This window comes from Mustela erminea, chromosome 1, assembly GCF_009829155.1.
Source record: "Mustela erminea isolate mMusErm1 chromosome 1, mMusErm1.Pri, whole genome shotgun sequence".
In the NCBI taxonomy this organism is placed as follows: domain Eukaryota; kingdom Metazoa; phylum Chordata; class Mammalia; order Carnivora; family Mustelidae; genus Mustela; species Mustela erminea.
The window spans coordinates 122,850,773-123,898,729 of NC_045614.1; the positions used below are offsets into that span (position 1 = coordinate 122,850,773).

The 1,047,957-nt window shown below is 35.8% G+C and overlaps 1 protein-coding gene and 3 long non-coding RNA genes across 16 annotated transcripts; 2 read left to right on the top strand and 2 right to left on the bottom strand.

Annotated features, from left to right (window-relative positions):
• Nucleotides 1-56,436: 56,436 nt before the first annotated feature.
• NLGN1 (neuroligin 1) lies at nucleotides 56,437-886,559 on the bottom strand. 11 transcript variants are annotated; one of them, XM_032340946.1, is made up of 8 exons: nucleotides 886,321-886,559; nucleotides 706,228-707,040; nucleotides 705,725-705,784; nucleotides 508,939-508,998; nucleotides 501,922-502,074; nucleotides 65,332-65,544; nucleotides 61,117-61,906; nucleotides 56,437-60,284 (listed from the first exon to the last, which is right to left on the bottom strand). In XM_032340946.1, the coding sequence occupies exons 2-8, from the start codon at nucleotides 706,718-706,720 to the stop codon at nucleotides 59,462-59,464; spliced, it is 2,592 nt and encodes an 863-aa protein (XP_032196837.1). In that variant the 5' UTR covers nucleotides 706,721-707,040; nucleotides 886,321-886,559; the 3' UTR covers nucleotides 56,437-59,461. The 11 variants fall into 11 exon arrangements, with proteins under 11 accessions (XP_032196837.1, XP_032196832.1, XP_032196816.1 ...); XM_032340941.1 differs by having other exon boundaries at nucleotides 886,308-886,559; XM_032340925.1 differs by having other exon boundaries at nucleotides 885,852-886,559.
• LOC116589096 lies at nucleotides 640,908-656,299 on the top strand. Its single transcript, XR_004285197.1, has 3 exons — nucleotides 640,908-640,917; nucleotides 649,110-649,115; nucleotides 656,166-656,299. It is a non-coding gene; the product is annotated as an uncharacterized LOC116589096 (long non-coding RNA).
• Nucleotides 886,527-903,084, top strand: LOC116589085. 3 transcript variants are annotated; one of them, XR_004285186.1, is made up of 5 exons: nucleotides 886,954-887,052; nucleotides 887,162-887,288; nucleotides 888,249-888,338; nucleotides 895,871-896,093; nucleotides 902,465-903,084. It is a non-coding gene; the product is annotated as an uncharacterized LOC116589085 (long non-coding RNA). The 3 variants fall into 3 exon arrangements; XR_004285192.1 differs by lacking the exon at nucleotides 888,249-888,338 and having other exon boundaries at nucleotides 886,527-887,052; nucleotides 887,162-887,560; XR_004285187.1 differs by lacking the exon at nucleotides 888,249-888,338 and having other exon boundaries at nucleotides 886,956-887,052.
• Nucleotides 903,085-920,601: 17,517 nt separating this feature from the next.
• Nucleotides 920,602-933,688, bottom strand: LOC116589092. Its single transcript, XR_004285196.1, has 4 exons — nucleotides 933,597-933,688; nucleotides 933,036-933,116; nucleotides 922,364-922,460; nucleotides 920,602-920,748 (listed from the first exon to the last, which is right to left on the bottom strand). It is a non-coding gene; the product is annotated as an uncharacterized LOC116589092 (long non-coding RNA).
• Between the last annotated feature and the right edge of the window lie 114,269 nt (nucleotides 933,689-1,047,957).

Here is a 1,047,957-nt window from a genome sequence, read left to right on the forward strand (position 1 = left end):
TGTAGGTATTTGTGATTCAAATCCATACAGAATAAGGGAGTAGGGGATGAGGGAAACCCTGGGGAAGCATATTTTAAGGGGAGGTTGGAAGAAGATCTAAGAAAGGAGCCTGTGCTGGGTTAAACAGTGTCCCCTTGAAATTCATGTTTTCACCTAGAACTTGTGAATATGATATAATCAAGATAAGAGGAGAGTATACCGGGTTAAAATAGACCCTAATTTGAGTACTACTGGTGTCTGTTTAAAAAGATGGAACAAACACAGACACACACAAAACATGTGACAACAGAAGCAGAGGTTGGAGTGGAGCATCCACAAACCAAAGAACGCCAAGGATTGCCAGCAACCACTGGAAGCTAGAGAGAGGCAAGGAAACATTTTCTCTTAGAGCCTGCAGAGGAAGCACCACCCTGCTGACACCTTGATTTCAGACTTCTAACCTCTAGAACTGTAAGGGGATAAATTTCTTTTGTTTTAAGCCACCTATTTTGTGGTACTTTGTGAAGGTGGCCTTAGGAAACTAATAAGGATAAGATGAAGAAGAGAGGGGATCAATAGGAAAGTCTCTTCAAGAAAAAGAGTGTTATTATTATGATCAAATGCTGAAAAGTGGTCAAATAAAATAGAGACTGAGATAGCCAGAAGGGACAAGCAGGAATTTAGTGCAAACCTTGGGCCGAGCCCTTTCAGATGAGTGCTGGGAGTGCAATCCAGATGGCACTGGACAGAGGAAAGAAGAGGAAATCAAGAGGTGGTGACACGGAGTAGATTCAAGAAGTTTCTCTAAGAAGGAGATAAGAATAACAAGACAACGGAGGCACATGGATTCATGGTGTTCAGATAACTCTTTTCAAAGATAAAGACTGCATTTCTGTGGTGACTAATTGCTGCGTGTCCCTGCAAATGCTCTCAGTACCCTTCTCTGTTTGTTCTTTCAGGAAGTCAATGCGTATGAACTGCATCAATAGGCTCTCTTGGCCTCTACTTCTGATTAGGTGTGCACAATGGGTGGCACCAGCAGAAGATGAAAGGTTGTCCAAAAGTGGGGTCAAGATCTTTATTGTTCCACTCTCCTCTCTGTTGGGGTCATGGGTTAGCAGGACGAAGTTCTCCATAGCTTTAGTCTGGTGGTACACTTCTACAGCAATCGTTCTCTTCCTGCCTTCTGGTAACTGTTCCCTCTTCTTTCTTCTTCAGGCCTATGGGTGGAAAATAGAAAGCATCACATTCTTTTAATGGTTTCCTTTTACCCTTCACATTTTCTCATATGTAACCCTCAGTTAAATGTTTTTCAGTTACCCCATTAGAATGTATCACCTATTGGGAAGAAGCCCATGAAGAAAGCATTCTTCAATCCATGAAGTTCTTCAATCCATGAAGGTCTTCAGTCCATGAAGAAGGATTGAGACCATGATTAGTAGAGGGGGAGAAATACTAAGAAGTTGATAAACATGATTTTGGAGTCTCTTTCTGCTTACAATTGATCCTTCACACAGGCACCAGAATGATTCCTTTAATAACGTGAGTCAGATCATATAGATTCTCTGCTCCAAGCTCTCTGAGAATGTTCCATGTTACTGGGAAATGAATCTACAGCTTCTCTCATGGCATCCAGGCCAATATCACACAGTCCTCAGTTAATTCCCTGATCTCATTTTCTTCAACTCTCCCTCTCTCTCTCTAAGCTGGCTTCCCTGCTCTTCCTGGAGCAAGACAAGCATACATACTCCGCATAACCTTTGCATTTAATCTTCCCCCTGTCTAGAATGCTTCCTCACAGATACCAAAGTGGATTACCTCCTCACTTGATTCAAGCCACTGTCTGATGTCACCTATCAGAGACAACTCTCTATCACCTATCAGGTGATGGCTTTATCTAAAATAGTGATATCTATCTATCTATCTATCTACCTATCTATCTCCAGACATCCCAGAGTCCAGATGATGATTTACATTGTCAAAAAAATCCCCAGACTCTCTTATCCCCAAAATGAATCTCATCTGGTTTTTATCCAAAATGGAAAGTTCAGGAAATGTAAGCTGTTGTAGCCATGAAAATGCCTCACTTAGGTCTCTAACTAGGGAAGAATATAATTCATGTATGACCCCCCACTGCTGCACTCTCAGATACATAACATTTATGACAGTGCCAGATTCTGGGGGCTGCTCCAGGCCCTTGACTGGGTGTGGCAGGAATACGAAGGCAGGCTCAACGGACAACTTTTGCTTGAGGACTCCCCATTGACATTATCATTAATGTGTTTAGAAATGCACCATAACATAAGCTTCTTCTACTTGACCTTCATTCTTTCCCTGTCTTTTTTACAGGAGTCAGACTTATATTGCAATCTCTCAGCTCTTCCAAGTTCCTCTAGCCTCCTCCTCACTTCCTCTCAGAGACACTCCCTCTTGTAAATATTTTCCACATTTACTTTCATCCTGTTGTCTGCTTCTTGAAGAACCTGGACAAACACACAAAGGAATCTTTTCCCCAAGGCCCATGACGTTGTCTCTTGCTCAGGTCTTTGCTTTTCTAGAAAATATTTTGATGACAAATCCTAAGGTGTTCAGAAATTCACTATCCAAATTAATGAGTTCCAAAGAGGAATTTCCTCCCATATTTTCAGTTAGTGCCATTATTTTATTTTCTGACCTTTCCTCACACTCCTCAAATTTCCCTCTTTCCCTTTCTAGTTCTCCCCACTGACAGAGAAAGCAAACAACTCCACCGTAGTATTAAACCATGGACTGGGTTTTGCGTGACTCATTTGAGGGAAAAACAACAAATCACCAACAGATGATGGTGAACTATGTACATAGAACCAAAGCTCCTTATTTAAAGTGTGTGTGTATCTGTGTGTGTGTGTGTGTGTGTTTGTGTGTGTGTGTGTGTGTATGTTTGTTGGCATTCTAGAAGGCAGCAATAAAGCACAGATTAATGTGCTTGAAGGGTTAGGTTCTTGGCTCTACTCCATGCTCTGCTGACAAACAGCATATGACCCCTGACAATTCCTAGTTCAGTTTTTCTTCCTTTCTCCTACATTCTGGGTTTCTTTCTCTTGTCCTCCTCAGGGGTCTCACTTTGAAATCCTTCCCTCCCTCTCACATACTGCATCTGCTGTCTCTCAAAGCGTCCTTCGCTAAATCGTATAAGCTTGCTTAATTGTCTCCCATCCTAACAAACAAACAGATAAGCAAAACTCAAAAGAACATGCCTACTCTACCCACCTCACAGGAACGTTATGGGTGGGCATAAGTTGGCTTTGCTATCAGCTCTGTGAAAGCAGGATTATGTCTACTTTAATCTGTGTTGCAGCCCCTGACCCTTGCCTCCTACCTCGATCATGACGGCAAAAAAAAAAACAACAAACAAATAAACAATTATTGAACAAATGAGTGAAATACATGTGCTTTTTGAAAAATAACACTTGTGCTTTGAAAGTGGTGTTCAATAAAAATATAAAGGCGTATATGATAATTAACTTTTATCTTCTTTTTGAGCAAACTTTTACTGAACTATAAAACATGTGCAGAAAAGCACACACATCATAGCAAAGTTCAATGGCTTTTCAAAATGTATTCATACTTGTATAGCCAGGACTCAGATCAAGGAAAAGAGTACTATTGGCACCCAATACTTCAAAGTTCCCCTTATTGTTCTTTTTCTTAAAAAAAAAAAAGAAAGAAAAGATTTAATTTATTTATTTGAAAGAGAGAGAAAGAGTGAGAGTGGGAGCACAAGCAGGGGAGGAGCAAGGGCAGAGGCAGGCCCCCTCCTGAGCAGGGAGCCTGATGTGGGGCCCTATCCCAGGACACTGAGATCATGATCTGTGTGGAAGTCAAGAGTCAGACACTTAACTAACCGAGACACCGTTCTTTTTTAATTACTGTAGACCTTCACACACCAACCTGTCCTGCGTCCGGCTTCACTAACTCAACACTGTTTTGGAATTTCATCCATATTGTTTTCTGTGATTAACTCAGTCTCATGGCTTTGTAATACTCCGTTATAGGAATATACTCAAATCTATGTACCAGTTCTACTGTTGATAGATATTAGGGTTTTATCTCCAGTTTTTCACTACTGTGACTAGTGCTTCTCTGAACATTTTTGAACATGTTGTATGGTAGATTATATCCAGGTTTTTTAAGGCTACGTAATAAAATGCCTTAGGTGCACCTGGGTGACTCAGTCGGCTAAGCATCTGTCTTAACTCAGGTCATGATCTCAGGGTCCTGGGGTTGAGCCCGCCATTGGACTCCCTGATCAGCAGGGAGCCTGCTTCTCCCTCTGCCTCTCACCCCGCTTGTGTTCTCTCTCACTCTCTCTCTCTCAAATACATAAATAAAATGTTAATAAAATAGAATAAAATGCCTCCTGTAAACACTCCTAAAATCCTAAAACATTTCATAAGGAATAGCAACTCACTCAATTCCACTCAAATAAGAAAGGTTTTATTGAAAAGTACACAAATTCCACAGAATTCAAAAAATGGGAAACTATCAAAAGCAGCCATAAGAATTCATAAAGCACAGCACTTGGGTTTAAATAATTTGACATATTTTAATAGATCCAGAAGCATTATCTTACATAAAATATACATATAATGAAGTAGAAGGGCTTTCACAAAAATGTGTCGGTTAAATACATATATAGTGCATATAATATGTGCCACATAAATTTTATCTCCATGTACCTACATTATTAAAAGTTCTATTGGACACACAATTCCTCACAGGTGATGAATTTGTGCTATAATCTTTACTCTGATTTCCACAGAGATATCCTACCTACACCATTGGGTAAGTAATTACTGTTTTCTCTAGGTGCTTACTTAGGTGACCTCGTGCTTTGTTATTCAACCTTCACTGAAATGTGTCATGAAGTGCAAGAGAGAACAGGACTATTATATTATTAGATAAGCATACCTGTCCCCTGGTTAGTTCAAAAGGACATTGTAAGAATTAATGAGATTATATCATTGAAGTACCTTTAAATACTGGAAAAATTCAAACTATGTAAATGGTTATGACTTTAAAATGATCACCAAAGGTATATTTCGGGAGTGTGATTGTATTCCATTCAAAAATTATTAAGTCAATAAATTAGCTTTATAATGTCATTTTTACTAAATTCAAAGGGTAGAGTCTTGAATTAATTTAACTTTTGTGAAAGAGACCTTTTCTATAAGGCAGGATTCTTTTAGTTGCAACTCTGAAAACCCAGCCCAGAGGAGCTTAACTATTAAAGGGAATTGATTGGCTCAAGTAATTGAAAAGGCTGGGGGCGGTAGACCTTCAGGCATGGCTAGGTGGAGAGTTTCAAAGGAGAGAATATACTGAAATGACCACTCTCTCTTAGTTCTGCTTTCTCAGAGGTTATTATCATTGTTGAGCAGATTCTCCTCTGTTAAGAGCAAATTTGGTCAATAGAGGCTTCAGAGGTTTCTCAACCTACGTACAAACTCCGGGGAATAAAGACAGCTTTCCCAACAATTTTATGAAAATCCCCAGACAATATTGGCCCACGACGGCAATGAATTTCCCACTGTGGTCCATGAAATGCAGCCTCAGTTAGCTAGGATACACAGGTGTATCCTAGAATCAGAGGTTTCAAAATTGTCTGATCCGGACCAGAGGAGGAAGAGGGGGATGGGCTGCCCGCCCAAAGGAGGAACTGGTGCTACCATAGGAGGACAAGGCTAAAGGCAAAACCAGCAAAGGACCAAGTATCCTTTATGCCAGTGTATAACGTATAAATCAGAAAGTCCAAAAAAGAGAAATGTTTCCGCTAAACCCAGTTTTGTTTTTAACATTTCTTGAAGATTGATGAAACATTCAACAGTTTTCATCTAAATGTTTCGCCATTGTAAATTACCTCCTGGGTTTAGCAAAATCTTATTGACTGGGTGTTGCAGAGATTCACTGCTACGTTTCTCCTCAGCAAGAGCACAACTGTACAGATGTTAGTCAGGATATCTGGGACCCATAAGTGAACATTCAGTGACTACGTAAAGCAAACCAGATGATCCTGTCATGTTTGCAGACATACTAGCTAGGGACTCTGCGAGGTTTGAGAGAGCAAGTGACAGGTTAAAACTCCAGAAGAGTTAAACTAGAAGATGAATTAACTTGATTTTATTTGTAGAATAGACTCTCTACAAATAAATAATTAAAAAGGAATTTAGAGCCTCAAGGGGGAAAATTAAAGGTCTTATAGAATGGTAGAAATATGTAACAAGGGCAAAGAAAGTCAAATTACAACAGATGTACTTGTTGGTGGGTCATTTGAATTTTGCTGGCGGGGCAACCCCAGCAGGAGGGGTATTTTCACATTGTTTAGCAGAGGCCACAGCAGGGGTAAGGAGTTCTAATCACTTTATTAGACTCACAAAGTCATTAAAGGAGGCATGGGCATGTGGGAACTATTTATGGAAATAGTCAATGAAATGCTCGTATGACCACAAGAAATAATGGAAAGTAGATGTTGCTTATGGACACATTAAGAGAAAAAAATTGATTTATTTTGGCTGAATAGACGAACTCATGAGCTTCTCTTTGGTGAGGAAAAGAATTGTTCTGAGAATGAGGCATGGTGCTGGCAGCTTTAGTGCCCAATCTTGGACCATCAACTCCAATTAAGCTCTTATGCCTCTTTGGTAAGAGCGATTAAAATATTAATTTACCTTACAATATTGGTTATAATATGTAAACTTTTCAGAGTCCTTAAAAATCACTTCTGATGGGGAAAATTTTAAAATTTGGGGGATTCTGCTCTTCCTACAAGGATTTCTTAATAAAAAAAAAAATTTTTTTTAACCTAGACACAGCAGATTTTGGTGATTCTATAACCTAACTCCAGTATGTAATATCTGCTGGTTTATAACCCCAATCTCACTCATATGCATGGTCCAGGGAAGTAAAAGTGTGCATAAGAGTGGCTGTGTTCAGATCACACCTATTGTCACCAGCAAGGCCCCAAGACCTGACCTTTACTGCTCACCTGCTTATACCCATGACCTTAGTCCCACATTTTCTTTAAACTTTTCTTTCCAATTTATCTCTTAACAAGAGACCCTACAGGCATAACATATTATGATGGAACTGAAACTATCCTTCAAGCAGTAATAACTGCCCAGAGGAGAGCTCTGGTGACCCGGACTACCCAGGCCAGTTTGAGCTAAACCCCCAACTCCCATCTCTAAACACATGGGCCTGGAATGACTTCTGGAATAACTGACAATGACCTTTATCTCATTAAAATACTAAAAATCTCTGCCCCGGGAGGAGCACAAGCCTCACTTACATAACATGCAATGTATGTATAGCATGTTTCCTTAAGGCGCATGCTTCACCTTGTACCTATTTCTTAATACAAGTCTGCAGGGCTGGCAGATTGGGCAGCCCTGGCCAAGATTAAGCCTCCAGACCTTTGTCAAGAAGGAGGAGGAGCTGCTTAAGCAACTAGAAGACCCAAAGTTGGAGCTGTCCCAGCTGCGCACCACCAAAGCAGCAGGTGGTGTGGCTTCCAAGCTCTCCAAGACTGAACTTGTTTGCCAATCCATCACCTGTGTTCTTGCCATCATCAACCAGACTCAGAAAGTGCACTGCAGGAAACTCTTCAAGGGTAAGAAGTTTAAGCCAAGAAGATCTGTGGTCCAAGAAGACACATGCCATGTGCTGCTGGCTAAATAAGCACAAGGAAAACTTGAAGACCAAGAAACAACAGCAGAAGGAGGGGCTATACTCGCCATTGAAGTACAAGGTCAAGGCCTGAGAACTGGCATCAGGAAAATACAAACAAACTGAAGGGGGAAAAAAAAAAAAAAGACTTCCTATCTCAACATTCATCCTAATCCTAAGTAAAAAAGGACCCATTCACCCTTCCCTGGGGAGTCACAGCTTTGAAAGTTACCCCACTACCCATCCTATTTGCTGCAAATACAGTTAAAACTAGCAACAACTCAGCTGGTGTGGTTTCTCTCTGTGACTCATCAAGGAGTGAGCTCACGTTGGTTGGGTTATACTCTATCACCACAGGCCAGAGTCACTTTTTGGGCTAAGTGAGTATATATATGTATTAAAATGTTAAAGTAATATTTTAATTCTATTGCTGTGAAACAGATCACGGTAAGGCAGCAACTTAAAATAATACCCATTTGTTAGACCACAGTTTTGTAGGTCAGAAATTCAAGGAGAAATGGCTGAATCCTCCACTCAGGATCTTGGAAGCTGAAACCAAATTCTTGGCCTGCTTTATTTTCATTTGGGGGTTGTGAGAGAAAATTTGTTTCCATGTTCACTGAGGTTGTTAACTAAATTCGGTGCCCTGTGTTATTAAGACAAAAGTCCTGTTTCTTTGTGGGCTGTCATCTGGGGGCTTCTGTTTACTCCTATCCTGAAGACTGCCAGCATACCTTGCCACATGGCCTATGGTTTGTTTGCAAACCCAGCAATGGGGAATCTTGTTGAATCTCTGACTTCTGGAAGAGCCCAGTCCCTTTTAAGAAGTCACCAGATTTCACCTAGGATAAACCTTCTTTCTTAAAATCAACTGTCCCATATAATAGAACCTTAATAATAGGAGTAAAATTCATCATATTCACAGTTCCAGGGCTTATGCAGGCTATATGTAGTGGATATGTTGGAAGGGATTATCTTAAAATTATGCCTAGCACAGGTAGGACAGTATCTCTTTTTCATCTAAATGTAGATGGTTAAGTCTACAATGGTCTACATTTCAAGCAAAGAAATCCTCACTCAGTGTCCAACCTGTTTCTACATATCTATCACTGTCCTCCCTTCCCAACAACTGTGAAAATTGCCTGTGACTATGGCACAACATGAGGCAGTGGTTTCCAAACTTAAGGGTGATGAGTCTTCTGGGAAAAATATTAAATTTGTAGCTTGCTGGCTACCATTCCTAAGAAATTCAGGCTCAATAGCTCTCAGAGAGTTCAGGAAAACACAGTGTTTTTTTTTTTTAATTTTTTTAAGGAAAATGCAGTGATTCTTATGTATGCAATAAGAACACAGTTCAAGAAATACTATGGATTCAAATCTGTGTAGTGATCCTTATAGTCTGGTATGGCCCCTATGCTGCTCATGGGCTGCTATACACAGCATTTTTTAAACTTGCAAACTGTAAGATTTCTGAAAATATTTGAGAACTAAATTTGAAGTCCACTTTATCTAGTTCTTGCAAATGGCAGATTATTTTAATGTAAAGCAACTTTGGATGTGAAACAAAGCAGTGAAAAAACTCCACAAACCATCAAATATCATTAGAGAAATTGCTTTAAAAAAAGAGTTTTAATGTTTGAGTGTCATCATTAAAAATGTCATTTTTTAAAATCTGTGCTACAATTTTGTTAGGTTTATAGTACACATTCTTCATTGAGATGAAGCATCATGAATATTGACTGCATTTTGCTTTCATTCATACATAATGACGATCATGGAGCAAAACATGAGAAAACACAGTAGACTATGCACTCATGCTGAAATAGACATTGTATTTTTGGGATCATCAGTTAAAGTCTAAATACAGAGTTAGAGTCTTGATTTATGAAGAGAAACGAGAAATGAAAAATGAAAAATAGCACCATCATAAGCAACACAGTCCAAAAACTGCTTTTCTTAGACAATTTTTTTAGAATTACTCTGAACATAGGATTGTTTCATTTTTTTTCTTAATTACAGAGACTTCAGTTTATTCATATTTTACTTTCACAGGTCTTTCATCCCATCATTAAATTAAACCCTGTTTGTCTCTGGAAAGTATTAAACACTTCAAAGAAGAAATTTGTGCATTTCAACTAACATTTGCAATCAGGCATGCAGTAAATTTCCTTCATGATTTTGCCACTCTTTGAAAAACAATGTAGTAGATACAAATTCAAATACTCTCTTTAGGAATTGTAATCTATATAAAATGCTCACCTTGTCTTACCTGCTGAAATGCAAATAAATCTTTTCAATTACCATTAACAGCAATGATTGTGGTAATAAATGAACATGGATAACCAGCATCACTTTTATTTACCCATTCACACAAACCAGTACAAGAAAAATTTATCACATTTTTATGCCTGCTAATTCCACTATTAGATAAAAATCTTGGCTGTTTAAAACCAGAGTTCCATTTGACATGTAAATATTTTTTGATTTTATTACTGAATTTATTAATTTCAAAATATATGTGATGATAATATTTGAAGATTACCAAAGCAAGTGAATTCTAGAATATATTAATTCAGCTAGTCTGGTTGAAAATGTAGCATATATATCAATGTGTTTATTTATTTATTTATTTTGGTACTGTCTTTTCATATAACTTTTTTCCAGGAAAATAATTTCCTTTCTCTCGTTCCTTCTTTCCTTTTCCTTCTTTCTTTCCTTTCCCTCCCTTCCTTCCTGCCTTTCTTCCTTCCTACTTGTCCTCCCTCCTTCCCTTCGTCTTTCCCTTCCTTACTCCCTCACCCCTCTTTCTTTCATCATTATTATTTTAATTACATGTTCTAAAGCGATTCCTCAACGGATTGAAAGGCAGATTGTTTCCCTAAAGTTCAGATCTTCCTTCAATATCTCCCTTGACACATGACCTTTCTTTTTTATTTCCTCCCTTCCTTTCCTTCTTTGTTTAAATTCCTGGGGTCTTGAATTTCACTAAGGTATTGTAAGATAAAGAAGGTACTTTATAAAATTTCCATAATTTTCATTACCTTTCTCATCACCTTTTTCACCTGAAGACCTGAAATATGAACTTCCTCCTATTCTATTGAGTAAAATCTAAGCTCTCATACGTAAACAACCTCTGGTTTTTTTTCTCTGTAACCCAAAGTATATTTATATAGCATTCTCTGCTTGCCTGACAGAAGGAATGTATTAATGCAATACTGTATTAATGCTAATCCCTTTGACTCTGGTCCAGATTCCAAATGATAATGTCTTTTTTGAGAACTATTCTATCACCACCTGCTTTTGGATCTTCAGTCTAACCACTAACTTCTCTTTAGATCTGTAGGAGAGGAAAAAATAATTCTCCCTCTACTTTTCTAGGGTTCTTGGCTGAGATACATCGTAAGAAGAACAGATTAACAATAGAAAGAAAATTAATTACATATGTAACAAAGGAAAGCCCCACAAGTATATGAGACTCAGAAGGCAGGTAGACAATTGGGGCTTATACACCATTCTGAGCTAAAGAAAGGCATGGGGGTTTGGGTCTTGAAGTGGTGTCGGTAGGGGGGCAGGGTAGGGAGGGCAGGGTATGGGGAAGTAATTTTTGGGTAAGTGAGAAGAGGAAATGTTTGGTAAACAAAGGTTGCTCTGCCATGCAGATAAGTCTTTCAGTCCAAAACAAAGAAACAAAAAAAGTGATCTTTGATAATAACTCCCTTCCTTCTACAGGCCCTATTTCTAATGTAAATTTCCTCTACAAAAGGGAAGTTTTACTATTTTCAGAGCTTCTCTTGTGCAAGCAGTTTCTCAAAATAGTTAGTTCCAGATAATCCTTATGCCAAAGAGGCATATTTTGGGTTGGCACAATCTGCTACCCTTCAGTTTATAATCACACTCAAACATCTCTTAATTCTCCTACGAAGAACCAAGATTACCTCAACCTGCTGACTATTCATCCTGCTACCAAGTTTTCTGAAAATGGTAATCCATATGAACTTGCCCCATTTCTAATCTTGAACTAACAATCTCTTGTATTCTGGCTTTTTTGCCTTAAACTCATGCTTTCCTTCTGAAACATTTCTCTTTTTGATCTTTTTCTATTTGACCTCTACTCATTTTGAGACTAATGACTCCATCCATTTAGAAACTCTTTTATGTAGATCAGTATCATTTTGATGATATTCTGGCATTTTTCTTTTCCTATTATTTTATATCCATCTCTATTCTAACTTAGTTGTCTTTGTTTACTTTTACAGTGTATATTTATAAATGTCAGTGTTACAGTTTCTGTTTTTGGATGTTGTCTCTTATTCTTTTCTCTTTCTCTTGGTAATTTCATATATGATGATAACTTGAAAATTCCTTCCTCATCAGAATTTCCTTGGCCTAATTTCTCTCTTGAATATCAAAATCACCTTTTCAGTTGTTTTGTTGACTATTGCACAAGGATGTCCTGTCTGAATCAAAATTCCAACTTGTCCAGGATTGCCAACATCATTGTACCAGTCACTTTTTCAGAATGTTCTTGGCACTGGGAAGAATTCAACATACACTGATTAAGTTACCCCTTCTCAATCAATGGCCTTTCTATTTTATTTGTTACTTCGGTTAAAGGCCATTTTCTTGTAATTCTTCCTTTTCTCGACCATCAATACAAAGAGGGTTCTGTCAATTCAATCTTTGCAACATCTCTTGCTGTCATAGTCTTCTTTCCTATTGTTTTTGTCTTCAATTGCTCTTTTGTGAGTTACAAGGAGGAAGGGAAGTTATATTACTTTGCTCACAATTTTAGCCTAGGCATCAAGAAGAATACTTGGTATATGGTCCGTGCTCAATAAACACCTGTTGAATTTAATTGAGTCAAGGATTCTTTTTTTGTTGTTGTATGTTTGTTTGTTTTGTTTTGTTTTGTCTTTTGCATGGATAATTATAATAGACTTGGACACTCTGCATCCAGTCATTTCTCTAATCCACCCTTTACATCACTAGTAATCCAAAACTACTACTCCTCTGTCTTAGTATAAAAATTCTCACTTCTCTGAAATATATGCCCCAATATATTCTGCCTCAGAGCTATCATTGACCAAATTCCTGTTCAACATCCGTCCGAGCTTTGGGTGCACAAAATACATTTTTCTTTTCCATTTCAAATTCTTCCATTACTGTGAATACTTTAATATCTATGTGCATGATCCTTCTACATCAAAGATCACAATTTCTAGTTCACTGTATCAACTTTCCAGAAATTCTTTAGTATCTTTCAATTTGTTGAAAGTATGCAGTCCAAGCCTTTGTTGAGGTATTTCTGTATCTTTTAGCTTGTTAAATGTATTTTAAAAGTTTTCACCTAATATCAGAAAATAGCTTTGATAGCTTAAATGAGCTTTTGTAATACTTTGGTTCCATGAAAATAAATTGAATACCCACAAGACTGTGTCTCTGTCTTTCTGATGTGGAAAAGAGTGTGATGAGATCAAGAAGCTCATTTTTAATCAAATTACAAATTACTATCTTAGTATATTGAGAAGATAATATTCCATAAGTGATATTGCCAGACATTGTAGAGGACTCTGTTCTTATGAATAGCTCTCCTGGGAAAAATAAACCATTTTCTGTGTCCGTTGCCAACCCATTTACATTATACTTTGATTAAATTAGTAAGACTTTATTTCTCATTTTACTCTTTGCATTATACCTAAATATAATATTATTGTAAAATATTGTATTTTGATTTTCTTTATGACTATGATACATATTGGTCTTCCTAAATGCTCTATATCTGTTTGAAGTGGATATATATAAAATGGGCACCATGATTTAGAGTCATGTTTGTGTTTATCTCTATTTCATTTCATTCTCATGGAATAGGATTCCTTTGACAATAAGCAGAGTATGTTCCTTGAACTCTCCATATTTCAACTATAATTTGCATGATTTTTGGTATCCCACAAGTTATAAAACAACCCAGAAATAATTTTCTTTTCACATTGAGTTATTTTCACTCATTATAATTGAATAGTTTAAGGTATCACTTTGCTATTACTTGCATTCTTTTGTAGAAAGTTTGGATTAAAAATGTTATCAGTGGATGCTTTGGAAATGGAGCTCATATAACATTAAAAGCCATTTCTTGTATTGCCACAGATACAACAGTATGCATGTTTTAACTGTGATTTGATAGATTAACTACTAAAGTAAGTTATTTAACAACTCTAGATGAGAAAAAAAATTAACAAATTATAATTAAGAAAGACCACAAAAAGGATAAAAGTTTTAATAAATTGGAAAACTTTAATTAAATGAATAGTTTTCTGGCAAAGTATTAATTGCCAAATTTGAATCCAGAATAATTTAAAAAATATAATTGGTATAATATAAGGAAATAGATAATATTATAAAATAATTATTTCCTGCTTATCACTGGAGTAAGATGGTTTGTTAGCCAATTATTCAAAACTTCAAAAGACATATAATGCTTATACTACATAATATGTTACATAACATAAGGGAGAAAACTATCCAAGTTGATTTTATAAACTAGAAAACCTTGATCATTTTGGGTTTGACAGAAAACAAAGCAAATTCTTGGCCAATGTCATTTAGAAATATATATATATATATATATATATATATATATATATATATATAAAATATTGGCATGTCAAATTCACCTCTACATTAAAAAAAAATAATCTATCATGACCAAGTACAGTTTATTCCGGTAAAGTATGGATGATTCAAGCTTAGGAAATCTATTAATATAATTCATCGCTTCAAACTGTCAAGGAAGAGAAGTCTTATGATCATCCCAATTGAGTCCAAATATGTTATTTGCTGAGAATATCTTTAAGAAAACTCAGAAAGAAAAATGCTTACTTAAAATCATAAACAATATCTACTTTGACCAATAGCTCATGTCACACTTAATGGTGAAGCATTTAAAAGACTGCCTTTAAAAATCATGAACAAGATAAGGATGGCTTCTGGCTGTCATTTCTAAAGAAAATATAGCCAGGATTCCGGAGTCTTCTAATCTCTTCCAATCGGCAGTTGTTTGATATAGTTGATACTGCCTATCTTAGTTTTATATGTGAAATATGACAGCCAAATGGACACCTTTTCTTGTATGCTATGGCTTTAATTATGCTATCGGGGAAGACCTGTGACTCTAAAGGATCAAACTTAGCCTGTTGTAGGGTTTACTTTACCTACTACTGAGAAGGGAGTGAGAAGTCCCATCAGTCTCAATGGCATGAAACTGTTCACCTTAGATAAGGAAGAGAAGAAAGATGTACAGAGGGCAGAGAAATAAAGAGAATTTGAAATGAGTGGCTCCGTGCAACTCATTTCTACTTATTTAACCTCTCATTCGGTATAGTCTTTGTTTGCTGTGCTAAGTATATTAGATGCTTAAGTGATACATTTGTTTCTTGCTCATGCTACATGTTTGATGAGAATTAATGTGGGGTATTGTTTCATGTAGTTACTCAAGAACCTAGGCCAATGGTGGATTCACCATCTTGTATTTATATCATGGTCTCCTCAGAGAAGATAAAGAATGGAGATTGCTCATGGACTTGTCATTGTCTCAGTCTAGTAGTCATTAAAGTCAATTTCAATCACATTTTATTGGGTAGAAAGTCTTATGACCCTTTACCATAGCAAGAGGGATATTGTTGAGCACAAAGTGTTGTCAACCACATAGATAAAAACTAATTCTCTTTGGTGGCCCTCAGACTCTAACCAGTATATGAATGAGATCACTGACTGGGATGGAAAAAGTCAGAAAAATGGAGTGACTGTTAGTTTATTTATTCCTTACTCTAAGTAGCTGTGCTTTCTTAGGTGTTACCAATAAATTAATTTGATGTATAAATAGGAAATATATTCTGTAACTGTTCACTTGACCAGTACTCTCTGCTTATAAACAAACCATATGGGATCCCAACATTATCAGAGCATTGAAGTGATCCTAGACTCAGAAAGTAATAGTAACACTATCAAAATAACAGGTACTATGTATATTAATCTTCTGTAGTCATATAACAAATTGCCACAAAGTTTGTGGCTTAAAGCCACGCTAATTTATTATTTGATTGTTTCCAAAGCTCAGGAATCTTCTTACCTGGGTTGTGTGGTCAAGATCTCACCACAATGAAACTAAGATCTCAGCAAGGGCTACAGCCTCACCTGAGGTTCAAGGTCCTCTTCCAATCTCACTTGCTATTGGAAGGATTTATTTCCATGCATATCTTGTAGGTCCTATTTTCTTGGTAGTTTTCACCTAGGACCACTTTTAGTACCTCAAGCTCCCACTCAGCTGCTTGCTTATCCACAGCCTCCTCTCACAAAATGGCAGTTCACCTAGTTTTTGAAGCTAGGGGGAGTCCTTCTAATTCTAAAGGTGTCACCTGATTATGCCTAACTCACTGAGGGTAATATTCCTTTTGATTATTTTTTTCTTAAATTATAGACAACTGATTAGGGATCTTTTTTTTTTTTTTTAAAGATTTTATTTATTTATTTGACAGACAGAGATCACAAGTAGGCAGAGAGGCAGACAGAGACAAAGAGAGAGGGGAGGAAGCAGGCTCTTTGCTGAGCAGAAAGCCTGATGTGGGGCTCGATCCCAAGACCCTGGGGTCATGACCTGAGCCGAAGGCAGAGGCTTTAACCCACTGAGCCACCCAGGTGCCCCTGATTAGGGATCTTAAACATGGAAGTGATACCCCATCATATTCAATGGTTCTTGCCATAGGCAAAAGGAAGTGATTAGACAGGATGCATAGATAAGAAGAAGGAATTTGGGGGGCATCTTTGAATTCAGCCTAAATACACTCATTACATTTATTGAGTGTGTACTCTGTGTTAGGGATTATATAAGCATTTTTCATGGCTTATTTCATTATTTTATTTCACAAAACCCTATAAAGTAGGTATTATTTTAGAGGTGAAAAACTGAATGCCCGAGAACAGTCTACACAAAGTGTCAGGGGTAGCAGTTGCTGAGTCAGAATTTGAATCTAGGTTTGAAGGACTCAAGGTCTGCTTCCCTTCTGTACTACATTTTGTTTTGTTTTATTGCCATTCACTTAATAGAACAACTGTTGGATGTGCCCAATATGACTGTCCTAGACATTGTTTGCATTGGTGTTGGGTATTTTGTTCTTTATGCAACATTTATGTCCACATAAAATATATCTAAGATATATTTTAGACTCAAGTGTTGCTAGTCCTAGGGCCAGTCTGCTTCCTTAAGAGGGCGTTAGTTATCTCTGATCTGATCTGTGAGTTTTTATTTTAACTTCCTGAAAGCCAGTTGATTTCATCATATCCAGGAAGTCCCTATATATAAAAAACTTGTGGAAGGGGACATGATGAAAGAGCCGAGGACTGGGGAGTCTACTTTTTAAAAATTTCCAATTTGGGGCAATGGTCCCAGGTCCCTCCCCCCTCCAGAGCTTTGTACTATCACTTTGCTATTCCTCAATAAACCTGGCTTTGCTGCCCACCAAAAAATAAAACAGAACAAAAAAAAACAGAACAAAAAAACCTTCTGATTTTTCTGACTCAAGAGAAATGTTACAGAATTGTTCACTGAGAGAGAAGAATGTCTTCTTAAGTAGAGTTGTTGTTTTTAACCCAAGGCTATGGAAATCTTAATTTTAGAATTTATCTCCTTTAGAGATAGATCTTCTAAGTGTTAGGAAGTTTACTTGTGATAGTTTCTGAAGAAATGGCACCAAATGGCCCACACCAGGTGGAATTCTGACCTTGGAGCTTTCCTCGCCCCTGTTTAGTGATATGTGTGCTCCCCTAATTCACTTAATCACTAATTCTCTGATTTCGTATTCAGAATGTTGACCCTTGTGCTGCCTGGGATGCTCAGTCAGATAAGCAGCTGACTCTTGATTTTGGCTCATGTCATGATCTCAGGGACCTGGATGGATCCCCATGTCAGGTTCTGTGCTCAGCAGGGACCCTGCTTCTCATCCTCTCCCTCTGCCCTTAACCCTGCTCCCACTCACTCTCTCTCTCTAAAGTAAATAAATATATCTTAAGGGGAAAAAAAAAAAGAATGATGATTCTCAGATTGAAAGGGAACATAAATTTCAAGTAGGGTACATTCTTTTTTTTAATTAAAAAAAAATTTTTCCCCAACCCTTTATATGTTGTTACATATCCTAAGAAGTATTTTCCTTTGTTTACCCTTTGCTCATTTCCATACCCTCAAATCACTGTTGTAACAAGCCACCTTACCAATGGCAGTAGATACTATCTTTTGCATGTATTGATATTGAAAAGTTGTTCGATAATATCTGGCCTAGAAATTAAGAAATGTATTGGAATCTGTTACTCAACTTTTGAATGGGAAATACTATTATAAAGAGAAATACTGTGTAGATTAATAGCTGTTACAAGTCATTACTTTCATTCTGGGACTGATTGGGTTTTTGAAAGTTTGTGGGTGTGGTGCTAACATATTCTTATGTGATTGACTCTGGAAAACATAAGATTGATAACAGAGTCTTGGAGCTGAAGTCATACAATTTTGGAGATTGTGGAAGAGTATTACAGCTGTAGCTGCTGATTGAGAAGTCCAGACTCTAGCCAGTGACCCTCAGAGTAGGATTCAAAAGAAGAAAGCTAGGAGTGTAGTGGTCATTTACGTACAGTTAGATAATTAATAAATATACATTAGGTGATTTCACTATCTTGAACATCAGATAGGGTTTGAAGCTTTAAATTTCATGGAATGAAGCGCCAGACAATTGTATATTATTTTATCTGGATTGAAATGTTACCACTTTTGGGGGCAAAGATAGAGTAGAGGGGAAAAATATCTCTTTGGAGTCAGACTGCATGTATTCTAATCCCTTCGATTAGTGGATAAATTAACTAGAGGTAGTTACTTAACCTATGTGTTTTCTAATCTATAAAGTGAGAATGGTACTAGCATTTACTAAATAGGGTTATGGGAGGGTCAAATGGATTAATGTCTGTCAAAGTACTTGGCATAGTGCCCAACACATAGTAATTAATTAATGTTAAGTATAAATAAGGTTCCAGTGTAGTTGGATAATAGAACAAATAACATTTTGAGGATTGGTAATAGTCTACGTGTGATTGCTAGACTTAGTATATAAACTAAAGGTCATTTGAAATATTTCACTGACTTCTGAGTACTATCAAACAGCATTTATGAATGATTCTGGGGCTGGAAGGAAAAACTGGAAATAATTCTCATAAAGATGCAGACCATTTTCAGGAATAATCCTTAAGAGACAAAAACAACAGCCAGAGAAGACCATAGACTTACAAAGACATTGGTTTAGCTCAAAGAAGAAAACATGTTTGGGAGTGTGGGTTACAAGATTTAATCTCTAAGGGGAACTTTAGTTCTCAGGAAGGGTAATTTAGATGAGATACAAATAGGAAATGGAAACTTAAATCACATTTTCTTAGGCCAATGGCTTGGGGCTTGATTTTCTGTAAGAGATATATTCATATCACAAGTAAAATTGAATCTACCTTGAATATTTTCTGAAACAAGTTGGGTAGGAAACAGATAAATTTCTCAAATACAGAAACAAATTAAGTGGATTCATTTGATCATTCTCTTGCACCCCTCTTTGGGCCCTCTCTTAAATCTTTCTTACACTGTGTTCTTTGATTTCTTTCACTGGCATTTGTGACATGTGATAGGGTTGACCTGAGAGAACGTGAGAAATGCAAGAGCCTGGGTATGTCCAGAGGAAAGAGTAGTGAGGGTCACACATGCCTGTCTTTGCTCTAAGCCTTGTACATAAAGCATGGAGCTCATACCTGGTCCAGTTGTCTTCATCATACACCTGATGAAGATTCAGATTCAAGCAACAGCTGGAAGTAAAGGGCATGTGTAGCTTTGGGTATACATCTGTACTAACTGTGGAATTAGTTAATGATTTGTAGTTTTAAGTCCTTTGGGTCCTGATATCTTTCTTTCACCTTACAAATACAAATATAAATACTCACAATTACTAGTATTTACATTGTTCTCAAATTTCTCCTGAATCTGTAGAGATAATACAAATTGGCCCCTGAAAATCCATTTTTAATATCTCTCCAGTATAGACATTGGAAGGTAAATACTGATGGCAGGACTAACGTGTATAACTCAGTGCTGTGCAGGCAACAGACCCATGGAGGGCTTCCTTTCATAATGGAAAACAAAAGGTCACAAGAGAAACTCCTGCACTCCTTCCCTTTCAGTCCTTTCCCTGGGAGGAATGCAGGAGAATAGAATGAAGGGAGAACAGTCACCTTGAATGGTCGTGACGTAAAGGCAACAAACCTAAAAAAAGCAGGAAGAATGCACAGCAGCTAGGCAGAACTGCCTTCTTCTCCTCTTCTTTTGATGAACTTTTAGATGAAGTATAACAGATACAGAACTCTGTTATACATCATGGGTGTAGAAACCATGAGTACAGCACACATTTGTGTGACCACTGCTTGAATCAAGAAAGAGAATATTATTAGCACCTCTCATGAAATTTACCTGTCATTAACTCTCTCCCCAAAAGGCAATCACTATTTTGACATTTATCACCATGGAATAGTTTTTCCTGTTTTGAAACTTTACATAAATGGAATCACACAGTATATACTGTTTTTTGAAAAAAAAAATTAAATAGCGATGTGACTTTTCTAGACACACTGGGAATATATTTTAGCAGAAATAAACCTTGGGGTGTCTGGGTGGCTCAGTGGGTTAAGGCCTCTGCCTTCGGCTCAGGTCATGATTCCAGGGTCCTGGAATCAAGCCCCGCATCGGGCTCTCTGCTCAGCAGGGAGCCTGCTTCCCTTCCTCTCTCTCTGCCTGCCTCTCTTTCCTGCTTATGATCTCTGTCTGTCAAATAAATAAATAAAATCTTAAAAAAAAAAGAAAGAAGCCTAAAATAAGATAAATAAAATATATGTTATATGGTGATAATTATCATAGAGAAGAATTGCAGAGAGATAGAGAATGTTGCAGGGTTGAGAGGGCATGGAAAGATTATAATTTCAAATCAAGTAGTCAGGTGAGAAGGAGGCAAAGGCCTGGGGGCAGGCACAGAAACCTAGCTTGGTGTTTGCTAGACTCCTCTGTTAGAAATCACATTTCCATGCACACTTAAAAAAAAAGATTTTATTTGTTTATTTGATAGAGAGCATGAGCGGGGGGGGGGGGGGGGCGAGGTGCCCCTTCATGAACACTTTTATGAACACATGATAGTACTGTGTTTTCTGTAGGTCATGGGAATACACAACAGTTTCCCCTTCTTGCTGAGAGTGTCTTCATCAGTCATTTGGACTTTTAATTTTCAAGACCAAGTGATAGAGTTCCATTTAATTAATACAAGGTGGAAAAAAACAACAACAACCCTAAAAGGTCAAAATTCACAACATGAAAAGGAATAGGGGCATGTAACATTGAGCTCTTTGCTTTCTACCTGTACTTTAAGGTGACCACGTGCTATGGATTGTTGAGTGTTTCTTCCCAGCCATAAATGGAGAGTACACCAATTGGATGATGGATTTCTCTCCCTGGTTCCCAAGATATGCCTACTCCAACCCAGCCCCAACTTCACCTCCAATCCAGATTTATTCAATTCTTCCTTATTTCAAGTTTTCCTTTACAGTGCTGTCAGAGGGTCCTTTCTAAACTCTCAATGTAATGCACTTCTCTCCTGAAACTTGTTCAAATGGAAAACTCATTATGACTTATAAGGCTGTTCAAGGTTAACCTGTGCCTACTTTTCAAGTCTCCTATCTCATGCTTCTCCCACATCCCTGCCATATTTTAGCTAGATGTCTTACCCCTTTGCCTTTCTGCATATTGTTCTATTTTCTTAAATGTCTTCTTCTTAGTCTCCCTCAGCCATGGAGAAGAATGGCTCTGCCATGGTGTTCTGGCAGCCTTGCACATACCTACATAGGTTGTGCTGGCAAAGGCTTGAACCACAGCTTATCTGAAGCTTAGAAGAATGCCTTGTGATCTTTCCAGGATGTGAGAGGGTGGGAGGTTTGTGAGGAGTTTCTATGAGGTCATCTCTCACTCACCTCCCTATTTTCATCACCTTCCACGTACTGATGAGGTATGAGGCTTTCTGTCGTGTCTCCTTCAGACTTCAGCTGCAGACCATAACACCATTTAGCAGCAATCTGGGAGTAGAACCTTGGCAATGGGGTATCCCACAACTCCCATTCCAGCCCACAGCTTCTTTCGTTTTCAGGTCATCCTTTCCGGGTGTGTAGCACAGACTCAGGGAGTTGGCCCTTTCAGCCATTCTTCCTTTTACTGCCAATGCAAGTAATAAGCTCTTTGGATCTAACAGTGACTCATTATATCATCACTGACTGGGTCTCTCGGCTCTCTTGGTGTTTTGAGCTCAACGGATAATTCCTGAGATTCCTTCAAGTCTCAACTCAGTCTTCTCATTCGGAGGACTTTCCTGTCCAACAGACTGCCTTAAATACCCTTCTCTCTCCATTCTTATTATATCCTGTACACACCTAGATTATAAAGGGATTGTAGATATAAATAGGTTATGTCCTAATTGTCCTAACAGGTTTTAGGTTTACAGGAAAATATCCCAGAAGATACAGAGACTTTTTCAGAATACCTCTGCCCCTCTCAATGTTCCTCATTATAAATATCTTCATTAGTTTGGTACACTTGTTACAAGTAATGAATAAAAATCGATACATTATTATTAACTAAAGTCCTTAGTTTACATTAGAATTCATTCTTTGTGTTGTATTTTTATTTTTTTTATTTATTTCTTATTTATTTATTTATTTACTTATTTTGGGGTGTTGTATTTTTTAAGAGCTTTTACAAATGAATAATGTCAAGTGTCCATTCATTAGAGTATCATGCAAAATAGTTTGTCTGCCAGAAAAATCCCATGTTCCAACCACTTATCTCTCTCTTTGAACCCCTGGGACCCACTGATTTTTTTACTGCTTAGTTTTGCCTTTTTAGGATGTTATATATTTGGCATCACACAATATGTAGCCTCTTCAGATTACATTCTTCACTAAGCAATATGCATGTAAGTCTCCTCTGTGTCTTTTATGGTTTGATCCTTTCTTTCTAACTTCATCCTATTGTGGTTGGGGAAGATATTTCGTGTGATATATATCATCCTTTAAAAATCTATTGACTTAATCTGTGGCCTAACATATGGTCTTTCTTGGAAAGAAGAATGTACATGTTCTTGTTGAGAAGAGTGTTCCATATGTGGGCTAGATCTGTTGGTTTCTTGCATTGTTTTATCTTCTGTTTGGTTGTTCTATCCATTATCGAGAGCATGGGATTGAAGTCTCCAACTATTTTTATAGAATTGTCTGTTTCTTCTTTCAGTTCTGCCAGTTTTTGCTTCATAGATTTGATGGTCTGTCATGTTTATGATTGTTTTAACTTCTGGCTGTTCTGAACCTTTTACTTATTAAAATATATAACTTTATTTAATATATAATGTCCTTCTTTGTCTCTCAAAAATCCTTTTGATTTAAAGGCTATTTTGCCTGATATTAGCAGAGCCACCTCTGCTCTCTTTTCCTAACCATTTGCATAGAGTATCTTTTTTCTCCTTTCCATTTTCAATCTATTTGCGTCTTTAGATCTAAAGAGAGTCTCTTGTAGGCAGCATGTAGTTGGATTGTGTGTTTTTATGCATCCTACCAATCTCTGTCTTTTCTATTTAACTCAAAGCAGAAAATATGATTGGAAGTGTTCCCATTCCTTCTGCCACTTTAGTCCTTAGGAAGAGAAGCCGAGATATGAGACAAATACTATATTAAATCTTCCAATTCATGAACATACAGCATCTTCCCCTTTGTTTGCATCTTGCTTAATTGGTTTTGTCTGTGTTCTATCATTTTCAGTGTACGAGTCTTTCGCTTCCTTAGTTAAGCTTCCTCTCTAGTATTTTATTCTCTTTGGCGTTATTGGAAATGGGATTGTTTTCCTAATATCCATTTCAGGTAGTTCATCATTAGTATAATAGAAATGCAATTGATTTTGTATCCTGTAACTTTACTCAATTTATTTTTTAGTTTTTTTTTTTTTTAAAGATTTTATTTATTTATCAGAGAGAGAGAGGGGGAGAGAGCGAGCACAGGCAGACAGAATGGCAGGCAGAGGCAGAGGGAGAGGCAGGCTCCCTGCTGAGCAAGGAGCCCGATGTGGGACTCGATCCCAGGACGCTGGGATCATGACCTGAGCCGAAGGCAGCTGCTTAACCAACTGAGCCACCCAGGCGTCCCTATTTTTTAGTTTTAACATTTCTTTAATAGAATCTTCAGGATTTTCTTTATATAAGATCATGTCATATGCAAACAAAGATAATTTTGTTTCTTCCTTTTCAATTTAGATTATTTTTATTTATTTATTTATTTATCTTGCCTAATGCTCTCGCTAGAGTTTCCAGTACTATGCTGTATAAAAGTGGTAAGAAGGAGTATCCTTGCCTTATTCCTATCTTAGAGGAAAAGATTTTAGTTTTTCTCCATTAAGTAGGGTGTTAACTGTGGGCTTTTTGTGTAATGCCTTTGTTATATTGAGATACTTTCCTTCAATTTCTAATCTTTCGAGAGTTTTTATTATGACTGGATGTTGAATTTTGACACTAATTCATTAATGGATTTGCATATGTTGAACCATCCTTGAATCCCATGGATAAATCCCACTTTGTCATCACGTGTAATTGATTTAACATACTGTTGAAATCAATTTGCTAATATTTTGTTGAGGGTTTTTGCATTTATACTCATCAAGGATATTGGCCAATAGTTTTCTTTTCTTGTAGTGTTCCTATCTGCCTTTGCTATTAGGATAATTCTGGCCTTATAAAATATGACTTTGAAAGTGTTTCCTCCTCTTAATGTTTTGGAAAATTTGACATGGATTGGCATTAATCTTTCTTTGAATGTTTGGAAGAATTAACTAGTGTGGCAATCAGGTCCTAGAATTTTTTTTTCTTGAGATGTTTTGATTACTGATTCAGTCTTCAAACTGTTATAGATCTATTCAGACTTTTTATTTCTTTATGATTCAGTCTTGGTATGTTGTATGTTCTGGGGAATTTATTCATTTCTTCTAGATTATCTAACTTGCTGGTGTATACTTGTTTATAATGGTCTCAGGATCCTTTTTATTTTCGATGCATCAGTTGTAATGTCTTCTCTTTTATTTTTGACTTTGAATCTTTTTTTTTTCCCTTAGTACGTATATTTGTCAATTTTATTTATCTTTTTGAAAAAAATCAACTCAGTTTTATTGATTTATCATATTGTTTCCTATTCTCTATTTCATTTATTTATGCTCTAACCTTTTTTTTTTTTTAAGATTTTATTTATTTATTTGACAGACAGAGATCACAAACAGGAAAGAGAGGCAGGCAGGGAAGGAGAGGAGGAAGCAGGCTCTCTGCGGGCTCGATCCCAGGACCCCAGGATCATGACTTGAGCCGAAAGCAGAGGCTTTAACCCACTGAGCCACCCAGGCGCCCTTATGCTCTAATCTTTATTATCTCCTTCCTTTTGCTAACAGGGTCTTACTTTGTTTTTATTTTTCTAGTTTCTTGAGGTATAAAGTTAGATTCTTTATTTGAGATCTTTCATCTCTTTTTATGCAGGTGCCTACTGCTATAAACTTCTCACTCAATGCCACTTTTGCTGGGTTCCTTAAGTTTTAGTGCATTGTATTTTCATTTTTACTTGTCTCAAGATATTTTCTAATTTCTCTTTTGATTTTTTTTAATTCATTGGTTGTTCAAGAATATGTTGTTTAATTTCCACATATTTGTGATGGGCCTTTAAATGAATGTTTTGGCATGTATATGTCTTTTATGATAATTGTTTTTACTTTGTATGCCTGTGGGACATTAAGCAATTCTTTTCTTCTCTGTACCTTTCTCAATTGTTATCCATATCATATTTCATTCTAATAGTTGCTTACACAATTGTACACAGCATCCTGGATTGTGACTACATTGAAAGTACCATCTTATCTAGACTTTACAGTGCTTAGCTCAGTGTCTGATGGTTTATGGGCAGCAGTAAATGTTTCTTGGATCAGTGAACGAATTAATGGATTTAAATATTTGTGTGTCCGGTATATTTTAATATCCCCCAATCAATAAGAATATGTGCCAGACATAACTGTATGTTTTAAATGTTGAGTTCAAAAATCCATCACAATTTTAAGAAGTGTGAGGTTTTGAAAGGAGAGAGTGACATCCATGTCTTAACCCCAGGAGGCACAACAAGGAATCCCACATTTGAAGACATGAATAACAATTCATTACAAAAGTCAATTTCCTACCATATCCCTAGAGCAACTAACACAGAAATTGTTGGTTTTCAAACTATTTGCTAGTGCTATATTTTATTTTCCTCTTCAAGGACAATATGGATTTTGGTAATTTTAGTGTTCTAGAGAAGCATCACATTTTGAGCACAAGCCTCTGTTCTAATAAAGCAAGTAGATGACCCTTTAATTCTCAGAATGTGATATTGTTGTTTTGTTGTTTCCCTTAGTGAAATAAAAGACTTTAGAAAATTTTTAGAAAAACTTTAGGAGTAGACAGCAGGCAGAGGAAAAAAGAAAAGGAGAAAGCTTGGAAAATTGATATATATCAATCACTTACTCATACCATTCAGCCCATAGCAATCAAAGCATGTTAAATTTGTAAAATCAATGCGTAATATTGTATTTTTATTTGATTCAAACAGATTTCAAAGACATTTGCTTTCATATTAATTTTTAAGTGTTTGCACATTTCATCTAATATTTGTATGCCAAAATCATCTTAAATTTATTTATTCTGGTTTGTTGCCAGAAAAGGCATTTGCTTATACCTGTTTATTCTTTGCCTTATATTTAAGTTTAACATATCTAATTGGGCAAAGCTTTATTCCTACTAATCACAAATAGAGATTCCCAACTATATCCAAGGAATTTAAATATGTTTAACTCTGATGTAATTGACACAGGCCATTTTGATGACAAACCATACTGATAATTCTTTCTTGAACCTGACCAGAATAATAGCATATTTAATAATATAAGAGAAATTCATGGGGAGAAAACAATGGTTTCATATAGTATCAAAATAATGGCTTTTTTTTTTCAGCTCCTTACAAAAATTTTGCCCTAATAGTTGCAAAATCCTTTCACATGAGTTTTTTCCCACACATGTTATTTTGTCTCCAACTCATATTATTATTTTCATCATAAGAGGTTCAGAGAGTCAGAGAAGTTAAGCAACTTCCCAGCATCACTCAGCTCAAGTGTATAGCAGAGGTGTTCGTTGCATTCAGGTCATACCAGGGAGCATTTTACAGAAAACCTATTAGGAACTTATCTGTTGAGTGTGTGTTTTATGAAGCTTCTCATTCAGCCATGAGAAGAAAAGCAAATGCATCCTACTTCCTGGAACAAACTAACCAATCCCTAACAATCAATTAACATATTCTATGCATAAACAAAGTTTATTGTCAGCACTGAAGCAACTGGCACTTCAGTTTCCTTGAAGTCTTTTAAGGCTTGTAACAATAGTATTAAAATGTTTCAATTGATAAAATATGGAGCCTACTTGCAGTAGCATTCTGTGATGGCAGAAAAATCAATTATTTCTTTTAGGACTCCTTGTTAATCACTTTCAAAGGATCAGCTATTTATCACAATATCACTTCTGAAAGGTAGTTTTAAAAAAAATACATTTTAGAGTTCTCATATATGTTAGATTTTGTTCAGAATATAAATAGCTTAAATCCCTATTATCTGGAGCAGTAGTTCCCCAGCATATACCACCAAGGGCCCTTTTCTGTAATTTGTCTCTACTGATGGTTCAGTCAAATATTTTATCTTCCAAGCAAACTGTTTACAACAGTTTACCATGGTCTCATTCTTAGAGAATAGGATTTTTCTCTAAGGACTTTAAAAATATTAAATTTATCTGGGATTTGTGTGGCTACGTTCTCGGTGCCTGGGGTCCAAGAATTCTAGGCTGTATTGTGCCAGGATTCAACTCCTTGGTCAATCCACACCCACAGAGTGGGTAGCACCTCCATAATAAGACTGGGTTGGTAACCATCCACTCCTCTCCTGGGCACACTCCCCACCCTAAAATCCCCACATTTTTCCTATTTTCCTTGGGTGAATTGAATCCAGGCTCCAGACAGGTCTTATTTTTTAGTCCAGAAGTAGCTTTAAATGAAAAAGTGTTGAGAGTTAAAGAATTAAAAAAAAAAAAAAAAAAAAAGTCCTGAGCAAAGAATTGGGGAAAACAGAGACAAGCTGACTCCATGAGAAGGATAGAATGTGGGAAGGTTAGAGTCAGGAGGCTGTGGGAAGCTTGGAGGCAACTTGGAAACAGGGACAGAGTCAGATGCTTAGGAGATGTTGTTAAGGCGGTGAGTAGTAACTAAGTGGTAACTTGTGTCACTAAGCTTAGTCCAGCCCTATGCTAATACAACACATCTCTTTCATTTTAGTAGCCTCCCACTGCAATTACAAATACAGCATTCTTTAGAACACAGTATTTTTCTCTCTCTCTTTCCTACTTTCATCTTTTTAAATTTCTTATTGGTATGATATTGGTGGGATAAGATTTCCCTGATAGTGTCTGGGTTCAAGTTTAAGAATGTTAACTGTTCTTATTCTATCGAACTAATATGGATATTGATTCTTAGAAAAGGTCAAAGCCTAGAATTAAATGAATTATGTGACTTTTCAAATAAGATTTATTTGAAGTTATGATATGATATCCGTCCTACTTTTGGCCTCAAAAAAACATATTTCTAGTTTTGTAGTCATGTATAAGTCACTTATGCTATTTGAGATTTAGTTTATGTTCTATTTTAGCCCAGACTGGGGAGTGATTGGGAAGACTTCTAGAAGTCACATTATCCCATGTTTAGTGATAGAACAACAGCTGGCCTTTGTAATTTGGTTAGAGAACGTATAAAGACAAACTAGAGAAGATGACTAGGAAATATAAGTCCCAATATGAAAAATATAAAGCTGAAAAAAGATTTAGATTCTAATGGTACTCAAACCAAAAGATTTAGTCTCAAATATTAGCTGAAGGTAGGATCCTCTAGATTTCACCAGATGCCAGAAATGTTGCTTCCAGATCATCCTAACTGAAGAAATAAAACAATGTCCAAAAATGTGTATGTATGCATATATACATTAATATAAATATAAAATATATCTTTTTATATATTATTTTTAATGAGGAAATTCCTGTTGGAAATTCTGGTTTGGTTTCTGTTCTAAATTAGAACCATGGTGAGCAAATCAGATGTATAAATTATTGCCCCTTGAGTAGCTGTTTCATTTAAACATTTTTTTAAATTGTAAAATATACTGTATACTAAAAAGGGCATCAAACATAAATATATAGTTTCATGAATTATTGTAAATGCAAACACTTGTGTAGCACCTTTCAGTTCCAGAAAGAGAATGTTGTTAGTGCCCCTAAAGCCCTCTGTGCACTCCTCAATTATAACTGTCTCCCTCTGAGAAGGAACCACTAATCCAGCTTCTATGGTAATCACGTCTTTGTTTTGATTTATAATTTTAACACCACAGGCCACATTGCTAAACAAGAGAATTTAGTTTTGCTTGTTTATGAGGGCAATATATTTTTGGCTAGAAATGATATAGCATATGTGGAAACCCAGCTCATCACCTCTGAGTACTGATCAAGTCAATATGATCCAATGACAGTAGCAAACTGTGTTCCCTCAAACCAGCCTAGCTTTGCCTTTATTAATAGGAAGTTAATTGATATTCAAACAATATTTTCTCTCATTTAGGCTCTTGATTCCTCCTTTTAATCTCTCTGTTCCTTTAAAAATGTCACTGGATAGGGGGCACCTGGGTGGCTCAGTGGGTTAAAACCTCTGCCTTTGGCTCAGGTCGTGATCCCAGGATCCTGGGATAGAGTCCCACATCGGGCTCTCTGCTCAGCGGGGAGCCTGCTTCCTCCTCTCTCTCTGCCTGCCTCTCTGCCTACTTGTGACCTCTCTCTCTGTCAAATAAATTAAAAAAATCTTTAAAAATTTTTTTAAAATGTCACTGGATATAAATGCGAAAACATATTTTCACAATGATGGGGTTTTTTTTTTGTTTGTTTGTTTTGTTTTGTTTTTACATATTGAGCTATTTCTACATTCATGACTGTAGACTGTTCCAACCTGATTTCGATTAAGCTAAATAATTGCCATTTGTCTACACAACAGTGTAATTCACAAAAGCTGCAGATATTGTTTAATTCAATCTTGCTGATGCGTAGAAAGATTGTTGAGCCATTTGAAAGAAAGTTGTGGCTTGGACAGCTCTTAGTACCATTCTGCCATCTCCTGTGTAGACCAGACTATTGATCTCATAAAACTTATGGATGTACTTCAAATTGTTTTACTTGTACAAACCAATCTAAGAAGAGTTTAGTCCTTTAAAAAGCAGCTGCTGGGCATAGAGAGGCTAAGAGTTCAATGCCTTGGAGTATTTGGGGCTAGTAGAAAAAAATGAAGTTATTTTTCTTCAGATCAAAAAAGACTAAAGGGACAAAGACTCCAATACATTAATAAATGAGACATGACCCTTTCCACTGATCCCAGATATTAAAGTTGCTTTTCCAAAGTAAGAGTTTTATTTTTCAAGAGAGACAGGGTCATGTGGGAAAGAATAAGATCAGAAAATGAAAGGTGATGTCACAACAGAGTAGTTATAATTAATAAGTGCTACTGGAAACACTGTAAGAAATGTCAAGAAGGTAAAAAACATAATTTTAAATGACTATTATAACTTAGAATGTTGTTTTCAAAAGAAAAAATAATTTCAAATACAAATTGATGTATACTTAATTGGATCAAGCTCAGTTACAACTAGATTAAATACCAGATAAACACTGAATGATTTCAGGGCACACAGAATTACTCTTTCTTAGTTCATCAGGTGAAAAAGATAAGTCACCCTATGGCCAATGTCTCTTCCTCATTTTGGGAATCATAGGTAACAAGTTTAAAGACCTTGTAGTTTTGGAAATTAAAATATATGTGTAAAAGTAGAATAATGATGGCTCCATATTTCTATCACCCACCTTCAAAATGAGCAACTCAGGATAGTTAATGCCTTACCTGGATACCACGTCCTTTCTTTTGAACTAGGTGTCAGTACTTATCTCCAACTATATGGATGTTTATTGTTATTTTTATAGTTATCTTTGATGTTTTATGATTATAAAATCTTTCCTCTCAAATAATTACTCCATTTTTTCCTCTTGCATAATAGGTCTCAAACCTTAGTACAGGGGAGAATCATTAGGAAAGCATCTAAGGTAGAGATCAAGAATGTGCATTTTAAACACACATACTGAAAGTTTTGAGGCTATTGATCTGTGGAGCCCATTCTAAAAGGCATGACTGTAGAAATTCATACTAGAGTTTCAAAGTATTTCAGTGAAGTTAAAAGGAAAATGTTTCATGTGAAGGCCACTTTTAAGGTTTTTTCCCCCCTCTGTGTTCATTGTAAGTATTTAGAACTCATCAGTGTAACACCATTTGCCATTTCCCTTCATGATGATTCTACATTCGTTCTTAGTTTAAATGATTTTTAAGTTTGATATAAGTAAAACCTAGATGTTATATTCTTACATAAATTGAGGTTTTATTACCTTTTTAAGGAGACGTTTGCTTTAGCAAGGCATTGTTTCTGTTCCTGTCTACATTTGCTATGGTAATTATTATTTAAGTTTATTAATTGCATAGCTGTAGTACTCTTTGGGAGGGAAGAGATAAATTTGGGTTTCTCAGAAAAAAATAAACAACAGCTAAATATAAAAAGGCATTCTTCTCATTGGCTGAGGAAAAGTTAGAAAATTATTCTTATGGTGGAGAAAGGCTTGGGTGCTCTAGTTCCACTTTTGACTCTGTTCAAGAAGAGAGAAGGAGAAAGATGAAAGATCAGTGGGGAGACTTAAAAGTCAAGCTAACTTTTGGCCAAAATTCTTGGAGTAGATTGATCATTGTGAGGAAAAGCTAATGATATCTCCTTTATAAGTTGTAAGGAAGCAGGGGTTCTCACTAGAGAGATGAAAGCTTTTCTTGATCAAGAAAGTCTAAACAGTGCAATTGCAGGGTCATGAGGTAGCTCTATTTTTACTTTCTTAAGGAGTCCCCACACTGTTTTCCAAAGTGGCTGCACCAACTTGCATTCCCACCAACAGTGTAAGAGGGTTCCCCTTTCTCCACATTCTCTCCAACACTTGTTCTTTACTGTCTTGTTAATTTTGGCCATTCTAACTGGTGTAAGGTGGTATCTCAATGTGGTTTTGATTTGAGTCTCCCTGATGACTAATGATGATGAACATTTTTTCATGTGTCTATTAACCATTTGTATAGAGAAGTGTCTGTTCATATTTTCTGCCCATTTTTGATGTGATTATGTTTTGTGTGTGTTGAGTTTGAGGAGTTCTTTATAGATCTTGGATATCAGTCCTTTGTCTGTAGTGTCAAGCAAAGAGAGCCAACTATCAGATGGTTTCACTTCCTTGTGGAGTATAAGGAATAACATGGAGGACATTGGGAGATGGAAGAAGTGAGTTGGGGGAAATGGAGAGGGAGACAAACCATGAGAGACTGTGGACTCTGAGAAACAAACTAAGGGTTTTGGAGGAGAGAGGGATGGGGGTTAGGTGAGCCTAGTCGTGGGTATTATGGAGGGGATGTATTGCATGGAGCACTGGGTGTGGTGCATAAACAATGAATTTTGGGACACTGAAAATAAAATAAAACAAAACAAGATTTAAAAAAAAAAGAAAGAAAGTCTAAACAGATATTGAAATACACTCTCAGCAGGCATAATTTTAAATGATTTGGATCTCTATTGACCACAAATGTAACTCTGACTGACCGAGATGTGTGGTTACCAAACATTCCAAAAGGAAAATGAAAACCGAAGATCAACTTTTTTGCCTGTAAAACACCCTTAAGGATTTGCTCTTGTCTGGGCTGCCCATGCTGGACTCCAAATGAAAAACTTTCACACTGGAGACTTAAATTTTCAACTTACTTTCCTAAATATCCCAACTGCACATCCTACCTATTCTTGTCATCTCTGGTCTCAGACCAGATCCAGATAAGCCCTTGCTTCTTGCTTTCACTAAAGCTGTATTTCAGACTCTTGGGATCATGATTCTGTTGTCCCCCTCCCTTGCCCTGATTGCTGAGTATGTAGAGGAAAGATGAGTCAGGAGGTACCTGGCCCTCTGCCCTATGAAGGAGAGCTCTGAGTTCCTATGCTAGCTCATATGCCATTTCCTCATATCCTTTCCCAGATACAACAGAAATCAGATTTCTTTGTGGAATGTTTTAGTCCTCTAATGGGGTGTTCCAAATTGTGGAAGGAGAAGGACTTTTACTCCTGGTCCTCTAGAGAGAGAACCATTTCTGGTTAACACAGTAGTTTCTCATCTTGTATCATTCAGTGGGGGCTCTGGAGCCTAGGGATAAGCCCATTTATGAACAATGGTATGGATAAGCCTGTGGAGAAATATAAATAGAATTATTAAGATAGAGGTTTCTATCATCTTTAGTCCTTTCTGCTTAAGTGTGGATATGCAGGAAGACCCAAAGAGTGTCTCACACCATGCTGATGTAATTCTTACACAATTGCAGGTACATTTGAGATCCTAGGTCACTGGTTGTACAAATCATCTAGAAGTTATTAGTAGATGTAAAAGGCATATGTGGCACTGAAGATTGAAGGAAAGCAATGGAAAAGGAAGTTATAACCTCTGTGGAAGCTAATATTTTGGGTAAATGAATGAAAGGAGCCATATTCAAATTCCCTGGTGTCAAGGTAGTTGTGCTAGGAATGTGCTAGTAGGCAGGAGGGGAATACAGATCAGGGGATATGCTCCACTAGGCCATCAGTTTAATTTCTAAGTAGGGGATTTGTTAATATAGCCTGTGAGTTCCCTAAACAATGTCAATAAAAGCCAGGGACATCGGAGAAGAATACTCTAATTTTGAAGGATATGTGCCTAAGTATTTGTAGTGTCATAATATGTGCAACTTATATCCAAATAGTTTAGTCAAAAGAGAAGGAAGGATGAAGCAATGTGGTAAAATGTTAACAATTTTTGCCACAATTTTGGTGAATCTCTGTGAAAGGTGCCATTCTTTCAATGTTTCTATGGCTTTGAAAATTCTGAAAATAAAAATTGGAAAGTAAAAGAAATAATACAAATATATTTATAAATATGAAGGTAAATGCTGCATAAAGGAATCAAAAGAGTTAAAGTGATTGTCTCTAGAGAAAATATCTGATAATAGTGGCTGACTGTTATTTTTCTTTATATGACTTTTAGTACTTTTTAGTTTTTAAGCCCTCTGAATATGTTACTTTGACAAAAACTAAACAATAACTTTAAAAGGAAAACAATCAAATAGGCAAACTGGGAGATCAGATTGCTAGATTCTTCATGGAACTGGAAAACCCAATGATAAATTTGCTGGAATAGTTTTATTTACATGTATAAGGGAAAAAAATGCATTACGTCAGTGAAGAATGCAATCAGCCCAGACATATGAGGGAGTAAGTCGGAGATTAAAAAAACAGAAGGAATCTGAGTGCCAGGAGAGGGGACAACATTCTCTATGGCCACTCAATGCAATCTTTCTTAAGAGGTAATACAAGATTATTTATTCATGAAAAATTACATGACTTTGGCTATTTCATAAATTAAATGAAATCAGTAGTTGTATTTCCTGACTTACTGTGTCTTTTTTTTTTTTTTAAAGATTTTATTTAGTTACAAAGATTTTATTTAGTCACATAGAGAGCAGCAGCAGCAGCAGCAGCAGCAGCAGTAGCAGCAGCAGAGGAAGAGGGAGAGGCAGATTCCCTACTGAGCAGGAAGCCCAGTGTGGGTTCCCAAGACCCTGGGATCATAGCCTGAGTTGAAGGCAGACACTAAACCTACTGAGCCACCCGGATATCCCCTGACTTACTATGTCCTAAAGGTTATTGTCTCTTTATACCTTAGTTTCATGGATAGGCTGCAGATATCCTAGAAATCTAATATATTAACTACTGGTTCTTGTTCAAGAGACAAAAGACCATTATGGGTAAAGGAATGCAGCGAGATCCTTCACATTTTATTATTGTAATGGGGAAATTGCTATCTATTCTCATGTTTATATTTGATTTTGTTGTTGTTTGTTCAGGTCCCCTGAGGGAGAGGGAATCCTGATGATACTTCTTTGTGCTCTAAAGATTATATACATTTAAAGGGCTTCATCCTTGATTTCTAAAACAAACAAACAAAAACAAAAATAAAAGCATAGTCTGGTGATAGGTAGAGCAGACACTGGACCTTTAAGTAGCTTGGGCAGTGGGTGGGTGATATGGCTAAATGGTTGAAATGCTCTCTACATCTAAATCAATGGAAATTACTATCCATTTAACACGAAATTAGCATTACATGACCAAGGTTTGGACTATTATGCTGTGGGATGTTTCTGAATCTTGGCACCAGTGAATATGGGCCGCAAGTCCTCTTTCTCTGCTCTGTTATTCTATTCTTGCTCTTGGTTGAGGTACGAGAATTGCATAGCTTTGTTTGTCATTGATGTTGCCTCATATCAAAGCTGGTAAATGTCCTTAGTGGCCATCTCATCCTAGGTTGTCACAAGCTGCAACTTAGGGCTGAGCTGCCGTGGAGGCCATGTGATCCAAATGACTTTGCTTCAAGATGGGGGAGAGATCCTGACCCAAATCAGTCTTTGTGCAAAAGAGAAATAAATCTTTATTATGTTAGGCTACCACTGAGGCTGAGCATTTGATGTATCTTTATTATGGCAGCTAGACATGATTATCCTCATTAAATGCAGTATGATTGGGAGAAAGAACTGGAAGATCTTCAGGTCCACAGTGAACCACTGCAATGGCATTAGGGACTTCAGAGGCACTTGTGGCATGAGGGTTCTGAGTACTAAAGTGAGAGCGTAGATTCCACATCAGTGATTAGATCATGGTTCCTGGCTGACAGAATTAGGAGAGAGCTTTCAGCAGCTGCCACAAGTTAAGCTCTGTAGTAAATCTCAGTTCTTCAGAGAAAAATTAGTCATTTAAGGTTACAGAGAGGCTCATGAAAGATAGTATTCCAAGATGGTCTTGTATGGGGATCCCAGATGTCATCCTGAAGACCCCTGGAGAGAAGGAGTGTAAAATAACTGCCTGATCTCCAGTTCTAGGTGAAAAACAGATTAGGACAGCCATTCAGTGTTTGGTCTCACATCCATTTCCAGCCTTCTTTTGCTCTGCTTTGTATCACAAAGATTTGACCCTGCTGGCTTCCATTTGGTTTGGCCAATGGAGAAAATTGGCAGGAAGTTGGAAGGCAGAGAAGTCAAGTAGCCAGAATTTTATTCCCTTGTACTCTGACTTGGGAGAGATTTATGGTACTGGCCATGCCTCTTTTGGTGGTACTAGCTTACCACTCAGTTTTTCCTCTGTGGTCTCATTTTCTATTGGCATCCCTGGCTCCTGGGTTCAAATAATTCCGTATTTTTTCTTTTTTCTGTTTAAATTCCTGCAACCCAAGGGGTGTTGATAGCTGCTATTGCTATCCTAAAGGTTCTTTTATCACCTCTTTTCATTTTGCATCTCTTCCAACATCTTTGTATCTAATCCCTAGACTTTAAGTATATATATACTTAAGTCCCCTTTGAACTACCAGTTAAAGTCTCTATCTTCTTGACTGACCCTGGCTGACTTGGGATATGACCTTGCTGAGGTTCCAGGAGCCCAGGTTGGATGAAGTAATGCATGAAAATGGACATCTAGACACAGGGGGAAAGATAGAGGGTGTTGCCATGGGTTTGTGGAGAGATATGGAAAAGATTCTTGGCAGAAGAGGTTATTGGGGGAGAAGGGGTCATATGGAGAGCCCACATTTGAGCTGTGAGGGGTGTGCATATTCTGTATCTGCATATTCTGCATCAGCCATGTTTTAGTCTCTCAGTTTTGACTAGGTGTACTTGGGAAATCCTTGGAGTATCTAATTTTTCTGCTACCAGCTCATTGGCAGGGCCCGAATCTGGGTTTCTCTTCTAATGAACTATACTCACTATCCCACCTGGTGTTTAGGGGTAGAAGTAGACCTCAGTAATAGAAAAGTTGTCTTTAGGTTAGTTAAGCTGGTTTTCTTAGATCAATTTTATTTTCCATCCAGATGGTCTGCCTTTTGCAGATGTTACAACCCGGATGCAGAATCTTTCCCACTTGCTAGTAAAGGAATTGGACTATGCCAATGCTTAAAGACCTTGGACTCAGGTTTACAAATGCAATTACTGAAATGAAAAACAGAGACTAAAAAATAATTAAACAATGAAATTGTCATTATTTTCTGAGCAGCAAAGTATTATTTAAAAGTTGAATGTAATTAATACTGTCTGTTGGGGCACCTAGGTGGCTCAGTCGAATAAGCGTCCAATTTTGGATTAAATGCTCAGGTCATGATCTCAGGGTTGTGGGATTGAGCTCCACATCAGGCTCTGTGCTCAGCGTGAAGTCTGCTTGTCCTTCTCTCTTCGCTCCTTCCCCAACTTGCACTAACGTGCTCTCTCTCTCTTTCTTAAATAAATAAATAAAATAAATAAATTTTAAAACAAACTGCCTATTAATATAGTAAAGATTTATTTATCAACTTAATTGTTGATCAAATATGAAAATGCCCTATTGTTGGAACACAACCTGGATCCTTGCCAATGTGACTGGGGTCGTGTCGAATCCTGTGAGAAAACTCCAGGAGATGGAGGGCAAGAGTCTTCCTGGGCCAATGCCCAGATTAAACACGGGGAGGATCTCTGGAGTATTTTAATGTCTTTCTTTAGATAGATCTGATAAGTGTGGAAAATCCTTAACTTGCTCTTGTCATTTAAAGCTAAGAGATATTGTCATTTAAAGCTAAGAGATAATCGTTGTTGTTCACTTGTCTCACTTGATTGCCAGCCTGTAAAACACATCTCACACGTAGCCCACGCCCTGCACATAAATCTATATCCTGTTTGTAACAGGATCTTGTGGAAGGTATAAAAGAAGTGATTGTAAGAAATAAAGACATCTACTGATCATCAGTCAGTAGTCCTCCCAGTCACTTCAGGTCTGATCACCAGGATCGCCACCTCACAAAGGTGACACCCTCTGTTTTACCCATTGTTCTTAATATAGGCTTAACTAATGTTCATTTATTTTTCAAATCATTTAGTTATTGTTCCAGATTATCCTTAAACAGGCACTTAGGAACTATTTTAATTGGTTTCATTATATTTCTACTTAATTCTTCTAATATTATATATTATTTTTTTCTTGAATTAAGTGCATGCATATAGTTGCAAAGAACTAATGATGCCATAATAATATCCTTAAAATTCAGATACAGGTTCTCAGATTTTCTACCCTTAAGTTCACTATTCACACTGAAATATTAGAGAAAAGAAAAGAAAAAGGTGAACATATATGGCATGAACCTAAATTTGTTCTAAGGTTTTGGAGAGAAAGTATAAATAGCTAAGGAGGAACTTTAAAGACCAAACTGAAAAACACTCTATTTCATTGTAGCATGGTTCATTTCATGCGTTTTTAAACTTAACCAGGGTGCTACGTACTCATGATGGCAGAGATGTTCAGGATTGTTTGCACAATTCCACTCGGGCATACTGGGTCAAGCCGAAATGACAAACAATTCAAGTTCTTTTCAATTCTTTCTTCTATCTAGTCGTCTCTAACCTGTCATTTAAGGCCAACTCAAGAAACAGATATTGAGCCGTAAAACATTCCACTCATCTCAACACATACTTCCTGCTAGCTGCACTCCCTCTTCTTTCCTTATTAAGATTTGTACAAATTAAGTTGGACAAAAGGAAATGTGGCATGTGTATAGCCAAGCTAGAAGTGTGTATAATGAAAAAAATTAACTCTCCCATACAGCTACTATGTTCCAGTACAACGAGTCAGAAAACCCTTTAGATAATTGGCTATTTATATGTTCTCATGGAAACTGATCAGAAGAAATAAAAGAAATGGGAAACTTAGATGGGTTGGCATTCCTATAATGTCATAAAAATGTTTGCTGGGAGGACTTTAGGAAATACAATGAAAAGCAATTTCTGAAACGTATGTGCTTTAGATCAGAGCTTCTCAAGTTTATAACATATAAATGAATTACTTGGGGAATCTTGTGAAAATGCAGATTCTCATTCAATAGGTCCCTAGGAGTTCTCCAAGTTTTCCTTCCCTAACAAGCACCCATACGTGCTGATATTGCTGGTCCAAGGACCATTCTTTGAGCAGTAAAGCTTTAGACTATGTTGACCATTTCTGAGTTGCTGAAATGCTGAGATCCCCTAAATAATTACTAATATTTGCATTTTGAAAAAAATGTATTTTCAGCAGTAAACAGGTCCAAAAAATAGTGGTTTTGTCTGGATTAATGATAGTGGAGAGCCAAATAATGAGTCAAAAATGAACTTTTTGGGTGAGTTTGAGTCACAGTGAAAACAGCTTCAGAATCTTTTTTAATTTTTATGAAGACGGGTCTACACTGTTTCTCATGTCTGGAAGTGTTGAATTATTCATTTGAATGCTTCAGAGCAGCTTTCTATAAATCAAATGAAGAGAAATGAATTGGGAATTGTAATGGTGAGAAATTCAGAGCTCCTAACTGGATTGACCTGGGCATGCTCTCAGTTATCTTTCTCTTGTTCTGACCAAATCATTCCCAGTGATTTAACAGCACCTAAATTTAGCCCCAGAGACTCTTTCATTATAGTATGTGATTTTTAAGCTCTGTGATTTTAAAGCCTTGTCTGATGGATATTAGAGTCAATATTGAAATCTAAAAGGGCCGTGTGAGAGACCTTCTAGAGAAGGTTTGCCATGGTTCATCCAAATGTTTTTTCTGCAACAATGTTGGATTAATATGGCGGTATCATAAAAATGGTTAATTGTGATGAAAGTACTTGATCCAACTGGTTTTATAGGAATATCTTATTATTCTATCTAATAATAAAACAAAGTTTTTCCTTTTTCCCTTTAAGAGAATTAGGCATATGTAAGGATAGAAATACTTTGTATGGATGAGTTTAATTTATTTCTGTTGGTTTTCTATTGATAGATGGTTTCTGAATATTAGAGGCTAGAAATTTGACCAAAACCCTTAATACAGTTTTAAAGTGGTAAGAAATAGTGAACACCGCAAATTATATGTAAAGCTTTAAAAGTAGATTAAAATGATTGTCAATATAATACAAATGATTTATGATGATATAAAAAAGTTAGATTTTAATAATGCTTTGCCTCACAAGATTGCTATGAGGACCAAATAAGACATGTCTTCAAAAGTGATCTGTAAAGTATAAATGGTATTTCTGTCTTAAATCTCACTTCCTACCAATCTTTTTTACATAAGTTCTCCAGATTAATCTTCTTAAGGCATCACTTTGATTATATCATTTCCCAGCTCAAATCCCTTCAATGCCCGTCCCAACCTCCTTCTGACAAATTAGGTTTGGTTTCCCTTGGCATTTAAGAAATATTATGCTGCTTTTCTAGGCTTATCTCTAGCTATTTTCCTATTTTTCTTATATCCCCAGGCTGTTTGATTAAATCACATGTCCTGAGTTCCTGGACCACATTTTCCAGTGTCTCCTGAACAGCTCTATCTAGTTATTCCATAGTGACCCTAATATCAAACATACCCAAAACTAAGAATATAAGCTTTCTCTATTTCTTATTGTCTACTAAGTTTCCTAAGCCAGGAAATGGGGGATTTTTATTTTGTTTTGTTTTGTTTTGTTTTTTTACCTATACTTCTCTCTTAAGCCCACCTTTAGTTAGTAATGGGGAATTTTTCCTTTACCTGCCTTTCTTCCTCAAGCCCACCATCAACTGCTACCAACATCCATCCAACATCCATTAATTCTCTGATGTTTTTTAGGCCAAATATCCTGTGGTTCTCTTTTTTTTTTCTTTTATTATTTATTTATGACAGAGAGAGAGACATCACAAGAAGCAGAGGGGCAGGCAGAGGCGGGTGGGGAGTCAGGCTTCCTGCTGAGCAGAGAGCCCAGTGCAGGGCTTAATCCCAGGACCCTGAGATCATACCTGAGCCGAACCCACTGAGCCACCCAGGCGCCCCCCTATGATTCTTTTAATGAACAAATATTTATTAATCCTTTGCCATGTGTTGCCTGTTGTATCAGTTTCATATTATTGCTGTAATATGTTACAACATACCGTCGCTTTAAACAGTACCTTTATTATTTTATACTTCTGGATACTGGAAGTCCAAATAGATCTTACTAGGCTAAAATCAAGATGTAGGCAAAACTACGTTCCTTCTGGAGGCACTGTGTGGGGAGGTGGGGGCTCCATTTTTTCTGGACTTTTCTAGTTTCTAGAGGCCACCTGAATTCCTTGACTTATATCCTTCTTCTACCCTCAAAGCTATCAATTACATTGCTCCAACTTGTCTTTTATTGTCTTATCTTCTCTTCCTAACTCTCTTGCCGCTCTCTTTCCTTTATAAAGACCCTGTGATTACATTTAGGTCCCACCTGGAGAATCCCAGATAGCGTCTTCATTTTGAATTTCTCAACTTAGGCACATCTGTAAAGTCACCTTTGGCACATTAGGTAACATATGTATGGCTTCTGGGGATAGGACATGGCCACCTTTGAGAGAGTCATTATTCTGTCTACCATAGCTATCTTCCTAAGCAGTGTGAACACAAAAGTCAGTATGATGATACAGTCCCTGCCTTCAAGAACATCAAAGACAGAGCAGTTAAATGAGTGGGCAGGTAAAATATACTATAATTGCTGTTATGGAATTATAATAAAAGCTATAGTAAACCCTTGGGGATCAGGGAAGGCCTTGGAAAGGAATGCTATCCAGGACGTGATTAAAATTCTATTTGAGACTCTTGTTACATTTTAGGAGAGAGAATAATGACACTAAATGTTTGGTATTGCATTTTAGGACCCAATAAAATCAATCAATCTGATATACTTTTACAGTGGTGAGCAGAGATAGGCTTCATATAGATATTAGTTATACTCCAAAGTTATAAATATGGGTACTATATAAACATATTATATTCCTATACATACTCTTTATGTATATGTCATATGCCATTCAACAGATAATACAAGCAAAAAGACAAACAAGTATATGCAAGACACTTTTCCATGGGCAAAAAAGAATTGCAAAATCAGGTACAAATTCTGCTTTCTGGAAACTCACACTTTAGAAAGGATCTAAGACATGGACATAAATATTCACAAAAAGTTGAGGCAGAAAGAAATGACTATCATAAGAGAGATATATAGTATTGTGTGTATACAGGGCTGGAAGGAAATAGTTTGAGCTTACAGAAAGCAAGAAAAACTTCACAAATGATCTCTGATTTGAACTGGAGTGTCTAACGATGGGTAGTTGGGCTTTTGCCGTGTTGGTGATGAGAGAAAACATAAAAAGGACACATACTGCACCACGCTCTGTAGAGGAGAAAGAAGTTCCTGTTGGAGATCTTCTGGTTTGAAACATCAGTCGAAGATATGTGAATTCTAATTCAATTTCACTTCTACTGAACAGAATTATTCACGCACCTCTATTGCTTTCACTAGGTCTTCAGAAATTTCTGCTGCAGTCTGGTAGGGAAGATATATAGAAATAAATCACATACTTCCTTGTTAGAATGGGAAAGAGTAAGAAATTTAGAGGGGGGAAAGTATTATTACTGAATATATTCTGGAGAAAACACAGGAAAGTTTGTAGCTTTGGGTAATTATTTCATAATAATTCATTCAGTATATATTAAGAATGACTGCAAAACCCTGTGATAGATGATATAGGGAATTCAAATATTTTAAGACATAGTCCCTATTTTTAATCCATCTATTTTGGGAGAAAAAACCAGATATTGAGATATTATGAAGTAATGTGTGATTCATACTACATAGGTAGAATATAGATCAGATCAATTTTAGTGGTTCTGATTAAGGTAATGCTAATGCAGGAGAAAACACCTAAATCTGACCTGTAGGAATAAGCAGGCTTACAATAGACAAAGGTGTGTACATAGGGCTGGAGGTATGGTAAATTGGTAGGGATGAAATTCAGACCAAAAAACCAGCATGTGCAAAATCATGGAGGTAGAAAAATCAAGACTTTTTCAGGGACTGTACATTGCTATTTTTATCCCCAAACCAGAACTGAGCAGTAAGCACAGAGAACACAACTGCAAATAAGATAGTCCCTGACTTCAAGGAGTTTACAGCCTTAGGAAGGCAACAGAGAATTAGACAATTACAATAAAGTGTGATTTATATTGTGGCAGAGATGAAACAGAATCCAGTTTTTCACCTAGCCTAGAAGTCATAAAGACCAGAGAGTGCTCCCCAGAGGAGGTGCCTTCTAAGCTAAGTCCAGAGGGATGATTTTGAGTTGGCCATGTAAAGAGAGGGAAGATGGAGGAGACTGTGCAGAGAGACAAAAAGCAGAGAGGCCAAGAGTGCAAGGCATTTGAGGAAGAAGAAAGTTTCTTTATGGTGAGAGTCCAGGATTTATGGGAAGAGGATGAAGAAGTCTATTGATGTAAATAGCATCTGGGTCACACAGGATTTTGGAGACTAGGTAAGCAGCTATTTTAACATCCAGATCAGAATGGTTGAGGGTCAAAACTATGAAATGGCAATGAGGATTAATAAGAGAATACATATGTGATAGATAGGTAAGAACTATGTAAAAGAAGAATCCCTACAAACCTGGTTTATTATGGAGGGGTTTTACCACAAGGGGTCTCTATGAATGTATTGTTATAGAGCACTGATGAAAATTTACTCAGGAATAAAGCCAAGGTGAGAAAGACAAGGTGGTGCATCCAAAGAGAAAGGATAAAACAAATGGAAAAATGAAGGTTGCAAATAGAAAAATGAAGGTTGAGGGAGGAACTTAGGAAACTCACAGTTTGCAATATATTCTTTATAATAGAGGCAAGTATAGACAAATGTAGATAGAAGGTAGCCGCAATGAAGACACCTTAGCTGGTAAATGAAACTTCATGAGTCTTTTTATCTAATGTATAGAAGAGTGGTTCTATGATTTGGGCAAGATAGTTAAGGCTGAATCCTCATAAGAAAGAAACAGTCTCATGAATCTCAAATCACCTCTCTACTTTTCTGTTTTGTTGGTCTACATAGCAAAGACAGGATATCATATTTCCTAATAGGTGAGACATACTTCATGTCAAATGTATATAAAAGTACAGTTTGATATTTCTTGGTTTTGGGTGAAAAGGATTTTCTAATTTAAGAGAGGGAAATGAAATGTAGTTTTAATACTGGATTTTTTTTTTTTTAACAATTTTATTTATTTGACAGAGGGTGAGAGAACACAAGCAGGGGAACCAGCAGAGGGAGAAGAAGCAGGCTCCCTGCTGAGACATGGGGCTTGATCCCAGGACCCTGGGATCCTGTCTTGAGTCTAAGGCAGATGCTTAACTGACCGAGCCACTCAGGCACCCTTAACACTGGAAAATTAATTTAACTGTGGAAAATCCAAGGAAAAATTGACAAGATAAACTCTTACTGATGACTACTATCTTGCTGATTTTTTCTTCCCTCTTAAGATTTTTCTATGTAAATAATGATTCCTTCAGCTTTAGCTCTGATTATCAGGCTTTCAATCTTTCTCCATGTTTCCCCATGTAGTTTTTATAGCCCCTGAAATAAATGTATCAGCTTATTATTCAAAGAATTTTTGGTAGCAAGAAGAAAAAGATATAGTTCTCCCTCCTTAATGCATGTGTTCACATCTGCTGGACAGACCAATTCTTTTCTCCTTCCCTTCCCGAAAACATTTTATTGGAAACTATGCACACATTGCTAAGCTTTTTAATATTGTCTCTACATTTGTGTAGACTTTGTGCAGAATGGCAACCTGATGTAGACATAAAATAGATGGATGTTAAGTGTATTTGGACCATCAACTAAAGGATTTCTCTATATACAATCTTGCTCACATGGTACTTAATTAACCTTTTATCACTTTTTAAAACATACACAGCTTTATAGCATCAACTCATTCATCTTTGCTAAAAGCCTTCATGGAAATTTGAACAAAAGTAGTTTCCATTAAATTTTCTTGAGCTTTAATGTGCATCCTTTTACTACTTCCTTTTAGATTCAGGTTCTTCTTCTTCTTTTTTAAATTTTTATTAATAGCTGTTCTTAGGCTCTTTAAGGTTTCGAGTGAAAAAGTATAGAAATAAGCCATGTAGCAAAGTGTGGGCCTTGAGACTCAACCTAAAGGAAAAAAACAATGATGGCCAGAGAATCCGAGATACAATAGATGTCTTGGGCAATGGATGAGGAAATTAGGCAGAGTGAAATTAGATCTTTTTTAATAATGGAGAAAAAGGACTCAGAAGACTGTCTACTCTATCGTTTTACAATAGAGTAGGGAAGAAACCCAAGACCACCAAGAAAATGCTTAAACTATGCCAAGACAACCACTGTTGTCTTTAAGATACTGTACTTGGTAGAAATCCTTGACAGGACTCTGGTGGCATTTAACCACGCATTTGGTTTAGGTCTGTAAGTCTAGGGGAATGTGGAGGTGTACTTCTGCTGTTCTAGCTCTTTCCTTACTCCAGTCTCCACCAAAACACTCACCCATTAGAGTTCTTTTCTTGTTGCTGATTTTCTGATTATGGGACTCAGCCAACTTGCTATTTTAAGCTATTTTTACACTGAGTGGCAGTTAGAAAATAAGGTCATTAGATACGAATATATTTTATAACCCGAAGCCCCATGGAGCACACATGAGCACACTGGGATCATAAACCGGAGGACTTCCCCTTCATTGGGTGGGTGATTTTAAACTTTTTGGCAGTTTCCTATTTGGAAATAAGATGCCACAAACTAAGGGGGCAGGCAGGTTTCAGTCATAGGCTTGTAAGAAGACAGGCAGAGGTAGTGGTTTAGTTAGCATCTTGCTCTTCTACAGTCTTTGTAGACTTCAATGGCTGAAAAGAAAAAGTTCTTATCTTTACAATAAAATACATCCATTTTATTCTGGTCTGAAACGTGTTAAAATCCTGACTTATTTGGGACAAAATAAAACGAACTTTTTTCTTACCTGTTATGACAACATAAATTTAACTATAAACAATGAGGCTGTTGATACAGAAGAAAATATGATTAGATTTAAGACTTTGGAATAGATACCATCTTTCCAAGCAAGACACCAAATCCAGAAAACGCGAAAGAAACACCGATACATTTAAATGATAAAACGCAAGCATTTCTGCCCTGCACAGAATAACAAAAAATCCAAAGGAAAATTGAGCAAAATTATTTGCAACACACATGACAAAAAGTACTGATTTTATTTATCTATACAGAGCTCTTATAATTCCATAAGAGATTAAAAAACAAATAGAAAAAATATACAAAGTAAAGGAAGACATTTAATATAAAAAGAAATACAATGGCTTATAAGCATAAGAAAAGATGCTTTACCTAAATTTAAAAATGCAAATTAATACAATAATGACATTCCATTTATATTAAAATGGAAAGATAAAAAAGTGATAATTACAATTTTGGTCAGAGTATAGGGAAACAGGCACTCAAATACAATATTGGTGGGAGAGTAAATTTGTATAACATCTTTGAAAATAAATCAGGAAATAGTCAAGAAAAAGAGGAAACACCTTTTGTTTCTATCTTTCTATTTGTAAGAATTACTCCTTAAACGTACTTCCATTCATGTGCACAAATACATGTTCAAGGATAACATTCCATTGTTCATAGTAATTTTTGTTTTTCCCCGATTAACAAGGGGAAAAACAAGTGGCTTAGTTTTTTACATCCATCCCAAATTCAGCAAGAGTGGTAACACCCATACGAATCCCATTTTTCTCACGTGATGGAACATGTCAGATACTCTGTCCCTTTCCATTTTGTTCTAGAGCCATGTCCACCTGGTCCCCAGCATCACACTCTGAAGCTGAACTGATTGTTCTCTGGCTGCCTGATCAGACATTCTGGGTGTTCCCCTGAATTCTTCTCTGGGATCCATGCCTCCTTGGACTAATAACATTGCACTCATATTTTATTTAGATATAAAAATTCTAGGTTGATCATAATTTCCCCTAAAATATGTGAAGACCTTTATTCAAGGCATCTATTCTTAGAGCTTTCAGGGCTGGTGTTGAGAACCCTTTTTCTTCCTCTCTGGGAGATGTGGGAACTTTTCTTCTACTGTCCTGACATTTCGTGATGGTAGGCCTTGATAGGTGCTTTTTACATCCATTCTAGTAGGCAGTTGGAAGGTTTCCAATTAACAAACTCATTATCTTTTAAGTCCAAAACATTTTTATGGATTATCTCTTATATTACACTCCTCTTTATTTTATTGTAAAATGTAACACTGGTACAGAAAAACCTTATGAAATAAACGTTTGGTTTTTAAAACATCATCATGAGAGAAATACTCTGGAGAAAAAACACTCAGATTAAGAAATAGAACTTGGCAAATCACCCCAAAGTTTTCCATAGGCACCATCTCAATCACATCTTTCCTCTCCTATAAAAATAATCACCATCTTGTGGGCCTGTTACCCATCTTGCTTTTCTTTATAATTTTATCACCCAAAGGTACTTCCCTAGGCTATATTTTTTTAAAGTTCTTATGAGTTTCTTTAAACCTACAAGTTATTCCACCATATTTTTCTTTTAATTTATTTGTTGAAGAAACCAATACATTTAATTGATAAAATTTCCTGCAGTATGAATTTTGTTGATTTCATCCCCAAGGTGTATTTTAACCTGCTCTTTTGTCTTATGTATTTCCTGATATTTGGACCTACATACTTCATCACATACAGATTCATGTTGGGGTGCAAGTCCTCTTCTGAGGTAGTGTTATATATTTCCATTCAGGAAGGATATAATAACTGATTGTTTTTTATCATGATACCGGCCATTGATGCTCAATAGTTATATCTATTAATTCATTAGGAATAGGGTAAAATTCTAATAAAGTGATTCCTTCTTTTATTAGGTGAAGTAATTCTACAAGGAGTAAATCCCTTTTATCTACTATTTGGCTATTTAGCTATATAGTTCATAGAGGAATAGTAGGATAAATTCTTCAGTGCTTCCTTTTATTTTTCAGTTTTCAAAACAATGAGTTGAATTCCAGTTATCCTCAGTAAATGACAGAAGAATATTCTTTTTAACAATTATTAAGTTATTAATTTTAATTTGATTTCTTTCAGTTACAAGACGTTATCCTTAATGATGCTCAGACTTTCCCTTCTTTAGATAGTGAGATCTGCAAGTTGACTTCTGAGTCTTTTTTATATATCCAAAGAAGTCTTTGACAAGATGTTCCAGGTTCATCTTGTAGAGTTTGTTCCCCATTTCTCTCTCTCTCTCTTTCTCACTCTGTTTGTGTGTGTGTATGTGTGTGTGTGTTTGCACACAGGCATAGGGAATGTGATTTTAAGACCACAGTCTGAGACCTGGAGATGCTCTTTGTTACTGGCTTCACTATTGTTTGCATAATATTTTTTAGTGTTTTATTCTGATACCTCCATTTTAAAATCCAAGCCATGGAGTTTTAACTTAACCTCTTCTATCTTGCATCAGAATATCCTTTCTTCCACATTAAAAATGCCCGTTCCCAAGACAGTGGAAATAACAGAATTAGCATATCATAATATTCCTCATCTTCTGTAATCCTTGTTACACAGGTAACAGTCTCAGAGTAGCAATAACACTATTACCAAAACCAGTATGACTGGAGGGCATTACAGTTTTTGCATATGATTTCCCTATTCTCCTCACATTTTTAAAATAGCTGTGCTGTGTCTACATTGTCAAAGCATATAGCCATTGTATAATGTACTGTCTAGCTTACAACCCTCATTTAGTCATAGTTCTTTGAGCAAATATGTTTTAAATGTCCATCACCAGTCTTTACATCACTGTCACCTTTCTGCTTGTCTGAAGTCACTGTCTGCTAAATTTCTCTGGAAGTGTTCATAGGAACAGTATTACTTAAGCCCTTGAATGTTCATAACAATTTGTAGGGGCCTTTATATTTGTATTCTAAGTAAAGTTAATTTATGGCTGAATGTTAAAAAAATCACTGGCTCATATTCTCTTTTCTTAAGCATTTTGCACATGCTACTCAATTTTCTTCTGGCACAAAGTATTGTTTTCAAAGAGGTCTGATGATAACCTAATTATATAATGAGAGTCTCTGTTATAAGAGACTTGGTTTTTTTACCTGGATGTGAATGCCCAAATGATTTTTTCTTTGATAGTCAATAATCTTCCAAGAATATGTCTTAATGGTAGTCATATTAAATGTTTTCTCAGATACCAAAGGTAGCGTTTTGAAATGTAATTTTAAATCTTTTCTATTACATTAAGAAAGTTTTCTTGAATTGTAGTTTTTATTGTATTCTCTTCGTCCCATTTTGGTTTTCTCCATATATACATATGTTGAGTCTTTTTTGTCTACCGTTTTATTAGTCATGTATTCTTGAATTCTTTTTCTTCTTTCTTTTTTATTTTTTTTTTAAGATTTTATTTATTTATTTGAGAGAGAGACAGTGAGAGAGAGCATGAGAGGCAAGAAGGTCAGAGGGAGAAGCAGACTCCCCATGGAGCTGGGAGCCTGATGCGGTACTCGATCCCAGGACTCCAGGACTGTGACCTGAGCCAAAGGCAGTTGCTTAACCAACTGAGCCACCCAGGCGCCCCTTTCTTTTTTCTTTATTGACATTTTTTCTTACTTATCTTCTATTTCACTTTAGATATTTTTTAAGTCTCTTAAGGCATTCTTTGGTCTTGTGTTCCCTTCAATTTAATCTTTGCTTTTGAAATCATTCTTTCTTTCATTTGTAATTCTTTCTTTAATTTTGTTAAAGCATCTCTTAACTTTTCTAATTCTGATTTATGTTATTATTTATAGGTTGTATTATTTCCTTAGCACCATTTAGTTTATTTAATTTTTATCTTCTAAAAACATTTAAGAACTCCTTAGCTGTTTTTTCTATTTTCTATCCAACTCATGTTAATTTTTCATGGCTTACACATATTATAAATATTTACTTTTAGTATGTAGTTGTCATTTAAAAAAACTTATTATTTAATTTATCGAGATTTTCATTTCAATTCTTATTCTTGTCTTTATGGTTTATTTGATTTTGTGTCTTGTTTAATCAATTATTTCTTATTTCTAGGACATGGCAATATTTTCCTATGTGCTCTTCTAAAACATTTAAAATTTGCTTTTCATGTTTATAGCTGTAATTTATGTAGGATTAATTTTTATGTGTAGTTTGACACAGAGACCATTTTCCCCATGGAGATAACTGAAGAATTTATCCTTTCCTCTTGATTTGTAATGTTTAGTATACACTAAATTTCTCCTTTTTCATTGGTCTGTTTATGAGTTTACTTTTATTCTTCATTTGTTTCTCTTTGAGTTGATACTACGCAGTTTTAACTCTTGAAATATTATAGGTGAAGTAGCTGCTCCTTATTCTTTTGCTTCAAAATGATTTTGGCCATTCTTGACCTTTACCCGCCTAAAGTCTAAACACGAACACACAAACATACTCTGGGGCAATTTTGATTAGGACAAATTTGGATTTATGGATAAGTCTGAGACTTATTTTTATTTATTTCAGTTTTCTCATAAAGCAGACATAAAGTGTGCTTTCATGGAACATGTCCAAATGAGCTTCATAAAGAATATATATATGTAATGACGCCCACATATATATGTAGACAGTACACATTTGCACATCTTATGGAATATTTGTAGAAATAGATATACAAATAAGCAACTGTCAATGTCCCTGGGGAAGGGAACTAAGAAATTGGAATCTGATGTGAGAAGGATGTTTACTTTTCACTGTAAAATATTTTATCGTATTTGGATTTTTTTTTAACCTTGTGCATGTGTTACTTTTTCTTTTAAGTAATCCCATTTGATGACTGCACTTGGTTGGCTGACATCAGTACCTTAATTATGACAGGTTATTGATGTGAGGATTGGGGAAAATATCATAGTGGCAGAACCACATTCTTTTTCCATAATTTCTTTCATTTAATAAGCACCCGTAACTCAGAAGCCTCTAAATAGAAGGCCTAAAGTAAGTATCCCAATTTTCTTACTTAGGATGACTAATACATCATTAACATATTTTAAATGGAAGAAAACAGATTCTTCAAATTTATCTGATAATGCCTCTTGTGCTATGTGTATAGAAAAAATGAAGAATTAATCAATTGCTTGTTAGTAATAAAAGAACAAAAACTTTAGCTTTTATATCATTGGTAGCTCAGAAACTCACATACAATAAAAGGTCCATAATAAGTGTCTCTGAAAGTATTGATAAAATTCTGAAGGTGGTATGTAGTGGTTTATTGTGGGTGGTATGTTTATACCATATGAGTTTACTTTTATGAGAGAAACAAATGAAGAATAAAAGTCAACTCATACGGTATAATTCTGAAGGTGGTATGTAGGATACAGTAAGTGCTCAGTAAATGTCAGCAGTTGATTTTCTCAGTATTATAAATACTATTTCCATGGTCCTTAGACCCAAACTTTGTCCTCAACCTGATTCTGCATAGTATCTTTTATAAATTATCTGGGTGATAATAAAAAAGTATGTCTATCACTTTATTAGATTTCATTACTCTGGGATGGATAGAAAGATTTCATAGGCTGGAAAAATGTAATGATTCTAATGAAGGTGGAATTTAATAGTTTCCAATATCCTGAAGATGAAATAACACTCAAATGATCAAGGGCCAGATGAAGGCATTCGTTTCCTTAACAGCAGTACGTGTAGAAATTTCAAGGAGTTTTAATAGGTCTCAATTTGAATTACTGGTGTGCTATGGCCACCAAAGAAGACAACATTACCAAAGTTATATTAAAAGAATACAGTTTCGGGGCGCCTGGGTGGCTCAGTGGGTTAATGCCTCTGCCTTCGGCTCAGGTCATGATCCCAGGGTCCTGGGATCGAGCCCCGCATCGGGCTCTCTGCTCAGCCAGGAGCCTGCTTCCTCCTCTCTCTGCCTGCCTCTCTGCTTACTTGTGATCTCTCTCTGTCAAATAAATAAAAATAAAAATAAAATCTTAAAAAAAAAAAAGAATACAGTTTCTACAATGAGGAAGTTGTTAGTAGTGCTCTACTAGGTAGGGATCAGTATATACCTGAATCATTTATTATATACAGTCCTAGACATCACACATCTTAAGAAACATAGGCTTGAGAGACTATTTAAAAAAAAAAAAAACAAACCAGTGATCAGAGTGGTAAAGACTGAGCTATTTTGTATTAAAAATGGGAATTTTTCTTTGCGAAGAAAATGACTCAGGGAAGATATGATAGTTATCTTCAAATATTTGAAAAGGCAGGAGATGAAGACTTTGTGACTTTCAAAAGAAAAGATGGAACGACAGGTGGATCTAAGGAAGAAATTCCAGATGATCTCAAAAGTAGCCACCTGTTTGAGAATTCCAGACCAGTGCTGTGCAGTAGTAAGTTTCACAGCCACGGTATTGGGACTGTGGTAGAGGATTAAGGAATCAGTTAAGTGGCTGGATCTGATGAAATTTAAGCTGGATATTTCATGTTTGATTTATTTTGGCATAGTACAGTGAGGCTTCAGATATGGCTATATCTATTACTGGGAAGGTTTGCCCCACACCTGCGTTTTTGGTGGACTTGTCAATAGAATTGAACTAATATTGCTGTGAACTCAGCAAGTACTGTTTTAGGTTTACTATTTTGACACCTATAAAATAAATTTGAAATAAAGTATTGTGTAATGATTTGGCACACCGGATAATACAGAAGGAAATCTGAATAGTTTAAGTGTTTAAACGTATTCCAAGCGTGGCAGTAGTTGTATTTTATTGGCAAGTGTTTAATGTTCCCCCCATTGGCTCATGGTGAACATGACTCATTGAACAAATGAATGACTAATTCTTCTCATTGGACGAGTGATGTATGCTAGCTACTAACCTGCCTGAGGAACAGAGGGAGCTAATTCCTGAAAGCACCACTCATTTAGATCACCTGGACACATTCCCCACAAATTCCGCCTTCTTAGAGAAGAAGGCATAAAGAGCAATGGGAGAGGGCATGCAAAGAGAAGCTGCAGGAGGCAGTAGAAAGTTCTCCTTTGGTGCAGGCGAAGTCAACTCCAAGAATGAGGCTGAATATTTTCAGGGGAGAGAGAGAAATGCTTTAAGGGGATATTCAAGGAAACTTTCCAAATTGGGGCAATAGGAAGTACTTCAAATTATGGCACTTCATTGGAAAATGTTATTTTCATATAAACATGTATAGAATATATTTGGGACTGGTTTCTTTTTTGAACTCAGAAATAACATTCCGTAACCTGTAAGGAAATATAAAAATGTAGTAAAAAAAAAAATGTAATCATGTAAAACAACATCAAACCCTATAAAACATATAAGCCCTTTTGTAGAATGTGAAACTCTGAATATTCTTTTAAACTGTTCATGTGGTACTGATGGCTGTGTGTGGCCACAGAGACCTGCAAAAACAATGACAGTTCTTTTATGTAGCAATTTGGAAATAGTGATCTTTAGGCTCTATTTTGGGAAATTTTATGATGTCTTACTTGTTTAACTGTATTCTTACCTAGGGCTATGTACAGATGAGCAATGCCCATAGTTCATTCGGTCCTCCCTGCTGAGATCAGTATTGATTAAATAGAACAAGACTAGAAATCTATCACTCTAGATTTTATTTTTGTTTGCTTCCAGTGACACAATTAGCGTGAGGCCTGGATCAAGGATTAAATTCATTGTCTCATCCTAAATACTATTAATCTTATTCTCTAAGGACAATGGATTATGGGTTAAAGAGATTTATTTAAATCTCTGCTCTCTTTTTTTTATAAGTTGCCATACATCTCTATGAAAGAACTATTTGGAGGCAAAAAGTCACTGATTTAAAATAGAGAAGTTTTTCTTCCTTTTTTCCTTCCTTCACTTCCTCACTCCTTCCTTTTTTCTCCTTCCTCTTTCCTCTCTTTTATGACAAGCTGTGCAATGAATGTGCCTGAGTTCCTGAAATTTACTCTCCAGATTTTTTTCCCTGCATTCACCAGAGGTGAACAGACCAGAAACTGTCATTGTTTCCATCAAATTGGAACTGTCAGCACATGTATGGGCAATATATAGAAGTTGGAAAGGAACATTTATCTTGGAAATGTTTTTGTGTGTCACACAGAGAAGAAATTATTTCTGAGTTTAAAAATAGTCAACACAACTTGGAAAACATGGTAATATTTATTCATGATAATAAACGTGTTTTAATGAAAGCCACGGATGTCCAAACACAAACTGAATCATGACACCCAATGGCCTTTTTTTTTTTTTTTTACAAAAACCATGACATATGTCCCATTAATTTGCTAAATGATATGAGTGCAGAAAAGATGAATCAAAAACACTAAAATTCTTTTAAACCCTCTAATAATAGACATCAACCCTAGACATGGCATTCAAAAATAGTCCCTTTACTTTAACTTCATCTGCTGAGTTTTTTTGCTAGACCTTTACAGATTTCTTTAAAGCTTTAATTGTTATCATTCCTTTCAACACAAAACTGCTAGCACTTTGGCTTGACCTTCTACAGAAGATTAAACTCTATGACATTAGTACATATGCAGTAAGGTACACAAAGTCATTTGTAAATATGTGAGTCTGAAAGGGCCATCACAGACATCCAATAAACCACATATCAAATATATACCATGTGGTATATATAATGGTTGACTAGAAAAAGTGATATACTTCCTAACTTATGTTTGTCCCTAACAACTTCAGACTCCTTTTAAATTAAACTTACCTATTTAGAAAAAAGTCAAAGTTTGTGAGAGATTTAAGTTGCTAAATACTATTAAATCTGATGCCTAAATAATTATTTGTTCTTTTCAAAAAAATTCACCTTACTCTTTTCTAGGAATAGTTTGGACCCATTTGCTGTCATACAAAAAATCAAGTTAAATGCAAGAAAAGACCTTTCTAAATAAAATTTTTCTTACTGGAAATTTTAACATGGTCATCCTATTGCATCTTTTCAATTGAATTATCAGGATCTGCAGATTTAAAAAAGACAATAAGGTTTATAAATAAAATCCCAGGAAGAAAGGCACTTATACCCTGCACACAGTTATTCTAGTCTGTATACTCTGTAACCTTTATCAAATGGAATGGATTTCTGGCCTGTGTACAAATACATCAAAATGCCAGAATAAATTCAAATCAGAATGCTTTTGAAAGAGAATCAAGTTGGCTACCAAACGCTTCATATCGGTAGGATATTTCTTTAGAGGCTTCGGATGGAAATTTGAAGTGTATGTTATCATATCAAGTGCAGGAGAGGTATAAGGCTGTTGGAGAAATTCCCTCTGTTAATTGACTAAAAAGCCAAAACAATTGTCTTTAAGAGTAAAGCTTGACAAGATAATTAAATGAATGATAACAAAATCTCAGCAGGGAAATGCCCATTAATTGAATTTATTTGGGAGCATGTTTTCACAAGTATAACCAAATTGTCTAATTTTCACTCACATTAAAAACTGATAGTCTATAACAACTAATTATTAGAGATGAAGTAAAAGGCCCATACTTTGAACCAATAACACAGAAGGAAACAAACATCAAAGGATTGCCATGATATTTGACAGCTTCCTAAAAATTCCATTCATCATTTTGCCCTGTGAAAATCTTTCAGTGAAACTCGCCAAAGGAAAAAAATCCCAGTAATTTCTATGTAGTAGTGTTTTTAGAGCTGAAACATGTTTGTCACATTCTTTGTATCTTTTCATGATACTAATATGTGTGTCGGTATGAGTATGTCAATAGGCAAAATAACTTGAGAAGAACATGGTACAGATACAACAATTGAGTTTTGGCATTTCTTTTCTGTAAGAAAATTAGTGCCTTGTTTTCCTCTTTCATATCGCTTATGGTTAGTTATTTTTAAAAATTTGGTTGCCATGCTCATGTTGTTCAGATAAAAAAATTTTAAATTAAAGCATCATTATGGCCAACTTTTAAATTTGAAATGAGGAATGAAATAAATTATACTTTACTCAGACTTTCTTCTTTGAGCTGTGAGCGTGATCTCTCCAAATTCAAATTGGATAGTTTTAATGCTTTAGCAAATGGCTTTCCAATGTCCATAAAGCTAATGATGAGCCTTAAGATACATTTGTAGTATTCAACCAGATTTTGTTCATAGTCAACATACTCAATAGAAATGTAAATCTACGAAATCTGTTACATTCATATTTCTAACCCCATACTCTACATACATACAACACCTGGTAATAATTTTATATAATAGCAAAACAATGAAATAAAGTCCATTTTTGGCTTAATGTTTATATAAATTCTAACCACACTTGGCTATTTCCTCCTGAGGGAGGAAAATCTGAATTGCCAAAAATGCCAAAATATCATTTTAATAGGTAATGCCAAAAATGTCATTTTAATTTTGTGACTTAATTTTTTCTAAAGAAAATTGTTTAAATAAATACATTTTAAAGATATTGGTTAAAATGTAACAATATTCAAAAATATTTTTTGCATTTAAAAATTATGTTTCAGCTTTAAAAACAGTTCTTAATGTTCTGTTTATTGTGGGAAACCATTTTACACTCAGAAAACTAGCTGCTGTAATTATAAAACTAACAACTAACACTCATTCACAATGACTTTATCACAACTTGAGAACAATAATAAAACCTAGAACTGCTTTTTATCTTCCACAAAGTTGATACTACATTAATTTAGAAAAAAGACTAGGACTGTGTTTGTTTTCCTAAATCATTTCCCTAAATTAATATAACGCAGATGTCAGTTGTGGCATATATAGGTAGATTGTTAGATTAATTTAGAGCAACAGGTATGCAGATAGATATAAATATGGCCATCATTAAGATAGAAGAGAATGCTTGATTTTGCCAAGTGAAGTAATGCACATGAAAGATTTCACTCATATCTTATTTGTTGCCATTTCTGTTTCTTTTTATCTTTTGTTTAACTGGTGTAATAAAAGACAGTTTTGTGATTAGCAATATTTCAGATGTTAAGCAATTCTTTTTCTTGGTTTACATTGGCAGTTCACAGTCTAAAAGCATAGCCATATTAAGCAAAAGCTGCATGTAGACCGCTCTGGGTTTTGAAGACTTTTTGCCTCAACAGAGATTTTTACTTGAAGTTATAGAGTACTATCTACATTTAATTGATAGTTAATAACTGGGAATGGGAATTACAAGCAAAGAAATTTCTTGATACAGAAGATTTTCTCTCTTAGTGTCAGCTTAATGTCTTGCTCAGCATTTTTTAGTTCTCTTAGGAGGGTAACTTTTTATCCATTACTTTATGATAGTCTAATCACCCTTATATTATGAACCTAGCAATTCTCGATCCATGAAATATTGCACATTTATTTCCAATAGGCCTTTTCCTTGACGATGAAAATCAGAACCTGTGTTTCTAACTGAGAAGAATTGGCACATTTTATTTCTACAACACTTTCACATAAGAGGTATTTAAAAATACAAAGCTAATATTTTTCATGAGTTCCCGGGCTTATAAATTCACAATGTTAAAGTTTCATCGGTTTCATCTTAGATGAGACTTGCCTTTAAATACACATGTGTTTTCTATAGAAGTTATCTATATGTCTTCAAAAACCCAACTGGTCTAGAAAAATGACTCTCTGAGACAGTCATGTTTCTTTTGTTATTAAAAAAAAAAAAGACAAAACAGCAATAAACATTTTAGCTCTTTAATGAGCAAAGATCATGTCTCTTAGCATTGGACTAATAGTCATTATCCAGATTATCTTTATTTCACGCAATGACCAGTGACATGGCCAAGATGTACAAAGTTGTTTCCATCAAGTAGTATACAATTTTTTTTTTGTATAATAAGCTTTCATTCTTGAAAAAGAGTAACTGAAAAGAAAGGTTTCTGTTACTGCAGTTAGTTTGTCAGAGAAAGTTCTTTGCATTATCTTACAAACTATCAAAATTGCTAGTCATCTGAAAAAATGTAAAAAAAAATCACATAACTTTAGTCTAATAGAAATATAGTACAGGTAAGAGAGAAAGTATTTATCAGGATGTGCTCTTTAAGTCCATCTCAATTTCTTTTAATATAAATGTACATCTGATTACATATACAAACATTTGGAAAGGTCTGTGATATACTGTTACTGGTAAACAACAGGGGATGAAGAGTTTCCTGTGGTCTTAGAGTATTCATTTAAAATCACACATACGTGTAAGACTAAAATCCTCCAGGTGTTGACTCTCCTTCTAGGTTCTGCATCTATGTAGTACTCTACTGAGATTGGGTGAGTAAATTCCAGTGAATGAGCCTCAGTGAGAAAGATAAGCGATATGAGGAGGGATATAACTGTATATTGAATTCTTATTAGTAAACATTTTGTCATGCAACATGAGTAAATCAATTAACTGAGAACTGTAATCAGAGTGGTAATTTGGGGCATCCTCATATCATAGAAGACTGTTGCAAGTAACTCTTTGGACACACTTCACCTTACCAAAAGGAACAAAATACAGAATAACAAAAACCACAGCAAATTATAGATCCTGTAACACATGTCCAATTAGGGTTGTATTTCTATAAATTATTTAGATTGGGATGAAAAGAACATTAAAAACACAGGAACTTCTTTTTTCCTGGGATTCGTATCAGCGAGTATTCACCACTATGCCTATAGTTTCTTCAAATACCTTTAATAACTAATTCTTCCTATTATCAAAACTACTGTGAATTATTTACTTCTAATTACTTTTGCCCCTTAAAATCTTCTTTAGGTTCTGCCAATTGATAGAGGAAGCTTCTATTAAAGACTCCAATGGGATGAGAAGAATTTTAATTACGGCTTAATCAGCAGCACAGCCACCAAGCATATAAATTATCATGCACATCGTGCTAAAAATATCCAGTTTCCTTTATCCCCACAACTTTATACTGACAGCACTTATGTGATAATGTCGTACCTGCCAGTCTTTAAACTTCTTTGTTTTACTGGCAAATTTCAGCATGAGCCTCCGCTAAGGCCATTAACAGCATTGGTGCTTTGTGTACTTATCCAAATATGTAAATATGGTCTACACAATAAAACGCCTCCAAATAAAAACTGGTGAAAATTATCTGACATTCCATTGGTGTGTCCCTTGTGCATATTCATGGTTGTTTTTTATTTTTATGATTTATATTTCAGACATAGTTCTTTCCTGTTTGGTGTTCCACATGCCTAATTCCATTATGTAACATAAATCTTCAAAAAATTAATTCTTGAATGTGAATGAAAAAGTATCATTCAGAACAATTGCTTCAAGCAATTGAAATTCATTTTTAAAGTTGATTTGTGTATATATGTACAATTTATTTTTTTTCAAAACCCCCAAAGTTCTTGATATGTATATTCACATAATATTCCTCCTTATTTAAATAGTAAGAGTCTTGTAGGTTGAAAGCCAAGGAATCTTCAGTAATCTTTTACTGCAATCCATCAAAAAAATAGAGTTTGTTTCTCTTATCTGGCTATACCCTGGTTGTTGAATGTGAATGGGGGTGGGGATGGGGATGGGGCAGAGTATTGTTCTGTCCTCCAGTAAATGTATTGAATGTGTGTAAGGGTTGAATCCCTGGTATAGTGTTGGGAATCATTGTAATGGTGTTGGGTGTCATTAAGGGAACATCATCAGGTGACCTCCTCATAGCTAGTGTGTAATCTGGGGGGCAGGCGGTCCGAAGAACCACCTCATGTGGATGGATGGACTCACATTCATGATCCAAATCAGTGTGCTTCATTTGGAGGGACATGATCTCCTCTTCTTGTGCGTGGGTCAGATCATTGGTAGTAGTGCGCTGAGGGCTGCATCTCCTGTGAACATCATGTCTCCTCTTATCCTTTTTGTAGTACAGGGCTGCAAAGGCAAGGATGTTCAGAAACAGCAGTGATGCTCCAACCGCAATAGTGACGCTCAGCTCTGTGGAGTAGTCCCTTTGATCCACTGAAAATGGACTTGGTTGTTGTTTGGGATCGTCCTGCTTGGCAGTGGGAAATGCTGATGTGACAGGTACAGAATTCTTTCTCGTAGGTCTGAAAGTGATGTCGGTTGATGGCACTTTAGTTGTTGTCGAGGTATACTGAGAAATGTCATTGAGATTATGCAGATGAGGTACCAGCTCCAACCAGAGGTTCACCTTATTGGCTCTGTAATGTTCTTTAACTCTTGGTTTTAATCCAATATGGAGATAAAGTTGATCTTTCTGGGAATATCTGGTCCATGCTACTTCTTCGAAGCGGTTGGGTTTGGTATGGATGAATTTCGTGTCTTGAGGGACTGGTTGATTTGGGTCACTAGGAAAGAAAAAAGCACTGTGAGAACAAATTGTTTTATTCTTTTTCTTAGCCAAAAGAGTAGTAGTTTAACATCGAATTGGAGAGGTACATTAGCAGGTTAGCAAGGCCTTAGACTGTGTTTTAATAACAACGGGGTCAACTTAGAAACGCAGATCCTATTGCAGGCAGCTTAGGTGGATGATAATGTAATAAGAGTAAGCCTCACATTCTCATTCTTTTTGCCCATTTAAAGATGGGCTACGATCTACCCAAAGATATAAAAATTCATATACATATGCATTTGTCTCCTAGGCAAACTAACAAGGACAACATGGGATTGAGGAAAAGACTTGAGTTTTGGAATTGGCTTATGAGGTTTTAAGTCCTAATAGTGCAACATACAAGACATATGAATATCTATTTGAGGCTAGCCTCTTATCACCTCAGTCCCTTATTTGCAAAATTGATTAACAATACCCGACCTGTCCATCTAACAAAAAAGGTAGAAGGATCAGAGGGCAAACAATACTATAAATTGGAAAGCACTATAAAATATTCATCACTACTAAATAATAATAAGTCTTGTGTAATAAAAAACACAAAATAAGTTTAATTATTGAGTAATGCAACAGGTTTCAAGGCTTTCTTAGTAAACTTCTAAAAAATAAGAACTAATAAAGCAATGCTTTCTGAAATAGCACTATATAGAATTTTGAATAAAGAAACCTAATACTTTATTGACATAAATTTATTAAATGAAATCACTTGGACACAAAATGTGTATTATTTTTAAATGCTTACAAGGATATTTTTATTAAATTATAGAAAATTTTATTCCTTAGGTACATACCCAGTTTTGGCAAAATTTGTCCAGTATGTCATTACAACTGCACTCAGCATCACATCATTTTTGGAGAAATTGCAAGGAAATAACTCTGTAGGTCCAATCATGGGGATTCCTAGTACGTAGGGAACCTCATCTCCATGAGCTGCATCAGCCCAAGCTGGAACTTGATCTGTTTGGCAATGATGGTAAAAGGCATAGAAATATGTAGGTGAACCAAAGTTTGAGTGAAGATCTGCTGTAGCTACAGCTGGTGCCACCCACTGATGGTCTGTAAACAAAGCCAATAAGGTCTTCCTTCTGGTTTCAGGGTTATGACGGTCAGCCCAGTCAGTATACATGAATTTAATGGTTTCTCTTAAAACATCTTTGCCTTCAGGATATCCATATAAATTATCAACAAAATTGGAAACAGCAAAGTCAAAATCACTAGCTGATATACCATCATCACTATCTACTATATTTTCAACAAATTTCAACCCTTCCCCTTGGTTAACTCCTAACATTATATCATAGTTGAGAAACTCTCCTTGCTCCATCAATATCTGAGGGTCATCTGGTATTACATCACCATCAATCACAGGTCCAAAGGCTATATGGTATCGTGCTGGTTGAATATCTTGGTCAACAAGTTCTTTGTAAGGCTTCTTCTGTAGGCATTCCACTAACTCTACTGTATCTGAAACATTGCAACCAACTTTTGTGGCCAACATTCTAGCGTATTTTGCAGGTTGGAAACTAACAGCCCAGCTGGAAAGGGCTGTTCCACTTTGAGCTATGGCTCGTTGGAAAAGTCCTATGGGAAAAACAACAAAGAATTTGAGATGACTTTAGAATAATGTTGTGGCAAAACAGTAACATCTGATATTTTAGATGTGTATATAAAAACCCATATACAACTCAAGAAACAGGAAGATAGAGACATTTTTGCTTAAGAGAAGGTACATAAAGTCATCCCCAGGGTATAAGGAGTCTGAGAGGTACACTAAGTCCTGTGCTTTGAGTGGCAACTGCTTTAGGGATCAAGAGGTCTAAATTGTTTGGTGTCTCAGAGAGGCAGTAAGCAAGGAGAGAGGGAGAATGTGTAAATATTAGTGGTAAGAAGTCCCAAATATTTTTTTCAATCCACATGTAAACACTCATGTTCTTATAAAAGTCAACCAGATGGGCTCTCTCCCCCTTAACTCCTCATTAGACTTGATATTGTTTTTTGAGACCATTTCTTCCAACTTGGCTATACACATCTTCCTTCAAAATGGCTCTGTATGTTTGTTTTATTCAGATTTATTTAAAAAAAGGATTATTGGGAGCTTACACAACTACTGGGACTGGGGATTTGCTAATACCCTGGGGATGGCCCTGAAGGCACACAAAACAGAATATCACTTTAGACATACTCTTTCCAGCTCTTCATGTCAGACATAGTATGCTGAATATTCATCTTTCAGAAGATATAACATTTGAAGTGTTTTCACTAGGTTAAAGAAAAAACCATCAGCAGAAAGATTCAGTGGGGGGTGATTTAACTTTTTCCACTGTTGAATGTGCACTGCTATATTTTATCATAAAAGATGAAAAATACATGGTCCACTGCTTTTAACTTAATTGCATTTAAGAATTATAAATCATGGTCCCATATGCAGTTTGATAAGAGCTGCATGACATTCAAATTTACAAATGTACTTTATCTACCCATTAAGGTATTTTCAAATAAAATTCTTGTTTTAAAAACATAATTTACCTATTTTCTTTAAAAAATTATATTTATTATCAATTTCCAAATATAGCTTTGTAGTTCAGTTATTTAAACACATGCTCAATTATTCATATGTGTTAATGAGATAAGAATTCTTTTCACAAAAGTACTAAAGCAGTATCTGAACTAGAAGCAAAGTTTTAGATTTTTCTCCAAATATACATATTTATTCAAAATGTCTATAATATGCTCCTAGATAATTCTAAAAATATTCAAAAAGTCAAACAGTACCAATTTAAATTTGTTTTGGTTTCTGACATCTTTATGAACGTATTTTTAGTTTGCCAGAGCAAAGTATGCTAGAGCGAATGATATAAATACAGACAATTTCTAAAAATTACATAGGCTATGTGTTTGTTAACATTTGCTCAGAGAAATATTTTACTAATTCAAAACTTTTCAACTAAGGTAAACCTGGTGATTATTTCCCATTTCAGGGGCTCAATAATATTAACTAAATATACCCCAAAAATTTTGGGAAAAATTTACATCATATTAAATATAGTCTGAAATGTGCCATCTAGATAGTATTGGAAAAATCATATATTTTTATCATTTGTGAAAATGCTTATTATGTTTATATAATCCATGGTGGACTCCTGGTATAAACAGTCCTAAGCATTGCTGTAGCTCTGGGGTTTTTTAGACTTTAAATCTATGTCTGCACCGGAGACAGAATTAGCCTGATGATTTTAAGATGTCTCCAGGGCATATTCTGGTAGAAAAAAAAAATCAAGCAGCCTTTTGTGGAGGTAGGTTTAAGACTAAGCCAAATGTAAGTCTACTTCTCTGGCCCCACAAGGACAGTTTTCCTTGAAGAGTGTGATGGAATTTTATACTTTCAAATGTTGGCATAGCCACTGGCCACTGTTTACTATATCATCAATTGATGAATAGCAGTGCTAGCCAATGAACTAATTAGCTTATCTCTTTATCAGTTGCTAGTTTTAGATTAGTTGACCGGCTTTGGTGCCCATTTTTGCTCTCTATCTAGAAAAACTTTTAGACTAAATAGGAAGAAATAACGTTTGAGATCAAATGACCCTATGAAGTCTGAACGGATTGTCTAATGTTAACTATATAAAGACTGGCATTAGTACAGTCCTCAGCTAGAACAATCTAATCTCTTCAATGAAAAGAACCTAAACAACAAATTTTGTTATTTCAAAATAAGCCACTTAATTACAGACCAAGATCTCTATACAATTGGAAATGTTCTCATATGTTTCATTTTGTCATCTCAAATCAGAGCTCTACTAACATAAATGAGATGTTATATAAACTATATCTATAAATTAAGTCTATGATAATATATGATCCTCCAAATATATATACTCATTTAATGATAGGCTGTTCTTTGGAAATAACACATCAGTGTATCTTTGATACTGAAAACAAATATTCTATGTCTGATGCTCACATCACAAAACTCAGTCTTACAAATCAAGATGCTTCATGAATTACACTTGACAGCATATACTTCCTTCATATATATAAAATGACAATAAAAAAGCAGAAAACACAAAATGGTCTATGTTAATGTGTATTCTTCATCTTCCTATCTGTTATGTATAATGGAGAGAAAGTATTTGCTTTTACAGATTTTTCCAACATAACACTTCTGTTTTGGTGGATATTTCAAATTAATAATGGGATTAGAATGAGTGACTTAAACTCATGGTAAAATGGAAATCCATAAAAAAACCAACGTGATGAGCCTTGGACAGGCACTTTGGAAAAAGGGTGTCAAGGCCAGAAAATGGAGACAAAAAAAAAATATTTCATGGGTTTATGCAGCTTAGTCCTCCATGCTGCTTTAAAGCCAAGCTTTGGGTGGGTGGGAGGTGGAATAAACATTTTGAAGTTGAAAACAGAAAAAGCACAGATTCAAACCTAATTTTCCTTTTAAGGAAAAGCTCTACTAGTGACCTTGATGCTTTGACAATTTTGGATCATGCATGCAAAATAATCAAACATCCATTCTGTACTTAGATAACAAGTGAAAATCTTGTTTCCAGACAAACCAGCTTATCACTGCTTCCTTATCTTCTTACCAGTAAAGGGTTTTACATCTATTGTCTTGAAAATAGATTATAAACAATCTTTGCATTTAAAAAGAACCTGTCTTTGATTTTTGATTACTGAATAAACAGAGATGACAACTGTGAACATCTTTGATTTTCCCCAAAATTACCCTTTGAGAGGAAAGAAAAGTAACTGTAATGCTAACTGTTCTGAAGTGTGCTTGAAAGGGCATCCTTACCAAGCTCCACGGGAGACAAAGAAAAGAGTTTGACAAAAATTGAAACATGCATAGAAAAGCTGAAGAAACAAAATTTTAAACAGTTATTGAGCTCAACCTAACACTCAGTTTGAACAGAGAGATATATACAGAGCATCACATACTACTGATGGTGGTGGCATGCAGACACCAAAATTGTCAAAATTTGCAACCTGCATAATACCTTTGGTTGAATTGCTCCAACGGTTACCTTCAGAATAATGGGATAAAGTCAGGAGATTGACACATGAACCCCCAGCGCCAGATCCAAAAACAGTGATTCTTAAGGGGTCACCACCAAAGAATCCAATGTTCTCACTAGTCCATCTTAAAGCCTGTATGAGATCAAGGAGTCCATAGTTTCCTTTTGCAGCCTGATCCCCTGTGCTCAAGAAACCTGGAAAATCAAAATGAAAAGACACCTTAGAACACCTTTTTGAGTTGACATGAATCAAATAGACATTCAATTTAAATGCAGTTGAAGCCTGTGTTCATCAAGGTGAGTAGAGTCCAAGTTCTTTAGTTAAAAACTTATTTCCCACCAGAACAAAAGAATATACTTTAGGAAGAAGAGTAGACACTGAAGTCTGAAAAATGACATTTACCTTCCCCAGGTTACCCAGGTAACAGGAGGCAGATAAAGAGAATAAAAACATTCTGAAAAACCTCAGGGGAGACATTCTACCAGCCAAATTACTTAGAGACATTTGGGATAGTACCATGGGGCATATGAGAATGTGTTTTTGCATAAAACACTGCGTCAGTCCACCAGTCACTCATGGTCTAACACGGTTGGAATTTAAGGAATGTGTTGCAAAGTGGCAGGGTGTGAGGGTGAAGAGCAGGGGTATTTTTCTAACATTTGTGCATAAAATTATATGCAACTCTTTGTATGTAGATATATATGTGCATTTTTAATCAAAGATGGCCCATGCTTAAGAAAGAGTCACTGTGTTTGAAATAATTTGGGGCCACATTTTGGAATACCTTAAATGCTAAACAAAGCATATTGGCTTAATTAGAAAACAACATAGAATAATTAAAGATTTTTTTTAATTAGAGATTTTTGAAAGATTTAGACTCATATATCTAGAATGTTTAAAGCTGTGTTTTATAGTAAATCTGAAAATCAGGAGGCATATATGCTGCATAAGAAAAAGCAAGAAAGTAGAAGAAGCATTACAAGGATCTGATCTGACAGAGTGGCAAAGAGAAAAAAGGAGAAAAAATAAAATCCTATAAGAACTGAGTGAATTTCTTATACACAGAAGTTGTTTTAGAAGAGGAGTGGAAGATATTACTTTAATAATACTTTAAATATATTCATTCATTTAACTGACTTAATAGCTTTTATAATGTTCATTATAACTTATAAAACAAATATCTCCTCTCTAATATATTTCCACATTTGGTATAAATGTGAAAGTATAAAGTAATTCATAAAAGATTCCATTTTATTGACTATTCACATATTGTGTGGAAAATATTTAGAGATATACTACATATGAAGTGATTATATTCAGGGATGTAATTTCCAATCCACCAAGTTTATAGAACTCATTTTTTTTAAAGACTTTATTCATTTATTTGACAGTGATCACCAGTAGGCAGAGAGGCAGGCAGAGAGAGAGAGGAGGATGGAGGCTCCCTGCTGAGCAGAGAGCCCGATGCGGGACTCGATCCCAGGACCCTGGGACCACGACCCAAGCTGAAGGCAGAGGCTTTATTTAACCCACTGAGCCACCCAGGCGCCCCAGAACTAATTTTTTTTTTTTGAATTAGAGATATTCTCTTATTGCAGGCCCATTATAGAAACTCAATATAAAAAAAGTAAAAATTATTCTGTTCAATTTGAAATATACCTTTATTTATTGAATATAGTTATTTTATAACTAAACCAAGAAGTCAGTTATATTTATATAACTTAGTTTATATATATATATAGTTTATATATATATATTTAGTTTATATATATATATTTAGTTTATAGATATATAGTTTATAACTTTAGTTATATAACTAAACCAAGAAGTCAGTTATATTATATATTTATAATAGTACCTATTAGCTGAATAAATCAATCTATACCCAAAGTGAATATAGGGGCAAAAAATTCTTTAGAGGGCACCTGGGTGGCTCAGTTGGGTAAGCGACTGCTTTTGGCTCAGGTCATGATCCTGGAGTCCTGAGATCGAATCCTACATTGGGCTCCCTGCTCAGCAGGGAGTCTGTTTCTCCCTCTGACCCTCCCTGCTCTCATGTTCTCTCTGTCTCATTCTCTCTCTCTCTCAAATAAATGAATAAAATCTTAAAAAAAAAAAAAAAGAAACTCTTTAGGGTCATTGTAGGAAGCAATAGATGAAGACAAATCATGAATAATTTTGCAAAAAAAAAAAAGATGATTAGTCATTCTCTTCTGTAAGACCAAAAATTCTATAAACACAAAACCAGAATCTCTAGTCCAGTATGTGTGTGTGCATGTGTGTGTGTGTGTGTGTGTGTATGATACCAGAAATAAATCATCCTTGAGACGGAGGTTAACTTTTAACACAGAGTATCCGAATAAATAAATCTTCCTGGTCATACTCATTGCTTTTAATTTTCTTTATTAATCTACATAACAATTTAAGGAAATCTTTGTGGTATCTTCTTACAAAGAAGCACTTTCAGTAGCAACTAGGTTGGCTTTGTCAGTTAAGCAGCTGATTTTTTATTTTGGCTCAGGTCATGATCTCAGGGTCCTGAGAGCAAGCCCCTTGTCAGGCTTCTCACTGAACGGGGAGTCTCCTTGAGATTCTCTCTCCTCCTCCTCTTCTGACCCTTCCCCTCTCCCTGTTCATGTGCCCATTCTCTTTCAGAGAAAAAAAGAAGCACTTTCACTCAATAGTCATATAAACAAGAGCCTATTAAAATACAAAACAAAAACATGGCAAAGAACTCTTTTAACTTTATTTGTTGTTAAGTGAATTTTGGTATAAGACAGTACCATCGGTTTAAATTCCTGAAGGGATCCATTATAAATGTTTTGATCTATAAACATAGATTGATAACATGAACCTTGAAAACAACATTATGGGAGGATTACCGTATGTTAGACAGAAAGGACTCTCAAAGGATAAAGGAGGTATAAGTGTGTGTGTGTGTGTGTGTGAGAGAGAGAGAGAGAGAGAGAGAGAGAAAGAGAGAGAGTAAATGTGAGAATGAGAGCACACTCCAGTTTATTATCTAGATTTCTATATCGCAAATACATTCAGATGAAATTTGATTTCTGAATATAGCTAATGCTACTCAGTGTAAACTCCAGGATTTGTATTTAATTCCTCTTGAAATAATATTGAATAATTCCAGTAATATTAAATGAATCTCTATATACATACAAAATTGACTTACCAATAAAATAATCATAATTTAATATGTAGCATGTGGAGAACCATGGTCATAAGATGATTATCTCTACATTAACTAAAAATAAAATCCCCTCTATAATTCCAGTTTTAGTGGCATCATTTAAAACACTCTGGTAGGTTGGTCAAATAATTTTGTGTTTATATAACAAACTTGTAAAATCATGTCAATTGCCTGAAAGGCAATGTCTACTTTTTATATAATTTAAAGAAATCTTGTATCATCTTCAAGAATAAAAAATTTTGAACAAAATTAATTCAATTCAAAGTTGCACTGTTAAGACATAGCATAAAAAATAGAGTAAATCATCAAGTAAAAGATTGTGTCCTAAGTAGACTTGGAGTGTCCAAGCTACTCTGTCAAACTTCATTTTTACTTTTCACTCCTGAATTTCCTTCACTATTGATTTTTATTTCATGTGTATGCTGTAGCTTATCTATCTGTACCATCTATCTATCTCTCTAGCTATTACCTATCTATGTGTGTTCCAACTAAAATCAAGTGATCATTCGCATGAGTACAGAGAGCCACTATGGGTTTTCGATTAGAAAAAAAATCATAGGTATTTGCTGTCTTTATTAAGGTCAGCCAACCAATCGAATCTACCTTTTAAGACCCGAGAAAGTAATATTACATGCTTGTATGAATTCTTTGATTTCTGATGTTTTATTCAAACAAAACTTTGTGGTTCAGCCAAGGGTGAAAAATGAATGTTGAGTAAATCACTGCCTCAAAAGACACAGTTTGCTAATTACCCGAGGGATATGCATCGGCAGCATTTGCCATACCTTGCTCCCCAGTGAAGTGTCATTTAAAGTTCTCTTTAAACTTGATGTAGCAGCTGTGTCCTTAACAGTAGAATTATTTCAGACCACTCTAGCTGGAACTTTACATTGGGCTGTCCAACTGCAGTCCAGGCATGGCAGAACCGAATTTTACAAAGATCCTAAAGTGTTGCTTACCATCATGATTAGTTTGAAGATGATTTTTCCCTTAATACCACTTAAGTCATTCCCTATGGTCACGCATTTATCAGCCTCTCCTGGCCTTCAGTTGTAAGCTGCTAGAATGTATGACTAATTGATGTCCTGACACAATGACACATTATTTTTGTAAGACAGAATAATAATGATTACATGAACTTCTCTTTTGGGGGGAGATAGCAACAGAATTTTCCAGAAAATAATATTCAACTGTCTAATTTACTTGACTCACTAGTATAAAACCTTGAAAAAATATTACTCTGGAATTCAAGGTAAACTTTCAAAATTCATAATTACAAGTATGCCAAGAATTATTTCAAGTGGCTCATGTATACACTACAATTCTCACCTGACTGTGTGTTCAAATAGAATTTATTTAATATCATTCTTCCCACCTAAAAATTTGTCCATTAAAAAACATCTCCAGGGCACCTGGGTGGCTCTGCCTTTGGCTCAGGTCATGATCTCAGGGTCCTGGGATCGAGTCCCGCATCAGGCTCTCTGCTCAGCAGGGAGCCTGCTTCCCTTCCTCTCTCTGCCTGCCTCTCTGCCTACTTGTGATCTCTCTCTGTCAAATAAATAAATAAAATCTTTAAAAAAAAAAAAAAACAAAACCCCAAAACATCTCCAAACATTGTTTTTCCTACATGGACTACGAGTTCTACTGATCTGATTAAATTTACTGAGCAGGTTTGGCATCAATGTGATGTTTACCTCATCTGGCGAGTAGGATTACTTTCAGGTGTTAGTGAGAAACCAAGCAACTGAACATGGGTCCACAAGCCCTTGGAATGGAAAAATCAGATCAAGCATACAATAAATGGGCAAGGGGAAAATAAATAAAAACAGATAATCACTGTAACCAGGTACTGGGTTGGGCTGCTAATGTCCACCAAATTCAGATGGGCAGACCTGAAGGAATATAAGAAGCTAAGTTAACTTGTCCCGCAGCAACCCAGCAGCCGATGGGCTGACCCAATTTATATTCAGGTCTCTTACAGAGTAACCACGTAGGCAACATATTTAGAGTGTAAAACAAAAGGAAAGCAAGGTGCTTCTCGGTCGAAAAAAAGATTGAAACATATTAAAGGAGGAAACTGAGACTAGGAAAAATGCAGACTGTTTACATTCGAGATGACATCTAGAATATCAGAAATTGAAGATGTCAGTGACTCTACACTGTAGGTCTGCTTCCTTTTTAGGTGGAGGAGGGAAAATTTGTATGTCTATGCTTATAGTGTTTAATATCTGAAAGTGTTCATATATATGTGTATATGTGTATATATATATAAAATAAAAAATATATATAGCTATATATATTATATATATGTATATATATACATATATATATGTATATATATATATTTTTTTAAAGAGTACCCTTAATGAAGGCAGGCATTAACACGTGTTCATGCTATAAAGAAGTAGAAAAGAAATCTGTGTTTATCAATGCCGTTGCCTGGATACAGATGGATGTGGTTGGTCTTTGAGTCAAACTGATAAGAACTTCAAAACAGAGCCCATATAGTGAGCATCAAAGAGCCAGTCTTGCTGACCTGAGACTTGGAATGATAGTGAGATATTCTTCTAGGGACCGGGGACTATAGATCAGAAAAATAACTCATTACGGATTTTGCATCTCAAACATAAAATAAACAAACAAAAAAAGCCAACATGGGATCAATGTCTCAAATCCTTCCAACTAAAAATCCAATTAAAAATACCATGTGCTAACTCACCCTATCTTCTTAGCTGCCGAATCTTAGCTCTGTTTCTATTTCCTGCTTTCCACTGACTTATTGTAGGTCTTCCTCTTTTCTTCTTAGATTTATGAAATCCTTCTAATTAGTCGCTCAACCTCCAAACTTCCAGCAAACAAGCCTACCTTCTATTCTGTCACCAGAATCACTTTTGAAAGATATTGTGTTATAATGGTGGACACTGTTATATCAAAATAACACCCCTATGTTAACACATATTGGACAGTTTCCCTTAATTTCCCTTTGAGTCAAGATTGTTTAAAATACAATGCTTTAAAATTTCTCAAATTAGACAATCTGGAGTCTGTGTAGGGAAAAGGAACACACATAATATCATTTAATTACTAATCACCTCAAGCTAACTTCCTTGCTAATATGTTCTCTTGAGAGCTATTGTCTAATTCTTCTTAGAAACAACAAAGGATAAAGTCAAAATAATTTCCTTTTTGTATGTATCGTCTGGGGAAAAAACTTGCACCGAAATGGTTGATATCTTAATATCATATAACTTGGCAGTCTTTCCAAAATTTTATATTTTCACATATTTATCTATTGATAATCTACCATCTATCTCTCTATTTATTTATTGTGAGATAATTTGCTTTTTAATGGCTCATTTTTGGGAAAAGTAAACTGAATTACTGGCCAAGTCTCCTGATTGCTGACAGCTGGACACCAGGAAGATAAAGGTGACTGCTAACAGATGCCTGGAAAGAAGACACCTGTAGATGCCTCTCTATTTTTCAATCCCCAAATGTCCCATATTTTTGCCATCTCCAAGGTAAACAGGTGAGACTGATCCTTCTATATCATAGCCAGTGCTGACCTTTGTGATTCCATCCCCCACAGATAGTAATGGAGGAAAAAGGCCCTGGTTTGCTTAGCTCTGAATTGTGTAGACTATTCCAATTTCAAGAATGGCCCAAGATACTCGGGAAAAAATAACACCCAGTCCCAGAACCCACACCATTACCTCTATTCTTCACCCCAACCTGAGGCTGTTAATGTACACAGCCCTTGGTCTACACGCCAAGAAATGCTTATGCAATGTTCCCTGAATTTGGCAATTGTGTACTTCCTGTCTATTTGAATCTGGACAACAGACCTGGTATCAAAACTGATAAAATTCCTGCACTTTTTGAATAACTGCTCTCACAGAGAAATGAAAAAGGAGACCTACTGAGCTACTGAGAGGAAAGAAATCACATTGTTAATTTGTAATTGTTCTGACTATGCAGGAATGTGTCTAATGATTTAAAAGACTAATTTGCTTCAAAGCATGACATTCATGGAGCCACAATGGCTATGCATAAGAAAATCTTCAGCCACTACACAGTTCAGAACTACATAGCTTCAGGAGCAGTAAGGACTATAAAAATATCGCAAATATCTGTCTAATGCATATTTCAGTCTCTCTTACGTGCTCCTGTTTTAATGTGTGTACATGTATTTTGTAATTTATCATTTGTATTTATGATGTGCTCCTTTTCTTTATTTTCTCTGAACTCCACCTGCTTCCAAATCGCCATTCTGGACTTGTTTTCTGAGCGAAGGCAGGCATTAACACGTTACAGTTCTGTTACAACACGGAGAATAACAATTAAACTTTCCGAATGAAAGAGGCCTCTGTCTTTCTTTGATGACAGCAATGAGGTAGGAATTTAAGACCCTCTCAGCAGTTGATATGTTTGGAAAATGCTTTTGGGTAGTAGCAGCCTTAAAGAGAGAAAATAGGGCTATACTGGGTAGGGCCCACCCAAAGGAAGAAAAAGGACACACCGACAAGCAAACTGGCCCACAATATTGGCCCAGATTATTGGCCTAAGGACACAAAGTTTGAGAACAATTTGGGAGTCTCTCAATAGTGTTATGAAAAGAGCACCAAAGTTGGTAGGACAGCTAGGTGTACCAGCAAGTTACTGTGTGAGCACTTCAGGTTCCTAACAGACAATATTAATAGTAGCACCTACCCTACAGAGTTATCATTATTAAAAGATAATGTCTTGGGGCGCCTGGGTGGTTCAGTCAGTTAAGCATCTGCCTTCGGCTCAGGTCATGATCTTAGGGTCCTGGGATTGAGTCCCGCATTGGGCTCTCTGTTCAGCGGGGAGTCTGCTTCTCTCTCTGCTTGCTGCCCTTCCTGTTTGTGCTCTCTCTCTCTCTCTGACAAATAAAAAAAAAAAAAAGATAATGTGTTCGTATACAGGAGGGCTTAACATATGTTAGGTTAAACTGCTTTGGTTTTAATCAACTGAATTCGACATTTTCCTTATCATCACTTATTTTGTGAAAAAAATTCTTCCATCTTTTTTTTTTTTTTTAAAGATTTTATTTATTTATTTGACAGAGAGAGATCACAAGTAGGCAGAGAGGCAGGCAGAGAGAGAGGAGGAAGCAGGCTCCCCGCCGAGCAGAGAGCCCAATGTGGGACTCGATCCCAGGACCTGAGATCATGACCTGAGCCGAAGGCAGCGACTTAACCCACTGAGCCACCCAGGCGCCCTCTTCCATCTTTCTTGAAGAAATATGAATGTCAAAAGAATTTTTAAAAATTTCAATTACAAAGAAGTTAAATGTATGCATATAGACAATAAGGTCAAATTTACCACAGAGGTTTTTATTTTATTTTTATTTATTTTTATTTCATTAAGTGTTTATTACTATTAAATTTTTTTTATTTTTTTAACATTTATTTATTTGAGAGAGAGAGAGAACAGGGGAGGCGGCAGAGAGAGAGAAAGGGAGAGAGTTTTTTTTTTTTTTTAAAGATTTTTATTCATTTATTTGACAGAGAGAGATCACAAGTGGGCAGAGAGGCTGGCAGAGAGAGAGGAAGGGAAGCAGGCTCCCTGCTGAGCAGAGAGCCCGATGCGGGGCTCGATCACAGGATCCCGGGATCATGACCTGAGCTGAAGGCAGAGGCTTAACCCGCCCAGGCGCCCAGAGAGAGTCTTAAGCAGACTCCATGCTGAGCACATTGATCATGGGGCATGGAGCCCCACATGGGACTCATCTCAAGACCCTGAGACCACAACCTGAGCTGAAACCAAAAGATGGATATCTGATTGTGCCACCCAGGAGCCCCTTATTTTTATTTGTTATTATTTTTTATTATTTTGAGAGAGAGAGAGCGAGTTGGGGAAGAGGGACAAAGAGAAAGGGAGAGAGAGAATTTTAAGCAGGCTCCATGTCCAGTGTGGTGCCCAGCGTGGGCCTAGACCTCACAACCGTAAGTCCTGAGCCAAAATCAAGAGCCACCCAGGTGTCCCAATTTTATTTTTTATTTTACTGAAGTATAATTGACATAAGATATGATATTAGTTTCAAGTGTACAATGTAGTGATTCAACTTTCATATACATTATAAAATGATCACTCCAGGAAATCTAGTTATCACTCATCACTATGTAAAGTTAATACAATATTATTATCTATATTCCCCATGCTATACATTACACTCAGGTATAACTTATTTATTCATAACTGCAAGTTTGTACTTGATCCCCTTCACCCATTTTGTCCAGCCCAAACACCTTCTCTCTGGCAACAACCAGTCTGTTCTTTGTCACAGAGGTTTTGAAATTGTTGAGCAGGCTATAGTTTGCAAGACAATTGAAAATATGTATGTTTCCCTCTAAACTTTAATCAGGTAGTGAGGATATCTGTTATGAAATAAACACACTTAGTGAATCCCATTAAGTGTAGAAAGCATATTTGTATTCATTGTACATAGTTCCTTAGAATTCAACTCAAACATTTAATTGGGTTGTATTATAATGAGAATAGTTTCATAAGCCAAAATACTGTGACAATGATTAAACAGAAGACATTGTGTCTTGATTTGCTGATCACTCACTATTTTAGAATAGTTAGCAAAATTGCTTAAACATATTAGTAGTACATTTTTTAGGATGCAAAAAAAAAAAAGCAGAAAAAAAGATGAGTGATATAGGAATAATTTTGACTATTGTAGGCAGCAGTAGACAACTGCACAAAGCTGAGACCTGGGTGGGAAGAAGGGATGTTGGGAAGTTGTGTTCCCAATCCCACACTAGCTGCCCCTGAGAATGACACAGTTAAAAAAAAAAAAAAAGTGGAAGGGTAGGAGATAAAGTCTGGGTAATGAATAAACTTAACAAATTAACTTAAGACAACTAATTTCATATGGATATTGACAAAACAAGATTGTTTTATGTATTTTATTTCAATCATAGTAGGATTTTTTGAGATGATAAATATTATCTTAAGGTATGACTAGAAAAATTTGATAGTCATTAAATGCTACTTTCATTATATTCTTCTCTATTAAAAGCTAACCTGCCAGATTCAGTGATTTTAAAACTTTGTTTTTGAAAACTTTCAAAATTACCAAAACATTTCAAAAATAGTACAAACATTGACCAGGTACTTGCCACTCAGATTTCCCACATACTAACATCTTCCTTTCTTTTCCTTCCTTCCTTCCTTCCTTCCTTCCTTCCTTCCTTCCTTCCTTCCTTCCTTCTACGAGCTTTCACTCCATGCCCCCCATCAAATCTGGAATCACATGTTGAATTTAGTTTCCTATTTAAACTCCTTAATTTTGAACAGTTCATTGGTCTTTGTTTTTCTTGATCTTGATATTTTTCCAAGAATAAAAGTCAGTTATTATGTAGTATGTCTTCCCATTAAGATTTGTCTGATGTTTCTTCATGATTGCATCTCCTCAGATTATGAATTTTTGACAGAAGGACCATAGAAGTGATGTGTTTATCTTAGTTCATCAAAACAACAGGCACATGACCACTTGGTTAAGGTGGTAATTTTCCACATTTCCCCACCATTAAGTTACTATTTTTTCTCTTTGTAGTTAATAAATATAAGGTAGGCAGATTATGTTGATACGATGTAAATATTCTGTTTCCTGTCACATGGTCATCGCTAATTCTGGCATCTGTTTATGATTCTTATCTTAAACAAATATTAATTTTATCATTTATCTTATAATTAGTTCGAATTCACGTTAAGAAAAAGATTTCCCTTCTCCCCAGTTTGTATTCATTCATTTATTCATATCATCATGGACTCAGGATTTTAAATTTTTTTCTAGGGGTTATAATCTTTTCCTTTTATTTATTTTGATGCTTATATTGTCCCTTATTTGGCCAGTGAGATTCTCTCCAAGCTGGCTTTTATGTCATCTTGACATGTCTCCATCATCTTTGAGCACATCCTTACTTCTCCTTGGCACAATAAAAATTGTATTTTTGCAAGAAACTCTTGCGGTCTTAGACTTCCCTTTGGTTAAAATTTTTGAGTAGTCTTTTCATATATAAATTAATTATTTTTTCTTAGTAAATTATAAAATTAAATTTTAAAAGTAATTTAGTAAAAGTAAATTAAGGTTATGACAATTACTAAAATTATGAAAAAACTTAGTAATTACAAAAAACAAATGGAAGGTTATTCTTGAATTTTGGGGTATAGGGATATCTCATTTGTGAAAAAGTGTCATATAATGAGGTTGAAACCACTAACCTGGAACAACACTAAATAATGTCACCAACACCACATATGAAGTATCGACATACCACTGCACAACACAAACACATCTACAAACCAAGCAAAAATGTTCATGATAACAAATCTATGACTCACCCTAGTTAAAAATATTTTAATGCCTCAAAGTATATAGATTATGGGAAGAGCATAGTAGTATGAGTTACGTATAGTGAAAATCTATAATATAAAGTAGCGAAAGTTACAATATAGAGAAAATTACACCTAAACTACTTCTAATAGACCTTTGATAATGACTGATAATCCAAATTTCTCACTCTCAAATTTTAAGTTACAAAGTTTGGTTTTTTTTTTTAAACCAACTTTTCCTAGGAAGTTTCAATTAGTGATTCTTAAAAGTTTGTGAACGCTAGCTACCTAGATTAGAGCCATATGGTATGCCTTTTAGAGCAGCTGCTAAGTATACATAAAGGCACTAGAATTGACCCAAAATATCCCGAGGCAAACCAGTTTCAGAGGCTGATGTGGTAGCACCAGCAGCTCGCCTCAGGTAATCTCATTCACTAATGCCAAGGGGATATGTCATAGGTCTTACTTAGATGTTAACAATAAATCCACCTAATATCGAAAATTGGAATAACTTTTTGGGTTGTATTTAAGCCTAAATAACAAGGGGATATTGGCCCTTGCAATCCATTGGAAGTATTGTCTGGAGACTCAAATCTATTGCTGTGTTAATGTGTGAAAGCTCACCAAGGAGAGTATCACTCATGTAACTTGGCCTTCAGTTGGAGAAATTTTTCAAAAAGCTTTCTTAGACCAGCAATTCCTACAGTAGCTAATATGGATCTTCAGCTAAGCGGGTCAGGGAATGCTATTGAATAGGGAAGGAAATATTGAAACAAGTAGAAGGTCAATTTAGAAGAAGCAGTGATCTGAATCTCCCCCAGGGTGTCCTCACATTAAGCTTGGATTTGTAATTGAAAATAAATCTTTCATGTCTGGGTGACAAGTCTGAGGTCCTGTTCTGGGTACAGTTTTCACTAAGCATTATATTTTCCAGTTTGAAGTCACTGTCCTTTTCAGCTGATTTGACCTGCAATGCCACAGTAGGACGTTGGCTGCCAAGTGATTAGCTATTCAAGAAAAAAGTGAAACTAATCTCTGTATTAATATACATGAGGTGAAATGAGAAAGAATCTGAGACTCGAAGGCACGGAGACTGATGTTACAAGCTGTGCAGTGAGGCATACTCCCCCAGATCCAGTGCAGAATCAAACCCCACAGAGGAAGGGTGACATTTGGCAGAGGTGGTGCAAGAGACAGCTGCCGTGGGTTGAAGTGACAGCTTGATTTTCTAGCACTTTAATGGAAAGACTTAGTCCTTTTTCAGAATAAAAAGAGCATCCTGTCATTATGGCACTTAGTAAAAGGCACACAAGTACAGAATTCAATTTTTTCCTTTACATTGAGGACCGGAGGGGTGCTATATTGAAGAGAAAGCATGTTTTTTGTTTTTTTTTTTGTTTTTTTTAATTTGCTGATCTACAAGCCACTTCTCATCACTTTGTGCTTCCCGAGGAACCTGTATATAGACAATGATCCCCCTTCTTTCTCTTAGGGATTCAAATAATCATGAAGACCATTTAATATCACAAATATGAACCTTCTAATGAAAAGTGGTTCATTAAATCCACATTTGGAGGGTACCTATTCTTTCCAGGCATTCTGCTAGTTATTCAATATATAAGACTAATAAGATATATTCTCTGTTCTTCAGAAAGTTAGTTTTTGTTTGGATGTTTCTAGAACATATTCCTTGGTCTTCCTGCAATCTCATCATGGAAAGAGTGTACGAAAAAGATTCCTTGGACTCTACTTGTTTAAACAGAGTCTTGGAGCGGAATATGCAAGTTCCAAGGTGATTTTGATGCAAGTAAAATTTGAAAACTCTGATCTCTTAAAGGTAAAAAAATGCAGGGAATTTTGACCAAAAATATTAGGACTGGAAGGAACTTCATTGAACTAGTGCAATCACGTATTTTACAGATGAGAACACTGAAGATAAGAGAGAATATAAACTGCCTGGTGGCACACAGCTGGGTAGGACCCCAGTTTTCTGATCACTAAGCCCAATGCTTCTAAAGTAAGAATTGGTTTCAAAGAAATTGGCTCTCGCCAGCACCTGGGTGGCTCCGTTGGTTAAGCAACTGCCTTCGGCTCAGGTCATGATCCCAGAGTCCTGGGATCGAGTCCCACTTCAGGCTTCCCGCTCCATGGGGAGTCTGCTTTTCTCTCTGACCTCCCCTCTCATGCTCTCTCTCACTCTGTCTCTCTCTTTCTCAAAATAAATAAATAAAAATATTTAAAAAATTTGGCTCTTTACTCAAATGATTCATTACATTGTGTGTGTGTGTGTGTGTGTGTGTGTGTGTGTGTGTATTTTTTTTTTTTTTGGTTTGGGTTTCTTTATTCAAACAATTCATTACATTGTCTATATTCTCTCTTGGGTTTTTTTTGTTTTTGTTTTACTAATCAACTCTTTCCATATAATTTTCTGTTTCAGGACTATGACGACAAAGTTTGGTATATGAAACTCTCTACTTTCTTGACCAGTCTTCTCCAGACTACCTTTCATCCACCCTTAGCTATCTAGACAAGCAAGAGTCTTTTTCCATGCAAAAATTAGATCTCCCACAACAAAAAATGATTATGTGAGGCCTACTCTGTACACCTTTATTAATTTCTCCTGTAGTTAAAACTGCTAATTTTTATTTACAAATAATCCTTATACTTCCAAAGCGAAAGGAAAAACTGGACTTTAAAATATAAGGCAATAAAATCTTTACTCCTACTTTTAAGGTTCTAACTACTTTGGGGAGGAAAAAAATCTTCTTTTATAAACTAATTCTATTATTCTCTTTGCTAGGAAATTCTTTTCAGAGCCAAAGTATCTATGTAGCTTAAGCCAGTTTCCTTTCTTCTGTGCTCAAAGAAGATGGAAAACATCTGGCAGGTTCTTCTGGCAGGATATTCAAGGAAAATCTTTACTCTTCAGGCAAAACAATCCAATTCCTTTTTGTCTACATTGTATGGAACTACTCTCCAACTCTTATATAAATGGATAAATTGCATAATGGAGATGGATATTTGTTGATCGGAGCCAAGTTATAGTCGTTTAATTTGTAATTTCTTTGAATAAAGTTAATTATAACAAAAGCAATGTTAATAAATTCTACAGAAAATAATTTGCTCTTTAGGTTTTTCATCTGTTATCCATGCCAAAAGAAATATCATTATGCAGCATGCTACGAATTTTTTTTTTCTTTTAGCTATCTAAGAGGAAACCCTGGCTGGTAGACATCGGACCAGCTTTTATACAAGGTGCCACAGAGTTTCCATAAGCAACTTCGTGGTGAGGAAATCATCATGGCACAAGGGAGGCAGCCTGCAGGGGGCGACTTTTTCTAATTTACACAAAGGTAAAGCGTTATTAGAGTTACGCAAAGGCAGAGTTAGTGGTAGCCGGCCCAAAAAGTCCACAACAAGTTTCTGCCAGATGTTTGGCACTGGATTTGCTTGTCAACAGGCTTAACCTCTTCTCCTAGACGTTGAGACCCACCGTTCTTACAAAGAAAAAACACAAGTAATATACTGTATCCTACAAATTGGTCCAACATTAAATGGCCATAATTTGAAAAATTTTCATTTCTTAGTAATCATTTCTGTGACTATTTTAGAGTCATAAAATTAGCAGCTTTCTATTTTGTACATAGTTTCCTTTTGTTTTTGTTTTTAAACTGGAGTTAGTGGATAGTGCTATCATCTAAGATGAAAAATTCTACAAAAGCATACTTGGTAGGCCGACTCTAAGTTTGGTGATCGAGCAAAGCTTGATTTCCTACTAAGGTGAGCTAGTATAACAAGACAGTACTCAATGGAAAAAAAAAATCCCTTTCTTTATAAAAACAGCATGTCAGATTCTGTCCAGAGAAAGTTGACTCCCAGAAACAAGTAAGGCTCCGAGGGTGGAAGGGATGATGCATATTTGATTATCTATATATCCGAGGTCACAGCTGCTCCTTTCCCTGAGCTGGGCCACAGTTCTTAAATTATTTAAGATCAGAAGTAAGGAATGTTAACTTCTCAAACTCAGCTTGGAGGCCTGGGATGAAATCTGCTCCCCTAACATGCTCTCTTTTTCCCTCTCTTTCTTTCAGCCTCTCTGATTCAGCCAGGGTGGAATTTTTTGTCTTTTCTCTTCCAGAGTCTTCCTCTAGGCTTTCAGTTATGCTTTCTACTTGTGTTTACTTTTTCATTTTAAAGTTTCTCTGCATCAGATTCTCATTCCTTAAGCTATCATTTTTTTTTTGATATTGCCTTCTCTTTATTCCTTAATGAAGCAAAATGGATTTTTCTTCTCAAATCCCTCCATGACTTGTATTTGACCATGCTTTCAGGGTCTTCTTTAAAATCTTTTTCCCTGAATACAAATAAACCCCTTATTTCAAGCCAAACAATAAAAAAATAAAATTAAAATAAAAAACTCTATGTGTACATGTATATAGTCTTTCCAGAATATGGAATAATTGAATGATTTTGGTAATGCCTATTTCATTAATGTAACAATTAATAATAATGGTGATTAGTCCTATGTAATATGACTGGAATTTATTGACAGCCTCACACTACACTAGGCACTTGGTTAAGCACTTGGAGTACCACATTGCATTTAACCCATGTAATAACCCTAAATAGTAGATAAGAGTTTGAGGCCATCTGGTGAGTTAATGACAGAGTAAGGCCTAAAGGCTTTGCTCTGAAAAAAAAAAAAAGTATGCACTTAATATTTTGATAATGAAGTGTGTCTTTATTGTATGATCTTTTTTTTTTTTTTTTTTAAGCAAAATATTCATCTGCTGTAGCAACATAAAAGACAGACCTTTCCTGGGCTTCTAAGCATCTCTTTTCAGGACACTTAACATTTTTCCCCTTAACAGACCATCCAGCGTACATAACTTCCTTCTATTCCTTGATAATATAATCTTCTCCTTTCCATAGGTCACACACTGGAACAAATGTATGATCCATTTGTGACAATGAAACACAGCAGCCTCCTTCTTATAATACAAAGGCACAATCAGAGAAGAGAAAAATAACTAAGCAAAAAAAGGAAAGTGAGAGAAAACGACTCTGGTTTTAAACATAACTCAATAGAAAATTTGTCTTTCATCAAAAGTATTTCCAGGCTAATGACTTGTGGTTCTTCAGTCTTCATTAAGTAGAATAGGACTCACTTTTCATAAAGTAGGTAAGTGGATAAAGTACTCATTCAATTCTGCATTAATTTTAAAGGGAATGTGAACTAGCTCCACTTGATCTGAGCACTCATCTCAAAGAAAGCGGGCTGTCAGAGTTCCTGGGGACAGAACTGTCTAGTTTATTCAAGAAAGGGCCATGTTCCCTGGTCATGAAATTTAAAGAGATGGGCATTGGCTCTTTGCCCTGAGTGCTCTGTTCTTCATAACTTCAGACCATATGGTTCTAAGGGGGAAGGGGCTGGGTGTTCTAATGACATTCAGAACATATAGTTTCGTTCAACGGAAGATTTGCGGAAGCATATGACAGTCACAGTACTAGACACTGAGTTTGGAGAGGCATAGAACAATCAGATTTTAATGAAAATGAAGGCACAAATGCAGTTCTTACTTATTGCTATCCATAATGGAGCAGTGACATAATATAAAAGACGTGGGAAGAGCAGTATTACAATAGGTTTTTTTTTTTAACATCTAGAAAATGGGATTTCGGGTGTGCATTTTCTTATTAAGAGTCTAAGGCTGTAACATGAAGAGGCAGGACATGTGGGCCCATAACACAACTGTTATATTTCCTTTTGGGTTTCTTACAACTCTTATCTGAAACTTTCAGTTGTATGTAGGGGCATTAGAAGTCACATGGACATAGAAGTAGGGGGCAGAGGAGAAAGGGTGGGGAAAATAACAGTGCAGAAATAATATAAAGAACTCTAATATAAACACTGAATATTGAATTATAGAGCCTACTTTTAGTTCTAACCTTCCATACTATGATCTGAGATACCATCTTTATATTAGAATTCTTTATGATATAATACAATAAGTGTCTCTAGTATACTTTCTAACAAATAGCAATTACTTGCTGAATCGGTGACTATACATGTATTTATTGGGAATAATCTTTATAAGTAATTATGTGCATCACTCTTTTCCATATTAGACTATAAACATTTGGAGGGGAGAGGAAAAGAATTCATCTTTGTATCTGTGCCAGTCTATAGCACACAGTAGGTCCTATTTTATAGAATGGCAGAATATATCACTGAATTTGGGTGTCATTTCTCCTAACCCCAAATAGAGTCTTGGCTCTGCGATCCCCCTCACTTCCTAATGATCTAGTTGAGTTCCACTTGCAAATCTGAAGGAGGAACTAGACGTCTGGCGCTGACCCGTTTGGAAGCTAAACTGATTGTGCGGTGAACCACATCATTCGCTAACACAGCCGATATGAATGAATTAGTCATGCCTGGTCTGCTTATTTCTTGTGTACAGCCACGGGCTAAAAATATGTCCTGTGGATGATTTTTTTTTCCCCCCAAGAATCCATAATTTACATACATCACACATCTGCAGGTTTTCAGGCAGCTTTACAGACACTCTCGGCCCTTATTCAGATGAGGTTAGACGTGGGAGCAAAGCGGAGCAGTGGTCATTACTGTGGAGCCTGAACGGGCTGGTCTTTCACAGCCAGGGAGGCATCCCGCGGAGATGGCTGTCCGTGACTTACTGAGATAGCGGTAATGGACCGTTGGCTTAGGCTCTCTATCTCCTCTCGGAGCTGCGCTGCTTGATTGGTGAATGATGAATGCAAGCGGGTCTCGCTGACAGCTGTCTACTGCTGAGGGGCGATAGATAACTGTAAGTAAAGTTAAAGGATGGCAGAGGCTTCTCGGCTGCCCTGATAAAATCATTGAGATGAGAAGTCTGAGTAAGAGGTGGAGTCAGGCGATCACCAGGACAAGAAAGACCCGTCACCAGGCGCTCCATACAGGTTTGGAGAGACAGACTCTTAACAGAGAAATGAAGCTTGGGTTTTTCTCTCAGACACTGAATATACCCTCTGCCAGATAAGGAGAACTCACGTTGAGAAGCTCGCTGAGTGGTGAGCCCCTTGAGGTCAAGGATTATTTTTACAGTTTTCAGGTGCTATGTACTCTTAGCGCTAACCATGGAATAGGCTCTTAATACATGTACACACACTTGAACTGAAATGGCACAGTACTGTCAAGACTAGAGCATTACCCTTCGACACTGATCTCTAATGCCAAAGAAACAATGACAACTCATTACATTTTGTTGACATTATAAAAAGACATATGCAGGGGTGCCTGGGTGACTCAGTCAGTTAACTGTCTGTCTTCGGCTCAAGTCATGACCCCAGAGTGCCCAGGACGGAGCCCAGGCAGAGAGCCTGCATCAGGCTCTTTGCTCAGCGGGGAGTCTGCTTGTCCCTCTGCCCCTCACTCCACTTGTGCTCTCTCTCACTCTCTCTCTCTCTCAAATAAATAAATAAACCAAAAAAGAGGGAGAGAGACATGTGTGATCTTCCCTACTGCATGATTCACAATACATTAGAGAATGCTTAAGAGGGATCAGTGTTGAGATTTGGAAACACTCCAGTTCCAATAGGCTCTTGTGTTGTTGCTTCTTAAGAATTATTTTATTCTATATGTCCATCGGACCCATACCATAACAAGGTTAAGAATCAACAGGCATTTAAGTTGGATTAGTTCAATTTACTAGTCACTCTCTTAAAAAAGTACTCCCTTTGGTTCTTACTGATCCCATCCATCAGTGTCAACATCTTGCTGATTATCATGAACCATTTTTTCCCCACTGCAAGGGACTTAGCCACCCATTCGCTCGTGAGTATATTTCCTCTGAGGGTCCAGAAGAGAATCTGTTAAAAACGAATCTGGGGTCATCTTAGTGAGATTTTTCTAAAGCATGCTCTTGCTCACTTTTCCTACGAAATTTATCTATGTGTAGAAAGCTGGTTTTGCAAAGATCACCAGATGGATTTGAAGATAAGATCATATGTAGAGCAACGAACACACTGAAAGATCAATGACTTCATTTTCATTACACTTAGGCAAAACAAATAAGCAAGGGTGTGGTGGGAATGTTGACATCTCTGCCTTTCTTTTAGATCTGCCTGCTTTCTTCTAGTCTCAACAGGTATCCAGTGCTATCCAGGGCCAGCACTACCATTCTCATTCCTAAAATATTTGTTTTGGGACTATGTAAATAATCCTACGAATGACTACTGAATGTGTAAGAGTCAATTAATGTATAGCCTTAGGGCTTGCAGCATAATGGCACCCAATAAATATACACTCCATTGAACTAAAAATTGGCACAATTTTGTCAAGGTTAGAGAATCAACTTCGACGTTAGTCTCCAAGTAATGTCAGTTAGGTTCTCTATCAGACATTGTATTAAGTGACCCTATCACGTAAAATTTTCATGTAACAGGAGACTCTTGGAGACAATTGAGACCTGGTTATTTGTTTAAGAATGTGAAAAGTAACTGGGTACAGTTTTTAATCAAAAACATAAGTTGATCAATTTGTTCTTATAAAGAACTTACAACACTAATTTTAGAAAAACACCTGGAGGTATAATCCTTGATATCAATATCATTTACTAATAATGGGGAAAACTAGGGGTCAATTTCATCATCACTTGATAATTTCGTAGAGTTAATTTTATCTCTATCTCTTTAGTTACCATTGTGTTTGGAGACCATATTATTGCCTTCATGGTTTTTAATTCCAGGAAAAAAATGAATAAACCAGGAATATTTTTCCAAGTGATACTGGTTAAGATAAAACAGAAGAACATAGTTTTAAATCAGTCACCTATTAATATTCATCAGCTATTGGCAATATGCTCTTCCAGCAGTTTTTAGAATTGGTAGAGTGGAATGCTTAGTATCGAGTTCACTTATGTTGCCCTTCCCCACCATCTAGACAGAAAGCGTAACATGTTTTATATATTAAACAACAGCAGGTGTGTAGGAGAATTAGTTTAAAAAATAATCGAGGTAGTTGCCTTTTGAATAAAAAAAAATCACAGACTGTAAATGCCTCTTTGAAAAAAAAAAAAATGAGTACCATTAATCCACCCTTCCCAAATGGAACGTGGGGAGATGGAGCTACTGCTGGCTGCACATCTGTTACACAGAACAGCTGCATCAGAGGGTACAGATTAAAATAGAAATAGATTGTGTTGATGCTCTTTTGGCTCCAGAACATCCTTATAAAACACCTAGTCACACACAGTCTCCCTCTAATTTTCTAGCAACAATTTAAATAAATACAAGATGTCAGACAATAGTCCCAGTTCAGGGAAAAAAGGGCTTCAATTCCACCCAAGTTAATTGAGGCTAGAATCATTCCTGCAACATCTATGGCAATTTCACATTGGTGCACTTCAATTAAGGAATAATAAGAGTGCAAAGTAATTTATACTCATAGATTAGATGTCGTCGGTGAAAAATTACCGATTAACTCAAAGGCGGCCTCTGGAGTGCTCACCAAGCATTTTAATGGGTGTCTTTCTGTCACCTCTTGTCCTAATGTCTGGTCAGAAACTAGCAACACTCGAAATTTGCCTTTTAAAAGACTCAATATACCAGTTTTACACATCTACGACTTCCCTATTTTAAAATCCCTAAACCACAACTGTTTTGTAGTAATAATGAGTTTTAATCATCTCCTACGTTTTCTATTATTTTGCCTACACTTTTTTGTTTTATTTTAGTTCTTCTGGTTTTACTTAGCATTAAAGGACATTTTCTTCAGCAAAGTAAAAACAAAAAGACATTTTTTGGATAACATTGTTATTCAAATGTTCTATATTGTATTTTCACCTCAATGAACATACATAACTAACTTTCAACAATGAGAAAATGTGGTGTTTGCGGTAAAGAGAAACCAGATTCTTAATTACTGTTTTCCTCACACTACAATTTTAAGTCTTAGTAGATGATGATCATCATGAAGAAAAAATTTTGTGCATAATATGTTAAACTCTCCTCAAATTAAGCAGGAAGATTACCACTTGATTATCTGTTCTCAAATCAGTACTTTCTTAAGTGTCTAGAGACATGGCTAAGAAACAGTAAATTAAAGAAAAGAACTAAAAATACCTTTGTTGAAACCATCCCTTTCTATTCTCCAGTTATTATTTGAAGAAAAACAAACTGAAACATAAAGCAACTCACATTTATTTTATTAGGAAAGAAAATGGTCTACTTAGTAATTTCCTCTTAGAAACAAAAGAGTAAAATTAAACACAACTGAAGCAAGTTGACTTTTTCCCTTTCCCTGTGACGATGGAAGTGTCAAAGAACGTGGACCTAATAAAAAGTCAGAAAATCTGTGTTCTAAGGTGAGCTCTACCACTTACTTGTTGCGTGAGTTTTGGCTGAACATTTTGACTTCTGTGAAACAGGTTTCTCTGAAGAAGGGACAATACCTCAGTAGGTTGTTTTGAGCGTGAAATGTTTAGCATATGCAGACTTTGTCGTAAAGGCAATAGTCATTTTTGGAGGGTATATTTTCAAATAGTACACCAGAATAATTTCTCAGATGTTTCTGAGATATATCTATCTGTTACTCTCTGAACAAGATTCCATGGTTCTTTTTCTAAGAGTAAGGAATCACATATTTTGTAATTAGTGAGCACCTGCGATACCATCAACCTAATAGGACTTTTAGAGAACATATTAGGCAAGTTTAAAAAGAAGTTGGAATAGAAAAAGTGTTACAGAGTTTGACTTTAAAGAGATTTTGAGAAAGAAAAGACCCAGGTAATTTAATATTAGGTGAAAATTTCTGCACTTACAGTCATTAAAATGTGGTTCTGTGTTTGGTTTAGAAGTCTTGCTTTGTGGCAGCAGCTTATTTATACTGCTGACACTTTATTTAAACCTGTCATTGCCATAGTGACTAAGTCTCCAGCCTGCCCACCCATGAGCCTGAAAGCCATGTTAAGTTATTTTGCAAGCCCTGGATCTGGGAAGATAGACACATTTGAAAGGAGAAATTTAAATATGATCTCTGGATTTCTTAAAGCAGAGGGTTACCAAAGTGATAGGCAAAATGCATCCTTTTTTTTTTTTTTTTTGAGAAATTAGGAATGTTTGTGAGTGAATATTTAAATACACCAGTGGCTTGGGCCTGTTTGGATAATTCCATTTAGCTTTGCGAGGTTTGTGATGAAAAATGGTATGTGATTAAACCCCAACATACACTCTCTCATCTTCCCCTGGAATAATATAATAAAGAACACATAGAGAGATAAAAAGCTTGAAATGACAATGAAGTCAAAGCTGGGAGTCATACTATAATAAGCATCTTGGAGGACTTGGAACTGATGGCGAAGTTGATCAAGCTGGATTCTATTTCTTTAGCATCTATAGAACCCATGCAGTGTACCAAGCAATCTAAGCAACTTACAAATGTTGACTCATTCAAACCCGATTAATCCTATCAGGTCAGTATTATTGTGATTAACATCAGCTCACACAACTTGTTCAGTAATAGAGCTTGGATTCGAACCCAGATACTCTGACTCCAAAGTCCTCTCAAAACTCCTCTATTCTGCCGCCGTGAGAAACTAGATGAAGGATTACTTTGGGGAACAGGGATGCTGTGCTGTGTTAGCACCCATATTGGTAAGAATGTGTGCAGACAGGTTAATTGTTTTAATACCTGTCTCCCCTAAAGACACAAGATCCTTGTGGACAAAGGCTATGCTGATTTTGTTCTCTTCTGTATGTTAAATACTAGGAAGGTGTGCAAAGAATTTTTGTCAGTGGTTAAGGGTACACCTGGACGATGGCTAGAAAATTTTTTCCAAGGATTCCTGGCTCAAAAGTCCAAAATCAACACCTTGGTTGGGCATCTTTCTACTGCATGAGGACTGCTTTTTAAAATTTTAATTGTTTATTGTTTTCTTAGTCATAAAAGCAGTAAACAAAAGGAAATCTGAAAACGTAAAAGGAAAACAAAAATAAAAATATAAAATAGAGAAAAATTAAATTAGTTCATACTAGAAAAACAATAACTTAGGTTATAAAATAAGAATCTTAAAAAGATACAGAGAGATATGATCGAATTTCCTAGTCATTAACATGATTAAAGGGGTCCCTGGGTGGCTCAGTCAGTCGAGCTCCTGACTTGGTTTCAACTCGGGTCATGATGTCATGGGTGGTGAGATCGAGCCCTGCATGGGGCTCAGGGCTTAGGGGAGAGTCTGCTTGAGACTCTCTTCCTCTGTTCCTCCTCCCACTTGTGCTCGTGCTCTCTCTATATACAAAATAAATAAATCTTAAAAAAAAAACTTTACAGTTATTAAAATCAAACTTTATTCACCTCTGCTTTTCCAGGAAGGAAATTGGAGGACTAAAAAAATTTCTTTAGTCTTCAAAATGGCACGTAGCTCTCAAAACTAAGTTTTGTTGCTATTAGCAAGTATTAGACTAGGATAGTTCTTGTTATTTTAAGTGGTCACCAAATAAGTCAAGAGGATATTTGAGTTGTCAAGTGGAAGACGTGGCAAAAAACACCTTTCAGAAATTGATGGGAATGTGGAGGTAGAAGAGAAACAGCTGAGGAAAAAGTTAGATCTCAGTTATCTCCCCAGGGTTGCAGAATTCCCTTGACAAGGCATAATCCACCTGGATTCCTGAGTTGGGACCAAACAAAGGTATGAAAAGAGCCATAAAGCCTCATATAAATCCATATGTATATATGAGTATATACATATTTATACTTTGCACTTGAATCCTTAACTTTTGTTTCAAGATGAATGTAGGTGTGATATATATTCTGAGCCTTTAAATATCTGAGAATATAAATTTTGCTGTGAATAATATCCTCAGGTCACAATGTTTTTGCGTGAAACTCTATGGATACTGACTGCTCTGTCATCTTCTGGAATGATGTTCCAGAGAGGGCTGGGGCTAGTGAATTTATTTTTTTCCTTTCTAGGTATACTATTGTGTGTTAGCTTAGTTGTTTTCTTTATGGATTTATTTGGGAGGGGCTGGAAAAATGAGATTATGTATTTTTCATTCTTTGTAACTAAAAATGTTTTAAGATTTACCTAAATGTGGGTATCTTTTTTTTTTTTTTTAAGTCATTGCTTTTAATGAAAGCTCATTCAGTTTGGATACTTGAGGCATTTTTTCAGCTCAAGAAAATTCTTCCATAATGCATTTCATTATGCTTCTATTCCAATTTTTGTAACTTTCTTAAAAAACTCTTATAAGGTTTGTTTTCCATATTTTTATTTTTTTAAAGATTTTTATTTATTTATTTTATTATTTGTTTGTCAGAGAGGGAGAGAGAGAATGATAGAGCACAAGCAGGCAGAGTGGCAGGTAGAGGCAGAGAGAGAAGGAGGTTCCCCACTGAGCAAGGTGCCCAATATGGGTCTTGATTCCAGGACTCTGGGATCATGACCTGAGCCCAAGGCAGCCACTTAACCGACTGAGCCACCCAGGCATCCCCTATATTTTTAATATCTTACGTATTATTTTTCCCTCCTCATTTCAACACTTTTTCCTTTGTTTTTCTATATCCTGAGTAAGGTTTTAAAGTATGACCTCCACATCACTGAACCGACATCAATCATTTTGGATTTAAAATCTGCCATTATTATTTAATTCTCTTGATAGCCTTCCTTATCTCACCACCCATTTTTTAATATCATCCTGCTGTCTTTTATTTCAATCTGTGTTCTCAAAGTTGATTTATACCTCTGTTTCAAAGGTAATGTATTATATATTCTAAGAAAATGTCAAATTTCTAAAATTATACTCTGGTTTCTATATCATTTTCAGAGGTCTGCTTTTCTTTTTGTATGATGATAACTTCTCTTGCTCGATAATGTTTTAAAATAGGAAATTATTTTCTTAATATTTTGATGTTTTCCTTTCTCACCCCCCCAACCTTGAACACGATATTTGGACCCGGAGTTTGTTAAATTATGTGTTTTGACTTTTCAACTGTAATATCCTCTTAGATCTAAGACTGGTTAACTGATTGATGTACACTCCCCTTAACACCTGTTTTTAGTATCTACAATTTTATGAGCTCTCTTTCTGCTACGCTAAAATGCATAGAAAAGTATTAACTATTGCTTTTATAAAAGGGAAAAAATTAAAATGAATCAAGCAAAAAGGAGGAACATTACAATAAAAGGAATTTATTGGAATATATGATAAACTAAAAAGTTATTGGCATCAGGCATGGATGAATCCAAGGGTTTTAACCCCTTGCATCAGGACCCTCTCTTGCATAAGTTCTAGATACAAGGGGCCAAGAAAAGATAAGTACTGTAAAACATACTAAATGCAAAGATGTAAATACTCAGATTTAGGCAGCACAGCATTCTGCCTCTTAGCTATATGAAATAGGTATCCAACTAGCTCCCAGGTATATAGTCAATGATTAGAGCCAAAATATTCTACCCACAGCTATTGAATAGCATTTACACAGTCAGTGCAGATGATATTTCATTTGAGGATAAGTAAAGAAAATTAAAGAGAAATTGAGAGAGAGAGAGAATTATCTGCATGACTGAGAATGAGTTTTTATCTCTAAAATTATTTACTACAGGGATTGAAAACAAAATATAGACAGCATTATTTTGCATTCTCTGTAGGGTACAAAAATATATAGTTTATGAAATTGATTGAAAGTCGTAAGAATAAAATAAAGCCTGCACTGAAAATGGAATCTGTAAGAAGAAAGAAAAACTTAGGAAGCCTCTATAATAGATAATAAAAGGACAAAGATACAAAAACAAGGAAAAAGCAGAAATTAGATATTGAGAAAATGGCTTTGTAACCTTAGCGTTATAGCTATACATTCCAGAAGAAGACACTCAGGCAGTTACAAAGTATGCAATTAGGAGGTACAAATTACCAAAACCAAACCAAACAAACAAACAAACAAATACAGGGATACTTGTACTTGATTTAGAACAAAACAAAACAATGCAACTGTGTTTTCCAATGGTCTAACGTGGAAAGATACCAAATATTTGGACACCTAGTGAACAAATTTATATTCACAAGGATAACTAATACATCGTACTCTCAACTATACAGGTAAAAAAAGCTGTCCATAAAGGAATAAAAGTCTGACTAGAAATTGACTCCTTGAGACACAAAATATTTGGAGACAATAGAAAATGTGCTACAGAGTTTTCAGGGCAGGATATCAAACTTATGACTTAAAATTTATTCTTACATTAAAAACAATGGAATGATAACTTCAGATATGTTTGGGCTCAGCAAATAATGCCCATTTTGCAAATATCATTTAAGGATGCATTTCACCTGACTAGTGAATTAAACTCAGAATTTAAAAATAGGAAAATTGTATCTCTAAAGGACTAGGGTGATGTAAAATTGTTAAGCACAATCAATATTCTAATAATTATAGATTTGGGTAGACAAATGAATAAAACATAACATTACTGAAACAAAAGCAGTATAAGCTATAAATAAAAATTAATGTAAGAGGTCTAAACACTTACCTCAACTGCCTGCAACAATTTCTGCACATAGTAGGTACTTAATAAAAATGGGCTGAATGAATTAATGAACTTATTACTCTTAGAGTTAGAAGCACAGTATGTATATGTATGCATTTACTTTTATAGATTTGAAAACAGTTGTACTCACCACGAGTAAAAGTGAACTCATAGAGTCCATATAATAAAAACAAAGAAAATTAAGATAGCACCCAGAAATTACAACCAAGATAAAACAACAACAACAAAGCAACTAAAGTTAAGATGAGGAAGACCAAGAAGAGTAGCAAAGATAATAAATACAAATGGGAAAAATTATTCTTTTAAAAGATAAAGAGTTTCTGACTGGACAGGAAGCAAAATCAAATAAATACTGATTGCAAGCACACATTTAAAGATGTAAAATTCAATGGATGAACAAGCTTTGCAAAGTGAATGCAAACCAAAAGCAATCACTGAGGGCAGTATTAAGCTTAGACGGACTAAAAGTCAGGAAAGAAAATATTTAACAACTTGATATATTTTTTTTTTCTAAAGAGGGAAATGTTCAGATCAGAATTACAACCTGCAATGAAAATAGTTGTCATGAATCTTTACATGACGAAGAGCATAACATTAAAATATGTAAAACAAGACTCCTAGAAATACAACAATTAAAAAAAATAAGAAGAAACACTGATAGAAGCACAATTATTTTAGAGACATTTATGTGAATCTGGGCATTTGACATATATATGGGCACAGAGTATTTGAATTATAAGACTTGAATTCCCTGTTGTTTAGATTACGGTTGAATTAACATACCCTGTATGGAACCACAATCATCTTATAGAGATTGCAAGTTCTTTTCAAGCACCTCTCTCATATTTACGAAATTGATTATACAACATGCTCAAACTTTTATAGATTTCAAAAAGCAGATTAAAGTATTCATTCAGGCGCCTGGGTGGCTCAGTGGGTTAAGCCTCTGCCTTGGGCTCAGGTCATGATCTCAGCGTCCTGGGATCCAGCCCAGCATCAGTCTCTGCTCAGCAGGGAGCCTGCTTCTCCCTCTCTCTCTGCTTGCCTCTCTGCCTACTTGTGATCTCTCTCTCTCTTTCTCTGTCAAATAAATAAGTAAAATCTTTAAAAAATATATGCTTTCAGTTATTTATTATTACTTATTGAGGGCCAGTACTCGACTCTGGCGAGCCAGCATTCGAAATACATTAGTGCACAACACAGACCACTCCCTGACTTTTTGGATTTTAAGTTTAGGTGGGGGAAAGACATGAATAAACAAACAAGCCAGAAATATATTGTATGTCAGATGGTGGAAAGTGGGTATAGAAATAAATAAAGGGGGCACCTGGGTGGCTCAGGTGTTAAGCGTCTGCCTTCGGCTCTGGTCATGATCCAATCATAAGTTGGATCCTGGGATCAAGGCCCTGCATAGGGCTCCCTGCTCAGCCAGAAGCCTGCTTTTCCCTCTCCCGCTCCCCTTGCTTGTGTTCCCTCTCTCGCTGTGTCTCTCTCTAATAAATAAGTTTTTTAAAAAAGAAAGAAAGCTAAGGGGAACTAGGGATAAAGATTTTGGAAGATTTTACTTTATTTCTTGCTTTTTTTAGGGTCTTTTTTTCAAACTTTTGGGGAATTTGAGCTATTCTTAGATCTGCTCTTTAAGACAATGCTATTCTGTTTAGAATTAAGCCTTTTATAATTTTACACAAGTTATCTGACCATAACATGAAGTTAACAAATCACACTTTTAATATGCCAGTAGCAACCCATAAATCCTATTTGTAGCCATAAAGAACTTAAATCAATAAAATATCAAGCCTATTAAGGAGGATTTTCCATTTTTAATTAAAACAGATTCCCTATTTCATTTTCTCTGGGTCTTTGGAATCTGACCTTATGATGCATTTGACCAGGATATTATAAAAGAATAACTGGGTGACATGTACTTGAAAAGGTTTGTTAAACCACTGAGCTAGACTCATTATCTTGCACAGATATAGAGGAGTACTGGAGTGGGAATGAGTAACTGTATTAAGAAGTATGTGCTCTCCGTTATTCACTTTTCCTCACACCAGAGTCACTGAAGTTAATTATAGCCACTCCCCAAGACTGAGGTCTTAGCTCAGAGGGAAAGTTCAAGGCAAGGGCAGTAGAAGGACTAGGAGCTACATACTTTGCATATTCAAAGAGCAGAAAGGAGGTGACAGTTCTTATTCAATTCCTGTTTTGCTGGGCTAAATGTTCTCCTGAGTAGATTTCTAAATGTATTTGGTGATGATATCCTTAAAACTTCAGAACATATGAAATTTTGGTGACAAGGTTGGGAAAATTAAGGTCAAACGCTCTACAGGTTGGTTTCATTTTATGTTAGTGCTAAAACAAAACAAAACAACAAACAAAAGAACTAGCCATCATTAGAACAGTGAGAACAATAATTTCTTCTTCTTCTTTTTTTTAAACAAAGCCCAAAAGGATAGGATATAAAAACATTCACCAAAGAGAAGAAATGTGAAGAGAAATTATTTTAAAATTTAAGATATAAGATAATTTTGGGAAGAGAAGATTTTTCTTATATATTTTTAAATTGAGGTTATAAACTACACAATTTTATTTTACATTAATTTGGTGCTAAAAGCATAACTGAGTGATTTAGTGTGGAATGACTAAATTTCATATTCTTTTTATTCATATGGAACTTAAAGTAGGTTACTGAAAAGAACTATAGAAATTAAAGTTTAAATGCCCACATAAAGAATTAAAGGAAAAAGAAACTATATGTCAATATGTCATGGGTATAACCAAATGTAAGCTAGAAGTTAGCATACAATATTGAATGTAATAAACACTGACTTTGCATTATTACTAAACAATTAAATGACGAGGGTGGTAATGGTGACCATTTCTCAGAGGTTTGGTATTCATTAAATACCATCTTCAGGGCAGCACTCTCTCTGTAGAAATCCCCCCAATTTGCAAATCATTCCTTTGGCTCCAGAGGAGACTCATCCAAATAGTTCACTATCTTTATGCCATAAAATCAAGAATGTGGGACTTCGTGGTTTTTATAGAGGACTAACCCAGACAGAAAGGCAATGCCGTTTCTCCATGTGGCCACCAGAAAGAACAGCCTTGCAAGATGAGAAAAGAGTCTCAGGTGCGGAGCATGTCAGCATCTGCCAGGCCAGCTGAACTTGAAAGCAGCATCCTAGTTGGGCATTCTGGGGTGAAAGAAAGGCAAGAGAGCCCCAAACATTGGGAATCAGGAGTCCAGAGGCACCTGGATTGGGGAGAGTGCTACCGCGCAGAAAAACTGGGAGCTGCCAAAGGCCAGTCCACCTGTTTTTCTGTTCCTTCAACACCGGTCCCGTCGGTGGCCTGTAATCTTCAACACTGAGGAACGCTGGTTTGGAAAACCATGGAAAAGTCTGTTGTCCAGACTGCTTAAGCTCCCTCATTCCTACCATCAGCCCTTGCCGCTTGTCATGAGCTGTTTCTCCATATCTTAGACTCTTAGGACCCTAATTTTCTCTACCTCGCCTTACAAATCATTCCTCAGCAAGTGGATCTCCATATATAGAAATTAAATGGCAAACAGTTTCTTTGGAGTGACTCTGACAAATATCAATCAAAAATGAAACTCCATCTGACTAAATATATGTCTTTGAGCACCTATTCCTAGGCACTCTGGGAATACAGAGGCAAAGGAGATCCAGTCTTTGCAGGTCAGTAAAGAGCATAGACATGTAATAAAATACAGTATGAAAAGTTTAACAATAGAAAAATCTAGAAAGAAGAGAAGTGCACAAAACAAACAAACAAACAAACAAAAAAACAAAAAAAAAAAACCCCACCACACACACACACACAAAAGCAAAAAACCTAGGAAGACTTCCTGGAGGAAATGACATAGCTAGCTCTTATTTTTAAAAATTTTTTTGATTTTTTTATTTGAGAGAGAGTGTGTGAAAGAAAGAGCACAAGCAAGGAGAGAGACAGAGGGGGAGGGAGAAGCAGGCTCCCAGTGCTCAATCCCAGGACCCTGGGATCATGAACTAAACTGAAGACAGATACTTAACTGACTGAGCCACCCAGATGCCCCAAGATAGCTAGCTCTTGTGAGGTAATAATATTAAAAGCTGGCATTTATTGAGCAGTTTCTATGTTGTTGGTGGAAGCCAGATTATGAAGGATCATATATGCCATGCTGAAAGCTGATCTTCTAATCTTACATCAAAGTTCAAGGAGGGCTTTCACACACAAGGGAAATAGGAGGTTGCATGAATCTTCTATCAATTTGACAGCAACATGGAAAGTATATCAGGGAAGTATAAGCCTAGAGGGAGAAAATTCTATTTAAAGATTATTGGATTATTCTTAGTGAGAAGTGATGTCAACTAAACCTAAATCCCTAAGAATAAGAAGGGAAAATACTAGATGGTTCTTTGCACATAACAAGAGTTGAGTCTGTTACCCTTTGACGTTTATTTGTGTGATATCGGGAATTACACCTTCACCAAATCTGCACGTTTTTGAGAGTGAAAGGGGACATTATTAACAATTATATCTAGAGAGGTGGTGTAAATAAACCAAGAGTATTCCAAGTAACCTCTCTTTTTTTTTTTTTTTTTTAACATTTTATTTATTTACTTGACAGAGGTCACAAGTAGGCAGAGAGGCAGGCAGAGAGAGAGAGGTGGAAGCAGGTTCCCCGCTGAGCAGGGAGCCTGATGCGGGGCTCGATCCCAGGACCCTGGGGATCATGACCCGAGCTGAAGGCAGAGGCTTTAACCCACTGAGCCACCCAGGAGCCCCTCCAGGTAACCTTTTAAATTTAGTTTTAAGAAACTGGTGGTAGCCCCACAGAGAAGTCATTTGTAGGTAGAAAGGAGAAACATCTCAGAATGTCCAAAGTGTCAACTTTTAAGAACTGCCCTGCTGAATCCTAACTCAACCTAGTTTTTGGAAAACAGAGGGCAGATACACAAAATTGTCCAGCCATAACTATCAGACATAAAACTACCCGGCATAGAGAGGCTTCCAGACTTACTGTGACAACTGACTTTCCACTGACGTGATTTCTCAATGTCCTGCACCTTCCTGTGGCTCTAGTTTGCTCCCACTTTGGACATTTCCTGATCCTCTCAGTTCCTAGAGGGACAGAGCTAAAGGGCCAGGACAGTCCATCCACCTAGCTGTGCTGTGATCGGGCTGGCAGAAGGGTTCACAAGCTCTCTTTAGAGCTTGAGCCGTGTAGACTTTAGCAATGGGTCAGATGTGCTTTTGGGTGTTACTGCCGGACAGCACATTGAAACGAAAGCAGAGAGACAAATGTGTTTTCCTTGGAATTCATTAGAAAAGTTCCTGCCGTGTGGATTAGGGCTCAAATTAATTTTCATAAACCAACCATAGGCCAATACTTAAAGTGTTTTGCTATGTTTTATATCCTTTTTAAATTTCTGTGGTTTTAAAAGGCATTTAGTGACTAATAGCTGTGCATGCCATTGTTGAAGAATTAGAAAAAAAGAAAAGGTAGAAAAATGAAAATAATTATCACCCATAATTACTTCACCTGAATATCTACTGTTAAACAAGAGAATTCCTTATATTTATGTATACAATGTGTACAACCTTCATGTGGCTTTTTCGCTTAAAATTGCATCAGAAATAATTCCTTATACCACCAAAGTCACTTCAAACAATAACATATAATAACAGGATAACATTTTGTTTTGTAAATACCCTATAATTTATTAATAATTTCTCTATATTGGGACATTTAGATGGTTGCCAATATTTCACTAAAACAACTATTACCGAGGTGAATGCTGCTGTGCATACGTCATTTTTTTCTCTATTCTGATCATCTTTAGGTTTTTAGTAGTAATGCAAGTACTGGGAGAACTCTACTCATATTTTAAGATAGATATATATACTGTGCAATCTCTTTCAAGAAAGTTTATATCACTCACACATGAATACTATTGAATGTTGGATCCCTATCATTATATTACCCTTAGCACTAGGTATTATAAGTTTTGTAATCATCTCTGATAATTTCATGGGGAAAATGGCAAGCTCATTTTCTTTAATTTGTATTTCTTTGATTTTTTTTTTAATGAGGCTGCAAATTTCCTCATGTTCACGAATACATTTAAGCTTCGTTGATTGAAATTTTCCCAGGAAGACACTTATCTCAATTCTCAGTCATCTTTTGAAGTTGAACATAGTGTTTTTTTCAATTTTATATTTACTTTCTAATGATAGGGTCTCATAAGGCACCTAAGAAGGTGCTGTGCACACAGTAGGTGTCTAGTACGTATAAGGGTGAGAGCCTTATTTGCATTTCATTATATTGCCATGAATGAATATGTAAGGGTTTCATTTGTAGGAAATTCCTCTAGAAAAATGTATCTTAAGATAATAGTGAAATGGGAAAAAATGTCTTCATGAGAAGGAATTTAAGAAGTTTTCTGAACTTCCTTTAATTTATCAATTTGGGATGAGTGTGTTTCTTGTGAAATTAGTATCACACAAGCATTGGAGGCTCTCGTGTATTCTGTTCAGACAGGTGTATATAGGCAAAACTCCAAATGCAGGCCAAGGAACGGTAATGGTAACAGGTTTATGTAAGCCACACCTAAGAAATCCTTTTAAAAGTGATATCGCATAATCACAATTAACAATACAATGGAAATTATTCTATTCTTTTGATTTCTTCTAATTGAACACTGCCTTAAATTAATTCACCAAAATTCCAACAATATTTTATACAGATTTAGCAAATCCTACAAATATGTATATCTGCTTGGGTTTTTTTCTTTTTAGAGCATTCATTAGCAGAAAACTTTTACTTAAGAAAAAGACAAAAGACCTGAAAGAAATATAGAATGTGGGACACCTGGGTGGCTCAGTCGTTAAGTGGCTGCCTCTGGCTCAGGTCAAGATCCCAGAGTCCTGCATTGGGCTCCCTGCTCAGCAAGAAGCCTGCTTCTCCCTCTCCCACATCCCCTGCTTATGTTCCCTCTCTCGCTGAGTCTCTCCATCCAAAAAAAAAACAAAACTTAAGAAAAAAAGAAATATAGTAAGCTTCAAATCAAGCCAGGAAAATAAACATACCATTTGAATTTTATTAATTTTGGCATTACATGATCTGATTTTGTTGCATTTGTAAACAGAGCTTGAAGAAAGGGCAAGGGAATAGGGTGGTGTGTATTATGAGCCAGGCTTGATGGATACCTCAGTCTCATTTTTAGATGAGGAAGCTGAGACTCAAATGTTAGAAAACTTGCACAAGATCTCACAGTTAATAAATGGCAGACTCACAATTAAAACCTACTTCTGCCTGGCACTGAAGCCCATGTTCTTTCTAGTTCACTTTTTGTCTCTTGTTACAGTCTTAGATTTAGTAGCTCATTTAATTTTCTTAATACTTCTATATGATGGGAACTGCAATGACCTATTTTACTGTGGGGAAATTAAAACACAGAGAGGTAAAGCATTTGTTCAAGGTCACACAGCTAGTAAGCAGCAGAGCTAGGAAACAAATTCAGGCGGTCTGAGACTAGAGTATGCACACTGAATCCTAACACTGCCCTACCACTTGCCATGCTAGGGGGATAGATGGAATCAATGAACTTCAGTGGAAACAGGACATTACAGCCTAATTTCTACTATGTGACACCATTCAGGAAATGATCAATGTCTGCTTTACAATCGATATAATGTAGTAGTCTATTTACATGATGAATATTTGTACTATTTCTTGGTCACCACAGAAACCTGATAGACTAGAAACACCATGTTATTATCTCGTCAATAGTTTTATACAAAAATGCTTATCTGGGGGCAGGCCATACTCAATAGAAGAGCTGTGAAAAGAAAGGGCATGTTTCATGCTACAGTTTGAAATGAAATTTTTTTCACCTAATGTAGATAAAGAACAAATGGACTTTTATTTGCAGGAGCATATTATCACTGGAATTAAAATGCAACTATATAGTTACCCTATGCTGAATAGCATCTATGCCACACTTATTTTCTAAAAGACATTTTAGAAATGTCTCCTTTCCCCTTATATCCACAGTGAAGAAAAAATATTAGTGTCTCTAGTTCTGTTTCCTTGGCCCCTATCACATAGTAGTATCCTGCAAACGCATGCCTTTGGGGATTAAGGTAAATGATTTATGCTAATAAAACCATGATTAGACTCATAATTGAGCCAAATTCTGTTATGTGGAACTGCATGCCATTTGATTTGCAAAAGTTGTTCCATCTGACTTTACAGGAAGATACACTGATGATCTATCATTTTAATTTCTTTCATGATCACTCACTGGAAAAAAAGTAGCAAATGACGAGGTTGTTTATTTGTTAGAGCAGTGCTCCTCCAAAATCAAATGAACAAAGGTAATCTTAATTTCATGAATCAATTATCTTAATAAATACCTACATAATTAACTGAGGAATTCTCTTTGGAAAAGCCAATTGAGAAATGATTTCAATGTAAGCAAGTAGAAAGAGACAAAACACAATAGTTCTAAGCTAATAATAGACTATTCCCCACCATCATATATGGTATAGAAACTTTCCTAAGTATACGTACAAATATACATCAAATATCACTTAAGCATTTATAACGTGCAAATTATGTCATGTTTGATTCTGTTATTTTGGGGTCATACAATGGCCAAATTTACAGGCAACCAGCCAAATTAAAATTTTAATACACTTGATATATCTGAATAAGACTAATACGTATTAGATTATGATGACATTAATTTCTTCCTCCATTTCTGTACTTGGAATATAATTCTACTTGAATTAATTTAATAATGCTATTTAATACATATTTTTGGAAGATTTTTGAAATCTGGGTCCCAATACAGACACATTTTCCATCAGACAGCTATTAATCTTTAAGACATTTTCTTTGTCTTTTTAGGTCACAGTTTTCTCATCTGTGAAATAAATAGGTTGAACTAGATGAATTCTGTTCATCTAGAACAGAAGAATACTCAATGAATGTGACTGCACTGATAAATTATGAAATGATTAAAAGTAAAAATAAAACAATTGTATTAAGTGGTAAGACTACTGTGTGCTTGGAAAAATCAAGAAGAGATTAAGGAATAGAAGAGAATTGTGTTTGAATGCCTGTTGTAACTGATGAGCTTTGTCACCTTCTATTAATTTTTTGAGCTTTTGATTCCTCATCTGTAAAATGGAGATGGTAGTAAAAAATTTAATTTCTTCCCCCCAGGAAGTAGGAAAAGTGAGTATTCCCTCAGGTGGCTGTGTTTTAGTCTTACAATTTCATAAGAATTTGGTTAATATAATGAATCCATAGTTTTTAAAATTACCTAAGTGTTCAGTTAGCTACTTGTACAGGTAATAAACATTGATTTTTATATTTCATGTAAAGTCTATGTGAACCTGGCAGGTAGTACAAGGATTGCTCATTCCCATTTATAAATTCAAGTAAAGCCTTTGAAATTAATCCTCATTACTTTTAATGACTTGCCTTTTTAAACCTTACTAAACCAGGCATAGGATTATTTTTAATATTCAAAATCATTAAAAATCAAGGATCCTAACTCTACTTGCTTTCATTTCTTGTATACCAATAATAAATGATCAGGTCTTTAAGATATAACTTCATTAAACCACATGTGTTCCTTTGCAGCCGGGACAAATGGAAAAAGTCATCACCTCTTGAAGTGAATAATTCCCTGAACTGCCAATTTAGATAGAATGGCCGTAATCAGGCAGCCCAAGACATAGGTGAAATATTCACAAAGTATATTTCAGCAAGTCACGTCTTCATTTTAGTGTTTTAAATTTTAGTGGATGGTATATAGCCCTTTTTGATTGAGTAACAGACATTGCACCTAGTTGTTATGTCATAAAATACTTAAAAAGTAGAGGAAGTAACAGTAAAATTCAGTTTATCATGACTCTAGTAAGAGTTAATTTCAATAAAACTAGCCTAAAAAGTGTCTTATACGTAGATTGTCTTTAATAGCGCCCCAATGTTACAGCAATATGGAAATCTCCCACAAACTATAATTAAAATTACCACTTCAGTGTCATTAATTGAACCGGGTGGGGGGGGGCGGGGAAAAAAGAAAAAAACAAAAAAACAAAAAACAAACAAAAAACCGCTAGAGAACATCCCTCTTAAATCATGACCTGTTTAGTTCTTCATACTGAGTTCTTGCATTGTATGAGAGATGAATGGTCACAGATAACACCTAGATAACCTGGGGGGAGCAGCTAATGGTTCATCTCTTCCCTCTATGATGCAGTATGTGCCTTTAATTAGAAACCATATACTTTCTTGGCACCCACAGTTATTTCGAGCTGTACTTATAAAGAACTTCCATGTTTTCTTCATAGCTGAGACAATTCCAGCCATCTGTCTCTTAATCATCTTTTTGAACATATTTTAATGATCCAGGGAATAATTAAGTCTTGGCGGCCATTAGCGAGTTTTAATTTTGTTTCATATAGAAAACATGACATTCAGTATAAAGGAGAAAACTATGTAGAAATTTGTGATCATGTCTGTACAAATTTAATAAAAAAAGATCCTTCTGCTCTTTTGCTATATTCACATTGCTATTTCTGTTCTAGAAATCTTTTCCTTCACTTGTTTAATATGCTTTGCTACCCTAGAGTTTAATTGTAATGATACAAAACAAAAACAACCCCAACTCCTCCAAAAAGTGAAGACACTTCATAGTACTAATTACAAACCTTGTTTTTCCTCCATCCCTATATTTCTGATTTACAAAAATAATCGAATGGCACAGGGATAAACATATAGTACAAGGTATGCTGTATCACTTTGGTTATCCGTGTTATAAGTTGGATTGGGCCAGATGCTGGTTGTTGAATTTTCTCCTCCCTTTGCCTACCACACAAAATGAATGTCCATTAATCCTGAGGGTATGGATCCCTGAAAAGGTTTACTGGGATCTGAAAATCCTTAAAATTCCAGACATATTTTTTTGTCTGTAGAAAAAGATCGTATATTTTTTTTGAAGATTTTATTTATTTATTTGAGAGAGAGAGACACAGCGAGAGAGGGAACAGAAACAGGGGGAGTGAGAGAAGGAGAAGCAGATTTCCCGCTGAGCATTGAGTCTGATGTGGGGCTTGATCCCAGGACCTTGGGATCATGACCTGAGCTGAAGGCAGACATTTAACCACTGAGTCACCTGGGTGCCCCAAAAGATCATATTTTTCATTAAAATTTCAAACAAGATCCCAAACTCTCGTTTTGGGATTATTTAAGAATATTATTTTATAATTAACATCTCAGGTTGCACAGATAGCTCTTCCTAACCCAGGTATGGAATTAATGAGATAAATAGGAAAGTTGTCTCTTTATGTGCTGGGAGAGAAGAAAAGGGCAGGAAGGAGAGTGGAGAGACTGTATTGAACCCAAAATAAAAACATGGGCTATTACTCAGAAGGCTTGAATTTTCCTTTTGATTTAATCCATGAGAAGCTCTTCAAATTTATACTTATCAATTGTTCCATCTTGATGTCAGATTCCTTGCCTCTAAACAGAGTGAGTTGGGTTACATTAGTAATGTTCAGAGCATGTTCTTGATGCCCTAAGGGGACTGGAGAAGTCTGGAGAAGTATTTCAGTGACCCTCCTAAGATGAAAGACTAGTGGAAAAAAAGCTCAGTGAGGTTCACGCACTTCCTAAAGGGAAAGATGGAGGTGGTAGATGCCAAGTGAGTATACAGATTTACATCTTCAAGGTAGCGCCTGCAAGTTGCGTTAAGTGGTTCCTTTGGATGCTCACATCATTCTTTTTTGGAGATGTTGAAAGTGCTCAAACTTCTAGAAGAACATTTTATATATGGTATAGGAATTAATATTTACAATTCTGTTTCCTCCACTGAATTGTCAGTAACTCAACAGAGGCCTTATCTCTTGCCCATCTCTGGAACCTAGGAAGTAGTTGTTATATGGAAGGAGAAAGATAAACAGAAGGTAAAGGAAAATAATGGGTGCAGCAGTATGGGAGATGGATTAAATGTTCAGGAAACAAATAAGAGGCAAGCAGAATGTCAGGACTGTCATGCACTGATTATCTACGCAGTGGGATGGAGAGATGGGATTAAACTTGAGAGATAGTCAAGAGATAGAATGCTTGTGATTTCATGGCCAGCTTGGCAGGAAAGATGGGGGAGGAGGCTCCAAACTAACTTTCAAATTTCTTGTATTTAGTTCTCATTAACCAGGAGAGAAAATACAGAAGGAGGAGCAATTTGGGAGGTAATGATTTGTTACATTATGGTCATGTTTCTGGGGGCACCAAGTCATGTGGCCCTTTAGTGTCTTTGGGTACTCTTTGTGATTTAAGATGCCAAATTTGTTTATGTTTGGGGGCGGTGGTCAACAAAGTTTGAAAAACATTTCTTAAAGAAGTACGCATGAGACACTCGGTTGTCAACAAAGTACTTGTTCTCAACTTAGGACACATATTTAGAAGTCAGCAAAAGACATCTGGCTGTTCACAATAATTTGAGAGTTGCCAGTGGGCGGGTTAGTTGAAGGCAGATGAGTGGGTGAGATTAAGTAAAGGAAAGAGAGAAGGAAGAAACCCTGGAGCATACCAACAGTAAGGGAAAGACAGAGGAAAAGGAGACAGGAAAAGAAACTAGAAAAGTGTCCTGCAAGCTAAGAGAGAAGACCGAGCTTGTTAGGAAGCTAATCGTGTGTGATACTTGGGATTTATGCCATGAAAATGACATGGATTTGAACAGAGTTCCCTGTAGGAACTTAGGATGAAGTACCAAAACGACACGGGCCAGACTAACAATAAATAGAAAAAGCAGAATAGGCACACTAACTTGGCACAAAGGGAGAGGAAGATAGATAAAGCACATATTTGGTTAGGACGGCAAGCGTAGGAGGTGATGTGGGAGGTGGTGCGAGGGATAAGAACAATGTGAGGTTGTCAGCTCTCCTCTGATCAATGTGAGAACCCTGTTAGCAGAAGGGAAAGTATTTTCAGTGATTTACTGAAAAGACATATAAAGCCCCTGAAGGAGTTCTGATCAGCTACTCTCTTCTCTGGTGGCACAAAACAGGCAAGAATCTAGACAAGTAAATCAGTTGAAATGTGAGAATTGATTTTGAAAATGTGAAAAAATTAGCGGCACACTTCAAAAAGTAAAGTACAACCTTAGAATAGAAAAAGTATAAGGAAAAAAAAAAGATGTGTTTTCAAATAAACACTTCCATTTATACCAATTCAATAACTCCATATGGTAAAATAGATACAAACAGCAGCTAGGATGGTCTAATCAACACCTGGGAAGAAATGGATGAAGGAAATGAGCCAGTGGTGTGCGAAGGGAGATTACATTTACATGTGTCTTGTGAACCTGAAAAATGGAAGAGAATTGCAAACTCGGAGAAAAGAAAACTTTGCTTGCCCAAACAGGAATCTTATTTGGCCAGATATATGACTGAGCTGAATCTAATGAGTTCTTGTGCCGATGCAAAATGGACCCCAAACCCAACCTAGGAACCTTTTTTTCTAAAAATGATTAAGTGAGAGAGAACCACGTTGATCGTGAAATAGTAAATTATTTGCTTTGCAAGCCACGTATTACCTCTGTTCACTGTATGAAATAATGTGTGCATTGATTTGGGCTGGGAAGAATGCCCTGATTTATAAGTTTTCTAAACTTTAAATTAGATTAACTTTTGTCTACTGAATCTTTGCATAGAGCAAAAGAATGAACTCTTAGTCCTAGAAGTCTTTAGTTGAAGTAGTCACAAAATAAAGTATGAGAAAGAATTATACAAATCTGCTTCTATTATAGCTATCTAAGAGGTTTCAAATAAAAAATAATGCTTGCTGCATAAGTTAACAAACCCTAAAATCAAGAAGACTGTGTCTGTGTATAATATGTATATGCAATAACCCATTAATGAAAGACTTAGGATTTAAATTTTTGGAATACTCATGTCTAGTCATCTCAAAATATTGAAAGATTGAGGGCTATAAATTTAATTCTCCTACCGAAGGGGGCCGAATAGAATCTCCTTAAAATGTATTTCCCCTTGGACCTCAGAATATGAGTTTACTTAGAAATATGATCTTTGCAGGTATAATTAGTTAAGTAAGATAAGGTCATACTGGATTTGGGTGGGCCTGAAATCCAATGATTAGTGTCTTTATAAAAGAGAGGGACATTCAGACAGGAGCATGCAGGGAAGAAGCTATGTGACTGAGGGAGCCAGAGATTGGCATGATGTAGCTGTAAGCTAAGGAACATGAAAGATTGCTGGGAGCCACCAAAAGAGGCAAAGAAGGTTCTTCTCTAGAACCTTAGGAGAGTGCATGGTCTTGCCAACAACTTGACTTTGGATTTCTAGCCTCCAGAACTTAGAGTAAATTTCTGTATTTTAAGACCACCCAGTTTGTGGTAATTTATTATGGGGGCCCAAGGAGAGTAAAATACCCACTATTTTAGAAAATGAAATGTTTAGGTATGTTCACATAAGTACTGCTTTCTCAGAAAGCTTTAATAAACTTCAAGAATTATTCAAGACACCAAGAAGTTAAGTGACTTGCCCAAGGTCATTTCGTACATGCATCTTTGTTGTCATTGGAACCCAAGACCACCAGTTCTTGGAAGTCTTCGCAATAGTCAGAGTCTCTTGCTGCCTCTGACTTTACAAGGATAATTCTATAGAAAAATGGCTCTTGTAAATTCTGCTGTCACTCAGTAGGAGCTGGCAAAGTGCTCACGCTGATGGCTTTCGTGATTAGAATGCAGGGCAAACAGCCCCACACTCTGGCTTATAAAACAAGCTAAAGTGTCGCCTGCTTCCTCACCTCATCATTTCTAAGAATGGTACTTATCTTTCAAGCCACAAAACAGTGCTGATGCCAAGGCTATAAAAAGTATTATATGGTTCTGCCTGCCATCTTTTCAAGGTGGGCTGGCAAAGCAGAGGACCACAGACAGAAAAATGGAGTAATAAAGTTTAAATAGTAGGCAATAATATTAATCTGCTGTGCTGCAGTGCCGATTAAGAGATTGAACCAACTCCCTGCAGTTCTAATTGGATTTTCCTGTGTTTTCTACAACCCTTAGGGCTCTACTCTGATAAATCCTATTTTTGTTTGCCATTTATTCCCCGTGAATGACTCTATATAATGGACTTATCTGTAAAAACACACAAATGCCTGTATTGCCATAGACTATTCTGTGATTTTCTTTGTAGACTGTTGGCATGTGACTTTCCAAAGAGCACGTAATTAATACACTGAGTCGCTGGGTTAATTGTTGTCTAGATATTTCATATGAATAATAGGATAGAAGGCTACAGCTCAGATACTGAGAAAGCAGAGTCATGTATATCATGATGTTCTAGAAAACTGTATTATGTCGATACTAGGAAAATAGATCCATACTTCATTGTGGATAATATCTGAGGTAATCAAATGTAAAGTGAAAGAGGAATAAAACTTTATGCATACACATGTCAGGGATATTTCTCAAATCCGCAATATCATTTTTACATGGTCGATTCACTATTATTTTTTTAAAGATTTTATTTATTTGTCAGAGAGAGAGAGAGAGTGCACAAGCAGAAGCAGCAGCTGGCAGAGGGGGAAGCAGGCTCCCCTGCCCTATGTCGAATTCGATCCCAGGACCTCGGGGTCATGATCTGAGCTGAAGGCAAGACGTTAACCGACTGAGTCACCCAGGTGTCCTGATTCACTATTATTTTGAAATAATGCTATCTATGCCTGAATTTGTCTTCAAGTGTGTGTATATGTAGCCAAAGAATTACTTGTGTCAGAATATCCTTATCACTGCTCAGTTGTGATTCCAATAAGAAACATTTAGCTCCAGTTATAGAACATTAATTATGTATGCCTAGGTCTAGATCAGAGGAGAGTGTGTGAAGCAGGGTCTCAGTATGGGCGTCTCTTCAGGAGATCTCCATACTGACTTACATCCAAAATTCTCATTGAGTAGGTCTGCTCAGTTTGCCTGATTTTATCATACGGCATGCTTTTAAGTTTTGGTTTATTCGGATACCCTGAAACCACATACTTCTGGGGAGGTGTTCCCCAGAATCTCCACACAAATTCTCAAACTCAGTAAGTTACCCAAATTTTCTGCTTCAGGCTCCATGGACAACATCTCTGCTCTCCAGCTTGTGGTGTTTTGCCCACCAGACTCTGTGGACACCTTAGTCCCGAATGTCAGTTACTGTGGCTTCATCTCTCTGCCTGTTCTCTTCCTGCTACAGTGCCCATTCTGTCTTCTAACGTCTTCTTTACACTACCTTCCAGATGACTCCTACTTGTCTAATCCGTGGCAGCTGACATTCTGACATAATGCTGTTATCTGGGAAAACTGCACTGCAGTCATCAGTCCTGCTTATTTTCTGATGGTGTGTCTTGCTTTTATACTGTTTCCCCGAACTAAACTCCCCCGACCCTCCCGGTTTTCACTTCCAGGTCTGACCCGTGATTTCTAACTCTCCATAACAACAAATACTTACTAAAGCAGGTATCATTGTGCCAAGGCACTGGACTGCTTGGGATTTGAAAGTGAACAGACAGTGTCCCTATTTTCAAGGAGACAATGGCCTGTTGAGAAGAGATCTGTTTTGTCATACTCCTACTAAGCGGTAGGAGGTTTACCCTTAAATCTCACAGCTGTGGGTTCTGTAGGCTTGGCAGACTTGTTGGTCTTCTGGGATGTTTTCTAAAATGTCAAAGATCTGCACTGCATTCTAGATTTTTAAAATCAGAATCTTCACAAGTGAGGTCAAGGAATCTGTTTAAGCAAACACTACCTATGACTATGTGATTATGTAGCAGATCATCTGAGGAACCTGCCTTGAGACTTATTTTCATAGCAACTCTATGGAGTAGGTTACATAATCCCCATTTTACAGATGAAGATACAGGAGAAGAGTGTAAAGTTATGTAGCTTTCCCAACCGAAGAGTGATAGAGGCATGAACCAAACCCAATCTAGATGGCTTAAAAACCACTGTCACTCCACTCTACTTATTCACAGAGACTCTTACCTGCGATTCCCCTTCCAGAGTGGCCTCCCAGACAATCTGTATAATAATAGTTGTAGCTGGTACTATTGACAGCTGTGATGGTTAATTTTAGATGTCAACTTGACTGGGCCATGGGATGCCCAGACATCCGGCCAAACACTATTTTGGAAGTGTCTGGGAAGGTATTTCTGGATGAGATTAATTTGAATCATACACTGAGTATAGCAGATTGCCCTCCCCAGTGTGGGTTGGGCTTCATCCAATCAACTAAAGACCTGACTAGGATAAAAAAGCCAAGCAAGAAGGCTTGACTGTTGAGCTGGGAAGTTGGTCTCTCCTGGTCTTTTGTATTGGATTGAAACATTGATCCTTTTTGGGTCTTGAACCTGCTGGCTTTTGGATGGTAACTACATGTCAGCTTTTCTGGGCCTCCAACTTGCAGTTTGCAGATTTCGGGGTTTCTCAGCCTCCGTACCTACATGAGCCTATATATATATATATATATATATATATATATATATATATAGGCTCATGTCGTTATGTATGTATATATACATACATGCATATACATACATATACATGTACTCTCTCCTAATATTTTTGTTTCTCTGGGGGACCCTCACTAATATAATAGCATTTTCCAGCATTTTAGAAAATAGAGAACCATTTTTTGAATATCTTGACAAGTTGCCTGAAATAAACTTGGACATTTCATACTTATTTTAAAGAGTATGAACTGAGTATGAACAAATATGGCAGAAAATGATCTAGGTCAGAATGAGTCACCAGCTGAACATAAACCAGGATTGTTCTGTCAGAACTAGAGCATCATCCCAGTCTTGACAAATGGCAATAACAGCCCAGAGGCAATCCTTGCACTTTAGGGAACTGATGAAATGCTTTCAAACAATAGAAAATGGGCTACTGTCAGCCAGATCCCTGAACAGAGTGGGAAACTTGGAGAATGCCAAGACCAAGAAACCACAATCACGATGAAGCCCAAGAGGGAAAAAAAAGCTCGAGAAATGAAGGTTACTTATCTGATACAGACTCAATGTACAATGCCTCACTTAATGCTGTTCTGAGACACAGCTCTTCAGAGTGGTCTTATTTTAAAGGGTCATGTTAGCCCCCAACCAGAAGTGTTCCAAAGATGAGCATGTCCTGTTTTGAAGGAGGTCCACAGCATGGACCTTGGCTATGATACTATCACAGAGTAAGGTTCTCAAGGACATAAGTGCTGTTTATTAAAAAAGCTACTCCCTTTTCTTTGTGGCAAGGCAAAGAAATGGAGGAAAGATTTTGGTTAAACTAAGAAAAATTTAGAAGACTGAGTGAAGTAAGGCAACATTGTACTTAAACCATTTCTGATAATCTCCTTCCTATTTCTTAATCTCCCTCGAGGAAAGATGATGCAGCAATACTGCAAAAACCTATACTGGGAGCGTTTTTATTATCTGTCTTAAATCCTCCCTAATGCAATTTTACCTTATTACCCTTGGGAAGGTAAGGGGTGGCCAATGAATGGCATTAGTCATAGTTTTTTTTTTTGGTAAGCTATATTCCCCTGGTGGCAGATTCTATTACCATGAATATTCTCATTTTAACCTTGCTTGATTATTTAAAGGGAACTTAAGTGGTATGGATTCAACTCGTCTAAAGCATTAATTTTTCCCAGGAAAAAATGGTGTAAGCCATAAAAGAGCTGTGAGAGGGCCAAAGACAATTTTCTGAGGAAATTATTCATTGACTTAATTTACTTTAAATTGCAAAACTCTGCTTCTAAAGTTCATTTATCTTCTGGCCCAGGCAAACTTATGAAGTAGGTAAAGTTTGTCTTCCTCAGCCCTCCTCACTCCTTTAGCTGGCATATCTTTTGGTACGCCCCCTCCTTTGATGCCTCACATATTTATATATGTGGATTCTGGACTTCTGTCACTACACCTCCTCTGGGACCGGCATCCTTTGCGCTGCTGTTCTACCCTCTCACTGTCTACCTTCACTTCATAAAAACTTATCTGTGCTGTTTATAATTTTTTAAGGGTTCTTCCTTCCTGCTACATGAGGTCTAACTAACCTGATAAACAACTTAATACGTTAGTGGAAATTGTTATGGTTTGAATTACGTCCCTCCAAAAGATATGTTGAAATCCTAACCCCCATTGTTTTAGCATGTGACCCTATTTGGAAGTAGGGTCTTTGCAGGTGTTACTAGTTAACATAAGGTCATCCTGGATTAGCACGGGCCCTAAATTCAATATGACTGAAATCCTCCTAAGAAGCAGGCACAGGAAATGAAAACACCATGAGATGTCAGAGGCAGAGCATGGAGGTATGTCGCCACAAGCTAAGGAATGCCCAAGGCTACCAGAGGCTGGAAGAGACATGGAAGTATCCTCATCTAGAGGCCTTGGAAAGAACGTGACCTTGCCAACACCTTGTGTTCAAACTTCTAACCTTTAGAACGGTGAGAGGGTGAATTTTTGTTGTTTTAAACAGCAGAGTTTATGGCAGCCCTAGGACACTAATACAGAGTCTAGCTTGTTCAAATGCTATTTCTGAGTAACTCACATATGTCTGTTATAATAAGGCCTTCAACAGACAATGACATAGCAGAAGCAGTGCTACTAACGACCTGACAGGTCAGTGGCAGAGGTATTTTGAGATGGAAAGGGAAGTGTGGCATCCACCAGTTACACGTGACAAATTCTGATTTCTGACCCAGCATCACGACCTAACATTTCAACCATCCTGTGTGACTTCAGTTCCTAAATGTTGCAGATGCGGAGAGGGACACGGCAAGGGAGGTAGTTCTCATTGGTAGAGAGTCTAAAGTATCGGCTACCTCAGTACATCTTTGCCCTCCTCCCTCAGAGGCTCCTCAGACAGTTTCAGGAAGGGGCACTTACATCTACGCTGCTGTTCTAGGGCAACATAACTGGAAGGTGAAAGAACAGAGACTTTTTTCTTCCCCTCAATTCCCCAGCACCTTGCGTAATGCATAGTACAAAGTATGTGTTCAAAACTACTTGAAAGAGTGGAGAAGGGAGTTGGGGGAAATTGGAAGGGGAGGTGAACCATGAGAGACTATGGACTCTGAAAAACAATCTGAGGGTTTTGAAGGGACGGGGGGGTGGGAGATTGGGGTACCAGGTGGTGGGTATTATAGAGGGCACGGATTGCATGGAGCACGGGGTGTGGTGCAAAAATAATGAATACTGTTATGCTGGAAAAAAAAATAAAATAAAATAAAAAATAAAAAAAAAAAAAACAAAAACTACTTGAAAGAATGAATGAAATAATCTGCCCAGAAAGCCTGAACTTGCTTATCCTCACGACAGGGGGTCACCATTTTTTGTGTTTTCATGGGTGCTCTTCTGAGGGACCCCATGACCCTTTGTTTATCTTTCTCACTGGTTTCATGAAGCTTTCTTAAAGATTTCATTTATTTATTTGACAGAGAGAGATCACAAGTGGGCAGACAGGGAGGCAGAGAGAGAGGGAGAAGCAGGCTCCCTGCTGAGCATAGAGTCCGATGCGGGGCTGGATCCCAGGACCCTGAGATCATGACCTGAGCTGAAGGCAGAGGCTTAACCCACTGTGCCACCCAGGTGCCCCATCATGAAGCTTTTTTTAAAAGAAAATCTTAGAACCAGATTTGCTGGTGACAGCATGCGTAGAAGGAGGTATTAGGGAGGCGGTGGGAGAAGTCGGGATTCTGGTCTCAGCTCAGCTACTAACCAGACCCAAAGCTGGACAGGACACAATTTAACAGGAATTATTAAAGAACACAGTAATGCAATTGAACGTGGATTGGAAATCCAGTAAAATTGGATTTCTAATCTCTGTACTGCCAAAAACTCACCCCGTGGGGTTGTCATGAATCTCCTCTGGGACACATTTTTCTCCACGGAATATTAAGGAGATTAGACTATTTAAGAGGAAGCAAGCATAAAGCCATTTGGTTCTGTGGGGTGAGGGGGTTTGGAAGAGTGAAAGGAACGGAGGGAGGAAGGTCGTCACGCTGGGAGGCTGCAGTAGAAAAGATGAAAACACCATTTTATTTGGAGCCAGTGGTGACTGTAGAAATAGTTTTCTTTTACTGTCCCCAAGTATATTCATTGGCAACACACTGCCCTTCTGTCAGATTTCCATGGTTTTGTGTGACCTACATTGGCTGTGATGTTTTACGGACTGCTTCATTGGAATTAGCTGCTTTTTTTTTCACATGCCTCCAAATGCCATTATGAATCACCGAAGCTCAAGACCATCTATCACAGTTACAAGGCATATAAAAGATGACAATCATCAGTCAAATATCTTCTCTCCGCCTGAAACAAAATTTTCTCAGTACAAAATAAATACTTTCCCTCCTGCTGGATTAGCTAAGATTTATACTCCTTATATGCAAATGACCCTCAAAGTTTCAGATGAAGGAAAGCATTCAGTCTTGGCTCAATCCTAGGCAGAAGATATGCTTTTACAAAATAGGTATCTGCTTTGAGGCTTATCCACAGCTTCTGGAAGTGTCACCTTTTTCTTAGTGGGCTAGCACGTGGCACTCTGTGCACTTAAATATTTCTCCAAAAAGTTCTTTGCTGATGTCTTGAGCATACCATGAGCCTACATTAGATAATAGCTAAATCCAACCCTAATTTTGTTTCTTAGACCAATAAAGATATGTTACATAAATAGGAAAATAGGAATTGCAATATATTATAAAATTAATCAATTTGGGGACTGGAAGACACCCAAATTATTTTCACTGTTAAGTCAGTTGATGATTTTAGGTTCAAAGTTTAGATGAGAGCTACTAATAAATAATCCTTGGACCTGAAATTCAGAAGTCTTGACTTTGATTTGAGCTCTGTCAATGCCATCAGATTCTAATAGTTTAAATAATTAAGCATGACAGAAACAGCTCGTTGCCACTGAATATTCATTTTTCTCTTTTCCTGATTTTGTTCTCAGCATCAATGCATTCAACCAAAAAACTACATTTTCCAGGTACGTTTTGGACAATAACATCGAAGTGTAAGAGTTTGGTGCATTTTCTAAGAAGTTGCCATCTTGAACAAGTGGATCACTTCAAGGAGCCCAGGTTAGGATTACAGAATCGTGGGTCCCTAGTAAACATAGATCCACTCTACTTATCAATCTGTGAATATTTTTACTTGAGAAACAAACAATCACCTATCTTATAAACCACTATTATTTTGCATTTTCTAGACCATATAGAGTTAAAACTAATTCTAACTATATACTGTGTTATTGCTATACTTAAAACAAAAGCAGAAAGCTTTCTAAAAACTCAGTAACTGAAAGTTTTAGAATTTGTCATCCTGGAATTTGCCATCTTGGATTAGCAAAAGAGGCACCTAGGTTTATCTCAGATGATAACACTATAATGTGTGGCCATAAATATGTTAAGTAGTTATTAATACTTTTAACAGGGACCACTGTGGTTGCATGGCAAAGAAATCTAAGAATTCACTAAAAGCAGTCTGTTTTTATAAGATAATTTCACAGCAACTTATGAAGCATTTCAGAATAACTAATGCAAACCCAAGTTAATAATCGCATAATTCAGAAATTCAATATATGGCAAATATAATGATTCTTAGGAAACAATAAAGATCACGGGAATGTTTAAATTCTGGGGACAGAGCAGGCATTGCAAAATTTCATTTCTGGTAAATTGGATTCTGATTTGTTTCTGTAAAAACAAATCGCAAATATTCTAAAAGATATAAAACTACAGCTAACAAGCTAGAGTAACATTAAAAAAAAAAACCCTCCAAAGTAAGTCAAAATCTTCTAAGTAACATTATCATAAATGATTTAGTGTTAAAGGGTTAAGATGTTTTACATATATTAACTTTCTAATCCTTAAAAGAAAAAGTCCTTTAAGATAAATAATTGTAAGTTAGCTTTGGTAAAATAGCACCACAAAGCCGATGCTTCATCCTTAAATTTAAATCTAAGGGAGAAAAATAATTAGTCTAATTATCTATCTACCTACCTACCTACCTACCTACCTAAGAGACACAGACACCATGAATCATCACCAGCAAATGCAATAGTTTTCAAAAGTAAATCGTAACTTTGAAATTATGCATAACTTTTAATTCAATAGTCCCTTTAGAATTTTTTTTTAAAATGTTAAAAAAGATGATCCAACAATTAGAAGTAAAACAGAATGAGTGTAATTCTTTTCAGTGTCTTTGTTTCAACATGCACACCTGAGGATTAAAAAATTATCTAGGAGAATGCACCTAGAAGTTCAATGACAGAGTTGATACTGCAAAATGACATCTTAGCATTTAAATTTATGAAATTTAAGAAATAGAGGACTGTTGCCATCACAGGCAAGGATGAAGAAAGGATTTAACAAATCATCAAAATAAAAGTAGCAGCAACTCAGTTAAAAACCTAGAATTACCACCTGCCCATCACTAGGCTAAGACACACATTGTTCCCTGTTGGAAATATACTAATTACCATCACAAATGCAGAAAAAGAAGGAAGGGTCAGTATTCTCAGTATTCAGCTCTTTTAGGTCTGATGCTGGTTTCCTCTGGGCCTTTGCAGATTGAATTGAGGTTCTAGGCATTGTGGTTGTTTTCTTGGCTCTCATCATGGATAAATTATCATTGTTTTTTTCCCCCTATAATGGCATTATCTTGCAGTAATGGTACACCTTTGAAGGCAACATATGGATAGGCTGTCAGATTTATAAATGCAAGCTACTTAAGGCTGGCTGTATGCCAGCAATATTAGAGAAGGTTAGGGGACTTTCCATGAGAGTCTAGACTATCTGATCCCAGACTTATCTCTCTGAAGTAATGCTGACTAGATATAAATCAGGTGTTTGAAATGGGGGTCATGTTAGCTATACTAATGGTGAACCATCTACCTTGACATACCATTTGTTTCCTCTTCTTGCATGAATAAACTCACTGGTAAGCTGTGGCAGCAAATCAGATGCCTCCCCCAACCCCCATTTCTGCTCTTTGCTTCCCAGGTTTAGTACCAATTTTGTTAAGAGAAATAAAGCTTAACCTGACTGCATTCAGCTGTGTCTCCCCATCTTCCACAGACTACTCTCCTTCTGAAATGAGAATACAAAGTCAGGCTGTTGCTTTCCTTTGGGTGGTCACGCAGGAAGCACAGAATTGGAAATGAATGATATTTTCATGATCTGGAAATAATGGGGAGTGGATGCCCTTTTTATATCATTCATTCATGTCCCCAAAAGGCATTCTTAAGAAGTCTCTGCTAAAATAAATTGATTTGCCTTTTGCTAAAGCTTTGTTTTATAGTGTGTCAAGGGGTTTGAAAAATATAGGCAGTATTCAAGAAAGAAAGGCAAACACATGCAGTGTTTGCATTATTTACCAATTAGAATTTGGCAAGCAGCTCTAGTTTGCATATATTTGAATTAAGAAAAAATCATTTGTACATCTCTAACAAGAATATTAATTCAACTCTCACTGAAGGCCTAGAATGTGCAAATTTCTATGCTTGGCACAATGAGAGGTTCCGAGAGGAGAATGATCATGGTTTGGTGAGGCAGCAAGACACACAGAGAATTATTAATAGTTATGAAAAGTTACAGGCAAATGTCTTTGGGAATGGTTATTCTTGAATGTCTTACTCAAAAGAATACAATGAGAAAAGGATCTTGGAACGGAAAATAGCCTTATAGTGGAAATTTCTCATAGCCTCTGGCATCCACGAATAGGAACCATATACATTTGGATTATAATAAAATCCGTTTAGTTCACACACTTAGGCTGGCAGGAGAGTATGAATCCATTTCTTTATAATAGAAAAATATGATCATGTTATGTATAATTGAGCTGAGAATAGAACTGCATTCTGTCTGGATCTTTGTGTATTTTCCAGGAAGGTATGTATTGAGTGCTTACTACCTGTCAGGCCCTGAGCCTACAGCTGAAGAACCTGTTGTAGTATCACGTTATGTGGGGCTTGGGTAGAGCCCTTACACCAGGAGATGTAACAGTGGGGTGCTCTGGCCAAGTACTTTATTCATTGTTAGCACCTTTTGTTCCCAGAGCTTGCCATCTTCATTGCACAACAGTGTGGAGTCCTCATGAACCCCCAGACCTCTCAAGGCTAAACTAACCTACTAGGCCAGGTATTTATTTTTTACTGTTCTTTCTGCTCTTTTCAGACCCCACCAAACCCTCAAAACATAAATACCATTCAGTTTTAAAATCTCACTCTGGAAGAAGGAAAAGAGAAAAAGCATTTTTAATATCCTTTTACTTTTCTCACAAAAGTAAACTGGCAGCCCTTGGGGCTGGGCAGGGTTGTCTTAGCCCTGGTTGAGTCTTTGATGCGTATGTGTTTCCATTGGGGAAAGAGAGGATAAGACAAGTGTGCAGGAGATCATACTTCACACTCCCAACCAGAAATAGGCTCTCTTGGATAAACTAGGAGGCTTATGTCAGTGCCAATTGGGGATCTTTCCTTTCCTTTCCTTTTTTTTCTTTTCTTTTCTTTTCTTTCTTTCTTTTTTTTTTTTTTTTTTTTTTTCTTTTTCTTTTCCCCCAGACCCTGAGTTAAGTCTCTCTGGGTAAATACAGGTACATCTCTGCCTTCTGAAGCTTGTCATAGTCACGAGGATAGGAACATATGGTGCTGCCTGGGTTCTAAATCTCCTTTTCCATTCCACACAGGTCTTCAGATTGCCAGTTATGATGGAGAAGTCCACCAAGGAATTCACAGAAGATCTTTACTTGCATTATTTACTAGGAGATGCAAAGAAAGCCCGAGAAACTCCATGAAGTTACTCCTACAGAGCACTGACAGGTTTCCAGAGCAGTCTGAAATGTGAGCAGTGAAGGGGATGAGTCTACACACAGGGTACTTCTTCCTTATCTGGGGATGGGGACCCAGTGGACAGCAGTGATGGGATCTCTTGAGCAAATCAAAGGTTTGGGGGGAAACCCATGAGTCACAAGAAGTGGTGTGATGGGAAAGAGGGGGTCTCTCCAGAAAGATGGAAAGTTGTTCTGGCTAAAAAATAATTTGTGATTTTGCTAAGGACTGACCCCACTTCTGTGGTGCCTGATAATGCCTCCTTGACCTACACCTGCCTTCTTGATCTCAGTGGCTGAAAGCTTGATGTGATCTTTGAGCCACCATCTGATTTCTCTTCTCTTGTCATAGACAGAGAAGTGATTACATGAAGAAATGAACATGATACCTCTTTAAGGCCTTAGGAAGTCCCTACTCAGTGGATGATCCAGGACTATTTTTTTGATTAGAAATCAAATCATGTGTTCTCATTTTTTGGTTTGAAACAAACATGGTCATCATACCTGGAGGGTTTTAGTAGACTCATATGGACTTTAACAATTGAGATGTTTGCTCTGTTGCTCCATTTGTTTTGACCAAAGGAACCTTATGTCCAAATGACATAAGGAACCATTAAATATTTTAATCCATTTTGATTAAAATATTTGATAAAAATAATCATGACTGAAGTTTCTTGGACACTAGGTGTCGGGCACTGCACTGAGACATTTGCATGGAGTTACCTCAGGAATCCTCACAAGAACCTTCTAAGGTTGAACTTAAAAGTTCTGGGACACAGCCTTTAAAACTGTAGAATCTTTCTCTAGAATATACTGTGGAAACATTAAAATTAAAAGAGCACACATTTTCTAATCAGAATTTAAGTGCTACTCTATTTCTTAAAAATATACACAACTTACAGTCACTTATCTCAGTATTTTTTAAAATGCAAAATCACAGAAATTAGAGAGAAGGACATATCTTCTAATTTATATCTTTTGGTTGATTTAGTTATCATTTTGCTATTGTAAAACTTAACTTCCAATTGACTTTGTTAACACAATTTTAAAAGAAATGCAAAAGAACTGCCCATACACGGATACCATATAACTGGAGACTAAAAGTCCTGAAGAATTGAAAACTTTAAAAATGACTGCCATGATAAGCATTGAAATATTATTTTCAGTAACAAAAATCCAGCTACTTTGACTTTTTAATGTTAAGTGAAGTTAAAATTTTCATTTGGTATTAAATCTGGAGAGTTGTAATTTGAAAGAAGTGCTGAAGTAATAGTGAGCAATGGAATTTAAACATCTTCCCTGTCTTTTGTGAAAATTGAAATGCTATAATATTTAGCTTTAACCTCAGGCTAATTGTATTCTGAAAAGGGAATATGACAGAATCAATGTTAAATCTTCAAGTGCTTTGTTTTGAATATCTTAGTTTTCTAAAGAGGGAAATTCAGTGGATTCCTAAGGGTAAAATTACCACAATTATATTTTCATGTCACTTGAGATATTTGTTGAACATGTAAAAATGGCTTTTATTTGGAGTCATATTGAAATTAGTAAAAGTGCCACAATAGTTTGCTTACTACTTGCGTTAAGCACAGTTACATAAGTTCCAGTTCCAGAGTCTTTGCGGCCACACGATCACGTGATTAGTTTTCCGCGTTCCATTTCTGCCAACTCATTGCTGGCTATCACATTTAAATCCTTCCTTAATAAGCCGCAGCAGGCTAAAATATGATATCTGGAGGTGGGTAATCCAGAAGGATTTACAGGTGGCGTCTTAAAAAAAAAACCTGTTTGAAGTTTAGTTAATATGCATTTTTATGTCTTTCCTGCCTACGGATTCAAAAGTTGGAAAGTTGTGGTAGATGACATACTAAGCTGTCTTAGAGATAAAGGAGGGCCCACATTAACAACCAAAGTCTTCATCTCTCAAGCTTTTCTGGGTATTAGTCACGGAAACACCACGGTCTTCTATAATTTACCAGGCACGATACAAATCCGGCTAATCAGATTACATTTCTGCTTCTTCGTGAGCTTATGCTGTCTCAGAACTTTCACCCTAAACTTCGTAATTTAGGGGGAAAAAAAGAAGAAGAAAAAACCCGTATGCTTAGTAGAGCAAATACCCGCAGAATCTGACACACTCCACTGAGACCACAAGGAATTCAGTTACCATTGATGTTAATGTTTCTCTTATGAACTAAGCCAGTGATTGATCAGCTGGAACATTCAATAAAGAGTTCTTTACATCAGCAGAAACACAATTGATCTATGCTTCTGCATAATCAAATTTTAAGTCAAAAAATTTTTTTTTTGCTATGCAAGGATATGTCTCCTTTTGGAAACACATCAAGTGTATTGTGGAATGTGAAAATACACTGATTCATTGTCCTTGAAGAGCAACAAAACTACTCTGGCATTAGAGGTTATTAAAGATTGGAGTAAAGATATGCTAGTTTTATAAACTTTTTCTAAAAAGCAGAACAAAACCCCCACTGCTGTGAAAAAATTAGAGTTTTAGAGAAATAACTCATATTTAATTAATAATTACTATCTGATTTAATTTTACTTATGTAGCTACCTGTCTGTTGTCTCTTATATTTAATAGATATAAAAATGTTCCTTTATAAAAATGAGTTCCTTTCCCCAAAAATGTTAATATTAATGCTTTGAGAAAAACATCTGTATAATCACTATTATTTTAAAATGTGTCTAATATAGAAGTTCTATATTATCTGAATCAAATTATAATATCTATTTAGGAAATCTATTTTGTGTCTGTGTTGCTATGGAATTTTTTAAATAAACAATGATTGGATTACTTCTCTAATAATAATAGAATAGCTACAACTCTATCATTTCATTGTGGAAATTCTGTAGAAATAGAGTTTTAAAAATCTGCCTCTTTTAAGATCCTGCTTCATTAACTACAAATGATAGTCTATATGGCATTTTATATTTATAATGCTGGAGAAGAGCTGATGGCAGGGAACTCTGGTCTTTCATCCATTTCCTTCATACATCTGGGTACCCTGGATGTATCAGATCTACATCTGCCTTCTGCAGCTGAAGCAGCATGGTTGATGATGGAGTAGCAGTGCCCTGGGCAAGAGAAGAAAGTCCTGATACAAAACACTACAGGAGAGCGTGTTTACGATGGCTTCCTTTTTTCCCAAGATCCATCAGCCTCCAGCTGTCCAAGAACAAATGTGCAACCAACTAATCTGTAGAAGTGAATGCCTACGCACCACCCCCTCCCCCTTTCTGCCCACTCCAGGACCTTCCAACGAGAATTCTAGACATCTCTTAGTGAAAGAAATCCTTAGTAACAACTGTAGTAGTAACCTTTACCAGACTGCACAGGGGCAGAAAACTGCTCCTCTTGCCAAGGTCACAGCAGCATGAGGAAGCTTCTACAAGTCAGGGATCTGAGATGATGGGTAGACATGGCCAAGACCTCCAATATCATAGGAAAAGAGATCTGAAGTGTAGGCTTCAGTAAGAAAGCTCTTCATACAGACATATCTGTTCAGTGACACGTTCAAATCTGTCCCCCCAAACCCCCATAAAACTTGTAAAGGAAGTGCTTTCCCTTTTATAAGAAATAAAATACAGAACTTCTAACAGAAGCTAAGGGCAATTTACTTGACTGAAATGTTTCAGCACTCACTGAGGGCTACGAATCCTGCCCTCGGCCACTCATGTGCAACTCATTGACTCCTGTGAGTGCTGACCTCTATTATTACTGCTGCAGATATTTATTCTTGAATAACAGATTTTTGGATGAGTCATACCCAGGTTCTCTTCTACTTCTTCCCCGCAGTAACACCAGAATTCTTCATTTGCATCTCTGTTGCCATGGAAAAATGAACATTCTGAAAAGCAGGCAGGATTATGAGTTTAAGGCAAACTCTAATAGTAGGGGACAGAGAGAATGTAGGTTGAAAACACACCACAGCTAATATTACAGAAAAATGCCAACTTCAGTAATGAGAAAAAGAAAATAGAATTCTGTTGAATCTCTGATAAAATAATCTTTTAGATAAAATACTTGGTTACAGAACTCTTTGTCAGGTTTTGTTTGTTTTTTAGTAGAAAAACATCCTCGTACTTAGGAACAAAGTAAGCATCCTATTTTCACCACCTGGTGCACGGGGCAGGCGGACTCAAAAGCCACCATGCACCGAACGGCAGGTAATTGGATTCCATCTACACTGTGAACCCGCTAGATCATTAGCCATCTTTTCATTTGGAAATAGAAATGGCTATTTAAGAGGAGCAGTAAACAAAAACGAAATACCAAACTCACTGTGTTTACTTTATTGGACAAGAGGGTTTATATTTAGGCCCAGGTCGTCTTGTCTCAAATTCTTCAGGTACTATGGGTATTGTGTACAGAAGACATGTTTCAATGGGAAGAGACTTTTTTAAGAAAGCAGAGAGACATCAAGAGATAGGACATGTCAAGATAGAAGAAAGGACTGGATTGGTAGTATTGAGAAGAGAAAGGAAGAAATACAGAGAGAGAACCAGGAAGTAAAAGAAGCATGAGAGAGAGGGAGACAGAATGATCAAAGAATTAGACGTAGGGAGAGAAAAATGATTAAAAAGAAATTTTGGGGGGAAAAAAGTGAGCCTGATGGGTATTAAGGAGGGCTCGTTCTGCATGGAGCACTGGGTGTGATACATAAACAATGAATCTTGGAACACTGAAAAAACAAAGTTTAAGTTAAAAAAGAAAAAGAGAATACAAAGAGAAAATTCCTGCCTTAAATAAGAAACTTCCCCCAAAAGGTCTGCGAACATTTGGTGAAGTGGGAGCCATGGAGAGAAGCAGGTGCAGTGGCAAGTTACCATCATCCTAGACTCAATATCTTGTCCATCTGAATGACGCTTCTATCCCTGACGCCCTCACACCCACAGCACAAATTTTAGTTGGAAGCAGTTGGCAATCCTAGTGGGAGACTTTCCTGAATGAGAAACCTCGTTCAATGTTGTCCTCTCCTTTTACATGTAAGCTCTTGAGAAGCACTTGAGGATTTTCTGACATCTTGATCCTTACTTCTGCTTAGACCACATCCAATCAAACGTGTGGTTCCTGCATCGCCCAGCCTGTAATTTTCAACCCACCTACCCTTGGGTGAGCAGGCTTGTTGGTGACCTGCCATCGCAGAGGGGAGGTGATGTGAAGAGAAGGCGGAACCGACAGCAGGAGACGTGCATCAATCTCAGCGGTGCCACTAACAAAAGGAGACTTTAGGAGAGGCAAGAACAAACTGGAGCCGATTTCTACCCCCGGAAAATACACACGTGTAGATTCTGAGGATGTTATTTCTCCAGGGTGAGAAGAAAGGGTTATCAGTGCTTTGTACCCCATGTGATCGGAATATGCCTGCCTGATGGCTAAGGAGAGTGAGTGGTGTGAGAAGGGCTAAGTGGTCTGTTTAGGATCGAGTAAGCTAAAGTTGCTCAATTTGACAGCTGAGAGGGAGGCTAGAGTGAGATTTTAGTCCCAGATAAAAGCCCATGTAAAAGGAAAGGGCTGTTAATATTACTATCCTGTGACCTGTATTAGTTGAAATTAATCTTTCCTCAACATTTATAGGGTTTTCTCTGAAATCTATCCCATTGAAGCATTTAGCCCTTTCTACTATGTACACCAGTTGTTGATGTTCACACCCCATCTTGTCTGCTAGACTGTAAGGACTTTCAAGGCAGAATCTGTCTGCTTAATCTGAATGCCTTCCACAGCACCTAGATAGAATTTGGTGCTGCACATTAAGCATTCAGCTTATGTTTGGTGTATAAATCATAGAAGCAGTGAAGGAGTTCTGTTTCTGGGACAGGATATATAAAGACTTCAGCTTTGAGTTTATCTCTTATTGCTAATTTTGAGGAAATTGAGTTGAGAACACAGTGTTCAAGCCTCAGAAGTTGAATGACCAGTGTTTCAGTAATTATTAATATTGACTATGAATTGCTATTATGTGCTAGGATCTTTAAAGCAGTTACCTTTTCTCCTTGAATTAATATTCCAAGCTAACTATTATTCTCTCCATTTTGCAGATGAGGAAACAGGGAAGTAAGTAATTTGCCCAAGGTGGCACAATGAGTAAAGGGCAGAGACAGAGGAGAGGGCCTGAATTAAAATTCAGAGCAGCTAGTTCATTAATATTGGACTCAAGGTCCCGCCTGCTGGTCAGAAGAGTAATTACAAAAGTTCCTTTGTTAAATCTGGACTTGCAGGAGGGCTCTCCATGCCTAGATGACTACAAGAAGCCACTAGCAAGGACAAAAATGCCAGACTAATTTGGCTATAACTGTGAGCTTGGGCTGATATTAAACTCCTATGGCATTTGCTCCCTTCTTTGCAAATAATACTACTCTGTAAATAACACTACTTCCTTCATGGCTTATGAGTATATTTTTGTGTTAAGCTAAAATGAGATCCTTGAAAAACTCCTAGAACAGTGTGTAGGCACACGGTAGATAGCTCCGTGAATGCCATCTGAATCTGAATTTTTGCAGGAGAAGCAAAACGGTGGGATTTGTGGGACGACAATGATAATGTGGAAATCTTTCCTCAATGTTTATAGCACTTTCTCCAAAATCTGTCTTATTGAAGCATTTACCACTTTCCACTCTGTGTATCAATTATTGTTGTTCACACCTCAATATGCATGTATGGTTCAGAGCACATATTCAGCACTCCTTCATCTCCAGCCCTAACTGCAAGTCAAAACTCACCTAATGTCATACTCATTCATTGACACAGGTATCTGCCCATCAAGAGGACACTCCGAGAAGAGCTCTTCTACATTTTGAGCTCTATCACAACAATCCTATCCTGACCAGACTTTCTTCTCTTTGTGAGTTAGTCCTGATCAACCAGAATTAGAAAATACTGTTTTTAAGAAAAGATCACCTTGACCACACATCCACCTTCACTGTTCATACTATGACAGCTACTACTACTGAGAGTAGCTTACACTGTGAACACTTAGAGTAAGTCACACATTGTCTTAAGCCCTTTCTGTCTTATTTCATTTAATCCTCAAGCAAACCTATGAGATATGTGCAATTCTTATCATCATTTTACAGATGAGGAACCAAAGGTTTATATTCCTTTTCACAGCATTACATACTCTCAGTGTAGCAAGGTTAAATTGACTCCCACAAAGCTGTTCCATAAAATCAGCATAACAGTATGCAATCCGGCATATGATCACATCGGAAGAAATTCCATGCACATTACCTTTGTCATTAAATAAACCCCAGGGGAAGGAAGTGTGGGCACAAGACAACTATGATTCAGGGTATGTCGCTTAATTACAATAAAGATAAAAATAATTAATGGATATATATAGTCAGTCTCACTATTAATAAAAAGTGCAATTAAAAAGATCTCATATTTTTAAAATTCTCAAATGTGAAAATTTAGATTATAATTTTCAGTGTTGGTAATAGTGTTATGAAATGAGCATTCTCGTATTCTGCCAGGAGTAAAAATTATTGGTAGAGGAAAAATATATCAAGAGCTTTGCACATTTTCATATTCTTTGACTCAATGATTCCCCATCTAGAGATTTATCTCAAGGAAGTTAACCATACAAAATATTGATATGTAAAGATATGTATCATAATATATTTAATAAGAACACAGAGTTATGGGTAGCAACTAAGAACACAGGCTCAAAAGAGCATCTGGGTTCAAATCCCAATCTACAGTCCTGCGCTCTTTGACCTTTGGGATGTTTATCTCCCTAAGCTTTAGTTTCTACTTCTATAAAATGGGACTGTATGTAAAGCCCTCCACAGAATGTCTGACACACAATATGTACTTAACAAATATTTGCCATTTTATTTTTATTTCTCTATTATCATTATTACCTTTTAACCTAAATGCATAGCAATGTGGTACGGTTGTATCATAGATAATCATCTATTTAATGAAATCATGTTTTCCAAAATTAATGATGTATAGAAGTGATAACAATCAACTAAGTGACAAAAGTATAGCACAAAACTGTATAGTTCATAGATATATGTGTGCATGTATATCGATATGTAGGAAAAAAAAAAGAAAAAGAAAACACCAGAATGTTAATACTAGATAGTTCTAGAGACCATAGGGGACTTTTTGAGTATTTTCCAAATTTTCTACAAAAAATTCCCAAATTTTCTACAGTGGATATGTGTTACTTTTATAATCAGAAAAAAAAATTGGGCTAAATATGATTTTTAAAAGATTTATTTATTTATTTTACAGAGAGAGAGAGCATGCATGTGAGTGGGGGGAGGGGCAAGTGGAGAGAGAGAAACAGAATCCCAAGTAGAAACAGAATCTGCCCCCATGACCCTGAGATCATGACCTGAGCTAAAACAAGGGTCAGACACTTAACTGACACAACCACCAGGCACCATGGACTAAATATGATTTTAAAGCAGTTTTCCCAACAGATTGTTTTAAACCACACCCTCCCCAACAACAACACACATACACACACACACACACACACACACACACACACACACTAAGATGATGGCAATTGTTTTGAAGTTTGTAATTATGGATGTGTGTGGAATTTTGACTGCACATATCTATTCCATTTCCTAACAGCAAGCTCATTGTGTTTAGGAAAGGCATATTGTCCTCACTGAACACACTCTAGCAGGATTGTGTTCCAGTCTCCTTCTTCCCTGAGCCAAGGAAGAGTCATGTTATCGAAGCCAGATTAATTGGGTCCTCCTTTATTAGAATTTAAATCCAGACCTTGAGTAGAGCTGCAAATGGATTGAAAATATTTGGAATTCATTCATCCTGGTATGATTCCCTTGACCACTCTGTTCCTGATGTAAACTGAGCATGTAATCCTGCTTTCCTTCTTCACCAAGATTACATGATCCTGCTGGTTTCCAAGCTTGGTCCTCTAGCCTTCCTGTGATTCCATGGCTTCCCACTATTGTTTCAATACATTTCCTTCTGCTTAGGGGTAGCCCGAGTTGTCTTCTGGTGCTTGCAACCAGAGCTCACTTCACTTGTATTTAATCTACAGTCTTGAAGAATGGCTAAATTAAAAACTCATTAACTTATTAGTTAATTAGCACTAAGAAGTTAGTTTCAAGACATACAAAGAATTTTGGCTTGTCATTAGAACACAACAGACATGTTATGTTGTTGAAATTTATCCTTGCCTTTTCAATTCTATTCATTAAAACTGGGTACCTTGGGGTGCCTGGGTGGCTCAGTGGGTTAAAGCCTCTGTCTTCAGCTCAGGTCATGATCCCAGGGTCCTGGGATCGAGCCCTGCATCAGGGTCTCTGCTCAGCATGGAGCCTACTTCCTTCTCTCTCTGCCTGACTCTCTGCCTACTTGTAATACCCGTCTGTGAAATAAATAAATAAATAAAATCTTTAAAATAAAACCTGGGTACCTAAAACTTTCCCACCTTCTGTGGGCGTGGACCACCCAATATTTCAGATGAAAGTCGCGGCTAAATAGGAGAGTGATTTTTTTTTTTCCTGCCATTCATGCATCCTTAGTAGCAAGAAATGTTACAAAAAACTGTTCTAAATAGACAGAACTAAATATTCATTAAAACCACAGCCTCTGGGACTTGACCACCTGGGATTAATTTCTACTTCTCCACTTGCAATCTGGATGACCTTGAGAAAGCCACTTAACCTTCAGTTTTCTTCATCCGTGAAATTGCAGTAACAGTTCCTACTTATAGGGTTGCTGTAAAGACCAACAAAGTCAACATATTTAATGTACTTAGGGTAGAAGCTGGCATATGCAAAGTTTATGGACAAAGGGGCATAGAACTTTTTAAAGCAGGAACTTAGAAATAGCAAAGGCCTACGTATGTGGAAATGCCTGTCAGTCTGGGGAATAGGGAGCAGTTCCATGGGTAAGGGGAAGAGACTAGCAGGAAATGAATGAAGGAAAGCAGGTTATAACACATCTTTGTCATTGGCAAATAAAAAACCCAAGAATGTATTAATTGAGTTCTTTGTGGGAAGTCCGTTGGGGAACATAGAAGACTATATAGCTTTCCCCAAGAGCTTATTGGCCAGTGACAAAGACAAGACAAGAACACACAGGAACTAAGCAACAATATCATGCCAGGAGCTACTTTGTCTGCATTATGCATGTGTATTTCTGGGAGTCTAGTTCAGTGCTAAGCTCAGAGCAGACACTTAAAGAATGGACACAGAATACAATACAAAAATATATTTGCTTCATTAACTTGTTGAGAACAACATTTCTGAGCTGTAACAATAGCACAGTATCACTGATTTCTATAAGAATTTAATCTTCTCTTAATTGTATCTTCCATAGGATATCAAAGCAACTAGTTGAAAAGGCAATGTTACCTGAATTATTAGTCAACAAGTGGGCAAAATACCTCATGTACTTGATTGAATTCATTTTTCAGAAACCAAATTTAGTATAAACAGTTTTTCTCTTTAAGATTTTGAATTTTTTAAGATAACATTCTCTAATCTGTTTCAAATATCCTATTATAGCACATGTTTTTTTTTTTTCCAAATAAAGTGTTGTTTTTTTTTTTTTTCACCCTCTGACACTGTCAAAAACAAAACATATATGTCTGTTCTGGGTATCCTGCGATACGGTCAATGCACAACAGTGTTTTTGGGGTTTGGGCTCAACAGACTAAATGAAGTATCAGTATTATTGGCTTTGAATAAGCCACAGTCATTTTTGTTAGTTCTAATAAACTTCTGTCAAAGAGCATAGACAAGAAATTCTAATGGACTTGACTTGCAGAATTGAGTATGAAACCCATTTAAAGTAAACTTTATAGATAAGCAAAATGCTCCAGCTCAGATTATTATATTTGATGACAGACCTTTGAAAATGGAAAAAAAAATCTGAAAGTATATGTTCAAGCCCTAGAGCCTGGGATATAGCCTTTAAGTAATCTTCATGATTCTACTTCCTGATGCTTTGTTGCAATTATAATTTTGCTAAGCAGACAATACTTGTCAGCACTCTTTCTTCATAGCTTGAACAAGGTGGCCTGTTCCAACAAGTATATGAACACTATCAAACGACAAGTGATTTGTAGTTTCATTTTTGGCAAGAGACACACTTTTCACATAATGACAGGTCATCGAGTTGCAAGCCAGCCTCACTCTTTGATCTCTGTCGAGAGCAAAACTGGAGAACAAAAATAGCTTTGCTCATTTGTCTTTTGCTTATTAGCTGTATGATTTGACTAAGAGCTTAAAAGGAAGCATTGCTATAGCACTCCACTGTGTACTCATAAACAGCCACACACTTTACTTTGATTACTTCATTTCACGTGTATAACAGAGCAGTGGTTGTGGCGCAAAATGCTACTTTTTAACAGTAGGTGGAATTTTGATAGAGCAACTATATGTCAGGGATATACTATATAGGTCTTCTTCTTCGCATAGGAAAACCTTACAATAAACTTATGGAGACCAGAAGATGGATTTCTAATGAAGACTAGATCCATGGTTGGGCCAAACAAGCCTGGCAACTCTGGATTCCTTTCGCAATGTAGGCCATATTTCCTATATGCCAAGGCTTCTGTTAAGTGGAAGAACAAATGTACATATTGGGTACATGCAAGAAAATAAAAGATGCATATTTGTTACTTAAACTTAAATATAAAATATGCAAATATAATGATATATAAATAATGTATATTTTATGAGTAATATATTAATTAGTATAGAGTTGTAAATGTATGTGTTCACACATATGCATATATGTTTATATAGATATTAACAGAAAAGGGAGAGAATACAATAAAATCGCAGATATCAGAAATTCCTGCCCCATTCAAACCTATAATATCTGCCTTTGGAAAGATAGATTTCTGGAAAATTAGTTGCTTTGCCTACATGAAGTGTCAAACATGACACTTCCTGATGACTGTGTGTAAACAGAGCCTGTCTGGACACAAGGGAAGGGATTCTGATGCGTGTGGATGACAATGAAGTGATGAGTTCCTCGGATGGGAAATTACTTAAGTAATAGATACATACAGCTAACTAATAGATGTGTACACATGTGCAAATACAGCTAACTAATAAGTGTGTACACATGTGCAAATGGGGACTCATGTGTAACCAAAAGGAAATTTCTTAAGTGTGTATATATGCTTACATGAATATCTTCATGGTTGGAATAAAATGGTCTTAGTGAACATAATCTATATCAAACATGCCTGATGTTTTTATAATTAAAATATGTTATTGTTAATTTTAAGCTAATTTCATAGATATATCATAAAAAACAAATGCATTTCTCTGAGTACCTTAAAAAGTTACATGTTTTCATTTTTTTCTAAAACTAAATATTAACCATTTGATGACCTTTACGAATGCTGTGAGTTTCACAATAGGGTGAGGGGCAGCTAATCAGCAGGTTCATTTTCTTTGCTTTTTAAATTGTGCAAAATTTTGGTAGGTGCTATTTCTGCACTGGAAATTTTATTTCTTTTAAAAAGTATGGAGAAAAATATTGCATTTGAAATCATAAACAAAAGGGTCTAAACTCTTACTCGCCATGCTACTTAAATACAACTCAACACAGTAGGAAATGTGCCTTCAAAATCATATAATAAGTCACTGTTAAAAACTGAGTTATAGCACAGTGCTCAAGTGTTGTACCTTTCTACTCTTAACTCTCAAGTGGCATCATGTTCTCATTTATTGAATGCCCCTGATATTCAAGTCACCTAGCTGTAAATTGGCTTCCCTCCCAGCCTAATAACTTGGAGACGTTTTTGTAAAACAATTGTAATATTAAAATTCAGACAAGTGACCCAAAAATGGCCCTAGAGGGCAGGCCTGCAATTTCCTGATTTGCACTTTCCTTATTCCCTCATTTGTTAAGTTTTGCGACATCAATTTTTATACTGTTGCTATTTTATCCTGCCAAATGGTTGTTGAATTTTAATGAACTGTCTCCCTTTGACAAATGAGTTATTGTTTGATATATTACATTAGGGATATAGAGAATAAACTACTTATGGATACTAGATATTTGGATAAAATACATTTACATAATACTAGACTATTAGTGTAATGAGTTCTATTAGTTGTAAAAAAAAAGACAATACACAGCAGATTTTGAAACATGCTGAAGAATGATGGACATATACATAATTTAAATCCCAGTACCTCAAATGAAATGGAAGTATTTTCACATAATATAACTTAATTTTCCCCCCTTTCTTATGATGTAGAGAAAATTTTTCTTTCATGAAATAGATTTGAAGGATGGGGAAACTTCTTCTGATTATTGGCAATTACTCAAATAGGGTGGTAATTGAATTCACTATTAATGAAATGAAATAGATGTTGAAGAGTAATTTAAAAGGTTGAAAACACTACAGCTATGTTCTCTTTCCCCTTTAATGCTTCCATCCCACTAGGGAAGAGTAGTATTTTTTTTCTCTGATGTTAGGGTGTAGGACTTGGATTAAAAATTTTGGGACACTGAAAAAAAAGAAAATTAAAGAAAAAAAGATTCAAGATAAAAACAAAGTACTCTTTGCTCTGTGTTTTCCATTCAGACTTGATTTCAAAATAATTTACCCAGACACTGTTATAGTAAAGGAAAACGTTTCAAGCAAACTCCCACATATTCAGAAGCTAAATGGTCCAAAGTTTCAAATACCCACACTTTAAAAATACTATTATATGCTAATTATGTGCATGATGAGGAGGCACTTCAACATTCTGAAGTACCTTTCTAATCATTGGAGGAAGAGGAAATTATATTTGGTATGACTTTAATGTTAAGTATATGTACGTTATTTTATTCTAGCTATAGTAAAAACTCACATAATCTAAATATAATAATTTTCTCCTAACCAGAATATTTAATTACCATTAGTATAAGGTGGTGATGAAGAACCCAGCTGATCCTTTGAAGTGAACTTGAGTTCATTCTCCATTCTATCACTGACTAGCTTTGTAAACATGGGAGACCAGCCCAGATTCTACAAGCCTCAGTTTTCTCATCTGGAAAATAGGATAGCCAAACCTACAACTTCCTATTTTTGTTTTGAGGATACGGAATATAATGGAGATCCAATACATAGGACATAGGATGAGTTTATAAACACTATTGTTCTTGTTGTTATTTAGGACTGGGGAGTCAGTCCAGTGGTATGATTAAGCATATGGAATTTGGGGGCAGACAGACTGTGCTCCAATCCTGTGCTCAAATCCTTGCTATTTCCTCACTGCATGAACTTTGACACTTTTAAGATTTCTAATTCTGAGTTTCACCCACTGTAGTGGGGAGCTTGCATAGTTCCTATTTCATAGAATTGTTGCGATGATTAAGATGACACATGAAAAGTACTTATTGTATTGGCTGAAACATAGCACCTGCTCAATGAATTGTAGCTCATATTTTTGGCGTTCTTATTATTACCGTTTTTACTATTATCGGCTACGATTTTATACCTTTTCCTTTCTCCAAACATTCTGGGTGAACAGATATTTATTTATTACAAATTCAAATATACCGTAATTCATAAATACACAAAATACAAAAGTAAAAGCCAGAAAAGTTATCCAGAAGAACTTTAGAAAATCATTAAGTATACAAATGTGATGATGTTACCACAGAATGTTCCTTTCATTATTAAAATCATTTAGCAGTTGTTAGTGTTGGCTTCAAAACTGTATTCTCTTTGATAAATGTCATTTAAGTGTACACATTATAGAACTCAGGTAGCTATTGAAAAAACATTTTACACAATATACTCATTCAATACTATGTCAACTGACTCATTCATTCAATAAATATGGAATGATCACCTACCATGCAGTCAGAGCTGTGCTTAGGACGGTAACCCAAGCACAGCCCCAGGCATGTAACAACCAACTGTCCCAGCAAACCTGCAATTATTACTTCTCCCAATGAAAAAACACTGGTGGAAGTTAGAGATAGGGAGTAATTCTCCTAGGAGCCCATCAGGTCAAGTGGGACTCAGAATAGTTGATGTCATTCCTGACTTCGAAGAAACTCATCAGTTAGAGGCTCCATCCTAAAGTCTACAGCACTGCTTGGCCAATATACACCAGACTCTCATTGATCAGAAATGATAAATTGGATGTGCTCATTGACATGCTAGGGCTGGAGAAGAAGCATCAGACAAAATGCCTGCATTTGTCCTGATTTGTCTTTGATGACATTTTTCCTTGCATACTGTTAACTACCTACCATAAGAAAATAAGAGACTCCACACCACTCTCTTAAGGTCAGGAAATAGTAAAAGAAAATAGTGGAAGAGCCAAAGTGGTTGAAATTACGTGTAAAACTAAAGCAATGGGACTGTATAGAACAACAGAGAGCAGACAGAGGGGAAAAAAGCAATTGTGATTTTGTTTCAGGAAAAAAATTTTTGAAGTAACATTTATAGATTTCTCAAGTTCAAGACATAAATAAAATCTTTAAATGTATGTATCAAGTAGATGTTGCAGAATGTTTTATTGATCATAGTCACTTAGGGTCTTTGCAATAATGCTCTTTTCTTTCTAAACATCAACTCTGCTAGTTTTATTGAAATAGTTTATTTTCCGTTTCATAATTCATTTGATGATACACATTTATTGAGTGTTTACTATGTTCTAGACTTTATATTAGGAACTGGAGATACAGTAGAGATTTGAAATCCCTATTCTCCATGAGGTCACAGTCCACTGTGGGAAGACCTAGACACAATGAAGAAAGTACAGTATAAGGGGATAAATGCAGTATAAAGCATAAACATAGAAATAATATAGAGCATCAGAATTTCAGCAGATTTTTTAGTTTTTGTTCTAGACCACCATTACCAATATTTTCTCTCTCTCTCTCTCTCTCTCTCTCTCTTTGTTTTTCGCTCCTTTCCTTCCTTCATTCCTAAGCTCCACACTCTGCATGGAGCCTGACAAGGGGCTTGAACTCATGACCCTGAGATCAAGACCTGAGTCAAGATCAAGAGTCAGACGCTTAACTGAGTCATCCACACACTTCTACCTACCAATATTTTCTTAAATGTAAACTCGGTTCATGTCACATTACTTTTTACCCTTTTTTCCTTTCAGTAACTATTTTTATTTTTATTTTTTAAGTTTTTTAAAAAAGATTTTATTTATTTATTTGACAGACAGAGATCACAAGTAGGCAGAGAGGCAGGCAGAGAGAGAGGGGGCAGGAAGCAGGCTACCTGCTGAGCAGAGAGCCTGATGTGGGGCTTGATCCCAGGACCCTGGGATCATGACCTGAGCTGAAGGCAGAGGCTTTAACCCACTGAGCCACCCAGGCACCCCTCAGTAACTATTTTTAAATGCCCTTAAAATTTGTAATTTTTCTTGCTGTCTAACATTTATTTATATTCACTGCTTTGTCAAAAACACAATGGGATCTGCTCAGTTTTGATTATTCTTTTATTTAATAAAACTTTATTGGACATGGGCACTTGGGTGTCCCAGTTGTTTAAGCATCTGCCTTCAGCTCAGGTCATGATCCCGGGGTCTTGGGATGGAGTCCTACATTGGGCTCCCTGCTCAGCAGGGAGTCTGCTTCTCTCTCTGCCCTCACCCAGCTCAATCTCTCTCTCTCACTTGCTCTTTCAAATAAAAACGTAAAATTAAAAAAAAAAATTATTTGAACACATACCACAGTTGAATATGCTGAGGCATATAGATAATAATACTTGGTAATTCTTTCCCCCAAGAAGCTGGAACTGCACTGTCTGTTATGTAGTAGCCACTAACTGCATATGGTGAGTGAAATTCTGATTTAAATCTACTGAAATTCCATAAAACAAAAAATTCAGCTCCTTTGAAATGTTGGCCACATTGCAAGTGCTCAGTAGCCAGTGTGGCTAGAGGCTCCTGTGTTGGACATCGCAGATGTATTTTCATCATCACAGAGAGTTTTATTGGACAGTGTGGGTTTAGAATATGTGTGCAGGGAGTAGTAGTGAAGTGGTTCATACAAGATATAATTATGGCCTATGAAGACAATTGTTAATAGATGGACAGAGTATGATGGAAGTTTGAGGATCTGGAAAGGCTTCCCAGAGGCCATAACATTTGGGTCTCAAGGGATGGAACCGAATGAGTTCAAAGAGGCTTGACACAGCACATTGGCACACCACATGTTAAGAGAGTTGTACAGCAGGACCTGTGTATAGAGTTGGTGGGTTGTACATGGCACAGCTCAGGGGTCCCACTGGTATCTTCGTTGTACTTCAGGTGCCGTGCTGTGGACCACTCTCATTCCTGCTTCTGGATCTGTGATGATGCCTTTTCCTGAATCTGGAGAACTTTACAGCTCCTGATATCTCTTCACTCTCAACTTCATGCTTGGTTCGTCCTGACATTGTTTTAATCTTTCCACCCCCAATCCATAAGACCATGTCTGAACTGTAGAACTTCACAACACTGAATCCCAAAAGCAATTTCTTTCTGACCCACATGAGAGAGATTATATACCGGTTTCCACAGTTCCTCAGTGTTCCCACTTCTGACTACCCTTGACTGCCCAAGAAGGTAGACAGAGCCCGTGTCATGTCCTCTGTTTCTTCTCTCTTCCTCAGGGCATATAGGTAGAAGATCTGATTGGTTTATATAGTAACTAATTATAAAACATTTTTATTCAACTTCAGTACATACAGAATTTACAACCTGGTAGGTGTGCTAAGATAGTGAGGATAAAAAGAGATAAAAGTCAAAGATGATATTAGAAAGTTCTATAATAATTTAGAGGGGGGATTAAATTACATTCACTTAATTGCTATAGAAGAATGATGTGAAGTAATTCTGAGGTTAATCCTTATGTAATGTGACACTATTCTTTATAATATGACCAACCAATCATCCATTGATGTTTCCTATGCATATTTATTTTGGTTTTAGTGGTTTTTGTTTGGGGTGAGATACAATGAATTTTTAAAAATTTTTTATTTATTTTTAATTTTTAAAAGATTTTATTTATTTATTGGAGAGAGAGAGAGAGCATGAGCAGAGAGAGGGAGAATCAGACTCCCCTCTGAGCAAGGAGCCTGATGTGGGGCTCCATCCCAGGACCCTGGGATCATGACTTGAGCCAAAGGCAGACTCTTAACTGACTGAGCCACCCAAGCATGCCATGAATATTTTAAATCATTTTATTCATTGCCAATTTCCTTTTATTTACATAATGATGCAACATTTCTGAGTAACATTAATTCTTTTTTTTTTTTTAAGATTTTATTCACTTGACAGAGAGAGATCACAAGTGGGCAGAGAGGCAGGCAGAGAGAGGGAGAGGAGGAAGCAGGCTCCCCGAGGAGCTGAGAGCCCAAACTCGATCCCAGGACTCGATCCCTGGGATCATGACCTCAGCTGAAGGCAGAGGCCCAACCCACTGAGCCACCCAGGCGTCCCAGCAATAATTCTTATCATACAATTTATTCAGGGTAAGTGACAGGTAATCTTTTAAACTTTCCACTTACTTTTCCACTTATTACTTTGCCTAGCGTTTTCTGACTTTCATATTTTTAGACTGAGCATTGGTCTAGAAATATGTTAAGATATCCTTCCTTTTTACAAATATGCCATTTATGTGGCTTTCTGATGAGTTGTTATGGGGCATGATTTATTTTCATTCAGGATCATCTTTGAATTGCTCCCTGACATTCAAGGTTGAGCTTTGCCTTCAACTAAAAAATAAGAGCTCACATACGTTGCCCATACGCACAGACACGCCATCTGTAAGTGGGAGGAACACGCCTGCTCTCACCATGAGGCCTTTCATTTCAGTTCAGTCCAATATTGAAGACACAATTCACAGGACCAGGCAAATAACGAAGTAACTTGAAAAGAAGTAACACTCTTCTGTGTTTTCTGCTGATTTCTGGTGATGGGCTAACGTTTGTTAAGATTTTTTAGGGCAGCGTAAATTATGAATGTGTGTGTGCTCAGAGGAGCGGTGACTTAATATGTGCGTTATAAATGTTTCTCCGTCCTTGTTGCAGTGTTTCTTAGCATTTTTCTCCTCTATTCTCCCTTTCTACTGCCATTTCGCCCAACCTTTTCTTCCTCAGTAAGGAACTCATTCATTTTTTAAGCAATAGTTATTGAAACACCTTCTGTATTTTGAACATAACCTGATAGGAGGAAGATCTAAAGAAAGATGAGATTCAGATCCTTCCAAATACAGGTTCATATGTAAGTGGTGGCATCAGTGGAAATAAACAGGTGTCACGTGCTCTGGGACTAAAACAAATACTGAAATGCCAAACTCTGCCAGGCCTTGTCAAGGCAGGCCTCAGGAAGAGGGAATGTACCTTGAAGGATGCGTACCCTTGGCCTACTAGACAATGGGGACAGAGCTTACCAGGCAAAGGCAGCAGCCTGTGAAAAGCAGAGGTGGGAAACCCCCACGGGAGTGCGGGTTATGTGTGCTAGCAGGGGCTGCAGGGAGGTGACAGACCTGGGCAGGGCCCGTGTGTCAAGGGCCTTCAAGTTTGGCGTGTGTAGAGCAGGTGATGGAGGGACACATATGCACTTTCTGCCCAGGAATAGCCGAGTCAGATTCGTATTTTAGAAAGATCCTTCTGATTGTCCTTTACAGGATGGGCATTAAGGGGGTTAGGAAGGGGAGCAGAAGTGTGATTGTGGCAGGAAGTTTCTGGGGAGGAGATGAGGAAGTGAGTCAAGCCTTATAGGATGAGGAAGTGGATGTCCGTCTTCTCAGCTTACATTTTCCCCTCAACATGGGCAGATTTTCAATGATCTCCTGCTGCCGCCCTGAAGCCTACCCGCCCTACAAATCCTCACTATGAAGCCACTCTAGGCACTTCATGAGTTTTAATGTCTTTGTATTCAAAAGATGGTTCATGGGCCGGCAGCACCTGCATCACTTAGGAACTTGTTAGAAATGCAAAATCTCAAGCTTCTGAATCGATATTTTAGTGAGATTCTTAGGGGATTTGTATGCGTGATGCATGTGAGAAGCAAGTTCTCTGGCCCACACTGTAATTTTTTGGTGGGGGGGTAGAGTGGTAGTTTCTAAGCTCTGAGTCTTTTGATTCCCCTAAAGCACATAATTGCGCATCTTATAGGTGGGCAGCAGGTACTTCCTCTATGATTTATTTTCAAAATAAAAGTGTTACTCTAAATGATTCAACCATTTCAATTTAATAGACATTTATTGCAACTGGGAGACCAGTTAAGAGATTATTGCAATATTGTCTAGGTGACAAATGAAGTCCTGCATTAAGGCAATGATAGTAGAGATAAAAAAGAAGTGGCAATGGAAAAGAAATATTTAGGAAGAAAGATTGGTAGTTTTGATAATTACGGATATAAAAAGTGAAGGTGAGAGAAGTATAGGGTAAGTGGGTGGGGTGAGGACATCACCTGCTGATTTTACTGACTGAAGATTGGATGTGATTCTAATTTTATTCAGACATTTTTTCCTATGGTTTTCTATTTTTGTCCTCAGTCAACAAATATTTACTGAGCTGGTGCCTTCTAATAGGGCAGGCTCTGTTCCACATGTCATAGGTAAAAAGGCTCATCTGATCGTGGAAGAGTAGAAAACCAAACTGGGACCTGGAAGGGAATGAAGGAAGTGCTGGGATAAAGGGAAGAACATTGGGAAACATGGCCTTGAGGAGTATTAACCTCAATTTGGGATGGATGCTTTCAGAAGATGCTTCTCAGAAGAAGGGACTCCCACAATCACCCCTCAAACCTAACAAGTAGCCAGGTATAGATGCGTATATTTAGTGGATAAAAAGAGAGGGAGGGATGGACTTTCACACACAAAGGAAACCACGGAGGGAAGGCTGGGGAGAGAGAGAGAGCCTGGCGGGTTTATTCAGTAAATTTATGTTGTTTCATGGGGTAGCAGTGTGTAGTGCCAAGTTTGCTATATTGGAAAATATAGGTAAATAATGTTATAAAGCGTCACTGATCTGGTTATTGCAGATCAAAGTACACAGTAATTTCTTGCAAACCAAGTCTCTCACAAGGAAAACACAGCAACTTAGTGTTATCCTTGTTCCTTGTATGCAATGCAGTAAATCAAATTTACATGTTTACTCTGCACTCCAATCACTTGTTAGAATCCCGCTGATCTTTCAAAATCCATTTAAATATCTCTTCTTGTTTTGTTTTGTTTTTTAAAGAAGCTAACCTATATTCTTGCTCCCTCTTCTATAGTTCCAAAGTTTTTCACCCTCATTATACACAAACTGTGCTTTTCCTATCTTAAAATCTGAGGATTCTACCTGCTTCTGATCTGAGGATTCTACCTGCTTCTGAAGTAAAGAATATTATCTTATGCATCTTTATAAATATCTCAGTTATTGACATCATGCTTGGTAGAGAGGAGGAACCCAAAGGATGGATTTATTATCTCAAATTAACTGGATTTTTAATTACTAGCCTACGTAGGTAACTAGGGATAAAGGTGAGAGTTACCATCCTGTTAAGAATAAAATCAAAAGTGAGCCTTTTCCCCAAATTTGCTTCAGATGTATAAACATTAGTGACTTAATACTGAGCTTTGATGGGGAGAAGAGGAAGATTAACAACCTTTGACCTCTTGTGAAAACCATTTGTACCCTGTAAAATATTTCCATTTCTGCTTTTGCTATAATTGCATGACATTTCTCTATAAACAGCTCAAAAATAAATGTGCACATGTTAATTTTCTTTGTTAGCTAGATGCGATCATTCAGCTAGGTCCGTTTCACATTAAAATTGGACAACACATTGCAGCCTACAGGAAAGAAAGACGGAATGATAAAGCTACATACTCTCTCTCTGTCCCCGGCACTCTTTTTTGTGAGGGAAAGGTTGGTTGGCAGCAATACCCATGTCTTCACTGTTTTACTCTCCTTTCCCTAATGAGTGCTAATAGGTGCTCTCATTTTTGTATTGTTTAATTTTTCCTTAATCTCTATCTCTTCTGTGACTCTTTCACCTCCGTACTAAATCGAAAGAAGGGGCTGCGTTCTTTTCCTATAGAAATGGCAGCAGGGAGCATAAATAGTGTTTGACAGCTCTTTTATTTTATTAAAGAAAAATCAATGGTCTCACTGAATCAGCTTGGGATTATATTGCTATAATTCTGTCACTGTTTTGGAAGGAACGTCCCTCCCAGTCCAGGGGACCGCAAATGATTAACTAGGAGCACAGATCAAAAGCCGTCATTCTGTAGGTTCTATGGAAGGTCACAAGTTAAAACAACGTATTAGAGAGTGGCTTTGTGGACATTGCTCCTTAGAAATGGATTTCCAAATTAAAACTCTGTTCTTAAACTATTGAAAGTCTGTGAGAAAACAGAGATCACCTTTGGACAGCAGTTTTAGGGTAATAACCTCCAGAAATATTCAATTTCTCTAAAGTTCAAATATACTCATTTGTCTAAAGCAGTGTATACCACTGTGGTTTGGCAAAAGAATACGAATTGTCCCCCTGCCTCTCCAGGGTGGACATGGTAGTCTTTAAAAATAAATGAAATAAAAGCTGTAAGATAAAAATATATCTATACCATGCTAAACTTTCATCCTACCAACATCTAACATATAATATTAAGGTAGCATCATCTCAGTCAGAGACACTAAAAATATCCACTTGATATTTGACCCTGGCTATGTATGCATCAGAAACTGAACTCTGATGTTTTTCATTCATCTACTGCAACATTACAATATATTTCTTTCCTACTGCACCTATCATTTCTCACATACACACATTCAATTTTACCTATTTTTTTCCTACAAATTCTCACTTTTCTAAATATTCTTGCAGGTACACATAGACCTTGGAATCTCATTTTGTCCACATAATTAAAAAAACCCCACCAAGGTAACCCTCTACTAACCAAGAACTCAATTTAATCCTATCAAGGCTTTAACTAATGTTTAAAATGCATGTGGTGAGGCCAACAATTTGTTTAAAAATAAATATGGTGTTCCTTTTGTCATAATCTTGGCCCAGCAATTGGATATTTGAGGATTCTAACGGGAACCTGTGGTTTATCACTCTGATTATCACAACCTCCACTGGCATTAATAACCTACTGACTTAAAAAATAATCTGAAAAACAATGATGCGGTAGTTAAGATGAGTTTGAATTACATATTCTTTATATTCTTCCCAGATATATCACAGAATGATTTTATAACCTTGGGAAAGTCACTGAACCTCTCTATACTTCTATTTTCATCTCTTTAAAATAAAGATAATAACTTCACCTTATTACCTAGTTCAGTGATGAAGGTGTGAAGACTAATAACCATAAAAAGCACATCAGGCTTTCTGCAAGCCAGACTCAGTATAAATATAAAGTATTTATGAAAGAGAGCACACAAAGAGCTTGTAAATGCAAAGATAAAGTTTTTATAAAGTGTCTTGGAAAAAGAAAATGCAGAGAGCGAATAAATCCTATCTCGATATTCATTTTTTGAGGTCCTCCCATATCCAGCATGTCCCCGGCATTGTTAGTCAAAATGAAAGACCAGAGGGAATTTTTATGTCCTCGCGTTTAGCATTCAGCTATGGCTTCCCATTGCTCGGCAGTGAAATACTCATCTTCTACTTTAAGCACCAGATTTACTGCTCCTAATGGGAGATTTGCATTTGTTCTAAGATTACAAATAACAATTATGCCAAAGCAATTACTCTTAACCTCAATTTGTAGCTCTTGCTTGCAGCAGGGCACTTTCATCTGTTCCATTTATTTTCATTCTCATTTTGGCCTGGAGGTATTTCTAAATAAATCAATCACAGGAGATGTTGGAACAGGTCTATTGAATAACACCTAGGCTGACTACACACACTGTGTGGAGAATGGAGAAAATTATAACTATAATTCAAGCATACTTCAGGGGTCAGTTATCTGAATAAATCAAGGGGAAAAAAGCTTTTGCCCTAGATTAGCTAGATAGTTTGCTCTCCTTTCCACTTATTCCTGGGAGTACAGAGACAGCCTTTTATGTGGCAAATATAAAAACAGGTAACGCACTCCTGTTTAGAAATAATTCATAAAGAAGTCACAGGGTCTGAGTGAGTTTCCTTTATCAACAACTGTAATTGGTAGAAATCTCTGATTATAACTATAATAGTTGTTCATCTGGATCGTGAACTCCCTACCATGTCCGCTCGCCCCCCATTTTACAGATGAGAACACTAAGGCAAAGCGAGATTAAATTCATAAAGCTAGTGAGTGGTGGAATGAGCAGTCCATCCTGGGCTCGGCTCTGGAGCCTGTGCTCTCGCAGCCTCACTCTTCTCTGCTCCCGTGGTGAGCCAGGTGCATCGCGGAGCAATACCGCTGTGTGGGCTTTGCGCACGTCACGGTTAAAGACCGATTCCAACAGGAAGGATAAATCGGAAGTTTACTAATTGTGACTTTGCTTTTATGTCTATTCTCAAGACTACTTCTGTTTCTTGAGAATATAGCACAATGAAAGGTCATGAGTAAATGATTATACTTTGACTGTAGGCAAGTATAATTGAATTTAAAAACCTTACATTTTTGTTACATATTGAGACTTGATGATCAAGGAACAACCTTTTCTTAGTATCCAAATGATTATTCCTCCTAAAAATGAAAAGAACCCTGTTCCATAAACTTCAGTAATGTTCTCCCTTGATGAAGACACTGACTTTAATCAGTTATTTCCTCCTATTTATCATATATGTTATATACATAAAACCAATAATGGAGGTTGTAAACAAAAGAATCAAACAGAATTAATCATCAATTACATGGTCATAACTTCTAATCGGAATACTAATTCGTTTTAAGTTTTTCAGTAAATATTAAAATTTTGCACTCTGCTTAATGATTTCCTAAAGTAGCTTTTTAAACAAAGAACTATAAAATATAGAGTTAACATAGGAAACTTGGGAGAAAGGAAATGTGAAAAAGAAGGCAAAAAATCACAATAATATCCTCAGTTGGAGGAAAATAATCGGTTGGTATATTTCCTTCTAAAATTTATTTTAATAAGGAATTGTTTGTTATAGAAGCAAAGTGTTCACACAGTCAAAAATTCTGGAATAGTTTCCAAATTTTTAGTGTCTTACATAAATAGGGACACAGTTAAATTATAACAGCATATTTTCTAAATTAACTCTATGTTCTAAATAGCATCATTTTAAGTTAAAGATTTATAGCTTGGCAGATTATAAGGCATCTCTTAGTCGAGGCTTTGACTAGATAATGATTTGATGTGTTCCATAAAATTTAGCACCTCAAAATTAGTAGCATTCCTGGATTAATTCTCAGAGTTATCAAAACTAAGGCAACTTTCAGCTAACGCAAGTCACATATTACCAGGTACTCTCTTTTCTGCCTGAACGTAATATGTCTAAATTATGACCAAATTATATTAACTGTAGTATGTGAGTGACTGTATGTTTGCACGTACACACTCATATTTAGAAATAATATGTTTTTGATCTTTAGCTCTACTTAAAATGATATTACTGGCCTCCGTTCTCTTTGGACAGCAATCTGTATCACAAAGTCATTCACTGTTTCTTCACTGTCCTATGCTTGAAAACACGGAACGATTTATAATCCTTCTCAAGAAAAAAAAAAAAAAAAAGTTCAGAGTACTAAGCTGTAATGGTTCTCTCCTTCCCAAGGAGGCAGACTACTCAGTAGAACAAACGAAACTTATATCTGATACCCGCAGAAAAGCTACTCATGGTAAATGCAAATTTTTGTTGTTCTACACATTATGGGAGGAACTTTTAAAATGCCACTGGTGACTTATTTCATTTATATCTACACAAGCTAGAGGTAACAAAAGACAATAAACTTTTAAACATTTCTTGAAGATTTTTATTGTAAAAATCCTGAATGTTTGTATAGGTAACAGAATTTGGGAGAATCTTAGGTGATTCTCCCTGTCTATATTTAATTGATAGAAATACTATAAATACTATATGCAGGCTAACTGAACATAAAAAAAAAGAAATATATTTAATAAGGATCCACTGCATACTCTGAAGTAAAAAGAATATTTTATGCTAAAAAATATACAACTGTATGTTACCATTTCCCAACATGACTTGTAAACTACATAGTAAAATACATGATTCAACAAACCTAATATCAGAGCTGGAAATCTGACAGGGCAACAACTCGCGGATATGTGGTAAGTACTAAAATCCTCCTGATATTGTTTGCTTTGAACTGCCAGTGGATGTGGATTTAATATGGAAAACATTTGCTTAGTGGATGAAAGGGAAGAACAACTCTAATATTTTCACCATGGGTGGGAGAAGAGAAATAATCCCAAATGATGTCAGCAGCAATCACACGGGGCGGGGGCGTGGCGGAGTTGAAGGCTCTGTGATCTCTCTAGCACGCAGCCACAGGGCTGGTGTGGCTGTTTACCAGGATTACCCCGGGCAAATATTTACCCCTCTTCGAGTCTTGTTTTCCTCACCCTGAAAATGATGAACCATATCTGTGGAACTGCACAAATCTTTTAAAATAATTAAATATTGGGACACTTTATAAATACTAAAGCCTTCCGCACATGTGAGGTGGAGGGGTTGATGATACAGGGTTCTGGGAGTGAAAATTTAATAACTTTCCAAGCAAAGTCCATGCCATTAAAGTAGGGGGTGGATATTTTAAAGATCAGGAGAACATCGTAGGGGATAGTCAGGATGATAGAGAAGGCTTTGGGAAAAACTCTTGGGATCCAAAGATCCAAAGATCTGAGTTTAAATCCTATCTAAAGATTACATTGGAACTTGGGGCTTAGCAAGTGAATTGGGAAAAAGGTTATCATATGAACCAGGATGATGAGTTTGGCAGAAAAATTAAAACTTGAGGGAAGACTAAAAAGACTGAGTGACAGGTGAAACATGAGCTTTTCAAGGTCAAATCTCAGAACCAAAGGTGGGCCAATCAGTGACAAGTAGAGAGGCCGGGAATGTTAAATAAGTTAACTGATGTAACTAAATGTTTCGCAATCTGAGAGTGAAGTAATTCCTAAAAATTCAGAGTCCCCAAGTATGATATGATTTGTGGTGCCAGTATTATGAGAGCTCCATGAAAATGCTTATGAACTCATTTTACACAATTTTATTAGTGGCCTCACAAGGAAATTAAAGACTTTAATATTTAATTTTTCAACATAAAAGATCTCTCTAAGACACTGAATGAGTTATTAGAAAAGGACGGAAATAAGTTTAAAATCTCATATTCTAGATCAGGGTTCTCTTTACCCATAGTGTAGGGTGCCCCTATTTGTTTTTGAAAAGCAAATCCTACCATTGAAAAATAAGACTTGGGGGGCATATTCAGGATAATAGATAGAGCAGGTTTTATCCTCAAATTCATTTCTTTCATGATGCTTTTTAATTCAGTAGCAAAAAAGAACAGTGGAGGCAAAATTAAAATACACATTAAGTCTTTCAAAGCCCATGTTTTCCGCACAACTTTCTAATCGTTACCAAAAGTGACACCTGATTTTAAATTGTTTTTCAGAGTTGTGTAAGATATTCATTTAATTTATTTGCAAATATATTTGACTTATTACTCTCAGAAACATGGTGTTGCTATACATTTCAAATTGAACTTCTTTTTTTTTTAAAAGAGAGAAGTACACTTAGAGGTTTAATCATGTATTTGTCTATTTTTTTAACAAACTTATTAAAACCCTAGTAAATGTCGAATACTGAGTAAATGGATAACAGGGTTCATGACTGGTCTTCCATTTCACATTTTTCATGTATGTAAATATGTAAACAAATATGTAAACAGATACATATATGTTCAGAGATAATTCTGTCATCTGGTAAGGGTACAAAACGTACCACGTAATTAATTAAACATTTGAGTTAATAGAGCAATAAGACTACATTACTGAAGAACAGAAGAACAAAAATACACACATTTTAAAACTTACACTGGTACTATTTAAATCTTTTCTTTAATTCAGCTGATCTATCCAAAGTCCCCTTAGGACGTTGCCAAACACTGCGGTCACCGTTACGCACATTAACTGATATCATACTTTTAAAAATGAAAAGAAAATTCTATCTTGTGAACCAAGAAAATTTGGTGCCTGCTCTCTCATGTATGTAATTCAATATACAGCTGAAAGGTATAGTGAGTTTTCCTACTCATCCATACCCTTTCAAACCTTTTTTCCTTTCATTAGGACTAAAACAATCTATGAAAGAGGTCTGTCTGAAGTACTTTCTTTCCTGTCAGCCCTTGGGCTGGTGATGTAATACAGTAATCCATCATGGAGCCGGGGAGCCCTGCTGATGGATTACAGCACTGGATCTTCCATGTGCCACTGTGCTCTGTAATACACCATTACTGGGCCACAAAAGCAGAGTAGCTTCGGAAGAACTAAAATTTCCAAATAAAGCTCTCTCTCTATATATATACTTTCTCCATCTTATTTTCTTTAATCTTGTCTATTTATTTCACAGAGAGCACACAAGCAGGTGGAGTAGTAGGCGGAGGGAGAGGGAGAAGCAGGCTCCCCACTGAGCAGGGAGCCTGCCACGGGCCTCAATCCCAGGACCCTGAGATCGTGACCTGAGCCGAAGACAGTCACTTAACCAACTGAGCCACCCAGGAGCCCCACTGTCTCCGTTTAAACAGATGGTATCAAAGGTTGGAGGAGATGAGAAATGTTGATGGCCTAATTGAATAAATTTTAACGTGTCATAGAAGAAAAAACAAAACGTTTTCTAAGTTTGGATCCAAATGGAAATTTACTTTGCCCGTTTTAAAGAAATAGCACAAATTTGATTAAGAGATTAGGTTTAAAAAGTCATTGGTAGTGAATGATGGTTTCGTAAAAGGAGAAAAAAAGGAAAAAAATAACTTTCTAACCTGCAGAAGGGTCACGCTTTTCTTCCCAGTCCTACCTAGAAAATATTTTAGTCCACCGGCTAGAGATGCCCTGTAGTTACTAATAACCTTAATATGGATAGCAGTTATTAATGAGAATTCTCTTCGTAAAGTTTAATCTCATCTGCTCCCCACTTCAAGATGAAGTTTCATGGCTGGTAACACATGGCTGGTAACACATGGCTAGCAAACGGTGAATAAAAGATGTTAATCTAAGTCTCTGAACTTTAAATCCAGTTTGGCAGAGTACAAAGACATAGATCTCTAAATATCTACCTCTTAGTATCAATAAAAACTGAATTCCTATGCTTAATCCTGTGACAGAGAGAAAACACAGACTTAAAGTATCTTTTTTCTTTCCCTTCCCTCATCTTGATTTAATTATATGCCTCTTCCTTGAATTATAGGCTGTGATAATATCCTAGATGTGAAGTCATACGGAGCTTGCATATTCATAAGATGGCTGAATAGCCAGAAGGATGCTTTAAATTTGTCCTATTTCTTAGTGCAAATCCATAGTCAGTATCCATACCCATTCTCTCACTGAGGGCAATCTAATTATTTCTTTAGAAAAGGGTAAACTAAAATTTATAAGAGCAAATCAAAAATCCTGAATAAATTCAAGAAATCAATTGTACAATACAGAATTGGATATAATTCAGTTGATAGAGTTGACCTTCAAAAGCGGAACAAAAAATAATGGTTTTATCAGTCACTTTTTCTTTTTTGAAGCTACAATAATTTTATAATCCCACTGACCAGGGAAGAGATATAATTAGTAATATTTTTTAGCTTGGGTAAAAATGTGGTCTTGTCAACCTTCTTCCTCTGGTAGTAAACTCAGTATCTTTACCCTGGACCTCCCTTGTTCCTGACCCTTTCGGGAGGTTCGATAACTGAGACTAAAGGGGTCATCCTGTCAATCACTTTCTTAATGAATGAAAAACTATGAGGCAACTGCTTTAGGGGAATGGCAATGGTTTTTAAGTCCCATCAAACCTAATCCATACCTGGATAACTTGGTGTGTCTCTGGATGTTTCCTTTTGACAAACTAAAGAACGATGTTAGAATCTGGACACCATATCATGTTAGTAAGACACAGAAAAACTGACTAAAGTAGAGTCACCGAAAGGGGGACAAAAAGAACCTAAGAAGAACATGAGCATTCTTGTTTCTATTTGTGGGTGAGGGGTACAATGTAGTCTATATTGCTCAAAAAGTCAGAGCCAGTACCCAGGGTACAAGATCCTGGGGAACCAAGTTGTCCCTCAATTTAGACACTAAAGAGGGAGGTTTGTCTGCTTTTTCATATGACTTCTGAGGGGGCCAACTGATAAATGATGGGAGTTTCCTGTATTGGATGGAGATTTGTACCAGCCATCCCAGGCCCTTCTTCCAGCACCAGAATTCTTGATTTTGTGGGAGCAGATGGAAACTGAGGCTCACAATGATGAAAATCTTGAATCACACTGAAACAACTTTTTACACAAGCACATACAAGCACACATATTTATTGAACACATAGTAGGTACTCAACAAATGTTTTTTCTTTGTTGATTCCTCCAGAAGTTTCAATGTAGATACTATCTAAGTGTATGTGAAGTCCACATAAAATATTCCTTTCCTTCCTGAGTAAATACTGTACTTTCTGACATGTGAAACTCTGACATAACTCTGAGTTATGGTTTTCAGGTGAATTGTTTTGGTTGTCATTGCATTTCTAAGCTATGATCCCTTGCCTGAAAATTATTCATATAGTTTTCCATCTCAGATTTAGAGTTGATTTCACAATGTTTTACTCAACTGAGTAGAAAAAGGGAAAGATAAAGAAAACACAAATCTACATTATCAGGTTGTTTAAAAATGGGTCACTATTTTCTTCATGAAAATGGAAGTGGCTACATATATAATATATAATAGACAAATACATTATATATATGCATGTATCAAAAGTGTCACAATTGATGTTTAGTTAACTCCTTAAGGACACAATAGTTTTCAGTGTTGTCACATTGGTTCCAGAATGGAATTTTTAGGTTAAGTAAATAGAATAATAAATAGTCTAAATAGAATACAATAAATACAATAAATAGAATATTTTCCTAACAACTGATTAAAAACCAGAGATATTAAAGTTAAAATGTAACATGACAATAAGATTCCACAGAGAACTTTATATACTTTACAAAGTACATTCTCATTTAATGGATAGATTATAAGAGAAATAGATTACAGTCAGCTGGAGTATTAGGGTAGGAAGGGAATGAGGTAAAATGCCTTGTTTCCAAGCAGTGTTTACAGGAGGTAACCTGGAAATGTAGTATAGAAAGACTAAGTGGGGGAGACATGATATGGTGAGGCCCGGCCCAGGCAGGTAGTGGTAATGACAGGAACAAATGCAAGTACAAAAAGCAGAAATAATTAGATGCATTTGGCTAGGGGTAGGAGTAGGAATGAGGTGGCAGGGGACTGGAAGGGAAAGTTGATTATCACTCTAAGAAACTGAATCTATGTAGCTAAGAATATGATATAATCATGGAGAGTAGTAGGAGAATAACAGAAGGAAAGATGGTTTTGAAGATTTTTTCTGATATAAAAATAAAATAGTAGCTCTTATACAATGCTTACCACCAAACATTGTTCTAAAGTGCTTTACACCAATTAACACATTTAATCTCCACAAAAACCTAACATGGTAGATACCCACATTGCCATGACGTCAATGAAGTTAGAAATGCAAAGATTGTTGTTCTAGAACTTTACATTGGCTGAAGAAAATAAGCCATTTTTAGTTCTTCAAGATACCGTTGTTAAGATGCAGAGTATATTATACTAGTACGATCGAAAGTGATTTAGCATTGAAGTATTTGAAGGGTCAAGCCAGCAATTTAGGAAGGCGGTAGAAATAAATATTTAGAGGGAAAGCCAAGAGTTTTCTCAAAGTTTTATGCTTTGCAGCCATCTCCTCCAAAATACTTCACAAAAGAATAAGAATGAATATGAAGAAATGAGATGTCAGCAACTGAAAAAAAAATGCTCTTGTGGAAAGAAATATGCAAAATAAAGATCTTTTTTAACCCCTGATTTTATTGTAAATAAGACATTCAGTAGTGTAGGATGCCAAATAATTTTAATAGCAGAAGGAGCCTTTAGATAACTGATTACTGTGTTTAAGTGAAAAGAATTTCTTTTCTTTTTTTGAGGGAAGGAAGGAGGGAAAATCTGGAGTATATAGGAGAAAGGGAAATCAGGACGTATGGGTCTACAACTTTCTCACAAGTGGCTCAGGAAAAAATTAAGAGAGAAAAAATGCAAATGTGGTAAAATATTAACATTTGAAAAATCTCGGTGAAGTTTTTTGTGTAATTCTTATAACTCCTCTGTGAATTTGAAATTATTTTAAAATACAAGTTAAAAAAGAAAAAAAATGTAATGGTTACTGTTTGCAGAGCTGTGTGTGTGTGTGTGTGTCTATTTGAAGATTCTAGAGCTGGGTGAAAGGAAGAGATCCATGCTAAAAATAAGGGAACAAAATGAAGATGTGTTTTGCATGAAAAAGAAAATCCCATAAGAAATTGATTTCATCTGGCCCATTCCAAGTACTTATGAAATGATATTGCTATGGTTGTAATGCTGCATCTAAGAATAAAATCAATCCCCCATGGAGGCTGTCAAGGCATCTTGTTAAGTGCCTACTGAAGGTTAAGCATATGAATAGTAGTGGCTAGTGGATAATTGCGGAAAAGCTCATTGGAATTTCAAAGGATGGGCAGAACAGGTTGATAACTGACTCGATGACTATCCTACAAATAAACTGTGGAATCAGACCAGCAGCCTAACTTAATTAACACATCAACCCCACAGCCTAGGGAACTCATCTCTTGCTGCCTCCGAATTTTTTCTCTTCTGTGTGATCTCTTTGTAAATTTTCTTGTCTCTCCACCTCTTTTAGAAAATCTCATTCCTTCCTGGGCTTGCTTTTTCTTTTCACTAGATCCTGCTTGTCTCTCTCTTATGCATTCCTGTCTTTATGATCAGAACAAACAGAACAGAAACTGAGTTGTTGCATTTGGTGACGACAACATGAGCCATACTATTTTATATTTAGAGCTGAAGTTTTAAAATGTTTCTTGTAATTAAACTGCCCCTAAATTGCTATTGCCTTGGATTTGGCCCTTTATTGATTTGTTGTTGTTGTTGCTCTTGTTGCTTTTTAGTTGGTTGGTGGTTTAGTGACACTTAGTTTTTAAAAAAAAGGATCAAAAATTAAAAGCAGTACGTAGGGATAGATACCAAGAGTAAAAATCTCTCAAATATCTTATTTCACTTTGCTTCAGAGCACCATGAGTTCAGAGAACTGTGGATAAAGAGTAAGTCTTACTTCTGTGGAGCAAGATCTTAGAAAGGGAGACTAAAAAAAGATGAGGACACCCAGTATTTGTGAACATCTGTTACGATGGCCTGGATTAACACAGAGGTGATGGGAAAGGGCTGGAAAGTGAAGGAGGTTGCTTTACGTGGCGTTCAGGAGCACAGATGTGAGCCTGATGTCTGTACTAAGGAATCCTTGATAGTTTGCTTAATGGCTTTTTCATACTACAGTCATGTGTCCTGTCCTGGCTCTCCTCGTCCCCATTCCGCCTCCCCAGCCCCTCACCTTGCAAAATACATACCCACCCACATAAGAAAATACTGTTCTATGTAAGTGCTCCTTAAACAATGATGTGCATACAAATCATCTGGGGGATTTTGCAAAATGGGCAAATTCCGACTCAGTAGATCTGCGACAGAGTCGGAGATTTTGCATTCGTAATAAGCATCTAAGAGTGTCTAGGGCTACCAGTGGGTAGACCACAATTTGAGTAGAAAGGCTGTATATCACAATGACTTTCTGGTGATTTTGTAGTTTATGCTGTCTCTAATGTTTATATGATTATAAATGTTACCTCCTCCCCCCTCCTCAAATGTATAAACTATTTGGGATTTGGTTTCTACTTACATTTTATCACCACATAATATACATTGTGAAAACAAATAAGGGAAACTTCATTAAAAATAGAGTTGGGAAGCCCTGAAGGGAGAGCCTCTCACATGCCATCACTCAGACCCGAATAGGGATACTTTACATACCCTAGAAGGAGGAAGAAAGAATTTCTCCTTTAACAGTCCAGTCAATGAGAAACTGCCACACTTAGCCAATGAGCGGCCATTACCACCTTGAATTCTTTGAAACAACCCCTCCCAGATTCCTCCTTTCCTCCGTAAAAGCAAGCCCCTCTCTCCTGACTTGCCTATAGTTCACACTACTTTACTTGTAACGAATTGCAATTCTCTCCTATTGGCAAATAAACTCAGTTTGCTGACAAATAGCTCGGTCTTTTTTCTTTTTTTTCTTTTTTTTTTTTTTTTAAGGTCAATAACCTAGAGTTCCAGATGCATAGTAAGCATTCAATGAACACATGTTCAAATAAGTTCCACTTTAAATTGTATCACTTTACACAATCTTTGAATAAAAATTTTCTTCTTTGCACAAGAGAAACTCCTGCATGAAATTTTGTTGGGTCATACCTTCAAGTAAGAGCGGAATAATCCTTGTTATTATTTGAGGAGAAAAAAACGCACTTAACCAAGTCAGTAAAGACAAAACACAGCGCTGTTCTTTGTCTAATCTTAATACCATTCAGACATAGCATTTTATTCATCACAGATATTCTCTCCCGCTTATAATCCTCCAGAAGCCCCACAATAGATGGTCTGGGGCCCTGGAAAATGTGCATTGTACTTAGGGCAATGGCAAAGAAGCTATTTTAATGAGCGTTATTATAATCTTAGATTGTTGATTAAGGCTAAAGAGCTGTGAGGAAAAATTATGTAGACGTGAATAAGACTGTTGTAAGGGGAAGACAAGGAAAAAAAAAACCAATGTGATCTAAAAAGATATCTAGTAACATTTATGACATTTTTTCAAAAACATTTATTTCTTCCCTGCTCCCATTCTGTATTTAATCTCCTTTCAGAACTCCGTGTTTGCTTCCTCCCTGTGCTTGAACAAATGGCTGGAGAAATCATGACTCTGGCAATCTGTTTCCATGAAGTGGAGGGATTTGGGCTGGAAGTAAAAGTTCTCAGGATCACTTAGAGGTAAGAGACATTTACATTATCTAGTCCAAATACAGAAGTAGAAATATATATAAATGTGCAAGTAATATGTGTGCGCACACACACACACACACGTATATCTATCTATAAATAGATGCATGTCGTGCAATTTTTAAAAAGCTTGCTCTACTTTCACAATGACTATTTAACATTTATTGAGTATCACCCATTTGTCTCTTTTTATTTACTTTTTTTTTTTTTGCAGGGGAGGAGGGGTTTTATCGACTGTGGGGGAATTCAAAGCATATATTTTTAAAAGTATGTCTGAGGGGCGCCTGGGTGGCTCAGTGGGTTAAAGCCTCTGCCTTCAGCTCAGGTCCCAGGGTCCTGGGATGAGCCCTTGCATGGCTCGCTGCTCAGCAGGGAGCCTGCTTCCCCCTCTCTCTCTGCCTGCCTCTCTCCCTACTTGTGATCTCTCTGCCAAATAAATAAATAAAATCTTTTTAAAAAAGTATATCTGAATTATCTAAATCTTAATGATAGGAGAGAAATTTTTTTAAGAACTTTCATCAATCATATTTAATAATATTACTTGTAATGTTTTTTAATAAGCAAAAGCATACATATTATATAAATATGTACTACACTATTTTTCTAAATATGCTAATGCACAACAATGTGAAAGAGAAAAGAAAAAGTGTTTTAAAGTTACCAGTTACGCTCCTCATTGTGTTTATGTTATCAACTAAATAAACATCTTGTTAAGAAGCATCCTTGAATATAAATGACCTAAAAATCATCTTCACAGCACTTTGGTCATACTGGCTTTGGAGTAAAACATCCATTTTCTCTCCAGTGCATCTCCAGGTCTACCTCTCACCGAGTGTTTTTTAAGTTCCTGTGTTAATGTAATGTGTAATTAAAATACAGGGCATTTCCCTTTCATTGAATGAACATAGAGTTTAATTTTTTTTAAATCATATGTTTAAAATGAATGTTTGAACATAATAATGGGATATTTCTATTTCCTCTTTCAAGTGGTATTCTAGCGTAGGAATAGAGTAGTAATACATAGCTTGTAGTTCACTTGGTCAGCTAGCTTTGCAATTATTTTATTTTTGATGGTTTTGTTTTTAAATTTTGGCATTAATTATTTGTGTATTTTGTAGGAAACTTAGACTTTGTTAATATTATCGATATCACACTTTTTCAAATTTGCTTATTGCAAACAGTATTTACTTCTTAAATATAAGGTTTCCTTAAGTGAGATATACCCTCTCTTGTTTTACATTTAGCCTGTCCTAATTAACATCATTATTAAGACAATTACCTTTGATACATAGGTATCAAAACTATGTAATCCCTAACATAACTTTATAGGAAAACCTCACTCTGTCGACAGAGGAGTAGTTATAAAAAGTCATTGAATGAAAGGAGTTTCTAATTTTTAGTATATGTGCTGCTGAAGTAAGCAATGAAAGGGGTTTCTGAATATTCCCTTCAAAATAGATCATCTTATTTTATTCAGAAAACTAGGAGCATTAAAAGAACAAAACAACAGAATAGGTCTAAAAGAAAACCCAGGGTGCTCTGGACTAGACTGCATCATTTCTTCAAATTCAGTGTGATGGTATTTGGAGATAGCACCTTTGGGAGATTATTAAGTTGAGGTCATCAGGATAGGACCCTCATAATAGGATTAATGTTTTTTAAGGAGAGACACCAGACAGCTCTTTTCTTCCTCTCTCCCTCCCTCCCTTTCCCTCTGCCTTCCCCATTCCCCACTCCAGCGGCTTGCGGCTTGCAGATAGATGAGAGGGTGGCCAGCTGCAAGCCAGTGAGAGAACCTCATCAGATAACTAAATTGGCTGTGAACTTGTTCTTGGACTTCCCTGCCTCCAGAACTGTAAGAAATAAATGTCTATTGTTTAGCCCACCCAGTCTGTGATTATTTGGTTATGGCAGTCTGAGCTGACTAAGATATCAGGCCCCAGGGATGAACATATTTCTGGGAGCCCAAAGACCCTGATTGAAATATCTCCTAGACAGATTTCCTGGAGAAATGAACTGTTCTGGGAATAGTTGTTAAAAAGGTTTACCATGGCATTAAGGCAGCTGACTGGCTTAAAAGAAATTCTTAAAGTCATGGCCAGCAAACAATGAGTTTCAGCTGCCATAATGACATATAGACCCTAGCACAGGAAAAAAAAAGAAATGCAGAACATGATGTTTATTATTAAAGAAAAATAGCTTTTTTCACCAAAGTGAAAAAACTGCTCTTTACGCCTTGACTAGTTAAAGCTGGTAAATTTTCTTCTTCTAGCCAGTGCACCATGCTACTTAAAATAATCAACATGTGCCTGAAATTTGGCCCCCTGCCAGTTTACTTTATCATGGAAAGGTGTTTCAAAGTATTGTAGCTAGATTATAAATGAAGATAGAAACACTTGTAAGGGAAAAAAAAATTAAAGGTATAATTTCCTGTACGGCTTATAAAAGGGATTTCTCTAAGATCTACCTTGCTCTCTGGAAACCCTGCAAGGTTTCTTTTACATTACCAAAAAAAAAAAAAAAAAATTGAACACATACACACTCCAGTTCTTGCCATCCTTATTTCTTTATTCGTTTTGATACTTCCTTATATTCACTGTATGCTCTTGCTTATTTTCATTGCAATTTGTGATATGTACAACTTCTATAATATAAAGCAACTCTAGCTAGGGAGACATTGCTTTTGTCTGAAAATGAGAACTAAATGGAAAAAAAAATCCATTATACCCTTAGTAGCTATGTTATTTGACATATCATTGAAACCTGAAAAACATACCAGTAAGATTTTCCTATATTGTTTAATGAAAAGTTTGCAAGCATATTTTCACTATATATTGTTCACAAATGCTTCATTGTCCCCTGACAAATGGTCTGTAGCAAATCTCTAAAATCTTTTTTGCAGTACTACAGCTTAAAAGATTCATACCATCAAACACTGCACCTCAAAGGCTAATGTCTACTCTCCAAATTTCAAATACCATAGCCTAATAAAAATTTAAAGAGTCCGAGCTCCTCTCTAGGGAGCAGCTGTCAGGCTTCTCTTGAAAGAAAGAAACATAAACAGCCTCCACCTAGAGTACCAATGTCTTGTCTTTGAGAAAAGACATAGTAAGGGCAAGTTTTTTTAATAAAAAAAAATCGAAATTATGCTGTTTGATGTTAAAATGACAGACTTTTGATCTCTCAATAGCTGAGGAGCAAAAATGTTCCTAATATATCGGATGTATTTAGGAAGGGAAAATGAAAAAAAATTATATATATATGTTATATATATATAACATATATATGCACACACACACAAACACTTACACACAAACATATACAATACACACAAACAGATACACGCAAATATATTCTATTTTGGGGACATTACAGTTTCTTTTTAACTGCTTTCATCGTCCGCTTTCTGCGCAAAGTTTGATTTATTGTGTTCATAGCTGTATTTCATTAAGTCATGGGTGCCCTGGAGACAAAACAAAGTTCATTTTAGTTCAGCAAGCATTTCCCATTTTTCTCTCCTCTCAACATATTTCATCAATTATCCTTCATTTACACTTTCTGCTTCAGTAAAATTCCTTGTAGTAATATTCCTTCATAAAAGCTTGATCTGAAAAACCCTGTGTAGAAAGGATCAAACCACTTACTTTATGTCATCTATAGAACAATTTATTTGAGGATAGAAAGCCCTAGATTGGACTGGAAAGACTGCCACTTGCTTCCACAGAAATGCAATCTCATTTTTCCTTTATAGCATATTAAAGTTTGTTCTTTTTTTTACTAGCGTCCTAATAAAGAAATTTATTTAAAATCAGTTCAATATTGAAGATCTTTATAAAATGAAGTGCAAACTATCTCTTTGGTAAACCATTATTTGTCCGAGATGCCTTCTGCTGACTCCTGCTTTGAGAAGAAAAAAATGCCCATCTTAAAAAAAAGGTACTTCTAGACTTCTTCTTGATTGTCTAATAACCTAATACAATTTGGTGAAAAGGGGTTACCTTCGAAATTTTCCATGGGCCATTAACCACCTAGGGATATGAATCACAGTTACATGTTATATTACACTGTGGTTCATACTTTCGTAAATGTCAAAGACAATAGAAAACACCTATAGAAAAAAGCCATAGGCAGCCATTTTGAATTGCCTGGCATTTGGAAAAATAATGACTGCTTTAAGGGGGGAAAATTCACTCAAATCATCCACAGTTATAAATTTAGTAGTTAAATCATATTCATTCATTTTTTTTTTGTTCAAATTATTTTGATAATTTGATTATATCCAGACATTTCAAGCCATTATAATCCAGTACTGTTTTTTAAAAAGCTTTAAAGAGGGCCCTGGGTGGCTAAGTCAGTTAAGCATCTGCCTTTGGCTCAGGTCATGATCCCACAGTCCTGGGATCCAGCCTGGCATCTGGCTTCTTGCTCAGCGGGAGGTCTGCTTCTCCTTCTCTCTTTCCCTCTGCTGTGCTCCTTGCTCGTGCTCTCTCTCACTCTCTCTCTTTCTCTCAAATAAATAAATAAATGAAATCTTTTTTTAAAAAAAATTAAGAAATTTAAAAATGACTTTTGGTAACTGAAATTTGGTAACTGAAATGCAACAATAAAAAATATAAGGCAATGTTTAAGTAAAATTTTAAAATCCCAGAGGTTCAAAATGCAGCTGATTTAAAAAAATATATAGTACAACATACTATGGCTTTATGCTGTGATGATATGCCAACTTTAACTTATTTTAAATTTAATAGAAGCATAAGCATTTCTAAGACTTTTTTAAATCATAAAAAGTTAAGTACAAATATGTGTGTAATGATTGAATTGTAGAGTTGACATTAAAGATCAAGAAAAGAGGTAAGACCTCTAGCCAAATCGTATGCCATTTTCAGTACGATTTGCTGACTGGTACTACCTATATCTATACCCATGGGTATTTTAAGTGTGTGTGGGAAAGTGAATATCACCATGTTTACTTTCCCATTTCTTTTTCAAACCTGAGGGAAATAGCAGTTAAAATTGTCCTTGAAGTGTAACCTTGCTTACATTAAGTATACTCATCACATTGACCCTTGTTCTACAAAATGCACCTGTCACAAGTGTCAAAATTATACATTGTGGTAAGTTCAATGAAGTGCTGAGGAAGACTAATAAGTTAGAGACATATTAAGGTAAACCTTTCCAAGGAAGTGCCATTCAAATGAAGACTTGAAGATGGGGAGGTCAGCTAACAGAAGAGGGCAGTTGCCCATGTAGAGGACTGAAGCTCGTGTTTTAAGGAGCACAGTGAGAGAGGGAGATGAGAAACATGAGGTAAAGCTGGAAATGTAGGCGAGGGCTAGATCATACAGCGCTTAGCAGAGGCTGAAACAGAATTTATGTTTTATTCTGAATGCTCTTGCAGTCTTCAAGGCAAAAGAATAAAATAATTTGATAAACTTTAAGAGGTGATCATACAGGCTTATTCATGGATAATGGAGGGTGCGGGCATGTGATACACAGCAGAAGTAAATGGTTTAGGATATTCACTTATATTCATTATCTGGATTTCTTAGTTGAATGTGAAATAAAAAACAGCTTTCCTGTAATATAGTAGAACTCCCTGGATGCAAGGAATACTATGTGCAGGCCTAAATGGTATATCCTTTAAAGCTAATATAGTTGATAAGAAAAGTACCATTCATCTTTAAATTATTTTGCTTCATTGAAATTGAGAACATCCATTTTCTCCTTCTGGTGAAGAATCCTAAATATGTTATGATTCTGACGGTATGTTTATACATATACATATACATATACATATACATATACATATACAGACAGGCAGGTAGACGTGTACATTTTATATATAAATTTTGCTATGTGAATAGTATATGGTACAGTTGGGACCAATATAGATGAAATGTTTACTTCTGCTTTCTTTAAACACTTCAGAGTTTTAGTTAATAATATTTATTTCCTACCATTTTATTTTGCAATTAAAAAAAACACAAAAATCATATTCTGGTTGGCTGCTTTTGCATGTGATTTGTGATTAAAGCCTGTTCACAATGTTTTGACATGAGAACTGACATACAGAGGAGCTCGGGGACTTGTATTTTCTCCCTTGTAGCCATTTTCATTTCTATTCATATTATGAGGTCCAAAAATTGCTAATAAGCATTCATGAGATATTCTTCCTTAGCTAACTTTTAACTTGGAAATGGATTTTTGTCCGTTTGTAATGTGGGAATCAGTTAAAAAGCTGAAGAGGAACTCCTGACAGTTCAAATACTTTAGGAATATCTGGATCTCACTTAACACACAAATGGTTCAGGCAACATATTTGGTCTAAATCAGTCAATCAGCTCTTAATGCCAAAACCTTTTTAGAACTAGGTTTCACAAAGGAAATCCATCAACATAACAATGATGTGAATAAATCTGTAGCATGCTGTGCTTGTTTTCTGAAGGCCATGTAAAGGTTTACAAAGAACAAATATGCTAGAGATTCATGGAAATGTAATCTGTCTGTGATAAGTTCTTATGAGAAATTTATTTGGGAACATAAATATGTTCTAACTTGGAGGCCTGAGAACAATTCAACTTCCCAGAGAAACGTAAACAAACACATCCTCTGACAGAGATGTCAGAGGAATTTTTTAAAGTGCAGTGCACGTGACTATCTTGTTTAATAAGATTTCAACCTGCAAAGGTTGTCAGGAGGTAATAAAGGTTGAAAGTACAATTTTAAATTAGTAACAAGTATGGATTGATCGATCAACCAACAGATAGTAATCTTTCTATTTAATAACCTCCGTGTTTAATGAACACCTTTTCCCAAGTTATGATACAAAACAGCTTTTGAAAACCTTGACTAAATGAGAGTGAGGAATTAACGTCTTTTCTATAACTCAGTGTTTCAAAATGAAGATTGTTTTCATTGTTTTCTATGTGTAAAGGCCATCGCTTGTCAGTTTATGACACTGCAGCTCTGTTAGACATACACACTAAGATAAGAAAGAAAGAAAGAAAGAAAGAAAGAAAGAAAGAAAGAAAGAAAGAAAGAGGGAATGATGTGAGCTACAGAGATGTTTCCAGACTTGGTGAAAATATGTCTATGAACCAAGGAATTCGCGGGCAGAGAATAATTGCAATGGGGAAAATGCTACCAGAGGCATAACTTGCCAGAATAAGTCCTGCTAGTTTCAGAGGACTATGTTAAGAGGCATAACTGATGTGATAAGACGGTAGCATACAACAGAATTAATTTTTGTTCAGAATTTCTTTAGCAAGAACTTAATCACTGATTATTTAATCATTTCTTATGCCATTGCATTCCCTGATGTTAGAACTTTCTAATCTCTTTCCATCTCTAAGGTTTCAACTCCAAACAGAACTAGTGATCTGTCCTCTCTTCCTGGATATGCCTCCTCAATCTCCATAGATCCTGGCCATATCCTTTAACTAGAACTTCAGCAGCAATTATATAAGGGACCTTAGGGGTCACATAGTTTCGCATTATTCTCTGTTGTGTGACTTTCCTAGTTCTGGCTTACCTGCAGCCCACGCTCCCAACGTAACCCTGGGAACACAGGGTTGGCTTAGAACAGTGGTTCTTAACCAGGAGCAATTTTATCCTATAGGAGACAATTGATAAGATCTAGAAATATTTTCAGTTGTCACAACGGAGAGGAGCAGAAGTCACGAATGTCATTAAACATCCTGAAATGTGCAAAAACAGCCCCCCACAACAAATAATTAAGTTGGCAAAAGGTGTCAATAATACTGAGACTGAGAAGAAACTCTGCTCTAGGGGCATTCGTTTTGCAATCAATTTTGCCAAAATACATGACTCTCAGTATGAAGAAAAGGGGAGGAGAATTTATTTTTGTAGGTGTTAGTAGATAGCTATGCTTAAAATATTAACAATACATGGCCTGATTTCTGTATTTTAGAGGAATAACTAAGTTTCTATTAATGGATTGTCCAGTCTACATATAACCCAAGTTACTAGCTGTGTTCCTTCTTTTACATTGTTAATTACATTATGGCCATTTTCTTCCTCTTCAGTTATAGAGTATAAGAAGATAGGGGAAAATGCTTCTAAGTTTTCCTGGAACAAGTAAAGATTGTTCATCAATGAGGATTGAAAGCTAACCAGGTATTGCATAGCCATGTCTTGAATTCATTTACAAGAAAAGACAAGGTTATAAGTCACATTTGACAGTATGCAACATCTGTGTAATTCAGCATGGTTTCCTTTTCCTGCCTAGCTGTTCAAAAGCTCTTAAATAAATTTATTACCCATCTGCAGCGATCTGCTTATCCAGGTTCCTTGTAGTACCCAATTTTGTTTTCTTTAGTCTCTATTTCGTTTACCACTATCACATATTGTTCTAGTTGTGACTTGTAAGTCAACTTCAAGTATTTTTTGAGACCTATGGGTTGAAATTTTTGAATTTTATTCAGTTTATCAAATATTTGTTCAGGGCCTGTATCATTTTAAGAAAGCAATAAAAGGTTCGGAGGTCATAAAAAATAAGAACCTAAATGCCCTCACATTGAAGGATGTTTACAATTTGATGAGCAAATGAAGAGAAGCATGCTAATAACTATTAAACAAAGCCGAAAAGCTAGAGAGGAAGATAGGGACAGACTAAACATTCAAAACAGAGGAGTCACTCCTCTTTGGGAAGGAGGATGAGTGAGGCTTCAGGGTAGAGTCAGCTACTGAAATGCAGACTCTTCACAGGTCGAGATGTCAGGGGAAGAAGATATTTCAAAGGAATAGGTTGAGAGAACATGAAGATTTAAGAGAAAAAATGGTTATGTTTGGGTGACAATAACTGTTTGTGGCAGACACTACTGGTGGATTACTCAGTGATTTTGGCGGGAGCATGACTGTGATCCTGCTCTGACCAATGGAATCTTGGGGGACTCCCGGGGTGGGTTTAAGGTTACTCTAAAAGTTTACCTCGTTGTTAAATATAAAAGTGTAAGAGCTAGATGAGGAGGTCATGACTGCCGGATGAAGTCATACTTTTAGAGCTTTCTTGTTCCCTAGGTCCTTGGAAATAAAAGGATTCAAATTGATAATATGATCAGATGGGATCCAGTCGTTAGTACATTTAGAAGAAAAGTAGGGAATCTTGTCAGAAAGACATTGTGTACTATTGTAACAGGTTTTGAATGGTATACTTTGGTGACTTGTACTTCATTTGGTAGATCTGTACAGGGTCTATAATAACAGAGTAATATAACTGTGGAAATGTGTAATGCAAGTAATAAATGCTTTACTGCTGTATTGTCTACCTCATACTAGGGTCAGGCACATAGTAGGTGCTGATTAAACGTTTGATGAATCAACAAAGGGATGAAACCACACAAATAGTTACTATAGAGTCTGCAGTGGTTCTCCATAGCTTATTATCTTTCACTCCTATTTAATAATCTTACTTGAATTATAACATGTAAAATTTCTTAGAATACAGGTATACTTGTAAATGGCGTCTGTATCAGACAGATCTATATACTTCAGTGGGAGGACACTACTGAACACTAGTAACATCCGTCATGCTGTTGGGTATTAATTCTGTTACTGAAAATGGATTCAAAGAAATATAGGTAAGAGAGTGGGAAGGAAAGGAAAGAAATGTAAATGCAGCTATAAGCTTGTGGCAATTTGGCATGGATTTCTAAATTAGCAAGGTGAAAATAGATTTATTTATTTATGCACCTGGAGAAGTACCTACCATTTGGGAATAATTACTTATACCCTACCGCTTAAACAGGTAACGTATGGCTTTTGTAAGAATGTATTATCCAGGACACATTATGTCACTTTTGAATGTAATCTAAACTAGTGATACTGAACGGGAAAGCAACATATTTATAAGTGACACGTTTTTTCTAAGTTCTTCTTCTTCTTCTTTTTTTTAATCAAAAAAAAGGATGTAACATCTACAAGTGGGGAAACACCAATACTCCTTAATCAAATTGTAGAATAGCTGATGTTTGTCACTGACAAAAATTAAAAATTCATTGTTCAGTTTAGAAGCTGGAAACCCTGTTATATCACATTCTTCACTGAATGACACACATTCTCTTGTAGAAGTGTTCTGCTAAAAGCACACCAGAATGTTGGCAATTGGGGCATGCAAATTTGTTCTGCAACTAAGAACAAGAGGAGGATTTAGAAGCTATTTTAATTTATGTGGTGGTACATTTATGTTTAAAGTACAATAATATTCATGTCATTATCATGTATTATTCATATGCAGTGTTTGAAGTAGAGGTCTTTCCAAATATATTAAGAAACTCTTATTCACAATAATTTAATTAATGCCCACACCTCCCTTCCTCTGGTTTCAGCAAGTGTGAATCTTTAGGCTGAATTATATCACAAGCTATAAACTGGCACCTCATGGGCCAGATCAAGCCAGCAATATGTTTTGCTCATGCAGCGTTTAATTTTTTAAAAAATTATTTGTCAGAATCTAAAAATAGAAAGCTATTCCACAAAATTCAGATTTTCAGCTCCTTTTGTAACAATTTGCTCGCGCTAGCTCAGGGGGCCTCTGGGTAGGGCCCTTGTCGTCTGATTTCATGACTTGTCTTCTCTTGGCCAACAGAGGGCGTCTCCAGACGCCAGGAACGTATATGGCTGCTACTCCTGATAGCCTCACACACAGCTCAGTTCATTTGGATTGTCTATGGCTTTAGCTGTAGTTTGGCATGAATAAAAAATACTGATGACAACCAGAATACTGCTTCTGTAGCTGGGGGTGAATGGTAATGCTGATCTCAACTATGGAGCTGGGAGTTCATTGGTTAGGGATATGCATAAGCTATCTTGAAGAAACAAGGTTTCAGTTCTGTTTAAAAAGGTGTTTCTCACCCTTATTAAAAGGCAGTTTCTATGACACGAATTTTCTGTTCTCATAAACCGGTTTTATATAAACCCTCCTAGGGAAAAGGGTGGTACTATACATTACAGATTACTTTGTTAAAGATCCAGATTGTAATTCAGATTCGCATCAGCTCTTTTACATAAAATTTTATTTGAATCATCCTTAAACATCCAAAAGTATTTGCTTTTGATTTAAAATTAAAATTACTAACGCTTTTGCTGATGTCTAACATTTATTGAGTAATTACTATTGGTTATAAAATTGTGCTGATTGCTTTACATGCATTATTTCACTTAATCTCACAAAAGCACATGAAGTATGTGCTATTATTATCCCAATTTTATAAGTAGAAATTAAATAACTTCCCTAAGGTCTCAAAGTAGTGAAATCAAATCTTGAGGCCAGTTTTGTTTGATTTCAGAGTCATGTTCTTAACTGCTGCAGCAGCGTGAGAGAAAGACAGAAAAAATAAAGGAAGAGAAAAGGGGGAAGAAAGGACAAGGCAGAGGACAGTAGAATAGAATAGGTTAATAGAATTGGTTATATCTAGGTCATGCATATATTAATAGTAAATTTTGATTCTGAAACTTCCTATGCACTTACAAGTTTTGTGCATGTGTGACTGTGTGTGTACAGATGTGTGTGGACACTCTAGGAGTGATATCTTTTTCCTTACTGTGAAATCTGATCAAAAAAGTTCAAAGCCACTGCACTATTGCCTACTGTCTTCTCCTATTAAAGCTTATAATAATATTTAATGAAATTATATTCTTATTTCAGGTAGGTGTGGAGTTTAGATTTAAACATCTTTTTAGACACATTAAGTTCTTTTAGCATTACGAGGCAAGAACTTACTAAAATGTATTATAACTTTCCAAACTAAGAATAATGATCATACCTTAGACTTTTAGGGCACTAACTAGTCTTACAAAAAGGAGAATGTTACTGGAATAGAATCATTATGTTACAGAATGCAAGTAGCAATGTCGAGAGATTTAGGACTGACGGCTCAAAAAAAGTGCAGTATAGGTTTTGTCAGTGCCTTTTTGTTTAACCATGTTGTTCTGCTGTTTTATTTTCAACACCTTATTTCTTCTGTGGCTCCAAGGTATGCTCATTAATCAGGTGACATTGCTTTATTTGGCTCTGGAGATGTTATTAATCAGTAATTAATTTCTGTTGTGAAAAATTTGTTAACAAATCCTGAACTCAGGACGCCTGGGGGGCTCGGTTGGTTGAGCATCTACCTTTGGCTCTGGTCATGATCCCAGGGTCCTGAGATTGAGTCCCACGTCAGGCTCCCTGTGTAGGGGGAGTCTGCTTCTCTCTCTGCCTGCTTCTCCCTCTGCTTGTTCTCTCTCTTTGAAAAATAAATAAATAAAACCTCTGAGGAAAAAAAAAATCCTGAACTCACTTCTGATAGAGAAAAATAAACACCTTGGAGCCTGAGATAACTGACCAGAGTTTCATACGTAAGTTGTTTCTTTGGGATTGTGCCAAGGGGTGTGCTGTGCAGAAACACTTCAGACCTCAGTCATCTCTATTAGCACCTCACAGTTAACCCTGAATAAAGGAAAGTAAGTTTTAATCTAGTATCAGTCTCTTCCACTGGCTGCCTCATGGCCAGGCTACACAATCATGGAGTCCATTTGGAGCAGAGAGATTATGAGAGGGGACATCTTGAGGGAGATCAATTGCATCATATGTTGGAGGAATAATTATTGTAAAGTTATGGCCAAACACCAATCAGAGTGCCTCTGCTTTCTGTGGTTTTCTTCCCTTTGGTTTCATAACTTGAACCTATTTCATAAAACACAAACTTCTCAGCAGGTAATGGTGGCTACAGATTTCTCCCCTGCTCTGTGTAGTCTGTAGCAGCTTGTAAATTACACATGTATGCAATATTTTATTATTTGATAAATTATGAATTACCCTATATCAATATATTACATAAATATGTGTTATACATTATATACTATATTGTTATACATTAATAGATCATCAGTATATATTATTGATTAAAATAAATGTATATATATTTGAAGTTTACCAACAATTTGGTGTAGGGTATAAAATCATGTGCTCCTCACCCTGATCACTACTTCAAATGCCCTATAGGACCCCCTCTGATCTGGCCCTTTGCTAACTGTTAGTCCTCTTGCTGCGTTTTGGCTTCTTGGCCCTTCGTTTGCTTCTTAGAACAACAAGTTCACCCAACATTAGGGTCTTCGCTTGTATTCTCTTTGTGTGGAATATTCTGCATCCAGAGAATGCCATTTCCAGCGTGCCTACATACCACTACTTGAAAGAATAGAAAATGTATCTAGGAAATTTGAATACTAACATACCCTGTGGCTCAGAAATCCACATCTAGCCACATTATCCATAAAGAAACACATATGTATCAGATTAAAAGTATCATTAAAAAATGATCAGTGCTATGTTTGCTGTAATAGCGAACAAACAGAAAACAAACAACCCGGAAACAATCCAAATGCCAATAAAGAGCAGAATGGATAAATACTCTGTAATGAACTCACACACTGAAATTTAACACATAGCACTGAAAATAAATGAATATGCACTGACATGGGTGAATATCAGAACTAATGTAGACTCAAAAAAGCCAGCTACAATTAAAAAAAATAGCTCTGGTTTCATTTTTATAATATTTTACTTTTTTTCATTTTTAAAATATTTTAAATACAGAAAATAAAACAATATATTTTCAGGTACATATGTATGTGGTAAAATCATTAGGGAAACTAAACAAATGACAAGTATGAATTTCAAACGGTGCCAAATTCTGGAGGAAAGAGTAAGGGAGAAGTTGAGATCAGAAGGGTACGTAGAGGTTTCAAATGTTTTATTTCTGAAGCCAGATTTTAAGAACCCGTGTGTTTTAGTTTTACATATGTGGTATATACATGTAATAAATAATTTAAGAGTATTAAATAATGACATTTTATGAGTTTAATATTTTAAGTTAAAACAATAGGACATCAGTGCTTTTATAGTCATCTTGTTTTATTTTCTTTTTTAAAAATTTTTTTTTTTTTTAAGATTTCATTTATTTATTTGAGAGAGAGAAGAAGCAGGTGGGAGAGGCAGAGGGAGAGGGAGAAGCAGACTCCCCACTAAGCAGGGAGTCCGATGCAGGGTTCCATCCCAGGACCCTGGGAACATGACCTGAGCTGAAGGCAGACGTTCAACTGACTGAGCCATGCAGGCACCCCTGTTTTATTTTCTTATAACTTATCACTATCTGAAATTACTATACTCAGTTATTGATGACCTGCTTCTTGTCTCTCTCTCTCCCTTTCCCTAGCCCACTGCGGCCTTCACAAAAGCTGGCAGTTGGTCTCTTTGGTTCAGTGTTCAAGGGAGGAGAGTGCCTCATACTTGGTAGGCACTATATATACTTGTTTGTTATTTCCAGCAGATATGTTTTACAAATAAACTAAATGCAGAGTAGTGGTGGGGGGGTCATTTTTAGGTATAGATGTATCATGCTCTTCAAGGTCTTACATTTTCATTGGATTTGTTCCACATCATGTATCTTTAGTGAATCAAACCATTTTCTCTTATCAAACTGACTTTCCTATACACGTACCCATTGCTCTTCCTTGTACAGCTGCCCTTCGACATGTGTGACTTTATTTTCTTCCCCAGATACATTTGAATTTTGGCCTTTAACGGATCCTAATGTGACAAGATGAAAGATTAGGAAGTGCTTCAGCAACCCTCCTTTCATCTATCCCATCACTGGGTAGGAAAATTACTTGTAAATTTCCTAGAGAACGTAATACTGTTCCTGTTAACTGCCTGAAAAATAACTTACTTGTATTAAAGGAATGTCTTTTTTTGGTTAATTTCTTAATGAAAAACAGTGTAGAAACTATTACTTAAATGGCATGGAAAAGCCTGAAGTACTTAATTACCAAAGAAAGACGGAAAAAAATGTTAAGCGAAGTGTAACAACAATTACAAAATGAGGTACGAAGCCATTAAACAACATTTAACGTATGTATCTTAAAATTGTGCCTTTACTCAAATGGTACTATTTGGTGGTTTAATTATTTTAGAAATAATAAATGATAATACTTTAATGTAGAAATTAAAAAGAAATTCTTAACATCGTTCTCAAGAATTGAGTCATTAGCTAATACAATTTTTTTTTCCCAATCACCAAGTTACAAAAAAATCACCAAACTTCTGGTTATACAATTTATGAGCACTTATGGAAAAAAATGTATTTATTTTTAATTGGTGTGGTATCTTCCTCCTTAGGTCTTTCCTCAAAATTTAATCTCTGTAAAAAAGAAAAAAAAAAAACAGATTTTTTCTCTGTTTTTCTTCTTAAAAAAGAATAATCTACATAATAGAAAACAGAAGGAGATACTACTGGCCAAAAGCAATCATTAATTTTATCGTTCCAAAGAGGAAAAACATGACCTACAGTAATGAAATGTAATGGATAAGTCCAGGTTGCTAGACTATATTGCTTCAGCTTGAATACTATTTCCACCCATGCACAACTTATATAACCTTCAGAAAGTTACTTTCTCTTTGCCTTGTTTCCTTATCCATAAAATGGGCACAATAATAATAGCTCCTGTCTTAAAGGATTTTGATGGTTGAATGAAATAACACATATAAAATATTTGCAACACCTCCAGCATATAATATACATTTTACTACCACCTATGTAAAATATGAAACTTTAGGGACGCCTGGGTGGCTCAGTTGGTTAAGCAGCTGCCTTCGGCTCAGGTCATGATCCCAGCGTCCTGGGATCGAGTCCCACATCGGGCTCCTTGCTCCGCAGGGAGCCTGCTTCTCCCTCTGCCTCTGCCTGCCATTCTGTCTGCCTGTGCTTGCTCTCTCCCCTCTCTCCCTCTGATAAATAAATAAAATCTTAAAAAAAAATATATGAAACTTTAAGTGTAAAGATTAATTTATTTAATGCTTAAGTTCTGTGTGAAAGAAATGATGGGTACCTTACAAAATATTTATTAAAGCTAACTCTAGTCAATGAGCAGTCTAAAACAAACTTGGAAAATATGTTAGAAACAGTCAATTTAGCACACAAATTCATCTTGCAAAAAACCACAGATCACTTTGATGTGTAAAGTCTTATAATAAATCTTGCTTGTCCAAAATCAAGTCTCTTTAAAGTTGGATAAAATAAAATAATATATGACAAATCACCTTATAGATATAGTTAATATTTCTGCAGAAGAAAAATATCTGGTCAATAGAAGGAGAAGACAAGCCATAGACTAGGAGAAAATATTTACAGAAGACATATCTGATAAAGGACTGTTAACCAAAGTATAAAAAGGAACACTTAAAACCCAACAATTAGAAAAGAAACACCACAATTAAAAAAAAGGGACAAAAGTCCTGAGCAGCTACCTCATTAAAGAAGATCTGTAGATGACAAGAGAGCATATGAAAAGATCAGGAATTTGTGATTTACAACAATAATGAGATATATTACACACTAATTAAAATATAAAATAGACAAAATCTAAAACACTGACAACACCCCATGTTCGAAATAGTGTGGATCAACATCACTCACTGCTGGATGATGCAAGGTGGTAAGCCACTTTGGAGCTCAGTTTGACAGTTCCTTACAAAACTAAAGCACTCTTCTCATAAATTCATTAATTATGCTCCTTGATATTTACCAAAATCAACTGAAAACTTATGTCCACAAAAATACTTGCACACAGGTATTTATAGCAGCATTATTCATAATTGCTGAAACTTGGAAGCAACCAAGATGTCCTTCAGAGGTGAATGGATAAATAAACTGGGATAGATCCAGATGATGGAATATTATACAACACTAAAAATAAATGAGCTTTCAAGCCATGAAAATACATGGAAGGAATGTAAATGCATATTACTAAATAAAGAAGCCAATCTGAAAAAGCTATAAATCTTTATGATTCTGAAGGGGAGTAGAATAGCCACCCCAAATACGCCACTTCAGCATATTAATTATTTTAAGCAAAAGTTATTTGGGAAACAACTGGTGTAAGAAGGGCACTCCTTTGTCTTCTCGGAAGTAGAAATAAATCTCCCACGTGAAGGTGTCCTTCATATACCAGGAGAGTAGCAGGCATCCTTATTGCCAGAGATCGGGAATTCAAGGCCTAGAAGGCTGAAGACACAAACATTGTCACCTCCTCACTAATGTACCACTGTAAGCCCAAATTTCATTGTCTTGTCAATTCTTCACAAAAGTATTGTTTCTTTGTGTAAAAGATATAAAAGCTGCCTACACTGGTCACTTCTTGGAGCCTTGTTTCTTTGAGGTTCCCATATGTATGAAATTTATTTTTCTTCTACTGTTAATTGATATTATGTCAATTTAATTATTACCAGCCTAAGAATCTAGAAGGGAAAAAAAGAAAAGCTATCCACCCCTATAATTCCAACCATGTGACTGTCTGAAAAAAACAAAATTATGGACACAGTAAAAACAGTGGTTGCCAGGGATTAGGGAGGCAGAGCACAGTGTAGTTTGGGGGCAATTAAATTATTGTGTAGGATGCTACAGGGGTAGACACATGTCATCATATAGTTGACCAAACCCGTAGAATGCATGACACCAAGAGTGACCTTTCATGTAGACTATGGACTTAGGGAAGTAATGTATATTCTTCAGTTGTAGCAAGTGCACCCCTCTGGTGCAGGATGTTGATACTGGGGGGAGGTGCACGTGAGTGGAGACAGGGGTTAATGGGAAACTTCTGTACTTTCTGTTGAATTTTGTTATGAACCCCAAACCATTCTAAAACATGAAATCTACTAATTAAAAAAAAAAGCATCTCACATGTACATATTGACTAAGTAATGTATGGTAATGTTAGAGGAATACAGAGTCTAGTTGGTCTTACAAGAATTTGAAACTAGACATTAAAAGTGCATTTGGCCTACATATTCTTTAGCATGGCTGTAAAACAACTAGAGATTCAAATTCAAATAAATGAACAAAAATGTTTCACATTTATTGCCTGGAATTAATTGGTCAGCTAGATTATTTATTTATTTATTTATTTATTTTACCTTTAGCACCAAACAGCCTAACATAAGGAAATAAACATTGATAATTGAAGCAATATACTCTTTATCTTATAAAAACATTTAGAATACATACAGAATAAAATATGTCTTTTTTTTTAAGATTTTATTTATTTATTTATTTGACAGAGAGAGAGAGAGAGATCACAAGTAGGCAGAGAGGCAGGCAGAGAGAGAGGATGAAGCAGATTCCCTGCTAAGCAGAGAGCCCAATGTGGGATATGATACCATTCATTTTAAATTACAACTTAGAGTTAAACCTTGAGAAGATAAAATCTTTTCTAGTAACTTGAATCTAATGAACAAGAGGCCCTAAATCGTTTGGACACCATAATGTACAAATGAAGCCCATTATTATCTAGAAAGATAATTCTAGAAACCAAGAGCTGGTATTGCCCCTTTCTGCCCAAGAAGACTAGAGGGAATAATTTAATTTTCAGTATTTAAGTTTCCTCACATGTAAAACAGCTGAAATAATTCAGAAGTATGTATATTTTTTACCCAGAGAAATGTCAAAATTAACATGTCTATACCCATTCATTATGCATCTTTACAGTGTTCTGGTAGCCCAGGGCATTAACTGACACGTAGTATTTTTGGTGGAGCATAATAATAGTCCTTCCATGTAAGAGTTTCTCAAGTTGTTTCATATTCATGACCTCACTTGAGATTTCCCATGATCCAGCAAGGTTGACAAAATAGATAGTATTCCTATAGAATAGATGAAACTGAGGTTCAGAGTTGATACTGCTTTCCCAAGTTCATATGGTTCTAAATGAGACAGAGTCGAGGTTATGACCTAGACTCCTAAACCAATCCTCTGAACTACAAAATGATGTTTTCATTCTTAATGTTAAAGTGTAATGTTTAAGCAGCCTTGGGAAACTGTGTCGTTCATATTTATTTATAATTATTTTTGCTTTGCTTGCTGGTGTTTATCATTTTCTTTTAGATTACATAAAAGCATATTCCAAGAGATAGTATTCAAAGAAATATAATTTATAGCAGTGTTTTCCAAACTGTGTTCAATGGAACACATGTGTTCTGTGAAACAAAGTTAATAAGCATTCTAGAAAAATAAGATTCTATAGTTAAATTAGTTTGGGAAATCTAGCACATTAGCACTCTTTGAATAATGTACTAAGCCCTGCTGTAAAGCAACCTATTTAATTTTGTTACATATCCTTTGTATACTTATAGTATAACCTAAGTTGATATCATCATTAGCTCCTTTTCTCATGGAATAAATTAATGTATAATCTACTTTGAACAGTTTCTGAAATACTGCTTTAATAAAAATGGAATGAAAAATAAATTACTATAGTTTTTTCTTTAACTTTACTTTTTCTAGTTAAAGCCTTGACTCTTCTCTAGTGTTAATGATAAAATTTTCATCATTTTAAGCACTCAGAAGGCAGGGACTATATGTTACACATCCTCTTACCTCTTACTAATAAGAGCTAGACACAAATAATAATGAGAGCTAGACACTGTTGGAACAAAGTGATAAGCTTTACATAAATACAATGACCAGACACTCATTGAGTTGCTATGAATAAAATGTTATTACATAAAGAGTAAAAATAAACTTATAACCAATTCGTAGTAGTTTTCCTAGTATTGAGTAAATAAATGAAAAAAAAAAGATTAGAGCTTTAACCTTGAGATCGTTCTCCTCTTTTCAGATGAGACTACAAATGCATCCTATTCTGACAGGGAACAAAAGAATAGCCAACAATCACATTTCTCCGGTGAATTCCCAGGTTGAACAGGAGAAAACTGTTCCACTGTTACAAGATAAACTAGCATTACGTGTATGTACACACACACACACACTCACCTTTTAAGTAGGATAAATTCAAAGGATACATGTAGGTCTGGGGGCAGTACACTGGTTGAAGAGTACTTTCATGGTAGAAAGCAAGGGGATCTTCAAACACTGAATATAATGTTCTTCACATCAACACAGAAAATTACGACTAACCTCTAACCTTCATGAGGCAGAGACTGGATTTCCTTTACCACGGAGTACCTGGAACTTGACTGAGAGCTAGCACAGGTAGATATTTGTGGACTGAATCAATGAGTGTACAATTGATCCTGCCCTTTCCAGTATAATTTAATCGTTTTTTCATTAGACCAGAGAGCGATTAGTATCTTCAGGTGAAAACTCGTACAGTTTTCTTCTCACAGTTTGTTTGCACTGAATAAGTTTGCAAGTAGATACCCTCTCACCCAAAGTCAAAAAGCAGTGCCTTAATACACAATCTAATCCAATTTAATCCTCAGGCATTCAGTTGCCCAGTAAAATAATTGCAGGGATAGATCACTGTAAGCTATGCTAGTGGTTAAGTCTGAGCCAGGGTCAAAATGGCCATTTGGTGCTATTGCAATTACAAATGATTGGCCTTATTTGGTAGTTTCTGTCTCTAGAGATAGTTAAGTATCCTAAAGAGCTCAGCCTAACACAGGACCCCAACTCCCTGCCCTGAAGTCTCATGCGGACCTGTCTGGACCAGACATATTTTCAAACCGAAGAGAGCTAGTTTATTCATAGTAAACTAAGTTGTTTCCCCTGAACCTAATGAAAAATGTCAAGGAAACAATATTATTCCTCTGCCTTTAGTAGAACCTCTCCTCAGCTTCCTCTTAATCAGATGGTCTGTATGAGGTATGCTTTTTCTAAAACAATACATTTGGGTAATTTTCACTGTCAGAACAATGTTGCTCTGTCCACCCCAAAAGAGTGCAAAATTCTCCTTGGATTTTATCTGGCTTTGTGACCTCACAATTTGAAGACCAAATCTGATGATACCAGGACATAGAACTAGAAGGTATTATGCTGAGCGAAATAAGTCAGTCAGAGAAAGACAATTATCATATGATCTCCCTGATATGAGGAAGTTGAGTGGCAACGTGGGGGGCGTGGGGGGTAGGAAAGGAATAAATGAAACAAGATGGGATCAGGAGGGAGACAAACCATAAGAGACTCTTAATCTCACAAAACAAATTGAGGGTTGCGGGGGCGGGGTAGGGAGAGGGTGGTTGGGTTATGGACATTAGGGAAAGTTTGTGCTATGGTGAGTGCTGGGAAGTGTGTAAACCTGGCGATTCACAGATCTGTACCCCTGGGGCTAATAATACATTAGATGTTAATTAAAAAAAAACAAAAAAAAACAGGTTCATGAAGACAGGCTTTAGTATTCATTTCACTTGGTACCTTCCTACACTATCTAAAATGTAGAGGTAACAAATGCCAATAATAAATATAACATAACATAGCATAACATAACATAACATAACATAACATAACATAACATAACATAACATAACATGCATGACTACGAGCCTTTGTTTTCAACTCTGAAAATTAATGTGAACATCTCGCCAATACATCAGAAATGCTTTTGTAGCTTACAGACATCTGCTATATCCCACGGGTTGCAAAATATTCAGTAACTGAAGACTATCCCAGTCTTGTACTTTTTGGAATTCTTTCAAGATTGAGCAAAGGTCAAAGCCATCTCTCTATGTGTGTGTATAGCTTTAAACCTATTGGAACAGAAACTAAGCTGTGCTTGGTGAGAAAACAGAAGGGTAGAATTTTAAAATTTAAAAACAATGGTCTGTAAATGATAGTCTTTTTTCACTTTATTGAATTTTAATTTTCAATGATATACTAACAGTAGTTTATTTCTTTATTTCACCAGCTTTGATCTAGGTCTGAATCTTAGAAATGACTTTTTCAGAAGCTACTGTTTTAAAATAATCAGGAATGATTTAGTCAAGGTAGTTCATGTTCTGTAGTTCTTTTGCTGGCTACTGAACAATAGATAAAGGTTAATTTTTATTCTAAATGAAGCTATCCTAGCCACTGACCACAGTGATGATTCCAGCATTGGCTCTCGTATTTACTGGTATCCTACAGGCTGTATTTTGAGTCCCGTTCTGTTCCAGAGAAGATCTGGAAGTGACAGAATATGCTTTTAAAGTCAACACTGTTAGAACTTTAAACCCATGTACCTAGAACTAGAGTGAATAATGAAATATGACTGGGTTATTAATAGACATCATTAAAACCCTCTGAGGGGAAAAATATTTGCTTTAAACCAAATATTGTCTAGGCAACTACCACCGTTCTCCAACTCATTTAACACTGTTTACCTTGAAACACCTTACACGCCTTCCTGTCATCTGCTTATCATTAGGATGTAACAGAAAACAATCCTACTGCAAGTTCTAGTTAACTGCTCACCATTTTATTTGTCAAAAAAAAAAATAGAAGTTTTACCTCATTCGTCCAGTATTTTCAGACATTTATTTAATAAATGATTTAAAATAAAGATTCTGAGAAATAAAATCTGTATGAAATTGCCTCAAAAATGGTTAACTTAGGAAATGAAATGTCTGATTAAGATGCATTAGAAATCTTAAGAAACAATAATGTTACATGTGGGATGATCAGAATGATAGCTATTATAATAAAGACATTAGGGAAATGGTTTTAATAATCTCAGAACTTTGGCAGAACGTTAAATTGTCTTTTTCTGTATCAGAAGTAGCTGCAATTGCTTCTAAAAAGAAAGAATAGATAGCAGGCTCTTACAGGGAAGGTGCCAAGCACTCCAGGGAAACTGCAGAAGGGCACAGCCCTGGATCTGTCTTGGCTACCCTTTGGAGAATTTGCTTGATATGTGGGAAGGCAGGATCAGACAGACCCTGGCTTTTGCCTTCATCTGGGCACCCAGCTGTATCAGGACTGGTCAGGTAGCATTTCACTGTGTATGATAAATTGATCCAGTGCTCGCTCCCTTGTTGGCCTGAGTGTTTCCTCAGAATTGCTAGGGTCCACACGACAGCGCATGAAGTCATTTACTTAGAAGCTGCAGGCTCCTTTGGGGCCATGTAGAAATATCAGGATGATCAGGCTTCTCTTACTACTTCACACGCCTCAGCCTCTTTATGTAATGTATGTTGGGCACTCACCATAGGGCTGGTCTCTCAGCCTCCTAGTACAAGGACAAGAAGGGGACGGTGCCTCCCATTCAGGTTCACAAAGGAATATAGACTTTTTATCCTCAAAGCCTTAAAATGCAGATATAATTTAAATTATAAAGATGCCCTAAATGATTTGTTTAATCTTTTAGTTAAGCAAATTGCTTTATGCATGTGAAAGGATTGAACTGATAACCAGACACAGGGGTCATGCAGCCTTCCCATGTTTTTTAGCTTTACTCTTAGATCTTGTAAAAGTGATACTGGTTTTGGGGCACTGGATGGTTTAGTCAGTTACGCGTCTGACTTTGGCTTAGGTCATGATCTGAGGGGCCTGGAATTGAACCCCGCTTGGGGTTCCCTACCCAGCAGTGGGGAGTAAGGGCGGGTCTACTCTAACCTCTCCCCCTCTGACCCTCTCCCTGCTCATGTGCTCTCTCAAATAAATAAATAAAATCTTAAAAAAAAAGCATTATTGGTTTTTACCTCACCAATTCCTCATGTTCTATTCACTCCTTAATATTTTGCAGACCGGCTTTTTTCTAAAATGGTCTTTTTGATTCTCTTCTTAGTCTATTGACTGCTTAGTCTGTTACTCTCCAATTTCTGTCTTTTAACGACAACCATTCCTTCTTGGTCTCATGATTACAATAAAATATAATTTGTCCTCTTTCTTCAAGATCAGAACTGAAGAGGAGGAAGGCCTTGCTTAAGAATTTATTGTCTAAGACTTAAGACTAAGACTATTAGTACTGGCTTCAAAGCTTTGTCCAGGTATAGGAAGAAACAAGAGAGTCACCTTGGTCTGTTTCCAGTTCTTAAAAAGTTTCAAATAAAAGGTGTGCGCGCGCGCGTGTGTGTGTGTGTGTGTGTACACACGCGTGCGCGCACTCTCCTGGGGGCTGGGGGTATGGTGAGGCAGAGATTTAAAATATCACTGTTTTGTGTGATAATGAGATAGATTCACTCCACTGTAAGAAAGATGGCCTTGCTAATTAAAAAGGCAGGCAGGGAAAGATTTTCTCTCTTGGGATTTGACAATCTGCCTCCAAAAAGTTACTGTTTATCTTTGGGAAGTATGTGAATTCGATCTCACAGTCAGAACGGTAATTAAGAATGTGTTCAGCTCACACTGGTGGGAAAAGTTTCAGGGGGACTAGACTAGGAGAGCTTGCTCACCAAAGACTATTTTGCCCAACTGGGAGTACCAAGGCCTCTTCCCCCATCCTCCATCTCTTTGATACCTGTAATTTTGTGATTTATGAGAAATACATATTTTGTCATTCAGATGGCCAAAATATACTTCTCATATGTATTTGGTCTTTGTCCAGGCCTCCTGGCTCACAGCTCCTAAAACATGTGGGAACTTCCTATGATAAGAACAATAAAGGTTTCTTCTTTCTTTATTTTTAATTCATTCATTCACTTAATAAAGTTGTCTTCTATTGTGCTAATGATGTGAGTTTTGTAAATCTCTTACATAGCCTTAGAATAGGAGGCTGGTTGCTGGAAGAACCATACGTGATTAAAGGGTTAGAACTTTCAGTCCCATACCCTGACCTTTGATGAGGGGAAGAAGGGTTAGAGTCTGAGTAACCAAAGGCCAATGAGTTAATCAATCATGCCTATGTAATGAAGCCTCCACAAATACCTGAAAGGGCTGGGTTTGGAGAGCTTCCTTGGTGGGCATGTGGATCAACAGGGGGATGGCTGTGCTTAGAGAGGGAATGGAAGCTCTGTGCCCTTATGATGACATACCTTGTCCTTGCATCCTTTCCATCTGGCTTTCCCTGAGTTATATCCTTTCATAATACACTGGTGATCTAGTACATAAATGTTTCTCTGAGTTCTGTCAGCTCCTCTAGCAATAATCAAACCTGAGGAGGATTCCTGAGAACCTCCAATTTACAGCCAGTCTGTCAGAGGCATAGGAAACAGCCTGGGGTTGCCACTGGTGTCTGAAGTGGAGAGTGAGGAGGGAAGTCTTGTAGGACCCAACCCTTAACCTGTGGAATCTGATGCCTGCTGGTGTTGCGTATAGGAGAACATTCTCCTCCACTTTTGGGCCCAGGATCCCTAGAAGAACACTCTCCCTTCCCCATGTCTCCCATCAAAAGTCAAAATTGTGCTTGATTCAAAGAGCAAAAGCTCTCTAAAAATTGACTGGCAGGTGACCCAGGCATTAATTCACACTGAACTTCTCAGATTTGGGGACTTTTACTGTTGGGAAAAAGGGGGTGGGTCCTAAAGGAGAGATTAAATGGGTGGAGTTTCCTGAAAGGTCATTGGAAATTTAGATGTTAAAGGTTAGAAAGACATTTTCCCAGAAAGGCTCGACTTGAAGTTCCTAAGGAAATAGGATAGAACCTGGAATTTTTCATGACCTGGGAAGATTTTAACTTCTTGGCCACATATGACTATGACCCCTTCCTGCATATATTAATGTTACTGTTGGAGTAGGCAATTACTTGGCTTTAACAGAATGTCAGGAGTCCAGCAAGGGAAGAGTCATGGCGAGCTATTGGGAAAGTTAGAGACCTGTCCTGGCAGCACTCCAAAAGCAAAGTCACCAGAAGCCTGATCAAACCAGACAGGCCCAAGACAGAGAAAGCCAGAGACCTTGACCAAGTAAAGAAGACAAGGCATGAAACCCTGCTTTCAAAGAAATTCCCTCCACGAGTAATAAGTCTTCTCCCTTCTAGTTAACAACTATCAGTAAAAGATTGAGACCCAGACCCTGGGCACATAGCTCTCCATTAAGCTCACTCACTCTTACTCCTTGAGAGCATATTCTCACTTTAATAAACCTTTCTACTCGTACCACTCTACTCTTGTGTCTGGTCTGTTCTTGAATTTTTTCTTGCGAGGGGACCAAGGGGATGGGAGGGATGGAGGCCTCTGGCCCACGGGTCTCCGCTGTCCACCTGAATTCTAACAAATATATAAAATCCTTGTTTCCATATGAAAATCGAGGAGTGGGATTGAACTGATATGAATAGAACAAGAACTGAATTAATTCACCATCAGGGGAGCAGAGTCTGAGTGGACCAGGAGAATCTGTGGCACCCAGAAATTTACAACAACCTTGGGGAGGCCATGCACTTTCCACAAATTAGGAGGTAAAGATTGAGCCTAATGTATCTGTGGCCAAAGGACAGAGTGATCCTAGCAGATTTTTGAATCCCACGCTTAGTAAACATTCCCCAATGACTCTCTCAACCTCCATGACCTAAATTTAAGCAATCTCATCCACACCCTTGCCAGAGCGCACTGAGTCTTCTCCTGGGACATATGCAGTCATTGGTAGATTGAATTTCCCAGTTGAGATCACTTAAAATAATCTCATTACCAGATAAAGAACAGGATCATTTTGCTGACACCTGAGGCAGTGACTAAGTCTACTCTGAACACTGTTAAGCCCACTGTGACTAGTAGAGTGCCTTGATCTCTGGGAAGTGCTTAGTAAATGTTTATTGATGATTAATCCAAAAGGTTCCAGAAGCTTTACAGGAGGTTATAAACAGACAGAAAAAAATCCATAAATCCCTCGAGACAGGGCCAGCCTTACAAGAGTATTCAAACTGTTTTCTCTGAAGCAGTTTTAGAAGAAAAGAACCATGAAAGGAAAATTCTACATATTCTAACTTCATGATATGGGTTTGCGAATGCATTCAGAATGCCAAGTATTCATATAAAGGGCTTATCTTTTGTTTTGTTTTGTTTTGTTTTAACCTTCCCTCATCTCCCATTTTGTTTTGAAATTTTTCGAACAGGAAGTTGAAATAATAGTAAAATGATTGCTCACATGTTTACCATGTAAATTCACCGATTATTAATATTTTGCTGTGTTTGCTTGCTCTCCCTCTTGTTCCTTCTCTCTCATTTTGAGAGGAACACGTCTTCCCCACAACTAAATCAGTATTCATCTCCTAAGAATAAGCATATTTTCCTTTGTAGTCATGTCATGATCACACTTAAAAATTTAGCCATTTGGGGCGCCTGGGTGGCTCAGTGGATTGGACCGCTGCCTTCGGCTCAGGTCATGATCTCTGGCTCCTGGGATCAAGCCCAGCATCGGGCTCTCTGCTCAGCAAGGAGCCTGCTTCCCTCTCTCTCTCTCTGCCTGCCTCTCTGCCTACTTGTGATCTCTCTCTCTGTGTCAAGTAAATAAATAAAATTAAAAAAAAAAATTTAGCCATTCTGCAATGTCATTCAATGTTCAATTCACATTCAAATATCTTCGATTGTCCCAAAAATGTCTATGATAGCTATTTTTCTTCAAACCAAGATCCAATAAATCTTCCCATTTTGCATTTGTTTGTTGTCTAGAGCAACCTCCCACTTTTCCCCCCTCCTTATAATGACTTTTTGAAGAGACCAGGGCAATTGCTTTATAGAATGGCCTACAATCTGCATTTCTCGTATTGTTTCTTCCTGATGTTAAGTAACCTGTTACTCTGTCCTCTGTATTACCCGTGAAGTGAAAGTTTTATCCAAAGGCTTGGTTAGATTTAAATGAAAGAGTCTTGACAAGAATACTCTATAGGCAGTACTTTGTACCTTTGTACTTCCCATTACTTCAGAAGGTACATAATACCAGCTCCTCCCACTGTTAATGAAGTTAAGTTTGATCTCCTGGTGAAGGTGGTCTCCACCAGATTTTTCCACAGTAAAGGTTAAGTAATCTGTAGGGTAATATTTTGAAACCTTACAATTATTCTTTAACCACCATAACTTTCATTTAATGGTTTCAGCATCCATTGGTACTCCATTAGTGAGGGGATTACTCAGCACTTTTTACTATTACCATAAACACAGTTAAGTGATATCCTAGAGGAAGTACAAAAGGAAGCCAAACCATTAATAGAAATGTTTTAGTCTTGAACTCATTTGAGAGCCTCCAGATCAGCATAAAAATAAATAGATAGCAGATGGGATGTGTTGAGCACTTAGCAGAACATATTTGTTTCTATGCAAAAGATACTTGAAAATTAGTTCAAAGATTTAAGTAAGTTTGAAGAGGATAACTTTCATAGTTTGTCACATACACTATGGCCGTCTTCATCCATTGTTAGTTACTTATTTTAAAAGAATCTGAAACAGTTTGACAATAAGCATATTAGAATCACCTAACAAACAAGAAACAAAGGTATGAACAGGAAATACCTTTGAAGTCTGAGTAGTGAGATGGTAAAAGTAACTTAATAAGAAAGACCAAATGATATCTTCAAAAATGGAAAGAATTTCTTAGTTTCTCTAGCGCAGATCATTTCAACACTGAATCAAGAAACTGAATGAATACAAAGGACTTGGAAGATGCTTAAATCATTAAGAAGCACAACTCATCTGCAAACCTGAGTTTGTGAGTGAGAGTCACCTAAGTGGCTTCATCAGCCTGACTTTACAAGCTTATTTTCCAGTATTATGATTTGAGACAAAAATATGAAGTTTTCCTTTATTATTTTTTACTGAGTATATATATTGATTATATCATTAGCAAAACATGCAAAATTATAAAAAAGAATAATAAAGATATCCTTTAATTACGCCTTCCAGATATATTCCTTTCCAATTATTTTAGTGTACATCATTCAAGACTTTTTCTATTCATACATATTTTAAGAAATATACAATAATGTTGTTTCACTGTTTTTGTAATCTGCTTTTTCATCTAATATATATTATGGACATCTTTCTGTGTCAATAATACAGTTTCATACTATTATTGTAATGGTGGAAATTATTACATTGTACAGATGTACTATAGTTTACTAAATAATAATTTGTTGAAAGTAACAGGGCATTACCAGTTTTCATTGTTGTGAACAATGTAACAGTGATCATTCCAGTATTTCAATTTTTATAAACTGTCATATGATTTTTCTCATATAGAAGTTCTAGAAGTAGAATTGCTAAATCAGACAATACACACTTAAGAACAACTACTTACAATTCATTTTAATTTATGTATTGCTACATATTTAGCTCTCTGCTTAATTTGTTTTGTCCAAACCTGATTATTTAATTTTATTTTGGCTAAATGTAGTTTTTAGAATATTTTCTTATCATAAATTGCTTTTTAGTTTCTATGATTATACCAGAAAGCTAGATGTGATTCACCATCAATTGTCTAGTTATTTTGTAAATATCTTTAGCCTACTAATCTAAGACAAGTGGAGTTCTATAGATCTCCAGGCTGCCAGGTGGTTTATTGCAATGATAGCAAATCGTTTTTACAAGGATTAATTGGCAAGCAGACACAAACATTTTATCTAGTAAGTTCAAGGGAGCCCCTTCTCTATGTCCCGAGAAACTTTAGAAAAAACTGTGAATAAAAAAATCCTTTTTTTTTTTTTTTTTTTTTTTTAACATTCTAGGCTTCTGTAGCAAAGGAAGGACCAGCCAATTTTTGGGCTGGGTCAGGCAATAAAATACACCATATGAAATGGGAATGACATATGCTACATGGAAGTTCAGATCGGAAACACATTTTTGAAAGTTATTGAGCTGCTGGGCTATTTGTATTCTAATACTTGTTTAGGAAAGGGCAGTGATGTCCTTATCGTCTTTCTAGGCAACAGTGAACTTTAAATACCTGTCATTTCACTGTACAGATTTCTAACATCCTTCATCCTGACTGGTAAACTTTCTAGTGTAGTTTCATCAGTAATAGTTGAAGTGTTTACCTGGGGATATGGATTCCTGATTAAGGCTTTTCAGAGGCTAGGAACAGTTTACATTTTATTTAAACAGTCACACATATACATATATTACACGACTTAACCAGAGTTTTGTGTTTTTTTTTTTTTTAAGGTTCTATGCATTTATTTATTTATTTTTAAAGATTTATTTATTTATTTATTTATATTATGTTCAGCTAGCCAGCATATAGTACATCATTAGTTTTTGATGTAGTGTTCAACAATTCATTAGCTGTGTATAACACCCAGTGCTCATCACAACACTTGCCCTCCTTAAGCAGAGTTTTAAAAAGCAAATTATCTTCAGGAAGCCTAACAGGTGCTATTATTTATTATTACTTCTATTAATGTTATCATTATTATTGCCATTTTGCAGATGAGAGAATTGAAGCTCAGAGTTTAAGTAATTTGGTTCAAATTATACAACTAATATGGAAAAAATGTTATGTCTGTGTAAACCAAAACAGCTCTGGGCTTTCATCATCCACAATAAAGGGGTAAACACTGGGTTATGTAGCTTTCATGGCCAATAGAAGAAACTTCAGAACAAACAGGAAAATGTGTGAAAACACAGAAATCATTTTGGACAATGTAATAGACAATACACTTGTTTTTAATAGTTTGAACAATGCAGAGATGTTCCCATGTCTGATTATTTCCTATATTAGCCTTGGAGAAAGGCCAGGGTATCCTGATACCTACAGGAGGAATTAAAATGAATGATGACGCTAAAAAGCTTCTTGGTGACCTGGCTTCATATAGAGATTGAGTTTGACGAATGATTAATACCTTCATTATACTATTTTTTCCTTCTTAGGAATAAGAACCACATGAAGATCTTTCTCAATATATGCCTGCCTCCCCATGACAATTTTTAAAATATTATTTCAGAAAGCGTTTGGCAGGAACTGAATGCCAGACATTACAAAAGCACAATTACTAGCAAGTAGTTTCAGAATAGGTATTCTCTGCTAATGACTGAGGGGATATTCCGTACACTCTAAACTTTCAGTATAAAAATCAAATGGTTGAACTCAGTTTTATTGTCTTTTCTCATTTCTCTGCTCCTTATATCCCATTTGCCTGTCTCCATGAATGACCACAACTCCACTAACATGCCGTCCTGTCCCTTTACCTTTGTTCTTGTTGGCTGCTCCATCTGGCATACTTTTGCCATGTTGCGTGCTACCCACCATCTCCCAGCTTTTTCTTTTATCTTTGTGTTTCATGCATACCACAGTACCTGACGTATCACAGGTTCTCCAGACTGTGGAATGAATAAAGGCATGAATGCATATATTCATTTTTCTTTATTATATTTGATGTGCTCCTTTTTTGGATTCCCCAGGCTTTATACTGCCAGAAAAGGAACAGATTTTCATTTGGACACTGGAAAAAGCTGTAGGGGCATGTGGTGGGTCTGCAACACAGAGATTTGACCTCAGAAAAGTGTCGTTTGCCCTTTCCCCTGATGTTCTATCTCCTTCCTGGGGTGCACTGCAGCTGCATTCTGCAAACTAGTAATGGACTAGTCCAGCAGACACTGATGGTTACCAGACAAGTAAGGATTTGATGATCAACATAGTAAGATCAGCAATAAATCTAGAGACATTATTTACTTGAAAATTACATGACTTTTTTTTTTTTCATTTTGAAAAATTTTTAATTTAAATTCAATTTAGTTTCAGGGGTAGAATTTACTGATTTGTCAGTTGCACATAGCCACTCTGGAAAAGACTATGAAAATTACACATGATTTCTGAGTGGCAAACGTGTTGGAGCAGACATTGAAAAATTATACGTAGGACAATTTAACTTATATTTAATTACCTTATTTTATGAAGCACATTGGCTACTTTATTTTTTCATGCTTCTAAACAATTTAAATACAAATATTTCTTTACATACATAGTGGTATAGACTGACATAGTTGCCAGTCCTAGGCTTAAAGGCAAAGTTACACTATTTTATTGGCTAGGGTCCCCCATCTAGCCAGGGATACAATTCATGTCTAGCCAGCATAAATTATAAAAATGTCAAAGTCCTCAAAGATCCTAAAGGACCATCTTAATCCAAGTGTCCTGTGCACCTTGATTGCTAAATTTACCTTTTTGAATCTAGGAAAATCCTCATTTCCTAAGAATAGATGCATTTTCAGCTCCACTTAACACTTTTTATTAGTTAGATACAGTGGAATTAGTGAATGTGTGCATTTGTGTGTGCATGTGTTTGTGTGTTGTGTACCTGGTAGGGGGAATAGGAGAAACAGGTGGTGTGTTGAGACACATTTATTCATCCATTCCATATCAACTGTCTGGGATTCCTACCTCTTTAAACCAAATAATTGATTGTTTGGGCCCCACTACTTCAAGTCTTGAAGGTACAGGATAGATAATTTCCCCAGCCTAAGACATCCACGACCGCTTGAAGGCTTAATAAGGAGTGGAAAGTCATTCACTTTTACATGATTTTTGTCTGCTTGTATTAGGTCTCTCATCTCCAGATTTGACAGCAGGCGACCTATACATACTTGGACACCTTTGAATTGAAGATTGTTACCTATAATGTCTAGGTAATGGCCTCAAACAGATGCAGCATTCTTTTGCTCTTCACAGGACAAGGACACACTCTGAAAATAAATTTGTCTCTAATTTCCTTTGTTTCCTGTTTCTATTTTGATTTCCTGAGCCTGCTGTATTTGGCAGGCAGACACATCTTCCAGATGAGGCCGAAAGGAAGGCAACAATCAGGACATGCTTTATGATGTTCTTTTCAGGTTGGTGGATGCAGCACCATATCTAACAAACCCAGCCTTCCTGAATGTCCAGGCAGGTGGCTCCTTTGTGAAGCCCACTGAAATAGCTCATCCCGAAATGGACAAGTTACAAGCTACCAACTGAGCAGGTAAAAGCTCTGCACTTTGAGTTCTCTGAGGTCAGTCAGTTTGACTAAATGTACAAAGACGAGAACTACACGGACTTTGGGGCTGCTTTTAAAATGGGTCAATAAATAATCACCATTCAATCAGAACAGCAGTGGAAAGACTGGGTGTATTCAACAGCAGTAAAATGGAGTTGAAAGCTACTTTCTCACCATTTAACTGAGCTGTTGTAAGGATCAAGTGCGAATCCAAATAAAAACGTTTCAGAAAATGTTAAATGCAATTCCTCCCTATCCTACACATTATCTTTTCTCTTATTATTTTAGTATTATTTAGTATTATTTTAGCATTGCAGCTGGAGGGAAGCTAGAAGTAATATTTGAGTTATTGCCCTTTCTAAAATTATTAGAAATGAATGCCCTCTTAAAAAAAAATATAGAATGGGTAGCAAATTACTGACTCTCAGGTCAAGCTTGTGGATATATTTGGCCAGAAAAGACTTCATTTTAATGGAGTCATCACCAAAATTAAACATTAAGAATGCTTCCAACAAAAATGTTGGATTTCTCTTCTTTATTGAGAAATTGGGAGATTTGGAAGCATTGGTGTCTCTTTTAACATTAATTCAGTCACTCTTTCAACAATATTTATTGAGGTTCTACTATGTGCCAGGCACATTTCTAGGCATTCAGAAAAATTAGAGAACAAAATCTGGTTAAAAATCAGCTAAAAATATCAGCGGCTACTTCTGTATATAAGTACATTATTTTATCTGTTTTATCACAGCACCTGCCCCTGCCCACGTTCTGAATACCAGGCCTCCGTGTTCATCCATGTTAACTTCCTGATCCCTGTAAACATTTGTTTTTGTGATGCTTGCAATACACGCAGCTTACACAAACACACCTATTCTCTAGAAAGAGATATTTGATGGACCAAATTTATTCATTCCAAATAATAGTATGTGAAGGGTTAATTTAGGAAGAAAATTGCCGTTATTAAACTCAACTTGAGCCTCTATGGAGCAGCTGCTACCCTCTCTGAGAGTGTAGTTTTGGACTTGAGCCTTGAAAGAAGTGGGATTTCCACAAGAGAATGTGTGTGTATGTTGGGCGGGGTGAGGTGGGCTATAGGTTAAGTGACACGTCTGGAGAAGGTGGCAGAACTGGACTGTTCAAAAGTGTTGATGAGACCAGCTTGGCAGAAGCATGGGATGAAGAAAGGAGTAGCACTATTTCATCACACTACACACAGTCAGAAGGTGCTACTGTCCCTCTGTGCACAGAATTAGCTATTACAGGTCAACAAATACTCCAGAAAATAACAGAAGGATAACATAGAATCAAGTGGTTTTAAAATATTATGTTCTTGTAATGCCTAAATAATAGAAAATGAGCACACATTTGGATTATGTGGTTGTTACTATACTTGTACAGCTTTAAAAAGAGGGAAACAGACGATTGAGAAGTTTTTAAATGTCTTCAGTATTTAGTCCCACATAAATTCCCACATGCTTGGTTGGGCATGACCGAACCATTTAAATAAGATTTCTCACACAGTACTCCAACATATTAAGCTTGATGAGTCATCATGATGAAAATATTTATTAAGCCCTGGCTTCAGTCTAGGAAATATTTTTAGCTTGTTCATGTGTCAAGCATAACCTCTGAAGTCATATAATTCCCATGACATTTTTGGAAAGGATGGTAAGATACACTGTATTGTATATGCCCAGAAACTATATATAACAATATTACAAATAGAGTTTAGAGCAGCAGTGAAGGAGTTAGAATGCCATGCTAGCACATGACATTTTGTAGTTCAGAAAAGAAAACTTCTAATGTCTTCAGAGGCCAAGAAATCTCCTCTTCATCAACATCCAATTTATTTACTTTATTTTAGGAAGTACTGTGTAAATACCATGTGCCTGGTGCTAGATTAAGTACAATGGAAATGGCAGCTTAGAGAAATCACAGAACTTGTCCTTGAGGAGCTCGTGATTTTCAGGGGCCTTGTTTTCCAATGTGGCATTTGCACAGGGTTCACGGAAAGCAGAGTATCTCATTTACTATTCTCTCCTCGGTCCCGGGGGAAGGCAAGTTCTCCTTACCAGGAATTGATGGACTCCTAAATGATATTAGCAATTATGATGGGTACAATTAACTGATGAAGAATTTATTATCACTTAACAATATCTCAAGAATCAAATCTGATATTTATTTAATCTTGTTCTACACAGCACACTGGGCAGAAAGGGATACAAAGAAATCGTAAAAATCACATCCGTTCAACCCTTGGCTCATCTGTACCTGTCACTCCACAAGACACTTCATGGACATTATAATTTTTAAACTCTGACCCAGGTCTGTCAGGTTGCAAAGTCTATTTTCTTTCCCCCCTACACTATGCTCTGGTGCTCGCCCTTAGCAAGCTCATAAATCTAGTGGGAGAGGCAAGGCTACTGCGTACACATAAAGCAATAAAAAAATGAACAGACCCTCGTTCTGTGCCCTTGATTTTAATGCCCAAACAAACAAACAGCAACAGAAACAACAGAACTGGTTCAGTAAAGGGTTTGAGTGACAAAGAAGGAATACAGGGCTCCATCCCTCCATCACAGACCTGAGTTCGAACCTTAGATTTTCACCACCACTTCTTAATGCGTGCCCTTGGACACTGGGTCTGTTTCCTCAACCACCCCAGGGCAACACCACCGCGGCACCCTGAGAATTACAGTTAGATGTAAAGCACTTTTGCATGGTGTCTGCCCCAAAACAAAACCCCTGTGTTATTCATTTCAAAGGGCACTTTTTTTCCCCTGCCTCAGATTATTGGACCGCAGTAGTTGTGGTCAAGGTAACGGGTGACAACTCTCTTGAAACAACCTCATTCCTTCCAGCCTGACATTCCAGTCTTGACGTTTTTCTTCTATCTCTTTGGATACTCTGATTTTTTTCATGGCTCAGTGCTAGGCCTTTGTTTGTTTCATTTATCATGGTATACTTTCTTTCTGTTCAGTCTCATGTACAACCAACCGGGAACATAGGCATATATATTCCAACAACTCCGTAGGAGACATTTCAGACTTTGACCTCTCTTTTGAGTCTCAAACTCGATTATGCAACTGCCTGTTTAAAACCTTCAATGGACCTTCCACTTGACCAGCATCCCAATGGGAATATGCCCACACCTTGAACTCTCTACGTCACACTGACTCCCTGACTCAACCCTCTCTTCCTCTGCTTTCCTTTTGTTAGTAAATGGCACCACAAACCTCCTACTTGTTCAAGCCAGACAGCCAGGTGCCATCTTTTGAAGTCCTCATTTCCTTGTCCCCATATCAAATCGACTGTCAAGTTTCTCACAATATGCTTTAAATATACTTTAAATCAAAACTTCGACTTTTTATCCTCCCTCACTGCACTCCTGTGCAAGCCAACTTTGCCTCCAGACTGAACTATAGAATTTTATATACTTTTTCTTTTTTGATCCAAGTCATCCTACACATAGTCATTAAAAAGTTCTTTTAAAACCGAAAATCTACTCATATCGTACCTCTACTTTAAACCCTTTAATGGACTTCCATTGCTTTAAAAATAAAGACAAAAATCTTCATCCTTGCCTACAATGTAATCTGCCACTTAAATATGTCTCCAGCTTAATCTCATACCATTTATTCTCTGTCACCTTCAATAATCTTCAGCTAGACCATCGTTGAGAAATCCACATTTCTTCAAAAGCCCCAAGTCCCTCCCTGGGTCAGGCTTTCTGTACCTACTGCCCCTTCTATATCTTTACCTGGTAAATTCCTAGTCAAAATGCAAATTTCAGTTTAAACTTTCTCAGAGAAAACTCCAGGAACCTCTAGATTAAGCTTGGTCTTTTTTTTTTTTTTTTTTTTTTTAATACGCTTTCACAGAACTCTATGTTTCTACTTCTTAGCACTTAGCATATTTATAATATATTCATAATATAGCATGTACTATATATGTATAATATATAATTAATATATTTGTTTCTTTTCCATTTTCCCCTGAAGATTGCTCCATAGAACAGAAACTATGGTGGTTTTACTCACCAGTGCCCATGTATCTCCACCACCAATACCGTGCCTTATACAAAATAGATGGTTAATAAATATTTGCTGATGGATTTTTTTTTTTTAATGTTCAACAGATGGTAGCAAACAAAAGAAAACAGCCACTTGACTACAGTCTCAGCACTAACTACTCACAGGCAGAAATCTTTGACCACCACACTGACTTTATGGGCTCTCAGCTCTCTATCTCCTATAATTCACTAGCAACAAATCTCACTGTTCTGCCTACTCAGGTGACCATTACTTTTTTTCTGACTTTTGTTACTGGTTTTCATTTCCAACCCATCTGCAAACAGTTCTTCTCTCTTTACTTGGGAATTCCCAGTTGTGAATCCTGATGAGTTGGTATGGTATATAAGAAATACATTTGGTCTTTGTCCGAGGGTTTATGGGACAGAGCTCTCAACATCTTGGGAATTTTCTGAGTGACAGGAGTGTCTTTTGTTATTTAGAAGGAGTTCCTTCAGAGCACATCTGAGTTTATGTTAATGAAATGACTTAGGATAGGGCTGATCACCAGAAAGACCAGGTGTTTGGAAGGTAGAATTCTCAGCCCACCCACCAATCTCTGGGAAGGAATTTGGGGCAGAAAAAGTTGGAGATGAAACTTGATAAAAGTACTGAACCATGGGATTTAATGATCTTCTGGGCTACGGAAGTGCTGAGAATGAGGCACTCAGGTTTCCTTAAACCTTGCCTTGTGTATCTCTTCCAGCTAGCTGTTCTGGAGCTGTGTTCTTTTATAATAAATCACTAAATGTTTCCCTGGGTTCTGTAAGCCATTCTAGCAAACTAACAGACCTGGGGAGGGGAGGGTGGGAATCTTGATTTCTAGCTGGTTGGTCAGAAGTATTGATAGGTGAGAAACTAGACTGGTGATTGGCACCTGCACTGGGAGCAGTCTTGTGGGACCTATCCCCTAACCAGTAGGATCTGGTGCTCTCTCCAGTAGAAGGTATAAGAATTGAGTTAAATTGGTAGGACATCCAGTTGTTGTCAGTTAAGAATTTGAGAACTGCTTGGTATGGGAAAATCCCTACAAATCTGTTATCAGAAATATTGAGAAAAGAGGAGAAAAATAGTTTTCCTTTACAGTTGGATTCAACACTAAAGAGCCTCATTTTAGGAGAACTTACCTTGAATTAAGGTAAATTGTCTATCGTTCCATTTGCCCACTGCTTACATGCGTAACTGGTAGCATTTAATATTCTCATCCTAGCTGTTTCCAAATTGTGCTAAAATATGAGTGGTTATTTGAATATAGTTGACCTTTAAACAAAATGAGGGTTGGGGTACCAAAAGTCCACATATAACTTTTAACTCTCCCCAAAACTTAATTTTTTTTTTTTTTTTTTAAGATTCCATCTATTTATTTGAGAGAGAGAGGGTGAGCGAGAGAGAGAGCACAAGCCAGGGTGAGGGGAGGGTAGAGAGAAAGAATCAGACTCCCCACTTTTGAGCAGGGAACCTGATGTAGGGCCCGATCCCAGGATCCCAAGATCATGACCTGAGCAGAAGGCAGACACTTAACCAACTGAGCCACCAGACACCCTTCCAAACTTAATTTCTAATAGCCTATTGTTAACCAGAAGCCTTACTGAAAACATAAACAGTCGGTTAACATATTTTGTATGTTATCTGTGTTATATATTGTATTCTTACAATAACGTAAGCTAGAGAAAAGAAAATATTATTAAGAAAATCAAAAGGAAAACAAAATATATTTACAGCACTTTATGTTTCTAAAAAAAAAAAAAAAAAAAAAAAAATCCCTGTATAATTTGGCCAGTGCAGTTCAAACTTTTATTGTTCAAGAGTCAACCATGTATGCTCACTATCTTAAAAAGCTTCCTCTTTATCTCTTTTAAAGGATGGGATATGTATTTATATGTGTGTTTATTTATCTATCTATTTTATTGTCTTTAAATAACATGGTGCTGAAACAAATTTTCTTTATACATCTCTGACTATGAAAGCTACCAGGGCACACAGGCATGACAGATCCAGCAATTTTTAAAAGATAAAGAGAGAAATCTCTCTCCTGTTATTTAAAAAACCATAAAATAGGCAAGGCCAGGAATGATTTTTCCATGTGAAGGAAAAGCCACAGCAAGGGATCTTTGCTTTCAGAGATCTAGTTTAGGTTTTGGTTGAAAAACAATGTCATTCTTATAACTGAAGGGCAAATTTGCCACATGATAATCACGGGATGTCGTAAATTGCATTCTTCCCTTCTCCCTGAAGAGGTTATTAAAGAACAAGAATTATTTTGAAAATGTCATCAGAGAGGTAGAAAAAAATAATCTTCCCCTCTAGGTAGAAGATAATAAAAGACTAAGGGATCCTGGAGGATTTTCAGCTAACAGAGGGTACAAGCCTTCTTTCAGTTAAAGCAAGAAAGAATGCAGCAAGGTTACATTTCCTTTGTGTGACCCTGCTATTCTTACGTTAGGGTTATTAAGCCTTCATGCTCAAGTTCTTATAGACATGCAAAAAGCCAGTTTTCAAAATGGGTTAAAACTTTAAGTAAACAATTTTGGTCTAAAGGAGGTTACCTCTTACAAGAGGAAAAATAATTAGTTGCAGGTGGCATTAAATAACTTAAAATGTTTCTACAGAGATTGAAAATGGGCACTATCACTGGGCTTGGGAAATACGTTTACTCACTTTACCTTTCATCTCTTTCCTTAATTGCATAGGCCATTTCAAGGCAGCATGATCAAGAGCCATTCCAGAGGTGAAGTGATTTCAAAGAGGCTTAAGAGAAGTCTTCACTTATAAAAGATGGGAAAATCCTATGTAAAACAGGTAAAAGAATAGATGGAGGAGAGTGTGGGTATCAATGAGAAGCCAGAAAGCCTGCTTGATTTAAAGAAGAAAATAACAAGTGCAAGAATAGTGATTTTGGTTTCTCATTGCATGCACGTGTAGGCTCAGCTCTACAAAGTAAAGAAATTAGAAACATATGTTCAGGTAGTATAATCTAGTTTATGATTTTGTCCCCATAAAATCCTATGTATCCTAAATGATAAGTGCTTTAATAGATGGGCGTATCGTTCTCATTGTGTAAGATCCTGGAGGTGTAGGAGTTGTTTATATTTGATGAAAAATTCAGTGGTGAGAACTGGAGATTGAGCATCTAGAAATGGATTTATTCAGAACTAAATTTCATTTCCCTAGCTATGGAACAAAGCTTTTTCTCTTTTTTTTCCTCCTCCTTCTTCTTTTACTGTGCTGAAAGTCTAACTTAGAACTAATTTCTAGGGCTTCTTGAAGCTCAAGCCCTAATCGCTGTTTGCATGAATTTCATATACGTGCCAGCTTGTCGGGAATACAAATGTGGATCAATGTGGCAGTGTTGCCCTGTGCTCTCCACACAGCATTTTCACACAAAGCACAGGTCACCCTATTGGGTGGAAATGTGTCTGGTCAGTGATCTCAAAATAAAATGCTACTGTAGACAATAGCACTCTCAGGCACACTCACTCCACTTAGGACCTGTGGACAGAGTGGAGGCCAAGTAGAGTGGAAAAGGTCGAGTGGCTCTCAGACAGAACTCACTGCTTTTGTTCTTTCAAATGCTGTCACTAGTCTCTGCTCCAAAACAGCAGAAATAATGAGCAGAGGCGCTTGGCCTGAACCCTCGATGTTTTACCAACTGTAGGGCACATGCAAGGCTACCCAGTTGACTCTGAAGGTATCATTCAAATTGAACTTGAATATCTGTGGCTCTGAGGTACTTCCTAGTGCAGAAGTTATGAATTTGAAAGCTTCAGACTATTTAGATTAGTGAAGTGAATAGCTAACACAACAAGGCCAGTTGCTAGGCAGATGCAGATATACTGAAGGTCAAATAATGACTGCTGGGCCCTATTTTACCCAAAGCAGGCACCATAGTGGTATTAAGTGAAGTCTGGATTCACAGGTCTGAATTCAGTAAGTCTGAGTTCTAGTCTTTGTTCTAGCATTTTTTAAATTGTGATGCCTTGGTCAAGAAACTTGGTATTTTGAGGCTTAAAACTCTACCTTCTGGGGGTTTAAATTTCCTCTATCAATTCACCCAGCACTCTGTGGGGGTGATAGGGATGAAGAGATTTTCCTAAAACTGACACATGACAATGTCATATCCTGCTTTCAAATCTCCAATTATTGGGGTACCGGGGTGGCTCAGTAGGTAAATCTTCTGACTCTTGGTTTCTGTCATGGTATCATGAGATCTGACCCATGCTGGGCTCTGTGCTTAGCAAGCAGCTGGCTTGAAGATTCTCTCCCCTCCTCTCTCTCTTTCTCTCATTCAAATAAATGCATCTTTTAAAAAAATAAATGTCCAATTATTATTCAATGCCACAAGGTAAAGCTTAAATTCTTAAAGAAGGTAAAGTGGATCACTGGGAAATATTATTTAGAGAGTCAAATTTTTAAGTGATTCATTGAGATGATCAGATAGGTAGAACTAATAATGATAAGAGAGCATTTTGGAACACTTGCCGTGTGCTTGATGTCCTGTTGCTTCATATCATCATTTCATTTAATCCTCACAATTTTTTTCAGGTTCATCTCTGTTTATTCTTCAAAATGAAACTAAAAATCACCACTCAAAATATTTGAGAAGAGTGCTCAGCTCCATCACAGTTAAAAGATTTATGTAATTGGCAGCCAGAGCATAATGGACCAGTCATCAGAAATGAATCCTTCTGGCATGGCTCAGACAGGACCAGGTGGCCTGAGACTGCCCTCTCTTACCCTGTCAGTCCCATTACGGTTCTCTGTATGCTGCCACCCAGGGGTAGCGGCAGCCAGCCCAAGTCTGCAGAAGTGTACAGCATCCACAGATTACAAAACACCTTAGTTCCCCACAGTGCTTCTGATTTGACCATCCAGCACCTCCGTCCCCCATACCTCTAATGATATTCCTAGCTCTATTATTTTGTGTCATTTGGAATCTAGTTTCTCAATGTTTGTTATTTTTTTTTAAGATTTTATTTATTTATTTGACAGACAGAGATCACAATTAGGCAGAGAAGCAGGCAGAAAGAGGAGGAAGCAGGCTCCCTGCTGAGCAGAGTGCCTGATGCTGGGCTCTATCCCAGGACCCTGAGATCATGACACCAGCCGAAGACAGAGGCTTAACCCACTGAGCCACCCAGGCAGCCCGATGTTTGTTATTTTTAATGTTAATGGACATTTTGTGAAGCATCACGACCAGTGGTTTTCAAACTGTAACTACAATATTTCAAGAGATAGAGCTATTATTTAAAAAAAAAAAAAGGGTTAGCGTTCATATTAAGAAAAGCTGGATTAAACAGAGATAAATAAGTTTCTTTACGACAGGAACTTCCTGACTCTTAATATAAGTCGGTGCTTCATGAACGTCCAAGGAGAATGGGGGTAGTACTGCGTTATATGACAAAGGATTCTTTTTGGTTGTGCACTTACTGAGATATGTTAGTACTCCACAGAGCACAGTTGGGGAAATTCTAATCCAGATAAATAAACCCTAGAATGATGAGTTCTTGGCAAACTCCCAGAGCACTTTCAAAGTCAAAAAGAGCTTACTAGCCCATAAGGGTTGGCTTCTAAGTAAGTCATATAGTAATCTTATAGTCAGTCTAGGAGGAAATGCTTGTTCTGGAGCAGTTTTAGAGCCCCTAGCAAGAACATGTGGCATAGAAAAAGGACGCTAATGCAAGTCCACAGAATAATCAGGTACATGACAAGGCTTTCGAGAGCCACATGAAATTAGAATATTGTCTAATTTAATGGGTTTGCACAACATTTTAAGACAAAGAGGATTTAAAAATAAATTATAGTAAATCCAAACTATGTAGTACTATGAAGTGGTTAAATAGAGTGAAGAAGACTTATGTGTACTCCAGGGGAGATTGGCTATGGTATATTATCAAGTGAGAAAGAAACAGACTGAAGAAAGCACATTTTATAATGAGCTTTAATGTTATCAAACATGTGCATTTAGAAATACATAGAAATGGGTCTGGAAAGACACATACAAAACTACTCAAAGGTGTCTGCCGAAAAGGTGAACTATGGGATGATAAGTTGTGGGTGAAGGAAGATGTTCAGTTTTACTCTAATTATCTTAGAATTATTTGAGGTTTCCATGACAGCCATGCATTACTTTTGTACTAATTTTAATTGAATCATACACATTCTAAGCATGAGGAACACAACATATTCCAGATATTTTCTTTTCCCATGTCCTCTGCCTTAGCTAGAGATGGAATATCAATTATTATGGTCTTTTAAAAGATTATAGAGAATATTAAGAATGCATAGGGTTATTTACTATAGATTCTGGAAAGCATCAGGCGTTGCTCACATCCAACTATGTAACCTTTACAAACCAGAGGTGTGAGTGGGAAAATCCACGGCATTGTTTTTGGTATGGAACACCAAGCCCCCATCCAGTACCTTACTTTGCATTCCACACATGCGTAACTTCTTTCCAGATCCTTCCAAATGTTTAGATTTCTTTTTTTTTTTTTCTTCTTTTAGATCACATAGGCAGGCAAATGCTAGAAACATCCTTGTTTCTGCTCCCCAGCCCTCCCCCACGTACTTGAACATCTAAGAATCCTTCAAGAATAACTTCAGAATTTTACTCTTTTGCAAAATGTTTCCTGACTTAGCTCCTTCTCCACTACAAGTGAATAAATGATGCTTATAAAAACTTACACCTTAGAACTTATTACATTGCACTGAAATTACTGTATAACTTTAGCTCTAATCATATACACTTTAAATTACATCTTTATTTATTTTTCAATTCCCAGAGCCTGCATACAGCAGGGTTCATAGTGAGTGTCCAATTAACTGTTCGGAAAGTGGATGGCTTTGGTCGTGAAGCTAGGATGCTACGTGAAAGGTACTCTACTAAGCTCTCTGAGGGCTCCGAAGCTGAAAAAGGGATGGATGCTCCCTCTAGGAAAATTAATGAAATGCATACAAATAAGTATGATATGAAGCAGAAAGCAATTAGGGTCAGAGAGGAATTAAGAGAAAATTAAGAGAAAATGTTGTTCTCTCCCCCTGAAAAAAAAATTGCCGAACGGTGGTTAATGGTCATGGCTCAAACAATTTATGAATTTTAAAAATTAAACTAAATTAAAAGAAGGCAAGTAGCAGTTTTAAAACTAGGTGAAAATCAACAAAAAGCAAATAAGTATTAATGGCATGACCTTAATTATCAGAGAAAGAAAAATGAAAGAGAAAAGAAAAAAGGAAAACATTCCTTGTGAAACAAATGTATTCATTCTCTGCATATAGGATTTCTTTGTTCTCTTTGAAACCAGATTAGAATCAGTTCCTAAAAGAAACATTGAACTTGAGTATGTGTTGAGATTATATGTTAAATAAAGGGCATTTGTAATGTCTAATAAAATAAAATAATCTATGGAAATGAAGGTAATAGAGTTTTCTTCTAATCCTTGATTAGATCAATCACATCTTTTGTAGGGGTTTCAGAGCTTCCAAGCTGGTGGGTAGCGGCACAGTAGTATGTTGCAAAGAGATTGTAGGTGTATTAGATCTTGACCTCCTGCAACTCTCACGGCCATTTCTCATCAGACAGAAGCAGGCTGGCTCATTTGTCCTTGGGATTTTCCTTGTGTGCCACAATACAAAAAACTTGAGAAACATTGATCTACTGTCATTTGAAATCTTCATTTTTTCACACGAACCAGCTTTTTGATAAATGCCTATTAGAGATGGTAATGTAATTGAGGGAAATGACAGTACAACAAAATGGGATATAAAGTTTAAAACTTAATGATCATTAAAAATTCAAAATTATCTATGTCCTTAAAGAAGTGACTTAGCTTCTTTTATCCTTAGTTTGTTTGTCCATAAAATGTAGAAGACAGTATCTTCCAAGCCTGTTTTCATACAATTTTCACAAATATCAAATAAAATAGTGGATGTGAAAGTGCTTTGAGAATTGTGTATTATTAAATTATAAGGCTGTCAATGCCAGCTTACAGTTTTCCCCTCTATGGAATAGAAATCACTTTACATACATCACTTTGTTAATTCTTTGAAGAAATGAGAAAACATTTTAAGTGAAAGTCATTCATGACTAAAATGAAATTCAACTGGATTATGGTTCATATGCCTTCTATTTCAATTGCCATTATCTAAGAGTATTTGAATTCTACACTTGTACCAAGTTAATACTGAAATCCAAAATCAACATTTAGCTTCCTGGTATGTAAGTCTATAGTTCCCAAATTCTATTTTTGCTCATGTCGTCCCAAAATATTACAAGTCTCAATTCATAGAGCACTATATAGAATTAGTTTCCATAAATGTAAGTAAGATGATAGTAATGTTGATGTTTTGATGATGATGGTGGTAATGATGGTGGAAATGATGGTGATGATAAAAATCTCTTTTGTCTAAACATTTTGTACAAAGCCCTTATATTATCTAGTACAGCATTTATAAAAGTAAGTATACAAGTTCCATAGAGGCTATTAAGTTTGGAAATTGAGGGGTTAATAACTTTCCTTTTATACTGGACTTCTTAGAGGTTTAATATTCCCCAGAGGTTTTCATTGTAAAATTTCAGAAGGTGGATGGCATATACAGAATTCTCTATGGGAATATTTCATTCCCTCACCCCAAAACATCAAGTGGAATAAGTATTTAGTGGAATATATTGTATGATGCTCTCGTCTAATGAATAGACACATAACATCTTAGTGCTAGAGATGACCATAGTCTCATGTCATTTAGTTCCACCTCTTCATTGAGAAGAAGGGGCTTTGAAGATCAGAGAACTTAAATGACATCTTCCGGGCTACATAGCAAATTGGTGGTAGAGGAGAAATTACAGTCTCAATTTGTAAATCTAGAGCTGTGTCTTTCATTACATCATTGAGGACGTAAGAATAGCCCCAGGCTTCCTTTATCTCTTCCCAGGCTTCAAGTTAATCCTGCCAACCTTTCCCTCATCACCCAGTCCTAGACTCTTAAGCCTTGCATTTCTTGGATCAGGGATTCAAAAGTTATCTCCATGACCTCCAGGCTCTTTGGCTTCAAGGACTTCTCCATGAATCATTTATCTTTATTTGGATTCTGTAATATGGTTTTATATATCTGTTGAACAGATGAGGAAAACAATATCCAGAAGGTAAGATTTGCTCAAGGTCAGGCAGCAGTGAGGGACAGAAAGAGCCAGGGTTGGAGTCTAATAAACAATGTCTGATAACTAAACCTATTTTCCTATGTACTTAATTTTTTACAAAATCATGGCTATCATTTATTAAGCTTAAATGTCAATCTTTGGGCTTAACTAAGTACTCTAGTTATCTCATTTAATCTTTTCATTGGCAAATGAGTACACTCTGGCCATTAAATCACTTTCCACAGGACCAGAACTAGCAAGCAGCCTTAAAGGATTCAAATCTGACTTCAAATACTACTCTACTCCAAACTCCACTGACTTTGATTTTTAATTTGTAGATAAGAAGAACCCCAGTCATAGGAGAGAGTCCACAGTCTTGGGACCACTTTAAGTATCAGTGTAGTTACTGATCCTTTGTTAACCAGGCAGCATGGATGTTCTCAAACCCAAGTTCTGGTCCAAATTCTGCTTTTTATTTTTGGCTTTATAATCTTGAATGAATCACTCTGAACCTCAGTTTCCTTGCCTTGAGAAGATGAACAATGATGCTTACTTGTTTGTTTGAAAGAGGGAGAGAGAGAGAGCACAAGTGGGGAGAGTCTGCTCTCAAGCAGACTCCAGACTGAGAGCTGAGCCTGATGTGGTGCTGGATCTCACCACCCCGAGATTATGACCCAAGCCAAAAGCAAGAGTCAGATGCTTAACCAACTGAGCCATCCAGGTGCACCCAGATGCTTACTCTTTTGTAAGACATTTCTGAGACTAAGGAACCTGGAGAGCCAGAGATGATAGAGGGCTCATGAGACACCAAGGGATGAGAGAGGAGACTTAAAGCTTTGCAAGGAACCTTCCAGCTGGGGTAAAGATGGGCCTTAGAGAGAGAAATGCATTTTCAGGACTCCTCTGTTGAGGTGGACAAAGACAACAGCCCGTTAGAGATTACATGCAAGCACATGGAAACTACAGAGCACAATAAAAATGTGACAAACATAACTAGAAGCTAGGTGAGCAAAATCATGTTTCCCAAATTTGTAATTTAAGAGGAGACAGATTTTGAAAGCAGGGAGTCATGGGTTTTTATTTGGTTTTGTTTTTGACAGATTAATTATTTGTGTGACTTGGTCTAGTTGAAACTGAAAGCCTCATTGAGTGAGGAATCAGATAAACTGGTATGAAGCATCCACTTTACAATATTCAGGGCACTCCTGGGAGTTTTGGAATTGTTTATATGCCATTTTAAAATGGAAGATTATGCAAAATGAGAGAAGAGATCATTTTTACAACTTCAGTCATATTACTAGGGGCTTTATGTTGATATTTGTAGATTGGTATTTTAATGAGTTACATAAAGTCTCCCCTTTAATGTTTATGACATATGGTTGTTACTGCAAGCTGTGTTTCTAGGAACGTAGATGCCTAAATACTTCCCAGTACCCTTAAAGCCATGTGGGTAAAAACAGCCAGGAAACACAGCAGTTTGGATCACATGGCATAAAAACCAAAGCCTGTGCATGCACAACACTGAAAAATTAAAACAAGTGCCTCCGTCTAAACAAATATGATGCAGAAATACATTTCTGTTACATAAGAGTAGTTCCGTTTAACATATGTTGACTATTTCTAGCTAATATTTGTACCACTTAATCTAAAAATAGAGAAGGAGGGGGAGATAAAGCTGGAGAAGAAAGCTTCTGGCAAAATGAAAAATTATCTCTATTAGAGTGGCACCTACTACTGCTGGGTTATAGTTAAGTTCTGTCTGAGCTGATGCTATAAATCCTGACTTCCAGTGATTTATAGTATGACTGTAAAAGGGGCTGATATAGACCCTTCAAATTTTCAGCCTTTAAGATTTAAGCCGATTCATCCATGTTCAGCTACTGATATATAAACTCAATAGTGTACTTATCAAAATATCAGAAATTGGGGCACCTGGGTGGCTCAGTGGGTTAAAGCCTCTGCCTTCAGCTCAGGTCATGATCCCAGGGTGCTGGGATTGGGCCCAGAATTGGGCTTTCTGCTCGAAAGGAGCCTGCTTCTGCCCCCCACCCCCCGCCTCTCTCTCTGCCGACTTGTGATATCTCTGTCAAATAAATAAATTAAATCTTTAAAAAAAATTCAGAAATATTTTAGGGATTATTATATGTTATGTATCTATTAAATATTAAGCACATAAGATGTGTACAGGTCAGCTTATTAAATCTATATAACAGGTCTATTGCATAACTGTCATTTGCATTCACATTTTAAATAATTAAATGGAGGGCCAGAGTAGTTGAGTGATTATTCCAAGGTTGCACAGCTAATAAATGCTAAAGTGAGGATAGAAATCTAACTTCTGCTCTAAAAACTAAAAGCTAGGTTGATTCTTAGATGCAATTGTTTAACTATGTAGAAGTTAAGCTCTTATTACCAGATCTGAAACAACACAGAGCATCCTTATGACAGTAATTGTTACAAAGCCCTTGAGACAAAAAGGAATTTAAATTATTTTAGATAATTTAGGTAAGGGATACAAGAATGAAAAGAAAGTTGTACTACCACAAAGTTTTAAATCACTTCTTATTGATACTTTCCCCTAATAAATACTGGCGTAGAATATATTTGAATTGAATAGTAAAGAATATGTCTCATGAAACTTTGTCTCTTTTTGAAAATAAAGCCTATCCTTCTTCTTCTTCTTCTTCTTCTTCTTTTTTTTTTTGCATTGCTTTTATTTTATCATCTTTTTTTCAGAAACATTTGAAGCTCAAAATCACTGTACGGTATTGATTCTTTGAAGATCAATGTTTTGAAAGTATATGAAACTCATATCCTAATCTACTGGCATGTGAAAATGTGTCTTTTGGAGCTTATATCCTGTTGATAAGCAAATACTCTTAGGAATGATGCATCCCAGTGAGGACAAAATGTCAAAGCACTCACTCGTGGTATAGAATATAAAAAGTAAACACCAAAATTGTAAGAGCGTTGGGATTATCTCTTTTTTGACTATTCTCACCTTCCTTTCTTTACTAATGCTTCTCTCCAATGATAACATTAATATTCCTTGAAAGGAATGCAGAAGATATTCTGTGCATGTCAGCATATTTGTTTATGCACATATTCTATAAAAATCAGAGGAGGAGACAAACCATGAGGCTGGACTCTGAGAAACAAACTGAGGATTTTGGAGGGGTGTGGGTGTGCTGGGGGTGAGATTGGTGGTGGGTATTAAGGAGGGCACGTATTGCATGGAGCACCGGGTGTGGTGCACAAGCATTGAATTTTGGAACACTGAAAAAAAAATAAAATTAAATTTTAAAAAATCATACTTATATCCATGCTTATGTTTGGCCATAAAAGTTTGTGATTTGTATCAAGTTGTTTTGAGGATCAATTAAAGGAGAAAAAGGCCAACCCATTAATTCATTTGTTCACTGACTATTTATGGAGTGCTTACTATATGCTAGCCACTGTGCCATATTCAAGATGCACCAGGAACAGGCCCCAAATAAAGGAGAAATCATATTTGTATTAAAGTCTAACATACCTTAAAAATGTGATATTATTGGCTTATAAATAAGGACTTCTAAATCAATTTACTTTTGTCTTCTACTATTTGAATTCATCATTTTAATAGAGAAGCAGGAGTAATGAGTGACATTTTAGAATGACTTTTCAATACAACCGAAGATATAAAGTACATTTTGCATCCAACCTGGACTGTTAATCTGTGTCGTGGATCTATTGAACGGTGAGCAGAACAGGGCAGTATTGGCAAATATCACTGAAATGGCACTGGGTCAAAAAAAGAGAAATAGGAATTGCAGTGATCAGTTCAGAAAAAATATAATAATAATGCGGACTTCTCCCTCATTTATTTTAACGATTCATGCAAGAAGTTCAAACTCTGTTTTGCGAATTAATTCTCATATTCATAACAGTCTTCTGAAGTATAAGGAAGTTTTTTTTTAACTTATAGATATGGTAATAGAGTAAAAGAAAGTGTAAATTGATATCAATCTATTTCAATATCCAGGTGACTTTATTTTTCAATTGGATAGCTTGTTTCTGTGAATTTCCTACATATGAGCTACCTATACATCAAAAGATTTAGTTCTTATACCTCATATAGAAATCTTTCCGAGCCATTAGAGGTTTCCCTAATTCCTGATCTGGTATCAATGGCTTATACATTAATTTGTCAGTTGTTCCGATATTACTTTGTGACATTTCGTGGGTCATTTTATTAAACTGTTGTTTGTCTTACGTATCAACTTCTCACATGTGTAAAAATCATCTTGCTAGGTGGGTCCTTCTCTTAGAACAGGAGTTGAAAATTGGTGATTCTAGAACTGGGTTCACTGGTAAATCAAACAGTACATGTATTCAGTGTGATCTAATATATTTTTAATTAGGTTTACTATGCACAGAATTTGATCCTTGTTTCATGACATAGTTTCCTTATAAGTTCATGTGTGGCACTCACTTATTTAGTTCTCATTTAATTGGTTGTTTCTAATAATGTAATACACTCAGGAACCCTCCCCTTAAATCATAAGACAGGACCTTAATAATAACCTGTATCCAATAATTCATTTCTTTCCTTCCTCCACCAAATACAATTACCATTCTGTATCCCCTGTGTTCATCATTCCATTGCTTTCCTTTTTCTAGAGTTTTATTGCATATGCATATATTTATGAAAGGTAGATTTTATAACTATTAACTTTACAGAAAGGTAAAAAGGTTAAATGAAATATTTGGGGATTCTATTTTTCTTTTCTTTTCTTTTTTTTTTTTTTAAAGATTTTATTTATTTATTTGACAGAGAGACAGATCCCAAGTGGGCAGAGGCAGGCAGAGAGAGAGGGAGAAGCAGGCTTCCCGCTGAGCAGAGAGGCTGACTGGGGGCTCAATCCCAAGTCCCTGAGACCATGGCCTGAGCTGAAAGCAGAGGCTTAACCCACTGAGCCACCCAGGCGCCCCAGGGGATTCTATTTTTCATTTAATATATTGCTAAGTTAATTTGCATTTTGCATATGCCTTTAATTCATTGGTTTTGGTCACAGTGGGTTTAAAAACACAGGAAATAACCACCACCACTTAAAGACTGAGAGAAATCTAAAGTTCTCTTAAAAATCCAAAGTTCTCTTAAGCAGTTGTAAGATCTGGAGATATTTGGTCCGTATCTGTACATGTGATAGATCAGAGATAAGAGGCAGCTACTGTTTTCCCTTGGGACTGTGCTTTTGAGACCACAGCATTGGCTACATCCCACCACGTGTCGATTTCACTACCTTACCTGGCATTCTATGGAATATAAGTTGGTATGTCCTTTCTTAGACTGGCTGACTAGAAATCAACAAAAGAAATACCTACTAGTTAAGAAAACCAGAGAGTCTCAACTCTTTAAAATGACTTTTTCTTTAAAAATTTTTTTAAAAATAATCTGCTGTGGTTGATCCATGAGGACAAAGTTACTGCTGCTTTGTGCCAGGTGGTGCCCAAGGGTGTATAAGAAAGACTGACGACAAATACTTCCCAGCACTTGCCTTGGGTGTTTTTGAATGTGACCTTTAAAAAGCAGCAGTAACTATTTACCAAAAGCCAGAAAAGGATTGTTCTCTGGAATAATGTATTTCTTGTTTAGTGCTATAAATTTGTTTAACCTATCTACATTTTACCCTGGGTCTCCCTGGGTTAAAAGAAAATGCTCTAAGGCTCTATGTTTATATAGTCAAAATATATTGCAAAATTGAGGCATTTATCCAGATAATTTAAGCAGAGAGTCATGATATCAGGAAAATAATTCTTTGGTCAAAATGACGTTTTAGCCATCCACATTAAGCAAGCATTTTTTTTTTTATCCCTTACAACTCTTCATTTGTTGATACGCTGGATGTTTTTCTTTCCTATTTAAAATTATGTGTTTTATAATTTTTATTTTTTTAAAGATTTTATTTATTTTTTTGGTAGAGAGAGAGACAGCACAGTAGGCGGAGCAGCAGACAGAGGTGTAGGCAGAGGGAGAGGAGAAGCAGGCTCCCCACAGAGCAGAGAGCCCATGGTGGGCCTTGATCCCAGGTTCAGGACCTGGGCCAAAGGCAGTTGCTTAACAGGCGGAGCCACCCAAATGCACCTAAAATTATGTGTTTTTAAAAGTTTTTAAAACTTTTTTTTTTTTTTTTTTTTTTTTTTTTTTTAGCTTAGTCAGTTGAGCATCTGTCTTCGGCTCAGGTCATGATCCCAGGGTCCTGGGATCGAGTCCCACATCAGGCTCCCTGGTCAGCAGGGAGCCTGCTTCTCTCTCTGCCTGCTCTGCCTGCTGCTCTCCCTGCTTGTGCTCTCTGTCTCTATGACAAACAAACAAATAAATAAATAAATAAAAGTTTTTACTTAAATTCCAGTTAGGTAACATATTAATGTTATACTAGTTTCAGGTGTACAATTTGGTAATTCAGCACTTCCACACAACACCCGGTGCTCATCACAGCAAGTGCCCTCCTTAAACCCCATCACCCATTTTACCCATCCCCCACCCACCTCCCCTCTGTTAACCATCAGTTTGTTCTTTATTGTTGAGTCTCTTTCTAGGTTTCCCTCTCTCTCTTTTTCTCTCCCTATGCTAGTTTTATTTCTTAAATTCCACTTATGAGTAAATCATATGGTATCTGCCTTTCTCTCACTGACTTACTTTGCTTAGCATAACACTCTCTAGTTCTATCCAGTTCATTGCAAATGACAAGATTTCATTCTTTTTTTACTGCTGAGTAGTATTCCATGGTATATGTGCCTATACATATATATCCACAAATATGTATATTTACGTGTGTATATATACACAATGGAATATATATATGTGTATATATATATATACACACACACACACACACACACACATACACACCATATCTTCTCTAATCATTCATCAGTATTCATGTATGGTTTTGTATATATACACCACGAAATACATATATGGGTATACACACATGGTATCTTCTTTATCCATTCATCAGTTGATGGGACAGTTGGGCTGTTCCCATAGTTTGGCTATCAAAGATAATGCTACTATAAACATTGGGGTGAATATATCCCTCTGAATTAGTGTTTTTATATTCTTTGGCTAAATACCTAGTAATGCAATTGATGGATCATAGGATAGTTCTATTTTTAACTTTTTAAGGAAGATCCTTATGCTGGAAATTTCTTGAGTATTCACTGCATGCTAGGCATCATCCTAATAGCTAACTCTGTTTTGATAACATTCATTCAGTTTTACAAAGTACTTAAACCAAAAGGAAAAACACCTGAGAAGCTGATTAGTGAAGAACAAAACCATTTGTTTTCCAGCAGTTTCAGGTTTTTATGCTTTTTTCCTAGATTTTGGACTGAACAACAAAAGTAATATCTAACCTTATCTGAGAAAATAGAAGGAAATAAACATCCCTTTCGAAGGTAGAAAGAAATAAAATCAAGATACAGTAAAAATGCAAGCGACCAAACTGAATGTGGTGATTAGTTCATGTGGGAGGTAGAGATGTGGAAAAGAAAGTACAAATCTACAGGGAAATGTAGCGCGGTACTCGATGGAATAGAGAATTAAATAACTACAAATCTGGGAAATGTTCGCTAAGGAGAAGCCACCCAAGTGAACATCTGTAGTTTCAGGCTTTAGCAAGTCTGGGGAAGTATGTACAGGCAGAATGTTCTAAAAATGACAAATCAAGTACATACCGCTCTGAAAACCAAAAAATGTGGAACACTCCACAGAACTCAATGAAGGCAGTGTTTTAGGTTTTTATAGTTCTTTAGAATGTTTTTAATTCACAAAAAGGTCTTTGGATTTTCTCCCTGTTCAATCGACCAAGCAAGAAGTGGTTTAGGAACTCATGACAGCATCTGATTTTACTTCAGACATAAACGTTACTGTATCAGCAGACATGAATCCACATTTAAATTTCAAAGGATTTGTTCCTAGAGAGAAACACCAAATGTAACCTGGGGAATGGATCTTTAGATGCTTAAAATATCTTCACATCTTTGCTTATCATAAATATTCTAATAAGGTACAACCCATTAATGGCTAATACTTTTTTCCACCCTGGATAAAAATTCAAAGAAACCAACATAAAGAAGGATAAAAGAGTATTTTTAATATGTTAGTTTCCTTATGGAGCCTTAAGGTCAGCAGGGAGAAAAATACCATCAAAGGAAAGAAGAGATAACTTTTTTTTTGACAGTACGGGACAAATAATATGTTTATGAATGCTAGGTGACTTAATAAAATGTGCATGGTCAAAAAAGAGGATGGAGTCCTTCTGAATTAGGAACAGAGAATAAAAATTGAGAAGCAACTTCAAAAAGCTATAATGGACATTTGGCAGCACACGACAGTGACTTTTTAAGGCTAGTCAAATCCAAACTAGAAAGTGATGCACAAGAAATATGCACAGTCAACAAGAGGCTGCAAAAAGATGTGGGAGAAAATACTTTTGAAAGGTTAAATAAGGGAGTTTAGTATTTTATTTTATTATTTTTTAAAAAGATTTTAAAAAAGAGAAAGGGCGGGGAGCAGGCTCCCTGCTGAGCAAAGAGCCTGATGCGGAGTTCGATCCCAGGACTCTGTGACCTGAGCCGAAAGCAGAGGCTTAACGCTCTGAGCCACCCAGGTACCCCCGGGAGTTTATTGTTTTAAAAAAATTCCTCCAGAAGGGTAAATCAGCCCCAAAGTAACATAGTAATAGTTAAGATAATTAGAAGATACTTATTTTAAGATTACATAATGCTTTTATTCATTTTTTGTTTCTCCTTTTCCAAATCAACCAGTTATTTCTAAAAGCTTAGTAAAAGAAAACAAAAATCATGTGTACACACGCGCATGAGCACACACACACATACACATATCTGGATGAATCTCAAGGGATTTAGTCTGAGTGTAAAATGTCAATCCCAGATCTCAGTTACTATATGATCTCCTTTATATAATGTTTCTTGAAATGACAAAATTATAGACTAAGAACAAATTAGTGGTTGCCAAGGGGTAGGGAGAAAGGAGCAGGTAGAGCCAGAGGGAAGTGGGTGTGACTAGAAAGGAGCAACATGAGAGGTCCTTGTGGTGATGGAATTGTTCCTTATCTTGACCGGATCAATAGCAATATCCTGGTTGTGATATTTTACTGTAGTTTCACAATATGTTATCACGGCAGGAACCTGGGTAAAGGCAACAAGGGATCCCTCTGTATTATTTCTCACAACAGTATGTATATCTACAATTATCTCAAGTAAAATGTTTAATTAAAAATATGTCATCACAAAAATCACATGGCTATTAATTTCTTTAAGTGAAATGCAGTAAAATAATTTTTGAAGATTCAAACATCAGTTCAAATTGTTCTTCCATGACTCTAGTTCCAAGACTTTGGCTAAATGATTTAAACTTTTTGAACTTCGTTTTACTCATTTATAAAAGAAGACTAATGATTCTTATCAAGGGTTGAATAAGATATTTGTGTATGTGTGTGCGTGCATGAGTGCATGTGTTGCAAATATATTGGTTTTTGTAAAAATTATTTTATTTGAGCATAGTTGACAACACACAATGTTTCAATTATATAATATAATGATGCAACTTCTCTACACATTACCTTATGCTCATCACAAATCTGTCACCATACAGCCCTATTACAATATCACTGGCTATATTCCCAATGCCATGACTTTCATTCCAGTGACTTATTCATTTCATAACCGGAAGCCTGTATCTCTCACTACCCTTCATCCATTTTGTCCACACCTGACCCCCTTCCCTCTGGCAACTATTAGTTTGTTCTCTGTACTAATAGGCCTATACTGCTTTTTGATTGTTTATTCATTTGTTTTGTTTTTTAGATCCCATCTGTGAGTGAAATAATACGGTATTTGTCTTTCCCACTGCAGTATTATTTGTAATAGTCAAGATACAGAAACAACCTATGTGTCCATCAACAGATGAATGAGATATCTTATGGGAGGGTCTCATTGGGTCAGGTACAATACAGATTCCCAATCAGTGGTACTTAGTACATTAATTTCAGGAATTCAAGCATCCTAGGTGAAGACTAATCCTCTACCTTCTTGAGCAGATTACCAATATGACCCAGCCATATTCCGTGGCCAAGAGATATTGTATCCATTCATACAATGCTCCAAAATCAACATCACAAGTGATAAACATTTCCATGGGTCCCTGGTGTCCTCTGTACTATGATTTTTTATTGGAAAAGTGGCAGGAACTCACTAGGTAAAAGTAAAAAAGGTGGGAATAACAGAAGTCAGAGAAAGTTATATAAACCCAAGGGAAAACAAAACAAAACAATCTCCTCACTATATTGATGGCACTTGCCCAGAATGAAAATGATCTGATGTCACTTATTTAAGCGAACAGCAAAACCCTTTGATCCAGACGATCAAGCTAGAAGCTCAGTTTGAATTCCTCTCCCTTTGGCACCTTCCACATAGAGTCAAAACTTGAGTCTTACGAATTAGACTTTCTAAACTACTTTTTGGTCTCTCCTTTTCTTTAGCTCTACCCTACTTTCCAAAATACAAGTATATGTTATTTTTTTACCCATATTTATGTCATAGCCTCCTCACCAAAATCTGTGAATCTGCATTCTTTTCCTTTCTTGCTGCTGGTTATAATCTGAGAATATGTATTATGCTAGTCATTATTTCCCACTCTTGCACAAGTCATAATTTAAAAGTTCAGATCAAGTCATGTAATTTCCTGATCAGAAGAAATCTTTGGTAAATTCACTTGGCTCCAGAATAATTTCTGAACTCCTCATCATGGTGCTTTGTACCCTGTATGATCTGAACCTAATTTCATGCCACCCATCTAAACACAATCTGTGATCCCGCCAAAAGAAACTATCACCTAACTCTGCTGACTCGCACATCTTCACAAACATGAATATGTCTGTACTTCTTTATTACTTACAAAAATCCTACTAACATGCAAGATTATACTCCTCCTCCCTGAAGCCCCTTTTAATCTGAGTTAGAACAACAAAACCCTCAACTTTTTATGTGCCATTACAGCTCATCAAATATATATTATTTCTTTTATTCCTATTTGGGTTTTGCCTAATTTTCATATGTCTAACTTGCATTATATGTTACATTATGTATTGAATTTTTAAAAATAAATATAGAAAATACCGAAAGACATGACCTATGCCTAGTAAGATTATCTTTGAATTTCCAGTATGTTCCATGGCATTAGATAATGTAGAACCTTTTGTTTTAAATGTTCAACAGATTTTTTTGAGTAAATGAGTGAATGGACTGCACACATCTGTGTCCTTCTACAAATACACCCCAGTGCAATATATCTAATAAGTGCTCAGTAAAATCTGAGTAAAATAGCTTTGAGTAAAATATTATTATAATATTTCTAAAGTTCACATAGTAAATTCAATTGAAGTATTGGTATAATACTTTTGAAGTTCAAAAAGCCAAGCCATAGAACATGGATAGAAGGAAAATAACCAAGCGACTGCAGAAGAAATAAGGAAATCAAGGCTAAAAAAAGATGATTTCTAATGCTTAAGAAGAAATGAGAAGCCATTGTGAAAGACTGAAATGGAGAATGGTAGTAAATATATAAGTGTAAACAAAAGATAAAGCGGAATATCATTACTCTAGGAGATGGAAGAAACAGCAGGCATTTTTATGTTTCTGCCTTTACTCAAAAGATAAACTAGGAAATGTTACCAATAACCTACAGGTAGGAAAAGCAAAATAATAAATATCAGTGTGGTGTACATAGAATTAGTTATCATGGAGATACGAAAAAAGAAAAAAGAAAGAAGTTATGTTCTGGTCATTTCCCCCTCAAAATCTTAGAATGTGTGTATAGAATTTAACAGGTAAATGTACAGCTATGCCATATGGGACAAATCAAATTCCAGAACATTGGAAGTAAGAGATTTAAGTGTGATTCTAATAGGTAATAGTATTTTTTATGTTATGTACAGCAGTTCAACACACCACTAATATACTGCAAAATAACAAAAGGCCTATTTTTCCAAGGCTTATTTTCTTATAAAATGCAGGTGGGTTATATTATTTTACTATATTATAATACCATATTTGATAATGGCCCATTCAACAGAACATTTAACTGCCAATTCCCATCATGTGTTTAAAATAAAATCTGCTCCAGTTCCGGATACTCAGATGAGAAGATTCTCTGGCTATTGTGATGGTCTTTCCCAACAGTAGATTTTTAATTTGAGGAAAAGGTGATATTTGGATAAACAGGAATGAGTCTTTATCTATAAAATTAACGACTTTGAAATGTTTTTGAAAGGATTTTTAAAATGTTTATGGCAATTATTACTCTTTAGAATATTCTCTCTCTCTAGTCCAAAAATTTTGAGGAAACTGCTTTTTATCTCTAACCAGTTTTATGCTTAATCAAAACCTTTCTTAAAACGTTTCAACAAATGTGACACACTAGGAACTTCTATGTAGAAAAATGAAATGTTACTCACTATGACTAACTTCTAATGCAAATAAACCACATGTCAAAACAGTGTTGAAGTTATAAGTACAACTGCAAGCTGCGAAAAAGATTTACAGTTCTTCCCAGTCCCCCATTTATTTTATAGCTGCCATATGAGATTTTATTTCTGGATGAAAGCTGCATTGATAAAGAGGTTTAATTGTCTGTCAGGGTGCCTTATGGTGAAGTTGCTTCATTTACTTCAAGCCCGAATCTCATTACCAGTCCAATTCTCCAGGCTCCTCTTCATCTTAAGGTGGTGCTTAATTAGTGCAGCCGTGGCGATGAAGGCAAATACTGCGAATCTAATAGACTATTGATTTTCCATCCTTAAATAGATCAGGCACCATTCAATCATGATATTAGCTGTCCATTAGCTGGAATTCCCTACACTGATGGGCTGTCAACATCATCAAGGCCATCAAATCAACCAATCAACAACCAGGTAGCTCAGGCAAGTGGGGACCTCTTTGAAAGCCATGCCAAAAAGGCTCATCTTTATTTTTTTCTTCAGAGGAGTTTCTATTCCTATCCTCATTTTTCTTATTTAGCATTTGAATAAGGCTTTCATTTCCTAACAACTATACAACTTGGAAAGAGGTGTTTGCTTTTGAGAGGTTGATTGTGTTATCTGCCGACAAGCCATAATTTTACTCAAAACTAATTCTACCCCTTTTCCACATCTGTAATATTTTGAAAATAATCTGACACTATAAACAGTTCAAACTTGTCAAAGCAAATAGATCCTTCTAATTTTAGCAAAAAGATCTTTATTAATTTCTACTGTAGTTTTAAGAGATGATTATCATATTAAAAAGCAAAGGGGGGAAATGAATATTTCACTGCCCCCACCACACACATACATGAACATTCAACAATTAAACCAAGAGGAAAAAGAGCCTGACTGGGATTTTTTTATTTGCATATCAACACAGGAGAAATCATACTTAGCAACACCTCTGTTATCCAAAAGAATGGTAACCACAAAGGCCTTCAGAGGGTAGAAACTCTGACCTTTTGCCTTCAAATTTAGAAACTCTTTGTTGTTGTTGTTGTTTTTAAAGTTATAGTACATCTTATTTACTAAGATAGTCATTGTATAATGAAAATGTTGGTGGCCATACCCTCTGTCTGAAATACCATTTCTTCTCACACCTTTCCACATGTTAAAGTTTTATTCAAGTGCCATTTTCTCTGTGACTACTCCCTAATCGCATCAGTAGACATAGTGCAATTTCTTCATACTCACATTATCTTTTATTTATTCGGGCACTTCTGATATATACTACGGCTTAATGTGAAAGCACTTTTCTTCAGGGAAGGTAATATGCCTTCATTCATTCATTCATTCATTCATTCATTCAGTGAGTCAGTCATTCTTTCAGTCATTCATCCATTTGATAACATTTATTTTGAATCTGTAACATGGCAGCTACTGCAGTAGGCCTCAAAGAAAAATAGATAAAAGACATACATAAGTCTGTCTTGAAGAAGTTAACATTCCTGTGAAAGAGGTAACATAAGTTACAACATAGTGCTATTATTAAGTGAAAAAAAAAAAAAAAAAAAGCTGATGCTCACTGAAAGCCTACAATATTCCAGGCACTAAGCAATGTACTTTGTATACATAACTATATTTAAAATCACAAATTACTCTAAGTAATCTATCATTGTTTCAATTTTATGGATAAGGAAATTAAGGCCAAAGAGAGCTAAGTAAGTACCTTATCCATAAAATTGATAAGGAAATTAAGGCCAAAGAGAACTAAGTAAGTACCTATGTTCATATTACATAGTTGATAGAAGGTGAGGGTGGCTTCAAAACGGTCATGCTCTTGGCCTCTTACTAGCTGCACAAGGGGATCTGTAGAATTGTGATGACCTTGTAACATACTACCCAGATCAGAACAATGTACTGTCTTGTGAGGTAAAGGGGTTGTTACCCAAATGGAATGCCGAGAAAACAAACATAGCTAAAAGTCCCTAGTAAAACAGGAAAAATGGTGGTCCCACAAAGAAGGGGCACCTTTCTTACCCTTTAGAGGGATTTTAGAACACCTTTGGCAGGACATGACTTCTAAACTGAAATTGGGAGATTTTAGAGAAAGAATACAAAGTGACTTTTTTATATGAACCCAACTTGTGTAAAGGCCTGGTGGCTTGAAAGAGGATGGCCCACTGGGGGAAACAATCTTGGAATTCAACATGGCTGAGAGCCAGAATGTGAGATTCAAGATATTGGATTATAAATCAAGTAGGTGTGGCCAGATCCTAAGGAGCTTTGTATGCTACCCTTAAGAGTTGTGACTTCAATCAAAAGCTTTGGGAGGCAGAGCCACTGCAGGACTCTCAATGAGAGACAAGATTAGCTATGCACTTTTAGAAGGTGATTCTAGCAGTGAGACAAAGCTTAATAAAAGTATGTTAAATTAAATTCATGAAAACAATTATACATCATGGTGGACATAATATAATAACTGCAATGAGAATAAACTCTTTTTAAATAAGAATTTGTTGATTCATGCAAAATGTGAAGCCACGTTGAAAGATTCCTAAATTGCATTCCTGTGGCACGGTAAGACAGAGACAATCATAAGTCTCATTGTGGATTTCTATTTCAGGAAAACCCCTGGAAAACCAAGGAAGTTTTTTTTCCCATTTTTTGCTCACAAAGGAAGACAAACCCCCACTCAGTGCAAACCCTGAATAAATTAAATTGTACTTTCTAGCCATAGAAATGTCTAAGAGTCAACATGGGTCATAGCAAAGGTTTAAGGCATATCTTTAAAGATGATGCATCTACCTTGACAGTTGCCCTGAGATGTTCCTGACTCAGCAAGAATGTCAGAACTGCATCCCATCCTGTAAGTGAATATTGAGGAACACTGCATCTTTTGGAACAAAAATTCATTGCCTGAGATAATTAGCTCTACAGATATTTTCAGAGCTTACTGGTTTTTGAGCTACAAGAGCTGCCTAACAATACATTTTTCTTTTCATAATAGAGCCTATTTCATACCATCACATTCTTTTGAACCTCTTACTTCAGAGATCAATTAATTAAGCTTTCTTTCTTAAGTTTTTAACATATAGTACTAAATGGTTAAAATGATGCTACCTATAATGCAAGTCAGAATAATCAATGATATTTATCATTGAATAAGCTTTAATCATTTTCTTTTTTTTAAAAAAATTATTTCCTTATTTGACAGAGAGAGGGAGGTAAGGAGGGGAAGGGCAGATGGAGAGGGAGAGAGGAAACCCAAGCAGGCACTGCTCTGAGTGTGAAGCCAGATGAGGGGCTCAATCTCATGACCTGAGCTGAAACCAAGAGTTGGATGCTTTAACCGACTGTGCCACCCAGGTACCCCAAGCTTTAATCATTTTCTGTAGCTGTTTACCCAGAAACAGAACTGCATTCTCTCTTGTACCCCAGACTCCAGAGAGAACCTTCAATAAGAACTAATGTTACCACATATTTAAATGGAATCTGATGTTACATCCAATCAATGAATTCAGTGAAATTGCAAAATATAAAGGTAACATTCAAAAATCAGTAGCTCTTCTGTATACTAACAACAAATTATCCAAAAAAGAAAAAAAATGAAATTATCCCATTTACAACAACATTGAAACCAATAAAGTACCATGGAATAAATTTAACCAAGGAAGTGAAAGATCTTTATATTAAAAAAATGTAAGACATGAATGAAAGAAATTGAAGAATTCACAGATAGGAAAATATTCAATGTTCATGGATTGGAAGAATTAAAATTGTTAATATGCCCATACTACCCAAAGCCATCTATAGATTCAATACAATTCCTATTAGGATTCCAAAGGCATTTTTTTTTTTTTACAGAAGTAGAAAAACAATACTAAAACTTTTATGGAACCACAAAAGACCACAAATAAATAAAGCAATCCCGAAGTCAAAGAAAACTTGGAGGTGAGGTGGGGGAGAAGGCATCATATTTTCTGATATCGAGCTATTTTATAAACCCAGAGTAATCAAAACAGTATAGAATTGGCATAAAAACAGACACACAAACCAATGGAACAGAATTGAGAGCCCCAAAATAAACCTCAGTCAACTAATTGTCAACTAATAGTAAACTAATATTTGGCGTGGGAGCCAAGAACACTCAATGAAGAAAAGACAGACAGAGGTGCCTTGGTTAAGTGTCCAACTCTTGGTTTCAGCTCAGGTCATGACCTCATGGGTAGCGGGATCAAGCCCCGTGTCAGGTTCTGTGCTCAGCTGGGAGACTGCTCAAAGATTCTCTCCCTCTGTCCCTCCCCCCATTCACATACGCACTCTCGCTCTATCTAAAATAGATAAATAAATCTTTAAAAAAGAAGAAGCAGATGGTCTCTTCAATAAATGGTGTTGGAAAAATTGGATAGCCACATGTAAAGAATGAAAGTAAAGCCCCATCTTATATACCACTCCCAGAAATTAACTTGAAATGGATTAGACTTAAAAGTAAAATTGAAAACCATAAAACCCCAGAAGAAAACAAAGGGAAAATGCTCCTTTTGTCTTGGAAATGATTTTTTCTTTGGTTATGACACCTAGAACATAAGCAATGGAATAAAAAATAAGTGGGGCTACCTCAAACTAAAAAGTTTCTGCAGAACAACAGAAATCAGCAGCAGAATAAAAAGGCAACCTATGGAATAGGAGAAAATATTTGCAAACCATATATCTGATAAGCGATTAATAACCAAATAACCAATAAACTCAATAGCAATAAATAAATAAATACCCCACTTGAAAATGGGCAAAGAAACTATTCAGGTGTCAAGATATTCAAATAGCCAACAGGTACATGAAAAAGTGCTCAACATCACTAATTACTAAGTGATTATGTAAATGCAAATCAAAACTACAAGGAGACATCACCTCAAGCCTGTTAGGATGGCTATTTAAAAAAGACAAGAAATAACAAACATTGGTGACAATGTGGAGAAAAGGGCTTACTTGTGCCCTGTTGGTGGGATTGTAAAGTGGTAGTCACTAAGGAAAACATTATGGAAGTTCCTCAAAAGTTTAAAAGTAGAATTACCATAGGTTCCAACAATTGCACTTCTATATATGTACATACGTATGCATATATAGGAAACAAAATTGCTATATTAAAGAGATATATGCCCATATTCAATGCAGCATTATTTAAAATCAGCAAGACAGGCAAACAGCCTAAATGTCTATTGACAGATGAACGGATAAATAAGAAGTGGGATATATACACAATGGACTATTACTCAGCCATAAAAAGGGAAGGAAATTCTGCCATTTGTAACAACCTGGGTGGACCTTGAAGGCATTATGTTACATGAAAGTCAGACAGAGAAAGACAAATACTGTGTGACCTAATTTATAGGAATGTAGAACCTAAAAAGAGAGAGAAGAGAGAGACCAGATTTGTGATTACCAGAGGTGGGAAGGTAAGGAGGCATCGGGTGAACGTGGTCAAAAGGTACACACTTCTGATAAATAAGTGCTGGGGATAAAAATTACAACATGATGACTATAGCTCGCACTGCTATAGGACAGATTTGAAAGCTCTTAAGAGAATAAATCCTTGAAGTTCTCATCGCAAAGAAAACAACTTTTTTTTTGGTATCTAAATGAGATGATGGATGTTACCTAAACTTACTGTGTAATCACTTTTCAGAATACACGTAAGTCAAGTTATTGTGTGTGCACCTTAAATTTATACAGTGCTTATTTTCAGTTATTTTTCAAATAAACTGAAAGAAAAAATCTAAATGAAAGACTGACTGACCGAATGAATGAAATCTGAGCCCATGGAAACTATAAGCATTATTTTTCAGGTGAAATCAGGGCACTTAAAAAAGTTTACTAACAAATAAAAATGACCGCCCTCTCCCTCACATATATTGAAACCTGGAGATCATAAGCAAACTGAAACACTGCAAATTAGCATACGCTCTAGCATGGCCTGTATCACGATCTGTTGTCTACCGAAAAATGGTATTTGCAATTTAAAAAATCTTGTAGGTATAAGTTATTTCAAACTGCATACATACGGATTATCATATTCTCATCTCCTGGCATATTTACGAGATTGGAGCCAGATGATTTTCATCACCTACATATAGATAAAGAAAGCTGTTCCAGCCGGCAGACCTGGGATAAAATGTCTGCTTCGGTAACTCCTACTCTTTTCCCGTGGACATCACTTTTTGATTTATACGGTTGTTTTTAAGGACTGCTTTTGGTTTTAATAGAAATGTCCGGTTTTAATAAAGTAATTTATCTTTAATATGACTAACTATCAGAATTTCACGGCAGGGAACCTGGCTTAGTTGATATCTTCATTTTGTGGCATTTTCCTTCATTTAATGAGATCCTGTTTAAGTCAACAAAGCTAAAGTTTCTGATATATGCATAACTAGGCTCCTCTTAATGAATTTTCTAATGACTTATGTATTTTGGGGATTACTCTCTTTTTGGGTCTTTGTTGTAACACTCATCTGCTTTATATTCAGCTCTTTAAACTGGATGTGATTCTACCTATTAATAGTTGAGTATGCCATAATCTGGCTACTCAGAGTATGACTGATTTACGGACCAGTAAGTAGCCTTTGTGGGGTTTGGTTAGAAATGCAGAGACTCAGGCTTCACACTGGAATGACTAAATTGGAATCTAAATTTTAATAAGGTGCCCAGGTGATCTGGATGCACATGAAAGTCTGAGAAATACTATTCTGTACTCCCTTTAAATAGTGTATCACTGCTGAATAGGTCTACAGAGGGCAGAGACCCCCAGAAATCCAGCACTTCTACATCTCTTCTTATTGCTTACCATACTTGAAAAAGCATTTGAGGTAGCAGGTTTCCTGACTTTGATAAAAATGTTCCCCACTGCGTCTCCTTTAACCCTCACCAAATAATCTGCTAGGTGGCTACTGAGGCGAATGGACACAGACAGATATATATTACATAAAGATAATTTTTATCAGGCACAGAACTACTTGAATTTTCTCATGTTATCATAAATACAGATTTTGCAGATTTGCAAAAACTGTGAATTACAAGAGATGCGAAATATAGATAATCAAACATACTAAGCACATAGCCATAAATGAAGGAAAAATGTTTGGGGAGGTTAATGAAACTCTCAACGGAAACAGGCCCAATCCTTGATAATCTCATTAAGAGCTTTACTGTAAGTAGCAACAAATTAGCCACATTATGAAGGGGATTTGTATTTAAATTTCCTTTTTATATTTCCTGTGACTGTGTTTGCTTTGGTCCCACATTTATGGGGAACTGGTTTGATTTTATCAGATGAAGGTTAATACCACCTCAGTCATATGCTGCAGAGAAAGGACTTGGAGGAGAGACAGATTAAAAAGAGCTAATCCAGACACATGCTTAGAGCTACTTTCATTAAACGGTGGGCAGTTACCGGTAACCGCACCACTCCCCCACTGCCTATGAATCACCACCTTATTAGGGGGAAGTGATGTGGAGTGGTAATGAGCGGGTGTCCTTGCGGCTAATCAGAGCTGCGCCACCCCTCTGACCACTTCCATCGCACTGGATCTCTTCAAGAAACTCCCAGCTCTTTCAGGGATTCTTTGTAATTGCTTTCTTTGTAAACTCAGAGCAAAGATCTTCTCCATTATATACTATGTTTTTATTCACAGCTGGGTACACTGATTCCAAAATATGACATAATTGTGCCCTATACACGTATCAGTTGAAATAATTTGGGATTTAAGGATTGACTATTCAAAAGGTTGGGTGAGTGACTGGCAGAATTATCTGTTTTTAACAGAGACTTGATAGAAATGACTCACGTACTTTACATTAATATATAAAAACAATTCTTTGCAGATCCAAATCCAAACAATTTTAAAAGCTCCCTTTTGGGCAATGAATATTCCATCTGACAATCTATACTGTTCAAACCAATTAAACAACTGCCAAGTCTTCACATTGGTGTTTGGTGTGTAGACCATCCAAAGTTATTCACATCCATTCACTGATTTTTTGCCCTGAGGAATAAATATGAATGATTTCTAAAAGTGATTTGAGTTCTAAGCAGAGCTATACTTGAAATTCTGAATAGTTACAAAAATGAAATGATTAAGCCTTTGAAATTCCTTGCCATGAACGGAAATTTCCCATCTGCTTATTAAGAAAACATTCAGAAAATTGGATAATTATAATCATTTATATGTAGCTAGCATCTTTCTACAGCGGTGCTCATAGACCCACTGTCTCATTAACCCTCAAATCATTCCCCCCGGGGCAGAAATAAAATCCCTTCAAATCTGTGGTGGCAAAAGTCATTGGTTCAAAAAATCACACAGACACACACACACAATTTGTTCACTTCCTTAATTCACTCCAGGATATCCAGAAAGATGTTATTTGCATTTTAAGGTACCGCCTATGTAAGTCTCAGAGTTTCTAAATACCACTGTCACTGAGGTTTCCACAAATGCAATTTCACTTTTAAAAAATTCTAACAAATATTCTCAATTAAGAAGAATGATCTTGAGAGTGCCCACCAAAATAATATATTTCAATAAGTGCTCTCAAAAAACAATCACTCCTAACAAAAACCTAAATAACATAAAAAGGACTAGCTGGTTTTCCATTGTTATAAGTTATGTTATTCAAAAAAGGTACAAAATATTCCTAGAAACCCTATCTCAGTCAAGGATTCATTCTTTATGATTTAGGTATTTATTTGGAAGTTTCCACATTGATAATTTATCCACTTTCAAACTGACCTCCTATCTATTTTTGTAAAGTAGAGATACAGTCATCATCTTTTGTAATTGTCTTCCAAAGCCCTAATATTCCAGTTAGGATTACTCCTAAGTAAGTCTTAACGGGTAATTTTTAAATGCATGTGTTCTCTCTATGAATGAAAGAGACCCAGTTATGAAGCTATTCGTTGGTATTAACACCTATCTATTAATCATTATGCATTAGTCTATCAGATGAGCTGTCATCAGGAAATCTGGATTGTAAAAGAAAAAAAGTGAATCTGAATAAGTGAGTGTGATTGTAGGAGGTAGCCATGATAGGAGAACTGGCTTTCTTAGGAATGGTTCTTAGGCACAGACTGGGGGAACTGTGCCATCTGTTTACCTGCTCTCCCATCAGTATCTGAGAGGAGAGTGTAATTTCAAGCAGATGCATCCAAGACCGGTGCCACCCTGTTGCAAAAAATTTTATTGATGGGCTTATTTATCAAGACTGCTACTTGTGGGCACAGTTTGAGTTTATACAATTATAAAACTAATGTTTCTATATTAATAAAAAATTGAGAGCCTCCAATGAACCAGGGATTGTGCTAAATGTTCAGGCTATAGTGACAATATGACAATGGTCTCTCTCTTCAAGTATTTGTTGTTCCCTGGAGATCCCCCAAACCCACTCCTTTCATTCTATCTCTTTGGGAGTGGAGGTGATGAGAATGAATTCTGACCTCCCTCTAGAGTGTGTGTGGTCAAGCTTTGCCATTCAGACCTTTAAATATTAATAGAAGTTTACCTGGGTAAAATTTCCAAAGAAGCCTACATTGGGTATTTACAGATTAATAGAGCTAGATACATTAAGCAACTTGAGAAAAACAGCATTTCCTAGTTGTATGATTTGGTCTTCTTTGGTCTTCCAAGTTGAAACTATCCTAATCTAAGGTCTGTGAATGCACCGAACTCTGACATAACACATGTGATATTCTTTGTGATCCTTATGATGACAAGATGTATGCCTCCAGTGTTTTGAGTGATGGAAGTCTGATGCCAGATGCAGAGAACCACTTGATCTTCAACGCCCATGCCCTCCGAAGAAGATTTATGAGAATGAAGTCACTATGTGCCTCATTTTCTTCAAAACACTTGCCAGATTTCCCTCAGAACCTTCCTGAATTCAATAATGCTTGTGAAAATATTTATTTACTCCCTGATTTGCTGCTGCAAAAATAAGGTAAGCAATAGGCAGATAATTAATGTTCCATTAAATAGTATTTCCTAGATTATATTAAGTATGTTTTAGGAAGTTTTACAATATTAAAGTATATGTTATATTATTTGTCCTTGATTAAATCAGCCCATGTTGCATAGAAGACCATTCAAGGGCCACCATGGGAGATGGGGGCAAAGACCAAGTGTATGGGGCTCCCAAATCTTTCCCATAATAGTTTTAATCCCAGTAGTAGCAGCAGTTCCATTTTTATCTATTTTATATATTCAGGATCCATTAAAAATGTCATATGAAAACTACTGCTAAAAATGTTTGAAAACTCACTCCTTGTATGTGGTGTTTATGGTACTGTCTGTAAAATATTACATATATGTAATATATAATATATATACACATATGGGTCTTGCACAGAGTGACTCTCCTATCCTGTGCATACAGTCTGATTTAGCATACATCACTGCAACTGCTAGTGACTTTCCAAGAAGGTAATCTATAAGATGTGTGAGGACTGCCCTTAATTTGATTTTCATTGGCTACCTGTTTGTTACCAAAATTAGATTTTTCTTCTTAAACTTAATCTAGCTCCATACCCACGTAATTTATTTCCCACATAGCAGCACCTTTATAACTTTTACTTTTAAAACTTCCTCTCCAGGTTCAAGATCTATTTGTCCATTTTTCAGACCCTGTCAAGTAAGTGACCCTTATACATTATCTTACATCTGTCCTGATGACTGTGAAAAAACAACATTACAAGGGGATTGAAGCAGGAAAGGCTTGTCTAGTCATAAATACACAAATGCCCCAAAGGGGTCCAGAACATTTAATACAATGCTGTGCCCCCGATTAACTCTCTTTGCCCTTACCCCAGGGCAGAGAGAAATAGTTGGGTTCTAGGCATCAATCTTTGATTAGACTCAGCCCTCTGACTCTTTCCACTCTGATTACTTTTCAGAAGGAGGGACTATTGCTAACCAAGTCCCAAAGCCACTGAGATTTTGTTATAGTCTTTGTGACAGGGTTCACCTTACCATGTTTCCCTTTATTAGCTGAAAATACACACTTTTTTTTTTTTTGCATGGATCCAAGGAATGTTGAACAGAAAAACAATTCATTTTCCCTATAAACACACAGAGAAAATATTTATAGATGTTTAATAGCATATAACAAGGGAATCCTAAAGAATAAATAATAGATACTATTCTTTATACCCTCAGGGCAGATTGCCTGAAAGAAAGGGAAGAATGAGGCTCTATAGCTTTTGTAATGATAATGTTTGAATGATTACCAAATTATAGCTAAATAATGAGACAAAGAATTTAAAGATCTTTTATATTTTTTTAAAGTAAATTTTCCAATGTGTCATAATTATTAGAAATTATAACTTGGCTTTGCAAAGAAATGTGGAAACTACTGAATCTTAGGATCAGTAAGTGAGCTCTCAGCAGGAATTGGCCATGTGTATGTTGCCGTATTAGGAACCATGATAACTAAGAGAACACCTGCCCTTAAGGTTTTTATAATTTAATAGGAGACATTAGCATGTAAATAAGAATGGAGGAACAGGAGACTTGGATATATGCCAGAAGTGAATGCAGATTTTCAGGTCAGAGACAAATAAACATGAATGAATGAATCTGAGAGATGAATGAATGAATGAATGAATGAATCTGAGATTTTCAGATGGAAAAATTTATTTGGATGTATAGAGTGAAGAAGATGAAGGACCTAAATATGATCCCCAAATTTACTCTTATTAGACTAGGGGGTGGACGGAGTCATTACAAGAGTCAGGCAGGACATGAGAATAAGCTGCTTTGGTGGAAAGAAAGAATGAGCTGAGGAGCTTACGTCTTGTTGACCTGAAAGGTTAACAAAAGTTCCACAAGGAGATGTTCCGTCAGCCATTAAAACCATCCAATCCAATCATCTGAGATGGTGTCTCTGGACAAATGGAATTTTCACAAAGACACTTAAAATTACTTTTTTCCTGCCCTTCATTAATGTATTCATTTAATCAATAGGTATTTATTGGGTGTCTTCTAGGAACCAGGAGCTCTTTTATGTACATGGAGAGTAACAAGAGACATGGTAACCTTTTCTCATGGAGTTTACAATCAACTGGAGAAGGCAAACAACAAATAAGTAGATAAACAGGTAGATACAAAATGAGATCAAATGAGATGTTAAAGAGAAAAGGGTAAAATAGGGGCATGTGTTTTTGATTTGGTAGTCAGAGACATCCTTTCTGATGAGGTGACATCTATTCTGAGACCCAAAAGATAAGAAGGGGCATTTGTTTTTGATTTGGTAGTCAGAGACATCCTTTCTGATGAGGTGACATCTATTTTGAGACCCAAAAGATAAGAGATTACTTTAGGCATAAAGAATACACACACACACACACACACACACACACAAAAAACCTGAGGCCTACAAGAGCTTGTCAATTGTAGGAATGCAAAGACAATGTGGTGTGAGATGAAACCGGTAGGTCTGTTAAGTTTGCAATAACAGAGATCTCTAAATGGACATGAAAGTATGTAACAAATAAGAGACCAGTTCTGTCCAGTGACTAGAAAGAGGAGGGAAGTTTACTAAGAACAAAGGACTCCTTTGAAAATATAAACATTTTTCAGATTTGCATTTAACAGACATTACTCCTCCTCCCATTTTGAAGCATCTCAGTTAAATGAAGCAGAGCAGGAGTCCATTGAAGAAAATGCAGGAGTAATCCTTCATCAGATAAACAGATCTGTGCTATGAGACGGGGGGATGGCATCCACATGAACTCTGTTGTGGTTAAGAATAAGGAAGCTATGTATTTGGAGATACTACCCAAAGGGAGTGCATATTTTTAAGATCTGCCATTTTAAATGTGAACACAAAGTTTTGTTTGCTATTTATAACACAAAATAAAATTGGCAATAGTAATCTTTAGAGTGATATTGATGACCATACACAGCACAATTTCACAATTTACAAAGAGCTCTCTACACATCCATTTTTTCTTAAAATAATCTAGGGAGGTAGCTGTTACTATAACTATTATTATTTTTTTAACCAAAAAGGAAACTGGTGCTTAGAGAGAAGAAAATTGCTTGGGACATTACACTTGCAGATGAAAATAGCCCAGATGTTACCAAAACTCCACCTTTATTTCATGGGGCAATAATGCTTCACAATGAAAGTTTCATGTAGAATTTCTCACAGGAGTTATTGTGGATTAATAGGAAATGTAACCTTCAAATGTGAACACAACGAAAACAAAACCCAACGGATGTCTGTTAAATCTTAATGGCAATGGTATAATAGTAACCCTCAATTCTTGTATGGGAAAATGAAGGCAAATTGACAAGGAAGGACTTGAGACACAAGCCACACACACTTCTATCAAGCTGCAAGATGGCAACTTTGCCTGGTAGCTATAGAGCCCTAGAAGAAATAAGGAGTCCTTAAAATACAAATGCTTATACATATTAGATGGAAAACATTTACTTATGAAATATGTACTATTTATATAAAGTATAAAGTTTATATATACTTGTATATGGAGTATATGTAAATATACAATATATATTATAGTAACATTATATAAATATATATCATATAGATGGAACATTTTAAATTATTTTTCTACATTATGCTATTTTGGGGATGTAATTAATAATTTGCTTTTTAGACAATCAAATGGTACCTCAATGATATATAAAATATCTAAAATGTTTTAAAAATATATAAAATCCTCCTGTTACCCCTATTTCAGTATGGGTTGCTATTTCTTTGAATCTAGCCTATACTATACAGAACACTAGGATATAGATTTTACTTCCTCGGATAATGTTTATATTTAGACATTTGTATAATAAATATAAATTCTTCAAGTTAATTTCAGGAGAAAGCACAATTTCCTTCCTTAAGTTCCAAGACCATGATACTAAATTTAATTATATTATTGTCTTTAGAGATATGAGAACACAGAGAATAAAGATCATTAGCAAGAAAAAGAAATATATTTATGAAATACTTGAGAATGGGTATATATCAGGGGTGAAAAGAAGCAAAGAAGCTCGATCTTTGTAATAGTGGATATTAACTAAATTATTCTGACATTGGCTATAAGGATCATCTAAGTATTACCTGCAAACCAACTAGCAGAAAAAAATTATATTTGAAGTGTTATGTAGTTATAAGTTCAAATTTGAAAACGAGGCAATCACAATCAAACACACACCTTAAATAAATGTTTCCCATGGCTTCATTGATATCAAATTGGCTAACGTGCAGCATTAACTTATTCCTAGGCATTAGCATTAGTGATGAATTTGTGTGTAACTATTAATCAGTCTGCTTTAGAGACAAACTACTGTTTTAATTTGTTTTCCTAACTACATCGAGATTGGTCTTTATTTTCTCTATCCAATATCTCACATACAGCTGGGATATTCACAGCTGCTAAGTTGGAAACTGTACCTCTAAAACACCCTCATCTTCTAACAGGCTATATGGGATCTCACTTATTAAAAAAAGCACTATTCTGAAAACATGTATCTTTATTGCTTGCACTTTTTAGTCATAACTGGATTTTGGCATCTGGTTAAATTTATTTCAGATAGATATTTCAATTCTCCCTTTTCCTTCTCTTTTGCAAAATTATGTGTGCTGAAAATAAGGCTCCGTGTTGGCACAATCCCTTTCTGGTTAATGCAAATAAATAGAAGACTGTATTCCTTTAGATCCCTGAGGTGCCAGGCAAGGTTAAAGCTTCATTCTCATAAGAAAAGTAAGCTTTTTAAAGCCGTCCCAGAGTTTGATTTATTTTTACACTCACTCTTGTTAGGTATGGTCCCTGGGACTGGCTGGCTCCTGGGAATAACAATGAGCTATGGGGCTGCTCCCTTCTAGAATCCTGGTACAGATCTCCTTCATCTTGATAATGACTTAGAGAATTTAAAGACTTGATGGATTAAAAATCGGGGGAAGGAAGATAGATGACAGATTTGAAGTTAGAATCCATGGGCCACATTTGAACTCGCAATTGTCCATAACTTTTGAATAACCATAAAGCTGAATGTTCATGTTCTCTTTAGGGACACCACCACTGGACTAACTATTATCTTCATGAGATGACCAGAATTGCATTGCATTAAAGTGCTTATGTGGCAACAGACCAGACTCCAGGGACCCACTTTCCTCTCTGAAGTGAAAAAGAGAGAGAGAGAGAGAGAAGAGAGAGAGAAAAAAAGGTGATAAATAATGTCACTTTCTGATTTTCTTAAAAACTGTGAAACAGAGATCCACTTCTTGATATCAGTTTCATTTAGTTTCTCTAAATTATCAAATTGTAACTTATTTTGATAACAGTTCTTGATGGGAGGTAAACCCAGCTCTTAAAGTACCTATGGAAAAAAGAAATTTATTGAGGTGCTGACATTCTCACATAAGCTCCCACAAAATTTTCTCTTACAATTGCTAAAAAAACAACAAATCGTGTCTGTCATACCATGGTGCCGGTCCTCTATTTTTTGTGAATTTATTTTCTCTCTCTTCCCTTCCATATTTGTGTATCTTCCTCTGCTGACCCTCTTGCCTCTGGTTTATCTCAGGCGTCTTTCTCCAGACCAGAGTTTCCTTCTTTCATTTGCTAGTCCACTATTCTTACAAGCTCAAAGGAGTCACCTGTTTTTGAGCTCTTCTCAGAACAACTCTACTTTACATCACATATTCACGTGGCTACGGGGTACCTGAAGACTGCTTTGCACAAAACATATTAATTTTATTTCTTGTTTTTATTTATATCAATCCACTTTTATTTGTAATTATAATTTAGATAAATTTGTTGGTCTTTTTATATGAGAGATTTATAAGCTCAGAGGTAAGGAATTGTTTTTCAAATAATGTGTTTCTTTAGTACTGTGTTGTTAGATTCAATTAATTTGGGGGACTTGGCCATATTTGAGGAAGCTGATAATGGGAGTGATATTATCAAAGTCTGGAATCCAGAAAGAGGCAGAGGAGTCGCTGGTTAGTAATTAATGTATTATACATATCTTTTTAAATATATTCATAAACCTAACTGGAATTAGATAAGCTTTATAAGGTTTTATAATATCCTAAATGCAAAAGAACCTCTCTCCAACCCCCCCCAAACCCACAAATGTTTTCCTTTTAGAAGCCCAAAGTTTAACACTTTCACAAATATGTTTCCCAATTCCCACGGAAAGAAAAAATAAATGATTCATCGAGCTATGTTAAAGAATGATATTTCTGGATTAAAAATGATAGTAACCACAGCATGAGCTCTTTGTCAGTCTTAAAGAAGAAAACATGGTGAAAGATCAAAGAATAGTTTTACATCTAGCATGGTCCTTGGCTAGATATTATACAATGCTAGCTAAAGAAGGTTATTTCTGCAATACGCAAAGTTTGAAGGCAAGCCTATTGTTAATGTGAGGTGTTCTTTTTTTTTTTAAGATTTTATTTATTTAATCGACAGAGAGAGATCACAAGTAGGCAGAGAGAGAGAAGAGGAAGCAGGCTCCCCACCAAGGAGAGAGCCCAATGCGGGGCTCGATCCCAGAACCCTGGGATCATGACCGGAGCCGAAGGCAGAGGCTTTAACCCTCTGAGCCACCCAGGCGCCCCCATGTGAGGTGTTCTTTAAGTAATTGGAAAGTATTTCCTATCATCAGGTGTAATTAAACATAAATCACCTAAATACATTTTAAAAACTCATAGTAAATATATTCTGTAACTGTTAAATAAATATCAAAACCACAGGAAGCACTGGTGACCAAAACAGAAAGCTATAAAAACCCATAGCTGTTTTAAAAGGTTTAACTAGATACGACCACAACTGAAGCCCCTGAATCATCCATTTGCCTGATTGATTAGGGATCACCACAAATTTCGTCTTGGCTTCACAACCCCAGGTTAATTTCCTTCAGGCACCAGGTCAACCAAGATCAATCATTAGCTCTGTGCAGGTCAGAGCTGCCTGGAAAAGAGAAATTCTATCTCACCACCTCAGCACTCTCCTTCCTCAGGGTACAACAGCTCATTGTCTAGCAATGTTCCAGCATTATTTACAATTGTGAAAATCAGGAGGGAAAAGCAAGTCTTTTTGAAAGCTAAACATTATTCCTCTAACTTTAGAGTGAGTAAGAATCACCTGGATGGGACAGCCGAGGGCCTGAAATTGGCATTTCTAACTAGCTTCCTGATGATGTCTATGCTGCCAGTCTGAGGACCTCACGATGTAGAAAGGAGCCAAAGATCTCTGAGGTTTCTGGAAGATTGCTAAGAAAATCTGAAAAAAAAAAAAAAATCTGCTCTCTTAAATCTCCCCGTGGGTCATGTACAAATATTGCCAGCCTCTTAGGGCTTTTGTCCTTATGTGGCCCTATATTCAAACTGAATTCTACTGGTTTGGTGATAGAGAATTCCTTTTAGTTTGGTTCTCAAGTGATCGACTCTCTGATTCTGTATGAACTGATCCAAGTGTTCTCTCCCCTGAAATATTTTTGTGAGTCTTTCTAAAGCTATACAGAATTCCTTTCTTAAGTTTTTTTCTGTTTTATATTTAAAATTCCAACACAAAATAATTTTCATTAAGTATACAGAACGTTTTGTTGGTTCTGACACAGAAACCCAATTACTACACATAGGAACGCATGCTCTTCTAACAGGCAGCCTGACTTCTCCTCACTTGTACATCTAGTGTATCTCACATGCATAGATTTGTTTTTCTTTATTCCTCTCTTAAGAGATTAATGCATTGAGTAGAAATCTGTTATGAGGCAAATGATGGATGATTTTTAATGGAAAGCATATCTTTATCTACTGAACTGCTTTTCAGCTGATAAAGAGTTAATATAACAGGTTAAATAAAAGTCATGGTGAATCTAGATATAGTGAATGCACCACTACAAGAACCTGGGTCTACTACATATAATCTCGAAAGAAAAAAAAGGTCTGTTCATACAGTCTGTAAGGCAAATATTATGTAGCATATTTTGCTTTCTGAATGCATTTGTGAATTTGCCATAGAAATTCTGGATGCCTATCAGTGAGAGAATTACTTCTTGAGCTTAATTGGATTAAATGGCTCTGTTGCACACTCCATGTGAATGCTCCAGAGCTTTCTTGAATGATTTATTGGTGGCCTCACCCTTTATAGTAAGAATAAAAGTGCTGCTAAAAAATCTTTTAGATTAATATGTATTAATTTTTTTTTTATTTTTTTAAAGTAGAGGTTCTTTTTACCCCAAGGGCTCATAAACACAAAGGGTAAGAAATATTTTCAGGTACCTGGGAAACACTGTGTGCTTATAAAACTGTACGGTTTTTTGAACTAATGAAAGTCTGAGTGCCAATTTTTTTAAGCTCTCTCTTATTTTTTGTTTATATTTTATTTGTTTATTTGAGAGAAAATGAGCTAGAGAAGGAGAGAGCACATGCTGGGGCAGACAGAGAGGGAGGGAGAAACAGACCCACCACTGCACTGGGAGCCCACTGCAGGGGTTCCAGGACCATGAGATCATGACTTGAGCCGAAAGCAGGTGCTTAATCACCTAAGCCACTCAGGCACCCCAGTTCTCTCTTATTTTTAAACAAGGGTTCTGTTTCTATGGATTCTAGATGACATGTCCTCCAAACTGAGGTAGAGGCCAAATTGCATGATATTCTGATCAAGTTCAAGTTGAAAGAAGTAAAGCAGTAATGAAAGGCAGGCTAGAAGAACCACATACTGAGAACAGCTAGATAAGTTTCCAGGAAAAATATTTTAAGCAAATGGTCCCCAAAACAGGTTATGTGTTTATTTACGGGACAAACTTCTACATCTTCCATTATTCTCTGAAGTGAATGAATGTTGATCATGCTCCAGTCCCTGGAACGATATGCATTTAAATTAAAAATCTACAAAGTACAGTATACACTGAGGTGGGATCTATTGACTGTGTCAGTAATAGCCATGTTTTCATTTTTCCTTTTGTAATAGAAGTCATCGTATGTGTTCAGGATGGATTCTCGGTCTTTATTAATCTCAGCAGGGAGAGCATTTGGGATTTTAAAAGCTATTGATTTTTTAAAAAAGAGATTGTAGTCCTATTCTGTGTTATCCATAACTTCTATTTCAGATCTGTCATAAAATGGGTACCCAGTGCAGAGGGTCTGGTGTTTGGTGGTGCATTTTAGACACCCTCTTTAATAGGTCTTGAAAAATTTGGATACTAGTTTAATTTCAGGACATTAAAAAATCTTGCTTTGATTAATGATGTTCCCCATTCCCTCCCTAGTTCCTTCTTTTGACAATTTGATAAACAAGGTCCTGGATTGTGATAATAAAGTTTGCAAAATGGGCATTTGTAATGTGCCTTTCATTTGCATATTTTCTCTCAAGGCCTCTAAGTAATCTATTTTCCCTTTTAGTCACCTTTTTACTTTCACTTGCCTCTGAATCTTACTGCCTTCTCTCCTGAAGTATCTGAACCTTTGTTGGCCCCTGGAATGAACTGCTTATTCTTCTTCAAATGAAACATTAACTTATGTTATTAATGTCAATATGAAATGAATCTTGAACAAAATGGGTGTCTTTTTCCGTTACTCTATGATATTACTTTATTTTACATCGTGACATTATAGGGAAAAACACAAAATGTAATGAATGCTAAATATATATCACGCAGTAAAACCTATTAAAACTTTGCTTGCATTCGGTAATGATTTAAAAGTCTCTGCCCTGAGCAGCAAATGGTACCAGACTGCAGGAATATAAAAGCAAAGATGACAATAAAAAATCCTTCCTGAGATGGAAAATCCATTTGCCTTCTCTCCCTGTTACATGGCCTGAGATTAAGAGAATTCCACACATCACCACAATTCTCAATTCACAACTATTCAAATGAGAAAAGCATGGGCAATGGATTCACAATCAATTATGAAGAGAATCATAAGAACATGGGCAAATAGGAATGTGCTAACATTAATTTTGCAGCGACTATAGGTATAGCTGTGGCATAGAACTTCACATTATATTTAAAGGTCAGAATATATTGTCATTAAAAATCCCAGAGAATGAAAAGCTCTAAAGCTCATATTTGGGTCTGGGTTTTGAGAATGGGAGAGTCAGGCATATTTGGTAGGTAAATCATTAAAAACTTGGCAACAGCATACTTTTCTTTTTTTCTTTCATGCTATCTCTGTGGCTCAAGATAATAAAGGCATTTTATGCCCTTAGCAATTTATGTATGCATTGGCAGTTTTGTAATTTTATATTGAACTACCAGAGAAAGGTGATCAGCTTATTTTTTGCTATGCTATATATAAAACAAAATGGCCATAGGAGATGGGTGCTTCTAACAAAGTCCTACCTGATTGTTAAAAACAAACACAAAAACAATGGTTTGTCTATGAAAAGATAAGAGTATCCTTCAGAAAAAATTTTACATGACATCGTGAGATTAATTACATTTTGGTTGCTAAAAGATATCCTGAATCTTATCTCTCAGGATGTGTAACTAGAAAAAAAAAATTACAAAGTATGAACTTAATTTCATAGAGATTCTGCCAAAATATTTTGATTTATAATAAGAAAAACTGGATTCCTATATTATAAGTTATCTCAGGTTATATTTTTCAAATACTTATTTCAAATAAGGTAAGACTTGAATTTTGAAAGGCTTTGAGACTTTTTTGGGAGCAGAGAGGGAAAAAATCCATGAATTGTATCACAAAGGTACAGAGGGTATTAATTTTCTGTTTTTAATTGGTAAGGAAAAAGTAAAGCTTTCACTATTTGCAAATGACATGATGCTATATACAGAAAAAGACTCCATCAGAAAACTGGTAGAATTGATAAACAAATTCAGTAAAGTTGCAGGATACAAAATCAATTTACAGAAATCTGTTGCATTTCTACACACCAATAATGAAGCAGCAGAAAGAGAAATTAAGAAAACAATCCCATTTACAATTGCACCAAAAATAATAAGATACTGAAGAATAAACCTAACCAAAGAGGTAACAGACCTATACTCTGAAGACTATAATGCTTATGAAAGAAACTAAAGATGACATGAAGAAATTTGCCCATAGATTGGAATGACAAATATTGTTAAAATGTCTATACTACCCAAAGCAATCTATACATTTAATGCAATCCCTTAAAATACCAACAACATTTTTCACAAAACTAGAACAAGCAATCCTGAAATTTGTGTGGAACCACAAAAGACCCCGGAGAGCCAAAACAACCTTGAAAAAGAAGTACAAAGCTGGAGGCATCACAATTTCAGACTTCAAGCTGTACTATAAAAATATAGTAATCAAAACAGTATGGTATTGGCACAAAAACAGACACATAGGTAAATGGAACAGATAGAAAATTCAGAAATAAATCTGCAATTGTATGGTCAATTAATCTTCAACAAAGCGGGAAAGAACATCTCATGAGAAAAAGACAGTCTCTCCAACAAATGGTCTTGGGAAAACTGGATGGCAACATACAAAAGAAAATGAACCACTTTCTTACACTATAAATAAAATAAATTCAAAATAGATTAAAGACCTAAATGTGAGGCCTAAAGCCACCAAAAATCCGAGAAAAGAGCACGGGTAGTAACTTCTCTGACATCAGCCATAGCAGCTTTTTTTTTTTTTTTTTTTTCCCCTAGCTAGGTCCCCTGAGACAAGAGAAACAAAAGCAAAAATAAAATCTTGGGGCTATATTAGAATAAAAATCTTCTGCATAGGAAGAAAAGAAAGAAGGAAGCAATAGACAAACTAAAGGGAAAACTAAGAAATGGGAGAAAATATTTACAAATGACATATCCAAAAAAGAGTTAGTATCCAAAATATATAAAAAACTTAGAAAACTCAACACCCTAAAACAAAATAATGCAATTAAAAAAAAAATGGGGGAAGACACAGACAGACATTTCTCCAAAGAAGGCATCCAGATAGCCAACTGATGAAAGAATGCTCATCATCACTAATCATCAGAGAAATGCAAATCAAAACTATAATGAGATATCACCTCAATGTGTCAGAATGGCTAAAATTAAAAAAAACAAAAACAAAAAATAATGGGTGTTGATGAGGATGTGGAGAAAGTGGAACCCTCTTGTACTGTTGGTGGGAAAGCTAACTGGTGCAGCCACTCTGGAAAAAAGTATGGAGGTTCCTCAGAAAGTTAAAAGTAGAACTACCCTGCAATCTAGCAATTGCACTACTGGGGATTTACCCAAAGAATACAAAAACACTTAACTCAAAGGAATACATGCACCCCTATATTTACAGAATACAGAAGCAACCCAAGTGCCCATCAATTGATGAATGGATAAAGAAGATGTGGTATATACACACAATGGAATAATATTCAACCACAGAAGAAAGAAAGCAATCTTACCATTTGCAATAACATGGATGGAGATAGAGTATCATATTAAGTGAAATTAATCAGTCAGAGAAAGACAAGCACCATATAATTTCATTCAGATATGAAATTGGAGACACAAAACAAATGCAAAAAGGGGGAAAAAGAGAGAGAGAGAGGCAAGCCAAGAAACAGACTCTTAACTACAGAGAATAAGCTGATGGTTACCAGAAGGGGCGTAGTGGGGGAATGGATGAAAATAGGTGCTGGGGGTTAAAGAGTGCATGTGTCATGATGAGCTCAGGATTATTAAAATAAAAATTTAATTTTTTTCAGTTTTCCTTTCCAATTATTTTAAGTAAGTGTATGGTTTATATAGATGCTCGTATAGAGTTATAAAATTTATATTGTTTTTTATCCTATTATGTTGAAGACTGTCATGAATATTTTTGCATTATATGTCTTTTTTTAAGAGTGCATATTGAAATTATTAATTTCTATCTCAAGATCAGGAGAAAATTAAAAATCACTTGTTTAATAATCACATAGTAATTCAAAACTGTATACATATATATATAAACATATACATATATGTGCTTCATCAAATATTTATGAAAGGAAAAAATGATTGCAGTTGAGGTAGAAGATTGGTGAGATACTTGGTACATTTAATTAGAAAGAAGTAACTCCCACTATATGTATATTTTTGTACTAGTTAATTTTTAAAAATCATGACTAAAAGGATTTTATCCAAAAATGTATTCATTTTGTTAAAAACAGTTGACAATTATTATTGTAATGGAAATTAGAAGAATGTTCTAGTCAAGATTTTTCTTGACTCTGGTAGGACCTCAAATAATGTATGTTAAAAATTACGGAATAAATAAACTCATTGTGAAAAACAGATATAGATATATTTTAAAATCTATTTGTTGTTGACAAACAGGTATATTAGTTATTTCATTTTTCAATAAGTTGTCTAGCAATAGTTCAAAATTAAAATTTTACCAATTAGAAGTTTAATTGAAGGAATAAAAAATGTCTTCTCTCCTCTCTTCCTCAGGCTAACTTTTCTTCCTACTCTGTAATTCTCGGCTATGGAGAACAAAATACAAAGAATCTTTCCTCAAAATTTTAAGAATTAGACACAATGCCCACTCTACGGGTAGAACGTGGGAGGTAACTTGCAAGAAAAGAGCTACATGTGATGAAAATTATCCTGTGTGAGGTACTGAGTACCAGGGAAGAAGGAAGTTTGAACAAGTCCCAGTGAATAAGAGCAAAATCACTGGAAAGGCCTACATGTTGCTCAAGAAATGACTTGGATCAGATTCAATCTATGAGATACAACTTTATGAAAATATATGCATAAATGAGTTATAATAGAAAGAAAATTCAGTGAAGCAATTGAAAGCCTAATAAATGTTATTTTTTCTTAATTTGAATCAGGAAATTTTAATTGCTCTATTCTAAGAATTATATTCTCCCAACATTTTATTTGGAAAAATTTCAAATACACAGAACAGTCAAAAGAATATATAGCATTATATAAGCATTTATATAACAACTACACCTTACATTTCATTTTACTTGCTTTTTCACTTATGAATCTATCTACCCCTTCCTAAGGAGCAAATTTTAAGAAATAATTTTTATATATTTATAATGGTAACTTTCATGAAATTGAATTGCACTTCATGGCCAACATATATGTTAAATATGATAGAGTTGTTTTTTTCTTTCAAAGATTGTTTCTAACTTGGTGATGATACTTTCAAGCCTTCTATAAATGAGAAAACATAGTTTTAGTTTTGACCAAAAAAAAAAAAGATGAGTTATAATTCAGACTTCCCATTAAATTTTTAAAAAACAGATATCTCACAATTTTTAAATATTTGGAGTTAACTTTAGCAAGATTTCAAGACTGAAACTCATCATTCCAGTATTAAAAACATGAATCATGTTTGAATTACAGAAGAATAGACTTTTATGGCATATAAAAGAGTAGAAAAAAGATTATAGGAAGAATTTGGAGCATTAAATGTCAGGAACAGTATTTTCTCAGGGAAGTTATTAACAGGTTGACATTCCTACCCCTTTATTTAGGCCAGACAATCCTTTTCATGATTTTTTAACTTTTGAATACTCATAAACACAACTATAATAACTCCCTTATTTTGGTTATCTGGGTTCTTTTGTATTTTGAATTCTTAGAGAACAAAGAACATGAGAATATAATTTATATGTTCAATCACTGTTGAACTCCCCCTCCCCTCATTTTTCGGTCTGTACCATCTTTCCAGAGAGTGGAAAGAAGCCTTCTAAAATATATATATATATATATAAAGCAAAACAAAATAAAATAAAATAAGTAAAGCCTGGAGAAATAGCCTATAAGAATATATATAAATTTTCATTATAATCCACTCATTAATAAATCTTCTTCAAGAACTACTGTAAGTTAAATTAATTGACTATGGCTGTTACATAAGTGTCTGTACAACCTTAGAAAAACATGAGAAACTCGAAAGGAGAAAACATTAAAAAAAAAAAATAACAACAACCACTGTGGTTTGGAATTTCTGTATTAGTACTCAATTATCTGAAATTGTTAAGGAATCTGCTATTTCATGTAATTATTTCTTCCCACACCCCATCCCACACAGCGTATTAAATTAAAAAAATCTTCTAAAATGTGTGAAAAAAGTTCCTGCTTTATGAAATAGTGAATTCTAATTGCAACTTAATGATAACAAGTCAGCAGAAGTCAGCAGAAGCATCACTTTTTTTGTGTTCACTGTACTGCAAAATACAAAATTACATTTTTCTTTCAGATTCTATTTGTCTCTTTACAGAATAAATGGTTCTTAGGCTTTTTGTTGTTATTTTGTTTTGTTTTGTTTCATAATGCACAGCTGATATCTCTCTGTCCTCACTATGTGGCTATTGGTTGTCTCTCCTCATTCCCATTGGAGAGCCTGTTACTAAGGGCCACCATCTTTTCATTGGCTCCTTATTTGCTCTGCTGGGGACTGTGACCAGAGTATTAGCACTGGGTGAAAATAGGAATAAATCTTCTCAAGACTTGAGAGTTTTTAAAGAATGGATTACATTAGCATCAGTATATGAACTTTCTGACATCTATTTTTTTCAATATTCAATATTCAAAGACATTTCTTTAACTATGTTCCAAATTATTAAGAATTTTAAGGAGGTGACCTCAAAATACAGGGTATAACTGAATAGTATAAATCAAATTCTAAATTTTAATTATGGGATTTCAGAGAACACTGAATGTTAGGTTGTCCTCAAATTGTAACATATTTTTAATTATAAATTTCATAATAATTGCTAACACTGTTGACTATCAACTATGTACTAGGCACTATTTTAATTGCTCTATATGCAGCAGTACATCTGTTATTATAACAGACATAGGAGAGCTAAAACAACTTGCTGAAGAGAAATCACCATTTAAGCTCAATCCGGCTATGTTCATTAAGGAAAGCTATAAATAAATAGAAAAAAATTGTAAAACAAAATGACCAGAAATTCTGCAACATACATTAAAACAAACAAACAAACAAACAAATGAAAACAACTTAGTATTTTGCTATGCTTTCTTATTTTTAAAAAATTTCATAGCACTTTAAAACACAAAGCTAAAATCATACTTGGTGTGTATTATATACCCTTTCAGGGTCACCTGGGTGGCTCAGTATGTTCAGCCTCTGCCTTCAACTCAGGTCATGATCTCAGTGTCCTGGGATGGAGCTCCCCATCGGGCTCTCTGCTTAGCAGGGAGCCTGGTTCCCCCTCTCTCTCTGCCTACTTGTGATCTCTGTCTGTCAAACAAATAAATAAAATCTTTAAAAAAAAAAAGCTTATGTATCCTTTTGTTCAACTTACTACTGTATCATAAACTCTTCCCCAATGTATTTTGTAGTCCTTTTGATCATTATTTTTAATGATGGAGTAATATGCCACCAACTGCTGACAGAGTGGTCTAATTTTAAACCAAAAGTCATAGAAAAATAATTGCTACAGGTAGTGTGAACAGGGCTGAAAATATCTACCATCTTTCCTTAAACTGCCACTTTTTAAAAAAATTTAATGTCTCACTGGCCCAATGATCTGATGTAAATAAGGTCTTAGGTAAAAGAATATATTTCTTAAAAGAATGTTTGGATAGCTGAAAGGGGAGGAATGGGTAATCATATCAAGAAAGTATTGGTAATATATGTATATATCTTATAAAAATGTGTGGTTTGCCTCATTAGAAAATCCCCAACTTGAAATTTTTATTAAAGTATCTTAATATTTTCACTTTAAATAGAGAAAGAGGTACGCAAGTTTAATATGAATAATGAAATCCACTTCTTCAACCCTCATTTTAATGCATATCACTAGTCCAGTAATAACAATAATACTGTAGCCATTGTACATTTTTCTAGATCAGTCTTCCAACCTAAATAGCTCATACTGGAACCCTCAGTTGCTCTCTGGTATGAGCTAAACTGGGAAGTAGAAACATCCCTAAATTTGATAAAATAACTCAAGATAAACACTTGTAATTTAAGTGTCCCTCTTTCCCCAAGTCATAAATAAATATCACGCGTGCCTTTGTCCCTCCAGTGCACACCAACATGGAGCAATGGCGACTTTTTCTCATCCAGTTTATAACTCATGGTTAAGTACGTAGCAGAAAGATGCAGCCCACCTACTGATGAAAATGATCTTCACACTCAGGAGCCCACCCAACACGGCAACCAGATTTCTGGCATTTGATCTCTACAAGAACTATAGACAAGAGTTAATGTATTCTGTCTGTTATGATTGAGCATCTATACATTTGGAATGTAGGCAGTGGTGATACAGTTGTTTGGACAGAGATTATGCCAACAGAGTGGAAAGAATCAGAGGATATATGGACAGCATGCACAGGCTTAAGCCAAATGCACTAACTTTGCAAGCTGGAAGAAAAAACAATGTATTTACATTTACACACACCCACATACATCCATAGTTACACCATGGCATTTTGTTTCACTAAGTAATATAATCTGCATTTTCAGAAATAGGGTGGCCCCGTCAATTAAGCGTCCTACTCTTGGTTTTGCCTCAGTCATGATCTCAGGGTTATGAGGTCAAGTCCTGAGTTGGGCTCTGTACTTAGCGTGGAGTCTGCTTGAGAGTCTCCCTCTGCCTCTACCCCTCCACCCCTCAATAAACATATAAATAAAATCTTTTAAAAAAATCCAGCTAATATTAGAAATAAACATTCCTTAGATTTGTAGGTGGGAAAAGGTTTTACAAGATGCTCCTGGAGTAGTAAGTTGGAAAGAGTGACTGAAATAAAGTTTCTCTTCAAATAACAAAATCAGTATCACTTTTAATGTAGAACAGCAGTAAACAAATTGCCAGCCCTTTTCTTTTTCAGATACTACGATGCAAAAATGGGAAAGTCATTTCCATCCTTAAGATCAGCTTTTAAAAAAAGAACCAGAGTCCTGTTGCATAGATTGGAAGTGGCAATCAGGATTTAAGTTTGGTCTTTCTTCTGACCCCGGAAGGCAAGATCTTTCCATTAGGCTATTACCTTTGTGTTTGTTTGTTTGAAATGTCATATGCATTCTTGTAAAGAGGAACACATGTATATATATATATATATATATTTTTTCTATATAAAATAGAAAAACAAAATTAAGAAAACATAGAACCTCAGAAACCACATAGTCTAAATCTCTGCCCACAACCCTTCCGATCGACAATTGATCCTTATTAATACTGTTGAATTCCTCTCTTTCCTCATTGGGCAAATTGTGCTCATTCGGGACATCACAAAATAGGGTGTCCTCACACTTTTCTCCAGAAGTAATGAATCTAACACATGCTAGTCATCCTTTAGCAACATTACATGCTATGCAATTAGCAAAATGGCCTGTCTTACATATGTTGCTCTCCTTTGAAAATCTCACTAACTAGTAGCTCTTTTTCTAAAAATTCAAGGGAGTCATTATATTAGATTTTTAAAATATTGTATTGAAGAGGTTTTTAGCAATATTTTTCTCTGTACACAGTCTCTATATTGTATATGCAGCATACATATGTGTGTAAATCATATACAGCATGAATGTTTAACTGTTGGGTTTTGTTCCCCTGTTACCTACCCTCAGTACATTAGCTTTAGGAAACAGCCTAATAATTCATTAGAGAGTAACCCCACATCTGTGAGATTTTTCTGGCTTTCATTCTCTCTAGAGACCAAATGTTTGCTCTTTCGAGCTATACAAAATATGCCTTCCTTAAATGAATATTGTTAATAAAGAAACTGAGCAATGAAAATAAATGTCTAAATATACCTTTGTCTTTGTGTTATGTGAATATTTTATGTTTGTGAATATGGTACATGAATATTTTCTTAGCATTCACAACTGTCTATACAATCAATTTTACCTGCTATATTAGCATAACTTTAAAAAGTAAACTGCTTCCCTTAAATAAGTTTCACTTAAAAACCAAGTTAGTCAACTTTTTTTTCTCTCTTTCTCTCTCTCTCTTTTTTTTTTTTTTTTTTATAGATTTCACTGTTCTAGTACTGCACTAGATTCTTGTAAAGTTAGGATATCTAGGTTGATGCATTCCAATCTTTATGGAGCAACACTTTCTAAGTGTATAATGCCTCATTTCCTCCCACAATATATTCTACATAATCTCATCTTAAAAATGGAAAGAGATATTTTGTCTTGAAAAAAAATCTATTTTGGGGCACCTGGGTGGCTCAGTGGGTTAAAGCCTCTGCCTTCGGCTCAGGTCATGATTCCAGGGTCCTGGGATTGAGCCCCCCATCGGGCTCTCTGCTCAGCAGGGAGCCTGCTTCCTCCTCTCTCTCTGCCTGCTTCTCTGCCTACTTGTGATTTCTCTCTGTCAAATAAATAAATAAAATCTTTAAAAGAAAAAAAGAAAAAAATCTATTTTTTTCCCTGTAATTTGTCACTTGATGTGCCCATGACAGTGCTGATTTAGCAGTGAAATAAGCATACAAGATACATAAAGTAAGCTTTCTCCTGGAAATCATTGTAAAATATCATTGTTTGAACAAATTAGCTTTTATAAATAGCTGCAGCAAATTCTCTAGGCTAATTGTTCATAAGCTGGCATACCTCGAGCTGCTTTGGAGAGGAGAAATTTGAATTATTTGGATACCACCGTCCATGGCTTCTAAGGGTTACAACAATCTCATAGCCTCCACAGCTAAGTGGTGGTGCTCTTTTTTTTTTTAAATTTAATTTACTTTTATTTTTTCAGTGTTCCAAGATTCATTGTTTATGCACCATACCCAGTGCTCCATGCGATACGTGCCCTCCTTAATACCCACCACCAGGCTCTTTAAAAGCAACAGGGAATGCAGATAGAATACACTAGTCTTCTCCTGTATCCAAAATGTACAGCCATCTAGGCAGAGGAAGTGTTATTAAACAAGAAATCTTCTTGACTCACATGTTTGATTATTTTGGTTTCAAATATTCTGCGCCCTCTGCCAGCCTTCTCCCTGGAATTTTCTCAGTGGGTAAAGTAAATATCGTATGCTATGAAAGGTCTTTCTCATCAAAATAGAACTTACTGGCTCTTCCTTATTGGATAAGATCAGAAGCTACCTGCTATTAAGAGAGCTGTTAAAGGTTTATTAGCACAAAATTGAGATTTTTTCTTAGAACTATGAAAGGCAAATGGGCAGAACCATGTCCCAAAACGTGCCAAAGGCAGTTACATTATTTTTTGTTTACTTGCTTTGATTACTTAAATATATGAACTATTTTAAATAAGTTATTTCTAATCTTCCCCAAACTCTGCTAGAAAGATACTATATTTGCATTTCACACATCAGAAATAAGAGATCAGAAATTTTAAATTGACTGTAATTATGATTAGACCAGCTAATGAAAGCTAGGTGTGGGACTTGGACCTTGACTGTTGATCTCCTTGACTTGAAGTGTGTTTGTTTCTTCCCTACTACGATGTCTTTATTTTTGAATTTTCAGAAACTTCACCTTGCAAGAATTACATGTGAACAGAAAATAAAAATAAAATCAAAGACTTTCATAGTTCTAATGTGGGACCTCAGCAAGACCCACTGAGATGCTGTTGAATGTAGTGGTAAGTGAAAAGAAACGTTAAGCTTGCTCACTAGTTCAGTGCCAGCCTCCCCTGCACTGACTTTGCAGTTTCAAAAGAGGAAGTTTGGTGATGGCTGCAGCTTATATTATTTGGGGTACTTTCCTTAAAAAAAAAAATGAAAACCCTAATTTAGGTGCAAAATAAATGTCTATTTAGAATAGAAAAATAAGGAGCACCTGTTGGCTCAGTTGGAATAGCATAAGACACTTGATCTCCGTGTCATGAGTTCGAGCCTCACCCTGGTTGTAGAGATTACTTAAATCAACAAACCACCTAAAACACACACACACACACACACACACACTCACACGAAGAAAACACAACAAATATAGAAATCTTAGGGATTTAAGATCTTTGTGATGTTTGCCAGTAATACTTAGAAGCAAATGAGAACTCAACTGTCCTTTTCAACCTAGAATGTCATATGCCTTTCAATAACTCCCAGGATTCACAGGGGCTTGTGCCAATAAGAGGTCCTGAATATTCAGCTTCTTTAGCATCATATTAATTACTTTGAGCATGGATGACTTAAGTGGACTTCAGTTATATTGTAAGTCATTCCATTAATAAACTAGTGGGCTATCCACCTTAAATCCATGGCCACCAACTGTTTTAGAAACACATACACATGCATGCATGTGAGCACAAACAGAAATACACACACAAACACTCTCAAACTTTATGGTCCCAGAGGATGAAGGAACTAACCCTTAACTCCCCCTCGTGGCTTCAAGAACAGCTTCATAGAAGATAGGAAAATTTAAATGGATTTCAAAAGATGTATAAGAGTTTGCTAGGCAAAGAGAACATAGCACACAGTATTTCCAGTTGAGATGAGAGCTTTGGTTGAACACGGTTGAATATATCTGGGTCTTCTCTGACCTATCTTGAATGATGATGATCGGGTATAGATCTAGCTATTGTGAATTTTTCACTGATATTTGAATAGAGTGATGAGAAGAAGGCTAAAGCTTTATATTTGTATGCCCACAAAGCAGCTAAAAGAATAAAAGAAGACTGAGTCTAAAGTTTAAAGATTATATCTTAAACCTGTTAAATATGTTCTAAATAACATTTCCTATATTACTTCTAAAAGCAATATTCATTTGAAAATAAACTATTCTTAAAATTATAAAGCATTTGTTTTAAAATTCTAGTCAAATTTTGGATATAAGATATATGGTAGACAAATAATATAATGTGTAATATGTTATAGGTTATATAAATTATAATTTAATTGAGTTAGCAATTACAAGCTAATTGAATGATACAGTGTGGGCAGAGATATGTAAAATAAAATGCTGTTGCTTAGTTTAATTACTATCTCAGATGCTGTTACACCCATAGTGATTCTTCATACAATAATGTAAAGTGTATATTCTTAGTATAAATAAGCTATTTCTATGCATGATTTGAAACTGATCAAGTTAATTAAAGCAATGAAATTAAGATACTAATAGCTTATTTTCAGTTCCATGGAGGCTTTTATCTAACTGATATCCACAAGAATCAATAACTCACATATAGATTATTTCGATGTCCACTTTACTTTTAGTTTTAGCTCTAATGGTAAAAAGAAAAATAATATCTTGAAGTAAACTGTATTTTTTTCCTAAGATATTCCTAAATGCATAAATGCTTACCAGGCCTAGTAGTAAAAACTCAAGGAAAAGTCATATTAATTTCCAGAAATGTCTACTCGATGTGGTTCCATTCTGCCCTCAACTAGAATGTGTAATTCCTTGACAAGTTATACTGCTAGCATAAGTATCAGAAATAAATTTTGTGACATCTTCAATCATGTCTGGCATTTACTTAAAAGGACCACTTAATCAAAATTGTGTCAAATCTGGGGGCTCTGATTATCATTTAAATTGATTGGCTGTTTATCGATTGATTAAGGAACACAATTAGCCAATATTAAGGGGTTTTAAATCATTGTATTCACGTAATAATTTATCTTGACAGTATGCATCTTTTTTTTTTTAAAGATTTTATTTATTTATTTGACAGAGACAGATCACAAGTAGACAGAGAGGCAGGCAGAGAGAGAGAAGGAGAGGGAAGCAGGCTCCCTGCTGAGCAAAGAGCCCAATGCGGACCTCGATTCCAGGACCCTGAGATCATGACCTGAGCCGAAGGTAGCGGGAGCCACCCAGGTGCCCAGTATGCATCCTTTTTTTTTTTTAATCTTATTTATTTATTTGACAAAGAGAGAGAGAGAGTCACAAGTAGGCAGAGAAGCAGGTGTGTGGGGGGGGAGCAGGTCCCCCGCTGAGCAGAGAGCCCGATGCGGGGCTTGATCCCAGGACCCCAGGATCATGACTTGAGCCAAAGGCAGAGGCTTTAACCCACTGAGCCACCCAGGTGCCCCGACAGTATGCATCCTTAAAACAAGTTATTGATTATATTTTAAATTTCCTAAGATCCTAGGACATGGAAATATATATCTTTAAATATTAATTTATATATATTTTATATATTATACATTTATATAATATTTATTATGTATTTTTAAATATTAATGAAAGTGTGTGCATTATTTTAGACAAGTTAAAAATTAAGTTAGACTACTGTAAAAACACCCTCTAAATGACACTCAAATTTGGGATGAATATTCCCAAATATGGTAGAGTCTATATTTTTCTGTCAAATAGCTTTTATAGCCCATCCAAGATCTATTAGCTTCACTCCAAGAGACATGTTGTTAGCTAAACTTTACTCGAGTTCTATAGCGCTAAAATTAGGAATGTACTTGGTTCCGGTGAAGTAATCTTGGGAAGTGATGGATGAGAAGTTTGTTCAGAATTAAGTGAACAAGATAACTTTATACACTTGCAATAATATTAATTCACTGTATAATCTTAAGATTGATTAAAAGCTCAGGCGTAGATGGTCAAGGGCATGTATCTGTGCAAGGCCATGTCTTAGTCTGCTTAACTCTGGTGCTTTTTTAGGCTGGGCTAAAAGGAATGGTTGCATTTTCCAAAAGTGTGATGTGACCTTACTCACGGAGAATCATCTGCAATTGTTTCCACTAAAATACCTCATTGGGGAAGCCCAGGAGCTTACATCAGTGTTGCTGATTCTCTGCTGTCAACACTGACTCTGCTGACCTTACTTTCTACCGCTTAGAAAAAGTAAACCTTGAGTAATTTGCTAGAAGTTAAAGCATGAAGTTAAATCCATGTCTGACCCTAAATACTGACTTGCATTTTGTTTCATATTTTCAATGTTTTGACAAGCAAATAAGACATACCTCAGAAGATTTCATCTTTTAATTGGTTATAACTATGAGATACAGCTTTAAACTAAATATTTCCTTTTTCATGTCCATGTTTCTACTAAAATAGATACCATTTAATTAGTGTGAAAGTTATAATCATGAACACCTAAACCATAGAATCTTAATCATAAATATTAGTATGCCATCATCTTTGCTAATAGGAAATGGGCAATGATTGTGATTCCTAAGATCTGCTTAATTCTCTTTATTTTTCCAAGTATTTAAGAAAAGTTAGTCCTAAGCAGAAGCATCTGAGAATTGTCATTTACACTCTCAATCCTCCATTTGGAATCAAGCCCTATATTGAGATGCTCTTCTGCACCGGGCTCCAAACTAACTTTTGCCACAAACATTCCCAGAAGAATCCTGTTCCTGACCTTTTCCACTGCTTCCAAATTGACTGAAACTTTTTTTCTGCATATTGCATCCATCTCTGCTTCCTGCTAGTTTATGGAGTAAACCAACCTTTGCTTTTAAATTGGGTGGGAGCCAATAGTTTGACATTGCTTCAATCTAGGTAACATTCACATTTTAAGTCAGGATATTATGAATATTTTAAAAATAGTGGTTCTTATTTTTTCTCAAACTATAAAGAATTGCTTTATTCTTTCAGCCATAGATCTTATGTTTTGAAAGGTTTTGACTAACACTTTTAATATTTGTGGAAGGAAATGATCAGAAGGGGTGCTGTGATGACAAGACATGTGATTCAGATAAGTGTATCAGCTCCACCAGCCACATCCCAGAGGTTTAGGTGATATCACTAAAGTTAATCTGAGCTTCTCATTAGCATGAAATTAGGGTTGCTATACTTTCGACCAAATGTGAAGAAGTAAATTAAGGTTTTCATGAGGATTTCCAAAATATTGAAAATAATCTTTTAGGCTTCACTGCTACCTACACAGACTTCTAGAAGGAAGAGAACTGAAGCAGAGAATAAGTGTCTTAATCCAAAGGAGTGATTTCAAGGTCTAGAATTTTCTACTAGTGGAGGAAAATGACTTTAGGTAAATCTAATCAGCTCTATGCTCAAAATACACACTCTTAAACCTTCATCCTGACTGAATTTAGGTATTCTAAAGTGGCTTCCACATCTAAGAATTCTGAAATTCTATCTTTTAAAAGTTACTGAAGTATTTGCAACATAAACTCTTCATCTCAATGAAATAAAATACTAAAATATGTAAAAATTGCATATAAGCTTTATAATTTATTAGAACATTATTTGGTATGAAAGAATTGTCCTCTATACCCCTAATATAACTTCATTTGCTTTTTTTTTTATTTGAAAACAAAACAAAACAGAGAGTTGCTTTAAAATTTTTGTAGGTCCAGCTCTGACAGCCAATGTTTTTTGAATACATTACATCTAAAATTTTTTATTCATTTGTTATTCTTTTGATTCTCTATTCTCCTGAGAATCTCTCTTGAGATCCCACTATTCTCTTGAGAATTAAACAGTTGAGTTATATATTTTATATTAATATTATACAAATGTAACTGAAAGAATTATTTACGTAATGAAGCCATTTGACTTGGATAAAGTTCCATACAAGGAAGCAAGTTTCATTCAGTCACTTACTTTCTTTTTTTTTTTTTTAAAGATTTTATTTATTTATTTGACAGAGAGAGAAATCACAAGTAGGCGGAGAGTCAGGCAGAGAGAGAGAGAGAGAAGCAGGCTCCCGCTGAGCAAAGAGCCCGATGCGGGGCTCGATCCCAGGACACTGAGATCATGACCTGAGCCAAAGGCAGCGGCTTAATCCACTGAGCCACCCAGGCGCCCCGAGTCACTTACTTTCTTAAGAGAATGTAATGCCCTTTAAATTGGGAGCAGCAATATATCTTAATGTCATCTTCAATTTTAGTCATTTATATTTCAAATACACTGCACCAGAATGAAAATAGAATAATACTAGTGATTTACTCATCTATTCCCAAATTACTCATATACCAGTAGCTTCCTCATAGCTACTCTGGTCATGAACTCATTTTGGACTCCATGGTCAATTCCTTCTGTGGGGCTCCCAAACCAATACTTGACCCTTGACTTTCTGCTAAAGCAAGCACACCAATACCCTTCCCTCACCCACAGTGTCTTCTTTATATGTTCCTGCGGCGGACTGCAAACACTGTGGGAAGCAATTAGACAGCATTCACGCTGGTGTTGCCCAATTTCAGCTCAGACACCACCACTCTAACACAGTCCTCTATTTTGCCACCAGTGACCTTGATGTGCCCACTACGTTCATAGTTTTATTATTATAAGTTGTCAACTTATAACTCCTGCGTCTACATTTTCCAGTCTTGGTTTAGATGTCCTACTGTCATCTATTATATAACCAGCTCAGAATAAACTCTTCGTCATCATGCCAAAGTTAGTTTTCCACTGACTTTCTCTGGTCTCTCTATAACAATACCATCTTTCAGTTTACCCAAGATCAAAACTTTCTTCTCCTTTGCTCTTTTCCCCAAGGACATAAAATCTCTCTTCTGGGAGTCCTCATATCATACTTTCTGGTTAAGTGATTTTAGATAAATCAATGATTCGCTGGCTCTCAAATTTCTTATCTGTAGAATGAAAAGAGCAAGCATCTACCACTCAGTGTAACACTAAACACAATAATATGAAAGTATTTTTTCTTACCCTAGACTTACTTTCCAAAGATGCTATATTTGTCCATTTCTGCAGACAAGCAGCATAATTGTTTTTACTTTCCTGTTAACAACCACACACCTCTTCTACCCTTTTATTCATCCAGACCCCTCCCACATGGAATGCTATCTAATCTCTGCCTATCAAAATCTTTCTTGAAGTCATTTCATTGCCAGCTCCTTTAAAAGGATTTCCTGATTCTTTAACTACATCTAACCTGTATATAAGCTACTTAAAAGCAGAAGAAGATTTCTCTATCTTTGGAAATTCTCAGTATGGTTTCTCCAAGAAAGAATAACTGAATGAACTAAGAATATTTCTTACCTGCTTGCCAGACTTATATTTCCATATGCCCAACTGATACCTTCCTAGAAGGAATAGTCTATTCTTGTCTTAAATTCCATGCAACAAAACTAAATTTTCATCACCTCTGCCTTGATTCTATTTCCCTACATACCTAAATCCTTTAATCTTTGATGAATATTTCTCTGCCTTTCAAGATAAAAAATTCAGCTACCCTTTAAAAAAAATCAAATCAAATGATACAGTAGCAGAAAACTAAAAGTTGCCTTGAATTTCTGTTATTCTCCCATCTGGTCACCAATAGATTAAAAAGTTTTCCTATTTAGATTTCCATTTTATAAAAAAAATTTTCATATCTTAGCCATGTCTTTTACTCTTAATGAGTACAACTTCATAGCAATTTATCAGTTTATATATTTAGCCATTCTTGACATTCTAATAAAAATAGGTTTAAATGAATGTTCTGATATTTAATGTACAAACTTCTATATTAAAATGTCAGGGATTGTGAGGTGTGTGTTATAAATTATCTGGCAAATAATAACCAACTACAAGGCACAGTTACAGTGCTTTGTCCTCAATTTAATAAAAAAAAAATCTGAGGCTAACTATTCTATCTAGGTTCTTTTTAATTCATCTTTTTACAGTCTTTTTTTCTTTGAGAGTTGCAGAAAAAGTCAGACTTCCACATTGCTTCTAACCACCCTCAAAGTCATTACTTTTGCTTATTTGTTCATACTGTAACACCACAGTAATAACTAATATTTGTTTAATGATCAATTACTATATGCCAAACTCTACAGTAAGTAATGCACATTAGCTGTCTTATTTCGATTTCTTACTCACCCTGTAGGGCTATTTTATTGTGTTTTAATTTTACAGATGAGGATATCGAGATTCAGTGATGTTTAAGTCACTCAACCCTGGTCAGTTAAGCAGTGAGTTTTAGACCTAGAACTCAAAACCTGGTTTCAGCCTCCAAATCCCATGTCAATAACCACTCTAATATATAGCTTTTTCAGAAATAACAAGACTGAGGTTCAAACTATTTTCCTGTCACTTACCTGGCACACTAGGATGATTTCCTTATCTTCTCCTGATCTCCATGCAAAAACTGTCTGGACAGTTGCAACATCAGTGAGCTCCCTACATAGTTTCCTCCATGTACTACTACCAACTCAACTGGTTGAATTTCTCTTTCAATCCAACCAATACTTCCAAAGCAAGTATTCTCTTGCTTCAGAAAATGTGTGTTTAGATAGTAAAGGTTTTATTTTCACCATATATGGGAAGAAAATGTACACTACACATGTGAGTGGGTGCCTTAGGGACATCATATCCTCCCTCCAAATTCTTCATGTGCCATATTTATATAAACAGAAGTCTCATTAATTACTTTTTCAAAATGTCTCCCAGGGTGTTCCTTTCCTTCTCATTCCCATTAGCACCACTGGTCCAGTCACTATGATAGCCTTCTAACTTGTCTCCCTCATCTGTCAGAGTTACATTTCCAAGATACTACGTTGATCATATTATACTCAGGCTTACAACCTTCAGGACACACTTTCAGGGATTTAGCCTAGCATTCAAGACAACTAAGTTCTTCCCAAGTATTTAACCTTACTTCCCCATGAGGTTCTGCTACAAATGACATATTACTGATTCTATACTTTTTGCAAAACAATAAGCCCCATTCTTTCTACTTCTCCAAAGCTCATGCAAGTCTCCTGTCTTCCAGTGTGACCTTCTATGAAACTCCACATCCTCCTTGACACCATCCCACAGTTTAGCACAGAATTACATACATATGCATTCATACATACAGCAATAATGCTTTTCTCCCCACCTACTCATTTTTCTCCATAGCTTGTATGTTATAGGTATAAGTAAATGTCTAGTATCACACCATGCTATCTTCACACACCTTAATTTGGAATTTACTTGTTCAACAAAATGTTTTTAGTTTGACATTTCACATTAAAAATTAAAAATATGTTTTTACTCCATCTATTATCTTAGGTCTGTATCATGTTAAAACGTTCAAATGAAGCATTAAAGTAAACTTGTGGCTTGGATCATTTCTATATCAAATATAACTTTTCAGGTACATGAACATTTTCTAAATCCATAAAATTTAAAAAAGAACTAAGAAAGCCTACAAGTAAAATGAGTGTAAGGGGAACATTCCTGATAAGCAAATAATATTTTGCTAATAATTCTAAGTGCAAAATGGACTTAGGTTCAACTCAATCACACACATGGTTTAGAAAGAAGGGTATGCAGAGGTCAGATTATCAAGCACATTGGGCTCATAGTAGCTGCCTGGCACAGACAAAGCTTGCCAGTAGATGTCTGTGTATTTCATACAATGTTTGCATTTCATACAACTTTTTTGCTGTGCTACCTAACTTACCATCAAGATGGGGCCCTAGAGTACTTAGAGCAAGCAGACACTGTATAGTGAACGTAGAGGAGCTCTAAAAGTCATCCTACTAAAAACACTTTTCCTCTCAGCTATTTTCACAGTGCCAGGGATGCCAATTTCCAGTACTTAAAGCAAGAGCCCAGTTAAAATGCAAATGCACATACATTGCTAGCAGGAATGAGACAAGGGGGAAAAAAGTACTCTAAACCTCACCTACTTCCCAGTTCTGCCTCGGGCCAGCCTGCTGAGAGGAAATCCAGTGGAGCTTCAAAGTAAGGAACTAGGTAGGGTGTGCTATTCAGGACTTTTGTGTCCTGATTCTCAAAGATAATTTTTTGTACTTGAACATTCCACATTGACTTTCTTTAATATTTATGTCCTTTTGAGTTTTTCCCCAAATGCCCCAAACTATTTTCTTCAAATAAACAAATGCGATGATCCCATTTCTTAAGGGGTGTCTGAGTGTAGACATTAGGGGCCTCTACACCCTGTAGTAACAGATGGCTTAAACTCAGCAATGGAGCTGGTCTGCACAGATTTATAACAAATTTGAAATTTCTCTAGTAGAACATTGCGTGCTCATCAGTGTAGAGGAGACCTGAGAATAATTATTTTCATAGAAATCTACTTAGATTTGCCTTCGTCAACCCAATTAAATCTACATCTAATTCAGTAATGTTACTAAGTAACACCGACTTTCTACACAGACTTTTAAGTCACATTTTCTAAACAAAACCATTGTAAACCTCTAAAATAACAGAAGAAAATCAATTCCAGATACTGAATTTACAATTATTGATCCACTATTTCTAAATACTCCGTAGAAGCAAAAGTTACTATAGTTCAGATTGCCCTGACAGTCAGTAACAATACACCCTCAAAATACGTTTTAGTTTTACCAAATTCCCATTTGCTTTATGATTAATTTAATGGGGTTTGGGAGGTAGAAAGGTAGATTTATCAAATTTATTTTATTCTCCCAGCAGCAGAAGAAAAAAGATCAAGATTTGCCAACTCTGACTTTAAAGATAGCATCATTATTTACCTATTTTCCTTTGTGACTGTGTTGCTGTTATTGTTGTTTTTTCCCTATATCTGAAGGAGTTACTTAAGGCAACTTTTAGGGAAACAGAGAAATAGTTACAATATTTATTAAGCAAAGAACTCAGAAATACAGGGAATAAAAGGGTTTTAGATTAAATGTGTTAAATATGTTTCTTCGTGTTATTATTTTTATGGCCAAGATCATCACAATCTGAGAAAAACACATTAGTGTCAGTGAGAATATTTGAGAAATTTACTTCCTATCAAATCTCTCTTCTAACACCAGAACAGTCATTTGAACAGATTGCTGGTTCTGATCCTTTGTGTATAGGCCATAATTTCCCACATAAACAAATCATTCAGGTATGAAGTCCTGCCAAAACACACCTTGCTCCTAGCAAGGACCAATTTGAGTTTATCATCTAAAAAAAAAGTATGTCACAGAGACATGATTTTACCTTCAGATCATGTAATACATCTTTGCTGACAAGACTAGTTATTTCACTACATTACAATTATCTATAACCTAAAAACGACCAAAAGTATGAGACGCATATGTGTGTGTGTGTGTATCCATATACACATTTAAAAGCTGTATTTAGATGAAATTGACATCAGAGTCAACAGCAAAAGCTAAATAAGAAACTTTTTAAAAAGTCTGGAATAAATTGGAATAAGCTGACAGGTTACTTAAACATATTTGAAATAAATTGACTGGAGGTCAAATACCCTATCTTGATATACTTTCACTTTTTTTTTTTTTTTTGAACCAGACAATTCTGGCATTAAAAACAAACAAACAAACAAAAACTGTCCATAACTTTTAAGTTACTTTCTTTACTAGGTTATGTGTTCTAATTGAGGGGAACAGAATTAAAAAAAAGAGCAAGCTGCCTTTGCAAATTTCTGTTAGGAAGTTTGTGAATACCTAGTCTAAGAATCACGTGTATAGTAGTGAAGTTAGCATTGTCTGTTGTAACAGTCCTTCGAAGATCTCATTCTGCCTATTTAGTTATTCAAATTTGTCATTATGCTATCTAGTTATTCAAATTTGCTTTAAAAATACACTTTAAAGGCTGCTGGGTGGCTCAGTCATTAAGTGTTTACCTTCAGCTCAGGTCATGGTCCCAGAGTCCTGGGATGGAGGCCCACATGGGGCTCCCTGATCCGTAGTAAGCCTGCTTTTCCCTCTCCCATTCCCCCTTCTTGTGTTCCCTCTCTCTCTCATGTCTGTCAAATAAACAAATTAATTTAAAAAATACTTTTAAAAACCCAATTTTAAACTGTTTTTTTTTTAAATCTAAAATATATCCTAGAAACAATTCTGGATCTTTATATTGGGATATTTCTCATTGTTTTCCATGGTTTCATAGTTCCCCATTGTGTGAATTTGTAACAGCTCATGCATACTGGTTTTCTAGCAGATTACCCTTGCTGTCTCCCTTTGCTAATCTATTTGCAGAATTAAACAAAGTAGGCTCTTGATTTTTAGGTTTTTTTCTGCTTCAATATATAATATGATATATCTTGCTTCTTTTATTTTTTATTATCCTCCTTTTCCTCAATCAAGACAGATAGTGGTTTAGTTAATTTGTAGATGTTTCAAAATGCCAAACTTTCGATGTATTTATTATTTCTACTATTCTCCCTTTTCTACTTAATGAGCCTCGCTCTCTTTATTTTCCCCCAGTTTGAATTGTTGTGTTTCTACTTTTCTGGGCTGAGAAATTAATTTATACCATTCTTTCATCTTTATTGGTACAAATATTTAAGGTTGTGAATTTTTCTCTGTTCACTGCTTTATTTGTATCACATGAGTTTGAATATGTGGAATAATAGTATTTTTTGAAAATTCTGAAATTAAAGTTTATATTTTCCTTTTCCCTCAAGAGTTGTTTAATAGGTAATTCTTATATTTTCAGGTAGAACAAGCTTTTTAAAACTGGTTTCTGGTTTTGTTATGTATTGATAAGAAAATATGGATATTATTAAAACTTTAGGTAGCACACTAAAATTTTCTTTATAATCCAATAAATGGTCAATTTTTATTAATGTTCCAAGAGTACCTGAGAAAGTACATGTTCTGTGAACATGTTGTAAATTTCACTATATCTTTATAATAGTAGATAATCAGGTAGCTGATTATGTTCTTTAATTCTTTTATTTCTATGTCATTTTATCCTTAGAGAAAGAATGCCATATTGAGGTCTTATTTAACTTTGCCATGCCATTTTATTTAGTTATTTTGAATTTTAATTTATTTGAGTATGGTTGACACAATGTTACTTTAGTTTCTGGTGTACAACATAGTGGTTCAGTTTCTCTCTGTTATGTTGTGCTCACCACAGGGTAGCCATCTTCTGTCACCATACAATTCTATGACAATAGCATCGACTCCTCCATATACTGTCCCTTTTATTCCCATGACTTATTTATTCCATAACTGGAAGCCTGTGTTTCCCACTCACCTTCATCCATTTCACCTAATCCCCATCCTGCCTTCCCACCCGTACCACCAGTTTGTTCTCTACTTACAGGTCTGGTACTGCTTTCTGTTGGTTTATTCATTTGTCTTTTTTTTTTTTTTTTTTTTTAAGATTCCATATGAGTGAGATCTTATGGTATTTGTCTTTCTCAGTCTGCTTATTTCACCCGACATAAAACCCTCTAGGTCCATCCATGTTGTTGCAAATATCTGCCTTTCTATTTTAAATCTGCAGGACTGGAAATTAAAATGAAAGAGCTCTGCCCTTCTGAAGGGTTGCATGCCTATATGTTAAGGAATTTCATAGTATGATAAACCTTACCTATCTCTTAACTCATCCGGAGACATCTCCCTGAAATTCATACTCTAATATTAAACTCCCTGGGCATGCCTTTTCAGACCATCTTACTGGTATATATATATTTTTATTTCTGTTCCTTGGATCAACTTTCCTTGCCCAGAAAACCCATTTCCTCTATACCAGTTGCTTCCTCCTCTTCCTTCCTTCACTTCCTTAAGAAGTGAACTAGTCTCCCTGCTCCAAGTTGCCCAAACCATTATACATAGTTTTTCTTAAGCACTTATCATACTGGATTGTAATGTTTTATTTCCTCTATTCTTCTCTCACCTCCTCTACTTAGCAGTAAGCTCTGTGAAGGCAAGAAGCTGGCCTTCTTTACTTTTACACCCGAAGAGTTTCATACAGCAGGTAGAACACAGAAGAGCTTCAATAAATACTTGTATGGTGAATCAATTCATTCTAAAGCCCTGAGTGTTTTCTGAATGCCATACCCTTAACTTTTCACACTTACTCCTCAGTCACCCTGATTTCCTCCATATAACATGTAACTATTCTACTTGATATACATACAAGTATACATTTCTATTATATACATTATCATATTGGATTGCAATTATTTTCCTAGATATCTGCTTCTTTTTTTTTTTTTTTAAGATTTTATTTATTCATTTGACACAGAGAGATCACAAGTAGGCAGAGAGGCAGGCAGAGAGAGAGAGAGGAGGAAGCAGGCTCCCCGCGGAGCAGAGAACCCGATGCGGGACTCGATCCCAGGACCCTGAGATCATGACCTGAGCCGAAGGCAGCGGCTTAACCCACTGAGCCACCCAGGCGCCCTAGATATCTGCTTCTTAACTAGATAAGAGAAAACTTTCTATAGCCTGGTTCATAATAATTGCTAAGAAATTGTTGGATGCATAAGTGAATGAATGAATGAGATAAATACTATTGCCAAGACAAAGATCTTAGATGCTCTTATCAGTATCTAATGTAATGTCATACTTAGGAGAAAACACAATAAATGTAATATTTATTACACATTGTTATCATACTTGAATTGTTGTCCAATTAGTAGCCAGCATGTTTTTAGTATGCTTATTTTAATAGAAAAGGCAGTTTTTAAAGTGATTAAAAATAAAATATTAAACATAATTATGTTTCTGTTATGATAAAGGTAGTGATTTCACTGAAACTTAAATTTGAGGAAAAAATAGAAAAATTATTTTCTTTTCTGAACAATGAGACCTTATGAATGAACGATACAAATGACATACAGACATCATTCTGGTTTCAAAGACCTGTCCTATAACATTCCAGTTCATATGATTACTGTTTTGCTCTCAGGGAATACTTTCAAGCCACTAAATCATACTGCTTTCTTAGTGATATTTAGACAGTTAGAATTTTTAGAAAACAAAAATTTGAATAATGTTGGGATGGTTATATGCAAACAACAATAAGAGGCACTCAAACTCTACTTGACCAAGGAGGTCATTTAACGGTATTGTTAAAGAAATAAAAATCAATTTCTATATAAAATAGAATGCCACCTATTGAAAATAGAACTATATGAAGTTCTTCTATTTTTTTTTAAATTTACTGAATTTTAACATTTATTTTTATTTGCATCTGTAAGGAATTCAGACATATGAAAGGATATGTTAGCTTTATTTTTCAGTACAAAAGCCAGATCTTTATAGATGATATAGCAATTCAAGTGGTAGATCAGTTAAAAATTATTTAATTTAAATTCACTTACATTTAAAGAAGAATCTTTTCTTTCCCTCTTTTTATTTTTTAATGTTCATCCAGGCATTAGAATTTTTTTTTTTTGGTTCTAATTGAAGACATTTTTGAAGTACCTTCCCTGGAAGTAATCTACATCAAGTTATTGCTAGCTTCTCTCACCTTTTTCTTTTTTTTTTTTTAACTGCTATTATTTTATTTTATTTATTTTATTTTTTTTAAGTTTATAGGCTTTAACACTTTATAAACACAAAATAAGCTTTTGGATAAAATTATCAGTAATATCTCATTGTCCCATACTTCCAAACTTCCAAAGCTTTCTTAAAAAGTCAATTTTCTTCTAAAAATTTGTATCACTTAATTTAGATCAATGGATCTGAATCAAGTTGAAACTCCTAATAATAGTGTTAACTTTATAAACTTTATAAACATATCTTACTCTTTATTCTTCTCTAGAAAAAGCTTTTTTATCCCTCCCCCTTCACAAGTACTCCTAAAAGCCCATGTATAAATACAAAGAAACACATTGAATTAGTCTTGTGGAATATCTAGGCTTCCAATTATTTCCAAGTAAAATTCAGAGAGTTGACTTAAGTCAACAGATGGTTTGGGGCTTGTTTAAAGAAGAAATTATCTCACTCCATATGTACGCTTGTGAGATGTGCAATCAACTGCTGCACTTTTGCACATAATTTCTAGAATTCCATTTTAAGAAAATGCATCCAAGGAATATTCAATGGGGAACCAGTAACTTTAGAGTTTCTTCCACTTTTAGCGTAGTCAAGACCTTATTAGCTTACCTTTCTGGTCCTTAACTAAAGAAATTGGCTTGAAGCAGCTGCTATTTTGATGCTATTTTTATCTTAAATCCTTTTAATTAATTCTGTTGATAGCTATTTTAAGCATTTTAATTAACTATACTCACAATTCTGAACCACTGAAGCTAAAAACAATTCTGTATATCCTTTTAAGAATTAAAGTAATCCTTTATGCAACATTCTTCTGAGACAATTATTTCATATGGGTTGACAATGCTTCTTACACTGGCAACCAGGAAGGCTGATATGCTTTATCCTTCTGGTTCGACTTTTCTTTTTGGCTGGCCCGTCTACAGTGCATTTACCAATTCCACTGGCTTTCCTCTGAGTGTAATGACTTTCCTTGTACTCTGTTAAAAATATATCCCCACAAATCAAGAAGAAGCAGATTCAGACTAAGTGGCTGAGAAGATTTACATCCTATTGCTAACCCAGTTATTACTCTGCTGAAAACCCCATAGCATCAATATAATGAATCCCTCAAATTCTGCAGCAAGCACAATTTTTCTTCCCAACCTCATTGGCTCCCAACTTTCTGCTTGACCTTTTACAATCTGTGTGCAACGGAACTTCATTACAACCTTTTAATGATGCACAAATGGCACCCAACACCAAGGTCACAGAAGATCCCAAGTGAAAACTTTTCAAACCCCACTAGAATAGATATTGAGAACTTATTTAAGAAGCAAAATAACCTTATGGAGAAACCCTATCTTAGGATTCAGTATGTCTCCCATGGGCTTATAAGGCAAAATATTGACAATGTGGTTAAGTTGAATACCCTCAACAAACCTTTTTTAGAGGAAAAGAATCTGATTTCTCAAGCTATAAAAGGCTAAGGGATCCTAAATGGCTCCTTTGGTGTCCTATCTCAGTAGTGGAAAGATAACAGCTTTAGAATTCCAACCCAGACAGGTTTCATTATATAACTCACAACATTGATGGAAGCTCAAGAAGCCAACACTTTTATATATTTTTTCTTATCGGCTTGAGCCAGAAAAAAGCACCTCAAAATCCCATTGTAAAGTAAGTCAAGAATGTGAAAAGCACAAAATTACAGCAGAGCTCTTCAAATGATTGATTGAAAGTGGAGGAACCTTGAAGGCCTAGGAGCAAGCAAGTTGAATTCAGGACAGGATGGGATGTGGCAAGAAAGAAGAAGGGAGAATGTGATTCTGATCAGTAATCTCCTTCAAGAAGAATGAATATTTGCCTGAGGAGGAAGAGCATAAAGGGAAAGTCTCAAGAAAAAGCTTAGCTCCTCTTGCTTTAAATCTTATTGCTCAAAGAGAGTGAAGGAGAACACATCATCTGGTTCTCCTTTTTGCAATTTTAAATTACTTGCAGGGTTGGTTCCCATTTTCTCTTTTTCCTATCCTACCTCTTCTTCTTCTTTCTCTATTTTTCACATCAATTCAAAAAGTCCAAGTTATACTACACATGACTGAGGTTGTATGATCTATTAACATAGGAGACAGAGAGGTCTGTTCAGGGTTAATTAGAAAAAGGGAAACATTCCAATTCACCACACACCCTACTACTTTCATCCCCCAATTCAAATTTTTATTATAGAGTATAAATAGAGAACCAGGTGAAGACACAAATGAAAAATAATGGAGTCTCTGAATTGAAGACCTCCAGGCTAACATTGGTGGTACCATGATGACCATCCTCAATGCCTAAAAAATGCCAGGTAATTTCTATGGGTGCCTCTCCTCCAATTTGTACATTAACCAGCAGTTTTACAGAAGGCAAAGATAAGAGTTCAGAAGCCACAAAAACTGGTTCTAACCTCATGAACGCCTTCCATGCTTTGATGCAGTGTGTACACTGAAATAAGAATGTGGGTTATACTGCCATACACAGCCAGGTTCACACCTTCAGCTTAGGCACTCGTTGGCCATGTGAATTCAGCATAATGACTTCTCTGTGTCTCAGTTCCTTCCTGGCAATTTGTAATAGCTTGTAGAGCTAATCCATATAGAGCGTCTTGCACAGAGCTTGCTACTTAATGGATTCTCTTTAAATGGTAATGGTGGTCATCATAAAGCATATGACTTGATTCAAATACTGTAAGAAGTCATGGACATACATTTTCACCAAGAGTCTTAATAAGTAAAAAAAAAAAAAAAAAGTGGCTATCAGCTTAAAGAGCAAGAATGGTTTTCTCCAGAAAAGACCATCTTATTTAAACACACTTTTGGGGGGCACCTGGGTGGCTCAGTGGGTTAAAGCCTCTGCCTTCGGCTCAGGTCATGATCCCAGGGTCCTGGGATCGAGCCCCGCAACGGGCTCTCTGCTCAGCAGGGAGCCTGCTTCCTCCTCTCTCTCTGCCTGTCTCTCTGCCTACTTGTGATCTCTCTCTGTTAAATAAATAAAATCTTTTAAAAAATTAATAAATAAAAAAATAAACACACTTTTTGATAGGGAGTAAAATTGGTTATAGAAACTGATACATTTTCTTTATCCAGTCCAAAAACTTGAAGACTTAAGTTTCCTCCACATTCCCGGCAAAACCTTTCTTTTATGGTAGTTTCCCTCTTTGCCATTTCTTCCCATCGGCACTGAAAATACTTTTATATGGAATTGTAACATACTATCTTTTCCATGCAAAGTTGCCTTTGAAGGCCATGAAAAGTCATGGTTTTATTTCATAGTCTAAGTCAATGCTTAGTGATCCCTTTACTAGATTAACTAGCTAAACTAGCCTGAAAGGAAATACTAGATTGCACCATTTACCCTGTCAGGCTCTATGCATCAGCTTTGGGTCCTAAGCAGTATGATGGCTGGCAGCCTTGGCAGTGAGCACAGATGGAGAATAATTGAGGTACTCACTTAGCACCAGACACATTGTGGCAGCTCAGAAATGTATGAAACAGCAATGGGAAACTGTTCACATTTGCTCTTCATACAGCTGTTGCACATATTTGTAAAGATATTTGTAGATGAGATTATTCACATTTCATCCTCAAGCCTGCACGGCTAAATGTGAAAGACCTGGCATTTGCTTGAAGAGTTCTCTACATCTTGCCCAAGAAAATGCTGACCCTTTGGCAATAAAAGTTATCTACAAAAAAGGGGATATCAACAAATTTATTCTTTATATATTTCTGCATAGAAATTTACTGCTTTAAAATTTTTTTTGAAGATTTTATTTATTTACTTGACACAGAGAGAGAGAGATCATAAGTAGGCAGAGAGGCAGGCAGAGAGGAGGAAGCAGACTCCCAGCGGAACAGAGAGCCAGATGTGGGGCTCGATCCCAGGACCCTGAGATCATGACCTAAACTGAAGTCAGAGGCTTACGTCACCAAGCCACCCAGGTTCCCCTACTGCTTTAAAATCTTAAGAAAATGGTAGTGATTCCTGTATGTCATACATTTTTTTCACAATAACCATACAAAGTACATGCCTACTTCTGAACTATTTTTACATATTCTGGCAGAGGTAGGTCAGGTAAAATTAATCATAAGATATTTATTAAGATGTTTGTTAATATTTAAAATACTTATGCAAGTGGATTTATGACACAAAATCCTTAAGTAGTTTTTGATTCGTTTTTCACCTCTTTACCTATGAATTCTTCAACAAATATGTGAATATCTCTTTCCGGTGTTTCAGGAAATTTGACGGGCCCTGGGAAATGGCAAGAAAGAGGCAGAATGAATCTCTCTATTAGTGCCGTAACATGGCATTCCTAATGCTCTTTTCCAAAATCTGTAAAAGTGAGATTCATCTGCAACGAGATGGGAAGTGTGTCCAATTCATGCACTTTTATCTAATTTAACTAAAACAGGTGCTCTTCAGTATAAGTGCTTTACTTTGCCATAAAATTTCATTACAGAAGGTGTCAAAATAGTGTACAAGTAATGGAGTTAAAGAAGTTAAATTTTCAGAATTCTGAAAAGTCAACTGTGAAAATAAAAACTGCCTCCCTGGCTAATTCCCCATGCACAGACTGCTTATACATGAATAATAATACAAAAGGCTCTGAACTCATTCACTTGAAAAAGGAGGCATAAAAAGTACTGGTAAATATATTCTTACCTGCCTTGTTACCACTTGCCATCTGTATTGTTACTGCATTCTACAGTCACTTCACTGTAAATGTAAAGAAATCATCTTAGCTACAACTCTCTCTTCCCTCGAAAACACAATCAATGCCCAGGGATGATGCCAATCCAAATCTTTTACTCTTCCTTCCACATCTGACTTCACAAAGATTTCTCTTCTACATCTAACAGTATCTCCTTCCTATTGTAAAAGAAGTAGAAAAACTTAGCAAATTCAAGGAAATGGTTGACCTTCCACAAGCAGAGCTGGTTTTGTAATTATACTCCGTAAGTTCGACAACTTCAGTTCCCTTGCCTGAAGATGATTTCTTCTCTCTATGGGAAGGTTACCCGCTTGGACTGAGTTGTAGGAGGGATGTAGATGGAGAGTTGAGGGGAAAAAAAGGGACCCCACCTAGCAAGTCAGATAAGCAGAACCAACTCAGAAAAATCAATGGTTAATAGACGTAGCAGATGGCAGCCAGACTGCCCTCCCTGCCACCGACGTCCACACCAAGACCATGGCAGGATCAATGTTACTTTCAGCCAGAGCTGGCTTCTTCTTGTAACTAGAAGAATTTAAGACTTTATGGAGGGGCATTCTTCAAATCCAGTTGCCAAGTGACTCATTTCTATCCCTTATGGCTTGGTGAAAATTTTCACGTGTATATACAATTATAGTTTTAACTTTCTCCCTGGCCACCCCGAGACCTGGGACTGGATTGCTAGCATGGGGTGCCTAGAGTCCCCCGTGCCATTATTGAAGCTCATCAGCACGTCCAGAGGTGTTAGTTTTTTTTTTTTTTCCTGCTCAGCATTGCAGTATTAACACATGTCTAATTACCAGGAGGTTCCCTCTCACCTACCAAAAACAGTGCCCTGACATTTTATTGTGATAAAAAATACCTAAGTTATGACTTACTTCTCTTCTCCACTAATTACAATCTAAGGGCAATTTAAAACCAATTAAATTCTTAGGCTTTCTTTCCCCAGTCTGCCATTAATAGACCCTAAATTATAAGAATATAAGAAGCTGTGGAACATCAGTCTACAGTCACAATACTTTCAGTAGAATTGTCATGAAATTATGGAAGGATAACGAAATGATTGGATGTAATTAGGCGGTAGGGAAATAGGACCCAACTCAAAATGTCAATCAGCAAGTAATTAATCTTAGGGTAGAAAAATGGTGAAAAAATATATACGTGGCTTAAAAGTCATTTTATAAAAACTGTATTCCCCAGGGGAATGAAAGCATCCAGAGTTGAATTAGAAGCTCTTTATTATTAATTTGGTCAAGTTCATGTTTACCATAATAACTGACAAGACTTCTCAATTTATTAAAACCACTTGAAAGGAGAATGATTTCCTTAAGTCTGAAATATAGCATTTGAGCTTATTTCCAAGTGACATACAGAAATTTAATGTTTTATTAAATGGTTCATTACAGGAAAATAAAAACAGAAATGGCCATTTATCTTTGAGGAGTGACTATACAAATCCCATTATATGTACTGGTCTTAGAGAACGTCTACGGAAAGAGTTTTGAATTCTTCTTTGTGCTGTAAGTAAAACCTTATCCGATGAAAGATTTAAGGTTTACTCATCTTTTAAGAAAATTAAAATAACCCTGAATTCATAGGAAAGAGAACTCGAAGAGAGTATTTGTTTAAATGACTTGTGACTCATAATAATTTTATATTACCTACAATTCAATAAAGAGAAAAAATTATTTCTAGAAGGAAAAGATTAAAAAAGATCTGCGAGTTCAAGTTCAACTTTCTTCCCATCCATACGAACTGCCTTCAGAACCCCCAGAACCTGAGTATGAAAATGAGAGAAAGCAAACCTATTCTGCTCTTGGCAAGAAAATACATTTCAAAGAGAATGAAGCTTGAAAACACAGGCATGAGGAGTCACCCAATGTACTTATCATATCGCTACGATATATCCAAATGTATTTCTGGATAAATGGACTTGATGTCTGGGGATAGACCTGTGTTCAAATTCTCTTATGCAAATTACTTAATTCATTTGAGCTTTAGGTTCCCCATCTTTAAAAAGAAAGTAATCATATTTGCTTCATAGGGATGTGAGGATTAAATCATAGAGGTGACACATATAAAGCCCTGAGCACAATACTTGGTGTGTCATCTGCTCTCAACACACATTAGCACTTACTGAAAAACACAATTTGTACGTAGATTCTATTGAGGCAGATACAACTGACTGTAACCTACTTCTAAAAGTGGCAAACAAAGCAAATGCAATGTCCAGTTTTACTGAATAGATGTACCTGACATTATGAATGTTGTGAATTTATTGGTAAGATTAAGGGGGAGAAAGTCAAGAATGGGGACAATTAATTATTGGTAACTTATATGGAATGCTTACAGTGTGTTCAGTGTTTTACACATGTTAAATCATCTAATTCTCAGCACAAACCTTGAGACAATTTCCATCGTTGCTTGTCTGGCTACTCCACTAGCTGTTTGAGGATGGGGATTATGTTTTAGGAGCAGGACAGAACATAGTATGTGGCATTCAGTTGTTGCTTAAGAGTTGTGAACTGAACACATGAATGAATCTTTCTAAAATGCCCCAAATCTTTAATGTTTTCACACATCCTACAAGTTAAGTCCAAATGTTTCCTTCTCCAGATTTCTCTCTAGCTCTATCTGCCAGAGGCCCACAATTCTAGCTGCACAAGTCACAGTTTCTTGATCAGACCGTAAATTCATAATCAATGCTTCTTTTTCTTCCCTTGCCATTTCTTCAGCCTAAAATATGTTCCTCCTTCTGATGCCTACACCTTCTTCTTCTCTCTAGGGCTAGTTCAGATACTGCTTCTTGAATGAAACTGTCTCTATTTCCTTCAACCAGAATTAACACCTCCCTATTCTGTGTTGCCAGAGCCACTTATATGCCCTTTGGTTCATTTGGTGTTCATATATTCAGTTATTACATATTAAATGTCAATGATGACCACGAGGCATTTTCAGACTCTGGAGAGAAAAACAGGCCTTTAAGATCATACTCGGAAAAGTGAACCTACTTGGTCAAATGCAAGTGATATATGCAGAGGATAAACATAGTAATGGGGCTTTGAATCATAGCCTTGAAAGGCTTTCTGGAAGAGGTAACTTGACATTCTGAGTTTTGACAGGCAAGTCAGGGATTAGTCAGGAGAAGTCAGGCTCATTCCAGGAAGGAGAAACCACAAGTGGAATGGCAGAGGGTGCCACACAGTTTGCAAATTGCAACTAATTTAAAAGAGTGTTGCTTAAAACTGTGATCCACCACCTCACTGGCAGACTGTTTGCAAGAAATAAATTCAGAGATTGGGAGTAAGTGTATAGCAGCAGTTATGGGAAATTGACCCTGTTGTGACATGAACGCATTAGTGGACTCCCTTGCCTTTAATATGGTATAGATCAGTTCTTATATTGTTGAACTAGTGTCGTGAGTCACATACGGCATGAGCAGTGTCCTCGTCACGTGCAGTAGGACCACAGACATCTCCACTTGGATTAGAAATAAAACATACAAAAGCAACAGGTCCTACAACCCAGTTTGAGAAGCACTGACTTAGAACATCTGAGAACATAGGAAGGTGGGATGGCAAGAAACCAAGAGAGAAAAGGGAAGGTCAGATCATCAACAGAACAAGTTTCTTGCAGAACTCATTTAATCTGTCCCTTTGGGGTTATAAACTCTTTGTCAATGACTGATTTTAATTTAGACATCTCTGTATTCCTCACAACTGTCCAGGTTTGTGCTGTCAAATGCTTTTTGAATAGAATTATCTGGGCATGTGTTACTCCACATAGTAAGAGTTTAGTTAGTCTCTGTGCAGCATTTGAGGCTTTCCTGATGCATTAGTGCTATTGTAAAAACACTGGCGTAGGTTTACCTGACCTGTCAATTTTCCATTTCGTTCAGTAACTCTGAGCTCCAAGCTAGGCACTGGGGAGAGGCCATGAAATTGACTGTCTCTACTGTCAAGTCATATTAAAGGACAAAGAGGAACCTGGAGTTCACAATGAAGCCATACTTTGAACAAATTAGGCCCTACAAGTTCTAGGGATCTTTTTAAAACTACTTAATTTTTAGAAAGCTGTTCGGATTTGTATTAAATATGAAAAAGATATTTAAGGAGGTTGGCATAAATATGTTCCCTATATTGGATTTTCAGAATTTGCAATAATACAAAGGAAGGCAAAAATTGTAATCAATTTTAGGCAATGTTGTGAATTTTCTTTTCTAATAACTAGACACCTAAGGAGAAATCAGCAACATGAAACAAAGGAGGAATTAAAAAGTAAAGGTGGGGAAAGAAAGACAAGGGTTAGGGGATAGGAAAAGAGAATACAGATAGATGGCTCTAGGAGGAATAAAGAAGAAAAAGGAAGGGCCAAAGCTAAAATGGAAACAATTCTTAAATGTTAGCACTTGGAGTTTTAGCTTTACCCACTCCCTATTGTTCTGTTTCCATACATGATTCCATCAAAACATGTCTTCAACAGTGTACAAAGGTTTACTTGGAATTGTTTCAAACTAATATTAGTCCAGTAAAGCCAGGTGAAAAAAGTACAATCAATTAAGATGTCAAAACCATATATAAATATGGAGCCCATTTTATTTTATTTTTTAAAGATTTTATTTATTTATTCATGAGAGACAGAGAGAGAGAGAGAGAGAGAGAGAGAGAAAAGGAGAGACAGGCTCCCTACTGAGCAGAGAGCCCAATGTGGGACTTGATCCCAGGATCATGACCCAAGCTAAAGGCAGACACTTAACCATCTGAGCCAACGAGATCCTTTTGGAGCCAGTTTTAAACAGCACATTTATAGTTAATAAAATTGTGTTAAGACCACAAAAAACATAAACTTTCAAAAAATATAATGAAACTCAACCATTCTCTTACACCATACACAAAGATGAATTTGAAATGGATAAAGGATCTAAACCTGAGGCAGGAATCTATCAAAATCCTAGAGAAGAACACATGCAGTAACCTCTTCGACACTGGGCAGAGCAACTTCTTTCAAGACCTGTCCCCAAAGGCAAAGGAAACAAAAGCGAAAATGAACTTTTGGGACTTCATCAAGATCAAAAGTTTCTGCACAGCAAAGGAAACAGTCAACAAAACAAAGAGGCAGCCCACAGAATGGGAGAAGATATTCGCAAATGACACTACAGACAAAAGGCTGATATCCAAGATCTATAAAGAACTCCTCAAACTCAACACACACACAACAGATAAGCATCTTAAAAAATGGGCAGAAGACATGAACAGACACTTCTCCAAAGAAGACATACAAATAGCTAACAGACACATGAAAAAATGTTCATCATCATTAGCCATCAGGAAGATTCAAATCAAAACCACATTGAGATACCACCTTACACCAGTTAGAATGGCCAAAATCAACAGGACAGTAAACAACATGTATTGGAGAGGATGCGCAGAAAGGGGAACTCTCTCACACTCTTGGTGGGAATGCAAGTTGGTGTGGCCACTTTGGAAAACAGTGTAGAGATTCCTTTAGAAATAAAAAATCGAGCTTCACTATCACCCTGCAATTGCACTACTGGTATTTACCACAAAGATACTTATGTAGTGAACAGAAGGGCCATCTGTACCCCAGTGTTCATAGCAGCAATGGCCAAAGTCGCCAAACTGTTGAAAGAACCAAGACGCCCTTTAATGGACGAATGGATAAAGAAGATATGGTTTGTACATACAATGGAGTATTATGCCTCCATCAGAAAGGATGAATACCCAACTTTTGTATCAACATGGACAGGACTGGAGGAGATTATGCTGAGTGAAGTAAGTCAAGCAGAGAGAGTCAATTATCATATGGTTTCACTTACTTGTGGAGCATAAGGAATAACACGGAGGACATTGGGAGATGGAGAAGTGAGTTGGGGGAAATCGGAGGAGGAGACAAACCATGAGAGACTGTGGACTCCCTGGTGGTGGGTATTAAGGAGGGCACATATTGCATGGAGTACTGGGTGTGGTACATAAACAATGAATTCTGGAATACTGAAAAGAAATAAAATTTAAAAACAAAAGAAAAAGAAGAAAATATATAACAATTATCATTTGTCTCTTGCCTCACAGTTTATAAAATACTTCTATTTTCATCATCATATTTGGTTATTAAGGAATTTTACTCCTATATTGTTGATAAACACACTGAAACCCAGAGATATTGAGAAATTGAGCCCTAATTACATGATATTAAATCTTGAAGGCAAGAGACTCATCCAACTTTTTTAATGTCAGTTTCAGGGCACTTTCTTCAACACTCCACCATCCTGCTAAAAGATAATATTACTCTGACAGAATGCAATAAATCTAAAAAGTCCTATACATGTGCTTTGGGAATTGCACGAAGATAGGCATGGAGTATAAATAATCCCATTCCATAATGGGTCTCCCCAGATAAGATAGCAATTAGTTAGCTATAAAACATTACTGCCACATCTATTTTGTCAGAAGCGTTTTTGATACAGTAAGCATTGCTGCTACTTGCATAAAGCATTTAGCAATGTAATGTAATAATATCTACTGATTAAGCCAAATTGGGGATCTTCTTAAAAGTCTGTTGATTGTGAATTTTGTTGTCAGATACACAGTACTAAAAATCTCACAGATCTCTCCCATCAATATCAGTGACACAGATGCTAAAACTCTACACCCTCTAACAGAAGCACCCAATTACCTCACCTTAGTCATATTAAAGACTAATAAGATGAGAGTTTAAATAAATGATACAGTAAAATATTAGCCTCAAGACTCCTCATCACATAAATTTGGTTAGTTCCATTTTATTTTTATTGCCATATTAAAATATACCTGTATATCACCCTATTTAATGCATTGAAATATGTGCTATAAAAATATGGCTATTCACAAAAATGTATTCAACCTAAAAAATGAGCAGGTCCCAGAGAACTATGCTTCATGGCTTTTTAAAGTGTTGATGTTTATTTCTTATAAATTATGCATTCTAAAAAATATCCCTTGCTTAATTAAAAGAAAAACTGATCAATTCTCTTGTTACCTCTTCAACAAAAAATTTCCAGAGAAAATAATATTCTTATTGAGAAAAAGGAAAAGTAGAACATGTAGAACATGCTATCAAAATAACCCAGAATTACCTTCAAGTCCCAGAATTACGTCCAAGTCTTACACATGTATTACAAATTAAATTAGTAATTTAATTACAAACTAACTGAGCAATTTTGTCCCTATGCAACACATGCCTTCCTTTGCCCCAGTTGAAATGATACTTTCGTTTTACATTTCCCACCTGGAACATTCATAAACCGGTTCACAGAAAGAAAAAAAAAAAAAAAGAAAGAAAGAAGAAGAAGAAGAAGGAGAAGCGAGCCCAGTGACATCTCAATATGAGTGTGAGGCTGCAAGTAAAAGAAGAAATTAACATCTTACTGAAGAATCGCTTGGAGTTTGTGAGCCTTGAGCTATGTGTTAAAACAGATTATGCTACATGAAAAAATAATTTCTCCACAGAGAGGAAGAGGGTCCTTATTAACACTGGAAAGGCAGAGGACCCAAGTGTCTAGAGCTATTACTGTCAAGCCCATAAATCTACATCTCTCTTCAGTAGTCCTGCATTGCATCTTTATTCAGACAAACAGAAAATTATATAGAGCCAAAGCATGTGAAGCTCAACAGTCTTGCCAGTGGTGTACTTTCCACTGTGGATGGGTGGGATAAAAATTTTAGTGACACAAAGCCTAATTCCACAGTCTTTCTGAGGCTCTCACTTCCTCTCGAGGAACATCTCCTTTTATTAGTTTGATCCCATTAGTTCTCCCTATAGCCCCAAGTTCTGTAATAAGCCTCTTTCTTCAGTTTTTGTGACATGCTCTGGTTTGTAAGCTTTTCAGTCCCATTCATATCCTCCAATCCCTGAAGCATTCTCCAGGCATCCATGTAAAGTTGATTGCCATACATAAGGGTAAAAAAAAAAGTCAGAGCCATTCCAAATTGATTGTAAGAAATCTGCCTTGCCGCCAGTTAATTCTGCTACTGCAAAAGCCAATTCACACAAAGCAAATGGGAGCTCTCTTTGGTGTATGTGGTGGCTGACCAGTACACAAAGGAGAGAAAGGAACGTCTCATCAGTGAAACCCCAGACTTGGCAACCCCTGAGAGATGATGTGCCAAATCTTCATTTAGTGTCTTTTAAATTGGGGCTATAAGATTGAATCCATTTGGGACTCTTCACAGATCAGCCCTATAACATTGTGAATGGCACATGGAATCAGAAACCAACTTTAGGTGAATCATTGTGACTCCCTGAATCCCACTTACTTTATCTAAGAAAACACCTTTGAAGAGTAGAATCTCTTGTTTCCTAGTACCTGGAACCCCAAGTTTTACATGCCCATGAAATCCTAACTTCCTGTGAAATGCCCCTGTGGCTTCCAGATATTGTACTGACAACATCCTTACAAGCATTGCTGGAGGCATCCCTTGACAATGCCTCACTGATTGTAGAATTCTAGTCAGCCAGAGATCTCGTGTCTCTGGCTGAATCCTCATGATCCACTGAGACAAATAGAAGTAACACTTCTAACCCGTAGAGCAATAAACAGAGCTAGTCCCCATTTTAACACTATAGTTTCCCTCCTCAGATTCAAGAATTTTCTTCGATATTCATGAGTTGCCCTTAAAGATATTATGAGCTGAGAGAAGAAAAAGTTTTAAAGAAACTTTTGGTGAGGAAAACACCAAACACAGGATGCCTGGGTAGCTCAGTTGGTTCAGTTGGTTAAGCCTCTGCCTTCAGCTCAGGTCATGATCCCAGGGTCATGGGGTCAAGTCCCACATTGGGCTCCCTGATCCTTGGGGAGACTTTCTCTCTCTCCCTCTCCCTCTGTGTGTGGTCTCTCTCTCTCCCTCTAGCTCTTACTCTCTCTCAAATAGATAAATAAAATCTTAAAAAAAAAATAAAAAAAAAAAAAAGGAAAAGACCAAACAGCTAGGGTGGTAAGTTTCCTCTAAAAGTGAGGAAAGGCTCTGGAGACCAACTTCATCTTTCGAATCAAAGCAGAGCCTCCTCTCTGCACTAAGCCACATTAGTTGTCAAACTGAGCCATAACTTATTTAATGCAAAATGATGCACTGTTTTCTAATGGCTTATCATAGACTTCCAGGCTATGATAAGTAGTAGGTCAATCTGACACGTAATCATGCTACGAAAAACAAAAAAAAAAAAAAAAAAAAAAAAAAAAAGTTTCAAAATCCAAATTTAACTGAGTGGGAGTTGTTTCTTTTCATGGTCATCAATGTAGGTATGAGCCAAGTGTGATTTTTCTGAGCACTCCAAGAGCCTAACCCCTAATATCAATACCACAATAGCTTATAACAGTGCCCATCCTTTTGAATTCTAGTTGGTGACCTCTAGAGCTCTAGTGATTAGTCTTTAAAATACAATGCTATTCTATAATGCAGCTGAACATAGACGTACCAATCATTTTTGGTACAGAATTCAGAATGTACATCTATATGCAGAATTTTTCTGATTCGTTTTTATAAATGCTACAAACGGCCTCAAAATTTTAAACACCTTTCTCCTTCTTAATACTGAACAGTGATCCTAAAATACTCACTTTTTCTCTTAAAACTATTTAAAGTAACATAGCCCCTTTTCATCATTCTTAACTCCTAAACACATTATCCTCTTATATTTCCCTTTTTCTCAGTATCCTTCTACCACTGTCTTTAGCCGTCCACATTAAGCATCATATTGATTATCTAGCTTCTTTTTCTCTCAATATTCTTAAACAGTTCTCTCGTGTTGGCCTGGTACATCCATCATTCTGTATCCTCTTTTATACATAATGAATAATCGTATTTACATACGGCCCAGTTCCAGCAAATTAAAGCACTTTAGATTACTTTGGGGAAATACGTATAATCGATTCTGACAGCATTTCTGAGACAGGTAGAAGCAAAACACCATAATCCATTTTTCCTAAGTAAGAAAGATGGCACTGGAGATAGGGAATTAGCCTTCGGTCACACTGTCATTTTCCAGTAGTTACAAATTGACATTCAATTGCTGGCCAAGTTTGTTAGTTCTCTCCATCCTCTTCTTCCCATTCCCACGACAACTCTCCTAGTTCGGGCCACCCCCACAGCACCATAACTGGACTTCCTACTAAGACATCCCACTCCAGACTCTCCCTGCTTGAATTCTGTCCTATTTTTTTTTTCAACCTGTTATTAACATATGTGTCTTCTTGAAGAACTTCTCTGATCACACCACTTACTGGTTCATAAACCTTCAATAGCTTTATTGTCCAGCAAATTAAATTGAACTTTTCTTACATCAGCATTTGAGGGTGTCAACCTAAGATTTTCAAATATAGCAATGACTGCTTTATATATATTCTAATACTCTACTTCACAAACACAGTTACTAGTTCTTCCCTGACCTGAAAGCCTCCAACTGTCCTACTTCCAAGTATTTGCCCATGCTTCTTCGGATACTCAGAAACACTTGTCTCCTTGTCTCTGATCTAATCTTGTCACTTTGTTCCTTGGGGATCATCTTCAATATTTTATTTTCATGAATTCCATCCTGGATCTGCTAGCTATATGTAACCTGTCTTTTTCAAAGGTGCAGAAAATTGTACTTGTCTTGGGCATTGATGATAGTCTAACTTACATTCTGTTTTTTAATCACTTTTCATGGAATATAAATTTTTTTCTAGGCATGTAAGATATTTTAAAGCAATAACTACTTGCCTTATATTTTACAAAATCTTCAGTGTTACCTAACATCTATAATTACTTATCTAATAAAAATTCTCTATGTAGGTAACTTGAATTCATTAATTATATTTCATCATACTTAATGTATCTTATCCTCAAGTATTCTTTTTCATTATAATTCATAAAATCATCATTTATCATTGTATCCTCTTTAAATTCTTGAACTCTGTTTTTTCTGTATCACTATTGTTGGCTCCTCTTTCATCTCTTAATTCTGGCATTCCTTGGATTAGTACATCCATCCCATGGATTCTCCCTCAAGGAGAAGTTCTTTTGCTCATAGTTGTACCTCGTGACACAAGACACTCTCCTACAAGGTTATTTGTTTTTGTTTTTCTTTCAGCCCTGATGATATTCTGTTGCCTTGTTTCTAAATGACTCCTTAAATTTTTTGCTGGGATGTCAACTTATATGTGACCAAACTGAGTACCATCTTCCTCCGAGATTCTTTTCCATCATTGACACAAATGACTTCACCTCTCTTTGGCACATGAGGCCAAAATGTCTGCTCTAAATCATCTAATCAATCTGATCTTGTCAGTGTGCACATGGGAAAATTAAAGCTTAGAAAGGACAAAGCACTGGTCCAAAATTACACAATACAACTGATCTACACTTCAAGTTAATATTAAACCAGCAGCTCATCTGAGAGGATGTCTTAAAACAATTCTATGAAATTTGTTGTGTTTATAACAATAATGTGTTGAGGATACAATGTTTTCTTGAAGACAGATAAAAATCATTTCTTTCCTTGCTGAGTTCTGAGAATAGATGGGTTGCTTCCTTTGCAATGTTTTAATTAGACTTTCTGTGACAAACTTGATCAGATCTTCCTATTGCCTTCTAGAATGTTCCAGTTTTTGCCCACATATAGCAAGTGTGTTAATACCTCCAAGCCTCTACTTTGAACCCTAGTGTCCCTTTTGGGTTTTTTTCCTCCCTCCCTCCATCCTTTCCTTCCTTCCTTCCATCCTTCCTCTCACGGGGAGACCAGGGAGGGGCTAAGGGAAAAGGAGAGAGAGAATCTTATGGAGGCTCCATGACCAGCACAGAGCCCCACATGGGGCTCAATTTCACAACACCGAGATCATGACCTGAACCAAAATAGAGTCTGATGCTTGACTGACTGAGCCACCCAGGTACCCCACTCTTTTGGTTTCAAATTACTTTTTCGCACCAAAATTTTCCCTTCACATACATTTCATCAATCATCTTTGTTTTAAGAAATACCTTGCAAATTTTATCTATTTTTGGACTATGTTGAATATTTTGGGTGAATAAAACATAATAAAAATATAAAGTATATAAGTAAAATAGTGATAGAGATTGAACTAGATACAAGGTCTCTAGACTCACAGTAGCACACCATGTCTTTTCTGGATGTTCTTTATATTTTTTGATACATATTGCTGTGTACCTGTGTGTGTGTGTGTGTGTGTGTGTGTGTGTGTGTGTGTATTTAAGATTTATTCATTTTTTATATATCCTCCTATCAGTTTGTAAAATCCCCTAGGACAGAAATTGTCTTAAATTTATTTTTTGCAACTTTCTCAAGCAAATAAAATAGTATGTGCATATGGTAGCAACTCCATAAGTGGATTTGGATGAATCTCGATCTTGCTAAATCCTAACTTATATCTCAATTCTCAGTCACCATCTCACTTACATATGGAATTGTCTGTCTGGCCTTGGCTAAAACTGTAACCCTTTACTTGACAGAACAGATATGTAAACTTAGAGTTTACCATAAAATAAATTTGTTAATGGAATATTGTATTCTCTCTAACATGGGGCAAATGGAAAAATGTGCACTTCTTAAAAATATACAAGGCATCCAGTATTTAAAATTAGACAACATGATAATGTTTAAATGACATTAAGATTCAGAATATTAGCAATATTGATTTATGCTTAATATAGGCTAAATATTGAAAACATCTTAAGTAGAAAAATACAGAGACTCTATGATCCAATGACATCTATTTTTACTCTTTCTTTAATATTTCTTTCAGTGTGAAGGTAAAAATATTTAAAGATTTAGAAATCCTACCTATTTATCATCAATAACTATCTTAATAATTATATTTTAAAATTCAAGCCTGATTTGTTTTTAGCTTTAAAACTTAAAAAAAAAAAATCCTTTAAGTATACTGTCCAAATTTCAGTTACTTACTATTAGATCCTAATATAAAAATTGTTGAATGGATGAAAACCATACTAAATGAAATTAAGGAAGGAAAGCCCAATACCTTGCTTAGCAGTGGAATTCACCCCCTGCTACTTCAAAAACTACAATTAATTCAACAATTTTGTTTGATTTTCACCTCAGTATTATAAAGTAAGCAGCATGAGTGTAGGGATCACCTTATGAAGTAAGGTATGTCGATAATTCCTAAGACACAATATTTAGGAAACAGATACAAAGTTGCATTGAAATTGCTTTCTTTATTCCATGTAAGCACAGAAAAGCATCTTTGTTGCACCTGTTAATACTGGCTCAAACACAAAAACAGGACGTAGATGGAGGCCAAGACCTGTCACACTGGAGCCACTGTTCCTATAAGATGATCAGCAAATCCCACAATTTCTGCAGAACCCCATTTCCCATGCACCAATGCAGAGCTACAGGATGCCTCAGCAAGCAAACAAAGGAAAACAATTAAAAAAAAAAAACTTTTTGCTTCTATTAAAGCCAATAGTACCTGCTCTTACTAGAGACAAAATGTGTTATTCTGCCAATGTTCAATTTTCCATTATTAAAGTACAAAACTCTTGTATTAGCGTCCATTTGAAGAAATACTATTGTCATCTTCTTACATATAAGGCAATTTCAAGTCACTGCTAAATTATATTTAAGAAAATATAGTATAGAGCCTCAATTTTTTACATGCTTTTGCAAAGCAGTAGGTACAGTTCTTACTAATGTGCTTGCAATAAATCCTACACATATTGAAAGAGCACCTTTTTCTTTAGGTCATTGTTGAAACACTGAGAGTATAATGTCCAAATATTCTCAAAACAAATAGATATGCAATTTTACCCTAGTAGTACTCTACATCATTATGTCTTTTTTCAGACTTCCTGAAATGAAGAAAATCTGATCTAAATTCAGAACTCCTGTTAGAGAAATCATTTCAGAGGACTGAAAAGCCTACTTTGTTTCAATTGATAAGAAAAAAAAAGAATTTAAAAAGCTTAGCTTTCCATACTTACTCTCTGCTACATAGTTTTTAATCACATTTGCAAGTAAATTTATTCAACACTGTCAGTAAAATATAGGATAAGACATAAAGAAAGGATAAAAACAGAGGTCTTGAAAGACATTAAAATACCATTTAGAATAATGTTGGTCTGAATTATAGCTTTCTCAAGGTAGTGTGTAGGGTCAAATATGCCTGTTTCCTACGTAGTAGAAACAATGCTGATGCTAAGTCACTTCCCACCAGGCATAATGTCTAATCTTCATTATGGGGCAATAGAACACACTGGTTAGGAGAGCAGTTTAGAGATTCAAACAGACATGCAGTCGAGTTTTTTGGTTTTGTCGTTTATGAGCTGTGTGGCCTTGGAAAATTTTACCACTCTGAGTTTATTTCTTTATTTCTAAGTGGACATCACATAAATATTTACTTAACAGGCGATTTAAAAATTATATGAGTAATATATGCTAAAAAATGACCTTTAATTTTTGGATATATTTATTAGCATTATTTTTCATTAGCCACAATTTTGGGAGAAAAGAACTTAAATGACCTTTCTAGCCAAATGTGAATTTTAACTTTTGTTTCTTTGTTTTCTTGGTTTACTAGATATAAAATCTTGGGTAATTTGTTTAAAAGTCTCTAAAAAGAGAGGCTCCCGGTGGCTGTTGGTTGAGTGACTTCAGCTCAGGTCATGGTCTGGGGGGTCCTGGGAACAAGCCCCATGTCGGGCTCCCTGCTTGGAGGAGAGTCTTCTAGCTCTCCCTCTGTGCCTCCTCCTGCTCACATGTCTCGTTTTCTCTCTCAAATTAAAAACAAATTTTTTTTTTAATGAAGTATCTAAGAAGAACCAAAGATATACAGTAGAAAGAGAAAAGTCTCTTCAGCAAAAGGTAATGGAAAACTAGATACCCACATGGAAAAAAATAAATTTCAACGCCAGCCTCACATATAAAATTAATTTGGATATTATCCCACTGTAAAGTCTAAAATACCAAAGCTTTTAGAGAAAAATACAGGAGACTATATGAATGACTTGGAGCTAGACAAAATTTTCGTAGAGCACAGAAAACAATAACTATAAAAGAAAATGTGATAAAATACATAAAAATTAAAAATTTTTGCTCATCAAAAGATGCCATTAAGAAAATAAATAGGTAAGTAACAGAATGGGAGAAAACGTCTACAAAACACATATCTGATAAAGAACAGGTATCCTGGGGGTGCCTGGATGGCTCAGTGGGTTAAACCTCTGCCTTCGGCTCAGGTCATGATCTCAGGGTCCTGGGATCGAGCCCCACATTGGGCTCTCTGCTGAGCAAGAAGCATGCTTCCCCCTCCCCCTCTGCCTGTCTCTCTGCCTACTTGTGATCTCTCTCTCTCTCTCTGTCAAATACATAAATAAAAAAATCTTTAAAAAAGGAACAGATACCCTGGATATAAGCTATTCTACAATTTAATAATAAAGTCCAATAACTAATTTTTTAGATGAGCAAAATATTCAAACAGACCTTTAATAAGAAAAGATGGAGGAGGAGTACCTGCGTGGCTCAGTGGGTTAAAGTCTCTGCTTTCAGCTTGGGATCTGCAGGGTCTTGGGATCGAGCCCCACATCGGGCTCTCTGATCAACAGGGAGCCTGCTTCCCTTTCTCTCTCTCTCTGCCTGCCTCTCTGTCTACCTGTGATCTCTGTCTGTTAAATAAATAAATAAAATCTTTAAAAAAAAAAAAAGAAAGAAAAGATACAGGAATGGCCAATAAGTATGTGAAAAAGTGCTCAAAATCATTAGTCACCAGGAAATCAAAATTAAAACCACAATGCAATACTACTACATATGCCTACCAGAGAGACTAATATTAAAAAACAAAACAAAACAAAACAAAAAAACTGACCATGCCAATTTTGGTAAGGATGTGTAACAATTTCAGTTCACATATATTGTTTCAGGAACTAGAAATGGTACAGTCACTTTGAAGAAATCTCTCACAGCCATTTCATTCCTAAATATTTACACAAGTAAGATAAGAATATGTATATTTATATAAATATTTTTACAATAATATCCATAGAAGCTTTACTCATGATGGCCTCAAACTGCAAATAGCATGGGTGTCCATTAATAGGAAAATGAACCTGCTGTCTCAGTAGGTAGAGCACAAGACTAAATCTCAGGGTTGTGAGTTTAAACCCCATGTGGACAGGGAGTCTACGTAAAAAAACAAAAATAGAAGAATTAGTAAATAGACTGTGATATAATGGGATAGAATACACTCTACAATAAAAAGGGAAAAATAGTAATAGATATATGAATATTTACTGTAAAAGTCCTTCAACCTTATTGATGTTTGGATATTTTCACAAAAATTATTGAAAAAATGAAAACTTTCTGATGTTCTTTCATCTTCTGGCAAGGGGTGAATTGTATTTACTACCTAAGGAATTTTTCAGAGATAAAATGAGACAATGACATTTTAGACATATATTTTGCAAATATTTCTTCTCACTCTGCGGATGCCTATTCATTTTCTCAATGGTGTCCTTTCATGAGTGGAAGTCTTACATTTTGGTGTAGTTTATCAATTTTTCCTTTTATAATGAATGAATGAAATGGTCCACACAATGTTGATCTTCAACAAGCGCTGGTTCTTTCATCCTTTACTTCACCCGCATTCCCCTTCAGAGTCACAGGGAGCTCCTTTCAGAGGAGTCTAGAATCCACTCAGGTTCTCTAACCTTACTTTCAACTCCTCATCCCCCTGTACTGGTTGGCAGTCACTTGCCAGAGTTTCTTCTGAAGGGTAAACTTGACATCACCTAGTGACACACTTCCTTTTCCCTTACTTCCCTCAGAACACACAGAGCTCATCAGTAGATGCATGTGGACGTGCAGCCAATTTTGGCCCCCAGCCTCTTGTTTCTCAAAAGGGAAAAGGAGTAGACAAAAAGAAAGAGAACAGAAGAATGCAGCAGGTCAACTGAGAATCTCCTGAATGATTGGGAGTCAATGTCAAATGCTATGTCAAGTCAAGGAGAATTAGGACAGAAGAAAATGCCTTTGAATTTTGAGAATTGTGAATAGGGACCTCAGAAAGATCATTTTCAGGAAAATGGTTGGAACATCAGAGGTTTGGCCTTATTTCTATTCTGGGCTTATCAGAAGCTCAAATTCAACAAACTCTGCAGCTACTGCTGCTGCAACATGAAGGTCCTGTCTATTTTACTTTAGTTTCTCACATTCTTAAGCAGAAAATTGTTACCTCTCAATGTTCCTTATCTTCCTAAGCACAGGCAGTCATGAGCCTACAAAGGCCCAGTGAACACAAATGATTCCAGGCATTCGGCACCCTCACTGCCAGGAACCCCAGCTTTGTTTGTTGGTCCTAGAAAGCACTCTATTGCTGTTTTCATTTTTCAGGTGTCTGTATTTTGTCCTTTGCAAGGAGCAAGCTCCAATGGCTTCATCAACTTACTGAGGCTTATCTTTTTTACCTTTTTTGAGGTTAAAAAAATTATCTCAAGGATCTTTAGGTTAAAAACTATGAGGTAACTGGCACTGGAGGCTGGATGTCTCCTTCCTAAATAACCTGATTTAAGGGATCCTCTCTTATTTTCTCATACCCAAGGAATTTCATATTATGTGCAACAACTTTAGCTGAAATTAGAGCTATCCAAGAGAATTATGTTTATACACAATGAGCAATTTTTGATGTTCAAGACTATGATAGTTTGCATGGAGCCTATAAAAGAAAAATGTCACATGTCATTTTCCCTTCTCTCTCTCTCTCTAAAATAAATCTCTAAGAAGAAGAAGGAGAAGGAGAAGAAGAAGAAGAAATATGAGTAGGACTTATGAAAGGTAACCTGGACACTCAGGAAAGAAATTTTAGAGATTAAGGATTAATCTGGACCCAGAACATATTTTTTTCCCCAAAAAACAAGTCTTTAACTCTTTGTAGTAGCTATTCTTAGTTTTTTGGGAGAAAGGGATTTCCTTATATTATCCAATAATGGATTCACTAGGTATCCTTAAGGGAAATAGTCCATAAGATAAGGCACATGCAGGAAAGATCTGATACTTGTAGAAAAAAAATAAAAGAAGTTTGGCGTTAAACTTCATTATTATTTTGCACTACATACATGATGCAAAGACCATCTATAGGATAAGTTGTGGAAGTGGCTTACTGTGGAGAATCTTTTTCTGAAGTATTTCAAGTAGAGTCCATTTTCTATATCCACAAGAAGCACAAAGGGTATAGTTTAATTCCTTACTGCTAGGGTGAATAAGTTGAGAGCCAAGGGGGATATGGAACAGCTTATACCTTAATAAGTTCGCTGAGTACATGGAGTGGAAAAAAAAAAAAAACTGTCCACTAGCAACAGAATAATTAGAAATTGCATAGAAAACAATCCAATAGTGTAGCAAAGTTTCCATGACTTGCTCATAGACGCCAAATGAGATTTACGGAGTTAAGACCTGATGAGAATTACATTGTCTAGATTCACACCAGCTACCACATTCTCTCTTTATTACCTTATTTTAGTTAATATTCTTCAGGAGGCTTCATGCCTCATAACATTCTTTGAATAAGAAACATAATTTTCTGTATTTGTGAATGTATTTTTGCCATAAAACTCATTCAATATATTTTTATCATTACTGGAACTGGAAGGATTAATATCAGGCGTCATCTCTGCCCTTACTTTTTGCATCAATAATTCCCTCCTTTGGTCTATTAAAACCACATTCCTCATAACATCCTTCTTCAATCATGTTTCATCACATTGCCAATTGTACTTTGTTATTGTTGAAATTACTACCCAATTAACATGCTCAAAACCACTCTCAGCCTTCATCTATTGTTATTAATTACTCTCTTCATGTGTTTACCCCAGAGGAAACAAAAGATATAAAAAATGCAAAAAATAGCATTAGTGATATGTTCACCCTTAAAAAAATTTATTGCCCTAGGGGTGCCTGGGTGGCTTAGTGGGTTAAAAAGCCTCTGCCTTCTGCTCAGGTCATGATCTCAGGGTCTTGGCATTGAGCCCCCCATTGGGCTCTCTGCTCAGCAGAGAGCCTGCTTCCCCCTCCTTCTCTCTCTGCCTGCCTCTCTGCCTGCTTGTGATCTCTGTCAAATAAATGAATGAAAATATTAAACAACAACAACAAAAATTTATTGCCCTAAATTGAAACACTAAAATCAAGTTCATCCTTTTTAAAAAAATATTTTCTTTAGCTCTACTGTTTTTTATATTTTTTATTATGTTACATTAGTCACCATACAGTAAATCAATCAAGTTCATCCTTAACTAACATCCTTATCTAATACCTAAATAGTTACACTTCCTATTTCCTCACCATGCTTATTAATACATAATATTCTGTGTGATGGCACTGTCAAAAATACTTGTTCCATGAACTCTATGTTATTGTGCCTTTGGCTCAAAGGAACATTCCATTGCTTTTGCTTTCATCAGCATGGTGACCTCTAACATCAAGAGGTAGTTTTCCCAAACTTAGTCACACTGGTGGAGGTCATCCCACTTGACAGAAAGATGGCACGTTTGTTTCTGAATTGAGCATGCAGAGAAAATATCACTAAGAATACTCAGTTTTGAAACAAACAGATGAAGGAATGCATGCCTATACAATGTGAATTACAGCTCAAAACCTCTTTCCACAAATACTCAGAATCACCAGATAGAATTTGTTTCCTTCTTGCTCCCTAGTTTTTCTCCTAAGAATTCTTAGCTTCCATACTTATAATTTGATTCAAACTTCCTCATGTTTAATCAGCGTTGGGCTTACCTATTAGTCTCTATTAGCACAAAAAGAACATATTGAAAGAGCCAGCTGAAAAGTGAGGGAGTAGGAGTCATACAAAAGGGCGTATTCAGGAGCTTTGCTTTTTGCTTCTTGTCAGTAGTTTAGCCTACATCAAAATCACTTGCAGAACTTGTGAAATCACGATTTCTGGATCCCATCCCCGGGGTTTCTAATTCAGTAGGTCTGATGTGGGTCATGAGAAATGCATTTCTAACAAGTTCCCAGGTGATGCTGAGGCTGCCCAGACCACACCTTGAGGACGTTGATAAGCTCACCTTTCCCAGTGGTTAAGCTGACACCTCCACATTCCATAGGATTACCCCTTCATTATCCATCTCTCTACAGACTTCTTGCTCTCACAGTTTCTCCCAGTGTATCTTCAGATCCTGTTCATCTCTCTACTGGGCTCCCCAGTTTCACACATTCTCAACCTAGGTGAAACAACATCTCCCCTGTGAAGCTTCCTCTATACTACTTTTCTTTGTCAGTCTCTAATAATTTGACCTATCTCCACTCAGGATGCTTAAACATCTATCTTTCCAACTAGACCGAGTTTTTGAAGACAGGAACCTAGACTCCTTCCCTTTGTATTCCCAGAAGATAGCCTTGGACCTAGTTAGAAAGCTAGTACTTATATATATATATATATATAGCTACATGTAATTTCATTGGCTGCCAGGGGAAAGGAACTCCATTTAAGTAAAGTTGCTTCATCCAGCTGGATGTTGTCAGTTAATTTTCAAAATGGTAGAAGGAAAAGAAAGTGAGGAGCTATGTTCACACCCTTCAAAGATGCACAGGGAGGAAATGGGGAAGTCGGGTTGGGGACTTGGTTTTTCTGACTCCAGAAACTACAGGTTTATATTCTGACTCCCCAATATAGTTATTCCAGGATAGGAGAAAGACTAGAACTATGTACTTGTGATCCTCAGTCTGCTGTCTTTCATCTACGCCTTGCTACCCCACTCAGCTAATACTGTTGTTCTTTGAGGTTCATCCAAGGGGTCCAGTCAGTGAGACTCTGAGAAATAGAATTTTTGTCAGATTTTTCCTCTCAGCACTCTAAGTCTCATTTGGCTTCTGTGAGCAACACACTAATCTTCACTCTCCCACTTAATTGTTAGTTTGGGATGGACACTGAACTCCTTTAGGTCTTAGGCCTTGTCTAGTTCTTCTGCAATTAGTAAACACCTAGGGTATCCTCATGATTTGTTACAGAAAGTAATAAAATGTTTCTATAGGAGTCAGAGTTTGGCTTGAAGTAGTTCTGAAATTCACCACAGGGGAAACACTATTGTGTTTCAGATGATATAACACAGAGGTGGTTACAACTCCAAATAGGTAGCACCTCGGCCTGGTTGGACTCTCAGCTCTGTCACTTTGTAGCTGTGTGACTTCCGTATGTTACTACTTCAGCTTCTTGTGCCCTTGTCAATAAAACAGGGAAATAACAGTACCTGATTCATACAGTTGGCACAAACATAAAATGAGTTCATACATGCAAAGTACTTAAAAGAGTACCTGGCATATAATAATCACAATATAAGAATGTGTTAAATAAAACTAATATGTACAAAAATCCCAAGCCAAGAAGAGTAGAGGAGGCCTGCAGCACCAATATCCAGGTTAAACTATTTGCTTATTTGTTTCATTTTGTTTTTGAAGTCTGACCTGGGTATTATTTGCTAAGATTCTACAGTTGATTGAAAGTGTTTTAAAAATAATATTTGTAATACGGAATTAATGTTTTGGTTTCTTACCTAACTTAATGAATTGCTAAGTATACTTAATAAGGAGAAGACACCACCTCTCTCATTATTATAAAAGTATCCAAAACCATGCCATTTCCCACTTCAGACCAAATAATATGCTGTCTGCTTTGTAATGGGAAGTATAAAAGATTGGGGACCCAAAGGGCCAGGTGGCCATGAATGAGGTTAGTAGCCTGAAATACTGAAGTACAGGGCAGTGATAACAGATGTAGACTAGGCAGCATGTGAATTTCTCAGGCAGTTCCACCAGCCTCAGCATCAGCCCTTTCTATTATTAAGTAGAATTGCAGATCACTGGCAACGAGACCCTGGATTCCAGCCAGCCCAGCAACACTGAAGCCACACTCCTCCTGGCTCTGCTCTGCAGGGTGAGATGTTTGTGGATGATAAATGGTAGCAGGACACAAGGCAGGAGCTGCATTAAGTCGAGCAAACTCAAACCTGGCAGGCAGATGAAATGTACTAAGCACATAGTAAACACATCAGGCCACTGGGAAACAGTGGAAATTGCCACCAGAAAGGGTAGCCTATGAAGCAAGATGGTCACATATCATATGTGGCAACAGGCTGGTGTGAAAGGTTTAGCTGATCACTCATCTCCCTAGGTCTCTTGCCTACCTGCAAGCAGGGTGAGCAGTTTTCAATAGGCTCATGTGACAATAATCAATGTAATACGAGACTAACAAACATAATGGTGTGTTGAGTGCCAGTTTGTACTTTTTAAATGCTGATTTTCTGTTTGCTATTTCAATATATTAATAGAAGGAAGCTGATGCAAAGCTATTTTTTGCATTTTTATTAATTCTCATACTCAAACATGGAGCAGATGCTATATACCAATTGGATTTTTATGAGGAATAAATGAGATAATTTAAGTGAAAAAAAATCTGTCAAAATGTTAGACTCATAGCAGGTGCTTTATTTTTTTTTTATTTTATTTTTTTAAAGATTTTATTTATTTGAGAGAGAGACAGTGAGAGAGAGCATGAGCAAGGAGAAGGTCAGAGAGCAAAGCAGACTCCCCATGGAGCTGGGAGCCTGATGCGGGACTCGATCCTGGGACTCCGGGATCATGACCTGAGCCGAAGGCAGTCGTCCAACCCACTGAGCCACCCAGGCGTCCCTAGCAGGTGCTTTATATGTAATATTCCTCTTACTCTTTTATAATCTCCTTTGTTCTGAAATCCCCTGTTTCCTTTTTTTTGTTTTTTTAAAGATTTTATTTATTTATTTGAAAGAGAGAGAAAGTGAGAGAGAGCATGAAAGGGGAAAAGGTCAGAGGGAGAAGCAGACTCCCTGCAGAGCCAGGAGCCCAATGCGGGACTGGATCCTGGGACTCCGAAATCACGACCTGAGCCCAAGGCAGTTGCTTAACCAACCAAGCCACCCAGGCTCCCCTGAAATTGCCTACTTCTGTAATTAACATTGCTACTTCAACATTCTTTTGATTATGGTTAGTGTGGCATGTTTTTCCCCATCCTTTAACTTTTGAATTATCTAAGTCTTTGCATTTAAAGTAGGTTTCTTATAGACACATACATTAGAATCTTGTGTTTTTTTTGTTTGTTTGTTTGTTTGTTTTTTAATCCCCTCTCAGAACCTGTCTTTTAACTGGTCTGCTTAGATCATTAACCACTGAAGTAATTATTGCTTAATGTTGGGTTAGAATCTATCTGCCTTTTCTGTTTGTTACATTTGTTCTTTGTATCTCTCTGCCCACCCCACCCCTCTTTATTTATGCCTCCTCTGGTCTTGAAAAAGCATCTGAGTGCTTGTTTTAGACAAATTAACTCATGATTATGAGCCTTGAGACTGATGTACAGAACCACATTCCCTTATCCTCAATTTCATAATTCAAAAAGCTATAAAAATCAAGTTCTTAAAAACTCATTTTACAGCAAAACTTGACCCAATCTGAACTTATTTGGGGCCAAAACTTGACTCAAACTGACATGGCTATCCCATATAGTGTGAATATTCATGTTCTGCTAGAGAAAAAATACTGTAATCGTTCTTACATTAGTGCAGCCCAATCTCCTTAGTGGTATTTTTTATGTACCATATTTCTTCCAAAAGCCTGAAAACCCCGAAATACTGAAATACTTCTGGGTTCAAAGGGATTGTGGCCCTGTATAAGTATTTATAACCTTTCCCCTTGGACCTTACCTGCTAGCTTTTTGTTCTGCCAATTAGGGTTATAAGTGGAGCTGAAGAGCTCAAAATGAGAAATAGAAGTAACTACACCAGGAAGAGGAAAAACTAAAACAAATCCAAAAGTTGGAGAAGAGGGTGTGAGAGAAAGGTTGGAGATGTTGAGAGAATATAGGAGATGAATTTTGGAGGGAGCAGATCAGGTTTACACTGGATCAGCAGAGCCCAAATGAGCCCAGCTTCCCACATCCTTAACATTCTTGGTAGTTATTCACTTTTCCAGTTTTTGCCAGTCTGATACAAAATGCCTTCTCACTGTTTTAATTTGCACTTTTTCCTAGTTTCTAGTGAATTTACACACCTTTTATTTGCTCATCCTTTGGGCTTCTCTTTCTGTACTTTTCCTTTCTAAATACTTCACCCATTTTTCTCTTGGAGTCATCAAGATTGTTCTTGATTTGAAGGAGTTCCTAGTATATTCAAGATAACAATTCCCTGTATCAATTTTAGATGCTGAATATACCTACTGACAACTTAACCTGCCTATCTTTATTTTAGCTTTGGGTATAACATTCTTCTTCGACCAGAATATCTTAATCTTTTTGCATATGCTTTGTAGTCTTGGTTATGTTTTTTGAGTCATGTATAAGTCACACTTTTGTAACAGTAAATCAAAAGATTATAAACTAGGCCTTTAATAATTCTTAGTATTGGTGTCCTCATTTGGAAAATCTAAGTTTTGGCTACATGCTTGTTAACCAGTGTTTCAAAGTTAAATTTCTAGAAAACTCGGCAGAATTTTATTATTAATCAGACCTGAGAACATAGTTAAATGAAATAGTATGGGTAAAGCATCTCTAATTCCTGGCCCACAGGAGGTATCATACTAAGTAGCTGTTACCATTATTACTATTAGGAGAGGTATTATTGGCCAGAAAGAGCCAAAGAAAGAAAAAACAGTGTGGGCTCATGAAAAATGATGGGCATGATTTAGAGATGGCCATTTAGTTTGTATTTGTTTATCTTATGCAATGAAATGTTGATAAAATGAAATGTGCTTATTTTCTCTTTTAAGATTTCTAAGTGAAAGATGCCACAAAATCCAAATGGCATCACTACAGAGCCAAATAGTTAATGACAGCTAGATTGACAGCATAGAGGTCATCATATATCGTCAATAAGCAGATCAAAGGATTCAGGGAACCATCGGTGTTTTCAACTTGATTCATGGTGACCCTTTGGCGGGCAATCTGACTTTTACCAGCCTTTTCGATGTATGGTAGAAGACTTCAGATTATTCCATGGCTCTGAATGAAAACTTAAAATTTTATTTTATTTTATTTTTGTCAGAAATACCCTGGGGTGGCCGACAGAGGGCCAGATACAAATGACTGTCTTGTGTACAAAAAGAAAATTTTTCTCAGTGGGCTATAGGAAGTGTGACTCTGTGAGTTGTTATATATGCACCATAAACTTCAAGTATCCCCAGTCCTCGCCTCTTTCTCATTCCTGAAAATATAATTAATTCTGCCCAGCAGATAACCTATTTTCCTGAAGAGAGACATGGTACTCCTATAAAGCTCATTACCAGTATTACTCATTTAGCAGGCTAACATTTATTGGCAGGAATCATGGGATCTCTCTCTGTTCCCCCAGATAGCTAACACTCCAATCCTCATACCCCGTAGACAGTTTAAAAATATTTGCTGACTTATCGATGATCTATGCTGGCTACTGTGGCAGTTTAACTACAGTCAAGTTCATGTTATTGTTATGGGGATGCTAGGAACACCGAGGGAGTGATGAACTTCTGGATGGAGTGAACAAAGAAAACCCTTGGTGCCCTGTTTGGCTGTTTGCAGTAAAAACCAGTGTTCTCTTGTCTCTACATCAGTATCCATGTGTACACACCTGCGCCTTATGATGTTACAAGTGTGTTTTAGTTCCTAAGTTTCCACCTGTGATGGGTGGTATACAAGGAGTGTGGGGAGATGCCCCGAACCCCCACACTCCCAAGATGTTATTGACGGTTGGCTCTTCCCATTTTCCAGATCCGTCTGCTCTTCACATAAAATCCGCAGCTGCTGACCACAGGGCCTGTCAGTGTCACCCACCCTGTCTCTTCATCACACAGTCAGCAGGACTTTTTTGCTCAATCAAACTTACCCTGATTCAGATTGTTCCATTGGAGTGGTCTGGCTGCTGCGGCTCCTATTTCCCAGCGATTAACATAGACATTACAGTGCTCCTACCACTTGAAGACTGCAGCAACATAGTCATCCTGGACGGCAGCCACTTCGGGGAGATCTCAGACAGATGGCTGTTTGCAGAGGGCAGAGAATTTAACAGCAGTGCCTCTCCACACTGCGATGATGGATTTCCACCTCAAAGGAAGTAATGGGCATTAATCCCCTTGAGATTTCAGGATACTCATTCTCTGCCTTTCTACCCATATCCCATTCCTCAGCCTTGCAAACAGCAAGCAGATGCCAGCGTTTTAGAGGCCCGAGAGGAGGGCGCTCCTAGGATTACCAAAAAGCGCTGTATATATCCTGGGAGAAGGAGCCTGTCTTCAGGCAGACCCCCCAGCTCTGGCAGATACCAGGTGTGTGATCCTAGAATCATATAACTTGGCTGAACTCCTTGTTTTTTGTTTCTTCATCTGTAAAATGGAGATGATCAATTTAACTCACTAAGTTTTGTGGATGACTGAATGAGACGTTATATGGATTGCACAGGGCAGATTCCTGGCACTCAGTAGATGTTCAGTAAATGTGGGCTGCAGCAGGGAGCCATGCTGGGACAATGGCATGTTGCCTCTTCTACGTCTTTTTTTTTTTTTTTTAATTTCCTTTTCCTCCTTATTTATCAATGACTCCTCTCCCAATAATTTATGGGTGTAATTCTTCCATATCAAATAGAGCTTCCTTTTAGACTTTTTTCCTTTTTAAGTGAAATTATAATATACTACAAACATAAAAAAGCACCTAAATCCTAAATTATAGCTTGATGAACTTTCACAAAGTGAAAAAGCTGTGAAACCAACACCCAAATCTAAAAGAGACCATTAGGAGCACCTCCAGAAGCCCATTTCTGCTCCCTTCCAGGTTCTACAACATTCTTAAAGTGCAATAGCAAGCGGGAAAATACTTAACAAATTCAAAAGATCTTGAGAAACTTTGTACCAGGGACAAGTAATATATTACATGTCAAATGAATGTTTTTCCAGAAGAAAATCTAGAGCCATAATTTCCCAAGCCTGTGTCTACCTCTGCCTTACTACTCATGGTCAGCAGTGTTTCAACAATTGACCTGAGGACTTCCACTCCAAAGAATTCTTTTCTGACTTTTCAGAGTCCATATTCTTGGCTGTTTTCATTTTTTCCCCTTCTTTTCTTCCTTTCTTTCTTCCTTCCTTTTCTTTCTTCTCTTCTTTCTTTCTTTCATTCTTCCTTTTTTTTTAAAAAAATATATTTTATTTATTTATTTGACAGAGAGAGAAAACACAAGCAGGGAAAGCTGCGGGCAGAGGGAGAAGTAGGCTCCCAACTGAGCAGGTAGCCTGATGTGGAACTCGATCCCATGACTCTGGGATCAGGACCTGAGCCAAAGGCAGCCACTTAACTGATTGAGCCACCCAAGAGTCTCTCTTGCATGTTTTTAAAAGATCAATCTCTGGTGCCTGGGTGGCTCAGTTGGTTACGTGTCTGCCTTCTGCTCAGGTTATGATCCCAGGGTCCTGGGATCCAGTCCCGGCATTGCTCAGTGCAGAGACTGCTTCTCCGTTTGCTCCACCCCACACTCATGCTTGTGAGCATGCTCTCTCTCAAAATAAATAAAATCTTTTAAAAATTAAGTAAATAAAAAATAGGACTCTCTCTTCCATCTTTCTACAAGCAATTCCATAAATGGCATCTTAGAAATGGGAAATTAATCCTTCAAGAGGCAATATAACCCACTGCTGGCCAAAAATGTTGGCTTAATGGCATTCATTAGAGATGCATTGTGATGTGACACTGTTAAATAGTTCAGAAAAAAATTAAAGAATCTCTAACAATCAGGATTAATTTTGAAAACAACTCTAAGATTTTTATGTGTTATAATCTTGTTTTGGTGCAACCCTAGTAATTCAGTTCTATCTGCGGTATACTCAGTAAGAGCGACTGAAATATTTAAATTTTAATTATTACTACAAGGCATACATAATTACTAGTCTGTTATCAAGTAAATGTACATCAGAAGATAAGTTTGAATGTTCTAAAATTAGCATATCAATTGTTTGCATGTACATGCAGATTTAAAGAACTTCAAAAATTAGATATTACCTTAATAATCATGCTTACAGTATTGTTTTTTTTCTGTAAAATGCATTTTCTACTTCATGAAGGAAAGATACATAAATTTACAAAAAATTCCCTATTTGACTTAGTGCAAATTATATACTATTCAAATCTGAATTAAGGAGGATTTATTATTTAACTGACCTTAAAAAAAGAGAAATATGAGAACTATGAGTCATTAGAAGGGAAGGCAGAAAAATGGAAGTAATTCCAGACATATTTTAATCAAGGATTTCCAAGACATGATCTCAGAAAAGTATATGAAAATAATGTGTCCAAATCACATAAGCCTTGAATCTCTTTGTTCCTGTATTTATAGCTTTTGAAAAATTGTATGTTCATGTGTCCTTCTCACCTTGCCATTCTGGAATCTTCTAGATTGTTTTACACCATTGTAACAAACATATATTAAATTTCAACTCAGCCCCAGAGCAAAACTCTATGTAAAGCAAAGTGAATAAACAAAGGGAGATGCCTTATTAGGGTTGAGGAGACACATGAGCTGCCCACCTGACTGCCAGGGAGTGCTTGACATTAAAGGAGATCTATTGTTCTAAATGAAAATCAACCAAGCATTCATCAAGAAACCTAGAGAAAATGGAGCATCGGAAATTTGTCAAAGGTGGCAGAGATCTCTACCACCTACGAGCCATCTGCAGGACACCAAGCAATGGAGCCTATAGAAGTAAGAGGAAAGCAGCAGGGGAGCCTCCCCTCAGATTTGTGCCCCCTAATCCAGACTGGGATTCTCACTCCCATATCTGCCTGTAGGCATTGCTCTGAAAGAGAATATTCAAAGACTCATTGCCACAAAGAGCTGGCAATTAACCTTTCCAGAAACTCCTTCACCTGGACACTCTTCTTTGCAAGTGACTGAAACCCAACTCAAACTACCATATGCAAAAAGGGAATAAATTATTTCGGGTAACTAAAATTAAGAGAAGAGTTGGACTCTGAGATCAGGAACCAGATATGTGATGATGACTGATCTTAATCTTTTTCCTAATCTCTCTGTCAGTCTCTCTCATGCCCACTCTCTTTCTCTTCCTCTCCATCTCTCTCTCCCTGCTTTTCTCTGCATACAGATTTATTCTTTCAGATCTGCTTTATCCACAAGGCTAGAACCATCATGGTTGGCGGTTCCCAGGTATGCGTTTTCACCTGAATGCCATGAAGAACTGTCTTTTCTTGGTTTCCATCACATTGCTTCCAAGACTATTATTTTATATTTTGTAGAATAACCAAGTTAAAATTAAAATACATATATATGTATTTATATATATGTATTTTTAGAAGACCAAGAAAGAATTTCTATCGTATTGCTTTCTCCACAAGAGAAAAAACAAAACAAAACTTTCTTCTACCAACATCATCATTTCACTAAACAAAGGGATGTTTTTAATTCAAAAAAAAGGGAGAGTTTTGCAATCTCAAAATAAAGGACGACATTTTAAAATGGAATATATTTAGATTTATGAAAACTTTATTACAGTGCCCTTACTGTGTTTCCATTTGACCCATGAAATGCATAATCACTGACCAGCATCAGTCCTTGTAAATCACTGCTCAGAGACACCAGGAGATAGGAACTACAGCTGCGGTGTACACGTATTGTACCTGCAGTGTGCACGTATTTCTTTCTTCACACAATCTTAAAGTTTCTTGCCCTTACCATGGCCCAGTCTTCTTAACTCATTAGCTACCAGAGAACAGAGCCAAGAGAGGTTCATCAAAAGAAAGAAATCAAGGGAAAAAACAGGGACAATGTTTGGGTAAAGAGATAAACTCAGTGATAAAAATGAGTTATGGGAAAGGAATGAGGCTCGAAGGGGATCAGGATATGATACCCTAACATAGGCCATTTTCACAGTTTAATTTGAACTGAAAGGCAGTTGAGTTCCTGAATTCACTTGTCTGCCTAAAAGTAGAGCTTTCAAAAGAATTAAATTGTCATAAATCCCTTGCCCTGAAAGTCATAGAAATGGCAGGTGCTGAGAGGCCTCTCTGACCTCCTCTTTGTCCCCTGAGGCAGGACAGAACACCCTAATGGGGTCCCTCCCTAAAGGTGCCCTCCTTAGATGCATAGGAAAGGAGCAGCTAATTCCAAAGTTGGAAGAAGTCCAGAGGAATCCGAAGGAACAAGCCCTGCTGTTATCCCCGGTGAAATGTCATTACCTTCTGCCCTCTCACGGTTTTCCATGACTTTCCACTCTTCATCAAATCTGGAATAAAAATGCTCAGGCTAACCATTTCTTCGGGTCTTAATTTCCTCATGAAGGCTCCGGTGTCACGTAAAACTTATATTAAATAAATGTGTATGCTTTTCTCCTGCTAATCTGTCTTTGTCAGTTTAATTTGCAGACCCAGCCTGGGACCATAAGGGGAAAATGTATTCCTCCCGACATGTGCTTCATCTCTTTCTGGAGTATGTACTTTGAATCCTTTCCTGTCTTTGAATCTGTTGCACGATGTAAAAACACAGACCACACCCTTAGATCTTGGCGTTTAGCCCTAATTAAAGGATATAAAATTACTTCTGAATTCCAAATATTCATGTAAGGATACATATGTTAATTTGCTGGTATTGTTTTCTAATTGCATTTTACCCATCCCTCTATATATTCATAAGCATAATGAGGTCTTTAAACTGAGTTTTTCTCCTCTGCTTAAGAGCATAACCCAAACTGCTATACTGAAATAGATTCAGTCATTCAACAACAAGCCAAGCTTTCAAATTAGCATTTGCATTAGTGAATGACTCAGATATAATATAAAATTAATCCTTTACAAATTTATACAGGCTTCCGCAAACTGTTACTGTAATAGATTTCCTATTGAAAGCACATTTAATTACATCTTTTAGGAAGAGCCGTCCAACAAGACCTAGACATCTATGTTTAAAGAATTAGGTAAAATTCTGTTTCTAATGAGAAAAAAAAATTAAAAAGTAAAAATAAAACAATACTAAAATTATTTACATAATTTCCAATCTTTAAAAAGAGCTAGTACAAATTCCCATCAATCACTTGGAGTCATTTTTGGCAGGAAAGAAAATTTGTCCTTCCAAGGCAATGCAGTTTTTGCTCAAACCTCAAGTTAAATTTTTTCTCTTTGACAAAAAAAATCACATCATATCCATTTTACTTCCTCAAGCATTTATTACAGAGAGAATCAATTAACAGTAAAGTTAATTACAAACTATAAAATTGCTAATTGAGACAAATTACACATGATGGCTTTGCAATTTGGATAAATGACAGGTTCAGATGGATGTGTGACCTACAAACTTATGTTATCCAAGATATTTGTCTTTTTAACAAAAATTTCAAAAAGACATGTACATTAAAATACCAGAGGAACAGAAGCTACCATAACACAATATTTTACAGCACAAAATTCAGTAATAGGAATTCTGTAACCTAGATGCTTTATTATTTCAAGTTTTAGGAGCAAGCCATTGAACACTGTTAAACTCTTCATATATAATCTAGTGACACACACATTGAGCGTTGAGTTATAGTGAGAATCAAGGTTTATTGTTTGAATGGTTTCTATCATACTTGCTATTTACCAGTTTTTATTATGTTAGCTGTCAATCATTTGCTCTAGCACACAACTATGTAAACAGTTTAAATAAAATACTGAAAGACACTAAAGCCCTTTGGAGTTTTCTTGTTTTGTTTTCAATATATATATTTTTTAATTTATCTGAGAGAAAGTGTGTGCACATGGTGGGGGGAGGGACAAAAAGAGGGAGACAAGATGGCTCCCCACTGAGTGAAAAGCCCAACCTAGGACTGGATCCCAGGACCCAGAGATCATGACCTGAGCGAAATCAAGAGTGGGACACTCAAATGACTAAACCACCCACACACCCCTGGAGGATTTTTCTTTGTGAAAACTAACTTTTCCCATTCTCCCAGTATGAAGTGATACATATTCATGTTAGAAACCTAACTGAGTAAGAAGAAAAACAACAAAACAATCACCGAAAATGCGACATTCATAGATTGGTATAGTTTGTCGTCATTTTAGAATGGAAGAGATTGGTGCCTTTCACTGTGAAGAGATTGGTGCCTTTCTGTCTACCTAGTATATCTGCACTTTTGGAAGTGTTTACTTGCAAAAGAATAGTATCATACTATAAACATAATTTTTTAAACTAGTTGTATAACATAAAAATATGTTGGTAACACATTTCCTTGCTTAAATTCAAAAAGATTTTTTTTTTTACTACTGCTCATATATAGGTGTTGTTGAATATATGTTTTAATTAAGAATCCATTTTTATGACATGTGGAAATTTTCTATTTTGAAACTATAAACAGCATGATGGCCATCATCCTTTTAGCTAATATTTGCTTATATTTAGGGCTATTTTTCAGTTTTTCTTTCATACATTCCAAAATAAATTCATATGCACTTTTATTGGTTTGGTCCTATCTTTAAAAATTATGGTACTGAGGTTAATATACACATGCACACACACACAGACACACAATCTATATTGTAGAGGATCTCAACTATACTTTGGAATATTTGGCTACTTTAATTAAAGGTAATTCTCAGTTCGGTGCTTCCTAGTCTGAATATGAAGTTGCAGAGGAAAAGAAAAAGGGGGGAAACCAGTCAACATCACTTGACTATTTCATAGACTTAAATGGAGAACCCCGTGTATATCCTCTAAAGGCAATTTTATTTTTGTTTTAAGAATGTTTCTAGATGAAGCTACGGACTCTCACAGCTTGAGACATCATGTAGAACCTTCTAAATGAGTCCATTCTAAAATGACTACAAATTGTACCAATCTCTATGATTCTGCTAAAGAGACAACTCATATGAATGGTTCCCAACCAACCAGAGAACTCTGACAGTCTGTCAAGGAAATGATTTGTTATACACATTCCAGAGATTAAATATGCGTATCTGCATCATGAATCTGATTTTGAATAAAATGCCATGGAACAACCACTGTTTTCTGCTAAAGTCCTCGACAACACTGGAGAATAAACAGCTTTTCAAAAAATAAAATAAATAGCTCTAGACCCAACATTAGCTGAAAAGAGGGTGGAAAACAAGCTAAATAATGTAGTAACACTGGGCCCACAATCTATTCATCTATCCACTGAATTCGTCCTTCAAATAAGAATACCTACAGTTTTCAAGGCCCTTACAATAAAGTAGCAGATGACAAGGTTCAGGACATGGAACTCCCAAATCTGGCAATTGGGCACATTGAATATTTTAAGGTGGAGAAATTTGAGAAATGCCATGTACAGAAGGGATTTTCTGACTTTTCCGTGAAATGGATCATAAAACCCTGACGTGAGAAGTGCCCTCCCTGACCCAAAGAAAAGGAGCATTCTTATCTCCAACACAAGAGAAATATGAACAAATAGGCCTTGCTCTTTTTCTTCAGTTTACTACACTTAGCTTATACCCTTTTCATCTTATCACATTTTCTATGACTCTCCATTCTTCATCAAAACTAGCATGAAAACACTCAGGTCAACAACTTTATTGGGCCTTCATTTCCTTAAGAAGGCTCCCATGTCATGCAGAACTTATATTAAATAAACATATATACTTTTTTGTGTTTTCTTTCTTTTGTTAGAGGGACCTGTGCCAGGAACTTAGAAGGGTGGAATAAAAGGATACTTTTCCTCCCCCCGGTATAGCCTTGGAAGAGTTAGTTAATTGTTGATTAGATTTTGTTTCATACATCGGTCTTCTTCCTCTAATGTTAGCATTCTGTTGTCAAGGGCTTCATCTTCTGTTCCCCAGATCCCATCAAGCCATTTCCCAGTCCCTCATATTAAAATTAGTCATGCGCTAATATTGTCCTAGCTCCACCTCCTTTACCCTTCCCTTCTCTGCTCCTTCCCCAACACAGCTCAATGCCCCTGGCAAAATAAGAATCTAAGTGGTATTCTTCCCCAGCGGCACAGGAAATTCTACTGTTCTTTGTGAGGAGCTCATCTTGGCTGCTATGTGGCTTCAGGTATGTCCTCCTCTTTTGCTGAGCCCTAAAGTGGGGTATTCTTTATAGCTTCCAATGCCCAAACCAGCAACTCAATTATTATACCCACAGAGAATGCTGCCATTTTTTTCTGGCATCTCCTCTTCTGTAGATGCCCATTAATGAGGGTGCTGGTGTCTATGCCAACATAACCAGCTCTAGTCATGTTTGCCACCTCTAGTCTTGTACACTCAATGTCCCATGGTCATTTTCATGAGACAGCTCTTTCTGGGACTTACTCTTTCATTACCGTGCTATGGTGAATAAGACAGGACTCCATAAGGAACTGGTTGTAACAGTCTGAGTTGTGCTTGGACTTGTACCCTGGGACTCTGACCCATATAAGTCTAAACTCTTTTACATTAGAGTAAGTTATAACCCAGAAGTTTCTGTGACTCTCACTCTCCAGGTCCTCTGACAAACCTACATTTCTAAGTTTTCGACAATTTCTCAAACTTAAGATAAATGTAATTTAGGTTCAAACGGGGCATCTGCTGCTTATACAGCTGTTGGTCATTATTCAGAATTCTTGGGGATATATTACTGCAGCTTAATACTCTATTCTAATTCCTGGAAGGTCAGGGATGCTGCTGCTTTAAATAGCATTCCATCTCATGGTCATATCTGCTATTCCTTCAAGGCTGCTTTAGCCTTTCAAACATTATTCTCTCTAGTTTTCCAATATCTTGCCAGCCCTTTGATGATCATTCTTAGTCACCCTTTCTTCTTCCTTCTCCAAAATTTTCTGTTCTCTTTTATTTTCTTTATTCTAACTCTGCATGTGCTTCCTTAGTGTTTTGTGAACAAGTGTCACTTACGTTGTGCTACTTACACACTAAAAACACTAGATGAAGACTCAAAGAACCTAAGTTCCGGTTCTTTTCATCTGTTATCTGGTGTAATGACCTTGGATAAGCTACCTAACCTCTCCTGTCTTCTGTTTTCTCACTTTTACAATGTGAGCTGTTGGAGAGATAAAAACTAGGTCCCTTTAAGATCTATCTATAGTTATATTGAGTTTATGATTAAATATTCAAATACTTTTTTATATAGCATATAATTCTGTAAGAATATAATGTGTTATTTCTAAACTGATGGACATAAAATTAAAATAATGGCTTAACATATTTTCATCTTAACAACTATAGGAATAAAGAGCAAACTTGTATTTATAATAATAAAACTGTCCCACTGAGACACAAAATAAATAAGATTATGCTTTTGTCCCTGTGAGGAGTACTCAAATATGTGAGTTGGTGGAAATTTTCTTCAGCTATCCAGTTTGTTTGCCAGCCCGGTCCCAATTTACCATTTTCACTTTTACCTCTGCTCTGACAGACTTGGAAGTGAACTCCCTTCTACTACCCTTCCCTCAAGAATACTGATCACCATTTATTAAGCCTCTACTCAGGGTTAGGTACTGTGCCAAGGGCTTTACATGGTATCTCACTTGACTGCCATAACAAGCTTAAGAGATAAATTAATACCTTCATTTTATAGATGAGCAAACAGAGGGTCTTGCTCTGGGGCATAACACTTGTGAACTAGGATTCAAAATCCTACCTTGTTTGTCTGGCTCCAAAAGCTCTATCTTTCATGACATTAAGAGATTAAGGAATGGGATACAGCGTGATCTCTTCCTCTGGAAAATAATAATATAATGACTGAAGGTAAAGAGTGAAGTGCAATCATATGGGGATACAGTAATAAGTATTTAATATAAGTATGCACCAAGTTTATCAGGTGAGGGGTAGTGATTATTTCTTCTTAAAGTATTATTATTTAAATAAGGCCTCGAACAATAAGTAGAATGTTGACAGATAGTAAAAAGGGAGAAATGATACAGATGGGTTCAAGGACAAGCAAATGACAGATGCAACTTCAGCTTAAGCAAGATCTGGGGTAATCTGAAAAGGTAGATTGGGATGATAAAAAGTTTAGTATGTTAGTAAGTATGGGGTTTATTATGTGGGAAAAAATAATAAATCATATATTTGCACATTTACATAGAACAATGTGGTTTACCTACTTCTTTCTTTCTTTATTTATTTGGGAGAGAAAGAGTGCACAGAGCCCACAAGTAGGTAGAGGTGCAGAGGGAGAGAGAGAAGGAGGAAGCTGACTCCAGGTTAAATCCAGAGGCTGATGCAGCACTCAATCTCAGGACCCTGAGATCATGACCTGAGCTGAAATCAAGAGTTTAATACTTAACTGACTGAGTCACTCAGGTGCCCCAGGTTTACCTATTCTAAGATATTTCCATGCTATTTTAATTGTTTTTTTTTTTTTTATTTCCTAATGGGCTTGGGTTGCTTTCAACTTTGAGAAGCAGTGTTAACTATCTTGCTAACTTTTCAATATTTTTAGGATCTTTGAAGAAGTTTCATTTCAGTTAAAACATGTAGCTGTATCAAGCATACCTTTAGAAAACACTAAACATTAGTTCAAGATAAGAAGAGAAAAACAGATGCTTTCTCTGGCTTAAATAATGTATTTGAAGCATCACACAGTCTTGAATTCTGTCTTTTAGTGTGGAATTTTAAGTTATATCCAATTACCAACAATATTAAACAACTGCTAGATGACCTTATAGCTAATTACAAGTTCACAACATTGTATTGAATCTAATATTCTTAAAGATAAACTCACTCACTGATATAATTGCTATTGAATTACAAAATACTATTATCTTAGCATTTTTAAAAAATGATTTCAACCAATTTTGAGCATATTGGTCTTAAATTTATCTGTGTTGTTATTTTGAGGGAAAAGAGGTATCTGTACATCATACAGCATTAGAAAATTTCAGATTCTTCCTAATAAAATCCTGACAGTGCAAGGACTGCTGAAGTAAAGCGTTTATTCAAGAACACTCAAAATCCCAACTACCTGCTATCATTGTGCCCCCCCCCCAATACTCTTAATCAAGAATTGGACTCATTCAATATGCACTGCTTTGTGGAAAATCTGGAGGAGTTATTTGAAAGACTTCACCTGTCATGTGCATCACAAATTAAAGCTATTTTCATTTCTGAATTTAGTGTCCTCTCACATCTTTGCAAAAAGCTGCTCTTTATATTTGAAGATGACAATTTTGATGCATTTATTCCCCATGTATAAGTACCAATACAGCACCTGCTTTCCCTTCTCACTATCTGATTCACTTTGACTGATCTTATCTAAACTTTGTGCTCTACTGGACAAGGTACCATTGAAGTCTGAGCCACCCCAAAATATTCCACTTTGGGCTAGGGATTATTTTGAACTGAAAGCAATTGAGGAATAGTAGATACAAAAAAAATAAAAAAAATAGTTTTCTCTCTCCTCCATTTGCCTAAAAATAGGATATACATCACATCTAAAAGCAGATGTCTTTCTTCCATTTTCTACCAAGGACAAAAATCAGCCCCCAGAGAAAACTTTAGAGGAGATCAGCTTGGAGAAGGAGCCAGAGGAATTTACATAATAAACTTTACTAATTAGCCTTTATCTCTGCCCTTTGAAGCAGAAAACTGCTTTTCTTTGTCCTGTCATTTCTTCACAGATTTACCTTTCTTTGTTAAAGTTTCTGTAGAAAGTGGAACTCTAAGCCACCTAAAACAGTTACTCATTTTTCACCTGGTATATCCCCTGTATTCATGTATACTTGTTAATCAACTTGTTTATTTTTCTCTTGTTAATCTGTCTTTTATTACAAGGGTTTCAACTAAGAGCTCAGAAAGGTAAGGGCAAATTGTTTCCTCCTCTACAACATCATATCAAAAATCTTCAAGACTGAAGAACCCTTGGTTAATTGTTAATTGTTATAGCCAAATCTAGCATCTCTACCACATCCCTTGAAACTGGTACCAATAGGGGCGCCTGAGTGGCTCAGTCGTTGAGCGTCTGCCTTGGGCTCCCATCATGATCCCAGGGTTCTGGGATCAAGCCTGGCATCGGGCTCCCTGCTCAATGGGAAGCCTGCTTCTCCCTCTCCCACTCCCCCTGTTTGTGTTCTTTCTCTCGCTGTCTCTCTCTTTCTCTGTCAAATAAATAAATAAAATCTTAAAAAGAAAAAAAAAAAGAAAGTGATATCTGTAATTTCAACCTCATAATAAAAAGATTATTAAACATTACAAAGATCTATAGAAGGGAGTAGACCGTCTGTTGCTCTTATCTTAGGGCTGAGCTGTGACCAAATTTTGATCCCAGTTTCTTTTAAACTAGATGGTGAAGATAGAATTGCAAATCTTTGGGGCGCCTGGGTGGCTCAGTGGGTTAAAGCCTCTGCCTTTGGCTCAGGTCATGATCCCAGGGTCCTGGGGATTAAGCCCCACATCAGGCTCTTTGCTCAATGGGGAGCCTGCTTCCCCCTCTCTCTCTGCTTGCCTCTCTGCCTACTTGTGATCTCTGTCTGTCAAATAAATAACATAAAATCTTAAAAAAAAAAAAAAAAGAATTGCAAATCTTTAAGTAGTTGACTTTGAAGCTAAGAAACTGAGGCAAGGACAGTGGGAAGAACCGGAGAACTCTTTCACTGGAGGAGACATGTAAATGGGATATGGACTGGACAAGAGACACGTGGTAGTATTTGTCAGGAATGTGTGATAAAGGATGTTCTGTTACATTCTGCTAATTGCTCTGACAGAAGCTGGGGGTAAGGGCACGTTTCCTTTGAGTAGGAAAAGTTATTTCCTCTGAAACCCATGAGGTTTCCCAGACATTCATACTGAAAAGAGAGATAGAGAGAGAGAGAAATTAAATTAAAGGATTGAAAATAACCACTAGAGAAATGGGCCTCACTGACAATGGAGTTGGGGTAAATTCTTTCTGTCAACTGGGCAATAGGGTAATGCAGGCTTGGCATTCCCTGAGGCCGGGGTATAGATAAATAGAAAAGTGGTGAGGGGCACCTTGGGTGTACAGGGCTCTACCAAGCACGAGTTCAGCAGCACAAACTAACTGTCATAGTGACCTGAGGAGGGAGAGAGAGGAAGAAAATGGGAGCGAGTTCTCTGAGTTTATACCAGATGGCTCCTTGGGGGCTCCGAGAAGCACTGAATGATGCTGTGAAGAGAAGCTTTTGCCTGATATCTATCAAAATTTGGCATTTAAAGGAAATGCCATCTCACTTTATAGTCATAGTCTGAAAAGGTCTGGAAATGATTAGAACCTACTCTATATCATAAAATTGCAGTTTTTCTTGTGTGACAAAATGTAAGTTCCACAGGAGAAGAGGTCTTTTTAGGTTTGTTCGTTGAAGTGATCTGTGCTTAGAACAGTGTCTGGAGCAATATAGGCTTCAATGAATATTGTTGAATATATGTTATTTTATTTCCCCTTTACAATAACTCTGAAAGGAGGTATTAGAATCCCAATTTTACTCATGAGGACATAAGACCTGGAGAAGTTAACAGAACTGCCAAGGCCCTATGGTTTCAGAGAGAGAGAGAAGAAGTCTAAACTTGAACCTGGGTCTCTTTATTGCACACAGCTACAGCCATTTCACTTCAACCGTTATGGATCCAAGAAACATAAACTAAAGCTTTGACAATAAATGGAAGCTTTAAACTGCAAAGTTAGTTTGCATTTTGTGTTTATAGTTACTGTTCTGAATTGAAACTCTGAACACAGACACTTCTTCTTCTTCTTCTTTTTTTTTTTTCTCTCTTAGGGGTACCAAGGAAATTAAAATAAATGGGCTACATTCACTAATGTGAAATTGAAACCATTTTCCCTCTAGTCAGTTAAAAAATGAAGGCACATTATATAATACAGCAAAATAGGATGGCCAAAGGAGGGGAAAAGCCAACAAACACTAAAGCCAATTTATTACTCCAATAAATGTCAGGGTAGTAATTGTGTGGGACGTGGATTAATACTGAAAAGAATGGATTTGTGTCATTCTTGAAATATAAATATGAATGCTTTTACCACAGAGTTAATAAAAGTATGTTGTCTGCAGTGACTGGTAATTGATGTGAAACAGTTACCTTTACTTTATCCTGTAAATGGCAGAAACAAAGCTTCCACTGAGGGGGCCATTCACACGTAAATTGTATTTAATGGTTTCCTGTTAATGTGTTCTATTTTTATAATGAAAGTCTAGCCAAATTATAGGAGATGCTCTTAACTCCTTTATTGCTATCAAATTGAGCAGTAATTGAATCAGGCAAGAAATCTCTTTTTGACCTTGAAGGCTGAGATTCAGATTTTACCTACTTGTCCCATGATCAAACTTGAGAGAGACATGGTATTAGTTTTTCTAGCCTTTTATATTTTTTTACACTAACCTAATGGCACTAGGTAAAATGCTTCTGAATGGAAAATACAATGAATCATCAACAAATTCATCCATTTGCATTCAGAAGCAAGAAATTTTGCAAAATCTGATAGAAGGATTGTGACTACATGCGTGAAGAAATGTGGGATGGGACAGATTATCTGTATGGGACAGATAATACTATGTGTAGATGTCTTAACAGAATTATTCCTAAAGCATTTAAATGACATTTAATTCAACTGAAGCATTTTATGCCTTTGTATTATGCTCTAAATTTTTTAAAAAATCAAATAATATTTTGAAAAACAATGTCAGTATGTGGGTTGAACATGTTGAAAGGAACTCCCCTTTGTATAACTTTAGTGATATTCAGGAGAACATGATTTACATACAATTGGCAAATTATAAGCTACATTAGACAGATCTATCCTCATTTTAAAAAAGCAAATAGTTAATTCCATTCATACTCATTTGAACTTCAAAGACTGAATTGGCTTTAAGCATCACAGAATTTGTTTTCAAGGTATTATGTTTTGATTACAAAAATTTTTATTTGAAGTCCTGTTTTTTTTAACCATCTTTAAAGCTGCCATTCCATATTTCCTATAATAACCATAAAAAAGTTGATTCAGTGGGGAAGTAGTTCCCCATTAACTTCCATAGAAGTGTTTGAATTCCTCTAAGGTCCCTTGTCATCCCAACATCCTCTAACCCACTAAGGATCTTTATGTAGCATCGCCCAGATCTGAGTCCTGTCCCGGCCACGTGGTCACATCTCTCTGACCTTATGCGAGTTACAAATGCCCTCTGCCAAGGGCACGCCTACTCATCTTCCATGCACAGCTGAGCCGCTGCCCTCTTGAAGAACTCCCAGGCCTCCCTTATGTTGCCTGTTAGACTTAATCACTCCCACGTTCCTCTATTCTTTTATGGAACTCAGTTTACAAATACTACTTTTATTTAACCTATATATTTAGAAATTCCTGATTCTACTCATTACCAACTAGAGAATAAGATTCCTCAAAAAGTAAACTATGTATACTTAGCGGTTAAGAGTTTGGGTTCAGAAGTCAGAGACCATGAGTCATGCTACAATTCCACCCATTTCTGACTGAGCAAGTATGGTAAAGTTATGTAACTTGTAACCTTTCTAAGCTTTTTTTTTTTTTTCCTACTATGAAATTCTAGCAAGTATCTCTCAGGCTTTGTAAAAATTTAAAGAAATCATGCATCTTGTAATGCATGGATCGTGGTGATTGGCACATAATAAATACCAATAGCTGTTAGATATTTTAAAGATTTTGTTTATCTATTTTAGAGAGGGAGACAGTGAGAGGGCGGGAGAGGGCAGAGAGAGAGCGAGCATCCCAGGCATATTCCACACAGAATGAGAAGCCTGACATGGGGCTTATCCCATGACTCTGAGACCATGAGATCTGAGAGCCAAAACCAAGAGTCTGATGCTTACCCAACGGAGCCATGCAACTGCCTCTAATAGATATTCTAATTAATAATTATTTAGTATCTTTCATAGTTAAATGTAGTAACGCAGGGCAGATGCTCAATACTCGTGGATGAATAACTGAGTAAATTAATAAAATTAAGTCAATGAAGAAGAAAAGGCTTTAACTTAAAAAGGGGTTTTCAACTCTTCCTAAGAAACACTATCTGAACATCTAAAACTGTGAAAGGACCCTAAGTTTTATGAAGGAAATTTGTTTCCTTATCTGGTAGGTGATTTTATGGAGACGGTACATCCCTGCTCCCCTTGTCTGATATTAATCTGTATTTCTCCCTGACTCTACAAAGCACCATTTGTACCACGGAGTGAAGATCAGCGTTTTGCACACATTTGGAACATACCCTCCTCCCCTAATGATGAGCATGCCTGCGTAAATAACCCTGGTGCCTGCCTAAAGAGCCAAGAATGAATCACTTTTGCTGTGGGGTTAGGAAAAAAGGATAGATGAGGAGTAAACAGAAGAAAACAGAGGAAGGAAAAATGTTGGGGTACGAAACAATCGGAATTTAGGATTTTTCTCTACTTCTCCTGATTTTCACATTTTTAAAAAGATTTAATCTATTTATTTGAGAGAGAAACACCAGCAGGAGCAGGGCAAGGGAGATGGAGATTTAGGGGCAGAATGAGAGGGAAAAGCAGACTTCCTGCTGAGCAGGGAGCCTGTTGCAGGGCTCAATCCCAGGATCCTGAGATCATGAGATCATGACCTGAGAGGAAGGAAGACACTTAACTGACAGCCATCCATTCCATGTCCCTTCATGTTTTTTAAAAGTAAGCTCTACACCCACAGTGGGGCTTGAATTCATGACCCCAAGACCAAGAGTTGCATGTTCTATTAACTGAACCACCAGGCACCCCTTACTTATTTTTTTTAAAATTAAGTATTTGAAATTATTATTTTATATATAAATATATATCATATTATATACTATAAAAAAAGTATTTAAAATTAAGCTTTACTGATAAAGGGCTTCTCTACAGGGGTAACAAAATTCCCAGACCACTGACATCAGGTTAGGCATATGCTTTGGCCAATGAGATGTGAGCAGTAGGGACATATGGCACATCCAAACAAAAGCTTTAGAATGTATTGTGAGATCCTTTGGCGATCTTTTCCTCCAACCTGACATTTGTCTGGCAAAAATGGAGAGGGTACTGGAACAGAGACACAATGAAACCACAACTTTTATTTTTGCAAGAATAGAGATTTGGGGGGTTATTACTATACCATAACCCAGCAAAAGCTGACTGATATAGAACTCTTCTGGGATTCAGTCTTAGGGAAATTAAATTCTCCTGCAAAACACCCCCAGCAAGTTCTTCTGTACTTGTAAAACACACACACACATGCACACATACACGCACACACACATACATACACACATGCATGCACATATCTCAAGATTAGCCAAGAGTAGTCTAGTCAAGGTCCTCACTATACTTTCTATTCATTCTGAAGAACTCAGTAGTTAACAACTGCTACACACCTATGCAGTATCATTTTGTTTGTATATGTTCATATGTTCACAAATACCTGTGGGTATATTTGTGTACACATTGATTTTTATACACACACACACACACACACACACACACACAGACATGTAACTAACTGTATCTCCAGATATGTATTTTGAGAAGACCTGACTCCTGCTTTCTAGGGCTTACAGTATTAATGGGATTTCACATATGAAACCCTGGGAACATGAGCAAGCAGCTATTTCATTACATCAAGCACTGCCTGGTCCAGAGTTGGTATGGGAACTATAGAGGATGATGCATACAAATACATATTGCTAGACGTGCTTTTTGTCAACAGGGAGACTGCTTCCTAGCTGGGGATATAAATATGTACATGATCAGCTCTAACCTATCCCAAGATATAAAGTAACATGTGCCATCAAGGACTGTGAAACAAAGCACTCTGAGAAGTCAGACTCAGGGCAGATTTGGGAAGTGTTCCACAAAGAAGTAGTTTTTGAGATTACTAATTGATGGGGAGAGAGTCATAGCATTTGAGGATCAGTAAATGATATGATTAAAATCACAGAATGGGAAATCATAACTAGTTTTGGTTAAAGCATGGGCCTTTAGCTTGCTAGGGCTGCCATAACAAATACCACAGACTGAGTGGTTTAAACAATATTTTCTCACAGTTCTAGGGTCTAGAACTCCAAGAAGGTACTAACAGGTTTGGATTCTCCTAAAGCCTCTCTCCTGGTCTTACCCATGGCCACCTTCTGACTTTGTCTTCATCTGATCTTTCTTCTGTGCAAATGTATCCATGGTGTCTCTTTGAGTGCCCTTTTCTTTTTTTTCTTTTTTAAAGGTTTTATTTATTTATTTGTCAGAGAGAGAGGGAGAGAGAGTGAATGAGCACAGGCAGACAGAGTGGCAGGCAGAGGCAGAGGAGAATCAGGCTCCCTGCCAAGCAAGGAGCCCCATGTGGGACTTGATCCCAGGCTGCTGGGATCATAACCTGAGCTTAAGGCAGATGCTTAACCGACTGAGCCACCCAGGCGTTCCGAGTGCCCTTTTCTTATAAGGTCACCAGTTCTATCAGATTAGGGACCCATGCTAATGACTTCATCTTAATTTAATGACCTCTTAGAAAGAGCTAGCTCCAAATACACTCATATTCTCAGATACTGGGAGTTAGGGCTTCAACATATGCATTTTGGGAGGATTATAATTCAGTTCATAACAAGGTGAATAGACCAAAAACAGTAGAGGCTGGTTGGTAACTGGAAGAACTGAAAATCTGTGATCAAGAGAAGGACACATAATTAGAACACATGATTTAGATAGACCATGTCTGTGGGTGAGATATGTAGGACCAGGAGAAATTGGGACAGATGTTTTCAAATATAGGCAGCCAATGACCTGATTAAAGATAATGCCACCGGGGGTAGAAGAAAGGGCATACATATGGGAGGAAATGTGAGACAGAATAAATAATGAAAACAAAACTATAACTGATTTTGCTTTTGTGACCAGATGTCTATATACCAATGGCCACAAAATTTTTAGGATCTTGAAGTGGATAAAAATAGAAGATCTGAAAATAGAAATACAGTCTAGAGAAATAGAAAGAGCTCCTGAAGCAAGCTATGAAGTTAGAGAAGGGAGTTTTTACAATGTCAGTGGGGTCTTTAAAACTGGGTATTGGGCAAACAAGAGCAAGTTCTAAGAAAGGTCATTAGATTTGGTATGTAGGAAAATATTGATAATCTTATGAGTCTAGAAGAGAGCAGGGGTGGGTTATGGAGGAGATGAAGGAGATTGGCAAGGAAGGTTGATTGAACAGCACAGGGGAATATGAAAACAACGTCTTACATATGTTGAAAATATAAATATATTATTTGAAATAATATAATATTGAAAATATCGTAAGTTGAAAATATAATAAGTTAACTTTGTTAACTATTGGGTCACTTAATTTTTACAACACATTACAGGGTAAAAACTACTAGAATCTTCAGTATACATATGGAGAAAATATGACATCTAGGTAAAATATCATATTTAATGTTACATACCTAGTAAATCAAAGAGCTAGATCTGACCCTGGCATCTAATTCCATGATACACGTATTTCACTGTTGTTTTGTTTCTCTCTATTAATTTGCTTGGTGGCAAAAAGAAATTCATTTTGGGTGGCAAGTCAAGCATGAGTAATTTCATATGGGAAACGCTGAGCAAGGCATGTGTTTGTGTGTGTAGAGCTGGGAGTTGTGGACACTGAGATCAGCACAAATGCAGTAGAGAGTTTATGTGAGTGCTCATCAGAAGATATAGAACAGGAGCAAGTTGAAGGAATAGTTAAAGTTTATGAATATTTTGAATTCAAAATATGAGTCATTTCCAAAGTGAAAGCATCATAAATATTAAACCTCATTGGTACATTCATTCAACAAATATTTACTGAAACTCTACTGCATCCTAGGCACTTAAGGCTAGAATCTAAAGATATGATGGGAAGAAAAAATATAGAACTGGTCCCAGAACTTAGGGATTTTCCAGCTAGAAACACTTTTAGGGACCATCAGCAGTGTGATAAAGAATCTTATTAGATATTGGAGGTCATAGATTATAATAAAACTACCTCCATCATTAATGGGACATACAATTCAAGGGAAGTCATTACACCTCTGATATCCCAGTTTGTCCATCAATGAAATAGAGTTCAAACTATAACAGACTTTTATATCTTTGAATAAAAAGTACATTGGAGAGGTGAAGCAATATTAATAAATGAAGATAGCATGCAATACTGTTTAATAATAAGAAATCTTCATTTTATTTTCATTAGTGAAATATTAATTATTGGATTTGACCCAGGTAGGCTTGTTATTTTAAATACATTCAATAATCTTTACAGGCTTTTATCATTTCCTCCAGAAGTAATAAAGCTATAATTTATAAAATAAGAAGTTAATTAAATAAAAAAAATCTTACAGTAAAATGATGTTATGATTGAGACTTAACACGAACATAATTTAAGACATTATTATGACTCCCGCAGTAACCATACTTGCCCACACTTCACCCTCTCTCCATGTAGCCTTTTACTCTGTTTGAACAATAGATGCTCATACTTGGACTGAGTTGCAGTCTGACCAAATATAATAAAGTGTTTCTGCATTTTGAAATCTTGATGAATATTATTCCATTTTAAAGGTAGAGTAGAAATATTGTTTTCCTATTGCTTATAAATTAGCATCTTTGCATTCAGAAAATAACAAACTGAATAGAAGAAGACAGCAAAGATCACACAGAACCTTCTTCCAAGCTCATCTGATTTTAATATAGTTGTTATTTTTAGTAAATCAGAGACAAAGGAGATCTTGACTTTAGTAGAATACCGCCTTAGATTTGAACATTTTGGTCAGTTAATTCAATAAGGCAATAAAAAATGTACAAAATTTATAGATGACACCAAACATGGGAGGATAACTGATATGAGAAATAACAGAATCAAGATTCAAGTTTATCTTCACAAACACTAACAAGCTAATCCCAAGCCCAAGCTACTGGTAATGCGGCGGTTATATTTTTGGAAAATCAACTGTAGAAGCCTGGCTTGGCAGAGAACTTTTTTAGCAAGGATTTCTGGGAAAACATTTTGAGAGTTTTGATTAACTATAGTTCTAAACAAATGGTACTAACAATGTTAATACAGATATAATAATAACAAAGCTAACAGGAATCTTTGGGCCATACAAATTGAACTATAGGTTCCAGATCACAGAAAGTGAACCTGGCTTGTGGATCTGGTTCTTGATTCAATTCTGAGAAATGTATTTTAATTGACGCTGATAATCCAAACCTCATTTTATAGACACAGAGGAAGAAATTGCAGAACTGAATGTGAATTAGTTTAGGTCATTTATAAGATCCATTCCAGCCCTAAAATAGTATGATTCCATGCAAAGTGTAAACTATTACAGAGCTTGTTTATAGCAAACAAATCCCATTAAATACAGTATATGTAAGCATTGATTTTATACAAGTATTTCTAAAATCTGAGTCTCAATAAAATTATTTTCTTGATAAATTCCGCTGTGAAACATTATCACCTCTTATCAGCTTTACAGATAAGAAAGACAGATATGTTTTTTTTTTTTATTCAGCAGTCTTATTTTCCATCCAGCTTCTTTTTAACAAACCCTATTTTTACACTGAAATTTACATAAAGAGATATGTTAGAGTTTAAAAATATTCTTTATGTATTTTTATAAGAAAAAGTACCTATTAGATAAAATAATCTTGTAAAATTGTTTTCAGGCCAAGCTGGAATTGGAATATAAAATAAAGGGTTTTCAAAATCATTTTATTTTAATATACATCTACTCCATAATTCAAAGCAGTGCTTCTCAAATTTTAATGTGCATACAATACACTGCAGATCTGGAGAGAAACCTCAAATTATGCATTTCTGGCAAGTTCCCAGGTAATATTGATGCTTCTGGTCCACAGACCACTCATTGACTAGCAGGGATTTAAAGAACTGTGCTTTTCTAACATTATCAATTATTCTGAAATAATTCCTGCTAAACATATCATATAAAATTAAAGAAGTTATTCTCAAAAAGAGAAAAGAACGTTTGCAATTTTCTGTTCTTTGAAAGTCTTTTGCACTTCTGATACTATTCTTCTAAATAATGTCACTATTTTTCCTTTGAAACATTAAGGCCTTCTTCCCATCTCCTTACCTCAAAGATGAGGCCCTTCCTCTCCACAAGGGCTCACCAACTTGTCTCCATTCAGAGACTGTCATTACAGCCTCACTCCTCCTCAACTCCCTGCTACTTCTTGGGTTTCATGCTATACTCTTCTTCACGGGCCTTTAAGGTTATTATGGACTGAAGGTTTGTGCCCTTCCCAAATCCATATATTGAAGTCTTCCCCCACATATGATGGTATTAGGAAGAGGGATCTTTAGGAGGTGACAAGTGAGATAAGCTAGTACCCTTGTAAGAGCTTGATTCTTCTGCTTGCTCTTCATTATACAAGTTTGCAACTGGAAGAGGGACTTCACCTTGCTGACACCATGATGATCGACCTCCAGCCTCCAAAAGATGTATTTCTGTTATTAATATACCACTTAGCTTTTGGTATTTTGTTATAGCATCCTGAGCTAAGATACAGGTCTTCTATATACTTCTCCAATTTCCTTTTATTGAAGTACTGACATTTTGTGTTTAAAGGGATTATTCAAAAATCTTTATCCTAGGCACCTGGGTAGCTGAGTTGGTTAAAGCCTCTGCCTTCTGCTCAGGTCATGATCCTAGGGTCCTGGGATCGAGCCCCGCATCAGCTCTGCATCAGCTCTCTGCTCAGTGGGGAGCCTGCTTTCTTCTTTCTCTCTGACTGCCTCTCTGCCTACTTGTGATCTCTGTCTGTCAAATAAATAAATAAATAAATAAATAAATAAATAAAGTCTTTAATAAATAAATAAATAAAGTCTTTAAAAAAAATCTTTATCCCAACTCACCTTAAAATCCTATAAAGACAAAGATGTCACAAAACAACTTCTTGCTATGAATAGTCATGCTTCTGACCCAAACAGAGCCATGAGTGAGACAAGTTGGGGCAGTACCATGTCACACACCTCCACTGCTCCTCTATAAGCATTTTTCCAGTAGGTGGTGTAGAATGCTTCACCAGGCAGAAAATTTAATGGGAAATTCTGTGGCCTTTAACACTTGTCTGCTTCTGGGGAACAAAAACTCATGGTTCAATTTCATACCTCCTTCTACCCATTAGTGGTCTCATCTAGGCCAGCAGTTCTCGACTTGCAATGCCATTGGAATCACTTGGGAAGCACTAAAAAATACTGATTCCTGGACCCCAACCTCACTCCCAGAGTCCCATTCCACTGGGAGGGGCCTGAGCATTGTATTTTAAAAGATATGTTTAGGTGCTTTTATGAACTTCACTTATCTCACTTTCATTCCAAACTCCCCCGTTTTTATTTCTAAAGCATCTTTTTTTAACTCATTTTAAAGCATTTCTTCTTCATTAAGGTTTTTTTGACTCCAGCGGTATGGGCATTTGGGATCAGAAAATTCTTTGTTGTGGAGCTATATTGTGGGGGGTCCCCTGAGAAGTAAAAAATAGAAACAATATGTGATCCAGCAATTCTACCCCTCGGTATTTATCTGAAGAAAACAAAAACACTAATTCAAAAAGCTATGGGTACCCCTATGTTCACTGCAGCATTATTTATAATAACCAAGATGTAAAAATAATATGTGTCCATTGATAGATGAATGGATAAATTGTGATATATATATAATGTTATATATAAAATGGAATATTATTTCATTATAAAGAATAAAAAAAAGTAAAATCTTGCCAACATGGTTGGACCTTGAAAGGACTATGCTAAGTAAAATATGTCAGAGAAAGACAAATATCACAATGATCTCTCTTACATGTGTAATTTAACGTACACACACACACACACACACACACACACACACACTCATAGATACAGAGAACAGATTGATAGTTCCCAGAGGTGGAAGTAGAGGTGAGAGAAAAGCAATTTGTTTGTTCGTTTTAGTTTAAATACACTGAATAATAATGTATTAAAAAAGAAAATTAGAAGTGTTCCAAAATCAAGTACAGCATCTACACTCACTAAGGATGCTGGTGGAAATTTGTACAATTTAGGGAAAAAAAAGATAAATCTTTTCAAAACCTGGATTTTTAACTCATGACATAGCCAGTGCAAATCAATCATTCTATCATAACTTTGAAAGGTAAACCTGAAAGTCTTAGCATGGCAGTTTGGATGTGCATTTTTTTTAAGAGTTTATTTATTTGACAGAGGTGAGAGAAGGAGAGAGAGCACAAGCAGGGGGAGCAGCAGAGGGAGAAGGGGAAGCAGCCTCCCTGCTCAGCAGGGAATCCAATGCAGGACTCATTTCCAGGACCCTAAGATCACCACCTGAGCTGAAGGCAGAGGCTTAACCCACTGAGCCACCCAGATGCCCTGGATGCACATTTTAATTTTGCCCCCAATTTGCTCTTCTAACTTTATCTTCCATGAAAGATACTGGATTTGTGTGCTTTACAAACAGCTTTTGCTGGTGAATCATTGATATACTATATAATATATCAGTATACTGAAATCTTGCCTTTAAGACTGACAAAGTGTAATTGAATTATGTGTGTGGCATGGGGAGAGGGAGAGTGTGCATTAGGCTGAAGTACTGCACAGCACACAGTACAGAGGCAGTCCTTGACTGGGCTCCCTGGATCACCAGGCATTTGGAAGAGCCCAAAAGGAGACCAAGGGCCACCCCATTCTCCCCTACCCCCACCCAGGGTAATTTAATCCTGGCCCACTACTGAACACATCTGACACATGTCTAGATTTGCACATGTTGCCACATTGCCCCTCTGAGGTCAGTTACATCTCTTTCCTTCTTCACTTCAAGCATTTAAATTTACTTGTTGTTTAAGTTTCACTAAGTTCATGATCTCTTCTCTATCCACTTCCACCCAGTGAGATCTCTCTCCTTTACATTCCTACCCTCACTGTGCAACTCCCATGTTAGTTGCTTAACATATATTACCTTATACAAAACACATAGACAATTTCTTAACAAATATACTAGAATTTTCTTAACATTGATTTAACCAACTCCATGTACTAAGCAAGCTCTCTGTTACCTTTGTGAAACTTAATTGATTGCTCTCTAACACCTATAGTATCTGAGAGGTGGTAGGGTTTTTTTCTGATTCACCCACTCACTTCTGCTTTCCCAAGTGGAGTTGTCCCCATAGGAAAATTATTTCAGACATTATTTCTGCCAGTTGAAATGTTTAGGAATATAAATAAATTATTTCTCTTAACAATGAGAGTGAATACTAATAGAAAGAATCGTTATTATGAAAACTTACTTAAATGCTTTAAAAAATTCAGGTCAGTTGCTGTGAATTAGGCATGGCAGTATACAATTCAAAATAGGAAAAATTTAAAAGTAACTTTTTTCCTCATATTGGTAATCAAATTTCTTGAAAACTTACTCCTCTTTAAAGAAATGGAAGCTGAGAATTTGCTGTTGGGGTATTTATTAGATGAGAAATAATGAGAGGAATTCCCACCAATGGACCAGGACATAAATTCAAGTTGTTGGTCCTACATCAAAAGAATGTCACATTCATGTGTATTTACATGTTTAGGGATAAAATATTTAAGATATTCACGCAATTCTTTATTACGATCCCCTGCTTTAATAGGTTTTTAAAGATCTAGCCATATTATTAAAGAAAACATCTGTTACTTCTTCACATTAATAACTCTAGAAAGCCATGCAATTACCACATTGTTTAAAGTAAGTTTTGCTTTTCTTTTGGAGATGCCATTGTACTTTGAAATGTTTCACCTTGTGTACTTATTAGTGATATGTTTTCATTCTTCAAGGGTGGATTCAATTCTTTGGAATTAATTAAATGCCAATTGAAGCTACTTTTGTGAATAAAATAGTGATCATGCTGGGTAATATCAGCTTCAGGCAAAAATGAGGTATAACTAGAAAGGAAAATGATCTCTTTGTCTTACAAATTGGCTCAAAAGGCAAATGAAGAGGTAAGCCCCCAAAATGTTACTAGGATTTTAAAATATAAAGTGGTAGTAGGCAAATTAAGGTATCCTTCAGCTATAACTCTTGAGAAGTTTTATATTAATTATTTTAATTAGTGATTTAAAAAATTTTTTCAACTGTTATAGTCTATACGATTTCTATTGTTTGTGTCATCTTACTCTTGGTAATGTTTTCCATGAATACAGGATGTACAGCTGAAATTATATTTCTGGGTTTTTACAACATAGATTCAGGGATATCAAAGGTAAGATCATCTCTTAGAATTTCTCTAATGTTATCTACAACCAAGTATTTCAAATGAGATTCAGTTCTAGAATTTTTAAAACTTTGCCAGGTAGAAGTTGGGAAAAAAAAAATGTCATCCAAAAGTTTCTTTAAAACTCTATGAAATCCCTTTTGGGGCAGATTGTTCTTGTGTTCTGGGAAAACTACCAACTACACTTTCTATTATGAGAATATCAAGCAGCCACCCTCCTCTGAAATAGATATAACTAGTCAGTTGCATCTCTAAGGAGTTCAACTGTTCCATTAAGTAACAAAGGTTATTTTATGGAGCAAGCAGAGTTGCACTGCATCTCTGGAAATAATGACTCCTATAGAGACAGGTTGCTAAGTATGGAGAACACATTCTCTATGTCTGAAGACTTGCTGGCCATTGTAGAAGTAATCATGTTTCTTTTACCTGTGTGAAGAACCAGTGATAGGAATTTAGAGGCTCAAGATCAGCCACAGATTACTTGCAAAAGAGACCTTTCATAGATTTGTGTTATGAGTAATAATACTTTCAGATTCAGGTGATAACATTCAGAGCGCAGTTGGAGGGTGCATATAAATGAATGATGTTCCCTTTATCTTTGTCCAGAGCTCAGAATCAGACCAATATCTCAGGGGTTGCCTGCACTGAGATCAGTAGGGCCACTGGTTTTCTCAAAGGGAACTGTGGTAGGACAGGCAGTGACTCCCTGATGAGAATAAAACAGTGTAGGTCGATTTAATCTTGAACCCATGTCAGAGTTCTGGGGAGTCTGAGGTAATTGGACTATAGGTGGCTAATCCCTGGTGGGCAGGGGAGGGATGAAATTGTCATAATTTGGGCTTTAATAAAAGTGATATTTTTATTTCATACACATACAAGTGAAGCCTGATTCTGAGACAACACTTTACCATTTCTTCTTTTTTTTTTTTTTTTTAAAGATTTTATTTATTCATTTGACACAGAGAGATCACAAGTAGGCAGAGAGGCAGGCAGAGAGAGAGAGAGGAGGAAGCAGGCTCCCCGCGGAGCAGAGAACCCGATGCGGGACTCGATCCCAGGACCCTGAGATCATGACCTGAGCCGAAGGCAGCGGCTTAACCCACTGAGCCACCCAGGCACCCTGCCATTTCTTCTAAATGTAGTTTAGCCACCTGCTAAAGAGAAGTCAGAACATTATTATTTCTTCCACTGAAACACTCAAGGCACACAGAATTTTTTTCTAACAATGTAAGAAGTGCCTTAAACTTAGATAAATAACATGTAAATGGGAAAGCTGCCTCTGAAGTGGGACTATTCCAAATGCAAAGAAACATGACAATTGAAACGTCAGTGGATATATGCTTTGGAGGCAGGCTATCCTGAGTGGAAAGCCTGCCTGCGCCTCTTACTGAAAAGGTAACCCAGGAAAAACTGTATCCTTCTTGTACTTCACTTTCCTCCTTCATAAAAATGAGTACAGCAAGAGCACCTACTAGGATGTTCGGCAGATCCCCTCAACTAATCTCAAGCATAGCTGAGTTCGTTGAGAAATGTGTACTGACCATATTATGTTGCCCACCAGGACATAGTTGTCAAAGTATAGTTTAAATGGGCAAGATCTTGGCTGAATCTTTACATAGTGGGAATAGCACCAAAGGAACCAACTGTGGATCCTGATTTTAGCTCTGGACCTCCTGTGGCTGTAGAGCCTGGCTCCACTACTTTGCGGCACCGGGGTATAAAAGTCTCCTTCTTAAATTAGGTGGTTGAAGTTGATCAAGAGTTTTAAAAACAGGTTTATTTTTTTTTCCTATTTTTTTTTAAGGTCCTTAATTTTCTCCCATCTGCAAAGTCTCTTTTGCCATACAAAATTAACATTCACAGGTTCCATAGACTAGGAAGAAGATAACTTTGGAGACCCATTATTCAAACTACCATGGGAACTAATCACATTACTTGACTTAACTGCATAGGTATGGGTGGACAATGTAGCCCTCACTGGATAGCCACTTGGCAGAAGCACCCTTCACTATTTTTATTTTTATTTTTTATTTTATTTTATTTATTTTTTTTGTGCCATAGTATGGTTATGCTATGAGGTAGCTGTGGCATAATGATTAAGAACACAATCTGGAAACTTAGACAAGTTAAACTCACCATGCCTCAATTTCTTCAGCTATCACTGATACCATAAGGTACTGTTAAAGTCTAGAAACATGGATTAAAAGTCACTATAATAATACATGATTCTGGATGTTCCAACCAGCATAAATATCCTATGACTTTTGAAGCACTTCAAAGATGCAGAATCTTATCAATTAACCGGGATCTCCTATGTCTCCTCTCACTCACCTCTAGGTTGGCTAAGGATAGGCTGCTTCTCCTTTATAATTTTGTACAAAAGTACCCCATAGTCCCATTCTAAGATAATTTAGTTTTGTTATTATTGATATATGACCCATTTCTAAAAATGATTTAATACAGTCTATTATACATTTTTATGGCTAGGACCTGTCCTGTGAAACAGAAATTTCACAGTATAATTACCTTGCATATAAAATATATTCCATCTTATTCCATCCCAGAAAGATGGATATACCCTACTAATTGATTTCACCACTCACTAACATATCACAACCCAATCCAAATAGTGGTGAACCCAAATAGTGGTGAATCCAAAATGGATTTGGAGACTATATTGTATCTTGTTAGGGTATTTTGCCCCCTGAGGAAATTCCTTGAAGAAATTCTTGGGACCCCACTCCAGACTTACTGAATCAGAAATCTTGGTGTGAGCCTGAACAATCTGTATTTTAACAAACACTCCAGGTGATTCTGATGAACTAGAAAGTTTGAAAAGAACCAATTCAAGAATATAACATTTCTTTGCTGTTACATATGCAATAAGGACCTCAAAATAGAAGTAGAAATAATTTAAGACATGGGGAATGGTAAGAAAGTACTGTACAAATTGTAGATACCCAGCCACAACCATTGAATAAAAGCAGGAACTAGAACTTTTCTATTTGACACCATTTGAGATTCTAAATGTTACTTTCAATTTAAAAAAATGACAACAACACACACTAATGCTTAGACAGATACTCTACCCTCTTGGAAATTCAATATATTATTTGTTGGTATTTTGGAACTAATTAAAGTCTATTATGACTAAAAAAAAAACACAAAACAATCTACCATTAATCAGGGTGATTTTGGAAGTCTAATCAATTCACAAACATCTTTTTCTTATTCCTCACTTCATTCATGGTAGAAAGTCCTCTGCAGCCATTTTGTAAAATGGGATGCCATCTAGGCACATTTGATTTGATCATGACGAGCACCTGAACTATTCCAGCTCAGATTCTCCCTTTAAGGAATCTGGGATTGGGATTCATCGAGTTTTATTCATTCTGTCTTTATGCAGCTGGGTTTGAAACCTATGAATTCAGGAGCTAATGAGTAACAGGTTTTCTTCCATGTGCCTTTGAAAGAGAGAAGGCTGGTCTACAGAAAAAAATGGGGAAAGGCACAGAGAGAAGCAGAAGTTCCATCAGACTCTAAGTCACTGGTTGCAATTCCTTCCTTGAGAACAATAGCATTCTGGCCTTTGGGTTTCACGGTTCCTGAACAATCTTCTAATAAAACCTGCTTTCAGCTCTGGTTAGTTTTTCTCATATGCAACCAAACATTGCAAACCATAGTCTGCTTGCTAGATAATTTTTAAGAAACCAGGAATAGGAAAGATAAATTCTTTGTTCCATGAAAATCCACAGAAGCAAACATGTAACGAATGGAAGATAGACATAAATATTAGAAACTTTTGGTTAAAGTCAATATTATTTTTTAAAGTATCTAATAGTATTTGAAAGTTTGGCGTCTAATTCTGTTAGCTTTTATCTCTGTCCTTCTGTTTCCTCATTCACAGGGATAAAGTTTCAGGCATTTCCTCTGGAAAGCTGTTGATGTTGGTCTAGCCTTCTGCTTTATATTATTACAATTATTTGACATTTGTGAAGAGCTCATGGTGTTCCAAAAACTGTTCAGAATTTTAAAAACAAAAATATCCGTCCCCTTTAGGCAAAGCACTTGTCCCTGATTATAACCTAAAGCCAAGAAATTAGATGCTGGTAGAGAGAAATAAAGGATTAATGTTGTCACTTAATTTTGCCTGTGTCTTTGTGAAACAAAATGTTTCACTGCAAAAGAGGCATGAGTCACATGTGAGCTCAAAATTTTGCCATCAGATAGAAGATAGAGACTAAATTATAATGGGTTTTAAAACACAGTTAATGCATTACTAATTAAGCTTTTTTTTTCTCTCAAGGTTAAATATAGAAATTTTCACAAAAAAGAATCTCTCACTAAGTAATATCTACCAATATATCAACTTATGTGTTTCACAAGTTATTTATTTATTTGAGAGAGAGAGCAAGAGAGAGAGAGCGAGCATGTGTGCCAAGGAAGAGGAAGGAAGCGCAGAGGGAGAAGCAGATTCCCCACTGAGCAGGGAGCCAGATGTGGGACTCAATCTCAGGATCTTGAATTCATGACCTGAGCCAAAGGAAGGCAGACAATTTACTGACTGAGCCACTCAGGCGTCCCAAGTGTTTTATAATTTTTTTTAATTAATTTATTTTTTTATTTCCAGCAATGTTTTATAATTTTTTAAGTGAAATATGAAATCACTCATTTTAAAAAATTTATTTTAAAATTTATTTTCTTCTTATTCCATAGAAGTTAAACATGCAAAATCCTTTCTGGTAATCTATCTACATTGATTGAGACAATATATTTACCTAAAATAACAGGAAACAAAAAATGTGTGTGTTTTTTTAAATTGATTTGGGGGCATACACACGTACACACACACACACACACACACACACACACACATTTTACTATGAAATTACTGAATGCGAAAGCTGAGCTACTCTTAGTTGGTCCCTGAACTATATACATCTGTGGATACTCTGCTTAGAAAAGACCAAAGTATTAAAAAAAATACCACCTGGGACCTGCAATTCCATCTACTGACCAAAAGTTACTATGGCATTCTTGGAACACACGAAGACACACATATGCACACACACACACTCACTCACTCTCTCTCGCTTAACATTTGACCTAACTACTATTAGAACTTTTCATTTCATGCTATGATAACTTGTGTCTACTCTATGCAAGGAGCATGAATTTTATGTCCAAATTTGATCTGACATTAGGCTGCAAATACAGTTAGCACAGAATGGACCCTTTAGGGTACACATGTTATATCCTTTACAAACCAAAAGTAGTAACATGAATAACTAAATGAGTGAGTTGCCTTGGCCACATACAAATGAACCCATGGAGCATTGGATTTTTAAGACGGTTTGCATGTTCCACAACAAAGTTTAGACATTTTAATGAAAATGTTGTATCACTAAATATAGGATCCAACCGTGTAGAGACCACATATTGATAGAGTGTTGAACACGTCCCAGGGACATCAAAATAATGAAAATGCCTATAAGGTGTCCCTCTTCTATTTATTTACATATTTTAACCAGAAACAGGAAGAATAATAAATGATAACAAAGAGCCATTTATCCCTAGGGATTGGACAGCCTCTCGTCCTGTTATACTATACAATCATTAATTTTAATTGCTTCCCATTTGTAACCCACACGGATAAAATTAAAATCCATTCCTATAGGTGAGAAAAACAGACTAAGATTGCTGTAAACAGAAATATCTTCCAGGCTATTTTTTTAAACAAATAAGCACAAATATTGTTGAATTATTTGGCATAGGGTCTGAGATAAATATTTGGGTTCATACGATAAACAGAATTGTAGATTACATGTATGCCACTAATATATGCTTGTCTTTCTGCAACTACAAAAATGAAAGAATATATTAAAAACTAACATAACATACTCTGAAAGTATGTTAAAACTACTCATTTACTGTTCAGCATAAAAAAAGTCACCACAATATCTATTTTTGTAAAAATCAATCACCACATTTTAAAAAGTAAGCTATTTCACTTTTGAAAATAATTCTTACATGGAACATGTGTGTTTGATTTTTCTGGCAATTAGACCATAAAGATGTGGCTTATTCTTGAATCACTTAAAAGGAAAAAAAAAAAAAGCCACCAGTGCATTTGTTGAATCAGAAATTTCTTAGTCATGAGGGAGTGCCCATAGCTTAGTACAGAGCAAACCAAAAAAAGCTTTGTCCAATTCCTATCTCTATACCTCTGCCCTGAGGTCCTATGCACTGCTTCAGGCATGAATCATGACTATCCAGCACAATGTTCGTCCATCTGGGCTCTGACCCATTATTGGGTCATAAACCATCTTAATGAGTCACCACCAGATTTTTAAAAAATTAAGTAGGGAAATATAATTTAAAAGACTAGAGTTCATTGCACTAATAAAAGTGAATACAGTTTTGTGAAATTTATATATTTTGTGTGTATCTAAGCATATGCATTATGTATATCTATTTATGAGTAATATATAAACATATAAATATAAATATACATATGTATAAACATATAATATATAAACATACATGAATATACATACATATATAGTGTGTGTGTGTGTGTGTGTCTGTGTTCTGGGAAATGATAAATTTATTTTATAATATAAGTTCTTGGCAAAAACTAAAAAATGTTTGAAAGTCACTATTCAAGTGAGAGCAGCTGCTGGTGCTGGGCAGGAAAAAGGAGATGGGCAGCCCTTAGGACACTGTTTCTCAAAGTCTGGTTCTCAGACCACTTACACCGAGATCAGCTGATCCTAGCCTCCACTCAAAGCCTACTGATCAAATACCTCTGTGTTGAGCCTCTTTGTGCAAAAGTGGTTCTCCAAGTAATTCTTCTGTATCCTGATATTTTGGGTTTATTGTACCAGAGACCCTCTCCACACTGAGCAGAGCTGTCTTCACCCCCTTCAATATATATAAAAGAAGTTTTTTTTTTTTTTATGTCATACTTCCTTCTAGATCTGTGATGTCCAATATAGTAGCCACTAGCCACATATGGCTATTTAAATGTAAATTAATTAAAATTTAATAAAAGAAAGAAATTATTTCCCTAGTGACAATAATCACATATCAAGTGCTCAAGACCCATGTGGCTAGTGGCTCCTTTATTAAACAGTGAAGATACAGAACATTGCTATTATGACAGAAAGTTCAATTGGACAGCCCACTCTAGAGGTTTCCAGTGAATTACAGAATTTGGTACAGTATGTTTTGACATTGATACATTCATACAAATCAAGGATACGGAATCACATACAAATGTAAAATGTACAGAAGCCACAGACAATGTATTTTTATTGATTTTAAAAATTATTTTATTTATTTTTTTTAAAGATTTTATTTATTTATTTGACAGAGAGAGATCACAAGTAGGCAGAGAGGCAGGCAGAGAGAGAGAGAGAGGAGGAAACAGGCTCCCTGCTGAGCAGAGAGCCCGATGCGGGACTCGATCCCAGGACCCTGAGATCATGACCTGAGCCGAAGGCAGCGGCTTAACCCACTGAGCCACCCAGGCACCCTAAAAATTATTTTTTGTTGGATTATACCAATTGTTCAGGTTTTTTAACATTTCAAAAATCAACATTTGGATGAGGGAGGGACAAATAGGTAGGGCATAGAGGATTTTCAGGGCAGTGAAACTACTTTGAATAACACTATAATGGTAGACCTATGTCATTGTCCATTTGTCTAAATCCACAAATTTATAATGCCAAGACTAAAGCCTATTATAAACTATAAACTTTGGATGATAATGATGTGCCAATGTACATTCATCAGTTGTAACAAATGTATCACTCTGGTGGAGTATGCAGATAATGGAGGAAGCTGTATTTGTGGGGAGCTGGGAGATCAAGGAAAAGCTTTGTACTTTCTGTTCAGTTTTGCTGTGAACCCAAAACTGTTCTTAAAAATCAAGTCTATTAAAAAATGAATATATGCTTAGAAAAAATATTTTAATAATAAAATAAAACAGGTTCAAAAAGCATTTCTTATATTCTATTATCATTTACCATTTTTCTTAGGGAAAAATAAAATTAATATATTTTATTAGGATAAAATATTTATGAATATTCATAACTATACACACACATTTCATATCAAACAGCTGTGAGTTGTTTACTAATTTTCCCTTTAAATTATAATGACATTATCTCAAGAAGGCACATACTGCTTGAACTGCTATTATAATCAACTTGCCAATAGAGTAAACAACTTTAGTGATACTAGCTGCATCAAACAGTATTCGAAATAGATTAAGGCCCTCTGAAAAATAAAACTTTAAGGCAATGGAACACTGTAAACAAATTGTTATGCAAGTCGTAAAAATTTGCATGCTTATTTGCAAAACTTTCAAACCAGTTGCAATCTTAAGTATGTTTGTATAACCAAAATGTATTTTTCTGTAAGTTACTGTTGACCTATCCCTTTTTCAATGTGTTCACTCATGATAGGGGAAGCAAAGAAAATAGTGTACAGGTAGAGTCTAAATGAGAGAGAAAGGTCATATAAGCAGCACATGGAGAAACTTGTTGGGTTGCCTCTCACCCTAAAAACTTAGACATAAAGAAGGTCACATTTTCCTAATGTATAAGCATACAGTCACCCAGTGGAGTTTGGTATGGTAGTCATTGTTGTTGGCCTATTTAACACACATTTTTACTTGCTTGTTAAGAGAACCCATCCCCCTCCCTCATCCTGGAAAATATACTCAGCCACGCAGGAAGGATCATGATTATTCCAAACCAGTTATGCCACTCTTATTTTTCTATGCCAGTAATTTGTTTAGAGCTGAGATGGTGATCCAGGTCTGCCCGAAGAGAAATAAAATGTGAGGGAGAGCTTGGATGAGGTGTGGTGCCAGAATGGTTCTGAGACAACACTCCAGGATGAAGCCTGTTCCCCTTCCTTCCCTTCTTGGTTTGTGTGATGTTCCACGAGGGCTAGTAGCTGTGAGGATCAGGGGTGCCAAACCGAAATACTGAGCATGGAAGAAAGGGAAGGTGGGAGAAGGTCATTGATGACATAGTTGAATTGCTTGTTATACTTGCCCTGAGACTACAAATTCTCAGACTTCTTTTTAAATGTCTTTAGAGTTTAAGCTAAAGTGAATGGAATTTTTGGTTACTTTTGGTTAAACATGTTCTAACCATTATAGTGGGTGAGATTAAAGGTATGCAAAGCAGTGTTAAAGTTACAGAAGACTCCTAAATTAGACTATAACTTGATTCAGTGCATCAATATAATTTAAAAAATATGTCAATCATAAAGGAGGCTGCTCAGATATGGAAATATAGAAAAAAAAAAAAACAGAGAAAAAAATAAACCCCAACTGCCTATTCAAGTACCGACCATAGAAGAGAGAATTTTGGCAACAGACTTGAAGTATTATGATCCTGTTGTCAAAGTTATCTTTATAGTGGACAAGAGTTTTTTAAGCTCCCTTAACTGAAGATCATTCCTTAAGAAAACCTGACTCAGATTGATTTGTGTACAGCATGTGACTTCCCATGTAGATTTGCATAACAGTAAGGAACATGTAAGTCGTGCTAATGTTGTTACAGGAGTTGGTGTGACTGTTGGGGTTCTCATTCTAGGTTAGCAACTGCCTTATACCTCAGGCTCTGTGGGTCTAGTTAATGAGTAACAACCTGTAAGAGATGTGACAGATTGAACTACAGCCTAGTGACATCACCACATTAAGTTCACTTCATGAAGATTCTTGCCAATCAGCTGCTGGTCTCTCCTGCCTTATCTTGTCTTCCACATTCTAGGTGAGAAAAATAAAAGTGTATAGGGCAATTGACATGGACCCAGAGAGAACATGATTGAGAGATGGTGAAGTAAGATGATGGGGATAGTGGGTGTAAATGTCAGGAGGCTTATAAGACGCTTATGAGAGAGCAATGATACGGAAAGACAAGAAAAAAAGAGGTCTGTATTTAGTAAGGAGGTTAAAGTAGGGTTGATCAGTTCAACTGAAGACAGTAGTAGATAAATATTATTCAGGATAAACATATTTTCAAAACGGAATTATTGGTATAGGGGATTCAGGAAAGTCGAGCAGGAAACAAAGAAGGTAGAGGAGAAAAGGTTAATTTCTGCCTGGAAACTTGTGGTTCCAGGAAGCATTATTAATAATTATTGGAACAAATATTAGTATTCCTTGGACGTCATGATAGGTAGACTTGTGCTAAGAAAGTAAAGTGTTTCTATCTTGGTTTTTCCTGCTAAAGTCAAAGCAATCTGTGTTTTTACCTTCATTTATCCTAGAATCAGTTGAAAATAGTGGCCATGAGAAGCCCTGGCAAAGACACAGCAGGTTATTATAAAGGATTGATGAAAACACTGTAGAAGAGAGAATAAAAGGCTCTGTACTCTTACCTCATTATAGAGAATGATCTTGCCCCTAACTCAGACAGAGCCTTTATTCCACACAAAGAACAAACATTTAAACTAGGGACTGCCATTTATTATAACTTTTCCAACAGAGAAAAGCCAACTGGACGACTTGAGTCTCAGACCCCTGACTGGAGCTACCAGACTAGCCAGATTATACTTTACTTTATGGACTTGTTCCTGTCTACTCCAATGTTTGTGTCTCCAAATCTCTTACATATTTTGAAATGAAAGAAATGTATTCTTGAGCGTATGAAGCTACATTTCAGAACTGGGCCTATTCAGTAGTTGGGTATCTTTTTATGTAAGTGGTAGAAAAACGTGAGCTCTCCCAAAATGTTACTGCTCCTCTTTATTGTTGTTCCTCTTCCAATTCCATGAGTAGAAACTACCAGCTTTAATAAAATGGAAATACACTTTAAATTATTGGCATTGATAAGAAAAGGCATTTGGAACATTTGACAGTAAAGCCATGACTAATCAGCAATCTCAATTCTCAAAACAAGTGAGAATTAGGAAGTAAGACCTTCCTTTGCCGATAAAACCAAAAAGAATTATTAAATCCTTTACTAAGTCCAGCTGAATCACAGTACGTCATAGTCTCAATACAGCAATACAACTATAAATAACTACAGGGTAGAGCTGGGTCTGCATATCGCTCTTTGCACAATTTTGAGAGGATAAGGCACTGAGTGACTGTTTTATTGGTGAACATAAAGGTAAAGGTGATGATGGTGGTACTGTAGATGAAATTACTCAGTAAGCTGTATTAACAGGTATGGAAAGGAACTATAAACACAGAAACAAAACATAGGAAAAGTCATGCAATTTGTACAGACTTTCAGATTCAAACGTAGATACTTTTTATATTATAATTATTTCCATATTTTTGTCATCTGCTTTATATTGAGATTAGTGCTAAACAGAAATTAAACAAGGAAATTAAATTCTTTTTCCAACTGCAAAAATACAAATGGTGATCTCATTTTCCCAACTAGTAGCATTTTCACAGTTGATTCCCTCAGATTTAGATGTCTTGATTCAATAACAGGGCCAAAGTGAATTTGAAGTAACAGCTGAACTAATTAGTGACAAGAGCAATTTGACTCCTTCCTTTGTCACAAGTGCCATGTTAAAGCTCTGACATCGCTGTGTTAGGCTGAAGAGGTAGGAGTTGCATTAGACCAATCCTCAAAAAATGTTGGCACTGGTAGCAATAATTTCAGGAAGATTCACTTCAATTTTCTGTATTACCTGCTTCTAACATCCACTTTCAAAAATCTAGGCAGTTTTGTCCAAAATGTTGTTTGCTCAACCTTATGGAGTTGTACAAAGTGGGTTTCAAAGTAATTTCATTGCCTTTTATCTTTCCAAATATTTGTCATTTCTTCCCATCTTTGCTTATTTTGACTGAAGCAAAATACACTAGAACAGTAAAGGAAGGCTTTACTGAAATGTCATTAAGGGATCTACTCCAAGACCTGAGCTATACCAGTAATTCTAGGGCACAAGTACTAAAGAAAGTGGTCTGCGGAAGATTGCTCACTGACCTGGACCCTAGGACCACTCAGACATTTGGAGTTCTGGAGAGAAGAATTTATCTGTCATTTGGATAAATGTCTATGTAAGACCAAGAGACCTGATTCTAACATTTAGACCCTGTATTAGTTTGCTAGGGCAACTGAAGTACCACAGACTGAGTAGGCTGTAGAACAGAAATGATGCTTCACATTTTTGGAGGCTGTAAGTCTGAAATCAAGGTGTTGGCAGGGTTGGTTCCTTCTGAGGGACTGTGAGGGCAGGATCTATTCCAGAATTTTCCTGGCTTGTAGATGGCCATCTTACTCCCATATCTCTTCACATCACCTCCCCTCTGTGCATGTTTGCCTTGATGTTCAAATTCTCCTTTTGATAAGAACACCAATTATATTAGATTAGGATTCCTCTTTACTCTATATGACTTCATCTTAACTTACCAACCTAACTTTTAACTAATTACATCTATGATGATCCTATTTCCAAATCAGGTCATATTCTGAGGTACTGGGGTTAGGAATTCAACATTTAATTTGGGATGACACAATTCAACCCATAACGGACTCTAACAGTTTCTTTTCAAAATCACTTCATTCCCAAATGCACAACTTCAGGGCTACCTAAATTTTCTTGAGCACATTCATTCAAGTCATCCGAAATATGGCAATACTGTGTAAATGATAGTCAAGGGAAACTTTTGAAATTCTTTGTTTTTCCAACACACAATTTCTACAGAAAAAAAGACAAAAGTTTCTCTGATAATCCATTATCTGGCACAAGAGTGGGTTTCTGCCACCAGGATAAATGTTCATTTGTCCTGAACCTTTTAATTTTTGCATGGCTTCTGAGACTTAGGAAGGGCCAAGATGAAGTAGGAAGGGCTGCCTACATGTAATCCAAAAGAAGGGGCTGATCTCATCCAGGATGGCTCCAAGCTTTGCAGATGTTGACAAGTGAGTTCAGCATAGAAAGCAGAAAGGTTCAAATTTCCATATTTCTTTCTTACTGCAGATGTGTAGACAGATGAAAATTGCTGAGTTTACAGAGTGGATGGCAAGCATGTTTGAAGTGTGATGCCAGACAATTTGGGACCACATAAGCCAGAAGATAGCTTTGGGATGATCTATTCCAGCATTTCTCAACCTGAATTTTGGAATTTGGGATTCATAGTTGTTGCAGAATAAAAGGAATGTTGTGATCAGATCAGTTTGATGAATGCTAAATAAATGTAAACAGGTTTATTTCCAGAGGGTTTTTTAGTATTTAAAAATGGCAAATGTGTATTGTGTATCTCCAAGAGAGAGCTATAGAGTAGTTGGAATTTCCTACATTTTTGAACTAACAAACTTTTGAAATTTCTTGCTTTATTTTCAGGGAGTCAATAATTAGCTCACTAGCATTAGCATTCTGTAGAATCTAGTATGGGTAACTAATGTGGTCTCATTCCTTTGTTTTACATACGCAGAAACGTAGACTCTGAGATAAAGTCCTAAGGAGAGGAAAAGTCCTAACAATCATTGGTTATTTGGCCAAATAAAGATACATAATAAATGCTCAGAGCCAAGACCCAAAACCAAAGCCTTAACCACCCCCCCCCCCAGTGATTTTCCACAGCCATAGGGCTTCTGCACATAACTGAATACTCTTGGGAGTTTCAGATTTGATAAGCCTCTGAGAAGATTTGCTTGTCCAGAACTGGAGCCATCCCATTGTTTTGTTTCTAATTAAGAAACAAATGCTAGTCCTTAGATATCCTCTAGCCCCATGATGTCAAATCTGAAGATCTGTGACAGTAACCTAGAGAGCTTGTCCAAAAATTCAGTCATTTATTTTACAAGAATTTATTTGAGCACCTTCTGCATACAGAGCAGTGAACAAAGCAGAGAAACATTCCTGTGCTAGTGGACTTTCAATTTTAGCAGAATGGAATTTAATTTAATAATTAAATTTAAATAATAGCTCACAATTTAAAGATAAATTTAAAAATTATTCAGAAATAAGTAAAGAAATAAAATTTGACACTGTTAAATACTTCAATATACACAAAGTATATTGATAAGTAGAAAATCTTGTGAGGGTAGGGGCTTTGGGTAGTCCCTGAACTCTGCTCTATGGAGGTGACAGTCAAACTGACTGAATTGCAACCTGAAGGAGGAAAGGAACCACTCATCAATACAGCAAAATGAGAAACCCAGGCAGAAGAAGAGGCATGCACGGCTTCTAGTGGAGAGAGGCAAGAGTCAGAGACTAAAAGAGGCTGGAGCATAAAGACCAAGGGGTAGGAAGAGAAATAGGCATTGAGATCAGATTCCTGGGATCCAGCAAGGATTTCAACTTGCTACGTGTGAGACAGACTCAAGGATCTGCCTTTCAAACAAAGATCCAGGTGTTTCTGATTCAGGTGATCCATGAAAAGCACTCAACAAAATCTTGTACTAATCCTTTGGACATACACGACTCAAAACCAAAATGCAGAAGCATTTGCTGAGTAGAGAGGGACCATGGCTCTCCACTCATGGCCCATATATCTAGGGCAACTTAGGAAGAAATCAACTGACTTAAGGAAATTTAAAGGAAGGGCACTCTACAGTCAAGCTTGGTATAAAGTAACTTACTAGTTACTGCAGTACATGCCAACTGGCTATGCATCCTGTCATACCCATGTAAGACCAAGGACAGGTGTCCCCCCACTCTGTGAAAGTCCAAATTATGCCACCTCACTTTCCCAAAAGACCTACATGTGTACCTGTTTTAGCTGATAAAAAGATATCCAAAGAGGACTTACACTTATTTTATTATTATTATTTTTTTTGAGTGAGAGTGAGAGAGAGAAAGCATACCTGTGGAATCAGCAGAGGAAGAGGGAGAGAGAATGTCAGGCAGGCTTCAGCCCAGTGTGGAGCCCAACACAGGGCTCCATCTCATGATGCTGAGATCATGACCTGAGCTGAAATCAAGAGTCAGACACTTAATTGACTGAGCCACCCAAGCTCCCCAAAGGGGACCTACACTTATATGGGAAAAAGACAAAAAGTAAAAACAGTGTTTGGCATTTGTGCGGCAGCAAGCCATTACAGAGGAAGTATGCAGCAATAGTGATGCCTCCCAGCTCTTTCCCCAGGTACTACACTTAGCATCAAGCCACCATAGCTTTGAATCATGTTGATGAGCATGTGCTTTATCTCAATTTATTCTGCCTATCCATAAGCAAAATGTGTCTGGAAGTTATCAGAAAAGCCCGGGAGAGGTTTTTTGGAGTTTGGGAATGCTAAAAAAATTTTCCATATAAATTAATGATAATTGCTTCTTTGCTTGATGCCATTTTAGCTTATGAAAGTTTTCATTGGAATGCTCCACTTTCAGATAGCAGGGGAAATCTGTAATGTTATCTGCCCTTCAAATATGAAGGGGAAATAAAAGAAAATTGACAATACTTATGGAAAACATGCTATGATGCTTATCCAAAGATACTAAAGAAAAAAACAAAAACAGAAGAAATCGATTACATATCTATCCTTTTAAAGTAAATTATTCTGTATTTGGTTTCTTTTCTTTTTTTTTTTTCTTCAGAAAGAAGAAGGGTAATAGAAACAAAAATGTTTTTTATAAGGAAAAAAGTAAAACCCCAATAGTCTCTCTATCATTCTAACACTATCCAGTATTTTTAGATGACTGCCCACACATTACTCATCTGTCTAGTGACCAATACCTTTTTTAAGATGGGTGCCTGGGTATGGAATGCCATCCTGTTGCCATGCAACAAAGAAAAGTTTGGTGGTGTCAAGGGAATGTAAAGCATGATCCAAAATTTGCAATATATACTTTAAAGGAAAGTGCAATCAAAACTTAACTTTGAAAAGAGTCTGATATTTATGAGGTACTTAACTGTTATAGGTACATGTCAGCACTGTTGTCACTGAAACTCACAGCAGCACTAGAGATGAAAACTGGATCAACCTTACCAATATGACAGGTAGCAGTTTGACTCAGAAATTGATACAGGGTAGGTCTGGCTGTGATCATCCATCAATTCATTCACTATTATCATTCCTAAACTTTCTTATTCTCTAGAATGATCAATAATCCTTCACCTGATAAAATTAACTGCCCTTACTCTAAATTTACTATCCATGACATTGCCCGGCTCTTTATCTGTGGGCTCTTTCTTAGCTCTATGGACCAAGCACTTAAAGATACATGGTAGAGATAGAATGAGAGAGAGGCTATTGGATTCTGTTTTTTTCTCCTAAAAACATTTTCTTTCTTCTTCTTCTACTTCTTCTTCTTCTTCTTCTTCTTCTTTTTTTTTTTTTTTTTGCATTAGCAAAAACAAACAAACAAAAAACAACCATGGAATAATTATATAATTTTTCAATTTCTTATTTTTTCTTTATTATTTTAGATGAGGCTTCTTAGCACATTTCTCAGCACAATCATCTATTTTCTTTTAATCCTCAGAAATCCGAGTATCTTTTCTTGGCATTTACATTTATATCAAACCAAAGAATGGCATACAGGAATGAATGGTTAGAACATAGCTAATGGTTAGAGAGCTGAGCTCTAGTCCCGGTTATTTTACCTCATATTCATAGGACTATACAACATGTCATTTATGTCTTGGAGTCTTAGTTTTCCCATCCATAAATTGAGGACCCTAATATCTCTTCTCTATCCTTTATATGTTTGAGATAAAAATCAAAACAAAGACATTTTTTAATGTGAATGTGAAGGTATTTCAAAAATCATAAATGTGGTTCAAAATACCAGCTATTAAAATCATTTTACTTACAGCAAGAAAAAAAGCAGCATGGCATTTAGTTGATTTCTGTATTATGACATTCATATGTGTATAACTTTAGTCAAACAACATTTATTAATCAAAAAGAAGATGAATGCTTGTAAAATGCTTAGAGAATCATAAACTGCTATATAAATATGCATGTTATTGCTAGACTGTGATTATATGTAAACATATGCTTGCTACCATAATGAATACAAAGAGGTATTCAGTACAAAGAGCAGATAATATTACATAGGTATGTTAATTCTATATTTAAAAAAGGATAAGCCTAATAATGTTAAAACAGAAAGCACATCAAACCATGATCTTATGTAGCAACATAAGAAACAGAAGACATTATTTAGCCAATGACACTGAACAGCAGATGTAATCCACTGAATGAAATGAGATCCTTGCTTTATTTTTTTAAGTTCTCTCTTTTTTTTTTTAAGATTTTATTTATTTATTTGACAGACAGAGATCACAAGTAGGCAGAAAGGCAGGCAGAGAGAGAGAGAGGAGGAAGGAAGCAGGCTCTCCACTGAGCAGGGAGCCGAAGTGGGGCTCGATCCCAGGACACTGAGACCATGACCTGAGCTGAAGGCAGAGGCTTAACCCACAGAGCCACGCAGATGCTCCAAGATCCTTGCTTTAATATAATATAGAAAGAGTTGGAGTTATATATCAGCAACACCTGTGAGCAATGACCTAAACTCTTTGCATTTGAGCTAAAACAACTTTATGTGGAAATGTATTTGGTCAGCATTCCCATTAAAGATTTTACCATTCCATATTTTCATTCTTGCCATGAAACCATCCAAACACTATCAACTGAAATTCTTGCTGAATCTACAACAAAATGATCAAAGTAAAATAAAATAAAATAAATCAGTAAAATAAAATAAAATAAAATAAAATAAGTTATCCTAACTTGCTTGGTTGATAATCTAAGTATTGAGTAGCCAAACTGTTGAACATAACACTGAAATGTTTTATATTTAATCCTTAACTGATATACTGTAGTCATTATCACCCCCAAACGAGGAAACTCTGAGTGTAGTCGTCAGTAGCACAATTAGAGATTCAGAGCTGGACTTCCAGTTTTATATGATGACAATCCTTAGGGTCTCAGTCCATCATATATTCTGAAATACAGACTTACGTCGAGATGGGATATAACTATTTAATTAAATATTTTATGTAGAGTTGTATATAACAGGCTTAACTGTATTACAATAATTGGGAAAGTGTTGACTGGAGAGAGTATGTGAATAAAATTACAAAGAATTTATTTCTCAAAAAAAAAACTCGGGTGCCTGGGTGGCTCAGTGGGTTAAGCCGCTGCCTTCGGCTCAGGTCATGATCTCAGGGTCCTGGGATCGAGTCCCGCGTCCGGCTCTCTGCTCACCGGGGAGCCTGCTTCCCTCTCTCTCTCTCTGCCTGCCTCTCTGTCTACTTGTGATCTCTCTCTGTCAAATAAATAAATAAAATCTTTAAAAAACAAAACAAAACAAAACCTCAAATAAATTGATAAGAAATAATTTATATTTTTCAAAATATAAATGGAACATTAATAGTACACAAATATTAGAGAAATCGTCACACTAATATGAAATCCCTCCCACCTCTAGCCCAAGCAAATTAAAGAAGAGGTGCCATTTCATATGTAATTAACAAAAAAAATTATACTAGATGTTGGCAAAGATGAGAGGAGTCTGGAACAGTATGGAATTGTATAACCATTTTTTTTGAAAGTGTATCAACATCTGCATGAATGTCTTTATCTTTTGATCTGGTAATCTCACTCATAGGTATATATTCTAGGGAAACAATCCAACAAGAATGAACTATATTCCCAAAGATGTTCATTAAGGTATAATGAGGGAAAAAAATAGAAATAAACTAAATGTCAAACAAAAGGGGAATAGCTGAGTAAATTATAATGCATCAAGCCAGCGGCATTTTGTGCAGTTATTAAAAATGATAAATATGAGGACCATATAGCAACATGGAATACTTTTATGATATAATGGAAAGTGAAATGAGATATAACATTTTATGATTAAATAATAGTAAATAAGAATTAAAGGCAAAAATAACATGAGGGGAACTTAAAAAGAAAAACACATGTTTTAAAATAATGTTATTTTTTTCAATGTAGTCTTTTATACATTATTCCTTATTTAATAGAAAATATTTTAAATTAATTATATGTTAATAATATGTTAATATTTATATGTTAATGCTACAGAATAATTTTTCAAATTCACTTTCCAAGTAATTAAAATTTGGCCAGCACACCTCACTGTATTTGCATTGAGTAGGTGTGTTTGAAAGAGGGGCAACACTACTTCTAAATCTCTATCTTTAAGAATGCCATGCCTCAACCCAGAAAATGGGATAGAAGTAAATTTATGCCACTGCTGCTACCTGATAGCCAAAGATCTTTGGCTTCAGGGGGACAGATATAGTAATTATTAAGGTGTCCAATAGGAAAACTCATTTCAACTCATCGAACACACTATTGAGTATTCTTATATTCAAAAATATTTGGTGTGGTTGAAGTGAGGAAAGAAAGGAATATTCTAGGGGCTTATATGCTGGACTCATCTTGACAGATGCATAAGCAATCAATGAAAGGATATGCCGAAAGAAGTAGAATAGGGACACAAAAAGTACCATGGTTATATAGCAGGACGACATGTCCCTCCAGTAATCGTGGGAAGATTTTCAGTCCCATGCTTATCTTGAAAAATTCTACACCTTTTACGAGGCTTAGCACAAACTATGCTGTAATAGAACATTTTTTAAATATTGGTGCTCGATTACACTAACCACGGTTGTTTGTCTCACTGGAGTCTTCACCTCATTGGCAGTTCTCTTCATTTTACTTATGGTCATTTTATTTGATTCTTGGGAGTATTTGTGAGGCTGGCCACTTCTTTTCCTTGCAAGTTTATTCCTTTGGCTTCAATGACACCATATTCTTCTGATGTTTCTTCTTCTTGACTGTTTCTTTTTGTTCTTATTTGATAGTTCTTCCATCTGCACCTAATCCTTCCATTATGGAGTCCCTCAGTGCTAGGTGTTAGGCAATCTTCCGTTTCTTTATGTCTTTATAGATAATTCCATGCACTTTCATGACTTAGCACTTTCTTTTAATTTTAACTGCCTATTTAACGTCTACCTTGGATGTCTCACATATCTCTCAAACTCAAGATGCCCATAACTAAACTAAAAATCTTCCTCCCAAACCATTTTTCCTATGTATTATTCATCTTAATAATGCCAGTATATGATCAGCTGTACACCTGAAATCTGGGATCCATCTGTAATATTCCTTTATCACTCATCCATTCTCTCTAATCAATTGATAGATTAGATCTCATCTAATCAATCAAGGATAAAGATAAAGTCAATGTCACAGAAGGCAGAAGCAGAGATGTGGTTCTTGGTGGTATTGTCTGATCAGGGCTTGTATAAAGCCAGATCAGTAACAGACATTATAATTATGAGAGAATCAATAAATATCACTTATTATTTGACTTGTGACTTTTTGTCCCTTGCTTAGTTTCTTATAAGCACTGATATTCTTGGTACTTTCTCTTCTTGGCTTCAAGATAACTGTCACTTGGTTTTCCTATTTCTTTTTTCCTTCCTTCCTTCCTTCCTTCCTTCCTTCCTTCCTTCCTTCCTTCCTTTTCTTCTTTCTTTCTTTCTCCCCCCCCCCATGATTCTCCTTTCTAGTCTTCTGGCATGGTCATCCTCCTTCAAGCCACAAGATGCTGACATTCCACTAAGATTGCTCGTTAGCTGTCTCTCCTTTTTCACTTGATATTTTCTCCCTGTGTGATTTCATCCAGGCTCACAGATTCAATTATCATCCAGTTATAACTGATTCATACAATTATATCTCTAGGCAATAACACTTTTGAGTTTCATATTTGTATAACCAACTGCCTACTGTACATTGCCTTCTGGGTATTTCAAAAGACATCTCAAACTCAACATGGCCAAAATTGATATGCATGATTTTCCTTCCCCCACTTTCCCAGAGTCTCAACTTTGTCTATTGTTCCCAATCCCAGTAAATACCACCATTAGATTTCCAGGAGCACAAACCAGATCACTAAAGTCATCTTCGACACCTTCATAGCATGAAAAAAAATTTACTTCTTGCTTTGAAAATTTTGGTGGCTGCTTATTTAATTTAGAATTAAGAAACTCTTTAATATGTTGTATATGATCCTACCATGATCCAATCTCTATCCACTTGTTAAGTCAGATAAATCTCCCTTTCACTCTTTGCACTCTGTTTACTCTACTAAACTGCTCTTTTGTCTATCCTTCGCCCTCCCATCACTGAATCTTTGCACATGTACTACCCTCCCTCCCCAGCATCTCGATTGGAAATCATCCTTCCCTTATTTGTCTAATTACCAACTGGTCAAGCTTCAGATTTAAGCTGAAGTGTTATTTTCTCAGAGAAACCTTCTTTGATGTACTTTGCATGTCATATAGACATGTCGTAGGTTCACATAGTTTGGATATTTTTCTATTTTAGTGTGCATCACAGATGTAAGTGTGTGTGTGTGTGTATCCCCTCCACCCTGCTTGCCTCAAAAATCTATAAAGGAGGGATTCTAACTGTATTTTCTCACTGTTATATCATAGTACCTGGCATAGTGCCTGGCACATGGTAGATATGCAATATAAATTTTTTAAATAAAAGATTGCATGAAGAAACAAATGACTGAATTTCTTTGCTATAGTGCTCAGAATATTGAGTCTAGAATACTGTGTTTGAACGTGGATACAAATCAGTAAAATGAATATATATATATATATATATATATATATATACTTAATAAATTAGCAAGTGGTTTAAAAAATCAAATTATCAGGAGGTTGAAAAGCATTTATTAGGAAAGATGAAAAGAACTGCCAATGTTTACTTGAGAAAATGACAGTTAAGAAACACAAAAGGTCATAGATTCCTTAAGGGCACATGTTGGGAAAGAATCATTGGTTTATAGAATCACACTCTAGCCCAGAAAAACTACTGAAATTAAGAAAATTAGAGAAACTGTCTCATAATAAGGCACACTTATCTATGATAGAGAAGCAATAAAAGAATAACTAGAGTTCATAGCCTTGCAAAGTAGGAAAAATACTGACTGAGAACCAGAAAAGCTGTGTTCTAGTGCTAGCTCTACTATTTTCTTTCAGTTTGAGTGACACAATCACTTAAATATGTTGACCATGACTTCTTCATCAGTATGTCTTCTGTAATAGTTCTGAAATTCTGAATCTGTTGTTCCAGAAGAGTTTTACATGAAATGAGACCATAAACTACTCAAAGGAAGGGACCACGTCTTACTTATTGCTATACTTGCCAGGGTCTGCCATGAGATATTGTGGCTAGTGGACTGTACTGTTAACCCAGTTGAATTGTTTATTTTATAGCATACCCTTACAAATATCTTGAGACAATAAATCCCTTATAAAAATATATGCAAAATTTTACGTGTAGGTTGGATGTGCATTTTTCTGGGAGGAGAAGAGCAAAAGCTTTTATAATATAGTTAAATAAGAGAATAAAAACTCCAAATGTGGAAATAGTGAATGTTTATGTTAGTTCCATATCTCCTGTTGCACTCAATGTATATTACTCAGTTGGGATCATCCTAATGTATCACCATCTACCCCACTTTAATAATATAATAATTTAATAATATAATATATGTAATATATTATATTATAATATTATATACTATATTTAAAATATACCCACTATTAAATAGTCAGTAAGTATTTCTTATGGATTTACCAATAGTGTACCAGGTGTTGGGGATACAGCAGTGATAACCAGATTTAGAAACAACTACGAATATTGTTCTCAGGATAATTAGTTTCTAGTGGAGGGAAACTGAATAAATATGCAAACATAAGAAAAAGCGCTCATAATGACCTGAAAACAAAAGGTCACAAAAAAGAAGAGAAAGGATAATGCATTGACGGGGGTGGGAGGAAGTTGGCTGGGTGGTCAGGAAAGGGCTGAACATTCAGTTTCAGAATAAAAAGTGCACTGGGCTAGAAGTCATAAGATACTGTCTCTAGATAATAGCCTCTATTAGCTGTGAAACCTTGGGTAAGTCAGGTATGCTGTCTGAATCTCCATTTTCTCATCTTTTCAAAGATATCCTGTATTTATTTTTCATACTTCAAAGATCTATTATACTTCTAAGTTTTTGTATTAGGATATTCACCTTCTTTGGAAATCAATACACTTGCCATTCTGCAATCAATATTATCCCATGGTTTACATGGCATTGATCACCTTCTGATCAATAACTCTTATCTTGTCATTTTCTCCCTTCCACAGCTTCTTTTCCCAACCAACTACTCTCTACTGACTGGAAAGGGAGGAGGCAGATAGAAATGGAGGAGCAAAGAGGGAGAGATTTGAAGGAGACCCTGAGTTGAGCCCCATCAATCAAATATCTGTATAAATTCATTCCCCTACTCATCCTGAATCCCCAAATTGATGAAATAAAAACTAGACTATTTTTAGCCCAAGGCATGCAGGAAGAAACAATGGCTGTATCTAAAGAAAGTTAAAGTTATAAACAGATTCATCTTCAGAAGTGGATATACTGTAATGCTGACACCACCTCAGTCCCAGCCCTGGATATGTATAAATCCCATTAGCCAGGGTTCTTTCTTTTTCTAGAGAAGTCTAACCTTAGATCACACTATATTTCAAGCTTATTGAACCTAATTATAAATATTCAGGGCCAAGGGGGCCTGTAAGAAGAGCATTATTAGTTCCCGAATCAAAAACAAGAGGGGGAAACCCTAATATTCATGATTTATGATGCATGGCTTTACTTCTAGTTTCACTCATCTAGGAAATAAGATGAGACTATAAAACCAAACATACATACTTTCAGTTATAAAAAAAATACACACAGGCCAACAAAACAGAAAGTAGGGCCCACCATACGGAGTACAGTGAAACAAAACAGAAAGTAGTAGGGCCCACCATACGGAGTACAGTGAAACAAAACATCCCTATCTTTACCAACACAGACTCTTCAAACTTTTAAGAATGAGGGAGCGATCCTTAGCTTTCTCTGAAGTCCCCACAAAATAATCCCCTTTTTTTCTTCTGCTATTTCTGATGGACATATTAAATCTCTATTTTATTTTTTTAGCAGCTTTGTACATATTTTTTTTACTATATTATGTTAGTCACCATATAGTACATCATTAGTTTTTGATGTACCATTCCATGATTCACTGTTTGTGTATAACATCCAGTGCTCCGTTTCTTTTTAACTTTGCAAGTACTTTATCTGTACCTTTCTTAAAGAATTTTCTACTCCTCTTCACCATGAATCATAGATTTTTTAAAAACACATTTTAGTTCCTCACCAAACTCCAATTTTAAAGGTCAGGATTTGTGACTGTTTTGCTTTTTCTCAGCAGTGTTTTATTTAAAGCCCTGCATATAGTAAATGCTTAGTAATTGTCAGATGAATGAATGAGTCAAAGTTTGAGGACTCATTTAAATAAAAGTACATGTGTTTTATAAAAAATATGAATTCAGTATGAAAAGTCTTCGATGTTTCTTAAGCAAAGTTGAAAGAAAAAATAAACCAATGATCACCCTAGAATACCAAAACTTTTTTTCAGGAATGAAGTAAATCTTTAATCAAATACCCTCCTAAAACTTAACAATTTTATCTTTTCCAGACTTTCTTAATCCTAATCGCACAATAAGACTTTTATTAACTCCAATTGCTCTTTGATCAGACTTTTGATTATTTACCCTGAGGCTACATTGTAGATTCTAGGTTGTTCTGCACAGTTGTAATTACCATATGTTTTCATTAATCTAATTCTGTTAGCTGGCTGTTTACTGAGTGGTCTTAGTGTCAATCAATTATCCTGCTAGCCCAAGCATCAAAACAATTAGAATGGGGTTTAGCTCTCAAGGTGTAGTCATTAGGGTATGTTATTACGCATTTCCAGCCTATTAGAGGGTAACCAGAAAAAGACAAATAGGATATTTTTCAAATGCAGTTTTATCACTGTTACTAAGCACAGAGCTACCAGGCACTCATCTATGTGGCTAACATTAAGATCAAAGGATATGGGTCTTGGGAAACATTATTAAACATTTGAAAAATGAAGCCATGTAGATCTAAGTAAATGGAAAAATAATCAGTGCGAATTGACATTTCCTTTCAAATACACTAGAAACCAGACTTTTCTAGTCAACACAGAAATTGTCCTTCATCAGACCACTACATTTGATGGTCTCCTAGCAATATTTCTTCAAAGAAATACTCTAAGCATTTAAAAAAAAATACTTTACTTCCTCAAAAATTAGTTATCATATAGTATCCAAAACCCTTACAGAGTTTGACTAATTCTATATGCATTGCTCTGCACGCATTATTTCACTCCTCCCACCTTTCCTTTCTCGATTTCTTTCATCAAGTGGTCCCTGAGCACATGTATCATGCTGCTAAGACATTGCACAAAAAGAAAAAGACAACACAGCTCTTGGGCTCAGAGTCTTGTAGCAAGAGACCACAACACAGACTCCTGTGCCACTAAGGGGGGCAAAAGTCACAAAGCACAGTACACCAGACTAATCAGAACTACCAATTCTTACTGAGGTACTTAACTATTCTATTCTGTTTTCCTGTTATAATAGTAATAATTATTGACCTTTGTTGAGCAGTGCCAATATACAAGAGACTGTTCTAAAGACTTAGGTGCATTGAGTCATATAGACCTTCTAAGAATTCTATGAATTGGTAATTAGATATCCTCATTTTACAATGGAGGCACCAAGAGCTTGAATAATTTACAAGAGGTATTCAATTAATAAGAGACAGTTCTGGGATGTAAACATGGAGCTTGTGCTTTTAAGCCACTCTTCCCCAGTGGCTCTCTGACTCTACAATGCACATGAGAATCACCAGCTGGGTTTGTTCAAACGCATTACTATATCGTGAAGACACATACCTGTCCTTAGAGTATCTGATTCAGTAGGTCTCGCTGGGGCTTGAGAATCTGCATTTCTATCAAGTTCCCAAGACGTGCTGATGCTCCTAGTCCATAGATCACACTTTCAGAACCACTGCTCTACCATATTTCAAACCCCTCAGTCTCTTCAAGCCTCCTGCCTGCCCACCAGCCCCACAAACTAGGGAAACTCACTATTCCTAGAGAAAATGAGGCTCAGTAAGTCGAATTTCTCCCATTTCCACTTTTCCATTGCCCTCCTCCAATTCAGTCCTATCATTATCTTCTCTCATTATCTCCTTCTCTTCCACATTTGTGAAAGTTTGCTCTTCGAGGTCTATTTTTCTAAGTGTGGACTCTATCATTCACACTCCCTGAGGACCTTATTTAACCACATGTACCAGTATATCAAATAAACATGACTTATGATAATTAAAACACAACTTTTGGTGTGTATTCTCTTGTCCCTTTACATTTATTCAGTGGATTCTCTCCCTTCCACTTCTATCACTGTAAAAACCCAAACAGTCCCATGACTTTTCTGGTCATGAGTAGGTACTAGGGAGAGCAGATCACTTTAAATAATTAACAGAATATCACTAACTAGTAATCTAGTCCTAAAAATTAATAAAAAATCTGAAGTTTTATCCAGCTAAAGCTTTTCCTACTGCAGGCAAGAAGATCTCCTGCCATCAAGGAAAGGAAGAGGGTAGTCCGTGTTTCTTACTCTCTTGTCTCCCACTAGGAAAGGGAAGGGGCAACATTCTTAGTTGATTAATGCTGTTGTAAGATGCTTTATGCTCTTTAGCCCTGTTATATGTTGGAAGCTGATTTTTCTCTCTGCATGGGGAAATTTGTAGGTTCTTCAAATCTCCTCAGCTAAGCACTTCCTACTTCAACTCTCATGATGTGGCCAATGAGTTGCTCCTATTTTGGCTTCTGATTTTCTGGAAGTCCACTCCCTATAGACCTATCCCATTACCAACCCAGGGAGTTTATTTAAGCCAGAATCAAAATGAGAACATGCTAGTTCTCTGTTATAGCCTATCTCTGGTTCAGAAGTAATCCTTATACATCTTTGGCCCTCAAAAATTCTTAGAAAGTACTTTCTTTCTAGATGAGAAGAGGGAGGTTGTAACTTTCTTGGCATGAGTTGGGTACTAGTCCTCTTTGCGCTATGACTGGCAGACACCCATATCATGACCCCAGGGAAGCCCAAGAAACCTAAATTGACATTTCTACAAAGAAGTCTGGTGCCTCATGTTAGAATTTTACATGTATTGTTTCCTCAATGCTTTGAGGGAATTTTTCCACATAGAATTCTATTACAAAATTATTCATCATTTTCTTGTGTACTTATTCTCCTTAACCAGCTCTTTCTCTGTATGATAACACACTCAAACTAAAACACAATAAAACACATCTTTAACCTCCCCTCTCAGGATCATGCCTCTCTCTCTTTCCTTTTCAGTCAAATTTCTGTACTCTTTCTCCATTTCTTCATGTTTCAATCACTTTCTATCCTACTGAAATTTGGTTTTAGTTCCTCTTCCTCTCTAAAAGTAGACAGTGATTCCTAGTTGCTCTTTTCTATGTATATATTTTTTATATATTTCTATATATTTTGATATATTTTAAAAATATATAAAAGCGGACATGAGCAAGGGGAGCAGCAAGCAGAGGGAGAAGCAGGCTCCCAGCTGAGCTTGGAACCCCATGTGGGATTTATCCCAGGACCCTAGGATCATGACCTGTGCAGAAGGCAGCCGTTTAACTGACTGGGCCACCTAGGCATGCCTTTATGGATATTTTCCAGCCCTTATCAAAGCTAACTTCCTTTGACAATCCACATATAAGCAATTCCCTTCCTTGGAATCTTTCTTTGACTTTTGTGACTCCACATTCCCGTAGTTACCTTTATGATTTCCGCTCTCTTAATTCAAAGACTTCATTTCTTCCCCAATACCATTCCTGAAATATTAGAGCATGTACCCAGGTTGTCACCTTTGACATCTTCTTATCTATATTCTCTTCCTAGGCAATTTCACCATTGACCACACCATTGCCAACAACTCATAAACTGATTTCCACTAGCATTTCACTTGCTATCTCAAATTTAACATGTCTAAAACGCTGAACTCCAAACCCACTCTTCTTCCTATATTTTCAGTCAATTCTCCAGTAGTACAATTCCTCCCTTATCTCTTACATGCAGTCTTTCATCCCACTTTTTAAAAGGAGAAGTCGCAGGTAGGATTAGCAGCAAAAAATACCATGTATTATTCCACAGTAACTACGTATCGGGCAGGTAGTTTGTAGATAAGGGCACTTAGATTCAGAGGTTGAATAATGTGCCCAAATCACAGAACTCTTAGTTGGCAAGGTCAAGATTTGAACCCAGATCTAGATGGATACTCTTAGTCACTACGCTGTGCTGTGCTCCTCTAATAGCTCTGGAATCTACCCCTTCTATAAAACCTCAAGCTTTAATTCATGTCTTATAGCTTCAGATAAAATCCAACATTCTTTCCATTAGAAGCAAAGCCCTTCATTATCTGGCTCTCTCATCCCTTCCTACCTAATCGCTTCCTACCTACATATTAAAACATCTGGACTGCAGCCACACTGAACGCTTGCATTTGGATTCACTTCTCATTAAAATGTCGTTCTTTCTATCTCAAATGCTCATTGCCTAACAGATGACTTTCTTCTGTTCTCACAAAGCACCCTGAACAGCTTCTCTTGTAGAACTTACCACAGAATATTGCATTTAATTTGTCTTGCCCTCCACTAAACACAAATGAGTGCTCTGTTGGTCTTGAGCAAAAAGGACTGTGTTTACCTTATCAAAGGTGCTCAGTAGACCGAAGTATGTTATTTAGAGATTGGAAAAGCCAATCTTAATTGCTCCTACTGTTTTAGGTATGAAAACTCTGTCAGAAATGAAACACAAGATATATTTCTATTCTACTTAATACATTAAAATGACTATGTAGCTCTTGTAAAATATTATAGTGCTTTAATAAAATTGGCCATTAAAGGGTTTGATTTTAACATTAAAAATTTTTAGCACAAATATCTTCATCTGCTTCATGAAGCAGAACTCTAAGATTTCTAATAAATTACTGGGCAATTACTTAGGATAACTCAAGACTCCTTTTTGTAGCAATTTGTATTTTACCCATAGGCATCTTTCTGTACAAAAGTGGTGAGAACATAAATTGAGTTCCCAAATTTTCATAACAACTGTTAGTTCTCTACTGACATATCATGCTTAAAGGATATGATTGCTATAAAATCAACATCGTAGAACACTGGTACTTTGGAGAGTTGTCACTGAATCCAGCCCTGAACTGACTATAGCCTAATCCTAAAACATGTTCACGTAAATCAGGGATTTTTGAGACAGACTGCTCGAGGGACAGGGTAATTCTATTTTTCTATTTGTTGTCCAGATATTAATTTAGAATCTAAACTACCTAAATTTTAGATAATACCAAATATATTTACCAATGGTATTTCATTCTTGGCTTCTAAAAATGAATGATATAAGAACATTTGAAGAAATACTCCCTTCTTCTGCAAAATACATTTGCCAATTACATCACTTACAAACCCCTTGTAAGGCTTCATATGATAAACTCCATATAAAATTTATTAGGAAATAATCTGTTTTCTAGATGAATTGGTATGTATCCTTTCCCAAGTTATTAAAATCATACTGCACAGTATAATATCCTCGTATATATGACTACAAGAAAACCAAAACTCCTTAAAATTTATTTTTGGTTCCATTTGCTTAGTCATATTTTGATGTTAATATCATCCTCAATTTTATTTTCTTTTAGACTCGTAGTAGGATAAAAAAAAAGTAAAATGAAAAGTGTATATCAACAAATTACAATAACAAGAATTTTTTTAAATCTCCTTATATATTTTTGTTTTACCCAGCTAACAGTCTGATAATATCAAAAATTATTTCTAAGTAATTGTAGAGTATTAGATAAAGTGAACACATCAAAGTTCATACTGTAATAATTTTTCAGAAAGCCTAATATTCAATGAAGCATTCATTGAATATCTTCTGGATATAAAGGGATTTTTTTGTGTATAGTTAACACAGTTTATTACAAGCATCAGTAAGTACCGTGTCAAAGAAGTAAAAATTGTCACTGATTCATTTTTCAAAACTACTGAAAATGTCTACAGAACTATAACTGTTTGAGGAATACAGAAAGATACAGAAATAGAAATAGAGGGAGACAAACCATAAGTGACTTTTAATCTCACAAAACAAACTGAGGGTTGCTGGGGGGAGGGGGGTTGGGAGAAGGGGGTGGGATTATGGACATTGGGGAGGGTATGTGCTTTGGTAAGTGCTGTGAAGTGTGTAAACCTGGTGATTCACAGACCTGTACCCCTGGGGATAGAATATTATGCCTCCATCAGAAAGGATGAATACCCAACTTTTGTAGCAACATGGACGGGACTGGAAGAGATTATGCTGAGTGAAATAAGTCAAGCAGAGAGAGTCAATTATCATATGGTTTCACTTATTTGTGGAGCATAACAAATAGCATGGAGGACATGGGGACTTAGAGTGGAGAAGGGAGTTGGGGGAAATTGGAAGGGGAGGTGAACCATGAGAGACTATGGACTCTGAAAAACAATCTGAGGGTTTTGAAGGGACGGGGGGTGGGAGGTTGGGGTACCAGGTGGTGGATATTATAGAGGGCACGGATTGCATGGAGCACGGAGTGTGGTGCAAAAATAATGAATACTGTTATGCTGGAAATAAAAAAAAATAAATAAAATAAAATAAAATAATAATTTAAAAAAAAAAAAAAGAAAAGGTATATATACGTAAAACTGAGCATAAAGTATTCCAGAAAGAATTGGTTAGAAACTTTCCTAATGATTAAAAATTAAAGATCTGACCTTCCAAAAAAAAAAAAAAAAGAAAAGAAATAGAGGTATATCCTACATCTCATTGTTAAAAGAAATTAGACTGAACTATATTTGAAAGGCAAAAGTCCAATAATCAAATAGCTTATGTAACAGGTAAAATGGAGATTCAGAATTCAGTCAGTATTTAAAAGAAGCATTTGTGTAGTGGGAAGTGATGCCCTGGATAGTTCCTAGATAAAATTTCAGATATGGTGGTCATGACAAATGAATCTTGAAATTTACATGTCCTATTCTAACATTATGCAACTCAAAGTATCCAAGGTGTTTCAAAGATTATAGAATATTTAAAATTTAATTTTACACTTTATTTATTTATTCATTTACAGGAAACAAACACAAGTGTGAACCACTCAATGTTTAAGGGATGAGAAAGGGTTGAAACTCCAGCAAGCTTCTTCTCATCACTCTGGAGTTGTATGTTACTGGGGCATGTGTCACCTACCAGCAAAGCTTGCAAGGCCCTGAGCCCTGGCTTCATTAGTGCATGAAACATGAACTTGAACATGATCAAACCAACTGTGCTAGTTTGGGAATACATAAGCTTTGGGCTTAGGCTTTATGTCGAGTTTCTAAAAAAAAAAAAAAGTATTTAGAGAAATGGAAGCAAGGATGAAATAAGATGATATGTATTTACAGGCCTCTGTATTTTCTTCTCAGCTCCTGTGAAAGTAAGGGTTCATGTGGCTGGCAAGTTCACAGACAGGATAAGACAGAGGGAAATGGAATGAAATGTTTTTCGGAAGGACTGAGAATAAGAGTAGACGTTGAAAGCAAGATGTAAGGATTATGAAGAAGATGCTGAAGGAGACAAAAAGTCAGTTAACATTTCAAAGACACTGAACTCTGTACCAATCTGAAAACTTAAACAGAGGTTATTGACAAATCTGGGGTGCCTGAAGAGAGAAAAAAGGCACCCGAGAGGATGCCAAAGCATAGGCTGTGAGAAGAACTTTTTCAGTGGAAATGTTAGCTGTGTTCAGATCAATACAATAAAGACCAATCTGTATTTAAACTATTTCAAAGAGCAAGCATGCCATTACCTATCTCTGTAAAGTCACCTTACTGCAGTGCACGCAAGAGTCCTAGAGCTTCTAGGGCAGTCACTAGAAGGAAGTCACACGGGGTCCCACTGCTGTGCGCCAGCATGGTCTGTTTGCTGCTATCACTGTCCAGCGGTCGGGAGTTATGCCACATCGCTTAAAGGCCTTTGAGAACTTCTTTTGCCTACTGTGCTTACAATTACTCCATTTCAGCTAGGCCATCAGCTGCTTCGCCACCCTGCTGTTATCCATCTTCCACACATGTCCGGCCCCGTGTATCTGAATTTCAGTGAGCTTGACTTCCATGCTGATGTCCCAGGATCCTGCTGTTGTTGACCTTGTCTTGCCATTAGATGGTAAGTATGACTTGTAGGCAAAGTTGATGAAACTATTCCAGGAACTGTACGATTTTTTTTTTTTTTTTAAGATATTAGTCTTCAGTTCATATAGTGGAGAAATTTTGGCATTGCTATCAGTTAGTCCTAGGCTTTTCTCTTTGAGTGAACCTAAATGTTTGGATCCTGTCATTCTGTATATCTTCTATATATATTCTGTATATCTTGCAAAATGCACTCTAGGTCATCAAAGCTACTTTTACTTTGGGGGTTTACCAAGGTTTACATTTACCAAGGTTTACAGCCAAGACTGCCGTAGTGACACTATTTTAAGGGAATATTTCATCTATTTTAATACATCGTTCTTTTCAGTTTTTGTCTTTTAGATAAATCTCTCAGATTAAGCAAGCAAGTATTATAACTCATAAAGGTTGCTCATCACTAACCCTGATGAGACACAGCAGATGGAGTCAGTGTATGGACTGCATATATACTTAGCAACCAACTTTAATTCTTAAATTAGTATCAACAGATTCCCATATTCATTTTTTTTTTGGACCAATACAAAGGCTTAATTACCTTATTTTAAAGGATTTTTAAACATAAAAGCACCAAATGGCATTAAAAATCTTGTTAAAGTCTTCACTGACAAATTAGATATGAGGCCTTAAGAAGGTAGAATAATGAGGGCTGACGGTCAAGATGATCTGAGTAAGGTAAAATGGTGTAGGAATGCAAGTAATGGCCTTTTATTTACCTAATGAGTTTGTGTCACTTTGCTCTTTTGGGAGACCATTAATATAATATACTTTATTGAGAACTTAGTAGCAGACACCATGAAGAAACAGGGGAATAAGACTGTTTTTGACTTCCCAGAGCTTACAGTCTAAGACCTAAGACACAATTAACTTGATGTTCTGTAAGTCCAAAGAACTGTGGGAGATCTTTGGGGTGAATTCTCACTTTAGGCTAGATGATGTAGGGAATCCTTAAAAAAGGAGGTACAATTTAACTGAGCTTGAAAACTAGGTAAAATTTTGGTAGGAGAAAGATTTGTTGAGGAGAGTAGCATAAGCAAAAGTTTGAAAATAAGAAGGCTTAGGATCTTTTAGGAGAAGGAGAGTCATTGGTTATGGAGCCCAGGATCGGTTAAGGTGAAGGCATGGGAAATGACTAGAAAGATGGGGCTGACTGGTTGTTTGTTTGTTTGTTTTGTTTTGTTTTTGGGGAGAGAGAGAGAGAGATCCTGTGTGTGCATACAAGGGCAGCAGGGTGGCAGAAACAGAGGGAAAGAGAGAATCTTAAGCAGACTCTATACCCAGCACAGAGTCCATTGTGGGGCTGGATCTTAAAACCCTGAGGTTATGATCTGAGCTGAAATCAAGAGTCAGATGATTAACCAACTGAGCCACCCTGGCGCCCCAGGGCTGACTTCCTGATGCCAGGCTTAGATGCAGAGACTTCATTTAGCAGTCTGTGGGAAGACACTGAAGGTGTCAGTGTGATTCTTTATAAAGGTTCCCATATTCTTTTATGTAATGTAAAAAACAGGTAAAGCAAATAATTCCCATGAACTCTTACTTTATTATTTATTTATATGTCCTTTGATAACATAACAATATCTGTTTCTGATACTAGCCCCTTTAAAATTGAACTTCTACTTCACAATAGTATTTCAAATCAAAACAAATACACATGTCTTGGCATCTTCAGATTAACCACATGTCATACACTTTTTTGATTTAAAAATAAATTTAAAAAAAACATGCTATCACCTATAAGGTGAATATACTAAAGTGAACTTTGAAATGCGGAGCTTTGGACTTTTTACTTGATCAGATAGTAAGTATGTGAAGGAGGGGTTTTAGGTAATAGGTCACTGGTACTATTGTTACTGAAAGGGACAAAAAAAATAAATTCCAATGGAAATTATATTTATACCAAATATCGGTTGATGCCATCCAAAGTCAAAATCTTTCATTCTCATAAAGAAGATAAGGTAAATACTACCAAATTTACAAAACTGAAGCATTTGCAAGACAAAAAGACCAAGTAAAGGCAGATAATTGTACTGATTTTTCCCTCCCCCAAACATCTACATACACGTATACACATGTTTATTATATACAATATGTATACTGAGGGGTGCCTGGCTGGCTCAGTCAGTCATGATATCAGATCATGCAACTCTGATACCATGGTCTTGAGTTCAAGCCCCATGTTGGAAATAAAGCTTATTTAAAATAAATAAACTTTTAAAATTTAAACATATTAATATTTTAAAACTCTAACTTAAGAAAATTTGAAAAATTTCTCCTAAGTGAAAAACACTCTGTCCTTGGGATGCTAATAGATGTTCCAGAAAACAAACATACTGTGATCAGACAAATGTGGAAAATGTGATTCAACAAAGCTAATAGGGGCTCCTTACTATAACACTGTTTAAGCCTTTAATTCTGCATTACATATTTCCACAATGGGATATGGGAGAGTATACTAAAAATGTCACCATTTAACCACACACTGACTCGTGCAGAGAATACTTATCAATAACTTAAAAAAACACATTTGGAAAACAATAGCTGAAACTATAAACCAAGATGTCAGCTTACCACTCTCCAGGGTTGTTTTGTACAGCTTTTTGTGATTATGTATGTTCTTACTCATGAGAATGCAGATCTCATATCTAAACAGTTACTACAAAGTCCAAAAATTTTCTCTAAATCTGATCTGTGTGACTGTCAATCCCATCCTCTTGAAAATGTTTACTGTAACTCAAACAACTTCTTACTTTTTAAAAACCTTACCATAAAATTCTCCCCCAAATGGTAATTATTTGGATTCAAGGATATATACATGTATAAGACAATCATAAAAAAAAAAACTGCCATATTTTTTACCATGCCTTTTAAAAAATGCATTTAGAAAGAACCATTATTAAAAGTTAAAAGTCAGCAATGTAGCTGATTCATACATCTTTCACAAGTAGGGCAAATTTAGAAAGTAAGAGGAATATATTTCAAGCCTCTACCTCATATCAGGTGAATTCAATACTTAAGATGCTGTCAAAATGTGCTTTGACATTCTACCATCCAAACCTTTCTTTGGACTACCATCCAAACCTAGTCTTTGTTTCCTGGTACAGTGGAGAGAGCATTGAGCTGGAAATCAGAAGTGAATCTTGGTCTTGGCTCTGCCCCAACTAGCTCCTTGGTGCTAGGCAAGTTCCACCCACTCCTTAATGTGCTCCAGTGCAACATGTCCAGGATGCAGGAGGTAACCTGGGGGTCCTCTCACCATTCTATGATTTCAATATGGTAATGAGATGAACTGCAAGACTTAGTGTTGTCAATCACTATTCAGAATACATAAAACAATGCCAACCTAATGCTCAAGTTTGGGCTGCTTCTAGCAAATATTTGTGCAAATTAGGAAAAAAAAAGTCTATTCCTGGGACGGTAAATTGTAAAAGGTGTCCTTTCTGAAAAGACGAAATAGAAAAAGAAGCCACATTTGTTGGGACTATTAACAAAAAAGTATTCTTTCTCCAGCTGACATGACTTGCCAAGCAAGGCTCAAGCTGGATTTCAGCAGCCGGTATCCCATCCACTCAGGGCCCTATACAACCATCTGGGCTGCCCCTCTCAGGATATCCTGTTGACTCATCAAGACCTCATTTTGGTATCATCTCTCTTTTCTCTGTCTTACTTTTCTCTTTCTTTCTCTCTCTCTCCAGATGAATGTGTCTAAATTTCTCTAGTAAAACTCTTCTCCTGAGCTCTAGCTACTGACCTTTTAGTTTGCTTGCTTCTCTGCATACGTGGCCTTCTATAAAGTTTCCATTTGTTTCCTCACCTAGTCACCAACCATTCACTCCCAAATGCACTGGAGCACTGGTTGTCAAGTCTGCCTACCTCTACTCTGCTCACTTTTGAACTGATAGGTAAAACCCAATGGACACCTTTCAAACCTTACCTTCTTAAGCTGGATCCCAAAATTCAACATTATTGGCTATTTTCTATATCATAAAATCCCTCTTCTATTAGTTTTGGTGGTAGCACATTGTCCTAATTCTCATATCATCTCTAATTTTTACTGCTTTTTAAATATTAATGTTCTTCAAATCCTCTTTTGCCTTCTGTTCTTCTCAGTCTGTAAAACTCTTTAAAAATAACTTATCTGTACCCAAAACTTCAACTTCTATTACATAGTGATGATTTCAAAGCTAAAATCCAGACCCCTTTCCTGAACTCCAAATCCATACATTTAATTAATACATTTAACTAATCTCCTTTCTGGAAATCTCAGGTTAAGTATAACATGTGCAAAATGGAATTGGTCATTTTTATTTTCTTCTGCGTTTTCCTTTACCTGTCCACACTAAGGTCTACCTACATTACTATAGCAATTTGTAAACCTACAAAAATTACTTGGAAGATCTTAAAAGTTCTTTAATGAACCCCTTTTCCTAACTACCCCCTACCACTTAACTCCCTGGCTCTCAACCCTGCATTAGTTAAAACTATGTTCTGTTCTCACCTCAGCTGCTTTAACTGTAGAATTGAAATGCTAACTCTCTCACACAGTTGTGGGATGACTCAGATGAGATAATGCATTTAAAAGGCCTAGAACACAGCAGGAGTGCAATAAATGGTAGAATATTATTATTGCTGGAATTATTATTTTTATTACCAGTAGGATTATGAGGCTCCATAAATTGTAACTCGACCATAACTACCACTAACTTTATTTGCTATAGTAATAATAGTTTAGGGTTGAACTTGATCTGATTTACTAAATTAGCATTTTTCAACGGCTACATAGCAGTGAAAGGAAAGATTATAGACTAACTCAACATAAGAGATCCAAGCTTAATTTAGAATGCAGACAGATATGGTATACTGAGCATCAACTTTCAAAATTTTAATTAGAAGTCACCCTTAGGCTATTCTATATCAGAAAGATAACTTTGTAGTTACTGAGTCAAATCCAAGAATGTGTTTGTTAGTTAATGAAACTAACACATGCCTTGGTATTAATAGAAAATTTCCTAGTTGATTGCATAGTAAATTCCTTATCATTTTAGAATTTTAACCTCTGGGACTAAATTACGCACTTGAAATAACAAATGACTATTTGGGAAATATTTGATCCACACACTAGATTGTGTTCAAATTTGTTCAGGTAAAAGCAAACACAAAGCATTCAGGTGGAAAGCTTTGACTAAAATGTGACAGCCCCTGGTAGAGCTTTCACCAAGCATATACTTGGGGTGAGTAAGCTCAGCCTGAAAAGGATGTTTGACTTAACACATTGTATTGTAAAAGAGAAGGCAAAATTCTCTTTTCATTGGGCTTCCAATGTAAGATGGTACCTGATTAAGAAACTTACTGACACCTCCGTACAATGACCCCAGAAGGCGTCCAAAGACAGGGAAAACAAAACTCACCTAACATCCAAACTATGCCTGACACATCAATTGCCTGACTATGGGAGTAACTCCTGTTAACTTTTAATTGAGGTAAATTAAAGATGTATATAGATAGATAGATAGATAGATAGATAGATAGATAATTATGAATATTTAATATTTGATATTATTAAATATTAATAATAATTATTGTTGTTCAGAATAATATGCATATATTTTATAAACCCAGTGTCTTGTGTTTGATTTTCAAAGTTCGATCTCATTTTTTAAAACTCTCTTCCCAGGTAAAACTGCTCCTGAACTCACTACAAATGTTCAAGGCTCTTCAAAACAGCTTGTTGTTTTTCCATCTCCCTGTCACTTTCTACTCAGACCAACAGACAAACTGAGGGTTTTAGAGGGGAGGGGGGTGTGGGGTTGGGTGAGCCTGGCGGTGGGTAATAAGGAGGGCATGTATTGCGTGGAGCACTGGGTGTGGTGCATAAACAATGAATCTTGGAACACTGAAAAGAAATAAAATAAAATGAAAAAAATAAAAAAGAAGAAACAAGAAACAGGAGAGATAGCTTAAGGAAGATTTCCATGGGTGACAGAGCAGCTGGGGGTCACTTCTGGAGCTCAGAATAGCTGAGTAGATAGTAAAGTCAGCTCTTGTTAAGGTTTAAAGTAGAAGTGGTTGATGAAGCTTCTTTAACTTGGGGTTAGCTTGTGAAGTTATTTTCTTTCAAAGGAGAGGAAAGACATCATAAGCCGGAATCCTTGGACTCCTCATTCAGCGTGAAGTCTAACCTTCCCCGGCAGCATACAGGGGGACATCCCCATCTCTGCTGTACTTTGAGTTCTATGTCCTTGTCATAGGGTTTTCTTTAGGTTCACAAAAATTACACCCACCCTACACTTAACATCTATATCTAATGGTTTTCTCTGTCATCTTTAACAGTACACGAAAGTGAGTCATACATGAATATATTCTGACTATTACAAATAATTAATCTACTTAGTAATATTTAAAAAAATAGTTTATATGTACAAACAATATTTTCATAGCACTCCTAAATTGCCCTGAGATGGAAGGGGAATCAAATTATAATATGTTGTGAATGGTAAAGTTGGGACTACATAAGAGGTTCCCCGAAATCCAAGATCAGCTACATATCTTTAGTGTATGGACAGGATACTGATTTTTTGAGGTTCCTCTTTAATTATTTCCATCAGATTATATTTCTATCTTCATACAGAGCCAATACATCTCCAAAAAAAGGGAGGGACAAGAAGTAATGGGGCAGAAGATTGGCTGGAAAAAGTACAGACTGATAGATTGATAGAATATTTCAATCATTCACTGATGGAATTTATATTCTAGTTCATATAGCTAAATAATGTAAACTATATATATGAAACAGTAAAGAATCACAAATGTAGAAATTAGGTTATCAAACTGGTTTACAAAACCACATCCAAAAGCTATTCATAAATCCACATCTAAAGAATGAGCCATAGGAAGAATAAAAATAAAAAGATGGTGGGGTGCCTGGATGGTTCAGTTGGTTAAGGGGGTGCCTTCAGCTCAGATCATGATCCCAGGGTCCCGAGATCGAGCCCCACATTAGGCTCCTTGCTCAGAGGGTGTCTGTTTCTCCCCTGCCTGTCATTCGCCCGGCTTGTGCTGCTCTCTCCCTCTGTTGAATAAAATCTTAAAAATAAAATAAAATAAAATAATGGTTAAGGATAAATCATCCAAATTCAATGTGAAGACAGGGAACACAATAAGGTAAACTCAAGTGGTATTTCAGATACTGATATTGCAACACGTATGAGCTGTAAACATGTATTAAAGATAGACCAGACATGAGTATTTACAAAACCAATAATGTTATATTTACAAAAAATGAAGAAAAATCTTTTATAATTTCAAGGGAAAAATGGACAGAAACATTAGAATAAATGGAAAAAAATAACTTGCTTCACTATTTTAAGTCTAAACAGATAAGGATGCCAAGGATGTGAAAAAAATTAATACTTATATGTAATGTATTTCTCCTTGCATAGTTTATAATTAAAAGATATATCTTATGTCTTTATAATGTCTTAATAATAATTAAAACATCATGCAAATGTATTTAATGATCATGTACAAGTACCAAAAAAAACTCAATAAATCTCCATTAGTAGACAGCTCATAGGTCTTGTTCGTTCTTTCTTTCTCTTTCTTTCTTTCCTTCTTTCTTTCTTTCTTTCTTTCTTTCTTTCTTTCTTTCTTTCTTTCTTTCTTTCTTTTTTTTTTAGAGAGAGTGAGCACAGGCAGACAGAGTGGCAGGCAGAGGGAGAGGGAGAAGCAGGCTTCCTGCCAAGCAAGGAGCCCGATGTGAGACTTGATCCCAGGGCGCTGGGATCATGACCTGAGCTGAAGGCAGCCGCTTAACCAACTGAGCCACTCAGGCGTCCCTAGGTCTTATTCTTTAAAACCCAACACTATAAAAATAAAAATTAGTTACAAAATTGCATCTTTCCCAAAATCCCCTGAAATTAAAACAAACAAACAAAAAAACAACCGAACAAAAACTCCATGAAGTCACTGTTGCAGCCAAAGAGTGATAAAAATTCCGTTTAGATATTAGTAAAAAAATCACAGGTGAGAATACTACATATTAAAATTTGAGGCATGGTCAAAGGTTTAACCAGAAATTAAAAGTTTATCTGCAAATGTTTTATCACTAAGAAAGGAAAACTAAAAATAAATGGACGAATCATTTCAATAAAAGAAATGTGAGAGACAGGTGTTACACTGAATAAGTTAATGAATTGTAAAACCAAAAAAAAAAAAAAATCAGTGGAAATTACTTGACAAAAGTAATAAAATAGACAAATTTCTGTAAATTATGTAATACTGAGAAAAAGAAGGGGAAAAAAAGAGAATAATTTGAAAAAAAAAAAAAAAAGATCCAAAGTCTGAGGAGAAGTTTGAGCCTGTGATACACAAATTCATGTAATTCTAACATACAAATCTCAGTGAAATGATGATTTTCTAGATATAGGTGGCTAGCCAAAATCAACCAAAAACCACCAGCACAATAAGAAAGCCTTGGAATATTAATAATTATGAAAGAAACTAGACGAGTTGGTAAACATGTTGACCAAAATGGTTCAAAAGCAACTTCTTTCAAACTTTCAAGAAACCAATAGTCTTCTGATGTATTAATTATGTAGGAGGATGGAAATTATGGAAGATTCTGAAAATTGTTTATGAATCCAGCATAATTCTGTTATAGAAACATTAAAAAAGAAAAATTTCCAGACTGTTATCACTTTTTTATATTAATGTAAATAGCCTAAATAAAATAACAGCAAACTGAATTTATTGTAAACTGGACCAAGTAGAGTTTATTTCAAGAATGCAAAATTGTTGGGATTGATATCCATGTGATTCCTCTTATCAGTAGATAAAGAAAAAATATATGATCATCTTGATAGATAAAACAAAAGTTAGGTATAAAAAACATGTATCCTGTATCAAGGTAAGCATGCTCAGTCTGGGCTTGTTTGGTGGCTCAAGCTTAGGGAGCTCAGTTTCCTTCTCTTTTGTTACTCTGCCATCCCTAAGTGTTTCCTGCTTCTGATTGGAAAAAAAAACATGGTTCACTACCACACATATATCTAGGACCACAGACGGGAGACCAAAAAAGATGTCTATGTATGTCCCATTAGAGGTAAATTATTATTATTAATTGTCTAGGACTCAATAATAAATGTATTATTGATTGTTATTGATTGTCTAGGAATCTAAATAGTATAGCCTTTGTTCTGGGCTAAAAATCAGGGGTTCTTCAAGAAGACAAGCATGGATATTAGGGAAACAGCAATATCTGTGTCAGATGCCATTTCTTTCACATGTCAGTATTTTTTTTTAATATTTTATTTATTTATTTGACAGAGAGAGATCACAAGTAGGCAGAGAGGCAGGCAGAGAGAGAGGAGGAAGCAGGCTCCCTGCTGAGCAGAGAGCCTGATGTGGGACTCGATCTCAGGACCCTGAGATCACGACCTGAGCCGAAGGCAGCGGCCTAACCCACTGAGCCACCCAGGCACCCCCACATGTCAGTATTTGATTTTAACCCACGAATACAAAAGAACAATATTTCAAAAGTCCCCAAATATACTATACCTATCTAAAATATAATGAACTTTGATATTTATATATGCATTATGATCTGTAGGATTTGAGCGTCTGTTTGGGGGATAAAATTTTCATAATATTGCCTTTTTTGTCTTAATATAGACAGTGATCAATTAGTATTGGTTTAACCTAAACAATTTATCCATGCAAATAAATAACACATTTGTTTCTCTCAGAAAGACATACACTTTTAAAGCTAAGATATTTAAAATTTGTGTTACATAGTATTTAATTCTCATTAAAATAATTTTACCTTTCAAACAGTTATTTTTTGGTAATTTTATTGCATTAATCACAGTTTATAGCTATATCTCTAATATTTTTTGTTATTGATAACCTTTCATACAGATGTCTAAAATCAGCATTTCATGATGCTTACCATATTTTCAACTCATTAAAAAGTATCTCGAGCTCTGTAGGAAATAGTGAATTCTCTGAAGAAAAGAAGGTCTGCCGTATGCTCAAATCAGTGGGGAAAATGAATTTTCCCTTCCCCATAGAAATCTGTAAGCTATTACTATGCAAGAGTTTACTAATGTTGCTTAGGATTCATGAGCAAGAGGATTATATTTAATGTTAGTATCAATAAGAAGTCTCAATATCATGTTTTATTTGGAGTAAAACAAATACAACTGAATACTACACTGTAAGAGCATTTAGTGTGTTAGAAATATTCAGGAATATTCAAATATACAGTCAGGAACACCAAGTAGGAATTAATGTTTCATCAAATACAATTTAATTGAGAATATATAAAATATATTTTTGTAATAAAGGAATAACTACAAGTAATATTTAATTTGTTTTAAATTACAACATTAATAACTTACACCTAGCTTATTACAAAAGGAGGAGGAGGAGGAAGAGGAGGAAGGAGAAAAACGAGATGATGACAACAATGAAGGACTTTTTGGCCAATTTCAGACACTATTATTTTTTTTCCTCAGTTCACAAACTGGCATTATTTTGCTTCCTTTGGTTGTAGAATACTGCTATGGAAAAAAACTGGGTTCTTGATTTGCCACTAATTTGCTGTTTAGCTTTAAATAAGTGTCTTTGCATCTCTGCTTAATCTTGTTTCTAAGAAGAAGGGCTTAGACAAACCACATAATGTAACAAAGCATTTAACCTCTGCCCCATCAAGTGACAGCTCTAATAAATTCTTATTTACCCAAAATGGGCAGTGGGCTGGATTCAATCTACTACATAAATACAGCACACAGTTTGCTGACCATTGTTCTAGATCTTAAGTTGAATGACTGGTTGACAGATGATCATTTTATTATGCTTAATAATTTTCAAGTATTCTTGCATATCAAATATTAGATAATGCATTTAAAAAATAAAAATATATCTTGGGATAACTGATAAAATATGAATAAGATCTGTAGGTTAGATAATAGCATTGTAATAAAGTTAGAAAAGAACTCTGTCTCAATAAATTTGGGTAATTTTATTTTGTCATTAAGATCTCTGTAAGCTCTACAAAAGCATTTTCTATGTAGTTTTATGTTAAAAAGGAAATTAACGTCACTAGTAAAAATATAATATAAATTCTATTTTTTATTAACTGACATTACATTAAATTTACTTTTTATTTTATTTTATTTATTTATTTGACAGACAGAGATCACAAGTAGGCAGAGAGAGAGGAGGAAGCAGGCTCCCTGCTGAGCAGAGAGCCCGATGTGGAACTCCATCCCAGGACCCCGAGATCATGACCTGAGCCGAAGGCAGAGGCTTTAACCCACTGAGCCACCCAGGCGCCCCACATTAAATTCACTTTCAAATATAAGCCATATTTATTCTTGAGCATTCTGAATGGTCTTTAATTACATTAATAGTATTGATATATGTAACAGAAATGTATTCAAAATGAACTATTTGACTAAACATAAATTAAATGATATCAAACATTTCCAAGGTTGTTTTATCATCATTAGATCATATCTTGAGTTATATAACAAATAGGTTTAGAATAATTCCTAATACTTTCATATGTTAGTAATATTCTTCTTCAACTATTTTTACCTGAAAGCTTAAGTCAAACAATTATTCTCCAGTTTCCTGTTTATATTCCATATTCCAACCTATCAGTCAAACTGTGATTATGCCCAGACATGATGTCACACCTATCTATAGCATTATTTGATTGGCAAGGAAGCTGGCTATACATGAAACTGACATCATATCTCTGCATAATAAAGCATTCTTTTGACAGTGTATTTGTCATGGACTCTTTATGTAAAAACCAGTTAGAAACTGTTGTTTTTATAGAATTTTCTCACTGCTATAATAATCTGTATTTTCTAAGGGAAGAAAAAAATGTGGCACTCCTTTTTAGACATATTACATACACTTTGAAGCACACTTGGAAAAGTTTGTTGAATGCCACACACAATTTTCTACCTTTTTTTTTTTTTAAACTCTGGATAGGGCACAATATTAACGCTCTATGACAAAGGTCAACAAACTATGTCTCAGAGGCCATATTCAGCTCATTGACCATTTTTTCTGTGGCCTATGAGTTAAGAATGGTTTTTATATTCTGAACGGTTGGAACAATTCAAAAGAAGAATTTTATTTCATAATGTGACAATTCCGTGAAAATGAAATCTCAGCATCCATGAATAAAGTTTTATTGGAACACGACCATGTTCATTGTTAACGTTTTAGCTATGGCTCCTTTTGTGTTACAATGAAGTATCAAATAACTGCAGCCGAGATCACATGACTCATAAGGCCTACAATATTTACTATCTGGCCCTTTACTGAAAAAGTTTGCAAATCTCTTTATGGTTGGTTGATAGGGAATTTTCATAGATCCTGAAATTACTCAGTATTATTTCCAGATTCAATGAAAAACTGTGATATTTGTAAGCTAGCCCACTATTCCTGTATTTGTGTGTATTTATGTATGTGGCTAGATATGGTAATCTGAATAAAACGATGGAAATATATTTAAAGGGAGATTCCAGAAACAGAAGCCTTGGTTTCAGTTTGTCCTCTGCATCTGAACCTTAGTTTAATACAGCTTAATATAAATGACAAATTATAAATAAGTTCTAGATAATTAGTTATTATTTCTCTTATTGCTTCAGAAATAGACTGTTCCTACTCAAAGAATATAAGTATATATAGAAGGTATATACAAAAGAAGATATGAATCAAGGAGCAAGATTTGGCTTAGTTGGCAGATGTAGCAAAATGCTGATTCTGCTTAACTTGACAGTTTATTGAGGAAGTTAAAAGTGAAATTCTCCTTGTAAAGCAAATTTCCTGTAAATTTTAAATGTAGACTTCTAGTGACAATGGTTATACTCTATGTACCTCAATGATAATAGCAATAATAATATTTTATATTTATCTAAGATTGAAATTTAGGAAGATCTTAGTGGTGATTACTGGTGTAGATAAGTAATAAAGAGTGTTACAGAATGCATTGATGTAGATACAGCACGTACCATCTGTGGGTCAGACTTGATTCTTCTTTCTTTCTTTCTTTTTTCATTATGATCTATGTCTATTTGCCATCCATCTGTATTTTTGAAATATTTTTAAAAATTTAATTCCAGGGCACCTGAGTGGCTCAGTAGGTTAAAGCCTCTGCCTTCAGCTTAGGTCATGATCTCAGGGTCCTAGGATCGAGCCCCACATTGGACTCTCTGCTTGGCAGGGAGCCTGCTTCCTCCTCTCTCTCTGCCTGCCTCTCTGCCTACTTGTAATCTCTGTCAAATAAATAAATAAAATCTTTAAAAAAATTTAATTCCAGTATAGTAGACATACATTGTTATATAAGTTTTGGGTGTAAAATATAGTGATTTGACAATTCCATACATTGCCCAGTGCTCATCACAAGTGCACTCCTAAATTCCAATCACCTATTTGATTTTTGGTTCTTAAGAATAAGAGTTTGTGGAAGATTAGTGAGGAGAGCAAAATTCAGCAATAAGCATATACATTTCTTCTCTTCAATAAATTACAGCAGTATAATGATGATTATATTTTATAATATACAAATGTTTCTGTATACACTATTTGTAGCTATAAAATGTCTTTCTGATACCTCATTTATTGGAAGAAAGCCTACCAAGACCATTTCCTTTACTATTTGACTTTAGGGTTGTCTTTGATGGCCATAACTGGGATGACCACATAATTTTTCTCCAACTGGGATACTTTCAATAGTAAAACAAGGAACCACTAATAACTGCATCAGAAAAACAGATATAAATTGAAACAGACCCAGGCAATCCAAAACTGTCCATCATTAATCAGGATATCAACCTAGTCTCACACCTATTTTGGTAACAATTCTAAAAGTTATCAGAACTTGCTTCAGAGAATGACAGTGTCTTTCCTTTTTCTTTTCTTTTCTTTTCTTTTTTTTTTATGAAAATCTTTCTGCAAAATAGTAAGTGCATTTTTTTGTTCACACAAAATTTATCTTGTGGTAAAATGACTTAAATAATGGTAATAAGATTTGGGTAAATAAGAGAACCTAGTACCATAACCTGATATGTGAACATGAATTGCATTCTTTCACAATTACATGATTAAATACAATTAATTGCCTTCTCATATTTTTCAAAGAAATAATTCTAAGCTACTCTGAATTCTAATAAGTGTCAGAATAGATAATTAATCATTGAAAGATATGGAAGTTAAAAAGAAATTTTAAGATCCTTAAAAATAATTAAAGTATTTGAAATGTATTTAAGATAAAAAAAATGAAGGGTAACAATAAATACTTATGGTTTTTCTGATGTAATAAACATATGTGCTCTCTGTAACCAAGTCCATGTGATTATAAATACAGTCTTTGCCTTCTAATAAGATGATATGGAATATCCATGCCAGCCACTTGCTTTGTAGCTGATCACTGTACCTATTACAGCACAGAATACTGCATCAGACCTCTTTTGGTTCCAAGCAATATAAATCCAGCTCAAACAGGTTTGAACAAAAATAAGGTCATTTATTAACTGATTTAAAGGAAAATCAAGGGTAGCCCCAGATTAAGATCAGGGAGGATTCAAGAATCAAACCATGTCACAAAAATCCTTGCAGTTCTCCTCTTGTGGACAATCTGACTGCCAACAGCTCTAGGTTTACATTTTTCATCTCAGTGACTCAGTGGAAAAAGTCAGACCAAAGTCGGGGTCTTAAGAGGCTCACTGGCTCTGACAGGGACATGTGCCCATCCCTAAACCTATTTTTGTGGGGTGGAATGGCTAAGTCCGGACCACACGCCTATCATGGGGTCTGTAGGAAGGAAGTTGCCTAAAATGTATGGAATGGGAAAGAAGTGCTTTTTCTAATGCACCCCGATGCCCATGCCAAAACAGTGTTATCAGGAAAAGACAGGAAAATCGGGCCAGATACCATATCTGGTGTGATATTAGATGTCCACCACAGTATGCCTTTGTTTACAGACACATGCACGTTCTAATACACTGTGCAGGAATTATCCTGTGGAAGAATTACATAACATGGTTTAACATTAAACTGTGGTGAAATTATGTGAATTAATAAAGACATACACTAAAATGTACAAAATTGCTAGGATATACCATATAGAATATAAAGAATGATACCTGCTCTAAAAAAATGTTACATCTCGGGGCACTTGGTTGGCTCAATCATTTATTTAAACGTCTGAATCTTGATTTGGGCTCAGGTCATGATCTCAGGGTGTGCAATCAAGCCCCCGGGGTTCCAGGCTGGGTGTAGAGGCTGCTTTGGCTCTCTCTCTCTCTCTTCCCCTCTATACTTCCTCCACTCCCCTTCTCTCTCCCTCTCTTTAAAAAAAGGGGGGATGGGATTCTGGGTGGCTCAGTCGCCTTCGGCTAGGGTCATGATCCTAAGATCGTGGGATCCAGCCCTGAGGCTCCCTATTCAGCAGGGAGTCTGCTTCTCCCTCTCCTCCCTGCCCCTTGCTCTCTCTCTAGCTATCTCTGGTTCTGTCTCTCAAATAAATAAATAAATAAATAAATAATCTTTTTAAAAAAATTTACTCCATTAGGAAGAGGAAGAGATAAGATCAGCTAGGTTGTGGCTTCAGTATTATTAATATAACTAATACTGCTAAAAATGCCAAGGAAAAGTCTTAGCTATAGTCTGATTTTAGCAGGCAATATATACATAAATAAGACTAATTTGATTAAATTGAAAAACTACCACAAATTTTCCAAAGAAAAATTTCCCAATATTTATTTTTTCTAGTTAGATAAAAACACAGTTCCTTTTAAAATCTAAATTTATAAATAATAACATGTTTATTTTTTATTATTTAGGACCACTTAAGAATAAGTTTGAACATGAGTATATTTGTTTAAACTCTCCCTTGCATAAAATATATATATTTAATAAAATTAAATTTACAACATACACTTAAGCATTCTAGTTCCAGATAATTTTTTAGCCATGCAAAAATATTTTATAGTTCTCAGTAATTATATTTTTATGTCAGCAAATGTTTACCTAAATATTTATAAATGAAGCCAAACAACTTGGCTACATAAAAGTCTTACCATTCATGGAGACAAATTTTTAAGTATTTACCAATTTGTCCCATTTATTCAATACAGTTTAAAAGTTTAGCATAAATTAATCTGTTAACTATTCTTTGGAGCATTTTACAGACAAGAGAGGAAAACAATAATTTTACTAAATTCCCTTAATTTTCTTAGCTACAAAAGGATATCAAGGCTCAATATCAAGTGGTCATATGGTCCTAACAGTTGTTTTAGCCACAGTAACGACATAACAACTCTTTGTATCTTTCCATTGCTAACACTTAATAAGCACTCCACTGAAGCATTTTCCAGGTCTATAAACAGAAATCGCTCTAGAAGCAGATGGCTAAACATCCATCAAAATCAGAAGACAAAATTTATTAGAAGCCACAAAAGTAATTGATCCAGAAATGCAAGACATAATGATTTCCTCCTGACACCTTCAAGTCTAGTAACACTCTGGCAAATCTACTGTAATAAATTCTTATAAATTCTAGTTTTATATAATTTTCATCTTAGGATTATTGCTATGTCACGCTTCACTTTCAGACATAATATTATACAGATATTCTTTAGTATTTTTTAAGCTGAATGTTTATAGGATGCCTTCATTTTTTAAGACTCGGTTTTACCAACTGAAGACTGTTTCACAATTCATCATATTAAGTCTGAAAGTAGTAAAGACAGGGTTTCAAAAGCACAATTCAGATGCCTCTTTTACCTCAGAGTATATAAATTGACATTTATAGCATTGGCTATTAAGAAGATTTTTCTGAAAACATAAATAAGCGGAGTAGAACTTACAAAATGCCCCAAGTCATATAGAAAGATAAATCTTCCTAATTATGTTTTATGTACAGTTTTACTTTTTCCTACCCTGTAGATTGAGAATTCTTATATTTCTTAAATGTATTATTTGTGCTAGGAAAGAAAAAATGACTAAGGGCTGCATCATATTTAATTAAAGCACCCCCCCTTTTGGCAGACAATTATTAAAATAATTAAGAATACACTCAGAAAAAGTATTTATACCTTGAAGATTTACAACTATAATAAAATATCTAAAGAATATGTTATCCTTATTTAAAGGGAACTGTACGTCTGGTGAGAATGTGCTAGGAGATGTTTTTCCAAATGTCAATTTATACTGATTAGCTAATTGTTTAGCTTTTTTCTTTCTGGGTAAGTACCATTTTTTACATGAGTTGACTAAAATTAAAATAGTAAAGAGAGGTGTCTACACATAGGGCAAATCTTCCCTAGCATATAAAACCATGACTTAAAAATTTTAACAAACTGGGGCACCTGGGTGGCTCAGTGGGTTAAGCCTCTGCCTTCAGCTCAGGTCATGATCTCAGGGTCCTGGGATTGAGCCCCGTATCGGGCTCTCTGCTCAGCAGGGAGCCTGCTTCCTCCTCTCTCTCTCTCTGCCTGCCTCTCTGCCTACTTGTGATCTCTGTCTGTCAAATAAATAAATAAAATCTTAAAAAAAAAAATTAACAAACTGTGTCTTCCATTTTTAAAAAAATGTTTTTTTAAAACACATTAATTGTAATTTTCCCCAAATCCCTTTATTTTAGCAGGAAACTCTCTGGGTTGCCACTCCATTTCAATTTACTATAATCTACTAAAACTTCCAGACACAGGATCACTTTAAAATAAAACTTCAGGAAGAATAAGGATGGAAAACATTTTTTTTTCCCCGCATTCGTAAGAACAGGTACTGGGATTTCAGAACAGTTTAAGACAAATATCACATAAATATTCATGCACCTGTCTGCACCCACCTTTGCTCCTCTCATGTCACAACCACATAGCTGTCCATCACTCTTCCTCCCTATGGAAGATGTTCTCTTCTTCGTCCTCATCCTATTCCCTTCCACTTTTTCAGGGGCCATTCTTGTCTTAAAACTTAGACTCTGTTCATTTACTCACCCATATACTCATGATAAGCAAACTGATTCCTCAAACTCAGATCTTTCTTCTGAGTTGCTGGGAAACACACTACTCCTGGTCTTCTCCACATGTACGTTCTGCAGATACCTCAAAGTCAAATCTTGACACATCGGCAGAACATATGTTGGATAATCTATCACTGTCCATGCAGGAATTATAAAATTAACAACTAACATTTAGTTTCTTATGTGCCTGTGTTACGTGCTTTATCCTCCTTATTTAATTTTCACATCAGCCTCTCAGGTAAATATCCTCATTTTGTAGATGAAATAAGAATCTGAAGAATTCTCTTTTTAAAGATATTACTTATTTTTCAGAGAGAGAGAGAGAGAGAGAGCACAGAAGCAGGCAGTGGGAGAAGCAGGCTCCCCACTGAGCGAGGAGCCTGATGGGGGACTCAATCCCAGGACCCTGGGTTCATGGCCTGAGCTGAAGGCAGCCACTTACCCTACTGAGCCACTCAAGCATCCTAAGAATTTGGAGAATTTAAGCAATATTCCCAGTGCCAACCAACTCTAAGTGGTGGACCCGAGGTTTGAAGATAGGTTTTCCTGAAACAAAATGTGTGCTGAGAGGCAACCTCTATGCTGCCTCCTCATTGTCTCACGGAGCCATGTATGTTGATAACTTTAAAACACAGTCACGCATCTCAACTTGAAGACACACATCAGGCATTGAGAAGCAAATGAACATAGTTAAGCGTTTAAACTTTCAGTTGCTTGATTTCTTACCATACCATACTACAATTGAGTAAACTGGTGAAATCATTGCTTTAACTATTCAGATAGGTTGCCTCCCCCATTCCAGTTCACTAGATATCTGCTTGATTCTTTTCATTTAATCCGTATATTCCAAATGTAGCAGTATGAACATTGAATATCGCACTTAATATATTAACAATAATTATATTACTTACTAATCTATTTTTTTAAGCATCCATTCTTTTCATAAATTTGTCTTATAGTAAGCTGAAATAAATTTTAAATCGCCACTCACATTATTTAACGTCTATATTGGATATTGTAAAGCAATTTTATGTGGGTAATTTGAAGACGTTTTCATAAAATTACTTTTCATTCATAATAGTCCATATGCAGTACACACTGTGAGAAAAGCATAATAATTTAAAAAATGACATCTATGAAGGTTTACTATGAGGGTTTATTATGTACCATGCTTTGCATTAAATGCTTTATATATACCTTCACAATATAGTAAAAGAGTTAACATACATAAAATACTAAGGACAGTGCCTGGCACATAGTAAGAGCTATATGGATGTTTCTAACATCATGACTGTTCTTACTATTATTCTATGTGGGAATATATGAATCTTAACAATATGTGAGATGGTTGCTACTGTTATCCACATTATTTAGATAAGTTAGGGCAATTGTCACAGGTCACACGACTTGGGTGCACCATTACAGAGGACCGGGACACCAGACTTTAGGGATTGCTATTCCAAAGACAGCACTGAGCTGCTACCTAAGTCGAGTTTTCCTATCTAAACGGAAGTGAGCGTTAAACATGTGATATCCATTTAAGCTCACCAATGTAAATTTTAAAAAGGATCCGTATTTCACCTGTCAGAGTGGTAATGATTGAACATAATGTGAGTCTCAGTGAGTAGAAGCCTGTGCACAGGTTGAGTTTTTCATTCCCTGCCTGTGGAAGTGTGAGAATAGTTCATCTCTCTGTAGGGCAATTTGTGATAGATATAAAAGATCCAATATGTATACAGCCATCAGTCCAGTAATTCCATGTCTAGGAATCTGCCCTAAAAGACAAGATCCAGGAGACACACAGAGGTAATTTAAACCTAGCAAAAATTGAGAACTAAGCTAAATATCAGTTAATGGTGGATAGGTTAAGTAAATCATTCCAATGCCACGTGGAAGAGTGTGATAAAAATCATACTGTGAACAATACTTACTGACACGGGAAATGTTCATAACCTATTGTTAAATAAAAATACACGCTACAAAAATATTATATGAAATGCTATCTCTTCTGTGAAGAAAACAATAAATACCTCTATATAGATACACGTAAATACATATACAACCCTACAAGAGCCCTCACATAACTCACAGAAGGAATGCACCAAAGTATTAAATTGGTTATCTGTGTGGGAGATTAACAAGTTATTTTTATTTACTGACTATAATTTTTTGAATCGCTTACCTTTCCTTAAACCAAATGAATATTACTTCTATTATTACACAGAAAAAATGTTATTTTTAAAATCGAATGTTACAAAAGGAGAAACATGGAGCGGGCCTTTTCCTATTATGTGAAAGTGGGTCTGTGTGGAAAAGGCTGGTGACATCTATAAGGAAAGGGACAGATGACACAGACACATAAATATGTACTCAGCATGGGCGTACGGCACCCGGCAAAAATCATATTGTATTTGACTCAAAGTTGCCGTGCCAAGACTCACCCTGACAGCCCAGAGATGCGTCCCTTAAGAAGAACAGTCTACTTTCACAGGGAGACTGCAACTCGTCCTTGTCTTTTCCTTACAAATGCAACATATAGAGTGGAAGACTGACAGCTTGTTAAAAGCTAATTAGGAAGAGAAGGAAAGAAGTAAGCCTTGCGCAACCAAGTGCGTACATTTTTCTCCCTCAATTATGCTGAAGACCAAACCTCTCATAAATGCAAGTGGGAAAAAAGTACATTTATATACTGACTGTATCATGTTAATACGTGTTAAGAGTCAAAATCCTGGATTCGGAAAAACAATGTATGTGTAAAATAAACAACTTTTCACTGGCATTGAAAATATGTGCATATTTCTTACAGGGGAAAATGGCATTCCAGCTCATTAAATTATGTCAAGAATCATAGCTAAAACTCAACACAGACTGTCACCGAGCATCACACAAATAATATGGCATGGGCTGGCAGCTGAATACTACAGACTGTGCAAATAATGACAAGGAAAGCCTTTATTCCCAAACCACTTAGTGCAGATTCTAGCCAGCTCTGTACACTCCAGAGGCACTAACATTATGCACAGGGAAATTAGGTTTACACCCACATCAAAAAACGTATTTGTTAGGATTGAGGTGTAGGAGGAAATGCTGCTAGCTGCACAGATGCAACCAACATCGCCAGAGAGAGATTTCTGATCCCTGTTCCCACCACCCCCTCCAAGAGAGCAGAGATCTGATGGAAAATACCCATCTATTGCAGAATTTCCAAAAGACTGCTGAAATCAAGCAGATGAGGCATAGATCAGAGTCCTTCTATCAGATCACGTTATTGACTTTCAAATCAGGTCAAATGAAGCCCAGATTGGATGAAAGCAATCCAATCAAATTTCCATTTAAATCCAGGTAAAGGGGGCTTAAGGATCAAAATTATTCAGAAAGTGGCCTCTGTCTCATTTTCACTTCACCATCAAAGTTTGTCAAATATAAAGTTACCCAGAGAACTCTCAGACAGAGCAACTAAAAGCTTTGGTTAAACTCTTCTCTTTATTATATACTCACTTATACAAACAATGATTACTGAATAACAACTGTGGACAACAACTATGAATTTGGCATGGTCATCCCTTTTAGGAAGCTAACAATCTAGGAGGATAAACAATAATACAAAACAAATGGCTAAAATACAGTGCCTCAGGGCCCTTGAGTGGCTCAGTCTGTTAAGGGTCTACCTTCTGCTCAGGTCATGATCTCAGGGTCTTGGGATTCAGGCCCATGTTGGGCTCCCTGCTCAGTGGGGAGTCTGCTTCTCTCTCTCCCTCCAACTCTCCTCCCAGGTCACGTTCTGTCTCTCTCAAATAAATAAAGAAAATATTTAAAATAAATAAATACAAATAAGACAAATACAGTGTATCAAGCTGTCAAGCTAGAAAGCACTGGAAAGGAACAATGTACAATCAAATAGCAGGGGGATGATGGAGCAAGGCGACAGACTGCCTTGCAAGGGACTTCCACAACCTTCCAGCTAAATCTGAATTGATAATAAGAAAACTCGGTGGGATTCGATGGGGGCGTCCTCCTTTCTAGCTTGAATTGTACCTCACTCCCACCTTCGCCTTGCCAGCAAACCTCACCCTTGACCGTGAACACCCTGGGTTTGGAGAGGGACAGGTGACTGCTAATCTGTCATCTCAGTCAACTTTGGCAGGACCAGAGAAGGCTGTTCCTCCCAGTTTCTCCGTGCAGTCCAACATCGAGCATTAGGAGATGCTGCAGGGAAGGTTTCCATTGATTTCTCACTGCCTATGTAAACAACACTTCAGATAAAAGTTCAATTTTTGTCCTTTTTTAATATGGTATTTTCCTTCCATATGCTCATTCACAATTCATTTTAATTGGGCTCAATTTGGAATTATCAAAACTAAAATATGAACATGCATGTTCTTACAAGGACTATTTCCTTCTAAGATGGGGATACAGTGTTTCCTTCCTGGGATACCCATTTAATTCTCCTTGCACAGAGACCCACACATTTCTGTAATATTAACTGGACACTTGAAATGAGGTTTTTAAATACAAAATGATAAAATGTTTCAGTTCCTTATTTCATATTTTGCTTTTTCAAATATTGGCTGGCATATTTATATATGTCTGTCAAAGAGTTGCTTATTATCTACGTTTCCTGTCACTTCTCTTGGAAAATATAAGCAAACATACTTATTACTAATAATGTTAGAAAGAGATTGATTTTCCTCTGTTTTACTACTTAGTGAATAATTCTTTAGCAGCTGCAAAACATTAAATGTTAAGTAGAAATACAACATTGATTTCTGAAGTGGTTCTGGAATAACAAAATGTCACAGCTTCACACTTGGAAAGCTTTGTTGGGCTCTTTAAATGCTGTTCTCACTTTTATAGGCAATAATAGTAGGAGATGTGAAAAAAAAAAAAATAAGATGGTAGGGAAGGAAATTTGCCTGTAAAATACAAAAGCACAAACCACACCCCCTAACCTCAAAAGTTGAATTCCTTCAAAAGCTTAAATAATTCATTCATTTTCAATTTCTTAAGAGTTCCCTTACAAAGCAGAAGACACAAAATGGTCTCCTACTCAAGGAGGAGCAGATACTCTAAGTACCTAAGGAAGGAAGAACAGCTCCAGTATAATTGATTGGGATGGCCTTTCACTGAAGGTAACTTCTAGCCTCAGGTATCCTCCTGAGTTGCCTTGTTTTTCTGGTCAGAGCAGAGCCTAAAAAAGAGTCTAATTCTGAAATCCAAAGAAAGAATGCGTCACTCAGCAAGGATCACGTTGTAGTTACAAGAAGTAGAGATATGTATGAGGTCCTTTTAAAAGAGTAATAAGGAAGTGGTTCCAAAGGAAAATAGTTTAGGTATTGTATGTCTCTTATTACTGTCAGGGCTACCTATATGCTAAACTTTCAGTCCAAAAAGAGAATTAAGAGTAGAAAAAAAATTTTAATCAAATTAATATATGAAAATTTAGTTTTACCACTAACTCCCAGATCTGTATCATTCCTGGTTGTCATGAATACAACTATTTTCGTGGAAGATTAATTCAGTCATGCAAGGTAATATTAGAAGCCGTAATAAAGTACGGGGAACAAAGGGAAACAAGCACAACTCTGCTCTCATAGGCATGAGAGTTTCACATCTCTTTTGATCACCTTTGCTCTCAGTGGATAAAAACATTTTCCTCCCTTCAAATTGGAAAAAACAAAATAAAAAAAGCTATGAAACTAAACCTTGAGCTATATAGCTCATGCACACTTTCAGTAATTGTTGGTGCTATTCCAAGATTGGAATATGCTGGAAATACAATAAAATCTGAACCACATGATAATCACCTGAGCTAATCCGAGGTATCTCACGGTCACCTTATAATGGCTACTGGTAGTCGCCCCTGAAAAATACACTTCATATTTACATTTTTTAATTTCCGCCTCAAACCAATACCACGAGAATGAGTTTCTCTTTCTGGTGTTACTTTAATGAGTAAATGAAGCAGATGTGACTGAACTTTACCCATCATAGCTCTTGGCTCTAAGAACAGTAGAACAGTCATTACAAGCTGCTAAAAATGCAGGTGTGTTATACATGCATATACATATGTGTATATATATATACACACACATATATATGTATATTTTATAATTTTATAGGTATAGTTTCCTACCCACCTCCTAATATTCCTGACCATAATGTTTTCCTGGAAAAATGAGCCAAACCTCAAAACACACTTAGTGGATGAAGAAAGAGCAACAAAATTCTCCAAGTGTGGAACAGCAGGCAGATCTCTCTATCAGTGACAGTGTCTGGAACAATAAACCAGTGCCCCATAGCACCTGGGGGTGTTTGTTGTTCCTGCATAGGATGTAGGATGCTTTTATTATGGATAATACAGGTGTATTCATGACAAAGTGTCAATTAGATGGTGACAATGACATCTAATGAAAAATGAAATGGTCAAATTGGGAGAGGCAAAGTCTAAATAATGCATTGAATGCATAGTCAAATTCTGAATAATCCAAAGATTATTGCAGAAGGACACTTAGTTCTAACTCCATCTTGTCTTCTCTTGAAACAAACTAAAGAAAAATTGTTTGAGAGCCAAGGACACACAAGTCCCTCGAGACTTTTTAAATCTATCTACCCAATCTATCTATCTACCTACCCATCTACCTACCTACCTACCTAATCTCTATCCATCCATCTAAAGAAGCCCTCAAAAGTCTTTGGATTTTGTTTATTTGAACATCTAGCATAATAATACATTTTGATGTGCTTAATGTAGTGCATGAAGTGAGAGTCATATCCAGTCAACCTTTTAAGCCAATTGTTTTGTTTTAGGCTTCAAACCATGGGGAGGTGGGGGCCAACAGGATGATCTGAGCCGTCATTCAAAAACATTTAGAGATGGCTGATTCTAATTAAGCATATCAACTCTGATGCTTGACTTCAGTGAGACAAAGGGTGCCATCAATTTGATAAGACGCTGCTAAGCAGGGTTTAAAATTAATTCATAATTTCTTTTATGTTTGTCATGTGTTGTGAAAATGAACTGCCATTCAATTTTTCATAAGCCATGCATAAGCAGAAGATTTAATTTTAGGCAGTGTTCTGGAAGGCCTGGGTAGTTTGGGGAGCGAATTATGATTCCATACTGTGATCTTAGTATAATTGGAACAGCAAGCAAAACTTTTTGGCATGCGTATATTGACATTCGCTCTCAGAGTCTATACACATTTAAACAATTAGAGAACTTCCACTGCTTTCTCCCCGTAATTAAACCCTGAAAGCTCCTCCAAAGACCCTTTATCAAACTATACCAAGTGTAACATTTAAAACTTCAAAAACTTTCTGTAATTATGGAAAATGTGGTAAGAACTGTGAAGTCTCAGAAACAGGGAAAGTAAATGGTGACCACTGATGCCATATAGTCAGTGTTTGTATAATATAAATACTTATATATTATATTTATAATATATTATATTATAATGGTGACCACTGATGCCATATAGTCAGTATTTGTATAATATATTATAAATAAGTATATTATAATATTTATATTATACTATTATAATATACTTATTTATAATTTAAGTATTTATATTATACAAATACTGACTATATGGCATTATATTATAATATAAGTATTTATTTTATATGAATACTGACTATATGGCATCAGTGGTCACCATTTACTTGATATCATTATGAATGTATAATAATAAGCAGCTGGCCAGCTTCAAGAACACCTGGTTGGTTAATAATACTCATAGAGATTCAATAATCTTAAACTATTTATGAGAATTATATGACTATCAAGTGTCATCCTGGGAGAAATTGTGAGGCTACTTTAGGAAATCAGGAAATAACAGGGTATTATTGGAAGTTCTCAAGGAATTTCAAATCAGATATTCTTTCTCCCTAGGTACAACTGTTCTCAGATGGGTCAGGTTTCTTCAACCTTATTGGTAGTTGGAGTGAACACTTCATTTTAAAATTTAATTTGTTCAGATAGGCTTTTCAAAATGGAGCATATCAAATCTACAGTTTTAAACTGCTAACAGTTTTAGGACAAAACTCAGGAAAGATAAACTCATGTTGATTGAGATAATGGGTTCCATTATTTCCTCCAAAGAACTAGGTATAATACATACAATAGACCAGAATCTGTAAAACCATTGGAATGTGAAACTTTTAAAAATGAGTTTTAATTTATTCATAGCTTTGGGGTTTTTTTGGTGTTCCTAGACCAGTGCTCAAAGCACAAGTTTCAATATATTTTAGTTGATTTCACACAACATGCTTTATGTTTAAGACCAAATAATCATTTTTGAATTGAAGATGCACTGAACCACTTTTAAAGCCCTAAGATAAATATCATCCAACTTCTTTTAGATGATAAAAAAAATGACTCGATTGGATGCTTTAGACAGTAGCAAGACAGAAAACAAGAACCGAAATAACCCAGTAATATGGCAAAGGCGACCAAAGGCCTATCTCACGATTATTTGGGTAAAAATTCAAAGCATGAATTGAATTCTCCATTAAAAGAAATTTTCTAAAGTTTTTTTTTTTCATTTTTAATATCATTATAGATAGATAAGAAAAGTGGGTATGAAAGCAAAATGTTAAAAACATTTTTTCTGCCAGCTGGAAACCCTTATGTCTGTTTTGACAATCCTATCACACATATACAGACTGTCACAAAGGGAAAATCTTTCAGTTTCCTCTCAGGAAGATCATTATGAGCCTTTTTTATTGATTGCTTCCTGTGGTATGTATAATCCTCCTTGCGGTTTTGTGCTATCTAGGGAACCTGTTGTGTGTAAACAACCACAGGTGATTAGCGATCAATGAATGATTTTAACCTACAAGAGAAATGCAATAGGACATGGACCTTCATGTTAAGGGCTGTTTAGTTTTCATTCCCTACAGATTTAACTTGATTCTTTTCAGCGGAAGGGAGAAGAACATGGAAAATCAATGTTGCTGGTTGAGACCAACACAGTTGAGCTCTGCTCACCAGAACTGTTAGATAAAACATTTCTAGCTAAAATTTTAAACTTTATTGTGGACAGTAATTTTTGTCCTATGTGCATATTTGGCATTTTGGGGGTTGCTTTAACAAAATATTCTGGTAATAATTCACATATATAAGCCCATTTTAAAACCTATAAAATGCTTCTCTACCTTAAAGAACAGTGAGGTAAGGCACAGAGAAGATCCATGGTCAAAGTCATTTAATTGTCAAGGTTAAATAGATGGTAGTTAGATGAAGAACCCTATGACCATGCTGCAATTTTATAGTTTTTGTGGTCAAAACTGTTTTATAGTTTTTGTGGACATGTTAGAATCTAAAACTTTTGGAACTTAAAGGGATCTTATAGATCACCTACTGCAGGAGTTTCCAATATGATCAACCGCTGGACTTACCTGGACACTTTTCGAATATAAATATTTCTGGTGTTTTCTTCCAGATATATTCAATCAGAGCCTGTGAAGTCCTGGTAACCCAAATTTTTAAAATGCTCCTCAGACAGAGATATTAAGATGAAAAAGCAACACATAAAACAGTATGAACAATAAACCTATCTAAGCAAAAATAAAAAATTAAAAGTGCATACTGTATGTTTTTCTATATGCTACACAAATACATAAATATGGTGCATATTTTGGAACACATACAAAAATTATTTACACTAATCCTTTCTTAGAGTAAGGTTTACAGTCTAGTGAGGAAAGAGATTTATCCTATTTACCTTAAAACCTTTTGGTTTGGCTTGAATTTCCCTTGTGTTCCCTATCACTTAAAAAAGGAAACTTAACTTTTAAAATTTGTTCCTTGAGCCATTGCATTGATGAGCTAGGTTTGGGAAACACTAATTTCACCCCGAAATACCCCTGGCTCAGCTGGGAGGTAAAAGTTGCATGGGATATAGATCACCACCCCTAAGCTCTCTGCTTTTGCACCATATACATCTACCATATATCACTGATGTTGTGAGCTCCTAAGAGGACCCTTCTTAGCAACCTGTCTTTGTAGGAGTTAGTCAGCCTGGATGCAGAATTTAAAAAGGTGAGGGGGGCACCTGGGTGGCTCAGTGGGTTAAGTCTCTGCCTTCGGCTCAGGTCATGATCTCAGGGTCCTGGGATTGAGCCCTTATCGGGCTCTCTGCTCAGCAGGGAGCCTGCTTCCCTTCCTCTCTCTCTGCCTGCCTCTCTGCCTACTTGTGATCTCTGTCTGTCAAAAAAATGAATAAAATCTTAAAAAAAAAAAAAAAGAGAGAGAGAGAGGTAGAAGATTTGCCCAATCTAGAAAGTATTTCTTCTAGTCCTCCCGTCAAGCTACAGCACTGGAGAAACAAAGCTAATGATTAATTATTCATTTCATTCTATTTCTTATAAGCTGGAACAGTGTGCTGATAATTACCTTCATTGTGCTTCCTTGGTGTTCTACATGTAATAGTAGTTTCAGCTGAGATGGCTAAGTTATACCACAGTAGCAAAGAACTCTAAAATCTCAGTGACTTAACACAATAAATAAGTATTTTTTGGTTATTATACATGTCCAATGCAGATCACCAAAAGGACTGCTCATTCTAGTAACTTGGCCCCGGTGGCTGAGATCCTATGAGGAACACATGCTTCAGTGCTCAGTCTGACATGGGAGGGCAGGGACTGTGGTCTCTGGCTCTTACATTTTCTCCTCTAGGGAGACAATTTTGCTTACATTTAATTAGTTAAAACTATTCATGTGGCCACACCTAACCTCATGGGCCTGGGGAGTGTAATTCTACTCTGAACTTAGAACCAGAATTCTTATGAACCTCAACTGTGACTACTCAATTACAATCAGAATCGTATGCTTTTTTTCTTTTTCTTTTTTTTTTTTCCTGTTTGTCATGCTAGAAAGCCAGATCCCTGAGACAAGCATCTTCTTTTAATTATCATTGTATCCCAGTGTTTGACAGTTAATAGGTGCTCAATAAATATTTGATAACTTAATGACAGATTTATGTTTGTTTTCAGTGTTATTTACCTAATACTAACCCTAGAAGGGTTATATATATATACATATATACAGTTTTATTAGAAGGGCTACTTTTAACATCAGAGCAACAGTATTATTGGATCACATCTATAAAAATTATATTTCAAATTTTGAAGTGTTAACAGAGCAGTTAGTAATAACTTGTAAAATGTAAGCACTGACATATATGTTCTTAATTGACTAGAGTAACTGCTTCAAATTATTTAATGAAAGACATTTGCCCCTCTACCCTATCTTGGGCTAAACATACTTTGAAAATACCCCAACACTACAGAAATATAAATAAATACAGACGAAATAAAATCGTTTATCAAGCATATAGTAACTTTTAGTGGTTTATCTCTAGCAATTGCTTATTAAGGGATATGGCATAGATAAGAGAAGTCACAGATTATATGCTTTCTCCTGTATACTAGCCCTATCTTTCTTTGCATTCTAATTCATTAAAAAAAAAAACCCTCATAACTTTGGATGTTTAATCCTCAGTAGTAATAAACCACTTGCAATATAAAAATCTGATCAAGGTATGCCTGCTGTTTGTAATATCATTATTGAGAACTTGTGGATTCTGATAAATCATGTCTCCCCATATAAGCCACTATTGAAGTTCATAAAGTCTACTGATTTTTGTCCTGTGAGCCAGAATCTTTGCCTCATTGTACATATCTCAATATCCCTCACTGGTGGGTGAATGATTTCATAAACTCAGTAGTCAGGAATTCAGTTTATAATTAAAAAACAAAACAAAACAAAAGACACCTGAGTAGCTAATGTAGTCACAGTCCATTAACTGAAGATTATGTATTCATAACTAATAGCTTATGTCCTTACTTAGAGTCAATGTATCCTAAATTTGCTCCTATCTCTAACTATCTCAATGGTCTTGTGCTCATTATATGGTCTGGGAACTGCATTATGGAATCAGAGGAAGCAAATGGAAAAAGAATAAAGAAAGTTATTAGTTCCATAATCTGAATGCTTATCTTACAAGTTAATTCATAAAACTTGCATTATGTTTCTATGCATGTCCCCGGGTTCACATGAGTTTGATTTTACATGATTTTACATGCTACTGCAATTAAGGAAAAAAGAAAACATTTTATTTTCTATTCCATTTTAAACAATGAAATGTATTAATTCAGGACAGATCTAGTAAAACTAGAGTCACTTCAAAATCCTGTAATTTGTTAATATACTCACTAACATATGATGGTGAATGCTGAAGCAAGAGTACCAATGTTTAAATGAAAACCTGAGGCAAGAGTCTTTATTTCCAGGCTGCCATGCTGTAACCATTGTGATACAACAAAACAAGCCTTGTAAAAAAATGACAGACTCAATATACTAACTCATGAAAGCTTATGCAATTGCTGATTTAAGATTCTTTCTTCAATCTTATGAGACCCTTTCAACTGAGAATTTCAATTTAAAATTTGTGAAAATGCTGCAGTGAGCTACAATAACAATGTCCATGGGTTGCCATCTGCCATTATAATTCTGGTCATCCACACACATTCAAAATAGTGTCACCATGCTTAGACGTAATTACCCTTATAATGCCAGAATAAATGAGAGAAATAATTTTTATAGTGTTTATTAACCTGAAATCTCTAAACTCATGGTGTAGGGACCTGAAATAATGCAAATTAAACACACTGTCATAAACATGAAATGCATGGTACTTATCAGGAAGTGTAGGAGGTAGACACCTATATGGCCATGCTTAAGATGAAAAATGGTACCCTTAAGGAGAAAGCAAATGTAGAGACTGAATTTACAAAAGCAGAATAAATGAATGAAACATATAAAAACAATACAAAATCCAGCCACTCACTCCTAGCCTATTTTGTGAGAGCAGTAATACATGATTCTAGATCTAGCTTTTGCTTTAAGATGTCAGAGAGCCCACCCAGCATTTGAGCAGACAAGGAGAAGAGGACTGGAATGCATTTGTTATCTATTACAAAGCTGAAATATTATGTTTTTATCCTCAGAACTCGATTCATTATTACATTTATACTTCACAACAACCTATGAAGTTGGTATAATTACCCCCATTCACTGTATTAATCAGATTAAATATTGTACACAAGGATTTGAATCAAAGTTCATATTCTTTTGATTATAACATATAGCCTGAGGAAAAGCAACTTATTTTCTTTAAAAAAATGAGATTTCCAGAACCTTCCTTTCAACAGAGGCCTCTGTTCAGAAAATTTACTTGCAGGAAAATGTCCTTGTTTTAACTATTTAATCATCTTGATAGCTGAAGTTACCAACTTTACTGATATAATGAATACTCCAGGCCTTGAGGGAGACCTGATAAAAGTAAATGAACAGGGGTTCGCTTTCTGGAGAAAAGGGAAACAGTTGTCTTTCACATTGGTAGTATTTTGAAAACTTAAAAGTCATTGTCTTAGATTAGGGTTTGGCAATTTTTTATGGTGTAAGTCCAAATACTAAACGTTGTTGGCTTTGAGGGCCACAGGGTCTCTTTTCAACTACTCAGTGCTGCCCTTCTAGCATCAGAGCACCCATAAGCAATAATTAAATGAATAAATATTTCTGTGTCCCATTAGAAGTTAGTATATAAACACTGAAACTTGAATTTCATATAATTTTTACATGTCTTAAAATATTCTTTTGCTTTTTTTTCAACCATATAAAAATGTAAAAAGTGTTCTCAGTTTGAGGGCCATACAAAAGAAGGCAACCTCTAGACTTGACCTATAGGGTGGCTTTTCCTGATCCTTATCATGATGTTCCTACTCTTAAAAAAATAAATCTGTAGCAGAGACCACATTGCACACTTTATGTACCTGCTAATGGCAATGAAAATAATAAACATTTGAAAAAGATAAGATAAAAAAGAGGAAACCATTCTTCTACAGGGTTAATAGTAATGTGGAAACCCAAAAATCTTTACGAAGTAAACGACAATTTCGCACAACAGAATCAATGTCTAGGAGAAGTTTTGGCAACTAGTTCAATGTTTTCCCTGAGGTATTACTCTTAAAAATATGCTTAAGAAATTTTAACTTGCTCAGAACAGAATTTGCTAAAGGCTTTACATTGTCTGGGGGGATTGATAAGTCTTTGGGGTCTAAAACTCTGCTTTAGAAAAAAACATAAATAAAAATAAATAAAAATCTGCATTAGTCATAACCTTCCTGCATAGTATAATTCAATATTTTCTTTTAGTCTACAAATTCTAATAATTTTTTGTGTTCTGGTTACTAAACAAACAAACAAAAACAAAAAACAAGAAACCAAAAAAATCCCCATTGCTTTGAAGATTAAAAGCTGGTTTAAAAAGACTTAAACACGTATTACAAATACCCAAAACGAAATCTCAAACAAACTAATTGCTCTATCCAAAATCTAGTTTCTGATTTTAATAAGATTTTTGTTTTTTTTTTTTTGGTCTGAATCAATTTAATGAAAAGTGGGTGTGTGTGTTTCTGTGCATGTGCACACTTACACATGGAAGCACTATGTAAACTCCATACTCTCATAACAAATAGAACCTGCATCTTTGAACTTCAAGGGACTAGAACTTGGCTGACTTTGTGGAAGAGTGGCATTATTGGATTTTTCATTTCTCCTGGGTTCCAATAAAACTAACATCTACTGATCTTTAGGGCAGGTACAAAAATCCATATTTTCATGCTGGACTGCACAAAGGAAAAGTTTTAGATTAGACTTCTACTATTGATTCTTGTCCCACAATTTTAACTAAGAACTGTATCTCTCATTCACTAAGTAGCAGCTAAACCCCATCTCTGATTTCTTGGCTATCTGACTTTAGGCAAGTTTCTTGAGTTTTCTAAGCCTTGGATCATAGAACTGTAAATTAGCTGATATGGGCAAGATCATGAAAGACTTGTGTGTTAGAGAAATGTTCAGATTTGATGCCAAATGATGAGGCATTGGGATTAAAGAGGAAAAGACTCCAGAGCTTTTAAAGGAAGGGACTTTAGCCCAGAGTTTAAGAGCAATGGCTAGTCTGAAAAATTAGCTTTGCTTATGAATAAGGTCTAGGATAGACCACATAACCATTAAGCCTCACTTTTTCATCTATATATTGGAAATAACAGTATATATCTCACAAGGTTGCTATGAGCAATGAAATCCTGAAAATAAAATTTACTTAGGAAAGGGACCAGCAATGAGCCTTTAACTAAGTGTTGACTCTTTTACTGGAAAACTTAAAATAGGCACGCATAATCTCTTATCTCTTTAAAGAGCTATTCCCAAATTTTTAAATCAACCTCATCAGATAATTAGATAGGACCTGTTGGTGGCAAATTACATTTAGTAATTCCACCTGTTTAGCAGTTTAGTTCCTCCACCCTCCCTGAGATTTGATCTTTACCTAAAGGTTAATTTTGTGATCAAGACTGACCCATTAAGAGGTTTTCTGAGGAAAAAAAAAAAAAAATTGAGAATGCTGATTAAAATCAAGAAAATTGTAACTTATTTATAGAGTGTGTTTTTCCAGGATATAAAAGATAAGGGGAAAATCTTAATTACTGGGAATAAAGATAAAGTGTACCATGTGATCTCTGCTACAGAAGAGAGCTAAACAGCCCAATGAGAAGTGAATAGTTGCTCAAAGTAATTCTTACCCCTCATTAAAAAACAAAAAACCTTTTGAGTTTTATCATAATATTAACGCAACTTATAGTTAGCATGTCATCAATAAAAATATTTGCTTATAATTCAAATGCATATCTTTATCATTCACATAGCTATTAACTTTTTCTGGCAACCCCTTCATAAAACCATGAAGTAGAATGAGCAACTTCAGTATTCATTGTTTTATTTCTCTGCCACAGAATATAAAACACCTCAACCTTTTCCTTCATGATTCTCATAAACTGTTAGATGTCATTTGAAACTGTTCTTTATATATAGTTGCTTTACTTGTGTATATGTTTTTTCTCTAAGGATATGATAAGGCCTTGGAAAACGGTCCAGTGTTTTTTGCACCTTCCTTAATATTGAGAGCAGTGTTGTGCATTGTTTAGCTGTTAAACATTTCTCCTTCAGCGTATAAAATATTTGTTTATTCTATTGTTCTTAGCAATACATCCTTACTCGATTACAATATATACTTATAAAAAAGGGCCGGGATCTGACAAATATCTTAAGAGAAAGAAAATCTATCAGAAGCAAACTGAGCCTTTGAGATTTGGTGAAATATCTGAGATTAACATTTATGGATTGCAGTGAGAGTTTGCTTGATGTTATTCAGAACACAGAAATAACCTAGTCACTGCCTAATGGGATTTGTGTCTACATTAAGGGAAAGTAAATAATATATCACAAGAAAGCTCAGTTGATTTATCTGATAGTCATTATCATCTCATCATACGTTTCTGAAAGAGGAAATAGAAAAGGCCAGAAGGAGCAATAACTAATTATATTAAATCTGACTCCTCTTAAAGTGCTTGGTGTTCTCCTAAGCACCAGTAGGTCTGAATCACTTGTAATTTTATGGCAAGTAAAATAAACTGTCTCAAATGCCTGCTTTCTTTATTCATCATCCAAGATAGCTATTTTTCTACCCCTTCTTATCACTTCCTTTCCAATGCCCTCTCTCTAGAATCCCCATCTGTAGCCATCAAACTCCCTTAATGCACAGTTCCTTTTAACTTCTGGCCTTACCCAAAATGTGGGTTATTGTAAAGTGTTCTGCTACCGAGGCTCATTTTTATCTGAATTGCAAGGCACGTCCCTTCTCTCCACAATGCGGCATCCCAACAGTCACTTTTCTGTGCCCCTTTCTCGTGCCATTTACTGAGTTTCTGAAGACTTCACCATCTCATCTGTGGTCCTTTCTAGTCTAAGTTCTATAATTGCCCTGGATGACTCCAATGTCCTTCTGAACATTTAAATATGTTCCTTCTCATGTTTTTGACCATTGGTTTTTATGTGTTCCATTCAATCACTCAGCGACTTCCAAGATACCATTATTTTGTTCATACCTGGTACCTCTCCTACAGGTCCCTGGGCTCCCTGATCTTCCTTGCCACCTGTCCTTCTGAAGATTTTGTTGTTTGGGACTTTCTGTGATTCTCTGAGTGTCCTCCCAATATATTGCACCGTCACCCATCACACCAGCCACCTTGACGCTCAAGTTAATTTTCCTTGCCTTCATGTGGCTTATACCAAAAGAACCTTAACAGATACTCCCACACTTACACATAAGTTAAAGTTACAACACAGCAGCTCCCTGAGGCACCCAGTGCCTGGCATGAGTCACATGTACCTGACTCATCCTGCACATACATCAGTGATTCCCTGGTCCTCAGCCAGTTACCCAGACAGACAGCCTTCAAGAGGGCTAAACTCATTCATTCTCTTTAGCCTGGAAGAAATGTGAGGAAACCATCATTCAAATCACAGTGAATGAAGAAAAAAAACATTTTAGGAATTCCACCCGTTTAGCAGTTTAGCTCCTCCACCCACTACCCCCCACATTCCCAAAGAATCTGTTCGCACACACAAACTTCAGTCACTGTGGCTGATGCTACTGTCTCAACGGTTTCCCTGAACAGTAATATTGCCACTGTTTTATCTTCCTATTCTTCTCCCAGATTTAATTTGTAGAAAAATCTGATCACACTTTTTAAATAATAGGCACTTTCCTTTTCTCTCACAGATCGCCGAGTTGAGGATGAGTTCATTTTCTGACTGGATATAACTCATTGCTCTCCAGTATACTGGAATTAATCAAAATATACCAACATATTTTCCCTATACATACATAGTTAAGTAATAAATAAGAAAAAATGATATAGAAAGAGGATTTATAGCCCAATTTGTTTCTTATGAATCAACTTTAAAAAAAAAAAAACAATATTAAGAACTAACCTATTGCCACAACAACATAAATCAATTTGAAATATTACCACTTTTTGCCTGATAACAATAGGAATAGAAAAACTCATTACAAATAACTGGATAAATATAAGCAAGTAACTTATCTAATATCGACCCTATATACATGCCCACATGCTTACCCAAACACAAATACACTAAAAAACGGAACAAAACAAAAGAAAGCAAAACAAAATCTGCCTTCACGTAACAGAAACCAATTCTTCCATTTGCTCAGGTGAAGAAACCTGGAGTTACTCTGACCCTGTTTTTTGGTTTTCTTTTTTCTTCTTTTCCATTTCCTGTCACATCACTCATCCAAAGTATGAACAGAATATTTTGGCAGAAATTTCAAAGATATCTAGAATCTTAGTACTTCTCACTATTTCAGTGTTACTACCCTTCTTCAATCTAACATCTTTTCCCACTTGAATTATTACAACAATTTCTTAACTGGTTACCTAACTCTTCCACAAAGAAGGCAGACTGATTCCGTTCAAATATATCAGGTCTTGTCTCATGTCCTTTCAAAACTCTCTCTTTCTTCTACTCAGGCACAGTAAAAGGTAAAATTCTTCAGTGACCTAAAAGTCCCAATGACATTTGGCCTCCTATTCTTTGATCCTTTTCTACCTACTCTTTTCCTCATTCACTTCTTTCTAGTCCCTCAGGAGGGAGTGATGTTCCTCACACACCAGGAATATACTTCTGCCGCAGGACCTTTGCATTTGCTGTTTTCTCTGCCTGGAATGCTCTTTCCTAGGTATCCACAAGACTTGCCTACTCACTTACTTCAAATTATGTCCTTAAATATTTCCATATGGAATTCTTCCATGGCCAGTCTATTTTGAAAATACTGTACCCAGCTCCCCTCTTCTACCTCTATCACCCTCCATACTCCCTATCCCACTTCTATGCTCTATTTCTTCCAACCCACTTCCCACCTATAACAAATTTAATCTGCTCTGTAGTTATTATGTTAGCATCTTGACATTCTTTAAATAAAACATTGGTTCTACACAGGTGGGATTATTTTGTTTGTTTTGTTTGTTGTTTTGTCTTGAGTCTCCAGAATGATGCTTGGGATATAATCGGCTCTCATTTTATATTTATTGATCAAGTATTTGGATTCATTTATTAATTCATCTTTTATAGGAGAATAGAGGCAATGAATGTAAAACTGTCAGTATAAATAAGCAATCACAGAGACTGGAACTACATTCCACAAGTATACTGAAATGAATACTAGGAAATTATAACAATGGACAGTTTCATGGTGCTTTATTGTTTATAAAACACCTCTGCAAATACACACTCTCCTTAACAAAAGCATGTAAGTGAGGAGCAGCATTATTTTCATTTTACAGGGAGGAAACAGCATCACAGAGCTCAGTGACTTACTATAGGCCACACAGATTTTAAGAAGCAGGCTACCTTGAGTGTTTGAACAGTGCTATTTCTAGGACACTACATGTCATTACCTCTTCTACAGGAACTCTCCAGACCTTCAAACCATCTCCCCAATTTATATGGTGATAGCATGTTTAAAAAACACTGTTACTTTCTATATGAAGATTGGATAGCAGAGGCACCCAGATGGATACGACGATTGAATTAAATCACCATTTTCCTAATTCATAGTTTGGAGTACAAAAGGCATGGTCTAAACTTTATCCTCCTTTCTTAGATTATCTCATTCTATCCTGCTTCCTTAGCTGAGGTAGAATAGCTATTCACTGACTTGTATTACATTACCTTAAGTACTTAAATTTTATTTTCAATGAAACCCTGTTTAATGAATATTTATGAGTATGTCCCTGCAGTGTTCATTCAATGTGTAGACTTCCTTTCACAGCAGGCTGCAGTTTTACATTTTGCTTTTTATTGCTAAAATGGTAGCCATACAAATCGACGTCAGTTAAGAAATATGAAAATAACAGTTCCTCCTCTAACTGGAACATTTCCACCAGAGTCACCCAGTGCAGCACTGATGGTGCTCCAAAATAATAAATAATAATAATTAGAATAATCAGCCCCAACCTGAAGTAATATGCAATTTACATTTTTGATAGATGACATTGAAGCATGCATCTCCCAGGAGGAGCAGAGTTTCCTAGCGAAAACATTCATCATTTCTAAAAGCATCAAGTGCAGATGCTGGGGTAGATAGTCTCTTCTCACCATGAAAGCACCTACTAGTTCTTTTGCCATCAGGTGTCATCTGGGGGAGTTCTAGGGAGGAATTAATTTGAAAGAGCTTATCAGATAGACATACACTTTGATAAAAAGATTTGTTCCTCCCAGAAGAGGAAATTTTAAGTTGCTCTTTTTTTTTTCGTCTTTTTGTAAATGACAGTGATCATCTATAAAATATTCCATTATAACTGCAGAATCAAAAGTCACATAATTCCCATCCACTCAGCGAAAGGTAACTCTAATTAAAACTCTCAGTGGGTGGTCTGACATCTGATACTGTGTGGGCAAATCTGACAACCTGCCATATACTTTTGAATTCCTTTAAGGTGAACATACAACTTAGCTGGTAATTTGCAAGAAAGAAGGAATATGCAGGAGTGTAAAATAAATGACACCAAACATATGGTGCTCAGATTGTAAACCCCTGATGACAAGAAGATAGCTGATCATCTCGCAACTGTTACAAGTTTTTCTTTTATCTGAAGCCATTGTGAGCCACTGAATTATGCAAGGAGCATTTTGCTCTTCTCAAATCAGAGAAAAGTAAGAACTTCATGGAACTTTTGTGCATGAAACATGGAGTAAGTGGAATGTATCTAATTTGCCAACTTGATATAAGACCTCTGGTTTGGATATATAGAACTTGACTTTCACAAGAAAATCTACAAGTTCTTTAATACAAAATTCTATAGGAATAAGATTTATAATAATAGTTGACCTCTTCTTTTAAAATTGTATTTCTCTCAAAAGTTACTATACATTATATATTGTGAGTACCTCTAAATGCCACTCCACTGATAGTAGAGAGAGAGGAACAACAAAACAAAATAACTATGAAGTTGAAAATTAAGGCAAAAATCTTATTATCTGTGAGATTTAATTCAATTCAAACAACGTTAAATGACTTTTATCTGTTATGCACTATGTGATATAACCCCTGCCCTCGGGTATTATAGATCTGATTACTCTAAGAAGTGTCTGAGGTAGGCAGTATTAAGATTATTTTAACAGATGAGATCATTGAAATTCAAAAAGTTCAAGTGGTTTGTCCATGATCACAGAGTGTGATGTACCACTCAGCAGGGGTTCATAGCATTCTTCACAAGCCAAAATGGGAAGTTCTCAAATGTTTAACTAGCTTACTGAAACAGGCTACCTGGTGACCACAAAGAACAAAGTATCAGAAGGCTCTGTCACAAGTGTGTGATTGATACTAGGCAAATTAATTAACCTCTCTGTCAGTTTCCATGTATGAGAGAAAAAGAACATTATGCAATTCTTAAAGATTTATTTATTTATTTGAGAGAGTGGGGGGAGGGGCAGAGGGAGAGAATCTTTCAAGCAGACTCTCCACTGAGCATGGAGCCCAACATGGGGCTCCATCCCCCGACCCACGAAATCATGACCTGAGCTAAAACCAAGAGTCGAACACCCAACTAACTGAGCCACCCAGGCACCCCTCCAATTATTAAGGTTAACAGTAGGTAACTAAGGATGTCAAATCTGGTTTTATACTGAAGTTGTTTAAAATAACTTCTCCTTGGTCACAATAATAAAAATAAGGAATGGAAATCTATCTATACTTGGTATATTCTGGGAAATCTGTGTGTGACCTGAGATATTGGGGAATTTCAATGACTCAGGAAAGGGTTTATAGTTACTACATATCAGGCACGTGCTGGACATAATAAGGTCTTCGGAGAAGTATGAAACTCTTGGTAGCCCCTCTTCCTATTACTCTAAAAGCATGGTACAGGGACACAAGGGGTAGGGCCCCACAGCCGACGTTTCCTGGCTCAGAATAAAGAAAAGCTTTGCTGTTCTTGGTGGCACACCAGAATGACTACATGTGAACATGCATGCCTCTATGTTTTTTTCATATTTACATGTGAGTCTTTACACGTGTGTATCTATGTGTGTATAGGTATGGACAGAAAGCAGGAGGCCAAGATTCCCTCAATGGTTCCAATTGTCTCCCCCAACTTGAAAAGATGGCCATTCTTGAAAAATGTATAAACGCTCATGGTTCCAAGGGAGATACTTCTAACTCCATTTCCTCTCCTTTTCTTCTTCACTTTTTGCAGCTCAGTAACAGCCAGCAGTAGCACATTGAATAGAGAGAGATGTACAGTAATAACTGACTGTGTCCCCAACACCCCTATGTTTCTGAGCTTGGTTCAGGCTCAGAATTCAAATTTGTTGAGATATTTCAGCTGTGACAGTAGACAATACTAGACTTGAAATACTAAAAATAAGTAAATTTGTTAATTCACAGACTTAATTCCACAGAATGGAAAAGTTACGAGGAATTTTTTAATTATGGGGAGAACAAAATGAGTTGCCAGAGTTTATTAAAAGGGGAAGTGATAAGAAAGACTCCGTTGGCTTTTTCCTTATCCCAACCAAAATCAGTCCAGGGACTAAAATAGTAATACAGCTATAATGACATTTTGAAGGTGGTGCTGGGTTGTCTTAGGGTTTGGTAACACTAGGGTAAGGCTTATACTAAAATCTGGACTGATAATGTATCCTGCACTGCTTCCACCCACCTCCCAAACACACGTTCTTAAAATTTCTAGTATGCATGTGCTCCCTCATCTTATAGAGCATATAGCCATGTATACATATGGAATGTGAAAGAATATATAAGACACAACATAGGATAGGTACCAAAGATAGTACAGGTAATAAAAATTTCTTGTGATCAAAGAAATGAAATTTAATGTGTACAAATCTAGGAAGAGAGCTATTTTAATGTGGATAGAATCTAGATGGGTGGTAGGGAATGATTGTGAATATATAAGACAGGTAGGTTTGTTTGAAGCAGATTGCTCTCAGAATTTAGTGGGAAATAAGATTGGGATCCATCTGCAGGAAACCAACAAAACATACTCAGGTGATCTTTATTCTCTGAAAGGCTACAAATTGTTCTTTTGCTTTTAGCATTAGAAAGGGAAAATGATGAAATAAAGTAGTGTAATCTAGGGAAACTAGCTTTTTTCTTCACTGTATACTTAAGCTACAATTGGTAAAATTAAACTGTCTTTTCCAGAATGCAGAGATAACTCTTTTCTATATAGAGGAGGTATCTTTTATGATACAGTTCTTTGTTTTTTCATCGATAGCATGAAAACAAACAAAAAACCCTACACCATTTAAAGAATGAAATTATACTTTTAGAAAAGTGGTTAGACTTGAAGATTTAGAGATATTTCATTGCACAGTCACTTGAAATTTTTCTTAAATGGAATTAGATTATAGTAAGATCTTAGAGTTTTTAGTATAGCTTGATTTTAATGAAAATGACAGCACTAAAATAAGAATGAATGACAGCTTAAGAAGTTTTGAATGACACTTATAATTTTTGAAAAATTGTGCATCCTAAGTGGAACTGGAGAAGTCAGAACAATGCCATAGATGCTATTTTTAAAAAAGAAATACATTTTTAAAGGTACCATAATGTTCTATTTCTTAATCTGGGCGCTCACTTATTATTATGCAAGCTGTGAATATATATTGTCATCCTTTTATATCTGTGGTATATTTTAAAATAAAGATTTTGAAGATAGAAATATTTCAAATTTCTCTCTTTAGAATATATTTATAAATAGATTCTTGTCAACAGATCCATTTGGGGGTGGAAATCTAACATTATCTCCCCCTAGTGTGCAGATGGGCTTTGCTCTGGAAGCCGGCTCTCCTTATCTTTTGTTCTGCATCCACAAATGGGACTGTAAGTCCTCCAGTTTTCAGCTGCCAGCAAGTGGCATGGTGGTTCTGTGAGGCAGACAGCTAAAGAAAACTTTTGGGTAATAATAGTTGTTACTACTCGATACTTGGTGCAGGTAGATGCCTTCTTAATTATTCTGAATTGGTGAAATAAAAGCAACTGCCTCAGAAATTTCTCTCCTCATTCTCAGATGCATTGAGCTAGTTTGTCAATCATGGAGGTCCACTCTGAGTTTTATAAATGAACTATTTTTTTCTTCAAAATACTGTTAGTCCAAAACTCACATCAAAATACCAACATCCCCCAAAGAACCTCAAAGGCTTACTTTTATTATCCATGTATGGCTTTCTAAAATGTCACTTTTTAATTAAGTACTTAAAATGTATTATATTATTAACATTTACAAAAGGGAATTTTGTAGTACACTAAATAGTGTTGTAATTAATATCCCTGGCTTTCTCCTCCTCCCCCTACCACCCTCCCAAAAAACTTCCAAAGGCCTGGCCCTTTGTGTGTTTCAACGTGTTGTGTGGTTTTATCTCTTTTTTAATTTTTAGGAAGAATACCGAATTGTCAGAGAATTTCCACAAAGCCAAAACAAAAAAATTAAAAATAGTTTTCTGTTGTTGCTGCTATTGTTTTAGAGAAGGACAGGCAGGAGGTAGCAGAGGGAGAGGGAGAGAATCTTAAGCAGGCGTCACATAACACAGAGCCCTACTTGGGGCTTGACAGCACGACCCTGAGACCATGACCTGAACTGAAATCAAGAGTCGGATGCTAACCAACTGAGCCATTCAAGTGCTACAAAAATAGGTTTTTAAAGAACATAAAACTAAATATTTCTAAGGCAATTCTAGATAAGATTCCAGGTAAAATTTTATGAAATACATGGAGTAAATACTTCATTTTCAAAATAATGATGCCATATTTGAACCAGAAGTTTCCTTGGAAGTTTTCAAGTTTTCACCAATCAGTTGTTCTTAAGCATTTTTTGCCCATATACCTTCCCAAAAAATATTTTAAAAAGTATGTGCTCTCATACATTTAACATCTAAAATGTTTTCTCATAAATTTAACATTTGAAAATATATAATTCCCAATACACCATATATATCGGCAGGTGAAAATAATTGTTTTCAACCTTTATTTGTACCCAGTTGATTATAAATGTCACAGCATTAAGAAGCACCACCATACATTACAAAGTAAAATACACCAACAAGCTTTGCTTGACCAGTTAAAATATTGTGCATTGTTCTCTTTTCTCTTTGAACTTTTATTTCCCCTCTCCCACAACACTGTATTTTAATGGAATATTTTTTTTTTATTTGAAAGATCTGTGTTGATCATCCTCTCATAAATTTTTGTTGAAAATATGTATATAAATAAAAACTTAAAAAATTTCTGTGATCATGAGAATCTAAGTGTTAATATTTGACTTCAAGATTTAGCATTATTTTTTAATACATAATTGATCAAAAGAAATAAATGTTTTGATAATTATTAAACATAAATACAAAGATGTGTTAGATATTCATTTTTTTTAAAGATTTTATTTATTTATTTGACAGAGAGAGTCAACAGAAGTAGGGGGAGTGGCAGGCAGAGGCAGGGAGCCCAAGGTGGGGCTACATCCCAGGATCCTGGGATTATGACCTGAGCTGAAGGCAGATGCCCAATGACTGAGCCACCCAAATGCCCCTAGAAATTAATTTCTTAATGAGACAAATGACCTTTCTCAATTAGTTCTTGTGTTCATATCTGAATTTTCAACTGAATTCATATCTATTTTTATTGTTATAATAAGGCAGTATTCAACATCAATTTAATCATTAGTTTTTATTTTTATATATGTCAATCCTGAGAAATCTAATTCACATATATAAGAAAATGAGAATCTAAGGAGTTTTGTTATAAAATACCATTCAGTTCTTTGAACTCCTTCCAATTTATGTGCCAGAAATCACATTGTAATCTATAATAAAAAATTACTCTTAATGGTCTCTCAGCTGACAACTCAATTAACATCACCTTCAAATTTATTGAAAAGAAAGAACTGGAAATTAATTGACTTATAAAAGAGTTTTTTTATTCAGCCATCTTCTTTCTCAATACAATTACTGATATCCTAAATTTTCTCTGTTGTGTGACAAGATTTTTGTTTGTTTGTTTTCATTCCTTTATTGGATGCATACTAAATATTTCAGGAGCTAGAAGAGGGAGATTATATCATGTATCATCAGAAAACTTTAAAAGTATTTCCTCAAGATTGCTTCATCTTGGAAAATGTTTAACCTAACCCTGAGATTTTTAGGGATCGAGAGAAGGATGCCATCCTTTATGAAGTGCAGGTATAAAAGAAGAAAAGGAGCACAGTACAATACTTCTACAGCAAGCATATTCTCAGGCCAATCTCTTTTAGGGTCATATATGACCATTCGGGATTCAGACGGATGTTGATTCCTTTAGAAGTGTTGATTCTGAAGCCTTTGGGAAATCTTGGACGTTCCAAAGGTTTGCCAGATTAGTTTGAAGAATATGGTTACCAACCAGCAAGACCCTCTGTGAAAGAGTCCAATCTCTACCACCTGTCCTCTCGTCTGCCCTCTCTTACGGACCCTAGCAACCATGGCTGTGAATTGAGTTTTTCCACTTCCAGCCTCCTTTTCCTCTTCATTTCTAAGTTTCCTATGGTTTAATTTTTAAAGTATGGTGAAATAAGATTTGAAAATACTGGATTAGAACATCAGTCTTGTCTTTTAGCTTTTTAGGTAAGGGTCTACTGAAAAAAAATATAACAAAATGTATGTGACACCACAATAATGAAGATGATGACAGACAACAATTATGTAATGTTTATTATGTGCCAGTCATTATAGCAAAACCTTTTCAAACATTAACTTATTTAAATCTACTCACTTTGTTAAAGTCTTCTGAGGTATGCACCATTACTCTTTCTATTTTACAGATGAGGGAACTGAGGAATGCAGAGGCTAGGTGACTTGCTTATAGTATGAAATCCCAGGCAGTCTGTCTGCTATGACTATACACCTACCACTATCCCATTATAAAAACATTTATTGGTCTTTGTAATTGATTGCCAGTGAAGATACACAGTATTAGAAAGTAAGGCAAAACGTGGTTGTTTCCAGTAAAGAACTTTTAGCATCTTTTCTTTTTCTAATTACTTTACCCCAAATCTGCCATCCTCCCTCTTCCGAGAAAAAACTCTATAGCTCTTAAAGAGTACAAAATTGATATAAATAAACCAGCTTGTCTGGTGCAACCACTCTGGAAAACAGCATGGAGGTTCCTCAAAATGTTGAAAATAGAACTACCCTATGACCCAGCAATTGCACTACTGGGTATTTACCCTAAAGATATAAACGTAGTGATCCGAAGGGGCACGTGCACCCGAATGTTTATAGCAGCAATGTCCACAATAGCCAAACTATGGAAAGAACCTAGATGTCCATCAACAGATGAATGGATAAAGAAGATGTGGTATATATACATAATGGAATACTATGCAGCCATCAGAAGAAATGAAATCTTGCCATTTGCGACGACATGGATGGAACTAGAGGGTATCATGCTTAGCGAAATAAGTCAAGCAGAGAAAGACAACTATCATATGATCTCCCTGATATGAGGAAGTGGAGATGCAACATGGGGGGTTAAGGGGGTAGGAGAAGAATCAATGAAACAAGATGGGATTGGGAGGGAGACAAACCATAAGTGACTCTTAATCTCACAAAACAAACTGAGGGTTGCTGGAGGTAGGGGGGTTGGGAGAAGGGGGTTGGGGTTATGGACATTGGGGAGGGTATGTGCTATGATGAGTGCTGAGAAGTGTGTTAACCTGGTGATTCACATACCTGTACCCCGGGGGTTAAAAATATATTATATGTTTATAAAAAATAAAAATTAAAAAAAAAATAAACCAGCTTGGAAAAATTCTACCAATTCCCACTTGGGATAACATTTTGAATAGTTCTATGAAAGTATAATAACTTTTATAAAACATAATGTTTAATGTCTTTGTTTCCTAGGATAACTTCTCAGTTTTAGAATGTGAACAAATATGTTTGCATGCATGAAGAGAAAGGGCTCTGTTTTTATTTTGAGCTTTATTTCTTAATAAAGTCAACGTTATACATGAAAATTTGTTGAGAAACAATTAGCCATAGCAACTAAATTGTGAGTTGATTGGTTTTAAAGTGAATGATGTAGTATTTGTAAGATGTTTAATTTTCTTATCAATTTTAATTGGATTGCATTTTCAATTTTAATTATTAATGTGGGTATTATAGTTAGCTTAAAGTTACAAAAAGAAAGCACTGTGCTTCCATATTGTTAAATGTTTGAAGAAATATATGCAGCTCCTTAACATTTATACAGAAATTTTTATTTTGAAGGTATAATTAAATACTTAAAAAAATATAGTGAATATTATTGCTAAATTAATTACAGTAAGAAATCTTCATAAATCACTGTTAGCATTAGCAAAGATTATTTAACATAGCAACATTAGCTTTAATATATCCAAATCCTGGTTTCTTTTAATTATCTTACCACATCAAATAGCTCCGAAAAATCTGTAGAATATGATTTGTAAGATGTTTATTGGTCAGAATTTTTTCTCTTGCCCATTTGCCTCTTTTATTATATTGTTATGGGTTAATATCCATAAACAAGACCAGCCATAATTAAAATAATTATATAAATTCTATGCCACTGTGATAAAACTTATTATATGAAATTAAGTATGAATGAGCCCTTGCTAGATAATACAAGACTTTGTACTTTATTCATGTTTTGTCTAAGTAAATCGTATTTTTACTGAATTAAATCCATAGTTTATCTTAAGAGGAAAACAATGTGAAATCAAAAGGGAAAAGATGTATAAAATAAAAATTTAAAATACACAAAAAATAGGATTGTATACATATGCCTTTTATACAGTAGTTACTAGAATATATATTTACATCATTAAAAACATAAAACAACACTTTATGCTGGTGAAACAAAAGGGTCTCAAACCCAAATGCCTGCACTGGCCATGGAAGTAACTTATGTATGAAGTGCGTCAGGTACGGAGTATGGGGAATGGGACTTTCATGGTCTGTCTGAAAGAACTAGCCATTTCTCAGCTACAAATATTTGTTCGCAAAGCCTCCCGTTAATGGGAGAGAGAAATATGGATGTTTTTTAAAAATGTAAAATTGTTTTTTAATATCAGCCACTGATTCCACTTCTTTTTAAAGGACCATGTTTGCTTACCTCCAAAATGGCGGCTATAAATTTTTTATACCCTATCTGTACATGACATCCCCCCATAGAGAGCTGGCACAAGTGACACAGCAGCAGACATATCTTTTTTTTTTTTTTTTAAGATTTTATTTATTTATTTGCCAGAGAGAGAGAGTGAGAGCGCACAGGCAGGCAGAGTGGCAGCAGAGGCAGAGGGAGAAGCAGGCTCCCCACAGAGCAAGGAGCTTGGTATTAAGGTATTAATCCCTCTCAACATGTTCAGAGAACTAGAACCAGAGACCATCTGACTAAAAACCATGAGACCCATTGAGAACCACCCAGGTGAGCCCAAGTCAATCACAGAACCAAGAGACAGCTCACAAATAAATTGTTGTGTAAACCACGGCACTTTGAATTGGGTTGTTATGCAGGAATCAATAATCAGAACAGGTGCAGTGTTGGGTATGCAAACATTGTATCTGTGCGTCTCAAGTTTGTGACCTTTGATGTACTGTCCTGTAGCCCATTGACCTCCAGGATTGATTGATTATCTAGAAATTTTTATCAAAAGATCATTTATTTGGGTGTCTTAAATTATTTCATTATCTTGATTATATTGTTTAAAAGAAGATTTCTGAAAATAGATTGTATTTTTCTTTTCTTCATATTGAGCTTTTTTATCATTTGAACTTGTGCTAGACAAAAATTAAAATAAAAATATGAATCAAATTATTGAAAAATATTACTTAATATAATTTGCTGGCCACTTGATGTACATTTGATTAGCCCATGTTGCCAATTCAATGTGTTTTTGTTTTTAATCTGAAGACAATGACTTGCATCAAAATCATTGCCTTATTACTTAGTCATTCCAAATCTACCTCTCATAAGCATATGTCTGACAAGCCATCAAATTCTCCCGTGTGCCCAATTCCCCCCTAAAATCTAGTTACTGTATTCTTCCAGGAGACAATTCCTCCAAACCTTTAGGCCATGCACTTTAAATCACTCATTTGAAAATGCCAAGCAAACAAATGATTAAATAATTCTCTTTGAATTTGTTTTAATAAACATACAACTGGAGGCATATTGCCTGAACTATATTTATATTTTTTCTTCTATCATGCTTGACAAATAACCTACGTTTGCTTGATCCTTTCCATTTGAAGTCCAAAGAGAGTTTCTTAATGAGAATTGATCAAAATTATAAAAAACATAAATACTTAGTTCTTTATACAACTTGGTTTATATTCCAAGTCAGAAAGAAAATCCATTTCTACATTTTTCCCTAAAGATTTCTGGCTGTATTCACTTGGATCAATGTGGCTGTTTCCTTAAAACGTTATTCTGTAAGTGATAAATTTAGCAAATAATGAAGGAACACCTCTACCAAGACATTTTAAATAAGAGTAGGAAGTGGGTCGCACCACCCTAGTTACTAAGGCCCTGAACTTGGTCTTGCTGTAGCTGTTGGTATAATGCATTCAGAATGGCACAGGGTAAAATATTCTGCTTAGGATAGAAAATGAGTGTCAAACAAGAATAAGTAATGTCCTTAGGGTTTGTTTCAGTCAATCAAGTGATTCAAAAAATGCTACTACAGTTAGTAATGATCAATAGCACTAATTCATCATGATGTCAATTTCTGATTCTTGTATTGTCAAAGTTTTTATATATAGAAGAAGGAACACCATGGTGAGAATACACACTACTGGTTAAGAGTCTTTAGGTTCTTTTCTCATTTCGACAGTCACTTACTATATGATTTGGGACAAATCATAAAATTCATACATACTTTAACTGCTTCCTTCAACAAGGATAATACAATCCTATTGGAAAAACACTTTGATAATCTCTTAATTGAACTGAAGATTTATAGCTATAAATTCAATTAAATTTGAATTGCTGAACAATAAACTATTTCCTACAATAAAATAAATGAGATTTTTCACAATCAAAACAAAAGAAACTAAGCCTTTAGACTTATGAAAGAAAACCATTTTAAACATTTCCAAATGTATTCCCAGTATCAACTGAACTTGAACACACTAAAGAAATAAATCACTACAAACAAAACATAGATAACTAAAGTCAACTGCATTGTTTTCTACTGTATATACATTAAGCATCAAATTAAAATGAAATCTATTGGCATGAATTCTATATGAATTCCAAGTTGTTTTGGAGGATTTTTCAGGTGGAACTCATTTTAATTCTCAAAACTTGAAAGCATCTAAGTTGAAATGAGTCAACAATAGATCGTGAAATTGAAACACATATGTTGAAACTCAATTCATGTTTATATTATGTTCCTTGAGTTTATAATTCAATATTTGAAACTACAAGCTTATAATTTTAAACATTTTTATACACTTGTCAACCAGTTGTGAAGTGGTAGAACAATGATTTTTCAGACATTCCTCCCTCCTTCCATCTCTCTATTATTCAAAACAAACTAATAATTTAAAATGTTGGGAGGCCTGGAGTACTTAATTCTTCCTTTTCTCTATAATCTTTCCTCCTTCATTTAGTTTGCTTTTAAATGAATTGGTGAACAGTTTAAAACCTACAGCTTGGGCTTGAGATTGACAAATCTTTAAGAAAGTGAGATGAACTAATGATTCACATATTTAAGTTTGGGAGGGAGTTATAACAAATGAGATGGCACATATATATTCTAACAAGTTTGAAGATGAATGACTGAGGCTGAAATCAATGAGCTGTTGGGTATTAACAGCAGAGCTGCTCCTTCAATAAGGAACAGTCTGCACCAGTTACATTGAATAGCCTTTCTACTAACCTGTGCCTTCTGGTTGTCTTGTATCAAAAAGATACATTTAGCCCAAATCTGAAAGGAACATCAAGTTAAGAGTTTTCAACTCTAACTTAAACCAATCGTGTTTCTCATTATCATATGAGTATTCTCAGTGGTGAAGTAGTATTTATATTTCTACTATCTTTCTAATACACTTGCTTTAGGAAGTAATGAATCATTCAATTCGAAGGGTCATTCATTTGGCATTTAAAAAAAAGTATTAATAGACTAGGTTACTACATAGGTAGAGTAGGACATTGGAAACCATTAGAAATAATTCAATATTTTATGTTATTTCCATTTCCCCTTAAAGTACTTGTATTTAACCTCTTTTTTCAGATCACAAGATCAACACTGAAACTGCCAGAGTCTCTTTTTTCAATGTCTCATTCTCTACTCTGGGCAGCTTGCAATCTAGGATCCCTCTACACAACCTTAAAAAATTAATAGCATCTCAGTATATTTGTTTGATTAAATGATGTTACAAAGCTCTTCAGCATCCACATTAACATTTTTAATTCTGACTGACTATCTTCCAAGATTTATGCATATCTTAGTAAAAAGTATCTATTAGCTATTATGAAAGAAAACTAGTCTTTTTAGCAAAACTATTCATATTTAATAGCTGTATATGTAATAGAACAATATTTTCTGTTTGCATGTTTTCCATGTTTAGTTTAGGAAAAGATAAAATCACAGGTGAATTGGAGAAGTGATTAGCCATGTAAAGCAAGATAGGAATCTCTAAAAATTGTATCTATATTTTAGGAATCTCCTTAAACCTTTCTAGTGAGTTACAGGTGGAGCATGATCTAGGTAAGAATGTAAGTTTTAAAAATGGCTAGACTTGTTCTAAATTCCTGATTCTACCATTATTACAGTGACTTTGGACAAATTGCCCTCTAAATCCTGTTTCCTCTTCTATGAAATGGTAAAGCTAACTAACTAAAAAAGTGGATGTGGCTTAAATAACTTAATGAAATTATGTAAATTACCTTGCACAATTCTGTCATAGGGTAAAAATCCAATAAAATTTCTTCTGCTATATCCTTTTTGATTTACACTTAGAAAGGAAAATATGAACCTTAAGTTCATATTTTGAACCTTGAGTCTTTTTCATTTTATGCCCTTAATGACCTTAAGAAATAAATATCTTTCCTTTAAACTTACTGTGGTAGACAAAATTATGGCTCCTCTAAGATATCCACATCCTAATCCCCAGAATCTTGAATACAGCCTTAACTGACAAAGGGGATATTACAGATATTAAATTAAGGATTTTGAGATGGGGAGATTATCCTGGATTACATAGATGGACAAAGTAAAAAAAAAAAAAAAAAAAAAAAATCACGGGTGTCCTTGTCAGGGAAAGGAGGAGGCAGGAAAATGGGTATCAGAAGAGACATGATGAAGCAGGCAATGATCAGAGAGAGGAAATGCAATTTGAAGGTAGAGAACTACTGGTTTTGAAAATTAAAGAAGGGGTCATAAGCCAAGGAATGCAGATAGCCTCTATAACATGGAAAAGGAAAGGAAATACATCCCTGACTAGAGTTTGCAGAAGGAGTACAACCCTGCCAACACCTTGATATTTGCACTGCTGATCCCCAAACTGTAGGATAATAAACTTACATTGTTTAAAGTCTTTAAGTTCGTGGCGATTTGTTACATCAGCAATGGAAAAACTGATATAATCAGTGGAAACTAGAGTAAGTTGGAAGTTATTGCTCTATACATTTTAAAAGTTGTGGCATCTAATATTTTTAGAGATGTATAACAAGCTACAGAGAACTGTGATGTGTCTGTTAAGTAGGTCATTTCATCCTGTAACACATCATGAAGGATTAAATAAGTAGAGTTAAGATCTTATATAAAATACATGTTAGAAGTTACAAATCCCACATTTTGATAGGTAATAATGTATCATTTGTATTAATAAATAATTTTAAAATTTACTGTAATTGACCATTTACAATGTGCCAATAACACAAGCATTTTACATAATCTCATTTAATTCTAGAACCAACCTTAGAGATAGGTATTCATACTGTAGTTTTATAGACAAGGAACTAATTTGTGTTTAATTTGCAGAAGGATGAACAAAAAGAAAGGGAAAGGATCTGAATGATAGTTTGTTGATCTAAAATCCCCTGTTCATCACCAAAGATAACTGAGATAAGAGACCAAAAAAAAAAAAAGAAAGACAAAACAAGAACAAGAGGTTGCTCTGTAAGGATTATAGAGTGTTTCCTTTCTGACTTCAGATAATAATATTTCAACCTGTCCTAGAGATGAGGTTTCTTGAACAAGGTGAAAGCCATCAGGTACAGCACACTTTCTGCCTTACTTTTGGTCTGAACATCTTTTTAATAGGGAGCAACTGACCTAACTATCAGTAGAGAACTCAGGACTGGCATTTTAGGTCAGAGCTTAGAAAAATCTAGAGGTTAGAAAAGATATGTTTATTTTTTAAAAATTTTGCATAAAATTGCTTTTGAATTTTAATTTATGTTCTAGCTCTTGTTATTTCTTAAGAGGTGAAGTACCAATGTCTACATAAGAAATTGAAGTAACATTAAAGTAGTATTAAATTAATATTGATTTTGTGCCTAGTCTTATGCCAATCACCATCATGTATCATATTTTATGTATTTTCATGTTCCCGTTTTTACAAAAGAGATACCTAAGCCTCAAAAAGTTTGTCCATAATTACACAGTTAATTTAATTCCAGGTGGAACAGACTTTAATAGTCATGACAAAATTATTGATCCAGAAAAATATAAAATAATCCAAAAGACTATTTCCTCTTTATAATCTTCCTTCATGATGAAATCCACGAACTTCTTCCTCATACAGTGAGGCAGTACCCGACTCTGCAAGTTAGAACTTTCATCTCTAAATTTGGCCCTAGTTTCTGTCATGTATATTCTCAAATTTCCTTTGGAGTGCACTAAGATTTTTTTTTCTGGAACTATTTTTTAAGCAATGTGTATCTTCTTCCCTTTCTAAGTTATTCTTATGTAATTAAGTGGCGTGCCAAACATCAGCTTATTCTGCCATCGCAGACTGAAGTTGGGAGCAGGGGACAGTACCCAAAATGTCACAAAACAAGTCTGCTTTTCTGCTTTCTGCTTCCTTTGACAATTTGGTCCAATACTGAAACCATCCATTTCATTTGCTCTTATCTTCAAAAAAATTATTCTGATTAAAGCATTTCAGATTTGTTCTTAGCCTTCTCCAGGAGGCAATGAGGCCTCAACCTCATAAGACCAGGATATCCTTTGGGAATAAACTGAAACATTCATTCTATATTATAACCTGATCAAATTCAAGCACATTTATGAAAAGGTAGCTTCTCCATTTTCCATATATTTTGTGTACTCCTCAATAAGATATGTATTTCTTTAGGCTTTCCAATAAGGAAAAATAGTATTACAGGAGCTGTTCTACAGATACTGCTGTATGGAGAGTTACCAGTGATTAACTGGTCATCATATCTAATGGCCTTCATGCAATGCTTTACTTATGTCACAATTATGACAAGTTAACAAAGGAATTTTACATGTGTCCAATTATTTTGTACTAAATACAAAACCGTTGACCCTTGAACAGCACAGGGCTGAAGGGTGCTGACCACTCCTCCCACAGTCAAAAATCCACATGCAGCTTTTGATTCCCTCAGAACTTAACCACTAATAGCCCATTGTTGACTGGAAGCCTTACCTATGCAATATCAACTGTAGCTTAACACCTCTTTTTTATATTATATGTATTTTTTTTAAGATTTTATTTACTTATTTGACAGGCGGAGATCACAGAGAAGCAGGCAGAGACAGAGGAGAAAGCAGGCTCCCTGCTGAGCAGAGAGCCCAATGCGGGGCTCTATCCCAGGAATCTGGGATCATGACCTGAGCTGAAGGCAGAGGCTGTAACCCACTGAGCCACCCAGGCGCCCCTATTATATGTATTATATATTGAATTCTTATAATAGAGAGAGAAAAGAAAATGTTACTAAGGAAATCATAAGGAGAAGAAAATACATTTACAGTACTCTACTGTATTTATGAAAAAAATTATGTATAAGTGGATCCACATGGCTCACACCTTTGTTGTTCAAGGGTCAACTGCAATTAGACTGCATTGTAATTACATGCCTTCTCTATGTACTTCTTCAAACTAGAGCTTATTATTTCTTTGTTCCCAAGGTCTCTTCACTTGCGGTGATCAACAGGTGAATGACTCATTGATGGACAGAATATTTCTAGGATGTCACAGGTGCATTTTACCACCTGGATTTGGAGTTCCATCATACAACAGACATAATATCTTCAATACAATGTTAATATCTTCCAAAGTATGGGATTTATAATCTTTTTAATGAATGCCATATGGAATCCTAACTGTGCTTATTTACTGCTTTATGACGTGCCACAACATGAAAGGACATAGCTGTCAGGTGTCATTACAGTTCTCAATAGTTTGTTCATTAAAGTCAGTCACAGTGAGGTACCTGAAAGGCAATTGGATGCATACCCCTCAATGTCTCATGATCAAAATAAATGATCACAACAGGTGAATCACATTTACTTTTACTATGTGCTACGTGTTAACACAGCATTAGTTTATACAATGTGCTTATCTGATCTTATTCTTAACAGTCTCAGAAAAGTTAAAAACAGGCTCGTAACATCCACATTTTAAACTCTGTTGCCTTTCCCACACAATCTTGATTCAGCTTCAAATGACATTACAATCCAAAAAAGAAGTCAGCAAAAAAATAAGAAAGATGGGAACTGTTTTCCAATATGAGCATTAATCTGGGGAAAATAAATCTACATGGACGTCAGAAGTAAAATAAGACAAAACACAAGCATTATAATTCTTGAAAAAAAATAATAAATAAAAGGTTAGTCAAGGCCAGGATAAAGGAGCACCAGACAACAAGTTGCATGCACTGCAGTTCCCCATTGCTATTTCTGACACATCTATTCCAATTCACACTAGTATCTGCATCGTTTAACAGACAAAATAGGCCTTCTTTACTTTATTACTTTATATAGACTGTATTATCAATGGTGAAAATAATTCTAGAAGTTACCCTGTTAACTGTAAAATAAAGGATCATTAGCAGGAGAATATATACATATTACTTTTTTTTTCTTGAAAGCTCTTGGAAAATGTTGAAAGCTTAATTGGATATCACTCAAGAGCAATGAACTTTCTGTCTGCAGATGTAGACTTCAGTCTACAGATCTGTCAAAAGTAAACAATGTTTTTAATGTAAATTTGTTTAATCTTGATATCCATGTAGACAGCCATACTTGAAAATGAATGAATTAATTATGTCTTCCATAGGCAAAGTTGCTGGTTACTCAGGAGATGTAGGTCATGATATCTGAGGTTTTTTTCCAATAGGAAATCAATTTTCATTGATTTGTTCACATACTCTTACAAAATACCCCTTGAGACCAGAAAAATGCATTTAAAAACTGGCAGGTTGGGGTTAGAAGTACAATCTATAATCAAGGAATGGAGTCAAGTTAGCCAGGTCCCAAGACATTCATGCCTATGATTTGGCCCTGTTAATAAGCTTCCCAAACCAGCTAATCTAAAGGGTCAAATTGAAGGAGTAAATGATTTTAAACGTTACAATTAATGCTATTAATAATTTCATCAATTAAAATGCACAAAGAGGGGTGCCTGGGTGGCTCAGTGAGTTAAGGCATCTGCCTTCAGCTCAGGTCATGATCCCAGAGTCCTGGGATCGAGCCCCGCATCGAGCCCCGCATCGAGCCCCGCATCGAGCTCCGCATCGAGCTCCGCATCGGGCTTTCTGCTCAGCAGGGAGCCTGCTTCCTCCTCTCTCTCTGCCTGCTTCTCTGCCTACGTGTGATCTCTGTCTCTCAAATAAATAAATAAAAAATCTTTTTAAAAAATGCACAAAGATTATATGTCACTCAAAATAAAAATTTCATGCCACATCCAAATACAGGCACATCATCTAATGAACATCATCATAAACAAGATACGGCATTCTTTTTACCTAAAACAAAGTCAAAACAAATAATCTTGAAATAGTTATTGGTGTATAAAACAGTGATCTCTAGAGCTGACCTAGCATACAAGTGCTCAGGACCTGTATCAGGATCGTTACTCCACTCAACCTGGTGAGCTTGCAGTTATCAATTTAGGTTTGCTTCAGTCTCTCCCTGTCTCAATGACTCTACGCCTCCATGCTTTCATTTTCACATTTCAGTAACAACCACACATGCACGCACACTCACACACACACACACACACACACACACACACACAGCTTCCTTACTCTATTAATAATTTCATCAATTACTTTGCCTTGGACCATGAACATGTGCACCTTAATGGATAATACTCTCTCTCTCTATAGGTAGGTAGAGAGAGAGAGAGAGAGATCACTTTCTCTTTCTCTCCCCCATCCTCTCTCTGTATTTTCTTTTCCTTTTCTCTATTCTAGTTGCCTCCATTGTCCTCTGGGGATATATAAAGTTGCCCACAAATTAGGCAGAGCCTATAAGCGTCACTAGCTTCTGTTTTGCAAAAGCCTAAACATTTTGAAGAAGAGACAAAGGGAATGGGAAAAATTGAAGTGAGCAGAGGTTCCTTCGGACTTGAAAGTAACTTGCCCAGGGTTTTGGGGAAGGGGAGAAGTCTGGGGCTAGCCTTGCAATTGGAATTTAGTTATATGTCAGAAAGCAATGAGACAGATCTCAGAGATGAATCTTTGGGTGAACTAGGGAGGTAAAACCACAGCCCAAAGATAGAGTCCATTTATGACCATAAAGAAGTACAAAGCTGCCAAATTTCAAGAGACCCTTTTGGCTTGTCATTGAGAATGCTAGTGGCAGCCATACTTGACTGAGATCTAATACTGGGTTCTTATTTTGATTATATCCCATAAGTCCACTGGAGTGTGGTATGTAGCTGGTCCAGGGAGAGGACCCCAACAATGAATGAGACGGAATTTTCACTAAAACCACCAGGAGAGGGTTTCAGTCTATAGTTTCAATCTTTCAAAATGTATATTCTTCTGTTTTAAAAGAGCAACAACAACAACAAATTAACTGACACTCCTCATGTAAATTAAGAATCACCTCATGATTAAAGCAGAGCAGTCATGATCAGATTCTGTAAAAAAAAAAAAAAAAAAAAAAGCATCAAGCACTTTTCTTTGGCTATTACTGACTTCTTCTGCTTGACATACTTTTTGCATGAAGTGAAATGTGGCCTGTCCTTGCCAGAGTAGATAATAGTACCTGGACTCTGGCCAGTTTAGCTAGAATGTTGAGAGAGGAGAACGTGTCAGCATTCACTGTGAGACTTACCCAGCTGCCTCTGTCAATGCCTCCTTATCTGTCTTCCTCACTCCTTCCTGGGCTGTCAGCACTGAACCTGGCACTCAGTGAACTGCTCTACTGCTACTTAAAAAAAGCTCAGCTAGAAAATCATGTGTCTCTTCATTCCTGTGATCATTAGTTTGAGGCTATAATGAACTTTTTAGTCCTGTGGAAAACACGAGAACATGACCGTACAGCTGTTCTTCCCATATGCCAGGTATCTAAGGTCTAAATCTGAAATTCGAAAGAAAACGCATTCCAAATGCAAACCACACCTTCTCAGCAACCTTGCAAATTGCTCTCACTCTTCCAATCCTCTTCCACTTATTCTGTCTCCTTGGTACATAAACTGGAATTCCTTCACACATGGATTCTTTCTTACAAATTCTTTTCTGTTTCTCACTTGAAGCGGCACTGCTCTGGGGACATAAAGGAAATGTTCAGAAGTGTTAGCAGAAGAACATTTTAGTGTCTCCCATAGCTTGGGTGAATGAGTCTTCCTAAGTAAGGGAGAAAGAGGGACTTAAGGATGCCTCCTAGTTGCTGTAGATTCTGGAAGGGGCTCACCACACAATTCCAACCTCTCCGTTCTTTGCTTTCATTATCTTTTTTAATTGAAAAGATAGTAATGTGCCTTAAAGGAGGTGCTCTATATTAATACAGGAATCACCGATGACCATACAACCTATACTGTTTTCATTTGGCAAATTACCTTCTTCATACATGGACACTTTGTATAATGATAGTGTATTATGCAGCCCATAATTCTACACCCCTGCTATTCGCAATACTATTCTGTTGATAGACCTAATTTAGGAATACAGAATTTACTAGCTCCTATTTCTAACTGGGGCCTATGGATTGTTTCTGAGGTTTTGTTTAATAGATGCTGCCGCACTGAGAAGTAGCACATGCCGAGAGCTCTGATAGATACACCAGGCATAGACCAGACACTTAACACATATGATTTATAAGGCCCCCAATCACTGTTCAGGGTGGATACTCTCAAGTCTGTTTTACAAATGAAGGCACTTGAGTCTCCTCGAGGTAAAATACTTCCCCAAGGGCATTCAGTGAGCCTGTGGCAGAACCAGGATTTGAAATTCATATCTATCTGACTCCAAATCTCATTCTTTCTCCCACAGGTCTAGAACTCTTTATTTAGTGGAATTTCCCCGAGATAAAATCCCAAGAGTGGAACTGTCGAATCAAAGAGTGTGACTATCTCTGTGGGCCTTGTTACTTACCCATCAATGAAAATAACAGTGACAAAGAGATGAGAAAAATTATGTGCACACCTATTGTCTACCTCTCCCAAAGATCTCATGCTCTTTCAGATCAGAGGGAAGCACTGTCAGGCTCTGTTTTTTTATATCTGAGGAAATTATATGCAGGGAAATTTAGTTATTACTTCACGCAGCAGATTTCTTATGATTTTATGAAAAATACTGGAAAAGATGCTGTTCAAAATTTAGCACACTGTAAATAATATATTACCATAGAAGATTTAAAATATTTGTTTGTAACTCTATTGGCATAGATGGAATTCTTAGTAAACAGGGAAACACATATTTAATCTGTGACTAAATAAGGGGCCTTTGTGTAACAAAAATTAGAGGGGTCCCTTTAACCAGAATAAAAATAAATGTCAAGGAGACAAAGGGATGCTTTCATGGTTTGAGATACACTATTATTATTATGCCTTTTCAACAAGTATCAATGCTCTCTCTTCCCTTTCACTGGGAACAGTGGAACCTTTGCTGAACTGACAGTCAGTTAGAGCCAGTCAACAGACACTGCTTTAGGTCACATGGCACCAAGAACTGTTGTTGCCATGGCAACTGCACTATGATAAATTAGCCTGTCGCCACTAAGTATTTGGTTTGCCTACATGCCCTAGAAGGTGCCGTTTTGATATTCTCCTTGACAATTTTGAGCTAATCTCTAACTCAATCTTTTCAGCAGGCTTGCTAACATTTACATATATTGGGGGAGAGAAAAGGGAAATTAATATTTTTCATTCAACAGATACATGTGTCACTATTTCTGAATGATTATCATATTTAAGGAGTATTTTTGCATTCTTACAAAGTTTGATCATTGTTTCAGAAACCCTTCTACGCAAGGTTAATAGGGATTTATTTCACCTCTTAGATATTTATGTATTAGTGTCACTTAATAATTGAGATAAACTACTAGATTTAGCAAAACTAGAGGAAAAAAATGTTAGCTATAAAAGCACTGGAGCTTGTAATAGCTTATATAATTATTTTTCAAAAATTAGCGCATTTTTATTGTTTAGAGGATTACTTCCTTAATAAATTCTGTGTCAATATCATAACAGTTTCTTTTCTTTCAAGAGGTACAGCTGAGTTTAGGAGGTGGCTTTTTTTTCTTTACTTTATTTCTTTACTTAAATTTAATACAATTCATTGATATTGGCATGTGAAATGTAACAAAACATACTGAGATTCCAAAGAAGGTATATGAAAACTTAATAATAATTAACATTTAGCAACTATGTAAAACGCTTTCAGTTTACAAGGTGTTTTACATAAATTTTCTCTTTTCATCTTCAACACTTTCTCACATTGTTATCATGCCCATTTTACACATGATGGAGAACACTTGGAGAAGATAAGAACATTGCCAAAGTTATAATGAAATTAAAACGGCCCAAACTTAAAATCGAGTATCTGACTCCAAATATAGATTCTTTACGCTACATCTTACCAAAATAATTGTGTCTCTTTTTTCTAAGCACGCACCTAAGTAGTTACATAATAGACACATTAGCTGAAAGCATTATATTATTTATAAAAATTCAGTAATTTTAAAAATTTAAATCCTGTGAAATATATATATATATATATATATATACACACATATATGTATAATATATTCATACTTAGGTTGTATGTAAAGCTGCATACCGCATAGAGAACCTAGATAAAAGGATATTAAAGAACACAAGTGATTTAAGGAAAATTCTGCATTATTATTCCCATAATTTTTCCTATATGAGCTAAGAAAAGAACAAAGAAAAAAGAAAATCTCTGTAGAGCAGAGTAGAACAGTAGCAAATTTCAAATGTTAAGCTTGGATTACTGCTTGAATTACTGGAGGTGGGGATGAAGGCTGGGGTTCATACTGTTGCAGGAAAAGACTATATTTCTCCTCAGACGGCCATCAGGGTGTGTGCATTCCCTGGTCTACCCTTTTCCAGGCATGTTTATTCCATGGATAAGCAACACAACCTGTATCATCCAAGGACCTGTTAGAACTGCAGAATCAGGGGCGCCTGGGTGGCTCAGTGGGTTAAGCCGCTGCCTTCGGCTCAGGTCATGATCTCAGGGCCCTGGGATCGAGTCCCGCATTGGGCTCTCTGCTCAGCAGGGAGCCTGCTTCCTCCTTCTCTCTGCCTGCCTCTCTGCCTACTTGTGATCTCTCTCTGTGAAATAAATAAATAAAATATTAAAAAAAAAAAAAAAGAACTGCAGAATCAGACACCACCCCTGCTCTATTGAATCAGAATCTGCATTTTAGCAGGATCCTGGATGATTCATGCACATTCCAATATTTCAGAAGTACTTCATCCACTGGAGCCTTTATCAATAATCAGGAAGGAAAAGAAGAAAAATACAGAACATCAAAACCGGTGGTCTCAAGTGTCTGGATCAAGACTAAGATGGCGTTTGGGCTTAAGGCTAATTCATCTCTCATCCACCCATTGACCTGATAGATGAGACAACAATATCATCCATTAGCAATAATTAGCGTCTTCAAGGGAACTGATTGCTTGATAGTGGAGATGGAACAATTGAGTCTTGATGTGAGATAATAAAGTCTAGGATGTCAGGGACTATACCTGGCACAAAATACAAGTCACACACACACACACACAATCCCTTTTGAATTCAAGTTTGTTGAGGGAAAGTTCCAAAGCATGCAATACCTTGCTTGGGCAAGTCCTATGATAAAGGGCAATCTGCAGTGTAGGCCCCTGGGAGCAATTTATCAATGGAAGTATCTGGAAGGGAACAGAAGACTAATAGCCTGTTAGCCCTGTTAACTAGTCAAGCCCTGGGTTAAATTAAAGTTTGCAAAGCTTTTCTTTGCAGGAGTCAGATGCCAAAGTCTGGGCTTTTTTTTCTTTTTTAAAAAAATATTTTATTTATTTATTTGACAGACAGAGATCGCTAGTAGGCAGAGAGGCAAGCAGAGAGAGAGGAGGGGAAGCAGGCTCCCAGCTGAGCAGAGAGCCCAATGCAGGTCCCAGGACCCTGACATCATGACTCCAGACAAAGGCAGAGGCCTTAACCGACTGAGCCACCCCCAAAGTCTGGGCTTTTACTGTATCTTAAGGAAGACTCTTCTATTCCCCTCCATCAAATCTTTCTTGCCTTGAATCATTCCATAAGGACTTCCTGACTTAGTAACTAGCTAATATAATTAAATGTGTATGCTAGTCATTTCCTGAAAATGAATAATATTAATCCTGGGAGACAATGTCTTAATCCAAATGTGTGCCAGTAATGGAAGAACGATCCATTTTCCTGTCCCACTGGTAGGAAGAGATACTCTGTGATGGTTGAAACAAATGGTGATTCTTAAAGCACTGGGTTTAAGCTACTTGACTCTGGCCACTTGATGTTATTACATTTTAATCTAGATTAATTAATAAAGCTAAAAAAATCTCTTTAGCCTACCAATAGTTTCCATTAAAAATGTTTGTACAGACATTGAAATTATGTTAACAGAATTAAAAATGAAAGAAAAATAATTATTACACAATTTTGCTATTCCTACAAACCAAATCCTTTCTATTTTTCCTCTATTTCCTTCTGGTCATTTATAAGCAATGCCTATTTTTTTTTAATGTAATTTCAGTAATGACATCAATACCAATTGTCCCTGACTTTGCCAGAGCCACTAGAGTCACAGATAATCTGACGCCAGCGGGCTGCATTTGGCCTGGTTCCAGAGCCAGCTCTGCATTAGATGGGCTTCAAACCCAACACGGGCAGGTGGTATTATATTGGTGGGTGGGTGGTGATGGGGACAGAAATTACTATCATCCATTAAATATTTAGGCTGTTTAAATTTTTATGCATAATAAATAACTGTGAACTCTTCTCATGTAGCTTTCCCCTTATTTTGAATTATTTCTGTAGTACAATTTACCATAAGTGAGATTATGAGGTTTGGAAATGCAAACATTTTTTTGAGTCCTTTAAATATTATGAAAATGACTTTCAAAAAGCCTGTTTTGCTCCAGGCCTCAGGGTTGGGAGTGGAGGTCGCATTCGTAAGTCACAAAAACTGCCCGCTGGGGTCTAATGGACAACCCTGAACTGAGAACAAGTATCAGAGTGTGATGTTTTCACTGCAAACCTGTCTGGGTATCAACATTTAATGCCCCCCCCCCCATTTAGTAGATATAAATATCCCCTTATTTCCTTATCTTAATAGCTTTAACATATATTTATCAATATATCCATAGCATGCTCACTGTTTTCTCTTTTTGGCTCTCTAGGAGGTGGAAAGGTGAAAAATAATTGAAGCAACTGTTAAGTTACACCTTCTCTCAGAAACTCTTTTACTGTCACTCTCAACTCTTTATATGGGATAAGAAGAGAAAAAACAACTCAGCTTGAAGACAGAAATGTAGGGACGTGGGAAAGAAGAGTGTTTGTCCCTGGTGCTAAAGAAATCCTCTGTGGAATCTGGATGCCAGAAATACCGTAAATGTTCTCAGCAACTGGAAGGGAAGGGACGGTGCATATTTTAAATGGTGCCTCAAAGTCAGAGGGTATCCCCTGACATTATGTTTCAGTGCGAATAACAAGGACTTGCTGGAAGCAAACAAACAAACAAAAAACCAAAAGAGCAACAACAACAACAAAACCTTTTCCACTCAAATATCCTCTCAGAAAGTGATGGGAGAAATGCTGGTGGTGGCATTTCTTTATAACGAAGCACAGCTCTGGGCTTCTGGGTTTTGAATCTTTCCTGCCTGCTGATCCTGACCAAGTGCGATTATAAGTAGATCATTCATGCCACCAATTACACTTCTTTGGGTTTTAATGATACCTAGGCCCAGACAATGGGAAAGACCTTCAAGTGTCCTAGGGAGGGAAAAAATGCCAAAAGCTATAGGAGAAAATAGTTTACCGTTTGTTTTTTATTTCAGGCTTTCAAAGACTTTTTCAAGCAATTATTAATTAATCAGAGAGAGCCTTCATAAGGTGGACGTTCTTAATATTTCATAAAGAGAAGAGAAAGAAAGGAAAGAAGTATGGTGTGACAGAGGAAGTAGATCCAAAATAGTCCAGAAAACACAGTGGCTCAAGGTTGGGAATGATGGAAAATACAGCTATACTTTATCACAAACCTGTTCACAAAAAGTGATGGGTTGTCTAGACGGATGGCAGTGCAGTAATATTTGGGAACTTTTCAGGACAGTGGTGATATCTCTTTTATATCTCTAGGGACTAACACAAAGTAGGTTCACGATAAATGTTATAAAGCATTGAGTCTTACTAAGTATTAACATCAGACATAAATTAGTTTATCGTCTCCTTAAAAGTAGAAATCAGACTTCAGTAGAGTAAGATACACATAGGTGAATTGGATAGTGGAGTGAGTAGATAGTAAAAATCTTAATAAAATGGAGAGCAGAATGAGCTTGTGCAAAGAGCGTATAGTCTAAGGGCCAGAACAACTTGGATTCAAATTCTGACTGTGCTATGAACCTAGCTGTGTGCTCTTAACCACATGACTCAAACGCTCTATGTTTAAGTGTCCTAATCCAGAACACAGTTGGGAATAACGAGAGGATAAATATTAGTTTTCTTTCCCCTTGAAATTAAAGAGACTCAACTGGTCAGGGTGCCTCTGCCTCCTCAACAGAAAACAACAACAGTGAAATCAATGTCCCTAGCATCCCTTCTCACTTCAAGTGTTCTTTAATTCTACAATCTATTTACATAGTAGAGTTCAGTTTCCTCGGTGTACCTCAGGGATACATTCCTAGTGATACCACTCAAAAATTGATGGAATAAATTTTTATTTTTGTTAGGGCAAGAGTTCTCAGAACCCCGCAAATCCGACCATGTCGGTGACATCATTTTGCTGCAAGGAAAGGCTGTGCACTGGGGCTTCCTTGCAGTCATAGAGGCAAATCTGCTAGAGAAAGTGCTGCTGGATCCATGTCTTTTGTTATTTTTACCAGACATTTCTGTGCTTGCTTGAAATGCCCCAAGTGATATATTTCGTATCACATCCATCTTCACTGGCAGACCTAGTACTATAACTCACAGCCAGCATCCAACAGGCCAATGTATGCCCCTGTGAGGGCCACAGGAGAGGTATGTCTTCCTCTCTACTTAAGATTTAGGATAGTGCTAGGCCAGGGATGGAAAATGTCAGGAACACATGCCATTATTCCCCTCCCTTGCCTGTGGAATACATCCCTGATCGACCAGAGCTCACTCTCACTCACTGAACCAGCGTGAAGCTTTGGAATTCTTTTTAACGTAACTTAACATTGCTCTATACAGGCAGTACACACTGGGGTTGGAAGTTAGCATGGAATCTTTGGCTCTCCTTGCTTTAGAGTAGTTTTAACAATTGGGCTGAAGTTGCAAATTCAAACTGTACAAAATAGGCATGAAAAAATAACCAAGGAATATGCAGTGCTCCTCATCCGTAAATAAAATCACAGAATTTGAAACTTGTAGGAATAGACCTCAGCATATCTGAGACTAAGTCACAGTAGAGATGGTTCACGGAGGAAAGAGAGCTTGGGGAAGTAAAAAGGGAGATTCTGGGATTGTTACCAATCTCTTGCTGCGGGCAGTAGCCAGAACTTGCCTTTATTGCGAGGAGGAGCCAAAGGGGTTCAAAACCCCATGAAGTTGGAAAGCTGAGCTTTCCCAAAGTTCTTACAGGATCGTCATCTCAAGAAAATGGCAGAAGTAGTAGTATCAGGGTCTTTATGGGGCCTAGAAAACCAGGGTAGCTTGGCCTTCTCACTGGGAACACACTGGTGTCTCCGGCTTTGGGCAGTCTGGGTTAGTAAGCTTATCCTTTACCTACCTGTCCACAGCTCAGTCTTGTTCTGCGTCTGTTGGCATATTTCTGTCAAATGTTATCATGATTACTTTGTTAATTATCAAGCAGACCACAAATGCAAATATGTCTTTACATGGTCAGAGCTCATCCAAGGCATTCCCTCCCAGAAGGAGAAGTGATCTAGAAGAAGAAACGACAAGGTTTGCCATCCACGTCTACCTCCAGCTGCCATGTTGAAGAGGAGAAGCTTGGGTGGGCCCACATGTCACGCATTTGTGCTTGCCTACTTGAAAACGAAGTGAAAAAAAAAAAATGCCTTCCACTCATATATAAACAATAGTGCATTTATGAGAAAACAAAGACAGGAAAAAAAAATCAAGATGCTAAATAAAAAAGGTGAACGTTAAACAGAGAGAAGCGGGTAAGAGATTCTTCTAATGTGGTAATAGGAATAGCTTTCCAGGGTAAAACAATGCCTTATGTGTATTAGCCCAAGAATAAGTGTTCATTGGGCTGAAAATGAATAGAAGAAAGGGAGAGATATGAAGAAAAGGAGACAGAAAAAAAATGAGGTGGCAATTTTCACAGCATACCTCTTTTACTTAAAAAGACCATGCAATAACTAATAACGGGTGGCTCCTGAAGGAACCCACAAGAATTTATATGCAGACTAAAAACCTCTGATAGTTTGACTTTCCAAAAAATAAAACTGGCAGCATAAAGTCACGTAAGTTGAATATATTACAAAGTTCTTAAAGTTCAAATTTGCTGTCATATAGAAGACCTTCAGTGTTTCCTGGAAAAGCAAATTTCTACTTCAAAAGTAAACTTTGTAGATACTCGAAAATGAAAAAAAAAAAAAAAAAAGCCTTCTGAGTCTGCGCTGGGGGAAAGAAAAAAGACTACAAGTATTTTAAAGCCAACTTCTAGAGGGCACATCAGGATTTGAAAGGATGTAATAAAAGATCTCCTTACAGCTCCCTGAAATATATGACAGTATTTCAAGGAATTTGGCTGAGACTGACACTGACTCTCATTTGAGACTTTAAAATAGAAGACAAACTGTCCCAGCTTTCAGCAGCCGCTTCATTGTTTCAGAAGGTATATACCCACAGGTACAGGGTCCTTCCTATCTTCTCTTTCAGATCCTTTACCTCGACTACGGCTGCCTTGATGAGGCAGGCTTGGCCTCACCAATAGATAATTCTCACTTTTTAATCACCTCTTCCCAATCTGCGCCTACCATCTGTCCCTTCTAGCAAGGAAATATGAAAATGAAGTAGTAGAGAGCTTTCCTTGTTAAAGAATTTAAAGAAACTTGTTTATATTTTATATAAATATTTATATATATATATTTTTTTAAATAGTCAAAATACAAAGATTAAATCATCTTTATCATGCAGAAGTTTTTTTTAACAGAAGAGCACACATTCCTAAGGTAAAATTCCTTATCTACCCAGTCCACAATTAACCTTGACTCCTCCAGGATGCCTGGGTGGCTCAGTCGGTTAAGAACCTGCCTTCAGCTTGGGTAATGATCCCAGGGTCCTGAGATCGAGTCCCACATCAGGCTCCTTACTCGGGGCGGTGGGGGCGGGGGGCTTGCTTCTCCCTCTGCCTGCCATTACCCCTGCTTGTATGCTCTCCCCCAAAACAAAATCGTGACTCCTCCGATTCCTTCACACCTCTCATTCTATCAGTAGCCAAGCCGATTCTGGTCTGTTCTCTCTCCTAACCATCCTCTTCTCTCCATAGCAATCTGTTTTCCTTACATCAAATCACCAATCTCCCTGATTGTTGCAGATCTGGTATGATAAGGCCATAGTCTTCCTAAAAGCCCATCAGTGGCACCCCCCAACCCCCAGTCCCCAGGATAACTCCCCTTCCTGACCTGGCAACTGTTATCTTCACAAGTCCCTTCTCCACGCTAAACTTGTCTAGACCTTTACGCGGGACGTTTACTCTGCATAGAATGTCCTGATCTACTAAAACGAAGTTACGGGACAAACCCTAGAGTTCCTATAGTATATCTATTATAGCACTAGCCACAGTATTTTATTTGCATTTATCTGTATTACCCTATGAAAGTCCTTCCCTACAGTACGGAGATTTATTTCCCATGCCAGAAGAGTGCCTGGCACACAGCAGACACAAAACACACATTTGTTACACAGCTGCTCCTGAAATCATTTCTAGACTTGATGTTGTGGGTTCACAGAATAATTATAACTGAATACAACTAAGATCAAGTTCTCAACTGACCTACAAACAAGCCAGAAGGCACCATTCCATGCCTACTTGATGCTCACCTCAATGGAAACGAACAAAGCAAACACAAAGAGTAAAGTAACCTATTCTGTTAAAATATCCGATGATCAAATAGGAAAATATAGCTGCCAGAGGCTTCCCAGCTTAAACACTAGGTTGAGTAGCCACTGGTTACTGAAAGGTCATAGATAAGAATAAATATAATCTTAAAATTTTCCACCTTTTGAAAAGCAAGTCCAAATGCAAATAATTCCTAGGAATCAAGCTGACCTGTAAATTTGAAATGTCATATTTTTCTTAGCCTCATACAAACTCTCTAAAAATCACATTTTTCATGCCAAGGACTTTCATAGGGTCAACTACTTATTTCTATGTCAACCCTGAAATCCTCACCCATCCAAGAGAGAGGTGAAGATATGGGCAAGTCGTATGTCCATCCCTATGGGAAGGTTAATCCCACAGACAGAAGCTGAGATCCCTCAACCAACTGTCATGGGTCCCAAACAAGAGGAAGAGGAAAACTATGAGACTTGGAAAAACTTAAAGAAAAAAGTCTCCAAGCTATAAGAAGTTGAAAGTATGGGATATGGCTGAATGGGAAGCACAGAAAGTTTTCTTCAAAAAGCATAAACACTGATTTAGGAAAATCAGATAATCTTCAGTCAAGGGCTATCTGACTAAGGAATCAAATTTCAGATGCCAAGCAAAGTGCAAACTTGCCATAATAAAATCTACACCAGAAGATCTGATCATTAGTTTTTATTCTAGCTTGTCATTAAAATGACTTAAGTATAAAAGTTGTATTTTAGACAAGCAAAATACATCTGAAGTTTCAATATATACTGTGTAATGTTGTGAGACAAATGGCTCTATCTCTGACACAGCAACTGTAGTACGTCCTTCCCATTCGGCTTGGATTTCTTGAAGGACAGTGCAGTGATTCTCAAAGTAAATCAATAAAATTCTATAGCATTTTCAGGCCTCGTCTACAAAAAGAAATTAAGCCCCCTGTGTAAATTCAGATCATTTCCCAATAGAGTTTGCAAAATGAAACGCTCAATTCAAAATGTCTTGAGTGCCATGAAGAGCGCTACCACTCTTTCATACCTCAGTTTTGCAGAATAGAATTCTTTATTATTTTGTAGGGAATCTTAGAAATAAGGATCTCATTTACGTAAATTTTATATACAGAATATGCTCATCTTGAAGAAGCAAAATAAGAAATATTCTTCAGGGGGCAGCTCACCAATAGAATAAACTGTAAAATGAGACTGCAAACAGATTTAAATGTAATTTTACATTATTCAAATCTAATATGCAACAGCAAGAAATGCCACAGAAAGAAAACACATTCTTTTTAAAAATTCGCACAAACAACAACAGAAATATCATACTGGCTTCCAAATATTTTGTTTCCATTTCTATTTTGGCTATTGATTTCAGAAGGGAGTCTCTGTATTAACTGTTCTTCTCCCTTCCCCACCCCACATCACACTGCACGCCACACAGAGTACATATACATCTTAAAGAGAGCCTTCACATGTGAATTCCTAATGCATTCTCAGTCACAGTGTCATGCTAAACCCTGGAGAAGGGTTTCCTGGGAAGCCAGGAGAAGTAAATCTATATTCTAGATTCTGATAGGCCAAATGACATTAACTGACTATTTTTAAAAGATTTTTTAAATTTTATTATTTATTTATTTGACAGACAGAGAGATCACAAGTAGGCAGAGAGGCAGGCAGAGTGAGAGGAAGGGAAGCAGTCTCCTCTCTGAGCAGAGAGCCCATTGCAGGGCTCCATCCATCCCAGGACCCTGAGATCATGACCTGAACTGAAGACAGAGGCTTAACCCACTGAGCCACCCAGGCTCCCCAATTGACTATTTTTAAATCAGATGTCAAAAGTCCTAAGAATTCCTAAGGGGCTTTTCTGGAACTCTGCACCATAGAATTGAAAAGCAGTTGCAAAAGATATGAATTTGGAGTCAGAAGACAGTCTTAAAACAGGGCTTATGTTAGTTATTGCTTTTGTGACCTTCAAATAGTCACTTCATAACTACCTACTTGTCTCTGCCACAATATGGGGGATATATCACATGCTCTTCTAACAGGATAAAATGCTAAGCAAATGATAATTAAACCTGAATTGTTTTACTGATATATTAGGATTACTTTCTTGGTCAAAATGAATGTTGCCCTGTCTCAGTGTCAATTCCATCCCCGATTCTTTGTACTTTGCATATCTGTTTCCCTTGAAACTCTGAAGATCTCAAGACAGTTTGAGATTTGGATAGGTAATCCTAAGTAAATCTTGCCTCTTAAAAATGAGGAGTTAGATTGCCTCTCGTCTTGTTCCCATAGTTATGAAAACCTACACGGAACAGAGATGGAGATAGAATTATTCAAAAGCCATATTTAGTAATATAAGGAAGTAATAAAAAGGGATTCATGGGGAGAAGTTCATGATTTTTCAAAATCCATTTTTGTCTATATTTGGCTAGCCTTAATCTGGAGATAATTAGTTCTCTTCTTCTGGTTGGTTACCTGCGTTTGCATATAAGCAGGACAAATGACATTGGGGTATATTCACATCTACACTGTAGCAGATGCACTCAAAGCTATGGCCAGTCTCTGAGAAGGCCCTGATGATTTAAATCATCTGAGGCTATTGGTATTAAAAAAATGAAGTAATGCCAAAAATTGAATTTATAAAACTTGGGTATGTTTTAAAAGTATATGTTTGACAAATTAATGCTTATACCAAAAATAAAATACAATATAATACAAGGTCTCTTCTTTATTATCTCTGCCTTGAGCATTATTTTTACTGACCTTTTAAAAATACTTCTAAAAAGCTTTGCCCTTTTATCTTCTGTGCTTTGGTGAGGAGGGAACATGAGGAGAAGATCCACCAGCTGCTTAAGAGCCTCTGGCTGGAGACAATTGAGAGGAAATGGAAAATCTGACCACAAGATCTGTTATGACCTCAGTGGACTGCATACACATCATTTTATTTCCTTGTTTATGTTTCATAATTAATTTGCCTAGCTCTTTGATATCCTTAAGAAAATTGTTGATCTTGTTAATTTGACTCAAGTCAAAGGAATGGAAGCAAAGACCAAATAAAAAATAAGTATAATTTAAGTTTGCTTAAGCAAACTTCCGGTAAGGGACATTTGGTAAATATTTTAAGCTTTACTCGCCATATAATCTGTTACAACTACTCGACTTTGCCATTATGGCCTGGAAGCAGTCATAAGGACACATAAAAGAATGGTTAGGGCAATGTTCCAGTAAGACTTTATGGAAAGTCAAATTTCATATAGTTTTCACATGTCACAAAATACTCTTCTTTTGATTTTTTTCATTTAAAAACGTAAAAAGTCATACTTCACTCTGGGGCCCTATAAATCACATGGTAAGCCAGGTTTGGCATAACAGGCATAGTTTGTCAGGCCCTGGTTTCACCTAGCCAGTCTAGTTGGACTAGGAATTGCTCAGTTGTGGTCAAAGTTCACTCATGTTCCCAATTAAAGAGTTTCAGAAAAAAAATATACTTTAGGCTTATTCAAAATGTTTCTGGGAAAACATTAAATTATCCTACCGATTGATACACATCACTATGAAATTTTTTTAACCAATCAGTTTGAAAACCTTCAATGTGCTCATATCAATTGCAAGAATCATAAATGCAGACTCTAGGGGCGCCTGGGTGGCTCAGTGGGTTAAAGCCTCTGCCTTCGGCTCGGGTCACGATCCTGGGGTCCTGGGATAGAGCCTCGCTTCGGGCTCTCTGCTCAGCGGGGAGCCTGCTTTCTTCTCTCTCTCTGCCTGCCTCTCTGCCTACTTGTTGTCTCTGTCTGTCAAATAAATAAATAAAATCTTTTAAAAAAATTAAAAAAAAATAAATGCAGACTCTATTCTGACCTTTGTATCAAGTTCAACAAAATTTTATTACTTGAGACTATCCTTTAGATTACTTAAGCTTATGTACCCCCAAGCCTCTACAGCTTTCTACTTCTGCTAAACTAATCAAAACCCACAGTTTGATGGAGATTGAAATGGAGGCACTGAAGGAAAAGTAGCAGGAATGGAATTGGCTGCTTGGCAATATTATTTTGCTAAAAATTTCAAAGATGCATATGTTTCATCATTCTCTATGCATAATTATTTTAACAGTTACCCTTTTCAAATAATTCTATCATTTTTGGAAACAACTGACTTCTCTGCTGATCAAACTTGATTTTTATTGCTGCAATCACTTTTAATGTTCTCTTAAAGCTCTATTTGAATGACCCACAGGACAATTTCATTTTTCCTTTAGGTTCAGTATGTTCAGTGTCCTTGGGTCTCTCTGATAGTGTATTGATTGTTTGGCTGACAGTATGTTTATTACAGTGACTACTTGCAGTTGGTGCCTTCTGAAAGGACTATGCAACCCTACTACTAAAAAAGGATTCACAGTTCATGGTGACAGTTTTACGGCAGAAATAAGTAAGTCCCTAGTTAACTGCAAAACAAACAAAAGAAGCAACAACACAAACTGAACCAAATAACAAACAACAATGACACACATGACAACAACAACAATAAACACAAGGAACCAGAACAAGTGGCCAGTTCTGACCTAGAGGCTAACTATGTTGTTAGAAGAGCTGTATATACACCAATATCAATGGTATGCTGGTTAATGCTTAAAACCAGCTTTCTGGGGAGAAAAGCTGTAATTTATAGCCTTTGCTGATTTCCATTGTGTGCATACTCCCAACCGTGGCCCATTTTAAGCCACCAATGTGCCATCTCTATATGCAGAACTGAAAAGATATGCATGCTATTGGCTCTTCTTATAAGCCAGTTTGGGCTAGCTTCAGCACAGCACTTTCTGGTACTGTACCAAGAAATCTTAGTACTTTTTCTGCTCATGTCTAAAAGAGAAACTGCAAAGCAAAACTCCTTCCAATGTTGACTTAAGCAAAATGTAAAGTAACAATGTACGGTGAAATATAATGGTACAAAAATACAATAAAAAGAAAATCCTCCAACTGATTAAAATATGGCAAGATATTGGACTTAAAACACATCTTCAAGATAATTTACAAATAAAGGTCTTGACAGTTTACATCTTTAAGTAAGATTTAAAGTTATTACATACAATGAGAGGGAAATTTAGCAGAGAAATGATCATTTATAAATGTGAGCAGAAGCTTATTTTTAAGATATAACCTTTTGTTAGATATTTTTCCTTTCTATGTTCACAGAAACTCAAGTATAATCTCAAAATGCATTTCTTTTATGAATGATTTATCTTCTTTTTTCTCCCAAATATTAACTTTTTATAGCCACCATGGCTTTTATGAATGCAAATCTGATTGATTGTAATGACTCACCTAGTCTAAAGGGGGCAAGAACACCATGCTACTCTATTAATATTGATTTGTGATATGAGTGGTAGATGTTCATGGCAAGGAGAGAAAAAAAAAAATCTATGGCTTCCTTAAAGAACTGAATCCTTAAAACTTATTCGGTTCAGTGAGCAAGGCTTTCCTCTTTTAAGATAGCTATTGTTTATCTTGTCTTCTCTATTAGAGCAGGAATGCTTTACTTGTTTTACATTCAAATGAGAGTATCAGGATGACATTATACCTAACCTAGACATAATGAGATAGAAATGTAAATTGCCACTGAATTTAAGGTGTACTCTCCAAAAGTAAAATCTATCATTAGGATGAGCCATGTCTGGTGGTGACTGAGACTATACTTGGTAGTTAAACAACTTTTCCAATCTTAGATATTCATATTTAGATTCTAACTTCAAGGTTCTACAAAGCTGCAGTGGGAAACATCCAGGGTGTTTGTTTAATGATAGATCCTGTAGGAACTAAAGAAGGCAGGAGTAATGTGGAAAAGTACCCTTCAAGAGGAGATTCCAAATCTCACCACCTCAATTTAATGTGGTGGTTATTTAGGAAGATAATGGGTGCTTGATGATTTTGTTACAAAGGCATCGAGGTGCTATTTAGGTGATGACCTCTACGAGGGTTTCCAGAAAGAAAAGTAATAGAACTGACTCTTGGGGGAACTTACTATGAGACAAAAAAAAAAAAAAATCAAGAAATATGGTAAGGAGTTTAAAAATGTGTGAAAACAGGAAGAGGGGAAAAAATCATGGGGTCAGTGGAATACAGTTTCAAGAGAGAAGAAAGATAATTGCTCCTAGACAAAAGAACACTGATTCTGACAAAGAAGATCTCTAGGGATCCTGGAAACAGCATTTGCTAAAACTTCAGAGTACTTTATGTGAAGATTTGATGGGATGTAGTTAGCTGTAGGTTTGAGAATCAAGGCATTTTGGGAAGACCAACTGACAGAGCAGTTCAAGGAAGAGGGGGGAAAATAAAGTGTGACAAGGAAGGAAGTATTTATTTGAGTGAAATGAGAATTGAGAGTCATGGTCTCCAGATGAGGGAGAAGATGAATTCCCACTAGGTGAGAAAAGGAGTTGGGAATGATGTTAGATTGGAAGGTTGGAATGAGAGATCTGGAGATTTCAGGGCTGAAGAGCACTTCATGAAGAAGAATGCCAATGTCCAGTGGGTAATGGGAACCGTAATCAGAGACTGGAATGGAAAGGAGAATAAAAAACTAGAGACAATGTCAGAGAATTCCTAGTTGAGACACAGGCCTGTATCTTGTAAATCAAACTAACACATGCCAAATAAAGTCCTAAATACTAAGAAAGTAAAATCCCTTCCTAGGACATGAGAAACTCACTCAAGCACTCTCAAGACCTTGCAACAATAGGGATGCAAGTATCTCTCTCATTCTTTCAGATACCTCACAATAAGATATTCAGAGAACTCAACTTACAAGAAATATGCTATTTCCCAGAACCAGGGAGATTTTTATCCTACACATCTCAGAAGGACCAGCCTGACAGCAGTTACTGGGTTCTACATAGAATGGGCAAAAAAATGCCCCCTCCCCCAAAGTGGACCATGTCCAAATCCCAAGAACCTGTGAATATGTCATCGGCGCGGCACAAGGGACTTTGCAGATATAACATCCAGATGGGCCCAATCCAATCATATTCGTTCTTTAAAAGACTGTGGTCAGAGAGATACAAGAGGGGAACATAAGCAGGAGCAATTCAAAATGAATGTTAGGTGCCTCTAGAAGCTAGGGATGTCCCTCAGCTGCTGACCAACTGAGAAACTGGACACCAACCCTACAACTTCAAGAAACTGAACTCTTGTCAACAGCCTGAAAACATAAAGGAAACAGATTTCACCCCAGAGCCAGCAGTAAGGAATGCAATCCTGCTGATACCTAATTTTAGCCCAGTGAGACTTGTGTCAGACTTAAATGTAAGATAATAAATGTATATTATTTTGAGTTAGTAAATTTATGGTAATTTGTATGGCAACAATGGAAAGCTAATATACTAAATAACTCTGAATTGTCTATGAGAGAGTATCTTTAATGAACATTGGAGAAGAATGAGGATCCGCTTATATAATCTTCCAGGGGAATGAATGATTTGGAGACTCCTTCTCCCACACCCCAAACTTGCCAGCTACCAAAGAGTTTTCCATTCCTATAAACCTGAGTCTCTGGAAATGAATGAACTAACTAGCTTGGATGCCTTCGTGTTTCCTCTGGATCAACCACTATTCTCCTCTGGCTCCCAAAGACTTCCACTCAGATTTCTGCTGGATGGTGTGATAGATGTTGGCATCCAGGAGGATCAGACTAGCTATATAATTATTATTACTGTTGTTGTTGAAAGGTTATTATCACAGTAAGCTGTGATAGTGATTGGGAAAGGTAGGAAAGTAGAGGTGGAGGTATTTCATAGGAATTCAGTGTGTAGGAGTTTGAAAGTTTGATAGAATGGCAGGACAGTTTAGGCGTACGTAAGGGTACAACTATAGGCATAAAGAAGTGAAATGACTTTGGTTCCTTCTCATTCATATTTTGCATAAAAGGGGAATCAAGAGTGTGAGTGGCAGGAGGCCAAAGATGGGGTTAGATAAATATCCAGGGTCCATATCATGCAAGACTTGCTATGACATAAAAAGGAGTTTGGGATTTATAAGCACTAGGCAAACTACTATAGAATTTTAAGCAGAGGAAAAAAAATTGCACTTATGCTTCTGATGCAGCATGAAGGACATATAGAGGTAGGTTAAGTAAGAAATAAAGACACAGGTTAGGAGCCCATACAATAATGGTAATGCAAAAAATAATTAGAGCCTGAGGTAACGTGATAGACATAAAGTGAAGATCTGAAAGTGCTTAGAATGTGCAGGATTTCATGACTTTTCCTAAAGGATGGTTGAGGCAGAAGTCAAAGATCATTATTAATCATCATAGTCATCACCATAATTAATTTTTGCTGGGTCTTAACAGATTCCTGTCACTGTGTTAAGCACTTCACTTAGATTATACTATGTGACCTGCACAAAAACACGAAGGAAATGGTGTGATTGTTACATCCGTTTTATCAGTGAAAAAAACCTGAAATTTAAAAATTTTCAAAGTCACACTTGTTAGCATCAGAGCCAAATTTTCAGACTCCAACAACCTACCTTAGAACCCATCTACTGCAAAAGTTGGACACTCTTGGCCACTATGGCATTGCCTCCCAAGGCTTACATCCAAGTTACTAGTTTGGGTGACTGGGTAGATGGGGGTACCACTCATTTAAAAAGTCGAAAAAGAAAGATGAATAGCCAGAGTTTGGAAATATATTCATTGTGGGACTTGCTAGATTTGAAGTGCAGGAGTCATCTAGGTGGAGGGACAAGGGCTTTTAGATTTCTGGATCTGATTTCTCATGCTGGGGCCAAAAATTAACATAACTAGCAGGTATACAAGAAGCAGGAACCCAGGAAAAATACAACTGTACTACAGATTAACCTCAGATATTAAAAAAAAGAAAGCTTCCCCAAATCTCCAAGATAGTACAATATCCACCACCTACCGTGACGGCTGTCAAGGGAACCTACCTAGAGTCAGTTTAATACCTGACCACGGGGTTATGGTCACAAATTTTAGGCACTCTTCACTTCCTCTTCCCCTGTCCTGCTGCGGTCACCTTCCTCTGCTGCCTCCTGTTTTCCTATCCTATAGTTCCTGAACCATAACTGGGATAATAAGCATCCAGCAACTGAAAATCATAGCAAATGTCCCAATTTGAAGTTCTAAAAAGGTTACTTTAAGATTATCTCTTATTTTTTCATTTCTTACGGTCACTTTTTGTTTGTTTGTTTTATCTTTTCCTGTTGTTGAGACTTATATATCAGAAGTTATATACTTTTTTGAAACTTTGTTTTCTCATCTGTAAACTGGTGCAGCTAATGTTTATCCAAAAGTGCTATTCTGAAGGTGAAAAGAAAATGATGCACACCAAATATGCATAGGAAAATCTCGATAATGTTTTGTTCCTCCCACTTTCCGTCTTACCAAACCACATTTAGAAAGGATACAACATATCTGTTAAAAAAAAAAAAAAAGCTGCATCAAATGAAAACAGAGAACAGAGATGAGGGAACTATTGGAGGATATGACGTAGAGACTCATAAAGTAGTATGTTCTCACAGACCCCAACATAAAAAGGAAACTAATATGAAGATACAGAAAAATAAGAGAATTGCAGCATTTTGATGTAAAATATACTTAAAAGTAAAAGTACCTTACTAATAAAGTAAAAATGATTTCTCTCAAATATCCACTTGAAATAAAGCCATTTCATTTACGTGTTTAAGTAGAACAGTGATTCAGGTACCTGTTACTTCCCCCATGAAGCCCTTTCGAAAACATAATTGCTCTGACTTTGGCTGTAGAATATACATTCTGCCATTTAGTGCACATTTCTACATATTCATTCATCAAGTATTTATTACTCACTGCAAGGTGTGAGACAGTGTGCTAGAAGCAATTTTGTCTTTTCTGTATGATGGGCATTATTGTGACTTGATTAGGACAGAGCTGGAGGGTTTATTTAGGGATAGTATAATTAGATTTCATTTGAGCACTAGGTATTAGAAAGGTTCAACCTTTCTAATTTGAGTATGTTGGATTTGAGCAGTCCCCAGGATCCTTCTGTGGGGGCCGTTCACACCCACTGTCCTGCTAAGTTTTGAGATTGTGTTGGGGAGGTTGGAGAATGGCCCTGGACACTGGCCAGAAGTAAATCATCCCCATTGTTCAAGGTTTGTGGATATTTCAGTGAGGCAAAATTGGATTTGGACTTTTTAAAGGCAAAAATAAAGGTCAATCTAAGTATACAGGGGAGGAAGGATGTACTGGGCAAAGGGCAGAGCACATCTGAAAAAGAGAAACTATTTTAGGATTGGGCTTTGATCAAATGAAGTACTCTGAAGGGATTTGAAAACCCTTTGCTCTATAAATATCTTAAATGATTTTCGGATTATTCAGGTAACTTGAAAATCCAACAATAAACCACATCAAGTTAAAGAGAATCTAGGGAGATATTGTTATTAGCCCACAATGCTCCCAGCTGGGGACTGAGAGATCAAGGTATGTATCTGCTCTTCTCCATTATTGAGGCCTGATCAATAGTTGAGAGAATGAGCAGTGTATAATATTACTATTGTGTCGAGAGAGTTCATAGTTCTTTTATGGCTTCCCCTGTCAACCTTTCTGACATTTCTGTGTTGTGTGGAACAAGTGGTCTTGTGTCATTCTATGTCATCACGGAACTAAACATGCCAGGAGAAATAAATGGTTTGGTTGGAAAGCACCTACTTAGCAGTAAACAATAAGCAGAGAACAAGAGATGTCTGCTAATCCCCACTACTCTCCTCTCCAGTCCATACATTATTCCCATCAAGATAAACACTCATTGATGAAGGATTCAATATTTAATTTCCTTCTAGTTTTTCCCCAAGATCATGTAATTGAACTCTCATTAAAGGTGCAACCAATTCTTTTTCAATTTGTAGCTGAAACCTGCCATAGCACACAGATTCTGACCATATTTTAATGAAGCCTTTTATTAGCACAGTGGCTTCTATTGCCATGTGTGAAGGAGCTCTCCGATTTTCCATTAGAGGCCACGCTTTGGATGGGTTTATAACTTGGAAGTAAACCTTTTTGTCAGGTTGAAGTAGGGCAAAAAGGTTTTAGCCTTAAGAGTACTTTGTTATTTCATAATAATAAATCAATTTTCCTTCAAGATCAGAGTGCAATAACAATTTTCTTCCAATGCTATCTCCTTGTATTTCTCTAGGTTTATATAAATGACCACCTTTCACACATTTATATCTTCAAAAAGCATTTGCTGAGGGTCAGGAAAAAGGGTTCAAGAGTATGGCAGGCGAACATTATGTGCATGATGCTAATGCAATATCCATAAAGGCCAGCAGATTTTGCACCGAGAAGAATCTCTGTACCAAAGGTACATGAGCTGCATTTCTGATCTAGGCAAGCTTTTTTGCAAATACATTCCTTTGCTCCCCCAGGAATTAGACAAATGTGTGTGGGTGGTTCTGAACAAACCTCTCACCATTATCTGAAATATAACTGAGAGGGGAGGTCCTAGAAATAATGGTTAGTATTATGGTCCGAACACACGAGAGGGAGTCCCCTGTTAAATGATAATATCATTGCTTCTCTAAGGGAATTTCCTCTCCCAGCCCAGGTTAATACATGTATAATCTTAAGTAGAATGGCCTTCCTCCACTGTACTCTACAGCAAAGTGGGCTAACTGAAAATGGTGACTGGGTCTCCAGAAAATGCTACAGAGCCCCCAATAAACTCATGTGATTTTATCTAACCAAACACACACACACACACACACACAGACACACACACACACAAATGCATACACACGAACAGTAAGCCCTTCATTTCTGGAAAATCTCTACTGATTTCCACAATTTGACACATTCTTTCTTGTGTCTATGAGTTTGAAGAATTAAGTGTTTTTTTTTTTTTTTGCAAGTCATTCAGCATCGTAATTGGTGATGGTGCTTTTCAAAGTATAAATCCATACACCGTATCTCTTTTGAAGGATGTGTATTTTATTGGATGCATCTGAATTAAACAGCTTTCTCAACCAGCACAACTAGTTCTTATTACCGCTGTTGGCAGCCAAACAACTATCATGGTTGTTGCCAGACCTTATGTTTGCTGTGTTCTTTTATTCCTTTTCATGTATCACTGTCTTTCAGTCTCAACCGTCCTAGCTACCTTCTTTAATATAAATTGGACGGGATTTTAAAACATCATTTAACAACAACAAAAAACCTTTTTACTTCTTGACAACCCAGAGAAATGGATTCTTCTAAAAGGAAACAGATTGCTTTAAAAATGACATGTCACAACTAAATGGTCATGCCACCGAACTTTATAATAAAAGGTATTAACCCCTTGGGATTCCTACACTGACCTCTATTTTGTTCTCTTTGTCACAGTCTTCAGCAAGGCAATGGCAGGTAGCTAGCTAGAGGCTATAGTTATGCAGAAAGAAAGGGCAGAGAAGCAAGATGGCTGCAAAGATGGGTAATCCACCTGTCAGCAATTCACAATCCTCCTCCCTCAAAAACCATCCTGTCATGCTGCCTACAGGCAAAGATCCTTCTGCTTATATGCAGCTCTGAAAAGTATGCTTATTACTGCCATGATCTCAAAAAGGCAAATTATTATTATTATTCATTCCCATGGCCTACTTTCACACTGAACAATTATGACTTCAGAGGAGAAATAACAGTTTCATATCAAAATGCTCATACATTTATGGAAATACATAGCTGTCATTCTGCATAAAATTAGAAGCCTTCAATTTTAGTTTCAAAATCATTCTGCATGCAAATAGTGAATACAAACAAAAAATTTCTATAGCTAGTTTGAAATGTAGTATTCTACCCTAACAACGGAAAGTTTCTAGCCAAAACAGTTAATTAACAACTAAATCATAATAAGCCTGTCTTTGTGCATGTCTTGTAAATGGTGAGCTGTCAATAGTCCTCATGCAAATGACAAAAAGGGTAACAAAATAAGGACCTCTGAGCCTTGGTTTTAATTGGAACACTGCAGAGTTGAAATGCTCCAAAAAAATCTTAATGCCTTCTTCAACACTTAAAAGAAAAAAAAAATCATGTGGGTATATAATTTACGGGTGGAAAAAACACACACTTCACAATAAATGTTCTCCAATCTATTATATTGGGTAGAAGTTCTGGGGAATCAAAAATTCATATTAACAAATTATCATAATATAACATACATTCATTATGTATTCAAAAGAGCCACTTACATTGAAATAAGCATAATGTAAAAATAGGTTTAGTACTATTTAGTTTATCTCTGATGTTCAGAAGCACTTCAGTATCTTATTTTGCTTTAGGATATCTATTATTAAATCAATTATTATTGGACTGGAAGGTTTAGATATGCTTATAATAGAGAGTCCTGGGAATAAAATAAGGTATTGTGATTCACGAAAATTTTGTTCCTTGCCTTATGTACGTGGATCATATGCACCAACATGTCCCACTGTCTCTTGCAATTATTATGCTAAATATTTGTATTATTTTAAGAAACGGGATGCAGTTAGAATATCAGTTCAAAATCACTTCAAAAGTTGTGACTGAAATTCATAAATTATTTCCTCGAAAATGACACACATTTCGGTGATGGTGGTGACACTTATATTTAAATGTTGTGTTTGCTGTTTTGAATCATCTGAATAAAATTTTTACAAATACAAATTCATAATTTTAAAAACCAGTTATTAATATAACAATAAAACTTGAAACCATAGCTCTCAGAGCTGGCTATTTTTAGAAAGCAAAAATTTTGTTTCATTAGTATATTTAGAAAATAATTGTGTTTTAAAACTAACCATGGAATATTAGAATTAAAATTATCCTCAATAACAATATTATGTACTGAAAAGAAGATAAAACAGGAGATGAGAGACAGGTTTTCTGTCAGAACTCTGCCTCTAATTACCCGTTGCCCTAAAGCAAGTCAAAAGTTTTCAGTTTTAGTGAGATGGAGAATGGGAATTGGAGGACAGTTTTCAAGAGTTTTTCCAGCTTTAAGTATAAAATATTTATTTGATGTTTTAGATAAAATTTATCAAATATCCTTTATCATAATCACTATGTTAAAAATGTTAAGTTCCTATTTCAACAAGACTTTATCTTTGCATCAAGTGTTTAGCTATAATGGTGCAAGAATTCAAAAGACAAAATTATCTGATAACAGATGTCTGAGATCTGAATTCTGGACTATTTAGGATTCCAGAGCCATTATGATCCAAGAAACAAAACTGGAGGTCTGCCCTCTACCCAACTAAAGTTTCTTAAATGTGATCAAGTCCTGAGAGTAAGAGAGGTATATATCTCCACTCTGAATATCTCCAAGCTTTAAACACACACACACACACACACACACACAACACACACATTATTTAAATATTATAAAGAAATGCACTTTGTCCCAGAAGACATGAAAAAGTTATGCCTTAAAAAAATTAATGGCAATGGTGAATTTTTATTTACATGCTGGAAGCTGAAAATCTCAAGACTACCTCTGATACCAAGGAAATGTAGAAATATTTTGCCTCTGACAAACTATAAAATCTAATAAAAAAAACATACATTTTAAAGCCATTTTTTTAAACTCTCCTATATCTAGTCTATTTTATAGTATGATGGGAATCATAATGTGGTGTGGTTACAAAGCCATGTGATGGTTTGATAGTTATTTTTATTGGTTTCAGTGGTCTACGGTCATGCACATATTACATGTCCCAAGGAGTGAGGCGGCTACTTTTTTCATAGAAATTTCCTGAATTGAAACAACAGGATGGAGGTCCCTGGGTGGCTCAGTCAGTTAAGCATCTGCCTTTGGCTCAGGTCATGATCCCAGGACCCTGGGACTGAGCCCCACACCAGTCTCCCTGCTAGTGGGGTGTCTACTGCTCCTTCTGCCTATTTCTCTGCCTGCTGCTCTGCCTGCTTGTGCTCTTGCTCTCTCTCTGTCAAATAAATAAATAAATAAATAAATAAATAAAATCTTTAAAAAAAAGAAAAGAAAAGAAAAGAAACCACCAGGGTGATATTCATATAACCAAAGTATTTCATCCATTTTTTTGATTTTTACAGTCATCCATATTTTAGATTTTATTGATAAAATGCATTATTAAAATTATTTTTTATTTTACTTTTAAAATATTTTGCCTTATATACAGTTTAAGGGCTCAGTTTATAATTTAAGAATTATAGAAATCCTGAGAACCAGAGATGCTTGCACTTGCCCCCTGCTGAAAACATTTTGTCTTTATAAGAAAAGAAAAACAGTGATTAGCAAAATTGATGAAACAATTAAAAATGTAGAATACACATTAATTTCTAGTATTAAAGATGCACATTTTTTCTTTTTATACCTTAACATTTATTTTTGCATTTAAAAAGTAATATTCAGATAACAGCAACTTTGAGGAGTAGAGGAAGGAGAACAAAAATTACTCATGGTCCTTTCATAATGCATATCATCTTAGAACTTTGAAGCATTTACTTTCATTTTCTTTTCATAAGTTTCCTTCTTTTACACAGCTATCATCAGACCATTTTTATAGTTTTGTATGGTGATGTTTCATATAACAGTATACAATAAACATGTTGCCATGACATTATAGGATTCAAGTGACCATTGGGTGTAACGCCTGCATAAAAGTCTGTGTGGCTCTACCATAATTTACCTAAATATTTTACTATTGATGAGCCTCCAGGTGGTGTAAAATACTTCCATCTCAAATAATATTGAAACAAATATCCCTATAGAGGTGTGTTGTTTTCATATTTTGGATTCTTTCTTATTAATACATTCTTCATCAAGGAAAGAGTAAAAAATAACATTACTATGTAACTTCCAATTGCTTTCTAAAAAAACTTCCAATTATTTTCTAAAAAAATTTTTACCATTCAAAATACAACTGTAGTATTAAAGACTATATCATTGTTTAACGATGGCTAATTTGGGGATTGGAAATAGATCTTTAATGTTGTTTCAATTTACATTTCTTTAAATACAAGAAGGGTTAATTTTTTTTTTATAGATTTATTAATTACATGTTTTGTAATGATCACTTCCTGTCTGTGTCCATTTATCTACTGAGTGCTGATATAGTTTCAGTATTTATGAATACTTTAGCTAACAGATATTTGCATTTTTTTTAATATTTGCTGAAAATGATGTCTCAAATAATTAAAATTTTTTCCTCCCTACAGTTTATTTCTTCCTTGTGTTTTCTGTTTTCTTAGTTTTCATGTTCAGCAGCTCGGAAATATTCAAGTGTTCAACTGAATATTTAGTGAATAAATTATAAATTGTATTTCCTATAGACATTTATCCCTTAACCATTTATTGAATGACCTTCCTTTTTATCAATGATTTATGATGCTATTTATTATATACTTAACATATAGTATATCAAATTCTTATATGTAACAGGATCTATTTCTAGACTAATAACACTATGTTAAGTATTTTAGTTTTAGAATATGTCTTAAAATGTTTCCCTTGCCTTTAATATGATAGTGGCAATAAATGACTTAGTCATTCTTTTTACTTCTCTATCATGTACTATATCTAGCACAAGTACTTTGAGTTTCACTTACGTAAAGTACTTCAAATGAGTTGGACATAATGTATTTATGAAAAAAAATAACAGAATATAGAATATGAGTATTGTTCTAAATTATGTGTGGAGATGATTACAAAAATAATGTTAAATAATTTAATTGGGGACAGGGAAAAATGTTTAACATGGTTTCACAGTGAAACATTAATATTTGCTAGAATACTCAAGGAAGATCCTCAGAATCCATAAACATCATGACAATTTACCTGAATCTTACTTTATTAGGAGATCATTGATTAATCTGATTTTAATTCATATAAGATAAAAATATGTATACAGACATAGATAGAATCTAGGGTCCTATGCATATGCATATGTAGGAGACTTCCTTTTTTATTTTCTATGGGTATGTCTGGGTGTAAAAACTTAAACTGATCCTCAAGTATGGAGGTCCTTATTAAATAACTAAATCAGTACTTCACTGTTAAAATAGTGTATTAGCAGACAGTACAGAAAGTGTCATATTTTTTCTTCCTACATGAAGATCACTATGAACAGATGTAGGGCACACGATATATCTGAAACCATCTATATTCTACTGTGCTTCATTACAAATAGTGCATAAAGATAAAACTTTAAGACTAGGACAGGTGGTTTGAACATGTCCAGAAATATGAAATTAAGCTTTAGGAAACAAAGTCATAAACAGAAGTTGATGTCTTTGAGTTTTCTGCCTCATTTTCAATTTTTTTAAAACTAAAAGTAGTTCTGTCTCCTCCAGAGAATTCTTATCAAGTACAGAATAGAGAGTTCCTAGCAAAGCCAATGTAAATTTATTACTTTTTTTAATGTTGATTTAATTTATGAGAAAGAAAACCCCTTTGGATTATCAAATACATTAATAGGTCTAAAAATGAGCAAGAAAAAAAAGGTATATCTCCTTATAGGATATAGCCACGAAGTAATGAAATTTAAATAAAACCCAAAGAATTTATATGTCCAGTAATGGTCTGCCTACAAAAGAATACTCTGACACTCAAAGCATTTTAATATACACTTGACAGATACTCTCAAGAATCAGTTAACATGGAATTATGTTTTTGATCACGGCCAAACAGATCCTGTTGATGTCCCAAAAATGATAACTATAAATTTGGAGAAATATGCAAAATGATTTGAAAACACTGGGGAACAGCTGTGAAGAGACAGATTCTAGAGGAAGATGTAAATATCTTTGGAAGAATGTAACAGAATCTAGAATCTTCACACTATATTATTCATCATGTCCATGAATAAATCCAAATTACATTAAAAGAAATAAGCAGCATGATCCATACTCAATAAAGAGACAACTAATAAACACAAATCTAAAGTGACCCAGGTGTCAGAATGAGAAGACAAGGATTTTAAACAGCCAACATAACTATGCTCAAGGATATAGGAAAACTATGGTTAGTATTAATGCAACAATATATACATCAGCTGAAAAACAGAAACTTGTAAAAATAAACCCGTAGAACTAGAAAATGCAATATCTGAAATAAAATTTCACTAGAGTCAACAGTAGATTGAAGATACCAGAAGACTCAGTGAATGTGAAGAAAGATCAACAGAAATTATCCAATCTAAAGAATAAACAGAGGATATTTTGAGGAATGAGTTGACCTGGACTCTCCAACATTTCTGATGGGATTGTATATTACTACAACTTCTTTAGGCAATAATGTGACAAGTGGGCAATAAGATGTAAATGCATATTAACTACTGACTCAATAATACCATTTCCAAGAATTTACTCTAGACAGTATAAGGTCCTTGAGGGCAAGAGATGACTTTTTTTGTTGTTGTTCTCTGCTATATCTCTAATACTTAGACATTTTGTGATTTGTAAGTCACTGTTTGTAAGTCACTGTGTGACTTACACAAAGAAGGAAAAATAAAGATCTTTGAATTAATGAATGAGGAAAAGGATGGATATTCATAAATGTATAAATAAAATGATACAAGAACATATATACAAGGATGTTCATAGCAGTACTGTTTTTTACAAAAAATAAAACCAAATCCCTAAAGACAGATATTTCATTGTATGAAATCTGATATGTTCACAGAATTAAGTGTTCTTCATATAAAAACTGAGGCAGATGGGTATTTATAGCTAAGGAAAAATACGCATGATCTACAGTTTAATGAAAAAGCAAGTTGCAAAACAGTGTATGCATGTTATGTATTTATTAGAGTGAGATATTAAAACCTTTTCTTTATAATGTAATAGAACCTATAATAAGTCAAAGACAGTTAGAGTCATTCTTACATGACCACACCTTAATTTTTATTTCAAACTACCTTGCTTATTTGGCCCTAAATGATTTTTAAAGAGAAAATACTTTCTCAAAGGACAAGCATTTGCTAATATTCAGGATATCCAAAAGGAAATGTTACAAATTCTGAATTAAAGTACCAAGATGTTTAAAGCAAAGATAACATCACTATATGTCAGTCACTTATCCTGGAGAGCATGAGACGGTGGTTAAGAATATTCACTTTAGAGTTAAAATCCTGGGTTAAAGTCCTAGCTCCATTATTAACTGACCTTAGGAGGGGGGGGGGGGGAGAATCCTCTCTTTGCCTGGGTTCTCATCTTTAAAATAACAGCTATAAAGTTAATTAATTAACTAATTAATTAATTAAAACAACAGCTATCAAGGTAACATTGAAAACATTATGAGTTAATATATGTAAGGCATTTAAAGCAATGCCTGACACATGTTGCTATTTGAGTGTTAGTCATTATCTTACAATTGCATATGTAAGCTTTGTTATCATAGCTTTTACTTTTTAACTTTTTACCATGCTATAATTTAAGACTTAATAGAAGAGTTGCAAAAATGTACAATTACCATGTATCCTTCACCCAGTTTCCCTTATGTTAACATCTCACATAACCATAGACCACTTAAGAAAAACCGAGAAATTAACCTGGGTGCCTAACATTCACTAAAGTGCAGAATTTATTCAAGTTTCTCCAGTTCTTTTCACTAACATGTTATTCCTATTCAAGGACCCATTCCAGAACTCTGTACTTCATTTACCTGTCATGTCTCCTTAGTCTCCTCCAATCTGTGATACTTCCTCAGTCTTGTCTTTATGACCTTGAAACTTTTGAAGAGTAATGATCAGTTATTTCATATACAATCCCATATTTCATATACAATCCCATAATCTGAGTCTATCTAATGTTTCCTTATTATTAGACTGAATTCTTTTTTTTTTTTTTTTTTTTTTTTTTAAAAGATTTTATTTATTTATTTATTTGACAGAGAGAAATCACAAGTAGACGGAGAGGCAGGCAGAGAGAGACAGAGGGAAGCAGGCTCCCCGCTGAGCAGAGAGCCCGATGCGGGACTCGATCCCAGCACCCTGAGATCATGACCTGAGCCGAAGGCAGCAGCTCAACCCACTGAGCCACCCAGGCGCCCCTAGACTGAATTCTTATATTATTGGAAAAGATATCAGAAAGGTGATGTGCACTTCTCAGTGCATCCCATTGGGGTACATCTCAGTGATGTATATTACCTGTGAATTTAACCTTGATCATTTGGTTAATGTAGTGTCTGCTAGGACTCTTCACTGCAATGTTATTTTTTCCTTTTCTAATTATACATTTGGGGAGGTGGATACTTTGAGACTGCATAAACCTAGCTTTTGTTTCGATTTTTACTCACTCGTTTTGTCATCCATCAGTAGATCTTGAGTAAAGACATTATTACTTTGGTGTTCTAATGGGGATGTTCTATTTCTCTCATTCCTTCTACATTTCTTCACTGGAATTCTTCTTTAGGAACAGCTACCACATCAGTCAGCCCCATTTATATATTGGTCCACTTATGTATTTGTGTCAGTATGGATTCATAGGTATTTACTTTAGTTTGGGAGTATAATGTAAAAATTTATTTATTTGTTCATTTAATTTATGTATTTAATTATGCTATTCATTTTGTTCCTTAACTTAGTCCAACTGTGGCCATTGGGAGCTCTTTTGGATTAGTTACTAAGCCTTTTGGGCACCCCCCCCCCTTTTTTTTAGTACTTTTCTTATTTTCTGGCAACACGAGATGCCCTAGTCTTATCTTATGTTTTCCTGTCCCAGATTTGGACTCGTATTATAGCTCTTATTTTTATTTTTAAAATCTATTTTGAGAAGAGAGACTTGGAAGGGGTAGAGGCAGAGAGAGAGAGAGAGAGAGCATCTCAAGTAGACTCCACAACTACTGTGGAGCCCAGCTCAGGGCTTGATCTCACAACTTCGAGATCATCACCCAAGCCAAAATCAAGAGTAAGATGCTTAACTGACTGAGCCACCCAGGGGCCCAGGAATTGTATAATAGCTTTTAAATCACACTATTTTTAGCAATACTCCATATTTCACAATATAAACCAATGGTATCCCTCTAAAAATCTCTAGTTATTGTTGAATTTAAGTCTCCTTGTTAACTATTTGATGTGTGCAAACTCCTGAACATTATTTTAATTAATTAGGATTAGTTAATGCTTGCTAATTTTTTAAAATAATATGAAACTCCCCAAATATTTTAAACTATGAGATATAAATATTGGTTGAGTTATGAGGAAGAAAGAATATTTTGTAGAAGTGATTTAACCTGTTCTGATGCAATACGCTGTCAAAATTACCCACTTCTACAGTCATCATAACCTACTGTTCAAATATTATACATCTTGTTTCCTCTTAGAACCCCTACCAACTTGACATTTCTTAATATGTTCCTGCCTTCCAGGGGAATCAATTTGATTTTTCAGGTCTTTATCACTGTTACTATACTTAGAATGCGATCATATTCATCAGTCAGTATCTTCGGTTTTAAAATTTTCTGATTTTTTTGGAGAGGCTTTTAAGGCATGTGGTAAGCTTTAAAAAGTCTTAGCTACTATAGCCTGATATGCACAAGACTCTTTGTAACCATTGCCTAAGTTCTTACTGGGTAGTTAGAATTCATTTACAAACATATTGGAGGTTCTACTTGCTAATCGTATGGCAATAAAAGTCTGTCATTAGATTGAAATTGAATTGAGATGCTGAATTCTCATTAGAATTTTATAGAGTCAGAAGTTTTCTTACACTTAGGGACTCTATCCTGTTTAATATCATAAAACCTATTGAAAGCACAACTATTAAAATATAGGCCATTACTAGGAATATATTTGGATTAGAGATCTAAAATTAAAATGTATTCTCATTTTAAAAATAGTGGTGCATTTTTTTGTTTAAAATTGTTTTGAATAAATAAAAGATCTTGCTACATTAATTTTCATTTGCTAGTACAATGTTTGGAATGTTTATTTTTATTATCATATTACCACCTTATATTTGCATTGCATTTCACAACTTATGATAAAAGGCTTTTGCATGTATTATTACATCTGATGCTTAAATCTTTTTAGAACACAAAACAAGTATTTTTATTATGTGCATTTTATAAATGAAAAGACTAAGGTTGAGAGAAATTCAGTGCACAGTTCAGAGTCAGGACTTGAATGTAGATCTTAAGAATTGAGACTCCAGGCACAGATTCTGCCTAACAAGTGAGGTTTGGATGGAAGTAAGAGGGAGCTGAAAGTCACTGTTGCATATACAACAAACAGTTTCTATGGGCTCAAGAATCTCTCTGCTGCCTTAGTCCCTTTGGGTTGCTATAACAAAATAGTGCAGACTGGGAGGCTTATAAAATGATAAATTTTTTGCCACAGTTCTGAGGACTGGAAGTCCAAGCTCAGGATTGCTGCCTGGTTGAGAGAGAGCCCTCTTTTAGGTTGGAGACTTTGTGTTGTTCTCTAACATGATGAAAGGGGCTAGGGAGCCCTGAGGGATCTCTTTTCTATGAACACTAATCCCATTCATGAGAACTCTACCCTCATGATCTAATCACCTTCCAAAGTTCCCGTCTATTAATACCATCACCCTTGGCAGATTAGGCTTCCAATGTGTAATTTTGAGGTGGTGGGGGATGACAACACAAACATTCAGACCAGAGTACTGCCCCACCAAAGCAGTTGCCAAACACAAAGCACATATCCGGGTAGTTGCCAAACACCTTCTGTGTTATCTTTGCAATGGTCATGTCCTGATGTCAAAGTCTGAGAGGGCATGAGGAGGCATGTGAAAAATTTCTTGCTTTGCTCTAGAAGTAACCAAGGAGGCATGGTGTATACCCTCAAAACTACTGTGTCTTGGACAACCAAAAGCCTAATGACTTGCTAAAGTGATTAGACAGGAGTAGTTGTACTTACTGTAGTGCACACACTCCCTAATTCTGAAGCCAGTAATTTAAAAGGGCAACTTTCTTAGGAATCAGGTTTTTTCCATCTAAAATTATATTGCTCCCTCCTTTCCAACATGTTCCAGAAACATACCATTAATCACAAAGGGAAATGACCAAGAGAGATGGGACAAATCTGAAAATTCATTATTCAAAAAGCACATCCTATTAGGCAGTCTCCAATCCTTGCCTTTTTAAGAGTGACATCAGCATCATGACAGCTGAGTCATTCATTCCTCTCTGTCTCTTCCTTTTAAGTTATAGCCCATAGGACATCCATAGCCCTGCAAAGGATCCTCTGCACAGAATCCCAGGACTCTTACATCTGTACATCTGAAAGTGGGTGGATTGGACCTAATGGTGGTAGTGTGACCGGGGAAGTCCAGGAGCAGTGGATACATCCTGAAACCCTGTCAACCTCAGCCACAGCTGGGACTATGACACTTGATGACCCTGGCAGAGCTGGCAGCTCCTACAACATCCTACCTTCTCGCACAATGATGCCAGAGACCCCATGACCCTGGCAGTGCCCCCCACCCCGCCCGCAAACCCTGGTGGTACAAGCAGCAAGAATAGTGCTAACCCCTCTGGCATGGGGGTAGAGTGTGGAAAGTGCAGGCTCCCAAACACAGCCACCAGGCAGCTCGTTAGGAGAAACTAAAATCTTGTGCTATAGTGCCATCTGCTGGAAAATACAAGAAAGGCTTCTAATTGCCAACCTGTTGAAAGGCTAAAACAAGAAAGCAAAAACTTTACCCAAGTAAGAAAGGTGTTTGCTACCTCAAATGCAGGGGCAGAGGCACATCTCATCAAAAGTCATGAAAAATCATGGTGATACAGTATCACAAAAACAAAGTGACAATTCTCCAGCAACTAAACTCAGTCATGGAAGATTGGAATCTAAGCGAGAAAATTCAATATCACTGTCTTGAGGAAATTTGATGAGCTACAAGAAAACTCAGAATGGCATTTCAATGAACTGAGGAATAAAACTAATGAGGAGGAGTTCCTTACCAAAGATATTGAAATTGTAAAAAAGAACCAAACAAAAATTCTGAAACTGAAGAACTCAATAAATGAAATGAATAAATTAGAAAGCACTGGAAACAGAGCAGATCAGATGGAGAAAGAATACTAGGTCTATTAGACAGGAATTTGGAAATGATTCAGGTGGAAGAGGAGAGAGAATTAAGATTTTTTTTTAGAAGTGAAGAAACACTGAGAGAGAGAGCTATCAGACTCCATTAGGAAAGCCAACATAAGAATTTAAAGGGTATACTAGAAGGAGGATGAAAGAAGGAGGGAGGAAGGAAGGGTTATTTAAAGAAATAGTAGTGGAGAACTTCTCAAACCCAGGGAAAGAACTAAATAAACATACAAGTTTCTGAAGCTAGCAGATCATGTTGTTATTGCAATGCAAAAAGACCCTGTCCAAGAAACATTATAATTAAGCTTTCAAAAGTCAATGATAAAAAAAGAATCTTCAAGGTGGCCAGGGTGGGGTGGTGGTGGAAGCAGTAATCTAGAGTGGAATACCCATTAGACTATCAGCAGAGTTCTCAGTAAAAACTACAGGCCAGAAGTTTGGAATGATGTATTCAAAGTATTAAGAGATAAAACTTGCCAATAAAAAATACTTTATGCAGCAAAGTTATCCTTCAGAGAGGAAGGCAAAATGAAGGCTTTACCAGAGAAACAAAAGCTGAGGGAGTTTACCATGAGGCATGAGACATGCTTTATAAGAAGTGCTGAAAGGAGCTCTTGTACCTGAAACAAACAAAAACCAAAACTACTAAAACTTTTGAGGAAAGCATTAAAGAGATAGAATCAGAAAACTGTAACTCTATTTTAGAATAGGGTGCTAAACTTTGTAGTGTAAAGGTTAATGAAAAAAAAGGGTTAAAATAACTACAGCTAATGCAAGTTGGTAACAAGCTCATAACATAAAAAGGGATAACTTATGACAATAACAATATAAATGGGGAGGAGGAAAACAATGGAACCTGTATAGGCAAAGGAAGGTAAGTTGCTATTGGCAGAAAAAGGACTATTTTATCTATGAGACACATTATGCAGATCTCATCATGGTAACCACAAAACAAAAATCTAGAGCAAAGACAGGAAACATAAAAATAAGAAAATTAAGCAAATCCTCACACAAAAAGAAGCACCCCACTTTGTAAAATCTATGATTCCAAAGTCTGCAATTCAAGAAGCAGGACATGCACCCGAGGGAAGAAAATACCATGTCTGAATCCAGGCCAGTAATATTTTTACTTATTTTTTTCATTTGGGTATAGCTGACACACAATGTTTCACACATTAGTTTCAGGTGAACAACATAGTGATTCAACTTCTGTGTACTTTATGCTATATTCATCACAATTGTAGCTACCATCTGTCACCACATAACACTAATACAATGTTATTGACTATATTCCCTATGCTGTGTCTTTCATTCCCATGACTTACTCATTTCACAACTGGAAACCTGTATCTCTGATTCTTATTGCCCATTTTTGCCCATCCTTCCACCCCCTTCCTTCTGGTAATCATCAGTTTGTTCTCTGTTTTTTTTAGGTCTGTTATACCTCTGTATTTATAAATACTGCTTTTTGTTTGCTTGTTTATTCACTTGTTTTGTTTTTTTATATTCTACAACTGAGTGAAATAATATGGTATTTTTCTTTCTCAGTCTGACTTATTTCAGTTAGCACAACATCTAGGTCTATTCATGTTGTTACAAATGGCAAGATCTCGTCTTTTTTTATGTCTGTATTATATTCCTCTGTGTGTGTGTGTGTGTGTGTGTGTGTGTGTGTGTGTACCACAACTTCTCTTATCCATTCATTTACCTAAGAACACTTAGGTTGCTTCCATGTCTTGGTTATTGTAAATCATGCTGCAATAAACATAGCAGTGTACATATCTTTTTAATTAACTGTTTTAGTTTTCTTTCAGTAATTTAGTTTTCTTTCAGTATTAGTTTGCTATTCAGTAATGAAATTACTGGGTCATATAGTAGTTCTATTTTTAACTTTTGAGAAAAACGCCATACAATTTTCCACAGTGGTTGCACCAGTTTACATTCCTGTTAAGTGCATGGGAGTTCCTTTTCGTCCACATTCTTACCAACACTTGTTTTCTTGTCTTTTTTATTTCAGATGTTCTGACAGGTGTGAGGTGATATCTCATCGTGGTTTTGATTAGCATTTCCCTAATGATGAGTGATGCTGAACATATTTCCATTTTGCCCAGCCAGCATACCCCTGCACTGAGCATCTTGGCATACTCTGGCTTCTACTCAGGGGATTATAATTTTAAAAGATTGAACTTTTATAGATGACCGCTCCGTAGTAACTTGAATGAAAGACAACTTCAGAAACATCTGCAAAATTTATGAATATCTTTTACTAAGGAAAAGAAATTCCACAATGAAACAAAATAAGAATTTTAAATTATTTCTTATTCTTATTTCTTGTTCTTCTATGAATAGAGAAAAAAAAATCTAGAATTAAAAATAGCTCCATCTTTTAAATAGTTTATAGGCAAAACTTTAAGTAGTTAGAAGTTAATTTTCATTATATTGATAGAAAAAAATGTTAAAGCATTCTTTAATAAAATCTTTAAAAAAAAAATAAAGCATTCTTTAGATTAAAAGCACAATATATTAAGATTCATAACGCATGCATTCCTACATTTACCAAGTTGTTACTGAGTTCGTTCATGTGTGAGACATTGTTGACCTGGGGTTTGGGGACACTTGGTGGTGGTATGGTGTGGGCAACATCATATTATCTGACTCTAAGAACTGGCTCAGTTCTCCTTTAGCTAACTTTTCCTAGATCCTCTCTGTCTCTCTGAGTAATAAAGAACAAAAGACAAAGCTGCAGCAGGGTGAAGGGAAGTTCCAGACGTTATTCAAATGAAAGCCCTTTGCGCAGAGATACAAACTACAGATACTTAGTGAGATTATAAGCTTTAAAACTCACTTCGAAATTTAACATTTAAAGAAGCCAAATAGAAACAGAACACTAAAACCCTTGAAGCAAGCTTCAGGGCCTCTGTGGGAAGGAAAAACAGTCATTCTGATAGCCCTGAAGCCACTTGGGCTCACCCCAAACACTGAAGATTTTTTCCAGGGAGGCCTCTGTTTAGCCTCAAGGAACTAAGGAGCTTCAAGAGGGCAAGAGCACACCCACCCCCACCCACCCCACAGGGGAGAGACTTTCCTAAAATCAAAGTAACAGAAAAGTAAATTCCCTAAAAACAAAACAAAACAAAACAAAACCCCACAATAACAACTTTGTTTTGTTAAGACAACATTAGGCCAATCCAGGGGGCATTCAGGCATTTTCCCAGAGGCCCTGTCTGCCCAGAGAGATAAAGGGAAGATGGCAGAGGTAGTACAGAAGCCATTTGCAACTCCAGTTCTTTTACTTCCTTTTCGTTCAACTACACTGCCATATAAATCACATTCGCTCAAATCACCAGCGCAGGCCCACACTGGAGACACATTAGAGACCTTCCATTGCCCGCATGCTCAATTTAGAGCATTTTATTTAAACAGCTAGTCAGTCAGTCAGTCAAATCAAATTGTCCTCCTGCCTGTTTAGCGCGTATGAGGGGGATTGCCTTCGCTACCCCACCCCTTCTCAGTGCCTGAGAGGGAGACAAGGGCGGATGCAATCACCCTCTCCTGTCTCATTACCCAGCCGCCCTTGCTGCTGTGAAGCACCCCCCCACCCCGCACCGTGCCCCCTGGTGGCGCATCATCCAACCAGTCTTCATTGATTTCAATTACAGACCACAGGTGGCATGCAGGAACTTGTTTCTCATGAATTCTAGTTAACTGCCACAAGTGTTTGAAAATGAAAGTCCCTATAAATAATAGAAATTTCATATGTCATTCGAATGTCACCAAAGTTTTAAAATATTTATATCCTGAACAGTGTCCTAAAAGTTCCTGGCTGAATCAAGACCATGACTGGGCATTTTACATATTACCTGAAGCAGACAGGCAGGCATGCACCTGTGGCCTCTGGACCATTCTTCTACAAGAGGAAGAGTGACAAAAGCAGTAACATACAGGCTTCACCAGTCAGAAGCTTATCTGAACATGCTATTGAGCCTGTGGTCCCGACATGGCCCTATGATATCATTTTTGGGTTTCAGGTGTCACATATATGTTTAGCTGCTAGTAGGGCTCTACTACGTTTTGGAGAACTGAAAGCAGTGATCTATCTCCAATCTGCTTTTTAATTGAGATTGTGCTATGTCAATTCAAGCAAAATTTACTGAAATCCTCTTATGTGCCAGGTATTTTGCTAAATCCTAGGGAAACAAAGATCAAAAAGATCTTCCTGCCTCTGGTGAATCCTCAGTGTAAAATCTTCACTGAGTAAACACATAATTTCACATTCTTCTTTTTCACTGTGGGCTAATATAAGAAGCATGAAGACTGTTTCTGTCCCTTTTGAAAAATGATATATTTTCAACTATATTCCAGGTTGACCAGTTCTTAAATTCAGAACCAGGTAAATCTCTTATCCTGTATGCTCCTTTTTTTTTTTTTTTTTTAAACAAAGAGCAAAGCCAAAACCATTCCCATGTTGCTAGAACTTTCAGAAATTCTGAGGTAAATTAAGTACGAAATTTTGTTATCTAAAATCAGCTTCTAAATCATTGGTTTTTTAGTTCTTTTTCATTTCTCAAACTGCCTCAGACTAAGCAAGTATTCACTCCTTCAACAAATAGTCACCAACTAGGTGAGATGTTTATATAATTTTTTTTAAAAGCTCAAATTTAAAATAAGATAAAAATTAATGGCAAAGTATAAATATGCAACTTAGTAACAGGTCTGAAGAGACATGTGATAATGTGTATAATAATTTCTACAGTTATTTGATACAAAATAAGGATCTCCACTAAAACCTAGGAGGACTTGCTCTGAACAGACTTTCTGATAATCTAGCATGCTTCACACACTGAAATGTATTTGTACTGGTCAGCATTTCCTCTCCTTCAGTCTCTGGATCTATTGCTGAACATCACAGCTAGCAATGAAGTCAGCCGTGTCTAGAATAAAAGACTTTCTTTCAAATGTGTGCTCAATTTATCTGAATCAGATGCCTCTGGCTGCTGGAATTCTCGATACAGACTGAAATTGTAATTTGTTCTCTGTTGAGCATCTGATGTAAACAGCAACAAAAACACCAGTCAAAAAGACAATGAATTAGAGCCTTGTTTGCAATATGTATGTTATAACTTAGAATAATAATAGAAATTATATATAACATAATACATAGTGCATATATTTGATTTAAAATAGAAAATAAGGTGTCCTCTTAAATGTAGTTCTGGGTATGGATTTAAAGCAAACCTTCATTTTCCCTTATAACAAAAGATTATGGGTTTCTCGTGTCCAGGGAATAAAACCAAACAACATTTCCATAGGCCATTAGTTAGCATACATATGAAATCTTAAAAATGATTATACCACAAAGTTAAGGATAGCTTATCATTTTTATTAAATTTATGGATTTTCTTTAGTAGCATTTTTATATGTAGAACTGGTTTTAAAGGCATATGTTCATTTCTGTATTAAGAAAATAGCTCATTTTCATCACATATGAGCAATTACTAATTGAAAGGAATTACTTTTATTTCTTTCCAAATCTGGTTGCAATTTCAGTAGCAGTGCACAACACTGCCATTTAAATTAGAAGGTTCATATTTAATGCTATTCACCATTTATCTTCACTTAAAAACAACAATAATGGTGTGGCCAAGTGATATCTTAGGCAGCTGGAATTAACTTTTCTGATCTCTTTCTGTGTAGAGTGACAACTTTTGCCTTTTGGTTCAACTGAGGGTGTTTCCAAGGTTTTTCTTCTATTTCTTTGTGTGCACACTCTCTCTCTCACTCCCTCTTCTTCTCTCTCCCTCTCTCTTCATACTTTCCAAACATCTCACACAAATACTGTGGGTTTAAGTCCAGCTAGGAACTAGGCTACCTCAAATATGATCAGTGAACTGCCTGCCTTAGGTCACCTGAGCTGCTTGTTAAAATGCAAAATTTGGGTCCCAACAGAACGACTGCATCAGTTTTTGGGGGTAGGACCCCAGTAAGTTCACATTTTCACCAGCGTTTGATACACCAGGTAAAGTTTGACAGCCACAGTTCTAGACTCTCTTTATGCAAAGCTTCTAAGAAGTCAGACCTGGCCTTATGCATGGTTGAATCTTTCCTTTCACCATAACTGGAATCATTTTACTCTCATTCAAAGATGTGGAAACCACAACTACAAGAGGCACAAGGCCCAAATCCATTGTTCCTCTCTAATAAATAAATTGTAATTGTTGTAACTTTACTCTGTGATTTACTGTACTATAATGACTTGAAAACAACAATCTGAGTAAACTCAATGATGTCATATATACCAGAATCTCTGGTAGCTAAAATAGTGTTTTTTGGGCTCTAAATCACGTTGATATAGATAGAGTCGTTGACCGAACATATATACACGAACAACTAAAATATTACTGACTTCAATATATTCCCTTAACCTCCTGGTTACCCAGCTCCTATTGTTCTCCAGTCACCTTTTCCATTACCCAGACGCACCCACTTCACTTACTTCTCCCTACCCTCAATCATCAGACCAACAGAGTTCTGTTAATGATGAGAAGTTCAGGACCCTCCAACTGTTGCACTTTTGCTAACCGTTTACCAATTATTGCTGTAAAAGAAACCACAGGTATGAATTGGATGGTATTTACAAATGCAATTGGGAAATATTAGAAAGTTATATTTTCAAAATGCACATGAGAAAGAGAAGATATGTACTAAAACTGGACTATTTTTTAAATGATTTATTTATTCACTCTAGAGAAAGAGAGAAAAAGAGAGAGAGAGAGAGAAAGAGCAGACGCATGCAGGGGGAAGGGCAGAGGAAAAGAACCTCCAAGCAGACTCCCTGCCAAGCACAGAGACTGATCTGATCCTGGGCTTGCTTGATCCCAGGACCCATGAGATCATGACCTGAGCCCAAACCAAGAGTCAGACGCTTAACCCACTGAGCCACCCAGATGTCCCAAGATCTGGACTACTGTACATGAGAGGATCAAGGCTTTAGGACAGTAAGTAACTTTTTTGAATGGCAAAGCCACATAAGAACATTCTCTAGGGGTATAGCTGGTATAGTTAAAGCAAGTTGATATAGTTAAAAAAAAATGAAATGGTGGCCCACCGATGTATGTGGAAACACATACATCCACATTTATGTATTCTGAGTAAGTGAATTTGAAACCTCTCAACCTACCATAGGTCCCCAGCACTCTGCCTTTCAGGTGATTTTTCTAGGAGTCAAATGTGTCTACATTATTAAAATTTAAAAAGTAATGTAAGTATCCTACCAATCACCATCACATAATAATGATAAACCACCTTTGTTCACAATGTTCATAATAGGTAGTTGTCTGATAATAGTACCTAATATTTTAATTTACTAACAAACCATGAGATAAGAAAATATACCGACATGGAATGTTTCTTTATTAACTGATATAGTGTTTTTTTTTAAATTCCTGGAGAGTAGACTCATAATATTTATATTTGAAAAATAATTATTCATAAAGTAAATTACCATAAAAATCAATTACCTAGAAATAAAGATAAATAAAAGTTAGAGACATCTTAGAAGTGACACATATTAACAGGGTCAGTAATCTTGTGTGAAGAATTTTAGATTAGCAAATACAGAAAAATGTACTTATTTTCATCTAATATAGCCTGTTTACTAGATGTATCCACTCACGCTATCAGCCATGAATGCTTCTACTTTCTGGTTAAATACAGGGAATACTTTTGTTGCTAGGTTGAAACTAAATTTAGAAGAGACACATGACTGACTGCTATTTAGGAATCTGATAACATCTCCAAAGATTTTGGTCAGGAGAGGGTTACATTTTAAATTTTATTTGACACTTTCCATATCAATCAGTTTTAAGAGAGCTTAACTGATCACAAAAAGACCGTAAAGTGCTGCTCAGATCTTCCTAGTAGTGCAGACAGACTGTACTGTCAGAAGACGCTACTGTGCCTAAACTATCTATAAATATTCAAGAATTACAGCCTGAAATTTAGAATTACAAATGGTGTAATTTTCAGCTCCATTTTTACCTTTCTTTCCCCATAAAGTTTTAAAAATGTTACACATCTTTCTGGGATAAGCTAAACCCTATGGTGTCTAAGTCCCGGAGGATGGCTATCTCTAGATGGGTGCTATGTAATTAACACTGCCACTTTATGAATCTCTACTGCCAACCTAGTAGATATTCTTAAATCAGAAAACATGGCTTTATTGAAAAATGGGTCTCTTCACTGGCTATGTGTTACCACAGGTGCTATATCCTCTGTGAGATTCTTTTTCACCTACAACCAACAAGTCAATTGGGTATTGCTGAGGTTCTAAATTTGATACCGACTAAAACTCGGTTAAGAATATAAAATCAACTCTATGTAAAACAATTGCCAAAAATTCAATTTCTCATATAGTTTTACTCATAAAAGATGATAGTAAACATATGACCAATTCCTCAACAAAACATTATTATGCTCCCTCTCTTTCCCTCTCTCATTACTCATTCAATCATTCATATACTAAACAACATACATTAGCTTATATCAGTTACATAATGTAAAAAATAATCACTATTTATCTAATTACTGTCATTACTGTTTTCAGTTGTGTGCCCAATATCAGAAACTGGGGCACATGGCTGGTTCAGTCAGTGGAGCATGCAACTCTTGATCTCAGGGTCATGAGTTCAAGCCCCATGTTGGGCATGGAGCCTACTTAAAAAAAGAAGGAGGAGGAGGAGGAGGAGGAGGAGGAGAGGAAGAGGAAGAGGAAGAGGAAGAGGAAGAAGAAGAAGAAGAAGAAGAAGAAGAAGAAGAAGAAGAAGAAGAAGAAGAAGAAGTAGAAGAAGGAAATAAAGAAGAAGAAGGAGGAGGAGAAGAAGGGGGAGACGGCATGGGGGAGGGGGAGGAGGAGGAAGGAGGGGAAGAAGAAGAAGAGAAAGAAAGAAAAATGAAAAAGAAAAAAGAAAAAGTAATGAACTGCCTATTTACTTGCAGAACATTCCACAAAGATACACTTGCAATCATCCTCTCAAACTACAAAATTACTCTGAGGAAGGAAAAGATGTCAGGTCTAAGGAAAATAGCAGACATGGTCATAGGTGTCTGGTTCCTTTAGGGGGCTTTCTCACCTCTGTATGCTTAATGCTGTTAGACCAGTCAGCTGAAGAGGATTCCTGTACATCTAACTTCTCAGACCAGACCTGCATGGCTAACAGCATAGGACAGCTTTTACACACTTTTCTCATCAAAGTTGTGAATTGTTTCACCTTCTAAGATTTTAGCATTTGGTTCCTTGTCATATTTCTTCCAGTGTGAAATGTATGATCGACAAAGGCTTCTTCTATGTCATTTCCCGGGATGTAACTACATTTGGGGTTATCCTTCCAAGAAGGATAGTTCAAAGTATCAATGCTCCATGTTTAAGATTCATTACAGTGTTTCTAGAGTCAAACTACCTGGATTTAAACCCCAACTTTTCTACTTTTTCACTTCCCAGGTGGGCTACCCTGATCACATTTCCTCACCTTTCTGTACCCCAGGTTTTATCTGTAAGCTTGCAAATATAACAGTACCTCTCTCATAGGGATGCATCCAGGTATAGTAATAATAATAAATATATAAAGCACTTAAAATGGTTCTTGGCAGGGCACCTGGGTGGCTCAGTTTGTTAAGCATCTGCCTTTGGCTCAGGTCGTGATCCCAGGGTCCTGGGATCGAGTCCTGCATCAGGCTCCCTGGTCAGCAGAGAGTTTACTTCTCCCTCTGCCCCTCCCCCCTGCTTGTGCTCTTGCTTTCTCCACCCTCCACTATTTTAAATAAATAAAATCTTTTTAAAAATAAATTAAAAAACAGGGGTTCACCTGTTTGAAAAAAATGGTTCTGGCACATAATATGTACAATAAATGTTGGCTATTCTGATGTGTGCATAAGAACCAAGCAAGTGGTTAAGGTTGGGGCATTGGGGAGGTGAGGAAGTATCTCTCCTGAGGACCCTGAAACAATAATACATACCTGATCACATAATACGCCTGGATTTTAGGAGCTTGGGGGATTAAAGGGTAGAAGGTCAGTTCAAAATTGAGGAGACGTTTTTAAAAAACTAGACTATATTAAGTGACATCTTTATTTTAAATAAATAATAAAATAAATAAATATAACCTCAATTGTGTTCATTCTTCACTTTTATTCTTCATATTTATCATATTCCTTAAAATAAGTATGAGGAATACTTATTATAAGGAATAAAAGTGAAGAATGAACACAATTGAGGTAATATTTATTTATTTTATTATTTATTTAAAATAAACTTAAAAAGGGATCCTGGGTGTCTCAGATGGGTAAGTGTCTGCCTTTGGCTCAGGTCATGATCTCCAGGTCCTGGGATAGAGCCTCATGTTAGCTCAGCAGGGAGTCTGCTTTCTTCCTCTACCTCTGCCTCTCCCCCTGGTTGTGATGTCTCTCTCTCTCTCTCTCTCTCTCTCTCTCTCAAATGAATAAATAAAATCTTAAAAAATAAAATAAAATAAAGATGTCACTTAATATGGAGTAGCACTTTATTCTGACAAATACCATACTAAACTCACAATCCTACTCTGGAATTAGTACCAGCTAATTATACCATTAAATTGACAGTCCTAATCGGAAATAATTTAAACAAAGTTTCATTAGTTAAACATCATCTATATATGCTTTCTGTTATACTTGCAACAGAAGCTGATAGGAAGATATCAAATGATATCAAGCTATGTAATCTTTTTTCTACCAAAAGACAATTCAGACGGCCTGACTCTCCTTTTTCTCATCTATCTCCTCCTCAAATTCTCGAGTTCCTTTACAAATAACTCATCAGCAGTGCAATTATTTACTTGAATTGCCCCTTTATGGGTTAAAGAGCTGTTATGTGCCACTGTTAAAAACATGGAGATGACTCCGGCCCTCGGCCCTAACTAGAAATATTGAATTACACCTGCATTTCAGTTTTAGTTGTTTACATAAACAAAGCCTAAGTCTACTCAAATTTTTCATGGCATGATTACAAAAATAATGGCAAAATAATTATATATTTAAGATAACAGAAAAAATATTTTATTTTTGCACACTTGCCTATCCAAAACATTCATATTCTCTCACTCTCATTAAAAATAAAATATTTTTTTTTATTATTTTTTTCAAGATGCCAAGTAGTCTGAAAATTCAGAAGTTAAATCATTCCTATAATGATTTCCCCTTCATGTAACAGTTTTGGTAAAACTGCCTTATGATAAATAAAGATTTTGCTTAAGGGAAAGAAATTTGTCATCCATGATGTAAATAGATTAAAGACAATGGAAGATCACATTCTAATTAAAAAAGTGACAGTAAATGATAATCTACTAAGCAAATTGCCAATATTTGCATCTATTAGCTGTCACATCTATGAACTAGGACAAATTTATAATATGTTACTTATACCTCATTTCTAAAATGGAGACAAGAGGTTATTTTTCCTGTCATATTTAATGCTCGTGAAACTAAGGAGTATAATACCGTATTTCATGAACATGATACTAAATTCTTGCATTTAAACAAGCCATTCAGTGGTTTATTATTGGATTGACAACTTTATTTATACCAAAGCGAATTGTTAAATTTTCCCTTTCTAATCATAATTTTTCCATTTGAGACAGATCATTACTCTTCCAATTTTTCTCTCACCACCATCATCCAAATACCAGAAGCAGCTATGTCAGGTTGTACTCTGGGTTTGAAGGGAGAATTATCTGCATGTGTTGAATTAGACTGATCACTTTCCCTTCATTTCCCTTCATTAATGTAAGAAAGATGAAGGCTCAGTGATAGCTGATGGCGTTCTCTTCTGCCCAAAGACTTCCAGACCTCATCTTCTAGATTTTAGTATCAAGGTCACTACCATTCTGTGAAATGCCAGTCCTTCCAGTAATACAACTGATTTGCTTAAAGCTAAGTCAGAACAGGGAAGTCTCTTTAGTATCTTGGATTTTACTTTTGCTTTCAGCTTGAGTCCAAACACTGAAGGGGAAATGGAAACTCATCTGAAGCAATAGCCATCAAATTAGCCCCTGTGCATATTTTTCCCTTTCCTCACTCTGGTCATGACTGAGGCTTATTGTCTATTAAAGATATTCAGAATGACTTCATTGACACAAGTTCTAGCACATTCACAATGAAATTAATTGAGGAAGTAAATGCCATTATAGACTCTTGTACTCAACAGGATTTTATTATAGATAAGGCTTAGAAAAAAGAAGCATTACTCTGCTTATTAGAATTCTGAAACTTAAAAGTAAGCAAAGATTTGCTGTTGCTTTGCTGATATGAAAGATGATAATGAAGAAGCTTTAGGAAATGTATTATCCATTTTGGAGAAATCTGGATTAAATATGAAACACAAAGAAAGACAGGTATATGCCATTGAGAAAAATATAAAGGCACAAATGAGAACGTTTGGTTTTTAATCTTGAGCTGAAACAATCTGGCATTAACTTTTTTAAAAAGCTTTTTAATTTAAAAAATGGAATATGTGTAAAAATAGATAAGTTAAAATCTACAGACAGAAAAATAGTAGAAAAAATAATATTTTTCATCAAACTTCACTCACTTGGCTATCTGATTTTTAATTTTAAATACTAAAAGCTATTAATTCTTATTGGGCTCATACAGACTAACAAAATGAGATTTCATCTATTGCATACCTACCATATGGCACATATTATATTAAGCACTCTGTTTACATTTATTAATTCATTCCAGAAATATTGAAAGGTTTATATTATGGGTTCGGGGACTAACTTGGGCTAGTAGTTATGGGTTTAAGGACTAACTTGGGCAGGGGTTAGAGAAGTAAGCAAGACACAGAGAACTTCTGTACTCACAGACCTGAGAACCTAAACATCAGAGGCACAGAGTAATTAGGTTATGTTGGATATCCTGTTAACAGAGTTATCGAGGATTTCAATTATTTTTACTATTAAAATTCTATTATATAATCAATGCATTGTAGTAGTGAAAAATTTATATAAACAATACTATGGAATACAAAATAAAACTCTACACAAATTGTCACTGTTACTATTTCAATGTATTCCTTTCTGGATATTTTCCATGCATTTATTAATACAAACATATACATCTTTACCATTTTTAAATGCTCAGAATACATAATACATACAATGATATGTATTATGTGTTTATTTTACTTATAAATACATTGTACTTCTCTTTCTTATCAATACACACAGATGTAGATAATTATTTTTCATAAGTGTTTCCTTTATTGAATATAGGATATTAAATAAATTATTGTAAGTCATGTCCATGATTAAATATTTTCAACCACATAGAAAGGTATAAAATTAAAGTTCAGTAACACACACATACACACACACGCACTCCATTCTCTCATCTCCACTATCCTAAAGTTTATATTTTCAATTGTTCTATTGGCAATCATTTTAATTATTATTACTATTTGTTAAATATTATAATTATTGTAGTTGTAGAGTTAAATTATTATAGTTGTATATATACAACCTATACATACATATATGCCAATCACTTGACTTAGCAACTCCTAACAATATCTATTAGCTTATCAGTATGAAAAATAAAAAATTTAGTAGGAGACTAAACACTATCTGTCCTCTCCTCTGCATCTCTCAACTCGAGATCTGTTATTCATTTTATCAATATATATTTTTTTAATCTGTAGGGGTTGCCATAAGGACTTTAAGACTTTTGTACTTCCACTAATTTTTCTTGATTTACCCAAATAACATATCTATTGACTTTATATTATGAAAGACAAGAGGAAATACTTTTCTTTCAAACTCTCATTCATTTTTTTATCATCCAATTTATGTTACTTTATAATTATCTTATATTGTTAAGGTTTAAAGTGTGTATTTTAAATTTTGAGATATAATGTTTTCAGTTAGCCCTTACAATAGACTATTTAACAAAACAAAACTAAAAACAGATCAATGGCATTAATGTATTAATCATATGCTATGATTGAACTATAGAGAAGAAAATATAAATCCACATTATCAAAACTTCGCCCACTCTAATTACTCTTTGGCTGTCCATTTATGTTCATTTTGACTTGTATAGGCAACTAACATGGATTTCTTTGACAGTCTTATAAGCTACCATTCCACAAGCCTGTCCCTTGAATGTGCCCTCCTCCTTAGGAATGTGTACATTTAAGTCATGTCAATGGGTAAGTCCTCCTTAATATTTTAATACAGAGCAGAACAGGCAGGCAGACATTAAGGAAGATCCTTCTTTAAGAACAAGGTTATAATTAATTAAAACTATTTACATTTCATCTCGCTAGAGAGCAGATCTTTTTATAACAGAATAGAAGGTTGAGTGCAAATATCCCTGCCTTTTGGAATTTTTAATAAATCAACCTGACCGCATTGCTGGTAAAGGCAGTTTCTTTGCCCTTTTAAATGCATTTTTACTAATGTACTAATGACACTCACTTTCCCTCCTGCTCTTGTATTTGTATCTATACCTTGATTCATTAATTTTAGAAAATATTTTTGATTTGAGAATGAAGTAATCTTTGTATAACTACAATGGGCCACGAAAGGAAATTTGAACTAATGCAAAATAATTGATAGCCTGCAAACTTCAATTAGAAAAACTAATCAAATAGGAAATTTAAAAGTAATCAACTATTCTCAGAAATTTAGATACTCAAAAAACACATCTAAATAGTGCATAGATCAAAGCAGATATCATAATGAATATTTCTAAATATCTAGAACTTAAAAATGAATATTACCTATAAAAATATTTGGGATACACCTAAAGGTTAATGTTACATAATAAATAAAATATTTAGTAATGGTAAATACCTAATAAGAGAGAGAAAATAAAACTAATAAATAAATGTTCTAATAAAAATTATAAAATACAACAAAATAAACCCCAAACAATAAAAAGAAACAAAAAGTAAACATAAAATATAACTAATGATAAGGATAACAAAGAATCAAAATGGTGAGAATTTACTACACCAAAAGTTGACTCTTTGAAAGATTTATAAAATAAGTAAATTTCTAGCAGAATTGATTAGAAAAATAAAGAATAAGCACAAATTTTTAAAGATTAGCAATAAAAAGGAGTAAAAGTAACTATTAGTATAATTGAGATTTGGAAATATCATGAGAAAACCATGACCAACTCAATCTAAAATTTTGAATGAAATGAAAGTGTATTTGTTCCATATGACATCTTGAGCAAACTTTCAAATATGTAAACTAGGAGACCAGATCTGTACATTATCTGGTTATCTCTCTAAATATACAGATGAAAATAACAAAGACTAGAGAAGAAAATTCAAGTTTTAAAAAAATTAACTTTTTTTTTTTTTTAAGCAAGTACAAGTGGGATGGGGAGGAGCAGCAGCAGGAGAGGGAGGAGCTGAGGGAGAGGGAGAAGCAGACTCCCTACTGAGCAGGACCCAGGATCATAACCTGAGACTAAGGCAGATGCTTAACCAACTGAGCCTCCAGTAACCCTAAGAAATTTCCATTTTTCAGTGGGGATAAAGCTGTTTTAATTAACTGATTTTATTTACTGTGTCAGTGGATTAAAATATATTATCAAGTGTCTCTTTTATTGTTACCTCCCTAGTTCACACCACATGACAGCAGAGTTTCCTAAAGAGTAAAATAAGAGCCTCTCACAATGACTCTTACCTGCAAGGAAGTCTGGAATACATGATTTCTATGTGCAATGAGGTCTGGACCAATGGATATCGTTACAAAGATATTGACTAACAAACAAATCAACACAACCTTGCTAGGTCACAGTTATATATGCTTGGGAGACTAAAAAAATAAAGGAGGGCCCAAAGCAAACTTCTTAGTATACAAACAGGAAGACAGTGACTTTATTAGGGTAGACCTAGATTGTAAACTCTTTGGAGCTTGACATAGTTTTCACAGTGTTAGCTATTAGGAAAATGCCTAGAATTTCTCATTATTTTACAGTCAAATTAGACAAAATATCAAATCCCTTGAACTGAGAAGATTTTCTTTCCTTTTTTTTTATTCTTTCCCTGAAGTATTTCAGACTTCATTGCTGTGCAAAGCAAGGCAAAACAACAACAAAAGAAAATTAAACCACACTGAAATAGAATATCAAATATATGTATTTTTAATAAGAAGAAAAACAGCCTTAACATATACTATGATTTTCTCCAATCCAAAACCGTAGAAGGCTTTACTGTAGACGAAAGCGGTACATTTTCAAACTAAGACATGATCCACGATTTCAATTAACCACTGACATTACCAGTGTGGTTTCTGTGGTTGTGAAGACATGAATAAATGATTCAAAGATCATTTTTAGACCTAGAATAAGTATTTTGCAGGGATGCTCTAGTAATGAAAAACCCAGAGCTACCTGTATGAACTATACATGCAATTTGGTCCTAATGATGAATAAAGAGTCTCATATAAAAATTTCATTTGGGCTCAGTACTTAAAGGTTTGAAACTGGCATTCCAAATGAATGAAATCAAATAATGTATGAGTTAGGAATTATCATGGGAATCATCTATACTGACTCCTTTTGATATTAAAGTTATGTTTTTACAATGGGATAACCAGAGTTAGAAATCATGACCCATTTTAATCAACCACTCTGATAAATAAGAGAGTTCAGAAATTGGAAACCTATTCAAATGGAAGTGCTCCCTGAAATAAATCAAATCATAGCATTTTTACCAAGGCCCTACAAAGGCTTGATTACTAGATTATAATTTTAAAACAGAAGGTAACTGTTTTTCCAGACCTTGAAGAAGGTATCTGAAATTAAACATTCCAGAACAGGAAATGACAAATCATTCTATCCTTCTGTTTTGTCTGGCATATGGATATAGGGAAAATATATGACTCTGGCCAAAGCAGAGAAATCTGACAGAGCTCATTTTTCTTCACTCATGCATCTTTTAAAATCCAGCACAATATTGTCCTCTGGGAATTCAAAATGGAAGAGAAGAGGTTGAAAATCTCTTTCCAGTCTCACTGTGCATGTGGAGATGATAACAAAGAGGTAATTGCAAAATGAGGTCATTGAAATAGCAAGATGTAAAAAAACAAACAAACAAACATTTTTTTCACAGACGTGTTGTTTTTGCATGAAGATAATACTGAGCTTTAAATGGATTGTTTTTCATATTCTTTCTATTATTAGCTCTAGGTCATTGTTGATTCAATTTTTTTAAATGTGCTTGGGATAGGGAATAAAGGGATCTTGAAGTTCTTTGACGGTAAAATAAACAGTTAACATCCTGAAGTTACCTGATATAGACCAATAAAAAGAATCCATTTTGTAGGTCCAGTCTCTAAGTATTTTATCTCTTTTCTCCTTCCAAAGTGGCAATACAATTTCCTATATTTTTGTTATTGTTGTTGTTGTTGTTCTTATGGGTCACTTTTCAAAGCTTGTTAAATATTGTTATTGCCAGTTCCAAAAGAACTTATTTTGTATCTACTCTCTAGGATGGGAAAGTGGGGGAGCTAGAAAATCAGTCAGGGCAATTAGAAAAATTGGACGTTCACTTAGGTTTTGAAAAATAGATGATAAAATCTCAAAGACAGACGTAGAAAGGAGTTCTAGGTTGAGAAGACTTTGTATAAATCATGAAACTAGGGGATGTTCAGACATCAAGTCCTCTCATCTTTTAGGATATTGGTCACAAATAGTGTGGGAGTGCCCAAATCCCAGGCCATCAGCAGTCAGTGGGTTCAAATTTGACCAACAATAAAATTCTTGTCCAAATTATCATGGCTCTCAGTTTCCATTTGCTTGACTTAAGGACCCTCACCCAAGGCCAACTTCAAAGACCTTGGTAGTTATTCTTACATATGTTTCTAGATAGATTTGTTCTAGAAACATTTATGTTTCTAGAAATATAAATGTTTCTAGAACATTTGCCAATAATTCTAACATGAAATCCTCTTGTGCTCAAGAGGGAGTCCTAAATAAGAACATAAGCTGTGTGATGAATCTTGTTACTTCTTCTTCTCCTTCTCTTTCTTCTTCAACTAATGCCCTTGGAAATGCCGTAAGAACCTTTTCTAGACTTCCAACTCCCCCGTGATCCCGGAGCCAAGGCCCTGTCAGGTTCTGTGGAGAAGAATGGTTACTCCACTCCACCCCCTGCAGTCTGTACTTCCCTGTGAACATAGGCCCTGAAGTTCATCTTACACTGAGTCTCACAAAGCCTATCATGAAATTTTATCTGTCTGCCTTTCAGGTGATATTTGGATTTCATGCCATTTGCTTCACACTCTGGTCTTCGATCACTCCCTTGACCTCCACGTAGGAAACAACTCTCATTTTATTCAGACTCTCCTTGGAACAGGCTCCATGCATATGGATTTATGCAAATAAACTCCAGGAAGGATCATCAGCCTCCTAGTTTTTGCAGATCTGGTTCTGAATCCCAGCTTGAACCAAGCTGTCACACCTGTAATATATAATATCACTTCTGCTTTTGCTGGACAATAGTTCCTGGCTACAAAGGGAGTTCTGGCAGGCAAACAGTTACTAAATATCGTTTGTGATCTATATATGGTCAGATAGGTTTTACCTGAGAGAGATCTGCCTTATATTCCCATCTCGACTATATAACTTACATAAAGTTTTTAAACCTTTTGAAAGTGTGATTATGCTCAACTGCAAAATAGGAATAACTCCACCTATACCCCAGGTAGTTTCAAGGATTAAATGAGGTGACCTGGGCAAAGTGCAGGATACAGTACGTAACATGTAGAAAAAGAACTACAAAATGCTACAAATTCCTTATTAGTAATGTTACTATAACCATTGCTGCAACAGCCTGAACATGTTGCAGCAATACTCCCTACAGGCAAAGTCTCTGTAACATTCAGAAAGGAGCTTCTGTTTTCAATCCATACGAAAGCAAGAGGCTATAGGCTTGACAAAGTACCCCAAGAGAAATGCCTCAAGATCACCATACTGGACACAGCTGAGTAACAGACAGAAATAACATCTTGACTTTTTTCTCTTAATGGATATATAAGACCTAGTAAAGAAGATTCAGGGAGAGGAAGGATTCTCATCAGTACCATTCTATTATTTTTAGTAATGTGACAGGGGAACCTAGAGTTAAGTGGTTTCTTAAATGATAGTGATGTGGCACTGTATGGTCCCAATCTACAGCCTGGCCGCTGTTAATGATACAGATTAGAAAAGATCTGGCATATTTATTTATAGAGTTGAATTAAGATGTTGCCTTGCCTCTACTGGAGGTGACTGGCAATACTCAGATTTACTTAGAATTTCATGTTAAAAATAGTTATAGTATTGCTTGACATTCAAATTATACACGTTAAAGTGTATTAAACAGAAGTGTATTAAAGGTGCTAGTGTTGGCAATTCTTTAAACAACCATGGTCATCCTTTACTTTGCTTATGACATGTCTCTTGGTTTGTGACTCTTAGGAAAGATTCCAAAATGTCGCACATCTTGGAAGACTACAAGAATACATTATGTTGCCATAGAGGCATCTAAAATTAATGTTTCAAATATGTAGGGCTTAGTGCATAAAACTCCTTTGCCAAGTACATATTCTCAACTTAAGAAAACCAAGAATATTTTGTTATTAGTTGGCTTCTGCTTTAATTTACCAAAATGAACATGTATAAGACAATAGACTACAGTTATTTGTAAAAATTTAAAATATTTTCATGAGTATTTTAACATATTTTTATTTTATTTGGACCTACACACATGAATGACAATATGTAAACATCCTAGGAAAAGTAACTTGAGCACAGAAAATGTTTTCACATTAGCTGTATTGTAATTTTCCTTCAGAAGGGTTAGCTTTGGTCAGTAACTTGGCATCACATGCAGATAAGACCAAATTTTAAAATGTAAGTTTTTAATATCACCACATCAACCATTAATAATAATGGTTTTAAAAATTCACCCACATTTTGACAAACAGTTTGTTAAACCATCTAAAGTGACAAACTTGTTATTCTTTCCTTCAAATAGTGAAAAATGTGGTATATTGTATCAATACATAACAGGCAAGTAGTGATATACTTTGTTCTACCAAAAACAGTTCTTCATGATTTTGAACAAACTATTTAGTCTCTCTTGTTCTGATTTTCGATCCTGTACTTATGGCGTATATATATTCAAAAATAGCCCGTGGGGGGTTGAGGGTTATTTTGTCTTTGCCATTGTTGTTCTTGTTGACTGTTATAGCCACTGGCTATAACTAAGAAGGTATCTTAATCTTGCTGAACCTCATCTTGGCAAAACTGTAATAATGTCTTTGTCTGTGTCTCCCTCTGTTTTAAGGCTATATTTTGAACCCCGGATCAGGTATCAGTTTCTCCAGATCTTTTCTCCAGTGAATATAATATCACTTTCACTGTTACTCTACCCCTAAACTTCCATATTTTTTATAATCAGTCAATAATTTTGAATTTACTGTGCAAATTCCTCTTTAGCTGTCACTGAGATAATAAAATAATGAATGTAGACATTGATTTAAAAAAAGTTAAGTGAAGTATTCATTATCTTATAGATAAGAGAAGTTAGCTCTGGTTATGATATGAGTGAGTATTACACAGAGAAAGTTAGAACAGATTCATACTCACATAACCCACCCTTCCTTCTTTATAATTTTGTATGTGCTTCATAGGAAATGATCTTCCTGGGAAAAGCCAAAAAATAAAGCTTACAGTTGGCATTCTTGCACTGTTTTGCTTTTTATATATTGAAATGGAGGAGTGGTTATAGGACATTTAATTTAGGTAGCAAATATAATTTGATTACTTTAATTAAAATGAGTTCCTAAGTAGCTATTGTTTTTAAAAGCTATACTGATGTATTTTGCAAAAGAAAATGGGCATTTGAATAATGGGTGTAGAGGTTTATTTTTAACATATTAAATGTACACTTTAAAAGACTTAACAGCACGTGGTGTGATGAGCACTGGGTACTCATGTGATGAATACTGATGAACTACTGAACACTATATATGAAACTAATGATGTACTATATGTTGTTTAATTGAATTTAAACAAAAAAAATTAAAGACCTAACAAAATTCTGAAGTATAAAAGTGATAAAATGAGAATTTAGATATTTGTGGTTTTTTTAAATTTTATTTATTTATTTGACAGAGATCACAAGTAGCAGAGAGACAGGCAGAGAGAGAGGAAGGGAAGCAGGCTCCTGGCCAAGCAGAGAGCCCGATGTAGGGCTCAATACCAGGACTCTGGGATCATGACCTGAGCCAAAGGCAGAGGCTTTAACCCACTGAGCCACCCAGGTGCCCCAAGAATTTAGATATTTGAATGGTAAAGTTTATCTCCTTTATTTTTTCATTTACATTTCTTAAGTATTTGGTCAGGGTGTTTATAATTAACATTTACAAAGAGATAGTGTTTTACATATTGAGTAAAAGTATTTGAAGTGTGATGATATATTACATTATGTAATATATTATTATATTAATCATATATTACTACATATTAGTTATATAAAACAAAATACATCACCTTCAAAAGCACACACATTTTTGGGTGCCTAGGTGGCTCAGTCAGTTAAGCATCAAACTATTGATTTCGGCTCAGGTCATGATCTCAGAGTTTTGAGACTGAGCCCTGCATGGGGCCCCCTGCTCAGCAGGGAGTCTGTTTCTCTCTCTCCCATTCCCTCTCCCTCCGCCCCACGCCCCACTCATGTGCACCTGTGCTCGCTCTCTGTCTCTCTCAAATAAATAAATAAATAAATATTTATAAATATTTTTCAAAAAATACACATTTTGATAACTACTCATAAAATGATTCAGTAATTTTAACTAAAATTAAAACAAAAGATGCCATTTTTATTGCTGACCCTGAGTTCCTATCACACTATAAGATTGATGATTTTGATATTTAAAATCATGATATTTTTAAAGGCACTAAAAATCTGCAGAAACCATGAAGGTTATATAGTCTTTTTTTAAGTAAGCAAGTTTTTAAGATTATATTAGTATGTCAAAAGACATATTAATACAATGTCAAAGACAGTAAAAATGCACTTAATAAATACATACAAGAAGTGTGTCAGTCTAATTCCATCCATTTATGCAATTCAGCTATCATCATGCTACAATGTAAAAACACAATTTCCCTCATCTTGGACTTTTTGGACACTCTATTGTGTATTTGTTATACTTATTTTTATATTGGATCTAATGCCAGATCTATTACTTTAAATACAAAAGTACATCCTCTGAAAAGGCATTTAGCCTAGGAAGGGGAAGTTATTAAGGCTATTATTTAAAAATGTAGTTACCACTGTACAAAAATCAGGTCATACTATATTTCTTAACTTTTCTGATGTGCTGAAACTATTTTATATGAAGTTCATACTTAATTTTTCTCTTTCAGCCCCAGAAACATCAGCAATGGGAGCATAATGAGTATATGAGATAGATAAATATTTCTCCACTCTACAAAATAATTTGCTACCTGCCAACCTTATAAAGGTAGCATTTGTTGCGATCATGTCAATGATGGGACCACCATGCTGACAACCCATACCTAAAATCTGGGAAAAAGTCTAGAGCATTGAGTAATGAGAAGGGTTATATGTGATTACAATAGTGTCTTAAAAATAGAATAGTGTGCAAAGTGAAGAAGACATGGGTATAAATGCGTAGGTCTGTGATCAGTGATCTTATTGAAATAGCAATAATAGAGGCACAAATAAGCTCACTTGAGACTACTGGAAACATCTTTACCTTTATGCTTTATCTGCATCAGTGCGATGAGATTAAAAACATGACCTTTTTCACAGTAAAATGATGTTTTTCTTATTTATGAAAATCCCTTAACAGATCTAGTCAGGTTGTTATTGATAATTCCAAGAATATAAAAGACTTATAGGTTTAAGCAAGAACACTGAGCTCCACTGGAAAACAGAAAATACAGAGAAAGAAAAGGAAATTTCTTATTTGTTTTTACAAAACCAACATATCACTGAATTAAAAACCACCTCACAAATGTATCTTAGAAAGAAATGATGCTATAGGACAATTTTACATGAATAGTGAGGCAAAAGCTGTAAATATATTAATAATAACTAGAATGAAACACGATATTTAATGAAGAGTGTAGGGCCTGCTTCTAGGCAACAAGCTTGAGCAATGGAAGCCTGTGTAAAGTAAAAGAGCTCACAGTCACCACCAGTCTGAATGCGAACAGGTCCATTAGGTGAGGGACCTCAATATATATCGTCAGCCCTAGCTTACCAACTACTTAGAACCAGGCATGGGGACCAGAAAGGGAACAGTCCATCCATGCTTGCATTCCTTACCTTCTTCTCTTAGCTACAGCCTCCCATCACTGCCTCCCAGCAATCTCTCCTTGGCTGTCCTGTCCACTGACCCCTGTAGTGTATTCAGTAAGCTTCTATCTCCTTTGTTCTGCCATGGAAGAATTCTTTCACTGTTAGTGTCACTGGCCTCCACTTGATTGGGTCACCCCACAAAGAGTATCATGACCAACAAAATTCGCCTCAGAAGTACAAAGTTAGTTAAGTATTAGAAATTTTCTATAATTCACCACGAGATGCAGACTCATTAGGAATTTGATGAAGCTTTAGAGTCAGTATCTTTTACTCTGAAGGGACCCTCCCACTGTAGCTGTTCTTTTCCATTCCAAATAACTAGTTACTTTCAGGGCCTTTCAAAGTGTGTAAGTTTTAGACCCTACATAAAACCGGAAATACTCAAACTTACTGTATTAAAGATAAAAAAGGGGGAAAGTGCTAAATGATATCAAATTGTTTCTGACAAAATTTTTAAGTTTATTTTTAATGACTGCACACATAGAAAATGGATGAGTGATTCTTTAACATTTTGACATGAGTAGGTTATTATGCTGAGCAAAAGACTGAGTCTATCTTAATGGTAGAACTCTCAAAGCATTCCTGAAATTAGGCACAACATAAGGGTGATCCCTTTCTTGTTTAAATCCTAAGTAATACCCTCAGATACAAATCTTCAGCACATTCACAGATTTTTATTGAGTATCTTCCAGGTTACTGGTATCACTAATGAAGTGGATAATACTGTTAGTAAACAGACCTAAATCTGGTCTTAAAGTATTTAACAGAAGTAGAGAAACAAAAGGGATAGCATTAGTAATATTTTCAAATTGTCGGTTGTTTACATGGAAAATATAAGTTATTAGAAAAGTCATTAGAAATTATAAGATTATTCTTTAACATGACTGGTTATAAATCACTTTAGAAAAGTAACCATTTGTAACACAATTAAAAAAAAAAACTCAAATATGTCTGTAACCAAAAGCCTGAAAGTCGAGGAATAAATATAACCACAAATTTATATGACCTAGATATATGTGTCTATTGAAATAAACATCAAAGACTTGAAAATAGAAGAGACCTTATTCTTAGAGATGAATGAGTTGACTTTCTAAAAATTATTTATCTTCATTACTTTATGTTCACATTCACTACAGAATTAATGATAATCCTATTTTGAATTTTAGGAGGTTAGATTTGATGAAATGTTCTAAAACTTGTCAGAAAAAATAACATAGAGAGAAAAATGATGAGCTAAAATAATGGATATGTGTAAAGTGGTCTTGACTGATCAGATATTAAGGCATATTATAAAGCTAAACAAAAATACCATAGTATTAAATTTAAATTTAAAATTAAAAGATAAATAAATTTTAAATTTTAAAAGATTTATTAAAAGACTTATTAAAAGATTTAAAAGGCAAATCTTTAAAAGATTTAAAATTTAAAAGATAAAGAGAACAGAAAAGAGAATCTAGAAACTAGAGACCCAAGAAAATACAAAAGGGACTCCAGGGATCTTTAAACTCTTCATTATATTTTTTCCTACATTATTTGAGTTTTCTATAGCAAGTATTACACTTGCATGAAAATGTAATATATGTACTTAAAGCAAATCCATTAATATAGAGAAAACATTAAGCTCAGATAAATATAAATATATTTCATTTCATAAATATAACTATTACTTTTGAACTCAAATACACTTGACGGTTGCAATGAATCACACTCCTGAAAGAACACATCTATTAAGTGGAGATTTTTCATCATCACAGGATCTGAGAACTCTATCCCAGTAGAGGAACACTGAAGTTATCTTGTTTAATTGTCATAATTTTATATATGAAGAAAGAGCTTCAAGTAGTCGAAATGAGTCACCTAAATCCACAGTAGAGGCTAAAGCCAGAACAAAAATGATTTCTCAATCAGTGCTCTTTTCTCTCTATCACAGTTTTGTCCCATGTTCCCACACGGTTGCATAGTGCTTGACTAAGGACAAGCAATTAGCAATGGCTTAAGCAGGATTTTAAGACAGCATGGAACTCATACCTAAATGACACTTCACTAATCCTAAAAAAGAACTTCACATTTTGCATACCACAGATTTGGTATTCATAAGATGGTATGAATTTTCAAACAAACTTCTAGTAATATGTGAATCCCACCTATGTCTGTAGGTTGTTCAAACACATTCAGATCACTGAATCACAGTCACTCTGCAGTCTCTTGCTCTGCCTAATTCATCTGACGCTATTTCAGTTGACTGTCACACAGAGCGTTCTGGTGTCTTGAGAAGACAACCAGGGTTTCTCAAACATTTTATCCCTTAATGTCTATAAACTTCAGCAGAGACTTACAAAAGTGACTCAACAATGGAATTAAAATTAAGTGCATCTCTAGCTGGTACCGCATATAAAGTCATTCAAATAAAATGGTTGTCTATCAAGTTGAAGGAAAAAAATCTTCACTGAATCCCATCACTTCTCTGAATCCCATCCATCCCCCCACACAACAACCTTTCATCATCTATGGAGATTATTGTAAAGTTCCTAAAATATATTTTGAAAAACATCTACAATTCAAAGATAATTGATGATAAGCTGTATTTAAATCATTAGATATATCATATTTCTCTGTAGCATTTTAGGTTATGGACTCTGCAACTAGTTTCTCATCTCATTTGTAACTCTCCACTTCTCCACTGCCCCCATGCACACACTTTATGTCCAGAGAATGGCTTTTCAATTCTTTATGAGTTTTGTTTAAGAAGAAATCTATTGTAGGTAATATTAATTAACTTTAATATCAACAGATACTTTTTAATTTTATAACAACTAGAAAATAAAATAATCAATCTTATTAAAACCCAGGAGGAGGCAAAACAATCCACATTAAGATTACATAAAATATCTATTAAAACAGAAGAAAAACAGCTGAGAAAATCAACACAGTATTTCAGATTAGAAGATGATTGTTTATACTTCAATAAATACAGGCCAGTATTCTAAAAGGTTGATTGGTTATTTCAAATCTTCTCTTTCTTAACAGTTCAGGGGAAAATGGCATTTTGGGGTGTGTGAGTGTGTGTGTGTGTGTGTGTGTGTGTGTGTGTGTGTGTGTGTGTTTAATGTTAAAAGCAATGGCAAAATAAGACATTTTAACATTCACAAAGATGACATTTGCAGTAGGAAAAAAAAACCTTGTAAGATGAATGACTGGAAGATTTCTAAATATTAAAATTCCTTTGAAAACCAGTGTAAAGACCAGTGCAATTGGGAGTCTGGTGAACCGACATGAAGCTCAATTATACTCCCCTCTCTAGGATACAACCTTGAGAGGATGATTTGACCTCTCTAAAGCTCTCTGTCCATCAGAGATTACAACACTTAGACCTCATAGATGTGGATGAGGATTCAAGTTATTAATAGCTAATACTGATTTCACACTTATTGTGTGCCAAGCACTCTTCTAGGATTGTTAGCCTTATCAGTTTATTAAATTATCATAACTCCATTAGGTATAACAATGATCACTATTTTACAGAAAGGAAAGCGAGATTAAGTAACACACTCAAGGTCTCCCAGGTAGTAACTGGAGAATCTATAATCTGAATCTGGGTGAGAATGAGTCAGGACATCATATTCTTCCATTAGCAAGATAGATGGCATAGAGTAAATGTTCGGTACAGGAGAAACTAATATACATGTTTATCCTAACTTCCTTCATTGAACTGTGAGCTCATGGTGGGCAGAAAACTTTTGTTTATTGAATGAATGTCATTTAACTTTTTGACATTGTATTTGCCTAACCTGCTTCAAATCCTCACTAACTGTTCAAATTATACTAGTAAATAGTACTGCATGTACGTTTTTCTCCTTTCATTTCATTGGTTGAATGAAAATTAATCATTTGTAAGGAATTAATTGGTATAGTTACCTTTTTGTCATTTCTAAAAATATGCCCATGCAGCCAAGGATGAATTTTAGAAAAATATAAGAAAAGGTGAAAGTAGGATGAATTTCATAATATAAGAAAGATTTACCTTTTTCTCTACATACTTATAATATGGTTTTATAATGAATATACTTTTGGAAGGTGCCTAAAATAAGATAATAATATAGCTCTTAAACAACTTCTCACTGGAATAAACCACTCTCTTTAAAGATATCCGTAATACAGCTGGTCGCAGTCATTGTGGGAAACATTTATTTGAAGAATTGAGGACTTGATCAAAATGTCTGTTTTCCCTTTGTGTTTAATTTGCATTTGGTAAGTAATATAAAAACCCTACCATCTTTAAGATGTGAGAAAAAGGCATTGAGAGATCTAAGTAATGTATGAACAGTCTTTCTGGCAAAAAAAAAAAAAAAAAAAAAGAGCAAAACAAAGCTATTCATCAGTTGTCATCTCAGAATGCAATCCCAAGATATCTTTAAACAACCTTCTCATTGCAGTATTTTTTTAAAGCAAGAACATATTTAACGGTCTTTTGCAAGTTCATCTTTTCAAACAGTTTTTCTCTAAACATTTAATCAGATAAAGGAAGACATGTAAGAGAGGCACCTTTAATATATTTTTTAAGGCAACTACTGTGGAATTAAGCAACATGGGCAATGTAACATTTTCCTTTCTTGTGTATACATAGAACAGTAGAAAAGAAACAAATAATAACTGAAGGAAGGCTTTAAAAAATGTTAAATTACTGACACTTCAGGGACATATTTACTAGAGTGGTTTCTGATTCATTTAGACATAAGGACTGTGTTTATCCACCATACACATGGCTATTAAGAGAAAAGTTTCCATTTAATTTAGTAACACATAGAGGGCAGCGGAACATATTGGTGTGAGTTCAGTGATGCTAACACTTGGAGCATGGAGTGTCAGACTGGTGTAGAACTGTGAGCACACTTAACTCATTTTACCCTAGAGCAAATGATTTAGTTTTCCCATGTCTCAATTTCCTCTTTGGTGAAGTAAAATATCAGTCTCTCCCCAGTAAGATGCTCTACGGTTCAGAACATTCGTGGAAATGGAAAAGGAAGGCATACAGTGAAGTGAGATTCCCCATCTCTCCAGGTAAGAGTTCTGAATGTAGCATCAAGAGAATCAAGAAACATAAGTTTGGTGCGGCCTTAATGAATATTCCTGGAGTTGGGTCCATTGTATCCTCCTCCCATCTTCCCTGACCCCTGTCACCCCAGGTAATTCCCTATATCTGTGTTTAACTCCCACCCTAAAGTACTTGGGAATGTGTCCCTCAGAAATGTCCCTGAACTACCAGGACCAGTTTACCTTATCTGAGAGCAACGAGCCCTGGGTCATCTATTATCTGCCAAGAGTGAACCCCAGTAGGCCACAGAACCAGACCTAGTGGGAACAGGCTTTTCTGTTCAATAAGACTTTACCTGGCAACACGGGATGGAGCTTTAAGTGGAGAATTTAGAAATTTGGAATTTAGAAAAGATGGCTTTTCTAAAACAGAAACAACTTTTAAAAAGAAACCAGTCATTCCTTTTCATAGTATTCAACCTCTGGCTATCCCTCAGCTTTTGTGTTTCCTCTCACTGCTGCTGATCCATCTTCTTTGCTGTGATTCTTTCTATGGCTATAGCTTTTCCAAAGTTTCTATTTTTGATAAACTTTGTCTCCAGTCTTTCTCCTTCAGCAGTTTCCCTTGCATCTAAGACTTCAGCTATGCTCTCTATGGGTGCCATCCACATGCATATCTTCTGCCAATAGCTCTTTCCTAAATTACAGACCAGTGTGGTCTGTATGGCCCACTGCATATCTCCACCTCACTATCTCATTATAAACTTAAATCAACGGGCATGCTAATGATTGAACAAATTCTCATTTCCCCTAGAACAACCTTATCCTGTCCCACACAGTTGACAAATGACAAGACAACCCTAATTTCATCTATTTCAGGTGCTAAATTCAAAACTTCCCAGGATGCCTTAACGGAAAAATATACTCCCATTCAACACGAATAAAAATAATGATTCCCTTATAATATTAAAACAAGAAATTTTTATGGACTACTATGCAGTTATCACAATTGATAGGTTTTCGATTTGGGAGATACAGATACAACTAATTTGGTAGAGTTTTCAAATATTTCCCAATAACTTTAGAATTGTGTATACACACACACAAAAAAAAAAAGTGGGCAGCAATAATTACAAACCTAGTAGCTTTTATGCTCATAGTGTAAAACTGCATGGTTATGATCCTTAGAGTGGGATGACATCTATGACACTCACAGGAATGCTGGAAGAAATGAGGTGGTACCATTAAGTTGAAGTCAAGTTGTAAGAATATTAAACAACTGGGTGGGTTATATCAAAAAACATTTCATATTTGGTTCCTCCTTCCTCCATCTATTCTTGAGGTATGCTCTAATGTCTCACAAGCGACAAATCCCCCTCCTTTTCATGCTTACATTCTTAGCACACCCTCCTAACTTTCTTTGCAGAAACTGTGTATTCTCTTCATCATCTCCCACCATTACGTACCTAGTTATTATCTACCATTATTTTCTTAATAACAGTCCAGGCATATATTTTTGCTTCAAAAACTGTCACTAGATTTCCAATATCAATTTGTCTGTCAACTTAAGTGTTAAGATACACCCTAAACAGGTTTTAATTTGTAAAACAACATGGTATTTAGGTTGGAATCTCTGCCTTAGATTGTCTCTGGACTCAAATATCCACATCCACCACTTATTAGCAATATGAATATTTCAAGTGACTTATTTTTCTGTGCCTCAGTTGCTTTTCAGTTAAGTAGGGGGGAAATAAGAGCTATTAACTACAGCCATAATAACACATTTCCTGAAGTAATGCACTGGTTTTATCGGCCCATTTACATTTTCTCCTCCCTGATTGTCACTAATGTTTGGATGATTTAAACATTATCCACACAGTCTAAAATATTTGTTAATGAGGGTAGATACCATGTTAAATGTTCTTCCTGGGGGGAAAAAAAAGGAAGAGTAAGCGCACCTTAGTCTTAAAGCTTCTCAAAGGGTCTTCAGGGTCTCATCACGGTGATGACTTGACCCAGATCATCACTGGGTGAAAATTCATTGTTTAACAATATGACAATTTTACATATATGTAAACATTCTAAATTAACTTGAAACTAGGGGGAAAAAAAGTAACAAAATGATAGGGTAATGACCATTGTTTTATATGATTTAATCTTAACAAATTAAGAAAAGGTTGATGGATATTTTTTTTTCTATTTACATTAACCAAAGGTGAAATGACTTATTGGCTTGTATCCTAATCTGTTAAAAAAAAAAAAAAAGTAGTCATCTGATTCAAGAGGTTAAAGAAAGAATAATGTGAGGTTTTAATTTTCTCTTCAAAATGGGATTCTTGATAATACGAAATTAAACTAAAAAAAATGTCTTCCCGAACAAAAAATAACACATACACTCTAAGATCTTGAGCTAGATGAATAAATGCATAAGAAAAAAATACAGTTCAATATCAGTAAGACTTTTCATGGGAAGCATCAGTCAAACCAGACTGCTTGCACATCACATCTTTATTCGCACACTCTCAGGATTCCAAACATAGAGACAATTTCACTCTATGAGTATAGAATCCATTGCCTCAGCAATCATAAGCCCCAATTTTTTTTCTCTCTCTCTAAGCAATTCAGAAGTTCTTGGAAATATTCTGAAACTCTACCAACATCATTAGCCACTTTAAAAAAAAAAATCACAAGTTCCATGGAAAAGCAGCAGTGAATGATTCATTCATTCAACAAATATTTCTTGAAAGGTTGTTGTATGACAGGAATTTAATGCTGGGAATCCAGCACTGAATGAAGCAGACAAATCCCCTGTTCATATTAAACATATATTCTAGCAGAATGACTATAAGCCTAGGGTTGGCAAAAGTTATTTATTGTACTAAACCAAGAACTTAATTGTTCAAGGGCATACAAAATTACTAAGCAAATTTTTACTTGACAAATGTGATAACCTAAATCAGTAACTGAATAAACCACTACATTCAGGGTAAAAGTTAACTTTTAAAATAAAGTATTTCATGAATTTAAAGTTGGTCAAACAAAATTTGATAAATGTAAATTATAGAAAATATGATAAATGTAAATTATTCAAAATTTAGGGGTCATATCTATTTTATAAGACCATACACTTGGCTAAATCTGATGTTAAAACATACAAAAAATAAAATTTTATTCTTACATAGTCTATGACGAAAATAAGTCTTTCAATTTCTTCTGGTGTAACTAGAAAGTTAATCAGGTGGTATGTAATTTCAAATGTTTGCACGAAGCAAAATGTTCAGGTTAAGCAGCACTGAATAAAGGGACAAGCCTTGACTTGGGAATCAAAAAATCTGGTTCTAGATTCAATTTTGCCTTCACTCTCTATAATTTACCTCTGTATCATTATTTCCAATTTTGTTGAATCTAAGTCAAAGCAGTAAATTTTTTTTAGCCAAAACCAACTTAGTGTCCTTTACAGATGAATGGGTAAAGAAAACGGGGCATATACAAGTAATGAAATATTACCTAGCCTTAAAAGAGAAGGAAATTCTTTTGCAACAACATGGATGAGCCTGGAGGACATTATGCCATGTGAATTGTCAATCATAAAAGGACGACTACTATATGATTTCACTTATTTGAGGTACCTTAAACAGTCAGTTATGAAAGCTGAGACTAGAATGTTACTAGGGATGTTACTAGGGATGGGGGGAGAGGAGAATGGTGAATTGTTTTTCAACTGGTATACAGTTTCAGTTATGTAAGATGAATAAGTTCTAGATATTTATGGTACAGTATAGTGCCTACTGCATTTAATAATTTTAGTAAGATGTTAGATCTCATATTAATTGTTCTTACCACAAACAACAGCAACAATAAAAATGGGACACAAAGGAACTTTTGGAGGTAGTGGATATGATTGATTGATAACCTCGATGTGGTGATGATGTTGCGATGATACGCTCAGTTTCTAGTATATCAATTATACCTCAATAAAGCTGCTCAAAGATGTAAAAGTTTCACTTATTTGTGGAGCATAACAAATAGCATGGAGGACATGGGGACTTAGAGTGGAGAAGGGAGTTGGGGGAAATTGGAAGGGGAGGTGAACCATGAGAGACTATGGACCCTGAAAAACAATCTGAGGGTTTTGAAGGGACGGGGGTGGGAGGTTGGGGTACCAGGTGGTGGGTATTATAGAGGGCACGGATTGCATGGAGCACGGGGTGTGGTGCAAAAATAATGAATACTGTTATGCTGGAAATAAAATAAATAAATAAATAAATAAATAAATAAATAAATAAAAATTAAAAAAAAAGATGTAAGTTGATTTAATGACTTTGAAAGTATATAAAAATTTCATGTCAGGAATACCTGTTGTCTCTCCATTCTCTTCCCATCTCCTTCTTCTGCATGGAAACTCACCATAGCCACACACATACATTTTGGTTTCATTATTCTTTTATATTTTTCTGATTTGCTATAGTTAAAGAGAAAAAATGACTTAAATGTATACTAATGTATGCTAGGGAAATGCTCTGCAGTCGAGAGAAGTAATTAGCACTTCAATATATGGATACAAATGTAGAACATCTTATACAGTGGAATTTGAATTTGAATGTTCAGCATGTCACTGAGTTTGTTTTTCTGTGCTGAGCTCAGATAACCAGAGTCTACCTCAGGTGACAGCTATTCCTTTTGCTCAACATATTGTATATTAATGAATATCATTATGGAACAAAGGCTTTTCAGAATCTTCAGATACTTTTATAATAGACATTCTTTTACAATTCATATTGCTACAGAAAGAATGGAGACTTATTTACTGTCCTGAAACAGATTTTCCTTTGTTCTATAATTTCTATGAAGAGTACATTTAAATGTGTATGTACATTTAAAACTTTTAAAAATTAGTAGAACTGTTACTCTAAACTTTATGTATGATTTTACTTAACTTTACATGCATTAAGAACTTAAAAACTTCCTTGTCTTCAGAAAATAAACTAGTTATAGTATGAACTAGCAAGAAGGTAAATTAAACATGAAATGGAATACTCTTAATTTCCTATTCCTTATACTTTCATGTATAGTTTGGGGGAAAAGAAGAAAATTGTTTTCTTAACACACAACTTTTCAATTCTTTGGTCCATTCTGTAAATATGTAAAAAGGATGAGAAGTGCCAAAGGAGATGCTAACATCTATTATGTAAATATATTTTAGATGACTTTCATAATACACATTATGGTGTTTTTCAGATATAAATATCATGTTACCCAGTAGATTGATATAGGGCCTTTAGATCAATCTAGCAAGTAATTACATATTCAGGATCCCCTCCCTCATGTAAGCATTACCATTTTGTTGACAGCCTTAGAAAAAATCCAAATGAGAAATGCTCATTTTAACTTGAAGTTATATGAAATGCTATACTGTTCTAACTTTTGATGCCACAGTCTAAATGTAGAAAAATTATGGTACAGCGATAGTGATAGGAATAGAAAAACTTTTATTTCTTAGTAATGGAGGAGATGGAAATCAAATTTCAAAAGTCTAGAAAGTTCTTTCATAAATCATAATACTATGTTAAGGTATAAAATTAACAAGGTCATTTGAATTTACATGTCCTGGAAGAAATTGCTAACGAAAATTCCACAAAACCATAATTTCTTTCCCAAGTTTCTATTTTTCCATTAGTGAGAACATATTGCTAAGATATTACATATGTTTCTTTAAAATGTAAACTTATGGAGATGCCTGGGTGGCTCAGCTGGTTAAACATCTGCTTTCAGCTCAGCTCATGATCCCAAGGATCCTGAGATCAAGCCCCATGTCAGGCTCTCTGCTCAGTGGGAAGCCTGCTTCTCCCTCTCCCTCTGCCTACTGTTCCCCCTGCTTGTGCTTTCTCTCTCTCTCTTTTGACATATAAATAAATAAAGTCTTTAAAAAAAAGTGAACTTCTCAAATCCTCCTCCTTGCATGTAAAGTCAAGTCTATAAATCACTAGACCATTATTATCATTGGAATAATTAGTACTACTATAGTATTCATTGTAACAATAATACAAATAGCAGTTATAGTAGTATGGCACTGTCCCAAGGGATTATTAACTTCATAGTATGAGTAACAGTTTAAGATTCTAACATGTATTATAATGTTACAAGACTTAAGTCATTAATGAATTGTCAAAATGGTTAAAACTTGATCTAAAGGTGTAATAAAGTTAGGGCTATACTTTAAAACATTCTAATGTCTTTAATATCCCCTATAATCATGATGGTATAGATCTGTGTTATGGGTTTATTGTAATCTTTTAAGATTTATTTATTTTATTGTGAAGTTATATTTTTAACCTGAGTGAGGATACCTGGTTTCAAGTTCCAGCTCTGGCAGATAATAACTATTAGTGGAGATATCCTTGTTAACAACACTGAATCTCAGACATCCCACATGCAAAATAATTAATGCTTACCTTGCCAACTTTACTGAAATGTAGGATCAAATGAGATAAGAACTGTGAAAATAATCCATAATACCAAAGTTATAAATCAATGTTATTCTTATAACTTCCTTAAATCTATTGAGTTCTACTTATTTTTCTGTTCTAAGCTTCTCATATTCAAGATTCAACAAGAGACAGCTTCTTTCACTCCCAGAAAAAAAAAAAAAATTCTTATGATTCATGACTTTAATTCAGTATTTTTTTTTGGGGGGGGTGCCAAAACCTTTAATTCAATATTTAAAAACTTCAAGTTTTGGGGCACCTGGGTGTCTCAGTCTGTTAAGCTTCCACCTCTTGATTTCAGTTGAGGTTGTGATCTCAACCACATTGGTTGCTTGTGCCCTGCCACTTAGCATGGAGTCTCCTTGAGATTCTTTCTCCCTCTCCCTCTGCCCTTCCCCATGCACATGTACATTCTTGCTCTCTCAAAATAAATAAATAAAATCTTTAAAATAAATAAAACGAAATGAAAACTTAAGTTTTATGTATCTGTTGCATCCAAATATTATTTTACTTATTCTTGGGGACAGATGAGGGCATAGATGAAAGAGTATATGTGTGTCTGTGTGCGTGCATGTGTAAAACACTGAATATGTTATTTTCTATTTATATATTGCATACAATAACAGGTATTTTTCAATATATATGTTTACAAAAATGAATAATCCATTGACTTAGATCACTGACAATGAAATGCGTTCCCAAAGAAAATATTTGTAACTTAAACTCTGTTGCAAAATTAACTTACCACTCCAGGAAAATTTTAGCAAGGAAAATTTTCAATTACAAATTAAACAGATCTTCTACTGAGGAGCTATTCTTTTTGTCTATGCACAACCAATACTTATGATTTCTTTTATGATACGATAATGAAACACTAACCACATATGAAAGTACAGGAAAAATTTATAACAATGTTTTTTATGATAGAATATTTATAATGCTCAGAGTCAACTGAAAAATCACTACCAACTTCAAGACAAATTACAGTGGTACAAATAGACAAATATAGTAGGGGAAAACTCTTCTTATTAGTAAGAAATATTTCCTCCTGGGGTATATTAAGGGACATTACTGGTTATCAGAAAATTCAGGTAAGTATTCACTGGAAGAATAGGGCAGCCTACATATTTTGTCTACAGAGCAATGATTGACTTTTGTTCTCGTTTGCTTCTGGTATAATGGAGAACATAGTGATTTTCTCAAGTGAAATCCACAAGATTTCTTCTTTGTTACATCTTCTCATCAGTTTGCAGATACACTTTGCCTTTTTTTCCCCCTTGATAAGTGAGAGGGATTGAATAGGGTTTAGTGTAGTAAAGGAGAGCATGACCTTGGAGTTCATGTAGACCTGGCTTTGATAACCAGCACTGCTTCCTACTTAACTGTGAATATGTGTAAGTTACTTCTCCAATGCTTAATTTCCTCACTTATGTAAATACATGGTCCAAGAATTAAATAAGATAAAATGCTTAAATCTTGTAGCATGGTGTTTGGAAAAGACAAGTTCCTGAGGGGGATAATCATTGTTACAGAATGCAGAATTTTAGGTCATTTGGAAATGTGAAAATACACTAAACAAATAAGCTCTACTTGAACAAATGGAAAACTACATCTGTTTTCTATAAAATAACTCGATATCATGAAAGGTGCTTTTTCTTAAGTAAATGTTTAATAAAATCCCAATAAAAATATAAAAATTTTAAATTGGATTAGATGAGTCAAAAATTCATATAGAAAATATTACATGGAGAAGGTCAGTTTTCTAAAAAATAATAATAATAATAAAGTAATAATGGACAGGGACTAGCTATGCCCAACTTCAAAATATATAATAGAACTACAATCAATAACTTCAGCATGGTGTATGTATACACAGTTAATCTAAAAAACAGAGCAGAAAGTCCAGAATATGAATGTATCTGTGAACATAATACAAGTTTGGAATATTAACAGTTTGCATTTTTAATTAAAGGGAAAAAGATGAAGTAATAAAAAATGACATTGGGTCTACCATTTGAGGAAAACATGATTTTTAGGGGAAAAGTTTGGTCTTTATTTTCCACATTCTAAAGCAAATCCTATTTCCCATATGCCAAAATAAATCCTAGAACAATTATGTTGATTGAAAAATAAACCAAAAAAAATATGAAACTTTCAGGAAATTATTTATAAAAATACTATTTGAAAAATAATCTTAGACTGGTTTATAAAGATGAAATAGGGGTTCCTGGCTGGCTCAACTGGTTGAGCATCAGACTCTAGGTTTTGGCTCAGGTCACGATCTTGGGGTCATAAGATCAATACCCATGCTGGGCTTCACACTCAGTGGGGAGTCATCTTGAGATTTCCTCCCTCTGCCTTCCTCTACTCACTTATGTATGCTCTCTCTCTCTCAAATAAATAAATAAATATTTTTTAAAAAGGCCAAATAATCTTGGTTTTTGAAGTAAGACATAGAACACTGAAAGCACAAAGGAAAATAATGTAAATTTGACTATATAAAAAAATTTTTTAAGTCAAAGATTATGAATCTGGGGTAAAAGGAAGTACTATGTTCAGAACTCCTTTTTTTTTTTCTTTTAAGATTTTATTTATTTATTTGTCAGAGAGAGAGAGAGTACAGGCAGGCAGAGAGGCAGGTAGAGGCAGAGGGAGAAGCAGGCTCTCTGCAGAGCAAGGAGCCCGATGTGGGACTCAATCCCAGGACGCTGAGATCATGACCTGAGCTGAAAGCAGCCACTTAACCGACTGACCCACCCCGGCATCCCCAGAACTCTTTTCTAATCTTTATTTATTTATTTTTACTATACACAAGAATTACTTTTAAAATAAAAACTAATTATAGTAATATACTTTAATGTGGCTCAGAAGTTAACTCTCTTCATACTTGCCTAATTAACAAAATTTAATAACTCAAAAAAGTATTAGTTTCGATGACTAACGGTGGTATTCTGTATCTTGAATAATCTTTCTGTTCTTTAAAAGGAGGTAAGTATTTCACACATGTCTTTTAGTTTTTAATGCTTATAAAAGCTGTTCTAGCAAACTTTAGTCTCAAACTGAGGGATTTCTTTTTGTAGGGGTAAAGATACAAGAACTGGCATGACTAAAGAGTAGCAAATAATAGAAGATAATAATCCTATATTATGTGGTAAAGAACTGAGGAGGAATGATGTAGTGAAATATAGGGGAAAAAATAAATTGAATAGGCAATGTAAGGCAAGTTTTCCAATTTTAGTAGAATGTTGTACATGTGTTGGAAAAAACACGAGAACTTTAGTGATTCAATGGTCAGGAGAAATCACTTTCATTTAAGAATAAAGTAGAACATAGAGCAAGCTCTACTAAGACTAGTGATAATTAAAGATTAGTTGGCCATTCTAAAGTAAATGAGAAAAACAACAAAAAGAAAAGGGAATCTAAATATTTCTGTTCAGATTGTGTATGTCTTACTGTTGAATTACAATAAATGATGTATGGCTGTGGCAGGCAACAAGAACCTGTAGTAAGTCTCCCCAAATTCTAGATCAAGTGTTGTCAATTTAAAGATTTGACAAATTTGTAAATATATTTTTAACTGATATTGCGGGCTAGAGAGCCATGCACTGCATGGCACTATCATGCAAAATGAAAATGCCCTATTGGCAAGAAAAACAACAGTTATGATATTTTGTACGGAGTACAAATATTATACTTTGCTTTATTTGAAAACTTATCAAGACTTTTATTCTATTTTGGAAAATGGCATCACCCAATGATAATGCCACTAATGGTGTCTGAGACACCAGCTCTATCAGCCTGCCTTTCTGGTTGTGTGTTCATAGTAGTTGTACATTCACAGTGGTTGTACATATAGGGGAAGACATACAAATTCTTCACTACATTTTGTAGCATAGTCCTGATGCAAAATTTGCACTTTGGAACACATATTTCTTTAAAAGTTATTTTCCTTTTATGTCTTTTATTTTATAGATAGAAAAGTGGTTGCTATATTTTAAAGTATATGTAAGTAGGTAATACAATAATAAACATGATTTTTTTTCCTAGGACAGTTAAAAGGATGATTGCAAGCTTTGGCTTTTAAAGAGGATATTGGAATGGACCACGTTAGGAACTATAACTCTAGATCAAATCTGAAATGATCTGTCTATACCTATGAAAGAAGGCTCATGGTCAAGTATATCCTTTATTGATGTTACTCTGCATCAGTCTTCTTGAAAGTTCTGAGTTTCAATCCTTATGTAGATGTAAAAGTAAATAAAGATATCAGGAATACAAGGTAAACATGGACTAGTTATTCACATGGTCCTCCTAGAGTATTTGCTATACTTACCAACGTTTATAGCCAATACAGGCATATGACAGTTAATTCATCATTAGTATTATTTCTATATATAATGCAAATAATATACAAATAACACTACTAGGCTGCTTTGTTTCTAGAAAATTACATTTTTTCCTAAATTGTAAAAACCCAAATATCACAACAGAGATTTTTTAAAAAGTTGTGTTCCATTTGTTACATAGATTAGATTTCTTCAATATTTTATAGCTATATGATGTCATCATATTTTAAAAAATAATAAAGCAACCATGTGTTCTAAATAGATGGATAATGCCAATCTATTTTGTTGGAAAGGACATAGAAATGAGATTCATATTATAAGAGCTATATATTTTCAAGAGTCTCATTTCATAAATAACTTGCCTGTTGTGCATTGCAATTGATGCTGTAGGCATATCAAGCACTAACCTATTGTTTATTATAGACCCATTTTGTCATTTTGATGGTACAGATTCAAGTATGGCAATCTTCCTTCCTCTCTCTGCTTCACTAGCTACATGACTTCCCTTGGCTAAAACCATACCAAAACATACACTTGAATGTCATAAGTTATGACAGCCTGGGAGCTGAATGGGAATCCTATTAACTGACCTATGAAATTAGGGAATTATAAATCTTGATGAGTACAGGTTGGGTTGTATGCATAGCTTACCATACTAAAAAGGTATCTTTTTAACATGTTCAGATTAAGTCCAAGTGAACATGATTAAAACACAAGGAAATATATTGATAAATTGATTAAAACTAAAGACTTGATATCAGCTCCAGTAATTCTATAACCTGTTAAAACTCATCTGGAAAATATTATGACCACTCAGCAGGGCATCTTGGGAAGAATTAACTAGTTTTTAAAAACCATTAGATATATGATTTATATTCTAGGCCAAACTTTAAATAAAAAGGGCTGAATATTAACTGTTAGAATAGAATAATAAAGGGAAATCTAATTGAAAAGGATTTGAGAAAACATAACAGTTAAACTCTACCCAGAAACTCAAACCCTGAAAGTCATGATTATTTAGATTATGGAAACCCAATAATTTTCCTAATTTTTCTCCCTCTAGTCCAAACCTCTCAACTCCAGACTTGTATCCCCAATTACCAAGTAGAAACCTCTACTTTGATACCTAAGAGACATTTTAAACTTGATCTCCAAAACTGAGCTCCTGATTTGCCACCACAAAATAAAATTGTTCTTTGCGCCATTTTCTTCTTCTCAGAATATGAGAAGTCCCTCTTGCAGTGGCTAAGGACAAAACCTTGGAACCATCATGACTCTTCTACTCGGCACTTGTCAGCTCTGCTTTAAAAACATGCAGAATCTAGCCATTTCTCACAGCCTCAACACTTAACACTCTGGTCCAAACCACCATGATATTTTGCCTGGATTATTACAGTAGCCTTCCACCAGGCCTCCTTGTTTACACTCTTGTTCCCCTCCGATCTATTCACAACACAGAAGCCAAAGGATAACAGATGAAACGTAATTCAGGTCATGACATTCCTTTGCAAAATCTTCAGTGCCTTCCCAAATTACTCAGAAAAGAAGAAGAAGAAGAAGAAGAAGAAGAAGAAGAAGAAGAAGAAGAAGAAGAAGAAGAAGCAGCCAAATCCTTCTAAAGATGGCTGTACCTCATCTGCCCTCAGCTACTCTCCAGGGCCTATCCCACTCATTTGCAGTCTCAGTCACTATTTCTTGAACACTTGAGTCCCTCTCAGTTCATCTCTCCTCTTCCTAAAATACTCTTCTCCCATGTGTCTATTGGTATAGTCTCTCCATCAGATCTTTATTGAAAGCCTTCTCTAGCTACCCTATTAAAATTCATTACTTTTTTCCCCAAGTTTCCCATCTACCTTCTATGATGTATTTTTCTCCTTACCACTTATCAGTATCTAACATACTCTATATTTTATTTATATTTTATTTTGTTTATTTCTTTTTTCTCCTCACTAGGATATGAGGCACACAGGGAAGAGAATTTTGCCTCTGATTTGCCTCTGTGTCCCCTAGATCTAAAAATAGTATCTATCATGAAAGACTATCCTATGACCTGGGTTGAATGTTAGAGCTTTTACTACTTGGGAAGCACCTGTCTTTGTTACATAGAAGTGAGGGTCTCTGTTTCCAGTCATATACTCTCAGCAGCATCCTCTTTTTTAAAAACCTCATAAGCTTTTAAAGGGCCTCCAAAACTGTTTAAGTCCTGAAAAAATGTGGCAAGATTCACATTGCAGAAAAAAAGCTGCAATGTCAAAATTAATAAACTTTAAATAAGTGTCTACATGATATGACAGCAACTCAAATCATGCCACTGTACATATATATAATGAAGCTCCAATCGTAGAAATGAAATAATTTTAGCAAACTCAAGATTATGAAAATTATAAAATATCCTTTAATTTTCTTTTCTTTAGACAAGTGAAATGTTAATGTGTGAAATGATACAATTTTGTTTCCCTTATATTTTTGTGGGACACAGAAAGATAAGATGGGAGCCTTAAGGTGCTGTTTTTTTGTTGCCCATGCCTTCAAATTCTCAGCACAGTCAGATATATCTTTACTATTCCATTCCTCTCAGTTTCATTCTAATAATAATGTGTGGTATACTGTTCCTTTCACATACTGACCCTCAACTCTTCTGGGCCAGCTGACTCATATTCCATTCTTTAAAATCCTGATCATCCATCTTCTTTCCCAAACAGTTTTTCTAATTGACTCCCTGCCCAACTCTAAGAAAATAGGACCAATTTGCTTATTTGTATCTCCTCTCTAGAATCCTTACTTCCACTTACAGTCCCTATGAGATCAGGGTTTTGCCTCCATCACCACATTCATTCCCTACCATTTTACTCCTGATACATTGTGCTCAGTGTCTCTGGTCAGCCTTCCACAGACTAATTAATTACAATTTAAAAATTTGGTCTTTTCTGGTCTTCCCCCATAGAATGTTGTGTTGCTAGATATTAGAATGGCTGGTTCCTCAGGTCTCAGCATGAATGGCCCTATTTTAGGTCATTCTTTTCTCATTACTTAATGTAAAGTATTTTTTCTAGCTTCATTTCTAAGAAGCATAATCTTATATTTTCCTCACAATACTTAATACTCTCTGGTGTAATTTTTTTTCTGGTGTGTTTATTCCCTATGTACTTCTTCCCATAGTCATTATAAACCATAGAATTTGTCCTGATCCCTATTTTAAGATTCAACATCTAATAGGTGATAAACAAATGCTTGTTGAATAAATGAGAGAATGTATTTATCAATATAATTTATAGGTCTACATATACTTTCAACAAATAAGCAAGCTTCTTTTTTTTTATTTTTAAAGATTTTATTTATTTATTTGGCAGAGGGAGATCACAAGTAGGCAGAGAAGCAGGCAGAGAGAGAGAGGAGGAAGCATGCTCCCAGTGGAGCAGAGAGCCTGATGCGGGGCTTGATCCCAGGACCCTGGGATCATGACCTGAGTCGAAAGCAGAGGCTTAACCTACTGAGCCACCCAGGTGCCCCTAAGCAAGCTTCTTGAATGCAGAAAGCTAAGTACTCCTCTTTATCCCCTGTGTCTACCTAGAATAAGTTAATCATTTAGTAATAGTTTTTCAAAGGAATGAAACATAATTAAAACCTTTACCAGAAGCCCTTATTTTCAAAACACTAAAAACCAGATTTTACAAAATATTCATATGGACCCTCAGAATAAACCTCTGAGAAATCAGACACATGAAGTTCAAATGTTGCTTTAAATGACAAAGGCACTGTGGCAGAAACAGTAATGACCCATAACAGTAATGACCATAACCCAAACTACTGCTTCCCCATATTTACCAGTTCTCTTGTAGTTAGGAGGAACCATACCACTTGTTCTGGCCAATGCCATCATTTACTTTGAGCTGAGGCAATGAAAAGATTGTGTGCAATTCTGTGATCTTCCTCTTCTTTGGGTAATGAGTAGGAAGATCGAGACAGTCTGAGTTACAGAAATGTCACATGGAGGACAGCTGATAAGAGGGTTGTCTGTATCACTAGAAGAATTTTAGTGAGAAAGTAGAAATTTTGTCATATTAAACCACTAATATTTTGAATTTATTATTCCTGCAGCAGAATATAACTTATTCTAAGAGGCAAACATCCCCCTCTTCATAACACACACACACACACAAAATATGTGCTTTTTGTTGTTAAAAAAAATACTACATTTATACTCTAACTTAAATTGCATGCATTTATCAGTTTTGTGCATTAATATGTCTCATGGGTTCAAGTATATGAGAGAACTAGGAGATAAGCAACCATCTTAAGTGAGGTGGGGTAATTTTGCCTCTTTCCATCAGAGCTGTGACTCAAATGCACTATATTTTGCTTTACCACAGACCTATTTAAAAAGCCAAAATCACAGATTAAGATCAGGCTCTCTTAGCTACCTATAAAGAATACATTATAGTTGAAGATTACTAATCTTTCACCTGGAACACCTCAAGCCTTTTAGGATCTGATATAAAAGATCAAAAAGAGGAGTATGGAGATTTCAATTTTACCATTCTTTAAATCTAATCTCGCCGATCTATTTCTCATTAGCAGAAGACAGTATACCAAGCACCATGTAAATAAAAATCACATTGAATAGAGATCATCATCCAACTAATTTGGCTGAGGATTTCCTGAGCTTTGGAGAACAGGGTGTAAACATCAATTACTTTTGACTAATAAAAGGCTTTATATTTGTGGGGGAAAACAGAATAAAAGAGAAAATTTTAAGTATGGAATATATTTTACTGATATTAGCCACTACAAAAATAGCAAGGCTGAACAAATGATATAAAACCCACAATCAAGTTGAAATAGAAAGAAATGGCATATTTTTATGTTTTTTCCTATCACAAAATATGGAAAAAAATCTTTCCTATCAGTCATTATCATCACGGCATTTAAAAATAAATGGTCAGACTTTGAATTTAGTTTTAAAAAATAAATAAAAATTAATCATACTACCAACATTTTAAAGCATTCCATAAAACTGGTTTTGGTTTTTTTGTTTTTGTTTTTTTGGGTTTTTTTTGTTTTTGTTTTTTTTGTTTTGTTAAAAAGCTTTCTCAGTCCCTTTAAGCAGAGTATCATAGTCTGAAATGTAATAAAGCATACTTTGAATTCTTATGAAGTGAATGAAAATGAGGAATATTTTTAAAATAGAGATCTTAATTCCCCCCACTCTTACATTTGTTCTTTAGTTGGCACAGTTTTCTGTGCTCTTCTCTTGGGCACAGTTTGAGGAGGTCTAAGTGGCTATTTGGGCCTACTTTAAGACTGCCAGATTGTTGGATGGAGTTTTTATATATTCACAAAGCTGAAAGAACCCATATAAAGTTTTGAATCTGCTTTAAGAATATCATGGTGTTTGAGGGGGTTCCAAGATTGAGGCATAGAAGATCCTGAACTCACCTCCTCCCACAGACGCACCAAATCTACAGCTACATATGAATCATTTCCCTCTGAAAAAGATCTGAAAACTAGATGAACTACTCTCCATGACAAAGGATTAAAGGACTACTCAGAGAGGGTTATGAGAGACATAGTCTCAGCAAAAAAACCCTATTGTTGCCACTGGGCCCACACAGGGAAGAGTCATACCAATAGAGCTTCTCCAATGGGAACAAAGGGTTGATGCCCCATATTAGGCATCCTAACCCTTGGAATCTGTACTGGAGAGATGAACTTTGAAAAACGTCTGACTTAGAAAACTAGTGGGGTTGATATGCTATGGGCCCAAAGTGCTGTGGGAAACCGATTCCCCTTTTAAAGAGCTCACATATGGCCTGAATCACCTGAGGATCCAGAGCAAAAGCATCAGTGTGAAAAGCCCCTAGACTGTACTTGAAGGATATTCATTTGTTGATTTGGGGGCATCTGCTGGGCAGGCAGGAGACAACTGGGGCTCTCTCCGGAGATGGAGGTACTGACTGTGTGCTCTTTACCTACCCTGCTAGTACAGGCAGGTGCACTCAGACAAAGCACTTCTACTGCCTTGCCAGGATAGGCAGAGGCAAGCAGTCATTGTACTGTCCTGCCTCCTTCCTGAAGCAGGAGAACATGGGCAGTTGCAGTCATCCCCTGCTCCTGGGCTGGGATGGTTGAGCACAGATAGCCATGGCATTCTCTTGCCCCCAAACTGGGTGAGCACATGCACACAGAAAGAGTTAACACTTTGAAATTTGTGGGCCTGTGCAACCAAGACATTTTCCTGTTGCTTTTCTGATGATGGTGAGCATGCCCTCCTCCCAGTGGCCCTGCTAAACTCCACAGACATGCACAAACCACACGCAGGGTGCTCCATGTTCACCTGGCCCTGGTAGCAAAGAGGGTTGACATTCTGAGCTCCAAGGGACTACGACATTTTGAAAAAAGTCTTGGCAGGCCACACACCCAGGATACTGCACAGATAGCCAGAAACATGCTCCTAGTCTTCCTCTGAGAAAGGCTTGGTTACTTATGCTGGAGCTTCAGCCTGACAGACAGGGTTCAGGTTTCCCACACATCGAGATGGAAAGAGGTAGCTGTTTCACCTAATACATAGAAACAAACACAGAGTCAAGAAGAATGAAGAAACAGAGGAACATGTTCCAAATGACAGAATGAGACCAAACCTCAGAAAAAGATCTTTAATGATAAGGTAAGTAATCAGCCTGATAAAGAACTCAAAGTAATGGTCCTAAACATGCTCACCAAACTTGGGAGAAGAATGGATGAGCACAGTGAAAATTTCAGCCAAGAGAATATATATATATATTTCACAGTACCAAACACAAGTCACAGAAATAAAGAATATAATAATTACAATAAAAAATATACTAGAAGGGTTCAACAGCAGACTGGATGAAACAGAAGAACAAATCAGTAAACTGGAAAACAAAACACTGGAATTCACCCAAAGCAGTAAAAAGAAAAAAAAAGAATTAAAAAAACAAAACAAAACAGGGGCGCCTGGATGGCTCAGTGGTTTAAAGCCTCTGCCTTCAGCTCAAGTCATGATCCCAGGGTCCTGGGATGGAGCCCTGCATCAGGCTCTCTGCTCAGCAGGAAGCCTACTTCCCCCTCTCTCTATACCTGCCTCTCTGCCTACTTGTGACCACTCTGTGTCAAATAAATAAATACAATCTTAAAAAACAAACAAAGAAAGAAACAAAAACTAAAGATGATTTAACAAACCAATAGAAAAACATCAAGCAAAAGAACATTCCCATTATAAGGCTCCCAGAAGAGAGACAAAAGGGCAGAAAACTTATTCAAAGAAATAATGGCTGGAAACTTCCCTAATACAGGGAAGAAAACAGACATTCAAGCCCAGAGCATTCTAAATATACTGTACCCAAACAGATTTACACCAAGACACATTATAATTAAAATGTCAAAACTTAAAAATAAAGAGAATCTTAAAAACAAGAGAAAGACAAATTGTTGCGTCCAAGGGAAGTTCCTAAGTGTATTGCCAAATTTTTCAGCAGAAACTTCAGAGGCCAGAATGGAGTGGCACGCCACATTAAAAGTTCTAAAAGGGAACATTTCTACCCAAGAATACTGTACTCTGCAAATTATTCAAATTGAAGAAGAGATAAAGAATTTTTCAGACAAGCCAAAGCTAAAGGAGTTCATCAACACTCAACTGGTCATGTAAAAAATGTTGAAATGGACTTTTTTAAGCTGAAAATAAATGGTACTAATTAACAACAAGAAAACACACAAAAATAAAAAGTCCCTGGAAAAGGTGAATATATGGTAAAGGTGGTGGAGAGGTCACTCATAAATCTAGTATGAAGGATAAAAGACAAAAGAAGTAAAATTTACTAAAACTATAAAATTAATTAAGGGATTACAAATAAAAAGAGGTAAACTATAACACCAAAAATATAAAATATGGGTTGGGGGGAGTAAAAATGTACAATTTTGAAATGTGTTCAAATTTAAGTTGCTTTCCACTTAAAATAGATTGCTATATACATGGGATGTTACATGTGAACCTCAGAGTAACCACAAAGCAAAAATTTATAGTAAATACACAAAAGAAAGTGAGAAAGCAATCTAAACATAGCACTAAAGAAGGACATCATACCACAAAGGAAGAGAAAAAGAGAAGAAAGAAAAAGAGAGTAGCTATAAACTGATAGTAATACGATAATACTAGGGGGCTTTAATATCCCACTTACATCAATGGGTAGATCCTCAAGACAGAAAATCGGTAAGAAAACACTGACCTTAAATGACAAATTAGATTAGATGGACTTAATAGAGACACATACAGAACATTTCACTCAAAAGCAAAATACATATTCTTCTCAAGAGTACTTGGTTCCAGGATAGATTATGTGTTAGGTCACAAAACAAATCTTAATAAATTCAAGAAGACTGACGTCATATCAAGCATCTTTTCTGAGCACAAAAGTATGAAATTAGAAATCAAATGAAAGGAAAAAACTGAAAAACTCACAGATATGAAGAAATTAAATAACACGCTACCCAATAACTATTGGTCACCGAAAAAATCAAAGGGCGAATTTAAATAAGTAAAGATAAATGGAAACAGAAAAAAGACATGTTAAAATCTATGGGATGCATCCAAAAGCAGTTCTAAGAAGGAAGTAACTAGAAATATAGGCCTAACTCAAAGAGCAAGAAAATCTCAATCTAACTTCACACCTAAAGAAACTAGAAAAAGCAGAACAAATGATATTATACATAGAAAACCCTAGAAACTCCACCAAAAAACTATTAAAACTAATAAATGAATTCAGTAAAGTTGCAGGATACAAAATCAATTAATTAATATGAAAACTCTATTGTATTTCTATATGATAACAATGAAATATCAGAAAGAAGGGCTGCCTGGGTGGCTCAGTGGATTAAGCCTCTTCCTTCGCTTGGGTCATGATCTCAGGGTCCTGGGATCGAGTTCTGCATCGGGCTCTCTGCTAGGAGAGAGCCTGCTTCCTCCTCCCTCTCTCTCTCTCTCTCTCTGCTTGCCTCTCTGCCTACTTGTGATCTCTCTCTGTCAAATAAATAAAACCTTTTAAAAAAAAGAAAAAAAAAAGAAATATCAGAAACAGAAATCCAAAAAAACAATTCCATTTATGATTGCATCAAAAGGAATAAAATACCTAGGAATAAATTTAACAAAGAAGGTTAAAAATATGTACACTGAAAAATATACAGATATTGATGAAAGAAAACACAAATAAATGAAAAGATATTTCATGCTCATGGATTAGAAGAATTAATACTGTTAAAGGACCTATTCTATCCAAATCAATCTATAGATTCATTGCAACCTCTATCAAAACTCAAATGGCACCTTTCACAGAAGTAGAATGAATAATTCTAAAACTTGTATGGAACCACAAAAGACAGGGCACATTGAAAGCAATCTTAAGAAACAACAAAATTAGAGGTATCATGTTCCTGGATTTAAAACTATATTACAAAGCTATAATAATCAAAATAGTATGTTTTAGCATAAAAAAACCACATAGATCAATGCAACATAATAGAGAACACAAAAATAAACCCATGCATATATGGTCAAGTAATTTATGCAAGTGGAACCAAAAATATACAATGGGAAAGGGACAATCGTTTAAATAAATGGTGTTATTTCTGTATTGGTGGTGTAACTGTCTCCAAAAAACTGAACAGCTACCTGCAAAAGAATGAAAATGAACCACTATCTTATACATTATGCAAAAATTATCTCAAAATGGATTAAAGACCTGGATTTAAGAAACCATAAAACTCCTAGAAGAAGACATAGGCAGTAAGCTCCTTGACATTGGTCTTAGAGATATCTTTTGGAAGTGACTCCAAAGTTAAGGGCAGCAAATGCAAAAATAAACAAACGAAACATCATAAAACTAAAAAGCTTCTGGATGGCCAAGGAAACCTTCAACAAATGAGACAATCTATTGAACAGGAGAAGATATTTGCAAAGCAAAAGTCCGACAGATATGTGAAAAGCTGCACAATATCACTAATCTTCAGGGAAATGAAAATAAAAAACATAATGGATATCACCTTACACCAACATATGGTCACTGTCAAAAAGACACAAATGTTAACTGCTGTTGAGAACATACAGTAAAGGGAGCCCTCGTGCACTGTTGATGGAAATGTAAACTGGTGCAGTTATTACGGAAAACAGTATGGAGGTTCCTCAAAAAATTAAAAATAGAATTACCGCATGATCCAGCAACTCTACTCTTAGCTGTTTATCTAAAGAAAATAAAAACACTAAATTCAAAAAGATATATGTACTCCTATGTTTACTGGAGTATTATTTTCAAAGCCAGTACAGAAACAACCAAGCTGTCCACTGATAGATGAACGACTAAAGAAGAATGATTACATATACGCAATGGAATACTACACAGCCATAAAACGGAATGACATCTCACCATTTTCCACAACATGGATGAATTTTAGGGGTATTAATGCTAAGGGAAATACGTCAGACAGAGAAAGACAAATACTGCATGATTTCACTTATATGTGGAATCTAAAAGCAAAACAAACCAACAAAACAAAATAAAACCCATATTCATAGATAGAGCAAATTGATGATTACCACTGGGGAGAAAGACTGGGGAAGATGAAATAGGTGGCGGAGATCAAGAAATACAAACTTCCATTTATCAAATAAATAAGTCATGGGGATGTAATATACGGCCTGGGCAATATAGTCAATAATATGATGACAAATAATAACTAGACTTATTGAGGTGTTTATTCCATTGTTGTAAGGCATGTTGCAAATTACATGAGCCAGCTTAGGTAAATGTGTCATTTATGTTATCTAATTACAATAACACTCACAGTCACTGGACGGGGAGGGCAGTGGCTTCAAAAGATTTCTGCAAATAAACTACAGATTGAAGATGTTACAGGTACCAATATGTCACAAAAAGGACAAAGCTGAAACTTTTTGTGTGTGAAGTCACCTTCTAAGGTGGAAACTATGACAATTTAATCCTATCTGACAAGAATTTAGTCTTCAGAACCATCAGGAAGATTGTTATTTTGTTTAAAATACATTATGATAACATTGAACTTCTCCTTAAATGTGTACTTTGGTGTCTCTCTAAATCATCTTCTTTTAGCTCTAACAGTCATTAAAACTAAATACTAAATGATTTTGGAAACAGTCTTCCAAATCTCTGTATAACAAAATGTAAAACTGATATCTTAAAAATAATAAGGCCTGTTTAAGCATATAGCTTTAAATTAAAAAGATGTGTTTAAAAAGATGAATAAGCACCCAAAACTAATGTAACATTACACATCAACTTTAGTTCAGTTAAAATAATTTTTAAAAAGATGAATAAGATAACTCATTATTTTAAAGTGCTGTTTCATCTTCAAAATTTCCATCTTCTGTGTATTTTTATAATATATAACCCATTAATACCATGGTATATGGAATATAATTTATAGATATATTCATGAGGGTTCTTGCTTCAAAAATTCACCTAACAGGTGACTATAATAAAAAAAAAGCAAAGTAACTACAGTCTGGAGCTGTACTGTCCAGTAAGTAACCACTGTCCACATTAGACTATTGAGTACTTGAAATGTGACCTGTGTGATCAAAGAATTGTAATTCTAATTTTATTTCATTTTAGTTGATTTAAAATTTTAAGAGTAAAGCAGTGTCAAGTATTGTTTTCTGACACAACTGTATTATTTTTGCAGGACCACTTTATTCTGTTGGAAATGTAGCATCTGAATTGAGATGTTTCATAAGTATAAAAGTATCTTAATGAGTGAAAAATGCATAGTGTTCCATTAATAATTTTATGTCGATTCCATCTAAAATTGATGAGATTTTGGCTGAATGGAATATTAGGCTAAGTAAAATAATTTTTAAAAGTAATTTTGTCTTTCTTTTTACTTTTCTTTAATGTAGCCACTATAAAATTTAAAATTACATGTATGACTGCATTATATTTCTACTGGACATCTTGTCCAGAAGCAAAGTGAATAGGGAGGTTTCTAAAAGGAATAAAGATTAGGTCTGTAAGTTTTGTAAGATTCAAGACTAGAATAATAGATCAATTCTTTAAACTATAAAAGATATACACATACACAAAAATTTAACAAAAGGTGAAGATATTTTTAATTGGATTTTATAGAGCTTACTGAAACCACTGACATATAGCATTAACTCCCATGATATTACACTGTAATTACCCAATTTTAATTCTATTTCAGAAAAAAAAAGATTTTTTTTGCTTCTATGTAAAAACTGGACCAAAAGCAAAGGACAGGAAAGAGAAAAGAAGAAGAACATAACAAGTTGATCTTTTTAAGAGAGTGACAGAAAACAACAAATTTGGGTTCTTGATCATATGATTCCATTTTTAAAAAAGAAAATAGTAAATTATCCCCTCCTCTTAAAAATAGCAGATGATCTGGGCCAGCCACAGAAAAGCTCTTCTTTATAGAAACCTACTGACTCAGTCTTTCCATACTTATCAGTTAACTAAGTAAAATAATTGGTAGTTTTCTCATACAAAACAAATATCCAATTAGGAAATTTACCAATAGAATACATAATAGCGTAGTATGAAAATCCATCTCTCTACGTGGCTTTATTTTCAATCTCCCCTGCCCCCACCTGCTCTGAATCTGAAAGATCCCTTTCACTGGACTCCAGTGACAAGCAGAGAAGAGGTAACGCATAGGGTAGGTGATTACAGGTAAATAAAACACACTTAAAAAAAAAAAAAACACACACACTTAAGTATGATGCGTGACCAAACTTAAACAACAGGATTTTGGCTGCTTATTTTTAAACATTTCACCATAGAATTCTATTTTTATAATTGTCCCCTAATATGAACTCCCACATGAGAAAATTCTTTTGAAAAAATTAGTGCTTAGAATACCTCTGATTTCTCTGAAGAACTGTCATGTTTTACATCCCTTCTGATAATGAGAAATAAATAACTCTTGGCAGAGTTTCCAAATCAGAGTGCAAATCATCAACCTAGAAATGTTTTGAGATTATGCTTTCTTGTCTTTGCCAGATCTTCTCTTTTCTCTAGACTTGATTCATTTTTATTGTAATTTTATTGTATATACTCTCGTAACCTGTCACAAATACTCTCTGGAAAATGGAAAGGTAAAAATATGTAAGTTTATTAAATATACAGTTAATTACCTTTCTTAATATCACAATTATACAAATTATGACAAAATATTATTAAGAAAGTATGTGGATAGTACTCATTTGCATGCTGAATTGTCTGGGACCAGGGAAAAATTACACATGCCTGATGTCCTTCTAAACATCTTCTAGAAAATAAACCCGAATATGAACTGTAGACTATAAACTGTCTGCTTTTGTAAATATTACAGATGAGCTTTAAAACAGAAGGGTCAAAAACACACTCTGAAAAACATATTTCTTATTGACTTTAGACAGATTCAACTATGATATATTTCAAGGGAAAACACTACCTAGTTAAGCAATCTTTTTATTTATGTTAAAAGGAAAGAATGCATATTTCTTAAAGCTTATTTTCATTCAAAGTCAAAAAACTTATTTCTAGCATAACTAAATGACAAAAAATCATGACATATTCTTTTCTGCCAGGAAAAAAATGCTGCAAATTATAATGATATTAACACAAATTTTTTAAAATAACTTACTTCTGTTTGAATATGTTACATAGTCTCTTACGAGAACTGAGTCTCCTAGAAAAGGTACTGCTTTGCAAAGCTCAAATGCAAGAAACTAGCAAATATCAGGACAGAAATTAATATTTCTCTTGGATATGTCTTTCTCAGGAATATGCCTCAGCTCTTCAAAGAAGTTTTTAAATGGTGACTTTGTCCATACATAGATCAGTTGAGAAATATAACTTGTCTTGTATTCGGAAAATTTTTCTAAGAAAAAAAATTAAATTTATAGTCCTAATGGTTCTGTTAGATAAAATGGGTGGGTATGTGAGTAATCAATAGCCAGTATAAGATCTCTCACCCCAACCTCTGTTTGTGGCAATAATTGAGCACCTATAATTAAATTCAAAACAGGTAAAGTATCAAAAGGCAAAATGAAAGAAACTACAAAATTGCTTTTTCCTTGACTTTGCAAAAGAACAACTTCAAACTGAGTTTAAAAACAGATTTCACAGCCCCTTCCATACATAAAATCAAGTTATCCTTTCTTTAATATTTTATGTATTTTAATTCAGACTTGTCTTTCATCACTATATTCACGTTCATCTAATGCCCACGAGCACCAACGTATTCACTCATCATATGCTACACAGGAAACATGATAATGCAAATCATCAAGGTATGATTAATTCAAAATTGCTACTCAGTTTAAAATAAATTACTGTTGTCATGCATTACGGCTCCAGTACCCAAGGCATCTCTCCAGAGAATCAAGGACTTTTTGTGCTACTGTTATTGGGGGCCAAGTATTACTACCATCAACAAGACCTTACCTCATCTATTGTGGGACTAGACATGGGACTAGACATGAGGCCTGGCATGCACATGGCTGGTACTCTTTACTACCCACATTCTCCACTATCAGTCATTCTTCGTACCTACTCTGTATCCTAGGACATACATATGTATGCTAAGAATAGGACAAAGTGAATTAACTTGCCTGTTTATTGATGACTTTTGAATTAGGTATGCAGAGCACTGTGTTAGGCTTGAGGAAATTGGAAAACCAGATTTCTATTTACTTTGTTTTTATTTTCTAGTTTGGGTGGCAAGGCATCTACAATATTAAGCAGTTAATACACACAAAATAACAAGTGGAGTTGGTTTTATGCATGCAGAAGTGAAGGGTAGGCTGTGTAAGCTGTGGAGGTAGGACAGAAGAAATAGATGAATCCAGCTTGAGGGAATTTTGTAGAAGGTGGGGCAATGGCTGGGCTATGTAGATTGGGCAAGGTGGGTGTATTTTGCCACCAAGCAGTTGGAAATGATCCCAGCAGCCAGTGAGGAGGCTAGCCTGGCTTGATTGTAAGGGACTTTCCAGAAACTAATAGAAGATACAGTTTGCTAAGAAGAGAAGCAACATACTTCAGCAGACCTAAAATGGCAGGAATATCTGGAATGGGTTCCAGAGTTGGTGAAAAATATTTAGAGATACAGAGCAGAGAAAAATTAAAGAAAGCTGGTGTTCTGTTACATCTTTAAGGTCTTTTTAAGGTAATTTGGCATGTAAATTTGGGTCTGGAGGCTCAGGGGTTAGCCAGAAAACCTGGTAATCAAGGTGAGTGGTTAGTAGCAACAGGAATAGAAATAAGGAGACAAATATAAGGTTTTTTTTTTTTTTTTTTTTAAATAAACTGTGTCAATTAAAAATAGAAAGACAAAGGAAAAAGGAACAATATCCAAATATTTATGGGAGTAAATTATTTAAGGAAGAACTTTAGAAAGAGAAAGACATTATAGGGTGTCCTGGCAGATGAAATTGCAGTATATTTTTTAAGGCAAAGTAGTGAGTGGATAGAATATCAAGAATCATGGCCCTAGGTCTTGGGAAGGTGGGGGCAGTACAGCTTTGGTTTCATATTGAGGGATCATCAGAGAGAGGAAAGGATCCTTTGAAAAAAATTAAACTAAAAAGCAAAATGCAAGCTCTCACTTGGTTTGGAACACACTGGAAAAAATCTGACACTGGGAGAAGATACTTGTATCTCCATTAAAAAAAAAAAAATCAGTTACACGACTAACTTACTACATTGCATGGCTATTCTAGGCAACATAGGGCAGGTGAGGGCGAAAATCTTCAGTGGTCTCTAGAAAGTCCTACAGTTATATTCTCATTCGATAGATCCACTAGTGAAGGACTAGTCACTCCTCTGGGATCCTTTCACTGTGCATGTGTACTTTACAAACCAGTTTTGCTCATTAAATGCAAATAGAGAATTGTGCCTGGTTGTTTGTGGGTGGTCTGTTTGTTTGTTTGTATTTCTGCATTTCTACCACAGCTGCTTGTTTAAATGGCTTATTTGGCTTCTAATCTTGCATCCTTTTAAAACTATTTCAAAATATTTTATCTGTTTTTTAGTATTTAATTTTGTAAATGCATGGTGGGAAAAAACCAAAAATCAAAAAACCACGACTATGCTAGTGTGAGAGGTACAAAGAAATGTTTCCTGAGGCCTTCATTCTACATTTCACTTCCACAAATATTCTTTCTCTTAACACCCTGATCTTTTTGGAAAGGACTTACCGAAATTTGTACCAATAGTTTTGTTAATTTGTCTAATGTCAATACACCTTATGTCAATATTTCTCCAGAGAAGAAGGATTGAGTCTGATTTTTGTTTTGTTTTGTTTTACACTGTGAGCACAGACGACCACCCCAAACTAATAGGAACCTATATTGGGCACTTATCAAATGCCTCTGAATTATTGAATGAATAAATGAAAGACTGAGTTAGATGATGACTTTTGCTCTGAAAAGGAAACTGAATATCTTTTTGTTTATGGTTTGTTAGTTGCAAACTTTTGAGTGCTGGAAAGTAGTTGTACAATTCTGGATCCAGAAGAACGCCTTGACTAGGAATGAAGGAAATTTTTATTCCAAGTTGTGAGGTCTTATTCCAAATGACTGATCTTAATACCTCAAGAAAATTATAAACCACATACTCCCAACTTCCTCCCAGAACTAATAAAAAACAAACAAAACTCATTTTTAGTCGACTAAGAGCTTAAATAAGGCCATATTAATAACATGGAAAGATAAATAAGGAGGCATCATAATACAGTAATTTATTGTGGTCTCTTATATTGGCCAGTCTCTGCAATAATACAGATCATATTGATTCACACTCCTTCAAAGCAGGAATTCAAAAGAGCTCTCCATAATACTGGTTTGATTCATTCCATTATTAAGAGATGTTAGATAATTAGAAGCAAAATAAGTCATTTAAATAAGCAGCTGTGGTAAAAATGCAAAATGTTGGTTTGATTCATTCTATTATCATTCATTCCACTATTGGCAAAATTTCTACATTGCTTTTTATATAAAAGACAGATTCCCATAGTCACCTTAGTCAGCCAAGGTTCAGCTGGTCCCTCAATCTTCTGTGAACAGAGTATCTGCCTTATTCACCTCTACCAAGCATCTCACTTTAATAAGGCACAAGCCATGTTTTTTGTATCCATAGCAGATTTTCAACGTTGATCAAAGTCTAGGCCTGCTCAACACACTTTCTGAAATGCAAATCTAATCATGCCACTTATCTGCTCAATGTTCTATCATTGTTTCTCATTGTTCTTAGAAGTCCTACATCTTTAATGAGATTCTGCATGGCCTGCTGCCTGTTTTCAACCTTATCTGACATTGCCTACCCCTTAGTCCAAGCATCCCATCCAAGTGTACTCAGCTCCTTTAACACACCGAACTTCTCTCTTTCTTTGGCGTTTACCCAGATTTTCCTCTGTGCCTAAAACTCAGCCTCACCCTCCACTCAATGACCACATTGGATTAAAACCTGCTGACTGTTTGGATTAACATTAAATCCATTCAACAAATATTTTCTGAACAAATCTCATGTGTCAGGTACTGTTTTAGGCTTTGGAGAGCCAGACTATAATAAATCAAACAATCCAAATATAAATAGGAAATAATCAGGTATGATCAACATAATGCAAAGAATTTTTTTAAAAAAGTACATGACTTGTGACGTGGTGGTTCTTGTTAGATTGGTTGAACATGAATGGTTACTCTGAGAAAAGATGTTCAAGCCAAGGTTAGAAGGGCAGGAATGAGTCCTAACACAGCTCTGGGGCAGGCAAAGCGAACAGCAAGTATAAAATATCTAAAAAGAGAATGAGTTTCGTGTGTATAAAGAACAAAAGTGGCTGGGACTGAAATGCAGAGCATTTTGAGATGAACTAAGATATAGATACAAGAGGAACAGACAAAGAGATAAAGATACATGATACCGATTTATGAAAGGTTTTGTTAGGTAGGTCAGGGAAGGAGTTTGAATTTTATTTTAAGTGACTAATGGAAAGCCAGTGGAGGGTGGTGAGCAGAAAAGTGAGCTGGTATAATTTACACTGTGAAAAGATAATCTGATTTTGCTGTATGGAGAATGGATTATAGGTATGGAGCAAAAATGAAAGAGGAAAATTACAGAAGTTCAAGGAGACTCAGCTTAGTTTGGTAAAGGGGGGAATGGAAAGAAGGAGGCAGATCCAGGATGTATGTTGGAACAATTCAGTAAGAGAAGCTGAACTGGCCATTGAACATAGAGGAGAGACAAATCAGGAAAAACCTACAGTTTTTACTTGATCATCCAGAAGGATGGCAGTGCCAGTGCCATTAGTACAGTATTGCGTTGAAGAGAAGACTGCCTGGTTAGAAGCCTGGCTTCACCACTTAATGCCTTCTGACCTGTATGACTTCAAATAAGTCCCTTAACCTCTCTACTCATGCACTTATAGAACTGGGAAAATAACAACTCTACCTCATAGGGTTATTGCGGAAATTTAATAATGCCAATAATACAGACTGCTTAAAACAGCTTTTGGAATACAACAAATCCTCAATGAGTGTGGCTACTATGATTATTGCTCTTGTTGCAGTTATTATAACAATCTAGATGTGGAAGATAATGAAATACACACCTGTGAAAATTAACATGTTTTAGCCACTAAAGTTGTTAGATAGCCCCATGGAGGTGTTGGTAGGCAGAAGTAGATAAATCTGGGGGCACCAGGGTGGCTCAGTGGGTTAAGCATCTGCCTTTGGTTAGATCGTGATCTCAGAGTCCTAGGATCCAGCCCCACATCAGGCTCCCTGCTGAGCAGGGAATCTGCTTCTCCCTATGTCCACCCCCCCCCTCCCCAGCTAACGTGGGCATTCTTTCTCTCTCTCTCAAATAAATAATAAAATATTTTTTAAAAACAAGTATATAAGTCTGAAGTTTTGAGGAATAGGCAGTCCTGAAGATACAGTTTTGGAAGTCACTTACAAAGAGATGGTATTTGGAGATTTAGAGCATTGCATGAAGTCCTCTGGGGAGACACTGAAAAGAGGAAATGGAAGGGAGCCAAAAATTCTGCTTAATGGCATTTCAACATTTAGAGATGGGGTAAGAGGAGAAGGAGGGAAGGAGGGTGAGAAGGCACAGACAGTGAGGTAGGAAGTAATCCTGGGATGATGCCAAGGACAAGCATGTTAAGAAGGGACTAGTTAACTGTCTCCTACACTGAGGAGAGATCAAGTAAGATAAGAACAGAGAAGTGGCCAGTGAAATTAACAAACTAGACGTCCTTGGGAATCTTGATAAAGGCCTTCTCAGTAGAATATAAGAAATTGAAACTTGAATGTCACTTCCTTTGAGAAACCTTTTCTGAGTGTCTAGAATAGGCTAGCACTTGCCATTTCTCTAGTACTTACCATCCAGGTAATTGTAAAGAAAGCTGACTTTGCATTAAATCATTATCTATGTAAAAGATATCATTTGTATAATTATTAATTTAATTTCTCTCTTCCCCAACAGCTAGTAATTTACTGGATGGCAGGGATCATGCCTATCATGTTTTTCACATTATCCTTAATAACTAGTAAAGTGCCTGATACATAATATTGCTCAGTTTATATTGAATGAATGAATAAATCAATGAATGGCTACACAAATGTACCAAAAATACACTTTGGGGAAAAAAAAAAAAACTTCTTTTAATTAACACCTACATTAATTGACGTGCTTACTTTCAGTTTATTTCTAAATTGGTGGCGTAACTAAATAATTGCTTTTATTGCAAACCACCTGATATCATTTGGGAGGAAGCAGATAAAATAGTGAAAAAATAGTCTACTTTGCCCTGTAACATTATTTGTCTTAAGTTTCTTTATTCCAAAATATAAATGATATCACTACTCTAGTAGCTCATTTTAGCAGTCAATCTAAAATTGATTACCATCCAGCCCTTATTAAAAACCAGTTGATATAAGATAATTGAGAAAATAAATCTATGGACCAAGTTAACTGTCCATTGCTTTCAATTGGTTTTTAGTTCTATCCTATTATAAGTGAAATCACCAAATATCTTCCTAGAATTGCACTTGGTTAGGTCTTTTGAAATGACATTATAGAAATTATGGGCATTTATTATTATGTCCTTGGCTTTTACAGAGGGTTAATATAAGTAATCATATACTGAGAATATCTGCATTTCCTAATGACATCAAAACTATCACATGGTTTCATATTGTTCATTGTTCCAAATAAAAACAAGCCATATGATAAATTTTGCTAAAGTATACTGAGAAAAAGCTGTGCATTTTTTATTGATTTATATGTAACAATTATGAAATTCAATTCACTATGCTTTTTATCCTTCTTCTAGGAAATTGAGATTTATATTTATATTCAATATCAATGCATGTTCATGGCTTAAGTTCCTATATCCTTTCTCTATAGTATATGTACTCCTTTATACAATTTATTTATATGTGTGCTTTTGTCACAAATTATCTCCACTTTTATGAAGTAGAAAGAGTATGAATAAATAAAGGGAAACTGAAAGAAAGTGCTTCTCTCTTCCCTTCAGTTAATCCCAGAGATAAATTGCGTTTCATGATCTCATTCAAATAAAACCAGTTCCATGAAGACATTTTGATTTGTCAAAGACAGCTTGCCTCCATTGTCTACCTCCCAGGAAAACATTAGGAACATCATATAAAATTCGGTATCCTATTATATACTACTCCCAAATATATGGTCACATTTAAAGATTTTTATTTGTCTGTTTTAGGACTTAGAGCCAAACTGAAATTAAAACAATGCAAAAAAAAAAAAAAAAAGACACAGCAAATACCAAGAATAATGACAAAACATTGTGCCACTTCAGAAGTTAATATGCTTTTCTTTTTAAATCATAAGCATCACCTAGACTTTACAAATCTCCTTGCTGCTAACCTCCTCAGATTCAAATATGGAAAAAAAAAAAAAAACTTGTTTTAAATGATTTAGCCCTATATGGCATTATAAAGTGAGCTAAAGTGTAATTCTACAAATATAGGCAGATGAACTTCAACTTTTTTTTTTTTCCCAGAGAGCCACTAGATTATTAAGTACAACACTAGGCTCCTAAAATTTGCCAAATCACATGGGTTAGAATTATGAACACATAATTGTCTCTAAAATATCCATATCAAGATAAAAGTAACATTAAACTTCCATCTGATAAAAGTCTTGTTTGCCTAAATTAGTTCTTAACAGTGGTATAAAACTTTTTCATTTTCTCTAAAAATAACTATTAACTTTATTCTAAATTTAAAGAGGCAGTTGAGACACATTTTTAATGCAAAATTAGTTCATGCATTTTTTTTCATTTTTGAGATTTGAAAACATGTTTGGATAGTTTCTATTTTCAAAACTGTTAATTGCACAATATCCCATCCTAATGGTGAGCAATTTATTTCTTATTTCCTTCCACTTCTCGTCCATAAGCATATATATTTATCCCATTTGCAACCATAATATTCAACATTATTTCCCTCCTTTAAGGGCATATAATCAAAACATTTCTCCCTAAATTTCCATTATGATAGTTTTATTAACTAATGTGATATAATTTTAAAAATAATTCTGTTAACAATTATGTCTTAATGTATTTTTTAAAACTATGTAACAATATGCTAAATAAGAGAGGATGGCGAGTTAAAACTGGCTGAGGAAAGAGAATGTATACAACCAGAAGTGAAAGTCTAAATGTTCGCTGGATGGATGAGCTGAATGAGATACAGTTACAGAGACCGCTCCGACAAAACAGGGGAAGCGAGAGAAGCAGGCAGTGCCCTGTACCCCCTTTCCTTTTTTCAACCTTATTAGCAGCTTTCTTTATGATCACTAATAGCATTTCCAATATTATAATAGGGGTAATCTATGTCAACACTCTAAAGGAAATCACAAAAGGTCCCAGTTGACCAACTAACTCCCAACTGTTTCTAGATTCATCAGAGCAATACTGTAATAGGAGATAATTTTTCTTCTATATCACTTCTACTTTGCAGTGAACAAAATTTTTTTTCAACATGCAATGCTTTAAACAGGAATCTTCCCTCTAGATAGCTGTATGAATTTTATTACTAAAATATTATCACATTTTTACTTATTGCTAATACAAACAAACAAATAAAGCCTGTAATATTTCTCCTCTGGGATGGCAAATTCAAATCAACACGAATTACATTACCTGTTTCAGACATCTTGATTTTTTTTCTGTCAGTCTTCAGAGAGCAATGGTCTTGCAATTAGACAAATTGTACATTGAACCCCCAAATTCATATCCTTTACACCAAAGCATCCAAATCAAAACATAGCTCAGGATTTCCTCTGTTGGGGGACCAAATCTTACTTTCGACTCTTTTCCAGCACTCGCCCAAATGAAAACTAAACAGCAATACTTTTGGATCCCATACCCAAGAAACCTTGGCTTACCTTGTTACTGTTATACAAATTATTAACAACAGCAAGAACCCTATAGTCTATTGTTGTCAGATGAGCTGTTGTTCTGGTTGTGGTATACCTCACATGCAAAGTATGCTGAAACAAATGTTTCAATAATTTATTTCTCATGAATTAATTCATTTAAATATATTTCACAAGGCCCAATACACATTTGAGGAACGAAGTGACTAGATACATACATTTCTTCCAGAACTAGTGTTCCAAAATGGACCTAAAAATGTTCACTAGCAGAGTTTTGTACTTTATCATATTGAGAGGTCTAGAAAGGACACTTGGTCCTTAATGCTGGTTATCAGGATATGATATGTTTAAGAGCAACAAAGGAGCAAACTCTAAGGTAAATCCTAAATTACAGTAGAGCAGAACAAATATTGAACTATTACTGAGAAAATCATCCATCATCAACACCAACTCTGCTTGCCATTATACAGACCAAGCAATTGACTGATTTCTTCATTTTTTAGTTATTGAGTCTATTCTCCTGCAATTCAGTCATTCAGGGTGTGGTATTTAGGGATAGAATATGAACATAAATATAGGATTCAAATTGGATTGAAGTCAGGCCCTTGTCAGTTATACATAAAAAATGGGCTTTATTTTTAAGGTTTGTTTATTTATATTTATTAAAATTTATATACTTTACTAAAATAAATATAAGGTTTATATTTATTTTAAAAAGCTTTATTAATGTAACAGTTCATTTTATGGAATCTTACTTCATATGAGTACAACTTCTAACAGAATGAGGCAACATAAGAAGGTCTGACTAAAAGACTTCTTTTGATAAAATAAATACATATGATTAAGTGGATGGTCAAGTCCTTGAAAATACTGCTGTACAGAATGTGGCATTTAATTTTAAATTTTCAATTGGCAAACTAGTCACCAATTCAGGATTTTTAACTCAAAAAATTCAGAAAAATATGAAAATAATATTAAAGCCACTAAGCTATAAAGAATACTATAATAAAATTAAATATATTAAAATATTGAAAATTCTCACTTTAAAATCTTGCATAAAAACCAAATGACAACACCGATATTTAAAATTAAGAAGATGATTATGAACATCTCTTCATACAACTTTCCAATATACAGTTTTCATTGGTGGGAAAACATTCATGCTTGCCCACTGAAATTGTAAGAACTTCTGAAGCAATGCCTGATCAGACACTATTTGGAACTAAAGTGTACTTGAAAAATGTTACAGAAATATTTTACACCTACATTTGCCATAGTATATCCATTATCCACCATATTCCAAATTCAAAATAACAAAGTAGAAACATATCAAGATTTCACTTTGCATTGCTAAAATATCTTCTTCCCCAAGACATACAAACTTGATCGACAAAAGCTATTGCTTTTTTTTTTAATATCTTAAGATTGACATGAAAATAGGCTTATAATTACATAGAAGTAACTAACACTGAAGAGGAAAAATAACTGCTCCTCAAAGACCAAAATATATGATATGAACAATACTATAAAAGAAAACATAAATTCTTTTTAAAAAATCTTTCAGAGATTAAAAGTGTGAGGTGTGCTTTTGTTGCAAATAACAGCATAAATTATACGCCTTTAAAAAGTATATAGTATGTGATAAGATTCTGAAAACAATTAAGATTAAAAAGATGAAATCTTTTATGATAAATGGTACTCTGTCAGCAAATATTCTTAACTAAAATACCATAATATATGTGTCTTATTAAATGATAAAGTAATTTTAGTCCCATAATTATGTCAATACTATAAAAATAAAATTATACAAGTAGGATATCAAGTTTACCTTTGAATAATGGGTTATTACATAAAACAATATGCCTATTTCAGAGTACTTGATATTTTACAAATAATATTTCCCTATAATTTTCTTCAAAACCAAGGATATCCAATTTGATTTTGTTTTACATGAGTATACATTATTGACTTGAACTCTTTATCACCTTATAAAATCAATGTTTTCCAAATCAAATAATTCAGTGTAAACACATTTAGACAAATATTTCTAATTATTACCTGACAAATCTTTTAAAAACCCAAACCTATACCAAAATGACAGAAAATGTTTTCACAAAGCCAGTCCATACACATATTCTCGAAGAGACTTATAAACTTGTTTTTTAAACTCGTGTCAAATTTCAGGCAATTTCATGGCATTGTAAAAAAAAAAAAAAAAAAAAAAGGAAGGAAAAATTTGTCCAGGGACTAATTCTTCTTTAGAAAGGCCCTGGAATTGTTGCCTTTCACAGGGCTATCAAGTGAAACCAGGGAAAACATCACTCAACAATGTGAATAATTTCACTATCTTTTACCTTCAAATTTTAAAATCAACCCTACCTGTCTTCCATCAAGTAATTTGTGAACGCACTTACAGAATTTATTAAAAATATCAAAAATTTTGGTTCAAAGAAAGTCAACAAGCATAGACATGAGTGAAACAAAGCAAAGAAAACAAAACAAATAAAAACAAACTACCACATACTTCATGGATTAATGGTGAAAAGAAGAGATTTCTTACCAAGCACCCCAAGTCGATAGTTGACTGTGATGACGATCACATTGCCATAACTTGCCAAGACACTGCCATCATATAAATTTCCAGTACCTTCCATATATGAGCCACCATGGATATACACCATCACTGGTTTGGGACCCCCACTGTCCCGAATATCTGAAAAACAAATGGTTGGCAATTGTCCTTATCCTCAAAAAACATACATAATGAAGCAGAGAATACATTTTCCATTTTAGGGACAAAAGAGAATGATTTTAATATAGTTCTTCAAATTGCTGTTTTGTTAAAGTGTTTCTTCAGCAACTCATATTAAAGCTACTAAGAAAATAGCAATAGGTATTCACTGTTTTCTAGCCAAAAATTCTGAATTATAAAACTTGGACATATTGAAAACGGGTGTGAAGTTTAGTGCTTTTTGATTGATTTCTAAAGTGACTGAAGAACAAAAAGGAGGAATGACAATGGGTCTTAGAACTAGTTTTTTTTTTTCAATGTCATAGACCTCATATGGAATTTATGAGCGATAGGCTAAGGACAATGTTATCACTGCTATTGTGAATAAAACACTCTGGTTCTCCATTTCTTATTTACCATAAAGGTTTTATTGAATGCATCATAATTATATTGAATAATTTATGCTCTAATTTGTGAACATAATTACGATACCGTGTTTTAGGTTCCAAAAGTTTCATTTCACTACTTAAATACCAACTGGCAGATGAATGTTTAGGCTGTATAGTCTGCACTTTTGTTGTTGTACGTAGGGTATTGTCACTTCAATGGTATTTATTCGTTAAGTCTGGGTTATCTGCTCACTCCACCAATCCCGCCCTCTGGAAGAAGAAAACAAACTAAATTATATTTTTCATCTCTTTGTGTAACTCCTGTACTCTTCCTAGTCCCATTTTCGCTCTATGATTTTGTCATGTAGACATAAAATAAAATACAGCTAAGACCAGATATAAAGTACCCAATTTTAAGGATGATGTTAAAGTGACTTTGACAGCTCTGACTTTTAATCAACTGCGTTTGCTTTTCTAAGACACATTCCCCAAATTTTGTAATTTTCAATAAGGATCTAGAAATAATATATAAGGGAACCATAAGATAATTTTAATTGGTATTAAAAATGCCCTAATTTCTAGAGAGGTAGGTACTTCACTTTATATTGGCATGGTTTTAACTAACTAGTATTAAAATATTATATATGTATGTATATGATTATGAATACACACACACACATCAAACATTACTGTTCTATAATAGCCCATTATGTCTTTTACCCACAATTGAAACTAAATTAGATTGAGTGTATTTTCTTTTTGTTAATGACAATATTAAAAAACACCATTTAAAAGTGTAGATTTGTTCCTTTGTTTCTGGCATTTTTTATCAAACTTAAATTCCTACATCTTTGCAACTGAGGTTTCAGCTTTCAGAATAGACTAATATAATATAAACTCATTGAAAAATCTGGTCATTACTTAGGTGCTGCTTTACATTTCCTATGAAAAGGTGACTAATATAAATGCCTCAACTTTTCTACTGCTATAATAGTGATTTCCTTAAACTAAAAATCCTTTTAGGATCAGAAATGGCAGCTCAACTCATTTGTCCAGATTTGCAAGTTAGGAAAACAGCTCACTGCAGAATTCAGAGACTTTTTTAAAAGCTTATTTTAAATTTAACTTAATACCAGTATATAAATTTACCATAATCCCCTCCTTCCTCTCCAAGAGTGTACTTGAGAAGACTGTCTTATTTTTAAGTGGTAAGAGGAGGATACTTTGACATCAAAACTATCCATTAGACACAACTACATTTAGAAGGAAAACTTAAATTTATTTTCTCCTTAAATCCTTAGGAGGGAATATGGTATTCACTCATTTGTAAAGATGTGGGGGCTTGAGGAGATGTTACGCTTACACAGAGAAGAAAACAATCCTTTTGAAATTTTTAACTATCTTCCATTTTTAAATGTCTGTTTGCTATATACGGTTTTAGCTTATTTTCCTAGGATGGCTGGCACCGAAGAAGCAGTAATAAATTATTAAACTGAAATCATTAACTGACTGTTCACAGCAGACACTGTACTCTGCTAATTGTATGCTTGTAGGTAGCACAGAGGGAGGCTGTTTCAGAATTCTTCTTTAATTAAAATTACATAGAATTACAAAGCACCAACTGTGAACTGTAATGAAATCTTGGTAGAACCATTCTGTTCACCTGGAAAACAATACAGGCACACATTGAGACAACTTGCCACATTTTATACCTAATAACAGAATGAAGTGGACATTGTCAGGAAACACTGAAAATATGACAATACATCCCACGAGCTTTTTTGAGTGGTATCTCTTTATTTTTCTTTGGAAAAGTTAGACTTGAAAGAATTACGAATAGTTTGGGCTGATTCGAATTTCCAATTTGTGTTTTCAAATCTCTCAAAGATTTCAACGTTGTCTAAGAACTTAATATACCAAGCAGTTCTTTTCTGGAAAGTTATGTATGATTCTAGTCCTATGTTCTGAACAATATTTCTTTTTGCTTGAAGTAATCCTGAAGCTTATGCTATATCGGGTAATTATCAAAATTTTAGGGGCGCTTGGGTGACTCAGTTGGTTAAGCAACTGCCTTCGGCTGGCTTAGGTCATGATCCCAGGGTTCTGGGATCCAGCCCTGAGTCAGGCTTCTTACTCAGCAGGGAGCCTGCTTCTCCTTCTCCCTCTGCCTGCTACTCTACCTGCTTCTTCTCTCTCTCTGTCAAATAAATAAATAAAATTTTTTAAAAAGTCACATTCATGAAAATTACCAAATTTTGATACTAATTATCAAAATAAGTAAAATTCTGGCATATAACAACCTTTAAAATTGCTAATAAAGTTTGGAAAGATGTCATATTTCTATTATAGGATAATTGGAGTTCTATTTATGATAGTGTTTTTATCACAGGGGTCTATCCTAGACTTTATTTTCTTCATAGTATATAGGTCTTTTTAATATAAATATAAATAGTAAATAGTTTAAATATAATAATAAATATAAATAGTGTAAATTATATCTATATTTATTTTTATTTTAAAAAGACAGAATCTTTATAAATAATATATCAGATAGCCTACTATTGAATACCAACTCAATGTCACCATTTTAATAAAATTTTAAGGAACCATTATGTCTTTGGTGCAAATGTATTTGATGTACTTTAGTAATTTATGATGAACTTATTAGACCCAAGTCATCCCTCTAAATCTTGTCTCATATTTTTTTCTATAAATAAGGTGGATTTCTGACTTTGCCTAAGCAGCTGCTACTGATTTTACTAAAATCAAAACCACTCTCAGAGACTAAAACACTAGTTCAGGTACAGTAAAAATACAAAAGTTCATAAAACATGTTTATATTTTCTGTTATGTGCATTTTTTAAGGCCTTGCCAAGCATCTAAGTCTCTGAAAAGAGTGGATGGTAAAGGGAGAAGTACTACACTGATGGTTATTTAGGGTAGGAAAGTATGTAGTTTTTCAAGTTAAAAAAGTAATAGACTTGGAATCTGAGTAGATAGCTCTATTTTAAATTTTAGTAACTATTTTATCTTCCTGATAAACCAAAATTTTAAGGCAATGTAGCAAATGTCAACAGATCTAGAGCAATTAATGGGAATTTATTTGTGTCTGACAAACAGGGTTTGGGAATCACAACCCCCTTTAATGGTCTTAATGAATAATTATTAGTCACATAACTCCTTAAATATGCTTACTGGTTTCCTTTTCTTAAGAAAAAAAACTCATTAAGTTCTTAATTGCCAATAATTGAGAGTTTTTGGCATTAAATAGTTTTTAAATAGTGGGGTATTGCCTCAACTAAATTTTTCTCTGGCATATTTCAAGACGTTTTTGTGTCCCCCTTTACTACTCCTACCAACCTCAAGTACCAACCTCGTTCCAAACCAGCAAAGGAATATAGAAGTGTTGGCTAAACATAATTTTTAGTTAAAAAATATATAAAAATCTTTAAGAGCAGTTTTAAAAGGCTATATTTAAAATATAAAATTGCATCTGAATATTGAAATATTAATATTAAAGTATCCTAGCACAATTAAAAGAATTTTAAATATCTCCTATATTCCCAAAATAAATTGGTAGGATCTACAGTGTTGCTTTGACCCATTTTTATCACTTCAGATTAGTCTTTTTGAAACTATGGAAATAGCCTATGAAATATGTAGTTTTTTGGTTATTATAAAACACAAATGAAAAGTGATAAAAACTGCAACTGGCCTAAAGATGGCAAAAGAATAACTAACGGTAAAGACACGGAGGAGAATTAGAAGTAATGAATAGTGCTCCACTAAGAAGCCTTGGGTTAGTTTAAATGAATGAGGAGTACCTCCCAGTCAATATCCCTGGTAGCCTCTGAGTTCAATGGCTGAGAAATCAAGTAAAGATTTCAGTTATCAGTGAGTAATGGAGAATAAGTAACTTGACTTCTGACTAAAGTAAAAAGTAATTTGTCAAGTAGTTTATATTTGTGGTTTTATGTCTAGTGATGGTGATTCATAATTTGGAACAAATCAAAAATGAAAATTGGCCTTGGTTTTTATTCCCACTCATGTCTACAAAATAATTGTAAAAGGAACTGCATAGAAGATGGTCAGACTTTTCTACAAAGGTTTTTTTTTTTTTTTTATCCTGAAGAATATTTGAATTTATCTTTCTTGTCTCCGCTGTCTTAACAAGCATCCAAAACAACAGCACAGACGAGTGGAATCAACTTGAACTGACTGCTCTTACATTCTATACTTCGGAGCATTTAAAAATATATATTGATTTGGTAAGTCTTGTGACTGACTGGCTTAGTACTTAACCTGAATACTACCTGCCAATTTAAACAGGGGTTTTAGTACATTTTTAATGGCTATTTAAAAATGTTAAATGTGCTTCGAGAGGTCTGTAAAACAGATTCACATTTATGGGGTTTAGCTTGTTATGGTGGCTCAGAAGTATCTTTTGTAAACTTATAAATGTCTTACTTGCTGCTATTTATCAAAAGAGAAGAAGTGCATTAAATCAGCGAAGTATTTTTTAAATAGGAAAATTGTGTATACTAACTTTGTGAGTTCTTTCAGAAAATTTAGAGTTTACAAAGTAACACACTAAGAAGTTCTTTATACTTAAGTATTATTTAAATAACAAATGTCTAGGAGTTAAGGATTTTCAAAGGGCTCAGCAAATCCCAAAGCCCCTAAGTGGAAGCAGTCTTCTTAAAGCTGTGAGAAAACAGTCAACAAATGTCTCAAATGTTTGAAAACTTCTGATTTCCAACAATATTTTTAAAAAACACAATTTGCATTTTGATATTATAAGTTTATTTTTATCTATTTAGCATTCCAAATGATAACTCATGGACAGCTATAAGGATTTATTTCAAATATTAATGACTGCTTTGTGTTTAATCTTTAATTCACTATTGGGATTCATGGTAAACGTATTTTTTTTAAAGATTTTATTTACTTATTTGACAGAGAGAGAGATCACAAGTAGGCAGAGAGGCAGGCAGAGAGAGAGGGGGAAATAGACTCCCCACTGAGCAAAGAGCTGGGTTCTCCTGGATCCCAGGACTCTGAGATCACGACTTGAGCTGAAGGCAGAGGCTTAAGCCATTGAGCCACCCAGGCACCCTGGTAAATGTGCTTTTAATCAGAGATCATAAATTTCATTTAATCAAAATAATTCTTAAATGTTATAAAAATACTAAAACACAATATAATATTTAAGCTTTCAATACTTCACCTCTATAATTCAATTTTCTGTGAAGTAGTTTATTAAATAAATATCTAAATGAAGATAATTCAAGTTGTTTAGTAAGGACATATTCATTCACAGTTGTAAGTCATGTAACTAGCATTTCTGCTGAACTGCTTGTAGGTTATTTTATTTTGGAAAGCCATTCATACTGTATTATTGATATCGTTATGAGATTTAATTTCTAGGGCTCCAGGAGTTACTTTTAAACCTGGGATAACATGAGTCACTTCTCAAAGAATCATAACTAGGTTAGCATTTAAAAAAAAAAGTCCCAAGTGGACTGAAGGTGAACTGAAAATATCAGTGGGCCCCTCTGGAAACTCCACCTAACACCAGGTAAAGGTACACAACAGAATGAGAAGTGTCAAATCAATCTAGCAAGTACTTCCATGTACAGAGTATATCAGAATTGTATGTCATAAGAAAGTTAGAAAGAGAAAACAATTTTGATATTAGGAAAGTAGTATATATTTTATTGCTTATAGTTGGCAATACCCAGAAAATCAGAACACGTCCGTAACCCAGGCTAGAAATTATGTGCTTTTGAAATGAAAGGCTTTCCATCAAATCTGCCTGGAGTACTGAAGTGATTGCACAGTGTTTACTACAGTTATCTGAATAGGTGGAATGCCTGTCTTATCTATACAATTGAATTTATTTATATAATATTTAAGCAAATCAATAGAAAACAGCATTTTTGTCATATAAATTATATTGCTCAAGAAACACTTTATATCAGCCTTTGGTTGTCCTTCATTTTATTGGGTATGGGGTTCTTTTTAAACAAATGTCAAAGGTAAAAATGAAACACATTTTGATACTGGGTAAAATATTTACATAGATTAGAAAACATGCAAAATGGGTACAGAAAGACTACAGGGGGAGAGATTGTTAGTTCAAAGAATGTGGACAAATTTCAGTCAAAACATGGGATGGAACATATCAAAAGTCAGTTCAAGAAAACAAAAAAAAAATGCCCCTCTTTCTAAAACATTTTAATGGTTGGCATCAAAATGTAAAACTTAACATTCTTTTTTTTTAAAAAAATTAAAAATGTATATTTATGTGTAACAACAAGCAAGAAGACAAAACACATCAAAAACAGGAATTAAAAACAACTCTTCAAAAAAAGACAAGAAGTAAAAAAATAGAAAGGAGTGGAAAAAGTGATTGAGGCCCTTGTCATGCAAATAGATTTGGTGGAAAAAAAAATACCTTCATCTTCAGCACCGTCATTATCACCTAAATCATCTGTCTGTTTCTTTGTAAGGGGACCTAGGATTGAGAATGGAGAAATGGAAGGAAAAAAAAAAAGACAATTCAAGAATAAACAAGACTGAGGGGAAAAAAATAAATTTAAATACTAAATTTCTCAAGGGTATTTCCAAAAAGAGTGGGGAAGTGGTTAAGTCAAAGTTGATTATCTATTTTGTTTAAGAAAAAAGAATCCCTCTCCCCAAAATATCTTATAGAAGATTTGGTTTGTGAATGCATCCAGCATAAAAAATACATTATGGTTTGAAACTCAAGTCATAAGCAAAGGAAACAATTTTTTTTTTTTTAAAATATCCACTGCATAAAAAAAGTAAACAGTTTTAGCTGAAAGAACTTAATTTATTCAGTGTCTTTTCTAATTTGAATTGGTGACAACAATAAAGAAAGTAGGCCAAACTCATCTTTAATTTGGGACCATATAATAACATTAGGGAAAACAGAGATATGAACATTTTTAGGGTGTTTTCTTTTCTTTTTTTTCCTCCTAATTTTTTGTAAGAGCATTAACACTTGGATTTTACACCTTTTTATATCATACATTTTTCAAAACTGTGACTTTTTAAAATTACTTGTCATTAAATATTTCCCCATGTGTTTTAATTAAACATTAGCTGTGGATTTAAGACATTTGCAACCTGCAAAAAAGTATGAACAGATAATCTCATCACTCTGTAGAGCAACGGTAGCATCAATAGAAGTCAGTGTTTGGTTATTAAGTTAGTTACAGAGTCAAGGCTTACATTTCATAAACAATTTAGTAATATAACAGAATTATGTCTTCTTGCAATTTCATGTCCAGTATAGTTATTTATAAAGGAATCATTTTTAGGATAATAATTATATTAAAACACTGTGAATGTTTAATAAATGTTTTATTATACTTAACAATATTAATTTGCTAGAATAAAGAAGCACACCAAAGGGGAAATCAAAGGCCACTTGAAAGTAATTTTAAGTGTCACATCATTGACATATTCAGCACAAAAAAAAAGCAAGTGAAGCCCCACATTTCTTTTCATTTCCACAACCATTTAATTTGTATGACATTTCATAATCCTCATGCAAAAGCAATCATTACAAACACAGGACACTCAAGTTAAAAGACAGCCAAACACAGCAGTAAGCAAGAGAATTTTGTCATGCATAAAATAACAGTCATAGAAAAAGGAAGGGGAAAAAAAGACTGAAAGTCATGTATTGATTTCAATAATATAAATAGAAAAGAAGCAGGCATTAACTGCAAGCATACTTCATAAAGAAGGATTGTTAAACATTTAGAGAAAGTCTTCTGAGTCTTTTCAGCGATTACTGTGCATTATGTTTGTAATTCAGACTATACCTATTATCAGAACCCTCAAAGAATGGAAAACACCATCCCAGAAAATGGAAGGGGAAAAAAAGAGATATAATCCAGTTATGTTTCATCAGTGCAGAGAAACAGCCTTGAAAAATAGTACTAACTGGTAAAGATCAAAAGATTAGAATTGGAAAAATTAATGTTACTGAAGTGACCCATTGACTACTCCTTGTAAGGTCATGGTTTCAAGGTCATTCCAAATATAGACAGAGGAGCTGTACACAATAAATTGAGTGATATGCTTTTATAGTCACTCTTGTAAGCAATCATTCCATTAAGAGAAAACCTAGATGAAAACAAGTCTATGTTAATTGACACTCTGTTGCAAGTTCACAGAAATCTACATTTCTTTAACATGATCCTGCTTAGTGCAAAAAAAATACCCTCAATGTTTTTGGATGTCCATGCAACAATGTAGCTTTATTTCTGAAAAATAGAGATAGTTTGGATTTAAATTAAAAAATTGCTGTATCAAAAACTATATTTGGAATATTTCCAGTTTGAAAACCATGGAAAATATTAGGCTTGGAAAATTATTTTCAAGCTTTTTGTTTTTCTTTTAACTACCTTAAACAGTAAATGAACAGACCTCAACAAATATGATTTCTTGCATTTCTATTTTCAAGGATGCTGTATAAAAATTATAGCTTGATTTACTAATAGACAACACAGATTAAGTGCAGTGGTCATTATTTATTGCCACCCAAACCACTATCTACTTTCCAATTTTAGGTAAATTACTTAATTTGCTTAATTCTTGGCTCTATTAAGAAACCATTAGTGTGAGTTCAAAAATTTTTTTTTGCTGAATCATCAGTTCACTAACATTTGGAGACACATATAAAACCCATCACAATTAAATTGACTCTCATTACTTTGTTCAGGCCTCTTTTGAACAATTCAGATGAAGTGTCTTTCTTTCCTGTGCTAGGATACCCGAGGCAATTCATGGGACTTCTTCAGGAAATCATTCAGGTTCTACAGTCACCTAGCCAGTAGTTTTACATACTTTGCACACACACAGAATTGCTGGTTCTTGGGTGGTCCTGTCGGTTAAGTGACTGAAACCAGCTCTGGGTTTGGGCTCAGCGCTGCCCCAAACTCTGTGCTCAGGCTGGAGTCTGCTTATTAAGACTCTCTCTCCCTCTCCATGTCCCTTCCCCCCTCAAATAAATCAATAACTCTTAAAAAAAGAAGAAGGAGGAGGTGGAGGAGGAGAAGGAGAAGAAGAAGAAGAATTATTGCTGGTTCTTGGGTTTGCACAAGATATGATAGCAAGAGAATTTTTATGAAAACATGATCTGCCACTTGTTTGCACATGGGACATAGTTCTCAGTTGCTATATGACTCTGGGTCTGCATAAATAAGGAAGCCATGGAAATGATACTGCATATACCATGAGATGACTTTTCCATGGATAGAATAGTTGAACCACCTTTTTTTGCTGCAGTCTTATCAGGAAACTGCATGCCTCTTAACTGAGGTGGGATAATGATCACATACATGCACTAGATGAAACATCTTTTACTATAGTAAATTTGAAAAGTTACAAACAGATATAGATATTCAGCATCATAAATAGATGGGGACATCATTATCTTGGAAAAAGGTTAAGTCAAATTCCCCAACTAAAGCACACTTACTGAATACTAAACAAAACCTGTTATTGTATGATATTAAATTGTTCCCACAGTATGGGTTCCAGCAATATTTTCATAATTTCAGCATAACTGGGTTTTCTTAACATCAAGAATTGTTTACACGTCTGATTTTTTGAGGGCTGATAACAGTTTTTGGCCAAATGGTTATAAAAATAAAACAAAACCCCAGATTTCCTTTATCTCATATGCTTAAACACACAAGAAACAAATATCTGAGAAGGTCCGGCATTGCAAATTGAAAAACCCAACATTGGTTTCTCTAAGGAAGCCTCAAACAGAGTAAACATATGCTTGTGGATTACAGAAACAGATCCCTACATGATCTCAAGATTCCTTATTCCCAGGCTGGAAGGAAAATAGCCTGTTGCTTTGAGCTTCCTTCTTTCTAAGATATCTAGGATATCCGGCTCATTTTTAGTTTATTCTACACTGACATAATTTGATATAATAACAAATGTTAACGTTTTTTTAATTGAAATAAAATATAGTAAGAGGTGATTGTCATTAATTACAAAAAATTATACAACCACATTTTAGAGACCATGTATTTCTTGTAAAGTGATCAGCACTATTTCCACAAAGGGTAAAACATTTATCCTTCAACAAAAATGTACAGCAATCATTAACAACATTCCAACCATAGCTTATGCTTCTTTTAAACTATAAACAGTGCATTTTCAGTACTAAGCAGTTTAAATGGTACCTTAAAGCACCAAAATATAAAGCGAATGAGTCCCCTAAACCTGGAGAAGTGATTTATTTTACCTTGAAACTATAGGATCTGTCCTCCTTGAGGAATGCACACATAACTCTCATTAGAGTTAATAGGAAAGTGGACCTCCTGTCATTTTGAAAGGGAGTGAGAGTAATTACTATATTTTATATCTCCTATAGGCAATAAATAGATTCAGTGGTGAAGCAACAGGACTAGGAAGGTAAAGGGAATTCCTAACCATGAAGGTAAAGGGAGCTCCTAACCATGAACTTTGAACTCATTTAAATCCCAAGAGTTTCTATGCCATTAATATAAGCATAATTCAAAGTGCTGGCCTTTACAAAGGACTTATGATGCAGTCTCACAATTTAGGATCTGACCACAGTGCCTTTTATTTTTAAAAAAAGGAATAAAAATATCAGCATTTCTCTGTAGTTAACTGGAGAATAATTATGAGGCCCTGAAATAATTACTATCCACCCATATTAATGCTGCTTTTTATCCTTCTCTTTGATGAAGGTCTAATATACTTTAGGTCTCAAATACATTAGAACTGATTATAAATTCCTTCATTACATGTTCAATTCAGCAGAAATTATCTGTACTTTCTGTGACACATATCTGCAAAAGGCAAGCAGGTTGAGGGTATTATTAGCTTCTGACTTAGAAAGTTGGCCTGAGAAATGCGGCCTCCTTAAGAGAGCAAGTCTTTGAAAACTTCAGGATTATTTAGAGTCTAGGCCATTGTGAGTTCCATTGTGATACATGGACAGCCCTAGCTAATGACCTTGCTCTATTCTTTCCTCACCAGACTTTGAGGTAAACTGACTTCATGGGATTCCTAAGGCTACTTCCACAGAAGGGGAAAATACAAGTATGTTGCTACTTGTTCTGGGGCAATTGGATTTAAAAAGATTTAAATATTTTCAGAAATGTTCTTAGTCTGTATAAAACTAGAATCAAGGATGTAAAAATCTGATTATGTCTGCTCTGTATAGAAGACAATGCTGGAATTCAGTATATTATAAATAAAAGTAGCAGATGTTACTGTATTTAATTTTTTCCAAATTGATAAACATTAAAATACAATGACTTAAAGAAATCAGATACCATGACAGTTGGTGTCATTGCAAAGGTAGTAAATTTTACCTATTGAAATTTCGTGAGTTTTATAGAACTACAATACACAACTCTTGAGGATACAGAAATGAGTGAAAGCAACTGATTTGAGATAATACTCATTAATTTGATATGACTATACTTATTAACTAAAGGTTATCAAACTTATTAAACCACTGATTTTGTTAATATATAAAGAAATCGTAGCTGAGAATAATTTTCTTAGTAATTTTTCAATTAAAAGATAGCTCTTAGTAATTTTTCAATTAAAAGACAGCATACTTGTGCAATGTCATAACTATGCATGATGAGAAAATAAGTAGATTAAAAAGTAAGTAAAATAGGCAAACTGCTGTGATGAGATACTGGAAGCAAACTTTGGGAGAATTCACGGTTTTTAAAGAATCCATATCTGTGCAAATCTTGGTGGCACTACTATGCCATGCATGATGTTTCAGTATCTCTTAGGAGAGCTGCCTATTTAGGCTAGTGGTTCAAATGTACATATGTTATAGAAAGGACCAGATTCCAAGGGTATAAAAGAAGCAGACAAGCTCTGTCTTTATTTTTGTGTTAGAAGAAAACACCTGCATGAAAAAAAAAAAACAAAAAACACACTCCCTCAGTTCTTCAGAAGCAGAGCATAGCTAAAAACATGACTTTTGAAAAAATAAAAATTAAAAAAAAAAAACTTGATTTTGGGGGAAAAGAAAATTTGATGTTAAGGTCAGGAAAAAAAGGAAAGAGAAATCTTGGCTCCAGTATACTGAGAAGAGCTCATTCATATTTATAAGGTAAACAAGTTGCTTTTTCATAAAATTACCTTTATTACAACACTTTGAAGTGAAAAGCAATCCTGTCTAGAACAAAAGTGATAGGATCTGGGGAATTTTTTTTTTTAAGTAGATTAAAAAGTAAGTAAAATAGGCTAACTTTAATTTGAGCAACACCACATTTGCACAAGCTTGTTATTTTCTTAACACTACATTTGTTTGATTTTTTAATAAATGCACATGCAGTATTTTTTATCATAAAGAATGTCAGGATAAGGCTCCCTTCTCATCTGGAACAATGTCCTATATGCTTAATCAATCCTGTAGTACTCTGTGAAGACATACTCTGAACTGACCTGGCTTTCCAAACATTATCCAGAGATGTACTTGGGTGAGGACACAAGTGCCACAAGATCCCAGAGCTCTCTCAGCAACACATGAGTCTGCGATGGGCTCAGTAGCCCAGACTCCTTGGTATGTTTGCCAGTATTTAGTCATCCAGCTTTTCCAAATACATGCTATGCTAGGTCACCAGCATACATGGTGAACAGCACAGGCAGGACTTCAGCCCTCATGAAAGTTAATTTTGTCAAAGAAAGAGACTTAAAGCAAATAATCACATGCATAAGCATATACTTACAGATTGTGTTAAGAAAAAAAAAAGTCTTGGGGTTACGAGAGGTTATACAAGGCAACCTAGCTAAACCCAAGGACTGAAAGACAGCTCAGTACTAAGCAAGCAATGAGGTTGGGGTTCGGAAGGTAGGGTGGAAAGAAGATTCTGGGCAGAAAGGCCGTAAAGTTAGAGGAAGCCTGGAGGTTGCTGAGGTTGGCAAAGGAGAACAGAGAGTAGTGGGAGATGAGGATGCAGCTTCTCTAGCCTAGGGATTTTTGTCTTAACTCATCAATAGGAAGTCATTTAAAGGGTTTAAGCACACACTGACAAATTGGGCCCTATCTGAATCTTAAAGAGAAAATCACAAAGAGGTGAGGTCACTCCAAATCTCATACAGAGATTTGTGTGAGATTTGGAGTGACACACACAGACCTCACACAGAGGTCTGCATTATGTTCTTATCAGATGAAAATAGTTCATGAGAAGAAATGAGATGATGGAAAAGGAGTCTGTAACGCTGCTCTATTTTCTGTTTGTAAATAAAATGAGTATCATCAAAAAGAAAAATCTAAGACTCCAGCACATCTAAAAATTTTATGAGTATTTTAAAGATTTCTATTAAACATGTATTTAAATTTAAATTTATTTTGCCTAAGATTTAACATGATGAGAATTAACATATCCTGACCACTCTTACATTCATACAAAGATAAATATTATGTAAGTGACATCTACTTGGATATCTCACCCCTTCGCAGCATATTAGGGATGCCCATCAGGTCCACCTCAAAGCCAATTTTACCCCCCAAAAAGGTTTTGCTTTCAGAGTTTTAACATCCCACTGCTTCTCCAATTTTATTCCTGTCATGCTTTCCCAGAACTCTCTATTATTGGCCTTGTCTGTGGCCATTACTGTCACATGACTGAATTACTGCAGTAAACTCATAGTTGCTCTCACTGTCATCTAGACTCTAGACCATCTCCCAAGCCATTCTGTATGCCATAGGTTTTTGAAGTTATAGATAATAATAGTGGCAAACCCAAAAAGAAAAAGATTTAATCACCATCAGCTAAAATGTACACACATTCAACTCCTTCTAAGACTAAAATTGCAAGCATTCCAAGGGAACAGGAACTCAAGAGCATATACAAAAAACTTGTACTGTGAATTTTAAAATAGCTATAACGAGACAGATGAAAACTAAATATAGTTTAACACTCATTTTGATGTTTTAGAAATTCATGAGCAAAAAAAAAGATTTTTTATTCAAAATGGAAACAAGTCATTTCAAATATTTTTTTTAAAAAATGCAGTTCAGATTAGTGTTCACTAAACATCACTTTCATTGTTTCACTACTTAAATAAAAATTTTTACTGTCTGCTTCTTTCTTATTATTTTAGACTAAATGCCCCAGATTGAACCATAAGACCTTCCTTATTCTTTCCAGATTTTATCTCTCCATTCCATTGCTTTCCAAAATACATCTCTTCTGGATTCTGCCAAACATTTAAAGAAAAACTAATACCAATTTCCCTTAAAGTTTTCCCCCAAATTGAAGAGCATGGAATGCTTCCAAACTCATTTTATGAGGTAATATTACCTGATAACAAAGCCTAATGAGCACACTACAAGAAAAGAAAATCACAGGCCAATGAACATAGATGCAAAAATATTCAACAAAATATTAGCAACCAGATTCATCAATACATTAAGAAGATCATATATCATGATGAAGTGGAATATAAAGATGGTTCCACATTAACAAATTAATGTGACATATTGCATTAACAAAATGAAGGATGAAAATCATCTGATCATGATAGATGCTGAAAAAGCATTTGACAAAACACTGTATCTTTTCATGATAAAAACTCTCAATAATAAAGGCCATAATAAAGGCCATAAATAATAAGTCCATACTTAACATCATATATAATCATGAAATGCTGAAAGCTTTTCCTCCAAGATCAGGAACAAAACAAGGGTGCCCATTCTCACTACTTTTATTCAACATAGCACTAGAAGTCCCATTCAAAGCAATTAGGCAAGAAAAAAGAAATAAAATGTGTCCAAATTGGAAATGAAGAAGTAAAATTGCCTCTATTTGCAGGTGATATGATATTATATATAGGAAGTCCTAAGGACTCCACCTAAATACAGTCAGAACTAATAAATAATTTCAGAAAAGTTGCAGGAGAAAAATATCAATATACAAAAATCAGTTGTGTTTTTATAAAAATGAAATATCAGAAAGAAAAATTAAGATAACAATCCCATTTACAATAATATCAAAAAGGTTAAGATACTTGGTAATAAATTTAACTAAGAAGCAGAAGATCTGTGCAGCAATAAGATACTAATAAAAGAAACTAAAGAGAATGTAAATAGATGGAAACAGATATGGACATTTTGATGTCCATAAACTGAAAGAATTAATATTGTTAAAATGTTTGTATTACTCAAAGTGATCTACAGATGCAACACCATCCCTCTCAATATTTCAGTGGTGCTTTCCACAGAAATAGAAACCACAATCCTAAAATTTGTATGAAACCACAAAAGACCCCAAATAGCCCAAGCAATCCTGAGAAAAGACAACAATGCTGGAAGCATCACACCTTCTGATTTTAGACTGTATTACAAAGCTGTAGTAATCAAATCAGTATAGTATTGGTGTAAAAAGCAGACACATAGATCAACAGAACAGAATAGAGACCCCAGAAATAAACCTAAGTATATATGGTCAATTATATTTCAACAAAGGATCCAAGAATATATAGTAGGGAAATTATAGTCTCTTCAATAAATGGTGCTAAAAAAACTGGACAACCACAAACAAAAGAATGACACCAGACCCCTATTTTATATGATACACAAAAATAATCTCAAAATATATTCAAGACTTAAATGTAGACATGAAGTCATAAAACTTCTAAAAGAACACATAGTAAGTGAACTCCTTGACATTGGCCTTGGCATTAAGTTTTTGGATTTAGGGGCACCTGGGTGGCTCAGTGGGTTAAGCCTCTGCCTTTGGCTAAGGTCATGATCTCAGGGTCCTGGGATCAAGCCCCACATCAGGCTCTCTGCTCAGCGGAGAGCCTGCTTATCCCTCTATCTATGCCTGCATCTCTGCCTACTTGTGCTCTCCCTCTCTCTCTGTCAAATAAATAAATAAAAATAAAAATCTTAAAAAAAATTTTTGATTTGATACGAAAGGCAAAGGCAACAAAAGTAAAAATAAATAAGGGGACTACATTAAACTGAAAAACTTCTACACACTACAGAAACTCTCAATAAAATGAAAAAGGCATCTATGGAACTGGAGAAAACATTTGCAAACCATGTATCCAAAAAGAGGTTAATATCTAAAATATACAAAAAAATTCATACAACTCCATAGCAAAACAAAACCAAACCAAAAACAAACAAACAAACAAACAAAAAAAATTCCAAACAACCCAATTAAAAAAAATTCAAAACCTAAATAGACACTGTTTTTTTCTAAAGAAGACCTACATATGACCAATAGGTAATGAAAAGGTGCGCCACATCACTAACCATCGGGGAAGTGCAAATCAAAATTATAATGAGGTATCATCTCACCTCTGTTAGAATGTCTGTTATCAAGAGGCAAGGAATAACAGATGCTGATGAGAACATGGAGTAAAGGAAACCCGTGTACACCATTGACAGGGACAATAACTGGTGTGGAAAACAGTATGGAGGTTCTTCAAGAAGTTAAAAATTGAGCTACCATATGATAATGATCTAGGAATCCCACTTCTGGCTATATATCCAAAGGCAATAAAATCATTATCTCAACGAGATATCTGTGACCCCATGTTTACAGCAGCATTGTTCACAATAGCCAAGGTATAGAAACAACCTAAGTATCCATTGGCAAATAAATAGATAAAGAAAATGTGGTGTATATATACACAATGAAATATTATTCAGACTGAAAATTATTTCATCTTTAGGAATAGGATGGATCTGGAGGACATTATGTTAAGTGATCTAAGCTAGACAGTAAAAGACAAACACTGTATGGTATCACTTATATGTGGAAGCTAAAAAAGTTAAAAATAAGAAAATGAAAGTCATATTCATAGAAATAGTAGAAAAGTGCTTTCCAGGGTTTGGGGAGTGGGCGAAACAGGAAGAGTTTGGTGTAAAAGGGTAAAAATTTTCATTTATAAAATAGATATGGTCTGGGGTGCCTGGGTGGCTCAGTAAGTTAAGCCTCTGCCTTCAGCTCAGGTCATGATCCCAGGGACCTGGGATTGTGCCCCGCATCGGGCTCTCTGCTCTGCAGGGAGCCTGCTTCCTCCTCTCTCTCTGCCTGCCTCTCTGTCTACTTGCGATCTTGGTCAAATAAATAAATAAAATATTTAAAAAGAATAGATACGGTCTGAAATGCATAACATGGTTACCATAGTTGATAACATTGTATTATATAATGAAATTTGCTACAGCTGTAAAACTTACATGCTCTCATTAAAGAAGAAGAAGAAGAAGAAGAAGAAAGAGGAGGAGGAGGAAAGAAAAGAAAGTATGTGAAGAGACAAAATCCAGAATATAACTTTTTCCATTATGAGTCTTCTCATTGTTGCACAAAAATGACCTCACCCTCACATCTTGTGTTCTTTGTCTTATAGAGTTGATTTCTTAAAGTTCTAGTTATAATTAATTTTCCTCAGAGAGAAGGAAAAAAGGATGATAAGAATAGGGAATCTCCTCTAATATAACATGTAAGTTTTTTGCACATTGGAAAAAAGGAGTTCTATTATATGTTTTGGCCTGAACTGTTGTCTTTAAGCTATGAACCAGAGATAGTTCTATACTGCTCAGCAAGACCTGACTGTGAAAATACCTTAATTCCTGGGTATTACTACATTTTATCTCCATAAGTGAGATAAATAAATTGAGCTAGTAATTTTTTAAGATACTATTTTCTAAGTGGGTCTCTCTGGGAAATAAGTCAGCAAAGACCAGACGTCTACTGTTAAAGTCCCAAAAGAGCTAAACTAACTGTGTGGGTTTCCCTAAAGTGACTTCTTGATGGATTCCAGTCTCAAACATATCTCTCCTTGCTAAATATCTCTTGTCCTCAGTGAAGCTGTTTCACTCTATTTCCACCCCATGCGTTCCATTCCACATAGATTGGATTCTCTCTTAACCATGCAATCTCCTGTGTTCCCTTTTGCCTGATACAATAAATGATAAGCTTACATTAGATATTTAAAAAAAATACTTATGAATACAGTAATTATATGCCCAGATTCATAGGATGTTAGAGCTGGGAAAGAACCTTACTATCAAACTATGTCATTTCACATGTCCTCAAAAAAAAAAAAAAGAGCATTAACTGATTTTTGCCTAGGTTCCAAAGCTAAAAGCAGAGCTCAGGGGGTGCCTGGGTGGCTCAGTGGATTAAAGCCTCCGCCTTCGGCTCAGAAAAATCTTTAAAAAAAAAAAAAGCAGAGCTCAGTCTAGATCTCAGGTTTCCTAACACTCTGTCTTGTTTGCTCCTTTACAGTAAGTCACATGACAATAAAAGACAAGAAGAGAAAGGGGAAAAAATTGGGTGTGGAGGTATCCCATGTAGCATAAATATCATTTAAATAAACCACAATCTAAAAGGCCCACCATTATTATAACTATAAAGCCTTTAGTACTCCTCTAATCAACATTCATTTAGATGTCATTGAGGTTAAAATTGAAATTAAAAAAAAATTTCTTTAAAAAAAAAAAAACAGAAAAACTTTAAAAACAAACCAAGAGTTGGAAGAACAAATACCCTAGAGTTTAAACCGAATTAGGTAAAAACAGTTAAGAGGAACAATTTCCCAGTAGTATATATTATTAAACTGAGTGATGTGTGAAATAATTAAAGTGTGAAAAAATTAAGTAATCAACTTGACTTAAAAGAAAAACAACAGCGGCACCTGGGTGGCTCAGTGGGTTAAAGCCTCTGCCTTCTGCTCAGGTCATGATCCCAGGGTCCTGGAATCAAGCCCCACATCGGGCTCTCTGCTTAGTGGAGAGCCTGCTTCTCCCTCTCTCTCTCTGCCTGCCTCTCTGCCTACTTGTGATCTCCGTCTGTCAGATAAATAAATAAAATCTTTAAAAAAAAAAAAAATGAAAAACAATAGCTAAGGGGAATATATGGCCATATAGGCCAACGAAATAGTGAAATGCTCTGTACCAGTTAAATGATTATTGTCCAGAAGTCCTGAAATCTCTTTATTCTGGCACCTAAGATACTTTGGCTCTAACCATTCCTCAGGCCCCCTTACTGTACCATAATTAAGAAACCAAGCGGTTAATGTTTGGCATAGCAGGGGCTCCTAGCACCCACCTAGAGTGCTATAGGTTGATACCCTCTCTAGGCTATTTTAGTATTTTAATATTCCATCCAGATTAATTTCAAAGACACTTCCAAACCTAGCATTATATGACTCTAAAAATGTATTTCGATGTATTTCCTTGAATATATATTAGTACTGCTTGATATTGTGACCGTGTGCTAATTGGTTTTGAAACAGCTCTCTCTCTCTCTCTCCCTCTCTCTTAGGAGCACATGTATAGTTGTATTAATCTTGGACATGTTTTTTAACTCCATAGAGACAGGAACACAGTGCCACCCCATGCTCAATATGGTTATAATAATAATTCAAAGTGCCTAGTAAAATGCTTAATATAGAGACGTACTATTAAATATTTGTTTGCCCTTCACATTTCTTTTATGCATTGCTTCAAATAAAATCTTAAAACATCCACTCACACACCCCTCCACTCATACATATGCCTCCTAGTATAATGTGTGCTAAAGAAAAAGGACTTTAGAATTAGGTTGTTCCCACTCAGCTATCTCCTAGTTATGTGATTTTTGTAACTTTCTTAACCTCTGTATCATTCAGTTTCTTTAAATGTAAAGTTGGACAATATCATATTGTCCATATAACAAAACTATATCATAAGGATTCAAGATCAAGGATATGAAATACCCAGTTCAGTGCCTGATCTATAAAAAGAGAATACAATAATAATAATGAAAATTATCACTGAATTGTCTTAATGTGACATTAAATTGCTTTAATATGTACTAATGTCTAATGTATAGGTATGACAACTATTTTCACTGAACTTCTATATTTGACCTAGTCCCCTACTGCTTAATGTAGAAACATTTAATTAGAGTCTAATATTTTGTCATTCTGCCCAAATAATCCATCAACAGAGTGTTTTGGCAAAAAGGTAATTATGGTATTTCACAGTCATTTGGAGAAGTACTGATACAAATTAACCGGAATATTCCTCAGAAGGTAATAGCATGCATGTTTTATGAAGTCTACTGAGCACCAAGCCTCCTAGAAGGCGTGTGGCGATAGTTAACTATATAAACATTACTTTCCACCAATGATCTCCAGGAAGATTATGCTAAAGTACTTCTTCATCCAAGAATGGTTTTACAGCTAGTTATTCATAACTCCATATTTTGACAATGACAATCTGGTAGAAAGAACTTTTCCGAGTGAGTCATGAGTTGAGCATATAATGGATTTTCATATATTTTTAATTATAAGTCTAAACCAAGGAATATGACACAGTGATTAAAATTATAGTTTTCTACCTGCCTCCTTAGTGCAGTAGGCAGTGCGTCAGTCCCATAAAATTGTAGTTTCAAATCCTGTCTGTAGTTACTATAAGCTCTGTGATCTTAATTTCTCTGTCTTCATTTCCTCATCTGTGATATAATTAATAACTGTCCTTCCTTATGTGGTGGCTGTAAGAATGAAATTAGTCAATATACCAAAAGGCTTACTTGATACAATGTGAATGGTCAAGCCAAGTATTAGCTATTGTTACAAGATAGGTAATGATTATATTCATTTAATAGTTTGGGAAAGAGAAATTAATGAACTTGTTCAAAAAACTTGATGCTATGTTAAGCACTCCATAAGGATTTTTTAATAAGATTTATTTATATATTTGAGAGAGAGAAAGTGTGTGTGCAAGTCGGGGAATGGCAGAGGGAGAGGGAGAGAGAAACCCAAGCAGACTCCACGCTAAACTCAGGGCTGATGTGCAGCTCAATTTCATGACCCTGAGATCAGACCTGAGCTGAAACCAAGAGTCTTAAAATTAACTGACTGTGCCACACAGGTGCCCCAACTACTCCACAAAGATTATTTTACTAACTCCTCACAACTATTCGAAGTATCGGGATTATTATAATAACCATTTATGGATGGGTTGAGAGGTAATCTGGGGCTTAAAAAAGACTATGAATTTGTCCAATATCTTCTATTTAATAAGTACGGATGCCAGGATGTGAGACAAGTTCTATATTACTCTGAAAGTCACACCATTAAGACTATTCCGTACTTCCACACAGTATCATAAAAATGTAAAAAAAAAAAAAACAAACAAACCACAAAAACAAAAACCAACAACCCTTTCTGGGGATTAATAGACAAGCAGTTAAAAGTCTAAGAGTGTCTCAATGATACACACACACACACACACACACACACACACACAGCTATGTATAGTTGAGACTCTAATCACTTAGAGTAAACTTGCTTTCTAATTTATTACATGGCATTAGGTTCATTGAAAGGACGGGGGAAAAAAGGAAATGAAACAATTACAAATGTGGGGATGTACAAAACAGGATATGCTAGGCAACTCTTCTGTGGTATGAAGAAGCAAAGTTGTATATCCAGAATTCGACAAATAAAATAAGATAAAATAACATGTGAGTAATATGATCACAGAAGGACCAAGTCTTACAAATGTCTTGTCCCTAACAGAAGCACTGGGGACGCAGGATCAAATTAACTCATGGGAGCAAGAAAGCATAGAAAAAGGCAGGAAATGTGGTTTATTCAAATGGAAAACATCAAATTTGAGCCTCAGTTTGTTACTTAGTCCTAGGGGTATGGACCCCAGGCTCAGTAGGGCCCAAATGGTGAAGCTGTTTCTCCTGCAATTTCTCCTGCAGTTTCTCCTGCAATAACAGGCTCATTTTGGAGTGACAGCTGCCAAGTTCTCTGGTAAAAGAACCCAAATTAGCAACATGCCTAGCTTCTAGTCTGAGCACTGCTACTTACCTAGATGATAAGGTATATGACATTATTCAAGTCGCTTCGTATCTCTGAGCCTTCCTTTAGCTATAGAAAGGAAGACAATGTCTTCTAGCCACCTCAGAAAATTGTTGTAAAATTAGATAATATGGTGTTTGTGAATACACTGCAAAAAGCTTTTCCTGTGTGTTGTGAAAACTTTCTATTATTGGCATTAAATGAAGAGGAAATAGTGGTGACTGCTAATTACAAAGATCATGACTGACTAAAGCACTTCTGCATCATGTATTCAAAAGAAAAATATTTATATTATCTTAATGAACAAAGTATGTACACATACATATGTACATATACATATATATACATATTTTTTAATTAAAATCCTCCTGATCCCTATGTGCCTATCAAAAATACATTATCAAGAAAATATCAAGGAATGTTACATTCTGACTCCACCATCCTCCCCGCTGTCAAACTTTTGGAAAGTCACTTAACAACACTGGCCTTCAATTTATCCATCTGTAAACTGAGAACAGAAATAACACCAAGTGGGGTGCCTCGGTGGTTCCTTCGGTTAGACTTACTGCCCTTGCTCTCAGTGTCTTGAGTTCAGACCCTGTGTTGGGCTCCATGCTCAGTGAGGAGGCGTTATCTATATTTTTTTTACTTGAAAAAAAAGAAAGAAAAAAGCTCATAACATAGCAATGTTTATGAAATTAATGGCGGTAATATATGTGTAGCTCTTAGAACAGAGTCTGGCATATTTTAAGGACACAATACATACGAAAAATTATTAGAATACACTAAATTCAACATTTAGAAAACTGTAATAATTGACATTAGACAAATTCAGAAGAAAAAATAGGTATTTCCTTGGTGTCTTTTTTTCTTTTTTTTTAATCTTGGTGTCTTTAAAAGAGTAAAGATTCTGAATGTAATAATATGTTTAATATTTAGTCATTATAGATTTAAAATTGATTACGCAGCTAATAAGAATTTTAAAAACACTTTCTTTTTTTGACAAAATATCAAGTCTGAATCTGTAGCATTAGAAAAAAAAGAAAAGTGCAGGACTCCTGGGTGGCTCAGTCGTTAAGCGTCTGCTTTCGGTTCAGGTCATGAACCCAGGGTCCTGCGACAGAGCCCCGCACTGGGCTCCCTGCTCTGTGGGGAGTCGGCTTTCATTCTCCCACTCCCCCATCTTGTGTTTCTGCTCTCTTTCTCTTTCTCTCTGTCAAATAAATAAATACAATATTTTTTTTTAAAGTGCAGAAAAATTTAAAAGCAAAATGCCATAGCAGCTCTTTACTTCCATTATAATATTACTCATTAAGGAGAGAGTTGACAGGTTTGGGAAAAGTTAGCATTTCTAATAGTTTATCCATTTAAAACACCAAAAACTTTCATGGAAAGGCAAAAGGGATATTCTGGATGAAATTATACTTCTACATTATATCCATATGAAAATATTTTTTCTATTTCTATTATTTACCAACTTTGATGTTCTAGCTTTATTTTCAGAATTGGCAGTACTGTTTAAATGTGGTTATATGCACCAGCACTATAAGAAATCATTGCTTGAGGCTGATTTCACTCACAATGTGCATTTAAGATGCTCAGTTTAAGAACACCTGTAATAGGAAACATGGCCATGGAAAGCTTGTGTTCTATCTTGTGCATGAATTGTGTTTTGGGAAACCCATGAGCAATATTAAGGTATTTGATCTTCAAAATATAAACATGCCATCTTAAAAGGGGCTTATCTTTCAAGTATTTAATGGTTGCTGGATTACAAGAATCAATATGGGATAAGAGGCTCCATGTTTTATTGATTTCTCCTTCCCTGCATTTTCGTTCTTCCTTTAAGCTACTAAAATGCCTCAAATCAAGCTACTTTTTGTAAGATAGTCCAGAATAATAATATTTATCAAAGATAATATATCCAATACTAATATTTTGCTATTGGCAGTCAAGATTGCCTTCGAAGAAAAGATATTTACTTATATAAATATGAAAACTTCTGCATTTAGTCTCTAGTATTTTTACAACGAAAGCACTTTTTAAAAATATATAGAAATCACTTGATTTTGTAAAACATCTCAGATTTAGATAAACAGCCAATTCTTGAATATCACAGAATTTTTATTTTAATATAGAAAGCTAGAGACAGCTGTATTAAAATTTAAAGCAATAAAAAATATGCAATTGACTTTAGGCAAGATATGTGTTTCAAAAATTTGCACATGAATCAATGTTTCTAAATCTGAAATACACTAAGAAAGGCTGCAATGTTGGCACCCTGTGGGGAATTATTTGGATAAATAAATCCCTCTTATAAGAGAATAATCACCCTAATATGTGTTTTCTAAGTTATCATTCCTAAATTTTTTCCTTTGAATATGAATGCATCTGTTTTTATTTAGTAGTAAACTCCACTCTTCTGGTTCATGTTAAGAAATAGTATCTAATGTTTTAATTGCTTATAATTAGAATTCATTTATTCTTTGTGATTCATCTAAAGATAACTTGTCACTGAGAATGAATGATTTTCAACATTACTTTGTTGAAATGGAGTAGAAATTTGCTTCTGCAGGGAGTTTAATTATTATAGACATTTGTTTTTAAGCAGAAGAGCAATAAGAAAACTCATAAGAGAACAGGTACATAAAAAGACTTAAAAAGGAAAGAAATAAAACTGAATAGATAGAAATATTCAGGACAATTACATTGTACAAAATTCACAGGTGGAATACTTCTCCCTCATGACCCTCCCTTTGTATTTGAACATATCTTTCAGATAACCCCTGTAAGAAAATCAATAAAATTCAGTTCTTTAGACAGTGCTTCCCTAACATGAGTATACATAAAAAAAAAAAATACCCAGGGATCCTATTAAAAATGACAATTCCTACCTCCCCTTCCCTTTGAGATTGCTCAGGGTTCAGTCCAGAGTTCAACAATGAAATGATGAATGAGGTCTAGAACACACTTTGAAGAAAACTTGGGATCTAGACCCTTTTCCTATTTGAGGGATTTTGAATCTTTTCCTATTTCAACTCTCACTAGGGAGTAAAATGGGAAGCTCTAAATAAATATTTGAAATTGACAACACTGTGTACATGTTTAGTTATGACATACACCAGCTAGAAATATTTGTGAGAGTGACACAGTGCCTTCTCATTGAGAAGAAAATACCTAGAAGAAACACAGTGACCTATTTCCAAATAAAGTTTCAGGGTGTTTGGGTGGCTCAGTTGTTAGGTGTTTACCTTGGGCTCAGGTCAGGATCCCAGAGTCCTGGGATCAAGCCCCGTGTCAGGCTCCCCGTTCTGCGGAAAGTCTGCTTCTCCCTCTCCCACTTTCCCTGCTTGTGTTCCCTCTCTCACTGTCTCTCTCTCTCTCTCTCTGTCAAATAAATAAATAAAGTAAAAATAAAATCTTTGGAAAAAACAGAAACAAATAAAGCTATAATTTGTGACAATACCTTAGATGATAGATTAGATAGATAGGTAGATGATAGAAATAGTAGATAGATATATGTATATCTACACATGTATACCAATATATACATCATATATACAAACCCATGTATGACATATATATGTCATTGAAAATATTAAATGGCTCTATCCCTTTGCTTTAGTGTTCAGAAACCTAGTCAAGAAATAATCTCTATCTCAAAATACTGTACGCTGTATTTGTTTACAATTTATTTAATCCTGTCAATAGTTTAGATTCTTTGAGGTCCACATATTATCAAGAATATGCACCTTCCCAGCTCATATAATATTATACCAGGCCTTAGTAAAACTAAGTCTGGCCGGAAGAAATAGTTTTTAGACAAAGCAATGAACCCAACCTGAAGTAGTCAGAATGTACTTCTAGGAAAATTAAGGAATATAATATAAGAAAGATGAAAAAATTATCAAGAAATATCTAAGGGGTATAAATGTCAAAGAGTGAGAGAAATATGCTCCCTAGAACATAATGAAATAAACAGGAGTATAAAAATGCAATAAGAACACAGCACAGTGATCTAAGGGTGGCGGCACCATCTGTGGCCTGGGCAAAGAGGAATTGTTGGCCCCCTGCCTACTGCGGGAGCCAGGGAAGTAGGGAAGCAGTGAGAACTAAAGTCGTAGTCTTTTTGTCTTCAAGCTCCATGTGTCTCTCCTTGTTTCTGGGTGTGTGCATCTCTTTGTGTGTGGATGTCACGTCTACCGTTGTGTGTGTATTTCTTTGTGTATGAATGTGTGGGAATCTTCCTGTCTAGTTAAGCATATATTTCATTCTTGTGGAGCTACATCATTCACTTTGTGTGTAAATGGCTCTGAATATATGCGATCCGCCCAATTATATCTTGCCGCTTATTTGCATACTTTGCTTTGCCTTGTATGTCTCTCTGACCAAGTGTGGGTTTTTTTCCTATCTGTTGTATATATGTCTCTGTGTCTCCATTTATGAATCTCTCTTTTTTTGCTTCTGAGTGTTTTTGACACCTGGTGTCCCGGTCTATCTATATTTTGTGTATTTCTTTTTCTGTGCCTCCCTGATCATCTCACCATATCAGAGGCTTTATAGTGGGTGTCTCTGAGTATCTGTTCTGTTGGCACGTGTTTTGTTTTTACATGTATTCCTATGTATCTCTCCCTGTCTCTTTCTTTTTGTGCCTCTGGGTATGGCATGTGTGTGTTTTTCTTGCTTGTTTGCTCCCATTTATCTGAGCATCACTAAGTGAGTGTCTCAGTGTGTCCGCTTTACTCTGTCTCTGTTGAGCATGCCTGTGGGAGACTAGGCAGATGAGAAGCTCCCAAGATATATACCCTCTCTCAAACCCCGTCTGTCAGTGAAAAGACTCAACGAAATTATCTAGTCTTTTATTGCCTCCAGACTGGGCTACTGCTAACATATTCCACAGGGAGATCTTAATACTCATCTTCCTTACCTTTCGTAATATATTCTGTTGACACTCAAGTTTTACACATCGAATATCTATTCTGTGACCTAAATGTCTCTAAGTCCTATTTCCTCAAGTAAAAATGATGATAAAACACCTTTTTTTGTAGGACTTCTGTGAAAATTACAGATGCAAATTTCCTTGGATATTACCTAGCACATAGTTGGTGCTCCATAATTCTATTACTCTTATCAGAGCATATTTTTTAAAAATATTTTATTTATTTGACAGACAGAGATTACAAGTAGGCCAAGAGGCAGGCAGAGAGAGAGGAGGAAGCAGGCTCCCTGCTGAGCAAAGAGCCCGATGTGGGGCTCAATCTCAGGACTGTGGGATCATGGAAGGTAGAGTCTTTAACCCACTGAGCCACCCAGGCGCCCAGGGCATATTTTTAAGCTAAAATTTTGTTGAAAAGTTAAAATCCTCTAAGGAAACTGCTAGATAATCAAAGAGTTTAAAAGAGATTACTTCATGCAATGTTCCACCTTTTAAAAATATGGCTAGAAGAACACTATAAAATGGATCCTTTCTAGGAAATATTAGGACAGCATTTTGGATGGAAAATACATTAGAACATATGTTTCCATGCTTTCAGTGGCCTGTGGCACTAATCTAGTAGCTCTAGACTATGTGCCATCTTAGATCAATTAAATTATAGCTCAAAATGACAGCTAGAGCATAAGATAAGCTATTGCAACCTCTTCATCTGTAGCAGGTAAGGACACTGAAGGCAGGGAGACTGAGTTTCAGCGGCCTGTCCTAAGTTATAGGAAACAGTAGCTAAGATGCTACAAAATCCACACTCCACACCCTGCCTTTTTCCGTGTGTTTTGCCTTCGCTATGGACTTAAAACAGTTTTTTTTTTTTTTCATTTAATCACATCTTTTGAATAGATAATTCACTCACAAAGTCAAAGACTGAAATCAATAAATACGAAGGGATATTGAAAAGTCAGGGTCATCTCACCTACCTCTAGCTTCCCTGCTCCTGCCTCATCCCTGATCCTGCAGGTAAGCACTCTTTGGTTTTGTGTGTGTCCTTTCCATATTCTCTATGCAAATTCAAGGAAATTATTTATATAGACACAGCAATTGCAAACTATATATGTATTTGAATTTCTTCTCTTTTTTACATAAAAGATAACATTCTAAATTCACTGTTTTGCCCTTCCTTTTTTTTTTTTTTTTTCTTTTTACTTAACAGTATATCCGGGAGATCTTTCTATATCAGTATATGAAAAACTTCCTCATCTTTTTTTATAGCTGCACAGTGATTTCAGATTTTTTTTAAGAATCTAATTAGTTGTGAACACTTAAATCAGAGGGGAAAAATAAAGCTTAGCAAAAAGATATAAGGCAATACCATAGCAATTTTAATTCACGGGTGATGAGGGACAAACAACACAAAGAGAAGGGCCAAGGTGAACTTTGAGCACACAGTAAAAGCTGTCTGGCCACACCAGTTCCCTTTCTTCACTTCCCAAGGGCTGCCTGAGGCATGGAACAAATAGATAAAATATCTACACTTATTTTACTTTTTACTACCAGGGGCAAAAATCCATAGAATACAAACATTCATAAAATAGGAGCTGTTAGGAGGATCTGAACATTTTGAAAATATGCCCTGCTCAACTACCATTTTAAGTTGTTACCAAGACACACACACACACACACACACACACACACACACACACACACAAACTCCATTTTTTCTACAATAATTTTTTATGGTTCCATAGTAAAACAAAGCATTTTGCTAAGAATTTTCTTTACTACAATTCCATTACCCATTATCTTTACTAGAGTACAATTAATTTGCTTATCTATATTATTTCAGGGAATTAACATTTGAGCACCTATGAGCCGGTCAGGAATGTTGTGAGGTGTTGTAAGTACACTAACCTGGTGAACTCTTTCAATAGGCCATCTTCCCCAATTGTCCCATGGAAAAACAATTAGATCTATGTCTGTTTTGCCTTAATCCTCCTTACCCACAATATACAGTAGACAACAATATGCAAGGATAACTAAAAACTTCAGAAGCCTCCCTGACAGTAGAGTTGCTTTTGTGAGGTTCACAGTAAACAAAGGAGCAAGGAGAGGCAGATCCACCCACTCTATCTCTTGCCCCCTACCCAGTGTGATCTCAAACTTCCCTTAGATCTCAGATCAAGTTAAGTCTGTAAAATTACCTTAAGTTCTTTGTCCATGACCAAGTCATGTAACACTGGTTTGAGCTGATAGTTTATTTCATGACTCTACTAAGAGCATGGATGGTAAATCTACTTTACATTTCAAAAAGATTTCACTAAAAACAAGTACTTCAACAGATATTGCTTCACTGTATTCTAACCACTTTGTAAGTCAAGGACTGATGTTCCTGTTTATAAATATATCCATCTTGTAAATTAATCATGGAAACACTGGAAGATAATCTGTCCCATCTAAAGTCATATCACTAACTACTAGTGGCAACTTCAACTCTATTGCTCACATCTGACCTAATGATTTTCATGGAAACCATTGTAACCTACCCTCATATGCCGAAATGAATAATTGGACTTGATAACAATTTAGTCATTAAGTCGGTCCAAAAATGGAGATGATAAAAAACAAAATGGCAACTAAAATGTCTATCAAGTTCATCCATCCATAAGAGTGAACAAATTCAGTCTTGTGCATTTGTTAAAATGAATTAGATAGATCCATGTGTTTGATATTAAAGTTATCTAAGACATAGAAGTAAGAAAAGGGGGAGATTTCATAATAACATGAAAAGCATCATCCCATTTATAGAGAAAAAGGATTAAACATACAAATTCTTAAATATACAAAGAAATTTCCTGGAAGGATATCCAATAAATTGTTGTGAGTCGTTTTCTCTAGAAAGTGAGTATAGTATGTCATATGGGGAAATAAGTTGGACTTTCACTTTTTCACTTACACTCAATGTTTGCATTTCTTAAAGTCATGAACATATATTATTTTTATTACTTGAAGTCTCATATGGGCAGAATTATTATTTTTTTTAAGGATTGTATTTATTTGACAGAGAGAGATCACAAGTAGGCAGAGAGGCAGGCAGAGGGAGAGGAAGGGAAGCTGGCTCCCCGCTGAGCAGAGAGCCCCATGTGAGGCTCCATCCCAGGATCCTGGGATCACGTCATATGGTCAGAATTATTAACTTGCTATTAAACTTGGGACAAGTCAAGTAAACACTCTAGACATACCTTTAAATGTCTGCTTCTCTTAGATTACTCATTGGCCTTTGAAGCTTTGACTTTATTTTTGTCAAAATCTCTATTGACTTTGAATAAATATTTAATTTCTCCAATTAATTATAAAGCTAGTGGGGAGCTTAAACTGCAGGGATAAATGCATTGGATTTTTACTTCATCAATAACATAGCCACTCATAATGACAGTCTGGTTGGATCAGCAAGACACATGCCATTGTCTCAGTTACCAGTGGATGTGAGACTGAAGGTGCAGATGTGCAATTCAAAACTATATGTTTCATGAAACACTTTCTAAACCTTTAAAGTCTTCCAGTTATTTCCACTTTGCATAGAAATCATTTCAGCTGATAAACTATTGAGTCTGATTTGAGGTTCATACTTTAGACATAAGCATAACATAACATTTTAACTCATTTGTGATCCCAACAGGCATATACGCAGACATGTATGCATGTGTTTATGTATCCAGAGAAACATGTAAGACTAATCACTAAATATATGAACCAAGTCACGGCAACAGCAATCACTGATTAATACATTCTTTAACTCATATTATTATATAGGGAAGTTAGAATCATTGCAGCATGAATTAAAGACGAAGTGTCAGCCTTAAGTTTAAATATGGACTTTTCAAATAACAACTGATATATTCCATGGACAGCTGTCTAGAAAGTGTGTTGTTTTTTACGCAAGCAGTTTTGAAATTCTCTTCATGTATTTTAATTCCCTGACTCAGAGACCTTGTAGGTAAATGGGTAGCACTTTTTGGCAAAGATAAGAACAGAAAGAAATGGAAAAATGGTTATAAGAAGTTATAAAATGAAGAGACAATTTATGAACATTTTACATAATCTTGCAAAAATAGTCATTGATGAAGGAAAATCAGTGAAATATTTTTCATTATTTTACTCCATATTCTGCTACTCATCTTTAAGGTCTATTAACTGGTGCATGGGACTTATACAGCTGACAAGTCTTTTAAAAATCTCCTTAACAGAAATGAAATCAGCTTAATTCTATAATTTTGGTAATGTGCAGATTTATCCTATGCTCCATAATAGTTAGTTCAAACCACATTAATTATCCCTGTCATGCTGCTTTCAGTGGTTTGATGTTTGTCTGATTTCTCCAATAGATTTTGAGCATTTGAAGGAGAGAGACGATGTCAAACTCATCTTTACACCTGATATCACCGCCCAGGGTTTGGCACATCTAGAATTCAGTAAATGTTTCTTAAATAAATAAGGGGGTGGGCAAGGTAACAAATATTCTAAAAATTCCAGTGAATCTTTTCCCTTTATGTGTCATTACAGGTACCATATGCTGTAATTTTCGTTGATATTCGGAATGTTGCTCCTGAAGATTTTCAGATATCTATATAAAGGTAAAAATAAAATCAAAACCAAATATTCTGTCTGTGTTCAATGCAGTTTACTTACAAAGACAGAAAAAAATATTTTCTAGAGAGATTATTTTAAAAGTGTTAAAAGAAAATGAATTTTTGAATTAATATCTAATTAACCAGAAAACCCAAACTCAAAGTTTTCTAGCTTATCAAACTTTTATTGTTTCTACAGCCTAATTATTTATTTCCAAAGAATACTGATGTAGAATATAAGTATGATTACCTCTTATTTAAAGAATATTCTTATTTAAAATATTTGCTATTTTAATGAATAAAACATTAAATGTGAGGTTAGCCCACTCATCTTAATTGGTTATTATATCAGGGATGTATTAGACATGCAAATTAAATTGCATAATTTTGCATTACTTTTACTGCATGAAAATAATTTTTACCACTATAAATTATTAAACTATGTCATAATCTTTGATCATATCAATTAATTACCCATATTATTCATTGTAATAGGTAACTCTAAATTCTATTTTTGTTCTTATTTTTAAAGAACATGAAGTGATTTAAGTTGCTTATTGAATAAACATCAACTGCCAGTTAAAATTGATTTTGCCATCCATTTTTGGAGCATTCACTTCATTGTTAAGAAAGGAAAGACCGAGAAACAAAATCCACTTAATAGCGTATACAATATTTCCTGCAAGAAATATGGAAGTTAATTATTATCTATGTAGCACAACCTTAAGGTTGTAGAGGAACTAAAGGAAACAATTTTTAGTAGAGAAATAATGGCAAAAATTCATGTTTAAGAGAATGATGGCAAAAATTCATTTTTAAGAGCAATATGCTATATTATTCATATATTCTTAAGGAAAAGATGGCAAATTTATTGGCTTCCCTCTGCCCTTATCCTCTGCCAGAAAGAGCCATCTGTAATAAGATAGAAATATTGGCACACACAAAAAATTCACTTCTGTTTCCTAAAACCATTGCCTAATAAAGTCTGCTGCATATTTTCCAAGGCTCTCTAGTCTTCTCCACTTTTTGACAGTGATAGGGATACTGAGGTACTTCCTTTGGGCAATGTATATTCTAATTTCAAACTAAATAAGAGATTCCTAAAACTAAAAAAGATAAAATAGACCCACATGAACAAGACACTCATATTTTTAAATATAATTTTATAATCACAGGCTATTTAAAGATGTGGGAAATGGGGCACCTGGGTGGCTCAGTCCGTTAAGCGTCTGCCTTCAACTCAGGTCATGATCCCAGGGTTCTGGGATGGAGGCCTACATTGGGCTCCCCACTCAGCGAGGAGCATGCTTCTCCTTTTCCCTCTGCCTGCTGCTCTCCCTGCTTATGTTCTCTCTCTGTCAAATAAATAAATAAATCCTAAAAAATTTCCTTTAAAAAAAGAAGGTGGTAAATAAAAATAGACACTAAAGAAATTGTATACTATTTTAAAATACACTTTACTAACCCCAGTCTCTATGTCAAAAATGGCCTTTTAGAGACTAAAGATGAACTTTAACACCTCACATGAAAAGTGAATTTGATTAATGCTTCATAGGTTTATACTCCTTAGGAATGTACTATTATCACTAGTGTTGTTTTTTAATGAAATGATTATTCTCTTTATCAATCACGAATGTTTTACATTTTTCATATATGAGATAAATACTTGGGAAAGTTGTATGAACCCTCACAAACCAGAAATTTGGAAGAGAGTTTTAGAAAATGACTTCAAAGCCGTCATTTCAATGTTCAGTAATAGAGTTTAATACTTACTTACAAATATTCACTCCAGAATCCATTAGATCACTACTTTGGATATTCAAAGTACAGTTGACCCTTGAACAACATAGGTTTGAACTGTGTGGGTCAATTTGTACATGGAATTTTTATACAATATAGTACTATAAATGTATTTTCTCTTTCTTACCATTTTCTTAATAACATTTCTTTTCTCTAGTTTCTTTACTGTAAGAATATAGCACAAAACAAAGATATACAGATGGCCAATAGACACATGAAAAAATGCTCAGTATCACTAATCACCAGGAAAGTACAAATCAAAAACATAAGGAGATATCAGTCAGAATGGCTAGTATCAAAAAGATAAGAAATAGTAATTGTTGGCAAGGATAAGAAGAAAAAGGAACACCTGTACTCTGTTGGTTAGACTATAAACTGGTATAGCCACTAGGGAAAATAGTATGGAGGTCAAAAAATTAAAAGTGGAAATACTATATGATCCAGTAATTCCACTGCTAGGTATTTACCAAAGAAAACAAAAACACTAATTCAGAAAGATACATGCATTCCTATGTTTATTGCAACCTTATTTATAACAGCCAAGATATGGAACCAACTTAAGTGTTCATTGACAGATGATGGATAAAAGAAGATGTGGGGGATATAAATATATATAAAAAATATATATATATATATAGAGAGAGAGAGAGAGAGAATACACACCATCTATAATGGACTACTACTCAGCCATAAAAAAGAATGAAATCTTGACATTTGTGATAATATGGATGTATCTGGAGGGTATTATGCTAAGTAAAAAAAGCCAGACAAAGACAAATATCAGAGGATTTCATGCATATGTGGAATCTTAAAAACAAAACAAAAATGAATAAGAAAACAACAATAACAACAACAGCAAAGACAGAAGCAAACTTATAAACATAGAGAACAAACTGGTGATTGCCAAAGGAAAGGGTGTGGGGCTGGGGCAAAATGGGTGAGGGGGATTAAGAGGCACAAACTTCCAGTTATAAAATAAATCACAGGGATGAAAAGTATAGGGAATGTAGTCAATAATATAATATATGTAATCGTAGAATCACTATGTTGTACACCTGAAACTAATAATGCTGTATGACAACTATATTTCAATTAAAAATTAAAAAAAAATAAAAGAATATAGTATATAATACAAACACCATATAAAACGTGTTAATTGTATATTATCAGCAAGACTTCTGGTCAACAGAATGCTAGTAGTTAAGTTTGGGGGGAGTTAAAATTTATATAGGGATTTTTGACTGGGAGAGCCTGGTGCCCCTAAACTCAGCATTGTTGAAGGATTAACTGTGTAGTCAGGGTTATGGTTGGGACAAAATATAATAAAGCTAACATTTATTATCTATTATATTCTTAGCACTGGGGAAAGAACATTGCATGGATGTCCTCATTTATGATACTCAATAACCCTATGAGCCAGGTACTGTATTACCCCCATTTCATGGATAAGTAAACCAATACTTTTAAAAAGAATTAAGTAACTTGACGAAACCCATGAGTGAAGAACCTAAATTTACAGGTTTTATAGGACTTTCTTTCTTTTTTTTTAATTTGAGTATAGCTGACACACAGAGTTATGTTAGTTTCAGATGTACAACTTAGTTATATGACAGGTTTATATATTAGTTTTTATTACTATTATTGCCTTCTCAGTTATATAGATATTCTATTTTGACTGGGTTTTATTTTTAAAAATTTGAATTCATTAGCAACTATCTGTGTGATCTGAACAGTCCACACAGTTTGCTGGATTGGATGACAAGATTAGGGCAGTAATAACATCAGGATCTCAAGTTTGGTTTGTGTTCAGTTGATGTTGCACTATGAAGGTCTATTCCTTTACTACTGAAACCCATCTATCCAACTTTCCCACAGAGTTATTTTTCAATGAATCATAAGAAGGGATCAGAGAGGTATCTGCATTGAGCTTGGCAAAAGCAGCCACTCTTGTTGGAGAATCACCAAGAGTCATCCATATTATTTTTGTATATAAAGGAAAATAAACATATAATAGCCATGTCACTCATATTGCTTCCAGGGGAATCTGATATACCATGAGGGAATGATCATATATAAGGGAATTCTCTTCAATCATTTAATTGGCTTCCTTCTTTTGCATTTAAAATACTGAAAATGTGATACTCAAAGGCAATTGCTGAGAGATAGATAGATTCCCCAGCACACAGTGCTGGAGTAATCACAGCTATATTAGGTTGTCAACACTAGAATAGATTGAACCTTATCATTAATGTCAACTGATTATACTTAACAGTAAGGAAACAAAATCTCTTCAAATAGGTAATATTGTTAAATATTAAAACTAAGAGAGGAATACTGTTGCAATTATTATTTTATTTTTTAAAGACTTGATTTATTAGAGAGAGAGAGAGCACACAAGCAAAGAGGGGCAGAGGGAGAAGCAGACTCCCCACTGAGTGGGCAACCTGACTCAGGGGTTAATCCCAGGACCCAGGATCATGACCTGAGCAGAAGAAAGATGCCTAATTGACTGAGCCACCCAGGGGCCCCTGCAATTATAATTTTGAAAAATCCATAATTCCTTCAAATTTTTTTCACCAAACTCCTCATATAACTGATATTAATTAAATTTCATTTATTATCATATTGTTTATATTTAATTAAGGGGGGTTCCTAAAATCAGTTGATACAGTTCACAAATGGAATCAATAAGAACAATGGTAACAAAGTACAGAGAATCAGACATTGTGAAAAGAGATTTAAATATGCCACATTGCAGATTTGCACAACCCCAACTTTATGATGGGAAAAATAAGTATCATGGAGGTTAGTACTTCATGATCCCAACTTTATGATGGGAAAAATAAGTATCATGGAGGTTAGTACTTTACCTAAGGTGACAGAATGGCAGAGCTAGGATTCAAATCCAGGTCTGTTCAAATCCAAAGACCAAAGACTTAAGGGAGAGCAAAACATTCCCATTAAAAGATTAAAGAGCATACAAGAAGAAATGTATGTATTTTAATACTTATAAGAATAACAAAGATTATAAAGATATAAAATGATCTAAGTTATATAATCTGAATATATAATCATATTTTAAAGATTTATGTATTTTTAATTTTATTATGTATTATAAATTCAATACAGATTTAGAAAACCTAGTAATTCTTGTACATACTCAAAAATATAAGCATATTCATTAATGTAAATTTTCACTGTGATGAAAAAAGATGGGAAATTTAGGTAATTAAAAAAATATTTTATTGACTTAAGGTTGCATTAATTTGATGCACTGATAAAAGCTTAAACAACATTCTTAATAACTGAGGAAGAATCAGCTGTAAAGTCCCAAATCTGAAAAATTTTCAAAACTAGTAGTAAAAGCTTTGAATGGGTTTAAATACTGTAGCCGTAAGGAAAATGTTAAATCAATATAAGATAAGCCATAGTGTGTGTGTGTGTGTGTGTATGTGTATGTGTTAGGAGGGTTACATTAGAGGAGTTTGAGGTCATAGTAGTTGATTAAATAAAAGCTAGAGTCTCTCTCACTTCCTGTATACTTAGATATTCCAAGAAAACAATAGAATAAGACTACTAATGTACTTAGACACATCAAGAAATCCTGAAAAGATGGAGAATCCTGTAAAGATGGAGAGCAGATAAGATTGGATTGAACAAAGAAAACACTAACAAAATGTTCACGGGAACTACTGCGGAAAGTGCATTCAACACTAAGCAAGGACCAGAAGTGGAAGAGAATCCACAGACTAGCTATTTGGGATAAGATAATTAAGAGCAATTGGAGAATCCTAACAGACCGGAAACAGGAGTCACTGCCTCTTTAAAAAAAAAAAAAAAAAAAAAAAAAAAAGTTGAATAAGGAGTTTGTGTTGAAAAGATAGGATGACCTGGCAGCTGAAAGTGTAAAGGAAGACTAGAGACTGATCAGGGGCAGAAGATTGCTTATTGATGCACGCTTTCTTCAGGATGCATTCTCTTCTCTGACCCACATTTCATATAAGTTCTCTCCATTTCTACTACTAATAGTTTTCTTTGAGCCACTAACATTTCTTGTTTTGTCTATCTTAATAGCCTTATAAATAGGGTGATCACACACCAAGGTTTGTTTGTAACAACTTCAGTCTATACCTTTAAGTCCTTCTCTTGTTCAAAACCCTCCAGTTTCTTCCAATCACTTAAAACATAAAAATCCAGGCTGTTCATCATGGTCCACATGCACTGCTATCTGAATGAAACTACCATTCTCAGCCTTCCTTGCTGTTCTCTAGCTATACTGTCCTTCTTTCTCTTTCTTAGACATGCAGTCATACCACAACCTCATGACTTTGCATGTGCTACTTTCCCTGATCAATATGCTCTCTTCTCTGTTCTTCGCATGACTAACTCCATTTTCTAATCCACCTTCAATGCCAGTTCTATAGAGAAGCCTTTTCTCCCCCAACACATCTAATTTCAAACCCTAGTCACTTTGTCACATTAACATGTTTTGTTTATTTCATAGTACTTATCAACTTCTGAAATCATCATATACATTTATATATGGAATTATGTGTGTATTTTATATTTATGACTCCCTGAATACAATGTGAAACTGGATACTTTCTAAAAGTTCATTACATAATATAAAAAAATGTGAAAAAATAATTTTTACTTCATTATAACAAAAAGTATTCTTTCAAATTAAAAAAACAAAAATCTCTGCGGTACACAGTTTAAGGTGAGAATACTTTAGTCAAGAACTTTAACATCCACACAAGAAAAAATGGAAAAGAGCCAGTAATCTTTTAAATCTCTTCATTTCTCTCTTTAGATTACTAAAAAACACATTTGTGTGACTAACAAAAATGTACCATGGGTTTTGTTCCCTCTCTGGTCAATAGTAATGATCAGTACATTAATTAAAGGGAATTACAGAATTTTAAAAAATAAGGTTAAACTTCTGGGGTTTTTTTGTTGTTGTTGTTATATTCAAGACTGAAAGATTGCAAGTTAATTATAACATTAATGCTAAAATTAAAATACTCAGCCATTTGAAGATGTATTTATAAATACATGTGTGTATTTATGTATACATATATATTTAGAATTATATTTTGTTTCCACATCTTCTCAAAAGGAATCTACATTTATAAGACAGCATGTTCAAAATAAGTTTGCTTAACAAATAGCAAAATTTATTTAAATAAAAATCAGGTGTGTACACTGTAACCAACGAGTCTAATGTCATTATCACGTTTTAACAATATTGAGTTCTTGAGTGTAAAGTCTTATAGTTTTTCATATTCAATAAATATTTGAAAAAAATGAATGGATGAATGAATGAAGATCCAATTTTCTGTGTTTACTTGCTTATTATTTTAAAAATACATTGTCACATACAAACCTTGTAAATTCAAATTATCAAGGAGTATTATTTTTGCTCCACCAATTAAAAATGAGTGAGTTTATCATTGTGTTCTAGTCAAAACAAACTACTTCCTCTACAGTTTTCTAGAATTATAATATTCTTCAGTGCTCAAATACTCTAAATACCACATTTGCTTTTCAGTTTATAGATTTGATTTTAAATGATGGCATACAATTGCAAAATTAAGATGAATCACGAAAGTAATAAAGTTAACTCATTTTCTTTTTAGTTTAATTCAACAGACATTTTTTTTAAAAAGAACCTACTATGTACAAAATTGTGCTAACCATTCCTCATATGCTCAGAGATCTCCTTGTATTATGGAAAGATAGACATGTAGAACTCAAGACAGACATGTAGAAATCAAAATGTTTGCAATAAGTGATCTAAAAGTGATGATAACAAACCACTATGGGAAAGGAAAGAAATGGGAGATTAGATTTCTCTGTGCAGTCTCAGTGAAGGTTTCTTCGTAGAAGAGCATTTGAGTTAAAACTTGAGAAATTATAGATATTCAGAGGTGAAAAGCCACTGCAAGTTGAGGATACAACTTAAGCAAAAGAATGAGCAAGGATTTTTACTTTATAAACTGAATGAACTCCAGGTTTAGTTGTAAAGGGTTATGGTATTGGCAGTATGTTCTCTGATTCATAAGCTATACTACATATAAAAGGTTGAAGGGCTTTGCTGTAAAGGTTGAAGGGCTTTACATGGCAAAATGACTAAAGTAGGAGACATTCTTTTCTTTTTCATTTTATTGAGTGCTACTAAATGTTCATTGCATCACAATCCTCTAAAAGCCTAATGTGGGAGGAACAGTGCATGCCCACTGCACAGATTATGAAATTGAGAGTTAGAAAGGTCAATTAATTTGTCTGAGCTTATACTTCTTGTCAACAGTGGGCCAGATCTGTGATTCAATTTTTTTCATTCCAAAGCTCATTCTCTTTATCTTTACACCGTAATTTCTCTCAAAGGAATTAGTAATTTATGAGAACTAAACTAGAATTATAGATATATTGCAGCAACTACTGACTCAATATTGTACCCCCAAAAATTAACACATCAGGAGGTAGCAATGAAGTAATTAAAATATTTAAAAATCACTCTATAGGTTACAAAATTTTAAAACTATTAATTTTAGTAAGAGCAAAGGATAGGGGTTAGGAATGCTCATTTATACCCTTTATTTTAGACCAACCATCAATTATCTGTGGATGCAACTTCATGCAAATCAACTCACCCCTTTGGGGCCAAGTTCTGTAAATACTTTACTTGTATCATTACCTTATTACATGTCATTATTTCTAACAAGACCGAATTCCCTGAAGAGCAAGCTTACTCATTTTTGATCCAGCATCACACATTTTCCTGTCATGTTCAACCACGGAATGGATGATGGATAAATGAACAAATATTTCTTCATCTGTAAAGTAAGGAATTGTTCTAGTTCTCTTTAGGCTCCCACCAGCTTGAGAATTCCCTCTAAGAAGGTATACCATTTTCCAGAACCCCAGGAAGAGAATGTAGCTTCCAAATTTTGTTTTATCTTTGGAACACATAAAAACTAGAAAACTCCATTAACCGCCTTGATCTTTGAAAATTGTCAATTTTGTATGTGGAAAATATAAACAGCATGAATATTGGATATTTTTCTAGCATCTCTCAGGGGAAATGTCACCTTTTTTTAGATATCTCCAGTGGGGTAGGATATGTAAAGGAAGAGTAGAGCAATAGCTAAATGACTCTGAACTCTTCTTTTAGGTAGCTGAAATAAAAACCAATAAAACCTTCCTTTTTATTTATTTACTGGCATATGAATAAAGTTAAGTAGATGAACTCAACCTTATACTCTTCTATCTTTCAGTCTGTATCTTTTTTAACAGCCTAGAGCCAATCACTAGTCCTCCCTGTTATTTTTTGTGCCAGACACTGGATGAATTACCACAAATAGAAGACTGTTGAGACACAGACCCATCTATTAAAGAGCTAAGCACCTAGAGGGACAGACAGCTGTACATACTGCATGTATGGCTCCAGACACAGACATGTATTGTCATGGGAGCACATCATGAAAAGTTCAAAAGAGGTTCCTGAGCTGAATGTTGGGTTCTGTAGAGGAGTGCAAGGGGCAGGAAACACACAGCATACTATGTGTGTTTGGGAGAATGTGGGGAGGTGAAGTGTGGATCAGGAAGCACATGATTTGGAGTCACTTGAGCATATGCTACAACTCAAGCAATGGTGGAAGATGAGGAATGAGGTCATGGCTGCCCTTGTAAGCCGTGTTAATTATGTTGGCCTTTCTCCTGCAAGAAAGAGTGAACCATTGAAAGATTTTTGGCAGAGGGGTTTTACGGTAAATTTGATATACTGGCAGTTGTGAAAAAGATAGACTGGGGGTGGGGAGGAGCTATTAGTGCCTCCAAAACTATGCCTCCTAATTTGGACTATCTGGAGGCTAAAGATTCTTAAAGAAATGGAATCCTATTTAGATCAACCAAATGTTAGTTTTGGTTTTGGGGTTGTTTTGCTTTTGTCTAAAATAATAATTTAGTATTTTTGATTGGCTATTTTATATATATGTGTGTGTGTGTGTGTATGTATAAAAGGAGGAAAATTGATTAAAACATAAATGCAGTTTAATAGAATTTTTGTTTTGATATAAGGTTCTAGGAAGAGCTAATTAAAAGGTCACCTTGAAGAAATATCTGGCATGTAATATGTAAGGTATAAGCTGATGAATGACCATTCTAAGGGTTTGAGTATTTTTTAAGTGTATCCTTGAGATAAAAATCTTCTTAAGATCCTAAACAGCAAATCTGCACAAGATTATTTACTGGGATTGGGCTATTCACCTATGCATTAATAAACTTCTTAGTGCATTAATTGTCTCAACAAGTTTTCTCTCACTTCCTGTTGGACCATCTTGAGTAGCTGATGACTGATAAGTAAATTCATTCTCAATAAGAGAAGGAGAGCTTAGGGGTGCCTGGGTGGCTCAGTGGGTTAAAGCCTCTGCCTTTGGCTCAGGTCATGATCCCAAAGTCCTGGGATCCAGCCCCGCTTCAGGCTCTCTACTCAGCAGGGAACTTGCTTCTACCCCTGTCTGCCTGCCTCTCTGCCTACTTGTGATCTCTGTCTGTCAAATAAATAAATAAAATCTTAAAAAAAAAAAAAAAAAGAGAGAGAGAGAAGGAGAGCTTCACAGCAAGCATCTCTGCCCTTATACAGTATCAGTCAGATATTCTCTATAAACTCAGTGAAGTATTGTTCGTTGAACAATAACTTTTTTTCTTTTGGTCAAACTCAGGTATTGGAAAATCAAATTATTATATATTGGCTACCTAATTTCTAGTTTCTAAAGGATAAATTAAATTTTCTAAGTATTTAATGAATACATATAAATTTGATAGAGAATCTGAGGTAGGAAAAGAAATGGAAGTCAATGTAGCAACTTGTTTCTGAGATTTTGAAATTAACGGAGAAATTTAAATAAAATTAATTTTTAAATGTTCAAAGGAAACTGTTACAAATTACAATTTAAATTACAAAATTTAATTATCCAAAGGCATAAAGTAAAGTGATTATGGATGGAATTGCATCAACTGTGAAGGTTGTTGAATTTTGACAAATGACTTGATTTTTCTAAACTAGTTTCCCCATCTTGAAACTATCACATAACTAGAGAAAACAAAGAAACATACCCAAAAAACCCCACTTTAAAACATAAAATTAGAATATCAATGTGTGCCTTCCTCTTCCAAATTGAATGGGTGACTATTGTTTACTCTGGGTTCATTCTTATTTAGTAAACAATGTACTTATATGTTAAAACAAACTAATAGTTGGATAAAGTAAACCAAATAAAACATTTATCATGGGGAGATGTTGAAGACTCAGTATTTAAAACTATCCAAATAAGGGGCATCTGAGTGGTTCAGTGGGTTAAGCCTCTGCCTTTGGCCCAAGTCATGATTGCAGGGCGCTAGGCTTCCCTGTCTCTCTCTGCCTGACTCGCTGCCTACTTGTGATCTCTCTCTCTCTCTGTCAAATAAATAAATAAAATCTTAAAAAAAAAAAAAACTGTCCAAATAATTCTTTAGCATTCTTATTTTTTCATTTATTATCAGTAAAAATACCCATCCCCTTTGTAAATACCTTTGTACCCTCCAAGATTTTGGCCATCATTCCTTATATACAAGAAAATACTTTTTATTCCAAGTATAAGCCAACTATCAGTCAATGTTGTCCATTATTCATTTATTCACCAACATATGTTCAATGCCAATCTGTGTCAGGTATGTGCTACAGTATCCTTATTGAAAGAAGCAAGCTAGGGGCGCCTAGGTGGCTCAGTGGGTTAAAGTCTCTGCCTTTGGCTCAGGTCATGATCCCAGGGTCCTGGGATTGAACCCCACATCGGGTTCTCTGCTTAGCAGGGAGCCTGCTTCCTCCTCTCTCTCTCTCTCTCTCTCTGCCTGCCTCTCTGCCTACTTGTGATCTCTGTCTGTCAAATAAATAAATGAAATCTTTAAAAAAAAAAAGAAAGAAAGAAAGAAAGAAAGAAAGAAAGAAAGAAAGAAAGAAAGAAAGAAAGAAAAAAAGAAAGAAAGAAAAAGCTATAAATATAATTTGGTCATCAAATCTAAGAAATCCCTTTAGGCTTATGGTATTGCTTTAAGTACCAAATCACACTTCTGGTTCAGTGTCTATTAGAAGACACGTGTTCAACATTGAAAGAAAACACACCAGCCCCTTCTTTTGTTTTTCCAGGTTACTAAGTTATTTCCACATGATAATTACACATTAAACATTTACAGCCACATATAGTTGAAGTTTAAACTACCCTCTCAAGATAAACTATAATTACTATTTATTTGATCATTACTGATTGAGAGAATGGAGCACCGATGAAGGAGGTAATTTTAGGGAGAGATGTAACAGATAACTTTTAATCCAAAATCTTAAAACCATTATTTATTTAAATAAAAATTTGGTAATAATAATTTTTTAGTTAATTCACTAGTTACTGATACTGTTTGCACAAGATGAGAATTATAAATAAGCCTTAGCTTATACTCTGCCTCAATTTATAAACTAATTTCTAAATTACACAGATGAAAATTACTTATTATTATTTGCATATGTAAAATATGTTACCCTTTGTTCCTATCAATGTCCTTTGAGGCCAGTACTTAACTTTATAAATTGTGAATTTTTAGCTTCAATGCTACCCTGACTCCTAGAATAATTCCATGCAGAGTCCTTGCCCTATTGTGTGACTTAACCTATTTTTCTTTTGTTTCTACTACCATAAAACAAAGAAATAATAACACTGTAGGGTTATTTTTAGACTATACATAACGTATGTGAGATTACAAGCACACAACTAATGTGCGGTCATTGTTCAATACTAGATGTTGCCACTGCTACTAGTACAATTACTAATATTGCTACTAATAAAAATAGGGGGAGGAAGGAAAATACAATGATTTAGAAAAATATAAGGGAAAGAAGAAAAGACAAACATAGTGAAATTCTAAGTGTTTGTGTGTGTCTGTATGCATTTATATAATATGTATGTAGTGATTATAAAATAGAAGATTTTCTCCTCCTCCACGAAGTCCTTCTATGCCACTAAAACCCTAAGCATGACCTATCTCCAAAGAAACTATATAATGCAACACAAGGATGATGGAAATATATATCGGAATAAAATGTGCTAAAAAGAAATGGAAGCCATTCTACTTTTTTTTTTTTCTCATTGACGTAAATAATAAAAATATGTGAAACAACTTCTCTTCGTATTTTACTGCATGGTGTAAGTGTAGGGCTCTGCAAGTTATCAGTGGTCATTTCAAAAACCTAGTAATCTAAGGAAGCTGAACAAAGTTAAAGGTATAGACTGGACCAATGGAATTTATGGTTTGAAGAGTGCATATAAAATTCTCTGGAGCATGATGCCATTCCTACCAAGTTGCTTGCTGACTCTTTTGGGTTCTAGAGAAAGGAGAGGGCAAACGGAAGAAAGATTCCAATTCTAGGAGGACAAGGACTTCTAGTTCCTTCTTCTTCTTCTGGTCTTACTAGGAAATTTTCTCTTTGTTTTTTGCCTGACATTTTACAATCTCTTTAGAGACATTATCACTGGTTTTCCTCAATCTGCTTAGACCAGGATGCAGAAATAACTCTTGTGTGTCCAGTCAATTACCTTTATTATCAAGTCAATAGAACTTTCCTTCACATTATTTTAGATTCTAACAACACTTTGTTCTCTATATTGTTCTTCACTAAATTAAAGTTTCTCTGCTTCCCCAGATTTCTAGTTGGGTTTTGTTGTTGTTGTTGTTCTTTTTAATCCTCATGAACCAGAAGAAATCTCATCCCTAAGTAAATAGCCTCCTCCATATAAATATATCTGTACACACATATTGACATGTGCAATTTCTGGTACATGTCTTCACTTATCCATCTTGAAACCCTAATGATGGACATAAGGATAATTTTCAACAGAATATGACAAAAAATTATTCAACAAGAAACATCACATGGCAACAGTGTTATAAGAATAATACAAATGACTGATGGGTTCATTGACATAAGGTAATAAAAATTATTTATTCCAGGAAAACTGGAAAACGCTACACTTCTGTTTTATATTCTTATTCAGAAAATTGTGTTTTAGAGTAGAGACATAGAAATCAATTCATTTAACCGGTGAATGACTGATGACTAAGTCATTTCAACAAAATTCTTACCCAATGTTTATCCAGATTATGCTAATTATGACTAGTGGTATTTGGTGTAGCTAAATCTACTATGGGCATATCTAATTATGAGACGATTCCCTGAAAAATGAGCTAAAATATGCTGTTTATAGGCCTCTCACTTGACCCCTTGGGGCCAAAGGAAAAAATATACCTATTCCACATTCCTTCAGATAGGTGAAGGGATGCTATTCCTCCCTGGTTCTGCTTAATCAGCAGTCCAATCTCATAGGAGGCAGTTCCTCACTCTTCTGATCATGCCCCATGAACAGAGAATAGTCTGTCCACTTCCCTCTGTAGTGACTGAAAAACCCAAGTTATTGGTGTATAGAAGTGCAACAGATTTTTGTATATTGATTTTATACCCTGAAACTTTGCTAAATTCATGTATTAGTTCCAGCAATTTGTTTTGGTAGAGTCTTTTAGGTTTTCTATAGAGTATTATATCCTCTGTGAAGAATAAACGTTTGACCTCTTCTTTGCTGATTTGGATAACTTTTATTTCTTTAAGTGTCTGATTGCTGAAGCTAGGACTAAAGTACTGTGTTGAACAACAGTGGTGAGGGTGGACATTCCCATCGTGTTCCTGACCTCAGGGAAAAGTTCTCAGTTTTTTCCCATTGAGGACTATGTCAGCTGTGGGTTTCTTGCAGATGGCCTTTATGATATCGAAATATATTCCTTCTATACCTACTTTCTTGAGGGTTTTTATCAAGAAAAAATTCTGTATTTTCTCAAATGCTTTTTCTGTGTCTATTGAAAAGATCATATTATTTTATTATTGTGGTGTATCACACTAATTGATTTATGGATATTAAACAACCTCCACAGCCCAGGAATAAAGCCTATTTGATCATGGTGAATAATGCTTTTAAGGTGGTGTTGGTTTTCATTAGCTGGTATCTTGTTGAGAATTTCTGTATCCATGTCCACAGGGATATTGGTCTCTAATTCTCCTTTGTAGTGGGGTTTTTGCCTTGGTTTTGGTAATGCTGGCCTTCCAGAATGAGTTTAGAAGTTTTTTTGTTTTTGTTTTTGTTTTTGTTTTTTCCATTTCTATTTTTTGGAACAGTTTCAGAAGAATAAGTATTCTTTAAATGTTTGGTAGAATTCTCCTGGGAAGTCATCCGGCCCTGGACTCTTGTTTATTGGGTATATTTGATTACTGATTCGAGTTCTTTGCTGATTATGGCTCTATTCAAATTTTTCTATCTCTTCCTGTTTCAGTTTTGATAGTTTACATATTTCTAGGAATTCATCCATTTCTTCCAGATTGCCCCATTTGTTATACTTGCTCATAATATTCTCTTAGAATTGACTGTATTTCTGTAGTGTTGGTTGTGATCTCTCCCCTTTCATTTGTGATTTTATTTATTTCAGTCCTTTCTCTTTTCTTTTTGATAAGTCTGGCCAGGGTTTATGAATTTTGTTAATTCTTTCAAAGAACCAGCCCCTAGTTTCATTGATTATTCTACTGTTTTTTTGTTTTTGTTTTTTGTAATTTGTATGTCATTTATTTCTGCTCTAATCTTAATTATTTCCCTTCTTCTACTGGTTTTAGGCTTTATTTACTGTTCTTTTTCCAGATCCTTTAGGTGTAAAGTTAGGTTGTATATTTGAGATTTATCTTGCTTCTTAAGAAAGACCTGTATTGCATATACCTCCCTCTTCTGACTCTCTTTGCTGCATCCCAAAGGTTTTGGACTGTCATGTTTTCATTTTCATTTGCTTTCATGGTTTTTTTTTTTTTTTTAATTTCTTCTTTAATTTCCTGGTTAACTCATTCCTTCTTTAGTAGTATATTCTTTAATCTCCATGTATTTGCAGTCTTTCCAAATGTTTCTTGTGGCTGACTTCAAGTTTCATAGTGTGTGGTCTGAAAATATGCATATTATGATTTCAGTCTTTTTGTACTGGTTGAAGCCTGATTTGTGACTCAGTATGAGAACTATTCTGGAGAATGTTCCTTATGTACTCAAAAAGAATGTTAATTCTGCTGTTTTAGTATGAAATGCTCTGAATATATCTGTTAAGTCTATCTGGTCCAGTGTTTCACGCCATTGTTTTCTTATTGACCTTCTGCTTAGATGATCTGTCCATTACGGTGAGTAGGGTGTTAAAGTCCCTTACTATTATTATATTATTATATATTATATATTCGGCTGTTCCCAAGTTGGGAGCATAAATATTTACAATTGTTAGATCCTTTTGTTGGAGAGACCCCTTTATTATGATAGAATGCCTTTCTTCATCTCTTATTAGAGTCTTTGGTTTAAAATCTGCTTTGTCTGATACAAGTATGACTACCTCAGCTTTCTTTTTTGTCGATTAGCATGATAGATGGTTCTCCACTCCCTCATTTTAATATGGAGGTGTCTTTGGGTCTAAAACAAGTCTTTTGGGGCACCTGGGTGGCTCAGTGGGTTAAAGCCTCTGCCTTCGGCTCAGGTCATGATCCCAGGGTCCTGGGATTGAGCCCTACATCAGGCTTTCTGCTCAGTGGGGATCCTGCTTCCTCCTCTCTCTCTCAGCCTGCCTCTCTGCCTACTTGTGATCTGTCTGTTGAATAAATAAATCTTTAAAAAAAATAAATAAAATAAAATGAGTCTCTTGTGGTACAACTGGCTGGCTCAGTCTGGTAGGCATCTGACTGGCTCAGGTCATGATCTCAGGATCCTAAGATCAAGCCCCATGTCAGGCTCTCTGGTCAGCGGGGAGTCTGCTTGTCCCTCTCCCTCTTATGCTGCCCCTCCCCCCACTCATATTCACTTGCTATCTCTCGCTCTCTCTCCCTATTTCAAATGAATAAATAAAATATTTAAAATAAATAAAATGAGTCTCTCGTAAGCAGCATATCAATGGGTCTTATTTGTTTATTCATTCTGATACCCTGTGGCTTTTGATTGGAGCATCAAGTCCATTTACATTCAGAGTAAGTATTGAGAGATATGAATCTAGTGCCATTGTATTACCTGTAAAGTCCCTGTTCCTGTAGATTGCCTCTGTTCCTTTCGATCCTTGCTGCTTTTTTAATTTCTCTTTCCCACTCAAAGTGTCCCCTTTAAAATTTCTTGCAGAGTTAGTTTAGTATTCATGAACAAATTTAGTTTTTGCTTGTCTTGGAAACTTTTTATCCCTCCTTCTATTCTGAATGACAGCCTTGCTGAATATAGTATTCTTGGCTGTATATTTCTTCCATTCAGTACATTGAATATACCATGTCCTGCCTTATTTCCATGGTCAAATCTGCTGCTGAACTTATGTATCTATCCTTGTAGGTGAAGGACCTTTTGTCCCTAGCTGCTTTCAGAATTTTCTCTTTATCTTTGTATTTTATAAGTTTCACTATGATATGTCTTGGTGTTGACCTGTTTTTGTTGATTTTGAAGGGAATTCTTTGTGCCTCTTGGAGTTAAATGCCTGTTTCCTTCCCCAGATTAGGGAAGATCTCAGCTATAATGTTTTCAAATAGACTTTCTGCCCCTTTTCCCCACTTTTCTTCTTCTAGGACTCCTATGATATGGATTTTACAGTGCTTTATGGAATTGCTGAGTTCCCTAAGTTTATATTCATGATTTAATAGTTTTCTTTCTGTCTTCTTTTCATCTTCATTATTTCCCATAATTTTATCTTCTATATCACCTATTAATTCCTCTGCTTCTTCCATCCTGTTGGTTGTGCATCTCAGTGATAGCATTTTTTTATTTTGGCCTGACTAGTTTTTAGTTCTTTTATCTCTGCAGCCAGGGTTTCTCTGGTGTCTTCTATGCCTCTTTCAAGCCCAACCAGTATTCTTATAACTGTTGTTCTAATCTCTTTTTCAGATATATTGCTTATATCTGTTTGAACAAATCCCTGGCTATGGTTTCTTCTTGATCTTTCTTTTGGAGAGAATTCTTCCATCTTGTCATTATGTCTAGGTTTCTGTCTTTTTCATGTTATGAAAGTTGTTTTGTTTCCTGCTTCTGAGAGTAATGCTGTATTAAGAAAGTATCCTACACTATCCAAAGCCTGTTGCTTCATGAAGTGTGCACTCTGCTTTGTATTCTGGTTGCTCTTTCCCACAGGTCAGTCCTCAGCAGAGTTCCTCCTTGCTTCCAGTGGGGAGTGTTTGGACCTTTAACTAGGTGTGCTTTGATTTGTTTGTTAAGATAAGCTTGATGTAAAAAAAAAAAAAAAAAAAAAAAAATCCTGACCCCAAAAATGAGAAAAGGAAACAAACCAACAAATGAACAAAAAACTATAAACCTGATTCCCACGAAAAAAAATTTAAAAATTAAGAAATTTTAAAAATGAAAAATAATGTGAAAAACAAACAAACAAACAACAAAACAACAACAACCAACAGATAAAAGATGAAAGAAGGCCTGATCCAATTTCCACCAGAACTGAAGCTGATGCTTTGGAGCACTCTGTGATCAGTAGCCTTGATGCATGAGGAGGGCCTGTGTTGGTCTTCTGAGGGAGAGGTTTTCTGCTCTGGTTCATAATCAGAACTGCTGTTTTAAAGATGCCCCTGCTGGGCACAGGGGGCCCAGGTTTGGTGTAAGCAACTCCAACCTCCACTGGAGGCACTATGTTTCTCTCTGAAGTCCCATAGTGATGGTAAACAAGAAGGTGGAAGATGGCATCACCCACCCTCTTTTTTCCCTGGGAGGGGAACTTGTGGCCATCACTGTTAAGAAAGCCCTCACAGAAAAGCAATCTCTTCTCCTGTGTCACAGTCTTTCATCAGATCCCTGCCCTCAACCACTCTATGCCCACTGTCAGTATGACCAGCACCACAGGTCTCCTGTGTTTTATCTCTGGCCAGCAACTGGGACTCAAAACAACAAATCTTAAAGGACCCTGCAATGCTGGGACCCTCTCCCCTCTTCTGGAAGAGAGCCTCCCAGCATGGCGCCCTACCCCAGGAAAGCAGTCCTATGCCTACATGAGTGCCTAGAGTCTATGGGAAGCACAGTGAAAAGCTGCAGCCTGGTTATCTGCCTTCCACTTGTGCCTCTGTTCCCTGCTGTTGAATGGCCACTTGACGGCACCTGGAAGGACTTCTGTCCTTGAAGAGGCGATATACCCTCTTCCCAATATACTCCAGGAATGGGAGTGTTCTCTCCCTGTGCCACGCAAGGGGATCCTCACACAATTGCACCTTGTGCAAACACTACCCTACCCTTTACACTGCCCTCTATCCTGCTTTCTCCCACTCTCCTTGAACTCTCTGCAAAATGGGATCCCACCCCTTGGAGTCACTGCAGCTTTCTCTCCCCTGATTCATGTCTTTGAACCTTTTATTTGACACGTTCTCTCCCTCCAACAGTGAAGATTGTTTCCTTAATCTTCAGATCAATTTCCTAGTTGTTCAGAATGATTTTATGTTGTACTAGCTGTGTTCCAGGGATGAGGCAAACCCAGGGTCCCCCTATTACTCTGCCATCATAGCTCCCATCCATGTTTTATATTTTCTTAAATGCAGTCTCTCAGACATTTGTTAGAGTATTAGACAGAGTAAAGATATTCTTATAAATATGTGGCTATAAATGATTATTTACTTATAGGAAATCACGAGTGACTATGCCTGATGTGTGAAAGATAAAAGATAAATGAGTGTGAGTCTGCTTCTGCTTCTGTCTTTAACGTCATTGATTCTGCGTTCCCACCTTTTTTTTTTTTTTTTTTTTTTTTTTTTTTAATTTGACAGAGACAAAGAGAGAGAGAGAAAATGCACAAGCAGGGGAGGTTGCAGGCAGAGTTGCAGGTCCCATGGAGCAGGGACCCTGGGATCATGACCTGAACCAAAGGCAGATGCTTAACCAACTGAGCCCCCAGGTGCCCCTGTGTTCCCACTTCTGAATGTCATTGTCTTCCTTTTACATATTCTTTTTTTTCCCTCCTTTTCATCTCACTTTCTTCCATTTTTTGTGTTCCCTGTTCAATTTTTTTCTTCCTCATATCTCTGCCTTTTTCTCATATCTCTATGATACAAAAGAGGAGAGTTCACTGGGAAGTTCAGGAAGAACAGAGTTGAAGGCATGGGCCAGTTATATTACCTATTAACCAATATTAAATACTTTTAGCTATATCATGTATGAAAATGAAATAAGGAATTTTATACATCAAAAAAAATGCTTCCTGAATCAAGAAAAAATTCATATTGCATGAGAAAGAGTAAGGTAATCTAAAAATACTAAATGCCTTATCAAACCAAAACTCTAATTATAAGAAAACCCCAAACCATTATTTTCTCACTTGTTTTTTCTTAATTTTCCAATGCTATTCAAAAGGACATAGATATATATCTTTTTTTCCCCTGCTCCTTGCATATTATCTGGCACATAGTAGATACATGAATAAATATTTGTTGAAGAAATAAATTCAATCAGATAAGAGAATATAATTTTATACATTCTTAGTGGAGGCTGGAACATAAAAGGAAAGGGAGCTTCCCTTACATCATGTCATGGAACAGTAGTCATTAAATAATTGACAGTTAATTATCTTAATATTAGCAGTATAGGAAGTATAGACAAATGTTCTCACCCCATAAGTTTAACAGATTTGAGGGAAGATAAAGAAGGAAGTAAGTTCCCCAAACTTTGCCCATTTTCCCATTTACTTTTTAACAGTTATAGCAGGGAACAGTCTGTGGTCCAGAGAAACATGAAACCACATGTCTCACTCCTGCCAAAGATATGTGTGTGTGTGTGTGTGTGTGTGTGTGTGTGTGTGTGTGTGTGTGGTATCAGAGACATATTCTCCTATTATTTGGAGAAATTTGTGATAATTATTGAAATGGATACCTAGAGCATCATAAAACCAGTATGGAATTTCTGTTTCACAAATTTAACCCTTTCCTTTCTTCTACCTTTTATGTTTCTCGACATGCTCCAAACCCACCCCAAAGTTTACCCTAATCTTTGCAGAATCAGAGTCAATGAACAAGCAGTCACTTTTCAATGTCTGTTACTCTCTTGTAGTGAGCTGAGCACTTAAAGAGATACATTAACTTTCAGGCCTCTTGGGTGCTATTCAGAGTAATGGTTTATAACAGTTAATAATGTATAACATAACTAGAGAATGCCTTAGGCAGGCTCATTGTGTAGTAAACATAATAAAACAGTTTCTTTTTAGTATCAATTGGAAGTACATTATTTCCCCCACCATTAAGACATAGTAAATGAAGAAAAAGATCACATCATTTGCATATTTTATATAGCTCTAGCATATTTTATCTCATTTATATTTTAATCACTCAATCCCTTTGTTGTTCACTTCTTTTTATGTATTATCATTTTTAAAAGGTACAAATATTTGTTTGCATCACTTTTATGTGTATCATCACTTTTATGATGGATACCATATTTAGCAACCCACTGCTATGGTAAACTGCTTTTCATTTTACTAAAAAACAAAAAAAGTGCTTCATTATCGGGGAAGGCAAGTTAGACCCAGCATGTTTGCTTGTCAGAGAATATCATTCTCCAGGGTCTACTTTAACACTGACCTTCTGTTATCTCCCTTCTTGCCAAAGGAGTCACTTCTCTGCCTCTCCTCTAAGCTCAGGACCACCCAAGCCACCCTTGGCTTATTTCCTGTCCTGGAGAAATAAATAAAATAATCAGGATTGAATCAGAATAATGCCTTAGTATTACTGATTAGTATTAAAATTACTAGCAGGCCATAGATTCCTGCCCCTACAGTCTCCTCTAATCCTTCAATTGCTTTCTGGTATTTTTTCTTTGCTCTGAACTCTGAGAACTAGACATCACTATTGGCCCATTCCAAGGATTTAATCAAAGACTTTGACACTGGCCTAATCATTCTTGGCTCATTGTTATTAGGCTGGCATTATGTCACTGATTTGTTCCTGGTAAAAAGTCTCCATTATCTGCCTCAATTAAGAAGCTTAAATCAGGGGTGCCTAGGTGGCTCAGTGGGTTAAGCCTCTGCCTTCAGTTCAGGTCATAATCTCAGGGTCCTGGGATTGAGCCCCGCATCGGGCTCTCTACTCGGGGGGGGAGCCTGCTAGCCCCACTCCTGTCTCTCTGTCTGCCTTTCTGCCTGCTTGTGATCTCTCTCTCTGTCAAATAAATAAATAAAATCTTAAAAAAAAAAAAAAAAAGCAGAAGCTTAAATCAGAGAAAAACAGTAAAGGGAATAAAAAAATAGCATCTATCCAATGTATACAGTAGTGACCAAAACCTTGTTTGTATGTTTGGCTAACTTTGGAGCCACCAGGCTAGACCAAATAATTCTAAAGGAAATAAAGGTCATTGAAGAAGTCTATTAAAAAAATTTAGGGCTGCATGATGTCAGAAATGTGATGATCTACTTAATAAATCTCAGAAGGAGCTTCCCAAAATTAAATAACCATAGTTAAAAGGTGGAACTTGCCAATGGACTTACCTCATCAGAAACCCCCAATTTTTGCCCTAATGCAACTACACTTTTGATTCACACTCGATTGTTGACCCTGGCTCCCTGATATCTTATCCACTGCTCCCTGTCTATCAGTCAGTGCCACTAAGTGTAGCTTATATGATCAAACTTTCCTCTCACAAACCTGCAGGGAGACAGCTTCTCTCACTTTTCAACAGAAGAGAAAATAATGTGTCACTCCAGTGTACTTTGAGTAGCCTATCAGAACAAGTGCATCAGGTTTTAGTTTAGTTTAGTTTAGTTTTGTTTTGTTTTTTACACAAGGACTGCAACTCAGGGTTATCATTACATGCTAATTTGATTATTAAAAATTATTGCACACTGGCTTATATTCAGTTTATATGCTGAATATAATAAAGAAAGAAAACATTATGTCAAAAGGGCAAAACTGCGTCAGCTTTCAGCATTTCTCAGGGTACTGCACAAATGGCTAGAAATGAAGCAGCATTTCCCATTTTATTTTACCCAGAGGCTACCGCAAACATTTCTTCTACAAACTGTTATAGGCCCAGAGTTCAAGCTGCATGATTTTAGGTAGCTACAGGTAAACATCTGTTAATTGCCCTATTTTGCTGACTTGAATATCATGATTTGTGTAATGCCAACACATTAATGAGTTAGAAATTTTAGTTGCTATAATTGTCACTTGTTATTGTATTATAGGAAAATTGGCATCCCAAATCCGTGATTAAGGAAAAAGTGAATAAACCACCTCTTATATACTTTTATCTGATTTGGTTTAACATTATCAAAGTTTTCTGGATCTTGCAGACTGATGAACTCACTTATACCACTTACGGCTTTAATAAGTAGAAAAATATATTAAACAAAACTAAATTTAAATGAACTGCCAACTAAATGTTCATACAGTAAAAAGTACTATGTATGAAGGGATAGTCTGGATTTATGTACTAATGAATAAAACACTGATAGATTACATAAATAAAATTACTGTGTTTAACTCTGTTCACTGAAACAAGAACTTCTACAGAAAAGCAAGACAAAGACTTGTCACATCCTGACTATACCCACTGTCATTTTGAGATTCTGAAATTGTATGAAATGGCAGTCACCTTCGAAAAGAGGATGGACGGTCCTCAAAAATTAGAAATAGACCTACCCTTCAATCTAGTAATTGCACTACTGCGTAGATACACCCAACATACAAAAACACTAATCCGAAGGGATACATACACCTCTATGTTTATTGGAGCATTATTTACAACAGCCAAATTAGGGAAGCAACCCATGTCCACTGATAGATGAATGGATAAAGAAGATGTGAAATATATATGGATCTATATATATATATATCTGTACAAAATATATAATGGAACATGATTCAGCCATAAAAAGGAATGAAATCTTGCCATTTGCAAACACGTGGATGTAGCTAGAGGGTATAATGCTAAGCAAAAGAAGTCAGACAAAGACAAATACCATATGATTCCCCTCATATGTGGAATTTAAGAAATGAAACAGATGAGCAAAGAAAAAAATAGAGAGGGACAAACCAAGACACAGACTCTTAGCTATAAACTGATGGTCACCAGAAGGGAAGCTGGTGGGGTAATGAGTGAAATAGGTGAAGGGGATTATGAGTGCACTTATCATGGTGAGCACTGAGTAATGTGTAGAATTGTTGAATCACTGTATTGTACACCTGAAACTAATATAACACTGTATGTTATCTATACTGGAATAAAAAAACTTAAATAAAACAAAAGATATCTGTCAAACCAAAGTGAAATGCATAGCCTAAATTTCTTAAATTTCTATCACATCTGCAGGGGAGATCCTAGAAGCCATTTCAGAATGAAATTCTAACAACAAAATGAGTCTGGCCCTTGGTCATTCTCTCTGGAGGTAGAGAAAAGGAACTCAGATAAACATTAACTAAGAGTGCTTTTCTTTAGAGCAGAAGAAACACTAAGTTATCACCCAAACAATAAATAAAATTATGTGAAACTGTTATGGTTTTAACAATTTCTGTTTAGTTATTAGTGCATTCATTCAATAGCTATGTCAGACGTTCCTAAGTTGCCCAAAAAACTGAAGTGTGCATAGGTAAGTCAGATGGTCAGTTTCCATTAAAGCATTAGAAGTGAAATCAAGGAGACATGTACCCAAGGAACCATAATTTGAGGTAGGAAGTGGTAACTGCCTTAAGAGAAGTAAAAATAAAGTGCTGTAGGACCTCAGAGCAAGAAGACAGAACTTCCAACTTGTCAGAGAGAAGATTTTACAGGAATATAAAATTTTAAAGCCACTGGCAGAGAAGCTCACGTGGCTCAGAAATGGGCCACAGTATACTGTAGAATATAATGGATCACTGAGGAGGCATTTCAACTCATATGAAAAGAATAGCCTAATTTAGTAAATGGGTATTACAACTGACTATCCATTAGAAGAAAATATACTGGATCCCAGTCACTCCCAGGTGCTGTTGACTAAAGGTGCAATTATAAGAAAATAAAACTCTTAGAAGACATTTAGGAGATAATATATACAACCAAGATATTTGAGAGTTTGCTAAAAACAAGACAAAAAGCCTAGAAGCTAGGAAACAAATAATGAATATATTTGCTACATAAGCATTTAAAATCTGTATATGGAAAACCATATCTTAAGAAATTAATAAATAACAGATAAGGAAACAAATACTTGTAATGCAGATAATAAAAAAGTGTTATTATATTTAATATACTAAAAGCTTTTAAAACTGCTAACAAAAATCTGACATCTCAGTTGAAAAATAGGCCAAAGAATAAGAACAGACAATTTACAGGGCAAATCAAAATGACCAATAGATACATGGAAGTATGATGAACAACTCAGAGAGTGAAAGAAATGCAGACAAAAGTTATCTTGAGATACAAAAATTTTCTCAAGCGGATGGCATATGGTCAAAGCATGATAACGTCTAACATCCTTCCCATGTAATAGAGTACTCTCACACATTGCTTAAAGAAACGTCTCACGGAATTTTTGGAATGCAATGTGAAAGCATGTGTTCAAATTCAAACACCTATACCAGTGATCTCACTCCCAAGAAGTAAAACCACTACTATATTCAAGAATGTTCATTGATGCACTGTGTTGGTAGCAAAACTAGAAAAGAAAAAGTGAATGCCTATAGTAAGAAAGTGATTAAATAAGTTGTGGTTTATCTTTGTTGAGAAATGTTATGAAGTTATTTTTTTAAATGAGTCAAATCTATATCAGGGGATGTGGATGGAGTTCTGTAATGAACTGTTAAATAAGAAAAAACAAGATACAGAGAAGTATAGATGGAATATTGCTATTTTTTAAGTCAAACAAAGAGTTGAAAATCATGTGGGTGTTTATGCATGTGCACGTGTATGTGTGTGTAATTACATGAATTGAAAGAATACGGAAGACTGCAAAGTAGCTAGCCAAGATCCTGTGGGTGTGTAAATTGGCTGGTGGGAGGAAAATGTGGAAAGTAAAAGAAAAATAACACTTACTATGTATGGGCTGAACGTCTTACAAGTATCTAAGTGCAAAACTAAGAACTCATCAATAAAGGCATTAAAGCTAGGAAACACCCCACATCAGTGGCGTTCCTAGGGTGACAGTCATGGGAGAGGACCTACAGTTGTATCCGACGTAAACCCTCAAATTGCTGATTCAAAGTTACTGACCACTTTCCAAGGAAAGAGAAATTGAGGGCTAATATCAGAACGTTCATTTAGTTAGTTATGTATAACTGGGTATAACTGTTCAGTTATCTTTTATTTTCAAGTAAAAATTGAGCTGAACTAGAAGAATCATTACAAATATAAATGGAAAAAGGGCCTTATGATGATGTAAGTTTTCTTTCATTTGAAGTATAAGGATATGTTACAGAGAACAGAAGGAGACATTTCTGGAAAGATTCATTTAGAGCTCAATTATGGGAAAGCCTGGCTGGCTACACGTCTTGGACTACTCTTGCAGGCTAAAGTGCTGTGGGATGACATTGTAGCAGGAAAGTTACAAGATCAGACTGATGGGGGCTAGGGAGCAGAATCACAAAAGCATAATTTTAATTTCAAATAACATTTTATTTTTATTGACACAGGTTAGAAACTTTCAGCAGAAGAATTTTTTTTTTAATTTTCAAAGTACATAAAATTAGAGAACCTAATGTAATAAATTCCCATATATCCATTGTTTTAGTCTGCTTGGGCTGCTATAACAAAATAGCATAGACTGAATGTCTCCAAGAAATTTATTTCTCATAGTTCTGCAGGCTAGGAAATCTAAGGTCAATTGGCCAACTGATTCAGTTTCTGGTGAAGATTCTCTTCCTGGCTTGCAGAGCTGTTTCTCACTTTGCCCTCATATGGCCCTTTCTTGGTGTATGCATGCATGCGAAGGACAGAGATCTTTCTCTTCCTCTTCTTATAAAGCAACCAATCCTAAAGCCACCCTCACAACCTCATTTAATCTTAATCACTTCCTAAAATCCCTATCTCCAAATATAGTATTCCTGGGGGTTAGGGGTTCAACATGTGAATTTGAAAGAGATATAATTCAATCCATAGCACCCATCATTCAAGTTTGATAAGTATCAAAATTTTGCCACTTTTTTTTATCATATATCCTGTTTCTTCTTTAGTTATAAAGTATTTTGAAGGAAATCTCAGGCATTATATTATTTTATACCTATAAGCCTCAGTACGTAATTTCAAAATATATAGAGTTTTATTTACATAAGCACTTGGCCATTCCACACCTAATAAAACTGACAATAATTTCTCAGTATAATCTAACAACCAGACCATTTTCAAATTACACTAATTATTTGTTTGTTGCTTTGTCTAAACCAGAATATAAACGATGACTGTATACTGCCATTTGTTGTTATATATCTTAAATTTCTTTTAATATAACTTTCTTCCCTCATCATTTTTCCTATCATTAGCTCAGTTGAGAAACTGAATTATATTTCTTTCAGTAGAATGTCCTATATTCTACATGTATGCATTTTATCATAATGTTATTTAATTTGTCCCACAATCACCTGTATTTCTTCCAAATCATCAGTTAAGACTAAAGACTTCACTAGATTCAGGTACAACTTTTTATTTTTTTGCAGGAATATTTCATGATTGATTCTATATATATTTCATTTCCCAGCATATCAGGATGAATGTGTTACATAATGTCGGTTTGCCCTGCTTTTAATGAGTCTAAGATTGAAAAATAGGTCAAGATGGTGACGTCTGGTTCCCCATTAATCTTTCATCCAATGGTTTTAGCTACTGATGATTCTACCTTAATCAGTGACTTCATTTGGTATTGCCAAAATGTTGATTTTTCCTAGTTGTATCATCTTCTATAACTTATTTACAGAATTCTTTTGTGAAAACAAACTTCTTCTCATCAACTCTTCAATGTTTAAGAATGCTTGGTACTATCTTGGGCTAAGACTTGGATAACATCTTTGAATATTTTCCTGCATTATTTGTATTTGTGACAGATCTATCATTTATTTTCCTACAGATTTATTCATTTATTCTTCAAATATTTGTTGTATGCCTAATACATATTAAGCCCAGATATATCAGTGTGTGGAGAAGGAAAAATTCTTACACTAACAAAATTATTGATGAGACACAGATAATAAATGATATAAATAAGTAAACTTCAGAGTATTTTAGATGGTGATACATTCTCTGGAGAAAAAACATGGCAGAGAAATGATAAGGTGTATTTGAAGAGAGGGGCATTGTAATTTCATATAGCATAATTAGAGAAAGCCTTATGACATGATTATATTTTAGTGAAAACATGAGAAAGTTAGTTGATCACATCACAAAGATACTGGAGGAAGAGCATTCTTTTTAGAAATAACATCAAGGTTCACAAAGATCTTAACACTAGCGTGTGCCTGCTTGGTTTGAGGACAAGCAAGGGGGCTAGTGTGGTTGGGGTGTAGTGAGAGTAAGCAGGTGATGCAGAGAAGTAACAGGAGTTAAACTGTGGAGGATCTTATAGACCATTGTGTGGTTTTGGCTTTTATTCTGGAGGGGAACAGGGGCCATGGAGGCGTTTTAAGGAGAATAATAATAATATGAAATAACTCATGGCTGAATATAATTACTGCAGCTTTTTAATTGAGAATAGGTATAGAGGAGCAAGGATAGGAAGGAAAATAAAATTCAGGGGAGTCATGATGGTGTTTGGTTCAGGGTACATATGGTAAGAAGAGATTAAGTTTCAGATACATGTTGAAGGTATAGCCAACACAATTTACTGGCAGATAAGATATGGGATGTGAGAGGAAACTCAGTCAATGGTGACTGCCAGTTTTTCACCTGAGCCACTGGAAATTTGGAGTTGCTTTTAACTAAGATGAAGAAGACCAAGAGGTAAGTGTAGAAGGAAGAATAGTTTGGGCATGTTAATTTTGCATTGAATATTTAGATACTCATCTGAAGATGAAGAATAGGCCACAAAATATTCAAATCTGAATTGAGGGAGAGACCTAGAGCAGAATTTACATTTGAGCATTATAAATTCGTAGTTAAGAGTCTAGATGAAATTAATAAGGGAGTAAGTATAACTAAAAAGATAAGTTTAAGGATTGAGGCCTCTATGTACAGAAGCTGATGGAAATGATCTAAAAGAGGTTAGCGGATGGTGCTAAAAAAGGGGTTGGGTGAGATTTTCTGGAACAATTCCCAAGCGCTGTCAAAGGCTATGGTGTCCTGTACACAAGTCCAGGGTTTGGCATTTTCTTAGACTATAAAAGCAGAGATGGGGGTCAGTAGTAAGTAGAGGGAGGAGAATGGATATTCTCTTCTCATTGCTTCTGTTCTTGTCGTAGGAAGCAAGGTGATCAGCTTAAAGTGAAGGCCAAGAGAGGAACTACTGAAGATCTGAAGGGAGGAAAGGTCAACCAAAGAAGGAGGAAAGAGAGTGAACAGAGAAACTGTAATATAATGACGGGCAGCCTGGCAGCCCCTTGAAGTTGGCAGTATATTTAAAGTGGCACACCACTCAACATGGTTGGGACTGTTCCTGTCAAGTTTAGCAGAATATGTAAGCTGTCTAAGCAGGTAGAAGATATTAATGGGATGAAAAACAAGAGTTGATTGAATCAAAAACTGTGTTGCTGGGTAGGACTGAAGAATATGTAATGTTTGGAGCATCAGGAGTAAAAAGTAGCTAGTGGTTGGAGAATGCAATGCTTGAAGGCAAGATCATCAAGGCATTGTAAGATGTAGGGTGTGCCTGTAGGAGTAAGGGACTGATAATAGGGTGGAGGGCAAAAAGAAAGGAGAAACATTCAGAAGGTCAACGGTTTACATATTAAAAATTAGGTATGTTTTCCATTTAAGAGAAGTCAAGTCAAGAATACAAATCTGTATTTTTAAGACACCAGGGAACATTTATTATTTTCTTCTCAGAAGTCTGGCAGGAGGGTATTTTGTGTCATCATAATCCTGGCTATAGCTTACATTTATGAATGAAATTTTGAGAATCAGAAAAATACAAATAGAGTGTACATGGTCCCTAAGGCCTTTATCAGTGTGGTAAAGATTGTGATTCTGCCACTTCTCCCAGAACGCTTCTCTCCAGCTGTGCCAAACCATTCACATTAACACAGTTTTAATAGCATGGGCCTTGGAGTGAAAATAAGATTCTGAGCGAAGCTCCAGGATTTACCAGATGTATCAATTTGGTAAGTACTTAACCCTTTAATACTTAGGCTCTTATCAACAACATATGGAGAGTAAACTTAACTTGGAGGATGGTTATCAGGACTCACATTAGATAACATAGTTAAAGCTCTTAGCATAGTTCCTAGAATAGTGCTTAGTAGCTATTAATATATTTTATTCCCAAAACACCTTAACTGTTCATACTTCCATGACTTTGCTCCTGGTGTTCTTTTAAGGATATGGTCTTCCTTGTCTATATACAACAGAACTGTTGATTTGCTTATCTACACTGTTGATGCCCTGGCTTAAGACTTATCTGCATCCGATCTTTGCACACCAGACCCTTACTCACTGAGGTAATTTAGTTTAGGCCTTTTTGAATTAATCAAATGAATGGATGTGGCATGCCTGCATTTAGGGAGATGTGATAGCTATGCTTACATGCTTTTACAAAAACATACAGCAAACAAAGATGGATTGAGGTAAAGCCACCTTGTTCAGAACTAAAAAATTAATCAACAAATGTTGGATTCAACTGACAAGTTATGACCACTGTGTTTATTTTTATGTATATAAGATAATCAATAAACGTGTTATGTGGTTGTATGATCCTCCTTGACAAGAAACAAGTGAAAATGAAGAGTATTTAGTCCATTTGAAATTGAATCATGTCACTTATTCCCTTTTCAAAAAAACAAATGATCTGTCTTTGCACTAACCATTATTATAACCTAGTATAGTCCTTTCACAGGTATGCCTCTATTCTGGTCATCACTGAATCATATTTTGAAATTCAAAACTATACTTTCTTTTTTTTTTAATTTTAATTAATTTATTTTTTCAGCATAACAGTATTCATTGTTTTTGCACCACATCCAGTGCTCCATGCAATCCGTGCCCTCCATAATACCCACTACGTGGTTCCCCCAACTTCCCACTCCCCGCCCCTTCAAAACCCTCAGATTGTTTTTCAGAGTCCATAGTCTCTCATGGTTCACCTCCCCTCAACTCCCTTCTCCTCTCCATCTCCCCTTGTCCTCCATGCTATTTGCTATGCTCTCATAGTATGTAATGAGAATTCAGTTTCAAGGCACATATCTGTCACATGTTCAAACACCTGGCCTTTCAGTTGTTTTTTGCTAACATGTTCTTCTGGAACTAATATGCTCACTGTGATTTTTGCCCCAACTGCCATAACTGAAGTGCTTCTAAAGCACTATTCTTTCTCCAGGCAGCTGAGTTGTACTGAAATGTTCTAATGATCCCAGGGTCAAGTACATTACAAAGAACTTTTTTGGCTTTGAATTTTCTTCCACGTATCATAACTCTGTTGGAGTTTAGACCTCAATGTAAACTGCAGGAAGACCAGCATTTATATAAAAGGATTATGCACCATCTAAAGAATTAACTACAGGGAAGTTGATTTATCTGCCCTTCTATCAAAAGAAACCTCTACTAACTGCTATTTCTGCAGTGTACAACAATAATTAGTGTGCATAATGATTCCTTTGAGGCACAGAAGTGCATTCTGAATTCTCAATAGATATAAAATTATTTTGGTACAGATCTACTACTTGTACTGTATTTTGTTCTAGTTCTTAGAAAATCAGCAAATCCCATTCAGTCTGTAAGCTAATATTTTGTTAAGTTCTGTTTAGTACAAAAGATAATACTCTGACTATGCCAAGGAAATTAGTTTTCCATCTTAGTTCAATAACCTTCAATTGGCAGAGGCAATGCAATCCAATGAAACATCCTCACCAGCAACCTTATTACCTGAGTTTAAGACAAATCTAGGAAGCATGAGGGTATTGTCTAAAGCATGAACAAAATGATGGTGTGGTAATAAAACAGCATTAAGTATGGAGCAAAATAAAGTCATAAGAACTGGATAACATAAAATAGACTACAGCAGGAAGTCCAAAATAACAAGCAAGTCTCCAAGAGGTAGAAGGAGACAATAGATGTGCTTATGTGAAGAAGAGCGACGGATAAGGAAGATTACTTTGGTACAAGCCAAACCCGGGCAAGGTAGGTTCTACACTCTGGAAGTCTCTGAGGGGGGGACAGAATCAATTCAGTTTAGTCTCCAGAGTTCTAGCTGGACAAACTTCTGACCAGAGCAGAGGAAGACACCGGGCAGGAGACTGGGGACAAACTTCCTCAAGTTTCCTTAGTTTGGACACTTATCTTCAACTGGGCATGAATAGACAAAGGGTATACAAACATTTACCAAGAACATCAGTACTGTCCAGACATCTTACTACAGCTTTTGAAGTTTTTAGTATAATATGATTAACCTTCCACCAGTGGAGTTTTTCCCAGAAAATCGGATCCTGGAGGAACACTTCATACTGTTTTTAGTTAATATGTAGTGGTCATCACACACGGTGACAGTCAGATTTAATGGGTTATAATAATCTTTTGTTGGAAGGAAATGTTTTGAACATATATATTACTATCAATTGATTTTTGGAGAAGAAACCTAAGTCAAGGGAATATTGTATTGCATGTGGAATAGGGATCACTGGCATTGTTTCAAACCAGAAAGCTGAGCTTTTATTTTGGAATTCAGGGGAGAGGGGATGTGTCTTTTTTAGTTAATTAAATCATAAGTTATTTTTCTACATGAGTTAAAATTTGCAGCAGTATGTCAAATTCTCAAGTCATGTAACCCAATATGAAATATATAAAGTTACATTGAGAAGGGATCCTTAGTGATCTTTCAGCCAGAACCATCTTTTTTTCCCCAGATGAGGCAACTAGACCTAGAAAGACCACTAATCCACCCAAGGCCAACAAGGCTCCTAATATCTGTTCAATAGTCTTTTGATTAAATTATTTGATCATAAAGAAAAATGACTTTGTAAATCTAGCAGGCTGTAAATCATTTTATTTTGCACTGTGAATTTATGCCAAGTTTGTTTTTTAAATTCTCACAAAAAGATGCTTAGATTAAAAAAGAGAAAGAGAGAGAGAGCAAACTAGAAAAACATTTTTCAAAGGCAAGCTGTAAATTTAATTCAGTTAAGGGTTCTCCACCTTATATTTTTACCTTCACTTTTTTATCTTTGGTTAATTAGAACAAATTAGGCATAAAATAAAATTCAGTCTACCTAATGTTTTTCTTTCTCTACTGTAGCATTTTTGGTTTCCTCAAGAAAGAAATCAAACAGAAGGGCTGTAGATGAATAAAAGAAAAAGGAAAAAAAGGAAAGAAAGTTTATGTCAAAGAGGGTGACCAGGAAAAGATGAACACAGATCCAATTAGATGACAAAACAGGGACTGCAGCCAGAAGAAATTAATCCATGTACCAGAACCTGCAACTGAATGATGCCCAGATATTCTATTCACTTATATCTGATGACATCAACCACACAGAAGATGCTACATAGATGCAAACAAAGCATAAGCATGCATGTAAGCAAATCTGTTTTTTTTCATTCATAACAACTCAGTCACGCCTTATGCACATCATGATTTCATATGTTTGCAACCACAGGGCCACAAATAACCCAGATTCTATATACCTAGAAGCAGCAGGAAGGAGTATTATTATCTCAATTAGCCTTTTTGCACCTCAATCCAAACTTCTGAAAATAAATAAGTGATCTTACTCTAACAGTAGACTTGATCTACAAATGTAGTTTTCAGAGGTTACTTAGACACCAAACTCCCACTCTTCCAACTGTCTTACTGCCAAAATCCTCTCCTTTATAGAAACTTTGGAATTTCTCCTGACCCTTTCTTTATGAGAACTGTAGAAGTAGGTTAAATCACATGCATAAACAGTAACATTAGGAATGAGGATCTAGGACTTTGGACTAATTTGTGGTAGACCTGAATTTGGAGTGTATGTGAGAATTCAGGTCCAATAAACCATTTAGCAATGTATTTACCATAGTAAGATGTAAGCTGTATTATATTTTGAAAAGATCCTTTTTTTTTTTTTTTTGCTATTGCTGTAAGAATGTTACTTTCTTCCTTGCCTTTAAACAGAAGACAGTTGGACATAATTTTATATATTTTAAGTACTGAGTATGGATCAGACACCATACTGGGCACTACCACACCAAATGTGTGCATGCATACACATGCACAAAATCATTTCATCTCCTCCATAATTCCAGGTGATCAATCATCCTTATTTCATAGAAGGGATAAAATGCTCCTGTAGGTCAAACTTTTAGGAGTGAGGATCTGGGGATTAGACACAGATCTGATTCCTAAGTTTATCATTTTCCAGGGGCCATGCCATTCCTTCAAATGATGATGTAAAGGCTATGAGCTATAGCATTGTATGAAAAATACTGAAGCATGTATATTAAGGTAAAATTTTGACACTTTTCTAATGCAGTCTCTACTTTGCATGAATCTGTATTTATTTTTATATTTATTTATGTATTTATTTATTTATATCTCTAGTTATTTACTTATTTATACTCCATCTTGACCAAAAAGGCTTTTTAGATAGTTCAGTTTAAATTGCCACATTTTTCTTTGTGTATGTGCAAAAAGTACATGCTTCAGCTAATTCTCCACTGCTAAACACTCACAAGTAATAACCTAGAAATATGTAACACATATATACCTAAATAAAATTCATTTTAAGAGCAATAGTTTTAACACATAATTATTTAATTAAGAGATGAGCATTAAATGCTAATAAAAATTATTTGAAATTAAATATTGGATGTAAACTGAATTTATTAGCTAGATATTTCACCTGTAACTTTTAAAGTATTTCCAAAGACAGACAGCAACTGATACCAATAATATGAATTCTAAGGGGGACAGTGTGTGTGTGTGTGTTTATACATATATATAATATTTATATAATATATTATATATAATATTTATCTTTTAAATATATATCATGTATATGATTATATTACATATATTTATCATTTATATGATATAATTTATATATCATTTATATTATTATAATTATATATCACATATAATTATAATATACAATATATGATTATAACTATTATATGATTATAATCATATAAATGACATATATTATATATCATATATAATATTTAGATACATTTTTTTAAGATTTTATTTATTTATTTGACAGACAGAAATCACAAGTAGGTAGAGAGAGGCAGGCAGAGAGAGAGAGAGAGAGAGAGGACGAAGCAGGCTCCCTGCTGAGCAGAGAGCCCGATGCAGGACTTGATCCCAGGACCCTGAGATCATGACCTGAGCCGAAGGCAGAGGCTTAACCCACTGAGCCACCCAGGTGCCCCAAGATACATTATATTTTTAAATATATACAAAAAATGTGCCCTAAATACTAAAAAGAATTACACCAAATTAAAATGCATATGCACATTAAATATTTCTAAGCTATGTCTAAAGACTTTATTACTACATTAGTATTTCCAACAAGACTGATGTTAACTAGAGGCAATCTGAGCAACAGCAGAATCTGAATGCACAATGTGTCTTAAAAGTTTATACACTAAGTTTCTGAAACTATTTTCTATCTGGCTATATATTTAATGGATTATATATTTATATATAGCATATATATATATATATTTCTCTCTCTCTCTCTCTCTCTATATATATATATATATATATGTGTGTGTGTGTGTGAGTATAATGGCTATATATTTAATGACTCAGACTTATTATACCCAGAGAATAAGATTTGGTATCTGAAAATTCAGATTTGAGTTCCTACTTTAATGTCTATTAACTTCTGTCAGCATAACATTCTGAGATTTATTTTCACATACTTCAGGGAATTATTGTGAAGATTCAATGAGAAAACATATATAAAAACACTCAGTAAACTTTCAAAGGTAATTCAAATATCAGACAATAGTGTTATTAGTAAATAATGGTAGTTTATCCAACTGTGATAGATTCATACAGAAAAAGTCTTTAACACACCTACACTGAATTTGGAGCCACCATCAGAATTACTTCTCAGAGCTTATGTCAATATCCCCTTGCTGTGTTGTAACTGTTTTAAACATCTTTTCCAGAGTTATCATGGCCACATTTACAGACAGGTAGATGTCCTCATAACTAAATACTCTAGATGGAAAGTAAAAAAGCATAAAGCCATGGTCAAGTAATTTTCAATACTTAATGGTTGATCTTATGGGAAAAGGTATATATATATATAACTTTACATCTAGGTGTTGTGATAACATGTAGACACATCCTGTTGCCATGAAGCGAATTCCTCACATCCATCCTTTCCTTATTCTCCTTCTCTCATTTAGATATGGGGATGGAAACAGTCAATGTTTATAAAGAAATGAAAAATTCAACCAGTTTCTTCTCACACACATTGAAGAATAATTCCGAGGGAAACCCCTTCCACCATTGCCTTTTCTTTCCAGAAGCTGTCACCAAAAGTCAAAGATTATTCTGCCCATAATAAGTAGAAACCAGTTCTTTCATTATTACTTCCACTTTCCCCATGTGACCAGATATAATGTTCTGCCTGTGAAAACAGGAAAGCCAGCAGCAAAAGTAAGTCTCAGAAATATTCTTTTTTCTCTCTTCTGCACTTGAAATTTCCTTACTTGTGACCTTCAAGATGGAATGTTTTGTGATTCTTACAATAAACATAAAACAATGTCTACATCAGTAATGTACCAACAAATAATATGCTTTGGGGTTCTTAAATATATGTTTTTAAGAGAAAGAAGATTTTGGGCGCCTGGGTGGCTCAGTGGGTTAAGCCGCTGCCTTCGGCTCAGGTCATGATCTCAGGGTCCTGGGATCGAGTCCCGCATCGGGCTCTCTGCTCAGCAGGGAGCCTGCTTCCCTCTCTTTCTCTCTGCCTGCCTCTCTCCATCTACTTGTGATTTCTCTCTGTCAAATAAATAAATAAAATCTTTAAAAAAAAAAAAAAAGAGAAAGAAGATTTTGTTTTAGAGACTTATCATACCCCAATGTTTGCACATATCATTAGAATATGCCCTAAATGAATAAGACTGTGAATTGCCTTGCAGCAAAGGGTATATTACCTGTTTTTGGATACTCAGCCTTATTCAGTAGATAACAAGTAAATCTGTCAATGAATGATTGAGTGCATGAAGAAGCATCTCTTAAAGGATTTAGAAGGGGTTATGAGAAAGCATACCTTTGAAATTAGAATGGGACTCTTTGCCAATCAAATAGAGCACTGACAAGTCTCCCTAAGAGATTCATTCATCTATTCAGGCATTTGCCAAATAATTGTTGAAGGCTTACTATGTGCCACATTCCACTCTATGTGCTAGGGGTGACATACTGAATAAAAAGATATGATCTGTGTTTCATAGGGATTATTTATCATCTACTAATGAAGACAGATCTTGAGTAATTACATAAATAACTATTATTACATCTGTGACTATAAAGGACACACTAAAATGTTTCATAAGAGCATAAATAACAAATCAGATTTAATATAGAGTAGACAGAAACAATTTCCCTGAGGGGCACTTAGACTCAGACTTGAAAATAAGTCAGAAGGAGCTAGTGTAGAGGCTATAGCATGTGGAAGTTCTAAGAGGAGCAGAGAGAGGGAACAAGTTTTCATGGCTAGAGCATAGTGAGTGGAGAGAAGTGTATTAAAATATGAGTCAGAATTGATAGGAAGGGAAGGGCTAGCTGTAGAAGAACAGGTAGATACTAGGTTAAGGATTTTAAACTTCATCTTGAGAATAATGAGAAAAAACTGAAGGATTTTTATAGAGTCCCCTTAACTTGAAATCAACTTTTAAATGGATGAGTTTAAGCCTTCCATTCCTTCTGCTGGCTAGGAATCAGGAAAACAGGATGTCAGTCCTCAGGGAGCAAACCTTGTAATTACTTTCACAACCCCCTGTCTAGGACAATGCTTTGCTTAGAGAAGCCATTCAGTGGATACTAGTTAGTTTTTTTTTTTTTTTTTTTTAATTTCCAGCATAACAGTATTCATTATTTTTGCACCACACCCCGTGCTCCATGCAATCCGTGCCCTCTATAATACCCACCACCTGGTACCCCAACCTCCCATCCCCCGTCCCTTCAAAACCCTCAGATTGTTTTTCAGAGTCCATAGTCTCTCATGGTTCACCTCCCCTTCCAATTTCCCCCAACTCCCTTCTCCACTCTAAGTTCCCATGTCCTCCATGCTATTTGTTATGCTCCACAAATAAGTGAAACCATATGATAGTTGACTCTCTCTGCTTGACTTATTTCACTCAGCATAATCTCTTCCAGTCCCGTCCATGTTGCTAGTTAGTTTTGATTAAGTCCAGTGCCCTGGTTGCAAATCAGTTGGATAGCCTTGGTAAGTGATTGCAGTATTCTGAGTCTCAGTTAATTTATCTATGAAGTGAATATGTCTGATTTATAAGTGCTCTGAAATCTCTTTTAATCTAATAGTTCAGTATTTAAATAAGCCATTGGTAGAAGTAAATAAAGAAATAGAAATCTGGCTCTTTTATATTTTCCCCCTGGAGTAGCTGTGTCCTGCTAATAGGTAACTAGCCACACCATAACTTCATCACATTGCATCCAAACATCTAACCTGATGCTTGGAGAGCCCCATAAATGCCTGCAAGTGACCGTGGGCAAGCCACATGATGTCATCTATAAACAAGAGGTATGGACTTAATGATCTTTAAAATTCCTTTTTAGTTCTTAAAAGAACTAAAAAGGAATTTTATTTATTCCTGTTTAAAATAAATAAATAAATAAATAAATAAATTTATTCCTGTTTAAAATAAATAAATATACAAATGAATAACGAACTCTTTCCTGTGGAAAAAAGTAACTTTAAATGTACTTATATAGAAAATAAGATAATTAATTTATTTAATTAAATTAGCCAATTACTAAATGTTGATCCAATTAAACATAAACTAGGTAGGATCTCCAAGGATTTACTACCTAAAGAAATGGTATTTGGCCACATATTTGGATGAGTACAGAAGATAAGGAAGGAAAAAAATGTTCTTTCAGTGCACAGAAAAAGCTGTTGTCTGCATCCCATTTCCCTTTTCCCTTCATTCAAACTGTAATAAGGTCATTAGTCAAAGGCAAGGCAACTCTAAGCACAGAAAACACGGTAAGTGCTAAATTATCAAGTCACTAAGTCCCACAGACATTTCACGGTAGATGAAGAGAACTGTCATTGTGTCTGCTCATATGCAGGGCTCATCTGCCCTGGTCAGGAATGGGCCATTAAGAATGCACACCACCGATCCAACTGTACCTCCCAGTTTCAATTTAGTGCAAGGCAAGACAAGCGGTCTGTTAACAGAGCTGGGAACATCTGGAGTTGGTAATGTGGGCAAAAAGTGATTGATACGACTCTGCTGAAGGATAGAAAGATTTTTAATTGGTTGGATGGTAAATGCAATAGCAGATGGAGATCTATCAGTCTCATCCCACCAGAGCAATGAAGACAAAAGATTAGTAACAGGCTCTTCAGTGCCACGACTGATCAGTGGTCTCCAGACGTGACCAAAGGCAGGGACATACATAGGGAAAAGTAGAAAGAAAGACAAGGATGTGAGGTGCATACACAGCAAAATTCATTGACTTACAAAATTTGGGGTGTATTTGCAATTAAAAGAGTTACCTATTTTATAATGGTGGTGGTAGTGATGATGATGATGATGATGATGATGACAGCTCTTCACTCCCAACTTTGCCTAGTTAACTCCTACTTGTATTTTAGATCTTAATTCAATTGTCACCTGCCCACAGAAGTCTTCCCAGCCTTTCACGACAGGCTCAAATTCTTCTGAAATACACACTCACCTCTCCCTCTCTTCTGCAGAACATGCTCCAGGGATAGAGTGTGCCTCTATTTGTATGACTATTCTTTGTTGTAGCTTCTCTTCACCAGCTACATGCTCCCTGTGAGCAAACAGTCTATCTGCTTTGGCTTATCATTGTTTCTGTAAACCTGTGCATAGTGTCTGGGGGCTCAACAAATGTCTATTTAAAGAAAAGGAAAAAAAGAGAAGCGAACAAAACACCTTTGCACACCTACTGTGCAGCATCCATTGTCCTGATATGTTCTGTATTTCTCACGACAACCATCCAAGGTGAGTCCTATTATTTCCATTTCATTGAATTTTGGAGAATGAAGTTAATGGCCTTAGGTTTCATAACTAAAGTGGGTGGAGCACAGATACAATCCTGATCAGTCAGGACCTAAATCCATGTATTCTCCACCACCCCTTACTATATTCATGCTGCCTCTTTATGTTAAAGAAATGTATCTGAATTTAAAAAATGGTGATGTTTCAGTATTCAGAAATCTGACACAGTTGAAAACTGCCTCCTCTGACAGGTTTTACTATATTAAATATTAAACTTATAACAAAGGAAACCTGACTGTCTTTCTCTGAACATCAGATTCTGCAGGCAAAGAAATCATATATGCTGGAGTTAACCCTGAGGTGAGACAGAGAACCTACCCAGAGAATTAGAGTCTATTCTTCTTCCTCATCGAATGGCCCAATCAGAAGCCAGTGGCTTACTGTCTCTTTTATTTCACCTCTACCATCCCAGCAAGTATAAAACATTTTCCCCTAAGACACAGAGAATGGGATATTGGCAATACTGCTTTAAAGCTGACCCCACCCCCCAAAAAAAAGAAAGAAAGAAAAGGAAAGTCTAAAGAAAACAAAAGTCCTATTTTCTTCTCAAATTCTGCATGAAGAAAACAAAGATGTGAGCACTTGCCATGATATATTTGAAAATACAAAGTACTGACATGAAGTATTATGAATAATAAGTAGTAGTTGTTCAAAGAAGGCAACATAACATGATAGAGTAAATGGTGTACCTGTCCCTTGAGCTGATGAGTACTTAGGCACTATGAAATCATTCTTGTAGAGAACATAATTTAGACTACACTATAGGACAAGCTACTCAGGATTCTTTGTGTATCATCACTCCTTATTAGATATTTGTGTGATTTTAAATATTAAAGCTGTTATCAAATATTAATGATAAAATAAATTAAATTTAGACCGAACTCAACTGTTACCACATATTGCTGAAGTGTGAGTTTATTATGAGTCTTTAAGGGTCAATAGCTGAGAAATTCCAGCTGGAGAAATGTCTCAATAATAGTTGTATACAAGTTTTGGTAGGCATCCTGTATTGAGGGAACCAAAGTTTGCCCTGTATTGATCCACAGTAGTAAAGCTGATGCTATTATAACATAGGTCTACCCAGACAATTTGGACGGTGAAGTTTTGGGGGAAGATGTATTTAATATAAATATGCTCAATAAGATTGATAAGCCACTGGACAAACTAATCCAAAAGAAAAGAGAAAGGACCCAAATTAATAAAATTGTGAATGAAAAGGAAGAGATCATGACTAACACCAAGGAAATAGAAACAATCATCAGAAATTATCCATAGTTATATGCCAATAAGTTAAGCAACCTAGACAAAATGGATGCATTCCTAGAAGCCTACAAATTTCCAAAACTGAATCAGAAATTGACAACCGGAATAGACCAATATCTAGTAAGGAGATGAAGCAGTGATCAAGAACATTCCCAAAAACAAGAGCCCAGGACCTGACGAATTGCCTGGAGAATTCTATCAAACATTCAAAGAATAAATAATACTATTCTCCTGAAGCTGTTTCAAAAAATAGAAACAAAAGGAAAACTTCCAGACTCTTTATGAAGCCAGCATTACCCTGATCCCTAAACCAGATAAAGACCCCACCAAACAGAAGAATTTCAGACCACTATCCCTGATGAATATGGATGCCAAGATTCTCAACAAGATCCTAGCTAATAGGCTCCAACAGTACATTAAAAAAAAGTATCCACCATGACGAGGTGGGATTTATCCATGGGATGCAAGGGTGGTTCAACATTCTCAAATCAATCAATGTGATAGAACAGATCAGTTAGAGAAGAGAGAAGAACCACATAGTTCTCTCAATTGATGCAGAAAAAGCATTTAAGATACAGAGTTAACCCCGATTAAATGCTTCAAAGTACAGGGATAGAGGGAACATTCCCCAACTTCATAAAATCTACGAAAAACCCACAGTAAATACCATCCTCAATGAGGAAAAGCTGACAGCCTTCCCTTAGAGATCAGGAACATGACACGGATGTCCACTCTCGCCACTACAGTTCAACATAGTACTAGAAGTCCTAGAAACAGTAATCGGACAACAAAAATAAATAGAAGGTATTCAAATGGGCAAAGAGCAGTCAAACTCTTTTCTCTTTGCAGATGACATGATACTTTATATGGAAAACCCAAAAGACTCCACCCCCAAACTACTAGAACTCATACAGCAATTCAGTAATGTGGCAGGATACAAAAATCAATGTACAGAAATCAGTTGCTTTCTTATACACTAACAATGAAAATATAGAAAGGGAAATGAGAGAATTGATTCCATTTACTATAGCACCAAGAAACATAAGATACATGGGAATAAACCTAACCAAAGAGGTAAAGGATCTGTACTTGAGGAACTATAGAACACTCATGTAAGAAACTGAAGACACAAAAAGATGGAAGAGCATTCTATGTTCATGGATCTGAAGAATAAATATTGTTAAAATGTCTATGTTGCCCAGAGCAATCTATACTTTCAATGCCATCCCAATCAAAATTCCACTGGCATTTAAAGAGCTGGAACAAACAATCCTAAAATTTGTATGGAACCAGAAGAGATCCCCCCCCCCAAAAAAAAAAGTAAAGCTTGCCTGATTTCAAGCTTTACTACAAAGCTGTGATCACCAAGACAGCATTGTACTGGCACAAAAACAGACAAATAGACCACTGGAACAGAGTACAGAGTCCAGAGTCCAGATATGGACCCTCAATTCCATGGTCAAATAATCTTTGGAAAAGCAGAAAAAAATATACAGTGGAAAAAAGAAAGTCTCTTCAATAAATGGTGCTGGGAAAATTGGACAGCTATGTGCAGAAGAATGAAACTTGACCATTCTCTTACACCATACACAAAGATAAACTCAAAATGGATAAAAGACCTGAACATGAGGCAAGAATCCATCAGAATCCTAGAGGAGGACATACCCAGTAACCTCTTCAACATCGGCCACAGCGTTCTTTCAAGATATGTCTCCAAAGGCAAAGGAAACAAAAGCGAAAATGAACTTTAGGGACTTCATCAAGATCAAAAGTTTCTGCACAGCAAAGGAAACAGTCAACAAAACAAAGAGGCAACCCACGGAATGGGAGAACATATTTGCAAATGACATTCCAGGCAAAGCGCTGACACCCAAGATCTATAAAGAACTCCTCAAACTCAACACACACAAAACAGATAATCATGTCAAAAAATGGGCAGAAGACATGAACAGACACTTCTGCAAAGAAGACATACAAATGGTTAACAGACACATGAAAAAATATTCATCATCACTAGCCATCAGGGAGATTCAAATCAAAACCACATTGAGCTACCATCTTACACCAGTTAGAATGGCCAAATTAACAAGATATTAACAACAAGTGTTGGAGAGGATGTGGAGAAAGGGGAACCCTCTTACACTGTTGTTGGGAAAGCAAGTTGGTGAGGTACTTTGGAAAACAGTGTGGAGATTCCTTAAGAAATCAAAAATAGAGATACCCTATGACCCTGCAATTGCACTACTGGGTATTTACCCCAGAGATACAGACGTAGTGAAAAGAAGGGCCATATGTACCCCAATGTTCATGGCAGCAGTGGCCACAGTTGCCAAATTGTGGAAAGAACCAAGATGCCCTTCAGCAGATGAATGGATAAAGAAGATATGGTCCATATATGCAATGGAGTATTATGCCTTCATCAGAAAGGATGAATACTCAACTTTTGTATCAACATGGATGGGGCTGGAGGAAATTATGCTGAGCGAAATAAGTCAAGCAGAGAGGTCAATTATCATATGGTTTCACTTACTTGTGGAGCATAAGGAATAACACGGAGGACATTGGGAGATGGAGAAGTGAGTTGGGGGAAATCGGAGGAGGAGACAAACCATGAGAGACTGTGGACTCTGAGAAACAAACTGAGGGTTTTGGAGGGACAGAGGTGAGGAGTTGGGTGAGCCTGGTGGTGGGTATTAAGGAGGGCACGTATTGCATGGAACACTGGGTGTGGTGCATAAACAATGAATTTTGGAACACTGAAAAAAAAATGTTCAAGTAATTTTATAGAAGTAATATAAACAATCCACCCCAAATCTAGAGGAATAACTTACTCAGAATAACATTAGGTATATTTTCTGCTTTTCTTATATTAGAAATGACCAATGGGAACAGGTTTCTAAAACCTCAACTAAAATCAGGAAACCAGGTGCTACTTTTATGAGAACAGAATCACAACTTTTGCCTTCTAGCAAAAGAATCTAGCACAAGTCAAAAATGTAGAAATGTATGCCTGAACTCAGGTAGAATTTGTTGCACCAATATGTCATATAAAAAAGTTAGTTTCCTTATGTGGTCAATTATGTTTTATGAAAGAGAACACAAGAGTTTAGAGCTATATCCATAATATACCTAGTTAGGAGTCCTTACAGAAATTTCTTAGTCTTTGTGACAGTTTCCTTATTTGCAAAAAGGGAATGCACTGTAAAGATTAAATAAGATATTGCATATAAAATACATGTAGCATGTAATAGTATATGTACAGCACAAAGTAGAAGCCAGAAAATATTTCTCCCACTTTCTTGCATTAAGAACAACAGTACTTTAGAAAAGGCATTAATTGCATTTAATCATTTGTGATGTAGAAAAATTCTGTATTTACTAGTTGGTATAATGGCATTGGTCTAATATGAAAAGAGAATCTCAGTTCTTCTATCCCCTCCATCTTCCTTAGTGTCCCTGTTGATGATTGCTTGTCTTTAATTTCATTAAAACTGTCAGCATCCTTTAAAAGGAAAATAGGTATACTGTGCATCCCTAAGAAGAGGTAATATAGTTACCTTTGGAGAGAAGGAAGTAGAATGAAATCTGGAAAAAAGAGAAAGGAGGAAGAAATAAATATTACAGAGAGGATGAGAACATCAGAGAATGAATTAAGACATCTCTGTGACCTGATTGATGTAAGACCAGCTCTGCTTGCTCACCAGAGGGCCTAGAGGGAATAAGGATGCTGGCTTCTAAGAATGGAGCATGGATTAGAGGCATGTAGTATATGGATACGCAGTTAACTTTCTCAGGGATACAAACTTTCTCACTTTTCTCAGCCTTTGTATGCTGGGCTTTCTTAGCTTGATGATGACTATGTTTACATGAGTTGGAAAGTTGTTATAAGAGACCACAGTAGGGTGCCTGGATGGCCCAGTTGGTTAAGCATCTGCCTTTGGCTCAGGTCATGATCTCAGGGACCTGGAATCTAGTCCTGCATCAGGGTCTACACTCATGGGGGAATCTGCTTCTTCCTCTCACTCCCCCTCTATGTGCACTCTCTCTTTCTCAGGTAAATAAGTAAAATCTTAAAAAAAAAAAAAAACCCACAGTATATAGAGTAGTGGCTAATGAGCTCGTTTGAAAGACTACCATCCCCTTGGAACATTGTGTGTCCCTTTTTTCTGGCACACAGTAAAAATGTAAGAAATATTTTCTGGTCCAATAATATCTTCTCTATGAAGGCCCTGACTAGAACTTATTGATACATTACTCAAGAAATAGTTATTGATTGCCTGCTATGTGCCAGACATTGTGTTGAGCACAAGAACACAGCTGGTGGCTGTTAATGAAAATCAGGTAGCAAGTGAATGGATTATTATTGCATTGATTCTTATAATGTTTAAGATGCAATACTTATGTACTTATATTTTTAGGCTCTATTAGTTTATAAAACATTGATGAAGTCAATTTTCTGTGTATATAACCATCCTTATAACTACATATCTAGATGCTGAGTTTTCATAAATCTACTAGCTTGCTTTTGGATGTTAATAGTTACAATGTGTTTTACAAGGTCAAAACTGTTTTTCCATAGTTGTTGAAAGTGTCACAGAATATAACAAAAATTCTTCCTGATTTCATATCTCATCTACACTTACTTGGTTCTTCCTGTCAGTGTTGGTCATTAGCCTTCACTGCTTTCACCTTATGTACAGTTTTTCTAGTTTTTGAGCACAATTTGTTCTTCCTTTTCTCCTTTAATTCCTTATTATCTCCTTTAATTTCTCCTTTAATTCCTTATTATCCAAGAATTAAAACATACAGATGCTTCCTCGCCTATGAACCGTGATATGAGGCAAAAGAAGGACTTTTCATTTTAGAAGTCATTGCCTGTCACCGTAACTTTATTTTCCACATTCTCCATTTTGTAAACCTCACTTAATTTTCTTTTTCCTTCTATTCCTTTCTTTCTTTTTGTCTATAACTCATTTTCCTCTCTTTCCAATCATCGTTTCTTGGGAAAAGAGAACTGGGTGAAAGATTAAAGAGAAGCTGTGGCCAGAACACCAGTTTTATATCGGCAGGTCCCAACTTTATCAACAGAGCCCCATTCGTTCTGCGCCACATGCAAAGATAACCCGTTCTTTAGTGTTAAACTCACCTAAGAAGGTGATGAAGGTGGGAAGCCAATGTTAAAGAACAACGAAGTTATGCATTCTCAATTACTTCTACTATATGATTAAACCAGTATAGTATAAAATCACTGAACTCCTTCCAACCACCTCGTTCAGTTGATGCCCAGCCATTTCAATTATCTGGCTGCCACTGCAGCCCCTAGGGGTAGCGTTGTGTGTTAATTTACTTACCTTCGTGTTTTATGTGTTTATCCCAGTGAGTTGGACTCATCAGGAAAAATGAATTGTTTCTGAATCACAGTACTCTCTTATCAGACTACATAACCAAAAGCAAAAGCAGGTTTTTTTTTTCCCCTTGTGCTTTTTTATTTTTTAAATGAACAAACTAAATTAGGGAATATATAGGAAGCAGCTACAACTACTTTATCCCCAATGTATTTTAAACTGTCCATTAGGAAAGAAGTCATTGCTATATCATCCCGTTCACTTTTCTTCTGACCATCAATCCGGAATGAAAAAATTCCTCCTAGAATTCAGGAATTTCCACCACCATTATCAAGATAAACAATGTCTTGAAGTGTATTCACTACCTTTGTTTTCTTAACAAATAGTTTGCTCACTGAGGCTTCTTGCTGGAAGTCCAGAACCACCAGGTAGAGAGTCAGCCTTTTTTATAAAGTATAAAAATATTTTGACCAGACATTCATATTTTACCATTTTCCAAGTAGAGTCATTTTTTTTCCCCTCTGCCCTTGCTGTGATGTGACATTTAATTATGGATTCCCCAGAAACCTTTCCCTGAGGTCTTTTACATCAGAAGTACCTTTTCCGGGAGGATTCCAGTGGCGTTTTTCAACCTGACAGCAGCTCCCTATGGCTTAGCTTGCTATTAAATCCTGAATTAATATAAGCAAACCTCTTCTATTGACAAGATAAACAATGTTTCCCTTTGTTTTCCAGAAGATCTACTAGGCTGGTTGTCAGATCCAGGACCTTTAGTAGGTAGCCTTTTGTGTAGGTTAAAACATTTACCTATACATGTGCTTTCCATCTAACCACATTTTACAACCACTACTAGTGCAGATCCTCAATCAAAAGAATGCAATGGTTCTGTATCACCTACCAAGTAAAGGCTAAACCCCTAGGAAATGGCATTTCTTAGCAAATATTTTTTAATTTTCTGAGATCAGATAGACAATAGATAAACAGATAGATATAAATTGATAAGATAAAAAGATGATAGTTCTAGATCTATAATTTTTTTCCCCCTTACCTCACAATGGAAGCAGGGACATTTTCTCTCTGGGATACCAAGATACAGATTCAAAATGGTTTTTTGTTTGTTTGTTTGTTTGTTTGTTTTCTGGCCATCACCAGATGGTTAGTACTGGCATGATTTTGGTATTTTGGGTATTTCTTTAGCCATGCCACTAATGTAAACGTGTGCTAAAAATACCAAATACTTTAAATTTGTATCTCTTCATTTTTGCTGCTGATGCCAAACATGCAGAATAAAAATAAGGCAAGAGTGGATGCACGGTCTGATTATATCTTTTAGTCTGGTTTTTGCACAAGGTTTGTATTGTAGAAGTAAAGATGCTCCAAAACAAAATACTAGCAAGTTATTCCAAGAATATTCACTGTGACCAGTAGGATTTATCCCAATAATTTGAGATTTGTTAAAAACAAAAAAAAGAATTTTAATTTGGATTTGTTTTACATTCAATTAATGTAATACATCATACCAATCAAAGGATAAAAATCTCAATATATCCAGAGAAAGCATTTGAAAAAACCTTACACCTCTTCATGATAAAAACACTAAACAAACTAGGAATAGAAAGGAGCTTCCTCAACCTTACATAAGGCATCTACAAAATACCCAGAGTTAATGACATCATAATGACATCATTTTAATTGGCAGGTCCTGACTTTATTATCAACAGAGCCACAGTTCATTCTGTGCTACGTGCAAAGATAATCCACACTTGAACTGTTAAACTCACCTAAGAAGGTAATGAATATGGGAATCCACTGTTAAAGAACAGAGAAGTTACATGTTCTCAATTACTTCTACTGCAAGCACTCAGTAGTGTTTTCCCATAAGATCGGGAACAAGATAAGCAGGTCTGCTCAGGACACTTCTATTCAATATTTGCCTGGAGGTTTTCACCATGACAATTCGACAAGATAGTAAAATAAAATGTACCATATCAGAAAAAAAAATTAAACTATATCTATTTGTAGATGGTATATGTTGTTATGCAAAATCCTAAGGAATCTACTTTAAAAAAAGAACAAATAAATGAGTAAATTTTGCAATCTACAACAAGATCAACATAAAACATAAATTGCATTTATTTTTACTGGAAGCAGTGAGTCATCAGAAAATTAATTAAGAAAACAATTCCTTTATAATACTAACAGGTCATCATAAAATATTTAGAAATAAATTTAATAAAACAGTGGTAAAGCTTATACTCTGAAAACTAAAACAAACAAACCAAAACATTATTGAAAGAAATTAAAGAAGACCTAAATAAAAGGAAAGACATCCCATGTTCATGGGTCAAAATACTTGATATTGTTTGGACAGTAATGATCTCCAAATTGATCTATAGATTCAATAGTTCCTACCAAAATTCCACCTGTTTTACAAAAATTGATGAGCAGATCTTAAAATTCATATGGAAATTCAAGGGACCCAGAAAAACCAAAATAATTTTGAAAAAGAACAAAGTTGGACTCACAATTCCCAGTTTCAAAACTTACCATACCAAGCAAGATTATGTGGTACTGGCTTAGGATAAAAATATAGATAAATGGAACAGAATTAAGAGTCCAGAAATAAATTGTCACATTTGCAATAATTGATTTTTGACAAGCAGTCCAAGTCAATTCAATAGAGAAAGAATACTTTCATCAACAAATGATATTGGGCCAACTGGGTGTTCACATGTAAAGGAATGAAGCTGGACTCTTTCTTCATACCACATGCAAAGTTAACTAAAAATGGGCCATAGTCCTAAATATAAGAGCAAATCTATAAAATTCTTAGAAAAAAAATAGGTGAGCAAATCTTTACGACTTTGGTTTGGCAAAGCCTTTTTAGGAATGACATCAAAAGTGTAAATGACACACAAAAAATCAGTGAACTGGGTTTCAACAAAATTAAAACTTTTGTGATGCAAATAATAGTATAAAGAAGATAAAAAGGCCACCCACAGAATGGGAGAAAAGTATCTCTTATAGAAAGGATGCAACTTATAAGGAATTTGTATCTAGAATATAGAAAGTTCTCTTATAACTCAATAATAAACATAACAAAAAATTTATAAATGGGCAAAAGATCTAAATACATCTATTTCTAAAGAAGATATGCAAATGGCCAATAAGCAGTAAATATGATGTTGAACATCATTCACCATCAGGGAAATACAAATTGAAACCATGATGAAATACCACCTCACATTTACTAAGATGATTATAGTTGAAATCACAGATAATAACAAAGGTTGATGAGGATATAGAAAAGTCGGAACCCTTATAAACTGCGGATGAGAACGTAAAACAGTGCAACCGCTTTGGAAAACAATATGGTGGTATCTCAAAAGGTTAAATGTAACATTTTCGTATGACTCAGCAATTCCACTTTGGGGTATATACCTAAGAGAAATGAAAGCATGTATCCCATGCAAATCTCTTGTACATAAATATTCATGGCAACATTATTTATAACAGCCAAAAGTAGAAGGACCCAAAAGTCCATCTACTAACAGATGAATCAAAGATGGCATAGCTATACAATGAAATATTATTTGGCAATGAAAAGGAATTAAGTACTGATGCATGCTGTAACACTGATGAATCCTGAAAAATTGATAACTGAAAGAAGCCAACAGATTAAATATTGTATGGTTCCATTTATATGAAATGCCTAGAATAGGCAAATCTATAGACACAAATTAGATCAGTGATTGCCTAGGACTGGGGAGTTTGGAACGAACTGGGTAGTGGCTGTTAATGCATCTGGGGTTTTTGGGGGGGATAATGAAAATGTTCTAAAGTTGACAGGGTGATAACTGCACAACCCTCTGAATATACTAAAAACTACTGAGCCATACATTTTAAAATAGATGGTGTGGCATGTGAATTATATCTCAATAAAGCTATTATATTTTTTAAATATTCTATATCAGTAATCATGCTACAGTGCAGGAAATTATCTTTTGTTGACTGGTGTGTAACCAGCTAACACAGATCCATACTACTCCTCCAAGCAAATGAAATCTGAATTTCAAATGGATTCACAGTAGATTTTGACTTTAGTGCTTATCATAGGATCTGCTAATTCAAAAAGGTTTGGTTTAGCAGTATGGCTATGATTTGAAAGATTCTTTGTAAAAATTAATAGCCATTTTAGAGTAGGCAAAATGAAATAGTAAATAGGTCCTCTGATTTACTGCTAGGCATTAAAATTTCAGATAAGCTTTAAAATGAACTGTGTGGCAACATAGTTATTAAACAAGAATGTTAAATAAATGTTTATAGTGCTAATTTATCAATAATGAGTATTTCCAGCCAATACTAAGGTATATGTACGTGAAACATATACAGATGTATTTCTACTTTGAACTCACAATTATACTGTAGATGTATTAAGTTGAGATTACAAAGTTATTTTATAGTTTAATAAATGGTTTATTAACATCTTTAAATATTTCATAAGTACATGGATTTCCAAGGGAAAACTCATTTTGGTAACCTACTGGTTTCCTTCTGACATTGAAGTCTTCCCCAGGCTCCCAACCGCCCCCTCCTAAAAAGCAGAAGTCTCCTGCAAAAGTCATAAAGAAAACATTTTGTTCAGAAATAAAAACAGAAGGGAGAAGGCTTAGTCACAAGTTATAACTATGTTCTAGTCCCTTCCTTGGTTTTAATTTCTCCTACATTCCTTTGATACTGGTTTTGCATACCTGTCTGTAAATCATGTCCCCCATATATCACCCTTCCCAACACATTATATATAAAATATACATAATGAATTCATACTCTTTTTCTAAGCTCAGTGATGACATTTGTAGGGCTCTGTGGGGAAAGAGAGTGGGGTACAGGATAAATTTCCTCCTCATTCAGCTACAGACATCAGTGAGCAACTTCATCTTCACATATGAAAAGGCAGGGAAAAGAAGGAAGGGCAAAAAAGAATCGAAGGTAGGTAGAAAGCATTCTTGTTTTTGTATGTAGTACTAAGTAGCCAATATAAAGCCTACAAGTAAATTAAGCTGAGTTTCTTTTCACTCTATTCCCACAATCCCTTTTTTTGTTTTGTTTTTATTTTAATTCCAGTTAGTTAACATTCAGTGTTGTATTAGTTTCAGGTGTACAATATAGCGATTCAATAGTTGCATACATTACCCTGTGTTCATCACAAGTGCATTCCTTAATCACCCTCACATACTCAACCCACCCTCCCACCCCCTCTCCCCTGTTAATCACCATCAGATTGTTCTCTATAATTAAAAGTCTGTTTCTTCTTTTGACTCTCTGTCTCCCTCTTACTTTTTCCTTTTCTTTTTTGTTTTGTTTCTTAAATTCTACATATCTCTAACATAGGGTGTCCACTACCTTCAATCCCTGCCTATCTTTCAAACATGAAATCTTCCATTTTTTTCTGGGCTTCCATCTGCTTTATATCTGCCTGGGAAAGAAGTTTTTTTTTCTTTTCTTTTCTTTTTTAAGAGATTTTATTTATCTATTTGAGGTGGGGGGAGAGCACAGAGGGAGAATGAGAGGGAGAAGCAGACTCCCCACTGAGCAGAGTGTCTGATGTGGGATTCAATCCCAACACCCTGGGATCATGATCAGAGGCGAAGGCAGACTTAACTGACTGAGCCACCCAGGTGCCGGAGAAAGAAGTTTCTAAGACCTACTCCGAAGACCTAAATCTACCTGAGGGAAGTATGGGTATACAAAGATAAAATATATTTTTATAAAGTTTGTGAATGCCAACCAACACAGGAAAGCATTTTTGAAATGCCACTTGTAACTAGAAAAATAATATTTCTACGTAAAATATATTTTTAAAAAATCATGTGGACGTCACCATTCCCCTGTGCAATATGAGTCAGCTGTGGCCCTGAGAGCGACAAGTCTAACTGAATTGTCAATCTTTAATGTTATTTCAAGACCCTAGAGCAGAAAATTATTATACAGCCTCCTGTGAAAAAGGAATAACAAAAATAGCAAAAGCAAATTTCATCCCCAAAGGGACTCTGCTCCTCTCAAAACTTATCTCTATGCAGATTTGAGACAGGAGAGTTGGCCTGGTGAGCAAGGAATCAGCCAGCTGAAAACAAGCTTTCTATGCTGCAGAAGAATCAAAAGTTAAATATAATTCATGAACTGGTAAGAAATTTTAGTCCTTCTTATAAACTGGTAAGAGGAGTCGTTTTCTTAATCCTCTGAGTTTGATTTGCAGCGCTCTGGGACGTAAGATAGAATTGTTTCATCGGTATTTTACATTTCTTGTCTCAAGTTCTGCAATAAAATCAAGTGCCCAAAGATGAACTGGGAGAGGAGACATTTGTTTCACTAGTTCTGATGTACAAGACCCATATATAGAAAGGGCGTGAAAATAAGTTCCCATGTATAAAAACAGCAAAATATTCACTCCCTGGGTCCAAAATTATTTGGACTTTGGATTTCATTATTATTTCTTTCAACAGCAGTTGGAATTTGAATACATCATCCTTACATTTTGCATCTAATGTTTATTCATAATCACAAGAACATGGAAACTGGAATATTCACATGATACGAAAACCAGTGGATTGCACACAGGCAAACAAAATCCATTCCCTTTATCAGAGACCTAGCAGACCCCTATTTGCAGAGCCTGATTTATAATTGGCAAATACTGTATTAAGTTTAAGTCTTAGAGGGAAAAGAAAAATCTTTGCAGCAAAGGATGTGATATTGTGTTAATCATAGAAAAAGACGAATGTACATAATCTAAGGAAAGGTCTATTATTTTATGCATTTTATCATTGCTGATACCAACTGGTCTAATCACTTTGAACCGGAGTTCAGAAAGAAAACATTAAAATAATTGGTTAAAAATATTAACTCTTGCAGGAAAAATTCCTAATGAGCAAAAAATAAGAGAAAATGTGCTTTTTTGAGGAATAAAGGGATTCTCTAAAGTTAAGAAACACAGATATAATCTGCTCTCCGATTATTCCTGTGAAAATAATCTAGGACTTTTTAAAGGTAACCTTAAAGATTAAATCTTTAAAGATTTAATATTTAGTAATTAAGTATAATTAGTAGAGTATCTGTGGTAGGCTTCCGGCAGTTAGATTCTATGCTCGTTCACTAGAGTTAGTACCTCAAAATAGAAAATGTACAATCCATCAAAAAGCAATGGTTTTTGATTTCTTGTTTAATTTGGCTGGGTGAACAACTCCTCCCTGGAGAATTTAGTACATAAACACCATCCCCCATACAGTGACAAATGTCACACGACGTAATTTTTTACCTTTCAGACCACAGATGTTTTGGGGACTTAAGAAAGTGAAAAACAAGGCGCCTGGGTGGCTCAGTGGATTAAGCCTCTGCCTTCGGCTCAGGTCATGATCTCAGGGTCCTGGGATGGAGCCTCCCATGGTTGTGGTCAAGCTCTCTGCTCAGCAGGAAGCCTGCTTCCCCACCCCCCACTCGCCTTCCTCTCTGCCTACGTGTGATCTCTGTCAAATAAATGAATGAAGTCTTAAAAAAAAAAAAAAAAGAAAGAAAGAAGTGAAGTCACTATGAAGAGCTCTGCATGCCAACAAACACAGGCAAAAAGTGAGAGCAGGCACAAAAGAGTGAACTTGAAAAGGAGAACCGTAAACATGCATCAAGCTTTCAAGGTGTAGTTAGGAACTTCCTGGAAACTCTCCCAAGTAGATAGTTTTTGCACGTGCAGGTAACATGACTGTATCTATACTTCCTTGTACACCTGACTATAGAAACAATCTATTGCCACTTCCACCACCCAGGTACTCTGCTTGGGAGAAAACATGTCATTCTTTCTCCCGGACCATACAGCTGCTGAAAGCCACTGTAGAGGAGGAAACAGAGATTCCGAAAAAAGAGTAAGGGAGAAACTGAGAGAATGCAAAGGAGTTAAGCCAATCGATTCCAATGACAATTCAGAAGCCCTCAATGATATTTTCCCCTCTAAAATGTGATGCCCCTATGTAATATACAAAGACAAGAGCAACCATTCCTAAAGGTTTTGCATGATTTAAAAAAAGAGAAAGAGAGAGAGAGAGAGAGATCCTACTCTAAATGCACTTAAAACTTAAGCACCACCTGCTGGTTTAGCACTGGATCTTCCCACTTACTCAACGACAATTCCAGTTTGGTTTGCAATCAAATCAGCCAAGAAGACAATTCAATACTTCATAGGAATAAATAAGGCAAGACAACTACTGATTTTTTCTTTAAATCAGCCTACCTAAAGTTTTGCTAAGATTTAAAACTAGCTTTATATTTGCATCTCACATTTAAACTGAAAACAACTTTGAGTGAAACATTAAAAAGGCACTACTACAGGAATTGAAAGATAAGTTGTTAATGTGAAAGATATAATAACCTATACACATAATATTGACATTGATACCCATTTCTGTGGTTTAGCATCAATGCTCTCATTAGTTACTAGGTTACAAACATTGTCTTGCTAATGTTTATTTTTCTTGTAATAATGCTTTTATGATAATATATGAACCTTTCAATTTCTTAATAAAAATAAACTGTGGTCTGTTTTAACCACACAGACAAAATAAAAATCTAACAATAAAAGCCACTATCCAAGGAAGAAGCTTATAGAAACGACTCCCTGTGATTTAGCTAGTTACCTTTTCCAGCATTTCAATAACAAAAAATTATATTATTGGAGAATGTGTCTTAGAATTAGGTCACTGAATCAATTTTGTATTTGTTTTAAAAACAGTCACTTTTAGCTCTCTTGCAGAAAATCAAACTAAACTGAAATAAAAATAACTGTTTTTAATTTAAGTATTCAAAAAATAGTTGTTTATTTCATTAATCAAAATGAACACTCCCCCCACCCCCACCAACTGCGGCTGTTACCTTCTTCTAATTTATTAAAAATCAGCTATATGCAGCACTTCCAGGCATGGCCTCAAAGCCTAACTGGTAGCAGCATCTTAGGGCTACATTAACTGTGTATCCTAGGCAACCAAGTAATGGCTAAAGCACCACAGTGTTTGTTTAAAACGTGATGTGGAAAGCAATCAGAGAAGCTTCAATTCCGGGGAAATTCCTTTTCAATGTAAGCCTCACACTGTATTAGAGTGGTGTTATTTGCACCATTATAATTAAGATTGTGTCACCATATTCATTATTTTCAAGGGTTTGTAACTGAGCTGTAAAAAATTAGTCATAGTAATTAAAAGACAGAAAACATCTAGTTATGCTAAGATGTCCTACTGGGGCATTTAGGGTCCTAGTGAAGGGGATTTAAGCAATTTAAATGACAGACAATATTTTATCTTAACTAGCTTAAAATACTATCCTAACCACTGATAAATTGGAGGTGTGCATAAGAATGAGTGTAAACAGTAATTTAGTCTGTACTTCTCTTGATAAAAACATACATTAGCTATTCTTAAACCATAATCGTTATTCTTTTACGATTCTTATTGAGTTAATTCCTCAGTGATTTTATCTTTTGACTAATCTGTTGGTAAAGAACATTATGGTCATTTCAAAAATATGCAATTTTTGTTTTTTGAGTACTTCAAGATGTAAGAAACTAATACATGCTATTTTGCATTTTTTACCTTAACATTGGTACACCTACATAAATTATAGGAGCGGATTTTGTTCTTGATGTATTATTTTAAACCTAGTTTTTAAAATTAGTTTTCTTAAGTAAAAAAGGCAAATGTTTCATCTGCTGTTTTTCAGACTGAAGAAACAACTTGGTTTTGTTGTTGTTGTTGTTATTTTTTAACAGAAAAATAAGCTGTAATTTGAGGTTAAGGGAGAAAGGGTAACTAACCTTTATTAAGAGCCTACTGTAATACTCACATATGCTATACATTACATATTTATTTCATTTAACCCTCTAAATATGTCTGCAGTGGAGGTAGTATTGTTCTCATCTCACAATGAGGAAACTCATAATCCTAATGGGACTCAGGAGCCAAACTTCATACATTTTTCACTATTTGCGCATCTCTGAAGTAAAGATTTGAAAACTGAACATAGTCCATCTTATATTTAAATGATTTTTACAAAATATTAGAAACAAAATTATAAAGTAACTTCATTTCTCTTTCCAGTCTCCAGAATTCATTGCTAGGTTTCACTACCATATTTAATCAACAAATGTATAAAACTCAGCAAACTGTAAACTCATCGAGAATGAAATGAAACTAAGAATTACAAAAACAAAATCCCTATTTCTTCTTAAAACTGTCTAGTAATAACATAATCTAAATTATGCATAAAATAGCACTGAATTCTACCAGGGGAAAAACAGAAGTTGTCATCTGAAAGTCAACGTGGTAGATACTGGAACAAAAATAGTCACAGGTTATATGTTAAAATTACCCTACGGAGCTGCTTCAAGAGACAGAACCCTTTACTTGCTGGCCAAGGATCTCTCAAGGCGCATATCATGGCTTCTATGAAGGCTTTTCCAAATTTATCCATGTTTCCTTTTTCTCTAAATTTCTATACTTAGAAAATATTGTTTGCTCAATTATTTTCAAAGCAAATTTATCCAAGATTTTATTATTTACTCCTGATAGCAAAATTTGATATTCTTACAAGTAAATTCTGAACATTTTTTGGTTTATATTTTTAAAAAGTCCTTTTAATAAGTCCAATAATTTGCTTTTATACTGGAATATTTCAGACAATAACAGACAATTTTTTAAAAAATCTTCACCATCTTTTTCATTTGCCTACTATTGGACAAAAAAGAAAGATATAAAATTAACCAATGTCCCCAATTCAAATGTAGAAGGCAAGTGAAAAAAATTAAGGCATTAGATAGGTACCGTCCACTAGAGTCAACACATGCGGCTTTTGAACACCTAAAATGTGGCTAGTCTGAATTGAGTTGTATTATACGTATAAAATAAGCACAGAATTTCATACAACACACACAGGTAAAATCTCATAATTTTTATATTACTTGTTGAAATGGTAATATTTGGAAATACTGAGTTAAATAAAATATATTGTAACAATTTACTTCACTATTTTTCTTTATTTCTTTTCATGTGGTTGCTAAAAAGTTTTAATTTATTTATGTGGCTGAAATTTGTAGCTAATATTCTATTTATTTGGGACAGCATTGTGTTAGACAAAGCATGAGACATGACAGTTTGGGTCTGAAGTCATTGTTATTATCTACAAGATATTTCCTAAAACATTTTTTTATTTTTTTTACTGTTTCCCTTATGCCCTATCATTTCTCATACACTGGTAAAATTATCCCTTAGGCATATACATACATAAGCATATTCACATATTTTACTCTCTTGTTCAATGTTGTATTTTCAACAGCTAGAAGAGCATCTGGTCAATAGTAGGCATTCAATGAATAACTGTTGACTATATTTTAAACCAATGTGTTTGGGCAACACCGGATACCTTTCAGAGTTAGAGGGCAAATGGAGGAGAATATGCCTCCCAGCCCCATACAGAAATTCTACATCCCACCAATGAAATCTTTGAAACAAAGAGACATGGAAATGAAACAAATGGAAAATGTGACTTTTGAAATATTTATAATAATACAGAAATTGGCAATAAAAATTGTATATGATCAGATTACAGAACCACCCTCTTATGAGTCCAACAATGTATACATTTGTAATGTGGGCAACCTAGAAACTTAAAATTGCATTCACCTTTAAAACACAAACATGGGGTGCCTGAGTGGCTCAGTCAGTTAAGAGGCTGCCTTCAGCTCAGGTCATGATCCCAGGATCCTGGGATCAAGGCCCACACTGGGCTCCCTGCTAAGCAGAGAGTCTGCTTCTCCCTCTTTCTCTGCCTACTGCTCAGCCTACTTCTGCTCTCTATCTCTCTGGGAAATAAATAAATTTGTAAAATCTTTTAAAAATAAAAAAAAATAAAATACACAAACATATCTATAAAAGATATTTGTAAGGCTTTCTATTCAATGTTGTTGATATCTTCCTTCAAAAGACAAGAAGTTCACTTGTCAATGTTTACCTTCCATGAACAGCAGAATCTCCGAAGTGCAGATCTGCATTCCATCAAAGACATTATGATAAATTAAGAAGAATCATTAGAGAAGCTCAAATATTTTGCATATTGCTTCACTGTGATTTCAAGTTTGTGGGAGTGTGTATATTTTAAACCACCCTCCCAACTTATGTCCCTGGGCAAAAAATTTGAAAGATTATAAAATTCTTTAGATACCAAAGTCTGGAGAATCAGTAAAGTTGGAAACAGAATGAAGTTACTGTAATCCCCAAAGACCCAATGGCTGACAGGAAGCCCAAGAAATCTAAACAAAAAAATAAAATGTCTTAGCTGGGGCAGGAACCCTTGACCTACTGCTCAATCTGATTACTTAAGAAAAAAAAAATGTCTTTTGAGGCACCTGGTTGGCTCAGTCAGTTAAGTGGCAGACTCTTGATTTCAGCTCAGGTCATGATCTCAGGGTTGTGGGATCAAGTCCCTAGTCTGGTTTCTCTCCTCCCTTTCCCTCTCCCTCTCTCCCTCCCCCTGTTTGAGAGCACGCTCTGTCTCTCGCTCTCTCTCTCTCAAATAAATAAATAAATAAATGTTAAAAAAATGTTTTTCAGAGATGCTTCAAATATATTTGCTAAGAGTTACACAGAACGTGAAGGAATGGAGGAGAGATACATTGTTTGGTGGGTCTGAGTCCAATAGTTATTTTAAGAATCATGGTTCTTCTAGTTACTAGCAAGGTGTTCTTGGGTGAAAATCCTTCTAAGCCTCTGTTTGCTTATTTAAAAATAATACTATAATTGTGCCTCCAACACAGACTTCTGTGAACTCATTTGAATAAAGCACTAAGAACTGTGTCTACAACAAATTACCACAGACTTGGTGCCTTGAAACGTGAGAATCTTACTCTGTCACAGTTTTCGAGGCTTGAATTCTGAAATCAAGAGAAATCAAGATGCAGGCAGGGCTATGCTTCCCTGGTAGGGTCCAGAGAAGAATCATCCTTTGCATCTTTCTAGCTCCTGGTGGATCCCAGCAATACATGGTGTTCCTTAACTTATAGCTGCTTCACTCCAAACTCTTTGTCTTCACATGGGATTCTTCCCTACATGTATATGTATTTCTGTGAAGCATCTCCTTGTCCTAAAAGGACGCCAGTTAATGAATAAACAGACCACCTTAACCCAGCATAACTCGTCTTAACTAATTACATCTACAAAGCCCCTATTTTTAAGTAAGGTCATATTTTCAGATTCTGGGTGGACATGAATTTTGGAGGGGCACTATTCACAACATATTTTTAACAAGTTCTAAAGCTCATGTGGCTTTAAGCAAAATAAGAGAAAAGTTAAAAAAAAAAAGGAATATAAAAGAGATAGTTACCTCAGTTATGTATTGTCTTTCTGTACCTACGTACAATGTCTACCTAGACCTGCAATGAGAAAAACATATTTTTTCCAGTTTTCACAATGTGCCTTTAAGTGAGCTTCTACTTAAGTTTTTGTATGTCCCCCCCGCCCCCAGGACTTAGAACCTAGCCACATCTTAGGCATTTTTCACTTACATCCTGGCACTAAGTCTAATAATTTTTCTCCCCTACATATCTCTAACATCTTTCTTTTTCACTTCTAGTTCTACCTAACTGTAGCAAAAGCATGAATTAAATCACCTTTAAAGCAACAACTGCTTGAACACATTTGAATTGTTAACACAAACCACTAGAGATTAATTTCTTAATTTTTTCCACATTTTTGGATGATCACTAAGTCACCGTGACTCTTTTTTTTTTTTTAAAGATTTATTTATTTATTTATTTATTTGAGAGAGAGAGAGAATGAGCAGGAAGGACAGAGGGAGAGAACCTCGAGCAGACTCTGTTCTGTGTACAGGGCTCCATCTCAGGACCTTGAGATCGACCTGAGCCAAAACTAAGACTTGGACACCTAACCTATTGTGCCACCCAGGCACTCTTACCCATTTTTTATGGTAGAATCTAAGCTCCTCAGTCCAACTGGAGAGACTTTTATGATCTGAGCTGACTCACCTACCCAAATGTACTTTCTTTTATAACTAAATAAGAGACCTCATCTTCAGGAAGCCTAGGTGCCCTAGTTCACTTCTTGCTTGGAAGAAGTAATTACAGAAATTCCCTCTCAGCAACATCAAAAAATATACAGAATAATTCTGCCTTCATCTTGAAAGGCACTTTACACTAAGGTGCCAAGGTAGGAAGGGTTTGTAAGTGTATGAGAATATCTTGTCTGAATGGAAGATAAAAAGGCTGGATATTTATTCATTGTGGGCCACACATATGCAAAGTGTTGATGCACTTGTGGAGATAAAGAAGGGAAACTGGTTGGGCAACAGCTAGGCTGTAGTTTAAAAATTAATTTTTACTAAGGTGAATTTCAATTGAAAGAAGAATATTCATTTGGAAATATCCAGCAGATAGTGAAAGCCAAGTCTGGACTATGTCAATATGGTTTCTAGGTGATCAGTTGAGATGCTAAAAGGAGATAAAACTCTAGCTCTAGATGATTGGTGACAGGCATAAATAGAAGATATTGGCAAGACTCTTATTATTTTAAATGAGAAGCGCTAGAAGATGTGTTTGATTAAATTTTTTCTATTTTTTAAAAATAATTGCAAAATAGATGGGGTGCCTGGGTGGCTCAGAGGGTTATAGCTTCTGTCTTCAGCTCAGGTCATGACCCCAGGTTACTGGGGAGCCCCATCACGGCTCTCTGCTCAGTGGGGAGCTTGCTTCCTCCTCTCTCTCTCTGCCTACCTCTCTGCCTACTTATGGTCTTTGTCTGTCAAATAAATAAATAAAATATTTAAAATAAAATAAAATAAAATAATTGCAAAATAGATATTGGTCTGCAAAGAAACACGTTTTTGCCACCATCCCATGCCCCCCAGAAAGTAAGCTTTGTATATAACTCTGTATATTATCCTAAATTATCTGGGAATGGTCATTTAAGTTTGTCACTTTGACTAACTGACATGGTGCTATGAAATACTTAAGGTGCCTGGATTTGCTATGTCCTAATAAATCTGCCTTCCCCTTGATTTTTTCACTGCTTTCTCCTCCCAAATATGGATATGGGTCTTCTGAGAGTTGAGGAACCATCCAAATCAAGCAAATCCCCAATCTTGTTCTCAATGGAGAGATGCTGAGTAGAAAAGTTTAGAAGTTTTTGTTTGTTTGTTTAATTTCTCTCTCTCCTTAAAAAAAAAAAATCCCTTGATAAACCACCCAAAAGTTTTCTGATTTTTTTTTATAAGGAAGTGGAAAATAAGTTGCTTCTGAAGCAAGGAACATAACTTTTATTATCCCTATTCCCTGTTACTGAGTGTTATTAATTTTAAACTTTTGTTGCATTTTTCAGGAAATAAAAAAAAAGCAATAAAGTAGTCCTTTAGTACAAACTGTGCAAAACTTGTGGTTTTAAAAATCAAACATGCTTTTATAAAGTAAGGTAAAACTATCTATGGCTCCCAAGATAAAACTACTTATAAACCAAATGGAGAAAAATATGGTTTATTCATTCAATTAATACTTGAGACTTTGCTATAGATAAGGTTTAGAGCACGGTGACAGGCTATAAACCATTCATAACATTGCCATAGCCTTCCTAATAGCCAATGAAAGCTCAGAGAACCAGAGTATAGCTATCATAATAAAGAATAACGTCAGATTAAAGTTTTCTATATTGTTATCACTTTATAGCTCAAAATCAAAATAGAAATTATTTCATATAATTTTTTTAAGATTTTATTTATTTATTTGACAGAGAGAGATCACAAGCAGGCAGAGAGGCAGGCAGAGAGAGAGGGGAAAGCAGGCTCCCAGCTAAGCAGAGAGCCCAGTGTTGGGTTCGATCCCAGAACCCTGAGATCAGGACCTGAACGGAAAGCAGAGGCTTTAACCCACTGAGCCACCCAGGTGCCCCTCATATAATATTCTTGAGAGAATAATATCATGTGAGAAAAGATTCTGGAAAGACACTGCCATCACCATTTTATTTGTTTGTTTGTTTGTTTTTGCCGTCATTTCATTTTCAAGATGGGAAGCTGAGGTTCTTGTAAGGTTTTACAGGAGAGATACACAAGACACCAGGCGAGATACACACAGGACACCAGGAGAGATAGGCGCAAGGCAAGGTTTATTAAAGGAGCCCTTGGGCGAGGTTCTGAGACTCAGGAGAGGAGAGTTGGGGAAGTCGCACGTGGGAGGGGGTCGAGTGGGTCTTTTATTTGGGTTAAGACAGGGCATAGGTTCACAGCCATATAAGGTAAGGTATTCGGTGATTGTAGGGTAAGGGGGAGTCCTGATGTTCCTGTTTCCTGCATAGATATCGGTTTATTTATGGTGACGAGTCCTGGGCATACGTCCTTCCGGCGGAAGAGTCCTGGGTAAAGGAAGAGGGCATCCTGGAAGATGACAGCCCGGCAGGGCCATTTTTATTGTTCCTCCTGCATTCCCAGAGCTGCCGACCCAACAGTTCTGACAGGTTAGTTACCTTCACATAATAAAATGAGAGGGCTAAGAATAGAGCTCGTGACTTTTTACCCCTGGTCTGTACTATTCTATTTCATAATCAAGATGAAGAACAGAAATTTCCCACTTTACCACAAGTTCCAAGCTGTGAAAAAAGCTGGAGAAAGGCAGGAGGACACACCCTAAAATGTCCCCCAGCTAGTCAGGCCCCTATATAGTCTTTTCCCCTTGAGAGTGATTATAACAAATGACTTCCTTCTAACCGGTAGAGTCTGACAAAAGTGATTTTACTCTCTTGATTAAGTTATGCTATAAAGCAATGGTGACAGGTTTTCAGTCTCATAATTACATAACGCTATATCTACATTAGCTGACTGATGTTTGAGAGATTCTCCTGCTGTCCTTGAAGAAGTTAGAGGACATGCTCTGAATTGTCTAGGGAAAGGGTCACATGATAAGGAGCAGCACGTGCCATCTAGAAATGAGAGTAACCCCCAGCCAACAGTCAGCAAGTCAGTGCAGACCTTTGTCCTACAACCTACAGGAGATGAATGCAGCCCACACCTGAGGGGCTCTGAATTCTATCTTTTCCTAGTCAAGCCTCTGATGAGAGCACAGCCATGGTTAACATCTAAAGTGTAGCTTAGCAGGATTCTAAAAGAGAATACTCAGCTAAAGTGTACCCAGACTTCTCAGTCATCAAAACTGACATAATAAATGCATGTTGTTTTGGGGCGCCTGGGTGGTTCAGTGGGTTAAGCCGCTGCCTTCGGCTCAGGTCATGATCCCGGGGTCCTGGGATCAAGTCCCACATGGGGCTCTCTGCTCAGCGGGGGCCCTGCTTCCCTCTCTCTCTCTCTGCCTGCCTCTCTGTCTACTTGTGATCTCTGTCTGTCAAATAAACAAATAAAATCTTTAAAAATAAATAAATAAATGCGTGTTGTTTTAAGCTGCTCAGTTTGTGGGAATTAGCAATGAATCAAAGAAAATAAACACAGCACCTATTTCTTTTTCTGTATACTATAGCCTGAGCCCTCTAACTACAAAACTGATAAAAATAAGTCAAGGAATACTTGGGGGAGAAATCTACGTTTTCTAACTAACACATTTTGCACACTTAATTTTTTTAAGCTAGGCATTGTTGAAATCTTTGTACATATGATATCAATTAGAGTTCTGAATGTCGGAGCATCCAAGGCTCAGTTCTGGGAACTCTTCTTTATCCTCATTCACAGTCTAAGGCAGCATTTCTCAATCTGAGTAGCATGCAGTAACTTTTGGGTTTTGAACAAAAATAGCAGAAATAAAACAAAATATCATACATGGTAAGATAAAGTTACATGAAATAATACATCTTTGTCCAGTGTGAAGTTTGTGTATGCTTTTGATGTAAAATGTTGTTTTAATTGCGGATAGTGGCCAACAATACTGAGAAACACCACCTTAGGTGATGTCTTCCTAATGTATAGTATTGAACAGCCTCTGCACCAGGATGGAGTCATTTTATATCAATTTTATATTTCTAGACTGTATCTCTTCTCTAAACTCCAGACTCATTTCCTGATTGCCTGATCAACAGTTCCACTTAAATGAATAATAGGCAATTTAATGTGCCATGTCCAAAATCAGACTCTTGACCTTCTCTGTGGGCACCAATCCATCCACCCACAGTCTTCCCCATCTCAAGCCAAAACCCTCAGGGCCACTTTGATTTCCTTATTTTCTCCTACCTACATAAAATTATCTGCAACTATGTCCATTCTACCTTCAAAATCTATCAGAACCTGACCGTGTCATACCATGTCTGAACTATGACTTTGAAACAAACCATCTGAATTACTGTTTTTAAAAATAAGTGCCCTGGCCACTCTCTGCTTCTGTCATGGCTCATTTCATTCAGTCTATCTTCATGGGAGCAAGAGTGATTTCTGAATTAAATCGCTACCCCCTTTCTCAAAACCCTCCTCTGAATTTCTATCTCATTTACACTACACATTTAACTTACTATAATACACATTTATTTTTTATAAGAAGTTAAGAAGTGTCTTATATTTGCTGTCAGCCAGGATGGTAGCGTCACTATTTATACGTATACAAGCTTGGACAACTTCAGTTGACTTACAAGCATTGTTGAAACATTTTGAGTTTAATGTCTTCAAGACGTTTCCACTGTGATTTGACATTGAAATGAGAAGTTATTATGTGTGCAAAGGGACAGTGACAGACTAGCATGGCCTATAAAAGAATTTTTGTCAAAATAAGATTAAATGAGCTCTTTAAATAAATACAAAATAAAAATTGTGTTTGATTGAAAGTCTTATGTCATTGCTTACATGGAAAGGTTTTTACCCCCTTGAGGTATGTATGCATACAATAATGATAAAGCTAACACTCAAAAGTGTCTTAAATCTGATGATATATGGCAAAAGCCAGACCTTATAATGTTCTAAAAGCCCTTATACGCTCTTACTCTCCTGATGCTTTTCTGATTTTATCTCTGAAAATTCTCCCCTTTGCTCACATAGCTCTAGCTGCAATGACCCCCTTGCATTTCTCTGAATATGCCATGAATGCTCGTGTTAAGACCTTTGTTTCTGCTGTTCCTTCTGTCTGATGTGCTCCCACTGCATATACAACTGTAGGACTCATTTGTTCACTCTTTTCAGGTCTCTACTTAAATACTACCTCATTAGAGAAGTTTTCCCTATATATCTTATTTAAAACATCTCTGTCTCAGGGCACCTGGGTGGCTCAGTGGGTTAAGCCACTGCCTTCAGCTCAGGTCATGATCTCAGGGTCCTAGGATCGAGTCCCACATCGGGCTCTCTGCTTGACAGAGAGCCTGCTTCCTCCTCTCTCTCTTTCTGCCTGCCTCTCTGCCTACTTGTGATCTTTCTCTGTCAAATAAATAAATTCTTTAAAAAAAAATCTCTGTCGCTCTCAAATTAACTTTTCTATATTTTATACTTTTCTTGTTCTTCCATTTATTGGCGATCTTTCCTCCATTAAAAAGCATCATAGTTCTTGGCACACAGTAGATGTGCTAAGAATTTGTTGAATGAATAAATGAGTAAGTAGACCTCCATAAAAATCTTATGATAGTTACTGAAATTATTACTGATGGTGGTAATATTATCATTCTCCTTATATTGATGAAGAAAGTGAGGTACAGAGAGGCTGAGTAATTAGGTCAAGGTCTCGCAGGTAATACATATGAGTGGCCTTGGGTTTGATGTGTCTACAGTGAACGTTTCTTACTATTGTCTCTCATGGCTTACTATTGGAGTGCAGGTATGAGGCCATTTATGAAGATAAAGAAAGCAAAACTTGTACAGGACAATGACTTTCGCAAAGCTATCACGGAGCTTGCTATTGAGATAGCAAAGTCTGCCAACCCAGTCTCAGGCACTATGGAGCAATTTTACAATCAATTCTGTTATTTTACTAATTCTTTAGGGATGCCATTGCTTAAGGTGTCTTTCCATTTTAGGGCATTTATAGTTTTGTAGCAGACTCTGGAAAAATGTGAAGGACTCTAAATCCCTAATAATTAAATACCTAACTCAGGGCCATTGGGAACCTTTTTTTGCCCAGCACATACTCATGATGTCCATCAAGTCACAGCAGCTTCCCACTCAGCTCCAATGCATGCCTGCTACTTTATTCTGCCAAATGGGGACCACTTTTCCAATCTGTTCAGATGATTAAATAGCTATGCGGAGTGAAGAGCAAGCCATGCTTTAGTGATTGCTATATTGCGGAGATGATACAAAATTATTTTATAATTCCTCTAGCAGCAATAAACATATTTTATTGCTTTTAAAATTCTCTACTATCTCCAGGCCTTCTGTAATAATCTCTATAAATAATTACATCAAATTTATCCTGTGTGTTTTGCCTTAGAAAAGCCTATTGAGTTGCAGTAAAGATGAAATAAGAATTCATAAATATACTAAGAACTGTACTTTGCACAGGGTAAGTACCCTGAACTTATTATTATTGTTGGTGTTATTATTATTTCAAATTATTAAATACCCATATTTTACTTTAGAGTTTGGTGGCCAGAAGTGAAAAATTTGGAAGTAAAAAATAAAGAAATAATTATGTAAAACTGAAACTATAGTTTACTTGGAAAATATAAGCTGTGCTATGTAAGAATACTCAAATAAACACACCTTTTAAGAATGAAAGAACAGACTCTTCACTCATATTGTCACTCTGTCTAAAAGGCTTTACCTGGCCTGGTCAACTGCGTCTTGTTTATTCTTCAAGACTATGATTAAATATCGTTGCTCAAGGCATCATTCTCTCAGCCCCAAGCCTATATCAGATACCCTGATTTGCCTCTCACATAGTTTTCTTTACAACTGTACTCAGATATCCTTAAAAATTAATTTCACAAATAGTTATCTCCTCAGCATTATCAAATGGCACCAAGTCTTTGTTTATTCCTCCATCTCCAGATCTTAGCAGTATGGCTGCTGTCTGGTAGGTATTCAATAATAATATTTGTTTAAGGAATAAATTTAACTCTGTTACCCTTGCTTATAGGGAGACTCAAATGGAAAATCCAAAAGTCTGGAGTACCCAAAATGTATTTGCATAAAAATATAAGTGATACATTTAGTTGTGTTGTGATTTCTCCTTAGTGAAATTAGCTTCATAATAATGTGTGGTATAATGCAAGTTTGGTTTTGTTTGTTTATTTGTTTCTTTGTTTCTGAAGCTGAAGCAAGATTCAAAAGACATCTGTCCTATGTTCTCATTTAAAATCTTTTGTCTTTCTTAAGCAAATAATCTGTGATACACTGGAAGCTGGTTCTGCTTTTTATGGAGGTGGACATTTGATAAATACACTAGAATTCTCTAGGAGTTCCTATTGGCTTAATTGTCCTTCTGTGACCTAGGGTCCCAAGGCCCATTCATAATGCAAAAGAAGAAATAAGTGACTTTTGGGTCACCTGGATAAAGGGACTTTGGAGCTGACCTTCAAACAAGTTATCACAGACACATTTCAACATGAAAAACATATTTAATCTGGATCTTCAATTTAGCATACATAGGTATGAGCTGAGAGTTTATTTTCAAATAAAGATTTCTAGGGGTACCTGGGTGGCTAAGCACCTGACTTTTGATTTCAACTCAGGTCATGATCTCAGGGTTGTAGGACTGGCTTCACATCAGGTCCCACATTAGGCCCCATGTTGGGCCATGTTGGCCATGTTGGGCTCCACAATCACTGGGGAGTATGCTTGAAGATTCACTCTCTCCCTCTCCCTCTGCTGTCTGGTAGGTATTCAATAATAATATTGAATATTGAATATTCCCTCTGCTCACACTCATTCTCTCTAAAATAAATAAATAAATCTTTAAAAAAACAAAATAAAAATTCCTGTTTCTTATTTTCAGAAATTCTGATTTAACAGGTCTGGACTATAACTCAGAAATTAGGGTTTTCTAAAAGCACCCCAAAATCCAAAGAAAACGCTCTCCTAAACTATAGAAAGGATATATATCATATATGTGAATGTTTTGCTATTTTCACTATTTCTCATTAACCTCTGTCCCCAGCATAAGTCTCAGTATTTTCTGAAGTTCAAACATCACTCTTTGGGGTTATTAACAAGACACTGAAAAAGTATCTTCTTTTAACTTTCCCATCTCTTTCTGACAGGACTAGTAAAACCATCATCCAAGACAATGACTTGTCCAAGAAGACTGGTTGAGATGTAAACTCTCCTGGAAGCATTTATATACTATAAGCCATTACTGAGATTTCTTCATTCTTTGACATGAATTAATTAGTGTGTAACTAAATGGTTCAGGAACCAAATACTAGGCAGATATTTTAAATTTCTAAAAAGTTGAAGTAAGAAGGAAGATACAGAAAGGAGTTTAGGTCAAACAAGAGACTAGAATATGTGTACTTACTAAGAGGACTAAATCCAAGAAGAACTGAAAGAAAGAAAAGCCAGAGATAAAAAGAAAACTTTGCAATTTCCAGACTGCCTAGGACAAGCCTTATTATAATGAACTCATTCATCCATCTGCCCATCCATTTCTATTTATATCAACAAATATCTAACAAGCGTACAGACTGGGCCTGGAATGGTGCTTCCCTCTGGCGCAAAAATGGTCAACAGGCTGGAAGACATGAATGGTTTCTGTCCTCATGAAGTTTCCATGCCAGACTAGTCTACTCTAGGGGCAAAGAAAATAGCAATGGTATGAAAAGTGGATTTCATTACATAAATTACCTTCAGCTGTGGCTCAGCAATATAAGAAACTATTTAATTTTAATGGTTCAAGAAAAGGTTTTCACGTTCAGTTCACCAACCTTAATACTCTCCCATTACCGTATGGTAATGGAAAGCTTCAGGTATTGTTATAAGCATAATTATAAGTTTTGATAATTAGTAAAAAAAAAATTGTAAGATTGTTACATCTCACCATCTATTTTAGAAACTATTTGCATCAAATAGAGCCATCCACTGAATGGGATCACACAGGCAAGCAATGTATCTATTGACCTATTCAGGATATTCACTGACTTGAATCTAACACATGAGAGTCATATCTACATGCATTTTCCAGTCAGAGTTATAGATTTTTACAATTGAAAGGAAATTTCAGAAATTTATTGTGTATCTCTCTCCCTCTAAACTGGGACCCATTTGTCGATTGTGAAATCGTCGTAGTGATCTGTGACCAGCATTTCTTTTGAGTGAAATAGCATACCATAGAATAGAAAATAGAGTCATAGTCTGCACAAAGGATACAATTCTGGGAAACATGTTTTCAGTGCTTAACATACACTGTGTATACTGTGTCACCATGCAAAATGTGTTACTATGGATGAGTGCCTAAACAGTTTGGAAGTCACTGGTCAAGGGCTGTTGCATAGCAAGCTGGGACCAAAACCTTTAGTTTCTCTCCTGTCTTCTCCACTCTAAGTCCCCATGTCCTCCATGCTATTTCTGTCATGCATACCCAACATTATCTGGCTTGATATACTTTTTTTGTAAAAATGGAAATGTGCAACTATCAAGGCAAGGCACTGTGCCTCCCTTAAGAGATCTAAACAGCCTTGAAATACAAAATATTTAACTCTATTGTTTTTTTCATAAAACTTTCAATCATACTAAATTCTGGCAGATGATAAATAAACAACAATTTCAGAGCAGATTACATCAAATCTATTAAAGACTAAAGTCCATGTTCAAAGTCCACTAACTCTAAGGGCTGCTAGAGCATCATCATACGGAATTGTCCAGCTGAAATTTCTTTTGTTAGATGCTTCCTTAATGAACTTCTCATGACAATACAGTGCAGGGATGGGTTTAGAAGTGGTTAAAAACCATCTGCTAAGGCTGGAGTCACTTAATAAAAAGTAACTTGTAATGGTTGCTGGAGGCGAAATCAAATACTAGAAATGCATTCAGGTGCTGGGATCAAAGGCACAGTTTCATTGATTAATGTGTCAGGATAAGTGGTCTGAGGTAGTCCCCTCCTTTCAGTGCATTCAGTATGCTTCCGTTGCTATGATATCTTCATAAAGATGCATAGCAATTATTCACCTTGGAAAAGTAGGCAATAAATGAGTATTGAAGGAGAAAAAAATCCTAATTAAAAGGCCAATTTATCAAATAATAATCTAAGCTACATTATACTTCACCCTGATTGCAGCGTTCTCTCTTGGACTTAAGGATACATTTGGCTCCCAGCAACACTAGAGCTCATTATAATCATCATTAAAATAACACTTTTCTCAAGCCAGCAGGAGTTGGGTGTCTTGCCGAAACTGTGCATTCAGCCCCTGCGAAGAAGGAGTATCAGGCAGAACATCAAGTGGTCCCTCAGGATAAACCTGAATGGGCTCTGATGAGCTCCAAAGGGGTGCGATCCCAAGGTCTTCTGGAGGCGAAGACTCTGCTGCCTCTTATTTCCTATACATTAGTAACACTTAGGCTGTTCTAAGAGGGAGTTTAAATCAGTCACTTTCTGACAAGTTATATACTGGTGCTTCAAACTGAAATGCAGACATTATGTATAGATTACATACATGAACAAAAATTATCTTATCGATAAACATTTGTGTATGTATTTAGGTAAAATGAATATATCTACATAATCATGACCCCCTCCAGTTAGAAAGTGAGAATTGTTTTAGTCCAATTCAGAAATTATAAAGGTCTCTAAAGATTAATTCCTTTAAATCCCTCTTCAAAGTCATTGTGTCTGCCACCTCTTTTATACAGTTGGTTTTGACAGGAAATCAGTAAAAAGGCAGACCCACTTAAATTTGTTTTGCAAAATAACTCAAAAATTTTATACGAGCAGTAGAATTGTTTTATGAATATCACTGGCTATTGTAAACATGTTCAGTTATTAGGCACATTTAAAATCCTTCAAATAACATGCAACTCTGCTCTTTTTATTTAAATGTTTGTTGTTCAGAAGTTGAAAAACAATCAAAAAATAAAAAAGAAATATTTTGTTAAAAAAAAATCTGAAAGCCTGTTTTCCTAGTGTCATGATATAAAGAACACAGGGAACAGGATAAGGATTTTTTTTTTTTTCATTTAAACATTCAACAGAAGCAGTGTGTGGAACAGTTTATATATTCTTGACTAATGAACTGTCTTTCTGCAAAAACGATGGATGCTACTTATTTAGGTAATTTAATTTTTCTTTGCAATGTAATATCAGGCAGCAAAATAAGAACTTCTGTACACTGTCTGATGGGCAAAAAACAGAAAAGTGAAACCAGGTTTGTTTGTAATAGAAGGGATACAAAAACCTTTCTCCAAATAGTTCACCTAGTCCCTTTTGGCTATTTTTATTCTGTAACAGTACAAAACAAAATTCTGAAACATTAAAGTTCTTTAATAAGCAAGATGAATCACATCAAGAAAATTATTCTGATATTACTTACTAGCTAAGTGTTCCCTGGCAAGCATTTCATTTTCTCTAAACTGCAGTTTCCTCATCTGGAGATCTCAGTATATACCTACACCGCACTGTAAGAATTAAGTGAACCAGTGAAAAACAAACAAAACCACTCAACATAGTGGTTAGCATATATTACACACCTTATCAATTATTACTAAGCACAGCCATAGGAATGTGTACTTCCTGATCTGTATTGAGTTCACTATTCAAAGCTGCTTGAAAGCAGGAACCAAATAGCACAATGTGGTTCTTAACAAAAGTGACTCAGAAGTAAAATGACCTGCTCTGTGCCCTCACAGTTTTCTGTTGCTCACTCTCTGACTCACTTAGGGATCAGCTTGGTCTCAGTGCCACTCCAAAGCTGGAAAAAGTACTGTCCTTCCTCTCGGGAAATATAAAAGGTTCAATATGTCGGATGGCATTTCAAAGAGCCTCATTGCCAGTCAGGTTCCATTCTCCATCCTTACCTCTTTGGGTAGCTGGGCTGGCATTTCATGGGGACTCAGCATCAACTTGGTTGGCCAATTCCAACAGCGAGTATAAGCAACCACAATACCTAAGTGGGCACTCCTAAGAGCAGGTAGAGATAAGGATGACAGGGAGACCCAGACCTGGCAAAAGAGCAAGTCCCCTCAGCCTCCATTTTCTTCTTTTAAGCCTTTAGTTGACCTGACCTTAGAAACAGAAAAATAATGAGTCTTCAGCCTTCGCACATTAGCACAGGAAACACAGACATGCAGAAGTAGTAGCTTTAACATTTTGTGCTTCACTAGGGAACTTCTTTCTTTACGTTCCAACTTGGGAGATTACCTTTCGTGCCCCTGACCTGAAAAGCACATACGCACTAATTTTTCTTCTATTGTCACCAGAAACAAACTAACAAGCCCACTGTTAGGTTCTTGAACAGAAAGCATCTAAATTGCAGTATCTATAAAATATTATCCTGAATCATTTAAATTCAAAAAGATGGCAAGAAGGAGCTCAACAAAACTAGGTACCCAACATAAAAATCAATGCTATTTGATTATTTTTATCTCATGAGTTTGTATTTTTCCTATTTCTCCAATATGGCAGTCTCAGGGCCTTCCGTGTAGCTAAATATTGAAAAATAAATGCGTATAATAAATGGGAATCTGAGTTCTAGAGTCTCAAGCTTGTAGCCAGATACTCAAATTTTGCCCATACAAGTGTTTAGTTTCACTGACACAGTACTTTAAAATATTAGTTTTAACTTGAGTGCCCTTAAGAGGTATATGTACTCCCAGGTCATTACAGGAACCATGAGTCTCGACTTGCCTAGGGACTACCCAATTTGTTCTTTCAGGGTATTTGATTAGTTCTTGTTATGCTTCTGAGTTTGCTAAGCCTGAACTAGATGCCTCCAAAGTATGTATTACCTCCAAGGTGTCTAAGATATAAAGGAACCTTATTGTTAAAAGAGAGTTAACAAAATGTTTACAGAGGCAATTAAAAATTTAATTATTAAAATTTCATTAACAAAAGTCCTGTTATTTGAGGCATGGCACTTGTGTGCTGTGGACCATTCAATGGACATTGTAGGTATAGACTTAGAGAGCACTCATAAACCAGGTTCTAGGAAATTAAATTACTTTTAAGCAATATTACTCACTTTTAGTAGGCAACAATTGGAAATAATTCAGAAACATTTCACTTAAAACTTAGTTTAGATACCTGAATGCTGAAGAAATTAGACTGTGCTAGACAGTCACATAAGAAGGAAATTAATCCTGGAAAATCAATGCAGGGCGGGTTTTTTTTTTTCCTAATGTGAGTAGGAATACAGCTAATATTTGAGTATTAGATTAAATGTTAAACATGGCAGCAATAAGATTCCAGAATCTATAGTTCCAAAGAAGTCAAGAAGGGCAAGATGTGTACCTTGTTGGTCCTTTTTCTATTTTATGTATGGCTAATACTTTCCACTATATCTTTATTATGTTCATTTTAACTTTCTTACATTGTCAGATTAGATATATATTCATTCATTAAAAATTGGAAAAACCCATAATTAGTTGAGTCTACCTAATGTCAAATTTAATTAAAGAGATGTCTATCACCAGTTTGGCATGGCATGAAAGCAAATTTAATGTTAGATGGACAAATATTTTAATTTTCAACATGTAAGTATTGCATTAAGTATTTATACTTTTAAAGCCTATAGTTAAGACCACAGTTTTAAAAACATTACAACGGCACTAAAAATGCAAACAGTTTTAAAAACATAGACACCACCCCAAAGGAAACTATTGTTAACAATTTTGTGCATATGCATCTATTTTTTTTCTTTTCTAGATATATGCATGTGTGTAATATACTAAATTGGTTATTGGTCCTCTTAGCAAATACCTAGACTCTCCTCACCAGTGCATATACTCACGACTATAGCTATGTCTGTTTTGATTATTTGATATGCTTTGTGTCTCTGGCATACAGAAACTAGATTTCTCAATATCTACATGCCCTACAAATACATTAAAAAAGAAACAATACCACAATACAACAGAAATTATGTTATTGAGAACCCTGTTCTTAAAACAAAATTAATATACTGAATTACTCATTGGTTTAAATATAAAGCCTTTTTTCCCTTAAGTGCACATAATTTAAAATCAGCATATTTGAGTTATTATCATCATTGAGATATTTATGCCATTATCTAACTGACAACTCTAAAATATATTCATGTGTTTGACATATGACCATTACCACCCCTAGACCCAGGTAAGATGGACCCTGTACTGGGCCCTGTACTTTGTAAGAACTTACTATGGTTCCATGCCATCCAGCACTCCTCAGGGGACAAAGAGACTACTGAACCAAATAGATATGTCCATCTTCAGTGTCCAGTACCTTTTCTAGACTACTCTCCAGGTATTTAAGACTCATTTAAGACATTTCCTGCCCTAATGGCTCCTGAGCCCAATACAAAGCCTGTGCAGGCCTCTTTCCTCTTCCATCCTCCTGAAGGTAGAGTACTCTACAGTATGTGCCTCCCTAGATCAGAAGGTTGGCCAAGATACAGACTCTTGTGGCTGGGAGTTGCATGTTGAGGGGCGAAGAAGTATGTTTCCCTAGAGGTGAAGCACATAAATCTCTTGTACAGCACTGAGTCTGAAGTGGAAAGTGAGGGGCCTCCTCTTCTGCCAAGGTCTAATATGGATGTTCAGGAGTAGAATTGTAAAATTGAAACTGGGATTCTAGATCATTATGAAAGCATTCCTGCTGGGGCACCTGGGTGGCTCAATTGGTTAAGCATCTGCCTTCAGCTCAGGTCATGATCCCAGAGTCCTAGGATGGAGCCCTGTGTCAGGCTCCCTACTCAGCAGGGAGCCTACTTCCCCTCTCCCTCTGTCTGCTGCTTCCCCTGCTTCTACACACACTGTCTCTCTCTGTCAAAATAAGTAAAATCTTAAAAAAAAAAATAGTCCAGGAGAACATATTTAACAGTTTCAAATTTATTCTACAATTTTTACATGTTTTCCCATACCCCGTAAAACTTTTTTTTTTTAAGATTTTATTTATTCATTTGACAGAGATCGATCACAAGTAGGCAGAGAGGCAGGCAGAGAGAGAGAGAGGGAAGCAGGCTCCCCGCTGAGCAGAGAGCCCGATGTGGGACTCCATCCCAGGACCCTGAGATCATGACCTGAGCCGAAGGCAGCAGCTTAACCCACCGAGCCACCCAGGCGCCCACTCCGTAAAACTTTTAAGGGCAGGACTATATAATTAGTACTCCTAACATCAATATAAAACTGTGATGATCAAAACATAATTTCTTCTGTAACTGCTAATATAAATTCCATCTGATGGTAAGGAGCTTTACCTGTCACTGTTAATTAAAACTGTGCTTTGTCACCTGTGATGATCCATTTATTACAATAAAAGTCATTAATTTTTGAACCAATAACGAATTGTGAAACATAATTGCAAGGGCTATTTTATTTCTAAGGGTAGGTAGCAAAATTGCCTTAATATTCAACAATGGTGAGGTAATTTTTAATGTTGCCATATCCCTATCTCACAGTTCATTGGGCTTAGAATTGGTAACAGGCATGCTATAATTTTTCAGTTTCTTAATTAGTTTTAGTCATTAATCTAACCATTCTATCATACAGGAAAGAAAGCATAACCCTTTTTGCGAGTTGATTTTTCTTTCTGCATTTACTAAACAATTTCCTGATCAATGCATATGATTGTACATTTACATACAAAATTTTGTTATCTATTTATATTCTTAAGAATCACATTACTGGGCACACATCGGGAGAGGGTAACTTGGTCTTTTTTTTAAGATTTTACTTATTTATTTGACAGGCAGAGAGAGAGAGAGGTGGAAGTAGGTTCCCTGCTGAGCAGAGGGCCAGATTCGGGGCTCAGAAAGCCCGATGCGGGGCTTGATCCATGGACTTTGGGATCATGACCTGAGCTGAAGGCAGAGGCTTTTACCCACTGAACCACCCAGGCGCCCCAGAACTTGGTTTTCTTATTTATCTTCTACAGACATAAAAATTCACATCTTAGCTCTAATAATAATATTTATGTTTATATAAAAATGTACAAAACACTTGTCAAACTATTATATTGCTTATTCTTCATTACTACTTTGTGAACTATATTATAATCACCTTCATTTCACAGAATTAAATTGAGTTTCATAGAAGATAAGGAACATCCCCAAAGTCACAAAGCCATTAAGTGGCAAATTCTCTGACTCTAAACCCATGTTTTTTACCAGAACACCATAATTCACAAAAATCATACCTTTTATGGCAGACAACAATGAAAATTTGTAAGTACACAATACTGACATCCTACCCTCCCCAAATTAATAAATATTGTCAGATCATAAGGTATCTCTGGAGGATACAAATGGGCAAGAAATAGTTTCTGAAACCAGAAACTATTACCTACCAATGCTGAAAGGAAGATGCATCTACGTTAAATTAAAGAGAATGACGTAAGTGTCCCAGAGACGTGCAAGGTATCACAGATGATCTAAGGAGGGAGATATGATTTCTGAAAGGAGCAAAAGCTATGGCTTAGTAGAGACAGTGGAATATGAGCTTAGCTTTCCAGAATGAATCAAGGTAAAGAGGGAGAAATCTATGTAAATGAAATGGCATTAACAAAGGCTTGTAATAGGAAGTAGATATTTTTTGCCTGTGTCTACATCTAGTTTTGTACCTATATCTATATCTCTGTCTACATCTCCATCTATGACCTAGATGTAGATCTACAGGTAAATATACATTACACATTAATTAATACCTGTTAAATCCAATGGCTGAAAAGACAATTAACCCACTAATAACAAAGAGCAGCAGATTTAAAAAATAATCAGATACATTTTAGCCTATCAGAGTAACACAGGAAAAAAAAGATAGTTAAAGGCAAGGTGACTAAGGGATGTGGGAATCCAAATTTTAAAACACTGATGGTAGAAGTGTAAAATGGTATTAGCTGCCTGAACATCTTTGAGCCAGCAAATCTAATTCCAGGAACCTATGCTAAGGAGATAATTGAACAACTATGCAAAGATGTATGAATAAGAACATTTATTAGGGTAGTATTTATAATGGAGAAAATTTGAAAGCAGTCTAAATCTTAAACACATGGAATTGTTTAAATAAATTACAGTACATCTGTTTCTAAAAATGATAGATTTACACGTATTAACAAATCCTCATTATATTAAGTAAAGAGAACAAATGATGGAACAGTAAATACCGTTTGCCTGTATTTAAGTAGATAAAATAAACTACATATGCATAATAATATGGAAAGGTCTGCATCAAATCATACACAATATTTATCTCTGAAAATAGGACTGTAAGGAACTTTCAAATTCTATTTAATACTAATACTTCTTGAATATTTCCAGGAGTATGCAAATTATTTCTAGTTTAATTATTTTAAGTCTAGTTACTATAAGTTGTCATAATTCATAATACCTAACTCTTCCCAAACCCTATTGCACAAAAGTGATAAATTACTCAAATAATTTCAACCTCATTTAGGTCTTTTTCCTTGGTTATATTTGATCTGGAGACCACAAAACAGCACTACTACAACTGGTTTTCATAAAGCCTACATACCCTGAATACAAAAGAGGTTTTTTGTGGCCAAAATGTCCAGAACAGCATGGGCAAGTTTAAAGGATCATGCTCTCAGTGGAGACTACGCTCATATAAGAAAAAATAAAAACAGGCTAAGTTTTCTCCATGATAGAATAATTATTCCACTCATTTTTATGACAAGAAAGTAAAATTATTTTAAATAAAACTTTCTACTTGTTAAATTTATTCTTAGGTTTTCTATCTTCATCTCTTTTCCATAAAAAAAAAATCCCTCAAATTACCTTTTAATAAAATTTTAATTAGCCAATTACTTACACAACTGCAAATCCCTTTTAGGATTTCAAAAATTTTAGGTATTCTTCAAAGCAACAATACACATTTTTCCTTATTTGAAATCCATTACTCAAAATGGAATCTTCCAGGTAATATAAAGGCATTTTCCCTATTTCTTCTTTTAGCCAGGGAAAGAACAGAAAGAAAGAGAGAGAGAGAGAAGGGCGGGGGTGGTGAGAAGAAGGAAGGAAGGAAGGGGAAAGAGGGAGAAAGAAGAAAGGAAGAAGGAAAAGAGATTCACGAAGAAAACATCTTAGTACCACTGGTTGCTATGAAAATATTTTCATAATGGCCTATATATCCAAAATGACATGCCCACCCAATTCCTCTCCAGTATATTTCACTGTGGATCCTAAAAATTCATATGACATTTTTCCAAACATAGCTTTAGGTTTGCCACTAGATTCAGGTCACAAATTCTTCTAGCTTCTATTATTTCAGTAAAAATAAATAAATAAATAAATAAATAAATAAATAAATAAAGTCTCCAAAGGATATTAGTTGAAAAATAATATCGACTTGTACATGCATATGTCTAAGGTTGTCAGTGCCTTTTGGGGATTGATAGTGTCTGACATCATAGATTTGAGAGAAGATGGCTTGTCAACTGGAATGGAAAAAAGCCTGTGCAAAGCAATTTTTCAGTAAAGAAAACTGTCAAGACTGAAAGCACCTTGACTATTATTGATGATATGGGTAGCAGGAGTAGAGTTGTCTGAGCAAATGGTATCTGGCTAACATGTTGAAGACACAGAGAGTAAAACACTGTTAAGTTCAAGTCCAATGGAACAGTATTCAAACAGTTCGCTGCCACTTGGTGAAAGAGTTTTGGAAAAATAAATACCTGTCTATCACCACTCTCCGACAGATAACTCAAAAGTAACGTGCACTTCCTAACATAGGGGGCTTCCTAACATAGAAATGACAATGATTTTCATCATCATCAAATTGTTCACAGTAATCTGATTGAGTCCTCCTGCATCATGGGGAAGGTAAGTAGGCAAAGTGACCAAAATAACTCAGTAAAACTTTTATTCCAACACACATTTCTCTCCAAAAGAAAAAAAAATTTTTTTTAATTTGTAAGATTTTAGATAGTACTTCTATCAGACCTCACCAGTAAGTCTCTGACTCATCATATAAATTGATCTCACTCATAAAACAAAATGATTGCTAGAACTGTTATAAGCACTTTTGAAAAGTGTCTCTATTATTTACCTCACTGAGCAACAAATAATTCCCAACTGGCAATTGATAGCAAATAAATTATTCTGGTTGAACAAATCCATACACACTAAAAGACGACAGTTTGGCCAGTTTCTGACCATTCTTTTAGACAATGGAATTACCATGTCACTTCAGAGAATGGATAAAGACTTTCTCGTCTGCAATTGAGAACATAATTATTTTAGGGACAATGTCAGACATCAGGACCCACTGCCATGTGCCAGACTTAACATAACATCTTCTTCTCCATAGCTTATACCTCCCCAAACCAAGTTTCACACTGGCTAACAATTACTCTGTGTACTCGCAAGTAACTGAAGCTTCTGCATCTGCTACTGCAGGTAAAAAAATAAAAAGCAGGCAATAACACAATATGTGTGTGATTTAAGGAACAGTTCTGCCACAGCCTCTAATTGCTCTCAGGATCTGAATTGGCAAAACCATAAGACATTCAACAAAAGGCTCTATGCAGGTAGGCCTATAAAACCTAATTATTTCTCACAAAGCAGACCATTCCATTTAAAATAAAAGAAAGCTATGAGCAATAAAGACCATGCCAATAACAATTAGTCTTCTGCACACATGATTAGACTCAGAAAGATAAGGAAGCCTCTAAATTTAATGACGAATCCCATATTTCTGGCGGGGTTCAATATTCTGTGCTAATTATCTTGAAAGACCTTGTGCTACTTAAAAGTACTGGGACTGCAAAGTACTACACCATCTCCGTGGACTCACTGTTAACATTTAACTCTGATATTGAAATACACTTGGATGTATAAATTCAGGATTTTTTTTTCATTTCTTAAAACTATTTTTAGGAATGGTTTTAAGCTTTTGCCAACTGTAATATTTACTGATATGTATGTAATTCAGCATTTTATAGGACTTAAAAAAAAAACCTTAGTAAGGCAGAGAATCCTATTTTAAAGAGGAATTAAAATGAATTTTTTAAAGAACCCAAGCAGTAAATAAAGCCAGTGTAAAAAGGGAATTCAGAGCATGGAATCCTATCTGCTGTTTACCAAACAGTTTTTTTAAAAACTTATTTAAAATGAATGATGCAAAGGAAGACAGAATGGACACATCAGAATTCAGGAAACAAACGTTAATGTAGAATTTCTTTATTAAATAGAATTGCCATGCCTCTTCTAAGTAGAAAAGATTTGTTCTTTCACATGGCTTTGTACTAATTTGGTTCTGTAAAGGGTACTTTCCTACTAGTATGCAAATGTAACTTCAGTTAATATAAATAGAAGTTATCTACACACCACAGCTGTGCAAAATACCAAAGTTGAAGTTATTGGTAGTGTTTAATGTATAAGTTATTATAAAAAAAAACTTGAGTAATGTAATGCCAAGAAAATTCTAGATTTATAAACCACAGAGAGGAAACACTATCTTTGCCATTAGAATGGGATGGTCAGGAAAGATTTCATTTTCTGCTGGGCTGTATTTAATTTGTAAATGTTTATAGTCTTTGTGAAATAAAAGAGAATCCTATTGGCATTCAAATAATATTGGTTGAAAGAAAACTATTTTAATTTTGTTTCTGAAATTGTGGAATAAGAAAACAAGTAAAAACAGTTTTAAAGCCACAGGGGAGCAGAGGAGTCTTCTTTTTCCCTAACTGCACAATAGTTAGTGTCTCCATAGAAACTGAGAGAATTGCAGTGAAGTGTCATCAACAAACCAGGGCTTTGAAACTATACACAAGTATGTTTCCACAGACATTGAAAAACACATGTATACGTTCTTCCCCCAAATTAAAGACAATTATTAAATCTTTGAAGAGCAAGAACAACAGCTCAAAATCATAGAGGTCTCTTAATGAAACTAAATTCTTTTTTGTCATTATCTTATTGAAAGACCATATAGATAATAAGGAAAATTCCTTGGACATTGTGATTAAAGATTTCTTTGCAGAATCTTGTTCCTTGCTAGTTATTAATTAATTATAATTACACTGGTTTATTTTGCCTTCCTAACTAACAAGTACCAAGAGGGCAGGAGCCATGGCTAGTCAGTCTGTGACTGTCTGCCTAGTCTGGAATTTAGTGAGACATATAAAAATTCTTGTTCTGAAGAAGTTCTCTGGCTCTATCCCTTCATTGTCAGGCCCACTTTTACCCAACTCCTTATCACAACATTTGAAAACACTTCAAGCTACCTTATGACCGTGCAATTGCACTACTGGGTATTTAGCCCAGATATACAAAGGTAGTGAAAAGAAGGGCCATATGTACCCAATGTTCATAGCAGAAGTGGCCACAATCGCCTAACTGTGGAAAGAGCCCGTCAACAGATGAATGGATAAAGAAGATATGGTCCATATATGTAACGGAGTATTATGCCTCCATCAGAAAGGATGAATAACCAAACTTTTGTATCAACATGGATGGGACTGGAGGAGATGATGCTGAGTGAAATAAGTCAAGCAGAGAGAGTCAATTATCATATGGTTTCACTTGTGGAGCAGAAGGAATAACATGGAGGACATTAGGAGAAGGAAAGGAAGAGTTGGGAGAAATCAGAGGGGGAGACAAACCATGAGAGACTGTGGACTCTGAGAAACAAACTGAGGGTTTTGGAGGGGAGGGGGTTGGGGGGTTAGATGAGACTGGTGGTGGGCATTAAAGAGGGCACATATTGCATGGAGCACTGGGTATGGTGCATAAACAATGAATCTTGGAATACTGAAAAAAATAAAATAAATTTTTTTTAAAAAGACAAAATAAAAAAGACAACACTTCTTAAATACTGACCTTTTGAATACAAATATTTTCATACCCTGAGACAGAGACAGTATGACAGAAATAACCAATTAGTGGTCTTGAGAGTCTTATGTAACCCCCAATTTAGACTCATCTCTTGCTAACTAGCTACATTAACTTAAGCAAGTCACTTATCTCCTCTAGTTGTAGTTACTCAAGGGCAATAGGCTCGTATCACTAAAATTTATTCTAGATCTATTATTTGAAAAGGACGAAGGGTATGACTCAGGATTGAGTCTGAATCACTGTGTTCTAATTTGAACTTCAGAATTCTATATTCTAATGTTGAAACGTCATAGTAACTATTGTGTATTAGTTTTCTGTTAACAAGTTACCACAAATTTTAGTGCTTTAAAATGCCAGAAATTTATTATCTGACAGTTCTAGAGGTCAGAAATCTGTAATCAGTTTCCCTCGGGTAAATTAAGATGTCAGCAGGACAGCATTCTTTCTGGAGGTTTGGGGAATCATTTCCTTGCCCTTTAAACCTTCTGGAGCCCACCCCCTTTCCTGGCTCAAAGCACAACACTGCATTATCCCTCCTTCATCACTCCTTCTCTGACTGGATCTCTCCTAACACTTGTGATTACATTTGTTCCACCCAGAAAAGCCAGCATAACCTCCTCACTTTAAGATACCTAACTTAATCATATCTGCAAGGTCCTTTTTGCCATAGGCAGTAACATATTTACAAATTCCTCTGATTAGCATGTGGGGCCATTATTCTGACTATAGCTTCAGAAAAACTTCAGATAAACTTTAATGGGATTTTCTGGCACCTCCCTGAGGTCTGGATTTTAAGATTCCCATTAGCCACTCCCAAACACACACATTTGCACTCTTCTCCAGCTTCTCAGTAATTGGTCTGTCTTGCTATACATCAGTCATAGCTTTTATAGATAATCTTTTGCATGCAGAAAATAAATGTGACAGAAATCTTTAGAGACTGGATTGGATTCAGGTAATAGTTACACTTCAAAAACACAAACGAAGGTTTCTGCCTGAAGATGATTCATCAAAGAGGAGAAAATAGGCATTTCATTATGTACAGATGTTATGAAAACTCCATGAAAATATGACAGAAGTTCTGCACTCAACACAAGAAACTCATTATGAAAACATAAACCACTACTGTTCAGCTTTCTTCATACAGTCCTAATGATGGTGGAATTTGTTTCTACCTGTAGAGTACAAAGTACATTACAGTTATACAGAGGTCTGGGTATATCTTCTCCCCTTAAGAAAGCCACTAAGAAGGATTCACATCTATAACAAGGCAGTTTTCTAGAAGATTTAATTAAAATGAACTAATCTGGCTCTTTTGATTGCTATTAAAATTATCTTGTTTTTTTTTTTTCCAAGAAACGGAACATTATAAAAGTAAGGAAATATAGCACTTCCACAGTAGTGAGTAACATGAGTGCATTTACAAGAACCTTTGTAGATATACAATTAACAATAATATTTTAGTATATTTCCTGGGAGCCTGTGGTTTTGGCGATTGGGAATACATTTCATTTTGCTGATTTACTCCATTGCCCATATCTTACCCAGTTATTTCCCAAAAGATGAATAACTGGCTATGTGGAGTTTCATCCTTCTGGTAGAAAGAATGTAAATTTGCCCAGTTTGGTAGGTGAATTGGCTCTTTTTAGCCACAAAGGTACACTTAATAAATTATTACTACTAAATGGTACCTCTGTGGCCAACAAAGTGGTCTGTTTTGTTTCTTTTCTTTTCTTATCATCTAACCCTCCATTGGTGGTCAATTTGGGGGGTCTCAGATATTTACAGCATTTGTATTACCCAGTCTTCAAAAAATTGCCTGCTGTTACTCCTATAACCTTTCTACATTATTCTTTCCCCAAACGTTAGGACATAAAATACTCTATCATATTATAATTCCCATTTTCACAAAGGAAAACCAGTAAGTCAAGGCCACAGAGGGTATGTTCACAGAGGGTATGTTGTGACTCAGTACTGGAGACCAGAACTGAGATCTGTGACTTTAAACCTATTTCTGTTGCTTAGTTCACAGAGACAGGAAGTTTACATTTATACTCACTGCAAGAGCAAAATATTTCAAATAATCCATGAGAAAGCAGAACAGTTTTTACTTCTGCCCTGAAAAAATCAGGCCATCTGGCTGCCCTCATGACACATTTGAATAAGAATATCAGGTTGAAAATTTAGGTCAAAGCAAACCAAGAGAAAAGAGCTTGACAAGAGGAGGCTAATGTATTTAATGTCAGGTTGATTTTGGATTTGCCCTAAAATTTAGGAATGTACATTTCTAAACTGTACTGTTAATATTTAGTTTGGATTCTTTTATCTTATGTTCATACTTGGTAAATCAGCATGAAATTTGGGCTTTGAAATGAACAAAAAGATAAAGTAGACAGAATAGAAAATAAAATTAAGATAGAGGTGATACCTACTTTTTAAATCTCTCCTTTCTCAGAAAATGCTTATTCAGACTTAGGGAAATTAAAAACAGCATACATTATAACAATTAATAATCGAGTTATTGAAAATATCTATGTGTGTACAACTCTATAATGTGCAAACTGCCATTAAGTTTTTTTTTTTTTTTTTTAAGATTTTACTTATTTATTTGACAGAGAGAGGGATCACAAGTAGGCAGAGAGGCAGGCAGAGAGAGAGGTGGAAGCAGGCTCCCTGCTGAGCAGAGAGCCTGATGTGGGGCTTGATCCCAGGATCCTAAGATCATGACCCAAGCAGAAGGCAGAGGCTTAACCCACTAAGCCACCCAGGTGCCCCTGCCTTTAAGTTTTAAATCAGAGTTACACATATGTCTGCTTTGAAGTAAGGCTTTGTAAGGTGTTTTTGTTTTTGTTTTTTAATGAGGTATCCCATATTTTTAAGACTATGTCCTATTTGGGGAAGGGAAATGTATTTTAGTATCCACACCATTATCATTCTTGATTACAATTATGAATGAAAGTAGAAAATTAGGGGTGCCTGGGTGGCTCAGTGGGTTAAAGCCTCTGCCTTCAGCTCAGGTCATGATCTCAGGGTCCTGGGATAGAGCCCTGCATCGGGCTCTCTGCTCAGTGGGGAGCCTGCTTCCCTCCTCTCTCTGTCTGCCTCTCTGCCTACTTGTGATTTCTCTCTGTCAAATAAATAAATAAAATTCTAAAAAAAAAAAAAAAAGAAAAAAGAAAGTAGAAAAGTAGAAGGTACATATAAAAGCAAAAATTAAAACCAATATATTAAAGTTGGTGGTAGTGAGGTCATATGTGTTTTACAAATTATGTAATGCTATTAATCCAAATAAAAGAAAATTTAGATTAATTTTATATTAATTACCTTCAATTAATTATAAGAAGCATTGTGACAAGTGACACTATTATTAAGCTAAGTACACATAGGACTGTAATTATAATATATGTAATAATAGGACTAAGTACACATATGACTAAAGTAATTCTATAATTCCAGTCAAAACATATATTTGTCAGCTTCACTGTGTAATTAATTCATCTAAAATTGTTATTTAGAACTGGATTAATTTTCTCACTTTTATACAATAAAACAATGAATAGATGTTCCTAAGATTGTCTATTGCAAGGATTTCATCACTGTTACGGGTAGGACCAAATAGAATAGTAGTAACCTAAGAAATGATTTTGCCATGATTAAGAGGACGGAGGGTCCTAGGTATTTATTGTTAAGAATTCAGTTTTCTAACTGCACTATGTCCAAAAGTTTTCTCATTCCATCACTGGCATTTTCCTAACCTCAAAGAGGTAACTAATACCAAGAGAGAACAAAGTGAAGGAGGCTTATTTTTTCTTATTTTTTTCTTTAAGGATTTTATTTATTTGTGAGAGAAAGAGAGCACACAAGCAGGGAGAGGAGCAGGCAGATGGAGAAGCATATAGAAGATAGAGATAGAAGCAGGCTCCCCACAGAGCAAGGAGCCCAATGTGGGATTTGATCCCAGGACCCAGAGATCATGACCTGAGCTGAAGGCAGAGGCTTACCCGACTGAGCTACCCAGGAGTCCTAAGTGCATTTTTGAAACTAATCATCCCTTCATTTGGGAAAGCTTGCCTTGTTTATGTGGGCAACAGAGTCAGAATTTCAGACTTTTTTAGGTAATATAGGAACAAATTATCTAGCAAACATCTTATTCTTTGAGAATACATATTTCTTTTGTATGTTCCACAGGGCATGGTATAGAACAAAATATATACTAAGAACTGAATAAACATTGTACCCAATTGAATCTGAAACGCAACTATCATTTTAAGGTATCTTGCCATCAGTGGGTGAACCCTTACAAATCAAAAGGGAATATGGTTGTTCTCCCATTAGAAAGTTCATGAAACCATTAGGTAATCAGAATCTATTTAATGGAGTGGTTTGGGAGGTCTCTTATTTCTCATTAGTGGAAGAATAAGTATTTGGAAGAACACCTGAGCCCTGATTTTGTTTTCACTTGCATGTGGGGGGGTGGGAGGAAATCTTCCATTTAATATTTTAATACTGCAATGTGATGCTTTTTTTCTTGAATTTCCATATCTTAAAAAAACAACAAGAGCACCATTATCATCAAGCAGCATTTACTGATTTTCTAATAGTTGTAGAATAGAGGACAAGGCCCCACAAGTCAGGAGTTATAGCTTAGTGGTAGACCATTTGACTGCAAAGCCCCACAAGTCAGCAAACTTCGGCAACAAAGCCGAACAACAAAGCAATCATTTTCTTAAGGGTATGTGGACCTCATAAACTAAAACAACAGCAAGTAGAAAGAAATGAAGCATACTAATATTTTTTCTCACTTTTTTAGCCTTACCTTAATGCTTTTAGGCCACTGGTTACTCCTCAATGCATGAGAGCACATATTTACAAAATGGCCCCAGTAATTTGAAAAAATTAATATGCCACTAAAAAGTTAGTAATTAATCCTCTAATCACAGACAAGTTCCAACCTATAGGGGAGAACTGGCATAAAAGTTGGATTGAAAATCTTTTTCCCTCTCCCTAGCTCTCTAACAGACAATATAGACATTTGCATGTTGCTTTCTTAACCTTATTTAAAATCTTCATAAAGCAAACAACAAAAGATATAAAGGGCCACTAATTCATTTACAATTACCTCTGTCATCATTAACCTATACTGAAATACAGCATGCTAAATACTTTGTAGGTGTTATTTACTTAATTTTCAAAAAAAAAGGTCTTATAAGGTAAGCACTCCACTTTCTTTTCGTATAAGGTAAATAGCTCCACTTTCTTTTTAAACAGATGTAGAAACAGAGGCTTAGAAAATTCAGTGCTTAAGGACACATAGAACAAAATACTGACCAAAAAAAATAAAAGACTTGAGCCCTGCTCTGGCTCACTTCAAACCTTTGGTCTATGTCATAGAAACCCCGATATGGTTTTCCTATGGCCACCTATGAAATTTTACTGTAATTAAAATATGTACCTATAGGTTGGCAGATAGGAGACAGCACAAAAATTGAAGAGAAACTTCTAAATTTCTCCATGACCAAAACTAGTAGGGTAATGATATATTTTTTTAAATTATATAAGAGTGGCATTGGCGGTTGCAGCCAGATACAAACCTTGGCTTACTCTGTGGCTACAACAGACTGTCCATTCTCAAGAGAAACACTGTCTTCCCTCACAACCAGCCTGTTCTTATCTGGCAGGATACTTCTACGAACTGTTCTATGTAGGCATCCACTTCATAATGTCTGTAGAACTCCTTGTAGGTGAATGTAATCGTGGAAGTCAAGATACAGAGACAGGAAGAAATGAAGATCTAGAGAGAATGTTTAGGGGCGCCTGGGTGGCTCAGTCGGGTAAGAGTCTGACTCTTGATTTCGGCTCAGGTCGCGATCCCACCCTCGTGAGATGGAGCACCTCTCTCCTTCCCTGTTGGACTCCATGCTCAGCGGGGAATCTGCTTGGGATTCTTTCTTTACCTCTCTCCCACCACCACTCAAGTAAATAAATAAATAAATAAATAAATCTTTTTTAAAAAGGAGAGAGAGAGAGAGAATGTTTAAATCCTTGGTTGTGTTTATTTCTGGTGACCAGTGGCTCCTGTACCATGCCACTGCTTTATTATCCAGTAGATTTCCATTTTTTGGTAAAGTCAGCTGGAACTTAGTTTCTTTACACGTACCACAAAGAATTCCACATAAAAGGCTACCACACATTGAGCATTTCAATGTTTACGGGACACTGAACCAAACTTTCTGTAATGCTCACAGATATCCTATGATACAGGTATTATTCTCTGCATTGTATAGTAGAAAAACTGAATGAAAGAGAGAATAGTTTGTCCAAGGTTTTACTGCAAGAAGACAAAGTTGAATTAAGCCTAATATGCTTCCCACAATAGTTGCTTGGAGAAAATCTACTATCAAGTAGACTGATAAACTAGTTACAGGTATCAGATTTAAAAAACAAAACTTTGTAAAGGTACCAACTGGCTCAAATAGCATTGGGAAATAACAGCATCAAAAGATTTGAATATGAGGCCCAGTTTTGCCACTAAAACTATGTCAATAATCCAGAACAATAAATGGGAGGTAATAAAAGCCCAGTTATGAATGCATCCCTGTGGGAGGAACTGTTTTTGAGGAGGATTTTGTGGGTCAGTCAGGGAACCTAACCACCATTTCCTACATAAAACATGCTTTTTATTTCCAAGCTATTGACTAAGAAATGAATGTTAGAACACAACTCCTTTGAAACTTGGGGACTGACCATTCTAATAATGTTCAGTTTGATAGAACACTTAAAATTATAGAGTCATATTTTCCAAGTACTTCTAGGTACTAAAGTTAAATATTTTTTTCTTTTTCTCCTGAAAAAAGTAAACTACCTTAAAGTGAATTCTTCATTGGCTACTTTATTTAGGTCATAAAATGTATGATTTTTTAAAAAATTTGACTAATTAAAAAAATTAGGAGTTCTTCCTTGACTATAAAATTCAACATAGGTAGCTAATAGTCTCTGGAAAAGGCTCAAATAGCCAAGCTAAAAAAGTATTATTACCATTACTTAAAAAGTGAAGAGATATATTCTGATCAGGAGTACTGCATAGTATGTTGTGGGTCCTAGATTAATAATCTTACTTTTCAATTTAAAATCAAGGCTGGAATCTATCAAGCAAATAGTATTTTTAATGGTGTCCATGCAATGTCAGATTTGCACTCTAGATACCAGAAACTATGCACAATGGAAGTCTGATTTATCCAACCCATATACTCTGACAGAGGAAAAGAAACTTATGCAATGTTGCTTCTTTGGTATCACAAAAAAATTTAATACACAAAAGATGTCCTATTGAACTAATTCACACATCAATTTAGTTGAAGCCCTCAATGATAGCCATAAATGTGTCCCATATAACAAAACACACTGAGACTTTAAATGGGACTTTGTTGATACTGATCACAAGCTTTCATCTCCTCACTTGGCTCCCAAGTGTCCAAACCATTTTCAGTTTGTTTAGAACCTCTAACATTATGCATTTTTAAACATTATGTACTGTTTTATTTGGTGGTTCATTTTATCGTATCTTTTTCCTATCCTGCCCACAATGGATCCTTGACTTAAACACCCTGAAGAATAAATGTAACAACTGATCTGATTTCATTCAGCGCACAAAGAGAAAAGCCCCTGAGTTTCACAAAAGTTGAAACCAGGAGCAACGAATGTGTGTTCCCCACAAAAATCACTAATAGCATGGGTCTACCTCACAGCACTTCATGTTGATACTTTAGAATTCAGCTTCCTCTGGATTCTTCACAGCTTTCCAAGGGCTGTTCTCTTCCCCTTATTTTCTTTTATCTTCCTATTCTTGACAGTGTGTGGTCCTTAAAGCATGTTCTTTTAGACTTCCTCTACAAATTCCATCCTGTAGCATGGATTAAACTAATACCTCCATATTAACAGTTTTCTAATCATTTGCTCTGAATAGTCCAGAGACCCTAAACAAACTCAAGAAAAACCTTTTTGGAAATTTACTTTCCCTTCTCATTCTCCCTAACCACATTGTCCTGTTTTCTTTTTGTTCATAAATTTCCATGCCATCTTCTCCCTCCAAACATTATCTGTGATTCTGTTATACAGCTAGCATTAGAGGGAAAACAGTATCTTTAATTCATGCTTCTAAATTCAGGGGAGTAGGGCTAATATGAGCTAAAGTTCAATAAAATATGACTATAATCAGGCTGTCAAAGTGATGTTGGGAGAGGGAAATTCTCTTCAATAAATAGATAATTCAATTAATAAATACATCAATACTTTAAGTAACTTTTTATATTGTATTTGAAGTTTTGGTCAAGTCTGAACTTTTGGTTTGGAATCTCCATTAAATATTATTTGCTAATTATAGCCAGTACTTCTGGTGAACCCTTTGATATATATCAGCAAGCTTGGCCTAAAATTGGACCTGCAGATGTTTACTTTTCTGGTCCAGCTGTAAAATGTAAGTTGGATTTGAATACTTGTGTGTGGGGGGGGGTTACTTACTCTTTATTTCCCCACATACTCCATTATTCTCTTTTGTGCTTTTACTCTGACAAGTTGTATATTCACACTACCCAGCTGTCAATGAAGGAATTTGCAATAATGGAAATAGGAAAATTTTATAACCTTACTGGAGATATGGAGGTTCAAGAGGTAGTTAAATTCTACCATTTGGGTAGGTAAATTTTTCAGTAGGTAAATTTTTTAGGTAGGTAAGTTTTGTTTTAGTTCCTCCTTGAATTTCGTAATTTTCTCAGTCCTTAATAAGACTGACTATAGATGATCCGATGCTCATCCAAAATATTGCTTCTAATGGTACAAGGTCCTCAACATTTCATCTCATTCTGTTTCAAGATTTCTAATCAGTATGATTTTTTCTATAAAATTACCTTAGAAAGCTTCCCTAGCCAGCTTCTCATAAATCTTGTGCTCATTCTCACTTACAATGTATTCTCAAGGAAATCATGTAACAAAATTCTCTAGGCCACAAATATGTACCACACGAAACAGCACGGATACTTGATTTGATTGAACTGTCCCACTGGTGGAGAAGATATTTGTGTAATCGGCTCTTTCTGAAATCAGGCACGTACTTTTGACTCCATACATTCGCTGTTAATGGGAAAGTGACCCCTCTTTATTTCTATCCATGTCCTTTCCAATACATTTAACCCTGTTCACAGAGACCATCTTCACAGATGTACTCTGAGGATTAGAGGTAATCAGCTAAAGACTCCTGAGTATCTTGAAAAAAAAAAAAAAAAGTTAGCTCTTAAGAATAAGAATTATCATTTTAGCTCATATTAAATTCAAGCAGTTCATCTTTGCCTTCAGGGCTCGGTAGCTTTCTCTGTACTTCCAAATCGCAGCTTTCAAACACACTTCTAAAATACTCAATATAAAAGTTAAACTAGAACATTACCAAGGACGTTCGACACCTACTGTAGATATTTGATAAGTCCAATCTTACCTCTGTACTGCAGAGAAATGTGATTGAAAAAGTGCTATTTTGCCCCTACATAGTATCATATTTTCAAAGACATAACTGGTCACTTGCTTTATTATATAGTAGTCATGTGGTATTTGGGGGTTGTAGAGATAATTGTAAGTAAATCACTATGCTACAAATGCAAGTGTATATCAATGGTTTTTTAAAAAAATATAATTGAGTAAAAATGAACTTCTTCCATATGCTGAGAAGTGACAGGTGCCAAATAAGGTTTCAAGTTTACTCCTTTTATACCTGAAAAGATAGTGACTACTCAAAAAAGTAATGTAATGACATCTACCAAGTTATTATCAGAACAATCTTCTTCTTTAAATACTAAAGGGCTTAACAAAATGTTAATTTTAAATGAAAATTTCCTATCTCTAGCAACTAAACATAAAGGGAATTATAATGATGCCAGAATTTGATAGAATATATATACACTGAATTTTATCCATACATTGAATGTTGTTCACTGATTATTGCAACCAGAAAAAATAAATATTCTACTAGTTTCTGATATATTAAATCCACAGTATTTAAGTAAGATATTAATGTGCACCTAAGAGCAATAAAATTAATTTTACATTCAGTTACAAAATGATGTATTGTGGTTGACAATCTTGGCTTTCATATAACTAAAGTCCTTCCGCAAATTAGAATTTAACCTATATTTAAGTTACTATATAGAAGTCAATAACTTTGACCATAGTAAAAAATCTTCAATAGTGAAAACATTTCACCTAGAGGGAATATTTTTGGGACAGAGACAAGTATGGTGAGTCTAGCATATGATCAAGCTAGATAACAAAAGGTCAAATATGATATAAGGTCAAAATATGATATAAACCATGAGTACTGATTTTATATTTGATCTCAACACAAGCTCTGGAGAGGACTCTGAAGTCCCTTCTAATTTTTAAACTTTATTTATCTCTGAATTGATACTCTGGTCATAGGTTCTCTCACTTTAAGTTAAAGATACATATTAGATACCCACAAACCTAGATCTATTCTAGCTGGAGTATACAAGATATACAGTCCTTAACTGCAGGTACCTTGTTTTTCATATATGGGCACAAGAATCTCTGGACTACTGAGTAAGACCATAGAATAAGACCAAAAGACAAAATAAAACAAAACAAAACAACAACAACAAACAACTTTAGAGTCAATTTATTATTAATTTATAATTAAGGAGAAAGAATTAAGGGAACTAATTTTGTAGTGAATGTAATAAATACAGAGAGTATGGGGAGAGAGAATGGAAAGAGAGAGAGATTTACAAAGAGTGCTTTGACTAGAATCATCAGAAAACCTTCAGAGGTGGAAAGACCTTCACTAATCCTTGAGGAAAAAGTGAGCCAATGAGAGGTTGAAGAGAAAGGAAAATAAATCATCCAGATGGGAGAACAGTATGAGCAAAAGACAGGAATACTACCTAAGTGTGATTTTAAGTTCCCCTTCTCAGAAGCCTACAATGGCTCCCGATTATCCTTCGAATGTAATTAAAACTCCTAATTACAGGCTTCAATGCTTCTCTCTCCCACCCCCATTCCCTGGATTCTGCAGCTAACACTTATTATGCATATCAACTTAATATAGTCTACACAGAACTAGTGCTCACCCTTCTACAACTAATGCAATTCCTACAGCTTCTCCTAAGGCATTTTCCCTAAGGTTACACAACCTGTTCAACCTATACTTCAAAAGTGGTTTAAAGTCTTGTCTTTCTGCCTTTGGCTCTCTTCACTACCCAGACTTGACTCTGATATCCTCATATGCAAAATTAGTCACATACCTATTTTTATGCTTCATTCTGTTTTTATTCTCACATGCATTCAGTGTTGCTGTAAACAAGCAGAAACCATGTCCTTCATTAACTAGATTATGAGGTTCTTGAACCATTTATATACTAGGGATTTCTATGGAATCTAGAATCAGAATCCTGGGATTTTACCACATACTTCATGTATTCATTCACCAAATATTCACTGATAACTGTGAGTAAAGCACCATATACATTTACAGTATATAGTATGTAGACCGCAAGAAGGTTTCGATTCAGTGGAAAACTGAACTGTAACTCAGACAGTATGTGAAAAATGTCAAAGGAGGTGATTTCAAGAGCTGAGAGCTTATTTGTAGATGTGTTCATCAGAGTTGAATTCATAAATAAGTATGTGTCTGACCTGGAAAATATTATAATGCCTAGAAGTGATAGAAGATGATATGCTAGGAATAAGAAACAAAACACTCAAAGGAATGGCACATGTAAGTAGGTCATGGTGCAGGTGGTAGTTGGAGCTGAGGCTCTGTGAATATTTTATAACACAACATTTCATAAAAGCCAGTCTGACTTGGACATTTGCCAGAAGCATTATTTTATTTTATTATTACTTTTTAAGTATCACCTGTAAAATGGGTCCACTTAGCAAGGATTCTAGAGTCATGCCCCACTCATGACTCTCACAGTAACTAAAGGATTACTCTTTGGAAACTTATAAGTCTCAGTTTCTCCAACTATAATAAAAAGAATAGAGGCACCTGGGTAGCTTAGTTTGTTAAGTGTCCAACTCTTGACTTCGGCTCAGGTCATGATTTCAGGGTTGTGAGATGGAGCCCTGCATCAGACTCTGTGATGGATGTAGAGCCTGCATAAGATTCCTCCTATCCCTCTGCCCCTCTCCCCATCTCCCACTCATTGTGCCTCTCCCTCTTTATATTTCAAAAACAAAAACAAAAACAAAAACAACAGAATAGAACCACCCAATTTCTCAAACCCTCCAAAATTTCCCACCTTAACACTCTGCTTACTTTTTTTGTAACACTAATTCTAATTTATTTTATTTGTACCTCCTTATCTTATACCCATTCTCCAAATAGAATAAGGGTAGGGACCATATCTACCTTTTCCACCTCTGTTTCCCAAATGCTTTGTTTCCTGAGGATACATTTTGAAAGCTATTAATATGCTTTTCTATTGTGCATTTCTGAGAACAGAAAATTTTTCTTATAGTTCACCCAACATACCTAAATGGACAGGACAAGGCAGAATGAGAGAATTAGAATTTGTTACAGATGGAATGCAAAAAGAAAAAAAAAGTCAAGATAAAGTTCAGCTTTTGGTATTGAAAATAGGATTCTGTAGCACATATGAGGCTTATAAGCCACACCATTATTTTGAGAGATAATTGTCAGAACTCCTTTGACTCCTCCTTTATTATAACAAGAGGTTGACTTGGAAGGGCCAAGAGGAAGAGAATGTAGGACAAAATCCCACTCTCCTTTTTCTGCCTCAGAGACTACTGGGAAGAAGGAAAGGAAAGTGAAAGAGCCATTTCAACAGATGTGTGTCTTGAGTTTCCCAGATTTGTCCAAAATAGGGAGGGGCATCGAGTAAGTGGGGAAAAGCTTAAGAGCAGATTGGGCTTCTACTATCCATCTAACATTACTCTGGTTTCTACAGCTTTGGGAGGAAGCCACCTCATGGGCTACTCTATATTGTCCTATAACACATCTAAATCTCATACCCTTGAACAAAGTTATAATCAAGCAAAGAGAGGCTCTTCAGTTTGATTTTGTCTTCTTGCAAGCACAATGCCATATGGCCAAGATACTGAGCTGGGAACCAGTAGGCTTGCTATGTAGTCCACCAGAGGAAAAGAAGAAGAGAGGAATCCAAAGCAAGAGATGGAAGTGAATCAGGGCATAAACCAGGGTCTGAATTTCTTGGAACCAAATAAAGCAAAGGCAACCACCGGTCAGAGCAGATCAAGGTCTATCACAGCAAAATATAAATTGTACGAGCTGCAGATGTCAGTCATAAATTATTGCTACACCCACATGGAAGTGCAGGGATGAAATGTGACAATAGGACAGTGACATGGAGACTCAAATTTCACCATGTCTTATACATAACACCTTCCCAAATATTCTCTGACATCACTTTAGAGAGGTAAAAGACCTTAAGAAAAGTTTATTTCAGAAATTAGCAGTATGTCCATGAAATTCTTAAGACTAATTCTGAATGTTTACAACAGCCTGAACACTTAGTTAACTTCTAACCAGTAAAATAGTCCTCCTACACGTCCAGTTAGTGTAAGGGTCAGACCATGGGACTTGCCTACACTTAATCTTTTATAAATAGTGCCTGGCATATGTTTAGTATTTGATGAACAACTTTATTTTAATGACTGAAACAATTAAAGGACTGTCTAAATAGCTATGATTCTTTGATTCCTGTGTATTGCAAAGATTAGAAAGAAAATGTAAATGACCTTTTAGTCGCTCTCTACTGCCCAGCCATGCAGCATTCAGTGGAACACAAAGTCCTAAGAAAACAGTATTGTTTTGGGAGGCCAAAATCCAAAGCCTAATGAATCATTAACTTTATCTAAGCTTACTTAAACTTACTACCCAAGAGAGCAAATGAATTAAGAGGATCTCACTGCCTTCTCAGGAGCCATTAACAAATCCCTATGTCAGTATTTAAGGAAATCTCTATAAGAAAATTGCTAATATTCATAGTTGGCTTAGCAGTTCACAAAGCATGTCCACATAACAATATGTCATGTAGCATCATTTAATAGAAAAGGGCTTTGAAGAGTCAAGCCACATGACCAGCAGTGTCTCACTCAGATTTGGTTTAGGTCTACAACCCAAAAATATATACATTTCTATGTATTAACTGCAGAATGTCCAGAATATCAGGCATTTTAGATGCCAGGATAACTTACTATTACATCCCTACAATTCTATTTTATTTTAGACCCTTCTTAAGGAATTAATATTTCTTGAAATTTAATCAAGATTTTAAAACTTAGTACACTGGTATAGAGCAACAGTTCTCAGCTACAGAGGTCGTGTCCACTAGCCTGTGTTTTGTTTGTTTGTTTAATTCAGAAGGTTCTCGCATTGATTGTTGGGAACTACTTGCTGGATGTTCTGCATTCAAGAGCAATCCTGTAGAAGGAAGAATTATCCGACATCTCACACACCTTTCAAGTACCTTGCTTGACAGATAATAAGCAAAAAACTGTGTACAGTTATCGAAGTCCATATCTTAACTCTTTTTTACATATCAATAATGAAACATTTTATTTTTTTCACAGTTTAACATAAAAATGCATTCTCCTACAATACAACAATTTTATAATTGCAGGGAAGTTTGTATTTTATTTTTTAGAACATTATCAAGAGTTCAGTTAGCATATAGGAAAATCAGGTAACTACAGCAGGGTTACTCATGGTAGCTGGGAGAAGCATGGATAAAGCAACAGCATACCTTTGATTAGAAGTTCGCAGAAATTTACATAGTGATGAAAACAAAAAATTAACCACCCTTAGGAAATCACCAGGGAGAATAATTTGAATTTAAAAATTTTAAGAGTACAATAATTCTGACTCTAAGAGCAGAGCAGTTGAATAAAAGTAAGGTTAAAAATCCCTTTTTGAAACAAAAAATGAGTCATTTTTACTCATTACATTGTTGGGGTTATTTTGTTTTGTTTTGTTTTGTTTTAGCCAAATACCTGGTGTTCCATTCCTCATCACAGTACAGTGTTAAGAGAACTCTGAAGTCAACAACTCAAGAATAAGTTAAAATTTCTTCAGCTTCACAGTTATCTCAGTATTGTTCCAGAGTTAAGGTGTAAAAAATCAATTGTGTACTGTGACCAAAAGAACAAGTTCTGGTCCTGGGTTTTAAGTCAGTGTATTTCCTTATAAATTTTTTAAAAATTTGGTGATAACCTGCTAGTCATTAGCACCTTCACAAGTGAGAACGTTCAATGATTGCTGGAATCTATTATGCCTCATTTCCTCCTTCTTCCTTTTACCTTTTAGCTTGATACTACTTGATACTATAGTCTACTTCCCTTCTTTACACATACACCTCATGAGTTCAGGTTCTAATCCTCTTAACCAGGTATTCATTTGGTTTTAGTCATATGATGATATCTGTGGCTGAGAAATGGGAAATACAGGGCACCTGGGTGGCTCAGCTGGTTGAGCATACAACTCTTAGTTTTGGTCAGGTCATGGTCGCAGGGTCATAAGATCAACCCCCACAAAGTGCTCCACACTCAGCGAGAAATCTGCAGGGGATTCTCTCTCCCTTTCCCTGTTCCCCTCCCCCGACTCATGCACAATCTCTTTCTTTCTCACTCTGAAGATAAGTAAATCTTTAAAAAGAAAGAAATGGGAAATGCTCTGTCCATGCTCACATTAAGCTTTCTCATCACGGTTAGGTTTTTGACACAGCATACATAAAAACACCCATGATCACCTGATCCTGATACTTTCGGGTTGATTTACTGAATTTCCTAGCTTTGGGTTCTTACCTGACACAGCCATCTTCTTGCTTTATCAACTTAGAGCTCATCATTTTGAAACATTGACTTCCAGCCTATTTCTGATTATTGGACCCTAATATCCTCTTTCCTTAAAATTTGACATCTGCCTGGTAGCCCGTGTTCTATGCAGGGAGTGAGGGGTAACAATGATACCTATTAACTTAAGGTCTCAAAATGTTTGAGTAGGAATCTTGGGAGCATTTTTACCATAGTGTTTAGGATACTTTAAATTGTTGATGCATTTAAGACACATTTAGCACTTAATTTTCTTAAGGTATTAGTAACCTCAACCCACATAGCTCATAAAACCTAGGAACATGTCTTAACTATACATAAAAAATGATTCAAATCTATTCTCTTCTTGTCCATGGGATTCTTAATGATTTTATCTCATAATTAGTAACCACCAATAAGCTTCATTTTGTGTCTATTATAATACTGGGAGCAACTTATTTAAATTGATTTTCAACTGGAACAACTAGTAGGCATCCTGTAATTATCTTTTATGTAGCACAAACCATACATTATTAAATGAGTTCCCATTATTAAAGAGAAAAGCCCTTGGATGGTCTAATAATCAGGGCTAACATCATGGAAAGAATCATCTGGCATTACATTGGGAAACAGAGGATTAAAATGGTGACAAAAATTAAGTTCTATCAGTATGAAATAATATATTATCCACAATGCAAAAGGACTTTATTAGAAATACTAACTTCTGAATTATCAGATATAGGGCAAGGATTATTTACCTTTAAAGGCTTTAGAATAACATTCCGTTGTTCATTTGATTACGTTTTAGAATAGCTTAGCTATGATCTTAACTACTCTGACCAGGAAAATATTAAATTGTTATGAATAATCAATTAAACTACATCCAACTTTCAAATTTTAAAAATGTCTTCCCCAAGAGATACTTCATGTAAATCCTCTACATGTAACATTAAAACAAAGAAACAATAACCTATTTCAGTAACTGTCATTTCCAATATGCTCTAAGTGGGTCATCACAGGAGTGTAAGGATCTAATGGGACTTCAGCACATTTAAAAAAAAAAATGGGTTTTTTTGGACATCACAACTATAATCTCCTTTGGTCTGGTTCTTCAAAGCCCAGATGTTTAGAAAGCTAATGACTTGCCTATGAGTAAATTAGGGCAATAAACATCTTTCACATCCTATCACCCAGGTATGCTTCTGATTTACACTATTGTGAAGACATGGAAAGGATATTGTGTAACTTCTGACATTTAACCTTCACATTTATCCTTGTCAAATGTGCTTCATCTATTGTCTGAGCTCAGAGTGAAAAGGAACTGGAGGGGCACTGATCTAGCCAAAACACATGTTGCTGGAAACTTGTACATGAATGAAATCTCTAAAAAACAAATTGTATCTTAATTGCACTAGAAAAAAAAAAAAGTTCTGTTTAAAAAGACACTATTGTGTCTTCAAACCAAAGAATTCTTTTGAAAAGCTAATAATCACACCAAATTATTATCTGTTTTGGCAGGCTTGAATTTTAACACACTGAGTAAAATAAAGTATTCTTGTTATATAAAACTAAGTAATGATAATAATATCTTATATTTGCATATTGTGATTAAAAAATAAAAACCACCAGCTTTGGAATCTGCTGGATCTTGGTTAACTCAAACTCTATAAACAGTTACTAGCATGTATCCTTTGCTTCTGCTTCTTCATCTACAAAATGGTGACAAGAGGCATCTCTTAAGCCTGAAATGCTGATGACATTTGAAAACATCTGCAAAGTACAAAGCATAATACAAAACACACCCTTATCAACTTTATAGTTTATCCTGGGCCTTCGTATGTATTATTTTATTTGGTCTTATCAACCAAGTAAAGGGAACGACTATGTCTTAATTGTATGGATGGGATCTAAGATTGAGTGAACATAAATTATTCATTCACAATAAGTTGAGTAACTAGCAGACGCCTGGGTGGCTCAATCGGTTAAGTGGCTGCCTTTGGCTCAGGTCATGATCCCAGTGTCCTGGGATCGAGTCCCACATTGGACTCCCTGCACAGCGGGGAGCCTGCTTCTCCCTCTGCCTCTGCCTGCCACTCTCTCTGCCTGTGTGCTCTCTCTGACAAATAAATAAAAATAAAATCTTGAAAAAAAGTGAGTAACTGGAAGTTAAGTAATTAAAATATTTCATGAAAATAGAGAGTCAGAAAAAAGGGCAGGGAAATATTATTTTGAATTACTACTTCTAGGTCATCAAACCCAGTATTTTCTCATTCTTTACCTTTTACAAGTCCCAGGAACAGTTACTGTCTGGTCACTGGGAGATTTCCCCCCTCCCCCCATCTGGAGTTCATTCCTCATTCTCAATTGTGACAGGCTGAGGGAAGCCTAGTGGGACCTGGAGAAATGTCAAATCATTTTCCCAGAATGATAGGACCAGCACTCACTAAGCATCATGTTTTCAAACACACAATGCATGAAACAGTATTAAAGTCATGGGGAACAGAGGAGGGGAAAGGGAAGGAGGACTTGAAATTGTAAGGATGATCATTTCTTCCACTGAGGACACAAGGGGATAAAAATGAAAGAAAAGCAAATCAAATGAAATCTCTGTATTTTAAAAGGAGCAAAAAATAGCTACTTATACATCATTTATAAATACATGCCAGCTGCATATTAATACTAAATGGAAGGAAGCAACATTTAAATTTATTTTTGTAAAACTAACCACAAATATGCACGCTGTATACAGAATGCCCTGCAATGAAAAGCACAGCTTTAATCTCTGTCAACAGTTGCAAGAACAGCAACTTATACAGGATGACAATTTAATAAAAATCTTTAAATATTCTGTCATGGTGGAGCAAACTTCTTAAATTACAATAGCTTCGGTAGATTTTTTCCAACTAAAGAGATATCTAAATTTGATAGGAACCTCAGGTTTTAACATCCATGTCTTCCCGGTATATAATTCATTGACACTTCAGGCAGCAATTTAAAAGGCCTCATCTCTTAAATACGGAAAATCATGGCCTATGTACTAGTAGCTATCATTATTATACAGGGGCAGAGATAATATAATAAAGGGAAGCATTTAATGAAAAAATTCAAAATAATATTAGCAATAACAACAGGTATCATTTCTTGAATTCACTATATTAGCCACTGTGGGAAGTGGTATATATATATACACTCCCATCTAATTCTTTCAAAACCCTATTAAGTGGATATTATTAGTATTATCACTGTTTTGAAAATGAAGACAAGAGCAAAGGAAGTCTAAAAATTGCCCATAGATAAACCCCAGTAAATGGCATAGGTTCAAATCAGATCCAACAAACTTAACAATCCATTTTCCTACTAAACAGGGCTTATACCATCTCTCAGTTCCTAGTGAGTACATTTCACATAGTTTTAGAAATAAGGAGGTTGACTGGAGTAGTTCAATGAATTTCCAAACATCATAGCAAGCACAATAGTGAATCATCACTGAGCACTTATTACCACCGTACTGAGGGCATTACGTGCCTTATCATTCAACTTGACAATGTCCCTGTGAGGTAGGTTACTGTCAATATTTCCATTCTCGGTATAGGAATCTGGTATAGAGAGCTTGAATAACTTACCCTGATCATCCTTCAAGTAGGTAGTCACTGATAGTCTGAGTCCAGTGCCCAAGTACTTAATCAGACCATTCAAATGCTTCTTATTCAGGGAGTAACCCATAAAAATAGTTCCAGAAAGACCGTGCACATCTCCCCTGAGAAGAGGGAGTGCAGAGATGCAAACCTCAAGCACATCTGCAAGGGAGGGTTGTAGAGGCCAAGGACAGATTCATCATGCAGACTCCAGAGGACTGACTGTCACAAAAATACCTACTTACAATTACTGATAACAGCTTGAGCCACAGAAATATATTATTTAGAATGACAGCAAGGAAGCATCAGTGCAAATTCATCCTTGCTTTAGAAGAATGAGAACAGCTAAGAGTCAATTATTATCCATCACAACATCAATCTTCTATTCCTCTTCCCTATCCAAACACTGACCATAAAGTCATTTTGTTACCTTGGCTTGGAGCAAAGATTTCATGTTTCTATTTCCTTACCATATTAAAAAAAAAATAGTGCTCAGCATATAAAACAACTTCTGCTTATCCCGTCTCACAGAACAAAAATGTTGCGTATAGTCTGAAGAAAGAGTAGTCTGACCATATACAAAGTTAAGTCGATCCTGTCATCATGTATTTGATAGCCTAACAAATTTCAAATGAAAATATGTAGCTTAAATTCCTACTAGTAAACATTATTCTCTTGAAAAATATTGTTTTAACATGAAGCAAACAGGCAATCTTTAAGATGAATTGTTCTAGTTTTGCTGTTGTTGTTGTTGCTTTAATGTAGCCTGAAGCAGAAAGAAAATCCGGCCCAGTTTCTCATGTCTCAATTCCCAATTCCAAGGCATCAGACTGCTTAAGCTGGAATCAGAAACGGTGCATTTGTTTTAGTTCTTGATTCAGAACATTCTCTGACCTTACATTATATATATCAAATGTATATATAATATAAATATATAATATATATTTCATATATATTTCATACATATATTCAATATGCATGATATATATGTTCATATATATACCTATTAGTCAAAGAATGTTCTGATAAAAAATATATATAATATATATATTTATATGCTATATATATTATTCAACCCCCAAAGTTACTTCAGTTTCCTTACCCCAATGACAGAGGTCTGACTGGATTGAAAACCAACTCCCCCCACCGCCAACTTAAATTACTTGGCATTACACCTTTCAAATATATGCTGGAATATTTTCATTGTCATAAAATGGTGTCATTGAGCAAACACAAGGATCATAACCTTGATTCATCCCATCGCTTGACATTCAGGGTATTAGAATTTAAAATAAATATAGTTGTTTAGAATTTTAAAAATCTGCCATCTACAATGTTCAGAGAACATTGGTCTAAAAAACTGATGATTATATTTAAAAGGAATTCAATGATTACATTATTACCTTTTACCTGTGCATTTACTTTTAGGATTTTCTAGAATTATGACAGTGATGATTTCTTTATACTAAAAGTATACTTCTGATCATCCCTAAAATAACATCTTCTTTTTTAAATCAGTGCTACATTACTTTAAGACTAGTTATTTTATCAATAAGCAAAAATAAGCAAAATTTCTAAGAAATCTGCAGCATTATTCACATAAATTAGCAAAAAACTCATAACCCTACTAAGGAAAACAAAACAAAACAAAAACAAAAAGCTTTTAAAATCTCATTTTCTATACAGGATCAAGTCTTTCTATCCTCATCTTCTTTCATTCTAGCCTCAAAATATCTGCTATTCCAAAATATTTCCCTCTGACTCCTTCCTCTTTTTCCTATGACCACAATCTTATATACCTTACACGTATTAGTCCAATATTTTCTCTTTTGTAGAACATTCCCTGAATTCTTAATCATAATTAATTGTTCTCTGAGCATGTACTTTCCAAAGAAATTCTGTCATAGAACTTGCCATACTATTTAGGACATGGAGCATGTTTCCATGTCTTAATCATCCATGGTCAGTGTCTTGTCAGGGTATTCATGCAGTTGGTTTCTCATGGTGTAATGATTACAGACTCAGACGTAGGGACTACATCAGGCATTCTCCTGGCCTCAGCTTCAACGGTAAGAATATAATAAATCCACTCTTAACAAAGTCTTTCTTCCTTGAGGCCAACATATTTTATTATACTATTCTTTATTCCTTCATCTAATGGTTTCTTCTACTGATCTTCAGATCTTTCTGTTCTTATCCTTTTTTATCCTGGTGAATCACATTTTTTCTAACCAAAAACCTCAATAACCTCATTTGCTACTTCTCTTTCATCAACTCTAGATTGCTTCTAAAATCTAATTGTATATAATTTGCAACCAGGCTACATAACATAGCAGAATGAAAATCTTCGTACTGACAGGCTGGGTCAGTACCAACTAGTGGTTTTCAGAGCATACTCAAACTCCACAACATACCTAAACCAAACTTGTTTAATTCCCAGCTACTCTTGCTCTACTTAACTATATTCTCTCCCAGTTGATGAAACCACCCAGTTATTATAGTCTTTTCAACTTCAACATGTTATAGAGAAACATATTCTCCTATAAATCTTAAAAATCTGCCCATCTTTTCAATTTGCACTGTCAATGTCTTAGTTGATGGGCCCCAATATTTCTCACCTAGATTAGGTCTATGGTCCCATAGGTGGTATTTCACCTTCAGGTTTTTCTGATCTTTTTTTCCATGATGTTGCCAACGTGATCATTTTGAAATTCATATCTGACCACATCACTATCCTAATAAAAAATTAACCCATGAGTGGCTTTCATTACCATGAGAATGAAGACTAAATCCCTTGGTTAGTGTACAAAATCTTTTAAAATCTAGTCTCAGCATCCCTTTCTAAACTCCATCTTCAGCTATGGCCTTCACTTCTACATCTACAGTCACTATAGTAAAGGTAAACTATTGAAGTAGCCCTAAAACCTCCATGGAATCCATTTGGATGATTTGGAATGAATCTGGTCTTTTTTCATCTGATAATTTCCACTACTTCTTAATTCATAGGTCAAGAATCACTTTCCTTGTGAAGTTTGCCCTAGTTCTTTCATGGCTTCATAATAACTAAGCAACGGTAAGTTCCTCCTTCTTTGTATAACCAATGGCCTTTTCTCTTACCTAGACCACTAGTTATTTTGCTACTATTTCTTACATACCCCTCCTACAAGTTTATGAGTTTCTTAAGAGCAAGTAACCATGTCATTTTCACCTCAGTTTCCCCAGTACATAGAAAAAGTACTAAATAATAAATAGTAGGCATTTAGTATATATTTGTTGGATGATGCAACAGAATCTCTGAGAATGAACTGCTCTTGTCACATTAAAGGTCTATGGGCACTTAGGTTGACTAGATATATTTCAATTCAGAAACTGTTTCAATAGCTGGTATCAGAATTGCTTCCACATATAGCAAGATAAGGGACAAGCTGAGGGATACACATATACAATTCCACTCACAGAGCTGGACAAAAACAAAAAATTGGACCAGAATCTGTATATAACTGAAAATTAAATTATATAACTCTAGGTCTTTGCGGGGGTAGTGGCTGAAAATAGCCATTCGGGTGTCACAGTATGAACAGGATTCTGTAGTCAGCGATCAAATGTAATCCCATCTCAAGTATTTGTGTATGACTTATTGTTTCCAAAGTTCGATTACTGTATCCACCAAATGTGGACATTAATGTACAATGAAAGGATGATTGTTTTGAAGATTATGTAAATGGTTAGCACATGGTGTCTGGGTCAGAGTAAAATTGTCCAGTTATGGTAGTTTTTTCCCCATGGATGAAAATATTTATAAATCCACGGCTTTATTTCTATCTATATTAATTTTTAAAGAACATAGGTTCAGAATGCATAGGCTTTACATATCAGTTATATAGCTATCAGTTATATAGTTATCAAATCTGTATGGTGGTCTGTGGGCAACAATATTTCTGCCCATTGGTGAAGAAACTGCTCCAGGTCAAAACAAAAAAATGTTGCTAAGGAGGTCAAAATTAACTTCTGTTTTTAATTTAGAGGCCACTTGAAGACTTTAAATGGTAAATTTATTAATAAATTAAAGCAAACGAAAATGGATCAATGAAAGCAACAAAAGAAATATGAGATGCATGGAGTTAAATGCAAGTAAAACACATTTTGTACATGTTTCTGGACTAGCCCAAATCTCAGAAAAATATTCCAGCATCTGGCCCCAGCAGATGAAGGATGGCACTACCTTTGGGTCTGGTGGAAGACAGCATCCTGTATAATCGGTTGATTTCCTATTTGTATAGCTAGAGTGAATCTTCATCTCCAAGTCATTCTTCTGGCCTGGATTACAGTTGTCTGAACATTTATACTCCTGCTCTGGTCCCTCAACAAAGTACTTGCCTGACAGCTACAGAAATATTCTTTCTCTGATCTCAGAACTTTCAGTTCTGATTCTGTAGGCTTCCCCTCCCTTAGAAATTTAATGTGCTCTGAATAGTTAGGCATGTCATATCACCTGACTTCTTCTCCCAATTCATTTTTAAATTATTTCAACAGACATTGATTAAGCATCACTATTTGCAAGGCATTATGCCAGACATTGGGGCTTAGGGTAAAAAGAAGAGAGACACAAAGAAATGAAGATGTGTTCTACAATTCTAGCACTTAATGTCTAGTCAAGAGAGAAACATGAAAACAAGTAATTATAGGAAAGCATAATATGGCATTGTTTGGAGTATGTTGAAATGTGTGGGAAATGTTTGGGCATTCTTAACACTAAGGAGGGATATTTACTCACTATCTCAGTTTATACTGACTACCACATAAAATAAAACTCATATTTGAAGTAAGTGCATTTTGCAATATGTAAATTTATATGAAAAATACATCAAAGGTATACACATAAAATCATTCATACATTTAACATGCCACATTCACCTAGAAAAAAAAGCACACAAAATATTGTATTAACTGGAAAAGATAGCATATGTAATCTCTATATTTTAGCATCTATCGAGGGCTGAATGGCCACTATAAGGGGCCAAGAAGGGTAGACTGGCTAATGTTCAGTCCTGTTGATCTGCCTGTTAACCTGCTCAAATTCTATGATCTCTCAGAGGTATCACTATTTCAGGACTTTGGCTGTTTAAAAAGCAAGGAAGACCAGCAGGCCCCAAAGCTCACTGGAAGTTTCTCTTTCCAGGTTCCCTTTCCTGTCCTTTTAAAAACTGAACTTCTTTTTTTAGGTAATTATATATTCATATGCAATAAAAAAAAAAAATACTGAGAAAGACCCCATTACTCCTTATCCAGTTTCCCCTAATGGTGACATCTTGCAAAACTATAGTATGATATCACAAGCAAGATATCGACATTCATGCAGTCCACTGACTTTATTCAGATTTCCCCAGGTTACTTGTTCTTCTGTGTATGCGTGTATTGTATATGTATGTATGCGCATACATGTTACTATGTGGGTGTTGTTTGTGTGTATGTGTGTGTATGTGTGGTTCTATGCACTTTCATCACATTTATAGTTTCATGTATCCTACACCAGTCAAAATTCTGAATAATTTCATCCCTGACATGATCCCTTATGTTGCTCTTTTATAACCACATTCACTTCCCACTTGCCCCCTCCTACCTTCACTCCGTCTCTAACCCTTAGCAACCATTAATCTGTTCCCCATTTCTATAATTTTGTCATATTAACATTTGACATATTAAAATTTGTCAGTTTTATATAAAGGGAATCACAGAGTATGTAATCTTTTGGGATTTTTTTTTTCCCCACTCAGCGTAATTCTTTTGAGTTTCATCCAAGTTGTTGAGCGCATCAATAATTCATTATTTTTTATTTCTGAGTGGTATGCCATGGAACCATTCCTCTATCTTTTAGTACACTGCATAATGACATAATAGAAAAGATCATAGGCTTTTGCATCAGACAAGCTCGGGTTCAATCCCAAACTACATAATCTTAGACAAGTTCCTTAACCTTTTCCATATACACACCAACCTCAAATGTTTTGGCAAACATTAAATTACATGTTTACAAAATATCTAGCTTGGTTCCTGACATCACTAAATGGTAGTTAATAAAGTATTAGCAGCCACCAAGAATAAAAGAATTAGTTAAAACTCTTGGGAAAAGGGATACCCTTCCTACTTATAATCACTTTTTTCTTATTTATGAAGGTTTAATTTTCAAAGGAGTTCTTCTATGTAAGGGCTTCTTGGAGATTTATTTACTGTTTATTTGTTCTAATAAATCACTCAGATTATTACCTGAAGCTCCTAAATGCATTAAAATGGTCACTTCTGGAGACTGAGGTGGCAGGTCAACTGAGAGATGTATGATAAGAGCCTGAGATTCTGGCATTTTGAAAATCAGCTACTTAGAGGACCAAAAAAGGAAAAAAAAAATTAAAAAGGTTTTCTATTGACATTTATCCATGTTAGAATAAAAATATTTCATGAAGATCCATATGGACATCATTGCAATCATTTCTAAACGCTTAATCAACAGGATTTCTTCTCTTTTTCTGCTCCTCTCCTCCATTATACCACATACAAAACCTCTCCTCCCAAATACAAAACTTTGTATTCTTAAAGACTAAGAAACACATATATAAATAATCAATGTATTTTACAAATTAAAGGCATATATGTGCTAATCAAAACTTCTGGTTTTGACAACATGGCAAATTTTCTATTATGTTTTTCCTATCATAATTTTAAAATTTTTTAAATAAAACAAGACATAAAAATACATACATGCATGCGTACATATATAATTTTAAAATGAAAAGGTTCTAGTCAGTATGGAGAAGACAATGCTACCATGTCGACTGAATGTAAGCAAAAAAAGAAATTTAGTCTAAATAATCTCATCATGCAAAAGCATGAAAAAAATAGTTTTTTTGTAATAATAAAGTAGATCTCAAATCACTATTACTTTACAAACTCCTGGGAGCCAGAAAAATCTGTCCTAGTCTGGATCATTTTCTCCAAGTTTATAAACCTCTCATCCCAACTGGCACTCTCTAATTCTTATATAATGTCTTTATTTACCTTAAGGTGGAAAAAAATAATTTTAGAAATGGTCTTTACACTAGAAATTTTAGAAGCTATTCTAATAATTAGTGGGCTTCCATCTTTAATATACTATCATCGTAACTCGTCAGTAATGGTATCTTATGCAGATACAGAGTTTCTGAAAGGATTGTCTTTTATTTCTTTAACAAATTTTCCTATAGCATTGAATAACATATTCAAAATTTACCACATTTTTTCCCTATAGGGTTTCCTCTTCAGCCCAAGATATGATAGTGATAAAGTGCACAGACTTCGTGGTTATCCAGACATTATTCAAAGTTTAGCTTCTTCAAGGCTTGTTACCTTGGATAAGTTATTTAAACTTCTAAAGCCTCCATTTCCTCATCTTAAAACTGGGATAATAATGCCAATGCGTAATTCTCGGTATACAATAAGGGATCAATAAATATGCTTGATAAGATAAATAGTAATTCATATGTGAAATATGTACATTTCAGACAAGACCATTCTACTATTGATTGCTTTTATATTTTCTTTCATCTTTTACAGAGATGTGACAAAAGAAGCTTGTTATTTTGCATATACTTTTAATTTCGCTCTTATTACTCCAGAAAATGAAACAAAACTTTATCACCTTAGCCTAGATCTTTAAACACTAATGATTATTGACTGACTGCATGTAATCGAAAGGTAACAAAACAACAAAATGGATATCATAGTCACTTTCAGATTGCATTCTGATGCCTAACTAACTAGTTATGGGACATTAACAAGATGCTTATCCTCTCCAAGCCCCATTGTCATCTTGTGTAAAATGAGATAATACCACTGAGCCTACAGGGTTGTTCTAAGAACTAAATGCAATAATGTAGGTAAGATACTTGGCACCATGCCTGATACTCCCTTCCTTTTCCAAAAAATTTGTATTTTCATATTACCACAAAAATTATAGTTAACAGGTATGCTACCATGACAGACCAGGCCAGTATTTTAAAAAGAGTAAAATGGGCTATATATATATATATTTTTTTTTAAACGGGCTATATTTTAATGGCTCTTCTCTTGACATATACCTTAATGCTCTGATATCAGCATTCAGAATAGTATCAAATTGTAGGCTTTTGTATCAGGCAAGCACGGGTTCAATCCCAAGCTACATAATCCTGGACAAGTTACTTAACCTTTTCCATAAGGATCTACCATAATAAAGGGGAAGACATAACCTTCCTCTATGTGGATGATATGACACCTCACTATATACTAAGAGTTGCATCAGGAGTTAACTAGTACTGGTACCTAATTATTGCCAAAGAAATGATTCAATATGAATCACTGAAATCACTGTTTTTGAACATATTCTTTACAATTTGACTGCTCATTACATGTTTTGGCAACTTATTTTGCTCAGTCACCTAGGGATACATTTCACAGCATCAAGAAAATGCCATTTTGATCACGTACAGTTATTCTCTATTACGCTTAGAGAAAAAAAAAATGATCCAGATAGGGTAAATCTTTGAAATCATATGTAAAATTTCCTAAAATCTCCATTTAATCCTTGAACAAAAACTTTATCTGTCACAAACCAGCTCCCTTGTCATACCATAACAGTTCTTAAAAATATCACTCAGGTCATTCCAAATTCCTTTATTCGGTGATATCAACTGTTTATTGACAACCCTAAAATGAGCAAAACCTACAGTGAGTCCCTGCACATCTGTCTCCTTCCAAATGTCCCCTGAATAATGAGTAATATATAACCATATGTGCTGTTATATAGTGACAATGACTTCTACTTTTCAGCAAGGGTAATAAAACAACACAACTGAAAGAGGTATTCTATAAAAGGTGCTTAAACTTGAGGATATAACTACAAATACTTATAAATATGGTAATGAGGTAAATAGTATTAGATTTGGTTGAAGTAATACAACTTAGGCTGAAATAATAAAGTGTCTTAGGTGGTAGGGAGAAGAGAGAGAGGGAAAGAGTATGTCTATCTTCTCAAATGTGTCAGGCCTCTCTTTGGCAATTTACATGTGTTCTCTCATTTAATCATTTAATCATTAATCATTTAATCAACTCTATCCAAGAGGTATCACCAATATCTCATTGTACTATGAAGCACAGACGTTATCAGAGGTTTAATAACTTGTCCAAAGTCATGGAGAATTCATCCAGGATTTAACCTGCACCCATGAAGGATTTCTACATCATCAGATATCAGAACAGACCCTTCCGTAAATAGCAACCTTTTGCAGCTCACTTAAGCATTTGGCTCAGTCTTTCTTCACTACAATATCACTCTGTGCTATCCCACAGGTATAGATGAAGAACACTTGAACATTTCTTCTATTCTCTTTGGAAGAAAGGCAGCATATAATTCTCAAATGTTAATCTGCTAAAACCTTAAAGACAAGTACAACTTCATAACTACAAACAAATCATTCCTTCCTTGTTTGAACTTTGCTGAACTCTAAATCCTTATCTGCATTCAAAGTATCATTTTCTGTACAATTCTATAGTGGAGCACCAACCTCTAGGAGACCCATATTCCAGTCCCAGGTCTTTCAAGCAGTTGCTAGAGCTTGCTCTTGGATCAGATACTACAAATATCAGAGGCTCAGTTTCCTCACAGATCAAATGGGCTCTTCTACCTTGTTTGTCTGCATCATGGGGAGGAGCAAATGGGTAAAGTATATGTGACATGTGACATTTTTGGGAAATAGGGGCACCTGGGTGGCACAGTGGGTTAACCCCTGCCTTCGGCTCAGGTGATGATCTCAGGGTCCTAGGATCCAGTCCCCTATCCGGCTCTCTGCTCAGCAGGGAGCCTGCCTCCCCCTCTTTCTCTGCCTGCCTCTCTGCCTACTTGTGATCTCTCTCTGTGTGTCAAATAAATAAATAAAACCTTAAAAAAAAAAGCCGAATATAAAGTCAGAGCAGAAATATTGTTACAAATCTCGTGAAACATGGAGTCATTTCTTACTCAGGTCTTCTCTCTTCCAATGTGGTTATGTTAAGGGATATGATCCAATCCTGTATTATTTCATTAGAGGTTTTATGCTACTTCTTCCATTTGCTAAAGATTTTGTCAGGGAAACAAAACTGTCATTTCCCAAACATATTAATAGCTGCATATACATCTAAGAATAAACGGTATAGGTGTGACGTGTGCACTAACAATACACTATTCCTCAGGCAATCCAAAAAGCCAAGGCAAACCATCTTATAAAAATAAAATTAAGGAATCTGCCATTATATCCTATAAAGCTGTTTACTATCTATGTCATTCTTAGCCATTATAGTAAATATTGATACTATTTACTATTTACTATTTAAATACTTATTTAAGTACTTTTAAAATACTGTGTTTTCTTTTTGTACATTGGGATTTACAGTACAATAGATGCTTAACTTTTGGCCTTTATTTTATGCTTAAATCTTCTGACATTTTAAATCCCAGCACTTATGATTAACATCTTTGCTTTATGCCAAGAGCTAAAAAGTTGGGCCCCTGCATATAGTAACACCTTTCAACAGTCACACACTCCAACAGTTACTAATTTTCCAACCCAGTACCTGAAGATGACATTTTGATAAATATGCAAAGGACTTTCTGAACTATTTATTAGTTCAGTATATGAAAAAATACACCTTCACTAATGACATTTTGTTTCCAAAATGACTTCATACACTTTGCCCATTTTTTTATTTTTAAATTGAACTACTTATGGAATTTCTGAAAACATCACAAATAACTCATAATTAACAAATGGCATACTTCTACTTCTCATCTCATCACACTCAACAGCACTGTATTTTGAGTCCGAAAGTATTTTTCCAGAAAGAAGAAACAGCCATGATACCTTATAATCCTCATGTAAAGAATGAGGTGCACATCACTTTTCTTCTTTACTCTTAGTTAAAATGAGACCAGGAAAATGTAAACTTATCTCTCTCAGCATCAAGAAATGGGACAATAGTTAACATAAAAATGAAATGGATGCAGTAAAACAATTCAGTACTCTACCACTTTCCATGTCACATCTGAGATGTAGAATTTATAGTCGCATCACAACACCAAGCACTTTCTAAGCTTTTTCTATATACTCAGAATAATGATGGTAGTTTTCAACTGTATAGAAATCAAGATCTGAGTCAAAACTATCAGTTTTAGTAAATCAGCTGATACTTTGGATTTATCTGTTTTTTTCCTTATTTATAGGAAAAATCAACCGAAAGACAATTTTGGCAAAAAAAAAAAATCATAAGAATAACATTTATTTTTAACATGTCAAATTTCAGACATATATACACATGCATATTCCTCACATGGTTTTAATTATATTGAAAACAATATTTGTATTTTGTTTTGTTAAAACCTGACATCACTTAATTTTAAATAACCTGATCCAAGAACTACATGTATCAACAAAGAGAAGTTATAGATACCATCCCACATTTGCCCAATATTTGAATGGTGACATTTGTTTTTAGATAGCACCAATGAGCAGAGGCAACTGGTTCTACTACAAAACTTAAATTAGAACTGAAAAGTAGTTATGAATTCTTACTTGTAATCCTTACCATCGTCCTATGGAAGACCTAGAAAGAACCGTCTAATCCTGACCTTAGAAAAAAAATGTTATGAGTTGAAATGTGTCTTCCCAAATTCATACGTTTAAGTCCTAACCCCCAGCACCTCAAACATGATGTTATTTGGAAATAAGGTTGTTACAGATGCAATCAGTTAAGAAGAGGTCATACTAGAGTAGAATGGGCTCCTAATCCAATATGACTGGTGTCATAAAAAGAAAGCCACGTGAAGACACAGACATTGACACAGGGGGAATGCCATAAGAATATTGGAGTTTGGGGCACCTGGGTGGCTCAGTGGGTTAAGCCTCTGCCTTCAGCTCCGGTCGTGATCTCAGGGTCCTGGGATCGAGCCCCATGTTTGTCTCTCTGTTCAACAGAGAGCCTGCTTCCCCCTCCCTCTCCCTGCCTGCCTCTCTGCCTACTTGTGATCTCTGTCTGTCAAATAAATAAAATCTTAAAAAAAAAAAAATATTGGAGCTAGGCTGCCACAAACCAAAGTATGACCACAACCTAGATCCTTTCTTAGCATCTTCAGAGGGAGTGTTGCTGAGACCTTGCTGACATCTTGATTTCAGATTTCTAACCTCCAGAACTATGAGAAAATAAATTTCTGGTAGTAATAACTAAGCCACCCAGTGTATGGTACTCTGTTACAACATCTCTAGGAAACTAATACAAACAAAGTGTTAACATATTATGCCACATTGCCCTCTACACACTCAACAAATGTAACCCCTTCATAAGAAGTCTTACTGTCTCTTAAGCCCCTCAAGTCATTACGCAAATTGCTACCACACTGTTCCATCTTAAATTAGGAATGCAGTCATTCCAGGAATATAAAGTGGTGTAGCCACAATAGCAAACAGTATGTAGATACCTAAAAAAAATTAAAAATAGAACCACCATATGATCCAGTAATCCCAGTTCTTGGTTTGTATCCCAAAGAAGTAAGAACAGGGTATGGAAAAGATATCTGTACTCTAATGTTCATTGCAGCATTATTCACAATAACCAAGATACAGCAAACAACCTAAGTGTCCATCAACAGACGTTTAAAGGAAATGTGGTCTATATAAACACAACAGAATATTACTCAGCCATGGGAAAGAGAAAATCCTGCTATTTGTGACAACATGGATGGTCCTTAAAGGCATTATGCTAAATGAAATAAGCCAGATGAAAAAGACAAGGATTGTACAGTCCCATTTATAAGTGGAATCTAAAAAAAAGTCAAACTCATACAAATAAAGTAAAAAAATGGTTTCCAGGGGCGCCTGGGTGGCTCAGTGGGTTAAAGCCTCTGCCTTCGGCTCAGGTCATGATCCCAGGATGCTAGGATCAAGTCCTGCATCAGGCTCTCGCAGAGAGCCTGCTTCCTCCTTTCTCTCTGCCTGACTCTCTGCCTACTTGTGATCTCTGTCAAATAAATAAATAAAATCTTAAAAAAAAAAAAATGGTTCCCAGGGGCTAGATATGGGGAAAATAGGGAAAGGTTGGTAAAAGGGTACAAATTTCTTTCTAAAAACTGTAAAATGAGGGATGCCTGGGTGGCTCGGTGGGTTAAGCCTCTGCCTTCAGCTCAGGTCACAATCTTAGGGTCCTGGAATCGAGGCCCACGTCAGGCTCTCTACTTGCAGGGGAACCTGCTTCCCCCTCTCTCTCTGTCTGTCTCTCTGCCTACTTCTGATTTCTCTCTGTCAAATAAATAAATAAAATCTTTAAAATAAAATAAAATAAAATAAAATAAAAACTGTAATATGAAAAGATCTAAGGATCTCTGTATATAACATGGTGACTACGGTTGATATACTGCATTTTAGAATAGAAATTTTCTACCAGAGTAGAACTTATGCTCTTACCAACCAACAAACAAAAAGCGTAAATATGTAAGGTAAATTAAACTCAAAATGAAAATAAAGTATTACCCCATCCCAATTTTTCAAAAGTAATTATTTTGTTGCTTAAAATAACTGTAATGACTTTCTCATGTTGATAGGAAAAAATTAAACAGAGCATGCAAATATAGCAGTGACAGCTGTGATATTTATGATGACCTACTAAGGGCTATGCATGGGGTTTATTCATATCATTATAACCTTGTTCCATCCCTCTGAACCAAGTATTAGTATCCAATATCAGAGATTAAAAAACAAGACACAAGACTTAATGAGGAAGTGGACCACCTATGATCACACCAGTTAAGAAGGGTCAAGCGAGATTTTCACTCATGGTTATCCTCCTCCAGGGCGCACATACTTAGCCACCATGAGGAAACTACAAGAACTGAAAGTCCCCTCCAGATATGTCTCCTATATGTCTTGTACCTCAGTATAGTTTCTTCGTCCTGCATCATCCTTCCCACTATCCTAACTGCCATTTCATGCGCTCATTTTAAATTATATGCCTTTTAATTTAACTGTGTGTGCCTCTCCGCATCACTTCTACTCACACCTTATTTTTATTTTTTCTTCTCCTGGAAGCCCAACCACACTGAGAGCTATCTTCCAATAACTGAGATTTGGTAATTATCACATCTGTGAAGTCTAGTTAGTTTCTTCTTAAGGAAAATTTGAAGATCACTGCCTTTGTTCTGAATTTGTGATAATCGGGAAAGATGCCAAAAATAGCATTTAGACAAGTATATTACTATTCACAAGCCTGTATCTTTCTTCTAGATTATAAGCTTCAGAAAGAAAGCACACTGCATCCCTAGTATCTACAACAGATGATAAATACACATTTGTAGGCTATATAAATGAATGAATGAGATATAACATTATTCTTAAGCTTTACTGAGGCATAACTAATAAATAAAATTATAAGATATTTAAAGCATATAACTTGATCGTTTGATGTAGAACTATATTGTGAAAGGACTCCTGTCATCAAGTGAACATAGCTATCACCTCACCTATTTATCCTGTTTTGTTTTGTTTTTCTTTTTAGTGAAAATATAACATATTATTAAGAAGTTTTCCTTGTTCCAAGTTTTTGCTATTATAAACAATGATACAATATTTATCTTAAAAATTTAAATCTTCTTTCTCTTTAATGGATCTTCTCTAATGTCAGAGAATAGAATATTCTCTAACCCAATCATAACTGCTTCACAAATATGTTAAATAAATGTTGAATCTCAAGCATATTTCCTAGAATACATGGAATATTATTTGGCAGTTAAAATGTATGAACTAGACCTATATGTATCAACAATGATAAATTTGAAAGATATAATGATAATGTTGATGGATAAAAAGCAAGTAGAGAAAGTATATGTATGACATGGTTTAGATAAAAAATTGAAATAAATTAATATTTTATAATATTTATGATGTATTAAGTATATATGCATGGATGTAATTAAAAGTGCATGTGATTGATAAATGCCAACTTCTCAGAGAGGAATGGAGAGTAAAGGGACAAGAGAAGGGAATTTACCCATATCTGTTAGGTTTTCTTTCTAAAAAAATATCAAACAGAAAAACCATGTGCAAAAATAAAAGATCCAAAGTTAATGTACCAAATGTCACCAATTTATTAAATCAGGTTAGGAATGCATACATACTTGTTTTACTGTTTTTTGAACATTTTACTTCTGAAATATCCACAATTATAAATAAAAAAACAAATTATTTAAAAAGTGTAGCATCAAGTTAGAGGGAAAACAGAAAAATATCCACGGGGGAAATGCCATAGTAGTAATTGTTGCAGACAAGATTTACTCATGAATGTCAAAATTAGTTGGCAAAAAATGAGGGAAAATAGAATATTTTCTATTCTAGAATATTCTTATAGATTCTTATTTATGTATTTGAGAGAGAAAGAGAACATGAGCATGGGGAGGGGCAGAGGGAAAAAGAGAAGCAGACTTCCTGCTGAGCAGGGAGCCCAGTGTGGGGTTCAATCCCAGGACTCTGGGGATCAAGACCAGAGCAGAAGACAGATGCTTAACTGACCCAGCCACCCAGGCACCCCTACAGTTTAGATAATAGTATCATACCAATGTAATTCTCTGGTTTCCTTAAGTACATTATATTTATACTACATGTTAATGTTAAAGGAAGCTGGGTGAGGGGTGTTTGGGAAATGTATTATAAGCTTCAATTAGTTATACTTCTAAATGTAATAAAAAAAAAAGAGTGCACACTTATTAATTCTATAAATTTACTCCAATGAAATAATCAGAAAAGCCCACAAACGTATATGTGTATGTGCATGCTTGTGTGTGTGTGTGTGTGTGTATGAGTATGCCATTATGGCATTATTTAAAAAATTAACTTGGAAATAACCTAAATGCCCAACAAATAATTATGTTATATCCATAAAAGGCTATATGCAGTCATGCAAATTATATTTCCTTTAGATTTATTGACATACATAGATGTTTGCAATCTATTGCTGTGTAAAAAAAGCAGGATAAAATACATAAAATACAATGTAATTATTATTTTATGTGCATGTTCTTTAATTTTTGTATTTCCAGTCCAAAGAGTTTCTATTTTGAATATATGCAAAAGAACTGATCTTAAGCAATATACAATAAAACGTTAACATTTGCTTTTTATGTGAGTTAGGATAATGACCCTTCTGTTCATTAATGTGTATTTTCAATAGTTCTAATAGTGCAATTAAAAACTACATAATTTTTAAAATTCAAGATGTTTGGTGATGGATACAATAAAAAAACCACTATTATAAAGTTGTTCATCTTTATTATAATTTTAATTATTAGTCATTCAAATGCAGACTTTTTTTTTTTTTTTTAATTTGTCACTGGAGCAGAGTGTTCACCCTCAGGATAGCAATGAATCTATGACACATCCAAAAAGAGCTGGGATCATTTTCAAAGAAAGTCTGCATTATCAAGAGAGTTCCTGTTAGGGAATGATTGATCTGTTAATCATAAATCTGTGCAAGAGAAAAGATCCTTAAACTCTGACATCCTCCAATTAGAACAGAAGTGTATTGTTTCTAACTTAACATAATCTTCCTTCAAAAACAATAAACTGTTCTAACATGAATACACTAAGCATACTTTCAACTCTCTTCATAGAGAATTCTCACTAAACTCTCACTAAATATAGCTCATTTAAAGTGATACACATTTTGGTCAGAGCTTATGATTTGGTCCAGAATTGCATCAGTGTATCCTATTTACAGGAAATTTAATTTTTAAAAAGAGGATCCTTAGGCTAATGTTTACCTATGTCAATAGTATATGACTGTCAGAACAAGCAAAGACTTTTTTAACTACTGCAATGTTATAATTTCATTTATCAGGAACTCAAAGTCAAGAGACATTGAAGAAAAGATTTGGGACTAGTGTTTCCAGCCTAGGTGTGATTTCTTTTTTCTTTTTGACTATATCACAGTTTGCATCCTCAATGACACACAACAGTATGCATAGTAAAGTATGAATTCACCCATTAACCACCTGCAGGGCTACAAGATGAATAGTCAGTCTAAGCCCTCCAGGTGCTCCTGGAGAAGAGGTCAGGCATGTAAACAAAACACTTGGGCAACACTCCATTATAATATCAGTGGGAACTAGAAACTAATACCAATGATGAATCCCAAAACATGAATAGTTATAACTTCATTATGGAAACAATTTACCAAAAGGATTTGGTCACTACTATTTCAAATCTCACTTACAGTTTATTTTTCCCTTTGCACATTAAGAAATGCACTCACCACATAGGGGAAATGTCAATGCTTTCCTTTTAAATATGTATCTTTTTATTTTTCCCACATTGTTCTAGACAATACTATTTTGAACACGTACTTAAAGGATTTTTTTTTTGGTAAGGTGACTCAAGTAGACAGAAGTTAAGCACTGTTTACACATGTTGGTGTCTTCAGTGTCAATTATATAAACCTTGTCGCATGAGTAGAAATATAACTACACATTTGCTTAACAATGATCTTCAGAATATCTAAATGCTTTGACAGGTATGCCATACTACCATCTTTGTTTGACAAATGGAGGAAGATGTACTTGGTAAATGCTTTCCATCTTGGCATATATTTAACAAATATTTGTAAGAATCAACCAACTGCCAGTCACTAATACTGAATATTTGATGAGCACTGAGATGCGCCCATTGTGGCTTCTGACATTGAAGCACACATACAGCAGTGAAAATTTAAAGCAGTTTGGTAAGTGTTTAAATAGAAACACTATAAAAGAACAATAAATAATGCAAGCAGTGTGATTTAGAGAGAAGGGCATTAAACTTTAGAGGCCTTCACATTTGAACTCAAACCTAGACCTACTCACTAGCTGAATGAGCTCAGTATCCTCATCCATGAGATATACCACACACCATACAGTTCCACTCACCCTGCATGGTGGTGATGAGAAGTCCATGAAAACACATGTGAAGGTGTGAGAAATGTGTTTTATCCACAGTGGATGCTCAATGACTGGAAACTTCCTTACCCTTTGCCTTAGGATCACAGGACAGGGAATTGCTAATTCTGTCTAGTGCTCATTTTTTAGACTTTTAATGGTTCCCTTCCCCAAGCTGGTCATTTCTTTTTCATAAAAGTGATGATCTGGCCATACTTATTCTGTAAGAGTCTCTATGTACAATAAAACGATTCTGTATTTCTACAAACTAGAAACTGATTCAAGTGTTCATTTCCAGAAGGGAGCATCTTAGTTATAAAGACAAGAGATGGAGGATATAATCTGTTCTAAATAAAAGAGGTAGTGAGCTTTCAGGGAATTAAAATTTTTCAAAAGTTCATTTTAGGTCTAACGGGGAGAGCAGCCCTTAAAAATATACTGTTAAGGATTTTAAGTATTTTGTTTTTGCAAAAAGATATGATTTTTATTATTCAGAAAATACCATTCTCTTAGGTAAGATATGTGCATAATTTAATAGGAATCCAGTCCAATTGTTTCTTTTTGTGAAGAAGTACATTTTTTAACAATTCATATTGTTTTGGAATAGAATTCACAGAAATAAATTACAGTGCTGAAAAGGCCCAGAATAAATATAATGACAGCATGCTTCATGCTGTAGACTCCTCCATCTTCCCAACGGTTTGCTAAAGGGGAAAAACACCTAAGAAACACTTGCTCAGTTCTTTCAAACAATGCACTCCTACTCCTCAGGCAGGATTCCTCTGGGAAAAAGACTACTCATAATGGAAAAGAATAGCACTGATTTACAGATTTTAAATGGATAATATTCAACGAACTTAGCTTTCAGGAGTCTGTGAGATCACTGATCTATACTTGAACATTTTCTGGTCACAGTTACTGACCCTGACCAGACATACGAGTGCAGAAAAGTCAGCACATTTAGAAATGGAGCATGTCGAAATAGTTCCCAGTTCAACTTCCAATACATTTCTAGTCATCTTTCAACGGCAGCTTTTTTCCCAATTTCATTTGTGGGTGGTTTTAATATCCCTAGGAGCTTCTTTTGTTTGGCATAGTTCTTTAAGGTACCTTTCCAATGTACTTTATTTATTTATTTATTTATTTTTGGCACCAGTTCCTATATATATATGCAAGTACTTTCTTTTTTACAGCATATGAAATTACTTTTTTCACGTTTTTTTTAAAATGGGGAAAAACTTTTTTACAAGTTGTTTTTGTCATATTTTCTTCTCTCGTTTCCATGAGGAAAACAGAGGCATATCTCAGTATTTCCCTTCCACCATAAAACCTCGATAAGTCAAACAACTGGTGCAAGTTAAAACTGGTCCAGGGGAGCCTGGGTGGCTCAGGTGTTTGAGCAGTTGAGCATCTGCCTCCAGCTCAGGTCATGATCCAAAGGTCCTGGGTTCTGGACACCTCTCTCCCCATCAGGTTTCCTGCTCAGCTGGGAGTCTGCTTTACCCTGTCACTCTCCCTCAGTGCTTTCTCCCTCCCTCTCTTTCTCTCTCTGTCTCTCTCAGATAAATAGATAAAATCTTGGGAAAAAAATTAAAAGTTAAAAAAGTACTGTAGAACACCCTTAGCGAGTTTTACTTTCCATGGTTTCAGTTGCCTGTGGTCAACCACCATCCAGAAGTAGATGACCCACTGCAGCAGCCTTAGACGGTCAATAATAACTTGGGATGCCTGGGTGGCTCAGTTGGTTAAGTGGCTGCCTTCAGCTCAGGTCATGATCCCAGCGTCCTGGGATGGAGTCCCACATCGGGCTCCTTGCTCTGCAGAGAGCCTGCTTCTCCCTCTGCCTCTGCCTGCAACTCTGTCTGCCGTGCTCTCTCTCTCTCTCTCTCTCTCCCTCTCTCTCTCTCTCTGACAAATTAAAAAAAAAATCTGAAATAAAAAAAATTTAAAACAATAGTAACTTAACGTTATGTCCTAGCTTAACGCTATGGCACTGTGACATCTCATCATGTACGCATCTTACATCATCACAAGAGAAAGAAGGATGAGTAAAGTACACTGAGATATTTGGAGAAAGACCACATTCATATAAGCTTTGTTACAGTATATTGTTATAATTGTCTGTTATTATTATTGTTGTTAATCTCATACTGTGTCTAATTTATAAATTAAACTATCATTAGGTACTTATGCGTAGGAAAAGACATAGTATATATAGGGTTCAGCATTTTCTGCAGTTTCAGTTTCATCCACTGCAGCTCTTAGAATGTATACCCTGCAGATGGGAGGTAGGGGAGCCACCCCTTTTCTCCCTTTTTTTGATAACCAGATTTTGCCCCAATAGCTGTGATATCTGAAACAAGTGTTCCATGGATGTCAATTAACTTTAATGAGTGATTCATTGTACAATGGAAACTACTTTGCATTCCCTCTAGATGCTTTCACTGTGTGGAAAAGATGAAGCTCCATTTAGCTTGGGGCTGACATAGTGAAACCTAATTCACCTGCCTCCATTGTTTTCAAGTCATGGAGGTTTCTACAAAATGGCAAGAATAACACTCATTTTACTAGAACATATGCCACATTTTCTCTTGCTATATATTTAGGACAGATGACCTACATAGACCAGCAGAATGCAAAAGGAGGAAACCTGCTGATCTATCAATTAAATACAAGAAGTAAGTAAACTCAGAACAAAAATATATGACTTTCAGGCATCATACTTAATCTGAAAGATTGATATTGAGGTGGGGGCCTAGTGTCATAAGGGATTTTGACAAAATATAGAACCACACAAATATATCCTCTAGCTAAAAACAAACACAAGCATGCAAATGATGAAAGCAGTGAAGGAAAGACACCCAAAAAAGGGAGACAAACAAGCTCAGAAAGTCGCAAATAAATAGCAACAGTACACACATCAAGATTTGAAGCCAGCAATGCTCTAAAATGTGTGAATCAGGGATCAAAGCATCACGATGTCCCTTTTATATAATAAACCCAATATGTTAGCCGGCAAAGAAGACCCTGTGGTCCTAGGCTATTTTTTAAACTGCTGCTCTGGAAGGTTCGAAGAGCTAAATGATTCTGGTCATACTTACTTGTTTTTTAAATGGCTCCCACACGGTTAATATTTCTGACATACCCTTGTATACGCCAGGTAGATGGTTATGTCATGCAGTGATTGTCATTTCAGCTCTCACAAAGAGTTGACTCTTCAGCAGAAAGAGGAGTCAGCAAATAGAACAGACTTAGAAAGCTCCACTTGCTTATTTGAAAAAAAAAATATATATATATATATATAGTACAAATGCATTTTCTTTCATCTGCTTTGGTTTTAACAGTTTATACATCATCATCAAATATAATATGAGAATACATGTATCTTAATGTGGTACTCTTCTGAACTCTATAAACTTTTTCCATATTTGTGTTTTATTTTCACTGCATATTTTATTATTACTTTCCCTGCTTATTGCTCACAATGACCCTAATGGTAAGCCAAGATTTTTTGGTTAAAATATATTAAAAAAAAAAAAAAGCAATAAAAGCATTCATCAGCTTAATGACACAACCTCAGACATCAAGTTCTAGTGTTACATTTCTCTACTGGAGTGAAAGAACTATGCTAATCATATGCCTTTCTTCACAGAAGCATCAAATAAGGCTACCTGGGATATTTATTCTCTTTGAATTGCTTTCTAATTTGATAAAATAGTTCTCCAAACATTTTAAAAATGGACCTCCATTCCTTGCATGTGTATACATCCCATAGATGTAGTACCTGGAGAGCAGACTACAGTGCACATTATAAACCACAGAGATATTATTGCTCTGTGGATTACTGGGGGCCTCCTCTTAGAGACCACTGTTTAATAGCACTAGAATCAACGCCATGCCTTCATACACTGATAGAGGGCCCTGAGGAAGGTGGGGGGATGGGTAGCAAGATTAAAGCACAAGAAAGTCTTAGTTTAGCAGCACTCTTAGCTTTGAATCAAAGCGAAGTAGGAAGAGGATTTTGACTGACTTTCTTCTTCTTCACCCTGACTGATTTTTGCTGGCTCTGCAAGCGTATACACAACTGAATGTAGACACATCAGAAGTCCTGTGATGGAATGGGAGGGTTCCACGCTATTTCCAAAAAGGTTAGAGTAGTAACAATATTTCAGTATAGAGATTAGACTAAGATCACCCTAGCACGTTAAAACAAAACAAAACAAAAAAACCCTTAGATTCTTGTAGGTCACTATCCTGAATTCCACCCTAAGAATGCAGAGTGCTTATTTCTCATCAAAACTTGTCTGTCCCAAGTGACTTTCCATAAAGTAATTAATGTAATTACACCCAACAGAGAGTCAATGAAAGAGTATTTTAGGTCATTATAGCTTCCTAATCACACACCTGGTAGCAACAGACCTAAGGAAAATGAGAAACAGTGGGGCTCTGCAAAGGCCAAGAGCCTCCTAATTTCTAACTGTTGTACGATGTGGCATTTTGGACTTACGGTAAATATGTACAGCCACAGCATCTACTAATACATACATCGTCACTGTATCCACCAAGGTAATTTCACTTAGACATATAAGTTATACCACTTTTCTTTCCTTAATTATTTGTTTTATTGGTAAGGTTGATAAAATCTAATTTCTTTTGATCTCCTTTACTAGATTTCGATGAAAGTGTTTATTCACTTTCAAACTTAGGTTTATCACTCCTAGAGTAGGTTCAGGCATACATATGCTATCACATTTATCAGCTTTTACAGAAACAAACAAACAAACAAACAAACAAAAAACCACGAAGTCATAAACTTTTGGGAAGAACATTGCCAACAAGGATCACCACCCAGGACTTTTCAAAATATGGACATCCATTATTCATGGCTCCTTCTTTACCAAAAGCTTTGGTATTTTTATTTATTTACTTAATGCTACTGAGAGTGAAATGAATGGACCTGGGGCTTTGGATTGAGTGGGATAATTCTAATATTTTTAGCTGAAAGCAAAATACATGCACCATATTTTAAAACACTCTAAGATAAGAGTGTGAAATCAAGTTTCCAACTAATGATTTTAAAGAGAAGGCATTTACACTTTAAAAGAATAAATTCAAAGTAAAAACCTTGGATTAGCAGTCCTCCATACTCTCCAACACACCATAAAATGACAATTCAGACCCTTTGAAAGAGGCAAAATCTCATAACAAAAGAAGAGAGAGCAGACAGTAGTACTATTTTGGAAGCTAAATGCAAAAACAAATAAAAAAGCAAAAAACAAAAAACAAAACCCCAAACAAAACCAACAAACAAAACCAAGAAGTAAAGTATTAAGCTAAGAAAGTTTACTCCTAAACTGGCAGTAGAGAAGGTAAAAAACCAACCCAATTTGCACTACAGAACTCCAAATGTCCCAGGAACTGGCAACACAAGTAACTGCAAGGATGGTGAGTCCAAGTCTAAAAAGAGCAGAATTGTTTGAAAGTTGATTTAAGAAGCAGAAGGATCCCCAGATATCCTCATCTTCAGAATTTAAGGCTCTTCCTGAGATACCAGAGTGAGTGGGATTCAGGAGCAAACACACTGTGAGATCCCAAAGCTCCCACACCATACAGCTTCCTTAGTAGATTATTAAACCACATGTTTTCAGTAACAAAAACACTTTTTTGTATTTCATGGTTTTCAAATATTTTTACATTTGTTATCTAATGTAATCATCACAATATCTCCAGTAGGCAAGACTAATGGCTTTCTACTTCTCCAAGAAAGTGATTTGCCATCATTGGTGCTTATAACAACACATTGAGAAGCTTAATTAAAACACCTAGTCCCAAAGATTCTGATTGAGGAAGACGGAGATGAGGTCCTGAATAACTAACAAATATATAACACATTATTCAAGTGATTCAAGTACAGGTGATAAAGGGACCATCTTTTAATAAATAATTTATTAAATATTTTAATTTTCACCAGAGTAGAAGGCAATACAACTGGACTACATTAGCCAAGTCTCACCAAAAACAAACAAAATGACCCCAAACCCCAAATAAACTAACACTTTTACTAAAAGATATTATTAAGGGTGTGCTGGGATATGAGGAACATCTCTGTAGCTTTTTCAAAAGTTCTTTAAGACATTTTTTCCTGGATAGGTAAAAATGACGCAAGAAATACTTTCCAGAATGTAGGACAAGAAAAAGAAAATAGTTATCAGCTCTAATTAACTTGGAATAGTACCTCTATCAATCAGTGCTCCTTTTTATCTTGCCTACCAGGAAGTTCAGAACTAAGAACTAAATTTAATTTAAATTACCAAGAATTAAGGCATATGTACTTTTCAGAAACACTGAAACACTGAGAACCCCTCCCTCACATACACTCATGTGAGTTTGAGCTATTTTTATTTTAATTGTCTTATTATACATTAATTTTAAAAAGCCAGCTTAAAGTAATTCAGGAAATAGGCAGGGTATAAATTATAAATAAATACACCTGAGAAATACGAAGTAAACATATTCATGCAGGAATAATTTCAACATGAAGAAAGGACAGGGAGCTAGAGATTTGCAGTGGTAGATTTTTTTCAAAACATAATTCTTTCAGGCACAGTTGGTAAGTACACCTGTCATATATGCTTCCAAAAATGTAGCTCAAAATGATAACATACTGAGAGAAAAACAAATCTTGGGAATACAAAATTCATTTCTTATAATCAGTTTTGCTTACACTCTCTCAAAATAGCCATCTGTACTAAGTGTGTACATAACAGAACAACTTGCTACAATACAAAAGTTCATATATATATTTAGACCTTGGAACTTTCTAAGGGATTGAAAACTTTTCAAAAGCACCTATCATTTTTGCTACAGAGATGCTACACATAAGGGAATAGGAGTTGACTTAAATGAATAGCAGCTATTTTAAAAAACCTATTACTATGTTGTCAGTCCTATTTTTCTTTTCTTTTTTTCTCTAAAATAGTTAACTATTCACCCTCCTTCTGAGATCCTCCCTGGCTTTTATTTAATTTAACAAATATTCGCTTGATACTTACTATATGCAGGTAATTTCCTCTGTGCTTTATAAATTTTAGCTCATTTAATCTTCACAGCAAACTAATGTAGGCAAAATTTCCCAAAATTACATAACTACTGTGGAAGAGCTGGTACTGGAACCCAAGCAATTTGGTTTCATCATCTGTGACCACTGCATACCCTGCTGATTCTAAAGCAATACTTTAACAGGAAAAACAAATAGTGCCATTAATTCCTCGTACTCCTGTGTGAATTGGGATATCTGCCTATCTATATTTGCCATTTCAAACAAAATATCTGGAAAATCTTCTTGCAGATATTAGACATCTATCTATAGATGCTTATTTTAATTTGAAAAAAGAAAAGAAAATGCTTCAGAATGTGTACATGGTTCCTCAAATGTGAGATATTTCTTTGATTTAATAATAGCTTTTGGGGAAAGGAAAACACCATATCAAACATGTATGTCAATCACAAGAAGCATTCAACTTGAGAAACATTTAAATGTTAAAAGAAAGAAACTTAGAACCAAAAAAAAGGGGGGAGGGGTAATCATTTAATCTCTTCTTTTTATAGGTTTCACTTTCTATCTTGTTATAACAAGAACCTGACCTACATATAACATTTTAACTGCCCTGAATACTTATTTAAAGTAGATAGGATAAAAGTAATAAACACATTGATTTCAACTCTTAGAAATTATTCTTTCTATTAAGACAACCATGTTATTCTATTCAGGATCAATGTTTTATAAGATGTCACTAGTATTGTTGATGTGTTTAAGGTAAAATATTTATTTAAATACACTACATCACAATCCTCCCAACAATTTTTTTTTTCAATAAAATAAAGTAGGGAAACTAAAGTATAAAGAGTTTACAATGCCATGTTAGTTCAGGTGGGAAGCTAAAATATTATCAACCTAGATCTAACTCTCGGAAACATAACTGCTCTGGCAATCTACTGCCATGTAATAAACTACACCAACTTCTAGTGGTTTAAAACTGGGGCGCTTGGGTGACTCAGTGGGTTAAAGCCTCTGCTTTTGGCTCAGGTCATGGTCCCAGGGTCCTGGGATTGAGCCCCACATGGGGCTCTCTGCTCAGCAGGGAGCCTGCTTCCCTTCCTCTCTCTTTGCCTGCCTCTCTGTCTACATGTGATCTCTGTCAAATAAATAAATAAAATCTTAAAAAAAAAAACCCACACAACAGCAGTGACCTTCAGTAATTATTCATTTTCTTTAAAAATCTCCAATTTGATAGGGATCAGGGGATGATTCATCTCTGCTCCACACAGCATGAGCTGTGGTAACTTCATTGGGCTATAGAATCCACTTGTAAGAAGATTCACTTATATGGCTAGTTAGTTGCTAGTGACTATTGATTCAGCCAGGTTGTTGGCCAGGACTTCTGATTCCTGTCCATGTGGCCACTCTATTGAGCTGCCTGGACTTCCTCAACAACATTCCTGGACAACACGGTTTCTGGATCTCAAGAGGTCCCAAGAGACCTGTAAATTACCTAGAAAGTATCTAAGCTTTCTCTGCCTTAGCCTTTAAGCCCCAGATGTCACACTATTACATTCTGTTAGACAAGCAAGTCACTATGAACAGCCCAGATTCAAGGAAAGAGGAATTAGACTCTACATCTTCATGAATGTTCAGCTATCTTTAATCAACCATCGCAATATATAAATTGAACATGACACTTATAAAAGTGTTGTTTTCATTTTCTTGAGCTAAAAGAGTTGATGATAAAGTTTATATAAGAAAAAAAAACATGCAAGAATAACTATAGAGTCCCTAGATAAGAATAATAATTTGAGTACCAGTCCTACTGGGTATGAAAACTTACTCTACAACCTTACAGTTAAAACCATATGATGTTGCTCCAATGGAATAAAAGAAACGATCTAAAATATACTCAAGAATATTTGGAAATTTAGTGTATGGTAAGAGTACTACCTTGAATCAATGGAAAAAGATGTTCTAAACAAATTATGTCTAGACAAGTGGGTAGTCATTTTTAAAGCAATCATATTAAAGGGTGCTCAATCTTACAATCAAAAAGTACAAATTTAACCTAAAATGTGATACCATTCCTAATCTGTCAAATTGGTAAAGCTTCATAAGTTTGGCAACACACACAAAGGCAAGGCTGTAAGAAAATGGGTAGTCTACAGATTGCTGGTGGGAGTGTAAAGTATACAACCACATGGAGGGGAAATTGGTAATATTTTCCACAGAGAAAGCAATTCCACTTCTAGGAATTCATCCTGAAATAAACCTCCAAAACTAAAAACCAATATATGCAAAAGGTTATTCATTTTGTCATTATTTGCAAAGGCAAAATAGGGAAACCATCTAAATGTCATCTGTAGGAAACGGATTGGAATGAAAAATGATGAAAGAAAAATATATAGCTGGAAAAAAAAATGAAAAGATGTCAAAGGACTGAATGTTGCATGCAAGTTGTATTATTTTTTTATTACCTTTTTTTATTAACATATAATGTATTATTAGCCCCAGGGGTACAGGTCAGGCTTACACACTTCCCAGCACTCACCATAGAACATACCCTCCCCAATGTCCATAACCCAACTTCCCTCTCCCTACTCTGCCTCTCCCCGACAACCCTCAGTTTGTTTCGCGAGATTGAGAGTCTCTTATGGTTTGTCTCCCTCCCGATCCCATCGTGTTTCGTTTTTCCTTCTATACCCCCCAAACACCCAACTCTGCCTCTCAAATTCCTCATATCAGGGAGATCATATGATAATTGTCTTTCTCTGATTGACTTATTTCGCTCGGCATTACTACCCTCTAGTTCCATGCAAGGTGTATTACTAAGCAAAAAAGCAAATTGCAAGAGAGTATATAGGTATTATACAATTTGCTACCTTTTGAGTAAGAAAGGAAAAATACAAATGAGACACATGCATGCACATACATATACATTTGTTTCTTTTGCAAAAAGAAATTAAGAAAATTATTTTCTTCCTATGCAGGTGAAGGGAATTATTATGGAACAAAGATTTGAGTATGTTTTCATTTAGTTCTACCTTGTGGGCCACATAAATGTTTTAAATACTTAAAAATTAAAGTAAAGAGGTTGGAAAGACGCAAATCATAAAATTCAATCCAAGCACAAACAAATGTACTATATCTATATATCAAATGTATAACATTACTGCACAAAGTAAAATAAATAATTTAAGTAAATTAAACACAGTTTTCTAATTGTACACTTCAGTGTATCTTAATGGGTATATATCATAAGGACCAAAAGAACTACAAGAAGTTTTTTTTATTTTTACTTTTTAAGGTAAAATTATGTTTTAATTTGAAAATTCACAGAGTGCTAATAAAGGTTTATGATTTCCACCATTTCATTCATTAATTCATTCAGCAAATATTTACCAACCAACTTTTGCTTATCAGGCACCAGGAATATAGGATTAATCTTTTAACTTCTTTGGCTTTCTTTTGGTAATAGGGTTACAGATGCAATCCTAAATTTTCATTCTCTCTCTCACGCGCGCGCTCTCTCTCTGTTGAAAACTAGATGAACTATTCTGATCTTGTAAAGAACCAGTTTTCACTATGAGAGAAGGAAAATACAAACAGAATGTGGGAAGTTGAGAAAGAATCCTGGCATTGCATTTGAATTTGAGATAGTAATGTGAACTCGACATTGTTTTTGAACTGCTTTGTTTAGGTATCATTGGCATACAATAAACTGCACATACTTGAAAACATACAATTTGATCATTTGCATTCCATATTCATCACGCCCCACAATTTTCTCATATTCCTTTATAATCCTTCTGTTTTCTCTCTCCTCTCCAGTTCCCTTCCTTGCACTCCTTGCAACCATACACATTCTTTCTGTAATTACAGATTAGTTTGCATTTTCTAAAGTTTTATATAAGTGGAATTATCTATTACATACTCTTTTCAGTGAGAAGAGTCTGGCTTCTTCCATTTAGCGTAATTATTTTGAAACTCACTTATGTTATTGCTTGTATCAATAGTTTCTTCTTTTTTATTACTGAGTGGCATATTCCATTTTAGGAATATTCCACAATTGCTTATCTGTTCATCTATTGATGGGTTGTTTCAGGATTTTGGCTAATACAAATAAAGCTCAAAGAACATGCACATACAAACCTTTTCATGAACACATGCTTTCTTTTCTCTGGGTTAACTGCTTAGGAGTGGGATGATTGGCTCAAACAGGTGTCTGTCAACATTTTTAAGAATCTGCAAACTGTTTTCCAAGGGCATTGTACCATTTTATATTCCTAGCAGCAATGTATAAAAGTTTTCATTCTTTCACACCTTCCACTGACTTGTAATGGTCAGTCTTTTTAACTTTCCATTCTAATACATGTGTAGTGGCATCTCACTGTTTTTGTAATTTGAGTATCTCCAGTGAGTAATTATGTTGAGTATCTTCTCATGTGCTTATCCCTAAATCTTCTTAGGAGAAGTATTCAAATATTTTGACCAGCTTTTGTTTTGGTTTCTTATTATTCCAACTTCAGATTTTTGTTATATATTCTGGATATAATTTCTTTACAGAAATATTATTTGCAAATATTTTCTCCCAATGTGTGGCATTTCTGTTCACTCTCTTAACAGCTGTGTCCTTTGGTGAATAGAAGTTGTAAATTTTAGTGAAAACCAACTTACCACTTTTTTTTTTCTTTAAGTCAGGTAGTTTTAATTCAACTCTGTTCTTTTTCAAAGTTGTTTTTGGCTATTCTAGTTTCTTTTCATTTCCCTATAAATTCGAGAATCAGGTGTTAATTTCTATTTAAAAAAAAAACTCTGCTGGTATTTTTATTGGCATTACATTGAATCCATCTATTATTAGTGAAAGAACTGACATCTTAACAACAGTGACTCTTTTTTGACCAATGGTCAAGGGATATCTCCATTAATTTCAGTCTTTTTCACTGTCTCTCAGCAATATTTTTCAGTTTTTAGAAAACATGTCCTAAATATCTTTTGGCGGATTAACCCCTAAGTGTTTTTATGTCAAACATGGATAGAATTTCCCCTATTTTTCTGGTTTCATGAAGCAGAAGCTGATGCCATGGATTTGAGACCTCTTTTATTTTCTAACAGAGTTTATTGTTATAAATGTTCCCCTATATTTGCTTTAGAGGCATTCCATAAATTCTAATATACTGCATTTGCATTCAGTTTAAAATACTTTCTAGTAGTCATTTTGATTTGCTATGACCCATATGTTATTTATAAGAATATTATTTACTTTTAAATATTTTGGAATTTTCCAGAGTGATTTTAGTGATTCTAGTTTAATTAGACTTTTTAGTGATTTCTAGTTTAATTCCATTAAAGTCAGTAAATATGCTTTGCATGACTTTATTTTAAAAATTCATTTAGGGGGTGCATGGTTGGCTCAGTCAGCTAGGCATCTGACTCTTGCTTTCTACTCAGGTCATGATCACAGGGTCCTGAGATAGAACCCCAAGTCAGGCTCCATGCTCAGCCTGGGGTTTACTTGTCCCTCTCCCACTGCTCCTCTGTCCTCTCTCTCTCTCTCTCTCTCTCTCTCTCGTAAATAAATAAATAAATAACAAATAATTAATTTTTTAAAAATTAAAATTCACTGAGACTTGTTCTACAGCTCAAAATATGGTTTGCCTTGGTAAATGTCCTGCATGCAGTTGAAAAGAATTTATTCTGCTCTAGGTTGGATGAAATGTTCTATATATGTCAATTATATTAAGCTGGTTGTTAGTATCATTCAGCTCTTCTATATTCTTACTGATTTTCCACCTACTGGTTTCATCAACTATTAAGAGTATCATAACTGTTTATTTGTTTTTTTCTTTGAGTATTGTAAATTCCAACTAAAATTTTGAGTTCGTTCTCCTTAAAATTTGATAGGTTTTGATTCATGTATTTCTGAAGAACTATTATTAGGGGTATAAATGTTTAGGCTTGTTATATTTTCTTGATGAATTAGGCCCTTTGTATTTTGTTTTTATATAACCCAGGTAATATTCTTTGTTCTAAACTGACATTGCTTATATAAATGATACTAAAATCGCCATTCCAACTTTATTTTAACTAGTGTTACTATGACATATCTTTCCCCATCTTTTAAACTATTTATATTTTTATAGTAAAGTGTACTTCTTTAGGCACCAAAACGATTTGAATTTTGCTTTTTTTATCCAATCTGACAATCTCTGCCTTTTAAATGGAGATGTTTAAATTACTTCCAATGTGGTAATTGTTATGGTTAGGTTTGACTCTATGTTACATATTTTCAGTTCATCCCATGTGTTCTGTAGCCTCTTTTGACTCCTTTTCGGTTTACCTTGCGATTAAGTGAAAGATTTTTAATTCCATTTTATGTCTTCTGTTGGCATATTAGATAAAACTCTGTTTTGCTATTTTAGTCATTGATACAGAGTTTATAATATGCATCTTTAACCTACTGCAGTCCACTTTTGAGTAACATTATACAACTTTATGTACAGTATAAGAATCTTCTAAGAGTGTACTTTCATTTCTCTCTTCCTGGATTTAATGCTATCACTGACATACATTTTATCTATATACATGTTATAAACACTTCAAATGTTTTGTTTAAATAGTCAATTACCTTTTCAAGAGATTTAAATAATTTAAAAAATCATACATGTTACTCATATGGCTTCTATTCCCAGTGCTCTTCACTTCTTTGTGTAGAATCATGTTCTTGTCCAGTATTACATTTCTTCTGCTCAAGGACTGCCTTTATCACTTCTTATAGCACCTACTGATGATTAAATTCTTTAAGCTGTCATTATTTCGCTCTAGTGTTTGAAGGATATTTTCTTGGTATAGAGAATTCTTGGTTGACAGTTTTTAAAAGGTACTTTGAAGTATTTTGCTCACTGTCTTCTTACTCGCATTTTTTCCAATGAAAATTCTGCTTGGTATCACTGTCTTTTTCTTCTGTATGTCAAGGGGGTTTTTTTCCTCTCAGATTCTTTTTTTATATTTTTTTATTATCACTGGTTTTGAGCAATTGATTATGATGCACTTGGTGTCATTTTTTATATATTTCTTGTGACTGGGGCTCATTGAGCTTCTCAGATCTGCAGGTTTATATTTTTCATCACATTTGGGAAATTTTCAACAATTATATACATGGTAGGCCCCTTGAAGTTGTACCGCAGATCACTGATAACACAGTTCATTTTTCTAAATTCTTTCTGTGTTTCTTTTTGAACAGGTTCTACTCTTGTGTTTTTATTCTTGTGTCTTGTGTTCATGACTTTTCTTCTGCGGGGCTAACCTGCCATTATCTCTCAACGTATTTTTCATACATACAGTAGTTTTCGGGTTTTAGAAGTTAGATTTGGGTCTTCTTTTACATCTTCTATGTCTCCATCTAACTTTGTTTAGACATCTAGAAAACAGTTATAGTAACTGTTTTGATTCTTATCTGCCAATTCTAACATCTTGACTACCTACCTCTAGTTCAGCGTCAGTTGACTTATTTTTCCTCATTCAGGGTCATGTTTTCCTTCTTTGCATGACTGGTAACCCTGGGTTAGACACCAAACATTTTTAATTCTACTTTGTTGGGTACTTAACATGTTTGTAGTCCTATTAGATATTCTTGAGCTTTGTTCCAGGCTTCTGTTAAGTTACCTGGAAACAGTTTGGTCCTTTGATGTCTTGCTTTAGGAAGTGTTAGGTAGGTACAGAGCAGTGCTTAATCTAGGGCTAATTATTTTCCACATCTACCCATATAAGACATTCCTATGTACTCTACATTCTCTGTGCCTCACAAATGATGAGTTTTACCATTCTGGCTGGTAGCAACATGCGCTGACTCTAGTTCTATGTGCACACTGTGTGCTGTTCACTTTAATATTTTTGGATAATTTTTTTCTGCCCTCTGATAGCCTACTTACATGCATCCTCTAACCATTGTGCTGAAACCTGAGTGAAGCCTTGTGAAGATCTCAGCACTTCTCTATGTGTGAAGTTCTCTCACCTCTGTGCCTTAGAGCTGCCTTGACCTCTTGTGCTCCATCTCTCCAACTCTGAGAGTTGGCTAGATTCTATCTGGGTTTTTCATCCCTATTCTGTGGTCTGGAAACTCTCCCAAGCAGCAGTAGTTGGGACAGTTACAGGACTCACTTTGCTCGTTTCCTGTTTCTCAGGGATTGCTCTCTCATTTTTATTGTCTGACATACATAGTCTTATAACCACTTGTTTCATATACTTTATCCTATTTTATTTTGTTTTGTTTTTTGCTTATTCCAGGCAGGAGGTAAATCCAGTCTTTGTTATTCATTTTTGTCAGAAGAGAAGTAAACGTATGACATTAAAAAAAAAAGCATTCCTAATAGTCCACTAAAAGCATCTAAATCAAAGGTTGTTTTGTTTGTTTGTGCTTTATTTTGTTTTCCTGTAAAGGGTCAAATAGTATATATTTTAGACTTTGCAGTTCATATGGTCTCTCTTGCAACTACTCTACCATCATATGAAAATAGCAATAGATAACAGGTAAACAATTGAGCATAGGTGTTCCAACAAAACATTATTTTCTAAAACAGGAAGAAGACTGGATTTGGCTCATGGGCCCTAGTTTACCCTCTTCTGAGCTGGATCAATGCCACCCCAGTATCTCAGTGGTGAGGTACTACGGGCAATGTCTTAATCAAGTCTCCCAATACATAGCATTTTCCGCCCCAATATACAGTGCTACCAGCAATAGTACACCCTGATATTACTTGCCTTCTGGTAAAGATGAACAACATCACCTTGAAAATATTCTTCCTAAAATGTTTTAACTGATATAACTATGAAAAAATACTGAAACGAGTACTGATTGTGGGTTACTACAAAGAACACTTGGAGTGGACCAGTAAGAACATACTGGCCAGGAAAAGATTAGCTATTTTATTCTTAATGTCCTGTCCCATTCACATTTAGAGTCAGAATGCAAATATAATGAATAAAATTCTAACTTGGTGAAGTATCTTGTATCACAGATTAAAGCTCAGCAATAATATTTCCCCCATCCATACAGCACTTATGATCCTTTCAGCATTCCTGTTTGGTACACAAAACAGGCTAGGAATAATACAAAGGTGTAACAATTATTCATTTTAAAGTTTTGATTTTATTTTTCTATTTTTATAATTTTAAAAATTCATTTTATGAATTTTATTTAAAAAATAAAACCTCATAATTCATTTTTATTAAAAAATAAAAATCTCATAATCTCATTTTATATGAAATAATTCCCCTTTGGTAATAGTAAATATGAGTATGGTACAATCTAAAAGTACAGATGGTATCAAACCTGGAACGAAGTTTGGACTTTTCCTTAAATCTCAGTTCTTTGAGTTCTTAATATTATAAAATGTATTTCTCCAATTTATGGACTATTTCCTTCAGTGTGTGGTTAAGACCTTCCTGTATTACATGCATAGCTCCTATCGGTTCAGAAAGTAATTAATGTCTATAATTAGTACATGAAAATTAATACATGAAAAAAATTCCTTACTCCTAAGTAACTCTGGCTACTTCTCCCAGTGTTTTCACAGGAGAAATTACCATATAACCATGAAATTATGTGATTTTTTTAAAATCAGTATTTCCATAAAGAAGATTTCATTCATGGAACTTCTACCTCTGATAAAATAATTCATTACAAGGGGTTTCAGGTAAAATTCTCTCACATTTTCTCATCCAGCTGCTCATGAATTGTGCAGTAGGTATCATTGTCAATTTACAAATGAGAAATAACAATACCAGAGGATTAAAAGACCTAACGTCACATACCTAGTGGGTAATGGGAGAGAACTGTTAAAAACATAAAAGCAAAACATTTAGAAGAATATGATCCCGGGGCACCTGGGTGGCTCAGTGAGTTAGGTCTTGATCCCAGGGTCCTGGGACTGAGCCCCGCATCAGGCTCTCTGCTCAGCAGGGAGCCTGCTTCCTCCTCTCTCTCTGCCTACTTGTGATCTCTGTCAAATAAATAAATTTTTAAAAAATCTTAAAAAAAAAAGAATTTTATTTTAAAACTCCTTATATATATATATTTTAATAATATTCACAAACCTGCAACTCATCTTTTTAACTTTTTTAAAAGATTTATTCTTTCTTTATTTTTGAAAGAGAGAGAGGCAGAGGGTGAGGGAGAGAAAATCTCAAGCAGACCCACCTCCCCAAGCACAGAGCCCAGCTTGGGGCTCCATCCCACAGCTCCAAGATCAGGCCCTGAGCTTAAATCAAGAGTTGGAGGTTTAACTGACTGAGCCACGCAGATGCCCCTGTCCTTTTAATTTTATAATGATTTTTGTATTGCCTTTTTAAACTGAAGGATAAAATTAACATCTGTCTACTGAAGTTGACTGAACCATCAAACTCATTTTATACCCACTTCATTTCACAACCACAATTACACTTTCTCAGCCTGCAACATCAAAACAGAGGCACAGCTAGGCTTTTTCAGCTTTATGGTTACATAAAAGAAATATTCTAACAAATGCATTTCCCCATTTATTCATTGGTTAAAGAAAAAAAGAGAGAGAACTGTACTGACAAACATGAAATGGCATAAAACCAGAGTTTTATCCTATATTAAAAAAAAAAAAAAGTTGTATCTCAAGTTTTAGATCTCTGGAAGATGTAGAGAAAGCAAACATCTCTGCTGAAATCTACAGATGTACCTACTAGCATATCTCTTCAACTTCAGTGAGTGGTTTACCATCAAAGTGTCACAACTTTCTATTTCCAAATGTTGAAACGTAAAGAATGAAACAGCATCTCTGGTGGTTTTTATCTTGGTCCACAGGGCTAAACCCAAAACAGACACCGAGAAATAGAAGCACCCATTGACGTTTATATCCTATGCACACACTATGGTTAACTACGCACCAAAGAAAACACTTTCATGGTTCTGCATAATAATACAGCATGATCTTCTCACCCATAAGTCAGTTCTGTATTTTAAGACATCACAGAAACTTTCTGAGCTCAGCTACGGGAGAACAGACACCTGTGCTGTCTAGACATGCTTCATAATGTCATAGTATCTCAAAATCTTAACTTAATTATCTTAGCCTGTGAAAGCAGTAAGGATCATAAAAATCAAATTTTGATTAGATTGACAGCCTTAAGTAAATAAAATGTTACCAGACTAATTTTTTTAAAATATTACTTTCACCATTTTATAGTAATAAAACAGATGAATATAAAAAATTACATATGAAAAAACAGTGGTAAAAATAATTTTCTAGGGGTGCCTGGGTGGCTCTTTCAGTTGAGCATTGGACTCATTTTTTTTCTTTTTTTTTTTTTATTTGAGCACTGGACTCTTGATTTTGGGTTAGGCTGTGGTTTCTGAATTGTGGGACTGAGCCCACCGCCCTTGTCAGGCTCCATGCCCTGCAGGGAGTCTGCTTTTCTCTCTTTCCCTCTCCATCTGCCCCTCAGCCCGCTTGCACAGTCTCTCCCTCTAAAATAATAAATAAATAAATAAATCTATAAATAATCTTTAAAAAGCAATAACAATTTTCCATATGATTCACACCAAGTGTGTGTCATTCAATTTGCATGTTATTCAAATGCCAGTTATGGACTATTATGATCAATGTCTTTCTTCATAGCAAAACAAGTGAAAAAGGAGGAAACCAAAATTATCTTCAGTATTTTAAACTGTGCATTTCCTAAGATATTTTATTATAAACTGTTAGATACAATTATTAAATCATTCCATATATAATACACTAAAACATCTTACTGGCCTTTTTAATTATTTTCCTTGACCTTCAGATTATGCAGATAGGTGAGTCCCTATGTAGCAAAGTCCTTCCCTGGGAATAGTGTTCCATACAACCCAGTGGCTGCTGCTCAGCCAAGATAATAACTTACTTACAAATTTATCATAAACTTACCTGAATTATCTTATTCACTATTAGACTAATATAAAGAGAAAAAAGTTTCCTAGAATTTATTGTATTTCTACTTGTATTTTTTTTTAAAGATACTATTTATTTCAATTTCAAGTAGGTGGAGAGGCAGGCAGAGGGAGAGAGAGAGAGAGAAAGAGAGGAGGAAGCAGGCTCCACACTGAGCAGAGAGCCCGATGCAGGGCTTGTTCCCAGGACCCTGAGATCATGACCTGAGCCAAAGGCAGAGGTTTAACCCACTGAGCCATCCAGGTGCCCCTCTACTTGTATTTTAAATCATGACTTTTACAGCAGAGATTTTATTCATTATTTTATACTGCTTTAGGCACAGCACTGTCAGGAGACACCCAAATGTCCTCTATTAACATTTTTTCTTTTTTTTTTTAAGATATTATTTATTTATTTGAGTGAGAGAGAGAGAGCATGAGAGGGAGAAGGTCAGAGGGAGAAGCAGACCCCCTGCTGAGCTGGGAGCCTGATGCAGGACTCGATCCCAGGACTCCAGGATCATGACCTGTGCTGAAGGCAGTCACTCAACCAACTGAGCCACCCAAGCACTCTATTAACCTCTTTTCGCTAGAAGTCATTTTCATCCTAATTCTTTATTTCAGATTTCTAATTTTTCTTACTACAATCTATGCTTATTAATGGCCTCAATAGTGTGCAAATTCAAGAGAAACATGAGGTCACTGTATTATCTAGAAGACAACTTCCATCCATTCTTAAAGTTATGTCAGATTAACATTAAATCCCCATAGAACTATTTTCCAGGTAGCCTCAAGAATGAACAAGAAGTTTACAATAATCACGTTCTGAAGTTTCAGACCATGAACCTAATTTTCTTGGCTTAAAAATTTTTAGTTATACCAAAGAATGTTCCAGTGTGAAGAGTTAAAACAAAACAAAAGGATAAACTAAGGATGAAGAATGAAGGGTGTTTTGGTTAATAAACCAATACAAACTGAAAGGAAGTAAGGAAAAGAGAGAGAGAAATGCCATGGATAAACTGTGACTGTAGGGAAGATACTTAATTTCTGATCCTCAGTTTTGCAATCTAGACAATGGTTATAATACCCTTGATAAGGGATTCATCACGTCCTTTCAACTCCTGCATCTTGAGTCTTTTTCTCTGGGCTCTGGAGTATCCCTAAGTGAAAGAGAACCACTTCACAGCTCTATTAGTTATGCAGGGGAAAAGGTGGTTGATAGGAAGCATTTTTTCCTCTTCCTTTTTTTTTCTCTTTCAGCCGTGCTGGAAGTGCCCTAAGGAAATGACCCAATGTGAAGTTCTATGTAGGAAAGCGGTGGTGAAGTAGGAGAATCACAGATACAATTTATACATGGAATTTTTCCTTTACACCAACTGATTATATTCAACTAAACAACAAGTTGATAAATTGTTAAGTTCTTTCCTTACTTTTTACTTAGTAGAAATATAGAAACTAAGTGAAGTGAAGGTTCTACTTCTATGGTAGGCAATTCACCAAATACCAATTCTACTTCTAAGGTAGGCAATTCACCAAATACCAAATTAAAATAACTTAGAAGCTGGGAATAAAACACTGTCACCCTTGGTGTTTTTTGGCAGGGCCAGTAAGTAAACGACCAGCTGTCCTCTGCTTAGAAGAGCACGTCAGGAGCCTGCCCAGTGTTCTCGATCACTATCTTCTTCCATACCTACTTATTAACAGAATCAAGTGTAAAAGAATTCAATAGAAATGTGAGTCTCCTTTTATTAACATAAAATTCAGTCCTTTCAAAAACATTTTATCCAATTAACTTACCTCCCCACAGTCAAGGGACAGTCTCTAATAATTTGGGGGAAAATGAATGATATTTCAAGGTTTTCACTGATATAAAATGTGTCTTCTAATTAACAACAGTAAAGAGAGAAAATTAAGATAAATAAAGGAAAATTATTTCCAAATATAGAAAGCCCCCACACAAAGAAAGAGAATTCAAATTTTAGTCCTTGAGTAGCCTGGGGAACATTCATTTCCAGAAAAGTATCTTCCGGAATCATTTTCTTCAGAAAAATCTTGTATATTCCTACTGGCAATACAGTTAAGACACTAGTTATTTGTGATTGTTTTTCTCTTCTAACAAGGAGAAAAAATGAAACCAAACTCTCAATTCAAAACTGAACAGCAGAATAATAGTATTCCAAAAGTGAAGTGAAGGTTCTACTTCTATGCCATTATGCCTTATTTCATATTTACTAGAGAACTGGTGAGAATTGATACAGTAAACAGAACTCCCTTGTCCTTATCTGCCAAAGCAGTGTAACTCCAAAGATAATAACTCCCTATAAACTTAAATTACTTAGTATTTTTGAGCCACATAAACAAAATAAAATAGGGACAGCAATGACTGTCTCACAAGAGGATTGTAGAGAGTGGATGGTATGTGTATAAGAAGCAAGTGGCAGGTGAGAACATACAATAACCCACAGATAACTTATTATTCATGGTATTATGTAACTTAGCTTTTTAGGCAAAATAAATGTTCGTGGACTCTGTAAAAGCAAAGCAGAATTGTACTACAAATAACTTTAGCTCTTTAAGTGTGTTATATTTTAGAGGAGATCTAAAATTAAGTTAATCTATCCTTGTATCACAGTAACATTCCTGGCAAAGCACTCTCTTCTTGTCTTCTCCATGTCCACTTAGATGTTCTACTGCCATCTCAAGGGCTCTCCCTCACAGACTGGGTTTCCTCCGTATCTCAGTGTCAGCCCCTCCTCTGCCCCATCCTGCTCCATCTTTCTTCATCTCAGCGAAAGATCTCATTGAGATCATCACAGGGAAAATTATATATATTACTACTATACCTGTACACCTACTTTCTCAGTTCCAGTTCTTCCTGGATGGGGATGATGGAACAACCTCCCTAATAGTTCCTGTTAACAACAGTAAATAAGCTGAATTATAAATGCACTAACTAAAATAATACTTAGCATGTATCTAAAAATATATTTTCAAGACAGGGATGATTAATTTAATCGTGCTACATTCTTCCTCTTAAGTATGTATTAAAAATTAATTTAAAAAGTTTAAAAAGTATACATTATTACTGTGGGAAAAAATCTATCATGTATTGTTAATTTTTAACAAAGCAAATTGCTGAATAATATCTTACATCACCCCATTTTGTAAAAGAATAAACTATATACTTATTCATATGATAGATACTAGAAATATATATATAAAAGCATATTACATCAGGCATAGTAGCATATGTGAATATATTTAGGATTATGAATTTGTTCACAGTGATCATATCTGTGCGATGAGGTTAGAGACAATGGAAGAGGAAATTTTATCTACTCATTCATTTCTTTTGTAAGAGATATCAGGGCATTTTGTTGAACTTTACTTTTTGTTGTTTTTTAACCATATTTTTTAGGTATACTGTCAAAAATTATCGAGTGAGATTAAAGAAGCCAACAGGACTTCTGACTTATTGTTTTATCCTGCACTATACTGTCTGCTTTTTCTAAGAAACAGAGAACATGTATTTCTTTGGTGATTTGAAAAATGTAAAAGCCTATGTTGTTTTTAATTAAAAACATGGATTTAGGCAAGGTTACCTTTATTGGCAGATAAAGCCTTGAGTAGATTGTCTTCATTCTAGCAGGGAATTATTTAGACAAGTTGTCATTTATCACACCATCTCAAAGTTCTATTAAAATGGGCAACAAAACAATGCCTTGCAGTGCTGTTGCAAGTATAAGCTAATATAAGTGGATTATGTATAAGAGGTTTAACAAGCTACGGGGGATCCAAAAGGGTTATAAGAAAAAAAAAAAATCCAGCCTAATATATTCTCTACTCTTATAAATACTGTACTGTTAAATGAGAATTATAAGATAAGAATCAGAGTTTCTTTTTGTTGCTGGCCCTAGAAGTCTAATTTTCTTCATCTAAAACCTTCACCAGAAATCCTCTCCTCAAAAAGTTGTTTCTAATAGCTCAGCAGATCAGGCTTTCTTCTAGGGTGGCAGTTCCCATGCCTGTCACTAGAGGTGTCCGCTTAGAACCAACACTGGCATTTTGAATGATACGGTAAATGAATTGTGTACCTCTGAGGTTCCCTTCATGTGTAAGCTCCTGAGCTACAAACTTCCTCTTTTCAGGAGCTTACAAAATCTCCCATTTCCTAACAAATTATTATAAACATCCATCCTGTCAGTTAATGATATGAAGGGCATGTATATATATATATATATACAGAGAGAGAAAGCCAAGAGCCCTAGGGAAGAGTACATTAACAATGCTAAAAGAAGGACAAAGTGACTGCAGTCCAGTTAGCAAAGGTGAGTATGGAAACCAGATAAACTAGAAAAGTTGGCAGAGGCCAAACCATGGAGGATATTTTACAAAGGAAATGAATAACGCAGAAGGGTTTTTAACTGGACTCTATGAAAAGATGATCAAATAACCAGTCAGATTATGTTAAGACGTCATGCTAAGATACCAGTTGTGGCTGTGGTATTAAGATTGAAAGGAGCCAGCGGAAGTGAGTTTATGTCAATCCTTAACTCACAGCCCTCCAGAGATACTTCATCTCAAACAGAATAAAAGCTGAAGTCCTTAAAGTATCCTACAAGGCTTTCTATGATCTGGCTCCCCATTTCTCAGATTTTAGTTCCCACAAATCTCTTTTACAAATATTTCATGATATCAAAAGTCAAAAGTACTTTTTGAAAGATTTTATTTATTTATTTATTTGGGTGGGAGGAGAGAAACAACATGAGAACATAGAGGGTCAGAGGGAGAATCAGGTCCCCACTGAGCCAGGAGCCCAATGTGGGACTTGATCCCAGGACTCTGGGATCATGACCTGAGCCAAAGGCAGTTGCTTAACCAACTCAGCCACCCAGGTGCTCCAAAAGTCAAAAGTATTTTAAGAGCAAACTTTTGGCCACTGAAAAAAATTTCTTGAAGTAAATTAGACTCCTCCTAATTAGAGAATCCTACAAAAGTAACCTCATTCCACCCTTCTTATAGAAGGTAACAATTACAAAAACCACCCCTCATGGCCAACCCTGTGTAGACATCTAAAATCCTGTCTGTGTACCTGGTGAACCCACAGTATTGGAGAAACACCAATGTGTGGGGCTGTTTTCCCTGGCTTTTAATCTCAAGAGAGAAAGACTGGACAGTGGGAGCCTAGTCAGCTATAAGAAAAGTCCGACCTCCTTAAAGCAGGGCATGTCAATATTCAAGCACCCAGCTTGTCTTCAAGGATCTAATCATTGATTGACTCAATTCTCTGACCTTCACCTGAGCATGAAGCATAAAATGACAGATCTTAAAGTAAACCAAGGTCATTTTTTCCTGCTGCACTTAGTTTAATGGCAATTCTTTGAGCTTGTATATATACTATATATATATCTAGTATATATTGACCATCAACAAAAGCATCAACAAAAGATAAAATAAGCTCATGATGACTTCAGACATTTTCCACAAGACTGGGATGTAACAAATTTTTGAAGAGGAAGCAAGAAGACACTCTTTGTTCTATTCCTTAAAATTTCATACCTAAACTTCCCAGACACTCCGGGGGGAAAAATGAAGCAGAACAAATGTCTTCACAACCACCAGCTGAGAAGCCCCATGTTATAACGACTTGAGCATCTCTGAGGAGATAATAATGATGATGATAGATTGATTAGATTAGATTCAGCTTTATTTTGAAAATGGCCTTTGGTTTCTATCTTCTTAAATGTAATAGGCTTGCTCCCAAATTAAAGAAAATCAGGTAAGAGTGTGAATAATTATAGTTAGGGATTAGAGAATGTCATGGTCATTACTTAAAAAAAAAAAAAAAAAAAAAACCGATTACTGTTCACTGCTCATGATACCAATAGGAGGAAACATTAGTTCTGCACCTTGGAAATCTTTCTCATACTTTGGAGAGAATATCAGCCATTTAAGCACTTCAGTGAAAATATTTTTCTCCTTGTCTGTGTAGATTTGGTAATACCTTCCAAAATAGCTTAGTTTTCCAATTACACTTTACTGGCTGTGCCTTTGTTCGCTTTCTCAGGCATGTCTCATAAGCAACCGAGAAACATAGTTTACTCTAAAGTCATGGATTTTTTTTTCTTTTCCTTTATCTGTGAAAAAGAAAATCATTCTAGATAACTTCTGCCTTCTTTAACCTTCAGCATTTTTTAAGTTCCAAATTTTTGGTATGCAGTATTAAAAAAAAAAAAAACACTTTTTTATAAAGGTTAGAAAAAGAATTGATTGAATTTTCAAGCTTTTTTCAACTATAATTATACAAGTCTGATAAAGTCTGAAATAGACATTGATTTCTTCAATGTTTTAACACAGTCAAGCCTTTTTTTTTTCAAGCACTGAAGGTACAGATGATTAAACCAGCAATATTAAGCAAGACGTGAAGGGGTTGGAGATAAGGGATTAGTTATGCATACATGATTCAAAGGGAGTTGTCTAATAGAAACTTGATATACAACTTGCTAGAAAGCCCATTATCTAAGGATTCCCAAGTTTCAAACAAGGTTTTACTGGATATTTTATAACCTATTGTTATGGGGCTCTTGCTTTGAACCTAAATTATAATTTTTTTTTTTAATGATAACTAAAGCTAAGACTCTGAATAAAGAATATTTCTTTTTAATTTGAGAACTATTGCTGAATTAAAACATAATTGTCTATTGATCATTTTGCTATTCTGGAAGTCTAATTTTTAGGAACATAGCGATGGTGTTCACCAATCTGATTAACATTGGATCAACCCCACTCTGGGAATATGGTCCAAGCACATGCACGAAGAAATAATTAGATCCTCCTGTTTATGACTCATTGAAGAAAAAAAAAGGCAACAAGATATTCTACGATTCAGGTATGTCCCTCACCATTATGATCAAATTAAAGAACAAAGAAAAAGAAAAAGACTATAGGACTCTCAATATTGCTTATACTGTAAAAATGGTTATTTGTATAATGCTACACAAAGTGCTTTGACCTCACTGAGTAAGCTATTAAAATATTACACTCAGCTTTTTAGGACAAAATCTTAAATTACATCAGGCACCAAACAAGTTATTTTCTTAAAAAATGAAGATGTAGCTTAAAGTATCTCTAAGATGTTTCTTAGTTTTATTAGATAGAAACTATACAATGTTTTACATATTGATAGTATATTTAAAACTTGAATTTTCCTTATGTGCGTATTTACATGGATTTCTTCCTTTCTAACCAATCAAAAGACCAATGCATTGCTCGGTGTAGCTTGGATGCTCAAAGACTATTGTTATAAGGCAAAACCTAAGGCATTTCCACATGAATTTCTGGCGTAAAAAAAAAATCAGTAATAATCAAAGAATGAGAAAGAGAGAGGTTATGTGTGTGTGTTTTCTTTTCCGCACCTGAGTGAGCTTACCTTAAGGTTAATGCCCAATGACATCCTCAGACCTATAAACAGGAACAGAAAATAGTCTCTGCTACCAAAAAGAACGTTATGGAGCAAGTCATCCCAGAGCTGAGGAGTCAAAACCTTTTCAGATGACCATGGGGCTCCAGAAAGCTTGCCCACCCAGGAAAGTCAGGCTTAGGTAAGTAAAAACTGGTTTTTACTGCCTGATTTGCCACACAAACGACAAAAAATGAGAACAGTATCTGTCAGGAAGAGAAACAAGCATTCACATAAAAGAGAAAAATACAGAGAAAACGGAGAAGTTCAATGAACAAATAGTAAAATTGAGTACAACATCAACAAAAACCTCACAGGAAGACAGCAGATTTCAACCAATGCATATAGATTTTCAGGAATGATTTCTTTTGCTGAAAAGAAAACAGGAAATTAGAAAGAAAAAGTCTCACATGGATGAAATGTAGAGCCAGCTGTTTGAATAACTTAAAGTATGAGTACTTCTGAGAAACACACACACAAAATAAGTGAGATATATCTTCTTAAAGATTAGGAAAAACTCAAGCTGCTATTAAGAAAATCATGAGTGAGGGCACCTGGATGGCTCAGTGGGTTAAGCCTCTGCCTTCGGCTCAGGTCATGATCTCATGGTCCTGGGATCAAGCCCTGAACCCGGTTCTCTGCTCAGCAAGGAGCCTGCTTCCCTCTCTCTCTCTGCCTACTTGTGATCTCTCTCTGTGTGTCAAATAAATAAATAAAATCTTTAAAAAAAAAAAAAGAAAGAAAGAAAAGAAAAGAAAAGAAAATCATGAGTGAAATACTAATGACCTTAAAAGTAAGAAGTTTTGTACCAAGAGCTAGAATGAACTGTTTGCACAAACAAACAAAAAAACCCAATACTAGGTAAGATGATGCAATATTCAAATAATAAATATTGTGGCTCTGAGGTTAATATGCTAGAAAATCACAAGCTGCAAATGCATCTATATAATGCGTTCAGCTTAAAACCATAGAAGATCAGCGTAAAGAAAAAAAGGAAAGAATTCATAACTTTTGATGCCATCAGTTTATTCATGAGCCAGTCTTATGTAAATTTTTTTGTTTCCCAGTCAGTGACTTCCAAGAGGTCCCAAGAGAAATATACCTTTCTTTCCCACTGGGATAGCTTTGCCATTTCTGGTGACATAGTTTTTGAAAATGAAGAATAGATTATGAATCATAAGCGCAGTCTTAGAAAATGATTTGGAAAGTCAATATTTATAATGGTCAGTTTAAAATCTCTAAAAACAAACTGTGTGACAAGTTTGAAAGCCCAGTCAGAAAAAAACAGCTAATAAAAATATTTTCAAATGATGAAGTCATTTGTCAGGGATCAATTCTAGAATAGCTGAGGGTATGCGGCCCACAGTTGTATATATCCTTGGGAGAAAATATGGTGAACATTACTTCTAGAAAAAAACAACCAAAAAAGTTCTTAACTATATATGTCTCTGAAAAAAATATTAGCAAGAACACTTGCTATATATAAAATAGTCCCTGATGTAACAAATTGTTCTGAATGCCTTTTGTCTTAAGTTTGAAAAACCGACAATTTTCAGCAAGAAAAAATTCTGCAAAGAACTAGTTAAACTTTAGAGCATTCAATTCTAAAAAAATCCATGAAACTAAAAATAGTCATACTTGACACAGTGTATTTGAATAAGTTCCTTTCTTATAAAAAAATTAGCTACTGCCTTTTAAATTCAAAAATCACCAAAATACAGACACGAAGTTTTTACTCATATTAGAAAATCCTGGTTATATCTTTCCTGTGGTGATACTAATACTCATCCTCTAGCTGCACTGCCATTTATGGTAGAATGAATCAAAGACAGCTATTTAAAATTTAATTTATATTAATAAAAATTAAACATAATTAAATAGTTTCTTAATCATATTAGCTATGTCTTGAGTGATAGTCACATGTAGTTAGTGGCTACCATATCAGTCAGAACAGATATAAAATATGTCTATGGCTGCAGAAAGTTCTATTAGCACTAATCTACAGGCTATAAACAGATGAGACTTCATACATTTGAATATATTGTTGATATAAATGCTAATATAAATTCAACTATCAAAGCTATATTTTTAGCTACAAGAAAAATTAAATCATGCTAAGTTTCAGATGTTTCTATCATCTTTTATATTATAACCAAGTTATAGTCCCAACAGGTTTATTTTAATTTTGTACTGAGTTTTCAAACTAGTAACTGGTAAAAAGTCATTTGATTATCTCTAAAATCCATAACATGGGTATTTTTCCCTAATCTACAGGATGACATTCTTTTACCCAATTTTTTTACCATTCTACTTCATCTGTCCATTTTTCTATAAAATCGAAAAAAAACAAAAACAAAAAACAAAACAGGGAGTAGCACATTTAATAGCGGTATCCCCAGCCTCCTAATGACTAAGACTCTATCTGCTAAATGCTGTGTAAACATAATAGAGCAAATCTAGAAACAGTTGATGACTATCTAATTAGTATCAGGCAAATGGTAAGTGGGTAGAGTTAAGAATATTTGACTAACCCATTCTCTACATCTCCCTGACCAAACTGACATGGATAAAATGTCTGACAGTTACCATAGAGTTCAAGAAGATTCTCATGGGAATATACTGAACATTGTGTCCTCATAAGCCTTTTATAAAACTATATTGAAGCCCCCAGAAAAAAAAAAATGGACAGTGAATAGACTATAAAAGAGAATTATAAGTCTTATCATCTTCTTAGTTAAGAACAATCAGACAACTTGTGAGCTATAAATTAGTCTTGGAAACACTACCATTGGTTACTTAATAATCTCTATGTTCTGTTATAATCAATTAAACTAATTAGCCAACTGATTGCAATAGCTTCTGTTTGTTCTTACTGCATTTGGTAACCGTGCTGCATTCATATTTTTTTAAAGAATTACACAGCACATGTAGCTGATTTAAATTATTCCCTATGAAAGTAAGACATACCAATATTACAGTTGATTTACTTAAATTGATATTCCAAGTCTTCTTAAATACAAAGAAGAATATGTATCCTTAATTCATTGTAAGACTTGGGAACAGGCATCCACAAAAGTTTAGCTTATTGTAAATAGGGAAAAACAACAACAGTAGCATGACAAGAGAACATTAAGGATGGTATTTAAACTACAAATGAAACAAACTCATGCTACCTTAAATCCATGCATGAACTAAAATCTCAACTCATCCTCCTCACTAGAATTCTTGGGGAGTCAGCAAAATAGGCAGAAGAAAATGCAGACAGATATTAACCCTTTCATCCATTGCAATTCACTTTGTTCCTATGAAGAATCTGAAAATATGAAATCTTCAAATGACTCTAGAGGTCTATTCCTCATTTAAACCTCATTTTACCCAAGTGAAAACGGAGGCCCAAAGAGGTGTGATTTTCTCAAGGTCACACAGCGATGCAAGGACAGAACCAGAACAGGATACCAGGCATCCAGTATTCTTTCCACAGCTGATAAGCAGGCAGGAAGCTGTAGGGTGAAGCACATTACCCCTTTCAACCTTATATACTGGTTCTTCTACCATACTTTTTTTTCCCCCCTTAGGAAGGAAGGAAGGAAGGAAGGAAGGAAAGCAAGCAAGCTAATAATGCTCCTTATTGCCAAATCTTTGGTGGCTTTTAAATAGATTATCGATGGTACTTCAGGAAAATTTAAATATTTATAACATTTTTTAAATTACTGATCAACTTCTTGTCAGATGACACAACTGTAAAAGCCTATTAACTATTTTTTTCCAAGCACCATCCTCTTGCAACATCAATCTAACCAAAGACAACGGCCAAATTAATCTTCCTAGAACAGTTTTAATCATGTCATTCTCTTATGCACAAACATCTGGTGGCTCCCCTTTGCTTACTAAATTAAATGTAAAACCCTAACACTGGCATTCAAAGTCCTTCACAAAAGTCCCAATCAATCTTTCCTTCCTGATACTCATTACTTTTTTCCCAACCTAACTCCAACCACGTGACAGTCACACTCTTGTTCTTCCCCAGGCCTTCCTGTGCTGATCCGCACAAGTCTGCATTATGTCAGGTCACCTTAAATCCTCTCACTTTCGGACTGTCCACTCTCCAAACTCATCGAAAACACACTCTTGATGAGATATCATCCCTCCCTCCTTTTAACCCTAACAGACTCTGTTTTTTTTGCCTTTTGTGAAGATTATCTAACTCCTTTACATTTACATTATAGATGTAACCTGTCCTAACTTTCTTTCTCAAGCTTTCCTAAGCTCCCTGAGGACATGGTCATTAGGCATCCCTGCTGACAACATTAACTCAGTCTTGTTGACTTCCACGCCGAACCGTTTCAAGCACAGAAGATAGAAGCAGCATTTAACATTCAGTGAGGTTAACCTTCGCTGAGGTTTTATGTGGGAGTCACGTCAGAGGCAGGCCACCAACACGGACATGGCTAACAAGGTGGCCTGTGAAGAATAAATGTCAGATGTTGCTATAGAATGGTGATGAGACAGGACGCTGGCATTTTCGGTTTCAGGAATAGTCAAGAGTCCGGTTCTTCATTTAGCTCCACTCCCCTGGGACTCAACCCTCCCTTGGGTGCAGAATGCAGTGAGAGGCTCTTTTAACTCTTTCAGCATAATTAGTGCACTGAAGAAGTCATTTGTTCAACGATCTGGAAGGCAGCGTGCAGCTCCCCTCAGGCTTACATCTGTTATCGGGCAGGAAATACGGCAACTTGCTGTGTTTACTAATTGGGTCAGTTAGTAACTTTGTTCTCGTCTTCATTTTTCCAAAATTCCCTCAATCAGTCGTTTTCCTATTTGAGTCACAATATGAAAAGGGATCAGCATGATCACCCCAAGTTTTGTTTCCCTAAAATTTCAAAATGAGTTTGGTATTTTTACCTTGTTCCTGGGACTATTTCTCTCCTTGCAGCAGGTCAGCATCAAAAAACAATTTGCGCCTTCCGTCATGCTCTGATCTTGCCAGATGTTCTTGCCACTCCTTGAGATAATTTTCTACTTGATGTCCCACATTCCGTATTCTCAGTCTTTCTCTGAGGTTTATGCAGTTTTAATGATCTAGGTGTATGAGTCTCAGGTAAAAGCCTCACCAGTCCCATCTGCACTTCTCACAGCAAGGTATGTGGCTTTGCTGCTTTCAAGTTCTTGGGGTCCATTCCACTTCCATGCAAATAAACACAGCACTTGATGTGAACAGCTAAATAGCTGGAAAAACAGACTGAGTCTGTGCAATTGGCCTTATATACATTCTTCAATCCTGGCTTGTCAATGAGAATCATACTCACACAGTCTACGGCAGTGGGTGGCCTTTCTCTGAGAATACTATTATGTACGCTATTCATTTTTCTTTTGGAAATCTAGAGCTATACACAGCTTAGAAATGACAGTAATGGAGAATTTTAGTGCAGAGAATGCACCATCTTTTTCTCCTCTTTGGTAAGAAATGAATGTAGGATTTTTTTCAGAGCATTTGTGTTTGTATATGTGTGTATTGATGAAATTATTATTTTATTTGAACACACTACAAAGGCAATAAATAGCTTTTTTTAAACCTTCAAAGTGATAAGAAGAAATAAAAGAATGGTAAATTCATTCAGGCGATCGATTTTTGCTGAAATTTTCACGAGTTCCTCTACACCTCGAGTAGACCTGTAAATATGATTTATGAACAGCATCACCTTCCTCTGAACCATATAGTCTCCAATCTACCCTCAACTTTGTCGGTGCCTCCCTGCTCTCTGTCCACCCCTCTGTTTCCGCAATCAGTTTCCAATTCTGCTAATTCTGCTTTGAAATGTCTCTCAAATCCATCATCTTTCATTTCCACTGTCAACCACTCTTCATATGAACTATGGGGTCATTACCTCCTATCTAGTATTCTTTCCTAAAATCTAATTAAGTTTTCTGCCCTTCCTATTCCTTGCCCACCATCCTCTGAAACCACATTTCTCATTATCAGAATCCCTTACATGCATGTGTGTGCATTTGTGCGCACACACACACACACACATACAAATTATTAATGCATAACAGTTCATAGTAAAACCACACATCCTGGTCTTCTAATATTTCACTACAACTGTCATTTTATCACAGTTCAGGATTTTCTGTGATCCAAGTAACAAGACACTTAACTGTCCCCAGACTTTGCTAACTGCTCTGCCTTTTCTTTGGCAGGACAAAAGCCTTTATGCCTCTGCCTGCTGAGAACCCACCAGTCCTTCAAAGCTGATCCAAAATATTACCTCTTTTAGGGAACTTTTCTGATTCACACTCAACGAGTTCCTGCATTTTTATTAAGATGTGTACCATCTCATCCCCCTAATGACCTCTCCAGTCTCTGAGTATACACATTGGATTATTCATAATTTGTCTTCATACTAGATGTTAAGTACTTAAGTTCAGCAGGTCTATGTCTCTGTCTGTGTGTGTTATGATATGCACAGACTGGATTTGTATTCCAGTATGTAGCATGAAGCACGCCACATGCTAAATGCTCTGAAAATACATGTTGAATTCAATCAACATATATTTTCTGAGTTACCAGTGTTCTGAAAAATTATGTTCATTTGTCTAGTCATTAATACAAATCTACATAAATTATGCACCTGTCTGTTCCTTTTAGCAATTTACATTTCACTAGATGATTTTGCTTTCTTTCCAGCTGACAGTTTGTGATTTGCTGTCTATGCATGTCTTCCTTCTCATTTTCAAGCTTGCCCCAATCAAAGGTAGGTTACAGAGTTACGACTCTTTCCTCTCTTTGCCACACATCCATGTCACCTGTCTCTCTTGTTCTGACATAATTATCTTTCCCTCATGTTCTATTTTTAAAAGATGACTTAGTAAAATAAATATATATGTGGCATTATTTTCAAGAATTTATCTTAATCTGTCATATGAGATATTAAAAATCTGTTCATGATTCCATCCTGTCCTCTTCAATCTTCTCCTTCCCCTCCTTTTCTCTCTCTCCCTTGCCATGGACATCTTCCCTTTCTCAGACTTCATTTCTTTATTCTAATTTATTCTCTATCTTTTCCTCCCTTCTTGAGTCCTGGTGAAGAAGCTATGTTGGAAAAGACTGGTTAGGAGAAGTAAGGACAGTAAGTCAAGAAGGAAGGCACTAGGCAGTGAGACCTCCTAGAGCCATCGTAGGCTTCATGCCTTCCTCAGTCTTCCCAAGAACCAGCCAATACCCCAATTCTATTGAGCTTAAAAAAAAAAAAAAAAGTCTCTTATCCTTCATATCCTCCTTCTACTTCCTTCTACTTCCTTCTACTTCCCAGCACTGCCTTTAGCAAGATCCTTGGGGTCACTGACACACCACTGCAATAACCTTCTACTTGTCTCTACTTTGATTTTTTATCCTTGGATTCTACCGTTTATAATGTTTTTGGAGAGAATGTTCCTTCCATAGTGCTCATTTGATTATGTCAAGTTTTTGCTTAAAAATTTTCATGGCTTGCCATCACCGATATAAAACCTCTAATCTCCTCAGACACAAGATCTGGGAGCTTCCCAGGGCTCCAGGCTCACTTTCCTGATCTCTACCGAGCCAAGCCCCTACCACCTCATCCCAGTTCATTCTCTTCATCAGTGGAGAGCCACTTCCCCATGCTTACAGTCAAGCAAGGTTATTGTGACAAAACCTTCCTCACCAGCTCCCTACAAGATAAAACTGGAGATTCCCACCTTTGCGCAGCTCTTATCATGCATTACCGTTGCCTCCTTCCCTCACAGCATCTCTATCATTTGTTGTACTTACTGGCTAAGGGCACAGTCAATTAAGTTGCTACTTGGTTTTAAATCCTGGCTCTGCCATTTTCTAGCTATGGAATGTATATGATTTATATAACCTATCTGTGCCTCACATTTATCAACAGCAAAATGGAGATATTAATAGTAATGATTTCATAGGGCCTTTGTGGGAACTAAGTAAGCTACTATATAAAACCCTTAAAACAACAGCTGGTCCTTGGTAAATATTGCGTAATAGGTAGCTATTATAATAATTATTTTTATTTTCTTTTCCTTGCCCCTTATGGTAAACACCACATCCAGTTGCTTTTCTCCTAGTGTCTAGAATAGTCTCTAGGACATACTAGATGCTTAATAACCGTTTTGTGAGAGAATGAACAAATGCATAAAAATAGGAATATGAGAAAAACAGACATTTTGTTTCCCCAAGTCACAACACATCACTTTTTCATCGTTCCCCTTAAATGTGAAGGGAACTGCAAGAGTACAAACACAAATGTTCATAGTGTTTGAGTTGAAAGTTTTAATGGAACTTTCCAACATTCACAGAGGGTTTCTATTTTTCTATCTCTCAGAATTATATGAACATCAATGGGTATGCAGCATGGGGGAAATGCCAGCGAAAAGGAAGCTGAACTGGCTATGGAATTTGTGGGGCCCAGTGCCAAATGAAAATGTAGGATCTCTTGTTCAAAAATAATTCTGAATGTCAAGATGGCGACCGTGGAACATTTAACCAAGTATGAAGCCATTCTCAGTACAGGGATCAGTATGACTGCACAGATCACCCTCCCATGAAGCCAGCCCTGCCAGGAGTCTAACACTCTCTTCTCCATCATCACTGCAATGAGTTTTGAGACAGATCTAGTCTATGTTACTGCTGGATTCATCTCTTGCCAACTGGATTTATCTCTTGAGAGATAATTCGTCTGTAATGCTCTCACTATCCCTCTCCAGCCTGAACTGTCCAGAATCCAGCCTCTACTATCCACTAGAAAAGCCAATGCCTTCTCCATTTATCTCAGCAATCTAAGCTGCCCATTATCTGCCATGCTCAAAAAGCTCCTTCATTTATCAACCAGTGATTGGCCACCAACCATGTTTCATAAGCTCTGTGGTCTATATTATACATACAATAACATCTCATCCTCTTGTTTGCCCCATTTTATAATGTGACTTCTGGTTTTCCTGGAAAAGCCAGTAGTTGCTAATATCTAGTAATAGAAGAACATAACAAAATGACCCTCTGGATACATGTATATGTTTATGGTGATTTGAACCAATTAAAGGCTAAATCATAAGCACAGAAGACCAGAGGAACTATTTCATGCTATATAGAAAAACCTTTAAACAAATCTAGTTAGACCTCTTCTTAGATCATCTAGTACTCACGTTCTGCCTGTTTCATAACCCCAAATGACATGCCTTAGCAGAAACAGTGGCAAGAAGTTCCATTACAGAGGTAGATGGCATAACAAGGACAAAAGAAAGTATAATAATTATAAAAGAAGATATATTTGTCACAGGAGGGAAACTGGGGTTAGGTAAGAGGAAAAGGAAATTAAATTAGAAGGTGGGAAGGGAAAATGAAGCTTCTGGCCTGGAAAAGGAAAATCATTCTCTGTGCTTCTATTACACAAATGCGTTGTTGGCGTCCTGTATTAAAATATAAATTCAGTGCAGAGGCAATAAGGCTGGCAGTAACGTGCACAGGCAGAGAGCCAAGAGCCTCGGCTGTTGGCAGCCACTCGGCCCTGAGGGCCCTTGCAACAGAGTCCAGGTTATATCTGTCAGACGCTGAGCCACTGAACATTGTTATTTCTTAGTTAAGGACTCTGATGTTGGCTTTGAAGTTTTCTTCATTTGGGGAGTCATAAACAAATAGTGACTACAGAGCAGAGAGGAAGAGAATATATTCTTACTTGCTATGTCTGGTGAGAAATGATAGCAGGTGTAGTATTACTCAAATAAATGCAGATGGTGGGAGATGAAGGCTCTCTCCAACAAAGTACATTGTTTCTTTAGGCTGTTTATGTTTTCAATGAATATTTATTGAATCCCTTGTGAGTACTGGGGAATATAGCAGTGAAGAAGAGAAATGTTCTGGGGCAGACAGAGAGTAAATATGTAAGCACATAAATGAGTAAAATAATTTCATCTGGAGGTAAAAATGTAATAGAAGGAATAATCCTGGTGAAGAGAGGTTGCCTTAACAGAGTGCTCAACAAAGGGCTGACAAGGTGGCATTTTGCCAAGCCCTGAATTAGAAAACTTAGACAGGAGAAGAGGTAGACACTGTATATTCAAGTTAGAAGGAACAGCAAGTTCAAAGGTCCTGACGTGACGTAGGATAGATTGGCCTCCAAAAGGAGATCAGCAAGGCCAGAATGTAGAGAGCAAGGGAGAAATAGATGGAAGGAAATTGCAGACATGGGCAGGAGTCTTATGGAAGATCCTGTAGGCCACAGTCAGGAGTCCTACATTTATTCTAAAAACAACAGGAATTCTTCTATGGAGGTGGCTCAGTGGGTCAAGCCGCTGCCTTCGGTTCGGGTCATGATCTCAGGGTCCTGGGATCGAGCCCCATGTCGGGCTTTCTGCTCAGCAGGTAGCCTGCTTCCCTTCCTCTCTCTCTGCCCGCTTCTCTGCCTACTTGTGATCTCTCACTTTCAAATAAATAAATAAAATATTTAAAAAAAAAAAAAAAGAAAGGAGCACTATGATTTGATTTCAGACATCAAAGAAAAAAAATCCCACTGGCTCTGTATGTAGAATGAAATTCAGGAGCAGGAATGGAAATAGGAACACCTGGTATGAGGCTATTGCAGTAGTTCAAACAAGAAATGATGGAGGCTCCAGGTGAAGTTGAAGGAAGCGGAGAAGAAGGGAAAAGGCACGCCAAGGTGGAAGGATAATGTCTGTAACATCCTGAGTATCAGGGGTAAGCAATGCCTGCACATACCCCCCGAGAGGTCACCTTATGGAGAGAGACAGTTGGTTCCTAGAGCTTCACAATCAGTAAAGCCCAATCAGCTTCAAAATCATGTGAGGTGTTCACTTCAAGTATTCAAAAGCAACCTCTTCAGCTGCCTCAGTTAAGAAGAAAATAAAAATTTTAAAAAATGAGTTTTGGGGGCACCTGGGTGGCTCAGTGGGTTAAGCCTCTGCCTTCAGCTCAGGTCATGATCTCAGGGTCCTGAGATCTAACCCCGATTCGGGCTCTCTGCTCAGCTGGGAGACTGCTTTCTTCTCTCTCTTTGCCTGCCTCTCTGTTTACTTGTGATCTCTCTATCCCTCTGTCAAATAAATAAATAAAATCTTTTAAAAAAATGATTTTTGAACAAAGCCTTTATACTTAAGTTGTTAGGGACAACTCATGCAGTTGTCCCTAACTCATTTTAAGCCTCTTCACTTTTCTTTCACAAATAAGTTTTTTTGTTTGTGTGTTTTTAAAATGTGGTTGTTCAGTCTTCCAATCCATGACAGTTTCAACCACTTCAGAAATGAGCAGTAGTGTTTCCAGAGCCTGGCAATGTGAGAGCAGTAATAGGAGACAACTGATATCTTGGCAAAGAAGGAGACATATAGATATGCATACATACATACCCCCCAACCAAACACACACACACACACACACACACACACACACACACACACACACACATTTTGATTTTATTTATTTATTTGACAGACACAATGAGAGAGAGGGGCGGGGGAGAGAGAAAGCACACAAGCAGGGGAACAGTAGGTAAAGCAAGAGAGAGAAGCAGGCTCCCCACAGAGCAGAGACTCTGGGATCATGACCTGAGCAGAAGGCAGACACTTAACTGACTGAGCCACTCAAGTTCCCCCACACATACATTTTAAATAAGCACAGAAATCATTTAATCTGGAGTAACTCAATAAAATGGTCCCACATGCCACACATCGAAGGACTACAATATTTGTTCACATCAGGGACAACTGTCTATCATAAGACATCTCTAAGCCATAGACACCTCTCCTATGTATCCCCATCATGCTCCCTGCTTCCCTCCCTCAGGGTGCTTACTACCTTGTTCTTTTTTGTTTCTGAATCTCTTACCCCCAAGAGTTAGCGAGCCCTTTGAGGGCAGCTCTTTAATGCCCTTTTTATCTCTGTGTGTCTGGGGCCTACCACAGGGCCCTTTACTGAGAAGTCACTCAACAGAAGTGTGGAAAGAACTACAGAGCAGCAGCTGTTCATTTACCTCCAGAAGAGGAGACAGACTGTAGCCCCATAACTCAGCAGCTGCTCTTTCAGTAGCCAAAGCATTCTCAAGCTTTCCAGAGATTTGTATAGGTACAGCACAGGCTTTTTTTTTTTTTTTTAACAGATGGATAGAAAGTTTTAAAGCATTGCTTCTTGGCAGAGTAACTAAGGTGGGCTCAGGCACAGGGCTGATATAATTATAGTTTTGGTTATGCCTGATGTGTTTTATTCTAATGTGCATATTTTGTGCTCCATACACATTTAAAGATTTAATTAAATGTTTTATTATACAGAACCCAGTGCCAAATATCATCATCATTACCTTTTTTCTTCCCCCCACAGAAACAGCCATTTCCTCATTTTGTTCTGAGATTTTAATACAAACAAGGCTTACATTTACTTGGTAATACAGACATAGCCACCACAAAAGTGTCTGATTTCTTGTTGCCAGCAGGATCTCATTGCAAAGTAAACTCCCTGAGGGCAAAAAATAAATATGTCCTGCCCAAATGAGTCTCCTCTAGTTCTGGACAAGGATGTTTGGCCTACAGTAGGCTCAAGAGAGAGAGAGAGAACAGCCATGTAGAAATTTTAGGCAGTGCCTTCGGGACATAGAACACAAACGAGAGCAAAGCGACACTGGAACTAGTGAGAGAGAGAGAGAGATTGGAAGGGAAGAAGGGGGAAAGAGAGAAAGAAAAAAGCATCACTCTGATAGTCAAAGATTCCACTTAATGGCAGTCTGAGGCCCCAGTAAACATTCTACAGGGTATTGTTTTTTCCCCTGAGAACAGTCTGCTAAACTGCACAAGTGGCCAAAGAAAGGTCTTCACAATACAAAGAGGAAAAAAAAACCCAAATCTCATCCTTGACCTTTCAGAGTGAGTTGGAATACAAAATAGTTTAAATGATCATTATAGAGAAAAAATTTCTATTCAGAATCCAGATTTATGGATATTCCAGTTTTCACTGAAATGGAGTTAATTCCCTAAATAAATGACTGTCAAACTCACTTTTTAAAAACAAAGACATCTCCCCCACCCCACCTTTTTCTTTTTTCTAAAGGAAATCTTGGCACTCTAAGTGGACTTTCCCTATTTGTGTAAGGAATGAAATCCAAGCTGTCCTGGTGGTGTTGAGATGTGTGAGAGAGCGTCTGGGGGCTTGTGATGATGGGGACTTGGAAGCAGGTCAACAGACGCACTAGTGGGCTACTTGACTGCCCTGCTCAGAGACAGCTCAGAAACCTCATGATCTGCCTGGCCTGTAGATTATTGTGCCAAAGGGACCCATCAGTTCCTCCTGATGAAAGCTTAGAGCTACAAACTGAGGCCAGACTTGCTCATTGCCTAGAAAGATGATCGATCAGTGGAGGAAGATGATGAATGGGAACTTAACAGGAAAGCAAAGTTAGCACTAGCTATAGGCATTCCTCTTTTCAGAAATCCCCTTCACAGGGACATATCTATTCCTGAGAGACCCAGGAATCCAGATCAGAAGGAGCATATATGTTCTTAATAATTCTACCTAGGCCTCCCTTTTCCTTTCCTGGGAACAGCTCTATTTACAAATGCTTCTGATCTACTTGGCAGAGTTACGTTTGTCCTCGTGTCATACCTGCAGTGAATTCATTATTCCTTTATCCCCTTTCTTCCTCCTCCCACTCCTACTTTGAGGAAGTTAGAGAGAAGATTCCAGAAGAGAAGCCCTGCAGTTTTGTAGAGAAACATAGGAAACTCTTTTGTGAGAGAGAGTCCTCCTAAGACTAAGAGACAACAGGTGGCCATTTTCTTTTTTGACCTAAATGCTCCCAAAGTCTTCGCCACAAAAAAAAAAAAAAAAAAAAAAAGGATGAAAGGAAGAATGAACACTTCTTTTTTTTAGTCCTGAAATGAGGAGCAGAAAATTAAGACTGTTGATTTTATGATTCTCCAAATCATAATTATGGCTGCAATGACCCCAACTCCTTTTATTAAAATATCTTTTTGCCATTGTTTAAAACTAATTCTTGCACCATTTTACATGCTTTAATGAAAATTAAGGGCTATAATTAAATCGCTCTAATGCTATCATTATGTAGATACCAGATGAACAGAATTACAGCAAACAAAGGAATAGGTCTTAAATTAAAAATTATTTTAAAAAGATCTTTGTTTAATTGCTTATATATGACAAATGAAACAGTAGTGAACATCAATGCTACTACAATGTTAAATTGATGGGCTCTTAATTTTTACTAAAACTATATTTGCATATAAGCAACTGTCCAGATAAAATGTTTAAAATTCAGGGAAAGTTAAAAAATCTGAATCTTTTTGTCACAGAGTCAAGCACTTGCATATTCAAAAATATCTAAACTAATACCTATCACCCTATCTTGATAGAAAAATACCTAAAAATCAAATTAAGGAAACTTTCCAGAAGAGCAGAAAGAATCTGTAACTATTGGAGGACCTGACTATCACATTTGAGTTCTTCTTTTTTTTTTTTTAAGATTTTATTTATTTGACAGAGAGAGATAGCCAGAGAGGGAACACAAGCAGGGGGAATGGGAGAGGGAGAAGCAGGCTTCCTGCAAAGCAGGGAGCCTGATGTGGGGCTCAATACCAGTACTTTGGGATCATGACCTGAGCCAAAGGCAGAAGCTTAACAACTGAGCCACCCAGGTGTCCCTCACATTGAGTCCTCATTTGAAAAGGAGTCCCCCAGCACACTTAACTAGCAGCCATGTGATCTTGGGTAGGTTATTTAACTTCAATAAGCAATAATTTTTCAATCTATGCAATGAGTATAATGATAATACCATTCTGAAATCTTTCTGGAGATTCAGTTTTAAAAATATTGGAAGTGTGCTTAGAGATCCTCAAGAATTCATGTCCAAATAGAACCTCAGAATGTGACGTTATAGGAAAAACTGTGTTACTCCAAAATTTATATGTTGAAGTTCCAACTCTGAAAACCTCAGAATATGACCCTATTTTAAAATAGTCTTTACAGATGTTATTAGTTAAGAGGAGATCATTAGGGTGGACCTGACCCCACCTGATTTGTGTCCTTATAAAAAGGAGTAATTTGACAAAAACAACCAAACAATCCAACTTAAAAATGAGCAGAGGATCTAAATAGGTATCTCTTTTCCAAAGAGATACAGATGGCTAACAAGTACATGTAAAGATGTTCAACATCACTCATCATCAGGAAATCAATCAAAACCACAATGAGATATCACATCACATCTTCCAGAATGGTTAGTATCAAAAAGACAAGAAATGACAAGTATTATTGAGGATGTAGAGAAAAGGCAACCGTCATGCACTGCTGGTGGGAATATAAATGGCACAGCCACTATGGAAAACAGTAAGAGGGTTCCTTAAAAAACTAAAAATACAATTATCATACAATCCAGTAAATCCTGTTTCTGAGTATTTATCTGAAGAAAATGAAAATTGGAAAAGTTATATTCATTATATTCAATGCAGTATTATTTACACTAGCCAAGAAATGGAAACAATCCTAATGTCCACTGATGGATAAACAAAGAAGATGTGACACAGACATACACACACATACAAACACACACACACACAGGAATACTATTCAGCCATGAAGAAGAATGAAATCTTGCCATTTGTGACAAATAGATGGATCCTAAGGGCATTATACTAAGTGAAATAAGTCCAAAAGAGAAAGACAAATATTGTTTGATCTTACTTATGTGTGTAATTTAACAACAACAACAACAAAAAAAAAGCATATAGATACAGAGAACAGATTGGTGGTTGCCAAAGGTGGGGGTGAGGTGTGGGCAAATGGGTGAAGGAGGTCAGAAGGTATAAACTTCCAGTCATGAAGGATGTAATAAGTCATGAGGATGTAATAGCTGGTAACTACAGTTACTAATATATCTAACAGAATATATATATGTATATATATATTCTTGAAAGTTGCTAAGAATAAATTTAGAAAGTTGCTAAGAATAAATTTAAAATTTCTCATCACAAGAAAAAGAAGTGTTACTATGTACTATGTATGGTGATGATGTTAATTAGACTTGGTATGGTGATCAATTCACAATACATAAAAATATCAAATCATTATGCTGTATATTTGAAACTAATATGGTGTTATATGTCAATTATATCTCAACTTAAAAAACAGATTTTAAAGGGGGGGTAATTTAAACACAGGCATTCATACAGGGAGAATATCATGTGCACAGACACAGGGAGAAGAGAGCCATCTGTAAGCCTGAGGAGGGAAACATTCACCAGATTCTTCTTCACAACTCTCAAAAGGAATCAACCCTGTGGACACCTTGATCTCAGACTTCTAGCCTTCAGAACCATAAACAAAAATCTTCTGTTGTTTAAGCCATGCAGTTTGTGATACTTTGTTACTGCAGCCCTAGCAAAATACAATGACCTTATTCAGAAATAGGGGCTTTGAAAATGTAATTAAGATAAGGTCATACTGCATTAAAATGGCCCATAAATGGTGTCCTATAAGAAAACCATGTGAAGACACAGAGACACGGGAAGACAGTCAGGGAAGAAAGTCATGTGATAGCAGAGGTAGAATAGGAGTGATGCATCTACAACCTAAGGCATGCCCAGAACTTTTGGCAACCACCAGAATCTCCTTGACTCTGGACTTCTCAAATCCAGAACTGTGAGAGAATAAGTAATCTCTGTTATTGTAAACTACACAATTTGTTCAATCTGTTACAGCAGCCCTAGGAAACTAATACAGGAAATGTTACATAAAGTACTCTGTTCTCTTATAAATGGCCATGAGAAAATTTACAATCAGAAATTATGCTTCCACATCTAGTCCAGAATTTAAGGTTATCAAATCTAGAATGAGTTTATATAATTGTTACTAGAGAATTTATATGCTGATGATTTTTGAAATTGGTCATTTCCTAGGCTATTTTAGCATATACCACTACAACAGGGAGGAAAAAGAGCACTCACAGGAGAAATATTAAAAGCCAAAAGATTATCAACAAAATCTGTAATGCTAAGTAATACAGAAGTAATTTAAAGCAACAGTTACATCATAATTATTAAGCTCGTAGCATGTCCTATATGTGAAAACAATACATTAAAAAATACATTATTTATTATACACTGGAGAGGAGAAAGAAAAGCAGTTTCTACAAAGGATTTATTTTGTGGTATAACTCTCTTTGCTGGTAACATAAGTCTTAAATGTTTTCAACTTCAACCCCAGTTTCTATTAGAAAAAAGGTATTTATTCTCTGGAGAAATTGAGTTGGACAACTATAATGGTCTTTTAATCATCTGCTTCAGAGGACTCTCTCTGACTGTCAGTAAACAATAGAACAATTGATGCTATTCTTTTAAAACTTTACAACCCTTTAGATCTACTTCATTTCAGAGTTCCAACTTAAACTGTTTAGTTTTTAGAAGACTTAACCGCAGCTGTCCAAGGTTACTAATTCGAATATGGAGTCAAATCTCTGGTGCAATTTGGTTTCCATTCATCTTCAAACCCCCAAATGAACCTGATACGCATCCATTCCAGTATGCAGTGCATACTGCATTCCAGTATGCAGTGATTTTTCTCTACTAGCAAACTGGCAACCAATTTCATTTTCTTTTTGATCTGGGATCCCACATAAACAAGACTGCCATTGTTGCTGTTGTATTGTTTTATTTTATTCCTTGTTCAAAAATTACCTCAAAGGAAATACAAGTGGTCACCAACAAATTATGTATCTTTGGACAAGATACCTAACCTCTTTGGTCTTCCATGTCTGCATTTATAATATGGTAATAAAAATCTCATAAAATTGTTATATTAGATTAATAAGGCTAAATTCCAGAACAAAATTTTTTTAAGTTTTTTTTTTTAACGTAATCTTTACACCCAACAGGGAACGTGAACTCACAACCCTGAGATCAAGAGTCGCATGTTCTACTGACTGAGCCAGCAAGGCACCTCATTCTAGAATAAATTAAGAGCTCACCAATGTTAATTCTATCTCCATTCCTCTTAATATTACACATCAAGCAAAATAAAAGCAATCAGATAAAAATAGAAACCCACTACCACTTCTACCCAAGGATTCCTACTCATGTACTCTTCTTAGCATTAATGTTAAATTATCTTTTTATGCTCTTTTTTTTTTAATTTTTTATTTTTTATAAACATATATTTTTATCCCCAGGGGTACAGGTCTGTGAATCACCAGGTTTACACACTTCACAGCACTCACCATTTTTATGCTCTTTTTTAAAGATTTTATTTATTTATTTGAGAGAGAAAATGAGAGAGATCACAGAGGAAGAGGGAGAAGGAGACCTGCTGCTGAGTGGAGATCCAGGGCTTGATCCAAGGACCCTGACATCATTACCTGAGCCCAAGGCAGAGACTTAACCCACTGAGCCACCCAGGCACTCCTATTTATAATCTTTTTAATCCAAAACCTCCAACTGTGTACTAGAGCCCATCTTTCTATAAAAGCGTTATTCTGGCAGCCTACAGTCTTCTTTATTTTCCATTGCTCCCTTTCTACTATACAAACATGTTTTTATTTCTCTCATCTTAACCTACAGCAATAAAAGTAACTTCTGTTTTCCTTATGTGCCCATTTTTTCCTGATCTGTCTTTTTTTTTTTTTTAATATTTTATTTATTTGACAGACAGAGATCACAAGTAGGCAGAGAGGCAGGCAGAGAGAGAGGAGGAAGCAGACTCCCTGCTGAGCAGAGAGCCCGATGCAGGGCTAGATCCCAGGACCCTGGGATCATGACCTGAGCCGAAGGCAGAGGCTTAACCCACTGAGCCACCCAGGTGCCCTTCCTGATCTGTCTTATAGCAAGACTCCTTAAAATAGTTATTTATGCTCAGGAACTCCAAATATCCCACTTTCTCTTAGCCCACTTCAGTGGTCAGACTTATACACTCCACAAAAGTTCATTTGGTAGAGTTGATTACTATGTCATCACTTCTTTACTAAGTTTCTAGGACAACAACAACAAAAAATCTTGGTGTACCTACCATTTCACACATAACACTTTTTCGGTCTCCATTGTTTTCCTTCTCTTCTTCCAGCCCCCTTAATGGAAGGTCTCATGGATTAGTCTTTGGTGTCTTTTTTCTTTTCTCTATTTTCATTTAGATACTTTTATTCTCACTCAGCCTCATGACTTCACCTCAAATCTTTACCTTCTGTACCACAATGATTCCTCAATTTATACCTCCTATACCTCTCTCCTGAACGTCAAACTAGTTCCTTGAGGTCTGAATTTGAACGTCTGTAAGTCACCTTAAATTTAACATGTCCAAAAGTATGCAACATCTTTCCACTGTGCCTCCCCCTAAAACATCCTACGTTCTCCTTTTTCATCTTACTTGATGGCCAATCTATTAATTTAAGTACTCAGATCAAAAATCTAGAAATATTCTCTGACTCATTTTCTTTCACAGCTCATAACAAATTAATACGAAAAATGTGACCTTCAGAAAACATTGAGACTCTACCACTTCCATTGTTATTACCCTGGACTGAGCCTGGACCAGGCTCGTATGTTGTCTGGGCTAAAATAGCCTCTTATCTGCCTTCCCAGTTTCCCCATACTCTTCTGCAATTTACTCTCAATACCTCAGCCAGAATCACTTTTTTCCCCTTTGCTGAACTTTTCATCCCAATCACTTATTTATTCTATAACTGGAAACCTGTACCTCCACTCCCCTTCATTCATTTTTACCCATCCCCCCACCTCTCTCTCTTCTAGCAACCATCAATTCATCATCTGTATTTATGGATCTGTTTCTGTTTTGTTTCTTTCTTTCTTTATTGTTTAGATTCCATACATAAATAAAATCACATTGCACTTGTCTTTCTCTAGCAGACTTATTTCACTAATACCCTCTAGCTGTTGCTCTAGCTGGCAAGATCTCATTATTTCTTATGGCTGAATAATATTATATATATTTCCCATATCTTCTTACCCATTCATCTACCTATGGACACTTAGGTTGCCTCCATATCTTAGCTATTGTAAATAATGCTACAATAAACATAGGGGTTATATATCTTTTTGAATTAGTGTTTTTCTTTTCTTTGGGTAAATACCCAGTAGCAGAATTACTTCATTGTACAGTAATTTTGTTAAATTTCTTTTGAGGAACCTCCATACTGTTTTCCACAGTGGCTGTGCCAATTTGCATCCCTACCAACAAACAGTTCACAAGGGCTCCTTTTTCTCTACATCCTTGCCAACACATGTCGTTTCTTATCTTTCTGATACTTGCCACTCTGACAGGTATAAGGTGATACCTCATTGTGGTTTTGATTTGCATTTCCCTGATGATCAATGATGTAGAGCATTTTTCAGTATGTCTGTTAGCCATCTGTATCTCTTCTTCAGAAAAATGTCTATTCAGGTCCTCTGCCATTTTTATATTGTATTATTTGGGTGGGGTCTTTTTTTTTTTTGGTATTGAATTGCATAAGTTCTTTATGTATTTTGAATATTAACCCCTATCAGATATATCATTTGCAAATATCTTTCCTTTCAGTAGGTTACCTTTTCATTTTGTTCATGATTTCCTTTGCTGTAGTGGCATGACCTCTTTAAGAAAATGTCAGATCTGAGTCTCTCTCCCTGCCTCTCTCCCTTTAGCCTTTCCAGGTATACTATAGTGCAAATTGTTCCTTAACTACACAACACAGACTCTCACCTTAACGCCTTTGCACTAGCTCTTTACTCTGCTCTTTCCCCAGATACCCACTTCATCTCCTTCAGGTCTTCCTTGGAATGAGGATTATGTTAAGTATCTTATTTAAAATGACCCTTATCCTTCACACCAGCACCCTTGATTCACACACTCTGTTGATTTCTCATCTTCCATCTTTTAACTTTAGCTGTTGATTGTGTTTATTGTCTACAGTTTGTCTCCACACACTAGATGTAAGCTCCTGGATGTCAAGAACTTTTTTTTTTTCCCTACTGCTGTATCTCTGGGTCCTAGAGCAGTAATCCCATCAGCACAGAGTAAGGACTCAGTAAATATTTGTTAGATGAATAGATTAGTTAAAAATGTGTCAGCCAGAAGGATGAGCATTCTGGAATATAATCTCCTTTAAAGCACATTGACAGGGAAGAGAGTATTGTTAAGTATAATTAATTAGGGAAAAGTCAATATCTATGTTCAACTAACAACCAAAGAGACCCTAAATCTGTGGAAAGGGCTTTTGAATGATGTCTGTATTATCTCAGGTAATGATGACTAAATAGAAAACGTAAAAGTAAAATGCATGTGAAAATCAGGAATAAAATACTCAAAGAGTAAAAAATTATGCAAGAGGCATCTATTAAGATTCCAATTTTCTGTACATTAAAAATTGGGGTAAATGAGAAAAGTAGGTTAAGAATTTCTCACACTGAAGAAATGAAAATCATTTCTGTATTCATCTCAGAAGAGCTATGCAAATAATAGTCAAAGTGCTGGAGAAATGCAAAGCTGCACAACTCTAGGGTATCCATGAGCCAATCAATTTGTTTGTGGATTTTCTGGGTCCCTTGTTCCTCCTTCTCATGTTTACTGCCTAATATTTGACCACTCTTCTGTTTGTTGGCAACTCTCACAAGACAGCAAACTAGAGAAACAAAATGAAACATAAGCAAATTAAAGCTATTCCTGATTGTAGCCTAGAGAAATATGTTGGGATCTTGGTCTAGACAATAAGAAAATTAGGTGCAGGATTAAAGAATGGTCACTAAAATGGGTACTAGCAAGTTTTAGGTAAATCAGTTACTATCATGGACTTGACCCAATTCAATTAAAGTGAGCATTAAATTCATCTAAAATAGAGTCAACAGGTAGAATAAAAAGAATTCATAATATATTTGAGGAGGGGGAAAGAAAGGGAGATCAGGAAGGTAGAGAGATGTGAGCCTCTGCTATAGAAATCTCTATTAGAGGTAATTTAACATAATGGAAATGCATCTAATATTAGCAAGAACTAGGACCAAACCTAACTACCACTTACTAGCAATAGAAATTGGGTCAGAACACTTAACCTTAGAACCTACTTCCTTATTTATAAAATATAGATAGTAATATCTTTTCTACATCCAAATTCCAGTTTCTGTCACGTGTTACCTGCCTATTTGGCCCAGTGTTGACAGCCATCTCATTTTAAGCACTCATCTTTCAATTTCGAAAGGATAAAACCCTGAAGAAATATCTAGAGAGTAATTAACATATGGCTAAAACTATCATGGGAAATATAAAAAGATAGATTGAAAAGTGCAACTGGGACCTGTTTTAAATGAGAGGAAGCCTATTGATAAAAATGTTTTTTTTTTTTTTCTTCAACTGCACAGGAAAATATTATAAGAGCTCTATCTAATATAGCCTGGGTAGTGCAGTCAGTTGAGCATCGGACTCCTGGTTTAGGCTCAGGTTGTGATCTCAGGGTCGTGATCTCAGGGTCATGAGACCAAGCTCTGCCTCTCCCTCCATTTCGGACTCCTTGACAGGCTCCGCACTAGGCATGGAGTGTGTTTGAGAGTCTCTCTCTCCCTCTCCTTCTGCCCCTTATACTCAAGTTCTCTCTTTCTCTCTCAAACAAATAAATAAATATTTAAGAAAAAACTTTAGCAAGGCATCTCTTGGGGAAGTAAAAGATTTTCTTCCTATTATATAGACTACAGCAGAGAAAATGCTTTGTTCTTTGTAAACTTACTTAAATTCAGTAAGTTCTATGGGAAAAAGGATCTTTGTTTCATTCGTTATTGACCTCCCTTGAAGAGTAAATGATTAAGGCAATTAAGAAATAGGTTTGGATTAATACAGTATACACAGATTATAGTGTACATGGCACAGGGGTGGGGGGAGGTTCATCTGCCTTGGAAGGTAACCATACACAGTTAAAAAGAAAGAGATAAATAATAGCAAGCTAAAAATATCTTTAACACCTATAAAATGCAACACACCTATTCCTATCGTTCCTGAACCATCATTTATAAACTTCTAGAATTCTGTTGGAGAATTTATAATCCATATGCAATATATATTGGTATATGTGTAGATATGAAATGACAATTATTTTCTTGAACTAGAATAATGGGATTTCTTGGAATGACCAAGAGAGACTCTCCATGATAAAGAAGGAAAAAAAAAGTTAAAAGTTTGGGGAAAAAGTTCTACTCCTCTGCTTAAAGTCAAGCTCTAAACTTCAGTTTTTAGTTTAAAAAAGGTTATTTATATAGAAGACCACATTTAAAATCTTCGTTACTTAGACTTTGGGGTAACATACAAACAGCTAATAAAAGAACAAACTTATTTAGTAATAATAGGATATATTAAATATCAATGCAAAATAATTTTTTAAACTGCTTAACATAAAAGCACAATAGATTTGCACTAGAAACCACACACATTGAAGTAAGTATCTACAGATTTTATCCTCTGGCTAATTAGAAATCAGTTCAAAGTTTGCCAAAGTAAAAAGCACAACCTTAAACACCTCTTTGCCAACTCTCTCATACAGCTGATGGAACCAACAATCCAAAGAACAATGAAAAAGAATTTTCTAACGAATCTATTTCCCCCTGAAGTTGTATGAGAGGAAAGGTCACTTTCTCCCTTACTAGCATACCTTTTCAGTATCCTTATCATTTTCTTGATTGTACATATTTTCATGTATTATGTTCTATTTATACAATCTTCAATAGCATCTTTATTTATGACTTTGTGAATCAACATCTTTGTGATAGGAGGTGAAAGTCACTTAGCTAATTACACATGCTTGATAAGCTGCATAATAATAACCACTGCAGTATTGTACATTAGTTGAAGGCATGTAAATTACTGCAGTTATTCTCATTTGGGGAAAAACAAGAGACTTTGTTTTAGTTGTTTAAAAGACTTTGTGTTCTCTATATCCACCTTCTCAAGTATACTGCGCTTTTAACCCAAATCGTGACATCAGTAATACACTACAGGTCAGATCTCACTCTACTAATATAATATGACCAAAGAAATAAAAATAAAAACAAAACAAAACAAAAAACTCAATTTAATACAAATACTCTGATCGACAATTGAGAATTTTGTTGTATGAAGCTCTTCCATATAATGCAATCCTCGTAAAACAGAACAGCTTAGACACTCCCTGCCCCACAAGGATGTTGTAATGAAATCTGACTTGGTCCATCCAGCTTTAGAAGTGCGTAGAGAGATAGAATGTACACCACTAGAATATTAATATGACTTCTGTATGAAGATTGGAAATTCTACAAAGTTATGAATAAGGTCAAAATAACACTTGGATGATTTACTGCCCTAGAAAATCATATTCTCCTATGAGTGATTTACTGGATGTTATATAAAAATGGAGTGTGGACAAGCTACATTCAGATGCAAGCTTGCAGCTGTCAGTGTCTACATTTACTCAGTCTGGCTAGAGGATGATTTGAAGGTTGATTTAATTGTAGCTTCTGAATCATGTTCTTCCCTATGTTTTAAATTGTTTAACATAAATACAAAAATGTTAAAGTAATTTTAAGACTGTAAATATTTAGTATAAAAATCTGCAAAACCTCATTCTTTTCTGGAAGAGTAACCGAAAATATACACTATCTGGAAAAAAATACCATTACTTAATAATGGTAATTGCCCAACAGTCATGGCAAATTTACCCTGGTATGAGAAAGTTCATAGGGCATTCAGAAGTAGCTAAGAATAAACAAGCAAAAAACTAGGTTTGTGACTGAACTGATCAGTTTTAAGAGGAACAGAAATCTGTATTTGGAGAACAGGGTTCAGAGAAAAAGTCAACCAGTTGGCAAGGCAGCAACATTTGGACTCCTTGCATGCAATGTCATAGCCTAAATATCTTTTCCTCTAAACACAAACTCAGAGCAGAGATTCAATTCCTATCGATGCTACCAGCACCAGAACACAAGGCACCACCACTGAGCGTCGGCAATGTTATCTACTCAGCTACAGCTCTCCTTCACCATCTTTCTATTCCTTGACAGGCTTCATGAATTCCAAATATCACCTAACCATTGACTTTCCAGCATCAGCAAATCATCCTTAGGGAGAGTACCTTCTTCCTCTGTAAGCTTTTTCCCCCATTTTTTATTTCCACTTTTATACATACCTCCTTTTCTACATATTTTCTTGCCGGGTTTTCTGGCACATTCCTTGGATATTCTTTTTACTGAAAAATGAATAGAAGACTAGAAAATAACATGGCGCTCCATCACAGACCGCCGGAACATGCAACACCACTATCTAACTTAATATGCTCCTGCATTTACTGAGTGCGAAAGATCCCCAGTTCGTTGAGCCTGCACATGCAATGGAGACATGTTGATGCATCTTCTCAGAAGTCATTCGGTAGGAAATGGAAAATAGGAGCCCATTTCTACCTAAATACACGTGCTGCGGAGGAAAGAAAATGAGTAGGCACAGGAAAAAAATAAGAACAGATACACCAACACACATAAACAAAAAGAGCGGCATGCAAGCATGTAAAGTATGTCTACATGCCAACAGGAAAAGCCATGCATGCTACCAGTACACGTAAATTAATATTGTTAGAACTTAGAATAGAAAAGAAAATATAAATTTATCTCCTTGCTTTTTCTGCAGTAAACTCACCATCCTCAGTGGGAACGTATATGTTTAAATATAGGCAATCTTCACTCTGGTCTTGCACGTATGATGAAACCACATCCAAGTTATTAGTAAACCACACAGGAAGCATGACTTCCGGCAATCTGCCATCGATGATATTCTGGGGGCACACGGGAGCAAACTGAGTCGCATTCCTGATATCTGACCAGGGGGATGGTGGCTCTGGAGGCTGAAAACGATGTTCCCCTGTGGGTGGGGCAGCATACGGAACCCCAAGAAATTGAATAACAGGCCCCAAAATTTCGTTATTGAGTTCTTTCTTAATCCCCCTTATCTTGCCGAAGTTGGTAGTCACCAGTGGGTCTGCATCATCCAATTTTTGGGAAAGCACATGGGCAGCCTGAAGTAAACATCCCAACACGCAGAGAGTCAATGAGGCACCCAATCCCCTGTGTACCAAGCATGCCATTACTGCTCTCCAAACATAATTTGGCCACATGCATCTGGGCAGTGCCATGGTCCCACATTAGCTGTGTAGTTGTCTGGTTACAGGGAGGCAAAGGTATTTGTATCCACTTGAGAAAGACCGTATAATGGTAGAATACACCTCCGACTTCTTCAAGGCGAGTTTGTCAAGAAAAGCTCAGGAAGCTCTTTATGCAGCCACTATCTCCCATCGATTTCACATGGACTGAAGTAGCATCTTCAATCATCACTAGTTATCAGACCATATCCTATTGACCATTCTGTTTCCCATAGTAGCAACGTGACAAGAGTGGCCATTGACTGTAGATTTCCCTCTTATAAATCAAATCCAGTTAGCAGCAGGTCTGCATCCTAAAGAAAATGAAAATAAATCATTAGAACGAACGAGCTAAAATAGACAGAGCAATAACTAGACGTTTTACAAGCTACAGAAATACATAAGCAGTGGCTAGAGTCAGGTAAGTTGAATGCTACCATAGGAAAATTATGGCTTGATATGAGATGACAGGTGAAATAACTGATTATTAGATTATTGAGAAACTTGCCTGCTGACTTTATACATGTTTAAGTGGAAGCAGGCCTTGTCAAAATACATGGTTTCAAGAGCATTTCGCAGTATACCATTTTTTTAAAATACTGAAGGTTATATGTGAAAGTGCCCCTTTATTGATAGTCTTCAATCATGTCAAGGAACCACAGAATTAATCAGCACACATACTAAATATTAGAATTACATAGCAGAAAATATTTTGAAAATCATTGCTAGGGAATTAGTGGAATGTAAACAAACTGTAAGAGTGGATATATACAAATACATATTTAAAAACAAACCAACAAGGAGGTAGTCCCCAATCCTATGCTATCTAGAAGAAAACAAAGCTAATGCTAGAACAAGAAAACGAATCCTAGTTCAACGGTGATCATTTAAGTACATCTACCTTCTAAGTTCAACCTCCTTGCTGTTTCTCAAAAGTCTGCATCGAGTCATTGGATATAGGTCCCTCACCTTAAATTAAGATTCAAAACTTTAAAAGATAAAATGGCTGTAGACAACATTTGAAAAAGGAACAGAAAGTGTCATCATTTTTTTTTGCAGACTAAAGGTATCTTTTTCCACCCTCCAGCTATAACGTTTTAGAAATCAGTATATTTGCAACATGAAAATTAATTTCTGCGTCAAAGACAACACATTTTAAGTTACAAATTTCATTTTCACTACCTGCTAGAGATCAAAGGAGCAATAAAAAATAGAATGCAATAGTTTTACAAAATAATCAGACATAATCACAGCATCCTGCAATATTAACACTAATAGAACATCTAACACTGTTTACCCAGTTCAACTTAAAACACATCAGGATAAAATGTAACACTCAGGGCAATGCAATTCATGCTGTACTCTTACTTCAACTCCAAGTCAGCACACAACTCGGCAAATTCGTGTTTTCTTGTTCAAGAAATCTCTTCAAGTGCTTACTTTGAAAATACCGGTGTTGATTTGTATTACAGATGGTTCTATCCTGTCATATTATGAGACGATTCCTGAGGAAGTGCTGGTCTGGCAGCGGGGCTGCCCTGACTCTGTGTTATTGGAAAGGAGATTGTACAAACTATATAGGGCAGCGGGAGAGTTGGTTCAGGCCTGGTGTTCCCTTAGCTCCGAACAATCCATCACAGGAAGCAATAAGGAGATAAATGTCTTTCTTCAAGAATACGTCCATCTGTGTTAATTCATAAACCTTTGCTGTGAAAGCTCATTAACATACAAAAGACGGGCTTAGACCCATCCCATTCCTGGGCCAGAACTCCAGCAAGCATTGAAGATTTAGCTACACAAACCCATCTCTGTTAAGAGTAGACTACGCTTACTCTTGTGCAGAATCGTAGTGGGCCACAACATGATGAAGTCTTTCCCAGTCGCATGTAAGATTTAAAAAAACCATGTCGAATGGATAAAAAAGATGTGGTACATATACACCATGGAACATTATTCATCCATCAGCAAGGATGAATACCCACCATTTGCAACGACATAGATGGAACTGGAGGGAATTATGCTAAGTGAAGTAAGTCAAACAGAGAAAGACAATTATCATACGGTTTCGCTTGTTTGTATGTGGAACATAATCAATAGCACGGAGGACCACAGGGGAAATCCAAAGGGGGAGAAATCAGAAAGGGAGATAACCACAAAAGACTATGGACACTGAGAAAGAATCTGGGGGTTTCAGAGGGGAGGAGATTGGGGGGAGGGGGTAACAGGGTGATGGGTATTGAGGAGGGCACTTGCTGTGATGAGCACTGGGTGTTACACTTAACTAATGAATCACTGAACACGGCATCAAGGACGAATTATGTACTATATAGTGACTAACTGAACATAATAAAAAATAAATTAAAAAAACAAACAAACAACAACAACAAAAAAGCACCATGTTGACACCCAAAATAGAGTACCTGTGGTGGCACTTTAAAAGTCTTCATCACCATTTTTCATTCAGCCCAATCTCCATGCACAGTGATTTCCAAAAAGTTCTGTGTTTATACACTTGGTATCTTATTAATAATAAAAAGTACTTGTTTCAAACTGAGGGTGACCCGGGGGAGGCGGGTAGGGAGAGGGTGATGGGGTTATGGACATTGGGGAGGGTATGTGCTATGGTGAATGCTGTGAAGTGTGTAAACCTGGTGATTCACAGACCTGTACCCCTGCGGCTAATAATACATTATATGTTTATAAAAAAAATTTTTTAAAAAGCCCTTTTTTCTTATTAATGAAATAATGCTCCTTTTGTACTCACAAATCCCTAACCATGTTAAAAAGAAAGGAGCTCCTGTTTCCCACTGATGTGATACTTTTATACAAGTTGTGAAAGATTAGAATTCTGCATGCCATGGTGAATTTTCAAATTCCAATAATGTTTCACCTTTGTGCTTCACAAAAAACATCCCATTTTACATGGGCTTACCTGTATGGAGAATTACAGTACTGACCCCAAAGATTTCTCAGAAGTTTTGTTATAATAATAACAGTTGTCCAAGTCTAATGTAAAAATATGGGTTGCTTAAATTAATGAAATTTTAAACATATATGTAAATAAGTCTATTATAAGTCTTCATACATATATGTGTGTGTATCTAAATATAAAGTCTCTCAAATTTGTTGGCACGCTTATTTCCTATTTATTGGTGCTTTCTTACTGTATGCCAAACCCTTTGCTTTTGTGCATTTACATCTCATTTACAATAACCCTATAACATGGGTTCAATAGTTATCCCCTTTTTACTCAGAGGAACTGAGACTTAAAGAGGTTAAACACCCGGCCCAAGGTCTCTCAGCGAATCAATAACAGATCCAGGAGCCCACTGGCATCTGATTTAAAAGCTGTCCTCTTGATCACTGCACCTGATAACAGTCTCTCACTTCACAATTAACACTTTTAAAAAATTGATCCTAGTGCACTTAAAATTGAATTGTAAAAGTGTTTCATGTTCCTTTGAAAGGACAGAGTCTAGGTAAATACTCTGACAATTTCATAGAAACAGAAATTTAAATGGATTACCCTGTTCTTATTGGAAGTTTAGATTTAATTTTGTTACTTTTTTTACTTGACATTTTGACCTTTTTATTTTACATCAAATGCAGTGACTGGTTGTCCATATGTGTTTACACAGGATTATGCTAAAATAATAATGGGTGACAAAAAAATTCCAACTTCATGATAGCCTAAATGTCCACTAACTGATATTGATAAATGAACTATGATGTATACACAAATCAGAACTCTATATATCAGTGGAAATAAAGGACCAGACCTAAATATGTAAACTTAGATAAATCTCAAAAGTTTTAAAGAAAGCATGTTGCAGATCAAAGACAGTAAAATGTTATTTAAATAAAGCATAAAATATGCAAAACAAAGCTGTATATTAGCACAGATCTCATAAATATGTAGTAACAGAATATCTGTCATCCCTGAGTAAGGAGGAAAGTGTATGAAATACTCCAGCAGTAATTAATTAATGGTATTAATTAATTAATTGGTAATTAATTGGCACTAAGATTGATAACCTGTGGTGAGGCCTTAAAAGAACATAATTAATTAACTACAGCAAGTTTTATAAATCTAAGATTTGACAGTGTTAGATGACACATACACACCCCTATACCTTTGTTATGCAATTCTGTTTTTCCATGTGTTTGAAATATTTTATAATAAATACATGAAAATAACACAGTCAGAAAGCCTAATTCAGCAGGCCAGACAAGTAGATGAGTCTAATAAATCATACAGGACTAGCTCCATCGAGCACTGCAGTTAGTACAGATGCTAGTTCAAAAAATTTCTTCCTTTGGGTTGAAGCATATGTGGTACCAAATGAGAAAAGTAAAATACAAAGTAAATAATATTTTTAAAGGCATATAGATGGTAGTATTTCACTTGCATTAATTCATCATAATAGCTGAAACTAGTTTTGTTCCTGAGTAATCCAGATCAAAGAGATGATGCTGAAAGAGTAGAGAGAACTTTCTGGAACATTAGATAATCACAGTGGTTGACACAGTCATCCAGTTTTCTATTCACTCAACAAACATTTAATAGGTATCCACAACATATAAGCTACTGTGCTAAAATTATGAGAGTACAATTGAGTTTTTGCTCCTAAATAGTTACAATATTTTAAAGGAATAAACTGCATTAAAAAAAAAAAGTCTCTAATGCAAGGTGGAATGTGACATGTGTTCAACAAATGGTTGCTGAATGGGGAGGTGGGAACCAACAAGAAAGTTCCGACTTACAACTTTACATAGTCTATTACATGTCTTGTTATAAAATTATTACGTATTTATTTTCTATCTTGCTTATTTTCGTTTCTTTTTATTTGTTTTATTGTTGAACCCAGCTCCCCCAACCCCCACTACTGAATTTCTTATTCAAGGGCAAGGATTTCGTGTTTGTTGTTTTTAAATAATGCTTCACAGCCATCATAAAATCTATTTGACAATCCTTATATAGTGCAGGCAAACCGCAGCTGATGCTGACTTACCACCAGCATAAGGTGGAGCTTGCCCAGGGCTATACAGCTGATTGTTGTTATTTACCATAGTTATGTTCTATAAAGTCACTGCAAACACCAAATTAGGGAACATGGATCCATTGCTCCTAGGGAAATAGCTATAAATTATTCACATAGTTATAAATTATAATCTCAGTTACAAATTAAATAGTTATAAATTATTCACATAGTTGTTAAGTTATAATCTCAAACCCTAAAAACAATTCATTGTAGCAGACTCGATTCTCTTTACTTTATAAAACAGAAAACAAGGTTCAAAAGTGTTGAGTGACTTGTCGGAGGCCACCCCACTAACCAATGACAGATTTGGGATTCAGAGCCCCTCCAACTAGCCCCCGAGCTGGACCTTCTTGCACTACACGGCATTCCCCCTACCATTTCTAATCTCTGTTCATCTCTATATGAGAGCTGAAACAAGGAGGCAGAATATCTTCCTGGGTAACCTCAGCTGGAAATGTGCTCGTAGGGCAACCCAGAGTTTTTGCTGCTCTGCTCATATCTATAAATGCAAAAGCAGTATGAGTACTAACTTTGGGGTTACAAATAAATTTTAGTGAATAAATGAATTTGAAAATACAGACCTAGGAATAATGAAGATGGTCTGTATTAAATAAAAGTAAATACTATTCTATACCTATGGATCTAAGAGTCATTTTGAGGTCAGAATATATCATCAGCCTGCCACCAGCACTCAGTAATAATCATTGGTTTTAGGAATTGATTTTCTAATAATAATTTAATAATTATTGCATTTAATAATAACTGGTTTCAGTGCAGTCTTCTCAATGGCCAAGGCCACCCATGTAGTTGGAATATGCTTATGTGACTAGTTTACTATAAGAGAATCTGACCACCAGCTGATTTGGGATTCCTACACCAAGATGTTTCACATGAACAGTGGGGATATTTAGACCTTGGAGACAAGGAGTATCCTTTGTGACCTAGCAGTGGGCAAACAAAGAAGCCTGAGTCTGAGACGTCCAAACCCCATTGGATGCATATCCTTCTCCTGTTGTTGTTCTCTTGTACTATTTGCCTATAACAAAGCTGTCCAAGGAGTATAAACTATTTGAGTCCCATGAGTCCTTTCAGTAACTGAACACTTAAAGTAACTAATGTGTAACTAATTCACATAGTAAGTACTTAAAAACAGAATGAATAAACAAATGAGTGCAATCACACAAAATATGATTAGACATTAAACAGGCCTACCTCTAGTTAGTAGATTAGGAAACAGATTTGAACAAACATCAGTGGTCATGAAAGAGATCCCAGGCAGAGGGCACATTCTAGAAACATGGAAAGTATATGTAGTGGATATTGTAGTGCTCAATTTCCATAAGAATGGCTCACATTCCCATGACTGGTCCACACCAGTGGAAGGTGGGCCTTATTGCCTAATGCAGACCAGGGGCCACCCTGGCCCTGAAGCTCCTTAGGGAAAGGGGCAGAGGGAAGAGCTGACTGTGATTCCCTCACTCCCTCCCAGGTGTTTTTCCCAGTGACCTGCCCCAATAAATTTGCCACAGGTAAACCTCCATCTCAGAGTCTTTATGTTTTATTTTGTTTTATGTTTCCCCTGGAAAAACCGGCCTACCACAGCAAGGAAAGAAGTAGTAATGCTTGAGGAGGGCATGGTTTAGTTTGGCCAGTGCACAGAGTAAATGAGGTTCAGCCTTGAATGAGACGAGAAAGGCAGGTTACGGCCAAATCAAGCAAGCCCTTTATTAAAAGGCTAAAGAGTTTGGATTTTATTCACAGGATGATAAAAAGCCATTAAATATTCCTAGCAGGGGAAGAATATTATCAAATTTGTTCACAAGAAAATTAATCTGGCAGGGTTGTAGAGCAGGGATCTCCAAAGCCCTGTGCTCATACCCTACCACAAGATGACCAGATGAGAGAAGGAAAGTAAACCACTGAACTATGTATCATAATTTTTTTTATGTAAAGCTAAAGAGAAAGAAATGAAGCTGTGCTAATATGAATATATGGTTTACATACCAGTGTCTCCACATGATTGTGTGATATGTACAGCCCTTGAGATGTTCTTGGGAAGTCCTACAGCCCTTTAACATGGTGGATTTGCCAGCAGAGATAATTTTGTTGTTATTGCTTCTTTCCAACATACAGTGATATATTAGAATTAACTTCACTGGTAGCATTACTGGATAAGTAATGCACACATTTTTCCTCATCTGTAATTAAAATAACCCTCACAAAAAGGAGTACTGAATTAAATTTTTCTCACAAGATAAATATATGTAAAAGTAAATACTAGTAATACAATCATAAGAACAAGAAACAAGCAGATACAAAACTTCTAATACAAGCTCTTCAGCTACTCAAAACTCAAAACTATGAGTTTTGAGACTCAAAACTATGGCTATCTAATCATATACCATAACAACAAAAATTTTCAAAACATCAAGAAACTAACTTGAGGGGCGCCTGGGTGGCTCAGTGGGTTAAGCCGCTGCCTTCGGCTCAGTTCATGATCTCAGGGTCCTGGGATCGAGTCCCGCATCGGGCTCTCCGCTCAGCGGGAAGCCTGCTTCCCTCGCTCTCTCTCTGCCTGCCTCTCCATCTACTTGTGATTTCTCTCTGTCAAATAAATAAATAAAATCTTAAAAAAAAAAAAAAGAAAGAAACTAACTTTAAATATAGAGTTTTATCCAGTTCATTAGCTGTGAACTATGTTCTTGAAATCTCTACATCTTAAAATATTAATGAATGATGGAATGAAGGCATCAAGATTTAAAAGATACTAAAAATACTGATTTTATCTTTTTCATCTTTTAATGTCTATTTCTGTGTGTGACTTGCAATCTGATGATAGAGATATTTATGTAGGAGTTGTATGTACATATTTTATACTTTTTTGATTTGTTGATCATAAACGTGGGATGGTATAATCACAAAAATGTGGGGACTGCTACCTCACTTTAATTAGTGAATTAAACAGTGAGAAAGAAACCACAAACAATTTTGTTGTCATGTTCAGTTTAAAATATAGTTGAATACACCAAACTGATTAACATTATAATCAACTATTCACTCAGCCCTGTCCAAACTACATTACATGTCTCACGTCATTTAGTCCCCACCACCAATTTATAAGCCATGTCCTGTTATTTGAGAAGAGGAAAATGAGGACTCAGGTGTTTAGATAACTTCCTAAAGCCCACAAAGATAAGAAAAGGGAGACCCTAGAAACAAGCTTAGTCCTGCCTAACTCCAAAGAACATGCCTGAACTTTTATGATATGACATTTTGCTTTGCTCCCCAGTGAGACCAACTCAAGCCATATGCTCATTTTGCACATTTGAGGAAAGTGAAACACACAGGACACTAATAGGAAGAAAATAAAAAGGTTGTTGATCATCTTGCTGGGGTTAATTAATAAGCACAATTCAGAGCATCTCCAAGCACTGTGGTACTGAGACTTCCTCCAGCAACATTCCATAATATAGGCCAAAGAGTAGATGAAATAAGTTAGGACTGGGGATAAGCAAGTCAAGAATGTTAGAATTTCAAGGAGCAAAGGTTATGAGAAATGGCAATTCTAGTCTTGAATAGATAAATTGTATTGAGGTAGAAAAGTAAGCAGTGCCAGAAGGGTACAAGGAGAAAAAGTGAGAAATAGAACCAAAGGTTATGAAAGGTCTACTCTGAGATAGGAATATCAAAGTTCAAGACTTTGATCATGTAGAGGTTCAAGAGATTCCATGGCCCATGCTATGCCCATACCACCAAGTAGCTACTGAGAACGAATGTGGTGACAAGTATATTCTGCCAAGACCACCATTAATTAATAACGATTAATGGCTAACTCCAGTTGAGCATAGATTGAGGCCAGTGAGCTAACTGCATCATTTCATTTAAGTGTCTCTAAACACCACAAAGTAGAGATCATTACCATCTCCTTGTAACAGATAATTAAATGGAAGATCAGAAACACAAAGCCACTGAAACATTTTTCAATAAAACAAGATCACAGTTTTATGAATGCAGTGAGTTCTCACAGATTGAAGGAGATAAGGCTGAAGAATTAATAGACTAAAGATAAATCCTTCCCCCTTCTCAGATTTTTCTCCAGAGCCTCCTTTTTAGAGAAAGGGTAGGTAAGCTTCAATAGTTTCCCAGAGTCACATCCCAATCGCCCCACCATGTGAAGAAAACGTAAGCAGTTTTATTTGTTTTCTTTCTCCTTAAGCTACTTCCACTCTAAATGAAACTTTATAATGATGTAAGAAAATAAGAGAGAATAGATTGCTAAGGAGAAAAGGCAAACTAAAATTTGACAGTAATAAAAGAAAAAAAAATTTTACCAACAAAATATTTCAAAGATCAGCAGGAAAAAATCATGAGTTTGTTGCCAAGGTTACACCCAGTAGAAGACTATCTTGGTGAAAAAACAAGACAGCAGAAGGCAGCACACAGCACTGGGAGCAGTAGCTAGTGAACTGAGCCCAACTTGTTCACCAAGACCTTCCTTCCTAGGAAGTGCTCACTTTGGGCAGCGTTTGCCTAGAGAAACCCTCACTAGCATCCCCCAAAGCCTAGCTCAAATATCAGTACTTCCTTCTCAGATCCTTCCAGCCACAAAAATATTCCTTTCCCTCAACTCTCAAAGCACCTGTTACCTTTCTTGTAACTGAATCAGCAGTAGTTTCTATCACAGTAATTTATAAGCATAGCCTCCTTCTTCATTCTCTTACATTGTTTAGTGAAAGCCATTGGCAGGGCCACATAAACAAAATGGGCATAGCGCTGACTCTCACGGAGACTAAATTTCAATGGGGAAGACCCACTTGATGTAAATCAGTCACACAGATAACTATTTAATCATAAATGCTTTGCCGAAAAGGATAATGAATGGTGCTCTGAGGTAAGATTTTTTTTTTTAAGATTTATTCGTTTATTTGAGAGAAAGAGTATGGAAGTGCAGCAGAGGGAGAGGGAAGGAAAAGAATTGAGAGCATAGACACAAAGCATAGAGCTCTGAGCATAGAGGCAGACACAGGGCTGGATCCCATGACGCTGAGATCATGACCCAAGCCCAAACTAAGAGTCAGATGCTTAACTGACTGAAACACACAGGTACTCCTCTGAGGGGAGATTTAATGAGTCTGGACTAAAGTGGGTATCTTCCTGAAAAAGAGATGGGTAAACTGGGTTCTGAAGGATGAGTAGGAGATAGCAGGGAAGACCAGGGCACAGACAGAGGCAAGATAAAGCCCAAATGCTGTGAAGCCTGGGGCAAGGTAGGTCATCAGGCTGGATAAGGGCTGAAAATTCAAGAATTTCTAGGCTACTTTAAGAATGTAAGATCTAATCCCAAGCAGGATGAGAAGAATTATAATCACATAATTAGGTTGGCCTTAGTCTTTGAGAATAACCCATTCATTTATTGCATTATTTTTCATCAATTAACCCTACCCTCAGATTTTATCCATCTGTGATGTCTGACCCTGTGAAGGCATTAATTTAAATGGAGTTACAGCAAGAGAGGGTAAAACAGAAGAGAAAGAAACAAATTAGAATACAATAAAAATTCCTTATTATGCAGGGGTGTACATGGATGGCCATATAGACAGTTGCTAATTCCACCACTGTTCAGCAAAAAAAAAAAGGGGGGGGATTCTGAGATGTCAGAGCTCTTCTGACAAGATAAAGACAAAGAGATCAAAGTGACACCATTTCCTCTGCATTCACATCTGAATATTTCTGCTATGGCCATCATTACAACTAACGGCTGGGTATTGGAGAGTTTCCTGTTTTGTGGGGGGGTGGCTGAAATAAACCATCCAACATTTAACTGTATAAAATAAGTTTTACTCTGCATTTGCTCTCAGAATCTCCATATATTAACTGTTAAATCTAACATCTAACTTCATAGTCTTGACTTCCAAATAAATAAGGTGAAGGGGATGAGAGGGACAGAAATTCATAAGTTCATAAGACAGGATGTTAAAAAAAAAGAGGTATGGGCAACGGTTTTAATGTATATGTAAAATACTGCAGGACATATTTTTAAAACCAATTGGCGACCCTTTGATCACCCAGAAGAAAATGAATAATCACTCAAGATCTCAGGAGAGACAGCAAGGTAGGGCTGATTATTTCCCTTGATATTAAATTGATGCTTTTGTTTAAAAGGGGCCACTCTTGAGTCACAAGTCATTGCTTCCAGAAGCAACTTAATTATGCCGCCACTATCTTTACAGAGAAGACGGAACAACCTAAGAGCAGCGCTACATTCTCAATTCACTATTTAAGCTTATTTTTGTTTCTAGTGAGTTGCTGTGCCTGGGAAGAGTGGAGAATTGCCATTCCTGGTGCCCTGCTTAATTAAAGTCCTCTTTTAAAAATCCCTTGTTGCCAGAGAATAGCTACAACCTTGGCAGAGGCAGCACTAAGTTTCTCAGTATGGCCTTGTGCCAGGGTGTGTCAATCTTGACCCCTTGGAGGATGATTAGCAGAGAGGGGGTAGTTAAACCTTTGTGCCCATTCAGCCCCAGGCTTCTGCTGGAATTGGCAAACACGATAGTGACTATTGTTTAAGGAGTAACTGTCTACTAGGAACTGGACTAAGACCACCAACTCCTTTCACATAAAGCCCCAAACAATGATAACAGCTTCCTGTCACTCCTGACCTGGCTTAGAGCTCAACGAGTACCCCAAAGGGGAAAGAATATTACACTTGCAATATTCTTCAGACATCCACATCTTTTATTTTCCCTTCATGTTGGGGTTAATGTAGAACATTAAATAAGCCATAATAATTGGCTTGCTAAAATGTAACACAGAAGTCCCTGGGGGTGAAGGAAGGAAGGTTTCAGAAGGGTGGGGGCCTTTGGAATGCCCAGGTCTGGTAACCCCTCTGCCATTAGAATGCCCTGGGGAGTTGCCTTCACAGCAGAGCTTTCTTAGCCCAAACAGCCACCCTGTGACCTAAGAGATGTATGCCTGGTCCCTTAGGCTATATTCAGTAGAACATGCAGATTAGCATATTTTATCTTTCCCCTAAACAGACCCTCCCAGTTTCAGTAAGACTCCTTATCACCCATCACGTGCTTGAGAAACAGTAATAAGAATATATGATTATCCTCAAGGTAAAAGTGGGAGCAAAGAGCAAAGGGTCTTCGGCTCTAAGTGTTGACCCCCTTCCTTCTCCTCTCTTCCACAGCAGAGTTTGGAGTGATCTTTCATCCGTCGGTACAGGGACTGCTGGCCATTCCCAGCACCCTCATATTACACTTCCATTACTACTAATAATAACAAAATTCAAAACAATGCTCTAATTACAGGGCATTAGTGTAACAGAACATCAATGAATAAATATTCATAAGAATTTAACATACACATGGAACATAAGTTGCTAACTGAGTTTACCATTTAAATAAAATTGAATAGGGAGTATGGGATTATAAAGAGTTAAAATAATGAAAAAAGTGTTCGAATAATGACCAAAACAGCAAACTTATTGTAGTTTAGATCTTACTATCTACGTTCTAAGTGTTTGTAAGTGTTTGACTAATTTTTACTTTTACTCCCTCCAAAGTTCCTTGGCAATCATATTTTCTTCACCGCAGAAAATAACTCTACTGCACGTTTTAGTAAATTATAACCAGAAATAATCCTATTGCACTTGTAAGTCTTAATAAAATAATTTATCAAAATTTAAAAAAAGAAGTATGAAAATCACTACAAAGTTTCAATTATTATTTGTCTTTGATTGAAATTCAATATTTTAAATATATTCCTTTCTACCTTTGGAATTTTGCATAAAACTCGAAAATACCTGTTAATTCAAATAATAACTGATTGATGTTAAGAAAAAAAAGGCAAAAATGAAGAGACCATATATTAAGCAGGAGGTCACATAGTTAGTTGTTAATGTCCGAGGCTAGAACCTGTCTCTTTACTCACTTAATAAATATTTATTGGTCACCAGTAATGTGCCAGGTACAGCTTTGACAGAGATAGAGAGAGAGAGCACGAGCGCAAGCAGCCAGAGTGGCAGGCAGAGGGAGAAACAGAAGCAGGCTCCCCACTGAGCAAGGAGCCCGATTGCGATGGATGTTGGGCTCTATCCAAGGACTCTGAGATCATGAGCGGAGCTGAAGGCAGCCGCTTAACCAACTAAGCCACCCAGGCATCCAGCCAGATACAGTTTGGAAACACAAGATAAAAACCCTTGCCATCATAGACTACTACTACTGTGTTATTTCACTGGGCAATATATTTTACCTTTGTATATTCAACAACTCCCCAGAAGTTATTACTGAAGACCATAGGTCTGAATAATGGGAACTTTTGGTATCAATACTCATAGTAATACATGCATTAGAATACTTGGCATAGCTGAAGAGGTAATGTAACTTGTGGCTGTTTTTACCCATAAGAAAAAGGATAGATAACACCTGTCACTTGTGTGTAAAGTTTTGGACAGCTAAGTAATATAGATTCAAATTAAAAATGACAGATGCACTGACTTGAAACATAATGGTTACTGAAGTGAACCTTTATACCTTGTAGTGCTATGGTTAACTATTAATGGCTCAAGTACTATTTTTAGGTGTGAATATTGTGACAACTGTTGGTCAATGTCATATGCCATAATCACGATTTTCTTGGTAAATTCTATTACAAGTGGAGTGGTTATCTTATGGAAAAAACTCATACTAGTGACAATCCCAAGGTAGTTTTTATCCAATCAATATTAATTGATTTCCTGGGTGGGACCTTCCTGATTTTCCAAGCACAGTGAGTATTCCATATGACAGTAGGAAAGTATCCACCATAACTGTTTTTTTAAAAGGCAACAAGAATTCTCAATTTACTGTTAAACGTTATGATTAATCTCTTTTTTTTCTAAGACTCAACATTCACCATGTGTGTCAAGGAAGAAAAAAAAGTACCATTATGTTTAAGTGATCCCAAATACTGTGTGGCCTGTCCCAAGGGTACTAGCATTGTGTAAGAAAAGTGTGATTGGATACCTAGTTAAAATACCAAACTAAAATGCTATGGAAACCAGAGAAAAGTGAAAAAGTACATATCCTTCAATTTCATGAGTCAAAACCAAGCTCATCAACTTCAAGGCAAGTCCTAAGATGTCAACTGCATTAAGTAGGTCTAGTCTCGGGCTGGAACTTCATTTCCTGTGATGCACCACTGTGGTTTTTGATTTTACATCTGTAGCAGTAACTTAACTTGCTTTTGTTCCAAAATGAATTTCATGCTCAACTTGTTTTTCTTAATTAAACTTCCTTTAGCAGTCCCTAATATGTGTATTATTAAAACTCATTAGTCCTATTCATGCTTGCCTGTCATTTTTTGGCTACACATTCATATATTGAAGTGTTCTGTTGCTATATATAGGAAGAAAATTAAATAATAAATATGGGGACTTGAACGTTTTTATGAGTGTCAGGATGAGAGACTGCCTGCAAGGCCCATAAGGTTTCACACAAAAGAGGCATTACTGCTAAAGCTAACATGCTGACACATCTCTGATCTATAAAGTCTGCAGTAATGGCAGCAGTAAAGCGTTGTGCCATTGACTGGAATTTCTCTTACATGCAACGGAAATAGGCACAGAAAAGATTATATTGACTGCTATAAAATGAATTCATAAAAAATCCCCCAAAGTTTAATGTCTAATAATTTCAAATGCCTGAAGTGATTTACTAGTTTTCTCTGACTTCATTTATGCTTAGAATTGGTAACCTTTCTCTCTCACACAGGTTTACTACCAGATAGGTGGGTTTATCCATTTGGGGGGGGGGTGCATAATTTTAAAGGCGAAAAGGACTCATATCCTTTTATAGCAACATAGTGATACTCAACATCATTAATGTGATTCCATTAATAACAAAGTCAAAGTAATCAAATATGTAACTGTTAAGGAATCACTCTTCTTAGAAACAGTTGAGAATGTTGTTATCCCACAAGATTAACAGATTAGCTACCTCAAAATATTTTAAATTTATCTTTAAAAGGTATTAAAAAGGAAAAGGACATTCTAGATTCAACATGAATGTTCACTATTTTATTTTATTTTTTTTTTTAATTTCTGGGCTTTGCAAATTTGAAATATTAAAAAATTAAAATTTTAAATTAACTGAAACTTCTGCTTTGTTTTTATATATCTCAAGAGAATAAAGGAGATGGAAAATTTGCATTTTTGGATGCCATGTGTTAAATTTCAGCAAATCATTAAAAACTATTGCCCTTTTCATTTTACTTTCAATTAACAGTGTGTAGCATTTTTTTTTTCAAAAAAATCAATTAACATAGAATAGCATGTAACTGTATTTAATCATTTCAAAATCATAGGAGGAAACTGTAGGAAATATCTTAACTCCTACTGTATGGTATTTCAGTTAGAACACATGGAAGGCTTTTGAGGGACAGGTGCAGCTGTCAAACTAAGCTCCAGTGAATGCAACATCAGTTTTTCCATAGTCATAAGCTTTGGGGAATCCAATGCTATTTCTTGTCACATACGTCATGAACTGTTTTTGCAATTTTCTGGAGGGGGTCATTTAGAGCTTCCATCCCTTCATCCTAAACTACCACATTTTGTGTTATTCTGAATCAAAATTGGAAGAGCTGATCAAGACCACCATGTTCTTTTAATAATCACAACCAAAAATATGTGTTTGGATAAGGTAGAGCAAAATGTCATTGATTTTCTAAGTGAACTCTCAGGTTGTTCAGTAGTTCTTAAGGTGATTACTCTATTTGTAGAGAGCATTTCAATTACTGGGTACCTTGCTCTTATTTACTGGCTACAGTTTTAAAAATTTTCGTGGTATGTAATTTTACTTTTATTTCTATCATTATTGACCTTCCAAAGTGGATCTTCTACCTACAAAGTTAGTAAAGTTTTGTGCAGGAACTGCTTATAGAAACCAAAGAACAAGACAAAGCCTTCCCTTTTCTCTTCAACTGATGAAAGAGAAAATGAAGGAGTAAAAAGTACTGATGATTCCTGACTGAGAAAGATACTGCTTATCCATGACAGAGGCACTTGAAGCTGAGCCTTTTGCTTTAGCACTAGGGTAAATGCCATGATCACCAGTTCAATGGTTGTGAAATAAACTAAATAACTTTTAAAAGAACCAACTTTCTCACGTTTCATATCTTCCATCTAAGTATAGCAATGTTACATTCTCTACTAGCCCAGGAAAAAAAAAAAAAAAAATTCAGCTCACTTCCCATTCACCTTCATTAATTATTTACTATCATCATTTAATGTGTCATTTACTAGCTGACTGTTTTTTGCTAATTTAAACTTTGAAAAAAAGATGTTAACTATTGTTGGACTGTGCGGCCACGATCAGTGGCTAGAATGTCCCAACACACAGAACATCCATTCTTCTAGCTCACCCTGCACATGAACCACGTGACTTAAGAGCTGCGTAAAAGAAAGGCAAATCTGGCCTCTCAGATATCTCCTTAAAACTAACAGTTGGGCTTACAAAAACTATTTTTTATTGCTATTTTTGTCACCACTAACAAGCTTACACAAAATCTGCAGAAATAGGAAATATTTAACTTCTCTACCACAGAATCCTTGGGAGACAAAGTTTTCTATTTTGCTATTTCATCTTAAAAAAAAAAAAAAACAGGAATGTCATTGTGCTGTTTCAGAACTTAGATTTAAGAAACACATATACACACAAAACCAGGAAGAAAGTTTGGCAAGGTTCCCCTTTAAATACCAGGATGTCAGATGAATTTGGAATTCCTGAAATAAGTACTGGGATGATGAGTGCTTCAGATGACATTGAAGAGTTGCCTTTCATGAGTTCACACATAATGGAGAGGCTTGAATGCTAAAGCCATAAAAGTATCTACATTCATATCATAATCTGTAAACAGAAAACCCCGAAAAATATTTGAAGCTTTTCTTTAAAAGATAAAATTGTATTAAAAAAAATCATTATTTTATATTTTAGCAATTACCTATCTCCATCTTATCCTAATATATTTGGCTGTCTGAAGATTTAAAATTTAATGAATTGGCCTTAAATAGGAAGAGACTGCTAAAATTATAATGCTGAGGTGTCTGAAGGTATATAGGGGTGGGGGATAGTCATTAGTCTATTTAACAAATCTATATACATATTTTAAGTGAATCAGTTTTTCATATGTTATTGCTCAGAACAACCTATGTGTGTTCCAAAATTGGTTCAGAATAATATGCTTTTCTGGATTCCAAAGCAACTTTTAGTTTCCTAAGTCAATTAATATTACAGATTTGAGTGATTAATTTTAACTATATCTGCTGAAATTGATTTTCCTTCTGCAAATAATGATGAGCTTTTCTTGAGAGCTAAAAAAATAAGATAATAAAAAGGAAAAAAAAAATCCTTGTATTCAGCTGCAAGAAAATGTCTGGGAACGCGCGCGCACCGCTCAGTTGGAAAGAAAAGCCAGAGAGTGGCGAGGCAGCCAGGGTAGGGATGCATCGGAAATGCAGCGGCTGCCTGGCTCACTCGCCAGCCAGGGCCCTCGGCATAAAGGCTGTAACGCCGTGCTGGACTCTTCCAACTCCAGGAAAGTTATCTCGGACTGTATTATGCAAAGTCTTGCAAGTGAATTACAAGACAACATGTGTGGCCCGTCACCCACTTCTGTGTCTATCCAATGCAGTGACCCTGTAACCCTTTAGCGTTGGGCTGAGAGGAGGAGGAGGCGGGAAGGGGAAGGGGGAGGGGGAGAGAACAAGATAACACAACAGCCAATTCCCCCTGCAAAATTCCCATAGAAGCCAAGACAGCCGCCGAAACCTCGGCCGAGGCAGCCGCGATTTCTACTTGGGTTCTCCCCTGCACAGGCAGGTTTTCCAAGGCACCCTGCTACCTCTCTTTAAAGTATCACTAGGAGGAAAGCACTGGATCCAAGAGGGATCTCCCAGCGGAGAGGTTTTCGATGCAAAGTTGAGACCTCGGAGGGTTGCCTGGCTTCCCCGCCAACGCCACAAAATAAGGTTTTGAAGCTCGATCTAGGTAGCTCCCCAGCGATCCACCCCGAGATGCGCGAGGTGGCTTTACATCCCCTTTCTCTCCCCATTCCACCGGCGCCGTGTCCGCAGCACCTACCGCGCAGCGGCACACAAACCCTGAAAGCCCCCTCCCAATAAAAGACCCCCAAACTTACCCTCGGTAAGATCAAGCCACAGAGGGGGCCCCCTCATCCTCCCCTAGTCCCCTTCCAATCATTCAAGGAGACAGTTCTACAACACTTCACCGTCAAATTCAAGCTGAATTGGTCAAAGTATTTATCAGCTTCTAGACGCTTTTTTCGAATCTTGAGCACTGGTAATTCTTGTTTCAGAATTCAAGATGCTTCCTTTTATTATTTATTTTTCTTCTTTAAGCAGCCGCAACCCCAGTTTTGCGCCCCCCCCTTTTTTTTTATTCACCCACGGACACTTCCAAAACGTGTCGATTGATCCTTTTTTCTCTCCAGATGAAACCACGATCCAGAATTCTCGGGACCCAAAGCCACCTCCATGTAAATCCGACCATCAGGCAAGAAATACAAATGATCAAACAACGTTACTTCTTTCGGCTGCAATCAGATAATCCTACTAATCCAATAGATTTATCTCGATTGGAAATTGACCTCAAAAATGAATCCCTGGCGCTGATGTCCAGTAAAGCGATTTCGTAGCCCTGTTCGGGTGATCGAAAGAACTGTGGCTTCTTTCTTTCTTCCTCTTTTTAAAAAATCTTTTTGGATTCAGGGTGCACTGCTCGCAAAAAATGCCGAGGACCCTGGTTTTCCCCTAATATAGGTTTCTACTCCAAATCAGTGCAGGATGAAAAATGGTACAAAGATACCCCTAGTGGCTTGAGGTGATACTGCAGGGAATCTCACTTCTTTTTTTTTTTTTTTTTTTAATCCCCTCTCCTCACCTATTTTCCCCCTTCTGCCCTATAGATAACTGGCTGCTATAGTAGTTAAGAAGAAGAATGAACAGGGATTAACATGAATAGTATATGACTACTTAAGAAGATCGTCTGATCTTTTTTCTTTGTTTTAAAGACTGAATTTCCTGTGCTTCTCTCTCTCAGTATTCCATCTCTTTTTCAACAGTTTTCCCCAATGATATTTTGTAGCTAAAATGCCAGTCTGGTGCAGCTACTGATTTCAAAGCAAATATATTTGTTCCCTGAATAACTATAGATATCCAAAGAAACCCCAATCTACCTGAGACATGCTGCTTCCAGAAAAAAAAAATTAATATTTTGTTTTCTTTAAAGTTATACAATTATGAATACATATTTTTTATACAATCTTTTCTCATTTTAGACTTTTGATATTCATTCGACAGAGCCGAGGATGGCTGCTATGAGCCTATGGTCAAAAAGCAAGACCGAAGGGTCATTATATAGTTCTCAATGTTGCTTATCTGAACCCTTAGCAATTCAATCATCTCAAGATTACTACTAGCATTTTTGACAGGTTTTAGAGAAAAAGCCAATGCAATAAATTTCAGGATTCCATTTTGGTAAGCAATACTTCACAAACTTTACTCTGCTTACCAAAGACCTAGGTATCTTTTAAAAAGGAGGATTCTGGTTTGGTAGGACAAGAGAAGGAATGGAGATTCTGCATTTTTAACAAGCCCTCTGACCACATCCTGATTATCAAGGACTTAGTAAACTTGGGAAGTTGAATTCACTTTCATGAGTACATGCAATGGTTGCAAAGACTCCACTCTTAAACTAAATAATTAAGCCTTCTTAGTGTATGAGCTATTAAGGAGTCAAGAAACCTTCCTTCTATTACTGGTTTTGTTATTAATTGACTATGTGACTTTTTGGCCCATGGCTAATTTATCTACTAAAACTGAAGAGTAAACCAAAATAAATGAACAAACATACCTGTTCCTAGATGGGAGACTCGATGTTATAAATTAATAATATAATTATTATTAAAAGCCCACTATAATTTTTCATGAAACTTCAAAAGTTAATCTTAAAATGTGTTTGTGGGAACAAAGGATCAAACTTGTCAATACAATTTTACATATAATATAATTAAGAATAAGGTATGGATAATTTTCATATTAACTATTGAGACTAAATAGAAAATGACAGTAACTGAGGCAATGTAGCTTTGGGTCAGGGATAAAATTAGTCCAATGGAATAGAATAGAGGGCTCAGAAATATATCTCTGAATTTATGGGAACTTGATAAATAACAGGTGGCATGAGAGAGCAGTGAGGAAAAGTGAATTATTCAGGCAATAGAATAGGCATATTAAAAAATTATAATTCATACCTAAATATGTATTTAAGGTAGGACAAATTTAAATACTTAAAGTCTTAAAGATGCAGAACAAAACTTAAAACCTTTTAGAGAGAAATAGCTTTGTTATTTGGGGTAGATGGGAATAGAAGGGTTTATTAAACATTAAGAAATAAAAAGTTAAGTCTATAATGAAAAAATGTTATTTTGATATATTAAAATTAAAAATTTATGTCATCGGGGTCCCTGGGTGGCTCAGTGGGTTAAGCCTCTGCCTTCCGCTCAGTGCATGATCTCAGTGTCTTGGGATGGAGCCCCGCAGTGGGCTCTCTGCTCGGCAGGAAGCCTGCTTCTCTCTCTCTCTCTCTCTGCCTACTTGCCTAAATAAATAAAATCTTTAAAAAAATAAAAATAAATAGAATATAAAAATAAAAATTTATGCGCATCAAGAAAGTCAAGGCATAGACTGACAGAAGATATTTGCTCTTCATGTAACCAAAGAAGGATTAGTATCCAAGTACATAAAGCTTTCTTACAAACCTATAAAGACAAAAAAATATGATAGGATAAAATGAACCAAGATGAATAGTCAATTGGCAGAAAAGGATTCTCAATGTCCAATAAATATCTGAAAAAGATACCTTACTTATTAAAGAAATACAAGCTAAAATGATGAGACACCATATTACAGGTATGAAATTGGCAAAAAATTTTAAGTCCAGCAATATGAAAGTATGATGAGAATATGAAGAGACCATGGAAAGCACATTAGAACAGTAACAGTTTAGAGATTGTTGAAGATCCTTATTTCCTAAAATTGAGTCTCTCTACTCTTGTGTATTTCTCTTCACACACACAGAAAAAACCCATTACAAAATTACTTGTAAGAGAAAAAAGAAAAAAAGAAAAAGGAGGAAAAAACATAAACACCTTTAGATAAATAAGTGGGCAAGCACTTTATAGAATAATCACATACTGTGACACAAGAAGCAGTAAAAAGAAAAATGAATGCACTATAGCTATTTGAGTTAGCATGGACGTCTCAAATATGTAATCTGGAGCAGAAACAATAAAAGCAGTTTGCAGAAGGATACCTGTGGGATGATACCATTTATGTATCAAGTTTTAAAATGTGCAAAAAATAATTGTATATTTTTGAGCATATTTATATGTGGGAAAGGTATATAAACATCCATGATAATGATAAGCCTGAAATTCTGGGTAGAGGTTATCTTTGGGAAGAATGGAAGTTAATGACATTGGGAAGACATCTAGGAAACTTCAGCTGAATCTTTAATGCTTTATTTCTTAGACTGAATCTTGAGTACACAGATATTTATAGACATTTATAATGTTACATACAAATTGTATGTCTGAACTATTTCATTAAAATGAAATATTTAAACTAGATGGGCTCCGTAAACCCTTTACAGCATTAGAAAATTTTCTAATTAGAATAAATATATGTAGAAGTGAAAAGAAATAGTATTGGGCTTTGGAATTTCATAATGTGCTTTCTTTTTAAAAATCTGTAGTACTTTTTATTTCTAAGACGTGGAAATGGATCAATACTTATTTGTTTCTATAACAGATATGAATATTTCCAGCTAGCAAGCAAAAACCACCACCTAAATGGAGAAAAATGTGGTTGAAATAGGGGGAAAATGTAGTTCTCAACAAGCTCCTTCATGTACTTTCCTTTGATCTCACATGGAGTAACCACATCTCTGAAAATGTAAAACAGGCAATCAGTTGATAGTGTTCAGTTCTGATCGGTTACCCGGAAACCACCAAAGCCAGAATAGCCCTAAGTCAAACTACAACACAAAAGATAATATCTCCAGAATATTCAAAATGCATATGTAATTTCAAGCAAGGAGGTTTTGTTGATATGAAATACAAGAACTGGAAATCAAATTTCAAAGTCATCAGACAATATTTTTCATAATTCATTCAAAACTGAAGATATCAAATATAAGAAAGAATTCTTTAGGGCCCAATGTCAGAAGTAAAATGAGTTAGATTAGCATTTAATACCACTCAACTCACTTTGAACTCAAGAAAGATTCCTAGACAAGTCATCAATCAATTTTCAGAACAGCATCCCTAGGCAATAGCCAAAGCAGCTTTGCAATAAAGAAAGGGAGAAGGGACAACTTAATGCCCTTCAGTTACAGAATAAACAAGGAAGAAGAAGCACATGTAATATCCAAAATTTGGAGAGGCTGACGTATTCTTTCAGCAACCACTTGTTGAATACCTCCTGCCTACTGGTCATAGGACAAAGAATTTCACAAGAGAGTTAAGATTAAAACAAATAACCACCATAAACCCATTGTTGGCAACTGATAATTGATTTGTTCACTGTAAATGGTTAGTAGTTATTTTGAATTAATACTTAACCATCTATGCTGAAAATGAGATATTAGACACTAATATAATATTGAAAGTTCATTTTCAGTGTGTTTACATACAAACTGATATGGCGGGATAAGGTAGTCAATGAAGGAAAAAGAGTAAAACAAGAAGAGGATGAGGTGTGGCAGAGGAAAGGAAGAAGACTGAGGATAAAAATATGAATCAAACTCATTTCTCTCCCTGGAGATTTACTTGACAGACAAGATAGAAACTTACTTAATCTTTGTATCCCTGAGAGTACAAATGATTAGTGAATGAATGCCTTAATGGATCAAAGTGTGAAGCTAGTCTGTACATGAAGAAAACAAATCTATTTTCTATATTGGAAAGGCTTGCTAATATCTCTTCAGAAAATGAAATTAATAGAGGAGGAAAATAAAAAATTACTATGACTAACAATAATGGGAAATGAAAGGCCAAGACTGGCAAACTTGAGTGCCAGTTGGAATATGGATTCCAATTTGATTCTGTCACTGTAATTTCAACTCTGCTAAAACCTATGGTAGAATTACACATCCTATTTTGGTTTCGGCACTTTGCACAAACAAACAAGTGATTAATTAACGCCGAATGGATCATGAAAAGAAATGGCATAGTTCTACTAAAAAAAAAAAAAAAAACAGGTAAGAAAATATTTAATTATTGCTTTTAAGTACAACAACAGTCATTGTGAAAAGAGGGTTATGATTTTGGGGGGCGGGAGATAATTGATATAACGGCACATCTTTTGTGACCAGGTCAAATCAATTAAGTTCTGCCTGGTAGTAAACATTTTAAGCTGTTATGAGAGATTGGTATTCTATGTCTAGGAAAAAAAAAGAAAACTTCAAAAATACTGTAAAACCGATTTTCTAAAACAAGTCTTGGGAAAATATATTCTTCTACCATCTTCACAACTCCCCTGATGTACCCTCATTTTAAGTGCTCAAGACTTGAATCTAAATGAATGGCAACTGGGAATTATGAAAGGCATAAAAATAAAAAGTATTGCAACATCACAAGCCTAACTACTGCAAAGGTAGCTGTTTATAAGAGGTTCTCTCTACAGGGAAGTATCTGTTCAGACAATCCTGCTTAATTAGAAAAGACTACTTAAAACACTTGACTGATACTGAATATTTCAGGTATGTATTGGGAGAACACACCTGCTTGAATGCTAAATTTACCAGATGCATCTTTATATTTCATGGTTTGAAGACCTGTAATGGAAACCAAGGAAGTAATGATCAAGACTAGATATTTTAGGATGAGACTGTCAACTAGAGAAACGGGGCTTTAAGAAGATTCGTCTGAGATTCCAAAACATATGTTCAAAGTTCAGGGTCCTAAGTCAGAAATAAATCTAGCTTTTTTGAAACAAATTTAAATCATTATGAACTGTTAAAAATTTCTAAACTTTAGTACTGTTATGCTAATAATTAAGAATCTGTTCTGTTTCTTTTTGAAGGAGCACTTGTTTTTTTACATCTATAATATATATTTAATTGGTACAATTATTCTTTACTTAAAAATATGTAAATTTTCATCTTCAAACATTTTAGCCGTTAATAGCTTACTACATTATTATGTTACACAATATTTTATTTAGAATGCATATTTTTATATATTTGTGAAATTGAATAATATTTATACAAATCCTCTAATAACTTCATAGCAGATTCTCTATTTTAGCTGCTTTTGACTCCATTATACCATGATTGATTTTAATCCATTGAAGTGTGTCCTGGAATTAGTTAAATTATATAAAATGATCTTAAGGATTTTGTTGACACTGAATAAATACAACCAGAAAATCACCCTATTGTACAGCATCCATTAAAGTTTATTTTATATTAATTTATCTGAGTCAATTTGTCCATTGTTAGTAAAATTTACCATAAACTTTGACTTAATTATGGAAAAGTCACATGAAAATTAATGATCTGTAGTTCAATCTAGAAAAGGAAAAGTTTTGTTATATCCCAATCGCATTGCTATTTCACTGACTTCACATAACACGAGTTGGTACTATTCCTTCTCTGGATAGGATTTTATGTTAATTACACAATTAAAAATAAACAATAGCCTGAATTTTCACTTTTATTCAATTAGTGATTTGATAAGCCTCATCTACCTATCTCAAAATATTTGGCTTCACAATTTCCTAACATATTATATAAAGGAGACCTTTAAGTCACATCTTCAAAAGGAATGGATCTCAATCTCTCTCTCTTTCAAACTTTCTCTCTCCCTGTGTGTACATGTGTCTGTATCTCTCTCTCTTTCCCTCCGATTCTCTCTGTCTCTAAGAATCTCTGAACACATAAATCCACCTCTTTAATTTTTTATCATTTACATCAAATCAGAAATTATGTCACAAATATTTCAAAAAGGACTAATTTTCCTAAAATCATTTGTATTAATTTCAGAGTTCGTTTATTTTTATTGTACTTGAATAAAAATTATTCCTGCTGACATAGAAACAAAAAAATACAATGAACTAACCATATTATAATGATATATTAAAAAGAGAATGGTCAAACTATATTATACTCAATACATAAGACGTTGTTCAATCTTTCCAGCATCCATTCTGAAAATCATGACTCTCAGCCTAAGCACTGCAGCTTTTTCTCTAAAAATTTCCCAAACCTTCCTAGAATTAAGGAGATTATTCAGAGAAAGTAATGTTTAAAAAGTTCAATGAAAGATTTGTTATGTCACAAAGTTGATAGATTACCAGGGTAAATAGCTTACATGTTAATAGAAAGTTGACCTATTAAATCAAGATCCAACAAGAGTATAATTCTTGACTATCTGTAATGTATTAAACCTAATTCACAGTTCACATCCTCATCATGTACAAGTCTGATAAAGGATACAGAAAACATCTCATGGCTGAAATTTTACCAGGACTCAAACTAATCATTAAAGCAAGTAGAATCCATTTGAACTGTGACCCAAAGAATTATAGTTTTATAGTCCTTCTGTAGAGTCCACAGATATCCTTTTGCTAAACAGAAAAAGACCTAAGAAAGCAAGTGACTAAAGTCACCAAGGCCATGCTGAGGTCAGCGGCATTACTAGATGAGAAACCATTGCACCATGCCACTTTAGACTTGTCTTTTTGTTTATTTGGTTAGTTGGTTGTTGATATTAAAGTGTCACTGTTTTGAAAGTATTTGAGCATACCCAAATTTCAAAAATTCCAATTAACCAACCAAGAAAGCACATTTAACATACTTAAAATAATGAGCAGAATAATGGCGCTTCGAAGATGTTCACATCCTATCCCTGAAATCTATGGATATGTTACCTTATATGACACAAAGGACTTTGCAAATATGATGAAGTGAAAGATCTTGAAATGGGCCCAAGGTGTCCTCTAAAAGAAAGGCAGGAGATTCAGAGTCAGAGAAATCGTTTTGATAACAGAAGCAGAAATCAGAGGCAGATAAATGGAGAGAAAGGGATTTGAGGGTGTTACACTCCTTGCTTAAAAGATGGAGGAAAAGGCCATAAACCAGGGAATGCAGACCACCTCTAGAAGCTGGAACGGCAACAAAGTGGATTCTCCTCTAAAGCTTCCAAAAGGAATGCAGCCCTTGCCATCTCACTTTAGACTTCTGACTTCCTAAACTTCAAGTTAACAAATTTGTATTGTCTAAAACCACTGAAGTTGTGATAATTTGTTAGAGCAGCAATAGGAAGCTAATACATTTAATTAAAAATATTAAAAATATTTTATGGATAATCCATTCTGCCCAAGAGAAACATAATATGAGCTACATATGCAATTTTTTAATTTTATTTTTAATGAACATATAATGTTTTATTTGGTCCAGGGGTACAGGTCTGTGAATCATTAGGCTTACATGTTTCACAGCACTCACCACAACACGTACCCTCCCCAATGTCCATAACCCAGCCACCCCACCCTTCCTCCAACCCTCAGCAACCCTCAGTTTGTTTCATGAGATTAAGAGTCTCTCATGGTTTGTCTCTCTCCAGATCCCATCTTGTTTCATTTTTCCCTCCCAATACCCCATGAGCCCCCACCCTGCCTCTCAAATTCCTCGTATCAGAGAGATCATATGACAAGTGTCTTTCTCTGATTGATTGCTTAGCATAATACCTTCTAGTTCCATCCACGTCATTGCAAATAGCAAGATTTCATTTTTTGATGTCTGCACAGTATTTCATTGTATGTATATACCATATCTTCTTTATTCATTCATCTGTTGATGGACATCTGGACTCTTTCCATAGTTTGGCTATTGTGGACATTGCTGCCATACACACTCGGCTGCACGTGCCCCTTCAGATCCCTACATTTGTATCTTTAAGGTTAATACCCAGTAGTATGATTGCTGGGTCATAGGGTAGCTCTATTTTCAACTTTTTGAGGAATCTCCATACTGTTTTCTAGAGTGGCTGCATAAGCCTGCATTCCCACCAATAATGTAGGAGGTTCCCCAATTCTTGGCATCCTCACCAACATCTGTCATTTTCTGACTGGCTAATTTTAGCCATTCTAACTGGTGTGAGGTGGTATCTCCCTGTGGTTTAGATTTGTATTTGCCTGATGTTGAGTGATGTTGAGCACTTTTCTGTGTGTCTGTTGGCCATTTGCTGAAATATCTGCCCATGTCCTCTGCCCAATTCTTGATTGGATTATTTGTTCTTTGGGTGTTGAGTTTGATAAGTTCTTTACAGATTTTGGATACTAGCCCTTTATCTGATGCTGCATATGCAATTTTAGATTTTCTAGTATATAATTTAACAAGAGAAAAAGGTAAAATTAAATTTACTAATATATTTTCTTTAGCCCAATATATAAAAATAAAATTGTCTTGATATGTAATCACTATTGAAAATTTTAATAAAATATTCTATATTTTTTTATAAAAGTCTTCTGAGTCAAATGTATATAATGGATATCTAGGTGTCTAGAGCACATCTCAGTTTGGACTAAGTCCACTTCTAGAGCTCAATAGCCATATATGGCTAGTGATGACCATACTGGACAGCACAGCTTTATACTGTAAGAAACAAATTAAAAAGAAAATTTATATATTATTCTATAGATGATTCTAATATTCTCTTACCTATAACAATCTAGATTAAGAAACACAAAGGCGTCTAAAAAAATCAGGATGATTGTACAGCCAATTTTCTGAGATGTGTACTTAAAAAGAAAGATCAGAAAAGGAATTAAAAAAAAGAATAACATGAAAGAAGATTATATTTACCTAATGATACTGAGTTGTCTGATGTTTGTGAAAAATGCTAAAGATAATAGAAAAAAATAGATCTCTGGCATTTTCAGAGCAAAAAGATAACCAAGTATAGGATAAGAATGACATTGCTTGGGGCCAACTATGTAATATGAAAAAATGACCAAGAGAAAAGCAGAACTATTAAGCCCTGGCTTCCAATTTCTCCATAGAAGAGAATGATGTTTGAACTGGAAAAAAATATGATGGTGAGAAAATGATAAGAAAGCCTGAAGGTGATTTAAATTAGTTTTAAGATTCCAGGTCCTAATCAGTTACCTAATGGGATACTAAAAATACCTGAAGATGTGTTCTTGGATCTAGTATCTAATATCTTTGAGTCATCATGGAAAAGTGCCATAAAAATTGTTAACTGTCCTGGTTTTCAAATAGAATTCCAGAAACTGATGTTTACTATTATTGACATTAATTGAAATTCTAGAACCCATGCTCACATGTGTTCACTAAATACATGACAAATAAGGATAAAATCTTTTTTATTAGTTACTGGAATGGCAGATCAAAAAATGTAGTTTTAACTGTTTATTTTGATTTCATGCAAGGCCCTTTATAAAAAAAAAACACTCATAATTTTCTTCTGGACAAAATTGTGAAGTATAGGCTGGATATAGTTGAGTAGCTCCTTTGAAAGTTCAAAAATCATTCTTGTGTAGCAACCAATGAATGTTCTTTGATGTTTGCTTCTCCCTTTTTGAGGGTTAAAATTTCTGAAAGAATGTGTTTTGTAATCAGACCTTTCCATTAAACAAATTAGTCTAATGATGGGAATGAATGAGATGCTTTAGCAGAAACCTGCCTCAGACCATGGACTTTTAAATAGATTACTTAAAGCCATTGACTATTTTTGGAATTGTGCTTTTCAATGATGCTTTTTCAAGTTATTTATAAATAAGGAGTTTGATATAAAGTATTTAAATAGCAAATTTTAAATTGAATGTTAATTTGATTTAATCAAATTTGACTCTAAATTCTCTAGTGCAATATAGAAACCAAGGTCTCCTTATTTTCAATTTATTCACTAATATAAATATATCTATTTAATTAATCAGCCATATTTTTGTCAAAAGGTATTTCTTATTGGTGGTACTTAATTGGATTGCAAAGAAATCTGGGTTGTAAATAGAGTTGTTTTAATGAAAACTTCAAAATCAATCTAAATTTAAGATAAATCAATCAAAATACAACTCAATACCCAATCTTAATTTTGGTGGCATGCATTTCAAGTGAATTTTAACGATATAATGGCAATGTTCTTTAATCTTTTTTGACTTCTAATCCTGGAAAAATTAGATAAACTTTCTCTATCCTCTCTCTCCCCAAATATGCCAAGAAATAGACCAGGAAGCAATATAGTAAAATAATTCTAATAATAATAATTGTAATAGAAAGAAAAAAGAGAATAAAAATCTCAGTATAGCTTGTCTCCCTCCTCTCATTCTCTCTTTCTTCTCCTTTCTACCTCTCTTATTTTTAATAAACATATAATACATTATATAGTATATTATATATTAAATATTTTAATACACATATCATAAAATATACATGATATACAAATAAGGATATACATAGTCCCATGTGATTATCACAAAGACTAACATTTTTACCTACTTCTCTGCTCCTAAGCACTCTTGAAGGAACGAAGATTTAACAATCATAACAAAAATAATGTCAACTTTAATTTGTTTGACAGATCTATGCATCTTCTGTATTTGGTTCTTATTCTTATGTATGTCTTTCACATTTGAGCGGTACATATAATTTTTCCTACTTTTATGGAAAACAGAAACTTAATAACACAAAATGACCTGCTGTCACTAACAAGGGATTAAACTAAAATTGCATTCAAATTTAGATCCAACCTTCCTGGGGCACTTGGGTAGCTCAGTCCTTAAGCATCTGCCTTCTGCTCAGGTCATGATCTCAGGGTCCAAGATGGAGCCTCACATTGGGGTCCCTGTTTAGTGGGAAGCCTTCTTTTCCCTCTCCCCCTGCTTGTGTTCCCTATGTCTCTCTCTCTCTCTCTCTCTCTCTCTCAAATAAATAAATAACATCTTTAAATCAATCAATCAATCATCAATCCAAGCTTTTTGTACTTCCTTTTCACTGTGATGGGAAGCTCAGAGCTGGTGAGTAGGGACACTGAAGAAATGACTCAGTACTCAGGAGTTCATATAAAGGGAATGGTCAGTTGTAATGACTCCCAAAATGAGAAAGGATTAACTTTGGGTTAAGGGAAGCCCCATGCACTTCTCAAGATTCAGGGATTAGGCCAGGATTAGGTTAGCTTCAATGTCCCTGCCTCACATAGGGCCAACGCTGCTGACTCCCCTGGAGAGCAGTAAAGGGTAAGGGTGTCCCCTGTAGCAAGACACCATGGTGATTTCACCCATTGGGAAGACAGATCTATGTACTACAGTGAGGCTCTACAAAAGGAAGGCACTGCGAAGAATTCAACTTTGGAGCAGTTAGCAAAACTTCTTTATATGACCAGTCGGCTGAGAGAAAACACCCAGGCTGCCAGAGCCAACACTCTGGTTTGCTAGCCCAAGAGTTAGTTTCCCTGATTATCTGGGAAAGGATGCTATCTAGAAACCAAAGCCAAGACCAAACATTGAAAGATGTAGCTAGATGCACTAGGAAAGCATGGTCAGCGTAGATTATGACAGCAGAGGAGCCAACTAAGGTTGGGTAGATAAATTATAGAGGACCAGGTAACAGCAAGATTCTTTACCCAGGAATTGCAAGTACCACTGGACTTTTTTTTTTTTTAAGATTTTATTTATTTATTTGACAGAGAGAGAGAGAGATCACAAGTAGGCACAGAGGCAGGCAGAGAGAGATGGGGAAGCAGGCTCCCCGCCGAGCAGAGAGCCCGATGCGGGGCTTGATCCCAGGACCCTGGGATCAAGACCCGAGCCGAAGGCAGAGGCCTTAACCCATTGAGCCACCCAGGCACCCCTACCACTGGACTTCTTGACATGGACCCATATAGGTTCAGGTCTGCAAGGTTGTGCCAGCCTCCTCACTAGCTTCCACTCCCCTTACCTAATTTTCTTTCAGTCTATTCTTCACATAGACACCAAAATAATCTGTTTCTAAAATAAATCTAGTTGAAACACTCCTGTATTACTACCAGGATTAGTGGCTCTCGCCATATTTGCCCACTAGAATCACTTAAGGGGGAAGGTTAAAAATACCAGTACTTGCTTGGGCCTGCCTCTCTGCTCCCTACAAACCAATTAAATCAGAATCTCTGAAACAAGTGCTGGGTCACCAACGTTTTTAAAACACTTCCAAATGATTCTTATCTATAGCCCAAGTTAAGAACACTGACCTAGAGAGTACATTTTAGATGCGAAAGAATTGTAACAAAGCTTTCTTAAATGATATGTGTAGGATTTTCTTCAGATGGATCTGAATTCAATTCCTAAATATTTCACTTGCTGATGACACTTTATTCCCTCTGAATTTCTCTTTCGTCATCTACCATATGGAAATGGCTACACTAAGTGTGGGAAGGCAGAATTATCTATTTCCTTCAATCTTTAGTCCTTCTCCTACTCTTTCTGTGTAGAGAAAGATCTTTAACATGTGTCTAAGTTTGCTATTGGGGATTAACAGGAGAAAGGGCTGCTGCTTTTGTAAATACTCTATTAAATAAACACCACTACCACCAACAGAAAACCAAACACCTAAACCTACTCTCCAGAACTCTGTGAGGAACATACAATGAACAACAGATACATAGTAGTTCAATTTTATACATGTTCAAAGAGTGAATTAGTAACTCAACGAAACATCTTGGAATGTAGGGTAACTATCACTTTCCAGTGAATTACATAATGTTCACTAATATTAATTTTTCTTTTAATAAAACTCATTCTGATACACCTTGAAATCTGTGGAGAAAACTGCCCAGTACAAAGATTTTTATCTCATATCTAGGTACAGGAACTTGAGCCAAGAAAAGTGTGAAATAAGAAGTGTGATACTTCCATTAAATCGCCAGATTCTTCATGCCAAGGGCATTTTGATGTAAGATTCTCATACATAGAAGCACCTTTTGGCATAGGTGATATTTTCCTTAAGTCTATAAATCATTTACAAAATACAGTTCACTAAGTACTTCAATAGGACTAATTTTAATTTGACTATTAAAAGGAAAACTTCTTGAGACAAGAGAGCAGATAATATTTGTTCCTTTTTATGATTCAAGAAATTGGGGAAAACTGACTTCCCTATGGCTGCTCAGTGCTTTGCCACATGCAGAAAATCAAACCTTGGACTTCCAACCTGATGTTCCTTCTAATAGTACATATTGTTATTTTTTTTTTCCCTAAATTGGCAGAAAGACCTCAGATAAACTACTCTTGTAGCTATCAAAACAGTTTTATGGAGGTTTAAGTTTTCAACAACAACAACAAAACATATGAAATTATAAGGAAATATTTCCTTATAATTTTTACCTTCCAGGTAAAAATGGAACTGATGTAGTAGAAGGGAAGGGGGCAGGGGCCAAGAGTCATGCTCCTCCATTTCCACTGGCAGCAATCCCTAGGAGGGCAACTTGCAGAACCACTGCAAAACCACTTGCTTCTTTTATAGATAAGGAACAAAAGTCTCAGAAATCAAGTGATTTGGCCAAGAAGCTCACAGCATTAGTGACTTTGGGTCTCCTGATTCCTAATCAAGTGCTCTTTCTCCTGTGTCATAATATCGTCTAGATCATTTGGGTGTAGATAGCCTTGTCTGCCACCTCTACGTTGCTCACCTGCTTTCCTGTCTGGCCACTCTCCTGCCATACATTACTTTTCCAAATGTGCTAACCTCCATGTGGTTTTTTTCAAGTCTACATGTTGTGTTTTATTGTTTTGTTTTGTTTTTTGTTTTTTTGTTTTTTAAATAGGTTCCCTGTCCAGTGTGGATCCCAATGTGGGGGTTGAACTCAAGACCCTGAGATCGAGAGTCAGAAGCTTAATCAACTGAGCCATCTAGTTGTTTCTACCATGCCCTTTATTAACCATTGAACTTTTGCATGTGGTTTTCCCTGTCTGGAAAGTTCTCTCTTTGAATGCCGTCTTTCCCAACCCATTCATCTTTTTAACTTCCACAGATCCATCAAATCTTACTTTAGTCAGGACTTATTCTAGAGACCCCTCCATAACGCTACCCACCAACCCCACCCCTCACTATCACTCCACCCCACTCCTTACCTCTCCCACTCCCAAACTGGGTTACGTAGTACACTTAGTTAACCTATGCTTTTCTTTATCTCTTAACACACTTGTACTTTCATTAATTGCTCTTTGAAGGAGAGAGTCTTGACTTTTTCTACCTTTACTCACCAGTATTTTTAACCTATTCAGTGTCACAATAAACAAGAAATGCAAGAATGAATAAATGCTATTTTCTGAGTAATTTCTTACAAAGAAGCATGAATGTGGTACAGTGTGGTACACATTCCAGGGAAGCAGGCCTCACTTGAACTGGCTGCATATGCTATACCATGCTGCCAGAAAATAGGGCAGCCACGATCCTCAGCACCTCCTAATTTACAGCTCTAGAACTTTCTGTCACCATGACAGAAAAACCTTGCCAGATACCTATAATTAAACAATCTAATCCTTTATTCATAAATTTGAACAGAAACCCAGAAACAGCAAGCATTTGAGGAAAACCAATAGCATTAAAAAGGAATAATAGATAAATAGAAAAAAAAAACTAGTAAGGAAATATATTTAAGGAAACAAAAGAAAAAATATATATTTAAAAATTTAAACTCTTACTCTTAATGAGACTCAAGGGACTGCTATTTTAAGAAAACAAACACAGGCTTCTCTAAAAACACATCTATAAGAAAAAAAAAGAGCTTTTATAGAATTTAAAAATTGAAATGAAATTATGTAATAGAAGCCCTGAGTAACCAAATGCACATGGGCTGCAGATTAATTTATAAACCGAAAGATGAAGTAAAAAAATTAATTCCTTTAAGAATTAATACATAATGAAGAAACACTTATATGCAGGTTCACAATTCCATGTTTTCCCTTGGTTTCTTTTACTTATATTGTTTTAAGGAAAATTTAGTATAATAATTTTATTAAATTATGTCTAATAAAATATTTTCAAGTTGTTCACAATGCTATCATAAAACTGAATGGATAATCCAGTACATTATTAGTGTAAAATATTCTTGGTTGGAGAATAATTTTACTGTACTTTTTAGGAACCATAAGATTTCCATTGTATTTTTGCATTTTTCACCTTGGGCAAAAAAGTACTCAGAAAAGAAACACAGTGTTGAAGAAATAAGTCTTGGAAATTCCTTTTAGTTAAGAAGCTATATGTATTTCCCTAACTTGTTTCTTTTAACAATTTTTGTTTAATAGTTTTGACTATTCATGAAATAACTTAAATTGTTATTTGTAATAATTTAGCTTCAGGATTTTAATGCCCAATAGATTTCTTTGTTAAGAAGGAAAATACCTCCCTTTTCCTTTGTTTGTGTGTGCTGGAGGTAAACCTAGAGCAGTGATTTAATTATGACTTTTATGGATTAGCAATAACCCAGAAGAAAAAATACTACATACGAAAAGATGCTCATTGCAAAATAATTTATAATAGCAAAATTAGGAGGAGTCAAAATATACAGAATTAATAAAATATTTAAGAAAAATATGGTAATATACTTGATAAAAATTATTAGGAAATTACACAGAAACAGGAGAAAATATTCAGGATACAATGTAAGTGAAGAAAACAGTATTCAAAATTAAATTTGTGCTCCTATTCAAATTACATAAAATGAATTTGAATTTGAAGAATTTTGGAAAAGAACATAAAACTTTTTTGTTTTAAGGATGCCTGGGTGGCTCAGTTGGTTACGCGGCTGCCTTCTACTCAGGCATGATCCCAGCATCCTGGGATCAAGTCCCACATCGGGCTCCTTCCTTGGAGCCTGCTTCTCCCTCTGCCTCTGCCTGCCACTCTGTCTGCCTGTGCTCACTCTTTCTCTCTCTCTCTCTCTCTGACAAATAAATAAATAAAATCTTTAAAAAAAAAAACAAAAACAAAAAAACTTTTTTGTTTTATTTGAGTTAAATTTTTTTAGAGGGAAAAATAACAGAATTTTCCTTCTTTCCTATCAGTATCCCAAACTTACAGAGATTAAGAGTACCCCAAAAGAAAAGAAATTGATTCAGTTTTGAACTAGTAGTAAAATGTATATGTGGTTCATACACTCAACTCTGACATAAAATGGAGGTCTTAAAATTGATGAATCTGCTTTCTCTAATTTATCTCATCTTACCCACGGTGACCATATTTAATGTAGAAATAGAAACTTACATATATACCAATTTATAATGTTTTGCTTTGTTCTGTTCACTTATTAGATCGCCAGTTTATTATAAAAGGATATAACTCAGGAGCAGCCAGATGGAAGAAATGCATGGGGCAGGTGTAGCAAAGGACCTCTCTATGTGTACCAGTCTCCCCCAAACCTTCCGGTACCCATCAATCCAGAAATTCTCCAAACCCCATATCCTTTTGGGTTTTATGGAGGTTTTATTGCATCTGCATGACTGATTAAATCACTTTATAGTTTTTCAAAACACACACACACACACACACACACACAAACACACACACACACACACACACACACACACGCGCGCGCGCGCGCCCGCGCGCCCGCACATTTATTCAGTTCTCTTAACCACGAAGCACGGTTAAAGTAGATAAGGGAAATCAGTATTATAAAAGAAATAGATACTACAGGTATTATCATCTTTTTTAATAGATAAAGATAAATGGGTTAAATGAATTTAAGATTCCACTGGGGCAAAGAATGAAACCCATTTCCAACCTTTCTACATTTGCATCATCTCATGGCACACGTAATAAAATCATTCATTATACATTTAACTTACAGACGATAGTTTTTTGTTGGTGGTGTTGTTTTTTGTTTTGGGGTTTTTTTTTTTTTTTTTGGTGTTAAGAATGCAGGAAAATTTTGGTTCCTTCTGGCAGCCATCAGTTTGTTCTATTATAGGTCTAATTTGCTTTTTGTTTATTTATTCATTTGCTTTGTTTTTTAGATTCCACATATAAGTTAAATCATATGGTATTTATTTTTCTCTGATCTATATCACTTAGCATTATACCCTCTAGGTTCATCCATGCTGTCACAAATAGCCAGATCTCATCCTTTTTATGGCTGAGTAATAGTCCATTATATATATACACATCATCTTCTTTATCCATTCATCTATCAATGATAAGTTAGCCTGCTTTCATATCTTGGCTGTTGTAAATAATGCTGCAATAAATATGGAGTGCATATATCTTTTTTGAATCAGCATTTTTGTTTCTTTGGGTAAACACCCAGTAGTGAAATTATTGAATTATATAGGAGATCTATTTTTAATTTTTTGAGGAAACTCCATACTGTTTTCCACAATAGCTGTACCAATTTATATTCCCACCAACAGTGCTCAAGGGCTCTTTTTTCTCTACCTTCTTGCCAACACTCATTATTTCTTATCTTTTTTATTTTAGCCATTCTGACAGGTATAAGGTGATATCCCATTGTGGTTTTGATTTGCATTTCCCTGATGATCAGTAGTGCTGAGCACATTTTCATGTGTCTGTTGGCCATCTGTATGTCTTCTTGAGAAAATTTTAATCCTCTACATTTCATTTGTTCATAAAAAACTTGAAGACACACCAGGCAGTCTACCAAGTCCCAGAGATGAAGAAATGCCTAAGATCCAGTCCAGCCTCAAAGGATTTGCACTTCAGGAAGAAAGACAGCCAAAAAATAAAGAGGTATGAGTCAATGCGTTAATTGCTGAGGCAGAGATAATGATAATACATAAATAAGGAAATGTTGACTCATTTATGGGATAGGTATAAAAGGTAAAAGTTTGGGGTAAGTACTTGAGAAATGCCAAATCTGGAGGATGAGTAGCATTTAATAAGATATAGGGTGGAAAGTGGTAATATTTTAGAAAGTAAATTCTTTTTCCAAAGTTAAGGATTTCGTAGAACTTTATTAATGGATATCACTAAAGAATCCAATTTTGCAAGAACTATTTAATTCCCAATAATTTAGTCTTGATATCATAGTTTGTTTAATTATACATGTTTTGGGGACCTGTTAATTCATAGAATGAGGCAATTTGTCTGAATGCTGTTGAAGCTGAAGTTAGGGAATGTCAGCCATGCCTAACAATTAAAAGCCTAGAGGAGAAGCTAGACTCTGTAGCTTCAGTATCCATCCTGAAGTTATTTCTCACTGAAATCAGGATTCATGAAACTTGTGTATCAGTTAACCCATTTACTAACCAGATACATTGATGGATATTTTCAGGGTCTCTTCAGATTAATTTGAAATAATAAAGTACTATTGTGTAATAACTGCCTGACAACAGCCACTGGTAGCACCATTAATTATAGTCTTCTATCTCTCCACTATACCTCAACCTTTATAGGCCCATTCTTTACATGATACCACTACTCTTAGCCCCTCTTCTTTCTCTATGAATACTTCTGTCTGCTTTGAGTTTGAGGAGGATCAACATAGTGAGGAATTAAATCTCTATTCACAATTAATGGAAAAATCAATTTCATTCACTAAATTCTAATACACTTAAAACAGTTTTTTTAAAAATTTTATTTATTTGACAGAGAGATCACAAGCAGGCAGAGAGGCAGACAGAGAGAGAGGGAGAAGCAGGCTCCCCGCTGAGCAGAGAGCCCGATGTGGGGCTCGATCCCAGGACCTTGAGATCATGACCTGAGCCGAAGGCAGTGGCTTAACCCACTGAGCCACCCAGGCGCCCCTGCTTAAAACAGTTTTAATTGATACTGCTTTAATCAATCAAAATAACTTTTCTTCAATACATATATCTATAGTCCTAATAAAATTCTCACTGTAACATCTGCTTCATCTTCAACTAAATCTGCTGAATTTGAAATTGTCAGGTCTGTCAGAACACTTCCTTCTGTCAAAGCACCCAGGGGTAGTATAAATCAGTTTATCTTCATGTGGTAATACATATGACCAAGAAGAAGAGCCATATTCCAAGACCATGCTTCTGGAACTACTCCGTCTTCATCTGTGGTGACAGGTATCTTACAATTGCCTTCTATTTCCCTAGGACAAGTAATAAACCTACTCTCTGGGGGAACTGCCTATGTTTCTTCTATCACTTTTGATATCTACTCTCCTCTAGGCCCCACAGAATTGTTACAAGTAGGCACCAGCTTTCTGAATGCACTCTGGATTCAGCGAAGTAGAATGAGTGAGAACTCAGCAATCCAGGTTTTGGGATTTAGGAGAGTGTGAAAAATATAATTTTTGCATTCAGTTCCCAATGCCCGTCACTTTCAGAAAATCTCCCTCTTTCCATTTGCATGCTGCCCCAGTGCATGATACTTGCTCTCACCTTCACATCCACTTTGCCCTTCATCTGTAAGGCAGCCTATCTTACTCTAGTTAGTCTATTTGGGAGACCTGGAGGTAACTACTCTTATATTCTTCATCTGGCCATGTGCCCTCTTCGTCATCCTCACAGAGCCCATTTACCAGGACTGGTCTTACACTCCTCTGTTGCCTTTCAGCCTCACCTTGGATATAACCTAGCTTGACATCCCCTCCAGCTCTGTCCTGCACTCCTTGTCTCTCATCTTCTTCGTACTGGGCTCAGCAGGAATTGGCCCCGTAATTCTTCCTGTTCAACAGTTGACCCCAATATTTTTAGTCTGTAAGCTACATGAAAGCAGGAAATTTTGCCCATCACCATATTCCTAATTTCTAAAAAAATAGAAGTAGCTAATGCATATTAATTTGAGTGAAAGAATGGATTTTCTTCATAAATTCCTGTTAGCTTTCTGACCTCTTCATAAGAGATAATTCTTGTAAAACAAGATAGAAGGGTTAAAACAAGAGTATGTCATTCAAAAGAGATTAGACTAGACTATAATAACAACTTTAAAATCTCAGATTGTTTATAGCCATAGAGATTGATCTCTTGTGCACGTCCATGTCCAACATGATTCAGCAGAGATTCTGGTCTTCACAATCATTGAAGGTTCAGGGACTGAAGGTGGGACCAACTTTTGATGCTGCTATCTCCTCATGAATCCAGAATTCACATAGGAGAGGAGACACTGAGAATTGCACACTGGCTCTTAAATGTTCAAACAGCATATCTGTAAACATCTCCTTATACGGACAAAATAAGTTATATGTGACAATCAGTCTTCAAGAGGGCATGGAAGTGTAATCCTCCCATGACCCTGGATAGAGAACTGAAAATCCTGATGAGAACTAGTCATGTTTTACACAATTGGTAACAAAATATGATATCCTTAAACACTAATTTCTCAGTAAAATCAGCAAACTTCTACTTATTTTTTTTTTTACTTAAACAAGGAGGATGGATAGAAATCTGCATTCTTCCTTATTAATCTTATGTCCCTATATTTTCTCTTCACTCAGGTCTATAAAGAGCATAGAGATAAATACAGACACTTAACAGAAACCAATGCCTACAACAGGTAGAAGGTGCGATGAAAAAAACAAACTTTGGAGGGGGGAGAAACAGCTGGTGTGCCTGTATGTTTATGGAACAGGAAGGAGGCCAATGTGGTTGCAGAAGGTAGAGTGGGGGAGGGGGGCACAGGAGATGAGATCAGACAGGTAATAAGGGTAGATAGTAGAGTTTTATTTGCTCTTAAAGGATTTTGTCTTTTATCCTGGGAGAGATGGAAACCCCTTGTAGGATATTTTATAAAGATTCAATGTGCTGCTTTGTTGAAGTGGATGTAGAGGGGCAAAGGTAGAAACAGAAAGACCAGTGAGAAGCCTATTGCAGAAATCCAAATGGGAAATGCTGATGACTCTAATTAGGGTGACAGTAATGGAAATGAGGAGAAGGGGATAGGATTCTTATAAATTTTGAAGATAGATCCAAAAAGAATATATGAGGGCGTGAGAAAAAGAAGTGACCCAAGGATGTTTCTAAGGTCTGTAACTTTGTTGCATAATATTATTACATTTTCAAAGATCTCAGTAAAATGTAAATCTCTTTAAGGGCAAACAAATTCAAGCAGATTGAAGAGAATGAGAAGTCCTAGCAATGCTAGGGATCCCTAATTAAAGTTGTGGCTTTTCTTATCTTTTCAGCAACATAATTTTGCTACTTAATGTTAATAAATGTCTCTTGATAGTAGATAAATTTAAGTCATTCCTGGGATTTTGGTGTACATTTACCTATACTTACTGAACTTCCCTTAGCTTTCCCTATAGAAACACTTATTTTTCTGAATCTGTCAAGTATTAGTTTTTCAGGTAAAGGTAGGGCATCTCTAAAAGACCCCTTTGATGTTTTTCAACCAACAAGTGCATGCACATTATCAATAATCCCATACTATTTGTGATTTTGTATCTAACAGTAGTTCACTCAGAGCAGGTGCATTGTGTTCCATTGTACAATGTTTGAGGACTGCAAAGCTGCAGGCTTGTGCTATAACCAGTTCATGTCCTCAGATGACCCAGTTTGGAAACAGGCTTCTCTACCACTGCAACATTTCAGAATGATTGGAATGGCAGAATCACCATCATCTCAGGGAGTGAAAACTGTGGGGAGAATAGGCTTTGTGTGTGTGTGGGGTGGGGGGGTGTGCAGGTTGTAAAGAGAAAAATTTTACTTAGCTTTGGATTTGTTAGGTAAACTTTATTAAACATCTCAGTCAAGATGTCCAGAATGCAGTACTGTTTCGTATTTCCTAATATGAATCAGGAATTTAAAAGAACTTCTTGGGAATGATGTAACTTTGAAAAAATATGGCATATAGATGTTGTTTTTAGCCATGAAACTGGATGAAATAAACACAAAAGTGAGTGTAAGCACATAGGATGAGATCCAAGAATGGAACCTCAGGACACTCCAATGTTAAAATGTCTAGATGAGGAGGAGTAAACCACTAAAGGAGACTAAGGAGTGACAACTGAGGGTCACTGCTGGGAAAATAAAGTAAGATGATGCCTAAATGCTCTTCATAAACAGTAAAGTGCTACATACATTTAAGTTCTTATCATCTTTAGTGCTGAATTAAGCCCACTTGTAGCATTCTCCACTGCTAAGACACACATGGACACACTCTGATCCCTGTTTACTTCTCTCTAGGATTATCTCTAACTGTATCCCTCCACATTCCCCAGCATCTGGTCAAATGGCACTAGCTCTCGTTCCATGGCCATGCTTCTCTACGTCTCTCCTTTATTCTTTAGCTCATATTTCATTCTGAAATGTCTTTATCCTTTTCACTATTTACAAACTCCAACTGTGCTAACCTCCCATGGCCCAACTTCTTCAATCCTTTTGCAACACCACTTAAAATACTGAACCATTAAAACATTGTTCTGCAATGTTTTATAGCCTTCAGCAGATTATGCCTTGTACTATACTTGTTAATGTACATGTTTCATCTCTCCTGCTGGCTGGTTAAATGTCTTACAGACAGATGTCTTAAATAATCTCTGTATTTCTCATGGCACCTAATTTAATGCTTAATATGTCATACGGGCTCAATACATTTTTTAAATAATTCAGTGAATCAGTTAACGAATAAAATAATGTTTATTTTCAGCAATGTCTCCCTTCTTTTGCAGAGAAAAGTCTTCAACTAATATTTATCTTATGATACAGTACTTGGTCTCTAATTTCAATTGATTTTACATTATTGCCAAACATATTTAATGTCTGCTATTGTATTTTTTAAATGGAAGTCTAGTCCAAAATGTAAGGTCTGCAGAAAAGCTAATACTGACCTACACCTGGTGGATACTTAAACAATGGAAAAAAAAAAAAAAGTCAATCTGCTGAATGCTTTAAAGTTACAGGAGTAAATAACCAGTTAGCCCTCCTTCTGTCTTTCCTTCTTTTCTTCTCCCAATGTCTTCCCCTCCGTCCCTCCTACCCCTTTTACACCCCCCCTTCCTCCTTCTTTTCCTCTCTTTCTTTCTTTCACTCATTCCCCTCGTTAAAATTCTATACTTAGATACTTACTTAGATGCTCAGATTTACTCTAAAGCTCACCCAGACAAAGTAATGTTATCACTGAAGTCAAATAATAATGCACTTTAAGGTTTTTCATTAATGATCACATGTATTCTCTTCATGAAATAAAATATTTCATATATTATTTTAAAATCCACTAATATATATCTTTAGTTATATAATATATATGATCCATCTAGCATTTAGAACATAAAATATTTATTAAGCTAAAACCTTCTTTTAAATATATACCTAAGTCTCTCTATATATCTTTATCTCTACTGATATCTGCAGGAAGAGAGTTTCATTTAAAATATTTACTCACTCATGGGTCTTCTACTTCTGAATACAATGTAGAAAAATCAAACACTTTCCCTACCACCAAATAACAAGGAAAAACAAGATAAATTAAAAATCACAATATTCTGTGTGGTTAAGCATGGTGGATGCTAAGAAATCTTGGTAAAGCAAATTCCAGACAAGAACAAACACTGAATAAGGCAGCCATGAGCATAGCAGCCACTATGCATTGGGTTAAATGCTGGTCTGGGCAGACACACAGTGGGTCTGCCACAGAGTTTTCAGAGATGAGGTCAAAATCAGCCATGCCTTAGACAACAGCATGAGCCTTGGGATCTGAAAGAGATCCAAATGCTAAAACACATTGTTTGGGCCATCAATTCTTCTCTCTTGAATTTTTCCAAAATGTACTTTTCCAAAAATGCAGCAGTGGATGAGAAATATCATGCAGTATATCCACCACCTTAGATTCTGGGGCTTTGCTAGGGATAAATCCACAAATAAACCCAACTATCTGAAAGTGCAAGCTCTTTCCTCTGCCTGGAAGTTAAAGTGAGGGAATACTCTTCAGCATCTTTGTGGGTGGAGCTGACCTGGTAATGTCACTCATATCAATTCATTTTTTTAGCTCATCCTGATAACAAAACCTGACAGGGATAGCGCAAGAAAAAAAAAAATACTCACTAATAATCCTTCTGAACATAGATGCAAAAGTAGTTAACAAAATATTACCTAATGAATCTAGCTATACATAGAAAAGATTTAATTTGAAGGATTTATCCCAGTAATCAAAGGGAAGCTTAACATTAAAAAAAAAAAAATCATTCCATATAATTCACCAACTGATGGTTAATACTCATATAAAAATTACAACTGATGGAAAAATAACTTTATAGAATCCTATACCCATTTGTGATTTAAAAATATGTATCAGCAAAACAAAGTAACAGGGATTTTTCTTGATCTCATAAAGACTTGTACCTAGAATATACCAAGAAATCAACAGTATATAGATAAATAGGACATTAAAAAATGGCCAAATATTTTAACAGATCACTCACTAAAGGAGACACATGAAGAATGGTCAATTAGCACACATTAAAGTGTTCAACATCACTACTCATTAGAATAACACAAGCTAAAACCAAAAGGATTTTGTTTGTTTTTTTTTTTAAGGGAGCAGATTGACTCAGAACTTTATTAGGTGGACATTGGGCAAAGAGAGAAAACCCCTGAAACAGTCGCCTACCTAGTTCAGGACAAATGGAATAGAGGAGCCTTTGCTTGGAGACGTGCTCTCACTGAGGTGAAGACATATCTTGGATTTTGATTCTTTTTTTTTTTTTAAGGGAGCAGATTTAAAACCACAAGGAAATACAATTTAAAAGGGCTACAATTAAAAGGACTAAAAATATCAAATGTTGGCAAAGATGTAGAGCAACTAGAACTCTCATGCAATGCTTATAAGAATATAGAAAGATTCAGCTATTATGAAAAACAACTTGGCAGTTTTTTATATTTACACATTTACCCTCAGCGCCAGAATTCCACTCCTACTTACACAAGAAAAATTAAAAATTCATAGCAGTTTTATTTATAGAAGCCAAAAACATAAAGCAAGTTTAATGTTCATTATCAAGAGAACAAATAAATAGCAGAATGCTATGCATTAGAATACTTCTCCTCGACAAAAAGGAACACATTACTGATAAAGTCAACAACCCGGATAAATCTTTCAGACCCAAAGAAGTCAAACATATAATTTATTTTTTTCTCTTTTTAAAAAATTTTTATTTTTTTTTACATTTCTTTTCAGTGTTCCAGAATTCATTGTTTATGCACCACACCCCATGCTCCATGCAGTACGTGCCCTCCTTAATACCCACCACCAGACTCACCCAAATTCCTATCCCTCCACCCCTAAACATATAATTTACGTTGAAGTTATTTTAGTATTGCCTAATACTAATCTATACTAATCTGAACTAATCTATACTAATCTGTAATCAGTAAAGATTAGGATAATTATATACTAATAGATTAGTATAGATTATATTAATGATCCTAAAAGATTATATTAATCTTTACTGATCGGTATAGATTACTAATCATGCTACTGCTTACTAATATTAATCTATGATCATTAAAGTGTGATTAGATTCAGAAGAGTAGTTTCCTGGGATGTGCAGGAGTTGGAGACTGACTAAAATAAAAGCACAATAAAACTTTGGGGGTGATAATAGAAATATTCCACTTGGGGATGGCAGAAATATTCCATATGGAGTATTTTTCCCTCATGTGCTGGATTTTCCCTCAAAATCACCACCACACCCTGAAAACTACAGTGAGCTAACTTTCACTGTTGATTCAATCCTAAACAAACCTACTTGAAAACATTTCGAGCCAGGGAAAAAACTTTTAGATGGTTTTGTTTCTCTTCTAAAGTAATTTTAAATTATCTTTCATTTCTAGTTTAGGAAACTAACATTTCTTAATTAATTATACTTTTGAAGCTTTATAGAATTATAATTCTCAGCATGGTTTTGGAAATAAAGTTGATTTAAGTGTTAAAAAATAGGTAAAATTTACTTGCTGGTGTCACCATATGGCACAATCGAATCAACTGCTATAACAAAGATAGTAAAAAATAAATTTCCAAGACTCAAACAAGTTGAAGCTCTCTTGAGCCATCTTAATCAACTTTTCCCTGCTCTTTCTCCCTATTGCTTTCATGTACAAATTTCAACAAACTTATGCCCAAGGGGGAAATTTTGTCTCCTTTCCTATCTAGAAATCAGCGCTGCCCTGCTTATCAGCCAGCAGAGGGCTCAATGAATGACTTCCCAAGTCCTTACAAAATAGCTAAGAGCACCTCTCCTTCCCTGTTTTGTTAAACATGTAATTTGCCTCTTAAATCTGCATAGGCAGTTTAGCTGATTATTCTTATTACTTGTTAAACTTAACCTCTACTTATGTTCAAACAGTTCTCTTTTCACTTGTCATATATATCCAATTATTCACAGGCATTTTAGTACCCAAGAGGAAAAATCCTAGAATTTTAGAGTTGAAAGTCACCTCTAAGGTTATTCCTCTGAGATCATTCATTTTTTCAACCTTTTACCTAAGAGGCTCCTTCAACAGTACTCCTGATCAGTAACTGCATAACCTCTTGCTTATGGAAAGGACATAAATAGGTATCATATGTGAGGGAATGTATTATACATATGCACAGTTCAATTATCTGGCACCAAAATCTCTTCTGCTGTAAAATCTATTCATTGATTCCAGTAATAAAATCTATTCATTGATCCCAATAACCTACATGGAGTTAGTTCAGTTATTCATCTAGTGGACAGTCCTCCATATATTCATGGCCTCTTGTCACTTCTTTGGATTTTGTTACCAGCTTTGGAAAACAACATAATTTCTTTCCCCACATATCCATATGCTATTAGTCCTCCTTTTATTTAGATTTGTTTCTTTCTTTTTTTTTTTTTTTTATAAACATATGTTTTTATCCCCAGGGGTACAGGTCTGTGAATCACATTTAGATTTGTTTCTTCATGTACTAATTAAATGTGATGATCCCCCACACTTTAGAAATTTTAATATTGTGGGGCTAATCCTCCCAGTATTTATAATTTGGAGGTATGAGGAACTCCAAAGTTATGACTGGCTTTGTGACCTCACCCAATGCCTCTCAAACTTTAATGGGTATTGCATTACCTGAAATCTTATTAAAATGCAGTATCTGATTCAGTAGTTCTGAGGCAGACCCTGAGAGTATGCATTTTTAACAAGCCTCCATGTTATTGGTCCACAGATCACATTTTGAGTAACAGGATCTAAATAGCATTTCTTACACAGGTTTCATTACATGTCAAAATATGCTTTTCTACACTACTGTATTTTATATAAACACAATTAAGGCAAAACATTAACAGTAGTGCACACACACACAATCATTATTTGGTGCATGGATGCTTTGAGTTATGAAAAATATTGTTTCAAATTATCTTGGGTTATTTAGAGGCAAATAATTGTTCAAAACTTATGTGGTAATTAAAAACACCATAACTTTTCTAATCCTCTACCTGTTAATTAAGTGTCTAATTTACGTAGGCTGACTTCTTTTCCCCCTACTGGCCAGCTCTCACTTTTACTATCAAAAAGTCTTCCCTTTATTTTCACAAAGGTAAAAATGAATTTATTCTCCAGGGTATTCGGCACAGATACTACAGAAATTTTGTCTTATATTATGGACATGAATTTTCCATGATGAGTCTATTTCAATATGATGTAAGTAATTTTTTCTCTTCTAAGAAAAGGATCATCCATTACTTAATAGTCATCCTCTTATGGCTGGCTTAGAAATAGTATTCTCTGTCATTTTGGAAATATTTGTTTTACCGAGTTTTCTACTAATTCACTAATAGGAATTATTATAATTTTTTTTAGATTTTATTTATTTATTTGAGACAAAGAATGAGAGAGGGAGAGAGATCATGAGAAAGGGGAGGGTCAGAGGGAGAAGCAGACTCCCTGCCGAGCAGGGAGTCCAATGTGGGACTCAAGGACTCCAGGATCATGACCTGAGCCAAAGGCAGTTGTTTAACCAACTGAACCACCCAGGTGCCCGGAATTATTATAATTTTTAAATAATGTATATATAATTTATATAATTAGGTAGTTATAGAAATTATATATATAATATAATTATATGTGATATAAATTATAATTTATATTATTATATATTATATATTTACAGTATATAATTAATTATAATAGTACCTAAGAACTATATAGAGAGCTTTTATTAATTACAACAATAATAAAAGAGTTACTACTACCATTTATTGCTTATATCACGAAAAGTGCTATCACTATTCATGCTTACAGAATTCTAAGTAAGTAAGTATAATTGAGAGCGTTATATAGATGAAGAAACAGAAGTTGACAGATGTGAAATAGCTTGGTTGGAGGTCACCTGAGTAGTAAATGGTTAAGCTATGGTTCGGAGCCAGATAACTCTGGTTCCATGATCACGATGCAACCCTGCTTGCCTTTGAAAGGTGTTTCACATTAATGCATGATAGCTTTTCTCTCAAAGAAAGTAATTATAGCCATCTTTAAAATTGGGAGATTCCATCAAACTAGACCCAATGTACACATAAAAGACAAAAGGATCTTATAAAATGTAGAGTATCCTCAGGGCATAAAAATAAGCCTTCTTTGGATCAGAGATCATAACAAAGAATCTTTCAAACACAGTGCTTTTTAAGAAACACAGAACAACTACTCTAACCATTACTTTAAGCTATTCAAATCTCACATATTAACTAAGTGGCAAAGAGCACCCAACCTGTTTAATGAATCCATAACACAGTCCTTAGCAGAACTAAGAGCTCCTAGGTTTAGTTTAAGTTAGCATTGAACTGGTTTAGCTTTGTGTTTCTTTTTTTCCCCAGGATCGCATGATTCTTAATTTTAATTCCCCCTTTTGCCATTTTTGTAAATCTTTTGGTAAGAACCTGAAAATTACATTTTCTATCACTGACCTTCCTTTACTGGCTCACCTCTACAACTCCAGTCACTCCATCTGGGAGTCCTGTGCTATGAAAGTCATAGATGAGGGCAGGACAAATGTGGAGGTGATTAGAAAAACTAGAATGACCTTTTTCAGATTAAGGGATAGTACAGTAAAGGAAGAAATCTGATTAGATCCAGAGAAATGCTTTAGATGAGAAAAGAGAAGATGCCACTACATGTAGGGAGAAAAAATTAAGACTGTCAGGGAATTAAAGTAAAAATGCATTCCTTACAGAATATATCTATAAGTGACTAAATTATGGTGCATCTTTTAATGAGTCAGAACCTCTCAATGTCAAGATGTTTCATGACATATTGCAGTTTGCATTGTATTGTTCAAGTCACTGGTCTACCACTAAAGTCTGTTTTAGTAAAAGTAACTTCAGTAAGTATTAGTGTAATGGTCTCAAAAAGACATATCAGAGCTCTTTCCTCTAGCCTGCCAAGATGCCATCCAGACTGAGGAAGATCTGGAAACTTAAGGGCCACGCGAGCCATGGCCACAGCCACAGAGACAAGTGCTGGAACCACCCAGAAGACCTGGGTAATGCTTGTAGCATACATCACCACAGGATCAACTTTGACAAATATCACCCAAGTTAAACTTTGGAAAAGTTGCTATGAGGCATTACCACTTAAAGAGGAACCAGAGCTTCTGCCCAGTTGTCAACCTTGATAAACTGTAGACCTTGTTAGGAACAGACACGGGTAAATGCTTCCCAAAATAAGATTAGAGGGGCTCCTATGATTGATGTGATGGACTGGGCTACTAAAAATGTTTTGGGGAAGGGAAAGTTCCTAAAACAGCCTGTTGTCATGAAGGCCAAATTCCTCAGTAGAAGAGCTGAGAAGCCCAAGATTGGGGTCATGATGGAGCTGTGCCCTGGGAGCATGAAGCCAGGTGGACGGAGCTGCATTAAATGCTAACTAATGCTTCTCTAAAACAAAACAAAACAAAACACATTGCAGGTTACAAATGTGATTTGTAGGCTTGTAAACTGAGAATTTGGCAAATACTTTCACCATTTTTTCCAGTAGTTTTAGAAATACACTTAAATACCAAGTGGTCATATGATAATTAGACTGCCTGCTAGGTTATTTGCAAATTTGGGGTGATGAGTTTAAAGGGAAATGTAAGGTAAATACCTAACATAATTCTTATTGATGAATTCATTTAAGTCCTTTTCTTTAGCTTGCTCTCTTATTTTCTTGAGCTTCAATCCTCTGTGAAGACTGAGGAGGTTATAATAACAACAGAAGGTCCCTTTTTGGCACCTAGACATGCATGTGTGTCTACATGTGCAGTTTATTCAAGCCTGGCACATATTGGATCCCATACCTTAACAAGCGCAGAAGAGAACATCATGGATGATTTTTGCTCTAAACCTCTACATATATTTATTAAAAACCAAAATTAGACCCACCTTCATTTTTCAAATATAATTTTCATTCACATTCCACTTGGAAAAAAATCTTCACTTGGAAGACTGCTAAAGAAAAATTTACAACAAATTGCAATACTATATGGGAGTTCAACTATGGATAAGTTCAACTGAGATATTAAAAGCCAAATCTTGACTGAGCCAACAATAGGATTTAGGACTCCTTTCAAGGTTTCGGAGTCTAACTCAAGTGACACAGATCCTCCTAATCTCCTCATCTCCTGCATTTTGAATACCATCACCTGCCAATGACCTGTGGAATTCATCATTGAAGTAGAAGATAAGGTTATGTCACCAATAGTGGCTCACTGGGAAAGGTTAGATTCTAGAAAAGACTATGGGACTGACTTCTATAATAGAGTGAAAAATGCTGGTAACTTGTAGCCAGAGGAAATATGAATATAATTTACAAAAGATTGGCTTTCCTCCAAATCCTAAGGGTTAACATTGTCAGCTGGCTAAATTTGGTTCAGAAATATGCACAGTCATCTTCCACCAATAATATAAGCATCATAAAGAACTGGTGCAAACAATTTTTATCACAAGCATTGCATGATTTACCATCCCTCCTGTAAATAACTTAATCTAATAAAAAAGAAGAAGCATTGTTTTCATTTGGGGAGAAAGTAAATTTTAGTATAAAATGAGAGGCAACTTTTTTTATTGACACAGGAATATGGACCAGTAAACAGAGAAAAAACCTGTATGGCTCACTGATACTATATTAAAATAGGTACACAAAATGAAACATATTATATATCACTTTGCTTAACCAAAATTTAAAATGTTTTCTTTTGTCTTTTGCTAAGGAACATTTAGAGCTTGTAAATATGTTGGAATAATATTCTAGAAAGTAGTCTTTCATTTATTCAGGAAACAGATAAGCATAAGTAAGAGAAAAATCCTGATACTCCTTTTAAGCACAAAATTTACCTGGATTTATTCTATGGTCATGTGAAAAAGGGATAGTTAACAGACTATTTGGTAGCACAATGATAGTGAACTATTTTTAGTCTTCACTCATAAAATGTGGTTACCTTTAATCTAACAGAAATTCACAGTTAGTGGCTTAAAAAAAATCTCCAATGCATGGTAGAGTTTATCACAAATCTTTTTCTGAAATAAAAGCAACGGTGGTAGGAAGGACATAACACAGATATATATTCACAATTCTCAATGAATCACAATAGATCAGTGTTTTTCAAACTGCAATGTATGACCCATTAATTGGATATAAAATAAATCTAATGGGATGTGGCCAGGTATTTTTCAATGGTACACAGCAGAATAGAAAAGAATATAATATATTGGAGGGTGCTGCAGATAGTAGAGTAAGGATCATTTAATAAAATCTATTTCAGATCATTTACATTTACATACAAATCTATATACATATATCTTTTTATGCATGCACACACATGTCAGTGTATTGTTGTATGCTGAATCCTAATATATAATTATACATTTTTTAATAGGCCCTGGTCAAAAAAATTTGAAACTGCTTCAATAAATAATATTAAAGCCTTGTCTTTATCACCAAAATTAAATCACTTATTGTACCTTTCTTCAGAGAATTGTCTTAAAATCAACTAATCACCGTTATCTCTATAGGTAGATCATATTACATATCATATATGATTTATATAATCACTACAGACCTGTCACATGATCCAAATAGAAAAGTTTAGGTGCTGGTCTCATATAAACACTCTGGTTTTCAGGCACAGTTTTCAGTTTACTCTTATTTCCTCAACACTTCCTCTTTCACCTTTTTATTATATTAAGACAGGCAAAATTTGAAAGTCTAGCTCATGCAGGAAGCATTTAAGAACCATTTTATATTTATTGCTATATCCTGGCTAGACTTAGTCAAATGTGCACAAAGCTTCCTTTGATATATTGGCCAACCAGTTAATTTTAGAGAAGCAGGATAGATTTACAGCTCCCATTTCACAAGGTGATAAGCTATGGGGTCCAGAGAAACATTAGCCACAAGGTGGCTGCTGATGTTAAGTGAGGGCACAAAGGTTCTTCTGGTGGGCCTTACTTTGGAACAAGGTAAACAGAAACAATTTCAAAGAACTTTTGAGCTTTTGAGTGTTGGAGAAAGCAGTAAAGGAGTAAGTTATTAAAGAATTACTATAGTGGGAGGAAATGATTGGTGGGCAGGAATGAAACATTACTACTACTCCTGGGGATAGAGCTTTTGGGAAAAAAAAATTAAAATGTGTTCAGGTTTTGTTTTTATAAGCCATTCAAAAGAGACATCTGGTCTCCTTACCAAGACTTCTGTTCCTGCCCTCTCTAAGAGGAATCATGCTCCTTCCTGTCGGCCTGGAATTGTAATCAGACCACCTTCATTTTATATAGACCCCAAGAGAGTACTAACAACTTTTGACTACTGATAGCCTGGGAAGAATTCAAACCACTAATCTATTGTCTGTAAGTACTTTATTCTCATACCAATGTCATAAACAATCTAATTTTTCAAAAGCTGACACATAATACCTAGTATGAAGAGAAGAACTTATGTTTAGTAGCAACCTGAGGAAAAATAAGTACATAAAATCAACAAGGAAGCATCAGTATGGTTCATTGGAGATCTGGGACTGCATATCTGGATATAATATTGGATAAATCGAGAAAATTGGGGCAATAATGGATCAAAAGTTATAACACAGCATTTCTGTGCATCACAGAGACCCTTCAGGGAAACCCCAGCTCAGCAGTGAGTTCATTTATCAAAGGGATAATGACCCAAAAACATTCTTTTGGAGACAGTGTGGAAACTATTTCCCTTTAAAAGAAAGGCACCTGTGGAACTAATTAGGATAAAGTACTTCTTTCAAAGTATGGGCTCTAGTCTTGTTGAGTGAATAAAAAGATTTATACTATAGTTGAGAATGAGAGAGAACACAAATGACAGCTGATGATGGGGTGGCTTCAGGTATGCAAAGAAGAAGATGGGGAGAGATTTGCACTCGTATTCACTGATATATTCACAAGAGAAATAATAACTGTACCCAAGGACAATTTTAATAATTCAAGTCACTCTGACCCCAGATTCAATTACAATTGCCCCAATGTGGATAAACTCCCCTGAATGCATATCTTACTTATAGATTCAGGGAAAAGTTTTGAAAGATCGTTTCTCTGAGGAGTAAGTGAGGGGCTTACACAAAGAGGTTACATTTTTATTTTATACCTTTTAATTTTGTACCATTTGGGTGTTTTTAAGTATATTCATGTATTAATTTTAAAATATTATTTAAAAAGAAAGCATATTGGTCATTATATTAAGGAATGTAAGATGTTTAATTATTTTCTTTACTTAAGATGCAAAATAATTTTTCGTTTGTAGATTTGTATATATTGCTCAACTTTATGTGTGTAAGTAAAAGAATATGTAAAGGAATGATGCTGGACATTTGTTATCATTCCATTGTCAGTTGGACAATAATGTGGAGATTCGCTAGCACAACCCAACTGCCAAGGCTTATCATAGCCATGCATAACAGACAGGAAATATAATGGAATCATGCAACTATAGCCTGACAAGAATCAGGGGCCTCAGCAATCTAGTCAAATCTAACTTATTTGCATTTTTCTTTTATTGGTACTTTTGTGAGAAAGCATCACATTTACTTTAAAATTAATCTATTTATCAGCCTACCTTGACTATCTCTATTCTTCCCTGACAGGGCTTCAAAGAAAGCCAATTCTTTCATACTTTCTCAGTTATAAGTCTTCTGGAATGTATTTTGTTTCTATCTCTGCCTGCATACTACCTCCAAGGCTTCTGTTCATCTTTGACAATAAAAGCTTGGCAAAGCCATCAATGACCATCTTATAGCAAGTCTAAAAGATAATGTACACTGTATCATATATTGGCTTGTCAGTAGCACTTCACATTCTTGATGATGCTTGCCCTCCCTCCTGTATCTATATGTTTCCCCAGTTTTGTGACAGGGCTCCTTCCTGTTCTTTCTTCTAACTCTAGAACCTTCTAGGTTTTACTCTCTCTTCAAAGTTGGGATTCCTCAGTTTTCTCTCATGCACCCTTTCCCTTTCCACTTTACAGTCTCTTTCTGGGTTGTGTCATGAAGACTAGGGCTTCGTTTGCCACCTACATACTGAAAATTTCCAAGTCTATATATCTAGGTCAAATCTTTTTTTAAACCTATTTTTCTAACTGCCTACCACATACCTCTATTTGGATGTTTCACAGGTACTTTAAACTCCATATATCTCAAACTAGCCTCAAGGGTTTTCTTCAAAACCAGTCCTTCCTATGTATTCCTTTTTATCAGAGAATGGTACCGATAACCACTTAATGCCCAAGAAAATATGCTGCATCCTGAGTCCTTTTTCCTCATCCATTACATCGAATAAATTACTGGAATGTACAAATTTTATGACATCTCCTTTTTTCTCTGTCCTCTTTGACACTTCCTTATCTCTTACACAAATAAATGCATAGCCCTCTGTCTCCCTGCTCTTCTTTGCTGTTTCACAGCAGCCAGAGTAATAAACACACATACACAAATCATGGTACTTTCCGACTTAAAATCAGGTAAGAGTTCCCTATTACTTTTCAGATAAAGACAACATCTCTATTATGACTTAGCACATTATTGTGACTTATCAAACTCACACCCACGTCCACACTCATACCCAATTCAACACAATACCTCAGTCACTCAAAATTATTCTGTTACTTGGTTATACCCACCCATGCTTTGGAATTTTCCTACCCATGCTTTGGAATTTCCTACATGTTTTTTTCCTAAAACACACATGTTTTAACTCTCTTGCTTAGTTAATTTCTGTACCTCATTTAAACTTCAGCTAAGACATTATTTAAAATGGGAGGACTTCTTTGACCGCCAGCTCTTTGCTTACTGTCACTCATCTGTGTTCCCCTGTCAAGTAATATTTTGTTGCATTTATCACATTGATTTATACTTCTCTCTTTACTTGTCTCAAAGCTTCATGAGGGCAAAGATAGCACCTATTTCCTTTACCATTTTATTTCTAGCTTCTAGTATAGTGACTATACTAGATATAGATTTTTGAGTTCAATCAACATTTTTAATTTCATATTTAAATTAGTGAATCATCATCATCAATCTTATCAATAATGTCTTATTCTCAGAAATCCAAGGTTCTTTGACTACTCTTACAAGAATTTCACTTATGATATCTCACTTTGCTTAATCTGTTTTAGCCATGTTTCAGAATACAAGATAATAAAATGTTTGCTATCTTCTGATAAACTTTACACTGAAGGAATACATGTCAAAGTTATCAAAAATCTTCAAAACAATTATTCAAGAATTGGTTTTATTTCAATGGATATGTTCATAACTATACATCAGGAGTTCATGTACTGCTTTGAATAGACAGAATACTGCTGGGAATGAATCATTTTCTTGAAGAAGTTCAAAGTTCTTTACTAAGTCGTGCCAGGGAAGCCCCACATCCAGTGACAGATTTCATTAACAGTACATTCACTTTTGCTATCTTTGTAGAACACTGTTAAGTGCTATGCTAATAAACAAAAGTAGAAAATCAGAACATATGTTGTGAAATTAGCTGGAAGCTATATAAGCAATGTTTTTTGTTTTTTTGTTTTTCCTGGATAAAGAATTCTAGTTCAAAGACATAGTTTCTAACATTTTAGTGTGCAAGAAAAACAATCAATAATGGCTATTTCAAACAGAATTAAGAAATCAGACAGATTTAAGCTGGGTAATGCCTTCATCTAAGGTGGGGAAACCAGAGTAGCAAGAGAACTAGACAAAATGTTGTAAGTAAATACCGAGTTTTTCTTCAGTACATTCTACTAGACCACCTACTGCAAAATAAGAGTTGAAGATAGGTCATCTGAACATGATGGAGTAAAGTTAGAGAAAATATTCAGAATTCTAGAGACATTTAAGACCAACTATAATTATTTAGACAAAAGGATAGTTATTGGAATGGAAAGGACAATACTCATGTAGCATGTAATGTCAACTTAGAGTATTACTTGACATTTGTATTAACGGTATCTTTTTTTTTTTTTTTTTTTTTATTTCCAGCATAACAGTCTTGCCATTTGCAACAACATGGATGGAACGGTATCTTTAAATTAAAGAGCAAATGTATATAAATAACATTAGAGTTGGGAAATGAGAAATGAAACCCAAAAAATGGGGGACTGAATGTCGGTCTCTAAATAAAAGACCTGATATAACAAAATACCTAGTAGTTCATCACTTAGCCAAGGTAGAAAACAAAAACAAAACAAAACATGGCTCTTCTCTAAGGGAAATATTAAAAGAAAACTCAGTAGTTGACATTTCCCATCCCCCAATATAAGGGCTGGCTTACTACTGTTCACCATAAAAAGAAAACTGATGGTCAATTCTGTCCACATACACAGAGCTTCTAGGAAACATTTACTGACTTGATTTCTAAACACTAAAGGTAACCAATGATTAATGGACATTTAAGGGAAACAAGCAATGTGGAAAAAAATAAAAGATCAAACTAGACAAACAGAAAAGTGAACTCCAAAAGGGACAGAAAAAAAATTGAGAGATCAGAGTAAGATTTTTAAGAATGCTTTCATTAGTATCTGGGAAGAAGATTTAGGAAGACATTGCATACATAGAAAAAGTAGTGGATTCAACAAAAAAGGCCAGTAAAGAAGAAGAAAGAATTCCTCGAAAAGGCAAAATTTCCAAAATAAAAATTCAAGAGAAGAAATCAAAGTCAGATTTAAGGACTATTCTAGAAAGGAAGAATATATATATATATTGTTTTTTCTGTGTGTGTGTATATATATATATATACATATATATATATATACATATGTATGTATGTATTAAAAAGATGAAATAAGAGAAAATACATAATGGAAGGAAATATGTCAAATATGTCAAAAATATGTCAAACAAGGAAGTCCATTTTTTGATCACCTAGAGTTGAAGAATGAAAGAATAGGGGAAAAGTTATCAAAGAAGTATCAGAAGAACTCCCAGGCTAAGTGATATGACCTTTCAATGGAAAGGGCCCAACGAAGTGTCCAGTAAAAAAAAGAAATAAAGAAGGAAAAGGAAAAAAGAAAAAATAATCTAGACATATCTTGGTAAAAATGAACAACATGAAGTTCAAGAATAAGATCATAAATTCTTTTTAAGAGAAAAAAATAGGTCACCAATAAAGAAACAAGAATTAGACTGCATTATAGTAATGATAAAATTATGAAAAGAAAGAGAAGAAAACCTTCAAAGTAATGGACTATTAATGAAAAAATTTTTAAACAGATTTCTATGTAAAATGAAATTATCAATTGTTTATGAAAGTACAATAAAAACATTTTTAGAAATGCAAAGAATCAGGAAGTTTTCCATTCTTGCTTTCTTACCAAGAAATTAATCTGTTAATCTTCCCATCCACTTATGATTATTGATACCTTTGCAATTTCAAACTGCATTGGTAAATCTCCATTTTAAATGCCAGGAATCATAGACAATACTCACTGATTCCCTACGTTGCCAAATGAAAAATTATATTAACGCTCCCACCCTCTCCTCATCCTTTCTTCTGCGCTACCCAAGCTTTGATAGCCTTAAATTTACTTCCATCTTTACACAGATTAGTTCCAAACATTTAAACTAAATAAATATTATTACTATGATGCTGCCACTGCAAATGTAGTTTGTTGCAACCTTGAGTCATATACTGGGATTATATTTCATCCTCTAGAAGTCCAATACTTCCATAAGAAAAATACCTTCTGTGCCATTTAGAATGAATTCTCTTTAAATCCTCCATACAAATTCCTTTACCATATTCTCAATTTTGTACAATTTGGAATCATTCTTTATATTTTATAGATTCCTCTTATTTCCCAGAGCCTTCTATCCAAAACCTTTTGCTCTCCTACTGCACTTTAAGATAGAGTCTAACTATCATAGAGGAATGGCATATTACTGTGCTTCTAAATTAAACCCATTCTTTCCTGGATACCATGTATTCATCTCTCTTAGTATACCCTCTTCTTACTATACAGTACATCTTCAGTTAACTTTCTGAGAGGCCAAGATAATAGAGGGGAGGGGTCCAGGAAACTGGGATAAAGTTGATGGTGTGGATGAACTACACTCTTCTTTCATAGCAGAAAGTTAATACACAATGTATGAATAGATGTTTTATATTAAAAAAGAGATCAACATATCATTTTAAAATAGGCATCAGAAGATTTAAACACAGAAATAGAAATGGTTGTCACTTGAGGACAGAGTCTGGAAAGAGAGAGGACTTTGACAATCAACACTTGCTTTTCAACATAACTTGTAATTATTAGTGTTATTCACCAAATATTCCCAGTTCTCTGCACCTGAGAACATGACAGGACTGCACTTCCTGATCCTGGTGAGACTGTATGGAACTATTTTACCAGTCATGGATAATGACTTGTGAATGAAAGTGGCAAATGTCACTACTTCTAGGTAGAGACCATAAAAGCCAGTACACAATTCACCATCCTCTCTTTTTTCCCCGTGTAACATTCATCAGGAACTTTGGTGGCTAATCATGAGCCTGAGTATAAGAAGGAGAACATATATTTCAGAGCTAGTCCCCAGACAACTTATGATATGCAGCATGGACTAAAAATAAGCCTTCGATATTATGGGCCACTGAAATTTTGGAATTATTGTCACTGCAGCAAAAGTTAATTAAAAAAAATGTTTTTTGTTTTTTTTTTCACATGTGTATTATTTACTTTGGTAATAAGACATTTTAAAACAACAAAAGACATAGCAAGCTTCTAATTGGTCCTAAATAATATAAATACCTTGTCTTTGATAATGCCAAATATATAAAATCAATGAAATGATTTTAATTCTCTTCAACGAAGTTCTTCCTCTCAACTTCAGAGCACAGAAAATTGAGAAATTATTTTCTCCATTCTCCTGAAGTGGTACATAAGTAGTATGAGTCTAGAGGTATAAGAGGTAAGCTAATTCTTTACATGTAACAGAAGTCTTAAGTCATCAGGGCTTAATTCTTTGTGCAGCCCCAGATGAGAAAACCTACTTGGACTATAGTCCCCATAAGGAGTATGATAATTCATGGAAAGACAAGTAGCCATTTTTCTAACACTGTTATACCAGAATAAAGCATTAAATAACTAAAACCATAATGATTAAGTAAGAATTACTTTTTTGCTAATGCTAATTTTTTTAAAAATATTTTATTTATTTACTTCACAAAGATCACAAGTAAACAGAGAAGCAAAGAGAGAGAGAGAGAGGGAAGCAGGCTCACCACTGAGCAGAGAGCCCGATGTGGGGCTAGATCCCAGGATCCTGAGATCATGACCTGAGCTGAAGGCAGAGGCTTAACCCACTGAGCCACCCAGGCGCCCCTGCTAACGCTAATTTACATGAGGTACTAGTTCTCAAACTTCAGTAGGTCTGGAGTGGGAACCAGAAATTTGCATTTTAACAGGAACATGAAGATGTTCTGAGATATGTAATCTTTGGACACACTGAAAATATTGCCTTAATGTTTTACTATTTACACATCAGAGTCAAAGATTGTTTACTCTGTCTCCTACATATCAATGAGTGATTAACTCTCTGAGAAACACAGTAATAAAAATGGAAACTAAGAGGAAGTCAAAATCACACTTAAACTAGAATTAAATCCTCATTATCAGGAAGAATTAACCATCCCCAAAATTGACTGTGATTAAAACATAGCAGGAAATTGAGAGTTTTGCCTAGTCATCTTTCAGAAGAACTCAGTGATTGATAAGATGCCAGCTGGATCAATGACCATCTTCCCATTCCCACAGACATGTCCAATAGAGGCAAATGGGATCAAGGAGAAAGGGATTCACCAAGGCAATCAAATTGTCTATAGCCACACCACCACTCAAAAAGGGCACTCCAGGAAGCACCGTGGTTTCTATTCTCCCACCGCATTGTGGGCCATTGCGTGCTGCTGCATAGTCACAGTGCCTTGCTTTGTAAAAATTCTGAGACCTAGGCTCCTCTTTTCTTTTGCCATGATTCTGGAAATCAGTTAATCAGTTTCAGATTATGACAGTTGACCTGATGACTGTGAATATATTCTCAGTTCTGTCAAAATTCATCTGTACATGCCCTTGGCTATATTGAAATCTCATGCTGTATTTTGAAATTTTTATAAAAAATGCCACAGCCATTTAACCTTCTGTTTTCCTAGTTATTTTGATAAACAGAAAACCAAAGACTAGCAATGGTTGCTGGAGAAACAATATTGAAATGTGAGGAAGTATTAAAAAGTATGTAATTGTTATAGAAAATAGGTCTTATCCGGGCCGCCTGGGTGGCTCAGTGGGTTGAGCCTCTGCCTTTGGCTCAGGTCATGATCTCAGGGTCCTGCGATCGAGCTCCACATCCGGCTCCCTCTCAGCAGGGAGCCTGCTTCCTCCTCTCTCTTGGCCTGCCTCTCTGCTTACTTGTGATCTCTGTCAAATAAATAAATAAAATCTTTAAAAAAGAAAAGAAAAGAAAAGAAAATAGGTCTTGTCCATTATCACCAAAAATAAGTGAGTCCCATGCTTGTGGTGGTGACTACCTAAATTGGTTTGACCGTCTCATTCCAGTTTTGGCCTCTCATAACTTTGGTAGCCTAAATACAACCCTACCTACATATTTGCCCTTCATTTTATATCTCATTAAGACTCAAATGTCCTCCCCAGTCCTGTCATTTGTAGCCTGATGTCCAAATGTGGTAGAGTAAAAGATGGGGATGGGCATTTGGTGGAAAGACAGAATACATACTGTTTAATAAGTAAGTTTCATTGCGCTGCTGTGTCACAAAGCAAAACTTACCAAGTAGCCATGGAAAAAAGTAATATTGAATGTAATACAGGATATTTTTCACTATACCAAAACATGCCTATGCATGATAAAGCTTCCTTGGGTGTGCAGTCTTTTCTATATTAGCAACACTAAACTTTATACATGATTATATTTCTACTTTGGTGTTAAGAAGATCAGCATCAAATTTACAGTCTTTTCCCACTCCCTGCCCAGGGTCTTATGATTTGCATCCTTGTGAGCAAGTCAGAGACCCAGATGTGGGGTCAGCTTAAAGAAAGCCTCTAGTGATTTAAATGAAAGGCTACCTAATGTGTTCAAGAACACATAGTAAAGCTACATCAAGACTCAGGTTGAAGGACAAATTGGAATAGACTGTAAAATTTCAAAGTAAAATGAAAATGCTATCAATGAGAACACTGCTTTTGCAAAGAAATCATTCTGTGAAAAGTAATATACCCTTTTTGTTGCCACAAATTAGGATATGAAGCTACATTATGGCTCTTCTCATAACAACTAGCATTTGCCGTAGAATTAATATATTTCAGAAGCCTTTTAGATACATAACAATCAAATACGGCAAGAATTATCCCCATTTTCCAATGCAGAAGATGAGGTTTAATAAGCTTAAATACTTTGATTGAGGTCACTTAGCAAACGATGACATAGAGATGTTTCCAGGCTACAAAGTCCATGTTCCAAAGTCTGTAACCCTCTCACTATCATCTTTGGCCTCTCTCCATAATTGCGTCTTACAGGATCTTTTTTTGGTGACCATTCAAAAATGTGGTTTAATTGTTTATACTGAGAGTGGCCCCCTCACATAGGATTTTACATTAATTCTCTGAAAAAGTCATATTGGGAATTTGAATAAATAAGAATACATGCTTTATTTTCCTGAAGAATCAAGTGACACCAACACCAGCAGCTTCTTATATAAAGAGTGGTTGCCCCCACACTCGTGGGGTAACAACAAACTCAGTATTTTCTGTTTTTCTAGTGATTACAGATCTTGACAGTGTGTGAATTGCTATGAAGTCTCTGCCACATGGGAACACAGCTCTGTAGCATTCTAAAAAATACAAAGTCCTCACGTTTGAGGAAAAAAAAAAAAAAAAAAAAGAAGAAAGCAATACATAAACAAAGAAAAGAAGTGATAACTTCCCAATGTCTGTTTTCTAAATTTTTAAATACCTATTTAGTCTGAACTATGACAGTTTTCATGTTTTTTATCTCTATCTTCTAGACACAATTTCTGATCCTACTGTTGCCATCCATGTTGGACCATGTACTTACATTGGTCAACGAATCCAGAGTAGATGTATAAAATGTCACTTTCAAGTTAGAGCATTTCATGATTTGTTCAAGGCCCCCCGAGTTCTCTTTTTCTCTCTCTCACTGCCTGGCTGACTTTCATAGTGGCTGTTCCATCAAGCTGAGTTTAAAAGTGAGGGGATAGAAAATGTAAATTTCAGGCAACCTGCAATAGTCATGTAACATGAGGGAGAGAGAATTAAACCTTTGTAGCTACGAGTCACCAAGATTTTGTGGTTGTGACTATACTTTATCCTAGCCCAGCACTGTCCAAGGGGGAAAAAAAAATGTGAACCAAATACGAAATTTTAAGTTTTCTACTAGCCACATTTAAAAATGCAAAAAGAAATAGGTGAAATTAATCACCAGCCACATTTCAAATGCTCAATAGCTACAAATGGCTACTGGCTACTATATTGGACAGAGAAGATTTTGCTAATTATAGTGATACAGATAATATGTAATATCTAATGAATCACTAAGGTTCCTCTAGAAACACACGTATACTGCAGGACAAATGGCTTAGAAATAAAAATTGTTCTGCTTCAAGATGACAATGGGCTATCCTAGTGTATATATCCTCTAGGCAATGTGAAAATATAGAACTATGAAAGCACAGCACATTAGGAATATAAATGTAGGCCCAATTATCCTTCTCTTTGCTAGTTCCTGAAAATAGAAGAGTAGAAGGCTCAGCTATACCTTGGAAAATCCACAGTTGGTTCTCAAGAGACCAAATGATATAAATGGTTTAAAAAAACTTTGAAAGGCATATCTGAAGATGACATCAAACATCCAACACTCATAGGTCCTGGGGCTGAGAAAAAAACATAAGCAATAAATAGAGTTTTACATATATCTAAAGTAATCAAGAGGGAAAGAAATACAAGAACAGAGTGGAATATTTGGGTTTTTAGCAAGAAATACTTATTAGTGACATTTGGAAGTATAGCTTTGGTGAATTCACGAGTTAAAGGACCAAATTAAAGAAAATTTAAAAGAAATCTAGTGAAGAGAAAATTGAAGCAATGAATGATGGACAATAGTAATAGTATGAAAAAAAAAGTAATAGTATGAGTAGAAATGTACTTCTATAAAATAGAGTTCCATTTCAACTGAAGAGCCCAGGGAAAGTTAATAAGAGAAAACAACCATTTGTGGGTCCGTGTGAAGCTAATAATGAAATGCAGGATTTTACAAGGAGATGAGTGGCGTGAGGGCAAAAAAGAGCAAAGGACTTAGACAAGGATCAAATACCCTATCTGGAGGCTTAAAGGAATAAAATGTAAGGCAGAGCTTTAGATTGGCTGCCAATCAAAGATAAAATCTTTGATCTATTGAGAATTACATGTTTAAATAATTGGTTACCTTGACTTTGAATGAAAGAAACCATGGGATTTACAGGTAGTTGTAAGTTTAGCGGGAATAAAGGAAATGAGATCTTGACTGACTAATAACACAATTTCTATAGAAATATGTATGTATTTTTTCACACAGGTAAAAATGAATAAAATTTTTAGGAAAAATAAAAACAACTAAAAATCAAGTTTATTGTGTGAACTAGAAATAACTTAGGAAGAAAACTTTTAAAAATCTGGGGCATCTGGGTGGCTCAGTGGGTTAAAGCCTCTGTCTTCGGCTCAGGTCATGATCCCATGGTCCTGGGATTGAGGCCCACATTGGGCTCTCTGCTCAGCAGGAAGCCTGCTTCCCCCTCTCCCTCTGCCTGCTTCTCTGCCTACTGTGATCTCTGTCTGTCAGATACATAAAAATAAAATTAAAAAAAAAAAAACTTTTAAAAATCTAACTTTTCTTAAAATTGAATACCAAAAAGGTCTGTGCTTTAAATATCTTAGAGTATAAGCAGTAATATTAAATTCTAGAAAGTTTTTGGAATACCCATCATAGTATCATGTTATTATACCTTTTACTATTTTTCTAAGTTTATACCAAACACAAATTCTTTTAAAAAAAAATCAAGTTCTGCAAGCAGTACACCCTTATATATTCTCACCGATTTTCTTACAAATATCTTGACATTAAAGTGTTTGGAAAAATAACAATAGCAAGAAAAAAATGATGAAGGCAAAGTCAAATAATTATCTAGATTTATATATGTAAACATAAAACTTCTGGAATGTACGTGGGTTTCAAAAAATTATCACAACAGATTACCATATAATTTTTCTGCAACACAATAATGTACATTAAAAGTGAACAGCAGTATAAGTCACAGAATACCAAAAACAACAGCAAGGATTTTGGAAGGAAAAAGGAAGATTCAAAGGTTTAAAAGTTTCAAAGGTTCAAAGGTTCTAAAGGTTCAAAAAACCTGGAGAAGTGGAATGTCATGTCAAGGCCCAAGACAATCAAAAATACTTTAACAAAACTAATTTTTTTAAAAAGAGCATCAAAGAAGTGAAAAGAATTTCAACTAAAATCAAAGAATATTTTAAATATAATTATACACTAAGCAAATGACAAAGGAAAAGTGATGAAGTGTAAAGAAATAGTCTACGAAGTAATTATTTAGACCCTATCTTCAGAATTAAAGCATAAGAGTAGGCATTTGCTTATCATCAAATCAAATCAGATTTATGAGTAGAAAGGTGAGAAATTAAGGAACCAGCAGATTAACACCGTAAGTGACAATTAAATCAACAATATTTTCTCTGCTGATAAAAGACCAACACCAACAGCTCTCAGTCAAAAGTGCTAAATTAAGTAAAGATGATAGAAATTCTTAATTCATTCAGATGGTTAATATCTGGAAGTAATCCAACTAAACTCACCTCTGGAAATTATCCTTATAAATAGCTTTTGTATGTGAGAGTAATATCTACTATTCCCAGTCGAGAAGATTTCTCCCTTAGGGAAGCTTAGCCTCCTCTTCCATTCATCCCCACACCTCCTCTCTTCATTATCCAGGATGATAGCACATTGAACCCATCGGTATCCTTTATTTCTTCCTCTCCTGACCTGACATGGATGTGTGGAGTTGGCTTAAAATGAGAGGCAGGCTCCTGGCACCGAGGGAGTGAACACAGATTTTGGGGGTCAAACAGGCCTGGGTTTAAATTATCCCAGATTCACCACTTACTAGCAATTTGCTTACCCTCTACAATGCATAAATTTCTCACTTAACAAACAAGGATAAAAAAAACCCACCTCACAGAGTTAATGAAAGAGTTAGAGTTAACGATCCAGGTAGAGAGCCTCGTACATCTTGAACATAATTGTTCAACAAATTGATTTCATCGTGAAGATCTGAGTCCTAATCCTGCTCTGCCATTAGAAGCTCTGTGGCTCAGTTCCTGAGGATATAGTATCTACTTGTAAGATTATTGTGAGCCTTAAATAAGTTAAAATAAGGGAGGTGCTTAGAACAGTGACAAGCAAATAATAAATGCTACACAAGTATTATTATTTCTATTACTAGGCTCACAATTTCCAAGGAAGGTTCTGGAAATAACAAAGTCCTCATGTTTAGGACTTTGCATATAAAATATAGAGGTCAAGTTTTCTATAAAAACAGATACAACTAGGATGATCAGAAAAGGGGCCAAAAATTAATGACCTTAAACATTAGTGTAGCACAAGAGACCAGTCCATAAGTACATTACTGATTCTAGGCTTTACCACCTTTTTTGAGAGTCACATGTAGGTGTCCAATGCTTATAGGCACACCGTAGCCACAAGGAGAACTGAGCTCTTACAGATGCAATTTGTAGGGATGAAAGGTTGGTCCTCTAGGGAGATCTTAAATACTTCTCTATGTTGAACTCTGGCTTCCCATAAGTTCCACACTGGCACAGTCATACATAGGACTGTGATATCAGAAGTCATTGCTTCAAGTTGGTGGTGTTGGGCTTCGTGGTTTTGTTCTTTCACTCTATTTCAGAACCAGGCAGGCATGGGTTCTAATCCTGGCTCTGTCATTTACCGACTTTGTGCCCTAAATATATTCTACAGTGTATCTGATGCTTCACTTATAAAATACCTATTTCTCAGAGTCACTGTAAAGTTTGAAGATATTATATAGAGGAGGGTCTGGCATGCACTCAGCAAGCGGTTGTTAAACACTAGCTATACAGGCTCCTTATCTCATTTCTTTCTTCATCTCATACCATCAAAATGTGTTTATTCTCACAGACCTGTACCCCTGGGGATAAAAACTATGTTTATAAAAAACAAAAAATTAAAAAAAAATGTGTTTATTCTCAATGCCTCTCTTTATGTAGTAGAATATTTCTTACCCCTCTCTGGGCTAAATATCCATGATGCCCTAAAACTCCTTAGGTTCTTGTACCTACTGACTTCTGCCATGCCTTTTTATATCCTGGTTGCTTCTAATACTCTCTCAATCCCCAGCTCTCAGTTTAGAGAAGGTGGCCCTCTCTATTAACCAAGGTGGCCATCCATATAAATGAAATGAGTCTTAAGTTTCCTTCTCACCTTTATACTCAATAATTCTAGTAAACTTAGTTCTATCAAAGCTTATGCTTTAAATTCAAGTTGGTACTACTTTCTATGTCTGGGTTACCTGAATCCATCTCTTTGTTTTGTTTCCTAGCAAACCCCATCCAGCTGATGTTCCAGATATATTTCATATGAAGATTTCAACCGCTAGCATGTCATCATGATGAGAATATCCCATGTGCCGCCCTCTGCTTTGCATTTCTTTCCTTCCACTTCTCATGGAAAACTTAAACTTTCCCTTCCAAACTAGATTCTATGTCACCACCTGTGAACCGTCCCCCCGCCCCCCGTCCAACTCCCTCAAACATCCCAGGTTGTCCTGGCCCCGGAGTTGCTATCACTGTAAAAGAACTGATCACACTGTGTCATGATTTGTTGAATATTTTTCTCACACTTGGCTATGTGTTAGTCTTTGAAGATAGGAATAATGTCTTACTCATTTTCCTAACTCCAACAGACACTACCTTGTAGTAGCATGAGCTTTTAAAATGCTTAGTAATTAAACAGATTATCATTCCCTGGGATGTCTGGGTAGCTTAGTTGGTTAAGCATCTGCCTTCAGCTCAGATCATGATCCCAGGATCCTGGGATGGAGTCCCAACTTGGCTCTTTGCTCAGCAGGGAGCCTGCTTCTCCCTCTGCCTCCTGTTCCCCCTGCTTGTGCTTGTTCTCTTGATCTCTCTCTCTTTCTCTCTCTCTCTCAATATGACAAATAAATAAATAAAATATTAAAAAAAATTATCACTCCATTACTTCAGTGAAATGACCAAGCTTATTAATAATAAGGTCCCACATTTGTTTGTTCCCATCTCAACATAACTTTGTATCTATTCCTATCATAAAAGTCTAAACACAAATGGAATTCAGCAGCGTATCACAAGACCAAGCAGGGTGGTGCCTTGGTGGCTCAGTCCGTTAAGTATCTGCTTTTGGCTTTGGCCATGATCCCGATCAAGCGAGACCACATCAGGCTCCCTGCTCAGTGGGCAGTCTGCTTCTCCCTCTCCCTCTGCCCTTTCCCCCTGTTAGTGCTCTCTCTCTGTCTCTCTCTCTCAAATAAATAAATAAAATCTTGGAAAAAAAAAAAAAAAAAAGAAGATCAAGCAGGTTTTGCTCCCAGAAATGTGAGGAACCTTAAATATTAAAATATTATCTTACAATTTACCATAATAATAGATATAAAGTGAAAAATCATATGATTACTCTTATTATTACATACAGAGATATTAGATTGCATAGTATACTCATATTATGTAAATCATAATCCATTCTTAATGATAATTACAATTTTCAATAAGATGGATGGAGAATTCTTTTGTTAATATGATGAAATATATTTATCTGAAATCATAAGCCCACAACATGCACTTAATGAGTTTACACTAGAAACATCTCCCTTAATGTCAGAAACAAAATATCAATGTCCACTCTTTCGCAGATTTTTTTGTCATAAGTAGGGAGGTACTATCCAACACAATTAGATAAGGAAAATAAATACAAATTAGAAGGAAGGTAGTAAATGTATCATTTGAGATTGCTGTAATTATTTTGCCTAGAAACCCAAAAATAATTAATGATAGTGAAAAAATAATTGCAGAAATCAGTAACTTTCATACAGGCACCCCCCCCCCAAAAAAGACAGTTGTTTAGGAATAAATGATAAGAAACAGGCAAGTTCTATATAAGGGAAAAAATCTAAAACTTCTGAGGAAAAAAGAAAACTAAAAGAACAGAAACTATATTCTTGTCAAGAAAGATAGTTCTTAATATTCCATAAATTAATCTATTAATATGCTTTAATAAACATATTTGACAGAATTTTTTAAAGTTCACAGACTACTCTAAAGACCACATAGGATAATGAACAATCATGACTAACTAGCAAAAACTAAAGAGTAATGAAAAAGAACTATCTTTATTATACTATCAAAATATAAGGCTATAATTCCCTTGCAAAGAAGTAGAAGGAAGAGGAATCACATCAAATTGAATTGAAACCCTATAAATAAATCACAGAGAAAACTTAGCAAATGATCAGTGGCATATGAAAAGAATGACATTTTTAAGTCAGTGAAGAAAATATCTACCATACAATGAATAGTACTGTAACAATCTGGGAAACAATCTGAAAAAAATTGTTGGATATGATCACATTATTTTACTACAAAACAAAGCACCACTGAATTAAATAATTAAATATAAAAATAGATAAATAATAAATAAAACAGAATTTTTAAAAAATAATTTAGAATTAGGAATAACTTTCTGAATTATACAAAATGCAGAAGCAATAAAATAATAACTGATAAACAGGACTATATAGAATTAAAAAAGATTCTCCAAAGGGAGGAAAAACTCCATGAACAAAGTTGAAAGGTTAAAGATAAATGGGGGAGATATTTTCAACTCATATCACAAGCAATGCACCTACATATATGTATACCCTTGTGACATGTAACTATAAATATATATATAACTATATAATGATTACAGTTACAGTTGTAAATGCTTAAATAAAATTATATGTCATATACATAAATATTTATAAGAATATATAGCTTTTATATAAATCATCACGAGACCCATCCCACTAAAAGATATTGTGCAAAGTATATGGACTGTGTAACAAAAAAGAATTAAAAATAAAAATCAGCAATATATGGTTCTTGAACATAGAAAAGGACATTGTATCCCAGGCATATTAGCAGGGATTTAAATTAAAACTAAAATGAGACATTTTTAACTCATTAGTTTGGCAAAAATAAACTTGTCTGGCAACATATTGCATTAATGGCAGTCCTATATAAAGGCAGTTGAAGATGCAGCTGGTGGGAGGGTAACTAGTACAGCTTCAAACAAAGGCAGTTCAAGATTAAAAATATATATACCCTTTGATCTAACATTTCTAATTTTAAGTATTATTTGTCATGTGAACAAAATGATCCTTGTATAGAGTATACATTGTGGTGCTGTTTGCCGTTACAGAAGTCTCTATCAGGGTGGAGCAGAGTAAATAAAATACAGCTCACCCATATAATGGAGTTCCATGAAGGTTTAAAAAGAAAAATATAATGTTATATTATTAATGAGGACATGATATATGATAGATAGATAAAGATAATTGCAGGAGCAAAATAGAAAACAGAAGTGTATTATGCTTCTGACCCAAAGATTTATTTTTAAAATCACACACATATAAACATATACGTGTTTAGAAATATATAGAGTGTGTAGGGAAAGATAAAGAGAAAACTGATCACAGTGATTATCCCCAAGGTTGAGGAAAATGATGGTTGGGTAAGAGAAGACACAGAACATTAACTTTTCACTGTACATTCTGTTATACTTTTGAATTTTGCACCATGTGTATATATTAGATGAAGAAGATAAACAAAAACATTTAAATATTTAAAGTAAGAGATATGCCTTCTTTCAAATTCGTTTCTTCCTACCTCTTTCCTAAGAAGCATTCTCCTGCTGCTCCTCTTCCTTCTCTTCCTTCCAAACACCTTCAAAGGTAGCCTCTCCTTTCTTTCTGTTTAAATACTATAAATCTTTGTGTAGAACTTCAAAAATGCAAACGATTCAATAAAATTCCCTGCAATTACTCATATTGCTTTCTGACTGCTGTTTCAGTTTTTATTTCTCCATTAAGAAAATGAAAAGGGCCATATCCATCCCAATGTTCATAGCAGCAATGTCCACAATAGCCAAACTGTAGAAAGATCTGAGATCTCCTTCAACAGATGTATTGATAAAGAAAATGTCCATATATACAATAGAATATTACTCAGCCATCAAAAAGGATGAATACCCAACTTTTGCATTAACATAGGTGAAACCGGAGGAGATAATGCTTAAGTGAAATAAGTACAGAAAGTCAATTATCATTTGGTTTCACTTATTTGTGGAACACAAGGAATAGCATGGAGGACATGAGGAAAAGGAAGGCAAAAATGAATGAGGCAGGGGGGGAATTGGAGGGGGAGAAAAACCATGAAAAACTACAGACTCCAAGAAACAAACTGAGAGTTTTAGAGGAGAGCAGAGTGGGGGTAAGGGTTAGCCCGGTGGGTATTAAGGAGAACATGTATTGTATGGAGCACCAAATGTTATACACAAACAATAAATCGTGGAACACTACATCAAAAACTAATGATGTACTGTATGGTGACTAACAAAACATAACAGAAAAATAAAAAAGAAATTAAAATTTAAAAAGAAAATGCTTTTAACCACCTCTTCCATGCCACTGTGTTAGATTCAAGGGATGCAATAATGAAAAAGGTCAAGGTCTGTATTCTCATGGAGTTTGCAGTCTAGTGGAGGAGACAGCTAGTCAGACAACTAATGGAATTATGCAGTAGGTCTAATACTACAGAATATACAAGAGAGTCGATACAGGAGTTGTAGAAGGAGCCCCTCACACATACTTTGCATGTCCATAAAGTGATTTCCAGAGAAAGCAACATTTACACTACAAGAAAGATGACTAGGAGAGAACTGATCATAAGAATGAGTTCCATTCAAGGAAAACAACCTGTACATACACTGACAGGACAGAAAATCCATCGTCTTCTTTTAATGAAGATTAAAATGGTTGAAATTTCAACAAGGTCATATAAAGGTCACTTATTTGGAAGTAGAGAGACTAGAGAAACAAAGACCAATTAGGAGCTAATGATGGCAATCCCATTCAAACATGAAATATGATAATAACAAGGATTTGAAAAGATAAGGATAATTGAACAGATTCAAAATATTTGAGGAGTTCAAATACAAAAATTGATGATTGAATGGATATTAGAAATGAAAAGGAAAAAGAGTTAAGAATTATTCCAAATTTCTCCACATATGGTGACTGACATCATGCATCAAAATTAGAAATACAGAAAAAAGACTAAAGTAATAAAGCAAATCTTTGAATTTAATATTCTACACATCGAGTTTAGAGTGTCTGAAAGATTTCCTGGTAGTGCTTTCCTGTAAGCACCCAAATATGGTGGTCTGTAGCTTATGAAGACTGACCTAAACTGAAAGTAGAGATGTGAAAACTTTAACTATAAAAATTGAAATCTAAACTGTGGAAGTGAATATGATTGTCTGCGAAAGTGCACAAAGGGAGAAAAGAAGAGGATTGAAAGTAACTTCGTAGAGGGAATCACAGTTTATGGGGTAAGAGAGTATAAAATATCTAAAACAGATAAAAGTGGGCAGGAGGAGTTAGAGAATAAGGAGATTGCTCACAGAAGTCAAAGGAAGAGAAAATTTCAAAAAGAAGAAAGTAGTCTGTATGCGTCAAATACAGTTGAGGGAACAAATGAGGACTAAAAATTAACTCACTGGATTTAGGACAAGCAACTTCATCAGGGGGTCATGTGTGCAGAATTCACAATTGCACTTAGCTGAGCAATAAGTGAGCGTGGTGAGTCCAACTAAAGGTTTCATAGCTCTCCTACTTTAACTTCTGGATTCCCTCCTCATTACTTCATTTAGACACTACAAACTCACAATGGAAGAGCAAGGACAATTGTAAAGGATAAAGATGGGTCCTACATAATGATAAAGGGGTCAAAACTTCAAAAAAACCATACAATTATTAATGTATATGTGCCTAACAACAGAGTGTAAAGATACATGAGAGGCAAAAAATGACAGAACTTCAAAAAGAAATAGAGGAATCCAGTATTATAGTTGGTGATGTAACACCCCTCTATCAGAATGGACAGATTCAGCAGGTAGGTAATCGGTAAGGATACAGTTGTACTCAACAGCACCATTATTCAATTGGATATAATTGACATATACAGACTAGTTCATCCAAAAATAATATACTACACATTTTTCTCAAGATCACATGGACCATTCTCCAAGACAGAGCACATTATATGCCATAAAAGATACCTTAACATATCTAAAAGAATAAAAATCATACAATGCCTGCTCTCTTATCACAATGGATATAAATTAGAAATCAGTAACAGAGGGGTACCTGGGTGGTTCCGTAGGTTAAGCCTCTGCCTTTGGCACAATACATGATCTCAGGGTCCTGGGATAGAGCCCTGCATTGGGCTCTCTGCTCAGCAGGGAGCCTGCTTCCCTACCCTCCCCACCGCCTGCTTCTCTACCTACTTGTGATCTCTGTCTGTCAAATAAATATATAAATAAATAAATATCTTTTTAAAAAAAACAGTAACAGAAAGATAGCTGGAAAACTTCCAAAATACTTGGAGATTAAGCAATACATTTCTAAATAGCACATGGGCCAAAACAAAAAATCTCAAGAGAAATTTTAAAATATTTTGAACTACATGAAAGTGAAGATAATAATTTATTAAAATTTATGGGACACCGTGAAAGCAGAGTTTAGAAGAAAATTTATAGCATTGAATACATATATTCAAAAAGAAGAAATATCTAAAATCAATAATCTAGACTTCCTTCTAATAACTAAAAAGGAACAACAGAACAACAACAACATAGAACAAATTAAATCCAAGTGAGCAGAAGAAAAAATATAATAAAAGTTAAAGCCAAAAATCAAAGAAATTCTAAACAGGAAACCAATAGGGAAAATCAACAAAACCAAAAGCCTATTCTATGAAAAGATAAAAAAATTGAGAAGCCTCTAGATATTATTACTAGAAAACAGTGACAACAGTAAATGCTGAGGAAGAAGTGGAGCAGCATGAATTTTCACTTACTGCTGATGGGAATGCTAAATGGTACAGACACTTTGCAAGTCAATTCGCAGTCTCTTGTAAAACTAAACATATTCTTATTGTACGATTGTCACTCATATCCCCTAGTATTTACCCAAAGGAGTTGAAAACATGTCCACATAAAAAAACCTGTACATGGATGTTTATAGCAGCTTTATTCATACTTGTCAAAACTTGGAAACCACCAAGATGTCCTTCAGTAGGTGAATGGAAAAATAAACTGTGGTACACCCAGTCAATGAGAAATAAGCTATCAAGCCTTAAAAAGACGTGGAAGAAACTTAAATGGATATTACTAAGTAAAAGAAGCCAAACTGAAAAGGTGGCCACATACTTATGATTCTAATTATATGACACTCTGGAAGAGGCAGAAGTATAAAGACAGTAATTAGTGGTTGCCAGTGATTGGGGTGTGGAGGGAGAGCACTAAGGGTTTAGAGAAATGAAACTGTTCTGTGTGATACGACAATGGTGGATAGATGCCATTATACATATGTTCAAACCGACATAATGAACACCAAGAGTGAACCCTACTGCAAACTATGGACTTTGGGTGATAATTATGTGTTAGTGTAGGTTCACTGATTATAACAAATGTACCACTGTGGTGTGGGGTATCAGGAGTAGGTGAGGCTATGTATGTGTGGGGACAGAATACCAATAGTGGGAAAAGCTGTGCATGCAGGGAAACAAAGGATATATGGGAACTCTCTGTACTTTGTGCTCAATTTTGCTATGAACCTAAACTGCTCTAAAAAATAAAGTTTACTCATTAATTTAAAAAAAACCAGCAAAACAGTTTATCCAATTGGAGATTTTGAAACATTCTGCTAGTGGCAACATAGTAATTTATAGAAATGTTAGTTTTCTCTCTTCAAAACACAATATACTTTGATAACAAATGTATCCATAAATTTGTCATGAATTAGTAAAATAATTATAAAACTACTGGTATTGTCTTAACTTCAATAGAATTTTAAGCTTTCCCTTATTTCCAAAGCACACACAAAGTACATTTGTCTGTGCTAGAATTGATTTCTAGATTTAAAATAATTTAATATGGGTAAAAGCAGATGTTTAATTCTGTAAATTTATAATAATCTATCATATATCAACTAGTAGTAACTAGTTTTATGCTTTGTCCTAGGTTCTTTCCACATTCATTTCCAGACAGGACCCACAGCATCTATCCTACATATGATTTGTGAGAGAAAAAACTTCTGTGGTCTCTCCAGGGCCTTCTCATCTCCTGCCAGGCCAGTGAACAAGATGAGTTTCTTTTTATAATGACAAGGCGCAGAGATAATTCATCAACTGGAGAGCACAAACAATCCTTTATTCAGCGGAATGACAAAAGGTTATTTAGCTTCTGGCATCTACTATACTTCTTGCAAGAACCGGGCCCAAGAGCCAATATGATAATTAATAAATTTCCAACATCTGGGCAGTAAAACAATTTTTTTATGAATGTTAAACAATGCCAATGCCAAATTAAAACTTCCCCTTCTTGTATTTATCTATCTGAACTCATCACTATACAGCCAAATTTGCCTGTGTTCTGGCTATAAAATGGGGATCGTGATGACATAGGAGGAAGATATTACACAATTTGGGAAATCCATATTACTAAGTGTCATTTAATCATATGGACAGTGATGATATCACCCACTGAGCCTAATGGAGAGTAACCCTTGCCAAGAGAAGAGTATCAAGTTAAATGATAGGTGAGTGATATCAATCATCACACTGAATAAAGGAGCCAAATTTAAAGGAAGAATTGGACTCTCCGTTTCTCTAATTGTCCTCCCGCAACTGTTTATTTTCCTTTTTTAAAAAAATAGAAAAATAATTTTGATTATGTGGTTATTGCTTGCACAGACTGAGAAAGGCCACTTTCAAGACCTAAAGCCTTCATAAACTAAGAAGCACCAAATCTTACAGTCCAGCTTAGGAGATCATTCAGTTCAAACCTTTAACCCTACCTTAGATTTCCCAATAAAAACAGTGTATGATGATTACTTTGGTTGTATAAATTAGATAATACATGGTATCAGAATTTTTAAGGAGAAATAAATGTAGGCTAAAGTGTTAATAACATTTTATGAGGCAGAATAAACTGTAAATCACAAATTCTACATAGAATGTATTGCAATTTATGGAAGATTCCATAGATACAAATTGAAACAACATAACCTGGAATAAAAAGTGGCTGCTTTAATTGCATTAAAATAAATTTGCGGGGGCACCTGGATGGTTCAAAATATATTTGCAAGGGCACCTGGATGGTTCAATCAGGTAAGCATCTCAGTCCTTGATTTTGGCTGGGGTCATGATCTCTGGGTCACAGGACCAAGTCGCAGGTGGAGCTCTGTGGTCCGTGGGGAGTCTGCTTGAGATTCTCTCTCTCCTTCTGCCCCTCCCCCTGCTTGCTCTCCCTCTCTTTCTCTCAAATAAGTACAACTTAAATAAATAAATAAATAAACAGATTTGAAAGAGGAGGAATTTGCTTGAATGCATGAGGCTTCCCTTCATTGTTTAATTAATGTGTTTATATATGAGAAATGGCCCATTCCTAACTGTGATTGGAAACCACCATTAAATCTTTACACAGATATTATATTTTTGGATGAAATTTATTAGAAAGCATTGATTTTGAAGATCAGTGAAAATAAACTTGTAATTGTCTGAAGGAATCAGAAAAATCAATGGTAAATGGTGTTTTCTGAACCCAGGTGATTAATGGATGATGCACAGGATTGCATGGATACCTTAGTATGGCAAATAAACATATGAATATAAATTACGATAAGAATATGCATTTGGATGTGTCACTTTAAGCATTCTTTACTAATGGGGGTTCCTGACCACAAGAGCTTGGAGAGCAATGTTCTAGAGTGAAAAGGCTCAGTAAGGGCCACTATCTAGTAAAAGTTCTGGGCTAGATGATAAAAATCCACAGACGAGGAGTTGGAAGAATAATCCATTCATTCATTCAATGAATTTAGATTGAACCATCTGACATTACTAGTATTTGATTGTATCTGACTCTAGACAAACAGCAATTTACATGATTCAGTCTGATAGTCATCAAGTATCTTTTATATGCAAGGACCATGTATCTGTTGCAAGGAACAGAAAGGTAGTTCTACCACCAAAAGAGCATATAGATTTACAAAATTTGTACAAAAATAAATATAGTGTGCTAAACTCCCACAGTATGAAGACAGAATATTAAGGAATGGCTCTATTTTTGTGTTTTTTGTTACTTTTTTTCCCCTGGATTTAGCCACATGACTTACCATTTTGTGCAAATTTTCTAGTACAGATGACAATTAATACTTTGCTCAGACCCAACAATTAAAAGAGGAGAATGGGAACACTTTTATTAAAGTTCCACAATCATAGAATGGCATGAGCTTTGGTAACTGAGCTAATGGATATGTGAGAGATTTAGAAAGATACTGTGAAACACAGCTTTATTAAAACCTTTTCCCTGCTTGACTTCTAAATATGTCCTAATAAGCCCATAAACACTCTGAGCATCTTACAGAAAATTAAGCCCATAATAAAAATAAATGTCTTCGCCTAAGCCATTCAAAATCTGTTGGATTTATTTCCCCCAAAAGTAAATAAATAAAAATTAAAACAAAAACTCCCAGATTCAGTTAATCAGTTTTGTCCAAAACAGCAAACAGCAAACATAGCAAGAAGGAGCAACTATGGAGTGTCTCCCTGTGTCTAGCAAATGTGAAACTTGATGTTTCTCTTGACTAGACAGATTGCCTAAGAGTTAAACACAGTCACTGGGATGAAAGTTGTATTTATTTGAAAAAATTATCTAATTTTAATTCAAATGTTAGTGATTCCTAGAAGAACCCTGCAGATGAAGCCACTTCCCTATTCTCTGACCTGATTTTTTATTGCTTCCCAAAGAAAAGCACATGTCATACAGAGCTTATGTGTGCCTTTCATCTGTCACAATTTTTAGATTTAAAACGTTTAATTTCTTTCCATTCATCATTCTTGAATACAAAAACCAGTTCTCTAATAATAATGCATATTATTCACAAGCTATTAGTGGAATGCTAGGTCCAATAACCAAAAATCCCACTTCTTTTTTAAGAATCTGCTCATGAAATCCAGAAATATTCCGCTCCACACCCAGTTTAAAACTGTCCCTCTGCATACTTGCTACAGCTCTCAATTCCTTTGCTCTATATGAATCAGTAGTCTATAGGTCTTTTTGCCTCAGTAGTTTTGGAGCTAATTCATATCTTATTCATTTCTGTCACTCCAATAGTATCTCACAAAGCCTTTTCCAGATTTGGCATGGGATAAATGCTTGCGAAATGAAACTGTGAGGCATTAAGAAATAAAGAGCTTACCAAAAATAATTGCAAAAAATCCCCACAACACAACAAAACAAACAAACAACAAAATCTATCCTTCCTGTAGAGGCATAAATAAATGTTAGGAGCAAATGGTAATAAACTAACACCATAATCATAACGGAGCAAACTAGAAGCTATTTAAGGCTGCTTTACATTTTGATACCTTAAGTGAGGAATTTACCTTGCTACATTTCTCCCTATATAAATTCCCAGTACAGCTGAATGTGATTCCTACCAAATCTATTCCTAGGACTAAAAACTCTATTCTGTGTACTGAAGCCTAACTTACTTGTGCTTATTTCCTTCACATCACGGGTCACTTGAACATTAAAGTCAGATATTTCTCACAATCCTTTTAAAGCAAATCTATTCCCCTAAGATTAACTTGTTGATGAAAAACACATCAATACAATCAATTCATGAATTCAGAGAAAAAGGAAGTATATGACGGTATTTTTAAAATTCAAAAAAAATTCTACATGAACCTTATATTTTCACATAAAGTAGAATTTCTAATGTTCACAAATTTACCTAAAATTTATAGATAAATTTTTTTCTTTGTTGGTGAAAAGAAAAATATGGAAAGTTTGTTAACATAGAAACACTATGTATAATTTAAATATATTTTTGATAGAATAAACTTGACTAAAAGAAAAGCAAATCCATAAAGACAGGGTAATGGGAACAGTGAATTTTAAGTGGATAGCAAATGGCAAATATGATGAAAACAACTTTTAAAATCTTTCTTCTCAAAATATCTGAATGTTGAAACAACAAGATTTGCCAAACTTATTTTTGTAACAGCATGGTTTGGCTTGGCCAGAGCTGAAGGTTGTATTAGAATTTTACTTTGTGCCTTGTTTGGAATTGGGGGCCAGAGAGGGAGGGGAATCTATTATAGAATATTTGATGAACCTCTTATCTCAAAATATTTTTAATTATGGACCTTTGGGAAAGAGATTTGAACCTACTTCAGAAGCAACATCTTTCTGACGGACTTGGGAAAATGGAACTATGAAGTGAGAATGTCAGGAAGTCAGCAAGATTCTCAAGGAAAATTGTAAGAAAATGAGTGAGAAGACATCTGGTGGAGATGGGCTGGTTGAACTAGAGCCACAAGATCAGGGTGCCAAAATGTGCAGTCCATCCAAGCATACAGTTTAAGTTGGGCTCAATCCCACCAGAACCTATACTGCCTCCTTCAACCTCATCCCATGGCTGTCTTTCCTAAGGAGAAGAGATTGAGATGACTGGAGAACCCTGTTTTGAGGGAGCAAATGGAAGAGCTGTGGACTTCTCTCTTAGTGAGCTACTGAATAGCTCAGAGGACTGACAAATGCCCCATACCTCCAGCACAGAATCACAGAGGAAAGCAGGAATAGTGTGCCCCAGAGGAGAGGAAGTGTAAGTTAAAGGAAACTCTACAGGAAATATTATGCACCCCTGCCCAACGCACTGTACTTTGGCATGCCTAAAGATAGAAAGATGTCCCCTTAGCTGTGTGACCTGAAGACCTAAGGTACATTTAAGATTACATAAGAAACCAGCACTGACTATATTTGTCTATTCATGGCAGTTCCCATTATCTCATAAGAGACCAAACAGAAAAGCCTCTAAACAAACATAAAGTCATCCAAAAGACAATTAGGATCTGTGAGAAAAAAAAATAATCACAAGCATTATAACATAAATCACTAATTCACTGACCAAATGTGCTACACTTGTCTATAAAATGATAGAACTGCTGATCATAGCACTAAAAATTATGAACCAAAATTACAGAGAGGAAGAAAAGGCCAAGGCTTGGATAAGGAAGAAGCTACAAGGTACAAATACATTTTTAGCAGTAATATGTTAGCTACTAAAAGTAGACAAAAGTACACTAGAATAGACCTTTCATATAGGAAAAACACAAAGTATTCAGTTGTCTTGATGATAGACTTTTACAACACACTAATACCAACATTACCATTTATTAGCTATATGTACCTCTCAATGTGCATCTACTATTTCATTCAATTAATGAGGTAGTAATAACACCCTCTTTTTACAGTTGAGTAAACTGAGCTGTGGTTACATAAATTGCCCATGATTCCAAAACTACATACTGAACAGAAGAGCCAGAAATCAAGCCCAGCTCTCTTGCTTCAAGCCAATTGTCCTTTCCAATACCAACACTTGCTCTCATTATTAGTAATCTGAAAATGTCAGAGAAAGTGGATGATAATTAACAGAATGCAGTGTTTATGGTTATAATTAAATCATTTTTAGAATGCAGATGTGTGTGTGTGTATGTGTGTGTGTATAAAAACAAGGAAAGATATAATACATTTAGAAATAACTTCAGAAGCCTGGGTGGCTCAGTCAGTTAAGTGGCTACCTTTGGCTTAGTTCATGATCTTGGGGTCCTGGGATGGAGCCCCACTTCAACCTTTCTGCTCAATGGGTTGTCTGCTTGTCCCTCTCCTTCTCCCTCTGCCCCTCCCCTGGCTCATGTTCTCTCTTTCTCTCTTCCTACAAATAAATAAATAAAATCTTTAAAAAATAAAAAAACTTCATCAATAAATATATGAAACAAAATTTCCACATGTACAAAAATAATCAATAACTACTTATAAATTTCACTAAAACAAATGGTTAATTGCTCATTTATTTAAGACCAATATATCATGGTGGAATATTAAGTGGAACTATACTTTCAATGGCAATCCTCGAATTTAAATATATTATCTCTATTGGGTGGTTAGTAGCCATAAGAAATGGAAAATTCAGTTCAAACAACAACAAAATCTAGTTTAAAAGAGAAGGGCAATTGTGTTCTCGGTTTTTTTTTCATTTTATTTTATTTTTTTAAAAAAGATTTTATTTATTTATTTGACAGAGAGATCACAAGCAGGCAGAGAGGCAGGCAGAGAGAGAGGGGGGAAAGCAAGCTCCCTGCCGAGCAGAGAGCCCCATGCGGGGCTCGATTCGGGGCTCGATCCCAGGACCCTGGGATCATGACCTGAGCCGAAGGCAGAGGCTTAACCCCCTGAGCCACCCAGGCGCCCCATTTTTTTTTTCATTTTAATTGGATGGATTTGATTGTCCTTTACCAGCCACAAAGAGGTTCCTCTACCAACTCCTCTACACTCAGTGTGATAAAATGATAAGGATGCTTCTTGCAATCTCCTTCCATTCAGAAGCATAGATTTGTGTGGCCCAGAATAGAGTGAGCCTGAAGCTAATTCTTTCTCATCAGCAGCAAACACGTATTTATTCCCTACAGTGGAAGTGAAAAATTTAATCCAAAAGAATTACCTCCCTGCAGAGAGGTGTGAAGTAGCAAGTGTTCAGGGACCGAGCTCTACTTCAAAACCTGTTCCAGCCTGAAATAAGTAGAGTTTGGGTACAAAGCAAGAGAGAGATTATTGCATATTAAGGTAAGGAACTTACCTACAAAAGAGTTTGAAAAAATAAGGTTTTACAACTGAATTTGAATATAGGACCTGTAGCATTCTTTTTCATTTCGATCTTTTTTTTGAAGATTGGAGTCCCCTCCCTCAAGAGGTTTTCTAAATGAACACTAAACACAATGAAAGACACAACCAAATAATAATAAAATGCAGGAGTGCTTTACCATTTATGTGATATGAAACCCTTGGCAGTCTGATAAAACCTAAGATCCTCTTCCCAGAATAATGTTTTAAAATTCATGTTAAATACACATAGCTTCCAAAGGAACCAATCCTACAGTCATCAATATTTTAAATTAATCAAATATATAATATGGCATTTTATGTGCATATTAGTTCATTAAGTAACAAAATACAGTAGCAGGTGGAAAAAAAACTACCATAATTTCAAAATAGAGGCTACCTGAAATATTTTGAAATGTCTGCAACAACTAGAACATAATACAAAAAGTTTTTAAATTCTGTAGTTAATTAAGTCACAGAGCTGTACTAGTGCGTGTTATCTAAACTCTTCACTAAAGGAAAAGCTACTATTCAGCAGAGGACACTGAATTTGTCCATAAACTTCTGGGAGTTTAAAAAAAAATCTGGAATAATATAATAACAAAGTAACTTAAACCTAAAAGCTGCAGAAAATTTTACTCAACCTCATTTTTAAAATATCTAAAATCTAAAGTATCTAGACACTGGCTGGAAGAAACTTCTTAGATATAAAATGGTAACTATCAGCATTAATATGTTGACATCCAAGAATTCAAATTATTTTCTCTGAAAAGCATGCTTTCAAGAGGCACCTATCTAGCTTAGTCCATAGTAATAATCTGGTCAGGATTCAATGTTTATCAGGAACATCCTTTATTTAAGCCAAAATGTTATCTTTTAAAAAACTATAGTCATTGATTTATTTATAAACATTTACTAAGTACCTATTATGTGCCAGTAGTTATAGAAATACCTAGTATCAGTTATCATTTAAATTGCCACTATTCATTAGATCATTCATTAATTAAATATACACAAAAGTGCTTTCATGGCAAGGTACTATTTGAATGTTGTACAGCAAGAGAAATATAAACGCAGTTTTTTAAATCCCATGCATATATTATAACAAGGGAGAAAGACTTCAAACAAGTAGTTATTTCAGCCATTATTTAGTGATTGTGCTGAATTCAAAAACAGAGAGGAATATACTGCCAATAAGACTTCAAAACAAGAGAATCCTGAATGGTCAGAGAAGGCATCTGAGGAACTAGCATTCTTTTTTTCAAGATTTTTTTATTTATTTGACAGAGATCACAAGGAAGCAGAGAGGCAGGCAGAGAGAAGAGAGAGAGAGGAGGAAGCAGGCTCTCTGCTGAGCAGAGAGCCCAATGTGGAGCTCGATCCCAGCACCCTGGGATCATGACCCGAACCAAAGGCAGAAGCTTTAACCCACTGAGCCACCCAGGCGCCCCAGAAACTAATATTTTCACTGAGTAAATGGACGTGAGATAGGGTTCAATGGGTACAGAGAATTATCGAGACTGACGGAACAGAATGTGATGAAGTCCTGAGATGTGAAGGTGCTTGGTATAGTAAAAGACACGTCAAAGGAGAATAGCACAACATTAAGCTAGAAAAGTGGTAGAAATTAAATCTGTAGGGCATCATGGGCTATATTAAATGTGAAATCATATTCCTAAGAATTGTGGGAAGCCAAAGCAGAGTTTTAAGTAAGGCAGCATCATGACAGATCTGTGTTCTTAAGAGTTCATTTTGGCTGCAATGTGGTGGCTATATTAGATACAGATGCTCAGTGAGACTCTGCCAATGCAGAACCTGACCCAGGCAAAAGATCAGAGTGACGTGAATTCAGGTTATGGCAGTGCAAACTGGAAATAGGCAAATCCAAGGTAGATTCAGAAATTAAAAGTGGTTAACTTGATAAATGGGATAAAAAAGGGATAGATGACAGCATGATTCCCTGTTTTCTGACTCAAGCAATGGCTGAAAAGAGATACCATTTACTGAGACTCAGAACATAAAAGAAAGGTTGGATCTTAAAGGCAGTGGGGCACACAGGAGGAAGATATACTTTGTTCAGCTATAGAGTTGGTAAACTTAAGACATCTATGAGACATCCAGCTGGAGATGTCAAGCAGGCTCGTGGATTTCTGAGCCTACTGCTTAGAATTGGGGCCCTACATATATATATTTATATATATATATATATATATATATATATATATATATATATATATATTTCCCCCTCCAAGTCTTGAGGAACTCTGAAAATAAACAGTCACATTTTAGAAGACAAGCCTGCAGGGAATTCTAAAAGAAAAAAAAATGAAAGTGATAAGAAGAAAAGATAAGGGAAAGAGGAAATGGCTAGTCAGGTCAAATGTTGTTGAGAGATCAAGAATTAGGAGAAATGAAAGATGATGTTTGGTGACATCAAGGTCTGATCAAATCTATTTTGGTGCAGAGTTGATATGAAGCCAGACTGGAGTGGTGTGAAGAGTGAATGGAAAAGGAGAAATGGAAATGGTATAAACAAGTCTTTCATAACCTTGGACTGTGAATGGTGGTAGACTAGGACAGAGAACAAATGTGAGGTCAAGCGACTTCAAGGGTCCTCATACCATCAGAACATTTGAACTGCAAGATATGCACTTTTCAAACTCTATTCTTCCCCTTTTTAAGCTACATTTTAAATTATTGATGCTGATGAAAAAATGAGTTTGAAATTAATTTCATGCAAAGGAAATTAAAACACTTATTTCTGGAAAGGCTGAAGCACACTATGAGCTATCAGTTTAAGAATCTTGGAATATATTCCACACATTTCTTCATGAATTCATCCAATGCTTTATATGCATGTTCTATATAATGTATAAATAAGCAAATACATGAATTTTGCTCAACAGCTAGAAATAATATCCCCTATAGTCTACAGATGAAAATTCTGAAGTGAGGTAAAAGGATGTGTCCATAGTGATTCAATGAAACAGAAGAAAAGTTAGAAACTGCATTGGCCATAGACAGTTGTCAAGATCTTCTGGAAAGAGGAATTATTGGTAAATAAGTTGACTACATTTCTTATCATCAAGATTAATTGGCAGTTTATGACAGATATGTGCCATTGCAGACCTCCTAATTACCACATTTCTCATGTTACTATTTTGCTATTTTGCTGCCAATAATTCAGGCATGTTATTTTTTCTCTCTTCAGTGAGCAAAGAAACAAAGCGTCTTCAAACGGGAATAAGTAATGGAGAAAAGAACTCCAGCCAGGGCTCCCTTCTAGATACGCATTCAGAATTTCCCATGAAAGATATCACAAAGCGAAAACTACCAAGTATCAGATTTACAGTGCTGTTCCCTGCAGCACCTTTGGAAATGGTAGTAGTATTTCAGGATAATTAGAGACTGGTAAACCAACAAATTAATAAACTATCCCCAGGTGGCCTCGAAAAGATAACGTGGTTCCCACAAAGTGACAAGCATTCCCAGGAAGAACAGCAGGCACTAGGAATGTCTGCTTCTATAACAACTTAGTAGGCCAAATTGATCAACAATCTTAAAATATAAGTGAAAATAAATGGCTTAATTCAAAAAGTAAAGTCTCTTACAAATTATTTCATATAAAACATATTTATAGAAATCTTTCTTATGAACAATTTTGCTTTACAAATTATCAGATGACAAGAATAAGCCTTTCCACATTATCTCATGCTGTTCGGTATTTGGCTTGAAGCCCAGAAGAGGGTCATGCCTTTATAATGATGAAAATGCAACTATTAAACAGCCAACGGGTTTAAAAAGTGCAGCTGAGCGAAGAAAAAATGGAGTGCCTTCCCTGTTTGCACACAGTAGGCAGTCTGCAAATATTTGCAAATGGATTCGTCCTATTTGTTGCCATCGTGCTTCTTATATACTTACTTGACAGGCTTCACCCAGGATTCTAAGTGTCCAAGTTATTATATATGGATCTTAATAGCTGTGAAGCCTCAAGTTAGCCATCTAATGTCTTTACATGTGAACTTTCTCATTTGTAAGCTAGGGTTAATTATAGTCACTTGTTATATTATATATGTATGTATATACATATGCATACACACACATATCTTCTATTATTTGTGGGGGAAAAGGAGATACTTTGCATAAGACATCGTAAGTTGTAAAAGGTCTATAAATTATATAATTCATAAGTATATTGCAATCATTTGTAATTCATCTTTTGTTTATAAAAACACAACAGTCTCCAACACCTGGAAGTGCATTTTTAGCTTCTACTGCTAACCTGATCACGGCTTCCTCTCAATGTTTTAGCAAGAAACTCCTTTGTGAAGGTCTTATGGGAACTTAAAAGTCTTGCCAGGAAACAGGGTGTCAATTAAAATTCAGTGATGTGTGCCATTTGCTATTTCTCTTCCCCAGTTGTTCTACACTTAGTATTTGTATGCTGCACCAAATTATCAATACCTCCCCTGCAGGTGACTGATTTCACAGAATAGAAAAAAAAAATCCCTACATACACTTTTTAGCATAAAGAATATATTTAAATATTTGGCATAACACACACACACAAATGAATTTAAAACTTGTGCACATGGAAGAAAAAATCAGCTAGAAAAGTATGTAGTTCTCTTATAAAAGATTGAGAATCATGGCAACATCGGAGTAGTAGTTCATATTCTCTGGAAGCATTTATTAAATGCATAGCTTGACATGGCACAAACCTCAAATCAACTTAATTTGTGTCATCTAAGAGTTCACACATGAATAAAGGTATCACATTTCATCGAAATTACTCCTTTAGACCTGGAGATTTATTTATATACTTTAGAGATTTGAGATGTAAGATACTCTCTTCCCAAGTCTCTAGGAAAATTGCCAAGAACTAGACTTAAATGTTTATGGCCAAAAAAATTAATAATCACTTCAGAACACTGAAGAATAGAAATCCACTCTTGATAATAGATTTTGATTGCTGTCAAAATGAACTACTCACCACTTGAAATGTTTAAACCTGCAAAAATATTTGTGGGAAAAAATTACTACAGCCTGAGTTAAAATATAAAGTCGTAAATGTCTAGTTACCTCAAAGTCTAGGTCATGACAGGTATTATTATATCAAGAATGAGTGAGAGGATACAATGTTGGGATCTACCACTGAACTGCAAACTGTGGGTACTTAGGCACCCGGCCTTATTACTTATAAGACAAGACCATACTGAGGTATATGAGTGCCCTGGGTAGGGTAATAACCTGGAACTCTTCCAACCAATATTCTTTAAATGATTGTTCAGCATTTATTTAATGAGCTAAAGAGAAACCAACTTTCTTTTGATAAAAATTTTATACCTGTATCTATTCTTCACATTATGAGGGTTTTTATTAACATGAACTAAACATAAAAATACATTTCTAACATCTTCGGAATTATTTTCAATTTTACATGTTTTCCCCCATCTATCAAAACTGCACATTAAAAATCACTAATAACAGTAGTAATATAAATGGAACACAGTAAACAGAACTGCTGCAATATGGTGAAGAAGTTCTGTGTGAAAAGTAGACTTAAGATTTTGTTTTATTTATTTGTTTGCTTATTTTTAATATTTCTTAGGGTCTTACTATGTAATTATTACTGGAACTTGTGGAAGGATGAGTGTAGGCTGTCATGGGAGTTTGAGGCAAGGGGATTAAAACCAAGCATGAGAGTTAGAGAAAGCCTCTCCATGAAGGTTTTTAAAGGAATGAGCCTACTCATTTCTGGGTGGAGGGTTTAAGAAAACTGGCACACACCATTCTGCAGGCTAGGAATTGTAAATTATTGCAAATTTAAAAAGAAGCAAGGTGTTAACCAGAGCCAATGCCTTATAAAAAGTACCTAGCTTCTGACCAACAAAGGAGTTTTTATTATTAATATTACCAGATACATGACTATATGCATATTTATTGCAGAATTGTTTATGTAGGCTAATTTTTTAAACACCATAAAATGAAACAAGTGCCATAGTTAATTGAAAGTCATTGTTTTAAAGCAAATATTTAAACAGTTTAGGCTACTTAGGCCTTGAATGCAGATTTTATTCTAATAGAAATGTTCATTTTGTGACTGAATTTTAATGGAATGCCAATTTACAAATTGTCAAAAGTTCTGATCAGTTCATAGTTAAGATTTTTCCAGAGATGAGGAATGATTTGAAGAGTTTTTGCACTTTACAAATCATCTGTGACTATTTAACAAATTCACTGTGCCTTAAAAATTACATCATGAAATAGGTACATACATATATATGTATAATTTTAATCCCAAGATTTTCATAAAAAGAAGTGTCCCAATTATCTTGTGAGTGGATTCTGCTGGTTTACTGAATATCTGTAGAGGTTTAGTATAGGATATAAAGCAGGCTTTCTGAAGAAACAATGACAAAGTCAGAAAATACCCTTTGTCTAAAGAAAACATATTCATGATGATTTGTGGAGAACAGTGCCCCCACAAGTCTATATAACTTTCTCTCCCTGCCACTTTAGAAGAAACTGTTACTCTTTACTAAAAAAAAAAAAAAAAAAATTAAAGAATAGAATAAGAAAAGCTGTAAAAATCTGCTGGTAGAGTAACAGAAACCCCAAACCTTCAAAATCTCAGAGCTGGATTAAGAAGGGATTTAGTAATCAATAAAGATTAATAAGACCTCTAGTTAAAACAAGAACTCATATTTCTTTAAACCTTATTCTGATTAAGTATATGGTCTGTTTAAACATGCATAATATTAATTAGCTATACCAAGCTAGTTTTAGATATTTTCATTAAGAAAGATCCTCTACTCATTCTCTCCCTCAGCCACATTTATATTCATATTCCAAACTTACAACCAAAGCATGTCTGTCAGTTGTGATGAGCTAACACCAAAAAGGCTAAATATTAATGTGCCCCTGATTGAAGACCCACATAGTCAGTCTCTCCACTGCTGATGAGTTCAATGTATCTCAGGTTTTTCCATGTTTGGATAAAAATATTTACTTCTTTAATAATCTAGTCACCTATTTAGTTCTAATTTTCTACAAAATAAAGAAAAATAGGAGAGAAAATATAGTGAAGACAAAAATGGAGAAGCAGAAGAAGAAAAAAAAGGTGGGGCTCAATCAACATCAAATTGTAACATGCAAAAACATTTAGAAGGAAAGATGGGTCGCATGTAAAACTGTCCTAAATCACGCAGATGGTACAAAGAGAAGGATAAAAAAATTTTATCAGCTATCATCCAGAGACTAGGAAATGTTTGACCTTAGGATCAAAGAAAAGTTAATGGCATACTTTAGTTAAATAGCAGGCAAAATATTCTCCATAATCTAAGAAAATGGTTGTTTTGTTTCACTTGCTTTTTTTTTTACCAAGTACAGTATTTTTGAGGAGTTGTACCTAAGGGTAACTGTAATCTCAATTATTGCTTTATGTCAGAGATAGCTCTGCCAACAATGAAGGAGTAGAATTGGGTTCAACAAGAACTCTGCTTACTCATGATATCATGTAATACTTTTTCAATTAAATTATTTTCTGATGGTATAAAATAGCAGTATAAGCAGACATAGAAACAATCGTCAACCCACCATATGTCACCAGAGCCTCAGAAAGTTAGGTACAATTTTAAGCTCTATACCAGATATAAAGATAGCAGGGTCTATGGCAAGGTCTCAATTCTCATCTTTTCTGGCTGAGTAACTCCAAAAGGAACTATGACTGAGTTTCACCACTGATAAACACAATGAGAATATCCAGATAATAATTCTCCCCCTCAATCAGTTGCCAGTTGACAACCTATTAACTGAAAAAATACTTTTTACTCTGCATTAAAAAAGAAAACCATTTATCATTTCACAATCTATGAATATCAAATTATTATGCTGCTCATCTGAAAGTAATATAATTTTATGTCAACTATACCTCAATAACAAAATTTTTTTAAAGAAAGAAAACTCTAAATAAAATCCATAGCAGTCACTTCCCACTATCATCATTTTTCACATATTTGTAACATCATTATCATCATTATCATTATTATATTGTTATGCAAAAATAACAATAATTCCCATTACGATATGAAACTCAAGAATCTACAACATAACATTTACAATGTCCAAGTTAAATCCCAAATAGCTCAAAGTTTGGAAGACAAAGAAACAACCCATTCTTTAAAAAAAAAAAAAAAAAAAAAAAAAAAAAAAAAAAAAAAAAAAAGATCTATACTGAGATTTTAAGTTTGAAATTAACAGAATCTAATGCAGTTATTGTAACCATACACAATGAGATAAAAGAACTCTGATAAAAAGAAAAGAACTGTCAGAAAAAATAAACTATTGAGGATAAATAATTTAAAATATCTGAGATAAAATAGCTTATTGGATAGCAGAACATAGACAACAGGAAAAAGAGTAAATTTGAAGATAGAATAATAGAAGTTATACAATTTAAATAACAGAGAAAAAAATATTTAGAAAGTTAACAGAGAGCCTCAAGGATCTCATGGACAATAATATCTAAGGCCCTAACATATATGGCATGGGAGTCTAGGAAGGACAGAAGGTAGAGAGAGGGGCAGAAATTATACTAGAATTAATGGTCAAATATTTCACAATTTAGTAAAGACATGAATTTACTCATTCAAAAGCTTGGCTTAGCAAACCACAAGCAGGATATATAAAAATAAAACCATGTCAAACATAATATTAAAAAAAAAAATTGTTACACACACACACACACACACACACACACACACACACACATAGAACAAAAAGTTTCCAAAGCAGATAGAGGAAAAGGATATATTACATGCAGGGCAAAACAATTCAAATGCCCACTGGATTCTCATCAGAAGCTATACTGGCCAGAAAACTGGAAAGAAACATCTGTAAAGTTCTTTAAAAAAAAGACTGTCAGCCCAGGAATACCCCTTGAAAATATCCTTCAAAGATAAAAGTGAACTAAGAAGAATTCACTGGCCAATCAACAGTAAAATCAATACTAAACAAAGTTCTCCATGTTAGGGTAATTGGTACCAAAAGGAAATATGCATCTTCTGGAAAGAATGAAAAGCATTGACACTAAAAGTATCTAGGTACCTACAGAAAACATGTTTTCCTTGTATTTCTTTAAAACCCATATAACTATTTAAGTAAACATTACATCATTACATTGTGGAGTTTGTAGTATATGGATACATGATATATATGACAACTAAACTAAACTAACTAAAGGGTGGGAGGGTAAGTGTAGATAGACCTATATGGATTCAAGTTCTTTATGTCTTTTTGGTGAAATGACACAATATTAACTCTAAGCAGACTGATACATTAAGGAAGTAGATATTTGAATCCCTAGAGCCACAACAAGTTAAACAAAGATTTAACTTAAAAAAATTATTAAAGAAATTAAATTTAAAAATCTAAAAATATTTTTAATAATCTAGAAGTTCAGAAAGAGGGAAAAGAGGATCAAAAAGAGTGAAGAAAAACAGAAATACAATAAAATAGTATGGACAGATTCAACCATAATAATTATTACATCAAATAAAATGGACTAAACTCCCCAATTAAAAGGTAAAGTTTACCTAAATGTGTAAAAGAGACCCAACCAAATGGCTAGCCACAAATGATACACTTTAAATATAAAATAGAATGATACAGGAAAATATACCATGCAAACAACAAGCATAATGGGGATTTTCTATAATATATCAGACAAATGGACTTCAACTCAAAAGAGTATTACTGGGAATACACTTACTGAAGATAAATGAATTACTTCATCAGGATAACAAAGCACTCCTAAAGAAGTTTGGGCCTAATAAGGAATCATCAAAACTCATGAAACAAAAATGAACAGAATTAGAGGGGAATATGGTCATTTATACAACAATAGTTTAAAATTTTGATATATTTTTCTCAGATTATGTGAAAAAAACTAGGAAGAAATTAAGTAGGCTCATGGATGATCTGAACATTATTTGTCTTCTTATAGCGTCTATGAATACAAAATGTCCTAGTTTGTAAGTTTAGCTTTACACTCAAAGAAATATGGAATGTTGTCTTTTTAACAAATATATACTTAGCACCAATAATTTCCACTAATTTCAAAGCATCCTCTAAAAGTATTTTTTTAAGAAATGGATTTAAGAGACTACAATACACCTAATAAATTCCAGTAAAACATTTAATTTTTTCCAGATTGGTTAACATAATTCCTACATAACACAGGCCAATGTATTTAATGATGAGCTTTTTCAGGAACTCAAAAATGACCTAAAATTCTATTTTACATTGATTATCAGTGTGTGAGTGTATGTGTGTGTGTGTGTGTGTGTATATATATATATATATATATATATATATACATACATACATATATGTATGCATGACAATTTAAATAATTATTTATCTTAATTATTAAATACTGAAGTTCAATTTAGACAATATGAAAAGATACATGCTCATAGGGTGAGAGTTTAATAGTAGATCTAATGTTAAAAGTAATAAAAAGAGTACATACCATAGTCACTGTCCATGACAAGATTTCTTTCTATATTATGGCTGAATAATATTCTAGTGTATACAAAAGCCACATTTTCTTTACCCATACAGCCACTGACGGACATTTAGGTTGTTTCCATATCTTGGTCATTGTAAATAATGCTGCAGTGAACATGAGATCACACCTATCTTTTCAAGTTAATTTCTGCTTTCTTCAGATAAATATGTAGAAGCAGAATTGCTGGATCATATGGTAGTTCTATTTTTAAGTTTTAGAGGAACCTCAGTACTATTTTCCATAGTGGTTAACAGTTTACATACTCAAAGTGCACAAGGGTTCCCTTTTCTCCACAACCTTACCAACACTTGTTATTTCCAGTCTTTTTCATAATAGCCATTCTAACAGATATGAGGTGACTCATATTTGCATTTCCCTCATTAGTGATGTTGAGCCTATTTTTGTGTACCTCTTGGCCATCTACATGTTTTCTCCAGACAAACTTCTATTCAGATATTCTGCTCATTTTGTAATAGGATTGTTTTTTTGCTTGTTTTGTTTTGGTTTTGATATTGAGTTGTATGAGTGCTTTACATATGTTGGATATTAGCCCCCTAGTCAGACATATAATTTGCAATTAACTTGTCCTATTCAATAGGTTGCCTTTTCATTTGTTGATGGTTTTTATTGCTGTGCAGAACCTTGGTGGTATAATGTAGTCCCACTTACTTGTTTTTGTTTTTATTTGCTTTGGGTGTCAAATTTGAAAAATCATTGTCGCGGCCTGGATCAAGGAGCTTACCACCTATGTTTTCTCTGAGGAGTTTCATTGTTTCAGATATTACATTCAACTCTTTAATCCATTATGAGTTAATTTTTGTATATATTGTAAGATAGTGGTCCAGTTTCATTATTTTCCATTTGGGTCTCTAATTTTCCCAGCACTATTTATTGAAGAGACTGTCTTTTCCCCATTCTATATTCTTGGCTCCTTTGTCATAAATCAATTGACTATATATGTATTGGTTTATTTCTGGGCTCTCTATTCTCTTCCACTGATCTGTGTGTATTTTTATGCCAATACCATACTGTTTTAATTACTATAGATTTGTAATACAGTTTGAAATCAGACAGCATGAAATCAGACAGCATGATTCCTCCAGTTCTATTCTTCTTTCTCAAGAACACTTTGGCTATAAGAGTTTCTTGCCGGGGGGGGGGGCGGGTGTTGGTGGTGGTGGTGGTTGGGTTCTTTTTGTTTTGTCTTGTTAATTTTGTTTATTTATTAGACAGAGAGAGCGAGTGAGTGAGCACAAGCAGGTGGAGTAGCAGGCAGAGGGAGAGGGAGAAGCAGGCTCCCTGCTGAGTAAGGAGCCTGACACTGGGTTCAATCCCAGGACCCTGGGAACATGACCTGAGCCGAAAGCAGTTGCTTTCGACCAACTGAGCTACCCAGGCGCAATGGTGGTTGGTTTTGTTTGTTTGCTTGTATGTTTTTGTTTTGTTTTGTTGTTGTTGTTGTTGTGATTCCATACAAATTTCAAGACTATTTGCTTTAGTTTTTTGAAAAGAAGCCACTGGAATTTTGATAGGACTTGCACTGAATCCGTAGATTGCTTTGGGTAGTATAGACATTTTAACATTGATTCTTCCAGTCCATGAGCAGAGAATATCTTTCCATTCATTTGTGTCTTCTTCAATTCCTTTCATTAATGTTTTATAGTTTCTATATACAGGTCTTTAACTTCCTTGGTTAAATTTATTCCTGGGTATTTTATTCTTTCTGATGCATTGTAAATGAAATACTTTCTTAAGCTCTCTTTCCAATAGTCTGTTATTGATGTATAAAAATGAAACATACTTTGTGTTTTGATTTTATATCCTGCAACCTTACAGTTTTTGATGGAGTGTTTAGGATTTTCTATACACAACATCATGTCATCTATAAATAGTGACAGCTTTATTTCTTCCTTTCCAAATTTGGATGCTTATTTTTGTTGCCAATTGCTCATCAAGCACTTCCAATACTATGTAGAATAGAGGTGATGGGAGAGGGAATCCTTATCTTATTGCTAATCTTAGAGTAAAGGCTTTCAGCTCTTCACTGTGTATGATACTAGCTGTGGGTTTATCATACACAGCCATTGTTATGCTGAAGAGTATTGCTTCAATGTCTCCTCTGTTGACAGTTTTTAATCATAAATGGATGTTGAATTTTGTCAAAAATTTTTTCTACATCTATTGAAATGATCATATGGTTTTCATCTTTCATTTTGTTAATGTGGTATATCACACCAATTTACAGATGTTGAATCATCCTTGCATCTCTGGAATAAATTCCACTTGATTATGGTCTATAAAGTATCCTTTTAACATATTATTGAATTCAGTTTGTTAATATTCTGTTAGGGATTTCTGCCTCTACATTCATCAGAGATATTGTATAATTTATTTGTTTGTGGCATCCTTGTCTGGTGTTGGTAAACCTGGTCTAAGAAAATTAGTTTAGAAAAGATTTCTTCTCTTGTATTTTTTATAAAAGCTTTAGAAGGATTGGTATTAATTTTTCTTTGAATATTTGGTAGAATTCACCAGTGCATCCATCTGGTCCTATGCTTTTGTTTGTTGGGAGGTTTCTGATTACTGATTCAGTCTCCTTACTAGTAATTAGTCTGCTCAGGTTTTCTATTTCATCAAGATTCAGTCTTGGTAGGTTGTATGTTTTCAGGAATTTATCCACTTCTTCTAGGTTGTCCAATTTGTTGAAGTGTAATTGTTCATGGTAGTCTTCTATAATCCTTTCTTTGTATTTCTGTGCAATCAGTTGTGAAATTTCCTTCCATTTTCTGATTTTATTTGGGTCTTCTTCTTTCTTAGTGAGTCTAGCTAAAGGTTTGTCAATTTTGTTTATCTTTTCAGATAACCAGATCTTTGTTTCATTGATCTTCTCTATCATCTTTTTAGTCTATTTCACTTGTTTCTGCTCTAATCTTTGTTCTCTTCTTCCTTCTACTAACTTTGGACTTCATTTGTTCTTCTTTTACTAGATCCTTGATGCATAAAGCTAACTTATTTGTTTGAGACTTTTCTGTTTTTATTGAGGTAGGAGTTTATTGCTATTAACTTTCTTCTTAAAATTGCTTTTACTGCATCCCACAAAGTTTGGTACATTATACTTCCATTTTCATTTGTCTGGAGGCATTTTTTTTTTAATTTCTCTTTAGATTTCTTCTTTGGCCCACCGGTTTTTCAGTAACATTTTGTTTTATCTCCACATTTTGTAAGTTTTCAGGTTTTCTTGGCATAATCAATTTTTAGTTTCTTATCATTGTGAAGAAAAGATGCTTGATATGATTTCAATCTTCTTAAATTTTTGTTAAGAGTTGTTGCCTAACATATGATCTATCCTGGACAATGTTCCACATGCGCTTGAGAAAAATGTGTACGTTGCTACTTTTGAATGGAACATTCTTTGTGTATTTGTTAGGTCCATCTAATTTAACATGCCATTTAAGGCCAGTATTTCCTTACTGATTTTCTGTCTAGATGACCTATCTATCAACGCAAGTGGGGTATTAATCTCTTACTATTATTATATTGCTGTCTTTTCTCTCTTTAGGTGTGTTAATATTTGCTTTATACGTTTAGGTGCTTCTATAGTGAGTGCAAATGTTTCTGTATGTTATATCCTCTTGTTGAACTGACCCCTTTACTATTATGTAAAACCCATCTTGGCCTCTTATGATGTCTTTGTTTTAAAGTCTATTATGTCTATGATAAGCATAGTTACACCAGCTTTCTTTTGGTGTCCATTTGCATGGACTATCTTTCTTTCTCTTCACTTTCAGCACTATGTGTGCCTTTGTATCTAAAGTCTCTTGTAGGCAGTATATAGTTGGGTTTTGTTTTTGTAACCATTCAACCACTCTACGTTTTTTGATTGGAGAATATAATCTACTTATATTTAAAGTAATTACTGATAGGTATGTACTTATTGCCATTTTCTTAATTGTTTATGGACTGTTCCTATAGTTCCTCTCTGTTATTTTCTTTTTCTCTTCCTTTGCGGTTTGATGACTATCTTTGGATTATACTTTAAATCCTTTTCTCTTTATTTTTTGTGTATTTACTATAGGTTTTTGCTTTGTGGTTACCATGAGGCTTAAATATAACAACTTTTATTTATAAAGTCCATTTAAGTTAATAACTTAAGTTTGAGCTCATTTTGAAGTTCAAATTTTATTCTTCCCCCGCCATGTTTTATGTTTTTAGTGTCATACTTCACATCTTTTTATTTTGCGTATTCCTTAACTAATGATTTTTATCTAGTTATTTTCACTAAGTTTGACTTTTAACCTTTTTATTAGACTTATAAGTGATTAATCCACTACCTTTACTAGATATTTACCTTTTCAGTATAACTTATTCTTTCATATGTTTCCTTGTTACTAATTAGTACCTTTCCTTTTAAGCTTAAAAGAGACCCTTGAACATTTTTTGTAAGGCCACTTTAGTGACAATAAACTCCTTTAGCTTTTGCTTGGCTAAAATATTCATTATTTCTCTTTCAATTCTAAATGATAACTTTGCTGGAAAGAGTATTCCTGGTTGGAATGTTCTTTCTTTCATTCTTTCTTTCTTTCTTTTGCACTTTGTATATATTCTGCAACTCCCTTTTGGCCCACGAGTTTTCTGCTGAATAATATCCTGATCATCTTAAGATCAGGAGATGATATGAGAGGGTTTCCTTGTATGTAACAAGTTTTTTGGTGGTTTATTTTTTTGTTTTTTGTTTGTTTGTTTGTTTGTTTTTTGTTTTCTCCTTGCCGTTTTTAAGATTCTCCCATTATCTCTAACTTCTGGCATTTTAGTTATAAGTCTTAATGTGGGTCTCTTTGGATTCATCTTGTTTGAAATTCTCTGAATTTCCTAGGTCTGGATGTCTGTTTCCTTCCCCATTAGGAAAGTCTTCAGGCATTATTTTTTCAAACAATATTTTTGCCCCTTTCTCACTCCTCCTTCTCCATTCCCCTATATATAATGGGAATGTTAGTGTATTTGATTTTGTCCTATAAGTCCTTTAGCTAACCTCACATAGCGTCCTTCCTTTTTTCTTTTTGCTTGTCTGATTGGGTGTGTCCCACTGCCTTGTCTTTGAGTGAACTGAATCTTCATCTAGTCTGTTGTTGAATCCCTCTAGATTATTCTTCAGTTTAGTCATTGTATTCTTCAACTCTGTGATCTCGGTTTGGTACTTTCTTATATTGTCCATATCTTAGTTGAAGTTCTCACTCTGCTCACCCATTTTTCTCCCAAGTTCAGTGAGACTCTTTTTGAACATTACTTTGAGCTCTTTATCAGATAGTTATCTTTGTTCTATCAAGGTTTTTTTTTATGAGGTTATATCCACTTTTTCATTTAGAACATATTCCTCCATTTCTCCAATGAAATTTCTCCATTTCTCTAAGAAACTACTCTCGTAGCTTCTTATAGAAGATCAAACAGCCATCTCTCCCAATCTTGAAGAAGTGGCCTTATGTAGTAATTTAAACTTGTCTTCCAACCCTGTCCCAACTCCTTGTTGTCTCTCAAACTTCTGTGTTTATCCAAGCAGCCTATTATATTCTTAATGGCTTCCATTAGTTGAGGATGTGCCAAGACCTGTCAGTGTTTCTTAGGAGGAAATCTCAACACCAACATTCAGGCTGCTTGGAAGCCAGTCCCTCGGGCAGTGGCTCATAATGCAAATATATACAGTCCTATGGGACTACAAGCATAAGTTCCTCTGGCCAGGTGGTCTGGCTGTGTTCCCTGGATGAAAGTTGCAAAAACTGGGACTCAGTCTATGTCTGGGAAGTGCCCTAGGAGAAGTAGCTTGCCTAGAACTGTCTTTCTGATAGCCACAGAAATTTAAACTCACCTCCCCACTGCTGGCCACCAGAGCCAGGTAATTAAGGGGCATCCCCTAGCAAACAGCTGCAAACACTGGAGCACCACATGTGAAAACTAAGGTACCAGTCATACATAAAGCTCCCCTCCAGGAGAGAGTGGCAGAAATATGGCAAAGGGAGAGTGCAAAGACAATGCCTGCCCTCCAAGGTCTCTGAAAGGATTAAGGTTAGCCATTAGATGCATGTTTAATTAGAAGCCTGCCCCTCAGGCTTCAGCTATGATGATTAATTAATAGGTTTCATTCAGAGAAAGATAAGCTCCTGGCTCTGTTGCCTCTTGCTGTGCCCTGGGGATACTAGCTATTTAAAAACTCTTTCTCCATTGGATATAGTTTTGTGGGACCCATAGACATAAGCATCACTGGCCTCCAAAGCCAAACAATATAGAAGTGTCCCCTGGAAGCAGCCACAAAACCTGTAGTGCCAAACAGAGGTATGAGCTCCTTTTTGAGCGACAATTATTACAGTTCCATGGACCAGGAACTCAAGCTCCCAGACGTCCAGGGCCAGACAGTCAAAAGGTATTCCCCTGGGTGGTAGTCACAAAGATCAGGGCACCAGACTAAGTATAAAAAATTCCTTCCAAGAGATACCAGTGCACCAGAGCACAGCAAAGGGAGAGCATGAAGATAGCACAATTCCATTTATCACTATATGAAATATAAAAAGATAAATTTAACAAAAGATGTGTAAGATCTATGCAAGACAACAAAAACCAAAAAAAAAAAAAAAAGACAACAAAAACCACAAAATACTGTTCACAGAAATTAAAGAATTTCTAAATAAATGGAGCAATATGACATGTTCATGAATTAAAAGATATCTATCTTCCCAAATTATTCCATAGATTTAATACAATCCTTAATAGAATCCCTGCAGCCTTTTTTGCAGAAACTGAAAGCAGATTACAAAATGTATATGTATATGCAAAGGACATGAACAGCCAAAAAAACTGACAAGCTGCTTATAGAACCTATAAAAAAATGCAAACATCTAAAACAGTCCAAGTAATTGAGTAAAAGAACAATATGAGAGGATTTACACCATCTGATTTTGAGAGCTCATATAATACTACAGTAATCAAGGCTATAGGATAGCGGCATAAGAATTGACAAATAGATCAATGGAACAGAATAACAAGCCCAGAAATAAATTTCCACTTATTTAGTCATCTAATATTTGACACATGCAGAAGTAACCAAATGAGGAAACCCTTTTCAGTAAATGGTGTTGTAATAACTACATTTCCATAAGGAAAAAAAAATGACTTCAGACCCTATCTGATATCGTGCATAAAAATAATTTAAACCCTATATTTAAACATAAAATCTAAAATTAGAAGTTGTTAGGGAAATACACAGGATGTCTGTGTATTTCCCTAACAATTTCTAGGTAGGTCACAGGAAGCAAACCAAAAGAGAAAATAGAAGATATATTAGGCTTCATCAAATCAGAAAGTTCTACACATTTAAAAAAAATACTAAGAAAATGAATAGGAAAGCAATAAACTGAGAAAAATATTTGTGAAACATATCTGACAAAAGACTAGTATGCAGGATAGATTACAAAGCACTTATAATTCAATAATAAAAAGACAACCAATAAAAAGATGTGCAAATGACCTGGAATAAAACAATTCTCTAAAGATACAAATGGCCAAGTAGCACATGAATGACTGCTCAACATTATCAGTCAGAAAACATTAAAATTAGAACTACAGTTAATCAAATTAAATCCACTAAAGAATGACAAAAACTAAACTAAATAAGGACAAAATACCAAACACACATACACACAACCAGTAAAAGTAAATACTGGCAAAGAGGCAAAGGAATTGAAAAAACAAGAATTAGATGAACAAGTTGAAAACACATACAAGTCACCAGAGAAGTCTGGATTTCGTAGAACATTTTATAGATCAATCATTATGGCATATGAGGACATCATAACCATTGAACCTAGGAAGTTACTATATGCAAGCTGGTTATAGTTACCTTTCAACTTTTATAAATCTTTAGGACTTCCAAAAAATAAAAAAAATAAGAATATTAACCCAAAAGAAATGCTAGGTTTTCATATATTTCAATTAATCATTCATTATTCATGTTTTAAATCTTTTTCTATGGGGCGCCTGGGTGGCTCAGTTGTTAAGCGTCTGCCTTCGGCTCATGTCATGATCCTGGGGTCCTGGAATCGAGCCCCACATCAAGCTCCTTGCTCGGGGAAGCCTGCTCTCTCTCTCTCACTCCCCCTGCTTGTGTTCCCTCTCTCACTGTGTCTCTCTCTGTCAAATAAATAAATAAAATCTTTAAAAAAATAAATAAATCTTTTCCTACGTGTATTTGTTTTATAGAGAGCGGTTGGATGTCTAAATTCTTGTGCTTCACTGCATGCATTGTAATTCCAGTTTTCCACTTACTGGTTGTGTGGATCTGGACAAGATAATTAACCTCATTATCCCTCAATTTCCTCATCTAAAATATGAGTAATAAGGGTAGCATTTTCATGTCGTTGCTATAAACATTGAAAGAGTTTATGCATGTAAGACACTTCTAACTTTGCCTGGCACAAGGTAAATATTTAAAAAAATAAGCTTTTATATTATTACTACACATATATTAATTCATGTACATCACTTGCTCCATATATATTTGCAACAGAGAAGAATGCACATTAAAGTTGTTGAGTAACTGATCTCCATTTTTATTAGCAGGTTCAACTGATTAACACAAACTGCAATTTGTTATTAGATGCTGAAATTATGCCATTTTATATTCTTTGGACCAGGGAGCATGTAAAAATGAATCCCTTCACTACTTAGGCAAAATATGGCACATATCCAGAAGGCAGACACTGTAGTTCATACCTCATAAACACGCCTGGGTTGAATTCTCAGACAAGTGACTCAACAGCTGTGTAACCTGGGGCATGATATTTAATGTTGCTGAACTTCAATTTCTTCATTTGTAAAATGAGGTTGATAATACCCATAGGCATATATTGGGGAATAAGTGAAATTTACTATATGTAAAACTTTAGTACAGAGAATGGCATATAATACAGATTCAGTAAGTGGAATTCTTCTTTTTTTACTACTTGGAAATATTTATTTATGTATAATAATAAGATGCCTCAGGGACTACAGACAATGACCTGCAGCTAAAGGATAAGGCAGAAAGATCCATAAAGTTCCTTCTGTCAGGACCTGTAGAGAGATATTCATATTTGCTATGTTAGAATGTCAGTATTCCAAGTTCTAAGCCCAAAACAGAGGGTTGCATTAACACAATTAAATTTTCAGATATAGAAAATTGTATCTTCATTTTTACTAAGTTATTTTTATAAAACAAGCCAAAAGGCTGTATAAGTAATTTGCAGAGAGAAATATGGAAAAACTGAAAATAAATTCCTGAGAAATATGGAAGGATTATGCTTAGAACACTACAGTTTATATGAATATTATTTGAATATTTTATTACTGTATAGTAGATATCATCTTCTTAGATAATTTACTTATTAGATAAATTTACTTATAAATTTAGATAAATTATTATGATAAATTTAGATAAATTATTAGGTAATTTATTTTCCTCTCCAGAATTTTTAAATGAAGTATATTTATCTTGAGAGGTGTGAGTATATTTAAAAAAAAAAAAAGTTTGTGTGTTTTACTACCAACAAATTTGGAAAAACACCATTCTTGTTGTCTAGTTGCTTAGTGCAAAAAGAAACAATTTATTCATGCAATCGTTTTCTTTAATAATTCAGTGCAAATAATTTAATCAGAGGTTAGTGTTTTCCTTTATTCTTTGATGTTCTTCCAGACTTTTCTATTGGCTCTCAGATACAATGAATATTTGCAATAATTCTGATTGAATATGTTTTAAAAAACTTCCCTTTCCAATTATATTTCTTAATATGTAATTTTGACTAATTCACTACCATATTCTAATCTCTTTATAATTTAATAATATTAGTAAAAATATGAACCAGATAAATGCACTCTAATTTTAACCTTGCCTAGAAAATATCCAAATCTACAGGAAATCTTATAGTAACAAATGCTATCATTTGTAATTTTCATCATCTTTCTCCATTCAAATATGGCTTTAATGACTTATAAGAAGTATACATCTACCAAAACAAGTTAAAATTCTAAAACAACTTGAAACAATACATAAAATGGTAAGGTAGTAGTGATTAAAGTTAAACAGTATTCTAAGATTCTTACATTATTAGAAAGAAAACCATAGTTACTATTTAATGTTGGGCACTTTTTTGGCAACTAAGAATGCTTAAAATTTTAATACTGAAAAATGAAATATAAATGTAAAGTGTACAAACAGAGTAAAGAAAATGTCACCAAACACAAAACAGAGAAGAAGAATGGAAAAGCAAAACAAACAAACAAAACATACACATACAAAACGAAAACAAAATAAAACAAAAACTTGTAATTATAAAGTACATAGGTAAAAAAAGAAGAAATTCAAATGGGTCAGTAATCATGATTAATATACATTAAAATAAATTCATCAGTTCAGAGATATAAACTCTTATAATGAATTAAAAATGACAGCTGTATGCTGTTTAAAAAAGAAACAACTAAAACATATAACAGAGAAAGTGTAAAAGAAAGGAATGAAAAAAGAAATTAGGCAAATATTTGAAAAAGAAAACTGGCCCAGTTATATTGACTTCAGAGAAAATACATTATTTGGGAAAAATAAATATTAGAGGCAAAATGAATAATTATATAATGATAGAAAAGAACAATACACTAGAAAGGCAAAATAATATTTCACATTTTTGCTCCCAGTAACATTGTTACAAAATACATTAAAAACATTGCAAGACTTACAAGCAGAAATCAACAAAAATGAAAACTGAATTTGCCAATTTTAACATAACTATCTCAATATTTGTCAGACAAAACAAAAACAGTATTAGAACATAGAGGGTTTAGAAACAACAAATAATTCTATCTAATGGATAAGGACAAAACTCTAGCCAGAGCAATTAGTGAGTTCATATTATTTCAAATCCACATAAAACATCTACAAAAATTGCCCACAAAGCAGCTCTGATCAAACTCCAAACGAATGATATTCAACAAACCACAGTGCAACAAAATAGAACAAAATAACAAAATCTTAATCTCCAGTTCCCCCTATCATGGTTTGAAAATTTATAAATATATTTTTAAATAATCCATGGGTCAAAGAAGAAATCATAAAGGTAATTACCAAATATATATAGTTGAAATGATAAGAATGCTACATATATTTTGTTGGATACATCTACATCCGTATTAAGAGGCGTATTCATAAGCTTAAGTGCATATATCAGAAAAGAAGGTTAAAATAAATTAAATTTCCAACTTATTATGTTATAAATATTTTTAAGAAATAATATTAATTTGAACCTATGAAAGGAAAAAAATTCTATTTGAACAGAAATTAATGAAATATACAAATTAGTTAAAATAAAATAAACTGGACAAAAGTTAACTATTAAAAAAGAAACTGAGAAAACAGAAACTCCAAAACTGAAAAGGGCACTTTTGCTCAGGTATACATCTTCAACAGGAAACAGCCAGCCATGAGTGTGGGAGGATAAAATAATGAAGAACAATTAGAATTGTATTTTTGCTTCTCTCCTACCACTGCCTAAAGCTAAACAATGCCTCTTCTCAAAGCTGCAGTGACTCAGAGCTCTAGTTCAGGTATCCAAGAAGAGTAGCAGGGTAGTACAGAGTCCTTATTTTTGGAGAGATAAAAAATAGAAGGGGAACTAACAGGATTTATGAAGTCTCCAGAACTTTTCTCCACAACTTTTGCTACAAATCTCTAGACTAATAACTACAACAAAAGGCTCTTAGCATTTTTTGTGCAATGAACACCTTTGATAGTCTGGTGAAGCCTATAAATCTTTTTTGTTAAGTTTTATTTAATTATTTTTTTTAAGATTTTTATATTTACTTATTTGACAGAGAGAGAGATGACAAGTAGGCAGAGAGAGAGAGGGGAAGCAGGCTCCCTGCTGAGCAGAGACCCTGATGTGGGGCTTGATCCCAGGACCCTGAGATCTTGACCTGAGCCAAAGGCAGAGGCTTAACCCACTGAGCCACCCAGATGCCCTAAAGCCTATAAATCTTATCTCAAAATATCAAACAATACAGCAAATAAAATATATAGCATTACAAAAATAAAGAAGTTAAACTGAAATTCAACCATCAAAATATTTTTTAAACTCTTGATATAACACTGGGAGACAAACCATAATCTCACAAAACAAACTGAGGGTTGCTGGGAGGAGGGGGGTTGGGAGAAGGGGGGTGGGATTACGGACTTTGGGGAGGGTATGTGCTTTGGTGAGTGCTGTGAAGTGTGTAAACCTGGCGATTCACAGACCTGTACCCCTGGGGATAAAAATATATTATATGTTTATAAAAAATAAAAAAATAAAAAATTAAAAAAAAAAACTCTTGATATAACACTATGTTATATGCATTAAAAAAAAAAAAAGCATCAGGGCACATAGGTGTCTCAGTCATTAAGCATCTGCTTTGGCTCAGGTCATGATCCCAGGGTCCTGGGATTGAGACCTGCTTGGGGCTCCCTGCTTAACAAGAAGCCTGTTTCTCCCTCTCCCATTCCCCCTGCTTGTGTTCCCTCTCTTGCTGTCTTTCTCTCTGCCAAATAAATAAATAAAAGCTTTTTTAAATAAATAAAGCCTCAAATATGACAGCTACTGGCTAGTAATTCTTGTAATTTCAAAATAACAAGCAGAAATAATATTGGGGTTATATATGCCAACTATAAATGGCATGAAAGCTGTGATAGCTATCATTGAAAACATCTGTGATATATACTGCAATAACATCTACGTTCATTATTTAAAGAAATGCTAAAATTCAATTAGATTACAATAAACCAAATGTGATTCCGTTTCATATGTTCGTGGGCTCCCTGAACTGATGAACTCCTAATGCTGCTTCTCCTCTGGGTAAAAGAGTGAAGCCTTGACCTAAGGATTTATTCTGTGGAACAAGATAGACTTTCTGTGAGTTTATGTTTTTTGGGTTTCATTCTACCTCTTATGGTTCACGTACTCTCTCACTCCCTGGCTGACTGGGGTTAACTGGGGTTGTCATCTCAGCCATCCACGTAAGAAATGCCAGAGAGAGTAGGCAATACTCCCAGGGGAATGGAAGGGAGGAAAAAAAGAGAAACTTTCCCAGACCACTCTATCTAAAACATCCTCCAAAAGAGACATCAAAATTCAATAGATCTCATTCAAAATGTCAAGGGATTTAACACATTTTTTTAATTGAAATCCCAATGTGGTATTTTGAGAAAACAGAAAAATGTTTCTACAACTGACTTGTACAGGAAATCCTATATACAAATACCTCAAAGAGTTTGGATAGTGTATTGAAGCTGCAGAGATGGGGGCAATGATGGCTAGGTATACAAAAGATTATTCAAACCAGAAGAGACAGGTAAATCCCTGGTGGGAAAAATAGCATATAATGAAATACTGCGTTGCATGAAAAGTTAGTAATTTCAAAAGTACTTTAGAACAAAATACAAGCTCTACCTCACACCTTATACAAAAGAAAAATTGGGGTGTGTTAAAGTTTAATTATAAAAATGAAAACATAAAACATAAAACCACTAGACATGTACATAGATGAATATAGTCTAAGAGTAAGAAAGACATTTCCGTATATGTCATCAGAGTTAAAAACAACACATAAGTGTCCACTTGGTTTGAGTAACAGCATCAGAAAGACCAATGACAATTTGGAGAGGGTTGAAAGGGATATGAAAAACAAAGTCACTATGTTTAAATTTATAGGAAAGAGATAAATAATAAAAGGACTCAGCAATTCATCCAAGAAGTAAAATGACTAACAAACGTTGAAAAAGTGTTTCATCTTATTAATATCAAAGAAATGAAAATTAAAGTACCAATGAAATTTAATTTTGTCACTTATCAAAGTGCCAGAGATTTTTAAATTGAAATTTTTCATGCTAATTAGGGTGTGATGAGATGAATACTTTCACACTCTGCTGGTGAGAATGTAAACTGGCATAATAATATTACTGGAGAGCAATTTGGGAGTGTCTTCCAAGAGCCTTAAAAATCATATATTCCAACTGAGCAATTCAACACCCAAGTAACTATCTTTATTTTTTTTTTAATTTTATTTATTTATTTGACAGAGAGATAGAGATCACAAGTAGGCAAAGCAGCAGGCAGAGAGAGAGGGGAAAGCAGGATCCCTGCCAAACAGAGAGCCTGATGTGAGGCTTGATCCCAGGACCCTGAGATCATGACCTGAGCCGAAGGCAAAGGCTTAATTCCACCCAGTCTGCCCCATCAAGGAACTATCTTTAAAATGTTTTCAAAATACAAAATAATTATCATCCCATTATTACATAGGTTAATAAAACTGGATTCATAAAATATCCAATGACAAAAGACTATGAAAATGTTATATACAAAAACATACCTGATTAGAAAAGTATATAGGGACATATAAATATATATGGTTCTCATCAAATGTTAGATGAAAGAAGCAAAACAAATTTTCTTTAAAAATTTGATACAAATTTTATAAAATAAAGTCACTATCTTAATAAGAAGGCCAGAACAAAATAGAACAAATCGATAATAGCTGTTAGCTCTGCACAACAGTGTATGTGTAATATTTAGTTTCTTTTTTATCTTTTCCATGATGATTCATATGACCTTGTAGTCAGAAAAACAATAAATGTTGTTTTTAAAATAGGAGTTATTCCACTGCAAATATTTCTTTAGTTGTTATGAATCATTACTGAAATCTTAACAGTTGTGGAAAAAGTGAAATTTTGTATATAAAACCTCTCTAACAGCATATACAGAATATAATTATTGTGTCATTGGGAGCATGGATTCTGGAGCCAGAATGCCTTGGTTTAAAGGTCAGCTTTCCATGCCTCAATTTCTTTATCTGAAAAATCAGAATATTACTACTAGACTAATAATGATGACACTAGCAACTATCTCAAGGCATGTTTGTGAAGATTTAAGCGAGTTAATATGTGTGAAGTATTTAGAAACTGACACATAATAAATAAGATATAAGGGTTTGTGTACATCCAGACACATATGCACATGCATACACGAGCTCATTGTGCTCATGAAACACTAATTACTTAATTACTCAATTGATCTTACTTTACTTTTCTTGTGATGAACAAATGAACTACACAGTTTGGAGTTTGGCTGAGGTCTAGGTAGTTTCAAAGACTCCATAGTTACTGAATTCAAGTAACATTTATTGAAGGAGCTTAGAGACCTAGATAAGTGATTGACTAATTAAGTGGAATAATTAAAAAGCAAGAACTATCACCTAGCTAAATCATCTAGAGATTTCCTATTGATAAATTAGAAAATTTACTACATTTACTACAAATTTAATCAGACTAAATCCTGTTGGTGTCCTTGATTGGGTAATTATGTAATGAGATAAGTAAAGGAACTGCTATAAATTTGTCTTAGTATCTACCCGGACCCCACCAGTAACATCTTGGACCTAGTCCTCTTCCTATATTCTACATCGGTTTATTCAAATCTGAGTGCTTATATGTAGAGCGTCACCAACATAGCAGACTGATCTTTAATAAATTTTAAAACTGGAGAAGGGAAAGTGAACTTTGGTTTATTTTACATTTTCTATTCAGTGGAAGTTAGATATTAATTTCAAATAGAAACCTATTTTTCATTTCTTTTCCAAGAAGCAAGTCATGCATTTGTCCTCTACATCGCTTTAATGTCATTCATCTGATTCTGCGTCTGCAAATCCATAAGGTAATACCTAGTTTGCAGCCAGCCTTGGGATTCACATGCTTTTGCACATTTCAATTGTACAAAAGAAAAAAGAAAATAATAATGGGTCAGAGAAGAGCAGTTGCCTAAATTCATATAAAAATAAAGTATGTGGCAGCATGAGGATATACTGGAATCCTCTGAAACAACTCTGGTATCTTTTCAACTATCTTACATAATAAACACCCTACAACTTGTCCCTTGCTTTACATATCCAGGTCAGATTCTTTTCTAGTACTTTTCAGTTGCAAATTGAGTTGCAAATTTCCATCACTGCCCCCTACTTGACTCCAGTCTGTCTCACTTTTATAGCTTCTCTTTCAACTTCACATATACAAAAAAACAAAAAATGAAAATAAAGATGATTGTTTATTCATTATCTCAATCTAAAGCCTCTTCTCAAATCATACCAAATCTTTTACTTCACTGAGGACAGATTTTTCCCTGTCCCAGACTTTTCTGATGGTTCCTTCTGCATCCCAATCCCATCCCCTGTAGTCTTGACTGGGCTGTCAAACATGGTTCCCCACCTACACGTTGTCTGTGATCTGGAGCAAGCATATGGCCAGGAAAAGTCAAGCAGAGCACTTCTCTGGCTTGATATTCAAAAACTAGGAGTAGAAGAGTCTTTTCCTGTGAGGTTACTCAAATGAGAGAAGTGGAATCTTAGATATCTCAGTGACCACCAAACCATGATAAACCATAAGGAACCATGACTGTCACAGCTGCAATGACTTGACCCCTTGGATCTAGCTCTATAGAAGCCCGTTTCAACTGAAATACACAAGTGTGACAAGTATGAGAGTCAATAAATTCCCTTTTTTTGCTTGTGATTTTTTGGGTTAAATTTTATTACATATATATCACTTCCGTCTCCTCCTTCTTCCCACCCCCCCCACTTCCTTCCTCCATTATTTTCTTACTTCCTTCACCTTCACCCTTACCCAAGCCTAGACATATATTCAGTGGTTCTGGATTGCATTCCTTCCATCTCCCGAGGAACTTTGCTACATCAAATCATTCCATCATAGCCTTTATTTCCTTATGTCTTCAATTGATGCCTTTCTATTATGCATTTTTTCTAATGCATCCAAACACATACAATTCCATGACATACTCCTGTTCTATTTACTTCCTTCTCTTTCTACATTTCTTTACAAGTTAGCTTCTTGAAAGTATCTGTACCTGTTTATTCCACTTCCTAAACTGGTTTCAACCCTGCTTACTCTGTTGAAATATATTTTGCAAGTCAAAATAAACATACTGTTTTTCAAATCCAATTTTCATTTTTCTGTCTTTGTTTTACTTGGCCTATCTCTAACACATGACATTGTTCACTACTAACTTCTTGAAACTTACTCTGCCTTTGTCTTTCATGCTTCCATTCTCTTTGCTTTTCCTCTTTTGTTATTCAATCACAGGTCCCTTCAGGGGTCACCTTTCTGTGCTTATCCCTTAAAATGTATCATTATTTAGTGTTTCATTAGTGGTCTCACCTCACTTTCCATGGTTTCACCTCCCACCTATATGTAAATGACACCCATGTCCATGTTTCTAGTCCAGACCTCTCCTGAATTCTGAGCTACTGGCAGTCTAACTGGCTGCCAATGCTCATTCCACACAGAGGTTACACAGATACCTCCACCTCAACATGAATTTGCCAAACTCTCTCCCAACCTGTTCCTTCTCTCTTCCTTATCTTACTACTATCCATTCCCACAATGACCTTAAATCAGGTAACATCTTAGATTCCTCCTCCTTTCTCCAATTCACAATCAGTACTATGGATTCCATCTTCTATACGCAAATAAATAAATTTTCTACCTCTTCTAGCACATTCAATATTTTATTACTGTTCTATCTCTGGTAACGCCCTATCCATTCACCATCCACAGAGAATGACCCTCCAAATACAACTTTACTTTTTCACCCCACTTCAATGATGGATAAGGCACATATTTTTTACTTAGTCTACAGGCCCTTTCATCTTCTGGCCCTTCTTACTTCTTCAGTCTCATCTGCATCACTTACTACACAGTTCCCTAAATGCTGCATGCCTTTATGCCTTTATCAATCCTGTTCACTCTTCCTGGAACCCCCTTCCAGAGTCAAGCAGTCTCACAAAGACCCCAAAACCCCACAGCTTTTAGAATAATTTTTCAAGTAGTTGAAAAATAGATTTGTAATTATATATGCAGTTATCTTGCCTAATAATTTTAACTCCGAAAAGCTGCAATATAAATCTTATCCAAACCTTTCTTCCACGTACAAATTAATAGGTTAAAAATAATTTTGTGTAGCTTATTATAAAATTCTGACTTTTTGCTAATACCTCCCTAGAAACCTATATTCAATTTTTAGTATTACTGCCATCTCTAGAGGACAAAGTCCCTGCTCAGGCTGTGCTCTGCTGGTCAAAGGGAGACATCAGCTTGCTTCTGAGTTGAATTATGTCTTCCGGCCACATGGGGTTTTTGTTCTCTTCTTGGCCTTCTCCTGAGGTAATTCTCCAGCTTATCTCACTCTACTCTCAAGTAATCAATATTTATGAGACACTGGAGGCAGAGAACTACAGTCATAAAATATCATAACACTATGTCGACTTCACTAATTTCTCAGAGAAGAAAATGACTCCCTTCCTGCTTTTCATCCCATTAGCTGGACTGAACGCCAATTCTTTAAAAGCACAATGCTTGTTTAGTTAATAAATGGACCTAATTAACTGATTTCTAACAACATTTAGCAGTTGGTTTATTTTAGAAACTGTTTCAGATGCAAAGATTAAAGTATTTACCTCACTTATAACATTTTCTAATTTTGCTAAGGGTGATGTGCTTAGTCAAAAAAGAGGAAACATATATTTGAAAAATGACTAGTAATATTTTTGTTCACTACGTAAATAAATCATTCAGTCTGTATGCTTCAAATATTTGTAAAATTCTCATCATATATCAGTCATTCTGTCAAGATCAGAGGAGTCAAGGGTGGACAAGATGTAGTACTTGCTCCCCAAAAGTCAAATTTGTAAGCAAAAATTAGCATAGCATATGAGATGTTTTCTTTTGACCAGCTCATTCTAATTTCCACATTTTGTTGAGATTTGGAAATAAAAACAATAATGAACAACTCTACATATTTAAATAGCAGGTAAGTCAGTTGTGAAATCAGATGCTAAGAAATACATATATAAATAAATATATACATACATACATACACATACATACATGTAGAAATTATAGTCATCTCACATAAAGTATTTTATTAATTCATCAGAAAACAACAGAATAATTCATTTAAGAAAAAGTTTAAAGCATTAGGCATATAACATGTTACATATCTAAAAAGCACAGACCACACTAACAAATTATTGTAGTAACATTACATTTACAAGCATATTCTATTTTTCATAAATTTTAGTAATTGTAGAGGTGACCATCTGACAGTTTATATTAATTAGTAAAAAACAAATCGTTATTATTTTCTATTATTTTGGGGAATAAATAATATTATTATTATATTAATAAGAATATTATATATAATAATATATAATAATAGATGTAATATTATTATAATAGTAATAATAATAATAGCCAGGGTGTAACTTCATTTCAGTAAATTTGATTCTGCATTTAAGATAATGTAAAAACTATTTTTTTAAGATTACATATGGGATGCCTGGGTAGCTCAATCAGTTAAGCATCTATCTTCAGTTCAAGTCATGATCCCGGGGTCCTAGGATGGAGTCCCACATCAGCTGCCTGGTCAGTGGGGAGTCTGCTACTCCCTCTTCCTCTGCTCCTCCCCCTGTACATACTCTCTCATTCTTTCTTAAATAAAAAAATAAAAATCTCAAGTAAAGATTACATATAATATCAGAATATCAAAAACCATGTTAACTTACTATGCTTGCTTATGCCATTTCATAAGGACATATAATAAATTAGGTATATAAATACACAACCAAGGAAAGCTGTGACAATCAGTATGTGCATATTAAACTATGGCAGAATAACTTCTAAAATATCATATTAAGCAAGTGATTCTCAAGTTTTTCTGTTCTATTTTTAAAAATAATCTTGAACATTACATTAAAGTTGTATATTTTTATGTGTGGAGATATATATATATGTATCATCTATATCTACCCTTATATGGAAATACCTATAATCTATGAAGATAGATATAGATTTTGTTTGTTTGCTTGTTTGTTTTTAAGAGAGAGAGAGAGAGCGCATGGGGGTGGGAAGTGGCCAGGGGATAGGCAGAGAGAGAAAATCCCAAGCAGACTCCACACCCAGCTCAGATCCCAGTGCTGGGCTAAATCTCTCAACTGTGAGATCATGGCCTGAGCTGAAATCAAGAGTTGGACACTTAATGACTGAGCCACCCAGACGCCCTAGATATGCATATTTCCTTTTACTTAAATATAATAAATTGTTTTAGGATGATGCAGTATTCTACAAAATATGTGGCACTTCTCCAGTGTACGAACTGCAGAATAGTTTGTCGAGTAAAGTATTAATTCAGGTTTATTTTGTTTTCCTGTAAAAGGACAATTATTTTATAAAGTACTAAAGATCCTACCTCATGCTAGTTGAAGGCAAACTCAACTTCAAAATAAGAGGATGATCAAGGAGGGGAAGAAGGAGGTGATGAAGAAGAAAAATTACACACAGAACTAAACTTCACTGGAGACCTGGCCTAGGTTCATAACATTATTTACTTCAAGTTTGCTCTAGGTTTGAGTCTAACAGTGGCACTCTTTTTGCTGTTACTAGAAGAATTTTTATAAGGAAAAGGCAACCCTGTGTCAAATTACCACAGAGACCAACATTCTTAATTTTCAGATGTAGGAAACCTGCCACCTCGTTAAAGGGAGCGCTGTGTTATTAGCCCGCCGGCATCCCTACAGCTGTGGAGCACACCGCAGGCTTGTCCTCCCGACCAGTAAAAAGATGCTGAGAAGCTGACTTAAGAATATTTCTTTGGGGAGTGACTAGGGAATGCACACATTAAAAGAGACTAGGAATTATTGCCTAATGCAAAAAGAAATCCATTATTTTATTATGTAATAATTCTACTTACAAACAGACAATCGAAAGTGGGGAAACTGAAGAAAAGAAGTGAGAGTTTTTTGGGAGAAACTATGTTGCATCACTATCTGAAAGGAATAGTACTCACTCTCAGATTCCTTAAGTGGTAATTATTTCACTGAAGTTTCAGGTGTATAATTTTTTCTTCCTAGAATTCAAGGTCCATATTTGAAGGTCAAGGTAGAGAAAGCTGAGTATATTCTAAACATCTTTTCTGCAAATCAGCATTTATAGAATTTCAATGCTCACTTTCCACAGTGGAGAATTAACCTCTACTTTTAATCCAATGGCCAACATTCAAAATGAACAGAGAAAACATCAGTTTCTCTGAAACTTTGCTTCATTATTCTAGGAATGCCAGGTACTCTTTCTGAAACAGTACTGATTTTCACTCTGAAGTAATTATCAATACAGCTTTAAAAAAAAAAAAAAAAGATTTATTTGAAAGAAAGGGAGAGCGCCTGCACATGTGCCTGAACAGGGTAGGGGCAAAGGGAAGGAGAGAAGGAAAGCCAACTCCAGGCTGGCCAGGGCCCACCCTGAGGGTAAATCTTCTGAACCTGAGATCTTTTTTATATTTCTTTTACTTTGTAATGGATTAAATTCTCAAACGTAAGGACATTTAAATTTTTCATAGGAGATCTTAACATGAGAAAGGATAAAAGACCTTTCATGGATTTCTCTTGTGTGTGCTTACTGACTCTTTGGCTATCGAGGATTTTGATTTCTCATTACATGGAAAATGCTTCATACTACACACTTAAAATCAGCTTTATATAGAGTTGGCAGACTTGCTTCCTCAGTATATCTGTCTTTTGTGATATAAATACTAATCTCTGAGATACTGTGTTTTGATGGAATTTACAATCCAACTCTGTTTAATTATTCATGATGAGCGATCCATCAAGCCAAAAGACTCCCAAGAGGATGGATAAAAACAACTTGTTATCTTATTTGGGTAAAAAACTCAGAGTTGAATAAAAATGACTTAATATTATATAAATAATGGATTTTTTTTTAAATTTGATGATTGAAAATGCTAAGAACAATACTTGTAGGCACAGTAATTAAATTCACCAATTACTTGTGTTCTTGTGACATATTTTATGTGTTCACAATCCAGGTAAAGACTATTCTTTTATTAGTAACAATAAAAGAAAACATATTAATTTTTACATAAAAATATTGAGTAGATTCTAATTTTAGTAAGTCCAAGGAAGTTGACAATATTAATAAATTCCTTCTACCCAACGAGCAATCCAAAATACTGGGAGTTCTTCAAGGTTAACTCGAATACAATTTGCTAAATGAAGCTATTCTCCATTTTAACTATTTAATATAATTCCTAACTCTAAATTTTACTCTTAAATGTCCTTTCGGGGCAAAGGACATCATTTCCTGTACAGCTCACATATAAATGTTCTATATAGGGCAAGATTTAAGGAGATAAACAATGAAACTATTCAAAGAGATATTATAAATGAGGAAGAAGGAATAGAAAGGATAGAGATTGGGACGCCTGGGTGGCTCAGTTGGTTAAGCAGCTGCCTTCGGCTCAGGTCATGATCCCAGGGTCCTGGGATCGAGTCCCACATCGGGCTCCTTGCTCGGCGGGGAGCCTGCTTCTCCCTCTGCCTCTGCCTGCCTCTCTGTCTGCCTGTGCTCGCTCGCGCTCTCTCCCTCTGTCTCTGAAAAATAAATAAAAAATCTTTAAAAAAAAAAAAAAAAAAGAAAGGATAGAGATTTCTTTTTTCTTTTTAAACAAAAAGAAGAAAAAGAAAGAGATGTATTTTTAAGTTTGTAGTCAAATTTATGAGCCCTTACCACTGGGCACAGTGAGAAACCAAGCTTTTTCAAATTTATCTTATACATTAATGTAACCAGCATCCTGTCTCTGTGCTTTAGGGACTGAGAATGCTATGTTCTTTCTTTGGATGTAATTATCTTTCCTTAAAAGAAAGATTGTATGTTCCCCAAGTCCCTAAATTCTATGATATCTCCACAGTTCCTCTAAATATTTTACTTAGGTGAGTTTTATAATAACCCAAAACACTTCTGCATTAATAACCAGATTGAATTTCTGGAAGCCAGAATTCATTATCTTCTTTCTTGGAATGTCAACACGGCTAAAATTTGCAAACCTGCCTGCTTCAGCAAAGTTCAGGTTCATGATCTCTAAGCAATCATAAACCTACCTATTTGGACAGGAATATCAGATATCATAGATGCAAGTTTAGAAACAATAACTGTTTACCTTTAGCACTTGAGTTCTGAAAAGCAAGGTCAAAAACAATCTCATTGGTGGCTCAGCAGAACAAAAATAAAATACACTGAAATTCTGTCTTCAATGAACTTTAAATATGTTCTCTAAAGTCTATTGTTATGGGATGATGATGTCACTCCAAAATTTATACGTTAAAGTCCTAACCCCCAGAATCTCAGAATGTGACCTTATTTGGAAATAGAGTTTTTGCAGATGTGATACGATGAAGTTAAGTCATAGTAGAGTTGATTGGGGCCCTAATCCAATATGATCTGTGCCCTCATGATCAGGGAAATCTTAGACACAGTCATGCTCATGGAGAGAATGCCATGTAAGCACAAAGGCAGAGAGATGGGTGACTCTTCTACAAGCCAAGGAACACCAAAGATTGCCAGCTGACCACCAGAGGTTAGAAGAGAGGCAGAACAAATTCTTCTTCACACCCCTCAGAAGGATTCAAGCCTGCTAACACCTTGATCCCAGTCTCCCAGCCTCCAAAACTAAGACAATAAATTGTTGCTTAAGCAACCTATTTTGTGGTATCTTGTTATGGCAGCCCTAGAAAACTAATATATCCATTATACATTTTGACCTTGGTAACTATCTGATTCTGAAGTGCTACTGACTTATTGTGAATTTTTATTCTAATGGATGTGATTCTTTGTGGTCTGCCTCCTTGACATTTATGCCACATTCCCTGCTTAAGAGTCATTGCCTGGAAATTGCCTTTATTTCCTTGGGGCTGACCTGAAACAAAAGATGTATCCCAAAGTGTAAACTTGGGATACAGTAAACTACTGCTAGGACAAGGGCTTGTATTTCTTTTTCTGGAGATCAATTTATTCTTTTACTTGATTTTTTTTCCTAGAAAAAATTACAATTCTTATTTGCTCATTACAAATTACATAAGCAGTTATGAGCTAAAGACTCTTCGGTGCAGATCTCACCTTTGTTTTAGGTTGTGTTACCTTGAGATACATCTTGTAATACACTCTAAGAAAAGCATTACCAGTAGAATTAGCAGTATTTATTATTCAAGAGTAAATTGTACTGAAGGCTGAGCTAGAGATAAGAAGATGAATAAACAAGGGTTTTAACAATCAAGAAGTTCATACTTTGCCATGGGAGACTGATACATTAACAACTGATCAAAATATACTGAGGTATGTCTACAAAAACTGTAGTTAACATGTTATAGAATGCTTACTGTTTTCCATAGACTGTTCCAGACACTTAGAAGTGTTATCTCATTTAATCCTATAACAGCTTCAGGAAGTGGATACTGTTATTCTCACCTTACAGGTGAGCAGCAGAAAAAAGAAAGGAAATTGATAAAACTCACAAGACTAAAAAGTGACAGAGCCAGGATTCAACCAGACAAACCCATGCTTTAGTCCTTATGCTATAAGTGCTATCTGTATTAGTGAGTGGAGGAAAAGGTCAGGAAAGCCGTAACAAAAATATTTAAGCTGAGTCATGGATAAATTTGACAAGGAGATAAAGAGATGGTTATATCTGGAGGAAGAAATCCCCAGAAAAATGTTGCAAGACATGGTCAATCAGAAACAGCTCAGTATAGGAGGAGCTGATGACAGATTAGGGAGTGGGGCAGCAGACTAGGTGGGAGAGGAGATTAATGGCAGAGTGTGGAACACTGAATGCCCTGCAAAGCAGTTTCTAATTACTCTTTAGAAGAAAGGAGTCTTCATTAGGTTTTGAGCATATGAGAGACACAGCCATATCTGAGCTCTAGATGCAGCCCTGGTGGCTTGTGAAAGAAGACAAGTCAGTTCTCAGGTTGAATCTGTCCGCACCACACAGGTGTCTGATGATTAATTCTAAAGTGGTTCAGAAAATAAATTATACCTATATACACACATACAATTATAAATAAAAATAAACATGTTTATAGTTAACATAAAATTAACTTAATATACCTTACACCATACACAAAAATAGACTCAAAATGGATGAAAGACCTAAATGTGATAAAAGAATCCATGAAAATCTAGAGAACACAGGTAGCAACCTCTTTGACCTCAGCATCGGTAACTTCTTGCTAAGCACGTCTCCAAAAACAAGGGAAACAAAGGTAAAAATGAACTACTGGGACTTCATCAAGATTAAAAGCTTTTGCACAACAAAGGAAACAGTCAACAAAACCAAAAGATAACCAACAGAATGGGAGGATATTTGCAAATGACCCATCAGATAAAAGGCTAGTACCAAAATCGATAAAGGACTTATCAAACTCAACACCCAAAGAACAAATAATCTAATCAAGAAATAGGCAGAAGATATGAAGACATTTCAGCAAAGAAGACATCCAAAGGGCCAAGAGACACATGAAATAGTGCTCAACATCATTAGGCATCAAGGAAATACAAATCAAAAACACAGTGAGATACTACCTCACACCAGTCAGAATGGCTAAAATTAACAAGTCAGGAAATGACAAGGATGTGCAAGTGCAAGGACGTAGAGACAAAGAGAAAGGGGAACCCTGCTACACCGTTGGTGGGAATGCAAACTGGTGTAGCCACTCTGGTAAATAGTATAGAGGTTCCTCAAAAAGTTGAAAATAGTCACCCTTTGACCCAGCAATTACACTACTGGGTATTTACCCCAAAGATACAAATGTAGTTATTGAAGGAGCACCTGAACCCCAATATTTATAGCAACAATGTCCACAATAGCCAAACTATGGCTATTGACAGATGTCCACTGACAGATGAATGGATAAAGAAGATGTGGTATATATATATATATATATATATATGGAATATTACATAGCCATCAAAAAAATGAAATCTTGCCATTTGAAGCAATGTGGATGGAACTAGAGAGTATTATGCTAAGTGAAATAAGTCAAACAGAGAAAGACAATTATCATGTGATCTCACTGATATATGGAATTTAAGAAACAAGGCAGAGGGTCATAGGGGAAGAGAGGGGAAAAAATGAAACAAGATGAAACCAGAGAGGGAGACAAACCGTAAGAGACTCTTAATCATAGGAAACAAACTGAGGGTTGCTGGAGGAGAAGTGTGTAGAGAAATGGGGGTAATTGGGTGATGGACGTTGGGGAGGATATGTGTTGTAATGAGCACTAGGTATTACATGAGACTGATGAACCATAGACCTGTACCCCTGAAACAAACAAATAGTACATTATATGTTAACTAATTGAATTTGAATTTTTAAAAACTAATAAAAATAATTATATATATATACATATATATGTATATATATGTATATATATATAAAAGAGGGAAGTAAGAGGGTATATATATATAAATATATATAATATATATTAATAAATTAATTAATAATATATAATATTATTAATAATAAATAATAAATAATAAATTAATAATGTATATAATAAATATATAAATATATATATAATATAAATATATATATATAAAAAAGAGGGAAGTAAGAGGGTAAATTTTTAACAATAGATGAATTTGAATAAAGTGTCTGTAGTGTCCTTTTGGCAACTTCTCTTAAATTTGAAATTACTTCCAAATAGAAAGTTTTACAAAGCACAGAATTCAGATTGGCAGATGCCAGAGTCTGGGGTAAAGCAGAGAAACAGGGAGAAATTGTTTAAATGCGTAAAAGGTTTTTACTTTGGAGTAATGAAAATGTTTTGGAACTAGATAGAGGTGGTAGTTACATGACATTGTGAATGCACAAAATGCCACTGAATTCCTTTGGGAAAAAAAAAAGTGTTTTAGAATATATATACCACATTTTGAAGACTTAATTCTGCTTTACAAACATCCACCAAGTACCAGCTCCAATCTACCTATCCTAGGAATATCCACCTGAATCTTTAAAGGTTACAGGTACAAGTGCTATAATCCCAGAATAATTTTAAAACACCATAATTATTAATTGGCTAATATACAATAAATATATATACACATATATGTATACATATATATACACATATATGTATACATATATATATACAATAAATAAATATACAATAGTATTGGGACTACTTCCCCAGGAACCATTAGAGAAGAAGAGAAAACCATCAGTGTAAGTGAACATAGGAGAACTAATCGACAATCAGGGAGGTACTGCTATGTTTCTCTTAGTCTACTCCCAATCAAAGGCCTAGTTGGAAATTGAAAAAGTTGTTCTCTTTGAAGGGATATTTTAGTAACTACTGTAACTACTATTGAACTACTATATTACTATGAACTACTATATATACTATGAACTACAATATTACTACTACTAATATTAACTATTATTGAAAGGTAAAGAATAAATTAATGTACTTTTGTGTAAAATATATCCAAACCAGTGGCAGCTAGAAAAATTAGATGATTACAAATTAAGACTTTACAAAAAGTATAAATAGTATATTATTTAATAAAATAGTATTACTTTAAGTTTGGATAACATTTAAAAAAATTTTTTATTAATTATTTTTATTTACATATAATGTATTATTTGCCCCAGGGGTAGAGGTCTGTGAATCGTCAGGCTTACACACTTCACAGCACTCACCATATCACATACCCTCCCCAATGTCCATATGGATAACATTTTTCATTTCTTTTGAATACTTTATCTCATCTAAGCCTGATAACCCTATGATGGAGACAGAACATTTTATTATATTATAAAACGTTTTCCAGGGGCACCTGGGTGGCTCAGTCAGCTCTAATTTCAGCTCAGGTCATGATCTCAGGGTTCTGGGATGGAGCCTTGAATCAGGCTCCACACTCAGCAGGGAGTCTGCTTGAAATTCTCTCTCTCCTCCTTTGCCCATCCCATCTGCCAACCCCCATGTGCACACACACACACTGTCTCTCTCTCTACCTAAAGGAAATAAATCTTAAAAAAAAAATACAAAAATACTAATTCAAGGGTCTAGATAACCCCCAATGTTTATAGCAGCACTATCTGAAAAGCCAAATTATGGAGATAGCCAGCCCAGTGTCCAATGACTGATTAATGGATAAAGAAGAGATGGTATGTGTATTTGTGTATATATATACGTATACACACACACATATCTATATTATATATACATATTAGAATATTACTTAGGAACAGAAAAGATTGAAATCTTGCCATTTGGAATGACCTGGATGAAGCTACAGAGTACTATGCTAACTGAAATAAGTCAGTCAGAGAAAGACAAATACCACCTTATTTCACTCGTACACATAATTTAAGAAACAAAACAAATGAGCAGAGGGAAAAGAGAGACAGAGAGAAACCAAGAAACAGAAACTTAAGTATAAAGAGCAAACTGATGGTTTTCAGATGGGAGGTGGGTGGGGCATGGAGCAAATAGGTGATACGGTGTAAGGAGTGTATTTGCTGTGACAAGCACTGGGTTTTGCATGGAAGTGTTGGATCACTATATTGTACACCTGAAACTAATATTATGCTGCATGTTAACTAACTGGAATTTAAATAAAAACTTTAAAGAAATAGCAATTGACACGATAAATCATCCATTCATGTTAAAAATTTTCCTTTAGCTAGTAAAAAGAAAAAGAAATGTCATAGATATACCCAGAGATGTATGAAGTTATGCATTTAGCACAAACTATGATTATAAAAACTTGGAAAAACCTAAATGACCAACAGTATGCATATATTTAAAATAATTCCCGTATATCTATTTGGCAAATATTATGCAGCCATTAAAAATCGTATGTTCCAAGAATAGTTAATGATGTCCAAAAATGTTCACAAATAAATTTATGTGACATATACCAGATACAAAATACTTCAGTTTTTAAAAAATATGAATGCAAATAAGAAGATGGAGAGGAAATAAACCAGCATGCTAATATTAATTACCTTTAGAAGATAGGATTAGAATGTATTTCCTTCGTTATACGTCTCTATTTTAAAATGTTATATAACAATCATGCATTATTTTTGAACTCAAAATATATGTTATAAAAATAAAGAAGGCAAGGAATTTTCTAACCCAATTTTGAAAAGTTTCCACATCAACTTGTTTAAAATTCAAAAGTGCTGGTGTTTAGATCTGTAACTTCTATTTAATAGGAAAATTCAGTTATGTGAAATAGCTAATTCCCTGATGATGTTAGATAAGTGAGGTGTTATTACAGTATTTCTAAAAGTTGTCTACCATCTGTGAGTTTATTTTTTAATTTTCTGTGGTTTTTCACATCTAATTTAAAATTGTTTTCACATACAAAGATCTATGACTTATGGCGATTTTTTGATAGCTTACATTTCTCCAGTTTTTGGTTTTATCAAAACTATTCAACAATAAACTTTCTCCTCAAAATTACTGAAAAACAGTCTCTCCATTTTACAGACAAATAAAATAAAGGCAGAAATATATTAATATACCTAAAAACATAAATCAGGACATGCCAGGACCTGGAGATAGCAAGGTGTCACATTGTACCTAGAAACCAAAGTGAATATTTACCCTTAGGAAATCCTCAAACACACATCAGGGTTTTTTAATTTTTTCTCTTTCTTTTTTTTCCCCAATTTATTAGTACACCATGGCATATATGCAACAGTACGGTGCTTCTCATGGTGCTTACTTAGTTAGCCTAGAGCAAAGAGCTTGGTAAGTATTCAAAAGAGAGGTCAGGCTTCACCGCATAGAGATTTTGGTTTACATTTCTCACTAGTGTATGCCAAGTACCTGGAACAGTGCCTGTATGCCATAGGTGCTCAATGAATATTCATGGTTTACTACACAACCTGAAAATGAAAGTTTTTTCTCAAGTCATCCATGCATCATGCTAGCTTCATTTATCAGTCTTCTCTGGAACCTGTCGTCTTATTTTCATCTCTTCATTTATAATGTTTTTTTTTTTTCATTAGTTCCTGAAGCTATCATCTTATTTCTATTCTCGTGTGATCCTGACATAGGATCTAACTCCCAAACCAACAATCCACAAGTCATCAATTATCTCCTCATTAACAAGAATGATATTCTCTTGCTCTCTTTATTCCACCTTCTCTGGAACATTCTATACTGTTGGTGGAATATTGTTTTCTGAAACTTCTTTCTCAGTAGACCTTGGAAGCATTCACATATTCTAATTTCATGTTCTACCACATTTTATTTTCTGCCATTTTTTACTTTTTTTTTTTTTTTGAGATTTTATTTATTTGACAGAGAGAGAGAGAAATCACAAGTAGGCAGAGAGGCAGGCAGAGAGAGAGAGAGGGGAGAATGCAGGCTCCCTGCGAGGCAGAGAGCCCGACGCGGGGCTCGATCCCAGAACCCTGGGATCATGACCTGAGCCGAAGGCAGAGGCTTTAACCCACTGAGCCACCCAGGCGCCCCCATTTCTTACTTCTTATCTTCAGTCCAACATAGGATTTGTACAAGATTTAGCAATCATCGTTTTAAGCTTATTCCTTTTGTGATTTCCATTCAAAAAAGTATGGCTTCATCTCTCACCTCTAGTTTAAAACATTTCCTTCTATAAATTCCATCTTGTTCTTTCCCTATGCTCAGTCAGAAATTTCCGCCTATTTGACACTTCCATTTGAAAATCTAGCCTTGTGGTGCCTGGGTGGCTCAGTGGGTTAGGCCTCTGCTTTCCGCTCAGGTCATGATGTCGGGGTCCTGGGATTGAGCCCCACATCGGGCTCTCTGCTCACTGGGGAGCCTGCTTCCCCCAATCTCTCTGACTGCTTCTCTGCCTACTTGTGATCTCTCTCTGTGTGTCAAATAAATAAATAAAATCTTTAAAAAAAAAATGAAAATCTAGCCTTTACACCAAAGTTGACTAAACCCAAATTTATTACCCTTTTTTGTTTTGTTTTGTTTTTTAACAAATCCCTTTCCCCAGATTACTCCTGTGTTTTTGTATGCTAAGTTGGGCTGTTTCTCTTTTCTCTGCTTCCCTGGTAGGTCTTACCTACCAAGATCTTTCCCAGCACGAAGTTTATACAAGGTTGCTACAAGATGAGTCAGTTGTCCTGCAGAGCTCCTTCCTCGAAGAAGTTCTCAGGAACAAATAAAATCAATTATTCATTTTTTTCCCTAAGCATTCTGTCTTCAACATTGGCTCAGCCTACAAAAGCCAGCATCCTCTGTGATGCTGTGTCAGTTTCCTGAGTTGCAGGCCACAGCACCCTGCAAGCATGGCAGCAGGCCAGTTAATTGAACAAAGCTTCATTACGCACTGATAACTATGAAAATCTTAATTCCTCTGTGGAGAAATGACTAAGTATATTATCGGGAAATGGAATTATGAAATGTTTCCGGATCAAGTGTAGGATCTACTGGTGAATTAATACAGAATTAAGCTCCTAAAGCTTACCTTAAGTAGACGTTTAATGAATTGTGTTCATTCTTTGAAACCTATTGATTTGCAAAACCAATATCTCACTGCCTACATGAGGCAACCAGAACTGAAAATAATTCAGAAAAAAAAAATTCTAAAGATAAATAGATCATTTGAAGATTAACCTTTGCCATTAATGGCTCCTAAAATATGGTCTGTCCATATCTGTTCAATAATCATTTTGTTCATTAACTCTTTGTGTATAGAATTGCATCCGATAGTCCAGGAAGTAGTTTCAGGAATAACATGCATTTATAAAAAAGTGTTAAATATTAAAAAAATACTAGGGGGGCACCTGGGTGGCTCAGTGGGTTAAGCCTCTGCCTTCAGCTCAGGTCATGATCTCAGGGTCCTGGGATCGAGCCCCATGTTGGGTTCTCTGCTCAGCGGGGAGCCTGCTTCCTCCTCTCTCCCTGCCAGCCTGACTCTCTGCCTACTTGTGATCTCTCTCTCCTCTGTCAAATAAATAAATAAAATCTTAAAAAAAAGAATACTGATATATTTAAAAAAAAAATACTAGGAATTTGGGGTCAACCAGCAATCTGATTCAATGACTTAGTTTCTGGGAAAACTTGAGGGATTCTTTAATTTCTCTAAACCCCTGTTTCCACACCTGCAAAATTAGAGTAAGAAAGGTAATTTACAGGATTACCATGTGGATTACAAATAATGTACATACTGTGACTCTCTATAGTACTGTCAGTAAAGGATATTTGTTATTATACTTGAAGCTAGGAAGTAAAAGCATATATATAGTAACAAAATGTCCCTTACATCTTGATGCCCAAAGAAATAGTTCTCAACTCTTGGTCTCTGGACATTTTTAGACACTTAAAAATTATTGAGTACAGGCATATCTCAGAAATATTGTGGATTTAATTCCAGACCATCACAATAAGCATCATAATAAAATGAGTCAAGCAAATGTTTTGTTTTCCAGGGCATATAAAAGTTATATTATACTGTAGTCTATTAAGTATGTCATAGCACTATGTCTAAAAAATAATGTACATGTCTTAATTTAAAAATATTTTATTGCTAAAAAATTATAACCATCATTTGAGCTTTCAGTGAATTATAATCTTTTTGCTGGTGGAGGGTCCTGCCTCATTGTTGATGGCTGCCGATTAATCAGGGTGATGGTTGCTGCAGGGTGAGGTGGCTGTGGTAATTTTTAAAAATTAGACAAAAAAGAAGTCTGCCACATAGATTGACTTATCCTTTCACAAAAAAATGTATCCATAGCATGTGAAGCTGTTTGATACCATTTTACCCACAGCTGAACTTCTTCAAAATTAGAGTCATTAAAATCCTATCACTGCTTTGTCAACTAAATTTACATAACATTCTAAATTTTTTGCTGTTATTTCAACAATCTTCACAGCATCTTCACCAGGAGTAGTTTTCATCTCAAGATACCACTTTCAGGGCGCCTGGGTGGCTCAGTGGGTTAAAGCCTCTGCCTTCGGCTCAGGTCATGATCCCAGCATCCTGGGATCAAGCCCCGCATCAGGCTTTCTGCTCCGCGGGGAGCCTGCTTCCTCCTCTCTCTGCCTGCCTCTCTGCTTACTTGTGATTTCTCTCTGTCAAATAAATAAATAAAATCTTAAAAAAAAAAAAAGATACCACTTTCTTTTCTCATCCATAAGAAGCAAGTACTCATCTATTAAGGTTTCATCATGAGACTGCAGCATTAAGTCACATCTCCAGGCTCCATTTCTAATTCTAGTTCTTTTGCTATTTATACCACATGTGCAGTTACTCCTTTCACTAAAGTCTTAAACCCTTCAAAATCATTCGTGAATGTTGGAATTAACTTCTTCCAAAGTCTGGAAGAACATTAACTCTGTTAATGTTGATATTTTTTCCTCTTCCCATGAATCACAAATGCTTTTAATGGCATCTAGAATGGTGACTTTCTTCTAGAATGTTTTCAATTTTCCCCCAGGTCCATCAGAGGAATCTCACTATCTATGGCAGGTATAACCTAACAAAATGTATTTCTTAAATAATAAGACTTGAAAGTCAAAACTACTCCTTTATTCATGAACTGCAGAAAGGATGTTGTATTAGCAGTCCTGAAAGCAACATTAATCTAATTGTATATATCCATGAGAGCTCTTGGAAGACCATAGTTAATGAGCAATAGTATTTGGAAAGGAATCTTTTTTTTTTTTTTTTCTGAGCAGTAGGTCTCAATGGTGGGCTTAAAATATTCTGTAAACCATGTTGCAAAGAAATGTGCTGTCATCCAGGCTACACTGTTCCATTTATAAAGCACAGGCAGAGTAGATTTGGCATAATTCTTTAGTGCCCCAGAATTTTTAATATGGTAAATAAGCATTAGCTTCAACTTAAACCCACCAGCTGCATTAGCCCCTAACAAGTGACAGCCTGTTCTCTGAAGCTTTGAAGTGCGCATATACTTCTCTCTAGCTATGAAATGCCCAGACAGCCTCTTCTTCCAATAGAAGGTTGTTTCATCTACACTGAAAATCTGTTGTTTAGAGTAGCCATCTTCATTTCTTATCTTAGCTAGATCTTCTGGATTACTTGCTGAAATTTCTACTCAGCACTTGTTCCTTCACCTTGAACTTTATGTGATGGAGATGACTTCTTTCCTTCAATCTCTCGAACCAACCTTTCCAAACTTTTCCTCTCCAGTTTCCTCACCTCTCCCAGCCTTCACAGATTAAAGATAGTTAGAGCCTCACTCTGGATTAGGCTTTGGTTTTAAGGGAATGTTATAGCTAGCTTAATCTTCCATCCAGACCACTAACACTTTCTCCAAATCGCCAATAAGATATTTTGCTTCTTTATCATTCCTGTAGTCACTGGCGTGACACTTTTAATTTCCTTCAATAACTTTTCATTTGCATTCACAGTTTGACTAACTGGTGCAAGGATCTAGATTTTAGCCTATCGCAGCTTTCAACATGCCTTCCTTGCTAAGCTTGATCATTTCTAGCTTTGGTTGAAGTTAGAAACGGGTCACTCTATCTTTCATGTGAACACTTCGAGATCATTGTACAGTTATTAATTGGCCCAATTTCAATATCGTTTTGTCTCAGGGTATAGAGAGGCCCACAGAATGCGAGAGGGACAAGGGAACAGCCAGCTGGTGGAACAGTCACAACACACACATTTACCAAGTTCACTGTTTTATATGTTCCCCCAAACAAGTACAATATTAACATCAAAGATCACTCATCACAGTTTACCATAACAAATATAATTATGAAAAAGTATGAAATATTATGAGAATTATCAAAATATGATACATAGACATGAAGTAAACAAATGCTGTTGGAAAAAATGATAAAGATAAACTTGCTTGATGCAGCATTGCCAAAGCCTTTAATTCGAAAAAATGCAACATCCGCAAAATGCAATAAAGCAAAGTGCAATAAAACGAGGTATGCCTGTGCTCCAAAGAGTTTTTTCTTTATTTAGGATATAGAGTGTGTGAATATTTACCATAACAGAAACTAAATTTTTTAAAATGTGTAATATTTATGTGTCACTTTATCTTTAATTTATAATAATGAATCATTTCATATTAATATTAATAACATAGTTTAGATAAGATCATATTTTTCAAATATTAGAAGAGTAGCATTGGTTTACACTTCTGTGTGTCTTTAATGCTGGGCTTAATGTAAGATAGCTGTATTACCCTATATGTCTCTGCATTTGATCTGCTGTGATATGCTGTTTTCCTTGATATAATAGAAAAAAAGCTGGCTATCCACAGCTAGGTAATTGAAAGGATATCAGAAATGCTGAGGGATTCTCAGATCACATGTTGAAAACTGTTGCCTAAAGTTAACCAAGATACCTTCCTCAGGAAGTGAGTCATAGGTCTATTCAGTGATGGAGAAGATGACAGTGACAGAAATAATAATAACAATAATAATAATAAATGAAGACCAATCAGAGAAAAGCTACAAGAGCATATTCTGGGCAGTGGTAACATCTATGGTTAAGGTTAAAATTTGGAACAAGGTGCCCAGTGTAAAATATCATAAGATTACATTAGCAGGAGTAATAGATTTGTACTGAACAAAACAGAGAAAAAATTAGAGATGAATTAGGGGTTTCAAGGGCAGAGGAAATGTGGAATATGAAAACTACTGAATGTAACTGGAAAAAAGCGTACTTTGATTTATAGTTTGTAACAATTTGTTTTCAAATTATTTAGAACGAATAATGTTCTACTGAGATTTTTGAGAAAGATAATCCTTATTAGTGAATATAGAGTTTTAAATATTCAGAATAATCAGCAATACCAATGTTTGGGGGTACATTTGGAGTCACAGTTGACCTGGAAAAAATTCAAGCACTCTGTAGAAATCTTTAGCTCATAGTTTGGGAAAGACAAATTTCTTCATAGAGCTAGATTTAAGCAAAGAAACTGTCCCAGTGGGATTAGGACAAGGTGGAGAGTATGCCTTTCCTACATAAAACAATTGTGCATGACCAGAGTTATAAACAGTCTTAACAGAAAATGTGATAGATGAATGAAGGATAGGTGGAGAAAGCGGAGTTGGATTTTGAATTTTGAACAGAATAGCTAGGTACCAAACTTATTGCTGGAGTTAAAATAAACCTCAGAAGAACAAAGACCTTTTGGAATTTCCTTGGAAATACCAAGTTACCAACTCCTGAAAGAAAAAGAAGGGATAAAGAAGAATAAATAAATGGCAACCATTTGAAGCAGAAAGGGGGTACTAAAATGGTGAATTAACAATCACTGAATACAAAGTAATTTAAAACAGAAATACAATGATGATAGAGACAGCAGTAGAAGGCTGTTGCCTTAATCTGGGAGTACAATAAATAAGGCTAAAGATTAAAGTCACTTTGGAGAAAGAATCAGAATTAACCTGAGTTGGAGACTGAGTATAAGAAGACACAAAACCAGGGGAGGAAGAGGTAGAAGCCAGGAGTGATTTAATGATCACACCTGGAGTGATTAAAAGTGACGTTCTAATGAAATGAACAATCTGAAGAAATGCATGCAAAAAATAAATAAATAAATAAATAACCTCAAATCCAAGGGTTAAACTTTAAAGAACTTTCAAAATAAATGAGCAAGAGCAATAAAGGTATTGAGGAGGAAGTGGTAAAAACCTAAGGGAAAAAACTAAGGAAGAAAGGAATAGTTTGGATGACAAAGGGCAAGAAAAGTACGAAGTAAGAGTGTCATAGGTACCTTGTTTGTTTTCAATGGAAATGCAAATACATATGGAGAATTTAATATATACTGAGTACTCTTTTAGGGACTTCACATCAGTGTTACACAAAACAGAGCCAATGAACTACTGACATTCAGAGAATTATTGTCTTTTAGTCTGCAAAAAAACATAAAAATGAGAGTAAGCTTTGAGGAATTTTTATAGAAATTTGACATTTAATTATAATTTTTATTTTTTATTTCATTTTCACTTAGAGAAAATGGTCCTTCCAAAACTGGTACTTCAACATTGGCGCTCAATAATTTCCAGAGTGAGAAGCACAACTTCACATGCTTTTTCTGATTTATTTCTCATAGCTATACCATGGAGTATTATTATTATGCCCATTTTACAGAAGAATTGAGGCACCAAGGAAACTCCTACAACGATGAACTATCAAGTGGCATTTTAAAAATTTAAAAGAATTGGTGAAGAAAAGAAAGGAGCAGCAAGGGAAGAAGAGAGATTTTTCATGCAATGCTACAGTATGCTTTCAAGATATAAAGAAAACATCACATGAGAGGAAAAGTTTTCTCGTTTCTTTTGTAAGTGTGTGGCACATTGTTTGATGATACTTGTGGACTAAATCACAAATGTTTATAGAGCAATCCTAAAACCAACTTGAAAATTAGAAGAATGGTATTAATGTTGACTTGTGAGTGATTATTCTTTTCCTCAAATATGTACCGAAAAATTACTACATCTATGACATGGTGCTACACAGAAAGAGCAGGCATTGGGGTCAAGTGATATTCTAACTGGGTGAAAAGCTAACACCTTTTCTAAGTCTCAGTTTCCATATCTCTATAATTGTCATTCTCCCCCATTTGAGAATTAGATGATGTGGTCCATGTAAAACACAGCACAATGTCTGGACAATGCAAGGGCTTAAGAAATGGAAACAGAAATAAATGAGGTGGTAGGTACAAGTGCATTCAGGAGCCTTTATTTTCCCAAGTGGACTAGAAACCTAAACGGTTGGCTAGAGTGTAAAATTCTCCAAGTGCCCACTAAAAGCTCTAACTGAATTTGGTACTTTACCATCCTTTTAATTCAAAATCAAGGATTTCAGCCATGCATAGACAGTTCAATCTGTTTGATTGATTTCCTTACATCAGAGCTCATATAGGTGTTAATTGCTTGGAGTTGACTGGGAGATGTATCTGACTTGCTTGTAATGGACCTCCCTGGAGCTCAATAATTTCCAGAGTAAACTCATGTCTTTCCATACTGCTGTCTTTCTCTCTGATTCATCTTTGTGTGTGGGGATGCTGTAGAGATGTCTCTGGGGAAACTCCTAAATCCCTGTCAAACTCAAACCCATCAGTAAGATGGTGACAGAATGGACGGAATTATGCTTCAGGTCTAGAAACAGAACTGCTAAACAGCTCTTTACATTGTGGGAATATCAAAGTCACCTGGAACCAGTGTTTATCCCACAAAACTATCTATCCCTGAAACCTCTCTCTTATTGTCATGTAGACACCAAAAAATCTGACTGCAACCAAATTAAAATGTACTTATCCTTCCATCTGGGCCAGGAAATCAGAAATTCTGCTATATAGACTACACCTAACTTTTGGCAAATAATATAAATGCAAAAAAAAAAAATACTAACAGTCAATTGCTGACCCTGATAAGTACTTCTACCGCTATTGGTTCCCAGGAAATAATCAATAAATTGCACCTGAGGTCCTTGAGCTCTGAGGTAATATTTGTGTCACATCATCCAACATTTTAATATTTCAATCTTAACTAGTTGAACTGTACAAGAGGAGGAAATGCCAATATTTGAAAGGAAAAAGGTTAGAGAATACTTTCTTTGACTATTCCATATTTTTTTGTCATTTTAAAAAATATTTTGGGGGGAGGAGTCAAGATGGCGGAGAAGTAGCAGGCTAAGACTACTTCAGCTAGCCGGAGATCAGGTAGATAGCTTATCTAAAGATTGCAAACACCTGAAAATCCATTGGCAGATCGAAGAGAAGAAGAACAGCAATTCTGGAAACAGAAAAACAACCACTTTCTGAAAGGTAGGACCGGCGGAGACGTGAATCCAAAGCGACGGGAAGATAGACCCCGGGGGGAGGGGCCGGCTCCCGGAAAGAAGTGGAGCAACGGCGCACAAAATCAGGACTTTTAAAGTCTGTTCTGCTGAGGGACATCGCTCCAGAGGCTAAACCGGGGCAAAGCCCACGTGGGGTCAGCATGGCCTCAGGTCCCGCAGGGTCACAGAAGGATCGGGGGTGTCTGAGTGTCGCAGAGTTTGCGGGTATTGGAACGGGAAAGCTGGCTACAGAGACAGAGCCGACAGTAAGCTCACAGCTCGGTGTTACCTTGAACCGGTCACAGGCTCGGTGAGCTCGGAGTGCGGCCGGAGGTCAGGCAGACGGGAGTAACTGGGCGCTGTTCTCTGAGGGCGCACTGAGGAGTGGGGCCCCCGGCTCTCGGCTCCTCCGGGCCGGAGACCAGGAAGCCACCATTTGTATTCAAATCGGCAAAGAAGAAGTCAAATTATCACTCTTCGCAAATGATATGATACTATATGTGGAAAACCCAAAAGACTCCACTCCAAAACTGCTAGAACTTATACAGGAATTCAGTAAAGTGTCAGGATATAAAATCAATGCACAGAAATCAGTTGCATTTCTCTACACCAACAGCAAGACAGAAGAAAGAGAAATTAAGGAGTCAATCCCATTTACAATTGCACCCAAAACCATAAGATACCTAGGAATAAACCTAACCAAAGAGGCACAGAATATATACTCAGAAAACTATAAAGTACTCATGAAAGAAATTGAGGAAGACACAAAGAAATGGAAAAATGTTCCATGCTCCTGGATTGGAAGAATAAATATTGTGAAAATGTCTATACTACCTAAAGCAATCTACACATTTAATGCAATTGCTATCAAAGTACCATCCATCTTTTTCAAAGAAATGGAACAAATAATTCTAAAATTTATATGGAACCAGAAAAGACCTCGAATAGCCAAAGGGATATTGAAAAAGAAAGCCAACGTTGGTGGCTTCACAATTCCGGACTTCAAGCTCTATTACAAAGCTGTCATCATCAAGACAGCATGGTACTGGCACAAAAACAGACACATAGATCAATGGAACAGAATAGAGAGCCCAGAAATAGACCCTCAACTCTACAGTCAACTAATCTTCGACAAAGCAGGAAAGAATGTCCAATGGAAAAAAGACAGCCTCTTCAATAAATGGTGCTGGGAAAATTGGACAGCCACATGCAGAAAAATGAAATTGGACCATTTCCTTACACCACACACAAAAATAGACTCAAAATGGATGAAGGACCTCAACGTGTGAAAGGAATCCATCAAAATCCTTGAGGAGAACACAGGCAGCAACCTCTTCGACCTCTGCCGCAGCAGCATCTTCCTAGGAACAACGCGAAAGGCAAGGGAAGCAAGGGCAAAAATGAACTATTGGGATTTCATCAAGATCAAAAGCTTTTGCACAGCAAAGGAAACAGTTAACAAAATCAAAAGACAACTGACAGAATGGGAGAAGATATTTGCAAACGACATATCAGATAAAGGACTAGTGTCCAGAATCTATAAAGAACTTAGCAAACTCAACACCCAAAGAACAAATAATCCAATCAAGAAATGGGCAGAGGACATGAACAGACATTTCTGCAAAGAAGACATCCAGATGGCCAACAGACACATGAAAAAGTGCTCCCTATCACTAGGCATCAGGGAAATACAAATCAAAACCACAATGAGATATCACCTCACACCAGTCAGAATGGCTAAAATCAACAAGTCAGGAAATGACAGATGCTGGCGAGGATGCGGAGAAAGGGGAACCCTCCTACACTGTTGGTGGGAATGCAAGCTGGTGCAGCCACTGTGGAAAACAGCATGGAGGTTCCTCAAAATGTTGAAAATAGAACTGCCCTATGACCCAGCAATTGCACTATTGGGTATTTACCCTAAAGATACAAACGTAGTGATCCAAAGGGGCACGTGCACCCGAATGTTTATAGCAGCAATGTCCACAATAGCCAAACTATGGAAAGAACCTAGATGTCCATCAACAGATGAATGGATCAAGAAGATGTGGTATATATACACAATGGAATACTATGCAGCCATCAAAAGAAATGAAATCTTGCCATTTGCGACAACATGGATGGAACTAGAGCGTATCATGCTTAGCGAAATAAGTCAAGCGGAGAAAGACAACTATCATATGATCTCCCTGATATGAGGAAGTGGTGATGCAACATGGGGGCTTAAGTGGGTAGGAGAAGAATAAATGAAACAAGATGGGATTGGGAGGGAGACAAACCATAAGTGACTCTTAATCTCACAAAACAAACTGAGGGTTGCTGGGGGGAGGGGGTTTGGGAGAAGGGGGTGGGATTATGGACATTGGGGAGGGTATGTGCTTTGGTGAGTGCTGTGAAGTGTGTAAACCTGGTGATTCACAGACCTGTACCCCTGGGGATAAAAATATATGTTTATAAAAAATAAAAAATTAAAAAAAAAATTTATTTATTTATTTGACAGACAGAGATCACAAGTGGTCAGAGCGGCAGGCAGAGAGAGAGGAAGGGAAGCAGGCTCCCCGTTGAGCAGAGAGCAGATGCTGGGCTTGATCCCAGGTCCCTGGGATCATGACCTGAGCTGAAGGCATAGGCTTTAACCCACTGAGCCACCCAGGTACCCCTTTTGTCATTTTTATATGTATCTTCTCTCCTCAACTAATTAAGCCCTCTTAATTTTCTGGAGGCCACATTGGTTGTCTTAGTTATGAAACATGTTGGATCCTTTAATTCAATATTATTTGTTTCTTTCCTTTGGTCTACTTTTGGCAATCTTAGGAATATTTCACAAATAACTAAGAATACCTATAATATACTTGTCCTAAGGGTAATTATATCACATAAAAATTCCTACATGATTTGTAGAACTATTCCAACTCTAATTTTTGTAATCAACACTTACTGCCACAGTGCCTAGACTACATTAGTAGTTTTCTAAATATGTGTTAATTAATGTTAATTAATAAATATTGATTTTTAAAATTACTGTTTAAGGTATGTATTTAAGAATTCTTACTGCAAAAAAATAATTGTGTTGCCAACTTTCAACCCCATATACTAGAAAAATAATTGCCTCTCATATAATATTTTTATTTTAATAAAACCTCAAAAATTCCAATAACCTTGGATAATAGCTTTATAAATAAAATCCCTGATTATAATTGCTTTTTAAATAAAATTAAAATATGTATGTGACGCCTTTACAAAGAGTGCTATTAGAATATTTAACTCCAAATTATTTAGGACTTGCTCTCACTCAAACCTGTTATAAAGACTCTCTTGAAATGGGTCTGTATATGGCTTATCATTATAGCATAAAATTATCAAAAATATAGTAATGGTAATAGTTTTATTTTTCTTCTTTACATGCAATCAGACAGAAATTTCTTCAAAATATTTCAGTTATGAGGAAAAAATGTGAGAAAAGAAAACTCTTCCACAATCTCCCATGATCTTATTCTCAATAAGAAATTAAATAATATCTCACTGATCTAGAAGCCACCTGTTAATCACTGTTTACCATAACAAACTCAAGAACTAGAAAATTAGCATGTAAATTCTGATCAACCAAATAAATGTAACAGAGTTTGTGCATTAGTTACAAGAGTTGTTAATACTTCTTTCCAAGCTTATTTGCTATGACATTCATATACATATGTGTCAATACACACACACCTGAGAAGACCTGGGGATCTGCTTAATCCCCAGCAAAGTGGAAACAAGGAAGAAGAACTGTGGGTGTGGTTAACTGAAAGATATGGAATTTGTTTATACACTCATTAAACAGCTATATAGTTAACAGAGTTATGCAATGAGCTGAACATTAAGAATAAAGTGGTGGGTGTCGGGGCACCTGGGTGGCTCGGTCAGTTAAGAATCTGCCCTCAACTCGGGACATGATCCCAGCCCTGCATCAGGCTCCCTGCTCAGTGGGGAGATTGCTTCTCACCCTCCACTCCCAACCCCCTGCTTGTTCTCTCTCTATCTCCCGCTCTCAAACAAATAAATAAAATCTTCTAAAAAAGGGGGGGGGGGCGCCTGGGTGGCTCAGTGGGTTAAGCCGCGGCCTTCAGCTCGGGTCATGATCTCAGGGTCCTGGGATAGAGCCCTGAGTCAGGCTCTTTGCTCAGCGGGGAGCCTGCTTCCTCCTCTCTCTCTCTGCCTGCCTCTCTGCCTGCTTGTGATCTCTCTTTGTCAAATAAATAAATAAAAATCTTAAAAAAGAAATCTTTAAAAAAAAAAGAATAAAGTGGTGAACAAAACAGACACTGCTATAAGATCAAGTGGTGAAGAGACAGACATTCATTTGCAATCTAATAAATATACAAATTGATGAGAGGGAAAAAATAAAAGTACAGGAAACTATAATATTGAAAGAGGGGGCAATATAGGGCAGATCAGTTGGAGCGAATTAGGAAGTAACTCCCTGATAAAGTGACTTTTGAACTAAAATTGGAAGACAGGCATAAACTAGATGAAGGGATAGGAAGAATTCCAGGGGAAAAAAACAAATTGCATGTAGGAAGGCTCTAAGGTTGGGATTGGGGCGGGAGGCAGAGTGCCTACTTCAAGAGTCCGAATGAAGATCTGTATGGCTGGAGGGCAGAAATCATGGAGTGATGTCTTTGGCAGAGTAGGAATGGCAGGGGATCTAGTCATGAAACATGCATAGGCTGACAGGCTAAGATAGGGATCTGGGTTTATCCTAAGAACAATGAGACACTGAGAATTAGACAGTGAGGAAGGAATGCAGAGAGTGTGCCCCTGAATCCAAAAGACGTTTTTTTCCAAAAAAGAAAGGAGGTCAAGTGAAGTGAGAACTACAAATCACAATGGACCTGCTATCACTCATTGATGTGAGAGCTCTTTCAATGGAGGGATCTAGTGGAAGCAATATTGGAGTAGTGTGGCAGCCAGCATTCTGTTGCCTACCTAACAGTCACTGTCCTCTTTATTCTTGTTGATAGAGCCTGTCTCCCACCACTCAAGCTGAAGATCCTAAAGCCCAGCCTCCCTTGCAGCTAGAGAATGTATTCTAGCATTGGCCAGTGGAACCTCGGTGCCCTCTGCTGGTGGCTCTCGAAAGGTTTTTTTCTCCTTTTAATGAAAGGTGAAATGTTCCATGTCCTCCTCCTCTGTGAGGACATACCCTTAGAACTGCCGTAGCTGCCTTGTACCCATCAGCGAAAGACTACAAAGCCTCGACATCCCTGAATTGTTGAATTAAACATGTAGTCTCTTCTTACATAGAAAGGTAAATCTTCATTTTTAAGTCACTTTTAGCTGGGCATTTTGTAACTTGCTACCAAAAGAATCACTACTCAATTAAGTGGATTAAGAACTGTCTAAGTGATAAAGAACTAGAAACTGAGAGTTTAGACAGCTCTTGAAAATGACCACAATACTGAGGGATGGGGAAGTTGCTGGATCTGGAGTTCTGGAAGAGACGTGCAGTGTTTGGTTTGGTTTGGTTTCTGTTTTTAAGAGAGGAAAGATTTGAATATACTTAAATGATGACTGGAAGGATCCAATATAGTGCAGAAGATACATAATACAGAAAAAGAATTATCTTCAGGGTGAGCTTCCTGAGACTAAAAGCAGGAAGTGGTATGTTCACCTCCACAGGACACAGGCTATCACTCCATCCTTCTTGAAACACTTTCTTTTATATACGTATATATTTACATGTCACAAACGCTCCTGGTTTCCTTCCTGTCTTCCTACGTTTCTTCCTTTCCTTCCATCCTCAGCTTCATCTAACTCTTCCATGCTGGTTATACCTGTGCTGGATCTGTCGACATTGAGGTAGACCTCAGGGCTCAAGCCTTAACCTTCTTCTTTAACTATACTCTCCACAGATTTAAATACCATTAACTTGTGCTCGCTTCGGCAGCACATATACTAAATACCATTAACTTGCTGATGACACCTAAAGTGTATTTGAGGCCTTAACTGGCCACTGACTCCTGGACTATCTCTTTAATATGTCTACTTGTTTGCCTCCTAGACACCTCAGAACTCTTGATTCTGTAATTACCACCTATCACCCCCTCCAACTTCCCCACGCTCCCAGCACACTTATGCAAAATACATGTATTTCTCCACATGTATTTGTACTCTGAGGTTTTAACTCTTGGCAAATGCCAATCTCCTACACCTAGCTGCTTAAACCAAAGATCTGGAACCATCCTGACTACTCTTTTTTCATCACTTCTAACTCCTCCCATACGCAGTTAACCAGAAAGCCTTAGGGGCTTTACTTGCACAAATCCAGATTCAGTCCACTTCTCTCCCCACGACCTCCACTCTAGTTTGAGCCACCGTGATCTCTCACCAAGTCTACGGTGACAACTTTTCTGCTTGTACACTTGCATGCCCACAATTCAATCACCAGGTAGTATCCAAAGTTGTCTTTGATAAATACAGATGAGGTCAAACCACTTTCTCATTGAAAATCTTTAGGAACTTCTTTTACATATAAAGTAAAATTCAAACTCCTTAGCATGACCTATAAAGACCCAGATGACCTGGTCCTGCCTACCTCTCCAGTTGCATTTCTCCCTGCATATCCCTTATTTATTTTCTTTGAACTACACTCCTCCCTCTGTTATTGTGGACATGGCCTCTAAGAATACTAGCCGCGAGAGTTATGTGCACAAAATCTTCACAATAACATGTAGCAAATTTGCTTCAGGACATTGATGTTCCCTCTCTCTGGCACTATTTCCCCTGATCTCTGAATGACCTGCCGCAGGTCAAATATCTGATGATATCTGACGGCCTACTGTTGTCCCTTCTCTTCCTTCCTTTGTGCCTTGGAAGGAAGACCTCCACTGACTACCCTACCTAGACTCCCTTCTCTCTGAATTCTGCTGGAGTGCCCTGATAATAAGCACTGCTGAAAGGTTGGAGTACAGGAAGAGAGAGGTCAGGGTATTACCCATGCTCCCCCTCCCCAGGTCCTCCCTTGCCAAGCCACTCTTTAGGCAGTGGCCAAGTTTCCCCACAACCACAGAATATGTTGGTGAGGGGATCCTCTTTAACACAGCTACTGCTCCTGCTCCCCAGGCTCTGGTAAATAACACCATTATTTTTATTTGTCTCTTCAGACTTAAAGGTAATAATTAATGGCTTCCCGCTATTGCCATCCCCTGTGTGATTTGCCATCTTCTACTGGTTCTCTTAGCTAAGCCCATACCTCTGAAAATGGCCCCTTCCTTAACACCCTCTTCAAATGAACCTTCTGAGTGTGTTAAGTGATATTTGACAGATACAATCACTGAGCATTTCCTATAATGCAAGCACTATTCTAAACACACTGCATATATTTAATCTTCAAATTAACCCCTTTAAAAAGGTCTTATTAAAGTTCCAACTTTACAAATGATGAAATTCAGAAATAGTTTCAGTAACTTGCTCAAGGTTATGTGACTTATAAGTGGTAGAATCCAGATTTCGGCCTATGTTCTTATCACTGCATTATGTCGCATCCCAAGAGGTATCTTCCCTTTCCACCCTAGTAAATGCTGCCTTGTCCCACCGCAGCCACTGTGTCTCATATCACCTGCTTTACTCTTCCAAGAACTTATTTTTTTAATTACCATTTAACTTGTGTATGAGTTTACTGTCTGTCTCTACTATAGAATGACAAGACAGTGTCATGAGACCAAGAAACTAGCCTGTCTTTTTCGTATCTGTACACAACCTCTAGAACAAAGTTTGCCTACTGTAAGTATTCAACAAAGTATGACTTTCATTTTAAGGCAGCAATAAGAAAATTTAAATGTGAACGCTGGGAAGAAAGCTGACCAAATTCCTATATGATTTTTTTTCTTCTCTCTGTAAAGCAGAAGAGGAGTCATCTGCTCAGAGTAAGGGGGAGGTGAATAAATCAAATGTCTGCTGAAGGCAAAAAAGTTGAACATCTCATTACACAGAGGGGGAGACCAGAGAAAGGCAGAAGAATCGCTAGATTGTGCTGAGGGCTCAGCTGTAGTTGGTCAGTGTGAATTTAAAGTGTTCCCAAACTTCCCTGTTTTCTGATTTCCTCCTACAGTGCTCAGCTGCTCTGGTGTAAGCATAAAGAAAATAAACCCTAGTGGAGTCAACCAAGAACAGGGAAGAAGGCTGCTGATCTATAAAAAGCACAATGCAAAGGTTTAGCCATATGAAGCCATTTAGAGTGGAAGAAAACTGTCTAACATACCTCAGCAGGTTCTAAAAGCATTAGTGTATTACTGCAAAGGGTAACAACTGAGCTCAACACATGGGGAGGACAACAAGCTTAGAATTGGAGTGTGTTTAGCCAATTACTAGCTGTGTGATCATTGGCAAATGACCTAATCTCTCCAAGTCTCAGGTTTTGCTTCTATAATTTGAAACCTGTATGACTTCTTTGCAGAGTTCTTTCGCATCTGGGAATTAAGCTTTAATTAACCTGGGAACGTCATACATATGTAACAGATAATTCTACCACAGTATCAGATAAAAGAAAAGGTACTTATTGACAAATAATGATTCTTCATACGGGCTCTTTATATATTTCCTTGGAGTTTGCATTTCTAAAGCAGCGGAATAAAATAACAAAAACTGGTTTTTATAATTTTAAAGAACCATAAAAGGTAATACATATGTATATGTATGAAAAATGAAGTAATTATCTCAGTATGATTCTGCAGCCTATCATTGTGAACATCTAGCCTTTGAAGGCAGCGAATATAAAGAATAAATTAAGCTAACCTAAACTAAAATAAAGACTAAACTAATACGAAAAGGGTATTTTCAAATTTGAACCTTTCTGATCATTATCCATTTTCACTAAGGCCACCAAATTGAAGAAAGTTAAAAAAAAGAACAGAGACTTTTTGGTCTTCGATTTTACTTTTACAAAATAATAAGAATCAGGGGCAGGCAGATTTTAAACAGCAAAATCTACACATCTGCACTTAAAGTAACAGTTGTAATATCCAGATCATAAATCAACTATGCAAAACTTACCTTGTCAAGACCGGAAGAAAAGAATGGCAGAACTAAAGGTGGAAAAAATGTATACTGGACTTGCATGAAATTACATCAGTGGCTCATTTAATTCAAGCAGAAGCCTAAGTTTTATCTTCCATTTTATGGATATTAGAGCCTATCCATTTTGATGAGCAGAATCACCTGCTCTCCTTCTGCTATACTGACAGGTAGCCACAGAAATCTATCAATTGTTTTATCGAGGCATACAACACAATATCAGATACGAAATGGGTTCTATAATAACCTTTAAAAAGCAGACACTGAACTTTCTGAAAAGATGTTTTAAGTCAGACTTTTATAAAAATGACTATAATTCTGAATTTCTACAATCTTAGTATTGTAATGTTGCCAAGACTTTTTCTTTTAAAGATTTTATTTTTTATATGACATCCAGAAATCAGAAGTAGGCAGAGAGAGAGAGAGAGAGAGAGAGAGAGAGAAGCAGGTCCCCTGCTGAGCAGAGAGCCTGATACAGGGCTCGATCTCAGGACCCCAGGATCATAACCTGAGCCAGGCAAAGGCTTTAACCCACTAAGTCACCCAGGCGCCCCATGCCAAGACTGTTAAAAAGGTGCCTGTAGGTGCTGTATTTTCAAACCGTATTTTTTGGAGACTTTTTTCAACTTAAAAATCATAGAGATGTCACCAAAAATAAACTGGAACATAAATTATGAGCTAATAAATACCATTGTCAATATAATCACATATAGCTTATTACCCAAGAAAGCATGTTCACTGGTCCATTAAGTGAGTTGTTATTTACCAGAGTGACATGCTGTCAATGAATAACTATGAGAAGGTATAAATGAGCTATTTCAAAATTGTATTACTTGAAAAAATTTGATCCCTTCTAGTTCTTTATAGCATTATAATTTTTAATACTTAGTGGTTATGAGTTTAACTTGCATAATAGTCTTTCCACTGAGAAAATACAATGAAATTGTTCACTAGAAAAAATTTCTAACCTAACAGTAATATTTACACTTTTTTCCTCCTAAAGGCGATAAAAATTCATAAATTGAGAAAAGTAAATAGTGATGAAATTTGGAAATTAAATATCCAAAGTCCAAGTCTAAAAGTAAGCTTAAAAAATATGCTGTAAACCAGCAAATATATAGTGGTTCTAAATAATCAACCACATGATCAATGGAGACTTGAGGCCAAATCTTATGGATACTGCAATTACAAATGTATGTTGTTTACTCTCTTCTCCCTTCTCATTAAAAGCTTTCCTAGAAAGTAATGTTTAGAAAAATTTCAAAGCAATGGAATCACGATAAAGTTGTGTAACATAGTAATGGGAGTAAAGCACATTTTCAAAAAATAATAATTTAGTCACAAAAAGCTTCAATTTATCCCTTCATGAACACTATGTTATCAAAGGGAAAAGACTAAAATTTGGCATTCAATTTTAAATCTTTCGTTTTCACTTTAAAATATAAAGCTAATTGCCTTCCCTACAAAGATAAGTGATGCAAATTCTTTATTATACACTGACTTCAGACCACTCTATCATTTCTTCTAAACTTGTTATATAGAGTTACAAAGTTATATTTTGTTAATACTGAAGGTTGCTGGCTTAATCAAAGATATATACGTGTGTGAGCACGCATGTGTGCACGTGCATGTGTGTCTTAGTGTTTCAACCAAGTCATACTATAATTAATCTGGCAGACTGTAAATTTTAAAAGATGTTATAAGTACTACTAGTAGCCATGTTGCCAAGTTATTAATATCCTTAGATTCAGGATCTCTTGGCTACACTATCTTCCATAGTGCTTATCATGAAATCTTGTAGAAATTCAACAGAATGAATCAAGCACCTTTCAAAAAGAATGCAATTTTGGGGATACATAGGTGGCTCAGTCAGTTAAGCGTCTGCCTTCAGCTCAGGTCATGATCCCAGGATTCTGGAATCCAGTCCTGCCTCAAGCTCCTTGCTCAGCAGGTAGCCTGCTTCTCCCTCTGCCTGTCGCGCCCCCTGCTTTTGCTCTCTCTCTCTCTTTTTCTCTGACAAATGAATAAATAAAATCTTTAAAACAAAAAACTTTAAAGAATGTAAACTTTTGAAGTTTCAATATAATCATGAAAATATCTTATAGTTGTTTTGAACTTAATGTTAAGACTCATTAATTACTAAAAATACACAGGGAAACAAATGAAATTTAAACATTTTGACACAGACATCTGTACACAATCATTTATGTGATAACAAATAGAGTTATAAAAATTGTTCTATAGGAGTCTATCCTCCCTTGGATTACGCACTTTGAATGTTATGCATTCTTTTTAGTTGGAAACAAGAAAAATGTAGTCTACTTTATTTAAAGGAGGGACTAAAGTTAACACTAGAATGAAAATAATTAGAAAGAATTAGATGGGATAGGATTAGTATTTCAAAGGGAAAAATAACCATTCAACAAACTTTAAATACAACTACAATAATTCAGTACTCTTCATATATTCAAAATCCCTTCTACTTCTTTATAGCATGACAATTTTCAATATTTAATGGTTTTAAAAGCAAGAGTAAACTGACAATGAACTTAACAAAAATCAATGCATAGGGGAAAGCCAGCAACAGAATTAAGCTCCCAAATGTTACTGGCATTTTTCCAACCTACAAGGACACTTTCATTCTCCAAATTTAAGTTAATTACTGTTTACACATATTTTTACATAATTTGAATGCAACTGTCATGACTTTGAAGTTAAAAGGGCTAAGATGCACCTTGGCTTTCTATAATAAAAATTTCTTTGAGGTTTATTTCAGAATACTAAGATTAATGCAGAAGGCATCCAGGTGTTCACATCATGGCTGGCAATGTAACAGATTTAACATACACTTCATATACATTATTTTGCAGGTGCAAGAAGAATACTTCTAACAGTGTAAAATAAGCATCAGGTTCTCCAAATATGTGGAAACAGTACATTTTCCCTTGTGTTTACATCCTGGTACACATATTTCATGGGAAGAGAAACCTAAAGCATTTACTCAAACTGAAGTTAATTCCTTTATATAGTTTCCTTTGTACAGCTTCCTATATATTTCTCATTTAACTCCATTAATTCCACAACTTCACAACCATTTCTTTTTTTTTTTTTTTTTAAAGATTTTATTTCTTTGACAGAGAGAGATCACAAGTAGAGAGAGAGAGAGGAAGAAGCAGGCTCCCCGCCCAGCAGAGAGCCTGATGCGGGACTTGATCCCAGGACCCTGAGATCATGACCTGAGCTGAAGGCAGAGGCTTAACCCACTGAGCCACCCAGGTGCCCCTTAAAGATGGTAATCTTAAACTTTGAAAGTAAAACTACAAAAATAAATAGAATTTTTTTCTCAATGATTCCCACTTAATTGAAAGCTCTCGTGATCATGTTAATTTTATTTTTAAGTAAGAATTTTATATTGCACACTTCTCAAGAAAGACTGCATACTGGATCTGTGATCCCAGGACAAGTGGTATAGCACAGAATATGGGGAAATTTTTCTCAAGAAAGTCAGCAGACCTCTCAATTGGTTCTTTCCTTCATTTCATTGTGTGTGTATGTTTTAATGTTTAAGGGTTTTTTTTTTATTATTTTGTAAGTTGACTGAAATCAATAGTGTCAGAGAAAAGGTGAGGGGAAAATAAGCAAATCAACACTGAAGAGCTGATAAGGAGGTAATTTAACCCGTCATTTCTTACTAGAATCCCAATGAACAAGTCATTGTCACAAATCAGAGCTGTAGGAGATAAACATGTAATTTGTGATAATTTTTATATAGTTTTAATAGGAAAGACAACATGTATAAGACTCAGTTTTTTTCATCACCTTATTTAAACTCTACTCCTAGTTTAACCAGGATATTGGATTTCTGTTATAGAAACTTCACTGCACAAAGCATTTATGAATTCGGGATATAAGATTTTCTTCATTGTCAAATAGGGTTTTGGTTTGGAAATAGAGCCCAGAGGAAGAAAAAATAAATAAAACACCATTTAAAAGAAATGTATTTCGAAATAACCAAGTGATCAAAGGTATATTCCTATTTGCTCAAGAGAAAAGTATATTCATATGCATCTGCTATAATCCCCAAACTAATGAATCCTTGAGGACTAAGCTCTTCTATTTATATTTTTGGAATATACTTATAGTTCAAAATACCGAACTTCATCATGTGTGCGGACTAGATATTTGAGAGCTCAGTGTAAGGTCTGAAACAGAGAAGGAATCAAACTATTCACTTGTCAGTTGGTGGAAAACACAGAGTTGGTGGTAATAATGGTGGTAGTGGTTGAATAGGGAAAGCAGAGTCAAGGAAGGCAAAGACGGCAAACCAAGCAGCAGCAAAATGGCGGCACATGGGTGTGTGTGGTGGAGTTGGAAGAAGGTATGAAGGGTAAGGGTGCTGATGGGCAAAGTAAAGGGATTAGCAGAGGCCAAACCAAGACTGATAGTGGCAGGAACAGCACTGGAGGAGACAAAGATAGTAGCTCCTGTGTGACATTTGGCATATTGTAGCCTGGGGGTAGAATTTAAAGGGCATCAAAAATGAGTAGCCAAACAAGAAGGAAGTAAGTCCAACAAGCTAAATAAAGAGTCAAGTCAGAGTAGGAGAAGCCAGCTACAAGCTGAGAGCCAGAGAGCACAACTGGGATTAGAAACATCATATCCATCAAGGGTCCAGATTAAGAGGAGAGCTGGATAAATCCCAACAAATGTTTTATTGCAACTTCCGTTGTCTTTTGCCTACATTCCTGAAAAAGACTTATCTTCCCTCATCCCACCTTAAAAAGCTTCTGATTGGGGCGCCTGGGTGGCTCAGTCAGTTAAGCACCTGGACTCCTGACTTTGGCTCAGGTCATGAATTCGGGGTCCTGAAATAGAGCGGCACACGTGCTCTGCACTGCCATGGAGTCTGCTTAGAATTCTGTCTCTCCCTCTGCCTCTCCCCTCTCCCTCTCTTTAAAAAAAAAAAAAAAAAAGCCTTCTGATCAGGGTAAGCAATGGGGTCCTCACAACAGGAGTGAAGGTAAAAGAGTAGCTATGGCCACAGTCAGCACAGTGGCGTTGGGGGTGACAGGTAATGCCAGCAGCTGAGAAGCTGGATGCAGTAACAGGAAAAGCAGGAGCTGAGAAAAATACCAGTACTTTCTAGACAGATCACATCTTAAGGATCTTCTTTAGGTTTCCCATGTTATTATCTATATCTAAGAATGGAATTTGACAATCAAATGTGTTATATAGTATGTCTTATTACTATTACAAGCTATGTCAGTCATGCAGAAATCAGAAGCCAAACCAAGGCTTTTTAATAAAGGACCACTTATAGAAGAAAGGACAGGGTGAAGGGAACCAAAAAGGAATGTTTCAGCACCTGGAGAATAGCAACTGAAAGTTATTTCTTGTCCTAGGGCAAGGGCGGGGGAGTGTTACTGGAGTACAGGAGGAATGGACCCATGACCAGCTGAAGTGCCAGTCGGGGGAGGATGTAGTCACTACTGGAAACCATGGCACACGGTGGGAAAGAACTGTGGAAAAGCAACCCAAACCAAACTCTCTCTCCTACTACCTCTCATTCCTGCAATTGACTTGCATGCACTGGATTTAAACAGGAAACTAGCTGTCAAGGCAGTCTGGGTAAATGCTCACAGAAGTCAAGGTCAGCCTCTCCGGGCACAGTACAAGGCAGAAAAAGGCAGAATGTAGATCTGGGTAGGGTGGGGTCACAAACAGATAATAACTAGTAGATACATTATAGCATTACTATAGTTAAACCATGCCTGGAAATGAATTCTCCTGGCCACAAATACAGAATGCTCTCCATTTGTCTTCCCTATAGCATGAAATCCTTGAATTATGAGAGATAGGTCGTAAGTGGAGGATATTCAGAGTTATTAAAATTTATTCCTGAACACCTATGTGTGCCATGCGTTATTTGCAAAGGAATGGGAGCAACAAATCATAGCAAAGAGAAAATGTGTAATGAATAGCAGTCTTTTGTTTGCTTCTAAATACTGAGAAATAATTTGAATATTGGGAAATATATCTAGATGTTTTCATTAGCATTTTGAATAGTAACAATGAAAAATTGTTTTGCTTTTAATGTTGGTCATTTAAAACTGATTTTTTTTTCTCACCAAAGACTATATAATTTCTTCCTTTTTTTTTTCCCAGTAAGTGCTGGGTTCACTTTGGATTTGAGTTGATTTAAAAAGGGAGTTTTAGGGGCACCTGGGTGGTTCAGTAGGTTGAGCGTCTGCTTCTTAGTTTTGGTACATGTCATGATCTCATGGGTAGTGGGATCCAGCTGCTTAATGGTTTTTATGTTTGGCCAGGAGTAAACTTGGGATTCCCTCCTTCTGCCCTACCCTCACTCACGTGTGTGCATACGTGCTCTCTCTGATTCACTCTTGCTCTCCCTCTTTCTAAAATAAATAATAAAAATAATAAAAGCAAAAAGGGAGTTTTAGACATGCTGAAAAGTAAGAACAAAAAGAAGAGTAAGTCGGGCGCCTGGGTGGCTCAGTTGGTTAAGCGACTGCCTTCAGCTCAGGTCATGATCCTGGAGTCCTGGGATTGAGTCCCATATCAGGCTCCCTGCTCGGCAGGGAGTCTACTTCTCCCTCTGACCTCTCTCCTCTCATGCTCTCTCTCTCTCTCAAATAAATGAATAAAATATTTAAAAATCTTTTAAAAAAATCTTTAAAAAAAAAAAAAAAGAAGAGTAAGAAAATATTGCTAGTAAGGGAGATGATGTGTTGTTTGACTTTGTCCTTATCTTTTAGTTTAGCAATTTTTGGATAATAGTTATAAAAAACAATACCAGTTTGGTACTAGTGTTTCTGTTTGACCCCAAAGCCATTATTTTCTCCTCATAATATCTCTCCCTCATTTAAAAGGTAAGCCTCCTTTCTTGAGTGAATGCATGGTATAGACTATACTACATTTTTCCCTAAAATGGCTTTCTTTTATTGAACTGATACTAAAATATCACAAAATAATGTTTCAGTGAACATGAGGTTTTTATACATATCTATACTATTTTAAAAGAGGATCTAACTTTGTAACATAAAACACCATATATTTAAAGTGAAAATAACAGCTTAAAAGGCTAAAGAAATTTTTAAAAATAAAATCAACTTTTCTATGGCAGATGATGGGGATAGAAGGAAGAAGAATGTGAGAAATAGTGGCTTACACTCAAAACACAGTTAAAGGATTATGCCAGTTTGTGAAAACCATACCATATATTATATGGAGAAAACTTAAAATTATTTGACAAAAAAAAAAAAAAAAAAACCATAGAAGAAAAGAGATAAGTCATGCCTACAAAGGACAGTCAGGAAACAAAATTGTTTTCCGTGGGATCTTTTGTTGTTACTTTTCTAACACTTCAATGGTTGAAAGGAAATCAAACTGCGAGAACTTACTGCCAGTCCAATGAGCCCTGGGGGATTTGTCACAAATTTGGAACCTGAGTGGCCTCAAGCTTCACAGTTCTGGTCCTCAGAAGTGACAGAAAGCAAAGGGACCAACAGAGAAAGTGGAGTATTAGTTATGCAGAATTGAACACCAACATATTTTAAATTGTTGGGCAAACTTCAGGCCATCCTTTCAGTTTTGCATTAGTCCAAATGACCAAATAATTTCCCTCAAAACATGTGCTATACTTAGGAGCTTACAAGGAACAACCACTATTTTGTAGCTATTTACAGGTAATTCTGAACTTACTCTTGCCTGGAAGAAAGCTTCTTAAACCTTGAAAATTGGGTAAACAACTAAAAGCAGTTAGCTCTGAAACTCCTTTTAGACTACTTTATGTGGTATTATTTTACTAAAAACCTAAGAAAGGATAGGAACATTCAAGGAACTTAGCTCTTGGTCCCAGAGAAATGATGAACATCAACAGACTCTTTGGAAGTAAATTAAATAAATGCAGTTAGCTGTGACCACAGGATGCTCTCTAGTCACTGAATTCTGGTCCTCACTAGAAAAAAAAAGATTTCTATTTGTCTCCATGTGGAACAAAAATGAACCAGTTGAAATACTGACTTATACATTGTCTCACTCTAAATCAATGTTTCTTAAATGAAGCCCATGGTTCTAGAACCACCTGGAGTGTTTGATTAACATGCAATTCCCAGCCCCCATACACAAGTCATTCATACGCATGCTAAAATTTGAAAACCACTGCTACAAAGAGCTCATGTATTATTTCACAAGAAAGGATATGAGGATTAGAATCTATTTTGCCTTTGATAACATTAGGAGATTTTTAGGGAATAAATGGAAACTTGATGTAAGAACATATGGAGTAATTCAAGTAGGCCTAAAATTGTTTAATATGAATCAACAATAATAAATTGTTTTATTTTCATAATTTCCCATCCTACCTGGTCACCATCTGGTTAAGGATTTTGGATTAGAGTCAATTTTAAAATTCTTTGTAATTTTGTATTTTCTGCTTCTATAGTCTGAAAGGAAAATATCTAAGCTTAAAGATCAATTAGCATGATAGCTGATTCTTAAATATTTTTAAAAGGTCCTAATTCTTTTAAATTTCCTCAATCTCTATATTTTAAAATAACATATTAATCATAATACAAATCAGAAATATCTTAATACTAAACAATTAATTTTACAGACCTTTTTATTTAAATAACTTTTTCTATAAATATAAATTAAACAAACTAAACCAAGAGCCTCCCAAGTGCAAAGAATCTCTATCAATTGAATTATGCATACAGTGATATGGAAATTAATGTTATAGGAAAAGTTCAATTAAATACGTACGAAGAAGGAGCAAAATACTATAAAAAAAACCCTAAAAATTAGATGAAAATAAAAAATAAATGTTCACAATATGAACAAAATAAGACAGCTAAGAATTGGACAAGAAAACTATCAACAAAGTATAAATTTTATTGAAGGACATAAAAGATCTCACTCTCTCCCCACCCTCTTATTTTCCTTTTTAAACAAGTAATGAGGTAAGGCAGAGTAAAAATAGCATCCTCATAGGGCAGGGCATGGATCCAAGAGAGCCAAGAGCAAGGTGTCAGACATTGGCAGGGTAAGGAAGAGTTTATCAGGGAGACAACCCAGTGTGGGGAACCAGGAGATAAGCAAGATGAGGAGGGTATCTACAGAGGGGCAAACCCAGACATGGGCTGTTGGGGCCCAAACTGGATGAGGAAGGTGTTCATGTTGGGGGGAGCCAGTGAGGACTCAAGTGGCAGAAGGACATTTATTCAGAGGAAGGAGTGGTGGCAGCAATGGGATATTGATGTCATGAAGGAGAACTGATAAAATTAAATATCTTAAAAATGTTGGAAGTCATGTTCCTGATTAACAGATAAGAAATTTATAAATATGGAAAGGAAGAAAACCAATATGAATTCTGTGCTGTTTGATTAGAATTTGAAGTATTAATGTAAATTCATTGCCTTAAATAGATAGGCCGAAAGATATAGAAATATTGATGTAAATTTGTGTAAATATGGGGTGCCTAAGTGGCTCAGTCATTAAGGGTCTGCCTTTGGCTCAGGCCATGATCCCAAGACCCTGGGTTCGAGCTATATTGGGCTCCCTGCTCAGCGGGAGAAGCCTGCTTCTCTGTCTTCTCTGTCAAATAATAAATAAAATCTTTAAAAAAAATTTTTGGGTAAATATGTATTCTCCAGCTCTGTCTATCGAGAAGCCTACAGGGAGTGACACTCCAGTAGTAACACCTAGCACCCAGATCCTGGCTTTTAAATATTATTTTCCTCTAAAACAAAACAGTTACTCCTTCAGTATGGGAATTACTTTTTAAATACAACACCAAAGGCACAATCTAGGAAAGAAAAAAATTCATGAACTGGACTTCATTAAAATTAAAAACTTCTGCTCTGCAGAACATTCACACTGTCAAGAGAATGAGAATACGAGCTACAGATTGGGAGAATGTATTTACAAAAAACATCTAGTAAAGAACTGTTATCCAAAATATATAAAAATATATATATAAAAAAACTCTTAAAAGTCAACAACAAGGAAACAAACAACCAGGTTAAAAAATGGGCCAATGACCTTAGTAGACACCTTACCAAAGAAGACAGACACATGGTAAATAAATACAGGAAAAGATGTTCCACAACATAGATCATCAGAGGAATACAAATTAAAATGAAATACTACTATATACCTATTAGAATGGCCAAAACCAGAACACTGACAACACCAAATGTCGTTAAGGATGTGGAGCAACAGGAACCCTCATTCTTCACTAGTGAGAATGCAGAATGATACAACTACTTTGGAAGACAGTTTGACAGTTCCTTACAAAACTAAACATGCTCCTACCATACAATCCAGCAACTATGCTCTATGATATTGATCCAAAGAAATTAGAAACTTTAGATCTATGCAAAAACCTGCACACAAAAGTCTATGGCAGACTTGTTCATTCTTGCCAAAACTTGTAAGCAACCAAGATGCCCTTCTGTAGGAAAACAGATAAACTATATTCAGACAATGGGATCATGCTCAGCACAAAAAAAAAAATGAATTATCAAAACATGGAAAAATTTAAAATGCATACTACTAAATGAAAAAAGACATTCTGAAAATTCTATATATTGTATGATTTCAAACATACAACTTTATGGAAAAAGCAAAACTATGGAGACAGTAAAAAGATCACCAGTTGTCAGAACTTAGGAGGGAGGGAGCAATGAATAGGCAAAGCATAAAGGTTTTTTAAATCAGTAAAACTATTCTGTATGATACTACAATAGTGAATATACATCATTATACATTAGTTAAAAATGCGTAGAATGTACAACGCCCACAGAATGTAAAATATGGACTTTGGGGAATAATGATTTTCAGCTTATATTCACTGATTTTAACAAATGTATCATTCTGGTTAATAATGTGGGAGGTTGGGTAGCTTGGGTGCCTTGGTCAGGTAAGCATATGACACTTGATTTCAGCTCAGGTCATGATCTCAGGTTTGTGAGATCCAGCCTCTGTGTAACTTCATGCTGGGTGGGGAGCCTGCTTAAGTCTATATATACTATGGAGTATTATGCCTCCATCAGAAAGGATGAATACCCAACTTTTGTATCAACATGGACAGGACTGGAAGAGATTATGCTGAGTGAAATGAGTCAAGGAGAAGAGTCAATTATCATATGGTTTCACTTACTTATGGAGTATAAGGAATAACACGGAGGACATGTGGAGGTGGAGAAGAGAAGGGAATTGGGGGAAATTGGGAGGGGGAGATGAACCATGAGAGACTATGGACTCTGAAAAACAATCTGAGGGTTTTGAAGGGGCAGGGGGTGGGAAGGTGGGTGAGCCTGGTGGTGGGTATTATGGAGGGCACGTATTGCATGGAGCACTGGGTGGAGGCATAAACAATGAATTCTGGAACACTGGAAAGAAATTTTAAAAATAAATAAATTTTTTAAAAAAAAGTAATAGGGGAGATACTGAATGTAAAATGGAAAAAAAAAAAAAAAAAGATTCCCTCTCCCTTTGGCCCACCCTACTCTAAAATTTGAAAAAAAAAAGGGAAGTTATCCACATGTGAGGCAAGGATATATCAGAAATCTCTGTACCTTCCACTCAACTCTGCACAAAAACTACTCTAAAAAACATTCTATTTTATATCAAAGAAATTCATGCAAAAAGAATTATTTACCAAAATGAAAAAAAAAACAAACTTACAGATATTGATTTAATTAGACTTGTCACCAAATATGCTGTGCAAATAAAAACATTTATATATATATATGAAATATTTTGTATATTAGAGGTATCCCCCACTTTTCAAAAGTTCAGGTTATGTCAATTCATTGTTATGAAACACCTGTATTAGTACCTGTGTTCATTAATCAAAAAGAACCTGAAGAGGATTTTTGCTTCTATAAAAAATGCAAGTGAAAATAACATTCAGTGTTTGTTTTGCAGAGAGCCATTATAGAGACAGCAGTACTGCTGCAGCAAGAGGGGCCTCCCCAAACTCCCTCCCCAGGAACTACACCCAGCATCAAGCCAAGATAAACTGTATGAGAATCCAAGTGTTATCTCAAATTATTTTATGTATTCATCAGCAATATTTATCCTAAGGTATCAGAAAAGCCTACGAGAGGTTATTTTTGGGGTCAGGGAACACTCAAAAAAATTTTCACTCAATTAATGGTACTGATCCTTCACTATATGCCTTTTCAGCTTACAAAAGTTTTCATAGGAATGTTCTACTTTTGGATAGCAGGGGAAACCTGTACACATATTCGCTAGATTTGATGAGAAAGCTAGTAGGACAAAACCAGGTTATTAGCTTCCTACTTGCCGCAAACTGTTCTTTTCCTTAAAGGAACAGAATGAAGTATAAGTAACCAAATTAGTAATAAATAATAATAATAATAATAAGGAATAAAAGGAAACAGCACTCCTTGGAAAAATGCTTGGTTCTAGGACTGGAGAAGTGAAAGTACAAAATCAACCTTGCACATTTACTGTGCCAGAAAGCAAGGAATTGCTCCAAGCATGACAGAGACATGTTAAAGGGTATCAAAATCTTCCCTGAAGGGCTTCCACTAGTCAAATATGGGAAACTCCAACCATGAAAAGGAAAAAAAAAAAAATGAGAGTAACATAACTATTAACTACAATTGAATATCATGAGTACATCCTGACGAAAAATAGTTAATTAATTACCTAATTAATTACTTAATTAAAAGTACAAAAAGGAAAAGATAAGCTTTACAGGGAAGAAGACTGGCAAACATCTCCTTAATCAAGCAGCGCCTGTGAAGATGCAATGAGAAGAGTGTAGCCTCACTTCTGTGGCATGCCTCCCAAAGATGCATGCTTTAAAGCTAAACATGAATATACACCAAACAACCCAAAATAACTGATTACCAAACAACAGCCCTCTAACTCTTAAAAGTACCAAGTTTATGAAGTCAAAGAAAGATCGAGAAACCTATTCCAGATTGAACAAGGTTAAAGAGACATGGCTACTAAAAACATGATTCTAAACTGAATTCTTTTGTTATTTATAAAGGACATTATTGGAAAACTGACAAAAACTGAGAATTAGATAGAGTCATGTATCAGCCTTAATTTCCTGATTTTGATGGCTGTAGTGTGATTAGGAAGAAGAATATTTTTAAAGTTTTGAAGAGGAGATGGGCAACTTACTTTCAAATGGCTTAGGAGAAAAACAGGCATTTGTATTCTGCTTGCAGCTTTTTCATAAGTTTAAGATTGTTTCAAAATAAAAAGACTTTGACAAAAACTGATTTGAAAAAATTGATAAACTGGGTTCTGTTCTGAAAATTCAACAGTACAAAGATTATTCAAAATGTACTTGGTTAGGGGCACCTGGGTGGCTCAGTGGGTTAAAGCCTCTGCCTTTGGCTCAGGTCATGATCCCAGGGTCCTGAGATCGAGCCCCAGCAGGGAGCCTGCTTCCTTTCCTCTCTCTCTGCCTGCCTCTCTGCCTACTTGTGATCTCTGTCTGTCAGATAAATAAATGAAATTTTTTCTCGGCCTTTTGGCTAAGATCAAGTGTAAAAAAATGTACTTGGTTAATAAAATTATAATAATAGTATTTTTAACTTAACAAATATCCTACACTCCACCTGGAAGAATAAATGGACAAAATAGTAAGAAAATATTTGAAATATATATTTGAAAAATAAGACTAATACACAGGCCTTGTATTGCTCAATATTCTATGAAGTGCTAGAATATATGACAAATGAAAAATTGTAACATTTTTCCAAATAAACAGATTAATGAAACTGAAGAAGTTCAGAAGATACAAGTACATGTAAGTATTTTGTACATAATAAAGAAAACATTTCAAATTACCATGGAAAGATGGGTTCTTCAATACTGTTATTTAGACAATTATCTCATACTTCACAACAAAATAAATTCCAGATGAAATAAAAATTTAATTGTAAAAAGTTCAAAACATAAAGGTATCTAACAAAAATATAAAATAATATACTTGTAATTTGGCATAACAGAATCTAAGCCTGATGTCAAAGAAAAGAGACATAAAGGAGATCTATATTCCCATAAACAAAATAAACAGACACTAGTTTAGAAAAGTTAGGCAAGTCTCAAAAGATGGAATTCATTTGGCAAATCAATATATTCTGAAAAATGTTTAAATCACTACTAATCAGTTTTGAAAATTTAGGCAATGAGAGAGAAGTTCACACCTACTGGATTAGCTAAACATTAAAAAGAATATAACATCCAGTCCTGAAGAGGGCACACTGAACTTTTGCCAGAGGGATTATATATGGCCTCCACCAGTAGGGAGGGCACATTGGGAATATATACTCAAAGGATTGAAAGTTTGCATATCCCTCACCCCAAAAATTCGCCATCAAGAGTTGCCCTACAGAAACAAACAACTGTGCAATGCATATAGTTGTTATATTATGTCATTAAAACAATGAGCTAATAATTATGTCATCCAGCATTTGACATATAAATATGAGAAATAAATGTATGACTATGCATTAACAGATCACATTTGTATTTAAAAGTGTGTGTGAGGGACACCTGGGTGGCTCAGTTGGTTAAGCGGCTGCCTTCGGCTCAGGTCATGATCCCAGCGTCCTGGGATCGAGTCCCACATCGGGCTCCTTGCTCGGCAGGGAGCCTGCTTCTCCCTCTGCCTCTGCCTGCCATTCTGTCTGCCTGTGCTCGCTCTCTCTCCCTCTCTCTGACAAATAAATAAAATCTTAAAAAATAATAATAAAAAAAATAATAAAATAAATAAATAAATAAAAGTGTGTGTGAGGGCACCTGGGTGGCTCAGCCAGTTGAGCTGCCCACTCTTGATTTCTGCTCAAGTCAGGATCTAAGGGACCTGGGATCTAGCCCCAAGTGAGTCGGCTTGAGATTCTATCTCCCTCTGCCCCTCTCCCCTGCTATTTCCCTCTCTAAAATAAATAAATAAATTGTGGGGAAAATCTAAGAATTCATAAGGAAGGAGAAAATTTACCAAAAATGTTTAAAGAAGAAATGAAGCATCTAAAGAATGTAGTTACTTTTTTCATATAGTGCATTCTCTTCATATTTTGTATTATAATATCTGTTATGCAATTTCCATGCAGAAGCATTTAGTTACAAAAGAACTGTAAAACTGATAGAAATCCAACATCATATCTTTAAAATTGCAAGTCATTGTTGCAAGCAAACTGTTATAAACGTTTACATTACTGTGTAGTGCATAAAATAAAAGTAAGCAACCCAAAAGAATTAGCATTAGTATTTTATATATATTTTCTAAGACAGAATTTGTATCTATATAATGATAAAATATGAATTACTAACTTTATAGACTGATTATTTCCATAAAATTAGAAATGCTTATATGATTCAGATAATTAAGCAGAATAGGAAAACATTCTTTTTAAAATATAAATAGATTATTTAGAGAATTTAGTTGAATATCATATCAAGAAACTTTTAAAAAAAAATTTTTTAAGATTTTATTTTATTGGGGGACCTGGGTAGCTCAGTCAGTTAAGCCTTAGACTCCTGATTTTGGCTCAGGTCAAGCCCCACCTCAGGCTCTGCATCCAAGGCTCAGTACCGAGCCTGCGTGAAATTCTCTCCCCTCCCTTTTTTTTTTTTTTAAAGATTTTACTTATTTGTCTCAGAGAGTGAAAGTGCGCATGCAGAGATGCAGAGAGCGGCAGACAGAGGGAGAAACAGGCTCCCTAGGGAGCCAGGAGCCGGATGTGAAACTTGATCCCAGGACCCCAGGATCATGACCTGAGCTGAAGGCAGAGATTTAACCGATTGAGCCACCCAGCAATCCCTCCCTCTCCTCTTTTTTAAAAGATTAATTTTTATTTGAGAGAGAGAGTGAAAGAGACTGCCTGGAGAGGGGTAGAGGGAGAGGAAGAGAATCTCAAGCCAACTCGGTGCTGAGCCCTGAGCCTGGAGTCCAATTCAGGGCTGCATCTGATGACCCTGAGATCAGGACCTGAACCAAAATCAAGAGTCCAATGCTTAGCTGACTGAGCCACACAGGTGACCCCATATCAAAAAGTATTTAAAATAATTTTAACTAGTGAACTTTTACATGATTGTTGAATTCTATAGTCTTAAAATGGAAGACGACCAATTTTTTAAAATGCGTTAGAAAAATTATTTCTAATTGATTTTCTCTCTTGGACATTTTGGATATTTCAATTCAATGACAGAAATGACTAACACCATGTAATTTGTGTGGCCATGGGAAATACCTTCTAACATGGAAGAATATGTTCTCATTGAAGACATAATACAAAAAGATCATTTTCGGGTGCCTGGGTGGCTCAGTGGGTTAAACCTCTGCCTTCTGCTCAGGTCATGATCCCAGAGTCCTGGGATCGAGCCCCGCATCGGGCTCTCTGCTCAGCAGGGAGCCTGCTTCCTCTCTCTCTGTCTGCCTCTCTGCCTACTTGTGATTTCTGTCAAATAAATAAATGAAATCTTAAAAAAAAAATAAAGAAAAAAAGATCATTTTAGATCAACAAAAAAATAACACATAGTACTAATTCCAAATAATGGGTCCCCAAGGTCATCAGTCTGTACTCAAAAAAGTCTTAATTTTACAATCATAAGAACATATGTTGATATGGACATGGACATGGAATCAAGACAGACAGGTGAAATGTTACAGTTCAATCCATGGTAACAAAAGAATTTATTCTATAGAAATCCCAAAAACGTATTTGTAGACTTCAAAATAAACACTTGACTTTTCTTGTATCTCCTCCCCCTCATTTCTTATCTTGATTCCTACATGCCCTGGGATGTAATAAACACTTAGTAAGCAATAAACACTTTGTTTTGCATATAAACTTTTACATGGCTTTTCTTAGTCAAGGTCTCAAGATTATACCTGACAGATATACCTGCTTTGTGATCAAAGGCCATACTTTCTTAACTGAACCAATCATTTAGAAATTTGGAAAACAGAAGAAATGTTGAGTTAAGGAAGAAGATTCATGGAATGGAAGAAGGTGCTCCTTGGTGTACGGGTACTTTGGTACTTCATTGCCATCTTGGAAGGTTGGGTTATCATTGAAAGAACAGAATGAAACCAGACCAGTGAAGTACTACATATTCTATATCCACTATCTCATTTATTCCTCCCATACTATGAGGAAAATATTGTTATTTCCACTTTCTAGATGAAAAATGAGGCTTAGAGGGATAAGGAACTTGCCTAAGGTTCACAAAATTGCATATTTGAGGCATTTATCTTTGCTTACTCTCTTGGTGATCTAATCCAGTCTCAAGGCTTAAATACCATCTGCATGCCAACAACTCCCAACAACTCCCCAACTCCAGGGTCAGCCACTTGCTTCATGCTCACAACAGGCATGTTCTCAATCGTAAGAATTTGGCACTGACTGTTCCCTCCACCTGAAGAGCTCTTCTCCTCAGTACACATACGGCTTATTCCATTACCTCCTTTAAGTCTTTTTCAACTGTCACCTGTTAGTGAAGCTTACTCTGACCACCTGACTTTGAATTCAAAATGATACTTTTCCTCCCCAACATTCTCCACACCCCTTCTCTGCTTTATTATTTTCTCCATGGTCCTCACCATTTTTTAACACATATTATAAAGATATGTTCAAAAACCATATAAAAAAACATTTTTGTTCAAAAAACAAAAAAGGTAAAGATAGTCTATCTCCCCTAAAGTGGGATGCCAGTTCCATGACCACAAGGATTTTGGTCTGTTCACTGTTGTAGCCCAAAAGCCTAGAACTGAGATTAACACCATAAATATCTTGGACGAAATGGATAAATCAATCTAACTTTAGATTCTAGTCAATTTTCACTATCAGTCTGATCTCACCACACTTCTCTTTCCTTCTTGTTTCTCACTAAGGAGAATTTTTCCCTGAGTTTAAGTATCTCTGGATTGATTGCCACAAATTGTATAAACATCTGATTGTTCAACTGCAATGGAATCTTCATAAAAACATGCCATGTCTTAGGCAATCCAAATCATAATATGAAAATATGCTCACCCTTCACTGAATTTTTATCAGCCATTTTTTCCAGAGAATCCCACCTTGAGGTCTAAATTCTTTATCTTATATGAATCTTAGGGAATAAGAATATATGAGAAGAAGAACAAAATAAAAGTAAAATGGTGAAGTATGAAAAAAATCTGGTGAAAGAAATAGTAGAGCGAAAAATAAATGCAAAGATAAATAGAAAAAGTATTTACAAAGGCTTATCAACAAAGATTTATGCCCACAACATGAAAATTAATGATTTAAGATCTGGATCATGGAAAAAAATGTACAGGGGAATAAGAATAAAAGATAAAGTGTAGAAGTCACATCATCTGAAATAAATAGTCTATCTAAAAGCTGGTAAAGGGTGCCTGTGTGGCTCAGTCAGTTACACGTCTGCCGTCTGCATTCTGCTCGAGTCATGATCTCAGGGATCAAGCCCTGCATCGGGCTCTCTACTTAGTGGAGAGTCGGCTTCTCCCTCTCCCACTCCCTCTGTATTCTTTCTCTCTCCCTCTCTCGCTCTCGCAAATAAATAAAATCTTTAAAAAAAAAAAATACTGGTAAAATGTATCACAAACTTTCTGGGAAAATGAGTCAATTATCTGTCCATGAAAAAACAAAGAAAGAAAGAAAAAGAAAGAAATAAAGGAAGGAAGGAAGGAATAGAAAGAAAAAGGAAGAAAGGAAGGAAGGAAGGCAATGAAACTTTATTGACCCCACCCTCTACCAACATATTGCACACTTAGCAATACATTGATACTCAAAGAGGTTAGTTAAATGACACCGTAAAATGGCCAGAAACAAGAGACTGGTTTAGAAACCATTTCTGTCTGATTCTAAAGTTCAACTTATGCAGTTCAAAAAGGAATACCCTTTCTCTGCCATAGGTCAAAGCAAAACATTTTGGAGCCAACTGCCAAAGACAACTGGAATTTAAAAAAAAAAAAAACAAAACACCACTATCCTACCATACTACATACAGATCTAGATATAGCCATGCTTTTAATTATCTTAAAATCCCATTCCAGGACCCCAATAACTGGTAAACTCCTACTCCTCTTTAGAGACTGAATTCAGGTGCCCCTCCCTGTCATATTATCACTTACCATCACCTGCACTTATCAAACACCACATTTACTACCCTGTCTATGCAAACCCACCAGCAGAGGTTGAAAAAAGTCTTCCGGTGGCATGGCAACAAACCAGTGGGGGAGGTATCAGAGTGGTCCAACAGTCTTTCAAACATTTACTGAGAACCCACGAGGGCTAAGCTCTCAATCTGCTTGATACTTGGAATACAGAGCAAAAACCCACAAGTCCTCCTGTCTTAGTCTATTCAGGCTATTATAACAAAATACCACAGACTGGGTAGTTTAAAAACAACAAAATTTCTCAGTCTGGAGGCTGGAAATCTGAAATCAGTGCGCCAGATTGATTCGGTGAGGGCCCTCTTCCTCATCACAGACTTCTCCTTGTATCCTCACCTGGAGGAAGGTGCAAGGGAGCTCTCTGGGGACTCATAAAGTCACTACTCCCATTCCTGGGGGGTCCACATTCATGACCTAGTCATTTCCCAAAGAACCCATTTCCTAATCCCATCACACTGGGATTTTGACATACAAATGTGGGGGTGGGGAGACACAAACATTTGGACCACAATGCCTCCCTTTCACGGAGCCTGGATAGAGGGACAGAAACAGATGACAATGGGCTGCAAAAGCTCAGAGTGACATTTGGGAGTGCAGCCTTGGGCATGGCACAGAGCTGGGAAGGAATCAAAGCCAATAAAATATCCAGTGCTAGGGCAGACGTGGTGACAGGAAAGTTTGAAGCGTGTATCATCACAAAGATGAAGAGTTAGCTTGAAGGAGTGCTGAGAGCAGGTAGTGGGACCTCAGTCTCTCAGGTAAGACCCAGGGGCACATGCCCTGTCAAAGTATCTACTTACAAGGAACCCAGCAGATATCCATTCACCAACTGAGAACAGCAAAATAAGAATGCGGCCTCAGAAGCCAACCAAAAGTCAAGTTATCCCTAACTTGTGGTATCCCCAAATTCTAGAGCTCTTTATGAACATGACCTTGCACTGTCAGAGAGTAAGGTGGGATTTTACTATTAGCTATAGCTCTAGCTACTGCTCCACTTACATTAGCTTTGGGAAATAACCCTGGAGGCTGGGAATTAGGAGCAGTCAACAAAGATCAGGGTAAAAAACAAATTTTGCATTCATTACACTTCTAAGTATTTGCTTGCAAACCTGTCAGAGTTATGAGCAGCCATAAGAAAAAAAAAAATTAACTGGCAAACAATTTTAGGTATTCAAATTGTATCAATAATACTTACAATGGTCCTTGAAAGAAAATTATCTATGCTAATAATAAAGGAAAAAAGAGAAAGGATGGGCAAAATGAGGACAGGGCCAAGTAAAGAAAAGAAAAAGACAAAAGAAAAATTAAAAGTAGATAATAGCAGAGAGTAGAAGTAGAAATACAAAGAGAAAAAAGAAACACTCCTTGACCTTCTCTTCTGTAAAGCATCTGTGAACTACTGGATTTTGTTGCTTCACAGCGTTAGTAAACATGGTTGGGGCCATAGCATGGGAAAGAGGTGCTCTCAGGATTCCTTCATTGTGGTCAAACAGATGTGCATTCACCTTCCTCATGGCCATGTGACATAAGAGATGAGGGCTAAAGGCTGCAGCAATCCACCAAACTAGACAGATAATAGATAGACCCAACAATGCAATGCTAAATTCTGGGAAACCAAATCACCCAATTGAAAAAATAATAATAATAATGTACTTCTTATACATCATTAGCTATAAAATATACAGATTTCTGTCTTTCAATATTTCAAACCTAAATAAATTAGATAAGTTTCTTAGATAAATTGATGCGAATGTGTTATAAAATACAGTGCTTGGACTCCTGGATTCCCTTCTGTGAAGTTCATGGGTTTATTATTTCTAAGATAAGTAAATTCAGTAGCATCAACCGCAAAAATCACACCTAGTAATAGCTAATATTTATTTTATTTATGCACCCTCATGTGTCAGATTCTGTACCAAGCACTGTAAGTACATTCTCCTTTACTATTTATTACTTTCCAGTATACCCAAACGAAGAGCTATCCTTATCTTCCTTTATAAATAAGGAAACCGAGGCATAGAGAGGCTAAATAATTTGATGGTAAAGCTGGGACTCATATAATGGGCTCCACTTACTGAAAGACCTCTGCTCTGACTCCCTCCACTTCTTGATTCCTCTATAGGACGGTGGTCCCTTCTGCTCTGCCATATTCAACAGCACCCTATTTTCATATAGAACTTTATAGTACATAAAATCCCTCTTCAGATTCCAAATCTAACTTATTTGATTCAACTATGCTATGAAACAGGCAAGTTTTGCTGTCTTTCCCATTTTATAAGTAAAAACACTGAGACTGACCCAGGTTAAGCAGCTTCCACCAATCGTCAACTGAATACATGACAAAGTAAGAATTTATATGTACATCATTCAACTTCAAGTCCTGTGTACTATCCCCTACATCAAGTTCTTTTTCATCCTCTTCCAGAAACAAGCAAGATTTGTCTTCATACTGCTAAATTACTTGTTGAGGACTAAAAAAAACATAAGAATCAGAGAAAGAGATATAATGCCTGCCAATGGCCTTAAATAATCACCCCTCCCACCCCTGCCATCTCCTTAGATTTAAATCGCAATCCCTGTATAACAGGGAGCTATAAATTTGCCTATTTTGCAGTTGACAAAAGAGGTTTCACTGAAAGCACTGCTTGAAGGTCCAGAATTTAACCATACACCATTGAGTTATTCTAATTATTTGGAGAACGTTAAATCTAAGTATTTGAAATCACCATTTAATCGCAATTAGCTTGAAAAACAAATGTGGTTCTCAAGGTGCTCCAAATGTTCTGACTTTGCTTGATAAACATCGAATCAAAGACCAAGGAAAAGTTTTGTTCACTTTGCAGTTTCCTCCTTCAATGCCCCTGCTCTTCTTCTGCACCTTGAGATCTTATTTCAATTTCTTTTTTAGGGGTTCCAGGTGGACTTTTTGGTAGAGCTTTTTACATGCTGGGCTTAGGGCCTCTCCACTGCTCTGTCCCTGGATCCATTCCCACAGCCGACTGATTCTCATTGTTTATCTTTTCAGGTCCTACACCTTCAGCCTTCTCAACACCGTTCATTTCACTTTTTGTGGTCCTGCTTCAACTAATCTGACTTCAATGTGAGATGTTGCTCCCTAAATCTTCCTTCTTTGTTCCCCCTAAAGACACAAATGTTCAGGTCTTTTTCCCTTCAAGGATTTTACTCTTGATCACAATAGGAAAATAAAGAGGGGAAGAGAGAACTAATCATGGAGAAGTTACACAATACACAATGCTCTTCTAATTTCTTATCAGAAGGTTCTGATTTCCTTTGAGGTGGCAAACAAAGCCCCCGTGTGTCTTCTGCTACCCAAAATTTAGTGGTAATTCTGGGAAGATAACAAAGAAAGGACCATTGATGTCCTTAAATTCACTGGTGTCCTAGCTGCCTGGGGATTGCTCTTATTCTACTCCAATCGAAGTATACCCACTTAATCATTCCTGGGCAGGAGACTAGACCTTCTACTTATCCTGTCCCCTGCCCTTCCCTAGCTTCTTCAGTACTACCAATAAGAGTACTCCTAAAGACTGAATATTTGTGGGTCTCCCACCCCAATTCATATGTTGAAACCTAATCCCTAATGTGATGATATTTGGAAGTGGAAAACTGTGAGGCGATTAGGTCAAGAGGGTGGAGCCCTCATGAATGAAATTAGTGCCTTTCTTCAAGAGACCACAGAGAGGTCTCGCCCTCTTTCTGTCACATAAGGACACAGAAGAAGATGGCTGTCTATGAACCAGGAAGTAGGCTCTCCCCAGACACCAAATCTGCTAATACCTTGATTTTGGGCTCACAGCCTCCAGAAGTATGAGGGAAAAAAATATGTTGTTTCGGTTGCCCCCTCTGTGGTATTTTTGTTACAGCAGCCCAAATGAACTAAGACAAGTAGCATATACATGTCTTTTCTCACACTCAAGTCAATCTTCAGGCACTTAAGCCAGTGATACGGCTACGATGTTGCTGCCAGCTTGGGGCCAACAGCATGAGAATAACCATTTCGGGTCCTACTGCCCCTCTCCTCTGTCAAATCCCAATGCAAACGAAGTATGGATATGCCACTGAGGCACTTGGGGGACACCTTCTCTGTGCAAAGCTCACGTGGACCCCTTCATGCCTTTGTTGGTGGCCTGTTACACCACTACCAACTACCACTACTGCCTCCTCCCTCATCTTCTTCCCTGAGAGAAGAGGTATTTTTCTATCTTCTTGCCCATGGGGTGGGAGGATCGACTGATATCTTTAAGTACAGAGCTCCCAATTGACCCACTGTCCCACACAGCACTTCTCTAGACATCTGGGGACCAGGGCTCCCTGAGGAAGTGCCAATCAATGCGTGCCAGACTCCTAGCAGTTGGCAAAATTCCTGTGGATCCCTTTCTCAGTATACCTCTTTCTGCACTGAGAAGTACTATTTCAAAAATTTAAAACAGATGCATGGATGGAGGAATAAATTGACAGAAAGAAAGACAGATAAAACAACCAAAAAATAAACAATATATGCTCCTTTGCCTCATGAGGCATATTTGTATACCTGAAGTCCCATAGGCAGGACATTTGGTCAGTTACTCTGCATGCCCCTTACTCCCCTCCCACAACCACTTTTCTCACAAATAGATTAGATACAGGCAGTTTGTCAGGGGAGCAGTTTGGCTGGGTTGCAATGCAGGAAAAGAATGAAGGACTGTTATAAAGAAAGAAAGATAAATACTGCCTGAGTCAAGCGCAACCAATCTTCACTCTCATTTTCTCCTTCCCATCTGTAGCACAAACCACAAATAATCAAGTAGTTTCTGGAAGAGAACGACTGTTACATGGACAGGAACCTAAAAAAGCATTCTTTGCCAACATTATGCACTGCAGACTTTATTGTAATCAGGTCAATGAAGTGCCATTACATGAGCCAGTGGAGATCATTTTATTTTACAGAACATTCTTTCTTGTGATTGTGTATCATGAGTTTTACCTGATTCTATCACAGCTAGGAGACTGAGGAGTATTAAGAATAAAGCCCTTTTGTTTAAGGAACTATATCAATATGGCCTTTCCAATGTTTTTATGATTTAAGATAGAACTAGTGAAGATAAAACAACTGAAGACCTAGAAACCTCCCTTCCAAAAACAGACAGTTGGAATCAATACATTTCCCTGAAATATTCTGTGGGAGTGGTAATTTGGAGAGTATCCCTAGGATTCTATGCATTCGACTGCTCCTTCATGAAAAAGGCCAGTGTGCTAACGAAGACATGTGCCTATTTTCTATAGGTGTTACTGATTTTCTCTTTCCTGCAAGGGGATCTAAAGACAAGCTTACCTCATGTCTCTACAGCAATGTTTTTTCTACTGCTCTGCACAATACTAGTATGATTACGTAAGTGTGTGTGTGCATGTGTGTGTGTAACAGAGACAGAGAGAAGGGAAAGAGAGAATGTGTTTGAGTACTGGCACATGCATCTAAAGAGTTTTATTCATTTTTATTTTTGGTAGCATCATTTACATTACAAAAACAATAAACTGGCATAAGTTTCAAACACACAAACTTGCTAATAGTATTCTGCAAAGGGACAATGACAGGATCAGAGAAAATACCTCTTGCTCCAAACACAATTTTACATTTTGAAATATGATTTACTTTCTGGATTGCAGCCAGGCAATTACCATCCACAAATATTTCTAGTGGGAGAAATGAAGTGGTTGCTACTAGTCCCATAATTTGGAATTGTTGCTAACAGATTTTACATATCATCAACTTCTCTGCCGTTCTTTTTTAGAAAACACAATAAAAATCTTAATATTGCTGCATTTCAACCCTTATTGTTAGCTTTGCGGATGCTTGAGACAAAGCTGTGTAAGTGGCTCCCTCTGGTGCTGCTACTAGTATTAGTTGTTTTGTTTTGTTTTGTTTTATTCACCATCATAGATGTAAAGCAGATTAGCTGGGAAAGGTAAGGAGAATCCCTCAGGGCCTGCATTACTAGAAATGTCTCTTGGGATACAATTCCACTTGGAATAAAATTAGATGAAAGGTGACATCTTTCATGATACAAGAATAGATACAATATCTTCCTTGGCCTTTTTTCTTCATTTCATATATGCCAAAGGAAACTGTAAAAGGTAAAAGAAAAGTCATATTCACTAAAACCCTGGCCAAAGTCCCTAAGAAACTACTTAAATAATGCTCTAAGAAGCTATTTAAGTTCTTCTAATGGACCTCTGAGTCCATCAGTTACCAGCCCCAAACTTCACTTTAACCTATGGCCTGCATAGCAGTGATTAGAGCAAATGTGAAGTCATAAAACGTGTGTTGCAAGAGGCAACCAAAGGCTCCAGAACAGCATTTCTGAATGGCCTTGGAGAAGCAGCAGGCAAAATCCCCTTCTGTGGCTGGGATCCACAGTTGTCTCCAATGACCACTCTTGCCAGTATGTAGTCCTGCCCAAAGACAGCAGTGTTTGAAATCTAGGCTCCTGGGTCAGTCACCACAGTTAGAGCCACAGGGATTATTTAAGGGACTCTGCAGGCTCTCCCATGTGTCGATCTTGTCCTCCTTTCTGCCCAGGAGGCAGCACATCCTCCCTGATCTATTTCTCTAAAACACAGCGTATCCCCTACCGCCAGCCAGAATGTTAATGCATTATCACTCTGTACACTGAGAAAACAAGTGACCATATGTAGCCTATGCCAGCGGAGCTGTAACTGTGAAGAACAATGGCTCTGAGTCAACAACAGAATTAAACTACTCCCTCTTATGAAGCTCTTCTGAATATTTTAAGTGTTGCCTTGAAAGTGTGGGATTATGTGCAAGCATAAACATTAGCTTAATGCAATTTTTTGGTTCGGAATATGCCAGAGTTTAAAAATCAGAATTGGAAGGCAGAATATAACTTCGGTATAAATTTAATTTTTTTCATGTGTGATTAAAACATGATTGAAGAGGCATACTTTATGTATAATTAAAGTTGCTTTGTAATTAAGAGATTTAAGCATGTATAGAAAATGATACAGCTTAGTTGGGAGATTTTACAAAGGCGCCTATTAAATACTCACTCCCTAGCAGGCCTATGACTCAAATGTTTTCACATTCTAATGCTGATAGAGTCCTTGAATTTTTTTAAAGCTGCCAATTTCACCATTTCTAAATGCTTTATCCTTCTTTCCATTAGCCAAAACAGAAATGTAGAGCATTCTATACCTTAATTTCAAAAGCTAGGGGTAAGGGGGAGAGGGGAGAAAAACAAGTATCCCCAGGATCTTTGAGACAAGGCTTGCCTTATCTTTGCCTTCTTCACTGTGCCTAGCACCACGTGGCATATAGAGAGTGTGGAATAAGCTGTTATTATTGAGTGAGCAGAGAATGGGTTTGTGTACATGTGCAGAGGGTTATCATGGTAACAAGAACACTCTGAGACATTTTTAATGTGCCAAGGAAAGGTACTAAATACATTACTTCATTTAATCCCACAAAGCCCTACGAAGCTGGGATTATCAACCCTATAGGACAGATACATAAAAATCAAAGAAAACTTGAAGACTACATGGAATCACACATTTTAATGTTATCTTAGCAACAAAATCACCTTTTGGGCTAAAGAGTGAGGCAGAACAAATCTGTTTGTTTTGGTTTTGTTTCTCACAACACAGTTTCTCGATCCCCCCACCCTCTCCAGGGATTGTCTCTGGTCTTCCCTATGGGACTCTAAAGCATCCTTCTGGTAAGCAATTGGCACGAACCAAGGCTTCATCTCATTGGCAATGGTCCTGGTTTAAACTAATATTCCTGGTCTTCCCCATCAATACCTTTCTGTTTTACATTTCATTCATGTTAGCTTGAGCATTGCATGGGAAAGTGAAAAATGCAGACAAACATATTCATATAAATAAATATAAAATAAATTATATATGTAAACATATTGTGTATATATATACACACACATATATATAACTGTTTTGCAAGCTTGAGTGTAGCAGATTTAAAGGATATTGCAAACGTAAAGATATCCTTTATACTGTCTGTATCTTCCTGATAAATGATTCTATGCCAGTGACTAGGCCTTCTTTCTGCCCGATAGTAGCATCACCTTACTCTCTTGTTCCTTTCAGGCTTGCATGAGACGTGGTCCTGGGAGGCCTCATGCTCCTCTGGAGTTCTAGAGAAGACAGATGGATGAGAGAATGACATTCTACACTGAATACTGGGACTATTCCCAGTGTATTTCTGACTAGCGGAGTCAAAATGAACTGATTCATGAGAAATTATGGCCATGTTTATAGAGTTCTATAGAAAATATGCTCGTGCTCTTCTGATTCACTCTCTGTTCTCCAGGTACTGGTTATTCCAGGCACTGCTTCCCAAAATGAGCTGCTGTTTTTATAAAAAGTGTATTCAAGAGTTGGGAGGGACATGTTGATTTCATGTTCAATTTAGTAGAAACAGAGGAATATATCTAGCTTGAATCTGCACTTCTTAGGCCATAGAAATGTTAATATTTTTTAAGTAATGATGAGGATGATCACTAGGTGTTAAAGGACAAGTTAGCACCAACTAGAACCTCTATCCCTTAAGCAAATGGGACATTTTGATTATAAATGTCCTGTAATCAGCAGTTCTGAAAGGCCTGACTAGAGCACTATAGTGGAGAGGAAAGATGTTTTGGATGGCAGAGCATTCCTAGTATGTTTTGGGTAACGGCAACCCAGGTTAGAAAATAGTTTCTGGGCAGGCTATGGAAAAAAGAATCTCCTTGCTTAATGATAATCAATCAATGACCTCAAATTGATTTAGTATTAATCAGTTATATTAATAGACATATACTCAGAACGTTATAGTTTCTATTTCAGATCATTTAATTTACTCTCTGATAAAACTGAGTTTCTTCTTATGCGAATAATATGAACCAATTTTTCTGAGAAACTGCTCCTCTCAGGGTAAATATATAATTGACATTTCTGATTTGCAGAAGTCCTAAGTCAAACTACTAAGCACAGATTAAGATGTATCTTCTCAGTAAATACCTTTCTTTTCTATAATAGTACTTTTTAATGTGGATTGTCTTATTTACTTATTTATTTTACTTTTGAAAAATTCTTAAATGATCAATTACCTCTGCTACATGTCCTATTCTTAATTTTTATTGCTTTTCTTCAAGCAATGCTTTCTCCATGTGTTCATATCCTTATCTCTTTTTCACTAAACCTTTTTAAAATAAAACACCCTTCTTTATAGCTTCTGTCAATTATCTCCCTGGATATCTAAACTAATAATTCTATAATCACAGAAAAAATCATATATAATGTTGATATATGTATCAGTGTCCTGCGTGTAAATTTGATGCATCAAGGCATTACATGAGGACTGGGATGTTTGGGTCCAAGTTCAATCATTGTATAAGCCTAGCAAGACATTTCTTATCCTGGCCTACTTTGTCACTTGCAAAGTGAGGAGGCTGCCCTATCATTTCTAAAAAAACATTTTGGCCCTTTCAACCTCTCCAGTGGAAATACTATCGAATATTTTTTTATTTTTTATTTTTTTAAGATTTTGTTTATTTATTTGACAGAGAGATCACAAGTAGGCAGAGAGGCAGGCAGAGAGAGAGAGAAGGAAACAGGCTCCCTGCTAAGCAGAGAGCCCAATGCGGGGCTCGATCCCAAACCCTGGGATCATGACCCGAGCCGAGGCAGAGGCTTTAACCCACTGAGCCACCCAGGCACCCCTGGATACTTATTTAAACATTTTAAAAAGGAATTATTCCTTTTTACAACATATTTTACATATTATCTGGGGTCAAAAATTATGATTTTCCCCTTCAGTCATAAAACAGTGATGGCAATGTGAATATAATCTCAAAACCCTATTTAATGATCTAAGATTCTAAACCATTAAACCATATTCTCTGTCTTAAATGCTAGTATCATGGATAATTTTCTTTTCTTTAAAGATTCATTTATTTATTTTAGAGAGAGATAGAAAATGGGTTGGGGGAGGGGCAGAGGGAGAGAGAGAGAATCTCAGACAGACTCCCCGCTGAGCCAGGAATCTGAGGCAGAACTGGATCCCAGGACACCAAGATCACAACCTGAGCTGAAACCAAGAGTTAGATGCTAAACCCACTGAGCCACCCAGGCGCCCTTGGATATTTTTCTAATATACAAAGCAGCCTAAAAAGAGGATTAAAATAATTTAATTAAATTCAATAAAAATCTACTTACTTGCAGCAATGCTATGCATTCTATACTTTAATTATATTAAAGAGGAGCTAGGTTAGAGAATTCTAGTCAAAAGAAAAGGTTTTCTTCATGCTCTAAAAACCTCACTTTTATGGCAAAATAGGTAGGTGAGAGGCAATGGTGTTTTCTTTGTGGTGACTATACTACAATGAGAGAAAGCAGAGTGACATGCCTCTGGAGAGCTTGTTATTCATCAGAAAGTAAGTACCCAGCTTTCTGGCCACTTAAGAGCAGTGGCAATTTTCAAATACAATACAGAGAAGAAACACTGTTGTCTGTGGATCTGCACAGTAAGAACTGTCAAGATATATCCACAAATAGTAGCATCTGACTGATGTAACCCAAGACTCCTCTTCCTTTTATTCATATTTTTTAATCAGTGGTATGTAGTTGAGTAATGATAAAACAAAAAAAGGAAACTTCATTTTTACCTGCCAATTTTCTCTTGCTTTTTACTGATGACTCTCTTTTTAAGCAGAACATTTATATATAGTGATAGTTAATTCCTTGCTTAAGTTTTCTTTGTTCCTGATGGAAAATGCATTTTCTCCTTGCCTCATCCCACTTTTGCATTCTTGATTTGGCTTTAATTTATTCAGTAATCTTTCTCATCCAGTATATTTGAGAAGGGTCCTAAATCCTCACTGCTCTACTGTACCCTCTGCACTGCTTACAGCTATTTCAGAGAACAAATAAGATATGCAGGGGTAAACCCCCCAAAACCATAAACTCTTAAAGCTATGCAATAAATCTTAAAGTTACACAATATCTAATATATATATTATAGTTTAAAATAACACCTATCATTACATGTTTATACAATACCAGCTTAAATATATATCAGTATTACGAACATTCTTCATTACTGATTATCTTTACCCCAAACAGTTCTAAGAACCAAAAGACACATTTAACTTCAATTAGTCTAACTGTACATTTTAAACATGGAATCTGAGGCCCAGAGAGATTAAATTAATTATAGGAAGGGATAGTTATTAGAAGAATCTCCCTGGATTCCTAGTCTTGTACTTTTTCATGCTACCATTACCTATTTGGAAGACCAGCTATGTCTTATATGTTACAAACTGGGAGGCTAAGTGGAGAATAAGAAGGGACAGAATTAGATTCTAATCATACTGTCTAAGAATTATGTAGCAATCTCTCATATCCAAATGTTTAGAGATTAATTAAATAGTTGGTTAATTAATAATCATTACTGCATTAGCTCGCTTAAAAAATGAGGACACATGTATCATTAAACTTGCCACATTTCATTGATTTTGACACATTTTTTTTTTAACCTTTAACATCTTTGAAATCAGGATGTATTTTATAATTCCTACAGCCAAGCAGTAGTGGAGGCATAGCTGCCATTGACTTTTTTTTTTTTTAAGATTTTATTTATTTATTTGACAGAGAGAGATCACAAGTAGGCAGAGAGGCAGGCAGAGAGAGTGAGAGGGAAGCAGGCTCTCTGCTGAGCAGAGAACCCGATGCAGCACTCGATCCCAGGACCCTGAGATCATGATCCTAGCCAAAGGCAGCGGCTTAACCCACCAAGCCACCCAGGCACCCCTGCCATTGACTTTTGTATGTAAAAATTCGTGTGTTCCTCTTGCCACAACCAGACAACCATGTTCCTGACATTTCCAGACAATTTAAGAAAGAAATATAAGATGGTCATCTGAAAATTCTCAATTGTCACCTTCCAGTAATATCAACAAAACACCAGCATCAAACCTTTCAGAAGGTATCAGTTGCTTGGAATGAGATGCTGAACACAATCATGGAGCACTCTGAAAAAATGACATATCACCAACACACAGAGACTACTGTCAGGAAAAACATGGATATTGATGGCTCTGAGTCAGAAAAAATGATTCAGAAGAGCGAGAATCTAAATAGAACAAAGTTTTTTGCATTCTTAAACCAATGTATTTATTACTATTACACTTTTTATATATGTACGAGATTGATAGAGTATAAAAATATACATCTAGTTAAGTCTAGGTTGCAAAGATGTACGTAAAATAAGTAAAGTACATAAAATAAGGCTCTGCCCTGTAACCAGTTGTTCCTTACTTTTGATGAAACATGGTGTATTTGGCATATAGTTAACCATTTTATTCCCTGAGAGAAGCTTTAGGAACTTGCAACATCTTGGGTCAATGCTGTGAACCAAAATTATTTCACAGTGGATGTCGAAGGCTGAGATACTGCCCAGGTCTAGAGGAGAGAAGGTTAGACAGACAAAATGTTTATTTAGAAAACATGCTCTCCCAATGGTCTTCACTTGATAAAAGAGTGCCCACTAAAACGTGGGTCTACTTAACACCAAATTTCACTATGTTTTCACTTTCAAACATACCTTCTATTAAAACAAAAAGGAGAAGCATCTGTTTCTGACCCTAAACACAGATGGAGTTACTAATTATCATTTTAAGTTTGATTCAAATATTCGTTCCCCTCGAGGTGAGCAGCCCAGATCAGTGGTGGGTGCAGTGGTGAAAGGGCTTCGGGCATGGAGCCCAAAAATAGAGCACTGGCAACAGAAAGATGAGAAGCTGGAAATGCATTATAAAAAGCTCATGGTTAACCATGAGCCAATGTCCATCAGAAAGTTTGCTTTGAAACAAAGACAGATCAAATCCATTCTTTGCTAGCTCACGGTTGTTCTACATGGTGGCTTTGGTATTAAAACTTATTTGCCCATTTATATTGGGGAGGAAATTATTGGGTAGGAAGGAGGTTATAAAAATTCTTAGGCTACAGAGGAGGAAAAAAGTTGAAAAACAATTTCTATCTGATCACAATGTAAAATATGTGTAATGAATTCAGCTTAATTATACTTTTTCCACCTTCCCTGCCTTAGTTTACTGTCAATCTGTGAACTACAATGTTTATCTCTATCAAAATGATTCAAACACTCCTGGTATCTCCTTTTCCTAAAATCCTATTGCATGTGTTAATGGGGGCATAATTCAGCAGTTTATTGCACACAATATTGCCTAATTTCTGAACATATATTCATTCAGGAACAAGACATTTATTGAGTGATGCAAGACAGCATTTGTTTGTACATGCATATATACTTATATATTCTTCCTCCTTCCAGAAACAATTCGAAGCACAATTTATGATTTAAAAAAACCCAAATACAATAAAATCTTAGAGCAAAGCTTAAGTTAAAAACATAAATTCAAATAATGAGGCAGGGTAAAAGGAGATAGTTAAGAACCCCTTTTCACTTGAACACAAAATTGGCTCTGTGCTTCCATGAAGTCAGACAAAAGAACGAAAATAAAGCTTTCCTTGTTTAAAAAAAAAAAAAAAGAATCATAATGTTCAATGAGAGAGACACTCACTGGCATGTGAACTGAAAACCCTCCCTAGGCCCTCCAAGTAAACAGTTATCAAAAGCAGTGAGGTCATTTTAATTTGGGCATAACTAATATCAAGTCTTTCAAGAGTGTAACTGGCAAAAAGAGTTCAGTCATTTCTCACATTATTCCTGGATTATAAGATCATGTGACAAACACAAATAATCTATTCAAGTAAAGAGGAAATGTTCCAGTTTAACTATGGTTATTTTATATAATATAGGTATAAGTTGAAAAGGAAGGGTTTAGGATCTGGACATGTAATGTAGCATAATTTAGTGTTTGTAATTCTTCTACCCAGGGCCCATTCCTACATTTTTCTGATTCTCCAGGTAGTATTTTTCTCTTAAATCTCTGGAACATCATGAAAGGAATCATTCTGTATCAGAAACATGCAGCCTGACATGTATGTCCATGGATTCAAAGACTATTTAATGTGTGTATATGTTTTCTAATATAGACCTTTCATTTTATAAGAAACTTAAGAAAGACAGAACATGATGTGTATGGGACACCCTAATAGGTACCCTAGGTTACAGCTATTGCTTCCTTCCTCCCAATTAACAAAAGCTCTGATTTTAACTATGACTTTGCCATATCCATAGGGAAAGAAGACCTCTTCTCCAGCCCTAGGGGAGGGACCATATCGATTATGTAATACATTATCTCTTTGCCAACGATTCATTTAAGAGTGGGATGTGTCACAGTTTTAGTCAATCAGGCATAAAAGGAAGTCTACTGAAACCTTCTAGAAAACTTTTTCTTCTCATTTCCATAAGAAGACTGACACTCTTTGCTTTGAGTGGGACTATTTGGCTCTGTGGTAACCATATTGTTTATCTTCTTTCCAAGATAGAGAGCCAAGAGAATACTGGCAAGGTTGTCTTCCAGCCCTGACATCTTTGAACTCCTGAGTTAGCTAACCCTGGACCAACATACCTCTAGAATCTCTGTTTTTATGAGAAACAAGTCACTACTGTTAAAGCCTTAAAAGTATTGTTACTTGAGGGCAAAAGTTTCTTAACGGACACCATATTTTATATTTCTATATTCTACAAACATCTGAGCAAAAGTTGGCATTTGACAGAATCATAGAGAATGAATGACAAAGGTAAGAAGCAGGAAAAAAATATAATCAATCGGCAAGATTACTGGCCATCACAGCAATGTTGATATATCTTTGTAAGATAGACTTCTTCTCTATAATGACATCCAGTAGTACTTCTCTACCACAGTGAGTAATCTAATTCGTAAAGATTCGTTTATTTATTTTACTTTTTTTTTTTTTTTTTTTTTTTTATGAAGGCAGACTGCTACATGCAGCGCCTCATTTGGATGTGTCTGGAGTCCCGGAACCGTGACTACCCTATGTTCTTCTACAAATGGACCCTGAGAGCTTGTTTGGAGATTCTAGCAGGGGACCCAGCTACTCGTGTACCCTTGACCAAAGAATGGTCCTCCCCTCTATTGGGGAAGGTCGTCCTCTTTGACCCAGTGTCCAGCTTTGAGAGGGACACACATGGAGCGGTGAGGGAGGAAGGGAACACCCGCCTAGCCGGCCAGATCAACCAAATCAACCCTGGTGATCAGTGGGGTGACAGATGTCACAGTAAGATCACCCTCACATCCACTGTTAATTTATTTTAGCGGCAGTGCACACATACGAGCAAGCAGGGGGAGGAGCAGAGGGAGAGGATGAAAATCTCAAGCAGACTCCTTGCTGAGCACAGGGCCTGACAGAGGGCTGGATCTCATAATCCTGAGATCATGACCTGAACCAAAATCAGGACAGATGCTTAACCAACTGGGCCACCCAGGTGTCCCTTGAGCAATCTAATTTAAAGTTACTATGGTCCATGCTAACACATCTGTACAAGAAATCATTATTTTACCTAATGCCATTATTAGCATGTGCTTTATAAATACAAACATTAGAAAGGAGTATTAAAACACTAGATGTGCATTTTTGTCTTCTTTGACAACACTTCTCATTATTGACCACTACCTAATTTATAAATAAGAATAGCAAATTTTATTGCTTTCTTCAGTAGACTGAAGGAAATGAGGCGTCATTACACACACACACACACACACACACACACACACACTTACCACACACCCCTTAGGAAGAGCAAGATGCCTCCATTCTGCCCAGTTATTTTCCAACTAAAATATCACTAGAGGGAAAAAGCACAATATTATCCAAGTCATTTTGTTAAAATTTAGCACGTGAAAAATTAGACCTACTCTCTTTTATGAGTTTGCTTTCCTTTTTTTGCTTTTTCTCCTTTCTAAAATCTTCAGGTGAATTTTACATATTCATTTATTCTGTGGCAGTGATAAACACCTCTAGTTTCTAACTGCAAATCCACTTCCCCTTCTTTTTTCAGATTCTGATTTTCTCCAAGGTCGTGCTATGCCACACTAAAAATGTATTTTCCAACCTCTCATGTACCTAGAAGTAGCCATCTGACACAGTTCTGGCAGTAACATGAGAAGGGAAGTCTACAGGGAGAATGTCCACCTCACACAAAAAAAAAGAAACAATGCTCAAGGAGAAGGCTTGTTTGGCCTTTTCCTCTCCTTTTTCTTTCTTGCTTTCTTTCTTTTTCTTATAGACAATCACACAGAGAGTCTTCTACCATTTATAAGCAAAAAACCAAACAGATCCTCACTACCATTGCAAAAAGAAGTAGGAAACAAGGAATTGTCTTGCTCTGAATTTGGACGAATCATTGCCAGTCCAAGATTTTACTTCTGAGAGCATCTGGCAATGTCTGAAATATTCTTAGTTCTCATCATAACTGGATAGGTAGGGTGTGCTACTGGCATGAGTAGAAGCCAGAGACACTACTAAACATACTAAAATGAACAAGATAATCCCCCAAAAGACAAAAACTTACCTGGCCCAAATGACAATAGTGCCAGTTAAAAAATTCTGACCCTATCTTTCTTTGGGCCTAAAAAGCAGACAAGATGTCAGAAGCACAGCAAGATTTTATGACCATAACAAAAAAAGTACCAAGATGAAGAAAGAACTCTAATTCTCTTCCTGAGTCTTTATTATGTGAGATAAATAAACCCTTGTCTGCTTAAACCACTGTTAGCCAGGTTTTCTGCTGCCTCACAGCCAACTGTATTTCTTAATAATACGTTTATCATTCATTTATGGTCTACTTTATGCTCCGACATGGGGCAAAACATTCTGAATAAAGTGATAAATCGGGCATGGTATTTTATCTCTGGGAATTTACTATCCACTGAGGAAGCCAAGCACCAGGAAGTGTAAAAGGTGGCCTACTCCTGATGGAGAAATAATGTGTTGTAGGAGCTCAGAGTAAGGATACAGGAATGAAGCAGGATGGTGGAGGAAAGACCACTCTAAGGAGATAAAAATGTTCTGTCCTACAGTTGGCGGGGCGGGGGGGCGGGGGCAGAAGGAAGCATAAAATGGCATGTAGTATTGGGGAAAATAACAAGTAAGAGTCTTGAGAATGGAATAAAGAGTAAAAGTGGGGAGGAGTTCTAGATGGAAGGTATTTTAATCTAAAAAGTAAGGGGCAGTAAATTGTACAAAGAATTGAAAGCCATCTGCATCCAGGACATTACCATCCAAGCTGTATTAGTCATTGTTAACAAAATATCAGCAAGACCTGTGTTTTAGGAAAAGAATTAGTTTGGTGAACTACACATGGGTGATTCCATTTAAAAACAATTCAAATATAACTGAGGAATCCTATCTTCCTATTTATAATCTAATAAGATGGAAACAGACATCAAACTTCACAATACTTTAATAACGTGACAAAAGTGTACTGTTGAACTGTTGTGTTTTCAAATCTTCCTGCTAATTCCGATTGTGTTTTGCTTATAAAAACTACAAAGTAGTATTTGTTAGGTAATTCATAAAATAATTCCTTTGTGCAAAAATATAGAACGGGATTCTAGAAATAAACGATGGCTATATTTTGCTAAAAACGTTCAAAATTATTTGTTTCAACACATGGAAACCCAGGGAGGCATTTGTCAATCATACCTAAATCTGTATTAATATCACCCCACAGAAAGCTGTCAAAAACATTAAAACTTATAAGAAAAATGTTTTAACTCAGAGAGCTTAGATTTCTATCTATACTCTCTAGTTATAGCTATTTAATTATCCTGTTAAAAAAAAAAATCTTAACTAATTTAAGGAAATCTGAAGGAATATATAGTCCCTGCATAATAATGTGGAAATAATAAAGTGGAAAAAACTATGAAAAGTTCAGAGTTGGAAGAGACTCTAGAAAAGTCAGGGAAGTCACCAGCCTTTCAAAGAGTCATCAAACCTTTGAGCACTCTACCTGCAGCAAACTGAGCTCTCTGCCTACTTTCTGTGAGTATATATTCCACTGTCAATTTCAAAACAATTCGGACATTTATATTTGAAAATGTTATACCTAGACATAAAAGAGAATTTTCACAAATGAAACGCCATGGTGGTAATAGAGATAAGATTGACAGAAAGTACTCTGGGGGTGAAGGGAGGGAGACTGTGGAAAGAAGGGGGGCTAAACAAGGCTTTCTTTCCTTTACCCCACGATGCAGGAACTCTAGGATAGTCTGCTGAAAGACTGACTCCCTCAATTTCTGCTTATGTTAAGAGGATTGGAAAGACTAACTGTAGAATAGCAGGCTTACAGAAAACAGTTACTTATTTTAATCAAACCATGTAATCAGAAGGCCTGAGTAATGATTAACTTCCACTTTCTCTGTAAATCACTCAATCACTCAGCAGTGCAGGTAGCCTTAAATTCATTCTCTGCCAAGGGCACAGCAAACTTAATGTTTTTGTACTTAACATTTAATATTTTAAATATTTGCCTGGCCCTTGCTTCTGAGCTCATTTAAAAAGCTGCTAGGTTGCAACGGCTGATTGAAATGCCGAGACATTTTAAAGCTTTTACACTCAAACACATGTACCCACACCTCTCCTTAGTGGTATTTTTATATCTATGATCCTATTTCTAATTAAGCACAATTAATTTTTCGGGACTGCATTATGACCCTGTAATTTTCATACACAGCATAAGAATCTATTTAAGCGAAAATAATCCACTGTAGTTTCAGTATAAAAAAAAGGAAAAGGAAACTATTAAGTACTATAAAAATGCAGAGTAACAGATACAGGGTTAGCTATCTGAATTCCTGTTTCCTAAATCCTACACGTATCGCTAGGGTCCTGGAAATGAAAAGGAAAGAGTATAATACCTTTGGGGAAGCCAGCCGCTCGTAATTTAGAATAACCACAAATGAACCGAATGTTCGACACACAATTTCCCTCCTCTCCACAACCCACTAACAACCTCCTCTGGAATAAATTATCCCCAACTCAAAATCTCAACCTAAATCATTTTAAATCCACTGCAAGTGGTTTTGTTTTTGTTTTTGTTTTTGTTTTTTGTTTTGTTTTTTGTTTTTTTTCATTTCTACTCACAAAGCATCGTGCTGGACAGTCAGGAGACAGGGGAGAACGTTTTTAAATGCTGGGACTACCTTGTCTTCCTGGGGGAGTTTATTGCCCAATAGCGCATTATCTATGAGCTGCCCGTCGCGGGGGATCTAGGGAGTGACATCTCCACTCGAAGCACGCAGGTCTGAAAACCACTTCTCAGGAAATGCGGGGAAGAGCAACTTTCTTATCCCTGTCAAACTAAGAGGCGGAAGCAGTCCCTAGACTAGCCGGAGGCCTGGGGAGAGCAGGAGGCTGAAGGCAGCTCCTCTGCGCTCCGCCAGGGCTCCTGGCGAGGGTTTTCTTCTGGAGGCGGCATTGTTCCTCCATCTGCTCAGCCTCCGTATTTCGCCAGCAAACCCTCCCCGCTCTTTCGTAATCTTTTCCTCATTTCTTTAGTACCTCTCTGCCGATTTCCCGGCTCTCGGTCTCTGTGGTCTCTGGGCACAGCTCTAGGCTGAAAAGCTGCAGTGACTGGGGCGCCGCTCTAAGGCGTTGGAGGCGACTGCACTGGTCCGCCCGAGCTCGGGAAGCGTGCGCGCCTCACACTCGCTTTCTCCCCTTTCTCCGCGCTGTCCGGCTCGGACGGGCTCTCCCGGCCTCTCCTCCCCCGACTACGGCTCGCTTTTCCTGCGGCGTCTCCTCACACCGGCTCCGCGCGTCGTCGGCCGCCGGGTCGTCAGCCGCCGGGTCGTCGGCGCACTGACACGACGCCCCCCGCCCCGCCGGCCGGGACTCGGGATTGAAGGGTCAGGACGCCGCGGGGAGGCGGGGAGGAGGAGCGAGGAGAGTCGGGGCAGGTGGGGAGCGCGGAGAGCGCGGGGGCCGGGGGTGGGGGGGGGCGGGGGGGCGGGCAGAGGCGGGGGAGAGAGCCCAAGAAGAGAGAAGATGCATCTGCTCCGAAAGCGCCAATGAAGAGAGGACAGAGGGGGCAGGAGTGGAGAAGAGCAGAAAACACCCACCAGCAGGGGTGGGCAAAACGGCCAATTTACAAACTGCCAGGGAGAGAGATGGGGCGCGCGGGGGGAAGGAGGCTGAAGGGAAAAATAAGGGCAAGTTTCCACCCCTCCCCAAAGGTCGAGTCTGAAAACGCGTCCCCTGAACAGAGAGTTAAACAGGGACGAGTCATGGTGTCAAGGGTGGATCTAAAAAGGAATTCAGTGTCGTGTAGTTTTCCCTGCGCTAGACTCAGCTCCATCGCGTTCAACTCCGGTAAAGGACCCTCCAAGTAAAATGAATGGGCTTAATGCAAAAACGGAAGCTGAATTTCCTCCACCGCGGACTCCTCCTGAGGTATTGCTTTGTTTTTTTGTTTTTGTTTTTGTTTTTTAATGAAAACAAGCGTTTGGGAGGGTCCACGAACCCCAGTGCTAAAGATACCACCCAATTTATTAAAGTTCATCATTTTTTAATTGCTTTTATTTTCGTCAGAGGATAGAGCTGAAGGGTGGGCACCACGAGATGCTTAAAACAGCTATCTAGGTAGCAGTATTTTTCGAAAAGACAAAATGGGTTTCCTAAAACAGCTAAAGGGGGTCTGGGAAACTCGGTTACTCGGCTGGGGAAAAGAGACGGAAGCATTTAAACTCTACCAGACGATTAAACCTTCACCCCACCCCACCCCACCCCGCAGCCCCCCAACCCCTCAGAACTGGAAAGAGGTTACGCGTACAGAAGAGAGTGAGCAGGGCAGGGGAGGGGGTGGGGAGGAGGAGGCAGAGGCCGGGAGTAGGAAGTTCTCGGCAATCCCCGGGATTCAGACAAACGCCGGAGGTCGGCGGACGCAGGAAGCTCCCTTACCTTTCTCTCTAAGCCCCGTTTGCACCTGATCTGCAACCATAAATACTTCGTGATGCTTAGTGTGCAGCCAAACGATGGCCGAATGTTAAACAATCCTTCACGCTCCCTCCCCTTGTTAAAAAACAGGCTCAAAAGAATGTTAATACTGTTCTCGTTATCCATCGGCTCCGAAACATTCCGCTTTGTCGGGAAGAGAGATGAAAACCAAGCGCTTGGACACGCATGTATGTATTTACATATTATGCGGTCGGTATATAAACATATAGACGTTTTCTGCATATAAATCCAAAAAGAAAAGCACCACAGATGCCTCTGAAGAGGGAGGGGACGGGGAAGAGAAAAACTTGGCAAGCCAAATACATCCAAAGATTTCTGTGATCAGGAGCCACCTGCTTCAATACGCAGAATTCCCGAGAAGATTTAGAGGGAGAAGAAAAAAAAAAATTAATAAAATACCCCAAACACACACTTGCAACTGGAAGACGCCTAAGACGCGTGGAAATGGAGAGGATGAGAAGATCTCCTGAGGGTACAGATCCGCCAGCCAAGTGAGCAATCGCCTCCAAAAATCACAGGCGGGGAGGTGGCTGCAGATCGTCCCCTGCTCCGGTCCCCGCCGCCGCCGCCGCCGCCGCCGCTGCTACCTGTAGACACGCGCACACACACGCACACACACGCGCACACACACAGCACTACCCCCTCTCCTCCCCCACCCCCCCGCTTCTTGGCGTTGCCGGGTGCAGGAGTCTGAATTAAGCTAGACCCATCTTTCAGACCCCGTCCTGCCCCCTCAGAGCCAGGACTCCCTCCCCCGCCTCCCCTTCCTCTCCCGGTTTATTGCTCAGCATCCCCTCCCCTGCGCGACCCCTCCCTCCCCCCCGCGCCCAAGCCGCGATCGCAGTGGGGTGGGCTTTCAGGGGTGCGGGTCCGGAGGTGGCAAACGTGAAGCCGGTGGCGGTCCCTCCCTTTACGAGTTCCGCCCTCCTCCTTTCCTCCTCCCCCAGCCACCGAGCCTTCTCCGCCCGCTCGCGCCGAAGGCGGCAGGAGGGGTTAAGGGCTCGGGGCGTCACGTGGGACGTTCACCAAACCACTCAGAGGAGCGTGTGAGTGAACGGCCCGGCCGCCGAGCCGCGAGGCCGCGGCGCGACGGGTGTCTCTGCTGCTAGCGTCATTATGCTCGTCTTCCCGGCTCTTCGCCTTGGTAACTGAGAGCGCGGAGTTAGGGGCGATCCCGTAGCGTGCCTCTTTAGTTTTTGTTCCTTGGTAGAGCTGTTGCTACCAAACTCCCCCTTATTTTCTGTTTCCACCAGGCAGAGGCAGAGGAGGCTCCCGGCCGCGGCGTGGGTTGTAGCCCCGATTGTGGGCTAGTGTAGATGAAATGCCACTACCGTTGGCCTCGTGCTCCTGGCTGTTCCCGCATCTTCTGCCACTGGATAGGTGATTTTTAAAAAATTCATCATAGCTCATCAGTGTTGGCTTTTGTGACGGGTGTGACTCAGTATACCACCTTGTTTACACCAACCACCTCCCACCAGCTACTCCATGTGAATTGGTCAAGGCTAGTGAGTTGGGGAACAGGGCCCTGACAACAGAAACAGTAAATTAATCGATGCTATTGTGTAATAATACAAACAACAACAATAAAACCCAGAAAATCCACCAGTGGGAAATCGCTAGAAGAAATCAGTGACGCTTGGTCTAGAAAAGTGGTGGGTTTTTTTTTTCTTACTATATAAGCACTTGCCTTACATTTCTTAATCTCATGTATGTTTTAATCTGTAAAACTTAGGTAGAAGAAAGGAACTTTAAAATAATCAACACTTAGAATGCGGTCGCCCAGAAGTGTCGCTCATTAATTAATTAATAACACTTAATAAGAAACCTAAGATTCCAGCATATGTGATCAAAATTTTTTATAAAGTAATCTTCCCTATGACACATCATTTTTTCTTAGAAGGAATTTAGTACCACATTTTTCTGACAGTTCTAGAATTCAGTCCATCTTGTCACTTTTTTTTTTCTTATTTTAAAGTAACCTTTAGGTGATGTGTTGACAAATAGTAGATTTCAGTATTGCTCCTAGGAAAGTGAAATTTCATTCAACTAAAACACACGTCTGGTTCTTGGTGAAAGATCTACCTTGCGCAAGTTTGTCTAAATCCTAAATCCTGTAGAAGTTCTCTGAAATTTCTAAAATTCACCAGAATTTTCTAAGAAAAATCAGAACTGAGGATCTATTTCAGTATCAATAAAAGTGCCTAATTGAATCCTTCCAACTATCATGAGACTGTACAGTTGGGTTAGCCTGGTACAGGGCATCATTATAAAAACTGCAGAATCAAACATTTTTAAAAGAATTGAAGATAATGTGATAAAACTGTTTATTGTAATTTACAGATACAAAGTTTTGTATACTTTCTTATATCCCGAGGCTGTGGGAATCACTTTCTAATTGTGTCACTTGAGGTTGCTATCAGAACCCTAAAGGTAATAATGACTGAATATTTTTTCATTTCTAATATTTGATACTTATAGTATGAGATTAATTTTAAATAGGTTCTATTGTATTTTTTCATTGTTCTTTTCACATCTACACCTTATCAGCTGAGCACTATTATCTCATTTTTATGAGTTAGTCTTACAAAAGAGCTAAGAATTTTTAAAAAATAGAATTGCCTTACAAATAGCATTTATCACAATCTGTAAATACGGCAAATGAGCCACACTCCTTTTTGCCCATTTTTCCCACTTACCCAAACTAATCCTCTGAGGGAAATAAACCCACCCTACACCATCTGATGTCCAAAACAATGAAAGCAAGAAGTTTTGTTTTTTATGTTTTGTTTTGTTTTTTGTTGGAATCCAGTTAAGACACGGGACTCTGGAAACAAACTGCCTGAGTTTGAATCCTGGATCTTCCCTGACTTTGTTATTGCCTGGCTCATATTACTTAATCTCCCTAAACCTCAAATTCTGCTTCTGCAAACTGGAGATAATAACAGTACCTACTCTGTAGGAATGTTGTGAAGATTATCCAAAATAATGCATGTAAAGCGCTTGGCACATGAGTAAGTTACTTTTTAGTGTTCACTCTATTTTTGGTATCTACGTGATGTTTTTCCTCTTCTGATTCAAACATCAGTATATGTAGTGATATTTGGGCTTAGCATTAAAAACTGATCATGAAATTTAGTTGCATTCATAGCATGGAAGTCATTAGTGATTACAGAGTAATTGCTAGACCCTCCCTGCCTTCTCTTTTTCTTACGGTCTTGTATCTGTGTTCTGTTAACTAATTTCAGTATAGAGGATCACACAAATGCCAATAACGAGCTAGAAAAGAAAACATTAAACACATGAATAGGGGATGAAGGCATCAATAGAACTGTAAGAAATTGAATTCAATTCACATTGCCAATCATGTGATCTTCTAGATTGTGACATTAACTGTGCTGGAGGTTGCTGCCTTAAACTGGCCAGATACTGTTTGGAATAAATATTGGAACTTTCTGTAAGGTCAAATACAAGTAAAAACTTTGTGGAATTAGCCCAAATGCATCTTCTCATTTGTAGACTGAGAAGGAGATTTTAATATAGCACATAACATATTAGCATTTTCTGAAAATATTGGCTCAAAATGCCAATGTATTGAGTAGGAGTGGGGTAAAATATCACTAGAGGAATAGTGAAATCAGCTTTATAAGTATATTTTTATGACCTAATTGTTATTATGGTAAAATTTCCTTTTCCAGAAATAAAAATGAAAATATTGGAAAAGGAAGTTAGGCTTGAAGGCAATTATTATAGTGTATTTTCAGATACCTCAATGCAATAGTATATAAACTAAGTTTGCTTTCAGTCCAGAAATTCATTAAGTGGGAAGATCTTTTCCCCAGTAATTATATATATAAAGAAAATTAAATGGCATGTTCTCCTAAAGTTAAAAAAAAAAAAAAGTATTACTCATTCTTTGGAAAATCCCAAATACTCATAGCAGGAGATGAGCACCTTTTTCTTTTTCTTTCCCAAAAGATTTCAGAAGGGAAAGTATTAATAAAATATCATGCTTGGATGAAATTTTACTGCAGCTTTCCTCCTAAACCATATTTATTTTACTTAAAATGGGTTAAAAATAAATAATATACCGTGAAAGATTTTATAGGGGCAGTGGAAGTTCATATTTCAGCTCCAAAAGAAATAAAAAGTAGAGCTGAATAATCTATCAATTTATAGCATTTGCCAAATATACCACTTGCACACTTTCCTGGAAGTTTTTTGTTATAATCTAGACAAAAGATATAGATGTTACTAATACAGAAAAAAACAGATCCTAACTTCCAGGAGTACCGGCATAGCCTGGTTGTATATAGTATCTATATGGCCACAATCCATCTGGTCTCCAACTCTGGTCTGTCCACAAAGCACCTCTCCTTCTGATGTAGTTTGTACAGCATGGTCAAATTCATCTTTTTTTAATCTAGCCTTTACCAAATCAAACCATTTTTTTTTAAATCCTTAATGAATCTGTAATTCTATCATGTGAAATACAAACTTCTTATCTCAAAATCCAAAGTTAACATATTCTCAGTTCCACTCATGTTTATTCAGCTTTCTCTCCCATCGCTTCTCTACCTAATCTCTATTTTTCCCCTATAAGATATAACTCCCTGGTCTCCAAGCTCAAATTTTCAACATTTCTTCTCTTGGGCTATCCAAATCACCCACACTACCTACTGAAAACTTTCAAAAATACTACCTCAAAGGGTCTCTCAACCAGAAATTATTTTCCCTTACTCTAAATATAAGTAATGTGTGCCTTCCATAATGCAATTGCACAGTCTATCTGTGTCACCATTATTCCTAAATCTTTTGTTTGTCCTATCTTGTTTACAGGGTACCAATCTCTCACTCCAGGACCTTTGCACTTTCTCTGTCCTGGACTCTCTTCCTTCTGATGGCTATAGATCCTATAGATCTCTGTTCAGATGTCGCTTTCGAAAGATGACTTTGCTATTATCAAAAATACCATTCTCCTCCTCATTTACTCTGTCTCCTTAACTTCTTATATTTGCTTTAGTGTACTTATTATAACCTAATTATACTTATTTGTTTTTTACTTCTTCACATCATGTAAATGTCCTGAAATCATAGACTTAGTCTCTTTTGTGTACTGTTCTGTGCCTGAAGCATTATAGTGCTCTATACATAGTTAAGCAAATGAATAAATGAATGAATGTGGTCAGTTTGATTCACTGATAGCAATTTTGGAGGCATGATTACTATCTCTAACTGCAGCCAACAATTGAACATAAAGATTTAAGAATTTGCTCAGATGTTCTTGAAAGACATTTCTTAAAAATATATGTCTTACTTAAAATACATTAAAGCTTTAATTACAGGACACAGGCCCCACTTTTTTGAGATAATGTTTAGAATGGGCATATATTAGCCCCAAATGTGTTCATAAAGCAGTGATACTCTACCATACTTCCAAAAATAGGCTGTTCATTTAAGAGCCAATGACACTTTATTATGTATGACTCAAATTAAGCATTTGCTCATTTACCAGATTTTAACCATTTTAAACGCAGTATCTAGGTAATGTTCTTTTTCAGAGGTTCTAAAATTCTTTTTTGGTAACTATTTAAACATTTGAAATTTATAGGAGCAGTTATGAAAACCTAAAATGACATTTATAATATACCATGTATTTAGTTCTTAAGTCAAGATTGCTTTGTTATTATTGAGTAAATGAATTCTTACTCACCCATCCTTTGAGTGTTTCTCTCTACCTATTACCTTATTATTGAAGGGATTAAAAGAATTATAGACATGGTCCTTCTCCTTCTGTGCAGTATCTGTGAGATAGGGTCATACCTAAACAATATCATGACTTTCTGTACAATACCAAAAGGCTTTCCAGAGAAGGACATTCCCAGCAGAGGAACAAGTATAAAGGCATGAGCTCACTTGAGTGCAAAATATATTATTAAAGGCAAGCATCTCTGTTTAGCTGGAGCATGGAAGGTCTATAGAGGAGTAGCAAGAAATGAGCTTGTGTGTAAGCAGGGTCAGATAATGAGGGGGTTTGTGTTTCAGGCGATGAAGTTTTGATCTGACCCTTAGGAAGGGCCAGCAGTGTTGTGTAATGACATCTGCCATTTTAAAAAGTCTGTCTATAGCAGCATGGGTCGTGCTTTGAGAAGCAGAGGTAAAACCAAAGTCAGGGAAGTCAGTTACAAAATTATTGCAATAGTATGCAAAAGAGATGGGGGTATCTCAACTATGTAGCAACAACAAAAAACAACAAAAAGAAATTAAGAGTTGTGCATTCATACAAGAAAAACTTAGAAACTGATTGGCTATGGAATGTTACAGAAAGTTTAATTTTTTTTTTTTAAGCTGGAGCAACTAGGTAAGTGATACTGCCAGTTATACCAACTTTATGAAATATGGATTTTTTTCATATACTTACTTCAAGATGGAAAATCTAAAACTCAGTGTAAAATTACTAAATTCAAGGTAAAACAGTTTGAACTTGAAACTATGGAACCAGAGGATTCCAAATCCAATTAACTTACCACCATTGCACACTATACTCTTGAACTTAAAAGGAATGAACAGGTATGAGAATATGACTTTCAAATATTCAAGTTTGTATTTAATATGAGTTCAGGAAATAAACTATTTGAGCTGGAGATTACTGATAACTATCTAAAATTTAGGTATTCTGTAATGTTAATTTAAAAAGGAGTATGTTTGATGTCAAGAACTGTGTAAAACGTCAATAAACATACAGGGGAGAGGGAAAGAATAAGAAAGGGAGAGAAAAGGAGAGAGAAAGAGAGAAACAATCCAAGCTACAGCAAGAAAAACTCAATTGAGGATTGAATTTCTACTTAAGATCAATTTGACTAAGTATGTGGAAGAAAGGATAAAGAACTAAGAGCTTGAATAAATTCATCTTCTAAATAAACACTGGTATTTTTTTTTTTTAATATGAAGGATTGGTTTCTGGAAATGGCCGAATAAAATCTAATTAGACTAGCCTTCCTGAAGACAACAACTATAAAAGTCAAAGATTTTTTTGAACTCTGGACATAACACACACACACACAGAGACACACACACACACAAAACTACAAAAAGGCATTTTAAAGCAAACAGAAGTATGCATATTCTTTTAGGTAATCCACACACACAAGAGAAATTGTACAAAGAGAGTTCTCATTTTTGCAGATACTAGCCTGGGGTCAGGAGGAGTCAGTGTGGTGGAAAACCAGTGATTCCTTGCTTTGGGGAATCTGAAGACTGAATCCAGAGGAGACTGAGAAAGAGGGAAAATCTCAGGGAAGATAAAATAGACATACAGAAGATGCTCAGATTCTGTCTGCTCACATCTTTGGATGACCCTTGAATCACATCTGTGTGCAACAGATTGATAGTAGCTCAAAGGACTTATTTCAATTAGTATTGGAGTCATTGACCAAATCAGATAGTTACTGCTAAAATAAAATAAATAATACTCTTTGGAAGAAAAACAATAGAACTCAAGAGTTCCCATAACTTAATATTCATGACATTCAAGATGTAACCCAAAATTATCTGACATACAAAAATTCAGGAAAATAGAATATGCTCTTAAGAAAAAAAGAAAACCAGCTGAGACCTAACCCTAGGTTATTTATTTATTTATTTAAAGATTTTATTTATTTATATGACAGATAGAGATCACAAGTAGGCAGAGAGAAAGGCAGAGACAGAGAGGGAGGAAGCAGGCTCCCCGCTGAGCAGAGAGCCTGACGTGGAGCTCAATCCCAGGACCCTGAGATCATGACTTGAGCGGAAGGTAGAGGCCAAACCCACTGAGCCACCCAGGCACCCCAACCCTAGATTATTTAAATGTTAGAATGAGCTAACCAAGATTTTAAAACAGCCATTAAAACTGTCCTTTTTGAAGTAAAAGAATATATACTTGCAGCAAATTTTAAAAATAAGAAATTTAAACAGAGGAATATATATATGATAAAAAGAATGAAAAGGACATTCTAGAACTGAAAAATACTATGTATGAAAAAAAATCAGGACACCTAGTTGCCTCAGTTAAGTATCTGCTTTCACCTCAGGTTATGATTCCAGGGACCTAGGATCAAGCCCACATAGGACTCCCTGTTCAGTGAAGGGCCTGCTTCTCTCTCTCCCTCTGCTGCCCCCCTACTTGTGAGCTCTCTCCCTGTCAAATAAATAAATAAAATCTTTTTTTAAAAATTCACTGGTTGAGCTTAACAGTGAAATGATGGAGATGATTAAAGAAAGAGTCAAGGAACTTGAAGATAGAACAATACACATCATCCAATGAAAAGAACAGAAAATTTAAAGAAAATAAACAGTATAAAGCAATCTCAAAAGGAGAACAATAGAATGGAGCCAAAAAATATTTGAGTAATGAATAGTAGTTGGAATTTTATTTATTGCCAGTGGTATGCAAAATGGTGCACCCACTTTAGAAAAGAGTTCAGATTCTTAAATGATAAACATATACTTACCATAGGAACCAGCAATGCTACTCCTAAGCATTTACCACAAGAAATGAAGGCATAGGTCTACACAAAGATTTGAATGCAAATGTTCAAAGCAACATTATTTCATAATGGCCTCAAACTGGAAACACACTAAATGTTTATTAACTGTTGAATGAACAAAGTGTATTGCACCCATATTTCGAGATACTACACAGCAATAAAAAAGACTACAGTATTAAAAAACACACTATCGGGGTACCTGGATGGCTCAGTTGGTAGAATGGCCAACTCTTGATTTTGGCTCAGGCCATAATCTGAGAGTCCTGGTATCAAAGCCGGAGTCTGTCTCTATGCTCCATGGGGAGTCTACTTGAGATTCTCTCTCTTCCTCTCCCACTGCCCTTCCCCCTAGAGCACACTTGCACACTCGAACTCTCACTTGCTGTCTCTCTACTAAGTGAAAGAAGTCCAACACAAAAGACTGCTTTCTTTATGATTTTACTGATAAGAAATTCTAGAAAATCATAGACTAGAAGAGGAAATGATACAGGTTAGGAAATCTTTCTGGGTCATCAGGTCAAACCTTACATGGTAGCAATTGAAATGGAAAAGTAAGGATACATCTGAAATAGTTCAAAAGAAGAAAGTAATTATTTGGGATATTATTTCCTAATAAAAGAAAAAAATAAAAAATGCTGCACATGAATGTAAAAATAAGATATGAAAGCATGTACCCAGAATACTTTATTAGCATTTACTTGTTGAGACAGAGTGAGAAATTACACGCTTTATTTTCCATACCATATAGCTACCCCACACTGAACAATTTATTTCTGCCAGTCTCCATTTGTTATCTTTCTTAATCCTCACAACTAAATTATGAGGTGGGTTTACTAACCTCATTTTATAGATAAGGAAACCGAAGCCCATGTTTAAGTCAATTGTTCAAGATCATACAACTAAAACACAGTAAAGCCAGATTCAAATTATAGTCTGGCACAAAATCCCTCCCCCGTTTTTTGGGCCTTAGACTCTATTGAGAGAATAAATTCTCAGTATCATCACACACTGTAATGAAATCAAGAAAAAAGCAGACTGAGAAAGGACCATTGAATCTAGTAACATTTTTGCAGGGAGCAGTTTGTGTAGAGAAAAGGGAAAGGAAGACCTCGGGAGTTAAGAAGACTAATCAGAGAATGGATAAATAGAGAGAGGGTGTAACTTCAACACCCAATACATTTATCAAGACCTTCAATGTTCTTTCATCTCTATGGTAAAAGCACTGACTACCTTTCAACATAATCCACTCTCTTTACAATGACACTGACAGAAACTCAGCTCAAGCCCAATTAACTAAAACAAGCAAATTCCTGAAAAGCAAAAGCACAGTTTATTGGTTAAGTGGTTTATGTAACTGAGAAGTTTATGAGTGTATTTAGAGGCTTAACTGAGGTCATTAAGCTTTTCTCTTTTTCTTCATTCTTTGGTTTGCCTCAGTTTTATTTTTAGGCAGCCCCTCTTCACTCTTGGCACAAGATACAACACCAGATATGCCCTTTCAACCTGGCATCTTCAGGGAAAATTACTCTGTTAACTCCAGAAAGAAATTTTATGAAGGGCTTCAAATGGTTTTGCTTGGATGATTTATTCCTTTCTGTCACTGACAATAGAGCTAATTTGCTTTATCAAGCCCAGAACACATGATTTACTTCTGTACCAGGTAAGAGAATCCACCAAGATTTACAAATACAGTAGAGGCTGATGTAGGAAGAACCTAGGATGGTTGCCAGAAGAAGACAAGTGAAAAACCTTTCTGGGCAAACATACTTTATAGCGATAATGATAGTTTGCCACATGCCGCTTTCAGTTTTTCTCCTGTTAGGTCCTTTCCAGTTCCTTCTATCTAGCAAAAGTGGATTAGATATTCCAAAACCACATTTCATGCTTCCCAATCTCTGAGTCTTTGTTCAGTTTGTTTATGCTACTTTGAGTTCCTCCCCTAAACCTGCCTGATTAAATATAAATTCTAGACACTAATGCATTGCATATATTAGGTGCTTAATGAATGTTCATTGTAGGGAATTGTCTAAGTAATTCATTAGACATTCAGGAGACAAGAAGACACACAGGGCAGAGTCACTAACCTCAAAGAGCTTTTGATTAGAAGGTTAGAGAAAACACACATACCAATAACCACAGTCTGAAACAAAACAATACACTGAATGCAAAGAACAAAGGTAATTCGAGAGGGAAAGGATGAAGCACATCTGAGAGAAGGGGGAAATAGAGTTCAGAAAAGGCTGTGCTTAAATGAAGGTATTTGAGTTGGCTCTTAAAAGCAATTAAAAAAAAAAGCAATTAAAATGCAGTGCATATTTGTTTTGAATTGAATAGTTGAACAAATGAATGAGCTGATGTAAATGAAGAGACAGATAAAGCATGTAAATTTTAGATCATCTAAAAAAAGAAAGATTAGGCTTGAAATCTAAAAAGTAGTGAAGTCAAGAAATCTTTCCTTCCTCTTTCTTTTCTTTTCTCTTCTTTTCTTTCTTTCCTTCCTTCTCCCCCTCTCTCCCTCCTCCCTTCCCTAATTTAATAAGGAATTGAACATGTTTGAAGAAGAGAAATATGAAGTGGGATATATTAAATTCGTTAAGAAAAAAATTAGTTAGATATAAGATTTTGGTCTAGAAAAGTCGAGAGAATGAGATACAGAAAATAAGTAGAGTTTTAAAGACAAATCTTTTAAGAAAAAAAATGATCTTAAAAAGACTTAGAAAACCAAAACAAGAGATTTTATAGGAAAATACCTTTCTTTAAGTGATGGGTTTAAATGTAAAGTGGCAAACATTAGTTCAGAGTGGATTTTCCTGTTTATAACTGTGGTTTGTTTTAAATCTGTTCAATTGTAATTTATGGACTACATTAAAGTAACTAAATACTTCTTCATACAATATCTAGTGCCTATTTCTTAATAATCTACTTCAGCCGAAAGTTTAAAAGTGTTCTTCCAGTCATTTATATATAAATAGAGGTGTTAAGTGTCCCTTACAGTATTAGGAAATCAATATAAATATTTAATGTAAAGGAAAAAAGAGATGATTTAAGTATCTTAGGATTCAAGTTGAAGATAATTGCCCTTTCACATTTCTTTCTCATTTTCTCTGTTTCAGAGAAATAAAAGTACTATATTCGATACCTAAAATAATAATTACAATTTTTAAATTCATGAAGCAGATTGCAAGCCTGAAGTAGCAGGTTCATATTTATTCTAATGCTCTCACAATGGAAAATGCATTAGAAGAACGTGATATTTGTGATGTAATTATGAAAAGGAATCTTTTAGGTTTTACCTTACCATATACATATATGCTAGGACTTCTGTTTATTTATGTAACAGCCACTTCGAGCTAACGACAACATTTGGATCACTAGAGGGTGTTAGATATTTGCCCCTACAGATTTGGGGAGTTAATGTAAAGCGTAGGATTCCCTGATAGAAATTTTCTCTTATAAAGATTGCGTGTGGGGGGAGGAACCAGGTAAAATGTAACTCTGAAGTTGTTAGGCTTGATGACTAATGTGCACCGAAGGGTCATTTCATTACTCTAGGTCACACCTCATCTTTGCAGAAGCCAGGGGGATCTCTTCCCTCCTTCAGTTTGCTAAGAATTACAAATATGGCCCTCTCCATCTCTATACATTTCTAGTAAAATGCAGTGTACAGAGGAGGAGGGAATGTGGAAACAATGCACGCCCATGAATTAAGTTAAGCCTTTATTTCTCAGCTCATCTTCTATTCAACACCTTCAAACACCCTGCCTGGTAGCCAGACTTGGTGATTTGCATACTTTGCACCTTACAGGTCTGACTTCCATCTGTTTTCTCCTCCTGGAGCATTCCCTTACCATGCACTTCCTTCCCTTGATCATTTCCCACCCAATACTCTCAAGACAAAATGTGTGAAGTTCAGCTCAAATATCCCCTCTTCCATGAATCCTCCTCCCTTTTCCCCCATGATGAAAGTAACACTTTTCTTCTGAACTTCTCTGTCCCTGTATCTGTAATACCGTCATTGCAGGCATCACTAACTGATTCATAGTGAGTTTTATGAGTTTCTCATCTACCCTATTGGAAAAGTTATTTGCAGATTTTTTTTCTTTCTAAAAAATTTGGTGCATGGGTTGTCTTTGCACATAAAAATACTTCATAAACATTTTTGAACACATAAATGCATGAAAATGAATAATAAGTAATATAATAAATATAGAAAAATAAATGTATTAGAACCAAGATGATGGTAGTATATACTAGGGTAGTGGCAAGTGGAAATGGATGTCAGAGGAAAATTGTGAAAACTATTAAGGAGATAGAATTGATAGGGCATGGAGAAAAAGGTGAGGAAGAGGGAGAATTCAATATTACTTCCAGATTTCTTGCTTGAGGAAATGAGCAGCTGATTGTACCATTAACTAAAATAGGTAATTCTGAAGAAAACCCAGTATCAGTGGAGGAAAATAATTCATCCTATTTGGACATGTCAAATTCTAAGAGCCTGTGAAATCCAAGTGGGGCGGGGGTGGGGGAGGGGAACAGCTAGGGATTGATTATGGATCTGAAGTCCAAGAGACAGTGTGGATATATATTTTGTTCTTTGTCTGTTTGTTTGTTTGTTTGTTTGGATATATATTTTGGAATTGTCAGCACATGCATGGTGATCGAGCTGTACCAATGACTGGGAGAGATCACTAGAGACAGTTTGTAAAAAGGAAAGAGAAGGGGCCCTAGAATAGGAGAACAACTGCTGCATTTTAGAGTGCAGGTGAGAGAGGATTCTGGAGACTGGGTAGTGAGTGGTTGAGGGGCAGAGAGATGAGAAGCATCAGATTGAGGAGAGGGATCAAAATGAGGACTGGACAGGGTCCTGTCAGGACACTGATTTCTTTAGTGGAAATGGTTACTGTGGAATAATCCGAGCAAAAACCAGACGGAAGTGTGTTTAATAGAAAGAGGAGAGAAAATGAAATAAATATGGAAAATTCATTCAAGAAGTTTGACTCTAAAGAGGAGGATAGAGATAGATTTGTAGCTGAAGAGGGAAATTGGGTCAGAGGAGGGGTTTTTGTTTTTTGCTTTTATAATTGGAGAGACTATTTTGAAAAGTCAATGGAAAGAAGCTAGTAGAGATAGTCAGTTTTATGATAACAGAGATTAACATGGTTCTGAAAGAAGGCAGAAGGGCCTGCAAAGTAAAACTAAGAGAAAGAATACCACCTTTCTAACTAAGAGATACGTGCAGATACAGGTAAACTCGTAGATTTCCTGGGAAGTTCAAGGAGCTTCTGACTGATGGTTTTTATTTGTTCTGTGATGCAAGATTCAAAAACAGGTATAAATTGTTTATGTAAGTGTATATTATAGAGCAGTACTGAAGGTTAGAAAGGACCAAGGACCAAAAAATTAATATTTTAAATAGCATAAATATTCTTATTTAATGGTCATTAAAACTAAACACTAAACATAATATTATAAATAAGCATATTATAATTCCGTGTGTGTGTGTGTGTGTGTGTGTGTGTGTGTGTGAATAGACTTGACTATTTTATGAAATTAGGTTTGTAAGGCTAGCATGTAAAGAACCTAGTGCACAATGTTTGCTATCAAGATGGCTGAGATAAATAAAGTACAGGGCATAAAAATACAAGGATTCTGGTATGGTCTTCACATTAATCCTATGAAATAAGTACTATTAACTACCACCACTACATCTCTGAAGAGACTGAGGTACTGAGTTTAAAGAACTTGAAAAAGATTTGAAAAGTCATAAACTACCACAGAATTAGTAATTGCTGGAGTTGGGATCTTTATTTATCTGTAAATATATATTCATTACCTTTGTGGTAAAATCTCCTGCATTATTTACTATGTACCATTATCCGACTTGTATTACTGGCCCAAGTATTTATTTATGTTGTTAACCATACACTATTTGCTATGTACAATTATCCAAGTTGTGTTACTAAATTGAAATAAAATTGATCTTATCTCGATTTCTGGTCAAAATGGCACTATGGGTTCAATGTTTAAGTGCTTCTCCCTGCATCAAATTTATATCAATAACAAAATATATTTTTTAGTATATTAAACATATATTTTTTAAATGTTAAGAAATTGGCATTTGAATCATAAAGCAGTTTGCCCTTCCAAGTATGAATGGGCCTCATCAAATCCAGTCAAAGCTTGAATAGAACAAAAAGTCAGCATAAGAGAGAATAACCCTTCTTTACCTGACTGTCCCTGAGATGGGACACTAGCCTTCTCCTTCCTTCAGATTCTGATTTGGACTGGAACTTACACTATCAGCCTTTCTACTTTTAGGCCTTCAAAGTCAGATTGAAACCATACCACTGGGTCTCTGGGGTCTTCAGCAAACCTTAGGAGTCCTCAACATCCATAATCCCATGAGCCAATTCCTTATAATAAATCCATAGATATACATATACACAGAGAGAGAAACAACTATTGTTTCTGTTTCCCTGGAGAACACTAATATAGTAGTAATACTCAAAGACATGATAAATATCTCCACAAGTTCAAAATAGAAGAGAAACACACTATGGTAGGAAGGGTTAAGGCCAAGGCTGCTGGCTTTTTGGTCTGAAAGAACTTGGGAGGCCATGAGGAAGTCAACTGCAAACAAGAGGGACTAAAAGCATTACACATACAGCCAAGGACCAAAGCCATGTTGTGTTGTGACATTAGAGATTAGGACTGATAAAAAAAAAGGTGACCCCTACCTACGTTTGCTTCTGTCATTAGGGTGAGAGGCAGCTGTGCCACCTGGATGTGGGTCAAGCCATTCCTTGTCTTGGAAATGAGATATGCAACATTGCTATATGTACAGGAAGAGCTCCATTTTAGAAAAATAAGATCTTGTTCTGGACTTAGGACCCAGGGATAAAGAGACCAATAAAATCACTTGAGAGAGGCAATGGTCTCAGACAGACAGATAGACATAGACACACATACACACACCCACATACACACACAGAGAAATCAACTACTCCCAAAAGGCTGCAAATTAGTATTCCAAAAAAAAAATCGAACTGTTACTGAGAAAATCGATTAACAAAAATTACAATCTAAGAAACAAATACACTCACAGTAAATTGAAAATAGCACAGCAATCTAAAAATTGCTTTAACCTGAGTATATTTAATGTTGTCAAGGAGATAGAGGAAGAAATAATGCCATAAAAATTAAAGAGTAGGAATCTAAAACAATCAGGTATAAATGAAGAACAAAACATATGAGAAGTAAGTAGCCCTGGAAGAAAACTATAACTACTAAAAATAACTGAAAAATAAAAAATGCCATACTGGGTAAATTCAGAGGCAGTATTGAAGACTTCACCTAAAACATAGAAGAGAAAAAGCAAGATAGCAAATATTAAATATTGAGAAAAGTGAGAGCCTTGTGCTTCTGCCTAGGACGTGGAGATATGGAAAGTGTTGTTCCTATCCCAAGAACAAGAAAATGCCTGGTAAACTGCAAAATCATAACTTGTCTTGAACCCATCAGACAGCTAAGTTCTCAGGGCAAAAAGCAGCATGAACTCAAAGGAAAGTCAGGTTTCTCCACACAGAGACAGGACTTGAACACGCTTTATCTGTGGTCAAGAGTGTGAGGAGATATAGAGGTGGATACCAGGTGAACACAAACAGGTGAGAAGAATTCAACCAAAATGTTCATAAATGGGGATGCCTGGGTGTCTCAGTCATTAAGCATCTGTCTTCGGCTCAGGTCATGATCCTAGGGTTCTGGGATCGAGTCCCACACTGGTCTCCCTGCTCTGCAGGTAGCCTGCTTCTGCCTCTGCCTGCCGCTCTCCCTACTTGTGCTCTCTCTCATTTCTCTCTCTCTTTGACAAATAAATAAAATCTTTAAAAATGTACAAAAGTTGCTAAAGGCAATCTGTAAAGAATAAAATCTTTAAAAATATTCATAAATTGCTAAAGGCAACCTGTAAGAGAATCTGGGGCCATAGACACAAAGGGAATTTGCACCCACTTACAAGTCTTTTCTTTCCAGACTTCCAACAGAGGCTAATGAGAAAGATCCCTGGCAGGGTTGGTGACTACAGAAAGCTTTCCCTCAGTGGTGCAGGCCTGGAGGAAGGAAGAGGTCTTGCAGGAAAAGCTGGAAACCCTACCTAGACCGCTGATCCTGCAGAACAAACGCCACCATCAGTCACTGAAGGAAAGGCAGCAAACTGTCACCCCCAGTGCACAGCTGAGGAAGACCCACTGCAGCTGGAGATGGATGGGAGAAAAAAAACCCACCCTCTACACTGCAGATGATGCCAGATATAAGTCTGACAGCATACTGGCATTTCTTCCCTTCTAATGTCATATTGTAGATCTTTTGCTCTTTTTAAAAATAATTTATTAATACATAAAGCTGAATTACTTCCTGGGCAATGTAATTTAAGTTTAGCTCTCAAATAAAGGGCCATATCTTGCCAAGTGATGTTGTTCTTACTCTTTAGACAATCGCCTTCTTCACAATTGCTGTATAACCCCTTGGGCTTTTACTGTCATTATTTTTAAAAGTATCAATAATTTTAATGTCAATGGCACAATGACCATCTACCTCATTATCAGTCTGCATACTTACCCGAATTTATGTGTTCTGTGATGAATATGAAAATAAAATATTCCTCATTATTTCAAACATTTGCTAGGGCGTTTTGAGAGAAGTATATTCTTGAACCATCAAAGCCTTCCTTAATCACTCTCTGAAGAAAATGTTGTACTACTGCTGATATAACACTGGGCCACACTTTTCTTCAGAATCTCCTTAAATCCAACTCTGAGTAGAACTCCAGTCATAAGTGATTGCCTTTCCATGTCTTCCCCCTGTTGAGAAGTGGTTGAGAATGTTTGCAGGTCTCTCCTGATGAAACTTTTATTTTAGCCTCATCACTCAAATGGATCATGATATACAAATGATGGATTGTTTAGGGCTTAAATGAAATAATGAGGTAAGAATTCAGGATTGAATAATACCCTACAACCAGCCATAAAATATTTTATTTCAAGACCATTTTTATCTAACTTCAATGCCCTCAATAACTTGTTCCTAGTATTGAGCAACAAGGATTACCCTTGAAGATTAAGGAGCTCAAGAGCCAAATATTTTCCTGGTGTTAGCCATAAGGAGAATTCACCATAAAAACAAACAAACAACCAAAAAAAAAAAAAAACCTGTGAAACCTAAACCAAACCACACATAACCAAAACAGCAGAAGAAATCAGGAACACACTATCTGTATGCCAAATCTAATAGCCATACTTTTCTGAAATGGCAGCTTCAAAGACTACCATTTTTTAATATGTCCCTTACAACTTTTAACTTTGGTCACTGGACCAATGCAAGACACCATAGTAAACTACTTTGTCAGTCTTATTATCCATACACAACTCAGTGTTTTCTTTTTTTCAACTCTTTTTTTTTTTTTCAAGTTGACTTTCCTTTCAACCCATCTCTAGAACTCTAGTTCTGTAGTAAATATATTTATCTACATCTTATTTCACTCATTGTTTCCTTAAACTTCCTTATACTAACAGGGCATAGCTCCCCCTGAAGACCTGTCAGGTACTGCCTATTCATACTTACCTTTGTTCTGTTACCTCAGAGAGCAAAAGGCACTTTGGCAATCTCTTAGCTCACCATTGCTGCCTTTAGATAAAGTACTTTTTCTCTAGAGTGCAAAATCTTTCTTCATTTGATGTGTAATATTTGGTACCACTCTTTTTTCCTGCTGTCACCCAGTGACCTCCTGGTTATTTCTGTTTGTTGAACATTAAATAAAATGACTCATAATTTTTCTTTTCACCACCACCCTTGCCACCATCATAGAAAACTTTAATTCTTGCGTGAACAGTTTCCAAGAGTCTTAAAAATACTTACCATAATTGCAAGTTCTAGAACAATGATACTTTCTAACAATTACCAATAAGAGTATGGAATTTTAAAAGCAAAAATTGCATACAAAGAAAGGCAATTACTTTCTCCCTTTAAAGATATCCAAACAGACTACTTTAGTCAGCTTTGTAAAACTGCTCCGCAGCTGGGCTGTACCTGAGTAAGGTGTAGCATGCTTTACAAGGAATAAGCTTTTTAAGGTAACCAACCATCTATATGGAAATATGTGAGGAAACAAAAGGATTAGTATAAGCTAACAGAACTTGTGGATTTTAGAAAGAGCCATAAACAATGTTAAAAAGAAGAAAGAAGAAAGAAAGAAAGAAAGAAAGAAAGAAAGAAAGAAAGAAAGAAAGAAAGAAAGAAAGAAAGAAAGAAAGGAGAAAGAAAGAAAAGCTATCGATGTATGGATAAAAATCAAAAACTATACACGATCACATTATGCAGGTGCACTCTTTTGCCAGGAATGGGGGTAAGGGAAATAGTTGTCTCAGGCCCTAGGGATTGTCTTCCTCCTCATCCAGTGCTGCCATCTGCTGACCTCTTCTGCATCTCACACTTTTTATGTCCCACATTAGATCAGAACCAAGGTTATTAATTTTAATAGCAAAAAATTCTTAAACTCCCTGGAGAGAGCTGCCTTACATTCACATTCTTTGGAGGCTTTATCAGTGGTATTTCTATAACCTGTAGCTACTCCATTGTCTGCACAATTCTGAGATTTAAGAAGATTGCTCTTCTTCCAAAAGCTCTGAAAAATGCCAGTCTCAGCTTCTTATTGCCTGGGAATGGCCTTTCTGCTCTGCATGCTCTCTTCTCTGTGCCTTTTGACTCTCTCTGGGACCCTCTGAACTGTACTATGGCAGTAAGAAGCTAGCTTATTAAGTTTTCTGGCAGGAAGAGTGCAGTTTGGTCCATTTCTGTTCAACAGAATTTTATTGGAGCTTCCCATTTGATGCTACCTCACAAAGATTCCCTCTCTGCACAGAAAACATGGAGTCCTGATTACTTGATTCCAACACCTGATACTGCTTCCAGCCTCCCTTACTTAGCTGCTGCTTAGCTATTTGTGCTTCCTGGAGACTGTAGGTAGAAATGAATTCTGTGGGAAGAAAAAAAACATACCACGGTCTCAGAATCATACTTTTCTGGATGATACAGAAGAGCAAAATCTGACTTTCTAAGTTATGTGTCTGTCTGAATCACTAATATCTCCTATCAAAAATCACATGGGTTAGTAAACATGTGTTCTAAAAAATATCTTACTTTTTTAGTGAGTTTTGGCTGGATCTTCAAATTTGTTTATGGAGAACCGTTAATATGAAGTACAGTTGGGACCAGTGTATTTCAAAGTATGGTCTGGGTCCTGCTTCATGGTATCATTCCTGAGTCCCACATGCTGTAGAGTGTGGCCTGGGGATCTGCATTTCCAAGGTGCTAACTGGGAGCTTCTTAGGCATAAAGTTGAAAATCAGTGTGCACATGGAGGTTGCATTAGTAACTCTAAGCTACCGTGCATGAATCTGCAGAGCTTTTAAAAAATACAAATGCCTGTCCCAGACCCTAGACCCACAGCGACTCAGAATCTTCACAACTAGAGCTTCCAAAAGCTTCTGACAGAGAGCTAAAGAACGTTGGCATTGGGCAGATATACTTTTTACTGATTAAGAAGAACAGCTGTCAGGGCGCGTGGGTGGCTCAGTGGGTTAAAGCCTCTGCCTTCAGCTCAGGTCATGATCTCAGGATCCTGGGATCGAGCCCCACATCGGGCTCTCTGCTCGGCGGTGAACCTGCTTCCCCCTCTCTCTCTGCCTGCCTCTCTACCTACTTGTGATCTCTGTCAAATAAATAAATAAAATCTTTGGGGGAAAAAAAAAAGAACAGCTGTCATTATTGAATACTTGCTAAGCAAAGTACATGTTATCATATCACTTAATCCTCATCATAACCCTGTGAGTTTGGTAGTACAATTAAGCATTCATGACTGTTGCTGTTTTTCAACACATAGCTTAGAGATGCTGAAGAATTCATCCACTGAGGGAGCTGTAGGAATGGGATTGGAAACTCTTCTGTTTGACTCTAAGGACTGGCCTGTTCTTCACTATCATAGAAGGCCTTTCTTCCTGCTATCAGTTTTTTTGTTTTTTGGTTTTAAGATTTTATTTACGTATTTATTTGCTGCAATCAGTTTCTTACAGTTACCATTTTAAACATTCGTACAGATTTTTTTTCCTTGGTTTGCTTTTCTCCTTTCTGATTTCAAAATTAGCACAATCTTTTTAATGTTTGGCTCTTCATTTTTTCTTTGTAATTGTTGGTGTAGAATTAAATATCTGAGATATCTAACTTGTATGTTGCTTGTGCACAGAGCATTTTATGACACAGGGAGTTGTTTTTTGGGTTTGGTTTGGTTTTGTTTTAAGATTTTATTTATTTATTTATTTGAGATAGCATGAGAGAGAGCAGCAACCAGCGTGGGGGAGGTGGGGTGGGGCGGAAAGAGAGGGAAAGGAAGCCCTCCATTGAGCAGGGAGCTCAACACGGGGCTCCATCCCAGGACCCTGGGATCATGACCTGAGCCAAAGGCAGACACTTAACCGACTGAGCCACCCAGGTGCCCTGAGAGAGAGGGAGACTTAACTAAATTGTTTCATGGCTTAACTTACTGCTACAGTCTTCATCTGCAATGGAAACCTTTTATTACTTTTAGTCCAAAACATCAGGCAAGATGCTTCATATGTGTGCTCCTTTAACAAACTCTTCAACTCTGTCTTACCTTAGCCTATATTATTGTAATGATATAGTTACTGTTCTACCAGACCATGAACTTCTCAAGGAGGTGGTGTCTCTTATTTCCACATGCCCAAGGATAATAGACTGAAGGCCTTCGGAAAAATGTATTGAGAAGTAAATAGTTCTGTGTACCACCTATACCACCATCCTTCTACCGTGTATATATACACGTGACTTAATTTTGCAAAACCCTGACTCCTTTGTTTGTAATACAGGATAATAATGTCTATCTGTTGGACTTGTTCAAGAGAGGTATGATGGAAAATAAACAAATGATAAGTAGCTATACATAACAAATAAGATAGCATAGTATGTTAGAAAGTGATGAGTACAATGGAAATGAAAACTATAGAGCATATGGGGTTGTCAGCTCTGACAAGAATGAGAATAATAGGATGGTCAGGTTAGAACTCAGTAAGATAGTAATATTTGAATAAAGCTTGAAGGAGATGATGGAATTAGCAGGTGGATACCTGAGAGAGGAGTATTTTAAGCAGCTGGAATGGTCAGTGCAAAGATTGCAAGGCAGAAGTGTGCCTGGTTATGTTTTAGGAAGAGCTGGAAGCCAGTGTGATTAGAACAGAATAAGAGAGAAGTCAGAAGATCAGTGCTTCTCCAACTTCAATGTGCATAAGAATTGTCTGGAGAGATTTTGCTTTTCTAAAACGCCCCCAGGTAGTAAAGATGCTATAGGCCCATGGACCATGCTTTGAATAGCAAGGGTTTAGATGACTCTCACTTTGAAGTGTGAGAAGGTAATTTAATTACATAAGTATAATATTATTGTGACACGGCATTAAGGACTCCGTTGAGGTTGTAGTCATGATTTTAACACAACGTAGTTATGTGTTTTCTTCAACCACATTCAGCTACACAGAGATAGGCATGAAGCTGCCACAGAGTTGGATTTAACTAGGACTGTAGTTTTGCCATTGATGAAGGGAGAGAATCCAGGGGAATCAAGCATGTAGTATAGTGATTATCAAGGAGGTAGTATAGTGATTAAATACAGGATTTAATGTGGTTAATGATATAGTCTGGGGTGGCTGGTGGGAAATCAGACAGGCCTTGTGGTACTTCACAGTTAATAGGGCAATGGTCTTAAGCCATAGTTACTGAACATGTGAACTCACTCTTCATTGAGTCAATGGTTCATGTGATAGGCGGTTTCAGCAGTTTAATGGAGACATAGCACTTTTAAAGTAGCTTGCTTTGAAGTGTCAATGATGTTAGGAAGTCTGTAGGTTGATGCGTAGTTGCTGCTAATGCACACATACACATACAAAGTAATACAATATACGGTTAGGAAATGGAAATTTGAGATTTAGGAAATATTTCATCATATTACCTTTTTAAATTTACCTCTGCTTGTCACTGTTTCAGTATCTGCTGTCCAAAACCTTCAGTCACTTTATTTATATGTAATCACAACTGCAGGTAAACTCATGACTGACCTTTTAAAACTTATTTACCCACCTTTGCAAGAACTTACTGCTGACCCAAAAGGAAATCCCAAGTGCTACTGAGTTATAAACGATTATACAAAACTCTTCTTTCCTTTACTCTAGATCTGTTTACTTGTCTTTCTCCTCGCTATCTGGTTTCAATGCTGGTATCCATACCGGTTTTGATCTTGGCCTCTAATTCTTGGAGACTGAACATTTTTCCTAATCTTCCACTCATAGTTAGCATCTAAAATTTGTTCACTTAAGATTTTCTGGGTTAGTTTGCCCCTCTGGCATTATTACATTGTTTTTCATTAGGATTCCCTGAATCAGTTACGGACCCCTCCTCTCCTCATTCTCATTTTCCTTAGCATCAGTAAGAGAAAAGATGCTACTAATTCCCATTGCTCGCTCCCTTCTTTCTTCTTTTCTCCCTTTTTATCTCATTATTTCCTTTTACATAATATATACTACCTTTTCTCTTTCTCTCTCTCTCTCTCTCTCTCTCACACACACACACACACACACACAAATATCATTTTACCTAGACTTGAATCTTCCTTTTTTCCTCTTGAAGAACTAATCAATTACAAAACGGGGTTGTAACATTCAAGTCTTCATTTTATCCAGGCTTGTTCATTTATTTCAAGAGTATACAGGAAACAAGTCTCCATGATAAAAAGGAAATGGGCAGAGGTGATGCTGTGTGTGCATGTTTTCTCCAGTTGTCTTCAGAATTGGACCAAAGCCTACGGTTTTAGGATGCCTGGTCTCCAGATAGCCAAGCTTTACTGTAATAAGCAAATTGTACATAGAGATGAACGCTAATAGCTACAACGGGAAATAACATTAACTCTGCAATTGAGACAAAAACTTTATATACACAAGGAAATGGAAGGGTTCTTTATGGAATCATAACCATTTTTACAACTGGATGGCACTGAGAGATTTTCAGATAAATCCTGAAATGAGAGAAATTAAATATTTTCTTATCAATATATGCTATCACCTCCAGCACTTGGAGGAATTTTACTATAAACCATGTTGGAATGACAGAGATGAGATACTCATTAATTCACATGTCTATTGATAAGGCTTTAAAACATTTACATGCCCCTGTTTTATCTCCACAACACTTGATTCACATCTTTATTCTTCTTATTGAAGGCATATCTGGTCGTATAAGAAATAAGACCCTGGTAAATAAGATTTTGCTGTGGAAGTTTAGACTACTTACATAACATCTAATTTGGGAAGACATGTCTCTTCTTAATAGTTAATTACAGTTTAATCAGTAATAGTAACCTCCATAAAGAAAGCATTTTTAAAATCAGTTTCTTCCAAAGACCCTTTAAGCAACATAGAAGTTACAAATGAGAACTTTAGGGGAAAAAAAAAAAATACTGGGTCAAAATCCTGGTTCAGTGGGTTAAACCTCTGCCTTCAGCTCAGGTCATGGTCTCAGGGTCCTGGGATCAAGCGCATCAGGCTCTCTGCTCAGAGAGAGCAGAGAAACAGGAAACAAGGAGCCTGTTTCCCGCGCTCTCTCTCTGCCTACTTGTGATCTCTCTCTGTGTCAAATAAATAAATAAAATTGTAAAAAAAAAAAAACTTTAAAAAAACTTTTAAAAAATAAAAAATAAATAATAATTTTTTAAATCTTTGAAAAATCTTTAAAAAAATCTTTAAATAAAAAACCCTACTTCTTTAGATTCTTTGCCATAAATTAAGCAAATTAAGTTTTTCTACATCTCATTATCCCTACCTGTAAAATGAGGATACTATTTCCTGCTTCATAAGGCTGTGTTGAGGATTCAATGAGTAAATATGTAACCCAGCGTAAGCTTTATATAAGTCTTTGGTATTATTCCTGTTAATTAGAGAGGTGAGTGTCTTGGAAAGGAAATATAAACATTCTGACCGTGGCAAAAGAATATCTTTAGTGATTTATTCATTAGTGTCCAGAATTTACTATTTCCTTATTTGAGAGGTTGATCATCTCCCCTGATTACACTGATATTGTTCAGTTTCTGGACCTACAAGGGTGACAAACACACTTTGGGACTGTAGTAAGTTGGTCCATACCTTCCAACTCTGCAAGGCCATTTGCCTGCTGATCTTGTCCATACTAAAGCTCTTTCACTTAATATACATTTCTTATTCACTTGCCTGCCTTCCACATTAGATTCTGAATTCCCCAGGACAGGAAACAAACTTATTTATGTAGGTGTTATCACTGGGCCGTACTCTTTTTATATTTGAGTAGAATTTGAACGCTGTGCTGAAATAGAAACATCTTGCAGGCAGGGTTTATATCTTATTTATATTTGCAGTGGTAATTTGTAGTGTAATGCCTAGTTCACTGTAGGGATTAAGTGGATGTTGATTGAAACTAAGTAAATGTTGAGTTTCTTTTACGATAAATCTAAACAGTTTCCAAGATCTAAGTATCAGGGTCTCCTAGTGCTCAGCTGATAAGGGTTAATTGGCACAATAGCTCACAGAAAGAAGCTAAGTTAATCTTTTTCTTTTTAAATAAAATGAAAACCATTATTCACAGATGTCCATTATTTCATTTTAAAAATATTTAAAAAATAGGGTACATGGGTGGCTCAGTCTGTTAAGCATCCAATTATCGATTTCAACTCAGGTCAAGTTCTCTCCTCCCACAGCCTCCCTCCTCCTAAAATAAAAATAATAATAATAATAATAATTAAATTAAAATTGAGAAGATAGAAATAAAATAAATTTTTATAACTTTTTTTTAGAATAAAAAGTTTCTCACTTTCTTCTATAATAATAAAATGGCTTTTACAAGTCAATGATTCCCTAAGGAAATGAAAACAAGGATTAATGAAATTATATTTTACAAACTGTAAGTGAATATTGGAGCACCAATCAACCCAAAGCAAGTTCTGCTTGTTTCATGTTTTCTGTGCAGAAATGTGTTTTTGTAGAGGCAGGAAGCAGAGGGAGAAGAAACAGTTCATTTTTTGAATTGAATGCTGTTCCACACTATAGATTTTTTTTAAAGACTTTTTTTATGAGAGAGAAAGAGAGAGCATGCAAATGAATGTGCATAGTGGGATGGGCAGAGGGAGAGAGAGATTCTCAAGCAGACTCCCCGCTCATCAATGAGGCTGACTTCAGGCTCAATCTCAGGAACATGAGATCATGACCTGAGCCAGAATCATGAGTCAGATACCTAACTTAATGTGTCACCCAGGCACCCCCACACGCCATAGATTTTACTCTGATTACTCCCAACCTAAAAATCTTCCAGCTCTAGCTCCATTTCATAATGCAAACTCTAGGAACATCATCAAGGGTATGAAACTTGGTCATCTTTCTTTATGTACCATCTGGTGAAAGACTAAAGTCATCTCTGGTCAAGAACTAAGCAGATCGAAGAATTTTGGTGAACACCAATTTCAATGTAAATTTCTCAGATGGACATTTCGAATGACTAAATGACCATTCAAGAGTCATTCTCAAGAACAGATGGACTTCTTCCTCAAACTTTAACTAGGTTTTGAAAGGTCTGAAGAAAGCAAGACAAAACTTTAGTTTTTGCTTGCTGCATGCCCTTCACTGGACTGTGATGTTCAAATAATTCCTAAGACATGTGTAATTCAGACATATAATTGGGATGGATGTTACGGTTCATTCTCCTTTATTCTATAATGATGCTGAAACAGTTTTCTTTGGTGAATAAAAAAGCCCTAAAGACAGGAAAGACTAAAATAATTTAATATGTAAATTTACTTGATTTATATTCTCATATTCAATAACTTTATTCCAGATATTTGAAACAAAGAAAGAGGAGAAGAGAAAATATCAGAGAGAACTAGAGTGATAATTTGGAGCCAATTATAACTGAAAAGAATGTTATTCATGTTTTGCAAATTGTTGCAAGCTTGGTTTTTCTTGCAAACTTTGCCACATAGTTTTGGGACACATGTTGTCCCAAAGAAAAGATACTATTAAAGAGAATGATGGTTCTTCCAAGGATATCCACATCCTCATCCCAGAACCCATTACCTTTCTTGGAAAAAAGACAATGTAGACATGATTAAGTTAAGGATCTTAAAATGGGGTACCTGGGTGGCTCAGTGGGTTAAGCCTCTGCCTTCGGCTCAGGTCATGATCTCAGGGTCCTGGGATCGAGCCCCGCATGGGGCTCTTTGCTCAGTGGGGAGCCTGCTTCCTCCTCTCTCTCTCTGCCTGCCTCTGCCTACTTGTAATCTCTGTAAAATATATACATTCTTTAAAAAAGGATCTTAAAATGGAGAGATTATTCTGGAGTATCTAAATGGATCCAATGTAATTACAAGGGTCCTTATACAGAAAAGAGAAAGAAGAGTCAGAGTTAGAGAAGCAGATGTAACAACAGAAGCTGAAGTCAAAATGATGCAGCCATGAGACAAGGAATGCAGGCAACCTGTGAGAAGCTAGTTAAAGAAATAACAGATTCTCCCCTACAGCTTTGAGGAAAAAAAAAAAAAAAAAAAAACCACAGCTCTTCCAACACCTTGATTTTAGATACAAAAGGCCCATTTCAGAATTCTGACCTCCACAAGCACAAGATAATAAATTTGGGTTACTTTTAGCCACCAAATTTGTGGTAATTTATTATAGCAGCAATAGGAAATTAATAGATACTATAGTTAAAATTCAGTTTTTGGTGAAAATGTAAAACTAGGAGTCTGGGTCCTGAGAGGCCCCAAGAAGTCCAGACAAAATGCATGATATGCTGGATCACCCATGGCAATCTTACAAAGTTTAAAAGGAACTAAAGGGGGTAGGTGCTAACGACATACAGTCTCCTAAAGAGGTCCAAGAGGCATGTGTGAGAAAGAAAAGGGAATGTTTAACTCCAAAATTGGCCCAAGTTTGTGACTCTTGACAACAGTTACATATAAATTTTTCTGAGAAACAAGGGGAGAAAATGACTTTATCAGCTAGTGTCTTTAATTTTATGTCATATAGTCTAACCCACAAATATTCTGTGTCTAGCATTTGATTATTGTTAATCAATCTCCATCTGGGTTTGTCTTGAACAATGAATTCCCACATTATCCTAAAGTTACCTCTTCCTGATTTGACACAAGTTCAAATGAGTATATAAATAGAGCAAAATTGTACAGTTGGGATTTAGCAGTTCAGAGAAAACAACACAAAAGGTCTTGAATTTTATTTTCAAAGAAATAAATGTGAGTTAATATGCCCAGACTATAGTATATCAAACCTGGGCCTAAGTCCTTTGTTATTGACTTTTCAGATATAAGCATGCTAAGTTACTTTTGCCTTTACCTATGTAAAACACAGTGATTAAAAAAGTATCTTTGAGTCAATCACCCCTGACTAACATCTTGCTTGCTTATCTGCCCTTCAAGTTACTTATCTCTGTGCTTTAGTAAAGTGGTGATATTAAAAGTATCAACTTGTTGTTGAAAGTATTCAATGGAAAAAAATAGATTTAAGACACTTAGCAGTTTAAATTAAGCTCAGTTAAAAGTAGACAATAGTAGTATTTTTATTATTATTAACTATTTCATTCACATCAACAGGGCTGCATCACTAACAATTATTCACTATATTCTAGAAATCAATTTACTAAACAAACATGTGTACAGTAAACTTTATCATAAGAACTTAAGTTACAAACTAAGTTTTCTGATACTAAGCTCAGCCAGCTTTTTTCTTTTTTTTAAAAAAGATTTTATTTATTTATTTATTTATTTGTCAGAGAGAGGAGAGGGGGAGAGAGCAAGCAAGCACAGGCAGAATGGCAGGCAGAGGCAGAGGGAGAAGCAGGCTCCCCGCCCAGCAAGGAGCCCGATGTGGGACTCGATCCCAGGATGCTGGGATCATGACCTGAGCTGAAGGCAGCCGCCCAACCAACTGAGCCACCCAGGCGTCCCAGCCAGCTCTTTCTTGTCCTTAATCTAATTACATGTCCAAGGGCAAAACGCAACCACAACAAAAGAATATTTAGAAGGTCTGAATGTTCTTTTTGGAAAATCATGAGGTGTTTTTCTTTTTCGTTGCTGTTAAGTTCTAACATGTTTTCTTTCTATCCTTTCATTAGTTATTTGGTGATTGATCAATATAAACCTTGTAAGGAATTCACTAGATAGACTTGTTTCCTACCTAGTCTGCATTTTTTAATGGCCCATTTTTCATACTTTTATTCTAATGCTGTTTACAGTGATAATATTTACAATTTGCTCTAATTTAACTGTTCCTTGATAAAAGACAGCATCTTATTTATCTTGAAATATCTTGTATATATTAGGTGATCCAAAATGCTACGTGATTAAGTAAATGAATGGGAATTACTAAAAAGTGACTTACTGTATTCTGAGCCCTATTTGCACCTAATTCCCTCAATGGTGAATCTATGATTTAAGGGCTCTGAACTAATCAGTAATAGATTTTGCATTTTCTATTACTTTCCCAGTAACGGATATTCAAAGAAACTGACCAATGGCTCAGGGCTATACTAACATACTTCTTATTCCAAGTAATATATAGAAATTAACAGAGAATCAGAATTTCTGATTTTATTTTTCGTATTAGCTAACTATATGTTAAGACTACAGGCAATCGATATTTTAATTACTCCCACTTTAAAAAGTAAATTAATTGTTCTTTTTCGGAAAAGGGTCTATCTCATCCCTCTTCTCAAATAACTTGCTCTTTCACCCGCCACCAATTCTAATAGCCCAGATTTGACTGGGTTGCTGTCCATCATTTTGAAAGGTCATACTGTTGCTTAACAGAGAATACACCATATCCTAAAACTGATAGATTTTCAATAGGCAACCCAGTGAACATGTTCACATGTTCAAAGGACACATGTTCACAAATTGCACTGTAAAACTGTTGGACTTTAGTTTCCAGTGACATGACTTCTGTAAGTAAATTTATTCATATTACAAAGAAAATTAACAAAAAAACTATCATAATTTATTGTCCAATGCCTATAAAACACTTCATCATGAAAAGGCTATGTACATTAATTTATCTTTACAGGATTTTACAAAAAACCCTGGGGCCAAAAGTTTTCAAAATAGAATTATAGTTATCAATACGAGTCTATTTTATTTAATCACCTTATCTGTAAATTGATGTTTTCAAGAACCAGCAAGCATGCGGCAAACTTGCTAAGTAGAGAGATTGGAAAGTGAAAACCTTTGCATAAGTATCTTCATTTTGATATAGACAAGAAAGACTATGGTTGCTAGGGGCAAAATACATAAAACTCTACGTGGTTGAATGCATAATAGACCTTAAGAATGCCAGCTATTTAAATAGCAACTTTGAAAGCATATTAAAAGGCAGCACAAGTAAAAAACTGTTTCCTCCTTTGACAACTACCTAGACCACACTTTTCTTGTAAAAACAGTAGAGGATATGCCGCCAACTAAAATAAAAGCTTTGTTTCTTCTCTTTTGCATATGGGTTCTCAATCGATGTATAAAATATTTTGGGAAACAAAGTATACGAGAGTCAAAATTACCAGGTTGATTTTGCTCTCAAAAACAGTTTGCTTCCACTTTTTGTGTAGTCTGCCAAGCTCATCATACTTTTGGCAGAATTAAGACACCTCTTTTGAATCCGTTTCATGAAACCAGTTAATGCTACTAGCAGCCACTTTTACCTGGCAATACACCTAAGAGGTTTTTATTATTGCTATTAATCAATGAGGTGAACTGACATTAGAATGTGCGTTTAACAGACCTAGTGATTTTCTCCCTGTAATCAAAAGATTTGAAAGGTATTTGGAAGATGTTTAAGGAGGACCCTGATTTGTTAAGAGTCAAGGATTTGGAATCAAAATATCTTAATTGTTTCATGTAGATTTCAGAGGACAAGCTAACCCACAGATGTCATTTGCTGATACCTGAATTAATTCATTCAACAGGTGTTTTTAAAGAGATAAAGTCACCGCCCTCATGAAACTAACTGAAACAGATGAATTAAAAAGTAGTTGCACCACGGTGTGTGATGCCGTGATGTCGTTTGGTCTGCCAGACCCAATCCACACTTGGAAAGTGAAGCAATTTGTGATAAAATGATTAGTAGAGGAGGTGGAGATTAGAAGTGAACAATTTCTAGGGAGAGAGAACAACCTGTATAAAGTTCTGAAACAAAGGGACAGAGTTGGTGTAATTGAGGAATTGCGTGATGGTACCTGCCCTAGAAACGTGAAAACACTGGGGAAAGCCTTGGAGACAGAGCTTGCGAGGATTTATAAGCCATGTTGAGTTTAACCTGGTAAGCAATTGGAAGGCATTAAAGTAATTTAATAAAGAATATAAAGTGAGAAGATTTGGATTTTTAAAATACCCCCTTTGGTTGCAAAGTCAGTATTAAACTGGAGAAATTCAAAACAGGAGAGAGATCATCACTTAGGAAACAGTGGCAGTAAGATATGAAAAAGTAGGTAAAGTTGAGTAACCAAATGTGGAAGGACTCAAGTTAAAATTCCACTTTTAAAGTTACTCATTCTGTTGGCATCTATAAAGCAGAACTAATGATATTTCCTACCTGTTGGTCTTAGAAGGTTTTTGTGAAACTCAACTGAAATGATGTTTATAAATGACTTAACTCTCAAATGCTGTAGTTTTCATTATTATGGTTATTTAAGTTAAAATCTTTACACACAATAACCTTGATTAAATTATACCTCGAATAACACTCAAGGAGGAATGGACATTTGCAAACCCTATTTTATCTCTTCTCACCTAGATCCAGAGGCTCTGAATTTCCTCTAGCAAAGCCTCCTGGTGGTTTTGGGTCTATCGTAAGCTGATTCCAGATATCTAACCTCCTTGTAGCCTCCCTCAGGTTACTTTAGAACAGGAAAACAGGCAAATAACTGATTACCTAAAAATATGCCCCAGAATTGCTAAAGAGTACTGCCTTTGTTTAGATTAGAAAAGAAATACCATAGTTATTTAGTGTCACTCTCAAGGGTCTCCTAAGACTTCAGAGCAAAGAATGGAACATTTTTGTTAGGGATAAGCAAAGATTATTTTTTTCCTTCAGAGAGATAAAGGAAAAGGAGTGCAGAAAGGAAATAGGGGATGGTGAGGAGAAGGACCTAGGAAGTAACTGCTATATGGGGAGCTAGCTGGGAGAGGAACCCACAGAACTACAGAAATTTCAATCTTATAGGTTTTGCCTGCATGAAAGGCAGAAACCATTCCACCCTCCCCCATTACTCACATTTCACCCTTCCACCCCCCCATTACCCCTTCAACACATCAGAAATATCTTAGTCGTGCCATATTTGTGGATATTTTGTGAGAAGCAGACATTGTAGATAATTGTGGTTGTGGGTGGAAATAGGCAAGGGAGTTGCATGTTGTAAGAGAGTATCATGTGGAACTAGAAGATCCAGTAATAGAGGAAATCATGAGACTGTGAATCTCTTGCATATCTGAAGAAAGCTTGGGAGAGTTTTGGATTTAAGTCATGGAGTTAAATTGAGGTCCTCTAATCAGTACGTAGAACTCCAAGGAGCAGGGTGCTTCTCAGCTGATGCTTTTGATTGCAGATTATCATGAATTATAAAGAAGCCTTGTTTCAGGTAACCAAGTCTACAACTAAGAATGTTTGAAACCACCTATTGCTGTGAAGCATTTAGAGATAACCAGTTATTAATGCAACTGAATTATGAGACTGTATATTCTTCATACTTAGTAGTAGTAGTACAACCTATTAAATACCCAAATAAACTTTAAGTTTCTTGTGAGCCCATGCTTTGTTTTTGAAAATTATCTATTTTATCTCTTTCTTGATATATAAAGTGTAAAATATTAGAAATATATGGATTTCTTTCCATATAATCCTTTGAAAACTATAAATATGAAGCAACATTTATATGACCTCCGGGAAAAGATATTAGTTTATTCACTGTATGGATGGAGCAATTAAATGAATAAAATATTAATAGGTAATGTAACCTAGCGGTGTTCTAAGAAGTATTAAACTTCATAGCTCTTTCTTGCACACTATAACTACAAACTATCTTTAGCATGTAGAAGATAGAGCACTGGATTAAATACCCATGGTTTAATGACTAAGTCTATGACTAGGTAGCTCTGAGAACTTTAATAAGTCAATTCACTTCTCTGAGTCTCTGTTTTCTCATTTGTAAGATGGATTGCTTAATATAATAATTTTTAAATATCACAATTCTAAAACGTTATTTGAATTGCAATACAAAGACCAGGAATATGCTGTTTACACCAGTGTTTTAGTGATGGTCAGAAATTTCTCTCAGCATCATAAATTCATAGTTGTATACATGGAATTACTTATTAACCCTTACAACTCTTAAGATCATAAAATAACAGAGTTGTAAGGGATCTCTGAGTGAATTCCATTAAAACTCTACTTTGGTACCATACGAATAATATATTTCAAAATTATCTCAATTCTAGAACATTTCCCATGACAGAGAATTCGTTAATGACATCTATGTGCCTATTTGTTGGCATTGGGTCTTTTGACTGGTTTGAGACATTAACTTTGATGTCAGTTTAAGATGATAACTATTAGAGACTTTAGTGTAAAGATAATGAAAGGCCCCTCTCCTTCTCCTTGCTCTGTGATTACAGATCCAAAAAAGGGGACTGTTGTCTCTTTTTTCCTCCAATTCATTATCTACCCTGTTATCTTCCTTTTATTTCTAATTTTCACACACACACACACACACACGCACGCAGATTCTTCTCAGCAAATAGATAGAAGAAATATTGTGCACCATTAAGTAGATCAATAAGGTCATATAACGTTAACTAATATAGAAAGGGCTGGCTTCTATCCATCTGTACATAATAATGCCTAGTCAGTCGAAGCTAGATTCATGCTGTTTAATTTTTTGTCACTTCTAATGCAGTAGTAGATAGAAAACAGGTATAAGCATTTTGGTTTTAAGGTGACAGGAATTCTTAAAACATCATATGCGTTTGTCTTAAGAGAGATTTGTAAATAGCATGCTCTTATCCTCACATAGATGGTACCATTTTGAACACCAAGCAACCCTTTTCTGAGTACAGATTTGCCACCTTTATCCCTGCAAATATTTCAGTAACTATAACTAAATGAAAGGCTTGAAGCTCAATACTCTCTTTCCCTCTCTCTTTCACAAACAGAAATGTTGAAGGTGGATTCATCATTCAATATGAGAGAGGTGCCAAATGAGTGAAAGATCCAGTTACAGAGAAGAAACAGTAGACTCTGGGCAAGTTGCCTAAAGGAACACTTAGGTTGACCTTCATATTGGAATTGAAAATGTGAATTATTTTATCTTCATTTTTTCCCCCTGGATTCTAACAATAAAGACAGTCTTTAAATTTGTGTTGTTTCTTGTTCTTTTATCAAGGCAGAAAAAGGCAACAAGAGAGAAGGCTTTTAAGTCAGAAAGCCCAGCACTTGAATCCAAGTACAACTACTCATTATATGATGCTTGTGAATATACTTAATCAGTTTAATTTCAGTTTTCTCATCAAGAAATTAGTTATGAAAATAATTCTCTTATAGGTATTATGAGAATTAAACAAGAAAATTAACTATAAATGTTATACCATGTGCCTTATACAAAGACATTTCTTAATAAAACATATCTGTTATTGTTATTTGAATATATTGAGTACATATATCGAATATATATTGAGGAATCACTAAATAAAAATAAGAAGCTAAGTTCTTAATGTTGGCTTTATAAAGCTTCCCCTCTATTTTAAATAATATGATTGAACAAACACCCGAAATGGCTATATATTCAAAATTATGTATTGAAATAAAAACATGTATAAATTGAGACACACCTGTATTTTTAGAACTATGGAGTTGTAGGATGGTTGAGTTTATCATATGTTACAAAATCTTTGGATTCTTAGAGTAGAAAATGAGACCAGTTTATTTATGAGAATAACTGTTTTTAAATGGCTAACAAAAAAATCACAAAGGTAATTCATGCTGGATATCCTCTATTTACCTCTTCACATCTTTTTTCTGATCTTCTCCCTCTGGTCTATAACCCATTAGACCAACATCATTGTCTGAATTAAGTGAATTAAGTGCTTCTTTTGTTCTGACTTTGGCTTGAGATCAGTCAATAGGAAGTACCACCTGGAGATTAAAAAGAAGCAGAAAAAAAAAGATCATATAAAGAATTAAAAATTTGGAGGATTTACAAATCTTGATATTGAAGCATTTTATAAAGCTACTATAATCATGACATGTAGAATTGATATAGAGATAAAGATCAACTTAATAGAGCCCAGAAAATATGTGTAAAATACACACACACATATTTTGTCAATGTATGAAGTTATTTCAACTAGAAAAGAAGAGTTTCGTTTTTTGTCTGTTTGCTTTAACAAATGGTGCTTGAAAAATTGGAGATTTCTATGAAATGAGATTTTCTATGAAAAACAAAATGGACCCCTATTTCACCCTATTAAAGTTAATTTTAGATGGATTTTAGAACTAATGTAAAAGCTGGAATCATAAAGATTCTACTAGAAATTATAGATAAATAGCCTTAAGAACTTGGGGTAGGCAGAAATTTCTTTTTTATTTTTTTAAGTGTGAATGGATATATTTATTCAGAACGAAAATAGAAATAAAATAAATAATAAATTTCAAAATGCAGATAAATATTACAAACATCACAAAACCCAGGAAACTAACACTGTATAGACCCATCATGAATTATCTTCTTGGCATATTTATATAATACTTTTTCCCAAATATTTTCTAAGTGCAAACAGTTTGACTGCAGTCTCAAAAGACAAGTTTTGCAATTTTTCCTATAGGGAAAATGCAAACATAATTTAGACTTTTCTCTAATATGCTTGATAAAAAAAAATCTCAATTTTTGACTTTTTAGAAATTTTTTTTCAGCTTCACAAACTATTATTGGTAATGTCAAATAAAGTTTTAGGATTATTTTTAAATTGAGAAAAAGTTGAGTGAGAAATTGAGTGAGAAAAAAACTCACTCAGTTTTATTTAAGACCTGTAAGACTTTAGAACATTTCAGATTTTCTTGTGTAACACCTAATCTTAAATATTCTTTGAAATGATAGCATGCATTAAATATTTTGTTGTCAAAGTTCTCATTATCTCACATAATATAAGAATTTTGTGAAACAAGATGAAACCAGAGAGAGAGACAAACCATGAGAGACTCTTAATCTCAGGAAACAAACTGAGGGTTGCTGGAGGGGAGGAAGGTGGGAGGGAGGGGGTGGCTGGTGATGGACACTGGTGAAGGTATGTGCTATGGGGAGTGCTGTGCATTGTGTAAACCTGATGATTCACAGACCTGTACCCTTGAAACAAATATTATATTTTGAATATATTGTAGAAATGCACTTATATTTTGTAGAAATGCATAAAATGTATAACTTGATTTAATATTTTGGTGAAAATGCATAAAACACATAATTTGTCACATGGAAGTACTAGTTGTTTATAGTACTGCTTAAGGTTTGGGATCATAAATACAAGAGTTCTTATATATTCTTTATTTTCTAGCTTTATTGAGGTATAGTTGAAAAAACAAGATATTTAAGATGTGCAATGATCTGATATATGTACACATTGTGAAATAATTATTGCAGTCAAGCTAACTAATATGACCATTGCTTCACATATTTACCTTCCTTTTTGGGACTTAGGGAGAACACTTAGGATCTACGCTGTAGGATATTTTAAATATGTAATACAGTATTACTTACTCTAGTCACCATACTGAGGATCCCCAGAACATACTCGTTTCATAACTGAAAGTTCTTTGACCAGTATTCAATTCCCCCATACCACCTCACAGCCATTCTGAAAAGGAATTGAAAATTCTTGAAAGGAATTGACTTTTTTCAATTCCATGCGTAAGTGAGATCATAAAGTATTTTTCTTTCGGTGCTTAACTATTTTACATAGCGTACTATCCTCCAAGTCCAATCTGTGTGATTCTAAATAGCAGAATTTCTTTTTTACAGCTGAAAAATATTCAATTGTGTGTATGTGTGTATCACATTTTCTTTATCCGTTCATCCATCAATGGACACTTAGGTATTTTCAATATCTTGGCTATTGTAAATAATACTGCAGTGAATATAAGAGTACAGATATCTCTTAGAAATAGAAATTTTGTGGGGTGCCTGGGTGGCTCAGTGGGTTAAGCCGCTGCCTTCGGCTTAGGTCATGATCTCAGGGTCCTGGGATCGAGTCCTGCATCGGGCTCTCTGCTCAGCGGGGAGCCTGCTTCCCTCTCTCTCTCTCTCTCTGCCTGCCTCTTCATCTACTTGTGATTTCTCTCTGTCAACCCTAACCCTAATCATATTTATCATAGTTTCCAATTTATATTCACATCCACATTGTACAAGGGCTCTCTTTTTCCAACATCCTTACCAACATTCGTCATCTCTCATCTTTTTGATAATGGACATCCTAACAGGTGTGAGGTGATATTTTTTTTATTGTGATTTGAACTTTTTTTTTGTTAAATATTTTGTTAAAGATTTATTTACTGGGGTGCCTGAGTGGCTCAGTGGGTTAAGCCTCTGCCTTCAGCCCAGGTTATGATCTCAGGGTCCTGGGATGGAGCCCAACATCAAGCTCTCTGCTCAGCAGGGTGCCTGCTTCCCGCCTCTCTCTCTCTGCCTCTCTGCCTACTTGTGATCTCTCTCTCTCTCTCTATCTGTCAAATAAATAAATAAAATCTTAAAAAAAAAGATTTATTTATTTATTTGACAGACAGAGATCACAAGTAGGCAGAGAGGCAGGCAGAGACAGAGAGTGGGGAGGCAGGTCCCCCCACAGAGCAGAGAGCCCGATGCGGGGCTCGAGCCCAGGACCCTGGGATGATGGCCTGAGCCAAAGGCAGAGGCTTAAACCACTGAACCACCCAGGCACCCCTGTGATTTGAACTTTTAAAAAATGTTCAAAGGACTTTAATTTTCATTTCACAAAAGATACAAAATGGTCAATAAATACACATAAAGGTGTTTACACCATTAATCTTTGGGAAAACACAAATTAAACTCACAATGAAAGATCACTTTACACTTTGTAGGATGACTAACACTTAAAAATTATAATCTAAATCTTGACAAATTTGTGGAGCAATTGAATCTCTTATTCTTCAATGGTGTGAGTATAAAATGATGCAACTGCTTTGAGAACTATTTGAAATTTTCTCAGGAAGTTAAACATAAATATAACCTATGATCCAGCAATTCAACTACTTAGTATTTACCTAAGATAAATGAACATATATGTTTATACAAGGACTTATATAAGAATATTGATAGCAGCTTCAGTGATAATAGCTAAAACTTGAAACAACCCAAATATCCATCAAGTGTTAAATGGATAACAAATTATGATATATTCACAAAACAACACATTCCTCAGGAATAAATGTGAACAAAGTACTAATAATGTCAACAACAAGAATAAATCTCAAAAATATAATACTAGTGAAAGAATCCAGACACAAAAAAGCATATGCTATTTGACTCTATTTTTATGAAAGCTAAGAACACGCATAACTAACATACAGTTTTAGAATACTTCTTGATCACCTCTCAGTGGTGTTAAAATGACTAGGAACGGCATAAGGTTAGTTTCTGGGGTGAAATTATCTCTGTCTTTCCTGGAGTTATATTTAGTTACCCAAGTTAATACAATTATTAAAACTCATAAATCTGGGTATAATATTTTACATAAATCATGGCTCAAAAGTGACAACTTTTTGAAGAGTTAGGTAAATTTGAGAAAAACAATATGGTGTGCAAATAAAGGAGACAGAAGAGACTTGAGAGCAGGAAACCATGGACAAGGTCTAACATTTGTGTTAAAGGGAGGAAAGACACATGGAGAAAGGAAGAAAAGAGAGAATGAGATAAACCATCAATATGATTAAAAGTGCCCACCAAATTAAAAAGAAAAACTGGAAAGACAGCGAAATCTTGTCATTATGTACAAAAAATTATAATTAGAAAAATAAAGTAAATGGTAAATAAAGAATAGGATCTAACTAGCAGATTTAGAAATCTGAAACAAGGGTACTATGAGAAAGCTTATATAGGGTACAGAGAGGTATAATGAAGTAGCCACTTTTCTGACCAATTCTAGCTTTAAGATTAACATTATTCTAACTTTGAAATCTGTGCTGAGAGAAGAATCTTTCAATTCTGACAGAGAGAAAGAGAGGGGGAATAATTTTCTTTACTTTTAACATTTTTCATGTTGTGAATACTCAAATATATTTTTTAGAGTTTATAATTATTTTAAGAAAAAATATTTTGCCTTTTTCCTGCCAGTCCTCACCACAATAAGTCACTATATGGTTATTTATGCTAGATTGGATATGTTAATTTATTCATTTGCATCATTTATGATACTCTTCCCAGAAAGAGGAAAACATTGCAAAAATGTTTTACATTTGATTAAACACACCTTGTATGATTTAATAGCAATCTTTAAACTTATTCCTCACTGGCTATTATTTTCTAGCAGTTTTGCTGCCCTTGACCTCTTATATGTAAAAAGAGCAAAAAGATCTTCAGCAGCTGGTAAGGAAGACAGCTTTATATTATTGTCATAATGTGTGCATGGGTCAATTGTCAGGTATTAAAAAAAATTTTAAGATAAAAGATTTTTCTGCACTCAAACAGTATCATTTTTTTAGTTTGGTTTTTCTTTTCATTATTTAGATTTCACCTTGTCTGTCACTGTATCTCTATAATGACTCAACAGAAGTCAAAGCTATTCACATTTACACATATATACTCTTTGAACTACGTAACTCTTTGTATTAGCAATTATTTTTGCACTACTTGTGACATTTCTTACATCACACCTTAAAAATACTCCTTGATTCCTGTATTTATTTTTCCTGCCTAAAAAAAATTAGTTTCTTTTATCTGACATTCTCTTCAACAAATTCAGTATTAATAATGATCTGTCTTGTAATACCTTAACCCTACAGATCCTTAATCTCCTCAAAATCAGTGACTATCTTTCCTAAGAGTTGCTTTTGTGTGTACTTGGTCCTATCTTCCTCAGGAATATAAAATACATTTTTTCTCTCTTTCCATTGCATCTTGTATAATACAATGGAAATCATCATACTAAGTTGCAATGAATTATGTTAGTTTTCCCTGTTAAATATGCAACAACTGGAAATATTTAATTCACAAAAATGTGTATTCTTTTTTAAATTTTTTATTTATTTTTCAAATTTATTTTCAGTGTTCCAGAATTCATTCTTTATGTACCACACCCAGTACTCCATGCAATACGTCCCTCCATAATACCCACAACCGGTCTTACCCAACCCCGCACCCCTTTCTCCTCCAAAACCCTGTCTGTTTCTGAGTCCATAGTCTCTCATGGTTCATCTCCCCCTCCAACTTCGCCCAACTCTCTTCTCTTCTCCATCTCCACATGTCCTCCATGTTATTTGTTATGCTCCACAAATAGGTGAAACCATATGATAATTGACTTTCTCTGCTTGACTTATTTCACTCCGCATAATCTCTTCCAGTTCCTTCCATGTTGTTACAAAAGTTGGGTATTCATCCTTTCTGATGGAGGCATAATACTCCATAGTGTATATGGACCACATCTTCCTTATCCATTCGTCCGTTGAAGGGCATCTTGGTTCTTTCCACAGTTTGGCGACCGTGGCCATTGCTGCTATAAACATTGGGGTACAGATGTCCCTTCTTTTCACTACATCTGTATCTCTGGGGTAAATAGCCAGGAGTGCAATTGCAGGATCATAGGGAAGCTCTATTTTTAATTTCCTAAGGAATCTCCACACTGTTCTCCAAAGTGGCTGTACCAACTTGCATTCCCACCAACAGTGGAAGAGGGTTCCCCTTTCTCCACATCCCCTCCAACACATATTGTTTCCTGTCTTGCTAATTTTGTCCATTCTAACTGGTGTAAGGTGGTATCTCAATATGGTTTTGATTTGAATCTCCCTGATGGCTAGTGACGATGAACATTTTTCATGTGTCTGATAGCCATTTGTATGTCTTCATCAGAGAAGTGTCTGTTCATATCTTCTGCCCATTTTTTGATATGATTATCTGTTTTGTGTGTGTTGAGTTTGAGGAGTTCTTTATAGATCCTGGATATCAATCTTTTGTTTGTACTGTCATTTGCAAATATGTTCTCCCATTCCGTGGGTTGCCTCTTTGTTTTCTTGACTGTTTCCTTTGCTGTGCAGAAGCTTTTGATTTTGATGAAGTCCCAAAAGTTTATTTTCGCTTTTGTTTTCTTTGCCTTTGGAGACATATCTTGAAAGAAGTTGCTGTGGCTGATATCGAAGAGGTTACTGCCTATGTTTTCCTCTAGGATTCTGATGGATTCTTGTCTCACGTTGAGGTCTTTTATCCATTTCGAGTTTATCTTTTTGTACAGTGTAAGAGAATGGTCGAGTTTCATTCCCAGTTTTCCCAGCACCATTTATTGAAGAGACTGTCTTTTTTCCACTGTATATTTTTTCCTGTTTTGTCGAAGATTATTTGACCGTAGGGTTGAGGGTCCATATCTGGGCTCTCTACTCTGTTCCACTGGTCTCTGTGTCTGTTTTTATGCCAGTACCATGCTGTCTTGGTGATCACAGCTTTGTAGTAAAGCTTGAAATCAGGTAACATGATGCCGCCAGTTTTATTTTTGTTTTTCAACATTTCCTTAGCAATTTGGGGTCTCTTCTAATTCCACACAAATTTTTGGATTATTTGCTCCAGCTCTTTGAAAAATACCAGTGGGATTTTGATCGGAATGGCATTAAAAGTATAGATTGCTCTAGGCAGTATAGACATTATAACAATGTTTATTCTTCCGATCCAAGAGCATGGAATGGTCTTCCATTTTTTTGTGTCTTCTTCAATTTCTTTCATGAGTGTTCTGTAGTTCCTCAAGTACAGATCCTTTATGCTTTGGTTAGGTTTATTCCCAGATATCTTATGGTTCTTGGTGCTATAGTAAATGGAATAAATTCTCTAATTTCCCTTTCTGTATTTTCATTGTTAGTGTATAAGAAAGCCACTGATTTCTGTACATTGACCTTGTATCCTGCCACATTACTGAATTGCTGTATGAGTTCTAGTAGTTTGGGGGTGGAGTATTTTGGGTTTTCCATATAAAGAATCATGTCATCTGTGAAGAGAGAGTTTGACTTCTTCATTGCCAATTTGGATACCTTTTATTTCTCTTTGTTGTCTGATTGCTGTTGCTAGGACTTCTAATAGTACTCCATAGTGTATATGGACCACATATACACTTGAACAGTGGTGAGAGTGGGCATCCTTGTTGCGTTCCTGATCTCAATGGGAAGGCTGCAAGCTTTTTCTCATTGAGGATGTTTGCTGTGGGTCTTTCATAAACAGATTTTATGAAGTTCAGGAATGTTCCCTCTATTCCTATACTTTGAAGCATTTAATCAGGAACAGATGCTGGATTTTGTCAAGTGCTTTTTCTGCATCAATTGAGAGGACCATGTGGTTCTTCTCTCTTCTCTTATTGATTTGTTCTATCACACTGATTGACTTGCGAATGTTGAACCATCCTTGTAACCCAGGGATGAATCCCACCTGGTCACGGTGGATAATCTTTTTAATGTCCTGTTTGCTAGGATCTTGTTGAGAGTCTTAGCATCTGTATTCATCTGTGATATTGGTCTGAAATTCTCCTTTTTGGTAGGGTCTTTGCCTGGTTTGGGGATCAGGGTAATAGGGGCTTCATAAAAAGAGTCTGGAAGTTTTCCTTCTGCTTCAATTTTTTGAAACAGCTTCAGGAGAATAGGTGTTATCTCTTCTTTGAAAATTTGGTAGAATTCCCCAGGGAATCCGTCAGGTCCTGGACTCTTGTTTTTTAGGAGGTTTCTGATCACTACTTCAATCTCATTATTCGATATCGGTCTATTCAGGTTGTCAATTTCTTCCTGGCTCAATTTTGGGAGTTTATCATTTTCCAGGAAGGCATCCATTTCATCTAGGTTCCTTAGCTTATTGGCATATAACTGTTGATAATAATTTCTGATGATTGTTTCTATTTACTTGGTGTTACTTGTGTCATTCATAATTGGACACCTATCTTATACCATATACAAAAATTAACTTGAAATGGATTAAGGGCTTAAATGTAAGACCTGAAACTATAAAATTCCTAGAACACATTCTAGGGGAAAAGCTTTTTGAGATATGTCTTGGCAATGACTTTTTGGACATGACATCTAAAGCACAAGCAACAAAAGCAAAAGTCAACAAGTGGAACTACATCAAACTATCAAACTAAAAACTCCTGCTCAGCAAAATAAACAATCAACAAAATGAAAGGCAATTTATGGAATGGGAGAAACTATTTGCAAGTCATATATCTAATAGGAGGTTGATATCTAAAACATATTAAATAACTCATACAACTTAATAACAAAACAAAAACAAAACAAAACAAAAACTAAAAATACCCAGTCCAATTCAAAATGGGCAGAGGACTTGAATACACATTTTTTTCAAGACCTACAAAGCCAACAAATACATGAAAAGATGGTCAATATCCCTAATTCATCAGCTCAATATCTTTCAGCAACCCTAATCATCACAACAAACTACCACTTTATTCCTGTTAGAATGGATATTATAAAAAAGACAAGAGATAATAAATACTTGTGAGGATGTGGAAAAAAAGAAATGTTGGTGGACTATTGATGGGAATGTAAGTTGGTACAGCCACTATAGAAAACAGTATGAAAATTCCTCAAAAAGTAAAAATAGAACTATCATATGATTCAGCAAACCTACCTCTAGGTGTATATCTGAAGGAGATAAAATCACTGTCTTGGAGAGATACCTACATTTGTTTATTCATTGCAGTACTAGATAGGAAAACTATCTATGTGTCCACTGAGAGATGGTTAAAGAAAATGTGATATATATATTACATGAATAGACTAGGAGGGCATTATGCTAGGTGAAAAGAGCCATACAGAGAAAGATAAATATTTCATGGTATTGCTAATACATGTAATCTAAAGGGAAAAAAAAGCTGATTACAATACAAATGAGGTAGGGTGGGGTGTAGGGTAATTGGGAAGATATTGCTCAAAGGGTACAAACTTTCAGTTATAAGATAAATAAGTTCTGAAAATCTAATGTGCAGCATAGTGACTATAGTTAACAATACTGTACTGTATATTTGAAAGTGGCTATAAGAATAGCTTTCATATTTTCACCATTCCACCAATAAAATGGTAATTATATGAGGTAAAGGATGTGTTAATTTATTGCAATGTGATAAAAATTTTACAATATATGCATACATGTATGAAATCATTACATTGTATACCTTGAATTCATATAGTGTTATATGTCAATTAAATCTCAGTAATTAGGAAAAATGGATATATAGTGTGATACAAAAATATCCAGGAACCAATATGGTAAATAAACTTCACTATGTCTGAAATCCTATTTAAAAAAATGTATCTTGTCCAGCATCCAATAAAAGATGATCAGCCAGGCAAAATAGCAAAAAAATTTAGCCCATAGTAAGTGAAAGAATTAGTCAAAACAAAACCACATCTAGCAGAGTTATAACAATTATCAAATCAGGATATTTAAACAGTTATTATAGCTTTATTCCCTATGTTCAAGAACATATTGGAAAGATTGAACCTGTTAAGTAGAGACATGGAGGAGATAACAGAAATTAAATTGAACTTCTCAAAATGAAAGCCACAATGCCTGAAGATAAAAATAAAGTATAGGATCAATGGCAGATTAGACACTGCAGAAGAAAAATTAAGTGAACTTGAAGAAGTAATTGAAACTATCCAAAACAAAACAAAAAAAAGAAAAGAGCATTTAAGAAATGAATGGAGCATTAGTGAATTGCAGAACAACTCCAAACTGATGAGGGAGCATGAGGCTGGCTGAAGACAAAGCAAAGGCTGGCGCCTTGCACCCCCTCTCCACCTGCTCCCCTCCATAATATGTGTAGCATTCCTCAGGCACCCCTGACTGCCATAAAATGATAAATAGTTAACTTGCAGGGATCACAATCCTGCAGAACAGGAATCTCCCTTGCTCTACAGATGTCCTAGAGATCTACAAACAGGGAGGTTACCTTATCAATAGCACAAATTTCCAGAGGCAAATAACTCTCAGTTCCTGAAGTCCTAATGTCTCCCTCCCCACCATAAACTGGAGGAGGCTGAGGTAGAAGGGAATGTAAATGATAGCAGGGTCATAACACCCCACCAAGAATCTCTGAACTATTTTGATGCTAATGGCTGACCTAAAGACGACATTGATCAAGCCACAAGGGCAAGGCCTCCCCCCCACCTAGTAGGCCCTCTTTAACATTTGAACACTCCTTTGAAACCTCCCTTCCCCTCACCTTCCCCCAACCACAAGGTATATAACCTGCCATCCCTCACAGCCCAGGGCAGCAGCTCTTCCTGCCCATGGGTCCTTTCCCCGTGCTTTAAAAAACCACCATTTTGCACCAAAGATGTCTCAAGAATTTTTTCTTGGTCATTGGCTCTGGACCTCAGCCCACCGAACCTCACCTAGGTTCTAGGACTTCATAAAAACCACTTATTAAATGTATAAGGAAAGTTGGGGGAGAGGTACAAGATAAATCTCTGAAGAAATGACCAAACTTTTTTCAAATTTAAATAAAAATGAAAAACTCATAGATATAGGAATCTCAACAAATGGCAACACAAGCAATATGAAGAAAACTATACCAAAGTATATAAAAACCAAACCAGTGATTAAAAAAAAAAGAAGAAATTATTTTACATTGTCAGAGAAAAAAACACACTACATATAAGGGAACATAGATAAGTAAGAAAGCAGATTTCTTGTTGGAAACAATGCAAGCTAGAAAACAAGGGAGAAATGTTTTTAAATTACTAAAATAAATATACTTTTAATCTATAATAAATGAAAATACCTTTAGATAATGAAGGAATAGCAGTAATTTTTTCAGATGTACAAAAACTAAAGTTCTCCACCACCAGAAGAATCATACTACAAGTACAAAGGGAAGTCTTCAGAAAAAAGGAAAATAATACTAGGTGGAAATCTGAATCTACACAAAGAAATGACAAGCACCTTTCGAAAGTGGCAACAATGTGGATAAATATATAAGTACTTCAAAATTTTGTATAAATCTCTTTAAAATAAAATTGCTTTTTAAATTTTTTTTTAGGGAGGCTCCATACTCACGGTGAAGCCCAATGTGGGGCTTGAACTCATGACCCTGAGATTGAGACCTGAGCTGATATCAAGAATCGGACTCTTAACTGACTGAGTCACCCAGGTGCCCTGAAAACAAAATCATAATATTGTGAGTGGTTTATAATGTATGTACAACTAAAACACTTAGTAACAGAGTAAGGATTAAGAGGGAAGAAAGTGATACACTATTGTAAGATTTTACTACTATATATTAAGTGGTTTTACAACATTTGAGAACACACTATGATTGGTTAAATCTACATATTGTAAATCTTAAAACAGCTACTAACATTAAAAAAAAATGAAAGAATTATAGGTAATAATTTAACAAAGGAGATAAGAATCATAAGAGCATGCAATTAATCTATAATAGGACAGAAAATAAAAATGTGGGGGGACAAAGAGCAGATGGCATAAACAGAAAACAAATAGTAAATGATAGATTAAAACCTAACAGCATCAATCAAAAATGTTTAAAGAAAGTGGGCTAGATATTTCAAATTAGAGAGATTATCAGATTGAATATAAAACAATTCACCACTGAAGTTTGCCAACAAGAAACACTCTTATATATAAGAAAAATAGGTTACAATTTAAAAGATGGATAAGAGATGCTCCATGCTAATATTAATTTAAAAAGGCCCAGAGTGGTTACATTACTATCAACTTAATATTTCAAAGCAAGAAATAGCAAGGGTAAATAAGGTAATTTCATGATAAAGAGTTACATTCTTTAAGAGGATTTAACAGTCCTGAATGCTTACACTCTTAGTAACAGAGCTTCAAAGCACACAAGGCAAAAACTGATAGAACTGCAAAGAAAAATAAATCTGCAATTACAATACTTCAAAAACCCTCTCACAATAATTAAGATTAAAATGATTACACAGAAAATCAGTAAGAATAGTGATTTGAGCATTCTTATGAACCATTTGACCTATTAGCGCTTATAGAAAATCCCACATAAATATAAAAGAATGTTCTTTTCAAATGCAAATGTAATTTTTATAAAAAATAAACCATATTCTGAGCAACAGAACAGATATCAACATATATGAAGGACTAGAGTTATATAAAGCATGTTCTCTGACTGTCTGGAATGGCCAGCAATCCCTGAACCCAGGGTTGAAAGATTACTACAAACCTCGCTGTGAAAGATTGGAGAAGGCAAGGCAGTCTCAGAGACAGAAACTCTTGCTCTTCTTTGCACCGGATTTCATCGGTCCTTCAGGATAATCACAAATCCTTATCACTGTTTCTCAAGCACTGAAATGTGCATCAAGGGGTCTTACGGAAACTGGGAGGATCTGTTTACCGGAAAGATATGCTAATCTCTGTGTTTTACTAAGCATAGCCTAAGGGACAAGGCATACATCTCTTAGATTTACAGGGCGGCCTTTTGGGCTAAGAAAGCTTTGGGAAGGGGATCCTGGGTGGCTCAGTGGGTTAAAGCCTCCGCCTTCCGCTTGGGTCATGATCTTGGGGATCCTGGGATGAAGCCCAAATCGGGTTCTTTGCTCAGCAGGGAGCCTGCTTCCCCTTTTCTCTCTCTGCCTATTTGTGATCTCTGTCTGTCAAATAAATAAATAAAATTCTAAAAAAAAAAAAAAAAAAGCTTTGGGAAGGCAACTCCCTTGGACATTCCAGTGGCAGAGTGGTCCCGCAAGTCACAGGCCACAGGCCTCTGCATTCCAAAGGCCCACACCTTTCTGAAATCTTCCTTCCTTCGCGTCGGACCCCAAGCCCCATGTTAACATTTTTAGCAAGCCAGGTATTATGGCTTCTTTTAGCCTCTACATTAACCCCAACATCTGACCAAGATAAAACTATTTTCATAATTGATGAAGTTCTAGAACCTAGATGAGGTTCAGTGGGCTGAGTTCCGGAACCAATGACCAAGAAAGAATACTTGAGACATCTTTGGTGCAAAATGGTGGTTTACAGGACCCGTGGTCAGGAAGAGCTGCTGCCCCAGGTTGTGAGAGATGGCAGGTTATGTATCCTGCGCTTGGGGGAAGGTAGGGGGAAGGGAGGTTTCAACGAAGCTTTCATATGCTAAAGAGGGCCTACAAGGTGCCCTGATATTGGAGGCCTTGAGGCTTGATCAATGTTGTCTTTTGGCCAGCCATTAACATCAAGATAGTTGGGAGATTCTTGGTGGGATGTCACAATCCTGCTATCAAGCATCTTTGTTAGTGAGATTTAGTTTTAGAAGAGACTTAACTATATTTACATTTCCTTCTATCTCAGCCTCCTTCAGTTTTGTTTATGGTGGGGAGGGAGACATTAGGGCTTGAGGAACTGAGTTATTTGCCTCTGGAAGTTGTGCTATTGATAAGGTAGCTTCTTTGTTTGTAGATCTCTAGGACATTTGTAAACCAAGGGAGAGTCATGTCTTGCAGGACTGTGATCTCTGCAAGTTATTTGTTTATCATTTATGGCAGTCAGGGGTGCCTGAGGAATGCTACACATATTACTGAGGGGAGCGGGTGGAGAGGGGGTGCAGGGTGCCAGCTTTTGCTTTGTCTTCAGCCAGCCTCCTACTCCCTCATCAATAATAATACTTAGGCACTATTTGCCCTTATTTTCATTCTCATTTTGTTAAGAGTTTACAGTGTTTTCCAGAATCTACATTATGTGTGATATTGTAGAAACATATATAAGAATAACTGTCCTGGGGTGCCTGGGTGGCTCAGTGGTTAAGCCTCTGCCTTCAGCTCAGGTCATGGTCTCAGGGTCCCGGGTTTGAGTCCCACATCAGGTTTTCTGCTCAGCGGGGAGCCTGCTTCCCCCTCTCTCTCTGCCTGCCTCTCTGCCTACTTGTGATCTCTCTTTCTCTCTGTCAAATAAATAAAATCTTAAAAAAAAAAAAAGGAATAACTGTTTTGTATTAATCCATTGGTTAAAGATGTTCTCAAAAATTTAAAATAATGCCTACCACTCTACTTCCTAACATTTTTTTTCAGAAATGTGGTTATTTTAATAAAATATATTAATTATATTGATATGACTTGATTGTTGTTTTAAACTATTTAATATAAATTTCTAGAATTTCTCACCTTGTGAATGTTGTGAATGTTGATAGATAAAAAAACTCATATAAAGAAAGGTCCTCCTCGGAGGTTTCAGTAATTTTTAAGAGAGCAAAGGAATTCCAAGAACAAAACTTTGATAACTGTTAGGTCCCCCAATAATGGGTCCATGATTAAAGGAGCGAGACTGATACAAAGCTAAGGTCATGCAAAGCTTTATTTCACGCCAAGCATCAAGAGTCAAACCAAACGTTTGGGGCCGCACCTCTTACAGAAAGGGGGACCTCTCTCTGCTTCACACACTAGCTTTTAAGGGCAAAGGCCATGTGGTTGGGCCTGGCCATGCACAGGCAGCCAATGAAATTGCAACACACAAAAGAAAGCTATATAGTCATGTTAGGTCACACATAAGTGACCAATTGAATTATAATTTACCCTAGTAGATACTTGAACCAGCCTATCACCTTGGTCAGAATTGGCGAGCAAAAGGTGCCCAAAGGGCAGGGCCCATACTCCTTGGTAACCAGGGAGACAGTATGCACCACCCCCCCATCGGATGTCTCCACCTGGCCTGACCCACCCTTGTATTTGGGTTTTGTTACCTGGGACTGGTTTCCAGAACTTGTTTTTAAGTAAGTCCCCTGGGGGTAGGGGGGCAGAGACAGTTTAAGTTTTAAACAAAAAAGTTATTGCTTATCCAGATGGAATTGTTCTAGCTAAATAGGTCCTTACAATAACCATTACATCAATCCCAGTCAAACATGTTCAATACCAAACTCATCCCCCTCTCCTTCCCATCAAACTAGTTCCTTCTTTTGTCATGTCTGTTTTGTTAATGCTCAGTTCCCTAGGTCACTAATACTTGAAACCTCAAAGCAGATATAATTTTGATTTCTTACACCCATTTTTTTGGTCTCTCTGTTTCATCTTTGCATATTTTTTAGTTTACTTGATGTATCTACTTACTAGATTCTAAGTTTCCCCAGAATAGAATTCATATATTAATCAACATTTTTATTTCCCTTAATACTGATCCCATACTCAAAAACAAAATCTATTAGTGCAATGATTCATAACTGGTTGTTTGATAAAAATGACAGCAAACTGGTACTGACAATTTGTTTAATATTGCAAACACAATGTTACTTGCATAACCTAGAACATTTATATTATTTGCTGAAATTAATTCATTATTTAATACAAAATTGAGTTTGTTCATGAGCCTCTGGCCATAATTAAATGCACAATGTGATTTTAATTATCTTTGAATTAGCACCATTATAAAATACCAATATGTTAGGTAATGATAAAATATCAATATGTTAGCATATGAAGACCTCAAGTTTAGAGCCGCTCAGAGGCTGCGCCAGGTGGGAGAAACTACAATACTGGCAGAGAGTGTAGATTTTGCATTAAGCTTCTTGCACCTAAAATTATGTCCCTCATTAAAATAGCTATGAGTGATGAAAACTGGGAAAATCATTAACAAAGTCACCAGTGCCAAGCCCTGCTTTATTCAAACTAGAAACATTTCCAACCGTCTGAAAATGATCCTTGAGGAGGGTGGGTCATACTGTCAAGACAGGGAGCTAGGGGGGAATGTTTGACTATGTGGATGCTGACTGACATCCACTCTTAAGAGATAATGCACACTGTGGTGGTAGTTCTTCCCCCAGGAGGGCAGAAGCCAACCAATGCAGATATTTCAGAATGGAATAATATGTGAAGACAAAGGTAAGAGGTACTGTGCCGGTGATGAAGAAGCAGTAGGACCTTGATGGCAAATTATCTACTGTGAGTGTGGCTGAATGACATGCAAGTTTCCCTGGTTAGTTTTGCCTTTAAGAATATAATTTTATTTACATTCTGAAATGATTGTGTTACCTTGTAACACCACAGAAAGCCTTGTTTACCAGAAGACATTATCCGGACAGCTAACACAATGAGGGGATCACTGTTCCCTAATCATCTAAACTGACAGGTGAAACACCATTCCTAGAATTACAGTGCTTTGAATAATTAATGGTTTTCTACTTTTGTTTCTAAACTCTTCGCAAATTTAAGATTAGACTTTAAACTCTGCAATTATCAACTATGCCTACACTTAGAATTGATTGTGCTATTTTGACTACTTTTTTTTTTTTTTAATCAAGCATATCAAGTTAACTTGGGCCAGGCTTCAATTTGCTTTTAGCTAGTCGATTCCAACAATGTGAACTTTGGAAATAGGTTGAAATGAAAATGCAAGAAGATTTTCCTTTTCTTAGTCTTTTATATTCATACAGAAATAAAATAGATTAACTTTCTGGACTAGAAAAACTATCAGGAAGGAAAACACAAGTACTACTTTTATTTAAATTTAGTAATCTTTTGGAGATCTGTTAAGTACCAGTTGTTTATATGTAGTATGGAAATGTTGCAGGTCATTGAGAAATGAACCAATCTTTGACTCTACCACAAACATTTATTGTCTAGTATGTCCCAGGCACCAATAAAACATGACTACATAAAATATCCTAGTTACTTCAATAGAATGGGACAGAAATTAATTGTGGTAAAAGTAAATGGTCAATATTCTAGAGCATAGTTGGGCCCAACTGTATTCATTTGTTTCTATTACAAATAGAAATGTTATTAGCAGCAACATGACAGCATCCTTAAAAACAGATAGCTATTTTAGTACTCTTAAACAAGGGCTTAGATAAAAATGATTTCAAAATTTCTCGGTCACTGAAGTATGGATAAAAATTATTACCAAAACAAGCAGTTAAATCAAATGTACTCAATTTCATTATAAGTATAGATAAGACAATGTACACTTTAGAGTTCATTTTAACCATTATTCCTTCTACCCTAGAAAGATGGAAATCATTTTCTGGTATGGAGACTAGGTCTTTGTCTCAGGCTACTCCTTCACTTCTTGGTCCCTGTTCTTGCTAACTAAATTGCACTTTTCTTTTTACAGCATTATTTGCAGCAAACTGTGCTACCCCTCTGCGAGCAACTTAATCTTTAGGTAGACAAGAATTTCTTGTGTACATTGTTTCTAATTAGATTTCTTTCTTTTTCATTTTTCTTCTTTTCTGCTTTCTGTGCTATTAGACTGTTCTGCTCTTCTCTAATTCCCCTAAACATTCTGTTCCTACTACTGTTGCTTCTTTAGGCTCACTGCTTACCCATATTGTTGTTGTCATGTCTCTATGCACAGGCCCTAAACCTCCATTTGAGTTTTTCTCTCTATGGTTGTTTTAAATTGATTATTTGAAAGATAGAATGAGTTACTTATCTGCCACTTAGAAAATCTCATCATTCTGATTTGAAGAGAAGCTTCCAAGCTGTATCATCAGAAAGGTACTTACTTGGTACAAGGGAGAAAACATACTGTTTCTGTAACATACCCATTAACCTTCATGATAAAGCATCTGCCACTTATCAAGGCCTCCCTGAATCAAGAGACCCTGCAAAATCATCACCTCTATAAATCCATTTTTAATTCCTACTTCCTGGGTAAATAAACATGGGATGGCAAAAGATTTTTGAGAAACAGTGGATGCTTTCTAAAGAAAGATCCTTTTCCTTCTAATTCTAACTCACCATGAATAGATGAATATAGTCCAAAAAGTTCTGAGCTTTTTTTTTTTTTTTTTGAGTATAGACTGGGCCAGCATTTCCTGGAATTGATCTTGATTGGAGGCATCTGGTTTATAATCTTAGCATCACAAAGAGGCTCTGAGACTCCAACTTGAGCTGGCAAATGAGTTTCAGTGAGTCGTGTCTGGAAAAGCCTCTCTTTTTAGGACAACAAATTCTAGAAGTTCTTTTATAATTGAGTTGTCTTGTGAAAACTGGCACTGACATACTTCAGGGTTCCTTAAATTTCAAAATCCTAAGAACATGAGAGGTGATCTGATAACAATTTTTTGTTCATAGACCAGGAAAATTGATGAGAGTTACCATAAAATTCAGAAGTTTTCTACAATAATTAATGGATCTTGGGTCATCATGGTATTTGGTCTTATTAAAAAACATTGTCATTAATCATTCTCATGAAATTGACAAGTAGTGTTTATTCCATGAAAAGTCTTTTCTGCTCATTGCACATATTTTTTCTTAAATGTTCAAATGAGTCATCTTCATAGGCCTGATGTGCTTCAAATATTTGTAGGACATTTCCATTTGATCCATTACAGGTTTTTTTCAGTTTTTTTTTCCAAAAGTGTTCTACATAAAACTGATAAAAATGAAGTTGCCAAAATTTAAAAAAAAAAAAAAAAGGAGGAGGAGAGACTGGACCCCACGCACACTCATTCTCTTTTGATTTCCTCACCAACCCTGGAGGCACTTCAGCAGAACCCCCCAAGACCCTGCAAAGCCTGGATAGAAAGTCAGATTGTTAATCAAAAGCAATAAGTCTCTTCACACAGAGTCCTGCACACAACCCCAACTCTCAGCTTCTTGTAAAGATATCATGGTAGCCACAACAATTCATAACCTTAACATTGAGGGTTTAGTAAAAATGCGGGAACTTTTACATTTTTAGGAAGTATTTATACTTGTTCTACATGCTCTCCCAGCATTTTTCAAATATAATTTTTTATAATTTTTGCAACACACACGAGTTATACATATTAATCGAGAAAGATCAGAAATTAGAGTACAACAAAGAAAGAAAAACAACAACTAATATTTGTAGAAAACCTTTATACCTGCCTGGCTCTATTTTAAGTGTCTTTACACATAATAATTCATTTAAATCTCTCAACAATTCTAGGAGGTTATTATTATTATTCCTAATCCATAGATGTGAGAACTAAAAAAGAGAGATGGTAAAAAACTTGCCCAGTGCTATAGAACTAAAAGAAAGACTGGCGTCTGACTTTTTGTGTACATAGTCTCATATCATATTATTCTTTCCACTTGAAAACATATGTGCATGTTAATAAATATGCTGCTAAATGGTGATTCCACATACATGCATATAAGTAAAAATGAGACTCACTCAAAGAGGACTCAACACACATAATCATTCTCTCTCTCTCTCAATCTCTCTTTCTGTGAATTTGGTAAGTTAGACTCCTTTGAAATTAGAAACCTCCACTCTGCTAAAGACAATGCCAAGAGAATAGAAGACAATTCACAGACTGAGAGACAATACTTGGCAAAAGGTATTTATGATAAAGGACTGTTGTCCAAAATATATGAAGAACTCTTAAAACTCAACAATAAGAAGCTAAGCAACTCAATTAAGAAAATGGTCTAAAGAGCTTAACAGACACTTCACCAAGAAGATATACAGGTGGTAAATAAGCCTAGGAAAAGATGCTCCACATCGTATGCCATCAAGGAAATACAAATTAAAATAAGATATCACTATATGCCTATTAAGATGCCTAAATCTGGAACACTAACACCAAACATGTCATTATATGTTTTTCCAAACTCATGAAAAGTACAACACCAAGAGTGAATCCTAATGTAAACTACTGCATTTGGGTGATAATGATTTGTTCGTGTAAGTTATATTATATATATTATAATAAATTATAACAAGTGAACCACTCTGGTGGAAGAGGTTGATGATGGAGGAGATTATTCATGTGTGGGGGTAAGGAGTACATGAGAAATCTTCCAATTTAACTCAATTTTGATGTGAACCTAAAATGGCTCTAAAAAAATAAAATCTAATTTTATTAATTCTTTTTAGATTTTTATTTATTTATTTGAGAGACAGAGAGTAAGCATGAGTGGGGGGAGGGAAGGGAGAAGGAGAAGCAGACGTCCTGTGGAGCAGGGAGCCCAATGTGGGGCTCGATCCCAGCCGAAGGAATCATGGGATCATGACCCAAAGTGAAGACAGATGCCTAACTGACTGAGCCACTCAGGTACCCCAAAATCTAATTTAGAAATGTAACAAGATTTCTGCTTCCAACCATTGTGAAGTAGAAGAATCTGTACTGAACTTCCTATTGGAAACAACCAGAAAACTGGACAAAATGCATCAAATCCCTGTTTTCAGATATTGGAAAATATACAGTGTAAACTTACGATCCGTGAAAAAGAGGGAAATGAATAGAAGTGAGCCTGATGAGCACCATGGTTCTTTTGGAGGCCCAATCAGGACTACAGCAGAATGAGGACAATCACAAGTAAGGCATGGTGATTTCACTGAGTGAAGAAAAAAGTACTTTAGGGAATGTAAGGTAACTAGGACTTGAAAGGCAAAATTTGAGATTAAAAAAAAGTTAAAAAAAAAAAAAAGAGCTTTAGGAATCTGCATAGTAGTCCCTTTGAGTTTATTGCTATAGCTAATCTGTACCTGCATACACCCAAACTCCATGAAGCTAGGCAAAAAAATGACCTGTTAACTGCAGAATTCTAGAGCTCACATTGGGAAGGGAAACACTCAACTTGACTGAAGTGGTCTGTCTGATAGTCCCTAGGGAAGTCAGTAGAAACCCCAGAAAGCCATACCTGAGTAGTAGAACTAAATTATTCCTAAACACTAGTCACTATCTACCTTGTCAAATCTTAAAAACAGGCCTCAAAAGGATTAAACTGATCCATAATCATTAAAATGTCTTCCAGAAAAAATACAATAATCTTTAAGGAAAGACTGCAAAATCCAAGTACTCAACAACATAAAACCCAATATCCAGCAGTTAATCAAAGCTAATTAGAAAGGCCAAGAATTAAGAAATTGTGACATGTAGGGGCACCTGGTTGGCTCAATTAACTGTCCAGCTCTTGAGTTCATTTAGTCATGATCTCAGGGTTGAGAAATCCAGCCCGGTGTCAGACTCCACGCTAGGCATGGAGCCTGCTAAGGATTCTCTCTCTCCCTCTCGCTCCGTCTTTCTCTCACCCACCCCTCTCTTTTCCGTCTCTTAAAACAAAAACAAAAACAAACAAAAAAAAATAAGCAAAACAAAACAATGTTGTAACACATAAATTCACAGAAACTAAGATTAGAAAGTAATTTTATCAACCTGATAATGAACATCTATCAAATTCTACAGCTAACATCTACTGCAGGTTGAAAAACTAAGTGCTTCCCTCAAGCTCAGGAACAAGAAAAGGATATTGGCTCTCACCACTTTATTTAACAAAGAATGAAAAGGCCTGTGTTTTGGAAGGGAAGAGATTAATTCATCTTTATTTATAGATGACAGGATCATTTATGTAGCAAATCCTAAAGAATCTTTTTGGTAAAAAGAAAAAAACAAAACCCCAAATTATAAATGAGTTTAAGAAAGTTGTAGGATAAAATGTCAATATACAAATCCAACTGTCCTATATTCTGCTGCAAAAAAAATTGGACTTGAAATTTAAAACATGTCATTTTCATATCATAATGTTATGCAAGCCATATTTCATTCATGAAATATTTAGGATTACATTTAAGAAGATATGTGCAAGAGATTCCTGAGAGAAACTACAGACCTAAATAAATGGTGAAATATAGTGCATTTCATGAATTAGAAGTGTCAATAATGTTAATATGTCAATTCTTCCCAAATTTATCTATATATTCAAATCAATGCTAAGCAACTCCCACTATTATTTTGAAAAAATTAACAAGCTATTCCTAATATTTAAAAAATATGTAAATTACCTAGAATGCCCCAAAAATTTTTGAAAAAGAAAAGAAAAAAAGAAAAAAAATTCAAAATTAGTCAAAGAATTTACGTAGACATCATCTCTCCAAAGAAGATATACAAATGGAAAACATGTGTAAAGGTGCCTGATATCACTGATCACTAGGGAAATGTGAACAAAAATGATAAACAGATACCACTTCAGACACATTATGATGGCTACTATCAAACTACAGAAAATAATAGGTATTGGTGAAGATGTGGAGAAAATGGAACCTTGTTCACTGTTGGTGAAAATGTAAAAATGATACAGTAACTGTGGAAAATGATATGGGGTTTCCTCAAAAATACAAAATTACCATATGGAAAAGATGCTCAACATCACTTATCATCAGAGAAATGCAAGTGAAAACTACAATGAGATATCACTTCAACACCTGTCAGAATGGCTAAAATCCAAAAACACAAGCACTGACAAGTGTTGACAAGGATGTGAAGAAAAAGGAACCCTCATGCACTGTAGGTGGGAATGCAAACTGGTGAAGCCACTGTGAGAAATAGCACAGAGGTTCCTTGAACTACCCTACAATCCAGTAATCACACTACTGGGTATTTACCCCCCAAGTATAAAAACATTAATTCAAAGGAATACATACACTCCTATGTTTATAGCAACATTATTTATAATAGCCAAATTATGGAAGCAGCCCAGGTGTCTATCAATAGATAGATGAATAAAGATGTGATACATATCTGTAGTGGAATATTATTCACTAAAAAAAAAGGGATGAAATCTTGCCATTTGCAATAGCTTGGATGGAGCTAGAGTGTATTACGCTAAACAAAATAATTCAGTTACAGAAAAACAAATGCTATATGATTTCACTCATATGTGGAATTTAAGAAACAAAACAAATGAGAAAAGGAAAAAGAGAGAGTGTATGTGTGTTCATTGAGTATTTTGGAAATGTGGTTTGTAGCTTTCACCTTCTTTTCAGACCTAAGTTCCTCAAGTATTTTCCTTCCTCACACTTTTCTTTCCTCTAGGATTTTAATTAAATGTACGTTGCACAATTCAGTGTTTCCCATGCACATCACTGAGGTTCTGATAATTTCTTTTGTAGTCCTTATTTTCTTCTGCTTCATTTTGAATTTATGCTGTTACATCTTCAAGTTTACTCTACCTTCTTCTGCAACATCTAATTTGCTCCCAATTACTTGCAATAAAATTGTCATCTTTACTATGCTGAACCTTATGATTTATGAATAAATACATATTTCTCTATTTAGGTCTTTGATTACCTTAATCAAAATTGTATAATTTTCAACATATTTCTAGAAATTTCTAGATATATTTTGTTACCGATATACCTAAGTATATCATTTTGGGGCAGCTGTTGTAAATACTATTTTTTAAAACTGGTTTCCTTTTGTTCATTGCTAGAAAATATTATGGTTGGGTTTTTTTCATTTAAAAAAAAAACCCTTTTATCTTTTTTTTTTTTTTAAAGATTTTATTTATTTATTTGACAGAGATCACAAGTAGGCAGAGAGGCAGACAGAGAGAGAGAAAGGGAAGCAGGCTCCCTGCCATGCAGAGAGCCCGATGCGGGACTCGATCCCAGGATCCCGGGATCATGACCTGAGCTGAAGGCAGAGGCTTTAACCCACTGAGCCACCCAGGCGCCCCAAAAAACCCTTTTATCTTGACCTTGTATCTTATTACATTGGAAACTCATTTATTATTTTTAAGAATTGTGTTTTGTTTTGTTTTCCTATGCTTGGGATTCTATACATATAAGCCTGCATTTGTGAATTGGAAGACTTACTTCTTTTCCAAGCCATATGTCATTTATTTTTCTTTTCTTATTGCATTGACTGAGATTTCTTGTACAATTCTAAATAGAAGTAGTGAGAGTATATATCCTTATCTTACTCTTTAAGGGAAGAACTATTAAGAGATTTTAATGGAAGAGCATTCAGTGTTTCACCATTAAGTATTTTGTTAGCTTAAGCTTTTTTGGATATGCTTTTATGAAATTTATAAAGTGTATTTCCATTCCCAGTTTTCTAAAAGTTCAATCATGAAGAGGTGTTGAATTTTGTTAAATGATTTTTCTCCATCAATTTCTATTGTTTATTATTCATGTTCAGGGTTCCATGCATTGGTGTATTACTATTATCTTGCTTACAGTTTTCTTTATTTGTTTTTGTTTATTATTTTTGAAAATAGTCAATGGGAATTTGCAGATATGTATTGCAAAACCAAATTCTTGCAGCAATATAAGGATAGAATGACAATTTGAGATCATGGCTAACCAGCACAGAGACAATACAAGGTCAAATCAATTGTGGGTGGCTCTTGTTTTAAAGAACCAGTTATCAAAGCCAATGAAATAAAAAACAAAAATGGAAAACAACAAAAGAAGACTTAACCCAAATAATATTAATATGGTGAAAAATTAAGGAGAAACCAGAAGAGATTGCCGAAACCTCATGATGCTCCCTTTCGGTCTAGAAATGCCCACTGGACCTGGCAATTCTTATGAATCTGACCTTTCTGTACCTCTTCATTTCTCTGAAACATGCTTGTTTTTTTATCTCATGTCATTTCCTCGGGGTTCTTCTGTGTGTCAATGAGTTTTAATAAGATGGAAAAATCCATGCTATTGTGTTTGGGTAGCAAATGATTTACCCAGGAAATATAATGCCTTAACCTAATTAAAATGGTTGTCTCCACAAATCCCTCAAGGGATAATGTTAATTGTAAGATTTTCAGACATTGTATCAGCCTCTTCGGGATCAATTTTTTATTGTGAGGGAATTTGTCATCCTTCAAGTCTTACTATCACTGGATGAAAGTTCAAGTTATGCTTCCACTCTGCAGCCTAAACATCCACTTGATTTATAACATTTTTAAGAAAGTGAAGAAAAGTTTATCATACACAAGGTAATTTAATTTTTTTTTTAATTTGGGTCATAGGGACTATAAGAATGTGAGGACAAAATAGTTAAAAATAAAAGTCTTGAGTGGAGAGGCTTTTATTAAAACTTCATTTAATATTCATATTTTATTAAAACTCCCTTACACATGAAGACAAATTCCTTAATTTAGGAAATATCTTTTTATTTCTTTTGCATTTTTAAATTGTTGATTAAAATATTTTGAATAGGTGACACACTTGCAAGGTTCAAAATTAAAATGAGAATTACTATATTTTGAATCAATTATTCTAACCAAGGAAAAAAGAGATTTTACCCAGTAATCTAAAAGGCACATCAGGGAAAATAGAAACTTATTACATATAGAAATACCCAGAATAACAAAAACAAAATTAACAAAATCTCTGCCTTAAATTTTTAACATCAAACGATGTTAGACTGAGTAGCTAAAATTTTTTTGTCCATATTTTTAGTACAAAAGTTTTGTACAAAATTTTTTTGTACAGATGCCCAGCTGATATTTGCAGAAAATGCCCTAGGAAACAATAAAAAATTATTACTAAAATCCGAACTGTTCACAAAGAAAAAAATCTCTGACAGATAGATATACTTGGGCTATTCCAGAAGAGAGTTCTGTCTTCCTCCTTTGGTTAAAAATTTTCACGAGTTACTCATTGTGTAGGAATTAGACATTTCTATCTATGTATCATTAACCAGCATACACATATATATGTATATACGTATGTTTATATACATGTGTTTATGTATGTTTATTATATATGTACATATGTATGTTTATGTTACACACACACACACATGTATTTAAAGTTGGGGAGGGGAATGACCTATTTGTTACAGATATTTGGGTTTGTGGCTCTTACCTGACTCTTACAAGCTTTCCAGTTAAACAGAACCTTTCCTAGAAGGTGCTCTATTAAGAGAAATTTCTTACTGTGTGACCCACACATTGCAAATCATAAGCTGTTACATTACTTGCAGCATGAGGTTAATGCTTATAAAATGCTGCAAAACACAGAGCATCTATCAATAGTGTATATTTTAATATAAAGAAGGCTGAAGAGAAGATCATAGAATCATAAAATCTTATAGCTGGAAAAAACCCAATAACAGATGCTGTTCTATATACTTTAAATATATAGATTTATTTAATATATATACTTATTATATATATTTAATATATACTTCACGATGGGTGCTATTATTATTCCTATTAATCAGAGATGGAAACTGGGACACAAAGTTTAAGTGAATTACCCAAGATCACATAGCTTAACAGTTTGTGAGCTGAGATTTGAAATAGGTTGCAGAATCTGTGTTCTTAACCACCAGAAGTCTAAAGAGCATTCCCAAGTAAATGAAGGTAGACAGTACTGCAGTGAAGCTAAAAATATTGGGTTGGAATCCCATGCAAAATTTCTGACCAATGGAAGGAATTTTTCATCTATATTTTTAGTTTTTTGATGATTGCAGTGTAACTGGACTTAAGAAAAAATTTATTTGGCTGTCCTTCTTGATTAGTCCAAGCAATTATGCACTTTTCTTTTTTCTCAGAGAAAATAAAAACAGAAACAAAAATAAAAAACCCAACCTACAAGAGCCTATTAACTCAATATGGATAATAGGGCTCATTTTTTTAATGGAAATATAAAGGTTTGAGCTTGCCACTCTAATCCTCAATGAATGTTTAAAACTTAAGACTATTTTCACTTAATACAAAATGATTTTATTAGAAATAATTGAAGTAATTACTCCCAAATTGATCTATGCTTCCCACTGCTTGAGATTTCAAACTTTTTCTTTTGAGCTTTCAATGTTTCAAATGCAAAGTGCTTTGAGACTTTTGTAAAAAGATGCTTTTAAAAATACATACTGTCAAAGTGTTACCAGTTTCTGTAAAACTCAGTTACATCAGGCAGTGTACATATTAAAATGTTGAATGACTCATCTTAAATTCCCTGTGTTGTTTGTATGACCTACACCACAGTCATAAATGGTTTTAGAGAACAAGAGATTGTCACTAACTCTTAGTAAGATGGCCTTGGGTGAATAAGTGAATTAAATTATTAAATTGTCCTTTTATTTATTCTTAAACTAAAGAAAATCCCCCTCTCTCCCTCTCTCTCTCTCTCTTCTCTCTTCTGTTGAGAATCTCAGTATGCATAATCTCTGGGGGACTAAGTGAGATTAAAATCTGAAAAAAAAAAAAAAGAAAAAAGGAAAAAAAAAGGGTCTCAACCCCTGCTGCACAGTTGTTACCTAGAATTCTTGAAACATAAATCAAGAATTAGAAACTGAGCCACTGGGTGGCTCAGTCTGTTAAGTGTCAGCCTTCTACTCAGGTCATGATCCTAGTGTCCTGGGATGGAGCCTCTACTCCCACCAAAAAATTTCTGCTCAGCAGGAGTCTCCTCCTTCCTCTGCCTCCCCCGCCCCCAATACGTGTGCTCTCTGTCTCTCTCTGAAATAAATAAATAAATAAAAATCTTTTAAAAAAAGAATTGGAAATTACTTTCTGAAACTAGACAAATGGAAGAGCTTCTTTCTCAAAAAGATGATTTCTTCCAGTATTGCTTTAAAGTGCTTGGTAAATTTTAACCAGCCTCTTTATTTTGAAAGTAAGAAGCTTCGTGATGTTCAAGGACAAAAACTGTGTTATTTTATAATTTACAATGTGTCTATAAACACATAACCTTCTTATATTGGTCTATATGTATGAATCACAGGAGCTATATGCGGCAGAGTCTCCTACTTGCCCCCCTAAATACCCAGTAACTGAAGGCAATTTGTTACAAAACCACTTAAGAGGGGCTCTGTGCCACAGGAAGCAGCTGGCTGCTGGGTGCTTCTGGCCACTGCACAATGCAGGAGCTGTAGGAGGTAGCCCACAAAGAAGCTCAGAGCTATAGGAGCAAGGTTCTGGAGAAGACCAAACATACTTCAGTCACCCAGAACCAGCAAGCGGAACTGTTTTTCTCCTGTGATGTCTCTCCAGTACCATATACTGACAGTTTCAGTGACAGCTGGCCAAACAAATATATTTAAAGGGTCTATATACATTTCACAGAGCAGGCAACAGGAATGAATTTGGAGTGGAGAGCCAAGAAACTGGTAACTTTCACATCTATCACTCTGTATTAGATATGTGAAAGTAAATAATCTACCTTTAATTTTAATTCAGTGGACTACGACAAAACACAGCTACAAGGAGAAAAGTACACACTACCAAGAAATATAGACTTTGAACTGGATACAGTAGCTTCATGATTTTGGGGTCATTTTTCTTGGTACTGCTGTTCTGTATGTGGGAAAAGCAATGTACATAGATGTTCAAGTGCAGAAGGGAGGGACGGTGGTAGTGATTGCCAGCTATCCCCCATATCCATCCTCCCTTTCTTCCAGAATACAGTGATTCTTAGGTGGACACACAGCTGCCCAGAATAGAGTTTATTTTCCAACCTCTGGAGCAATCATGCCTTGTTAAGGCAGCTCATTTGTCAGACACAGTTCTGACAACTGGGCTGAAGAAAGAAAGAAATAATAGCTCTCAAGAATCCCCTTTAAGGAATAGTGCACGTGATCTCTTTTCCCTCTTCTTTTTGGTTCCGTACACCATCATTCTTCTTAGGTTGTAGGCTTCTTCATCTCGGACTAAAGAGCTAGGCTCTGTACGAGTATTAGGATAGGTGCCTTAGTCTGTGACACTTGTGGCATACGATGCTGGCCTTGGAGTATTTAACTTTTTCATGCATAAGGAAAGTTACATTTCTTCATTGCCCAAGCCACTGTTACTTGGGGATTTTTGTTACCATAATTGGAACGTAAACACAATACATTCTGTATTTAAATAATACCTACCACTCCTAATTATCTACAAACTATGCTGCTCTAACAGATTTCTCACCATTTTTCACAATGCTTTTTGATCAATTAAGTCATAAATAATAATCTTTATGGAAGGAAGTTGTTAACAAATTGAAAGGCAAATCAGAATCTCTATCTCTATCTCTATCTCTATATCTGTATCATCTATCTATCTACCTACGTGAAGCATATTACAACTCTAAATAAAGGATCTGGGGACTTGGAACCATTGTGGATCATCCAGGCCAGACATATTCTATTGTAACCACTGATGGTAGAAAGTTGGCTATAAAGTATATCTCTATATGAAGATCCAAATATTTCTTAGATGATAAATATTTTTATAAAATTCATGCAATTGTGTTTGACTCATCTCCTTGTGGCAGAGATGGAGAAGTTAGCAGAAGAGAGGTTAGATTGAATCAGTTTTTCCGATTCTCCTTTCCTCTCTCATTAACATGAGAACATTGCCATCTCAAAATAATACAAGCGTAAAAACAGCTACAACAGAAATAGGTAAAAATTTCTTTAATGTTTCCTAAATTGATATAAATAGATAAAAAAGAGAAAAATGACTGTAGATGACCTCAAGCTTTGATAAGAATTATTAAAAAATGCTAACAAGGACAGTTTTGAAACATGACATAGCTCCTATTCCATCTTGGTTAAGCACCAAAATTCAGTTCCTATGTGAAAAAGAAGAGAGAAATGGAGAAAACATACAACCTGATTATTTCAAAAAGAAAACTCCAAAGATTAAAAACGGAAGAAAAATACCAGTCTATAAATATGGATAGTTAAAATGCTTGCATATTAATGGATGGTTACATAAAGGGGCAATAAAATGGAATTGAGAAATTCATGAAAGCTATGTTCATGAACTAGGGCTTAAATTTTTGTCATAATGTCTGTTATAGACTGAATTGTGTTCCCCCAACCCCAAAATTCATAGGTTGAAGCACTAACTTACAATGTGATTATATTTAGAGATAGGGCCTCTAAGGAAGTAATTAAGGTTAAATGAGGTCATAGGACTGAAGCTCTATTTCAGTAGAATTATAAAAAGGGCTTACAAGAAGAGGAAGGGGTACCAAGAGTATATGTGCAAGGAGAAAAGGCCATGTAAAGATACAGTGGGAAGGCAAAGAGGAAAATTCCAAATCCCTCCTCCAGAGAATCTAAACCTGCCAACACCTTGATCTGGGACTTTCTACATTGTGAGAAAATAAATTTTTCTTGTAAGCCACCCAGCTTGTGGTATTTGTCATGGCAGCCCTAGATGACTAATGTAATCTTACAATACGGTCAAGAATACAATAAGATTAATGGTCTCAAAGAGCACCTACTATGAGTATTGACCATAATTGTAGGTTTATTTAGGCTGATTCCGACCTTTAGTTCCTCAGTATAGTTGAAGCTTTTTTATCTATGCCTGATGTCTCTTTGACTTTTCCCAAATCTCCCTTTCTATTAGTAACGTTCAAACAATGTGTAGATATTTTGTATTTTTTTGTGGCAGTTCCCAAGCCCTTGACTACAATCAACATGTTTATTAGCAATTATTATAAATATCCAGGAAAAGTATAAGCACTCTTATTAATATCACAAATGCCAGCAAAAAGCCCTCTGTACCTCAGGTTTTTCATCTTGAGAATGGGATGATAGTAATAACACTTAATTCATCATATTTTTAACTAATTTTGTGTATATAATCATATTATATATATATATAAAACAATATTTAGCAATTAATGCTATGTAAGTATGTGATACTATTACAGGCAAAATAGTAAAAGTGCCTTACTTTTTTCCTGTAATGACAACAAAATTCATGAATAAAACTTGAGAATTATATATTTGTTTGCTTTATTACTTAAATATGAACTACTTTGGAACTACAGTAGAGTCAGACCTTGGGACTTACACTCAATAAGTGAAATATCAGGTCCTGACACTATTTAAAAACAACTCTTCTGAGTCACTGTAGTTGATTTTGTCTAAATTTAATGCAACTATGATATATTTGTACCTGTGTTGTCAAAACAAAGCAATATTTTATTCAAATGGTGAGTGCTGTCATTAGTTGTTATTAAGTGATTAAAATAAAATACATTAAAGTTAAAATGCTGATAATGTTAAGATTATATTTAGTCTTTTGTTTTCCAAATGAATTTAAATGTCTTTTGAGATGCCAAAAGTACTTATTTAGGACTGGAACCATCCTTATTTGTTAAATGAGTAAATCACTAATTTAAGAGAAAAATGTGTCAGTATAACACATAATTGGGTATTTCAGAGATGCCTTTTAAGTGTATTACACACAGGGATTTAGATATGTGCTTTAAGATTAGTAAATGGCACTCTTTATTACATGTGACTTTAAGGAAAGATATTACATGTTTGTGGCCTATCATAGAAAACTTCTCTTACATTTCTTTATTATTTCTACTTTTTAACTTTGTCTCTGTAAATACATGATTTTTTCAAAATCTTTTCTCAGATCTGACCTTCCCACAAACGGCTTTTTTTTTTTTTTTTTTTGCCAGCTGCTATTGATCCAGTGGGTCAGAGTAAATACATGATTTGGATTGTGCTTTATGTTTAATGGCTCTGCTATTTCTGAGCCAATATAGTCATTGTTTCAGATAACTCTTGCTAAAATCACCTGACAAATCCTGGAAGGATCACAATCACCAAAAGTGATTCCTTTCACTTGATCATTCCACTTACTTTAAGAATATTAATTTTATTTTGGTTGTAGATATAAAGACCAACCAAATCATCATACATAAATATGATATAATTATTCTTAGTTTGGGACATAAAAAATTAACATTAGTTATAAGTTCTAAAAAAAGACACACACAAAAACTGACATACTTTCATCCAGGTATGATGCAGAATGAGAGAGAACTAGTACTAAAACTTCAAAAGTTACATTTTCCCCCATAATAGTCACTATTTTTAGGGCTGTCTTTATATGAGTCTTAAAGCACAGAAAGTAAAAGAAATGAAGTTTCCTCAAAATTTGCACTTGATAACAAGTGTCAAAGAAGCTGTAATTTTAGTCCAAACTAGGCGTATATACCTAGCTAAAGGTACTCTTTCAAATGCATACTCTTTTTATTTGTATTTCAGTGACCTTATTTTAGCTTTTCTTTGAAATTTTCTAACCCACCACAGAGGATAAAAATTGAAAAAACTACAAATGCAAAGTGAATTATTTTTTCTGGCCCTCCAACCTTAAATCTGGGCACAATAACTTGTACACGAAAGTAGGAAAGATTACTTGATAGTCACAAATTGCCCGTTGAATAGCAATTTCTGGCAAATTTTTGCTTGAGCACCTAACAAGTAGAGGATAAGAGCTGCGCCTTAGGAATTGGAAGTAATATGAAGGTGGAAGGTTTTAGTAAACAGTAAGCACCATGCAGGGCAGGAATAAACAGGGTCACCAAAAGTCTAATCGCATTTTAGGCTATTCTAAGAGAACCAGCAAAATAACAATTCCTTTCCACTTTGTTCTAGACAGTTGTGATCAGGTACAGATGTCACACTTAGCATAATATACGCCAATAGCAGGGACCAGAGGAGAGAGACAAAAGTAGTGAAAAAAATCAAAAACAATATGCAGTTGAAAGACCTATGGATTCCAGAAAGACACGGGGAAGGAAAGACTCAGTAGATACAGTGTAGGGGTCTGATGGCGATCATGCAAACACTTGAAGTGGCCACCCAGTTTTGTCAGAGAGAGATTCTGTTTCATAAGATCTTTCTAATAGATCAGACTCTCCAAAGAAAGAATAGACCACCTCAAAAGGTAATATGTTCCCATTCACTGAAGTATTGATTCAGGCCACACAGATATTTAATTGAAATGCTGTAGACTCAGTAATATAAGAGTAAATGAGCTATATAATGTTTAATGTTCCTTCCCAGCCTAAGAGGCCTTGATTCCAGGATGCTCAAATATAAAATTAGCTAAGAGAAAGTCAAACTATTTGTTTTTATAATGAGGAGTGTGAGTACCCATGAAAAAGAATTCATTTAACACATAACTCCAAAAATTTCAATATCATAAATTTTGTAGGCAAATTTTCTCCAGAGTGAAAGAGGACTAAAAGGTAGGTATAAATTTACCTGACTAAAAGTGTCCTTGTTTTCCTCGCTGAGATTTATTTACAAAGGAACTCAAAGATTTAACGTTGAAATAAGAAAAAGTAAGAGCAAACAAACAAAATTTAATGTGGGCATGAGGTAGTATTTCCAAGAAATATAAAGATTTTTGTTTTCAGTGTGCAGGTCATGTACAAGAAGAAAAAGAAATGTATGGCGCTTTTTTTCTTTTTTCTTTTTTTTTTTTGTAAGGGAAAGCCAAATGCTCATAGAAGAATGCTATGTTCTCATTCTTGTAAAACATCCTATATCTTATATGTGCCTAGGATCTCATGAACTACTTCAGTTCTCATAGTTTCCCTACTCAAAGTGCCTAGCCTCAGCATATTTTCAAACACACCACCTTCAGTATGTAGCTATTGTTAGCTCTGGTCTTCCTGAACTAAGGATGGATTTAATCTTTGAACTACAGCCTCTCAGACTACATGGTCTCTAACTTTCATTCACTATTCCTTTATGACAACCCATTTTAGATTCCAAAGAGATGGGAATTGTGACCCTTCTTATCTACATATTCCAGAAGGAGAATACAGTTGCTGCAATGCAATTTTAAAATAGTCCAATAGGAAGTAATTCAATAAAATTTTATTTCCAGTCTTCCTTTTCTTAGGTGTCCACATTATACTGAAGAAAATCAATTTTGAATAATTTTGGTAGCTTTGTAAAAACTTCTTAGAAATTGTCCAAAAATTGTTCAAATTCACTGGACCCTAAGGGCCATCCTCATAGTGTTCATAAGATGCATACAAAAATCCCATTCCCTTGGATAAGAGTAGAAGACATGCCTTAGAACATTTACTGAATATTAAGGTTTTTTTGCTAAGAATTCATCCTTTTTCACATTTAACAATCATCAAACACCATTCCACTCAAATGCTCAAATATGCCACTGGATCTATGAAGAGACTCAATTTTTGTCTTGTTAGATTACCAGAAAAGCTTTAATACCAATATGTGCAGCTTAAGTAATTAACATTTAATCACATTCAAAATGCCCAGAAATATGGAATCATTGAATCTTGCCCTTTCTGAGACTAAAGAGCTTACCATGTATAATCTGAGATCCAAAACAACAGTCATTTCTATAGTAGGAATGTACTGTACATTCTACAGTAGCATTCCTACCGAGGGTGGTCCCAGCTAAAGTTGAATAACTTTCTCTGATGTACCATGGATACATTTATTTGCCTACCTTAAGAGATATATTCTGAAGTATGCTCATACTGACACACTCATAGGGTGCAACTCTACTAACACCTGTAAATTTTGACAGAGACAACAGCAAACTTCGTTTATAGATGAGGGATCCTATGAGTAATAGCTATCAACATTTCCAGGTTGAAATCATCTCTTTTATTGTTTCTAATGCATAACCCCACAGTTTCCATCAAACACTAGACAAAGATCTTGTGTATTTAAAAAGAAAATTTCTTTGAGGAAAAGTTTTCTGTAATCTGTCAGAAGAAACTTACAGGTGTTTAGGAATGTTTCTTCAGCAGTATAGTTGGAATTAGGAATATTTCTTCAACAATATTAACAATTGACAAATCAACTGTGTCAGAAAATGCTTTCATAAAATAACAAAGACTGATAAAACCATGGCTGAAACAAATGGAATTTAAGAGAATATAGTCAAAGAAAGAATTAGTGAACACAGAGTTCTTTATTATATTCGTATATTCATTAGATGTCCACAAAGGAATGTCCTTGGAATACATTAAACTCCCTAAAGAAATACCTTCAGTTAATTACTTCTATGAGATATGCTTTTAACTTTAAGCAAGATGTAAGGATTTACCACTCAAAGTGTTTTTATTTATCTTCTTTGGGTAACATGTATAATTATCTAGTAAAATGCCAGTTACATAGTAATGCTTGATAACAGTAAATAAAATGGAGAAGGATTGAACTACCATTATAGTGTTGGCTAGTAATTCATTCCAGGTGAACTAAATAACTAAGTCCTCCAAATTTTTATAGGACTTTCTGTCAGGCATTCACATCTTCTGCATACACAGTTAATCATTTATATTTAAATTCATAGCTCTCCCTCTTTATATTTTACATTTTATACCATTTGTTTTAGCCAAGTATTCCAGCCTCCTAGAATAATTTTAAATCATAATCCTGAATTACTGAAATTACCTTTAGTGTATAAGAAGTTCCTATCCTTTCATTCTGACATTGCTGATAATAGTGACTTGTGCAGGGCCAAGGACAAAATGCTTTGATACTCAATGGATACCTTTTCAAGGGCAAAGATTTGTTCTTTAGGGAGAATGACAGCACAATGATTTAATTCTATTCATGCTTAGAGGATATGTGGCCATTCAGCATAATTTCTTAATTATGATAAAAATGAAAATGTAAAGGAAATTATTTCAGACCAGAGTAAAGGCATATAGAATGAAGATACTGTGTAATCTACTTTATATGTCCATGAGAGATTTGGATCTTTTATATTAATCACATTTAATTCTTTGAACATCTCACCTACATCATTTAAAGTCATAATTAGCACTAAATAGCAAGAGAGGATCACCAACTTGGAGGTCATGGAATGAAGCCAGAGTATTGACATTGGAGTCTACTAATATTATTTGCTTCATCAAACTCCACAAGTTTGATGGGTACAAAGGATGGACATTCAGGCTGTAGTTGTATGATAAAATGAAGTAGAGTCAGTATGCAGTAGAAACATTTAAAACACACAGGCAGCCTGGAATACGGCAAGTACAAGTGAAATGGTACATTTTGAGCAAAACGGTGAGACTACAAGGGCAGAGAAAGAGCAGCAATCTGCAAAGGTTTCTGCAAAGGACTGGTGACTCTAGTTATAAACCAATATGCAGCCTCAATGTTAAGGAAGAAAGCCTTTCAACTCATGGTCACAGATAGCAGCTATCTGTGCTTATAGCTTTAACAAGAGGAAGAAATCATGAAACCATAAGATTAACATTTCTGCTTGTAATATTTGAAAATATGTAATTATGAGCATTATTAAAAACATAAAGAACAAAACAGAAGAGCATTTTTCTGTGTCTATGTCTGGTGGTGTCTAAAATACCTCATTCTTATATATCATCAATATGGGGTAGATCATGTAATATTTCAAATTATATTTCATATTGCATATATTTTAATTATGAAAAGTAAAGAGAAACTATCAGAAAGCAACCACTCTTAATTAACACAGCGGAATCAACCCACAATGAGGTTCACATTTAACTCCATGTGCAAGAAGGGCCAGTATTTAGTCAGACAGCATGAAAGGAGTCACCAGGGGGCATGGCGCTGTCAGATCTGAGAGTGGAAGGTCTGAGTATTGGGATAAGAAGAGACTTAGACTGGGGATCCTGGGTGGCTGGGTTAGGCTAAGCATCTGACTCTTGATTTGTGCTCAAGGCATGATCGTGGGGTCGTAGGATACAGCCCTGTGTTGGGCTGTAGGCTGGTCATGGAGGCTGCTTCAGATTGTGTCTCTCCCAATCCCTCTGCCCCTCCCCACCAATGAAATAAAAAGAAAAGAAAGAAAGAAAAAGAAAAGAAAAAACTTAGTCTGGATCCCTGAATTGCCCTGCACTTTGGGCAGGCACTTAACCTCTCTGTGATTTGGTTTTCCTACATATACAATGAAGATAATACCTGAGATTCCTGTGAAAAGTACTGAGAAAATAAAATGTACACAAAGAGTAGTGGTAGCCATAATCATCATTTTCCTAGACATATTATATCTGTTGCATTTGTTTGGACAAGAAACATCACCAAGATAAAGATACAAGAATCATTTATGTGGGGATACGCAAAGTAGATTAGATAATTTCTTAATCTATAGGACTTTATTTTAGTCTGAAAGACTTGACCTAATTTCAAAGAATTTCATCTGAAACAATTGAGGGTTTGCCTGTAATTTCAGACTGAATCAGAAATGCAGTAAATAGAACCCCTGTAGATAGGACACCTTAGTGGTTGATTAAAAATCAAGATACAAGAACTCTGGAAAGTGTTTCAGCAGTATCTATTGTAGTACAGCTAAAGATATAATCTACAACTCAGCAATTTCACTCCTAGGTCTATACTGAACAAATGCATATACGTGTTCACCAAAAGATTTGTCATAGAATATTCGTAACACCAGTATTCACAACAGCTGCAAACTGGAAGCAACACAAAAGATCATCAACAGTTGAATAGTTAAATCACGATATATTTGCACAAAGGAAAACCGTTTAACAAAAAGAATGAATGGCATACAGTTAGGAGTAATAATATGGGTGACTCTCACAAACGTAATGTTAAGCAAAAGATGAACACAAGGAATATACGCTATGTGACTCTAAATTATAAAAACAAAAGAAACTAAAACATGTTAGAAATCAGGATAGTGGTTTATCCTTGGGAGGTAATGATGGGAAGGGGGTGCATAATGACTAGATGGAAGTAAGGGCAGGTTTTTATGGGGCTGGTAATTTCCTATTGTTTGATCTGTGTACTGTTACACAGATTTATGAAGTTTGAGAAAATTTATCAAGCTCTGTATTTAATGTTTATAAAGAAATTAAGGTGGGCTAATAATCAGTGTTTGATTTTAGCATATTCTTTGTTCCTTTATCCCATAGCTTTCAGAAGACATAAGCATACCAGCAAGAGAGTTCCCAGAACAAGTTTTAGTGTGTGTTACTCAGTTCCTGAATAAATGCCAGAAAACACATTGTTTAGAAACATTATTAAAATTCATGCAATTTAAATGTTAATGTTTTAGGCATAACCTTATGCTAGTGCAAAAATGCTCTATTTGCTATTTGTTTCCAATATGCAAATATAAAATTTACATAACTGTATCCTAATATTTTGCTTATAAAAAAGTTGAATTAGTATAAGAAAAGTCTTTTATATCTCCATTGTATATTTGTATTCAATATTACCATTTGCCCTTTCAACTCATTTCTAGAGATAATAAATATATTACCACCTACTGGTGACTCCACCTGTAAATGTGGGTCATGTGAAGCTTGGAGAAGATAAATATTGTAAACATTACTTGACACTGTACAATGTTTACATGTAAACATTCCTTTGCAACTCATATACATTGACATGTAAAATCACATCAATATTTTAATAGTCCTGTGAATTTTTTCTTTAAATGAAATGCTACTTTATGTATCTTAATTCTACTTTATATATATGAAATATGACTTTATATAAATGGCTTGTCTTTATAGAGATGACTTTGTCCTCATTTGGAAAGTACAATCTTCTCTTATCCGTGTCTGCCGAGCTAAAAATAATAGTAATTTTGAAAGGTTTAGTGAAACTTGGGTATATGCAATGATTTGTTGATGAGATAAAACCCTGGCCTTGTTCAATCAATTTCTTTCTACTTTTTGGAAAGTGATTATTTTTATTTATAATAAAGGAAAATTAAAGTTATATGTTTATCTTTATTAAATCAAATGTACTCAGTTTTCTTTATGGAAGACAACCCCCGACACTCCCTAAAACTGTTTGTTTTTCTGACTTCCTTCAGTTGGTATTTAGATTTCCGTTTGCAAAACAATACACTAATTTCAAAAATGGATTACTTTCCTTGAGTAATGAACATGTCACATGTACTTTTAGTTCTATGAATTTCCTCTAAACCCAGGACTCCAAAGAGATGTTACTCTGGCCGAAAAAGCATGCATAAACTTAGCATCATGTTTAGTGTTTCCTGAACTTTCTCTTTCATTGTCTGCTGTTCTCCTGTGCCTTGTGGAGAAAACATCTTTGCTGTGGCAAAGCCTCCCTTCCAAAGAAGAATCCTGGACATAGTCTCTCAAAGGAAGGAAACTTTGGGGCGCCTGGGTGGCTCAGTGGTATAAGCCTCTGGGATGGAGCCTGCATCAGGCTCTCTGCTCAACAGGGAGCCTGCTTCCCCCTGCCTCTCTGACTACTTGTTATCTCTGTCAAATAAATAAATAAGATCTTCAAAAAAAAAAAGGTGGGGGAGGAAACTTCTTCTGTTTTTTGTTTTTTTCTTCCCCAGATTATTTCATGGTATCACATATTTTTATGGGTCATTGATTTTTGGTGTCCCCTGACTGCCTTATCTTTATCCATTTCCTTCTCTAGAATATACCCTTCATGGTAGCAATGTATTGATTCATTTCCCTTCTTCCCCCTCTGTATTCATGTCCCTGTTAGCTCCTTGTGACAAGGGGCAGTCTCTACCCTCAAAAAGCTTACAATTTAATGGCCAGGACAGCATTTTTTGAGATTAAGGGAATCAATAACAAAAGGCTATAAAAGTTGATTGCATAAATATATTTTCCTGTAAAGGGCAAGAGTTCATTAATGCTGTGGGTGCTAACAATTTCCTCCAAAAACAATGCTCAAATATGTGCTTGTTCTAGCTTCCAAGTTTCAGATTTGCTCATAACTCGTTATTGAAGAATAAAGCCGCTATGGCCTCTCTATTATGGGTGTTTGGATCGCAGTCTTTAAATCGAAATCAGAAGGGTCAGAGAGCAGATGAAGACTCTATTTGAAGGGGGGCAGAGGGCTCTTCAAGTGCTTCTGAAATCACCCCTGTAGGCCCCTCATGTCACCCAGACAGTCTATAGCTAGAAATAATATTAACAATGTAAAATGATGTTCCTAAATATTAGATCTAGATTCACACTGATGCAGAATACATATATAGAAATGCTATTATTTCAACTGCAAATTAATTTATAAGAGCAGTTCAGAATGTTAAATACCTTTACAGAAGAAAAGTATTTTTTTCCTACTCTCTGCGGGAGTATTTTGTATCAGTAGTCAAGTTGTTGTTGCTGAGATACCTTGGCTTCCTGGTGATTTATAAAAGCAGGAAAAATTTGTAAGCATTATTGGTATTGTGGGCATGCTGTCTCCAGTTATGTGCTCCTACTGTTCGGGCCAATGTTCCCAAAATTCAGCCATGGTAGGCTAATGTTTCTCTAGCCACAATTATGTAAGGGTAATAATTACAACGATTGAGGTGCTACATAAGAATGGATAACTTATTAAGTTATAAACATGAACATCCACCAAATACATAGGGAAATAACTTGTATAAAGTTATCGAAAATATGCGTTATAATGAAAACATAGGTTTTCACCTAGGCAACATTTATCTATCATCTATTATTTGTCCTATTTTAGGTGTTTGGTAAAAATGGGAAATGGTTCCCCTCCTTAAAGGATGGAGTCCTGAAAGCATGACAGACACACAAACACACACTGTGGTAAGTGTGGAGTAGAATGTACTGCCTACTGGGTCATTATTTCTCAGGCTTTTTTGTTTGCTCCTCATCCTCTGATTTTTTTTTTTTTTGTAAATGGGTGTTCCTCGGCGTTCTTTCCTCCGCTTCTGGCTATGCGTGACCCCTATAATTGATTTCAGTTAGCCCCCATGCTGGTGAGTCCCAGATATTTCTTTTCAGTCTAGATAGTTCCTCAATTCTTTTCACAGAGCCCATTCAACACCTCTACTCAGATTTCCCATGCTCATCTCAAAAGCAACCCATCTAGAACAAAGTGTATCACCTTTCCTTCTCTACTCATCAGAAAAGAAAAGCCAATGAGAAGAAAGAAGAAGGGGAAGGGGAAGAAAGACAAGGCAAGACAAGGCAAGACAAGGCGACGCAAGGGAAGGCAAGGGAAGGGAAGGGAAGGGAGAGAAAACAAAGGAGAGAGAAAAGAGAAACAAAGGTGATGCTCTGTGGCCTGGTCAGAAACCTAGGTACTTCTCAGATTCTCTTCTTTGTCTTCCTCTCACCATCTAGTCTGTGCACCACGTTGCATAGCCCTGTGATAGACCTTGCAGCCATGATCTGAATATGCTCCTTTCCCATCTCCTCAGTGCAGACTTTCATTCTTCCACCTACACCCATTCATTTAGCAAACGTTTTAGAAGCAGCATCTCCATTTCAATCCTTCATCTTCTTGTTGCAATAATCCGTTTTGTGCCCCTAATATCATTTTGGTAAAACAGAAATGTTATCATTTCACCCAGAGTAATGATTCCCAAATGCGAATCTGGTCCTGTAATTTCCCCCCTGAAATATCTCCCTTGGCTTTTCATGACCCCGAGACTTGGTTTTCACATATTGGAGGTGAGAGAAAGAGATGTCAGGACCTTGTTAAAGTAATAATCATCTTTCAGCATCTAATCTTATAGTAGAGTTGATGTAAAGCAGAAAATGTCAAACCTGCTTCCCTTTCTCCACATCGAATCAGAGCCCTATCTCAGAATGGCTTTGAATGGCCAGATAACAGCAATAACTGATTCCTCCTTTGTTCCTTTCCTTCCCGACCAATTGAGAAAAAATAAAGAATATGTTTTCTTATATATGGTCTACATAAATAAGGGTTTTTGTTTGTTTGCTAAGGGACAATGAGGAATGGTGATAGCCTATGTTAGGTATCAAAACTCTTAGCACAAAAGGCAAAGGTAGCTAAATTAGTAGAATATCCCCACCACCCTACCTTCATGAGAGTCTCTCAACCACCCAACTGCCATCCCTTCCCTTCTTATTGATGTGAGCTGTTGAAATTGTATGAAAAAAGGAAAAGAGGATTGCCCTGATAATGGTATCCTACCAACATGTTTGTGAAAGCCTCTCTCTCTGTCAGATTTAGCCCTCTGACAACATAGGATAAGGAATATAATCTGGCCCAGAAGTCCTTCTAAGAGACTTAGAGCCAAATGCTGTCTGTCTTAATTGCCCCAAGAGATTAGAGACCATGGAGGTATGGATTCTGGAGCATGTTAACATAAAACCTTAAAAAAACAGGAGTTCAGGGGTGCCTGCGTGGCTCAGTGGGTTAAGCCTCTGCCTTCGGCTCAGGTCATGATCTCAGAGTCCTGGGATCAAGCCCCGCATCAGGCTCTTTCCTCAGCAGGGAGCCTGCTTCTCCCTCTCTCTCTGCCTCTCTACCTACTTGTGATCTCAGTCTGATAAATAAATAAATAAAATCTTTAAAAAACAAAAACAGGAGTTCTGTATGCCAGACAGATAAATTTGGAGTTGCTCCTGTTGAATCTGGGTCGATCATTAGAACTCTGCTTTCTCCTCTGCCTGTCCCTGCCCTCTGCATAATACCTTTTGCCCTCTACCTACTGGTTTCTTCTTGAAGAGCCTAATTTTAAACCCACTAGCCTATGAGATAAAGTCTGTACCCTTTAATACAGCATACTAAGCCTTCCAGAGTCCTGTTCCTAATATTCTTATCCTTATCTCTTACTTGGCATCACCCCCCGAGCCACTAAATTGCCCCTGCCTCTACTCCCTTCTCTAAGCCCCCAGCTCCTCACACTGTCTGCACCTGCCCACTGGTTATGTACCAGGTTACTTCAAGAAAATGGCCCTTTCTTGTGTGGTTTCTTCTGTATTCCCCACAGGGTCCTATTTCCATTTATCCATCACATCTCACCTTTTAGAGATAGCATATGTATCATCATCCATCAAAAGCATTTGCTGGCCTTTCAGAATTGACCACTTCCCAGTATCTTATCCCACTGCACACTGTATGCATTTCTGAGGCAATGTCTATAAAATTGTATCGCATTCTGTTTATTATTAATTGGTTTCTTTCAAATATGGTGAATTTTAAAAACACATAAAAGGCAAAGAAGAGAATAGTAACCATTTATAGTCCTTCCATCCACAATCAACACTTAAAGATTTATTGATCTTAATTTTTTTGGTTTTTGTATTTTTAAAGAAAATCACTTTTGTTTAAAATGAATTATGCTTGTGGCGCCTGGATGGCTCAGTAGGTTAAGCACCAGGATCTTGCTTTCAGTTCAGGTCGTGATCTCAGTGTCACTGGGCTTGGAGCCTGCTTGAGGTTCTTCTAGTCCTCTCCCTTTGCTGCTCCCCCAAATAAAAAAATAAATAAACAAACAAACAAACCTATTGTAAATAATTCAAATAGTGCTGAAAATCAGGAAAATGCATGTTAAGAAAACTCAGAACTTGATCACTCAGAAATATACTTCATAATTATTATTCAAGTCATCATACAAAGCTTATATACAGATAGTATGAAGAAGCCAGTTTGGCTGAGACTTTATTAAAAGGAACCACACTCTAGATAAAAGTTACGTGATTTTAGCAAGAAAAAAAGAAACTAAAGAACACCTGAAGAAACTATTTAACCAAGTAAATCGGTCTTCACAGTGTAAGGGCCTGGTTAGCCAGAGGAATTTAGTTGCAAATTCCGGATATAGGGGCGGGCCAGGCTGGATGGAGACATCCAATCAGTGGGGCGCGCATATATTTTCTGTGGTGAGTTGAAATCCCATTGGCCACCTTTGTGTGGGCCGGGCTCAACCACCTCTTTAAATGTTAGTCTGTGAAACTGGGGTGGGGCAGTAGGAGGAGGAGTCAGAAAAGCCGTTGGAGTAGTAGGAGGAGTTAGAATAGCAGTTAGCATAGCTGTTAGGATAGCCATTAGGGTAGTCTTCAGGAGAGTCGGAGCATCACGGTCATCATGGTCATTGGGAGCATCGTGGTCGTCCTGGTCACCGTAGTCATAGGCAGCGGCGCCACAGCGAACGGCCTCGCTGCCAGCAGCCTCGCCACAGCAAGCGACCTCACCATCACCAAGCCCCGGCCCCACCGAGCAGCTTTGCCGCCCCAGGCCCCGGCCCTGCCCGGTGCCTCTGCAAGTGGCCTCACCAGAGCGGCATCATTCTGGGAAGCGGCCCTGTCCAGGGAGAGACCTCATCAGCAGCAGCCTCGTCCTGGGAGCGGCTTCCTCCAGAGTGGCCTCTTCTTGGGAGTGGCTCCGACTGGCGAGCGGCCTCGTCCTGGGAGTGGTCTCAGGCCTCATGTGGAATGGCCTTGTCTGCGGAGTGGCCTCATACAGAGTGGCCTTCTTGGGAGTGACCTTGTCGGGGTCATCGTCGTTGTCTCTTATAAGAGATGGGCCCTACCAGTCAGTTTGATTTTCGATGCTTGGAGTGAAATAAAGCTGTTTGATTTTTGCTTTGTGTCAGTCTTGTTCCTTTGATCATGGACCCTAACACACAGTAACAAATATTATTATTATTATTATTATTATTATTATTTTAAAGATTTTATTTATTTATTTGACAGAGAGAAATCACAAGTAGATGGAGAGGCAAGCAGAGAGAGAGAGAGAGAGAGGGAAGCAGGCTCCCTGCTGAGCAGAGAGCCCAACGCGGGGCTCCATCCCAGGACCCTGAGATCATGACGCCAGCCGGAGGCAGCGGCCCAACCCACTGAGCCACCCAGGCGCCACCAGATATTATTATTAAAAAGACTTCCAAGTTTGCAAAGTAAGTTTGCAAAAGGCATTAAGAGGCTGAGCTCAGACTGGTTTTCTTTCCCAAAACACATTAAATTTCAGACAGTATTCATTAACTTCCTGCTATGGAACATGAAAACTCTAATGCCTTTATAATTCTATCTTTTCCTTCTACCTCCCTATTCATTAATTATATTATTAATTTAATATTGTCCAGGTTTTAACATTTACATAATACTTTTAAAACTTTTATTCTGGTATAATTTCAAATATACAGAAAAGAAGCAAAAGCAGTACAAGGAATTCTCATTTACTTTATACCTAGATTCCTCAAATATTAAATTTTACCACACTCGCTCTATCATTTTACATGTCTAGATTTTTCTCTTGAAATGTTTGAGAGAAAGTTGGACATAATCTCTACCTCTAAATTCTTCAGTGTGCATTTCCTAAAAGTAGGAACATTCTCTTATGTAAATGCAGTGCAATTATCTAAATCAAGAAATTAACATGGGTAAAGTAGTATTAACTAATGTCCAGACTTGGTTCAGACATTATCAATTATTTCACTAATGTCCTTTTTCTGATCCAGGATCAAGTATTGCCTTTAGATGTTAAGTCATTTTACTCTCCTTTAAACTTTAACAAACCCTCAGTCTTTGTCTTTCGCAATCCTAATCTTTTTGAAGCTCACAGGCCATTTATTCTGCAGCCTGTCCCATAGTGGTTCTGTGTGTTAGTGTAAGGTTTTCCAAAGTTTTGCTTTCCCGGTTCCTTTTTGTGGTTCTGGAATGGCTGGATTTCCCTGAGTTCTTTCACCTGTGAGGTAACACTTTTGACTGTTTGGGAGCTTGGGGGTACATTTTCTTCTCCTTAGACCAGAGGTTCTCAATCCTGGCTGCACATTGGTATCACCCAGGTAGCTTTCAGGGATAGGAAGTCATCTTTATAGCCTAACAGGAGCGGGGATTGAGCTCAGCTGAGGTGGATGGGTACTCTGTTGGAATATGTGGCCTTCATACACTATACTACAGCTCACTCTGTCTATTTGTGCCAGAGGGTGCCCTGTTCTTTTGAGTATTCCCCCAAGTGAGTATATAGTGTAGAGTTTTTATTTTCCTCAAAAGCATCCAGGCCAGCCTAGTGTCTCAATTCTACTTGTTTCTTCCCAAATGCTGTTTTTATTATCTTCCAGTAACAATAATAAAAGGATATGGACAGTGAAAATAATAAAAGGGTATGGACTCACATTTGCTTCTCCCCACTTTGGGGGAATCCATAATTCAGTACTTTGTTGGTCTACCTATACTGCTCAGAGCCTTGGTAAGTCTTTCTGTTCCATTCCGGAATCAAGTCTTTCTGTTCCATTCCGGAACCCTGTTTCTTCCCATGAGTGCCAATTTTATTGCATGAGTTTATGCTCATTTCCTTATCTGGTTACTGTTGATTATTTTATTTTGCAGTTTACACGTTCTCTTATTGTAAGGTGTTGGAAAAGTGGAGATTCTGCAATGCAATTTCAACCTATCATCTTAAGGCAGAACAGCACTTATTTAAACATCTGTCTTTTTCTAATGGACCATAAGTCCCAGAAAGGCAGGTCTTTGTTTTAGTTGACTCAGGGCATGGCAGATTGCCTGGTGCATGTTAAGCATTCAATGAATATGTTGTTTTTTAAAAAAACTTATTTTCTTGTTCCAGAATTCATTGTTTATGCACCATACCCAGGGCTCCATGCAATATGTGCCCTCCATGTGTTTTGAGTGATTTTTAAAAAAATACATAATAAGAAAAAAAATAGGGGAGCATCAAAATGTTATTCATTTAATCAAAACCTGGACTTTTCATTCAAGGTGCTATTATTATGTGTTTCAACCTCAATTACACAGTACATAATTGTATACATTAATTATTTCTGACCTCGTCTCAACATATACTGAGTATCAGTAAAATCTTACTCTTTCCAACCTGTCTTCCAACTGTTTATTTCTCAGACCAATGGATACAAAGTAGGATTCAACTGACTCACTAATTTACCAAACATCATTTTTCTCCCACTTTGCTGATAATTATAGGCACATCCTTTTATTCTGACCAGAAAGATCCTTTCAAATTCACAATACAGAAAAGAAAAAAAAAAAATCCACGACACCATCACCACTTCCTAAAACAAATCAAAACACCTTTAGTACCTAAAGATTTTGTAAAAACAGCCAACTCCTTTATTTTTGTACAAATTTCTTTCCCAGCAATGTAAAAAACAGGTATTTTGTTCTTTCTGTACTACAGTGTCCTTTTGCAAAGCATTACTCATTGTTACAGGATGCTCAATGAATAAACAAAACTACTTGTTCTTTTCCTATATAGTTCTGAAGGGGGGAGAGGTGTTCTTCAGGTTTTATTGATGGACATGCAGACGGCGTGAGCCTAGAGCCACACTTATCCATGATCTAAGTAGCATGTAACACCTCTGTCATTTGTTCTTGACTAGCTCTCCTGGCTCACAATTATCAGTGTTCTGTCATATATTAACTAAATTAGGTTTTTTCTTATTTGCTTTTTATCCAGCCCTGAAACTGTTATATTTTATCTCTGGCAGCTTTTGAAGATATTACTTTCTTACATGCATTCAGAATCTTTTAACAAGTCAGGCTTGTTAAAATTAAATAAATGTATAAACATGAGGTCTCTAGAAAAAGAGAGATAGATGCCAAACAACATAAGATAAGTATTTTATACTATTTAAAAATTTAAAAAGGGGTCTATTTATCGAATTCTGGGCCATAGAAAGTAGTTACAAGGAGAACAAGACAGCAAAGCAGAGGAAGACTGCTAAACATATTGGGCCATAATATTTGTGTACAAACGGATGAACAGACTTAACTGATGATTAATTTACATCTCAAAAACTTTTTAAATATAGCTTATAATAACACTATTCAACAGGTGAAAATGAAAGAATAGAAAAAAATAGAACAGAGTAAAATAAAATGCAAAAAACAGGTTAGAATTTGTGGAAAGCTAAATAATAGCCTGGCAAATATGCCCACATTCCAGTGCCCCAAGGCTGTGGGTATGCTGCCTCTCACATGGCAGATTTTGCAGATGTCGTGAAGCTAAACAGTTTGGATGAGAAGAATATTCTGGATTATCTTGGTGTGCCCCATATAACCACAAGGGTTCTTTTAGAGGGAGGCAAGAGGTTCAAAGTCAAAGAAGACAGTTTAAGCAAGATCTAGCTAGGTTGGAGCAATGCATGAGTCAAAGAATGCCAAGAGTTTCTAGAAGCTAGAAGAAGCAAAGAATGGATTCCCCTCCAAGAACCTGCAGCAGAAACAATCATGTCAAAACCTTGACTTCAGTCTGTGAGACTGATTTTGGACTTCTGACCTCTAGAAACATAAGATAATATATTTGTGCTGCTGCCACAAAGTTTGTGGTAATTTGTTATAGCAGCAGTAGGAAAGTATGCAGGATTTTTAAGACATTCCATAAGGACCTGTAAAATATCTTAGAAATAAGCTGCAAAGGCTAAATGATAAAGTGAAAAGTAAAATTCTTTCTTTGTTGCTTTTTTAAAAGATGTGATGAAACTATTGCTCTTCATAATATGGCAAGGTTCCTGTAGTGTCCAACTTTTAGAATTGTTTCATATTTTCTGCTTAAAGTCCTGTGTGTTGATACACAAGAGTATGAAACTCTTCATAGCCCTCTGCAACATAAATTAATTTTGCTGGTTTTTTTCCTTCAATAACACCTCTGATGTAATTACATCTTATTGGCTTTATAAAATAAAGCTCCCTGATTGTGAAAGCAGAGATGTTACTCGAAATGTTGGTCTCTGTGATCAAAATATCTGCTAAATCAAGGAAAAGCGACAAAGTCCCAGAGAGTTTTCACACCTGAAAATTAAACCAATTTGTTTTGCAAATTTGTGTTATGCAAATTACAAAATCAATCACTAAATAGAAATGTCTTAACAAAGGATTTTCAAAAAGGATTAAAGATTCTCTACAGAGGTCAGTTCTTCAAATGTCCCCCCAGTATAAATGCATACATTTAACAGTCTATGGTGAGACTAGTTATTTAACTAATGCCGTTCTATAGAATTTATCTTGAAATATTTGATTGACATGGGAGAATGTTGTAGACAATATCATAATATAATTTTCTTTCTTAAAAGAGTACAGATTTCATGTTTCTAGAATTTCCTGAGTGGATGTCATGGTTAAGTGCATGGGCTTTGAAGAGCAGACTGCCTGGATTAAATTTCAGCTTTGCGCTTATGACCTGAGGTTAATTACATAATCTCTTTCTGTTTCATCAGGACAATGGAAAAAATAATAATACCCAATTTGTTCAATTGTTTGAGGGTTAAATAAGTTAAGGCATGTAAAATACTTATTGATAGAATGGCTTTGTGTTGGAACGCCTGGGTGACTCAGTTGGTTAAGGGTTAAGCATCTGCCTTTCCTCTCCCGTCATGACCCCAGGGTCCTGGGATGGACCTCAGCAGGAGAGTCTGCTTCTTTCTTTCCCTCCCCCTCCCCCCACCAGTTTGTGCTCTCTCTTCTCTCAAATAAATAAATAAAATCTTAAGAAAAAAAAAATGAGGCCTTGTGGCAGTAAGCCCTCAGTTAGATATTAGTCGGGAATATAAAATTACTGTCAATCAATCTTATATATACAGATGTAGTTGCCATGATGTAATCAGCAAATATTTATCAGGGTCCACTATATTCTAGGCAGTGAAATGTCAGCATCATTTATTACAAAATGAATCTCTTTTAACCAAACTTTTAGCAGCTCTTTGAGAGCAGAATTTTTAGCAGTCAAAAAAGAATATGTTTTTTTCTATTTTACATACCTTTTTTTTTTTTCTTTTAGCCACCAAAGAAAAGTTAGCCAACAGTCAACTCTTCAGCCACATTCAACTGCAAAGGATACAGCATGTGCAACAAGAATATCACATTCAAATGCAAGCATGCATCTGATCAGCCTCCCAGAGAAAACCTGGACCATTGTAGTGGGTATTTATTTGCAACTGGGTTGCAAGGAAAAGTCTAGAAGTTAAAACAAAACTTGAAATTGTTTATTTTCTTTATATCAACCTAAATTTTATTACATCACCCCAGCGGGGTTTCCTTATCAGTCATTCGAAGACATTTACTCCCATCTTGGTCATGACAGGATGCCAGGATCTTATACTCAAAGCCTTCCATACTCTACTCCACGCTATTGCTATTAATTACTCATGGTCCAAGCCAGAACAGTCCGCTGCTGTCCTCTGACTCTGCTGCTTCCTTAACATACTTAGGGTACAGGAACTTCTACCTGAAAACCCTCAGGCATGGCATCTTGTCTATATAGATTACCCTCCCCCACCCCATCTTACTGCAATCAGGTGGAGAACAATACAACAATAGAACAAGGCAGGAATGAGAAGATGATTGGGACAGAGAATTCTGTCTCCTAATATAAACTGTCTTCCTTTCAGTTCTAGAACTCTCCATATTTAGCTAACGTGCACATACCTAACTGGACAATACATGTGGTTTCAGAGTCAGGTGTGACTGTGTTAAGTTTTGATCAATGGAAAGTAGGATAGAAGTTATTAAACTAATAAAACTTCATCAAGATTGTCAAAGGACTAAAAAATGTAAATTACCAATATTATAATGAAAAGGGAAATCATTACTTACCCCAGCATATTAAAGGAACCTAACAAATAATCTCATGCATATACATTTAATCACTTAGATAAAATGGACCAATTGCTTGAAAACCCAAAACTCTAATGTCACTCGAGATGAAATAGATGACACAAAATGTCCTATAACTATTAAATCCATTGAATTAACAATTAAAAGTCTTCCAAAAATCAGATCTCCAGGCCCAGTTAGTTTCACTGGTGAATCTGTGTTCTGATTGTGGTGGTGATTTCACAAATCTATACATATGTTAAAAATTCACAAAGCTATAGATGCTTAAAATTCATAAAAATGAATACAATGGTTCACATACAAATTAGAAATTTATTTCTTTCATTTCTCTGTAGAGCATGTAAGCATCTTGTCTCCATGTTATCTATGGACCAGATTCTCTCTATTTTGTTGCTCTCTGAATCCCTAGGATTTCAGAATGTGTGATCACTTCCTGCTGGGGAGGTTTTGGAAACTAAAGATTAGTAGTAAAGTGTCAGTTTGGCTATGGGTGAAGAGGTCGAGAAATGGAAAAGGATATTTCAGCTGGGGAAATATTGAGCCAGGATACAGAAGACTGGGGCTACCAAAAAAATAAATTTTCTAGATTAACATGATGTTTTTAGTATATGCAAATTCTCATAAGAAGAAAATCAGTTTCTCTCCATGGATTCTAAAACTGACTTTTTACTACTCACTTACATAGTAAGAGGTTCATAATCAGAATTCCAAGTGTGGACATATACGCAATTATCTATTAGCTTTTATAATTTGCAGTTTCCATATATTTGGAAAGTTTTAACACAATATGATTGGTCTTAAATAAAATCTGGGTATAATATTTTTTATCTTTGATGCCTCTGATTTCCTTTTTTTCAAACTATTGTTCTCTCCTTCCACCTCCAAAGTCTATCCAGTGTCTCATTTCTTTTCTTACCTTATTGGTAGCTAATTGTTAAACATCAGTAGACTACATTTTAAGATGTTATTTCTCCTAGGAATATTTACACTTCAGTAAGTTTCTCTTGTAATAAATCCTCAAGACCCAAAGGAATAAATCTCTAATGATGGAAATGACAGGTCAAGGGGTAAAGCATTCAGGGACCTGGTTTAGCCTTGTAAGCCCTCCATGCTCTCATGTCTACATACTTTTTCAGGAAAATCCTTTCATTCGTCTCATATGGGAATGAGGTAAAGGAGACAAAGGAATACCCAAAGCCAATACTAGTTACGTAAGCTGTTTCTTGATATTCTTCTTAAGGATTATTACTCATGCGGTTTTACTTTCCTGTAAGTAGGGGAAAAGGTGAAACAATTTACATATAATTTGTATTACTTCATTAACTATAACTGCAGTGGTTTGAATTGTAAACTGAGTGTGAACATTGTGAAAGAGTATAGTATAAAATAGTACATCTATATATTTCTATCTACATTTATCATAACAGCCATATAATCAATGAATTCTGTTTAATGTCAATATATTATATAATTTTCCTATATAACAATTGGATGATTAAACTCAATTATGGCCTTTTTACTGAAAAAATTATAGTACCTTGTAAAACTAAAACTAGGTTAGATATATATATCTGCTACAGTGTATTACAGATTTAAAAATCATGTGTTCATGACATTTTAAATCCCATGTAATAAATTAATCTGCATATATTTTATATACACACACGTGTGCACACACACACGTGTGTGTGTATATGTATGTGTGTATCCTCCATAAAATGTAAAGGACTATACAAATACACCACAGTGTTTTTATTACAAGTAGGATATTTATCATAATTTTATTTAATGGAGTTAATAAAGGGACACAAATTCACAAAGTAAAATCTTGGAAAACAATTTATACCTTATGGCAAATTTTAGGTTTTCCTCTATCAAAACAAGGTCATGGGCCTATCTACAAAATACTGACCTGCTTACCTACACTAACATGAAGCAACTTCTCTACTTTTAATCCCCAAATCATTCATATCAATAATCCTCACACTAGTGATTTAATTTTGTTCTCATCCCTATCCCTGTGTTCTACCCCCTCAGGACTTCTTCACTGAGTTACATTTGGAGCAGTGTCTTTAGCTGATACTTGTGTTAGGTAGAAGCTAAAGCCCGGAAGGAATGCCCTGAGACAGAGTCCCAAGTCCTTGAAGGGCAATAACTGAGACTTTTAGCTGGAGACAAAGACAGTAATAAATAAACTACCCATTAAAAGCCCAGGAGTACAACATCCTGACCCTGGGGCTTCCAAAATCTTGCAGCTGACAGATAGAGTCGCAGGTGTGAAGCATGTCCTCTCCTCTTCAACTCTGGCCCAGGGCAATCCCTAGACTCAATATAATACATTTGCATTGCAGTTACATCTCCCTGCCCCTTGCCCCACTCGACCCTCCCCAAGGAGAAAGGCTGCCATGACATTTGGGTGCAAACCTTGCAGGGTCAAAAACTTCCCCTCCTAACCCGTGGGAGTGAGTTTCTCAAATGATTGAAAGCAGTCTCCATTAGAAACCACCCCATTGTACATCACAACTCCTCCCAGCCCAGAAAGACCCAATAATATCCAATTCTAAAACAACCTAGGGTTAATTTCCATCTTGTGGAACCTGCCTGCTCTCCCACCTTGAGTGTACTTTTTGCTTTGATAAGCTGCTTTGTGCTTGCTACTTTCCTTCTAGTTGTCTTTATCAGAGCCTGGATCCTCATTATATCTTTTCATGGGAAATCTAAGAACCAAGACCTCCATTCACACAATGCAGCAAATACTCCCACTGTTAACAGTTTTAAACTAGGAACTTTGACCTTTCTTTTGATCATACAGTGGAAAGAAGAGGCATTAATGCTTTCTTGGGATTTATCCTCACCCATGATTCTGGATTTTTTTGTATGAGCACATTCATCTAAAGGAAAAATAATTTGCTTCTGTATCAACTTCTGAAACTAGAACCAAAGTCCTTAATCAGGCTAAATTGTTTCATACACTGGGTTAGGCACATTGACTCATGTGAGTTTCTCAGGCAGGGACATACTATGGTACTCCATCAAACTGAAATTCTTCAATCACTGACATTTATTTAGAGATAAAACAGCACCAGAGAAAAGGATGGAGAAGAAAGAACACTTTCTTAGGGCTTAGCCTCTCCTGTATTTTCCTTAAAAATTTAGCTTTGGTGAAAAATCCTCACACCATCATTCAGCAAATTAAAACCTTTCTGGTTCACCCGATTCGTCTTCCTCAGAGGCAGTTGTTATCTGCCATACTTCAAGCACACAGTCTGGTTCCCACCTTCAGTGCCAAGCAGCTCATCAAAATATGTTCATATGTTTGCATTCTTCCTATACCAGACCAGTTCCAATAAACAGAATTTTGTCCATTTCATAAGATTTCCATCAGAGTTGTTTCCATTCTTATAACACCTCTGGAAGTTGCTCAAGACCATTTGACAGTATCCTCTGACTTCTATGTTAACTTCTCTGTGTTGTGTTATTTATGAGTATAGCCTCAAATCATTGCACTACACATATATGTATATGAAACATACATTGTAATACACAAAATATCAATTTAGTCTTTGAAATATAATTTACTGTTTAGAATCTCTCATTCAGGTCTGTGATTTAGGAGACACAAAATAAACATAAAACTTGGTTATTGCCTTCAATATATAGTCCACCATATGTGCTCTTCCAAAAATAAATTATATTGGGGAAATTTATTCTTTAAAAGTAACAGTGGATATGCTTTAAATCCACTATGGTCTAGAATATGTTTTGAACTTCTGGGTCTCAGAGGAGCTATGAGTTTTGTCCCTAGCTTTACATAGGAGAGAAGGAGGATTGGGGCAATGAAATGGACTGCAGAGATGGAAAAGGGCTGTCCCTCTTCAATATATTTATATAAGGGGGAAATATTTTTTTATTCGTCCCTCTTCAATATATGTAGATAAGGAGGAAAAACAAAATAAAACAAACATTTGAAATAGCACAAAAGCCCTCAGCTTATTAGTTTTTTATAAGCTTATTTTTGTAGATGCCATGGCATTCTGTTTGGAATACAGCCCCAAACCACCACATTCCATTATAATTAACTGGGCTGCATGTGACTATTCTACTGATGGGCTGATTTTGAGATGGAAATTTTGGAGGAATCCCATCAAATGCTAGAGAATGCACACACATTTAGTATAAAAGAATTGTAATTAAACTTCAGTCATCCTCTCCTACAGAGAACATTGAATTAGAGTCAAAATTGGTTTCTATTATGTTTAAGTCTATCAGAGGCACCGGGGGAAGATCATTAAGACACTAGAGCAAAATGAAATCTGTGGGCAAATGTTCTATTTATTATAAAGTGTGGGTGAATTCAAAGCTGCCCATAGGGTGGATGCTGAGGGCAACCTCTTGGAAGGATGCAAACGTAGTCTACAGGGACTCTCGCCGACATAATCCTGCTACAAGGGTAGAGACTCTGGGATATTTAGATAAGAAATTCTTCCATGGAGGGCACAGCTACTGTAGAAGAACCTATGAAGAATCAAGAAAAATATAGAATCTTTCTGGATTTCCACAAAGTTTGCTCTACCTTTCTCCTTTTTCCCCACTTAGATTCAGAGTAAGCTATCAAAGTCACCGTATCTTTCCAAAAAGCTCCTTCCTTCTGATCTTCTCTGAACAGTTTCTTGGGGGAAGAAGAAGAAACCACCCTCTAATGCTGAGTTGGGAAGAATGAGCCAATCTTTCTATCAGTATGATTCATTCTTGTCAAACACCATAAGCAAAGGGAAAGGTAAAAAAGGTGAAAAATGCCAAATTAAGAGTCAAGAAGTTCAACTGAGCACAAGCAGGATAATGCAAAGAAAATCATAACAGCAGACCCCTCATAATTAAATTGCTTAAACTTTTTCCTCTTCTCTGTCCTATGCACTTATAAAAGAAACTATCTATAAAAGGCTTTTGTTGTCATAGTTGTCATTCTGTCACTAAGCAAATGCAGCTTAGATGGCATCCAAGACTGACCCACCCAGCCTTAACCATTCTGTAAGGCACACTTTTTCATTATGAAAGCAAAATGTGCAGGCAATCTCTAACTTGCCATTCAGTTGTATTTTTTATTTTAATTTAATTTAATTTTTTAATACATAAGAGGATATTTCTGTGTGTGTGTGTGTGTGTGTGTGTGTGTGTGTGTGTGTGTGTGTTGAATTTTAAAACACATTTTTAAGTCACTATCTGAAAGCATTTTGTCAGATTCATAGTGATTTCCATGGTGATATATTCTCAGGTTAACTGGAGAAATACATTTAACTCATAATATACAAGAATTATAGGACATAAATGTAACAAGAATTCTCTAGAAGCTTACTGATTTTTCAAGAAATGCCTGGAACATGCCCCATGCTTGCTGTAGTGGAATAGGAAATTTTCCTTCCAACTCCACCCTGCTTCTCTGGCTCTTAGAGCAGAGACTCTATCAGCTTCAAGCCGGGGCAGGAATTCCAAGGGTTGGAACTGAGGAAAAGTGAACTGTAGCCCACTGGTGCTACAATGTCTTGGAAACATTTCAATTGTCATTTGGCACACATCTTTGTTTTTTCTTATCAGCCATAAAGATGGCTTAGCCTGTAAGATTTCTGATAACATTACCTTTGGATTCTCACTCAAGTCCACTTAGAGAACCACACTGTTTTTCACCTGACTTTTCTTAAAATAGATTCAAAAGGACTTTCCAAGGTGTTTTGTTTCCTTTGAGTTTTGTCTACTTAAACCGATTTTTACTGCAACTTACAATGCAGAAACAAACAGAATTTCCTATTTTGAGCCTCTCAGGTTGGTTTTTTTTTTTCTTTCATGTAGACTCAATTATCTTTACACAGTGTTACAGCAGCTTGCTGTGAGTGATGGGGCAAATATTTTTGATTAATGATAATTTAATTTCCAATGTTCTTATATAATTTTTAAAATGGGGTATAATAAATTTAAGTTTCATCCTCTAATAGATGTCTTTTTCTTATATTCTGATGTGTTTTTGTAAAGTGGGAAAGAATGCGATGGGATTGCATATATATAAAATAGGAACTGAACAGTGTCTATATTCTACCTTATCAGTGTAAACATGGGTCATGACCTCAGGGATAATGTGTAAAAATGTTAAGAAACATCTCTGTAGAAAATATGAAATCTTTATTAAAATAGGAACTGAACAGCGTCTATATTCTACCTTATCAGTGTAAACATGGGTCATGACCTCAGGGATAATGTGTAAAAATGTTAAGAAACATCTCTGTAGAAAATATGGAATCTTTATAGACAGAAAGAACTAAGAAAAACATCTTTTGAGCTTAGTAGAAATACAGGTCCCTTGCTTTCTAGGGCATTTGACAAGACATCTTGAGGTAAAGTTTGCGGTAATACATTAAGTGGCATGTCTCTGGGCCCAGTATGGAGATAGGAATGGAGGAGAAAAGGAAAAGAATGTTTTCTTCTTTCACCACTTCACTCTGAAATCCTGCCTTCTTACAGTTTGTCTTACATGGTATTGGAAGCAAGAGGAGAAGTTGGATCCATCCATTTCCCCATGGTAGTTAAGAGTGAAGTCTGTTCATCAAGTAAATATAGAAAGGGAGAAAGAACACAAAGCCTAGAAACATGAAGTGAAGTTAAAGGATTTTGCTATGTTTCCACAAATATGGGAGGGCTATAAAATTTAGATCCTACCTTTTTCTCATGACCCGTATTCAGAGTTACCATGAAGACTAGATGGAAGCACAGTACAATGCACAGATCAGCCAGCTTTTTCTGGAAAGATCCACATAGTAAATATTTTAAGGTTTATAGGTCATATGGCCTCTGTCACAACTACCCAACTCTGCTATTGTAGCAAGAAAGCAGCCTTAGACATTATGTAAATGAGTGGATATGGCTGTGTTCCAATAAAACTTTATTTACAAAAACAGGCTATAGGCCTGATTTGACTTGAGGACCATGGTTTGTTGATGTCTGCTACAATGGCTAAAGCACCAGATTTAGTCTAGCTGTTAATTAATGTAATCTAACCTCCTGAGTAAATTTTCTTAATCCTCCTCAAGGTCTCTTTTTCCTCACATGTAAGGTCTCTTTTTCCTCATAGGTAAAATGGACATTAAACTAGCTCCATAATAATGTGTGTATGCCTGTTACACATATATGCATTTATAGCATACATATGATAAATTTAAATTTTATTTATCAGGGCAAATATTGGAATAGACAAACCTTGATGCTTCGTGGCACAACAAAATGAAAATTTATTTCTCACTCCCACAAAATCCAAAATCGGTGCTCCTTGTGGGTGGTTCACTGGGGCAGCCCGCCTACAAGCTGTGATTCAGAAACCAGTTTCAATTGTCTGGCTCCACCACTCACAGAGACATCAGCATCATGCAACCAGCAGTTCTAAGGCAAGAGAACACTGGGATCAAATGTCCCACACTTACCTATCTCAGCCTGGAGGTGCACTCGTTCCACCAGTCATGGGGATGCACAGGAAAGTGACTGAGAAATGAAGTCATCTTAGGGCCAGCCATTATCCAGCAACAACTGCACACAATGGCAGTGATGAACCGCTAGTCAGCCAGCAATATCTGGCACAACTACAAACACAAAATATGAAATGAAAAAAAAATGCGTGTGTGTGTGTTTGGCGGGGTGGGGAGGGGGTCCTACAAAATATACATTTGGGACATTTGCAGATGTTTTCCAGAACTTGTAAGTCAGGTCCCTCTGGAAACTAGACAAGAATAAATAAATATATTTGTTTTATTAATGAAGTAACACAACAAAAATTTGAGCAATTGCTTAAATTTTCTATAGTAAACCAGTAGTAGAATTCAGTTCAGGGCTTTGAGCTCAAGCCACAGATTCAGTTTTTTTTTTTTTTTTTTTCGGTTGTTTTTTTATGAACTCATATGTATAATGAATTCAAATTTCCACAAGCAGCTGGTGCTTCACACCTACAAATGTATAACAATAACAGTTTCCTTCCAAAGTCCAAATGCAATTCTAGTTAGGCAAAGAAAGTTTCAGAGTCTGGAGATGAGCCAAAGCAGAAGAATTAAGCATAGTTAAGCAGATTTTCAAACATAGAAAGCAGTTGAATTTCTTCTTAGGGATTCATAATTATAAGGAGATCATTAGAAGAAGATTTAAAACAGTATTGCCACCTTGCCTTTGATGCTTCAAAACCATATATCTTTGATGCTTATGCTGCCCCTTATGCTCAGTCACTACGATTAGTTTTAAGCATTATTACAAACTAAGGGAAGCTGTTCATTCATTTGTTTATTCTTGCTGAATACGGAACACAGCACACACTCCGTTCTCAACAAAGTCATTATTTAAAAGTGAGATTTTCATCAAGGAGGCCTACCAAACAAATAAAACAACTCTTTGAGGAGGATTATTTCACTCAATATATATGTAGTGTTTCCATGTGCCAAAAATGGTGTTGGAACAGCACAGGCCATGGCAACCAGATAGTACATAAAGGGAATATCCACTTATAAATGGTACGCAGGAACAATTTGAAAGACATTTAACCTGAGACTTAAGGAAAAGAAAGAACCAGGCAAGTAAAGCCCCAAAGGAAGACAATTCCAGGGGAGGGGAAAAGAAAGAAAGAAAGAAAGAAAGAAAGAAAGAAAGAAAGAAAGAAAGAAAGAAAGAAAGAAAGAAAAAGAAAGAAAAGAGAGAGAAAGACAAACGCACGAAAAATAGAGAAAGATCAAAAGCAGGAAAAACCTGGCTTGTATGAAAACAAAGATGAAGCCAGAGTGATTTCTTTGATGAACTAAAGGAGAGAGGCACCCCAGGAGATCAGCAGGGACAGAATCATGGAAGGTCTTACAAGTTGAGGCATGCAGTTGGAATTTTACTCTAAACTGCATGGGGGTAACCATAACGATGGTGGGTTTTAAAGCAGAACCAAGAAGATCTTTTTCTTTCTTTCTTTCTTTTTTTTTCTCTTTTTTTTAAAGATTTTTTTTACTCATCCTAGAGAGAGAGAGAAACAGAAAAAAAGAGAGGGACATAGCACCCAGGTGCACTAGCACGTGTGGGGGAGGGGCAAACGGAGAGAGGAAGAAAAAGCTTCGCAGACTTCCCTCTCAGAGGCCCTTCAGCCCCACACAGGGGGCTCCATCTCAGAACCCTGAGATCAGAACCCAAACCCAAACCAAGGGTCCTACATGCCTAGCCCTTATTTTCACACATACACACATATATACACTATCAGCTTTTGGTATCTCATATCCCTATGTACACACAAATTTCACATATATGCATACATACATGCATGTACATGTAAATGTATTTGAAGATATTTCTTTGGAATAGTTTTCCCAAAGTAGGTAAACAGGAACTATATGGGTGGTAGAGACATGATTTTAGATAATATTGGAGATGTCATTTGATAATAAGACATGGTAAAAATAATATTCATTTAAATAGCAAGAACATCATTACCTTTCCTTTCAAACTAACAATGCCAAAAAGGAAGCCTCAGTTTAAGCTTAAATTTTACTTAACATCTGTCTAATGTGAATTAATCTTTACTTTTCAATTTAAAAAGTCTGATTTCAGGTTCCCGTACTTTAGGAGACAGTGATACCTAACTAGAGTTTAATGATTTTTCCTTGCTTCTGAAGAATTTGTGGTTATAGTAAGCTATATATGAAAAGATACACTGCTTTTATATTTCACTAAAAGGATAAAGTTCTTAGTATTAAAAAAAAGGCATTTAAATAAAAATGTAAATTAATTTTAAGAAAAAAATAGTAAAGTTATAGTGGTTTCCAAGATTTTGCAAAAATTATAAAGGTAGCTTATAAATGATTGAAGCTTGGGAAACACTGCTTTAGAACAAAGTTTGTTTCAAAGATGAAGACTGACTCTAAAAGTAATAAAACTCATGAAATTATCTACAAAAAAAGACTAGAGAAAGTTTCCAGAACATTGCTGAAATCTCAGCAGGTCTTATAATTGTTAACAAGCCCAGTGAGGATCAAATTAAAGTGGCAATTGTCCAAAAGCCATTCAAGTCAATATCTAGCCTTCTCTTTCATATAGGAGTTATTAAAATGATGAAGAAGATGATAATCTTATTCAATTTTCTATGACCTTTGTGGAAAGAATAAGGAATAAATAAGCAACACATATATAGGATTTACAAATAGACAACTGCTTTGCAGATCTTTCTTTACAATCATGAAAAAACAATTTCAAAAATGCCAAGCAAATATAATAGCCTCATGAAGGTATGGATGATTAAATCTTTATATGATATCAGATATTTGATTGACTTGGAAATAAAAAGTAAATGCATTTCCTCAAGGTGCTTCAAAATCTTCAGGATTATGACATGAGAAATCTGATTTGGATTCTTCTGCAAGGTCTTGCTATTTATTAAACATAGTTATCCCAGAAGAAAATGTAATTTTATGTGAAACAAAACATGTCAAACTCTGTATTGCATAAAATAAATATTTATTTTGGTCTTCTATTATCCTTATCGAGACATTTATTTTCCTTAAAATACAGAAGAATCAGATCATGTGTAGGAGCCCATCTAGCACTGCTATTCAATCACTTTATTAGTCCATTCATTCATTCACTCATTCACTTTTTTCAGCACTTATTAAGTGCTTATTTTATACCCATCACAGTACTTCATGTTGGAAATAAATGGCAAATAAAACATCTCCTTACCCACAAGACATTTAGAGTCTGATAGAGGGAGAGAACAATGTAAACTGCTATAAAGAAGAATCAGTAACTTTATAAGATTGTTCTTAATATGCTTCCTCTCCACTTGGAGAATGCACTCTAATGATTGCCCCAAAATAATCATAGAAGACCATGGATGGGAAGGTCCTTTCAGGACCAAGGACATGTGGCTGGTGCAGTCAGTAGAGTATGAGACTCTTGATCTCAGGGTTATAAATTGGAGCCCCAGGGTGTGTGTAGAGATTACTTAAAAATAAAACCTTAAAAAAAAAAAAAAGAATATAGCAAACTAATTGATCCAATGCTCTTCCAGGACAGCAGCTTTTTGTAATGTCTTTCTAGAAGGATGCTACCTATTAGATAGAACCTCTGTGTTTTGTTTCCCATTCATACTTTTATTGCAGTAATCACACTAATTTTCCATCATTTTATAGTGAGTATTTGGAAAATAAATACCTTTACCAATTATCCATGCATAGGAAGCCACAAGAATCCAGAATTAGAGTTGACTTGCAAGACTTACATATTATTCATAGATTTTTAACTTAGCTTTGAATAAGACTTCAGTTGTCTGCTTTTTCAGACAGGATGAGGACATTCAATATAGATAGGAACACTTTGAGCACATAGATTAAGACAGATAGATATGTATAGCAAACATGGAATAGTCAACTAGTCAGGTAGTAGTGGAAATATATCATTTTCAGATACCAAAAACCTTTCTATATTTTAATCTCTGTCACTCTCAGTCCATGTTCCCCTGTTGGAGGTAAGTCCACCCCACCCACTGGTTGGAACACATCACTTGGTCCTAATTTAATCAGAGTATCTCGGGTTTGCTTAATCCTAATAATTGGGTGAGAATGGGACCCATGAGGCCAACCAGAATGAATCTCAGAATGAAAGCTATTGTAAGAGACTTACATTCTTTTCCACTGGACCTGAAATTATGGAAAACTGTAAAAAATAGCAGTATAGCAGCCGTTTTGTGACAATGAAGAAAATCATGTCAGAGACTTAAGTCAATACAAATACAATATCAGAGCTAAGCTATATGAAGAAATGAAGAGAACTGAGCCCCAGTGAAAAATAAAGTTATCTTAAAATCAGGTGGGAACTAAATTAATACTGTCTTCAATATTCTTCTCTCACTACTGATTTTACAGGGTCTCCAAAATTTAGCACAATATTTCCTAGAAATTCCTTCTAATTTATGGCTTTCTTTCTTTCTTTCTTTCTTTCTTTCTTTCTTTCTTTCTTTTTGCTGGCTATAGTTAGATCCTAAAGACACAAGATGTCAGTCGCTTAAACTTAGAAAAAATAGCATTTGAAACAACTACTTCTCTAAATGTCATTAATATTTACTAGCCACCCAGTAAATATTAGTTCTTTCTCTCTCCTTCCAATCAGGTGTGATAAAATAATTCATGTTTCAGTGAAAGTTTCTTACAGAAGCCTTCGAAAAATACTAGTGGACTTCGAATTTAACAATGTAGCAGACTAAATAACCTGGAAGAGTTTCTAGTAAAAAATGTCTAAGAATGTTGGATTTAATGGAACAAACATCTTTTAAATTCATAAGTGAGCAAACAAGAAAGCAATGTAATTTGAAGAGTCAAAAAATTGGTGTTTGGGGAGATTATGGGGTTGAAAACCATAATGGTAAACTATATTAGTTGATTTCAATAACTGAGAGGCCTCACAGGGACAGGGAATATGACATAGGGTTCAATATGACAAGTTGGGTAATTGCAACTAAAGCCTTCACATATAGCTTAATCCTTAAAGGCCACACCCTGAAGAAGAGTGAGCTAAAAGTAAAAATAAATAAAAATCTATCTGTCAACAAAGGTATCCAAAAAAGAAAAGAAAAGAAAAAACTTCTTTGTCATTACTTAGCATCTGCATCAGATGAAAAATACTGGTTCCCCTTGCACAGGTCTGAATTTAACTATTTATGTGATCCAGATAACCTTATAAAAAAGTTCCATGTTGGTAGAAACCAATTGCACTTAAAAAAAAAAAAAAAAGACATGTTTTCCTTTTAAGACACATCTTAGAACAAGCCTCAGATGATTCTCATGGATATCTCAACAAATGTGAACTTGCCTTTGAAATTACATAACTGGAATGGAGGGGGGTGGGAGAGATGGGGTGGCTGGGTGATGCACATTGGGAAGGGTATGAACTATGGTGAGCCCTGTGAATCAGTAAGACTGATGATACACAGACCTAGGGCAAATAATACATTATATGTTAATAATAAAAAAAAACATTAAGAAGTAAAATTACATAGCTTATGAAGAAATAAGCTCTTTTGAGGAAGAATCCACAGAATTGAAAAAACAGCTGGAATAAGCCTTTAAGAATAACAAATCATAGAATTCTCAGACTTAAAATACACTATACGTTTGCTTAAAATATATAAAGCACTTAAAATGTTATGAAAAGATTATAAAAGAACATGATACCATTAAAATAATATGTGGCAGATTTGAAGGAAACAAAACAGAAATTTCAGAAATGAAAAATATTGCATAGAGCATAAAAACTCAATGAACAGGTTAAACAGAAGAACAGACAGAGGTGAATAGAGAATAGCAAGTTTGCAGATACCTCTAAAAAGGCTAAACAGAATGTAGTAGAAATAATAAGGAGATGGAAAATATGAACAAAAGTAACAGATCTGGAAAATAGAATAACAAGATTCAATATCATCTAGATGATATTAAAGAAAAATAATAGGAAGAATGGATAAAAAGCAAACATGGAAGAGATAATGAGATAGAATTTTTCAGAATGACAAAGTTATGAATCATCTATTCATAAAATACATTGCTAATATCTATGAAAATAAATATAAACCCAGAGGTGTAATTATAAACTTCAGGATACCAAGGAGAAAGAGAAGATCCTAACAGTTGTAGTTAAAAAACAGATAACATATAAAGGAATGACAGGTAGATCAAAAGCCAAGAAAAATAGAAGACTGCTGAATGGTATCTTGAAAGTGTTGAGTGAACATAATTATCAACCTAGAATATTATATCTGATGAAATTGTCTTTGCAAACAATTATAAAATAAGACTTTTCAAGGTAGAAAAAAATTTTTGGAAAAATTTAGACCCAATAGACCTTCAATAATTTAACATCTAAACATTATACTGTGGAAAGAAGGAAACTGAATTGGGATGCCTGGGTGGCTCAGTCGTTGCGTGTCTGCTGTCAGCTCAGGTCATGATCCCAGGCCCTGGGATCCAACCCCACATTGGGCTCCCTGCTCAGCAGGAAGCCTGCTTCTCCTTTTTCCACTCCCCTGCTTGGGTTTCCTGTCTCTGTCAAATAAATAATTATATCTTAAAAAGAAAAAAAAAGGAAACTGTATCAAGGGCTAATTACAAAAATAAATCGATGTGTGAATAAACATACAAAAAATAGACTGAATGAAACAAAAATAATAACAGTAATTATTTTAAGTGTTATGAACCAAGATAGAACTAAAAAAAAAAAAATGCCACTAGTCATATGTAAGACTGGAGGAAAAATCAGAAATGAAGTGCTGAAAGATCTCTGCATCCTTTTACAAGTAGAGATTAACTGGTTAACTGAGTAACTCTCAGTTTGTTAGGTATCACTTACAATTTTAAGGATAGTCACTAAAGGACTATAAAGAATGTATATAAATGTGAAATTCTGTACAGGGGAGGAAATGGAATAAAAATAAGACAAACATGATATATAAAAAGATAAACAAGAGAGTAAAACAACTCACAGAAAAATGATAAACAGAAAACCTATAATATGTCTGGATTGACAGTACATGGCAGAAACAGCAAGGACATATTTTTTTTTAATTGCCTACAAAATGTACATGTAAAACTTAATGGCAAATAGGCTGCAATTAAAATGTTGAAAATTATATATAAGAAAATTCCTAGTTAAAAGTAAGTTAATGGTGAAAAAAAAGTAAGCTTTTGTGTAAACTAGTGTGGCTTTATAGATGTTAAACAGAATCTGACATCAAAAGAGTTTTTATGACTATAGAGATTTACTTCATAATTTAAAAAATGTGTCTTACCGGGAATCTCTTAGAATTCTAGATATTTGTGCAATTTATTCCTCAAAACTATTAAACCAAAATGACGATTTTACAGAGGACAAAAACACAATCTTGTATGAAAGTTTGATACACTTCTTTTGGAAACTGAGAGCTCAAGCAAAAAAAAAAAAAAGAGAGAGAGAGAAAGAGAAAGAGACTTGAACAATTTATAAGCCTGATGTATATGTATTAGTCTGGTCAGGTTACCATAACAAAACACCATAGTCTGAATGCTTAAAAGCGGACATTTATTTCTCACAGTCCTGGAGAGCGGCAAATCCAAGACCGAGGCGCCAATGGGAATGCTACCTTCTGAGACCTTTTCTTGTGCCTTGTAGTTGGCCACCATCTCACTATGTGCTCACATGACCTCTTTTTTGGGCACAGATGGAGAAAGAAAAGTGTCTCTTCCTTTTCTCATAGGCCAGTAGTTCTATGGGATCAGGCCCCACTCTTATGACCTCACATAATCTTAATTACCTCTGAAGGACCCTATATTCAAATATAGTCACATTGCTTCAACATACGAATTTTGGAAGGACAAAACTTAGTCTACAATACTTCATATATAGAACCTTCAATTCAGCAATTATAACACATGAGAACATAGAAAACGGTTATTTAAAAATATCCAATGCATTGAGCCATTAAACAGTGCTCAATAAATTTAACAAATCTGTATTAGTCATACCACCTTCTCTATCAAAGTGCAATTAAATTAGAAATCAATACTAAAAAATTTCTGTACCTTTTGACATTAAAGAACAATTTTTTTTTTTTAGGATTTTATGTATTTATTTGAAGGATAGAGATCACAAGTAGGCAGAGGAAGCAGGCTCCCCACAGAGCAGAGAGCCCAATGTGGGGCTCGATCCCAGGACCCTGAGATAATGACCTGAGCCAAAGGCAGAGACTTAACCCACTGAGCCACCCAGAGGCCCCTAAAGAACAAAATTTTTAATTACTCTTGGGTCAAAATATTAGTTACAAAGGAAATTTGGAAAACTTAGAACTTGAAAGAGAATGAAAACATAGATGTTCTGTGTGTGATGATATGGACATGTCCTCCGAAACTTTGATTTCTGCAAAATCACCAACTAAAAATAACAGTGTATCGGAAGAAAGATAGATCTAGAAGTAACACCTAAAATTCATGCATTTTGTAAAATTAAAATCATAATAAAATAATAAATCACAGTTAAAAAATAGATTGAGCTTTAAATAAATGCTATGGTAACTATGAAACCTTATTTTTTTTTAAATCGGCAAACAAAAGAAGACATAAGGAAGCATTGAGCTAAATTAGAGTGAAGGAGAAATGCACAAAAATGAGGAATAATCACACAATAAGTAACTCCAGGGGGAAGAATTTGACTAAAATAAGCCCAGGAGGAACATGAAGTGAACAGGTAGCACGTACAGTGCTGTGTTCACCCACTACTGGCAACATTCAACAGTATTAGTGTGCTTTCTATTTTAGTGTACTTTCTGTTTTACTGCTATTACTTTTGGTGAAATAAAATATTGGCATGTTGACATTTTAAAAATGTATAATCAATGTAATGTGTGCATTATGCTGTCATCATTCTCTTATTTCCAAATCACACATAAATTAATTCTTTTTTTAAAAGATTTGTTTATTCGAGAGAGAGAAATAAAGAAAGAGAAAGAGAGGTTGCGGGAGCAAGAGGAGGGGCAGAGGGAGAGAGAGAATCCTCAAGCAGACTCTCTGCAGAGCCCAGAGTCCGGCTCAGGGCTTGTTCCCAGGACCCTGAGATCATGACCTGAGCCGAAATCAAGAGTCCACGCCTTAATAAACTGAGCTACTCAGGCACCCCATGAGCTAATTCTTATTCTAGAAAGCTTTGTTATAGCAGAAGAGTCTTATCTTACGCAAAACTTCACTCTTGGAGGGGAATTAATAACCTTTGCTATTTTTATTAGAAAACATGAGGAAATTTAATCAGCATCTATAAAAGCGGGGTCCAATCAGGAGAAAGAAATTAGAGGAAGTTTTCTATGATTTTAATTTAAAGAGTTCTTAATTATGATAGGAGAGTTACTGTAAAGATAGAGAATCCTAAAGGGGAGCAATCTTATTCCTAAGGAAGAATTTCTAAGGAAACACAAATTTGAAAGGGTGGTTCAAATCCTGTTAAAGGAGGTGTGGATGTAGCCAATTAGATAACAAAGAAATATGCCAGATTGCCAAGCCAGAACTGGTCCCCACTTGCCAGAAAATCAGGAACACCCCTTTGGAGCACAGACAAATTGAGCAGGTGGCAGATTGAACAGCTATCACTGTGGATTTGAGAGATAGGGTGCTGGGCTCACAGCAGGAGGGGTATAGGAAATAAACCTCTAAGACATAAGCAAGCTGGGCTGACAGGTAGGCAATGAAAGATTGGTGGAACGTGCGAAGGGTACAGGTAGGAAGTAAAGACTGCTTACGTTGCTACTGGAACCTGAAGCTGGCTAAACCTCCCTCTGCAGAAATTTAGTGCTCTTCCTGCATGCAGCTTGACCTGAATGATTCTGTGTCAGCTACTGGGGATGAAGGTTGGGCAGCAGTTCCACTAAATGGCAAGCCCACTGAGGGCCCCAGCACAGTGCCAGTAGGACTAAGGGGAGGGTACAAGGAGCAGGGATCTTGGCTTAGGCACCATGCTGTCATGGTGTCCAGTCCAAGCTGTGTTGTTGCTGCCCAAGTTAAGAACTACAGAAAGCACATAGCAACCAATCCTGGAGAAAGCTGATCCCCATAAATACCTAGCACTAGGGATTCTGCGCAGACCAAGCAGTGGGGGAAAACAAACAACCAAAAAACAAAAACAAAAACAAAAACAAAACACATCCTCCAGGAATCTGGTGAGCAAGCCATTTAGGAATGCTCCTTAAGGTTTTTCTGGCAGGCAAAGGAGAAATATTTATAAGGCCAAGCTCCTTTTTAAAAAAAGCATGAATTTGGAGTTGAGAGGCAATAAATGAATGATTACCATGTCATCCATCTTTCAAAACTTAAAAAAAAAAAAAAAGGAGAGAGAGAGGGAGAGAGAGAAATAAATCCACAGAACATAAAAGAAAGAAAATAGTGAAGAAAGAAGGCAAATTTAAAGAAATAAAAAATTCAACGAAAGGATCAGTAAACCAAAAGAATAGACTCTTGATAAGACAAGTAGAAGAGATACAACTACTGTCAAGATTGATCAAGAAAAAAATTTGTGAGGTCTCTTTACAATGTTAGAATTAATAAGGAATTATAGCAGAGATATGCAAATAAAATAACACTATAACTAAATTTAAAAAAATAAGTTTGAAGACTTAAGAGGGGAAAAAACACCCTATTATCTAGGAAGATATAACTTACCAAAACTAACTTAGGAAAAAAGGAAAAAATTCTAAAAACACCAGTGATCATTAAAGAAATTGAATCAGTAGATAAAAATCTACCATCCAACACACACACACACACACACACACACACACACACACACACACAACATGAAAAGGGCAAAGACAAGGAATTCTATTGGCATGTCTACCAAACTCACCAAAAAAAGAAAGAAAAGAAAAGAAAACCACTCAAATAATTTTATAAAATTAATAAAAGTTTGAGTCAAAATCAGAAAAGAACAGTATAAGAAACAATTATAAACCAATTTCATTTTTAATATAGAATGAGGCTAGAACAAAATGGTTTTATTTCAGCTTGAAGACTGCCAAGAATGATGACCAAAGTCTAATACTTGGTGACCTTCATTTCAGTGTCCTGTTGAACCAGTAAACAAGAGAAACACAGAATATTTGGGACAAAGACATGAGTGAGAAAATGGATATAGTTCCCCAGTTCTTGGCTAGTTTCTTAGCAAGTTTCTTCCTAAGCTCTGTTTTTAATGAAGAGAGGGCAGGTGCAGGAACTCACCACATCAATGGAGCCCAAATCTTCAGCTCCCTTCCATTTATGCATTTAAAAAACGAGAGGGGTCATATCATCATTCAGGCATCTATCTACTTATCATATTAAGCAGTTTTTAAACAACAGCGATGCAATTTTGTGTCATTAATGCATTATGTTTTTATTGAATTATTGGGTCTAAAAAAGACCATAATCCATTACGAATATGCATAAAACTCCTAAAAATATATATCTGCATATTGAAACCAGCAATGTATTTAATAAATAAATCATGACCAGGATGGGTATATCTTTTTTTTTTTAAGGATTTTATTTATTTATTTGACAGACAGAGATTACAAGGAGGCAGAGAGGCAGGCAGAGAGAGAGAGAGAGGAGGAAGCAGGCTCCCTGCTGAGCAGAGAGCCCGATGTGGGGCTCGATCCCAGGACCCTGAGATCATGACCCAAGCCGAAGGCAGAGGTTTAATCCACTGAGCCACTCAGGTGCCCCCAGAATGGGTATATCTTAAAAGTGTTAGGACTGATGCAACATTAAAAGTTCTCATAACGCAATACAATACATTAATAAAGGACAAGAGTATATTTTTTGTCTATGCAAAAAGAACCACATCCTTTTAAATGAACTCCAATTTAAGATTTTTTAAAAACCTCATCAAACCAGGAATAGAAGGGAATTTCCTTAACCCAAGTAAAATGAATGTGCAAACACTATGGTTTGGTTAATCTGATACAAAATTCCAACCCCTTTCCCAATGCTCTTTCATTACGTAAGCTGGAAAGCTTAACTCTCACTTTCCCAGTGTGCCTTGAAAGAGTTTTGGCCTAGGTAGCTGAACTTATAGCAAGCATTTTGAGAGCGGGAGGAAAAAGTCTATATATAGGTTTATTTTTACATAAGGAAAGATAACTTCTATGTGTTTGAGATACTAGATTCTTGTCACATGTTCTGTCACCTTACAAATGAACACATTTATGAGAGATCCAGATTATCTGACAAAAACCTATAATGATTTCCATAATTAATGTTGAAATTCTAGAAACATTGACTTTAAAAATTAAAATTAAGATAAAGATGCCTGCCATTACTGCTTCTATTTAGTAGCATACTGACTGTTCTTGTCAGTTCAGGATGACAAGAGCAAGAGCTAAAATCTATGAGATTTGGGAGAAAAAAATTGAAACTGTAATTATTACAGAAAAACATTGATGGGATATGCAGGCAAATTATTATAATCAATGAGGGCCAGAATACTGGATAGAAGATTAATACACAAAACTCAGTTGAATTTCTATAATCAGCAACAGGAAAGTGTGATTTTTTAAAGTAACAGTAATCTAGGAATCTAGATTCCTAGATCTAGAATCTAGAATCTCAGTAATCTAGGAATAGAGAGGAACTTCCTGAACTTGATAAAGTTTACCTGCAAAAAAAAACATATAGCTAACATCATACTAAATGGAGACACATTTGAAACTTCCCCATTAAGTTCAGGAATAGAGCATGAATGTCTCCTTTCACAATCTTTTTGAACATTATAATGAATGGCCTATCTAATGCAATAAGATAAGAGAGAAAAACAAAAGATATACAGATTGAGAAGAGAGAAATAAACCTGTCTTGGTAGATGACATGACTGTCTATGTAGAGAACGCAGAAGAATCAACAGATAAACTACTGGAACTAATGAGTGAATACCACAAGGCTGTAAGATACAAGGTCGATTTACAAAAGTCAATCACTTGCCTACATACCAGCAATGAATAAGTGGTATTTGAAACACAAAACATGATACCATGCACATTATCATCCCCAAAGATGAAATACTTAGGTATAAATGTAATAAAATTTGTATGTATGAGGAAAACTATAAAACTGCGAACACATTAAAGAACAACTAAATAAGTAGAGAGATGTTCCATGCTCATGGATAAGAATACTCAATATTGTAAAGATACTGGTTCTCCTCAACTTGATCTGCAGAGTCAATGCAATCTGAATCAAATCCTACTGGTTATTTTTTGGATATTGACAAACTGAGTTTGAAGTTTATGTGGAAAGGCAAAGACCCATAAAAACCAATACAATATTAAAGGAGAAGAATGATGTTGGCTACCTGATTTCAATGCTTACTATAAAGCTATAGTAATCAGGGCTGTGTGTATTGGTTAAAAAACAACAATAACAAAAACAAATAAATCATTGAAATAGAATAGAGAGCTGAGAAAAAAATCCACATAAATATAGTCAACTGATCTTTGACAAAGGATCAAAAGTAATACAATGGAGTAAGAAGTCTTTTCAACAAATGTTGCTGTAATAATTGGACATCCACATGCCAAAAAAAAAAAAAAAAAGAAAAAATAGAATATAGACACAGACCTTACATCTTTCATAAAAAATAAACTCAACATAGATCAGACCTAAATGTAACACAAAAAGCTATAAAACTCCTACATGATTGCATGAGAGAAAAACTAGGTGACAGTGGACATGTTGATGACTTTGTAGATATAACACTAGAGTCATGATTCATCTTCTAAAGGTCTGTTATCCAAAATATACAAAGAATGCTTAAAATTCAATAATAAGAAAACAAACAACCTGATTCAAAAATGGGTCAAAGATCTGAAAAGACATCTCATCAGATAATATATGTAACGTGGGAAATAATCACAGGGGAAAAAATCCTTCAGATCATATATCATCAGGGAAATACTAATGAAAACAGCAAGATACCACTAAACATCTATTAGAATGGCCAATAACCACAACAGTGACACAAAATACTCCCAAGTTTGTGAAGCGACAAGAACTAACATTCATTGCTGGCTGCTAGGAAGAGTGCAGAATGGTATAGCTTCTTTGGAAGACAATTTGACAGTTTTTTTTAACAAAACTAAACATAGTCATACCATATAATCCAGCAATTATACCCCTTGGTATTTATCAAAAGAAGTTAAAAATGTTTGTCCACCCAAAAACCTACACATGGATGTTGCTAGCAACTTTACTTATAATTACCAGAACTTTGAAGGTGGCCAAGATGCCCTTCATTCTAGTAGGTGAATGGATAAATTGTGATGCATCCAGACAATGGAGTCTTATTTAGCCCTAAAAGGAAATGAACTATCAAGCCATGAAGACACACATAAAATAAATGTGTATTACTAAATGAAAGAGACAAATCTAAAAAGGCTATACACCATATGATTCCAAATATTTGGCATTCTGGAAAAGGCAAAACTACAAAGACAGTAAAAGGATTGTGGTTTGCAGGGATTTATGGAGAAGGGAGAGATAGATAGGTAGGAATTTTAGGGCCGTGAAACAGATCTGTCTGACACATAGTAGACACATGGATACATGGTAGATACATGGCAGATACATACCCACAGAATGTTCAACACCAAGAGTGAATTCTAATGTAAACAATGAACTGAGTGATAAGGATATACCATTGTAGGTTCATCAATTGTAGCTAACATACCACTCTGGTGGGTTGATGATAGGGGAGGTAGTATAAATGTGGGGGTGGAAGGTAGATGGGAAATCTCGGCACCTTCTACTAAATTTTGCTGTGAACTTAAACTGCTCAAAAAATAGGCTATTTTAAAAAAATAAAACAGTAACTCTTGTGCTTCTAGCCATGATGGAATAAAAGGACTTAATCTGGATTTATCCTAGGAAACAACTAGAAAACTGGACAAAATATAGTGAAAACTTGTTCTTAGATATTGGAAAATACATAGGTAAAACTATGATCTCTAAAAAAGGGGAAATGAAAGAAAGGATCCCCACAAGCACAACATCTCTCCTCCTGGAGAAAAAAAATATGGATTATGTGGATTATATGGAATGAAGAAAATCACAGTTATGGCAGGTATCACTATGAAGAGAAAGATTTTTTCAGTTCAGTAAATCTAAGGCAAGTAGAAGTTGTCAGGCAGAATTCCAGAGAGAGAGAAACTAGTCAACAAACAAACAAAAACAGCTCCAGGAATCTGTATAAAAATCCCTTTGAGCCAATGGTTAACCACTAAATTGTACACACATACAATAAAACCCCATGAGGTCAGGTAATAATGGCCAGGGTGCTATTAGCTGCAGAATTCCCAGAACTCACACAGGAAACAAAGTCATTCCTTGATGATCACTAGGAGAGTCATTGGAGACTAATTTATTCCTGGAGTAAAAGACTACTCAATATCTACTCTATCAAATAAAAAAACAAAAACAAACAAACAAAAAAAACAACCTAAAAAGGGTCAAGTTGATCCATGATAATAAACTGTCTTCTTAAAAAAAAAACACCCTAATCTTTAAAGGAGAATTATAAAATCTGAGCTCTAGGCAACATAAAATCATAATGTCTAGCAACCAATCAAAACAGAACAAAACTAGAAAGTCTGTGATGCAGGAAATTGTGACCCATGAGCAAAGCAATCAGTTGCATGAATACTCAGAAACAAAGATCAAGTCATCATTAGCTTTATAATGGGCATCTATAAAATTCCACAACTAATATCTACTTCAGGTTGAAAACAGAATGCTTCCCTCAAGCTCAGAAACAAGACCACTTTATTTAACTATGAATAAAAAGGCATGCATTCAACATGAATAAAAAGGAAAAAGATGAATTTGTCTTTTTTTTTTCAGATTTTTTGCAAACTGCTGGTGGAAGAGCAAGTTGGTACAAGAGAGTTTGGAGGTCATTTTGCCAATGATTCATAGTATTAAAGGCACATGGTTTCTAATCAGCAATTTTTCCACTGTGGTATAACATGAACCTAGAAAACATCACACATGCACAAGAAGATAAACACAAAAATACTCACAGTAGCTTTGTTGACAATAGCAAGCACTTGGAAACTATCAACATGAGAATGGAAAATACTTGTGGTGAAATCATCAAATGATATATTATACAGCAGTGAAAATGAATGAATGAGAGTCATATGGGAAAAATACTAAAAAACATAATGTTGAGTAAAAAAAGTAAGTTGCCAGAATATATGCAGAATATGATGTCAAATATGTGAAATGATATTACATATTAAACAATATACCCTTAACTAGTAAAAGAATGAAAACATGTCAGTTAAATGACACTCTAGGATAATAGTTACTTCTAGGCTTGATATATGCAATGAAATCATGGAGTCACATAAAAGAGCTTCATCTATATTTGTAATGCTTTCCTTGGTAAGCGGCATAGTAGATTCAAGGGAGAATAGTGTATTATTTTTATATTTTTTGAAGTCTGAAGTATATCATTATAAAGATAAGTAAGCAAAATAAGTAAAATACCATGAAACTATCCATTTGGATAAGGAAAAAATGTATTGAATGTTATGGCCTGAAGTGATTGTGCTGGCTTAGTTAGAGCTTAGAATGACAGAGCTTAGGAGAATCAATAAAAAGTCTTTCAAGAATAAATCGTGAAAAATGTTGTTCACTATTCATGAACCTCTGGCTGTCCTTATTAACCTGCCAGAGGCTCTTCTCTGAAGAAGATAATCGAATAGCTTATCACAGGGAGTATCTTTCTCTAGGTTTCTATATCATATTGATTAAAATCATCTCCTAAAATATTTTTATCCATGATAAAACTAAATTTATAGCCAAAGCAACACCTGTTCCATGTGTAAGACCAACCTGGTTTATAGCAACATGCGTATTTACAAAATGAGTATCTCATCATCAGACAAAAAGATATGTGTGTTAGGATACCGATTATCCTCTCTCCAAAGTTGTGAAATAGAAGAGTGTAGAAACTGGAATATTAACTGGAAGGTACCCCATGGGGCAAGCATGTATTCATTCCCTTAATTTCACTTTTGGGACTTGTGTAATAAAAAAGAACCTGCTGCAGTAATGAGATAGGATGTCCGTGCAGAATATAGCCTGTAGAATTGCCAGCTTCTGTATCATGTTCTCGTTGTTATTGTTCAACATATATTTCACTCTTATTCTATTATTATTATTATTATTTTCATCATGATAAGTGAACTCTTTTATCCTCATCACCTACTTCCCCCCCCCCCTCTGGTAACCATCAGTTTCTTCTCTAGAGTTAAGAGTCTGTTTCATGGTTTGCTTCTCTCTCTCCCTCTCTTTTTTTCCTTTGCTCATTTGTTTTGTTTCTTAAATTCCACACATGAATGACATTATATGGTATTTATCTTTTTCTGACTGACTTATTTCACTAAGCATTGTAGCCTCTAGCTCTATCCAAGTTGTTGTGAATGGCAAGATTTCATTCTTTTCTGTGGCTGAGTAATATTTCATTTCATACCACCTCTGCATTTTTAAAAAAAAAAATTTATTTATTTATTTGAGAGAGAGAGAGCGCACAAGCAGGGGGAGTGGCAGAGAGAGAGGGAGAAGCAGGTTGCCTGCCTAGCAGGGAGCCTGATGTGGGGCTCAATCCCAGGAACCTGGGATCATGAACTGCACCAAAGTCAGATTTTTAACTGACTGAGCCACCCAGGTGCCCCATTACCACCTCTTCCTTATCCATTCATCTATTGAGAAACACTTGGGCTGTTTCTATAATTTGGTTCTTGTAAATAATGCTGCAATAAACATAGGGGCTCGTGTATCCTTTCAATGTAGTGTTTTTGTATTTTTTGAGTAAATACCCAGTAGTGCACTTACGGGATTGTAGGGTGGTTCTATTTTTAATTTTTTGAGGAACCTCCATATTGTTTTCCATAGCGGCTGAACCAGTTTACATCCCCACCAACAGTGCCAAAGCATTCCTTTTGCTTCATATCCTCAGCAACACTTGTTTCTTGTGTTGTTGATTTTAGCCATTCTGACAGGTGAGAGTTGATATCTCATTGTAGTTTTTATTTGCATTTCCCCGATGCCCAATGATGTTGATTAACTTTTCATATATATTTTGGCCATCTGGATGTCTGTCTTCTTTGGAGCAATGCCTGTTCAAGTTTTCTTCCCATTTTTAGTTAGATTATTTGTTTGGGGGAGTGGAGCTGTATCAGTTCATTATATATAATTTTGGATACTAACCCTTTATCAGTTAAGTCATTTGTAAATATCTTCACCCATTCTGTGAGCTGACTTTTAGTTTTGTTGATCATTACCTTCCCTGTGCAGAAACATTTTATTTTGATGTAGTTCCAATAGTTTATTTTTGTTTTTATTTCTCTTGCTCAGGAGACTTACCTAGAAAAATGTTGCCATGGCCGATGTCAGAGAGATTACTGCCCACGCTCTCTTCAAGGATTTTTATGTTTTCAGGTCTCACATTTAGGTCTTTGATCCATTTTGAGTTTATTTTTGTGTATGGTGAAAGAAAGTGGTCCAGTTTCCTTCTTTTACATGTAGCTGTCCAGTTTTCCAACACTATTTGTTGAAGAGACTTTGTCATGTTTTAAGAATACCTATTCTTAGTGTTTAGAGAGAAAGTTAGTTTGACAAGAAATATGTAATTATGCTTTAGAGGGTAAGTTTTAGCTACATTAAAGTGATTATCTAATACAAAATTCCTATCATTTAGTTTCACACATACATACACATCGTATAGTTGTAATTATAAAGCAATATACCTGATAGTAAAGTCACACACAAAAAAATTATGTGTATGCATGTATATATGAAGCGGAAAAGACAAAACAAGACATATGAACTGTCTACTTTGATCCAACCTGCAGAACTAAGCATGGCAAGATGATTTCAGAATTTCTATTTCCTAAAACTGCTTAGATGATACATGATCTAAAAACAACCTAAACAATTCATTCCTAATGATTCTTCAAAAATGAAGCTTAGGTAAAACCTCCTTGGAAAGCTCTTCTGGGCACCTCCTTCTTTCCAGAGGCTGAATCAGGCATCTTCCTCAGCAGCTCCATTGTCCCCAGGAGTGCCTCTGTTATGCCAGTACCACCAATGCTCCTGACAGTCCTGCTGTGTCTGTCTCCCTGGGAGAGGATCTGATTATCTCGTGGTCCTCAACTTAGCCTCATATCTGGCAATTAGTCTTGACTCAAACCAATGTTTGTTACTCTAACCTCTTTGTGCCATATATTCTAGACCTGCATTCCTATGACTATACATCGAATTAATATTTTATCTGGAAAGACAAAATGTTTCAACCCAAAACCATGCCATTTCTCAACAATGTGTTACTATTTTATGTTACCATTTTCTTTTCTTCTGCTTCTCTAGCAGAGGAACCCCCATGGCATAACCAGAGACCAACAGACATTCCTCTAATAGAAATAGTAGTTACTTTTCTACTTTCAGGAACATTGCATTTAAAATATACTTTAAATGAAATTGGTGAAAGATGCTGATGATATAAACTTCCCTTGATGCATATCTTAGCAACAGAGAAAGTACTTGATTCAGCATGCATTAAAATTTTATCTTGGATAATATTTGATGTAACTTTCATAATACACCTGGATTCTTGTCGCAGTAGGTATAGATACATGCAAGAACTCTGCATCTCAAAAAATGTAATAAGGGATACATTGAATTATGTATTGTATGAAAAGAAGTGACAGATGGTATTCGAGAGCACGCTGAAACACTGGTATTTATACAATAAGCATTAAATACATTTCTCTAGATAAATGAGGTTATTTGCAGGTATGACGCACCTAACCCTCAAATAATGGTTTATTTTAGGTTTGAGTGCATCACACAGCTTATTTTAGAGACTGCATCTGTCAGAATGAAACTGATGTGATACAGAAATTCAAAAGATATCAGAAAGTACTCCAAGTAAACCTAAAAACGTGGGAATACAAAACGAACATAAAACTAAAGCATAGATTTCTGTGGTGGTGGAAGAAAAATAAAATTTTTAAGAAGTGAACTTCAGAGAGAACTAAAGAAAAAGGTTTTAAAGTCATGGATGTAAGTTACTTAAAAAGCATTCCATGGATAAAGAACTCCACCCAAGTACAAGATGTCTAAATGGTAGTTGAGAATTTACAGTAATCCACGGAATCCATACAATTTACTTCAGATGTTAGAAAGGAACATAAATTTCTTGAGGATGCAAATGATCGACTCTACATACAAAATGCAAAATCATCTTTTGCTTTGTATCTTGAAAACTCATCCTTTAAAAAAGCTAAGGGAAATGAATGAAATTTGTTCACTCTAACTTGTGTTATTCCACTTATTTCTTTTCTCTGCTTTCAGTTTTTCTCTTCATAAAGGAACTGAGTTCTTATTTCTTCAAAATACTGTTTTTTTCAGCACCTGTGAAAAGGATTAACGCCAACTTAGACCAAATACCAGCTTTCTTCTTGAAACTACCAAATTTTTATTTGGGAATTACATGATTTATTTATATAGACAGGAAAAAAAACAATACATTATAAATATATTTGTTCATACTCTAAGAGTTCTGCATTTTAGAAACAGTTCTCATCAACATAAGGCTCACTGAGAGCCAGCCTGGTGTTTCCTTGGCACTCTGTGCAGCTATGCATTGGACCCCATTTCCAGACGGAACTATAAGTGCATCCTACTCTATACTCTACTCTGTATACTCTACTCTATACTCTATCCTACTTTACTCATGAATCACTTACTGGTACAGTAAAATCTACCCACTCCTTTAAAAAAAAAAAAGATAATATACTAAATTGAAAGGAAAACACTTAGTTTTCATTTGTGAAAATTTTCGATGATGCAGATTTACAAATACCGTTTCTTTTTAAATATTAATTTAAGTTCTATAAAATATGTTTCCAAGTGTACCATTATGACAAATATCTTCAGAACAAAATAATTATATAAAAAGCAACTAGCATGTTGCCAAAGAACAGAAAGAAACAGAAAGCTTTAGAGTGGCAGAGATGGGATGATTATCCTAAATATCTAAATATATGCTAAATTCTACTTCTGAATACTAGGGACAACAAGCATAACATAGAAAAGACATGGGGGGGGGCACCTGGGTGGGTCAGTGGGTTAAAGCTTCTGCCTTCAGCTCAGGTCATGATCTCAGGGTCCTGGGATCGAGCCCCACATTGGGCTCTCTGCTCAGCAGGAAGCCTGCTTCCTCCTCTCTCTGCCTGCCTCTCTGCCTACCGGTGATCTCTGTCAAATGAATAAACAAAAAAATCTTTAAAAAAAAAAAAAAAAGAAAAGACATGGGGGAAACAAGAAACATACAATAAAATTATGTATACTGAACCTTAAAAAAGGATTATTAATGCACTGACCAAGCTCCCTCATTTTAACATGTTTCTGTTCTTGCTTATGATTTTCCACATAAATAGCTGAAAACACTAATTAGGTACAGGGAGTTATTTTTCATTTCTGATGTGTACTATTTCCTTCTTTGAAAAAAAAAATGACGCATTAATTCCACTGAGCAGAAATCTATATCACAAGAATCTTTTTTTTCCTGTTCACAACCATTGTTTCATTTTGTGTTAAAGGAAGGAAAAGGTAAAATATGTGAAAACAGTGCACAGTCCAACTGATGTATCGTAAACCTACTAGAAGCATTGATATGAGACCAATTACACATATATCAAATTGATAATCATAAAGCAGCCAATGATTAAGTATGAAGGATAGAGTAATTTTGAAGGAATCCTTCAATAGAAACATAAACTGAGGCAGACATAAGTGTCAGGAAAATCACAAACCGCAAAACATCTATCTCTAAATTTTCAAAGGATATACACACATTACATATCGTTGTAAAACATAATTGATCTAGGCTATCCAGGATTTTCAAAAATTGGATATTTTGGGGGCGCCTGGGTGGCTTAATCAGTTGAATGTCTGACCCTTGGTTTCAGCTCAGGTCATGATCTCAGGGTTGTGAAATCAATCTCCAAGTGGGTCTTGTGCTCAGCATGAAGTCTATTTGACATCCTCTCCCTCTCTCCTTCTACCCCTCCCTTTGTTCTCCCTCTCACTTTCTAAGATAAATAAATAAATCTTTTAAAAAATTGGATATTTGGGGGACGCCTGGGTGGCTCAGTGGTTTAAGCCTCTGCCTTCGGCTTAGGTCATGATCTCAGGGTCCTGGGATAGAGGCCTGCAACAGGCTCTCTGCTCAGCGGGGAGCCTGCTTCCCCCTCTCTCTCTCTGCCTGCCTCTCTGCCTACTTGTGATCTCTCTGTCAAATAAATAAATATAAAAATAAATAAATATAAAAATTTGGATATTTTGTATAAGTCCATAATTCTGATTGTTACTGAAAAATCAGAATAGTGATTACACTGGGCTTAAATCCCCAATGGCAGTGGTTTTCAAAGTTGTCTGGACCAGCAGTATCAGCATCACCTGTGAACCTATTAGAAAGGTTCTATGTGAACCTATTAGAAAGGTTCTATGTGAACCTATTAGAAAGATTCTCTGACCCCATGCCAGAGCTACTGAATCAGAAATGGGAAGGATGGAGTAGAGCAATCTGCATTTTAGCAAGCCCTCTAGATGATTTGGATTTATGCTGAAGTTTGACAATCACTGCTCTAGGACAATAAAAGACAGGGTTTTGCTTTGTTATGTTTTGTTTTTTAATGACAAAAAAGTGTTGCTTTATGCAATCCTTTTATTTCTGCATTTACTGAGCTGTTCATAGGGTTTGTCTTCCTTAATCCATGAACAGTGTGAACTATTTAATTGTTTTCTACTATTAAATTATTCTTTCATATCTGCTTGGTTATTTGGATAGTTTTCTAGTTTGGTTTGCTAATAATATTTTATTTGAATATTTCCTCTATGTTATTAAATGACCTATCTGATAAAGTTTCTTCCTTATCTACTTTTGTTATTTTTTTTTAAAGATTTTATTTATTTATTTGACAGAGATCACAAGTAGATGGAGAGGCAGGCAGAGAGAGAGAGGGAAGCAGGCTCCCTGCTGAGCAGAGAGCTCCCTGCTGAGCAGAGAGCTCCCTGCTGAGCAGAGAGCTCCCTGCTGAGCAGAGAGCCCGATGCGGGACTCAATCCCAGGACCCTGAGATCATGACCTGAGCCAAAGGCAGCGGCTTAACCCACTGAGCCACCCAGGCACCTCTCTAGTTTTGTTATTAAGCCCATAAATAAGGTAAGATTTCTGTTTCTTCTTTTTTCTAGAATAGCTTGTAACAAGCTATTGTTTGTTGGAAGTTTTATATATCCTTCTTATGAAGAAAAATTGGGCTTTGTAAGTTTTTGGATATACGGTCAACCTCCATTGTGAGTGAATGCTGTATCTTTGAAACTGCGAATCATTAAAACTTATTCTTAACCCCAATAAACCCCATAAAATTGTTTTAACTCCAACATGAATATTCAGCGTTTTTAGAGTTTTAGTGAATATTCAGTCATTCTCAGACATGCACAGAATTAAAAAAATTTTGGTCACCCAATGAGAATGTTTCTACCTCAGGTCAAACTAGGTGACGCTCTGCTTTCTTGTTCCCAAGTTCATATTGTACACAAGTGTCTTTTTTTGTGGTCCTTTTGGTGCTGTGTTTTTCACATTTTTGTACTTTTAGCTGGTGATTGTGTTGTTTAAAATGGCCCCCAAATGTAAGGCTAAAATGCTGCCTTAGTGTTCCTAAGTGAAAGAAGGCTGTGATGTACCTGACAAAGAGGATATGCGGGTTAGATAAACTTCGTTCAGCATGTTACAACATTTTTGGCTGTGAGGGTTCAATGTTAATGAGTCAACAGTATATATTATATTATAAATGGCATCTTTAAGAGAAACACACATAAAGTACTACAATGTATTCACTGGTTGGTGAAATAGTAGTGACCAGAGGCTTGCAGGAATCTAACTTCATATTTTTCTTTAGGAATATGGTTATTTCTTCATTCAGTGTTCACAGTGACTTTATAGAATAAATACATCTACTGTGAATAATGAGAATTGATCATTTTAAACTACCAATTCAATTTCATTAATAGCTGTAAATCTAGAGGTTTTCTCTTTCTTTTTGAGTCATTTTTTCTGAATTAAATTTATTCTAAACATTATTCATTTCATAAATTTGTTTTGCTACTATAAAGATTTTTTGAATCTGGGATTGTGTCTTTTTCCCTAATATTGTTCAATTTTGCTATTCATTTGTTTTTGGTTTTTTTGAACCCATTTTATCAGATTGTTTGATTTTTTTTTAAAAGAGTTTATTTATTTATGTGACAGATAGAGATCACAAGTGTGCAGAGAGGCAGACAGAGAGAGAGACGAGGAAGCAGGCTCCCTGCTGAGCAGAGAGCCCGATGCAGGGCTCGATCCCAGCACCCCGAGATCATGACCTGAGCCGAAGGCAGAGGATTTAACCCACTGAGCCACATAGGCACCCCCCCTTTTTTTTTTAAGATTTTATCATTCTTTTCTTTTACCTTTTTCCTTCTACCTGTATTGATCCTTGTGATTTTTCATTTTCTAAGCTTATGAGTTGAACATTACATTTCTTGACTTGTCTTTTATGACCTATGAATTTACGTGTAAAAGTGTTTGTGTTCTTTATTTTGCGAATTTTTACTTTCCTTGTCATTCAGTTATAATTATTTCATAATTCACATTATAATTTCTCTTTTTTTGGAGCATAAATTTCTTAGAAAAAGTGTTTTTTGCTTGTTTTAAATTCTAAAAACATAGTAAGAGCAGGGTTTTTCTTCCAATTTCTAAATGCACTGCTTTGAGATTATAAAATAAGGAATGCATAATTATGATTTTGCAAATACTTATTTTGGGTTCTATTGTTTGCTCAGTTTTCATAAATGTTCCATGTGTTCTGGAAATGAGTGACCATTTTCTATGGATGCAAGTTCATTACATATCATCAAATTAGCTTATTAATTATGCTGTTTGAATTTCTAATGTTCTCAATAATTGGTTTTCTTGGCTTCGTCATTCATTGTCAGAAAGAAATGTGTCAAAATCAACCATTAAAATTATGGATCTGTCCATTTATCTTCTTACTTCTGTCTATTAAATATATTTTTTAACTAATTTAATTCTGCATTTACAATCATTGTGTTGCTTTTGTAAATGAAATATTTCTATTATTATATTTTCTAACTAGTTCTAATTTTAGTTCTGTAATTGAATTTTATTTTTATCTGTATATTAAATTTGTACATAGCCATCTATTAAATTTTTACTTGTCATAGTGTTTTAACTGGTTCTTTTAGGTTTTCTAGATAAACACTCACTTTTCTCTTATAGCAATGGTCCTTTTTGCATTCTATTTTTAAACCCCCTGCTTTGTACTCCTGTCTAATTGCATGGGCTACCACCTCCATAACAATGTTAAATAATAAAGATGATTGTAGATATTCTTTTTTTTTTTTTTTTTTTTTTAAAGATTTTATTTATTTATTTGAGAGAGAGACAGTGGGAGAGAACATGAGCGAGGAGAAGGTCAGAGAGAGAAGCAGACTCCCCGTGGAGCTGGGAGCCCGATGCGGGACTCGATCCCGGGACTCCGGGACCATGACCTGAGCCGAAGGCAGTCGTCCAACCAACTGAGCCACCCAGGCGTCCCGATTGTAGATATTCTTAACTTGTTCCTGCCTTTAGTGCTAAAGCCGGGTGGCAACTTTTGATTAACACATTATATCACAACTATGAAAATGTCATATATTCTAATTTTAAGATATTACAGATATGTATGTCACTATTTTATCATAGTGTGAAGATGTTTATTCATATATCATTATACTTTAGAAATATGAACTGATTCTCATTTTTTATATTAAGTGTTATCTAATACCTTTCATAATCTATGGAGATAATCACATTACTTTTCTCTTTTGATACAGTAATTTTAAAGATTTAATGGAGTGCCCTTTAACACTACCTAAAAAAGTGGGGGCTGTGGAGGGTGGGTGGATGTGTACTATTTGCTTTTTGAAAGTTCCTTTGTTTTTACCACAGAAACTGATCCATTTGGGTTATGGCACTTAACTAAGATTAGTTTTGTAATTTTTATGAATAATCCATACGCATGTGAGAAGGTAGTGCTTTCAAAGGTACAGATTTTTACATATGCCTTGTCATTGCGTTATTTAGTATGTATGTGGATGGTAACATGGAAAATAAAGCATCTTATTACTAATGTGTTTCTATTTTGCTTTGTATTTCCAGCAGATTTTTAACTGTTTTATTTTCCTTCCTAAAATGTTTTTTGTAGTTACTTTTCCCAGAGACTATTTCACTCATAGCATGGAATGAATGTGACTATTGCAACTGTAGTATTCATGGAAGTAAGACAAATTTTCTTTCAAAACCTCTGAATTTCTGATAAATAGAAAATAAGATGCAGACTACACAGAAACCATTGTTTAATAATTGTTCAATAACGGGTTTTTTAAAAGACTTATAATGAGTGTATTGGATTATTCTCAAAGGAGAGAAGGATTTCAAAGGCCAAGAAATAAAGAAGATATTATTTTGGTAGCTTTAGGTCCTAGAAATACAGATAATGCCTTTAGTGAGTTGTTCATTCTTCATATTCACCCTAGTTCTCTTCACTGACTATTCCCAGAAACAGGATTAGATTCAGTCAACAATAGTGTTTGACACTGTAAAAGGACCTTAGTTGATCAGTACTTAACTGGAATACATAGCTAACTAATTATATGTTGATCTGAATCCAACAGAATTAGACAGGAAGACAAAGAAATATTCGTTGGTACTAATCTCTATTCAATATCAAACATAGGGGTGCCTGGGTGGCTCAGTCAGTTAAGCATCTACCTTCGGCTCTGGTCATGATCTCAGGGTCCTGGGACTGAGCCCTGCGTCTGGCTCTCAGCTTTAGACTCTCTCATTTTCCCAATATGTTCTCCCTCTCACTCTTCTCCAAACTAAATAAATTTTAAAAATCTTTTAAAAAATAATCAACAAAAAAAATTGAACATAAATTGTTTGAATTAAGTTCCTAGATGGCTATACATATATTTATACTCAGGTTGGTCCAGAAATTAAGTCAGTTGGCATCATCACTAGGCTTCTTATAAGAACATCACTTGTGTTCTGTGCTCTTATTTCTTTTCAGTGAGGCTCTGTGTTGGATGTTAAACCCTCCCTGACTTTGGAGAATGAGAAGTTACTACCTTTTGTCAGCTTCCTGCTACCTCCCTACAATTGCTACGTTGTATGGGATGTTCCTCATCCTAGCCAGATAACTGTTATTCTTTTCCTCAGTGCCGTTGTCTTCCCATAAATCAGCAAGCAGAAGGAATATGTGTGACAAAAATTATGTCTTCCCTAAAGCCCGACTGTACCAAATTGCTGTTGCATTTAATTGTCACTGTATGAAAAAAATGAAACCCAGAATCTCTTGTGTGTCTTCCTCAGCTATGCCATCAACCTGCCTGTCAACCTATTTTCAGTCAGGAATTTACAGTATATCTTGGGAAGATTTCTTTACATAAATATTTTCTTTTCTAATTTTGTGCCATATTTTTCTCCTTATTTCCTTTTTTAACCCTGTTTCTCAAACTGAAAAACCCATTCTAGCTTGGCACATTAAAAACAATTCAACAGATGTTGCACCCATCACTGCATATTTTCTGTTTCTACACAAGAATAGAAAGTGAGTCTCTGTTGATCTTCGCTTAATTCCAGTACCATCACTGCCTTCCTCAGAGTGTATCTTCTTGCTCATCAGCCTCACTGTTTAGCCAGCTGTCATGAAGATACTAAATTACTTCATTCCATGTCACTTTTATACACATCCCTTACCTGGCCAAACTGTACAATGGCTGTTCTGATTCTTTTTCAGTGTAATTGTCTAAAAATATTGTCACTGGTCTTTTAAAAAAAATTTTTTTTTTTTGGTCTTCTATATTCTGTAGTATTTTCCTCTAGTGTCTTTCCTGGGCATCTGACTTTTCTAAAAGAGAAAACACAATATCTGAAGAGAAATAATTCCTGGTTAAGATTTTCCCACATCAAACTTTTGCAAAAACTTGATAATAGTATTTATAATTCATAATGCTTAGAATTTATATGATTATAATAAAAGCTTGTTTCAATTTAAAAGTAAAAACAGAGAGTAATGAAACATCTACATAAACATAAATTCCAATTTTGCAGATGTTTCGTTGGTTCAAGTCACTATAAACATTCACATGATTACATGAATCATTTTAAATCATTCAACATTTTAAATCATTTATTCAGTTTGCACTCCCTGCCTTACACTTCTGGTAGGCACTTGAGGAACACAGATAAACTGTAAGATTCCTGCTCTTCAAGTGTCTGGCTTCTAGTCAGTGAGGCATAAATGAATATTCTGTAAACAACTGGAGAACAGCATTTATCTTTGAACATCCTCTATATAGGTAAGATTTTCATTACAAAAAAGCAAAAACTGTCATTTAATTGCCTAAAGGTCCATCATCTACCAGTTTTAAGGCTAATGTGTTCTTCAATACAAACTGAAATGTGAAATGTAGTATAAAAAGCCACACTTCAATGCCAATTTAGTACATTTCCACATAATCAATGCTCTATAAAAATTGGATAAATGAAAAACCAATTGAATGAATATTGTTATGATTTAGATATCATTTTTCTACTAATCTTCCATAAGAATTTATATTAGTGTTATTTACAAAAATTGTTTTAAACATACTAGCTTTACTTTCATCTTTGTTTTGAACCATTCTATTAGGAACAGCAAAATAGGTCCCTAGTTTAAATATTTTGTATAATTAGATGTATCAGAATCAAAAGTTAGCCTTGTCTTATAGCCAATTCAGTGACTTTAATTTAATAAAACTGGTCTTAAACTAGTCCTGAAATTTCAATAACAATTATTCTCAGATACAATATATGAAAATAGATCTCTTGATTTTCTTTCTTTTTTTTAGTAAAATCCCTTGATTTTCTTATGTGTGAACATATTGAAACTGCAACTCTATCTATCCTAGCCAAAGCTAAGGATGTTGGGAGAAAAGAAAAAACCATTCTTTAAACTTTCAAACTATGAAATATAATTTATTTGTATCATTAATAGAGGTTCCTTCCTTTGTGTGCATTAAATCATTTAAGAGCTTTTGGTATTGGTGATAACTGTAAGAATGTAAAATAGAGCATTTTCCAGCAAAATATAAATAAACCTTGAAGAGTAGACAAGATTCTAAGTATGTTTGGGCTACAGGCAAAGCTGGAAGGGGTTTTGTGAGGAAGAATTGCTGAGTTTCAGAACTTTTTAGAAATGAACCTTAAACACACAAATCTTGCTTCTAATGAAACAAATTATATTATCTTATTATCATAATATCTACCTGGAAGTATTGGGCAGGAAGACTCACATTTTTTTTATTAAAAAAAAAAAAGATTTATAATTGAATCTTAGTAAGATGTAAAAGAGGATCTGACATATTTCTAGCCCATGACTGGATGACCAGCTTCAAGGATGATGATCCCTACTTGGTCAAACACTGGACTTCTTGGATGATTTCCAAGAGCCTATGGTAGTTTGATAGCTCTCCCTTTCATTAGAGTTGTATTTGCATAGCTTGAAAACATGTTAATTTGAACAATATCACTTAGTTTTTCAGCAGAAGAATGGTCTGACTCAGTCAGAAGAATGAGGTGCCTTCATACTTGGAGAATTTGTTCCCTGTTAAAATTCATAATCTAAACTCAGAAAATAGCCTTCAAATGTCTTTAGCTAGGATGCCTCCACAAACACCTACATTACTGAAAAGCCCACCTACTGTGTCCCAGGACCATATGTTGACCAGTGTTTCTGGAACAAAGGTGTCAAAATGGCAAGTTGATACTGCAAAATGACAAGTTCAGAGATGCAGCTGGAAATCAGGCTTTTAAGCTACTAAAAGGATCATTGTTTTTGTTCTGAGAGTAGAAGGAAGCCACTGTACAGTTTTGCAAAAGAGAATTACTTGATATGACTTACTTTTTCAAGGGTCTCTCTGTTAGGGTCCGTTATCAAAGGAACGAGATTGAGACAAGGTGAAAGTTATGTAAAGCTTTATTCTATGCCAAGTATTAGAAATCAGACTGATCGGCCAGGGGAATGAGACTGAAACAAAGCTAAAGTTATGCAAAGCTTCATTCTATGCTAAGCATTAGAAGTCAGACTGACCAGAGAGGGCCATCTCCAAAGAGAGCGACCCCTCCCAATCTTACAGGCTACCTTTTATTGCAAAAACTGCAACCCATATCTTGGTATCTCAACCTACAGGGTTTGTGTATCTCTTGCTGACTGGCTAGCTCCATCTGGTCTGGTGACTTGTTATTCAAGATTACCCCATACCAGGAACCGTTACAAACAGTACTTTCTGGGAAGGCTTAGTCAGTTAACATATTCAGTGTGAATAATAAGATCATCGTCCTTCCCAAGATGGAGTCATTTTGGTTTGGGCAAGACCTTCTCACTGTTACAAACAGTACTTTGTACTGATTAGATGTCTCTATCTGGCCTGACTTGTCCTTTTATTCTGGGTTCTGTTATCAGGAACTAGCCGACTACATTTTGCTGGTTTCCTGGACTTGCTTCTAAGTAAGTTTCTCTAGGGGAGAGAGTCAATTTAAGTTTACTCACAAACAACAAAATGGCTATTTAACCGAGATGGAGTCGCTCTGGCTAAATAGGTCCTTATACTCTCTGGTGGCTGCATACAGAACCAGCTCATTAAAATATCTGTTAAAGGACACCAGTATAAATTAAATCCAAAGTTCTCCACTAAGCCATCATTCTCCCCCATCTCTTCACATCATTAATCACATTTAAACATTGTCCAGGACTGGAAAGACACATACAGCAAACTCAACCTGCATAGGTAACTGATGGCCAAGCATTAAAGGGACTATCCACAAAGTTGTGTGCAAGCTTGAGTGAAACTAACAGTCAGTGGTGAAATCACCCACAGTTAGAAGTAGCAGGGTGCTGGGGTGCCTGGGTTGTGCAGTGGGTTAGGCATCTGACTCCTGGTTTCAGCTCAGGTCCTCATCTCAGGGTCATGAGATTGAGCCCCCACATCAGGCCCCATGCACAGCATGGAGTCTTGCTTGAGACTCTCTCTCCCTCTCCTTCTGCCCCCACCTCTTGCTTTCTCTCTCTCTCAAATGAATAAATACATCTTTGAAAGCAAAAGAGAATTTCAGGGAGCTGTTACCACCCTTAGCTCAGAAGGGGAAAGGTGAATGGTGGTTACCAGAACCAGAGTAATTCCCTTAGCTGTATGAAAGGATGCTACAAAAGTTACATCTCTAAGCAGAAATACAGACGATCTGCAGCAACCTGCAGCAAAACTCTTGTTTTGCAAATGTGCATTTGTTCCAATGTGGTTAATATATTAGGGAACAATTTGAGCATTACTGAATTCGATGTTTTCTTATGCACAATTTCATCCACAAGAAATACCAAGTGAACAGAGAACACGGCATAGCTGAACTGTGCCGAGTGGGAAAACACATACGTACACATACACACATCTCAAATATCTACCAGCTATTGCTGTGTGTTATGAGGCTCATCTATCCACATCTGGTGTTACAGCTTTCCTTCCAATTTTGGATGATCCTCCTTCCACCACTTTATAATAACTCACATTCTGCAACTTTTCCAATGCCCCTGCTACAAGCAAACAAGTCCTTTTCAAGGTAAAATGCCATACCTATTACAATGTGTGTGTATGTGTGTGTGTGTTTTAATCACTTAACATGTGTAAAACTGTGCTATAGTTTTTATTAGGTTCCCATCTATCTCCCTGCGTGTGTGTGTGTGTGTGTGTGTGTGTGACTGACAAGAATTTTGAGTGCTCTTTCCCTGATCCCATTTTCCCCAAAGCCTTATAGTTTTAATTGCATGATTTGGCACAGTGTGGTGATTTTTAGGACCTCAGATTTTCTGATATAGCAAAATGATTGTAAATACCCAGATCTCACTCACTTCCCTCCTTCCAGTTTCAATTCCCCTTACTAACCAAACCCAACAGGAAACCGGGGTGCGGGGGTGCTCACTGATGTACTCTGAAAATGTCAGCCTCCAGAGGTACAGTGTCAGGTGGAGAAGGACGGAGAGTGGCTCTGTAAAGGCAAAATGAAAGTGTGCAGCACAGAAACCTTCTTTAGTTAAAAAAAAAAAAAATCCTCTCTTTTGATTTCTAGTGCCTTGCTCAAAATGTGGTCTAAGGGTCAGCAACTTCAGCATCTTCTGGAGGTACATTAGAAATGCAGCATACCAAGCTTCTTCACAGACCTACAGACCTACCAAATCAAAGCCTGCATTTTAACAAAATCTCTCAGGTAATTTGAATGCACTTTAAGGTTTGAGAAACACCATCTCAAATCTTATGTTGGTTCTTCTATCAACCTACCTCATTAGCCACTGTCTTGCTGTTTCTTTTTCTAGTGTCTCTTTCTCTCCCAACTCTATAAAACTTTAAAAGGTGTGATGGACCACAACTGGCCCATAACCTGAAGAAATTTCTGTGATGGAGTGAACTTGGGTTTCAATCAGATCCTTTCCATCCTCATAGCTAGCTCCAAGAATACTGCTGAAAGGGATATAACATCTGTCTCCAAGAAGATCAAGACCCACTAGAGGCAAGCTTAACTAATTCATGCTGACTCAAATACCAGATATCGTCTGTCAGCTTGCAAGGAAAATAACATGAGACCCTTATTTTAATGAAAATTATGAATTGAGAGTTGTTAATGGACACAGATTAAAAAAAATTTTTAATAGCAAAGCCTAAGAAATTCAGTTGTCTGTGAATTCTTCATTGATTAAATTCAGTAAATAACTATCTTTACAGTTTTGTTTTGTTTTGTTTTGTTTTGACCTCTGCTGGCTGAAAACAATATAATCTTTACTTTCCCTCTCCTCCATCAGCTCTCCCAGAATATTCTTCCTGTCACCTATCTTCAAGTCCTTAGGGTTATGTTTGATTTATTTCTTTTTCTTGATCTCATTCTTAGAAGCCAAATAATCATTGAAACCTAGCAATGCTTCTCTCTCCATACCTCTTCTGTACTTATCATCCTTTCCATTCCTGTTTCTAATTTTCTGGTTTACATTGTATCACCATTTACCTTGGGATACGTGAATAACCTAAGTGGTCTTCTTAATGTATTATTTCTTTACAGTAGTTAGTTCTACCCAAATGTCCATGAGAACATCATTGCTTCCAGAGTAAAATTCATGTCTGCCTTAATATTTATGATTTCTGATAATCTGGTCCCAAACTAGCATTCCGACTTTAGGTTGGAACCTGCACAGTGTTCTTCACATCTCCAACACCAACATTAGATGAGGTCACAAGTCTCTGTAAGTACATCTCTACTCTGCGTAGGAGCACTTTGGAGAACTCCCCAGCATTGGTCTATTGTGTACCTACCTGAACTTATTCGTTTCATCCTGCTCTCCAGAACATAGTCATTTTACTACAGACATGATTTTCTAGGCTTTGATTTTCATTTGTTTTTGTCCTTGGAGTTGTTTATTCGGGGTACCTCTTGATTCCATGCTTCAAGGTCATAGATCATGCATGTAATTCCTTCAGGGCTCAACCCTGAGAAACTTCAGCTCAAGTCACTGTACCTGGACCCCCCCCCCCCCGCCTTTTTTTTAATGGAAAAAAAAAGAAAAGAAAAGAAATCTAGAAGCCCTATTTCTGGTCCTTTCAACTTCTCGATCCCTTAACCAAATTTGTTTCCTTAACAGATCTTGCCCCATTTTACCCTCCATGAACAGAATATACTCTCCTTTCTTCTGTGAATCCACAAATTGTATCCATCTCCCAAGGACCTTCTGCATTCCACTTTCTCCATCAAGGACTGAATTCCAATCTTTTTAATTTTTTATACCAGTCTTTATTTTCACTTAAGTCTCCTATGGTTTTATAGTATCAGGTGAACTTTTCCTGAATTGCTTAACTCAAGTTTATGCCTTACTTCCCTAACGAGGCCAGAGACAAAATACAATTTTCCTTTTATGCCTTACAAGTTTCGCATGTGCTCAATTATATTCGTTGATGGAAGCTATAGCATTTTCTCTTGTTTGTCTAATGGAAGAAGAGGTTTTTTTTCTTAATGGAAAAGATAGAGCAGGGACACTGTGAAGGTGCCTACAAATACTACAGATACTACCCACATACTGACAGATTCACAATGCTTTTAAAAGTTGCCATTAAGGATCCAGTTCAAGTCTACTTTTCATTAAATGTTAATCCCATAGTAATTTCCACTTCCGGTGTCCATTCTCAGTTACATTGTCTCTATTATGCCTTTTAACTTTAACCATTAGAGAAGAGGTTAAAAAAAAACCCATAATTCAACTGACACTGAAAAGTTATTAACACTGCTTTTCAGTGTAAAGCTTTCTAGCTTAAATATATTCAATGTGTTTACTGCTTATCTACTTTATCTAATTGTCCATAACTTTATTCCACTAATGCTGTTATTCAAATGTATATGCAGATATATGTGTGCTTTATATATGTATAAATATATGCAGATATATGTATGTATGTTTGTTTAATTTTATATGCATGGGTAAAATAGAAAACTAGGTACTTCTAATAAGTTGCAGTGAGCTTTAATATAAGAAATATTTTTAAAGATTTTCCAATATTTAGAATATTTAGATTTAAAACAAAGTTGGAATGGGCTTCTAACATTAATAAAGTTAATGTTAAAAATAAACATATGATTGGTTTTTATTTAATTAAGAAAATCTCATGTAATGTTTACTATGGGGCAGATGCTTGCCTCATTTACAAGTATTAACACATTTGATCCTTATAACGATACCATGAACTGGGTATTATTATCATACCCACTTTACAGATAGGGAATCAGGCATAGCTAATTCATGGCAAAGACAGGCTTCACACTGAGGGTTTTGGTTCACCTGGGCTCTTAACCATCAGATTTATGATCCAGATGCTTCTCTCATGGAAGAGCAAAATAATGTTACGGGCTATTTTGTGTGTGTATACAAATTTGAACTATTCCTCTGTCTATATCCCGAGCCATTTTTCTAAATACAGAGAGCTAAGTATTAGACAATGTCAACTTGATGCTCATTAGAGCTACGTATACTCTCCTTCATCAACCTAGGGAATCCTGTTTGTCCTGATAGACTTCTCATCAGTCCTCTCAGTGAGTTTCTGTTTTGATTTTAAAAGTTGTTCTATCAATAGTCTCTTCTGTATGAATCTGGGCACATTCTAATAATGGCTCATTCCTTAAATTTAACTTTCTATGTGTATTAGAGACACATGCATAATTATAAGAGTCAAATATTTCTATAAATATTTTAAATTAATGACAATCCTTTTCATCCTTGATTTCTATCTCCCAGAGACAATCATTTTCAATTCTTTTTAACTATTTCTTTCAACATTTACCTCATTTTTAAGAAACCTAATTAAACTATTATTTCTTTTTGCTTGTTTGCTTTTGGTAGTATCTCTTGACTCTTGTGATAGATGAGGAGACTGTGGTTGTGGGCCAGCTTGGGGAGTGGCAGGCTCTAAGGTAGTGATGTAAACTCAGACATCTAATGGGGGTCATGATAATTAGAATCTACAGTATTGTCACTTTTCTACTTTGCTTATCCAAAGAAAATCTCTTAATATTTTGTAGGTGGGGAAAGTAGGGAATGCACTGAGCATATAAGCATGGATAGCCCCAGGGGAATGGCAGTTGGACAGTTGCATTTTTTACTGAGTAGATTTTTACTGAATTCTTTTATTTTCAGTATAGTACCAAAATACTCATCTGGCCTAAAGCCAAAACCCCAGATTCCCTCTTACCTAACCCATCTGGATCATAAATCTCCAGTCTGCTGCCAGGGTTGAAGGAAGTACGGTCTCCTAGTTATGTTGAAAACCCAAGAGTCTTTGGAAAAGAAAGTTCCATTACAGTTGGAATAAAATCTGAACTTCTCTTTATCAAAATGATTCTCCAACCACCCAATCTATAACTGTACATCTGAAGCTATCATTGGTCTTATCTCTTCCTCCCTCTTTCCCTCCCTTCCTCCTTTCCTCCCTTCATTCGCCCCTCCTTCTCTTCTATGGGGATGTAAACTTGCTATGGTCTCATAAAGCAGTCCGGTACCTAGAATAATATTTGATACATAGTTGCCACTCAATAAAAACATTTTGAATGCATGTTGGTAGAGAGAAAACTCACAAATTGAACACAAACTTCCTTTACCAAGGAGAAGATTGCAGACAATCTTCTTCCCTAGCTGGGGGAACTAGCACATTTAAGGGGTGATAACAGGGTCTTTAGAACCAAAGTTTCTAGCTACAACCTAGATTCGTGACTTACTGCCATGTGAATCTCTTATCTATAACATAGGGATGATAGCAATAATACTAGCCTCACAGAGCTGTGGGAGGATTAAATGGCCTCCATTCAGAATACATTCCTCAAATGTCAGCATCCTGCCTTATCCCTCCTGGCTAGGAAAAACTTAATTTCCTCCTCCTGTGTATGTTGAAGAGGGCGTGTTCTCAATCTTTTCTCTCTGTTTGCTGGAGGGCTGTGGTTTCACCTGCTCAGTTCTGGATCTCCTCCAGCCCTCTAAGGGAAGTTTCTGCTGTTGCCACATTAGTTTTTTGGATTTCAGCATTGCAGAACTGGCAGAAAAGGTCAAAACATAGAAAAGTTATAACTGTGCTGGTAGACTGTAGAGAGAAATACAGCAGGAATAAAAGAGCAGCCATGATCTGCAAAGGGCTACGGTGCTAGCGGAGGAAGATGAGGACAAACTGGCTCCAGAGGAGTTAGGTTGGGAGGGGAAGTGTGTATTTAGGGGCAGAGAAGGAAAGGCACGGAAGGGAGAAAAAAGTCAGGACAAGCAAAAGAGTCCTCTAAGCTAATATTGCAGATAGCTAATGTTTATTAGGTGTGTATGATAAAATAGTTAAGCAAATCTTATTTATTCCTCATAATAGGAATAGTAGGAAGTGAGTACCATATAGGTATAGCGTTTTAGAGAATAGAAGACAACCTGGAATTTTCATAAGCTTTTCTGTGAAGTATGACTCCTTCTTTGTATTCTTCTACCCAAACAAAGAAACAATGAAATTCTTGTTTAGACTATACATCTCTGAAAGAGAGATTACTCTGAGATTGACTCATTTAGGTCACAACTTCGAAAGATGACACATGTAGCCAATTTTACATCGATTTCTCATTCCTTGGTATTAGCGATGGATAAAACAGACCTTCCCTTTGTATTCAATATTGGAAATTCCTTTATTCTATAGGAGTGAAGGGCCTAATTTTAAAAGGCTCGAAATACAAAAACACCCAGAAGATTGTCTTGAATAAATTCTAAGAATTAATCCACAGTCATCTCTGTGGTAGGTATAAAGATTAAAGTAAACAAAAAGAAAAGTTGATTTTTTTCCCAGTAACGTGGGAATATAATTATTAAACATAAATAAAAGATCCCATATTTTAAAAGAAGAAGAAGTCCTACAATTCAAATTCAAACTTTATTTCAAATTTAAAAATTTTAAGATCTACATAATTGGTGTTTAATTAATTTCCCTCTTATTGTATTTTCCCTGATCCTGCGGAAGTCAAAACTTCATTGATAATATTTTTTCTAGGAATCCTGTGGCTGGATAGTAGCATTGGTTAAGTGGATTTGCAATTCCGTAAATAGATTTGTACTCACTTCGGAGAGTCAGAGAGCATACTCTAAAAGACTCCGTATAGTTGTCTAGTGAGGGGTTCCTCTGTGCTTTGACTACCCACTGGTAGTCTTGTTCACACGCGTCATTATTTTTGCTTTTCTTTAATTGAAGGAGTAAAAAGCTTTAGGAATTTTAAGGGCACCGCTATCCTTTAGGCCCATATGTTATCTTATTAGGTTTGGCTTTTAAGTGTGTTAAATTTTCATTTTCATTACAAAGGCAAACTTCTATCTCCTTGGATCCTTAAAATCATGTGACTGCACTATTTTAATTCATATAAGCATAAAATAGCCCTTTTTATTGCACCATTTTCAGATTATTGAGTATTTTTCCGTAAGTTGCCTTTTCAAAACAATAACAAAAACAAAAGCGTAGATTTGCATAACACTCAGTTTCAAATCAATTTCATATCCCTTGTCTCATTTCTTTTCCTTTCAAAGCTTTATGAGGTATGGAGGCTGGTATTATTTTCCACACTTTATAGATAATGAAACTGAGGTACAGAGAGTTTAATGCACTTGCCCTAGGGCATATAGCTAATAAATGGTAAAATAGAACTACCACCCAGGTCTTCTCTTTTCTGATCCACAAAATAATAAATCATGTGTGTTTTTTCAAGCCTTAATTTCTATTCTAACCAGGTTTTTACTATTAGATTGGACCAAATGTTTATCTGTTATTATTATGACTAACAGGATATTCTAATGGTGAGCCAAATTTTGGAGATACAGTTGCCTCGATTGTCTTGTTTGTAAAAGGGAGATGATGACAGTATCTAACTCCCTGTGTTGTTGTGGGAATAAAAGGAGTTAACCCAGGAAAGGGTTAAGCAACCTTCACAAGGACGGACCAGGGTTGAAAGCCTTGCTCTTTTGTACTGCCTGTGCAAAGCTGGGCCAGTTTCCTCCCCTTCTGGAATCTATTAAAGAAGAACAGCCTAGCTCACAGATTCTTGAGAGGATTAACTGATACCATGAATGCAAAGTTCCAGTAGAGCTCAGCTGTCTCTGAGTGGTAGCTGCCGCTGCTGCTGTTCTCCTAAGTGCTAGTCCTTGTCAATGTCACCACTTGTTGGCTCCACTCTGCTCGTTATTAAGTGCTGTGATTCAGGATTTCCTCCATTCACTTCATTAATCAACATGATTAGTTACTTTGGAGAGAGCTGTCCAACTAGATAAAACAAAAGCCCCTCACTTTTTTCATCCATCTTTTCCCCATCTTGCCTATGGGAGGGAGTAAGATATTTTTTATTTTTCAGAGACCCTAATAAAAATAAACCTAATCTGCTCCAACCACTGGGTTCCCACAGCGCTTAGTTTGTACCTCTATCATAGCACTTGCTTTTTTACAACAAGTTTCTGTTCTTACTTCTATCACCTTGAAGTCAGGTGCCAGCAAGCTGAGCGGAGTTATGGATCCAGCCAGCTGTGTCCCAGGTAACAGGGCTCTGCCCAGAATTTCAGGACCTTGTGCCTATGCTGGCAGTTAGAGAACCAAGAAGCAGTTACTAGAAGCAACCCTTTAGGGGTGCCTGGGTGGCTCAGTCACTGAGCACCTGCCTTTGGTTCAGGTCGTGCCCACATCGGGCTCCCTGCTCTGCAGGGAGCCTCAGCTGTGTTCCCTCTCTTGCTCTGTCTCTCTCTGTCAAATAAATAAATAAAATCTTTAACATTAAAAAAAAAAAAAAGGAAGGAAACCTTTATGTGGGTATATGATCTCCTGCCTGAGAAAGGGTGACCTAATCCAAAGAGAATGCAGTCAAATGACGGACACCAAGATCTTAGTGTGAGTATGGGAGAAACTGTTGAATCAGGCATTGATGCAAAACAATCTTGATGAATGAGAAAATTTCAAGTTTATGAAAGGAAGGCAAACCTGGAGAAAGTGAGCTAGAACTGAAGTGGTACCTGATTAGACATTTAAGTGCCAGCTGCGGACAGTTACAAGAAAAAATGCAAAGAGGGAGTAACGGTGTCCCACTTTATTCTGGTTTTTCCCGTGTTAAACATGAAATGAAAACCCCCTTCACAGTCTCGTCAAGCCCACCAACAACTGCCTCTTAACCCATCACGGGAGGGTTGGGATATTAAGTCTTTTCCTCCCAGGTTATTAACAAGATCCTCCCCTGCTGGTGGAGCCAATGATTCATCTGTGTATCGGTAAGAACAGGACATGGTTTCTTCAAGCGATCCCACACACTGAAATAAGAAAATCCTCTTAACTGGGATAAAATTCCCATGGTGGAAAGTAACAGAATTTTGTTGCTGTTACTGTTTTCTTTTCTATTTCTTACTCTGAGTTACAAACCTCCATTCGCAAACCTGTCATTGATTTCCTCTGTTCTGTTCCTATCTGACTTATTTCTTCCAACCTGTCTGGAAAGAATTCACCCTTTTAATAAGAGAACATTTGCCAAAGATTTCCTTTCACCTGCTCCTCCAGCATGGACATGAACTTGCATTTGCAGCACACACAGCCAATGATCATCCAAAGCAAAAATACATGCACAGCACATAACCTATAGATCACTGGAACAGGTGCCATCATGCTCAAATGTAATGGGTCTCAGGAGCAATTCTTCAGCTCCCCTAATGTATTTCTCCTTATAAATTGTGTGGGAATTGCCTTTTTGCAGCACTTGTTCCCAGATGGAAGGCTACTTATTACTTACTTAAGACTTGTCTTCTCCTACTTGTTAACTAGCAAACCTGCTGTGGGGTTAGCTTTAAACAAGATTTTAAGCTTATCTCTAGTACCCTCACCCACAGAAACAATCCAACAGAGCCTTGCAACAGATTTCACTGTCTCTCACAGGCTTTTGGTCCGCACAGTAACCTATACTGCCTTGCTTTCTTGCCTTGGTATCCTTTCCTGCTTCTCCCATGATATACAGAAATTGATACTGGAAAAGGCTATCAGCATGAGATAATAGGTTACAGTTTTTGTCAGTAATTATGAAGGAGACATGGGTATAATGCAAGTGTCTTCTATGAACTGGAGTGTGAGGTTGAGATAGTGGTACTGAAGGTAACTCCAAGGTTTTAACTCAGAAAAGAAAGAGGATATAGCTCACATAATATTAAAATTGTAGACTAATCTGCATTATTCTAGTCTTCCCAGAGCTCTGGAGCCTCCAGTATTAGCTGAGAAGTATAGTGTTATATGAAGAAAGTCCAGGAGTCTCACTCAGTGCACATCCAAAATGAGCAGCTTAACCATGTAATTTTTCTAAGAGTATTTGGAACATTTTTGTTGTTATTGTTCAGCTAATATTTACATCATACTACAGAAAAACCATAAAAGCTACTGCCTTACCAATTAGTATGTTGATTAATTGGTTTGTTGAATATGGATGTATACATGTATTTGTGTGTGTATGTGTGTGTGTGTGTGTGTGTGTGTGTGTAACCTATCATCTCTGGTTCTGGCTCTACAGTCTCTCTCTATATGTACATACATATATGTACCTATCTCTAATACTAAATATGACTTATGTAGCTTGATGACTTTAATTATTTTAAAAATCTGAACATTTCTCTTATGGTCTGCCATTTTTAAGAGCCAAGCATTAGTATTTCTTCCTTTAATTCTTTAGCCCCTTCTCTTATTCTCCCTTGCCCTTTTTTTCTTTCTTCATCCAACCTCATCCCTCTTCTACTTACCAGCCACTGCACTTTAAGAAGACAGTGATATCTTTTCAATCACAAGCTTCCAACTTGAGAATCCCAGCATTTTTGTGCTTCACCATCTCCAAACCAGAGAGGCTCACTTCCCTTTTAGGAACTTGAGTTAGAAAGAAAGAAAAGATGTACTTTATAAAAAAATTTAATTTTACTTTTTTCAGTGTTCCAAGATTCATTGTTTATGCACCACACCCAGTGCTCCATGCAATACGTGCCCTACTTAATACCCACCACCAGGCTCACCCAACCCCCCACCCACTCCTCTCCCAAACTCTCAGCTTGTTTCTCAGAGTCCACAGTCTCTCATGGTTCATCTCCCCCCTCCGATTTCCCCCAACTCCCTTCTCCTCTCCATCTCCCAATGTCCTCCGTGTTATTCCTTATGCTCCACAAGTAAGTGAAACTATATGATAATTGACTCTCTCTGCTTAATTTATTTTACTCAGCATAATCTCCTCCAGTATTGTCCATGTTGATACAAAGTTGCACTTCTAACTAAAGCTACCATTGAGTGTCTGGAAAAAATTACTTTATAAACATTGTCAATAATCTGTTTCCATAAACTAGGAGAAACAACCACTTTCATATCTAAATCGTTTCATAATCCAAAACTAATGTCGGCTTACTGACTGCTTTTTCTGTGTCAAGCATTGTGTTAAGCAAAATACGTTATTTTGTTTAATCCTGGGTATGATGCTGAGATTAGTGTTAGTAGTATTACTGTCATTTCTAAAATGAGGAAATAGAGATTTAGGATGGATAAACAACTTACCCAGAGTCAAAAAGCTAGTAAAAATGTAGAATTGAAATTCAAGTCAAACTCATTTTAAAACACATGGTTTTAACCCCTGTACTCTAGTGCTTCCAGGCCCTTTTAAAGACTTACAAAATAATTTCTGAGGTAAAGATGAAAATAAAATTCTTGACCAAATAAGATAAGAGACATTTTATTTTATTTTGCCAAACTCTAATTTACAAATGGAGCATAAACCTACTCCTTTTCTTTTCAACAGAGTTCAGCAAAGATAATAAAAACAAGGAAAATTATAATGATTTGTTTGGTCATATTTTAAAGCAACTTCTGACATTATGTTATTTCGACTGTTAAATAATTCTGTAAGAACACTGACATTTAATTGCAAACTATTCTTATACCTAAAAAATTAATAAATTTTAACATATAATTAATAACTTTTAACTTGTAACCTAATAATGGCTGGTCCACATTTACTTTTTCTAGAATTAGGGGCAATTCTGTTGGAGGAGTCAAGATGGCGGAGAAGTAGCAGGGTGAGGCTACTTCAGGTAGCAGGAGATCAGCTAGATAGCTTATCTAAAGATTGCAAACACCTACAAATCCAATGGGAGATCAAAGAGAAGAAGAACAGCAATTCTAGAAACAGAATATCAACCACTTTCTGAAAGGTAGGAATGGCGGAGAAGTGAATCCAAAGTGACGGGAAGATAGACCGCGGGGGGAGGGGCCAGCTGCCAGCAAGCGGCGGAGCAACGGAGCACAAAATCAGGACTTTTAAAAGTCTGTTCCGCTGAGGGACATCGCTCCAGAGACTAAACCGGGGCGAAGCCCACGCAGGGTCAGCGTGGCCTCAGGTCCCGCAGGGTCACAGAAGGATTGGGGGTGTCTGAGTGTCGCAGAGCTTGAAGGTATTAGAATGGAGAAGCCGGCTGCAGAGACAGAGCTGAGGAGTGAGTTCTCACTTGGGGTTACCTTGCATTGATCGCAGGCTCGGTGAGCTCGGAGAGCGGCCGGAGGCCAGGGATACAGGAGTAATTGGGTGCTATTCTCTGAGGGTGCATTGAGGAGTGGGGCCCAGGCTCTCTGCCCCTACGGGCTGGAGACTGGGAGGCCGCCATTTTCATTCCCATCAACCGGAACTCTACGGAAAGCGCTCAAGGAACAAAAGCTCCTGAAAGCAAACCCGAGCAGAATATTCAGCCCGGGCCCTGGTAAGGGTGGTGCAATTCCGCCTGGGACAAAGACACTTGAGAATCACTACAACAGGCCCCTCCCCCAGAAGATCAAAAAGAAATCCAGCCAGGACCAAGTTCCCTTACCAAGGAGTGCAGGTTCAATACCAAGGAGAGCAGTGGAGTTCCAGAGGAGGAGAAAGCAAAGCACGGAACTCATGGCTTTCTCCCCATGATTTTTTAGTCTTACAGTTAATTTAATTTGTGTTTTTTCTTTTGCAATTTTTTTTCTTCTTCTGCTAAATTTTTTTTAACTTTTACCCTTTTCTTTTTAAATGTTTTTTAACTAGTTTATCTAACATATATATATATTTTTTAATTTTTTATATTTTTTCTTTATTCGTATTCTTTTTTTAAATTTTTTTCTTTTTTTTTTTTTTTTTTTTTTTTTTTGAACCACTTTTTATCCCCTTTCTCCCCCCAACGATTTGGGCTCTCTTCAGATTTTGGTTAAAGCATATTTTCCTGGGGTCTTTGCCACCCTTTTAGTATTTACTTGCTTCTTCATATACTCTTATCTGAACAAAATGACAAGGCGGAAAAATTCAAAAAAAGAAAGAAAAAGAAAACAAGAGGCAGTACCAAAGGCTAGGGACCTAATCAATACAGACATTGGTAATATGTCAGATATAGAGTTCAAAATGATGATTCTCAAGGTTCTAGCCGGGCTCGAACCTCTCGGGAGATATAAAAGCCCTTTCTGGAGAAATAAAAGAACTAAAATCTAACCAAGTAGAAATCAAAAAAGCTCCTAATGAGGTGCAATGAAAAATGGAGTCTCTCCCTGCTAGGATAATTGAGGCAGAAGAAAGAATTAGTGATATAGAAGACAAAATGACAGAGAATAAAGAAGCTGAGCAAAAGAGGGACAAACAGCTACTGGACCATGAGGGGAGAATTCGAGAGATAAGTGACACCATAAACAACATTAGAATGATTGGGATTCCAGAAGAAGAAGAAAGAGAGAGGGGAGCAGAAGGTGTACTGGAGAGAATTATTGGAGAGAACTTCCCTAATATGGCAAAGGGAACAAGCATCAAAATCCAGAGAGAACCCCCTTCAAAATCAACAAGAATAAGTCCACACCCCGTCACCTAATAGTAAAACTTACAAGTCTTAGAGACAAAGAGAAAATCCTGAAAGCAACCCGGGAAAAGAAGTCTGTAACATACAATGGTAAAAATATTAGATTGGCAGCAGACTTATCCACAGAGACCTGGCAGGCCAGAAAGAACTGGCATGATAGATTCAGAGCACTAAATGAGAAAAACCTACAGCCAAGAATACTATATCCAGCTAGGCTATTATTGAAAATAGAAGGAGAGATAAAAAGCTTCCAGGACAAACAAAAACTGAAAGAATTTGCAAATACCAAACCAGCTCTACAGGAAATATTGAAAGGGGTCCTCTAAGTAAAGAGAGAGCCTAAGAGTAGTAGATCAGAAAGGAACAGAGACAATATACAGGAACAGTCACCTTACAGGCAATACAATGGCACTAAATTCATATCTCTCAATAGTTACCCTGAATGTTAATGGGCTAAATGCCCCAATCAAAAGACACAGGGTATCAGAATGGATAAAAAAACAAAACCCATCTATATGTTGCCTACAAGAAACTTATTTTAGACAAGAAGACACCTCCAGATTTAAAGTGAGGGGGTAAAAAACAATTTAACATGCTAATGGACATCAGAAGAAAGCAGGAGTGGCAATTTTTATATCAGATCAATTAGATTTTAAGCCAAAGACTATAACAAGAGATGAGGAATGACACTATATCATACTCAAAGGATCTGTCCAACAAGAAGATCTAACAATTTTAAATATCTATGGCCCCAACATGGGAGCAGCCAACTATATAAACCAATGAATAACAAAATCAAAGAAACACATCAACAATAATACAATAATAGTAGGAGACTTTAACACTCCCCTCACTGAAATGGACAGATCATCCAAGCAAAAGATCAACAAGGAAATAAAGGCTTTAAATGACGCACTGGACCAGATGGACATCACAGATATATTCAGGACATTCCATCCCAAAATAACAGAATAGACATTCTTCTCTGGTACACATGGAACATTCTCCAGAATAGATCACATCCTGGGTCCTAAATCAGGTCTCAACCGGTATCAAAAGATTGGGATCATTCCCTGCGTATTTTCAGACCACAATGCTCTGAAGCTAGAACTCAATCACAAGAGAAAATTTGGAAAGAACCCAAATACATAGAGACTAAACAGCATCCTCTAACAAATGAATGGGTCAACCAGGAAATTAAAGAAGAATTGAAAAAATTCATGGAAACAAATGATGATGAAAACACAACAGTTCAAAATCTGTGGGACACAGCAAAGGCAGTCCTGAGAGGGAAATATATAGTGGTACAAGCCTTTCTCAAGAAACAAGAAAGTTCTCAAGTATACAACCTAACCCTACACCTAAAGGAGCTGGAGAAAGAACAAGAAAGAAACCCTAAACCCAGCAGGAGAAGAGAAATCATAAAGATTAGAGCAGAAATCAATGAAATAGAAACCTAAAAAACAATAGAACAAATCAACGAAACTAGGAGCTGGTTCTTTGAAAGAATTAATAAGATTGATAAACCACTGGTAGACTTACAAAAAGAAAAGAGAAAGGACACAAATGAATAAAATCATGAATAAAGAGGAGAGATCACAACTAACACCAAAGAAATACAGACAATTATAAGAACATACTATGAGCAACTCTATGCCAACAGATTTGACAATCTGGAAGAAATGGATGCATTCCTAGAGATATATAAACTACCACAACTGAACCAGGAAGAAAGAGAAAACCCGAACAGACCCATAACAAGTAAGGAGATTGAAACAGTCATCCAAAATATCTAAACAAACAAAAGCCCAGGGCCAGAGGGCTTCCCTGGGGAATTCTACCAAACATTTAAAGAAGAACTAATTCCTATTCTCCTGAAACTGTTCCAAAAAATAGAAATGGAAGGAAAACTTCCAAACTCATTTTATGAGGCCAGTATCACCTTGATCCCCAAACCAGACAAGGATCCCATAAAAAAAGTGAACTACAGTCCAATATCCTTGATGAACACAGATGCGAAAATTCTCACCAAAATACTAGCCAATAGGGTTCAACAGTACATTAAAAGGATTATTCACCACAACCAAATGGGATTTATTCCAGGGCTGCAAGGTTGGCTCAATATCCACAAATCAATCAGTGTGATACAACACATCAATAAAAGAAGAACAAGAACCATAAGATACTCTCAATAGATGCTGAAAAAGCATTTGACAAAGAACAGCATCCCTTCCTGATCAAAACTCAGTGTAGGGATAGAGGGCACATACCTCAATATTATCAAAGCCATCTATGAAAAACCCACCACAAATATCATTCTCAATGGAGAAAAACTGAAAGCTTTTCCGCTAAGGTCAGGATCATGGCAGAGATGTCCATTATCACCACTGCTATTCAACATAGTACTAAAATCCTAGCCTCAGAAATCAGACAACAAAAGGAAATTAAAGGCATCCAAATCGGCAAAGAAGAAGTCAAACTATCATTCTTTGCAGATGATATGATACTATATGTGGAAAACCCAAAAGACTCCACTCCAAAACTGCTAGAACTTGTACAGGAATTCAGTAAAGTGTCAGTATATAAAATCAATGCACAGAAATCAATTGCATTTCTCTACACCAACAAGACAGAAGAAAGAGAAATTAAGGAGTCAATCCCATTTACAATTGCACCCAAAACTATCAGATACCTAGGAATAAACCTAACCAAAGAGGCTAAGAATCTATACTCAGAAAACTATAAAGTACTCATAAAAGAAATTGAGGAAGACACAAAGAAATGGAAAAATGTTCCATGCTCCTGGATTGGAAGAACAAATATTGTGAAAATGTCTATGCTACCTAAAGCAATCTACACATTTAATGCAATTCCTATCAAAATGCCATCCATTTTTTTCAAAGAAATGGAACAAATCACCCTAAAATTTATATGGAACCAGAAAAGACCTCGAATAGCCAAAGGAATATTGAAAAAGAAAGCCAAGGTTGGTGGCATCACAATTCCGGACTTCAAGCTCTATTACAAAGCTGTCATCAAGAGAGCATGGTACTGGCACAAAAAGAGACACATAGATCAATGGAACAGAATAGAGATACCAGAAATAGACCCTCAACTCTATGGTCAACTAATCTTCAACAAAGCAGGAAAGAATGCCCAGTGGAAAAAAGACAGCCTCTTCAATAAATGGTGTTGGGAAAATTGGACAGCCACATGCAAGAAAATGAAACTGGACCATTTCCTTACACCACACACGAAAATAGAATCAAAATGGATGAAGGACCTCAATGTGAGAAAGGAATCCATCAAAATCCTTGAGGATAACACAGGCAGCAACCTCTTCGACCTTAGCCACAGCAACATCTTCCTAGGAACATCGCCAAAGGCAAGGGAAGCAAGGGCAAAAATGAACTATTGGGATTTCACCAAGATCAAAAGCTTTTGCACAGCAAAGGAAGCAGTTAACAAAACCAAAAGACAACTGACAGAATGGGAGAAGATATTTGCAAACAACATATTAGATAAAGGGCTAGTGTCCAAAATCTATAAAGAATTTAGCAAACTCAACACCCAAAGAACAAATTATCCAATCAAGAAATGGGCAGAGGACATGAACAGACATTTCTGCAAAGAAGACATCCAGATGGCCAACAGACACATGAAAAAGTGCTCCATATCAGTTGGCATCAGGGAAATACAAATCAAAACCACAATGAGATATCACCTCACACCAGTCAGAATGGCTAAAATTAACAAGCCAGAAAATGACAGATGCTGGCGAGGATGAGGAGAAAGGGGAACCCTCCTACACTGTTGGTGGGAATGCAAGCTGGTGCAACCACTCTGGAAAACAACATGGAGGTTCCTCAAAAAGTTGAAAATAGAACTTCCCTACGACCCAGCAATTGCACTACTGGGTATTTACCTTAAAGATACAAACATAGTGATCCGAAGGGGCACATGCACCCAAATGTTTATAGCGGCAATGTCTATGATAGTCAAACTATGGAAAGAACCTAGATGTCCATCAACAGATGAATGGATCAAGAAGATGTGGTATATATACACAATGGAATACTATGCAGCCATCAAAAGAAATGAAATATTGCCATTTGTGACAACGGGATGGAACTAGAGGGTATCATGCAGAGCGAAATAAGTCAATCAGAGAAAGACAACTATCATATGATCTCCCTGATATGAGGAAGTGGAGATGCAACATGGGGGGTTAAGGAGGTAGGAGAATAATAAATGAAACAAGATGGGATTGGGAAGGAGACAAACCACAAGTGACTCTTAATTTCACAAAACAAACTGAGGGTTGCTGCGGGGAGGGGGGTTGGAAAAGGGGGATGGGGTTATGGACATTGGGGAGGGTATGTGCTATGGTGAGTGCTGTGAAGTGTGTTAACCTGGCGATTCACAAACCTGTACCCCTGGGGATAAAAATATATTATATGTTTATTAAAAAAAAAAAGAATTAGGGGAAGTTCTACCTCTAATGTTAGCAGGACCAGAGAAAAAATAGACTCACATACCATATTTAAATATTTAAAACAATACTAAATATTTAACCACTAATAATTTTTAAACTATATATCAAATTGATCAATTATTAGATATATTATGTTTACCCTTCTTCCTTGACAAATACACCTTTTTATAATAGCAAAACCTGAAAAATATGTGCACAGTTATAGTTTTTATTTGGCTGAAACTTTAAAAAATATCCAAAGATGCCTAAATTTAACCATTGGTACTTATGTCTGGGTGTTCCTTGGTTAGCTAATAATGTTTGGATATATAATAAAATACAGATATACATAATAAATAATATATTTGTTACATAAATTTTATCCTTATTTATCTTCCCAGGAGAAACACTGTTTTTTATCATTCTGATCATGATTTAACATAATTTATCCTACCAATGGGAACAATGTAAATAAATAAAAGTGATGTCATTTTCAAAAGTATACAAAATTTATATATACTTCAGCAAATGCTGCCAATTTTTACAAAAAAGATTTATTTATTTATTTTGGAGAGAGACAGAGCATGTGTATGAGAGGGGGAAGGACCAGGGCCTCCAGAAAAAGGAGAGAGAGAGAATCTCAAGTAGATTCCTACTGAACACAGAGACTAAAGAGGAACCCTATCCCGTGACCCTGAAATCAAGACCTGAACTGAAATCAAGAGTCAGTTGCTCACTGACTGAGCCACCCAGGTGTCCCAAATGCTGCCAAATTTTTAATTCAAAATTATTTTTACATTTTCTAAAAAAGTTTTTCTTATGAAATATTGTGTAACCTATTACAATTATAAAATATATATTAAAATTCATGAATATTTAAATGTAAATCCATTGCTTAAATCTGATATTTAATTTTTTGAAAATTGAATTAAGTCATTACTTTTTCATAAAACCACAACTATTCTCAATTCTTGCATTCAATGCCTTCTTACTGACAATGTAAAAATCTGATGTCACAAGACACCTCAATTACCTCTACATTTATGTATTGACAAGTTTCAGAGGAAATACCAGCAGTGTCTTATTGTAAAAATTCTTCAGTCATCATGTGCAACTGTTGTAAATTTTGCAGTTTCATTAACACATCCAAAACCATGAATTAAAACAGAAAAATACGTAAAATAAGTAACTCTCATCACTACTGAGAAACAATACTTCATTATACTGCAAAATCTATTGCAGTCAAGCTATCTGGAAGAAAACATTTGACAAGTTAATTAATGTGTCTTTTCTGCCAATAAAGCACTTCTGCCTCTCAAATCCTTCCTGTACTATGAAGCAGTGTCATTTTCTGATGTTCAAAGGCATAATCCTTAAATCTTCACCACATCTGGAGGCTGTCTCTTATGATATCTAGGACATGAGACTAAAGACATAGAGAAGCTTTTCCCTGGAGCCTGAGTAGAATTGGCCACAAGAATAGATGTTTAGGACGTTAGGCCATGCTGTACAGTGCTTAGTGGCAGATCTCAGGTGACAGAAGTAGTTTTTCTTTTGTTTTTGTCTGTGGGTTTTTCTGTTTTTAAGATTTTATTTATTTATTTGAAAGAGAGAGAGAGAGAGAGCATGAGTGGAGGGAGGGGCAGAGGGAGAAGCAGGTTCCCCCCCTCACCCGCAGTGTGAGGTAGGGTTAGATCCCAGGACCCTGGAATCATACCTGCTCCAACAGCAGACACTTAATGGACTGAACCACCAAGCCACCGCCATTTTTGTCTGTGTTTTGTATTTTTATGTGCGTTTGTGCTGTGCAGAAATATCTAAACTTGCCAGTCCAGGGAAGGTGACCTTTTGTCCAGGTCAGGAGTTTAGGGTTCTTAGTTATTTTCAATGTCAGAGGAGCATCTGTCGAAGAAGCAGCCAATTCCAAATGCCTGAGAATCCCTCCATGTTGTTTCAAATGTAATTAAACCAAGGCTTCTACATATGATTTACTTTTGTCCAGTTTGTTTGGCAATGCTATGTAATATTTCTTTTTTTTTTTCGGTATGTAATATTTTGAAACTTACCTATACTCAGCTAACTCAGAAGAGTAAATCAGCTGTGTAGAGTGTCCATGGGGTCCTGTCTAACACTGGACAATCAGACTAAAATACACTTAAAGCATAAAAAAAGAAAAGAAAGCTGTACATCACTGTTTCTATGCAATTTTGTTTTCCATTACACCAATAAAGCTCAAAAACACAAAGCCAATAAAAAAGATTTTAGGAATAGGAACTACTCTGAAGATTTTGCAAACAAGTACTATAAAAATTAATTTAAAGAAGACACCCATTCTCTGTTCCAAGAGTGGAAGATTTATATTCACCAAAGGAAAACAAATGCATGTCAAATTGCTACTTAATCCTTGTCCAGGCAGAATTCAATCAGGGCAAGGTATCATCAAATTGCTGTGATGATCTATCGAAGTAATGAATATGACAATTCCCATAACAGAAAGAAAAATAGGCTATCAATATATATAAGAATATATGGATATTGAATGAAAGAAACAAGTTACAGAATTTCAGAATCTAAATCATATTAATAGAACATGAAAAGCTTTATGTTGATACAGAAGTTCTTTTAACATGTGTGCATGTGTATTAGTACATATGTATATATTATGTATACATATATGTATATATGTATATATACATACATATACATAACACACATACATACACATAACATGCATAATAAATATGTTTGGGTATGCTTGGATAAATTTTATATAAACAATCTGAATTGTATTCAAGAAACAGTGAAAGTAACTAAACAGATAAAGGCACTGGTTTATAAGAAAAACTAAAATAAATAAATATATGAAGTTTGGAAATAAAAAGAGTAAGAGCATAATTACAATATGCAATATCTGAAAAAAATTGCAGCCGTGACTATGAAAGATGTCTTAATTTGCAAAGTAAAATAAGAACAGTATATGAAATTACAGGACTTCTTTAATTATCAAAAATATTTCTGGGAAGTTTGAAAAGTAGGAAATAGAATGCAGGGAAAAAGTCTTTTGTGAAATGAGTCACTGACAATTAGAGACCTATATACACTATCACCAGTTCAGAGCAGCAAAATATTTCTGCTAAATGTTTCCAAATCTGAATTTCAAGAAACCAGAAGGAAAGCATGAGTCATTGAGATGCCCTGCTCCAGAATTCCCTCATGTTTTAACTACCACAAAATCCAGTTTGCTAAACTCAGAGAAGAATAAAAACATCTGATTTTCTATAAGCATTTTTTTAGTGGAAACAGGCAGTTGTAATTGTTTAACTTCTCTGTATTATGCATCATTTGTACCTATACCAGAGATTGCCATGCACACTGAGGGCATTTCAAATTAAAAAATAATAGTACTATAATAAATGGAGTTTCTTTTCTAATCAGATTAGAAAGCTATGAGACTGTTACTCTCACCCAATCAATAACAACAAAAAGTTAGATAAGCTATAAAAATCATAGTTCTTAAAACTCATTGAAGAGTTGGGGATAAAATGAAAGTTAAACAAACTCATATCCAGAAAGTGCCAAGTCTTTCATAGAAGAGAAGAGACCCATGGTTGCTGAGAAAGAAAATGCCATGAAAGTGGGATGGGGTAGGGGTTGGGGGGATAGGTAGAAATTAGATACAGATTTAAAGAATTGTTAACAGTAACACGTAGGCTGGCATGGCAGATTAGAACTTGGAGGAATCCCATGCGCAGACCAAATCTGCACACACCTTCCAGTTCTTGTTCAGGAGTATTCACCAAGTATAAGCAATAATACCCTGAAAACAGGGGAAGGTGGTGTCAAAGAATGAGAGCTAAGAGATAGCCCCACTGGAATGTTCAGGGTCTTTTTCAAGTGCCCATCTCCCTCAGAGGAAGGTAACTGGGGAAGGAAGCAGAGACAAATTTATCATCTGAAAAAGGCAGGAGAGGTCAGAGAGTAGACACACACACACACACACACACACACATGCACGCACGCTTGTGCAGACAACAGGTCAGCTTTCAACTGCCAAAGCTGAAGAGAAACCTTTTTAAGGCATTCTGCATCTTCACGGAGTATAACCACAGGGCTCCAAAGCCTGGGAGAGAGGTAGCAGGAGTAACAGATCTCTAAAGAGATCATCCATCGATTCTGAAACCATTGGGCATGACTGGAAAAAAAAAGTCTGCAAGGATCTAGCAATCTGACAACCAGGTTGTAAACTATGGAGATATCCCACAATTTCAAAAGCTGGTGGCTCCCGCTTTGAAGCATAGATAGATCTCTGGAGTCTGGGCAGTGCTTTGGCCCCAAACTCAGTAAAGAGGAAAGTCTTTATTCCATCCTCAAAGCTTTTGAAAACAATGAGAAACAAAATTAAACTAAGGTCGAAAGAAAGCATAAACCCAGCTCAACTAGATCGTATTGACTCAGTCCTGCTCTAGTAGCTTATAATGAAAAAGTGTGCCTCCTGGGTGGCTCAGTGGGTTAAACTGCTGCCTTCCCCTTGGGTCATGATCTCAGGGACCTGGAATCAAGTTCCGCATCGGGCTCTCTGCTCAGTGGGGAGCCTGCTTCCCTCTCTCTCTCTCTCTCTGACTGCCTCTCTGTCCACTTGTGATCTCTGTCTGTCAAATAAATAAATAAAATCTTAAAAAAAAAAAAGTGTGCCCTTTCTAAAAGCAAATATAACTTAACATCAGTTTCTTCTACTTATTATATGAAATGTCTGGCAAATAATGAAATATCACAAGGGAAACAAAAGGCAAAATATATGAACAATGGACAAGAGAGGAAATAGTAGAAGTAGACCACAGATAGCTCAAACACTGAGATTATCAGAGAGTTTAACATAATCGTGATTTTAAAAAAGTTAAATAACATAGTGACAATGGTGGATAACAGGTATGAAGAATTGGCAAGTGTCAGCAAAGACATGAATTATAAAATTATAATTATAAAAGATTGAAATAAAATGTTACATGTATAAAGTACAATATGGAGGTGCCTGGGTGGCTCAGTTGTTAAGCGTCTGCCTTCGACTCAGGTCAGGATCCCAGGGTCCTGGGATTGAGCCCAGCATGGGGAAAATCTCTGCTGAGCGGGGAGCCTGCTTCTCCCTCTCCCACTCCCCCTGCTTGTGTTCCCTCTCTCGCTATCTCTCTCTCTCTCTGTGTCAAATAAATAAATAAATAATCTTTAAAAAATATATATGATACAAGATGGACTTACAGGCTTCTGGTTATGTATGATTAATTCAGGGATTAAGCATAGAGCATAGGGAATACAGTCAATGGCATTTCAGTAGTGTTGTATGATGATAGATGGTAGCTACATTCTGGTGAGCATAGCATAATCTAAGAATTGTGGAATCATTGTGTTGTACACTTGAAATTAATGTAACACTGTGTGTCAACTGTAGGTCAATTAAAAAAAAAAGATGGATTTAACTTCAGCCTGGGCAAAGCAGAGGGAAGTATCAGTGAACTAAAAGCAGATCAAAAAAAGTTTCCTAGCAGACACAAAGAGGGAAGAAAGTACAAATAGGAATTAAAAAGAATAGAGTATCTGACATATGAGGAATGATATCAAACAGTATAACATATAAATTGTACAGCCAAAAAAAGATGAAACAAAGAATAGAACAAATTACTAGAAGAGATAATGACTGTTGTAATATGGGTATGTAAGATGATACCATTACTAGGGGGAACTTTTCTGGACTTTTTGTAATTTATATACCCTGTGAATCCAGATATTTTACTCCTAAACACTGGGTAGAAGAAATGAAAATATCTGACCACCAAAATATTTCTATAAGAATTATTATAGCCATCTTGCTTATAAGAGCCAAAACCTGGAAACAAACCAACAGAGTGAATAAACAAACACTGGTATATTCATATATGGAATACTGCTCAGCAAAAAATGATTAATGATGATGATGATGATAAATTGTGATACATGTAAAAACATGGATGAATCTTAAAATCATTATCTTGGGCAAAAGAATCCAGACACAAAATAGTACACATTGAATATCTGCATTTATAAGGAAATCCAGAAGAAAAAACTAAGGATGGAATTTAAAAAAAAAGGTCAGAAAATGAGTTGTCAAACAAAGAAGGATGGGAGACAAACTGACTGAAAAAAGGCCCATGGACACTTTCCACGAGTGATGTAAACATTCCATATCTTGTTTTCAAAGTTGGTTACAATGGTGAACCCAATTCTCAATGTAATCAGTAATCGAGCTGAACAATTGAGATATGTGCGTTCGATTGTATAATAATTATATTACAATAGAAAAAAGATAAAAAGAAATTTCTTCAGGAACATTATTATTATCAGTGGGAAACTGTAATTCTTGCAGAAGAAAGAAAAAGTAATTTGACCTATGAATAAAAGCTTTCAATTAGGATATTTTAAAATTGTCTTTGATTGCTGTTTGCTTAGTCCCCAACAGACTTCATATTCGTATCTCCAGCACTACAATAAAATTTAAAATAGGCTCAGCAGACACACCAAATTTGTGAATATTCTATCATTCCTACTGCCTGGCACACATTATTCAATAAAAGCTTATTAGGGGCATTTACACTAAAATAAGGAAGTACAGGCCCTACACTAAAACACCTGGGTTAAAAATAATTCCAGTCCTCAGAAGGTTCTAAAACCACATTTTCCAGCAATAAATTTAACTTCCACATTTTCCATTACGTCCTATTTTCTTTCTTCACCACGCATTTTTAATGACTCTTTGCAAAACATGCAAACAAAATGCTTATTTGAGTATCAATTTCTGTTGATTTCTCTGTCTCATAATTCAGGAAACAAAATGAGAGAACACACAAAGTAGCAATCCAATACATTTTTTATTGGTCCTATCAACAGGCTTTCAGACACTTGCATACTGGTGATTGAATAGCACTCCCTCATAGCTGGAAAATTATCCTTTCTCAACTGTAGTTAATGTTTAGAAGAGTCATTTGTGGAGCAGTAAGGAAAAGAGAAAAAAGCCATTATACGCAGCTAGAGAAGTGGAAAGAACTCTGTTGTCTTCATGTTCAATAAATACCTCTTGGCTAACTTGAAAACTATCTGTATGGTACTACCCATTGAAAATCTGCACCAACTTACTTTTTCCATTTAGAACAGGAATTCAGATATCTCAAGGATTGAAACAAGAACGGCAAATCTCCTCCCTTCCCATGCGTGTAGAAGACATCAATATTAATCACCATACTCTATCTTGCTGAACCAGACACAGCTTCAGAATCTTTCATGACAGCCCTGAACAGCCACTACCATCATGGATGCTGAGATGAAACTAACTGCCATCCTTATTCTAAATTTCCATTGAGTGTGACCTTGCTTGATCTGGATTCTATAGCTATAACACGAGAGAGTAATATTTATGATTTAAATCAAGGAGTCAGGACTGCAGCACTAAAACCATCATAGCATCTTCTAGCTTCAAATGACACAGAGACCATGTGAGTTAAAATGAATTACTAGTTGCTAGGCTTTTTTAGTACATTTGGTGAAATAGGATGAACATGAACAGTGAGACATTATTACTTTCAAAATGTATTTATTTGCCCACCTCTAGCAAACACGGAAAAAAAAAAAAAAAGAACCACAAGTTTTCTAAAATGATACATAATACTAAGTTTCTCTCAAATATCTCGAATGAAATTAAGATCAAATCTACTTGTTTATGGTATCAAAGAACTCTGTTTTCTAATAATTACTGCTTACGCACTATTTCCTCCTTGGAGACCTCTTAATCATGCCCACCCCAAATTCACAATGTTAATATGTACTGTTGATACAGAAAAGTCAACTTTCTGAATAGTTTTTGTTATATGTGTGGCTGATTAATCATCTCTAGTCTAATTCCTTGCCACTTTAAAGCCTAAATTCTTTTACCTCTAAGGTGACCTGTTTACTAGATTATAATAGCCCTTGGGTCTTCTCAACTAGAAACAACCCCTTGTTGCAGATCAGTTTACTAATGCCAGTAATTGTTAATTAAAAATGCAGTGGTCATCTAAGTAAAGTAGAAAAATGAAATGAGAGTAATAAAGAGTCAGAGAAAGCAATAGAGGAAATAAAAACATAATCTTTTTTTTTTATAATCTGCCATTTTTATACTTTAAAAAATTGTTGCAGTGAATATCCAGGGAAGAGACTGAAAAAATTTTCCTTCTTAGCTTTTCTAACAAATATTAACAGAAGCCTTGCTGTTAGCTGAAAGTAAGAAACCACTGAGATTTCAGCTATAGAATCTAAAATTTAAGACACTGAGATGTGCTAAGATTAGAGAAATTAATATTTCTAGACTTTTTTTTGCCCCACTCACTACAAACTGAATCTTTATACAATTAATTCAACTCAAATGGAAACCTTTTGCCTTTTTGATAGCCCAGTGTTTTCTGCAAAATTACTAACATTATTAAAAAGAAACAAAAAATCTGCCAAGTTTATTTAAAATGCAGGAAATGATAACCTGCTGATTTGGGCAGAATGAATCATATATTCAGAATCTATCAACAGTGGACTTGGTACTTTTTAAAAAAGGATTTGCTAACTGACTTCAGAAGTCTTCAACCTCTCCCTTTAATGTGGGTATTCCTGGCTCACAGGCACACCGTCTAAATTCTCTAACGTCCTTGTAGTAAGGTGGGCCAACGTGTCCATCTGTGACCTGTTTACCTAGAGATGGTCCCCTTTCCCTGATCAGCTCTGCACTTTAGGACGTGGACCCTTGCACCCCGCCTGTGTTCCTCAGGCTTGCACTAGTGGCTTCCAGCTGGATTTCATAAGTGAGAAATACCAGAGGAATATTGGGGGTGGGAGGTAGGGAACGACCAGGATGGCATTTAAACTAGTGGCTACATCCCCAGCAGAGAGCTAGACTCTGCAGACAATCCCACCAGACAGCCCCACCACTGTTTCCACTTCCAGTAAGTAACCTGACCTAGATTCTGGTAACACAACCTGTTTGAACTAGAGGAGGTAACAGCTTCCTGCTCCCGAGGTGCCTAGTGTCCCTTGTTAGAATTCTCAGCTCTTTTATTACCTGTGTAACTTCCTGTATTAAATTTTTTGAAACCAGCTCCTTATTTTGGATCCTTAAAGTGGTTTCTATCTAGAAGGACTCTAACTGATAACATGATATTTCCAAGTTCTGATCAAGGTAATATGAGCAGAAGAGATAAATGTCATTTTTAAAGTTTTTATTTAATTATTTATTTATTTATTTATTTATTTATTTGAGAGAGAGAGAAAGAGAAAGTGTGAGAGAGAGGGAGAAGCCAACTCTCCATTGAGCAGGGAACCCCATGTGGACTCCATCCCAGAACCCTGAGATCATGACCTAAGCCAAAGGTAGATGCTTAGCTGACTGAGTCACCCCAGTGCCTTGAGATGAATGTCACTTTGATTATAACTTCCCATGTATGATACTCACCTCACTCCTTTTCCTCTTCTGCTGAATAGAAAGAGCAGCAAGAACTTGCAAGGGAAGAATCCTTACACCTCAGCATACCATAAATTTTGACATTAGCAAGAAATTAAACATTTATCAAGTTTCTGAGCTTTCAGGGTGTATCTAATACAGTAGCTAGCATTGACCATAATGAATGCAGGAGTCTTCTTGCTTTCCTCATACCATATAGTTTCAGGTTTCCATACTCACATGTGGAATAATTATTTTTGTACAATTTTCTCCTAGTATCCAAAATTAGAGTTCAGTAACACTTACCAGATAATGAGATTTTTATATTAATCCTCAAAAACTATCTCCAGGAAAAATTATTTAAAAGATGGAGTTAAACTTTGACATGTTTTATCTGTTTTTAAGGTTAATCCTTCAAACTATTGTGATCCTACCTCATGCTAACAGAGCAATCTATTGTCTCTTAAAATACATTGACTTAAACAAAATAAAAATTTATTTTTTTCTCATACGTCAGTAAACACAGATGATCCAATGCTAGGACGATGACTCAGTGATGTTAGAACTTATTTTTTACTCTTATTTTGTAATTCCTGGTTTTTTTGCTCTTGGGTTTATTGTCAAGGATGGCTCCCACCATATTTACCTTCCAGTCTCAACAAAGAGGGAAAGTAAGAAGGTGGTAAGGGGAGAGATGGAGGAAAAGTTCCTTTTATTCTCTATACACAAGCCAGAAATTGTTTATATCCTTTCCATTTGCATCATATGAGCAGAACATAGTCACACTGTCATAGCTGCAAGGGAGACTGAAAATGTGTGCAGCCAAAACTTCTGTTACTCTAGAAAGGGGTAATATATACAGGGAGCAAAGAGGTAGAACATCCGTTGCTTCTGTCAGAGGTCTGCAAAGCACATTCAGCCAGGCTTTTAGAAAGTTTTGCACAAAAATCAAAAAGAGAGTGATTCACTATAACAAATAGTAAAAATAAGGAAGCTGAAAGATTTTACTGAGAAGTAAGGCATATTATAATACACACGTTTTTAAATCATATTTCATTGACTTTAAAGAGCTATCAGTTCAATAATTATTAGATGTACTACTATTATAACCAGTAAAAAAAAAGTTCCTATTAAACCATAGCACAATGCTTTCTTATTATTTAGAATTTTTATTTTATACTCATTGCATTAACTTGTCTAGATTTATTTATACATACATTTTAACAAATAAGCACTGCTCTGTTTCCTGTCCCTTTATGCCTATAAAGCTTTGTATTATTATTGAATTATAGTGTACTCCTCCTGATGATATTTTAAATGGCAATTAAATTCAAAGAATGTAATACCAATAATGTGAATCATTCAATTAAAATAATGATTGTAAGTACTTGTGGTCAAGTTTTTCACATGAGCAAGCAATAACAACTAGATGACCACTGCTGCCTTGCCAACAATCATTGTAAGAGGCATCCCAAACTTACAGGTGTTCAAATGTTAAGAGCAAAAAGGTCATCTTCTAATACGTAAAATACAAGAATTATATTGTACTGCATGTACCCTCCTACCGTCCTCCCCAATCTCACTCATTCCTGTTAGCTCTGTTCCTTTTTGATTCAGCAGCATAGATTTTTGTGAAGTCAGAGCACAGCATCTTCTTTTAAAAGGTTCAAATTCACTTTGGTTTTGTGATGAACATTTACATAGTTCTGAGTTTACATATGTTGGCCATTGTTTCTCTTTTTATATGCCACCTATAAGCATAAAGAAGAAGAATGAGATGTAGTGAAAGAACAGAAGGTAAAAAATTATGCTAAAATGTAAAGATGTGGCATTCGGTAATTGAGAATTGGAGGAAACCAGAAAAGATGAAAGAATACTTAAATTTCTCAACTTAGATTGTGAAAATGTAAATAATGCTGTCTAACATTAACAGATGACAAAAGATTAATATATTAAATAACTCTTTCAATTAAAATAAGAGACCTAAGGGGAAAAGCATGACTAAAAGAAACACGGGAATGGGGCGAAAGGAAAAGAGAAAGCACAGACCAAGTGAACTGAATCCTTCTTCTTTAAGAGTGGGGAATCGACAGTTCTTTCTAGCAATTAGGGAAGGAAGGCAGAAAAAGCGTTTTACTTCACATTATATAACCTCTGGGGTTTTGAAAAAAATTTTTTTTTTACTTTTTAATTTCAATGATTATATTTTTAAAGTTTTTTTTTACACTTCTTAAAGAATAACTGTTTTTAATGATCCTTAATTGTTTCCTTATTTATATTCCATTTTTATTCCCTTATGAATTCTGTAAACATTTGACTTGCATACCTTATTAATAAATTCAATTGCTAAAGTCCTTGAAGATCTATATCTCAGCATTAATTCCATCTGACGTTGCTTGTTTCCCTTTTGCTTGTTATTGGTTTTATTTCAGTTGTGAGTTTGTAGTTTTTGAATTTAATTCGGGGGGATTAGCCTAAAGGCCTGAGTGGGGTATTTTCTGGGGCACTACTGACCTGAAACCATGTTTAGTCCCATTTAAGATCTCTTCCAATCTCCTGTCTCACAGTGAAACAGTCTTTGTCCCTATTCCCAGAAATAAGTCAATATTTATTTTAGGGTATGATTTCCACTCTCAGATTTCAGTTTAGTTCATCCTCCGAAGTATATCCTACTGTCTGTGATCCTAGTAATTCAACTAACACATTAAACAGTGTTTAGCTTGAATTTTTGCTATTATAGTGGGAGCGTCCTTCACAGTATTTGATCAGCTTTACTGAGAGAGATAGAAAAATACGCAATTCTGTAATGATTTACTAGTCACTACTGTGTAACTTACCCTAAAACTGGGTGTCTTAAAACAATAAACACTTATTAGCTTGTAGTTTCTATGAGTCAAGAATCCCAGTACAGCTTTAGCTTTGTGCCTTTAGCTCCCGGTCTCTCACAAGCCTGCATCCAAGGGGTTGGCTGGAGTTTCAGTCATTTCAAGGGCTGAACTGAAGGAGGATAAGCTTCCAAACTCACTCACTCGCTGAGGTCTCCATTGGTCAAGATCATCAGATCCTTGCCCCATAGACTTTCCTACAATGTGACAGCTGGTTTGTTTCCTCAGAGCAAACCAGAAAAAGAGCAAGCAAGGATGAGAGGAAGCCACAATCTCTCTGTAACTTAATCTTGGAAGTGGCATACAATTACTTTGGCCATACCCCACTCATTAGAAAACCATTATTTTAGTCAACACTCAAGGATAGGGAATTACCCAAAGATTAAGAGGCAGAAATCACTGGGGGGCATTTTATAAGTTGCCTGTCACAATGACAACAATACATCATTTTCAAAAAAGTGAAGGTAGCATTTATATAACTCACTTACCACTCTTAAAGGCATATCTTTCCTTGAGTCTTTATTGCTATGTTACTCAACTGAATGGCTCTCCATGAATCTCTTCTATTTTATTCTGTGTGGCTTAAAATGATGTTTCCTCCATTAGCAATAATTTCATCATGTATTTCTCCTCAAAAAAACCTTTCTTTGGCTCTTTATTGACAGCCCCTTGGCTGTTTTCTTGATCTATCCTACTAGTCAACCTTATCTGCTGTTCTCCCTAAGAAGTGTTTTTTTCTTTGAATTGGTCTCTTCCTTGCCACTTCCCTGCCTTTACTCAGGTTATTTTGCATGTCTGCTTGGCTTTCCCTTTTTCCAGCTTCCTAACAAATATTTTCAAGACCCTTCAAGATCCAGTTTGTCCCACCTCTTCCACGTAGGCCTTCTCTGCTTCCCAGCTCATAAAATGATGTTTTATTAGCTATATCACTCATTTGACAGTTAATCACATACTATTTTGTGACAACCTTATGTGAATATTGCTTTCAACTCCCACTGATATTTAATGTAATTGTAATATTTCTTCAGCTAGATTATTAGTACATCAAAAGCAGGAATTGATTTTCCAGAATAGTTATATCATTCAAAGTGGGCCTGCCATCCAGATGTCACTCAAAAAAAAAAAATTTGAAAGCACTTAGACAACAATAAAACAAAACTTACACCTTTAAATCTACTTTTAACTTACAACCATCTGAGATCTAATTTACTGACTATACTGACTCTTTTGTGTATTCCAATACAATAAAATTTTTTATTGGATCCTCAAATGTCTAAAAAATCTGTGTCAAAACCAAAATACCAATTAAAATCAATAATGCATAAAAATCAATGATAACTATGTTGCAAAATTCACATGGAATTTAAAAGAAGTTTTAGGAAAATCAAATTTAATGATCAACCTTTTTGATCTTAGTTTTCACAAGAGTGAATGTCTAATTTTCTAGGTGCAGACATTCCTAAACATATGGGGGGGAAATCCAAGGGGTCAGTGATAAAGGACATGGAACATAAGGAGGAAAATTGCCATAGAGGGTCTTAAATAATTAAAAAAAAACTTAGAAAATGAAAATCAAAATTAATCTTGTTCCCACTCATGAAGCAAAGATAAGGTTAAAATGTTGGTGGTTAAGTTCTCATTGTTCATAGGGAGCTGGTGGTATAGCCTCACAGGGGCATGGGCAGTGGATGGGTCTACATGTTATCTTGTTGTAGGATAACCCAATGCAAAGCAATAGAAAAGAAATAATAGGTTAGCCATACTTCAACTTTAAAGATGCCTCTTGAAGAGATCCTCACACGAAGTCTAGAAACATTTCAATCTTATTTCTGTTACAAATTATGCTTGAACAAGTCACAGCAGGACACCCAGAATCTCAAGGACTTTAGGAAAACAGAAGGACAGCACAACAAGGAAAACTAAAGTTTTCTCTCTCCAAACAGAATCTAGTTTTGAAAAAAAGGAAAATTTTACTAGGTTGCAATGTGTTAAGTGAGGTGTCCAAGGGCAAAGAATGAGTCATGGCAAGGCTAAGAATAAAGCATGAGTTTTACACCCTAGAAAACTTTTATTTAAAATAAAAATTTAAAACCCATGTGTAATAGAAAAAGTGTTCTTACAAATTTTTAAGTGTTTCACTGAAAGTTCCTTTTCTCTGTCTCTCTTTTTCTCTCTCTTTAGAATTAAGGTAAGCACTTGCAAAAATATTATGCTAATAGGATGGTATTAATCTCAGGGTATAGAAGCTTTAAATACAGAGAGCTGAAAGGAAAAATGAGAGTGGGGAAGGAAAATTAAGTAAAGTTAAATTTATATTTTGTGCAAAAGCTGGACTACTCCAATAAGCATTTATTTTAGAGGACATTCTCAGGCAGTGCAAAGAGCGTAAATTCTAAGATCAGAAAATCTGAATTCAGATGCCTATTCTGCCCTATAAGACCTGGGTAAGTTGTCCAATCTGTAATTTTGGTTATGATGTTGCCCAATAGAAATATTTTGTGGAAAAATCCTTTGTAAACTCTAAAACTTATATAAATATTAAGTCATATTTGGCCCCCAAGATTTTGCATTTTTTTCTTCTAATGCACCAAAGGATAGTAGCTACCTCTAGGCAAAACTAAAATAGACTAGTTAGATTTCATCCCTCCTCCACTTGCCATGGTTCACCCTCTTCATTTTCTCTCACCCATGTGTGCTGCTACTGTGGAAGGACAGATGTCCTCTCTTCTATCACTTCCTCCCTTTTCTGCACTCAGCCACGGTGAGAAAAAGGCACCCATATCTGTATGTACATGTTATAGACCCAAAAGGACGAGGGCTTTTAGAGGAAGAGTTTAGACCTCCCACTCTTCTGGTAGCAGTTTATCAGTGGACGCCAAAAGACAGCGTCTCCTTTCCAGATCCCAGCAAATTTGGTGTAGATTGCAGACCATGTAAACAGAAGCCATATTACAGCAGAACAGGAGATTTTAGGGGAAATAAGAGTTTTTGCAACACCACCCACAAAATAAGACACCAACCACTGGCATATGCCCTACAATCTACTTTCTATTTCATTTTTCTAGACTGCTTAAAGGTGATTTCCGGGCACATGGCCTTGTTTGTGGGCAATAATTGACCTTAATGGTGTTCAGCACTAGAACCAGTAAGGTATTTCTGAAACAAAGTTGCCCAATATGAACGGGATGCCATTTTTAAACATAGAACTCCTAGGGATGTTGAATAACAATTTGAATTAAAATATAGTTCAGCCAGATTTATATTCATAGGTTGAATGATTGCCAAGGTATATTTTCCCCTTTTTGTTCTTAGACATTCAAAAAATATGAGAAACGATTTTTTTCTACAATGTGCAAAAAAATTAAGTGAAACAGTGAAAAGCAGCCCACTATAATCTGAGTGACTTGTCCTGGTGATGTTACAAGATTTAAGCAATTAGAGTCTCAGTAGTATTTTTCTGATTACCATTTAAAGTGCACTTATATAAGAATAATTATATATCCCAACTAAGATTTCTATACCATTCTTGTGCCAAGAAATTTAGAAGTAATATGTATAAAGATTCTAAAGGATCCAATGATTTTTCCCTGTTTGATATGCATTATCTCCAAAACCACTTGCTTCTAATATGGAATATGCGTAATCTTGACAATAGTGAAACTGTTTCAGAAGTGGATTGTTATTAATATTTATTTTAATGATTGTAAAAATATTTATTTTTTATGTGCCATATGTAACCCTATTTTTTGGTCCAACTCCATACATACTAGGAAATATTTATGCTCATAACTGAAGTTTATAAATGATAAAGGACTTTACAAATTACATATGAACAATTACAATTTCTTGGCTAGCTTTCAATAGTTATCTTGTAGCAATTTTTAAAATCCATTTCCTATTATTTGTAATACATGCTCCTTCCTTGGGAAAATGTTACATCTACATTCTCCTCAAATATGTTTATGCATTATAAATTCCCACTGATATGATGGAAATTTTTGTTTTCAGGTAATATACACCATTTTTCTACAGACCTTTAGTATTTCAAACATGACTAATTGTTATGATTTATAACAAATTTATTTCTAGTTTTACAAATTTCATAAGAAAGTCTTGGCAAGCACGTGTCTTTGCAAAGCGAAGTTCTTACATGGGCATTTCATTTGAAGATGTGAAGGTCTTCTCCATGTCTCTCAATCCTCAATCCTCAATTCTTCATTTGAAGATGTCAGGTTCCTTATCTCCAGGGCCTTCAGTTCTTCCTCTCTGGGCAGAAGCTTTTTGCCGTTCATCACACTGCCTGGCACACCTTAGCCTTAAATAAATTTTCCTGCCTGCTTTCTCAGCCTTTACATCAACCATTTCTGAGGTCTGAGGGAGGAAATCGCACATCAGACTGATTTCAAGTCCAGTTTATGGCTCTCACATCCACAGGGCACTCACACCTGCCTGCTAAACCTTCTGGGTTTCCCTGAGCATCCTGTCTCCTAATCTCAGATTGACAATCTCCAACATTCTCCCTCTCCTCATACCTCTGCCCCCATCTCCCGATCTGTCACTCCCAACCTAAGACCTGTCCTCCTATTCAGAGAGAGAGAGAGAGCCTTGAGAGCCTCCTTGTTGCTGAGCTCTCCCTCTCCCCATGCTAGGTAGACCCCACTGTGTCCTGGACCCCAGGTGTCTGACCTCCTCAGAGAACTTGCTCATCTGCTCAGGTCCTCCCCCAACTTTTCAATACGGCTCCTCTGTTTACCGCTTCTCTCCTGCCAGCCCTGACCCTCCCAAGCCTCACCCATGTTAAAATAAACTTCCTTGAACTTTCTTACACCAGTCACTTCATTGACTATCCTTCCACCCATTTCTCAATTCCTTGCATCTCACCCCCCCCTTGAATTACTAAAACTTCCCTTTGCTAATGATCTCTTTTCATTGATCCAATAAATACGCCCTCTTTTTTTCTTTAAAGATTTTATTTATTTATTGGAGAGAAAGAGTGTGAGGGAGGGGCGGAGGGAGAGGGTCTGAAGCAGAGGTCACGCTGAGTGCAGAGCAGGACTCCGGGCTCCCTCCCAGGACCGCGAGATCAGGACCTCAGCGGAAAGCGGTTGCTTAACTGACTGAGCCACCCAGACGCCCTCTAATAAATGGTTCTTAATCTTACATTCCATCTTTTGGCTCCACATGACACCTTTTATTGGTTCTCATTCTCCAAAATTCTCCCTTTTTGAATCTTCCTTTTTTTTTTTTTTTTAAGATTTTGTTTATTTATTTGATAGACATCACAAGTAGGCAGACAGGCAGGCAGAGAGAGAGGAGGAAGCAGGCTCCCTGCAGAGCAGAGAACTGATGCGGGGCTCGATCCCAGGACCCTGAGATCATGACCTGAGCCAAAGGCAGCGGCTTAACCCGCTGAGCCACCCAGGTGCCCCCCTTTTTGGATCTTCTATGACCCGACACTCTCCTGATTTTCCTCTCCCAAAGTTCAGTGCTCTTTCTCGGTTTCCAGTCAAGATGCTCTCTCTGCTCATCCCTTTAAGGGAGATATTGAGGCTCCACCCTAAGCCTGCTTCTCTCTCTCTTTTTTTTTTAAGATTTTATTTATTTATTTGACAGACAGAGATCGCAAGTAGGCAGAGAAGCAGAAAGGGGGAGGGGGAACAGACTCCCTGCTGAGCAGAGACCGCCCCCCCCCCCACAATGTGGGCTCCATCTGAGGACCCTGAGATCATGACCCAAGCCAAAGGCAAAGGCTTTAACCCACTGAGCCACCTAGGAGCCCCCCGACTTCTCTTCTTAAGTTAAATATTTCCCCTGGATGATTTAAACCACTGACATAGATTCATTTATCATCTATTTGCTAAAATCTTCCAGAATTAGAGCCCAGTTTTCTCTGCTGAACCTCAGACCCATATAAACAACTGTTTATGAGATATTTCCATTGGGACAGGCAGTGGAGTCCTAAAATTCACATGATCAGTACGTAACTCATTTGGTATTCACATCTGGCCTGTTGCAAACCCATATATCCTCTCCTGATTCTCTGGAAATATCCCTGGTTTCATAAATGGCATCCCAAACTTTCCCATTTTCTTGAACCAGAAACGTATGTATGTACATATGTACAAATTAAGAGTGATACATATGAAATTTTTCTGACATCATTTCTCATTGAACACAAAATCCATACAATTCTTCTTTCTCCATATACCCTGAATCTGTTTCTCTCCATGCCCACTGCTGCTTGCCTAATTCACACCACTGTCATGCCAGGATCAATGCTGGCGGGAGGGAAGCTGTAAGCAGAAGAGGGGTGTTGAAGAAGCAGGAGGGGGAGGGCCAAAGTGTGAGAGCAAGTTCTCTGAGCAAGGCCCACCCAGATATCTGGCATTGAAGAGAGAGTGGGGGTCAACCAGGTATGCGGGGAGAGAACTCCCACAGTAAGGAGGCTCCCAAGGCTCTCCTTTTGCATAGGAAGAGAGGTCTTGTATTGAGAGTGACAGATCAGGAGATGGAGTTGGATGTATAAGAAGGGGGAGAACATTTGAAATTGTCAATTAGAGACTTGGAGAGAGGGTGCCTAGGGAAACCCTCTTTAGATTTCTGTTACAGCTTCTAGCTTATCTCTCTACCTTCTTGCAAACTGTAGCCTGTAGCCAGAGGGATTATATTAAAACAAATGTCTCCTTTTTAAATACTCCAAACCCTTCCCACAGTCCTTAGGAATTTCTAAGCTACTGAGCATGACATCAAGATGATCTCAGTCTGGACCCAGCTCAGCCCTGGATCTCATCTTTTGTCACTGCGAGCTCCTTCACCCACTCTCCCAGTCAAACTGAATCCCTTGAAATACCCCAAAAGTGTCATGTTCTCTTTCCTCTTGAGTCTTAGAACATGCTATACCTCTGTCTAGAGTGTGTGTGTCTACCTACTCAGCTGCCCTCTTCCTCTGTATAATCCCTCCTCCTATTCCTTCAGCCTTAGCCTGGAGATGATCACCTGCAGAAAGCCTTTCTGATGCACTTTGTGCAATAGGTTAGTAGTCCCCACAGTGATGCATCAGTAGCCTGTGTTTTAGCCCTTTATTAACACATATACTGCATCATGATCTTCTATTGACTTACTTCTTCTCCCACTAGCAATATGGCAAGGCCAGAGCAAAGGCTACATTAACAATTTTGAATGAATGAAAAATGAAGTCATCCCATAAAGTATGTGTCCTCCTTAGATGAATGCATATATCCATTTTAAAACACAGAATTGAAATATGTGAGAATCTCTCAGCATGAGAAGCAGAGCATATATAGAATCTGGATGTGGTTAAACTGTTGTACCCGGGCCGGTCAGGATCTGGGACATCTCTTACTTGCTGTCAGTAATAATGTCTGCCAGCCAGTGGGTAGACAACAGAAATGTCAGCATTCCCAGTCCTCTACTGTGTGGCTTCTGTTATCTAGTTCATAGGTTCTACCCACTAAATATCCATTAGATTAATAAAAGAGAGCAATGCAATAATCTTCTACACAAATGCATAACAGACTTTTTTTTTGCAAGCAGCTGAAGATTAAGAAAATACTGTGGCAGCACCGATTAAATGTGACACTTATTTAACTCTTGTTAAAACTTATAAATTCTTTTATGATGAATTTTCTTCCTTTATTTTCATATGCAAACTACAAAGTTATTCAATTCCTGAGCCAAAGGTAACGTTAGTATTTTCTGCTTTAAGTAAAAATCTAATAGCATTTCTTTCATCTTTCTCTTCTCGTGGTAACTGATCTTTCCAACCACACCTGCATGCAGAGTTCTTAGGTCTATTCAGGGATTAGCCTGGTGACTTCTTATGTCAGTACTAAAATGTCACACAATTTTTTTCTGTTTTTTTGTTTTTTGTTTTTTTTAATCATAGAAGTGGTATTACAACCTGGGCAAAAAAAGAAAAAGCAACACCTCCTCACTCCCCCACCCCCACCATGCTCGTATGCACCAAATGACTACCCACCTCTGTCTTCACAAACTAATGCTCTGTTTTTTGCTAAAATGCCCTACTTGTCCAGCCCAACCTGTTGAGACAGAATATGTTCCTATCTGCTATTATGTAGAGTTGCCAGACAACATCCAACATCCAAAAGACAACAAATCCAACAGAACAGGTTAAATTTGAATTTCAGATAAATAATTACTAATTTTAGTGTATGTCCCCTGCAATATTTGTAATATACAGGTACCAGAAACTCTCCATTGATTATCTGAAATTCAAATGTAACTGAGCATCCTCTTATTTTATTTGCTGAATCTAGCAATCTTAGTTGTGGAGGGCTGTCATCAGAAAGAGGCCATCTCAAAAACCACCTTCTATTTCCTCACCAGCTACATCCCATCAGCCCCCAACCCCATTTTATCCTTCTACCGCAAAAGTCC

Coding starts and splice junctions, on each gene's coding strand:
- NLGN1 (XM_032340946.1), bottom strand. CDS start 706,720: ATGGCACTGCCCAGATGCATGTGGCCAAATTATGTTTGGAGAGCAGTA. Junction 65,545..501,921: donor CTATCGACTTGGGGTGCTTG/GTAAGAAATCTC, acceptor TTGATTTTCCAG/GTTTCTTGAGCACAGGGGAT. Junction 61,907..65,331: donor TTGGAGCAATTCAACCAAAG/GTATTATGCAGG, acceptor TTTTTCCCATAG/GACTTTTCCAACGAGCCATA.